General features: G+C 36.7%; 92 protein-coding genes, 6 long non-coding RNA genes, 8 other non-coding genes and 2 pseudogenes across 184 annotated transcripts; 54 read left to right on the top strand and 54 right to left on the bottom strand.

Annotated features, from left to right (window-relative positions):
• Positions 1 to 1,161: 1,161 nt before the first annotated feature.
• Positions 1,162 to 4,173, bottom strand: LOC106175610 (leucine-rich repeat-containing protein 51-like). 2 transcript variants are annotated; one of them, XM_013557700.2, is made up of 5 exons: positions 4,047 to 4,173; positions 3,706 to 3,808; positions 3,144 to 3,358; positions 2,536 to 2,676; positions 1,162 to 2,154 (listed from the first exon to the last, which is right to left on the bottom strand). In XM_013557700.2, exons 2-5 carry the CDS (start codon positions 3,797 to 3,799, stop codon positions 2,002 to 2,004), a joined length of 603 nt encoding a protein of 200 aa, XP_013413154.1. In that variant the 5' UTR covers positions 3,800 to 3,808; positions 4,047 to 4,173; the 3' UTR covers positions 1,162 to 2,001. The 2 variants fall into 2 exon arrangements, with proteins under 2 accessions (XP_013413154.1, XP_086866009.1); XM_087009883.1 differs by having other exon boundaries at positions 4,078 to 4,149.
• A 135-nt stretch (positions 4,174 to 4,308) lies between these two features.
• On the top strand, positions 4,309 to 26,130 carry LOC106175589 (uncharacterized). 6 transcript variants are annotated; one of them, XM_087008245.1, is made up of 24 exons: positions 4,309 to 4,416; positions 4,784 to 4,859; positions 5,127 to 5,212; positions 5,475 to 5,634; positions 5,860 to 6,052; positions 6,422 to 6,538; positions 7,348 to 7,481; positions 7,847 to 7,970; positions 8,202 to 8,319; positions 8,795 to 8,900; positions 9,198 to 9,417; positions 9,710 to 12,399; positions 12,685 to 12,756; positions 12,906 to 12,974; positions 13,339 to 13,482; positions 14,380 to 14,473; positions 14,732 to 14,869; positions 15,309 to 15,393; positions 15,667 to 15,803; positions 16,017 to 16,212; positions 17,589 to 17,673; positions 18,386 to 18,523; positions 19,337 to 19,468; positions 23,301 to 26,130. In XM_087008245.1, the coding sequence occupies exons 2-24, from the start codon at positions 4,824 to 4,826 to the stop codon at positions 23,331 to 23,333; spliced, it is 5,307 nt and encodes a 1,768-aa protein (XP_086864371.1). In that variant the 5' UTR covers positions 4,309 to 4,416; positions 4,784 to 4,823; the 3' UTR covers positions 23,334 to 26,130. The 6 variants fall into 6 exon arrangements, with proteins under 6 accessions (XP_086864371.1, XP_086864369.1, XP_086864370.1 ...); XM_087008243.1 differs by having other exon boundaries at positions 6,422 to 6,553; XM_087008244.1 differs by having other exon boundaries at positions 6,410 to 6,538.
• A 2,719-nt stretch (positions 26,131 to 28,849) lies between these two features.
• Positions 28,850 to 39,660, top strand: LOC106175607 (lysophosphatidic acid receptor 4-like). Its single transcript, XM_013557696.2, has 2 exons — positions 28,850 to 29,086; positions 37,478 to 39,660. Exon 2 carries the CDS (start codon positions 38,302 to 38,304, stop codon positions 39,313 to 39,315), a length of 1,014 nt encoding a protein of 337 aa, XP_013413150.2. The 5' UTR covers positions 28,850 to 29,086; positions 37,478 to 38,301; the 3' UTR covers positions 39,316 to 39,660.
• Positions 39,661 to 40,749: 1,089 nt separating this feature from the next.
• LOC106175590 (protocadherin-1) lies at positions 40,750 to 54,560 on the bottom strand. Its single transcript, XM_087007867.1, has 4 exons — positions 51,306 to 54,560; positions 43,270 to 43,431; positions 42,796 to 42,952; positions 40,750 to 42,567 (listed from the first exon to the last, which is right to left on the bottom strand). The coding sequence occupies exons 1-4, from the start codon at positions 54,144 to 54,146 to the stop codon at positions 42,038 to 42,040; spliced, it is 3,690 nt and encodes a 1,229-aa protein (XP_086863993.1). The 5' UTR covers positions 54,147 to 54,560; the 3' UTR covers positions 40,750 to 42,037.
• On the bottom strand, positions 54,210 to 120,491 carry LOC106167578 (ATP-dependent (S)-NAD(P)H-hydrate dehydratase-like). 3 transcript variants are annotated; one of them, XM_087007869.1, is made up of 11 exons: positions 120,352 to 120,491; positions 118,287 to 118,434; positions 118,006 to 118,051; positions 117,422 to 117,510; positions 116,944 to 117,070; positions 115,881 to 115,931; positions 115,365 to 115,469; positions 114,999 to 115,119; positions 105,659 to 105,779; positions 76,880 to 77,058; positions 54,210 to 54,373 (listed from the first exon to the last, which is right to left on the bottom strand). In XM_087007869.1, the coding sequence occupies exons 1-10, from the start codon at positions 120,446 to 120,448 to the stop codon at positions 76,896 to 76,898; spliced, it is 1,068 nt and encodes a 355-aa protein (XP_086863995.1). In that variant the 5' UTR covers positions 120,449 to 120,491; the 3' UTR covers positions 54,210 to 54,373; positions 76,880 to 76,895. The 3 variants fall into 3 exon arrangements, with proteins under 3 accessions (XP_086863995.1, XP_086863996.1, XP_086863997.1); XM_087007870.1 differs by lacking the exon at positions 116,944 to 117,070 and adding an exon at positions 116,274 to 116,382; XM_087007871.1 differs by having other exon boundaries at positions 120,231 to 120,398.
• Positions 120,492 to 121,239: 748 nt separating this feature from the next.
• LOC106175602 (uncharacterized) lies at positions 121,240 to 141,642 on the top strand. 3 transcript variants are annotated; one of them, XM_087007693.1, is made up of 6 exons: positions 121,240 to 121,367; positions 121,496 to 121,596; positions 138,589 to 138,902; positions 139,057 to 139,438; positions 139,685 to 139,791; positions 140,035 to 141,642. In XM_087007693.1, exons 3-6 carry the CDS (start codon positions 138,708 to 138,710, stop codon positions 140,614 to 140,616), a joined length of 1,266 nt encoding a protein of 421 aa, XP_086863819.1. In that variant the 5' UTR covers positions 121,240 to 121,367; positions 121,496 to 121,596; positions 138,589 to 138,707; the 3' UTR covers positions 140,617 to 141,642. The 3 variants fall into 3 exon arrangements, with proteins under 3 accessions (XP_086863819.1, XP_013413131.2, XP_013413132.2); XM_013557677.2 differs by lacking the exons at positions 121,240 to 121,367; positions 121,496 to 121,596 and adding an exon at positions 127,511 to 127,646 and having other exon boundaries at positions 140,035 to 141,641; XM_013557678.2 differs by lacking the exons at positions 121,240 to 121,367; positions 121,496 to 121,596 and adding an exon at positions 134,301 to 134,391.
• LOC106175597 (sodium-dependent glucose transporter 1A) lies at positions 122,055 to 125,892 on the bottom strand. 2 transcript variants are annotated; one of them, XM_087007692.1, is made up of 4 exons: positions 124,932 to 125,892; positions 123,895 to 124,186; positions 123,328 to 123,632; positions 122,830 to 123,098 (listed from the first exon to the last, which is right to left on the bottom strand). In XM_087007692.1, the coding sequence occupies exons 1-4, from the start codon at positions 125,037 to 125,039 to the stop codon at positions 123,009 to 123,011; spliced, it is 795 nt and encodes a 264-aa protein (XP_086863818.1). In that variant the 5' UTR covers positions 125,040 to 125,892; the 3' UTR covers positions 122,830 to 123,008. The 2 variants fall into 2 exon arrangements, with proteins under 2 accessions (XP_013413123.2, XP_086863818.1); XM_013557669.2 differs by having other exon boundaries at positions 122,055 to 123,632.
• Positions 126,533 to 134,244, bottom strand: LOC106175591 (uncharacterized). Of its 4 annotated transcripts, none has more exons than XM_087007691.1 (10): positions 134,065 to 134,244; positions 131,297 to 132,795; positions 130,739 to 131,078; positions 130,383 to 130,488; positions 130,109 to 130,185; positions 129,514 to 129,722; positions 128,577 to 128,654; positions 128,180 to 128,258; positions 127,498 to 127,613; positions 126,533 to 126,995 (listed from the first exon to the last, which is right to left on the bottom strand). In XM_087007691.1, the coding sequence occupies exons 1-10, from the start codon at positions 134,110 to 134,112 to the stop codon at positions 126,815 to 126,817; spliced, it is 2,733 nt and encodes a 910-aa protein (XP_086863817.1). In that variant the 5' UTR covers positions 134,113 to 134,244; the 3' UTR covers positions 126,533 to 126,814. The 4 variants fall into 4 exon arrangements, with proteins under 4 accessions (XP_086863817.1, XP_086863814.1, XP_086863815.1 ...); XM_087007688.1 differs by having other exon boundaries at positions 133,118 to 134,241; XM_087007689.1 differs by lacking the exon at positions 126,533 to 126,995 and having other exon boundaries at positions 127,497 to 127,613; positions 128,577 to 128,631; positions 133,118 to 134,244.
• A 1,202-nt stretch (positions 141,643 to 142,844) lies between the features above and the next one.
• Positions 142,845 to 145,185, top strand: LOC147763228 (uncharacterized). The gene is made up of 2 exons (XM_087007687.1): positions 142,845 to 143,411; positions 144,533 to 145,185. Exons 1-2 carry the CDS (start codon positions 143,213 to 143,215, stop codon positions 144,730 to 144,732), a joined length of 399 nt encoding a protein of 132 aa, XP_086863813.1. The 5' UTR covers positions 142,845 to 143,212; the 3' UTR covers positions 144,733 to 145,185.
• Positions 145,186 to 145,282: 97 nt separating this feature from the next.
• LOC106175571 (WD repeat-containing protein 17) lies at positions 145,283 to 175,610 on the bottom strand. Of its 4 annotated transcripts, none has more exons than XM_087007683.1 (29): positions 175,437 to 175,610; positions 167,783 to 167,945; positions 167,189 to 167,314; positions 166,316 to 166,607; positions 165,909 to 166,163; positions 164,536 to 164,822; positions 161,940 to 162,053; positions 161,424 to 161,570; positions 160,872 to 160,954; positions 159,415 to 159,501; positions 158,856 to 158,944; positions 158,477 to 158,552; positions 158,016 to 158,218; positions 157,473 to 157,622; positions 156,607 to 156,737; positions 155,996 to 156,121; positions 155,228 to 155,383; positions 154,988 to 155,052; positions 153,629 to 153,862; positions 152,951 to 153,050; positions 152,243 to 152,379; positions 151,673 to 151,690; positions 150,654 to 150,765; positions 149,919 to 150,060; positions 149,601 to 149,703; positions 149,165 to 149,266; positions 148,204 to 148,302; positions 147,687 to 147,867; positions 145,283 to 147,451 (listed from the first exon to the last, which is right to left on the bottom strand). In XM_087007683.1, exons 2-29 carry the CDS (start codon positions 167,903 to 167,905, stop codon positions 147,335 to 147,337), a joined length of 3,855 nt encoding a protein of 1,284 aa, XP_086863809.1. In that variant the 5' UTR covers positions 167,906 to 167,945; positions 175,437 to 175,610; the 3' UTR covers positions 145,283 to 147,334. The 4 variants fall into 4 exon arrangements, with proteins under 4 accessions (XP_086863809.1, XP_086863810.1, XP_086863812.1 ...); XM_087007684.1 differs by having other exon boundaries at positions 147,687 to 147,864; XM_087007686.1 differs by having other exon boundaries at positions 156,607 to 156,719.
• Positions 175,611 to 176,743: 1,133 nt separating this feature from the next.
• Positions 176,744 to 199,169, bottom strand: LOC106175596 (alpha-1,3-mannosyl-glycoprotein 4-beta-N-acetylglucosaminyltransferase B). Of its 2 annotated transcripts, none has more exons than XM_013557668.3 (13): positions 199,006 to 199,169; positions 198,022 to 198,330; positions 189,964 to 190,108; positions 188,694 to 188,845; positions 184,895 to 185,028; positions 184,249 to 184,409; positions 181,133 to 181,208; positions 180,682 to 180,796; positions 179,831 to 179,961; positions 179,532 to 179,639; positions 178,839 to 179,041; positions 178,202 to 178,457; positions 176,744 to 177,865 (listed from the first exon to the last, which is right to left on the bottom strand). In XM_013557668.3, exons 2-13 carry the CDS (start codon positions 198,128 to 198,130, stop codon positions 177,833 to 177,835), a joined length of 1,623 nt encoding a protein of 540 aa, XP_013413122.2. In that variant the 5' UTR covers positions 198,131 to 198,330; positions 199,006 to 199,169; the 3' UTR covers positions 176,744 to 177,832. The 2 variants fall into 2 exon arrangements, with proteins under 2 accessions (XP_013413122.2, XP_013413121.2); XM_013557667.3 differs by having other exon boundaries at positions 198,964 to 199,110.
• Positions 199,170 to 202,320: 3,151 nt separating this feature from the next.
• LOC106175572 (scavenger receptor cysteine-rich domain superfamily protein-like) lies at positions 202,321 to 217,362 on the bottom strand. Of its 2 annotated transcripts, XM_087009585.1 has the most exons (16): positions 217,263 to 217,362; positions 213,804 to 213,962; positions 213,335 to 213,502; positions 212,946 to 213,137; positions 212,445 to 212,585; positions 211,716 to 211,907; positions 211,220 to 211,360; positions 210,267 to 210,458; positions 209,665 to 209,805; positions 208,661 to 208,864; positions 206,739 to 206,864; positions 206,167 to 206,337; positions 205,622 to 205,789; positions 205,222 to 205,280; positions 204,165 to 204,272; positions 202,321 to 203,691 (listed from the first exon to the last, which is right to left on the bottom strand). In XM_087009585.1, exons 1-16 carry the CDS (start codon positions 217,333 to 217,335, stop codon positions 203,401 to 203,403), a joined length of 2,526 nt encoding a protein of 841 aa, XP_086865711.1. In that variant the 5' UTR covers positions 217,336 to 217,362; the 3' UTR covers positions 202,321 to 203,400. The 2 variants fall into 2 exon arrangements, with proteins under 2 accessions (XP_086865711.1, XP_086865713.1); XM_087009587.1 differs by lacking the exons at positions 211,716 to 211,907; positions 212,445 to 212,585.
• A 658-nt stretch (positions 217,363 to 218,020) lies between these two features.
• LOC106175592 (MBT domain-containing protein 1) lies at positions 218,021 to 231,884 on the bottom strand. Its single transcript, XM_087010122.1, has 22 exons — positions 231,699 to 231,884; positions 230,781 to 230,796; positions 230,441 to 230,571; positions 229,895 to 230,090; positions 229,179 to 229,342; positions 228,661 to 228,742; positions 228,385 to 228,464; positions 227,854 to 227,971; positions 227,327 to 227,461; positions 225,995 to 226,083; positions 225,476 to 225,619; positions 225,052 to 225,148; positions 224,477 to 224,556; positions 224,048 to 224,149; positions 223,588 to 223,735; positions 222,956 to 223,035; positions 222,398 to 222,462; positions 221,873 to 222,042; positions 221,182 to 221,256; positions 220,846 to 221,007; positions 220,066 to 220,652; positions 218,021 to 219,742 (listed from the first exon to the last, which is right to left on the bottom strand). The coding sequence occupies exons 1-22, from the start codon at positions 231,699 to 231,701 to the stop codon at positions 219,593 to 219,595; spliced, it is 2,874 nt and encodes a 957-aa protein (XP_086866248.1). The 5' UTR covers positions 231,702 to 231,884; the 3' UTR covers positions 218,021 to 219,592.
• Positions 231,885 to 231,991: 107 nt separating this feature from the next.
• On the top strand, positions 231,992 to 235,787 carry LOC106175608 (WW domain-binding protein 4). Its single transcript, XM_013557698.2, has 9 exons — positions 231,992 to 232,064; positions 232,504 to 232,576; positions 232,986 to 233,048; positions 233,322 to 233,393; positions 233,639 to 233,723; positions 234,206 to 234,358; positions 234,665 to 234,756; positions 234,995 to 235,167; positions 235,317 to 235,787. Coding segments are annotated over exons 1-9 (927 nt in total). The 5' UTR covers positions 231,992 to 232,062; the 3' UTR covers positions 235,531 to 235,787.
• A 200-nt stretch (positions 235,788 to 235,987) lies between these two features.
• Trnaq-cug (transfer RNA glutamine (anticodon CUG)) lies at positions 235,988 to 236,059 on the bottom strand. Its single transcript has one exon. It is a non-coding gene; the product is annotated as a tRNA-Gln (tRNA).
• A 435-nt stretch (positions 236,060 to 236,494) lies between these two features.
• Positions 236,495 to 290,717, top strand: LOC106175604 (uncharacterized). Of its 4 annotated transcripts, none has more exons than XM_087010124.1 (11): positions 236,495 to 236,920; positions 241,237 to 241,375; positions 244,623 to 244,716; positions 254,267 to 254,528; positions 270,160 to 270,303; positions 274,049 to 274,132; positions 275,864 to 275,992; positions 280,396 to 280,542; positions 286,275 to 286,331; positions 286,988 to 287,180; positions 288,330 to 290,717. In XM_087010124.1, exons 3-11 carry the CDS (start codon positions 244,624 to 244,626, stop codon positions 288,436 to 288,438), a joined length of 1,218 nt encoding a protein of 405 aa, XP_086866250.1. In that variant the 5' UTR covers positions 236,495 to 236,920; positions 241,237 to 241,375; position 244,623; the 3' UTR covers positions 288,439 to 290,717. The 4 variants fall into 4 exon arrangements, with proteins under 4 accessions (XP_086866250.1, XP_086866251.1, XP_086866249.1 ...); XM_087010125.1 differs by lacking the exon at positions 236,495 to 236,920 and adding an exon at positions 237,764 to 237,915; XM_087010123.1 differs by lacking the exons at positions 236,495 to 236,920; positions 241,237 to 241,375 and adding an exon at positions 243,470 to 243,495.
• A 4,498-nt stretch (positions 290,718 to 295,215) lies between these two features.
• LOC106175606 (protein SGT1 homolog) lies at positions 295,216 to 301,638 on the bottom strand. The gene is made up of 12 exons (XM_087008613.1): positions 301,563 to 301,638; positions 301,404 to 301,452; positions 300,967 to 301,057; positions 300,678 to 300,747; positions 300,385 to 300,455; positions 299,934 to 299,987; positions 299,637 to 299,718; positions 299,330 to 299,426; positions 298,860 to 298,967; positions 298,422 to 298,509; positions 297,762 to 297,973; positions 295,216 to 296,161 (listed from the first exon to the last, which is right to left on the bottom strand). Exons 1-12 carry the CDS (start codon positions 301,580 to 301,582, stop codon positions 296,054 to 296,056), a joined length of 1,050 nt encoding a protein of 349 aa, XP_086864739.1. The 5' UTR covers positions 301,583 to 301,638; the 3' UTR covers positions 295,216 to 296,053.
• A 43-nt stretch (positions 301,639 to 301,681) lies between these two features.
• On the top strand, positions 301,682 to 307,237 carry LOC106175603 (nocturnin). Of its 3 annotated transcripts, none has more exons than XM_013557681.2 (4): positions 301,682 to 301,847; positions 302,690 to 302,814; positions 304,428 to 304,681; positions 305,009 to 307,237. In XM_013557681.2, exons 2-4 carry the CDS (start codon positions 302,738 to 302,740, stop codon positions 305,848 to 305,850), a joined length of 1,173 nt encoding a protein of 390 aa, XP_013413135.2. In that variant the 5' UTR covers positions 301,682 to 301,847; positions 302,690 to 302,737; the 3' UTR covers positions 305,851 to 307,237. The 3 variants fall into 3 exon arrangements, with proteins under 3 accessions (XP_013413135.2, XP_013413137.2, XP_013413138.2); XM_013557683.2 differs by lacking the exon at positions 301,682 to 301,847 and adding an exon at positions 302,318 to 302,338; XM_013557684.2 differs by lacking the exons at positions 301,682 to 301,847; positions 302,690 to 302,814 and adding an exon at positions 303,455 to 303,644.
• A 784-nt stretch (positions 307,238 to 308,021) lies between these two features.
• Positions 308,022 to 311,898, bottom strand: LOC106175599 (uncharacterized). Its single transcript, XM_013557674.3, has 2 exons — positions 311,661 to 311,898; positions 308,022 to 310,517 (listed from the first exon to the last, which is right to left on the bottom strand). The coding sequence occupies exon 2, from the start codon at positions 310,239 to 310,241 to the stop codon at positions 308,973 to 308,975; it is 1,269 nt and encodes a 422-aa protein (XP_013413128.2). The 5' UTR covers positions 310,242 to 310,517; positions 311,661 to 311,898; the 3' UTR covers positions 308,022 to 308,972.
• Positions 311,899 to 314,472: 2,574 nt separating this feature from the next.
• On the top strand, positions 314,473 to 319,777 carry LOC112041545 (uncharacterized). 3 transcript variants are annotated; one of them, XM_087009682.1, is made up of 2 exons: positions 314,473 to 314,673; positions 318,049 to 319,777. In XM_087009682.1, exon 2 carries the CDS (start codon positions 318,054 to 318,056, stop codon positions 319,566 to 319,568), a length of 1,515 nt encoding a protein of 504 aa, XP_086865808.1. In that variant the 5' UTR covers positions 314,473 to 314,673; positions 318,049 to 318,053; the 3' UTR covers positions 319,569 to 319,777. The 3 variants fall into 3 exon arrangements, with proteins under 3 accessions (XP_086865808.1, XP_086865807.1, XP_086865806.1); XM_087009681.1 differs by lacking the exon at positions 314,473 to 314,673 and adding an exon at positions 314,898 to 315,052; XM_087009680.1 differs by lacking the exon at positions 314,473 to 314,673 and adding an exon at positions 315,863 to 316,614.
• A 402-nt stretch (positions 319,778 to 320,179) lies between these two features.
• LOC147763227 (uncharacterized) lies at positions 320,180 to 322,176 on the bottom strand. The gene is made up of 4 exons (XM_087009683.1): positions 321,884 to 322,176; positions 321,433 to 321,567; positions 320,525 to 320,607; positions 320,180 to 320,311 (listed from the first exon to the last, which is right to left on the bottom strand). Exons 1-3 carry the CDS (start codon positions 322,023 to 322,025, stop codon positions 320,567 to 320,569), a joined length of 318 nt encoding a protein of 105 aa, XP_086865809.1. The 5' UTR covers positions 322,026 to 322,176; the 3' UTR covers positions 320,180 to 320,311; positions 320,525 to 320,566.
• A 2,076-nt stretch (positions 322,177 to 324,252) lies between these two features.
• LOC106158719 (ras-related protein Rab-9A) lies at positions 324,253 to 330,227 on the top strand. Of its 2 annotated transcripts, XR_015333474.1 has the most exons (3): positions 324,253 to 324,441; positions 327,065 to 329,720; positions 329,803 to 330,227. XR_015333474.1 is itself a non-coding variant. In XM_013534799.3 (2 exons), the coding sequence occupies exon 2, from the start codon at positions 327,264 to 327,266 to the stop codon at positions 327,885 to 327,887; it is 624 nt and encodes a 207-aa protein (XP_013390253.2). In that variant the 5' UTR covers positions 324,253 to 324,441; positions 327,065 to 327,263; the 3' UTR covers positions 327,888 to 330,227. The 2 variants fall into 2 exon arrangements, 1 of the variants encoding a protein (XP_013390253.2); XM_013534799.3 differs by having other exon boundaries at positions 327,065 to 330,227.
• A 185-nt stretch (positions 330,228 to 330,412) lies between these two features.
• Positions 330,413 to 340,991, bottom strand: LOC106175575 (putative aarF domain-containing protein kinase 2). Of its 2 annotated transcripts, none has more exons than XM_087008884.1 (12): positions 340,797 to 340,991; positions 339,696 to 340,562; positions 338,988 to 339,081; positions 338,588 to 338,650; positions 338,141 to 338,190; positions 337,437 to 337,586; positions 336,803 to 336,931; positions 336,358 to 336,477; positions 336,047 to 336,127; positions 335,670 to 335,837; positions 331,947 to 332,075; positions 330,413 to 331,423 (listed from the first exon to the last, which is right to left on the bottom strand). In XM_087008884.1, exons 2-12 carry the CDS (start codon positions 340,452 to 340,454, stop codon positions 331,208 to 331,210), a joined length of 1,959 nt encoding a protein of 652 aa, XP_086865010.1. In that variant the 5' UTR covers positions 340,455 to 340,562; positions 340,797 to 340,991; the 3' UTR covers positions 330,413 to 331,207. The 2 variants fall into 2 exon arrangements, with proteins under 2 accessions (XP_086865010.1, XP_086865011.1); XM_087008885.1 differs by having other exon boundaries at positions 339,696 to 339,821.
• Positions 340,992 to 341,170: 179 nt separating this feature from the next.
• On the top strand, positions 341,171 to 348,950 carry LOC106158714 (methylmalonic aciduria type A homolog, mitochondrial). 2 transcript variants are annotated; one of them, XM_087009181.1, is made up of 8 exons: positions 341,171 to 341,258; positions 342,049 to 342,327; positions 342,758 to 342,928; positions 343,234 to 343,356; positions 343,701 to 343,871; positions 344,322 to 344,408; positions 344,948 to 345,096; positions 345,472 to 348,950. In XM_087009181.1, the coding sequence occupies exons 2-8, from the start codon at positions 342,072 to 342,074 to the stop codon at positions 345,805 to 345,807; spliced, it is 1,293 nt and encodes a 430-aa protein (XP_086865307.1). In that variant the 5' UTR covers positions 341,171 to 341,258; positions 342,049 to 342,071; the 3' UTR covers positions 345,808 to 348,950. The 2 variants fall into 2 exon arrangements, with proteins under 2 accessions (XP_086865307.1, XP_013390249.3); XM_013534795.3 differs by having other exon boundaries at positions 341,171 to 341,540.
• Positions 348,951 to 351,015: 2,065 nt separating this feature from the next.
• On the top strand, positions 351,016 to 353,173 carry LOC147763226 (uncharacterized). The gene has a single exon (XM_087008960.1). It carries the CDS (start codon positions 351,053 to 351,055, stop codon positions 352,973 to 352,975), a length of 1,923 nt encoding a protein of 640 aa, XP_086865086.1. The 5' UTR covers positions 351,016 to 351,052; the 3' UTR covers positions 352,976 to 353,173.
• Positions 353,174 to 359,310: 6,137 nt separating this feature from the next.
• On the top strand, positions 359,311 to 376,858 carry LOC106151955 (uncharacterized). Its single transcript, XM_087008959.1, has 11 exons — positions 359,311 to 359,427; positions 359,649 to 360,122; positions 362,636 to 362,725; positions 363,201 to 363,359; positions 364,034 to 364,105; positions 365,687 to 365,871; positions 367,571 to 367,724; positions 368,732 to 368,770; positions 368,993 to 369,166; positions 371,479 to 372,053; positions 373,238 to 376,858. Exons 1-11 carry the CDS (start codon positions 359,352 to 359,354, stop codon positions 373,652 to 373,654), a joined length of 2,415 nt encoding a protein of 804 aa, XP_086865085.1. The 5' UTR covers positions 359,311 to 359,351; the 3' UTR covers positions 373,655 to 376,858.
• A 375-nt stretch (positions 376,859 to 377,233) lies between these two features.
• Positions 377,234 to 380,191, bottom strand: LOC106151975 (uncharacterized). Its single transcript, XM_087008958.1, has 2 exons — positions 377,838 to 380,191; positions 377,234 to 377,639 (listed from the first exon to the last, which is right to left on the bottom strand). The coding sequence occupies exons 1-2, from the start codon at positions 380,177 to 380,179 to the stop codon at positions 377,294 to 377,296; spliced, it is 2,688 nt and encodes an 895-aa protein (XP_086865084.1). The 5' UTR covers positions 380,180 to 380,191; the 3' UTR covers positions 377,234 to 377,293.
• A 3,109-nt stretch (positions 380,192 to 383,300) lies between these two features.
• On the top strand, positions 383,301 to 385,549 carry LOC147763225 (uncharacterized). The gene is made up of 2 exons (XM_087008784.1): positions 383,301 to 383,385; positions 383,485 to 385,549. The coding sequence occupies exons 1-2, from the start codon at positions 383,301 to 383,303 to the stop codon at positions 384,996 to 384,998; spliced, it is 1,599 nt and encodes a 532-aa protein (XP_086864910.1). The 3' UTR covers positions 384,999 to 385,549.
• Positions 385,550 to 389,000: 3,451 nt separating this feature from the next.
• LOC147763224 (uncharacterized) lies at positions 389,001 to 439,424 on the top strand. 2 transcript variants are annotated; one of them, XM_087009285.1, is made up of 12 exons: positions 389,001 to 389,131; positions 420,644 to 421,068; positions 421,241 to 421,738; positions 422,091 to 422,204; positions 422,647 to 422,790; positions 427,343 to 427,420; positions 428,054 to 428,226; positions 428,655 to 428,823; positions 430,374 to 430,409; positions 430,619 to 430,801; positions 431,519 to 432,036; positions 436,201 to 439,424. In XM_087009285.1, exons 2-12 carry the CDS (start codon positions 420,669 to 420,671, stop codon positions 436,609 to 436,611), a joined length of 2,724 nt encoding a protein of 907 aa, XP_086865411.1. In that variant the 5' UTR covers positions 389,001 to 389,131; positions 420,644 to 420,668; the 3' UTR covers positions 436,612 to 439,424. The 2 variants fall into 2 exon arrangements, with proteins under 2 accessions (XP_086865411.1, XP_086865412.1); XM_087009286.1 differs by having other exon boundaries at positions 434,799 to 436,342.
• Positions 436,287 to 444,155, bottom strand: LOC106151966 (uncharacterized). 2 transcript variants are annotated; one of them, XM_087009283.1, is made up of 4 exons: positions 443,949 to 444,155; positions 440,330 to 442,672; positions 439,721 to 440,075; positions 436,287 to 436,408 (listed from the first exon to the last, which is right to left on the bottom strand). In XM_087009283.1, exons 2-4 carry the CDS (start codon positions 442,654 to 442,656, stop codon positions 436,379 to 436,381), a joined length of 2,712 nt encoding a protein of 903 aa, XP_086865409.1. In that variant the 5' UTR covers positions 442,657 to 442,672; positions 443,949 to 444,155; the 3' UTR covers positions 436,287 to 436,378. The 2 variants fall into 2 exon arrangements, with proteins under 2 accessions (XP_086865409.1, XP_086865408.1); XM_087009282.1 differs by lacking the exon at positions 436,287 to 436,408 and having other exon boundaries at positions 439,605 to 440,075; positions 443,949 to 444,154.
• Positions 444,156 to 445,537: 1,382 nt separating this feature from the next.
• On the bottom strand, positions 445,538 to 446,966 carry LOC106152016 (uncharacterized). The gene is made up of 2 exons (XM_087007345.1): positions 446,799 to 446,966; positions 445,538 to 446,281 (listed from the first exon to the last, which is right to left on the bottom strand). Exon 2 carries the CDS (start codon positions 446,254 to 446,256, stop codon positions 445,639 to 445,641), a length of 618 nt encoding a protein of 205 aa, XP_086863471.1. The 5' UTR covers positions 446,257 to 446,281; positions 446,799 to 446,966; the 3' UTR covers positions 445,538 to 445,638.
• Positions 446,967 to 448,695: 1,729 nt separating this feature from the next.
• LOC106152009 (uncharacterized) lies at positions 448,696 to 450,560 on the bottom strand. The gene is made up of 2 exons (XR_001237286.2): positions 450,123 to 450,560; positions 448,696 to 449,420 (listed from the first exon to the last, which is right to left on the bottom strand). It is a non-coding gene; the product is annotated as an uncharacterized LOC106152009 (long non-coding RNA).
• Positions 450,561 to 452,701: 2,141 nt separating this feature from the next.
• Positions 452,702 to 454,033, bottom strand: LOC106152013 (uncharacterized). Its single transcript, XR_001237287.2, has 2 exons — positions 453,838 to 454,033; positions 452,702 to 453,384 (listed from the first exon to the last, which is right to left on the bottom strand). It is a non-coding gene; the product is annotated as an uncharacterized LOC106152013 (long non-coding RNA).
• Positions 454,034 to 455,657: 1,624 nt separating this feature from the next.
• On the bottom strand, positions 455,658 to 458,435 carry LOC147763223 (uncharacterized). Its single transcript, XR_015333581.1, has 3 exons — positions 457,595 to 458,435; positions 457,090 to 457,335; positions 455,658 to 456,333 (listed from the first exon to the last, which is right to left on the bottom strand). It is a non-coding gene; the product is annotated as an uncharacterized LOC147763223 (long non-coding RNA).
• Positions 458,436 to 458,799: 364 nt separating this feature from the next.
• On the bottom strand, positions 458,800 to 461,959 carry LOC106152022 (uncharacterized). Its single transcript, XM_013525487.2, has 4 exons — positions 461,862 to 461,959; positions 461,264 to 461,589; positions 460,758 to 460,889; positions 458,800 to 460,323 (listed from the first exon to the last, which is right to left on the bottom strand). Exons 1-4 carry the CDS (start codon positions 461,902 to 461,904, stop codon positions 459,745 to 459,747), a joined length of 1,080 nt encoding a protein of 359 aa, XP_013380941.2. The 5' UTR covers positions 461,905 to 461,959; the 3' UTR covers positions 458,800 to 459,744.
• Positions 461,960 to 465,741: 3,782 nt separating this feature from the next.
• LOC147763222 (uncharacterized) lies at positions 465,742 to 475,319 on the top strand. Its single transcript, XM_087008783.1, has 11 exons — positions 465,742 to 465,868; positions 466,175 to 466,750; positions 466,819 to 466,853; positions 467,656 to 467,812; positions 468,107 to 468,682; positions 468,985 to 470,226; positions 470,545 to 470,690; positions 471,010 to 471,244; positions 471,595 to 471,972; positions 472,207 to 472,368; positions 472,587 to 475,319. The coding sequence occupies exons 1-11, from the start codon at positions 465,802 to 465,804 to the stop codon at positions 473,636 to 473,638; spliced, it is 4,626 nt and encodes a 1,541-aa protein (XP_086864909.1). The 5' UTR covers positions 465,742 to 465,801; the 3' UTR covers positions 473,639 to 475,319.
• Positions 475,320 to 475,330: 11 nt separating this feature from the next.
• Positions 475,331 to 478,468, top strand: LOC147763221 (uncharacterized). The gene is made up of 3 exons (XM_087008376.1): positions 475,331 to 475,509; positions 475,756 to 476,370; positions 476,748 to 478,468. The coding sequence occupies exons 1-3, from the start codon at positions 475,452 to 475,454 to the stop codon at positions 477,458 to 477,460; spliced, it is 1,386 nt and encodes a 461-aa protein (XP_086864502.1). The 5' UTR covers positions 475,331 to 475,451; the 3' UTR covers positions 477,461 to 478,468.
• A 45-nt stretch (positions 478,469 to 478,513) lies between these two features.
• LOC106164683 (beta-1,4-N-acetylgalactosaminyltransferase bre-4) lies at positions 478,514 to 489,737 on the bottom strand. Of its 6 annotated transcripts, none has more exons than XM_087008372.1 (8): positions 489,667 to 489,737; positions 484,021 to 484,795; positions 483,303 to 483,541; positions 482,592 to 482,779; positions 482,202 to 482,324; positions 480,559 to 480,666; positions 479,715 to 479,859; positions 478,514 to 479,250 (listed from the first exon to the last, which is right to left on the bottom strand). In XM_087008372.1, exons 2-8 carry the CDS (start codon positions 484,529 to 484,531, stop codon positions 479,077 to 479,079), a joined length of 1,488 nt encoding a protein of 495 aa, XP_086864498.1. In that variant the 5' UTR covers positions 484,532 to 484,795; positions 489,667 to 489,737; the 3' UTR covers positions 478,514 to 479,076. The 6 variants fall into 6 exon arrangements, with proteins under 6 accessions (XP_086864498.1, XP_086864499.1, XP_086864500.1 ...); XM_087008373.1 differs by lacking the exon at positions 489,667 to 489,737 and adding an exon at positions 489,184 to 489,279; XM_087008374.1 differs by lacking the exon at positions 489,667 to 489,737 and adding an exon at positions 489,165 to 489,188.
• A 7,619-nt stretch (positions 489,738 to 497,356) lies between these two features.
• Positions 497,357 to 503,856, bottom strand: LOC106178514 (uncharacterized). 2 transcript variants are annotated; one of them, XM_013561726.2, is made up of 9 exons: positions 503,697 to 503,856; positions 502,126 to 502,610; positions 501,583 to 501,767; positions 500,606 to 501,076; positions 500,222 to 500,313; positions 499,873 to 500,038; positions 499,477 to 499,638; positions 499,055 to 499,180; positions 497,357 to 498,541 (listed from the first exon to the last, which is right to left on the bottom strand). In XM_013561726.2, exons 2-9 carry the CDS (start codon positions 502,541 to 502,543, stop codon positions 498,209 to 498,211), a joined length of 1,953 nt encoding a protein of 650 aa, XP_013417180.2. In that variant the 5' UTR covers positions 502,544 to 502,610; positions 503,697 to 503,856; the 3' UTR covers positions 497,357 to 498,208. The 2 variants fall into 2 exon arrangements, with proteins under 2 accessions (XP_013417180.2, XP_013417181.2); XM_013561727.2 differs by lacking the exon at positions 503,697 to 503,856 and adding an exon at positions 502,845 to 502,865.
• A 6,790-nt stretch (positions 503,857 to 510,646) lies between these two features.
• LOC106178531 (transforming growth factor beta receptor type 3) lies at positions 510,647 to 548,289 on the top strand. Of its 2 annotated transcripts, none has more exons than XM_013561742.2 (16): positions 510,647 to 510,900; positions 514,836 to 514,993; positions 529,981 to 530,193; positions 531,372 to 531,472; positions 534,453 to 534,633; positions 535,049 to 535,175; positions 538,275 to 538,461; positions 538,753 to 538,936; positions 539,259 to 539,488; positions 539,902 to 540,057; positions 540,352 to 540,555; positions 540,858 to 541,008; positions 541,438 to 541,721; positions 541,864 to 542,038; positions 542,465 to 542,647; positions 543,020 to 548,289. In XM_013561742.2, the coding sequence occupies exons 2-16, from the start codon at positions 514,933 to 514,935 to the stop codon at positions 543,145 to 543,147; spliced, it is 2,565 nt and encodes an 854-aa protein (XP_013417196.2). In that variant the 5' UTR covers positions 510,647 to 510,900; positions 514,836 to 514,932; the 3' UTR covers positions 543,148 to 548,289. The 2 variants fall into 2 exon arrangements, with proteins under 2 accessions (XP_013417196.2, XP_013417197.2); XM_013561743.2 differs by lacking the exon at positions 510,647 to 510,900 and adding an exon at positions 510,987 to 511,481.
• Positions 516,675 to 523,409, top strand: LOC106152749 (uncharacterized). 2 transcript variants are annotated; one of them, XM_087008634.1, is made up of 4 exons: positions 516,676 to 516,920; positions 517,641 to 518,247; positions 519,058 to 519,757; positions 522,029 to 523,409. In XM_087008634.1, the coding sequence occupies exons 3-4, from the start codon at positions 519,061 to 519,063 to the stop codon at positions 522,976 to 522,978; spliced, it is 1,647 nt and encodes a 548-aa protein (XP_086864760.1). In that variant the 5' UTR covers positions 516,676 to 516,920; positions 517,641 to 518,247; positions 519,058 to 519,060; the 3' UTR covers positions 522,979 to 523,409. The 2 variants fall into 2 exon arrangements, with proteins under 2 accessions (XP_086864761.1, XP_086864760.1); XM_087008635.1 differs by lacking the exon at positions 517,641 to 518,247 and having other exon boundaries at positions 516,675 to 516,920.
• Positions 548,290 to 548,807: 518 nt separating the features above from the next.
• LOC106161919 (cell division cycle 7-related protein kinase) lies at positions 548,808 to 556,796 on the bottom strand. The gene is made up of 11 exons (XM_087008633.1): positions 556,665 to 556,796; positions 556,222 to 556,303; positions 555,918 to 556,004; positions 552,718 to 552,853; positions 552,224 to 552,317; positions 551,727 to 551,869; positions 551,120 to 551,381; positions 550,471 to 550,889; positions 550,137 to 550,219; positions 549,740 to 549,889; positions 548,808 to 549,291 (listed from the first exon to the last, which is right to left on the bottom strand). Exons 2-11 carry the CDS (start codon positions 556,250 to 556,252, stop codon positions 549,029 to 549,031), a joined length of 1,668 nt encoding a protein of 555 aa, XP_086864759.1. The 5' UTR covers positions 556,253 to 556,303; positions 556,665 to 556,796; the 3' UTR covers positions 548,808 to 549,028.
• LOC106161918 (WD repeat-containing protein 46-like) lies at positions 556,711 to 564,218 on the top strand. The gene is made up of 14 exons (XM_013538993.2): positions 556,711 to 556,822; positions 558,055 to 558,273; positions 558,564 to 558,641; positions 558,939 to 559,051; positions 559,499 to 559,586; positions 559,886 to 560,052; positions 560,518 to 560,668; positions 561,097 to 561,232; positions 561,555 to 561,654; positions 562,096 to 562,249; positions 562,560 to 562,707; positions 562,975 to 563,069; positions 563,517 to 563,612; positions 563,875 to 564,218. The coding sequence occupies exons 1-14, from the start codon at positions 556,769 to 556,771 to the stop codon at positions 564,109 to 564,111; spliced, it is 1,836 nt and encodes a 611-aa protein (XP_013394447.2). The 5' UTR covers positions 556,711 to 556,768; the 3' UTR covers positions 564,112 to 564,218.
• On the bottom strand, positions 564,141 to 625,292 carry LOC106158238 (uncharacterized). Its single transcript, XM_087008632.1, has 38 exons — positions 625,256 to 625,292; positions 625,044 to 625,164; positions 624,691 to 624,835; positions 624,345 to 624,429; positions 623,996 to 624,066; positions 623,522 to 623,632; positions 622,655 to 623,086; positions 610,532 to 610,652; positions 609,935 to 610,074; positions 609,359 to 609,499; positions 608,865 to 608,978; positions 594,509 to 594,629; positions 593,912 to 594,051; positions 593,350 to 593,490; positions 592,856 to 592,969; positions 588,505 to 588,625; positions 587,908 to 588,047; positions 587,336 to 587,476; positions 586,842 to 586,955; positions 582,488 to 582,608; positions 581,891 to 582,030; positions 581,319 to 581,459; positions 580,825 to 580,938; positions 576,472 to 576,592; positions 575,875 to 576,014; positions 575,303 to 575,443; positions 574,809 to 574,922; positions 570,456 to 570,576; positions 569,859 to 569,998; positions 569,286 to 569,426; positions 568,788 to 568,901; positions 568,429 to 568,508; positions 567,643 to 567,772; positions 567,034 to 567,222; positions 566,170 to 566,611; positions 565,733 to 565,886; positions 565,047 to 565,326; positions 564,141 to 564,798 (listed from the first exon to the last, which is right to left on the bottom strand). Exons 2-38 carry the CDS (start codon positions 625,142 to 625,144, stop codon positions 564,586 to 564,588), a joined length of 5,529 nt encoding a protein of 1,842 aa, XP_086864758.1. The 5' UTR covers positions 625,145 to 625,164; positions 625,256 to 625,292; the 3' UTR covers positions 564,141 to 564,585.
• Positions 576,944 to 591,803, top strand: LOC106161921 (WD repeat-containing protein 46-like). Of its 2 annotated transcripts, XR_015333454.1 has the most exons (4): positions 576,944 to 577,331; positions 577,836 to 583,347; positions 583,852 to 589,364; positions 589,869 to 591,803. XR_015333454.1 is itself a non-coding variant. In XM_087008638.1 (2 exons), exons 1-2 carry the CDS (start codon positions 589,237 to 589,239, stop codon positions 590,116 to 590,118), a joined length of 378 nt encoding a protein of 125 aa, XP_086864764.1. In that variant the 5' UTR covers positions 588,977 to 589,236; the 3' UTR covers positions 590,119 to 591,803. The 2 variants fall into 2 exon arrangements, 1 of the variants encoding a protein (XP_086864764.1); XM_087008638.1 differs by lacking the exons at positions 576,944 to 577,331; positions 577,836 to 583,347 and having other exon boundaries at positions 588,977 to 589,364.
• On the top strand, positions 595,226 to 599,476 carry LOC147763220 (WD repeat-containing protein 46-like; the record flags this gene model as incomplete). The annotated part of the gene is given in 10 exon segments (XM_087007668.1): positions 595,226 to 595,368; positions 595,873 to 596,023; positions 596,427 to 596,501; positions 596,503 to 596,566; positions 596,868 to 596,967; positions 597,358 to 597,511; positions 597,842 to 597,989; positions 598,238 to 598,332; positions 598,762 to 598,857; positions 599,133 to 599,476. Coding segments are annotated over 10 exon segments (1,263 nt in total), but the record flags the coding sequence as incomplete, so codon positions are not given.
• On the bottom strand, positions 599,399 to 603,469 carry LOC147763219 (protection of telomeres protein 1-like). 2 transcript variants are annotated; one of them, XM_087008637.1, is made up of 5 exons: positions 603,452 to 603,469; positions 601,493 to 601,934; positions 601,056 to 601,209; positions 600,370 to 600,649; positions 599,399 to 600,118 (listed from the first exon to the last, which is right to left on the bottom strand). In XM_087008637.1, exons 1-5 carry the CDS (start codon positions 603,452 to 603,454, stop codon positions 599,906 to 599,908), a joined length of 1,092 nt encoding a protein of 363 aa, XP_086864763.1. In that variant the 5' UTR covers positions 603,455 to 603,469; the 3' UTR covers positions 599,399 to 599,905. The 2 variants fall into 2 exon arrangements, with proteins under 2 accessions (XP_086864763.1, XP_086864762.1); XM_087008636.1 differs by lacking the exon at positions 603,452 to 603,469 and adding an exon at positions 602,121 to 602,423.
• On the top strand, positions 603,549 to 605,818 carry LOC147763218 (uncharacterized). Its single transcript, XR_015333455.1, has 2 exons — positions 603,549 to 604,165; positions 604,645 to 605,818. It is a non-coding gene; the product is annotated as an uncharacterized LOC147763218 (long non-coding RNA).
• Positions 611,249 to 615,498, top strand: LOC106178515 (WD repeat-containing protein 46; the record flags this gene model as incomplete). The annotated part of the gene is given in 10 exon segments (XM_087007658.1): positions 611,249 to 611,391; positions 611,896 to 612,046; positions 612,449 to 612,523; positions 612,525 to 612,588; positions 612,890 to 612,989; positions 613,380 to 613,533; positions 613,864 to 614,011; positions 614,252 to 614,346; positions 614,787 to 614,882; positions 615,155 to 615,498. Coding segments are annotated over 10 exon segments (1,263 nt in total), but the record flags the coding sequence as incomplete, so codon positions are not given.
• An 820-nt stretch (positions 625,293 to 626,112) lies between the features above and the next one.
• On the bottom strand, positions 626,113 to 641,862 carry LOC106158242 (glycine receptor subunit alpha-3). The gene is made up of 8 exons (XM_013534151.3): positions 641,222 to 641,862; positions 630,749 to 630,813; positions 630,001 to 630,068; positions 629,336 to 629,565; positions 628,964 to 629,046; positions 628,525 to 628,668; positions 627,575 to 627,924; positions 626,113 to 627,067 (listed from the first exon to the last, which is right to left on the bottom strand). The coding sequence occupies exons 1-8, from the start codon at positions 641,359 to 641,361 to the stop codon at positions 626,879 to 626,881; spliced, it is 1,269 nt and encodes a 422-aa protein (XP_013389605.2). The 5' UTR covers positions 641,362 to 641,862; the 3' UTR covers positions 626,113 to 626,878.
• A 1,196-nt stretch (positions 641,863 to 643,058) lies between these two features.
• LOC147763217 (uncharacterized) lies at positions 643,059 to 650,452 on the bottom strand. Its single transcript, XM_087008782.1, has 11 exons — positions 650,447 to 650,452; positions 649,891 to 650,174; positions 649,206 to 649,346; positions 647,752 to 647,890; positions 647,070 to 647,234; positions 646,560 to 646,708; positions 646,060 to 646,224; positions 645,663 to 645,703; positions 645,323 to 645,436; positions 644,265 to 644,589; positions 643,059 to 643,926 (listed from the first exon to the last, which is right to left on the bottom strand). Exons 1-11 carry the CDS (start codon positions 650,450 to 650,452, stop codon positions 643,803 to 643,805), a joined length of 1,653 nt encoding a protein of 550 aa, XP_086864908.1. The 3' UTR covers positions 643,059 to 643,802.
• Positions 650,453 to 653,584: 3,132 nt separating this feature from the next.
• On the top strand, positions 653,585 to 665,381 carry LOC106158244 (serine/threonine-protein kinase TNNI3K-like). Of its 3 annotated transcripts, none has more exons than XM_013534152.3 (23): positions 653,585 to 653,707; positions 654,236 to 654,378; positions 654,509 to 654,617; positions 654,900 to 654,997; positions 655,319 to 655,419; positions 655,683 to 655,793; positions 656,143 to 656,241; positions 656,532 to 656,676; positions 657,115 to 657,253; positions 658,065 to 658,169; positions 658,549 to 658,643; positions 658,879 to 659,034; positions 659,484 to 659,627; positions 660,022 to 660,172; positions 660,550 to 660,676; positions 661,096 to 661,163; positions 661,417 to 661,574; positions 662,055 to 662,107; positions 662,349 to 662,481; positions 662,726 to 662,835; positions 662,991 to 663,232; positions 663,623 to 663,681; positions 664,030 to 665,381. In XM_013534152.3, the coding sequence occupies exons 2-23, from the start codon at positions 654,339 to 654,341 to the stop codon at positions 664,143 to 664,145; spliced, it is 2,559 nt and encodes an 852-aa protein (XP_013389606.2). In that variant the 5' UTR covers positions 653,585 to 653,707; positions 654,236 to 654,338; the 3' UTR covers positions 664,146 to 665,381. The 3 variants fall into 3 exon arrangements, with proteins under 3 accessions (XP_013389606.2, XP_086864609.1, XP_086864610.1); XM_087008483.1 differs by having other exon boundaries at positions 655,620 to 655,793; XM_087008484.1 differs by having other exon boundaries at positions 653,700 to 653,719; positions 655,620 to 655,793.
• Positions 665,382 to 665,632: 251 nt separating this feature from the next.
• On the bottom strand, positions 665,633 to 670,477 carry LOC106158245 (actin-related protein 2/3 complex subunit 5-C). Of its 2 annotated transcripts, XM_087008486.1 has the most exons (5): positions 670,239 to 670,477; positions 669,929 to 670,001; positions 669,421 to 669,597; positions 668,824 to 668,888; positions 665,633 to 666,182 (listed from the first exon to the last, which is right to left on the bottom strand). In XM_087008486.1, exons 1-4 carry the CDS (start codon positions 670,376 to 670,378, stop codon positions 668,826 to 668,828), a joined length of 453 nt encoding a protein of 150 aa, XP_086864612.1. In that variant the 5' UTR covers positions 670,379 to 670,477; the 3' UTR covers positions 665,633 to 666,182; positions 668,824 to 668,825. The 2 variants fall into 2 exon arrangements, with proteins under 2 accessions (XP_086864612.1, XP_013389608.1); XM_013534154.3 differs by lacking the exon at positions 668,824 to 668,888 and having other exon boundaries at positions 670,239 to 670,475.
• Positions 670,478 to 670,626: 149 nt separating this feature from the next.
• Positions 670,627 to 673,183, top strand: LOC106157233 (large ribosomal subunit protein uL29). The gene is made up of 4 exons (XM_013532823.2): positions 670,627 to 670,720; positions 671,418 to 671,501; positions 672,025 to 672,086; positions 672,882 to 673,183. Exons 1-4 carry the CDS (start codon positions 670,718 to 670,720, stop codon positions 673,111 to 673,113), a joined length of 381 nt encoding a protein of 126 aa, XP_013388277.1. The 5' UTR covers positions 670,627 to 670,717; the 3' UTR covers positions 673,114 to 673,183.
• A 178-nt stretch (positions 673,184 to 673,361) lies between these two features.
• Positions 673,362 to 677,973, top strand: LOC106157227 (techylectin-5B-like). The gene is made up of 6 exons (XM_013532817.2): positions 673,362 to 674,803; positions 674,938 to 675,050; positions 676,229 to 676,359; positions 676,699 to 676,795; positions 677,231 to 677,395; positions 677,571 to 677,973. Exons 1-6 carry the CDS (start codon positions 674,727 to 674,729, stop codon positions 677,846 to 677,848), a joined length of 861 nt encoding a protein of 286 aa, XP_013388271.2. The 5' UTR covers positions 673,362 to 674,726; the 3' UTR covers positions 677,849 to 677,973.
• Positions 677,974 to 678,048: 75 nt separating this feature from the next.
• LOC106157228 (uncharacterized) lies at positions 678,049 to 682,794 on the bottom strand. The gene is made up of 4 exons (XM_013532818.3): positions 681,195 to 682,794; positions 679,257 to 679,497; positions 678,804 to 678,981; positions 678,049 to 678,523 (listed from the first exon to the last, which is right to left on the bottom strand). The coding sequence occupies exons 1-4, from the start codon at positions 682,157 to 682,159 to the stop codon at positions 678,420 to 678,422; spliced, it is 1,488 nt and encodes a 495-aa protein (XP_013388272.3). The 5' UTR covers positions 682,160 to 682,794; the 3' UTR covers positions 678,049 to 678,419.
• Positions 682,795 to 684,475: 1,681 nt separating this feature from the next.
• On the top strand, positions 684,476 to 684,547 carry Trnaq-uug (transfer RNA glutamine (anticodon UUG)). The gene has a single exon. It is a non-coding gene; the product is annotated as a tRNA-Gln (tRNA).
• A 727-nt stretch (positions 684,548 to 685,274) lies between these two features.
• LOC106157237 (N(G),N(G)-dimethylarginine dimethylaminohydrolase 1) lies at positions 685,275 to 709,568 on the top strand. Of its 3 annotated transcripts, none has more exons than XM_087007990.1 (6): positions 685,275 to 685,633; positions 700,621 to 700,723; positions 702,078 to 702,271; positions 702,631 to 702,759; positions 705,852 to 706,003; positions 707,130 to 707,300. In XM_087007990.1, exons 1-5 carry the CDS (start codon positions 685,328 to 685,330, stop codon positions 705,993 to 705,995), a joined length of 876 nt encoding a protein of 291 aa, XP_086864116.1. In that variant the 5' UTR covers positions 685,275 to 685,327; the 3' UTR covers positions 705,996 to 706,003; positions 707,130 to 707,300. The 3 variants fall into 3 exon arrangements, with proteins under 3 accessions (XP_086864116.1, XP_013388283.2, XP_013388282.2); XM_013532829.2 differs by lacking the exon at positions 705,852 to 706,003 and adding an exon at positions 704,467 to 704,647 and having other exon boundaries at positions 685,283 to 685,633; positions 707,130 to 707,299; XM_013532828.2 differs by lacking the exon at positions 705,852 to 706,003 and having other exon boundaries at positions 685,283 to 685,633; positions 707,130 to 709,568.
• On the bottom strand, positions 707,419 to 722,668 carry LOC106159177 (gamma-aminobutyric acid type B receptor subunit 1). Of its 3 annotated transcripts, none has more exons than XM_013535387.2 (11): positions 722,518 to 722,668; positions 719,257 to 719,475; positions 718,837 to 718,990; positions 718,021 to 718,191; positions 717,457 to 717,561; positions 716,972 to 717,037; positions 716,285 to 716,500; positions 715,436 to 715,663; positions 714,689 to 714,752; positions 713,579 to 713,677; positions 707,419 to 712,957 (listed from the first exon to the last, which is right to left on the bottom strand). In XM_013535387.2, exons 3-11 carry the CDS (start codon positions 718,882 to 718,884, stop codon positions 712,836 to 712,838), a joined length of 1,119 nt encoding a protein of 372 aa, XP_013390841.2. In that variant the 5' UTR covers positions 718,885 to 718,990; positions 719,257 to 719,475; positions 722,518 to 722,668; the 3' UTR covers positions 707,419 to 712,835. The 3 variants fall into 3 exon arrangements, with proteins under 3 accessions (XP_013390841.2, XP_013390842.2, XP_086864115.1); XM_013535388.2 differs by lacking the exon at positions 722,518 to 722,668 and adding an exon at positions 721,307 to 721,555; XM_087007989.1 differs by lacking the exon at positions 722,518 to 722,668 and adding an exon at positions 721,338 to 721,555.
• Positions 722,669 to 726,133: 3,465 nt separating this feature from the next.
• LOC106157238 (ras-related protein Rab-14) lies at positions 726,134 to 735,773 on the top strand. Of its 2 annotated transcripts, none has more exons than XM_013532830.2 (9): positions 726,134 to 726,255; positions 728,034 to 728,163; positions 728,594 to 728,639; positions 729,616 to 729,747; positions 730,392 to 730,458; positions 730,778 to 730,865; positions 731,077 to 731,107; positions 731,439 to 731,507; positions 732,532 to 735,773. In XM_013532830.2, exons 2-9 carry the CDS (start codon positions 728,058 to 728,060, stop codon positions 732,635 to 732,637), a joined length of 645 nt encoding a protein of 214 aa, XP_013388284.1. In that variant the 5' UTR covers positions 726,134 to 726,255; positions 728,034 to 728,057; the 3' UTR covers positions 732,638 to 735,773. The 2 variants fall into 2 exon arrangements, with proteins under 2 accessions (XP_013388284.1, XP_013388285.1); XM_013532831.2 differs by lacking the exon at positions 726,134 to 726,255 and adding an exon at positions 726,292 to 726,489.
• A 1,435-nt stretch (positions 735,774 to 737,208) lies between these two features.
• LOC106159176 (tektin-like protein 1) lies at positions 737,209 to 742,574 on the bottom strand. The gene is made up of 6 exons (XM_013535386.3): positions 741,910 to 742,574; positions 739,233 to 739,337; positions 738,659 to 739,024; positions 738,335 to 738,430; positions 737,886 to 737,999; positions 737,209 to 737,578 (listed from the first exon to the last, which is right to left on the bottom strand). Exons 1-6 carry the CDS (start codon positions 742,291 to 742,293, stop codon positions 737,393 to 737,395), a joined length of 1,251 nt encoding a protein of 416 aa, XP_013390840.1. The 5' UTR covers positions 742,294 to 742,574; the 3' UTR covers positions 737,209 to 737,392.
• A 230-nt stretch (positions 742,575 to 742,804) lies between these two features.
• Positions 742,805 to 763,921, top strand: LOC106159179 (uncharacterized). The gene is made up of 3 exons (XM_013535390.2): positions 742,805 to 745,379; positions 760,005 to 760,242; positions 760,714 to 763,921. The coding sequence occupies exons 1-3, from the start codon at positions 743,001 to 743,003 to the stop codon at positions 760,902 to 760,904; spliced, it is 2,808 nt and encodes a 935-aa protein (XP_013390844.2). The 5' UTR covers positions 742,805 to 743,000; the 3' UTR covers positions 760,905 to 763,921.
• A 1,256-nt stretch (positions 763,922 to 765,177) lies between these two features.
• Positions 765,178 to 768,453, bottom strand: LOC106175306 (uncharacterized). The gene is made up of 3 exons (XM_013557250.2): positions 768,198 to 768,453; positions 766,326 to 767,318; positions 765,178 to 766,009 (listed from the first exon to the last, which is right to left on the bottom strand). Exons 1-3 carry the CDS (start codon positions 768,349 to 768,351, stop codon positions 765,477 to 765,479), a joined length of 1,680 nt encoding a protein of 559 aa, XP_013412704.2. The 5' UTR covers positions 768,352 to 768,453; the 3' UTR covers positions 765,178 to 765,476.
• A 2,487-nt stretch (positions 768,454 to 770,940) lies between these two features.
• Positions 770,941 to 781,373, bottom strand: LOC106175267 (nose resistant to fluoxetine protein 6). Of its 2 annotated transcripts, XM_087007988.1 has the most exons (16): positions 780,879 to 781,373; positions 780,141 to 780,355; positions 779,749 to 779,830; positions 779,357 to 779,450; positions 778,166 to 778,404; positions 777,718 to 777,885; positions 776,932 to 777,028; positions 776,309 to 776,407; positions 775,990 to 776,155; positions 775,285 to 775,364; positions 774,874 to 774,990; positions 774,279 to 774,396; positions 773,920 to 774,106; positions 773,359 to 773,501; positions 772,661 to 772,806; positions 770,941 to 772,225 (listed from the first exon to the last, which is right to left on the bottom strand). In XM_087007988.1, exons 1-15 carry the CDS (start codon positions 781,219 to 781,221, stop codon positions 772,684 to 772,686), a joined length of 2,271 nt encoding a protein of 756 aa, XP_086864114.1. In that variant the 5' UTR covers positions 781,222 to 781,373; the 3' UTR covers positions 770,941 to 772,225; positions 772,661 to 772,683. The 2 variants fall into 2 exon arrangements, with proteins under 2 accessions (XP_086864114.1, XP_086864113.1); XM_087007987.1 differs by having other exon boundaries at positions 770,941 to 772,806.
• A 4,854-nt stretch (positions 781,374 to 786,227) lies between these two features.
• Positions 786,228 to 787,258, bottom strand: LOC147763216 (uncharacterized). The gene has a single exon (XM_087008781.1). It carries the CDS (start codon positions 787,185 to 787,187, stop codon positions 786,228 to 786,230), a length of 960 nt encoding a protein of 319 aa, XP_086864907.1. The 5' UTR covers positions 787,188 to 787,258.
• Positions 787,259 to 787,930: 672 nt separating this feature from the next.
• Positions 787,931 to 792,843, bottom strand: LOC106175270 (uncharacterized). The gene is made up of 4 exons (XM_087009713.1): positions 792,697 to 792,843; positions 791,322 to 791,390; positions 790,458 to 790,861; positions 787,931 to 790,174 (listed from the first exon to the last, which is right to left on the bottom strand). Exons 2-4 carry the CDS (start codon positions 791,336 to 791,338, stop codon positions 789,159 to 789,161), a joined length of 1,437 nt encoding a protein of 478 aa, XP_086865839.1. The 5' UTR covers positions 791,339 to 791,390; positions 792,697 to 792,843; the 3' UTR covers positions 787,931 to 789,158.
• Positions 792,844 to 793,747: 904 nt separating this feature from the next.
• Positions 793,748 to 795,859, top strand: LOC106159178 (C-type lectin mosGCTL-7). The gene is made up of 3 exons (XM_087009367.1): positions 793,748 to 794,081; positions 794,368 to 794,565; positions 794,804 to 795,859. The coding sequence occupies exons 1-3, from the start codon at positions 794,018 to 794,020 to the stop codon at positions 795,061 to 795,063; spliced, it is 522 nt and encodes a 173-aa protein (XP_086865493.1). The 5' UTR covers positions 793,748 to 794,017; the 3' UTR covers positions 795,064 to 795,859.
• Positions 795,860 to 795,862: 3 nt separating this feature from the next.
• On the top strand, positions 795,863 to 796,843 carry LOC147763215 (C-type lectin mosGCTL-7-like). Its single transcript, XM_087009366.1, has 3 exons — positions 795,863 to 795,963; positions 796,074 to 796,253; positions 796,410 to 796,843. The coding sequence occupies exons 1-3, from the start codon at positions 795,888 to 795,890 to the stop codon at positions 796,679 to 796,681; spliced, it is 528 nt and encodes a 175-aa protein (XP_086865492.1). The 5' UTR covers positions 795,863 to 795,887; the 3' UTR covers positions 796,682 to 796,843.
• Positions 796,844 to 797,071: 228 nt separating this feature from the next.
• Positions 797,072 to 798,809, top strand: LOC106175242 (salivary C-type lectin 2-like). Its single transcript, XM_013557150.2, has 3 exons — positions 797,072 to 797,437; positions 797,690 to 797,869; positions 798,408 to 798,809. The coding sequence occupies exons 1-3, from the start codon at positions 797,374 to 797,376 to the stop codon at positions 798,647 to 798,649; spliced, it is 486 nt and encodes a 161-aa protein (XP_013412604.2). The 5' UTR covers positions 797,072 to 797,373; the 3' UTR covers positions 798,650 to 798,809.
• A 276-nt stretch (positions 798,810 to 799,085) lies between these two features.
• Positions 799,086 to 801,474, bottom strand: LOC147763214 (C-type lectin mosGCTL-7-like). Its single transcript, XM_087007565.1, has 3 exons — positions 801,267 to 801,474; positions 799,981 to 800,202; positions 799,086 to 799,558 (listed from the first exon to the last, which is right to left on the bottom strand). The coding sequence occupies exons 1-3, from the start codon at positions 801,349 to 801,351 to the stop codon at positions 799,311 to 799,313; spliced, it is 555 nt and encodes a 184-aa protein (XP_086863691.1). The 5' UTR covers positions 801,352 to 801,474; the 3' UTR covers positions 799,086 to 799,310.
• A 1,033-nt stretch (positions 801,475 to 802,507) lies between these two features.
• LOC106175272 (uncharacterized) lies at positions 802,508 to 807,507 on the bottom strand. Its single transcript, XM_087010107.1, has 2 exons — positions 803,098 to 807,507; positions 802,508 to 802,794 (listed from the first exon to the last, which is right to left on the bottom strand). The coding sequence occupies exon 1, from the start codon at positions 806,812 to 806,814 to the stop codon at positions 805,816 to 805,818; it is 999 nt and encodes a 332-aa protein (XP_086866233.1). The 5' UTR covers positions 806,815 to 807,507; the 3' UTR covers positions 802,508 to 802,794; positions 803,098 to 805,815.
• A 1,421-nt stretch (positions 807,508 to 808,928) lies between these two features.
• On the bottom strand, positions 808,929 to 811,055 carry LOC106175243 (uncharacterized). Its single transcript, XM_087010106.1, has 2 exons — positions 810,928 to 811,055; positions 808,929 to 810,731 (listed from the first exon to the last, which is right to left on the bottom strand). Exon 2 carries the CDS (start codon positions 810,673 to 810,675, stop codon positions 809,053 to 809,055), a length of 1,623 nt encoding a protein of 540 aa, XP_086866232.1. The 5' UTR covers positions 810,676 to 810,731; positions 810,928 to 811,055; the 3' UTR covers positions 808,929 to 809,052.
• Positions 811,056 to 811,648: 593 nt separating this feature from the next.
• On the bottom strand, positions 811,649 to 816,446 carry LOC147763213 (uncharacterized). Its single transcript, XM_087010108.1, has 2 exons — positions 816,020 to 816,446; positions 811,649 to 813,621 (listed from the first exon to the last, which is right to left on the bottom strand). The coding sequence occupies exons 1-2, from the start codon at positions 816,069 to 816,071 to the stop codon at positions 812,771 to 812,773; spliced, it is 903 nt and encodes a 300-aa protein (XP_086866234.1). The 5' UTR covers positions 816,072 to 816,446; the 3' UTR covers positions 811,649 to 812,770.
• A 287-nt stretch (positions 816,447 to 816,733) lies between these two features.
• On the top strand, positions 816,734 to 861,148 carry LOC106175264 (centrosome-associated protein 350). Its single transcript, XM_087010105.1, has 46 exons — positions 816,734 to 816,752; positions 817,803 to 817,899; positions 819,708 to 819,751; positions 819,862 to 820,002; positions 820,245 to 820,314; positions 820,662 to 821,561; positions 821,701 to 822,057; positions 822,324 to 822,422; positions 822,797 to 822,904; positions 823,028 to 823,147; positions 823,647 to 823,823; positions 824,197 to 824,304; positions 831,653 to 831,862; positions 832,077 to 832,171; positions 832,649 to 832,767; positions 833,152 to 833,270; positions 833,544 to 833,675; positions 834,032 to 834,172; positions 834,357 to 834,527; positions 834,769 to 834,950; positions 835,110 to 835,196; positions 835,652 to 835,841; positions 836,059 to 836,356; positions 837,327 to 837,386; positions 840,598 to 840,684; positions 840,949 to 841,108; positions 841,543 to 841,740; positions 842,056 to 842,307; positions 842,671 to 842,814; positions 843,035 to 843,228; positions 843,772 to 843,989; positions 844,254 to 844,415; positions 844,822 to 844,940; positions 845,244 to 845,411; positions 845,835 to 846,029; positions 846,438 to 846,604; positions 847,149 to 847,348; positions 847,681 to 847,874; positions 850,352 to 850,569; positions 851,578 to 851,714; positions 854,123 to 854,233; positions 854,437 to 854,597; positions 854,909 to 855,185; positions 855,464 to 857,877; positions 858,410 to 858,551; positions 859,541 to 861,148. Exons 2-46 carry the CDS (start codon positions 817,803 to 817,805, stop codon positions 860,209 to 860,211), a joined length of 10,614 nt encoding a protein of 3,537 aa, XP_086866231.1. The 5' UTR covers positions 816,734 to 816,752; the 3' UTR covers positions 860,212 to 861,148.
• A 619-nt stretch (positions 861,149 to 861,767) lies between these two features.
• LOC106175244 (uncharacterized) lies at positions 861,768 to 873,615 on the bottom strand. Of its 2 annotated transcripts, XM_087009370.1 has the most exons (19): positions 873,457 to 873,615; positions 871,640 to 871,709; positions 870,582 to 871,259; positions 870,247 to 870,390; positions 869,655 to 869,885; positions 869,169 to 869,240; positions 868,707 to 868,811; positions 867,917 to 867,994; positions 867,286 to 867,615; positions 866,806 to 866,933; positions 865,060 to 866,286; positions 864,823 to 864,844; positions 864,432 to 864,515; positions 864,156 to 864,226; positions 863,716 to 863,898; positions 863,321 to 863,537; positions 862,788 to 862,928; positions 862,399 to 862,508; positions 861,768 to 862,207 (listed from the first exon to the last, which is right to left on the bottom strand). In XM_087009370.1, exons 2-19 carry the CDS (start codon positions 871,656 to 871,658, stop codon positions 862,070 to 862,072), a joined length of 3,978 nt encoding a protein of 1,325 aa, XP_086865496.1. In that variant the 5' UTR covers positions 871,659 to 871,709; positions 873,457 to 873,615; the 3' UTR covers positions 861,768 to 862,069. The 2 variants fall into 2 exon arrangements, with proteins under 2 accessions (XP_086865496.1, XP_086865497.1); XM_087009371.1 differs by lacking the exon at positions 864,432 to 864,515 and having other exon boundaries at positions 873,457 to 873,614.
• A 658-nt stretch (positions 873,616 to 874,273) lies between these two features.
• On the bottom strand, positions 874,274 to 882,111 carry LOC106175268 (vacuolar protein sorting-associated protein 52 homolog). The gene is made up of 19 exons (XM_013557180.2): positions 881,964 to 882,111; positions 881,481 to 881,556; positions 881,215 to 881,267; positions 880,903 to 880,978; positions 880,635 to 880,702; positions 880,186 to 880,299; positions 879,907 to 879,968; positions 879,494 to 879,644; positions 879,095 to 879,195; positions 878,650 to 878,782; positions 878,123 to 878,180; positions 877,880 to 878,013; positions 877,444 to 877,599; positions 877,069 to 877,187; positions 876,661 to 876,784; positions 876,226 to 876,429; positions 875,898 to 876,075; positions 875,511 to 875,629; positions 874,274 to 875,271 (listed from the first exon to the last, which is right to left on the bottom strand). The coding sequence occupies exons 1-19, from the start codon at positions 882,099 to 882,101 to the stop codon at positions 875,125 to 875,127; spliced, it is 2,211 nt and encodes a 736-aa protein (XP_013412634.2). The 5' UTR covers positions 882,102 to 882,111; the 3' UTR covers positions 874,274 to 875,124.
• Positions 881,926 to 883,954, top strand: LOC106175276 (small ribosomal subunit protein uS13). Its single transcript, XM_087009204.1, has 5 exons — positions 881,926 to 882,059; positions 882,276 to 882,374; positions 882,716 to 882,802; positions 883,029 to 883,222; positions 883,732 to 883,954. The coding sequence occupies exons 1-5, from the start codon at positions 882,057 to 882,059 to the stop codon at positions 883,805 to 883,807; spliced, it is 459 nt and encodes a 152-aa protein (XP_086865330.1). The 5' UTR covers positions 881,926 to 882,056; the 3' UTR covers positions 883,808 to 883,954.
• A 1,166-nt stretch (positions 883,955 to 885,120) lies between these two features.
• LOC106162246 (ganglioside-induced differentiation-associated protein 1-like) lies at positions 885,121 to 888,785 on the top strand. 2 transcript variants are annotated; one of them, XM_087007494.1, is made up of 6 exons: positions 885,183 to 885,297; positions 885,714 to 885,801; positions 886,519 to 886,705; positions 887,029 to 887,208; positions 887,483 to 887,686; positions 887,925 to 888,785. In XM_087007494.1, exons 3-6 carry the CDS (start codon positions 886,606 to 886,608, stop codon positions 888,266 to 888,268), a joined length of 828 nt encoding a protein of 275 aa, XP_086863620.1. In that variant the 5' UTR covers positions 885,183 to 885,297; positions 885,714 to 885,801; positions 886,519 to 886,605; the 3' UTR covers positions 888,269 to 888,785. The 2 variants fall into 2 exon arrangements, with proteins under 2 accessions (XP_013394918.2, XP_086863620.1); XM_013539464.2 differs by lacking the exon at positions 885,714 to 885,801 and having other exon boundaries at positions 885,121 to 885,297; positions 887,925 to 888,782.
• Positions 888,786 to 889,902: 1,117 nt separating this feature from the next.
• Positions 889,903 to 894,110, top strand: LOC106162244 (ganglioside-induced differentiation-associated protein 1-like). The gene is made up of 5 exons (XM_087010104.1): positions 889,903 to 890,168; positions 891,032 to 891,218; positions 891,835 to 892,014; positions 892,777 to 892,980; positions 893,369 to 894,110. Exons 1-5 carry the CDS (start codon positions 890,112 to 890,114, stop codon positions 893,722 to 893,724), a joined length of 984 nt encoding a protein of 327 aa, XP_086866230.1. The 5' UTR covers positions 889,903 to 890,111; the 3' UTR covers positions 893,725 to 894,110.
• Positions 894,111 to 894,400: 290 nt separating this feature from the next.
• LOC106162245 (chymotrypsinogen A) lies at positions 894,401 to 902,726 on the top strand. Its single transcript, XM_013539462.2, has 7 exons — positions 894,401 to 894,600; positions 900,044 to 900,260; positions 900,454 to 900,511; positions 900,944 to 901,061; positions 901,305 to 901,472; positions 901,799 to 901,935; positions 902,547 to 902,726. The coding sequence occupies exons 1-7, from the start codon at positions 894,537 to 894,539 to the stop codon at positions 902,706 to 902,708; spliced, it is 924 nt and encodes a 307-aa protein (XP_013394916.2). The 5' UTR covers positions 894,401 to 894,536; the 3' UTR covers positions 902,709 to 902,726.
• A 6,650-nt stretch (positions 902,727 to 909,376) lies between these two features.
• Positions 909,377 to 912,482, top strand: LOC106175271 (uncharacterized). The gene is made up of 4 exons (XM_013557184.2): positions 909,377 to 909,518; positions 910,308 to 910,524; positions 910,792 to 910,986; positions 911,307 to 912,482. Exons 2-4 carry the CDS (start codon positions 910,315 to 910,317, stop codon positions 912,288 to 912,290), a joined length of 1,389 nt encoding a protein of 462 aa, XP_013412638.2. The 5' UTR covers positions 909,377 to 909,518; positions 910,308 to 910,314; the 3' UTR covers positions 912,291 to 912,482.
• A 140-nt stretch (positions 912,483 to 912,622) lies between these two features.
• Positions 912,623 to 918,620, bottom strand: LOC106175246 (nose resistant to fluoxetine protein 6-like). Its single transcript, XM_087008780.1, has 10 exons — positions 918,448 to 918,620; positions 917,898 to 917,994; positions 917,586 to 917,687; positions 916,953 to 917,115; positions 916,537 to 916,616; positions 916,040 to 916,153; positions 915,506 to 915,623; positions 914,676 to 914,862; positions 914,256 to 914,422; positions 912,623 to 913,992 (listed from the first exon to the last, which is right to left on the bottom strand). The coding sequence occupies exons 1-10, from the start codon at positions 918,596 to 918,598 to the stop codon at positions 913,876 to 913,878; spliced, it is 1,296 nt and encodes a 431-aa protein (XP_086864906.1). The 5' UTR covers positions 918,599 to 918,620; the 3' UTR covers positions 912,623 to 913,875.
• A 10,588-nt stretch (positions 918,621 to 929,208) lies between these two features.
• LOC106175247 (O-acyltransferase like protein-like) lies at positions 929,209 to 938,435 on the bottom strand. The gene is made up of 15 exons (XM_013557156.2): positions 937,658 to 938,435; positions 934,956 to 935,158; positions 934,567 to 934,651; positions 934,212 to 934,287; positions 933,720 to 933,919; positions 933,149 to 933,316; positions 932,690 to 932,786; positions 932,363 to 932,476; positions 931,992 to 932,154; positions 931,749 to 931,828; positions 931,305 to 931,418; positions 930,856 to 930,985; positions 930,251 to 930,437; positions 929,851 to 929,993; positions 929,209 to 929,610 (listed from the first exon to the last, which is right to left on the bottom strand). The coding sequence occupies exons 1-15, from the start codon at positions 937,980 to 937,982 to the stop codon at positions 929,506 to 929,508; spliced, it is 2,190 nt and encodes a 729-aa protein (XP_013412610.2). The 5' UTR covers positions 937,983 to 938,435; the 3' UTR covers positions 929,209 to 929,505.
• A 227-nt stretch (positions 938,436 to 938,662) lies between these two features.
• Positions 938,663 to 948,390, bottom strand: LOC106175265 (nose resistant to fluoxetine protein 6). Its single transcript, XM_013557176.2, has 15 exons — positions 947,746 to 948,390; positions 945,488 to 945,678; positions 944,809 to 944,896; positions 943,896 to 943,995; positions 943,487 to 943,707; positions 943,123 to 943,290; positions 942,508 to 942,604; positions 941,861 to 941,959; positions 941,197 to 941,365; positions 940,951 to 941,030; positions 940,570 to 940,683; positions 940,275 to 940,386; positions 939,860 to 940,046; positions 939,479 to 939,621; positions 938,663 to 939,322 (listed from the first exon to the last, which is right to left on the bottom strand). The coding sequence occupies exons 1-15, from the start codon at positions 948,137 to 948,139 to the stop codon at positions 939,200 to 939,202; spliced, it is 2,286 nt and encodes a 761-aa protein (XP_013412630.2). The 5' UTR covers positions 948,140 to 948,390; the 3' UTR covers positions 938,663 to 939,199.
• Positions 948,391 to 948,567: 177 nt separating this feature from the next.
• LOC106175269 (nose resistant to fluoxetine protein 6) lies at positions 948,568 to 958,301 on the bottom strand. The gene is made up of 15 exons (XM_013557182.2): positions 957,697 to 958,301; positions 955,574 to 955,764; positions 954,921 to 955,008; positions 954,256 to 954,355; positions 953,689 to 953,909; positions 953,321 to 953,488; positions 952,522 to 952,618; positions 951,867 to 951,965; positions 951,205 to 951,373; positions 950,948 to 951,027; positions 950,521 to 950,634; positions 950,204 to 950,312; positions 949,777 to 949,963; positions 949,392 to 949,534; positions 948,568 to 949,235 (listed from the first exon to the last, which is right to left on the bottom strand). Exons 1-15 carry the CDS (start codon positions 958,088 to 958,090, stop codon positions 949,113 to 949,115), a joined length of 2,283 nt encoding a protein of 760 aa, XP_013412636.2. The 5' UTR covers positions 958,091 to 958,301; the 3' UTR covers positions 948,568 to 949,112.
• A 172-nt stretch (positions 958,302 to 958,473) lies between these two features.
• LOC106169824 (nose resistant to fluoxetine protein 6) lies at positions 958,474 to 967,801 on the bottom strand. The gene is made up of 12 exons (XM_087008779.1): positions 967,397 to 967,801; positions 964,802 to 965,047; positions 963,135 to 963,314; positions 962,890 to 962,986; positions 962,403 to 962,501; positions 961,970 to 962,141; positions 961,462 to 961,541; positions 961,053 to 961,166; positions 960,659 to 960,770; positions 960,036 to 960,222; positions 959,655 to 959,797; positions 958,474 to 959,376 (listed from the first exon to the last, which is right to left on the bottom strand). Exons 1-12 carry the CDS (start codon positions 967,782 to 967,784, stop codon positions 959,254 to 959,256), a joined length of 1,941 nt encoding a protein of 646 aa, XP_086864905.1. The 5' UTR covers positions 967,785 to 967,801; the 3' UTR covers positions 958,474 to 959,253.
• LOC147763212 (uncharacterized) lies at positions 963,560 to 964,483 on the bottom strand. The gene is made up of 3 exons (XR_015333378.1): positions 964,376 to 964,483; positions 963,960 to 964,059; positions 963,560 to 963,771 (listed from the first exon to the last, which is right to left on the bottom strand). It is a non-coding gene; the product is annotated as an uncharacterized LOC147763212 (long non-coding RNA).
• A 1,891-nt stretch (positions 967,802 to 969,692) lies between the features above and the next one.
• LOC106175299 (torsin-1A-interacting protein 2) lies at positions 969,693 to 972,279 on the bottom strand. Of its 3 annotated transcripts, none has more exons than XM_013557240.2 (3): positions 972,104 to 972,279; positions 971,369 to 971,629; positions 969,693 to 971,197 (listed from the first exon to the last, which is right to left on the bottom strand). In XM_013557240.2, exons 2-3 carry the CDS (start codon positions 971,584 to 971,586, stop codon positions 970,189 to 970,191), a joined length of 1,227 nt encoding a protein of 408 aa, XP_013412694.2. In that variant the 5' UTR covers positions 971,587 to 971,629; positions 972,104 to 972,279; the 3' UTR covers positions 969,693 to 970,188. The 3 variants fall into 3 exon arrangements, with proteins under 3 accessions (XP_013412694.2, XP_013412696.2, XP_013412697.2); XM_013557242.2 differs by lacking the exon at positions 972,104 to 972,279 and adding an exon at positions 971,948 to 972,097; XM_013557243.2 differs by lacking the exon at positions 972,104 to 972,279 and adding an exon at positions 971,923 to 972,088.
• A 73-nt stretch (positions 972,280 to 972,352) lies between these two features.
• Positions 972,353 to 975,494, top strand: LOC106175300 (ELAV-like protein 1 pseudogene; annotated as a pseudogene). Of its 3 annotated transcripts, none has more exons than XR_015333370.1 (2): positions 972,353 to 972,397; positions 972,833 to 975,494. The product of XR_015333370.1 is annotated as an ELAV-like protein 1 pseudogene, transcript variant X1 (transcript). The 3 variants fall into 3 exon arrangements; XR_015333371.1 differs by having other exon boundaries at positions 972,749 to 975,494; XR_015333372.1 differs by lacking the exon at positions 972,353 to 972,397 and adding an exon at positions 972,401 to 972,419.
• Positions 975,495 to 975,776: 282 nt separating this feature from the next.
• LOC106175298 (ELAV-like protein 4 pseudogene) lies at positions 975,777 to 981,302 on the top strand (annotated as a pseudogene). Of its 5 annotated transcripts, none has more exons than XR_015333374.1 (2): positions 975,777 to 975,934; positions 977,797 to 981,302. The product of XR_015333374.1 is annotated as an ELAV-like protein 4 pseudogene, transcript variant X2 (transcript). The 5 variants fall into 5 exon arrangements; XR_015333373.1 differs by having other exon boundaries at positions 975,871 to 975,934; positions 977,700 to 981,302; XR_015333376.1 differs by having other exon boundaries at positions 975,916 to 975,947.
• A 358-nt stretch (positions 981,303 to 981,660) lies between these two features.
• LOC106175233 (outer dynein arm-docking complex subunit 3) lies at positions 981,661 to 988,425 on the bottom strand. The gene is made up of 12 exons (XM_013557136.2): positions 988,121 to 988,425; positions 987,475 to 987,596; positions 987,035 to 987,112; positions 986,595 to 986,774; positions 986,254 to 986,358; positions 985,587 to 985,835; positions 985,204 to 985,347; positions 984,852 to 985,012; positions 984,463 to 984,619; positions 983,992 to 984,147; positions 983,607 to 983,691; positions 981,661 to 982,507 (listed from the first exon to the last, which is right to left on the bottom strand). Exons 1-12 carry the CDS (start codon positions 988,179 to 988,181, stop codon positions 982,377 to 982,379), a joined length of 1,629 nt encoding a protein of 542 aa, XP_013412590.1. The 5' UTR covers positions 988,182 to 988,425; the 3' UTR covers positions 981,661 to 982,376.
• A 1,383-nt stretch (positions 988,426 to 989,808) lies between these two features.
• On the top strand, positions 989,809 to 1,002,562 carry LOC106164002 (uncharacterized). 3 transcript variants are annotated; one of them, XM_087008494.1, is made up of 12 exons: positions 989,811 to 990,258; positions 997,861 to 998,063; positions 998,526 to 998,631; positions 998,856 to 998,900; positions 999,148 to 999,258; positions 999,412 to 999,483; positions 999,657 to 999,737; positions 999,959 to 1,000,006; positions 1,000,176 to 1,000,374; positions 1,000,652 to 1,000,829; positions 1,000,961 to 1,001,077; positions 1,001,362 to 1,002,560. In XM_087008494.1, the coding sequence occupies exons 1-12, from the start codon at positions 990,137 to 990,139 to the stop codon at positions 1,001,421 to 1,001,423; spliced, it is 1,344 nt and encodes a 447-aa protein (XP_086864620.1). In that variant the 5' UTR covers positions 989,811 to 990,136; the 3' UTR covers positions 1,001,424 to 1,002,560. The 3 variants fall into 3 exon arrangements, with proteins under 3 accessions (XP_086864621.1, XP_086864620.1, XP_086864622.1); XM_087008496.1 differs by lacking the exon at positions 989,811 to 990,258 and adding an exon at positions 996,339 to 996,787 and having other exon boundaries at positions 1,001,362 to 1,002,559; XM_087008495.1 differs by lacking the exon at positions 999,657 to 999,737 and having other exon boundaries at positions 989,809 to 990,258; positions 1,001,362 to 1,002,562.
• Trnaf-aaa (transfer RNA phenylalanine (anticodon AAA)) lies at positions 991,098 to 991,184 on the top strand. Its single transcript is given in 2 exon segments — positions 991,098 to 991,133; positions 991,149 to 991,184. It is a non-coding gene; the product is annotated as a tRNA-Phe (tRNA).
• Trnas-aga (transfer RNA serine (anticodon AGA)) lies at positions 991,522 to 991,608 on the top strand. Its single transcript is given in 2 exon segments — positions 991,522 to 991,557; positions 991,573 to 991,608. It is a non-coding gene; the product is annotated as a tRNA-Ser (tRNA).
• Positions 993,121 to 995,522, top strand: LOC147763209 (uncharacterized). Its single transcript, XR_015333432.1, has 2 exons — positions 993,121 to 994,101; positions 994,944 to 995,522. It is a non-coding gene; the product is annotated as an uncharacterized LOC147763209 (long non-coding RNA).
• Positions 1,002,563 to 1,002,789: 227 nt separating the features above from the next.
• Positions 1,002,790 to 1,020,291, top strand: LOC106164003 (uncharacterized). 3 transcript variants are annotated; one of them, XM_087008937.1, is made up of 12 exons: positions 1,002,790 to 1,003,189; positions 1,015,574 to 1,015,776; positions 1,016,239 to 1,016,344; positions 1,016,569 to 1,016,613; positions 1,016,855 to 1,016,965; positions 1,017,122 to 1,017,193; positions 1,017,367 to 1,017,447; positions 1,017,683 to 1,017,730; positions 1,017,900 to 1,018,098; positions 1,018,376 to 1,018,553; positions 1,018,685 to 1,018,801; positions 1,019,086 to 1,020,290. In XM_087008937.1, exons 1-12 carry the CDS (start codon positions 1,003,068 to 1,003,070, stop codon positions 1,019,145 to 1,019,147), a joined length of 1,344 nt encoding a protein of 447 aa, XP_086865063.1. In that variant the 5' UTR covers positions 1,002,790 to 1,003,067; the 3' UTR covers positions 1,019,148 to 1,020,290. The 3 variants fall into 3 exon arrangements, with proteins under 3 accessions (XP_086865063.1, XP_086865064.1, XP_086865065.1); XM_087008939.1 differs by lacking the exon at positions 1,002,790 to 1,003,189 and adding an exon at positions 1,013,612 to 1,014,500 and having other exon boundaries at positions 1,019,086 to 1,020,289; XM_087008938.1 differs by lacking the exon at positions 1,017,367 to 1,017,447 and having other exon boundaries at positions 1,019,086 to 1,020,291.
• Positions 1,004,027 to 1,004,113, top strand: Trnas-aga (transfer RNA serine (anticodon AGA)). Its single transcript is given in 2 exon segments — positions 1,004,027 to 1,004,062; positions 1,004,078 to 1,004,113. It is a non-coding gene; the product is annotated as a tRNA-Ser (tRNA).
• Trnas-aga (transfer RNA serine (anticodon AGA)) lies at positions 1,004,451 to 1,004,537 on the top strand. The gene is given in 2 exon segments: positions 1,004,451 to 1,004,486; positions 1,004,502 to 1,004,537. It is a non-coding gene; the product is annotated as a tRNA-Ser (tRNA).
• Positions 1,020,292 to 1,020,515: 224 nt separating the features above from the next.
• Positions 1,020,516 to 1,029,834, top strand: LOC106155869 (uncharacterized). 2 transcript variants are annotated; one of them, XM_087009202.1, is made up of 12 exons: positions 1,020,516 to 1,020,915; positions 1,025,323 to 1,025,525; positions 1,025,990 to 1,026,095; positions 1,026,320 to 1,026,364; positions 1,026,618 to 1,026,728; positions 1,026,881 to 1,026,952; positions 1,027,126 to 1,027,206; positions 1,027,434 to 1,027,481; positions 1,027,651 to 1,027,849; positions 1,028,127 to 1,028,304; positions 1,028,436 to 1,028,552; positions 1,028,837 to 1,029,834. In XM_087009202.1, the coding sequence occupies exons 1-12, from the start codon at positions 1,020,794 to 1,020,796 to the stop codon at positions 1,028,896 to 1,028,898; spliced, it is 1,344 nt and encodes a 447-aa protein (XP_086865328.1). In that variant the 5' UTR covers positions 1,020,516 to 1,020,793; the 3' UTR covers positions 1,028,899 to 1,029,834. The 2 variants fall into 2 exon arrangements, with proteins under 2 accessions (XP_086865328.1, XP_086865329.1); XM_087009203.1 differs by lacking the exon at positions 1,027,126 to 1,027,206.
• On the top strand, positions 1,021,766 to 1,021,852 carry Trnas-aga (transfer RNA serine (anticodon AGA)). The gene is given in 2 exon segments: positions 1,021,766 to 1,021,801; positions 1,021,817 to 1,021,852. It is a non-coding gene; the product is annotated as a tRNA-Ser (tRNA).
• Trnas-aga (transfer RNA serine (anticodon AGA)) lies at positions 1,022,190 to 1,022,276 on the top strand. Its single transcript is given in 2 exon segments — positions 1,022,190 to 1,022,225; positions 1,022,241 to 1,022,276. It is a non-coding gene; the product is annotated as a tRNA-Ser (tRNA).
• On the top strand, positions 1,022,554 to 1,025,324 carry LOC147763204 (uncharacterized). The gene has a single exon (XM_087009200.1). It carries the CDS (start codon positions 1,023,253 to 1,023,255, stop codon positions 1,025,275 to 1,025,277), a length of 2,025 nt encoding a protein of 674 aa, XP_086865326.1. The 5' UTR covers positions 1,022,554 to 1,023,252; the 3' UTR covers positions 1,025,278 to 1,025,324.
• A 512-nt stretch (positions 1,029,835 to 1,030,346) lies between the features above and the next one.
• On the bottom strand, positions 1,030,347 to 1,032,962 carry LOC106175307 (three prime repair exonuclease 2). 3 transcript variants are annotated; one of them, XM_013557251.2, is made up of 4 exons: positions 1,032,774 to 1,032,962; positions 1,031,882 to 1,032,138; positions 1,031,299 to 1,031,460; positions 1,030,347 to 1,030,945 (listed from the first exon to the last, which is right to left on the bottom strand). In XM_013557251.2, exons 2-4 carry the CDS (start codon positions 1,032,120 to 1,032,122, stop codon positions 1,030,581 to 1,030,583), a joined length of 768 nt encoding a protein of 255 aa, XP_013412705.2. In that variant the 5' UTR covers positions 1,032,123 to 1,032,138; positions 1,032,774 to 1,032,962; the 3' UTR covers positions 1,030,347 to 1,030,580. The 3 variants fall into 3 exon arrangements, with proteins under 3 accessions (XP_013412705.2, XP_086864144.1, XP_086864142.1); XM_087008018.1 differs by having other exon boundaries at positions 1,032,824 to 1,032,921; XM_087008016.1 differs by lacking the exon at positions 1,032,774 to 1,032,962 and adding an exon at positions 1,032,585 to 1,032,664.
• Positions 1,032,963 to 1,033,143: 181 nt separating this feature from the next.
• LOC106175284 (spectrin alpha chain) lies at positions 1,033,144 to 1,068,462 on the top strand. 10 transcript variants are annotated; one of them, XM_024074158.2, is made up of 51 exons: positions 1,033,144 to 1,033,262; positions 1,036,079 to 1,036,363; positions 1,036,621 to 1,036,746; positions 1,037,107 to 1,037,331; positions 1,037,695 to 1,037,799; positions 1,038,027 to 1,038,118; positions 1,038,377 to 1,038,638; positions 1,038,879 to 1,039,052; positions 1,039,221 to 1,039,322; positions 1,039,577 to 1,039,714; positions 1,039,938 to 1,040,048; positions 1,040,185 to 1,040,262; positions 1,040,457 to 1,040,612; positions 1,040,953 to 1,041,157; positions 1,041,426 to 1,041,538; positions 1,042,259 to 1,042,273; positions 1,044,588 to 1,044,656; positions 1,044,889 to 1,045,005; positions 1,045,172 to 1,045,298; positions 1,045,752 to 1,045,942; positions 1,046,211 to 1,046,360; positions 1,046,550 to 1,046,923; positions 1,047,294 to 1,047,408; positions 1,048,485 to 1,048,777; positions 1,049,026 to 1,049,287; positions 1,049,612 to 1,049,776; positions 1,050,250 to 1,050,327; positions 1,052,303 to 1,052,451; positions 1,052,638 to 1,052,833; positions 1,054,130 to 1,054,233; positions 1,054,441 to 1,054,688; positions 1,054,989 to 1,055,006; positions 1,056,885 to 1,057,069; positions 1,057,374 to 1,057,478; positions 1,057,838 to 1,057,947; positions 1,058,237 to 1,058,335; positions 1,058,597 to 1,058,717; positions 1,059,039 to 1,059,160; positions 1,059,512 to 1,059,743; positions 1,060,090 to 1,060,249; positions 1,060,564 to 1,060,777; positions 1,061,188 to 1,061,377; positions 1,061,617 to 1,061,796; positions 1,062,132 to 1,062,244; positions 1,063,929 to 1,063,946; positions 1,065,054 to 1,065,108; positions 1,065,372 to 1,065,466; positions 1,065,918 to 1,066,073; positions 1,066,313 to 1,066,459; positions 1,066,792 to 1,066,939; positions 1,067,368 to 1,068,462. In XM_024074158.2, the coding sequence occupies exons 2-51, from the start codon at positions 1,036,112 to 1,036,114 to the stop codon at positions 1,067,491 to 1,067,493; spliced, it is 7,386 nt and encodes a 2,461-aa protein (XP_023929926.1). In that variant the 5' UTR covers positions 1,033,144 to 1,033,262; positions 1,036,079 to 1,036,111; the 3' UTR covers positions 1,067,494 to 1,068,462. The 10 variants fall into 10 exon arrangements, with proteins under 10 accessions (XP_023929926.1, XP_013412652.1, XP_086864139.1 ...); XM_013557198.2 differs by lacking the exon at positions 1,042,259 to 1,042,273; XM_087008013.1 differs by lacking the exon at positions 1,050,250 to 1,050,327.
• A 1,099-nt stretch (positions 1,068,463 to 1,069,561) lies between these two features.
• Positions 1,069,562 to 1,079,570, top strand: LOC106175235 (nose resistant to fluoxetine protein 6). The gene is made up of 15 exons (XM_013557143.3): positions 1,069,562 to 1,070,226; positions 1,072,159 to 1,072,358; positions 1,072,872 to 1,072,959; positions 1,073,334 to 1,073,427; positions 1,073,590 to 1,073,813; positions 1,074,147 to 1,074,314; positions 1,074,628 to 1,074,724; positions 1,075,196 to 1,075,294; positions 1,075,893 to 1,076,055; positions 1,076,322 to 1,076,401; positions 1,076,906 to 1,077,022; positions 1,077,359 to 1,077,476; positions 1,077,840 to 1,078,026; positions 1,078,468 to 1,078,610; positions 1,078,897 to 1,079,570. Exons 1-15 carry the CDS (start codon positions 1,069,875 to 1,069,877, stop codon positions 1,079,017 to 1,079,019), a joined length of 2,253 nt encoding a protein of 750 aa, XP_013412597.2. The 5' UTR covers positions 1,069,562 to 1,069,874; the 3' UTR covers positions 1,079,020 to 1,079,570.
• On the bottom strand, positions 1,079,467 to 1,082,574 carry LOC106160485 (ankyrin repeat and SOCS box protein 1). The gene is made up of 4 exons (XM_013537106.3): positions 1,081,901 to 1,082,574; positions 1,081,318 to 1,081,538; positions 1,080,634 to 1,080,982; positions 1,079,467 to 1,079,964 (listed from the first exon to the last, which is right to left on the bottom strand). The coding sequence occupies exons 1-4, from the start codon at positions 1,082,064 to 1,082,066 to the stop codon at positions 1,079,819 to 1,079,821; spliced, it is 882 nt and encodes a 293-aa protein (XP_013392560.1). The 5' UTR covers positions 1,082,067 to 1,082,574; the 3' UTR covers positions 1,079,467 to 1,079,818.
• A 956-nt stretch (positions 1,082,575 to 1,083,530) lies between these two features.
• On the bottom strand, positions 1,083,531 to 1,090,951 carry LOC106175251 (sodium-dependent glucose transporter 1A). The gene is made up of 4 exons (XM_013557161.3): positions 1,090,695 to 1,090,951; positions 1,086,654 to 1,087,005; positions 1,085,486 to 1,085,777; positions 1,083,531 to 1,085,161 (listed from the first exon to the last, which is right to left on the bottom strand). The coding sequence occupies exons 2-4, from the start codon at positions 1,086,975 to 1,086,977 to the stop codon at positions 1,083,978 to 1,083,980; spliced, it is 1,800 nt and encodes a 599-aa protein (XP_013412615.2). The 5' UTR covers positions 1,086,978 to 1,087,005; positions 1,090,695 to 1,090,951; the 3' UTR covers positions 1,083,531 to 1,083,977.
• Positions 1,090,952 to 1,092,430: 1,479 nt separating this feature from the next.
• On the bottom strand, positions 1,092,431 to 1,110,933 carry LOC106175292 (band 7 protein AGAP004871). Its single transcript, XM_013557232.3, has 8 exons — positions 1,110,715 to 1,110,933; positions 1,109,096 to 1,109,202; positions 1,107,364 to 1,107,436; positions 1,103,966 to 1,104,048; positions 1,098,109 to 1,098,312; positions 1,095,278 to 1,095,333; positions 1,094,759 to 1,094,837; positions 1,092,431 to 1,094,291 (listed from the first exon to the last, which is right to left on the bottom strand). The coding sequence occupies exons 1-8, from the start codon at positions 1,110,818 to 1,110,820 to the stop codon at positions 1,094,103 to 1,094,105; spliced, it is 897 nt and encodes a 298-aa protein (XP_013412686.2). The 5' UTR covers positions 1,110,821 to 1,110,933; the 3' UTR covers positions 1,092,431 to 1,094,102.
• Between the last annotated feature and the right edge of the window lie 426 nt (positions 1,110,934 to 1,111,359).

The following is a 1,111,359-nucleotide window of genomic DNA, read 5'->3' as shown; positions in this document are numbered from 1 at the left end:
TATATTGTAGGCCTGTGGGTTACATAGATTACCTCTCTGTCATGACGTATTGATACAGAGCGGATAGGATTGACAATAACACGGAAAGATCCATGATATTGTTTATTGGGAAAGGCATGTCTTTTTAGTAAAACGAATCACGATTCTTTAAAACCATCATAGGTTTTCTGGCACTGCAGAGGGAAATATGGACATCGGATACTTTTCTGAGGAGTTTTATTGTTTATAAGGTCTGAATTGGGAGAGAGATTTTTTGCAAGATACTGAGGCGTAACAAATATGACACTGGGACATTCTCAAATGCGTGCAAAATGCCTTTACACAAGGCAAATTCTGGGGATTCCCAAGATGATGCTTTGAGAAGTGAAATGACCATTATTTGCCCAACCCCTTTTGGATTCGGTCCTTGGCCCAATATAAAGTAATAATAACTGCAGTTACACTTGAGCTCAGAAAAAAATCCAATAATGAGACAATCATAATTTCCTTCAGTAATCGCTTAAGGCGATTTGTGAATGCTGGCGGGGGGAAATTGCCGTCGCCGTCCTGACGGGGTGACAAACGCCCACGTGCACAACACGCGGCCCCCCTCTTTTCACGTACTATAATATTTATATTTACTCATTTCTTCTGATGTAAAATTTTCAGAAATATATACGGTATAATCCCATGTCGCAGAAATGGTAACGCCACTTAATTTTCTTCAAACATTTTTTCGAATTTGAGTTAAAATGAATGCCAACATGATTACAGCATTTAAAAGATAAATCTGTATACTTAGATATTTATCTAGGATAGAGCAAAAATTTTTGTTATAGCTAAATTTAAAAGTAATAAATAGCGTGCGGACCACGTATCAAAATCCTCAAAAATACATACGAGTCGATTGTTGCTGTCTGCAAACACAACGGTACACGTGGGATAACATGAAGAGTGTCAAAGTGTTATCATTGCTAACATCTCTATGTTATATAGAATAACATACACTTAATCCCAGAAGGACAATATATGACACATGATTCATGCACCATATGTCGGTTGTGGGGGCTTTTCCAAAACAAAATGATGTATATTAAAAAACCCTCTGGCAAGGGCCATCTGAGTACAGTGTGCACTTTCACTGTAAAAGAGGAAATATAAATATATACGTATAAAGACAAATTATGTTCTTCTGACTTTATTAAAAGTATTCTAAAACCTTAATAGTAACAAGAGTTCTACATGTACAGAAAAGACATGTAATCATAAATCATAAACAACAGGCTAGGGCTATTTCACATTTAAAAATGTACATTATACATGTCTGTTTGTACCCTGAACTAACAAAATATTTACAAGTTACATACTTGCACATTAAAAAATGAGCTACACTTCTCCATCAAACATTAAAGTGTTGTTATCAAATTTCAGAGAGCAAAATCCATCTCATGTTGTTTGCAATAAAAAGGTGTACTTCACAAGAGTCTTAACCACAAACTTAAAGAAACAGGGATAGCCAGGAAAATGATGAAAATACATTTCAAATTTTTTTATCAACTTTCTCATATCTAAATGGCAATGTTTACTTAAAATTCTTATAATTTCCCCAGTTACATATTTCATTAATAAGACCTACCCCAGGGAAAAGATCCATGCTTCCAAGCAGAGATTGGTTTACTTCTTTTGTTTCTACCACCTGTATACACATACAATTTTAAAATATCTTCTAGTTTTCAGATAGATCGGCCAGCATTTTATAACATTTTTCAAGGGTGTATGTATGAACAGTTTTTTTTAACTTTGTTTGTTAATTAAGTTTTTGGCATATTTGATAATTCCTCACCCTAAACTTTTTTTCAATTTTCTGGTGGTGGTGACTCATGAGGAATGCTTGCCTAACAAAAAAAAAAAATGAGATCCAGTGTGGAATAACCTGGGAAGCCAAGTTAACATGACCGTTATGTAAACACCAATATCTCGTACAATAGTCAATCACAAGCAGATCAAAACTGCCACTGACAGCTAGTCCTCTGCTTCTTTCTTTTTCTTGGTCTTTTTGTTCAAGCCATACAGCTTACTGTACGTGTCTGCCGTGGCTCGGTCAGCTTTAGTAATGCGGCTGAAGTCAAAGTCAGCAAGGTTTGGAAGCTTGGATAAAACATGACTTCTGTAACCCTGAAAGTAAGCATTGCAAAAAGGACTAAATACAGCACTCTCTAGACAGCATTTGTTCGTCTTCATTGTATTAGACGTGTCACGTTGATGAAATATGATATACATGTATGAAACAGCACTGAACTTATAAAGCAGGTGATATGTACTGCATAATGTGATCAATAAATACTTCAGGCTGAGTATTTTTTACTTCCAAATGTGCATTTAACTGTTACAATTATACTTCTCTCAAGACCTCCATACATGGAAAGTGCTTCGGGATAGCTAAAACAGCGGTATGGGTAATACTTTGTATGTCAATCATCCAGCTATATTTTACATAAATTAAACTAATTTATCTAATACTGGACTTACAAATGTGTTTAGTTGACTTGTACTTACTTTGATATTCTCAATAGGATTCCCATGCAGTGTAAGTTTCCTGAGACTTCTACATGTGGCCAGGTTGTCCACCTCCTTCAAGTCTGCTATGCCATTGCCATGTAAATACAGGATCTGCAGATTGGGGTATTTTCCTAAAACCTACGTGGTTTTCAAAGACACAGAACAGAACTTGTACTGAGTATAATGAATATTTTGATGAGGACAAGTGAGACTGCAAATATTTTAAAGTCATGCCAGTGTTAGAAATTAACGCTGGACCGTCTGCCCGGGGCTGACAACTTTCAGAACGGACTGAGAAGTTTTCCCACCTGGCAGGCATTTGAGCCAGCTACTTTTCAAGATGGCTGAACTTTCGGTCCAGCAACTAATTTTCCTAAGAGGCAAACAGTGGTCATGGCAGACCTGTATATTGCTAATGTTCTTAAAGGTTTAAACTACAGAATATGCAATTAAAAAAAATGATAACATAAATCATGAGGCATGTCCAAATCATTATACATTTTCTTTTGAAAGCTTTCGGTTCCTTGACTCTATAAAATATAAAAAAAAGATCACCTTATCATTCAAGGCAATGTTACACACAACCAAAAGTTATATTTACTCACAGGGTCAAGCTTGGTAAGCTCATTAAAAGACAAATCTAGCCACTGTAACTCTAATGGATCATCTACCAGTTTTTCTAAAGTGGCTTCCAGTGTTTCAAAGTCTGCTATGTTATTGTTGTTAAGTCTAAGGCAGTGAGACAAGTATTTCCCGGACTCTGACTTCTTTGGTTTGCTTTTCCTTGGAGACTGTAACCTTGGCTCTTCACCTAAAACATCTAAAATGACCCAAAACATGGTTATCTTAATCAGACTATTAGTGACAAGTAAAGAGTGTATTTAATTGTACATGGAAAATGTCCTTTTCATTGTCGTGTTATAACTGGACCTACTGACTTAAATTCTGAAATTTCTAAATGCAACATTTTGTTCAAACAAATAATCTTTTAAAATGAAAAACTCTTAATAATCTCAAAATATTCAAAATAGTTTTTGATTCTGCCCTGTTAATTGTTTAAGTAATGATAACTTTAATCTGCACACCTGTTTTTCACGGACAGTCTCTCTCTCTCTCTCTCTCTCTCTCTCTCTCTCTCTCTCTATCTCTCTGGATTCATTCACTTACCTGAACAAGTTGTTAAAGTCATAAAACTGAAATCTAGAGGAGCAAGAATTTCTGCGTTCTTATCCGTTGTGCCTGCCTTTCTTGGCGACGACATGTTTCCAGCCTAACGCAAGAGGAAAATATTACTTTTTGTGCGGATATTCTTAACAAATGTTAAAATACAGGACAGTGATGTGTACCTAAGATTCTTATTTACATCGCGTATGATATATAATAATACAAATGTATTTATATTCAGTCCAGAGAAAGCCGACAACAAACTTTTAAGATAGGAATAAAACGACAAAGGTAAACACTCTAATATTCAAATATGAACTAAAGACGAAAAAGCATGAACTCACCTCTTAACACACGCGTTTGCTTTTTAAATACCTGAAGAAGTCAATAAAAACAATACACTCAAACAGGTGACCTAAAAATGAATACTTTCATCCTCCATGACAGTTTACTATGGGAACGGCCTTGACCTTGACGACATACGGTATGCCAATTAAAATAAATTACGACACACTAAAAGTGGCGTTTTAAGTATTAAAAAGAATCCACAACTTTTATTTGCATATATGACACAGAATGTATATAATTTAATCGTAATTTAATCTTATCTGAAATATAAAGTTTGATCAGGCGTTAGAAATGAAAACGAGGCTCATACCGCAAAGATTTAAAAGGACGGGAAATTATAACGTGCGGAAAAATTACTATTAAAAGGTAAAAAATACATATATAGCGGTAGGTAGGAAATCTGGTTAAATATATATATTCAACTGCTATAGTTTAAAGTCACTTTGCTTAAGAGAAAATTTTGAAATATTAAGAAACAAATAAAAAATGCCCTCTTTGTGCCCAAAAATAAGCCTAGGTATTTAAAATTAATGGTAACGATTACCGTGAATCATTAATTAAGTTGTTCAGAATGCTACGATCATTTGTGCTTACTGCAGACTAACATTTTGTTGTGGATCATGATGAGTTTTGTAAAATGTGATTATTACTTACATTAGTAATCATTATTTTGACTGACAAACGGCTATAAACAAATCAAATGTCTAAATTTTGGTTTTTGGTATATTTTCAGTTCATGGGTTATGTTGGTCATCACATAAAGCTCTAAAACCATGAACAGAGATAGGACCCATGCCCTGTTAGAGTGGGTAAGTCAAATCTGGGCTTGTCATCAGGACCAGTCAGTGGTTATCAGTTATTCTAGAATCTAGCTATTAGTGGCACACATTGGTACTTGTATTTATAACCCAAATACTGGTGGTCATTATATTGAAGTTCGTAATTTCACCCTCCTTGATAACATGTGAATGAATCATAATTTTGGACGCATATCCAGTAAAACTATATCCTATTTTTTAAACCCCTACACTATAAGTATCAGAGTTAATATCTTAAACAATTCTTGTATGTTTCAGGTCAACTCCATTGATGGCACTCCTTGTATCGAGTCTCTCATTCAACTAAATGATGGGACACATCTGATCCACATGTTGGAACAAATGTAAGTATAAGAACTGGAGGATGGAAAATTTACTTGGCGTGTCAAGCCTGATCATGCACACACACACACACACACACACACACACACACACACACACACACACACACACACACACACACACACACACACACACACACACACATGCCCAAATATACAATCATATACACCCAAAGACACCCCAACTTAGCTGAAATCTTAAAAAGAACCGATCTGCACTAGGATTTCTGCACTGCCTTATTCTCCTTTACTTCTTTTTCCACAGAGTTCCTGCCATGTTTCCAGCAGATGTGGAATTAACCACAGTTACTGCCAGGATGGACTTTCTTATCATGGTTCTCTCAGAGATGTACAACACAAAAATAGATGAGAGAGTCAACTTCAAGGCTATCGTTAACTTTGCAGATGAGTTTGAAATTAGTAAGGTAAGGTAGTTGGCACTGTGATTATGATATATGTACAATGTCAGTACTTGTAGTACACAGTGTAAATTTCTTCGACTTCCTATATTCTAAACATCTGTTGATGCATGTAAGATACTGATAATGATATTGGGGCTCTTAGAGTATGTATCTGAAAAATTCATAATTTATCCCCATGGAAATGATTGCGTTATTACAGTAGTCTAGATCTTTTTTGTTTGGTTTTAGGTAGTGATGCTGGTCATGTACAGTGCCATGGTGTTCAGCAGCAATCAGCAGAGTTTCATCCTGTCTACGTTGAAGCTGAACACAAGTACCCAAGAGGCACTGAAGGAGATGATCGAGGTCCTGATGACAAGCCCAGACCACAAGATTCCACAGAACTTTGATGATGTATTAAAACAAAATGTCAATGAACAAGGTATTTTTTTCTTTCTTTCTTTCTTTCTTTTTTTAAGAAAATTCTGCTCAATGCATTAATCTTTGTTCTTTGTTGAAGGTAGTTTTTTTTTAGGTTTATTAATAAAATAATGGATTTTAGTTACTTAATGAAGTAAAGTGTATACTTGGACCAAAATTCTGTGTTCTTATAGATTGATGTAGTCACTTTGTAGGCTTAAATTCTCCACCACTTTGTTTCAGTAATTATTATAACAATGTAGCTTACGCAGACATAGCTGCAACTTTGCTTCTTGTTTTTTGTCAATCCATCTAATTACATTATCCAATCCCAGTAAACTCCTTTATAGATTATTCTAATTTTAGATTTAATTCAAAGTCTCACCTTCAGGTGGCTCATCAGGTGCAGATGGTGACACAGCCAACATACCCTTACCTACACCACTGAAATGTTCACCAGCAAAATTTCAGAAATCTATGTTCAATAGAAGTCTGCTAGCTTCCTTAGGTTTGCTTTGTAACGGTTTGGTTTGCTTTTAATTGGCTTCATTAAAGGGATAATAACTCTTTGTATGATATCTATATTTCACAATAAAGACATTGTGAACAACTCATATTTAAATATAATATATTCTGTTTTACCACACAAATGGCATTTATAGCTAGTATTCTGATATCTGAGCTTGTCTTCTGACCACGTGACCTCCACTGATGGCTGTACTCTGTTATAATCTCCTAAGAGATTTTAACAAAAAACCAAACTTTATAGAAAAAAAACAGAGACTAACTTTGAATGTAAAAATGGATTCATTAACCATTGGTAAGTATGGGAAAATTGTTGTTTACTCCAGGAAAATTCATTTTTTGGCCAAAATGAAGAGTTATTAACCCTTTAAGCTTCTTGCTTTGAATTAGAAAGAATTGTTTTCTTTACTGAAGTTAGTCTAAGGTATAACACTAACAACTTGAGGTTTGTTTGCCTCTTTCATCTCACCTGCTTGGTTTTTTCTGTAGAATGTAGTATGTCCTAAAACTTACAATTGTGCCTTATTTCTCATGAAATAGATGGGTTCTTCACTATATAAAAAATTATTACCTACTACCAATGTCTAGTTATTTTGAGTTTCTTCAGCCTGTTTATGTTTTAATTGGGTCTGTGAAATTGTAAAAGTTTGCAGTAGGAAAAAATATTTTGTGGTTGTGTATGTGTGTGTTGGGGGAGAGGGGGGGGGGGGTGCAAAATTCTGTGAGATTGCCTTAGTTATAAAGATCAGTAGTCTTATTAAATGATTAATTTGAAAAAATTCTTTTCAACAGGCAACTCCTCTGCTATAGGGACACCCAAACCGTTATCAAGGAAAAACAGCACACGTACAATAAGCCAAGAATACACCAACTCCCCTGGGACCCCCTTCCAGCAAGTGATGGAGTCCCCACAACTGGTTCACAGGGTAAGAAATTAAGTGTTAATTTAAGAAGTTTTAGTGGTTTCTTTGTAGTCTGTGTGACCCTTAAATCACTAAAATTAAGAATGAGGTCAATTGTGATATTATAAACATCTGTTGAATGGCCATGAGTAAGGAAGAAACAATTTGACTTTATTCTTGGTAATTATAAATTGATAATTGATAATAATTTTAATCAGTTAAAACTGGTGATAATTGTGAGAGATGCATGCAGTTGTGTTGTAAAAATGTATAGCTTTGACACAATTGCAGTTTAAGTGACAAGATTATTGATTCTTTGATAACTTACCACTTGCATTATATAAAGTACACAAAGATGTGGTAATTTTTGTCTTTTGCGTTTCTTGCAGAGAGTCCTCCACCAGAAGGAGCTACAAATAAAGCATTTGGAAAGTCTTTTAAATACAGAGATACACTTAAAGACTGAACTACAGGCTGATTTGATGGAAAGAGACAGGGAGATTGCTTCATTTGGTATGGTGATGCTGACATAACATATTCTAAAAATTATTTATGATAGGTCATGAAATTTTTCAGAAAAAGGACCTTGCTATTAACTTTTATGTAGAAATTTCAATTTATCAGTTTTTTTAATTAGATAATTATCTAATTGCTTCAATTGCTTGTTGTTAGCAAAAGATTCTTTTAGTGAGAAACTCTTGAACTCGATGTGCTTTACTTTTGATTGTTATATAACTTATTCAGATGCCAGATGTAAGGAAATAACCCATCTACAGCAGCAGTTACAAGCAGCCCAAGATGACCTTGAGAACATGGCAACACTCAGAGAAAATATGGTAAAAATGGAGAAAGAGCTAGCAAGGTGAGAAAGAGATTGAGTGGGGTTGCAGCTCCTAAAAATTCTTTGTTAAGGGCCAAAGATTAACTTATCGCCAGACCAACCTTTTAATATACTAACTCCAGGGTTAGACATCTGTATTGGACTACCCAGTCTGAGTTGACAACCAGTTTTCTTTTTTATCTCAGTAATTAATTAACTTGATATGGTTCATTTAGATACATTGATTAGCCTTGTGAAAGCTCTAAGTTTTGTTTTTGTTCTAATTTAATTAGCTCATTTTAAGGCAACACTTGCTTTTTCATGTAACATGCACTTTTGAACAAAGTTTGGAAATTGATTGATTGATTGCTTGATTGATTGACGGAAAATTTTGTCTGACCAATAGCCTGTCATTTTTAATTGCTAGAGAATGTTAGAAATGTTTAAAAAGCTGTACTCTTTAAATGCTACATGGTGACAGTATTTAAAAGAAATTATTTAATGCATTGTTTGCTAGGTTGAGAATGCAGGCAAGTTCACATCATGAAACAGAGGAGAGAAATAACCAGCTGGAAAAGGAAAATTTAGAACTTTACAAACGAAAAGAGTTTTTGACGGGAGAGGTAGGGATTTCCATTTACAACACCTGTATTCACTCTTTAGTGTTAACTTTGTTGATATTGATGTTTGTGATCCTGATTTGGACACATGATTTCAGATATGGTAATGCAGCACAATTTTCAAAACACCATATTAAAAATGTCACAATATTTGAAAAATCAACTTTATGTGGAACTGGCAAATTAAATAACTGAGAAACTAACCCTTAAAGGTAAGCACTGTAATTCCAACTAAATATTTTACTTTTTGAAGTGTAAAGGAAAAAAAGACAGTCTAAACATATTGCTCCTTTATTCCAGCTGAAGCACACCCAGGATCTGTTGTCCCAGACGCAGGGCAAGATGGAGTCCTTGGTGAAGAAAGAAGCACAGATAGGGGGCACTCTGGAGGCCACGCAAGAGGAGCTGCGCAGGTATCAGAGTCTGAGCTCAGAACTGAAGCAGCAGCTGGTAGAAGTACAGAAGCTTTATCATGAAGCCACCATGGAGCTCCACTTGGCCAAGGAGAATGCACAAAATGGTAAATATATTTCAGTTGTATTTGAAAATAACAGAGTTAAAATTTGATAAATCTGTCCTCAGTAAATAAATAAAAAAACATCTCAATTTATTTTTAACAGAATACCCAACACCGAAGTCATTTATAGATGTTATAAAATGTATACTTTTGATTTAGTTTTATTTAAGGTAATGTGTGATTCAATATTTTCATCTCACTAGTTAAATTTTGCTGTGATTTTGTTATAGTCAGATGTCTCAATAGTTGATTGTTTAGAATAAAAGGTCATTGCTCCCCATTGTTTTTTTTCCAGCTCAAATTGATAATGTTGGTGAGTGTATGACCGTCTTCACAGAGAAGAGGATCATCGAGTTGGAGGAGGAGCTGGGAAGCAGCAGGACACAAGTAGAGAAACTGAAGGGGGCAGTAGAAACCAAGACAAGCCAGCTGGAAGAGGCAGACATTTTAGCAAACCAAAAGAACTTGGAGATTGAGCACTTGAAACAGGAGAAAGTTGAATTCCAACAAGAAATGGCTAATCTATACCAGACCTTGGACATACTGAAGGCCAGTCAAGCCAAAGGAGAGACGGAGATAACGAAATTCCGCCAAGAGATGGAGCATAAGAACCGACAGATGAGAGACACAGAGATTGCCCACAACCAGCATGTCAGAGAGATCAGGGAGAGATGTACTGCAGAGATGAAGGAAAGGGAAAAAAGTCAGGAACAGAGAGTGGGGCAGCTTCACCGGGAGATAGAATCTCTTAAGTCAGCCTGCTCTAAGGCAGACTCCCAGATCAGACGTTTGGAAGAAAAACTTGAGATAAGCACCAAGCAGATGGCTTTCACAGAAGAGCAGGCTAATCAAAGGGTGATGGAGATTGAGGAGAATTATGTGGCTCAGATGAAAGAAGAGCAGACGACATATCAGTGCAGAATGGCACAGCTGTACCAGGAGGTGGAATCTCTCAGATCTAGGCTGACAAAGGCTGAGACTGACAACAGACAATTACAGGAACTCTTTGATGATAAATGTCAGGAGTTTATGGCAGCTGAGAAAGAGGCATCAGGGAAATTGCAGGAGTTTGAAGAGAAGTACAAAGACAAATGTGAAGAACTGAGGACTGCTGAGGAGCAGTGCACTCAGAGGTTGACTGACCTTGAAGGACAATATAATGTCAAGTGTGATGAACTGGCTGTGTCCCAGCAACAGGTTGCTGTGTTTGAGAGACAACATGAGGAGATGTGTAGAGAACTGGAAGCCAGTGAAAAACGTGCTAGAGAAAGTTTTAAAGGACTTGAAAGACAATTTGCTGCAAAGTGTCAAGAGCTGGACTCTTGTGAAAAACAGACCAGTGAAAGAATAACAGAGCTTGAGGAGCAGTACAAGTCTAGTCTGGAGGAGCAAATAGGCAAATACCACGAACTGACAATTTCCCACGAGGAAACTGCAGCAAAATTGGCTGCTCTTGAAGAGCAGTATGAGGCAAAGTGCAATGAGCTGGATATCGTAATGAGGCAAACTCAGGATCTAGAAGAGCAATATGGCAATAAGTGCCATGATCTGAATGCAGCTAAATTGGAGGCCAGTGAGGGGCTGATGGAGCTCCAGAAACAGTATCAAGCTAAGTGCCATGAGCTTGAAAAGACTGAGAAACAAGCCTTGGAAAGAATGTCCACCATGGAGGAGAATTACAGCAGTAAATGCCAAGAGATGGAGAATTGTGTGAAACACGCGCAAGAAAGAGAGGCCAGACTTGGAGAGGAATATAGAATCAAATGTGAAGATCTGAAAGTGGCTCAGAAACAGTTAGCTGAGCTTGAAGTGCAATATCATAGCAAGTGCCAAGAATTGGAGTCTGTAGAAAAACAAGACTCTGAGAGAATGGCTGCTCTTGAGGAGCAATATCAAACCAAGTGTCAGGAGCTTGAAACCACTGACAGGCAGGCCTGTGTAAAAATTACCCAGCTTGAAAAGCAGTATAAAACCAAGTGTGAAGAATTTGAGACTGAGAGTTCACGGATGCAAAGTTGTTTGGAGAACAAGTCTCAGGACCTGAAATCAGCTGAACTGAAACTGTTAGAGATGGACAAAGAAGTGAACAATGTGAAGGAGGAATCAAAAGCTGAAATAACACGTTTACAAGGTTTGTTAGAGGAGAGGTCTCAGCAGATTAAAGAAATTCAACATGCAGCTGGCCGGAAGTTATCAGAAAAAGATGAAGAAATGGTGAATTTGAGCAATGAAGCAAAAGACAGATGTGCTGAAATACAGGAGCTACTGGAAAACAAAGAACTTGAGCTGAAAAACATGAAGCTGTTAGTTGAACAAAAATTACAAGAGGCTACAGAAAGCTATAATAACAGAATGCAGATTGAGGAGAAAAATCTCCAACTTGAACAAATAATTAGGCAGCTAGAAGAGAATATCACTACTTTAAAAAGCACATCAAATGCCCAAATAATGCAGCTACAAAATGAACTTCATGATAAAAATCAGAAGGTGACAGAAGTGGAGAGTGTCTGCCTCAAAAAGGTGACCAAAATGGAGAAATCTCACAAGGAGAGTATGGCCCTGCTCCAGGTGGAACTAAAGACAATGAAGGACAACTACACCAGCGCTCAGTCCCAGGTTTCCCAACTACGCAACATCCTGGACACTAAGACCAGAGTTCTGAAGGAGACTGAGGTCAAGGCCAACGAGAGGGTCTCGCACACTGAGGAAAAATACGCTGCCCAACTCTCTAAGCTGGAGACGGACTTGAAAACACTGAAGGATCGCCATGTCCAGGCGGTGGGTCAGATCAAGACCATGCAGGTCAGTTTGGAGGCCAGGGGTCAGCTGGTGAAAGAGACGGAACTACTTGCCAATCAGAAGCTGTGTGACATGGAGCAGAAGTATGAGGGCGAGTTGAGGACAGAGAAGGAACGCCAGCAACAGAGAGTTGAGGAACTGGAACATGAGATTGAGATGCTCAAGGCTGACTATGCTAAAACACAGGTAAAAATTTCCATTTCATCTTTTAATGCTCAATCTGGTAAAAAAAAGAGAATGACTGCGACTTGCATGTCATATAGTCATGCCTGGAAGTTGCATGTTTATAGAGTAATGAAGCCTGTCTCTTCAAAAATCTTTAAATGCTGCATACTTATAGAACCTTTGATGCTGCAAATTGGTCTGTTGAGGTTTTTGTAGTCAAATCTTTATTCCTTGTCACATTTTGGGGATTTTTTAAAAAGATCCTCATTCATGTTTGATTTGACAAGTGCTAATACTGTGTTTTAGGACCAGCTTCTGAATGATGCTGATGACAAGGTGCTGAGATATGAAGAGGAACTGGAAACATATAAACACAGGGTATGTTAATAGCTTCCTGTGACAATGTTTATCCTGTAATGACAAAAGTGATTCTATTTTTTCATAATCCAGATGAAATATGATACAAAACTCTGTTAATTTTGGAATTTATGAAGATTTAGGAATTTATAAAATTTTTCTTTTTCCAGGTTGTAATAGCTGAAAATGAAGTGACTTTGTCGCAAGGAAAATGCAAAACTTTGGAAAGGGAATTAGAAGTAAGTAAAATGTTAGGCTGTTTAAGTTAAACCATGTTTAAGCTGAGATTTGAAATGTGAAATGGATGGAAAGCTAACCTTACTCTGCTGTGCATACATGCATGCAAAAAAGTAGATAAAAGTATGCCTAAGGCATGTACAGTTCCTTAATCCCTTCTTGATTCCAAGAAGCTGCTTGGAGCAGTGTATGTATTTGTGCACGTAAAAAAGGTCTGTGTGTGTGTGTGTGTGTGTGTGTGTGTGTGTGTGTGTGTTTGGCTCCTCTGCACAAGCAGACTGCCAGCACCAACTGGAATATTAAGGCAGTATTAGTGGGTGGGTAAGTGGTTTTACTGGAATGACGTGAATATTCCATGTATTCCAGCGTGTCACGAGGAAAGAGGGGAAGCTGATAACAGACCAGCAGGCACAGCTGTCCCAGGCCTTTGCCATGAGCAAAACTCTTCAGTCGCGTCTGCAGCAGCTTGAACAGGAGCACCTTGCCACCAGACAGAAGCTAGCCAGTGAAGTATGTGTTATAACAGCTAACAGATTGAAATAACGGCTTGGGGTGGGCTAGCGGTTTACTGGGGTGGAATTCTGCCTCGTCTCAGCAAATTTTCTCCTGGGGTGTACAGATTACACAGTACTCTTAGTTACCATACGCTGATGCCCTAGTCAAAGTAAAGCTTGTCACTAAAAGAGGGGTGCATAGAACTCTGTGAATCATTCTTTGCGAAAATAAAAAAATGTCAGAGAGGAAGTTGAATTACATATTAACCAGCAAATAACACAGAAAACAAAGGTATGGCCAGTCAAATTTGCATGAACCAAAATTCAGAACTGAATGTTTTAAAAATACTGTTTTCCTTTCCACACATTTAGTGGTCTGTGTTTTATTTTGGAACTCATCTTGGTCTTTATCGTATATTGTTTATTTTACCCCGTTTGCTTTTATCAAACTTTAAGAGGTTTGTGCTTTATTCATTTTTGAACTCATTTAGTCTCATTGTATATCCTTTATTATGTGTTAATGTTTTAATTTGTAATTTTTATTCTAATCCACTTTATGTACAACTTCAGCCTTTTAGTTGCTATTTATTATTATTATTATTATTATTATTATTATTATTATGTGTGGATTCAGGGGAAAGGAGGGTTAATAATTTTTTTTTATAGTATTATCTATTCCCACTTTTTGATTTATTTTGGAATTATAGTTAAATGAATAAGTATATCTATGTGCATATACTAAATATGAGGATATTTGATTAAAAATCCTTTGAATTTTATCTATAGGTTTGCTAGGTAACAGAAGATTCAGTAACGAGAAAAAGAGTTCTTACATCCGATAATTGGAATATTGCCTTTCTCAAATAAATTATATATCATGCTTTTTTGGTACATCTTCAATTTTCAACTTTAGGAGAGAAGATGCAGGGAAGTTGTAGAAGAAAATGAGAGGCTGTCAGCTGCTCAACGGAGACAGAGAGAAGATGGAACTGTGATGAAGAGACTAAGTAAGACATGAGTAATGGGGGGGGGGGGGGGGATAATGGGGGAATGTGATTAGTAAAAAATCAGTCATGAAAATGAATAAACATACTTAGCATTTGCAAGAATATAGCAGGCTAACTAATGACTGCTGCTTTAATGTTCTGTTCTAAAGAATATAAAATTCATGTTTTGAACAATGAAAGGTTTAGATCAGATAAGATTCATTATCAGAACCCCCACTCCCCTTTTCCCTGTCATCAATTATATTCTCATTTTTCTAGCCATGCAGGTGAAGTCGCTAGAGGCTCAGCTGGCACTTGCTGATACCCAGCTACGAGAATACCAGGAGAAAAAAGACCAGTCCACAGTTAGTACAGAGAGCACACTCAGGACAGAAACCACCTTAAATGAAAGCATGGGTAAGGGATTCAATCTTAGTCTGTGTAGAGTAAAAGAATTAGCATGTTAGAAAATGCTAGAAAATCACATTTTGAGACTCAAAATTTTTCACGTGTTTTGTGCATCAGTCATTGAATTGTGTCACTCTATTCTTTGGAATAGATTTGCAATTGGCATATCAGATTTTCTACTTTGTGATAGATTATATGTTCTTGTGACTTTCCTGTTTTTGAAAGGTTTTGTAATAAAGCCACAAAATTATTGAGGCTAATTTACAGACGAGGAAATTAGATTTTTTTATATTACATTATGGTTTCATTAAATTTTTCGTTCTTCAATGTACACAGTATGATAAAAGGACTGCAATTTGAAATATGATTGGGAACTGTTTTAACATGTTAGGTGGTGCATATTTTTATTAGCTTTATATTTAATTTAAGTTTAAATTTAATTTTCTAGATTGTCTTGATGATTCCCTGGAGGAGAGGAAGCCTCTGTCCCTAGAGGACTTAAGAACTGGATCCAGTGGGGAAGACAGACACAGGTGAGACTAGAACACACCTGTATCATGCGTTTGGTTCACTTCACAAGCATATCAGACATGCAACTATGTATCTGTATATTATATGAATAGGAGAAAATGCATCAAAACATATAAGTTCACTTAATATTTTGTGTTGAATAGGTAATATTAAGTTAATAAAGAAAGCTGTTTTGATTTAATTGTTTTAATTTTCAATTCTTGCATGTTGTATGATATGCATTATATATTATCTCACAGCGTTTATCATGCACCATTTTTGCACCTTTCTTAAAGCTATGACAGCACCCAGGGATCCAGCTTTACCTCTATGGACCACAGTTTCAAGCACCCGATGTCCTTGAGAAGCAGTCACCCAACCAAACGCCACAGCACCACCAGCTCTGCCTTGGGTCCAACACAGACTACAGCACGTATGTGGACAGCAAACTCTCTCCCTCCCCCTCTCTCTCTCTCTCTCTCTCTCTCTCTCTCTTTTTCTCTCTTTCATTTTTAACTTTAAAAAAAAGTAATCATGTATATGTTCACCATATTATTAAGTATAAATCCCCAATATTTCACACACACATGTTTGCACATGTGCGCATGCACGCATGCACGTTTACCATCACTGCCTCTAATTCCAGTAGGTGCTGGCAGTCTGTTTGCGTGTGCGGAGGAGCCAGTGGACATGGGTTTTGACTGGGACAGCCTGAGTGAGCTCCAGAGGAGGAACACACTGTGTCTGCCTCACCTGAGGTCTGCCTACCCCCTGATGCAGCAGCCCAGTGATCTCAGTGAAGACATGATGAGGTCTGGAAGGGCATCCGCCTCTATGGTTGGGTAGGTTTTTTCTTTATATTTAATATGGTTTTTCTTTATATTTAATAATAATATGAGCAGGTGGGAGGTTTTCTGTTTTCTCTGTTTGAGATTTAGGCTTTCTTTTATGTCTGGATATGTATATATATGTATGAAATTTAATTAAAATAATGATATTTATTTAAAGTCTAAAATCCCTAAATGTTCAGTAGACTTTACAGTGATATAATACTAAAATATTGTAGTATTAAGAACAAGCTTTAAAACCATAGTTAAGACATCAAATTAAAGGGTACACTTCAAATTACATTAATAGTTTTACACTTAAAACAACTTCAGCTGTTAAATTTCCTTGTAAAAAAAAAGATGTAAAAACCATAGTTAAGACATTAGATAAAAGGGTAATTTTTCAGTGACATTAATTGTTTACACCTAGAACAATTTCATTTATAAAATTTCTGAAAAATATATGCTTTGAGTTCTTTTTTAAAAACCATCTTTTGACACTATTTGGGTAAACTGAGAGGCAGTATGTTCCATTCCACTGGAGCCGATACCATAAAAGTCTTGTCATCATAGGTTTTCAGTCTTGTTTTAAAAGCAAATGATCAGGTGAATGGGAGTTGTAACTGACAGGCAGGAAAAAAAAAAAAAAAAACGGGTTCACAAAGATAAGATGGAGGAAAACCATAGAAGCATGAATGTGCGTAGGATAAAAGCTTAAGAGAATATGTGCTCAGATGGTCAGCCAGTGTTACTCTATTAAGATAATGGCTATTTGATGATCACCAGGTGAGAGATTTGCCTGACAGTAAATAAAGTCAACAGATAAACACAGATATTTTTAGCACTAGGACATGCTTTGACCACACTTTCTCCAATTCTCATGCTGATATTCTCAGCTTACTTTCTAATGTGTGGCTGAATTGTGACAAGAAGCTCAGTTTTGTCATCATTAATTATTTCAGGTACAATATAATACGAGTTCCTCACATTTTGAGCAAATTGCTTAATTGAGAAGAAATATTGTATTGAACTCTTTACGCACACATGAGTGTGAGCACACATGCATGCACACAAACACACACACTAATTGTTTAAAGATCTCAATTTGTTACGGAATGGTAACCATTATTGTGTAATGGAGGAATGAAAATTATGATTATGCTTTTGATAATAATAAAAAAAACAAACTAATCCCGCCTAATCAAATTTTCCTAAAAAAAGCTTTTTTCTGCTACTAGCTAATCATTGGTCAACCTGTCCTTTTATGCCATTTCTAGTTAAATAATTTTGTTCAAAATAACTGGCTAGTCACATGGATCATTTGAGTAGATTTATCAGTTTAATGTCTGAACTGGGAAAACTAAGTATCTTTGTTCTTTGTACTTTTCCAGTGATGGACTGCAGAGAAGTCTCAGAGCTAGTAACACAAGAAAGAGGCATTCTGGGGACAGAGATAACGCCAGTGATCTGAAGAAGGTACGTTTGAGGAGATTTCAAAATTTCAGTTTAACTACAACTTTGCATGCCCTAGGTTTCATAGGCTTCATAGTATACATCTTCTGAACATAATGTGCTAACCCCCATGGAAAACACTGTGGCAATGTGTGTCACCATCCTCTGCACATGCAAACAGACTGCCAGCACCTACTGGAATATAAATGCGAAATTCAGGGTGGCCATGTCAAACGTGATGAACATGGATGCTAAGTGGTGACTAGTCTTGTCGTTATAATGCAGCAGGAAAATATGCTTTGCTTATCAGATACAGATTTGTTACAGTGGATAAAGATGGTGCCCTTTGCAGCTTATAGCTGAGGGTCTCACCAGCTGTCTAATACTGAATAAATGTATATCTGTTGTGGTTAAAGGTTGACCAGACCCTAGTATTTCTTATTTATTCTTTTAGTATAAATTGAACCTACGTTTCCATGCCCAATTTGAGTAGCCAAAAGAAATGAAAAGATGATTCTGCACCCTGCATGGTTCATGAAACACATATAATTTGATTGCTTTGCAAAACAGCAGTACATTAATAGCAGATGAAATTAAGTGGTTGTTCCAGCTGTCCTTGCAACCATTTTCTCTTTGATTCCAGAAAACAAATAATGTAAGGGTAACGGGTAGAGGCATTATTCATTATAAATACTGCTTGATTAGTAAGTACAGCCAGATGTTATTTTGTTTCCAGAAAAAGCCCTCAAAACCCTCTACCCCAGGGGTGTCAGACAGAGGAAAGAACACCCCCAGGAGAAAGTCCACTTCCCCCAGGGCACCTGCTAGGACCCCAAGGATCAGTAGACACTGCCAGGAAAACAAAACACCAAAGGTAGGAACCGTCCCTTTTTTCATTAAAAAAAAAAAAACAATGTTAAATTCTATTACATATCAGCTTAAGCATATGTACATGGGTGAAAGTTTTTGGGATTATGCCTGATTTCAGAATTTTCAGACTTCATTTTGATTGTTTTCTCATATGGTCTAAATTTGATGAGAAATTGCAAGGTACATTTACAGGATTTTCGGTTTTTACAACTTTCACCACTTTCATGTAGTATTAAAGGTACATATGAACCAAGCATTGGTGGAGCATGGATTCCCAGCAACACATATAAACCAATTCTACTAGTTTCTTATACAACTCAAATAAAGCTGACATGCCAAGGGATAAACTGAATAAATCACTCGTTCAGCCATAAAAGAGCTTTAGACAGCTCTTTTCTTTAATTTTTTGGTCAGAATTTTAACCCATATATGTGACCTACTTTTCTGCCCATGTATATACAGCATAGAAAGCTTCTCCTAGTTACACTACTTGAAACTATATGTGGGCATTTGGTTGGTTTTTGTGACAAAAAATTGACTTCATATGCATCTTTAAGAGAATTGTTTGTTAAATTGGCTCAAAAATATGGCTTAATTTTTGTCTAGAAAGACATTTTTGTTTATAACAGCAATTTGGCAAATTTCCCCAAATTACTTAAAGAAACCACTTTGGTTACCAAATTTGTATAAACAGGAGAGATGTAATTATAGTAATGATCTTGGTTAACTGGTGCTTGAACCGTGCTTCCAATGGTTTTGGGAAAAAAATGGAAAATTGTCTATTGATATTTGAAAAATTCTGTTTTTTTTTTTTCAGCTGAAGAGACAGATGGGGGCAGTGGCATTCAACATTGGGTTTTCTCCTATGAAAGCTCCAGAGAGAAGAAGAGGAAAGATGAAAACCTCACAAAGCACTTCCACTTCCACTGGAACTCTCTCAGGCTCACAGGTGAAAAAACAATATTGATGATAATTAAGACATTTTGATAAATGCTAGAATACTTTTTCTCTGTCAGTGGAGCAGGTTCTAAGGTCAGAGCATCTCTGATTATTTTGCTGATGGCAGGGGTTTAGTCAGGATTTCGAAACGGGCTGTCGAAACTAACCTCATTTATAGCATGTGTAGAAAGTGTGGACTTTAAACAAGCTGTCCCACTGCATTTTCCTCAAAAAAGCCATCCATATGACAGCTGGATGGCTAACTTGCCAAATCCTAGGATTGTGTTACTGTTGCAGTAGCAGTTTTTAAGTGTATATTTTATTACCAAGTAAGTTTGTATGTTATTGTGATATAATCAGATTTTTCTCAGCTTCTCTACCTGAAGCAATTTAATAACATATGGCAACATACAATTAGCAACTTATGAGTATAATTAATTTTGAAGTGATACTTTTTCTTAAAATATCAACTTTATGGGCATCCAAATTATTTTGCCTTATTTTGAATTAGGGTAGTTTTGTTAGGAAACCTAAAAGAAATAAGAAAGGGAAAGAAAAACCTATACATCTACCATTGGTGCCAATTTTTCAAATTGGAAGTTTATATTGAACTCCTGTTTAAACTCGAGTACCATATCTAAGTCACTGTGTTACAAGGCAGGTTTTGTGTTACTTAAAAATGTAGGTTGTATGTTGCCCTTCAATTATTATATTTTGAGTCATTTGGATAATTTATAAAATACTGTTATAATTGCGGATCATGGACATGGCCCTTCAAAAGTTTTGGTAACTGAAATGTTTGCATTTTACAATATAATGTTGGAGAACATAAGGAGGATATAACTTTTTACATTTTCCAGTTGACCACAGCATTCCTAACATATGGGCCTCCTATATTCTTTCCCCCATAGATTACTAGTATCTTTTCAATTAGCTGGTCTAGAGAATGACCCTGCCAAGAAATATTTCTTTAAGCCTACGTTAAGGACCACAGTTTTGATCTCTCCTGAAAATGAAGCTTGTGATGAATGTGTTTTTGATGGTGGTGGGATGCTTGTATGGGAGCCACAAATCACGACCAGCATGAAAATGATACTAATAGTTTTCTATAAACAAATGTTGTCTCATAAATTTTCATTTTACAGCAATAATGTTAACTTTAGGGGTCAAATGTTGTTTTTCCATGTGATGAGGCAAAAAAAAGAGAGAAAAATATCATGAAAAGTACCATTAAGAGAAAGAAACAATTGACCTTCTCAACCTAAAAAAAAAAAATAATAATAAAATAAATAAATAATAAAATAAAATAAAACAAATGTACTTCATTGATAAGATTTTCCTTATGAGGTGGTATTGATGTTGCTGTTTTCACTTAAATCAAAAGAAAATTAGTAAGAAGTGACAGGAAAGGTACATGTCAGGTGGCAATGTTACAGCTTAAATCATGTTGTAATAATTAGACAGGATATGGTTAGTTATGGCGTGTGTAAAAAGTAGTTCTTAACTCACCTGTCTGGATCAAAAAGGGCACTTTGTTGCCTCATTTCATGAGATTCTGTGAGACAAGAATCATGTTTTATTGACTTTTCTACCAGGTAGAACCTTAACTGAAGGTGAAAAAAGCCAAGATGTAATGTTTCATTAATATGTTGTAAGATGTACTTTTTCTTTATGGTTGAATCGCACACATTTCCCCTGAAGGATCCTGAACCGGTACTACATTTAAATCTATTTTATCAGATGTACTGAAGCACGTGCCATTTCATATGATCATGGAGCTTATGTATTACTTTTCTTTACCACATATATGTTATATTTTACTCAAGCCTCTCTAGGTTTATTGAAATGTGCTGTGGATTCATTAAATATTTCACACTTTTTATACCAGACTGGATTGGTGAAAATGTCCAGAGATAAATAATAACACTTGAATACTTAGTAGAATATCAGTTACTAGTACTCAAATTGCCCAAGACCCCATTCCCAGAGATTAGATCGATCTACTTTAGATCGACCTAACTCCCTGGGGGTTCACGCTAAATAGCTGTCAGCCGAGCGGGCATGAAAGTTAATTACCCCCTTACAGCTTGTAGTAGGCGGGACGGACATTTAATCTGGATTATCTGACAGTAATCTAGTGAGACTCCCCGCGGGGATAGATCGATCTAAAAGCTCTGGGAATATGTCCCAAGTTTCTTGTGTATTGAAATAGACCTAAACAGTGAGAGTAATCATTTATCAACATGTTGCGTGGAAGAATATGAAGAAAATGGAGAGAAGATTTAAACCAAGAAGAAACCAAGCCATGCACCGTCTTACCTCATTCTACTCAGGACATGATGGGGGGGGGGGGGGGGGGGGTCTACTGACTCAACTAAAAAAATTAACCACCCTTTTATCGTTAAAGGAGAGCATTTTCAAGAATAGGCTTACCCTCTGTTTTGAACTCTGTTTTGGCAAGTTGGCATGGATGCCATTGTGTCACTGTTAATTAACAGGGGCACCTGCACTTTGTATTGGCTTCTTCATCCTTGCTTAATGAGGGTTTTGTTGACGTAATTTTATATTTGTAGATTGTAAGTACATTTCTGTATTCTGGTTAATAATTTTTTGCTGATAGCGCTGTTGTTATTTTCAATCTGTAGTAAATATTTGCAAATTTTTTTCTCAGTGGAAATGTACAGAGGGCAGATTTTTTTTAAATTTGTACATGTAACAACTGATTAAGCCTTAGATACTGATAGGCAGTCCTGTTGTGTTGTGCATTCTATTGAACTGATCATATAGGTAAGTTTGTTATTGCAAATATTTACAGGTGCTAGGAGAATAGGAAGCTCGCTTTTACCTGACGTCAGTATATCTGTCATCTTTAATTAAATTGAAAATAACAGGAATTCGTCTAAATGGCACAATATAATATGTTATTTCCTGACTACATAACATATTTTTCATTATGTAGCACAGCTGCTTGATTTGTAAAGGCGTCATGGAAGTAATCCCAAGATTTGTTATTGCTCCTTTAGTACAAGTAATAGTATAATGAAGGGATTCCATTACAAAAAAATAAGAGGTTACAAAGATTTTAGCAATTTTTTTTTGTTGAAGGTATGACAGTAATATAAGTGTGCCAGAAAAAAATATAAGCATCAAGCACCAGAAATAACTGACAAAGAAAAAGAAGAAATTTGGGGATTTGCCTCCCCCCCCTTCCCCCCTCTCTCTCTCTCTCTATCATGGTCTCTTTTAGCAAAAAACTAAGGAAAAGATTTGAAAAAGAAAAAGAGAAATATGTTATGCTAAGAGGGTAGTGAGTTTAAAATTAACTGATTGGTATGATTATTTGGAATTACCATGAAATGACCTTCAACTGACTGAAAAAAAAAAAAAAAAATAGGCAGATTTTAGTTTAAATCATCAGATTGATGTTCTAAAAAAAAAAAAAATAAATAAATAAATAACAATAACCTACCAGTTCATTGCAGCCATGGCTTGCCAATTTAGCATGTCAAGACCAGATATCATAAATTGTTTGGACATACAAGAAAATAAATTTTAAACACCTGTACCTGTATAATCAGCAGCTTTTTTGTATTCTACTCAATGCCAGTAAGAGGTGTGTTCATCTCTTTATTTGATTACATTTAGTTGGAGTTGGATCGATCTGTGTTGACCGAAAGTTTTATAAAAAATGAGCCCTTAGGGACTAAAAAAATTGTGATTGTATACACAAAGATTGAATTTCTAGCTTGATTACGTGGAATTAACCTCTTAGTTCTGAAATGTTCATAGTTATTTTATACAGCTGTTTTTGAAATTACATATTTTCCTTTTTTTATTTTCAGATGAAAAGGAAGCCTCTTGGAAACCACAACTAGAAATAGAGCTTCATCTCCTGATGACATCTGTGGTTTAGAGAGAACTGTTATCAAAATGAAAACCAGTTGGTCATGATTAATCATCATCACATCATGTTGAAGAATAATAGGAAAATAGAACACTAACTCAGAAATTTTGAATTAAAAAAGAAGAAACAGAAAGCTGCCCTTGTCAGCTTGTTATAACACAGCTTTACAACTAATCATACACTTAAGTTTGGCCATGAAACATACGGAGCAGCAGTGTATAATGCATCAATTAGAACAAGAATCCATTTTCATTCTTGACAGAATTGCTGTGGAAGTTCATGAGAAAGGTGGTTTATGCTTTATTAGTCTTCTCTGTTGCCATTCCTGACATTTATGAAGGTTGGCCCCAGGTTCAGTCTAGTCTATATAGATAAGGCAATAGTACGGTCAGTATTGACAGGGTTATCCTGGGAGAAGAGCACCTGGGGAATGGGTTAAATGAACCCTGGGGTTTTGATAAGCCAAGGCCGGGGTTTATATTTATCATTTTGTTTTCTAGTTTGCAGCAGAAAAGTGAACATTTCACAGAATAAAACCCTCCATATATATTTTTCCGAGGAGTCTCACCAGTCTTCTTGAGCTGTCAGTTGGGATATTTCCCCCGATGAGGCAGATGTCTGGATGGATTCAATCAAGTTTAAATTTTCATTGAAGTCTTCACCAGGTAACTTGGCAGGTGCTCTTGAACCCTGATCCTCTGCCAAGTGCTGGGGTGAGATGGTTCAAGTGGTGAATGGCATGCTCCCAGCTTGTGGCGGGGTAAGGTTGGCCAGGGTTATTCCTCCACCATGGGTGACATTCAAGACCAATTCAGATGCAGTTCAGGTTGGAACAAAATTGGGTCTTGAGTCCATCGCTGAACCACCAGATAATCTTTTCGTGATTTTTGTTACGACTGTTTCAGTCTTCTGGTTGCAATGGAAAATCTCTCTGTAGACCAAACCCTACATGTGTATACTGTGCTGTGACTTAGACAGTTAAGCCTGAGGTAAAATTAAGTTGTTTTTAGCTGATGAAGCATTAAATAAGTCTGATGTCTAAGTGTGGTAGAACTCACCTATACACTCACTGTAGGTGATATTGTAGTACACAAGTGTCTGAGGGGGATTTTATCTGCTAACACGATCCAAGAATGTAAGGGTGTAGAGAATGCATTTCAGAGGTGGCATTAGCTTAGATTTAGTTTCAAGATTTAGGCTCTTGTGTCAGGGTTTGCACTTGTAATTTGTCGGTGTTTATGATTGCTGTGCAGAACGCTGATTGGAAGTGGGTTTAGTACATGTGAAAAACATGGTGCTATTTATATGCAAAGTTGCTCTGTAAATTTCCGTAAGGGAGGTAGTTCCATTAGTTGCTGTCACTGTTCTGTTTCCGATAATGTTTAATCACATTTTCCAAAATTAGTTTTTAAACATCCTGTCAAAAGCAGATTTATACTTGTAAATGGATTCTTGTTGTTTGTAATTCCTTCATATTTAAGGTATCTATAATCATTATTATGTTTGGGATGATTTCATTTTTGCCACAATATCAGTCAATTAATCGAGTTCCTCAGTTTTGTCATCATGGTTTTATATTATTATTATTATTATTATTATTATTATTATTATTTTTGATTTTACTCACCTGACTTAACCCAACAATACATTTTATTGTATAAATATAACTTCAATAATTATGTATGGACCTTGATGCTGTACAGAGAAGAAATACTAATGAGTTTGTCTTCATGTGCTAGTTGAAATACATGTGTTATGCTGAAATTGGATTAAGTGTCCATTTGTGTTGAATATCAGAATTAAATCCTTTGCCCTGTTCAGCAATGAATTAAAAAAAATGTTTATTGATGGAGATAGACTACTGCTCACTTTCCCTGTTAATTTTCTGTGTGGTACATGAGCAATGAGGAGAAAACTAGGAATACTAGTAGTAAGCTCCTGACAGCTTGTGTACAGGGTGGAATTACAGGTCCTTGCAGTTTGGGAATTGAGTGTTTTGGCAAAGTGTATCTATCCATTAACTCTAGACATGTAAACCAGAGAGAGAACTATGTATAGGTCGGTTAGGCCTCACACGGAGAAGGCTAACTTTTTAGAAGGAGCAATCCATTTTGTTGAGTAATCATACGAGTGCTCACATTGTGAAGAGTATCTAGAACCAGTAATATAATGTAATACTTGGTGCTTTTTTTATGCAGAAGGTTCACTTTTTACAGGTTACCTGCTGTCAGCCCATACTTTTTAAAATATAAAAATTACTTAATACAATTGCCGACATTTCATAGAGTGACACTCCATATACTGAAATATATATTTAGAGGGCAATACATAATTGCATGTATGTAATGGACAATGTATTTGATGTGTAATTGGGTTGTTATTTAAAATTCTTTGCTATTTATATTTTTAAAATGACATACAGTTCAAGGTCATAAATAATTATGCTGATTAATTCTTGGTCAAACTTTTATATGAAGAGTTTTTACCCAACTCAGACTTTTTTAAATGCGTGTTTCAGTCTCATTTGAATATATTATATTATTTATATATATTAAGCTAGTTTTTTATTTTATTAATAAGTCTGTCAAAACTAGGAATAGACTTGTCTGGTTAAATATGATTTAGATTTGCATGAAGTAGATTGTTAGCCCATGATTATCATTTTATTGTACAACACCTGTGCAGTGTATATAATATAACTGCAGTTCTGTTCATATTAATTTTTGTTAATAGAGATGGAGCTTAATAAAGAATTAAGTGTAACTTGACTGGTGTGAAATTAACAAATATATTTGAACAGAATTGCCAAGTAGGCCACCTTTTTGTTGAAATCCTATTGACGTCATAATACTCTATAAATAAGCCTCTGAAGCCTTCAACGAGGTCCATGACAAGTTGGGATTTGTATTATCAAGGAATTAGATGCTCCGATCCGAGGTATTATATGCAGATTTGTGTTCCAATATGACTAAGCAATAAATCCTCTTATATCGGTATAAGTAAATCTGAATAACATAAGTGATAAATGATATATAAGTGACAATTTATGAAAATTCTGAATTGCGATGAAATGGTTTTCAGGACAAGGGTTGGTCAGTTACTGGTATTCTCAAACTTTGGACAATTTCTTCAAGATGGCCACCAGCTTGCACCCTTAGCATCAATCACGTTACCAGATATTATAATTTTGAATCCTGCACATAGGTTAACAATATTGTCTGCAAGCATCCTATTCTCAGGGTACCATTTTATTACTTTTTCTGGAATGTGAAACACGTACAGAAGTGCCCTCCCTTTTGTTGTTCTTTTTTCACACTTTTGGAAAACGCCAAGAAGGTATGATGTGTCATTGACATGTGATATTTACTGGTGATAACCAAAATTGAATAAATGGTAATGAATGTCTGGACATTTATTGTACCATCTACATACCCTTCTTTTTAGTCCCGACCCGTCTTGTCTGTTTATCAAGGACACGTGAACGTGCACCTCGTCTATAAAATGACCCGCGTCTGGCTCTGCTTGTGTGTGCGACAACTCGAGAGAGTGAAGCAAAAACCAACTCTGTGCAAGGCAAGCCAAGTGATGACACAGTAGAGAAAAGTGCACAGAATGTGTCGGAGACATCTGTGAATGTCTGGTGAAAAAGCAATCTGTGGCCCTGGTAGAGGGCAGCAAAGGCCCGGGACCAGTATAATCTAGAACAAGAAAACTGCTCTTTGGTGAGTTAAAGAAAGGGTCAGTTTAACTTACATAGAAATTTACTTCCTGTGTTAAATTTATTTATGATTGGTAATCAAAACCATATTTTTAAAATTTAGTAAGATTTATAGTTTGATTTGGTATTCTAGATTTTTTGAAAAGTACATGAAAATTTTCATGGAATGCGCCATGCATGAAATTTTATCATTATTATTATTATTATTATTATTATTATTATCCCTGTTCTACCTAATCATGTCTAATCACGGTAGTGAGGAGAATAACGGGATGTTGGGGCGTGCTCTCCACTTTCAAGATTCACAGGAACTACCCTAACTTGATCTCAATCCACTTAAATAACCTTGAATATCGTTTACACGGCTACATGTCTAAAGCGAAGTTGGCCATATTATCTGCATGACAGAACAAAGGAGATCAGACAATTTGCGTGAGCGTGGTATTGTACACGACAAGAGCGCTCGTTGTTGCTACGCCCTTTGATGATAAAACAACCCCACATTATCAGTGTTACTATTTTTGTATCCTTGCTGTCATATTCTGTTATATTGTATTTTATTCTGACGAGCGGTGGGGGGGGGGGGGGGGGGGATTGAATAATTTGAAATGAATTGCAGAAATCTGGACACGAATCATTGTATGTGTGTGTGTGTATTCCGATCACTTTGTCTGTCCATGTCGTGGCCGGTGTGACGTGACAGAAAATCCCCAATGATAGAGAGGCAGGTGCCCATTAATTTGCAGAGGTAGGCCTCGCCCTAGATTTTGACCCACTTACGTCTGGCTAACCCTAAACCATATAATATTAAACGGAGGGTGGAATCGCTGTCACACGGACCCTCAGCTTCGTCACACCGGTTCCGTCGATGTCGCCTTTCGAAACATCAATCCCTACAGCTGCCAGGTCGTGTTTTCGTTTAATTTAAATTCAATGACAGAGCAGATTTGTTTAAATTTGCTTAAAGAAGATTCCTCGCAAAAAATTGGCATGATAGGAATATTTTATGTAAGTAATAAGTATCAAAACCATATTTTGGTTTTACTTCAAATTTCCTGACTTTGTATATATATAAAGCAGGCTCATTTCAAAAATCAGCATCATCAGAGTAATATCCTAAAAGTTTTTGGTTGTAATACTTATTTATTAACTTATCAATTTATTACTTTTTTTGTAAATATTTTTTTGCTGTTTGCTGCCTCTTTATTTGCAAGATGTGCTGTTTAGTTTATATTTGAAGTTGATCTCGTCAGCTGAATAACAACAATTGAATCAAAATGGTGTCATGAACTTTCCACTGCAGACCCAATTAGTATAAAGCAACATCAGTTACTTTTTTGTACGCTTTTCCATTCGCCCAAAAACAATTCAAGCTATTTTGAACAAGCCATTGCCCTTTAGCGTCCTTTACGAGCCTTCTTGTGTGATCTCCAGTCATGACTTTTGTGATAATTTAAGAATCCATATGTTTAAACCGCAACACCTTTAAGGGTGCAGTTCCAGTCGTGTTTAGACAAACAAGAAATAAAATTATAAAAATACAAAAAAGAACACCTATCCATAAAATGTGGACATGTCACACAGATAAGTTAATTATATGGTGCTGGAAAAGACGATTTCGTTTTCCTTTTGCAAAGCGTTGAAGATGTTTTTGGCACATATTATCTCAGATCATCGGTTATCATTCATAAGAACACGATTTTTTTGCGTATTAAACTAATAAAAAAGTAGGGTAGTTATAGGTTAGGCCTTGACAAATTTTCGGATTATCACGGCTTTCAACGAACGTCAGCAGTAATTAAGATTGACGTTGCTTCATATCCTGGCTTCTGATTGGACACACGCAACGTGGTATTTGATTGGCTGTGATAGAACCGTCCTTAATCCTTACGCCTTTGAGTCTCAGAACGGCAACAAAGTTACCTGGAGCCGAGTCTGAGAAGGGATTCTTATATGGCATATCTTGTCTGAAAAGTGGAATTTTCCAATTAGATGGCTGCGGGCAGGTACGTCCTATTTTGTAAATGAGTGGTTTGTACGGTATTAAGGTCTTTATGTTAATCGAGCTCAGTACCAAAAACTTGAAATGTGAATGTTTTGGCTATGATAACTGTTATTGGAAGAAAGGATGTCTTATGAAAAGTTAGAAATACACTATCGTTACTACACTCAACCCACTACACTCTAAACACTTGTTTTTATGCCTCAATATACAGTGATTTCATCTATGAATGCAAATTTCTTGGTTTGCTGGTAAACGCTGTAGGCTAATAAACTTAAAAGCCATCTCAGTGTCAGTTTTATGGCATTCTCAGATTATAAGTTTCAATCAATAAAAAGCAGAAAACATCCCAAATGATATTTTCAGTGCAACCGCATCGTATTGACTTGTGCTCTCTGGCACACACTGTTATCTTTTACTCACATGGTTTCGCTATCAACATTTGAGTAATTGGTACTTGACTGAAAAATCGTAATCGTATTTACCCGTATGTTTTGCCTCAAGTAAATGGCAGACAGTGTTATCATGGAGTGAAATTGAAAATAAAAGGCTCTTAAGATCGACTCTCAAACGTCAGTCTCACATATGAAGGTCTTCTCTGCGCTTCCGGACTGACTTAATATTTCACATTATGTTTGTTATTAGAATTTCATGTGCAAAGAACCTTAGAATTCGTCCATGGATAATAGTTTTGTTACAAACAAATCTGTTTTCATCTTGCACTTGTCGGGGGAACGGTTTCAATCAATATAATATAAATGTGATAACAAGCAAGATGGACCATCAGGCTTTGGTCACCCTCGAGGAGTGTGTTCGGTACTGAGTTCAACTCATTTATCCGATTGACAACTTCTTCCTACAGATCCTAGCTTCCAGTCTAAATATGCAAGAGGAAAAATTCGTGCAACTGAAAGCAAAATATTTTGTCCAATTGTTACGCTTCATTAAGTTTCACCCAAACTGACATTGCTGCGTTGACGTTCCATATTGACACATAATGAGTCCGTTACATATATCACTGTACAGTCAGAGGCAGACTCTGCTTCAACCAAGAATCTTTGGAACATCTTTGAAGTCATCAAACACCATGCCTTCAAAATAGTTACAGCATGTTGAAGAAACAGATGCTTATGACGCGCGCGCATGTGCACGCGCGCGAGAGAGATCTGACTTGAAAAAAATGTGTCCTTAAAACCATCCACTAGCATTTAACGGGATTTCTTTAATTCTGTCTCATGATATTGGCGTGTGTGTACAAGATTTGGCTTGTTATTTTATGGTCAGCTGTGTGCTTTATAACACAATGATAGGACCTAGTCCAAATATAAAATGACAGAATTAAAGGAAAATACCACCATTTTGGAGTTTTGACATGCACTGAAGATTTCCCCATTTTGGGCAAATTACTTGTACTCTTTGATATCTAATAATTATGATTTAGCAGCTTCAGGATGTGTGCCAAACATCATAATATATAATTAACGTAAATAACATTAAGGTTATTGTTACCTTTTATTATCATCCAAATACCTAAAATGAGTTTTTTTCTTGCATCTGATTATCCAATAATGCATCTAGCTTTGTGGTGATTTAAAACAATGAAAAACCCTCGAAAACATTAAATACTGGGCGTTATTATTTTTGCAATGTGTAAGTATAGGCAACTCAAAGCTTTAATCGTCAGTTAAACACCTCTCTATTTTGAGGTGAGATAGCAAACGGTATGGGGCGTAACTTCATCCCTGAACAAGATTTTATCACGAAAATTGGCAGAGTTGACCACGAACGTCTAAGCTACAGTCCCGTGCCGTTGTTTTGCTTTAAATGTTTTTGTTCTGTAGTTATGAGCCCCCTAAATACAGATTTTCATTAAACAAAGACATTGTGTTGCTTTATCAACAATAAAATCTGAACTTTTATGAAAAATCGCTGGCAGGGTTTTGGAGTACTAAATGGTGTCATTAAATCGGCGTTAAACGGTGATCGTGGGTGCTCAGGTAAAAGAGAAATTTGAGAAACTGATTTTCAGTTCTTACCCCAAAATCGCAATTATGATGTCACCCGTAAGATGAAATATGTGTAAATGTTAATTAATTTAGTCGCTGAACACTGAAGATTTATTTATACTCAGAAGAATGTATGTAAGGCAGTAAATATTTAATAAGGAGTTTTGGGCGAAGGGCGACAATATCCTTAAGCTGAAAGCAATTTAGAGAGAAACCCCTCGGAGATAGATCGTTCCTGTTAGATCGATCTGGGTATGGGAACCCAGTCTAAAAAGCTGCCTTAATTATCCTGGCATTAACAGTCGTGAGTCTTCACTCGTGTATCTCAGTTCACCTGCGGTTTTGGTGTCAGCAAGATTTTAAGGTGCTGAATAAAAGAATTATACGTGTTATTTATTTTTTCCTCACTAAATACATGTAAATAAATAAATAAATAAATAAATAAATAATGAATTAAAAATGAAAACAAAAGTCGCATGCCAAATTAATGATCTCCATTTTTTATTACGTTAGTTGCAGTTTCCTGGATGACGACCCAGCTTTTATCTATTTGATGAGTAAATATACTAATGGGGATAGAAGAACGTTACATAACAAATTCATAGTCAAGACTGTGTGTGGTGGTAGGAGTCTCACGGAAGGTGAAAAAATGACCCCACCCTTTAAAGTTTCCTGATAGAGGTCAAAACATATATTCGGGAAAAAAATGAGACCAAGAACGGACTGCAAATATACAGAAGAATGCTTCTAAATGAACTTCTCTCAGAGAATTCAGGTGAAAATCCTTCGCTTAAGATGGTGAAATATATAAAATGCTACACCACGAAAGAATAAAAAGCCAGTCGGCATTTAATTATGATGAACAGATTTTGAATCATTAATAAAAAAGGGGAAACAAAATATCATATCCTCGGTTCTCTTTTCTCCGATGTAATTATATAAAAGGGAGCCTAGTCATACCCGGTTTAATACGTTTTTTTTTCTGGTCGTAACGTGTTTCTACAGTTTCCAGTGCTCGTTTTTCAAGAAAAATGTCTGCAAGTTCTCGCAAGGAATCGAATACCCTTCTATTCACTGCTATTATTCTTGGAAAGTAAATATCTGGGTCACAAAGCCCACTGAAGCATATTCTCTTGACAGAAACTTGTTCTCGGGAGATCTTTCGAGAGTGCTTGCCTGATAGTTTCTCGTAGTACTTTTCGCTAGGAAAGAAAAATCGCAAGAAAACTCACCTTTCATAATAGGTGAGTTTCTTGCTTCTTATGCTTTACTCATTGCAAAAAGTAGGCGGAAGAAGATAAATGTTATTTATTCAAAGAAAAAAATGCGATCAGAGCACTTATGCTGTTGTGGTGTTAGTTTTTAAAAATATGCCTTAATGAGTGAAAATAACTCAATCGTTTTCACGTGTGTCTTTTACACGTTTCATCGCTATGTTGCAATTTTCACATTCCTTAACAACTGCAGAGGTCGGAACGATTTCTAATTTATAGAAATGAACATCATTTCCCTATCTATTTCGCAATAAAGTTATGAAATAGCGCACGTGACGCAGTGTTTGACGCATAGAGAGCGTGCTGAAGACGTACTAAATACTTGCCTAGAAAAGAGTTTACTTGTTTACTTGCGCAGTGAAGATATCACTATATACAGATAATTGGTCAGTGATGACGCAGTGTATTGAAATAATAGATTGGTTGCTGTAATTTCCAGCGTGTGGTTTACTGCAGCGCGCAGTTGCCATGCTGTCTCATCTTTGACATTTTGTAAAATTTCCTTATTATATATCGACATCATCCCTTCAATGCACGCTCTTGGTAACAAGGCACCTGTAAAGGGACCGTTCCCAAATAATTTTGTCGACCTAGCCAATGCGTACTAACTCTACTGGGACTCTCGCTGAATGCAATCAGATTAACAGACTTACATGCCTCATCCTGGCGTCGAGTACAATGCAAAAATCTGGTGATTAAACAAATAAGTTGGAAAAAAGAAGAGTTTAAGTCGGTTGGTCTGATTGCATTAAGCGAGAGTTCCCCGTGGTTCGAGTCGTTAATTTAGGCGTTCGAACTCAAAATTCTGAGGCTCGTGATCGCAAACGGCAAGTATCGTATTTGAGGCTTGTTTTATACCACATGAATTGACCTACGCAGGCATCATCCTATGCTTCTGAAATGAGCGCGTGGGCGCGCTTTTGATAACAAACCGTGTACTTTAAATATGAAGTTTTTGCATCGGAAGGCTCACCACCAAAATGGAACTAAAATCAGGGCATTTAACAGATCCGTACTTGAACAACATTTGCCGACAACATGTAATGTAGGAGGAGGAGAGCGAAGATATGTATATACAGACTTGACATTTAATATGGAATATTTTTTTCCAAATCATTTTTCATCAGTTTTTTCCTATTTTGCAGACTGATAAATGAAAATAAGGATGAAAATCGTGTTTTAATAACTTTTAATTATCTCTTTGATGTCATTGTGACATCAGTTCATCAATGGAATTCGCCAGAGAAGCAAACAAAAACACATTGCCTATTCTATGTCATACGACAACCATTAAAAGGGATATTTTGGACCTCCATATTTTCCAAATTATTGTCTGTAAAAGAGTTAAACGCTCCACAAAAGACCCTCATGTCAGTTTCTAGTCACAGTAACGGTCGCTGTTACGCCTGACTTCTTCTGGCTGCTACTAGCGCTCTCAAGTGGCAAGGTATTCCTTGGGATAGGTTTTTAAAGTTTAATCTGGAATAACATTCCATGCATCGGTCAAAATCTTCCCAATTTGGTCCAATATTGTTGTAGGATATGTAGGCCATTGATTCGGAGAGTAATGGCCTACCAACATATTGTCTCTGTGGTTCAAATATGGCGATTTTGATGACCAAGGTAGCTGCTCATTCCCTTGGTTCTGTAAGTAAACTGCTATTAAAAGTGCTCTGTGTGAACCGGCAATCTCACCATGCAACCTAAAATTGTTCCTAAGTTGTCCCCTATCAAATGATAGCCAAGTGGTTCCCAGATTATTTCTTTAATCGATCTGGTTCAGGTTTTCGTCAATGACTACCATTGGTGTTTTGGCACCAATGTGGTATCCACTCCAAATACTGACGCTGTTAATGACCTTAGTCACTTTAGACGCGGCACACGCTTCGTCGTTGGCCTCTTCTGGATGTCTGTAAACTCTGTTTTGACTGTTGAGCGGTACAGGTGAAATCTGACCTCAATAAAGAAAGCCACGAGATTTCAGTGTTCAACCCAGAAACAGCCAAGGTCCTCAATTCAATAGAGAAACATACAACGATGTTTTGCTGTTTACAGTGGGTTCCTCGGAGGTCGTCTGGTATTCAAACCTGCTAAAACCAGTTTGGTGTTCGCTAAGGGCCTTGAAAAATGCGTTTTGGTGGTAATTTACCCCTCATTCTGAACGGACTTGGTGGTTTTTGTTTATTTGCAACAGCACATCCCGAAAGACAGTGGGTCCTGTACCCTGGTGGTAAGATTTCAATACATTGGGTGTGGCCTCTGTGTAGGTACATCAGTCTGGGCATTACTCTGTAAAACAGTGCGGACCGTTTCGTTTGGCGCAATTGCCTGCCTGGCAATGCCTGTCTTTTTCCCGCCATTCTGCCACAGATTAACATAATTGTAGAGCACTGCATAGCTCATTTTACACACTGCAAACCCGACGACTTGCTTGCAAAATTTCAAAATTTTCTATGCAGTAGTTGCCGACATATGGATACTTTTTTGACAGAACCATGCTTTGCCAAAGCCTAGCTTTGAACCGCCCAAAGGAGCACTACCCAATCATATCACTGCATATTACATAATGCAGCAGCGCAACAAACCTGGTAATCACTTAATTGGTAGCGACACACCTGACTACACACTTCTCCATTCACATATCATCTATGAGATCGGAGTTTGTGAAAAAAAAAACGCATTTTCACCTAGGCGTACATTCGAAACTGAAATATTCCATATTAAATGTCAAGTCTGTAGATACACTGTGCATTTATCTGAAGTTTTTTGTCTTTGTCAAAATGTCAACGTCAAGTGTACTAGAATGTGTAGGCTCATCCATATCCTCATGGAGGGAAATTAAGGGTAACATGATAATGCCAGTAGTTCACACTGTCAGGCCCACCAGATTTTTGTACCCCAGCAATTTTCTGACCTTGACAGGCACTTAACCAGCAATTTCAAAAAGGGGGGTCTTTTTCTGAAAATGTGGAGTTTTTTCCATGAATCCTTCGTGTACCTAGATAAAATTTTATCCAGAGGGGACCACTTTCCAGCAAAAAATGGGGTTTTACTCCATGAAGATGCAGAGTGGCCACCATATTCACCGGACTTACCCCCAACTGCCTCTATTCTCTGGAGTACATACAAGAATTAGCAAAGGTTTATGTCAATCCCAGACTTATTAAACTTAATTGACTCCAGGATTCTATCGTTCTATTCGTCGAGAAACTCGCAACATCCCTCCCAGGCTATTTAAACGGATTAGGCGTTAACTAAAACTACACGCAGATCTTTTAGCACTAACGCCCATATTAACAACACACTCTCAAATTAACCAGCACACCGTACGGTTATTTAGCACCAACAATACGATACCTAGCACTAACATTCGTCCGCTCTGGTAGCGCTGTAGGTTTGGTGGATAATATGGGTGTTGGTGCTAAAACATCTGGGGGTAGTGTTAGTAAAAGCCTCCGGCCTCGGGAAAATTATATAACGTAGTCGCCCAATGTAGTTACGTGGCTGCTTCTTTGCGTAAATGCTGTTATTAACTTTGTTACTTAGAGTAATTATGATTTTTGTGTAACGTCAGATCTTACATCGCGTGACTTACGGTTATTAAATGATATACTATAGAAGGCTCTTGGCAGAGTTCCGGGAGATTAGAGTTAAGACCAAATGGAAGACAGACGAGAGTTTCGAGGTTGGGCGAATAAAACATTATATTCGTCCAAGATCACAGATGTAAAAATGATGACTGATGTCCAGTTTATGGAGGCGGTGAAAGAAAAGACTGGTGAGCAAAGTAAAGGGACAGTAATCATAACTCTTAGACCTGTCCAATGTAATTATGTAGTTATAGTATGTCGGTTATCTGAATTTCATGGCTTTTTAAAAACGCCCTGCATATTGTAAGAAAACACGGAAATATATCTTTATACAAGTATACGTGTATTTTATCATATAGTGTTCTTACATTTACGTCGTATACATTGTTGCCATTGCTGTGGTGTATTTGTTGCAAAATAATAATAAATAAATAGATAAATAAATAAATAAATAAAATAAAATAAAAAATAATAGGCCCTAATGGTGTTCAATTTTGTAATGAGTGCCAGGTTTGTAACAAAAAAAAATTTAAGACGAAATTTTCGTGCGCAGGGTGGAATAAAATGTAGGACGCACGGCCTGAAATTTCACAAAATTATGCTGAATACCTTCTGATATTCCAAAAGCTGAGGTTCGGATCCCGTGTTTTTGTCCACTCGCTAAATCTCTATACTTTGCATGGAAATGCCGCGGCATTCAAAAGCCGATGTGTATCGTGGCGCACATTGATAACGTTAATTAACGATCGTGCCTACCCTCCAGAGGCCGTCGCGCTGGGAAAGATTCTACCCCTTGACATAGAGTGCGAGTTTCATTGTTGCCAGATCTTATATTAAGCTTGAAATTTCCTCATAAAGCCTCAGTATTGTAGTAAAAACTGTTTGCGTCTTGCTTCATCAATATGAAGGTTTTTAAATTTTCTTAGAAGAGTACAGAATGTTCATCTAAGCATGTTTTACTTTGACTTTCGTTTTTTTTTTGCGTTATAATGAATTTGGAAAATGAGTTTGGTATGTTTTTCTTCCGCATAGACTAGCTTACAAAAGCTATGAACCCGTTATCAATTAAGTCACTATAAAACATTTCGCAGCCTGTGAATAAATAACTGTCACTTACAGTTGTATTATTGAAAGCAAAAGTTGCGACCAGGACAACACCTAAGTTATCAATTTGAGTACTTCTGCGAAAAGAAAAGAAAAGACACAGCATCCAGTATAAAATTATAAACAAGCTATGAAAGTAAGATTACAGTTTGTCAGATAACACACAGAGAGAGAGAGAGAGAGAGAGAGAGAGAGAGAGAGAGAGAGAATTTGATTTGATGCGTCCTTATTGAATTCTGGCAAGACAAGACCTGGTGGGTTTATTTCCTGTTATGTGTCTGATTACCTTCTTTCAGGTAATTGCAACTACTTATGAGACATTGCCAATGCCATTTATATTATCAAATTGAAATAAATGCAAAATTTCCCTGTTAACATTATCACATTCTGTTGATACTCTAGCTTAAATTTTCATTTTCAGGATAGCTCCCACATGAAAAGAACGTGTCGGCTTTTCCAAGAAGGACAATGCTGGGCAATTATGAAGATTCTTATTGCACTCAAGACATTCATATTAATAACGATGGGGAAATCATCGGACGTATATAATACTGTCATGATATCTGAGCTCAGGTATAAGAGACTTAAGCGCTGCTGAGATGTTCGACATAGTCTTGGTTGTCCAACAACGCAGTCTCTAAAACGCAAGGGTGCTAAGCGACCTTGACCAGTCTACTCATGAACTGTTTGTGGTAACGTTTTGAGCTTCTGCTGGGGTTTCAACGCCAAAAAGATTGTATAAATGATAGACAAGATTCCCGGTGAATGCCAGTCTCAAGGGGAGAAGAGAGGCTCCGAGCAGAAGATTGAAGACCCCGATTTCTGAAAAAGCGACACTTCTAGTAGACAGAACCAATGCTGCCACGCAACCGTGATCATTTATTTATATTCACAAAACTATTGAAGTCAGAACTGTTTTTTACACGAAAACGGTTTTTGATAATTCTGGCCAAGGCTTGAAAAACGTTTTATTCTTTAAAGACACACGCGCAGTTATTGGAAATGAAGAAACGGCGGGGTCGCGTTTGAAAAGGGAAACCTAAGCACGCATACCGTGGCGTCATAAAAACACATAAAAACGATATATTTTCTGTGGGGTTACACAATTAACCGCGTGTTTTAGTAATATCTCTCAACGATAAACAGACTTGTTGTCGTTTTATTTTGCCCGACGTTAGGCACTCCCACTCCCTGAGCAAACATGTGAAGAAAAACCGAGTCCGCTAAAAGAAGGTTAAAAACAACATGGAGGAAAATAACTGTTGGCAGAACGGCCAACATTGCTGGTGCACCGTTATTTACTTTTTCACTGCATTGGCGTCCATTAGCAGCACGCTGACAATCGCCGTGGTTGTCAGGAGCCCAAAGTTGAGAGGAAGATCGACTTTTGTTTTCTTGACCTTCATGGCGGTCGTGGACCTGATGACGCTCGTCGGAATAAGCATTTACTGTTCCTTGGAACCCGTCACCCAGTTCTGGAACACGAACACCAAATGTATTTATTATTCTGCTCTTTACTGGATAAACGACAGTACCGTCATGTTGTCGTGCATTTTCATTCTCATGGTGACTGTGGAGCGCTTTGTCGTTGTTCACTTCCCCATACGAGGTAGAGAGATATTCACCCAGAGGAACGCGATACTTCTTAGTGTCTTTGTGTCAGTCGTCGTTTTCGCCCTCAACAGTAATGCTTTCTGGAGTTTTGAACCAGATCACCAGACCAATAAATGCAACGATACTGAGGTCTATGAACGATATCTGAAACCTATACGGTATTATTCTACCTTTGCGGTGACCACCGCCACTTGGGTTTCTCTGGTTGGCTTTTGTTTGGCCATCATTTACAAGTTGCGAGCCACGGCAGCCCTTAGGCGGCGTCTCTCTTTAACTGACGTGCACACGAGCTTCAAGAGCACTCACCTGATGCTGCTCTGTACCGCTTTCACTTTTGTGGTGTTAGTGGGCCCCCTCTGCATCGTCGATGTAATCCACGTATCCCTCTATCTCCTTAAGCAGGATGACACTCATTTGACTTACATCCGAGAAAATGTATTTCTTCTGAGCAAGCTCAATCACTGCGTCAACTTTGTGTTGTACGTAATGACAGCCGCAGTGTTTCGCGAGGAATTCTTTACCCTCCTCGCCTTGTTGACATGCCGCCGTCAAAAGGAGCAATCGCCTTACAGACAGGGAGCTCAAAGTTGTATTGAAACAAAGATAACGCATTTCAGCGAGCAGAAGAGACTTAGTGATTTTTAAGACATAGGTTGACATAAATGTCACAAGCAAACACGCACATTATCAGTCTAATATGACTGGATTTTGCTATATTGATATCATTCATATCTGTGGAAGGTGGTGACTCTGTTGTAAGTTGAGTAAAGTACTATTGTTGTAAAATGATTTTAAATCTGTTTCTGTGTTGTTTTTCAAACAATAACAGACATTCTTTTACTAAATTTAACCGTCAAAGAGTCGCCAGGTTATAAAACAGTGTCGTGACGAAGATAAATATATATGTATCAAAATGTGCAGTTTTAAAACCCCGTTTTTCAAATGTACTCTGATAAATCCATTTATCTATATTAAATTATCAATTAACTACTTGATCTTATTCTTATGCCACTATTTACATCAATGGATAAGTGCCGCATCCTGTCTGTGATGAACTAATACCGTGGTAATTGGCCAAATCCCCTTTCAAGAAATGTCAGAAAACAGATTAATGAGATTTCATGCAAAAACGCTTCATGTAATGCGGTTGCTGTGATCTACAAGTGCAATCATTGCTACGCCATCTCCTGTCACAACTAACACATTCACTCTGAACAGCTTAGGTAAAAAAATCGTTCTGGGTTGGTGAAATATGCGATCTCCTGCACCCTAACAGTGAAATAAACAGACGAATAGACTTCATTGGTTAAAGATATACTGTATGCGTTTAAAAATGACCCAAATTCATTTTTTCTATGTCTACATATCCTCCAAAGCTATTTATCTTCTCTAATTCTGACCTAAAAAGCTATAAAACACCCTCAGATAAAAAGTAACTGACATTGATAGTTCCTTCAAATATGTACAGGAAGACGTGGTGTTCTAAATGATTGGCCAAAATTTGGAATAAAACATCAAATCCAAGTACAGGGACAGAGTGAATAATGATTTGCACGTTGGAGAAATTGCTAAATCTCCCCAAAGAAAATTCATTTTAGTGAGAAAATCTCGCTTAAGAGTACTTTTAAACTTGAATTATTCTGAGGGACACAGACAAGACGTGATAGAAGTGAATCAGTATTTAATTTTTCAACAGGCACGTAATTTTTACAAACCTTTCATAAATGTAACCGACTTTTGGTTTCATACCATGAAAACATTGTTTTTGAAATCCCCCCCCCCCCCCCCCCGACATTTGAACGTATGTTCAAGCACATGTCATATTTTAAGGTCTATTAAATAAGATACATTTGTTGGTGGTTATTTAGCACAGTGAATTTTGTCTAAAATGTGGCCTATAAAAGGCGATGGCTGTTACTTGAGTCAAGGACTACTCCTTCAAAACATATCTTGTTGGCAGTTAATAATTTTCTCAGCAAGAACGAGTACGTAATGCTTGACCCTTGAGAGAAAAATTTAATCAGGAACACATACTCAGTCCTCTCAATGTTGAATAATCCAGATGAAAAACAATGATAATTATTTCAATTAAAAATTCAACTTTATTTACAAAATTTTACATAAAAATATTAAAACATTTATTCAGAAAAGAACATTCACTCTGTTTGCTCTCATGCAAATAAGAACAATGATAAAATAAAACATTCACCAAGTGAGAACATTAATATTGACAAAGTAAGTGGCAACTCAAAGTTCAATTTTTCCAATAATATGCACACCATATTGGCAATTTAGCATCCATCTCTGATATATAACGGCGACACCGATGATCAAAATATTCATATGAACTAATCAGTTTACTAGGTACTACATGGCATAGCCTTAAACAGCACTTACTGTGCATATAGTTTTACAGTTTCTTTAATCACTTCAGCACATTTTTCTTTTTTGCCCAAGATGTCCAGGTTTACATAAATGAAAATAATATTACTGGTAGACTTTGACAGATATCGTATTAATTTTACTACAGCAGAAATCTGCCATTTCTGGGCACAGATATACTGCTTGTGCTGTTTTATCTCTTTGTAAAGAGAAAAGTTCAAACACTCTAACTTGAGACTACCAGGGCCACCGTATTGTGCTCCATATGGACCTGGACTAGGCAAAAAACATCTAACTATTAGCACAAATCACCGGCCATTTTATGACAGGTTATTGGCATCGCCCAAGATTGAACAAAAATAAAAAAAACTACATCTACCTATGTATATATATATATATATTCAATGTTAATATAAAAAATTGCATTTTAGTAGAAATAATAAAACTTCTAGGTAGCAAATGGGACTCTTTGGTTAGGCAATAAATGATCTAGAGTTGTCCAAACAGCTTTTTAGCTGGTGTGAAATTTAATATAAATAGCAAGACAAATATTAAAACATGACATGAGAAGGCACATCAGAAGACTTCAATATTCTCATTCTGGACTGGTCACGATTAACAAGAACAAGTACGAATACATGAAATGCTGATCAAAGATTCTACCTTCCTTGGTTTCATTAAAAAGCAGTGCACACAGAGAAAATGTTCAAAGAAACTGCCTGCCACAAAATAGATCATCACCCCACATCCAGCAGTCGCAGTTGCTGACCCATATTATTGCCACTGACACCGACATAATTGCATGTTATAATGAGTATTTTCAGGGGTGAAATATAGCACCAATGTAAATAAAATTTGTATTAACATCGCCAAAGTTTTGACTGCAATCTGTACAATAGTACAATTTTTGTAAGTAATAATAAAATCATGATGATATTTTTTAAATACACATTGCAATTGGAAAAAAATTAAGATGGCGGGTGAACTATACCACCATGTCCTGAAAAAACATTTGGTCGATGTCAAGGCACAGTTGGTTGGGGTCTACGCAACTGCTGGCTGCTGATACGGTAGACATATTCTGAGCATTTATTTTCTCTGCAGTTACATTCAGCTCTTCCTCAACATCCCCACTAGAATATTCACTTCCAGTGGACTCAGAGTCTGAAAACCCATCCGAGTCCCTGTGCTCACTATTGGAGTCCCCGCTGTTGCTATGGTAATCTATGTCACTACTGAAATGTACTTTGGTATGCATTTTTCCATGATCATCTGCTTCCTGCCTCCCACTTCCCTGAACTCTTGGAATATTTTGGTTGCACACGTTATTCTCTGAGACCACTTGAATTGCACATGGAGGGACCTGCGATACTCGGCCAATGTTTTTCTTGTTGCCTTGGTTATTGTTCATAAAAACACCACTATCTGTGCTCGTGCGATTTTTATGGAAGCGAGCATTTGGATGGAGTATGGATTTTGGCTGGTAAGGATCTCTTGCTGGTGCATATTTTTTGGCTGGTGAAAGAAAATTAGAATAGCTTAATATGTAATTCTTCCAAGGTAAACTTTTTAATCCATAAGAGACTCAGATTTGATATCACAATTCTTATGATACTATGAACTTTGTAACCAACCGTAAATACTGAACACAGTAAAATAAAAAGATTCTGCAGAAATAACCATCCAAGTAGTAACATATTAACACAAGCACATAGAAAAAATGATAAGACCACGTCCCCCTACCTCTGACTTGCTGGCCCTCCATGCCCTGTGTCTCCTCCTCGCTGTGACCCCTCCCACTGTCTGTATTAGACACCTCTCCAGAACACTCACTGTCTATGTCTGTGTTAGAGGTACTTTGATTAGCTGGCTTCTTTAAAATGTCTAGAAGTTCTTGGGCCTGAAAGTACAAGAGGTGAGGTCAACTGCTAGAATTGCAGTAGATGTGCCACATCCGAAGACAACCAGTCCCAACCACACTGCCATGTTCACTACCCATTTCATGTATTTAAGACAATATTGACAAGGTAATTTGAGTGAAGGTGATTTTGTATACTACTGTTCCAAAGAAAATTTCAGTCATATATTTCGTTAGACCAAATTTTCATGGTAACAGATTTACTGTAAACAACTTTCAGAAGAAGAAAAAAAAAAAAAACATTCCCACAATGAATGCCAGAGCACTTTACACTTGAATGAACCATTCCATGCCCTTACCTCCTTTTCTTTCTGAGAGAGCACCCAAGGTTGTTGCTGTCTGTTTCCTTTCTGGGGCACCTTGTGAAGGGCCAGGGCATTCAGCTCCTGGGGCTTGTCCCTGGCATACTCAAATATCAACTCAGGAGTCACTTGGAGGAGGGAACTGGTAGCTTGGGGGTTCTGCAAGGAAAAAATGATTTAAAAACTTAAATTAACACAGAATTAATATATCAGGTAAATTCATCCATTAGAAAATGTACATATAATAATTCCATGCCCCTTTTTAACAAACATTTTAAAGAAAGCAACAATTTTGAAATGAAATAATCATTTTATCAATTTTGCTGTGCCTACTAGCATTCATTCATAATTTGTTCAGAAAAATATTATAACAGGTTCCAAATCGTGCTCTTGAGGCCCCTAGTACATATCATAACCCACAACAACCACACAGATAATATATTACTCCATCTCTTAATTGATCAATTATTACCTGACCCTAAAAGAATTGCCTAACTTTCCAATTTTTCATATATTCTCATTATTAACAGTTCCAGTATTGTACACCACCCCTCAAGCTGAGCTGTTGTCCTGCCAGGCATTCTTTTCTGCTATTTGTTTCATAATACAAACAATACAATACTATTCTCAGCCAGGTGCAATGCATGAAAAACACAGTGCTCCACACTAACAAGGCAATTAGATACAGATATATTCCTATTTATTCTGGGAGGTTATGCAAGATGGCTGCATGCACCTGAAACGCCTCACGGGCTAACATCTCATTAAGTGCCGTTGTCAAGGTGCCCCAGGGCGGAGTGGACACTGAGTGGACGCTGAAGTCAGTGAGGAAATTAAGGGGTAGAGGACATCCCTTGCTGGGCCCAAGGTGAAGGCAGTAAATAAGGCGGAGTGTTTGTTGGTCGCACCTCTCAGGAAGCCCTAGGAGTTCCTGCGTCACGGAACAGTGGAGGGTCTATCTATGTGAGAACACATCTGCCTCTAGCACTTCACATTATCATTATTTTGTAACACTGGTACTTTTTTTTCTTTATTAAAATTTGACAAGGGGAGAGACAGCTGTCTGTGAGACCAGTTTTCAAAAGATGATCATAGAATGGTGGAAAATTACACTGAATTGGAAAGGTTTGAAATTTTTCTCCACCATGAGTTTTGAGGCAGTATTAACATTTCATCCTAATTGTGACAAAAAAATCATAACCTTACTAAACCACATCCAACAAAGACAGAATGCCTCTTTTTAAAAAATCATAATAATTGTAGCAAGATCTTGCTTTCATTTGATTTCCTTCAATAACTATTTGATACCTCGAAACCTTATTGGTAGAAAAACATGTTAACTCTCCTTAACAAGATTTACTAGTTATTATACCACACCTGTAGGCACACAGGAATCAATCTATTTAATTGTGGCATCAGTGTCACTCAGCAGTAGGCAAAGGTATAAATACACTAATCTCTGGTTCATCACCACAAAGCAGGATTACTTCATTCCACATCATACACCTATTGACTAAGTATCACCTAGGACATTCATAATTAAGTCACTGGAAACTTTGTGCCCCAACCTCAAGTTCAAACCACTTAAAAACCTAAGCTTTTTCCTTGTAACAATGCTGCCAACATCTGCGGTGACAGAGATGCCTTCAAGACAGGGGCAGACACATGCACAGACATTGAGCCACCTTGAAGACAAGGAGGTGGGTAGGAATAAACTCGATTCTCTTTGATCCCCTGTAAACTGATCTCATCCCAGGAGAAAAAAAAGCAAGTCTCTAAATACAGGTCTCTTTTATTAAGCCCAGGAAAAATGCTTCTTAAAAGGGATGCCACCAAAGATCTTTCAATATCCTTCTACTCTATCCATGCCCGAGGAAAAAACAGGGCAGCAAAGTAAGTCTTTTACAAAAGGGATAGAAGACTCCACTGTGAAACCTTGAAATGGAATATTTTGATATCTTTCTCCCCTCCATGCCATCCCCTTGTCTATCAGATCAGATAATAATAGGGTGACCAGACTCTGAGCTGGAGTGTAATGATTAATGATCAGTTAATTACACAATGATTAAGCTTGAGGAGTAGGAGGGCAAATGATCAATTACCGGGCCTGGTGATTAAGGTGGGGTTTTAATGAGAAGGGATTATACCCACCACGTTAACCCTCACCTTTGTCTGGACGCCTACAACATCAGTTCTTCTTTATAATGACCTAACTGTCATTCTCATTACTTGAGTTTCTCTTTGCTTAATTATTTTGATTTTTCAGAACCATTCAAAAATTGCTTTACAAGACATATTGTTCGACAGCCTTCATTTTTTCCGTCAAGGCAGCATTTCTATCTGTTGGTTTTAAAAATAAAAAAGGCTTTTTCACTATTTTCTTAAATCAAGAAACTGAAATTCTTGACAACTAACATAGTTCCACCTTTTATAATAATGATGTTGGCATATTTGACTGCTTATTTTGCCCTACCACAGCGATGAGGGATTATATTGTATTACAAGTACTGAGCTGGTATGAAATAAGACACCCAACTGTGGTTACATGTGACAAGGAAAAAGCATGACACTAATATAAAGGATTCAATAGTTATATGTCTCACAAAGTTTGACACTTAGGAAAGGAGGGTAGGGGAGGGGGGTGGGTGGGTGGCTGGGGGTCATGTTATAATTTTATAGGTATCACTAATTTTTAACAACTTATGCCTCCATCCAGAAGTGCTCATATGAGGAGCTGGGGAGGGGTAGAGAATATGAATTCATTTCGATATTTTCAATAGTATCTGTGTCATATTTTGTTACAGTGTGAACATTCTTGTTTTATGCCTGTCCATCAATGTTTGTTTTTATATGAGATTTGAGTATTTTTTTTTACATGTAAATCAGTATTCTGATTAACTGAAAGAAAATTGCTCTTGAAATTGATGTCTTGCTACCTTTATTCTTTTTTGCATTTATTAATATTGATACCTTGAGCGCTATCATCTTCTATATTGTTTGATGTTAAAAAAAATTTTTTTGCCAAGATCAGCACAATTATTTCTACCTTTGAAAAAAGAGTACTATTTATGTTAAAAAATGAATTAAATTATTCCAGAAATTTGAATTTTGTTGGCTTCTCTTGGCAAAGCACAACTGAAGCCAAGGTGGTTTATTAATCACAATCCTGAAGAAAGAAGAAAGATGGCCCTTTCATCAAACATTCAGCCTTACTTCACCTAAAAGAGGGAATGTCTTTAAAATTGATGGATTTGATGGGAAGCCATCTTCCCACTTAAAAGCCCATATTATGACACAGAGAGTGGAGAATTCTGGGCCATCCAAGTCTTGTGTTACACAACTAAGTTTTCTCAATGGACACATACCGATTATATACAACATAAATCTCTCTAAGTAAGTTTGTACTAAGAAAATTAGCAGGAGACAGACTTAGAGGCACAAATGATACGGAGACCCAAAATGAAATTGAGACCGAAACCGTATCTAACAATGAATTCATCGTTTACCTGGATCATTAGTATCTGTCAATTTTTATAGGACCTAAACTCTGCCAGGTATAAAAGACACAGAATAACCTTACAGTTGGTAGTTGTTCCTGTTTTAAAGCCTGGTAATCCACCTGCTGACTGCAGTTAACTGTCAGGTAATAACCTTATTACATGCCTTTAATGAAAGTACTTAAAAGGGGTGGAAACTTAGACTACACAGACAGTTGCGCTAATTTTTTTTTTAACCTGACCATTCATCATTGTTAACAAAATAAAATACTTAAGTTACAGTGTAATTACAGCTGTAAAATGGTAGCATGGTCACTGGGTTTTTTAACTGATAGAATTTCAGTTTTATATGATTTCAAGCCCCATTTGTGCAGTCAACAGTAGACCCCTTTTTTCTAGTCCATTCTTCTTTGTTGATTAATTTAGTTTTTTTTTCTGCCTTACCACCTTGGTAAAAAAGTTACATTTGTTTCTTTATAATAATAATCTATCACTACTTTTCTTCTCATTTATTAAAAAATATTGGCATAAATAAATAAATACAAAGGGAATATTTTGTGAGTAACATTTGTCCAAATAAGGGTCAACATCACTTACGTACCTACAACATTTACAAAGTAGAAAAGAATACCTGTTCACCTGTCTAATGCCAAATATTTCAATTAACGACCCGAGAGAAATCACAAAAGACGGAAACATTTCGTAGCATTCCTGAGTCTGAACTGATTGGTTTTTGAGTCATGAATCACCCTGTTAGACTCCTACTTTCAAACTACGTGTCTACAGGCTCCAAGTCCCTATTCTATCCACTGCCCACAATCAAAGTCATCAACACACTCATCATGTGTGAAAAACCAACTAAACAAACCACAACACAAACAAAAGTGGAGGAGTTTTTGTTTTGTTTTCCAGGCAAATTCTTAAATACCCCTATGTGTATACCTGGTGGTGGTCAATACCAGGTAGAACAAAGAGACCCTGGTCAGAAGTGGGAGTGTAAATATGACACCTATGTGCCAGCCTCTTTGATCTACGGGATTAAGATTACATAGAGTTAGCCGTGATGAATTGTCTTCAGCCTGTACAAATGGTGATATTATGGACTTATTTCAAACAAAAATCAACGCTCTAAATCCTGCAGGTGGCTACAACAAGGTTTAATTTTCAATATTTGTGCAGGGAAGTTCTCTCTGAAGCACTGTGACAACACTTAAAAATTGTCACATCTGTGTTAAAATGTAGTCCAATTACAACTGATGCTGAAGGTATTTAACTTTCTCTTTAATAATAATATGAACATAAAATTCATAAAATTGTAAATATAAGAAGTGAAGAATTTGAATGAATTTGTTAAGCATCACATCTCAAAGATGCAATGACTAATTTTATCTTTCATTGTGTGTTTTTTCTATGTAGAAAGTAATCTCCTGTCTGGTAAGTCAAACTTTTAGTTCAAGATGACTGTTCAATCATGAACTGCCTACCAATTTCTTTCCTTCCTGTAACTCAATCACGTAATTTCTGCTATAACCACTCGAAGCTAAAATTCACGCCAAAGCATGACTCTCTTCCCCAAAACAAAGTAAAATCGGAATCTATATTAGTCAGCATTTCCGTCAACCATTTCTGATTTCTACATCCCATTTAATATTTGATGGAGATAAAAATCTACCGAAGGCCCTATTCAGACACGGAGGAATTTTACGGATGATTCTCTTTCAACAGAGGCCCAATGCAAGCTATTGTTAGTGTAAATGTAATGCACAATGTATGACGATCCAATTTCAACGCTATGGTTATACTACATGGTTTGTAACTAGATTGTCCCCGACATAATTCCTAGACATAAATGTTGCAGGTGGATGACCCACCTTACAACAAGTTATTAGTTCTTTCTTCTTTGCATCGCAGGGGTGTAAAATATTAACAGATCTTTAGAGGCCATGAAAATGAGAAAAAAATGCAATATCATTCATAGAATTTTCAACATGAAATTAAATGCAAACATCTCTTATCAAAAGGAAGAATGAAATATTTGTTCAAAAATGTTTTTTAAATTGTATCAAAAGTGCACTGTTTCTCTATGGTTTTTGATCTGTTTCCACACAGAGTGTATGGATATTGACAGAGTACCACAATTGGGCCAAGCAGGGCACTCGGGGTCCAGGATTAGCCATTTTACCTCGGGATTGATATGTATTCACCTGAGTTTTAATATGTTGATCTAGCTCCACAAATGTCTTTTGTAACTTTCTTCGCTGGTTTGGTGTATTTGTAGCCATACAGGCCGTGGATAAATGTCAACAGTTTTACGGCTTATGTCAATATCGGTTCCCTCCGTTGGTATACAAACTCGATAAGCAGGGACATTTTCACGCATTGTGAACCCCGCATAAAATACGAAGAATGTGCACTTTTGATTTCCACCCAATCAAAACATACAGCGATTCTGTACACGCTTTTCATTGAAGGAAATATTTTCTTCTAATGTAAGCGTACTTTCTGCAGCTTGTTTGGGTTTTGTGAAAGGATCCTTTATTCTGTCAGAGCACTGGGTCATTTTAATATTCCCATTTCTTCTACAAAGGTAAACTTTCATCTTTTTTTGTTCATTTTTTATGCACTTCATATAATATTATCAACAGATCTCGTGCACCTGGTGCTAAAATTGAGACAAAAATCAAGTATATCTGGGACTCAGCAATTCTTTTTGAAACACGAAGTTAGGACTCTGGCTCAAGTTTCTGAGATATTACTAATAAATTGTTACTGTGTGCTTAATAATTTAAGTGCTTTTATATAAATAATCTATCCCAAGAAGTGTTTGCCACATAAATATTGTATTACTAAAATATCTAATCATCTCATGATCATAGAAAAATCAATAGGATTTATGATTCCAAGTTTACTTGTACACCAAAGACATAACAGAATTTAAAACTTTAAATTTAAAACACTTTTCTTCTAATAGCTAAGTATTATCATTCTTTTTTCCAGTGCACTTTCAATTTCAATTAACAGAAGAAGGTTGCTGCTGAAGATATAAAGTCACCTTACCCGGTTCAAGTTATGCAGTTGTTAACTTAGCACAAAAGAATAATGAACAATCAACCCATCTGATTATCTAGTTTTCCCTTTCACAATTTAAATATTTGCCCACATCTATTTTTCAACCAAAAGGAAGTTTTCTATTTGATTTCTCCTAGCCCTGAAAGGTACTATTATCTTGTCAAATATTGTTCTAGTCCAAAAAATGTCAACCCTTCAAAATTAATTTTGTAGAGGACATTTGCAGAATTATTTTGAAATGAAATTTTGTGTGAAGAAAATCAACACTGCTGTACCCTTTTCACTGTCTTTTCTCAAGCATAATTTACATAGTATAAGATGATCTGCTTTTTAAACAAAACTTGAAGATCAAGAAAAATTATGGATTCAGAAAGCAATCTTAATCAATTATCTTCACAGGATAAGAAGAGAAAAAGGCGACTAATTCAATTTTTTCCACATTTTTGGGTGAAAAGAGATAGCATCACCACGTCTTCTATATCGTGTACATAGCATCTCCGCCTCAATAACAATTACATTAACAATTGTCCAACTTCAAATAAATTTCACAAATGAATGCCCACACTGAACATTTCCTCATCACAATGCATTAAACCACCAGAAAAGTAGGGTTTGCTATCATCACCGCTCTTTGTTGTAAGACAGAAAGAGAGCTTCCTTTCTCACCAGATGTGAAGAAAATAGCTTTTAGTACCCCTTATTCAACTACACAGGAATCTTTTGAAGAAGCCTGGATAATGCTCGAACTTTTTCCACTCATTTTCAGATTTTTTCGCATGAATAATGAACTTTGAATCATAATACAGACTCATACAAAATTTATCACCTCAATTTCCCCTATAGAAAGTTTCAATCTTACCAGTAATTGTCATTGGGGGATTATTTCTACAACTACGGATTTAAATACAGGAAACAGTTGTACACATAGACTTGTGAAATGAGAATATTGATAAAGTGTATTGTGAATACGTATACTTTTTTATGAATGAAAACAAATTTGTCACAGGTGTGTATATCAAGACTCCCAAAGTCCCAAAGCAAAGAAATTTTACAATCTACATGAAACAACTTTACTGTGAATAGAAAGCATAAAAAAACAGCCTGGCTTTTTTTACTGAAGGATTTGACAATCAAATAAAATCTCATTTGATATTTTATATAATATCCTTACATAGTTGTTTTCACATTTTCCTTACCTCCCAACTCTTTCCAACTTTATCATTTTAACCAGAATATTCACACAAACACTTTTATAGATCTGACATGAACATACTTTATCACTTTATGCTTTAGGCCATTCAACAATATTTTTCACGTCCCGTAAAAGGTTAAAAATGGAAGCAATCCCACTTTATTTTAATTCTCAGAAAAAAATTGAAAGACTAGTATTAAATTTATGTTAACATATTAGGAAGTTAAATATTGTGGAATGGCCACTTTACTACAAGTAATCACAATATTCCTTACCTCGAGTGTTTTCTGATCTATGGAAGAAGTAAAGGATGGATGGCTCTTGAACGTGGAAATCTCAGTACCAGACAGAGTGCCGCCCCCTGGTGACTGTCTCATCTCCTGCCCATCGGGACGACCAAGAAGGCTGGACTCTGATCGCGGGGTTAGCTGCTGTTCTCTCATGACACACTGGCCGCTCTCCTCTGGCTTGTAGTCGTTATTGTTACTGTTATTGCTGCCAAAAGAGCGTTTACTGCCATTGAGGGCTCTCTGTGCCTCAGTACGACAGTTGTATGCATGGTTGTCTTTGTTCTGTCGTTTGATCATAATAATGGCGATGACAAGGATGATGGCCAAAATGGCTGACACGGTGGCTAATACAATAACAATGATTAAATTTTGACCCAAACCTTCTCCCATCTGACTCTTGTTAGGACCAACTAGAGGCACGTAAGGATCATTGGTGACATGAATGTAAAAATCGACAAGGACTTGATTTGAGGGGGTACCCTGGTCAGTTACAGCAACAACGAGTCTGTATGGTCGGCTCCTGCTCTTGGTTATATCATCTAAGCGCATTTCACGTGAAATGATGATATCTCCCGTGGCAGGGTCAATTCTGAAGATATTGTGTGAGTCGGGTTTATCTAACGAGTATACAAGTTCAGCATTGACCCCGGAATCAATGTCCTCTGCCACAATGGTTGCTGCGGTGATTCCCACTGGGGTCCCATATGACAGGGACACCGTGTTGTTATCACCATAGGGATATATGATGTTAGGTGGGTTATCATTTATATCCAGGAGAATGACTTCAGCTTCAATGGCTGTGCTCTGAACTGTTGTACCTCTGTCCCTGGCAATGACAACCAATCGATAACTACCTTTACGTTCCCGATCTAAGCTCTGATTGGTTGTTATCCTCCCAGTGTTGGGCTCAATGGTGAAGAGCTCTGCTCCCTCACTGTTGGGGTCCAGTCCGTACCACACCTGACCGCTGCTGCCCTCGTCGCGATCTTCAGCAAATACTTCTCCCACGTATTGATACCTGGTCTGGTTTTCTTTAATTCTGAACTCATATGGGAGGTTGCTTCCCTTGAACACTGGGCTTTCATCATTCTGGTCCAGGACGGTGACACTAACTGTCGCAGTGGCAGTATTGGCAGAAGAACCACTGTCAGCAGCTATGACGTGGAATTCAAAAGAAGGCGTTGTCTCCCGATCAAACTGCTTCTTGGCTCGTATCTCACCAGTGGATGGGTCAAGGGTCACCAAACCACCGGCGCCTGAGCTAAGTTGGAAATTAATTAAGGCATTATTCCCAATGTCAGCATCTGTGGCATTGACAGTGACCAGAAGAGCCCCAACAGCATTATTCTCTTCGATCTGTGCACCGTAAATTTGATGACTAAACACTGGATCATTGTCATTCTCGTCTAACACGATTGCAAGAAAACTTGCAGAAGACCTCAGTGGAGGGCTGCCTTCATCCCAGCAGTTCACAGTCACATTGTACTCACTACGCTCCTCTCGATTCAAATCTGTATCGAGGAGAATCTTATACATGTTATCATCATTGGGATACTTAACAAGTCTAAAGTCCTGCGTTGCCAGCTCACACTTGGTTTGGCCATTGGGCCCACTATCAGCATCAGAGACGGCCATGTGAGCGACATATTTTCCTGCTCCTTCCGATTCCCACATGACTGCATGCCCAGCGTACTGAGGCTCGGGACTGGAGGAGATAATGTTGATGTTAATAAGAGGCTCGTTGTCATTGACATCCACGACGTTGACAGTGACAGTGGTGCGTGCCGAGCGCGCCTCTGGGGTACCTTGGTCTGTGGCATAGACTGTGAACTGGTAAGGACTGTCATCATATACCACATTGCCTTTCAGTGTTATTAACCCATTGGAATTGATATCAAACAGAGCTCGAATCTTAGCTGAGGTACCACTACTGAAGGAATAAGCTATTTCACCATTAGTACCTTCGTCTGGGTCAGAAGCATGGACTGTTAAGACAGAGAAATTGGGACCAGCAGTTTCTGTAATAGACTTCTCATATCCATCTACTTGGTCAAACACTGGAGTGTTATCATTGATGTCTCGGACTTGGATACTTATTCTCACTGTCCCCGAGCGTACAGGCACTCCGCCATCCCTGGCAATTATTGTGAGAGAGTATGAATCTGTGGTTTCTCGATCCAATGGCTGAAGAACGCGGAGCCCAAGCTCAGTGGCTCCATCTACAGTGGTTTGCTGTACCAGACCGAAGGCAGAATTCTGGGGAAGCAGCTCGTAATGTTGCACTGAGTTTGTTCCAAAGTCAGGGTCTGTAGCACCATTAGTGAAGAGAGTATGATTAACAGACACAGACTCAGATACCTCAAAGTCTAAACTGTCACTCGGGAAGCTGGGAGAATTGTCATTGGTATCCTCAATTTCCACCTGAACTTTGATTATTTCTACATATTGCACTGGAACATTTTTCACAGAAACAGCCAAATTGACCAAACAGCGTACTGAGAGATCGTCAGCACAGACTTCCTCACGGTTAATAGTTTCCGAGGTCCTGATAACGCCAGTCTGGTTATCTAGTCTAAAATATCGGGTTCCTGGGTAGCCCTGAGTAAGGAAGTTATACCGGAGTTGTTGTAACACAGGGTCACTAAAACGCCGGGTGTAGTTGGCGTCCGTGGCAATGTTGCCCACGTAGAGCCCCGCTGAACCCCCCTCTCTGACTTTAGAGTGGATGCCAGGCCCTGTTTGGGCACCACTCTGAATAATGAGAACTGAGGCTAGCACAACACAGGTGAAAAACCTCATATTTGATGGCATATTTACAAAAGCCATGTGGAATAGTTTCTAAATTTTTTTCAGTAAAAGCTATATTGAAAGCCTCCTTCCTGTACGCATATAAAATTTACAAAAGCAAAATGTCACTAGCGTGAAAACTCACAAACTGTCCAGTTATCACTGATTCCCGTATTTCATTCGAAATGTCCCAAGTGTCCTTTTCTTTCAATTGATTTTCTACTGAAAGTCCTTGTTCTTCAGTTAGTAACTGCTGGGTAGGAATCCTGGAATAAAAATAAAATCCAAATGTAAGTCAACCTGGCCTGTCACCACTACATAAAGATATGAGAGACACTGAATGCTGCCTCACTTTTTAAGACAGCGACAGCAGCCCACCTCTCACTGCAGTGTCTCTTACTCACTGACTGGTCATGGTTTTGCACTGAAGTATCTTGAGCAGGTTGAAGCCTTTTCACTCCATCCTACAAGGTAATTACAGATCATACAGATAGTCAAATGAGCTGGCTTCCTTACTCCATACACCACTCCCATTGGACGGTTAGTACAGACCTGAAAGGACCATACAAACCAAAGCTCATTCATTCTCTTTACTGTCATTGGTCAGTGTAAGCAAAGGGATTTGTATGCAAATGAATGATCACAGCAATTTCATCAAGGTATGCTGTGGCCTTCCAGTCCACTGCACAAGGTTAGGCTACAAGAATGGGCAGTGTTTTCTTATGTTTGTTATTATAAGGGAAGTTTGTTGCCTGCACCAAAGACCCCCATAGAATACCCAGTTTGAAAGCCCACTGTAGCAGACTGGTTATTTGAATTCTGCCTTTTGCTTTTTCAGTCATATATTGCATACTGGGTGCTTTGGGACTAGACTTAATTAGCTTTTGGTCTACCAAAATATTGGCGACCATGGGTAGAAGGGAACAATACAAGAGGTGAACAGTATGGAAATCTGGGTTACACTGGGCGGCTGATCAAAACAACACTTTCAGACTTCAAAAGCCCCTGCAGCCCTTACACCACTATTATGTGAACCTATATTGCTGGGCCATTGATATTATTTTTAAATCATTAAGTGAATCAAAATTCCTTCTTTATTCATCTTTTTTTCTATTTTTAAATCATGAAATGAATGGAATTTTTTTCTTTTGTTCTAAAATATCTTAATTAAGATTTGAATTTAAGGGGCTTTACACAAAATATTTCATACAGTTCAAATAGGCAGTACACATGTTGTTATAAACAAATTTTTCTAGTTTATTGAACTTTTGTTTTTATTTTTATTTTTTCAATTTACATGACAATTTATTAATTCTTCTTACATGCTGTTTGAACAGAAAAATTTATAAACAATATTTGGCATGTTTAATTTTCTATCGTTTTCTCTTTAGACAGAGAGATAATGTAACCTTAAAATTTTTAAAAATTATTTTATCTTATAAAACATTTTCTGTCCTGTTTTATATACTATTATATTTCTTTCTTTTTTTTGTCTTTACAAAGAGAGAGAAATCATGAAACTGGTACACCTGCCATACTGGTTATTGTACTTGTAGTGGAGAGATTACAGCTTGTAAAGTGCTGACATCTGAATACACCCTCACAAAGACGTGCCTCACAATAGAAGATCATGTTTTTTTGCTTTTAAGCCCTTAACTGCAAGCAATTGAACTTAGTCAAATATGAAAGGCATTACAGAGAAAAAGAACTTCCAGTGGACAAGTACATGTGGTGTAGCCAGCCTGGGAAGCACGGGTATCCAGATTGTCTCCTTGTCACCCGACTGTCAGACAGAAGTGATTCCACTAACTACCGTCCCAATTACCTGTCGCTCGCCTCAACTCCAGTCCCTCATCCCATGCTGTGAAGTTCTAACTCCTGACCATTGACACTGACCCTAATTATCTGGCCATCACGCGGCTAGGTCATCTATCAGGAAGACCAGAAATCAACCAGAAGGTGTGATTTCTCCCATTTGTTAGAGAAGATTTATTGGTGTAAACAAATCTATTGATCTGCTCAATGTTTTGTGGAAAAACTATTTGATTTGGCACATAATTAGTCAGGGGATCACAGAAAACTATAATCCGAGATCGTGGTATACAGCTCACTTATCAGACCAACAAGGCAATGGTATCCACGTTTTATATTTGGATAACCGTTCACTTAATCCCCGCTTAAAAATTCAGGCTTGGATCCAAGAGCCATGCCAGGCAACCAAAACAAAATGAGATCCTGTTAACAAAAGAAAAACTTCTCGTTTACCTAGCAGCTGAATGTCAATTAAACCAAAACACTGTGTCTTATCTCCCGTACCCTGTGTGGCACTCTCTCTTCACAAATCCTCTCAGATTTAATTTCCGTGGACCAGGTATTTAGTTGCATCTTATTTCACCAGAACAGAATTCAATTTAGGATCGTAAGACCATGTTTTAAGAAGCAGGGGATTGGTTTTAGTGCGGCAACGTGCTCTACCCAAACCACACCATTACAATACTTTCCACCTGACCAAAGCTTATGCCGCACAATAGCCATTACATAAGACAGTGCTGTTATGCTGGAATGCAGAGATGACACACACAACATGCCCACTCCACACTTAACCCTAGCAGTGACACACAATCCATCCAAATCCTCCAAGCACACTGGAGACCCTAGAGTAACAAATGCTGCAGGCCTAATTGAAATCCTATGTCTAAATATGACAAGGTGTAAAAGGAGCCTCGAGTGGTTCAGTGTATTGTTTGCATGGAATCAATTCAGCGAAGGTAATTCTATTGCGATGACTGCTGGAGAGTCCATGCGGGCCTCTTGAAGCCTCTTCACAAACCTCTTCAGCAACTGCTCAACATGGGGCTACAGCTGTCAAAATTTCAACTTGAGGAGAAAGGAAAAAAGTTTGAATTTGTCAACTGTTATTCTAAGGACCACTCTGAATGGATCTGCACACATCTTCTAATAACTTTTGGTATAATGCTCAAAAGTACAGATCTCCTTATGGCTTCTAACAAATCTTGACCTGACAAAGTTCTCTCTGTACCTTCCAGTCATGTTTCTCAGTACAGGTCAAAAGATTAAGAGCTCATCACGACAGGGAGAATGACATTGGCCATAGTACTAATTACTATGATTATCAACAGAACTAACAAAATTATACCAAAGAGACAGCAATTTTTTTCGAATAAATATAAACATAAGCCAGTTTCTCATAAAACCATATCTTTCACGTGTGAAAAAAAAAGGATCCATGAAGGGATACAATAAAAACACCAAGTAAATTAATAATACACTACGTCATATATACACCATATAACTGGCTTCAAAATAATAACAGTATAATTTCCTTACATGCCCTATTACCAGTGTTAAGTGATTAACTGACAGATATATTGCATTTCATCTTTATTTCCTATGGAAAAGCACACAGTCAAAATGGCTTCAGCAATTCATCTCTATAATAAACTGACAGCTATGCGGGCAGTTAGCAGTCTCTCAGCAGAAGACTTCCACAAGAAGCCATACAGTAAGTTTTTCAGTCCCCTTGATAAGCCATTGAAGAGTGGCAGTTCACACATGGCTAGATGAGTGGGTGAATGACAGAAAAAGATTGCAGCACTTTTGCTGAAGCACTCTGTGCAGCCGTGATAAATTGAATCACTCAATCAAGCTGTAACATTCTGAAGCAATGCTTGTTTTTTCAAGCCTCATAAACCTGTTTTAGTGTTTAAATTTCAATTTATTGGAATATCCCATTACTGGCAATAAGCTTTTTATGGAAATCAGCATTAATTCAAATTTCATAAAACATTGCACCACATGACAGAACTTTTCATGCTTCCATTAGTCAAATGAAACCAAATGAAGTTATTTCAACTTTTAAACTGAAAGCACTTATACATACATCTGTGGTGAATGGAAACACATTTCATTATTTTATTTACAACTGTACTTTGTTTTCATGAAATAAATATTGAAAGATATTCAACATTTGTTATCAACCAAACATTCATTTCACTACATCTAATTGCAAACAAACAGTAACTGTAAAACACTTGCTGCAGACAGGTAACAAGACAGTGATTTAAAGAACTAAAAGGCAGATAAACTGCAGTTCCTGAGATTTTGCACAGATAGACCATTTGAGGAGCAGATGAGGAGAGATATCAACCACCAAGGTGTCTTTATCAGTAAGGGGAGGTGGACTGTACACCCTTTCCTCATTAGGCATAACTACTAGTCATATTCACAAATTTAATCAGAAAACTCCACAAAGCAATTATCATCATCATCATCTCATCCTATTCACCAATGACTAGCCTGACTACAAATATGCCATATTGCAAAGTTGCACTTAGTACAGAAATAATTTCCTTCTAGAAAGAGAAATTATGGAGGGTGAATAATTATTACTGTACAACACAGTATGGACTGAGGTGTTGGGCAATTTTCTCCCCCATACAAAGCTGTTACACTATAATCAAAATGATCATCTTCATTCAGCAAAGTCTGGACCCCTCTGATAAAGATCTAACAATTGAAATTTAACAAAGGAACACCTAACCAAGAAGTAATACCTATTTACTGTATAATAAAACATGCCTTTCTTTACATGGATTGACTATCCAAAGATACATTTCCTGTTGCATTGAAAATTGTGGGGTTTAGTTGAATTAGAAGACAGGAAATAATATTTAAGTATAGAGAATGGTAAATATTGTACTTAGGGTGAGAGAGTCATGAAAGTCAGGGTATTTTCCCAGAGAAATTTTTACACCCTTTTCACAAAATCATGGCATATCATTGCCAATTCAAAACATATAATTGCCTTCTCCATTGAAAATATGAAAGACTTCAAATGGACACTTTTCCTGCAATACACTAAACAATTGCACACCTATACGGAATTACTAGTTAGGAGACTTCCTACCCATAAGCTGCTAATAACTTTCCACAAACTCTTCAGGAACTAATTAATAATTATCAGCTCTGCCATGAGCTAGTTCATTTAGGTTTTCCATTCCTGTGAGGTCTTGACCTTGCATTTATGTTTTGGGAGATCAATAATGAAGGGTGAAAAATCCAAAATATTTACTGAAATACTTGATCAATTTTGCATTTTCAGAAGAAGCTCTTTAACAGAATACAAGCTTCATAATAATCATTATAATAAAAATGCTAACTTTTAATGTAACAATTTCATTTTTTAAAACAAAAATTATAAAATATTTAATACTAAGTGTAAACTGTCATAACATTAACAAACAACTCCATCTATTATCTAAAAATTAAAAATAACTTCACGAAGATGTCAAATGTCCCCCTACTGTTTCCCTGACGCACAGTTCTGGGTGTACACAGACAGTGACAGGCAGACACAGACTAATCCCCTTCCTTGGTGACTTGCCTGGTGTCTCCAAGTTAGAGCAATTTCTGTAATTTTGATAATTTCAGGAAAATTGCTGTAGCTTCAAGACAAGCAGGTGCCTGCTGTGAACATGTAATAGCTGCAACTGAAGGCTAAATAAACTGGATGCATCATTGACTCTGTGAATTACGAGTTGCACATGTATTATGTTTTGAAAGATCATGAAAAAAGGAGTTTTATAGATTTATACTAATGATAAAAAGAAACATATGCCAGACTGATTTTCATGTTAATTTAACTGGAAAAGACTGAAACATCTCTAAAATGTATCCATTTGAATTGAGATACATTCATAGAAGGGATAAATGAATGGAAGAAAATCACCACAATGTCTTTACTCAGGGGCCATTATTGAACTTTACGCAATCAGCACAAGGGGTAAATTAAGGCAAGTGTTTCTTTTGTTGCACCTCAAATAATCCCCTCCGTGTCTGCCTTAAGTAATTTACCACAGGGCTAAATGGTAACCGCCTTTAATTTCAAGTACAAAATCACTGACTTCTGCCACACTTCAGGTGGATATTCGCTGTTACATTTGTCTTGTCGTCTATTGCCAAAGTCAACAGATGTGAGGCTTTCCATTACGTCAATGAACATTTTAAACTGAATAATTGTAATTTGGTCAGCAATTTGGAGAGAAAACTGAAGGCTTACGTAGATTCAAAAGTAAAAGAAATTTTGTCACAGAAAAAATCATTTTTGCATAAAAGGTAAACAGACTCCCCCAAACAAACAAAAAAAACAAAAAAAAACAAAAAAAAAAAAAAAACAAAAAAAAAAAAAAATGTAATAAAGAAATGAACCAAGCAATTAACTTGTTCCCAAGGGTAAGAAAGGGTGGCAGGTGACTGAGGTGCATGCCCTCTTCAGTCCACAACCCTGGGGCAAACCAGGTACCCTGGGGCAAGGGGAGGGGTCTAATGACAGCAGGGATGAATATCGCCACAGGACCAGTGTTTTTAGTAAGAAATAAACTTGACTAGCACTACCCACAAAACCATCTCACTTATTATATGCATTAATTTCATTTACTTGTTTGATATATAATATATAATACTACATTGGATGTGTCCTATCTGATTAGAATAGTCTATAGTAGTATTCACATGACTTATGGCTTCAGCACTAGCAACAATGGCTTCAGCAAATCAAGCTTAACATATGAGGTGTCATAAGATTATAATGCTACACTTTGATGTCCATATGTGCAAATCTTCAATATCTATCTTTAAAATGAGAGGTTGTTTGACTGGATTGAAGAAAAAAATTCTTTTATGTTAAAATTGATATTTTTTCAGAGTGACCTGTACATGTACAAAAAAGTTTAATTTCTACAAGTAGAGAAAATTAACTTCTAGCAGCTTGAAATCCACAACACAATAACTGACATTTCTCCTATAAAAAATGATCATTTATCTATTAATACCCTCCCAGGCTTGTAATTACCTGGCTGAATGACCTCATCACTGAAACCCCCACCTCAAACACAGGGCACCTCACACAAGATGCTTCTCCTCTCTTCTCTTTGACTGATTGACACCACTCCTAAATTGACAGGCTAATCGTGGAATACCTTTCACTTATCAATCACAAGATGGTTATCGATTCCAGGTAATTATTCCATTGACTAAGAATTTACAGGTACATATTATACTGATTCCTCTTGGGGGACTTAATCATAATGAAACGGGCTAGGGTTACATTGATTGCAATTGATGGGTTTTACACTGGAGTAAGCACAACTCACTTTGAGTGGGCAATCTAGGAATTCATAAAAACTTTTTTGAATACATCTTATTAATTATTTAAATGATATATAATGATCACCTTGGAAACAAGACCTGGGTTGAATTTCAGGAAGATGAATGTATGACCATACAATCAGACAGACCTGTAGCTAGCAATTTCAAGGAGGGGGGGGTGATCTTTTTTTTTCTGAAAAAGTGGACCTTTTTATCCCTTAATAGACCCAATTTGAGAAAAAGCTTGAAAGCTAGATCATATTTTGATTAAGAGTGGACCTTTTCCGTCCAAAATCAAAATATGAGCCAAATCAAAACTGATACAGGGCTGAAGCAGAATGCAGAAGTGACTTTTAACATGATTCAAACACTAAATTTCCTACGGCTTTCGTGTCATCTTCAACAAACTTATTCTTAAAAGGTGACAATATAGATGCCAAGAGACAAAGGTAAATATTCCCTGACACTGCTTCTGCAAAACAAAACAATAATGACAATCTCACATAAAATAATCCTACAAGAAGAAACAAAACACTACATACCAAATAACACCTCTATGCTTCTAGATTCCATAGGAATTCTGATCTACATTACTCTCCAGGTTCTACAACACCTACTACAACCTGTTTCCACTTTTTCTTTTGTGTATACCTTAAAAAGATCAAACCAGAACAGAGGGGCTCCCTACGGGGGGTCTTTTTGTTCAAACTTAATGACTGTGTACAATGTTAGAATCCATTTAATGTAATTCTTGATTTGGGCCCTTGAAATATGCTTTAACTTTATCTTCATATTAATTATGAACCCTATCAGCCCTCTCCTCAGTAACATGGTTTGTCCATAATCAAATGTTGTTACCCCTCTCGAACCTCTCAGAGAACAGACATCTCGCAAAGCACAATACCAAACATAGAAGGAACCAGTGAACAGAAATAACAAAGCTTGACTTGATAAAACCAAGGTGCAACAAGTTGCCAGATGTTTCTTTGAAGTGGGGTTGTACTCTCGTTCACAATGGCATCTCCCTTTGCAGGATAATTTTCACTTTTTAACGATAAAATTTACATAACGACCATTGTTGAACTACAAAATGTTAAAACAAGGAGTAACTTTACTTTTATTTTCAAATATATCTTTATGTAATATATGGACCAAACTGATCTGAGAATCTACAAAAATGTGAAATTTAAAAAATCTATTATTCTCTGCTTTAAGTTAGGACACAAAATAACAAATGACGTAGAACCACTTTTGCAGAAACAAAAGAAAACCAAAACTTTCCAACCTCCTAGTTCAACTGTGTGAGTGGGCTCAATTGAGATGAAAGCTGCAAAATTGAATAAGCCAAGAATTTACTTTGAATATAAGCAACACATTGGAGCTGAAGTTCAAAGAAAAACACAGATTGTATCCAGGGGAGAGCACCCTGCCACTCAAGTGGCTACAATGTATCTGACATGTTTATATCTCTGCCTTATATGGGACAGAAGGCAAGGAAGTACCCAGTGGTTGCCAGAGTACAGGCTGAGAAGGAATGCCAGATCACTGTGTTTTTAAAACAGTGGAAAGTCTAGGCATCCTGGACAGCTTGAGGTTTACAATGAAATGGTTATGTTTTAGATCCAAGCTGAATGCTGAAGTATACAAAATCCCAAACTGCTGCCTATCAACACCCTTGTAGCTGAACTTGAAGGCCTGCTGATGGTCAAACAAGAAGTTTCTTGAAAAACCCAAAGAAAAATTCCTTCAAGGCTTAAAAATAAAATTCCATATAAAGGTCCACCAAAAAATGTCCAAGGTTACCAGTAAAGGGGTCCAAAATTTCTGACCCTGGATGTAACAGGCAGCTGTTTTACACTTAAAATCAATTACAATTTTGCCACCTGATTAAAAGAACAGCTGAACACTGTTAAAAAATTTCAAAAGTGTGAAGGCATTAATTTGATCACTTTCTAATATCCTTTGATATTTAAGTGATTTATGGAGGCATGGCAGTAAAAGATGAACTAGGCTGGAGCTCCAAGTTATTTTTTTTTGCTCCGAAACCTGGGAAAGATTAGTTAATAAAAAACTGCTTTGTCCCTTGTTTGCGGCCTGATTTGAACTTTATAATATGTAAATTTTAAATAAAAAACTCTGAACTGTCTCATACAAATTTATTGGTCTTTTAGTTTCAGGAAAAAATCAAAATCAAAAAAGTAACTTTAAACCACAGGTATAACAGAGAGCTCATTTATCATAATCCCCTGTTCAAGAACCCCCACTGAAAAATAAATGACAAAGAAAAGGACCAAAAGGGTATGATATAATTTTTTGGTTATCACCTTTCGGTGTTAATTTTCAGCCCATGTTAGGGATATTATTTGGTGTTTTAAGTTACAGGTAAGTTAAACAGCTGCAACTGCAGGTGAGACAACATCCCCCATTCTTACACAAAAGCTACCAATTTTTCTCAGTCACAGTAAGGTTTACTCAAGCCCTACTGGAGTAAGCCCTCTTACTGAACCCAATCAGAGCGACAGAAAGGCGTCTAATCATCAAATTACAGGACTTAAAATTGCAAAGAAGACAGTGAAATGAAGCGCAGAATTTCAATCAAGGGACCCTATCTCTGCCCCATGCATGGCAACTGATCCAGGACGGTGAACACTTTGAAACTGAAGCGTAGGCCACTGAGCTTTTTTTCCGAAGAAGACTTGCAGAAGACTAACGCAAACAGACAAGAGTGACACTGCGCAAAATAATTTCATGCTGACAAGATTGCTTTCTTTTGGAAATTCACACGTGACTGATGAAACACACATGACATTGACACATAGGAATATTACAGTCATACAAGGTTTGTTATATCACATGACGAAGCATTGAAAACGGACAGACAGTTCAAGCGTGTGCGTGTGTGTTCGTTATTGAGAAATTATGCACACTAAATCAAACAGTTATGTACAATTTGTTGTGTTTTTCATTGTCAAGCACCAGCTGAAAATGAATGCCTGGAGAGATACTATAACATGGAGGTTAGTTTGTGGTTAGAGTGGGGAAATAATGGAAAGATAACATGCTGGTCGTAGGAATAACAATGACTTCCATTTATTATCTACTATTGATATTTGTCTATCATTCAGAACACATGCACTTTATAGAATCATCATGCTACCTGAATCTAAACACATATCATTCAATATTTAACTCTATAACACTAACTAAACAAGACAGAACTAAAAATGGTGGCCCAAACTCAACTAATAACCAAAACTTTCATAATTTGCCACATAAATCTACTATAAATAAAACATCATGTGTAGGAGTTAATCTTTAAAAAAACTGACCCATATCAACCACATCTAGTGGAGATCCATCATTGATCCCTTCGATGAATATTTTCTCCATTTTGCTACACATCTATTTTTACAAAAGAAAAAAAAAAGAAGTAATTTTACCTGAAGTATGACCAAAATTTGCAACATACCAAGCGACATAAGCAACAGTTTCCTTACCAGAGACATAATAAGTTTGAAAGCTCCCATAACAGGTACACAGAGGGATCAGCACCTCAAGACTGCATTCAAAACCAATGCCAGATGCCAGTTCCAGAGCCAGCAAGTCTTGCCTAAGAGACTCCTGCTATTAAAACTAACTCTCCTTCAGACTGCTACATGTCATGAGCCAGCTCCTGGTAATAAGCTCTGATGAGATTTACAACCAGATAGACATCAAGTTAATTAACCTGCATGTTAATTGAACCTTGGGAGTGATGCAATGGGGGCTGGAGTGAATGGTAAATCACATAGGAACTCTACGTGTCTGTTCACAAGTGGCACATCTTGGAACGGAGAGGAGTCCAAAATGTGTCAACAGATAACCAATTGATACACCAGACAGTTGAGACATGGTGGGGCCTCTTCATAACTCTTACTGCCAAATATAACTTTTTATTCATTTTTAACTTTTTATTCCTGATAACAGGTTTTTGGCTCATTACCATTTCAAATTTGGTACTGTATGAAAATTCCTCCAGTGAACAGAACTGATCTGGCAACAACTACCCTGATTTCCCTTCAACTGTTGCTGGGTTTCCATCTCTGACATAACATGGGCTCAGGTTGTAAATCTCATTCATGACAAGTTGATATACAGGGTGTGGACTTAGTTGTGATAATTGAATGTAACAGTGTAGAAGCTGGAAAGATACTTATCAAACCACATCTGATTTATTGGAGTTTTATCTACTTAAATACCTATTCAAACTTTGACTACATTAATCAAAGAGAGGTTGGTTATCTTCCTTTTTTGTTTGATGTAATCAATTAAAAAATTCTTTCCAAAATTTGTTGCTAGAATTAGATCATGCTTTAATTAAAATGGCTTAAGGAATCATCATCAATGTTTCACACCTGCGTTCAAAAATTACTTTAAAGCCTCACATTCTTTTACTGCAATAACTTATCGTCAAACTAGACAACCTGAGTATAATACAAATAAGATAAAAATCCTCATTAAATTACTACAACCCAGAAGTGGTTCACAAAAAAGCACCCTGGTTACAGCAGGTGCTCTTACTGACTTGTTTAGTTCTCACCCCTGTCCCCAGGGTGCAGTTAGTAAATTAATGAAAGCACACTTCCAGCATCAGTGCAGGAATTCTGGCTAATCCAACCTGGGATTTGAAATGCCAGTCTACTTATATGCTAATGTGGACTCCTCTCTTGTTTTTGTGTACCTTGAATGACAATGATTTACATTTAAATTTTCTCAATACTTGTGGAAAAAATCCTGGAATCATGCATGGCAAAAAAATCATTCAAGATTGTGAAAGATTGGGCAATACCCAAAATATTGTTCAATTTCAGTTGGTGAAATATGACTTTACTTGAAATTAAGATTTTTTTTATATTTCATACTATCTTTAAAGCACTTACCTATTGGAGATCAGGTTCTAGATACTGCTACACATATCACCTTCATGACTGTTAAGCCTAATGATTAAACTCTTTGCCTAACTCGGGTTAATCCTACGAAAGGGTTAATTAAAAGTAAAGTTACCCTCTACTTCTCACTCTCTGGACTAACTTTGTGCTTCAACCCTGAATCTCCGTCTAAGTCCTGGGGTCAAGAAAGTCCCAGACAATCTCTTGTTCATACAATGAGCCACTAGTGACAGGTTAACTTTCACTCAGTGTTGTTGACTGAGGATTAATTCAAATGGAAAAAGCATTTTAATACCTGGTGCACACCTTGCCTGCTAGTTACAAGATATGATATTATTTTAGGCTTTCAGCTAGGATTTCTACCCGATGGGGCTGCATGCAAGTAACAATTTCATCGTTTTAATCCAGTCCAAATATCCCATGGCTAATCCACGCAGAGACAATTCTGTATCAGACTAAGTGCACTGGGAAGGAGAGGACAGAATGATATTTATCCAGTCTTAATGAACTTTAACTATAGGTTCGATGATCTGAGGATTACGGCATTTTAATGTTTCAAAGGGCTGTCTCCCTGGGTACCTTGAGCCGCTAAGACTTTGTTTTGGCGCGTCTAAACTTAGCTTCCAGTGACAAAACTTATGCTAGATCATAATAATAACAAGGTGGAAGACGATTCAGGCCGCCCACTTTCTCAAAGCTGAGAGGCAGAATGCTGGCAGTGGTTGCCGTACAGTGTAATTATGTAGTAGAGGAGTGTTGTGTTCATTGTGATCATTTATTCCTGCTATGGTGGTCCTAAAACCTTCACTTCCGCCATCTGAAAATCTGGCTAATCTGGCAAGAATGTTTGCCAGATAGTTCCTCATGGTGTGAAGAGAATTACTTTTTCCATTTTTAGTTTTAAAATAAGAATACTCAGACTGAGATTACTTAACTTCAGGTTTTAATCTTTTTTTCTTCACAAAGACTGCTTTTTTTTACTTCCCATTACATCATGTTTCCAACCCTTCATTTATTTAATTTTCACTGAAGTTCATCAGTCAGTTTATTTTTTCTCTACCTGGGTGTCAAAATTAATGTACTTGATTGAAGTCAGCAATTTTAGTATTAGCAGGCTACAGGAAATATGGCATCCTCTAGGTAAATAAAGAAAATATTGACCGAGTTTGTTATTACACAGTTTTCAAAATGCTCTCTTCCTAATGGGATTTTCAACATTCAAAAAGAAATCCCCAGTGGATCTTCATCATGCTTTGTTATATACCGCATTCACATCATATGCAATGAATACAAAGTACTTTAGATTATTACCACAGGCATCATTTTTGAGTTAACTTTGTAACAGGGATTTTATTGAAATTTTTTATACATTGACTTAAAATTAAGAAAATATTTTTTGAAAAATAGTTTTTTTCTACACGCAAAACATTGCTTAACCTGTTTTTGCACCTGGATTCCATGTTTTATACAATTTTTAATAAAATAGTTCAGTTCTAAAAACTGTTTCAGATTAATGGGACCATAGTTAACAACTTCAGCCCTATCCTATATCTTCCCATCAAAGGTACAGTTATTTTCCCTATCTATTCCCCTCATGTACCTACTGTCTCCTAGAGCTCTTTCCCAGAGCTCTCCACTGGAAAGATAACAACACAGGACATAACATCAACACATGTTATTTAGAGCTACAAAGACAGGCACTGTCTACACTGTCATTACAGGTAATTGAAGTTATTGGAATCAAGCATGGCATCCCTGGGCTTTGCTCAGTTCTGCAAAATGATCTCAAATAGGGTTCTTTTGGTAAAAGAAAATGTGAAACTTTTTTTGTCATTAATTTCTATTAAATTTGCCTAATAATTGATCCACTGTAAGATGTTTCCCAATACAAATGACTAGCAACATCATTTTTTTGCATTAAAAATAGAAGCAAATAAAACGTTATTTGATAATCAGTCTGTAGTTTGGCTCAAATTTTTGATTTGACAGATAAAAGAAGCAAATTCTTTTAAACAAAGAATATAATGCAACAGATAAATTTAGCTAGATTCGCAGAACCAAAAATTAAGAAATTGTTGACCCAATTTACATAATCTTATCCCCTGGCTTCGTCTGCTTTCCTCCTGGTGTCTGGAGCCTTCCAACCCCTGGTTCTGTTTTCTCTCCAAATATAAACAGTCTGGTATACAAATAGGGCACATTTTAAAAGAATGATCAGTTTCACTTAAATTGTGATCATGTTTTATTTATTCTCTACGGTAGATTACTTCTGGTTACATGCGGGATTGCAGATAAGCCTTGGTTTCAAAAACAAGGCGCAATGGTGAATTTTTTAAGGTTGTGTCATGTTATGCATCATAATCGAATTACCAAATATCTTCTCTGAAATGAGTCTAACATTTATTTCTTTTCACTTATGGAAAACACTTGCTTACAATTACAAGTACCTATTTCAGTTAACAAAATTTCTGCTCTCAAACGTTTTATCCCTACATTATATATAATTTCATTCGGTCTGGTTTCTACAGCAACACCACTAAATTATTCCCAATGCCTAGTGGAATTCAGTAATTACTGGGATAGCTTTTTCCTTTTTACATGATCCTAATAATCTTCCACATATTAAACTGGATTATCAGGTAAAGTGAGGTTACATAATTAGGACCACAAACAGACAAACTTTATGGAACAATACAGAGCAAATGCCACACACTTGGAGAATTAACCTGACAATCTTTGATGTGAATAGATCCATTGTTGCCACAAGTGTCACCATATGCACAAGGCAAATCACATTATATATGCAGCATTGCATATGTGAAGAGAACTGCAAATGAGAGGTCCAATCATTGGGTTTGTCTGGCTGTGCCTGTCTTCCACACCTTTAAAGAACTTCACATCTGGTCTTGTTCGTACCCTCCCCATTCTCTTTTGTCTCAACTCAAGTGTCACAAGGCACTTTACTTAACTTATCCCCATTTACAATGTATTACCCTTCTTTACGCTATAAAGCATCCACACATGATGAATAGTGCCTCCCTTACTGAAGAGCTTGCCATGATCCGTCAAGTGTTTGTCAGCTGGTGCCAACGGACTGAGAGAAACGTTTTCTGGGGGTAGATTACTGATCTTGATTTCCACAACTGTTACCTTTAGAAAATGGGATTTAAGCCCAGAGCTAACAAGTTAATAACCTTAGAGTGGGATATTCAGAACTGCTTGCAGAAACTAATTTGTCCTCCCTGGAATCTGATTTTTTGTTAGATAACAGGGTGCTTCAAATTTGCAAGAGAAGAACAACACCAAACAAATATATCCTTTGCACTGGTCCAATAAAAGAAAGGCTTACAACTGGCTTAGGTTATGCTATTAAAAACAGTTTGTGCCCTTGATAGATAATTCAAATAACAAATATTATATGTAGGTATAAGAGTTATTTCAAAGGAAAATGTATCCTTTCTGCAACGAAAAAAAAAAATCCTAAAAACCCCCACACCATTTACATCCTAAAACATAGCTTGGCAATATTTAATGAAACATAACCAAGGTTAAATACCACACAAATGTTTACACTATCAGAAACATTTCTGTCCTGCTTTTTGTCACAAATGGACTGTTAAGTCTATATATTTTTTCTGGGAAGTGATTTAAGGTCCATTTAATTACTCAAGTCTACTATCAAACTGCTATCAACACGGCATACTTGACAATTACGTTTGCTCTGGCAGCCATTTGCTAAGATTTCTCCTGCAAAAGTTTACATCACAAAGTGCAAGTGGATTCAAAATTCCTCTTCCTTAGAAGGACATTTATCAAGTGTGTCGTGTCTTACATGCAATTAAATACAAAAAGAGGTAAGCATAGTACAAATCTGATATATTTATGGCCAAATTACACAATTATCAAGTTACGTGAGATGTCGGATGATTTCTCAAGAGAAAAAATCTGTTGCTCAATTATTTCACAAGAGGATTTCAAAATCATATATCAAAGTTATCATGATGGCAAAAATCAAACAAGGAAGCGAATGTTTGTTAATATCTCATTCATGTTACACTTCAATCAAACTTTTTTCACATGATAAAATGTGCTATAAAAATTGTATTTGTGACTTCAGCAATCTACTTGCATTACTTGTATAGATATACCTTGTGCCCCTCTGGCAGGTCATTCATGGAGGCTAGAAATGACACAGCAAACCTTCCTGACCTTTCCTCATCCTACATTAATATCGTTCAGCTGACATAGATGACAATGGAAGTGCAAAACGTCTAGCCTTATTCATTTCCCAATAAGATGTTCAATCAAAAATGTCCAAACGATAATTACTGCACATGGAAGTAGCGACAACAGTACTAATGTAACCACAAGATGGACAGTGTCGAAGTTCGCAACTGTATCTGTTAGCTTGTTGTCAGACGCTTCAGGTAAATGATCTGTTATTTTTGAGGCTCTCAGTGGTGAAACAGTTCTCCAATAAGAAATAACAATACTGCCATCGCAGAGCAATAGCATATATAAACAGGTGCCTGGAAGAATGATCGGTCCTAGACTACAAGAAAGGATACACAGAAGTCCGAAAATGCCACAAAAAGAGTGGAAAAGTTAGATCAACACAGGCGGAATGACTCAAAAACATCAGAGACTCCCCCCATTGCAAACCCTATGTAATAGTGTAACTAGTGAATTATGTATGCTGTTCCTTTATTCCCATCCTACACTTCAGGGTGCTAATTTATTTTGATTACAATTGAGCAAATATTTTCTTGTTTTCCCAATTGATGAAGGCCATCTCTTTAAATTTACTCAGGGGTTTTGCGGGTTTTCAATGCAGTGGACCAGGCAAATACCAGACTGAAAATAATTCAATTTTGCAAATTTACTGAATGAAATTACACTCGCAAAAAGAACGGGGAAAGGCATCAATTAGCCTGGGAAAAAACAACTGAAGATAATTCATTATTTGCATCCTATTTGCATCAATCAGACAGAGCAGTGAAGATGATAATTGTTTGCAAATAGGGGAGTGGGAATTATGAAATGTCTCTATGTTTTCAGCTGTCCTTTGGCTATATTTCTCTTCCTACGGCTATCAAAACATAATGAAATTACGGCATAGGAACGAAATGATCTATAAAACTACATGAGGAGACATCTCTCTTCTTTTATGCTACTCTCATTTTTTTTTGCTTAATCCCCACTTATCCACAATCAATTCTCATAACATTTTTTCAAGGGGGCAGTTATAAAACATTTAAAAGAAGGAAATGAAACGTGTGAATTATCTCACTTTAGAATGCAATCCTAAATATTGCTTTGAACCTGTGAGTAGTCATTCTGATATTTTCAATGCCAGCAGAAACAAATCAACCTTACAACTAACACAGAGCATTTACTTAAGGGATACAACCCCCTCTTTTCTCCCCCCCCCTACCCCCCGGTTGTCCTTCCTTCTGTCCTCACTAATCACCTGATCAATAAGCAATAGTTGGTGTCAACAAGCAAGACTTTAACAAATGGCACAAACAAACGCAAAGTCAATGTTGATGTAATTGACCAAGGTATGGGCGACATTGTTCTTTGCCATTCACTAAATATTGGCAGGCGGTTCGCCCCATCATTTAAGGCACTATGCCGTATTTACCGAGTAGTGATCAGGAGGTGAGAGGGGGAAATAAAGCTACGTGCCGTAGTAAGCCCAGGGCATCCATTGATTTCAGTTAGGATGAGGGTTAATTGTTTGAAAACTTGGATCCACTCAGTTCATCAGAATTTCATTTAGGCGATCAAAGGAATTCATTAAGTTACTATAATTATTATCAACATGCAGCACTTGTATCTTGGCCGTTTTTTTTGCGTTCTATTCAATGGTTCTTTAAATTCCAAAAATTCAAGAAAAACATCCATTTAGAATTATGTTGTTATAAGTTTAAAAAGACTAATGAACAGGTAGACCTGAATTCTAAGGTTAAGGTGAATAAATGTGACAGAAACCAGCATATTTCCTATGTGCCATCCAAACAATGGACCATGTCATGTGCTAGTGTGTCTCAGCAAGAATCCACTGCCACTTTATATCCTATTATTATACTTTTTAGATCTCATATTATTGTGCTACTCACTACAGTCACGTGCTAATTAAAAGTGTTACTTTGAACTCATTGTGTCAACTCCAATCAAAGAGGCTGAGGACTGGAGACAGATCAAGAAATATTTAACCAAAACATGTCTATTTACAATGTTGGACAATACAGTCCTAAGAACTAACTGCCCCTGTTTAATGTCAAGCACCTCACCTGTCCTCTTACCTGTTAAACTATATAACATCAAAGGTACATCAAACCCCCTGACACTCCACAGTGACAGACCAGCTAGGCCAGGTTTGAAAGGTGAAAACTTAACACCACCTGAACGTTCAAGAAGTCTCCAAAACTTGAGATTCAGAGTCTAACACATGTACCTCTGCTGTTTTCTATACTGAAAGGTGTCAGGGAAAATGTGTTGGAAAGAGGAACACCTGTAAGTCACTATCAATGCTCTGTAGCCCAGACAGCCAAATCATATTCAGAAGTTACACGAGGAAATCCTGGTTTTTCTTTTTCTTTTTAATATGAAATTCTGCTGTGTAGAGGATGTGCCAACCTCAGAGGATGTGTAATATCCGTATCTCCAACTGCCATTTCTCATTCACTAACAAAGAGAGTCAGTCTTTAAAAAATCGACATCGATGAACTGTCTGGGGCCCTCAAATTGCATTCAGAAATTTGTAAAAAAACCTGTCTGTATTCCAAGAACAAGTTCTCATTAAGAGGAATTACAATCCATGCTGCAGGCAACATGGAATGAAAGAAACGAAGCAGATTTTACAGCTGCAAATAAAAAAAAAAAAAAAAAAAAAAAGGAATATAATCATTTTTGTCCGATTTCTTAACAGGCCACACAAGCAATTGACAACAGATGGTCACGGTGCATGGTGGTAGAAACAACAAGAAAGGTTTTGTTTGGAAACTCAGAATGCCTAGTCCCTACTGTTTAAAAACATGAGGAAAAAAAGCAGAGGGATACCTATATCGAGATAACTTGTTTTCTTCACGATAACTGTTTCTGACCCCCAGAGACATGATCAGTTAGGGACGACCATTAAATGAACCTGGCAGAATGCAGAATTAGGGAAATACATAAATATATCTTAGAGGGTAATTTAATTTGTCTCATATACCTGTTGGCTAAGCTAAAAGTTTAAAAAATATCTTTTCATTTTATTTGGAAATCCTCCATTCCCTGTCTAATTTTCACATTTTACAATCATCAAGTTACTCACATCAGTACTTTTCTTCCCAGAGAAATATTACTGATAGAAATATACAGAGAACTGATATCATCCTTTTTCATGAGCAAATAGCATTTTTCTTAGTTTACAGAGACTATGCACTCAACTCTGACATGTGTCCATCTTGATGGACAGTGACAAGGAGAAATCTGAGCTGGACAATGAATTTCTGAGTGACTAAAACATGTAGAAAGATTTCCAGAGATTTGTTCCATGCCTGGCAAGCATGAAGATATGTTGTTCCTAGTTTCAAAACAAGGGATCTGGTTTCAACCTTGCTATGAGATATTGCATTACCATTAAGAGCTGAAAAAAAAAGAGAGAATGAAGGAAATAGAAGTCATCTTTTGTTGTAGATTTAGATACATCAGTGTGGTTATTAATTCAATAATACATGAAAGGAAACAAAAACCTTTTACAAATCCTGGGAAACCTTGGTTGTCAGCTTGGTAAATTTCCTCAACCACAATTTCTCGTCTCACAAATACCATCATCCGGAATCAAAGAACTACACACTCATATCTGCAATCCATAAATCAAATCTCTCCAAGAGCATACGATACACAAATATGAAAGATAAGGTAGTGGGAACTCCCAGTCAGCCAATGCCCTCTGACTGATGAATCTGACCATGTGCAAGACAGTTTCTATCCACATAACTTTCCCCATGTTAACACCGCTGTCCACTCACCACAGCCGTCACACTGAATAAAACACAAGTGGAACTGTGGAGAAACAGGGAGGAAAGAAGTCATTTTGCTTCTTTTAAGTACTCCTTATGAAGAGTATTTTTTTGAAAGAAAACACTTGATCTGTCCCCAGTGTGTGCTGCTGGAAGTATTGGGTAGATAAGAGGTGAGGAAACGAGAGGTGTGAGAGTCTGGAAAGAGATGGATTGGACCATATTCTTATAACCTCCCAACTACTCAAAATGATTCAAAATCTAACCAAAAAAACAATTGCTTGTCTGTGTCTTTTTTTACATATTTTTTTTGTTGCATTTTTTTCTAAATAAAGAATTGTTTATAAGTCCTCCAATTTTTAAAATGTCATTCTGTAGTAAATGCTCCTTTGATTCATTCTACCTTCTATACATCATTCTATCTATTTTTTAAAAGAAGTTCCATTCAAACAATCAGGTTACAGAGTGCTTATCTATCTAACCTTCTTATCAAACATGATCTGGAACTAACAAAATAGTGCATACTGACCACTCCAAGAAACAACTGACCTTTGAAAAAAATCCATTTTACATATTTCTCAGCTCCTGGAAAGTTTCTTTTTAATTGCTCAGCAGGTGGGGCGTGGTAACAGTAAAGTAGATTATTACTCATACAATACTGGTTTGAAATATCAAAGTCTGCAACTTAATTCTGGTAAATGACTTTTAACACCATTATTATATTCTCATCACTTTATTTATCTATACCTATTATCTTGTATGGTAAGATTTTCTGCACAGAAACAACTGATCAGACTGGATTAAGTAAGATGAATACATGTTAGTTATCAAAGTCACCAATGAAACAATATCATTATGATAGCCACTAAGTGCGCAAGGATTAACTAAAGACTTAATCAAAATGAAATTAAAGATCCATAAAATTAATCCTTTAAGGAACAAATGTTCCTACAAAATTATTTGCTGAGCCCTGTCACAACATCAGGTTCATATCAGGTTCATATCCAAAGTTCTGTGCATTAAAAGAATACAGGGTACTTTTGTTGCTTGCAGATGTGATTTAAAGTTTTTGTATCATAGGTATACTTTTTTGTCTCGAGACTCAGTGGTAATATCTACCTGTGCATACCTCCCACCTAGAGTACAGGACTGTGTTAGATAACTCTCCTTTCACCTGACATTTTCAACTTGAACCAGTATATATGTAACTACTATTAATCATAACTAATCACTGCCTCATCTGTCTTGCAGGTATATTTTGTCAGTGAAAACAATAAATCACACATTGATTAATCATTTTGTTATTTCCCTGTTCCAGGTAGAAAGAGACAATGGTAGAGTAGGGGCCCATCAACTAGAGTAGCCATGCAGAGAAGCCAGAGGACACTACTGAGGATTGTATTATACAGGGTCATGGCCTGTGAAATAGTATTTCTGCCCCCCTAGGGCATGGACAAGATTTAGTTTTAAATTGTGTTGGTAACCCATGTTTCCAGACTGATCAGTGCAAGAGGGATTTTTTTTAAATTTCAGAATTAGTTCAAGTTTTTTAATCCTCTAATGAAATGTTTAGCACATGTGTTTCACAACTTGTTATTTTCTCCCCTTTTTTACCTGAAAAAAGTGACAGTGTTGAACATATACAACGTGTCAGGAAAACTTTGTTTGGAAAATGAAAAGGTTGCAGAATATATTCAACGTGTCAGGAGAGACAAAGAACACAACCCAGTATTTTATGGTTCTATACACAGCCCTGTAGACAGTGAAATTACTGGCTAAAATAGTTTGGAAGTGTCTCCACAGTCTCTGCACATTTTTTTTCTTTAAAAACTGGGTGGGACTGCTACATTTACATTAATAAGGAAACTTCTGTCATTGTAAATAGATGTCACCATGGAAATTTTTATTCATATGGCAGCTCTTTTCAGAATCAAAATAATTTATTTGCTAAGAAATTAAGGGTTTATTTATCTTGCAGACTTGTTTTGGGCATTCTTGTAACAATTTATGAATGATGATTATGAATAGAAACATCTTTAATTTCCTAATTTTTTTCCCTTCAAATTGGTACTTTTTGATACTTGTCTTTTATCCCTTAAATACTGGAGAAGGTTTTTGACAAAATCTTAACCAACTTTTGACAAAAACAAAATACATGTGGGCAGATCAGGGCAAAAAATTCCACACACTAAAAGTTAAGCAACATTACATAAATTTCTATCATTTACTAAATTTAATTTACTTTCTACAAGTTTCAATTTCACGGTTAAATAGGATGCATCTGCCTTCTCCCCAGAGGAATGTCAGCCATTTGAGTGGCACATATATTCGAGATAACAAACCAAGGTGAAAATTGAAAATGCTACATCTAAGCTGAAAGTGAAGCTCTAATTATGCAATCTACTCTGTAAAGGTAGGCTTTGATGAACTGGGATCAGGTAAGTTAATTTGTAAAGGCACACTAACCAGCTTTCTACAAATGCCATAAAAGTCAATCTCAAATTTGTGCTAAGAGCACCAGAACTCTCATCAACCTTACGGAGAAACATGATTCACAAAACATTTTTTTTTCAAAAATGTATTTAAAATCTGCTGAGTAATGACATTTCAGTCGTTTATACATTAAACAAAAAAAAACAAAAAAAAAAAAAAAGTCACAACTTACCAATTTGTGAGATCTTTTATTCAAACAAATGTGAAAAGACTTGGGGAATACTAGCTATCATATCAGTTGTTGTCATGGAACGCCCGTGTTTCTTGAATGCTTGCCGATTACACTCTCGTGTCAGCACACATGCGGCATAAGCAGCACACAAAGTAGATCCGTACGCAGCAAGGGTAGCACTGAAAAGACACAAGACCACGAAAACTTGAGAACCTTGCTTTGAAAGCAATTGTGAAAACTGTGAAGAACTTGATCCTGTCCCTGAGGCATTGAACACTTTGGTAAAAACTGTGACAGCATGCATTTGCTTGGATATCTCTCGTTGGAGTCTGTCAGTCACACTTTTTACTATTTTGCCGCCTTAAATGGAAAGTGAATTAAGTCTGTTACGCAACCATGCTCTCCCTACCAAAGAGAACAAATTGGACTCCTGCGATATATACATCTTTTCTGAAATTGAAAAATCACAAGAACCCATACCAGAACAAATCAGCACTTTTTGATCGTGCATCTGCCGCGTCTGTCAATCTTATTGAACAGTATACCCTGCTATCGCTCTCAAAGGCCCGGCCTCTCTCATTGGACCACCTAATCTGATATGCTTTTAGCGGCTGCAGACATGAAAATCTTTATGAGCCAGAGAAGACTTGCAGGGGAGGGACAGGTGTTTTTTAAAAAGAGAAAAATATGTAGAAAGCTTTACTTCGTGACACTAGTTTAACAAAACCACAATAATAGACCATAAATGATTAAAAAGCTCTTCAGTTCATCTCAGTTTCTGCCAGTTTTATCACTTATCTCATTCAATCACACAACCCATCCCCCCTCTCCCTGAATGGAAGAATCCAACCAGCAGCAGATCAAATACCAGATCACAAGCATAGATACAGTGTGTACTACAAAATATGATCAAAGACAAATACACACTCTCCTCCCTGTCTCTTTCTGTAATTGAATTCAAACTCTAGTTTCTTCTTTAAGGCCCTGGTCAATTTTCACTAAGAGTAATCTGTGGAATTTTAAAATGGTGCGCTACTTTGTAAGTGCTTCTGAATCGATTTGCATTTGTGTTTTGATGTAAGTGACAACTGTTTTACAAACTATCTGCAAAAAGAAATACACTTTTAAAAATTGAACTGAAAATTGTTCTAAAAATAGATAACATCAGAAAATAATCATAAATCATATTAAAACTACTTTTAAAAATCTAAATTTAATCCATTTGATCTATTTACACAGATTCCATTTAGTTTTACATTGGGTACCATCAAAATCATACAATTAAATCAATTTACTCAGTGACGAGCAAATTGCCAGCAAATTGCATTCAACAATCTTATCTACCAGTGAAATTGGTGAATATGTAGGGAAAGAAATGACATTAAGAGACAATCTCCAGCCAAGGGCTTCAAGAACAGGTGCCCTCTGCTCAGTTTACAGAAGAAGTGAGTTCTGGAAATTGCAGAATTTACTTTAATGCATTTTCGTCAAAACAAAAAACAATATTCCCGCTATTCAGCTCTTTACATGGAGAATACAAACAGCTAGTTCCGGTGCCTGCACTAGGTATGGTGTGAGCAATTATTGCACACTTCTAAATGGGTTTTAATGGAAACAAAATCAGCAGTTTTTGAAACCATCAGCCATTATGTGCAAAGAAAGCAGTGGTAAATTTACCTGTCTTGTTATATTAAGCCAGGAAACACTTCAGTAAAAGCTGTCAGCTACCCATGTCTATCATTACTAAGCATGTAATGGAGTAAAAGAAATTTTGTATTTTATTCCATTGATTTTCTTCTCTCTTTCTGAAGAATGGAATTCTATATCCAAATGAAAAAACTTTCTAAAGCTAAATGCTGAGTGGATCCATCAGCTCCAACCTAGTGTTGGTCTCAACAAAGACATGTTTAATGCTAACTTAGCAAATGTTGAGAGCATTTTGATACGCACATGTTTAATAACAGCAACTGCTCTCTCAAGTGCTTTAACCAATACTTTTTTTCTCATTTTGCGAAATGGATTCTGTTTGCTAATTGCATTTGAAAGCAAGCAGCTTCTTTCAACTTGGTGTTGTTTAAATGTTACTTTAATTAAGAATATAATGGGTAAAAACCCACCTACAATAAATAAGTAAGCCACAGCAAGACTACAATTTAGAATAAAATGCCATTAACATTTGATTACCAAAGCCCTTGAAATGTGTTGATACTGCAATAGAAAGCTCTACAGAAAGTTCCCTGTTATCAACAACTCTTGTTGACATTTTGTACCATGAATTAAAAGACTTTGCCTCATGAGGACAGTAAAGATGAGCAATAAATGTCTCTCGCTTTCTCAGTCTCAATCAAATATTAATTGACATGATGCCAGTTCCCAGAAATCTGCACCTTTCCCATGCTCCCAGAAATCATTACCCATATTATCTTAATTAATGAACAGCCATTAGGATTATCTCATTGTGTTAATCCCATGATTATGATGACAAAGCAAACAGAAGTCTGCTGCTCCTATTGGGAGAAAAAAATAAATGGCTTGCAAACAAAACACTTTCAGTAATAACTAAAAGCAAATTCCATTCCTAGGAATAAAAATTCAGTTTTGAAAAGTTCAGGCTTAATTTTTGCTCGATTTGAAATTTTGATAGATGCACACTACTAGTACCTTCATCAGATCAGTTCAATAAAATATATCCTGTAGTACGGAACTATCAAGCGAAACACGAATTATCAATGTGGAAATAATACTGAAAATGTTGGTAAAACAAAGATAAAATAATGATAACTGTTATCATTATTGTCAACACAATGCAAATGAAATTCCCCTTCCTGACTGTAGCACATTTCATGCCCAAGTAAAAATATTGCCAAAATTCCAAACCTCATCTCTTGCCATCTGCTGACTAGTACATTTGGTGAGAACTGGTCAACAATGAGATAAGAAAATGCCAAAACTGGACACGAGGTAGTAGGATAACATGCCGCTAGGGTCAGCATCAGGTGTTATAGAGGGTAGAACTGTTGATGTGGAATACCTGGAGATAGTCACACCTATGAGCCCGAAAAGGGGGGGGGGGGTGCTGGACCAAGATGATTTAGGCAAAATTGACATATGTAGATTAACTAATATTATGCTTTTATGTAACACCAATATCAAAGTAGTTTTTTTTCTAAAACTAGACTTCTCTAAGCTCTGCTACTATACTCATTCAGCAATAAGACAAAAGCTAGATTGACTTTTATGTCATCTACTGTTATTAGTATTTTACTAAGAGAAACAAAGTCACTGACAGTTGGAATCTACTTCAATGGCTAGTTATTGGATCTTTTTTATCAAAAATAAACTGATATTCCAGACGTTTATGACAGATTTCAATAATTTCCATATTTTCCAAGCTCCAAGTCTTTATATATGATAACAAACTTTTAAAGTCTCTAAATGTAAATTTATATTTCACTGAATTTTCCCTTTTTATCAACAATAATTGTTCGAAAGTCGTATCCATTACTACTGAGCTGGAAGCAAGTCAGGCCATTTTGTGTACAAATTTGGAAAATAAAATCCAGGACACTTTTTACAAACACGCATTTGCAGCAGACACATTCCAAAGCAGATTTTGCTGTTAAAAACACTTCAAAGGAAATTTGTTATTTCTGTAACTTTTCAAAGTACTGGCATAAAACAAAATAGTGTATGGATTTGTGAACATTTTCAAATGTAAACCATTTCGTATGGCAGAAACCACAGAGAAAAAGTTTTTGACTTTAAATTGAAAGATAATAGATGAAGATATTGCAAGGTAATTGCAAACAGGGTGATTTATAGAGAATTTACCAAGTAAACCATTTGATGATTATCCTTGCATTCTGACTGATTTATTGGCAGAATGTTTAATTGAATTCCCTTTGCTTATCTTTCCAGCTCTTGGCCATATTTAATTGGTTTTTATTTTACCCAAGTGTCACTTTTAATTAAACTATAGCAACATTTGAGGACTGAGAATTTTAATTTATAGACATTCTTTATTACAATGACTAAGTTAAAGCTGACTGCAAACTTATAACTAAGCTTTCTCTCTCTCTTTCTTACTCTACATGCGATATGGATTTACATTTCTTTACAGAAAAGCATTAGTAATCCTCTTTATAATTACATATATATCTTTAAATCATCTGCTAAATTTAATTAACATTAATAAAAAAATTAACAAAAAAAGATCAACCATTTCAACAACACAGTCCTACCAACCTAACTGACAACAGAACATGCCTAAACACTCTTCACTTAAATGTTTTAATAGAATGATAATTAAACAATTTAAAACATTCCAACTATAATCAAATCTCCTTTAAGTGGTTAACCAGCTAATAAAAACAAGTACTTTGACGGTAAACTTGTTTCAATCTGTAAAAGATTGACTTCAGTCTATCTAATTTATATTGCTGACACTTCATTAATTTCACTGACAGATTCTTGGTCACAAACATTTTGGCAGTAAATCAATCAAACTGGAACGGTTCACCAAAGCTACAATAGTTTTTGACCAGGCACCTAAATGCTGACAATGGTTTCCATTTGTCAAATTTGAGGATGGACAATATTCTACATGCAAACCGATGTTTAGTTTCAGGTTCAGATTTCAAGATGGTGTGACTGATGAGGTGTGTGACCACAACACATGTGAACAAAAAAACTTTTTTTTTTTGAAAATTTAGCATCCTTCTGAGCATAAATTTGACACCAATACTGCATTTTTCATGGTTTAAAATGTGCAATTTTCATAAAATGAAGAATGTGCACAGTAAGAAGAAAGGTGTACCATGTACAGTTATTATGCCACCCAAAAACACATTTTTTCACATCATTTTCATATCAAATTCCATTCTGATGCCAATATTTTGAAAGGGTGTCTGGTTTCAGCAACAAGTAAATGTATGTGTATGGACTCGAGCGGACATTAATTCCATTGTAAGTGGTAAATTGTTCCAAATTTCTATCTTACAAAAGTTTACCACAAAAATTTGCAATAAGCATCACCTATTTTTCTCTGCAAAGTTTTAACAATCTAAAAATTACATTTGTTTCATTTATGGAAAAGCCACAAAAGAACCCACATATCTAAAACTGCAGTAACCATAATAAACACCCAAAATCTTAATTACGTACTCATGACCAGGTCAGTATAACTAAGATTACCAATATGTACAACTGTGCCACCAGCATATCAGCCACATGACAGTGGCAAGTTGACTCAGGATTACTACAAGAACAATAGAAATTATATCATAGTTTGGCAAACAACCCGCATGGTCGTGCCACAACCTTGACAAATATGTTTATTGAGTTTTAAATATGTAACAGTTCCATATGACCTGGATGGTTTGAACTCACACTTTCACGAGATTAAATTAAACCTGATTTTCTGACCTAATATATCATAATCTTAGAATTATGATGCAGGTAGCATGCAAGCAGCTGTGTTAGGTGAGCGGATTGGTCGTCTGCTGAATTCACATAAAACAAAGATTGGCATATCAGAACCACCAAATCTTTATATCTTATTAAACATTGGTGGACATATGTTATAGTACAGTATGATGGCTATTTCTGTTTTGGTCAAAAAAGTTAAAGGGTTATACAAATATGTCATCTAATTACAGACATGCATGTTTCTTCAAAGTACTCCAAAAAAAAAAAGGGCATATACATTACTAACAGTTAGCTTCTAGATAATGTAATTACAGAGCACGGAACTTAGGTTTTCTTTCCATGTGCTTCCTACATTTAAATTTAGTAGAGTCAGGTACTATACTGGCTGGATAAAGCCAAATCTTAAAATCTTTCATCCCCCGTCCCCAACTCCCGACCCCAACCCTTGAGTTGCCAACTCTGTATTCTATGTATTATTTAGGGCAGACTCCTATTCAGGTGTTATTTTATTGTAATAAAATGTTAGACAAGTTCGATCTATGCCTTTTTGGGATAACACGTAGTCATGTTGGCAACGTTGCTTTTAGTGAAAATTCTTTATAAATTTCCACATAATTGTACATGTCACTGCAATGTGACAAGGTTGCTATGTGGCAAAAAAATAAAACTTGGTAATTACTCAAAAGCAGCATGTGACTTCTTGAGTCAATCTTAATAAAGCCATCATGGCCAGAATGAAAATTTAGTCAATTGTATGTTTTTTTTTCTTTTCTTATTTTGTAATGGGCCATGCACTGACTGCTTATGATGCCCTTTACTGAGAAATCAAACTACAAAACTTTTCCCGTGTTTTCCAAAGCTAATTTGAACATTAACATCTTTTGAATTTTTTGAAGATTCAGATCAAATGAGTAAATTACTCACACATCCAAAGTACCCTTCAAAGAAACAAGTGTAAATCACTACACTGTCATAAAGTACAACATCAAAATTTTACCTGTTTGTTAGTGAAGATGACGACAATTTCTTTTTTATGAAGGACACCGCCCCACCGAGCTAAAACCAATCCCAAAGCACTCAAATCATCCAGCAGGTCCCATGATAAAACATGCATGGAGATCCAGGATGAATAATGAAGACAACACTCACTGGTCAATACCACTTGTCCACCTAATTGCCCACTTATAACAGTGGACACTGGAGTCATCCATCTTCCACGCATCAACTTGAGAAGTGGATGGAAGCAATTCCCAATCTAGTGCAGTGTATAAAAACACCTGCCCCTCTACTTTCAAACAGTTCCTTCAAAGGTTGACAAAGTAGCTGTCACCAAAAGCGTGGTTGTCGTCGGTGTGACAATACAGCTTGTTATTGCGAGAGAGGGATGTGTTATTACCATCACTGGGTCCCCTTGGGCCACTGTCATGGCTTCTTCAGACACTCTTAAATGTGGCAGAACTTGCGTGATCTTGTGGCCAAAAAATATAGGTTAGAATTTGAGAAAAGTAGTTTTAATTCAACTCTTATATAGTAGTTCTTTGTTTTAGTTATAGTTCAGGTTTGTGTTAAGTCAATGATTTCACTACTGATTTTTAGTTTCATGTTTTCTTTTTTTTTTAATCTTATATGTGGTTTTCTATTAAGTTTAATAAATCAAACATTGGGACCAACCTACCAGAGCATATTGATAAGTATAACATTTATTTCGAAGGCATAGTTTTATTCTCTTTTACCCTGTCCCTAACATAATTGACAAAATTAACAGAAAATAATTATCCCCTAGCATCCCCTAGCCATTACAACTAGACTTAACGCGACGTTTTTGCCACAGGAATACAGCAAGACAATTATAAGAGAAAGAAAAAAAAACTCAACAAAAGAGATATTCACCAATCATCTGCTACACAATTACACATAATTAAAAGCACTCATAGAATCCCCTTAACAAACAAAAATCCACCGACCACATCCATCTTATTCAATGATACAACAATCTGGCCCTTGGCCATCAGAAAATATATTCCCAAAGCTCCTGCCTTGGTCTGTGTCCATTCAACTTCTACCAGCAGAAACTAATAGAAATCCATGTGTAAAATTGTGAGGAGATGAAATTTGCCTGTTATTTCTATTCCACATGGGGGGAGCGTAACTTGAATTCAATTACTCTACCTGCTTCAAGCTCTCAGGTTGCATAGTGACACTGCTACTAGAAATGGAGGCCATCACAAAGAAAGTGAGATGTTACTTATAGGTACGAGCATTCATTAAATGATCCCCAAAGTGACAATAATTGGATACTGGAGACACATTGTGGCAACGTTATAATCTTATTGCCAGTCGGGATTTGGAGAGTGGCTTAGCTTAGAGCAAGTGAAGTGTGTATGGATGTAAATGTTAAAATGTTATTAATAGTGAAATCTCCTTTTCTTTATTAACTGAATACCCTCTGCCACCTTGATACAGCAAAAATAACTGTTCTTTTTCTTTTAATCTTTAAAATGATAAATCTCAAATATCATTTTCTAAGAGTAACAGCATTTCAATAGTAAATATGCAAAACTGTTACTCTCATATTTAATTTAAAAAAGCCATAATTTCATTGAAATTGTTTGCTTGATATAACTCATAAAACATCCATCTCTCTCTCACGGTTGTTAGCAATGCACCCTATCTTCAACTCCAGCCTATCAATCTTTTTAACAGGTCAAAAGCAAACAAATCATCTCTAACAGATCTGAATAGCAATTAAATGATCATTGTTTCATCAAAAAAGGGGCATGCAAACCCATTAAACTAATTAAATTAAGGCCCTGCCCATTCTCCACATAATAGTAATAACACAGTGACAGATTGTTTTCCCATATATCACACATACAAATCCTACCACATGCTCACTTTCTAGATTTAATATCTAAATGTTATAATGCTGTTTCACTAAAGTCCACTGAATATTTCAATTCCATTCAAATACAGTTAAATATCACCACAATTTTTTTTTTATATATAGAAATGATCTAAATTCAGTAATGCCAGCAAATTTAAGTTGTGAATACTAGCTATATACAGACACAACCCAGTGACAGCTGTCTGAATCTCTTTACTCTTACCATCCCTGATGTGGATAGTATAATTATTATACTACACCTGTCAAAAACTCATAAAACGTATGTACCCTAAAGTTGCAAATACTAGCTACAGAGAAATTAAGAGACAAGCCATTGATACTAGTGTGATGCTATTGCTCTTACCCGCCCTGATAAGCAAAGTATAATAATGCTACACCTGACTGTCAAAAACATATACACTTATGTGTTCTACACCTTACCGCAAAAATTGCAGATATACAAAAATGTAAAAATTCACAAAAAAACGAAGTGTTACTGTGCAAGTACCAATACTTAGCAATAATGATCATACATGTCGTATATGTGTAGCTTATTTCTCTGAAGACACTGAACATGTCACTTCACCTGTTAGGAGAAATGTTGGCTGAAATGTCAACTTACTTGGAAAATAGGACATCAGGAAACCGAAGCTTTCACTGAAAGACCATCAGGCAGCTTAAAATTACCACTGATACACAAGCTATGTGTACTTACACTGAGTCAAGAGGAATCAGAACTATCAAAGGCACATTGAGAAGAGATTTTCTCAGTACAAACACGGTGCCTTGATTGTAATCTGTCCTAAAGCTTTCCTTTTTTTCCGGCGCTTCAAGTCAAGAATATCAGTTACTTCCTATAATATACTTACATGCATTGACAATGGATTTCAATTTCTCTGTTACAGTCTGATGTAGCAACTCTCCGCAAATATCGACAGTAACCAGAGTATGTCCTGTCCCACTGTTTTTATGTGTTTGACAGAGAGATGTTTGCTCTTTTTCCCCCTTAGTTATCTGTCTGCTTGTTTCTGGGATCAAGTGTCTGTTAACAAACAAAGAATTTGTCGAGCAGCTCGAGCGTTATACTGATCATGTGTCCGACAAAATGAAACAAAACTTGATACTTGAAACTGAGTGGTTGGCTATCGGAGGAGGACAATGGCAGAAAATCCCTCTGAGCTCCCGATGCGTCTGCTCATCATGTTCATTTTTGAAATCAGCTCCTGTGCAGTGGCCGCTTGACTTGCTCTGGTGAATACACATCAGAGGACATTCAAAGATCACAGCTTCGTGCGCCGGTGTCAATAGCCAAGAATAAAAGCCCAAAAAACAGCGACCCCTGCAATCCTACCCAAACAAATATGACAACATAATTACAAAGTGATTTTTAAAAAATGAACGCGACCACTGCCTCAAGGCAGACTAATTTAGAGGCCGGTGAGGTGCTCAGCTTTCATACCACAGTACAGGTGCATGCTTCATCTCTCCCCATAACAAAAAGATCAGGTTTCCAAGCGAGGTTGATACCAGGTTGTCTCCCCCTCATTTCCTAACTTCCAGCAAGTGAAGAGCATCACAATGATCAGCGGCATGCCACAAGTCAGCGCGGAACAAAGAGGACTGACTGCCTCTTTATGGGGAGTCGCTCTGCATGCGCTTTATTCCTCCGGACAACACCTGATTAAAATAATTTTCTTTGCTGTCAATTCAGATCCTATATACAATGAACAACATGGCCTTTCAAGCTTTTCAGCTTTTATTGGATTTTATTTCAAAGTCACCAGGTCGCGGTAATTACTAGTTATGCTGGGTGGTTAATATCCACCTATCAAACATTATCAATATTTTTTCAAGCTTTAAAAAACTTAAATTCATATACATGGCCAGCACTAATGGAGTATAATTTCCTTAGATTTTATTTAAGATGATAATTCACAAGGCAGATGTTGATGTCAATTCCTGACTTTTCTTATCCCTAAAGACATGGAAATTACAGTCATTGCATAGCTCTTGACAAGAATTAGTATCTAATTTAAAGACAGAAAACAGATCTTAATTTCTCTAGAACTGACTGTGATAAAGTTAGGTACATGTCTTATAATTAAATTCAAATTAAAAGAAAATATTTTCCTGTTATAGAGGGTATCTTCCATTTAATCAAGTGAATAAATTTTGGCGATATATCAAATGGCCACGTGACCTAATCCAGACACTGAGACACAAAATCTGATAACTTATAATCTAAATTGTTAAATCAAAGAAACACCATGTCACCACCTTGTCAATCTATTTTTAAGATCTATTTCTTAACACAGCTCAAAGAAGGTGAGAGGGAGCTTCAAAGCACAGACGGACAGGAGAAGAAAATAAGATAATTAAGCATGCTTATTCCCATTACTTTCACAGCGGGTGATCTAATCGATCCAGTGAGATTTTGTTTTTTCAACTTGGGATTGCAGCACAAACGCAAGCGCAGTTGCACCACAGTCATCAATTTGCTTTTCTAACTCAGCGTGCTCCTGGGCACACTGACAGACTGTACACACCGCTAACAACTGCCTCAATTGCAGCTAATCGTCTTGATTTCTTAACCTAAATGTCTGCATCATTATCATCATCATCGTTGGCGTTTCCACCATGTGTCTTTTAACATCTCCACTGGGTAGTGTGTTAGGCTGGGCTCATACCCACACAAACTCAGGTGCATAGCTAGGATGATGTGTGTGTGTGTGTGTGTGTGTGTGTGTGTGTTGGAGTGTGTTGGGGGGGGAGGGGGGGGAAAGAGAATGGATAAGCATTAACCATTCAGAAAAACAAATTGTGAAGGGGGATTCCTCTTGGCTTCCTACCTGGCTTGTGGAATTACATGTATTACTAGTGTGGTTGAAAAAAGTAGGAATGGAAGTCTATCCCCCAGCTTCTCTGTTAAGAGGGTTTTCTACATTCTGATTAGACTAGGTGTGACCAACCAATTTAGTTCAATCACGGCTGATATGTATAGCTGACAAGACTGTCAACACCCTCAAACTATTTTAAAAGCCTTTAAAAATATAAGCAACTTTTATCTTGAGAAGCTGTGAAATCAGCCTAGCTCAACCCAGCCATGAAGAATGCTTTTTTACATTAAATTATATAGCGTCTGTGTCAGGGCCAGTTCAATCCTGGTCATCACCTTTGCCTTCACCCAAGGCTCTTTTTACATTGGGCATAGGCTAGCAGTACAGAATTCTGTACCACACCAGTTTGACAGACCCGAAAGTGTTATCATACTCAAGAAGTTATAACTTCTTGTTATACTTTACTGTAGAAATCAAACTTAATCTGGTATACTAGTTGCATCAAAGTGGAGGGGGGGGGGGGTCATTTAGGTGCCCCGTCTCATAAATGAAAGCTGTCTAGTCAGTTGTCAATTTTGCAAATTAGTGCGAAACAAAAAACTGTTCTACTGGAAGTGAAAAGACAGGGGGTAGGACCTACATATGGCAATGAGAGCCAAACACCAGATATAAAAGAGGAGGTTTACTAGTTGATAGTAAATTTAAGGGGTTTATCATGGATGACTTGTAGTTGCAAAAAGTTAAACTAAATAAAGGAAAATATTAATAATAAAAAACAATAATGATAATTACAACTGTTACAGCTTCTTGATCCACTCAAACCCATTTATTTAAAATCCTGAGCTCTCATCACTTACACTCATGAAGTTTATACCTTTTTTTTAATTCTGCATAATAGTCTGTGCTCTAGACACATATTCTATACATTAATTTAGTCATAATTAAAATTTTCATGAAAGGAAAAATAATTACCCTACCTGCACCAGCACATTTAGGCACATTCTGAACCGGCAGAGAGTCACAGGGTGCCTCCACAATGAATCTATGGTACTAGCTAGTGTCTACTAACTCCAGAGGGACTCTCGCTGAATGCAATCAGATTAACAAGCCTCTTTCTGGAGTTAAGTAGAATACAAAAAAAGCTGGCGATTTTAAGACTATGTTGGAAACAAGCTGAAGTACGTCTACAATATCTACTGAAGTTTTATTATCATAATTTATCGAAATTAATTCTTTTCCCACATTGGCCCTCTCTATCTTAGGTTATACCAGATTACCACACTGGCAATTATCGCTGACGATATCTCTCAATATGGCTACTTTGCGGAATCTCTTCACAACAACCATCCAGGTTTCACGACAGAACTGGAGGTATCAATCATATCAATATGATAACAATGAGAGATAGTGGCCTTGCAATAACAGTCACTGTCACCATATCTAATCACCTTTCCTTGCTATTTCAATAATTTTTGCACGTATGTTCATGCAAAGCATAATGTCCATAATTTCAAATCAAACATGTGATTTATGAATGGTAAAAATAATTGCCATTCTTCCAGACCAGCATCGTGGCAATCACATTTAAATCTTAAGGTCTTTTAATTCTTTAAAAAAAAAGCATACAATTTTATATTTCACAATTAATTTCAGTGCAATCCTACTGCATATCAATCCCCAGATAAAAAGAGTAAAACTATGACTTCAATCCCAGGGCAACACCCATGATGAGTTAAACAGGTAGTTGTCTGTAATATAAAGTAACTGAGAGTTTATACTCCATATTCTTTCAAAAATTACATCCACAAATTAACTTCATAAAACAAAAATAAAAATTTAATATATCCACTCACATATTCCATGGTTGCATACTGTCACACCAAATCAAACATCCACAAACTACAGTCCCCACCCAAACTGCAGCGTCCAGCTCGCATTCTATTGTCTTACAGAATATGGTCTTGCATGATATGTTTTCCCTGCTGACTCTGGCAGCTCTTTTCTTACAGAATAGTATGGTAATTGCAGTAGTTCTGTTGTTTTAGATGATGCCTGCACTAGAATAACCCTCTCCTGGCTCAGGGGGAGAGGACACAAGGCAAATAGAACAATGAGGGATGTTGTTTGCCCAGTGAAATGAAGGCGTTTATTGGAGAGACTGGAATTTACCGTGAGACCTATATCTTGTGAGAGATACATTCCTTACCATATAAAATGTTTAGCTATATCCAAGATAAAAAGCTTTATAATAAAGCATCTCTTTCATCAAAAAGCAATGTTTTGTTTTCTTTGTTGCACATTTCTGAAAACTTAAATAAAGGTTTATCTGAGACGTTTTAGAAATAAATGACTAATCTCACCATACAGAATCTAAACTTTTTCAATTGATCATTTTTTAACCTGCTTTAGTGACTAAACAGGATAAAGATAAAAATTATGACTCACCGCCACCTGACTAGTGATTTTTTAAAAAACCCAGCACTTTCACCTCTGCAGATTTGAAGGCACCCACACAAAAGACAGCATATCTGACTTTAATCCCATTCAAACAGATTAAGATATGAAATATTTGTGTGTGTAGTGGTATTTACATTAATTCAAAATTATCTGTAATTTTGAATCTAACGCATGCAGATATCGGACATATTATCTTGTATGATAAAGATAATATCTTTGAAACCAGGGAAATATTACATGTGGTTATATGGTTTACTTCACAAACAAACAACTACCTGTCAAATTTTCTTTGATATAAGTTTCAAACAGAGACATCAAACTCTTTAGGTAACTATGTGAAAGTCTGCATAAGTCTCAGGATCATTCTAGAATACAGGGTATTTTTTTAACTTAACACTTTCATTAAAATACCCAAATATGTTCCTACTTAGTAATTCAATTTTCTGATGGATGATAAAATATTCTATTCGTCAAACGTATTTAACAGATAACATATGAGGGAGACTAGTGTAAAGATTATACGTACCAACAACTGACATGGAATTAAGTACTATTTTCTAAATCTGCAATACAGAATGGGCCCTACAGAACTACATGTTCCTTTTTTTGTATCTAAATTCAATGCCTCTTCTCAAGTTGGGTCAGCTAAGAGTGTTAAAATGTCTACTTTTTCAGAAAAAAAAACTATAAAATTGCTGGCTACAGCCCAGTGTTCTAGCTGGCATGTTACACAGTAAATTGTAGGAGTACTAGTCAGGTACTACTGAAGGTTCACTGCCAGGGCGAGGTCTTCAGAACACAATACAATCTGCTTGTACTGCCTACGGGCTCAGTACTTAGTTGTACTAATTACTTACAAATGGGAGATCATTCTCTGGGATTATCAGTGTGTTGAGAGAGGAATTTGTGTCATTATCAAAATGAAATAATTTCATTTATGTGATGTTAGTAATACACACTCTTGATAAAATAATGGCTCTTATAAATACTAATATAATTATGGATAGTTATGCAATGTTCAAATTTATGAAGGGGGGGGGGTTGATATAGGATTATTTCTACCCATCTTCCTAAACCACTTTCATAGTTACACTTTCAAAAATTCTAAAACTATCTCCAGCCTGAAAATACTACTCTCAGATGACAGCCTTCTAATGTCCCTGGCATACAATGTTACATCACATAACTGTCCACCTATGATGTCCATCTAATCAGGCTGTGTAGTACTTAATAGATACTGACCGCTACTGGAGCCAACTGACCCCTCTCGTCTCTGTACCTGTAACACCACTGTGGAAGTCAAACATTACAAACCAATTTGGCCATATTATGATCTCCCCGCCCGCATTCCCTGTCACAGACCCAAATTACGCTCAAGCTCCCGGCCATTACAAGTTATAACAGAGACTAAATGGGATCAGAGAGCCACCATGTCTGACTGCTTGTACCACACTTGACAAGGTGAGACACCAAGCTGTCACCTGGACTGGATATTTTATCCTGACACGAGATGGCAGTCGCTCGCTGTCACCCTCACACTGTCACCCTACACTGACGCAGGTAGCATGTCACCTTTGAGAAAAGACACCGACATTGTTTACATTTCTCTAAACACAAACTTCTAACACAGAACAGTTATATGATAGCTTTACTTTCATTTCAGTTCATCAGACTGCTGAGTATTGTATTTATTGATATTACATGATCCTCTGAAGTATATCTGAAGTAGACTTCTTTTGATCTTTCCAATGCAATTCAGCTAAAAACTCGAAAATTTAAAATCAAAGAACATTCTACATGAACTAAATATTAGGTTTCAGTTATAGCAGCTGTAGTAAAATGTATCTGTATTGTATTTGTTTGAATTGTTTAAAAATATTCTCCTTTTTATAATCTCAAAATTGAAAAGAGCAGTAAACCACAAATGTTTATATAAAATAAATGTTGTATTATTCTGAATACGCAAAGAAGTCAAAACAAATACAGGTACTATCACGAGGAAGCTCCTAATTCGCCATTTGCCCTCTACTTTTCAGAGTTGTGCCTCCCTGTGCCAAGCTAAATTATCCAAAATCCCTGAACACACTGGAAAAAGTGAGGACATAATCATCTCTTCCGCACTTTTTTTCACTCAAACTAACAAGTTAGTGCCTCAAGGCCAAAGATTTGCCCTGTTTAAGCAGTCGAGTTGGTTGTTATCCCTTATTTTGTCAGAGTTATTTTCCTGGCTCTTTATCACAGAAAATTAAGATTGAAGAAGATCACATTTCTACCCCAAGGGGCTTTAAAACTGAAGTCCTTATATGGGCTTGGCATCATTTTGATTGCTGTGATCTTGCGCCACCCTCGCTTTTTTTGCTCATTTACTTTTGTATACAATGCAAATTAATTTTGACTTTAGAGATAAAGACACCAAAAATCCATAGGCACAGGTAACATAAATAAGCAAGTTTTTATCTAACATAAAATACAAATCCATAGGAGGGTGTTAAGGTTGAGGGATAGAATGAACAACTTTTTTGGCCAAAAAGGTTTGCTCTCAATCAAAATTTGATCTAGTTTCTGCACCATTTCCTAAGTTGGATCAATTAAGGGAATGAAAAGGTCTACTTTTTCATTAAAAAAAGGAATCCCAATTCTTAATTACTGACTACATACAGGACTGAAATACAGTTGTAGGTATCTTTCAAATATATGTAACAAGTGCAAGTACACTATGGGCCTAAGAGTAACAGGGAAGACTAGAAATGACACCTCAACTAATAAATTTATATTCAATACTTTGTTATTAAACGTATATGTTCAGAGAATGGAAATCAGATATTTTTTTTCATTTTCTTACCTATTCAAACCTGTCTGCAATTAAAAAAAACTAATAAAAACTTCTATTTCTGTCATCCCTAATATAAGTATCATAATTGTTTATCTTACCTATGGCATAAATATGATCAAAATGAAAAAAAAAATTAACCAAGGACGTGCAAAGTCAAAGTTACAAGAATTCAGCACTGAACAAAACCTTACCTGAAGCACAGACTTGAAAAACAAACCACCAAGTACAAAATCGGTAAAACTTCCCATACAGATCAATCTTTAGACAGTTTGAATATAAAATCTAGCTGTTAAACCTTCAAGCATCACAACACTAAATAAAAAAAAAAGGTAAAACATCGTCCATGAACCCGGTTATTCCTTCCCATATAATAGTCATGTCAAAAAATTATTCAACCTGGCATACTTGGTACCTTCACATGGACTATCAGTGATGTCTATCTTTCCACTTGGGTAACAACTACGTACAATTACTTCAATGGGAAGTGGGAGGCCCCGTAGATTTTTTTTACTGCTTTTTTTTCACAGCTCAAGGTTATCAGTTTGTTTTATCACAGATGGGAAGGGAGATTGCATTGAGTTGTAAAAGGCGATAAGGGAGTTTGGACGTGGGGGACGTGATGCAGAAATGGAGTCGCGTCTCTTTTGTGCCGAGAACAGTTGGGAACACCAGTAATTGGTGGATGTCACTGCGAGATAATTGTAATTATCAACTGGGACTTATTTTCCAACCACCCCAAGCAGGGGCTTTCAATTAACTTTGTGTCAAAATGGTAGACAGTGGTACTGAATGAAACACATTTTTTTAAACTGGTAATGAGGTGCAGCCCACCAAAAATATCTGTAATTATCTACCATATTTCATTTCTAGGTAGATGAAAATCTGACCACAAAATAATTAGTTTGTGTGGAAAAGTAAACTTTGAAACTACAAGAAATTTTGCACTTTTCAATATATAGATAATGCTTTAAAAGCGGTCAAAATCAAGGTTTTAGTACATGTAACAGCATAGAAGCGAGATTTGACTGCATTACCTCATGCAGAAACCTCCTTGACAGAGCAATTCAACCATATCTTTTCATGTCTGAAACTTTCTTAATTTTAATAATAATAAGATATAATTTCCTAATTGGAGGATGCGTTCACATTGGAGCTGGGTTCAGAAAAAGACTAATTGGCATCATAAGACCATAACATATTGCAAGACAGCCCCATATGTTCAAATCTCAAGTATGGACTCACGGTGACATCAACTAGTCTATCCTCAGTCAAAGTCAATCCTGGTATGAATGGGCCTTTGATACAATACCTTCCACTAGAAACAAAAATCTACACAAAATATGATTTATATCTTATTTCTAACCTTCTGTGATAAGATTTTTTTCACAGCTTTCAGATTCTTCTTTTCCTTTCTTCTGTACTCTGACAGCTCCTGTTGGAGTAATAATCCTGCCATTCATGTATAAGTACAGTTATTTTCCTGTGAGGTGTCTTATGATGAGATAATGGCGCACATTTAACTACAGCACACTGAGCTCTCAAGTGGAGGACTTCAGACATCAATGGAGGTGCTGGAGATGGTAATAGTTCACACTTCTGTCTCTATTGTGTGTGGACAACATTACGGTTCCACCTCACTGTCTTCTCTATTGCCCGTCTGCACGAGGGGGGAAACTTACGAAAAAAATTGAGTCAAAGTAGTTGGCTCACTTATTTTATATAACCAAGGTTTAGGCACCTTTGTCCTCTTTTCCTTTTGTGGCCATCTCACTTAATTTTTATCCACAAATTGCACCAGCTGTCACTATTAAAATGTTGAAATTTTTTTTAATATCAATACACAATCTCCTGGAGCACACCCACACAAATTATTATAATTTCCTTTTTCTTTTTTTAGCTAACTTACTTATCAACAAATAATAGCGGCATTTTTATTATCTATAACTGCTACTAGTCCTTCCCAACATGCTCATTGCCCCACACACACACAAGCGTGCGCGGGCACACATGCACACACGCATCAACAACAACAACACATGAACAAGCATGAACACACAAAATCCTCAAAATAAAAACATCATCTAGTACCTCATCAAGCCAGTCAGCACTTACATAACACCACTTAAACAGACATAAAAACCTTGCTTACTACCTGTCAAATTCCTGACAAAATCCATAATGTCAAAGTCCAGCTAGGCACTGACCCTGTCCTTGCCCGGTGGCCACCTAGTGAGTGTTATCTTACTACACATCTACTAATGTCAGCTATCATAGTATCTCACTGACCGTGACAGTGGACTATCACACTGACCAATGCAGGGGATCTCTAAAATCATGTCACTGTGGTCAGCAGCAGGGTGGTCACTCTGAGTGGGTGGTCCAAACTGGACATATTTATTATATTCACATTATAATTTATTGAGGAATATAGTGAGGAATATAGTGTCCATTTCAGATACAGTTTATATTGTAGATTAAATTGCTGCAAAAAGCAGGGACAACAAAGGTTTAAGGTTCAATAAGAAAAAAATAATATTTGTTCTGAATCATTGTTCCATCAAATTATTAATATTTATTATTAGTATTTGTAAAAATAACTATAAAAATGTCTATGTGACTAATGAAACGATTTGAAATTTTAGACCTTCAGGACATCTTAAGGCTGTCTAACTGCAACAATTATAATAAAAGAGATGTATACTAGTGATAAGAATTCAATTAAAGAAGACAGTTTTATTACAACTACAAGATTAATGAATGGACCACAGAACATAAAATGTTCAGATAAGATGGTCATCCCACTCACACCTCTGACTGACCATAGTTTCTCTGGACTCATTCACATGGTCCCTTTCAGGACACATGTAAGGGATGGACACTTCCATCCACGCTGACCAAGTAACAAAGAAAATAATTCCATAAAATAGTAAAATTCTATAGCAAAAATCTTTCAGGCAAGTTATTGTATCATCTTTCATAAGGACAAAAAGATCTGTCAAAATTTACCCCTTTAGTTCACTGTGGTCAACTCATGTATGACAAGGTGGTTAGTATTACATGTACATACAAAACTTTATGCAGTCACCATAGAAGTATCCTTGGTATACTAAATCTGGGCTTCAAACGTTGACTTCAATCAGTCGGTTGCTTTACAACATGCTGTGGACAATTAACATTTCCTTAATGAAGTGTGCACACTGGATCAGGTTTGCTACAAAACAGGACCGGATGTGTGTAAATGGTACCTGAATGGCCAGTAGCAGAAGATTCTGTGTGCTGTGAATCACAGAGAGACACTGTTTAGATCAAAGAGATAGAGCATGGACACTGACCACCTACACTACTATATCAGACTCCCAAGAAACTATTAAGAACATTCAAAATGAATTATCCCGTATTTATTATGGATATCTTGCCGTCATCGTAAAATATGCAGACGTTCCCTGTCTTCGTGACATCATGAGGAATGAGTTTGTCCGTAATGCATTCTGTGTAGTCACTGGTATGTACACATTATCCACTGACATATTCTAATAATTATATAGGGAAGTTATTACTTCCTACCAAGTCTAAGAATCTAACATCTCTGATTTTTAATAAAAACTATTGTGACAAGCCTAAAATGTACTTAAAGATCTTCATAGAACACACATGAATCCATACATAAAACAAACACACACACAACCAAAATATATATGGATGCATACATACATAAATAAATAATTAAAATTATTAAGAACATTCAAAATGAATTATCTTGCATTTATTACAGATATCTCTACATCATCCTAAAGTATGCCGATTTTCTTTCTTTTTGTGCTGATTTTCTTTTTCTTTTTGATCTCAAGAAGCTGGAACACATTCCAGTAGTCATCCATATACAAGTGACAAATTCTGCTAATCATTAAAGGAAGTCATATCCTCTCGTATTCTCTTTTTATCAATATAATTTCAAAGCTTCACATGAATATACTTTAACAATACACATGCAATTACACACTCCAGTTTATCTTAAAGCTAATTAAACAATTTTGTTAAATATTACAGGTGCACTAACTTCATTTTCTCAATTATAAAAATCTATATGGTCAGCTTTCAATGAAACAGAAGCTTTACCACTATTCTAATAAATTGTCCAAAACCATCCATCCACATAACATTGTCTGACTTGTACCATAGGGATAACATTTTAAAAATCACGCACTCTCCCCAGATATCTACATTTATGTCAGAATAGATTTTCCAGGGGGCTGCTCTAAATCCCTTTTATTCCATTACAAATATGATTATGTTGTTTTCTTCCCAATTATGACACTATGGAAAGTGCCAAGGAAAGTTCAGTGATAATTTTGTCACAATTCTGACTCCGAAATGTCTGGAAATTATGCTCATAATCAAATCTTTATAACAACTTACTTGGGAATAAAAACAGATTGTAGGGGCATGTTTATTAGCAGGCAAAAATGAATCTGTGAATATGAAAAAATAACTGAAAAAATGCAGGGGGAGAAATCTACATATTTTTTTACTGTATAATAAAAGTAATATTCACAATCATAATACTTTCCTAATTTTCCACTTTATTTTGCAAAATATTTTTAAAGCTATTAATATATGTGCATTAACAATAATGCCATGAATAAAATAAAGAAAAATAACTTTTTTGATTTTTTTCACATGTCAAAAATCATATACTGAGTAAGTAATGTTTTAACAAAAATATCTTTCACGATAATTTTTTGTTCTTTGTCAGTAGAGGTGTCAAACATTCTACCTATATAACATCATCTTTAAAATAAAGCCAGAAATACTTTTTTTCTCATTTAATTGACTTCTTATTTTATGATACAGATTTTAGATGAAAACTGCATCCAGATAAAATAGATGAATAATTATTATATACTTTTTAAAAATCATACGTGTTTAACAATGAGACATTTATAGTGTCAGCTTTGAATAATCAAATTCTCCCATCATTTCAAATCATTGAAATAAATAAATAAATAAATAAATAAATAAATAAATAAATAAAAAAGAAAGGCATACAGGTCAGAGTAACAGAGCCAAGGTACCATACAATCTCATTAAAATCAAAGACAAAAACAGCATATATAAACAAAACAAATACCATAAATCAAAATAACAATACCTCACCCATGTCCACATATACATACATCAAAGTCCTAGAACACCAAGGAAGAAGAGCACCTATGAAATGTGTATCGTCAGTGATCCGAGTCAAGTAGTGAATGTCCAGAAAAACCCCAGTAACCATATCACACAAGATGATGGCTCAACTATGAATGTCCAGTGACAGGATAGGTGGGTATAGGCAGTGGACAGGGGGCAGTGAGTGGGCAATGGAGCAGTTAGGGCAATTAGTGTGCCAAATAGTGACCAATAGTGACCAGTACGCTTGCGTGTCACCTAAGCTGCTATTATACTGTGATGTATATTGAGGAATACCTGTGCCCCGTTGTAAACAACAATAACACAAAGGGAGAAAGTGAAGGTCCTGATTTTACTTTACTCTCTATAATATTTTTCTTCTGATGACAGAAAACCTTGCTCTAAAATCCATGGCAACAATCCAGAAATAAACAGAATAAACACTGATGGGATTGTGGCTCTTATAAAGAGTTAGTAATTTCTTTCAACATCGATATGACATTTTTTCTAATCAATTACATTTGAAAGGTCATGGTTTAAATAATCCGAAGCATAAGAGAGATTCAGAAGATTTCTTTGCTGAAAATGTTACATTTAGCAGATGTTAGTACAGTATTTTTATAATTTTGATCTATAAGATTTCTTGGCAGCAATATTTTGGAAGGTTGGATTATTCATACACTATTCTCAAAAAATTAGGAATTGATAAAAAAAACAATGACACAGGATCACGTGTGTCTGCATACAAAAGCTCATGTCACATATCTGGGTTAGACAAAAATGGTATATACAGATTCCTAGAGGTCAGTTCTGAATGTCGCCATGGCATAATAATCTTGACAAGAAATAAAAATTTATTGCAAATGAAAATTGTTCCGAGTGAAAAATGGTGCCCAGAGGAAGTTGACACAAAGATTGAACAGTTCTCGTTTGGGGGACAATATACCTGTTGCTAACCATACCCCTAGCCTCTTGGTTGCGATATAATCAGTTACCATGGCAACAAATGTGGACGCCTGTCAAACTTAACATGCATAAAGGAAAGTTTTGATACTGCCATTGAGTAATGCTATAGAAATGTACATCATTTATCAAACCTTTCATGAAAGCTAATTTCCAGACAGATCATAATCTGTCGCAAAATATTTTCATTCTGAACTAGATTTCTGAAGGCAAATATAATATTTCTTCATTTTCCTTATCAAATCACACCCTTTTCGTGTTTTTTTCTCTTTGGTATTTTCATAGTTATTACCCTATTGTCAAAAAACTAATAAAATTGAAATGTGCAGAAAACCTCACAAATACTGCATGTGTCCATATAACCTTAAAACTTGAATGTTAAAATATGGAAAATACTTGTATAACACACTTGTTTATATATCCATGTTAATCAATATAAATTCTGCATCATGGTTCAAATGACTATACTAATATATTTTATATCTAAACTATATAATAAATATTTATACATAAAACCAACACTCTCAGAATAAATTGGAGCAACTTAAAAAAGCTGCACAAGTCTTTGCTAGGTTCCCAACATAGATAAAAATGACCTAGAAATCGGTTGACTTTCTTACCAGATTATCTGCCCATTTCACATTCAAGCAACTCGCAACAAAGGGCCAATACAACCTGTCACAGGACAACCCATGAGGTCTTCATTTGACTCTAAATGCTACCAAATTAATCACTGTGACATTGAATAAAAACAACCTAATCTGTTTAGTCCCCAGGAGATTATAATCTTAATGTCGGCAAATCTACTGAAGATTTAAGTTTTATCAAAATGAAGGTTATATTTTATTAAGTTGTTTATTTTCATGAAGATTCAAGACGATGAGGACTTTTTAACTAAGGCCTTATATGGGTATTTCTTAAAGAATACATATCAGCTGGATAATTCTCTTTGAAAATTGAGAAAGTAATGGTAGAAATAATACAAAAATGGAGAATATCCTTAAATGACAGACATGGATAGCGCTCAGTTTAATTATTTATGGGAGTTTGAATGCATTCACACAAGTACAAAATTTAAACAAAATAAATAAATAAATAAACAAATAAATAACATAACGTAACAAAACAAACAATGGTATTAAAAAAAACGAAGTTGATGTTATTTAAAACACTATGGTTAAATATTCTAGATCAAGTTCAAAAATTAAAATAAAAAGAAAGACATATTATACTCATAAGTACTAAAAACAGTAATCAAGTTATACTAAAAACTTTTCCCTGCTGGAAAAAAACCTCACCAGGCTATCAGTTTACAAGAAATCTGATACATGACAAAAACATAATTTTGTATCTCCCAGTGAGATGTTTTATTCCCAGCAAACAAGTCCACAACAGGCATCCAATCCCTGCCAACAAAGGTTTGAAAAAAGACAAATTTTGTCCTAATTATGGCTGCCCGAGTGCACTTCTCTATTTTCAGTGGTGCAGTCACTGATGCGGTCATCTGCCTCTGTCATAATAAAGGACATGGCACTTACATCAATCTTGTGAAGTAAAAAATAACAGACAACAGCACATCCATAATAAGAAGACATGTTAATCAATCAAGAAAAAAAATTGAAATTACTCCAACATCTATATGTTACTTTCTTGGTACAGTAAAATATCAACAAATAAAACAATTCTATTCCCTCAGCTAAAGAGTAACATGAAATAATATATAAAAATGTCATATAAATCCAATGTACCTCAAGTTTGCCTAATAGTCACCTTTTAATAAAGATTCTTAAGCCAGGAGATGTTAGTGTGTGTGTGTGTGTGTGCATGTATGTGTGTGTGTGTGTGTGTGTGTGTGGAGGGGTGGGGGAGGTTAAAGTATGGCAGCTGTGAAAGAGCCAAGTAAAGGTAACAGTCATCATTTTCAGTTTGGAGAAGGGGAGTTATATAGTGATATCTGACACCCATTAGGTGAGGTGTTTGCGTGTGATCCATAAAAAGGGGGTGGGCCTCTCACCAATATCCTTTTCTACTATCATCCACTGAAAATCCACCATATTCCACTAGGACCAAATCCTATTATAGTAAAATGCATCGTAACCGATGAAAGGTAATTGAAATTGATTAAAAAGCACTTAAATTACTTTATTCAGTGAGTATAAAATTATCATTTTTTTTAATTTGAACAATTCTTTAAGGATGCTTGCTAATGTCAATGTTAGTATTCTGATATACTGAAACACTTTTCAAAGGGTTTTTTAACATTCACCAAATCTAAAAAGAAAGTCAACTTTCAAAGCCCAACATATGACTAGAGTAGGTTCTGTAATACTCCATAAGAAAGTTTTTCTCTTTTGCCAAGAAACCTGCTGAAATTAACATTAAAAGCCAGCCTACATCTTTTAGCAGACAATCCATACTGTAACTCAAAACAGTCCAATGCTCCAGCTATATTACAGCTGAAACACTTTCTAATAACTGGAAATATGCTGAAAGGTAAAAAAATGAATTCTCCATGGCAAAGCCAGAGGTAGAGAGAACAGGTGGTCAAAACAGCACATTTCTACCACTTACTCCATCAAGTGATCACCAGAAGCTATATCACATAGCAGGGACTGAACCTTGACGTGTGAAGCTACTCTGCTGTCAGAGCCACAATGGAAGAACATTTCCCTTTGACTGATGGCTTTAAAAAAAAACCCCAGATGAAAAACCGGGGGACTCGCATCTTGTAATACCTTGGAGAGAATGTCTTTACATTTTTGGCAAAATAAGAAAGAAAAATTGCACCTTCCACAACAAAAACTTCATTTTCACTAGTAAGAAGACATCTATATAATATATATCTGGGGTAGCTCTAGCAATTTTTTTCGCTTAGCCAAATCACCACATTTTTGTCAATTTGTTATCAAAATGGTTAAAATTTGGCTAAAACATGTCAAATCAAGCCCCTTTTCTTTAGCCAATTTACGTCAGTTTTAGCATTTGGCTAAATTGGCGAGTGTTAGCGCTACCCCAGTATATATATACTGGAAAAAAGTTTATTCAATATGCAAATTAGTAATTAAATTTACGAAAAAAATCCCCTTCATAATCAATTACATAATAATCACGATATTTCCTTCAGTGTGTTTCTTTATTTCAGCTGCCCACAACAAATTATGCCTTTTTTACTCCATTATAATCCCAAGGCAAAAAGCAGGTGGAAATAATTAACTTAGTTGACATACAGATGTTTTTAACAATACAATACATGAGGTTTGGGGTGATTTCACTTTCCATATGCCTTGTGGCTATCAGTGGCCAAACAATGGAAAAAATCCTGACCATTGTATGCTAATGTGCACTTCAATGGTCACATTAAACTCACTAATACAATAATCATTACTCAGTACTTCTGGAATACACTGGAAACTGTTTCTTGTATTATTTGTTTCTGTTTTGTTGATACAAAAACTTACCACAAAAATGAAGCTTTCCATAAAAATAAATCCATGACAGAAATGAACTTTTGTTTATCTTTAAAACTATATTGTAATGTTCCAGGCATCTTCCTCTCATTCTAGTTTTTTAAAAACCTGATCTTCCATGATATACATATAAATGCATCCACTTTTTTTATTTAATCCAATCAATACAACATCTTGCATTCAGCAGAAAACACCTGTCCTTATATTAATCTTATTAAATTCATCCCTTTCTACCAGCATTTTGATGGGCTACTTTTTGTTAACTTTACAATCCCGTTAAAAACAACATGCTCCTTTTTTTCAGCCTCTTTTAAAACCATGTCTCCTTCACAATAGCTTAAAAGGATTTTCATTATTAAACCCCCCTCCTGAGATGACTCAAATTATTTTATCATTACTAGTCAACCTTGGGGATGGCTGATGCCCTACAAAAGTGGTGCCCCAGCAGTATCTCATAATATTTTCATTACTTTTCAACACCGAGGTCTACAAGTTAATTGAATCTCTCCAAGTGCAGGTGTTTGAAGTTACAACTTGAGGGGCACTTTAAGTAGTAGTAATTTTAATTTTGTTAATGAAACGATGATTGCACATGTATTTGCTATTTTTCCAGAGCAATGCTTGTGCATGGATGGGCTCAGATAAAAATTAACTGATCTGCTTTTTTTTTACAAAGCCCCTTGAAAAAGTTTGAAGAAATCCCTTTTTTACTATGTGACTTTATTTACTGACTGGATCTGTACATTCTTTGATTATAAAAAGAGGCAAATTTGCAATGGTTAAAAGTCTCCCTGTGAATCTACATATTTAGACCACTTTACATAAACTTTGGTACAAAATATTCAATCAAAGGCAAAATATAAGAAATGAAGATCCTGATAATTTGATGGGTGAACTGAGTTAAACTTGAAAAATACAAGAAAATATTTTCTACCTGAACATCTGTGTGAGATCTGCATACAAAAGCATGTCATCTGTTTTCTTTCTTTAAATCATTGGAAAAGTTTTACTCTACTTTCTCAAAATCTAAAAATCACCAGCACAAATGTCAAATCACTAAAGTATTCAAATGTCATGTTCACCAACATTTCATTGTTCAAAAAGAAAATTACATAAAAAGTCAACTTCCCTAACATACATATAAATAAATGCAGAGATAATAACTATCTTCATTAGGTGAGATTTTAACGAAAACAAACACTGATTACAGTCATAAATGAAAAGGGCAATGATTCAATCCGTTAAAGCCGTGCGTAGCGGTTGCGGTGACGCACCCATCAATTATCTGAGACCTAGATTTTTTAACGAAAACAAAGTCAGGGACACGGAAAGGTAATCTCATCAGGGGAGTTTCACCATCTATGACGAAACACGAAAACTGACCATCCAATGCCCATTCAATATCCATTAAAATATTTCAAAGCTGACCAGCAGTGGACACAGGCAGGTGGAGAATGACACACTGACCACCTCTGCATCCAAGCTGACCGCTGGGGACGTCATCCTGTCGGGTGGATATCAAGACTTTCCTTGTCAACCATGGTCGCTTAACTGGCCATGTCATCCCGGCTACTAATTAGTTATCATTAGTGACAATAAAAATAACTAATGAGGATTGTGAGGGGGACAATGGCTCCATTTGCTTATCAGGGGCACCTGCTAATACCCTTCTGGCCAAATACCAGGGGCTATCAGTCAGTCTGGACGGGCAAGATAATATTCATTTTACTGACGGCAAGAGAGAATTTCTTTCAAGTCTGTATGCAGATAAGCCACTGATGTGTTCAAAAATATTAAAATTATGAGACATTTTGAAACAGATGACTTAAGTCGTACAGTCATTTTTACTGTAAAATTTTTAACTATTAATGAAGACAGTCTCTGATGTAAGTGATGACATCAGTGTAATTTCCTTGACACAGTAGAGTTAGGGCATTACATACTATTTTTAAAGTTCATTTTATAAAACATTTTAACAAGATTCAATACAAATATATTAAATTAATTTACAAAACAATAAAATAATTTTTTCATTGATTTGCCTTTTTCCCAGAAAATGTTTCTTGGCTTCATTTTAACTTTATTCTAAATTTGATATATGACAAGAAAGTGTTTTATTGTCTTCAACTAACTCTTCATTTACATTGTACTCACCAACATCAAAAATGTTCTCATCAAAAAAAGTTGAAGCAAAATGTCCACAGCAAATGCTGCACATGGAATATTCATATGCCATGACATGCTCTATGCCTTAATGACAATACTTGGAGTGTCAGCTATTCACATTTATGCTAGAATTTCATGTATTAACAAATTTTGATGTAGAGACATGACTACGCATACATACCAAGTTAATTAGCTGGAGTACTTGACATAACAGTGTTATCACACTGAGGCACAACCCAACACAATCACTGTCACAGCAAACACAATCCACGTCAATACATGCAGGGGCCAACACACTCACTTCTCATGTTTTTTTAATTTAGTCAGATTCTACTGTGTGTTACAAAGTATAAACAAATAAGCAAATAAGAAACATCACCTGTTATAATTTGTTTTATACTGCTATATTTTTTTGTGCATCAAAAACTGATAATCTACTGAAATGTGCTCCTGAATAGCACTTCAATCAGATAAATTGCGGTTTCATTTTTATTAAATTGAAATCAAGTATTTAGCTCATTTTGGTCCAGCCTTTAAGGACACCCTGTACAGCAGTCTGCAAGCCAAGGTACTTACTTGTCAACTTTTCTGTCAACAGCCCAGTTTGCCCAATGGACGAATGTCCCCATGGTTCCTGAGAGGAGATCTCCCTGTCCCCCACATCTCCTAGGACCTCCCTCAGCACTGCACACTAATACTGGAATATAGGACACAGTGTTTACAATGGTATAGTAAAGTTCACATAGTGGACAAATGTAACCATGAATCTAGTCACTAATTCTCTCTCTCTCTCACTATGTGTGTGTGTCACACAGTGGACAAATACAACCATAAATACAGACCTTGATTCTCTCTCTCTCTCCGTGTGTGTGTGTGTGTGAGAGTGTGTGTGTGTGTGTGTGATATAGTGAAACTGTTGTACATTCTCTGTCCTGCCCCTCCCCTCTCTACCTGGCTTTTAACTCTCTCCCTCTCTCTTTCTGTACTATTTGCAAGGATTTTCCTTTTTAATGAATACCAAACCACTCCAACATATAGGACTGACTACTTTACAACACATACAAAAATAATGATACTGTGATATAATTTCAATTTCTGATTACAGGTATACAGAAATCAATATTTACGTAACAAGCCATTAACAGTAATGACTGCAATGAACTATATAAGAATACCCTATATATAGCAATATCATGAGATAGATACAATGATCTCTACTTCATATTTGTTACAATTAATGAACATAAGAGTGACTGTAGCCCCTGAAATATCTTATGAGTCTTCCTCTTATTTTTAACACCTCCAACAAAAGAAGCTTGGAAAACGTGCTAATTCTGATGTCACAGATATCTACCTTGGTACTAAGTATTATGTACTATTCACTAGTTGTTTTCTTATACTGTATTTAACACCTTTCCTGAGTCAACATCTCCACTATAAAAGGAGATGGAAAACATATGCTAGTTAAGGACAGTCACCATATATACTCTGAAATTCAGGGCATTATGGTACTTACAATTGTTGATTAACAAAGAGACTCCAACAATTGTTAGCATTGAGTTCGAAAAGCCATAGTTCTCAGACAACAGCTTGTGTCCAGCTCAAAAGTCATAGTCATCTTTATTAAAATTTCATAAGCATATATAACACGCAGAAAAGTAAAAATATAATTTTGTCACGTATGCCATTTCATTTAGCAAGTGAGAAACACCGGGAGGCAATCCTTCCACGCAATTAAATACAAACATACCTTGAGATGTTTTTTTTTTAATTAAAGGACCTTTTTTTTATTATATAAATCCCCCCTCCATGGTGACTCATCTTACACCCGGAAAATTTCCTCTATCACAATACTTCAGGCTACATTTCAAATTTACCTGAAATAGCTTAATTGGGGACAATGCACCACAGTGATTTTCTACTGTTATCTAATAATTGTAGTGGTGATTGGGGTCTATTGTAGAATTATAGTACATAAGCTGTATACATTGCACCAGTAACTGGGTAAGAATGTAGTTCATATTACTGTAAAATATACAATTTTCCATATAAAGAGGTGAGTTCAAAGTTTTATTTTTTAACAATAAAAATAAGTTTTTTATATGTCCACCAAATTAATACTGTTTCAGTTTTTACAGCATATCACATCTTTATAATCTACACTTACATCAACTGTATGCATGCAGTACTAACAAAATTGTACAATTAAAATCAGTTGAATTAGATTACACCTCTTACTTTGCAAAATGACATGAATTCTGAACCACGCAATTGCAATGAGCAGCAGAATTAAAGACTCTGGGAAAAATGCTACAAGGCTATATCATTACACAAATTTTCCTGATGCTACAGGGCATTTTTCATTTCCGATTACTTCTAATGCTTGGTGAGTCATTCAAGAAGTGATCGTAGAATCTGTCACTACAATGATCTCTTACTATTAATTGATACTGATACTTAATGCATTTGCATTAAACAAGTAGTTCCCTCACAGCTATCTTGTAACATATATCCCTGATAAAAAACATCGCTAAAATAAGTTAATTAAACCAAGGGGAATACGCCTACTCAACTAAACACTTTCTCTTCATTAACGGTACAACTCATGATAAAATGACACCTTTGGTTAAATACTCTGCTGAGATTTCCTCGTAATTCCCAGAGACTCCCTACCTAGATCAGCTAGCCTTCCTCAGTGGTGTTATGTTCTTGTAGTAGATGGTTTCTGAGAGACTATTGTTACACTATGGGGTTTCCTGGAGTGTCCATTCACAGTGATGCTTTGACATGGATATCCATCATTGTAGAGGTCTTTTTCTCTGCCTCTGACATGATCAATATGTGGAAATGACTCTTTCAGACAACTTTCAATAAAAGCCAGGTAAAAGAAAAACCTCGGGAGGTCTAACCTATTCTTCTACATAATGTTGATACAGATAGAATGTATGTTGTGATAAAACTATTTCAATAAAACCTCAGAAAGGAGACCTGAGACCTAGACCTATTGGACCAAATACTACAACAATAAGTATGGCACAGTCTGAAGTATACTCATGCATTCTTACCAATTACAAAATAAGATAAAAATCTATGCTGGCAAAATTATACCAATCAAGAAATGTGGGGTAGATCTAGCTGCTTATTTTGGTGTCAAAAGCCCAACATCAATTAAAAAAATAACAAAGGAAATATATATAAACAAGCATAGGTCAAACGAAGAAAAAGAATTCGAAGTAATAAGAAGAATAAGGACTTATAGACCTGCTTGGCCATGCCGCAAGCAATAAAAATGTGAATGCTTGCAGTTGACAACACTGTATACTAATGATAATAGTTACAAATATCAACAACATTTTAGGACATGGTGTACCTTGGAGATTTTAATCACCTTTAAAGAGGAATGGTGTAAATTTCCAGGAAAATCTCAATTTTTAATAAAACATTTTGCAATACAAAAGTCTAATGTTCACTGTGTACCTCTTAACCTTTTGCTACACCAATACACCATGTAAATCCATTTTAGCAAATCAAAAATGAAACTTAGAAATTTAAAAATGCTTATGACGAAAAATAGCTAAAATACAACAGAACAGAACTATATGGAGACATCGCTCACCTGCATAATATCTTCAGTACATATGCAATGTCATTAATGGGTTGTCACGAAATTGTCACTGTGTTTTCACACAACCAAGTAAGTCATACATACATGTATATCACAATGGGTACATTCAGAACAGCAGACTAACTAGTCCGAGGATCAAATATGGAGACCCACTGAAAAGCTTGCCGTCTAATCCACTAAGGCTGCATTCACATCGAGTTGAGCCATGGCTCTACAAAGCCACGAACTAAATATGGCGGACGTACATGAAAGGAAACCGCCTAATCTTTTAATAGTCTCTCCGCCTCTCACACACCTCCCCATGCGTCGTCCCTGCAGGGGTATGTAGTCATTAAATCTCGGCTCCATTGGGACGACACATGGGGAGGCGTGTGAGAGGCGGAGAGACTATTAAAAGATTAGGCGGTTTTCCTTTCATGTACGTCCGTCATTTTTAGTTAGTGGCTTTGTAGAGCCATGGCTCAACTCGCTGTGAATGTGGCCTAATAGACACTGAATAGATCTCCCGTTGGGAAGTATTCAAGTGGGACGGCCACATTTGACCCTCGGACTAGTTAGTCCACTGTTCTGAATGTGGCCAATGTACATGATGTACCAGCACACAGCAGGGAAAATATAATCATCTTAGAAAAACCAAATAAGCTCCACAGGGTGACTGTGACTACTGCATATGTAACTTCTTCACACATCAATACACAGCATGTTTTTCCAAGCAACGGATAATTAAAAAGACACCACCTTCCGCGCTTGCTCAATACTATGTATCAAATATTAATTGTAGTGGCCACTGAGGTTTGGAAATTGTCATCGTGGGCAGGTGCAAGCAGTGCACAGATAATACCAGATGAGTCTTTTCAGAGATATACAGCAGCTTTGTCATGCAGTGTTGAATGTGCATGAAGAATCATGCAGTACTAAAATCAATTTTTTTCAATTAACAGATGTTTCCCATACCTCATCTAATTGTTATCTTTTTGTGTTTTATGAATCTTCGCTGTTAATAATATCCTTTATTTTTTCAATTTCAAAGTAGCTAGAAAGGAAATTTCAATGTCACCAAAAAAAAAAAAAGGTGGAAATGAGTTCAAATGAGTGCAATTCCAATGAAGGTGTGGTTAGACAAGCATCAATTAAATCTGTTCTGGATTTAAATACCAGACAAATAAAATAAATATAACTGTGAAACTGATAAATATAACTCCTGTAGAAAGTATCTACAGACATCCTTCTATACATAAATATAGCCTCATCAATTGCTCACCCTTATCTCCAAAATATTGCCATTTCACAAAAAAGATATCCTGGACATGATCCAGTTTGGATTTATCTGCCATGTCTGAACACACATTCAGGTATCAGCATTAGCCCTGTCTGAACACACATTCAGGTATCAGCATTAGCCCTGTCTGAACACACATTCAGGTATCAGCATTAGCCCTGTCTGAACACACATTCAGGTATCAGCATTAGCCCTGTCTGAACACACATTTAAGTATCAGCATTAGCCCTGTCTGAACACACATTCAGGTATCAGCATTAGCCCTGTCTGAACACACATTCAGGTATCAGCATTAGCCCTGTCTGAACACACATTCAGGTATCAGCATTAGCCCTGTCTGAACACACATTCAGGTATCAGCATTAGCCCTGTCTGAACACACATTCAGGTATCAGCATTAGCCCTGTCTGAACACACATTTAAGTATCAGCATTAGCCCTGTCTGAACACACATTCAGGTATCAGCATTAGCCCTGTCTGAACACACATTCAGGTATAAGCATTAGCCCTGTCTGAACACACATTCAGGTATAAGCATTAGCCCTGTCTGGCTCTCATCAATTACAAAGCCACCGAGAGTTCAGTTAGAATCATCAAAATGTCAGACCTTAATGACCAATACCTGGAATTGATCACCTTTCCCAATAACCCTTCTTTTCTTGTTTTATGAGAAGTGTCATCCATGTTTTTTCTCATGTGATAAAGTGATCAATCAGTACATTGTATGAATACAATAGATGCCTATACTCATGTCCCTTTTATTGTTAGATTATTGGATGTTGGCCTGAAAAAATTCAATTAACAAATGTGGCTTTTTCAGCAATTTTCTACCAGTGACTAGTGCTTTCCATGATACTCTTACTAATATTTATTGCTCTTAAAAGCTTTTTTAACACAATACTTTTACGAGGTTATGGATTCCTAATATTGTATTATCTTATATATTTACTGGCATAATAAATCTTTATATTATCTTATAGAGCTCCTTAATTGAAAATAACCAACCGATATACTTTTTATTTTTATTTCTTTACCTAACTTAAGTCTGATGAATGCATACAGGTTTTACTTAAAATTCAGCCTTATGAAAAATACATCTTTTGAGCATGGATAGCAATTCCATTATCTAAAAAGAAGGTAACACTCCTTGAAAATACAAACACTATAATTTATATATTAATGTGAAAATAAAAATGTGAAAATTCTAAGACAACAAACCCCCCTCATGCAATGACTTATTACCAAACATATATACATGTATACAGAAAGACTACATCCAATCAATAGCAGATGACAATTTATATTACAATATGCTGAAATCTTACAAATTTCAGGTCATGTCACATACCTTCTTATTACTCCTTGAATACTAATAATAATTTGCCAGAATATGTTCTGATTCATTGACTAATTCCACAGAAAAAGCTGACCTTTCACTACTGTGGCCTAGCAGAGAATGTTCTAGAGGAGGGAAGTGACATTTTGTCACAGCCGGAACTTGGTTTGATACACTTGGCAGGTCTGAAATTACCTGTCATTGGTTGACTGTTTGATACTGTAAATCTGATTTTAAATGCAGTCAGGATTTTTATCACATCATTCTGTGTAGAACTCAGAGAAAGTTGATCACCCATACTGACCACATGAATGGTTGATGCCACATTAATGTAAAAGTACAAAAGAATCGGCACAAGAGTGATTTAGTAGACGACAATTAATGAAGATGAAAAGTAGAATCATGATAATTCTTCAACAAAAAATTACATTTAATTAATTTCATTTACATCAAAATATACCAGTGGTAAAAAGGTGGTGACAAAAAAGTCAAACAAGCTCTGTTAAACTGGATTTTACAGTTATCTGATATTTCATGGTTATTTCCATCATGGCAGTAGAAAAATGGAGGACATGCAATCTGAGACCATTTTTGATTCTAATCGCTTGACTGGGTTAGCTGTCACCAAATGAAAAATGATTAATAGAAATCATCCAAAACACAGAAATCACCCAGTCTTAAAGTCTGCTGCCATTGTGAAACCAAATATGGGGGTTGATAGAAATCTTAACATTGATCTCAAGAATAAAGAAAAATCTGTAAGAATTATGGGTAGAACAATAGGTTCAGGTATTTGATTTAAGCATTTAACTTATCTTAAAGGCAAAATGGGTTGAAAAATCTAATATAACTTGCCTTAAAATATGTATTCTTTCAACATAAAATTTTCTAAACATGAATCAAACATGTAATAAGCATTTTTTTAATGTACTCCAGACTTTTTTGAGATTATCAAAATTTTACCGATGGTATGAAGATAAATATGAAAATATAAAAAAATTATAAGTTAAAGCCGCAAAATAACAATTACAGAAATAGAAACAGAGATTAAAATATCAATCTCCCTACTAAGACTTAACAGCTAAAATTAACATTTTGTACGAGTTCCATTTCTTGTCATTCTGATTCAAGCTGGAAATAAAATCATGCCACTGGATGGTTATCAATTAGCAGCATGACTAGTACGGAGATAACCAGCGGATGCTAACACCATTTTCCAAATCCTGTAATATTTCTGAACAAAGACCTGCCAGTCACTTGAGCCCTACCTGAGTAGATATTGTGATTACAAATGCTGAATTAAAATGAAAGGTTAGAAAAATCTAATTTGCAACATGAATAAGCATCCGGTGCTGTCCATATCTGAGGAAAGAGGGTTAAATAATCTAAATTATCATGTGATCAGGTTTCTAACAAAAAACTCAAATGTGACGTTTATTTGAAATTAATTTGATCAGTTCTGCAGAAAAAAAAAGGAAAAAACTCCAGTTATCTTCGGTCTGCTGAGTAGCACTATCAAAGAAAAATACAAAGAAAGACTGAAAAAATTCCAAAGGGAAAAATTGCTAGACACCTCTTCATCAATGATCTCATATATCAACTAGCTTCCACATTTGTATCTTTACAAATTTCTTGTAACATTAAACGAAATATTTACATCTCCGTTAGTTTTTTATCTGAATTATTGAATCCCCTACAGGGCTTACTCTAAAAACTGTATTACTGTACACAAAACATTTTGCCTAAATCATCTGTGATCCAAATTTTTAGGACTGAAACTACTGAGATCCATCTCATCATTTCCACATTTTCTCTTTCCCTCTTTCTCCCCTCTCTCTCTCTGCCTAAATTAATATGTAGTTCTTTCATTTATGCATTCAACCTCAAAGAATTAAATTGTACCAAAATTACAGCCACACCTGATCACAAATACATGCTCTTAGTCATAATGCTATCACGCCTCCAGACACCTGAATACTTGTACACCTAGTTAAGTGAATATGTTTTTTTTTTTTAAACTGCTAATACTACAGTTCAAAAGCAAATGAAAAACCTGAGTTTTCTCACTGGTCTTAATTGATGCAGTAATACGTTCGACTGGCCAAAGCTTTTAACGCTAGTCTGGATCTGGATCTCTCCACTCTGCTGCCCTGTGATAATTAATGCTTTAAGGAAAGCGTTGGTCATGCAACACGTCATAGAAAACCCGAGTTACAGGTCCACATTCAGAATAGATGATCCTAGTTCTAACTGATCCACGGACCAAATGTAGCCAATCACACTTCAAAAGAGATGCTGCTGATTCCTGATGGTCTCCCCCTCTGCCTCCACCCGCACCATTAAACGGATTAAATATCGGCTTCAAGTTTTAATTGCTAGGCTCCTGCAGTGATGGCGCGTGGATCATCTTTTCTGAATGGGGCCTTAGAGTCATAGCTGCAAGTTTCCTTTTAGAAACATAGCTGTCATACTGAATTCAAAAATATTCAGTGGAGAGGAGAGTCACAGCCTAGCTGTGCCCTGACATCCTGACTTGATATATCCATCTAACATTAATGCATTTGGTGTTTACTGCTTTATTTACAAATGACAAGGGGGCAAAAATACAGCTACATCTCCTATATATAACTTCCCATCATACTGATTACACTATTACAGAAACAGTGTGTTACAAATAAATTCATAAGGAAATCAGACATTATATTAAAAAATATAGTAACAAATTCTACAGAAGACAAGTATATAAAGAGGTTATGTAGCTCACCAGGACAACCTCCGACTGGTAACTGTCAAGTTACTTCCATCGCAGTTTTTCCAATGATATTATTCTCTTATAAAACAGGTCTCTTTCCTGCTATTTCCAAATAGGAAACGAGCAGCTTCCTGCAACAACTACATCTGACATCAGAATCAATATCAACTATGGTTACACAGTCACTATACATGTGCAGGTAGAGGAAAATTCATCTGATTAAAAATTTAATAAAGCCAAATCGTAATCAAACCAGTGTCTGCTAAGCTCAAAAAATGACAGACCCTCCCTACCCAAGGTCCCCCCAACTCTTCCGATATCCTAGGCCAGCCATTGTGCAGTCTGTGCGAATCATCAGAACAGGAAAAACAATTATGACTATTAATATTAAACAAACATGGTATTCTTTGACTTTTGTAGGAAGCAAAGGTTCACCATCAGCGTGAGGACTGGTAACACTGTTTTTATCTTCTTGAAGCCTTTCAACCTAATTCAAGTACTTTTTGACAGTTCTATTAAATGTAGACAATGTAACATAGAGACATCAACATTCAATGTAAGGCAAGGCAATTTGTTTGTGTCAACTACACATAGGGGAAGAAACAAAACACTCTGTCATTTCACACCAACCAAGAGAGTTACCTGTGAAGCTATAGTGTAATGTGAAACAGAACTAACAGGTAACAAGGATCACCTTACACATTTCTGTCACATCAAGTATCAACTGTAAATATATTTTGGCTCTTATTCACATTTCATGACTTTAGTAGTCCACTTAGGAACTGGATGGTGCTGCAACTAGCAATAGACTAGCAAAAGATACAGGTATTGCGTTAGAGGTGCTGCAACTAGCAACAGTAAAAGATACAGATATTGCATTACAGGTGCTGCAACTAGCAATAGTGAAAGATACAGGTGACACACCTTTATTCCCATCTGAGATGACATCATGGTCTCCCTTCTGTACTATGGTGACATTCCCAAGTGCCTTGGACAGCTGGGTGACATTCTCAACTGCCTCTAATGGGTCAGGTTTGTGGCCCATCTGTGGAATTAACAAAACTTGTGAGTTAAATATTTTTATGAACATTTTCTCAATTCCAGCACAAATATCCTTGCAAACTGAGGCAGATAACATTGATAAATTTTATTTAAAAAAAAAACAGCAGATGGCTGATACAAAGAAAAATCTTTTTAATTTGGCTTTATAAATACAAAATAATAATAATAATAATAATAATAATAATAATAAGTCTTACATTAACATTATTTCAAAATTTGAATATTTACCATTTTTTGAAAAAGTCTTTCAAATTCCACAATGTTGGGTGTTAGTATGGTCTTTGTGTAACTCTTTATCACATCTGGGTCCTGGGTGACCAGAAATAATCCATCCTTTAAATATAAAAAGAAGGCATAACAAAATGAAATCATGATAAACGTTCCACCATGGCTGCTGATGGCAACTTTGGCAGGTCTTTAGAGATCATTTCTTAAGAGATTTTTCAAAAGATCACAAACAAAAACCACATATGGAAATAAAAAACGTAAATCATGTTGAATATCTACTTCCTTTGTCATATTAAATCAGTAATGTACAGGGAGACTAATACTCGTATAATACATTTAAACTGTAAGCTCCAATATGTGTCAAAGTCCAGCATTTGATAAACATGTTAATGCAAATGTTTATCCAAAATACATTCTAGGTTTCACCAGTCCAAATCTGAAACCAATTCACTGTCTCCTCTCATGAAACAAAGACAAAACAATTATATTAAGGAGGTTGTACATGTTATTACTTACAGCATCTATAACAAGTGGTATTTCAAGTTCCTTGGCTTTTTCTATCACACCCTGTAATTAGACACATAGACATTTGGAGACTTCTAAACATGGAAAGGGTATATCTTTAAAGCATGATTAAAAACAAGAGTGCAATTTAAACTTAGTTAAAATGACACCTTCGAAAAATATAAATACCAATATATATAAATAAGACATGTAAAATAAAATAAAACAATATGATTTCCAGTTTGATATCTTTGAAATCTTGCAGACATAAATTTCAATTGATGGAATATCAGTAATTAGTACAAGTTTTTGACGTGTAGCCAAACTTAAAAAATGATGACTGTCACAAAACTTAATTATAATAACTGTTTACTCTATACTTGTGTGCTGTGCTTTATATCTAACCTTAACTGTCTCCAGGATAGGGGTGGTCCTCCCCAACCCTGGACCAATCACCATGCTCTGAAACCTTGGCAACCACTGATTGACTTCTGTCACAGCAGAGGGGTGGTCACTGACAGTAAGAATAAAAGGTAACATAATTTTTTTTTTAGATATTTTTACAGAACTATTGTCTTCAAACAACAGATAACTGGTATAAACAGAAATTTTGCTGAAATTTGAAGAAGAGAATTCAGGCTTGAAATACAGTAAGATATACAGTACAGCACGCAAATACAGTGTCACACAAATGTACTTAAATAAACTGTGGCCAGAGATAAATATTACTGTTAATGCTACTGTTTCTGCTTAAGTGCAGTAGACAATTGGATCCTGGGGTCCTGAACAACCTGCAGGCTACACGTTTTTCTGACAAAGACTGTACAAAGATCATTTTAACTTTGGTGATTTTCAGTTTTTTCACTTTGGCAATGATCTGCACATTTATTGTGTCTGTCATGTTTCCATTTTTATGCTGTAAACAACCACTATCAACTTCTGATTTTCCATCAAAATTCTTAAAATAAATTTGAGATGTTCATACAAGCCCATGCACAAAACTGCTGAAAGTGTTTGACCTTGTTACCATTAACATAATACTTCTTTGTTTCTGTAAGTGTGCTGTCCTGTATACCTTTACTACTTGTGTTTTAGCCTCATTAAGCCCCAAGCCAGGCCCTATGACCACGGCATGGACAGGGCCAAAATCTCCAACAGGTGGCAGCCAGCTCGCTATCTCCTCTACTGCATTGGGGGCATCACTGGAATAAAGTGACATAATGACCTTCAGAGTGCTACTGATTAGGCCAAACTGCAAGAATATGTTAACCTCTATCAGACCTGTAGGCAAGAGGGGTTGGGGGGGTCTACTCTGCATCAAAGTTTGATTGACGTTTGGTGCAGTTTCTCAAATTGGGTCAACCAACAAGGTAAAAAGGTCCAATCTTTTCAGAAAACAGAACTCCTTTTTAAAATTGCTGGGTGCAGGGTGCATGTTCATTAAAACATACCAATTCTGTCTCATAGCAACGGTGTCAGTAATGTGTATATTATAAGCAGTTTGTTGGTAATATTGAAACAATAACATTGATTTAAATACAAACAGTACTCACAGAATAGGGTGTACAATGAGCTCAGGGCTGTAAGACTTGATAACTGTGGCAGCATCTCTGGTACAGAACACATGAGACAGGTCTGCTCCCTGGAAGATAACAATCTTTGTTATCACTGGTCCCCCCCCCCCCAGTCCAAATCTAAAATTTAGCAGATGCCTAAGGTATTTTTAGTTTAAAGCACAGAACACTACAAAATATAATTGTATCATCTTAAATCTTTAAAAGATGAGCATAAAGTATACTGGTAGTTCATAATGTAGAAAAGGGCTTGATGTTGTTTAGAAGGCAGGAGTAAGCTATGGAAACAAATGAAATTGTTCAATATTTTTCTATTATGCCACTACTAGAACATTATACAAGGCAGCACAACACAGCACAAGATATCATAGCATACTACAATTGTTTTATATTCACCTGATTGCTTACTCAGGTGTGCCATGAGCATATCTTGTTTTACCCCCATTTACAACTAATTTTTTTTATCTTTAGAAGTTTTGAACCAAAATAATGGTAAAAAAAAAGACATTACAGCATTATCAACAAATGTTTATACAGTAAATCAAAAGAAATGTAATATTTACCAGTTTCAAAGCTGAGATTGCTGCAAAATATGGAGCCCCAGTGTACCTGAAACAGACAATTTAAATTAGAATAAAACAGCATAAGTCAGAATAACACAGTTAAGTTGTTGCTTAATATAAATATATTATAACTTAAACAAATGATTCACAATTCCCTACATTACTAGCAATATCCACTGTTTACTAGATACTGCCTTCTATAAAGTAATCAATATGATGATATTTCAAACTGACTAAAGCAAAACCGTGCATATGCTACTTTCATAATCTTGCTTACTTACTCTTGACATCCTCCCACCACTGCGATGCGACCTGCCTGACCTTTATGAAGGTCAAAAGTCAATGGTGGAATGATCGCTTTCACCATGTCCAGCATTACAGCACTGTTCACGAGATGATCAGCCATGTGTCTCTTCAATGGAGGAAGGCCTGGAAAGGCACTAAAAGAAGTTAAAAGCTAATTAATTGATATAATGCTGATTTAAAAGTTGTATAGATCTGCTATAATCTCAAAAATATGGTAACCTTTGTAATGTAATAAAATGATCCCCCTGCCAAAAAAAAAAAAAAAAAAAAACATTATATTTTAGGTGAGGCATTTATTTGGTCAAAATGAAGCAGTGCAGCCTATCTAAGGAACTGGGGCCCGTATCTCAAAAGCATCGCGTAGGATGAATAGCTATGTCACACAGAGGCTACAGTGTATTATATGGGGCAAGTATGGGCGAATTATGAAATCAAGATGCTTGCGCTTTAATTTCTACCCTATACAGCTGCACTTTGTTCTTAGCATATAAGTCTAAAAATTGAGGGTAATATATTCATGCACTGTGAAGTGCACTTTACAAATATGTGTAAAATTTGCACCTAGCAAATTGTGCTGGTTAACAAGTAAAAGTTGATAGCAATTTAGCGAAAATCCCCTCTGAGATACATTGATCCACATTTAGTACAACAGGAACTGGAAATGGTCCCTTACCTTATGCCTCGCTCTGTTGACGGAAAGACTACATTGGTTTAACGGAGTGTGTGAGGTGTTGAGATGAGAGGGAAAGTAAAAATATGCAAGGTCCGTCATCAAAGCTGATGTGCAAACTGGTCGCCGTTTCACAATTTTTGAAGGCCTTTGCTTTCACGCATTAGAATGGCCTCAAAAAGTGTAAAACGACATGATTGCATATAAGCACATCCATGGCAGTAAGCATATCAGAAAGAATGTCGTGCAAACAGTCAGGGGCAAGGTATATATAGGTAGATCACAATCCGCTAGGGGCGCTACAGTCGTAACTGTCCACGGGCAGTGAAGTGTTAAACTGAAGTCGGCCTGCTGATAGTTCGCCTATGGAACCCCTTTTTTAAATCTCTCTTTTAGCGCTGCGTAAAAAAACTAATACAAGCCATTAACTAAATAAGTTGTAAATCAAAGAGTAAAATCCGGTCACATGATTTTCCCATGTTGCAGTCTTTGACAAGTTTCGGTTCTGCTTGTTTTAAGTTTTGCCTCTACAAAATGCTAAAAAATTTCAGGTAAGTGCTGGTATCATCTTTTTGAAATTTATATCCAGCAAAGTTTATGAAATTTGCTATATAATGTAGAAAAATCATGAAATTTGAAGGTTGCGAAGTATAGTTAATTTAATCCGCAATATTACATGATGTGAAAATTACCACAGGGAAATAGCTCTGCCCTGATTAGTCACAGGCTATGTGAGCCAGACAATAGGCTGAGCACACAAAGACACACAGGGTGCTCTGCTGCGCCTGAGTGATCACTGCTGGTCAGTGGGCACAGGTTTTGAGCTGAGAAGTGTGGACACTTTTGGTGGATTTTTGCAGTTAAAAAACTTCAATATCTTTGTTGCTTGTAGGAATATTTAAAAAATTCCAAATGATTTCATCCGGTTTTTGCATTACCTTTCAGATGATATAAGTATTTTAATTTTCTGATCAGTTTGAAAATTTTTCTGATATACCTAGTATATACAGTACCAGCTAGTACACATATATATCAGGCAAAAACTGAAAAAGTGAGAGATCGCCACTAGGCTCACAATAATATACTTTAAAAATTTAAAACTTCGTGGAAGTTTAAGGCTGCAACTACAGTGCTGCACAAGTTTATGCTTTAAATATCAGGATGAAGTACCTTTTTCTTAATTTGTAATTTGCCTTGCACTTGCACGAATGAATCAAAGGTTCTTAAGAGATTTTTACGAACCACTTACCTGAGGGGATTCTCCCCCTTCCAGCTACATAGGCCAGTATTCCTGACAGCGAAAACATGTTCTGTTTTTCTTAAAATATCTGCTACATGAAATTACATCTGAAGTGTTCGGTGTACATTACCTTGGAACATGTGTTGTTTTCGGTTCTCGTTTCCGACTTGCCCCATAGAGGGATGCGCCAAGACAGTCCGGTTCCATCGTTTATCAAATCCTTTCATGCAGCAGTCCTGTCGATATTCACTCGACAAAAAGATCGAAAACATCTTTATTTTGAATAATTATAAAAAACATATGAGCTAAGGTAAATATTTTAACCAAATATTGATATATAATGCGCCCCCCATTCGTTACTATTTTATATGTACACTAAAGATTTTCTCGCAGATTTTTTATTATTGAAAAATAATTTCATGTTTCTGAACTTTTTTGGTCGAGTGAATAACAGGCCAGTGTACTCACTATCACAATCTAGAGAGCCCAGAGTGCGTTCCTGTTAATTTTTCTGCTAGACAAGGGCCTCTGGCAGAGCGAAACCTTCATTTAATTTTACCGATACATATATATATAATTATATAGGCCTACAGCTGTATTTTTATTTTCATGACATTGTGAGACCGACTTTAACAAGTTATTATATTTTGCAATTTTCCTCTAAAATTACCAAAATGTATAATTTGCTGATCGTCTAACCAAGGAGTTCTAACACTTTGTTAAAATTCCATGGTCTAACCAATATAATAGAAGTAGTTCTTCGAAGAACTTATATATCTATATCTATATGCCAATATATAGACTCTAAGGGCTCTGTCACACAGCTCAAAGAGGTCCGTATGAGTATCGTACGTGACATCGATTATATACGCACAACTTTGAGCGTTTGTGAAGGCAACACCGCCGGATTTATCCATACGAGACCAGTTTTGGTAACAACCACTCACCTTAAATGAGTTATGCCTGATTTAATTTGCATAACAAATAACAATAAATTGCTCATAGTAGTGCGGACCTTTTTCCCCAGTGCTCACATAGGCTACATGTAGCAGTTGGACAAAGTCGGATGTAGACGAAATGTTGCGGTATGTGTGGTGCAGTCAAAAGGTCGAACTTTCGTGAGGCATAGATGCAAAATACATTATTGTGAGTATCACAATTATTTATTTATAATCTATTTATTCAGTCACCACAGCCATTAAAAACAAAAGGCGTAGGCGTACGAAAAAGTATTTATGACAAAATTTTACTACTGTTTCCATTGTTACTTGTAGGTGATATGTCACTCAGAATGGTAGAATTTATTGGTTACAATGCAAGCTGTAAATGTGTGGGATGAACGGCTCTATCTTCTGACTTTGATGATTACCTACATGTAAGTTTGCTTGAAATCTTGTAGTTAATAAATAAATTAATTTATTTATTTATCATTTCGTTTACTTTGATATTTAGAAAACTTCATTTAGACAAACTTTATTTATAATAATAATAATAATTTATTGGGCACTAAAATGTTTCAGTACATTTTGCAAGCCCTCTAAACTACTTGTATATGGATACATTTAGTACAATCTAGACCTATTTATTTTATTATTTAGTTTACTCTGATATTGAGAATTCATTAGAGACTTGCTTATCTATATTCGTGACTTTTTCTTGTTCTTTTATTGAATCTCAAGATCGACAACATATATGATAACGATAAAAGAAAGAAAGAAAGAAAAGAAAAAATTGCAAATAGGCTGCAATATTTGATTCAATAAAATTTAAATTTTACCAAAGCTATGTGAAGAAAATTGTTCTAATGTCGTTTTAAAATAAAGAAAGCATAAGTTGTGACCAACATATCGTTTATTTCTCCATGATATATATATAGAAAAACTTACACGTAGTATAATGTACAATTCTATGCAATAATACGCGTTTGAGACACAAGTTTTATCTGACATATCATAATATGTTCTCACATGTACACCTTTGCAGTATCTGCGGATTGTTTTGGCAAAAATACACTCTTGCAAGATCTTTACGACTAATATGTTGTATGTGTATACGTTAATAGTTGCTGAGAGAAAATAGACATACGGTGTACTTTCTTTCCACATGGGACTTGGTCCCAAAAAGGTAACTCTTTTGTTTATTGGTAAAATGCCGCAATCTGCAGCCCACGCTTTTCGTTGTTTTTCGTAGACCTATGTTTAATGTTAGTGGCTTTCCGACCCCGTATTATCAAATACAAGCTTCATACTTTATCTTCTTTGTGCATATCCTCCACCTTTTCATCACAATTAACTAATTCATACTCATTAACCGAGTTTTTACTCTCTTTATCAGACACAGAGTCTTTTTCATTGTCTTTAACAGACGCTGTCATCATTAAGAACTGCATTGTAGCAAACAAGCCGCCTGCGACAACGCCGCACGCTAATATCATATACATCATGGCATTGGGGCCGTAGTACTGCAGGAGATACCCTGCCAGCCATTGGTAGAGCAAACCCCCCGCTGCAGTTCCTATGTAAAGTACCCCAACAGCCATGCCGGTCACGGTCATGTAGTGATTGGTCCAGGCCACACACGCACCAAATATGACACTCACGGTCACACCGAACAGAAAGGTGAAAACCCACATGACTATACGGTCTCTATACCCGATAAAGGCCAATATGGCGGATGATGTGATGTTGCCCGACAGGACGATCACCAGCAGAACGGCCGGATGGACCCATTTGGAGAATAGTACGCCAGATATTCGCCCCAGACAAAACCCACCCCAGTAAACGGAATTTAGAACAGCAGCTTCATCTTTCGAGAAATGATTCTCGCTCTCTCTGGCAAAACTGAATAAGTATTTCCCCCAGCTATGCTCAACTCCTCCTATCCCATGAAAGTAAAACAGAAACAACAAAATGAAAATTTTGAAACCAAAAACGGTGTCCCCTTCAGCGCAAGTGCCCGGCGAAAATATATTCACAAATGTAGGATCCTTGATTTTAATTTCAACTTTAGGGAAGCGTTTAATTTGGAAGAACAAACCAAAGGGAATCATGACTGACAATGCTATGCCAGCAATACTATAGCCATACTCAATCGGTGATTGACTTACGACGTAAGATGTGCTGTTAGCATGGGTTATATTGTTGGTTATGTTGGACACTAAGGCACCAAAGACTGTCTCAAAGGCCGGGGTGGACTGCAATATCTGTAAATCAAGTGGACTGTGCGTAGACAAGTTTGCAAAAAGCGACATGTTTCCATCTTTCAAGCCGTCCGGAATCGGAGCGGATTTGGAGAGGAAGGGCTTCGCCACCAGGGGCGACAGGAAAGCCCCGATACCATACGAGAGGTGCAAGGAATACACCGATGGTGCCGTTTCTTCTCCCCATAGTCTCAGAATTACCACGTGGGCGCCTGAATAGAAATACAATATTTTCAAACAGAATTGCTTTGAGAACATGCCATGCTTTTATTATATTAACTAAACACTTGCTTATTGCATCAATAATCTGCTGCAAGAAAACTTTCACTGTTATAATTCACATAAACTGTGTAATCGTTTAACAGTGAACAGGCAGAAAAGCCTTTGTATTGCAACAGACAAAAGTAGGGCAAGTATATCATTTAGCATCATTTGTTTTTTATCTGCTAGACCCTTTTTTCTCTTTTTTCTTACCCGTGGCCAGTACACCTTCTGACATCCCCTGCAGGACGAACATAAACCAGAGAAGTGGTAAAACCGAACACCAGGGGATTATGAACGTTCCCACAGCAGCCACACATAAGAACGCAACAAGGATTAGATCCACGTGTCTTTGGAACCGGTCACATAGAAAGCCACCTCCAAATGACCCGACGAAGAAACCGGCTGAGCGTCCTATGACTGCTCTGGCTATTTCTTCGTAATTGCTGTCCACCCTGTCCTTCAGGTCTTGTAATGAGGGTCCTGTCAGCTCCAACGCCATTCCCTGGAAATTGATATGTTTGTTATCCATTAAATCTATGGTCTCATAATTAACTGAGTAAATGTCCGAAATGTGTGTGTGTGTGTTTGTGTGTGTGTGTGTGTGTGTGTGTGAGTGAGAGAAAGAGAGAGAGAGAGAGACTTAAGAAAAACCAACATATGCCAGTATCTGTTTGAGGACACAAATATAACCCATTTAGATCACGTAGGTTCCTGCACAAATACATATTCAAAGTTCACATTTAACTTGCAAATCCCTGGTTCTGCAGTCCCCTGACCTCCCACGGGATCTGTCTATGCGATGACATGCGCATCATCAGAAGTGATATAAACAGTTTTTTGTGTCACATACATTGCACAAGTTTAGAGTGTAAAATAGCTTCAGATTAAGTGGCCGTATTGATAAGGGAGTTGTTGTCAGACTGAACTCTACCCCGCAAATAAATGTATGCTTTAGTAAATAAGTAAATGTTACATAGCCCAAGTTAATCAAGACTTTTGACGTGTTAAGAACACGTGAATATTATACATGTACCACATGCTGGATGGGTAATGACGCAATTGTGGAAAAATGCTCACCGGATTGTACACAGCAAGTAGAGCAGCCATAGAAACATCTGTAATTATATCCAGTGTTAGGATTCGCTCTGTGACCCGTTATCCAGGTGCATTGCATTGTACATGGTTTCGGAAATTAAAGTTTTAACACATATAACATAGAGTGATTGATGTTTGAATACAAAACTCACCAGAGCAATCCAAATAAAGTTGATGTAAATGTTTTTGACCACCTTTGGCCATGCTTTCTCTGTCAAGCCATTCTTTTCAGACTCTGTCTTCTCTGTTGTTTTGTCCATAATGCTCAGAGCAACCGTGTTCTCTGCAGCTGTAAAGAGCTGCCTCTTGGGCTAAGAATATCTTTCTGCAGACAGAGAAGCTTGTTCTAATGTAGCTAGACGAATATTCTGTATCGTACAACCTGCCTTGTATACATTCACCAATCTGGCCTACTTCTGACGGGGTTCATTCAGAATCATTGTGTTATCTTGTGCCCGCTAAGCCCCAGGCTTTCCAAATACAAATAAACCTCTGAGTCAACAGACGGGAATGATAAGAACAGCCACTTGTTTCAGAACGGCATCAATGTTAATCATCTGAGGTAGCCTAAATCGGGACTGTCGGCATTGCCAGGAGACGGCACAGGGGCCAAGATACCTGTTAGAATCCGCATGAGGCGGAGCCCCATGTTACCTATCAGCAACAAGGCTGAAACACTACGCGTCGGGAATATAATTTTAGAAAGCAGTATACATGTAGCACTCAGATCATTTCCAAAAGTTTGGTTAAGTGCCCTAACTAGCGACGGAGCATTAGATTTTAGCACGGCCTTAAAGAGTCTATAGCTAGCGGCAGTTGGTCTTAAGGGCGAACTTTTTTTTTCTTTTGCATTTTGTAAAACAGGACTATCATCCCCATTTGAATGTACTATTGCTAATATATGTCTTTGGGCAAACCGACTCAACTTTTCGGTCAACAAATTAAGATAAACTTTGTGAAACCGCATCATGATAAAGATGTATCGAATGGACACAATGTTACAGTAAGGTCGTTAGGGAGCAAATTCATAACGATATATCTAGACTAATTCGACGCCGAAGATATCAACTATAGACATTAATGATGTTTTCAATGTCTTGCAGTGTCACAGCCGGGTTGGAGGGGGGAGTGTTTGCTACTATGCAGATATAAATGATGAGAAAGACCGGAAAAGACACTGGGGCATTCAGTAGTAAAAAGGTTTTCGAGCACCACGAAAAGAAGACTACGAGCTGGCGAATCGTGAGGCAAATGTTCTCTGATTAAGACCAATGTTTATTCCTTAATGTAAGTTAAACAATGTATAATAATACATTTGGTTGTGTGCCGTGTCGGTATATCAACAACTGTTTTTGTCAACATACTTGTACATATTATCAAACACCACGTGGACACTAGAAGTCTTTATACGTGCATTGGGAATGTTCTAACTGTACTTACGTAAAATGTGAGAGTGAAGTTGATAATATGTGGAATACATAATGAATATTATCTTCATTATTGTGTTTCCTATTAAAGCTTGGCCAAAATTAGGATGCAAATCACTACATTAGAACCGTTTACAAGCAGTGTGCTGACTGTTCACTGAACTGCTGTGAAGGTGCCAAAAACCTTTTCATAAAAAGTAAATCATTATTGATGGTGTTAGTTACCACTATGTGAACCCTACGTATGCAATATTTGACGATAGATTTTATCAAAAAATGTTTCTTGAATACTATAACATAAACTCACAAAAAACAAAAGTTTAAAATCGGTTCGACCAATCGTAGTTATATATTATTTATAAAAAAATAAAGTACGGAATGAAGAAGCATGCAATATTATTATAATTCACCTGCACATAAAATAACCTAATTTTCTTGTTAACTAGTAGTACTTAAGGGAAATTAACCTTAAATCTCCCGCCAAATACACCCTTGTGTATTATAATAGCAAACAGATTGACTCGCTGACAAATAAAACTGCACTTTTTGAGACTGAATCATAAATCACAAAGCTTTTCCCCGATTCTTAACATGAAAATGCTTGTCTCTCAAATGTGCGAATTTTGTGCATGGAAACTGTCTTTGAAAGATGGCCGCACAGTCCAGTCGTCTGCGGAGTTTCGGGTACTCCTTAAAACTTTGTACAGCCCCATAAACAACGTATCAAACGGAAGACACTTAGTGAAATACTCTATCGGCTGGCCGATCGTCTGCTGCAATGAAGGAGGCCTGGAAAATGGAATTATTCAGAAATAAGTGACATTCGGTACCACCAAGTCTTTGGGTGCTTTCCCAGAGATTTAGATCGATCTAAAGATTAAGTTTTAGATCGACCTTACTCCCTGGGGGTTCACGCTAAATTGCAGTTAGTCGAGCGGGCACCATAGTTAATTACCCCCTTACAGCTTTTAGTAGGCGGGACAGACGCTTAAGCCGGCCAAGCTGTCAGTAATCTGGTGAGACTCCCCACAGGGATAGATCGATCTAAAAATCTATGGAAATGGGGTGTATCACTCTTTTATTTGGAATTTAAACACTTTAAAAATTAAGAAAGATTCTACTCGCTACAGGTATGTCATAATGTTATAGGTATAGTTCTACAAAAATAAAAAAATAAAGTTTGTCATACTACAGAAAATGTTTTCTTTCCTTTTTCTTTATACAGGAACATTAATAAAGTAGAGATCATTTCTTCAAATTAAAAGTTATAAAACAGTAAAATTTCACTCACTTATCTTTCAGGTGAACGTCCACATTTCTAATAAACCTCAACAAATCACATATGCCGCTTCCGTAGGGCCGCCTAGCTGTCATTGCGGAAACCAGTGCGGGCTCTATACACTGTTGCTAGAGAAAAAGAGGATTGACATAGAATAACTGGTAATTTATATGAAAGGAGTCTATTATTCAGTCTTTTATTCACACTGATAGAACGAAAATATCTAAATTGCCGTTCAGGAGCTAAAAGTACCCGAGTAGAACACTGTATAAACATTAATACATTTATACATACATTTGTATGAAAACTAAAGAGAAAACAACTCCTAGAATGAAATCTATATTTCACAATAAATACATTGTAAACAACTCATAGAAACATATATTATATTTTACCACAAAAACGGCAGTTATAGCAACAAATCTGAAATCTGTGCTTGCCATCCGACCACGTGACCTCCATAGATGGCTATACTTTCTTAAGAGATTATTACAAAAAGCAAAGTTTTTAGAAAAAAAAAACAAGAACTAACTTCGAATATAGAAATGGATTCATTAACCATTGGTAGGTATGGGAATATTGGTATTTACCCCAGAAAATTCATTTTCTGGCCAAAATGAACAGTTGTAATCCCTTTAAAAAGAAGCAAAATCACAGTTGTAACAAAGAGTTGTGGAGTTGAGAGGCTACTTACCCATTGAGTGCCACCAGCTGGCCATGTCGGCGTTATGTTGTCGATGCCTTGTACCACGGGATGGGCACGGTTTCTGGAACTGATCGAGAGGGATTTTACGATTATAGATGTGAATAGCTTGAAAACCATGCAGTGTGTTAATGCATCATAAACGTACCGATTGAGAGAATAAATGAATGAATCAATGAATCTAGAAACAATTGTAGAATCATGAACGTGGGTGATCTTTTACATGTATAGCTACATGTATGCCTCAAATTCTAAACAGATGAGGGTCACGCATATCTTAATTAAGTTCCACATGTAAGTCTGAAATACGAACATCATAATTATGAATATTGATTTGGGAATGGGTATTATGCAAAGTTAATTGAATTGTGAGAAATAAAAAACTCACCTTTCCTTCACTTCCTTCTCGTCTCCAACTGCTAGAACAAACTTGTACCGGCTTTCTGTATCCCAGAAAAATGGGTGTCTAAAATCGAAAGCAGACTGTGGAAAAACATGCCAAATGCAAGTAGTCACTTCATTTGAACAATAAATAAAGGTAAAACATCAGAGTAGTCTTGAAAAAATATCAACGTTTCGCAATACCACAGACACAGACAGCATATTTAGGTAATTTGTAAATTTTTGGAAAGTTCAACTAAATCAAAAATTAAAAATAATACAGAACCGCTTACAGGTATATTTATTGTTGTAAAGTTAATGACTTACGCTTACACTAATTACAATTAGTAATAAAAGGGAAATCAAATAGATGAAAAGTTAGTGATATTGAGTGTAAATTAGTTTCATCAAGAGTCAACAAGTGTAGAACATGTTTTTAGTGTCAGAAAAAGATGGAAAAGGTCAAAGTCAATAACATTTAATGTGATTGGTTAATTTCATAACAGATTTTAATTTTGATCAACTGTTTATCACATGATAAAGTTCTGAGTTTTGGACATGATTCAAGTATGAGTAATGCAAATAGTATTTTGGATAAGTTTAGTTGAAAACAAGGCTCTTAGACATTGCCTAATAAGGGAATGTTCTATGGTAAGGTCAACATGACAATGGAAAGTTTCTGGAAATCACGCCATAAACAATAAAAAGAACATAATTACACGCGTGATAGGTACGGAGAATTAGAGTATAAAACGGGTAAAATTGTATGAAAAGTGAGTGGTGAATAAATGATTGAAGACTCCAGAACGTCGACGTCGTCGTTACAATAATATGAATAATGGCCACTTTGGTAAATACTTGTGAAGAACTATCTCATCTTCTAGATTTAAACATGTTACCACATTAAAATTAAAACATGCAATCACATCAATGCAATCGCTTACATCAAAACGTCCCTTGAATATGGTCTGTCTTCAGGATTAGGCGCTAACATCCATTCTATCAGATCACATGCAATGTCGTCTGCAAGCTGTGATACGTCATAGTTTCCGGTGACAATGTTCTGCCTGACAAAGTATGGGTCGGAATCGTTGTTTTGGTCGAAAGGATGATGTCCTCCAGATAGGAAATAGTACATCAACATTCCTGCTGTCTGTGAAGGTAAACAGATTGTTTTGTTTACAAAACTCCACGAAAAGTGGACAAATAAAACACAAGAATGCAAATCGCTGGCGTTAAATAGGATGTGCTGCACTGATATTTCATGAAGAAACCGTGGAGCTAAAATGAATAAGCACGTTATTTTTTCATGTCATTCATGACACATAAAATGAAACGAAATGAAAGTTTCGAATATCTCATGAAAATAAGAAGAGCTGGCAATAAGGAAGAAATCAGTTCAGATTTAACTCTTTTAATATATGCCTTAATATACCTCATTACATCATTTAATAAAATTTAAAAAAATTATCTAAGATATTTTCGAATGATTCGAGAAAAAAATTCCCCGAATATTTGCATAGTCATTTCTTGAACTACCTGAATATCTGTCCTGCTGCGGTATGGCGCTGTCTGTGAATTAACTATTGTCTCCTTTGCCTGCCAACGCAGAGTTCCTAAAATTTTAAAATTTACTTTTAAGTAATTTAATGTTATATTGGACTTAAGCTTAGGAATAGTTGCTTCGGCAAACAATCCATGAAATATATCATCCCTGGTTGCTTTTTAGAACTTTCACTACAGAGGATTGCATGAAAACAAGATGCTTTATCATAAATAAGCTTGAATAGTTCATTATTATAGGAACGCTTACCAACTGCCTTTGTAACTAAAGTGCTCTGGTCGGCGTTCAGTCTCCTACTGATTCCAAAGTCGGCCAATTTCGCATGCCCTTTGCAGTCAATAAGCACGTTCTGAGGCTGAGGCAGAAACAGTAAACGGAATATATATATATATGTATCGCCAAAACGAACGATTTAAAAGTGATATGATACTTAAAATATACAAAATCTAATCGATTATAAATCTCAGTTTTTTTAAAATTGAACGTAAACGTAAACCAGGAAACTTTTCTAGATAATGGGGGTATTTGGTTTTCTATCGGTAAATTCACAAAAATGTAACTGGGTATGGTTACTTACTTTAAGAATGTGCAGATTTACTACCCACCTTTAAGTCCCTATGCAGTATCTTCCGCTCGGAACTGTGCAGAACATCTAATCCTTCCATAATTTCACGAACGAGGGTTGGACCTTTTTCTTTCAAACGATTGCTGCGTTTTAAGATCTCAATGTACTCCTTTAGTGTGTATTCCCCCAATTCCAGCACCAGATAGGCAAAGGATTTGTCGCGAACCACGGTCCGGTAGCGCACGATGCGTGGGTGGTCCAGCACTAACAGCAGGTCCAGCTCGTTATACAGGTCTTGGAAGTTGGATGTCAAATACCGTTTTACGGCAACTTCGGTCCCGTCGCCTAGGATGCCCAAATACACGTCTGTGCTTTCGCTTCTGGAAATATAAGTTAATTTATGAATAAAAAGGCAAACGTTTGGATATTCTGGATAGAAGATTAAAACTACGATTTGCCTTTTACATATTAAATATTGAGTGAAGAACTTTGTAACTAAGAGCTTAGTACAATAAATAAAACAGCTTAAAAAGTTCACATGTCTAATTCATTAAGAAATATGAAATGTTATTTATAAACCCAACGAAGTCAATCCTACCCGCGGCTGATACGGAATTTCGGGTCTTTGGTACACAAGTAAAGCCCAGCAACGTCCTCAAAGTCATCTTCAGTTAACTGAACAAAATCTTTAAATTTCTTTTTCCAGCGTATGCTTTTTTGCCTCCACTCCTCCTTCAACTTAAGGGCTTTTCTTTTCTTTAACGTGATGGATTTATCGGATGTTAACCCTACCTCGGAGAGAACACTGTCGTCAAAGATCTCGCGAGAGTCCAGGTAAAGTCTCTGCTCTTCTGGCGAGATTTCAGTTTTCTCATGAATAGAGCGCTTTAGCGTCTGAACCGTATCATGCAGTTGAAATTTGACTGTGGTGGAATTGTTGCCAGGGAGAGAAACTACGACGCTCAGACTTTGTTTCGACAGAGTTATCGATTGGCCACATCCATAGATCTTATAGTCAAAAAGCCTTTTGTCGTTTTCCAGCGTTTCCCCATTGTAGGTTAAATTTTGCTCTTCGAGATTAATATTCGTCTTTGCATGTATTTTTTCTTTGAGGTCCCTAACAGTACTGCTCACTCTTAACTTGAAAAACTGATTGTTCCCCTCCGGGGTCAATACGGAGAATTTCTGGGTCGAGTCGTTAAATAATAACGCATCGTCTGTCAGTCCACATTCGGCAATAGTGGCATCATCAGAAAGGTCCTTATTGTCAAATACAATGTGACTGGCTCTTAAGCGCCTTCTCAAGGCTCCTATTGTTGACTCTACGTGAACAAGGCAGTGTTTCTGACTAGGAAGGTACCTTAGCTCGGGTGACGGGAATGTTAGTTGAACCCGAATGACACCGTGCATAACCAAGATCCGTGTGGGGATATCAGCATCAGGATTTACAAAGTTATACAGGGGCGTGGCCGGATCCAGGTTTCCCTGACTTTCTTGAGTTTCTGAATGTATTGCAAAAACATCTAGTGATCTAAAGTTTTCGAGGTGAAGGGCCTTCAAGTAATCACCTAAGCTGGCTTTTATATTTATGTCTTCTTTGTGAATCAGTCCGCTGTCAAGCTGTATGGCTATGGAATTTGGTTTAATATGGATATCAGAGCACCCAGTAAGGCCGTAATCGGCACATGTTCTGTGTTCTTCACATTTCGTTTTATTCTGCATCAGTCGAACCAACGCTCTTGGTATTTGTAAATTTTCAGCAATATTTGTGTTAAGCCGTGATATCAAATCATCTCGTCCACAGTAGACTTTAACGAACTGGTTACCGAAATATCTTACTTTTAGCTTATGTAGAATGATAACGTGTATTTCCACGTCGTCAAACGGATCGAAATCTAAAAATATGCGCTTAAAATTGTCAAGCTCCTGTCCCTTGTACTTAAAACGCATTTTTGTTCCAGGGTCCATTTCAAACGCTTTTGTTATTTTCCTCCTCATTTGTTCATTCTCAACAGAGCTGCGCATGTCAAAATACATAGTCTTGACTGTGCTTTCTATGCATATAGTAGCGGACGCGACATAGCAATTCTTACCGTCCTGAAACAAATTCAAATGAATCACGTGAAAAATATCCACTTCAAACTGTCAAAGAAACTAAAGTTAATTCATTACTGATTAATAGTTGAACTCGAATTCATTTTTCATACACATGGTTCATACACATTGTGCGACTTTGTCTTATGTAGCATTTATTTACCTAAATTCAAATTTAACATTCAAACAAGCAATCCATGTATTTCAAAACGCGCTTAATTGTAGATGCTCTCAAGTATTGGGTTATTTGCTTGAACGTTTAAAACAAAATATATTTAAACATTTTCTTAAAAGAACAGTCAGCAAACCCCCGATTAAGACCTACCTCCAGATCCAAAGTGGGTTCCGTTACGAAGTAAAAATTAGCACACGCTAAGCTATACACTGCGGTAGGTACTGCCCATATTACACCAAGAACACGCGTAAGCAACCGGTAAGTATCTTCGTCTATATCCTGTCGGCGTACAAAACCCACAGGATATATGTAAACACAAATTGAGCCGCCAAGTATGAAAAGAACACATATTGCCCGATCGTATAAATTGTCCATGATAGTGTTGCATCTAAACGTACTAAGGAGTTTAAAAGACAAGAGCAGGAAGAAGATGACCTGGTTCCTTAAAATTTGGGAATGTTCAAAACCATAGGTGAATGCATCGAACCAGTCAAAAAAACCTATCAAGTCCAGTATAAATGTTTGTATCATCAGAATGCCGGCGTGAATAATTGCTCTTAGAATGGAAGGGGAATCTTTGAACAAACCGTTTACGAACAAATGGACCAATATGTTAAAGCACAAAAACCGTTTAATGTCCGTGAGATGAAAGGAATCTCCACACTCGGGAATCATTGGGATATACTGAAGCAGCATGGCGGGCAGGGATCCTCCTGTAAATGATTCGTTATTGTTACAATACGAGTCCCAGTCTCTCCTCATGGTCGGACTCAGACTTGAGTTCCATACCGCTTCCATTGTACAGCGATATAATGTTCCTCCCTTAGTACTGCGTGTTTTTGTTGATATCTTCTCAGTTTTGATTATAATAATCGACTGAGGTCACACAGCGGGATATTTTGGACACCTTTCTTTTGAACCCGCTAGACACCAGCACATGCAACCACTTTTCTTTTACACCAAGCGAAATATAAATTCAATGTAAACGCGTGCTATGTGTATCACACGTGTAGAGTAAATTCGATGAGTTCAACTTTACCAGGCCATCTGTACTCGAGCTTACATATCTCGAGTTCCTAATGGTTGGAACTACATACCCGGCATACACACTTTAAAGGTACTGGTAATTGTTCTGGTTTAAACATATGAAGATCTCAGCATGTGTTATATATGTGTCTTTAACGCACTCCTTCGTGAGATGTCTCAGTTTTTTGGGATTGAACAGAAACCAATAAAAGTTTTTATGAGTCACCTGTACTTCCCCTGTCTAAATATAACTTCCGTGTAACAGATGTTAGATGTTATTGTTTACATATAGTATCGGTGCACATTCATTATACATTTTGTACCTGGAAAGATCTTATAGAATAATGAAAATAGAAAAATGTTGACTTATTCTGCGGTGGAAGTCAGCCACTGAAAAGGTATTTTATACAATTCAGCACCAAATCTAAAGATACATCCTGATCATGGACATAACAACATCATGTCCTGATTTATTACTTTACAGCAGCCGAGCAAGTAACCTAAAACCATTAATATTTTATTGTCGAACCTTTGAAGGCGAAAAATGTATAGCTACTAATAAAGACCGATGAACCGGTGGGCTTGGATTTTAAATAAAACAAGTCTTTGTACATTTTGAAGCAAGTTAAAAACTACAGCGAAATTTTGGTGTACAGATATGTACTAGTATACTACCATTTCTATAGCATATGCTGTACGCAAAGGCCTTTTTACATTCATAATAGATAAGCAAATCTTATTATTTACTGTATCTTGATAATTAAGTAGGGCCTAATTAAGTATCTTTCTACTGTACATTAAAAGTATATCAACTCTTCGTATGAGATCCAGGCCCGCAGCCAGCAATTTCAAAAGGGGGGGGGGTCTTTTTCTGAAAAAGTGGAGCGTTTATCATGAAACGTTCATGTACGTAAATATTATTTTACTTAAAGGGAACCTTTTCCCGACAAAAAGGAAGGTTCGAAAGAAACTCCTTGTTGGTCCATTTTTCACGATAAATGCATTGTTAACGATTCGTAAAATGTAGTAAATTCCATTTTACCGCCAAAACGGTAGCGGTTAGGAGGGTTAAAAGAGCCAACTTTGATAAACGTATTAACCCTGCAAATTTTAGAGAGTAGGTTATTGCACAAACTGTAAAAACGTAAATTTATTTTTTCCTCCACAAGGTTAAAGTTATATTGCTTAATAAAGATTGATTGATTGCAGACACGCAGTGAGGATTATAACGATCGTACACTAATATATCTTCAAAGGTTGACTACATTTACGTAATACAAATAACGATATATGAAACTGATATATCACATTAATAAATCAAATAGCAGGCATAATATGTAAGCTTGTACCTTCCTTTGAAAATATCCAAGGGAGATAATTTTTGTCTTCATATCATGCAAAGCCTACTTATTTTTCCCAGTTTAGAGCTTAAAACCGATAAAAACTCAATTAAAAGTTACTTATGTCGATGTCACCTTTCTGAAAGGTATACATACAGGTAGGTACTGGGAAGCATGACATTCCGAACGTTTCATTTTATGAAACATTTTGAACAAAAACATTCAATAAACAAACAGAGTTTCATATGTCAATGGATGACGAAAGATTGGAAAACTGAGATTCGCCAGCCAATATTTCGTCTGCTGACAGTCAGAATTCATTAAAGAAATTCATTAAAGAAATATCTGGGCCCTGTTGCATAACGTGTCGTAACTCACGCGCAGCGGTTGCCTCCAACTCCAGCGTTGTTATGGCAATGGGCAAACAAATATATTATTTTTTTTACTGAATCGACGTTTAAAAGTTATGTTAGATCCAGGAGAAGACGAGTTGTGCACTGAAACATCGAAATGCCTCGCGTTCCGCGATTGGTCGTTGGTATTGTTGTCTTTGGGAAGTGATCTGAGTAATTGATTTTATAAACAACGAAATATTGTGATCTTGATCTTAAAATAAATTTGAGTTGAAGGATAAACTAGTTTTAGTATGAAAGAAATGGAATAAAAGTAAACTTGATAAATGACAAGATAATTAAGTCAAAACATTGGAAATAACACACACACACACACACACACACACACACAGGATTTAACGTCATTTAAGTGATGTTTTGAAGCAAGAAAGAAAAGCAAGAAAGATTGAATACTTCTTATAATACAGGTTGAATACGACTTGTTGGACGTTTATTACTTCTTATGCTATGATTAAAATCGAGTTATATTTATATTTCTTATGCTATGATTAAAATCGAGTTATATTTAAAAATCAAATTAATTAAGTTTCTGAATCGTATCATGCATTTGATGTTGCTGGCCGAAGTAATAAGGGAATTCAGTTCCCCTTTTTGTTTATTTCAGAAATCGTACGTAGTTTCTGTCCACTGATCGTCACTAACGGGGTTCTCGTTTCTTTGTTCAGTGGCATATGCTGATAGGGGTGCATAAATACTTCATAAACGATAAGTGATCAGTTAAAGTGTAAATTGATGGCAGATATTGGAAAATAATCAGTAAAGTGCGCCAAGTGCTCAGAGCAATTACTTTATTTCCCAAAGTTTTCAAGTGCGACAGAGCAACCATGTGAACATTCCCGAAACGGGTGAATTTATGATGTTTTTTGCCGGGGAGCTTATGAATTTTTAACTCGGCAGACTGTGGGACATTACACACCAATTTATCAAATGTGCGTCTAATAACCCAGGGTAGGGGATTATTCATCTAAACGGTATGGTTTTGCAATAGCCCCCCCCCCTCTCCTCCCGACTGAGACGTTAGAAACACGGTGTAGGTAAATTTTTGTGCAAAAAAGTGTGTGGGAGATGCATACCAAATTAGAAATACACACACTGGACAATAGAAGTGTCACCCCTACTGAACCAATACTTTGGGGGGAGATAAATGACTATGGAATGATATGCTCCTGGTATCATTTCATTTACACCAAATTTTACAAAAAGACCAACAAAACAATTCCATGGTACAGCGGTTTTATACTCATTAGTCACATTATAAGAAGACCAGGCATTATAACTACTCAAGATCCAGCTACTTTGAATACTCTTGATTTAGGGGTGACACTTCTATTGACCATTGTGTGTATATCATATAAGAAAGGAAAGCCTTTCCAACAACTTGTCAAATTTATGTGCACCTTCGGGGTGGGTGTTGAACACCCATCCCTATCCCATGTCGCACCCATCCCTATCCTATGTCGCACCCATCCCTATCCTATGTCGCATTTACGCCTTTACATAACAGTTTTGAACATATCTCATGTTCTATTTTTATGAGAGGTTCTTTAAAATTTTGTCGTTGAAACCATGACATTAGTGTCGGTCTTCACGAAACAGTGACCTTAATGCTACCATTGCCAGTGTTTGCTTTTTTTGTGCCAAAAATTACCAAATATTTCGAAATCACAGTTAGTAATGTTGAAGCCTGGGCTATACTTTGGAACGACAAGGACACGTTGCCTCAAAGGACTGATGATCACTGAATTGCAAATCCAGTTTACGACACTCGTAGCGGAACAAACTTATTACCCGTTGGTGCAACTGGGCCCAACATCGTAAATCCTCGAAGTTGATATGGTGATGGGCAAATAAATACATAATTTTAATGATCGAATCTACGTTTAAAAGTCATTTAAGAAACAGTTCCAGAAGAAGACAGTTCAGATTTGTTCTGAAACTTCGAAATGCCTCGCGTGTCGCAATTAGTCGTTGGTATCCTTGTCTTTGGTAAGTGAACAACTTAATTGATTACGTAAACAACGAAATATACAAATATTGATTTAAATGTGCATATACAGCTCTACTTGAAGAAACGCAAACAAATACTTTCATATGTTATAAAATAAGTGGGAAATTTGTGCGAAGCCATTATGAAAAATAATCAACTACTGATTCTAAGGGGAGTTTGATGTATGCAATGCAGGCTTTTAACATAAACATCATTTCAATGACTTTTTAAAGAAAGAAAGAGTTATACCAGACACATTATAAAAGATATACCGGTATTTCCAGAAGTTAATTGAAATAATTAGAAAATAATTGCAAAATATTACATGATATTCATACCAAATTAAGTACTGCTGGTCTTGCTGGAGACATGCCACTACTTATAATACAGAAGTGGAGTGGAACGCTGTAGTCTAAGTCAACTTCAATTAGATTTTAAAAGGTTAACAACTCTTCATTTTGGAAAAAACGAATTTTCCTGTGGCAAACAACGATTCCCCATACTTACCAATGGTTAATAAATCCAATTTTACAATCAGGGTTATACCCTGTTTTTTTTTCTAAAAAGTTCGCTGAGAAAGAAAAAGAATAGCTATCTGTGGAGGTCACATGGTTCGATGGCAAGCACAAATTTCAGAATAATTGCTTTAACTGTCGTTTTTGTGGTGAAATAGAATATAGTTTATTTATATGAGTTGTTTACAATGTTTTTATTTTGGAATATATATCTCATACGAAGAGTTGTTATCTCTTTAAGTGAAAATTATCATAGTTTCTGAACCATTATATAAATCTGCTGTTGCCTGGAGAAAATTAAGTTATAATTGTTTTTATTTCATTTCTCATTTTATTTCAGGAATCATTTGTGGTTTCTCTACACTGATCGTCACAGGTGTTAAAGTAGCATCATGTAGAACAACAGTCTTAAATGGTTTGAGGAGGGATGGCAACTCGGACACCAACCGAGACATCCTAATGCAGGAACCCCAAGAAGCTCTTCAAGATTGTGCACGGATGAAATTAAAATCAACTGAGGCCAAATCTGTGCAGTTTTGTGCCACGCCGGGGATGTGCACCGTTTTTAGAACTGAGTTAACTCCAGCTGTAATACAAGACGCCATGGTTGATAACGACTGTGTGCTTATGAAGTTCTCCTGTGATGGGATAAAGGTAAAGTTCATATTGATGTTGTCTCATTTTTTTATTTATCTATTTTAAAAAACTTGTAAAAATGAATAGGATTTAATATACTGCTTTTTTAATTTATTTTACTCATACACAAACAAATGCCATGTACTGTATATGCATTCAAACATATTTCTAGTCTAACGATGACCTATCAGAATATGGTACTGCCAACACGGCCAATGTCACTGCAACGCAAGAAACGGCTTCATCCATCGCACTGAAGCCATCACCTCCTCTGTCAACTGCAGCACCACCGGAAACACCACCCCTGTCAACTGCAGCACCACCGGAAACACCACCTCTGTTAGCTGTAACGCCACCGGAAACACCCACGTCTGTCGGAGTAACGCCATCAGCTTCCCTTACTACACTTACATCACTTACCTCACAACTACCCTCAACGCCATTGCTGTCTACGGTAGTGACGTCAGCACCTCATTCATCAACTACACTGACGTCGGAAGGCAGTGTGCTTACCAATGAATCTTCAACAGACCCTGTTACTTCTGGTCAACTAGGTAGGCCAGGAGAGAGTGGATTGAATGTGATCACCATAAATATATCACTTTCAGTAAATGTTGATTGTGTTTTGTTTCATATTCACAACTGCATCAGATGTATATGATTGAAATCAAAATCCACTTGTCTTAAAATAAAACTAAAACTTTCGGAAAAAATTAAAAACATAAAGAAAATCATACATTTCTACTTCATGACTGATGGGTTCAAATAGAAAATATCTGAATTTGTTCTCAATATTTTAGGTGGTTCTGAGTTAATCCCTGGTGCTAACTGTACAGATATTCTGGAAGCCCAACCAGAAGCAGTGACAGGTGTCTACTGGATCTCAACACAGGACCAAACTTTTCAGGTACCATAAGGAATATATTAGCCTTCTATGAACCAATTAATTCATTAAATGTACCTTTTTCGTTTTGCATTGTCTTGACTTGATAGTCTTGGATTGCAAGTTTTGTAACTTTTGTGACAAGAATGGTAAAACGCTACAGGTATTCAGTTATTCGTCCCACATACCGGTCATAAAAACTATGATTGAGAACAGAATAATTTTAAGACATAATCTTAAGACATAATTGCACTTTTCTTTATGCAGGTTTATTGTGATATGGACACTGATGGAGGGGGCTGGACTCTCGTCTGGAGTTACACTTTCACAAATTTTAGCTCAAATTTGATAGGTGCCCTAACACCAAGTCCAAGTTGGTCAGCGCCTAACGGAGATGTTCCCATATCTGTTACCCCTCCCTTGAACGAAACAGATTTCAATGCCGTGGATTTTGACTTGTGGAACTCCATTGGTAACCGACAATTTATGGTAAAATCAACCATCAATAATTGGATCGTCTGTAATGGCAGCAAGCTGGTAGAATTCATAAATGGGCCAATTGACTGCTACCTTGTCAAAACTGTTGTCGAAGACGAATATCCGTGCGTTGACCCTCTTCCAAGGTACTTGCACGCCACTTATACTCAAACCATTACTGGTTTGAATGGTGAAGGTCCGGCTCTAACTACGTCTCAAGACTCGTACTACATAGAATCGTCTGCGTATTACTTCTTTCGGGCGTCCAATTGTATAACGTACTGTCCGGTGCATGATCCATGTGGTATGGGAGACTGTTCTAGACATAAACGAGACCCCGATATGGCATATGGCAACATTTACATTCGCTAAAGATTTTTGCATAAATAAAAAGAGAATGTGAGTCAAGACGCGGGTTTTACGCAAGACGATATAAAACAAGCAACTGTAAACAGTGTCTTTTAACGTAACTGAGCTATTTGTAGATGTTCATTAGGCTTTTATTGGATTTTTTCTTCATTATACGATGTAAAGTAGGCCTATGTAACATTCCATAAAAACATATTATTTTTCTTCATGTTGCTTAGTTTCGTTTCACTGATAACATCGCTGCAGATATGTATAGTGGGGTGTTAAAGGGAAAATAACTTCGTTGTGGCCAAAAAATTAATTTTCCCGGAGTAAACAATAATTTCCCATACTTACTTATGGTTAATGAATCCACTTCTACATTCAAAGTCCCTGTTTTTTTTTTCTAAAAAAGTTTGTGTTTTTTTTTGTAATAATCTCTTATAGGGCCTACGGAGTATAGCCATTTATGGAGGTCACGCGATCCGATGACAAGCTCAGATATCAGAATAACAGCTATAACTGCCGTTTTTGTGGTAAAACAGAATATATTATATTTCTATGAGTTGTTTAGTATAATTTTATTGTGAAATATAGATTGCATACGAAGAATTATTATCCCTTTATTATTGATAAGATGAGTTGGTGATCAGACGCTATTGGAATTTTATCCTAAGCCTGATTTTCTTTTATCGTTTGAAACATTAACTTTGCATATCATGATGCAAATACGGTAAAAGCTGGACTAGACCGTGGAACGTCGAAGACATGTTACTCCTACAGACTGGTGAAAACGTATACGTGTCAGCTGTGTATTAAGTTATGGCATACTGTTATTAGTTTGTTCTGTACCCAAGAGTGTCCAAAGCAATAACACACAAATTTAATTTGGGCTCTTGTTTTGAACGTTTTTTCACTTCATTGCTGAAAAGAGTGAGGAAAAAACAGTTAATCTAGCAATTTTAGTATATTATTATGTTGTATCCAGCCTCCCAAAATCCATATAGAATAAACTTTATTATGGTCAAGATATACCGTTATTAAATTTCCAACATTTATCATTAAATTCATTCATTTTGTTGCATCGATAATTGGTGGACACAGCATTTGATACTCGGGTAGGCTACATACATTTACAAATTTAATTAAATGAGCTTCCTTTAAACTAATTATTAAGCTAAATGATGTTTGACGAGTTTTAACTTTCTAGAAGTAGTCACTGTCACCGTGTTCAGTACAATACAATTCCAGCATGCGCAGACAACACCAGGATTATGTGACGTGGAATGCATGAGAATGTGACGTCACCGTGATCTCCAGGATTATGTGACGTGGAATGCATGAGAATGTGACGTCACCGTGATCTGTACAATACAGTTTGTCTCAGGGGTTATACTTCAGTGTAAGGTGGAATACACGCAATGTGATCATATCAATAAGACTCTCATGACCAGATAAAGTCAAGATTGTCATATTTACGTCTATAGCTAGGTTAAATAGTTGGCCAGATTTTGCAAAAGACCGGAGTGCCTGGCGTTTGGTAATCCACAAGAATCACAAGAATTTAAGGAGAGGGGACAACAAGTGAGACGAAAAGAAGAGCCCAAAACATGATCCTACACAAACCAACTCTTGTCCAGAGTGTGGCTGAGTTTGTACATCACATTTTGGGTTTCGATCACACCTCCGCGGACACTTTACTAGTCGCCCAACGCCTGACACACATACATCATGGGGCGAAACTTGAGGACCCACAATACAAGTTCACCAGTTTTCCCACCGCATATCTCAGTCCCATACCACTTGATGTTTCTGCTTGGATAGAGAAAATGAAGCGGCGTGGCCGTAGGAATCACGTGGGACAGGCCGACTGGTAACGTACTGCGCATGACTTTTTCTGAATTACTCATAATGACTTGTGCTGGTTTTAAGAAAATGGTGTTTAAGTGTTTGCATTGTGCTGTTTGCAAATACCAATAGGCCATTGAAGGTTTAGATAGGCCTGAATTGTTTCAAAAGCCTCATAAAAATGGGCGTCTGTAAAGAAAGGGGATTTTGAAAAATCGGTATCCCTTTGAGTCTACGCCGTTATTTGACATTTTTACATATTAGTCCTCTAACGCAAACTATTTGAATGTCAAATTAATAGTAATGGCATTATTGAGGGGAGACCCTAGTTATAATATATTAAAATACATTTATGTAAACACAAAGTAGGAGTAATAAAATATGGAAGGGGTTGATATCTGCAGATAAATTCTGATGATCACGCGTACACGTATCTGAGTCAACTATCTTTCTTCTCTTCAAAAGGTGAGTCTTATTCATGAGACAGAGTTTTTGAATAATCAGTAAATATTATTATTGGTTGAGTATAATACTGAAGCAATGCATATTTAATTTTGCAGACCATGAATGAACTTTGTGTATAATGAATTGTGGTCTCAAAGGTAGCATCCAGACCCTAGAGCCGTTTTGTTTTTTTTTTCTACAAGGATAAAACAGAAATTTATTTTCAATGAAAAAGAGACAGATGAAAAACTAACACACCGAAATTAATATTTGCAGCTGCATAATTTAACCCAAACTTTTCCAGCACCGAAACCGATTCACAACGGAGATGCGGTACTTCATAATTGTCACATGCCTCCTGGTTTTACTATGGAACCAAGCTCTTCCAGTGAAGTCCCATCCCCATAAAAAGGAAATCAAAGGAAAACGCATGCCAAAATGTCCGTTCAAAGCAAGACCTGAAGACAGAAGTCCAGGATGCTGTGACATTTCGAGTTCAAAGGAAAAATGTCTCTGCATACCACCAGGTAATACAGAAGGTGAAGATGCGATAAAGAAACATTTTACCCAACTGAAGTAAAAAATCCCTATAAATTTATTATCCGTCCTTTTTATTTACACTTGAATTAAGACAAAAAAACGGTCTCTACTGATTTATTATTCTTTCGCTTTACTTAATTTCTTGGAATGGCAGCGATATTCGTGATTCAGAAAAGATGCACATAGGCCTACTTCTAACTTTGGGGAAAAAAAATGCCAATGAAAAATGAAAAAAGAATCATTAAAAACATACACTGTCTCCGCTTGGCCAGCCTTAAGTATACACAACAGTATGCATTATTTATGGAAACATTTACACTATTTAAACGCATAATTCTGCCGTTAAATGTCTTTAACGACAGGAGCTGAGCTATCTACTTCTACCTAAAAGCGTTCTCCACTCTGCACTCTGCGCCTCTACGTGTTTGGCCCCATTCAGAATAGTGGACTACCTAGTCTAAGGGTCAAATATGGCCGACCCACTTGAATACTTCCCCACGGGATATCTATTCATTGTCTATAAGCGGCTTAGACGGCAAGCTTTTTAGTGGGTCGCCATATTTGACCCTCGGGCTAGTTAGTCCCCTATTCTGAATGGGGCCTATGTCAGCTACAGAGTCAAGGCCCAGAGAGCAGGTTATTAGTGTAAAATACTCCATAAAACAGTGACACCCCCTAAGACTAAATAACGAACGACAACATCAGTTTTACCCACTTTTCATCCGTCAATCAGAGGCAATCTGTCTACCTCCAAACATACCTAATTGTAAACACTATGATAATACTTGTCATTGAGAGGGGCAGCTGCATTGTATAATCAAAATATCTAAAGAGAACTGTTTCACGTCTTTTTTAAATTATAAATTTCTATGTTCACAGTATTGTTTTATGAAATACTTCATTCCTCTCTCTCTTTTCCTACGTTTTTGTTGATACCTGTAGATAACTGAATTGTAGCCGGTTGTCAGCTACAAAAAGATCTGAAAAAGAATGTCTACGAGTGAAGTATAATTTGCACATAGCTTCTTACTCAATACTCCAACGAATACCGATGTATAGTAATAGTTATCATGGCTTACTTTCTACATTTTACTGCCATTTTCTCTAGGTATCTGGGGGCTTATTATGGACAAGGACTGGCCCACGTGCAGACATCACGTGGACCCAAAACCGAGCTGCATCTGGGAAGAAGAGGCTTGTTATGGTTACATCGTCAGCTGCTGCGCCAAGCTCAAGGATTGCACGTGTGGAAAAGTATATCCATGGCAACGGTGTGGATTCTGCCCCGCATGGATGGATACAAAATGAATGTGTCAAAATATTCTGGAGAATAAAATCTAAATTCTGAGAACATAGAGCCTAATTTTGAGATTTTGCGTGTGCCCAAACAATATCTTGATCTACATGTAGATCTTATCACCGGTAGAAAAATGACCGTCTAGTTTACGTTGAGGCCTCGATGAGTAGGCCTATAAACCAAGGGAATGTCGACGCTTTATTAGTTGTGTAGAATGGCCACGTCCTGTTAAACAGAAATGACGTACTTCAGTCCACTGGCGACAGTCATAACAAAATACTGGTACATACTGTATATGTTTGTAAGAACTCACGAGAACAAAAAAAGGCAGAATAAGGATTCTTGCGGACACGATACCTGTTCCATGCATTGATGACAAAAGTTAAAAGCAAAAGCCGATCATATTTTAATCAAGTCCATACAGAAATAGAAGCAAAACGGGTATCATTGCTTGATTACTGATAACCCAGAAATCGGAGGTGTATCAAGGTTACTTGCAATATGCTGCACTAATCCACCATGTCCAATAATAATTGCTGGAACAACACAAGTTGACAAATGCTTTTAATATTAAATTTATTTCATGTTAATATCAATAATTATAATAAAATGTCTTAGCTCTACTTTGTAAATGTTACACTACCTAGCCTGAAAACGAAACAAATGACACAAATTCAAAGATATGCAATGGTTAAAAAAAACATAAAAATAGAATTCCAGTTAAATGCTAGGAATTTTTACAACAAAAATTAAAACTCTGTGATGGAGTAAACCTAATAGTGGGAAAACACAAGTTTGTAGCTGTGTAACTGCAGACAAAAGAACTGTTCACTGACAAAATTATAAAAAACTACCAATAGTCACTAAAAAAAAGCAAAAAACAAAACAAAACAAAAACAATACCAACTGACGCAGAAAGATAAAACATACTTATATGTTTTCTTGAGAAAACAAGTACAGTTCAAGTTTGTGAAAGTCGTAATAAATTATTTCTTGGGTGTTTTTTTAGTACCATCATGTACTGTACATGTTCTTCATAAATGCATTACCCTTGACAGAGTGCATAGTCTCAACCATGAGGACTTTTAACTTAAATGTTTTCCAAACCCATATCAAATACCACTAAAGCTAAACATAAAGCGTTCACGAAAAAATCATTTATGCACAATTTTTCTAGAAATTCAAACTGCTTTAAAGCACAGACGGGAGAATCAATGACAAGAATTTTTCCATTAAAGCAGCATTTGACACATGTACAATTACTTAAGTACTCATTGTGAACATGGCTTTTCTATTTGTTGAAAGAAAAGCATCCAATTGTGTTTTTAGAGCATTTTCAATTCAAGTAGCCCTGTTACCAGTTTTCTTCATTATGAGCCTATGTCAATAAGCACAAATACTGTTGATCAAGTCCTTCAATTGTTTGTTTATCATTATTATAAATAGAATTCAAGGTGATCTTAAAAGTTGAAAGTGTTGTAAGTATTGCATACAATTATAGGTCATTGAATACAAATCAATTTGGAATAAATCAATCTAATTACTTGAAGAACACAGTCTTGGGTCTTTGAACTGTACAAAGTTGTACGTCAACTTATAAAATGACGTTTTACATGTAGGTAAAAATTCTACTTGTTACCTTTAAAAATCCGAACATCCTTTAAGTGTAAAATAAGGAAATACAAAATCAAGCTATTTTTGATTGGAAAGATACACAATTAATTAAGAAAAAAAAAAATACATATAAAAACGAAACATTATCATAATGTTTGTATTTTTGTCTGTTGAATAATATAAAACATTTACCCAAAACTCCCAAATTCTTTGTTCATAAAAAATATCTGAACTCATCACAAGTGTTACAAACACACAAGTATTTTTTATCAATATCATGATTCTTTAGCCTTCCCTGTGACTAAATACTGTCACTTTGAACCTACAAACAAATATAACTGGGTAGTATATCACAATGGCTGTACATCAGTACTTGTATTGTCCAGCGTGCCTAAATTGGTATTTGTTGACTGATAACATTAACATTTTCTTTCAATTCAACAGTTCTGAAAGACAATGCAACCGCTGGTGTCAAACTGAAGGTAGTTTTCACACACAAAGCTTCAGGTTTGTTTGATGTATAAGATGATCAAATAATGTTGCAGTTCATCACTGCTGTTTTTTTTTTTTTACGTGACAAGCATGTGCTAGCATTAAAATCTTGCCACGGACAATATGTAATATCACAAGTGAATTCAATAACAAGTTTAACATACTGAGTTCAAGCTTCATCTTTGAAAAACATATGTTTGAGTGTGCCATGCAATCTAAGACAACCATACACTAGCAAACCCTTACAATAACACTGAAACAAAAACTACATAAATGTAATATTATTCACCATTTTGTTGCATATTCAATTATATCCAATAATGTCAGTGAGAGGGTAAAACTTAATTCTTAGATATGAGCATATGAGCAAATGCAGTCAAAATAACAAATCTTCAAACTAACTTTGGACCATAGCTTCATATACAAGATAAAGTCTATGAAATATATTTGACTTAATTAAGGTTTTTTGAACAATGCCTATGGATGGTCTGACAATGACCCATATGATCAGAAGGGGTTAAGGTGAGCCACTCCCAGGGGAGAGAAGGGGTTTACTTTGGCCCACATGAGTGCATGGTTGATGGATATTGCTGACTTCCCATCTTCTAAGAAGAATGCTGGACCCTGTGAGGAAAAAAGAAAAATGACTTAATATAATTTTGGACAAATAGTTACAGAAACTGGTTTTTGGAAAAATAATAATGAAAACAACACACTTAGAATATGCTGTGCTTGGTTTTAAGTAAGTTACATAAAATCTCTATATAATAATGAACTTATTAAATCTATCCATTCTTTTGTTATTTAGCAATTTCCACGCTGCGCTTTTCACCACAGTTTCCATGACCAGTACAATTACCTGTATTCTCTTATTATCAAAATAAGACAAGTGTACATCAGAATGGCTTGGTAGCTGACACCCTGTCACCCTGTCCTCCCCCACCCCCACGGGGTGCGTCTCCTCCCCACACTTCTCCAACAGTGCAGCATAGATGGTCTGATGATCAGAGGACGGAGATGAGGAATCGGCATTTGTCCTGCTGAAGAGCAGAGAAATGAAAATGGGGTTAGGATTAAGTACTGAAAAACTGGGGTGGAATTCATGTATAAAAAATCTCTTCCTTTCAATATCATGGCTCTTTTTCCATGTCTATACACACATCATGGAATGTGCATAACTGCTCAAATGTATATGTTACAATAGATTGTCTATCTTGTTTTTTTCCATTTATAATTTTATAAAACATCACTATATACTATCTGACAATGCACAAAAGAAATTAATAAAACACTTTGTCAACTTAAATCATAAATCAAATTATTAGCACTTTTTAATTTCTTTTTAATGTTATACTTTTTGGACATGAATAACTAACTTGTTTGCAGTCTGGTGTGCCTTGCAGGCTTCCAGTTCTTCTTGTATCCTGAATGTGGTCAGCGGCAGGTCACACTGGTCTCCTTGTTCTAGTAGGAATCTGGTAAAAATTTCAAATATCTAAAAAAAGTGAACCTCTATGAGTGTGAACATGAGCCATCTTGTAGAAAGATGGCACAATTTTTCCAGTGTGTTAAAACACGCTCCAATGTGTTTGTTGTGACACAGGAACCCTCCATTGTGGTGGTAGTGACAAAGGAACACATGCATTGTGGTTGTTGTGACACAGAAACACACTCCAATGTGTTTGTTGTGACACAGGAACCCTCCATTGTGGTGGTTGTGACAAAGGAACACACATTCCATTGAGATGGTTGTGACAAAGGAACACATGCATTGTGGTTGTTGTGACACAGAAACACACTCCAATGTGATTGTTGTGACACAGGAACAATCCAATGTGTTTGTTGTGACACAGGAACAATCCAATGTGTTTGTCATTACATAAGGGAATACAGTGCATTGTGTTTGTTGTGACACAGGAACATAATCCATTATGTTTGTTGTGACAAAAAAATACTTAATTGGCTTCAATTGAAAGGAAACCAAAAGCTTTTTAATTAGTTTTAAACAGGTAGTATGGTCAAATAACGAGTCATCATTAAAAACTAACAACAACTACAACACAAAACCGTCTATGTATTTCAAAATTTAGATCTTGAGAACCCTGCTTCGAGTCTAGTTCAAACTGGTAAGTAAATCATGCCCGTAGCCAGGGGGGGTTCGGGGGGGTTCGAAACAAACCGCCCTTTTTGCTGGGAAAAGGTCCACTATGGGTAAAATTTGATCTAGGTACATGAAGTTTTTATAGAAAAAGGTCCACTTTTTCAGAAAAAAAAAACAAAAAAACTTTGAAATTGCTGGCTACGGGCCTGTAAATGAAGAAGCTATTATGCACTTACTTGGCATGTCTCAGCAGTGGAATGACAACAGGTGTATACTGGCGCCTTACGGCCACCAGTGCCCCTATGTAAGCAGATAAAATCAGCAGTTCTTGACAAAGTCTGGAAAATAAACAGGAATTTCATACATAAATTACTTCTTGCCTTTTCACCTTTGATTTGGATAAAATGTAGAGCAAAAGATAAACAGTATAATTTTGGCCTCTACAGTAATGTGCATTTACAATCTGATAAAAAGAAAAAAAAAGCCCATAAGCCCTAAAACACTCACGCACACAATAAAATAAATAAATAAATAAATAAAATACTGTTACCTAATTAAAAATTATATTTGTCTAACCTCTAAATTTAGACTTTTTAAAGTCATAATGCTGAAAATTCATGATATTTATCTTATTTGACAAAAACAATTCACTTTCAGTGCTGAAATACTTACTTAGCACATTTTGCTTGTTGTACTTTGTTAATTTTTACACAGCCCAGTATCTCCAGCATAGGGAACACATCATCCACTCGCCAGGAGGGATTCTGGAGCACCTCTGGGGGAAAAAACGATGGAGATGGACATTTTGCACTGCTATCATATGCTTGAACTAAGATGTACTGAGAGGACAGGTCAGAAATTTAAGTACATTCAGCAGCCTATCTTGCCTTGAATCTTGCACAGAATCTTATTTCATGGCAGTTTAAGATCTAGTGATATTTCTGGCCAGATAACTTTGTACAAATATTATGTAATTTGTGTTCTCTTTACCTTTGACAAATGTCAGCCCAACCTGTAGTCCTGTCTCAGGAGTTGGGGAGAGCAGGTAGTATTTGACACTTTCTAGAATCTTCCCCTCCTCTTTCAGTTTCTTGGCTTTACTCTCACATTCCTCCATACTTGGAAGACCTGCCTGGAATTATATATAAAATAAATCCACAATCAATAGAGGAGCATGTATAAAGACCCATATATGTGTACAAGTTACTGCTTTAGAATCATTCAATTACCAGCATAATCCAAACCTAAAAAACATCACTCTTTATTTTCTGTTTGGGTACCCCACCCTCCCACAATAGCATGAACACCTCCAAACACATGCATATGCTCTCTCTTTCTTTCTCTCCTCCTTACACACACACAAGCACGCATGCATGCATGCACATACACACACACACTTCTACTGGTATAGAAAAATACACATACACAAATTTTTTTCATGCCTCATTACATCTCGGCAGTTTTATTGGTCAATACCATGTCCAAAAGATAGATCTTGTACTTGTAAAGCTATGTATGTACAGGCCCATAGCCAGCAATTTCAAAAGGGGGGTTCTTTTTCTGAAAAAGTGGACCTTTTCCCATAAAAACTTGATGTACCTACGTAGATCAAATTTTACCCAGAGTGGACCTTTTTCCAGCAAAAGGGGCAGTTCTTTCGAACCCCCCGAACCCCCCCTGGCTACGGGCCTGATGTAGTGCATTATATTCTATCCATACAAGTACCTTCTGGTGCAGGCTGTTGATCTCTGTAGCACTCTCCACATATCTGGCACATAACTTGATGACTGGCAGATCATTATCAGGAATAGTCTTCAAAAGATCTATGGCCAAATCCCTAGAGGAAAAAAACAAACAAAAAAAGTTAAACATGCAAACACATTGCCAAACAACCATGTCTTTTTTTTTTTATCATTTGCACTGTGGTGTTAAATAATAAGCTGTACAATTGAACAATTCTTAACACTACCTTGTCTGGATACTATTCATGAAAATATCACAAAAATATTTTTTTACAAAGGACTTTAATGGTCCCTTAAACCATGTGTCAGTACATTCAACTGCCACTTTCAACATAAGTGCCAGTAAAAATAATGTTTTATCTATTAAATTACTGCTCTGTGGTATCTGAAAGCCCATTTAGTACTGCTCTCAGGTAAACCAGAAATAGTCTAACTAAAGGCTATCAGATCTTTTAGGCCTTTTCATATTGAGTGTTATATCTTAACAGTATAGCCTAAACAGAGCCTCCAACATAGGGTTTTAAGAATCTATGGTGTTCTTTTGTGTGTGTTTTTTTTTAATCTGCTGATGCCAGTTAATTAGTCTACTTCTAATTCAAGATTTGTATAATTCTGAATGTACCTGTGAATAAACTAGAAAAACACAGCAAAGAACAACTGTGCAGATTTTGCGTTTTTCTTTGCCAGAAGCAGTGCCACAGTCCAGAAACACTCCTAGTTGTTATCACACAGAGAGGAAATATTTATAACATGAAAGCATGCTGAAAGTCAATATTTCAGAAACAAGTACATTATAAAAAGGCAAAGTGAAGTCAAGTTGCCAAAACTATTCCACTATATATTACTAATACTAATGCATGGCCATCCACATTTGTACATGAACAAATAACAGACCAAATTTGACATGCATCAGGGTAGAGCAATCCATTGCAGGGATAAAGAACATGCCACAAAAATCATAATTACAAAGAAGACTTGATCTACATGTATCATAATATATACCTTCCATCAAATCCAAACCTATGCAAAAAAGTTCAAAGAAAAAAAGAAAACACAAAATTCCAACAATGAGGTAAAACGTAAAATAATATATTGTACTTCATTCATATGGTTTTGAAAACTGAAAATGAAGAGTTCAAAAAATTCACGTCATTTGTTAGTTACGTTAATACAGGGGCAGATTGAGGCCGTCTTCTGGGTCTTCCGGAAGACAGTCAGGTTTTTAAGTTTACATTGACAGGTATACAATTTTTCTGTCGGAAGACGGTCAAAAATGGAGGATGGACTAACAAAGATAATTTGGAAGACTGTCAGAAAATATCTCTGGATCCGCCCCTGTAATATCAGCTTTTACATTTAAATTAGATTGGCTGCGGCAGCACAACAAACTGTGCTAGTTGTGATTCAAATGTAATTCAATGCAACTGGCATAATATGAAATGTGCAACCAGTTGTTAGTTAAATGTTAAGAACCAAGCCCAATATGAAAGCAGGATAGTAACACATCCCATTGTGTTAGGTGTGACATAGGAACCCAACCCATTGCGTTAGGTGTGACACAAGAACACTCACCATCTTCCAATCTTCTCACATTTACGAGACAGATACTCGGTGGCGACCTCTGTGAGCTGGGGAACGTTCTTCAACACGGTGCCAGCACTCACCGCCAGCTCCAGGGCATTACCTCGAATAAGCTTGGACATGGCACTCTGAAACAGAAGTCTCCACTTAGACACAAAATAATAGGTAATTATCAATTTCAGACCCATGACATCCTGGCACTCCTCAGTAAAATGATTTTCATCACTTAAAAACCATTCAAATGTTTCTTCATGTCAGTCTTCATGTAAATACTTAATAACAAGATCAACATAAATCACTTTCACTCACTAATCATTTCTCAATGGTAATGCCCTCTTACAAACAATCACCTTACACAAGATGCTTATTTACCATAAAATTAATTGTAACAATATCCTCTTGCATAGCTGTCTGGTAGTATAGGAAGCTTCAGTGAGAGAGACTACACTCTTAAAAAAATATCCTATAGGGTCTTATTGGAAAATTGGCCCAAAATCCTATAGGACATATATCCTAGATATGAATCCTATAGGACATCTGACAGAATCTCTAGAGTCCCACAGGGATGACCTAAAGTAATTTTTTGTAAGAGTTAGATGGGAATGAGGGGTCCTGTTTAACTTGAGTTGTATCATTTGAATGTCTACCCCATTTATGTAAATAGCATATTGTGTTAAGGTGCCCCCTATAGTTACTTACATGGCAATCCCCTACCGCCAGGTGACAGCAGGCAGCCCTGATTGGAGCTCCATTCCTGAAGTGCCAGTCTGCCAGTGTGTTAGATACACTTTGCAGGAGACTGAGGACAAATGAAGACATTATCATGTAATCAGCACAGTTTTTTATCTTATATCTATAACTCAGAGGTATGATAGAACTTATTACTGACTGATTCTGTCGCACCACCGAACAAAATACTGAGAGGCCATAGCAGCTGATTCTATAATAATAATAATAATAATAATAATAATAATAATAATAATAAATAATAATAATAATAATAATAATAATAATAATAATAATAATCTTTATTAGTTCTAGCACAATTTTACAAAGGCTATGACCAAACAATTACATAGGTACCATATTGAGATAGGTTAATATTTAAATGTAATGAGAATTCTGTTATACCCCCATTATCAGAGGTGAAAATTATACTATTTGAAACATTCTGTATTTTCATATACATTACTGGCCTTAAAATATCATACATACTTTATGACCAATCAGAGAAAAGGACACATTTTATGACCAATCAGATGTTTGATGACATCATTATGTTATCTTGAAAGGCAATGGCATTGAGGTATTAAATCAACAGTTATGAACAACAAATAAGGCAACTTGCTTTTGTAATATAAAACAAACTTTCCCCACCTGGTCAAATCCTTCCCACCATTCTCCTTTGACCTATTCACATGGTTCATGGACCTCCGATTCTTCTGCTCAAAGGTAGGAAGAATATTCTCACAGGCCACCTGGGCAACTAGAACAGCGTCATGGAACTGCCCCCTACTGGTGAAATATTTGACTAGTTCCTCCGCCTGCCCTGTGGCCATGTTGAAAGGGATGACATCATCATTGTCTTCTAGTGTTAGAAAGCGTGCATATCTGACAGATAAAAATTATAGTTTTGTAGAACATTTTTCCTTGGTTGGAGAGAAAAAGCTTAATATTTTAAGACTAGTCTACTGATCAAATATGGCACACAGTTATAAATGGATTCCTGCCAAATAAATCTCAGCATGCTTTCCAGTGGGCCATGACATATTTACTCTGTGGACTAGTTTGTCCGTGGATCAACTGGTTCTGAACAGGCCCTAAGGCATTATCTCACCAGACAAGTTGTGATCACAGGCAGACAATCTATGGGACCATTCCCAGACCCTATTGTACTAACTGTGGATCGGTCTAACTTAGAGGGGATTCTTACTAGATTGCTATCAGCTTCAGCGGCTTACATGTCTGGCACTCCTACTGAAGCTGCTAAGGGTAATTAATTATTGTTTAGCAGCTTCAGTAGGTGCGCCAGACATCTGAGTGGCGTAATCTGAAAGCAATTTAGAGAGATATCCCTCCAAGATGGATCGATCCTGTTAGATCGATGTAGGTTTGGAAATCCAGTCTATTCATGACCATAGAAAGCCTGTCTATTCATAACCACAAGAAGGCAATCTAAAGCCAAAAAGCTTCCCAAATGACCATGTTGACTTGTAAGGGATCAGACTGGCTAAAGGTAGTTTTACTTGTTATATAACAGTCTCCACTGAAATAATCTGATAACAAGGAATGCTATCAGAGACAGTCTTGGCTAAAATAAACCCCAATTACTCAAAATGTTATGAGAGGATTCTTACCGTATAATAATTACTTTAAGTGGTATCTGAGACAGACTTAACCTAAATTAACCCAATTACTGAGGTGCAGTTTTTTTAATAGAGTATTATCAGAGACAGTCTTCGCTAAAATAAACTCCCAGCCAATTACTTGAAACACTACATGAGAAACAGTCTTAATCTAAATAAACCCAATTACTGAGGTACAGTATTCAGAATAGAAAATTATCAGAGACAGTTTTAGCTAAAATAAACCCAATTACTGAAGAACAGTTTTCAGACAGTCTTTCCTAAGAGAAATCTTAATCACTTGAAATGCTTTTAGGGACAGTCTTATGTGCACCTTAATTAAACCTGATTATTGAAATGCTGGCAGCATTTTTTTTCATATCATCCTCACCTCTCAGCCAGTGACTTCCAGTATTCTAAAGATACACCAGGGGCAACTGACAATGCTTTTTCCCACTGAAATGAAGAAATTTTACTCTTGAAATGGCTCATTTTTCCTAAATTTCATACACATGCTGTTCTTTATCTTATACTCCTTGCTTTCTTATAAATAAATAAATAAATAAATAAATAAATAAATAAATAAATACTTTATTTTAAAAATAAATTTCATAATATTTTGTCTACCCACCTTACCCAGCTCCACCATAGCCTCACAGTATTGCTGAATGTTGCCAATGCGGATATAGATCTGCGCCGCCTCTTGGAGCTTCTTCTCGCGTGTTCCTGACCCAGTCTCGGCACTAGACTTGGCCATCTTGAACAGCTGAAGTTCTTGAGCAACAGACTGGAATTAAGGCAATTAATTGATTTTAATAAACTAAGCAACAAAATGAAGGAAAATCAAAATTATGTTGTGGCAGCTGATGCTTATAAGCTTATAGTTCCCAGTGTAAAAAAATGTATGATTAGATGTATTATGTCTGTAAAACTAGCTTCATTATAGATAAACTAGCATTGGTCACTATTCATATTACAATACACAGAGTACATCACTGTTATGCCAAAGCCTTCATGATAATATATATATGTGTTAAACCAATTAAGACTGATTGAAAAACACAACCATACAAATCACAGATCAAATGTGTGATGACCTGATGTTGAAGTACTCTGAGACCCACAGACTGAATCTCTCACATTTTAAGTAGACAATGACTGGGTTCCCATAAACCTATCATAATAGCAAGATCGATGTAACTATGAAGGGGATTCTCGCTGAATTGCATTCAGTTTAAGTGGCTTAAATGTCTGTCACACCCACTGAAGGTGCTAGGGGGGTAATTAACTTTCGTGCATACTTAAACTAAATGCAATGTAGTGAGAAACCCCTTGGAGATAGACCAATCCTGCTAGTACAATAGAGTATGGGAATCATCCCCACATTAACTGTACTTACCCCCTTATGTTGGACTAGATGTTTAACATGCATTATCCCCTTCTTGTATGTTGATGACAGCATGATGTCATCCACGCCTTGTATCACAGATATCAGCTCCCACAGGTTCTGAGTTTCCCCAGGGTGCTAGAAGACAAATATCCAGGGCATGTCATGTGTATTACACAATAAACTAAGTACCATTTATCAATATTATATCTCCACCAAGGAAGTTGTGTTTTTGGGCTCGTTGGTTCGCCAAATATTTACATGCCCACAACTAGACAATTATTGAGCATTCATTCTGCAACCAAAGTGACGCTTGTGCCTCCTTTCTACGACTACAGTGATGAAGGTTTCATGGTGGCAAAAAACAAGGACGTATATTGAATACGTATTGATATGTACAATGCACTGACAAAAGAGCTATGGTGAAAATTGCCATCATGCTTTTAGACTTTCACAATAATGTTGAGTAATGCATTACAATATATTTTATGGTCTTAATTAAACCTATTTACTTCAAAAACATCTGCAGATTCTGAACTTTAAAAAAAATTGTACAAGTTTCTTTAAGATTTTTATTAAAAAAAACAATTCTAAAAAAAAAAAAAAAGCTCAGAATTTCTTACCATGAAGAACTCAGAGAAAAGTCTAAGTGTTTTGGCATGTATATCACCCTGGAGTTCATCTATAGAAAGTTTTAAATCTCTGGAAGCCTTGCCTGTCAGCAACGGTGAAGTACCTGGAGTTGACCCAAGTTCTGCAACAGCCAGTGAGATTAAATAACAACACAGTAATTTGAAAATCCTTATATTTTTTTTTTCAAATCCCTGAAGAAGGCCTAGAGGCCAAAAACTTGGATAGGATGTTACATCTTTATAGTAGACTTACACAGATGCATCATTTATTTATATATTTATTTATTTATTTATTCATATATATTTTTTTCTTAAAGATCTATATCATGGTGACTCGATATAAACCTTGAAAGTCCTTACATATGTTTATCTAAATATTTCTGTTTGACCTATTTTCTAGATGTAACATCAGTGTGTAATAAAATTATGCTAATTATCTTCACACAATGCTATTGTGTTCAATACTGTAATGCACATGGAGTAGTTTGATGAATAATGTGAGGACAACACTTTGATTATTATCAGCACTTAGAGGTTTGGATTTGTTTTATAGGAGTCTTCTTCCTGGGCTCCAGCACACACATTATATAGTTTTTGCTTATATTTATTTTGATTTTGGTTCTGTCCAAATAAAATGACAAATGAATACTTCTATTCAATAAGTAGTAGAAAATCTACCTCGAAAAATAAATAAATAAATTAATTAATTAAATTAAATTTAAAAAAATAATAATAAATAACATCTTGCTATAATAGCCCTAAGTTTTACAGCATCCCAATGTTTTTTGCACTTACAGAAAAATACTAATATTACATTAGTTCTTGGAGATTTTTCGATTGTCAATTAAAGCACCTACCCACAGTCCCAAAGACCTCAGACCAGGGTCTCTTGGCCAAGACGGTCACTTGAAGGGGCTGGACATGGGGTAGAAGTGACCAGATGCGCAGCGTGGAGTCTCGCGAGCACGACGCAAGGACAAAGGGACGAGATGGATGGCATGTCAAGCCTGGAAATTGAGAAATGTTACCACTGTGACACAGAGAGAAAAAAATTACATATGCAATTTTTTAGATGCCTATGGGTTTATTGTTAAAAGAGCATATTAAAGCAAGTAAACGTGTGAAATTTTTGCCACTTAACATGACCAAATACCACTTTATAGTTTCAAATAGTATAATGTAAAGAAAGACCACAGAGTTTTGTTTCATTGTTTTTTTTTGTTTCACATTGTGCTTTATCACAAACTGGAGGGATGGATAAATATGTCAAGTTCTTGACAAGAAATTTGAAGAAGGTGCAGTTTCAATTCACATTTTTGGGGGTGGGGGTGGGGGGTGGGGGGGGGGGCTTTACATGAGTTGTGTAAGAAACTGGCAGCAGTTATATGTATGCTTCTCACCATATACATCTGCTCCATGGTCCAGAATGGTATCTACACAGGCTCCATCTCTTATATCCCAGATACATATAGAGTAGTCCCAGCTCCCAGAGATCAGCAGATATGGAATTTCTGTGTTCCACAGTAATCCACGAACTGGTGCTTTGTGACCACTCAAAACACTAATGCAGGAATCTTGGGTATAGTCCCAGATTCTAATAGTGCTGGAAAATAGCAAGTCAGAATGTGAATACCTCTTTCCTTTTTTCTTTTCATTTGTATATGACAATTGTATATAATTACTATGCTTTTTGTTTTATCTGCAGAGATACAAAGAACAAAATATGTTGTTAAAGGGCAAAGTGGGCAGTTACTTGGTAGTGAAAAATACACTTCATCATCCTTGTTAAAAATCAATATTTATAGGTTGATCTATGTAGACAGATGGTACCTATAGGATTTTTTTTTAAATATTCGGTTACCTGTCATCAGAGCCGCTGCATAGAATTCCCTCTCTCAGAGGGGACCATTTGACATGGAAAACCTTGGCATGGTGGCCTAATGGAAAAAAAAAACATACTGATTATTACAGTACAGCAAAAACATCACAGGCAGAATGATAAGATAGAACAATAATTTATGGCCATACACAAGTATAAAATGAAAATCTATGTGATCTGTTGATAAAATGACCAATTTCCCCTAATACAAGTCAGGTTAAAAGTAACACAACATAAAATAATAAGTTTAATTAAGTTCATTTAAAATTTGTATTGCTGCTGGTATATGGGATAAGAACTGACTTTAAATTCTTTTTTTTTTTAAACTGCTTTACTAATTATAAATAATATTCCCACTGACCACTAAATATCTTGAGTGGCTGATCTGCTGTCGTTGCCAAATAATAAACCCGGACACATTTATCTTCACAGCCTGTGGCCAGCATATCCCTAAAATAATACCTTGAGGTTGTGAAGTGTTCACTGCAAAAACCCTTAATTCACTTGACAGACTTTTGAGAACAAGAAAATTATCATGTATTACATTAGCAATTTGGTGAAACTTTCAAAAGTGAAGCCATCATTGTGTGGTTTTATGATAATCATGATAAAAATATAATATGAAATAAATGTTACTGACAGAATAAACACAGTAGGCTTATCATTTGTTGCACAATATTGGTTATCCATCAACCCTGTATAAAATCATACATATACTTTTAAAGCAATAACAAGTACTAGGGTACAAAGATGAAATACAAGATAATCAAAATTAGAATATACTCCCTTGATATCAATATTCTCACCTGTGGTAGACTTAAGCTAACCACTTTTTAAAGAATTGCCCTTTTATTTACTCAATATTTTACTAAAACTAAGGAAGTAAAAATATAAGAGTACAAAATAATATTATATATTACTTGTTATGTGGGCTCCAGTCGCAACCAAACACTGGAGCTGGATGCCTGTACTTCATGATCAACTTCCCATCAACCTGACGAATCACACTGTAAAACAATGTTCAGCTGTGTTATTAACTTGATTCAGTATATAGTATAATAATCAGGCCCATAGCTTGGGGGGGGGGGGTTGAAACAACCCCCCTTTTTGCCTGGGAAAGGTCTCTTCTGGGTAAAATTGTATCTAGGTACATGAAGGTTTCATGGTAAAAGGTCTACTTTTTCAGAAAAAGAACCCCCCTTTAGAAATTGCTGGCTAGGGGCCTGATTATGCATGTAGAGCATTGTGTATCTTAGCAGTATAGCTGTACTGGTGTTTGGAGTGGGTGTAATTACTCTGCAGGGGATTTACCTCACTTTCAAGATATCTCTGTAGGTTTGCATCCTGCAGAATTAATTTACTGACTGTGTCATGGGAAAAACACCTTATAAAGGATTCTCTTATGTAATAGCAAGGTTATTAAGTTGGCTACCTCTAAAAATATCTATAATAATGCAGCTATATTGCAAAGATTTGATAAAAAATTACGGAACAAAATTATGAAAAACTGAAAATTTTTGGAAATCAATAAATTTATTTCAAGAACAGCCAACTGGGGGAAACTAAAACAACACAAAATGTGCAGTACACATACCACAAATGACTGATAACAAAAACGGTAAATGAAAACTTGGTGGCATTTGAATATTCTCTATGCGATCCAATATTTACTTCACAACTCTCATTTGTTTGTATTAATGACATCAGAGCAGACGTGTGTGTTGCATAAGATACTGCCACTTCACTCCCACTGGAAACGTCATCGATGTTTGCAACTGTCTAACTTCAAGTTTCTCAAGTGAAAAGAAGTGGTCGGAGAGTCAATCTTATCTGTCTCGGTTTTCCTTTTTTTTTTAAGCTTAAGACAAACAATTAATGTGCGTGAAACCTAAATGTAGTAAAAAAAATGAATTTTGCAGGACATTTAAACATTTTCCCTTAATCACCAAGGTATATCCTGTCTACAAATAGTTGTCACGAGAAAATGAAGATTGATAATTTCTATTTTTCAATTTGAGATGACTCGTCTAAAAATGCAGGCTTCCAAATGCAGATAAGTAGTGTTCAATTTTTAATTTTGTAGGGTTTAACAGTCCAGTTTCAATGGACATTTTATTTAGTATAAATAATCCAAAATAATTTCCTTTGACAAAATTAATAATATCAAAAAAAAATTTGCTTCAAACCTGTCCCTATATATAATAGTCTATTACACTCTATTTATCTTCAACTGAGGGATAGAACACAAAGCAATAAAAAAAAACTCCTGGCATAAAAGTGAAGCTCAATGAAATCTTTATAACATTTTGTGCACAACTCAGCAATTTCCTCAACAATTTTCTTTACACATAAAAAGGAAAAAAAAACTTTTGCTCACCACGAACCATCGCCTCCTCCTGAAGCGATTCTCTTGGCGTCTTTCTGACACCATGCTATGGTATAGACTGGGTAGCGACCATGCTGGAAAATAACAATAAACTCTAGGATCACTTCAGCATATCTTTATCCTTTTTGTATGAGTCAAAGAATTTTATCTTTACCAAATCAATGACAATTAGTGAAAAATGACCTGCAACATTTCTTTTCTCAGGCTAGATAACTGTGTAATATCTTTAGTGACGCTTGCCTGCTATTTAGTCTGATATGCTAGAAGCAAATTATTTGATTATTTCTTTAATTATTAATTCAAACAGCAGTGCTGATTGAAAAGAATCCCATCTTGCTCTGCACTGAAATGTAGAGAAATAATATTAAAAAGGGTGTTTTTATATTGCCCTTTATGAAAAAAGAACATAATAATTTTGAAAATTACATAATCCTAATTTAATGGGAAAGGTAACCCTGCTCCATGAACAACAATAAAAATGGTACAACCTTCAAATACTACAGTTTGTTATCTAATGGCTCAGTTATAAAAGTTTTCCTTTACCTCATGAAATCGTTTAATAACTTTCCCCTTTTGGACGTCCCAGATGAATGCTCCATTCCGTGATGTGGATGCTGCGATACAGTTGAGGTCTGCAGGTGCCCAGGAGATGTTGTAGATTACTCCCTCGTTGCCAGGAGAGGAGGCCACCTGGCAAAATATGTACGATTTTTGTTTTGTTTTGTTTCAACATTATATGCTTTATTTCATGCTTCATCCACTTTTTTCTGCTTTCTTCATTCATCCCTATCTTCCCTTGCTCATTCTAACTCTCTCTCTTTCTCTCTTTCTCTCTCTCACACACACACACACACACACACACACACACACACACACACACACACACACACGCAGACATGCAGGCACACACATCTGATTCAATTACATCCACTCTACGGTCACTTTCAAAGGCAAGGTCTATTTTTCAACCCCTCTCAAGAAACATGCCACTTAAAAATTTTTATATACTTCTTACATTTTTCATTACTAACAAACCACTAGAGTGGTAAATAAACTCACAGGCGTGAGAGTATGAACATCCCATATTTTGATTGTGCCATCAAAGCTTGACGTAGCTAGGAGATCTGCACTGTCTGGACTGAACTTGCAGTCAAATATCGTCTCAATATGACCCTGGAAATACAAAAATGTACTACTTTATACAGTTTATATCATTTCAACATGTCCCTGGAAATACAAAACTACTGTACAGAGTTGGCAGGACCTCAACAACTTTTCAGCGGCCAGCCTGCTCCTTAATCAATGCCTAATATATAGCATATCTTTTAAACTTAGCTATTTTCTTCACTTGCCTGATAATAAGCCAGGTACCCAATAACAATCTTTCTTTTTATCACTTCAATTAATTAGATGTTGCAAGAAATGAAGACACAAGTGCTAACAAGAAAATGAATAGCCAAGTCTAAATGTAGCAACAGTCATACTGAAAATAGCTCTAAGACACACAGCTGTGTACACATATCTCAATAAATCACACTGAAAACATTATCAGTTTCAATATCACTTTGAGAATATTGCAAAATAGTCAGACAGTTTCACCACTCTGAGAGTGCAAACCTCCGCCAAGGTAGCTCAATTCTCACCATTATAGTAGGTCACCATCAAAATCTATGCAACTCCATTAAGCTGGCCCATTTCTGACCTATCTTTATTATTGAAATCTATTAGTAACTGTCACAGGGAAGAAAAATTCCTTGGTAGAGATACTTATTAATGAAAAAATAAACTGATTGTCACCTAAGCTGCACTGTTACCTTGACAATATCAAGTTGAGATATCTAACAGAGTCCAAATTAGTCTCCAGGTGCATGCTACCCAGACACGGTTTATGTACATATCTGTTAAATATTAAGCTAAAAACATGGTAATGACACAATATTCTTCTTGACAGGTATATTGCAAATTTTAAAGATAGTATATTTTTAAGTCACAAATTCTTAAAATGTGAACATTCCTATTGAGTGGAAGCAACAAAAATGAAAAGCAGGCTACTCTATAGTTCTTTTCTAAACAGTAAGAGTACCAAGAATGCATTTATATGCATTTTTATGATTACTTAAATTATGTATCTCAAAGATAAATAATTTTTGTCCATTGAAAAAAATCAAGTAAGTATTTTATGGTTACAAGCTTATTTTTTATTTTTATTGCCACTGAAAATATTCTATTTTGCAGACATTGGGAAACTGCAGGTCTGATCTGAAAAACCAGAGGATTGGCAAAATTTTGGATAATGCAGGTCCTCTGGACTGGCAAGGTTTATGTGGAAATATAATATATAAAAATAAATCACATGTAAACATAGGCTAATGGAAATAAAATACTAATATTAATGTATATGTAGATAAAACTTTTATAATTTATATGACCTATGTGCAGATCCTGTGGAAGTTGTTGTAGATTTTGTGTACCAAGCATATTTAGCAGTATGTACATGTAAGTATGATGGTATGATTTGGTGAAAATTGGATCCTGTGAGTCAATGATACCTGTTAATATAATTAACACGGGTCAATAATAACATAAATAAGGTGCTATTTAATAAATTGGATTTTGTTATAAGCTCTGCGTATGTTTGTGTGCTTTCTATTGTGGATAAGAATTTCTTGTTCATGTTCCCATGCTGTAACAGAAACTAAACTAATTAGAACAAACATATATGATTCAGTGAAAATTGGAGCCAGTATGCGCATGATGTCTGTTAATTAACACGTCAAAAACAGCAGAAATAAGGTGATATTTAATAAATGCGTAGGTTTTGTTAATTCCTGTTCACAGGAATCCCTCATGCAACTAAGTTAATTTATCTTCAACATGTAGGCCATGATGACAATCATTTTGGTTAGAGACATGTTTACATGTATCTACAGTTCTGGGTAACTCAAAGAGAAGACTGGACACGGCGGACTGATAATCTATTGAATATCAAGGTGATTACTTACAGCTGCAAAATATCCACTATGCGGTATGGAAAATAAATTGTATTTTCTGCACTTTCCCCATAATGGTTCTCATCAGTTACTTATAACCCAAAGTTTAGGCGTGAATTATAGATCTAGACCAAATTTTCCACATCTTATCATTTTAAAGCCCCATCAATGACCTCAAAATTCAGCATCTTATATAATTTTTTGTACAAAATTACTTTCAGACCTGTCATATCTTAGACTTAATATACAGTGTGTGTGTGTGTGTGTGTGTGTGTGTGTGTGTGTGCGCGCGTACGTGCATGTGTGTGTGTGTGTGTACGAGAAGGGAAGCAGTGTATACTAGATTGTTTTAGTAAATATACACAAGTATGCAGGGCTATAATGAATATGAAGGGCATATCTGCATATCTTTAAACCCTGCATTTTGACAAACTAAAAACATTCCCAGCTTTTGTACCAATTTAGGGAGTGCATGAAGTAAAATTTCAGCGTACCTGTGTGATGTTTGTATTGGTTTTGAATCCACCCAAAGAAATTTTAATAAATTGCAAATTTGAATGAAATGACCAAAGAAAAAAAAGTCATGATAAAATGTGCTCAATCAAAAAATCAAAATGACACATTAGACCAAATTCTGAACAGTTCATGTAATTGTGATAAATTACCTGTTCTCTTAAAAAATCCCATTTTCTCTTCCCCAGGTCATAGAGTCCCACACCACCGTCCACAAATGTGCATACAGCGTGTGCAGGCGGGAGAGCGAAGTGAGTGCTGGTGGTGCCAGCTGGTGGCGAGGCTGGACCAGCGGATTTTAAATTGTTGTCTTTGGTACCGATATGGGGCCAGCTGCAGTAGACACATAAGGAGTGAAACCCGGTCTTCTTCAGCTTGATGTTTTCTATTGGGGTGGACTTGGATACATTCCACAGGCGGAGAATACCAGTATTAGCATCTGAAATTATGTAATTTTAAATAGAAAGAGTATATGTACTATTTCATATTAGTTTCTTTAAATTTATAATTTTTGTCAGACACCCAAGATTAAACAAATTGTAAAAAAAAACTGATAAATTTTCACAAACTTGTCACAGGCCTTTTGAATTTTTTTCTTTTCCTTTCAAATTCATAAATTATTATACATTTTATTTAATTTATTTTTATTCATTTGTTTATTTTGCTTTTCTATGATAATGCTTGGATTCTTTCAAAGTGTCCATAAAATTTAACATCAATGCACACTATACTATAATTATAAATAATTACAAACACATAAACACATAATTACACATTAACACATAATTACACATAAACACATACCACCTACTGGCACAAACAACATACACCACAAAACAGTACAGCTGTCATGGATTTCTAATTCCTAGAACTAATCAGCTTTATAAAAAAGATATGACTTCATGGCTACAGAATTGCTGTGTCAAGGCCAACAAAATCCATATGTTTTGTTCTAGTTTTAATGAGGCATATGAAGCGAGATGATAAATCATTTTTTCAAATCCAACCCAAGGTCACCATATAGTTTCAAATAGAATAAATAAATAAATAAATAAATAAATAAATAAATAAATAAATAAATAAATAAATAAATACATGGGCACCATGAGAAGGGACATGTTTCCCAGACCCAGCTAGGCAGATACACTAGAGAGGAACAAGGGGGCAGCAGATGTGAGGGAGCTGGCCATGCTGTTGTTTGGCAAGGAAGTATGGAGGGGACATGGGAGATCTCAGCTGCAGCATCCATAAGAAGAAGAAGAAAAAGAAGAAGAAGAAGAAGAAGAAGAAAAAAAAAAAAAGAGAAAGTACGCTCACTTCGCATGTAACTTTCTTTAAATAGGTAAATTTTAGTCAAATACTTAACATCTATACATTTCATGAACATAAACAATTCAATATTTCTGCCAAAAATTTTCTACAACAGTTTCAAATTTATGATTTTTTTAAAAATCACCCATGCTTTTTCTCTTTAAAAACAATATAACATACCATTAGATAATTTTACATATACCCTAAAGCCTACCTCCAGTTAGGAACATTCCTGGAGCCGTGTCCACCCACGCCAGCGTGTGCACCCTTGCTGCCACACTGGGCAGCTGAAACTGCGTGAGGACAGACAGCCCAGCAGAATCTATCAGCCGTATCCCACAGTCTCGGTTTACAGCTAACAGATAGTCTGTGGACAGCGGGTCCCACTCCAGTGCATCCACGGGGTCCTCTTCAAGGTCATCCTCTTCAACTGCCTCTGGTCTCAGCACGTGTTTGTGGGCTTTACTTCCTGTGGATAATGAAATAATTGGCTGAATTCAGAATAACTTCACTCACCCAGGTGACAAGTTTTATTTCAAAACAAATTTCACAATCAAATCAAATTTGAAATATACTGATCACCCCTGACAGTGAAATTTTTTATTTTTATTTTTTAATTACCTGGGGAAAAAAATGATAAACTTCCGTCTCTGTGTCCTATAACAAGCTTGCCCATTTTTTTATGGTGCCAGCGAAACTGACAAACAGGTGATGAGAAACTGTTGGCTTCCCTATGGTGACTTATGCCAGCTGCTTTGTCAGACCCATAATTCCACATCAAAAATGGCCCCCGTCCACAGATAAAGGACACTGTATCTTTCTCGTGCAAACACCATCCAACTGAACATGGAACTTCTTTAATTTTTTCCAGTCTTGCAACAATGGTCTGCTTGGCTACATCCCATACAATGACCTAGAAAAACAAAATGCTTACAAACACAAAATCCTCGCCTCAAGGCTTGTTTTCTGTGATACCTATAGGCTTGTAACCTCCTGTCTTAAAAACTTTGCAATGCATGTAAGACTACATATAGCAAAGAAAGAAAAAAACAATCTTTCTTATTGTAAATGTCAATTTTATATTAACAGTTGATTGATATGCTGTAATTAAGTCATGTAAATGTAATCCATCAGTGTGAGTGCATTATCTGAAAGTCTCCTGTAAAAATGCTTAAAATACAGCTTTAAAAAGGCTGAACTTTTTGAGGAGGGAATGTGGACAGTAGATCTATTTAAGCATGATCTTGAACCCTATGGTATAAATGCTTAAAGCGTGGGTGAAAATTGTAAAAACCGAAAATCTTGACAACCTAGCTCGCAATTTCTCATCCCATTTAGACCTTATGAAAAAAAAAAACATCAAAATGAAGACTGGAAATCCTTTAAGCATGCATAATCCTAAAATCTTTAACCCATGCTCAAATCAGCTAATTAAAGATTTCGCCTTTTGCTTGAAGAGTTTGTACAATGGCGGCCTGGAGGTCAGTGACTCACCTGATGATCAGCGCCAGCACTGACAATCAAGTCCATCTCCCTCATGTTCCAGGCGATAGCAGTGATAGTTTTACTGTGCTCAGAAAGAATAGAATGCAGCTGGAATTCATTGAACTGTTCATCACACTGAAACAATAAGGTAAAGAAAATGTATTACAAGCAACTGCTAAAATAACATAAGTCTACTGAGTGGACGACAGTTAGTACTTTGCTGTATAAGTTGGGTAGTCTTTTATTTCATTCATAAAGTTTGATACGACTGCATATTTCTTTTTCATTTAAGTTTTTTCCTGATGAATTCCATACATCAAGTGACAGAGTGAAAATTAAAGTTACGTTTGCATTGTTCATTCAGTAAAAACCATCATGAAATCAAACTTTTGTTGACTGAAGTCACTGACTTAATAAAGTTCAGGATGCCTATTTCTCATCCACCCAATATATAGTCATAACCTTAAGTTATCTTTATTTCTACATTATACAATACACACAAGTGTAGCCATACATCCTTTCTGTTGTGTTGGTTTTTTTGTTTGACGCAAAAAATAATTAAATTACTCTTGACATGGATGAAATTATGTGAGGCTATTTTACCTGGTAAATGTAGATGGCCAGCGTTGCGCAGTAAGCAAAACGGTTTCCACTCACGGCACACATGTCATTGTTCCATGGCTGACTGCCCGCTGGTAGCAGCGCCACCTGTTTTACTGTGGACATGATGCCCACTGTTATCCTATCGAGTTACACCAATAATGACCTGAAATATAAGTGACAAAATTCTTTTTGAAAATCAATATAATTCAACCTGTATGATTAATCAGATTATAAAAACTTGACATATCTTGTTCAATGAGAAGTATTGCTGATCTTGTTCTGAAAGTGTTCAAAACAACTTCAAAAATAAGTAAACTTAAAGACATTATCAATATTTTAACAATTTGAAAGTGTAGTTAATCTGGCATCCAAACAAATAGCATCTAAACATTAATTCCTATGGACTGGGCCCCTACGTTTGTCCCAAAAGTGCAGGGATAGTAATTATAATAATAAAAAAAACGTGTTACAATTTAATAGACTGTACAACTGCATGTATTATATTTTGTTGTTAATAAGCTTTTTTTTTTAAACCAGCGGAAATGTCCATGCAAAATCTTGATTAGATACGAGTAATCATTAATACTCAAAAGGGTTTAGCTATATTTTCTCTTTGACAGCGTTTCATTCTCTGGAGAAAAACACCAAAGGATAAATGACAACCTATTCATCTTGTCTTTCTCACCTTTCTTCTCTGCATGGTAATGGTTATTAATAATAAACAGGAAGGGCCTAATACCAGATCATATAAGCCAGTACATGTCAGCCTTTTTCAAGGAAAGAAGGTAGTTTAGTAGGCGAATTTGCTTTGATATATGACAGTAAAGGGGGTGAATAATACAGACATAAAACAAGTAAAAATGGATTTTCTTAATAATAATCTGATGCTTGCTGATTTTTCAAAAGGAACTCTTTTAAACCAAACAAAGACACTCACCAAATTGAAGGAAAACAAAAGTAACATTTGGCATGTAATGGGCAAATGTCACAAAATGACATGCAGAAAAAAAATCATGTTTTTTTTTCAAAAGAAACCTCCTTTACCAAAGAAAGACACTCAGTGCATTTTAGATAAAATAAAAATGTTTTGGTCTAATGCTGTAGAGTTTCAGAAATGCCATCTTTTTCTACTAGTTACTAGTACTACTAATAATGGTTTTAAGGGTGCAAGTACTAATAATAATGGTTTTAAGGGTGCAAGGCCTGCATGTTCCCCCGCTAGTCAAAGCAGAAGATTGACATAGTCACCACATTCATTACTTCATTCATTCATTCATTCTTTTGGATGAAAAAAAAAAACTGGGCACCACTCCTAAGAAAGAACTTGCAAACACTGAATTTCTATTAAAAGAAAGAGAGAGAGAGAGAGAGAGAGAGAGAGAGAGAGAGAGAGAGAGAGAGAGAGAGAGAGAGAAATTATCATATCCTTTCTGTGGGAAAAGGTGAACATCTTTTGTGAAGGTTTTGCCATAACTCAATGAAACCAAATATACTCAAGTGCCAACTTGTCAAGATACAACACAATCAATACATCTTTGGCAAATAGAACATGTTTGTTTCAAGAAAGGAAAACCTTTTCAGTTTCTATTACAAGTGATGGTGTGGAAGCTTTCAATAGTGTCTATATCACCTGTATGTCAGAGACTGATTCTGAAATCAAAGGGGCAAAATAGACAGTGTATGATGAAATGGATAAATGAGTTCCACAATAAAAACCTGCATGCACAGGATACCAGAACATGCCCCCTAACAGATGTCTACTAGCTGTTAAAAACCTGACAATGGCCACATTCAGAACAGTGGACTTACTAGTCTGCAGGTCAAATATGGCACCCCACTGAAAGCTCGCGTCTAATCCGCTAATAGACACTGAATAGATTCCCTGTGAGGAAGTATTCAAGTGGGTCAGCCATATTTGATCCTCGGATTAGTTAGTCCACTGTTCTAGATGAGGCCACTGTATGAAAAAACCCTGTTGGAGATGATCAGGTGGAAAATGCTCCTCACCATACTATTACACACCTTTTTGTATCTCCAAGTGGGGACGATTTCACAACTAGGTGTTGAGTAGCGTGTATCTCTAGCCATGTAATATAATCTGGCAGCATTCACATCGAAAAGAGCCAAGAACTAAATATGGTGGACATACATGAAAGGAAAACCGCCTAATCCTTTAATGGTCTCTCCGCCTCTCACACGGCTCCCCATGTGTTGTCCCTGCAGGGGTACAGTCATTAAATCTCGGCTCCATTGGGACGACGCGTGGCGAGGCGTGTGAAAGGCGGAGAGACTATTAAAAAGATTAGGTGGTTTTCCTTTCATGTACGTCTGCCATATTTAGTTCTCGGCTTTGTAGAGCCTCTGCTCTTCTCGATGTGAATGCGGCCTTTGAGTCTAAAGGGAAATGTCACAAGTCATATAGTACAGAGGGTTTCCAGTCCAAGAAAATTGACGACTGGAACTGCCGATGTTGTTGTACATTTGGATTCAAGTTTTTTCTCAACCATCACCCTTAAAAAGGCTTTCGGACAGAATACTGTTAAGATACGAACTTTTCAATGAGGACAATTGTGATTTTACAGATACTGTATTTCTTACAGAGATTTTTTAAACAAGGCAGCAAAGCTGTCAAATGTACAGACAAAGAACAGAAAATAAAGATGCAATTAAGTGAAAAATTAAATTTTCACAAAAAACTGTTAAATTGCCAGAAAAATTTTCCAAACAGACTGCGTTGCCTATTGAAGCTGTATGTTAGACCCATGTTTCTTTCCTGTAAGTTTGAGAACAGTAAGTGACATGATTTCCCTTAAATGGTCATCATAGGAGCAGTGCCCAAAATAGGGGTTTCTTCAAATTTTGATGCAACATTACATAATGTTTAACAGCATAATGACAATCAAATGTTATTAATAAAATATTAGTAACATGGACATTCAGAAAATGTGACAAGCAAAAGTCTTCAAGATCATGGAACTTTAAAGTCACACCTTGAAAATGCCAATATGTGAAAAATTAAATTTTCACAAAAAACTGTTTAACTGCCAAAAAAAAAAATAAATAAATAAATAACAAGTCAAAAGGTAAAATGGTTTTCCACTTATCGTGTTATCGGTGCTGCATATATGCTGAAAAAAGTGAAAAAACAGCATAAATTCCCTAAAAGTGGCCCGATCATGCTGATTTTCGAACTTGACCTGCGTATTATGAATATTCATCAGTTCTGCAAGTTTCAAGTCAAAAGGTAAAATGGTTTTCCACTTATCGTGTTATCGGTAAAAGTGCACGGTGACGACGGCGACGACGGCACCGACGGCGACGACAGACGCAGATGATGGCTATATGTACAGACACATCTGTGTCTGTACATAAAAATACCAAACAGACTGCATTGCCTACTGAAGCTGTATTTTAGTCCCATGTTTCTTTCCTGTAAGTCTGAGAACAGTAAGTGACATGATTTTCCTTAAATGGTCATCATGGAAGCAGTGCCCAAAATAGGGGTTTCTTCAAATTTTGAAGCAATATTACATAATGTTTAACAGCTTAATGACCATCAATTTTTAATTATAAAATATTTGTTTCACAGATATTCAGAAAATGTGACTAGCAAAGGTCTTCAGGCCCATGGAACTTCAAAGTCACGCCTTGAAAATGCCAAAATGTAAACAAGACAGCACTGTTCTGAAATGGGTTTATTTCCATTTTTAACACTTTTTTAACATAAAACAAAATAAACATTTTACTGCCATTTTATATGACCAACTAAGAAAATTGATGAGATGGGAAAAGTATCAATAGAACAGTGTTAAATGTCCAATTTCCTCCATTCTGAGATTCTGAACATAGTGGATGATTGAATCTGACAAACTGCAATGATATGAGTTTATTTCCATTTTTGACACTTTATTACACAATACATGATAACAAGTTTACCATGTTTTTACATAATCAACTAACAATGTTGTAAAGATGCAGGAAATATCAAACAAACACTTTTAGGCATCTTATAATTTAAAAATGAGACTGTTAACATGCCTAATAATTGAATCTGAGGAAATGTGAAAAACAGTATAACTTCTAAAATAATGGCCCGATTATGCTGATTTTCGAACTCAACCTGCGTTTTAGTAAGATTGACCACTCCTGTGAGTATAATTACAATTGGCCAATCCGTTTTTCTTATATTGTGTTATCAGTGTTGTATTTATATTGAAAATAGTGAAAAAACAGCATAAATTCCCTAAAAGTGACCCGATCATGCTGATTTTCGAACTTGACCTGCGTATTATGAATATTCATCAGTTCTGCAAGTTTCAAGTCAAAAAGTAAAATGGTTTTCCACTTATCGTGTTATCGGTAAAAGTGCACGGCGACGACGGCGACGACAGACGCAGATGATGGCTATATGTACAGACACATCTGTGTCTGTACATAAAAATTAGAACGTGCCCATTAAGTGGTAGCACAACACTGAAAAGAAGGCTGCCTTATTGTCCTCTTCTATACAGTGCAAGAACCACAAATGCTACAGACTGAGAAATATATCTATAATGATTTCAAAATTATGCACATGAAAAATTTATAATTTTCCCCATTGAGAAGATCCGAGTTATTATCATACATTTTGGCTTTTGAAAATCTTGACAATCAATCAATTTACCATTACCGTAAATACTTGCTGGACCTCTATGCCTTTTGATCAAATGGAAGCAATTATTTTACGAGCAAGCAAATGCTCTCGTCTTCACCAACCAGCAATACCAGACTGAAGCTAATCCCTAATCTGTCTTTTCTTATCTGTCTTGCAAACCACAAGGCAGCCTGGAGACACCTTGATTGGCACGTTGAACATGTCTGACAATTTCCCAAAGCCATTTTTTATGTCTATATATTCCTCAAAGCTACTTATATGACATTAATTCTTCTACTAGTACATGGCTGGCCAGTTATAAAGAACTAAATCATTAAATTAGAAATGGGATAAGACATCAAAGCCAAGTTAATAAGGGGTGGGCCAATGCTTGATATGGGGGTAGGAAAAAATTGCTTTTCTTATGTCAGTGTGCCCATCTAAAACCACAATTTTCTTCATAATAAAAATATACACCCCCCCCCCAAAAAAAAAAAAAAAAAAACTTAATGTTCATATTCACAAATTCATTTTTAAACAATTTTTTAAATGGATCCACAAACAAGGAAAACTTTAAAGAAAAAACTCAGTCTAATCCATACAAGTCGAAAAATAAACATCCTTTTTGAAACCATCACATACTAGGAGAGTATAAAGTGTTTTTCTTTTTGTCCATGCTTATTGTTTGTTTTCAAGTTCCCATAGCTCACTCAATAAATCTGTGGCCAACCACCTAAACACAGCTGGGGAGATCCAATATCTGTGTATCAGTTTCCATGGTAACAGGGGTCATGCTATTGACATCTGTGACCTCAAACAATTGCATGGCAAGCTACCAACTTCAAACCATTGAAAGTCTCTCTCTCTTATTTTGGCAGGGAGATACCCAATCTACTACCAGCATAATCTAGTGTATGATACTAGTAAAAACCAATTTATATACACAAGTCATTATGCGTAGAACATTGCCAGCAATGGGTGGGGGGCGGGGGGAGGGGGGGGGGGGGGGTACATGTACCCCTTAGTTGACAGAACTTAAGAAATTTGAGAAATAGAACTGACGTCAAATTTTGCTTCAGACTACACCTTTCCTGGCCAAAAAGGGGCTTAAAAAAATGCGACTGGACCCCTTAAAATAATTCCACCTGCTTGTCACAATAGATCAACTGATAACAAGTGTAGTAACCAAAAATACCAAAATAAAGAAAAAAGTAGGGTGTGCATTCTACTACAATATATAAGAATATATCTTCTCGCTATATATTTAGTTTCTTGCGAAATAATCAAATGACATTCAGCTAAAGCAGATCTGATGTCTGTCAAGCCTATGAAGCTGTTAGGGGGTAGACATCTTATTCTAAGCCACTTAATCCTAATGCAATTTAGTGAGAATCTCCTCAGAGTTGGGTTGATCCAGTTAGATCGATATCGGTATAGGAATAGGGTCTAAGAAGACATTCTAGGTTCACAGAGGATGACTCTTATCTGTAAAAAGTTATCTCCACCTCACATGGATTCTTTTCATGTTTGATATCATTTAGTGCTTAATACTGTACCTCATTTTAAAGGATGTAATATACACACACACACACACACACACACACACACACACACACACACACACACACACACACACACACACACACGTGTACTGGTGCTACAGGTTTCTTATACAACTCAAGTAAAGTCCACATGCCAAACGATAAACCAACTGAACCAATCAGTTAGACATGCAAAAATGCTTCAAAACTGTACCTTCTTCAAATTGCTGTTTGTAAATTTGACCTAAAAAGTCTGCCAAATATATACTGTAGTAATGTATGACACATTATAGCTTACAATCAAGTCCTGACTTGTGATCACAGGTACACAGATACTGGAACTTAATAATGGCTAAAGACAGACAATGTGCATTACATTAAGTATTGAATAAAGATAGATTTTGATAATATTTGTGTAGCAGGAGATTGTTTTTGATTATTAATCCTAATTTCTAAGTTCTTTTCAAACTGAGATTTTAAAAACTATAGAAAAAAAAAAGAAAACAACCAGTGTTACGTTGCATTTTGTTTTGCTGACCCAGAAGTACTTTCACCTAGAAGACAAAATCTGAGACCCTGGGGTTTGTCTAATGGTAATGACCAATCCGGAGGATAAATTGGAACTATTTTTATCTGGTTTAATACGTAATTACTGCTTGCCTGTAGATTCTGACCCCTGCAAATGGCACATTATTGACATTTTTCAACTTTGCGCAACCTGTGCATAAAACAATGCAAAACAAGCCTATGATATACTTTGAATGCAGCTACGATAGGGCTTTATTAATCCTCCTGCAAAAGTTTATCAATAGGCTACCAAAGTCTTGTTTGGATTTGCACGAAAATATCTGAAATGATGTGAATTATTGCACAGCTTACCCACTTCTGGGAGAACACTCGCCATCTGTTTGCAAGTTCATTTGGACTTCTGTAGACTTTAAAAGGTTTCTTTGAGATACCAATTGGAATAGTCTGCATGGTTGGCTGTACAGGAGGGTGTAAGTTGAGGTAATAAGAGATAAGATATAGGACTGAGAGCTTCTGCATCACGTTCACTTTCATGGTGGATTCTCAAAGTGGTTTTCATGAAACAGTTTTTGGGCTGTTTTCTTTCATGCAATAACATATTACACATCAGAAGCCGTATAGAAGAGTGCGTGACACGAGATGCACTGATTTCACATAGTTTAAATAAAAGCCAGAAGAAGGAACAGGTCGCAATTGGCGAGTGGGTCTGTCAAAGCATTCACCAGAGTTTTAAAAACCTGGAAGTAGCACTTGCTAGTTTTCGGCTGATTTATTTGCAACCTACTGTATATTAAGAGTGCTACACAGGGACGTCTCACCATTCAAACTACATGTAGTAGGAGAAACATTTTCATGTAGATAAGAGTGCCTGTAAGGCAAAAACAACAACGTTATGCATTGAACTAATAAATAATAGGATATCCCATCTAAAAGCCATCTTAACAGAATTTACCTCAGATTCAATTTTTTCCTTCAGCCAAAGCTTTTAGATGCAGAGTCAGGTTCACGCTATCCCCAGTTCTGCGGCTTTCCGCCATGTTCTATATTATTTACACCTGTCACGTGATTGACAGCAGATTTCAACGATCCAAGACGACCCCAATTCTTGTCTTTTAAATGCTACAAGTCAATCAGTCTTTTAAAAACTAAATGGAATGCGGCTAAGCTGGCTAGATAAACATTTCCAAGTTCTGTCTGGTATTTCCTTTTCAGCAATTAGTTATTCAGTAATTTGGATTAATGACCCAACTCTTCCATTTATTTTAATTACGTTAATCTGAGCATTTGCTAGGCCCTTGGCTTTCGGAGATGGTTATCAACGTTATCAAAAAAGTAAAACCACAAGCAAATTAGAGTTGTATTGCATTTTGTGATTTGGCGGATAAAACCAAGTATGCCAGGTTTCTTGTTGTAACCGGATTTGTGGGTGATCTGAAGGGATTCGCGTTCACTTAAAAATCTATTCAGCTGTCGATTAAGCTACTCAAACTTGACAGACCTATACTAATTAAGAAGCCACTCTAAGTCTACTTACCTTGAATACCTATCTTGAAAATGTCTCCTAATTATCTGCAAAATGGTATATCACTGGTCAGCACCAATTTTTTCTCATAAATAAGTTGTTTTGGTTCACATTTATTGATAATTTGCCACATGTATAACCTTAAAATGGCCTACTCGTGAAAAACAATCAATTTATGTTCAAAACATTTTGGTCAATAAATAAACTTGTAGGCCTAAATAGGCGTGTGGAAATGTGAACTCGGCAGGGGCGGAGCCAGAATTATTTGATGGGGGTTCCAATTTTTTTTAGGGCCTATTTATTATTATTTTTTTTTTTTTTAGAGAATGACAGGCCACTTTTGAGGTGCCGAGTCACCGCGTCCAACATTTTTAATTTCATCCATTCACGACTTTTAAGTTTCTCACTTAATTCCCACGAAATTGTCCTCGTGTTTAGTTGTTGGGAGTTAAGTCAAAAATAAAATGCTGACATCTCAACCCAGTGGCTGCAATATTGTGGTAGTTGAGATTGTAAGGTACGTACCCGGGGTAGGCCTACTTCATTGCGATTCACCACGGCAACAATGGGATTTACAAAGACTGGAGTTCACGTTGTAGTAAAAGGCCTATTTATTCTTAACAATCGCAACAGCTAACTTAAAAAGTTGTCCAGAAATACATCTTTCTATTTTGTGCACAAATAGGCTCCTTATAGAGGCTTTCTTCCTATACTAAGTCTGATAAAAACAAGAAGCGTTTCCTTTCTGCAATATTTATTTCAAAACACATTTATCATTAACATAAACTAGAAAAATAAGCAAGAGATGTCATAGATATCATCCTTAGATGATATAGCCTACTTGTAGGCTTAACGTCATCAATCTGTCTTCATACTGAACGTGGTATTCTCTTTAAGGTAAAGATATATATAAAACGCTTACAAATACACAATATGTAGTAAAATGCAAACCACATAATTCGATATAAAAAGATCATCTAACTCCAATTAATGTTATACATTTTTATGTAGTCAAACATTTACTATATTTCCTACCTCCTTTTCAGAGCGAACGAATTCAGTCCTTGATTCTCTTAGTTACATTTTATCACATTAAAAATCACATTGAAAATCCCAGTTTAACGTTCACCTTAATGTTGTTTGTTGTATTCTGTTCTATATAAATATTCGCTGATAACTTTAACCACTATAGCGTTTGCTACAATGCCCTGAACAGAGGAAAGTTCAGTTTCAGAGGCCCAAACGACATCATGGCGCCCCGAAGACTTGCGTTATTAATTGACTATTGCTGCCTTGGTTCGGCAACTCGCATTGCCTGTAACCGTTTCCATCTTAAATTCCTCTATAGTGCAGTTTGTTGTTTTCTATATTATCATATATCACATGGGTGTCCTTCTGTAACTTCTGACATGTGTGTGTGTGTGTGTGTGTTTGTGTGTGTGTGTGCTCTTTTGCAGCACTATAACCCACCTACCCACCCACCCACCCATCGGTATAGATATTTTGGGTGCAGTATTACGTGATGGCTATTATTAACCCGCTGTTGAATACCATCAATTTTACAGTAGTCTGAATCCACACAATATCAGTCATCTGGAATATATATATATCAATGCACTACAACATTAATTCCAGTAGGTAAGCATCAAAGAAAACATGAAGTGCTTACAACTTATTTTTGATTAACGCTATGATCATTCTACGAATGGGAAAAACATCTGATGTCAATATGGTAGATCATTTTTAAAAATATCACGAGAGAGAGAGAGAGGACGAGATTCCCGGCATCGTCCCAAGAGCATCGTAACAGAAGCCTGGCTGTGGTGTTACCGTTTGGTCGCGTGGGGGGTTATCAATATCTGAAATGGAGAACAGACAAACGTTAACATTATATATTTTATATTGTTAACTTTCTCTGATGCTTTCTTTGTTGCCGCTAACGTGTTCTTAGCATATGCTGGAACGATGTTCATTTAATTTCAGAGATACAGTGATGGACGCATTATTACTAAATGATTTTTAAAATTCTGGTCATTTTTTTATTTTTATTCCATTCATCTGTTTTGGATTTTCCACTCTGGAAGAATGTGAAATTTGGGATCCAATTTTGGATCTTAAATTTAACAAAGAATTTCAGGTATATGCAATAAAATTGCGTTGTAACCACCAATTAACAAAACTGTGTTACAATTTACCTCACTAAGTATCGCCCAGGCGTCTGTTGGTCCTCTCAGCTGTATTCTAAGTATATCGACAGGCGGAAATGACTCGTCCAGAGAACCCTCTGCAATTCCGTCTTTGGAAAATTTTTGAACTATAAAATAATTGTCTTTTGTTTTTTGGTATTTTGCTTCAAATGCGCTGGCGTTTTCTGCGGGCAACATTTCCACTGTTGTATTTGATGTAAACTTATCTCCTGGATGCTCGAGATTCCCGCTTTTGAAAAAGAACCTAGGGTAAAAGAAAATGGAAACATCCATTTTACACGATACGAAGAAAATTTTTTGTGTCAGAATTGAAATGTCATACAGCCGGGGTTATAAAAGCAAACGTGACACCTGCACAGTAAAAACTAGACAACCAAGTTGGCAAATAAACAGACACCTTACAGGAAACATTGGATGTAAAAGTGCCTGGATATAAAAAGGTAACCGTTAAGCTGCAAAGATCTACCTTTTGTGCAATGAATTTAACTACTCAATCGTTCATCCAGCAAACACAGAACGTTACTGTAACGTTACCATAACGTTTTTGGTAATGTTAATGTAATAGTAACGTTAAAATAACGATCTGTGTTTACTGGGTAGCACAGTAAATCGAACCCCTACATACCTTTTAATTTTTATAGGGGGCTGGAATTTAAAATCGCAGGTTTCATTTCCCTCCGGTATTCCCCAGAAAAAGGAATGTCCCACGTAAGCACCTGCTATAGAGTATTGTTTGTATTGGTTTATAGTACAGCTGACCTCTGCCTTGGGGTTGTCAGTATGGGGGGTGAACCCCTTGTCCTTCACTTTTTGGCCGAATCTCGGGTCCTGTGGAGAAAATATGTATTCGCATTAGCAAAGTAGAACATAGACATATATATATACTTCTATTGCCACAGTGCTTCAAGCTGGGTTTTAAGAACAAGTCTTTTCTTTTTCACTTTTTTAACAGGCCTACAATCTACCAGATAAATCCGTCACTAAAACTTCACAGATTTATCTCTGGTTAATTCACGACAAGAATCCTTCGTGCTGAAGAAAAATGCACATAATTAATCTTCGGTCCTGGAAGAGAGTATATAATATCGTTATTGATACCTTTCTTTTTAGCGTCTTTCGTAAACCAAAGTGTATTCTAGCTTGCCACCTACACCTCTATATATTACGGAGAAGGTGATAGAATGGATTATAAATGAGCAAATAAATTCAAGTTTTAAGATCTCAAAAGGCTTACCACTTGAGAAGTTGACGTAACTACCGCCATAATTTTGAAGACACACAAATGAATGATATATTATATTTTCATACACTAACTCACCTTCAGTTTTTGTATTTTACCAGCTAAAGAAGAATAATATCCCATATGTTGAAATAAGGACGGTCTATAGGAGGGCCGCATCTTTTTCTTTTCGGCATTGCACTTTTTCTGTAACATTGGATGTAAATAATTTATTTTTTAAAATAAATTTTGCGTATACAAATACGTGGGGATGACTAAATGAAGCACTACAACAAAATTCATAAAGTTATGTATACACAGCTGGAAGCCATTATTACGTATAACTCATTAATTTTTGAAAAGAAAATAGTGATAAAGGGTTTTAAATTGGCATTTACCTCATTCCAATCTAGAAAACACGCTTTTGTGGTGACGTAATACTCTAGCAGCCAATCAACGGGCTGCCTGTCATGGAACATCAGGAAAAACTGAGCAAGAAGCTCAATGTCTTGCATGTGGAATAGTTTACCTGGAAATACAACATGCATAAATTTATACACATAAAAAGAAAATTGAACTAGAGAATAATCTCTCAGTACTTTATAAATAAACATTAAGCTTAAAGAATACTTAAAATGATAACTTTTGTCAACCAAAAATCGGGGCATTTTAAGGCTAAAAAGTCTGTTTTTACCACGTAAGTAAATAACGTAGCGTTTTCCTTTTCTGAATTGACAGCATGAACAACCCTTGACATGAAATCGAACACACTTTGGTAAAGCGTACCCAGGCCCAGAATCACCGCCATAATATGAAGTGATTTCTAAAGGGTAATTAATTGTAACCGTACCTACTGTTGCCAGACAAGAATTGACACAAAACTTCCGTACAATACAAGTTGACTTTAAATCATTATCAGAGTGGGTCTTAATTGTTAATCATTCTTTCGTGCTCCAATCGATATCGCCGTCTGTCGATAATTTCAGTATATATCAAGTCTAACTAATATGTATTTTTTCAACAGCTCAACTTTCAACTATTGAGCTCTCTTAGAAAGTGTAGGCGTAGTATTTTGGCTGGAGGTGGAGGGGGGGGGGGGGGGGCGCTTAGGTCCCTCTTTTTCTCAACGTCGGTCATAGGCGCAAAGAAGCGGGAGGGAGGTTTAATGCACGTGATTTAATTGCTTCCTTTTGAAAGAACTGTTGTACGTTTTACGGTGTGGCTCTTCGAAATATCTGTGAAAACTGACCTATGAATCCTAAGTAGGAAAAGTCTATAAGTATCCAGTTCTTGACTCTTTGTCCAGATATCGTCTTTTTAATATTTAACATGTAATCTGGCTTTGTTATAACATCGTCTTCAAGCTGCAAAAAATGAGAAAAGAAATGTTAGACATTGTAAGTATCCCGAATAGAAGAGAATTGTCTGGGCGTGTTTTATCATACCGAGTATATTATTTTGCATGATACTACTGCGCTGTTACATGTACTTAAAATAACTAACAGTTACATCAGAAGAAAGGACACATTTGGAACCCCGCAACTATTGTGGTAATAATTTGGGTGATGATCTAGACAAAAACCTTGGAAGAGTTCTCAAATACTCACATAATCGTATAAAAATTTACTGAATCTTACATTCGTTTCTCAAAATATATTCGAAAAACGCAGAAAAAATGTCTCCCTCTCCCTCTGATTTACCTGTAAGTAATACGAACCCCTCTTCATAGCGTACATCATTAAGTAGGCGTAGTCAATGTTCTGCTTTGTTCGCCATCTGAAAAAAAACCATGGACGGTAATCATAAAACCAATATGCAGAAAACGGAGAGAGAAAAATTAAATAATAAAATGGCTAAAACCATTCACATTACTCAGTCTTAAGATGCAACATATGTTGGAACCTAGCACTGGCGAAAAAAGGATCTTACGTACTTGTGCAATGATGTTATTTAACCCTCAACATGGCGAGAGTGGGCCAAAATCCTCTCTCCAAGTGGTGTAACAAGGGCTTTAGGGTCGATACGCAGCATGCGTATTGTGTGCTTTTGTATGCAAGACTATATTTCTTAAGATAAAGTAAGAGTGTTTCTCGTGCCAACTACTGGACACTGACAGCTTCCGTACACATAACACCAGGAACCCAGACATTTTCATAGAGCACATCATCTTTGGCACAACCCACTTTCGGCGCGGTCAAATCGCAAAGGACAATTCTAGAAAGAGACGCTACGGTCGAGAACGAAAATAAAAACATGAACCCACTTATCCGAATGTTGATTTATTTTCTTGGGCTTAGCTAAGGCTGTACTAGAGGGTGGAAAGCGAATGTCGATCTCACAATAGCATGAATTGTACCTCCAGTAGTTTTCTGAAAACAGTTGCCTTAAGAAGGATAGTCACTATCTCATGTATCCGTTGCAAACCAGAACTGAAGAGGACTAGGGAATCTCGTGCTGAGATCAACGGGATGACGGTCATTAACCTAACTACCCTTGGAGATCAATTCTAGCTTTGCATGCCTTATAACATTAGGGGCAAAGGAATAACGTGATAAACCTAAATTAATGGAGATGATGCAATTCGCCACATTTGAGACGGAAATTGCTTTAATGTTCACAGTCGTCAATATCTATCCTCTTGTCAGTGTGGGATCGAATCTATGACAAATTAGACCAGTCCACTGAGTATCAGCCATTTAATCATTTCAACGATTCGGCATTCATCTTGCTTTGACAGCTTTGTTTAAAATGGCTTAAGTAGTTTTTCTGCGAGAATGTCTATGGATTCATTTACACAGCACTCTTTTAAAGACATTTTTTCAAGAATCGAACAGAAACAGACTGGACCATAAGCCAATAAGTTTGATCCACTGATCTGTTAGTCCGCATATCAACTTGTTCTGAAGGGCCTGTAAAATAGTATACAAAATTTTAGCATACAATAATAATGTAACAGACTACTAGAGAGCCCTGTGGTCAGAGAGTACTGAGCACCTACGAAAACCTTTTTAGTATGCGCGAGCTCACTGGGCTCCTCCATCAGAGGTGCATGCCGTAGCATACAGCCGGTCCTGTTACTCCTGTAACTCGGCAAAAAAAAGCTAACGAAGCTACTCCTATATCAGAGCAGACTAAGCAAGAATGTCAGTCAGAATGCTGTTTAAGAAATGTACTGGCCTATAGAAAAAATATGCGTTAAGCTTCGAATATCTAAAGCAGCCGGAGGTGATGTCATTTGGCACGCGGAAGTCATGAGACTAAGGCTTCGTTCACATGCAATGTCTATTTTCTAAATTCTATTTTCTATTCGCGCTATCTTATGATCACGGTCTGTGCCCTGAATATCCCGCCGCGTAATTACTGGAGGCGCGAGCCAGTTACTTATAGTAACTTATAAGAAAATAGAATTTAGAAAATAGACATTGCATGTGAACGAAGCCTAAGCTCATACAATGACCGACACGCGTGTTACGTACGTGACACTGTGTGTGTTCAACAGCCGAAAAGCAAGTTATCTACATATTTATCTCGTGTTATGTGCGTGATATGGCAAATGTTTACAGTTGAAATACACTTTGTCTTCTTATCAACCCCCGCTTCCAGTCACCGACCCAGCGCTCTGCGTGACGGAAGCTTCATGAACGGTCTCAGGTGCAGGTGACAATTATGCTTTCCTTTCCCTGTTCTCATGAGAGACGGATCACTTCCCTAGCGTGGATATTACTCCTTCAAGGGCAGGAAGGAGCGATTTAGTATTCTATTGTTTTCACGAGAAAGGCTTGCCAACGCTTCGTGTTAATTTATCTGAAATTGCTCGAAAGGATGAAGACCTTTTCTGCCACACAGTTTTCCATAAATACAGAATTTAAGATATCCCCTTTACTCAAACGCCTCGGGTATACCGACAATGTCCATAATTATCACGTCGGAATAGTTTATTTTAAGATTTACAAAGAAAGGGTTCATGAAGGGTTGATGAAGATATTTCTGAAAAGAGTATTCAGTTGAAAAATATTAGGATTTTGGATCAGAAAAAAAAAATTCTCAGTCTATTTTGTCATCAGCGCCTGGGGCCCTGTATAATTCAACGTACTCACTTTAATTGAATCTCGCTAACTGAATTTTGAATTATAATTAGATTTTTTGATAAAATCTGATAAAACGTAATGCATTTTCGACTTAATATAGTTAATGCAACCACAGTACTGTGACTAGTGCTCTCTTCTTTGAATATATAGCCTACTGAAGCAGACGACAGGAATGGGCATAATCCGAGGCTGTCGCCATTTCCTGACGTCATACGAGACTTTTCTGATCATGACGACATACGAGACCAGAACACGTGCGATAAATAGTGTGAATCGGGATTAACTTTAACGCGATAAAGGTGAAGCTCTATGCGCCAGCAAAGTCGTCTTGAAAACTTAACAAAAGTGACACGCAAAATATGATGAGTAGGTTCTTTCGTGCGATAGACTAATGACCCAACCAGAAAATGCCCGTGGGTGAGTTGTCGTTCTTAAATTCGTGACCGCATCGCACTCAATAATTACTGGCCATGGCTATTTCATTTCCTTGAAATTACACGTGATTTTTACGCATTTATACTCTAGAGACTGGGCTATCACGTATGATTCCCATTCCGACGCTAGTCTGCATGCTCTATAAATAAAAGAACAAAAAATGTCCCCTTTATGTCACTGAATTAATTCTTTGGATTATTGAGCACTGTCTATTAACACAAAGCTTTCCCCAGGGATAAGCCATTTTGTAAATCGGAGTAATGACTGGAGATCTAATCTTGTCGCCAGCTTACCTTGCTCTTTCCACTGTGTCTCCAAGGGTGTCCACGTGATCAAGGTCAGGGTAGAACGAGGCTGGCGGACAGATGACCTCAATCAGACCATCTCGGACTTGGTCAGGAAACCGACCGTTAATAGACTCAGCTGTCTCCTTAGCATACTCTGTATTAAACGGCTGGAAATTAAGGAAAAGTGTGGCTAGTTATCAAAATGCAAGAAATAGCAATTAACGCTGTTCTAAATGCGCTCTAACGAATCCGCGGATCAAATATGGTGACCCACTAAAAAGCTTGCCGTTTAAAATTCCCGACAAGACACTGAATAGGTTCCCCGCAACAGGTATTCAAGTGGGTCGGCCATATTTGAGCCGTGGATCTGTTAGTCCGCTGTTCTGAAAGCGTTTTTTGCCGTCTCGTGCTTAGCAATTTTATAGTTTAGCGGCAACTGTAAAGCATAGGACCTACTCTCTTACAGAGGCCAGCTGAGAAATGACGCCATTTCTGTACTAAAAATTCTTGTTGGACACAGTACATAACGTGACATGAATAAGCCAGAGACATATCTGCGAATATCTAGTGAAAAATCCCCCTGTGACCCTGGTGGAGGGTATGTAAAGCTAGTTGTCGCGGTTGCGAACGCGCGTTTTAGTGTATTACTCACCTCCGACACCATGACGATGAGCAAAACGTCTTTTTTGCTCCCGGCGTCTAAGTTGTCTACTAATGATCGCAGGGTGTCAGAAAGGTACGACACCTTTTCTCGTTTCACAGACGGAATTCCAACTACAACGGTTGCTGAAAAATGGAAATCTGTCATTATCCATAGTCAAGTTAAATAACGTCCTTTAAGCCCGAATGTAAATATCTCTGAAATGTTAAAATGTCCATATTTCATTTTGGCATTTAGGCATGACATGCATAATATTACGACGACTAAGCAGTATAGTAATCGTATTTGATGATTTCTCTAATATTTTTTTTTCGTTTACAGAAAACATTTGATATTGTTAACAATTCACTAAAACCATGTTAAGTGTAATGTGGTCCGACACCTGTGTCAATTTTTTTCTTTTCTTTTTTGTAGTTTTCACCTCCACTACAGCTGTGATGGTTATTCTGTTCTACTTACACCGTCACGCCACTGACAGAAACAAAGCACATATTTGAGTCACACCACGTGTCTCAAATCGCCATCGCGCAATTTATCTCTTCTTAATCAATTCCCAGACTTTCTTCTTTTTTTCATAAATAAGTAATGTCAATTATAATCGAACCATCTGTTCATATTTCTCAACTGGTGTAAAATTAGGTCTTTTTACCTTGCAAAAGGAAAAAAACGTGGGCATAAGTGCTCCCTCAGGAGCGACTGGCCAGACTCAATGTGTATTACCCTGATAACATTACACAGGTGGGAAAATTAACGCACAGGTGCCCGTTTCACAAAAGATATGGGTCTTAACTTTCAGACCAAAGATTTCTGGCCAACTTTAGCTAAAGATAAATCCATAGTGAATTATCTTTAAATGAAATCCCTATTTCATGTCTTTAAACAGATGCACCGTTTCATTTTTAGTTTAAAATTAAACAACTGATTGATATTAGGTCAAACAAAATTGAAATTTTGGTCTTAAAGTTAAGACACTTTTGGGGATAAAGCTCTTTTGTGAAACAGACCCTAGTAGTATAACGGCAATACGCTGTCATGTAGATGAGACTTTGGGATAATGGTATGGCAGGTTTGATGTCGATCTTTCGTGAATGAATCAAAGACGAATGCATGCGTATTTTGCCTGACTAGACGGCCAAAGTATTTGGGGATTGTCTAATAAAGCATAAACTCGCTAACGTAAACGCCTTCCAGCGAAGCCATAGAAAAAAGAATTGCAGAGCGATTGTTCTATGAAACCGACCCCTGTTTCACTTATTCGAGAACTTCACTAGCCCACGACGACTTCTCGACCTGTGCTCTAATGCAAAACTATCTACCAAGAGATAATATGATATGTCCCCGCTCGACACCTCTGTTAGACTGCGCTCCCATAAACCCATCGTGCTAACAAGATCCATCTAAATCTGTGGGGCTTCACTTGGCTTTTAAATAATTCCGAACTTATTTCACCAAAATACCTATAAAAACTAGGCGGTATACACAGGTATTTTATCTCTAAGGACCTGGTCTTATCCAGTCAGGTTATAATCACTAACCATGCAACATGTAGTATAATGCACACACTTTTAATAAATCCTCCCACACAAGACTAAGGGCCTTTTCCCAGTGAAACTATGGTTCTACGTAGATCGATCCAATTCCGCGTGGACTCTGGCTAAATGCAATGAAATTAACAAATTAAGTTGAGTAGCAAGCAGAATGGGAATGAGCCCTAAGCGTGAAACGAAAGCCTCTCATCCATGCTTGAGGAACTACACGGACCGACAACATCTGATATTTTATTAAATCAAAGATATCTTTTGGTGATTGTCAAAACGCACTGGGTGACTCTATCATCAGTTACTGATTTATACTGTCTGGTATATATGTTTGTATGCGTAGCTTAGGGCAGGTAGCAGCTGCGATAATTTGTTTGGTTAAGTCTCATATATCGAACCTGCCATTCAAATAATTCCGTTTTCTTCCATGTGATAACAGAATCAATGTTTAAACATGACAAGCCAATATAATCCTTTTGTTGCTCCGCCAACCGACACTGTAAAAAAGAAACATCATCAGGGGGACATCGGCGTTGCATCATCTAGGTATTCTACTGTGACTGAAAACTGAAAAATCAGCGACCTTATCCGTGAAATAATCGCCCTTGTCCACCTTTTGCTCAAACACTCCTCCAATCACCCCTTCCCCTTAGGAAATACAAAATGTTATTTTGAAACCTTCCGCCTTTAAAACAACTTGATCGGCCCATGGAGAATATATTATTAACAAAGTAGCATTCATCAAAATCCGACAATAAATAGGACACTGGGGAGCGTGCTAACAGGCAAAGCGTTAGTTGGACCATTAATTACATAGGAAACGCAATAACTTAATTTCAATGATCGACCATATCAGGCGTCACGTTAAGAAGTTATTTTCTGTTCATCAAGTTAGATCCTAACAAGGAGTGAATAATTTAAAATCGTCTCAAGGCCAAGATACGGAGTTCAAGTTCATTCAGATCCACAAATCGTACTAGCTTGGTCGGTCCAGCTCTGCAGGGAATCCTCGCTAAAATGCAGCTTAATCAGCACACAATAGCAAAACACAGCCAAGCTGCTCGAGGAGGTGTGTCAGACAATAAAGTTGATTCCCCTGATTGCTCTTAAGCAAGAATCCCCCGAAAAATTGGGCCGACTCAGGTTCTCTGGTGAAGGATACAAAATTGAAAAATATTCTGAAATTTTGTCAGAGATTACAGAATAGCTGGTGACCCCTGTGGTTGGAGAGTAGATTTATACTTAAATAACCGTATTATCAATTACCCTTTTCGGTCCAAATGTTTTTCTTTACATGAGTTCAGGATTTAAATTAAGCCAACAACTTCGCACGTTGAATGAGACGACGCGTCATCACTCATAATGAAACCGTCCCGTATGAGAGATAACGTATCTTAATTATCTTGTCACGTCTTGGATATATTAACAAATGTCTCTCCTTTCCGTCGTTCCGTCCTTGAATCGCATTTTGTAATATAACCTAATGAAACCTTAAGTAATTTTGTCCTGATAAGTTCTTCATTTATTGCTTCAATTTGTCAATTTGCCTATGGCGTTCGTGGAATGCTAGGCGTGACGTCACACGTACCGCTTCCCCCAATTTTCTAATTTTGCCATCACGTTTTGGGATGTTTGCTTATCGGCTTGACAGCCTATTATGCAAATTATTTGTCACGAACCTATGTGTTAAGCCTTTGGAATCTAGCCATTTACTTCACCGTTAAGATTTCAGGACCCGTATCTAAAGCCCAACGTGTTTGGCTTATTAAAAAAATCATTTTAGTGCAAACGTCATATAACATGATCAAAAGAACATTTATGAGTCTCTGAAAAGGGTCTCTAGATTAAATTTGTAACGTAAATGCGATACATCATCTCGACATGTCCCCAATCAAGTGTGGAGAGGAGGCAATATGATAAGTTCTCAAAACAATTTGTTAATCAATTGCAAGCACTTTATTCCTGGTTTGCCGGTTAAATATCATTTTTTTCTGAGCAAACCTTAACCTTCAGCATTATAACTTTATATAAGGTGTATTTATAGTGTATGAAAAGGAAAAGGAAATCTTAAACACACACACACACAGAGAGAGAGAGAGAGAGAGAGAGAGAGAGAGAGAGAGAGAGAGCATCTCAAATGAAGAAATATCCATTTACAGGGGCACAAGGAGAGGGAGATTTCATGTTGGTTTTTGCATCCCGCCTTTTTATGTGTTTTACGACAACCCTGTTTTACGACAACCCTGTCATACCTCCTGTCCTGTTTTGTCCCAGTCTCACAGCTGGCGGGAAACTGTCGACATTTTTGATATTTGCGTGGACGGCATGGTGGGCGGCTTTGGAGGCATTGTGGGCTGCCACGTTATGGCTCTCAGCGGCGACCTCTACGTGTGCTTCAGGTAGTCTGTAAAGTATTGATTAAACATAAGTTTTTAAACAATAAAATAAACTGAAAAGCAGTTACAGTGGTAAGGTTATAATGATCACAAAACGATGTCTTACATCGAAAGCACTGCTAAAACGTCTTATATCAGCTTTGCAAGCAAACAAATGCATTACATAAATTATACGGTACAGCATTAAGACGCATATTCAAAACGTTATTGATATTAAATCTGATATTACACTAATTACCAAACTTCTTTTTCATTGCAGATTTTATTCTTTTTTTACGAAAAGACTTGCAGAATCTAGACAGGACGCAATCTAGACAGGACGGCAAAGATCCGCCAAACGTTCTTTTTCGATAATCTCATGAGGTCAACTGCCCATGTCGGTTACTCTGATGTCCTGTTGTCGGTAACTCTCAGCTGGCTTACGTGCCTCTTAGGGATCATTCTCAATGAGCTATCGTCCTGCGGAGACTCTCGCTGAATGCAATCAGTTTAACAGATTAACTCTTCCTGGCGTTGAGTAGATACAGAAAAGCTGGTGATTACACGAGTGCCTTCGAAACAGTTAATCTGGTTGCTTTCAGCAAAAGTCCCTGCATAGTTAGATCGATCTACGTAAAACAATAGTTTCATTGTGAACGGGCTGTTATTCGAGTACCGTGATCGGTCTGTATGTCTCGTAAACAGTCGGAATATTTTAACCCAAAGTGCCCTAAACTGTAACATGAACCCGGATATGGCCATCACGGAGTGCACTGTGATAAGACCAATTTTACCGCTATATATATAAATGACGGGAGGACAACTTGCATGCGTGTAGTGTAGTTTATCAACACTCTACCAAAACAATTTGTCCAAAGGTGTGCTTGTTTAAATATAAGTGTTTCTGTATAATGCTTATCTTGACAAGTAATACATTGGATCAATCTATTGCACTGAGGCCCTTTTCACATGGGGCAGTATACTTTACCAAGCAAACACAGAACGCTAATGTAACGTTGCCATAACGTTTTGTTGTATTAATGTTATGGTCACGTTATCATAACGCTATCAGAACGTTACCATAACGTTATTTTGGTTACAGTAATGTGATGGTAGTGGGGCGCGATCTTGTGAAAGTGAAATAAACCTTTGCTCCGGAGATGTGCTCTTTGCTTCGGGAACCTTTATCACCCCTGGGGTCTCATGTTGCAGTGAGCGTCTTTCCTCCAGTTGTTTTTTCAGTTCAGCAATCTGTTCTCGCAACTTGGTTTCCTCCAAGATAAGTTCGTTTTCTAGAAATAAACAGAGAAAAAAATATTACAGGCTTAGAAAACGCCTCTAGATTTATATAAAGTGCATCACAAGATAGGTAAAAAAGCATTAACAATCCCCTGTGCCATTTTTTATACGTTACAGCCTTTATGGGTCATTTTTCCCAAATTAAGCGAGTTGTATGATTTATAACCGCTATTTGTACTAGCATGTTTAAAAGATCTATGCTGTACTTAAAATATTAAAGAAAAATGAATAAAAAAAAGATATAGCAATAAATTTCATTGGAACGACGAAAAATTTGCTTGGCGTGTTATAAATGTGGAGGGGAAGTGAGAGTGTTGGCGGAAAAAAAATGCAAACGCGATCAATAATCGTTTCATGGAGTATACATTGCGGGCCAAAATTTCGCCACGTAAGGATTTTTATGAATTTGTATTGGGTGAACTGAAAGAAAATTTAAAATATGGATTTAAAAAATATTTTACTTTAACTTTGAAAATTTGACAGATTACATTAAATTTTGATATTTATGAAAATAAACTGGCACGGCAATTAAGAACGGACTTCAATGGTCTCTTATTGTGTATAATATGGCATCGTTATGATCTACGTGAAGCCCATATGGTGCACACTGTATTTATAATGCCGCTATGGACACGTATGGACATATGCATGTCTGAAACAAACTATTTGTCAGTCAATAATAACAAGATGGCAAGTAAATCCATTTCAGAAAATGCTATTTTTGAAACAAAACAGACGATATTTCTATGTTGGCGTCAGATAAGCTAATCGAAGAAGGTTGATGCATCAAGTTCGTGATTCCGTTCGAAATTTTGTTTAGTTTCTTGGAAAGGTCGATCATGTCTACTTGTTCACGGTACAAAAGCTCCAATGTTATTAATTTTTCACATCATTTCCATCCATGTAATGATTTTCATATGCACCCATGGCTGCCTTCAACACATTCCTCGAACAAAAATATTGGTATAGAGATTATAACACATTTTCTATTACGGAAGGCTTAATATAAATCAAAAGTACACTTTGGATTCCCAGTTATTGAATAACTGTTTGTTCAAATTCATATTCATCAAAAACGAGCACTTGTCAAGGTGTAAGGAGTTATTATTTTCATAAGCGGTAAAGGTACAGAGCGTCTTCTTTTCAGATCAAAGGGATCTCCTAGAATTTTATTGTCTAGGGCCTATAACTTTGAAGGTTGTGGAAAGTGTTATTGAAATAACTAATTTATACCTCTTCTCAAAAACGAACCTTTCTGGGAATTGAACCAATTTTAAAAAATTAGAATTTCTTTACACATAACCATAATATAACCAGTCCAGCGTATATTTGAGTTAGCAGCTGGTTAGACTATCGATCGTTAGTATAAAGAGGATAAAGTCTTAAATTATGCTTTTGGACCATATTTCCCTATATGATCTGCGGGTAAACAAAAGGGATAAACAGCGAGAAGCTGCATTCAAGCGTCTACTTCTATGTTCAAAATGTGACCAAGTAGGGCCTACACGTTATGGCACTTTATTGTCATATTGTGAGCAGTCTTGTATGTCTCTATTGATACAACCATTCGTTGCAAATATTGTTAGCGGCTTGTTATTATGTGAATCTATAAATAAATTAAAGGGTTCCATTATTATATTTCATACCGTGGTTCTATTGTTGTTAACGTGATATTACAGCCCTTTTGATTTCAAATGCCAGGAAGTTACGCTTGCTAATCTTTCCTAAATGCGTTGGTGTTGTGTGTGTTTGTGTGTGTGTTTGTGTGTGTGTGTGTGTAGTGAAAGTGTGTGGGTGTGTGTGTGTGTGTGTGTGTGTAGTGAACATGTGTGTGTGTGTGTGTGTGTGTGTGTGTAGTGAACGTGTGTGTGTGTGTGTGTGTGTGTGTGTGTGTGTGTAAAAGAGAGAGAGAGAGGCCTCTGAATGCACTTAAACCAGTGCACTCGATGCCACGCTGAGAAGTTGTTTTATCTTGTCACTAAACCTATTAAAACAATACAGCTTCCTTTCTCCCGCCCGAGCTTAAAACCTTGTTTCCAATGCATAATGACGATGTAAACAGAGTAGTTGCAGTTTGCTTTGTAGTGCTTCAAGTCACGCATCATTAAGCTGCACTCTTAATGAAATAACGGTGAACTGTTTGCTCATCATTGACTGGCGCTTTGATGCAAGAGTGAAGTAAGTCATTAATCATTTAAACGCACGCTTAGTAATAAGACAACAATAATCTACCGGGTAGATTATGGTCACTTGGTAGACAATAATCTAGGTACCCGGTAACCATGCTAATATCTGATCTTTTGATGCACAGCTAGCAGGTATAGGGCTTCCTTAAGTGATTGTGCTCAGGAATACGACGCGTTCATACCCGTTCTCACAACACCAGTTCTAGTCCTATCAGGAAATAGCAGGCGCTTGATTGCAATCTACCTGTGTTATCCCAGTGTAACCATTTCTAACAGCCTAACTTGGGATTAATAGAAATATTGCATGATGGGGTAGGGGAAAATGGAGGGGGGGGGGGTAAGCATGCGTCTCCTCTCTCTAGTTGCAAGGAATAAGGCCGTTTTGTTAATACCGATCAGTATAGATTCAAACCACATTAATAGGGGGAACACACAGGGAAGGATATTCAGACACGTTGTGGAGAAATAATAGGTCGTTATTGATTTTTAGAACGTTACTTCCACATCTTCTGTGGAATCATAGAATCAACACACCACGGGTATTTTCATTGCAGTGTACAAAAGAGATGTGCATTGACTTAAGCCACAAATACGATTGTCGAGGTTTATTGCCGACGCAGACTGTAACATAATGATGAATATCTCTTAATGATAAAAAACTCTTTAATTCTCAATTGTCCTGAACTTTTCATTGCCTAACAAAAATACCTGATATTTTAATCCTAGGGAACGTTGAGTGTCGTTCAACATGTATCAATATACGACTTAAAAAATCACCTGTAGCCTTTTTATAATCATGTAACACTAGGTGGCTTTGGTGCATATTTAATAATTGATGGTGAAGAATTTATTTGTTAACAATTGACCAAACATTTCTACACTCTACACAGATCTCCTCTATCTGTTACAAAATAGGATGAACGACTTTTGTCCAAACATGTAACAGCCAGAGGAGACCCCTGGTGTAGGACAGAACTAAGCCTCATAGAGACTTTTAGAATTTTTATATGTCATTTTGTTTATTTAAGTTACTTAAAACCATACATTGCAGGAATGAATTTCCCTCACCAAAAACCTTTCGACACTCGTTTAGAAAAGAGCGATTTTTCTTGAACAAATAATGCATTTTCATATTGACACCAAACCTTGTTACAGGTGTATAAAGTAAGACATTTAGTATTATGTCTTCTGCGTTGTTGTGTCACATTTGAATGACAGAATCGCGTGTTCAACCAGTAAGGTAATACTATACAGTCCAGGTCAACTGAAGAAGAACATAAACCTAAAATGACCCTGAAATGATGCCTTTGTTCTTCGGGTATTCAGGAAAGAACACCCTCAATGAGATAGAGAGAGAGAGACAGTGAATAAAAATGGTGTAACTCTAGGACACAGGATAGAGGAAGTGAATGTCTCAGTGTAATTCTAAAGCACAGGATAGAGACGGTGTATGTAACAGTGTAATTCTAGAATAGGATAGAGGCAGTATATATAATAGTATAACAGCACACAATCAACATCCACACACGTGCTCTGTTTGCGTCTCTATCATGACCTGACGGCCTATCGAATTCCTATCATTTTTCTCTTTTCTTTAAGATATAGGTAGGAGTAGAAGACGTAGTGTATATCTAGCCGAGTTTCGTTAATACAACGATCACAGACTACCATGTGACATATAAAATGTGACTGGAACTTTGAACTATCACAGAAGCACTGCTGAAAGGTGCATGCGTGTCCCTGAAGCCCACCCAAGATTGTCAGATCTTTTCATGCCCAATTTATTTTCAATTCCAAAATTTTCTACAGTCATTTTTTTTCTTTTTCATATTACATGTTCAAATGAATGTGAAAAAATAAGTAGAGGCCAAGGCAGGTTTAAGTCATTTTATTTTCATACTGACTTGCCAAAAAATGTGCCCTTATTCAAATGTGGGCTTTCACACAAACATTATGTCAGCAAAATGCGTTTTCAGATCACACCACATCAACACCAGAATAAGGCAATTCGTTTGCAAGTAGGCCTACCACCCACGCCATTCCCGTTTTAACACTTGGACCTACCAAACAGCTTGCGTCTTAGGTCTCTTTCCGATAGACACCATCGGTGTTCGTAGAACGATCCAAATCCGCGGGGACTCTCGCTGAATGCAACCAGACTATCAGATTAACACGCTTCCAACGTACTCGCATACTCAACTGTTTTTCTGTATTCTACGCCAGGAGGAGGCGTGTCATTCAGTTTAACAGCTTGCTCTCGGGGAGAATCCCACAGAGTTGGATCGATTTATGTAGACCGATGGTGTCTATGGGAACGAGGCCTTAGGTCAAAAAGGTCCTATTTTCAGATCTGTATACCAGAGTAACCTGAAGTGAACGCTGGAAACACATAAAGATTTCTACTTCAAAACGATTTTAGTAATAACATTGATGGGCACGGTCTTGGGTAAAAGCGGATGAAATAATTAAATCAATCATTCACTTGCGTTTATTTAACACGATTGTTCAATTTAGCAACACGCGTTCTGACCCACAAAACAAAATCGATCTAAGCGCCAAGACCGCGAATTTGACACTGTTAGAACGTATTTATCAGTTGCAGCTGGCTATACACAGAGTCCACGAAGTCACTATTTTTCCAGTTATTCGGTGGATTTTCAACCATCAATGTCTCACGTCTAGTCAGTTTCATATATGCCGGCGTCTTTGACTTACATCATAGGAGCAATATGGCCTGCATATCGGACAGTCAAATCAGGGACGTAATAAGATTTGACTATATTGCATTATCGAATATTCTTGCTTCGTGACTCTATCCTTAGGTGTTGTTAGATGATAGAAACACTGTCGCCTGGAATTTCTATCATTAGGCCTACATGTTTTGAAAACCAAAACTGTATAAAAAGATCGTGTTTGGTCTTTGTTCCGTGTCTATGTCTATCAAACTTAAAACCACTTTCCCCCGAAGTGACTTCTAAAACCACAGACTATTAAGATAAGAATCGATTTTTGTGCCCCTTTTTCTTCCTGTCTTTTATTTATTTATATTATATTTTTTGAGAGGGTGCTAATTTGTCATTCTATTCTATTCTATTCTATCACAGACTGAGAAGCACTAAAAGAAATCCGCATATCACTGTTTACCACTACGACTTCAAATGCTCTTTGCCGATAACTGTGGCTTCGATAGACCGACAAAGATAAAGATGCTAATTATATATAGTTTACCATACGTAGCGTCGTTGTCATTGAGGTTGTATATTTTTATACAGAAAATATAGCACAGCTGTACATCACGAGTATCTCCGGAGGGATAACACAGATAATTATGGCGGTTGGGAAAGTTTTTCAAAATAGACATAAATAACACTTTTGCACTGCGGATAATATTTACTAAGTGTATATTAAGGCATGGGGTTTGGTCGAAATTAACAACAAAAACATTCAACACGAGAGAGAGAGAGAGAGAGGGAGAGAGGTTCACAATTAAATTGATTTCCAACCTAAGAAAGACAACCCAAAACGATTCTTGAAAAGTAATAAAACCAATTTCCTTACCAAACAGACAAACCACGGATGAAATATGGCCGTGCCACTTGAAAGCTTGTCGCATTATCCCGTAATAAACACTGAATAGATTCCGTGCGGGGATTGCGCGGTAGGCGTTCAAGTGGGACTGCCACAATTGATCCGAGGAAAGTTCGTCCGCGGATCAATCTTGGTTGTGAATACGACCTAGTACCAATACCACATTGCAAGCTCACAAACCCCACCCAAGCTTCAACTCTCAGGTCGTGAGTGTAGCATTACATGTTATCTAATGTCAGCTTCGACAAGCGGCATACAGAGATAAAAGACAAATCATCATGCCACGGGTATACTTGGTTTTCACCAAAAACAAATAAATTAATTAAAACTCTCAGCATTTCCCGGCGTCCTCAAAAGTTCCCAGCACTATCATCCCAGCACATTATCTTACCGAGTACTAAAACTCGAAAAAAAAAATAGGATTTACGATTTTACGACGTCATCTTTGCCAGATTTAATCAGAGTGAGATGTTATGTTATTCTGTTTTTCTAGTTTATTCATACTTATAAATATTTAAGGATGCTTATAGCTTTGTTTATAATTGATAATAATGTCATACATTGAGCTTAAGGTCTGTGCTGGGCTGAGGTTATCTTAATATAAAGGCAGGGATATTCAGTCAACAGAAAACCGATGAGCTGTCTCTCTCACCTATCACGACTATGGCATAGTAAGAGAGAGAGACCAATACTTAGCCGGGTATTCTAGTTTGTACATCAGCCTGACAGCTATAAGGTTTTCTTGAACTTATAAGTTATTTCTGGACGTGTCCTGTCCTATGTTTGATTTTTCTTACTTGTTCTGTTTTGCCAAAAAATAGGTCACCCGTTTAGAATAAGGTCACTTAACTTGGTGGGTGCCATTTGGTGTCCTGTAACTGGGTTGCTCACCCCCAAGTCACCCCTAGACGTTACTGTGTATAATTCCACCCAAACACCATAACACTGACAAAAATCGAAATATTTGGGAAACAATCTACCTTAAATTTAAATGCGCTTTAACTCATAGTTATTCTCATGCCGGATTAATACCATGACAAGTTATTAAAAACCCAATACTGCTTGGTATAAATAATCGATAAGGACGAATAAGTCTTATTCCTACATTTATTTTAATATCTAGAACCCCTGTTTCATGATATCCCGGTTGGTATTGTTGTTATCTTTTTGGGATATAAATGCCATTTTCAATTTTAATGATTTCTTAATACACATAATTTCCTTAAATTGTAAAAGATCGTAACGTAAAATTTGGTTATTCTTCTCCATTAGATTTACCATAACTGGTGATCATAATATTGAAATAAAATGTTTAATATATAATCTAATTAGCCCTATTTACATAAAAAATAACAGTTTTCGAGTATTGATTTATGAAGTGTAAAACAGGTGTTAGCAGGTGTTGCATCCATTAAAATTAAAAAAAAAGAAATTTCAAGTGTAAATATGTATTTGCAACAGACTTAATATTTTACCTTAAAATAATTATTTATTAATTCATCGTTGGACACGTTCAGGACAACGTTATCTTTAACGAGACACCATGATATAATTTCAATATAAGATAAATAGATGAACTGGGATAACCACTGGAAATAACCCCTTAAAGAGTCCGTAAAGGACAAGGTTTCATCCATGCCATTGGTACACAATGTATGCGAAAGTGAAATACCTGCGTGGACAAAGAGAGCACGGTTGCACTGAATAATAAAAAACGATTTTGAATAATATGTACAGAACAAACTAGACTACTTCAAAACACTACGTTATACATATACCGCAGAGTAGCACTGGTGACTTGTATGCTTTGGTTGTGTATAAGATAAACACTATAAAGTTCACGCTAAAATCATGGTGACTTTGAAGTACTATATTAAGTGCCCAGGTACGCGGTTTAAGCCACACAGGTACATATGTAGATACAAAGCCCATCTGGTCTATATGATTTTGTTCTTCGTCCTCATGTCGTAGATATCATACATCTTGATACACAAGGGTTTAAGGTAGCACAGGTGTGCCTTCTTAAGTAGCAGGTAGATAATTTCAAAACGTACGACACATTAAGGCTTTAACTGGTAAGATGTATGTCTTACGTTGCTAATTAACGCTGTGTGGAATGCTCGTTAACTCACCTTTGGGTAAGGTCGACGGATTGAAAGACAGGAAGTTAAGCATCCACAGTACTGGTAAGATGATTATTAAAGCTGCCAAGCGGGGTATCCATGTTGCCCGAACCCTCATATTGTCTCCTCAGCCGGCATCACAAAGCGCGATCGCCTTCCTCTTCCAACCGTCGTGAATCACCAGGTCGTGTTTTAGGCCCTATTCTCCGCGGACGCCTTTAGAGTCATAAGTAGAGGTCCTCCCAGACATCTCTTTCTGTAGTAGGTTTAATGGCAGGCGCACACGGAAAGCTCAGCGTTCAATATTCTGTGTCAACCCTTGAATAAATAATGAGTCAATAGGGGTCGTGAATGGGGGGTCACGTGGGGCGCTACACAATCTGTCTATTTTAAGAGAAGAGAGGGTTAAGCCTACGTCATCTGCTTACCATTGTCAAACCTTGTAAATGAAATTACTGCACTACGGATCAGTAGTATTTAATCTTTTTTAAACTAAGACAGAAAAACTGCCCTCCATGAGAGAACAGCTGGGATGAAAACTGGGGCGATAAATGGGGGGAGGGTGAACTCGAAGAAATGTTAATAGTTTTACGTCTGTGTCATCTACTGTATAATACAAGGAGCATGATACGCATGCTTAGAATCTTAAAAAAAGGGACTGTCAACATTGTGGGGATATGCATGAAAAAAGACGCACTTTCTTAATTCGACACTTACACACACCTGTATGAGGTTTACTACATAATTTAATTATTTCATCCGGCCGGACTAAATACTTTATAATTGAAATTGAATGTCACAACCGTAAACATTTTTTGTCTATGCAACCACAGCCAATATCATAAATATAATCAATATAGCATTATTTACAAAGCCTGTTTGCAACACAATGCCAAAGTGCAGGCCTACATATTCGCATGTATTAATATAACCAGCACCCGTATCACGTACTTGTTTGAATTTGAAACGAGAGCACCAACATCATGCACCTACCGCACCCATGGTTAAAAAGACTGTCCCCTGGCACTGACTGCAGCAGGTGAGCCACCTGGTGGGGTACAAGAAGTAACGCAGGTTACATTCACTTGCACTGAGCCACTTTACCCGCTACCAGGGTGGCAGATGTTATAGGGAAATTTTGAAAAAACCGAGAAAAAGCAGAGAATGAAATGACTGTTTAGAAAGATATATCTGACTGTGAATATCTTGTGAAAAACCAATCTGTCTCCCTAGTAGAGGGTACCGGTAGAGCCATTTTTAATTTGTTCAGTGAGTCCTAGTACCACAATAGTTGTCAAGTTATCATTGTTGACACAATCATAGAGAGAACAGCATACCTGTAATTTGTCTGCTCTTTTTCTGATCTTTCTAAGTCGAGGGCACCGGATATCTATTATATCATATCCATTTGAAGAAGGCGTGAAAAACTTTGCATTCAGCTCCTGTATGATAATTTGCTAAATTACAGAGCAAAATTCGACTTATGAGATTTCGCCGTCAAAATAAACAAAGGGCCATTTATCGCATGAAAGAAAGGTAGAACCATTAAGAGGAAACAAGTTTAAAGTTCCAATAGTTAAAACTGACCGTTTTCAGAAGTATTTTATAAATTACTGTCTTCTTAATTTTTAGGTCTCTTTAACCTAGTTAATTGTTTTAAAAACAGAAGCAATTTAGTTTTGATATTTTAATTCTTACTCAAGTTAATTATAAGTTGCAATTGTCAAAACTGAACGTTAAAGAACAATTTTATAAGTTATTCTTTTCAAGGCCCTTTTTAGAGTATTGTTTAAGAAATAATAGTTATAACTAATACTTACCTAACTTTAGTTTAATATTCTTGTAACATTCTTGTAGCATTGTGCAGTTTCGACCTATTATATGGATTGCAAATAATGAACAAATAAGTCTATTTATTTATATAATTTTTTTATTTTTGGAAATCATAATTTTACTTTTAAAAAAGCTTGTAAATGGTGCACAAACAGGCTGCAGCCAGTGACTTCAAAGGATTTTTTTCTGAAAAAGTGGACTCTTTACCATAAAATCATCTTGTACCATGATAATTTTCACCCAGGGTGGACCTTTTCCCTGCAAAAAGGGCGGTTCGTTCAAACCCCCAGAAATCTCCTGGTTACTGGCCTCAAGTGCTAAAATTCTTTCGTCTTAAAGTCCCTCTACAGGTAAACCCCACGAATTGATTTCTTAGTATAAGAAGTTCCATGTGTAAGATAAGTGTATGCACTTAACATGTTTCGCCCTCTTTAGATAAAGTTTATTGTCATTATTATGTTCCTCAGGTGAATGTTGACATAGTGTGTAGGGTTTGTGCGTGTTACAGTCGTGCTGCACGGGTTGGACACCATTCACACTGATCATAATCAACCCAATTCTTCGTCTTTCCATCCTCTATCTATTTCTGTCCTTCTCACTCCCACACGAACATTTTTATCCAATGTTACCTGCATTTTCGATTCGTTGCGCTTGACATAATCTGCCGAAAAATAACACATGTACAAACAACTTCATCTACGTTTCGAAACATGCTAAATTGGGTAAAAAAGGATTAAAAAAATAACATAACATCTCAATCTACCTCATCATTTTTACAATAAAAAATCGATCTTTATTGATAAATATTAGCTAGGCCCATTCTAAATGATATCTTGTGATTTTACTTATGTTCAGTTCTCGTGGACTAGTTGCTCATCTTGTCCCTCCGTCACGCAAAGATTGTATCTGGAAATGTAATTTAATACAACGCATGATTTATGGGTAAACGAATCATACCAGCTGCCTTGAGACAGAAAACAACGTTATACCACATATATATATGTGTGTGCGTGTGTGTGTGTGTGTGTGTGTGTGTTGGCTGTACTGGTTCAAAAGGGACCTAAGACTGGGTTACCATACCTAGATCGATCCATTTAGATCGATCCATCTCCTAGGGATTTCTCGTTAAATTGCTTTCAGCTTAAGCGGCTTTGATGTCTGGTCAAATCCAGTAGTCTCTGCATACAATAAAATACCAAGTAATAATACTACACCACAAAAGCAAAGAAGTACAGCTACATGTAGGTCATTTTAAACATTTATTTTAAAATCAAACAGTCTTACATTTATAATGAACAAGTAAAAAATGGCGTTACTTTACAACTAACATCTGCTGTTACCAACTTGGAAACAGACTATAACAAGTTCAATAATTCAATTCAATAATTACCTACTGGTTATTCATTGACATAATTAGACAGAACAAAGAGTTTGCAATATTTATAAATATGAGCAGTCTTTCACGGTATCAGGACAACCCCCCCCCCCCGGGGCAATATCTCCCCAGACAATTCACCTCCGGACAATCCCCCCTCCAGACAATTCCGACCCGGACAATTCCCCTCCCCCCAGGACAATCCCCCTCCCCCGGACGATTCCCCCCTCCGAAGAATATATATTTATATACAAATATAAAGTAAAGGGTACAAGGTTCAAATTTTTTATCCATTTTCTGAATATTTCTTAGTGTGATGATACAACTCAGGTATCCCTTTGATTATTTGTCACTTTGAATTGCTTGACCGGATGGGGTCAAGCAATTCAAGCCTTCCCACTACCCACCACACTAAAAATATTCATAAAATATCTGTTTACCTGTTCATCTGTTTACCCCATCTTTACGTGAAGGATAGGTGGTTATACTTTGATTAGATATTTAATAAAACTTTCTGTATTTGTACTCAGTGAAAAAGGATTTTGCAATAGAATAATGATGAGGTTGTATTATCACTCTAAAATATTAAAATTTTTACTTTATATTTGTATATAAATATATATTTCTTGAGGGGGGGACTTTCCGGGGTAAAATTGTCTGGGGGGAATAGTCGGGGGGGGGGGGGGGGGGGAGAATTGTCCTAGAATCGCTTTTCACCATCCTTACACAAAACATAAAATTATTGTTACAGGTAACCAGCTAAACTGGAAAATATTAACTATAGGGAACTGTCTGAAAAGATGCAACGTTGATTTGCATATGGTTCGCAATATTTGATAAGCTACAATCGATATAATAAAGCTGTCTGTTCTGTGTATGTATAAACAAGAAGTTATAACTTCTTGGTATAAACATGTGGACCAGTACCATTAAGGCCTAATTTATGGACCTTACCTAAAAGTATAGTACACTTACAATATCAATAAAATGAAATTTGGCTTTCTGGTTAGTAAAATAATTGTAAACTTCTCCACTTTACACTTCACAAAGACCAAACCACACGACAATTATCTATCAGATTTGTGATGTACATGAAAGAATAAAAAGGAAACATCTCTTTATTACAACGACTAAGAGCTCAAACATTGTTTAACTTGATGATATATATTTTTAACTTGTACAAAACCACTGGTAAATATCTTGTTAACAGTGTGTTATCACTACTCAGAAGTCCAGTACGACTACGTAGCCCTTCGGACTACAGAACTGAAGACCAAAGCTAAATTCTTAATGTCAGACAACTGCCTCGTTTTGGCACACACACACACACACACACACACACACACAGGTCCGCCTAATACCTACTTAAAATAGAAAATAAATTAGTTTTTTTTTTAGTTTTCGAGGTCTTAACCTGTCTTAATTCATTATTCGTTTTGTCATCAATCAAATTTAATGGCTCATTCCCATAGACACCATCAGTCAACCAATGGCAGATTTTGGGGAGGGGGTGTCAAGGGGGTCCTGACCCCTCCTTCGATATTTGAAAAAAAATCACACCAATGGTCCCCTCTTGAAGTTAGAATTTTGACTATCTGAATCATAGTGCGAAACCGTACCAAATGACACCGTTCGCCCTCTAAAATACCAAATTTTGCGAACCACACGCCAAGGGGGGTGGAGGGTGGGGGGCTTTGCATCGTCCCCCCCTCCCTTCAAATAATCCTTGATCCGCCTCGGTCTAGGTAGATTAGTAGGATAGACCTTACTTCACTTAGATGGTGGTAACTTCATTCATTAACAAGCCTACACCTGGCCTTGAGTAGAATACAAAAAAAGCTGGTAATTATACGAGCACGCTGGAAACAAGAGAAAGCGAGTTATTCAGTTCAGCTGATTGCACTCAGCGCGAGTCCTCACATAGTTGGATCGATCTACGTAGACCGATTAACGATGGTGTAAATGGGAATGAACTCTAACAGTCTTTTCTCCATTACGAGGAGTTGCTAAAAATTAGATACTTAAAACTCGTCATCAAAAATGGTTATTTGGTCAGATGTCGGTAAATGCCTTTAAGTTTGTTATACCCTATTGAATAATCCAAAAGTGTTGAAATTAGTAGAGGAATTAAATTTTTGATTTTAAATTTAGATGTTAAGCGTGCATTGTATGCCTTTCTCTCAGGCAAAGACAAAGAACAAAATCAGGCAGAAGACGGTAAAGCCGTCACTCTGGACACCGCGCCCTCTGCTAACGTTGCTGCCATGGGACGTATCCAGTATACGACTGTTGCAGTAGTTAGTAGTGCAGCACTGTCTGCAGACCTTACTGGTCCCAGTTCCAGTGCAAGTATTACCCTGGAGCTCCCGGCTGGTACAAAGTAACCGATGTCTGCACCCGCGGCTGTAGCTGTAGGCAATGGTGGACGAACCGAAATCGAGATCGAAATTGCGGTACGCCGAGGCCGTGGTCTGCAAAAATAAATGCATAAATGTATCCATAATAATAATAATAATAATTATAATAATAATATGCATTTATTGACCTTGGTTGAGGTCATCTCTTAGCTAGTTTCAACTAGAGAAATTGACCGACAGACTTAATTGACTAAACGTTTTCGATAGTTTGTGAAACACATTTCTTTTACTTAGTATTACTTATATCAATTTTATTAGTGCAGGAAGTATTTCATGTTAACAAATAGTGTTAATAATTATTGGATATTACTATTTGCAGTTCCTGTTACAAGTTAAGCAGACATAGCCCTAAATATGTGTTAATTTTAATAACTTGTAAGATATTGATGGTGTGCGAATGCGTGTGTGTTTGTCCAGTGTGTGAATACGTGTGGATACTGGTTTGTGTGTGTGTGTGTGTGTGTGTGTTTGCGCGTGTGTGCACGAGCCCACGTGTGTACGTGAAAGAAGGAGAAAGAGTGACTCACATGGCAAACATATCCATTAGAACACGTGGTGTAAGAGCTGTAATACAAAATGTTTTGGGATGAACTACACGATGAGGTGTCTGAGCAAGAAAAACATCTAGGTCCAGTCTGAAATGAAATTATAAATATTCTATTGTCAAATTTGAAGTAACATCATTTACCAATATTTCGTCTGGTTATACAGTCCGACTTCATCAGGATAGTCTAGAACTGTGCTATGCAGTTTTAACGTACTGGCTAATGAAGGATGAATTTATTTCTAAAGCTCTTGAGAAAACAAACTCTACCTTTCTACTATCATTATAAATATGCATGTTAATACGCTAAATTACTTTAATTCACAGAAAAAGCACCCAAAATAGGATAACTGCATGTATCCTGGCATGACCATCTTTGAAATTTTGCATAAAGGTGTCCCTAACAGTCTACAATAACTACTTGAGGAAAAATGAAGCAAACCATGATTTTATTTAAAGGTACATATGAACTGAGCATCGGTGGAGCGTGGATTCCCAGTAACATATATAAACCACTTCTACTAGTTGCTTATACGACTCAAATAAAATCGACATGCGAAGGGATAAACGAAAAATCACTCTATCAGCAATTAAAGAGCTTTAAAGATGCATATGGAATCAGTTTTTGGTCACAAAAGCCAATCAAATGCCAGAATATAGTTTCAAGTAGTATAACTAAGAGAATTGCCAAAAGGCATGATTAAATTTTACCCGAAAATGATGTTTGAACAGATTTTTCTGCTAGCATTCTATGCTAAATGTTAATGGGGTAGAAAAATAGGTCACGAAAGTAGGTTAAATTTTTGACCAAAAAATTAAAGAAAGGAGCAGCCAAAAGCTCTTTTATGGCTGATCGAGTGATTTTTTCAGTTATCAGTTATCAGTTTTCAGTTATCAGTTATCAGTTTTCAGTTATCCCTTGGCATGTCCAATTTATTTGAGTCGTATAAGAAACTAGTAGAAGTGGTTTATATGAGTAACTGGGAATCCACGCTCCACTGTCGCTCGGTTCGAATGTACCTTTAAATAATGTTACTTACTGCAACGTTGGCTGATGCTGTTGTGGTGGTGGTAATTGCAGTTGGGGGAATCACACCCGCTGGTTAAAAAAATAAACGCTAAATTCGGCCAAGGTTATGGAAATACCAAATGTTTTATAAAAAAAAAAATTAAACTTGATGAAGAAATTCGCAATTTACTAGAACACTTATTGTGATAGATGTCTTCATACGCAGAAATATCAATTATAACTTAATATATTAGTTTTTTTTTCAGGAAACCTCGTGTGTAATTACCCTTTCCATGCAATGCACAGAATAAAGGAACATCCCCTAATAAATAAAAATGGAACGGAAATTTTCGACACGGACAAACACAAAAACAAAACAAAAAAGGGTAAGTGGCAGACAGTCTCAGGTCGATTGACAGACAGACACTTACGTAAATATCCCTTGCAATAGACGCCAGCGTCAACATAACTGTTTAGGCCGCAGTAATAGGTGTTATATGCCCCAACTCCAACGTGAGTGCAGTCCGTAAGGTTGGTCTCTGATCCCAGACATCCAAGATTGTTCAACCAAAAAGACCCACTCCCCTTTGGTCTCCAACCTATTTGAGTAAATATAGAGAAAATATATAAGAAATTGAGTTAATCGTTTCTGAAGATGCTAAGAATATTTTTCAGGCGGGACTTTTGACCCGGCGCCTGTATCAAATTTCATCTCATACTACTTATTTCCTAATTCAGACTTTCAAACAACAGAATTACCAAATATAATTATCTGATGTCGATTTTCCTTTTAAAATGTCAGATCTAAATTATCCAATTAGGCATATTACAAAACGTCGAATCCAAGTGGAGGGACAGGTCGAGCAATGATTAGTGAGGAAGAGAAATGGTGTTGTTATTTTTAAGGAAAAATAAATTTGTCTCGAAGATCCGATGTAGGACAGTTATTTAAGAAGCATAAGACCTTCTGCTTTACCTGTTACGGCCCTTACATATCCGCTATACCCCAACTGACGACACACAACCGCGGCGTCGTTATTTCCCCATCCACTGTCACAGATACGCATCCATACACCGGCAAACTTTATCTCTACCCGTCCGCTGTTGTAGCCGTTACCGTCCACCAGACGAAGTTGACCATCGCCAGCTAGAAAGGTTAGGATAACCAAAGATTTGATTGCAATACCTGTCTTACATGTAAAGGAAACTTCAACATCTTTATGAATTCTAAGGCAGTTATAAAACTATGTTAATAGAAACTTTCGATTTGACGTGACTGAATCCTTTTGGCTTTTTTCTGTTACTCTATAACTCGGTTTAACAAGAGAAAATACCCCATTCCTTCACCCCCACCCTATAAAAGATAAAATAAAAAGGATGATGATGATAATTAATAAGAAATGAAACGAGACAAATCCACGCAACTCTGTCCTCCTAGCCTGTATTTTACATACACTGTACTCTTGTATATTTCTCAAGCAAAGCGAGGCCAATAACCTTCCCCCTTTTCACCTTAGCAAAACCCTGGGCTAGCTATGTAATACTCACGCGCTTCACACGCGACGCCGGCGTCCACGACCGAGTTTTGCGAGCAGAACGATTTACTTGGATATCCTATCCATCCATGAGTGCAGGCATCAAGTCTGCTTTCTGTACCGGCACAGTTTAATTGGTCTGAAAGTTCATCATCCACAAAATAATAATAATAACTAAGTGACTGACTGACTTACTAAGTAAGTTAATTAAATAATAGATTAATAACTAAAGAGATTTTTAAATATCGCAATACACACGTACAACTTACATAAAACTATTTAGGCATTAAGAACATAGATTTTAAGTTTTAAATTGACAGTTTAATTAAAATACAAGTTTACAGCTTATTTTTATAGCTCATTACACATTACATAACAATAAAGAAGACAATTACATAACATAATTTCATTATAAAATATCATAATATCATGTGAATAAATTGTCTGCAATAATACTACATGCACGACCTGCGGCTGTATTCTCAAAAACCAAAAATACAAAAATTCGTGACCATTCACAAAAAAAGTTACAAGAAAAAGTTGCAAGAAAATATGACCCATCCCTAGATCGATCTAACAGGATCGGTCCATCTCCACGGGGTTTCTGGCTAAATCGCATTCAGATTAAGTGGCTTAGATGTTTGGGACGCCTACTAAAACTGCTAAACGATAGCGAATTACCCCCTATCACAGGCCTTCCCAACTACCAGACTCGGCACCGACGGGTCCAGAATAAACCGGTATATCTGACCACACTACCCGTTTTCAAGGTGTGTGTCAGATCGCATAAAAGAGTATCATACCCTATCACAAATTCTGTAAGCCTACCTGTCATCCGGGTATCGCGCCTCGTTTTCGTCAAGTAGGAGTCGCATGAATACAACAGACGACTCCCTCAATCAGGGGGTGGAAACGCGCTACTTATATGATTAAGACGAGCCTAGCCGTCAGTACCGGTTATTGTTTTGTGACCTTGAGGAGAAATTAGATTTGGTCGTTGCGGCACGCATCAACAGTAGTTGAACTACCACACCTGGGTCTTTTGTTTTTGACAACTGTTCACTCGTCATCGAGGCGCTTGTTCAAGACTACAGGCTGATATCTACTAGTACTATACCAGTGGCTTCATTAGTAACGTTCCCACAATACTTAAGTTTTCTGTCCGTGCGTACAAACCCTGAAAAAGGACAGCCTCGCTGACGAGAACAATGGACGTTTCTCACCCCTCTCTAGGATTACCCCTGCCCTCAATCTCGTCCATCCCGGTAGTCACGAAAATATTTAACCCCCGACAGAATATGCTTCTGCTATCAAAATTAGGTCTACTTTTCTAAATTAATATATAAGTTTACAAGTTCTTATTTACAAAACATCATTGGCTATGTCCGAACCTAAATTTTATGTTAAAAAGTGCGGTACTGTCAGATTTTAGCATAAACAGAGAAAATTGCAGCAGCGCATGAATCTAGATGAGATGCACTACTTTCCAACCCCGCTTAGGATCATTGCTATCACATCGCGCACCAGGCAAAATCGGTGTGGTGGCTGATACTCTGTAATGCGATCTGACACACACCTTGAAAACGGGTAGTGTGGTCTGATAAACCGGTTTATACTGGACCCGTAGGTGCCGAGTCTGGTAGTTGGGAAGGCCTGTATCAGCTTCAGTAGGCGTGACAGACCGCTCAAGTTAATTGCAATTAAGCAAGAATCCCCTTGGAGATAGTTCGATCTAAAGTTAGTACGATAAGGACTGGAAATGGTCTCTAGGTGAACAGACAGACGGACAGGTGGTGACAAAATGAGAGATAGAGAAACGCTCCAACAGACAAGCATCCAGAAGGACAGATGTTCAGCATAACATACATGCGCAGGGAGACAGACAGAATGACGGACTGACACACAGACAGACACAAAGGCAAACAGTAGGCCTACCTAGAACCACCCTAGACGTCCCCCTTGGCGTCCAATTTGTCCAGTAATTCAGCGCTCCACTGAAGCCAAGCTGCCTACAGGTCACTTTGGCGTCATTCAATGACCACCCGTTTTTACACACTCTGCCCCAGCCTCCTGCGTAGTATATTTCAACTCGACCGAAATATTGGGAGGGGCCGATCAATCTCACCTCTCCGTCATTGGCTGAAGGTAAAACAAATTGGAAAAAGGGTAGGAAAAATATTGAACAAAGCACTCATTTGAACTTTCTCACCTCTCCGTCATTGACTGAAGATAAAACAAATTGGAAAAAGAGTAGGAAAAATATTGAACAAAGCACTCATTTGAACTTTCCTTTTTGAACATTGTATGTAAAAAAATTGACAACCAGGATATTTGCATTTAGTCTATTTACAAAAAAAAAAAAAAAAAAAAAAAAAAAAAAAAAAAAAAAAAAACAATAAGCCTCATAATGACTTACTAATAGAGCTATAGATAAAGATTACGTACATCAGTCCAATTCATGTAAAATAGAAGCAAAACAATACAGAAATGTACGCAGGAAATTAAGATGCGCCACTCCTTTCCCCCAAAACGCTCCCCCGCCCCCAAACCCCGTTGGTTCTTGTTCCACAAATGGCCATGTGTCTAGTTTATTGCCAACAGATTTACCTTACTGCTAATATTAAGTCAAACTTTTTTTGCTGGTTTACACGATACCCCCAAAATATTAGTGGGCAAGTCCAAGGTATCACGGCCGACAGCAAGATAATGTAGACATTTGTGAGATGGGAGGGACCGGTATGACAGGAATGGTAGTCCTAGAAATGGAAGGTCAGAGTCCAATATGATTTGTAGCCTACAGGTAAGGGTTAGTCACAGAGTATTGGGGTTAGTATATTGGACGAAAGTCACTGTACAAAGTAAGGCGGAACGTACTACGGTTCCCAGCGGACTACCATTCCTGTCACACCGATTCAACAGATGGAGATCTATCTACTCACGCCCTATACAGAGAACGCCGGCGTCATCTGACGAAGTCCGGGAACAATAAGTTGAGCTGACACGACCAACGCCGTCATGAGAGCAATCCGCCAGGGACGCCTCAGATCCATGACAATTCAAATTCTGTATCCAGTATCCACCTGGTGTTCGAGAAAAAAAACGTTACCTGTGGTCTCTTCCAACTGTTTTTATCATGTACAACCTATCGGAATAGCACAATTGTTCCCGCCATCAGTCGATCTTTGTGTGTACTGTTAAACAACGGTTTAAACACGAAGTCACCAATGAAGAATATAAACACAAAAATGAACTCTTAAGGACCGTGAGGCACTTGACCTCTACCGGTAGTCTAGACAGCTCACTATAATAAATAAATAAATAAATAAATAAATAAATAATCGACAAAATAAAGTACATTTAATAAAAATTCTTCAAGGATGCATATAGGCCGCATATTATACATTTTTTACAAAACCTGATATCTTTCAGTCCAAATATCAGTGTTTATTGCTTTAGAAACAAACAAGCAAGCAAACAAAAGGGTTTTATTCACATTTAAAACGTCCACGTAAGATATTCCATATAAAATTTGAATACTCACCTGTCCCCCGCGGTGACACATTAAATAATCGTGTATGGGCTCCGGTGAAACCAAGCTGTTTGCACGCAACATTGGCACTAGTCCAGTCCCAGCCGTACTCACAAACCCTCCCCCATCTCCCGGAATAGAAGATTTCCAAGCGGCCTTCGTACGCATTTGACGTGTTAATGAGACGCAGGGCACCGTCACCGTCTGAAAGATAAAAAAATTGTATCAAACAATCGCATGATCCCACGCTCATGAAGTGTCTATATGAAAATGTCATAAATTAATGTGTCAAATTTCTGCCGATATAACGGTGCACAATGTTTTTAAAAAGCAAAACCCGCCAAAAGAACTATTTTGAAAAGATAATTTTATTTATTAATGCCGCATATTATACCAACGTGAAACTACTTTGATAAACTCAATTGACCTTTTGCATGTATAGTTTTATGGTAGGTGTTCCCATATTGCCTTTCTTTCTTTCTGCATTGAGCGATGTGGGAGGAGGAGGGGGGGGGGGAGTGAAGGAGATAATTGATGTTTATAATGGCTGCCTTATTGGGAATAATAGAAACTTAATTTTGTGAGTAACCGTATAACATCTGTGCTTGATTGCTGTTCTATGTTGACTTGATCACATCAGTGACTAAGGTTTAGGTGATGGGATAATTATTGAGGCTACTACAGTCAAGTACTATGTACGGAAACGGGTTCAAACAAAATTAGAAAATTCGATTCTAACTGGATCAGACTGAAAAATCATATTTAGAGATTCAGGCGCTTTGGCCACTCTTGACATGGAGACAGACAAGAAAATTTAACTCAAAACGAAGAAGATAACAACTTAGTAACTCGAAAACGGATAGAAAAGGGATAAATTTCTTTAACGCTTTGGATTGGGTATATTGCGGTGATGAAGTTTCGGCTGCTAAATTTTTAAGAAAAAAGTTATTTGCTTAATCTCTCACCTCCGTGGCATATTACTCCGGCGTCGTCGTAGTTGTCTTGTCTGCAATAAACTGAATTTACGATGCCAACTCTACCGTGAGTACACTGGGTTATATTGGATTCTGTTCCTCCACAGTTTAAGTTATAGATCCAATATTTACCTGAATTATAAAAGATGTGAATTACACACGAAACTGTTGGTGGAAACATAGGTCGTTTTCGCGTCATGCAGTACCAGTATACTAGTAATACCAAGCGTAGATTACATTTGGCATGAGCTCCAAACGATGAATTGACATCTTTTATATATATATATATATAAACCTAGATCATGATTGCCAAGCAATTTCCATACAGCGCTCTTAAAGTTATACTGCCAGAAAATCTCTTTCGTGCAGCGTCTGTGCGGAGGCAGGCGTAGGAGAAATCATATGGACGGTAACCCCAAAAATCCCCAAAATCGACCCGGGTTCCATATATTGATGATATAGACAGACTTGTGGCATTCACACTTACCGGTGCCTCTGGGGTTCCAGGAACGAAAATACGTATGAGCACCACTAAATCCAAGCTGCCTACAAACCACCTTGGCATCATTGAAGCCCCAGTTGTATTCACACACACGACCCCACTCTCCGGCATAGTACACCTCAACACGGCCTTCGTAGGGGCTAGTGGTGTTCACTAGGCGAACGGCACCATCGCCAGCTACGTAATAGAGAAGAAGCCTTGAAAATTGTTTTCCATATATCCAAGAAAAAGAAAATTTGAAGCAAATTTGAAGGAGGTATATGTTGATGTTTATAATGGCTACCGTTCTGGAGAAGAAGAGCGCGGCTCTTACTTTGGTGATCATTGAAAGTTAAACCTGTGTGGAATCGCGTCTAACAAGTACACCTGCACTTGTTGACTGGTCTATGCTGACTTTATCACATCTGTGACTCAGGTTTAGATGATGGGATAATTATTGAGCCTACTACAACAAACTACTCTGTAGAGAAACAGGTTCAATCAATATAAGAAAACCTGGATTCTAACTGGATCAGAGATTCAGGCGCTTTAGCCACTTTCAAAATGGAGACAGACAAAAAAATTTCACCCAAAACAGTGAAGATAACAACTTAAGAACTCGAAAAAGGGTAGAAAAGGGATAAATTTCTATGACGTTTTGGATTGGGTATATTGCAGTGACGAAATTTCAGTTGCTAAAATGTTGAGAAAAAAGTCACTTGCTTAATCTCTCACCTCCGTGGCATATTACTCCGGCGTCGTCGTAGCCGTTTTGTCTGCAATAACCTGAATGTACGAGGCCAACTCCAGCGTGAGTACACTGGGTTATATTGGATTCTGTTCCTCCACAGTTTAAATTATATATCCAATATTTACCTGAATTAGAAAAGCATGTGAATTACACACGAAACAGTTGGTGGAAACATAGGTCGTTTTCACGCCATGCAGTACCAGAACACTAGTAACACCAACCGTAGCATGAGCTCCAAACGATGACTTGACATCGTTTATATATATATATATATATATATAAACCTAGATTATGATTGCCAAGCAATTTCTATACGGCGCTCTTAAAGTTATACTGCCAGAAAATCTCCTTCGTGCAGCGTCTGTGCGGAGGCAGGCGTAGGAGAAATCATACGGACGGTACTCCCAACCCTCCCCAAACCCCATCGACCCGGGTTCCAGTCCAGATATTGATGATATAGACAGCCTTGTGGCATTCACACTTACCGGTGCCTCTGGGGTTCCAGGAATGAAATGACGTATGAGCCCCACCAAATCCAAGCTGCCTACAAATCACATTGGCATCATTGAAATACCAGTTGTATTCACAAACACGTCCCCATTCCCCGGCATAGAATACCTCAACACGGCCTGCGTAGGGGCTAGTTGTGTTCACCAGGCGAACGGCACCATCGCCAGCTACGTGGAAGAGAAGTCTAATAAACAAAACCTTGAAAATTGTTTTTCACATATCAAAAAAAGTAAAAATAAAATAGTTCCTCTTATAGTGATTTATCTGAAATACATATTTGAAAAAAAAAATTAAATCTCACAGATATACATGTACATTATAAACATGGTTATAGTTTATTTTCCTTCAAAAGTTTACCACATACGTGCTTTACAGATGACCCCAGCATCGTCGTAGTGTCCGGTGCCGCAGTTATAGCTGATAGTGCCCCAACCTAGGGACGAACACTGAGCCAAGCGGTCCTCAGTACCGGCGCAGTTCAGATTAGACACCCAAAAGGGTCCAGTGCCTCGGGGTTTATAGTCGATATACGCTGTAGGTATATCAAAAAAGGATTTATACAACGAAGCTCCGTTTTAACATAGAAGTAGAGAAAGTTTAACAATCAATTTGATCACAAAATGGCATTTACAGATATTATAAATTAATTTCCCTTGTATATCAAAATACTAGCTGTAGCTCATTGTTTTTTAGCATCTTCCGACTGGAGCAATAGTTATTTTCCAACTACCGACGGAAGCAAAGACTAATTATGTATTTAAATATTGTTCTTCAGCAGCATATATCTTTCGAAGAAATAAAAAATAAACCATTTTAAATTATGTCATACTGACCAGTATGGGCGCCCTTGTAGCCAAGCTGTCTGCATGCGACTTTAGCGTCATTAAGTCCCCACCCCTCCTCACATACCCTCCGCCACTCCCCATTATGGTAGATCTCAACGCGGCCTTGGTATTGCGTGCCTCCGTCTTTAAGGCGAATGTCTCCGTCGGCTGTAATGAGAAACAGTATATAATAGCCTATTATTGTTATTCTTTTTTTAAATGTAAATTATGATTTTTTGCATACTTAATTTTGTTCTCGCATATTTCTTTCGGAGTTCTGGTCCATTTGATCAGGACTTTGCATAAATATGGACCTGTACACTGTAAAAACAGTGTTTAGCATTTAATACATACAACACACGTTAGGCACCTATACGCATTTAGAAATATGCGTAAAAGCTAAGCACGTATAGCTTTTCAAGCGTCTCACAGAAGAAAAATCAAGACGCGTTGGCAGTGTTACGCGTTTAGCTATGTGTTTAGCTTCATCGCTTTATGTTTCTACAATAAGTCTATCGAAAGCTAAGCACATTGTCTAAGCACCTCCCCTGCTAAGCGCGTGAGGCTGCTAAACATATGGAGCTGCTATAGGTGTGGAATTCCTAAGCGCGTGGAGCTGCTGAACAACACGTTTAGCTTTTCAAGCTTGTCACAAAAAAAAAAAAAAAAAAAAAAAAAAATGCTTCACCGGTATACGATCCCATAACAAGTTTATTACAAGACTCAACAATTTGGCCTAACCCTTCCCCTTGTAAACGTATGGAGCTGTTGGAGGCGTGGAGCAGCCTGCTCGAACGCGTTGTGTCCTTCCTTGCAGTAACGTGTGATCATTTAAAATAGGCCTATTAAATAATAATCCAAATAACAAACTCACGACGTTACCAGCTGGTTACATGATGGTGATGGTATAGAATAACGTTATGGTAACGTTATGGGTGTTTTTAACTCCATGCAAAATGATGCCCCTGCGGTTTTATAAGCGTTTTATAACATTCTGGAAAAACATTATTTAATGTTTTGAAAACCTTTTTTATAAATAACCAAAACACATCTTGTGCTGTACTAAGATCTTATATATCCATTTATTAGATCTTAGAGCTGTATGAACTACATTTAGCGGTTAATTCCAAATTGAGCTTGGGGTAAGTAGGCGACTAGAGTGGTGAGATTTGTTAAATATTCGGACTATGGTTACCAAAATAACCAGCATGCGATGAAAGCTTAAATGAATCATTATAGTGAATACCCAACCATCATCCTGATGTTCTATTGTTCATTACTTCCGGAAAAAATATATAGATACCAATACTGTAACGCATTTAATCAAAATATGAAAAAAACTGTTTTAAAGTAAAAGTGATAGCTGTTTCTTGTCTTTAGTAAACTAGTGAATTTTCCTAACTTGACTTTCAGAAATATATTCAAATAAGCTTCCTCGCAAGATCAGCTACCACAAGGATGAATAAGTCCCGCTGTAAAGGTGATCGAGTGAAGTCAACGATGTTGACAGTTCACGGTACCCTGTTATACATGTATTATAGATATAGATAGCTATAACAGTTAAAGGTGACCGTGACTTCGAGTGTGTGTGAGTGTGTGCGTGTCCGAGCGCGTGTGTATGACTAAAACAGCTGAAACCCTTACCATCTAAAAGTTAAGCAAATACACCCTACATTTAATAGGCGTAAAAAGCGTCAAAGCGTGTAACATGTTAGGGAGCTTATCGTGCTTAGGGGCTAAACGCGTCGAAAAAATGAGACAAAACAGGCGCTTAGAAATGTGTTTAAGTGCTAAACACTGTTTTTACAGTGTATAATTGCGAGTTTGCAATTTCATTAAAAAATGTTGGACGTCCTATATGACAAAGTTCTCTCGAGTAAACCGGTCGTTTGCTACACAAATTTCGAAAATGAAAGACCGTTCTCAAGATATAAAAGAAATGGCGAAATACCAGCCAGCGAGAGAAGTAGCAAATACTTTACCCAATACAAGGGGCACAGATTGTTTTTTCGCTGGATATTCATAGATATGTCTCTGGCTAATTCATGACACAAATCTCTCCCACAACGGAAAAGTGCATTGGAGAAATGTGCACATGATTTATCTGCGGCCCTGGTAGAGGGTACAAAAGTAAAAGCTTCGGTAAACGGTATTTTCGGCGAGCGAGAGCGTCGTGAAATGAATTACTGGTCATTTAAAAGAAATGCTATCAAAAACTCATAACATCAGACCAACATATTTCAACTTTTTTTCAAAATTTAGATTTGTCTTTGAACATCTAACATTCATCACACAACACCGTAACATTTTTAGTCTTCGGAGTTTTATAATTTATTAACGACGCAATCCACGAGCCATGGAATAATTGTCAAAACGATTGTTATGATATCGATATTGACGAGGATTAAAGAAAACTCTGCAATGTCATCGATATTACTTTAGATTTGCCTTGACAAAGACTAAAATTGATTAGTCATGTTATGATTGTTGACAAAAGATTAATGATTGATAGAAAATAGCAATCGTAGTTTTTTAAACAATAGCAAAACTCCAATATTTCAGAGTGTAAACGAGCTACTTTCGTAAAGGAATGCGGCTACAATCGTTATAGTGGCCTCTACGGCATTGTTTGAAAACACTATTGATGTAACTTTGTATGTATTTCAAAACTGATTAATTTCTTTGCTCTATTAATTATTCAAAGATTGCATGAAATGTTTTTCAACAATAACAGTGACGATCTCAGCTCGTAGTATTGGTTTGAGCTACGGGCAATTGATTAAACAAACACTCCTTTTTAACAGGACTGATTTTCCGCATCAAAACGAAAGTGGTCGTGTGAAGCACTTTTCTCCAATTCCAAACACTATTTTCACTGAATGGTTTCCCAAAAATGTCTGAAGTTTTCCCCCAAAGGTAATTCTTTTAGACCTCGTAAAGAGAACTTCGCGATGTTTGTGTACGATTTTTATAGGATCGCCTGGTCTGCAATTGCAATATACGTATTCCCCAATTTCCCCAAATCCCTTCTTACGGAAATTATATTAAGATATACCAATAGAACAAATTCACTAATCCTACTTTTTGAAAAGTTTTGTTTCGCGTAATAAAATGTTACAGACGACCAGACCGGAGGATATTGTGTCAACCTTAGAATAGGAACAGTGAGGAACTGCCAAAATTTTGTGGAAAAGCTGGCATAGAATCTTAGAAATATTATCTTCAATCAACGGGTCTAAAACAATAGTCAAAAAGTTATGAATAAACACGAAATTAAAGTCTAATTTCCCAAACATAGTGGGGTGGGGGAAAATAAGCACATTTATATGTTCTCGTTGTTCACTGTGGGAGTCCGAGTCTCACTCACATGCCTAGTTTAACGCAAACTGTCCTTCTATTTAAAGATGGTCTGAAGGTACCCTAAACTTCTGAATTCCCTAAAATTGAGCTTAAAAACCGTTAACTTACATTGCCCTTGGACGCCCTCGGGTCCCTGTAAAGAGACCAAGAGAACGATCAGAACTGTGTTCAACCAGCGCATCTTCACCTAACCAAGGTAAATCATACCCTGGGCGAAAAAAAAAAAACAACAACTGCGCATGGCAATGTTAAAGAGGACGCCGTTTTGCGTTGGGTAGCAACAGCGATCGAAAACCAGGTCAGTCAGTAAGGACCTATTGGTTTTCCTCTCAAGGTGTTATCTGTATTGCATATATTATAATTTTACTGAAAAAAAAAAACACGTTGTCTGTACAAAACAGGGAGCGATTAAAAGCCCAAATCTGATCCGTTTTACGACGAATACTGTGAGATTGTCAACGAGACGATTTCAAACGTGCTCCGGGTGTAATACATGCTGGGCAATTTACTACAATAATTCAAAAACACATTTTATTTCTTTCTCAAATATTTTACAAGTGGTTAAATGTTTTACATAATCACATCGTCGTATCCACGAACCGTTTGTTATATTTTCAGTCCAGATTAAGAAAAAACATGGAACTCCACAGTTGTGTTTAGGTGTTTGTGTGAATAGTCAAATTTATATTAGGATAAAAGGCACAAAAATTACGTGAGGAACGTCGAAAAAAAATATGCATGCTATAAAACGAAGTGCAGATCCCACGGAAGAACCGTTTTCCAAGGCAAAAACAACACAAATTTCAAAACACTTGAAAAATCAACAGTGCGTGCCATTGATTTCATTTTAACATAACAACAAAGACTTTCTGTTAAAGATCAGTATATTTTCAGCTTTAATGGGCTGTATTAACACGTTAAGTTGATATCTACATGTATGAACTGTAACAGATATTATAATAAACTTTAACTACCAAGTACGAAACCCTCCGTTGGCACCAATAATGACTCGTCTTATTACAAAGTAGCAATAAGTCAACATTTCCCCTAATTATGTTAAAACATCTGAATATCAATTACTTACAAAAAGTGTTTTCCATCGCGTCTTTACATTATTGAAATAACCGTTCTGGTGGCATTTTCTTTCTCTCTTGTAAGATTTGTTCTCTCCAAACCTTCAACGATCAATGCCTGTTATTGGACCATCCCAGAGATTACCCCCCCCCCCCCCCCCCGTGGATTTTTCCCTCAATAATCCTCAAACAACAAAATAAATTAATAAACAAAAGCGACCGCCGCTTAGTTATTTTGGGATATATGAGTTGTTGAAGTGACACAGTTTAACTGTGAGAAAAGGAAGTTACGGAGGAGGGTAATGTGGTGGAATGGCCCTACTGTAGTGAGCAAATGTTCTGATCGGCATATGATGTCATCTCTTTTAAAACCAGAGCCCTGCTCTCTGTAATTATCTAAACTAATCCATTTCATACCCTACTCAGATATGATTGGTACTATTATACAAATACTACGGTAGTATGTACTTATAAACAGTTGTATGAACCCAACCTCCAATGGCTTGCGTAAATAGAAAGCACATTGGAGTAACGTCATAGGTGAATGAGATCCAGTCCACTTCACTGCCTTCATATCACAAAGTCTCACAACTGACAACTTCTTCCACAGTAACTTCTGGTTTCTACAGCAAAACAGAGACCAACTATCTCTTCAGAGAATTACATTCCATGATTTCAGTCAAACTGTCTTGTTCTCTGCTTTGGTAAGAAAAAATATTTCACCAAACAAAAATAAAATTGTGAAATAAATCAAAAACTTCTCTTTTAATGAAAAAAAAAATTCCGCTTCAGGGAAAATATTATGTGCAAATGTTAGCCTAACCCGTTGTTGCCACCTTCTTACTTTTCCCCCCATCTTATAAACTAGCCATCTTGTCTCCTTAAGGCACATGTACAAGTCACCAAACTAACCAGCAATCCAAACAGTAGCATGGATAACACACACAACTGTCCAGATGTTTTATTAGTCTCCCAGTAAAAAAAAGCTTCCCCATGACAACACGCTTCTTTTCACTGCTGGGCTATCCCTTGTCACCGTCAATCATTGTTGGCTAGTCACTCCAGTTTTTACAAAAACAAGTCACATAACTTCAAAATTCACACTTTCCAACTCCAGTTCAGTCACTCTATGCACAGATCATCCCAGAATGTGTCCATTATACTTCACTGAGCTGTTATTTTGGCTTCCTGTGGTGTCTGCTGTTACTGTGACTTAATGTTGTCCATGACAGCTTCGTTAATGTCTAACGGAGGTTGCCATCTTGCTCCAGCCTCTCAAGTTGTCAGCTACATAGCCAACTCCAGCAAATACCCCCATTTATGAGTATCTGTGTGCAGTTTCTTACTCCATTTCTTTTGCTGGTTTCATGAAGAAGGTTCTTGGGTTTGCTGCAGAATTCTCATTTTAAGCTGCTGGATCAGGTCGTAGATCTTCAGGGAAGGCCCCACTTTCATACCAGTTAGATTCACAATCTGCTCTTTGGTTAGAGTGGTAAACTTTCTCCCATCTATGTTCTACGTGGAAAGAAATAAAAGGAATATTTTGATATCAGTTATGATATTTCTTTTAGTGTTTTAGTGGTAAAATATGAATTATACATTGAAGTTCATGTCCTTAAAAGTTTGAAACTGTATCACACTGTCATTCAGGTAAAGGATATTTTCATTCTTTCCAAAAATTAGCATACTGATGCAAAATTGAATTAAGAATTAAGAATCACTTAACAAATATGAATTTGTTACAGATTACTTTTTCAGCTGTGCACAGATATAATTCAAGGTAATTCTGCAGATTTTTCTGAACAAAATTCCTCTTGTTAAAGACTTCACAAATTTACCTTTCTACTGAAGCTATCACAATAAGCTCCACAGTCATTTATCCTTAAAAACTGGCAAACATCAAACACTGTCCACCTCTCAGGCAGAATGGTCTGCTGTTTAGTGGTCAGATGAATACTGTCCTTGGGGCTCTCATCCCCTGAGGGGACCACCCTGGGGATGTGGGGCGTGGCAGGCTTGGGAGAGAGGAGTGGCTGGGTCTGAGCTGGAGGGCGGGACAGCATCTGGGACAGCGTCTCCGCCCCTACTGGACGTGTGGGACTCCCAGGGAGAGAGCCGCCACTTGAGCTTGGTGTCTTGACGGTGGCGCCACCCTCTGGTGCCTGACTAGCTGTCATGGCGCTGGGGATTGTGGGTAAGGCTGAGGAGTCTCCCCCAGATGGAGTACCGTTTTCACTTGATATCTTATTACTGGTGTAGTATGATGAATTGGGAGTATTGTTCATGTCAGTTGTATATTGTTCATTTCCTCCAGAGTTAGGCTCATCTTGCACTCCTGGCTCCACCTTGATAACTGGGCTGAGTTGTGGCATGGACCTGGTACTGCCCTGGGAGTCAGACATGTTGCCCGATGCCTCTTCTTTTACTGAAAGAATAATACACCCTACATTCTTTCTTTCAATATTTATCAAAATGTAATGGTTTTTAAAAATTAAAATCTTAATATCAAAGGAATAAAAAAAAAACTATTTTAAATCAATCATTTATCCATAAAACACAAAATAACAAGCAAATACCTAATCACATTTGTTAAAAATAAAGCCACAGACATGAGTTACCTTTTTCTGCTGCCTCCACACAAACAGGGGGTAACATGGCAGCCACAGTCTCGGCAGGAAGGGGGATGTGCGGAGGGGGGAGGTTCTCATTCTGTAATGGCAGGTCCCAGACATCCTTTCCGTTGGAAGCTCTTCCACCAAGGCCCATTCTGGTTTTCCTCTCTGTAAACATAATTATCCATAGATTCTTCAAAAATATTACATATATATTGCTGCATTTAATTCAATTTATAGAATCTTACAAAATAAATAAATTCAACAATGTTTAAATAAGTTAAAATTGCTCTGCATCTTAAATAAGTAGTACTTCCCATCAACAATGCAAATTTGACTCACTCTTTCTTGGACCTTTGTATATTTGGTTCTTAGTTTTTCTTTTCTTTGATACAGTTTGAAGAGGCACATAAGTCTCTGGAAAAAAATCAAAAGATATAATACAGCTATAAATATCAGTATTTATTTCTCTGTCACAGTAATAAAGAGGATGTAAAGATTGAGTCGCCATTACGATATTAATCAGGAGACCAACAGTTTTATTAGCAGGTATAATATATTTTTTGGACCCACAACAAATCTGATATATGTCCTGTGCCAGTGCCAGGCTCATCTTAGTCAACATCTACTATGTAATGTTAATAAGTACTGGACATAGGAATATCAGCCATTGTACATGGGCTGATACTGTACTCCACTGCACTGCACTGCACCCTTCTCATCTTGTATCATCTCATATGACACTTCACATCAGGTCACATCACAACACAACTCAACATATCACTACACATCACATCACAACATATTACAACACTTCACATCACATCACATCACATATCAACACAACATATCACAAGGCATTACATCAAATCACAACATATCACAACACAACTGAAAACTACTCATCACAACTTGAAACAAGATATCAAACACATATTAAATCACATCATTTCACAACACAATACATCACAACATATCACAATACATAACATCACAACCCAAGTTCCACAGTGAGCCACAACACATATCCCACCTTTAGTCTTGGGTCCCTCCAGGTGGTAGCCCACCATCTCACACCAGCCTACAGGATAGATATCTGGAGACTGGCAGTCTATCCACTGGTCATACTCCTTCTCCCAGCCATCAAAGTGAATCCTTAACAACCTGCCCACGATCTGGGTTACACTGGCCACACAGATCAGCCTGGAGACAACGCAGAACACAAAGCTAGATCTATGGGTGCCTTCACAGTGAATCTATTTTGTACTGGCTTGGTTCACATTAAGAGCTCATTCTCTATGAAACGATCATTTTACGTAGATTGATCCAATTAGGTTGGGACTTGTGCTGAATGCAATCAAATTAACAGATTTACATGCCTCCAATTTATCATTTATAGAACTCTTCATATGAAAGTGTAATCTCAAGAACTTAAAACATCAAATCACAGTAACAGTGGTCCAGCAATATAGCCGACAAACAAATGGAAAAACTAAGCAAGAAATCTTCACTTAACTACAATTGTCAGTATAGTGTACTAAAGGAGGGATTAACAAACCTTGGTTCCATAAGGTCAACTGCCTCCAACTTCATTCCGACCCGATAACCGTGCTTTGGAATCTCCTACAAGCCAAAGAATAATAAAGTCTGAACATACAACAGAACATCTCTGATTTTTGAGCCAAAACAAAGTTTCCTGAACAAAACGGCTATTTTTCAAAGTAAAAAATCACGGCTCAAATATCCCCTGTACTTAAATTCAAAGAATTGTGCCATTTCTAATAATATAACTTTGTTCTATGTGTCTCACCATACACTGAAACACACACTAGGCTTCCGACCATTTCAGAATTAAATATTATCATCAGGTTTTTTAATTAGAGGACTTTTATCAGTTTTCAGTTCTAAACTGGGAAAGATAAACACATTTGCAGGATATTTAAAGGTAACATAAAAGTATACCTATTTTTAATAAGGACATTTTCAAATGCCTTAAGTTTACCTCTTATTTTATTTTCTATTTGTCAGAAAGTGTATTTTCTCTTCACGCAAGCCATTTATAACCTTTAAACAATTGATAACCTATGAAAACATATAACCTATAAATAAAACCTACCTTATCAAACAGCCTTACAGGAGCAGCCCTTGACTTGGTTTGTTTAAGATAATCAAACCACTTGAATGGACCTTTATAACCTAAAATATATTCAAATAAAAAAATGTGAAACTACCTTATGTCCCCTATTACACTTCAACTGCAGTAAACTAAAATTTAGAAACATGAAAAATACAAGTTATGGGTCAGTTTTCCGGAAGCTTACTGTTATTTAATTCAAAATAATTTAGAACATGCTTGCTAAATATAGGTCAGTGAGACTTCGAAATATGATGGACCATACAAATAACCATTGTATGTCACAGAATTCAAGTCAGCTCAATCCACCTGGGCAGCACTGTGAAAGATTATCTTGGCCCTGTGACCTAGCACTTACAAAACACCATTGTCTTCTACCCATCAAAGTTTACCCATTACCTTTGATCTTCTCCGACCTTGATGCATTCGAGCCAGTAATTTATCTCACAAAATCCCAAGGAAAATGTTTGAGGTAGTAGGTTAATTTTTGAAGCACAAACTAAAATAACCCAAGACAAAGATAAACTGAATTCACATTAAAAACATCAAATTCAATTAAACTGAGTGAAGCATGGCTCACAGATGTGCCCAAGATCCTTTCTGTTTTTACTCACCTCGTGGAGGGGTCAACTCAATGCTGTTAATCTCGCAGAATCCCATAGGGAAGATGGAGGGCGAGGAGGCATGGTAACAGAACCAATCAGAACCATTGTGGGCCATGGACCCATCTATGCCTATCATCAGATAGTTGTTCTTTAGCACCTGGAGATAAACACAGAAGTCTGAGGTTCTTGCTTTCACAGGGACAAGAACAGAGAATGCTGACAAACTATTATTATTTATACCTAGAGAAGTTATGTGACTGTCATGAAATACACTTTATTCAGTTAAAGTGGCATTTTTAGATGAAATCTCTATTCTGCAGCACCATCTGGTGAAGCAAGTTCTGGAATGGCTTCCTATGGGTGGAAATCTTATAAAAAAATCTGTTGAGACAGTAGGACCTTCACAGTGGGAGATGCCATCAAAACTCAACAGGAACCACACAATTTACTCCTGGAAAGATGATGTTACCTTCATAACAGAGGCTACACATATGGTGGACAAGTTGAGAGGATCTATAGCTTCCAGTTTCATGCCCGCTTCAAACCTTTGCCCATTTGGAATGTCCTTATGCTGAAATATAACGAACAGACTAATATTATACCAAATACATAGCATGCCAGACTAGGCAAAAATGACTTGGGTAAACATTATTCTGAAGAAAGTTTGAACAGATTGCTGTTTATTTTAGTATTTATATGACAATTACATTTTAACTGTGATCTTCAAAATACATGCTTCACCTTTATAGGACCAATGATTAAAATGTTTGAAATCTTTCCATTACTTTCAGTATCTGGTCAGGTATCTTTTTATTACTTCCAAAAAAATTCAACTGCAATCAATCATGTGTCTATGATTCCAGTGTAAAACCAAAAAAGTTTGGAGAAGAAAGCCCACCTCTATAAACATATCAGGACTTGCATCCCCCTCTTCATATTCCCCAGTCCTGGCCTTCTCTGCAGCTTTTGATCTGTACTCTAAATGCAGAAGTCATATTTTAATACACCAGAAAGAAATTTCAACATGGATGATATTTAAAAATAGAAGTTTACTCAGAAAGTTTTTGGTACCAGCAAAGCAATTCTCTAGACGAACATCCGCCATTTTGTTAAAATATGAATATTCTGTACCAATTTATCATAAACTTGGAGAAGAATTTCATCAGCTGCGTTAAGTTATAAGAATGATGTGATTGTTTCTTCTTCAGTCAACAGCTAATATTGAGATAGGTTTTACCTCCATAATTGAAGAAAAAATCACATCATTCTTATCATAAACTTGGTAATAATTTGTTGAAACAAGATCTCATAGCACTACTGAAAAACTGTAATGACTACAACAGAGAGAGACCATAACAGGATTAAGCGGTCTTCCCAGCATATTTAGGTCGTGGCCTAGCTAGCACTCGGCTCTTCTCATTCTGAATGGCCTCAATGAGAGGCCAGAGCCCAGTGTAAAAAGCGATGTCTTACCAGGTGTGGAGTGAAGTTTATGACCAGCTTGTGATGACCAGCCTACATAATGTATCAATGGAGATCTGTAGTGGCACCAGAAATCATCATTTTCATCCTGAAATAAATAATAGGGCATACCTTACTTTATTGGTATAAATGACCCTCAACAAATATACAAATATAGTGAAACCAGAAATCATAATTTTTATTCTAAAATATATAATATTTAGTGAAATGTCATCCAACTTTGCAAAATACATATCATAATATCTTTGTATAAAATACATATATATTATAGTATGTGTATAAAATACATATCTATTATAATTAAATATATATAATGGTGCCAGTAAAAATACTTTACATTACCACAACACTTATAAAACATTAAACATTACAAACATTAAAGCACTAAAAAAACAAATACAAAATCTCTACCTACCTTACTGTCCACATACTGAAGTCTTAGACGTCCCCCTATGATCTCGTCTACAGTCGCCACCCTCATGGCTGACACACACATTTTGTCCACGACTTCTAGTCTTGTGCCTGGTTTGAACTTATGGCTGCTCATGCTCTCTAGCACCTGTGAAGGTAAAAAAATGCAGGTAGATTAGGTTAAATTTTAAACCTCCCTGAATAAGCAGAATCTCACTCATTTTTCTTTAACTCATAGAAAATTGACTTGCAGGTCATGAACTCACTACAAACACACCTTAGTCCGAGGAACAAGGAACACTGCACCAGTATGTATAGTCTATTATGGGTAACAGACTTTATCAAATATTCTTCCTTTTACTTTAATACCAACTGCTGATTTCTGGTGTATGAACACAGCAAAAGAAAGAAAATTAATAATTATATAGGTGATTGCACTTATAATTTATCTTCAGTTTTAAATTACAGTTTAGAGCCTATGTAAAATAACCAAGTAAAATGCAGCACATGCCCATGTACTGACCTTAGTGTAAAAATTATTAGGAAGTGTCCTGGCACCAGTTAGCCTCTTCACAAGGAATTCCTTCCAGTCCACATACTTGTACTGAATAGCTGCATATAACGGAGCACATTACACTGTAAGGTGGCTTAATCATAACATGGGAAAACTTGATATATGAACATAAAAATTTATATATCCAGACTAATGCTAAATTTTTCAAGTAATGATTACTTCTGTGGTGGTGGAAATGATTGTTGATTTAGTATCTAACATAAGCAATAAAAACATTTTATGTTTTGAACATTCTGTAATCCAGTTGGCAAACAAAGACAGGTAAATATGTTAATGTCATATTATTTGGAAAAAAAAAGTATGGAAATGACTTGATCTTTTCAACAGAGAAAATTATCAATGGAATATAACTATTAGGCACCCTGAGCTTCAGAGATAACTTGACACTTACCTCTTCACTATAGCCTATCTTCATCGTGTCAAGTTACCTCTGACGAAAATTGTTTGACCTAGTTTATATAAGCCAATCGAATCCATGTTTCAAAATTTTTCACCAAAGTTTGGTGAAAACGCTGATTGGTTGACCGTCAATCGGCAATCCTCGGCTGATTCCGCAAGCTCCATACTAACAACATAGTTATTGTCGAGTGCGGAGACATCCGAGTAGTTCCGAGTGCATAACCGTACACAAAGAAAGCATGGAGTATATCGGAATTGAAACCAGAGCAGTTTCATGCCCTGCATAATTATCTACTGAGGGATGATGTATTTTGCGTGCTGCCCACAGGTTACGGCAAGTCCCTGATATTCAGCCTTATCTCTGATTGGTCCGGATTTGAACAAAGCGCGCTTTGACTCGTTCGCGTTCATTGGCTAGATCGTTCAATGAGTCATTGAGTGCGGGCTTTAAATTTGATTGGCGGGCGGCGGAGGCAATCGAATGTGGTCAGAGGTAACTTGACACGATGAAGATAGGCTATAGTGAAGAGGTTAGTGTCAAGTTATCTCTGAAGCTCAGGGTGCTATTAGGTAGCCTGCTTTTCAAAGTTTGCTGCTACTGCTCAACAGGAATGTTAAAATTTTGAGATTTTAATAAAAGCACAGTATTTGTAAAATTTAAAATTTACCCCATTGAAAAGATTGAGTCAATTCTGAAGGCAAGGGAGGATGGAGAACATCTTCAGGGATCTTCACGGATATGGTTAGAATTTTTCAAGTTTACACTGAAAATCATCTAATTTTTCTGTCAGAAGGCAGTCAAAAATGGAGGTTGGATCAACAAAGATAATTCAGAAGACAGTCAGAAAATATCTCTGGATTTGCCCCTGTGTAAGTACTCACTTTTAGGAGGCACCAATGGTTTCCCAATCGTGGCACACCAGCCCACTGGGTGAACATCCTGTGTACACAGATTTAACCAGAAATCCTTGCTGCAATCAGCACCAAACCCTTCATATCTGATCAGTGCCTTGTAACCTGGGGAAATGTGTGTGGCAATTAATACTGCAATGCTCAGTTGGATATGCATTTGTTTAGTATAACAAATGTAATGTATTACGTGTAGACCATCTTTGGACAATAAGAAGGACCATGCCAAAATAATTGTAAAAAATCACCAATCTAACTTAAATTAAACATTTTAATGATTACAAGTTAGATTTAATGAAAGCAGTAAAGTTTAAATCAAATTAAACAAATGAGTTATGAAAAAAAACTAAAGAAATATAATATTCCTTTAATGGTAAATTCAGCATTCTTGTCATTGTAAAAAATACACGAAGTAACCAAAATAAAATTGACATACATCAGCCAAATGACTAAAAATACTACAACTCGTTTTTTTTTTCAAAAAACAAAGTATCACCCACCTGCTATTCTGATGACAGTAGCAATCCAGAAGACAGTACTGGGAAGATCTACATCAGAGTTGATCACTTCCACCTTCATCCCCACTATGATGTTGTCCCAGCTATCCGACATGGGAGCCTACAGGCAGGAGAGCAGAGACCATTAGAAAACTGCACATTTCACTGTGAACTGTTTAACTTAAATATTGCACAGCCATAAGGGATCACATTTAGCTTTCTATTGCTGTTAAAAATAAAGTGAAGTTTTTAAAAGTCAAAAATCACTTGTATTCAACCGTTTACCCTTCCGCCAAAGTGAATCAACTTTTGAAAGTCAATGTACATGTCAGCCATGCTATTTCATTTGATCACTCACTCTGATAAAAATAAAAGTATGAACACTAGGAAATCACTATGAACAAAGACAAAAAATATGTACAACTGACTATTACATTATTCAAATCAGTTTAAAATGAGTCAAATAACATGATATTTGCAAATAATTGAGAAAAAAAATCTCTGTACTGACTTATTACATTATCAAAAACTTACATGTTTGAAATAACTAATAGAAGCTGCTTCAGCACAAGTTGTGTTTAAATAGTTACTCCAGTCAAAAGACTTTATGGCATCTGAAAAACAAAAGGGAGAATAGCAGCAACAATATTAATACTAATGGAAATTATTCATTTTACATGCTCCATACATCCCTTCACACAAATTGAACATACCATTTTAGCTACAATGGTCATCGCTATAATACACTCTCAGAAGGTAATGCAACTATCCCATTATTATTTTTTTTTCAAAAACAAAGCTTTTGCTTACTCTGTTTGTTGTAAGATGATGGAATGGTATTAATCTGAGGTTTAGGCTTGGGTGGTGTTTTCTTCTTGGAAGGAGTTTTCAACTGAAAACATTACAGAAATACTATTACCTTCATGGGTAATTTCTTAGAAATATCTGAGAATCACAAACCTGTTTCTCCTTATTAGAGGTTTCCAGTCTGAAGATAATATTACCATTGCTAATTACTAAAAAAATTTTATCTAGAAGCAATTTTTTGCTAAAAAATGTGAAATAAGAAATATCTCAAAATTGCATTTTGCATTATTTAAATAGCAGTGTTGCAAGGCAACTAAAAGTACTGGTCACTAACATTTAAATGTAATACAGTACCACCCTTCCTTCAGCAGATGTTTTCCTGGATAACAATTGTGGAAAAAAAATGCTGAAAACAGGTAATATTTCAGAAAAAGGACTTTCGCCCTGCTATTGAAAAAAAAAAAAAAAAAAAAAAAACATGGTAGCATCACAGATTCATTCAAATAGACAAGTGAACTTACTGGACCCATCCTTCCCCCAGGCACATGTCCACCCCTGCGGTTAGACTGCGGCCCCTCTCTGAGAGCCGTGGCAAAACTCCTAGAACAAGCCAAGCTGCAGAATCTCTTGGTCTTGGAGTAAAAAGCATGTTTGATACCCACTGTGCCACAGCGCTCACAGGTTGCTAGAAGTTAGAAGAATAAAAATTAAAAATAATATCTTGTATGTGTAAACATTTTTTCTTAACTGAAGTAAATAATAACAATAATTTACTATTTGGTTGAACAAGTTTAAAATCATTTCCTATTTCACATATGTGCCTTCTCAGTATTACTGTTTGACTTAAGATTAAATATCGAGACGGAGCCAGTTCATGGCATCTGCAATCAATTTGAAATAACTACCAGCAATCAAACAAACTTCAAACTGATAATTAATAATTAAAAGTTCTCAACATGTGACAGACTTGTAGAATTGAGGTATGTTCACAACAAGGCAAGGAATCAAATAACTAAGCTTTTTCATTATACTTTTTCTATTTGGTTTTCTAAATAACATATTTCTCATAACATAACATTTCCTAGTCATCCAGTTAGGCTGGTGTCTTATAAAACAATTCTGCTGAGGGCACATGAATACACAACTTAGGCTTAACTAAAAGTAAATATCTACTTAAAACAGCAACTTGTACCTAAAATACTAACTTATAAGACATGACAAACTTAAGTCAACTTACCCATGCCCTCTCTGCCTGAAGGATAAATGTACAAGTTACGTCCACTATTAATGAAGGACCCTCCATTCTCTTCACTGGTCACTTGCTGACCACTGCCAAAGTCTTCCTTGCTCTCTGTATCAGAGTACGTCATATTGCTCTCATTATAGCTGTCACTGTACTCCTCATACATGTTGTAATCCATTTCTTCATCCTCCTGAAATAAGAAAAACATTCAAACACTAGGATTTTATGTTTTCATGTATTCAGGTGGAATATATTATCATCTTTATCTGTGCAGGCATGGTCAACCTTAACTACTACCTTGCACCACATGGTCATCACCCAACCTGGGATTTTATTTATAAGCCTGACATGAAATTCTGTCTTTTTCATAGATGATTAGGACCTTTAAAATCTGGAAAATGCAAGTGCAGAATGTACACAGTTCTATATAAAGAGAAAGGTGGGGTGGGGGAGGTTTATGGGGTATAACTACGACACCCAAATGTCTGGGCCTTTGAAAAATCAAGACTTGAACTCTCTGTAATTTTAAAATAAGCTTACCACCAGTCCTGTAGTATTGAAGGCCTCCTCACTTTTCACTGACAGTGACCCAAAGTTGGAGTCGTTATCAAAGTCTCCCAGCATGGTCTCGACCCCGTCCCCGCCAGACTTGATGTCGTGTCCTCCCCAGTCTGAAGCAGGCAATAACAAATTTCCATAACACTAAATACAGGGCTATATTCTTTAGTTGAACATAACCCAGCAAAATACACTTTGGTCAGAGTTTTTTTTTTTTTTTTCACTGGCTCTAGTCAATTTGAAATTAACAAAAATATTGATTACTTTTTAACTTTTTTAAGTGCCATACATTCAGGGTACAAAATACTGGAGCACTACTCACCTGCATCAGACTGCTCCTAGAATAAGAAAAATAAAGTTGGATTAAAGCAGATCAGGTTTCTTTCCCTTTGCAAAAATGACAAAAATAAAGTAGGTCCAGTATAAATGTCCCATGCAATCATCAACAATACTATCCAATATGTTGACATTTTACTCTAATACAAAAAAGTGAGCAACATATGTGCAAGTCTGTGCCAAACAACTTTCTGGTCATTTTGTAAAACTTCTCCAAGCTGGCAGTGGACACGACCATATCTATTCTTGCTGTTAACTAGTGTTCTATAGAGAGTTACTAACATCTTCCACTAACACCTTGGAAAATATGATTAATGATTTCAAATGACAAGCAAGTGCTTGTAACATTTAGAAGTAACACCAGGTGTGACACATCCGTCTCTAGCCATTGAACAACGCACATAATGTACATGTATTTTCATTGAAATATCACATAAAAACAAAACTTGTGTCATTTTTTTGCTGAATCCGATATTCAATTTGGTATGGTTAAAATAATGACAAAAACTGAACAGAAACATGTCGATCAGTAATCATTTAACAACTGCTGACATTCTTCATCTGACGATGTTTATTAAATTTCAAGTTAGTATTCAATTTTCATACAACTTAGAATTCCCAGCTTGTGGAAAAGGGGGGAGGAGTTCTTCGAATTTAATGGCTGAGATCTAGACGCCGTTTATATTATAAAGATTTTATCTACATTTAGAGAATGAGAAGGTCTACATTTTGGAGATATGAAATATCTAGAAATTAATAATAAAATCGGTATATAAAATTTTGACAATTTAATGAAGACGCCGTCAGACTGTGGACGTGACGGACTCCAGACACCGGTAAAATGACTGCTTTTTAATTCCTTATCTCCAAAAAATGAAATTTAACCTGAAAGAATGCTACTCACCATCCCGCTCCAGTGGCTGCCACCACAAATCCTTTCAGAAAAACTAAAATTACGTAAAATAACGCCAAAATTTAACTAAACCACGAGCACCTGCTACACAATTTTATCAACAACAAAGCCCTGGACATACGCTTGTCAATCACTAGTGAAAGTGGAAGCATCAAGATCCATGATTGGGTACAACATAGCTCCGCCTATACAAAAAATGAAAACAGACGCGTTTTGATAAGCCAATCAACACAAGTTTTGCAAAGGCTAAACTCTGACCTCAAATGGCCTCCCAGGATGCAATGCGATTACCAAAGTGCGCATGCCCATACATTAAGATCAAAACTTCCGGGAATAGCAGACCACGCATTTGAAGATGTAAGGGAACTTTTCGTAAAGATCACGTTTTATTTAGGCGGTGTCTCATTTAATTGTAACATAAACGTATTTAATGAAAACGTTATCTACAATTCATACCAAATAACAGCTGTATCTGCATCCCATGCTGGAGTTTATTTTATATTCAGCAATTATTTGAATTTGCATTGGTTGGTACAATTTACATGTATATTACGGTTATTGTATGTGCATCGCTAGGTTTTCTGGGTTTCTGTACGTCCATGATAATCATGAAGTATGTAGTGGTTCCTTGATTTGATCCCCAAGTTGAGGAAGGCTTTCTGTGATCATCATCTTATAAATGCTTGTGAAAAAAAAAACATATATAATTAAATTAAATAGTAGTTAATGTAACACAAATCGTGGTTCCATTTTAATACATAGTAAATGTGTCTCAATTCTTATGCCATAATTTCAGGGCTGACTACTGGAAATCCAATCCCAGGAAGTTTTGTGAATACTGCAAATGTTGGATTGCTGATAATAAACCGGTAATAATCAGTTTTCTGTTTCATTAAAGTCAGACATGGATGGTAATGGGGTAATGAATTTCTGATTATGACATACACGGTGAATTCTTTCCATCAAAGTAAAATACTTTTGTGACTGTAAGCCATTATATGACTTAAATTGACCATGTTTGAAATATGAGCATCAAACTTGAAGAGGAATTCATAATGATGATGATGACTTTTGGTGAAAACAGTGCTTTGAAGGGGGTGAAGTTGAAATTGGGAAAAAGGAGTATTTTGGTGCAATAATTTGTTCTCATGTCTTTGAATATCACCAGCTTTAAAATATTTTTTTGCAACTTTTTGACAAAAAAGGTGAAACATAAATTGAATATTTACTCTTTCAAACACATTGATAGGCATATACCAACTTTTTTTATTTTCACAGAGTATAGATTTCCATGAAAAAGGAAAGCGACACAAAGAGAATGTGGAGAAAAAGATTGATGAGGTAACATCAATATTCATAACAATGTGATATTTAGTTGCTGCTGTTAGACTGTTTATTAATTTATAAGTAGTTTTCAATAAAAGTTGTTTTCACAGCTTCTACGGAGAGCCTGGTCTTTGCTGACAATTCCATTATTCTGATATGTTCCTAAATTATAGAGGAAATTAAATTATATGAGATGTATTCCTTTGATAAGTATAATATTTTATATGCTTGAGACAGGTTGTATTGGCTATGTGAGGGATGTAATTATATTGTGAATTTGCCTTTTAGTTGCGTAAGAAGGGGGTTGCGGATGCCAAGAAGAAACAGTTTGAAGAAGATGCATTCAAGGAAATGGAATTGGTTTGTATTAAAAGTATTTTTAATATGGTGGTAACTGATGAAATAGTATTTAAATATGTAATATTGTGATCATGGAAATAATGTATATTTGCTATGATAGAAACTGTGAGCTAGTAGTTCAAATGTTTAGGCTTTGTATATTTGGCCAAGTGTTCTTACAATAATTCTTATTTTGATCATTCATAAGCTTTCAGTTTTGAACAGAAGTGCTGATAACTTAATTATGAAATTCATTTTAATTCCAGGCTGCTTTGGAGGCATTTAAAAAAGATCTGATAGATAATCCTGACTTAGCAAAGCAGTATGGAGTGAGAATTCCATCAAAAACAGGTATGAATATTATTTTTAAAAATGGCTATGGCAAAAGTGTCATTTGTTCATGTTAAATAGAAATCCTGCCATATTCTGAACCTTAGGACCCATTCCCAGTGAAACTATTGTACTACATCTGTAGATCGATGCAACTTTATGGGGACTCTCACTGAATGCAATCATATTAAGAGATAACTATGCCACTTGGTGCTTGCAATGTACTTGTATAATCACCAGCTGTATTCTATTCAAAGCCAGAAGGAGGCATGTTAATCTGATTGCATTCAGCAAGGGACCCTGCTTAGTTGGATCGATCTACATAGAGCAATAAGTTAAGTAGGAATGAGTCCATAAAGTACTAGTAACAGTTTTTTAGAGTTTAGTTTATACCTGGTATCCTTAATGGTGAGGTATGTCCATGACCCAGAAATTTCCTGCTACCTCCAGCACACAGACAGCAGAGGGTTAGTAAATGTGTACCTATTTTATACTTTATTTAGAACCAGTGGCGACCTGCGCCCCTCCACCTAAACCAGAGACCTCAGGAGATGCAGAAGAAGATGCCTCGGAGAGTACGGTCCCTGAAATCAAGGAGTGGTATGAAGCCAAGTCAGATGAGGGGTACACATATTATTGGAATATAGCAACTGGAGGTGAGATAAGTTCTTAATTGATATTTCTTGGGAAAGGGATGAGGTGTTAGCATTGAACAATTGTTAATAATGTAAAGCCAATCTTTAAAAAAATGTAAATAAATAAAAAAAAAAAAAAAAAAAAAAAAATTCTGGTTCAATTTTCAACAATAGAAGAATCATAGAAATGTAGAATTAGATGTAGTCACAAATGATTAAATATGTATTTAAGAAGTTCCATAGTTTTAATTTTATAATAAAGATTGCAAAAGATGAGAGTGATGATATGGAGGCCAAAATTAAACCCTGATATCTGAATGATTTCAGAATCAACCTGGGAGGCTCCAGAGAAGTACCTATCATTGGAGGAGCAGGAGAGGCAGCAGAAAGGGGACGCGGCACCTGTGGAAGATGATCAAGTAAGAATAAAATAAGATTTATCTTTTTTATAATAAAACTAAATTTATTGAAAAGAGGCAAGTATACCAGTTACTCTTTGACTGTACTTATAGGTACTTATAGGTAACAGTTGTCCTTCAAAATTTTAAGAATGTTTGCTTTGTTTACTGAAAGATTAAATGGGAAATGGAGGGGGGGGGGGGGGGGTGCTGGAAGGGAGAAATTTGCAAACTAAAAATGCTAAGTGTTTATTTTCAGTCAGATGATACTAAATATGAAAATAGTGAAAGTAAGGAAGATCCAGTTATAGATCTAGCAGATATACCCTTAGACAGCATTCCTATGCCATCAGAGAAAATAGTGCCAAAGATAGTGGAGGACAGAAATGCTAGGGCTGCATATGGAAGTTGGGAGTCGGCAGTGGTGGAAGAGTAAGTATCTGGTTAAGTATATGATTTACATGAGTAAAGCGCAAGTGGTTGTTACATACACTTTGCCAAAAAGTAGTGCATCTTACTTAAACTTGGTCCATCTGTTTGTAAAATTTCATTAAATGAATATGTTTTTTTTTTTACCTTAGGGAGCAAATCGACTTACAATTACCACAACAGCCACAATATGAAGAGATTCCACTGCCTGATATAGCAGATGATGAACCCAAACTAAAGTTTAAAGAAAAGAAAGTGACTTCTTTGAAAACGGTCAGAGACTCTGGAGAAACTGTTGCTTTTAAAAAGCGTAAGATTAGTGATAAAAAAGCTAATATGCGTCGACGTGGAGATGATGACAGTTGATAAAATCACCTATTTTTATATATATATAACAGATATAATTTTGTATATTGTAGAACTAAATTGAGCATATGGAATCCAACTTTGCAATTGAAAAGATAATTTTGGAAGAGCCTGTTGAAACAAAATAATAGTCAAAAATGACAAAAACAACATACTGTTGACATAACTCAGGAATAGTGTAAACTGTTTTCTATGCTGTTGGTTACAAAGTAGCATATTAGAACTTTATATGATACCTTAAAAAATACTTAAAAGACTTTAATTTTTGAATTACTTCTTCAGTAATTGTAAGAGAAGTTATATTTCTGTCTGATAATTTTTTTAGAATGAGTAAAATGCAGTATTGGAGGAATTTTATAAAAGATATAAAAGAAAAAACCCGAAATACCTTGGCCGCTTGGGTATCCTTTTGTGTCCATCTGAGCCCCTAGGACGGAAGAAAAGAAAAAGATCTGATAGGTTCCACCGAGATTTGAACTCGGATCGCTGGATTCAGAGTCCAGAGTGCTAACCATTACACCATGGAACCTCAACTGAGTGTGCGAGAACTCAATAACATTTATAAAACAAAATACTTTTATAAATCTCCATTTTATTTTTCATCATCATGTAAGCCATTGTAATCTATTTTCACAGAACACGAATGCGTGAAATTTTAAACTTTTCCTTGGATTACACAAACATTCTTTTCTTTTGTAGTCTTTCTATCCGCCAAAGCCCGTTCATTAGCCACGTCAGTTGATATTACCTTTTATGGGCGCTATGCTCCGCCCCCCTTAGACCAACGACCAATAGCTGTCGTTGATTGGCATGTGTAAACAAATACCGGGGGAAGTCCCATGCTATATCTCGAAATTCACGAGTAAGATTCTATTTTTATCACAACATAATTTCCAGCGTCTCGTGATGTGATAGTGTATCCGAAATCTTTTGGACTTTTAAACCATACTCCCTGCGTGGAAGGACAGTTTTTTCTAGAGAGAAGGGCAGCTCATCTTTGTAAAACACGGTCGTCGAGTAGATCGCCTCACATGCTATTTACAATAGTCAGGTGACTGTGACAAGTCGGGCAACTATGAGTCACAATTCCATTTAATTACTTTACTCGAGGATTTCCCCGGTGGAAAAGAACTTGCCGGATTGCAACATTGGTTTTTAATATGGTATGAGAGTGCTGCGGCCTGACAGCGTGTAGATTTTCAGAGACTTTCAGCGACTTCGTCGTACATTCCTAAACCACTAACAGAAGGTCACGGACCCACCCACTCGATCGCGTCTTGAGTAATATCATATTTACAAGTGGGTGACAAAGTTTGTCGTAGAGAAATCGCCAAACTTTTGGGTGACAGGGGACAAAGGACAACGTCATCCAATCAACCTATGAGTTCAGGTGAGGCTGCATGAGAAATTAGGTACTAGATCGAGAAGTTTTCTTTAACGATTCATGGGCTCAACCTCATGACCCCTCCCCTTCATCATTCAGGTAATACTGGGACAGTCTATTCATACACAGACTTGTTTACCTATTCAATGAATAGAGCCACACTGTGAGAACGTGTTGCTGTCTCGGTATGCAGACTTGTAATACTTAAACTTTTCAATAAGCTGGGATTGAGGGCGGATCTGTAAAATTTTAAAAACATTTTGCCTGTGCTTCAACGTACACGCGAATAAAATTCAATCAGATAAAGAAATTACTCACTTAAAATGGGCCACACCACATCACTTAGGATGGTTTTGAAGGGAGTGTGTGGAATCCACCTGTGATTTGGAATTAAATAATTGTAATCTAGATAAAATCTTTTTTTAGAATGAATTACATGCTTTTAAACATTTTTTCAAAATAATTTGATTAAAAACACATGCAATCACTCCAAGTTAACAATCATTTAAGCATGCTACATATTTGTATGTACAGTATATGGAGCTTAATTTGTAAATTGTTTTGCAATGGTAAACAATAATATATGCATACTTCTAAAATAGCTCACATGCACTTAATTTCTAATGCATTTGTGTACATATATTAGAATAATTCTCTCTATATAATGTATCATTTCTGTCAGTTTTATAGGTTGAGCATCACTTTGACATAGGTGCAGTGAGGCCGAGAATGTCTCCTGTATTTTATTAGCATATAACACGATGCTAAAAATCTAGTTGGTCCCAGGTTTTTACATCCTGTTTCACCACAGTGCTGTCACATGACCTGCAGTTCCTTTTAACAACCCCAAACTTGCTGCACAAAAAAAAAAAAGTCTTAAGTCAATATTGCTGTAGTGTTGAGCAGGGCAGGATGTGTGATAAAAAGGACAATGCGGAATGGAATTCATGAGATCTAGGGCATCAAGCCTTCTCATAGAGCCTTGGGTTCATTCTGACTTGGTATGTAGTATACATGCTGCACTAAGAAGTGTATATGGGATATGGTCACAAGTATTCGGTTGTTGAGTCATATGGTGCTTTTACTTGGTAAACAGACTTGTAGATGAAATGTCATTTTTGTTAGCCCTTTTGGAGAGTCATGCTGACCTTATAGAAGGCACATATACTAAGTACAAAATGTATATATATGTTTCTGTCCACACACCTCTCCCCCCCTCCCCCCACACACATACACCATCAACTGATATTGAACAATAGTTCAATCAATGTGCCAAGAATATTTGAAAGCAATTTTGACTGAAATTTAGCGTCACAGGGTTATTGATGTGAGTAGATATATAAAAAGCATTACTCAATGTTTATGTAAAAAAGTTGGATAAAAGTTTTATTACAGTTTGGAATTGTAGAGTGTTTTAAACATTATTTGCAAGGTCTGAGTACTTAAATTGAAACCCACTCTCAGTATACATGAAAAGTGGCAATAATTGAATATTATTGTTAGTATCAATAACAGAACATTGGTACATGTAACCCTGAGTTTATGAGGTTGATTATTGCAAGGGGCATTGATGGGAGTGCAGAAGATATATATGATATATGAATCCTGTAACACTGTATGTGATCGGGGGGGGTGGGGGGGGGGGGGGTATGATTACATATCCTATATAATAATAAGTGAAGCAACCACTTGGAATGCTGATGATATGTGCCCGGTACACTGTGATATTCGGGGTGATGATAAAATGTCCTATATAACATGTAAAGCAGCCAGCTAATAAAGTCAGCAACAATCTATAATGAAAAACTTCAGAGTACACTGCTGCAGTATTTGGGGTGAGGATAACATATCCTATATAACATGTGAAGCAGCCAGTTAATAAAGTCAGCAACAATACACAATGATAAAGTTGAGAGATAACATTTATTGGGGGCAGAAGGGATCAGGTTTAACATTGAACACCTCCCTGATAACAGGAATACAATGGTCTTGCAGTTATATTACAGTTTCAAGCACTGAAATATTAGATAACAGACTGAGATATATATGTGTGCCTGAGCTTGACCAATAAACTGCTGAATATTATGAAAAATGTTATGTTCACTCAGATCAGTATATATAGATATATATATATATTAATTAAAAGGTTGCTATATTAGTGGCAATGTGGCAGAAACTGCCGTGTTTTTAATGAAAGTTTAGGCAATTACAAGACTATTAATTGATTGAGCTAACCCAACTGAACGTAACATATTTTCATTCAATGTTCTGGAATGCTTCTTTACCACAAGTTGAAACCTGTTGATCAAGTCCCCAAAACCACATGCATAAATACAGTCTGTATATAGAAGTTGGCAGCATGCATATGGGTGTTAGTGGTGCCTCTGGCTTTGCCTGTACCCAGTAGTGTACTTTCATTTGTATATACACATATCCATGTGACCAGTTACATGCCAGTACAGACTCCAGTTGAACTAGCTGCCATCTATAAACTTTCGTTATCCCAGATACATTGCAGGCACCTATAGGCTGATTAACTACACATACACAAATTAAGTCATATAAATATTTCTCAGGCACCTAGCCTGATTAATTACACATACACAAAATAAGTCATATAAATATTTCTGGCTTGAAGTTTGTTGATCTGCATTATTCACTTTCATGACTGACCCAATAATGTCCCATCTTATCACAAGTGTAAATTGTAAATTTCATGCCAGGGTAAATATTATAAAATGTTTATGGTGTCAACTGGAGTGTCTTACCTAGCTGAGCTGGGTGGGACATTTGTTTTTCAGAGCAAAGGGGACTTTTAATACTATATTCAAAACCAGTACACATACAAAAATTTACTTGGTATAATAGCCAAAAATAGCACTGCTTTTGTCACATTAGTAATTTGAACTGGAAAAAAAAGCATAACAATGGGAAAGGTTCATTTGTCTTCAATGTACTTACAATTTCCTAGTTGTGTCACAAACATACTGGTTTTGGATTTTTTTCTCTTTTCTTTTTCTTTTTTTTTTTTTCATACTTTGAGAGTTGGAATTACATTCTATTATCATGGTTAATCATATCCCTATCACATAGGAGATAATGCCTTCATTAAGTGATCATTAACTGCTGCAACCACTTCACAAGGCTGTGCAAATATTTCAACACAATGCAAATCGTGACAATCACAGCACATTAAGAAACAAGTTATCTTCTAAAAATAAATATGACTTGTTGACCATTCTGGGACAGAAATGACAATAACAATGCATTTTGATTGATAAGCATATTCAAATGTGGACAGGTTCATATGATATCATCAATGCAAAGAAAAGTTTTATTTAAAAAATTACTTTGATCAAATTGCACATTTGTGCCACATATACCAATAAAATGTTATGATTCAGTAGAAAACATAACAGCAAGTTTTATTCTTTTTATATCTTCTACATTCCAAAAACACAAGTTTTGCACAATCATCCCACTCTGGTAAAACCACCTCCGTTACCAATTATATGGATGACTGCCTGCAGTACGTGTGAGTAGGAGGAGGATATGACTCATAACAAGTTACACATTGGATTTTCCAGTCCGTCATCCTAATGCTTTCTTTTCTTTTGGTTTTACTTTCACCAGCTGAACCAGATATTGGTTTCACTTTCATTTCATACTTGTGAGACATTAGTTTAAATTTAGATCTACACTAAGATTGCTACTGCTAAGATTTATTTTGTTAAATACTCATTATTTATTTATACATAAATATGTTGATATCAAAAAGAAATTTTCATGACCTGGCTAGCTTTATGAATAATGTTATTTTTTTTGGTATTCAGTTTTCAAGATAATTGCTGTCTGCAATCATTGAAATTTGAAATTCAGTAATCATCCAAATTCAATAACAAATTTTTTCCAAGATTATCAAAATGAAGAAGATAAGCTGTGCTAATATTTAAACATGAGTGCAGTATATTTACATATGTATGCCTATTTTTGGACAAATGAACCTGTATAATGTGTGGCTCAGTTCATGTTTGTAGTATTACTGGGGTAGTTTAATGGGGAAAATGAATATTGGTATAGCAATATATATGTATATTATTTCACTTTTTACTTCAAAGCAAGCACTTTTACCAAAACAAATCAATCAAACATATTACATTTTTTAAATCTACATAATCTTTTGATTCAATATTCTTTTAATCTAAATTAACTATAACTTTTCTATGTGTATTCAGACCTACATATAATAAATGAAATAACAATTAAAAGACACTCAAAAACCTAAAGCAAGCTTCTCTTTAAGCTTCACTGTATATTTTCAGATACAACAAGAATATAAAGCAAAGAAGTCCTACACTGGTGGCATCTCCACCTTAATGACATCTCCATTACATTGACAGAGTCCTAGCTGTCAACTGGAGACACTCTACAGCATCTGATTGGTTCAAATCAGATATAAAGGTATGTCAGGTATGCAGTCTGTGCACCTCACTGTTGATTCACCTGTGTAGAGAGACATATGTCCATAGGGTTTGGGCACTGACCTGATCTGGTTGAAAAGACACCCTGATAATACTATACATAATACTAGTAAATGCCTATTGCACAACTAAAGAAAGGGACATCTTATTTTTTTCATAGTGTATATATATCCAAGGCGACAAAGCAGGTGACTTAGAACTGAAAATGGACTTGTACATGTTGAAACCTCTTCATCTTTTTTATCTTTGTATCCAAGCTATGATGTGGACTTTATCAATTGTCTCATCTTTAGTAGAATTTATCAAATGAGGATAAAAATGTCAGTTTGGTATATACCCATGCCTTAATTGAAAAAATGTGTCTTAATATATATCCCATTGAAGAAAAGGACTGAGACACAACTTGAATTTTTAAAAACATTTTATATACTATAGTTACAAACAGAGTATTTTTTGACTTGTACATGTGCAAATGCATGTACATGAAAATTGTCACAATAGACAATTGGGAAGAATTGGGAAGACGTGGCCAGTCTCTCATGTTGCTATATGTAACTGATGTAGACAGATCATGTACTGCTGCAAGATCAACACCATTGCTATACAGTGTATAAAATTACTTTTATCTGACCCAGACGTAAAAATGGATACATACTTTCAGAACCAATTTTTTTTTTTTCGGTTTTGGGTGCTTAAATTCAAGTTTTAACATTGCTTAACAAGGAATCATACTTCACAAATTATCATGGAAAATTTCAACTCAAAAACAGGAAGTGCTGTGTGATGATGAATCCCCCTCCCCACCCCCTACCCCCTTGGCAGACAAAGAAAAAGCTGCACGGCATCTTCCTGGTTGACAGGTGGGGTAAACACACCGCTAATAAAAAATGTTATCAGCAGGTAGAACTAGGTTATATCAATAGCAAGTACCTAGTGTAAGCTGTATGGATGAAAAACAAACACAAAAAAGGCCCCATGCACGTGACGTGACCTTCATGTCATTAAAATAGGATGTCTCCATGGATTGCAAATATTGCATTACACTTTATGTATGATTGTTAGACATAGTAAACCTTTGAAGAGATGCTTCCAATACCTATTCAATAATTTTTTCTCATTCAAAATGCAGTATTACAACATCCAATTAAATTAAATTAAATTATGTAATGGTAATCATAACAGAATGCAACGGTTCTTAGTGGGTTGTGTCATAAAATGTGAAGATTATGTGTTATTTAACATTCAAATCATGTCCCAGGGTTGACAATGTATAATGTATATACAATTGTCAAACCAGGCTATTGATGACATTGATGATAACAATTAATATCTCCATAAGCTTCAAAGTTATATATGTCATTAACAGATAATTACCACAGTGAAACTTGAGCAAGAACATACAATGATGATAATATAGAACTTTTTCTTTTTTTCACCTGAGGTAAAGGAATATAAAACAATAAATGGTATCCCTCCCAAATGTTTATGCAAACAAGATCCAACGGGATCTACAATTGAAAGCCGATTAGTTGATTTGTTGGCTGTATATCATAAAAAATAATTGAAAATTGAAGATTTTATTACAACAGACTTGTCAAAGTTTTTTATGGAGACTGCGTCATAATACTTATTAGTTTTCAGGATGATTTCTACAGAAATTGACACAAGTATTAAAGGTCTGGTGATCAACAAATATTAGTTAATATTTATTCAGTGTGATTAATTTTGAAACTCAGCAAATGATTAGATTACGTTCTTTATCAGTTGGGCGAGTATATGTAACATATTAGCAGCAGTGTGTGTGTGTATGTGTCTGGATCGAATCTTGGATCTGCTCAGGTGAGTCATTACCTCATCTGTGGACTCAGAGCTGGGGGACCAGACATGTTGACATAGGACAACATACAGCATCATAGAAATCTTGGAGTCACGGGCCAATATTTGGAGTTGAGAGTCAATTTTTGAGCATTTGCACCCCTGTCTGTATCGTGCATGCCATTAGAAAAGAAAGTTATGTACTCTATTACTTCATCACTGACACAAAATAGACTTACTTCACACCGGAGTCAGATGTGACAGCTCGGTGACCATGATGTCAAGGTAAATGCTGTTCAGATAATAATTCTCCATATAGAAGATGGAGAGAAGAGAGATGAATGTACTACAATGCAGTATAGCTAATATGTACATCACTCAAGAGTTTTTAAACTTAAAAGTTGCAACAGGCTCAGGTGATATTGACACCAAGGTAAAAGATGCACCTGATATGATATTTTGAGTAGAGTAGAGTAGGAGAGGGGATGCTATACTGACAGGTACAACACACCTGCGGCAGTACAGAATAGCGAGGAGGTCACAGACAACAACATACATGTACATAGATGTCACAGTGTACTGTACATCTGTAAAATATTCAGTGCCGTGTAACATGAACGAAATGCCCTAGCACACAGGACATTTAATGATGAAATGCCAGGCTAATGGCTTACTTTAAATGCTTACGCAGGTTGTAGAAAGATCAGACATGTTGTTAATATCAACAGGTTAATCTGCACATCTTATACTGAAGTGAGATAAATCTTCAGAATCAGTGCTACTAGTATATAAATGTATATACACATAACCTTCAAGGCTGAGCATACATTTATATGGGTTTAATCGTATATTTTTTACGGCCCAGTAAATCAAAAGCAATAATATAGCTTTCCTTTTGCAATCAACAATTATTATTATGCTGGAAAGTCCCAATGGGTCAGTGCTACAAATATGAACATACAAATATTAGTTTATGAACAGATTCTGTTTATAAATTACCTAAATAATCAATTGCATAAAAGTTTAAAATTTCAGGGTTAACTTTCTCTACAAATGTATTCTCAAACACATTAAATTCTGTGGCTTCAAACAATAAAAGGGTTGACAATGAACATGCTAAGCATTTCTGACCTCTCTTTGTTTTTCTGTGATAAGAACTTTATGAACTATTGAATGTGTTCCGAAAAGTTAAATATTAGCAACCTTGAGTTAGAACTTTGCTCATACTGAAGTTGCCATTGAATAAAAATAAAAATACCTAAGTAACACATTATCTTCATATTGTCTCAGACAATAGTTGACTCTTCTTAGAACACATGGGAGTTACTGTAACATGTCCAACTTCTTAATTATGTGAAAGATTGATACCGGTAGAACATTTTCCCGTACAAGGTTTTATATTATATCTTCAGCATGGCTGCTGTTGCTTTGGACATTCCAAGTTTACCTGGATTTGATGACATTTTCTTTGGAATCAGACGAGAGAGCATAGAATACACACCTGTGGTATGTATATTATGATTTATTTATTTATTTTTGTAAAATTTCTTGAAAATAAAGCAAGTACATTCTCATATTATCTGAGATATGCATTTTGAAATTGCCCACAGCATAAAAAAAAGTACTGACTAAAACAATAATCAGCTTATATATTGTGCTTGTCAAGTTATTCCGTTGGTACATTCTTGCACTACACAAATTGGTGGAGATACAAAAATGGCAAAGCCTATGCAAGACTTGAACTATCATATGACTTTTTTTATTAATTATTTGTTGTTATTAACATTCTATTATTAAAATTCTGTTTAAAATTCTGTCCCTGTCTTTATCAGATCTCTCGTGCATGGTTTTAAAGTTAAGATTTAAACCTGTACTGAGTTAGAAAGACAATGCCCACTCAGTATTGAAATATGAAATGAACTTAATTGTGAAGATGATGCCAAAATCAACCAACTACTTAAGAATATCTCTTGTTTTTGAACACACACACACGCACACACACGGATCATCAGATTATGTTAAAGTGTGATTGCAACCCTCACACCTTGCCACAGTGTATCAGTTCCGTATTTTATGACAGTAATCATACGTTACCATAGTTGCCATTGAATACAGGGGGCGGGTAAAGTGGTAGAACCAAGCACACATCCAGGCCGCTTAATAAAAGAAAGTCAAATTAGATAAATGTTGAGTTGAGACCTTACTGATCTTTAAACCTGAAGGGATACGAATAAACTTTGTAAGATTTTCATCAGTTTCCATGTATCATTGCCCTACAACTGCACATAAGTACATAAAATGTTTATTTATTTCAGAGGGAGGTAAATGTATTATAACTGTAAGGACTGAAATTGTACAACCAATGCAACCGTACAGCCTCACCTGCAGCTTTATTAGCAGTCAAAATGTGTACATGTCATTACCTTTTGAATTATAACAACAGTCTGACAAATAGAAAGATTTTGTCTAGAGAAAAAAATTATTTTGTACCCCTCAGGTCTCGTATGACAGGAAAAGAAATCTGAATTCTAGACGAGATAATTGGGCTACAAAACAACCATATGTCCCCTGGATATCTATATATGTAACTGCATGCTGTAATGTGGCCCTGCTTGAAAGTTCCGAAATGAATCACAAGCTCTGTTTCTTTACTTAATATTAACTTCCTGGTTTTGTAGATTTTTCCTGGTTTAAGAAGATTGTATTTACATCTGGGGCCTCTATGCAAATATTCTCATTCCTGTTCCTTCATTATTACAGTGTAATATATTTTGCTTATGTAAAAGATCTGTAGTACATTTTCTTGAAATACATGAAGATAGGTGCATTTAAATAATGCATTTTTTTACCCCAGTACTTCATTATACAGCTGTAGATGCCCCTTTAGCATACCTGCTTTCCAAAAATGTTTTTGAAAAATATTTTGATATCACCAAAGATTTTTTTCTTTTTTTTTTCCTTGCATTCAGTGATGAATTTAAAAGCAATCACTTCATCTTTATTTAACAATGTCAAAGGTTGGTTAAATGAAAACAAAAAAGGGCCTAAAAAACCATTGGCATTTCTTGCAAAAATATTATTATGATCTTATGCATGTAAAAACTTTGTTCATGCAGTTCTGAAAATAGAAGCAAGTATAATAATTGATTCTAGACATTGAAAACTGCAGCTTCGCTTGACACAATTGTTATATCTTTTAAAATTTAGTTCTTTATGACATCACATGGACTTTAATTGGGTCTTAAGTGTTTATAATTCTTTTTCAATTGTCATGCTGGGAAGAAATGAGATTCTGATGTGTAGGTTGAAGTGGGGCATCCTTCACATTACTATGTAGTACATATTGGCTAGTCTGGCTACTACATGATCATTGCAGACATTAAGTCCATTGTTGATCTTTATCCTGTATTACTTAAACAATTTAAACAAACAGAGATTCAGATTCAAAGATATGTCTTGTCAAAGATGGAGTCGTAATTGAGGGAAAAAAGAGTCCCCCCCCCCCCCTCCACAATTAAAAGTGATATCCGAGCAATAACAGAGATTATAATTATATCAAAAAATGCACAAAAAAGTTTGAAAATGGGTCTGCTTGTACTTGCTTGCAGTTTTATATTTATATACATAACATGCTTTTTGGGAGTTCTCACGACAGATAAAATAAATAAACAAGGTTGTTGTATTTCCAGAACACCACTGTTTGGTTTTAAGTGCCTTGGAGGCTATAAGCTACTTTTTATCAATTCAAATTACCTTTGTCTGGGATTTCCTGTGCTTATGCCATTTTATTGTACTTCTTTTTTTATGTACAGACACAGATGTGTCTGTACATATAGCCATCATCTTTGTCTGTCGTCGCCGTCGTCGCCGTCGTCGCCGTCCTTGCCGTCGTGCACTTTTACCGATAACACGATAAGTGGAAAACTGTTTTTTATTTCAGCTTGAAACTTACAGAATTGATGAATATTCATAATACACAGGTCAAGTTCGAAAATCAGCATGATCGGGTGACTTGTAGGGAAGTTATGCCATTTTTTCACTTTTTTCAGCATATATGCAGCACCGATAACACGATAAGTGGAAAACCATTTTACTTTTTGGCCTGAAACTTACAAAACTGATGAATATTCATAATCCGCAGGTCAAGTTCGAAAATCAGCATGATCGGGCCATTTTTAGGGGAGTTATGCTATTTTTTCACTTTTTTCAACATATATGCAGCACTGATAACACAATATAAGAAAAACAGATAGGCCAATTGTCATTATACTTACAGGAGTGGTCAATCTTACTAAAATGCAGGTTGAGTTCCAAAATTAGCATAATCAGGCCATTATTTTAGAAGTTATGCTGTTTTTTCACATTTCCTCAGATTCAATTGTTAGGCATGTTAACAGTGTCATTATTGAACTAATAAGATATGTAAAAGTGTTTGTTTGACATTTCCTGCATCTTTATGACATTGTTAGTTGATTATGTAAAAATGATGGTAAACTTGATATCGTGTATTGTGTAATAAAGTGTCAAAAATGGAAATAAACTCATATCATTGCAGTTTGTCAGATTCATTCATCTACTATCTTCAGAATCTCAGAATGGAGGAAATTGGACATTTAACACTGTTCTATTGATATTTTTCCCATCTCATCAATTTTCTTAGTTGGTCATATACAAATGGTAGTAAACTGTTTATTTTGTTTTATGTTAAAAAGGGTTTTAAAAATGGAAGAAAACCCATTGCAGAACAGTGCTGTCATGTTTCAGCATATATGCAGCACCGATAACACGATAAGTGGAAAACCATTTTACCTTTTGCCTTGAAACTTACAGAACTGCTGAATATTCATAATAGGCAGGTCTAGTTCGAAAATCAGCATGATGGGGTCATTTTTAGGGAAGTTATGCTGTTTTTCACTTTTTTCAGCATATATGCAACACTGATAACATAAGTGAAAAATCATTTTACCTTTTGGCTTGAAACTTGCAGAACTAATGAATATTCATATTACGCAGGTCAAGTTCGAAAAGCAGCATGATCAGGTCATTTTCAGGGTAGTTATGCTGTTTTTTCACTTTTTTCAGCATATATGCAGCACCGATAACACGATAAGTGGAAAACCATTTTACCTTTTAGTTTCAAACTTACAGAACTGATGAATATTCATAATACGCAGGTCAAGTTTGAAAATCAGCATGATCGGGTCATTTTTAGGGAAGTTATGCTGTTTTTCACTTTTTTCAGCATATATGCAACACTGATAACATGATAAGTGGAAAACCATTTTACCTTTTGGCTTGAAACTTGCAGAACAAATGTGTATTTATAATACGCAGGTCAAGTTTGAAAATCAGCATGTTCGGGTCATTTTTAGGGAAGTAATGCTGTTTTTATGTACAGACACAGATGTGTCTGTACATATAGCCATCATCTGCGTCTGTCGTCGCCGTCGCCGTCGTCGCCGTGCACTCTTACCGATAACACGATAAGTGGAAAACTGTTTTTTCTTTTGGCTTGAAACTTGCAGAACTGATGAATATTCGTAATACGCAGGTCAAGTTCGAAAATCAGCATGATCGGGTCACTTATAGGGAATTTATGCTGTTTTTTCACTTTTTTCAGCATATATGCAGCACCGATAACACGATAAGTGGAAAATCATTTTACCTTTTGGCTTGAAACTTACAGAACTGATGAATATTCATAATACGCAGGTCAAGTTCGAAAATCAGCATGATCGGGTCACTTATAGGGAATTTATGCTGTTTTTTCACTTTTTTCAGCATATATGCAGCACCGATAACACGATAAGTGGAAAATCATTTTACCTTTTGGCTTGAAACTTACAGAACTGATGAATATTCATAATTCGCAGGTCAAGTTCGAAAATCAGCATGATCGGGTCACTTATAGGGAATTTATGCTGTTTTTTCACTTTTTTCAGCATATATGCAGCACCGATAACACGATAAGTGGAAAACCATTTTACCTTTTGGCTTGAAACTTACAGAACTGATGAATATTCATAATACGCAGGTCAAGTTCGAAAATCAGCGTGATTGGGTCATTTTTAGTGAATTTAGGCTATTTTTTCTCTTTTTTCAGCATATATGCAGCACCGATAACACCATAAATTGAAAACCATTTTACCTTTTGGCTTGAAACTTACAAAACTGATGAATATTCAAAATACGCAGGTCAAGTTTGAAAATCAGCATGATCGGGCCATTTTTAGGGATGTTATGCTGTTTTTTCACTTCTTTCAACATATATGCAACGCTAATAACACAGTATAAGAAAAACAGATAGGCCAATTGTCATTATACTCACAGGAGTAGTCAAACTAAGACTAGTAGTAAAACGCAGGTTGAGTTCCAAAATCAGCATAATCGGGCCATTCTTTTAGAAGTTATGCTGTTTTTTCACATTTCCTCAGATTCAATTGTTAGGCATATTAACAGTCTCATTATTGAACTAATAAGATATGTAAAAGTGTTTGTTTGACATTTCCTGCATCTTAATAACATTGTTAGTTAATTATGTAAAAATGATGGTAAACTTTTTATTGTGTATTATGTTATAAAGTGTCAAAAATGGAAATAAACAAATATCATTGCAGTTTGTCAGATTCAATCATCTACTATATTCATTATCTCAGAATGGAGGAAATTGGACATTTAACACTGTTCTATTGATATTTTTCCCATCTCATCAATTTTCTTAGTTGATCATATACAAATGGTAGAAAACTGTTTATTTTGTTTTATGTTAAAAAAGTTTTTTAAAAATGGAAGTAAATCCATTGCAGAACAGTGCTGTCTTGTTTCAGCATATATGCAGCACCGATAACACGATAAGTGGAAAACCATTTTAACTTTTCCCTTGAAACTTACAAAACTGATGAATTTTCATAATACGCAGGTCAAGTTTGAAAATCAGCATGATCGGGTCATTTTTAGGGAAGTTATGCTGTTTTTCACTTTTTTCACCATATATGCAACACTGATAACATGATAAGTGAAAAATCATTTTACCTTTTGACTTGAAACTTGCAGAACTAATGAATATTCATATTACGCAGGTCAAGTTTGAAAATCAGTATGATTGGGTCATTTTTAGGGAAGTTATGCTGTTTTTCACTTTTTTCAGCATATATGCAACACTGATAACATGATAAGTGGAAAACCATTTTACCTTTTGGTTTGAAACTTGCAGAACTAATGAATATTCATAATACGCAGGTCAAGTTTGAAAATCAGCATCATCGGGTCATTTTTAGGGAAGTAATGCTGTTTTTTCACTTTTTTCAGCATGTATGCAACACCTTTGTGCTATATGATGGTACTGTATGGATGACAGTCTATAAAATTGTCCCTTGGGTGATCACTAATTAAATTAAGGTCTATAAAGTCACTTGCCTACTCATTAATTTTCAATTGGCCATTAAATGAGATTACATAAAACACTCCTTGAGATTTCCCTGTAAAGTCCCATAGGTTTAGCTCTCTTAACTGTGTCACAAAATTAGGATTTGGTGATAATTGTGCAGATAAATGGTGTTTAACATTGCAAATAAATTTACAACAAAAAGAATGTGTTATGCCAACAAGCTATAGATGAATAACAGTGCTTTATTTTTCTCAAACTTGGTGGGGTTATTAATATCAAGTTAATGCAGCTAGATTAAAAGTTTGAATAGCAGCTTTATTGGAATTTTTTACGTTTTATTTAAAATTTTTTTAAAATTATTTTTCAAACACAAGCATCTTCAAGATGTGATTTTATACTCCCATCCACCAGAAGTGCTGTGCATTTTCTGTATTTTTGTATATAATTGTTATTTCTTCAGACTTAATTCTTAGGCATGTTAACAGTCTCATTATGGAACTAATAAGATATGTAAAAGTGTTGTTTTGACATTTTCTGCTTCTTAACAATATTGTTTGTTGATTATATAAAAATGACGGTAAACCTGTTATAATATTGTGCATTGTGTAATAAAGTATCATAAATGGAAAGGAACACATCATTGCAGTTTGTCAGATTTAATCATTCACTATGTTCAGCATCTGCAAATGGAGCAAATTGGACATTGAAAATTGTTCTATTGCTATTTTTCCTATGTCAACAATTTTCCTAGTTGAACGTTTAAAAATGACAGTTTATTGATAATTTTGTTTTAAAAAAGGTGTTGAAAATGGAAAGAAAATCATTTCAGTACAGTTATCTCTTGTTTACATTTTGGCATTTTGAAAGTGTGACTCTGAACTTCCATGGCCTTGAAGACCTTCCCAAATCACATTTTCTGAATATTCATGATACTTTTATTTTTTTATATAAAATTTGATGGTCATTATGCTGTTAAGTATTATGTTTTATTGCATGAAAGTTGAAGAAAACCCTATTTTGGACACTGCTGCCAGGATAGCGATTAAGGGAAAACCATGTTACTTACGATACTGAAACTTAGTGAAAAGTTTCATAAGACAGAAGTGCGCAGCTTGTGTTTGAAAACCAGTGTGATTGTTTTCTGTTATGGAGGCAATGCAGGTTTATAAAGTGCTATACTGGCATTTTCAAGTTGTGACTTATCACTCCCATCTGCCAGGAGCCCTGTACTCTTACTTTGTAACATTTTCTGTATTTTGTTAAGTTACAAGAATGATTCTTAGGATTGACATATAGCCCAAAAAAAAAAATTAATAATAATATATATATATTTTTTTTTTCTGAGTTTAAGCAATTTTTTTTGTGTGTAATTTTCACTGTACATCATTCTGGCATTTCCAAAGTTTAACTCTTATCAGCCTGACACCTAAGGGACTATTTCCAGACCCTATCACGCTAACTGTGGATCGATCTATCTCCATGGGAATTCTCGCTAAATTGCAATCAATGTAAGTGGCTTAGTTGTCTGTCACGCCTACTGAAACTGGCATGCCAGAATCCTAAGACTCTCAAACTGAAAGCAATTTAGTGAGAAACCCCTTGGAGTTGCATTGATCCTGTTAGATTGATCTAGGTATGGGAACTTAGTCTAATGCTTGATACACATTTTACTTTCATCCTAATCCAATGTTATGCAGAATAAGAATTTGATGTTGGCTATGCAGTTACAGTAAGCATAATACATTAGTTCATCAGAATTGACAGTATCCTATTTCCTGCGTTTTTATTTTCTGGTTTTTGTCTGTACATTTGACAGCTTTGCTGCCTTGTTTTAGATTTCAATTCTAATTATTTGTTAAACTCTCTAAAAAGAAACATACTATGAGCTATAAATTATACTTTAAATCATTTAATACAGAAAACTCCATCATTTGATGAAAAAATAATTAAAGAATAAAATAGGATAGTATATTTTACTTTTGAGCACTTTGAATTTTCCACAACAGAAAATAACTCGTCCAAAATAAATGGCCAATTATCACAGGTGACTTATCATGTGTGGTTCATCCTTCACGTAATGCAAAATGATAGGAGTTGAGTGAGACACCCGACCTAATGGACGTACCCCGAGTTTCCTGACACCTCTATATTTAGCATGGGCTCTAAAATATTATTTCTAGTTTGAAAGGAGACCCTTGGACACTGAGGATGGTGGATAACCCTATATTAGATAACAGGAGTCACTGGACTGGGTCAGATGACCCCTTGATATACAGTGTGCCCCAGTTAACATGCCATAAACCACAGGGACACTGAACTAGTGTGATATGCTGTGGCTTATTATAAGGTGGTATTGTTTGATGTTGTTTGCTTATGAGAAAAACATTTTTTTTAAATGGCACTGGTCACTGAGATCCATTGAGGGATGTGTTAAAACCCTATTTTAGAAAATAACATTTTTGCTGCAGAACAGTAAACTTCAAAAATCACACTTCTTCAGGCAATCTAATTCCAACTTTCTGAAAAAATTATAAATCATTGTCTACTAAATAATATGGATGCTATGTTTGTATTATTATTTAAACACACAGTGTTGACCCCGTGACCTCTTACCTCGGCTGAACAGATTACACATTACATTATTGTCTCTGAGATAATGCGTGTCAGGTGACTTATTTAGCAAAGTTTAAATAGGTTATAGCTATCGTAAGATCTAGAGTATTCTATTGCATTTCTCATTGACATATGAAGACTGAAAAGTGTGACAAAAGTATATCACAACGAAAATATCTGACACTACTCATAATAATGGGTTGCCTTATTTTTCTATACAGTGTAACAAACAAGGTGGTAAGACATTATTACTGTCTCGATAAAATCCAAGTCATTGTAGTAACTTCTGTTGTGATGGAGGAATGAAAGTGCCACCTATGGTTAATATTGCCATATCTTTTCTCAGTGGCTCCCTTATCTCTTTTAATCTCTTTACTCAAGGACATTCAACAAGTCGAACAAACAAATTTGTCTGCTCAAGCCATTTGTGGTGAAGTGCACATCCAAGGTTGTGATTGTGATTTCAACAGACGGGTTGCTCACCAAACACAATTAGATTTTACCACCACCACAGATTGCTTTTCTGTATAAGAAATGATTTAAATATTCAACTTGTGTACATTTTAATTGAATGCAGTTTCAATGAATTTGAGAATTATCTTTAACTTATAACATTTCTTTATATTTCAAAAAGATTTTTTTGCTAATTAACAGGTAATAAGAGAGAATTTGTTGCAAAATACGAAACTGCTGTGGTGATACTGTACAATACATATATATCAATTAAAACTAAACCTATAATTCAAAATATTAAGGTCATCACTTTATTATACACTGAATATTTTTGCTCAAAATAATTACCATTTTTGAAGTGAACAGCTCAGCGAAGTTTCTTTCTCAGTACTTGTACTCTCAGTATAGTACTTGTTACTCTATCACTGAAGAAATATATCATTTAATAATGTATAGTCAATATAAATACCTAATTTGATAAATATCCACAAGTCTTTTGGAAAATTACATTTATATCACATTTCCGACAGCATACCATGCTTCAGTTTCCATCAGAAGTGATACTTGCATCAGTTCACCATTTCATTTTTTTTTTACTCACAGGAAGACCATGGGCCTTCAGTCATAGTGTATAAAGAACCAGAAGAACTTACATACCTGGACAATGCAGACCTGCATGGCATAGACTCCGATTATTTTGACGAAACAGACAGCTATTCCAGCTCAAGCTCATGTAACAAATTCAAGGAAGATTTTGGAATTGATGTGAATGAGAGACTTCTGAGTAACGATGACAGTGATCTTTGGAACCCTGAAGCCCTGCAAAAAAGGCAGCTCAGAACAAGGAGGAAAAGAATGAGATTTGGTAAGTGTCCTTTTACTTAGTGAATATAAGGGAAATCCATTTATATAATCATTTTCACAAGTCTACAAACTGTTTGCTGTGGGGGGGGGGGGGGTGTGTTAATGCCTTCCATACACTTTAAAAAATTATAAAAATGATCACCCCCAGGGGTGTGCTGCCAAAGGTTATTATTTTTAGCCTTTTACCTCGTATACCCCCTGAAAATCTCTAGTCTTAGTAGATTTTTGTTGACTTGTGAAAATGATGATTAAAATGAATGACCCATATCTGGATATGAATAACTTTAACATACCTGTACCCTTACCCAAATGAAAAGTCTGCAGTAGTAATGCAGCACCTTTGCTGCAAATTCACTGCTAATTTGCAGCAGGCCTGATATTTTGCTTAGGGTAGTCATATGCAGATATGACTTATCTTAGGGTAGCAAAAATGTATAATTATCATTATTTATTTATTTTCAAAATAAGGAAGTAATTTATGAAATACAGCTGAATATGGATTATGCTTTATTTGCCTTCATTGTGTGTTAATTCCCTCTCTCTCTGTGGGTCTAGTTGAACCCATATCTGTAGACACTTTATTGCATTCCTGGGTGCTAGCTGTAAAAAAAAAGTTCCACTGTAACTGACAAAATAAGATTGAACCAGTTGAAGATGAATATCTTGATTTTTTTTCGTACTCAGAGATTTTAAATTAAAAAACAACTGTTTCAGTAACATCATTTAGTGACATTTCCAGCTGTCAGGTTTGTTCTTTCTGACTTATTTTTGTAATTTGACAGAACTGTATAGAACGTGGAAACTTGTAAAATAAAAAAGTTATAATGAACCTTCACAGTTAGGCGAATCCAGTTACTGATTAGTCACTACCTATTTAAGTACAAAGAGGTTCAGTGTAGGTGGGGTGGGGAGGAGGGGTTAATTAAATAAATAAATATTTTAAACTTTTTTTTTTCGAAATTAAAAGCATCAAATTAGACTTGCGAATTTTCTATGGAGTAATTAAAGATATTTTTAAAAATACCCATCAAGCATTCACTGTGAAAATTTGGCATGGGTTGTCAGAAAAGTTGATCAAGTTTAAGCTGATAATTGACGCCTCAGAAGCCACCCAATAGCTGCTCTTTATAGAATTTGTGAAAAGACGGCTGTACAAAGTAGCCCACGCGAGCTATTACATAACAGTAAATATGCACAAACAATGCGTTTTAAGGTAGGTTTAGAAATGAAAATAAAGCGCAGTCGAGACCCGTTCAAGAAGTTGTAAAACTCGTTTTCCATTAACATTTATCAGACCAATTAATTTGGAGGAAATGTATGATATAAAATTAACGGCCTTAAACTGTTACAACATGAAGCGGTTTTCTAACTGTAACGAATAGCAACATCAAAACAGTTTTGATCGATCCTACTACTGTTAAATTCCACGTTGTGTTCACTGACCCACATGCACCAACAGCAGGGGCCTTGTCACGCATTTTATCACCTTGACCCCTCCGCATTGGCAGGTGTTTTGGTCATAGCTAAGGCCTCTGAAATATATTTCAAGCATACTTTACCAAGCGAAGATAATTTGATATCTTTCGTAATGGAAATGTTGTACGATAATTTTACAAATCAATTTATTTGGGTACTAAATACAGCAAAAGTACCTTGCCCTATTTTCTTGTTTTCCTTCATTTCCTGCTTTTTCACTTCGCGGATTGATCTAGTTGTATAAAGTTTCCAAGACAAGATGGCCGTAAGTAAGGAAACGACGACGAGCAATTTGGATTTGCTGTTGCAAGCAGGTAACTAAGTTTGAAATTGAAAAAAAGTTGAGAAGTCGTGTAGGTCATGACAGTGGGTTAGGAGCTCGCATTTTGTTTTTGATTTCTGGTAAGGTTTTTACTGTCAAATCGGCTTCAGTAATCCTAACCAGGAAGTGGTAGAAAGCAGCAATGCTTATTATAGGCAATGGCTTCCTGTCGAGAAGGTTGCGTTTCTGAAAACTGCTTTTGGACTGTAACATTATTTATTAGCTATTATTACGACAAAAAATTATGTCGTTGACCTTTTTGGGGCTATCACTTGTTCGATTACTTGTTATGTTGATAATAACAAGAAGCACTTCTGCGATTAAATTACAAACGCAAGAAGTGCACCACATGGTTTTGTCAATGGCCGATATATTCAATATTTGATATAAACTACTACCTTTTAACTGTGAGTCGTGATCTATCATTTATTTATGTTTGTTCTTTTTTTAATCAAAAATTGTCGTTTTATTGTTTTTTTTCTTTTTTTTTTTTCTTTTTTTTTTTTTTTGTAATGTTGATTCTGATTTTGTAGAGTATTGGTTTACAGACAAAATTCTCCATGGAAACCAAACCATGATCAAACATATCAAAATTATTATTTTTTATATTTTATAGAAATTACCTACATATGTATATAGCCAACAGTCTGTGAACTATTGTAGTAATGTATTTGTCATATTTTTTTAAATTTGATACATGTGTTATTGGTGTGCTGCAGCACACAATTGGTTATTTGTAGCACTAGCCTGCTTTTCCTTTAATATCATTAAAATTTAATATGATTTGACCATCCTTTTCATAAGTATTATGCCAAACATAGTGCCCTGATGCTAAATATTATTTTTGCTTATAAAGGTGTTTAGATTAAAGTGCCCAAATTAGAAATACCACTGAAACAAGTTAAAATAATAACTGAAAAAAACAATGAGATAGTCAGCTTAATTCTTACTGTCATTGTTATTTTATTAAAGGATACAAACCAAAATCTTATTGATTTTAAGTTAACCCATTTCTAACCTTGTCTGAAAATTTTATCCGAAACAACCTGTAACCTTTTGTATAAGGCTGTAAACTAACAAAGCAGCAAAGGCAAATGAGCCCCACCTCAGTTGTGGAGATCATACTGTTTGAAGCAGTTGGGACATATTTATTCCTCTCTAGGCAAACCGCTATTGCTGAACAGAATCACAATTATAATATACAGCTTTTGTTGGTGAACAAAATGTACACACCTGCATCAAGTTGGATGGTTAAAGCCAGTAACTGCAGATAAAACACCTTGTATACTAGAGGCATCCTTCTTACATCATGACAGTAATGGACAGTGTCATATATTTTAAAGTTCAAAGTTCCATCATTTTACAAAATATCATTAGATGGTGTTTAATGAAGTGTTTGTGTTTAAGTCATTTCTGACTTTCTTTTGTTTGAGAGTGTAAGGATTTCATTTGTTATGAAGTGTAATTGAGACTAATTCAATTTTTCCAAGCAGGAAGTAAATGGGTTTCTGCACATGAGGTCAATTTTAGAAATCTGAGAAATATTGGTAGAAGTAGTGCCTGAATATAAAATTAGATGAATGAATAATTTAGCATCACTGACTGCATTAATAAGTTTTTGTGAAAAATATGTTGATATTCATGGAATTTCAGATTCAGTCACAGATCAACTGTAAGCTTAAGATTTAATACAACAGGGCATAGTACTACATGTTGCTAAATGGGATTTTCAGTGAACAAATCAATACTTTACAGTTTGAAGGATCGCAGGTTAATTGCAGAGTTAGGATTTTCTGTCAGATATTTTTCATTTGCATGTGATTTCAGCTACCCTTAAGCCAGTTTAGACAGATTGTTTAAAAACAAAATGTAATTTATTTTGGCAGGTTATTAGAATTGCTGTCTTGTGTTAAAGAAAAAACACCACTGTCCATTTTCACTTGGCTCTTGGGTTTTTGATATTGTAACCTAAGGGTCAGTTTTGTATTTTATTGAAATGTATTGGAATCATATATATGATCTCACGTGTAATTCTACTTAATAAAAAATGTTTAAAAGGCCCTGATGGAGTAGCAAGCTGCTGTATCGCTGTCAGTTTTCCTGGGTGCTACATGGTTACTTGGTTTATAATTACATTAAGTAACGATAGGGGAAAGCATTATTTAATGTAGTGTGTCATGTAAAATGCACTTTGGAACAACACAGAACTGGTGTTAGTGCAGGAAGGGGTTGAGGAGTGATTCATGAGTAGGAGAAAATGGCTTTCTTTTTTTCTCATGGAAAATCTGATTTGGAGGAAAAATCCCATATAAGATACCTTTGATTTTCAGCAGAAATATGATACATATTTAGTCCCATTGTTCCAGTTTTTATCAGTTGAAACATTTTACTTTACTTATTTCAATAATTGTAGGATAGAACAATAACAGTAACTAAGTTTTAAGTTTATATTCTTTCAGGCTCTATCGTCTGAAGTTTTTCTAAGGCAGTTGTAATACAAATGACTCTCTCCTTAAAAAAACGATTTTGATGAGGCCTAACAAAATCCATTGCATTATCTTAACTCTATTAATCTCCCTGTTATACAATTTTTTTTTTAATTTTGACATCCATACAATTTTTTTTTTTAATTTTGACATCCAACATTTCAGCTTTAATGTTTTGGACACAACATATATCTATCATAATACTGATTAATGAAAAAACTTGCCAAAATTTAATTTTAAAAAATATATGCAGAAAAAAATCACATTTTGCCTACAAGCTGCCATTGATGTGTCAGTGCTGGCAAGAATGATTTCACTGACCATTGTGTTTTTCTTTTTCTATAGGAGGAAATAGATATGTTATCCCTAATTGGGTAGTTTGCCAAAGTTGCTTATGTGGTCTAGGTGTATTATTTTAGTACAGCTTCCTTGTACGGGTACAGGTGCATCACTGACAGTAAACCAAAGACCATAGAATTGATTGCCTCTCCATAATATATTAGAAGCAGGAAATGAAGAGGAAAGGTCTGATGTGCTGCTAGACATCACATTTATTATTTCTAAGCATGTGTAAGTTGAATTCAGAGGACTGTTGCAAATATAAATCATCTCAAATGCAACACCATACAGATGGGTTACGCAGAGTTTCCTGGCCTTGTCAGATTCCTAGAGCCGTAGGTAGATTCTCCTTCTTGATCTCGGTGCAGCATAAATTTCAAGTTCACCTTGGCAGTTTAACCAACAAGGTCATCATCATCTGCCTTCCACATAAAACTTCACTGTTAGCTTTCATAACTTATTTGACTGTGTAAGAAAACTAATTTTGGAGAGGTGTAGGGTTTCTTCGAAGACTCCAGTGTTGTTTTCTTTAGATGCAACTTATTTCTGAGATTACTGTTCATATATATAGGGGCGTGTTTGACAAATTAATGAAAATATAGTGTGCCCTGACATGAGAACTTCATGACTTGGTTTATGATAAATGTTTGAAATCACATTTGCAAATTTCATGAGCTATAGGCATGTGATCTCAAATTTTTTCAAGTGTTAGTAACCCACAAATACTGGAAATCAAATGATGCTATCCGTGAGCAAACACCACAAAAAAGTCCTCCTTTTTTCTTTTATATATTTTTATTTTTATTTATGTTGGAAAGTTGATATATAATCTTAAAATTCAATGTGTTCATATGTGTGACACAAGGAAGAAGAAAAATAGGGGTGTGTGATTGGCATTTATACAAAATGTAAAACAATTCTGATCAGAAAGCTGTGGTATGGATTTGGTTGTTGATTTTTCATGTGGGTAGAACATAATGTGTTATTCATATTTCATACCTGCTGCATATAGTCAATATGCAGAAACTTCCTGTACTGCTTTGTTCCTGTGTCCTGTTATAGGTTTTCATGATGTGGTAGGGGACAGTATAATAATAAGAATATTAAGTATCTGAAAGGGCTTTATTGATTTATTTTTTCTGGAAAGTTCAGTTTCAGGAAATAGTATTGATTTGCATTTAGAATTAGATGGTCTTAAGAAAGAAATGAAATGAATGGAAATGGCTTAAGTCAAGAGCTCCATGTGGTAAACTTCAATTGTATATTAATGATCAATATGGAGGAGGACTCCAAAATTAATGATTCAAATTACGGTGGAAATGAAAGTGCTCAATGATAACTTCATGTTAAGAGAGGTAAATACTTCTGGTTTGGCAAAACAAAATGTATTGCAATAGGGTTGGCAATAAGGGGTCAAGGCCCATTATTTGAATTAGTTAATGGCGTATTAGATCAAGTGAAAATGAGGAGAAAAAAAATTTGGGGGGGGGGTTAATTTGACATAATCTTCATTAGAGCGAAGTTTATTAGTACCACCAGCGTATACGCTGGCGGTACTCATGGTTTTAGTCCCGACCCGTCTCGTACAGCTCCGCCGGCTCCTGCGGCTCCGCAGTCGGGCGCCGGAAACAAGTCACCGTTACCACTTCTCCTCCTAGACCGCCAGGACCTGTGTCCCCATCTCTTGGATTTAGGTCACATATGATCTCAACTTGAACACCCTGGTTTTTTTGTCTCTGTCGGTGCATTGGCCTGGGCGTGACACTTGTTGAAACGCACCCTTGTCAAAATTTTTGAAAATTCAAGGCTAAATATCTCCCAAACCAAAGGAATTATGGGAAAAATTACCACAGAAGCCTGACCGAAAGTCATATCTGGAGATTCCAAATATGCCCTTGGATTTGACTTTTGACCTTTTTTTCAAGGTCAAACAAGCCAAAATTTTCTAAAAATGGGTATTTTCTGCAAAAAAATATTTGTTTGTGCTATTTTTTGGAAACTACACAGATCTAAGCTCTCCTGTTATAGTGAGGGGTTACAATTGGGGACTCCTTTCATCTTTGGGAGTTTGGGGTCAATCGGTGCATTTTCACGGGAGAAGCAGCCATTAGATACCGAAACTGAAAACTTGCTTTTATTCTGGAATGGTAAATGCCAGAGACCTTTTGTTCCTTGCATTTTGTAAAACTTGTCAAGTGCAATACTGGAGGTGGTGTCCATTTTTTTGTTTTAGGTATGGTTTAGGCATTGCGCTATATCAAAAATTACAACATCGCAATATTCAGTGGGGAAAATGTTAAATATTCCAAAATTACCAGAGATATGCCCATAGTTACTATTGAACTTGAATAGGAAGTCATATACTGGTAATCTAACTGTGACCTTGAAATTGACCTTTGACCTACTTTTCATGATGAACTGCACTTTGAAGTTTTCTGATCTTTAGATCTCCAAAACTGGCAAAGATACGCCCATAGTTACTATTGAACTTGAATAGGAAGTTATATACTGGTAATCTAACTGTGACCTTTAAATTGACCTTTGACCTACTTTTCACCATGAACTGAACTTTGCAAATTTTACATCCCTTATATCTCCAAAACTGGCAGAGATACACCCATAGTTACTATTAAACTTGAATAGGAAGTCATATACTGGCATTCTTATTGTGACCTTGAAATTGACATTTGACCTACTTTTCAACATAAGCTGAACTTTGCAAATTTTTTTATCCCTTATATCTCGAAAACTGGCAGAGATAGGTCCAAAGTTACTATTGAACTTGAATAGGAAGTCATATACTGGCAATCTTACTGTGACCTTGAAATTGACCTTTGACCTACTATTTATGATGAACTGCACTTTGCTTGTTTCCTGGCCTTCATATCTCCAACATTGGCAAAGAAATGCCCATAGCTACTATTGAACTTATATAGGAAGTCACATACTGTGACCTTGAAATTGACCTTTGACCTACTTTTTATCACAAACTGAACTCTGCATATTTTCTTGCCCTTCATATCTTCAAAACTAGCAGAGATCTGCCCAGTGTTGTCCCTAGGTTTTCTCTTTTGTTAGCATACCGGTATATGCAATACTGATAATGCATTTCAAGGAAAACCAATAGGCCTATTGTCTAGAAAATCACAGGAGTGATCAGTGTTAGGAAAATACAGGTCAATTTGAACATCTCCTTGATTGGACCATTTAAACTGTTATGTTTTTTTGATTTTTTTTTTTTTTTTTTTTTTTTTTTGCATATTTTGAGAACTCTTGTTTATTGCATTTTATAGAGCTTGTCAAGCACAAGACTGGTGGTGGTGTCCAATTTTTTTTTGGTGGGGGGGGGCATACGAATGCGCTTACTCCAGCTGGTGGTACAATATCCAGAGGCGGTATCGCCTCTCTGATCCTCTAGTTATTTTTGGCACATTATTCTGGGAAAGCACTTGGCTGCAAAACAAGTGCCCAAAATCCCTGATGTGAACCTTTTATCTATGTTTATAAAATAATGTAAGCTCTTGAAATTTCAGTTGCATAGGAAGCAATGGAGGAGAAGTGGATTGAAAACATGTTAGCTCGATGAATACCATTTGTAAACACATAAAAAAATTTAACTGTATAGATCTACTGTATATACTTGAAAATCTTTGCAAAAGCAAAGTAGAAAGACAAAACAAAAAAGTAATAAAATAGAATGATAATGATAAATATGTAATAAAAAAAGGTGCAGTTTTTATAAATTGTGAGTTTTTTATTTGTGCCATAAGTGAAGAGGTATTTAATTTATAAGCAGCTGTATTTTTAGTGATTTACTTCCTTGTTTGTAGTTCTTAGTTTTGCCAATAGGTGTCAGCAGCAGTGTCGCAGCAGAGTTTTCCATGTCATTGTTACAGTTGTGTCTCTCTGTAGCAGTGAAGTTTACCAGAAACATGGACTCCTTGGACTGTGAAAATGTTGTCACAACATTATGTTATAAACTTTTTTATCTTTTTCTTGCCATTTTCTTTGGTCTTTTGAAAACTCCTCTATCTTTAGGCCAAATAATTTTTAGGTAGTTCTCTTGCCCATTTGGTGTTACTATGAGATTTGCTATTACTGTTCCACTGTGACTTTTTATTATTTTTGTTTTTATTGCATTTCATTATTATTATCATTGCTTGCCAAAACACCATTTAGCCTACACATTTATCTCCATAATTGTTGTGAGAAAGGGTTCATTGACGATTGAAAAAAAAAAAAAAATAATAATGTACTTTATGTAAAAGCAGGCTGGTCAGAGGAATGTTATGTAAAATGTAAATTGAGAAGTTTAATCCCTGTTAAATAAGAGTTGATTTGACCTGCCTGTGATAATGTAGTGTTATTTATTAAAGCCAACTTCAGTGTAGAGCTACTTGTTTACCTGACTGTAGAGGACATAACCCTAGTGTGAGGGAGGAACCAAGATAAAATTATTGACCGTCCAGTCACTGATTAACTCTAAGCCGGAGCTCAAACTGTGTCATTGGATTGGTAACTCGGACGACAGGTGTGATGCTGGACTTATAATGGTGACTTCAGCTTTAAAATAGGCAAATATAGAAGTAGAATGGCCACTAGCTTTCAGTTGTTAGAAAATGGTGAAGAATGTTGTTAAGAATACACAGACCAAACCTCAAATTTGTTGGTTATATGCCTGAAGATATTTGCAATTGCTTCAGAAGTTCATTTTAATTTGGAAAAAACATGTCTTTTAAGTCATAAAACATAAGTGTAAAATTGCCTTTATTTTCTCAACATGGTCATATATATCTAAATGTATATTATTTATATGCCATCCAAACTGACTAGTTTTATTCCCTGTCTTAGAAAAACCTCTTACCACATGCTGTCTGTTCATTTCATATGAACCCATTTCTAATTATCAAATTCAATATAAAGGGTTAAAATGTAATAAATTATTCCGTCATATTGAAAATTTGACAACAGGTGTTATTGACGTTAATGCTGTAATGTCACATGCAAGTATGATTTACATTTCTTTTATTGAGAAATCGCTGTCCCAGAATCAAAACCTTCAAATTGTTATCATTAGTGTTATTTTGATTTCAGTGCTAAGAGCATTTATTGCAGAATGCAGTGTAGCATGGTATCATTGCAGGGGCTATAAACATGTCAGTGACTCATGTTGGAAAAGAAAAAAAAATATAACAAGACAAATGCTATTATTGTCAATAAAGTCACAAAAATAGAGTTTCAGGAAGTAAGGAAAAATACCTTGCATTAAGTTTCGGAATTTGAAGTTAAAACAAATGGTAAATGTCAAGTGCAATTACATACTCCTCTTTAAGTATTTTTATCATCTCGCATTTTCTAAGCACTGCAGGTGCCGTGTGCGTAGTAAGATATTGATCTGGTTATTTTGATGCGTAGCCTTTTTCTCCTTTCTCTCGTAATGCATCTTGTTGAGAGTAATGATCTGTGACGTTGGAGCCAGCCGCTGTGTATGTTCACGCTATTTATAAGTTTCTAATCGACATCATCTCGGGTGGGGATAATGATTACGGGGTGTGCAATTTCCACTTCCTATTTACCTGTTGAGTGTTGTATCTCAGTTGTTATGAGATGGTTGTCATTTAAAGCCCCACTACAGTTTGCTGCTTGTTGAGCTCAACTGATGATTATGCTAGGAGCCTTTTGATTGGCTGAACCCTCTGGACTGTGCTACTGTAATTTAAGGGGGGAGTCTGCATATTCAGATTTTTTTTCTTTTTACTGCACAGGGCACCTCTTTTTAAGATAACTTTTGAAGAGTTGTAAAGTTTTGTCGTAAACTCAATTGGGATAATCCTCTAGGTGTGGCATCCCGTTTTTTTACCTGTAAACATTCTATTGTGGGCAGGTGGTGAATTGCGCACTACCTTTGCCCTCCTCCCTCTAAGGTGTTGTTAAGGTCGTTGATTACACTGAAAGCTCTCAGGCATGAGCTATGTATACCCTGGTCATGTGACTCACTATAGGAAGTGGAGTAGAAACAAGCGTGATAAGGAACCCAGCACAGTGGGCTCAGTCTCTAAGTGGATTTGTACTGAGAGTGACTGAGAATTGAGACATCGACTGTGAAAGCTTAGAATATAATCTGGAGAAATATATTGATTAACCAGAGGAGGAAAGAAATCAAATTTGAGTGTATTAACAGAGACTTAAGGATTATTGAAACATTCAGGAAAACTGTGTTGTGGTTAGAATTGAGTTTATAATAGCAGTGACAAGGAGGATTATTATCAGTCTGTCAGTTATTTAAGAATCTATCATATACGGTTAAGGATAAGACTAGAGAGGGGTGACACAAGGACTTACCATCATGTGGCGAGAAGAGACGGTGACATCGGTGGACATGTCACCTGTATTAGATTTATCAATTAAGAAACCAAAGCTGGAACTGCCAACGAATTGTCCTGCTCCGACACCCCTCAGCGGTGTCACGGACTACTTACCTCTCACACCGACCACCCCTACCACGCCGACCAAGTCCTATAAGAAGAACATGCTGAAAAGATACTGTGAGTTTTTGGTTTGGATTTAATCCTGGCTGTTGTTGTTTGTTACTTGAAACTGGCTATGGTTTGATGTAACTTTTAACTTTAAATCAGGATTGTTAATGAATTTATCTCATTTCTTTCAAATGACAAATCTGAACTTTTGTAGTTTATGTTATTATTCATGCCTATTGGGGTATCATTGGTTTGGTTCCTGGAGCATTCCAGCTCTGAGGCAAGTTGTGAGGTAGATATTGTTTGAACAGGTAAATTATTGTGAGTAACCTCACTCCCTCTGTCTGTCCCTTCAGCTATTCCTGACTGTCCGCAATCAGGAAATGTGGTCAATGCCTAATATCCAGCTTCCAGGGCCAAAGACATAGCTGAAGGGATTCCAGATGCATACATGTGACGGTGGTGTGATGTAAAACAGGATGGGGCAGAGGTTGTTAACACATAGGGCCCTTGGGGTGTATTTTTAACATTGGGGGTTGATCCCTCCTGACATGTGCACAAAGGGGGTGGATATGTTTGACTGCAAGGTGTCTTATCAGAAGACCCTGGATAAGGAGATGAGCTCCCTGATTACACACAGCTAGCTAAATAATGATGTAATTGTGGCGTGGACAAGAGTGCATTCATGCCTTTTACTAAATTAATAGCAGTGTCGGTCCTCAGGAAGTAATGGTTTTTAATCTAGGGTATTATCAAGTCTGAGGTCGATTGAAAAGAAATCTGGCTGGAAGGTATAGAAAAAGAGCACCTGCCTTTTCTTGATTTAAATGACAAAGGTGGTCTTCTCTTCTTCTTTTTTTTTTCTTCTGCAAACATCTTTCTGTATTGACTTGTCTGTATTTTTGTGCTTTGTTCCAAAGTGCCTGCTTGTATTTATAGATATTACTGTTAGCTGTTGAAGGAACTGTATATGGAAATAATACAAATGGGAATTTGATTTTGTTTTCCATTAATCATGTTGCATGCTGCATCATTACTGCTTTCTTAGAAAAAAAATATCGTTTTAGTTTTTCTCAGAATTCCCCCAAGAGATCTTTTAGAATTCCAAGATCCTACCGTCAGTGAGAAAAGCATAGTGCAGTGTGCGTTAACATTAAACTCATTGACGTAGAACACGACCCAGATGAGCTGCTCTATTTATAAACTGCCAATTTTTACTCCCAGTCACACTCACTGACTTATTGACTAACGTAATTTCCGAGACAGGATAAATGAAACCTATCACTCAGCCTTGTTGCAGTTTCCTATTGATGTGAGTGCATAAGCTTAAAAAATTGATTGCTCTTGAACCAAATGAAAAAGATAGTGTAACAAATTCCTGGTGTTGTCAACAGCATTTAATGGGTTGTTACTATCGTCTTGTGTTTTTGTATGTTTGTTTGTGACTCAGTTAATTGCAGTTATCGCATTGGCAATGTAGAACACATAGAAGAAATGGGGAGAGCAATTGAACTGTATTGATTACTGTGATACATAGTCTCAACTCACGTGGAACAATCTTTACTCATGTGTGAAGTTAACAGCTATCAGAAGTGTAGATACTGTTTGCTAATTAATTTTGCAACTCCTCAATTGTCAGATATGGATGAATTCTTTTGAGTGCACCGGAGAGGAAAATGTCAGGAACTGCGCTGATGTTATGATATTGACCCACCAGTCGTTTAAGTATTTCCTGAAAATGAAACCTCACCCTATTTTTTTCACCTACTACATAAGATTGGAACTCTAAAACTTTGACAAAACAACACTTGTACCAAATATTGTAGTACTTTCAGAACTTCTTGTATTTCATAAAGTACTAGTAATGCCTTCAGCATGCACGCACACACACATGCACATGTGCACACATACCAAATATCAAAGCGGAAGAGAAAGAACCTTACTCTATGCCTGAGGTTCTTGGCAAAGATGTTTGACCACAGAAAGCATTTCCTGAATCTGTTTTCCACATTTCTTCCTCCATGTGTCAAGGTTCATTGGCCTTACGTATGTATTTCTATCTGGTAATCAAATAAGTTGCTAAAACTAGGAGGCTATCCAAACCTGTGCAGTTAATTAAGATCAGACTGAAGCAAAATAGAAGTTGTTGTTTTTGTGGTGGCTACTCACTATTAGCAGGAAATTAATGCCTGAAGCTCTGTCTGTTTCTTCCATGATATTGCGGTAATTTTATTTACACTCAAAAGTTAATGATATTGGATTTTGATGTGTTACATTTGTCAGTTGTAAGTAGTAACAGGTATTTTGGAAACAACAGATGGATGTTAGACCAACCTTGAAGTGTGACTCACTCTACTTATTGGGGGGGGGGGGGTAATGATGGAAATGATGCTTGATGTCGTATATAATCGGGATTTATCTCACTCAAATGGTGGAGACTGCTGTAATCCTGGCAGTGTGGGAGGAGATGGAATTACAAGTTATCATGGAAATGGTTACATGGTACTCAAAATAACTTTTCTGCTTCCCTTTTTTGCATCACCTCTAACTGCTAGACAATCTGTATTTTCCAAACTCTTAATTTTAGAGTATCTTCTTAGTGTTTTTACAATGCTGGGCTATATTGATGTGCTGTGTCTATTGGAATTAACTTTTAATTCAATTTTGTTGTCAAGTTTTCTGGATAATGAATACATTAGTACGGAGAACCTAATTTCTAAGTTAATTTCTCTGCTCTTGGGTTAAATGGGCCCTGTTGTGTCTGTTGCGGTGAACTTTAAAAGTAAATGGGGTTTGTTGCTAGATTTCTATATAACGATTGAATTGCCAGGGACAGGTGGTTTGCTAGCGAACATCTGCTGGGAGGCTGTGTTGACCCCTTCTTGACAGAGGAGGACAAAGAGAAATTTGAGAAGGGGACGTCTGGACCGAGTCTGGACAGTCAAAGTCAGCGATCTTGATACTCCGCAGAACATAAAAATGTTGGCTAAATGCTGCAAAAGTTCACAGAATTGAGTATATCAAAAGAATCAAAGCGTTTCTTCTCTGAAAAACTGGATCTCATTATTACTCGGGCATTCTTCCCAATTTTGATTATTGATATTTCTTTTTCTGGTCACTGCATATCAAGCTGAAAGCAATTATTCTACCAAGGGGCATATTATAAGAAAGACATAGATTTAGTAGTAGTTGGTACACTCGGACTACTTTTTTATTAAGGAAAGTAAAAATTAGCACTTTGTGGTGTTATTGGTATTTTTTCTGTCTCGTTATATTTGCTGCTTCCTGCATTCAAGACCTAGTGTAAAGTGGTTCCAGATTACATTTCCGTATTTGTAAATTGAATTTTTATTCATGATTCATTGAAGCCGTTTTTCTTTGACATTGATACAAAAGGGGTGTAGCGTGTCGCCCCTGGCAACCCTCCAAATATGTTCAGACCAAAAAGTAGGAAGTATTGTAACTGTTTGTTTAGCAAAATAAAAGAAAAAAGAATAATGCGAAATCACATGTCTGAATTCCATGATGCACCAACACTCCTTTACTCAGCAACCTGACACGAATTAAAGGTATTAAGAAAGGCGTAACAATACAAATAGCATTAAAGGAGTTTAGAAAATAATGTCTTATCCTCCAAATGTTGTAGTAAAGATTAGGAGAGCCTACGCAAGAGATTTGACCTCTCTTGTTTGAAGGTGAATAAACAGTATTTCTATTGTGTTTGGTAGTAATTCACCTGTTGTTAAGGTATGCAGGTTACTTATGACGTCTATGGTGAACAGTGAGCAAAGGACCTTCAGTGTTAGGTTGCTTTGATATTGTCACTTAGAATTATGGTTACCAAACTTGGCAACATTTAAAGGCCTTATTGGTTCAGCTTTTAGGATCATGGCATCAAACATGTTTTTTTTTTTTTAAAGAGGGGGGGGGGTGTCTTTGATAAATAAATAGTAATCTTGACAAAATGATCTTAGAGGTAAATCATTTAATTTGGTAAAATTTGTTTGTAACCTTAGGTAATGTTTTCATATACCTTCAATGTATGATCTCAAGTGAATAAACTTCAGATCAATCGCATCTTGAGAAAGCATTTAATCTTAAAAACAAGAACAAAAAACAAATTCCGTTATTAGTCACTGAAGAGTATTAAGTAGGACCTGCTGTGGTTTTATAAACTACGGAAAGTGGTCGTATAACCCACAAACAGGCTATACTCACCTCGCCTGAGTCAGCTTCCTATTTGACTAGTTGCCACAATTTTGGGTGGAGAGTACTTTATTATTTGACAGCATAGGATGAGACCTCTATGCTGCTTGGGTCTGACTTACACGTACCCCTTTTATTTAAGATTTTAAAAAAATCATCAAAATATCTAATTAGTTTTCAGATTTATTAATGCAAAAGAAAAGTTAACTAGCCCTCAAGAACAATTTGTTTTAGAAGCACTTTGCACTTGCTGCAAAGGATCTAATAGTCTCATGAATAAATATTTTACAAAGAATTAAAAGATATGTTATTGGGTTGTTCTTCTAGTGGAAACATGCGAGAAAGAACACACGCCCTCAGGAAGAGAGATGGCGGCGGAGGCGCTACTCAGCATGGATTCTCCCAGCACCACCAGTGAGACCAAAACCTTCCTTCAGGGGATCTTGCAACAGAAGCAGGCACAGATGCAAGGTAAAAAAAGTTAGGGTTGTGCTCACTGGAAGATGAAAGTCACAAAATGATTATCCCTTAACTCCCTTCCTTATTCTCCCACCCTTCAAACTTCTGGTGTTTGTGCATAATTTTGTCACCAACAGTTCTTATGTCACAACAAGGGCCAGCATCAGATAATGAAGTTTTATATACATATACAATATCTTCTTATTAAATCTGTATGAAAATATTTAAAATATCAGGGGACAAACTGATAAAAAAAAAGACATAAAAAGTATCTGAGGATTTTACGGCATTTTCATTGAAGTCACATTTAGTTCATTGGCTTTATTTAAAGAAAAAAGGGCTGATACCATTGCCTTTGAACCTTATCAGGTATTCAGATAACTTAAACTGAACTCTCAGCCGGATATGTCTGTAAATTGGATCCACTATAATCTTGATTGTATCCTGGTTGATGTTTGATGTGTTCACTGTAATTTTTATGTACGGATACAGGCTTACAGTATGTCCTTACACAAAGCCATCATTTTGTGTGTGTGTGTGTGTGTGGGGGGGGGGGGGGGGGGGTCAATAGCTCATTGTCATTGGCTGGTATTGTTAAATACAGACATAACCATATTTGTCCACAACATTTCACTTCTTTAAAATAAATATTGTGTTGGTAATACGTTTTATTTCAGAAATTATTTATCTTTATCATATATCAGATATTTAGTGGAGATTGGTGTGCCAGGTGTAGTAGGGTACCATTAGTATCCATGTAAAACAACGAGGAGAGAATTGTAAATGTTCACAGTCCATGCTCTCCATGTTTCCTCTCGCCACTGGTATTTTATAAATGTCACCAGAGTAGAAAGATTCTGATGACACTATAATTTGTTTAGGATCTGTTACCTTCTGAGGGATGGCAGAGATAAAACCCCCCTGAACTGAATAACAAGTTGTCTTTATTTTGGTTACAATTGAGAACATGTCTGAAAATATGTGATATTTTTCTGAATCAATGCCTGACGTACACATGACGCAAGGCTACGTATGTGCCATTGTGTTTACATAAATGCAATTTCTAAAATAACCCAGCAACGACATCAACTGTAATTTTTGTGGAACGCCTGTAATAACAAATATTGTGTAATGTGATCTTGGTATTTTCTCTCTCTCTCTCTCTCTCTCTCTCTCTCTCTCTCTCTCTCTCTGTGTGTGTGTGTGTGTGTGTGTGTGTGTACGTTCATGTGCATGTATTTTGGGATTTGTGATGGGGTGAGGTGGGATTTTATGGAAAATATCATCCCGACTTATGTCCCTGTCTATATCTGTTCTAAAGTCACAGAGTGAGATCTATCCAGCTAGTAGGATGGGTTTATGGGAATGCAGTCTTAGACTTTAAGCTTATTGGTGGCCTGTGATAAACAGTTCTTGGTAGTTAATCACTCAGACTCTGAGTTGAACTGGTAAGGTGTCTGTGTATTTATAAGCATTGGAAAGTCATTTTTGTTTATCAACTATAAACAAATCCCTAGTATTTCAAGGCTATTTTTATAACATTGGAATTGCTCTGTTGTTTGTTAGTTTGTTTATCCATTTATTCATTGTATCTGTAAATAAACAAGTTTGTTAATACATTGTTAGATCTTTAAAGACACAAAGATTTAATTATATACTGTATGGAATCACAAGTTTTGGCTGGCAAGAAGCTAAATAATAATCAGACTGCATGGAAGACTTCTTGCACCTGATGTTTGCTACCAGAACAGTAGAAGTACTGGTGATCAGCACACTAAGAGGTCCTTGAACCCTTTGGAATCAATAAACAACTACAAAATTCCAAGAACCATGCTGAATCATTTGTGTCAGAAAACCTGTTTACATCTGAAAACTTAAGTTTATTGATTTGGGTCCTGTTTTTTTTTATAAACTATATGGTTGTTATTGCGTTGTCACAGTCAGTGGGATGATTCTTAATAGACATGTTTTGGAATTGTTTCTGAAGTTCAAGCCCATATTACGACTGGAATAACCCCAAAATATGAGTAGCAAAGCCATATTGATTTATTGCAAAATTGCATGACTGCAAATTCTAAGAAACTGGGAGTATCTGAAGGATTAATGTACTGAGTATACCAGGATTGATATGTTGGGCATAATTACCTCTTTAAGTACACTGGGATATGTGTACTACTTTGAAATAAAAGTACTTTATAAATGGTCTCTTTTCCTCTCTACTCCCCCCCCCCCCCCCCCCCCCCAATCCCCAGCCCAAAAATTAAAGACCCTTGGCTTTCATTGGAATATGGATAGTGTACTTTAATTCTTGGGTTGTGTTGAACTCCATTGTGGTCATTGTATCATATAATAGCCAGATTATTAATAAGTTGTCTTTCTCTCTCAAATCTGATATGTACTGCTTGGCTTTTAAAAGTCCTTAGTGTCCTGGTAAATATGTATACTTAAATAAAAGTACTTTCCTGGTTATTCGAGCCTTATTTTTCAAGCTTGGAATCTTTTGGACAAATATTCTCAATATAATACTACTTTTCTTTATTTCATTAATAGAAGTGACTCATCATTAAGTCCCCATTTGGTGTCACTGCTAAACTTTCTGTATATCATATATTGTTTAATTTTCCATTAATGTGTTGGAAGTCTTATAAATAGAATTCCATGTTTGTCTGGAATAACAATGATTTGACAGATTTACCAGGTCCATAATGTTTACATTTGTTCTTAATCCTCATTTATCTCTCAAAGTTTGCCCATTTTTAACATTATCATTTATTCCTAAGTGGTTTTTACAAATACCCAACAGCATTGTAATACACCTACAGACACTTGATACATCAGGGTTATATAATATTAAAACGGTATTCTAAATGTATTAATTGGGTGGTTAAAGCACTACTCCAGTTCTGGAGCCCCTGGCAATGTTCCAATACATATAATGTGATTGAGCCAGGCATAAGATTTCCCATTAAATTACAATTCATTCTGAAGAATATGTTATAAAGCAGCCTGATTAGACTGAAATGAGACAGCATTCAGTACATTAGCCTACTTTTCCCCCTCCCCATTAGTCTTTCAAGTTTTATTTGTGGGGTTGATAACCCTCAGAAACTCCAATGGAAAATTCAACCCTCCTGTGTCAACAATTACGAATCCCACTTTGTACCTTGATAAGATATGGAGGGTGATCTGAAGTCAACAAGATAACACTGCACTCCTTGCTCCCAGGGACGACTTAGGCCCCATTCATGACCGAAGTTGATCCACGGTCTAACAGATTCCCAGACGAAATATGGCTGACCCACTTGAAAGCTTGCCGCGTAATCCCTGTGGGAAATCTATTCCGTGTCTATTAGGGGATTATGCATCAAAGTTTCAAGTGGATTGGCCGTATTTGATCAGAGGATCTGTTAGTCCTTGGATCAAGTGGTTGTGAATGTGTCCTTTCAAGGCCAGTTGTTTTTTTTTTTCCATAAGTCTATAGTGCTTGGAATCCAGGCCTCCCTAACTACCACCAATTTTACAACATGAATGCCAGACTTTCATGAAGATAAATTCAGGCACAGGCTTTGTGTCATCAGCATCCACTAACCTGTATTTGTCTTCCAAGTGTCACTCATTTATCCAAAATAATCTTACACCTTGAAGTGTCTATGCATGCCAGCGATTTATTTTCTTAACTTGTAGGGAGAGATATTTTTATTTTCTATGTATAGTAAGTTGTGATACATATTGAATTGTTTTTTGTTTTTTTTTCCAGCCTCTCTCCCCCCTAGCCCTGCTGACAGCGGGTACTCAGACCCAGAGAGTAGCAGTGACGAGGTGAACAAGATACGATTAAAAGGTAAATATTAAAAAGGTTTCATATCACACAAAGGTTTGGGATTTTTCAGGTTCAAGGTTACTGAACATTGCAGTTGCACACCAAAACAAACCATGTTCTCTTTTCAACATTCGTAGGGGGTGTGTGCCCATACCCCCTCAGGAGAAACCTAAGCAATTTTTTTACTGAGTATCAGGTTTCTTTTTATTTAAGTCAATAACTGAGCAAATTAAGCATCCTCTATGAAAAAAAAGCTGTATTGTGCTCTGAATGAGTTCAGGGCAGGATGTGGTACGTATGTACCTATTCCCACACTTTATTTCCTGTCAGAAATCGGGAAGTATCTGTTTCTCCAGACAATACCTCACTGAGTGAGATAGGGCTGCATATGGCTTTCTGTCTCATTCCATCAAACACACATTCTTCATATTTGTCCTGCCACCAGGAAGTTTTGGGACAAAAAGTCTTTCAGTAAAGCCTCCCCAAGGCAAAGTAGCTGGTGTGCAGGCGCCACATTGTCACAGTGGCAGTTGCTGGAACCAGGAAGTAAAGAAATGGTTAATAGGCCCAGACAGAGGCCACCTGGCAGGGGCCAGTGTTGTCTTAGCTGGCGCTGAGAGATGGCTTCATATTTGCACAAATAATCTTGATATTATTAGCCAGATATGTTGCAAAGTAGCTGGTGAAATGTAGGGCATGGTTGATTTGAAAGTTAAAAAGCCTTTTCCCTGATGTGTTTAGATCTGGAAAATGGTTGCTGTTTTTTCCCCTTTCTTCTTTTGTTTTAATTAATTTCTGTGATTATAGATCAATCAAAGAACACAGTATGTTACTTGTTATCAGTTTCCTCTTGGTAAGTTGGAAAAAAAAGAAATGGTAAGCTTCTTGTTGTGACAGAAACATTCCACCACAGTCACCACAATAGGAAGGAAAGGCCAATGGAATAGTGATTCATTCTATATATTTAGAGAGTTTTATGAAGTATTTGTCATCTGTGGTTGATCTTTTTTTGGTGCTGATGTGTTGCTATTTTCTCATGGACATTACGTCATCGTTGCAGTTGGTAAAAGTTACCGACGGAAATACCATTTCTTTCAGTTTACGTCGAGTGTTAATGAGTTTCTATGTTGGTCTTGGTTGCCTGCAAGGGATTGTAAAAGTCTGTAGCAGTTTTTGTCATAGTTATGATAACTAATTGGTAGCACAATTCATCTTTGCGCTTGAAAGCTTTTTAATGAGACTCAGGTTCCAAAGTTTCTCAATTCGCGAGAGGATCCAGGGCAGTTGGTGCAGAGAATGGCAATGCGTTGGGACCTCTCATTGTTTGCTGCTGCTGCATGTCTGAAAGCGAATCACAACCATTCATTTTAACTTTGTATGGGAGAATTTTTGGTATGGGAATCCTGAAAAAGTCTTCAACTTCCTTTTGGTTTGCAAATCATTCATGATGTACGTGTAATTTGACAGCAGTTAATAGTTAAGTGAAATGGACTTGTTTTGGTACCAAGTATTGGGGAAGAGTGGGGGGGGGGGGGGGGGGGTTATAATACCAAAACTTCTCTGAGCTAATATTCTTGTGAATGTGACTGATTTGTCATTCCTTCAAATCAAAAGATATTCTCTATTTCAATAAGTATGATTGCCTGGTATTGCAGAACAGAAAACGTGTCCATACTTTAGAACAATTTAAAAATCAAACATTTTGAAAATCAAGCTCTACCCTTGTGATAACTGTTATTTTATATTTTTCAGGTCTAAATTCCAATTTGTACAGTCCCACAGAAACTTTCATTCCGCCATATTGCCGTGGTGCACCGACAGTGCTGCCCCCACAGTCCTCCTTCTTTCACCACGGAATAACACACATCGCAATGAGGCCAGGTGAGCATTCATACATTAAAGTTGCTTTTACACTGTCATCACCTTGGTGAGTGAAAATGTCCGACACTTATTCCAAGGCTCTGTAAAATTGCTTGTTTTTTAGCGGTAACTATCCTTTTGTAATGCTTTTTACTTTCTATACCCTTATGTGCCATTCTTGATATTTTTGTCAAATTTATGGTTTAAGTGAAGGTCAGTTGAATGGTTAGATAGGCAAATAGAGAGAAAAAGCTCTAAAAATTGTTTAAAGAGTTTTAGCAGCCAGAGATTGAACTTGAGAGTCAGGTCTCTTACGCACTAAGAGAGTTATTTCTGTGCTGCAAAGCCAGGAAGTGGTACAGGATCTGGCACTTTCCCACATCAAATAACACCCATTTGTACCTCCAACTTCATTTTGGGTGAGAGATGACGTGAGGGGAAGGGTAAAAATAGGTCCTGTTACATGGGCATCTGTAGACAGGAATATAAATGGACGCAGGTAAACGTAACATAAACAGGAACTCAGTTCAGAACTTGCAGGAGTAAATTGAGAGGCAAGTTGTCAATAAACTGTGATACTTATATTTCAGGAATTGGTTTCTCTTATTTGTGAAGGTTTTATCTACAAGTCATAGTATTTTTGAGTGGTTTTGAATTGTAGAGGCAGATAGAATGCTATGTTTTATTGTTTCTTTTGAAAATTTGTATCTTTTTCATCTCTGTTCTGGTCTTACATCTTGACTTCCTATGCTTTTGATATGCTTTTGGGGCAATGAAATTTGTTGAAAAAATATTAGAGAAAAAAAGGAAGCAAAAACATCAAAACATGATAGGATAAACCAAAGCACACCTTTCTGCAACAGTTGGAGGTGTGCATTACACCAAGCAGCATAGATGAAAGCTTCTCATCTATTATTCTTAGATGTTTTGTGATGAATGAATTTGCCCCACCATTCATTATTGCATCCTCCTTTGAGTTTGATGAGGTCACAACATCCGTCAGAGGCCTTGGATTTGTGTCAGTTTTCTCTGATTTACGATTACTTCACAGGTGGCGTTACAGTGCAGGGAAAACAATTATGTCTATTCAATGCAACTTAGATTCCTGATGTTAATATATTGAGAGAAAAAAATATGAGGCTGCAAGGAAGTGCAAGCTATGTTTAGAGCAAGATGTTTACATTTACCTCAACTGAAAATGATAAACTGTCTTGGAAATGGCCTTCATATCTTTCTTATTTAGATTATTATAACAGTCATCTGTGTTTACAACTCTAACAGTGTGCCCTGTTGTAGTAAATATGAAAGTGGTGGCTCTGAAGGAAATAATACGAAGCGATCATCTAATACAGTATGTCATGCATACTTGCTGCAGCACGATAAAAAAATTAAAATTCATTTCTTTTCTTAATTTTTTTTTATAAACTGCATGACCTACAACTAAGCTGTTCATGTTGACAGTGTAACAACATGACTGACAAAAAAAAAAAAGCAAACCTACAAATTAATTGGTTCATATTTTAAATGGCTTCGTATCTTTAATGATCAATTTGTGTGCATAAGCCCAACCTCTGGCGAGACAGGTTGCTGTACCTACATAGCATCTCTTCTCGCCAGCGGCTTTGGGCAGGAGAAGTAGGAAGTTTGGGTATGGTCGTACCAGGCAACGTGTTATGTCAATTAAAAACTCTGGACCTTATAATTTGGTCTTTGACCGCAAGCCTGACCCGTATGTGGTTTATATTTTTTTACGTCTTTTCCTAATGCCAGGTCCTCAGTAAAGGAATAGGAAGTAGTAGACATTAAAAGCTTAGCCAGGTATTGACATTAGTGCAATTAGATTCCCGTAATGATGATGGTGGAATTCTTAACGAGGTTTAGAAAAGTTTGTGGTTTGCCACCGTTCCAGCTGGTACCACTGAGCCACAAGGAGTAAGGCAGAGCGCACATAATAATTAAACAGGCGTTATTTGTTTCTGGAAACATGTATTAGTATAGGTAAAGAGCCACCGCAGCCTGGCACCCTGATGTTGGAATTGCCCTGTTCACATTTGAAGATCATTTAGCTATGCAGTCCACACCTGAGAAGGCTCCAGTACTAGCATACATAATCAGACAGTAGATAAAGCCTCTATATAGCCAATGTTCTTAAGTACAACAAAGCTCTGTTATTGCTCAAAAGTGAAGAAGACCCAAATTCATATGCTTGAAAATTGTCATTTATTGAAATGCCAAAAAATAATATGATACATATTGTTTGTGCATGGTATTAAGAATTATTAGGAGTTAAGATAAGTTTTATCAATGCTCCTTTTGGTTTCTGTAGCAGCAGGAAAAAAATTGCCTGGAAATATAACCTTTTTCCAGTTTAATATTCTTTTTTTAAGGGGAAAAATATACCAGTGGAAATAGTTGCAGAAAGCGTAAATATTCAACTTCACCAACAGTTAAAATTCAATGTTTATTAAATATAGGAGAAAAAAAATTATGATGCAAAATCCAACCTACTAAAATATTATATATTCCAAGCACTTAATATACAACCTAAAGTGAAAATACCATTTGAGTTCAATAGCAAATTAAGCTTTGTCATTAAAGAGCATTTGATCCATCCTTTGTTCCAGTATCGCTAAAGTTGAAAGAATAAGAACAAGTCTCAGTTTAGGTAAAGAGAGAAGAAACTAGGTCTTGATGTACCATTATAAATTGATCTTAGAGCACTCAATAACTACTACTATGGATCAGGGAACACTGCTCTGTGTAATGGGGAAAACTTAGTGATCACGAACATCTTACACCGATACACGTACTATTATCTTTGTGTTGCAAAACACGCAGGGGACACCTGTTACCATCAGGATATTATTCAGTTCTTTCTCTCCTCATACATATTGCTAAGAACAACTTCTATCATGTGGGCTTCAACCTATCAGGTAGAATAATTGAAATGAAAGATTGCCAATGGGTGACTGCTAGTAAGATCTTTCTTGAAGCAAATATGTTACATGTTGTTGGAAGACCTCAAAAGGTGCAGTTATTGTATACTACAGCATAGTTCAGTCCATAGTTGAAACATCATTGTGATATGACAACTTCACTTCAAGGAAATAAAAATATGATGGTGCAAGTCATGCATTTAATGGGTTGAGATTTTTCACATAAAGCACATATTTTTGGTAAGACTCTTCAGTCTTGTTCATTTTTTTTACTGCACTATCACCCAAGCAAGCATTTATTTTTCGGAAACATTTTTGGGATGGGTGTAATTTATGGAAATGAGGGTCGTCATTTAACATTTTCAATTAAAATTATGAATTTCCAAGTGCAGTACCATTTCAGTTGGTGCAAACTTATGATATTATGTGCTGTGTTTAAGACTATGAATAGTATGAAGGAAAGAGAGCTGACTGAAGAGTTCAGATTCTGGTCGCCTCAATATATGTACTGTGCACTTTCGCATTCAGTGTTGTCCCAAGTGCTCCTCTGCTAGCTGTGATTTTATCAGCTTAAATGATAGAGTCTTTGCATGTCACGATAAATATAGTATCCACATATAAATAGATGACTTCCTTCCCATTCATTGTGAGCTGGGAGACAATGAGTTGTTATTATAGCTGTTGGCAGGTGAAGATCCGAAGAGCGCCGGGGCATTGTGGGGTTAACTTAGTAAACTATTGTGTCTTGAAAAGGAAGTCATTTTTTTCTGCATCATATTTATCTGTTTATTGATGGAAGGGGAATGGCCGTTCACTCTGTGGGTATGAAATTTGGGTTGAAGTTTGACAGTGAATAGGGTTGGGGGAGGAGCTGGTACCAAACATTATGAAGAAAAAGATACACTCAGATCTTCAGTTCTCTCTCTCTCTCTCTCTCTCTCTCTCTCTCTCGGAGGTTGGGAAAGATTGCGACCCTTTTGACTTGCATGTAAAATTCATATATACAGAATCTCTTTCTTATTTCAAGTTTGCATGTACTCCACCAGCATAACATATGTCCTGAAACACAGACAATCTCTGTTATGATAGACAAAACCTATAACCTTTGAACATAGCATGGAATATATACAGTTGTGTTCTCATCTTAAAGCTTATTCCCCACCCCCACCCCCACCCCACCCTTTTTCCAATTTAATAAAGTGTTTTTTGAACAGGCTCAGCAGTACTTTAATATAGAAATAAGGAAGAAAAATATGTAGTTCACTTTGATATGTGTGGGGTAATTCAGTGGTACCTGAGCTATTTATGCCAGAACACTTCAAGCATTGGCAAGAGCTGTTCAGATACATATATATAGCAAGAGGGCTGGTAGTGTATTATTCGATGAAGCCGAATAAAGTGTATAGTGCCACATCTCTAGGTACAGAACTAGGGAGGAATAATATATAGTTCTCTATGATGTATGTTCTTAATTTGTCTGTGTTCCAGATCACATGTACACTCCCACCGTGATCCCCAACACAGTGAATGGCATGCTGCCCCACCCCAGTGCCTTCTGCCAGGCAGGAGGAGAGGAAGAAGAAGAAGACGGGTCCCACTCCCCACCGTCCTCACCCACGCGGAAGATTAAAAAAGGTGAGTGGTCAGTTAGCGATATGTTGTGTGCAGGTAGCCATTAAGGTTTTCACCACTGACACGGGCAAGTAAGCATGTGAGTGGCCATCTGGAGCATGCTCTGGGACACACCCATATACACTGTGTTCACCCTTTCGAAAAAAAAAAATGCCATGTGGTCAGTTAAGCTATGTAGAACATTATCATTTAATTTTTGCCCTTTGGCTCAGACAATAAAAAACTTTGTCACACACTCCTGAAAAAAACAATGACTGGTCAGTTAAAAAACTAATGCAGGTCCCCATTTAAACCCAGGACAATGACATAGACCATTAGTAATAGTAGACCCGGACAAACTATATTAGAAAGATTGCCAACTTCCTCAATTCTTTCTGTGTCCAGATGCCAGATATCAGATAATGTCGTACTAGTACGTGAGGGGACATTATTATGACAAATTATACAAATTCCACAATAATTCATAAACTGGTAAGTTGTTTGAGGCCAAGCTAGTCATGTGAGTTAAGTTAAGGAACCTTAGGCCTTTTTCACATTGTGGGATATACTTTTCTGTTTTACACCATTTTGACTAGTCAAAACATGTAACAATGTTTTTTTTTTATTTTTATTTATTTATTTATTATCATTATTATTTTTTTTTTTGGGGGGGGGTGCACCCATTTCACAGTTCCTTTCAAATTGTTTGGGTCAATCAAAATTAATCTGGTCAAGTGGCTACATCGGGTTGGGGGGGGGGGGGGTTGGTTGGGGTCTCTTTAAATGAGTAAGAACTGGGTTATTCAGTTAGCAATCTCTCATAATGAAGAGTATACTGCATGATGTGAAAAGTAAAGGGCTTTACATTCCATTTCAATCACATTCTCAGCAGAATTATGACGTAAAACGTGTCATGTTAAGTGCAGCAAAGCCAAATTCTTTACCCGTCTCACATTCTCTTCCTGCTTCATATTTCCTCGTTTATAAAAAAAAAAAAAAGGCTTTTTATGTGTTATTGAAACCTGAGCTCCATGTGCAGCCAGCAAGCCATGTTCCAATTTGAGTCATCGTAGCAGTCATAGCCAGGGTAGATATTATATGATGTTCTAGTGAAGACCACGCCTAAAGTGATGATGGCTAAAACCGTTTGTAGTCACTCCAGGGACTTATTGTTTAGAGAAGACGTGATATTTTGAAAATCAGAAATGTCAAAAGATGACACCATTGTTATTGTTATTAATCTGGTGACAAGTGAGACAAGTGAAATGCCTTACCCTACCCTTTCTCTCTCACTCGGATGAAGAAGAAGAAATAAAGAAGATAGATGAATTCTTTTCTATCATTCTTAGAAACAGTTAGTGTCTAGAAATTTGAAAATAGAAGAAAAAGGATAAAGGAGGGTTGGATAACTTTTTTTATGATTTGAAAAGGAATGTTGTACTTGTGCAAACATTCTTGCCAAAACCTACGCAACCTTGGGATCAGTGGCACAGACTGCTTTCTTGTATTAAGACGGAAACGGTTCAGATTAAAACTCAAAGCAAGTCCCATATATCACATTAAGTAAGAGGAAGCTCTGTTGACAGCAGGGTCAACTTAGACTGGAGGTAGATTAAAAGCCGTCCTTAAATGACCAGATTACATCATGCGGGATTTCTTGGGTAATTTAAACAATGCAAAGACTACAGTTTGGCCATTTTAGCTCCAATTAAGGCCCAAGTTTTCAAATCATGCTGTACTTTTAACTTTACCAATCCACTTTGAGATGCTTTACTCCCTTTTTTGCAAGTACTTCACAAGTTTGCTACCTGCTTTTTAGTTAATTTGCTTTGCCTAATGCTGAAGCTCTGTTATTTGGTCTAGACTGCTCAGTTTCTATAAGTTGGTCCAGCTAAAAGCACTGTAATATTCTAAATGTGAAAAAGGACCTAAGTTAGATCAGATGTGAACACAACTCAGGATCTTCCATGCCAGTAAATGACCACACACGCACATACAAACACCTGTTCGTACACACACACAGTTGTGACAGTGTTATCTCTTGTGTAGTATACTATCTGTTTTATGTGATCATCCTTATGTAGCATCACCCACCCACACACACGCTGGCACATAAGTCATTTACAGGGACACATCAAGCATAAAGTCTGTGCACTGGGCAACACAATTTGCAAGGTATTCCCATTTTCAGACTGTGATGGTACTCAAAACATAACAATTACATGTTGATGTCTCCTAATTCTGTCATTATCTTGTTCTTACAGATAGGAAAACCACAGTTCCGCCCTTGTAAATTCACCCATACAACAGAACTCAAAGTTTTAATGATAGTAAATAGTAACCCCTTACTAGATTGCACATACTTTATTTTTTAAAAAGGGGGTGGGGTTATCAGTAATAGGCTAATTTTATGTGAAGAACAGAATGTTATTACCCATGGTAATCTTGCAGTACAATACAATGAAATTAATTTCAAGTTACAAACAGTTGATAAGACAACTATTCACCAAAAAATAAATAAATAAATAAATAAATAAATAAATAAATAAATAAATAAATAAATAGTAATAAAAATAAATAAATAAATGAAGCAGATACATCTGTGACACTCATTAAACAAGCAGCGTTTTCACTGTGGTATCTGTCCTGATTAAACTGATTGACTTATCATCTATCTGAGCTCTGTTACAATTTGCCCATCTACAGGCTCTTCTGAACATTGGAAACTGGCAGACTTTTGTTGAAAAAATCATCAGAATTGGATAGGAAAAAATAATTGATTATATGTTTTTATGTTGGTTCCACAACTTAAAGGACACTAGTTACAAGCTGATAAAAAAAATAGATTATATGTTTCTTTGTTGGTTCTGCAACTTAAAGGTCACTAGAAATTTATTAAGTCACTTCTTTCATCTCATTTTTATTATGAAGTTAATTTTCCATAAAGTCACAGGTTATAATGACCTCTGAAACCTTGTTTATTGGGTCTGAGCATCATATCTTCCTGATACAGACCACTTAGATATCAGACTGTCCACCACTACATCCAATACAGTGACCACTAACTGCCCAGAAACCACAGTATGCTGACCAATAATGATTCGGACTGGGTGGACGTGTCTGTTAAGATAGTGTATGATGGGGATTACAGGCACAAGCGAGTGAATCACAGAGAGAGATAAGATGCATCTCTGTGATACCCAAACTGAAGGTTATGTAAGACACTCTTAGTGAATGACGGAAGCGAGGAGAGTTGTCTCCGATATGCCGTGTCGTTGTTTTTATTGACGGTTTCATTTAGATGATCAGACAGTGTTTTGATAAGATAGCTACAAATTTTGGGGTTTTCTGTGTGAATCATTCTTAAAAAGTTGATCTGAAAATGATGAGCTGATATCCTCAAAGAGGCTGCCTACCCCTTAACTATGTGATATTAAATATATGGTGACTCAAAAAAAATGGCATTTTTGTGTTTTTCTGCCGTTGAGTCAATGACCTTTCTTTCTGCCACTTTTTTTAACCAAGTTATTATCCATTATATATATAATGATAAATGCATGTTATATATAAATGTTAAATGTTGGAATCAATTATACAGTCACCATTACATATTTTATGTACTTAAAGAAATCTCCAGATGTATTCACAAGAGGTCTAAATTTACCCGGAAATATTGTCTTAATGATGTCATAGGAGGAATAGGACAACATAAAAACCCATCACATGTTAGGGTTGTAAATATTATCTTAACCAGTCAAGGTCATGTTGTGACTTCAGTTACCATATTGATGGTTTAACTTGTGTCTGGTGTGAATGCATTTTCCAGGAGAATTCTTAGTTTTTTTCAGGATTTTCAGATAGTCTGTTGCATGCTACCAGTATATTCCTGTCATGAGAATAAATCTTAGTGTAATTTCACAGGTGCTGCAAATAAAAACATGTTGATATGTAAAAAAAAAAAAGAAAGAAAAAAGCTATGCCAAGCAAGCAAAATTAATTTATTGTTAAAATTCTATTTCCCCCCTTTTCCCTCATCAAAATAATTTTGTTTAAAGATTTTTATCTTTATGGAAAATTATGCATCATTTGCATAGATTTGGCTTTGGCACAACAGTGTTAAGAGAAAAATAACCTAGTACTCATAAATAATACACATATTGTGGAGGAGGGGTAGCTATAGGCTGAAGATTATTGACCCTACATATATATCAAATTAATACTTACAATAATAGTAAGGATATTACTGTTGCAGTCCCTAAAAACAGTTAAAATATGCATAACATTTATTTAGTGAAATTTTCTTATCATTGTTTATGTTGGCATCAAAATAAAAAAGTTATTTTAATAGCATAGTTTGCAGATAATTTTTTACTGTCTTTTCTTTGATAGAATTACTGTATGTCAGTGTTACCAAGTCTAGAATATTTTTAAGCAGAAATGGCTTAAGAATCACAATGAAATTATCTGCTCCAAGCCAATTATCAATCACAAAGTCATGTTGACAGATGAACAGCAGTGGTATAGTTTATTGGGTTGGAACAGATATAAATAAGTCTCACAATATGTTTAGCATAACAACAAATAAACAAATATTCTGTGATAGTGAACCTAAAGATCCTAGTGGGTGTGGATGGCTATTTAGTTTTTCCAGGGTGTGTGTGCTTTGTAATCTCTTGTATTGCATGGTTTCATTTAGTTAATGGCGCTTAGGTTCAGTTGTAAAAAATATCTTTGTTCGCTTTGACGTCAGATCTGAAAGGATATTGAGTCATTGGGGAGATGTGTTTCAGTACTCTACACAATGCGAAGCAGAACAACATGATGATCAATCGAAATAAAACTACACTAATATAAATAAATTATATATTTGCACAATTAAATGATCACAACTTAATAAAAAATAAATTAGAATGAGTGTTGCAAAAGTATATAAAGTGCTGGATTTTTGTTCCATTTCATTGTAAAGTCACAAATGTGCTTTATTTGTTTATTTATTTATTTATCACTTTATTTTATTTTTTTCTTTCTTTCTTTCTTTATTTTTTGCAACATCTGGCTTTTGATAATCCTGTTAATACATGTTCTCCTTATCAATTATACACATTACTACAATCTTCCCCGTTTTCTGTACAAAGTCACCAGACCCACACTCACTCCCACTGTGCAACAGTATACCCCTGGACCACAGTAGTCCCCAGTCCCCTGCCTGGGTCCCCCTTCATGTCACATCACAGGAATCTAGACTATGTTAGTGTTGAAGTGGTGCCTCTGTCCCCTGCCCCCCTGTCCTAGCTGTGACTTGTACACATAGATACCAGGGGAGGTGTTACCTGTGGACACTGTGTGACACCTGACATCCAGGGGTTGTCACATCTCCAGTGGTTTCACTTGGATGTTTTTAGAAGTTAATGTCCATTTTTTGTGTCATAATACAAAGCTGAACTACATTTATAGGTCATTGATTAAAGATATGTGGTACATGATACAACATAAAGTTAAGTATTCTTTGCCATAATTCCTCGTACAAAGTCTGTTGTCAGTCCATTGTTGAAATAGTCTCTTATTTTATGGACTTCTTGTTGGGAGATGGTTAATTGTAGAGTAGAGTGTTTTAAAATAACGTTTGTTTATGTATTTATTTGTAAACTTCGTGAATGATAACAGTTTGTATTTCAACAAACTTACCATTGACAGATGAATGATTTTATTTAATTTTTGCTGTAGATCAATTTAAAAGATGTGCGTCTCTTTTTCAGGGCGTAAAACAAAAAGTCTGGAGTCTTCCCCCATTCCACAGAAGAGGAAAAGGGATGGTAAGTATGGTGTGACATAAGCAGGCTTTTCACCTGTATACCAGCAAATACATACTGGAGACATTAAGGGCTCATTCCCAATAAAACTATCATTCTACTTGGATCGATCCAACTCTGTGGAGTCTCTCGCTGAATGCAATCAGGTCAACAGTTTAACACACCTCCTTTCGGCAAAGAGCAGAATACAATAGGAGGCTTTAAATCTGATTGCACTCAGCAAGAGTCCCTGGGGAGTTGGATTGATCTATGTAGAACATTAGTTTCATTAGAAATGGGACCTTAAAAGTTCCCCAAACACATGTCACCTATTATGTGCTTGGAAATAAAAAGTGAGGTGTGCACAAGACTTGCCTCCAGCTGGTGTTGATTTTTCAAAGCAGCACTTGCGAAGTTTCATGACCATTTGAAAAATGAAAACTAATCATGCATTGAGATATCTTAGAAAAGCCTCAAACTTGAATAACGATGTGGAGGATGACTTGGATCATGTACGCTTAGTCTACAATGTAAACAAAATGTTTTGCCTTAGGTTTTGTTTTTGTAGATGGAAAAATATTTGTATTGATTAAATTGAGTTATTAATAAATTTATTACACATGAGCATGGTGTTATATGATTTGGAGCTACATGAATCGTATCTGGTCCCATCTTTTCAGGTAACACAACATACCTTTGGGAGTTCTTATTACAACTGCTACAAAACAAAGAGACGTGTCCGCGGTATATCAAATGGACCAGCAGAGAAAAGGGGATCTTTAAACTGGTGGACTCTAAGGCAGTGTCCAAACTATGGGGGATCCACAAGAATAAACCAGATATGAACTATGAAACAATGGGGCGAGCTTTACGGTGAGTGGGTCATGGACATTTCTCTAGATGGGGAAGAGGAAGGCTGTGAACGGTGATGAGAGGTCAGAGGTAGTGTGTGTGGTCTGTATGATTTCATGTGTGGGCACACAGATGCACGTGCATACACGCACACACACATGCATGCACATAAACAGATAAAAAAATGGTCATTTAAAAAATATATTGAGATACTCTGTGTAAGGCACTAGGACATGGTTACATTTTCATTTTCAGTTGTGTGGCAACCAAACCCTTGTAGGGAAAAAAATTGTCATAATGTAACATCAGATGCATCTGCTGCCTCAGTGGGTACTGTTTACCAGAGTTATTGGGTTCCTTCAGAGGTGAAACGGTGTCATATTAGTGTCTGTCACTGATGGGTTCTAAGCAGTACACCTTATGTAATGTGTGAAACAGACAGTAACCAGTCCATATTTGAAAATTATAGAACAGATTTTTTAAAGTCAGAATTAATGGCTTGCCATTTAGATTACATGTTGTCTATTTCCAGTTTAAATTTAGCCGTTGTGCGTTCTCTTATTTATTTATTGTTTTGCACTTAAAAAAGAATTTTTGGGTAGGGCACAAGTAAGGAATGTCATGTTACCAAGTGCAGAGAAGTCTGCCAACATTTTTTTCTGTCAAAATAATTAGACAAGTTGGTTCCTAGTGGAATAAGACTGGTAGATAAGCTGTGATCGTGTTTCTAACCAGGTATTGACGTAAATAGATAAGTCGTCACCGTGGCAACAACACTAGAGAATTGGTTGACTGTCCTTTAAAATATCCTCACTTCATAAGGGATGCAGGCTTAATTATAGAAGTGGATTCGTCACTGTCTGGTATTTCAAAAAAGAAAACAGGTTGTGGTAAATGTTGCATGTCTGCTGAATGTAGCCATTATGTTTTGGTGAATGTCACCAGTCGGCTTATCGTGGTTCAGGATGCTTTTTACTCACAGACTTATTAGTTGTCTGGGAAACTAAGTCCCGGGGATTGTTTGCCATTTTTTGGTGTAGTAATGATACAATACTTAATACAACACAAGCTTGAAACATCGCTCAAATTGATTTTCAGAGAATATAAAAATAGGATTGTACTTTACCATAGTTTCATCTCTCCTCAATGTCATTTGTTCTTATTTTCCAGGTACTACTATGCTCGAGGTATTCTCAACAAGGTAGATGGACAGAGACTCGTATATCAGTTTGCTGAAGTCCCCAAAGACATTATCGAGATTGACTGCAGTCCTTCCTAGGAATTCTGGGAACACAAAGCTTCTGTTAATGGCAGCACTCTGTACATATGTTGATAATATAGTATCTTTTTGAATGGGAAAATGGGGAGGGAGTCAAACATGGAAGGAATAAAAGCAGTTGAAAACGATGTGGTGGCAAACTAAGACATGGTGTTTGGCGCAGACTTAAGAGAAAAGAGAAATGGATGATGTGAAGGTGTTAAAATAGGACACTGGTGACCTCCAGGTGACCTGGTCATTGTGGGTGACCTCCTGGTTGACCTCCAGGATAGATATCCACAGAACTCGTCAGTATGTTTTAAAAACTAGAAGTGGATGTGAAGAGGCAGGGCCAGGCTGAACCAGAAGTTGACAGCCCCCCTGCACATGAGAAAAACAGAGCTTGGTGTATGTCACCTTAAAAAGGGGGAAAATAATAGATATGACACAACATGCAAAGTAATGGCTAGGGAAAATGACCTGTCATCTTTGGTGCATCTGCCATGTGGAGATGTCTGAAAAGGACCATGATAGTCTCTTTCAGATGGTGGCTGCTCACCAGTTGAATGACTGATGTCCAGTCCTGTTGAAAAATGTCATTTCCTCTACGTATGTCCACACTTGATACTTCACATGAATATCCAAACTGTGCCATAAACTCATTCTTCCTTATGTAAATATACATAGCAATATGTGATGAGCAGAAAATGGCAGTTTTCGTGGTGTTGTTTATACAATGTATGTGCTGTGTTCAAGGAAAGCACAAGCTCAGTTATAAGAAGAGCGAAAAAAAGAAAAATGAGATATTTGAAACAGGGTTAGGAAAGTTTACAGACCTAGCATGCAGATGGGATTTTGGTGCTGTAACTTCACTGTGGACTGCATTCAATTTAAAACCAAAAATTGTTCCAATCTGAACATGTTTACCTGAAAGGTATTTGTTTTCCCCGGAAGGTATCTGATATTTTCTTTGATGTAATAAAACTTACAGTGATATTTAGTACAGGATAGCAAATTTATGTGGTACCATAAGCTCAGAGATAGTTACTTACTGCAAATTAAAGCCCGTGCCTTTCATTAGGCATAGGTGATATATATATATATATAAATGTCCCCTGCCTATGGTATAGGTTCATTGTGACATCATTCTTCATAGTAGTGCTCTAAGCCTCTTATAAATGGTGTGATCTCAATTTTGTATATAGTGTGAATAATCTATATAATAATCAGTAACTATGTAAATGTTTTAAAAACAAAAACAAAATGCACAAATTGTATTATATCAGAAAATTATATACAGAACACTTTTACAGTGGTTTTTATGTAAAAGTACACCGAGGACTGAATTTGTAGAATCATAGATACAATCTTGCCATCTTGGTCTATAGTGTGTGTTTTTCAAAGTCCAATAAAACTTTCAAAGTTTGGTAGATCTGTGTATTTGTATGAAATTGTTTTTGAAATCTTTCTGCTCTGTATACGTATTTTTCTGCAGTGTACAATAGTTCATAATTCTTTAATTTTTATCATATAACATGGTTTCATGTGTGTCCAGGTAGTCCCAGTTTGAAGTTAATTTCTCACAAATAGCAAATTCATTTCCTGAGATTGAGAAATGTGTAAGTGTTGAACAGGAGTATCATTTTCTTTTAATTGTTGCAATGTAGATCATTTGCTTTCAATAGCGAGTAGAGAGGAAATGCCTGAAATTATTAATAAACATAACGGAAGTGATTTTGTCACACTAGGTTGATGTTCCATTGTTTCAAGTTAAACCTGTATAGAAACCAGACCAGGAACTGAGCTATTCTCAGTTGGCCTCTAACTGTTAGTTCATATAAGATAACTGATTAGGATTAATGTTAAATCGGAACTCGTGAATTAAGCAGCTTAGATTCAGCTATACATTGTGGCAGTGTTTTACTTGTAAGGTGTTTTTAATTGTGAAGGTTGTTTTATTAAAAATATCAGTTTTTTTTTTTGTTTTAATTTGCCTGGGGCTCCAGGCAGCGGGTGATATCTGATATGTATGATGGTAACACGGATGGACAGAGCAGAAAGTTGATATAAACCTGTGCAGAGCTTCAAATTAAGAAATTATATATCCAAGAATTCTGAAACTATATGCTTCACACTGCAGTGATGCTACCTTAGTGAGACATTTACTAGGTTCTGCATATATACATATTACAGGTACTGTTATTTTTGTTTTAAGTTTGTTTTAAGTCCTCGAAATAAAGCACTACTGCTGGAAGTGAAATTGCTGTGTCAACTTTTTGAATAAATGCTTAAACATTGTGTTTTTGAATCCTATTTTCTCAATTAAATGGTAATATAACTCCAATAATAATGTAACAAAGATTTCACATCCATAATGAGTACACGGAGAACAAGCTACTGTTACCGCGTAGAAAGTTCTTTATTTCTAAACCTTTGTCTATTTGGGCTACTAAGATCTATAACTTACATAGGTTTCAGTAAGAACCCGAGAAAGTCATGAAAGGTCGCCAGGGAAAACTTGTATAATGCTTAAAATGTCGTGTTGATGGGGATTAACAGAGGCTTATTTTTAAACTAAGGTATTTTAGCTGCAGAAATACGTCAGGCGTTCAACAAGTTTGTCGCTGTTGTTCTTATAAATAGACTAATCCTTTCTCCTTGACACATCTGAGTGGCAAGATTTGTAAACTTCCCGGAAAACTCCTTGAATTAACGACTTAAAAAATTTGTCTGGGGCCATTTATTTATTGTTAATTTATTCACACCAGTTGTCTCAAAGAAGAAGAAGTTTGGTCACGTATTCTGAAGTCACTGTCAATCCACAACAGCTAACAAATAACAACTTTCAAGACAAGATAAAGGAGATAGAGGTGACTGACATTACATCATGGCAGACGATGGATCACGAGCCCAATGCAGGATAAAGCATCCCGTCTTGCTGTTGTCAGTCCAGAGTACAAATGCCATTTCAACCTGTCTGTTTTGACAACAAAGGAGCCGCAGGTACTTGCCACCAGGAAGCCCAGCTAAATAGGCAAGTTAGCGTCGTGCATAACTCAGCAGCCTTCAAACAAAGCCCTCCTTTGAGTTTGGCATCTTAATTTGCATAACGCCACGGCACAGGATAAGCCGGGGCGGCGCGTGCCTCGCGTGTGGAAAGAGTTTTCTCCCTTAACACCATATATAACATTAACTGTTCCCTGACACCCAATGCTAAATTAAAGGATGTGCCACTTAACAGTGACACACAAATACTGACCTTTTATTCGAAACGGAATAATTTCGCAATAATAATTACAGTCTGGGAAAACTTCTATTAGAAGTGCATTTTCTATATTTGTTACCGCATGCAACCTTCAAGAGATAGTGTCTCGTTTTATAGGTCCTTGGCATGAATGGAAATATCACGTAATGAGACAAACAAAGCTCCTATATGTGTATGTCTGAACAAAACATTAACGTATACTCCAACTTTAAGGTTATTACGGCGAACTGCATATAGGCCTATCTAATTATTAAGTTTTACCAATTTGTACGTATGCCGTGTAGCTATTATAACAGACGTGTGTGAGTTATTCTGACGTTGGGCATTCACAAATATGGTCTTTCGAGATGGTACGGACAAATTGAACGTTTATTCTGCAATACAAATGCCTTAAATAATGCTTAGAATGATAAGCCAGTCGTAGGCAAAAAGCGAGCACATCCACGAAACTTATTTTATGTCATATTATCCTTGCGCCTCTTTGTCACGAAATAAAATGCATCAAGCGTTTTATTTGGATAGCGCAATAGATAGAAGCAAAGTTTCATAAATTCAAAGCTGGCATAACATTCTTCCACCTTCATGCACGCAAACTAATTTTAATGTACAGCACCTGAAAAGATTAAGGTGCTATGATAAAGAGTTAAAAGCTCGTATATTTCTGATGTTCCTATTTTGACTCCCTGGACTTCAGAACATTGTCGGAATCTTGTCTTTGCCCAACATAAGTGTGACGCGGGCTGATAAACATTTCCGTTATTCTTTTCCACCTTGATAACGTACGATCTTGTTTAAATAAAGGAAGGAATTATCTACTCTCTTGCTTAAATAGACCCATACGATAGACCGAAAAATTGTTTGTGTATCAACTGTTGGTGTCCCCTCGGTTCGAGGAAGACTTTCTGCCAGCTACTGGTGTTAGTAAGACCTCATAGCTTTTTTTGTGATTATCTGATTTTTTATTTTATTTTATTTTTTTGTGCTCTGAATTCTTCTATTGTGATTTCGTTTCGAGGGCCCTCGCGCCCCTACTTGTTATGCGCTTTCTGTTGCCGCTTCAAAAATGTTATTTAACTTGAGTTTAAAGAAACAAGATATTGTACATTTGGTCAGAGATTATTAGAACCAGCACAAATATGTTGTGTTGATGATGCAGGGGAGTTTCTAGTTCACCCGGAGTCTCAGGGTGCGGTGTAGGAAGTGAACGACTCCATCCCCAAAGCGTACCATCGGATATGACTGCCTTTTGCGGTCTGCCTCCCAGACGTTGAAAGAATACGAAATCAACTCGCCGAACATGTTGTCATTAGCCCATTTTTTCATGATTCCAAGCAAAGTTGAAACGAAATCTTTCTACATTTAGGAATTAAGGAAATGCAAAAGTTTAATTGCGTCGTACATGACGTAAGGCTGCTTGTACAACTCTGAAAAATTTAACCAACATTTTATCACGTGCCTCTCTCAACTTTGAAACGTCCCCCGATTAATGTTTTGATTAAATTTATTAGATTAGGTAAGAGTGAAAAAATAAGGGAATAAAGAAATTAAAGATTAAAGGATGATGACATTTGTGCTATTCAGAATCTTTTGGTTTCAGGTGACGGCTTAACCAGTAATGTCCATAATGCTACTTTCAGTGTTTATTTATTTAACTTTAATTATTGAGGGTAAAAACACTGTAGGTAAAAAATTTATCCTCACCGTGGGCCTCACGATATTGATATCAATTGATGTCAATTTTGCTTCCTTTGCATTATATGCAACAGAAGGATCAGAGTTCAAAGTAGATCATTCTGCGAACAATCCAAACAACTGCAAACGAAATATTTGCAGAATGAAACATTTTTCTGAACCACATATATTGATAAATAAAAAAAACTTCTGTTTAGTTTATTGAAATTAATAAACACATTAAAACGACCCCTCCAGATTACATGAGACGCGCGCGCGTTTCTTTAGAACTGTCATCAAAAAGATATGTAACATCCAGCAAGGGCAGATGTTCCGGACCAAGGTTGTCGTGGAGTACAGACCTCTGCCATTACTCTATCTGATGGGGTTTTGATAGCAGCACCGTACCAACTGGAGCAAAGATGGCACCCTGACCTCTCTAGTCCTTTTATCTATTTACAAAGTCTTGTCTCTTCCTGTGATGGAATCCGTGTGGTAATGAGGGTCACAGAAGTCATTTAAAAGCGCGGTTTGGAGACACGGGACTAATTAACATCGAGTGCAATTTGTTGCAGGAGACGCTGACATTCATAATGTGGTTTAGTGACTCCAGTTGGGTAACCATCTAAGTGCCGGAGACAAATACGCGCTGTGCCAAAAATATAACGTGGAAATAACGAAGAGAAAAAAAATTAGCACCCCTCCTTTCCGCCAGGTAAAGATGACATCAAATCAATGAGAAACAAAATAATTGTTTGCCCGTTTGATAGTCTCGCTCTCCACATCCTAAAAATGTAAGTAAGACGCTACAAGCCAAGTCAATTTCACGAACACCCGCTATTGAATGAGAAAAAGAAATGTAGGATCACAATAAAATGGCTAAAATAGATACCGACGTTGGGACTTGCACTAGTCTTGTTAGCAAGTGTGCACAAGGTACATATTGGTCGAACCATCTTGAAACACGTCTCTCCAGGCTAACAAGATCTAAAGGTAGATGTTCATTGTCATGAATAGAGCAGGTGCGACACTTCAACTTGACAGATGCAAAAAGGTGCTGTGGTTTTCCAATAAGACGGTTTCTTTTTCTCACGATTCAAAAATAATTAATTTTGAGATTTGTAATTTTAGGCATTATTGCGTTCATCAAATTTATCCTAATTATAACTTAGTTGAATTCACCAGCCGATGAATGTTAAAGCAAGAAAAAGAAAAAAAAAAAGAAACTTCACAATTAGTAGCGTCTTGCTTCTGGCATTATTCATATTTTTCATATAATGATGCAAAGCCGACCCCCCCCCCCTCACCCCTTGGCATGGGGTTTGGCCCCACTAAAGTGCCCCGAAAAATTTTGGTATTTTAGAGGGTGAACAGTGCCATTTGGTACGCTTGCAAACTATGATTCAGCTAATCAAAATTATAATTTAAGAGAGGTGCATTGTTGTGATTTTTGTCAGAAATCGAAGGGGGGGGGGTCAGGACCCCCCTTAATCCCCCAATGTACAAGATTAAGCGCTCTCCCTGTCATGTAGGATCCTTGAATCAGTTGATACTCGATCTTCTGTTCTTAAAATGGTCCCTAAATCAATCAGGGGATCCAGCCTCCCATCTTGCCTGACAAACTCATCCCGATATCAAAGCTTTTTTACAACATATAGATTTTCTAAATTAAAACATTCCATCTCATGGATACCACCTAAAACCCACTCTTCCCTGCTACAGCCACATTATGGAGATGTCTAGCAACTGACACAGCATTCTTTATCATAGTGGACGGCATGCGTTTTTCTGTATGATTGTAGTCAGTTACATTTATCCCCATAATTTCTTCCGTATATAAATATGAAGGAGTGGAGATAACATATCTTTATAAAGTATTATTATTTGCAAAATATCTTTATTCACCCAAGTCTTTATAGACAATAAATCGTCCAGAACATCAGTTCAGATATGGATTAAATTTCAGTTAGATTCACTCGTGGTATTGGGGAAACATGTTCCTTTCCCTTGTGTATAATAAATTTTGTGAAGACATCTGAGAATTTCATTTAAGAGTGACATGTACACATACAGCAATCCTGATTATAAAATATCTAGTCAGCAGTGCATCATAAGCAAATCTAAAATGCATATACATATTTACAAACATCTTAATGATCATATCATTCACAGGGCTATCCACATGCTAAACAGGATCTCAAAATGTTGAAATCGAATACCTAGTCAAAAAAGTAAAAAAAAAAAAAAAGTAATGTTCTTGTTGATGCTAGTTAGGAAACTGCATTATGCATCTTTATGTTAAATGCCATAGTTTGAGTTCTTTCAATCCATTAGATAATAGAATTGAGTTAATCACAAGCTTGGAGCCATGGATCAGAAAAATTGTCCCAATTGTGTTAGCTGTGTACAGTGTGAAATTTATCTAATCCTTGTCACATCCATAACACAGTCCTCGTCACATCCATGACACAGTCCTCGTCACATCCATGACACAGTCCTCAAACCCATCTAGTAATGCTCAAAGAATTGTTGTTCACTTAGTGAGTTTGCAAAACCAGTCAAATTTTGGAGAGAATTAGCTTCCCATTCAAATTTCAGGTATGACACTCCTTGAGACATAATTTCATTTGGCTCAGCTTATGTAGTCAAACACAGAAATATCTGCACTATATTGTTCGATTATGTGAACCAGAAATGGTTTCAGTACTCCCAACTCTTGTACTCCATCCCATCCGGAGGCTTGACTTCTGTTTTCTTGGCTCCAATATCTCCCCAATTTGTACTTAATACTGTGCCGCCTGACTCACTCTGAAATGAAAATTGTTTATAGTTGAAGATGAGAGAGAAAGTACAGTTCTCATGATCAAATTACATAAACCTCCACAGAGATGACAATTTTAGGGGCAGTGCACTTCTGATAACAACTGATCACCACAATTTCTTAATATGGTTATGAATTTTTATATCACCAAAGAAAACAAATCTTAAAGAATTGTTTTTATACTAACAGCTGTGACAACAATTGTTCTTCATAACTGCAATCATGAATGCTGTTCTGGAAGAGTTGTTTTTTTTTTTTAATATCAAATCACTGGCAAATAATCTCTCCAGCTGTGTTATGCTCTCGTGTAATAATAACAGATTCCTCCAACGACTGTTAATAAAAATAATATGACCACTCTTACTAATAGTTCTGGGGCCGGTTTCACAAAGCAGTAGTTAGTTAGCGATCGGTAGTTAGCCTCTCGCTAGTTGGAGTGCCGTTTCACGAAGCAGTCGCTAGTTCTCTCGCTCGTTATTGTCTCGTTGTTGCCTTGGATATTTGACGACTCTAGAGTTTCATCGTACGCATGCGTAATGAATGAAATAGAAAGGTTGCTTAGTTACCATTGTCTGTCGTTTGTCTTTATATCCAATATGGCGACGACCTTTTTTTTGCTATCTGTACCGCCAAACGGCAACGTAGACTACGACGTTTTCATGATAGGCAGAATCTATTTGAATATACACGCGATGGTGCAATTTACGAGAGGTTGCGCCTAGCTGTGACAAAAAGAGCGGCTAAAAGGTGGTGGAGATCCATTACGACGACCTCAAAGCAGACGTTCTTATGCATTTCCAGCCGCCGGAAATTGGAGAGTTAGGCTTCGTTCACATGGAATGTCTATTTTCTAAAAATCTATTTTCTATTTGCGCTATCTTATGATCACAGTCTGTGCCCTGAATATCCCGCCGCGTAATTACTGGCAGCGCGAGCCAGTTACTTATAGTAACTTATAGTAACAAATAGAAAATAGAATTTAGAAAATAGACATTGCATGTGAATGAAGCCTTAGTGCTTTCGCGACACTTTTACGCAAGAGTTCCACTTCCGGTAGTCTGTTTCGAGACTACAGTGAGTAACGAGAGAACTAACGACCGAACTTTACGACTGAACTTAGCGATGAGTTAACGACTGCTTCGTGAAACACCCCTCCAAAATCGCTAAGTTTGCTCGTTAGTGAGGTAGTTCAGTAGTTAGTTGTTCTAACTAACTACTGCTTTGTGAAACCGGCCCCTGTGTCTCACAAGGCACCTTCACCTGGGAAATAAGCTATCAATGTTGTTGCCACCTCTGCTTGGAAGTGGGGTTAGCCCTCCCCCTCTTTGTTACTTTCGTAGAAGTCTTGTGAAACACTGAAATATTTGAGTGGGAATAACTCCAATCCATTATTCTTGTTAGAAGAAGAACCTATCATCAACCTAAACACTCATAAAACACCCTGGTGAAATCTTTGGGCTGACTCCCAATGAAACTACTGTTCTAAATAGATCGATCCAACTCTGTGAGACTCCCGGCAGAGTTGGATCATTCTACACAGATTCATTGAGAATGAGCCTTCCGAATCAAACATTTTAATCAACTCACAAAAGATTTATTCATGGCCCTTTTGACCTCATCACTGCCATCGCTGTATATTTGCTGAAATAGTTTATTCAAAGCTGCGTCTCCCTCCAGTTTTTCCTCTTTTTCCTCCTTGGCCAGTTCGGCGGCCATCCTGTCCCAGTCGTGGTAGGAGTGGCTGGAGGAGGGGTACTTGTGGATGTCAGGGTTGTCTGACTTTGGTTGGGTTGATGGAGCTAGAAGGTGAAAAAAGAATGAAGATGTTTCGCTAGACATCCAAATATTGGAGGTGAAAACTATATAATAAATTGAAGACTGTAGAAAAAATCACTTTATTCTTATAACATAACACAGCTGATGAAATTCTTCTCTGATATACAAGTTATAATCTAATTTTAGTGTTTTCAAAATAATGTCTCTAAAAAAAATTGTATGCCAAACAGTAAATGTGTAACCATCTGTCTATACATATCCTCCCCCCCCACACACACACACACAAAAAAAAAAAAAAAAAAAATGCCCCCCCTAAAATGCATTAGAATTAGAATTTCAACATCTGTGGTAGGAAATCACATTAAGACATCTGAGTACCTCAGTACCACGATTCCCACTTTAATTTGCTATAGCTCTGGATGTGCATTAACACTTAAGAAGTTGATTGCTAAATTACTGGTAAAAACTTACTTGGCTTGAACTGTTTAATTTTTTCGTCTGAATCTCCCTCTAAATGTGTCCACCTCACCCCTTCAGCTTTTTTCATTTTTATTTCAATCTGAAATCAAACAAAGCAAGCAGGTACAGAGCTGTGGTATTCAATACATGTATTTTAAATATCTGTTAAGGTTTTTATACTAACTTAACATAATAAATTAATTAATTAATCAATCAATCAATCATGACAACCATGACAACCATGACAATCAGATTTACAATGTCTCTTAAAACATGTCATTTTCAATGAAATCTTACATGGAACAGATATTAAGTAAATACACAAAACAGCAAAAATAAACTCAACCACTCTTTTCCTTATAAGGAGGAGGGATAAATCAGGACATTAACCAAAATACATTCATTTATAGAAGTCTAACCAAAACCAATGTGATTTTAAAATCCACTTACTTTTGAGCTGAGAATTTTTGTGATACTCTGTTCTGGTACTATGTGGTTGGCCAGGTCCAGTTCCAGACTGTAGTCTGAGCCTGAGGACAACCTGATGGTGACACTCAACTACAACGAGGAAAATTGTATTGCAAATTGATGAAATTTGGAATTTGTTTTTCTCTGATCATCACACTTGCTCTGTGAGCAACTGTAACCAGCCAATAATACTACTTTCACAACTTATATGTGTAACAGTCTTCTTCAAGAAAAAAACTTTTTTTAAGCTTATAAAAATCCTCATTTTAATTCCAAGATTTTTCAAATGGTTCAGATGTATGTTCTTTCTTCTGTTGTTTTATTTTACCAAAACGTATACCATGTAATAATAGATCAATTTTGACTGTATCTAAGCAAATATTTGGATTTTACAGGCGTTCAAAAACTGTGGTTGTGGCACAATGCAAAGTCCAAATTATTTATACACTCACCATTTTTTCCTGAAATTCCACTGTCAAGTCTTCTTTTTTGACATTTTTTATTAAAATTGTGACAATGACATGTGTCTCTGTTTGATACCAGTCATGCCTATAAAAGATGAAAAAACAAAAATCCAAACTATTACTACAAAATCAGTAATGGTATCATCTAAACTAGTCTTACTTGTTAAACTTGTATAAAAAAATACTATCTTAGAAAGCAGGGAATTTATCCATTACTTTGGCTGAAGTAATTTTTCTTTTTTTCTGTTAGCAACAGAAAACACTCCATTTTCTCAAAAGTAATGGTCTCCTTTACCTTATTTTTGCTGGAATGGGCATTGCTATAGTCTGTGGAGTGGACTGCTGACCTCCTTTTGGCACTGCCTGGGAGGTCGGTTCTACAACAAACAGAATGTTGACAAGTGAATGCCGCGTCTCAGGTCACAACCCCCCTCTTGTTTTAATTTAGCAATAAACTTTGCAATTAAATCATTAATAAATATTAATTGAAAGCATCTTGCACAAAAACAATATTATCGATAATGCATTTATTTTATTATATGCTTTAATCATATATTAGACAAATAGTCCACATTTTTCTTCATTCATTTACCTGAAAGTTCCTTCACGCATCTGTCACACCACTGATTCAGGGTTTTGTCAGAACCTATTTCAAACAATAGGAGAAAAGGCATAAAAGCTGTCAAATGTACTGACAACAAGCAGAAACTAGAAGAAAAGGAAGTACACCATTTAAATACTACAAACTGTGATCAGAACTGGTTGATTTCAGCCAAACTGTCAGGACAAAAATTCAACTTTTAGACTAACAACATTTAATGCACATAGATTAGAAAATTCAGCAATACAATCGTGTCTAGGATACTGCATATGTGGTCAACTGGTGGCACTCGCCTGTTCTTATCTCATCTTTAAATCAATTAAATGGAAAAAAATGCTTACAAGGAAAGTGCATTTTCTTTAACACTAGAATTTCTTTTCTCTAATATACCACATTGTATCTATCAATTATAAATTGGATGCAGTGATTTCAAGAACCTTACCATCATATTTCAAGCCCTGTTCAAATGCCCCTTTGGCTTCTGCTTTCATATCCAGGTGATATAAGGCAACCCTGCAAAGAATACAGGAAACAACTTTCAGAGAGAGAGAGATAAGGACTGGAAACACGCAATTCTTGGGATGATGTGATTCTGTGAAGTCTTGAACATTTCTCAACAATGTTTATTAAATATTAAAAAAAAAAAAAAAAAAAAAAAAAAACGACATAGGCAAATTACACAAAAGCATTCCACTTTAAATGCATGAATCAAGACAGAAGTTAGACTTAACTCACCCCTCCCTCAGGTAGGCTTTTCCATTTTTGGGATCCAGATCTATCCCTTTTCTTGCATCCACAAGAGCATCTATAAAATTTTTACAAATTATACAAGAACAATAAATAAATAGAAAAATCATTTTGGATTTTCTATGCACGCTACCATGTGAGGGAGTCAAAAAATGTATGTCGAAACACCATTAAAATCTGATATAATGATAACTTACTTAGTAAAATGGGAATTTAACATTTATGACCAAATAAAAACATAAATCCTAATTTAATCTAAAGGCACAAAACAAATTACCTGAATAATTTTCAAGTTTGATGTATGCGTGGGCTCTGTGTATGAAGAATTCTGCCTTACTGTTATCTGTATCAATTGCAGAGGAATAAAGCTGAAAAACACAAACTTAAAATATGACCATGTATTTAGTCTACCTCAGGCAAGACTGCACCGGCAGCATCAGATATTATATGTGTACTGAAAACATTCCTTAAAAATGAAACATAAACGTTTAGTTTAGCTAGACATGTACTATGACTTGTAAAATTTCTTAAAGACATTTAGTTATTTAGTTTTAGTAGACAGCTGTAAATTACTACCAATCATTACACTGATAAAAATGGGCACTGCCTCAACAAATGAAGCTGGGTTTACTCTCATTTGCAAGAAATCTCGGTTGTGGTAAAGACTGACATTATGGGGAAACCCCCAAATCAGATCCTTATCATGTCCCTTACCTCGACTGCATCCTCGTAGTTTTCTGCTACGAACGCTTCGTTCCCTTTACTAAAACAGTAAAAAAATATAAATGGGGTAATTAAGGGTGAACAGGTATCAATATTTCAATAATCGGAACGGCAACCAAGGAAATGCATCGAACCAAATACGCTGCCTACCTGAAGAGCTCCTCAGCCATGACGGAAATGGGATTTTCTGGAATCTCCTAAACGGTGCATGCTGGGAAAATTGATGTGCTTATCAATGTAAAACTTATTTATTATATTCATTTGGAGAAACATTAATTGATGCAGAGTAGATGATATATATTTATATCAATTTAGACGTTTTTGGTAAACTACTGATGGTTTTGAGCATTTTATTTTTAATCTGATTCGAACCTGAGGCTATGACGTCATTATAAAAGAGAATCCCAAGCGATTTTGGACAGGTGGTCCAGAAAGGTAGGACAGATGCATGTACATAACAGTTTGTAAATTAAGATTTAAATGTCACAACGCATGTTGTCTGTCCCAATGAAATTATTTGAAGAGAAATAGGACTGCCATGGAAGAAACGGACATTTAAGTCTTCTGTCATCGCCTTTTGTCGTTTTGAAAATTAATTTTATTTAAAGGATCTTGCAGTTCTGAATAGCATTATTCATTAACATTTACCGTTAAAGGAATCCGCCCGTGTATCAAAAGAAAGAAAGGCTCCGTGCTTGATTCATGACAGTACCCGGGTTTAGGACACTGACCAATGATTCACTTCACTATTTTAGTGACATGCTGACAAATGTGTCTCAGTTTTCGGACTGCAGCAATATAATGACAAAGTGTGACTCACACTCACATTGTTTGCCTAAGAAGAATTACCGCCGTTTTCATTTTGCGTATTTATTTTTATCAGTATTGTCTCTTGATCACGTTTGTGCCACACATTAAATGAGAAAGTGAGCTAAAATAAATCATTTGTTATGAAGTTATATTTATTTTTGGGCACTGAAAAATATATTTAAATCTTAAGGATTCTAAGTTTAAATGTTATATACAGTATGTCCAAGTTAGAAGTATTGCATTGAGAGTTTTTATTGAAAAAGTATGTGTGTATAATTCATTTTTGACTTACTAGTGCATGCATATACAGTAATCAAGCCAATCTGCAGTTATTGAACATTTATAAATTAAACCAAATATATTGTACTAGAACTAAGGCATAGAACATAAAACTAAGTTGAATTATGGTGAGAATTGGGGATGCTGCAAACCTAATATTCAAACCTGTGTTTTGCTCTTCTTTCCAGTTGTGAAACCCCAACCCAGAGATGTGTTTTAATTGATAGGAAAACTTCATGAGAGTTGGTTTATTAAGACCACGTTCTAGATCCCTGACAGTGCCATTTCATAAACAACTCAAGGCAGGAAAAAGGTAAGAGTATAAAAAGTAAATTACTGGAATGTAGAATGGACAAAATTTATTTTCTGTGTTACATATTTGATAAAGCATGAAGTAACAGAATTATGTGGCATTTAGAAACTACACTTGTAGGATATTTTTTTAATATTAAAAGAGGGAGTTATTGTAGAACTGCTTTGCCAGCAATTAATCAATTAGAGAAAATTGAAGTAGCAGGAAAGTATTTAACTGTTACAACTTCATTACTCTCAGCCTCTGAAAGCTATAAGGAAATGCCTTAAACCATTTTCAGCTTAAATATGACACAAGTAAGTTAAGTATGATAAGCATATGTTTCCATATCTGAAAGAGATTGATTAATTTTGGAAAAAATGCATTCTATTAGACCTGCAGTTTGAAGGTGTGCACAGGAAACATGCATACCAATATATCAAAAGTATATTTTTCCTGTTATTATCATCAACAGATTTTACGTGTTAATTTTACCAGGGTTTTTATGGCTGTCACAGTAAGGGGAATTAGTTAATCCTTAAAAACATGCACCAAGCAAAATGACTGCTGCTCTTTCACTGCTTCTGTTAAGAGGCTACTTACAGGTGCCCTTTGCAAGAGACTACTAGTACTAGTATGTAAATATAGCAAGGCATTTAAATAAGTAGGTCAATAACACTCTTTGCACCGAGGTCAAGCAGAACACAGGGTAGTACATGTGTATCCAGTCTAGTGTGTATGAATATATGAGAAACTTGGTAGCTGTTAAAGGAGAGAATTAGTAGAAGGTTTTAGCTCTTACCCAGCCCAATGTTTTCCACAAGCTGCAGAGGATGGGGCTGTATATACAGGTATTTAACTTGACTCAGGTGTACAGTGTACAATGTATATGTTTATGGTTAGTGTATATATGTTCTCCACAGCATGTGTGTAAGCTGTGAAGAGCATTATGTACAATGGCCCTGTGAACAAAGGGTGATGATGGATGGGTGGAGAGAGGGGGGCATGAGAAAATACAGTATTTATGTGGTACTTTAGTTTTAGAATAGTATGGGACCAGTGGCATCAAAAATGAATATCATCACATTAATGTAGCTATTACACACACACACACACACACACACACACACACACACACACACATATACAGCACACACAAACATATATATATATATATATATATATATATATATATATATACACACACACACACACACACACACACACACACACACACACACACACACAGAGCCAGTGTGTTTCAGTGAAAGGTTATGATGACCTGCACATTATCTGTATCTGGGTTACTTATGTAACATAGAGTTTTGGTAGATAACATCCATACACTGCGGTTGGCAATTTTGCCCGAACTATGTTGTGGTAAGTGCCCGGTATGGAGATGCACTCAAGTACCAAATATCCCCTGATCTAAGTTAAAAAAATATCCATAGACTTAAAAAAAATTAATAGACTTATGAAAGATACCCAGGTAGTTGGGATAATTGTTGAATATTTGTTAAAGAAATTTAGAGGGCAATGTTTTAAACGCTACTATTTTCTTTCCTTCCTTATCCATTTAATCATAACTGTGTGTGTGTCCTATGTTGCTTTATTAACTCTTTGCTTCTTTAAAGACTTGTCTTAAAAATGGGGAACAGGTCCATGAGCACCCAGTACGAGACACAATTTACCTCGCCGTCAACACATCTGGAACTTCTACAGTATGTGCGGGCAACTTTGAATGGATACCCGTCCCTCTTGAAGAGAGAGTTTGTGGATGTCAGCAAGAAGACACAAAATACTTCAGACAGGGGTCAAGTGGGGATTGATCAAAAATCTACCTCACCATTTAAAGTCCGGATTTTTCAGTGGAATTCACTTGCTCAGGGTATGTTATGTGAACAAAGATATTGTCATTGCTATTTTATTCTTGAACTTTGAAATTGTACCTTTCTGAGATTAACATTATTATAAGTTATTTGTCTGCATAGAAGTAATAGTATGTACAGAAATTATGACTTCACACTTGGACCCACCAAACCTGTTTGGTACTGGTAGGTTTTACCCTCTCATGCAACCTGTTGATTATTATTTTGATTACCTGCTGTTATTTCTTTTTGAACTTCAACATTATACATCTGTTTCTTATTTTATGAAGAGATACATTAAAAAAATGTCTACTACTGAATGTTTAATTATGCTGTCTTTACTTCAGCCCTTTGCCTGGGTGCAGATAATTTCATCAAATGTCCCAAAGAGGCTCTAGAGTGGAAACCCAGGCGTTTACACATCCTTGAGGAACTCTTACTCTATGAACCAGACGTTATCTGCCTGGAGGAAGTTGACCAATACGAGTTTATTCAATCAGCATTAGAAAGCATTGGCTACAAGGGAACATTCTACCCTAAGCCCGATTCCCCTTGTCTCTACTGTGATGAGTCCTATGGACCAGACGGTTGCGCCATCTTTCATAATACCAAGAAACTAAAGTCGATCAGTATACACAATGTCAATTTGAAAAAGGAAAATGCGTCAACCAACCAGGTGGCAATAATTCAGAAACTGCAATACTGCAACCATGATGATGCGTCTTCTTCTGGTCAGGAATTTTATGTGGGGGTCACACATTTGAAAGCCAGGGAAGGTTGGGGAGAGTTCCGTAATCTCCAGGGTATCTACCTACTGAAAAAAATAAAAGAGATAGCTGGCAGTTCGCCACTTATATTTATGGGAGATTTCAATGGAGATCCTAACGAACCAGTCTATTCTACATTTAAAAACAGTGACTTGAATTTTGGGAGTGCATATACTAAACTTACAGAGGATGGAACCGAGCCCCCATACACAACGTGGAAGATACGAGGTGGGAGATTAGCAACAGGGAGCATTCGTGAGAGCTGTAAAACCCTAGACTACATGTGGTACACCAAGTCCAGTGTTACAGTAGACAGAGTGTTAAAATTCCCCACAGGAGAAGAAATGGGGGTGAACAAACTGCCATCTTTCAACTATCCGTCAGATCATTTGTCTCTAGTGTGTGATTTTAGTATAGGTTAATAGATTTTCTAGATGATGATGTTTGTAGAATTTTAATGAAGTATGCTTTATTTAAATTATGTAGCATTTTATTGTATTAATGTGATTTTATAGAATTATTTTATTTCTGTGTTGGCACTATTTTGATTATCTTAATTTTGTTAAGATATTATGGTTTTTTTATTTTCATGAAAGTATGTAATCTGTAAGAAAACCAATTTGAAAGTATACTTTTAACCTAGATAGCATTTAGGTTATTTACTAGAATTGACCATGTGATTTAGAATGGTCCCTTACTTTAAAGCTCCACACAGAACAGTACTTACATGTATTTCTTCTAACTAGTCTTAACTGTAATCTAGGACTTGATTTGGTAACTTTTGAGTCTGTACAGGTGCTCACGATTATTTTTACTCAGGCCTGGTTACGAGAGGGTGCACTTGTCTGTTACTTTTGTTTTATTTTGAAAACCTGGATGTAGCTTTATCACATTTGTAATGGTTAGTTGAAGTTTAAGTTGTAAGTTGAATTTACACAAACAAATAAAGGCACTCAATTCTTCAGAAATGCGATAGAGTCAAAAATGGGTCTTATTATTGAGCTCTATATTGTGTGAGTGCATTTCTATAAATTCAGTAAAAGTCAGATTCTGGAGCAGTTACTGGCATGTCCAAACAAAAGATACATTGAAAATTTAATTTAATGATAAATTAGCACTTTTTCTATTATAAACAGTGGAATCTCTAGAGAAGAGTAGGTTTTAAGTTATAATTAAAAATGACTACGACTACATCTGGTCTATGCCGAGCTAGTCTACAGAACAAAAGTATATATTTTTACTGGCTAGATCTAATGATTTTCATGTGTCATACTTTTCCAATGGTGCATTAATAATTATGTTAAAATGTTTTTTAAGAGGAATAGGATTTAACCAGTTTGAGCTGACATTAAAACAGGGTTTATTTCACATTTTATTAGTGGATTATTTTATAGTAAAGTAGTAAATATTAAGTAGTGAGGTATGTAAAGATGTTCGGTCATGGTGCCCTTCAATATTCAGTATTTTCAATTTATATCTGTGATGTTGCCATGTTTTTTATTGATTTACATTAAAATTAAAATGTAGCATTATTGACTTATGTGAAAAAGGCTATGTAGTTTAGAAAATTATGTTTATGCTATGTACTTAAAATGTGGTATGTATTATATAGTTTTGTGAATGATTTTACAAATGGCTTTCACCTACCGGGTGAACTGATAAAAAGAGAGACAATCTACGATGAAAATCTATTCTTGAAAATACCCAAGCACGGGGGCTCACTTTCTCGAAGCACTCCTCTCAAATATACATTAAAAAGGTGCCTAACGCGCCAATTAAGAAAAAAATAAACACATTATTGAAAACTGAGGCTTGGAAGGTATAACCACTGTAAATTGCACAAGAGTGAAAAAAAAAAAAAAAAAACAGCGACCTCGATTCAAAGCGAGCATTTACTATTATTCAGGAATGCGCAATTTGTCCCATAAATTACCACTAATCGAGGCCGTTTTATGAATGAGCGAACATTCTTGGGACATTTCTCCACAACAGAAAGTCGGAACAGACTACCGACAGAGGAACCACTGGGGTAAATGGGTTACGTAGAAGAGGGTATCCCAATAAAATATCTTGGTTGATGAAGCTATCGATATCAAGATGATTTATAAACGTCCCTCAGTCAAGCGGTCACCACTTGAGAGTTATAGTTTCGAAAGTCGACGATCTATAGGGTGGATTAAAGTTACACTCTATGGGTTTGAAAATCCACCACAGATGAGTGCTCATTTTTGCCATCCACATCTTCTAATAAAAATTAATATGCATCTTAAAGACGAATTAAGCCCTTCAATATTTTTCCTGGCGTGTACCTGATGTTGATATTTTTAGAAGACGGTCGCTGGTTATAATAACTGGCCAGTAATTTTAAACTAAATCAACATTTTTAAAATTTTAAAATTAAAGGTCGAATCCAAGTGCAGAAATGGAAAGATAAATGATTCGTGAAAAAGAAGAAATTGCTCATTTCTCCGGAATATCCATTTTGGCGGGTAAATCTATGGAGTTGCCCTTTAAGCTGATATCACTACATGCATCTACTGGTGTGCTGGCGCGAACACTTGACCAGTGCCTGTGTCAGGAAATTATCTCTCAGTCAATCTTATTAATATTTATACGTGTAGCATCATTATTGAATAAAAAACTATATAATCACAATAAAAGTCTGGCCATCAGAACACATAAACTTTTTAAAGACAAACTTTTCCAATATATGATAACAAAATGTTTTGTTCATAGCATAACAGACATTATTTATTTGCGCTTAAAACATCGACAAACTCTGAATATCGCATCGTCACAGGTAAAGTACGTACGCAGTAACAACACAGTGAACAGGCCGACTTTCTTCCGTTTCCACTTCACGACATGTCCGATTGAAAAAAAAATCAATAAAAAACAAGGAATTTTAGAAAACGATGCTAAAATTGAAAGCCTCGAGATCTAGAAAGGGCTATCCTTTGCAGGGACTGGGAAAGGGGGCAACGTAAGCGCATGCATGGGTGGTAAGTAGAGGGTACGCTGTATAACATTAAAATTACAAGCATACATTCCAACTGAGACTCAGAGTTGTCGGTTTCAGCGGCTATGCACATTACAGTCACGTCGTTTACCATCTTGTCTTCATTCCTGTCATCCAAAACACAGAAAAAACAAAAACAAAAAAAAAAATCAATATTTTGTCTAATATCAAATATGTGCGTCTGTTATGCTAAAATCGAGGTTTAATATGGTGCTTCAGAAAATCAGAATGTGACAGAGATTAGGACACAAATGGTCTAACGTTAACGTTCTTACATTTCTTGTTTATGTGGACCTTTTTCAGTCTTTTCATGCTACAGAAATTGAGAAATCACATTAGTTGGCGGACTCTTCCAAATTTAAAACAACAGTCAACAGGAAACTTGCTTCTTTAGATATGCTACATTCTTCCTGGAAATCGTGCATACGGTGCAACGAAAACCAGGATGTGTCACAAATGGTGTAACCGCTATGTCATTATTTGGTGCATGCGACGCCAATCATCCCACGAGCACCTAAACTGAGGCTAAAGAATGGCGCGATTCAAGACCTCTTGAATTTCTTTAGCATACGCTTCGGCCTCTTCCTCAGTGGAGATGTTCGAGTACCAATTCAGGGTCCACACCAGTTTCCCCCTCACCGACATCAGAAAGTGCATGAAAGGTGGGCAAATATTGGCTCCGTTGGTACCCCACAAAACCTTGGTGACCTCCACGCTGGACCCTGGTTGACCGGCGGTCATTATTGGATCCACGTTGCCAATATTGGACACCCCAAAAGCATCGGCAGCTCTCTCTCCGCGAGCTCTCTGTGCCGGCATTTTCTTTCCCAAACTCTCGTAGCTCACTAGGCGGCTAGCTAGTCGAAGCATCTGAATAGGTCTGGTTTGGTCGCCGATGTATTCGTGGATCTCCGTTGTAACTCGTCGTGCGATGGACCAGAAGTATGAGGGGTCTGACACGTTGCTCGTCACTTCAACGGGGTTTAATAGCGATGCCACTGCATGAAACCCCATGAAATCGGGAGCCAAAACCGGCCTGCAAAATCGCCTGTAGTCAGCTATGTAGTTGGAGCCCATCTTGATTTTTGTGATTTCAGGGTTCTTCGCTCTTATGACGTGAAGAAGTGCAATATAGGCTGCAGCTGTGACTGCCCCTTGCACCGTGACCTTCTCAGCCCTACATCGCTCTAGGAGGGGCGCCATTGGAATAGAAAAATCATAAAAATAAGTCCCGATTTTCACGTCAGGTTCTCTTTGGACACGAGCTGGATACTGTTTCATATACTCATTTACTCCCCTCCGCATTAATTTGGCTATTACAAAAAGCAATTTGAGAAAGCCGAAAAACCCCAACTGAATCTCTGGCGGCAAAGCCTCTTCCATGCATGGCGCTATCGGTAATATCTCTGCCTCATCTTGGTCGACACAGCCATCTACTGCTAAATTCAGATTTTGTACGATGTCATTCATGACGAACACACCGCTTTTGCCATCCAAAATGGCATGGTTGAAAACCATTATAAGAACGTAGGACTTCTTGTCTTCCGTTCCTTCCAACTCCTCCATTTCCAACAAATCTGCAAACCAAAGAGGACCGGCTGATGCATCGATTTTCTTGTCACCAGCTTCTGCTGCAATTTGATGCCAATCTGTTGCTTTTCTCGTTGTCAAGTTGAGACAACCTTCCCAGTTGTCGATGGGGACGTAGTACCTGTAACCGGCGCTATTTTTGATAACTTTAACTCTCAATAGTGGGTGTTTTCGGGTGACGGCCTGTAACGATTTCAGCATCATCTCGTGAGTTATTACGTTTTTGATTTGAGAAACACAGCAAATGTGACAGGAAATGAAACAGTTTCTCCAAGGGCTACACAGCCATCCTCGTTAAAGCCCAGCTTGCGAATAGCGCCATCAGGTGGCTCGTCCCTCTCTCTTCTGAACCGTCTGAACATGGCGATTGGTGCTGATCTGCTCAATTGTCAAAATTTGGAATGAAGCATGCAAACCTCGCAGAGCATTAAGAGAAATGAGCGAGTTGGGATCCTAGGTCCTATCCTAATTTATGTCTGCCTGAAAAAAGAAGAAAACTAAAAATAAATTAAAATACACATAACTGAGGAGTTAAAGGGAAATGGTAGCGATATAACATGTTGTTTATACGGATAGGCCTACTCATTCTAAATTAGTTTTATGGTAATCAGTGGATACCTTATCTAGAAGAAAAAATATAGCTATATTCTTTGTGATTTATATCCTATTTGCCAAGAGGAAAAGACATCAATATTTGTATCTTTATTCGGACGGAGTTAAGTCGCAGGCCTAACGGATCAAAATCACGGTACATTTGATAAATGAAGATATAAATTAACATACTGCCTTTCCGTAACACTTTAACACCCCATGTCACGAACATTGAAATCAAAAGAAAAAAAAACGACCATCCATGTTTAGATTCAATAGAAATCTAGTAAGCAGATTTCCGCCGTGACACAGCCTGCCTACCGCACCAAAGAAGCAGGCGGGGTAGGGGTAGGGTAGTGGAAAAAGTCGCTCTTTTCGACCCTCTCTCCCATGATGATCGAATGAAGCCATATGAACGGAGGTCAGATTGGACATAAAATTAGGAAGGATGGGACTGAATAAACATATTTTTTATTATAATGGGAGGAAGAGGGGGGCGGGGCGCACTCCACCCTATCTTTGATGATGACGAGCGCATGTTTTTTATGAAATATTCATATTACAGTGCTTGTATGGAGCTGTCTCGACATTCTAAATAGGCACTAGTAGCTACATAGGTATTATCCCGATTATCGCTGTGTGTTATCACTATTGATCGCCACCCGAGATGATAATGTTAATTGAGGGCACACTGAGCAGCCATATCTTGGATTCTAAGGTTACATAAAAACGCCAATATTTTTATTATAAAAGTAGTGGCGGTGGTGGTGGTGGTGGTGGTGGTGGTGGTGTGTGTGTGTGTGTGTGTGTGTGTGTGTGTGCATGTATGTGGGCCTGTGTGAGTGCACCTGTGTATGTGTGTGTGTGTGCGTGTGTGTACGTGTGTGCCCTCAGGTGACCACGTATAATCACTTCCTATTACCACATGCACTACATGCCTCTGTGGTCAGCCCTACGTGGTTGTGTCAGTGCTTTAATTTGAACGTCACATAATGCTGCCGATATACATCAGCCGTAAACATTTATACTTACGTCAAGCAGATCGGTCGTCACTGCGTTTGTCAGCTAATGGAATGGCTCTACTTGGAAACCCAGTTTTTTTACTGAATAACAGGGAAATGTGGGTCAAAATGTGGGATTTCAGGTGGACGGAAAGACCAACGTCACTAGTAAAGCTTTACATGTAAATCAATGTATGAAAGCAGGTACACAAAGAGTCTCTTCCGGGGTCTGCCTTTCCTTTGTGAGACAGCAGCGTCCACGGTAGATGACACTAGCTCAACTGATGCAATTGTGTCATTGTGAATGTCACGTCCTCTCAAGTCACGTTCTCCCTACTCCCTTATCACAGAAGTAGTCTGTTACAAAAATGCTGAAAAACAGTGTGATTTTGTGAAACATACGTACTCTCCAGTCAGAAGTCGGGGTTAAAATCTTAATGGCGTTTCCGCATCGTTTCTAGCTACTCGCATTGTTACTGTCCGATAGTAAGATTACGGCATCAATGTTTCCCCCATCCCTAGTGTACCTACCCCGTGTTCTTACATGCAATGTAGAAAGGTTTTTGAGGATTTAAAAAATGGATTAAAAAAATTGAAAATAAGTGCGTGTAAGTGCCCTAACTGTTTTGTAATAAATTGCATTTTATATGTGTGTGATAAGCGTATGTTATGGACCCCCTCTCCACCACACATATTTTTTCAAATAAAAAAAATTAATAAAATAAAATAAAAACGGTCTTAAGTCTGACTTTCCATGGTTTAATTAATGTACTTGCTGTCAAAATATGCAATATGAAAAAAGTGCATTAAATTCCCACGTATTACATGTACACCAAGTTTTCGCCACTTTTCTACCCAAAACAGTTTATGTAAGGTTTTCGAGTCTTTTAAGTTAAATTTTTAAGTGAGTAAGTTTAAATACATTTTACGATATAAGTAATCTGAATAATAACAATCCGATTTGTTTTGTACAGAAAGCGGGTTAGCTAATGGCATTTTCAGAAAATCATAAGAACATACATACACAATTTATAGGAAGAAATTCATATTTTCATAAACAAAACCCATGCACCATCTGACCATTTTTCTTGTTGTTTTCAGTAATTTCTCCTGCACAAGTTTCTTTATAAACATACGACAGTTGTACCTGGTCGAAGTCTTTAAGTATTCTTTTTTTTTTCAGATCATATTTCACAGTCTGCATAATCATTGAACAATATGCACTGCGAATATACTGCTTATTTTAATATTTACTACCAGCAGAAACATGTTAAATAAATGACTGATAGAAAATTTGCTGAAATAGACTTACAACTATCCACAAACTAGATATTATATACTGACGAAAGTTTTTATGATACCTGGCATATACTCGCAGTGTGATTCGTTTCAAAATCTTTTTATTTGTCTTTTATCGTGGATGTTGTTTAGACTTATCTTTGACATGTTGATAACATTTTATCATAAAATAAAGACTGCAATCTCAAAGTTATGCGTTTTAACTGTCATTTTTGTTTCTTTCAGATTTTGCAATTATAAATTCATACAATTGATCTTAGTGTTATGATGGTATTTGTTAGTTGTATTATGCTGTTGGTGGGATGGGACTTCACACCCGTAAAATGACATTTAATAGATGGTATTTATGTAACTTATTCAGTTCAGTTCAGTTCAGTTTACGAAATTTATATGCCAACTGCACCTTGTTAGCTGCACGGCTTTAAAAATGAAATACAAATACCTGTATTTTATTATGCATGCTGCCGTGGAACATGAGTGTGCAATTGTGTACATCAGGGTAGGTGGGAATTATCTACATACCATACAACTGCTCAGAATGACAGAAACAGCAGGCATATGAGTCTTGAAGACTGCTTGATTCGCTGAGGCAACGAGGGGGCAACGAGTAGCAGACAACACGTTCTAGAACATTTCCGACGCACCTCACTACGAAGGTAAAATGACTTGATAGTCACTTTAACTCTGGTCACAGCTTAAGATGCGCAATAATCGATAAATCGGTAGAAATTAATCTAGGTCGGTTATATGTAATTGCACACAAAGTTTGTAAATAAGTGTGAAATCTAAATGTTTCTGAGAACTATGTATAACTCTTATTGGAACTTGTGTAAGCAACAAACGATTTTTTTCTTTGAGGGGATGGGTGACTACTTAATATGAGGATATGTTAGGAAAAAAACGTGTTTGAAATTAGTCATTCCAATTTTGTGTTTCCATTCCATAACTCACCTTAAATTTTTATCACTCGATGTTTGTATTTAGCTTTTTTATATAAAAAAGTCCGTTTGTGCTGCTCCAAGAAGACCACATCTCCGGTCCATTATAAGAAGGACGGCAAGTTTTTCCACCCATTCCGCGTTTTTCTTAAAGGTTCTCCTGCTTAGATAACGAGATGTAATATTTTTTGTAATTGATTTTCTTGCTTCATTTATGCATGCTCATAGAACCTATACGTAGTGCAAAATCAAAATTTTGATTTCCAGTCTCAAACGAACTATGTATTCTGAGAGTTGACATAGTTGCTCTCACTATAGCAAAATGAAAGATCTATTAAGAAACAAAATTAAACCAAGGCCTGCCCATTAAATACACTTTTACCTACCTCCACCTACACTTATACGCAAGAAAAACAGGACAACCCAACACTGCGCAAAGACGTGCGGGTATAATCATCCAATTCATACCAGTTCACCACTTTTTAACGTTCAGGTCGAGTTACACATATAACAATCGACTTTGACCTTATACGAATATGATCAAATATTTTTTCACAATAGCACAAAAGTGTTTTGTTAGCGCTGGCAGTCAAAAATCGGCTGGAGGGCTTCTGCGTGAATAGCAGGTGGGTATTAGAAACGGGGCATACCTTGCGCTGGGGTCCGTGTGGGCCGTGGATTGTAAGGGTGTGTCTGGAGAAAGAGAAGAGAGAAAAGCAGACGGCAGCTAGGTCCGTCAGTCCTCCATAAGTCAGCCAAAGAACTTTAGGTAATACTTGGTAGATGTTACTCTACTGAAGGACGAAAGTAAGCAAACAGAAAGTTCTCGATGGTACTTCATGATTGAAAAGTAAACGCCTATTTACACGTGCATTTAGCATTTGTGTGTGGCTTTATGGTGAAAAAATAACAGCCTGGCTTACATACAACGTTAAAACAGACTCTGAGTCTTGATCGTACTCCTTCTAAAGGTTTTAGTGATATAATCGTTGCTGCATTAGGATTTATATACGTATTGTAATGCTGGTTTCATAGGACGAGGTCCTAAGAGTCGTCTCTTAGCTAGGAGCAACTAAATGCGTGATGAAGTTGGTAAAATTCTTTACTGTGGACCTCTCGAGCCTCTGGCGTAATCTGAAATTGTGATAAAATAAAGCAGGCGTGCCTTTAGGGGAAATATTAGAACGTAAGTATATATATAGTTTTATATACCAATATAGAGTTAAACGGGACTGTGATGTAGAGCTAGTAGTGTAAGTATAGGAGGAGCTGCTGTTGAGTGAACCGGTCTGTGGTAAGTATAGGCTATATTCCACTGTTAATCCCTTCAAACCAATTAGTCGGTAGAGTCGTTAAAACGGGTAAAAATCCGCCAGAGTTCAATATTGACCCGGCTAACATTTCCATCTTTGTGTATGAAAAGTACAGTGAACTGATTGAGCTGTTTTAAAAGCACCAAAAACCGGTTTCATATTTTCTGAGTGACGTCATGACATTCTCGGCTAGAAATCTGGCGCATCTTTGAACTTAAACTGACGATTGCAGATTTAAACAAGTGTCCATTTACGTCCGTGAACGACTGAAAGAATTCTAAATGGACAGTTAGATTTATTTTTGAGGACCACCTCTTATCACAGACATCGAGTTAAAACATAAAGGCGGGAGAAGTAACCCTCACATTACTGTCACCTGACGACGTGATTGTAGGTCTATCAATTTGAAATATGACAGTTCACGCCTGTAAGTGGAGTAAGTCGCGTGCTATGAATTCATATACTACACCTTGATAATAATAATAGAAATGTAATAAATTTGGGAAATTGAAAGTGGCAAATATCTGGCCACAAAATCGGCAAAAGCACTTTCACATGTCGAACGTTTTGAGGGGTGCGGTGCAATTTTTCAGTATTTCTGCAGGCTCTCCCCTCTTTGTAAGAGACAGGGCTGAAGATGTATTTAGTTTTAGTCTCTTATCTCTCTGGAAGTCACTGAAAACCACAGCTAACGGTGAAACAAAATGGTGAAGCGCAGGATTACACTGGCTAAAGACCCGTACCAATACAAAGTGCTGCATAAAAAAGAGATTGAAGTTAAGACCGTGTATCAATATTTGTTCACAGAAGGATTTATACATGGTTGTAAAGTAACAGTTTTGAAAAGACAATATTGACTGCAGTGACCAGAATATTTTTACTAACATCTACATTTACACCAGTACCTGGTTTGAAGTAGTAATAGTAAGTTTTTTTTATTCAACGGGAAAAATAATGATATCAGAACCGACGGGTGTCATCATACTGGAGCCCGTGACTTTCTGGGACTGACCACACCCGTTGGCTAGCCGAGATCAGAGGTCAAGAGCTTATAATAAAACATCAGGTAGCTCTGCTGAACGAGTTCCCTTTCAGTACAGGATAATCCCACTTCGGTAGCCTACTGTTAATCTTGATCCCAACAAGAAAGAATTCGGAATAATGTGACATTCCCCGTGGAGGGAGATTTACTTGGTGGGGAGACTTGTTATATGTTGCCTGTACGGTATTCCGGCGCCGTGATGTAACGGGGTCATTACGATGTTGCCACCTCGCTTCATTAACCTGGGTTGGCGGCAGTAAGAGACTTGGCAAAGGTTTGACATTGTCAGGACTGCCGCAAAGACCGAGTACTTCTTTATGTTGAGCACAGTTTACTGAAGATGACAATAATTTTACCTTCGACAGGGCACTAGATATGCCTTAGAATCATTTTGTAAGTATGACGTGTAATGTATATGTTAAGACATGAACGTGGCATATATTTCAATTTAGGCTTTGTTTGCTTATGGTCTGTACCCCACCTTATTGATTTTGGTTTATTGAATTTGACATAAGGTGTGTCTGGAGACTAGTGAAACCACACATCTCCAACCTCCCGAAATGCTCAGTCATAGTTTTTAATGATATGCTTCGTGAACGCATTCCGACACTTCGGAATATTAGCTGTTTTTTTTTCACATAGACCAAGCTTTCGGTGTGGTTCTTAATATAAATTACAGCCTGGATACATGTGTGTGTGTGTGTGTGTGTGGGGGGGGGGGGGGGGATGTAGAAGGGACTTCGACCCCAACAAACACATTATTTTCAAGCACGTCAGTCATAAGCGCATGATGCTAGGGGCTAAGTTTTATGCGCCCTCCCGCCCCCCATTTATGAATAGTTAGCCCCCCTTTAAAATATTGGTATCTGAGCGCCTACTGTTTGTTGAGTTACTGTTCAGCCACCTGTCAGTAACAATAGGTCTGGTCAGCGTGAAGCAAATTGAATATTTGTGCAAACACCCTGCACTGGAGAAAGGTGCGCTGTGCAATAACGGATTGTTACTTATTGTGTGGACACTTGTTACAATGTAGAGTAGAACCCGACGCTTTCAATACTTCCAGGGTTCAAAGCACCACAGTTATAAAAATGCTCAGATCTGTTAGGATATTAAGCTGTCAACGCTGCTACAGTGATCCCTTAAACAAAATGATTTTTAATAAAAAAAATTTTTTAGAATGCTCCTCAATAAGTGCAATGAATTAATATACTTTGAGTTTCACTGGTCATCGACCGTCATTATGATGACCACCCTTTATTTTATTTATTGGGTGTGTTTATGTAATGTTTGATAGTGGAAGAAGGGTCGCATTGTCCGGCTCATAGGCTTATTGTGAGACGGAAATCTACCTCGAATATTCATGCTTCTGTGATTGTCCGGATCGTGTTTACGGAACACCCTTACACCCCATTTCCATAGATTTTTAGATCGATCTATTCCTGTGGGGAGTCTCACTAGATTACTGTCAGCTTGGCCGGCTTAAGCGTCTGTCCCGCCTACTAAAAGCTGTAAGGGGGTAATTAACTATGGTGTCCGCTCGGCTGACTGCAATTTAGCCTGAACCCCCAGGGAGTTAGGTCGATCTAAAACTTAATCTTTAGATCGATCTAAAACTCTGGGAAAGCCCCCTTATATTACTCGTCTTGCGCGACAAGTCGAGTTATCTGGCGTTAATGCGTACATGTACGTACTGTGGAATTTTACGCTTAAAACCTAGGTATCTAAAATCAAAGTATGTTTGTTTAGTTCATTGAATCGACATTACGAAAAAATTATAACTTATGCAGGTGAAAAGATTAGTTTACTTTTGGTGTCCTTATTTTCCAGGAACGATGAAAAGCTGGAACGCCAAAGTATTCATTGCAATTGGATTCGTATGCGTTGGCTTGTTATACGTATTTCGGAGCGGTGGGGTTGTCTTGGTTTCTACATTAGACTACAAACATAACCCTGTAGATGCAGCTTACAACCGACCAAGAACGAAAGACGGTTTTGAAGGTTGCCAAGTTTCGACCTACAAAAACAGTGAGCTTGATCAAGCCATTCATTCGTGGAGAACATTTGGAATGCATCACCGAGATATTAATTATACTACTTTAGCTGAACTGAAGGCAGAGTTTGACAGGATATTTCAGTATTATGAAATAGTGTATCAGCAATATAGAAAAATTACCCGTAATCGAAGCTTATTTTCAGATAAATTTTCGCACAATATCCGTTTCAAGACATCTGGCAAACATTTAAAGCTATACATACGTGAATTCAAGGGGAAACAGCCAACCAAGGGCGGAAGCACGTTTCGAATTGCTTTAGAAGGAGAAGAGAAAGTGCTGTGTGATGTTCATGACAGTTTTGATGGAAACTACACTGCGTGCTGCCCCCTAGTGAGCGGGTGTGTTGACGTCAAGGTTATTCTCCAGTACCTAGAGTTTGAACCATTTTTACAGAGATCCCACGGCGACGTGAGGCCAGAGCTCAACAAGCTACTAAAGCAATTCCAGTGGTGCTCCCCCTATAACACAGCAAGGAAAATCGCCTCATTAAATGACACTTCACTGGCCAAAATATCTCAAACTCACTGCCAAAATAAAACTATAAAGGACTACCTCGGTGGGCGTTGGCTTAAAACACAAAATGGTTGGCGGTGGGGGACAGAGGACAGGTGTGTATTTAACTACATGCCCCGGCGAGAGGTGACCCGCTGTTACAATAAACTGAACTCGATCACATTTATTGGTGATTCCCATTTGCGTAACACGGGGGATTATTTCATAGAACTTTTAGGGTACAATATGGCGAACGTGACCTACCACCGGCATTATGACTACATTCCGGAACCAAAGATCTCAATTCTGTGGGCACCCTGGCCCGATACCACCATAGAAAGACTAGTCAACTTAACTAAAGATCAGAGTAGCGTTCGAACCCAAAACGACGTTGTTATCCTTATGACTGGACAGTGGGATTTTTGGATGAGAGGACCCATGGGGTTCTTTGAAGAATCTTCACAAAAGTTGGCGAACGCTCTGAAAAGTTTTAAACAGGATCCGTTTTGGAGCAAGAGCAGGGTTCTGTGGATGCAGCAGATAGCTTATCCGCGAGGTGTAACACAGGCAGGATTTCGTAGTAACCCCATCTCTTCCGCAGCAAACGCTTGGATGGAAGCCAAGCTGCGTGACGTAGATGTTGACGTCATAGATTCTTTACACGTCACACGCCCTTTGTATTATGAAAATCACTGCGGCTGTCATTACTTATGCAGGAAGTGGGGTCACTTTGATCATACCGTGGGAGAAGTGGGGAAGACGCTCGCGCATCTACTCTTTAAAAGTATGTGCGGACTGTGACAAATTGTGCAATACAGGGTTCTCAATGAACGGTGCTACTCTTACCGGTGTGCACATTACACTCGTACATGTACTTGAAGCAGCGTTTAAAGAGAATAATTTTTGGATAAATTTTAAATTTTAATGGTGCGAAGGGGTGGTAACGGGTGGGAAATGAGTGTAATATGGCTGAGAGGTATCAGGAAATAAGTAAAAAATTATCTAGAATATTTTTTATGTTGTATTGTGTTTCTATTTGAGGTACCCTTTTTCGTTATGCACTGGTTGCAAGTAAATGGTGTCACCATTCGTTGAAATTTTCTAAACGTGTGTTTTATGCGAATTTTGTTTGATCAAATATCATATACATCCCATCAAATCAGGCAACGAAGTTCAACCTTTATTCAAAACCTAGAAGAGGCAAAACACCTTTTCTCGTGACGAAACCTTATATTTCTGAGAGCGAGCAAGTGTTTTTTTCTAAAACTACCTTTACTTTGAAGTCTTTTTGGTGTTTTTTGTACTGTATAATCTTTGCACCGTAAGATGGCAGACACAAACGTTAAACCCAAATGGTGTTTATCGAAAGAAAAAAGGATAATATAACATCGAATCTTAAAAGTTTTATTTTGTAATAACGCACAGATTGTTATGTCTTCTTAATCGCCATTTCATATGATGATATATCTTTTTCCTGAGCCTGGACATAAAACGTTATTATGTCCAAGTCCTGAGTGTTGCCGTTCTCATGTGCCCAAGGAAAACTGAAATAAGAAAACAGAAGCCATAATATATCACTTAGAGAATTTCACTATTCTTTGAAATATCATTATTTAGAATAAAAATTACGTCTAGTGCCTCAATAGATCACAATGAGAATGTTGCCGTGACTTTATTTTCCTGACTTCGTACGTGTACAAATAAATAAATAAATAAATAAATAATAGATCTAAATGATAATGGAAAAAGAAACTTACAAGGCTACTGTGTCGTCATATGTACTTATGCCATTGTTCAGATCAACATAACGGCGTAGGCTTATCAGCGGGCCATTCGAAACCTATAGGTACGAGAAACTAATTAAGTCCTCTAAATCTAGGTCTGTTACAAATGTTCCCGTTTATTATATGTTGGTCTTATAGAAATGCCGTGGAAAGTGGCTGATCAATGAACGGTAAAAGTGTATTGTTTATTCATTTGAAATTGAAAAAAAAAATAAATAACATAAAACTGAATATTCGTGTGTTTTTGACACTTTCTCCATCTCTTTAATAAATCCTTTAAATTTTCACTAGATACATTTTGGATTTTTTCACAGACCATCAGACAATTTTAAACGTTCTATTTCCATAAAAAGCTTCACGTCTGATCTCGTTTGACATGCTGCAATTTCTAACATCCAGGCGAAATGTTATATGTGTATCTCAGTTCTATAATCATAATTAATTACACAATCATTTTACTTAATTCTGCCCATAAAACAAAAACAAAAAAGAAAGAAATAGAACTTTTACTTTCAATATTTATGGTATCTAGTTGAAGCTTCCAAAGATGTCTACGTTCTGTGGGTGGTTTGTATGTGGTCATTTTCACATCGAGCGGGGCAGTTTTCTGAGACGCACCAGTTTGATCCTACAAAGGGAGGGGGGGGGGGGGGGCGGGGAGGAGGGGGGGTAGGGGTGTAGGTTAGGGTTAACCACTTTCACAATCCCCAAATTAACATAGCCAATCTAAATGAATCCAGTTAACTGACCGTGCCGAATGCGGGTGAGCTCATTGGTTGAGGTGACTCTATTAGGTATTACCCAGGCAATTAATTTAAAACTGGTGCGATACAGAGCTGCACCGTCCTATGTGAAAAAGGTCACATGCTTGTGTTGCTTACCGTTCGGTATGAAGCATGCGCAGTCGGGCCGGTTTATGCAACACTTCAGTTTACCGTTGGGTTTCAGTTGCCACGTGCAACCTGGTGGCTCTGCGCCACAAATGGGGGTGGGCTTGTCGGCGGGCCAAGAGGAGCCTATGAGTGAAAAAATAATATAATATGAAATAAATACTGCTCTAGTCTCTACCAGGGGCCAGCTGAATGATTACGTCAATTCTGTGCAAAATATTTCGCTGTTCTCAGAAATGTGCATGTAATTTTTGACATAATTTTTGTAAATATATGTAGTGCAAAAATTCTCTCCGTGGCCTGGTATAGAGGATAATTAGTGTCATTCGCTCTCACCTCCAACACCAACCAATTATTTAACCGAGCAAATAATTTCTTCCTCTTAATATAAATAATCCGACATTCAATAAAGTATTACAAGATCTTGCAACAGTTCACTTACCCTCCGGTATGAAGCACGCGCAGTCCCCAATTTGCTCACAACAGTCAAGTGTGCCATCTGTTCTGATCTTCCAGCCACACCCCGGGGGGCTGACACTTGCAACTGCGGCCACCAACGCCAGTACACACACACAGCGGAACATGTTTAATTTGCAGCTGTATGTAAAATGCCGAAAAGTTGTTTATTAACCTTATAATTTCAGTTAAATGATGCCGATATATTAATATTTTTGTAGATTCTCAGATAGAAAGCGAGCAAACTCTTGATTTGAATGTTTTATACAACCGTGCCATAATTCATGACATTTTCCTTATGTACTAAAGAAGAAAAAAGTGTATCTTGTTCGTAGCCTGCAGTCCGACGCAAACTGCCGTATACCAGCTGAGCTTCAAGTATCTTGTCCACGTTCAGCAGTCGATCTTTATTTGATTGGTGCGTTTACAATGAATGTTTCGTACCATCTAGTGTGCACAAACTCAGCTGGGATTCTCCCTGACCAACAGATAAACACGCCCCTCCTTGTTTCCAACGCATACGTAGGCCTACTCGTATAATCACCAGCTTTTTTTTTTTTTTTTGTATATGAAAACGTACTCGTATGTTCACCAGCTTTTCTGTACATGTATTTTACTCAAAGCTAGGAGGAGAAGTGTTAACCTATTGATCTGATTGCATTCAGCGAGAGTACCCGGGGAGATAGTGTGCACTAGCTAGTACGATACATTCATTGTGAGCGCACCCTAAGTCTTGAACATAAACGAAATTCAAGCATTTCTTTTGTTTGCAGTCAGAAAACCTAATCTGAGACTCAATCCTCGCTAAGGTCGATAGCTCAGCCAGTACTTAGCAGTGTACACCGGACTGAAAAGCCAAGTCTGTGAATGTGGTTAAATTCAGAAAAATAAAATTTCAGATCTTCACTCACCTTGTATATTCTTCACAAGCAAATATGCTTTCGAGGAATGGGGGGTCTGCTTATATACTGTTTGTTCACAGTCAATGCCATTAAACAATGCGCATCTAATAGAAATTCAATTAACATTTCACATTTAACATATATGACTATGTCTCATAATGACTTAGTCAGACTAGAGGCCAACTGAAGGTGGTTTTGTACCCCGAGTTTTGTGAACAATGTCTATTTTCAGACTAGTTTGGCAACAATGAAGAGATTGAACGCCGCAGATCAAATGCTTTTCGCCATCAAGTTTTTTAAAATAAATTGATTAATAAATAAATGAATTAATCTTTTAATTAAAAAGCCCAACTGACGTACACGTAGACGAGTGAGCAGGCACACGGACGTTCGTTTTAATTTCTAAATCGTTGCAATACCAGATCCATGAAATGCCATTTTCTATTAAAATATTTCTATATAAAAATAAGAGAATAAAAGTAAAATTCGGTCCTCCCCACTGTATTGAATTTTAACAGAGACGCGCGATAATTTCTGTTTGGAACGTCAGGGTGTCTTTTGATTGCCTTCTGCCATAGACTGTTTGTAACTAGTCTTTAAGTATACAATTCCGATGTAATTTCAGAATTAATCATGTTGTATTAAAAAATACTTAGTGGTGACAAGCGACAAACTATCTACATGAATATGATTGCCAGTAATACTTAATAACTAGGTTTTCTAGCAATTTAAGTCCATTCCTTAATCCAACATTATGGTGGTCTACTGGTCTCTTTTAGAAATTTTGTATGTGTTCTGAACATACATATTTTCCAAAGTTTGTTCTTAAAGATGAATGAGTGCTAAAAAACCACAATCGGGATGTAGGGCCTAAGCTTTGTCCCCTTGTTTAAATAATTGATGAACTTATATACTCAAAATTTCTCATTATTTTCACAGCTGACACTAGTGCATATAGGGTTGATATTTTTAAATGAAATACTTCATTTTGGTGAGTATGATCGTTCAATAATGTTAAATCGTTCAATTCCATTACTTCATAGAACAACCCAGCGTTAATTAAGGTACCTTTCATAGTAGGCCTAGGCCTACATACATTTAAAAGCTTTTAAACGATTGATGAAGTTTGATTAACCTTAAATTAACGGATTTACGTTCGATAAAATTTACTCGTCTTCATCTCTTTTCCCACGCCGCCTTTCTGTCCTTTCATTGAAGTGAAACAAATTGGTGAGGTAGGGACCCCTAGTTATAATTCCATTATTAAAGAACGGGTAACAGTCATATCACATGTACCGGAATAGATTAGATAGATCCGTGAATTGTATTGAATTAAATCAAACAATGATTTCTTTCTTTCTTTCTTTCTCTTTTCTTATGTTTTCTTTTTAGCGGAAACAAGTTACATTTTCGTTACATTTCGGATCTAAGACAACATAACAACGGATTCGCAGTCCTTCCTTTAGCACAGTATACGCTCCGTCTCAACTGTAGCAATCAGAATCAACGTCACATGGCAGTCACATGATGACACTCCGCCTCCATGTTGTCACGATCATACTGTGCAGAGATAATAATGATGCGGAAGCGACCAAATGAGAGCTCTTACAATCGACAGATTATTCGTCTGTTTATATAGAACGTGAGTATCTTGTTTAGGCCAGAGATACTTTTGAAGGTCGTCTTTTAATGTTGATATACGTTAGGCAATTACGGAGTTGACACGTTAACGGTCAATTAAAATTACACAGTTAAGTAACTCATTAACTGACCTGGGATACTGTACGTACGCGTACATTATATTGATGGTTTTAGTCTCGGGGACTTTCGTGTACTGTTGTAAAACTAGTACTCCAGTAGAACTCTGGCAGTTACTTTGAACACAGGTTAAGTCAAGTATAAGTCTCATGCAGTTTGGAATGAAGCATATATATTCATAAAATGCAGTCATGGTTGAAATTCAAAAGTAGAACTGGGTACAGGGGTACAGGCACAGTACACTGTTCTAGTACATCTACTGCTCGGTGTCTAATACCGCCACATATATGTATCACTATATCTACCACACAGTGCCAGTGCTACACTACATGTATATGTTACACTATACTGTATATTACCGTCACCATGTTAGAAAGTGGGAAGTTCAAGACTGTAACATCATTGATTTAAGTGTACATACACAATTGTAACCGTGATACTGAGAGTTGCATCCTCACACAAGATCTTGAGTCACCATGATGGGCTGTATAAGTACATTGTGGTCACTCAAACTTTGACACTAACAGATCTTAGTAATGGTTATTAATATAGTGAAGCACTCTAGCTGTTACAGTGTACACTAGTGAAATTTGAGATTGACGATAAGTCATCATTTATCTCAGACTGGGGTGGAAACAGTATTTAAAACTGAAAATTCCACTTGTAGTGTTTGTGAATTTACATGTACGTAATGGCTCAGATAGTACAAAAACAAGTGTGAAGAAAAGGGAAAATACTGAGAGAGAATTCTGTTGGTGACTTGTGGAAAATGTGTGGTATGTTTAACTGAAATTATTGAACAGTTATTTTATAATGGCATAGAAGATAGAAATACCTTTCATGGCTTTTAGTTTCATCTATTATTATTTATTATTATTATTACTTTTTTGGACAGCGAGGTCTGATATATAGTTAGCATATCAAAGGGAAGGGGAGTCTTTTTCTGCAGCAGCATACCCTTTTATGCCCTTATTTGACCCATCTTGGCATCACAACCTTGTTCAATTATCCAATTAAGGCAGACCTTCTCTGGCCAAAAGCCCTGTTCTTTCAAATACCCCCCCCCCCCCCCCCCCCCCCCCCCCCCCCCCCCCCCTCTGCCTACAGATCTTAGTAAATTGGCAGCAATCTGTATGTAGGATGTTGTAAGTACTGCTAGCCTACTGGTAGCTTACTTGAAGATCACAGTGTGACTCTGACTCACTGAGTTGCCATTGTTGTACTTGTTTTACCTGGCAAGTTATATTGTAAGAATACCAGGTATATGTCACTACATGCATTGACATCTCATTAGAGTTGCTAGGAATGTGATATAGGTCTGTCTCCAAAGATCAATATTGTTTATATATGCTTTAATGGTACTGGGGTGTATGTGAACTTAGCATGTGATATCAAAGGGAGTGTATTGGGGGTACATGTGCTATCAATAATTGTGTCAAATGTATGTAAATGATGCTAGTAGTTGCCAAGTTTCCTGGATTACATAGGACTGTGAGCTACTAGTATGGAGCCCACAGTAGCACATCCCTGGCACTTGACTCTGTGGGCTTTATTCTCAAAACTTTTAAACTTTTTTAAACAAATCTTCAAGAATGCCAACATATGTGAACAATCAGACTTACGTGAACAGTTACAAGGATAAAGTTATAACCTTTTAAGAATATGGCCCCTGGTTTCTAATGAAACAACGTAATGCAATGTCAGAGAGTCCTGCATTAAAGAAGCACTGAGTAATGAGTATGTGTAAGCCACTATTCCCAACCTTATTTGTCTACTTAGAGGTCCAGTACCATTTTTAAAAAATTCATATACCGAAACAGCACATCGGCTTCCAAGTTTTGACTGCAGTGTGGCATTCCCATATTAAAAATTAAGTCGTAATTTTTCATTCAATTGCTGCATACCCAGTGCATTGCAGAAAATGTTCACTCTCTTAAATGACTGTAGTCAGGCATAACTGTCATATTGTTAAATAATCAAAAGAATGAGACAAACCTAGTTTTTCAATTAATCATATTTAACATAGTTAAAATACAATTGTGAAATAACTAGTAAATACTCTGTTGAATGTCACCAAAAGGAGTATGTGATTCTGGAACTAAATAGCACATGACTTGACAGTGACTGCATTTTGACATGTTTATATAGTACAGTAATACTGTGCAGTGCATAAATTGTCTTTTTGGTCAGATGGGCCAGGTATTTTTTATATGCCTGTACAGAAGCACATGACTCCACAATAAGATAAAGGAATGGGAAGGTAAAAAGTATGCAATCTTGGGGTTTAGTAAATAATTAATATGGTTTGATAACATTTTCAGTTGACCTGTGAACAATTATTCATGTGCACATATAATATGTAATGATGTTTTTGTTTTCTTTATTCTTTAAAAGGTTGAAAATGTAATTAAAATGATTTTGATATGAATTCACATTTAAGAGCTCTGTAATTAGTAAAGATGTGATATACACAGTACTTTATGGTTATATTTTATTTTATTTTTCAGGTAGAAATTGCTCAGCCTATTTATTGACCTTCCTCCTATTGCACTGGATGTAGACTGAGAAATGTAAAAAAAAAGGACCTCAGAACAAAAGAAATAACAGAAAAAATCTGGATTACAAACAAATTAGAAGCAAGTGAAGTACTCAAAATATCTTGAGGACCAAGGTTGAATTCTTGGAAAATAAAAACTTATAGCAGTTATGGCAGGTAAACCGAAATTACTAAAGGTGGTCCTTCTTGGAGATGGAGGTGTCGGGAAGTCTTCGTTAATGAACCGTTTTGTCAGTAACAAATTTGATGCTCAATCATTCCATACCATAGGAGTAGAGTTCCTAAACAAGGACGTCGTATTGGATGGGGAGACATACACAATGCAGATTTGGGACACGGCTGGCCAGGAACGTTTTAAAAGTTTACGGACACCATTTTACCGAGGAGCAGACTGTTGCCTGCTAACTTTTGCAGTGGATGATGTTCAGAGTTTTAAGAATTTAGCAATGTGGATGAAGGAATTCCTTTATTACGCTGACGTTCAGGACGCGGACAGTTTTCCATTTGTGGTACTGGGTAATAAAGTGGATGTTGAACACCGAGAAGTGATGGAAGGTGACGCTAAAGTATGGTGTCAACAGAATGGGAAACTCCCATATTATGAAACAAGCGCCAAGGACTCTACGAATGTGGACAAGGCCTTTCTGTGGGCTGTTCAAAGAGTGGTGCAATTAGAAGCCAACTTTGAGGCTAAAATAAACCACGATGGTGTAGTGGACCTGAGGGCACAGAGAAATAGAAGCGCTGGGAAAAAAGATGGTTGCTGCAGTTAATATGAATAATTTTATTGAAAGTGTGCTTGAAGATTTCAAGACAGTTTTATTACTTGATAATATTAGACAATGCGTAGTACATTGTGAAGAAGTATGAATTGTCCAAGAAAGAATTATTTTGTATTTTTAGGTTTGGTGTCATGATGAAGTGAATTGCTTGTTTTTGTCTGTCTCAGAGAGTGGTAGTAGAAGTAGCATTGAAAACAAGGAGCTTACACCTAGTATCTGTAGTACTAAAAATTCAAAGTGTCAGTCCTGACAGTGATGGCTGAGTTATCACATTGACGAAAAATAACATGTGTATATTTCGAGACATAGGCATTTCTGCTTTATAAGTATATCTAAAACAATAAGAGAATTGATGACATTATATGATGTTGTATTGAGTATCTTTCAGAAGTGTGATGAAACTGATTTGCTTTATGATAATTTAGAACTTGAAACTCAGGAGCATTGGAAAATTTGAAATTGGTGGCAGCTTGCAGGTGCTTGTACATTTGTACACAAAATGACAGTTTGGATTATGCTACTTTCGCAATTTTTGTGAAATATCAAGAATGGTTTACTTTGGGTAATGAATAAGAAAAATATTATTTATCTTTTCTTTCAGGTGAACCATAAATTACATGTTAGGAAATTTTTACTGAGAGTAGTACCTGTGTATTAAACTACAACAAGGAGTGGCAATTATTCCAGTTACCCACACAAATAAGAAAGAAATAAAGATATTCAAGGAATATTTTGTAAATCATCAAGTTATGATATATATTATGCGCATACAGGACAAGCTTTGTGTATGCCATTATGCTAATAATATAATTTGTGCCTTGCAACATGCAAACCTTGCTTAACATAAATTTTCATGATGCATTGCAGACTGTTTCCCAAGTGTAATATGAAGGTGAAAGGTTATTTCATTTATTGTAAATCAACAGGATGTTAAAACTTTTTTGAAAGGAGAAAGGGTCACTTATCAAATTATCATACTGCTATATACTTTTTCATAACTGTTTCTAAATAATGGCCAGCTACATATTTAAATATACTGTCATTTTTTTCCTGATTTAATTTGTCAAGTTCTCAATTGAATTATTTTTCTAATGGACGAAAAATAGTATGAGATAAGTGGCATTAGAACAGTTTGTTAAATTTCATATCTGAGATATCAGCTAGTCATGTTTGTTTTGGAGTTCATGGTGTTAAAGACAATTGTTGTTAGAGTTATATGCCGTGATCACATAATGGTACAGATATTTTGATACACTCATATGCCCTGATCACATGTATGGTAATATAGATATAATGTATATGGAGCAGATAAGGAAACCTGCGTGATAAATGAAAAAAGCCCTTTCTAATCTCCCTATATCTCTGGTATTAGTTTCAACTGAGTACAGGAGGCCATGAATTCACATCCAGAAAATTGACAAAATCATGGTATTCTATAAATTCTCACGTATAACTACAATGACCACATAACATGAGGCTGTGAAAGAGAAGTTTGAAAACGTATATTTTACATATATTTTTTGAAAGGGATGTATTGACAAGGGAAAGTGCCCTTTGTAGATATATCCCTAAGAACATAACCAGAATGTAATTGACCACTGAGGTATGTGGTCAGGTGGAGATTTCTACCCTGGGTTTCATTCCAGGTTGATCTTGTTTTTCTAGATACCCTTGTAACCTTCTGAAAAGTGCCCTCTGATAACAGGGCCCTCTAGAAAAAGTACACAAAATGAAAATATAGGCGATACAATGATTTTTTTAACAGGATACTAACAAACCCTGTGGTCAGTGTACTAAAAAGGCTGACCAACAAACAAGAAATGGGTAAGTAGATAGTTTTGCAGTTTTACAGAACTTGAATCCATTGTAGGAAAGGAATTACAGTCAGTGTATCTTTTTTTATCAGGAGGGACCAGAATACATGAATCTTTGCTGTTGAAGTTCCTGGTGACCTTGAGTGCATTCAAGGCCCTTTTAAATCAGCAGATGCCCACTGGACTTGAAAATTGAAGAAAATTTCTTGGCATGGAGTCCAGTTTACATAAGCAGACAGTGGTATAACTTTGGATATAATATTCTATGTTAACACATTATATTAAATATGGAATAAGGGGTTCCAGTGTTATTTGCCAATAATTAAGCTGTCTGAGGACATCAGACAATTTCCATAAGTTCGTGTCTGAGTGCAGCCAAAAGACTTCCAGCCAAGTGTATTTGTTGACTCTTTAATCATTTTGATACTGGTAATCAGAGAAGGTATCTCATTTTATCTGGTCATATCTGTATTGTCCATCAGATAATAAACATGCCAATTGTTGTTTTATAAATCGGTACTGGAGTTTGTCCTTTTCTGCCTTGGATTTTCTTCACATAGCCTGTAGTTTGGTTTTAAGCAACTCTAGTAATTTCATGCATTTTTAAATAACTCCAACATCAGACCTTTTTTTTGTTAACTTATGATTCTTCATGTGTTATTTTAATTTTATTTTAAAACATTATCAAGAGCTTTGCAACAATTATAACAACAATATTTATTTCATTTTATTTTCATCACTTTCTCTCAACCTCATGTTAAGCCCCCATATCAAGGTACCCTAAGAAATAATGTATGCAGTCAGAATTTCATATTAAATGACAACATTATACTATATAGTAAAAATATTGCCCATTAGGTGGGGGACTAGGGCATATCGTGGAATTTGACAACACCTGAGAAAATGTTCTCTTGCTCTTTTCAAAATGGCACAAACTGCATTTTTGTCTGATAAAAATCCCTAAAATTAAGACCCTTTAATATTCTTCTCAAAAGAAAAGAAAAAGAAAATCTCATAAAATGTTGGCCTACAAAAAAACAATAGGTAGAACTTATACCAGTAAGTATATTTGACTCCTAACCTTTTTGGTTCCAAAAACACAAATCCTGTTACACTAAACGGTCTCCAACCACTTCACTTATACTCTACATAAGTGAACACAATGTGGAGCATGAATCGTGCTGCTGAAGCCTGGAATTTGCAGTTTAAATTTATAGATTTCTGATCCATAATAATAATAATAATAAGCATTATCAGACCTATTCATAGTCTTCAGAGAGGGGAAAAAAGGAGTGTGTGATAAGTAGAACCACTACACCAGGATCAAACTGAAGAGGATTACAGAACATAAGCCCACAGGATCCAGACTGAAATAAGCTTGGTATTTGCCAAAAATTATGATTCACCATTTCCAAACAATTCTCTTCCTGGCTGACTCAGTAATAAAGAAGTCTTCCCCACAATAATCCCTGAAATAAGCTTGGCATCTGTTAAAAATCATGATTTTCTACTACTTCCAAACAACCCTCCTCCCGTCTGATTCAGTAACACAGGAGTAGCTTTCTTCATGATGTCCAGTTCGGGGTCCAGTGACCTCCCCAGTCCCTCCAGGACCATGACGGCCAGGACCACGGCAGTAAAGTTACTGTCCAGTTTCACCTTGTGCTGGGACACCATGGAAAACACACTGGTCAGAAGCTCGGCCACCTGGACCTGGGGTACATGGAAAGAAATGGTATTGTTGCAGATTTTAAATGCAATAATTGCCCTAAAGTTAGATACTGTTCTGACTGAAAAATACACCTGGAAGGAACTCTCAGACCTGTATCTTACTGAGAGGATTTTTGATATTAACTTTGAAAATAAATAAAAATTTCTATGAAGAGGAATTTTTATATTAACTTTAAAAGCGAACATAAATTCTATGAGGAGATTTTTTTTTAAATTTTAACATCTTAAGTGAACATAAAACCCAAACAGACTTTAAGAAAATAATATGCATTTATCTAATCATGATGATATTGCTACAAAAGAAATCTCCTTGACTGGTTTTGGTATCTTGAGCTGACTGTATCACACTGTCAATCATGTTGTCATGCCATGGCAAATTCATAAGAACATTTCTCACATCAGTTCCAGCTGCTTTTTCTCTAAAACCTCAAACTATAACTGTAATATTTGAATAATAATAATTAATTTCTGTACAAATCACTGTTTGTCTGATCCAATCTCACACCTTTGCCAATTTCAGTGTGTTATCCCTGGCCGTGTTCACCAAGTGGGACATCTTGTTCTTGAATCCCTCCAAGTCCTGACACTGACTGTATGGAGCATGCTCTAGAAGCAGCTCTGCCACAACCTCTCCCTGCATGAAATAAAAATAATACAATGTTATATGCAATCAGTCTGTGGTGTGACTTCATGAATACTGACTGCCTCCTTAAATTAGGGTAACATATCAAGGCACACTGAAGCAAAAAGAATTGATATTATAGTTAAAATTTCATATTTCTGATATAACTTCCTTGAAAGTATTTTTTTAGACAAAAATGACACTGGTTATGTCTCTGAATGAATAGCTACCATATTTATATAACACCCAAACCCAATATAGAGGTGCAAACGATGTCACAGGCATGTTCCTATTAATATGTAGTGCACAGATTACAAACTATGTTTGATTATTTTAGGGTCCCACATAAAGAAGTTTGTATTAAAGTTTCACTTTCCTGGAACCACGAATAATAAAAAATAATTCATCATCTAACCCCAAAAAGGAACATACGTTACTGTCACAAATGCATAACGTCTAGCTGTTGAAGCGTTTTAATCACTTTGAAAATTCAATCATCACGGGTTTTGTTCTTTAATTTATCTCCTACAAGTATAAGGTTGTAAAAAATTACGAAAAGTTTCTGTATAGAGCAGTTAATTGTTTTTTAGCGACTTAAGTTTGCCTGTCACTGAATATTAAAAAAACGGGGAAAATACACCCTACCGACAGTAAAATAAGCATTTAATAAATTATTTCTCCCCTCGTGCTCCAAATATTGTATCTGAAATGTCAAACTATCATGGAATCACGATATATTTTTCTGTCAGCAAAAGAAAACATTGTTTTCTCTTGCACCAAGTACTTGTACAAAATGAAACATTTTGTCAATTTTCCTAGGGAACATACGTTACCTAGTATTAGCTATGACGCAGGCCCCATTAATTACGGTTTAAATATTTATGAAAAACGTCCTTAGGTCATATTTAATTTAACATGATCAAATCACTTCAAAATATATAAGAACACGTTATGAAAATAAAAATTAGGTGGCCTGGAACATACGTTACCGGAACATACGTTACCAGTGAAAATCTACTTGTGCTCGAAACTGGCTCCGAAAGAAAAATTAGCTTCTGTTTGAGATGTCAGGTGGTTCTTTCTGATGTCTGCTCGAGCTAAAGATTAGATGAGGTTAGTTACAAGTGTAAATAAATCCATAAAATCCTCAGTAACGATGTAGGCGAAGTGAATGATTTTGTCGTAATAAAAAATTAAATTCAAATACAGAAATGAATGTCAAAGACGGAAATAAATGTCAAACAAAACTATACAAGGAAAAAATAATCGCCAACGAGCGCAGTGAGCGCAGTGCCAAATACATTGATACCGAACGGAACATCTCAGAAAAATGCAAAAACAAGAGCTGAGATTTAAAAAATATCGATCTCGTTAAAAAGAAATGAGGGTGACGCTTATTTGGAAGCGAAAGAAAACGGGTTCAAAATACTATGTAGGCCTACCTTCCGCCTCCTTATAAATGTCGTGAAAGACAAAAGAGGCATGCGAAGACTAAATCGCGAAAACGTAGACTTCACCAAAGGAAAGAAGAGCTCCTAGCTGCTATAGAAGTTGCCGAGGCAAGTCCACAGCAATCACCACTTGTTGTGTGTGCAAGGTGGTCACAACGTTGAAACGATTGAGAAGAAACTGAAGGCAGTCACAATGAACAATTAAAGAACTACAATTACAGGTTAATGCCATAAGCAAGAGGGAGAATTAGCCATTGTAGAAGACGAAATATGGAACCACCTGAATTTCCCACATGCCCCAAAATTAAGACAGAACGCATCATACAGCAGGCTATGCACCCAAGCTAACACTGTGCAGAAGCAATTACTTTTATGTCTCCTCCATCCCAGTGTACCACAAACTTTCATAGTCTTATTTATAACAAAAAGAAGGCAACAAAGAATATCGATTGTTCAAGATTTGGTCAAACAAGGCCGCTTTTATTTTATAACCCCACTACCCTAATTATTTTAGCAATAATAACAATGTAGCAAATTGTTGCCTTTATCCTTAGGGATAAAAATAATATTATATATACATATAATATTCAATAAGACTAATCATCCTAAAAATATGATGACTTATAGAAAATGTTTTTTTAGCTACAGTGGGTCAAGTTTAACGAGTTACACCAAGAAGTAAGATGAAAATTTTGCATAATATAGTGGCTGAGAAGATTGCGAAGACGTACCGTTGTCTCAGATTTCTTTCCGCTGCTACTGGCATTTGCCGGAATCGTTGGTCGAGAACTCGCGAAAAGGGGATGAACTGGTCGAAAGGTCGACGGGTGGGAGTAGCAGGAATAAAAGGCAAGCTGTATACGATTTTTTGAACGAGACGACTATAGTAGAGCCCAAGAGCGCCAGTAACCAAAATAAAAAATTCATCGAGCACGTTGGCAGAGTAAAAACACAGTATGAACATCTAAGAAATCTCAAGGAAACTTTTACAAGAAATCATGCAGCCTATGATTTGTCTTAAATAGCGACTGATAAGGACCGTAGAGACCCTTGAACTCTAAAGTGATATCTGTTTCTTATACTCACTCAATGGTAAGACTTAAAAACGTAATTTTGTGAGCCACTTACTTTTTATAGATGGAACAAACATTACATATATACATTTTTTTAATTTCCAAAAGTGCCGAAATCCGCAAGACAATTTAGACCTTTCAGAGAGGATAGTAAAGCTCATTTTGAACGAATTCTCTGCTGTATTGGAAAACCTATAGGTGTGTTGAAAAAGGCTTCGTTTAAAGAGGTGGTAGGTTAGATCTGTATTTCTTTACATGCAAATGATTAAGTACGTTTGATACGCGGATCGTGTTTGTGTAATAGGTTACCACTTTTGATGTCTGAGTTACTTTTAAACACCTCAATAAATTCTACGAAAAAAAAAAGAAAAAATATCTTATCAATATTTATTAAACTCGTGTCCCGTATCTTTTCTATGGCTGTGGAACATACGTTACATTACGGTATGCGAAGGATGCGAGGCGTAGTTGGTATTGTAACTAATACACCCAAAATTTGAAACTGTCAATGAGTCTTAAATTCACGACGAATATGACCAGTGGTAGATAACTTTTAGGTAACAAAGTTTTCAATTCTCTATACAATTGACAATTACTGCTATTGAAAGAGTCATCAACATGGACATTGTAAAGAAAAATTATCTTTAGTTTGAAAGTAATTTTCCTAGATCTGGTCAATTTAAATGTATTTTCCTATCGCTTTTCCATTATTAATGACTCATAGGGTTCTGATAGTGTTTAGCTTGCACCAATTTCCACAGCGCTCAATTAATGATCGTGTTTATATCAGACGATTCCGTGGTAACGTATGTTCTTTCTTACGCTTTTTTTACTCCAAACGGTTATCAGTTTATTTGCTTACAAAACAGAAACGCGTGGGCGTAGAATTGGGACATTTGTGGATTTTTGTTCTATGCACATGTAAGTTTTAAAAAATTGGATAATACATCGAATTCGTTCAATTTCATTTTTTGAGACTTGAACTTGTGAAATGCACCTCTATATTGGGTTTGGGTGATAAATGTGTGTGTGTGCTTGTGCACACTCATGCGTGTATGCATGTTTGTGACATCTACACTAACCTTGCCCTGGACTACGGCAGTGAAAACTGCCCTAAAGTTGGCTCTGTCTTTTTCTGACAGCGTGGCTACAATACCAGTGTCTAGAAGCACCATACGAAGATGATTTTCTGAGGGCTTGGTATTCACTATCAGTGTATCTCCTAGGTCATCCATTATCATCTTGGTTTCCTAGAATCATTTCATGAATGATTTGCATGGTTTTTTGCATGAACTGATGTCAAATTAACAAATATATGAAAAACATACATCACATGTAAAAGTTCTCTTAAGTCTTATACGTAATCTGGATTTCTACCTTTGGTTTATCAGAAAAATACATTTTTAACAGTCAGAAAAGATGGCACTGATACAATTTAGCTTTTCAGTAAAATAAATACCTCTGGTTTGAATCTGTCGTCATTTTGTACCAGAATGTTCCCTGGGTGCAGATCTCCATGCACAAAGTTGTCAACAAATATCTGGCACAAAAAAATATAAGAAGTGTTAAAAATGAACTCATCTTTCAAAGTCCATGAGAAAGCAGGTCTATAAATGCAAGTTTAAAACTCTATGTTCAACACATCCTTTTTCTGCACAGAGTCAAGATAAAGGCAAATATCTACTGGTATAAATCATTCAAGAAAGTTAACATCTGTTGTAAAATAGGACAATATGTTGTGCTGCTACTGCAAGGTGACATTAATCTTACCATTTTGAGTAAGGAGTCTACACAAATATCTCCTAGTGCCTGCTTCAAAGTGTATAATCTCTGCTGTTCATCTTCATCTTCTGATGTTAAAGTGATAAACTTAGAAATTGGTTTCCCTTCCTACAGGAAAAAAAATAGCTGTCATAAACATGCTATATGCAATAAGTGGAATCAAAATACCTGAAAAGCTTCATTATGTGTTATCCCCCAGAAAAACATAGATGTCACATCCAAAACTGGCATGCTTTTGGTTTTATAAATTAACCATTTGTCACCAACCTTGATAAAATATGGCACTAACAATGAAAATATAATCATTTTTTAAAAATTCCTCTAACAATCTTGTAATTTAAATTACACAAGGTGTGTGCCTGCATGCAATGTGTGTGTATGTGTGAGTGTGTGCACATACACATCAATGCACAGATGGAATGCAAAGCCATACCTCAAATGTCTCCACCAGTACATTATGTTTGACATAAGGCCAGAGAGGCCTAGGAAACCTGACTGAAGGCACATCAGCAAAGTTGTCAGCAAAGGTGTCTAAGTTTCTAGCTTCATGGCACAGGTCAAGCTGTTGCAGGATGAAAAAATATATATAAAAATTAAAGTCCAAATAATTTTTGGACAATAGCCTTAAGATGGAAGGTATGTATTTTTAAATTAACAAGTATAAAATCAAATATACTTTTTAAAAGTACAACCAAATTTTAAACCAAGATCAACAACAAATTTTCTTCCTGTTGGTCTAAAGATCTCACTCAGTATTTTAGTGACGCAGTTCCAGATGTCACATGCAGTCTTTTTCCTAGGTTAGCCTGCCAAGGTTGGAAAGTATACCAACTGTGATAAAAACAGTTTTTCTTGACTTAAAAACTGCTTTTCCATTACCCTATTGTACTAGTTGTATTGATCTAACTCCACAGGGTTTCCCACTAAACTGCATTCAGTTTAAGTGGGTTAAATGTCTGGCACGCCTACTGAAACTGCTAAGGGGTAATTAACTTTTTGCCAGCTCAGCCTCAGTAGGTATATAACACTTAAACATACCATAGCAAGCAACGTATATACATATATACCTGATTTTCCATTAAATGAGCAAATTCTTCAGCACAGCCTTTGAGGTCCATCCACTTGAGTCCTGGGACCAGGAGCTGTACCAGGCCTGCGGTGCCAGTAATGATAAGGAGATCTCTATGGACAAGACGGTGCACACCTGGGTGTAACACCTGGGAATTACAAACATTTATCCCTAGGTGTCCTTACTGCTTGTTCATACTTGTATATAATGTACATGAAATCTTGTGTGTATATGCAGTATGTTGCTCAAAAGGATAAACAAATATAGTAATCATTATGGTTATTTTTCATTATGATTAAAAACAATTATTAAAATAAAAAAGACAAATAATCCAGTAAGGATCCAGAAAACAAGCTTTGAAAGCTTTACCACCATATTACTAATGCTATATCTCAATTTAACAAAATGTAACTAAAAATACAGCTCTTTAAGTAATGTTACCAAAAAACAGTTCACACAGCAAGGAAACCATCTATTAGCTTTACATGTAATACACTTTGGCTTCGCAAAATGTTCGAAATTCCTTTAATTAATTTTTTTTTAAGTAATCAAGTGCACAACTAGCAAACAAAATGATTTGGATAGCCAGAATGAACCTTTTCATGACAAAAAGGGCAGACTGCCTCTGGCTAGGGGCCTGCAGTTATTACATTAACCGAGAGTGCACTGCTCTCATATGAAAGCTCTACAATGTCCCCATACCTTCACTGCCACTGGGATCAATGTGTCTTCAGCTTCTGTTGAGTTGTCACCTGTATGTGAAAGAGATGTTTATATAGTATTTACAACACAAATTGTTCACTGTCTGAGAACATACAAGAAAGTAAATATATAAAGGCACAGGACAACAACTAGTTGTAACTGACTTATTCCAAGGCTTGTGCTTCAACAATAGAATGATTGCATTTGTATTTTGCTCGGAACACAATGAAGAGTATTTAAAAAATACAGGTGAGTGTGCACTAGTAAGCAAAAAACAAGACTGCAATTATCCTATTGTTTAAAGCTCCAGCCGTGGGATAAAACTGAAGAATGAGCACTGTGGGATAATATGGTTACAGCATGGCATTGGCAAATATGTCCAGTAAAATATGCATGATAAATGTGTGCAATAACATAACAAGAAATGCAAGCAAAACCATCACTTACCATGAGAGCCTTCAATGCTTTTGTCTTCATCTTCAGTCATTGAAAACCCAAATACTTCAAAGGCTGAAAGAAGGATGGTTTCTTGAGAAATTTTACAAAATTATACAACTGATTCCAAACTTATATATCAAGTTTTTCCTAATAAACAGAAAAATGACATTTTGAGGTATTTAAGTAAATCATTAATCATAAGTCTATAATATGTTCTAGATATCTTAAATTTTTCATGGTCACCTTAAAATTTTACCAAAATTAATAAGCCTTGGGAATGGGATGTAATCTCTCTAGCTGGGTATATTCATAGTACTTAATTTTTTTCTCCCAAATGCCAAACAAGTATACTGTCATAGATAGAAACCATCAATTAATTATCTCTGAATATCAACTGTGATTGATGTACCTTCAAAAGGATCATCATCCTCATGCAGTTCCTGCAGTATTTTTTCTTGCTCCTCATCTGATATCATGTCTGGGTTCAAGTAGGCCTTGTAAACCTGAAATGTATGAATGTGAAAATAGTTTCATTGGACCTCAGTTTTTGATAGTTAAAAAAAGTTTTAATTTATGATAGACCTACATATTCCACTAAGGTGATTACCTGTTCACTTTCACCTGAACAGGTAATTCAGTTGCGATCAAGTCTCTCAGAAAGGACAGACACAACAGTCAACATGTAAATCAAATATATGTATCTACCATAAATGAATTTTTTTATATAACTGATAAATATGAGTTTTAGGATAGTCTAAAAATATATTGCCAATTTCATCATCATAATATGTAATTACTTAATCAAATGAAGATATCATAATGTGTTGTACTGCATGTAGCTCATTTGTGCTTTGTTAAAGTAATTTACAAATACTGAGTATAGCAATGATCTAAAGATACAGATGTGTATCTGAAAATTGAATGATTTATAACATATCTTAACAATCATTTTAGTAACATCATTTCCACCAAATCATAAAAAATAGGTACCCAAGCTTATGTTAAAAAAAAAACCCAACAAACTCCAAGCAATAAATTTGTAACAGGCTACAAGAAAACAAGTAAAAATGAAAAACAATAACTGAAAATATAGAGATAAACATCTTGAAATTCCCACCTGAGCCACACAACCTGAGCCAATTGGTTTCTTGTCAAATTTCACCAGTATCTCCCTCCACCGCTTCCCTAGAGCCCTGGTCAATATCCTCTTAGTGTACGACCAGCTGTGGACCTTATTCTTCCTCTGCAGTTTAGAAAACCTGTTACAGAACTCGTGGGAAAATAAATCTCTCCTGGTGCTTGCCCACTGCCCCAGCTTAATGAAGGTGGGGCCAGAATTCTCGACTGCCATGAGAAGAAGACTCCACCATATGTTAGTGAAGCCAGTGCTTAAATATGTGAATGGAAATGTAAGTATAAATGGTGCGAAAGTGAAGTATAGACGCAAGGTTCTGAAAAACACCCGTAAGAGATGCCATACTCTATAAAAAAATCTCAAAATGAAGTTAATCTTTCGCCTTTGTTTCCTTTTTTCCTTAATGTCACCACTTTGCACATCTTGTGGAACACCTAACCTCACTGCTTTTTTATATAGGCCAGACTCCTTCAGAATCTTTTCAGTGGTGGTTGGATGTGCCACAGCAACAAAGGCAGCTAAAGACCACTTTCCTTTGGTTATGGGTGTAGGGAGAGACTGGTTAACCTTTCTCCACCCCCTTGCCCAAGTTGACACGTCTTGGCTGAAGAAACATTTGCTAGAAAACAGACTTTGTAGCTGATTTCTCAGACATTTTCCACACTCTCCAAATGGGGAGGCATGTAAAGATGTCCTGGTACCAAATTGTTTCCATGTCAAACTCAGTTTTGAAATGATCATATTTCTGTTGTCAAAGTCCACATGTGTATATCATGAAAACAATGCAAAATCCATGCATGCTTATGTGTGGGGACTGGGTTCAACTGTCCTTTTATTTGATGTTAGGACCTGGAATGATTTAGAATCAACTGGCTTCTGAATGCTGACTGTTGTAGTTAGTAATTTGTACATTGTAAGAGTATCGTTTTCAAAATAATGTGAAATGACTGATTTAGCAGTATTCAAGGCTTTAACAATTTAAAAATCAATAATGGACCCAAGAGATGAAAAAGACCTTGTTGCTTTATCTTGGTCAAGTTCTTCAATTAAAAAAAATTGGTTCTAAACTGAAGCACCTCTCACCTTCTCTGTCAATTCTCATAAATGAAAAATGTAAAATTTTTTCTAAAGGATGTTGAGACAAAATTTTGCTTTAATTCAAGTTTTCTATATCAATATTGCATTGCCTTCTTTAGCCTAATTCTGCACCAATATGCAGACAAAGTGTTCGGGCAGCCCTTTCACTGTTTCGGCTTCAGAAAATAACCGGAAGATGTTTGTGCGAATCGCAGCAAATAAACATAAAACGAGAGAATTGAAGAAATGCTAATCAAAAATTTAGAGTAAAGACAAACTAAAATTTATATAATTAAACATCTTTGAGTAATTTGAAATAACCCGTCAAAATGATGATAATTATAATTTTAAGCAGATTCAAAAAGACTGCTCCGCACCTAGTACAATATGGCAGCGCCCTTGCGGAGTGAAGGTCGTTTGGCGAAGAACCCATCAGGACACATATTTGCCATGGATCACACACTTGCGGTCGGTTTTTATAATCTTTAACATTTCTACAATTAAAAGAATCAAATATCTTTATTGGCACCTCAAAGCTGATGCAGTTATGAGAATCATCGGGATATATTAAATAATGAAATGCTGACTAACAAGCGCCGTGGAATGTGGGAGAGTCTGAAGGTCGAGGAAGAGCAAACACTGGAGTCGTCTGCTTGAAATTGACCATTTCTTGCGTCTGGGATATTCTTTGGTTAGCCAGATTGCGGCCTCGGCTCGTTATTCTGCTGTTGGGTTCCCTGATGTGAAAAGGTATTGAGAAATTGTTTGATTTGTTTATTATTAGATTAATAACAGGCATTTGATTGATTTGACCCCCCCTCCTCAAAACTTGTTAATTGAATTTTCATAGCACCAAATCATACCACAGAATTAAACATGTATATTGACATAGAAAATCATACATATGCTCTAGGCGTTTAGCAATATTTTACTTGAAATGTAATAAGTCATACATGAAGTGACCACCAGCACTGGTTGCCCACAAGTCCCTTATATTAATATCATTCTACATACAGTATTATCATTTTACAGACTGCAGATGAATATATTAATATATCAGCCACACTGAATTTTAAGTGAGATTATCAATATTTCTGAAAGGAACATACTGAGAATGATATTTAAAAATATGTTTATGAATTGAAATACTTCACAAAGGTCTGGTAATATATATATATATATATATATATATATATATATATATATATATATATATATATATATATCTTAATAATTTATCAATTGTTTGTAATTTTAGTGTTCCAGAAACAAACCCAAAAGATGAGTGTCTTACGCAAACTTTCACTTGTAGAAAAATACTTAACTTTAGCACATGTATATAAACAAAGCTTAGCCAGTCAGTTACTGGATGAAGTTCATGTGGTTGGTTGCTGTGGTTGTTGGAGTCAGCAGAAAAGAACATTAATTTACCAGGGTCCTCAGGCCACACCCAAGTACAAAGTATTGAGAGAAACTGACATTTATTTGAATGAGGAGATAAAGGATGATGATCCAGTGGTGCAAAGACTTTATAAAGGTAGATTAGTATTTTAGGGGTTAAATTAATGAAGCAGTTAAGATTTTATTACCACGTCAATGGAGTCTGAACATAGTATGTTGTATGTAATGTTGTATGTAATGCTTTGCTCTGATTGAATCTGCATGATTAAACTGTTTGTTTTTTTATGAGGCTGTTTTCATCAACATGTCATTTTTTAAGATATTTCAATATTTATAAAGCATCCACTAGAAAAGATAAAATTGTGTTAGTTTTTTAGGCACTGTTGTCTTCTTGAAAGGTTTTTGTTGTTATATATTCTAAGTACATGTACTTCTTCATTAGTTTTTTTTGTGTGTGCATTGATGTATTTAAGTCAGACGTACTCTAAATGCATGTTATTATTATAAAAAACCATAACTTGTTGTAATGTAAGAAATAATGTAATAAAGGATGAAATATATTTCAGGTATTAAAAACCAGGAGAGAGGTGCCCTTGCAGAAGGCATTACACTTGTGGAGTCCACACATCCTAAGAAAAAGGCTCAAGCTCAAGTTTTGTTAAGCAAAGTACTTTTATATCTTAGAGAAAGAGATGCTCACAGTCTTCATGGCTCTTTTGGAAGTTCATTTAGGATAGGTACAGCCACGATTCATTCTGATTAATGAATGTTAAAAAAAAAGAAACGTCAGACCTTTTTTTTACATGTAATGACCATGTTAATGACAGTGCGCCTAAGTAAAAACTTATAAGAGGCACATAATTAACAAAGGGAGTGCAGGTATGGTGAGATTGACTTGCAACATCTTTTTTTGTTTGTTTATCATCCCAGTATTATAATTATTGTTACTATTGTTTAAACAGTATGTGAACCTTTGCATATTTTCAGGCTTAATGACATTCCATGGCTTAATTCATATATATATCTTTGTTTAATATCCCAGGTTTGTCTGGACCCCCTGGGGCAGGGAAAAGTACCTTTATTGAAGCCATGGGTAAACACCTGACCTCTGAGGGACACAGGGTGGCTGTTCTGGCTGTAGATCCCTCTTCAAGGACATCAGGAGGTAGAGACACAGGCTGATTGTGCTAGATGTGCTGTGCAGTTGTCATGATCACATCTAACACAATCTGTTTTCTCAACACAGTGGGCCAAAGAATTTCAGATTCAGATAATAATTTTTCAAAATATGGACGACCCTGTGATATTCAATATGTAATTATAAAGTGAAATATTGACAAATGGTTTTTAACACTTCAGATTTCAGTTACTCGATACCAGTGGCTTTTAAGTGTTAAGTGTAAAATAACACATGTGAAAATATGATTTATTTTAAATTCAGTTATTTTAAAATACTTAAAAACTTTGAGCAACCACTGACCTAAAACAAGCAAATACATTTTCCACCAGGTTCGCTGTTGGGTGACAAGACCAGGATGCCTCTGCTGTCGGTGGACTCCCATGCCTACATCCGTCCTTCCCCCAGCTCTGGGACCCTGGGAGGAGTGACCAGGAACACGAATGAGGCCATAGTGTTGTGTGAAGGGAGTGGGTACGATGTCATCCTAGTGGAAACAGTGGGTCAGTGTCATGTGACTAGTGTTAATATGGTGCTTGATGTTTAGAGCGCCTAACACAATGGTTTTGTTTGAATATGTACGTTGTAAAGTGCAGATTGAAAATATACTCATATCAGTGCTTGTTTGTTTAACTTAAAGCAGATACTACATGCAGCATATTCACAATATGTTGATTGTGTTTTTTTTCTTTTTCATGAGTCACAAAATATAAATGCTGCATGTTTATAGTCCAGATGAAGGTCTTGCATCTTGGTAAAATGACATCAAAAAATAACAACAAACCATTAGAACGCAACTTGCAGATACACAGTTATCTGATGAAACTTTCATTTGGTGAATGCTGCCCTGTGCAGACCACTTCATTTACTGTATTTAAATAAAAATTTGTGTGGTGTACATGTATGTCCATTATATGTACATATATATGTAGGTGTCTGTGTATGTGTTCCAGGTGTGGGGCAGTCTGAGGTGGCTGTGGCTGACATGGTGGATATGTTTTGTCTATTGATACCACCAGCTGGTGGGGATGAACTGCAAGGTATAGTGGACACTGATACCAGATTCATTAAAAAGGATAGGCTACCAACATAAATAATGTGATAACACAACAGTTACCTACACTGTGATACATGCAGCTGCTATAAACTGATTCAAAAATACTTTCTTAGGACAACAGTCAACTAAGCATTACTTCCTCTCCAATAGTTAAAGGTATTTTGTTTACTTATGCCGAAACAGTAGTGCATGCAATATAGTTTTGTGAAGTTGACAGTTGATAACTGGTCTGATTTCTATCATTTTTATGACTGTTAATAGTACATTTTGTTTTGACATTGGAATGAAGCAAAGCAGAATCCCATATGGCTCTCTGAACTTGAGATCTTACATTTTGTTGTATGTTAACATTTTATAATACACCTTTTAATGTGGCAAGGGCAGCATATTAAGGTTATTTTGTTTCCCTTAGATACATGTAGTTGATTTTCATTTATACCAAAAGTATAGAATTCCATAGGTGTAATTTTAAAGTTAGAGATGGGTATTCTAGTGGTTATAGTGTTCCGTGTTTTATTCCAGGTCTTAAGAAAGGTATAGTAGAGCTGGCTGATCTAGTGGTTGTAAACAAGTCAGATGGAGACCTGCTACCAGCAGCCAGGATAATACAGTCAGAATACATGAGTGCCCTCAAGTTTATCAGGAAGAGGTCTAAAAATTGGAATCCATTGGTAAGTCTGCTGTGTGCTTGAATGTTCATGTGTACACAGGTTGAGAATTTCTAGATTAAAAAGGCTCAAGAAAGATCGGAGTTTGAATTTTTTCTCACAAATTTCAAGTAATTGATAAACATTTAAGTGAGGACAGCCTTTTGTTGACTTAAGGGAGATAATAAGACGCAACTTTAAGTGACACTTATGTCTTTAATAGATAGTAGTTGGCTGAGAAAAATAAAGCTGTAATCTTGGGCTTTCATGAAATAATTCATATGAAACAATTCTAAGTTATCTTGTATGAGTAAGTTACAAAATTGATAAAATACTGTAGTTCTGGGGAATCTGCACCGTTTCGTGTTGTTAATGAAATGAACCACCTCCTCTCCCCAGGTATTAAGAATATCCTCAAAAACCAAGGACGGCATTCCTGAGCTGTGGTTGAAGATGTGCGAGTTCAAACAGGTCATGTTAGCGGTGACGGAGTTCCAGAAGAAAAGAGAAGACCAGCTGAAGATCTGGATGTGGAGCAGCATCAAGGACAATATCATGGACATCTTCACCAGACACCCATCAGTGCAGGCTCAGAAGGACGAACTGGAGCACCTGGTCACCAGCCGGATCATGACGCCGGGGTTCGCTGCCGATATATTGCTGAAGAAATTTATGTATCACGGGGAAGAGGACGTGAAGCATTTATTGGAGACACAGTCGAAGCACAAACAATGATGGTGCTTATATTTATCCATATGCACCTACATTCTTTGTTACAAGTGAGAGTAGGGTGCAGAGTATATGGAAAGAAAAGTCACAACTGATGTTGTTATTATGGATGCTTTGGTGTAAATATATACAGTAATAAACTTGTTATTGCTTCTGTGGGAGCATGACTGACATGACTGAATACTTAAGCATGGAGACAACTTCACAGTTACAAAATGCAAGTGATATGAGCATGAGGAGTGAGTATACAGGAAGAAAAGTCACAACAAATGAAGATATGTATTCATTTTGAATGATTTGGTATTCAGTGTTGTGTAGGTGTATTCATTAACTAAGACCCCATTCCCATAGATTAGATCGATCCAACTAGATCGACCTAACTCCCTGGGGGTTCATGCTAAATGGCTGTCAGCCGAGCGGGCACGAAAGTTAATTACTCCCTTACAGCTTGTAGTAGGCGGGACTGACATTTAAGCCGGATTATCTGACAGTAATCTAGTGAGACTCCCCACAGGGATAGATGAATCTAAAATCTATGGGAATGCGCCCTAAGTATTACTTAGTATTTCATCTGCAGGTTCAGAGAAGAGTGAGGGCAATTTCATATTTTTCCTCCATGAAAAACCTTCAACTTTACTTGTTACTCACACACACACACAAAGAAAGGTAACCTTAGTGATTGTCCCTCATATTAAAAACTGTCAATCTGAATTAGATGCAGATGAAGATGCTTTGGAATGGTAAAGGTACTGCAGAGGAGAAAAACCCTGTGGATTGGCACAAAAATCACAGATTTTTGTGATTTTTGTATGATTGTGAATTTATCCACGGAGCTGAGGCTGACTTGGATGAAGTTCACATAAAATTAAAGCATCAAGCACCGACTTTAGTTACAGGATTGGCACAGTATAGTAAGGCTTATTGCTAAAGATGGTCCCAGAATGAGAGTGATTTAATGTCAAAGTACTAATAAACTGTTGTTGAAGTTTTTAAGACCCCTGTATAAAGTTAACTTGTGCAATGTATTGCTGACAGTGCAACGTTGTTGTTTAGTGGTGTTAATACAGTATTAGTGAGGTGTTATTGTCACTGTCATGATACTGCTATGAGATGCATTATTTATCAGTCACAGTGTTGGGTGACTGCTGTAACATGACATGTGCTGGTTATATTTTTGTATAAATGCTTAGCATAGCAGTGCTTTTAATTTATTATTACAGAGTTTTAATTTATGTTGTAAAAAGCTGGGTCTGATTCAAGTTAAGAGAGTTGATAAATATGTTGTTGATATATGTTATTAGGTATTGGTGGAGAGACGTCGTTTTTTAATTTGTGAACAATTTGTACATTTTCCAGTGTAAATCTAGGGTTTATGAAAAGTTACATATGCACAAATATGGCTATACATAAATGATCATAGAAGGTGCAAGCAAACTAACAAACAAACAAACAAACAAACAAAAACGTTGTTGTGTTTTGAGTAAAATTAAAAAAAGTATTGGAGGTGTCAGTATGATAAACTAAACTTTGATTTAAAAAAAATGAATAATCAATGTCTCATTCTTATTTTTTAAATTGATAAAAACATGTTTAGAGTATTTTGGATAATTATACTTCAAGTATGTTAAAAAAAGAACATATCACAGTTCATACAGTAGGCCAATTTTTTTTTAAAGAATAAAATGCTTAGTTTTTTCTGACACCCTGTATATGGCACAGTACTCCTATCACTGTTCAATATCTTGGGAGTCATTGACTTACTACAACAGTTCTTTAGGCCTATGTGTACAGGGAGATACCATGAAAATAGAAGTCAAAATTAACTTTAAGCTAGTCATCTCCTCTGTTAGGTTATGTATTTACTTAACATACATGTGTATAATTCTTTTCGGTAACATTGATTGTGGGGAAGTTGAACGAAGGATTGATGACGGAAAATGTGTCATTTATTTGTCGCCTTTTAATCATTGCATAAATGTCTCATTGTGGAAGAAGTTTGCAGTTGTACTTTTTCCAGTCTTTGCGGTCACTTCTTTATATATTAAATAAAAACTTATTTAATGGTAGTGACTGAAATGGGAGGGAAATCAATTTTTTTTGCATTATGCAATTAGTTCTGAAATAATGTGTATTGAAAGTATTAATATCAGTTTAATGTAGTAATATGTAACTAAGAATTAGTTTTAGCTAGGCCATGAAAATGTGGCAAATTAGTAGATAGACAAAATATTGCATTACTGTTTTATTTTTAAATGTAATTTTAATTATTAAAAATTCATCATGAATATGAAAAGATTTTGTTCTTTGCACAAAATAGAATTTTTTTAAATTGAAAGGAGTAAAGCACACGTAATACCAACAATGGATGCAAAAGTGCCACATTTTAAGTTAAATGCTGTTTAGAAAAAAAAACAAGAATTATTAAGCAGCATAACTGCAGCAAACATTTAGTTAATTCCCAAGTGTTTGTAGGTAGTGTCATAGATATAAGAAAAAATGAAAGCAGTTTATAGCTGTTAATGATCTACAGCTTATGGGATTTAACAAGACTGAAGCACAAAATACAAAACACGCCTACTTGGCTGAAAAAGACTAGGGTCTTTCTTGTATAGCAACGCAAAGAAATTGACACGCAATTTCGCCATTCTACTATTTGTTTGATATGATAACAATAATAATAATAATTATTATTATTATTACATTGTATGAGATCATTATAATCTATGTTCCAGTACAGAAATGAATTGTTTTGAAAAATGATAATAATAAAAACAATAATGATTTACTCTACAATAATACATTGTTAAAATGTACATAAGAAACTGATTTCCGTCAAAACTTTTGAGGGACAAATACACTGAAAATTAAAACTAGTATTTATTTAGATGGATTTCAACTTTCATAAAGCGCAAGATGTATACTATACTATACTAGTCCACAGTGTTATTTTGTTATTATTATTATTAAGAAAGGCACGTTGTGCGATACAGTGTACATGTAAGCCAGCCAGCGTTCAGAGTTATTTTTGTGCCTGTTTTGTCAACAGCGCTAGCAAGTTTATCATTATTTATTCGTAGAAAATTGAAGCTTGCTTGAAAATTGCTTCCATTTATACCTTCTTTACAATAAAGGAGAGAAATATTGCTATATATATAGGTTTTTGTGTTATTTAAAGGTTTTGTTTTGAATTAGGAAATGTTATTAAAAATTTCAATTTTGTATTAACTAGCCATATAATTCATTTTGGTTATGTGATGAAAACATAATAAATATAATTCGTCCCTTTTTGTATTTAAGGCGTATATATCGTCGGGTGCCACTTTGGTAGGTGAAAATGACATTAAGCGCAATTCCCAATTTATATATGACAAAGTAAAAGAGGGAAGTCGCTTGAACATACTAGTGCATGTTGCTTTTCCATTTCAGTTAAAGCCCGTTCACGAAAATAGACCCAATACATGTACAAATAAAGAAACGCATTGAAAAGGGTGCCCTTTGTTGTTAACAAACAACACTTGTATTCACTGCACCAAACACCTTTCATAAAGCTCTCCTACCATTTAAACATTTACCTGTGCCGCTACTGTTATTTAATGAAGAGCGAAATCAATTGTTGGCAGGTATTATGGAAGAACTTTGTTTCAGAGTTCAGTGTCACGAACCCTGTATCGCGGTTAAGGGTTCCCCTTGATGAGCTGACACGAGGGGCCTCTACACAAAGACCGTCCTGTAGGAACATTTGTGGCATGTTTTCAATACCCCTCCCCTGCACGTATGCTGCTAGCCTTATGGTAAAACAATGAAGGCTGAACTTTTTGATTTAACCAGTTCGTGGTTTTGGTCTGGCGTTGAACCCTGCGCGTTGCTCCAAGGCAGTGAGTTGCGCACTAACAGACGCTGGCCGTCTCCATGACTGCCGACAACTGAGATTAAGTAAAACAAAACATATGATGTAAGATGATGTGTAGGCTAGCATGATGTAGAGAACAGATAGTAAGTATTATAATAATTGTCAGAGTGATACCACTGCTTTAATTTAATCCCGGTATGTGGCAAAGAAAACATATATTGTATGTATTATATACTATCATATACGGTATTATATACGATGGACTAGTGCTTATGTGACCAATTTATTACAGGTTTGCCCATATGTTGAATTGTAACTGTTGGAAAGGAGTTGCTTATTGCTTTTTAAAAAGCCCTCACGAAGGTTAAAATAAATATATATATAATGCATGAAAAGTGTGAAATGTATTTAACTCTCCGTCAACCAGTGCTAGCTAGGGCTCTAGATCTAGTTTAGCTGGTCGCGTGTTGTTGACTAAATTTATTGTATTGATAAATTTGGAAGTTTCTACATAACATTACAAAAATGCTACCAAAAAGGGAACATTGTCCCGAGAGAGAGGAAGTTAATTTTATTTTCTGAAATTTAACGCGTGTATTACGTAATATTAAGGAATTGTTCGGATTAACCACCCTCGGGTTTCTTATACATCTCAAGTAAGACTCCCACGGTGATCCAGTTTTACACGTCCTAAAATCAATGTCATTGATTACATCGTCGGTAATAACACCAATGTCAAAGGTGCCGGTGTCTTCATAATTTTGAAAATTATTTTTAAGCTGTAATGCAGGTTCTTAAAAATGATATACAATTAAATCTAGGTCCTCACGTTTTAAAATTGTAATTCCGGTAGACCTGTGGTATTGGTTTTTTACAACGCATCTGGTATGCTTGCCCTAACACTGCACTGTTTTAGCTATTAGTAGGTCATTAACATAATTTATCACTGTTATTTACGAGGTACCACTGGACAGACAGGAGCATGTTTAGCCTGGACCGTACTTCAGCTAGGGAAAAATACATATCGATTCTTTAAAAAATCTCCTTTGCACAGTCTTGTAATGACTAGTTAGTTTTTATTAAACATTTTATATAATGGTAACACATGCAGGCGAAGTTGACAGTTGGAATCTTTCAGCAGTGTGACACACATATACAGATATCTTGAAAAAATATCATGAAAATTAGGCACTAGCTAGTGTAAGACGAAAAAATATTTTCTTTTAATGATTTAAATAAAAATTAAAGGGCAACCGATTTACTTGCAGTATGGCTGACATCTATTTATTTCTTCAATGACTTCAATAATTATAATATAACAATTTTGCTTATTCCATCATCCTTTTCTTTCAGGTAAAACAGAAGACGGTTCTTTTCAGATACCACAGATAAAAATCCAAAATGGCGGACGGCAGGCGTCTTATAGATCGCATGAAGAAGAAAGACCATAAGGGAGTGAAGGATATTCTCGACATAATGGACAATGACAGAGTGAAGCACCTCTGTGTCACCCGCCCCTTTGACAAGGACGGCATCACCCCCTTTCACGCAGCTGCCGGTTACGGTGGGCCAGCCCTGTTGGAGTACGTCCTGGATACCGTTCTCAGCCCTCCCAACGCCGTTGATATAGACATCGACATGCTGGCCGACGCTCAGGTGTACAATGCACGGGGAAATAAAGTCCGCATCGCCAAACTCTCCACCTGCTTACACATAGCGACGCGACTTGGCCAAGCACAGAATGTTAAGTTGCTGCTGGAGCGAGGAGCGAACAGTAGTAAACGTGATAGCCAGCAATGTCTGCCCCTTCACTACGCCGTCGCTGAGAAACAGGTCGCCATTGCCAAGATCCTGCTCCAGCGAGACCACAAGGGGAAGACTCTGGACATCGAGAACGGACAGGGTGATCTCCCCATACACTTAGCCGTTAAGAAAAGCTGTTTGGCTGTTCTGGAAGATCTTCTTGATCGACGCGCTGACGTCAATGGTAGAGACAAACGTCACGCCACTGCTCTCCATTACGCCAGCAAGAACGGACAATACGATATTGTGACTTTACTCTGCGGACGCGGCGCCGATCTTAACGCAAAAGACGAAGACGACAACGCTCCAATCCACTACGCTGTGCAGAATGGCTACCTTAACGTCGTAGAAGAATTGCTCAAAAAGGGTTGTGACCCGAATATCCGTGACAAGGACAAGCGGTCTGCCCTTCACCTGGCCGTCCTGAGGAAAACAGGCCCTCAAAAAGAACTAGTCAAATGCCTTATTGGGTTAGGCTGCGATCCCAATGCTCAAGACGACGACGGCAGTACGCCGTTGCACATTTGTTGTCTCCTCGGTCGCTTTGAGACCGTTGATATATTAAAGAGCGCTGCAAAAACAAACTTAAATCTGACAAATAAGCGCGGAGAGACGCCGATGCATCTGGCCTGCAGACACGACTACATCAATGTCGTTAAGCTCCTCCTGAAAGCCACAAACGAACGCTCCCCACCGGACCTAACTATACGGGACTTGGACAACAAAGTTGCTGTACAGTACGCTGGTAATAAGGATATTATAGAGATGGTGATGCGGCAGATGCGACTGACCACACCATCCGTGGAGTTCACAAAAGTCCCAACGGAAGAAGAAATGGCCGCGGCGGAGATCAAAGGTTTACACGGCCGAGTAACCAAATTAGGAACCGAACTCGAACAAATGGGCAAAGACCATAAAAACGTACAAAGTGCTCACGCCAAGCTTCAGTCCGATACTAAGGAAGGCATAGAAGCGCTGAGTAAACGGATAACCGGCCTCGAGATCAAACTAAGCGAGCATATTGCCCTGGATGACAAAGTGAAGCACCTGGAACACAAGCTGGACCGTTTGAATCGAGAAATGAGCCATCTCAAGAAATACCAGGACAAGCGAGTCCAGAGAATCGGCAAGGAATTGGTGGAACTCAAGGAAAACCAAGTGACGACGACATGGAAAGACGTGGGTGAACCACTGGCTACTACCATTATGGACGTGGTTGCCGACATGTTGGGGACAGACTGGGGTAAAGTGTACTCGAGGCTTATGTTTGCCGTAGGCCGTGGGAACAACGTCATTCCTAGGATTAAACAGCTCGAACGCAAGTATAAAGACGATCCTTACCGGCAAGCTTTAGACGCGTTGAGTGGATGGAGAAACGCGAGTGGATTATATTTAAATGCTCTGGAACTGCTGAAAGCATTGGACGCCAGCGGGAGAAGGGATATAGTTGAAGCTATCCAAATCATGGTCAAGGAAACCCGAACAAAATTTGGGTCCACACTGAGTTTAAAAGAGACATAGATAATGTTTACATCGGATTTTCTTATGTTGCCGTCTTGTTTACCATGTAGATATCTGAAGGGTCATAGAAAACAATGAAAGAGAAAAATCAAAATTTTCCTTAGTATCTTATTATACAACCATCTTCGAGATAATCAGAATCAAAATATTTGAATTTTCGTCTGCAGTAAAATTTTATTATTATCATTATTATTATTATTATTATTATTATTATTATCATTATTATTATTATTATTATTATTATTATTATTATTATAGAATGAATATAGGCCTACTGCATATCATGCCAATTCGTTATTAGTTGGAGACATGTGGAACATTTTGCATCTTTTCTGTATCACTTTTACTTTAACTGAATAAATTTGTTAAATAGAAGTTTGTAGTCTTCTTTAATCTCGCATATTATATAAATATCTTTAAGATTCTGAAATGGATTTAGATGTTTGCAGTTTGCAAATCATAGGCGGGTCTGGCAAAGAGGGGACGCATGTCCTTCGTCTGGCCACCCACACAAAATGTAAATGTATAATTATTTCATTTTAGCACCTGATATCAGAGAGTTTGTTTTACATTGTCCAATTGAACTGAGCCAGCACAGATAGAAATCCGGTTCGGATTTTTCTGATCATGCAGGCTTTCACTTACCGTCTACTCTCTATCATGGGGGACTCTCTGTCACGTTACACCGTTAATCTCGACCTGAAGAATATTGTAAACCTCCGGGACCTTTATTATCATCCAGATACTGAAATTGAGTTAATTAATACAATTAATACTATTTGTTAATTATTTCTCTTGCCGGAGATTGTAGGCCTACTGAGTGCTTTTCTTCTTAAAATGAAATCATAAAGAATGCTTAAAGGATGAAATATCAGGGAGCCGTGCATTCGTCATAAAACAATACTTCAAAATCATTCTCCTACAATATTTTATGCACGTACAGTAGTCTGTTAATAATTATTTTATTTTATCATTTGCTCCAGTATTGATAAAGTACGTCATACCTGTACCATTGTCAGCCCGACCTTAATGACCTGAGATAAAGCATTGTAAAATTTTATTATTATTATTATTATTATTATTATTATTATTATTATTATTATTATTATAGAATGAATATACTGCATATTATGCCAATTTAACTGAATAAATTTGTTAAATAGTAGTTTGTAGTCTTCTTTAATCTCTCATATTATATAAATTTCTTTATGATTCTGAAATGGATTTCGCATATTATATAAATTTTATCCTTTGCTCCAGTATTGATAAAGTACGTCATACCTGTAGCGCTGTCAGCCCGACCTTAATGACCTGAGATAAAGCATTGCCAGTTACGTCTGCGCATTAGATGTGGACTTTACCTTAATTGATAACAAACATACCTCAAAATAGGAGGTGACTACAGGTTTTTGTTACTGAGCTGGACATTCCCTGTTTCCTTGCCTGGTTGATTGGAAATCTTTATAGGTATGACATGCATATTTTAGATTTGGAAAATAACAGAATTGTTGTTTATGTACTGCATGCGCTGTTAACATTATCAGGACAGTTAGGGGGTTGAGAATCATCTTCAAGCATTGATTTGAACTGAAGTAAAATAATTTAGTGAGTTTCACATGACTCGATGTTATGCCCTGAAGCTGCGTTCATTTACATGTAAAACAGTTTAAGAAATCCTTCAAGAGACAGGCTCCGTGGTTCAAACTTGACCTTCGGTTAAATGCATTCTCTCGTTATCTCTCTGTTGAAACGTTATCATTCGTTTTTATAACAAAGGATTGACTTAACGACGTGTAAATTACATTTATCACGTGGGCGAAGGTCTTTGTTTGACCAGTTCTTGCAGTTTAATTATTTTAGTAATGGTATACTGTTAATTAATTATTTCTCTTGTCGGAGATTTCACCAAGTGCTTTTCTTCTTAAATTGAAATCACTGAAATTGTTTTATACCCCCGTCACACTAGAGGCGGAATAAGCAAGAATGCCGTCGGAAAGACAATTCTTTGTGCGTTCCTGGATATTTGAAGAGCATTCTAAAAATTCCGAGTGCATTCCAAATATTTTTACCCAATCTTGTGGCCGGCCCGAATGTTTTGCTCCTGTTAAAAACTTTCGAAGTGCATTCCAAGTGGAAAATCATTGAATGACATTTGAATAGTATTCTAACTGCACTATGACTGCATTCTTAATATTCTCACAGCATTTCAACAGCATTCGAAACATTCTGATCACATTCGAGGGAGAACCGAAATGCCAAGACATTTCAAATCCTGCTAGAATGAGCCAGGATGCAACTCGAATGCATCTAGATCCTACTTCAGCCAGCAATCGAACTACACTCTTACTGCATTCAAAGTGTTTTCTAAATATTCTGACTGCATTCAGACATCATCATTGATATTCCTAGTTTTCCAGCTACATTTGAGAGCAAATACAGCCGAAATGTGCACGAATGTGAGTATTCCAACGGCAATCTACAAGAATTTAGATCAATTTGAAATTTCTTCCCGAATGCAGTACGAATTTTTTAATTAAGTCATTCCGGCTTGGTCTGCTACCCTAGGTTCTAATTTCCGGTATTGCCAGCTCGATCTTGATTTCATATATAACCCATATCAGCAATACCAGCTGGCTCTAGTGATCACCGACAAACTGTGGGCTCTCTTCTTCAAAACTTTTGCCTGGGGCGCTTCCATATTTGGAAGTCACACGTCACACGTCACAGCTCTGTCCGCCTGAATCCACATTTGGAAGTCATAAGTCTCGTACGTCAGGTTTGGCCGCCTTGAGCTGCCTTTCCCACCTTGCGCTGACGTTATCTCGTGCAGACGAGACAAGAAGCAAAGTGGCTGACGCAGAGTTAGAAGTTTGAATTAAGAATATCTTGCAGCCGAAAGTCAGTGCCACAATACAAGCAACATTCTGCTTTAAAAACTGATTTTGGTATAACCATTGCGCAGCCCTTAAAGAGGTATCGGGCATACAGTGTAGCTGTCAAACTTGGCACACAGCAAGCACGTGTATTGTGTTCATACCTCCAGGGGCAAACGTTTTTTGATAAGCAAAAATACAGAAACATTGAATACATCTTTTGTTTTCGACGAATATCATTTCTTTTTTCACTTTACTTCTTAAATACAGTAAATAAAGTTAAATAAAGCAGAATTAAATCTGTTTTACGTTTCAATTTGGTTTAATGATATTCAGCTGCAGATTCACTGTGGAGCAGTTCTTTTTGATTGACGGAAGTCGAACATGGTCGCTGTTCGCCAGAGCTTAGTAAAAGCGACTCCATCATAAGGTGTATTTAATATTTAACAAGCTAGCTTTTACATGTACGTTGCTCTGACACTCAGGGTAGGGTCTGCTTGATTACTGCTGATTCCGAATAAGTGTGACGGGGGCTTTAAAAATTAAATATAAGCGAGCCGTGCATTCGTCATAAAACAATGCCTTCTCCAAAATCATTCTCCTACAATACGTCATGCACCTACAGTAGTCTGTTATTAATTATTTTATTTTATCATTTGCTCCAGTATTGATACAAGTACGTCATATCGGTACCATTGTCAGCCCGACCTTAATGACCTGAGATAAAGCATTGCCAGTTAATTAACAACTGCACATTAGATATGGACTTTACCTAACTAGATAACAAATATTCCTAATAATAGGGTTTTGTTACTAAGAAGGGCATTCTCTGAATGCTTGCCTGGTTGATTGGAAAACTTTAGAGGCATGTTTAAAAAACTGCGAGAAAGTTCAAGAGAATGTGACACGCTATTTCATTTTCCGACCTACAGTTGAGTCATTTTTGTGGCGTTCTATATTTCGTCCCTGCAAACTGCATTGTGGGATATTTCAATCTTTCAACAAATTATCAAAATATATTAATATTAATAGATAAGAAGCCATTACTTAATTAATTTATCTGTAAAATTGGTCAAACAAAGACTTTCCCCATATGATATGATGTTTAAAAAATCGACAAATAATTGAAAACAGTTGACACTGTCAACTACAGCAAATTGTTACTACATGAGAGCTCTATCAAATGAATGCAAAAGTGTATTTAAGGTTATCTTTCAAAATTCTTATCTAACTTTGCTTGCAATAGCTTATCTCCCTTTTCAAGCGCCTTTAAATCTCTTGCCCCTTCTCCATCGCACACTTGCTGGTACAGAAAGTAGCCTTCAGCTACTGATGGATATAGACGTTGAATGAGTTTATGGTGCTCTGCTTGCAGTTGTTTAAAACCCGAGGTTGACCAAATGACAATAGTGGGGGCTGGGAGGACGATGCTGTCCTTAGCAAAATTGTTGTTCCTGTCATATGCCTCAAGTCTAGTAGAGGAAAAAACAGTCATATAACTACATGTATAATGAAAATATCAGTTCAATGAATGGCTAGAATTAAAAAAGAGAAAAAAAAGGCAAAACGATGCTTACATTCTTGGCAAACACTGTTTTGATTGTCTACCTCATCTACACTTAGTTATGTCAACTGTCATTGACATAAAACACGCATCAAGCCTTGTTTCTCCCTTACAAATTTGCGTTGACACAAGGCATGTGTTAAATGTCGGACCTGTTACACGAAATTTGATTACCGAAACGAAAGATCCTTTATCGACTAGGAGGGCCTACAATAAACATATTTTAAACATATATCCTGCATTATATTCTCGGAATATGGAAATATGCAATGACAATATCATTATCTTGAAATATAGTAATAAATTAGGCATATAAGTAGTGCGGAACTAGCCGCCGCTTACACCTGGCTTTTGACAGGGAGCTCACACAGAAACCCATATTTTACGGGAAGATTCGAGCGCGAAACCTTCAATGTTAGTGATACAATTGACAAATTTACAAGTAAATACACTAACCTTTCTATCAAATCCTGTTTCTTTCCTCTTGTGGAGGTTCCAATTTCAACTAGTTGAAGTTTTAACTTCGCCACCGTTTGCTTCCCATACTCTAAAGCCATTTCTACACGGACGCGAAAACGAGGCTATCTTCAATAACCACTTTTACCCCACCGCCCTCTTTAGGACAAACGGCTCCGGAAATAGCCCCATTGAAGTTATGTACGACTTTGTTTCCTTCTCCTTTTAAGTGTGTATCATGGGAATGCTTAATTTTTTTCTCGAATAATCCAAAAATGATTTTATCTGGTTCTGACCAATCGCCTTTAATAAATCGAAGGCTTTGCCCAGATTGAGGGCACTGCCGTTACATTCGGGCTGTACGGAGTCCTCAGGGCGTGGGCCCAAATTATAAACATTTTCTGCTTGCATCTTACAAAGAACGCGAAATAAAAGAGCTCTCGAAATGTTCTAACACTAAAACCTGCTTTTCCTCATCACCTTCTATTTGATGATACTACTCATGTAACCAGTCAGTACTAAGACCTACTGCAGATTACCAGATTATATACATGTACTTACAGCACCTAAACAGACTTTGTACTATAGATAAAGCTGTTTGATCCTCAAGATACACTCTCTTGGCGTAGAAATCTCTAGTTACGTCCGGGGCTCATCTTGGAAGGCTATGCATGTTGGTCACTTTACATTGTTCTCCATCTACCATAGTAAAAAAACAATGCTTCAAAATTATTCTCCTACAATAGTTTACGTACGTAGTCTGTCTAATTATATCACTGGCTGTTTGATACGTCTAAAAGCTTATATTTGGCAAAATACATGTAGCTCTTTTTCTTGTTCTAATAAGCTAACCGTTTTTTTTAATGTGGCAGTATTATTTCATACATGTAATATGAACATATTTGTTTCTGCATTATCTATAAAGAAACAAATCTTAACGCTTCTTATCCCTTTAAAGAATTTAGTCGAGAATGTACGCATTCAAAACCGCGGACTAACACATCCGCGGATCAAATATGGCGAAAGTTTAGCGCTTAATTCCCGATTAGACATACTATTTTTGATCCGCGGATCTGTTAGTCCGTAACTCTGAATGCGCTCAATATCTGCATTTTGATTTGAATGTGTTTTTATAATATAAATATCTCACAAGTGCAATATAATCTACAGGTCCTGCAGTATACGGCCCAATTCAATAACAATGCTGTTCGGAGTCGCTGTTGCCGTAATGTTGGTCTCAACCATTCTGTGGTACATATTTGCAAGCTTAAGTTCAAGTCCAAAACCTCATCCAAGTCCAAGCCCAAGTCCAACAGCTCAACCAAGTCAGGAAATGAAAAAAATGCAAAGGACCGCTTATTGGCAACTAGCCATAATCAGTTGTAAATATGCATATGTACGTAACGACCAGGAAGCAATGGACCTTCTGAACAGTAAGGAGCGAGGAATTCATGGCTTCAAGGAATATCAGCTGTCAAAGGAAATGAAAGTCCTTGGTGCCAAGTTGCGATACTTAATATCTCGGAACAGAACCAAAGAATTATTTATTTCGATTTCAGGTAACATGTCTTCATTATCCCAAAATCAGACAAATGTACTACTATAAACTCAAAGCAACTCATAAAAGAGGGTTGTTAATTTGACATGGGTTATTAATTTATGTCCTTTTTAGGGGGTATGGGGTCCACTGTAAGGTCAGACAAAAGCACCCCTTAAGTCATTATAACGTATTTATGCAAATAATTAGCTTTAGAATTTACACAATAACCTGATTTTGCAGTCACGGGCGGCGAGAATATAACCGACGAGCAGAAAAAAATGTGTTTGCATCCAAAAGGTCTATTTGATGGACCCGTTTCATCAATAATACTGGAACTAGCGGACAGGATCCCTTGGATGTCCCTGTTAGAAAAGTTTAAGGAGGAGGAGCTCATCATTTGTGGACATTACATTGGAGGAGCGGTGGCACAACTTGTCACCGTACTTATGAAGTGTCATTTGCGACAAAAAACAGAAAGAATAGATGGTGAAAAGATACGGTGCATTACATTTGGTGCACCACGTTTTGCGTCTGATCATTTTACCGCGTTTACCGAAAAGACTGGGGACGATGTTTTGATCGAAAACGTCGGAATGGAGAATGACGCAGGTTGGTTTGAAGTTCTTGCCCCTCGGCAATGTTTGGGCAAAGGTGCACAGGCTTATAGTGATAAAGATTTACCGGCTACCAATTATGTTGAAGGTGCGGAAAAAGGTAAATGGGATCTTAGTATTTGTATATTTTTCATTCATTTTAAAGGAATAAGAACTGTTCATTTTGGCGAAAAATAGAATTTCCTGGGGTAAATGACAAAGTTCCCTTACTTGTCAATGGTTAATGAATCCGTTCCTATATATAAAGATAGTCCCCGTTTTTCTTCTAAAAGGCCTAGTTTGTTGTAATAATCTATTAAGTGATAGATACAATACGAGTCGCCGAGCTGTACGTGAAATATAACGAGTGTATTGGCGAGCCGCAGGCGAGACAAGACACGAGTAATTTTCACGTAAAGCTCGGCGACGAGTGTTGTATCTGGCTTAAACCATGGCCTCTGATTGGCTACTACACTAGTAGTACAACAGACCGTGGAACGCACTCGTACATGACGTGCTTGTACGTCGAATACATCACGGCCGAGGCTTTTTTTCTACGTGCTAGCCGTGGTTTAAGAGTCAAATACAGAGGGTAACCATCTACGGAGGTCACGCTCTAGTTCGTGGTCCAATGCAAGAACAGACCCTAGAATAAATGCGGTAACAACTGTTCTGGTCGTAAAATTTAATTATATTTCTATGACACAGTGCACACAGTGTAATTAATCTCATACGAAGTGTTGGTATCCCTTGCCTGGTCCAATGTGATTCAAAAAGTTGCAGTTTTATAACTAGGACCTTTCACGGGAATTCATAAGGTCATTTCTATGAAATAAGTGTGTGGAAATTATCATACCTTTCGGGGGAACCAATGTCGGATATGGGGGTGCTAAAGTACTTCCTTTCAATAAAGTAATGTTTATTTCACTGTAACGTATGCATCCACCTGGGTGGATGAAAATGACAATGTAAATATAATTTTAGTGAATATACTATTAAGCAATTACGATGAGTAAGACTATTTACTTACTAAAATAATAATAAGAAGAATTAATAAAATAAATAAATAAATGAATAAATTAATTAATTAACTCAAGTTTCTATCAATATTACTCAATTGCCGATGGGTGCAGCACTGTCTTCTAGATCCCTCCTAGCAAAAGCGGAGGAGAGAAACTGAGCTAATGCAAAGAGGGTTTCTTCTTCTTGAGATTTCATAGTGATAGTACACTTTTCATCGGTTGTTTTGGGGCCAATGTGTGTACAGTGTTTTGTAAATACCTTATATAATATTGTTCTCAGGTCGTTAAATAGGGGGCACGTTGTTAGGAAGTGTTTTTTATCTTCAATTTTGTCTTTAGAATAGTGATGGCATTTTCTGTCTGACCGAGGAGTGTTAGTGTATCTGCCTGTTTCAATGTGGAGTTTATGCCCACTGGTGCAAAATCGACTTAGTTTTTTTTTCTCTTATCAGTATCATGAAGAATATCTAGATATTTTTCTTTTTTTTAAATGTGTTCTTGAATTGGCAATAGGCTCTGAATTTAGATTTGTCCTCAAGCTCACTGTGCCAGTTTTGTATGAATCCACTGATGATGCGTTCTCTTGATGTGCTTAGGAAGTTTATGTGAGTATTCTGTTTTAGCCATACATCCCCAAATCCGTTTTCGAACAGGAGTTTCATGATATCTTCACTCCATGAGAGGTTATCATCATTCAGATTTGACAGGCTTTTTGCCGAGAGTAGATTGTAATATTGTAATTCCTCTAGATATGCTTGTTTGAGTAGGTTGTTTTCGTCCGAGCGTAATATTTTGAGCCAAGATTTTATTAGATGTGTTTTAATCTTTATGTAAGTAGGAATTCTTCCAATCTCTCCTCTTACTGCATGGTTTGATGATTTTGAGTGAACACCTAAAAGTTGTTTAGAAAAAACAAGGTTTAATTTTTCCGATGGCGATCTGTCTGTTAGGGTGCTATAGCCCCAGACCTCTGATCCGTACGTTGCAATGGGCATTATCATGGTATCGAATAGTTTTTCCTGGAGGGATGATTTAATAGGGCTGGTTAGAGGGAAGTGACCCTTTAGTGCAAAAAAAGGCTATTTGTACTTTTTCTTTTAATCTTGTTAAGGCTGCGGCGAATTTGCCGGATGTAGTGAAAAGAATTCCTAGGTAGTTGTAGCTAGACGAGATAGTGAGTAGTTTACCGCAAATGTAGAATTTGTGTTTACTTTGAGTGGTGCCGTCTGTGATTTTTCCTTTGCTGTTGAAAATAACAACTTGGGTTTTTTTTAAATGTTTATCGAAAGTCTCCATAGTTTACAGCACTTTCTTAGACAATCCAGACTGTATTGGAGACCTAATGGTCTTTTTGAAAAGAGATCCAGGTCATCAGCATACAATAACCCAGACACTGGTTTGTTATTTATTACAGGGGGGGGGGGGGGGGTAACTTTTTGGATTGTCTATACCTTTTAGTAAATCGTCTGCAAATAAACTAAACAAGAATGGGCTTAGAGTATAAAAGCAGAATAAAAGATAATTAAAGCAATGAAATGGTCAACAATATAGTATGATTTATAGATGCCATAATTTTCCATTGTCCACCACTGTAACCGTTTATTCGTTTTAGTTTTCTTGCCAATGGCACAACAGGACGAGAAGCAAATTACTGGACTTACTCCCGTGGGTCAGGAGAAATTTCTCAATGGAGCCACCAATGGTAAAAAGGAGGCCTGAATTATCGTTAATCCCGAAAGTCAGTCATAATTGGTTGATTTCGAAGTCGAATAGTGGATATTGTGGCTTGAAATATCATGTTTAAAGATTGGACTTTTATTTATGTATTAAAGTACAAAATCACGAACAGAAAGGCTTAATGTTGAGATATGGAAATTTTTTTCAATTGGTAGAGACTGAAAGATTATTGAATGGTGTATTATAAATATTTTAAGGAAAAAAATATGGAGGTTGCTCAATAAATACATGTATGATAGCAAAGTTCCCATAAATGGAGTGTCTCCCTCCAACATATCACTTCATCTGTATTTAAGTGTAACAAACTTTACGGAACCAAAGTGTTCGAGACTTAATTATAGTCAATGTCAAAATGAGGTATATACTGATTTTCACCATATAGATTTACTCTTTAAGAAACATGTCTTTTGCTAGCACATGTTGGTGTGCATCTTTTCCAGGTGAGTTATCTGAGTCACGGATGGCAAGTGAAAAACAGTGTATTGATGCGTATCTGAATAGTTTTAAGAATCACTATCACAGCAACTTGCACACATTTGAGTCCATTGATGCGCAGGCAGAGTACTTGCTCGACCCTCAGCTGCACCTCCAGGATGCAGGTATGGCTTGGTTTGTTTGATTTACTTGCAAATGATATATTTAGTTTCTCAAGCTCCAGACGTATACAACAGAGGGGCTCATGATTTAATGTTGCAAACTTAACAGAATCCTTGACATCAAAGGGTACATGTATTACATCTATTATGGTGATTACTTATACTTCTACGATTTCCCTGGATTTTAAGTTGGTGAGTGCATTTCCATGGTGTTAAATAAAGGGGTACTGATACTTCTGTGCCAATTCCAGTCATGTTTGTTTACTTTAAATATATCTCTCAAATAATATATTTAGATATATATTTCAAATTGGAATTGATGCCTCTTTGGTGTACAGAAGATTTTATATATAGTAAAACCAAAGTTTATATGAGACACAGGCCCGTAGCCAGGGGGGGGGGGGGGGGTTCGGGGGGTTCGAAAGAACCACCCCTTTTGCTGGGAAAAGGTCCACTCTTTGTAAAATTTGATCTAGGTACATGAAGTTTTTATGGAAAAAGGTCCACTTTTCAGAAAAAGAACCTCCCTTTTGAAATTGCTGGCTACGGGCCTGAGACATTTTGGTTAAACATGCTGAATTCAAATTTATTTTCTCCCTGAGAATTTTGATTGGATTTAATTTGTCAATTAAAATATTTGTAATAACCATTGTGCATGTTCAACATTTAACTTTCAGAGTACCATAATGGCTGTCTGAAAATGGAAGTGTATGGAGAATATGATGCTTTTGATTGGTTCACATTTCATTGTAAGTTTGAAAGATGGAAATTATATAATACGTGTAGTTTGCAAAGTATTTATGAAAAAACGGGTGCGTATCAATATTGTGTTTCCTCTAAACAATCAATAATCACTATACAAATGCTCGCATTAGAAGAAAGGGAAGTCAAAAAGTAAATTCACATCTCGAAGGGTCTTTTCAGAATCGTGTGTCCGCTTGTGTTAATGGCACCAGTTTCCTGGCGCCTCCTTTATGCTTGGAGCTAGTATTGTGGAATGAAATTTCATTCTTTGATTGTCTGCTGGTTGGGGATGATATTGCTGAGCTCGTAGCACTAAATGGTTCAATAGCTAATAAAATATTGTACATTTTTGTATGTAAACCCAAAATTATTGTAATTATTACTTTCAGTAATTGCTAATTTTGGTTTTATTGTGAAGCAGTTAAAGCAGAAATGTTATCTAATACAGATCAATGGCTTTGTCTCTGAATTACTATATCTTTGAGCGCACTGGGGTCGCTACTATATAGTCTGCAATAGATTAACTGAAAATACCCCTGTGCATCGAAAAGCTCACAACATCGGGGCAGAAATAAGCACATTACCTGAGTTATATTTCATGGGCAAATTTGTGACGAAGAAAGCCCAGATATAAGTTAACTCTTTTCGCATATTATTTCAAGTGTACTGTGTGTAAAAGAAATAAAATACCAGGATTATCAGCGTACTCTATATACCTTGTGAGTTTAACCCCCTTATGGTTAGGCACAATACGGTTGTCGCCAGAGATACCCTTTCGTATGTTTATTTGCGGTAACCATTTCACACCTAGGTGCTGAGTAACGCGCATCTCTGTCTGCGTTGCGTAATGTTTAAATAGTTGTAAAGAGTACATCAACCATACATACATGTATAGTGTATAAGACCTTATCAAGGTTGACTGCTGTGTGATTACACCCCACCCAGCCTTCTGGACCAAGGGAAGGCATCTATTCCCCTGTGATAAACTAATTTGACCTTGTCCTTTTTGAAATGACTGGCTTGTTATCTGAACAGTGCCCACTAACTCTCTCCATTGACATAATGTCCATGCTCTCTAATACCTTTCAATGATAGTAAAGGGCCGGTCACAAGAGAGGATGTCTCAATTTGACTGTTCCTATTGGCTTGTCAACTCACCTCAATGGAAGGAAAGCCCCAGTCTAAGTGTTAAAATCCCGTTTAAATGCTAAAGAATATGAAGTTAATGGACCCAGAATCAATTTGTTTTGGATTTACAATTCTAATAAAATTTTACTTTCGCAAAAATGGAACATATCTATTTCTTGGTGTATTTCCGGTCAGACCTTATGAGCTATATGCAGCGGCAGTGGTGTTGAAAATGATACTGCCCCATCATTATCCTCTTGACATTTTTCTGTTGTTTATGCATTTTCACGAGGATTTTTAAAGTAATTTAATTTAACTAGGACTTCATTAATGTGAATAGTAAAGAGATTGTTTCAGATCTAGAAAAACCGTTGACGTGAGCCTATTGCTAAATCAAACTATTTTAGGAATCATGTAACTGATGCACATTACCGGTACATATATTTGCATTCATTTAGATGCCGCCGCTAAGCCAGAAAATGTAAAACTAGAGGAAACAACCAAGACAGCAACTGGGTTAACGTTGAAAATATCCTTTCCTCTGGACCCTGAATTATATGACACAGTTGAACTCCCAGTCCAATTTACTTGTGAAACGCATTTCGAACATAAGCATGTACTAGTTGTTCCATATGATACCAAGGTAAGTAGTTATTAATGCCCCTTGCTCTTAAGGACGCCCTCTTAAGTAAGATATTGCGCAAATAAATAAATTAAGCCTTGATACCAGCACGTAACATAGAAACATCATACAATGTTTTAATGTTTACAACATTATATAAGATAGTATTATTTTAGATACGGTGAAATGCGCTTTGCTTCTGTTTAAAAATTTTATGTTTTATTACTCAAAATCCCTTTTAAAGATAACCTTATGATATTCGAAATAAAATAGCATGAGTAACATAAGAGTGATGTTTTTGTTTGAATATATTGTTTTTTCTTTACTGAGCAGCTTTAATCGTTGTATTATTGTTGCGCGTTTGTTTCTAATTTGGCAATGTTCAACCAATAAATGCCAAACCAGTGGGCTAGGAATGAAGTACTGATTACCTTTGTTACATTATCATGAATTCTGTCATTTACCGATTGATTAAGAACAAGGACGCGTGTATGTCAGTATCAGACCATATTGGGAAGCAGGAGTTTGATTCTTTTCAAAAATGGATTTGTCTGGAAGTCGAACCCACACCCTCTCAATTCCATCGTGGGCATGGTTACCACTAGACCAATACGTCTATACAAATAGACCAATTTTGAACATTCGGCCCAGTGTATGTTTAAATGTCTCAAAGATACACGTTCGTTTCTCTGTTTCACTGTAACCGTTATACTTTAATTATAAAAAAAGTATTAATCCTTACCGGTCGGTCTTTGTACATCATCTTGGATCTGGATATGAATCGAATTCCTTTACTGATAATTTAGACTTTGATACATAAAAACTTTGAGGCATGTCACACCATTTTTATGGCAGACTCTATGGGACTCTTTCAATCCTGCAGTTGCACATTGTGTCCATTTGCATAACAGATTTGAAAAAAATGGACAGATTCGTTTATAAATATGTTAACGAACTTAAACGCGTTAAGTAGTTTTATATTGACCTTCTCATATGTGATATTCCACTGATAGATATCACTGATAAATATCACTGAAATTTTGTTCCCAGACTGGGTCTCTTCAGGGTTTATTTGGCTATGGGTGCGGTTACGACATCATAGTTGTAAACTGACACTTCCTTATTGTGACATCACAATCACATTTGGACAAACAATGAGATTATTGAATGCAAGTGCACTACATCACATTCAATACATGTATATAATATCAGTCTATTAAAACAGCGGATTGCAACACAGTGGATTGAAGTTGGCTGTACATAAAATGATAAGAACATTGCAATGATAATGATAATATCCTACATGTTTAAATAAAACTGCTAGTAGGTTAAAAGACTGCTATTTGACCTTTGAAATAACCGTACATAGAATAAAATGCTAATTTTTACTACTGGAAATGTAAAGGTGCATATGGAATAGAGCAGCGGAATTCTTTAGTCTAAAATGTTGGCACCTTATCTCAAAAGACGATTGGATTATCAAAAGGATCAGTTTTTTTTTTTTTTTTTTGAAGAACTGTATTCTTGAAAGTTCTAAATGAGTCATTCAATTACACTTTTTTTCATACTAATAAATGTTTAATACTTTGGAATTTTATCTACTGGTATAGAGAAACTAGCTTGAAGAAGTTGTTTCCCTGCCTAATAAAATATATCTGGTTTCGTTTTGTGTTCATTAGGCGATTACGTTACGAATGTATGCTGTACATTTCCTTTACAGGGTCTCTTTTGCAGTTGCATGAAAACTAACGGGAATGAAAACGTGGCTGACGTCGTGATGAAAGCAATCAAAAGGGAGAATCTTGTCGCAACGCATTTTAAAACAGCCAAAGATGAAAAAGGTGAACTGGTGAAGTTGATAGAAAAACTCACAGGTAATGAAAAAAATAGCACAGTTGTATTTTGTAGATTTTTATTTTGATGTTTTCATAAATTTTTTATTTTTTTGATCATTTTTTACATTGACTTAAACTCTACCAATACGTTCCCTAGAAGTTTGCATATGTTTTGATTTTGGCTCATAATCGGTTTGATGAACTGCACGAATCTAAAACATGTATGTTCAATATTAGAAACATTGGTTCCTTACGAATACATTTAACCGACTCTACTACAGCAACGGTTATACATGCCCTGGTAACATCAAGACTTGATTTCTGCAACTTCCTTCTTTATGGATCTTCAGACAACAAATCAAACGGCTACAGCGTGTACATAATATATCTGCTCGCCTACTGACCCGCACTCCAAAAGACAACCACATTACTCCTGTTTTAATGATGTTGCACTGGCTCCCTGTCCGAGCACGCATTTTATTCAAACTTTTAACATTTGCAGCATTTTATAAACTTGCACCTTCTTATTTAAATGAGCTTGTTTTACACTACGTGCCATCAAGAAATCTCAGATCAGGTGATCACCTTCTTCTTAAGGCTTATAAGGCAAGATTAGTATCATACGGTGATAAAGCTTTTAAATTTGCAGCACCAAAAGAGTGGAATATTTTACCCATCAGTCTTAGACAAATTGTGGACCCTGGACATTTTAAAAAGGAACTAAAAACCCACTTTTTTAAACAATATTATTTTTAAATTCCTGAAAAAACACTTCTTAAGAAAAACTGTTCTTAGTCATAGTTTTAAATTTCCCCTTTTTTATCCGTTTTATATATCCTTTTTTTTAAATCTTTAATATTTTTCTATAATCATTTTCCTTTTTTTTCATCTTATGACCATTAGCAATATTTTTCTTTTAAGTTGAATTTTATAATTTTTGTAAAGTCTACTGAACACATGTTGGATTTTAGACTATAAATAAATATTATTATTATTATTAATATTAATTACCAACATATTTTATATCTAAATCGTCTTTCTTACAGAGATAACTGTAGAAAAACAGTATCAGGACTTTCTCGAACGTAAGTTTGACAGGCAGTTCATTTTTGAATAAAGAATCAAAAGTAATTATATATAACACCATTTCCTATGGTCCAAATTTAATTCACTTTGACATATACAAAAACAAATCTCGAAAATTACATGTTATTTTCTATTCAATCAATTCTCTCTCACACGCGATTAAACCTCGGGAAATAATAAGTGACAATAATTGACATCTTTTTCTGTTGTTACCAAACCAGAATTAATCAAAGGCAGCGCAAATGAAGAACAGCAAACCGATGATGTCGAGCGGTTGTCATCAGACATTCAGGAGAGAATACGTGACAAATTCAAGATAGTGTACGATAGGACCATGCTACAGATGTTGTTTGGCTCGGTTTCGGGTGGACTTTCAGCTTGTGGGTTATTGGTAGGTAAGTCATAAAACTACACAATGTCTTACAGCACATTTGTTTCATATTAGCTGATTATCGGATTACATGAGTTCACTGAGAATAAAATCGGAGTCCAAGTGACTCCAAACTTGGAGTCCAGCAGTGGTGCCTAAAATAACTCCCAATTAACCTTTTTCATCTTTTGCGGAAATACGAAGTGCGCATGACAGGAACCGCGCGCCACAGGGGTCATGGTGGTCCTCTGCTGTTTCCAGCATGGCAATGTAGGTGTAGATGATGTACAAGGTGCGCATATAAAAAGGTCTTATGAAGCGTGCAACTACAATTAAGAGAATTAATTGTATTTATGTAGCAAATGGTTTGTTTTAGTGGTGCTATTAACTTTTTGGTAATACATCAACGTTTTGTTTGGGTCTTGTGTCTGCACATTTTGACCTTAAGTAGTTGACCAAGACAAGGTGATAACAGATGTCCAGGGTTAAGGAATGTCTTAGCTGCTGTGTATCAAGGCACACACAAGTATATTCTATGAAAGATGTTTTGGAGATTAATTCCATCGAGCTGCATTCAGTGAGAAGTCATTCAGCTTTGTAGCTGCGGATATATTTACCCGCAGTTTTAGCAGCTATACTGTATTATTACTTACGTTTCTTTATTGTTATTTGTACACCCTCCACCCTCCCCTACCACCTGCCTTCATCCTTGGGTGTTTTTAACACTTACAATTAGAAAACTAGCTATAGTCTTTAAATTGTTTTTATTATTTTTAATTTTAATTAATTATTTTTATTTTCTGTAATTTTGGGTTTATTTTTATTGTTTTAGATTCACGGTATACTATTTTTCAGGTCAGCTGATAATTTGAATGAACCTGTTATTTATTTAGATAAGATACATTGGTTATCAAATGTTTAAGTTGCATTTACAATATTAGAATTTCAATTTATGTGAGCACAGGAACAAGTAGCAATATATATCCCCCGGCTTCAATACTCTCAACATCAATACCCCCCCCCCCCCCCCCCCAATACACACACACACACACACACACACACACACACACACACACAGCATAGAATATGTGACATTCACAACAGATTATCCGATATTAAAACTTCTCTGTAATACAATGTTTTCAAAAGTGCGCTTTTCCTGGACCCAAAAGTGACACATTATTATAAATGCCTTGAGAAAATAAGGAAACAATCACAGAATCGTTATGTGGGTTTTCGCGGCTTTTCCAAGACGTCCGCGCCGAAAGCGCCATCTATTTCCGTTGTGTCGAGAAGTTAATGTGTTGTGTTGCGATTTTCTTTGGTGTTGTGTCGAGAAGTTAAATGTGTCGTGTTGAAATTGTGTTGTGTGTTGAGCGATTTTGTTGTGTGTTGTGGCACTTATACGCTTCCATACCATAATAACCAAAACATCAACAGTAACAGTGACAATCGGGAAAACAGCAGGTATTACTTATTAAAGACTGATATGTCGGCGAATGGGTTCGAACGCACTTCCTTCCGCTCCGGAGGAGGACACCCTAACCATTACGCCATCCGGTCGGATATGGTGTGGTTGCAGCAATAACAATTAATTTGTAAATCTGGTAATAAGCAGCAAGACATACCATGCATTGGTGGATCATATCTACAACCTGGAAACAAAACCTGCTGACCTGTATACCAACATATCGCGTAAAGGGTGTGGCAACTGAAAGCCCGGGCACGAGTTCTGAATGCAGAAACACACAGAAAACCACTCGTTAATGCATAAAATCAACTATGGCCAATGAAGTAATGTTTATACTGATAAAGGATGATGAAAACTGTTCTCTCCGCGCCGTCTGCTCACTGCCATTACAACTAATAAAACGAGTCTTTCTGTCCAGCGGGCGGAAAGAGACGGTGAAAGGGGTCAGCCAGACACTGGCCCACGGTAATTTGACTCTAATTTAGAGACAGATTGACTCCATGAGAGCCAAGGGGTGATTGACTCTGATAAGAGAGTCTAAAGACTCTGGTAGTGGGGTATTTGACCCTTACATAGGAGTCAAATGAACTCCATAAGGGTCAAGGGGTGCTGGACACTAACTAGAGAGTCAAATGACTCCAATTTTATTCACAGTGTTTAGTTTCCCGAACATTCAACAGTGCATTGCATGTCCATGAAAATCAGCACCACTTGGCTGTACGTGTGGAGTGAAAATAAAACCAATTTATTTAAAAAGAATATCAAAGAAAGAATGCTAGCGGCTTGTGTTCAAGATACAAACTGCTCTACATTTTACTATGTAAGATATTCAAAGGTTTTATCATGCATCTCGATTTATTTTTCAGGAGTTGCCATTGGCTCAGATGTCATTTCTACCACATTAGCTGCATCTAGTTTACCAGTACTAAATGCGGCAGCAGCAGCAGGAGCAGGTGCAGTTGGTGTAGGTGCGGGTGCGGTGACATATTATGTTACAAAAAGGAAAGAAACCGTGGCGGAGCAATACCGAGCAGTACTGATATCAATTTTGAACATTTTGTTAAATGAAGAAAACGCTGGTATATCGTGCAACTGTAAACTTGAGAAAAAAATTCACGAAATAGCAAAACGTGAACAAATTATTGATCAAGATCTGCTTTCTGTCCACGAAACAAAAATTTTCAAACAAAGCAAAATGATCACTGACGAAACACACCACCAGCTGTCTCAACGCCTGCATGCTGTATGCATTATTCACCGAATGAGAGGATTACTTTTGAATGAAATATTTATCCTCGTGGTTGGTCAACAGAATCACGGCAAGACGACCCTCGTCCAGCAGCTGACAGGAGTGGAAGGTCAAGCTGCAGACAGTGGCTATAGCAATCTTACTGAGAAGCCAACTCTGTACAAGTACACCGTGGGGCATCATGTCATTAACGTTAGTATAACATTTAGAATTTCGCCACTTGTTCACGTTTTAACATCTTTCTTAGTGTATCAAGATCGTAACTTAAACTGCGTATCTGTTAATTTAATTGCTTACTTATATTGTTTAAGCATATTTTCAACGCATTCTCACTATGTGTGTTCTATAGCATATACTGTGGGCTATTGCTTAAATACAGGTGGTGTTTAATTACTATGATAGAATGTTTTATGTAAAATATAAATGAAACCCGTTTTTAACTTTTGTTTATATAAGTATCTTAATTAAATAATTATAATTTCGATATTCTTATGAATTATAATAGTCTTTTAATAAGGTATAAAATGGGTAATTACATCATGTTTACCTGTTCAATAACGTCATCACTTTATGCAGTCGTCCAACTACATTTGAGAATCCAAAGATAGATCCGTGACACACACTAGAGACCAGCTTTTATCGATCGTCCTAATTTTGGTTTTGGGAAGTATGATTGGACATGGCCTCGGAGGAACCAATTAGTTCTTGAGGTTAATCCAGATCTGGATCCGAATTTAACGCCATGTTAAATGGTTCATAACATTTCGAGATAGGGCCTTTTTAACATAATTGCTCAAAACTCTTTTAAAATTGGACGGAATATAATGAAAACTTATACAAAGTTAAAGTATGTATAGGCAATAAATTCTGAGTTTTTATCCCATTCCTGAACACTTTCTCATCTTGCCCCCGCCAGTTGCAAGGAGATAGTCTTTGGTTCCATTTGTATGTTTGTCCGTTTGTCTAAGAACAACATTATGGAAAATATGGATTTTGGTGAAAATATGGAAACAATCGGGCTAGTAACAACTAAATATGATTAGATTTGAATGATAATCCATTTTTAAATTAAAAATTTATTATCCAAAAGTTCTGGAGGGATTTCAGTGAATTTTTCAGGATATGTCAGAAATGGAATAGATTTTGGTGGAGATTAATTAATTTCTGAACGCAGTTCTATGGGAATTGATTAGCTTGTTGGTAAATTGATTATGAAAGAAATCTTACTTTCTGAATTAATAAATTAATTGAGAGATGATTACTAATTAATGAATTACAATAATAATTGTGATTCCTGGTCAGCAGTCTGAGCCCCCAGTTTTTAAGCTCCCTGTTCGTGTCTTTCTAGTTTCTTATTCCTTTATTTCCTCTTTTAGTTGGTAGATATGCCAGCCACAACCGCCATTAAAGAAACAATTTCCAAGTTATCCACTGAGTTTGGAAAATCAGCTGATCTGTTGGTATGGGTTTTCAGTTTTAATGGTATGACCGACAGGAACTTTGAGGATGAAAGGAAGCATATCCTGTCGGTGGGGCGACCAGTCCTTCTCTGCTTTAGCAAATGCATGCTTGCAGCAAGCGACCGTTCTATGAAAAACGGAGGAAATATTGCGGACTTGCTACCGAAAGTTAAGGATGTACCCAACGTTGAGAAAGTCATTCCTATGGAACTGACGGAAGATGGGCAGAAAATTCTGGCAAATAAGAAAATAAGAGGTGTACGATCATCGGAAGACGTTGGCAAATGGATTTCTCTGTGGAAGGAACGCTACCTTAAGACCCAGATGCAATGAAAATTTTAAGTTTTGGTTACATTGATTCTAAAAAAGCATATTCATTTCATTAATAGAACGGTACAATATCTAATTAAACAGTACACAATATTAAAAAAAACAGTTCTTAAAACTGGCATCTCTCGAACTTGTACGTGCAGATTTTGATTCTAAAATGCAAGCTCATAAGCCGTCAATAAATTGAAGTCCGCTGAAATTTATCTGCGCTGCTTTTTCCATTGTACAAAATCATGAGGGTGTTATCACTTAGTATGAAAGTTGCAATATCTGCATCCTTAGTTCTTTAAAGTTGGACACACCCACTTATTTATGATATGACTTACATTTGAAGGCATGCCCTTGATCATTCAGCTATTATATGGATATATTCAATTAATTACAATGACTGATAATGAAAAGGGCGCCTATTATGTCTTGCTAGTATCAATATTTTTCAATTTTGAATTTTTGGTTCCAGTATTTCCCTAACCTAAATTTTGATTATTTCTCTTAATAGTATTTTAGATTGTGATATGATTGTGTACGTGTATATACTTATTTAAATCATGAATAATTTTGTCCCTTTTGTTTTGCACGAGAGGTGTAGTGTTTTAATTTACACTGATGCTCATAAGTTAAGCAACACCCCGATTTTTTCAAAAGTTTCTTCTATCATGATCATTATTTCATTTGTTGGTGGGGTTATGCATATTTCTTTCATATTTTATAAATAGCTTATTCAAGTTGAATATTTCTGTTAAATATATACACGACATAGCTTATTGTAATAATCAAAATAACTTTATTAACCAAACGGTACTAAAATATGCCAAACTATGTGTCAAAAAAGTATGCTCACACAGCAAAAAGTACGTGCTGATTAAAACAGCTTATTATGAAAAAATAAAGTTCGATCATCTAAGAATTAGTTTTAATAAAAGAAGACTGTAGATAATAGATGATTAATCGTCTATTATGCAATAAATATCGGGTATGCCTTCCCTGGTTTTGAACAACAGCTTCACATTGTCTCCTGCAACTTGCCACCAAATTCTGCCAATCTTGCTTTGAGAGCCGGTTCCATTCTTCATTTACTGCCTGCTGGACCTCTCTAATGTTTCTAACTGAAGGTTGTCTCTCATTTACTACCCTGTCAATCATATCCTAAGCATGTTCTATTACATTGAGAATTGGTAAATATGCAGGCCAATCCAAATGTGGGATACCGCGCTGTTGCAGCGCGTCTTGGACGGACCGTGCTTTCTGGATGGGCGCATTGTCCTGCACCAAAATGATTTTTCTTTCTGGATTTGCTTGAATGTGTGATTGTATGCACCCCAATGGTATTTCGTCTCTGTATTGTTGACCAGGGCACCTCCCTTGAATGACGTACGGTGCCAATTTTTCATTGTTTGGCTGATATGAACTGGTCCTGGTGGCATAATCGAACCAGATATCTTCATCTCTTGCGTCGGTTAATATTATTCTACCAGAAAGAGGCTTGTCCAATATTATGATGAGTTTGGCGCCATTTTGCTACCAGCTTGGACACTTGACTTGGTGCTACTTTTTTGCTGCCTTGTAATCTGTCTCTTTGGCACCCCATCACGATGGCTTCCCATTATTTGCCATCTGGTTACCTCGCTGAGTCCTCTTATAACCGTTGGTTGGTCCAAAATAACAAATTGTGCCCATGAAACTATCCAAACTGGAAGCTCCTCATGGCATGGCCAAACTGTGTTTTTCGCAAGTGGGACCCCCATTGCATATTCTATCGTGTCCAACAGTAAATAGTACTCTAATGTCACGGTCCAGTAAGTCAAAGTAAAAACAAGAGAAATATCTAGCTATGGTACAAATTTTGCCTCAATAAAAATTTTGGTTGCTGAGAAATTCGAGAAATAAGAAAGTGTTGCTTAACTTATGAGCATCAGTGTATATTATCAAGTAAATATTTGCATCACATATCGTTGCGCGTGTGCACTGCTGTTGGGTCTTTTTGATTGTGCTTCAGTTGAGGTGATTGTAGGCCTATATAGAATTTCGAAATGTTTGCATATGCTTATATGAGTGTGTGTTTCGATCTTGCAATTGATTAATTAGATTTTGTGTATGTGTGTTTTGGGCTTATACATTAATTGTCTTTATGCTTCGCGTTAAATATAAGAGCTTATTCTGAATAAATATGATTTGAACCAATTGGATTATTGACTTAAGTAATGCAGATCTGTCAAAATGAATTTTAATCGTACATTAGATTGCTTTTTATTTTAATTATTCTTTATATTAGGCCGTATCAGTACCTGTATTATTTTTATCTCTGTCTACATTCTTGTTGCAGTTTTAGGATATCATTCATACACTTTTAGTATCCTGTCATATATATGCATGCTATAGAGTTGCATTTAAAGATAATATTAGCCTTTGTAACATATGTAGTTTGACAATGTTTGCATGGTTTTCAGTGTTGGCTAGTTTTTATAGAACTGTTAACTGTTTTATTTTGCTATTATCTAACATTCAGTATTATTTGACTGGGCGAGACTACAGTACATCTGAAAGAATGGTACCAGTCATTTTGGAAATTATTGTATTTTCTTCCGAGTGTGTGTACGCAATTAACGTTTTCTCTCTCATGTATCACAATATTATCGCTTACATTCGCCATAATCGTTCATGATCGCCATCATAATCTTTTCAGGATTTGAACACCATAGCAGCCACATTAACTATAACTACCGGTTATATAAGTATCCCAAAGTTTTTCATGCTAGGGGAACATCTGAACATTTGAGGGAACGTCAACTCTCAGTAGGTCATTACACAGTCCGTAGTTGCTTACAGTTACCGGTACAGTACATGTATATTCGAGTTGTACAGATATAGGCCTATAACTTGGATTACTTTCAAAGACGGCACAACGTAGACCACTGATTGTCTACCTGACGTCAATGTGTACGACCAAATTGCTTAACATTGACCTTTAAACGCCTAGAAAAGAAGGCAGAAAACTACCACTTAGACCGATATATTTGAAATCAATCGGTAAAGGACTCTGAAATAATGTGTTAAGCTATATATTGTGCTTTATTGATATTTACTATGTGGTTTATTAGTATTCACTACATGCATGTACTCTAGAAGTGTTCAGATAATGTAGATGGCAATCTTTAAAATGCTAAAAATAATAAACGCTTTTTGGTTGTGGGAGAGTGAAGTTTCTTATTTACCTTGGTATTCTGTACATAATATCAAAAATGAAGGGATACAGACTATTGGGTCACTGACCCTCATTTCTGCCTTAAGATCAGCTATACAGGTAATACCGGACTGTCATTTTAATTATTACCTCGTTCTTGCATATTATATATGTATTTCTCTTACAAAAAAAATCAATTTTGTTGTCATGGTGGAAAAAAACTTCTCTGTTTGTTGTGATTCATTTCCATTGTCAGGCCCGTAGATAACAATTTCAAATCGGCGTTGTTTAAAAAAAATGGGACCTTTTACACTCAAATTTACATCGAGCAGACGTTTTTCTGGGTCCGGTTCGTTAGAACTTCCAACCCCCTCCCACCCACACACACCCCTGGCTTCGGGCCTGACTTTTTTTTTTGACTGACTATTAAACTCTTATTTAAACCATGTATATCGAACTTTTCACCCGTCTTGTGTCATTTCAAATTCTTTTGTAGATGTAAGGCACTCGAGCAATGCACCGATTTTAAATGAAGCTTCCTTCATATCATTAATCAATAACTCGAGTATTTTAAGCGACGTGTAGAATGAAATCCCACCAGCTACAATGCTGCCAACGACGGGAATTAATCGAGAAATCTCTTCCACGGCTGTTTGAACAGCAAAACGTTTACCGAGCTCTATCAGGGTCTTTTTGTCCAGCGCAAGACATGCGCAGTCTTTCAGTATTTCTTCTAGAGCTTTTGGGTTTACACCCGAGCTTCTGCGCAAACGCTTTAGGGCTACCTCGTCAAGTCCAAACTGTTTTCTGAAAAAAGAGAGAAAGATTTCATTAGAGTTCGTTTTTTTATATTTATTGCACTTGTTAATATTGAGACATGAAAACTTTTTACGATATATTGGTGCTTACCATTGTACTTTTCCCACTGGCTATAAACATAGAATGAAGAGTTATTGACTTTGAGAGCAATAAATAAATAAATAAATAAATAAATATTTAACACACCTGAAGAAAATAATTTCTTTCAACAAAAGGGACACATCCAATACTGCCGACACGCCGGGAACAGGCACCGCCCCACCCACCGCCGACAGCGCAGCGATATTTTTAGACCTCTTTAACATCCAGTCAGCCTTTGATTCTAATATGTCTTCATAGTAGGACCCGTGTATAGTGTACACGAATGCCTCACTTTTCTTCTTCTCCAATTTTGTGACTATTCCAAACAGTGCTTCTTGAATCGACTTATTGTAGAACGTTGCAGATGACAAGTTACGTATTTCAACATCGTCGACCTCTTCAATAAACTTCCTGTCGGTTGATTTCCCTCCAATGGGGATTCTGTTTGCTACTCTCTTCACTTTTGCTTTACCTCCCTTAAAATGTCCTTTCAATTTTTTCCCGATGCCTCCAAAGAACGCATCAACATGTTGAATTCTCAGTGCCTTTTCAATTCGCCCACTTTTGGCAAGAGCTTCATCAACATCGAAGATTATCATTTTAGGGCTAACTGTATCAGGTTTTGTGCTTTCCTTCGTATCGTCGCAAACAGGTTCGGCCCCAGTATCATGGCGTAGGTCACTAATTGTCTCCACGTCCCCACACTTTGCAGACGTCTCATAATCACCATCGTTCCCACCATTCCCAGCATCACGGTTAACATCATCTGTGATACTACTGGTATACTCAAACTCATCAGTGGTTGCAGAATCTTCGTCATTGCCAGTTGCTCTTTCACTTTCTTTTTCAGATGGATTGGAATCGTTCCTTGGTTCTTCACCTATTGTTATAATGGACGATGGAGACGACTCGGTTGTATTTTCACTTTGAAGGCTTGTTGTTCTTTCAAGATCCTGTAGGGGTTCTTTGTAAGATGGTTTTCGGTCCAACGTTGAATCTCGATTTATTATGGTCATGTCATCATTTGGCAGTGAACTTGTTTCGTCAGCAGAGGAGAACTGCATCGTCGATGGTCTTTCAGGGTCAACATTTGTTACGTCTTCTGATATTAACAATTGGTTTTCAACAACCAGACATTCGTTGTTATCGCCATCACCTGTATCATGGTGTGATGATGACTTTGGTAGTTCACCTTTGTTTTCAATGTCAGGCGTTAAAACTGGTTTGCTTAAAGCCAGCTCGCTGGATGGCGATGGTTCTATTTCAGTTGTATCTTTTTCTGTTAAACTCGAAAAATCTTGCTCGTTATTTGGATCCTGACTGGATGCTGGCAATGGATGTCCACCAGACAGAGTAGTAGACGTTGGTTCTTCGACTGATTGGCTCCCATAGGATATGGTTCCAGTATGATTAACAGCTGTATCTTGGTCTTTCACCGCGCCTGACTCGGTTACAGGTGTATTCGGGTGTTCCGTAAAAATCTCAGAAATATCTCTGTGACTATCAGACCCCACCTCGTCACTAGAGTGACACTGAATTATGTCATCTCCCTCCCCTGGCTGAGGTAACAACATATTGTCATCGGATCGAGTATTCAATTCTGTCACAGGAACAATATGCCCTTTTTTGCCAAAACAGCAATCAGTGGGAGTGACGTCCCCAGGTACATGCTGGGAATAAGATTTCTCAAGCTCCTTGGCATCATCTGTTTCGTTCGAAGCTATGTCAGCCGCAGTGGAGCTCTTTTCGCCGGACAGACACATTATACCAGACTCTAAGCTGTGAGGGCTGTCAGGATTTTCCTGTCGCACCTCATTACCTTCAATCCTATTTTCGCCTACGACTTTGACATAAAGCACCTTTATGTTTTCTGCTAGGGAATTCGTTATGGAGGTAGACCAATCATCAGCCGTGATAGAAATATCATCCAGTATGAAGACAGCCAATTGGATCGGGTGTGACAAGCAGAATGTTTCAAGGCGTAATGCACGTTCTGTTTTAGTCACAGTCTCTGGCACGTGAACTTCCCAAAGTGTTGCTTTTGAGTTTTCAGGAAATTGATGCGAGGAGACACAAAACTCATCCTTGTCCGCTTCTTTTGGTACCACAGACTCTGCTGTTTCAGTCACCGTCTTTTTTTCTGGTGATTGACGGGACAAAGTTTTGATAGGTGACATACCTCTGGTCTTTATCTTTTTTAGTTGCTTGAATATTTCTTCGTCGTCTGCGTTGAGAAGAAGTGTTATCAATAACTTGAGGTGATCTTTGTTGTACCCATATATGGCGATATCGATTCTTTCGTTCCTCCATTCGTCAAGGCTGTTCCTTAACGCAGTCACCGCGTCGTCTGCCTCCTTTTTGGACGCTGAATGCCTAAAAAGCGATTTGAGGTCTCGGAACACGTCCTTGGTATGGTCACGGACTGCGTGAAGTCGCTGTCTGGCCATCTGGAACCGTTGTCACCTGAAATGTAACGGAGTATAAAAATGATTTCCCATGATGAACTCCCGGTTAGCACTGAATCGTCTTTAATGAATCACTTTGACAATGATAGTGTCCGAGAACAAAAAAATAATAATAATAAAGGCAGATCGTTTGCTTTTTTCGATAATCTCAACTTGAAGATAAATATCAAATGTTATACTTGTATATCCATACGGTAAAACAACCTACAATCGTATTTACAAGATCGATTTATAAAATATGTTCGAACCATGAAATAGGCCGCTCACTCATTTGTCATGTAATGGCAGTATATTTTCTAATTACATATATTTGTCAGAGTTTTCATGCAGAATTAGATGTCGTATTTCGTCAGATTTTAATAAAATCATTTTTTCGATGTTCCCGAATACCAAAAAGTTACAAGACTGTTCCAATAAAAACAAATATTTACTTCCTTCATTTTAAAATGGTTGATAAGCCTACAAAACATTCATCCTTTTAGAATGTTGGAATGCCCCAACTGCTAAATAAATAAATAGATAGATAGATAGATAAATGAACACAGAAATCAATTCATAATACCTTGTATAATCTACCTGTCCAGATTTTGTCCATTTATTTCCATTAATCAACCAAATAAAACAACTTTTTAGTTAAGAAAACCAAACAGAAATATAAAAAGTCTCACGCTTTTTTCACAGGTAACCCTTCACCCTGTACAATATTGCCAGAATATTTATCCCATCCTTTAAGCTATTTTAACATTATCGCTCTCGTATAAAGACATTAACAGCCTAGATTTAAACATTTACATCTGCAGTCACTCGATTATCACCATCCGAGTTGACTGAGCGTGCTATTCTATTGCATTAAAACATTACGTGCACATTACCTACGCCTTGCTAATTTATGTCAGACTTACTGTAAAGCATCTAAACCGCAACGTAATGAAACCGGTTACCTCATGATTAATGTTTCAGCAGTTACAAGTGGGTTTACGTATTTGCCAATGCAGTACATGTAATATGATCTATATTTATGCACAATTCTGTCTCTGTTACTGCCAAGAATGCGCATAACATACATACTGTACTAAAACAGTTGCGTACGCATAAATCAAGTCATAGCTCTTGTAAAATTTGCGCTTTAATCCCTGAAATATAATCACTTTATGGCAATTTATGACACTATTATGTAGGCATTTGAGTGTTGGACTGCATGTGCGTTTGTGTATGTGTGTGTTTGAGAGAGAGAGAGAGAGAGAGAATGTGAGTGCGTACGAGAGAGCTAGAGAAACAGTACACCTATTATAAACACACATGAAAAGAAAGCATGAGAAAAGGCACCTACCTTGCTTCAACCACTCTTCAGATCTCATTTCTTTAACCTCGACCTCAAAAACACTATTTCTCCCCTGCACACGTCTCTACAATATCCCACAGAGCGAGAGTTTATGTATGTGCTCTGCGTCTCATTTAAAATAAATGTGACCCCAGCGAATTCAATACCGACACGTTCTCCAACAGGGCGCAATGAATTAAACCAGCTATTGTAAGAAACACTTTAAATTGTTGCCTGAAGGATAACTTGATTTTCATTAGCTTTTTGGATAAGCGACATATTGATTCACTAGTATATTTACCATCGTATTTTTATCCATTGTGGTATGACATTTATTTATCGATATATTTTTATTTATCTGTAACTTTTTGACCCATTTAAAGTTTAAATCAGTTGTTTTTTTACCTCCAAGTGAGTACCTTTTTAAAGATCATATGAAGGAAACGCGAAACACTTCGATATCGTTATTAAGATTAAAAAAAAAAACAATTTACTATATGTGCAGATGATTGGATAGATCTATTTGCAATTCAAATGCATAAGTTGTGCTGAAACTGTTAACACAATGGCCGGGTGAAATGCGTCGAGAACAGTTTACAATATTCAGCTTGTTGCAAAATTATGTTTAAAGGGTATTGCAGGCTGGTCTTATATATTTATCAATTATACCATATATTTGAATGGAAGCTGATGGGGCTGTTTTTGGGCGACCTTCTGAAGGTCTATAGTAAAAACGTGCCATTTGTTATTTAATTGTGGTGGGGACATAGATTGGTTTTCATAAGGTTGTCAGCATTATCTATATTTCTATCCAAATTGTCATAACAAACATTGGCGCCACTTGACTGTAGTTCGTACATATAGTGCTGATATAAACTATATTACATTCTACATGTAAAATAATTTATATCAGCACTATAAATAATATCACATTCTACATGTAAAATAATTCATATCAGCACCAAAAAAACTATAAACTATGGTAATAAATGTCACTGAATTTGAAAAAAAAACTTACAATTATGTACATTAATTTATAAAAGTCTATATTTGTAGGGTTGATTTAAACAGTAATTTGTAACAGTTACAGCTGTTATTTGATATGAGTTATTCACTTTGCAGTCTGATATGAAATATATAATGCTGGTTTTATTGTAGACATTATTGCTTCCCGTAAAGCAATCGTAACTATCGACTTTAATAGAAAAAAAGAACCATTACAAAATTAACAAGTCACACCGTCGGAAATAAGTGAGAGGGTTTTGCACATAGTGATCCTGTTGGCGAAATTCTATTGTTTTCAAATGGTTGTGCTTATATCCGTCAATCAAGTGAGGAAAGAGATAAAACCATTTATTTATAGATTTCTGAGGTACTACGCTGTAGTTAGTGGGCATGACGCACGTGCAGGACACATGGCTGCTCTGGAAAATGTGGACTACACCAGGAATAATTTATTCTGACTTTGTGGCGACAAAATTCTGTATACATTATTTTTCTTTGAAATAACTTGAAATAACCGTGCGTGTCGATAACGACGTGGCTGGTTTGCAGCATGCGCACCTTGCGGTGACATTAATCGTCAGTAAAAACTTAAACTTTAAAGCAATGCAAATAATCAAAAATAAGATCGACATGATTATTTTATTCCCAATACTAAAGTCACAATTGAACCTACAAATTTCACACATAAGACCAGTGCGTGGCTTACAGTGCACTACATGTGCAATATCAAACGTATTTGCTCGGGCAAATTGGAAAAGGGCCGTCGGCAGGGAAATAATGACCGTCAGGAGCTTCACATCTGCAGAACTCATCACCCTCACAGCACTGTGGGCTGCCGTTAAAGTTCAGGCTCCATGGACACGTTGGTTTAGGACATAGAGGGACGCCAGTGTCTAATGGGAAAGGGTTTCTGATGCCCTTTGGGATGAAGCATGCACAGTTGGCTCTTGCCACACAGCAGGCCAGGCTACCGTCACTGTAGTACTGCCACTTACAGGTTGGTGGCTCGCAATTTGGGATGAGGGCTCCTTGGCGGAGGTCGTTTTCACTTCCCACGGGAGGTGTGCACGTGCATTCTGGACTCCGTTGTTTTTTGCAGCACTTCAGCGTGCCGTCGGGGTTATAGGCCCACTTGCAGACGGGTTAACACAAGGGCACGCCACTGCTCTCCATTACGCCAGCAAGAACGGACAATATGATATTGTGACTTTGCTCTGCGGACGCGGCGCCGATCTTAACACAAAAGACGAAGACGACAACGCTCCAATCCACTATGCCGTGCAGAATGGCTACCTTAACGTCGTAGAAGAATTGCTCAAGAAGGGTTGTGACCCGAATATCCGTGACAAGGACAAGCAGTCTGCCCTTCACCTGGCCGTCCTGAGGAAAACAGGCCCACAAAAAGAAGTAGCCAAATGCCTTATAGGGTTAGGCTCTCCCAATGCTCAAAACGACGACGGCAGTGCGCCGTTGCACATTTGTTGTCTCCTCGGTCGCTTTGAGACGGTTGATATATTAAAGAGCGCTGCAAAAACAAACTTAAATCTGACAAATAAGCGCGGAGAGACGCCGATGCATCTGGCCTGCAGGCACGACTACATCAATGTCGTTAAGCTCCTCCTGAAAGCCACAAACGAACGCCCCCCACCGGACCTAACTATACGGGACTTGGACAACAAAGTTGCTGTACAGTATGCTGGTAATAAGGATATTATAGAGATGGTGATGCGGCAGATGCGGCTGACCACACCATCCGTGGAGTTCACAAAAGTCCCTACGGAAGAAGAAATGGCCGCTGCGGAGATCAAAGGTTTACACGGCCGAGTAACCAAATTAGGAACCGAACTCGAACAAATTGGCAAAGACCATAAAAACGTACAAAGTGCTCACGCCAAGCTTCAGTCCGATACTAAGGAAGGCATAGAAGCGCTGAGTAAACGGATAACCGGCCTAGAGATCAAACTAAGCGAGCACATTGCCCTGGATGACAAAGTGAAGCACCTGGAACACAAGCTGGACCGGTTGAATAGAGAAATGAGTCATCTTAAGAAGTACCAAGACAAACGAGTCCAGAGAATCGGCAAAGAATTAGTGGAACTCAAGGAAAACCAAGTGACGACGACATGGAAAGACCTAGGTGAACCACTGGCTACTACCATTATGGACGTTGTTGCCGACATGTTGGGGGCAGACTGGGGCAAAGTGTACTCGAGGCTTATGTTTGCCGTAGGCCGTGGGAACAACGTCATTCCTAGGATTAAACAGCTCGAACGCAAGTATAAAGACGATCCGTACCGGCAAGCTTTAGACGCGTTGAGTGGATGGAGAAACGCGAGTGGATTATATTTAAATGCTCTGGAACTGCTGAAAGCATTGGACGCCAGCGGGAGAAGGGATATAGTTGAAGCTATCCAAATCATGGTTAAGGAAACCCGAACAAAGTTTGGGTCCACACTGAGTTTAAAAGAGACATAGATAATGTTCACATCGGATTATCTTATGTTGCCGTCTTTTTTTAGCATAAAGATATCTGAAGTATAATAAAAACATTGAAAGAGAAAATCAAAATTTTCCTTACTATCTTCTCACACAATCATTTCATGAGATTATCAGAATCAAAATATTTGAATTTTTGTCTGTTATTTTATTATTTCGAGTTGTGGCGTGAATATACTGCTTATTATGCCAACTTGTTTTAACTAGATACATGTTTTTTTTTTTTTTTTGCATTTTTCTCTGTATTACTTTGATTTTAAGTGAATAAATTAGTTATAGAGTAGTTCGTGATCCTCAACCATCTTTTATATGCTATTAATTTCTTTAAGATACTGAAATGGATTAAGAAACATGCGGTGCATTTTCACGCGAAGAATGCTATGTACATGTATATAGAATTATTAATATATCAAAGACCAAAAGATATACCGATGAACATTTTATAAAGTCTTGTTTTATCATGCATTAAAATGTCAAAATTAAACATTTCACAAAGGCCTATTGTTTAATGTTTTCTGATGAAAAATTTCTCTAGTCTACTGATAATAATCATAAGTTCATAAACGTTTCAGTATCTACAAAAAAAAAATAAATAAAGAAAGAAAGAAAGAAAGAAAGAAAGAAAAGCATAAACATAGCACACGTTCAAACCGTAACCTTCCTCAGTGTGTGTTATAATGAGACTGTACACAACTCATCAATGTATCAGTAATTGTACCAGCCAATAAAATTATTAAATTATTTTTGACTTTTTATTGATGTTAAACACTTCAGAAATCAGTATCTGTAATTGTGATGTTCCTACAAATCAAAATAACCTCTTGATTAGCATCATAGTCCAATGAAATTACATTATGTGAAATTAGGCTGTGATATCTTCACTTTATGCGACCACCCAATTTAGTTCTAGGCTACAATTGTACTGCCGGAAACGCAAATATTGCATTGCGTTTGCTGTAAGCAGGTTGGTGCAATTGCCACCGATCGCTATGCGTGCGTGCGGTCGCAATTTGCGTTGCTTTCGAGTAATAGAGCCTGTGCCATGCCAATAAAACTGTCCGCACTGCCCGAAATCTTGGACCGATGATTCACTCCCTTACACGGCTTCTTACAGGTTGGTCATTAATGGTAGTGTGAAGGCCCTTCTGGGGGATATATGTCATTCAGGCAGTGAAGGTAATGCTATGTATGCCATACAATAAGAAAATGATCCTGAACTAGGGTTGCGACACGAGGTTGATCTGACCTGGGTCTGTTGGCTTACTCCCTGTTACCGTCAACCGCAGATTCAGCCTGTGAGTCACCAAAGGACTTATATCTAGTATTGTGACAGTAACTTGCATACCAAAGCCTGCATTTACCAGTAATAATATATACATTGGTCAAAAAGGTTGGCCCACCTCCAGTATTAGGTGCTTTTGTTTACAAACGATCACCTCACAGGTGTAAATTGTTATTAACAGTGATTTTTATTTCAGATACCATATATATAGCATGATTAATGGTTCAGATAAATGGTTGTTGACAATATCCGTATTTTATGTTATTTTTTAAAATTTATAACATATACCCCCTTCAAACCCACCTTTCACTGTGATTTCCTTAAAAATAAAGAAATGTCCATAAAATTAAAAAGACGCCACCAAATCTCTCCAAATTTTCACACAATTAGCATGAGAACATGCTTGTTAAAAGTCACGTATCTAATCGCGAGTGTACTTGCGTAGTGCAATTATCTCCTGTAGGCGGCAAGACAAGCCATCAACAAGGTTAACAATTCTGTTTTGTGGGGTATTGTTCCAGTCTTCCTAAAGAGCTTGTAGGAAATGATCCAGGTTTTTAGGGGGTTTGTTCTATTCTGCATTTCACACACCAATTCATACCACAGGTGCTCAGTAGGGTTAATATAAGGACTACAATTTGGTGGTTCTTTCCTCAAAACATTGTGTTTCTGCAACAAATCACTTGTCAAACGCGAACTGTAAGTAAGTGTGCTGTCATGATTAGGCCTGGAGTTAACCCTGAAGTCAGCTCTTGCAGATGGAGTGAGATATGAGCTAAGAATGTTACACTCAGTGATCCCAGAGGCACCGGAACCTGGTCAACCATCACTGGAATAAAGCTGGTTTTGCTGAAGAACCAAGGTATTTCGTATCTCATCGATGGTCAAATAAAGGTCCGTAGACATGTTGCAGAATAGTTCTTGGAAGAGTATGTGCAGGGTAATATCGCCTGTGATGTCAGATCAGTCCACGTTTGGCGAGCAATACAAGCCCATGGCATTCGTACATTGTTCCTTCTGGAACAGAACGTTACTGGGGAATTTTCCTGTAACATTCTCAACAGATATGTTACTCCATTTGGAAAAGGTGACTTCAGGGGTGCTAATGACCTCATCTTGAAAACGCACTTGCTCGCAGTTCTCTTCTGGTGGGTTAAGCGCAGAAACTCAATGTTCTGAGGATGGAGCAACCATCTTTAAGCCCTCATATACATGAGCACCCATGTCATGAATGGGAGTGCGCAATGAAGAGGAGCACCAATTTCCTTGAAATCGGGACCAACTCCACCAAGCTCTTAAGAAGACAGGGTCAATATTCCTCAAAACAGAATTGTTACATTCGTGAAAGTAAGCTACGCCGCCTATAGGAGATAATTGCAGTACGGGGTATACACGAACGCTATTAAACACGTGACCTTTAATGAGCACACCCTAATACTAATTTTGTGTAAATTTGTTGACATTTGGTAGTGTCTTTCCAATTTAATTGACATTTCTTGACCTTTGTGGAAATCACAGAGAAATGTCGGTTTGGGGGGTTTACATGTTATAAATGTTAATAATTGGTATAAAATGTAAATATTTTCACCCCTATTTTGTATTTTCTAGACCATTTATCATGTTAGATATGGTATCTGGAATAAAAAGCACTGTTTATAACAATTTGCACCTGTGAGGTGATCATTTGTGAAGAAAAGCACATGGAATTGGGGGTGGGACAACCTTTTTGACCAATGTTGTATACAGTGCACCTCCCTCTTACTTCCAATTGCAAAATACGGCGTTTGGGCATGATTAAGATTTATCAGTGCAAATTCTTGCGGTGCGATCCTCACAATGGCTATTCACCTTGGTGTTGCAAGTATGCTGTCGACTGCATCAATCACAGCCCCAATTTCCCCGGGGCATTTGGGTGGCCAAATAATTTTCACCCCCCCCCCCCAAAAAAAAAAAAAAATAATAATCAGAATTATTATTTTTAACAGATACAAAAAATATTTTTATTGCAAAACAGCTAAAAGAAGAAATGTAAATCAATACAGAATGATGACTTTGACTTAGAATTGCTAAAAATTACAGTAGACTTGGTTGAAACTTTTACATTTCTAATGGCAAATGTCTCTTCACTTATTTTGAGCAGTATACATTAGTAACAACGACGTGACAAAAGTTATAAAACGTAGCCAGGGGGGTTCGGGGGGTTCGAAAGAACCCCCCTTTTTGCAGGGAAAAGGTCTCCTCTGGGTGAAATTAAATTAAGGTACATGAAACTTTTATGGTAAAAGGTCCACTTTTTCAGAAAAAGAACCCCCTTTTGAAATTTCTGGCTACAGGCCTGAAATATCTTGGTAGGTATTTGTCTTATTACTTCTTTATAGTAATATCTCTACAACTGATTAAAATGTACAACTCGTCTCTCATATTAAGTTTGCTACGTAAGTGACATAATGTTTGGTCTTGGGTATATTTTGTCATCTAACAGTTAAAGTTTTGTGTTCAGGTAATGAAGTATATGTTAGCTAGTGAGTAAGGCTAAATGTCGTTGAGAAGAATGTTGTAAAAGAAAGAACAGTGTTATTAATAAAGTCACTTGTTTATAAATAACAACTGGACTTGGATTATTTGTTTTGTCGTTAAGTTTATAAGAAACTCGAGACAAAGCATTGGCATAACGTCAACCACAGTTGCCATGGAATTAGCGCCTGCGCATTACACGTTTTAAGCGTTGAACCAAACATTTCTTTGCTCAAAACAGAAAGTAGCTGTAACTTTTTGTTTCTTAGCTGAACGCCCTCTGATTGCTTGCTTGATTGATCAGACATCTTAACAGGTATGTGCATATTATACATTAAGAAAGTTATAGTATGTTTTAGGTAGTATATGTATGTTGTTTACATTATAAGGAGAGTACATGTACATGTATGAAGATCTTAAAAAACTACTTTGGTAAATTCCGGTGCAAGAACTATGTATTTTGGTGACTCTTAACAGTGGTTGTGTACTTGGTAGAATAAGGTTTGCTGTAAATAAATGATACCAAAATAACGCCTCCAGCCCCCAGGCTAACCCAGAAGCGTTATTATATTCAATACATGAAATCCATTGCTCTTCAAAAACACTGTTGCGTTTTAAATAGCTTTTAATAGCTTGTAAGAATTAAAGAAGTTTAATGTTTTGTATTACACAGGGATACAAGCGAAGGATGAAATTTAGAAAAAAACAACAACTTTTACTACATGTCTTTTAAACCTTAGAGTTGGTAAACTAAAAAGAGAAAATGGATAAATACGGGATCGGTAAACGATACTCTTACAGAATATGGTACATGACCCGATCATTCAGTCGACTGGGTTGAAACGCCCGTTTTGTTACAAAACGGTCTCCCGCTGCGAATTGCAACATAGTTCAATAGCTTTTCACACGCAGCGGGTTATATTTATTTTGTCGCAGATTGGTCATTAATGGGAGTGTGTCTGGCCCTTCTAAGGGATATTTGTAGTTTTCTAGAAGTGAAAGTAAGATTCCGTATGCCAGACAAAAAGGTAAGTGGTCCTGATTTATAGGATTGTGACACAAGGTTCAACTGACCTTGCTAGTATGCTATCCGAGCTTTTCCGTGTCATGCCAGCAGGACTATTGGCACTGTCTGGAATTTTGAACCGAGGCTTTACTCCCTGAAATGGCCTCTTACAGTTTGATGATTAATAATAGTGTGAGTGGCCTTTCTATAGCATATATGTAGTGCACCGACAGTAATGTTCCGCATGTCAGACGAATAAAACATACCAAAGTATGCATCTTATAAACTTAGGGTAAGAGCTACTAGTGGTCTCATACCAGCCTCCAGTTGGTATTTTTTCCTAACATTTTGGAAGCGATCCATTTTGGAGGTAATTATAGAACGAACATTTTGCTTTTTTTCAAGATGCAGATCTTGTCGCAGTTTGTGGAGAATGTGTCTTTTGAAAACGGATTAAAAAGTTCTATGTGGTGTCAGTCAGCCTTTCTCGTCTTCAGCGCCTGTCCATCCGTCTTATAAGGACAAACAATGATCGTTATCAGTCCATCCACAACTTGCATTAGTAAAGTTTGAAAAATAATTATTTCTTAATTATGTTTCGTTTCCTGGAGATGTTTTAAATTGGCTGACCGGGTTAGAACTGATAAAAAATATAAAAGTGTCAGAATTTATCGAAGGACTCCCGAACAACGCTCATCGGTCTAGCAGGAGGCAGACAGATCGCGCAACGAAGATGGTCGCTCAGAGGACGTACAGGTCGCTTGCAGCTTTATAGGTAAAATCAAGATTCGGTCGTTCAAAAGACGCACAAAGAACGCAGGTGCCTTTGCACTGAGACACAATTTAATTGCTTTGGCGACCGTTGAGCGTCCTGGCCACATTTTTGATTGCAGAAGGGACGGAGAAAGGACGCCGTCCTTTGGAAATGGGCCTTAAGCATTTACATCTTTTCGATTATGTCATGATTTCGATTTTGGGGTAAAATGCAAAATCGGTTTAAATTTCTCCTTTACTTGAGTACCCATGAGCACCGTTTTAACGCCAATTAGATGACACTATTGTGCACTACAAAACCCCGCCAGTTATTTTTCTTTCAAGCCTTAGTTCAGATTTTATTGTTAAAAAAATACAGCCATCAGTAAATGATGCATTGTCATCAGGTTCTCATAACTCATGACAAAAACATTTAAACCAAAATGACGGCACTTGATAGGCCTTTTGCAGCTAGATGACTAGAGGTTGTCTTCTTTTGCTTACTTAAGAGCTCGCTGTTCACCGCTTTTTTGTTCTTTTTATTTTAAAAAGCAGGAACAACGTATATGTAAAAATAGTCAACACGTTCCCTTCTACAAATTTTCTACTTCATCAACTACATGTAAGTCATTTTTGAGGGGAATACAGCAGTCCAATCTACATCAAAACATGGTAAATATGACGAAAATATCCTTCTATATAAGATAAAGATGTTTAAAATAACAATGGTGTTGAAAACTAGTGATCTTGCATTATAATAAGCACACATTCATGAATGCAACCGGAGGATAATTTAAATAAAATAATTTTTGGCATATTCCGGTATAGGTACTAGTTATTAATCTGACCGGTACCTTCTACGGTGGTTGTGTACTTGGTATCAGCTGAGTTAAGTCTATTGTAAATGGATGAGAACCAAATGATACCTCCAGCTCCGAGGCTTATATTCGAAATCTGTGACGGACGTTTCCGACTATTACTATCGAAAACCCGAAAGTCAGGTTCCCAAAGTTGCTTATGGGTTTAAGTGATAGTCTCTAGGAAAAGGTTGTTTTAAAGCTGTTTCCACGTTTCTACGTGCGTCCACTTGATCTTTTTATGTACAGACACAGATGTGTCTGTACATATAGCCGTCATCTGCGTCTGTCGTCGCCGTCGCCGTCGTTGCCGTCGTCGCCGTCGTTGCCGTCGTCGCCGTGCACTTTTACCGATAACACGATAAGTGGAAAACCGTTTTACCTTTTGGCTTGAAACTTACAGAACTGATGAATATTTATAATACTCAGGTCAAGTTTGAAAATCAGCGTGATTGTGTCATTTTTAGTGAATTTAGGCTATTTTTTCTCTTTTTTCAGCATATATACAGCACCGATAACACCATAAATGGAAAACCATTTTACATTTTGGCTTGAAACTTACCGAACTGATGAATATTCATAATACGCAGGTCAAGTTTGAAAATCAGCATGATTGGGTCATTTTTAGTAAATTTAGGCTATTTTTCTCTTTTTTCAGCATATATACAGCACCGATAACACCATAAATGGAAAACCATTTTACCTTTTGGCTTGAAACTTACCGAACTGATGAATATTCATAATACGCAGGTCAACTTTGAAAATCAGCATGATTCGGTCATTTTTACTGAATTTAGGCTATTTTTTCACTTTTTTTCAGCATTTTTGCAACACCGATAACACAATAAATGAAAAGCTGTTTTACCCTTTGGCTTGAAACTTACAGAACTGATAAATATTCATAATACACACGTCGAGTTTGAAAATCGGCATGATTGGACCACTTTTATGGAAGTTAAGCTGTTTTTTTCACTTTTTTCAGCATATATGCAACACTGATAACACGATAAGTGAAAAACAGATAGGCCAATTGTCATAATACTCATAGGAGTGGCCAATCTTACTAAAACGAAGGTTGAGTTGGAAAATCAGCATAATCGGTCCATTATTTTAGAAGTTATGCTGTTTTTTCACATTTCCTCACATTCAATTCTTATGCATGTTAACAGTCTCATTATTTAACTAATAAGATACGTAAAAGTGTTTGTTTGGCATTTCCTGCATCTTTACAACATTGTTAGTTGATTTTGTAAAAATGATAGTAAACCTGTTATCATGTATTGTGTAATAAAGTGTCAAAAATGGAAATAAACACATATCATTGCAGTTTGTCAGATTCAATCATCCACTATGTTCAGAATCTCATAATGGAGGAAATTGGACATATAACACTGTCTTATTGATATTTTCCCATCTCATCAATTTTCTTAGTTGGTCATATAAAAATGGCAGTAAACTGTTTATTTTGTTTTATGTTTAAAAAGTCTTTAAAATGGTAATAAACCCATTTCAGAACAGTGCTGTCTTGTTTCACTTTTTTCAGCATTTATGAAGCACCGATAACACGATAAGTAAAATACCGTTTTACTTTTTGGCTTGAAACTTACAAACTGATTAATATTTATAATACGCAGGTCAAGTTTGAAATTCAGCATGATCCGGCCAATTTTAGGGAAGTTATGATGGTTTTTTTTTTTTTCAAAATTTTCAGCATTTTTGTAACACGGAAAACAGGATCAGTGTAAAAATGTTTTTCTTTTTGGATTGAAACTGATGAATATTCATAATACGCATTTCAAGTTTGAAAATTGGCTTGATTGGACTATATTTACAACTGTTATGCTGTTTTTTTCCTTATTCAGCATATATGCAACACTGATAACACATTTTAAGGAAAACCCAGCAGCCTTTTGTCTTGCAACTCACAGCAGTGATTAGTTTGACTAGTATACAGATCAAGTTTGAAAATAAGCTTGATCAGTTAAGTTTTGATGAAGTAATTAGCCTTTTTGTATATAAGTGTTTTTTTTTCTTCAGATTTAATTCTTAGGCATGTTAACAGTCTCAATATGGAACTAATTAGATATGTAAAAGTGTTGTTTTGATATTTTCTGCTTCTTAACAATATTGTTAGTTGATTATATAAAAATGATGGTAAACCTGTTATCATGCATTGTGTAATAAAGTATCAAAAATGGAAAGGAACTCATCATTGCAGTTTCTCAGATCCAATCATTCACTATGTTCAGAATCTGCAAATGGAGCAAATTGGACATTTAAAATTGTTCTATTGATATTTTTCCTATGTCGACAATTTTCCTAGATGATCATTTAAAAATGACAGTAAATTGATTATTTTGTTTTATGTAAAAAGGTGTTGAAAATGGAAAGAAAATCATTTCAGTACAGTTATCTCGTTACATTTTGGCATTTTGAACTTTGAACTTTGAACTTCCATGGTCTTGAAGACCTTCCCATATCACATTTTCTGAATATCCATGATACTTTTATTTTTTTTATAAAAAATTGATGGTCATTATGCTGTTAAGTATTGTGTTATATTGCATGAAAGTTGAAGAAACCTGTATTTTGGACACTGCTGCCAGGATAGCGATTAAGGGAAAACCATGTTACTTATGATACTCAAATTTACTGAAAAGTTTCATAAGACTGAAGTGCAGCTTGTGTTGGAAAACCAGTGTGATTGTTTTCTGTTTTGGAAGCAATGCAGTTCTATAGAGTGAACTATGGTGCAATAAATGTATATGGCAGTATATTAATTCAGGGTCACAAACTAATTTGCTTAATTAATTTTCAAGTGGCCATTAAATGAGATTACATAAAACACACGATGAGATTTCATTGTAAAGTCCCCTGGGTATATCTCTCTTAACTGTGTCACATAATTAGGAATCAATGATTATTGTGCAGGTAAATGTTAGTCATGTTAGTAATTAGACAGCTAGATTTAAAGTTTGAATAGCAGCTTTATTGGAATTTTTTGTTTTGTTTTATTTTACATTTTCTTTTAATTATTTTTCAAACACTAGCATCTTCAAGATATCACTTTCAACTCCCATCCACCAGAAGCACTGTGCATTTTCTGTTTTTCCACATAAGGAGTTGTGTTGGTTTTTATGTCTTTAAACATTGTGTAATTATATTATTTTATGCACTGTTATCTTTTTTCACATATTGGGATTTTCATTATGTGAATTTGAACTCTCACATATGGTCCTGAAACTGTAATCTTATTGACCATGTTATTCTGTTGTACATTTTGTGAAATTTTATCTTTCACATACTGGAATTTTCATTGTGGGACTTATAACTCCCAAGGACATGTAACATTTAACTTTTATCGATACTATCTGTTGTGCAATATTTGTAACTTGACTGTTCTTTTTGGCAAATAATTAATTTTCTTTCTAAAAAGTGTTTTTTTTTGTTTTTTTTTTTTTGTTATAATCTCTTAAGATATTATTACAAAGTATAGCCATCTATTGATGTCACATGGTCTGATGAAAAGTTCAGATATCAGAATAATAGCTATGACTGCCCTTTTTGTAGTAAAACAAAATATATTATATTTCTGCGAGTTGTTTACACTGTTTAAACTCAAGTTGGATGATTCATATTATGGTTATGCACCTAGACTGAATGGCAGCTTTAGTGGAATATTTTTGTAATTTTTTCTTTAATTTTTAATTTTTCAAACTGGCATTTTTAAGATGTTTTCACTTTTCAGCATATATGCAACACTGTAAACACATTTCAAGAAAAAAACGATAGGCCTGTTGTCATGAAACTCGCTGGGGTAATGGATCTCACTAAATTGAGGTCAAGTTCGAAAAGCGGCATGATCGGGCCACTATTTTAGTAGTTATGCTTTTTTCCCCACTTTTCAGCATACATGCAACACTATTAACACAATATAAGGAAAACAGATAGGCCAATTGTCATTAAACTCACAGGAGTGGTCAATGCTGCTAAAACACAGGTTGAGTTCGAAAATCAGCATAATCGGGCCATTATTTTAGAAGTTATGCTGTTTTTTCACATTTCCTCACATTCAATTCTTATGCATGTTAACAGTCTCATTATTTAACTAATTAGATACGTAAAAGTGTTTGTTTGACATTTCCTGCATCTTTACAACATTGTTAGTTGATTTTGTAAAAATAATGGTAAACTTATTATCGTGTATTGTGTAATTAAGTTTCAAAAGTGGAAATAAACTCATGTCATAGCAGTTTGTCAGATTCAATCATTCACTATGTTCAGAATCTCAGAATGGAAGAAATTGGCTATTTAACACTGCTCTATTGATATTTTTCTTAGTTGATCATATAAAAATGGCAGTAAACTGTTAATTTTGTTTTATGTTTAAAAAAAAACATTTCAGAACAGTGCTGTCTTGTTTACATTTTGGCAGTTGTGACTTTGAAGTTCCATGGGCCTGAAGACCTTCCCATATCACATTTTCTGAATATCCATGATACTAATATTTTATTATTAAAAATTGATGGTCATTATACTGTTAAACGTTATGTAATATTGCATCAAAAAAACTATTTTGGGCACTGCTCCCATGATGACCATTTAAGAAAAACCAGGTCACTTACTGTTCTCAAACTTGCAGGAAAGAAACATGCGACTAAAATACAGCTTCAGTAGGCAATGCAGTCTGTTTGGTAATTCTTACTGCCAGTTAAACAGTTTTTTTGTGAAAATATAATTTTTCACAAGATATGCTTGAAGACCTGTGCTAGTCACATTTTCTGAAAATCCATGATACGTTTATTTTATTTTCAAAAGTTGACGGTCTTTATGCTGTTAACCATTATGTAATATTGCATCAGAATAGAAGAAAACACAATTTTGGGTGCTGCTGCCATGATGACCATTATGGGAAAACCATGTTATTTATGATTGCCAAACTTTCAAAAAAGAAATACAGGGCTAAAATGCAGTCTGAGTTGGAAAAGTAGTCTAATTGGCTTCTTTTTCTGGAAGTTATACATTTTCAAAGTGTGAACTTGAACTCCCATGGGCCTGAAGCCTTATGCTTGTTACACATTTTACTTACATTGGTATTACCTGTTGAGCATAATTAAAATTTAATGTTGAATTTGCAGTTTAACATAATGTACTTTTGCATCAGAATTGACAGTAGCCTATTTTGTGCATAGTTATTTCCTGTTTTTTGTCTGTACATTTGACAGCTTTGCTGCCTTGTTTTATATTAAACGTTGCTGTATTCTTTTAAAGTTTAAAAAATTGGTTTAAAGAACTTGCTTTTAAAGATAGAGTTAATATTCGCTACAGCATTGATCGTGTTCCCATCTTTGCTACAAACCTGTGAAAGCAGTTATGCTTTAGTAGTAACACATAGTATTGCACGAGTAGTTTTTGTTTTCCCTTGTTTAAATATGTACAGTGTAAACAGATCTCACCTTACACGCTGTTGTTGTGTAACGTGATGAAAATTGGCTTCAGCGAGCACCTGCTTGATATTTCTTTAGATTAAAAGCTGCATGAAACGCCCCTTTGAAAAGACATTCAAATGATTAATTAAATTGAAACCTTTTTAGTTCATAGTACTTAAAGTTTATTTCTCCGCAGTACTTTTAATAATAGCGATTTTATTCTTTATTCCCTTCTAACATTATTGACCGTGTTCCTAAGCCCCCAATCTTTGCTACAGAGTACCTCTGTACAAACGTGTAAAAGCAGCTACACATGTATACTATAGATATAGTGGCCTTATGCTTAATTGATATCACATTAAATTACAAAGATGATTTTACACCTCAATTAAAATACAGACAGTCAAAAGAGAAGAAAAAAAGAATCCTGGGTTGCATCTATGCTTTGAAGTCCAAATTCAGTACCAAAGTCATGTTGTCACGCCACATGTTGATTTAATTATTGGTATGGACCCCTTTGTCTTTACAAACAGAAGGTGAAAGCAACGTTCATGACATCTTGACTATGTACAGTATAATTAACTCTCTTTTTGCTCGAATAATTTATTTTTACATGTTCCTACTTGCTCTTTTTTATATCTAAAGCTGCATGAAACGCCCCTTTATAAAATATTTAAGATATTTCTGTACCCTTTTTAAGTAAATCCCGTTTGGATCATAATACTGAAAGCTGGATGGTCTCACAACTTAAAAGTTGAATTTTCCAAATCAACTTTAACTGTATTGTCTTTTAGACAAGCTATCTGGCCATGGGACTGTGGTTCCAATTTGTATTTTGGTGCATGGTATTTACCAGTGCATGTGTTGCTAGCCTCATTATCGTCTCTCTTATCTATATATACTTTTTGTAATTATTGCATGTGATTACCTTATGTAAAGCTTGACATATATCTAAACGTGTAACACTGCTGAAGATGTGAAGCATTTTCTTTCGTGAGAAGCTCTAAAAGCTAAACGTACGATGCATACACATTTCTAAAAGCGTTTAGCTGCTAATTGTAGTTTTATGTCTGTTTAAAAGCTAAACATTGTTAAAATGTAGGGAACACTTAGAAAGGCAAATATTAAAAAAATAATCATAATGTTCAATAACTTAAAACGTGAAAGTAACAAGTGTCAACCATTGCTTTATAAAACTGTGTATTGTACTTGGACTTAGCTATCAAGCATCATTATGGGAATGAGCATAAAAAAGAAGTGCTGTCACAAAATTGAAGTCAAATCTCTAAGGGTCTCTGGAAAACACACTTGCTTCTCGTCGCCTCTCCATAGAATAATGCCCTTCTTGAATATGCATTGAATTGAATATGGGGGAGGGTTATTTTGATGAAATCGTGGTCCCATAAGGGTGCATATCGAGCAAATAGAGGACGTTCTTCTGCTGAAGGAAGTCTATGGCAACTCTTGCACGGTGATGACGTGCGTTGTTAACTTGTAGAAAGGTTCACTAACCTACATACTTTGGAAGAATGGTAGTGCCAGCTGTATCAGTATCTCAGCCCTGTAGACGAATCCAGTGAGATAACCATTAATAACGTAAAGGGGTGTGCGTTGGTGTATAGAAAACCCACCCTATACCATTACACTGCCAATACCCCAGTTGTAAGTTCGCTGGTCGAGTCTAACTGGACTCGCCTGTATACGCGAGTTCTGCCATTGCTATTCTGGGTTGTAAATCTGAACTCAGCAAAGGCAACTTGTGGCCATTCTTGACGTGTCTAGCGTCTGTGAATGGTTGTCAATGTCATCCAAGCACTTTAGTACCTTGCCATGCAGTCCTACTGGTGGCACTGTCTGAAGTCTGTAACCGAAGTTTTGCTCCCTTAAACGGTCCTGGCAGTTTGGTCATTAATGGTAGTGTTTCTGGCCCTTATGGGGGATATTTGTAATTTGTTATAGAAGTGAAAGAAAGATTTTACAGTATATGTCAGACAAAAAAGAAAATTGCCTCGAACTAGAATTGTGACACAAGTCCAACTGACTTGGGTCTGTGGGCTTATTCCCTGCTACAGTTAACCATTGACTCAGCCTGTGAGTTACTGAAGGAATTACATGTAGTCTTATGGCAGTGCCTTGCAAACCAAAGCCTCCCTCTTACTACTATTTACACAACATGACGTTTGGACATGGCTTAAGATTGTGTCAGTCAAAGTTCATGCAGTGCGAATGTCAAGATGGCTTTTCACATGTGTGTTTGCAAGAATACTACATGTTCATCATAATCCAAAACTTCACCCGGTCATTTGGGAGGCTAAACAATTATACCCAATTTTTCAACCCCCAAAATCATGATCATTATTTTCAACATTAAAAATTATCTTTATTGCGATACAGCTAAAAAGGAAATGACGTCCAATACAGAATAAGACTTTGTCTTGCAACTGCTTAATTTAAAAAACAGTATGCCCTGTTCAAATATTTGCATCTTTAATGGCGGGTATTCCTTAATTTTCTTTTGGGCTGCGTATATTGGTAGCAGAAAATTTTGAAAAGTCGTAAAAAGTAATAAAAAAGTAAAACATGTGTTTATATCGGAGAGTGTATTCTAGCTAAATTTACACTGATAAAGTTTTCTTAATTTTAAAGTAAAGTTTTCTTTTGGGATTTGCAAAGAGTTGGTTATAACATCCAGGTACTTCTTTATGGTTTTATCTTTACAATTAAATAAATACTAAAACTCGTCCCTCAAACTTTGTTCCCTACACAAGTGATATAATCTTTGTCCTCTCGGTATATTTTGTTACCTAACATTTAAGGTGTGAGTAACTGGTAGTGAATAATGTAAAGTGTCGTTGAAAAGGTTTTTGAACAAGAAAAATCATTGTTATTAATAAAGTCACTTGTTTATTAATAACAACTGGAATTGAAGTATTTGTTATGTTGCAAGTTTATAAGAAAGTGGCGACAAAGCATAGGCATAACGTGTTACCCCAGTTGCCATGGGATTAGCGCCTACGCGTTAACCGTGGAGTTTACACGTTTAAAACGATGAACCAAACATTCCTTTGCTCAAAACAGAAAGTGGCTGTAACTTTTTTTACTAGCTGGACATCCTCTGATTGCTTGACCGATTGATCAGAAATCTTTATAGGTCTGTGCATATTATACATTTAGAAAATTACAGTATGTTTTAGGTAGTATGTGTATGTTGTTTACATTATCAGAACAGTATGTAGATCTTTTAAAACAATTCTTGTATAAGTGCTTTTTTAATAAGCTGACCTTTTACAGTGGTTGTATACTTGGTAGAATTAGGTTTGCTTTAAATGAATGATACCCAAAATAATACCTCCATCACCAAGGGTAACACTAGAATCTTCATTGTTTTCAATATCTTAAATTCATTGCTCTGCAACAGCGCTGTAGCGTTTTAAATAGGTTTTTGAAATTTGTAAGACTTAAAGAAATTTAATATTGTCTTAATCAGGGGTACGTTTATAAAATTTAGATAAACTCGTTTACTACGTCTATCTTTTAAATCTTATCTTGGCACAATGAGCTGCATTTATATACATGTGTTACCATGCATTCTCCTTCTTCCTCTTGGTTGTCTGTCGAGAGGCTGGTTTAGCGTCTCCCACCTCATCTATCTCGATCTCCAGCCCGTCATTTCACCTCACCAAAATTTTTTGTCCTGCCTTTTTCTTTTTTCTAACGCCAGTGGTCGAACATTTTCATTCTCTTTCATCCTTTGCCTTGTTTTCCCATTTAACTTGCCTTCAGTGATATCCCCAAGCAGTCCATGATGTCTCATAACGTGACCAATCCATTTCTTCTGCCGATTATAGATAATTTCTATCAAAGCCGTCCTTTTGTTTATCCTAAGCAATACTTCCTCATTTGTCACTCTTTATGTCCAACTTATCCTTTCTGTTCTCCTCCAAAACCACATCTCTGCACTTTCCAACCTCCTGATATCTTCATTCTTCAATTGAAATTATTTCAACTTCTTTACTGAAGAAATTCTTCATTCAATCCTTTAATTTCTTCAGTGTAGAAAGAAGACACTAGGCATAATGAAAACATATAGTCATGGGCGTCTGCAGAAATATGCCGGGGGGGGGAGTCAAAATCATTGAAGGGGGAGATAATGATTGGCTGGGTACCCGCAATTAACGTGCCCGCCAAAATTCCAGGGGGGTTAAGCGACCCCACTGACCCCCTGCGGACGCCCATGCATATAGTTATTGTTGAGGACATATTGTGTCAGTAAAAAAACGTGCATCTCGTAATACCCTTTTGGTGCACTCTAATTTTGTTAGTATTTATAACTTGCAATTATTATTCAAAAGGGTCGTTATTTTTAAAACTTTCGTTACTAAATAACAAAATACCCCACGGTCACTGGCGGTGATGTCTGGTCTCATAACAACAACCCAAAATAACGCCAAAATAACGCCAATAGTGTAGACGTCTTAAGACGTAGACGGTTAATATCTAAGAAACGCGGTTTTCCCCTATTCTGATTGAATGTGGCAATCAAGTTCCTTAATGTCACAAAACGTTTTCTACGAGGAAAACTTGTTAACATTCATTCTTCTCTTGTGGTTTTCTTCCCAGGTAATTTTGCCCATGTGACTGATTGGTTATGGCATTGCCTAACCCACTCAATAGTCATCATGTAAAACCCAACAATTCAACGGGTCGAAACTCCCTCTTACAGCATGTGATTAAAAAATGTATCCCTGACACTTGTGGAGCCGCAAATAAAAATATAATTGGTTTTGGGATACTCCAATGTGCAAACAAAGTACTAATTACGTCCCCAATGTACGCACACTGGACAAAAGAATTAAGTGTCACCCCTACTGAGCCAATACTATGGGGGAGACAAATGACTGTGGAATGATATGCTAACATCAAATTTCACAAAAAATCACAAAATGAAAACAAAATATACATTCTACCAAAATATGTAGTTTCAAGTCCAAAGTTAGTACTTAGTGGCATAGCCACGTGACGTAATAATAGGTGCCAGTCTACGAAGCAAGGTTTCATATAATTGTCTGATGCGTTCAGGGCTTATGCTGGCCCAAGCATGAAACACTGAATATAACAGAGTTTCTCTGCTGGTTAGACGGGCATTTGTGAAAAGTTTTGACATATCATTCAACACATTTTCTATTATGTTTGCATCCGGACTCTGGGCAGGCCACATCACCCTGCGAATGTCCTGTTGGTCAAACCAATCATCAACTGCCCTGGGCCTGTGACAAGGAGCATTGTCATCCTGGTGAACAAATGGATAATTCCTGTCACCAAACATGTTAGTAATAGATGGGAGCAAGCCTGACTCCAAAACATCTATATATTTCTAGTGATTCGTGTTTCCATTAACCACTATCAATTCGCCCAAGCCATGGATGCTGATGCAGTCCCACACCATGATGAATATGCTGCTCCGGGTTCGAAAATTCAGTGCATGTGGTTCAAATGCTTTAGCAGCATTTTGCCAGCATAGTACCCGTCTGTCATCAGAGGTCAGACCAAAGCGACACTCATCAGAAAAAAATATATAGGACCAATTGTCATGAACTGTCCAGTTCCAGATCCTGTTGACCCTAGTTTACTCTACGTTGCCTGTTTTGTAACGATATAAGAGGTTTCAGTCTTGCTACCCTGCTGTACACTCTCAGAGCATGTAACCGACGCCTAGCAATTTTCACAGACACATTCTTATGTGTGAAATTGTTCCACTGTGTTGTCAACTGACAAGCAGTGTCGAACTTTGACAACCTGAACATCAAAATCAGTCGTCGGTCTTCACGGCCAGTATTTTTTTCTTGGACGACCCATCAGGGCAATTTGTCTCTTGATCTAGTGTTTCTATACCGAGACCAGACCCTCTGCACGGTTCTGACTGAACAATTCAATTGTATCGATATTCTGACATTGCTTATATTCCGCCTCTTCAGGTTAATAACTTGCACCTTTAACCGTTAGATAATTGCCTGTATCTTGCCATATTGGAGGAAGACAGGAATAACATTTGCTGTACATGTACAAGACCAACAATACAATTCCATGGTATAGCGGTTTTATACTCATTAGTCACATTATAAGTAGACCAGGGATTATAAGTACCCAAGATCTGCCTACTTTTATTACTCTGAGGTAGGGGGGTGACACTTCTTTTGTCCAGTGTGTGTACACGATAATCAATCTCCTAGGTGTTACGTAGTATTAAAATTAAATATGAAATTATTAAAGTTAATAAAGAAAAACGCTTGGTTTAAAAGAAAACCTCTACCAGTCCTTTTGTGATCTTTCGAGGTAAAAGGGAGTCAACGAATCGCAAAGGGGAAGGGGATCAAAAACCATAGGCCCTCCTCGCCTCTCGCCTCTCCTGCAAGTTCGATAGCTACCGACATAATTTTAAACAAATACTTTGAATATTTCACCAAATAGTGCCTTTTTCTCTGTGAACCAAAAACACTAGAATTCTGACCAAAAAACACCCTTAGTCCTGCTTTGTCTTTCAATGGTGCATCCTCAAGGACCCGTATATTTTAAATAGGTTTGAATTTGTCATCTTCCTTAATACTACTACATGCATGTTCAACTTTGTCAGCAGCAAAGCTTTTCACAATGTTGCACAGCCATTGAACACCTGGTAATTTATTTCCAAGATTTTAGTAGACTTGAATTTCAACCTGTAACAAGGTGAAAGAATATCTAATTCAAGATGATCACAATCAAAACTAATATCAGATATTTTAGGCCTCTGCTTCACCCAATTTTCCTGTATGCACAGGACACTTATAATTTGACACCAAAACTTCGTGGGAGATCCTGTAAATTAAAATGAGATGTCACCGTCACCTTTGTTATTTTTAGTCACGAGAGACGGATTACTTTTTCTTTCAGTACCTATGTGCCTTTTTTGGTTGGGGTTCTATAGGTAATGTCCACTGTATATGTACATGTACTCCTTATTTGATAAAAGGTATAACAACACTTCATTTTTGCAGGAAAAGTGCCATTAAATGGATTTTTCTGGGGTAAACGATAATTGAATTCTCTTCGGAATAACAGTCCTTTTCATCCCCAGAAATGCACTGCATGACGTCACGCTTAGCCCACTGCGCATGCGTGCACTTTTAATGAGTTGCTAGATAATAATAATAATTTATTAAGCCAATAAAATACAAATGTATAAAATCGGGAATCTTTTGCCCTGTAGTAGCGCCATTGAAATATAAAAAATGAAAATTAAAATTACATGTTAGAGTTAAAAATAGTTACTGCCGAAGGATAAAAGCTATTTAAAAATCGCTTACTACCCTTAAAAGCTAAGAGTCTCGAATTGCTAGGTAAAAATTTAAAAAGGGTATGGGCTGGATGGGAACTGTCAGTCATTATTGATAATGTTTTCTTTTTAGTCCTGTCTAGATATATAGTATGGACGGGAGTTAGATCTGTTCCAATTACAATCCCTGCAGTTTCGACGATCTTTTCCAACTTGTTCCTCTCCTCCACAGTTGCACGTCCATACCAAACAGTTACTGAATAAGTTAAAATACTCTCTAAAACACACCTGTAAAAGTTCGTTAAAATAAACACATTTCTGGTAAAAGCTTTCAATTTCCTTAAGAAATACATTCGTTGACGTGCCTTTTTCAATAGCTTCGTGATGTTATCGCCCCAGGTTAACCTATTATTCAGCTGAACCCCTAGTAATTTATAATTAGAAACCTGTTCGACCGCTTTACCGTTAACTTCCAAGGGATTTTTACTTATCTGATTTCTTCTGAAGTCTATGATCATTTCTTTTGTTTTGCTCACATTTAATATCAAGTCATTGTCTGTGCACCAATTTACTAAACTTGTAACCGACTGCCTGTATGACATCTCATCATTATGGTGTATCAAGCCGACTAAAGTTGTGTCATCGGCAAACTTCATTAAAAATGTATTTTCCTCCCTCGCCACACAGTCGTGGGTGAATAACGTATATAAACAAGGTGATAAGACGCAGCCCTGGGGTGTGCCAGTGTTTAAAACTATAGTGTCCGAGAAGTTAAAACCGACTTTTACTGACTGTTTTCTGTTTAAAAGAAAATCTAAAATCCAATCGCAGAGTGCTGGTGGAAAGTTAAGATCATCCAAAAGTTTAAAATACAATTTGCTTGGTACAATAGTATTAAATGCTGAGCTATAGTCAACAAATAAAATTCTAACATAGGCATTTTTACAATCGAGATGTTCGAGAACTTTGTGTAAACACATAGAAAGAGCATCGTCTACACTTCTGTTACTGCGGTAGGCAAATTGGAGTGGATCAAAGCTATTTGGCACTAAAGTTTTAATAAAAGACAGAACAAGTTTTTCGAATATCTTCATAGGCACCGGTGTCAAAGCAACAGGACGGAGATCATTTAAATTCTCTACAGTTTTACTTTTTGGCACAGGTATGATGGTTGCTGTCTTCCATATTTCAGGCACTCTGCACATTTCAATTGACCAGTTGAATATTTCCGCGAACACATCTGAAAGCTGGGCTGCGCATTCCTTTAAAAGTCGTGATGTTATACCGTCAGGGCCTGGAGCTTTCCTGGTGTTTAAAGCCGAGAAATAACACTTGACTTGCCATGATTGAATAGTAAATGGCGGCACGCGCTCCCCTAGGGTTGGTGTGTGGACCTGAGTGTGGTTGGTCCTATCAAAACGAGAATAAAACTCATTCAACTTGTTAGGGAGTGTGGAGTCCTCTGTATCAACGGCACGTCTGGACCCTTTATACTGTGTGACCAGAGCGATATTGTCCCAGAGATCCTTTGCACTATTGGACTGGAATTTCTGTTCGATTTTCGAATTCATCTTTTTCTTTGCTTTTTTGATGGCAATTTTTAGGTCCAATTTTGTTTTACGATATGCTGCAACATTTGTTTCTTTCTCACGGTACGCTTGGTCTTTAGCTTTTATAAGATTCTTTATGTTCTTGTCAACACACAGTTTAGTGTTCGGGTATTGCTTAATAGTCCTAGAAGGAATGCAGATCTCTTCACAAAACTTGATGTACTCAGTTACCACTAAAGTGAAGTCATGGATGCTGTTGTCCGATTTAAGGGCTGCCCAATCAGTGGATTCAAAGCAATCATGCAAGCTGTCTATCGCAGACTTTGAGAAAGATTTCACGTTTCGGGATAATGGTTTCGCACTTTTCAACGCAGTTTTGTAGACAGGTATCAGTAATACAGTGCAATGGTCCGAATTTCCAAGGCTCGATCGCTTGATTGCTTTGTAGGCATTCTTCGTCGCACAATAACAATGGTCCAGTACGTTATTGCCCCTTGTGGGGAATGTAATGTATTGGCGGTAATTTGGTAGAGCTGATTTCAGGTTAGCCTTATTAAAATCACCTAGGATAATGGAAACTGAGTCTGGATGGGAGTTTTCCTTTGACGAAATGACTGATGACAAAGTCCTAATAGCATGATTATTATCCGCCTTGGGGTGAATATAAACGCCCGTGATGAAAATGCATGGAAACTCCCGAGGCAAGTAGAATGGCCTGCATTTGATGGTAATATACTCAAGGTCCGGCGAGCATAAATGGGTCTCAATTTTAACATCCATGCACCATCTGTCATTCACAAGAAAACAAACTCCATTGCCATAGGAAAATGAATGGGTTCTCGATTCGTGGGTAATTCGTGATAATTGACAAACTAACGGCCTGATGCCGATAGACAGCAACGCTGTGCTATGCTTCAAGCACCTCCTGACCAAACATCGCTAGGGTTTTTAAAAAAATTCTGTTGTACACACGTACTAAGAAGTTTGCCGTATATGCCTAGCCTACCCTCAGCAAAACGCACATATTTTCAGAAATAGTGATTTTAGACGGTAGATTCACTCAGAAACAAAGGCAAACTAATTCGTTGCCGATAGCACCAGCAGATAGCAGCACCATACAGAGTCTGATTAAAAACTTTCATGGCAATTGAAGAACTTTTACCACTGTACAATGGAGTCCAAAAAAGCACTTGGCACAAATGTGAAACTGCCCAGTGCAAGGCCAAGAATTCAAACAGTATTTTCAATCATATCATCAGATTCTACATAAATTGACTGACAATATCACTACTCAGTATTTAACTAATCTCTTAATCCAAAATTCCTATCATCATTTAATAATTATGCAAATTTCCTCTTTCAGATTGCTATTTATTTTAAATTTTAATGCTGCAACTGTTCCAAAATAATCTTGTAGTAAAGGAAAAATGCAAATAAGAAGAGGAAGACCAATTTTACCCACATTATTCAATTATTTTAATATAAAAAGGATAAGATCACGATTTAACAAATTAAAATAATCTTTCATGAACTCTTTCATGAATAACATATTAAACAAAATTAAAGTTATAAATTAGTGGTAATGGCTTATTCTGGAATATAAGACCCCTGCACATCATCAGTACCTGACTTGGTACAGTATAGTTACTACTTGGATACAGAGTTAGATTTAATAATGTAACAATAAGAACAATATATATTACAATAAACTTCTCTGCACATGTCAGACGCTTGTTACCATGAACTAACACTACTTGACAATGGGCTGAGCACTTATCACAGAGTCTGTGTGCGATGCCATTATTGTGCTGTGATTGGCTAGTTGAGTCACGTGAAGCCCTACTGTAGCGCCCTCGCGTATCCCGTGAATGCTGCGCATTTCTGGCCATGGGCGGTAAATGGCAATGACGATATGTTTGTGTTGTTTACAATGTATTTATTGTGGAATTTTGAATCTCATATAAAGACTCATGTGCCTTTAATGTGTACAGGTACATACAAATATACTTGTTTGCGAAACAATATGTCAGTGGCTTCAATTATAGACTTATTAGAGAAATATCACTGAAAAATAAAGAAATTTAACGTTCTTTTCTTACCGGAAAACTTGAGGTAATCCCGACCGGGGAAACCTCACAAAGGGAGCATCATTCGATTAGTCTGCTTACTTAACAACCGAAGTACATTAAATATGAGTGGGTCATCCGAGGAAAACTTAAAAGAAAATGTTGGTCCATTCCGACCAATTCTTATCCATTTAATGAACAGACACAGATGTGTCTGTACATATATCCGTCACCTCCGTCTGTCGTCGCCGTCGCTGTCGCCGTTGCCGTACACTTTTACCGATAACACGTTAAAGTCATAATAACTCTTCGTTTTGGCCAAAAATACGATTTTCCTGAAAAAAAACGGCAATTTTCCCGTACTTACCAATGGTCAACGACCCCATTCCTGCATTCAAAGTTAACCCCTGTTTTTTTCCTTAACGTACGTTTTTTGTTAAAATCTTTTTATAGATTTTTAACTGACGGAGCCCTCTTTGACATTACATAGTCACTCGATATCGAGCGATAGTTTCTGGTGACCTACTTAAAACCGCGGGAAAAGCAGACAACAACAAAACTATATAACAATAATATAAGATTCATAAGATATATTCGTCTTATTGCTCAAAATGCATTTACCGGTATATCTACAATGTGTGCAATTCTGGGCTTTTCGTTATCCGACGCACTGTACAAAAACTCGCAACTTGCAACGCGTTTCCCGCCATGTTATTTTGGTCTCGAATGAACGCGAGAATCCGCGTGACACCTCAACGTCATTGTGAACGGATGCCTTGACGACCGTGAAGAAAGGCATCGAAATCCCTAGTGACAAGCACAGATTTTAGTTTAAGTACAATAACAGTCGTTTTAGTTGGAAAATGCAATAGAATATATTTCCATGCGTTGTTTACAATGTATTTCTTGTGGAATTTTGAATCTCAAAGGAAGAGTTATTATTGTTTTAAGTGGAAAATCGTTTTTTCCTTTGGCTTGAAACTTACAGAACTGTTGAATATTCATAATATGCAAGTCAAGTTCGAAAAGCAGCATTATCGGGTTATTTTTATGAAAGTTATGCTGTTTTTTCACTTTTTGCAGCATATAGCTTTATTCGTTGTATCAAATGCATCTACATGTGTAGATGAAAATGTACAATAGGAATACACTTATAAATAAGTATGAATTATATTGTCCGGTGGCTTAAGGCAAAAATCGTGACACGGCGGATAAAAGCACCAAATTTTGCATGTGGGTACCTTTTGACATTCTAAATCAAATAAGAGCCGTAGCCCACGGAAAAAAACCATTTGGCCAAAAATCCAAAATGGCCGCCAATTTGTTGAATACTTTAGAAATATGTACATACCTATGTTGATTTTTATCAAATGAATTATTTTCTCAGAGTTTTCCACACCCTTATTACCCATTTTATTCATATATGTCAGATAGCAAACAAGTTCCCTTGGACTTTTTGAAAAAATCCAAGATGCCTGTCATTTGCCATAGAAACAGCCATAGGAATACTAGTGCAAAACTATTATCAGCTAGAACGATACGTTGTCCACTATCAAATTAAGTTTGTTTCTCAGATCTTTGTTACCCACATAATATGTTTGTGGTGAGTAACTACGAAGTGTTCTTGGGCTTTTTGGAAAATCCAAGATGGCTGCCATGTGCCACAGGAATTCTAGTGTACGTGGGATTCAACTAATGGCAACTGGAAAGATTAATTTTTCACTATCAAATTAAGCTGGTTTCTGAGTGTTTTCCCCATCCTTTCTACCCACACAATATGTATGTGGTGAGTAACTAACTGTATTCTTGGGCATTTTGAGAAAATCAAAGATGGCCGTCATATGTAATAGGAATACTTCTAGTATTATAAAGGGTTGGAACTAATGCCAGCTAATTCACTATCAAATTCAGTTTATTTTTTAGTGTTTTACACATTATTATTACACTGTGATACATATCTAGCAGGTAATAAATGTGCATATTTGATCATTTTGAGAAAACCCAAGATGGCCGTCACTGGCCATAGGAATACTACTGGAATTACAACTGCACATCCATGGCTTTTCATCTACTACCAGGGTGAATTTGTGTTTGCTCATCAAGTTTTGCCCATCCTTATTAGTCCTATGATATATATCTGGTGGGTAAATAGTGTGCATCCCTGGATATTCTGAGAAAAAGATACCTACAATTTAACATAGGAATACTAATGGGTGGGTTTCAATTGCTGCTAGAGAGGCATATGGTTCATTATACAATTACATGTACATTTCCATGGGTTTGTTTTAAAAATAATATATGTTTTTCATTCCATTTATTATTACCCCTATGATGTATACCTGGTCTGTAGCATGTGTGTATGTGTGTATCTTTGGGTATTCTGAAAAAAATTCAAGATGTCTGCCTTTTGTTAGGGGTGGGCAAATGAAAGCTTTTTTAAGAAATTTAAAATTCAGACAAGTGGATTCTATGGCCATTTTGGCTGCTGAATACAAATCTAATAAGTATTTTCATTTTAAATTACATCTGATATTGGTATTAGGTGATTTTTCAAAATGGCCACCAAACGCTCCCTCAAATCACATATTTCTCATGTAAATCTTTAAATATCAGTTCAAACATGGCTTTTTATATGTCTAACCATATGATTTCATGATCAATGAGCATAAATAGATACATCATTTTGGTTGGGTCACTTCATTTTGGGTTAAAAAGAGGATTTTTTGGTCATTTTGAGGTAAAAATCACCCCAAAATCACCATTTCTGTGTACATAAATACAAATGTTTATATGCAACTGTGGCTTTTAAATTCGGAAAAACAATAATACAACAAATATGGTCAGTATTGTTCAAGGATCACATGAAACTGAAAATTTTTGACATATAGAATAGCATAATGTTAGTTACATTTGGGAATATTTACAGTAGAACACTCAGTAGCAGAGCATTAAGGATATTGTTACTTTTTATTACCATCCAGATACCGAAAATGAGTTTTTTCCTGCATCTAATTATTCAATAATGTATCTGTCTTTGTGCTGCTTTGAAACAATGAAAAACTCTTGAAAATATGAAATAACGGCGTTTATATTTTTTGATGCAATGTATAAGCATAAGCAACTCAAAGCTTTAATCATCTATTTAACAGCTTTCTTTTTTGAGATTAGTTAGCAATGCATATGGGGCTTAACTTCATCCCCGAACAAGATTTTATCACAAGGATTGGCCAATGGACCACAAGGGCATGTGCTACAATCCCATGCCAACATTATGGTTTAAATGCTTTTGTTATGGAGTCATGAGTCCGTAATGACAGATCTTCTAAAAACAAAGGTATTATTTTGCTTTATCAACGATCAAATCTGAACTAAGGCTTAAAAAAATCGCTGGCAGGGTTTTGGGGTACTAAATGGTGTCATTAAATTGGATTTGAAATAGTGATCACGGGTGTTCAGGTAAAACAGACATTTGAGAAACCGATTTTTCAGTTTTTACCCCCAAACTGCAATTATACCGTCACCCATAAGATGACATGTGTAAATGTTAATTAATGTAATCACTGAACACTGAAAATTTATTTATCACCGAAAAGAATGTATGTAAGGCAGTAAATAAGGAGTTTTGGGTGAACGGTGACAATATCCTTATTGTCTTCATTTATAACCTAGTCACACTAGAGGCGGAATGAGCTAGAATGTAGTCGGAATAAAAATTTCTTGTTTGTTCCTGGATATTTGAAGTATCTTAAAATTCTAAGCGCATTCTAAATGTTTGGGTCTATTCTTGCGTCCTGTTAAATGTTTTGCTCATTCTCAAAATGGCAAGGCGCTTCAAATCTTGTAAGAATGTTCCACATTGTGCCCCCAATGAGCAGGAATGCAACTCAAATGCATCTTGATGGCAGGCTGGGATTCAGCCAACAATGAAACCACACTCGTATGGCATTTGAAGTGCATTCTAAATATTCTCACTATATTTAGGGTGAACGGCATTAGCATTAACGATATTCCTAATGTGTTCCAACTACATTCGAGCTGCATCTGAGAGCTAATACAACCGAAATGTGCACGAATCATTCCAGGTGGGTTCGAAGCGCATTCTGAGGTATTCTTGTTGGAATTTAGGTCAATTTGATATTACCCAACGAATGTGGCGCGAATTTTGAAAATTCGTCATTATGGCTCATTCTGCTTGATTACTTCAGATTCCAAATAAGTGTGACAGGGGGCTTTACAGTGCCTTCTGGTCTCAGTGTATTTCTTGTTGATGCTTTCATGGTTGTGGTGAGATACTCTTAAACTACACAACTGAAACTAAGTACTATTCCAAGGTCAAGAGCTTAGAGGTTGTAAGAGGTTGATGTCACCTGACAAAGTTTTACCTGTTCTGAAGAAAAGGAAAATTATACAGCATAAAATTTGTTGGTACACATCCATGAAGGTATTTTCAGCATTGTTTTTATACCAAACTGTAATCCATGAATTCAGCATGTACATAATGGCCATTATTTATATTTATCTTTGGCTCGAAGTGTGTACTTTATGTATATGTTTGTTTTAAATAACATATTTATACAGATGTCACCCTAACAATATTGCCAATGTCTTGAATATGCTCATATTTGAACTCAGCAACCCTCAAAACATATGGAAAGACATATTACACATCATTTTTATGTACTTTACTGTGAAAATATGGCCAAAAAGCCATTTCCCGCCTTTTTTCACAAACAAATAGCAGATACCAATATAAATCTTTAGCTTTGGTTAAAAATATTGTCAGATTTGTGTTCAGCAGCAAAAATGGCCATAGATTCCACCTGTTTTAAAAAATTTTTGTCATTTGCCCACCCCTACTTTGTCATTAGAATATTCGAACACATAATCAAATAATGCTAGAGATACACTGAGTACGATTTAAATGTAGTTCACTTTGGGTCGTTTTTAAATGTTTTTCATATCCTGTTTATCTTTGTGTGTTTTGAAAGTGTATGTATCCTTGAGATTTATTCGGAGAAAACCCAAGATAGCTGCCAGTTGTCATGGAAATATATCATTCAAATGCACATGGTGTCAATTAATAGAACAGTTCAGACATTGATTCCAACATGAAATAAAGCCGTTTGATGTTTAAACATGTTGACATCCTTATTAACCTTACTTTTTATAAATCTGGTGTGTAGCAAGTGTGCATCTTTCTTATTTGAGAAAATTCAAGATTGCTGCAATTAACAATAGGAATAGTACAGTCAACTACTGCCAGAGAGACATTGGCTTCAATATAAAATGAATTTTGTTTCTCGGTATTTCCGACATTCTTTTTGGACTTTTAGATATCTATCTGGTGGGTAACAAGTGTATACCCTTAAGTATTTTGAAAAAATATCATGATTACCCTCATCTGCCTTAGAAGTGCCTATAAAGTCTAATGCACCAGTTTTCTTATGGGGAAAAAAAGGCCATCTTGGATTACCCCAAAATGATAAAATATGGACATTAATTACCTAACAGATATGTATCATGGGATAATAATACTAAAAAACAGAATAACAACTAAATTAAGCTTCATTTTATTTGTAAGCCTATCTCTCGCAGGTATTAACTGAACCCCACCTTCTATGGCTAATGGCAGCCATTTTGTTTTTTGTTTTGTTTTCAAAAAGGATACACATAACATTCTTATCAAATATATATTATGTGAATTAAAAAGATGTGGAAAATACTCAGAAACAAACCTAATTTATCAATTAATATTATATCTCCATGGCAGAGGAAGCCCTATGTGTATTTTAGTATTCCTTTGATATGGGGGCCATCTAGGATTTTTCTCGAATTGCCTGTGAATAAAGGTTAGTTACTCACCACAAATATATTATTTGTTTAATAAGAAACGAAATTAATTAGATAGTTGGCATTAGTTAGTTGAAAACCCTTGTACATGTTCTAGTATTCCTATGCCATACGGCGGCCATCTTGGATTTTACAAGAAGTCCAAGGACACTAGTTTGTTATCTGACACATGTGCATAATATGGGTAATAAGGATTTGGAAAACATTGAGAAAATACCTAATTTGATAAAAAATCAACATAGATATGTATATATTTCTACAAAATTTCACAAATTGGCAGCCATTTTGAATTTTTTGGCCAAACGGTAAATTTTTTCCGTGGGCTACGGCTCTAATTTGGTTTAGTATGTCAAAAGGTACCCACATGAAAAATTTGGCGCTTTTATCCGCTGTGTCACGATTTGGCCAATTTTTTCCCCTAAGCAAACGGACGTCTCTATCTTTAATTGTATCTAGGTATCTTTCCTTCACATATTTGTTCTTGTATTGACAATAAACTTGCAATTTGGACTTGGTGTTGGTTATGTCTGTCTGCCATTCTTGTGTTATTCTGTCCCTGATTCTTTCCCTAAACCATTGGATAAAGATTTTATCATATGTTTGGTCTAGCCACACATCACCAAAGCCGTTCTCAAAAAGTATTTGTCTCACACCTTCACACCGTGCCATGTTTTCCTGCTTTATCTCTGTAAGATTGGATGTTTTTAAAAGATTGTATATCGCTATATTTCTTCCAGGTAGGCCTGTTTCAATAAACTATTATCTTCCAGGTTTGATATTTTTTTTCCAAAATTCTATAAGTTGTATTTGGATTTTAAAGGATAGTGGTGGCCTACCGAGTTCTCCTCTGACGGCTTGGTTTGTACTTTTAGAATGTACGCCTAGAAGTTCTTTGCAAAAGCGTAGGTGGATTTTTTCTACTGGAGATCTGTCGGTGATTTTTGAAAGGCCCCTAACTTCAGCAGCATAAGTGGCGACTGGCATGTTTAGAGTATCGAATAGTTTTTCTTTTAGTGAGGACGACATTCTACTACAGAGCGGCATACAACTTTTCAGACTAAAAAGAGCTTTCTGTGCCCTTTCGTATAAGTTCAATTGAGCAGCTGTGAAATTACCTGATGTTGTGAAGAGAATACCAAGGCACATGTAGCTGGGAACTATTGACTGTTATAGAGAAAGAATTTTTCTTTGCACTGCACCTGAATGCATATATGCAACACCGATAACACGATAAGTGAAAAACATTTCACCTTTTGGGTTGAAACTTACATAACTGATGAATATTTATGATACGCAGGTCAAGTTCGAAAATCAGCTTGATTGTAATATTTTTACTCAATTTATGCTTTTTTTCTTTTTTTCAGCATATATGCAGCACTGATAACGCATTTTAAGGAAACCCAAACAGCCTTTTGTCTTGCAACTCACAGGAGTGATCATTCTGACTAGTATACAGATCAAGTTTGAAAATAAACTTAATCAGTTGAGTTTTAATGCAGTTATTAGCCTTTTTAATATAAATGGTTTTTCTTCAGATTTAATTCTTAGGCATATTAACAGTCTCATTATTGAAATAATTTAATGCCTAATAGTATTCTTTCAACATTTTCTGCTTCTTAACAAGATTGTTACTTGTTTATATAAAAACGATGGTAGACCTGTTATTGTGTATTTTGTAATAAAGTGTCAAAAATGGAAATTAGCTTATATCATTGACGTTTGTCAGATTCAACCATTCACTATGTTCAGAATCTCAGAATGGAGCAAATTGGACATTTAAAACTGTTCTTTTGATATTTTTCCTATGTCAACAATTTTCTTAGTTAACCATTTAAAAATGACAGTACATTGATTATTTTGTTTTATGTAAAAAGGTGTTGGAAATAGAAAGAAAATCATTTCAGTACTGTTATCTCTTGTTTACATTTTGGCATTTTGAAGGTATGATTCTGAACTTCCATGGCCTGGAAGACCTTTCCATGTCACATTTTCTGAATATCCATGATACTTTTATTTTATTATCAAAAATTGATGGTCATTATGCTGTTGAGCACTATGTAATATTGCATCAAAATTGAAGGCAATTCTATTTTGGGCACTGCCTCCATATTGATCATTAAAGGAAACCATGTCAATTACTCTTCTCAAACTTACTGAATAGTTTCATGGGACTGATGTGCAGCTTGTGTTGGAAAATCAGTGTGGTTGTTTTCTGTTTTGGAAGCAATGCAGTTCTATAGAGTGCTTTATGGTGCCACAGTATATGGATGGCGGTCAGTATGTTATTGCCCCTTGGGTAATCATTAGCTAAATTCAGGGCTTTTTAGTCTGATTAAGTCTTTTGCCTAATTAATTTTCAAGTGGCCATTAAATGAGATTATATAAAACACACAATAAGATTTCCTTGTGAAGTCCCATAAGCTTAGCTCTCTTAACTGGGTCACATAATTAGGAATCGGTGATAGTTATGCAGATAAATGTTGTTTAATATTGCAAATAAGTTTATACAAAAGAAAAATTACATCAATAACGCAGTAACGCTAACATTAATGCTAAAGATGAATAACAGTGCCATATTATTCTCAATTTCAATAGGGTTATTCACATCATGTTATTAGTTATACAGCTAGATTAAAAGTTTTAATAGCAGCTTTACCGGAATTTTATTTGAATTTTTTAAAAATTATTTTTCAAACACAAGCATCTCCAAGATGTCACTTTTAACTCCCATCCAACAGAAGCTCTGTACATTTTCTGTATTTCCACATGAGCAATTGTATTGGATTTTATGTCTTTAAAGGATCTGAGACTGTGCATAAAAATCCGTTTCTCGAATTCTGAAGATTCAGCACTCAATCTATACACTAGAGGTATTTTTTAATCGAACCCCGCCATTTAGAAATTATAAAAAACAATCTATTAGTAGTAAAAAAGCGTTTTAGTAAACCTCACCTCAATATGCATAAATGAAGCAAAAGATCTGGGTCACGTGGTACTGTGACGACAATGAGGATAAAGTCTATGAGACTCAACTGAGCTGCATGGTGCATACAGAGAGAGAAGTTTAGGAAAATTGTGTTAAACAGAGTTGAGCAATTTTCGTTATGCCTCAGTGTGTTGCCGTGTGATTCACCAAAATTGCAGCACTCGTTAACGATCTTTTCTTTGTCTATGACGGGTTGTCTATGAATGGTTGTTAAAGAATTGAATAGACAGAAAATGGTTTTACACAGCTTCACGAGGATTTAGACCCCTCGGGTAAGAGATTTGAATGAGTATAAATTTTTATCAGAAGCCAGAAAAGTCTTACAGGTAGACAATGCAGTTGAGTTTGACAGCTCCACCGGTGGAACGATTGTCGTAATCAGACTGAATGGCAGCTTTTTTTCTAATATTTTTCTAATTTTTCCTTTCTTAATTTTCCATTTTTCAAACTGGCATTTTCAAGATGTGACTTTTCACTTCCATCCACCAGGAGCCCTGCACTGTTACTCTGTAACATCTTCGGTATTTTTTTAACTTACAAGAATGCTTCTTAGGATTGACATACAGCCCAATTTAGAAAACAGCTCTATTGAATAGTATATTTATTTATTTAATTGAGTTTAAGCATTTTTGGTGAAATTTTCACTTATTCTCATTCTGGCATTTCCAAAGTATAAACTTTAACTCTTATCAGCCTGAAGCCATTTCCAGACCCTACCACGCTAACTGTGGATCGGTGTATCTGCAAGGGAATTCTCGCTAAATTGCAGTCAATGTAAGTGGCTTAGCTGTCTGTCACGCCCACTGAAACTGACATGCCAGAATCCTAAGCCGCTTAAGCTGAAAGCAATTTAGTGAGAAACCTCTTAGAGTTGGATTGATCCTGTTAAATTGATCTAGCTATGGGAACTCAGTCTAATGCTTTTTACACATTTTACTTTCATCCTAAAGCCTAGGTCCCAACTACGTTTTGGACGCACAGTTTTTAGGTTCCTTGGACGCAGCTAGATCGCAGGGAATGAATCAAGTAAAGCCTAGGTCCCAACCGAACGTACGGGCTGCTACGTGTGGTCTACGGCCAAAAATGGGGAAAACGTGGGAGTTCGTGCGTGAGGAGCACGTCCATCGTGCGACTTTTGGAGGACTCAAAGAGCACGTAGAAACTTTTCGACATGATCAACAGCCGCTACGTGCGATCTAGGTACGTTCTAGCCGGACGCAAGGAACCAAAAAACCGTACGTCCAAAACGTAGTTGGGACCTAGGCTTAACTTTTCGACATGATCAACAGCCGCCACGTGCGATCTAGCTACGTCCTAGCCGGACACAAGGAACCTAAAAACGTGCGTCCAAGACGTAGTTGGGACCTATGCTTAATCAACTGTTGCGCAGAATTTACATTTGATGTTAGGTATGCAGTTAAGCATAATACATTATTGCATCAGAATTGACAGTAATGTGTCAAGCATTTCGACCGGTCCAATCAATCCGACAAAAATATTATTATAAAATTAATTTTTCTGGGCTAAAACATTTAGTCCAAAGGTCAAAACCATGCGACAAATTTTTTTTCTTGTTCCGATTGATCGACCACATCGTCGGCAAGACTCGGTAAATTTTCGAGTCAGTGAAATAGATGCTGCATGCCTCGGCCCTTTGTCAATTGTTGTCCTTTCAATAGCTCTCGTCAATGAGGAAGAAACAATTAATTGAAGATCTAATCTAGAAGCGAGACGCACCTGCCATTTCCTTTGTCCCCGATGACAATATATATTATATATATCCTTGTAAGAAAATGCAGTTACTTATATGGCTGTGAAAAGCGGAGATTCACAGAGAGTCCCACTGGACATTTATCTTACCTGTGAGTCACTGTATTTCCCCAGATGCATGAAACGTTGATATTATTTAGCGTAATAAGTTAAGAACTCCATGCCTGTGACCCCCTCCCCCACAATGGGACCGTCTTCATTAACATGTGGTTTGTGCTAGGTATGCTGGAGTAGACCAGATAAAAGCCGTCTCTCATTTCTGCTTTTGCTCAATCCTCATGTCAAATTATAAAAGCATTTTGAAAATTTTTGAAAATTATGGCAATTAAATTCTTTTTTTAATTAATTAGAGTGGTATCAGTGGGGTTTTCGGTATGTACCGTGGATCATGCACAGCGAGTGTATATATGTAAGAAAATTGGACGAGTGCCAACAAGATATGTCTATCGGCACAGGTAGGCTCCGTAGATTGCCTTTTCTTAATATGTTTCAATATGGCATATTTTTTTAATTGAATACTTAAAAGTAATTTTAGAATTTTTATCTAAATTTGGTTGGTTTTAGTTGACATATTAAAATTCGAATAGGGCATAAATAGATCACATTACTGGTTTAAGGCCACTAAAGCTACCGTTTTCAGTGACCGGGCATTGTTTAAACACTTGTCTCCGGGAAAAAATCGTCCCACTTGTGAAGCGCGTCATCAAAATGATCGCAGGTGAGGGAAATAAATAGATAAAATTATGATTGTCGTATAGAGTCCTGGAGTTAACCCCAGTGTGCAATGCAGAGGAGAACCAACCCCATAAAAACGTGGACCAACTCCCCCAAGCTGTTTAAGGAAGAATGGGATAATTCCGGGACTTTTCTCATGAAATTTGCGGATGATACTACGCTTGTGGGGCTAGTTACTGATAATGACGAGAGTACATATAGAGAATCTGTTGAGTCGGTGTTAAGCTGGTGCGAGAGTAATGATCTTATCTTGAACGTATCTAAAACCAAAGAAATGATAGTGGATTTTAGAAGGAATCAGAATGTAAAGGTACCACTCACCAAAGGTAATGTTGAAGTTAGTAGGGCAGAGGATCATTGAGAACTTTTACTGATAGCATGCCTATTTTACTCTGTATATTGCTCCAAAAGGAAAATGATTTCCGATTTTTATAATTGGCTAAATAAACTCTTATCTTATCTTATCCCACGAAACAGAATTTTTACCCTTGTTGAAGGCTTGTCGCGCCATCTACAGGAGATAAATGCAGTTCGCGGTAGACGCACACGCTATTAGCACGTGACCTTTATGCTACCTTAATGCTAATTTTGTGTAAATTTGGTGACATTTGAAGGCGTCTTTTCAATTTAATAGACATTTCTTTACATCTGTAGAAATCACAGTAAACCATTGGAGTAGAGGGTACTGTTATACATTTGACTAAATGGTATAAAATGTGTATATTTTCACCACTATTATGTATTTTTTTAAACCATTAATCATGTTAGACATGGTATCTGGAATAAAAAGCACTAGTTATAACACTTTACACCTGTGGGCTGATAATATGTAAATAAAAGTACATGGAAATGGGGGAGGGACAACCTTTTTGACCAATGTTGTATATTTAGCCATCAAACATGTCCTACTGCTAAACACATCCAGGCTAAAAGGTAGTACCATGCTTATGTGCAAAACAAGCTTAGGAGCTAAATGCATTGAAAAAATGAGGCAAAGCAGGCACTTGGATGTTTTTACAGTGTACGTTATAATTGTGTACCTGTGTCTTGTACGAAAAATAAAAATATTTTAGGTCATTTTAATGTCTTTTCATGCAAGAATGTTGTCTAACAACTGGGGTTGATAGAGTGTTGTTATCTGACGTTGAGTCAACTTTCAAACCCAATGTTAATCCAACGTATTATCAACGTTATGGTTCAACGTTGTTTCAACGTTAAAACAACATAAATTACCCGCTGGGATAATGCCCCTTGGAAACACTAAACATACTGTTACGAGTTATGGATTGTTTCTTTCAAATGTAAGAATGTTTGCGTCGTTTATAAGCAAAGAAAGGAAGTGTCATGATAAATTACCAAAGATATACACGTCGCTAACTATTATGCCGCACTCCACCTATAATACTCTCTATGTTAAGAGAATTTACATACTAATGTACATAGTATGGGTACTACATATGATTGCAACTTGTACACTACATTGTGTGAATAATTCATAATTTTTATATCATCTACAGGTCTACGATTCAAAACAAAATCGCAATGATTATTGATATAGTTACTGGGGTATTGGTACTTGTCATCAGCACCTTTTGTTTATGGAAACTCATACGCCCAAATCTGAAGCGAAAGCTAAAACCTGATTTAAGTCCAAATCTGAAGCGAAAGCTAAAACCTGATTTAAGTCCAAGTTCAGGACCAAATCCAAGTGAAGGCCAAAAGATGCCAAATGTGCAAGAGACAGCGCATTGGCAACGAAGCATAATTAGTTGTAAATGTGCATATAACTACCAGGAAATACTCCAACTTCTGACCAGACAGGAGCAGGGGTTTCACGACTTTGAGCAATATCAGCTGTCGAGGGAATTGGACATCCATGGTGTCAAGATGCGGTATTTCATTGCTCGGGCCAGATCCAAAGAAATTTTTATTTCGATTGCAGGTAATATGACTGCTACGACATATACACAGTAATAACAGAATAAAGCAAATGCATTGTTTTAATTGGGCACTCTTAGTGTGTTGTTTGATAGACACGGTTTGTTAATTGATGCGACTTATTATGGCGGTGTAAGTTTTAAAAATACAAAACTGAAGATTATCTCATCTTAAAGTTACAGGTATCAAGAATATTGTCGCTAAAGACAAAACATTTTGTGAACACCAGGAAAGCCTATTTGAAGGACGCGTATCATCAATCATATTTGATTTAGCAAGCAAAATCCCCTATGTGCACCTATTAGAAGAGTTAAAGGACAAGAAGCTCATCATTAGTGGACATTATATTGGAGGAGCTGTGGCACAACTTGTCACTGTGCTTATGAGATGTCATATGAGAAGGAAAAAGCAAACAAATGAGGAAACTACATGTACTACATTACGGTGTATTACATTTGGAGCACCACATTTTGGAGATGATGCTTTTATTGGGTTTACCCAAGGCACTCAAGACGATGTTCTGCTCGAAAACGTCGTGATGAATGGTGATGGTGGTTGGTTGGAAAAAATGATCCCAAAACATAATGGTGTTTTTGACAAAGTCGTGCATGTTGCACAGGCTTATGGGGATACAAGCTTACCACGCGCCAAAGAAGTCAAAGATGTGACAAAAGGTAAAGTGAAATTCAGTGTTTTGAAATATATTTTTAAATATATTTTTATTCACTTTGTTTCTATTCCGTGGTGAAACAAAAATCAAAGATGCCTTTTTTCTCGCCGTAACACGAACCTCATATTTGGCTTTCAAAAACCTCAATTTATTTTGTTTGATATCAACTGCCTGGTCAGTTTAAACACTTTTTTTTAAGTTATGCTCCCACACAAGTATATTCAAAGAAATGCATGAAGTGAGAGTTGGGGAATTAATGTACCTTTCTGGTAGGACGTTCTTGATATTTGGTAGGAGAAACAGAGTCACTTTTTTCATGAAAGAAATTACCTTTGATCAATTCTGTTTCTTTTTAGTTATTTCAGCTGCAGAGAAAATATTTGAATCGGGCGAACCTACAAGTAGTAATAGTACACCAGTACGGTTGGGTCAGGTATATCCCCTTGGAAAGCTCACTTCAATAGGCAAAGGTGAGGAAAAGGAGGCTTTAATTATCATTTATTACTTAACTCCGTCGTAATTAATTTGATGTCAAGTTTGCAATTTTTGAAATATAAAGACTGTAAAAGACTACCTTACACAATGCATGAAATGCCGCGTCACAATATACTCAAACATCACATTGCATGAAGAATTACAGTACACTATAAAACCTTATATTAAGGGTTATCTTAAACTAAACACTTTACAGAAACAATTCCATTAAACCCAAACTTGTGGTAAAAGTCCCTCAGGGACGTAAAACTAATGTAGCATCTTATATTATGCCTTAAACTATTGTAAACGTAACGAGTGGAAAGAGTAGGTGGGCTAGAAGTTCAGAGTAAAACAGGTATCCATTCGGAGTGTTTCACTATATGAGTTTACTCGACAATAGATATTTTGCTAACTTATTTTGGGCATCTGTTTCAGATGAGGTACGTACAAAAAAGAGTATTGAAGCATATGGGAACAGCTTTAACAATTACTTCCACGGCGACTTGCAGAAATTTGATCCCACTGATGTGGAGCCAGAGAACATAGTTGGTCATCAGCTGCAGCCAGACCTCGATGCAGGTACGGTTTTCTTTGTTTTGTTTAAATCACAGATGATATTTATGTAGCCAAAAGTTCACGAGCTCAATGAAGCAACGTTTTTACTCGGAAAGAATTTTAAAAGACTAAGTCCATTCGACCAAAAACTGTCCTTTATTTTAAAAATTGACAGAAAGATAATATAATACAGAGCTATTAATAGGGGTTTGATAAAAACATCATCATGGTTTCATTTTGCATATGGTACAAAATTACATTATGATAAAGTCAAAACAAAAAATGTCACAGCTGAACAAAGCTTTATGGTAACGCTCTGATAACATTGTTGAGAAGATTAAACGTTTCTTTAAAACGTTACAATACCGTTAACTGATGGATTTTTGTAATCTGTCACTCTCAATCAAGTTGTTGCATCCACAGGCATTATAGTGCACATTTGATCTTAAGACTAAAACGAACTGAAACTCCAGTTAGTAAGTCTATATTTGGTCTGACTTCAACTGAAGTGGTAAAGCAATTATCTCCCATCACACATTCAGTCCAAACTTGGGCTGACTTTCCAGGTGAAGATGTCAGTCCAGTTTTGGTCTTAAATTGCACTTTAAGACCAAATTAGGCGCACAAGGGAAGATTTATAAATTGAGACTTTAAACTGAGATTTTCTTCAATCCGCCACTCCTTTATAATATTAACTTGATTGCCAAGGTCGAGTTACAACTCCGTTTCCACTCCAGATATGCTGTATGGTATGATTGGATATTTCCCGAATATTTAGGCTGTAATATTTTCATCCACAGTATTTGCCCCGTCTGTTTGCCTCGCATCAGCAGGACACTTCAGTTTCCCTGGTCCTCTGAATGATCCTCAGACAAGGGAGGGTGAACATCAATGGAAGTGGAAGAGGTGGAGGCTCTAGTAGTAGTGTTAGCTTGTTGTGTATTTTGATTCTGACGCTGAGGACAGTTACGTTGTATATGATCCATCCTTTGACAGTAACGACAGCGGTTAAATGAGTGTGGGAAACTGTTACTGACCCGATTATTATTGTACCATTGTTGTTGCTGTTGTCGCCGCTGTGGTCGCTGTTGTTGTCATCGCTGTTACTGTTGCTCTCGCTCTCTCATCCATGAAATCATCTCTTGTTGGGTTGCAGACAAAACTCCTATCTGTTTGGATAAATCGTCAGTTCGGTTGGCTAACATGGACTCTCTTTGACTGGCCTGTAGCAATTGACATCGAACGACTTGGGACTGTTTTCCATCTTCTTCCATCCGTATGGCCTCTTCTCTGAGTTTACTGAAGGTTGTTCTTGATTTAGACCGGAAAATTCTTCTTCACAAATGACCTTTTTTTCTAACTAACATTAAAGTCAATTCTAACAATTTACGAGAAAAGTCTCTGATATTTTCCCGTAGCCAGCAATTTCAGAGGGGAGGGGGTCGTTTTCTAAAAAAGTGGACCTTTAACCATAAAATCCTCAAGTACATAGAGCAAAATTTACCCTTAGTGGACATTTTCCCAGCAAAAAGAGTGGCTATGGGCCTGAACTAATTTATCAATAATCTTTTTCATCTTCAGCTATCAACCTTATCCCCTCCCTTCCAAATGGGTAATAAGGATTTTGGTTGGGTCTGAATTTGGAATTGTTCGTAAAATCTTGGTGTATTTTTAGACGGATCGCTTTGTATAAACAAACATATTGCCAGTGTATGCAGATCAGCAGTTTTTAACATTAGGAACATAAGTGCAATTCGCAATCAGTTGTCTGACTCTGCTGCAGCCACAGTCATAAATTGTTTAGTTACATCTCGATTAGATTACTGCAACTCCATTTTCTACGGTTGTCCAAAGAAACAAATTGCCAGACTGCAGCGCATTCAAAATATTTCGGCCAGATTATTAACTCGGACATCCACAAGCATACACATCTCCCCAGTTTTAAAAAGTTTACACTGGCTACCTCTACAAGCCAGAATTTTATTCAAATTTTTAGTTTTTACTCACGATGCTTTTTATGGATTGGCACCAATCTACATCAATGAATTAGTTAGTCACTATGTTCCAATGCGAAATCTGCGGTCTGTAGACCAATTGCTACTTAACCCAGTAAAAATGCGATTAAAAACCTACGGTGATACATCTTTTAAAGCTGCAGGTCCAAAGGAATGGAATCTATTACCGCTGGAAATCCGAGCAATTCAGTCTACCAAACATTTTAAAAAAGAACTCAAAACATACCTTTTTACGAAATATTTTGATTAACTCTTAATTGTTTTTATAAATCTTGTATTAATTGCTTTTAATTGTATGGAATAATGGCTGTTTTACCTAGATTTTATTTACGATATTTTATGTTGTATTATTTATGATATTTTATGTAAAGTCTACTGAACATTTTAAATGGATTTTAGACTTAAAATAAATTTGTTATTATTATTATTATAAAATACTTTGAGTATCTTCAATCCAATTCAGCACTTCTTGCGAAGCTTCACCAAAATTCTTAAGTTTGCGTGTAGGGGGTGTACTTACTGTTACATTGATGGACTGGGCCTCTTTCATTCTACTCATCTCTGCTTCAATGTGGGATATCTTTTCTTCTGTGTCGGCGTCTGGAAGCCTTATCATGTCAGGTATGGTATCTACACACATTGGACAATAGAAATGTCACCCCCTAAATCAGAGTAATCAAAGTAGGCAGATCTTGGTTAGTTTAAATGCCTGGTCTACTTATAATGTGACTAATGAGTATAAAACCGCTGTACCATGGAATTGTATTGTTGGTCTTGTACATGTACAGCAAATGTTATTCCTGTCTTCCTCCAATACGGCAAGATACAGGCAATTATCTAACGATTATAAACGTCAAGTTATAACCTGAAGAGGCGGAATATAAGCAGTTTCAGGATATCGATACAATTTAATTGTTCAGTCAGAACCGTGCAGAGGGTCTGGTTTCGGTATGGAAACACTGGATCAAGAGACAAATTGCCTCTGATGGGTCGTCCAAGAAAAACTATGGCCTTGAAGACTGACGACTGATTTTGATGTGGTCTGTCTAGAGACCGGATGCAAAGATAATAGAAAATGTGTGGAATGATATGTCAAAACGTTTGACAAATGCCCGTCCAACCAGCAAACAAACTCTTTTAGATTCAGTGTATCATGCTTTTCATGAATTAGCCCTGAACGCATGAGACAATTATATGAATCCTTGCCTCGCAGGCTGGCAGCTGTTATTAGGTCACGTGGCTATGTCACTAAGAACTGATTTTTGACTTGAAGTTGCATATCTTGGTAGAATGTATATTTTGTTTTCATTTTGTGTATTTTTGTGAAATTTGATGTTAATAAAATGATACCAGGAGCACATAATTCCACAGTCATTTATCTCTCCCAAAGTATTGGTTCAGTTGGGGTGACACTTCTATTGTCCAGTGTGTGTAGAATAAAAAAAGCACTGTTTATAGCATTTTACACCTGTGAGGTGGCCATTTGAAGATAATTGCATATGGATTTTAAACCAATGTTATATATAGGACGCGTAGGGCTCTTGGGGAAACAAATTGGTTGAACATATGGTTTACAAGGGTAAAAGACATAGGTTGGTTTTTACAGCATTTAAAGAACAGTACAGAATTTTACAATACTTACTTGTACACAACATTACCGGTGGCAGAAGTGGGAGATCTAGAGAAGGTTTTCAATCTAGCTTCGGCGCCAGCACCTGACAGTGCAGCTTCAATACAAATAATTAGAATACTGTCATTAATTCACTTTCCCACGTTTATTGACATTTAACATACATTCATTTATTCCAAAATGTATTTTAAAAGTTGGTTTAATGAACAAAATGTCAAACGTAAAAAAAATTGAATAATGCTTCAAGTCCTCGAAGCACACTACTTATTCCCCCATTTTTGTGGCTTAGTATCTTATTATATTTCAAGTACTTGTACCAGGACGAATTCCTAACATTTTCCTTCTGCAATGTTTATTTCTTTTCTACAGTACATTGGCGTTTCCCTATTGTGGGAATGAACGTCTGATGACAGTTGTAATTTTTTCCTACCACCGAAGTTTACACTTTATTTATTCACTCTCTTACAATTCTTATATATCAGAAATACCTTAACTTCACTATCATCTTACAATGTTCACAAGTACACCTTGGTTGGCGGGGATTTGAACTTCTTTCACATCTTGTTACCATTATTTTGCTCTTTGCCAACTTTTTCTCCATTGTATGGGGGATGTGTGTATGATCATTTAATTTTATGTTGTTATTTTCCCCCTCTTGTGCCTCGTATCATTTTTATAAATGGCAATTTTTAGTCAAATGACCTTATTTATTTTGATCAAAATCCGGGCTTCGTTGTGCTTGTGCACATTTGGCTACATAAAATATTTAGATTGCAACTGAAAGAAAATGTGTCACCCCAGGTTCTTGAAATAAAGTTTTCAGCCGATATACTCAAGTTGTTCTCCTGCTAAATTTAAAGTTTTGATTTAACTTCAACTAAAAACTATACATGTGAATAACGTTTTTTGCGAGTTCTATATTTACTTTCAGAGTATAGAAATAAAAGTATACTGCAACTAAAAGTCTCTGGCAGAGGTTTTGATGTTTTGGATTTGGACACTTTTAGATGTAAGTTTGGATAGTACATGTAGTATTGATAGTGTATTGGTGCCAATAATCGGGTAGTGATTTGATGCCTTATACTATGCTTACAGTCACTAATATATCAAAATGATTTTCATATCTTGTGAGTTTATTATTATTATTATGTTGAAACGTTTACGTTTTCATTCGTGAAATAAAATATCTCTGCTTTTCATTTATGTTGATCGAGTAAATGATAATAATAATGAAAAAAATGTTAGTGCATATCATCGAAAAAGAAAACGGGTGTTGTATAAACATACGTAAGAAATAAATGCTGCTCGAGGGGTTCTGTTCATGCACCGGTATGGGATGTTTTTTGGGCTGCTGATGGTAGCCAGCCGGTTTTTCTGTTATCTGACACTATGCTGCAGTTTTCCAAGTCAAATTTTACTTGCAGTGGACAATGCTGCCCCTCTCCGCTTGGTTAGAATTTTATAAACTGGCGTGAACCCAACTTTATTTTATTTATCTTTTAATGCACTATCCGTTTTATTTTCACATTTCAAACTTCATTATTTTATTATAATCATTACTACATGTTTAGTATAAAAAGGATGGATGTGGGTACTTTTTGTTACTCATTATGTTACTAACGTGAATTTGCATTCCTTTCAGATACCGACAGTGAGCCCAGAAATGTAAAAGTAATCAAAGCAACCAAAACAGAGACTGAATTAACGTTAGAGATATCCTTTCCCGTGGATCCTTTTATACATATACAGTTACCGGTGCATTTTGCTTGTGAAACTCATTTCGGGGAGAATTTGGAACTACCCTACGCCGGCCAGGTAAACCACGTGACAAATTGAATGCTTATTGCTTTACACTTGGCGATATATAGCGTCGTTTATTACAGTGAAAACCATACTTTCCCCTGTTATATCTGTATTACTGAGGTTAAATTATTATTTGAACTTACTACTATACTGTTGTCTTCCAATCCAATACATTTTATATAAGGCCTCATGAACGGATAAGGCGTTTCCTAACACACGCCTCAGATTCCCGAGCGCAAACGCCAATATGAACGAGCCTCACTCAGATTAACAACCACAACTTGAAGTTAACGAGCACTATTTTAGCGTTTCCAAGCTCTAGCCATTGATCCGCTTATCTACCCGTTCGGTATGTTCCGTATGAGCGGAAGGTTGTCGAGAACGCATTATATGCTTTCATTTTGTCACACGTACTTGCTAGCTTTCAATTTTGTTTACAGGATCTGCTTAATGCATGCCCTTGCATGACACCTGACGGGAAGGCTGACGTAGTGGAGGTCCTGAATAAAGCAACCAAGCGGGAGACTCTCTCCGCTCGTTATTTTAATGCATCCGAAGACGACTATTACAAAAACAGTAAAGTGACAAAGTTGATAGGAAAGGTAACAGGTAAATGGAATATTTTATATACCCTATATTTATATACTTAACAATATGCTTGGCAGGACCCATCGTTAATTGTTAACGAAGCATAGACTTTGTTGTTAACTTTGGCTTTTATGAACGTACACAGTATATTACGTACTGACACTGTATGTTTCTGTAAATATTCTGATCACCGTGTCTGTTACTGTCGCCAATGCCATTTCTGCTCGAAATTCACCAGTAATTTTCACGTACAGCTCGACGACGAGTGTTGCATCTGGCTTAAACTACGGCCTCTGATTGGCTACTACTCTGCCCTTGCGATATTTTACTCATACTTGTAAGGGGCCCTTGTGGTCACTTCACTTAGTCCTGTGTTGGACGATGACGGACAAGGCTGAACATGCCTCAGCCCCCTCGACCCAAGTCAGCCCCAGCCACTTCGTGCAGCAGCAGCAGCACTAACAACACTACCACCACCAGCAGCAGTTTAGATACTGAGAATCCCCCCTCCAAAACACCCAAAATTTTCTGAGCCCTTGAGCGGGCCCCAAACCCCACACCATGGGGCGACGATCGGCTTCACATCTGAGGCCTGTTGTCCCGGACCCCCACCTCCCCACCCCCATTCAAATAATCCTGGATCCGCCCCTGCCCTGATCATGTAATGATGATGATGATGATACCTTAATACTTCATGTGCCTTCACAGATTAAGAAAATAGTCATTGCCAAAGAGGGCAGGAAATTTACGTTAGAAGTGTAGATTTTTAAACTTTTGTTTTTACATTCTGTATTTTGAGCAACTTGTTCAAATTCGAGATCGCGATTTTTCAGTTTTTGGATAATTGCTGTTTCATGAAAATTTTGAGAAACGACTTGTTTTCATTGTTGTTTTATTCGTGGTGGGCGCTAGATGCCGATATTCAGATACTGGGCCCTTCTTAGCTATAGTGAGTGACGGGAATGCAACAGACCGTGGAACACACTCGTACCTGACGTGCTTGTATGTCGAATACAGCACGGCCGAGGCTTTTGTTCTACGTGCTAGTCGTGGTTTAAGTCAATGATAGCGAAGTAGCCAATGGACAGCCGTGGTATAAGTCCGCTGTTTGCCCTCCAAAACACCGTCAGTCAATTCTGAGATCATAACCCTATTGAAATTGCAGGGATTGTAATTGGAACAGATCTAACTCCCGTCCATACTATATATCTAGACAGGACTAAAAAGAAAACATTATCAATAATGACAGACAGTTCCCATCCAGCCCATACCCTTTTTAAATTTTTACCTAGCAATTCGAGACTCTTTGCTTTTAAGGGTAGTAAGCGATTTTTAAATAGCTTTTATCCTTCGGCAGTAACTATTTTTAACTCTAACATGTAATTTTAATTTTCATTCTTTATATTTCAATGGCGCTACTACAGGGCAAAAGATTCCCGATTTTATACATTTGTATTTTATTGGCTTAATAAATTATTATTATAATTATTATTAAATATGTGGTAACGTTACACAAACGTTATGTGTGTGCTGGGATTGTGTTAAGGGTAACATTTATTTACTTTTTACAGAGGTTACAACCAAAAAACCTGATCGCCTGCTCAAAGGTAAGTTTGACAGATATATACATGAAGAATAACTACAATCGTACTAAGTATGCTTCCAGATGCGATTGCTGGATTAGCTGATGTTTTCCAGGTACTGTTACGCACGTGTTACATATAGGTACCTATACTATATAATATATTATTTAGATAAACGATGTTGTTAGCCCATGTAATAATATCACTCGTTAAATACCTACTCTTTTCTGTAGAAACCGTAAGGCAACCAAACAGTGAGATCGCACGTGAAGTACGGCAAATCGATGAAACGAAGCTTCTTCTAGAAATTCGGGAAAAAATTGAAAACATCAAAATTAGATGCAACAGGACAAACAAAGAGATAAATAATGGCGTTCTCTGTTTTCTTATGGCAGTGGTTGGAACCGTGGGAGCAGGTACATGATATTTCTAAATTTCATGAAATTGACAATAAACGGGTGAAGTGTAATGTACACATTTGCTGACATTGGGTTAGAAAATATATGGACTTTGATCTATACACTTTGTTTATGTAGCTCATTACTTAGACACAATTTCAGTTTCTTAATTGAATGTGAATTCCATTTCGACATAACGAGAAAGAAAGCATGATAAGGGGATAGGTATATTGTGGTGTATTTTCTTAGCTTCATGCCTGCTAAACCTGTTGGTGAGTAATTATTTGTAGCAGCTTCAGTAGGTGTGCCAGACACCTATGTCGTTTAAGCTGAAAGCAATTTGGTGAGAAACCCCTTGGAGTTGGATCAATCCTGTTAGAACGATCTAGATATGGGAGCCGGGCATTAGATACAATCTTAAATCAATATTCAAAGCTGTTAAATTGACAATAAATGGGTGCACAGCATAAAAACAGAAGTAACGGAAGGGCCAGAGCAGTGAAAAAAACAACAACGAAAAGAGGCATTTTTGCTCTGAATGTGGTTAGTTTTATACTTGTAGCTAGACAAGTTTTCGATATAACAAATGGGAAATGAGCTATTTTTGTCAAATTTGGTCATATTAACATACCTATCCCCTTACATATTTGTGGTCAATATACTTACTATGCATAGCACCTTGTCACTGCTGTAAGATATAGAGAAGTGTTATCATTTAGCTCATCCTTCTTTCAGTGGTTGCCCCCCCCCTTATCGTTCCTAGTGCGTTGGGATATGGGTTGGCATATATTTATCTGACCACGGGAAAAACAAAAGTGGAGCATCGATACCGCTCGGTACTGACTTCCATCATGACCCTCTTGTTGAACATGAACTCAACAATCACTTCTCAAGATTGCAACTGTAAACTTGAGAAAACAATTCAAGAAGAAGCAATATCTAAAGAATGTATTGATGAAGAGATGTTGTCTATCGACGAAGCAAAAATAAAGAAACTTGCTGTAAAAGAGATTACCGACGATACACGTAGCGAGTTGTCTAAGCGCCTTCATGCCATTTGCATAATCCGCCGAGTAAGAGAAATATATTTGAAGGAAATAATTATCCTAGTGATCGGTCAACAGAATCACGGCAAGACGACTCTCGTCCATCAGCTGGCAGGAACCACAACCCCATCTGCAAAGATAGGCATGTGTAGGCATACTGAAGAACCAATTTTATACAGGTGCACTTTGGACCAAGAAGAGATTAAGGTTAGTCTCAAACTTTATGATTTTTTTCTCTTTACTGGAGTCGTGTTGATTAAACGTGTATGCTGTTTTACCTTATCTCTAGATGGAAAGCCTTATTATGTAATGAGATGTGTAAGAAAAGTGGTTTATTATACCACCAGCGTAGGCGCTGGCGGTACACATGGTTTTAGTCCCATTCGGTCCGTTTCGCCGGCTCCGCCGCCAAGTCACCAGTTACTGCTTCTCCTCCTAGACTACAAGGGCCTGCATACCCATCTCTTGGATATAGGTCACGTATAATCTCAACTCGATCCACGTAAAATGTGAGCTTTGTCGGTGCTTGGGTCTAGGTGTGGCGCTCATTGCAATGCACCCATGTTAAAAATTGGCAAAATTAAATGCTAATTATCTGCCATACCGAAGGAATTATGGGAAATATTTCTATAGACGGCTGACCGAATGTCATATGTGGAGATTTCAAATATGTTGTTGGATTTGACCTTTTCAAATTTTCAAAAAAAAAAAAAAAGGAATTTTTTATGAAAAAAAATCTCCGCTGATATTCAGAAACTACACAGACCTAACCTATAATATTATTAGCAGGTGTTACCCTTCAGGTCATCTTCATCTCTGTGAGTTTGGGGTCAATCGGTGCATTTTCACAGGAGCAGCGGCCATTAGATGCCGAAACAGAAAACTAAACTCTAATTCTGGAACCGTTAATGCTAGAGACCTCTTGTTTTTTGGCATTTGATAGAGCATGTCAAGCCCAACACTGGAGGTGGTCTCTTTTTTTCCATACGGTTTACGAATTATGCTGTATCGAAAAGTACGTTGTGGTGGGGAAAGTAAAATGTGCAATACGGTAATATGCATGAAATTTTGAATGTCTGGAAAAGATAACATAAGGCTTGGCAACTTCTGGTCAAAAATGACATTCCATGAAGTTTCATTTATTTCATGAAGTTTGAACATATGGAACTTCTGAGCACCTCCCACTTCAAGAATTTCAACAAAAATGACATTTTCTTTATTTCAATAAATTCCTTCTGTAGGAAATTTATGGCACATTACTGTAACTCCAAATATTTAGTCTCTTATATCTCCAAAACTGGCAGGGATATTTCCCTAGTTACTATTGAAGTTGAATAGGAAGTCATATACTCGCAATTTAACTGTGACCTTGAATTGACCTTTGACCTACTTTTCACCATGAACTGAACTTTGCAACATTTAAGTCTCTTATATCTCCAAAGCTGGCAGAGATAGGACCATAGTTCTTATTGAAGTTGAACAGGAAGTCATATGCTGGAAATCTGTGTTGATTGACCTTTGTCCTTCTTTTCACCATCAACTGAACTTGGTGTCCGTCCCCTCTCTCTCCAAAACTAGCAGAAATAGGCCCATAGTTACTATTGAACTTGAATAGGAAGTCATATACTGACAATTTAACTGTTACCTTAAAATTGACCTTAGACCTACTTTTCACCATGGACTGAACTTTGCAAGGTTTCCTTCCCTCATATCTCCAAAACTTGCAGAGAAACCCCCATAGTTACTATTGAATAGGAAGTCATATACTGGTAATCTAACTGTGACTTTAAAATTGACCTTTGACCAACTTTTCATCATGAGCTGAACTTTGCAACCTTTCTTTCTGTTATATCTCCAAAACTAGCAGAGATATGCCCATAGTTGCTATTGAACTTGAATAGGAAGTCATATACTGGCAATCTAACTGTGACCTTGATATTGACGTTTGACCTTTTTTCATCATGAACTGAGCTTTGCAAGGTTTCTGTCCCTTATATCTCCAAACCTTAAAGAGATGTTCCCATAGTCACTATTGAACTTGAAATAGGAAGTCATATACTGACAATCTAACTGTAGCCTAGAAATTGGCCTTTTACCTACTTTTGAATTGAACTTTGCAACTTCCTATCTCTTATATATCCAAAACTGACAGAAATACGCCCATAGTTTCTATCGAACTTGAATAGGAAGTCATATACTGGCAATGTTCCTGTTAAAATTGACCTTTGACCTACTTTTCACCACGAACTGAACTTTGCAAGGTTTCCGTCCCTTCTATCTCCAAAACTGGCAGAAATAGGCCCATAGTTACTATTGAACTTGAAGTCATATACTGATAATTTAACTGTTACCTTAAAATTGACCTTAGACCTACATGTACTTTTCACCATGAACTGAGCTTTGCAAGGTTTCTGTCCCCTATATCTCCAAAACTGAAAGAGATGGGCCCATAGTCACTATTGAACTTGAAATAGGAAGTCATATACTGACAATCTAACTGTAACCTAGAAATTGGCCTTTTATCCACTTTCGAATTGAACTTTGCAACTTCCTATCTCTTATATATCCAAAACTGACAGAGATATGCCCATAGTTACTATCGAACTTAAATAGGAAGTCATATACTGGCAATGTTCCTGTTCAAATTGACCTTTGACCTACTTTTCACCACGAACTGAACTTAACAAACTTTACATCTGTTATATCTTTCGATACCATAGATCATAATATTCTTCTTCACAGGTTGCAGCATCGTTTTAGAGTGAATGGACTTGCACTTAGTTGGTTTACCTCTTACCTGAAAAACAGAACACAAAGGGTTTCAATAGAGTCGGTTTTATCTCAGCCAGTTAACTTGGAGTATGGTGTCCCACAAGGGTCTGTGTTAGGTCCGATCCTATTCTCATTATACATGTTACCTGTAGAAGATATCATACTAAAGCATGGTCTGAACACTGTTATTTTTGCAGATGACACACAAGTATATATTACATGCAAGAGCAGCCAGTCTGCAACAATCACTTCTATGGAGACTTGTCTTGCAGAGATTCGAGAATGGATGAAAGTGAACATGTTGGCTTTAAATGATAGTAAGACTGAGTTGATATGGTTTACATCAAGGTTCAAGGCAAATAGAAAAAATGTAGCAGATGCCAACATTTGCATAGGAGATGTTCTTATAAAACCTTCTTGTTCTGTAAAAGATCTTGGAGTTACCCTCGATGAAAATGGCACTATGGGCAAGCGTGTATCTGAAGTGTGTAAATCAGCATCTTAAACACTATGGCGCATTGGAAAAATAAGGAAAGTGTTAGATAACAAAACCACTGAAAAATTAGTACATGCATTTATATCATCAAGATTAGATTACTGCAATAGTCTCCTCTTGGTATTTGTGACAATCAGATTAAAAAGTTACAAGTTATTCAAAACTCGGCTGCAAGACTGGTTTGTCAAATTAAGTACAATAGTACACACCATATCACTCCCATTCTGAAAGAATTACACTGGCTGCCTGTGAAGCAGAGGATTGATTTTAAAGTACTTTGTATTATTTTTAAGGCTATCCATTCACAAGGACCATTATATTTATCTGATCTTATCTGTTTTAACTTACCACGGCGGTCCACACGTTTTAATACTGAGAATGATTTTATTTTAGAACATTCTGTTTTAGAGAAGGGGTGCCTAAAAAGTTATGGAGATCGTGCTTTTATAATCTACGCCCCAAAAGTGTGGAATGGTCTACCAAATTTTATTAGAAAAACAGAAGACTTTGACAATTTTAAATCTCTTTTAAAGACCCACATTTTTAATTCTGTCTATATCTCTTAGATTTTATTTTAATGCATATATGTTTTTTTAATAAGATTGATTTTTAGTAGTGTAAATTTTAAATGGTTTCCAATGAGAGTTTATGATTAAAATATTGTAGTCATTTTAATGATTTTAGTATATTAGCCATTATTGTAAGGCGCCTTGAGATAGAATGTAATATTATTATTATTATTATTATTATTATTATTATTATTATTATTATATTATATCTCCAAAACTGGCAGAAATATGTTATAGTTACTATTGAACTTGAATAGGAAGATATATACTAGCAATGTAACTGTGACCTTAAAATTGACCATTGACCTTCTTTTTGCCATGAATCGCACTTCACAAATTTGGATTTAAACTTTTCCTCTTCTCCATGGTTTTGTTTTAAATTGTAATTTTCAATAAAAAATATTTAGAACTCTAGACTGCATTTTAGATCTTGTCAAGCACAACACTAGAGGTGGTGTCCTTTTTTTCTTTTACATACGAATCCGCTTACTCCAGCTGGTGGTATAGTTTTTCATGTATTATGATTTCTTTTAGTTGGTAGATATGCCTGGTTCAACGTCTACCATCAAGCCAATTGCCGCTCTCACCGATGATTTTGGAAAAGCAGCCGATCTGTTCATATGGGTTTACCAGTTTAGTGGTACCGCCGACCAAGTTTTTATCCACGAACTGGAACATGTCAAATCATTGAATGGGCCATTCCTTCTCTGCTTCAGCAAATGCTCTTCCGTAGCAGACGATCCTGGAATGAAAAACGGGGGAAGTATTCAGGACATGCTTCCCAAACTGACAGACGTCGGAGATGACCAAGTCATTCCTATAGAACTGCTGGAAAAAAGGCAGAAGGAGTTGAAAGACCAGGGAATAACAGATGTAAAATCAGCGGATGATGTTAGAGAATGGATTCTGGAGTGGAAGCGTCGCTACCAAAGCAATCAGATTTGATAAGAAAGTTAGATTTTAATTACATTCGTTTCTAAAAAAGTACGTATTCAATTTATTAAACTGTGCATCCAGCTGCGCAACATACTGTATTTATACAAACAATGCTAGATATTTGCGTGCACAGACAGGTTTGGTTTTAAAAGCGAAGTTACTCATCAGCAATTAAAACTGCACACGATGAATACGTTACAGTGCCAGATAATAATGTGGACACCAGTTGTATACTGCTAGTTTCATTATTGCCCACATTTGAATCTTAGTGCCGAGTTTAGTCTTTATACTTTCTCTAAAAGTATTTTACAGAGAGGGGGGTGACAAAGGTATTGCATTTTGTTTAATTAGACGGTATGAAAGTAATTAGATAACTGTCTGTGGAATTATTAATTCAACAATCCATGTATATCTACCAGACTAATGAACCTTTTTAGGAAGGTGAGCAGGTCATCTTGTCAATGTAATATTTTGTAGAAAGGTCACGTGGTCTCAATACAGTCCTTCTGGGAATAGACTGATAACGGTTCAGTAATCTTCTGGGGGCTATGTTGGCCCAGGCTCTGAAGATACTTTGGGTTAGACCGTACTTGAAAAGGGGAGACCCTTTGTCATATGATATCCAATCTAACTCCACGGGTTTTCAATGAGGCCAATCCACCCTGTTGATGCAGTGCTGGTAAAATTATTCTTAAACAGCCCTGGTTCTGTGAGATGTGACGTTATCATCCTGGAAAATGAACGGATGGTTTCTGTCTCCAAAGATGTTTTCTGCAGCGACGGTAGAATTTCAATGTGACGCTCGTGGTTTAGGTTTCCATGCATCAAACTTTAGTAACCAATGCACCCCGAACCATTACTGATGTGGACTTCCTAACGAGACAATCCATATTTTCACGCGAGAAGGTGTGGATGATGTTCCCCATACCGTTTGTCCACTTGCGTTGTTAATGGTGAGTATGGTCTCATACGATCCAAGTAATGGTTCTTGCAGCCCATGTCACCTGTTTTTCGTGTGTTTACCAAGGTGATAAGTGGTTTCATCTTGAAAGAATTAGTTCGAATTCCTGTAGCATGGAGCCTTCTTTGTACATTGCTTTTGCTAACCTCAAAATGCAAATTGCACGACAACTACAAAGCCGATTCGATGCATGGTTCAAATCTTCTAAGCCCGGACAGCATAAAAAGATGCTTGTGGGCTTTGACGCTAGACCTCTTGGGGCGACCACTTCTTGCAACCACCATTTTTTTCTCCTGTACCCCCTGTAGTTACATGTAGTAATGAGCTTGTGAACATGTATATACACTGTATTATATACTTAGTTAAACGATGCATAATTTTGTGCTGTTTAATTGCACGAATGTATGCATCGTTGGCGGCTGTATTTTTATTTTTGTTACTAGTTTTAGATTTGCATCATACTTCGTTTCGCGGGTGCACTGATCTTGGATCTTTTTGATTTTTTAAAAAATAAGATAGAATTGACTTTATAGTGTATATGGAATTTCGTAATTTTTGTAGCAAAGCATATATTTCCGTCTTGCAGTTGAATGATTTTGTGTGTGTGTGTGTTTGTCTGTGTTTTAGGCTTGTACACTGTATTTATGCCCCGTACTGTAATATTTAAAAATATTACAGCCTTTTATGAATAAATGTTTGGATCCTTGGTTCGATTGGTCAACCAATTGAGTTATTGGGTAATGTGATGTACATTTGCTTAAGGGAAGTTTAATCGTAAATGGAGTTACTTCTATTATTAATAGTTCGTAAGAACCCATGTAGACGGCATCAGTTCATGTATTAGTTTTATCACAGTCAACATTCTGAGGATTTTATTCATACACTTTTAAAATCCTGACATGTGCATGCTATACAGTTACACCTAAAGATAATATTAGCACTTGTAATGCACAGTGACAGTGTTTTGATAGACAGTGAAGTAGAACTTTTACTTAGTGTTTATTTCATTATGCTAATATGTAATATTATTTAATGCTATCCTGGGCTAAACTTCTGAAAAATATCTAAATAGTCGTTTTGGAAATTATTTTAGTTTCTTCCGACATTGCATATGGTCATTAACGTTTTCTCCCTCCGTTATATAGGTCTCATAATATTATTGCTTACGTTCGCCGTGATCGTACTTTATTACTTTCAGAACTTAAACTATAACTAATGTAAGGATTTAATTGTAACTAATATAAGGATTTTAAAGTTTTTTGCATGCTGAAGGAAATTTGATAAAAAATCAAAAGGTATATAATATATACATACACATATACCGTTAGCTGCTTACAGTTACAGTACACGTATGTACGAGTGGCATTAATATTTACTTGGATCGTATTCAAAAACGGAATAACGTAGACCAGCGATTGTCTGTCTGACGTCATTGTACGACCAAATTGCTTAAAATGGACTTTAAAATGCCAAGAAACGAAGGCAAAAATGCAATATTTTGACTGACATATTTGAAACCTATCATTCAAGGATTAGAAATAATATATGTGAAGCTATATATTGTGCTTTATTGATATGAACTGTGGTTATTAATGTTCACTACATGCATGTACTCTTCGGTAGAAGTGTTCAGATGATGTAGATGGGAATCTTTCAAATGTTAAATAAACGCTTTTGGATTATGAAAGAGTGGAATTTTTTATTAATCTCTGTAACACTAGACAAAAAATAAACCTATTGGGTTACTGACCCTCGTTTCCCGACCTAAGATCAGTAATACAGTTAACAATGCCGGAACGTTAAATAAGATATATTTTCCTCCAACCAAAATTTCAATATTATTGTCATGGTGGAAAAACTACTCATATTTGTCGTGATTCATTTTCACTGGCGGGCCCGTAGATAGCAATTTCAAATTAGGGCTGTTTTAAAAAATTAGACCTATTACCCTCGTGTAAATCAAATTTACATCAAGCAGGCCTTTTCTGGGCGCCGTTCGTTAGAATTACGACCCCCCCCCCCCCACCCACCCACACACACACACACACAAACACAAACACACACACCATTCCCTGGCTACGGGCCTAAGTAGATCGGTTTTTAACCTGACTATTTAGAACTTTTATTTAAACCTAAAATATCAAACTTTTCACTCACGTCTTGTTTCATTTCAAATTCCTTCGTGTAAGTTCCTAAATTGCCTGAAAGACACTCGAGCAATGCACCGACTTTAAATGAAGCTTCCTTCATATCATTAATCAATAACTCGAGTATTTTAAGCGACGTGTAGAATGAAATTCCACCAGCTACAATGCTACCGACGACGGGAATCAATCGAGAAATCTCTTCCACGGCTGTTTGAACAGCAAAACGTTTACCGAGCTCTAACAGTGTCTTTTTGTCCAGGGCAAGGCATGCGCAGTCTTTCAGTATTTCTTCTAGAGCTTCCGGGTTTACACCTGAGCTTCTCCGCAGACGCTTTAGGGCTACCTCGTCAAGTCCAAACTGTTTTCTGATGGAAGAGAAAAAAAAGAGCAAAACTTTAGGCAATTTCTGCTTTGATTATATTCGTTTTTTTATATTTATTGCACTTGTTATTATTGAGACATGAAAACTTATTGATTTATTTGTAAAAACCATTTTAATTTTTTTCACTGGCTATAAACAAAGAATAAAAAAATAAAAATAAAAATAAATAAATAAATAAATAAATTGATTAATTAATATAAATATATATATATATATATATATATATATATAACACACCTGAAGAAAATCAACTCTTTCAACAAAAGGGTCACATCCAAAACTGCCGACACTCCGGGAACAGGCACCGCCCCACCCACCGCCGACAGCGCAGCGATATTCTTAGACCTCTTTAACATCCAGTCAGCCTTTGATTCCAATATGTCTTCGTAGTAAGACCCGTGGATAGTGTACACGAATGCCTCACTTTTCTTCTTCTCCAATTTTGTGACTATTCCAAACAGTACTTCTTGAAGCGACTTAGTGTAGAACGTTGCAGCGGACAGGTTACGTATTTCAACATCGTCGACCTCTTCAATAAACTTCCTCTTGGTTGATTTCAATCCAATGGGGATTCTGTTTGCTACTCTCTTCACTTTTGCTTTACCTCCCTTAAAATGTCCCTTCAATTTTTTCCCGATGCCCACGAAGAACGCATCTACATGTTGAATTCTCAGTGCCTTTTCAATTCGCCCACCTTTGGCAAGAGCTTCATCAACATCGAAGATGATCATTTTAGGGGTAACTGTATCAGGTGGTGTGCTTTCCTTCGTATCGTCACAAACGTGTTTGGCTCCAGTGTCATGGCGTAGGTCACTAATCGGTTCCACGTTCCCACACTTTGCAGACCTCTCACAATCACCATCGTTCCCACCATTCCCAGCATCACGCTTCACATCATCTGTGATACTACTTGTATGCTCAAACTCATCAGTGGTTGCAGAATCTTCGTCACTGCCAGTTGCTCTTTCACTTTCTTTTTCAAATGGATTGGAATCGTTGCTTGGTTCTTCACCTATTGATATAATGGACGAAGGAGAAGACTCAGTTATGTTTTCACTTTGAAGGCTTGTTGTTTTTTCAAGATCCTGGGGTTCTTTGTTAGATGGTTTTTGGTCCAACGTTGAATCTCGATTTATTCTGGTCATGTCATCATTTGACAGCGAACCTGTTTCGTCAGCAGAGGAGAACTGCATCGGCGATGGTCTTTCAGTGTCAACATTTGTAACGTCTTCTGAAATTAACAATTGGTTTTCAACAACCAGACAATCGTCGTATTCGCCATCACAAGTATCATGGTGTAGTGATGGCAGTTCATTTTTGTTATCAGTGTCAGGTTTTAAAACTGGTTTGCATAAAGCCAGCTCACAGGATGACGATGGTTCTATTTTAGTTGCATCTTTGTCTGATAAACTCGAAAAACCTTGCTCGTTATTTGGATCCTGACTGGATGCTGGCAATGGATGTCCATCAGACAGATTAGTAGACGCTGGTTCTTCGACTGATTGGCTCCCGTAGGATATGGTTCCAGTATGATTAGCAGCTGCATCTTGGTCTTTCACCGCGCCTAACTCGGTTACAGGTGAATTTGGGTGGTCCGGAGAAATCTCAGAAATATCTCTGTGACTTCCAGAACATATCTCGTCACTGTGGTGACACTGAATTGTGTCATCTCCCTTACCTGGTTGAGGTAACGACGAATTGTCTGCGGCTTCAGTATTAAATTCTGTCACAGGAAAAATATGCTGTTCTTTGCCAAGCCAGCAATCAGTCGGAGTGACGTCCCCAGGCTCATGATTGGAATTAGGTTCCTCATGCTCCTTGGCATCATCCGTTTCGTTCGAAGCTTTGTTAGTCGCAGTTGAGCTCTCTTCGCCGGACTGACTCATTATACCAGACTCTAAGCTGTGAGGACTGTCGGGATTTTCCTGGCACACCTCATTTCCTTCAACCCTATTTTCGCCTACGACTTTGACATAAAGCACCTTTATGTTTTCTGCTAGGGAATCCGTAATGGAGGTAGACCAATCATCAGCCGTGATAGAAATATCATCCAGTAGGAAGACAGCCAATTGGATCGGGTGTGACAAGCAGAATGTTTCAAGGCGTAATGCACGTTCTGTTTTAGTCACAGTCTCTGGCACGTAAACCTCCCAAAGTGTTGCTTTTGAGTTTTCAGGAAATTGATGCGAGGAGACACAAAACTGATCTTTATCCGCTTCTTTTGGTACCACAGTCTCTGTTGTTTCAGTCACCGTCTTTTTTTCTGGTGATTGACGGGACAAAGTTTTGATAGGTGACATACCTCTGGTCTTTATCTTTTTTAGTTGCTTGAATATTTCGTCTGCGTTGAGAAGAAGTGTTATCAATAACTTGAGGTGATCTTTGTTGTACCCATATATGGCGATATCGATTCTTTCGTTCCTCCATTCGTCAAGGCTGTTCCTTAACGCAGTCACCGCGTCGTCTGCCTCCTTTTTGGACGCTGAATGCCTAAAAAGCGACTTGAGGTCTCGGAACGCGTCCTTGGTATGGTCACGGACTGCGTGAAGTCGCTGTCTGGCCATCTGGAACCGTTGTCACCTGAAATATAATGAAGTATTAAAATAATTTCCCATGGTGAACTCTCGGTTAGCACTGAATCGTCTTTAATGAATCACTTTGACAATGATGGTGTCCGAGAACAAAAATAATAATAATAATAAAGGCAGATCGTTTGCTTTTTTCGATAATTCGAACTTAAAGATAAATATCAAATGTTAAACTTGTATATCCATACGGTAAAATTACCTACAATCGTATTTAAGAGATAGATTTATAAATTTGTTCGAATCATGAAATACTGTAGGCCGCTTTTCCTTTTGTAATATAATGGCAGTACACTTTCTACAGAATCAGATGTCGTATATCATGAAATTTTGATAAAATCATTTTTTCGACATTACAGAATACCAAAAAGTTACAACTGTTCCTATAAGAACAAACATTCCTTTCCTGTATTTTAAACGGTTAATAAGCCGACAAAACATTCATTCTTCCAGAATGTTGGGATGCCCTCCCCTCCTCTAAATAAATAAATAAATAAATAAATAAAATAAGTGAAAACAGATTCACAACGCCCTATATGATCTACCCTTTCCAGATTTTGTCCATTTATTTTCCATTAATCAACCAAATAAAAACATAACTTTTTAGTAAAGAAAACCAAACAGAAATATGAAAAGTCTCACGCTTTTTCACAGGTAACCCTTCACTCTGTACAGTATTGCCAGAATATTTATCCCATTCTTTCAGCTATTTTAACATTATCACTTTCGTATAAAGACATTAACAGCCTAGATTTACACCTGCAGTCACCTGATTATCACCAGCCTAGTTGACTGAGCGTGCTTTTCTATTGCATTAAAACATTACGTGCACATTACCTACGCCTTCTTATTTATGTCAGACTTAATGTAGGATATCTATACCGCAACGTGGTGAAACCGGTTACTCCGTGATTAATGTTTCAGCAGTTACAAGTGGGTTTACGTATATACCAATGCAGTACATGTAATATGATCCATATTAATGCACAATTCTGTTTCTGTTACTGCCAAGATTGCGCATAACATACATACTGAAACAGTTGCGTACGCTTAAATCAAGCCATAGCTCTTGTAAAATTTGTGCTTTAATCCCTGAAATATAAGCACTTTATGGCAATTTATGACACTATTATGTACGCGTTTGTGTATTTGTTTGTGTGTGTGTGTTAGAGAGAGAGCGAGAATGTGAGTGCGTACGAGAGAACTAGAGAAACAGTCCACGTATTATAAAAGCACATAAAAAGAAAGCATGGGAATTAAAAGGCACCTACCTTGCTTCAACCACTCCTCAGATCTTCATTTCTTTAACCTCGACCTCAAAAACACTATTTCCTCCACTGCGCACGTCTTTACAATATCACACAGAGCGAGAGGTTATGTATGTGCTCTGCGTCTCATTTAAAAATAAATGTGACCCCAGCGAATTTAATACCGGCGTGTTCTCCAACAGGGCGCAATGAATTAAACCAGCTATTGTAAGAAACACTTTAAATTGTTGCCTGAAGGATAGCTTGATTTTCATTAGCTTTTTGTATAAGCGACATATTGATTCACTAGTACATTTACCATCGTATTTTTATACATTGTGGTATGACATTTATTTATCTACATGTATATATTTTTATTTATCTATAACTTTTTGACCTATTTAAAGTTTAAATAAATGTTTTTTTCTACCTCCGAGTGAGTACCTTTTTAAAGATCATATGAAAGAAACGTGTGTATTGACTCTTTGATATCGTTATTAAGATAAAAAACAATTTACTATGTGTGCAGACGATTGGATAGATCTTCCATTTGCAATCCAAATGCATTAGTTGTGCTGAAACTGTTAACACAATGGCCGGGTGAGATGCGCCGAGAACAGGAAACGATATTCAGCTTGTTGCAAAATTATGTTTAAAGGGTATTGCAGGCTGGTCTTATATATTTATCAATTATACCATATATTTGAATGGAAGTTGATGGGGCTGTTTTTTGGGCTACCTTCTGAAGGTCTATAGTAAAAACGTTCCATTTGTTATTTAACTGTGGAGGGACCATAGATTGGTTTTCATAAGGTAATCAGCATTATCTATATTTCTATCCAAATTGTCATAACGAACATTGGCGCCACTTCACTTGACTGTAGTTCGTACTTATAGTGCTGATATAAATTATATTACAATCTACATGTAAAATTATTCATATTAGCACCAAAAAACTATAAACTATGGTAATTAATGTCACTGAATTTGAAAAAAAAACTTACAATTATGTACATTAATTTATAAAAGTCTATATATGTAGGGTTCGTTTAAACAGTAATTTGTAACAGTTACAGCTGTTATTTGATATGAGTTATTCACTTTGCAGTCTGATATGAACACTGAGCTATATAATGCTGGTTTTATTGTAGACATTATTGCTTCCCGTAAAGCAATCGTAACTATCGACTTTAATAGAAAAAAAGAACCATTACAAAATTAACAAGTCACACCGTCGGAAATGAGTGAGAGGGTTTTGCACATAGTGATCCTGTTGGCGAAATTCTATTGTTTTCAAATGGTTGTGCTTATATCCGTCAATCAAGTGAGGAAAGAGATAAAACCATTTATTTATAGATTTCTGAGGTACTACACTGTAGTTAGTGGGCATAGCGCACGTGCAGGACACATGCCTGTTCGGAAAATGTGGACTACACCAGGAATAATTTAATCTGACTTTGTGGCGACAAAATTCTGTAAACATCATTTTTCTTTGAAATAACTTGAAATAAATGAACGTGTCTGGTCTGCAGTATGTGCACCTTGCGGTGCCATTAATCGTCAGTAAAACCTTAACTTTAAAGCAATGCAAATAATAAAAAAAAACAAAAAGATCGACATGATTATTTTATTCCCAATACTGAAGTCACAATTGAACCTACAAATTTCACACATAAGACCAGTGCGTGGCTTACAGTGCACTACATGTGCAATATCAAACGTATTTGCTCGGGCAAATTGGAAAAGGGCCGTCGGCAGGGAAATAATGACCTTCAGGAGCTTCACATCTGCAGAATTCATCACCCTCACAGCACTGTGGGGTGCCGTTAAAGTTCAGGCTCCATGGGCACGTTGGTTTAGGACATAGAGGGACGCCAGTGTCTAAAGGGAATGGGTTTCTGACGCCCTTTGGTATGAAGCATGCACAGTTGGCTCTTGCCTCACAGCAGGCCAGGCTACCGTCACTGTAATACTGCCACCTACAGGTTGGTGGCTGGCAAGTTGGGATGGGGGCTCCTTGGCGGAGGTTGTTTTCACTTCCTTCGGGAGGTGTGCACGTGCATTCCGGGCTCCGTTGTTTTTTGCAGCACTTCAGCGTGCCGTCGGGGTTATAGGCCCACTTGCAGGCGGGTTTACACAAGGGCACGCCGCTGTCTGCAGGGAAGATATTCACCTGGCCGTCTGGGATGAAACAAGCGCAGTCGTCGCGTGCTTCACAGCATCTAAGTCGACCAGATTCTTCGTACTGCCAATTGCACGTGGGGGGTTCGCTTGTGGCGCTCACAACCGCAAGGTAGACGCTCAGCAATACAACAAGCGCAATTCTTTTCATGGTGAGGTTTGAAATAACCGTGGAACTAAAATTAAAGAAATAAAAATTGGTTTGTTGTGGTTTAATGAGTTTTTGAATTGGAAATAAAACCGCCCTAATTTTATAAACTTCGAAACACTTCCACGCAAAATGAGCATCTTTTAAAGGAAGAAGTTAATTTAAGAACATTTTGACGTCTCTATACACGACGTCGTGTTTATATGATATTAATGTACCAGTAGCAGTAACTCATTATACCCAAGTCAACTCTGTGTCACTTCTTAAAACACATTTAACCGATTTGATGGTGAATAATGACAAAAGACTACACTTAAAGAAATGAAATAAGGAAACCTAACTGAAAGTCTCACGTTTGAAATAATTTCATACTTTCTCATGAATGTTCATTAAATCATGTTGTAGAAACGTTTGTCTCGTGTAGAAAAAAAAAACAATATTCACGTTCTCGAACAATGAGAGCTGAAATATCACGAAAGAAGCAGACGTCGAATTTGAGATAAAATACATGTGCCAGTCCGTATGAACACACTTCTCTTGCTTACCTCTGTGCAGTGTATCGCGGGACGATAGCTGATATTGTCTCCTGTCGTTAGAGGTTTTATACAGTGCAGACACACATGCGTATACACATTAAGGGGATATCATTAATCGCTCACTCCCATACAAGGAAATTGTATTTGAAGATCGTGCGCTGAAAAAAAACTTTGGTAAATAATGCGTTTGACAAATGACGCTATTTACCAGCACGATATGAGTAATATCTTTTTTGTTTATAGTCCTATTTAGTCTGACGTTCTTTATATTACCAGTACATGTACTATTATTTTAAAAAAAAGATGATACCCCTTGTATTGAATTTATTCTCTCTCTCTCTCTCTCTCTCTCTCTCTCTCTCTCTCTCTCTCTCTCACACACACACACACACACACACACACACAGAGAGAGAGAGAGAGAGAGAGAGAGAGAGAGAGAGAGAGAGAGAGCATTTACAGTATGAGGGGTTTTATACTAGTAACCTTCCTTTAATTCCCACTGCCCATTACCCTGTTCTGTGTCGACCTCAGCTATTGACGGGACAGTAATATGTTACATATTGTTTGTCTGTACCGATATGACACCATTCCCCGCATGTTATTTACAGTCTACCAGCGCGCCATATATGTATGTTATTTGCTCGGGCATATTGGGGTAGAACTTTACGGGATTATTTAATCCTTTTTAAAAGTGGAAATAAAAACGACTGCAACTGTATAGAAAAAAGTTGAATCATGCATTCTGAACGCTGCCCCCCCCCCCTGCTGCATAAAAAACAAACTAAAGTATTGAGTGCTGCCATCTGAATATACTGTCAAAGAGGTAACCTTTTTTAAGAATTTCATATTCATTGAAATAAAGATACTATTATGTAAGGATATACGAGGGACCTTAAATCACTGTAACTGCTCTTTAAAATGAAATATCACCTTGTCAGAACATACGCAACAGGCAAAATTTCAAACCGGAATATTTATCAGAATTTTGTCCAATTTAGATGTCATGATGCAGACTAAAATAGAACTTTTCATCACGCCCATCTAGTTTGGGTAACCTCATTATTTAGCTGTAGTTATATTTAACGCTAGGCAAAGACTTGCTGCATGTTAATTTGAAGATTGGTCTCGTGATATGGAATACAAATGACAATCCTACATCACGCACGACGGTGACGAAGGCCACGAAAAGTAACAAACAGCCTTCCAGATATTACAAAACGAGTATTGTTTGCACATCGTACGACCGATATATGATTTCCTGATCGTAAACCAAGTCTTTTAAAATTTAATTAAATTTTTATTTTATTTACATATGCGGGGATGTTGCCAAAATACAGTACATAAGTAGCTTTCCCAGCCGGGAAAGTTTTAGAAGACAAATGATTTGCGCAAACTCATCAATGTCTTGTGAGCCAAATTCAGCATGCGTTTTATACGTAGTGACACGCTCAGATAAACATAGATATATGTGATTTATATGTCAGTCAACCGTACCAGGCAATATGGGCCCGTTGTCTTTGGCCTTTGTGAAGGCGAAAGATGGATAATAGTTTCTCTCTGTGGATGTAATTTTTGTCTCTGTCATGGAAGTAGAACATGTACAGGGGGCCAAATAATTAATGTTCGTTCCCCCACTTCCTACACTTCGGCTTAAATTCCGCAATTGCCCGCGCTTGTAGCCTACTAACTTTCACTTTTTGGATCGCCATTTTTGGATCGACTTTTCACCTGAAAGACCTGTTCATTGGCAAATAAATTTTCCCTCTTGCTGAGTTTTTTTATTTTAGCAAATAATACCTATTATTATTATTATTATTATTATTATTATTATTATTATTATTATTATATTTTTTGTAAAAAAAATCAAGTATAGAAAGTAATGGAGTAACTTATGAAAGAAACAGAGTTTTAGAGAAATATTGGTTTTATTACTAAAGAGATCGATTGCTTTGGTAGTCAAAAACATAACAAAAAGCAGCTCAATGTCTTTTTTCTTTGCTACAGTGAAAACTTACATAAACAGATAATAGATATTCAGATATTGAAAATCGTCCATAATTCTCTAGACGATTGGTGCGTGTCAGTAATTGTCCTGTACATTCTTCATGTACGTCAGGTGCTTTTCTTAGTGTCTTTACTCATAACAGGACGTGGGACTCGCTATTCAGAGATCACCCTGTTCCGGAGACTCCTTTTCACCTCTCCGCCATGGACGATCATTTGTGGGAACCAGTCTCCACATTTCCTCCAGAACGGCACATACACGTCATAAGACAGGCACCGGCACTGGTCCACAAACAGACAGCAGTACTCGCCGTTCAAATACTTGTTATTCATATACATTGCCGAGTATTGATCCGTGGTCCATTTACACGTGACCGCCGTGTTCTGGTCATGTTGGGGGTTCTCAACGACGCTGCACAGGGGCACGCCGCGATCAGCGGCCCAAGGTTCGTCAAGGGGAGGATAGCAACCGCAGATAGAGCCATCGTCCGGCTGGTCGATGCAGCATTTGACGGGGGATTTTTTCCAAGGGCAGGCCGGTTTTTCGCCCCAACTGCTGGTGACTAAGACTAGTATGAGGCAAACTACGAAGGCCGTCGTGGAAAACTTCATTTTGATTGTTGCCTTCTGAAAAAAAGGAAACAAAAAGAAATTGTTATACGGGTATGTAAAATCTAAATATTAAACAATTTACTGGGGCAAAACATTCCGTTAAAACGAAGCTTTAAGTGTGTCGATACTTTGCTCTAAGTTCCAAATGTCAAGATTGCTTTATCCGTTCTTTCCATACTCCAGATGATGATCATAACGAGTTTCTGCGCCGTTTCCTGGATTTATGAACCTACTCACTAGGCATTACGATTTTTAAATGGGCAGCTGAAGAAATTGATTCTTAATGCAGTGCATCTAATGTATATTTTTTTAAATGCTTCTAAATCACAAAATTCGGTTGATTTTTAACAATTTGAGCAAAGCGAGTTTTATCTTTTGAACGAAAACCGTATAGTTCTGCTTCCATTAAGAATGCTAGCTACGATAGTGAGAGTGCGCAAGACGGCATCTGTATTTAACAACTATCACAATTCTCTAATGCATTTAAACAGTTCTTTTCTCTATACGAATCAACATCAAGGAAAAACCTTCTGGTTCTGTATTAATAGATTCATAGCGACGAGAGGCTGACATACAGTCACAAAAATGTTCAAATGAGAGAAACAAATCATCTGTTGAAAATTCCCTGCACCTAGCCAAGAAAGTATAAGATAAAATGCCTAGAATAAGCACCTAACACCTTGATTTTAATTTTGGGAAGTTTCACTTTTTTCTTACCTTTATCAATGTCGAAGAACAAAAATGCTTCAGGGTAATATTTTTCTCCGTATCTGTATAAAGTCACAAGTAGTTGGTATGTAATCTTCCAATGCAATGAAAAATGTGTACCGGGTAGCTGTAACGCTCTCTCTTTTAGCTTTGGATGTCCCCAAAAAAGTCCCAGTTGAAGGTACGTTCACAACGTTCTTCTTTTTATAGGCAAACATATTGACGGAACTAATTATTCATCATACCTCCATTCAATTAACACAGATCGATTTATTGCTTTATAAATACCCTGTAAGCGAAGGAAGAAATGTGCATTATATTCTGATTCTGTTCGTCTATGTCTCTGGAAAATAAAGGCGGAGTCAGCACATCATAAAACATCGTTGTCTGACAGTGGTTGAGCCCTTGACTTTTCATAGAGACTTATGAAGGTTAGCTGCATACCTCATAAACACTTCATCATTTGACAGGTAGTGTCTGCACATGACTGCATGGTCGCAACGTTTAAAAGACAACCTCTCCCGGTGACGCATTCGCCTTTGTTGCTAAGGAACCTCGCGACAATGCGAGCAAGAGTCGAGCGGCACGTATTGAGAAATTAATAAAGGATAAATGTTCCCGCTCATTACTTTTCAATTAAATGATATCCACTTGCAATTTTTTTTTAATTTGTAAAGTCGTGTAATGCGTCATGTTTTATTTTAATTGCGCACATTTGATCCTGAATTTAACGCTGGTGTTTATGACAACTGTATTTATGGTAATTGCCTAAAAAAGAATTCGTTTTTTTAATCGTCATTTACCCTTTTTACAAGTTTGTTCGTGCTTATTTATCTTTAGCCATGGGGTGAGCTAGATAAATGATTCAGTTTTCAGTGACGATTTAGTTGTAACTTTTATGCTTGTGCATGTACAATAGTATCAACTTTGATTTTCGCATAAAAGGTAAACTTATATAATCAAAGCAGGGCCGTAGCCTCCGGGGGGGGGGGCAGGGGGGGCAGCTGCCCCCCCTGGGATTTAGAATTTTCCACACTGGTAGGGGGACACCCCCTCTCCCTTCGGGGGCTTTGCCCCCTCGTGTCCGCTTACTGCCCCCCCTGGCATTTTGCTCAGGCTACGGCCCTGCAAAGTCTTTACGTTATCTCTTATTGTTTATAGAAACACTTGGTTTTGAATAAATCAAGCATGCAGTATTTCAGTGCATTGTATGCGCAGTGTGTGTGTGTGTGTGTGTGTGTGTCAGAGAGAGAGAGAGAGAGAGAGAGAGAGAGAGAGAGAGAGAGAGAGATTTCCTTTGAAAACGCACAAGGAAATAACACTATTTTATTCCAAATTAACATAATTATTTGTCAAACACAAAAATAATTATGAACCTATATGCCATCTTAATAATATGCAAATGTGACGAGGCTTCTCTTGGCACTACATGGAAATATGACCACAAATTTCAATATAACCCTACAAGATTATTTACATTATCCATAATTTGAGATCCATTACAAATAACTCTCTCATCGTAGGTGATGTCTTTACAACTGAAACTACCAGAGAGAGGGAAATAAACCGTGTAAGATGCACCTATCGGCCTTTATGTCCTTCTTTTTAAATGTAAAGGAGGAACCCATGCCGTAATGTCCCCCACCCCTGTTTACAATATTCAGTACTATAAGCTCTTATCTTTCCTAGTCCAAGCTGTCACCCATGAGACAAAATTGTTTCTGTACATTGCGATGAAAATGACCATATGCATTTATTGCAATAGGTAATGGAACACTCGTGCGACAATTGCGGTAGATGCGATTTTGATTGCATTTGGTGCATGAGTACGACGCCTGCCTTACACGTGTCACATGAAAGAACGAAAGTTGTAAAATACTTTTAAAGACAAGCTGGCGTCCATCTGGTCAGAGGAAACCAGTTCAAACCAAACCCTTGAACTTAAAAATGGAAATACCGTCTTTCTCAGTACCTTGGTCATTCTCTGTATACAAGTCCGTTCACTTTGCATCTTGTTGACAAGGGCTGAGGTCAACAATTTCAAACATTAAAGATGCAGAGCACCCAGATTATCAAACCACCCCTCCCTTCCGCATTCACCACCCTCGCCCCCGGATATTTTAATTACATCAAGTTTGGATATTTTGTTACCCGGACTAGGTCTACTGCGGTTCTCGGTGTGCTGGTCATTTTACCGATTTGGGCTATAAGGCATACAAATCCTCCGATGGCTTTAAAAAGGGGGTGCTCGCTCCTCCGGACACGTCTCTCGACCCACTAGTAAAAACACCCCTTTAGAAATATTACTTCTTATTTTTTTCAAATTGGATGTACCAATATTAAATAGTGTAGTATAAACTGATTTACTGTATTTAGGGTTGTGCCAAGGCTCTGCATACATAATCCCAATACTTGGCATCGAGGGAATTTATACAGTATTTAGTCGCACAGATTATTTTGAAATTGTATGGTGAAAATTTCACTTCAGAATAATAAGGTGACATATGAACCAGAGGTTCTTTGAAGACATTTTTTCTTTAAAAAAGAGTCTGTATATAAGATTGACTGCAAATCAAAACGAATGTATGTGTATTCAACATATTTCTAACAACGTTTTAATTGCAAATAGCCTTAAACTGAAAATGATTCTAACTGATAAGACTTTTATTAGTCACCGTAGAAAGTTTGTTTTCAAAAATGCAGTGGTTTCCAATCCATAACTGAGTGGCAATTTGTATCAAACCAATCCACAAATTTAAGTATTCGCACTAGAAAAGAAAACGTGCTCTTCTCACAGTGTCTTTTCGATAACTTTTGCTCTAGGAATCTAATTCAGTTTTATGAATCTTGAGCAGTTCTTCCATTCATATTGTCCTCAATTGAAACGTCTATCGCATTTTCGGCACTGGGTCCCCGCAATGTCTGTACAGTCCAAAGTCCATGGTGATGGGTAAGCAGCGGCATGCTCCCGTGTATTGGCAACAAATTCCTAGCTTGATATATTCATCGTACCTCCATTGGCACATTGGTTCCTTCGGATCCCTGTTGGGTTTTTCAACGGCGGTACACTCTCGCGCCATCATGTCTGCTGGCAGTTCTATTCGGCTCTGGCAAATGCATCCTGGGATTGCGGATTTGTCGCAGCATCTGCCTATCCCGAGGGCGTCTCGCCTCCAAGGGCACCTCCGAAAACGGCGTATCTCTGCGGATAGTGTCGTCTGCAGTAGTACCATACATAGCAGACCCAGGGTAACAACCACACGCCACATGACTGGAAAATAAAAATAACATTGGCATCTTCGATGGTAGATTTATCAAATGACGATATCTGTAGTAATTATTTTTGAAATATGTATTATTAAAATTCATCAGCGAGCGAAGTTGAAGAAAACGGACATTCCATGTGATTTTAATTCTAAGTATTATGCATTTTGTCAAGCAAGTCCAGGTCTTATACTTTTTTATTTTATTCCTAGCGCTGTATTGTAATTTGGGCTTGTGTTCTAATTGTGGATTCAGTGCAGAATATACAACAGAAATGAGGTTTAGGCCTACAGACGGCAAAATTATCATGAGGTTAACATTTCAAAGTAGTCTAGGCGAATGTCACCAATATTCTTTACAGTCAACGTGTGAAAGCAAATGACTAATTCGCATACAGTTTCATTTTGTGGATAATCCTCTCATTTTAATGCACAGTTCAAAGAAAAAACGGAAAACTTACCGAGTCTGACCGAAACACACGAAGCCTTTCCTCGAAATGCTTCAGCCTAAAAACAAAGTTGCTAAAATACGCTTCCAAATGGCGATATATAACACCTAATAAGACAATCGAGTGCCTATTTATGGACCACACGCCCTCTGTCTTTGTCTTGGGGAAGATAATACATCATTTTGTACATAACGCTGTTATAGCTACGGGTAGGGACAAAACGATATGCGGACAAATTGGTTTCAAATTTAACACAAACAAGTGGCCTCCCTTTTTTCTCTATTCAAATACATGTACCTTGCAGATAGGGAACGTTGGTTTTGGAAGCAAACGGAAGTCAAGTGATAGATAATGCTCTCGATATGCTTGCATTTTTTGACGGGCGGGGGGGGGGGGGGGGGGGGGGGGGGGGGGCAAGGGGGAGCAGGGTCTGTGCTGCGCTTATCTTGTTTGCAGACATTTCAAAAAACATTTCCTTAGGCCTATCAGTATTCAATAAATCAACCATCGACAAACCAATTTTATTTTCTTTTTTAGTTGTTTGGTCGTACACTTTCCTTTGAAGTGCACATCATAGACCATAGTTGCCATGGTTACATAGTGAAGGCAGCTATGGCGCCCACAACTTTATGCAACCTTTCCTTGTTATTACTTTGTGGTCTAGTCATGTTTCTCAACAAACCGTGGAAGACTACATCCATACAAAAAATATAGACTAAACAAAACCACATATACCTCAACTATGTGACTACACTGCACTGAGGTTTGAAGTGAATCTGGTTTGTTCTACACTGACAAGTTATTATAAGCACACTCGGTCTACTTTGACAAACCGTACAATCATTTCTAATCGTAAACAGTCAACCTGATCCCTATACTGCCCACACCCACTGTCACTGTTACTGAGATTGGCTGAGTGCCTCCAATGCATTTCCACGTTCTGTAGACATACATGTAACTGATACGGTTGGTAGGAAGCAAGGACGTCACGACTTCAGTGAAAACGTACCGATTTCCAGTCATCATAATCTTTTACAAAGACCAATTTGATGGGGCAAGGCTATTTTGCATTAAACCAGTTATCAACTAAAACCCATATATATATATATATATATATATATATATATATATATATATATATATATATATATATATATATATATTGCCAAGTGCGAAGTGAATTTATTTACCGGGTATTTGCAATTGTAAAGCTATCCCGAGAAAACAGCCACAAAAACACAGCATCAACGTGATCATATACATGCAAATTGATACAAATTTAACTACTGGAAGATGCAATTTGATAGCACTCTCTACCATAAGTCTCTGGGTTTACCGGCATAATACTTACATTTGAAGAGGGTGTTGTCTTCATCTGTATACTTAAATCACAGGAACAATTAGACCCCTGACATTTGATGTCCGCTTAAAGTGACATATGGAGCGTAAATTACACGCAATTTAAAAATAAAATTGCTCGATGCTAGAACTGTTTATTTCACCAATTAATTCAGAAGATAAGTGGCATGGTCAAGCAAGTACAACCTTTCTATTCGTATTTATGCTGGACAAGATATAAGGGAAACGCGCTTAAAAAGTTTCGCATATCAATACTTTATGTAATAGTCATTACTTTATATAATTGGCAGCATGTACATGCAACGCATGCGTTTACAGATCATCAGTTTTATATTATTGGATACGTGTATAAAGATGGTGCCGATCATGTGAAATGAATAAACAGCATCGGTGTTAAGATAAAATTTAATCAAAATCTAATTACGTTTGAATGTCAGCCAAAAAAAAAAAAAAAAAAATTACATGTAGGTGCATATGTTTTTATCCATTTATTGGAATGAACAATGGCTCCAACGCATTTACAAAGCTCTTTAACAAGCATCAATTAAAGTTTTTAGGTTGGTAAGAAATATGTCCGTCAAGGCTAAGAGTAGGCCTATCTCCGATGTTTGACATTCTTGTGTATAGCCTCGATACTGGTAAACGTACAAAAGCACATGCCATAGAAGATTGCACTTATAAAATATTGAGCACGCAGGATACGCACTTTTTTCATAATACAAATAGATTCAAAACAATTATATTGAAAAGTAAGCTGTAGTTTAATCTCATGCTTATATAATCATTCATTCATTCAGTCCTGCTTGGATGTTTATCCTCAACATTTCCAAAAAACCAACCCTTAAACTACCTTTGCATAATATTATTTAAGGCTACCATTTTAGCACAAGTGTATCGCATTATCCTTGGTTACATTCCTTAATAAAACCAACCTATCTATTAATTATATTCATTTTGTTTCCATGAATGCGGAACAGAATCCACACCGTTGCCATGGATGTATTTTTCCACACGTGCAATCCTCGAGCTTGGCGCAACAGCTGACGGTGTAACCAAAACAAGCCTCCTCTTCCCAGGGACAGCTCGGTTTTGGGGCCACGTGCTGCGTGCACCTGGGCCACTCTTTGTCTATAATTAATCCCCAAATACCTAGGGAGACATTAAAGAAATACATAGATGTGTGTTGAGATGATTCTTACTATACTCTGTACATCGATATTCGTTCAATTTTTTAAAAAACTGTACATTTTGCAAATTACCCTTTACTCGTAAACATTTTTTTATATCTGTCTTTATGTGGCTGACAACCGTTGGCCTACTGTTAGGTACACTATTTATTTATCAATCACCATAAAGTTAAAAATTAAGATGTGTATATATGCAGAGAAGAAGCATAACTTTAAAAATTATAATCTACATTATCTGCATTTCGTAGACAGGAGGGCTAGAGGTTTCGAAAGAACCACCCTTTTTGCTGGGAAAAGGTCCACTCTGGGTAAAATTTGATCTATTTTGGTAAAAGTTCCACTTAATCAGGAAAAGAACACCCCCTTTGAAATTGATGGCTACGGGCCTGGTGGTGGATGAGTTTAACGAGGAGTTAACGTCTTTAAACTGCATTATTATACGTTTAAATACGTTGAATGGTCTCATTAAAAATACATAATGTGGGGTACTAAGGGCTGACCGACCGCGGGACAAGCATATTTTCAATCTCTTTCTTTTCATGTTAAGTATCCAGTGTTTTCATTTTAACGGAAAGTTCATCTTTTTCGAGTAACAAATACCACACCCCTCTCAGGTGGAAATAAAAATACTGAACTTTAAATGTATAGGACTGAGGTTCGGTTAGTATTGTAAATCCCACAAAATGTCTCTTTATCGCATCTTCACCTTCTGTATTACCTGGTGGTATGCAGAGACATTTTTCCTTAGAACTCGAAATGTCACAGCATCCTGGGCCGCTGTCTCCAGGTCTTTCTTTGAACGGACATTTTGGCATACGTTTTCCTTCGATTTCCTTTTTATGGGGATGGGACTTGACTGGAAGAGCTTGGTTCCATAGTAAAACCAGGAGGCATGTGACAATTATAAAGCACCGCATCTCCGTTGTGAATCGGTTTCTGTGCTGGAAACGCAAGTTTTATGCAACTGAAAATATCAATTTCAGATGTCAGTTTTTCATTTGCGCCTTTCATCACTGAGAAGAAAAATTGTTTTCTTTGTATGAAAAAAGAACGTCTTTACGATCCAGATGTTATCTCCCCAGACCATGACGCTGATCATTATAAAACAAAGTTTGGTAATAACCTCCAAATATGCAATACTTCATTATTACAATTGTATTCTACCAATATCTATAATGGCTACTGACATTTCATAAGAACACAGTCTCATGAATAAGACTCACCTTTAGGAGAGAAAGAATCAGTTGACTCAGGGGCTCGTGCTCATCAGAATCTACAGATATAAACGTCTTCCTTATTTTATTACAACTCTTGTGTGTTTACATAAATGTATTTTAATATATTATAACTAGGGTCTCTCCTCAATAGTACCATAACTATTAATTTGACATTCAAATTGTTGACGTTAGTGGACTAATATGCAGTAATGTTAAATAACGGCGTAGACTTAAAGGGATACCTGTTTTCAAATTGTCCCCTCAGTACTAACGCCCATGTTTATTAGGCTTTTATTACAGAATTCTGGTCTACCTAGACCATCAGTGGCTACCTAGACCTTTGGTACCAATTGATGCTTGCAAACAGAGCGATGCAAATCAGCTGGCAAATACATTAATTAACATCATTTTCTAGACACCAGGACGAAGTCTTTATGGATAAATAAAGAAGACATGCGCAGTACCATACCAGTCAGCATGTCCCACATTATGTCTATAATATGGCTAAGGTATCTCATGACAGATATACACTCGTCCTTCGATATCGTTTAAAACTATATTTCATCGTACGAGTTTAATTTATGTTTACACATTTTTTTAACTTCTGAATAATTAATATTGAAGCCCGTCAACCATGCTAAATGTGCCAATTTTCGCTAGTCGTCAGTAAAAAGCATAACCCTGTGACCTTGCGGAACATTTTATGTCTTTTAACTAACAGGAAGGCCCTAATTTGACCTTGACCGCTTTGAAGGGTCTGGCCTGTCTACTGGGCAGTACTCACAAGTGCTCTTCTAGCTTTCTTGTAATTGTAACGGTCATTGGCACAACAAAAGATGCGTCAATTTGACTGCTCCTATTGGCTGGCCAACTTACCGCATGGATAGGAAAAAAGTTTCAATCTAAGTGTTTTTAAACATCATGACATAATGGCAATAAATATTAAGCTAAAGGACCCAAAAGTAATTACCTTGGGATATTTGGGGTTAATAACATACCCAGTATCTTACAAATATGGAATAGCATGTTCATTTCTAAGCTCTAAGCGTATTTCCCGGCCAGACCTTGAAGACAACTAGGCTACGAGTGCACTTCTTCATTATCTCTATCCCTGCAGGAACCGATTGCAACTTCTGGTGAGCCACCACCTACAGTGTAATTTGTACTGGATATTACATTACAATAAAGCAGAAACGGGACAAAAAAAGGCAGTTGTCTTCAGACGATTTGTAAAAATTTATTCAGATACGTTACCGATACATACGTTACCAAATAGCGTGTTGATTGTTGTTGTTTTTTGTTGTCCATCATTGCAACTACTGTATGTGAGCCCACACGTGGTTCTACGTCATATTTTTCTTTGCTCGATATCCCTCGATACATACGTTACCTATATTTCTATAACTGTTATCTGCTTACAATTTTTGTGCTGAATTTTACATTACAATAAAATAGAAACAGGACAAAAGGCGGAGGTCGTCTTGAAACGAATTGTGGAAAAATTGTTCACATGAAACATACAGTGTACGTTACCGATACATACACCCAATTGTAATTAAGTTTCTATTCTAGAATTCCTTTCAGCCACACACGTTTGTAAATATAATTATAACGTACAGTTTACCTGTGTTGGATAATACATACAATACAAAAGCATGATTTTCCTAAAACATTATCTTTCAAAACGTAGGACACGCAATAGGGATTTTTTAACCATTATCTCATGAAGTCACAAGCAATATCTTAATCAAAGATGAAGTCTCATTTCATCCTATGAAGTCGATTTGTCAGTAAAATCAGGTATTTATCACATGAAGTGGTAATATACCATGAAGTATCTTAACAAACGTTTCCAATACGTTGATTGATTCAACTGATGCTATGAGCGCTGAAATCAGTGTGTTATTGTCTAGTTTCCGTGGACTACGATACTGACCTCCAAATGTCGTCAAATACAGTATCTTACATAGCTAGAATAACGACTCAGCGAAATTTGCAAAAATATGAGTTCGCAAGCTCCAAACTCCGACGAAATGTTTTCATCGTCAATGACAATTATTCAGTACAACTTGATCGGCTGGAAAGTACTGTAAACTGCCCTTTGAACTCAGTCCGTTCCCGGTGTTGAGCAACACAGAGTCCTACCATTCTAGATCTTAGCGAATATAAATGTTACCATATGGCATATCAGGGTCCGGTTTGTGTCCGTCACAACGTCCTGTACCACAAGGATCGTGCGCGGGACAGACTCCTTCGACGGTGGACGCCCGGAAGTAGTAGTACGCAGACGTCTCCACAATCGACAAACCTATTCCCGTAGTAAGAACCGGCCCTTTACTACCAAACGGGTGACTGCTGTTCACCGCCCCTAGGTCGTAGAATTGGATGGGGACAATATCAGAGCATGAACTGTTGCCCACGATTTTCACGATGCGACAGTTCAACGGGCTTGCCGTGAAATCTACGAGGCTACTTCCATTACACACGACCCAGTTGTTGATGGTGGATTTGACCATGAACTGCTGATTTCCTATGGAACTCCAGAGCCAGAAGTCTACAGCATTGAAATCCGTCTCGTTCAGAGGAGGAGTGATGGAGATAGGAACATCGCCCTCGTTCACCGTCCAATTTGGTCTTGGGGTCAAGGCACCTGTCAATTCCGGACCAAAATTTGTGAAGTTGTAACTCCAGACGAGCGTCCATCCTCCTCCGTCAGAGTCCATATCACAGAAAACCTACATCAAGAAAATGAATGTGTTTAACGTCTTTGATATTACGGTGATATGACGGTGTTTGATATTATTTCAAAATCAAATGATCACACATATTTGGCATTACTAGTTATGTCTTTCAGCGACAATAATAATTAATTATGATGGTGTGGTATATCAGTATATTGCTGACCAACTGGAGTTCGGTTAGCTTACAAGTACACTTCTTCTGTACATGGTCCCATACCATAATACAAAAAAGGGTAAGCAGTCGTTTTTTGTGCATGTTACACCTAAGTCTTACTGTACTGTCAGCAGACATAACTTAAAATTGCTAAACGAGCATAAATAACATGAAGAATAATACATATAACACAAAATTCTGTCGGTGCAATATTATGCACGCATAACATTAATGTCCACTTATGTCGTAGACATATGTGAAGCTTATACTGCACCTGAAAAGCCTGGCCCCCTGTTGAGATCCAGTATACGCCGCTTTCTGCTTCCGGTCTACTCTGTAAGATATCTGTACAGTTTGTCCCTGGGTCGGCTTCAGAATCGCCGAGATTTGATGCGGCGCCGTCCGTCTGCAAATGTAAGTTTAGATTAATTAAATGTTCTTTTAATAGAAACATTCACTTGTGTACACGCACGTGATTGGGTTGATGCGCAAGTTAAATTGCCTGATTTGAATTTTGCGTCTTTCAAAAAATTCTTATGTATAGAAAATTACAGCTCAATGACTCTGGAAACCGCGTTGAACAATGCAACGGACCAGTGCGCTGTTATAGAACACAATGTACACTGTTACTGTTGAAAGTAAGGTTAAACAAATGAGACTTAAAGAGCAATATCGCATAAGGTTGAACGTGACAAATAAGATATTAATCTTATCTTACCTTAATATTAAAACAAAACAGAGTAAAAACATAAATATTTAAACTTAAAACCCTGAACTCACGTTTGACCTATCGGCTGGCATATCACAAAAGAACCTCATAATAATACAGCTGCTGTCAACCTGGGCGTCTTCTATATCAGCTGCTGTTAACTCTGTTCCGAACACTGTGCACATACTTGACTCTGTACAAAACTGCACAGATTTGGCTTCAGTCGATTCGAATCTCAGCCGCGCGCAGGCCTGCATGCTCTCGTGGGGTTCCTCTGTGAGAACGCTAGCGTTCGACCCCGAGGAGCCGTGGATACGCACTCCATGCGAAAGCGTTGCTTTACATGACTGAACTTTCACGCCACTGACAATCAGTGGGAGAAAAACGCACACGAGTTCTGAAATTAAAATTGGCATATGTACTGCTTATGTACAATAGTTTGCACGACAAATGGTCGATTGTGCAAAAACATTGTAATGAATATCACTAATATCACTAAAAGAAAATAAATTTACTAAATAATTAATCTATCGTTCTTACTTATACACAAAGTGAAAACAAACCGTTCCTGATATAATCACGGGTATTAAATATGCCGTTCTAATCAGTATCAAAATTAGTTTTGCCTCCTAAACTGCATTTCTCTCTATAAATCCCCTTGGAACCTACCTAAGACGATAAAACCTGCGATTTTCTGTGAAATACACAGCATTTCAGCGTTTCGCAAATTTAAAACACTTCAAAGACTTGGTATCTGTAGACAAAATATTTTCCATTCCCTCTTCTATTCAACATTGGTTAAATACTTTTCCCCATCTGTATATTTCCCAGGACCTTCACAAAAAAGACTGACGGTAGATGAATTAATAATTATGCAAGCAGTTTCTATTCTATTTTATTTTTGATATTACAAGGCAACGCAGCTCCACAGACACCCTATTGTTTCTGCTGTTTTTTTCCTCATCGTGTAAATATATCGAATCGTTGGGCATTTTCTTATACTTGTCATAATAACTAAGACAAAGGAGATGAGCAAACTTTAAATCAATAACACGTCATGCAAGCTTGTATCCATTACTTCATTGGATAATAAATAACATGTAGGTGTTGAATATGATAAGCGCTCTACCGAGAGGAATTGATTTTTTTTCGTCTGCAGACATCCAAAAATCAAGGGGGAACCGTAAAGTGAATAAATAATTACGCAAATGTTGCGTTTTTGAAAGAAGCACAAGAGGTTGGTAGGCCGGTGGCAGCATGTCTATTTTTGGTACTTAAGGCACCATCACTTAAACGCCAGAAGGTATCTATCGTATATACATGTACATGTATTAATCACACATACCAAATTGATTATTTTACCTGTAGAATCGCTTTTAGCTGTTGACTGAAATTGTTCCTTTCAATAGAAACACCACAGTATTGTTTTAGCATTCAGACCACTGTCTTCTTTATCAAATACATTAACCAAAGTGTACAAGGCAAAACTTGTCCGATAAAGAGGTGTTTGCTATTCACTTGACTGCTCAATGATAACAAGTGATGATATCTTCTACTTCGAAGGTGATACTCTTGAAATTCTGTCTATTTAGGTCCTTCATTCTTATCTAATGGCTACTTGAGGTGACGTAAAGGTCTTCCCAAGATTATACTTATTAGTACTTTTACAATTACAGTTACGACTGTTACTCATGTGATTTAGACAATTCTACAATTAATTAAAACTTAAAATTTTAAACCATATTGTGTGGGTTGGAATGTGAATAAGGCTTCTAACAACTTCGAAATATAGTATCTCTCTCTCTCCCTCTCTCATTCTCTCCGTGTGTGTGTGTGTGTGTATTTGCGTGTGAGTGCGCGCGCTAGTGTGCGTATGTGCTCATGTGCACGTTTGCCTGATGAAATAAGCTCGTATCTAGTTTTCAGCACTCGACGTAATCGTCATCCTTTCATCACAGCCACTTAGATATCAATTACGTGTTTGTCCCCCGTGTAGACATAAGATGGTAACCAGGCAGGCCGGGTAAAGGTTACGAGAAAGATACACAGTGAAGTTGTCTACTGCTGACCTCTATATCGTGTCAAACACGGGTTATGCGTTACGTCGTACTAGCATACAAATGTACGCCCTGTACTTTGCATGGGTCTTAAGCTATAATCACTTATTAGTAAACATATCCAGACCCAATGTCGGATGGGATAAGAAGTCGGTGTACTTGTATAGAGTTACATGCAGAGTTACATGCAGTCAAGTAAGGCTACAGGTAGCATCAGCAACTTGCTATGAAGGGAAATTACGTACTTTTTCGTGTTAATACACTCCGCTTCTTGGAGCCGTATGTGCCGTATGGCAAATTTTATAACTTTACTAATTTATTTACTGTTTATGCGTTTATGCCCTCTTTAACCTGCTATCTTAGTAACATGTGGATTAAAAAATTCAGAAATATTGTGCGACATATCTTAACAAACACATTTAACATGCAGCTGAGGGTACCATCATTCTCTTCGTAAAGGAAGGAATAGGACTCTTTGTATGCACTGGCCACAGGCTTTATGGTACCATATAGACAAACAAGCAAACAAACAAACAAACAAATAAATAAAAAAAACTATTTGATTGATAGGTAAACAATGATAGATGTTAAATGTATATATACTTTGAATAATAGCGGCATAACTATAATATTTAATGAATAAACTAATGATGATTACATGTACCACATTAATGGCAAGGACAGCTATTTCATGTGAGTTTGTAACTTTTCTGAAAAAAATGAACGTCATTTTGTGGAAAAGCATACATAATAGAGCTGGGTGTTTACGATAAATATGAGTTATCCAGTCATGTTCCCTTATAGAGAAAATCAAAACATCTAGCAGCAGTTAGATTACTTTATATCATTGAGAAAGAATTAGCAGATTAAAATTTTCAGTGTATGTGGCACCGACTCTCTTCAAGTACACTATGACGCGTGTACAGCCCTGTGTTTCAAAACAACCTTTAAGACCATACATTTTTAGAATTTGAACTCGGAAATTCTCTTTGAACAGATCAGCCGATAGTTGCCCTAGAATGCTGTCAGGGTATGTATTACATGGGTACAATGATACTTTATCATGTCAGAGATATTCCTACCCATGCGGCACACCGGGATCTGGGCGGAAGATAAATGTGACGTCAGTTATCTTTCATAGTATAGGTTGTCAAGGGACAGGACAACGTGTCGAACCATCTCGTATTATTTAGGATTGCCTTTACCTATATTGTTATATGAAATCCGCAATTGATCCTCCCCACTTTTTTGTAGAATATTTTTCGGTAAAAGAGGACAAAGGCGTCAATGAGAAAATGTTAGCACAAGATCGAGCTTTTGCTTATTGCTAGTTTTGATTAAATATAAGGCGCGAATTCAATTTTTCGTTCTCGATTAATACAACGACTATCATTTTTGCTATCTTAGTGTTGTGTTTCAAGTAACTTTCCCCATTTCTGAAAGAAAACTTTTCCATCATGTCAATCTGCTTTAAACTATGATAGATTTTGACCCACTTAGGTCAGGCTAATCCTAACCATTATAAATAAATGGAGCGTGGACTTTCTGTTACACGGACCTGCAGTTTCGCTACACCGGTTTACACCCCACAGCGATTCTCTGCAACCGATTGCTAGAGTAGGCAAAAAATAATAAAATAAAATAAAATAAAAATTAGTAAAAAAGCAAAAAGCGTTCTCCAGGCAGTAAATGAATTGTTAATGTGAAATCTTGTAGACATGGTGCATCACCGTCACGAGGGATAGCAGCATTTTGTCTGGAACCAAGATATGGGGACACCTTGTGTACTGAATTATGTGTCCGGAATATATTCCAGAACAAACACTGTTTGTCACCTGTCTTTGCTGCTTATACAAACGATTCTGATAAACATGGCTGAATATCTGTTAAAATGATGAATACCCTGGTTGTTAAATGATAAATGATTGAGCGATTGATTGAAAATGTATCGACCATAACGTCGCTGACTAAATGCTGTGTTATATCAATTCCCCAACAGTCAGGACAGACATCTTTTTTTCTTGCCAAGTAGGGGAGACTGCATATTTTGCAGGATCTCTGTTGTTGTGAAGGAAATTCATTTTAAAAGAAAATGTACTTTATGAACGAATCTAGTGTCGAAAGTGAAGATTTATCAGTCTCGAATCTGTACTGCCGATACCCGTATTTGGACTTTATCGAATCGCGGTTTGTTCCCACAGTGTGGCCTTCACGGGGAAATCGAGGGAGAAATACACACTGGCCTAATGCAAAACTTAAACATTTTCAGTTGCTGCTGTGCGATTTCTATCAAGCCGTATTCGATATAAGATCCTTAAGAAGGGCATAGTATGGACACAAAAACGAACAAACTCTAAAAGGTCAATTTTGTCAAAGTAATAAGGATGAAAGGTGTGAATAGTTATGTCCAATTTAAAACCACAGTTGGTTTTCACCCTTGGAACACTTGCTAACATGAGGGCTAAGAAGTTCATTGCTGACAAAGAGAAGGCAATAGAGCAGTGCAAGAGAGGGAAACTCGTCATGGCTGGATTAAATAAGAAGTGTGCACCATGAATTTGTTGAAATTTGGACTTTTAACTTTGCTTTGTACCCTTCATCATGCACAAGCGCAAGAAGGTATTATTTAGTTTTTCTATTGTTGAAAACGAATTATCATTTAAAATTTAAAAGGGAAATACGTTTTGATAATCAAAAGATTTTATCATAGTGTACTGGTGTACTGACACTACAAAAAAATTTTTTTTTCTCAGATACAACCTTCTCTCAGATGCAATTTTTTTTTTTTTTTTTTGAGTAGCAGTCAAAATGACACTTTTAACTTAGATGAGAAGTAATGTTAGCAAAATTGACAAATAACTTAAATATTTTAATTAATAAGACTCTAGTAATCTAAAGTTTTTACCAAGACAAATGTCTTTCCAGACTGTCGCTCTGCAGCTGACGTCGCCTTCCTTGTGGATGAATCAGGAAGCATTAAAGCAGCTCAATTCCGGAAAGTTTTGCAGTTCATTCACATCATGGTGAACACGTCTTTCAATGTCAGCAAAGACGGCGTTCGGGTGGCTATGATTACTTTTGGAAATGGTTACAAAATACAGTTTACTTTGCGAGACACCACGAGCAAAACAGATGTTTTGAATAAGATAGATGCTGTAGCGCAGCAAGGCGGAGGGACAGCCACTCATCAAGCTATACGTTTAGCAAGGTTGGCACATTTAAACCCCCTTAAGCCTGGTCCTGGTGCTAGAAAAGGAATTCCGCAAGTCGCCATTGTGATAACTGACGGAGTTTCCGACAACCTCACCGAGACCAAAAAGGAAGCAGAATTAGCTCAGAAGCAAGGTATAGAGATATTTGCTATTGGTATTGGTAACAGCACAGACTACAACGAGCTTCAAGCCATGGCTAGCGATCCCGATGACAATCATGTTTACAACGTGGACAATTTTACTGCGCTCATCAGTATCGGTGATAGGGTGTCCAGAAGCATTTGCCAAGGTATCAATTTGGAATTATATTTTTCAGGTTGTTGACCGTTAAATAAACCATTAAAATTTATCCCCTAGTCTATGTTGATCTGTTCAGCTCTCAGATCCATAAAGTAAAGTACTTTCGCACTTAGCATAATGCATATTTAACACAAGAATGCAAAGCGCCCTTTGTAGAGAGAAAGAGAGTGTCTCTCTCAGCAGTCTGAATTAAATTTGTGACCATAGCTCACTTTCCGAGCTCTACTCAAGTATAAACCTTCGAGATATCTAACATCATTTATGGTAATCAAATAAACGATATTTTCTTTCTACCTGTGGCGCAGCCAAGCGGATCTGCAGGTTGTAGATTTTATATTCTTTTAACGTTTTGCAAACTGAGGCCATATAGGCGCATAAGGTCTTTTAAAATTTAAGTTTAAGAATGTGTCAACGAAAAAAGTCGTTTTTGATTTTTTTTGTGCAATAATGATGATATTTCATATTTTCTCGTGCTGCCAAATTAGATAAGAAGATTTTTAAATGTTAATATTACATGTACGTCTACGTTGATAGTAACTTTGTTATTTTCTTATTTTATTCGTACCCTTCCATAAATGAAGGCTACTAAAAAGTCCACACTCAGTCTATTATACTTCTTAAATTTTCCTCTGTAAAAATTTCCATTCCGTTGATTTGAACAATGATCATAATTATTTGTGTGTAATTTCATATTATTATTATTATTATTATTATTATTTATTACAAATATCAAAGATTTGTTAAAATGCTGGTCGTGCGTCTTTCTGTTAGAAATTGATACCGAGGCTGTTTTGATTTTTTAAGGTGAAATGTGAAAAACGTGCTGTCTAAAATCTTAGAATATTTAAGAATGTTTGTCGAAGAGTTTTTAATATAAACTATTAAATAATTAAGAATGATAAAACTGACATCTCCTTCATTCCAGCGGTGGAACAAAAACTGAAAACAAGCAGCCACAGTCATGTTGCCCTACTCACTACCAGTGCTTCAGCCATTATCCAGAGTTCCTCACTGCCATATACTACAATGATATCACCCGAGGAGTCAACAGGTAGTTATTTATCTTAGTTTACAGTAGACATACATATGTATCAATCTATCAACTTAAACCACCACTGAGAGGCCGTGTTTGTGAGTGTGTCTTTCGTATGTCATCTATGACTGTGAGATGTGACAACTTTTAAGTAATTTTTTGACTCTGGTCCTAGATGATATTTTGATATTAACCGTGCTTAGAATGTCCACCAGTTCGTAATAATCTAACTTTTTTATTAGTTTTGACAAGCGCTGTAACACTTTCAAGATTTTTTTGTTTTCGTATAATTAAAAAACACCTTTTTCTAAGACTGCAGCTCTGCAGCTGACGTCGCCTTCCTTGTGGATGAATCAGGAAGCATTAAAGCAGCTCAATTCCGGAAAGTTTTGCAGTTCATTCACATCATGGTGAACACGTCTTTCAATGTCAGCAAAGACGGCGTTCGGGTGGCTATGATTACTTTTGGAAATGGTTACAAAATACAGTTTACTTTGCGAGACACCACGAGCAAAACAGATGTTTTGAATAAGATAGATGCTGTAGCGCAGCAAGGCGGAGGGACAGCCACTCATCAAGCTATACGTTTAGCAAGGTTGGCACATTTAAACCCCCTTAAGCCTGGTCCTGGTGCTAGAAAAGGAATTCCGCAAGTCGCCATTGTGATAACTGACGGAGTTTCCGACAACCTCACCGAGACCAAAAAGGAAGCAGAATTAGCTCAGAAGCAAGGTATAGAGATATTTGCTATTGGTATTGGTAACAGCACAGACTACAATGAGCTTCAAGCCATTGCCAGCGATCCTGATGACAGCCATGTTTATAGCGTTGATGATTTTACAGCGCTAAGCAGTATCGGTGATAGAGTGTCCAGGAGCATTTGTAAAGGTACGTTACATAAGCCTCACAATTTATAAATATATAGGTGTCATTATTTCCAATGGTACAGCGTGCAAAGCTTTAAAATAAATATTCATAAACTTGTTAAAAAAGAACTATCGGCTGAATATTCAAACATAGTTCTACGTCCAGTTATCCGTTGAATAGAGTGTTTATATGACGCCTTGCATAAATATGACAGTAATTGTATCTTGTATAGTAAAGTATAGTAAAAATTTCATGCGACTGCTTTGGTAACAACATTACCGTATATCATCATAGTAACACAGTATGGAATATTCCTTTTCAAGCTGTTGGTGAAGCACTGAAGGCAATACACAGCTCTCTGCCGACTAAGGATCCTCGCTTCTCATCCTCGACAGAGACCTCCACTGTGACAAAAGGCATAACCAGTGCATTACTGGACCTTACCACAGAGACACCGACTAAGGAGACTTTAACAACAGAAGCCCCTAAAAAAATTCCTTCTCTGATTAGTGTAAAAACCGGAAGAGAATTCCAACTGTCTACATCGGCTGTTACCACGGTATTCCTACCGACGACACCACCTGGTACAACAACTGAAGTACTACCCACGACACCACCTGGTACAACAACTGAAGTATCACCAACGGCAACAGCTGGTACACCAACTGAAATACCGCCGACCACAACACCTGGTACAACTGAATTACCTTCAACGACACCACCTGGTACAACAACTGAAATACCTCCGACGACAGCACCTGGCACAACAACAGAAGTACCGCCGACGACAACACCTGGTACAACAACTGATTTACTGCCAACGACACCACCTGGTACAACAAAAGAAGTACCACCGACGACAACACCTGGTACAACAACTGAAGTACCGCCGACGACAACACCTGGTACAACAACAGAAGTACCGCCGACGACAACACCTGGTACAACAACTAAATTACTGCCAACGACAACAACTGGTACAACAACTGAAGTACCGCCGACGACAACACCTGGTACAACAACTGAAGTACCGCCGACATCAACGCCAGGTACAACAACAACAAATGTACCACCGCCAACAACGACTGGATCAACATCAAATGTGCTGCCAAAGACAACATCTGGAACAAAAACAACAATAACAAAAGTGCCGCCGCCATTGACACTTGGTACTTCAACTGAAACACTGCCAACATCAGCCCTTGGAACAACCAAAACACTACCGACTTCAGCGCCTGGAACAACGACCGAAACAATATTGACATCAACACTTGGTGAAACCTCTGAACTACTGCCGACATTAACACCTGGTACAACAACAGAAATGACAACGACGGCCGCCACAACAACAGTGCGATTGTCATTACCTCCTGTCATTGTTACAGATACCGCAACAACGAGAGTGGGACAGGCTTTGCAGGCCACAACAACAAAAACGACTCCATCAGGATCAGCTAGGACAACAACACATATACCATCGTCAACACTCGTCACCACAATAGTGTCGAAACCAACGAATGAGGGATCTGCTGCAGGGCTGGCAACTTCACCATTACCCCGCATTGGTATGTTTTTATATTAATTTATATGCTTCTTGATATCCAGTAGGATCGTTTTTACTTTTGTTTATAAAATAAAGTACCATAAAATACTGTCATTGATTAAGATTCAGTGGGATAACTGTCGTTAAGTGGTACAATTGCAGATATGGGTCAGAGTAAATTTCAAAACTTAACGAACCATAGATCTATACTTGGTGATAGATACTGATGTACCAGAGAATGTGTACCGGTATATGCATGTATAAAGACATAATGTCGTTAATATATTCAGATATTCTCAATGCAGCTATTTATGTGTCAGGCATATTTTTTTCTTCGTAGGGCATAGAGGAAGGACGTTTGTGTTCAATTTTGGTGAGAATAAACCATCTGACACTTCAAGTACCTTAAAGTTGAGCATATTGACAGTACAACGAAACCTCGTTACAGTGGACGTATATGCCCCTGCGGACGTGTTATACAAAAGAGTGAGTATTATAGAATTGATGACTTTTACTGAATAAGATGCAACATTTCTTTTGATTTATTAACTTTTTTGTTGTAGATTTGGTAGCAAAGATACGTAAAAGGCGTTGGCTCATTATCGAGAGCTTAACTGATGCTTGATTGATCCATGGATTAGATAATAGGACCACGTGTTGTTGTTGGTGCATAAACATCTAGCAGATCTAAGTGAGCGTCCGGTATTAGTGTTAATAGTTTTACATTTGAACATCACAACTGGATGAATCATAATTTACATCTCTTTTTGATTGATTGATTGATTGATTGATCGTTCAATTTCAGATCACGGTTCGATACCTATCACCTGTGGAGGTACACATTCCCCGCAGTATGCAGCTAGAGGAAACAGAAATATCCTCGAAAACCGTACGTGTTCAAGCAACCGGCGCTGTGTATGTGTTTGTCATGAACCAGGCTTCCCAGAGTTCAGACGGTTTTTACGTCATTCCAGAAACGTCCCTGGGCCGGCAGTACCTGATTCCGTCATGGCAAGGGGCAACTGGGAGGTCACAGATAGGTAAAAATGACAAAATAAACACGTGACTTCAGTAGGTATTGATGCAGATTGTTGACAGGTTCTCAACTCAGAAATGAAAACCTTGTCTTGGCAGTAAATGTGGAAAACTGGTTGTTGTTAAGTTACAATAATGTCTGCGTTTTGTTGGCAGGCCACATAGACGAACTGCCTGCCATTCTGTGTACATATGTATGGCACAATTAACATCTGGTTATTAGGCTGCCATTTCTGTGAAGCATTCTGCATCATTGGTGATACAGTAAACCTTTCCACTATTACGCATTCCATGAACCAATAATTATATCCCTTCACCCATTTCAGTCTTATATTTTGTATTACTTTTATCGTAGGTGTGTCGAGCACCAAGGCCAATACTGTCGTGCGAATTTCTCTCCCACCAAAGAAACAGCTGCCTGTGACGGTCACCTTCAACAATACTTTATACTCAAGCGGTGACACAATCATCATTCCTCTAAAACAATACGACGCGGTCCAGATACAAAGTGCGCATGACCTGTCGGGTACCATGGTGACAGCCAATTATCCCGTGGCAGTGAATTCTGGGAATTCAGGCACGAACGTTTACGGGAACCATCACGGCGATTCCTTTCACGGCCAGAGTGAAGACCATCTTGAGGAAATGATACCCCCGGTTAAAACACTCGGCAAACAATTTGCGGTGAGTCCATTGCAGGATCGCAAGGCCGGATATACCATTAGTATTCTAGGTAACTGTTTACTATTTACCCGCTTCGATCTTCAAAGTATGCACAGAGATTTGATATTAAGTAGATACTATCTGCAAGACATTTTGCCTTAATATATGACTAAATTATTGTCAAGAAAATTTTCGAGCAAAAATCATCTCATAGACTGAATTGTATTATAGGCCAAGAGCTTTTATGTATTTTACAATGGTGTCTAGACTGCCAATTTCAAACTGAGTCTGTTCTGCATTTAAGCTGCCTTTGAAAACACAAAAGTCACTATATCATCGGATCACCATTCTACTGAAACTATCGCGCTCCACCCACAAAGTTTTATCCGTGTAAATGGCACAAGTTCGGAGCACCTGTATGTGGAGAGCGACACCGGGGTCCTTGTAACACAGTATAGCCTGTCAGGTCAGTTACTTACTACCTGCTCTGATAATTTGTGACGTTGTCTAATTGCTAATGTCTTCTCTGTGTTGATAAAAAGATATTGTCGCCGATTTCAAGCAGTCCACTGTTGATGTCCGTTGCTCTTTCTTGAATTTCTTGCTTTCAGTTCTTGATTTATCCGGTAACTAATTTTGAAAGACATTCACTCTTGATTCTGTTTCCGTTTACAACCAACTTAGATGGCATGCCAAGTCAGGCCTTTATGATAACTCTCTCGCCAGCCGAGCAGTGGCAGTCCTATTACGTCATCAGCCCCCCGGAAACCACTCGGGACGACTCTGAGGAAATTAACGACGTTTATGTGAACATTGTCATCGAGAGGAGATATAGCGAAGGACTGCGTATAGACGGCTATCAGCTAGACAGTTCGAACATCGTCGGAGCCTGGTCTCCTGTACCAAACTCTCCGTACGTTTCAGCCGCGCTGAAAGTCACTGAAAAAGTTCATGCCCTGTACCATACGTCCCCTACAGTTGTCTTCTCAGCCAATGTGTACGGTTTCACTCGCTCTGGAGGATTTGGCTTTTCGGCAGGTAGCCGGTTCGCTCCCTTGGGACAGTATTGCAGGCCAACTGGGTACTCGCTACCGGGTGACAATGCTGATAACGATTGTGATGGCTCAATTGACGAGGAGAAATCCAATGGCATTGACGACGATGATGACGGCCTTGTGGACGAGGATCTTGCAGTAGATATTCCATTTGGGACCTTTAATACAACCTCAAAACCAAACCCGGCTGCTGTGATAAACAATCACGGAATATTCTTTTTGGACAATGCGAGTGTTGTAACCAAAGTCACTTTTGGTATAACCGTTGGAGCTAGTTTTATCCTGCTGTTGTGTTGCCTTTTGCTTTTCATATTATTATACAGGCGACGGCGCCGTGAGAAGCACACCTTCTTTGTCGAAGAACTAAACAACAACAACACGGACCAAACAACTCCAGGTCCCAGTGAATCTGATTTCACCATGACGTCCAAAGCGACGTATAAACCTCTATCGACGGACAGGTCAGTCCCTGTGAAAACAATATCCCAGGGACGAACTGTCACGCCAGACGGTTTGGAGATGCAGGATTTCGACGGCTATGGAAGCACGCCACCATCTTACTCCATCGCGCTCAAGAGCGAAGTTACATTCACATCCAATAGAAGAAACCATCGCCATCATACTCAGCGGCCATCTTGGAATTACAGAGATTCGGTTGCTGCCAAAAACTTGATGTTTTGACTTCAAAACTGGATAAAATTACATAATTCAGCACTGCAAGGCCATTTCTTTTCAAAATAGGCTGTATTTTAATGCTCATTCCTGACGACTTCAAAACAAAAATGAAAAAATCCCGATGAAATATCACCAATAGAGATTAAACTTAAAGTAGTGTTTCTTTTTTCTTTGTGGCCATCTTTAAAAACGCAGTGAATAAATCAAGCATGGAAGAGAAATGTTAAACTTATCTTATCTTTATTTGCTTTGAGATGGTGATCTGTACGTGTTCACCTTACCGATATATTATCACTTTACGTATCTGTGAGTGAGCATTAGAAACTAAATGTTGTTATCTGTATAGCGTAAACAAACCTTTCGTTCAGGGAAAACGCGTCAAAATGTGCTTCTGAAACAGAAGTGAATATAACTCACGCATGTTAGCTTATTATGTTAAAACAGTTCACATGAATTAGTCTTGATAAAATTTAAGTGTTGATAATACTGGTTTGTCTTTCTCTGTTCACGTGAAGAGATAAGCCCCATCTGATTAACCTTGGACTCAAAAGGTTTGTGTTTGATACTGGAGTAGATAATTGTTGTCTCGTGTTTTAACCCATGTGTTGCTTTTAAGGACAAGTTATCATACACGTATGCTCCATATGAAACGTCCCATGCGAAAATTTGTCTCATTTAACGTTCAGTTCTCAATCTATTCTAGAACATTTGGTGTATTTTTTTACAGTTCTAATGTTGTTCTGTAATGGATGTAAAAATCCGAGAACTGTTTTTGGGAAGTCCTTCAGAATGTCCTAGGACAGATTAAGAATTTTTCAGTAAAAGAGAAAGACATTATGTTCAAAGACAGACCGAAAGTGAGCGTTACATGGGCCAAATTTTCGCAGGACATTTGATTAATTACAGGTATTTTGATAAAGAGAATATGCAAAGTAGTTATATGCCATGGTATGTAATAGAAAACATCGATAGCAAGATCAATTTATTGTGGGCGGTCCTTCGTGACACTTTTTCAGACTTTAAAATATGTTTTTCGACATTTCATTATTGCCATTTTACACTCTCACACTGTATCTTGCCTCTGATGTGGTACAATTCGCGCTACAGCTTATGGAATACAAACAGTAACTCAATACAACGTATGCGAAATAACCAAAACAGATTCAAGTGCACCAAAAACTAAGTTCAGCACGGACCCTTGATACCCACCGTGGAAGACCAACTTGTGGTTTCCCAGCCCAATATACAAACTTATCACCTGTCGCTGGCTCGGTTATAGCCTCCGTTTGTGATTGGTTTTATCGCTGTGATTGTGTTACGTACAATACCCTGAATGTCGCATGTACATGTAATTGACCGTGGCTCTTAGTTTTTTCTCGATAATATCACGCACATTGACGCTTGTTTAAGGTTATCCAGTATTCTTTTGAAAAAAATATTGTAAAAACTGTATCTTCAAGTTGTTAAAATGTTATTGGGGGCCATGAAAAACCATCTGCAACCTCATTTAAAATACGATAGTATATACGGCATTTCTGGTGCTTTTAAACAATCTAATGTTTTTAATAGTGATACCATTTTACCACATTGTTAATTTATTAGAACCTGACCACTGAACAATTAAAACTGGGGTCCTGTGGATATGTAATTATATTAATATTAATAAAGTCAACGTCAGCTTTCTGAATCTCGGGGTGATGGGCCCATAACGAGCGTTTGTATGATTATACTGCTATAAAAGCCGATAGGGTGACGAAACAAATCACAAATTTAAGATTCATTTGCGGCCTTGGGTGTTTGACAGCACTGGGCTGACAAAATGAAGCCGTGGTATCTTATTGTTGCATTTTGGTGCTTTCATGTTTTCTTTTACGCAGGTAAGTTTACTATTACAAATTAATAATAAATATGTTTTCTCATTGCAAGTTACATTCAAGAAATATCCTGTCTTGATGATTTATGGATTTTCGAATGACAAACGCCTAGAGTAAAATTTTCATCGATAATAATTCAATAAAAAGTTTCCATCTGTTTATATCACTAATGATGCCCTTTATGCTATTGCCCTTTTCTTTTTTTATAAGATCATTGCATTAGATTCATTTTTAAGATACATATTTCAGGTGGTTACTCACAAACTGGCACATTCAACTGCAGTTGTGAAAATGGCGAAGGTGATATCGCTTTCCTGGTAGACGACTCAAGCAGTATTGATGAGAACAGTTTCAAAAAGATGCTTAGATTTTTGAACAGCATCACCGACTCATTGACCATCGGCAAAACCCAAACACATGTTGCATTAACACTCTTCAGCAATGGCTACAGAGACGCTTTTAGTTGGACAGAAGACCACGGTGACGTTACAGAAGGAATAAGGCAAATCGTGCATAACGGCGGTGCTACCGAAACGCATAAAGGGTTATCTCATATTCGAACGAGTTTATTTAATCCTCAAAATCCACATTATAAAAACAATATAAAACATAATGTGCCTAAAGTGGTTATTCTTCTCACTGACGGTGAATCAAGCGACAAACTTCAAACCATACACGAGGCAGATTTAATTCGGAAGGAAGGGATGCAAATATACTGCATAGGAATTGGAAACGCTACCATGGTCGACTTCAATGAACTAGCTTCCATTGCCAGCAAACCAAATGACACTCACGTATTTAGCGTACTGAACTTTGATTCGCTTTCTGATATAGTGTGTGAAATCTCCAGCGCTCTTTGTCAAGGTTAGAATTTGGTTATACAACCCTAAAACCGTATGCTGCAGCTGCACAATATAAAGATTGTTAGATTTGCCAAAGCATTAACTTGTAATTTACAAATAACTAATTATTTCTAGTGTTTGGAGTAAGTTAACAAGTATTAGCATCAACTGCAATAAGTGAAATATCGATAATTCTGATGAACGGTGACATTGCTTAGAGAATTTTTACTTTTCTGTGCGATTGTCTGCTCGTTTAGCATAGATTCTGTTAAAATGCCAAATTAACTGAGTGGCTTTGCAGATCATGTCAGTCAGTAGCCATAAATCGCTCCAAAATAAACATAATACAAAACTATCCACGAGCAACATATTTAATCCTAATTTTCCTGACAATTGCAGCTGTGGGCGGAAGCGATTTGACAACAACGGATGCCGCCTCAATAACAACGGCTTTCGAAACCAAAGTCTTAGAAGTGACGCCGGCAGAAACAGGAACAACAAGTGGATTTAAGTCTCCTCGTGAACGTATCACCACTGAGGTGAAATCGAACCAAAGTGCCCAAGCGAGGATTGGGACCAATGACAAGGGCCACTTTCTTGAAGACGAAACGACCTTAATTATTTTCTCCGTGAGCACTGGTTTCGCCGTGCTGCTGTCCTGCTGCTGCTGCGGTTTCCTTGTTCTGCTATTTTGCTGTAAAGAAAAAAAGAAGACTGGCGTGGCGACTGAACCTAGCTCTGATGAGGAGACGAGAATTACTTCAAACATCACCTTGAATCTTCAGGCAGCCGATTCCGGGGAATACACTTTGTCTGGTGTACAAAGGAACGCGTCTGTCACCTCCACCTCCAAACAGGGGGACAAGATCACCGGACAGATGGTACCAATGAAACCAACAGCCAGGGGCACATACGTCACCGACGACGGGTTGGAAATTGTCGATTTTAACGACTTCTGCTCCACTCCCCCAACTTATTCCGTTGCCCTGCAGTATCACGTGACCGTCCACAAGGACAACGCCGCGCCACGTGACAGCAAGACGAAAAACATTTCGAAAGCAGACGACAAGAAAAGAGAAGAGTTAAATAAAATGAATCTTTATGAAATATAACACTTGCGATTGCATAATGATATGATAAAGTTCCTTTTGTTATTATTATTATTATTATTATTATTATTATTATTATTATTATTTGTGCATGTGCCAAGTTGTGAAAAAAAGCACCCTGCTTTGCTGGATGAGCTTCATTGTCAAGCATTAGCATTCAGCTCCGTTCATTCGTGACACACCTTAGCTTGCTTTTTCGGCTTAAAATGTACCTTTAAAGACGGCCCATCGTTTTTGTCCAAGGTCACAACAGTCAATATTTAAGTGCCATTTAAGAGGCCCATATTTCATTTACTTTATAGATGGTGATCAAGCACATGCTCTGGCATAAACCCCTTTGTGTTCATTTTCCCTTTGCTTACTGTTTTTTTTTTCCAAAGACGATGGATGATGTTTTAACTCCTATAAATTAAGGATTAAACTTAAATTTATACAAGAATTCTTTATCAGTGTATGAATTTCCTCACTCCTTTGCCTTCTGTACATTTACTGTCGAGCATGCTTGCAAAATCACAAATAACACTTTGGATTTCTAGATTTTAGGTGAAATCCGAGTAGATCAATCCTAAAATAATTCCTATCTAGATTGTTAGAAAGGTATATGCTGTCGGTCCCAGCAACTTCACACTTACGAAGTTGCATGATCGAAAAATAATTTAAATGGCGGTCCCCCCCCCCACCCTCTTCACTGTCCCTGCTTTGGTGACATTGTCAACGTGGAGATGTTATCACTCGCATTTGACAGTACTTCCAGTAGATACTAGCAGTGTGTGATAAGGAAGGCAAATACGACATATGACAGACAACTTGAAGAGATACTACTGTTGACACCAGTTTGATACGTGACGCCGCAGTATCCAGTTTGTCGTGGTTATTATGGTACAGATTCGAGCTGGTATAATACATAGAATAAATCAGTCGCAAAAACGTTGATGTCATCTTTGTGAAGGGGTCTGAGCAGGGGAATACTGGCCCCGATTTGTTTTGCTCATTTTTTGCCAATTTGGTTTTATTCGTAAGCTCAATCCTCCAGAATGACAAACCATTATTGCCATGAATAATTTTTTATTTATTTTTTCTCTGTTTATTTATGATCAAAATAAAACAAAAAGGTAGTAAATGTAGACTTTCATAAGTTGCCCCTTACACGTTTGTAAGTAATTCTCACCCTTAATTATAAAAACATTGACTTACTTCTATATAATTACAGCCTGCAGATTGTAAAATGTCTATGAGCTGCATCGAATGTATCACATCTCAAGCAAAAGCAAACTAGTAAAATGTCATTTACTAGATAACAGCGTTTTAGGCATAATCCTTGGAGAGAAGTAAATAACAACTTCGTGAAATCCTTCGGATTTTCTCAAAAATAAAGCTTTTTAACGATTAAACTGTCTCGCTGGCATTTGCAGCGCGGGACGGCGTCGTGAGACCAACCCCCGGCTTTGTTACCCACGTCTGCCTCAGTATTCATCTTAAGTAGGTGGCCCAAGCTGCATGTGGACTGATGAAGGGACGTGACAGACATATCACCGCTTCTCTCTTCTCTTAGCTTCGTCTTCTCCTGAGAGGCCATTCGCCACTTTGCGTTTCTCTTAGCTTTGTCTTCTCTTGAGAGGTCATTTAAAAACAGACTTTATAAGATGCAGAAGTTGCTGTGGCACTGATCGCGTAGTAGTTGTTGGCTTCGGTGTGGTGGACGTGGTAGTTGAGGGCATGGTTATGAAGGTCTCGTTCATCTTAAGAGCACCTTGTATAAAGCTATTGTTTCGAAACTTTTCCACCTGTTTTTGCTGAAATGTAACAAAATATGTAATCAATGCGGTTTTTAACAGGAAGTAGACGAAAAACAATTTTAATATAAGTGGGTGATTGACAAACAGGCAGGCAGAGACGATGAAAAAGAGAGGAAAAAAAAAAGAAAAAACACAAAGGTAGTTCGTGATCAAATCTATACACGTACTCGTGTTTGAATTCTAAAAATTAAGGCTCTTTTCTAGTGAAACTGTCGTTCAAAGTATATGGATCAAACGTCGTGGTGACTCTTGGTGAATGCAAGATTTACAAATTTTAATTTAAAACACGCCTCCTCCTGGCTTTGAATAGAATACAGAATAACCTGGTAATTATACGGGTGCGAGGCAAACGAGAGGAGGCGTGTTGACCCACTAATCTGATTGCATTCAGCAAGAGTCCCCGCGGAGTTGGATCGATCTACGTAGTACGATAGTTTCATTGTAAATTAGCCCTTAATTACCATAAAAATTCCCTTTTCATCCAGGTCTACTTCGATTCGTGTGTACAATGGAAGTTGTTCCACTCTGAGCACAGAGTATTTCCCAGCCAGACTGTTTAAACCATCGGTTGAAAACCTCGTCTTGGCTGTGGCTAAAAGTTTAATCCTGTAATAAAGGTGAAACTTGTCATTTTGCTGATGTCTTTTTATGTAGAATGCTGGAAGAAAACATTGGCCTTTGATATACTTATGTGTGCATTGTCTTCTATGAAATAGCAAATGCTGAATAAAAATCTTCCAAATAAATGCACACTTGCACTGATCCAACAAAAATCAACTGCATTTTTGATAAGCATAAATTATAACAAGCGTCAAATTATATCAAGTCAAAACGCAAAACGTTGCTTTACATTTCGGCTACAACGTAATACCGTTGTTTACGTTTGAGGCGGTGGGGTGCAAGAAGGGCACACGGTCCTATATACAAAATTATAGTCAACTAGATAGCCTATTCATAGACATCCGCCAAGGCAGCTCAATCAACAGGTTGCGCTGCTATTGATTGTGTTAGTTGTTCGATCGCAATGAGCGGAGAAGCAAAAAAGGGCAGAGCTAATGACGCACGCGTGACAGAAAAGATAATGATAAATATACGCAAACGACCCCTGTGCAAATAGGGTGGATGGGAAATCTTTTTTACCATTTCTTAGATATCCTGAAAATTTTATCGAAATTCATCCATGACTTTAGACAAACGGGGGTGAGAACATATAGGGCCTAACCTCCTCTTGGAGGAGGGAAACATATCTGTATCGGTCGAGCACAAAGGAGGTTCCCACTGGCAGACATGGCATATATCACTTACCGAAGGGGATTTACAGGGTTACTTTTTTCTCGCTTGTGTTTGATCATTTTATATCTTCCTATCTCTCCGGGAACTCTACTTAACCCTGGTGCGCCTTTACTTCGTATTCTGGAAGAAAACAACAGGCATTAATGTAGGCATATCTTACTTGAAAATTAAGAAGAAAAAAATTAATAAACAGATTTTCGTTGATAAGAACCGATTCTATTATATTGAGACCATAATGATCTACATTGATTAATTTCTTTCAAGTGTATGATATTCATACTTATTGCGGTAATAAAAGTTATGCCCCAATTCAATTGCATGAATACAGCTAAATAAAGAAGCTTAAAATAAACAGCACAAGTTCAATATGGTCATAGCTTTAAAATTATCCATTTAAGAAACACAGCAGATAAAGCATGAACAGAGTAAAATGGAAATAAAACGGGATCTGGAACCGGAACTGTGTTGAGGAGGAGGGGGGGGGGATTAGGGTCATACATGCCAAGGTGTGGGTTTTCACATAATTTTCACCCCAAGTACTGGTAGTTCTTACTTCAATACTAACGAGAGATGTATGGCAACAAGACTTTCTTGCCCTCAATATACTTGTTAACTTGGTCACGTATAAAACGACGTGTTAGCTGAATAAGAGGCGGGTCTAAGCTGCACCAAGGACTCAATACTGAATACAGACTCCTAGCTGCGCATGAGCTATTATGTAAGCACTATATCGTTATGTATTATTAACAGTTTCAGACTACCCCCACCTCAGGCGTGTTTTTATCGTCTCTTTTGTATTGACAGAATAAACAGCATAATTTTTGGAAAAATGGTCCGACTTAGCCTTTTTTCGAACTCGACCTGTACTTAAAGAACATCCATCAATCTCTGAAAGTGCACGGCGACGGCGCCGATAGACGCGGGTGGTGCCTACCCTCTACCAGGATCGCAGTTATTATTGTGAACATTTTTGGCTGAAGCGACATCAGGCCAAAATGACTGTCTATTTATTTAGAGACAAATCTGTGAATATCTGTAGAAAATCAATCTGTCGCCCTGGTAGAGGGTAGGTGGTGACGATATGTGCGATATGTACAGGTATATGCATATACAGGTATATGTGTATATGCACTACGTGCCTGTACAAAAAACAAAGCGAACCCGCTGGATCTTGCCTGTCATTGTATCCTCATTAGTATAACTTATTATTGCTTAAACGTGAAGCTGTTTAGGTAATGCAAACGATGTAATGCTCTGTGGTACTGTATCGTGTCCCGCATAAAATAAATCTACTGATTCCTTTAAATAATTCAAATTCACTTTAGGAAAAAGCATCCGCTTGGTCTACAAATATATATCACGTTTTGAAGAATGACTGCTTGAAAAAGGCGACATAGGTAACAAAGTCGATCTACATAACTTCATATATAAAAGGAATCAATGCGTTCCATTAATTTATTCAGATTAATTTTTGAAAAAGAAAGCATTTTGGCTATGATCAAAATTAACAAGTACTGCGTTTTCCAGAGTGACTACTTGTAGAAGCATGGAGACAGGGACGAGTAAATGGTAATTAGAAAATTTTTAACGTTCATTGCTGCTTGCTGTATAGCCATAGCATGCTGCAATAAAATAGAACTTTTGCTTATCAATACCTTGCAGACATATCATCGTCCTCGCCGCCCCAACCGAAGTAGAGGTTAGGGTAGCCGTTAACCCTGTGCATGTGCTCTTTGGTCAGCGCAGTCACACCGCCAAAAATGTACGAGTATTGAGGTCTGGAAATATGGAGACAAAAACGTCTTTTTAAGAAAACAAAGCAAACTGAATTATAATCGAAGAAGACAAATGACAGAGTTCCGAATTCTACGCCGATAGTTTTCTAATAATATATCTCTTTCCTTTTCTTAGAATCAAATGTAAAATCCAAGCTTAAACGTTCTTGTTCATGTAAAAGCTGGAGAATAGAAAAAATCCCCACCTCCCTCTTACTTATTTGTATTCACCCGTGACTTCTTCCTATTTATGTGTTATATGTCTCTTACTTGTAGTTAAACTTGTCAATAAGGACAGACATGTGCCTCGGCTTTGCGGGGCAACTATACATATTCAGCTCGTTTTCCGCTATCAGGTCTACGTCATGGAAAATAAAGCAGTCGTAATCCTCGATTTTTCCTGCCTCTACAAACCCTACGTTCATCAACATTGCACGGTTAAAGTGGAACCCAACACGCTGAAAGTGAAAAGAAATAAACTTTCAGAGTTTAGCCTAAAAACTGGAGTCAAAGATAAAGCGATTTTTTTCATTCACATCGTAGTTTTCTCACATTTGTAAAATGATGGCTTTTACCTTTTCCAAGTGTCGTCTTATCGGTCACATTTAAAAGAAAAAGTACTCTGAGATTAACATGCCAATTTAACTGATATCCCTCAGTACAAAATCAAGTTTGCAAACTCGAAAGGCATTTTTAGTACGAAGCAATAAAATGATAATAATATTTGGTCTAGACTCGGGGATACGTCCTCTTCACCTTTCACTTTTATTTCACCAAAAAGGCAAATACACTATTTCTATATAATAATGTGATTACTAAAAAATGTAGTGATGTTTTCAAGACCAATTTATAAAAGTTATTTTAAAGGTGCATTCGGGAGGATTTTTTTTTTTTTTTTTTTTTTTTTTTTTTGCTAAGAATGAAAGATAAACATTGATTTAAACAAAAAAAAAAAAAAAAAGAAGAAGCTACCGGACCAACCTGATCAATTATATATATTCCGTAATTCAACTGTTGTTTCTGGAGAAGTGGATGCATGTTGTTAAGAAATACCCGTAACTGTTCGTAGCGCTCTCTGAACGGAATAATTATTGCCACATGGGTCCGTGGAACGCAGTCTTTAGGCTTCCAGCGTCCGCCAGGAAGAATGCCGCTACCACTGAATTTTTGGTGCAGGTCTTCCCAAGATGGCGGCATCATGTTGACCACCCTGCGTCCCTCTACAGGTGAGAAAATGTATTATTTTTTCTAGCTGACATATATTGTTGGTTTCAATGTTTACATCTGTTGGTAAGTATAGCATCATTAAGATGTAATGACAATCAAATCATACAATTTATTTTCTTAGTGTTTCATTCATGAGTTTTGGCGTATTTTTCTTTTGTGTACGCTATACATGTATGTTCTTTTTTAGTACATAATATAGATATAATATAGAAACTTCAAGGGCTCATACTCAATAAAACTATCGATTTACGTAGATTGACTCAGCGGGACTCTCACTGAATGCAAACAGATTACCAGATTAGGACCCCTCATCTTGTTTCCATTCTACTCAACGGCATGAGGATGCGTGCTGATACTTTAATCTGATTTCATTCAGCGAAAGTCCCCTTGATGTTGGTCGACTTAAGTAGATCGACAGTTGCATTGACATTCTATTGCATTGCATTGATGGTCCCTTAAAGAGAACACTCACCGAGTCCTGCAGGCAACTCCCCACACCTTCCGTCCCAACTGGTGCTTGGCCCTTCTGTCGTGGTAAAGTTTGTCCCGGCCGTGGATGATGATATTCCAGTTGGTTTAACTGTCTTCAATTTAGCGTCAGGAGGTTTTGATGTCGTGGTTAACGGTGTAGTTGACTTAATTGATTGCGGTGATGTTGTTGGTGAAGGTATTGAAGTTGATGTTGATGATGGCAAGGCGGATGTTAATACAGAGGCACTGGTGGACGCTAATGGTGATGATGATGATGATGATGAAGATGATGATGGAAGAGGAGAAGATACCAGTAATCGTCCTACTATGCCAAAGGGTGTATCACTTGATGTTGGGTCAAAATTCCTTTTAAATGTCACTGTCGATGATTTCACGTATGTGAAATAGAGACTTACTGTAAATTGAGACAGCAAAAGTATAGAAACCGAAACAATCAAGTATCTCAGACATTTTCGCTGGTCTACATGAATCCGCGGTGGTCGCGTCGCCATATTCTCCCGCGATTGGTGCTAACTGTCCGCAGTGTGCGATATCCCACTTGCATAGACCCAGATCGTAAAATGTCTCTGACTAATTAGGGGAAAAATTAGTTAACTCCATTTACAAAAAAAATTAATGTCATGTCTGCTGATGATAAGTTTTCCGTCCCTTTGATTTCCGTCGTATTCTCGTTCTCTGTTTTTAAAATGCAACAGTTTATCTCATTTCACTTGGATGTTCTTCTACTTCATATAGATACATGTAGTAGTCTGGATCTGAAATGAATAAGGAGGCATATTCATAACTTAGAAGGTAAAGCTATCTTAAGTATCTTTAATATATACCATAATTCCAACTTTTCCTAGGGCAGAACGCCACCACGAGCCACCGGTGATAATTCAAAATCAGTTCGAAGAAGACCTTGCGATATAAGGCCGTAACGTCGCGATCTCCATTTCAATGCAAGATCCAGTACTAGAATTAAATTCCTAATTATCTCAGTCCTAATTATTTACGTTGTATTCTATAAAATGAAATGTTCCACACATTTCATTACTGTACTGCAAGGGATTCCCTCAGTTAACCTCATTCTGAATCAGTATTGTGTTTCATCACCAAGGCTCTGTATTGTCTGGCACAGCTGGGCAAGCAAGGGGGTCAAGACAACAGTGGGACAATACCAACAGACGTCAGTGTCTAATGTGGTTATGTAACAGTGGCCAACCCTATAACTAAAGACCTATGTCTTCATCATTTGCAAGGCAAGAAGTTATAATGACTTCTTGGGCAGGGTCACAGAATAGAAATGTGCACAGCTTGACAAATATCTGTGAAAATATCTGGTGAAATATATTTCTCTGTGATGCTGGTACACACTGTATTAGCATGATAAAGAACAGTATCTAGTATTACAATGATTCCGACAGCCCTTGCAAATCTTGCTTGTCATTTTGGCTTTCATAAAATATCACTACTCTCAAGTGAAAAACACGCACAATAAAGGCGGATGAATTAATAAACAAACGCATTTAATCCCACACACTTGTTGTGGCTGTGACAGGGCACGGTGCCGTTGGATATGTGATACGGCCAGCAAATGGACACGCCCTAATTGCCTGTACATATATGTACAACTAAGGCGATTAATCGATCCCCTTTTGTGTAGCTATATAAATATCGAGGTCTCTTTCATATGGAATCATTTTTGAAACCCACCCAGTGAAGTAATTTTAAATAACGCTGCATATGAAAGACGTGGGCAATTAACTTAAAAGCACTGGGTTTAAATAATTAAAGGTGAACCACGTAACTCTTGTCTGGCAACTCACGTTTAACTAAGTTTTATCAAAAGGCGTTTCAGCCGGCCTTTGCATATTCCTCTTCAAATGCCTTGACATTTTCTCACACTCCTGAGATATGCATGTGAATTTTTAAGAACATTTAAGACTGAGAGCTGGACAGTTAACAACTACTTCTACTACCACAAAATACTTTCTATAAGGTAAAAGATATTACTTCTCCTCTGTAGGCTACTTAATTCGCCTCTCTCCAACTATCTTTTTACACGCATTGATTATGGAATACTATGGTTGAAAATACAAATATTCAAACCCATTCTTTTAAAACAAAAATGCTCTCATGTTTTCCACCGTAGAGTGAAGTTTCAAGACAAGTAGCTGTATGCCTTGACTTGGACACCCTATGTTTGACGGGACCAATATTGGTCTCGATGATCAACTTTGCCCCCACCTTATATCAAAATGACCATCGTCGATTTAGTAAAATGTCAACTGTAGGGCTTGATTTAACCGTGGTTGATACAGGTTATGTAGAGGTATATTAAATATGCACACATGATCGATTGAAAAGCTTATGCCAACAACTATTCAAAACTATAGGCCTAAATCTTTACAAATCTTCGGGGCATTTGAAGGGGAAACTTTTTATGATAAGCAGCTGTAACAATTTCAGTAACAGTCATCAGCCTCTCACTCTTGTGTGTCGTCTTTGCGCTCATTTAATGTATTTCTTTTACAGACACACCCTATTACTTTTAATTTTGGAAACTATCATCACTCACCTTTATCGAGAAACGTTTAACATAAGCTAGTATTGATCCGAGTCGAGGCGACATAGGCAAATCTTTCTATACATGCTCAACTTGAAACGTGCTACTGTGGCCTATATAAAACCCTATGACTAGCTAACAGCGACGGTTTATATAGCGAAGCTTACCAAACAATGGACAAAGGCAAAAGGAGACGCTTGGCCGACAGTGTTTGACCTTTGTTTGAAATAGTACAGGCCAATTTGGACAGTGTGCTCTGAAAGTTACTGGACAAACCGAAAATGCACAAGCCAGACTTTGGCCAGCTTTATTACGAAGTTACTGGCCAAATATTCAAAGTGCAGGCCATGTGGTAATGACTCATGATGGAGATGTTATCATATGCAAATAAAGAAAAAAAATTAAAAACCTTTTTTAAACCTAGAACTGTGTTTATTCTTTAGTCTACAGATTTTGCACATTCTAATCTAAATTTAACATAAATATTCATATTTATTTACCCCACTTTACCTAGAGATACTTTAATTAGATTTTTAATAAAATTTTCTGTACTTATATTTCTAAAGTTTTCTGAACTTGTACTCCGTGAACATAATTTGTTTAATGAAATTTATATTTTGTATCTTTAAGTTGCATCATCACACCAAGAAATATTCATACAATAGATGCAAGGATTTAAGCTTCATGCTCTTTACTATATATTTGTACATAAATATATATATTTTTTGGGGGAATCGGCCGGGGTGAAATTGTCCTGATACCGATGAAGAGATAAAAGTCAGTATAAAGATCAATTTTGTCTTAAAAACTGCTCCACATCCTTCTCAGTCATTTCATTGTCTTCATCTGAATCACTATAACAGTCATCAAACCCCACATCACTGTCACTGCATCCCTTTTTACAATTCTTGGTGTTTTTGGTTTGGTACCTGCAATTTTTAAGTGTCAAGTTTATTAAAGACTGCCAACACAATCATTGAGTCAGACATAATCAATTACTGGTACATGTGATAAAGAGCTAAACATTTAACAACGTTAAAATCAACAATTGGGACAAACAAGTAGACCATACAGATATGGGGTCTTAATAAATATATATATAGAAATACTCGTTTCAAAATAAATATTAAAATGAGGTTAAATTAAGCACTATCATAGCAGGGGCGGATTTAGGGCGTCTTCTGGGTCTTCCGGAAGACGGTCAGATTTTCAAGTTTACATTGCCGGGCATCTGTTTTCTGTCGGAAGATGGTCAAAAATGGAGAATGGATCAACAAAGATAATTTGGAAGACTGTCAGAAAATATATCTGGATCCGCCCCTGCTATCATTATTAGAGAACTTGTGATATTCAGGGTGAACTCCGTAAGTCGCACTGACGGAGATGCAGTCGGTGAACTGCTGAAAACCTAACGAGATTGTTAAAAGATTCAATTGTATCCGAGTTGAAATAAAATTCATTATTTTGTATTATTTGTATAGTATTGCACTGTACTGTAATAGCGTGCGCTAGGTAATTCAAGTTCTCGTACCCTACACACGTTGCACGTCGCACGCATTTAACCCCCTCCCCCCCCTTTTTTTTTTTTTTTTTTTTTTTGTTCCGCTCAGGAAAAAAAATCAGAAAACGTCAAAAACATGCGTTGGGTTAAAGAGCTCAGATTATTAGTTCGTTTCTGCTTTGATTTTGTTTACTTACCACTTCAAGTTGAAGCCGATTCTGCGACGCTCTCACTCTCAGTCTCTTCTACTTGGCGTTTTGAATTGTTTAAAAACTTCTCCATGCAGCTTGATGATCCACGTGCATCACGTTTTCTCCCGGAAGCGTCAACTGCGCAAAATCGCAAGACGTAATATATAAGTGAAACGAAACAGACAGCATTTCCTATACTTCGTCAAAACCCGGCGCGCAAACGAAAGCTAGATGCTTTCAAAAACGACAGCGAGACTGTGAATACGTCATTACGGAATTCCCCAACTTCAAGCAATCACGATTATGAGAGTGAAAACGAGGTTAGCAGTAAGGGTAATCCCATGAACTTCCCTGTAAATTTTGGCATACGAGTCGGACTTAAATTGAGTCTAAATTTTGCCGATAAACTTAACACAGTAAGTTGACATAAATCGCCAAAATGGCGACTTGCACCATAATTTTCACTCGCCAGATTTAATTTTAACTCGCATTGGCGAGCTGGCGAGTGCGAGTGTCAAACGCTGGCCGGTTATTTGCCCTAGCTCTCACTGGCCTAATATTGTATGAACGCAGTGGCGTAGACTACGACGTGTTCAAACCGCCGTTCTGTTCACTGCGTGTTTTGATTGTTGTTTAAAGTCATTTTTATGGCTGAATGTGGACACTTTTTCAGTCGATTTAAAAGTTAAAGTTATGATCAATCAATTTATACATATTATAAACTTATTCTAGTAGGTTCAATTTTCAATATCTGTCAGATTTTTTCATTTGCGACTTTTCCGGAATAAACTTCGGGCCTACCTAACAACCACACGCGATTATGATCATTATCACAGTCTCCACACGGATTTGACACATTTAACGCCTTTCACCTCCAACATTACCGTTGTTCCGCACACCCACCGATAAATTCCACAACTAGGTCCATAGCTGGGTGGGTTTCCCCTCATGATGACAGATCGGTTGACAGGTGCCCTAACACTACCGAAAACGTTTGGTGTCTTTTGATATGAAAGAAGTCCTTCACCTGTGGTAAATTACTGCGCATAATGTTTTTCTTTCTGCTGGAGCGCCTTGCATATAAATACATACTATTGATTTAATTTTCTAAATTAAGAGACGAGGAGAGCATATTTGAGTTTTCACGGCTGTTTGGTTTCCAAATAAATGCCTAATTCCTCGATGTATAAAAGGACTATTTATCGGAAAGTATTATTATTATTATGCAATAGCGTGGTTGCAAGACTTGTGCAGTTTCGCCGGGAAGAGACGGCAAATGTAACGAATAAAAGGGTTTTATCATTTATATTCTTTTTTAAAAAATCACACACAAACACAGAAGAGAGAAAAGTAAAGAAGAACGAATACACAAACATATACACATACCTACACCAAGGAGTTATAACAAAAGGAGATTACACACAAGCCTGTTACAGTGGGCGGAGCTAGGGCCTCCTGTCGTCTGGGTCGCTCTCCTCCGCTTGGAGATTGATTTTATTTGCGTTACTTCGCGTAAGAATTCGAGATCAGTAGTGTCAAAGCGGCGCTGTATGCTGACGATTTTTTTCACAGGTAGTTATTTGGACGAATGTGCTGGGAGGGAACGATATCATAGAAAGCGATTATAAGGTGGTGACTGAGGATGGTCGCCATGAGTTTTTTTAGTCGGTGATAGATGGCTTTTCTTTTGCACAACACAGTGAAAAATCACCAAGATAAGTCAAAAGAAAACGTCCCAACTGTGGTTTGTGAAAATGACATTCAAGTGAACGTCTGTCCTCACTGCCAAAGGGCATAATATTAATACATAAACGTTTGGACCCCCTGCCCTTTGATCCCATAAACATATACATTGAGACAGTGCCTAAGCTTTGTGACTGGTTTTAAATTCCTTTAAGTATTTTTTCTCTCACTCGGTATAATTTTAATATCATAATGCATTAAAGTGAAATTTTAATCAAAGGTTGAGGCAATGCCACGACATGTCAGTTTACTAAATACTCGTTATAAATTTCTTTATCTTGGAAATCTCCCTTTTTATTTTCAGGATTATTTTGACACATAAAACACTTCTTATTTGTCGGTAAACAAGTGCACAGTGCTAAACATTAAGAATAATTTTTATTCATTCATAAATATATTTATGTACAAAATATATCAGAAATTTTAGTATTAACTGAGCTCTTTAAAGTGAAACAAATAAAGATGAGAATTTTGAATTTCAAACTATTATTTACTATATTAAGTTAAAATATATTTTAAGTCAACTCTATACTCAAGCATCATGATAGTAGCATCTGTGAGTAAAACCATTTTATTATATCAATAGAAGAACAAAAACAAAATTTTACACATAAGCAGTAATTAATGAAGTCATAAGAATGATTAAGTTGCTATAGTTTTCCAAGTTTTATGCAGTCTGTGTTGGAATTTTTTTCAACCGTGCAAATAGAAATAATTATATTCTTTTTTATCTGACTTGCTGATACCAGTCTGTGCCAGATACTATTCCACTCACAGGCCAGCAAGGTCTGAGAATCTAATGGGCTGAATGAAAAAAAAAACCCTAGAAGATTAAGTGGCTAATTCTTACAAATAGGATAAAAAAAATGGGATTTTCAAAAGGTTATTATAAATCAAGACAACACTTAGTAAGAACATTTATAAAATAAACTGGAGTACATGTTACAGCTGAAAAAATTAACTGGGCCAGTAAGTGACTGCTTTAAAGAAATTTCACTGAAACAGTTCAAATTTTACTGGCAATCAAGTAGACTGTTATACCATGGCACTCAACAAATTATATATAGGTTTTGAATTTTTTTCCACGTGACAGTAACATAAAATTTATGTCAACTTTTGAAATGTATAGAGTCAGTTAGGTGACTGAAAATATTTTAAAATGTCATGAAGGTGCACTATTAATTTAATGCAATCTCTGTTGGCCAGTCTTATCCAGTTTCTTCTCCAAAAAGGACAACTCAAGGGAGAATTTCTTCAGGGCCTTTTCTTCTGCCTGCCAATGCCATGCCACTCAGAAAAGAGAGAAACCTGTAGGTTAGAAAAAAAACATAATAATAGCATTATGAACTACTAGTATCCATGTAGACATTATGGAATTACGCAGTGAAGTTTAATGTGTCTTGTTATGACTTGACTGAAATAATGTTCACCACATAAATGAACAATTTACAACTAAATTTATGTAGAATATCAAGATTCATGATCACAAGCTAATAACCCCAAGAAATTGAAAGAAATTGTACATATTACAAGAAATTATTTAAATCCGCCCTGGTTCCTACTCTTCAATAAGGACAATAAGGGGATTTCAGAGAGGCTGGATGCTAAAAGGAAAATGCCCAAGGTTGTTGTATTTTGAAAAAAAATTTAAAAGGGTACTGTTGTTAGTGAATGTTTAATGCATCTTAGGCATTATGACAAAAGTAACTTACCCCAGACACGCTGACCTCCTTTTTTCATTGACATTTTAAAATTTTTTCCAGCCTGACCATAATTCATATATTCAATGCAGCCTTCTCCCATATCTATAATAGAAGAAAAAAAAACTTGAGTAGTGTTAAGATATGCATGTAAAATTCATTATCAATTTTGAGAGAATTTCTGTTTCAACACTGCAAGATGAAATATTTACTTTCAAGTAATGAATAAACCTTAATAGGCAGTGTTTTATTTACAATTTGGAACTAGAGAGTCAGATGACTCGCTGACACTGCAGATTACGAGTCATTTTTTATTTTCAGGAGTCAAAATTTTCCCGCCTTTTTGGAATGGGTAATTTTAACTAGTAATGATGCGTACAACCATATATTATGTAAACAGATTGTATATGAATTGAGGTTGTTTATTTGTAATTGTTATATCCCAGACTAAAAGTATAGAATTCTATCTACAGGAACTGAAGAATACAAAAAAAAAAAAAAAACAGCTTTTGTATAAGTGTATTCAACATATGACAACAAACACACTAATAGTCATACAACTTCAAAATGATATGGACAAAAGTATGCATTTTGATTTGTTTTTTCTAACAAAAACCGTTAAAACAAAGGCTTACTAACATGATTAAACCTAAAGGTAGATATATGAACAAAAAATCACCAAGATAAACAATAAATTAAAATTGATATGGATAAACTTTGTGTTGACTAGTATGTAAAAAAATTTTCAAAAATTATATGGACATAAATGGAAAACAATTTATATAGGAGGGAATAAGATTGTCAAACACAAAAAAGTAGATAAATGAAGACAAGGAATTTCAATAGATAATTACTATGGCAATAACAAATTATATTCCAATCTGGAAAAATTATGTTTTGACTATTAAACATAAAAACACAATACTAGACATTTCACCTGTGATTTTATACACGTAGTGTAACATATTTTAACCATTTAGAGTAATCTCTGTCACCAGTTTGCGGACTAAACTGTTTTTTATGTCAAACCAATTACATTTGGATCTTAAAACACAATAAAATATTTAAATTGAATTAAAAAACCCGTATTGTGCCTATAGCAGCATTGTACTAGTAGTGTACTATCGGTGGCAAGTTGACATACTTTTTTGCAACACAACAACGATCGGAAATAGGCCTACTAGTACATGTAGGTTTTTAATCGGCAATATTACAACAATTTTGAAAGTAATTAGTTGTGGCTGTCATACATTAGGGTCAAATGACGCACTAGATCATATTTTTTTGCGTCAATTTTAGGATTCATGCGTTTTTTACGCATGACGCAGAGGTAAATAAAACACTGATAGGGTTCTATTCTTTTGTAACCACCGAGGCAAAGCTTTTTTCTTAAAATGAACTGAAACATCCAAGCTTGCCACCTAACATGCCAAAGTAGTGAAGTATAATTAAAGTAGAGAAGCAAGTACCCCTTAATTAGAGGTGTCTTACACAATAAGGTGTGTCTTACACACCTTGGCTCAAAGGGAGATGTGTAGTGAGCTAACAGGTAAAGTAATTGGTGGAGCCTAACACCCCATTTCCATAGATTGGATCGACCTACTTTGGATCGACCTAACTCCCTGGGGGTTCGCGCTGAATAGCTGTCAGCCGGGCGGACACGAAAGTTAATTGCCCCTTACGGCTTGTAGTGGGCGGGGACGGACACTTAAGGGGGATTATCTGACGGTAGTCTGGTGAGACTCCCCGCGGTGATAGATCGATCTAAAGTTGTGAGAATAGACCCTAGGAGAACTTAAAACCTTAAGACTTTAAATTAAGAAGCACCAGGATTCATGTGTGTTCTTTTTTCAAAGGTTTAATATGAATTAAAACATATATATGTAAAAAGAAGACTAAATAAGTTTAAAATAACTATACCAAAGACACTGTGAAGTCAAACTTCCCGTTCGACCGCCATGATGGAAAATGCTGTGTGGAGGCAAAACTTTTCCAGTCAAAATAACTGAGCACCTTACTTTAACAACAAAGTTACCACTCCAAAGCCACTTACCATGGTGAGAAGAAAAATTATGACCAACTGTCATGATAAGTCCTCTTAGTTTTAAACACGAAAAAGGTAAAGGCAAAAATGGTACATTTACCCATAACACTAAAGTAAAAAATGGGTATTCTGAACAAAACAGGTTATTTTTTTCTAGAAATATTGGAGCAATACCCATGCAATATATACCAAGCCACGACCAAGATGTTCAAGAATCTAAACACACCAAAATCTTTTATAATCACGCATTTGAAAAGTGCAAAAAAAACGTTCAGGCTTTTGGCCGTAACAAGCGTAACACTTTTTGATCTGGACTCATGAAAATTGACCCTTGTCGTATTCAAGCTAGACCACATGTAAAATCGTAAAAACCAACAATACTGCTCAAGAAAATGTATTGTACACACACCAATTAGTTAAATTTTATGACTCATGTGATACAAGTATCAAAAAGTAGGAGGAAAATGTCTTTTGGAGTTTTTTTTTTTTTTCGAAACATAAACAAGATGGCGGCTTATGCATCTGCTTGTTATTAGGCTACTGAAAGTGCACCTAAGTTTTATTCTATGCTATTGCCACAAATAACTAAACAATTGCAACTGTATAAAGACCAAACTTTCTTCATCTGATACTATATTTATAAGCACTTGTTATGAGTGGGAAATATTTTTCGTGCAATATTTATTCTCCACACACCACCTCGCGAGATCGACGTGGAGCTGGACACTTACACAGTGAGACCCCACGGCATAAAAGTTGCAATTTATCTTCATATTTCTTGTAGTTATGCATTTAAAAGCACTTACCTGTTTTTTGATAACCTTATCCAACGTTATATCCTCTGCACTCTGTAATTCTCTCACTTTAAGAAACATTTGACTGCGTTTCTGTTTGTATCCTCTCCAAACGACAGACGAAGGCACCTATTCTGACAAACGAGATTTAAACGAGAGTAACAGAAAGCGTAACAGAGATAGGAACCCATTGTTCTCTGGGTTCTATTCATTCCGACCAATGAGAGACCGTAATACGGGCTCCGCCCCCACGCGTGTAATCTCCTTCTGTTATAACTCCTTGCCTACACACAATAGATGGGAAGTAATTAAATATATTCATAAAATAGGTAAATTCCACTTTTTCGGAAAGATTTTTTCAAACACCCCTTTTTTGATCAAATTCTTCCTGTTTAAGATTTCCGAAAGCAATTCCTTTTTCTAAAGTTTTATATTCTATATACATGTAAGTTGATGGAACTACAGGCGTTTTAAATATGATAAAAGATATGTTTATTTTCACGGCTTACAGTAGGCCTAATATTTTTAGGATCTTGAAGTTCACTATTAAGTCAACGTCTGTGCCAAATGTTGTTTCTATCTTGTCTAGAAATCAGTAGGTGTAGGGCCTAAAATTTCGGGAATTTACTCCTCGAGTATCGGTATCCGGTGTTGTTCATCTCAAGGAAGTACATGATGTATGTTAAAATGCCATACAGATTTTCAGCGCAATCTGCTGTGCTGCTGAATAGAGATTCCGCAGCAGTGAATTTCGTATTACTTTTAGGCCTACCTTTGACTGATTAAATAGGCCTACATCTGTTTTTTCATGAATTTCGAATACAATAAATATATTCACTTTAATCAACTTGAAGAGTTTATTCATTCACTTGACATCAGTGCAGGCACTGCTTGTAGTGATAACCCTAATGGGCAAAAGGGTTTACACGTGTCTTGTTGTTCTTATAAAAAGTCCTAACCCCTGTAACGCCTTTAAATGGTAGGCCTACCCTCTAATATCAGAGGCCTCTAAATTAATATACAAAATTAAAGTATAGGGGTGATACAATAATGTTGTAACAGACTACTAGCGCGCCCCGTGATCAGAGAGTAAATAGATGGTTCGTGCAGGCCAGAAATGCCAGTGAGCTGTCCGGGTGCCTTCCTTTTTCTATATTTTAGAATCAAAGAGGCGATCCTGTAAAAATCATGAGATGACGTTTCAAGCCTATAAATAATCTCCTCTTGGCTTTGAATCATTTGAACTATATTTCAAAAATAAAAATTTCACAAGGACCGTAGATTTTGTAACATAATACATGGGTTCGTTTCAAGGTTGCTGTCCTCAAAACCAAAAGACCAATTATCACAGTGCTACTAGTCGCGTAAGTGGGTGAAATGTTGAAAAAATGGATTGCGAACGGTGCCATTTGGTACGGTTTAGAACTATGGTTCAGCTTGTCCAAATTCTAATTTCAAGAGGGGAATATTAGTGTGATTTTTTCAGAAATCGAAGGGGGGGTCAGGACCCCTCTGACACACCCCTCCCCCTAAAACCGCCACAGTGTTGACGATATTCACAGATATAACTCTGTCTTATTCATGACACAAATCGCTCGTCCTGGAGAATGCACATATTTCACCCGAGGCCCTAGTAGAGGGTGATGACTAGACACCACACTGACACGTTCTCCTCCCAAGATGAGGTGTACAGAGTTAACTAGTTCAGGGTTGCGGAGGGGGGGGGGGGGGGGGTAGAGAAGGGTGAAGCTCCCAAACCTAGAACACATTGATTAAGTACCTGAGTCCTGACATTGTCTCTCTTACACACAATGCAAGATAAAATATACGTACCGAGGTACTAAAAAGCTAGGCTTTCTTCATCCCAAATGTCCCCTTCAAATATGGACCTGGTACTGAAATGCCCCGATCTGAGTGTGCAATTCACGGGCCTTCCCATGAGGTTGTGCACTGTTTTCTGGTGTCTTGACATTAAATATATCATTTCTGTCATCAATTTCATATCAACAATAGTAGGCACTACGTAAATGCTTTCAAATTAGCGTAATCTCTCTAAATACAACTTCTTGCTTTATCAAAACGCAGTCAGCATATAGGGTACAACATATTGCACAAAAACAGCTTACATAATGGTCTTCACCTCTCTGTTAATGATCACAAACCATCCAATTTAAGGCTTTTTGAAAAACAGACCTAGTTTTTTTGGTATTTTTAAATAAGTCTTAAACTTAATTTTTTTTTAATATCCTCAGAGTAGGCCTACCAAATGTTTCATTTCATTTTAATTTTAAAGCAATTTTATCAATCGTATCCTCACTTATTGAATTTAACAATTAATATTGTACAATCCAACATTTTTTATTAATAAAGAACTTTCTGCAGCATTTAATGCCATCTGTCATTTGTTACATCTTGAAAATATTACTGTTCAGAGTTTCCGAATATGAATAGGCCCTACGGGTAGAATATCATGGGCGTCCTTCAGGCTGGAAAAAGGAAGCCATGACCTATCGATTAAAACCATATTATATGGAAACCGATGTTTTGGAGAGTATTTATATCTTTTATTATTACATCATTTTTCTAAATCTGTATCTTGCTATGAAAAATTAGATTGAAAATCCCCGACAGTGGCTGGGTCACAAAAATTGTAAAGTTTTCGATGGGAACGCTTTAATACGTTCTTAAAAGTGAGAAAAATCTTGCTGCAAAGCTCTGTTGAATTTTTGGTTTCTTGTCTATGTTGAGAAATTGGTTTGAATGGATTACGAAATGCACCTGACATGAACAACTGATTATTAAAAAGATGTTTTATTACAAAATTTGAAGCTTTTAAGACTGTTTCAACTTGTTATATTTTATCGACAAGCTTATAAGCAACACATTTCACGTAAGGTAAAAAAAAGGCAGATACTGTCGATTTTTGGGGCATTTGGCATCATTGTCTCCAGAAGTCTCCAGAAGTGGTTTACCGTCTTCTGCGGCAGGTGGCGACACTGTGGTTTCGCTTTCCTTGGGCAACTCCGGATAGGGCTTTTTGAAGTTATGGCCACAATCTGAACAATTAAACTCCAGAAAAGAAACAAAATGCATGAAGATACGACATCTGGAATTCATGGATAATGAGCAGTTCATTATGGTTGTTTTTTTCAAAGTCAAGTTCTGTTTTTAAGAAAAAGTAAAGGTACTAGTTTAAAAAAAATCCTTAAAATCAGAAACAGGGATGGGAACGGAGAACAGTTAGAAAAGCTGACAAACCCAAAAGCTGAAATTCCCCCAGTATCTAAACATGTAAACACCGTCCTTCTAACCTGTCACTTTTATTTTAAAAGGAAATTAACCTCCAAGATGAACAAAATTTTCATGTCTGAAAATCACTTGTTGGTGCTTAATGTGGTAGATGAACCACAGTGTACCGATCACATCAAGCTGAAAACATTCAAAAACCGTGGTCGTGATTGGCATCAACCAATTGTTTAAATACGCAATGAATTTGTCACGTACTTGATGTTCCCTGTTCCCTTCAGTCTAGAAAGAAAGCTTAAGAGCAATTGTCTTTGTAATATTTCAAAAACTACTTTTTGAAATCTTTTACAGAAGATTAGTTGTCACAAACTGTTTGCCTTTAAGCCACTGACACTGTTTAGTTAGGGCCGCTTTTTAGCAACGGGTTTCTTCCCTGGAGATGGCACTGTTGCTGCGCGTTTTCCTCTTCCTCGGCCTTTTGCATTTTGAACTTCCTCCTCTTCATCTGTATCTGAGTCGTCGTCCTTGACCTTTCTTTTGGTGGCACGCCCCTTTGGTTTCTTTGCTCCTTCCTCTTTCACGGTTTTCTTCGAGTTTTTCGACTTTCCTTTTAGGTCCTCCGTCGAGGAAGCACAATCTTTATCATTTTTCTTGGCTCCCTGTGCTTTTCCCTGTTTAACCTCTTTTCCTTTCTTTGAATCCGCACCCGCAGTTGCTTTGTAGCGCTTCAAGGCCTGTAAAAATATATAGATACCATCAGTGCAAAAATACAATGAATGGTTTCTTTCACTTTCTTTAAAACGCCTTTTTTTAATATTGACATGTGCAGCGTGTTACCGTAAGAGAGATTTGGCGATAAACACGAAAGAATTCCTTTTGTAACAGTCATCTGGCTATTATTTTACTTTTTTTTCTCGTCAACGTTGGCTAATAATTGAACATAAATCACTGACAGCCACAAAGAATCAGTCATTCGACTAACAGTTTCGTACATGTAGGCGCGGGGGGTGGGGGTAGGGGTCCGGGGTAGGGGGTCCAAAGACACGCCCATCTGACAGGAAAAGGTCTGATCTAAATGAAAAATTCAATTTATAGGTTCTATATCAAAGATTCTCAAGTTGGGTCAACTCAGAGGATAAAAAGTCCACTTTTTCAAAGAAAAAAACTCTGAAATTGCTTACTATAGGCCAGTAATAACATGCGCCCCTTTCCTAAAATAAATTTACGATTTCCCCATCACTACTTACCTCTGTCCAGCCGCCGGCTCCTTTCCAAAATGACCAGTGATAGCCGTCCGTATTGATAGCAAACTCTAGGGATTCGATCAACTTTTCGAATAACTTATCGTCCGGTATAGGGTCCAAGCGCAACACCTACGTACACAATAAAGGTGCAATGGAAGTTCATCAATAAGCTCTTTCAATTTTATTTCCATTGAAAATCACTGAGGTACAGTTTGAAACTAACGCGGCCTCACATTTAAGGAAGTGACATGTAGCATTAAGCGTTTTATCTCTTATAATAGTTGCCAAGATGTTTCTAAACCAGGGTCAAAAAAAGGAATTTCCTTGTTCCATATATAAAGAGTTATTTACGTGTGGTATATATGAGTTATTTACGTGTGGTATACATGATACCTGCACATCAGGTATAATGAAATATATATTACCTTAAACCAATCTTCATAGGATTTCATGGTCTCAATTTTGCTACAAGCAGCCTTCATTTCAGCAACCATTTTAGTCGTTGGAAATCCAAAGTTTTCGTCATACCGCTTCACAACGTTATCTCTTGTCATACTTTTTGGCATAGCAATGTCCAAGAATAAAACCTGTAAACCAGTAATTTCAATGTTTATCGGTGATAATTTTTGCACTTATAAATATCTGAAATATAGAATTTTACTTGCGAAAGAGGGGCACATAGATTAAGAGCCACTTCACCTAGTTGCATAGAGTTCAAATCATAACAAATAGTGCACAAAAACTTCACTTCAGCATTTGATCTCCCATTAACTAAAAACAAATTTTGCTGTAATTTTTAAAATTTTTTCAAAAATACAAACCTGGAACGCCAGTATCTTCCTGCTTACAGCTGTCGCTTGCAGTGTCTTTTCTAACCGATAGTTTTGCGGCGTGTCCATAAACCCCAGCTTGGCGTCATCTTTGACATACCACATTACGTTACGTCTCCAACTCTCTGACAAATAGGCGTCCGAAGCATCTTGCCATCTGAATGCATTGGTTAATATATAGACAAATATTAAAGCTGTTTTTTTTGGTCTTTTTTCTCTCCTCTTTAGCTTCATTATCATGCCTAGGGTAAACGCGTGTATGAGTGAAAAAAGTAACTACCCATCTCGCACAGCGGTTAAGGCGTTCATTTTACACTAACGAGTTTCAGTCTGTACTTACGTGTATTTATTTGAAGCCGACAGCAACATCAGCCACTCTCCAATGTGAGGGCATGCCTTCTTGCTGCGATGATCTTCATCGGTGATAAATTCCTACAGATGAAGGTTTATATAATCAATTATGCACGAATCTGAGAACATACTGTTTAGAGTGTTAATATTTTCATAAATTTGGGTCAAACTTTTATTATTATTATTTATGATTTTTCTGGATAACTAAATTATGATAACTGGGATGGAAGTCGCGTGCAGAGTTTTAAAATTCTCCTCTAGGCAAATAAGATCAGAACTGTCTATGTGAAACATATAAGCCTATTCTGTGCATGTTTTGACGCCACAAACCAACACAATTCTTCCATTTATCCCCAAGAGACGCTGAACTTACTTTAAGTTTCTCTTCCAACATGTCTTGCATTTTCGGATACTCCTTCAACGCCCATAGGAACAAGCGATGGAGGGCGAAGTATCCACTCAGGTGGTTATCACTAGCGTGCTGCGTCCCTTTAGAAAACTCGACCACCGTTGCAGCCATGAGGTTTGGTATCACGCGCAAAATTATCGTCTCCATGGGGGTGCTGTCCCTCTTACACCCCGGCAATATTTTAGACACCGCCCTCATCGTTTCTTCAAACGTGGCTTTGATTTCTTCGCCGTGCTTTGGATGAATGTAAAGTGGCAGAAAGAACGCTAGGTCCTCCTTCATGATGCTCTGAACGTTTCCTACAGACTTTTGCATACTGTAGAAAGAATCACCGGTTAGAAACTCGCACGGGGTGGTCAGAGACGGGCGATGGTCTGGACCTGATTTAATTAAACCGTAGCCATAAAGTTCCTCCCGGCACTTGGGCTTCACAACCTGGGATGGAGAAAAATAGCTTGAAGTAATCACACTCACTCGTGCTGTTTTTTTTTTGTTTTTTTTTTTTTTGTTTGTTTTTTTTTTGTTTTTTTTTCTTTTTTTTAATAACACGTAAGGGCTGGTTCAGAAAAATTATAAATGAATTGTTTGAAATGATTTGAACCAATTTGCATTAATTTTTTTAAAAATCATTTTTGTGTAAAACCTGTGAAATTCTGAGTGAAAGAATGGAATTTGTAACATTTACAAATGATAATACTGTGTATGATAATCATCCAGTTGTATTTTACACAAAGGAATATAATACTGGATGGATTTCAAATCCGAGAGGGAGACACAATGTCTAACAGACAAAATTATGTAAACACTGATAATGTTTGATGGATTTTATGATAATTCTCATGTAAAGATATCAAAGTAAAAAAAATCTTCCAAATCAGACTGAAAGATGGATATTATCTACTTTCTTTTAAAAGAATTCACTTGAGGTAAACATACTATACCTTAAACGGCGCCTTTGAAATATAGCACACTATATGTGGTTTACCGTCTTCTGCGGCAGGTGGCGACACTGTGGTTTCGCTTTCCTTGGGCAACTCCGGATAGGGCTTTTTGAAGTTATGGCCACAATCTGAACACTTAAACTTCTGGTTGCGTTTCAGGTTTGCTTCGTTTGTTCCTCCTAAAGCTGTCAAATTGAATAAATTAGATGTAGATGACACTAAAACCGTGGTTTTTGTCGCAAGGCATTGTTGTGGGATACCCTAGTGCAGGATATTTATAAAGGATGAGCGCATTTTTTTCATCAAATATCCAAACCATCATAATCTAGCTTTACTGATCTGCAGCCCGATGCGTGATTCAGTTCGTATGAAATTTGTATTTAAAATAACTACTGGTGAAGATTAGACACAAAATAAAGAAGGTTTTTATTTCGAAAAATTGAATGACAAAGGCACAATGATCAAATAAATTTTAAACCACACAAAACAAAACCAAAAGTTTATCCCGCAAATAAGTTTTCAGAAAACCCGATTTATTCATACCTGAATTGGCAGACTGAACCTCGATGAGAAACGACAGCATATTCAACAGCACTGTCTGTACGGTGTACCCGGGAGACCACCCCATGGCCTTGTCGTTCGCCCATTCCCGGTGCCAATCGGCAAAATCCGAGAAAATCGACAAACAGACTTGCGTTCCCTTCTTTCCATTTTTGGTGGCTCCTCCGTGATACTGAAAACCACGTGGTACAAACTCTGCACTTGGAGACCGATAGGGGTAGTTTTCAGGAAAGAATAGGATAAGGTGGTACACGTTATCATCGAGTTTAAAGTTACAGTGCCACTCAAACATGTCGCTATCTAGAGGAGCGGCTGACACGTTGGCCACTGGGGACTTCTTTAACTCTTCCAAGTCCTGCAGTAGCCTTTTCATAGCGCGTTTGCGTTGCGGCTCTCCCATCTTCAAATTATGCAGATCCAATTTATATAGCGAATGGTTTTTCTTTTTTTCAGCTACAATTCTGAAACTGAAAAAGTTAAAAGAAAAATTACTTCTTTTTTCAAAGAAAATCTCGGATAGGATACGTTTAAGTAATTTCACTTACAATAAATTCAAGATGTCTTTCTGAAATAAATGAGTATGGCGAGAGAACCCAAGTACCGTTGCCCATCGGCAGTACGATATTTAAAGGTGAATAATGTGCACGTGCCCCCTCCACTCCCCCAACCCCCCTCCCACCACCCCTTCGACCCTCAATTACCATAAGGCGTTCACTAGATGTGGTATCCAAAACGTTTCAGGAATGTATTCCTGACACCCCTTTCCTCCCCTCCAACCCCCGTTCCTGAAGGCTGTATCCACATTCGACAGTACTACCGTTCTTTATTTCAGACTTTCTGTTAGACCAGCATCAGCTGCATTCAGCAAAAATCGATATCAAATGCCATTTTATCTTATATGTCATGAGCTATTTCATCTTATCTTCATACATAAATAGGCCACTTTGTCCTTCAAAATATATCTACTTCATTATGCCTATGAGGGGGTTTTTCCTAATGAAACTGTCGGTCTACGTAGATCGATCCAACTTCGCGGGGACTCTCGCTGAATGCAATCAGATTAACAGATTAACACGCCTCTTGTTTCGCTTAACCACTAGTTTTTTTTTTTTCTGTGCTCTGCTCAACGCCAGGAGGAGGCGTGTTAATATGTTAATCTGAATGCCTTCAGTGAGAGTCCCGAGGAGTTGGATCGATCTTCATAGACCGAAAGTGTCATTGGGAATGAGCCCTATGGTATATGTGCGAAATAAGCCTTCCTGTTTCATTATCATATTTTTGAGAGCCCTTTTAAAATTGGCTTTAGATTATTCCATTTAAATCCGACACAGTACTAGTAAAAAACAACAATTATAATGGATTTGGAATTTTTTGATTATTAAATAAGGGTCCTATTTAGATATTGCACTGATTGCTGATTGATAAGGCAGTGGGCTGCTCCTCAACACAACTCAACACAACAACACATAGGCCTACTCCTCTAGTCTCAAGTCTAATCCGGTTCATAAAATCACGATCAGGCTTTGATTTCCCTTTTTCACTGTAGTACCCACCTTCTGTGGCGATTAACAGGTTTTCGTCTGTTATAAACTACGATCTGCCGCTTTATATAGCCTAGGAATAAACAGCGTGTACGGGCAGGCCAGAGCTTGTACCGGTGACAGAATAACAAAAACGCCCACACGAAAATTTTTACTTTGGGGCGACAGGTAGAGCTGTCCAAGACAAGCCATGCAAATGTGTTTGGTGTGGCACGAGAAATGGCTTCAAAATCTCAGCAAGTGCAACAGTAGCGTAAAATGAAGAAAGAAGTTGAACCCTATATGATGTGTGACAAATTGCAACCAAGACGAGAGATGTCTTATCTACAAGGAGGCTAAATGTCACAAGCAAATAATGTGATCAGCTAAAGAATACAAGTTGTTTATTTACGTTTCAAACAGGCTCCCCAACTATAGGCCTAGACCGGTTGTCCATCTGCAGGGACGGGCCCCCGAAAATCTTTCGTAAATTAGAGGGCGAACGGTACCATTTGTCAAAATTCTAATTTCAAGGGGGAACCAGAAATCGAAGGGGGGGGGGGGAGGCAGGACTCCACCCCCTAACCCCCCTCTAAATCCTCCAATGAGCTGTTTAGTTCTTAAGATTGGGTCTGAGTCATCTCAATCCAAAGGATCTCCACCCCACTCCAAATAACTGTAAAAATCAGAGTCAAAATGGCCGTGGTGGCAAAATGGATTGAATATTGAGAAGATACTTTGATATTCCTTTAGAGATTAATTGCAAATAATGGAAGTTTAACCCTCATTTTGTTTGGACTAATGGTCGATAGTCGTTTCAAAATTCAGTTATCGGGATTTGACAGTCAGTTTTGACTTCTCGAAAACAAAGCGGTTTAAAGCAATTCAAGCCAAGATTTTGAACGCATTCAAAGTGCATGAATCGCTTCTTGGTGAACTTATCTGAGGAAAATTAAAAATTTTAAAGCACATTATTAGTATATACGGTAAAATCGTTGAATATACGTTTTGTCGGGAAAATTTTGGTTTGGAAGGCTTCAAGTTTAGATTGGGTGCACGAAACTGGGAAATAAAATTGCAAATTTTGCAAACTTCTAAAGGTTTTGATGCATTGTTAATTTTTCTGGTAAGATGAAACAAACAGTGAAGCAAGCCATGTTGTTTTAAATGATTTTTAAACAGTTTGATAGATTCAAATCCATTGAAGCCGTCTGCTCAACATGCTGTATTACGCATGCGCAGGCGCTTTCTGTCTCTGGTTGCTATTACAGCTCAACTAGCACAACAGTATTGTCCAAAAAAGTTATATAAAATTTATGTCGTTTTACAACATATAATATCAGGCAAAATATCATTAATCTGTCGTGATCGTAGGTGGGTCCTGCCAAAGGGAGAGAGGGAAGGGGATGAAGAGAGGGGGGATGAAAAGAAGAGAAAACATGGGAGGTGGAGTCAAACTATTTTGTCCATTTCTTGTGATCCTCCAATACAGAACATTTTGTTACTAAATCTTAAAAACTAAATGACAGTTTATGATATACCTTATAGCTTTTTTATGAAAATGCTTACAGGATGTTTTCTCGTGTCGGATTTATCCAACCGTTCTTTCTTAATACGGGTTAATATCGAGGTAATTTTAGGCCTGCATACTAAGACCTGTAGGCCTATATATTTCCCTAGAGGCCTATCTGAATTCAAAACCAGATTTGCAACTATCTCAAATAAACAAATAAAATAATAAGATATCGGTTGAGATATCAGTACCATTATCAGAGGTCGGAACCTGTTTATTTAAATTGATACGTGTGTTTTGAAGAGAAGGCGGTACAAAGCTTTCATGACAAACGTGCAACATAAATTGAAATTTTGATGTCTAGAGACTGAATGATCATTAAACCAACGACAACACTGACCTTAATGACCCATATTAGTGGGGCCGAGCCTCATGGACCTCACGTAGACCCTTATATATATTGAGTGAGTTTAACTCCCGAAACTGTTTAAGACTTAATGTTGGTTTATGTTTTATAAGATAAATGCCTATCCCTTCTTTTCCTTATCCATCCTAACTTTCGCTTTTCTCTTTTTTTTTCTATTTTTATATCCTTTGGCCTCTCCATGTGACTTATATCAGGTATTCAAAACGTCTCCACTCCAAATGCCGGCCAGGGCAATGACTTGGAACGTAACCAAAGCTACCGTTAAATAACCCAGCAACTATGTCAAGATGCCCATTTTATAAAGCTTAATAAAGCGACCACTTACAAAATATCTAATGTCATTGACAGAATCACAGTCCAGCTATACTTGTTATTTTGCGTACTCGTGGGCAAACCTTAAATTGCACTAATACCGCATACCTCAAACCGCGGCACTACAGGTCAGTACATTGTTATATTCCTTATTTACCCCTTGTTATAAAAGTAACACTTGTATAACCCACTTGTAAACGTGTTTACTGTATGGTGTACTGGTATATCTTATATTTTACATATAAAACAGCTTCCAAATTTATAGTTATAATACATCCCATAAAGCAAGAACAAATATATATAATAAGTGTCTTATAAATCCAAACAAAAGGGTGGAGGTTTTTTTTTAAGCAGTGAAGCACATGACACTACAATGAATGAATGAATTTAATTTCAAAACCAGGCGCCTCTATCGAGTTAAACAGTGTGGTCTGCAATATTATATGGATGACAACATTTTTAAATCTAATTCTAATATTCGGCTGAGTATTAGCATGGTACGTCTACTCAAAGTGTCCATCTGTTATCGTAAAATTTTTGGTACATCTGAGTATTGAAGGCGCTCGTTTAAATTTTATATCACTCTCTTCATTTTGAGATATATATTACTAATTCTTTTATTTTTTAAAGTTATCTACTTGTAAATTGCCAACCAAAAAAAGGCTAGTCACGAAAACCTTGCGGGAAGGTCAAATGACATTTTCGCCATTTTACTCCCCCTAGATGACTAGACAAGCCAAGCGGAGAACATAATTTAAAACGCTTCATAAATACCAGAAAGAACAACCTATTTGTAAAAAGATGCCCAACATTCCTTCAGTATCGATGAACATTAGTGCAAGAAAGTCAAGCGCCGATGAGAAAAAAAAAGGAAAATTTTGCTTTTAGACAGCATGGATATCTTACGAAAGGCAACTCTTCCTGCTTGAATATTTGTGTTGCAATCACTATGACTTTCGAAACTGTTCATTGTGATATTTCACCAACTGCCGGGTAACATCGGTTTTTCTGATCCAAATGCACATTGTTATTGTTGGAACCCCTGGTATAAAAATTTATACCTTTTCTTTGAACAATTTAATCAGAATAATTTGCTATATTTGAAAATAAGCATCCAAAAGGGAAAACAGTCATATATAATCTTTTCCAAAGTCTCAGTTCCATCGAGCTGAAACATGCACGGCATTCTTTTTAACATATTTTACGAGACAAAACATAATTTTCAGCTGCATTTTTAAAATAAATCTCGTACAGCGCCGACGTTATATTTGACCTCGGCCATTTTCTGATAGCCGAGACCCTGGGTCATATCCTAACAAAGAATCCATATGACCGCTGCACGCTCGGGAATACATGATGTAAACTTTTTTATTTGTACAGCAGTATCTGTGTGTGCTCAAGCGCACTACATGAGTTCAGTAGAACACTTCGCTGTGACCTGCCAAGGTGACTCATGTACTTGCCCTATATACTCTAGTTCCGATCTTTCAGTCCCTTACTTCAGTGCTTTCTTTCAGGCTGCGACCAGAGGCCTGCTGTGTCGTGACTTGTGTGTGTGTGTGTGTGTGTGTGTGTGTGTGCAACATTGCTCTCTAGATATATGTGCAATTTTATTTAGAAAGAGAAATATCTTTGATTATCTGGTTTAAAATCTCTCTATGGCCCAGGCACAAGTTTTTTTTTTCTTGGGTCTGTAATAAATCTCAAATACTTTGTCAGTACCAGCAAATGTGAATAATTTTTGCCGTCTGATGACGCGTTTCATGCTGATTTTCGGTCTTAGTGTTTTTAGTGTGAATGTTTCCTTGTCCTGAAATCTGTGTGTATACAACTGATGATAATGCCAATGTTATTGCGACCAGGTCTCAGCAAGGTGCAACGATTTGGCCCGTTTTGTAAAGGTCTCATATTTCGTTGATTTCAACACAGGGATTTTCGATCTAAAACCGGTGTTATCTCCGTCGTTCTAATCAGCTTGTCCGCAAACAAGTGGATGAGTTTAAACAAAGTGTATGAAACTGACAGGATTTCACTAAATTAAGTATTTGTTTATTTTACTCCCAAGCATTTGGCGTAAAATATGTTCCTGTGGTGAATTAAATTTTTATGAGCTAAGGGCGGGGCGCATACTAACCCCCGTCCTCACCCATGGTGTCGATATTGCTTTGGATTTTGAAGAGAGTTGAAATGAGTTTCTTTACACTACAGACAATTACAACAAAAGTCAAATATTATATTGCGGTTTGCACATACACATTTTTCATCGTTAATCTGTGTTAAGCCCCCTGACCAACGTACGTTTCCCTCATTTCCATAATTCATAGGCCAATCAACTGCGAATATGACGTTTAAATTTTCTAGGGTTGTCTGCCTTGTAATTACAGACTAGTCGCGTCTGAGAGACTTTTCCAAAGGCCCTACATGTGCCCTAGGCCAGTTAAATGAGACCTAAGGCCGGTGTTCCGTCGTTATTTAACCATCCAAATTATATGTGGAAGTTCACGTTCGTTACTTTTTCATTACGTTTCTAGTGAAGCATTTTAGTGATGCACAAGGAATGTTTGAGGAGAAATATTAATGTCACGTGCAGTTTGAAGTTTAACAAGTGTAGATCATAAGTGCGCATGCGTAAAGCTCAAGTCAAGATCTAGATATATTCATGTGTATAAAATAGTAAGTCAAAGGATATATATCCTTGGTAAATCTAGACCTCTTCCAATAACATCGTCTAAGATAAAATTTATGAAATTATATAAAAATTGATTTGAAACGGGGTAACTGTTAAAGGAGTGGGGTGGGGTTAAATTTTTGTGTAGGAGTCCATTGGAAATTTTCCTCCACTAAAAGAGTGGTGGTAAGAGTGGAGTCACTGTTAGTCATATGAATCTAAGTGTTAATTTTGCTGGGGACCAAGGCGACACTAATCAACGCTTAAGGCCCTGTAGTGTTGGTACATGTAGTGCATGAACTAGCCGTGGCTGGTAAAGTTCATTGAACTGACAACTGAGGAATAGGTTAATGTATTAGTAACTACCAGCAGGCCCACCACTATTACTCACTCCCGTACTCTCTGTCGCCTACGGGTCTATGACAATTTAGAAAAAAAATGAATATGACAGGATTCTATGTTTAAACTTCCACATTGAAATAATATAAGTCAATTAATTTTCATATGGCAGGATTCCGTCATGCTGCGTTTTGAAACGATATGTACCATTCTCGTATTTCTACCATATAATATCTTATTGATAGGAGCTATATTCAGGGGCGGATCGTGGATCCAGGATTATTTGAAGGGGTGTCCGTTTTCTAGGAATGACAGGCTGTGGATGAGAAGCCGACTCCCGCCCTCCCCCACCCCTCCCCCACCCCACCCTTGGCGTGGGGTTCGGGGTCCGCTGAAGGGCCCCGAAAAATTTGGTATTTTAGAGGGCGAACGGTGTCATTTGGTACGGTTTAGAACTATGACTCAGCTAGTCAAAGTTCTAATTTCAAGAGGGGACTATCGGTGTGATTTTTTTTTGGTCAGGACCCCCTGACCCTCCCCCCCCCCTAAATCCGCCACTGTAGCCTACTGTACAGTATACTTATTATGATCATCGGTTTTATTAGCACATCATCAGCATTAGCCATCCTATGTAGAGGCTTTTATTCACAGTTTTTCAAAACTTTTTAACATTCAAACAAATTTAACGAAGTCATACTCAGAGGTTTATGCAACAAAAACCTGAATCCGACAGTACTTGACATATAATAAAATCGTTCGTTAAGAAAAAATGAAGGACAATGAGGAATAAAAATGTTGTCGTATTCTCTCCATCTACATTGTTATGTGGCTAAGACGAAAAAATAGCAGGAAAAAAGCTTCAAGTAATTTTAAGATCTTTGAACTGCCTTACCGTAGGCCAACCCTACGCAGAGTCAATCTCAGTAGTAGGCTAGGCATATATATATATATATATATATATATATATATATATATATATATATATATATATATATATATATATATATATATATATATATATATATATATATATATATATATACTTTATATAGGCCTATATGTGCACCTATCAATTTTGATGGACGAATAACATCATATTCTAAAATATGAAACCCAATGCACACAGATTGAAAAAATTAAAAGGATAAAAAGAGACCTTGTCATCCTCAAAACACCTGCCGCCGTGTCCTGCGTTTATTTAGCAATGTTAGTGAGTCCAAATAAGCAATACAATCACCTACACATGAAAGTTGCGATTTCTAATGCCATTCAGTATGATAGGTTAATATACGTGCAAGGGTCGGGTTGTCAATTATTTGCCTTCATTTTACATTTATGTATAGTTACTCCGATGATTTATATTCTTAGCGGAACCGCATCCCGCTCCGGTTTTGAGTCAAGATAATAATTCCTGTTTTATGAATGAACTGTGCGTTGTGACCTTTTGACACACTTTTGTTGTTATGAAAAATACAATCAAAATAAACCAAATATTATTCTTTATAGTTGTGCTGAGTTTTCCCTTTCTATGATGTTGAGTCATCATCTCTGTATTTTCTTGCTTGTGTAGCTCATAAATCTCAAATCTCAAAGTTAAAGACAGAAAATGTGAAATTTTAGTACAATGCAAATGTTTTTTATCCGCCATAATGTTACCCGATGAGGACAAACACTTGCAAGCAGGTGTCAGCACTTGCGCGTGACGTCAATTGACCATATATGGAAAATGCTAATGAGTTCCGAAATAACAACATTGTACCGAGCGAGGGAAATCGTACTACGCTAAGACCAATTCACAGTTTTATCGCGGATCCTATTGACTTTTACACTTGTCAAGCATTGCTCAAGTGACTTAACACCTCAGGAATATATTTAGCACACATTTTTTGAGGTAGTGTACGCGAAGAAGCCAGAAATAACGGCAAGGGAATGACCAGCGCGCTGACCTCTATAAGACATGATGGACGTAAGCTAAAAGGTGAGGCATCACTCGGTCATGGTTTCTCTCCCATACCCTCAGCCTTTTCTTAACCCCTGCGTTTCTTTGGCTTGCCTTGTCAACGCCAATTTACTCCTTATGTATTGTCAATTCCGATGATGTATGATTTGGAGGGGGTTGGCGATGTTTAAGGGCTCAAACTTTCGGAATTTTCAGTTGTTTACTTTACCATGGGGCTCGCCTGCGCTTTCAGGCAACAGCGGTCATCAAATAAAAGGCCGGCCATCTTGTTTGTAATGGATGACCTGAGTATCAAGCGCGCGAGGCTAGCGCTGCGTTGCTTTAGCCAGGATTGCGTGTAAAATGTGTTGCAAGTGGGGGCTTCTGTATGCAAGACGACTTCACTTATGGTGGGACAATGGTTTCACAGATTGCTGGTGCGGATATCGTCCGACTTGAAATTTCCACACCGATTGACCTCCATATTCTTGTAGATTTCATCATGAATAGAAAAGGTCATTCATTGAATATGACATTTCCTGTCCTGTGTAGTAAAAAAGTCATTCCACCTTGTTTTAGCCAGGAAGTGGTCGCTTTGTATTTATTTGTCAACATTTAAGGTCAGTTTTTAGAAAGGCTAGTAATCCCAGTTCTTTTATATTGTTTAATAAGTCTTGTATAATTTGGTGCATTCTTTATATTTCTGCTCATAGGAAATTTGGAGTGTTCAAAGATTGTTTGATTTGTATGTAGATCTATATGACAACTTTAAGGTTTCTGTGTCATATCAAAAATCTGGTGATTAACAGAATGAAAAGCGCTAAATTTTTATTTTATTTTTTTTTTCATTTTTTATTTCAAATCTTATTTAAAGGTATCTGTTCTGGTATCTTGCTTCCATTAGCAAATTTTCTTGAAAAAAAGCTAATTTGTACAATTGGAGGATTTTTGTTTTTGGTCTGAACTTTGAAAGATAATAGCTTTGCAGGATATTTTGATACAGAAAGTGTGGTTTTGGGACATTTTTAGATGTGGATAGTAGGCCTATACTTTAAAACAATTTATAAATAGTTAAAATTGTGTACATATTAAAAAACAAGGGTTGCGTGAAAAAGATTTTAATGATGCGCTGCCTGAATTTCCAGTGCAAATATTTGCAAACTGAAAAAATATTTATCAAAATGATTCCTTTCAAGTTATCATACTTCTCCGATTTGTGTGCTGAATACGATGAATTATTTTCTTGCCCTTTTGAAAATAATTTTGAAGGAAGTTTGATATTGTTATTATTGTTGTTGTTGTTTTGGTTTTATTGGCTATTCATGGTAGCCTGAATTTTTACCATCTCAAGTCTTATACTCACCATGTATTTGAAATATGGAAAAAATTTATATTCACCAAAGTTATTTAAGAATGTATAACAGATTGTTGTATATAAGTAAGTTTTATGCAGCAATAAGGTTGATCACTAAGAGTGAAACATCGATACTAGTAAGGAGTTTTTACCACGTTTCTTCATAGTTCAGCAGCATAAAGGAATTAATTCAATCTTGCATCAAATGATAAAGGGTGTTAAAAATACATTGCCAATATCTAAAAGTATATATCTGCTGTTTCTTAAATATTACCACTTTGTTGGCATGAAAGGGGTCAGAATTGGCAGTCATCCAAATTTGTACAATTAGTAAATAGAAGGCCATCGATCTTAGTTTTATAGACTTAGTGAGAAATGTAAGCTGTCTTGTAGTTATAACTTATCAGCATTTAATGACAGACTAAAACAGTCTTTCTTTTTGCTGCCAAATATAAGTACTAATAAGACAAGAACCTTAAGTAAAGAAGAACGGCATATACAAAACGGCACACATAACATATTAAATGTATATGACCTATTCTTTTTGTGCTATCACAAACAGAGTGGCCCAAAAATCAATAAATGATATTCAACAGAAAAGAGCACAACAGAAAGGGTCACTTGGTGTGTAACTATAAATAATAACTTCAGGGGGCTTTATTGAAAACTGTTGTCATCTGTATCAGATATCAAATTTGGGGTCATCTCAGGTAATGTTTACTGAAGAACATAAAATAGGTTTGTTTTGTTGGATAAATTACTTAGATCTGAGAAAGAAAAGAAAAAAGAATTGTTTGGTAACAAAAGTCCTTGCTGAAGCAATATGGTGAGCATTTCAGATGTTTCTTCCTTGAGGGGAGTGTTAATAACAACCATAAAAATGTCAGTCTTTTTAGGTTGTAGCCTTCAATGTAGAGGCTTCCTTTAAAGTTCTTTGTGGTTTTCTTGAAGAGATTTACATACTAGATTTTAAAAGTAGATTAGCGGGGTCATTTGGTTGGTTTTTGTACCATGTACACCATCTTTTAAATCAAACCATAGGAGCAAATTATCTAATGGAGGGTATTCAGACGATACAATATACGATATGCGATGGTTCATTTCAGATTCCCCCACTGAAAAATGTCCCTTCAATAGTGATTGTAACTGTTGATAGCTATCAGCATATTTTTGATGATCTTGATAGAGGTGATATTAAGCATGTTCCCTTGTTGAAAGGGATTTTTGAAGAGGTAAAAAATTTGTTATGCCTTTATTGATAAGTAAATATATAAGTGTATATTTTCTTGTTGTGACTTTATTAGTGTTGTTTAAAGCATTCAACAGTAAATTCAGGAAACTTTTTGTGTAATATCGATATTGTAAATAAGATGGTTCTTAGAATTTATTGTTTCATTTATAATATTTGGTGGTTGAATTTAGATAATTTTCGTTTAATGTGATGAACTACTGTAAATATGAATATTTATAGTCAAAATCTTTCTGCAATTTTTTTTTTTTTTTTTTAATTTAAGATGGCTTAGGTTTTGGACTACCGTTACTACTAGTTTGCCTTGAAAGAAACTCCACAGCTTGCACAGGGTTTCTTTATTTCAGCTCTCCTTGTCTATGACATTTTCTGTTGCAGCATCCCTTAGCAGTGTGTCCATAAAGCCGACTTGTGTTCTTCCTGTCTTCTCTCTCTGAAGGTTACCGGAGAATAAAGTACTTCTCTTTGGGCAATACAGAAACCTGCATTGTGCAAGATGCATTCATCTTTACTGCATCTTTATGGACAGTCTTGAGGGCTTTCGGACCTGTTACTTGTGTGTCATTTGATTTTCAGGAAAAATATACCTTATTCACACTTGTTAACAAGTAAAGTACGGTACAATGAATCTCGATATGACTACAGTCAAATAAACCCACTTTTACTTTTGGAGTTCCCTTACTTATATGTCCCTCATCTATTGTACTTCCTGTTTGATTCCTATAGTTCATACATAAAATGATGTGTTTACTTTAAAAAAAGCAACCAACCTGCCCACTCCCCATAAGGAATATCTGGACAGCGGAAGGTCATTTTTGGGTGCACTATGGGATTCAGCAGGTCAAAAGGCCTGTGAAGTCGGACAAATTATTTGCTTTATAGTGTATATATTTTACTATGAAAACAACCTCCATAAAGACCACAGTTTGAAATTGACCATGTTAGAAGTCCAGTGGTGGAGTTGTTAGATGACGAGTAACATAAGAAAAGTTGACTGTGCACCACAACCATAGTTAGGTGATAACCACAGTCCTAAAAATGCTAACTAGTGTGAATGGGTTGAAGCCAATTCACATTTCTTCTTCAGCCAGTTCTTCTCCTAGCAGGTTGTCATTCTAAGTATTCTGGTTGGTTGTGTTTCTTTCTTTTTTTTTTTTCTTGATTTATTTTAGGGTCAGTGATTATGTAACTCAATAATACAAATTCCTCTGTGATAATGAAAAGACAAATTTTTATTCTCCTTGGTCAGTTTGAATTAGGGTCTTAGCGTGAGCCTCACCAATTTGCTTATTTTAAGGTATTTTTAAAATACAAACCTTCACTTGTACTCATAATCTTAAATCAATAATGCTTTTTTTTTTTCACTTTCAGCCTATTGAGTAGGATATCAGCCACATCTTCTGATTCATCCCAGTGTAAGAGTGAAATCCTAGGCCCCGTAATGGGCCGAATGCATTGAGGTGTGGGCATGAAGAAAATACATATTCATGAAGCTGTGGTACTATACATAGGGGCGCTGGCGGCCATAGGTAAGTTATCAGTGCTTCATTGGATCAATTACTTGGAACACTGTCAGCTCTTTTTTCACTGCAGGTTGTTGACTATGAGGGTTGATTTAAGTTAATCCAAAGTAGCCTTTTGGTTTTGAAGCCAGTGTACCAGAACTACCAGTCCTAACTATTTTTGAAGAGATTTTATTCTGAAAATAACATGGAAATGCTGGTTCAGAAAAACAGTATAAATGAATTGTATGGAAGCATTTGAACCAACAACAGATGAAGTGAGGGCTCACAAAAAAGATAAGCATTGTAAAGTTATGATAGAAATAATGAATTAAATATATTAAAAATACAGTAATGATACCTAAGAATAAAATAAGATCAGTTCATTTTCCACTGATATGGGTTTCTGAAAAATGTGATAATAATTTTTAAAAAAGCCACTGTCAGATGAAGTCAAGGCCTAATTAACAGACACGATGGGCACAGACTCATTGTGTGTTAGTATTAGCGTAGATTAAAGTGTAATTAATTAACCCATCTCGTGTTTTTGTCGTAACCACACTTGTTTTGGTTTGGAGAATCATATATATATATATATATATATATATATATATATATATATATATATATATATATATAGATGTGGTTGCTGTCAGTTTTTATTAGTGTGTGTTAACTTGGCAGAGAATTACAGATGATTATTTATGCGCATAAGTTCTTCCACTTTACATATTTGATCAGGCAGTTTGCTTTTTGTGTGGAATGTGCTAAAATTGGTATATAAAGTTAAAAACCCAACACAATTTAAACAAAGGAATTGAGCCCCCGAGACCCTAAAACAATAATAAAATAATAGAAATAAGTAAATAAGCTAATAAAATGCTGATTATGAAGTTCATAAGATAAATAAATAGCATTAATATTATGTTAATGAATAACAGAAATGTTCACTTAAGCCAAATGAATCATCAATTGTATACTTGAACTTCCCATTTTCAAATTTATTCATTGATAGACTGTTAAAGGATTAGGCAGGCTTCCTTTCATGAAGGTCAGTCATATTTTGCTCTGGGCCTTGCTAGACCTCGGCTCTTCTTGATGTGAATGCTCTCTAAGTGTTGAAAATGTTGATAATTTTTGATACCATTTTGGAAAATAATCTTGAATGGTTCAACTTTCTCAGTGGTTGGTAAACAAATTATGCTGGTATGTGTGTCCATGGCAGGGATGCTTATAGAATGCTAATTTCTGGACTATTTACCTGTGTTTTTCAGGCTTTTGTGATATTTGTTCTCATTGATAACAATAAACTTGTAAACATAAAGGTCATATTTGTGAGAGAAAAGATCCAGTTGGGGACTGTCCACAAGATGGCAGCTATAACCATACTTGCTGTCATATATTAATGGCTTCTGTTCTTGAATAAGATTTATACATATACGTACAATGAACTATGTAGTTGAATTATTGATTTACTACCGATATTCTAGTATCGTGACAGCAACTCAGTATGCATGTAAAATGGGCAGAGTGGGTTTTTATGATGGTCAGAATCTCTGTTATTTCCCATATAAGGAAGGGGCATTAAAATGAGATTTGAAATTTATGGGATGGAAGTGCTAAATTTAGGCTTCTGGTATAAATACAAGATTGCGGCCTTAGACGCAATCCCATTTATGACGTTACATAATAAGTAGGGAGTCGCCCTGGCGCCGTTATACAGCCACTTGTGCCTCTACCGCACTTCTTACATCATCTTGACCAATCGTTACGCGTCCTAATTGACATGTGACCCACATGTGCGCGTTGAAGATCTTAGCAGTAGCGGTCAGATCGTATCCAGCCTCCGGCACGAGCGGTCAACTATAGAGAGACGTGCAGCCGTCGACAACGCTTACTACTATACGTACAACAATAGAGGACAGTGTTTGAGTACAGCTAAAGTAGCAGATCGGTAAGTCTCTCACTTTATTTCGTTCAATATCAGTTCGTTACGTTATCATGGTCTACAGTTGGCATTATATCTCTTGTCGTTACTTAACACCGATGGACGTTGAGTTTTTTCCTCCGATCGTCGATCTTACCACTCCAGGATCTCAGCACCGGACTCAGAACTGTATGGTAGTTCGTTTAGTCACATTAGATACCCCGCTCGTTAGCTCTTAATAGACATGCAGGTGAAGCTTATTATTAATACACGTCCACTAGTATATTTTACGCATCCGTAGCTAATGAACCTCACCCCCGATAGTCATCCCTCTCGTTATTAGAACGCTCACCTTTACACTATCACTACAGATTAGTCGTTAGTAACACATTACATAGCCCCTTTTTACGCTTAAACTTGCCTTCCTATACGTTTTTCAGTTCAGATATGTTTACGCCATTCCCACGCACCACATCTGTGGACACATGCATGTTTAATTAGATGGCTCCAAAGTCTTCTCTAATCTGTAACCTAAGCTTACATCACTTAGGTCATTACGTAACTTTCACCGGACGAGCTAATTAGCGTCACATTAACCCAGCTCTTCAATAGAACCGACTTTAATACTTAACAGATGCTCATAGCCTAGTCACATCTTTTTGTCTCTACAACACCCCCTCCTACTACCAAGTCTTAGCACGCAATACCCTCACTTCACCCCACGCATTATTCCTTCATTCTTTGCAGCTTAGTACACATACGTTCAGCATGAAACCAGACAATCGGGAAGTTGTAGTTATGGGACATAGTTTCATCCGTCGACTTCGGGACGACAGTGACCTTCCCAACAATCTTGGTATTGCTGGATCTAGAGTACGCTACTTAGCGCGTGGTGGCGCTAACGTCCACAGCATGTGGCAATTTCCCGATCTTTGGAGCGCCGTTTCCTCAGCCGACTTCATATATTGTCAGTTGGGTGAAAATGACATTCGCCTTGGCCACGATCCCACACCAGTCATCCGTTCCATCCTGTTCTTAATTGATGAAATCCTCCGCCGTAACCGTCGCATTCACTTATACTGGGGCCAGCTTTACCCTCGAGCATACAAACAGAGGGGTTACCTGAAGCAGGAATCGGACCAGGAATCTTTCAATGGCCAAGTCGACGTTATCAACGACGAACTACGAAGACAACTTTCAACCAAGTCACGAGCACACTTCTGGAAACACGTGGGAATCCAAGATGCGTGGAAAGACGTCCTCTGCTCCGACGGAGTTCATCTGAACACACGGGGACGAAAACGTCTCTGGCGATCGATACGGGGCGCTGTAATCCATTCGCGACGTCATCTGCGTGAGTATACCACGCTCCTTGCATCAAGTCGCCTACTAACTATATTTAGTTTTATTGTTTATTCAGGTTATAATAATTATACGCATTCCGTTACGTTACACACGTTGCCATCATTTTATTCTTTTGATTCGCTTCTGTTTAAATAGTTGCGTACGTTTCACGTTTTCATGGCCTTTCGTTACATCGTAGCACATTCTGCAGTCGCTATCTCCTATCACCGCCACATACGTTTTATATTATCTCGTCTCATTCGTTACATGGTTTACACGTTTCATACTACATTAATTTATACGTTTTCAGATTACGTTCCGCACACTGAAACACGTTATACTTACGTTCGTTATTTCACTACATGCTACATCCGTTATTAAGCTACATACGTTACACGTTATTACCGTTAGATTCGTTACATTTTCCCGTTATACTCACTACAGACATGCCACATTAAGTTACACGTTTTCAGATTACTTTCCGCACAATGAAACACGTTATACTTACGTACGTTAATTCGTTACATGCTACATCCGTTACTATGCCGCATGCGTTACACGTTATCACGGCTAGATTCGTTACTGTTCCCGTTATGCTCGTTACACGTTATCGCAATAGTTCGTTACATTTTATCACGTTCCACTATTTACACATCCGTTCACGTACGTTGCTCGTCATATTAGCGGAACCTTTCCATCTTTTTACTCCTCTCACATAAAACAAACTCACACATACAGACACCCTCCCCCACTCACCCACATAGCTGGCAGGGCTAAAATCTCTGCTCAGGGAGTCACAACAATTCATTCTCTATTTCAGACCATGAGCCAACTTCCTCACATCCCTGCACCTCCCATGGAAGGATTCTCCTTCCTTCAAGCCTTGCAGGAACACGGGGAATACGCGACCGCCGTTATGACGGACGCAAACGTGCAGGTCGCGCATCAACACAGGCAAAACAGCTCGCCACGAGCAGCAGCCGCCGCCTCAAACCCAATTCCCTCTAGCGGATCGCTGATATCAGATGCGCACACAAGCAATACAGCTACTCAGGGTGTCATAAACAGCCCACCACCTGGCACCTCACAGGGTTACATGGGTAATCCTATCCAGGGTCAGGTGTCCCTGCACGGCCAAGCACCTTTACACACCGGGAGTCAAGAGGCTGTAAGGGCAGTGCCGAGTAACATGGGTTACTCTGCCCCATCTCAGCTGCCTACCACGCAGGGTTTCGTGGGTAACTCCGGACATGTCCAGCCTTCCACGTCGTCGCAGAGTAACTTGGGTTTCTTTGCCACAACACACTCTCCCTTCCCTCAGGGTTACATGGGTAACCCGGGTTACATGGGTAACCCAGCCCAGTCTCAAGTTCGTCAGTCGTCACAGGGTAACACGGGTTACGCCTCTAATCCCGGTCCTTCGTCCTCTCAGGGTTACATGGGTAATCCTTCTTCTAACCAGGCACAGTTTCAGCCACCCACTCACCTCCACTGCCCGGCTCAGGACCAGGGCTCTCAAGGTAAGAGCCACTATTCACTTTTAGACCAGCATGTCCCCAAGAACCTCAGGGAAAAAATCTGGGCTAAAGAGTTCGTGGATATGAAATCGCTCCTTCCCCCCTCGTCAAATACGCTTACTTCTTCAGAAATTTCTACGCCCCAACAACTCGTTACACAGCCCAATGTCGACGACGACGGGAATATTTCGTTTAAGTTGGCTCCTGCACACAAACGTTCGTCTCCGATAACCCCGTATCAATGGCAGTGCGCATTCCACGTTTTTAGTGTCATTCACCTTCAGCGCTTCCCAACGGAAGCAGTGAGCCTCCTTCATTACGCAAACCGCATTCTCGAAATGCAGGCCAACAAATTCCCTAATTGGCGTCGCTACGACGAGAAGTTCAGAGCACAACAAAAGTCCCCTGGATTCAACTGGGAGGACCCTAACGGAGTTATATTGGCGGAGGTCACTTTCATTGCGAGACGTGATCAAGACCAAGTCCCACAATCAGCCTCCAGACCTGGCTTCTGTTTTCGCTGGAACGAGGGACAGCCATGCAACCCGCTCACGTGCCGTTTCCCCCACCAATGCATGGGCTGCAGGGGCAGTCACCCCCGTTCCTCTTGCCCCCAACTTTCGTCAAAGCCCTCTCCATTCAAAATGTCCCGCCAACGATCCCACTCCTTTCGAGCCTCCGGCCCTTCCCCCTACCAACCCAGACCCAGCTTCCGAAGATTCTAGTTCCCCTCTCCAGCAGGCCATTCTCCAAAACAAGCCGTACAATCAGGACCAGTCCATCACCACCCCCGTAAAACCCCAGATCCTCGAACGTTACCTCACAAATTACGACATCGTCACGTCTCAATTTCTAGTTACGGGGTTTTCAGAAGGTTTTAAAATCCCCTTTTCAGGTTCCCTCCCTCAAAATTCTACTAAAAACTTACAGTCCGCCTCCGACACTTCCCAAGCGTTAGACGACAAAATTCTCACCGAAGTCCAAGCGGGTCGTTTATTGGGCCCTCTCGCCACCCCTCCTTTTCCAAATTTTAAAATCTCCCCTGTCGGCGTCGTCCCCAAAAATTCCCCAGGCAAATTTCGCTTTATCCACCACCTCTCCCACCCCGAAGGCCATTCGGTTAATGACGGCATTAACCCAGAACATTCTTCAGTGCAATACGCCACAGTCGCCGACGCCATACGCTTAGTCAAGACCGTTGGAAAGGGAGCCTTCATGGCAAAAACAGACATTGAAAATGCTTTTCGTATCATTCCGATTCATCCAGACTACCGCTTTCTGTTAGGCTTTCGACATCGCCAGTTTTTCTATTTCGACAAAACATTGCCTATGGGTCTTTCGTGTTCATGCAGCCTCTTCGAAAAGCTTAGTTCGGCACTGCAGTGGATCGCAGCTACAAAGCTAGACATTCCCCACATGACTCACTTACTAGACGATTTCCTTGTCGTAGAAAGCTCTTACCAAGGTTGTTCGAACAAGTTGCAACAATTTCTTCATACGTGCAAGGACATCGGGATACCCATCGCTGCAGACAAAACAACTGACCCGGCCACGACCATAACGTTCGCGGGCATTGAGCTAGACTCTGTAAAGCAAGAGGCCCGACTTCCCGCCGAAAAAATCTCAAGGTGTTTAGAGTTAATTCAGTCTCACCTCCGCAGTAAGAAAATCACATTGAAAGAGCTTCAGTCGATCATTGGTCTCTTAAATTTCTGCTGCTACATCATTCCCGCTGGCCGAGCCTTCCTTCGCAGACTCATAAACTTGACAATAGGGGTCTCTAAACCATACTTCAAAGTCCGTCTTAACAGCGAATCTCGAGCCGACCTGAATATGTGGAGAAGTTTTCTACTCGAGTTCAACGGAAGAGGTTTCTTCCACGACGACGCATGGGAAGGTTCGAACACCCTTCACCTGTACACCGACGCTTCTAGCCAACATGGGTTCGGCGCGATACTCAACTCTCTGTGGTTCTGGGGACCCTGGGCTGATCACTTGAAGCAATTAAACATAGCCGTTCTTGAAATGTATCCTATAGTGGCAGCTTTCAGCCTATGGCGTGACACTTTCGCTCACAAAAAAGTCATCGTTCATTCAGACAATCAAGCGCTAGTATACGTTCTAAACAAATGTTCGACAAAAGAAAAAGTTATTCTCCGCTTACTTCGCAAACTAACCCTTGTTGCGTTATCCTACAACATTCTATTCAAAGCCGAACATATTCCAGGTTCTGACAACGTCGCAGCTGACGCTCTTTCTCGCTTCGATTTTCAGACTTTCCGCTCTACGCAAACGACAGCCACACCCCATCCCGTTCCGCTGCCCAGTCATCTGTCACCCGAGATCTTACTGGCCGACTAAACAATACAATCAACGCAGCCTTGGCCCCTTCAACGCGACGTTCGTACGGAAAAATCGACAACCTATTACAGGATTTTCAGGCGTCCACCGGTTTAGTACCCTTCCCCGCAGACGCTACGATAACGGCGCTCTTTGCTCAATATTTGGCGATCCGCTATAAGCCCAACTCCATAAAAACTTTCATGTCAGCTTTAAGCTACAGATACAAAATGCGAAATATGACGGACCCCACAGCCACTTACCTGGTGCGTCAGACGCTTCAGGGCTTACAGAGACTACAGCCTTCTCAGGACACACGCCTGCCAATCACTCTACCTATCCTTGAAAAACTCGTATCCGCCGCCTCACACGCTTTCGATTCGAGTTACAATGCAATCCTGTACAAGGCCATGTTCTCTTTAGCCTTTTTCGGCTTACTGCGCATTAGTGAGATCACGGCAGGACCATCGCCTCATACGCTCTTACGGGACGATCTACGTTACGATCAGACCAGCCATCAACTGACTCTAACCTTTGGATCGTTTAAACACTCATCAGTCACCTCTAACTTCCAGATTTCAATCATCTCGCAACCTACGATATGCCCGGTGTCCATCTGTAAAGCTTACCTCCAAGCCCGCCCGGCCTCCACCTACCCCCACCTCTTCGTAAATCAGGACGGGTCTCCAGTGAGGCGTTCCCAATTCAACAGAGCCTTACAAGTATGCCTTGCGTCCGCTTCAATCGCTAACACGAACATAAGAAGTCATAGTTTTCGTATCGGGGGCGCAACCTTAGCTGCTAGCAGGGGTATGTCCGACCAACAGATCCGTTCGTTGGGGCGATGGCGCTCCAACGCTTTCAAGAAATACATCCGCTTTTAGAACCATTGACTAGACTCTTTTCTTTCCCGATTACAGGAGATTTATGTATTTATAAGCGATAGCTTACTTTACATCAATTTTATACGTTTATTTCGTTATAGAACTCATATACTGAAACGCAAGGGTATGTACGACCAACTGACCCTTCGGGGCGACGACGCTCCGATTACGTTAAAGATATACATACGTCTATAGGAGCATGGACTTGTCACTTCCCCTCTACTGATTGCAGTGGTTTAAGCATTTTTAAAAGACAGCATAGTTTTACAACAACTTTATACGCTTATATTGTTATAGAGCAAAGGACTGATACGCAAAAAATTTTACCAAAGGACTTTACAACACAGTTCCAGGTACTTCAAAACTAAATTAAATATCCTTTTCCTCTCATATACGCATCAATGTTCAATAATTAAATTGTTCATATCTCATTATAGGTGTTTTTTCTTTATTTACATTTTTTGGGTGGCGGAAAAACCCCAGGTACATGCTACACATGTCCTGGCGTTTTCATGGCGCTATTTTCCAGCCACCTTTAATAATTACGTCATTTCCAGCTGTGCCTCATTCGTACATAAACGCAGTTCGCGATCTACGTATGCATAACGGGTCGTCTGGGTGACTCCCTACCGCCACTATGTCAATGACCTAATTATCAAACATAGCAAAAAATGTCTCTTTTCATTCATTTTTCTACTTATTTGCATAAGGAATAAATACAAGATTGCGGCCTTAGACGCAATCCCATTTATGACGTTACATAATAAGTAGGGAGTCGCCCTGGCGCCGTTATACAGCCACTTGTGCCTCTACCGCACTTCTTACATCATCTTGACCAATCGTTACGCGTCCTAATTGACATGTGACCCACATGTGCGCGTTGAAGATCTTAGCAGTAGCGGTCAGATCGTATCCAGCCTCCGGCACGAGCGGTCAACTATAGAGAGACGTGCAGCCGTCGACAACGCTTACTACTATACGTACAACAATAGAGGACAGTGTTTGAGTACAGCTAAAGTAGCAGATCGGTAAGTCTCTCACTTTATTTCGTTCACCTCCTCCCTCCCCGTCAGCTTCTTTTCTAAGTCCTTTTTCCTCCTTTCCGCTTAGTCTGTCTTCAAAACGTTTTTCCGCTAGTTCAAATCCAGTCCTTAGCGGCGCTATTTTCCAGCCACCTTTAATAATTACGTCATTTCCAGCTGTGCCTCATTCGTACATAAACGCAGTTCGCGATCTACGTATGCATAACGGGTCGTCTGGGTGACTCCCTACCGCCACTATGTCAATGACCTAATTATCAAACATAGCAAAAAATGTCTCTTTTCATTCATTTTTCTACTTATTTGCATAAGGAATAAATGCCTTTTTAAAAGTATTGGTTTCAAGGTGGCTGATTCTCAGTTATTCTTGCTTAACCAACTACATGTCTGAACCATAGCAACATGTTAGTATCATGTAGGTGTCATGTGCCCATAAAGGTGAAAGAGAGAGAAAAGGCAATGGTGATTTTCTGAATTTTATGATTAAAGCATAATTTAAGAGATGAGACCTTTGAAAGATTAATGTAATTTCTGCCTCTGAGATGTTCCTGCCATAATTGAAATAGTTTAAAAGCCCTTTGTATATACTGGCCCTACAGGCTTGATGGCAACTTTGGTGGTACAAAATCTATGAAAGCACTTATGAAGTGTTCAAAAAAATTTCATCTTATAAACTCAAAAACTCACTTTATGACAAACCACAGAATACTCAGAGGAAACATCGCGCATCCTGCTCACCTTTTTATCCAAAATGGCACCATTTTAATTGCTTAAATTGATAGTGTCCATTATTATCCAATCACCTTTAGGCCAGTGTGCTCTGCTTTGGGGCCCAAAGGCCAATTAGGCTGAAAGGTTTTGGGCAGGGACTGAAGTGGACTGGTTTTTGAGAAAAGATGAAAAATCATAATCTGTAATCAGAACCAATTTTACCATTGCTTTTCTTTGTCTAGTTAGATTTTATTTTTATGTAGCATGAAATATTCTGTGGTTTTTACAGTCATTTGAGCCTCAACATTTCTGTCATGTAAAAAAGAGGCAGTTTAGTTTTTAAAAATGTCGACATATGATATCAGTTAGACTTGTTTAGAAAACAAATTGGCATACTTGGACTTGTAAAAAATAGATCTGTAGAAAGAAAAGTTGATATGTAACCAGTGCAGCAGTGATTGATACTGCCCTTGGCTTAAAATCAAATAAAGTACAATTGGTTTACTGTTCTTTGAAATTCAGTACATGAAAAAATTGTTAATCATAATATAACTTGAACAAGTACCCTAGAAGTAAAGAAAAATAAACATATTTTAACCTCACAGGGCTGAGTCAGTCTATGGTCTTTTTGCATCACTTGCTTCAGTAAATGCAGCCTAAATTATTCCACCAGCACGTCACCGCAAAATGTGAGGACATAATTGGTTGGTCCTCTTTTGGGTCTTGACCTCATCGTGGAATGTGGAGTTAGTTTTCAGGTCATAGGGGTGATGTCAAGAATGAGAGATTGTGAGGGTTGGAATATCTTGGGAGGAAAAAACACCATAGGTAGCTTTTACGCTTGCACTGGATGAGAATGGTGATGAAATTTTATATCAAAATAATCATTGAATTATGGAAAATGGATTTTTTTTTGGACAGGACCAAAAACAGAATAATGGCAATACAGGCCCGTAGCCAGCAATTTCAAATGGGGGGTTCGTTTTCTGAAAAAGTGGACCTTTTATCATAAAACCTTCATGTACCTAGATCAAATTTTATCCAAAGTGGACCTTTTCCCAGCAAAAAGGGCAGTTCTTTCGAACCCCCCCCCCCTGGCTACGGGCCTGGCAATATGACCCCCACTGTTGGATGGCAGGTTAAAAATAACGAAATATGTACAAAAAGGTGGTAGATGGATTCTACATAAAGGTCATAAAATTAATCTAGGGAAAAGGGAACATTGTTAGCCTATTGAACAGATTACAGAACAGACTGGAATAGTGAAAAAAAATGTGAATTTTCATTAAGGTGTAGGCAAGTTGGGACTAGAATAAAGCTAGATATGATTAAGCTAATTTGGTATAGAATTAGTCCAGGCATGAATAGCAGCAAATATGACCAAGCATAATAGGCAAATTTCAAAAAGCAGAGAATCAAATGTCTGTCTATTTATCTAAAGACACAAATTATCTGGGAATATCTTGTGAAAAGTCAATCTGTCCCCTTGGTAGAGTGTAGGACAAGGCCAGGTAGGGCTAGAATTAGGTCAGGCATGACCATGCCAGTTTGGGCTGTTTAACCCCGCTTTACACTGTTATATACGGATAATATAGTTATGGAATATTAAGTGGGTGTGGCGTTTTGATGGATTCCTGTTAATTATCTCATCAAACCAGTGTCACACGTTACTGTCCCATGCATAAACAACCCCTTTTGGAACTAAATAGCAAACAGTTTGAATTGCAATCTCTGTCACTTTTTATTTGAAGTGTTGATGAAAAAAAAGCAAGGGAATGAAGGGTAACACCTTCATCTGTCTTTCTTGATTTTTTTACATGTAAATCAACATATCAATTGTCAACATTCCACAGCCCTTTTCTACTCTTATTTGTCAAGGAATTTTCACGAAATGGTTCAACTGAAAACCTTTTTTTTTTCAGGACAAAAGGGCCATTTACAATGCAATATAAATGTGTAATTGTTCAATTTGTGAGTAAATGTTGCAAAACAAGTTTAGAATATTTACAGCTTATTGATGGTGAATTGTGTGTCATGTGCAAGAAAAAATTGTGAAGCTCCCCTTGCTCATTACAATAGCCACCAGTACTGTTTCAGCCAACTGTTATTACTAGAATCATATATACTGGAGACAGTTCAAATGTGTACATCAAGAATATTTTTTTAAATGGGGTCATGGTTTTACTAGCATGGCAAATAGAGGTAGGTCAAGGTATGCACATTACTGTCAGTGTGTGCCAGTTACGTAAATAGAGAGCCTAAGGTTATTGACCTGGAGGTATTCAGCTGTGTGTGTGTGTGTGTGTGTGTGTGTGTGTGTGACTCTCTCTCTCTCTCTCTCTCTCTCTTTGTGTGTGTGTGTGTGTGTGTGTGTAAGTGTATGTGAAACTGTATGTTTGAAACTGTATGTGTGTGAGTATGTGTATGTGTGTGTGAATACATGTAAGTGTAACTGTATTTGTGAAACTGTGAGTGTGTGTGTTTATGTGAGTGTATGTGTGTGTGTGTGTGTGTGTGAAACTGTGTGAATGTGTGTGTGTGTGTGTGTGTGTGTGTGTGTGAAACTGTGTGAATGTGTGTGTGTTTATGTGTGTGTGTGTGTGTGTGTGAGTGTGTGTGTGTGAAACTGAGTGAGTGTGTGTGTGTGTGTGAGTGTGTGTATTTGTGGAGGGGGGGGGGGGGGGTCACAGAGAACCACATGCTTGGAACACTGCACCCTTTAACTTATTCTGTTGGCTTGGCCCACGTTTCACCAAAGAACTTTGGGCATAAGAATGTCCTTATTTTCAGACATAGTGTACTGAAAACTGCAATAAGTCTGTTGAAGAACACTGAACTAAAAAAGTTACTGTTGGTCTAAAACATCAGCTATTCCTACTTTTTGTGTAGAGTGACTAATACCAGTATTTAAGTGTACTACTACGGATTTAGCCTGCATTTAAGTAGACCAAAATTTTCGCTCTTATAGCTCAGGCCAACTTAAGACTCTGGGTCTTTTGTTAAATGTGGCCCTGTGCTATGAATTACATAACCTTTGTGACCCACTAGTGCTTAGTCCTTTAGAAATATGGACCCTAGTTGTGTAACAACATAGCCTATATAAATACGATGGCAATTTTCCATTATATCCAAGCTGGTCAAGTTTTCCAAGTTCTGCTTCATACAAAACATAGCTTGCATTAGTAATATCTTGAATTTAAATAAGTTGGTTTATTTTGAAAGGTCATACAGCCCGGCCATTGAGTCGGAATGACCATTACATCGCTGGTCAAAAGGAAGGGGTCAATTTACGGTCAAACGTGGTGAGGAGGTTTGACAAAATCATAATGGAGATCAGAAGGAGAGTAAACATTATTTGAGAGTAATTTCTCTGTATTTATAGAGCGGTTACTGAGTGCGAGGTCAGGAACTCATACTGGCTGTATTAAAACTGAGATTACTGATGACCAAATCGCTTGACATGGGATTTAGAATTCCAAGGTCGACCCATAGCAAAATTTTAGGCTTATTTGCAAACTGTGGCTGCAAATTTTCTGCAAATTTGCAAGGATTTTGCCATACAAATGAGATTTGTTTTAAATTTGAAAGAATATATATATGAAGACTTCTTGCAATTTTGCTGCAAACCTTAGATGCTCTTGTAAATTTGCTACAAACTTTGCGTTTTACTAAGGGGATGTGTTGGAAGCTGATCAGATTGTTTTGATGTAAATTGAGTTTGTTTTAAGTATAGGTTAGTCATACTTTTACCACATACTGGCATTAGAAACATATTGGATGGCACCTTTGGTGCATTCAGGACGAGTTGATCCACGGAATCATATATATCCACAGATCAGATATGGCCAACCTGCTACAGTAATTTGGTCTGCTGATCTGTTGGTCTGAGAATCAGCATTGGTTGTGAATATGGCCCACGTATTGTCTGTATGTATGTATGTCCACTTGATGTTTTAACTTGTTGTGGAAGAGAAAATGTGAAGAATGCTTGTGTATGCACACGCACATGCATGCACGTTATTTTGTTATAGGCTGAAAAGGGAATCAGAAATTTGAGTAACTGTAAAGAAATTTCGTTTTGAAATACACTAAATAGCTGTGTTGACATTTATTTTTGTCTTTTAGTTGCATCGTTCTGTTTAGTTTGATGGAAGAGGTCAGAGTGGAATGTACTATTGGTTGACCTGATGCCAATTTCAAGAGCAATAAGCTATCCTAGTGAGGCCTGTGCCAAGTGTCCTCAGCCTGACTTCTTTCTTTTTCATAGAATGGTTGAGATTGTAACTTTTGAAAATAAAGATGTAAATTATATAAATTCTTGAAATCAAAATATGAAATTTACCAAAGAAAACATGGTGTATTTTTTTTTCTGAAGATTATAGCTTACTTTGCCATTTTGCATCAAAAATCGATTAATCTTGATCCTGTGGTCCCCTTGATGACTGATATTGCTTCAAAACTAAATAAAAGTGAAAAAAAAATCTTGGATATTGTTTAAATTGGTGCGCTTAGCACATAATTAACAGTCATTGTAAGTGTTAAGAAATCCATCCCTGTATGGAGACCTTCAGCCAGCTCTGTGTACAGTCCATGTTCTATGTTACAAATTGAGCAATAAATTTCAGCCCAGCTGTATGGATTTTTGCCTAGTTGTGTGTTTACACAGTATTGATATCTTCACACTTTCTATTATTTCATGCGTGCAGATTGCCAACCCCCCCCCCCCCCCCATTACACACTTTTTAAATATGTTTGATGATATGGTTTTGCTTCTTTTCAGTGTATAATATAAAATGAGTGGGTTGTTTTAGAATAGGACATAAGTTAGAATAGCATATGACTTCTTCATTGAAGATTTAGGTAACATATTTGTGATAATACCTTTTTCAATCAATTAATATGTGCATATCCCAAATAATTTTTGGCATGTAACCAGGCTTGTGGAACTTATTATGATGAGTGCCTTGCCTTCTTCAGCATATTTTGTTAATGTGCAGGTTTTGCTAATTGTGCAAAATAAACACTTGAACTTTGGTGAATGTAAATAAGGATTTTTTTTCTTGCATTACATTTTTTTTTGCCAATTTCTAATTATTTAGTGATATCTTGTTCTTGCTGAAAATTTAAACTATAAGTTTAAGTTGTATACGTTGTGTGAGATCTTAGAGTTCTCACATACCCAGAGAGATTGCTTTGTTTCATGGAATGAATGCATCTCAATTAACAACTTCGTCTTCTTTTTCAATTTCAGCCCCTGAAGTTGCATCGAAGTGTGCCATCACCTATCCTTATTCCTCTCCCTACGTCTCTCCTGTCTACGAGCAGCTCACGCCATCTGGAGGGTGCGTAAGTTCTAATATCACTCCTAGTCGCAAGGAAGTCCACGTGATCAACCTACAGGGAACGTTGCTCGGAGGAGACCATCCTGTTATAACTCTACATATTCTACCTCTAGAGTTCACCGGTAAGGTTTTATTTGTAATGAATAGGTATGAATTTAACAGATAAGGCCTTGCTCACAACAAGTTGGTCCATGGACTATATAGTCTGCCGAACAAAAACGGTACACAACTGAACCCCCCACCTACCCCACCCCCCCCCACCCCCACGTGTGTCGTTCCAGCAGGGGCAGAGCTATTAAATTTTGGCACATTTTCAAGTAGGTCTTGCCATATTTGATCTAGGAACTAGTTAGTTTGCGCATCAACTAGTTGTGAACACAGCCTTGGTCACATGCTCTAAGTCCTGTTTGTATGTATGCAGCCAGTGCAGGTATGAATTGAGCAGATAAGTCACATATTTTAAGTCCTGTTTGTAGTGAACAGGTATGGATTTAGCAACACCTGGAGTGCAAGTGTGTGATGAATATAGGTCCTTACCTAGAAAGTTTTGTTTTTGTTTTGAGTCCCTCCTAGGTTGTGTTCAGAAACAAAGCAGTGAAACCTATCAACTCCCAACATATTTATTTTTCTTGTTTACAAATGTGGTTAATCAACTGATTATTATGGAAGTCCTGATTTCAAGAAATTTTCATTCTGGCCCTTTCACATGTATTTGGATGGAACTTAATGAATCCCAGATTACATCATCGGCTTGAATAGTATTCGAGCTGTTGTTGCACAGCATGGCACACAGCAGCATCCCATATTAGAAGGGGATAGAGTTGATTGTTTATCTAAGTTATTCCTGCTCCCGGCACCTGCCTGTTTAATATAAGAGATTTTTAAGTGGTGTAGTTTTAGTCTAGTTATATTTGTATTAACTTGATTGTGATTAAGACTTCATGAAGGTGATAAGTTAGATAAGGGAAAGGTAATAGGAGAGGATGTGTGCTTGTTTTTTAAGAGGGGTTGAGGTTATTGGATAGTGAAAGATTCAATATTTAAAATGTTTTGACAAGTGATTAAAGTAGTAAGTCACATGGTTAATTATTTAGAGATGAAAGTCTTGCAAAAATATCAGGATATTAAGGTGTTGTAATTATGTCCTCCACGCCACCTTTATAGGCCGGTTAAGGTCCTTGGCGCCTGGATTTTCAGGATTTTTAAAAGTCCTCTTTCATCCATGCTGTCTTGTACTAAAGTTTCATTAAAATTTTGAGAGATTTAACCAAACCTGTGATTGTTTTTGTTTATTTTTCAGGCCCCCACTCAGGTCCGCTTGTGTTTGTGTTGAGTTCTGCCAAACCAGTGACATGGCACTTGCAAACAGGGAACATTGCCAATCGCTCAAGCATATTCTGGGTAGGTCACTTTTTCACATAAATTGATAAATAAATTAAAATAAAAATAGGTAATTAAAGCTTCCCTGATTATATTTGGCGAGAGATGTGTAAGATGAAAAGATTACTGCAAAAGTTGCATCAGAGGACATAAAATTGCATTGTAGATCAATTGCAAAAAATTTATACCACTGTTTGTAACGAAACTTCTTGTGGAGTCAATAACACTATGATTACATACCAGCTATTTATAATCATTATAAATAGCACAATATTCCCAAAAGACCACATTATACCCTAGGCGTCTTTGTGTTGAACACTGAAACTGAAAAATAGCATGAATGCTGAAATCAGGTTGCTTGTTTATAATTGTATATACTGAATTAATCAGAAAAATGTTTTACAGACACACATTACAGGCTCTCTACAAAACTTATTTCACACACATGCCTGTGCGTACGTGCGTGTGCGCACACACCCACACACACACACACACACACAATGAGTGCTATTATAAATTATATGCTGTAAAAGGATCACAAATGCTATATAAAAATATAATTTTTATGATTTTAAAATTATGTATTTGGAAGATTGATCATTTTTGCCCATTGAAAAAATTGCCATTACAGCAGGGCAATACAAATGCCTCTTTCCATGAAAACATAAGCAAACAAATCAATAAATGAAAAAAGTAATCTATTGTTGTAAACAGTATTTTGATGAACTTCAGATGGAGTATTTGTATAGTTTTAAACAGCAAATTGTCGTCAACCTGCTTCTGACTTTTGATATTTTGCTAGACAAGGCAGAAAAAAAAATCAAGTTTGTTTTTGTGAATAGCTGTTCACACAGAGAGAGAGAAGAGAGAGCTTGATCATCATAATGTGGGCTTGACAGAGCGAGAGCTATTTTCCTACAGGCAATTACAACTGGTGGGCAGGGGGTATTTCAGGGCAACAGATAACGTATCCTGAATAGAATGACCATTTGACCATGATAACATTTCTGTTGCTATGGTGACGGGTGTGGAGAGCCAGTCACGAGGCCAGTCAAAAGGTCAGGCTGGAGGCCCTGCTGCGTACTCATAGCTTGGCACAGTTACTGGGCGATGGTTTGAATGGAGAAATACTTAACTGAGATAATACTGCTCGAGCCAAAGCACTTTAAAATGAGAGAGTTATATATAGAGGGTTAAATTAATAAAAACTTGGGAAATGATGATGAAGAAAGGGAGAGTTATTATATATCCAAGGCTGTGTATGCATAGAAAGGAAGAGGGCGAAAATATCTGTGACATGCTCCTTTATAATGGGAAAAATATCTCAAGATAACTTTGCTTATGTGAAAAAAGTTACTGAAATGGTACTTTTGTTTACTTTGTGGTATTATTGTACAGATTTGAATAAAGATGTCAAAGTGTAAGGGATATTTAATTATTCAAAATTTTATTTTGAAATTTAAAAATTTTTAAATTGTTTTGGTGAGAACTGTCATGTAAACAAATGCCAAACTCTATACTTTGTAAGATGTAAAACAATTTCTATTGTACAAAGTCTCAAAGACCATTTAATTTCTAAGACTTGCCCTTCTCCATTTTGTGAATATCACACAGAAAATAACCAGTGCAAAGCAAGTAAAAATTATTCTTGAAAGAAATTTAATTACTAGTACTTTGTTGCCATCAGTTTGTTTGCACCTTCTTGGTTGTCCATTCACGCTGTCTGAAGTGGAAGCCTTTTTTGCACTACAAAATCAAGTGAAAATGGACAATTTTTAGCTATTCATATTTTCATGTGTATGAAGTTGGACTTTTATTTATTTATTTATTTATTTATTTATTTATTATTTATTTATTTATTTATTTATTTATTTATTTATTTATTTATTTATTTGTTTGTTTATTTATTTGGTCTGTGAATGTTTAAAAAAAACTCAAGCCCCTACCCCCCCCCCCCCCCCCCCAAATAAAATAAAGATAAATAAAAGGATTATTTTGCTTACATGTCTCATAACGATGCCAAGATATGAAGAGAGAGGTTGTAATGTGGGTAGTAACGGTGTGATGTTTGTGGCATGTAACGTATACCTTGAAATACAAGTGATACACATGAACAGCACATTTGTTGCAGCTTGGAAGATGAATGTTAAAATACCATTTCAGTAGAACCAGGCTACAGAACAATACCTTCACATTTTCAAGGCCTCAGAAGTTTGATTCCTAAGAGATGCTGTTAAAGAGCTCTATTGATTAGAAAAATAACCTTCTTTATTAATTGTTATTTTTCCAAGAACACACCTAAGTTTACAAGGTACTTCAGAGAAAGCCTTTAAAAAATTGGCTTTTAGTTAAATTGCTCTTTGCCATTGCCTATTGTACTTTCACAAATATAGCTTAGGTTTTTAAAATTGTAGCTTTAAAAAGCTTTTGTAATGTAACCTTTTGTCACAGGAATGGTGTTTTTAGATTAGTGTTATTAAACACATCATATAAAAGAAATGCTTTATCTGGGTTAAATGAAATCTACTGGAAACAGAACAACACGCATTCTTTCCACAAAACCGCGCTCAGTTTATATTTATCCTAAGACATTACGACTTTGTATTAATATGATATCAATGTTGTGTAAAAATAGTGTTTGTTGGAAGACGATCTTTCCACCGAAAGTTATTTTTTTACCATTCAGTAGATCACTCATTGCTTTCAACTTACAAACATCATCTTTGAACTTTATAATATAATGTTACACAGCACTCTAATTACCTTAGCCAGAGAGGTTTGTTTTTTTTTTTTTTTACTTTTGTTTGTTTGTTCATTAATAGCTTGACTAAAAAAATATGGGAAGATTTTGATAAAATTTTTAAGATCTATAGGTCAAAAGTGAGCCAATTTAGAATTGATTGGATTTTGCTGGTGATCTCATTATTAATTGTTGCCACTTTAAAATCCTCATCCTATAAATATTGATTAACTAACATTTATTTTATCATTGTCTTTTCAGCTGTCTCCGGGATCGCGGATATCAGGTGACACGTATATCGTTAAAAAGCAGAATGAGCGCCGCCAGAATATGCCAGCTGACAGTAAGACCCTACTACAGTGGTCTGAGCGCAAGTTCCATGCCGTGACATCTTTGATGGAGGTCATGAATGGAAACAATGTCTTCAAACAAGTTGGCATTGGTAAGTAGATTAGCTTTCTTAATTTCCTATAGATCTTGATGCATCTTAAGCCAAGAGAAGAAATCAGTGGAGACATAAAACCGCATTCTTTCTACGAGAGAAGAAATGGGTGACTTAAGAAGAGTTTTAGTGATGATTGGTTATTACTAAAAAAATTTATTAATTCTGTGAAGTTGGTGAAGTACAGTTAAACATTTCTCATTTATACCAGACAAAATAATATCACTTGCATTTTGGAAATCATGGGCAGTTTGAATCTTGACTGTGTTATATTGAATGGAATAAAAAAGATGTTCTGTCATAGTAAAAGTTTTCATACAATGAGCTACATCCCACCAACTAACATGAAATTTAATATGCTTCTACTACATTTTAATTTTCCATCTGATATAATTTCATCTTTCTTCTTTTTCAGCTCCCGAATCTCCCAGCAGCTGTATCTTTCAGAAGCCATTTGAATCTTCCAGCTCCGTTGCGGCATACATTCAGCCCCAGCCCATGTCAGGGTGTGCAGAGACCTCTAGGGAGGGAATGTCAAAGCAGTGAGTACACTTTCTGCTACCACAACGTATGGGATTCTGTGATGTGTTTTCACAAATATGACACACAATTCATATCACAGTGAGTTGGGAAGCACACCTTCTGTTTTATTTAGGGAACTGCCCTAACGAAAGAGTCCTATAGGATTCTATAAGTTTCTATAGGATCCCATTGAGCCATATTCCTAAGGAATCCTATAGGACCAAGCTAATAGTTTTAAGTGATGTGTTAGGTTCTAGGATTTGCCTTCAGGCAAGATCCAAACAGTGCATACTCCCTATTTTGCAACTGTTTCATCTGTTTTATTTGCTTGCTTTTGTGTACTGTTTCCTGGATAGTAACGGGCTGTAAATAAAACACTATCTCTGGTCATTTATTAGGTGGAAATGTGAAATGAAATAACTAAGATGTAATTCAGGTATACAGTTGCCTTTGCAAGTCCACATTAAATTTTCCTATGACATAGGGACACTGGGAGGGGCTCTTAGTGTTGGATTGTGATTTAATATATTGTTATGTTCAGAAGCAGTAATTCAAATTTCCAATTATTATGAATATATGCTGGTTTATTTCTTGGAAAAATGCAGTATTTGTGGGTGTTTACCCTGTGATATTAAAATTAGATATTTTTAATCATTAGGGTGTACTTTTAAGTATTTAGGTGAAGTGTGGAGAAAAAGATCAGTGATAGCTGTGTATATTGTTTTTAGTTCCTTAACCCAGAAAATAGTTTTATTCTATTTGACAGAAATGAAATATCAGAAGATAGTTATTGTTATAACTGCTTTGACTCAGTGACCTTAAAGGGATAACAAACTGTTCATATGAGATTCATAATTCACAATAAATACATTGTAAACATTTTATCACCAAAACAGTGGTTAGTGTAATTATTCTGGAATCTGTGCTTGCAGACCATGTGGACCTTCGTAGATGGCTATATCTCCATAATAATAGACTTAGAGTTTTGATTAAAAAAAAACTTTTTAGAAAAAAACAGGGACTGATATTGAATGGATCCATTTACCATTGGTAAGTATGGAAAATGGTATACCCCAGGAAAATCTTTTATTTATTATTTTTTTTGCCAAAGTGAAGTTGTTATCCCTTTAAGGCATAATGTAGATAATTTTGATATGATTATTTAGTTATTTATGAAATGAATTAATAAAATAAATAGCTATCTGATGTTACTAGGTGAAAAATGTCAAAGATGAAAAGTTAATTATTGCATCAAACCTTTTGAAAACGAAAAAAAAGTAAAATAAAATCAGCAACCAAAATTATTGAAATTGAAAAAAGTGAAGTCAACATCTGTTAAGGGCAAACCAGGATGTGTGATATTTTCACTGCTGGTAGTGCACAACAAAAGTTTTCATCGTGAAATGAAAAAATAATTTTCCTAAATAAGAGGGTAAATTGAATTTTTTTCAGTCTATGTAAAGTTATAACCATGCTGGTTATACAAAAACGGATCATCTTTTACAGGATGTGTCCTTCATTGATTAACTGTGTTCTGTTCGCTTTTGCGGTAAAAACGTCATACTGTGACAAGCAGTCCTTTCAACTGAGTCCACATAGTTTATCCCTGGCCAGTATATTTAGTTCCTAGTTAGTTAGCTGTTAAATTATTCTGAAGATAATTATTAACCTGAGATAAGGTGTCCATTGATCTAGTTGTTTACACCAGTACATTGTAACACCAAGTCCCCTTTATCTGAGAACTGTTTCCAGGAACTGGGGAACATTGTCACTTTGGCAACTGAAATTTCAATAAAGTTGTCCCTACACAAAATAAATAAATAAATAAATAAATAAAATTAAACATTCACTAGCCAGTCACTTGAACAAGGTGAAAGCAAGATGTATTCCTAGATGACATTACTGTTGAACTCATAAATCACTGACCTTTACTAAGTCAATTGTTGTGGTTTCCCCATATTTAAATCTTATGTCACAATTCAGTGCTGGGGAATGTGCTTGCCAATGGTGTACTAGATTGCTTTCACAGATAAAATAATGGGCTCCCTAGGGGCCAACGTTAACATGCTTTTGTTTTTCCCTTTTTTAACCCTGGCTGCTTTGCTAACCTTTTGTTTTTTGTTAAAGTACTCTGACTTGGCCTAGTTTTACAACAGGTGAAGGTCTGCCTCTGTTTATTTATTTTTTCAAGCATTTTGCATTTTGGACTGATTGTGACTGTTATGAGATAACGGGGTTTTGGCTGGTTAGGTAATGGGGAACATTGCCATATTTCAATATTGACCTTGCTAAAACAGCTGTGATATAATCAGTTTAGTTTAACACAACAACAACAACAAATAACACTTCTGTCACTTGCTGTCTCAAAAAGGTGGTAAATGTCATATTTTATACGACATGAAAAAGATGTTTGCTGATAGCATTTTTGATAAGCACACGTCTTCACTTAAGCACCCACTCCAGTAGTACAGAAGAGTGATGGGTATAAACTTTAAAAAAGCATATGTGACCTGAACTTGTTGAAGAGCTTGTAAATATTTGAACATAAATGGCAAGCTGTGTTTGATTTTTTGTTCAGTTTCAATTTTTTCAATTTCATTTTTTTCCCAGTGATTTAGTCTGTAGCATTAAGCGTACAAAATTATATAACTTTAGAACATTCATCCCATATGTATGAAAAGGTTCATTACAACTTTGAGTTCTTGATTTAAGAATTACAACTCCTTATATTTTTGTAGATGAGCTTTGAAAAATTTTTGTACATGCGCTTTGAAAAAAACATCAGTCATAGAGTTTTTTGTAAAAATTGTCACATAAACAGTTCTTTTCTTTTAATATAGTGTAAGAGATAAAGACAGAAAGACAAGTGCTGTATGTGCTTTTCTTAGTCCACAAACTTCATTCTTTATGGTCACAACAATTCTAGAAATTCCAGGGAAAAAATATCAAAATATCAATCTCTCCCTTTCTTTCTTACTTTTTTGTATTCACGAGTCCCACTATTCAGCCTCAGTGTCAAGGTATGGGGGGGGGGGGGGGGGGGGGGGCAAGTTTGAGTTTTAAGATTTTGAAATTCCATGTAAAAAATCGGAATTCATCTTTTTCTTTTTCTTCCTCAGGGACATTCACATCATAGAACTCCATTCTTCAGCCCCAGTGGCCAGGGAGGGTGCAAGTGTCACCATCAACATAGTGACGGAGAAGGAGCGCAGCATCAGTAGGGATCTCCTTCTGATTCTGAAAGCTCATCAGGACATCAGCTGGCATATCAAGACCAAGAACCTCGTTGGGCGTCTAGAAATTGTGGTAAGGTCTTAGTTAGTGATCATTGCCTCTGCCATGGAGGTTATGTGTTTGCCTTTGTTGGTTTATCATTTTACTGCATGACTCAAAAAGTTAAAGAGTGATATTAATGATGCATGTTGGCCATGGTTGCTGAAACACTGTAGGTTGAATGTGCAAAGTTATCTAGACCTTTTTTTTTTCTTTTTTTTTCTTGGGTAGATAGAAACTGTCAAACCTTTTCATTTTACGTTCATTGCATATTACACCCTATCCAGGCACCCTAATGTAAAACGTCCATATGTGTTCATTCAGGCAAACCGCAGCATCAGCAGAAATGGAGTAAAAATGCACACCACCATCCAGTATGACGAATTAAATCGTAGTCGAGAGGAGCTGATCAGCTGGTCAGAGAGGCAGTATGGGCCGATCGTCTCGTACACTGAGGTGCAGATCGCCAACAGAATGAACTTACTGGTCAAAGATGTTCAGATTCTGAGTAAGTTGATCAATTGTTCTCTTCCAGAAATACAACTGAGATAATTGATTTCACTAAATATACTTGAGTTTTCTCTCAGAGGAATAGTGATGCTTTTAATATTTTGAATCAGTATATAGGTTTACTTTTCTCTTTGTGCTCTTTATTGTCTGAAGTTCTCTCTCCCAGTAATCACAGAATCTTAAGTGGACAGTGATATTTATTCTGAAAATTTGAAAGTGCCTAGTAAAGAGATTGGCCATTATCAAAGCATTGATGAGTATATCTTGAGATATGAGATATATGTCTTTATAAATGAAATTGCCTTTTCAACTCTTTCCAGACACCACCCCAACCACTCCAACTACTTCAACCACCACCACCTCCAGCACCACTACCTCGAGGTCCCGAATGGCTACCTCATCTCGTTCCAGAAGTCGCGGACCCACGGGACATGGACTTAAATCCCCTTTTATCAACAGAGATTTGACGAAAACGGCTCTCCAGCATGCATTGAAAGTAGCGTGCAATGAGCAGGATCTCGAGGCCACGTTAGACAAGCTGGTTCTGCAGGTATTTAATTTTGGAATGATATAGAGGATGATTTGTTATAAATGGAACTTGTATCATGAGGGTACGTAAATGTGAGCACCAGTTACTAGTACTGCTATACTTTTGTTCGCTATGTGTGGTTATATCAAAAATGAACAGGATTGCGTAGAATTTTTTGAATGAAAATATATTGATACAAGAGTTAACTATGTTTTAGAAATATTCCTTGATGCTGTACTTTTTAGATCATAAGGGGATTATTTGTTATTCAATTTGGCCCGGTTTCACAAAAAAAAAAAAAAAAAAAAAAAAATAGAATAAAAAAAAAAATCTAAGTCGATTCCCGGCTTAGTTGAGTAGGATTTCTATGAGGGTGCTGTAACAAGTTACTGGGGCCTGAGGTCATAGAAATAAATATGATAATATCATTTCAGCCCTGTGGGGTGAGGGCCGAGCAGCTGTCCCTGGTGGATGACAAATGTCGTCCGGAAGAAAATGCCACACATTTCATTTTTAAGACGGGTTACCATCAGTGTCGGACGGTGCTGAAGAGGAACAAAGACACAGGCTTGAGGAGCTATGTCAACTCAGTAAGTATGCAGTCAAGTTTATCCTGGGGACAGTAATTGACATAGCTGGGTTGGACTTGAACAGTCTTCTTGTAGAGTTTTTGTGATAGAGATCAGAATTTGGTTTGTATTTTTTGACTTTGCATAGCTGTTAGTTTGGATGGTATATTGAATTATCAGTTTTTTCAACAAGAATAACACTTTTAATTTTCAAGAACATGGATTGAGATCATGTGAGATCAAAAGTACCAAAGGTCATTTAAGTTAGCTATCTTTTCTCCAAGAGTCAGCTTAAATTTCATTTGATTTTTGCAGGTTATAATACATAGGCGCCAAAGGGATGATGAAATAATAAATTGGCGCAATGGTAGACAGGTGCCAGATGATCACAATGAAGGCTCTGGTTTTTCGTCTCTGGATGGTACATATTACAGTGATGATGAAGACTTGACTATATATGACCTTGTCATACATAAAGAATTTAGATGTATGCCTAGGTATTTTGTGGACAAAAATACGGTGAGAAACATTTTGTTGACATTGCAAAGGAACATTCTAAAAAATACACAAAGTACAAGGATACATCACATTTACCTATAAACAAATGAACAGGAAAGAAATACAACATTTAACTAAAGAAATACAACATACAACTAAATATATAACTTAATAATAAAGACTTATGTGTGCCAAGAGTTCATTTAGGAAAATTATCAAAACTAATTCCTTCATCTATTGATATATAAGAGAAGATTCTGAAATGGTATCTCAGCTATTGGCATGATCTGTAGCCTGAGTTGAGCGGTGTTTTTTCATTGCAGTCCACCAATGTGATCCGAGGGGACAGTTTGCCTGAGCTGGGCTTCAAGCTGTCCTTCTACAAGGATGACCAGTTCATCCAGCCAGAGGTCTCTTCACCGCTGCAGGTTGAACAGGGGGGCACCATCTTTGTTGGAGTGGATGTAATTGGAGGTATGTGTATGGGGAGATGGTTTATGGCCATAATCCAGGAAAAACTTTGTCTGAATATGTGTAAATTGTGTATGCACTGGGATTTGATAATTGCAGTAATTTTGCGAACTCATCAACCACTGAAAGCATTGTTATGTATAATAATAATAATAATAATAATATAAGTGTGCTCCTTGTTCTTTTCAGAGCTGTGTACAAAACGGAGATTAAAACCTAAAATTCAAACGTATATGTAAAAGTTAAAATGTAAATAATTTCACTTGTGCTGTCACCTCTCTGTTTTTATTTGGCATCCTGTCAAATATGGAAGCAGCCATTTCATACTGAAGACAAGCATAATATGAAATAGTTTTCCATTTATACAACACATTCATGAGCTTCAAGAGCCATTTATGTTAAGTTTCAAGTTCCTTTTTCTCTGTTTTTCAGACGCCATTATCCAGCCCATGCTGCTGGGCTGCTGGCTCTCGGACACCGCTTACGGAGAGCGTGACAAGGTAATGCTATTTGACAGGGGCTGCAAGATGGATGATACCTTAAAATGGCTGACCAAAGGGACTGGGAAGAACATTCTGGAGTCTCTCTGGATCAGACAGCAAAGGTTCAGCTTTGAGTTTGCACGGCTGTCGCGGAAAAATATAGCTTTCTTGAACTGCGAGGTGGACACATGTAGTCGAGACGGGAGGAGTAACAGGAATCCGCCAGTGAGGAAGGTAAAAAGTAACACACTTTTATTACCTGATAACTATTCAGTGAGAAAAGATGTCAGACATGTACTGAACATTTTAGTGATTTGCTTTTCATGTATGAACCAAGTGCTTGATAAGATGGTTTATCGTCGTGGTATCATTTCAGTGTATGCCCCCTGGTAAGATGTGTCTGACGTCACGTATGACTGTAGGGGAGGGGCAGGAACCAGCCTTCCAGGCCCCCTCTGAGTACAGCAAAGTGGTGTATGCAGGGCCGATAGTACAAATAGAGAGGGTCAGGAGTAGCACAACTGTCATCCCCACTAAGCCAAGAATACCAAGTAAGTGGAAGTTCTTATGTAGTTTTGAACCTTGTAACAAGGTAATGTGGGGTAAAAGTTTGAAAATTTGCTCAACTTTTAGTGTCTATACTTAATCCACACACACTTCAATACTTAATCCGCACGCACGCACGCACGCATGCATGCATGCACACACGCACACACACACACACACACACACTTTTTCGCGAAAGCAGTGATCCATATAACAAGCAAATTTTCGGAAAAAGGGCTACAACAGTAGACTACATTACAGCCACCATATACATGTAGCTGACTTCAAGACTGTGGGTGTGAACTTTATAATAGAATTGAATCTTTCCTTTAAGTGCTGCATCCATTTCACCACTCCTTACTCTTCTCATTCTGACTTAGAATTTAGCCAATAATTTAGCTAGCTAATGCCCAGTGTATTTTCTGTTCCAGGTCTCCCAATCCCTAGTGACGGGCCAGCCACCCGTTTACACACAGACAGCTCCAAGGGCAAGCAGCAGCCTACTCATATAGTGTATGGCCTGGAGTCAGGGACAGTGGTGGGCATAGCATTTGCAGCATTTGTCATTGGTGTCTTACTGACGGGAGCACTGTGGTACATACACACACATACTGGTGAGTCAGGGAAGCTTTGGTATAGTGGGGCATTCTAGGACAGTTTTTACCGAAGAGTTTTTTCCATTTGATGATTGCCAATGGGAGCATTTGTCAGACATGCATATGCCAAAGCATGCATGCATGCACGCACGCACACACACATACATGCACTCACACACACACACACACACACACACACACACACACACCTGCAACCAATATAGATGGACAATATTGCTTCAATTTTTCTTTTAATGCATTATAAGCCAGTTTTATACATATACACATTAATCTTCAGTGGTCTTTCTTTACCTCCCACATGACATGCAGATGCTTTTGGCATCTCTAATAAAGTATCATCATATGATTGAAAGGTGTTGTGATTTCTAGGTCCCGTGGGGCAGCCTCAGCCCGCAGCAGCTCCAAAGGGCACCCGCAGTGGCAAAGGTTCCTCAAAAGGATCACTAGAGAGTAGCATGGAATGCACCCCTAACTCTTTTACACCAATCGCATCGTAGCACGGGCTTGATCATCGTAAAATGGAGGGAAACGGGTCTCATGGCGCACCCTCAAGTATTATAATATCATGATATTATTTTATAGAGATAAACAGAGGAAAGGGATGAAGGAGGATACAAACAGCTGTCAGATAGGACTGATAAAAAGTTGTTTATCAATGTGTAGACCTTAAAGTGATATTAATGAATGAAAAGAACTCTCAAAATGAATATTTTGAAGGGTCCTAATTGTTACTTGATGACAAGGAGCACAGAAAGCAGAGTAACAATGTAGGATAACTTCATACGGAGAGAATACAGTTACGAAGATAGAAACTTATATATATATACGGGTGAAAGAAGCCACAGGGATTTAAATCTGGTGATTTATAAAGACTGGTATCATACAGAAATGATACCAATTCTGAATGCCAGTGGTTCCCTTTCTTAAAGGAACAATAGATGTGGAATGTTGAGACTAGAGTGAAGGAGGGAGAAATGTTTTTCACAACATAATGACATTTCACACCACTGAGACCTCATCCCCTATTGAAATCCAACACAATTTCTGTCACAGCTAACGCAATGACCGACAAGTCTTCTCACACTTCTCTGTCACACTGGGGCATGCTCTTACATTATCAACTCAAGGTGGACAGAAATGGTTGAAACAAGAACTTTTTTTTTCATCTGTAGTGTTGTCAGCCAGGACTGTTTCAACAGTGGTTGGTGAGGCAAGATTTTACACATACTGGTCTACAAGGTTTGCGGAAGAATGAAGAAGATGAGCAAACTTTGGAGATGCCATACTAGCCCTAGTCATGCCTATTTTTGAACTCTAAAAATGGATTGGGACAAAAATGATGAAATTATTAACACTAAGGAGTCTTTCGACTATAGTATTGCACAGATTAACTGCTACACTGAAGCTGTGGTGTAGTTCATTGAACACCCAATCCCTGTCCTTCTTACAGCAGTGGAACATGACCAGGCTCACGTTAACCAGTGAAAAATCTTCTTTCATTGATAGGGATGGTCACATGGATTAATCTGTAATAGGTCTTTTTATCAGATGTTTATACATGAAAAATCTTTTTTTAGTTAATTTTGTTCAGTAAATAGTTCCTCTGTTAGACGTTACATTTAGGATTTTTTTATAAGCAGGGCTTCTCTATTTTTAGTGGTGCCTGGAAAAATGGCATGTTAAGTTACCCCCTAATTTACTCTCCCACTTAGATTTTGAATTGTTTTTAACCGTATGTGTTCCATCTTGTAATAATGTCAACATTTATTGGTGAACTTTGTTGATATGTTTTATGTATGTAAACTGCCTCCAAAAGACGTGTCATTATTGCATTAAGCCCATGCAGATTCTTGGTTGGATTTATAGTCATACATGAAGCTGTCATGCTAGAGAAATCTGGAGTAACAAAGTGCATTTCATTTGTCGTTTTCCCTTCAGTAGAATCATCAAGCAGCCAAGAAAATCACACTGAACACAAATTAGGTGGTCGTCTTTCTGGTTACAGATTAAGCACTTACCAAATAGCCAGTGGTATTGTTGTCTCCTGTCTGAAGTGCTTTGGAGACCCTGATGACACAGTATGGCTTGTTCTATTAACCATATTCCCTTTTATATCCACATTGGCAAAGGAAAACTCTATGCTGTAATCAGCTATAATACAAAGTTGATGCTGAAGGAAAATGACTAATTGGTGCATTTTGTTCACTCTCTTGCCTTTTGAGTTAATAGGTACCTGAAATGTTGCCCTGTAAAATACACATAGACACCCTTTCCTAAATGTAAGTAATTGAATGCAAAATTTCAGTTGCGATACTGTTCACCAGCTATTTAAGTTGTTCATATTCTTTCTGTTGCTGAATTTTTTTTTTTTTTGTCCCAGTGGTTAAAAATTATATTGGTGTATGAGGAGAGAGTGTAAAAGGTTCGCAAAACATTATTACGGGTACTACGGGTATTTAATTCATTACATGTAGATATGTAGAAGTATAGCCCTGTGTTCTGTACACTGTTCAATGTATATGTGCAAAACCATGTGTCACACTGACCTAAATATGTTATTCTGTAATATACCATATAAATGTGCTTTTACATATACATATATATATATATATTAGTAGCTATGATATTTTATCAGTAGATGTGCACATACATAATTGTCATCATTTGAATCATTATTGAATCAATGAAGTACTGAAAAATAAATTTAAGAGGTGCTTAATTGTGATGCTCTAGTAAGTAGGAAATTGTCAGTAAAAGTGTTGATCATTTCTGGGAGCAGCTTTTCTTAAACTTCTGTATGCATTTTTTCTTTTTTTTTGGGGGGGGGGGGGGGGAGGGGGTTGTAAAAAGGAATTTAATTATGGATTTATGTGGCCATATATTAGGTCCTATGCTATTTAATGATATGAATAGAATTACCACGTTGTAATGTCTGGATAAACTGAAACCTTGCTAAACAAGTGAAAAGCTGCACTATGAGACCAATTAATTTTTGTGCATGATATTTAATGTTTTGTTTGTGGAAAAATTTGCTATTAGTGGTACTTGATTATTAGACCACAAAGCGCAAGTCCATACGTTCATCATGATATAAAAAGCACCATATGATTTAAAAAAAACAGCCTGGTTCCTGGATTAAATTATCTGTGGTGATCAGTTGGAGAGGAAAAAAGAAGAAAATCTTTATTGAAATGACCTTTGAATGTGGTCTGTTCACATCATGTGTGGGCTGGGAATGTCCAGTGGTAAATTGTTAGGATTTCATATTTCATGAAAGTTTGAGAACAAACTGATCACAAAGGCCTCCAAATTCTTTGTAATTGTGGTGTAACTTTCCTGTGATTACCCCCCCCCCCCCCCCAAAAAAAAAAAAAAAAAAAAATCCAGACAGGTTGCTTTTGTTACCTGTGTTAGTTTTCATTTGCAGGTCTAAGATTCCTAATTATTGTTAGTTTTATATGTATAATGTTTATGCTGGAAGCTTCTTGTGTCCATGATGTTGGTTTCACAGTTGCTGCAGGCTTATTGCACTAGCACAAGTTAGTAATACCTCACAAACCAGCTTTTCTCAGGAGAAATATATATAAGTACCAGAACCAGTTATAATTATTATTTTTTATTATCTAAGCACCTCAGGTGGAAAATGCTTATAAAAACCTCGTACAGTAAAAGAACAGGAAATTAGTCAGCTCTTTCTATTCAGTAATGTCTACAATATGGGGCATTAGCGTACAGTAAGCAGAAATAACAGATTACAGCAATTTTAAGCTCTCTCTCTCTCTCTCTCCCCTACCCCTACCCACCCCACCTCCAAAGCAGACTTGTTTTAATTGTCTCTTAAGTGTTGATCTACCTCAATCCTTTTAACAAAACCTCATCTTGGGGAAATTAATCCAAGTCTGCAAAAATGCTTTTATGCCTACCTCTGAACCCCCCCCCCCCCCCCCCATCCCCCTTAAGAGTCAAAGTAAAGTTAAAGCTGGATGTTTTCACTTTTGAAAACAGTGGAAGTGGACATACTTTTCTATTTCATTTCTCACATTCTTCAAGCACGGTGATTTATTTTTGACCATGATGTGTGTTTCAAGTAGTAAATGCCTAGTAGTTCTTCATGTGTAGAAGTTATGTGGAAAAGGCATTAATACACGTGGTGTCACACATTTCATATTTCTATTAAGGTACACAAAAAAAGGTTGGCCCAAATAGGATTGGTAGCTTGATTATTAAAGACGGTGTCATTATCCTAGACCTCAGTTATCAGATTTGCACAATCAACATCAGGGACGTTCTGTAAAAAGTGATGAACTAATTTTAAGATGGTAAGCTTCAGTTAACTAGAGTAAGATTCAGCAGGCTGTGAGGCTAGGTAAAATACATAACCATTAAGTCTTAAAATGTGTCCGCTTGATTTCCAGCTTGTCAATTTCAAGGGAAAAATAACAATTGATTGGTTGTTATTTGAAGAAATAAAAAACAAGTGCAAAGCAGTGGAGATAAGGATAATGGTCAGAAACCAACATCTTGGGACATGCCTACTTCTGTTTTGGTTGCATTTATGAATATATATCAATGTCAAATACTGTACGATTGGAAAAATCAACTTGTAATTATGTACATAAATGTTTAGCTGCATGTAACAGTAGAATTGGACCTATAATTGAGATTTTAAATGCAGGTGATCTTTCTTTATTCAATTCTCAATTGATCGTAGTTTTACCTTCACCTTTGAATTTAAAAATCAGTGGTTTTAATATTGAATAGATTTTTCAGGAGGAAATTAAAATTTTTATGGGGGGAAATAATTAGTTTTAGATCATAATGGGGGAAATTTTGGATGAACTGACGCAGTTCTAATGGGAAGATTAAATATTGAATTTTTTTACATTTTAGTATTGATGATGCCACATAACTTTAAAATTTACATGATTTTAAAGCCATTTTCTTGTCTGCTTTTGTATCAGGTCATAGTCTTATCTTTGTAGTCAATGATATAACGTATTTAAGTTTCATGTAGAGCCTCTGTTTGGGAGTATTTGTGTGTTTTTGTGTGATATTTTCTCTTAGTGGATCAAACAGACATTTTACACTATGTAACAGCTGAATATATAACGCAAATTGTCAAACAGATTTGAACTTCGAAATGTTACTAAGCATGACAATATTGCATGCAGTTGGAGTGAAATGTCGCAAGGCAGTAATATTAATTTACAACGGGGGAAGAGACAAATCGTTTTACCATAACACTTTGCCGAAATATACATATTACAGAGACCTTCTGCCAACCATATCTATTTAGCAAACGTGAGAAGCCTTAGATTAAGAAAATTATGAAGATAAACTGGCCTGCTGGAAGGCAAGGTCCAGACAGGTGGATGCAATTTCTGCTGATTGTTAATTATGTATTATAGACCCTAACTCAGGAGATGACAAACAGCAGCAACTGCACCACAAATACAACGTGTACATGCAGGAGCGGACGTTTAAAATTAATTTAAAGATTGAATGGCTCTTTTAAATAAGTTATGTTTTAATCGGGTTGTCTGTATACCAATATAGTATCAAAATGTATCAATTGTATCTTGTGTATAAGTGATGAATACATGTGAATTAGAGACAATAAAATACTTGTAAAAAAATTGGATTTGTTGTTAAAAGCTTTTTTATATTTAGAAAATGATATTCAATTTAAATAGCAAAGTGCCATGTAATGTCCACAAGTTCTCAAAAGAGATCCAAATTTCTTCTGCCTGCTGAACCATGCCAAAACATTGGTAACAATATTTAGACCTAAAGTGCTCATCATATCGACAAAGTTACACCGCTGATTCTTCAACAGCCGACTCATTTCTTGGAATCATCCCTGGCCACTGATAAATAGTTCAATTTTTTTAGTAAAATTAATAATCCATGTCTTACACCTACTTTCAAATCGCATTCTTTGCATTCCAACTAAAAAAGGAGAAGCATAAAGGCTAAAAATAAGGATGAATTACTGAAATTTCACAATTGTTACAAAGAGCAACTCACATATTTTATGAGGGACTTGTAAAATATGTGCAAATGTTACAAAAGAAGTGGATTTGGTTTCCGGTTAATTACCCATCTACTATACGATCTCTTTGTTTTTGACTGTAGCTAATAGGTAACAACAACTAACTTCAATTTTAAAGATGTCTTTTAATGAAACAAACAAAAATGTTGATGATATATATACATATTAATGATTTCATGTCGGTGAAAAGAAATTTTCTAAAAATTCAAATATGACAAAAAAAAAATTATCCTCTTACCACTCATCAGTAATTAATTAGTAAAAATAAACAATCTACATATTTGACATCCGGTCCTCTTATTTCATATTAGTCACAAAAGTATAACTTAATTAAAATGTTCTGTAAAGAATTGATGTTTAATAGCCTCTTTAGCTGTTATTCTAGTGGCCGGATTCAAGTCCAACAGTCTTTTCAATAAATCATATGCAGTGTCAGGAATTCCAATTCTTCCACCATTTTCCTTATCAGAACTGCTGGGAGGGGATTTCTTTCCATGACCTTTGCCTCGTTTTGGTGCAGCCTGCAGCTTTTCACAAACCACCTGTAGATCTAGCGGTTTCACCACAGGGCAACATGTCAGTTCTTTCCCTGGGGAGAAAGAGAGGTCAGTAAAGAAATACATAAAACATAACATTATCAAATGAGAAATTTTCATTGTTATATCTGACATGACCAGACCAGATAGGAAATGGGCTAAACATTTGAAACAGATAAAATAAACAATATAATTTAAACAAGGGGGTTGAACTCCCAAGACAGGTGTATATTAAAAGACTTGGCTTTCTTCATCCCAAATGCTCCCATGAAACATAGCATAGGCCCTGAGCTTACTTATGCACCAATAAATTAATAGTGCATGATGACAAATTCATCAAATCTGGGGACAAGATGTCAGTCTCACACTAAAATATAACTCTTTGGCTTAAAATTGTAAAATATTACATCCATTTTTGACAAATCCTTATTTGTCCTGCTCAAACTGTCACTTCAAATAATTCTGGATCCTCCGCTGGTTCTAGACAGTAAGTCCACTCACCATAAGTTCTTGCGGACATCTTCACCTCCTCCGTCCCCATGAGGCTGATCAACTGTGCCAGGGCCACCATGTCATCTGATGCCTTGAAGAAGGGGTAGCGTCCACTCAGGATGGATAAAAAGATGATCCCTGCTGACCAGATGTCCACAGCTGTTAAAAAGTAAATAATTCTTTTGTAAATATGGAGAAGAGATTCGAAGATATAACTAATATTACATTTTTAAGTTGTATCAGCAAATTTCTAAATCAAAACCAATCTTTTAGGGTGGGGTTATCATGCCTGTGATTCACATATACAATACTTACAAAAAAAAAAAAAAAAAAAAAAAAAAAAAAACGTATATCAAAATGTCTCCTTTGTTTATGTGACTTGATTTGATCTGATATATTTTCTCACCTGTTGTTTGATGTTGGTGTTTCATGAGGACCTCAGGAGCTCTGAAGCCTGGAGTGCCAGCTCTTGGAGCCTCCTGGCGGGATCTTAAATAGAGTCAAACTTCTTTGAATAATGAAAAAATTAACATCATAATTATGTGCACTTTCTCACAAACAACATCTAAACAGGTTTATTATTTTTTGTTCAAAATAAATTCAAAACAGATAAAAAAAAATCAAAAAGGTTAACGCCAAAAAAATTTGTTGGAGGAAAGAAGTTTGTTTGTGCCCTTGTCAGGTGGGGATTGGTTAAAAAACACAGTAATAATCATCAGTAGCAATACGTTATATCTCACCTGGCTACACAAACCCTGCACACCTGAGGCAACCCAAAGCACTGGCAGGGAGAGGGAGACACTGTTCCACAAGACAGTCTGGTTCCAAAGCTGGGCTTGGACTTGGCAAGTGCCCGTCTGTTAGCAAGAGTATGTGCCTTCCCTTGACCAAACAGTGATCCCTGGTCGTTTCCATGAACAAGAAGAGTTCTCTTTGCGAGAGCAAATCTTCGTGGAGATTTTGATTTTGTGAAAGCGACCGTGGTGAGATCTGGGGTGGGGGGCGTAAGGTTGTGCCCCATGGTGTGAGAGAGTTTATTCATGATGGCTTTATCCTCCTCGGTGCTCGCCCTGATTCTTGTTATTTTGGGATTGGTTGAGATTTCTTCGAGTTTCTGTGATGATTGGAAGTCCTTTTTGGGAGACATTTTAGGAGTATTCTGAATGAAAATAAAATGGAAATCTATAATTAAAATAAATATGCAGACATTTTCTCCAATATGAAATGCTGAAGACATCTTGACTGTAGGACAAAATTTTGTAGGTTTTTAAACACTTTTTAAGCCTTTTTTGTATTGAAAAAAATAAAAAGTCAAAACAAAAAAGGAGAATTAAATTTACACTACATTAAGACTTAAGTATTCAGCAACATATACAAACAGAGACCTACCTCATTTTCAAGGGAACACCTCCTTGCTTTCCTCTTGTTTGGAGAGGCTAGGGGAGTGGCTGCCTGACGTTTGAGTGGCACTGAGCTGACATCTGATTGACACTGCTTTGATAAAGTGGGTGTGTCAGTAAGTTGCTTGACTGACACAACAGGTTTTTTTTCTTGACTTGTACGGTTGGTCTGAGGGTGGGATTGGAAGAGGATAGGTGTGGCCAAAGCACTTAATGAGTCCTGAGCCAAGCCAAAGTCCACAAGGGCATATCTGAAATTGAGAAATAAACTGAGTATTGATTTGAAAATAATTTACACCATTTACACTAAATTGTTTTCAGGCTCATCCAGGGCTTTCAAGGACTGTCAGCATGGAGGTGCTGTCACATGACTGAATGGTATGATCATGTGACAGCAGGTGTCATATGGGGGGAGAGGTATTGTTTTCAAGAACCTATTTAACCCACGATACTTTAATATGATGTAATTTAATCAGGCCACTTTTAACACAGAGCAAAAAATACATTCATTTAGGGCCTGATTAAATTATTTGTTTTCCTTAAGGGCTCACAGGTGGTATATTCCAATAATATTTTTAAATGCTATTGTGCCTTACTTTTTCAACTTTCTGTTGTATAAGAAGTTACTGGGTTTCACATCTCTGTGGATAATGTTGTACTGGTGAACTTGAGCCAGAGAGACCAGCAGGTTGCGCATGTATTCCCTCATCTCTTCAACATTCATGCTTGTGATGTAGTCCTACAACATGAAGATAGCCAATATCATTACATCGTTCAATAATGTGAGAACCCTTTTATGTTCCACGATAAATGAGAAAAACTGAAAGCAAACATTATAATATCAAGCAAACAAACTGCAAAATGCTTAATCTTTGCTCTATAAAAATTGCACAACAAAATTCAAACATCTTAAATTCTTCTAAATCCTAAGACAAGAGTTGCACTTGAAAAATACAAGCTTCTGATAAAATAGCTTTTTCAGCCAAAACCTGAAAACCACACATCAATAAAAAAAATCTTAAATATCATTCAACTAGTTTTTTATGTAGTATCATGTAAAAACATAATGATAAACAGAACTTTAAAAACTTACCTGAAATACATCATGTTGGAAGTAGGGCATCACTATGACAACGTGATCTCTTTCTCGTAAACACAACTTCACTCCCATGACATTGTTTTTACCTCTGAAAATATTGTTCATCACCATATTATAGAGCTATGCTAAAAACCATCATTTAAAAAAAACTATTCAAACTTTTATGATTGAAAATTATCATAACCTTTTTTCCAATAATCGTACATATAACTAGTATCAAGAGAAGTGCACCCAAATTTCAGGTTAAGAAATTCTCAAATGTTAATTTTTCATTGTATAAATAAACAGAATGGATACTGGATGTGTGTGCTTGTGCGTGTGCACATGTGCACCGTACATAATGCAGGGATGAGACCAGTCCACAATGAAAAAGTAGGAAAATTGGCCAAGGGTCCAGGGTACACAATTCACAAGAATGACCCAAATGACCCTGAAAAAGTCAGAATTTCGACCAAAGTCGGAAAAGTCTCATCATTGATAATGCTTACCCCATTTGTAACAAGCACTTAAGCTCCCGTTCTATCCTCTCTGGTTTGCTAGTTGGTACTAGATGTTTTAAAGCAAAATGCTGTGTCACGTTGGGATGTTGTTTAAGTTTGGCGAGATAGACTTTGCTAAAGGTTCCTGAAAGATGGACAAAATATAAATAAATAAATAAAACCAGGCTTACTATAGAGAGAGCAAAGAAAAATACACCCACTGAAAAATCAGGGTAACCATCAACCATCCTCTTGCCTTATTTAAGTGAAACAATTTATCTTTGTAAAATAACAATTTTTTTATTAAACGTTCATTAATACTATGGATATTAATTATTCAATTTATAATTATCATCTATAGGATTCTTGATCCAGGAATTCAGTGAAACAAGTAACAGATCTTGAATCTTGAAGTAGACAATATGTCTTTTTCTATTTTAATTTTTTGATAAACACCTAGTTTAACATTTTTCAAACATACCTCAGTGTATGAAATTCAAGGAAATTACTAGCCAGACCGCCGGGCAGGTAACTCTGAAAAGTTACCAGCCCGGCCATGTAGTTACCTGCCCTATTTATGATAACCCCTAGAGTTAAGAGAGGTATGCTGAGGGGGTCTGGATGCATTCTTGGGAGAGTAATTTGGAAATGAAAGGGCAATATCATGCCTTATGCATGGAAATTTAGAAATTGTTTGGAATTTCTACTGAATTATACCTTGTCAGTGTTAGATTTAGAGGGGGTCAAGGGGCTCCTGACGCCCCCCTTTTAATTTCTGTAAAAAAAAAACTCACCTCTTGAAATAAGATTTTCACTAGTTGAATCATAGTTTTAAACCATACCAAATGGCACCATTCACCATCTAAAATACCAAAAATTTTCAGGGCCCTTGAGCAGTCGGGGGAGGGCGGGGGTAGTCAATTCAGTTTATGTTCACCTTGCAGGCTGTCTCATTTCTTCGTCAATAATTTATTCATAACTTTTATTCCGATTTCGTGATATAATTTGATCATAATTTTTGCTTTTTTGTATAGCAACAAGTATGACCAAAAATATATATATTGTTGTCAAATAAATCGATCTCTGTGCTAACAATAAAGAAGAAAAAATTTAGCACGTAGGGTCCCTTTGAATATCGCTTTTAAGCTTTAAAAAGCGGTCGGGAACGGTCTTGCACGCCAATGGCCCATAGACAGTCCTGCAGGGCCCCGTATCTCGAAAGCATTGCTTATTGAGAATACTCTGAAGTATCGAATAAAAGTACTGATGGAATAAAAGTACTGGGTGGAAAAAATCTCAAAATTTAATAAAAGTACTGATGGAATAAAAGTACTGGGTGGAAAAAAATCTCGAAATTTAATAAAAGTACTGGATGGAATAAAAGTACTGGGTGGAAAAAACCTTTACACCACTCCCCCCCCCCCCCCCAAAAAAAAAAAAAAATGAAATAAATAAATAAAAGTAAAGAAGAAGAAGAGAAAGAAAAAAGCTAGCTATTGATCATTGTAAAAAAAAAAAAAATTCACCAGGTAAAATTCACTCAGTATTATAATTTATCTTAAAAACGGGATATCTAATTTATTTAAAATATATATATATGTTTGCCATGAGTTAAATTTCATAATCTTCAGGGGCCGAAGACCCAGATATATCGCACCTAAGCCGCCGTCGAGAGCCATACGGAGACGTTATTCATAGTAAATTTATTCTCACTCATCTCAGATATAAGGTTCGTTTTGCATACCTGTAAACTCCTAAGGGTTTGTCTTACACAGAAATGTGATTTAACATCGTTTAAATCATAAATCGGCATGAAATAATTGACGTTTGAAAACAGGCACAACTTCTTTGCTGCACTCAAAATGACCTCCTTAGCTATAAATATGATCCTATCACCTTGCGACATTGCATCATTCGATCGATATACACGAGTAGTTGTCACTGCTGAAGGGAAAGCACGTCTATTTATAGGAACTGAAATCAGGTGACGCATGTACTGTTGTGTTCAGAGAGCGACTTCCGCTTGACCTACTTTTCAGTGCTGTTTGTAGAACAGTCGGTAATGAGTTGAGATTTCTCATTATACTTCAATTTAAGAAAATAAAAAGCGTGACTTGTACTTGTGTAATTTCCCACCGGTACAATATGTATTTAATAAACATACCGGGTGGAAGTTTTTTTGAAAAATTAATAAGCGTACTGGGTGAAAATGGAGCGTACCGGCGGGAAGAAATTCGGAAAATTAATTAACGTACCGGTACGTTTATACTTCAGAGTAGCTATATATATCACATAGAGGCTACAATATCATTTTTATATGGGGCGAGTATGGACGAGTTATTGGATCGAGATGCTTGCGCTCGGTCGCAATGCATGATACTTTCGAGTTACGGTTGTACGAAAAAAAATGTTGCCGCTCGACTAATTGCAAATCGAAGTCACCTTTCCATTGGTCTCAATTTGTTCTCTTTCGTTTGGTTCTGTCGTAATCTTTGTTAGTTTTATTTCTTTCCTCAATTGTTTTTCTTTTGTGAACTTCTCTATCGGACTTGATAGAATTTTTTCATTTTTGACAGCCCAAGATGAAAGCACGTGGGAAAAGAACTACATCTGACGCACGGCGTAAACTCGTACGTTCACTCATAATTTTGGGATTCAAATTCTTTGTAAATTCTCCTTTTATTTGCCTCCATTGCCTTATTACTGTTGATTATAAGCACTTCATGTACCTATAAGTCGATTTAATCAATATCATAACTTTTTATACTTTCACATTTTTATTACTCTCAACCTACAAATTGCTACTCGCGGTATCTCCTCTACACAAAACAATGACGTAACGTTATCTGCTGTGCACTGAAGCTGGTTAAGAACATTGTGCCTCGTTTCAAATTGTCTTTCAACTTCATATCACACAGACAGAACTTCGAAAACGAGGCCACTGAGAGGGAGACTGTTGGTTACATTTCGATACGAGCGTTCGATTGCAAGCTATGGTTAGTTCTTTGCTTCTATGAAAGTGGGTGAAAACAGTGAGTTTATTTGATATTTTGCTGAAATCGCTTGTGAACATAGACAAAATAAAAGGTGAAAATAGGCTGTAAAAACAGCCAGCCCGTCGGGCGGGTAATCTGCAAATCTTACCCGCCCGGCCTGAAAGTTACCAGCCTCGGGCTGGCGGGCAGGCGGCCATTTCATACACTGCATACCTTCTCCTATTTTCTTCAGGACTTGGAACATTTCTTTCACTTTGGGAACATACTGGTACAGATTTTCAATTTCATCTTGCTCCTCAACTGAAAATTGGGAATGCACATGAACAAATTCATAAGCTCCTTCAGTCTATTATTTAAATATAACTCAATGATGCTTTCTTTCTTCTAAATGATTGCTTTATAATTATTTTTATTATCATTTTAAAAAGAAAAATATAACTGACGTTACAAAAAATATCTGTTTATCATCAAATGACAAAAGCCGCAGATACAAAGTACAAGGTAGCACACAACTCACGAGTGAGGAACTCAAGAGGGTCTTCAATCATTTTGTCGTGAGGTAGAAAATAGGACCCAATGCCACCTGGTGGGGACTGATCCTAACAAAAACAAAAGTATTGATACATTTCTAGTTCCACTTACACAGTCGAATACATAATCGATACAAAGATGTGATCTTAAAAGTATAAATTCGTCAAACCTGCTATCAGATTATAGATTACTACATGAGTTTTAAACCAAATTCAAGGCTACGGCTAAATCAATGGAATCCTCTCCCGCCTCAATCAACATGTATGAGCTGTGTATTTGACAAAAATAAATATTCATAGAACAATTTACCAACAATCTCTGAAGCAAATAATCCATATATTTAGATCATCATAATAAAATCTAATTTTCTCAAGCTAAAAAGAGATAAAATACATAGCCTAACTATGAATAACAGAGAAAAAAAGTTACCTCTATATATTTCCCAGTTGTTTCTACGCGATAAATGCCGCGCCAATTTCACAAGGCATTGTGGGTAAATAGGACTCTGCGCATGTGTAACAAGCACAAACAGCATGGAGGGGGAGAAGCAGGTAAGTCCACGTGAACTAACTAATTTCACTGCAAAGGTATGCAATCTGTTCATTTTGATTAACCTCCATATTCGGAAACACATATCTGTTTTAGATTCATGAAATCTATGTAGAATGTTGGGACTTGTAAGATCATAAATGGGGAAAAATTATACTGTTTCATGCGATATGGAAAGTTACACAGTAATGCTAGGTATATCAGAAAAATTTTCAAACTGATCAGAAAATTAAAATACTTATATCATCTGAAAGGTAATGCAAAAACCGGATGAAATCATTTGGAATTTTTTAAATATTCCTACAAGCAACAAAGATATTGAAGTTTTTTAACTGCAAAAATCCACCAAAAGTGTCCACACTTCTCAGCTCAAAACCTGTGCCCACTGACCAGCAGTGATCACTCAGGCGCAGCAGAGCACCCTGTGTGTCTTTGTGTGCTCAGCCTATTGTCTGGCTCACATAGCCTGTGACTAATCAGGGCAGAGCTATTTCCCTGTGGTAATTTTCACATCATGTAATATTGCGGATTAAATTAACTATACTTCGCAACCTTCAAATTTCATGATTTTTCTACATAATATAGCAAATTTCATAAACTTTGCTGGATATAAATTTCAAAAAGATGATACCAGCACTTACCTGAAATTTTTTAGCATTTTGTAGAGGCAAAACTTAAAACAAACAGAACCGAAACTTGTCAAAGACTGCAACATGGGAAAATCATGTGACCGGATTTTACTCTTTGATTTACAACTTATTTAGTTAATGGCTTGTATTAGTTTTTTTACGCAGCGCTAAAAGAGAGATTTATAAAAGGGGTTCCATAGGCGAACTGTCAGCAGGCCGACTTCAGTTTAACACTTCACTGCCCGTGGACAGTTACGACTGTAGCGCCCCTAGCGGATTGTGATCTACCTAGTAATGCTCATCAGTGACAGAGTAACAATTAAATTTATATTCAGTTTAAAAATTTTTAACCATACTTAAACTGCATTGCTTCTATAGCATTCTATACATATTGATGAATTAAACGTAACCTTTTTAAGGCAAAAATATGAGTGACCCCTAACTCTTAAAATTTTAGGAAATTGAAAAGAGATTATACAGTACTACTAGTATATTAATATAATTTTTTTAAACTAATGGGAAGCGTTAAAAATTATAATGATCAAGATAGTTACAGTCTTATATCAGAGTATGTTATTGTATAGATATGGATTGAAGCTTGTTCGAATATGATTGATTTATTGGAAATTAATAAATTACAGAAGAAAATGAAAAGCAAGAGGTACTTTGATGAAGCAGGTCATGAAGGCAAAGTTGAAGAATACACGGTTGATGTAGACACCTTTCTCAAGGAACAGAGAAAAGAAAGAAAGAAGAAAATAAAGGAAATGAAGACAGCTCGACAAGAAGAAACAAAATCTAGCAAAAACAGACATATATTAAAAAAGAAAAATAAACAAGAAACAGATGTTAGAAAAAAGGTAAAAAAGAAATTTTCTGAATTGCTATAATGAATATGGGGTTAACCTATTAAATTAGTAAACTATATTTTTTATTATCAATACATTATGATATAAACTAATGAGCTTCTGTTATTAAGAGTTCTTAACAAAGCTTTCAGTGGGAGATAAATAACCTGCATAGATTATTTATTATATAACATTGGTAAATTTTGATTTCTTTTTTTAAATAGTAATTGCAATGTACATTTTAGGATTTGTCTAAAGTGTTTGATATATATTGTTTTTTATATATACTATATTAACATTAGGTGGACCCATACCCAGGTGATGCTCCAATATCTAAAAAGAAACTACAGAAATATAGAAGAGGAGAAAAGCTAGACACTGTAAGTAACAGGATTGATTCATAATAGCATGTACATTATGGCTGTTGATTAGTAATTTTATTTACATTTGTGTGTCTGGTGGGGAGAGGTGAGGTTAAGACACTAAACAAGTAACCACTCTGTTTTGTATCGACTTTAAAATGTAGAGTGTATGGTTTTGTGGGATAAAAACCAGTTTGTTTTGAATACTTATCTTTTATAATTTTTCCAGTGTATGATATGTTGTGAAATTATAACCAGTTTATTTTTAATATTTTTCTTTCATAATTTTGTCCCATGTTCATGTTTTGGTTGCAGAGGGGCATGAAGACAAAATATCATCAGGATACTTTTTCCAGAAAAGAAGAACGTGTGAAGGAGGCTGTAAGACAAGCAGCACGCTCCGAGTTCCTTCTTAGTGACGAACAAGGGTCAGTTTACAAGGGTTATATTTTAAATGTTACAGTTTTTATTGTTGAAAGAGACTGTTTTATTGGACAGTAATATATAAAATTTTTATGTATAATTGTCTCCAGTACCTCTGTTTTCTTCCAAAATCACCTAAGCCCAAAAACGTGTTGCAGCCTTTTTAAGTGATGAAATTGCCACAATTGCTTTTTTTAAATTGAGTAAATATGCAAGAAATGCATGGAAGTGTTTAACTGGCTTAAGGCATGGCATACTTTTGATTTTGGAACAAGACTAATTTTCTGGGACTTGCCAGTTATTTCTATATTAACATCTTGGGGTAATAGACTGAAGTTACTGGCTTGTCAAGATTATGGAAAGTTTATTATAGATTTTATTAAACTTGTATTAGGCTTTATTTTTGAGAACAAAACGATATAATATTGAGCTAATCATTCTGTGTTATTCAGGTATCTAGAAGCTGATGAAGGCGAGGAGACCTCCCAGATCACACAGCATGACATCAGCAGTGCCGTGGATATCACCAGTGCTCAGAAGGTAAGGACTAAATAATGGACTACTTAACAGCTTAATATAGTGCACAATAGAATTATGAGGCATAATGACGTGTATATTGAGCAGTAGGTTAGCAGTGCATTTTATGTCATACATATGATATATGAAGATCATCAAGATAATTCCCACCCCAGTCTCCCTTATGTGTAATAGTTTGGTCATGATAAGGTATTATTGAAGACTTTTTTCTTTACAGCATTTTGAGTTGGAGGTGAACCAGTTTGGTCTGCTTTTACAGTTTGGTTATAATAAGATATTATTTCAGATGTTTTTCTTTGCAGTATTTTGAGTTGGAGTTGAACCAGTTTGGTCCGTACAGAATGAACTACACCAGGAACGGCAGGTTTCTGCTGATAGCTGGCAGGAAGGGTCATGTAGCTGCCATGGACTGGCAGACCAAGAAGTTGATGTGTGAGATGAATGTCATGGAGACAGCCCAAGATGTCAAGTATGAGTTTTTTTTGCATCATAATTATCATGAGATTTGGTTGACTTTATTTCTATATTCAAGTGATAATTTTTTCCAATCTTTTAGAGCCAGTTTTAAATGTTCTCTTTTATTCTCATGGTACATACTGTTATATGTTGTTTTGGAACATTTTACATTTTTTGACGTTGACCAATAGTCATTAGTTCTACAGTCTATTGAAATGATTCAATAAGAGTTTGTCATATGTAAACATAACAGGTGCCCTATTTATAAAAATCATTTGAATAAAAAAGTGTTCAATAAAATTATTAAATACTCTCTGTTAGGAAATATCTTCAAAGCTGTGTTCAGTGATTCAGAAAGAAGAAAAGTATATTTTTATGTTTTCATTTCATTGATGGGTGATTTGGAAAGCATTTCCAACTTAGAATTGTGTCATGGTATTATAAACAGCACAGAGAGTTTAATATGTTCTCATTCCAGGTGGTTGCACATTGAGACCATGTTTGCAGTAGCTCAGAAACAGTGGACGTATATCTATGATAACCAGGGGATAGAGCTGCACTGTCTGAAGGCTCTGGACTGTGTACTTAGGATGGAGTTTCTTCCTTACCATTTCCTTCTGGCGTCAGCTGTAAGTAGTGGGACTTTCAAGGATATCTTGATAAAGCTTGGAGAATTTTCCATGCATTTTATGGTTATATTTGATGTGTTTTGAGTTAATGCTTGATAGCAGCAGTAAATTGAGAGTATGGCTGTTGCATAAAGATTTATGATGTGCCCTATCCTTCCTTTTAGGAGTGTGGTCTCTTGAAATAGCAGGAGCAGATTATTACTGCCAGGCAGTAGCAGGGTAATGATCAACAATCCTGTTGATTTTAAAGCCCTATTCTAAACAAATTGATAAATATATTTGAGTTTATATATAGTCTTTGGGGAAAGTATCAGATATTTTAAGAACATTAGTGCTGAGATAAAGTTTTAGGAATATTTAAACACGGCACTGAGAAAGCATTGTTATAATAGATCTCTATTCTAATTCAAGTTTTTTGTTTGGTCTAGAATGCCAAGGGCTACCTTTCCTACCTGGATGTGTCTATTGGCCAGAAAGTTGCTGGATTCCAAACCCACCTCGGGCGCCTTGACGTCATGTGCCAGAATCCCCACAATGCAATCATACATCTGGGCCATGCTGGAGGTAATGCAGTCAACTTTGGGATTCTTAACCCATTAGCATTTGTCATTGTTTTTTATGTGAATGTTTAAATAATACCTGTATGCAATCTTAGATCTTTGTGCATCGTTAAGTAAGCAAAGGTTGTTTTCACAAAATTTCAAGTTGGTTTGTAAGCATTTATTCCAGATTTCGAATCTCCATTTCAAGTGCATTGATTATTTTGGAAAGAATTAAAACACAGAAAGATTTTGGAAAGATTAAAATGCAGCATTTGAAACACCGTACCATGGAGTGTTTAAACCCGGAAAAGAGGTTTGGCTTTGAAAATCAGAAATAATTTCAGGCACAGTTTCGCTGTGGTCCCCCAATGTGAAGGAACCTCTGGTGAAGATGTTATGTCATGGTGGGGGAGTGAGATCTGTGGCTGTCAATAACAAAGGAATGTAAGTATTTTCTTTGTAATTTTGCACCTTTTTCTACACAACCACCCTATTTTTCCTTTTATGGATATGAATACATGCTTGTAAAGTAGACCAACTAGTCCTGTTGATAGCTTGAAGGGAAAATATAAGGTATTTTCCAAGTTATATTTAGAAACAGAAAAAATAGCAAACTTTAATTTGCTGTTTTTAATGAAAAAAAATTACCTTGTCTCAACTAGTGATGGACTTGCCTTGTTGATAATTCTTATAAGGCCAGAGTGGCATCTTGGTAGACAAAATAAATTCAGTGATAGACAAAACAGTGTAAATATGAAAATTACTCCAACTAAATATCAGATAGTCTTACTAAGCCTGTAAATTTTGGAATATATGAAAAATTATTAATTATTATTAATTAATTAATTATTAATTATTATTAATTATTAATGTGTAATGCTGTAGGTACATGGCCACATCTGGCGTGGACAGATATCTGAAGATCTGGGACATGAGGATGTTCAAACCTCTCCAAAACTACAGGATATCTGCTGGGGCCGGCCATCTTGCCTTCAGTCAGAAAGATGTCCTCGCAGCTGGCATAGGGAATGTTGTGGAGGTATCAAGTTTTTCTTACTTATTGACTCCAGCACACTTCTTCTGCAGTTTTGCAAATCTAGGCCATTTCTATAGCGGGGTCTGTCAGGTCCATACCTTAAGGTTGTAATTTGAAACTAACATTGACACATTAACTCTGATGAATATTTTAGATTAATGGCAAATGTTCAGGTATAGCATTGATGTTTCTGCCAGCCTGTTAGAATATCCCACCCCCTCCCCATTTGCCCTTGTAATTGATGGTTTGCCTAGTTACATTTTAACATCTGGCCGTGGTCTTACTAATACATGTCATGTTATTTTTTTCACAGGTGTACCAGGACTGTTGTAGACACACCATGACAAAGCCATACCTGTCTCACAGACTGAGGAGTCCTGTGGCCAACCTGCAATTCTGTCCATATGAAGATGTCCTTGGAGTGGGACATGGGAACGGCTTCTCTAGTTTACTTGTGCCAGGTAAAGTGGTGGATTAATAGGAATTAGTGGTAATACTAGACTTAATAAGCTTGTGTGCGTGTGTGTGTGTGTCAGAGAGAGAGAGAGAGAGAGAGAGAGAGAGAGAGAGAGGGGGGGGGGAGGGAGGGAGGGAAGTTTTTCTAATTAAAAGTGATTCAATTAATCGACTGTTGCTGTATAAAGGGATTCTCAACAAAGCAGGGGTTACCAAACATCTGTCAAGAAGAGTTGATGAACCAAATGTTTGTTATTATATCTTACCCCCAGGTGCTGGAGAGGCCAATTATGATGCTCTGGAGACCAACCCATACCAAACAAAACAACAAAGAAGGCAGGCAGAAGTTAAAATGTTGCTGGAAAAGGTATGATAGGGACAGAGAGCTTTTTGTTTGATTTTTTGTCATTATTTTTGTGCTGGTTTTCGTGTTTACCCTTCTAAGCTTTCCAATTTTATTATTTATTTTTCTGTGTTTGTGGGAACTTCTGTATAGTGTATAGAAATAGTTGCAGGGTTAGTGGTGTTGTTATCAGTGCTGGGTGGGATGGAGTTTTCATAAACCCTGAGTTTTTCCCTGCTCCAAAAATTAATTGTTGAGAGCTCTTGAGTTATCAATTTTTTTCACATCCTTGCTCTGAGATTTAGCCAGGGATTTGTTCAAGACAGTGCTCTGGAAAAATATGCCACAAGAGAATGTGTGTAGTGAATTGCTTTTATGACATACTCATTCAGATTATCAACATTTATTGTACTGATTTAGTAACATTATTTATTTTTGCTAGGCTACAAACAAGTTGGGTTTTCATTTCAGATACAACCAGATATGATCAGTTTGGATACAGGTGCTCTGGGGAAAATTGACACTAAAACTCTCCAGGAAAAAATTGAAGAGAGGAACAAACTTCTTGTAAGTGTTGACGTGTCTTTAAGGTCTAACCATCAAGGCAACATGCAGGATGAGTAAAGTGTCTGTGGATGGTTAAAGAATTAAACTTTTTGTACTTTACCACCAGTTATTTCTTACAGTGAAATTATGTACATTTTATATTGCGCTTTTTTATGCCGAACATTTTTTGTAAAAAAAGTGATGTTTGAAAAATTTCATTTCATCATTGTTGTTCCCAATGCAGTTGTAAAGCTTACTATAATATTTGTTATATTTCCAATAGTTCCTGAAGCCCCAGAAAATAGACTTTGAACCAAAATACAAAATGAAAGGCAAAAGTAAAGGAAAGAAGCACATACAGAGGAAGAAGGGTGTCATGGAACAGGAGAAGAAAGAGACAATCAGAGAAATTGTACAGCTTCGGCAAGAAGATAAGAGAGAAAAACTTAAAAATGATAAACGTTACTTTGGACCAAAAAGTGTTCTTGATAGATTTAAGAAAAAAAGTGAGGCAACATGATGGGTTATGTACCAAAAAATGTAAAAATCTTTTTTATTTACGGTTCATTTTTATTTATAACTTAACACATGGGTTAACTCATAAAAATAAACAATACTTTTTGCCTATTGTTGTATAAATGTGGTCTTTCTATCTGTAAACTTCTCGTAACTTTGGCATGCATTTTGTTACATGTGAATATAAAATGTGATGCTGTCTTCAGTCTTTTATAAACAACTTATATTAATAACATTCTGATCAGCTCATAAACCTGCATGTTGGAGTTAATCTGCTGTATTCTAAACATCAAACACATTCGTTTATATAAGCTGCACAGAGAGGGGATTACTGTAATAAAACTAGATATATGTTCAACAAACAGTAAATGATACTGAAGATATAAAAACCCAAGGTGATTCTGAACAGCTCATAGCTGACAATGCGCCAGTCAGAGTCCCGTCTTCCATCTCAGGCTACACAAATAATGCTAAAAAATTACAAACAGTCCAATGCCAAAGTAGTATCAAATATGTGATAAAGCCGTTCTCCGTTTAGACCATTGTATGACAGCAGACAACATTCCAGCCATGGTTTTTGCTCACTTCTTCCTGGCCTTGGGGACAATTCCTTTAACTGTCCTTCCACAAACCTCACTCCATCCTCCTGCCAGATGAGTGTTTCAGGAGAAATGTCATTCAGGAAAGTGACCTAACGAATAACAGGAAATAGAATACTTTTTATCCATTTCATTGATAGAATTATGTACTATAAAATGGCTGAACAGATATATTGCTTAAATATTTATTTGTTTCATTTGACATACATACCAGGAAAAAAAGTAATTGCATTTCAACCCCCCCCCCTCCCCTCCCAAAAAAAATAAATGCTCTTTAAACCAAATAAAGCATATATCACCAATGGTCATATAACACATTTTTCACTCAATGAACCCTTACTGCATGCTGCTTCCAGATTCTGGCCACCAGCCAGCCAGTCCCATCCTCCAGTAAAAACTCCATCATGTACACATATTCAAGCTCCTGCCCATTGACCACTACCTGACCATCTGTGCTGGTCACTTCAGTCCCGGCACTGGTCACCCTGGTTACTGACCACTCGGAACTGGTTGCTGCTGAGATTGACCTTTGGTCACACTGAGGACAGGAATAGTAAGGAACTTTATCCTGTACTCTGCTGGGAACGTGCTCCGTAAGCCATTTGGAGTCTGGAACTGCCCTGGTGGAAATAAGTGCAAGTAGTTTACACAGAAAAAGTGAAAGTGAAAGTAGAAACCACTTGACAGTGCCCAGAAGTGCTCCTTTACACTGGCATCTTTATATACAGCTTCAAATTCACTAATGAATGGTATTTTTATACAGCTTGAAACTGACTACATTTCTATTAAAAATGACACGGGTCAAGAGGTGTGCTTCACAAGAAAACTTTAGACAGAAAGTGGGTCCTAACTTTGAAAACAAAAACAGGCACAATATTACATTTCATTGGACTACTGGTGTTGCCGATCTATCTGTGCTCAAATAAAACCAATTTCATAAATCTTTTTTATTTTTTTAGTGTGTGTGTGTAGGAGAGAGAGAGATAGAGAGAGATGACCCAGTTTTTCCAGACTCCACATACTTACAAGTAATGGCACATAGGGCACGTCAGTCGTATGTATGGAGGCTGCTTGGGTTGGTAGTCCAGGACCTGGGCAAGAACTCGGAACGTGTGGGGAACGCTGTGATGTAAGACTTCTTGTATTGTGGAGATTTCTAAGTGATGGTGCCCGTTGATAACTGAAACGTCAAATAGACATTTATTTGCCATTCAATGACTATTTCAAAATTAAAGATGACAAAAGATGTCTATGTGGTGCCCCTTTTTAAGTTTATTTGGAAATTATTCAATTTATCAAAGTGCCATGTACTTTTACATTATGCTTTAAAGGTAAAATGTAGGAAAATGTATTTTATTTCAGAATTTTCAGATGGGCAGACAAAGCTTTGCTAAATGTATTAAACAAACGTAATACATATATTAAAAAAAATTAAAATATACGTCAGAGACCAATTTTAATACCTGATGCAGTTTTCAAAAGGCATCTGTCCACTTTCCTAGCCTGGTTTGGTGTTTTTCTTGGACTATAGGGGGTACCACCAGCCTGGACACCTCCCACTGTGTCTTTGCCACTAGGACTGCTGTTCAAATCAAGAGACTCGCTCTCATCAATTATGACTACATTTTCTACTCTTGGTTCCGTAGAATGTCCAATACTATGTTCTGCCCTGCTTGACCTCTGGTCTGCTGTGTCTCTACTTTTTCTTGGGCTTTTTGAAACTCCTTTGGATGTACTGGGTTGGGGAAAACTAGGTAATATCACATTTCTGCTGAACATACTGTTAGAGTTTTTGTTTGCTGTCTCCCCCATCTTTCCAGGGCTTGTGGACTTACCCGTAGAAGTACTTGGCTGAGGATTATTGGGACTACCAGGTGCCCCCTCATCTTGCAGCTGAGGACAAACCTGAAAATAGACTCAAATGTCCATATCACTTTCTTCATGCCTGCTTTGAATCAATACCATTGCACAAATCATATTACAACATATTGCTCCAAAAACCTAGTGTACAAATAAAAAATCAGTTAACAACAGCTCATCAATAGTAAATCTCCACCATAAAGACATGCCTACAATTAGACTAAGACAGGTCCTAGAAAAGTTAACAGAACAAGGTTGTTTGCTTTCAATGCCTCGTCCATGTTGGGGGTCTTTGGTACCTGTTGTTCTACTGTGTAAATATGTCTATTTCTGGTATTAGTCAGTCTGCCTGAGAGCACTCTTAGTAAGCGAAGAAATAAAAATGTCACCAAATGTTGACCTGTTCATAAATGACACTTTCAGTAGATCTGTTGGAAAAAAAGGCACAAGTCCTAGAAAGGTCATACCCCATTCATAATGTCTTTTAAACAGGTCACTTCCCCGCTGCCTTCAGCCATGACCATTATTCCTCGGCCATATGATGTCCCCTTGTGCAGACAGAGTTCTATGGTGGGGACAGCACTCAACTCGGGACGGGTGTCTTCATCCTTATACATAGCAGCATGGAGATTCTTCAGCATGATAAACTGACCAGGCTAAGAATACAGAAAAACATTAGTGTAATAATGATTACAGTTTCTATTAATGCGAACCTGAGCCAATGCTAACATATATACTCCTGTAACTAACTCAAATGCTACAGATAATTTAATTTGGCTGACAAAAATGGAAAATTACTTGAAAATATGTCTGTTCATATCAATAAAATGAGAGGCTGCCCACAGAGCTAATGTAAAAAAAAAAAAGAAAAAAAAACAGTAGAAGAGAATCGGTAAAGCTGACAAATCTGACAACTGGTTCCAATAAGACAGAAACCCCAATACTACTGTATATAATTTGTAAATACCCACCAATTTTTTCACACACTACATGCCGACAGTTTTGGTCTCTTGAGACTCATTTGCAGTATTCTGAGAGAACTGAGACATCTACTGTTTAGACCATCTTTTTCTCACCTTTAACTTTTGAGCAACAGGCACATGGTCATCAAATACATAGACATCAACAATGAAGTCCAGGACTCTTTCTGTAAGTTGCTCATCTATGTGAATGTCTTCCTTTGCAATATCACACTTATGATAGGGGCTGTAAATACAAAGAAAAAAAAGACAAAATGGTCCTGAGATCAGTATATTATCTGAAAGTGATGTGGAATCGAAGAACTAATTGCAAGTTGTTGAAGAACAAGAAGGCACTGTCACACAAAAGTCAGTCTTCCTAAAAAAGAAAAAAAAAAAGAAAAAAATCTTGGGTCAGTAAGACATAACTCTAAAACATGTACATTGCTTAACAGTTCAATAGTTATAAAAAATATGTGAGAACAAAGTAAACTGTCATTATGAGGTGTGCAGTAAAAACACATACATGTTCTAGTAGAGCTGACAACACAACTATGCCAAATTCTCTGATCATTTTGCAGGTATGAATTTAAAATGAACCTCTGCAGGCATTATGTTAAACTTAGAATTCTGTTCATTTTGTATGTGCTCCCTTTAACTGATAGTAAACTTACAATTTAAAATAGATATGAACAGAAAATTATTAAGGTTAGGAGAATTTTTTATCAAAGTCATATATCACCAAAAAAAGTGTGATGTGAACAGTCACAAGACAGCAACTCCCCCCCCCCCCCATCTCACAGCACAACATCCTGGCAAGAAGGGCAAAAGTTAGTCCCCAAAAGCTTCAGGTGATGTGACATGATAAATTCCCAATATATATTTTAAGGTGTGAAGACTTACCTGGACATCTTAGTCCCATCCCACACCTGTAGTAAAACACACCTGCCAATCTCCACCTCTATCTCTCCAATACCAACTACCTGAAATATGAAACTATTCGAAATAGCACAGCCATAGTTTAGTACACTTTATCTACAACGTGATTGCTCCGTCACATGACGATAGTTAAAAACTGACAGAAAACTTCTCATAACCCACCAACAACTTGAGAAACTAGTGAAAATTTTAATAATGTGATGATGACTTAAGTCGAGGATTGGTAAGAGGCCTTTATGACAGATTGAGACCATTTTCCTCCCATGTACAATGGCACACACACACACACACACACACACACACACACACACACTTCTGATTACCTGGCACAACAAATCAAAGTACTGGCCGACCACACATTCTCCCAGAGTGCACCTGTTATCCCTTTCTTGACTGAAACATTCCCCTTGTAAAGACCATTCTCTAAGCTCCTCCACCTGAAGTACGCAATTATGCAAGTGATAATAAATATTTATTTTATCATCTCCATTTACAATATTAATCTACAATCAGTTATCTTACTCCTAGTTGTGGACTCACATTGCAAGTGCTGCAATTAAATACTAATATTTTAAGAACAAATTCCTCAAAGTAACTGTTAAGCACACAGGACATTTATTCTATTTAATTATGTACATAGTGTGTACAAAAAGGGTAACAATTAAGATTGTGCATGTGTGCATGTTTACACAGTGCATTAAATTCAACGGAGATACAAAAAGGAGACTAGGTGAATATAACACATAACATAACAAAAGATAACATTACAATACCAAAATCACATTTAATCACCTTAAGGCTGCTCATAATTACACACATACCTTCAGCCTGTCTTGGTCAGTCAGAGTGTACCCCCTGGTGGTGGACTTAGGTTCAATGGGATCCTCCAGGTCAGCAGAGAAAACAATACAGGAGAAGCCTGGCCCGTTCTGTCCTTGTAATTCCCCATTAAAAGTCCCAATCTGCAACGGACACAAATGTTTACTGGGCATATAAAGTATAGAGCAAGCAATCATATTTTGAGCTTTTCTGATCACATTAGCACACTCTGAATGTTTTCTTTTCATACATGTTAAAAATTATTGGGTCTGGCTAAAGCATACATTAAGAATTTTGTATTTTCAATTGATTTTCATTTTCATTTTTTGATTTTTTTATCTAAATACAGAAATCATTTGTCAAAAGCTACCCAAACTGAGTTGAGAAACCATGAAATATCAAAATGTTTTAAATGTCTTCATAAAAACATGCTGACAAATGTTTCCAACAACCTGCACAAAGCATGAATATAACAGACATTAATCCACCAAGAAAAAAAAAAATTAAATCAATACTGGATGATGTTTTAATGAGATAAAGGAGTATTGTCATAATATACACAACAGTCTCACTACCTTCAGTCTATGCATCCTGACTATTTCTCCCTCAGTCTGGACAGGCGGTAAATCTGTAGCGCTCTTTGCAAACAAAATGCATTTGATTTTCTCCTTGTCTGCTAGAGATGGATCCACCAAGGAAAGTACCATGTAGTAGTCTGAATAGCATAAGATAAGTCTGTTTGTCCAAAACTGTGAAACCCACTTCACACACTACATGTATGTCTGTTGATTAATAAAAGACTGAGGACAGTGTTTTTGCTATTACCATAAATTAAGTATCTTCCCTGCAACTAGACAAAGGTATGTTTTAAATTGCTGATTCCAAAAAATCTTTAAATTACACTAACCAAAAGGAACCTACAATCTTTCAAGTAAATAATTTATGCATTATCTTAGCACAAACTGCATTCCTGTAAGAAAAATCTAGCCACAGAAACAAGGCACAAAAACAAAGATGACACCTAAGTTCCAGGAGCATTAGATCCCCTAAAAGTGGAGAGATAAACGTCTCTTGTTTGCCACTTCATTGTATGGATCTTCCAGTGAATCAATGTTCCATTTTTTTAGAACGGCATATCTTCAATTTGGGATTAACTGTATTATAAACTTTACCTGAACCTCGTGTCTTAGTGGGTGGTTTGAAAAACTTGACCACGGCGTAAACATCCACTGTGGCTCCTCTGGTCAGTTTACTCAGAGGGACGTACGTGTACTTCCTGTTCGTTTCACCAACCTGGAACCACAGGACACAAGAATACATGTTAAATTTAACCTCAAATTACAGAGTTCCACAAAAATAAATATCAACATTCTTCTAAATGAATTATCTTTATCTGAACTCTGGTGCATAGAAGTTTCTTATAAGTGTCTGGGGTAGCGCTAGCAATTTTTTTCGCTTAGCCAAATCACCACATTTTTGTCAATTTGTTACCAAAATGGTTATAATTTGGCTTAAACATGTCAAATCAAGCCCTTTTTCTTTAGCCAATTAAGTCAGTTTTAGCATTTGGCTAAATTGGCGAGTGCTAGCGCTACCCCAGAGTGTGCATGTTTGGCTGCATGCAAAGTGCAGTGTATTGTCACTCAAGTTCAAGATTCAACTATAATTTTGTGTCTCAAAACAATTGTTTAATCATACATTTCTTTTCAAACATCTTATATAATTTCAACAGATTTGTTTACTCCAAGAACTGATGCGCTGACCTTCAGCTTTTTAACAGGTCTTTCTGGGGAGACAGTTGTGTTTTGTTTGCTGACAGTTGCTTCTGCTCTTCCTTGACAATCAACAGGGCGATTTCCTGGGTTTTTATCAGTATTATTTCTATTTGATCTGGTCCGTACAGAATGAACTACACCAGAAACGGCAGGTTTCTGCTGATAGCTGGCAGGAAGGGTCACGTAGCTGCCATGGACTGGCAGACCAAGAAACTTATGTGTGAGATGAATGTCATGGAGACAGCCCAAGATGTCAAGTAAGAGGTTCTGCATCATCACAATATCATGAGATTTGGTTGAGTTTATGCGTCTTATTCAATGGATAAATTTTTCCAATCTTTTATAACCAATTTTTTTTTTTACTCTCATGGTGTTATATATTGTTTTGGAACATTTTACATTTTGTGCCAGTAGTCATCAGTTTAACAGTCTATTGAAAAATATTGGTAAGAGTTTGTCAAATGTAAACATAACAGGTGCCCTATTTATGAAAATCAGTTGAATAAAAAAGTGTTCAATAGGAATATTAAAAACTCTTTGAGAAAAAATATCTTCATAGATTTGTTTATTGATTAAGAAAGAAAAAAGAAAACCGTTGCCATAAAACATCATTTGTCTATGCCAAACTTCCCTTTTTTTTTCGTCCCAGTGATGTCCCTTTTTTTCATTCCAGTGATGGGTGATTGAGAAACCGCTTTCAACTTAGAATTGTGTCTTGGTATTATAAACAGCACAGAGAGTTTAATATGTTCACATTTCAGGTGGTTGCACATTGAGACCATGTTTGCAGTAGCTCAGAAACAGTGGACATATATCTATGATAACCAGGGGATAGAGCTGCACTGTTTGAAGGCTCTGGACTGTGTACTCAGAATGGAGTTTCTTCCTTACCATTTCCTTCTGGCGTCAGCTGTAAGTAGTGGGACTTTCAAGAATATCTCAATAAAGTGTGAAGAACATTTCATGTATTTTATGATTGTTTTTTACATAAATATTTATGATATGCCCTAAGCCTATACTTTCTTTGAGGAGCGGGGTACAGTCTCTTGAAATTAGCAGGAGCAAATAATTACTGCCAAGCAGTAGCAAGGTTATGATCATAACAAACCTGTTGATTTTAAAGCCCTATTCTAAACAAATTGATAAATATATTTGAGTTTATGTATAGTCTTTGGGGGAAGTATCAGATATTTTAAGAACATTAGTGCTGAGATAAAGTGTTTGAAATATTTGAACACACGCACTGAGAAAGCATTGTTATAAAAGATCTCTATTCAAGTTTAGGTTTTTTCCCAGCAGGCACTCAACGTTGATTCAACATTGAGGATAGGTTGAGATGATGTTGATCCATCAATATTGATAGATCAACAAGATCTCAACATTGAATCAACCTTTTCTTGTCAACCAATTGTCAATGTTGATGGATCAACAGGGTCTCAACATTGATTTAACCTTTCTTTGTCAATCAATTTTCAATGTTGATAGATCAACAGGATTTCAACATTGAATCAAACTTTTCTTGTCAACCAATTGTCAATGTTGATAGATCAACAGGGTCTCAACATTGATTTAACCTTTCTTTGTCAATCAATTTTCAATGTTGATAGATCAACAGGATTTCAACATTGAATCAAACTTTTCTTGTCAACCAATTGTCAATGTTGATAGATCAACAGGGTCTCAACATTGATTTAACCTTTCTTTGTCAATCAATTTTCAATGTTGATAGATCAACAGGATTTCAACATTGAATCAACCTGTGTTTGTAAACTCTTTGTCAATGTTGACATATCAACTGGATCTCAACATTGGGTCAACCTTAACTTTATTTATAACCTTAATCATAACCTTGATAATAGTTTTAAATGATTATCTCACTAGAGAGGTATGCATAGGGGTAATTACCCCTCATAAAACGCTTGTTTTACCCCCTTTTCATTAAAATTAATTTAGTGAAAAAAAGCGATCGTCATTTTTTTTTTTTAACTTTCCAGATTTGATGTTCAGGTTATCTTTAAGAAAAAGAAAAAAAAACATAGGGTCACCACCCTTACTTTATGGCAAATTGACAAAATTTACTCAAGGTTGAAGAAAAAGCTTGAAAAAGCCAAAAATGCCTGTTTTTCTGGAAATTCAAGTTAGCTGTGAGAAAAAATTAGACTGGTGACCCTTTGTTTTTGTATTCTTAAAATTATCTTAACTACCTGATGTGACGTTATAATTATTTTAGTAAAGCTAATTTGTTGTTTAATTTTTATGAGTAATTACCGTATGTGCCTGCATACTTGTATAATGTAAATTAAGTGCGGGACTGTTATTAAGTGCGAGACTCCGGATAACATAACTGATGCAACACGTGAGTGTGGACAGTGTGTAACACTTTTACAGTACAAAAACTGTACTTTATTAACAGTACTCTGTGAGGCCACACTATCAGGAGGATCGTTCAACAGATAAGGACATGGAAAACGGTGACATTGCGTCTTCAAAACCCCACACTATCAGGAGGAACGTTCAACAGAAAAGGACTCGTAAAACTGTGACATTGCGTATTCAAAACTTAACTGTCTACGAATCTGTTAGAATTTAACTGTATTTGACAAATGTTAAAGTTTATGCAACATGATAGTATTACATGTAGTTAGTGTATGTAGTGTATGTTCGTTGTTTGTAATATATTATATTCATAGTTAAATTAGTTGTTGTTTGTGTTTTTTTATGTTCGGGCTGTTTTGGTCCGTAACACTGAGCATCAAACTGGAAAGTTTAAAAAGAATCTGACGACCCATAGGTGGATACAGGGGCCGGTCCCGGGGTCTGACCCCCCCCCCCCCCCCTTTTCTTTCGGAATTACCTTTTTTTGTAGGTAATTTTCCTTATTTCCCCCCTTTTCAGATCTGAGTCTTTTTATTTCAAGAAATGCTTGATATCTTGGAGAACACCTTCAGCCATCAGGCAAATTTCAATCAAATATCCTGATAGCCTAATTGATATATCAACGTTAATTCAATTTTTAAATTCAACTTAATTTGAAAATTGATTCAACATTGAAGTATCAATGTTGATTCAACATTGATACCTCAAGGTTGATTCAACCTTGATGGTTCAACGTTGATTCAACTTTCATAGTCAACGTCATATCAACATAGTTTCAACGTTGACCGTCAACATTGATTCAACATTGATACCTCAAGGTTGATTCAACCTTGATGGTTCAACGTTGAGTCAACTTTCATAGTCAACGTCATATCAACATAGTTTCAACATTGACCATCAACGTTGATTCAACATTGATACCTCAAGGTTGATTCAACCTTGATGGTTCAACGTTGAGTCAACTTTCATAGTCAACGTCATATCAACATAGTTTCAACATTGACCATCAACGTTGATTCAACATTGATACCTCAAGGTTGATTCAACCTTGATGGTTCAACGTTGAGTCAACTTTCATAGTCAACGTCATATCAACATAGTTTCAATGTTGACCATCAACGTTGATTCAACATTGATACCTCACTTTATCTACAACGTGATTGCTCCGTCACATGACGATAGTTAAAAACTGACAGAAAACTTCTCATAACCCACCAACAACTTGAGAAACTAGTGAAAATTTTAATAATGTGATGATGACTTAAGTCGAGGATTGGTAAGAGGCCTTTATGACAGATTGAGACCATTTTCCTCCCATGTACAATGGCACACACACACACACACACACACACACACACACACACTTCTGATTACCTGGCACAACAAATCAAAGTACTGGCCGACCACACATTCTCCCAGAGTGCACCTGTTATCCCTTTCTTGACTGAAACATTCCCCTTGTAAAGACCATTCTCTAAGCTCCTCCACCTGAAGTACGCAATTATGCAAGTGATAATAAATATTTATTTTATCATCTCCATTTACAATATTAATCTACAATCAGTTATCTTACTCCTAGTTGTGGACTCACATTGCAAGTGCTGCAATTAAATACTAATATTTTAAGAACAAATTCCTCAAAGTAACTGTTAAGCACACAGGACATTTATTCTATTTAATTATGTACATAGTGTGTACAAAAAGGGTAACAAGATTGTGCATGTGTGCATGTTTACACAGTGCATTAAATTCAACGGAGATACAAAAAGGAGACTAGGTGAATATAACACATAACATAACAAAAGATAACATTACAATACCAAAATCACATTTAATCACCTTAAGGCTGCTCATAATTACACACATACCTTCAGCCTGTCTTGGTCAGTCAGAGTGTACCCCCTGGTGGTGGACTTAGGTTCAATGGGATCCTCCAGGTCAGCAGAGAAAACAATACAGGAGAAGCCTGGCCCGTTCTGTCCTTGTAATTCCCCATTAAAAGTCCCAATCTGCAACGGACACAAATGTTTACTGGGCATATAAAGTATAGAGCAAGCAATCATATTTTGAGCTTTTCTGATCACATTAGCACACTCTGAATGTTTTCTTTTCATACATGTTAAAAATTATTGGGTCTGGCTAAAGCATACATTAAGAATTTTGTATTTTCAATTGATTTTCATTTTCATTTTTTGATTTTTTTATCTAAATACAGAAATCATTTGTCAAAAGCTACCCAAACTGAGTTGAGAAACCATGAAATATCAAAATGTTTTAAATGTCTTCATAAAAACATGCTGACAAATGTTTCCAACAACCTGCACAAAGCATGAATATAACAGACATTAATCCACCAAGAAAAAAAAAATTAAATCAATACTGGATGATGTTTTAATGAGATAAAGGAGTATTGTCATAATATACACAACAGTCTCACTACCTTCAGTCTATGCATCCTGACTATTTCTCCCTCAGTCTGGACAGGCGGTAAATCTGTAGCGCTCTTTGCAAACAAAATGCATTTGATTTTCTCCTTGTCTGCTAGAGATGGATCCACCAAGGAAAGTACCATGTAGTAGTCTGAATAGCATAAGATAAGTCTGTTTGTCCAAAACTGTGAAACCCACTTCACACACTACATGTATGTCTGTTGATTAATAAAAGACTGAGGACAGTGTTTTTGCTATTACCATAAATTAAGTATCTTCCCTGCAACTAGACAAAGGTATGTTTTAAATTGCTGATTCCAAAAAATCTTTAAATTACACTAACCAAAAGGAACCTACAATCTTTCAAGTAAATAATTTATGCATTATCTTAGCACAAACTGCATTCCTGTAAGAAAAATCTAGCCACAGAAACAAGGCACAAAAACAAAGATGACACCTAAGTTCCAGGAGCATTAGATCCCCTAAAAGTGGAGAGATAAACGTCTCTTGTTTGCCACTTCATTGTATGGATCTTCCAGTGAATCAATGTTCCATTTTTTTAGAACGGCATATCTTCAATTTGGGATTAACTGTATTATAAACTTTACCTGAACCTCGTGTCTTAGTGGGTGGTTTGAAAAACTTGACCACGGCGTAAACATCCACTGTGGCTCCTCTGGTCAGTTTACTCAGAGGGACGTACGTGTACTTCCTGTTCGTTTCACCAACCTGGAACCACAGGACACAAGAATACATGTTAAATTTAACCTCAAATTACAGAGTTCCACAAAAATAAATATCAACATTCTTCTAAATGAATTATCTTTATCTGAACTCTGGTGCATAGAAGTTTCTTATAAGTGTCTGGGGTAGCGCTAGCAATTTTTTTCGCTTAGCCAAATCACCACATTTTTGTCAATTTGTTACCAAAATGGTTATAATTTGGCTTAAACATGTCAAATCAAGCCCTTTTTCTTTAGCCAATTAAGTCAGTTTTAGCATTTGGCTAAATTGGCGAGTGCTAGCGCTACCCCAGAGTGTGCATGTTTGGCTGCATGCAAAGTGCAGTGTATTGTCACTCAAGTTCAAGATTCAACTATAATTTTGTGTCTCAAAACAATTGTTTAATCATACATTTCTTTTCAAACATCTTATATAATTTCAACAGATTTGTTTACTCCAAGAACTGATGCGCTGACCTTCAGCTTTTTAACAGGTCTTTCTGGGGAGACAGTTGTGTTTTGTTTGCTGACAGTTGCTTCTGCTCTTCCTTGACAATCAACAGGGCGATTTCCTGGGTTTTTATCAGTATTATTTCTATTTGATCTGGTCCGTACAGAATGAACTACACCAGAAACGGCAGGTTTCTGCTGATAGCTGGCAGGAAGGGTCACGTAGCTGCCATGGACTGGCAGACCAAGAAACTTATGTGTGAGATGAATGTCATGGAGACAGCCCAAGATGTCAAGTAAGAGGTTCTGCATCATCACAATATCATGAGATTTGGTTGAGTTTATGCGTCTTATTCAATGGATAAATTTTTCCAATCTTTTATAACCAATTTTTTTTTTTACTCTCATGGTGTTATATATTGTTTTGGAACATTTTACATTTTGTGCCAGTAGTCATCAGTTTAACAGTCTATTGAAAAATATTGGTAAGAGTTTGTCAAATGTAAACATAACAGGTGCCCTATTTATGAAAATCAGTTGAATAAAAAAGTGTTCAATAGGAATATTAAAAACTCTTTGAGAAAAAATATCTTCATAGATTTGTTTATTGATTAAGAAAGAAAAAAGAAAACCGTTGCCATAAAACATCATTTGTCTATGCCAAACTTCCCTTTTTTTTTCGTCCCAGTGATGTCCCTTTTTTTCATTCCAGTGATGGGTGATTGAGAAACCGCTTTCAACTTAGAATTGTGTCTTGGTATTATAAACAGCACAGAGAGTTTAATATGTTCACATTTCAGGTGGTTGCACATTGAGACCATGTTTGCAGTAGCTCAGAAACAGTGGACATATATCTATGATAACCAGGGGATAGAGCTGCACTGTTTGAAGGCTCTGGACTGTGTACTCAGAATGGAGTTTCTTCCTTACCATTTCCTTCTGGCGTCAGCTGTAAGTAGTGGGACTTTCAAGAATATCTCAATAAAGTGTGAAGAACATTTCATGTATTTTATGATTGTTTTTTACATAAATATTTATGATATGCCCTAAGCCTATACTTTCTTTGAGGAGCGGGGTACAGTCTCTTGAAATTAGCAGGAGCAAATAATTACTGCCAAGCAGTAGCAAGGTTATGATCATAACAAACCTGTTGATTTTAAAGCCCTATTCTAAACAAATTGATAAATATATTTGAGTTTATGTATAGTCTTTGGGGGAAGTATCAGATATTTTAAGAACATTAGTGCTGAGATAAAGTGTTTGAAATATTTGAACACACGCACTGAGAAAGCATTGTTATAAAAGATCTCTATTCAAGTTTAGGTTTTTTCCCAGCAGGCACTCAACGTTGATTCAACATTGAGGATAGGTTGAGATGATGTTGATCCATCAATATTGATAGATCAACAAGATCTCAACATTGAATCAACCTTTTCTTGTCAACCAATTGTCAATGTTGATGGATCAACAGGGTCTCAACATTGATTTAACCTTTCTTTGTCAATCAATTTTCAATGTTGATAGATCAACAGGATTTCAACATTGAATCAAACTTTTCTTGTCAACCAATTGTCAATGTTGATAGATCAACAGGGTCTCAACATTGATTTAACCTTTCTTTGTCAATCAATTTTCAATGTTGATAGATCAACAGGATTTCAACATTGAATCAAACTTTTCTTGTCAACCAATTGTCAATGTTGATAGATCAACAGGGTCTCAACATTGATTTAACCTTTCTTTGTCAATCAATTTTCAATGTTGATAGATCAACAGGATTTCAACATTGAATCAACCTGTGTTTGTAAACTCTTTGTCAATGTTGACATATCAACTGGATCTCAACATTGGGTCAACCTTAACTTTATTTATAACCTTAATCATAACCTTGATAATAGTTTTAAATGATTATCTCACTAGAGAGGTATGCATAGGGGTAATTACCCCTCATAAAACGCTTGTTTTACCCCCTTTTCATTAAAATTAATTTAGTGAAAAAAAGCGATCGTCATTTTTTTTTTTTAACTTTCCAGATTTGATGTTCAGGTTATCTTTAAGAAAAAGAAAAAAAAACATAGGGTCACCACCCTTACTTTATGGCAAATTGACAAAATTTACTCAAGGTTGAAGAAAAAGCTTGAAAAAGCCAAAAATGCCTGTTTTTCTGGAAATTCAAGTTAGCTGTGAGAAAAAATTAGACTGGTGACCCTTTGTTTTTGTATTCTTAAAATTATCTTAACTACCTGATGTGACGTTATAATTATTTTAGTAAAGCTAATTTGTTGTTTAATTTTTATGAGTAATTACCGTATGTGCCTGCATACTTGTATAATGTAAATTAAGTGCGGGACTGTTATTAAGTGCGAGACTCCGGATAACATAACTGATGCAACACGTGAGTGTGGACAGTGTGTAACACTTTTACAGTACAAAAACTGTACTTTATTAACAGTACTCTGTGAGGCCACACTATCAGGAGGATCGTTCAACAGATAAGGACATGGAAAACGGTGACATTGCGTCTTCAAAACCCCACACTATCAGGAGGAACGTTCAACAGAAAAGGACTCGTAAAACTGTGACATTGCGTATTCAAAACTTAACTGTCTACGAATCTGTTAGAATTTAACTGTATTTGACAAATGTTAAAGTTTATGCAACATGATAGTATTACATGTAGTTAGTGTATGTAGTGTATGTTCGTTGTTTGTAATATATTATATTCATAGTTAAATTAGTTGTTGTTTGTGTTTTTTTATGTTCGGGCTGTTTTGGTCCGTAACACTGAGCATCAAACTGGAAAGTTTAAAAAGAATCTGACGACCCATAGGTGGATACAGGGGCCGGTCCCGGGGTCTGACCCCCCCCCCCCCCCCTTTTCTTTCGGAATTACCTTTTTTTGTAGGTAATTTTCCTTATTTCCCCCCTTTTCAGATCTGAGTCTTTTTATTTCAAGAAATGCTTGATATCTTGGAGAACACCTTCAGCCATCAGGCAAATTTCAATCAAATATCCTGATAGCCTAATTGATATATCAACGTTAATTCAATTTTTAAATTCAACTTAATTTGAAAATTGATTCAACATTGAAGTATCAATGTTGATTCAACATTGATACCTCAAGGTTGATTCAACCTTGATGGTTCAACGTTGATTCAACTTTCATAGTCAACGTCATATCAACATAGTTTCAACGTTGACCGTCAACATTGATTCAACATTGATACCTCAAGGTTGATTCAACCTTGATGGTTCAACGTTGAGTCAACTTTCATAGTCAACGTCATATCAACATAGTTTCAACATTGACCATCAACGTTGATTCAACATTGATACCTCAAGGTTGATTCAACCTTGATGGTTCAACGTTGAGTCAACTTTCATAGTCAACGTCATATCAACATAGTTTCAACATTGACCATCAACGTTGATTCAACATTGATACCTCAAGGTTGATTCAACCTTGATGGTTCAACGTTGAGTCAACTTTCATAGTCAACGTCATATCAACATAGTTTCAATGTTGACCATCAACGTTGATTCAACATTGATACCTCACTTTATCTACAACGTGATTGCTCCGTCACATGACGATAGTTAAAAACTGACAGAAAACTTCTCATAACCCACCAACAACTTGAGAAACTAGTGAAAATTTTAATAATGTGATGATGACTTAAGTCGAGGATTGGTAAGAGGCCTTTATGACAGATTGAGACCATTTTCCTCCCATGTACAATGGCACACACACACACACACACACACACACACACACACACTTCTGATTACCTGGCACAACAAATCAAAGTACTGGCCGACCACACATTCTCCCAGAGTGCACCTGTTATCCCTTTCTTGACTGAAACATTCCCCTTGTAAAGACCATTCTCTAAGCTCCTCCACCTGAAGTACGCAATTATGCAAGTGATAATAAATATTTATTTTATCATCTCCATTTACAATATTAATCTACAATCAGTTATCTTACTCCTAGTTGTGGACTCACATTGCAAGTGCTGCAATTAAATACTAATATTTTAAGAACAAATTCCTCAAAGTAACTGTTAAGCACACAGGACATTTATTCTATTTAATTATGTACATAGTGTGTACAAAAAGGGTAACAAGATTGTGCATGTGTGCATGTTTACACAGTGCATTAAATTCAACGGAGATACAAAAAGGAGACTAGGTGAATATAACACATAACATAACAAAAGATAACATTACAATACCAAAATCACATTTAATCACCTTAAGGCTGCTCATAATTACACACATACCTTCAGCCTGTCTTGGTCAGTCAGAGTGTACCCCCTGGTGGTGGACTTAGGTTCAATGGGATCCTCCAGGTCAGCAGAGAAAACAATACAGGAGAAGCCTGGCCCGTTCTGTCCTTGTAATTCCCCATTAAAAGTCCCAATCTGCAACGGACACAAATGTTTACTGGGCATATAAAGTATAGAGCAAGCAATCATATTTTGAGCTTTTCTGATCACATTAGCACACTCTGAATGTTTTCTTTTCATACATGTTAAAAATTATTGGGTCTGGCTAAAGCATACATTAAGAATTTTGTATTTTCAATTGATTTTCATTTTCATTTTTTGATTTTTTTATCTAAATACAGAAATCATTTGTCAAAAGCTACCCAAACTGAGTTGAGAAACCATGAAATATCAAAATGTTTTAAATGTCTTCATAAAAACATGCTGACAAATGTTTCCAACAACCTGCACAAAGCATGAATATAACAGACATTAATCCACCAAGAAAAAAAAAATTAAATCAATACTGGATGATGTTTTAATGAGATAAAGGAGTATTGTCATAATATACACAACAGTCTCACTACCTTCAGTCTATGCATCCTGACTATTTCTCCCTCAGTCTGGACAGGCGGTAAATCTGTAGCGCTCTTTGCAAACAAAATGCATTTGATTTTCTCCTTGTCTGCTAGAGATGGATCCACCAAGGAAAGTACCATGTAGTAGTCTGAATAGCATAAGATAAGTCTGTTTGTCCAAAACTGTGAAACCCACTTCACACACTACATGTATGTCTGTTGATTAATAAAAGACTGAGGACAGTGTTTTTGCTATTACCATAAATTAAGTATCTTCCCTGCAACTAGACAAAGGTATGTTTTAAATTGCTGATTCCAAAAAATCTTTAAATTACACTAACCAAAAGGAACCTACAATCTTTCAAGTAAATAATTTATGCATTATCTTAGCACAAACTGCATTCCTGTAAGAAAAATCTAGCCACAGAAACAAGGCACAAAAACAAAGATGACACCTAAGTTCCAGGAGCATTAGATCCCCTAAAAGTGGAGAGATAAACGTCTCTTGTTTGCCACTTCATTGTATGGATCTTCCAGTGAATCAATGTTCCATTTTTTTAGAACGGCATATCTTCAATTTGGGATTAACTGTATTATAAACTTTACCTGAACCTCGTGTCTTAGTGGGTGGTTTGAAAAACTTGACCACGGCGTAAACATCCACTGTGGCTCCTCTGGTCAGTTTACTCAGAGGGACGTACGTGTACTTCCTGTTCGTTTCACCAACCTGGAACCACAGGACACAAGAATACATGTTAAATTTAACCTCAAATTACAGAGTTCCACAAAAATAAATATCAACATTCTTCTAAATGAATTATCTTTATCTGAACTCTGGTGCATAGAAGTTTCTTATAAGTGTCTGGGGTAGCGCTAGCAATTTTTTTCGCTTAGCCAAATCACCACATTTTTGTCAATTTGTTACCAAAATGGTTATAATTTGGCTTAAACATGTCAAATCAAGCCCTTTTTCTTTAGCCAATTAAGTCAGTTTTAGCATTTGGCTAAATTGGCGAGTGCTAGCGCTACCCCAGAGTGTGCATGTTTGGCTGCATGCAAAGTGCAGTGTATTGTCACTCAAGTTCAAGATTCAACTATAATTTTGTGTCTCAAAACAATTGTTTAATCATACATTTCTTTTCAAACATCTTATATAATTTCAACAGATTTGTTTACTCCAAGAACTGATGCGCTGACCTTCAGCTTTTTAACAGGTCTTTCTGGGGAGACAGTTGTGTTTTGTTTGCTGACAGTTGCTTCTGCTCTTCCTTGACAATCAACAGGGCGATTTCCTGGGTTTTTATCAGTATTATTTCTATTTGATCTGGTCCGTACAGAATGAACTACACCAGAAACGGCAGGTTTCTGCTGATAGCTGGCAGGAAGGGTCACGTAGCTGCCATGGACTGGCAGACCAAGAAACTTATGTGTGAGATGAATGTCATGGAGACAGCCCAAGATGTCAAGTAAGAGGTTCTGCATCATCACAATATCATGAGATTTGGTTGAGTTTATGCGTCTTATTCAATGGATAAATTTTTCCAATCTTTTATAACCAATTTTTTTTTTTACTCTCATGGTGTTATATATTGTTTTGGAACATTTTACATTTTGTGCCAGTAGTCATCAGTTTAACAGTCTATTGAAAAATATTGGTAAGAGTTTGTCAAATGTAAACATAACAGGTGCCCTATTTATGAAAATCAGTTGAATAAAAAAGTGTTCAATAGGAATATTAAAAACTCTTTGAGAAAAAATATCTTCATAGATTTGTTTATTGATTAAGAAAGAAAAAAGAAAACCGTTGCCATAAAACATCATTTGTCTATGCCAAACTTCCCTTTTTTTTTCGTCCCAGTGATGTCCCTTTTTTTCATTCCAGTGATGGGTGATTGAGAAACCGCTTTCAACTTAGAATTGTGTCATGGTATTATAAACAGCACAGAGAGTTTAATATGTTCACATTTCAGGTGGTTGCACATTGAGACCATGTTTGCAGTAGCTCAGAAACAGTGGACATATATCTATGATAACCAGGGGATAGAGCTGCACTGTTTGAAGGCTCTGGACTGTGTACTCAGAATGGAGTTTCTTCCTTACCATTTCCTTCTGGCGTCAGCTGTAAGTAGTGGGACTTTCAAGAATATCTCAATAAAGTGTGAAGAACATTTCATGTATTTTATGATTGTTTTTTACATAAATATTTATGATATGCCCTAAGCCTATACTTTCTTTGAGGAGCGGGGTACAGTCTCTTGAAATTAGCAGGAGCAAATAATTACTGCCAAGCAGTAGCAAGGTTATGATCATAACAAACCTGTTGATTTTAAAGCCCTATTCTAAACAAATTGATAAATATATTTGAGTTTATGTATAGTCTTTGGGGGAAGTATCAGATATTTTAAGAACATTAGTGCTGAGATAAAGTGTTTGAAATATTTGAACACACGCACTGAGAAAGCATTGTTATAAAAGATCTCTATTCAAGTTTAGGTTTTTTCCCAGCAGGCACTCAACGTTGATTCAACATTGAGGATAGGTTGAGATGATGTTGATCCATCAATATTGATAGATCAACAAGATCTCAACATTGAATCAACCTTTTCTTGTCAACCAATTGTCAATGTTGATGGATCAACAGGGTCTCAACATTGATTTAACCTTTCTTTGTCAATCAATTTTCAATGTTGATAGATCAACAGGATTTCAACATTGAATCAAACTTTTCTTGTCAACCAATTGTCAATGTTGATAGATCAACAGGGTCTCAACATTGATTTAACCTTTCTTTGTCAATCAATTTTCAATGTTGATAGATCAACAGGATTTCAACATTGAATCAAACTTTTCTTGTCAACCAATTGTCAATGTTGATAGATCAACAGGGTCTCAACATTGATTTAACCTTTCTTTGTCAATCAATTTTCAATGTTGATAGATCAACAGGATTTCAACATTGAATCAACCTGTGTTTGTAAACTCTTTGTCAATGTTGACATATCAACTGGATCTCAACATTGGGTCAACCTTAACTTTATTTATAACCTTAATCATAACCTTGATAATAGTTTTAAATGATTATCTCACTAGAGAGGTATGCATAGGGGTAATTACCCCTCATAAAACGCTTGTTTTACCCCCTTTTCATTAAAATTAATTTAGTGAAAAAAAGCGATCGTCATTTTTTTTTTTTAACTTTCCAGATTTGATGTTCAGGTTATCTTTAAGAAAAAGAAAAAAAAACATAGGGTCACCACCCTTACTTTATGGCAAATTGACAAAATTTACTCAAGGTTGAAGAAAAAGCTTGAAAAAGCCAAAAATGCCTGTTTTTCTGGAAATTCAAGTTAGCTGTGAGAAAAAATTAGACTGGTGACCCTTTGTTTTTGTATTCTTAAAATTATCTTAACTACCTGATGTGACGTTATAATTATTTTAGTAAAGCTAATTTGTTGTTTAATTTTTATGAGTAATTACCGTATGTGCCTGCATACTTGTATAATGTAAATTAAGTGCGGGACTGTTATTAAGTGCGAGACTCCGGATAACATAACTGATGCAACACGTGAGTGTGGACAGTGTGTAACACTTTTACAGTACAAAAACTGTACTTTATTAACAGTACTCTGTGAGGCCACACTATCAGGAGGATCGTTCAACAGATAAGGACATGGAAAACGGTGACATTGCGTCTTCAAAACCCCACACTATCAGGAGGAACGTTCAACAGAAAAGGACTCGTAAAACTGTGACATTGCGTATTCAAAACTTAACTGTCTACGAATCTGTTAGAATTTAACTGTATTTGACAAATGTTAAAGTTTATGCAACATGATAGTATTACATGTAGTTAGTGTATGTAGTGTATGTTCGTTGTTTGTAATATATTATATTCATAGTTAAATTAGTTGTTGTTTGTGTTTTTTTATGTTCGGGCTGTTTTGGTCCGTAACACTGAGCATCAAACTGGAAAGTTTAAAAAGAATCTGACGACCCATAGGTGGATACAGGGGCCGGTCCCGGGGTCTGACCCCCCCCCCCCCCCTTTTCTTTCGGAATTACCTTTTTTTGTAGGTAATTTTCCTTATTTCCCCCCTTTTCAGATCCGAGTCTTTTTATTTCAAGAAATGCTTGATATCTTGGAGAACACCTTCAGCCATCAGGCAAATTTCAATCAAATATCCTGATAGCCTAATTGATATATCAACGTTAATTCAATTTTTAAATTCAACTTAATTTGAAAATTGATTCAACATTGAAGTATCAATGTTGATTCAACATTGATACCTCAAGGTTGATTCAACCTTGATGGTTCAACGTTGATTCAACTTTCATAGTCAACGTCATATCAACATAGTTTCAACGTTGACCGTCAACATTGATTCAACATTGATACCTCAAGGTTGATTCAACCTTGATGGTTCAACGTTGAGTCAACTTTCATAGTCAACGTCATATCAACATAGTTTCAACATTGACCATCAACGTTGATTCAACATTGATACCTCAAGGTTGATTCAACCTTGATGGTTCAACGTTGAGTCAACTTTCATAGTCAACGTCATATCAACATAGTTTCAACATTGACCATCAACGTTGATTCAACATTGATACCTCAAGGTTGATTCAACCTTGATGGTTCAACGTTGAGTCAACTTTCATAGTCAACGTCATATCAACATAGTTTCAATGTTGACCATCAACGTTGATTCAACATTGATACCTCACTTTATCTACAACGTGATTGCTCCGTCACATGACGATAGTTAAAAACTGACAGAAAACTTCTCATAACCCACCAACAACTTGAGAAACTAGTGAAAATTTTAATAATGTGATGATGACTTAAGTCGAGGATTGGTAAGAGGCCTTTATGACAGATTGAGACCATTTTCCTCCCATGTACAATGGCACACACACACACACACACACACACACACACACACACACTTCTGATTACCTGGCACAACAAATCAAAGTACTGGCCGACCACACATTCTCCCAGAGTGCACCTGTTATCCCTTTCTTGACTGAAACATTCCCCTTGTAAAGACCATTCTCTAAGCTCCTCCACCTGAAGTACGCAATTATGCAAGTGATAATAAATATTTATTTTATCATCTCCATTTACAATATTAATCTACAATCAGTTATCTTACTCCTAGTTGTGGACTCACATTGCAAGTGCTGCAATTAAATACTAATATTTTAAGAACAAATTCCTCAAAGTAACTGTTAAGCACACAGGACATTTATTCTATTTAATTATGTACATAGTGTGTACAAAAAGGGTAACAAGATTGTGCATGTGTGCATGTTTACACAGTGCATTAAATTCAACGGAGATACAAAAAGGAGACTAGGTGAATATAACACATAACATAACAAAAGATAACATTACAATACCAAAATCACATTTAATCACCTTAAGGCTGCTCATAATTACACACATACCTTCAGCCTGTCTTGGTCAGTCAGAGTGTACCCCCTGGTGGTGGACTTAGGTTCAATGGGATCCTCCAGGTCAGCAGAGAAAACAATACAGGAGAAGCCTGGCCCGTTCTGTCCTTGTAATTCCCCATTAAAAGTCCCAATCTGCAACGGACACAAATGTTTACTGGGCATATAAAGTATAGAGCAAGCAATCATATTTTGAGCTTTTCTGATCACATTAGCACACTCTGAATGTTTTCTTTTCATACATGTTAAAAATTATTGGGTCTGGCTAAAGCATACATTAAGAATTTTGTATTTTCAATTGATTTTCATTTTCATTTTTTGATTTTTTTATCTAAATACAGAAATCATTTGTCAAAAGCTACCCAAACTGAGTTGAGAAACCATGAAATATCAAAATGTTTTAAATGTCTTCATAAAAACATGCTGACAAATGTTTCCAACAACCTGCACAAAGCATGAATATAACAGACATTAATCCACCAAGAAAAAAAAAATTAAATCAATACTGGATGATGTTTTAATGAGATAAAGGAGTATTGTCATAATATACACAACAGTCTCACTACCTTCAGTCTATGCATCCTGACTATTTCTCCCTCAGTCTGGACAGGCGGTAAATCTGTAGCGCTCTTTGCAAACAAAATGCATTTGATTTTCTCCTTGTCTGCTAGAGATGGATCCACCAAGGAAAGTACCATGTAGTAGTCTGAATAGCATAAGATAAGTCTGTTTGTCCAAAACTGTGAAACCCACTTCACACACTACATGTATGTCTGTTGATTAATAAAAGACTGAGGACAGTGTTTTTGCTATTACCATAAATTAAGTATCTTCCCTGCAACTAGACAAAGGTATGTTTTAAATTGCTGATTCCAAAAAATCTTTAAATTACACTAACCAAAAGGAACCTACAATCTTTCAAGTAAATAATTTATGCATTATCTTAGCACAAACTGCATTCCTGTAAGAAAAATCTAGCCACAGAAACAAGGCACAAAAACAAAGATGACACCTAAGTTCCAGGAGCATTAGATCCCCTAAAAGTGGAGAGATAAACGTCTCTTGTTTGCCACTTCATTGTATGGATCTTCCAGTGAATCAATGTTCCATTTTTTTAGAACGGCATATCTTCAATTTGGGATTAACTGTATTATAAACTTTACCTGAACCTCGTGTCTTAGTGGGTGGTTTGAAAAACTTGACCACGGCGTAAACATCCACTGTGGCTCCTCTGGTCAGTTTACTCAGAGGGACGTACGTGTACTTCCTGTTCGTTTCACCAACCTGGAACCACAGGACACAAGAATACATGTTAAATTTAACCTCAAATTACAGAGTTCCACAAAAATAAATATCAACATTCTTCTAAATGAATTATCTTTATCTGAACTCTGGTGCATAGAAGTTTCTTATAAGTGTCTGGGGTAGCGCTAGCAATTTTTTTCGCTTAGCCAAATCACCACATTTTTGTCAATTTGTTACCAAAATGGTTATAATTTGGCTTAAACATGTCAAATCAAGCCCTTTTTCTTTAGCCAATTAAGTCAGTTTTAGCATTTGGCTAAATTGGCGAGTGCTAGCGCTACCCCAGAGTGTGCATGTTTGGCTGCATGCAAAGTGCAGTGTATTGTCACTCAAGTTCAAGATTCAACTATAATTTTGTGTCTCAAAACAATTGTTTAATCATACATTTCTTTTCAAACATCTTATATAATTTCAACAGATTTGTTTACTCCAAGAACTGATGCGCTGACCTTCAGCTTTTTAACAGGTCTTTCTGGGGAGACAGTTGTGTTTTGTTTGCTGACAGTTGCTTCTGCTCTTCCTTGACAATCAACAGGGCGATTTCCTGGGTTTTTATCAGTATTATTTCTATTTGATCTGGTCCGTACAGAATGAACTACACCAGAAACGGCAGGTTTCTGCTGATAGCTGGCAGGAAGGGTCACGTAGCTGCCATGGACTGGCAGACCAAGAAACTTATGTGTGAGATGAATGTCATGGAGACAGCCCAAGATGTCAAGTAAGAGGTTCTGCATCATCACAATATCATGAGATTTGGTTGAGTTTATGCGTCTTATTCAATGGATAAATTTTTCCAATCTTTTATAACCAATTTTTTTTTTTACTCTCATGGTGTTATATATTGTTTTGGAACATTTTACATTTTGTGCCAGTAGTCATCAGTTTAACAGTCTATTGAAAAATATTGGTAAGAGTTTGTCAAATGTAAACATAACAGGTGCCCTATTTATGAAAATCAGTTGAATAAAAAAGTGTTCAATAGGAATATTAAAAACTCTTTGAGAAAAAATATCTTCATAGATTTGTTTATTGATTAAGAAAGAAAAAAGAAAACCGTTGCCATAAAACATCATTTGTCTATGCCAAACTTCCCTTTTTTTTTCGTCCCAGTGATGTCCCTTTTTTTCATTCCAGTGATGGGTGATTGAGAAACCGCTTTCAACTTAGAATTGTGTCATGGTATTATAAACAGCACAGAGAGTTTAATATGTTCACATTTCAGGTGGTTGCACATTGAGACCATGTTTGCAGTAGCTCAGAAACAGTGGACATATATCTATGATAACCAGGGGATAGAGCTGCACTGTTTGAAGGCTCTGGACTGTGTACTCAGAATGGAGTTTCTTCCTTACCATTTCCTTCTGGCGTCAGCTGTAAGTAGTGGGACTTTCAAGAATATCTCAATAAAGTGTGAAGAACATTTCATGTATTTTATGATTGTTTTTTACATAAATATTTATGATATGCCCTAAGCCTATACTTTCTTTGAGGAGCGGGGTACAGTCTCTTGAAATTAGCAGGAGCAAATAATTACTGCCAAGCAGTAGCAAGGTTATGATCATAACAAACCTGTTGATTTTAAAGCCCTATTCTAAACAAATTGATAAATATATTTGAGTTTATGTATAGTCTTTGGGGGAAGTATCAGATATTTTAAGAACATTAGTGCTGAGATAAAGTGTTTGAAATATTTGAACACACGCACTGAGAAAGCATTGTTATAAAAGATCTCTATTCAAGTTTAGGTTTTTTCCCAGCAGGCACTCAACGTTGATTCAACATTGAGGATAGGTTGAGATGATGTTGATCCATCAATATTGATAGATCAACAAGATCTCAACATTGAATCAACCTTTTCTTGTCAACCAATTGTCAATGTTGATGGATCAACAGGGTCTCAACATTGATTTAACCTTTCTTTGTCAATCAATTTTCAATGTTGATAGATCAACAGGATTTCAACATTGAATCAAACTTTTCTTGTCAACCAATTGTCAATGTTGATAGATCAACAGGGTCTCAACATTGATTTAACCTTTCTTTGTCAATCAATTTTCAATGTTGATAGATCAACAGGATTTCAACATTGAATCAAACTTTTCTTGTCAACCAATTGTCAATGTTGATAGATCAACAGGGTCTCAACATTGATTTAACCTTTCTTTGTCAATCAATTTTCAATGTTGATAGATCAACAGGATTTCAACATTGAATCAACCTGTGTTTGTAAACTCTTTGTCAATGTTGACATATCAACTGGATCTCAACATTGGGTCAACCTTAACTTTATTTATAACCTTAATCATAACCTTGATAATAGTTTTAAATGATTATCTCACTAGAGAGGTATGCATAGGGGTAATTACCCCTCATAAAACGCTTGTTTTACCCCCTTTTCATTAAAATTAATTTAGTGAAAAAAAGCGATCGTCATTTTTTTTTTTTAACTTTCCAGATTTGATGTTCAGGTTATCTTTAAGAAAAAGAAAAAAAAACATAGGGTCACCACCCTTACTTTATGGCAAATTGACAAAATTTACTCAAGGTTGAAGAAAAAGCTTGAAAAAGCCAAAAATGCCTGTTTTTCTGGAAATTCAAGTTAGCTGTGAGAAAAAATTAGACTGGTGACCCTTTGTTTTTGTATTCTTAAAATTATCTTAACTACCTGATGTGACGTTATAATTATTTTAGTAAAGCTAATTTGTTGTTTAATTTTTATGAGTAATTACCGTATGTGCCTGCATACTTGTATAATGTAAATTAAGTGCGGGACTGTTATTAAGTGCGAGACTCCGGATAACATGAACTGATGCAACACGTGAGTGTGGACAGTGTGTAACACTTTTACAGTACAAAAACTGTACTTTATTAACAGTACTCTGTGAGGCCACACTATCAGGAGGATCGTTCAACAGATAAGGACATGGAAAACGGTGACATTGCGTCTTCAAAACCCCACACTATCAGGAGGAACGTTCAACAGAAAAGGACTCGTAAAACTGTGACATTGCGTATTCAAAACTTAACTGTCTACGAATCTGTTAGAATTTAACTGTATTTGACAAATGTTAAAGTTTATGCAACATGATAGTATTACATGTAGTTAGTGTATGTAGTGTATGTTCGTTGTTTGTAATATATTATATTCATAGTTAAATTAGTTGTTGTTTGTGTTTTTTTATGTTCGGGCTGTTTTGGTCCGTAACACTGAGCATCAAACTGGAAAGTTTAAAAAGAATCTGACGACCCATAGGTGGATACAGGGGCCGGTCCCGGGGTCTGACCCCCCCCCCCTTTTCTTTCGGAATTACCTTTTTTTGTAGGTAATTTTCCTTATTTCCCCCCTTTTCAGATCTGAGTCTTTTTATTTCAAGAAATGCTTGATATCTTGGAGAACACCTTCAGCCATCAGGCAAATTTCAATCAAATATCCTGATAGCCTAATTGATATATCAACGTTAATTCAATTTTTAAATTCAACTTAATTTGAAAATTGATTCAACATTGAAGTATCAATGTTGATTCAACATTGATACCTCAAGGTTGATTCAACCTTGATGGTTCAACGTTGATTCAACTTTCATAGTCAACGTCATATCAACATAGTTTCAACGTTGACCGTCAACATTGATTCAACATTGATACCTCAAGGTTGATTCAACCTTGATGGTTCAACGTTGAGTCAACTTTCATAGTCAACGTCATATCAACATAGTTTCAACATTGACCATCAACGTTGATTCAACATTGATACCTCAAGGTTGATTCAACCTTGATGGTTCAACGTTGAGTCAACTTTCATAGTCAACGTCATATCAACATAGTTTCAACATTGACCATCAACGTTGATTCAACATTGATACCTCAAGGTTGATTCAACCTTGATGGTTCAACGTTGAGTCAACTTTCATAGTCAACGTCATATCAACATAGTTTCAATGTTGACCATCAACGTTGATTCAACATTGATACCTCACTTTATCTACAACGTGATTGCTCCGTCACATGACGATAGTTAAAAACTGACAGAAAACTTCTCATAACCCACCAACAACTTGAGAAACTAGTGAAAATTTTAATAATGTGATGATGACTTAAGTCGAGGATTGGTAAGAGGCCTTTATGACAGATTGAGACCATTTTCCTCCCATGTACAATGGCACACACACACACACACACACACACACACACACACACACTTCTGATTACCTGGCACAACAAATCAAAGTACTGGCCGACCACACATTCTCCCAGAGTGCACCTGTTATCCCTTTCTTGACTGAAACATTCCCCTTGTAAAGACCATTCTCTAAGCTCCTCCACCTGAAGTACGCAATTATGCAAGTGATAATAAATATTTATTTTATCATCTCCATTTACAATATTAATCTACAATCAGTTATCTTACTCCTAGTTGTGGACTCACATTGCAAGTGCTGCAATTAAATACTAATATTTTAAGAACAAATTCCTCAAAGTAACTGTTAAGCACACAGGACATTTATTCTATTTAATTATGTACATAGTGTGTACAAAAAGGGTAACAAGATTGTGCATGTGTGCATGTTTACACAGTGCATTAAATTCAACGGAGATACAAAAAGGAGACTAGGTGAATATAACACATAACATAACAAAAGATAACATTACAATACCAAAATCACATTTAATCACCTTAAGGCTGCTCATAATTACACACATACCTTCAGCCTGTCTTGGTCAGTCAGAGTGTACCCCCTGGTGGTGGACTTAGGTTCAATGGGATCCTCCAGGTCAGCAGAGAAAACAATACAGGAGAAGCCTGGCCCGTTCTGTCCTTGTAATTCCCCATTAAAAGTCCCAATCTGCAACGGACACAAATGTTTACTGGGCATATAAAGTATAGAGCAAGCAATCATATTTTGAGCTTGCACACTCTGAATGTTTTCTTTTCATACATGTTAAAAATTATTGGGTCTGGCTAAAGCATACATTAAGAATTTTGTATTTTCAATTGATTTTCATTTTCATTTTTTGATTTTTTTATCTAAATACAGAAATCATTTGTCAAAAGCTACCCAAACTGAGTTGAGAAACCATGAAATATCAAAATGTTTTAAATGTCTTCATAAAAACATGCTGACAAATGTTTCCAACAACCTGCACAAAGCATGAATATCTATAACAGACATTAATCCACCAAGAAAAAAAAAATTAAATCAATACTGGATGATGTTTTAATGAGATAAAGGAGTATTGTCATAATATACACAACAGTCTCACTACCTTCAGTCTATGCATCCTGACTATTTCTCCCTCAGTCTGGACAGGCGGTAAATCTGTAGCGCTCTTTGCAAACAAAATGCATTTGATTTTCTCCTTGTCTGCTAGAGATGGATCCACCAAGGAAAGTACCATGTAGTAGTCTGAATAGCATAAGATAAGTCTGTTTGTCCAAAACTGTGAAACCCACTTCACACACTACATGTATGTCTGTTGATTAATAAAAGACTGAGGACAGTGTTTTTGCTATTACCATAAATTAAGTATCTTCCCTGCAACTAGACAAAGGTATGTTTTAAATTGCTGATTCCAAAAAATCTTTAAATTACACTAACCAAAAGGAACCTACAATCTTTCAAGTAAATAATTTATGCATTATCTTAGCACAAACTGCATTCCTGTAAGAAAAATCTAGCCACAGAAACAAGGCACAAAAACAAAGATGACACCTAAGTTCCAGGAGCATTAGATCCCCTAAAAGTGGAGAGATAAACGTGTCTTGTTTGCCACTTCATTGTATGGATCTTCCAGTGAATCAATGTTCCATTTTTTTAGAACGGCATATCTTCAATTTGGGATTAACTGTATTATAAACTTTACCTGAACCTCGTGTCTTAGTGGGTGGTTTGAAAAACTTGACCACGGCGTAAACATCCACTGTGGCTCCTCTGGTCAGTTTACTCAGAGGGACGTACGTGTACTTCCTGTTCGTTTCACCAACCTGGAACCACAGGACACAAGAATACATGTTAAATTTAACCTCAAATTACAGAGTTCCACAAAAATAAATATCAACATTCTTCTAAATGAATTATCTTTATCTGAACTCTGGTGCATAGAAGTTTCTTATAAGTGTCTGGGGTAGCGCTAGCAATTTTTTTCGCTTAGCCAAATCACCACATTTTTGTCAATTTGTTACCAAAATGGTTATAATTTGGCTTAAACATGTCAAATCAAGCCCTTTTTCTTTAGCCAATTAAGTCAGTTTTAGCATTTGGCTAAATTGGCGAGTGCTAGCGCTACCCCAGAGTGTGCATGTTTGGCTGCATGCAAAGTGCAGTGTATTGTCACTCAAGTTCAAGATTCAACTATAATTTTGTGTCTCAAAACAATTGTTTAATCATACATTTCTTTTCAAACATCTTATATAATTTCAACAGATTTGTTTACTCCAAGAACTGATGCGCTGACCTTCAGCTTTTTAACAGGTCTTTCTGGGGAGACAGTTGTGTTTTGTTTGCTGACAGTTGCTTCTGCTCTTCCTTGACAATCAACAGGGCGATTTCCTGGGTTTTTATCAGTATTATTTCTATTTGATCTGGTCCGTACAGAATGAACTACACCAGAAACGGCAGGTTTCTGCTGATAGCTGGCAGGAAGGGTCACGTAGCTGCCATGGACTGGCAGACCAAGAAACTTATGTGTGAGATGAATGTCATGGAGACAGCCCAAGATGTCAAGTAAGAGGTTCTGCATCATCACAATATCATGAGATTTGGTTGAGTTTATGCGTCTTATTCAATGGATAAATTTTTCCAATCTTTTATAACCAATTTTTTTTTTTACTCTCATGGTGTTATATATTGTTTTGGAACATTTTACATTTTGTGCCAGTAGTCATCAGTTTAACAGTCTATTGAAAAATATTGGTAAGAGTTTGTCAAATGTAAACATAACAGGTGCCCTATTTATGAAAATCAGTTGAATAAAAAAGTGTTCAATAGGAATATTAAAAACTCTTTGAGAAAAAATATCTTCATAGATTTGTTTATTGATTAAGAAAGAAAAAAGAAAACCGTTGCCATAAAACATCATTTGTCTATGCCAAACTTCCCTTTTTTTTTCGTCCCAGTGATGTCCCTTTTTTTCATTCCAGTGATGGGTGATTGAGAAACCGCTTTCAACTTAGAATTGTGTCATGGTATTATAAACAGCACAGAGAGTTTAATATGTTCACATTTCAGGTGGTTGCACATTGAGACCATGTTTGCAGTAGCTCAGAAACAGTGGACATATATCTATGATAACCAGGGGATAGAGCTGCACTGTTTGAAGGCTCTGGACTGTGTACTCAGAATGGAGTTTCTTCCTTACCATTTCCTTCTGGCGTCAGCTGTAAGTAGTGGGACTTTCAAGAATATCTCAATAAAGTGTGAAGAACATTTCATGTATTTTATGATTGTTTTTTACATAAATATTTATGATATGCCCTAAGCCTATACTTTCTTTGAGGAGCGGGGTACAGTCTCTTGAAATTAGCAGGAGCAAATAATTACTGCCAAGCAGTAGCAAGGTTATGATCATAACAAACCTGTTGATTTTAAAGCCCTATTCTAAACAAATTGATAAATATATTTGAGTTTATGTATAGTCTTTGGGGGAAGTATCAGATATTTTAAGAACATTAGTGCTGAGATAAAGTGTTTGAAATATTTGAACACACGCACTGAGAAAGCATTGTTATAAAAGATCTCTATTCAAGTTTAGGTTTTTTAAAATGTTTGTTTGTTTGTTTTAGAATGCCAAGGGCTATCTTTCCTACCTGGATGTGTCTATTGGCCAGAAAGTAGCTGGATTCCAAACCCGTGCACCTTGGTCGCCTTGACGTCATGTGCCAGAATCCCCACAATGCAATCATACATCTGGGCCACGCTGGAGGTAATGCAGTCAACTTTGGGATTCTCAACCCATTAGCATATATCATAGCTTTTTATGTGAATGTTTAAATAATACCTGTATGTAATCTTAGATCTTTGTGCATGGTTAAGTAAGCAGAGGTTGTTTACCAAAATTTAAAGTAACTGTTGGTTTGTAAGCACTTATTCCAGATTTCATATCTCCATTTCAAGTGCATAGATTATTTTGGAAAGATTAAAACACTGCAGCATTTGAAACACCATACCATGGAGTGTTCAAATGGGAAAAGAGTTTTGGTTTTAAAAATCGGAAATAATTTCAGGCACAGTTTCCCTGTGGTCCCCCAATGTGAAGGAACCTCTGGTGAAGATGTTGTGTCATGGTGGGGGAGTGAGATCTGTGGCTGTCAATAACAAAGGAATGTAAGTTGTGTTTATGTAATTTTGTACCTTTTTCTACACAACCACCCTATTATGGATGTGAATACAATCTTGTAAAGGAGGCCAACTAGTCCTGTTGATAGCTATAAAATATAAAGTATACAGTATTTTCCAAGTTATATTTAGAAACAAAAAAGCAAACTTTAATTTGCTGTTTTTAATGAAAAAAAATTACCTTGTCTCAACTAGTGCTGGACTTGCCTTGTTGATAATTCTTATAAGGCCAGTGTGGCGCATTTACAGCCAATATAAATTCAGTGATGGACAAAACAGTGTAAGTATGAAAATTACTCCAATTAAATATCTGATGGTCTTAATAAACCTTGAAACTTACGAATATATGAAAAATTATTAATATGTGTAATCCTGTAGCTACATGGCCACATCTGGTGTGGACAGATATCTGAAGATCTGGGACATGAGGATGTTCAAACCTCTCCAAAACTACAGGATATCTGCTGGGGCCGGCCATCTTGCCTTCAGTCAGAAAGATGTCCTCGCAGCTGGCATAGGGAATGTTGTAGAGGTATCAGGTTTTTCCTACTTTTTTATGCGGCACACGTCTACAGCTCGTTCATTTTATTTTCTTCTGCAGTTTTGCAAATCTAGGCCATTTTTGTAGAGGGTTCTATTAGGTGCAAACCTTAAGCTTGTAATTTGAAACTAACATTGACACATTAACTCTGATGAATATTTTAGAGGAATGGCATACGGTTAGGTGAAGCATTGATGTTTCTTCCATCCTGTTAGAACATCCCCTCCTCCCCATTTACCCTAGAAGTTGATGGTTTGCCTAGGTACATTTTAACATCTGGCTGTGGTCTTACTCATACATTCCGTATAATTTTTTTCACAGGTGTACCAGGACTGTTGTAGACACACCATGACAAAGCCATACCTGTCTCACAGACTGAGGAGTCCTGTGGCCAACCTGCAGTTCTGTCCGTATGAAGATGTCCTTGGAGTGGGACATGGGAACGGCTTCTCTAGTTTACTTGTGCCAGGTAAAGTGGTGGATTAGTAGAAATTAGTGGCAATGCTAGACTTAATAAGTGTGTGTGTGTGTGTGTGTGTGTGTGTGTGTGTGTGTGAGAGAGAGAGGGAGGGAGGGAAGAGTTTTTCTAATTTAAAGTAATTCAATTGAATCTACTGTTGCTGTATTTATAAGGGATTGTCAACAAAGCAATAGTTACCAAGCATGTATCAAGAAAAGTTGATGAACCAAATGTTTATTATTATATCTTACCCCCAGGTGCTGGAGAGGCCAATTATGATGCTCTGGAGACCAACCCATACCAAACAAAACAACAGAGAAGGCAGGCTGAAGTTAAAATGTTGCTGGAAAAGGTATGACGGGGACAGAGATGTTTTTTTTTTTTTTTTTTTGTGCTGGTTTTCCTGTTTATCCTTCTTAGCTTTCCAATTTTATTACTAATTTTTTCTATATTTGTGGGAACTTTCGTATAGTGTATAGAGATAGTTACAGGGTTAGTGGTGTTGTTATCAGTGCTGGGTGGGATGGAGTTTTCGTAAACCCTGAGTTATTCCTGCTCCAAAAATCAATTGTTGAGAGCTCTTGAGTTATTAATTTTTTCACATTCTTGCTCTGAGATTTAGCCAGGAATTTGTTCAAGACAGTGCTCTGGAAAACAACAATGTGTGTAGTAAATTGTTGTTTTTGTGGCAAAGTCATTCAGACAAACAACATTTATTGTATTGATTTAGTAACATGTATTATTTTTGCTAAACTACAAACAAGTTGGGTTTTCATTTCAGATACAACCAGATATGATCAGTTTGGATACGGGTGCTCTGGGGAAAATTGACACTAAAACTCTCCAGGAAAAAATTGAAGAGAGGAACAAACTTCTTGTAAGTGTTTACATGTGTATTTAAGGTCTAACCATCAAGGTAATGAGACCATGCAGGATGAGTAAAGTGTCTGTGGATGGTTAAAGAATTAAACTTTTTGTACTTTACCCCCAGTTATTTCTTACAGTGAAATTATGTACATTTTATATTGCCCTTGCTCTTTTTTATGCTGAACTTTTTTGTAAAAAAAAAAGTGACATTTGAAAAATTTCAGTTCATCATTGTTATTCGCAATGCAGTTGTAAAGCTTACTATATTTGTTATATTTCCAATAGTTCCTGAAGCCCCAGAAAATAGACTTTGAACCAAAATACAAAATGAAAGGCAAAAGTAAAGGAAAGAAGCACATACAGAGGAAGAAGGGTGTCATGGAACAGGAGAAGAAAGAGACAATCAGAGAAATTGTACAGCTTCGGCAAGAAGATAAGAGAGAAAAACTTAAAAATGATAAACGTTACTTTGGACCAAAAAGTGTTCTTGATAGATTTAAGAAAAAAAGTGAGGCAACATGATGGGTTATGTACCAAAAAATGTAAAAATCTTTTTTATTTACGGTTCATTTTTATTTATAACTTAACACATGGGTTAACTCATAAAAATAAACAATACTTTTTGCCTATTGTTGTATAAATGTGGTCTTTCTATCTGTAAACTTCTCGTAACTTTGGCATGCATTTTGTTACATGTGAATATAAAATGTGATGCTGTCTTCAGTCTTTTATAAACAACTTATATTAATAACATTCTGATCAGCTCATAAACCTGCATGTTGGAGTTAATCTGCTGTATTCTAAACATCAAACACATTTGTTAATATAAGCTGCACAGAGAGGGGATTACTGTAATAAAACTAGATATATGTTCAACATCTGGCTGTGGTCTTACTCATACATTCCGTATAATTTTTTTCACAGGTGTACCAGGACACCTGTGAAGTAAATGATACTGAAGATATAAAAACCAAGGTGATTCTGAACAGCTCATAGCTGACAATGCGCCAGTCAGAGTCCCGTCTTCCATCTCAGGCTACACAAATAATGCTAAAAAATTACAAACAGTCCAATGCCAAAGTAGTATCAAATATGTGATAAAGCCGTTCTCCGTTTAGACCATTGTATGACAGCAGACAACATTCCAGCCATGGTTTTTGCTCACTTCTTCCTGGCCTTGGGGACAATTCCTTTAACTGTCCTTCCACAAACCTCACTCCATCCTCCTGCCAGATGAGTGTTTCAGGAGAAATGTCATTCAGGAAAGTGACCTAACGAATAACAGGAAATAGAATACTTTTTATCCATTTCATTGATAGAATTATGTACTATAAAATGGCTGAACAGATATATTGCTTAAATATTTATTTGTTTCATTTGACATACATACCAGGAAAAAAAGTAATTGCATTTCAAACCCCCCCCCCCCTCCCCTCCCAAAAAAAATAAATGCTCTTTAAACCAAATAAAGCATATATCACCAATGGTCATATAACACATTTTTCACTCAATGAACCCTTACTGCATGCTGCTTCCAGATTCTGGCCACCAGCCAGCCAGTCCCATCCTCCAGTAAAAACTCCATCATGTACACATATTCAAGCTCCTGCCCATTGACCACTACCTGACCATCTGTGCTGGTCACTTCAGTCCCGGCACTGGTCACCCTGGTTACTGACCACTCGGAACTGGTTGCTGCTGAGATTGACCTTTGGTCACACTGAGGACAGGAATAGTAAGGAACTTTATCCTGTACTCTGCTGGGAACGTGCTCCGTAAGCCATTTGGAGTCTGGAACTGCCCTGGTGGAAATAAGTGCAAGTAGTTTACACAGAAAAAGTGAAAGTGAAAGTAGAAACCACTTGACAGTGCCCAGAAGTGCTCCTTTACACTGGCATCTTTATATACAGCTTCAAATTCACTAATGAATGGTATTTTTATACAGCTTGAAACTGACTTCATTTCTATTAAAAATGACACGGGTCAAGAGGTGTGCTTCACAAGAAAACTTTAGACAGAAAGTGGGTCCTAACTTTGAAAACAAAAACAGGCACAATATTACATTTCATTGGACTACTGGTGTTGCCGATCTATCTGTGCTCAAATAAAACCAATTTCATAAATCTTTTTTATTTTTTTAGTGTGTGTGTGTAGGAGAGAGAGAGATAGAGAGAGATGACCCAGTTTTTCCAGACTCCACATACTTACAAGTAATGGCACATAGGGCACGTCAGTCGTATGTATGGAGGCTGCTTGGGTTGGTAGTCCAGGACCTGGGCAAGAACTCGGAACGTGTGGGGAACGCTGTGATGTAAGACTTCTTGTATTGTGGAGATTTCTAAGTGATGGTGCCCGTTGATAACTGAAACGTCAAATAGACATTTATTTGCCATTCAATGACTATTTCAAAATTAAAGATGACAAAAGATGTCTATGTGGTGCCCCTTTTTAAGTTTATTTGGAAATTATTCAATTTATCAAAGTGCCATGTACTTTTACATTATGCTTTAAAGGTAAAATGTAGGAAAATGTATTTTATTTCAGAATTTTCAGATGGGCAGACAAAGCTTTGCTAAATGTATTAAACAAACGTAATACATATATTAAAAAAAATTAAAATATACGTCAGAGACCAATTTTAATACCTGATGCAGTTTTCAAAAGGCATCTGTCCACTTTCCTAGCCTGGTTTGGTGTTTTTCTTGGACTATAGGGGGCACCACCAGCCTGGACACCTCCCACTGTGTCTTTGCCACTAGGACTGCTGTTCAAATCAAGAGACTCGCTCTCATCAATTATGACTACATTTTCTACTCTTGGTTCCGTAGAATGTCCAATACTATGTTCTGCCCTGCTTGACCTCTGGTCTGCTGTGTCTCTACTTTTTCTTGGGCTTTTTGAAACTCCTTTGGATGTACTGGGTTGGGGAAAACTAGGTAATATCACATTTCTGCTGAACATACTGTTAGAGTTTTTGTTTGCTGTCTCCCCCATCTTTCCAGGGCTTGTGGACTTACCCGTAGAAGTACTTGGCTGAGGATTATTGGGACTACCAGGTGCCCCCTCATCTTGCAGCTGAGGACAAACCTGAAAATAGACTCAAATGTCCATATCACTTTCTTCATGCCTGCTTTGAATCAATACCATTGCACAAATCATATTACAACATATTGCTCCAAAAACCTAGTGTACAAATAAAAAATCAGTTAAAGACAGTCTCAGCGCGTTAGACCCTTAAAATAGCACGAAAATGAATTTTCCTGATAAACTCACCAATTTCCCCATAATGACCAAGGTATATCCTATCCAAAACCGTTCAGAAAATGAAGCTACCTAATACCGTTTTTAAGTTCCATTAAATAATAAAAGACGACTCGTCTTAAATACTCAGCTACCACCTCACAGTACGGCTTCAGAACGCGCAATTTCTCGCTAAGTCTCGCGCTTTACTATGAATGAAGTACTACGGCTGAGACCCGGATGTTACTATTTGGCGCCAAAACAGCAAACATGGCTCAGACGCGCGTCAAGTCTGACGAGACAAAAGGGGGCGAAAGAAAATAGCCACTCCAGTTCGAAAGATACGAAATAAAATTAGAGACAGACGAAGAAGCACTCAGACTGTGTATGTTGGGAGGGAGGTGGGGATGTGGAGGACATTTAAAGCTGAGTTAGGACTCACATACGAGGCAATGGCGAAACTACTCCTCGACACGTGAGTATGCGCTTCACAGGTCTCAAGTGTGTCTGATTATCATATTATCCTGTTCACAATAAATGACAATATTTGTGCTCATACAAAGTTGGTTACGTGTATAAGAGCGTTTTGGGCTTTACGTTTTCTGTTTTTGATCGGTACATGTACCGAAAAGATGGACAGGCGGCACTTACGTGTCTGACAAGTTTCGCTGTGTAGTCGTGACGTCTATCTCATTCTGACTGAAGCCTGCTGTGATTGGTCGTAAGCGTGGGAAAATCGAGGTCGTGACCTTGAGCCGGAAGTACTTCTGGCTGTGCTCCGAAATCATGATAAATAGTTTTCGTTTTCTAATTCTTTATTCTAGTTGTCTTAACAGGACTTTTGTGACCCAGACTTATTCATATAATGATTAAGTGCAAGTTTTTCTAACCACCAGGCAAATCAGCCAAAAAGCGGCAAGGTGGGGTTCTCACAGAATACACTCATTCTGCCCACAGTTAATCACCTTTGTGACCTAAATTAAACTGTAAAATATTAAAGCTTTCCGTTGCGTTATTGTCGAGATACAGCCACATGCATATTTCACTGCCTCGCGTGGCTCCCGTCTCACTTTTCAGCTGTGTGAGTGGTGTATTTTTCACCGAAGTTTGCTTCACAAATGTGCATCAAGTGATCAATGCATTACTTCGGTCAATACCACAATTGAAAGATAGATATATAATCTTTATAACGACAGAGATTTATATCATAAATCCGTTGCTATGGTTACAAACTACCGAGGTTATTTGAGGTCACTTGATGACTGCCGCAGACACCCACCCTGTCAATAGCCTTATATCTCCACTAGTAGAGCACCTTAGATAATATCACTGATATTTACTTAAAATATGGACAAGGGGCCTACCATAAATCAAAACACTGGCGTGGCCTTTTCCCTACAAATTTTGCAACAGCGACGCAAATTCTTCTATTTTCTGACTACATTATCGTAAAACATTTTTGCTTCCCACAGTTTCGATTTGCATTCAAGAATGTTTAAGTTAATTTCAACGTTAGTTAGGGACTAATTAACTGAAATAGTCTTCTGTAGTTTTTATTTATTGATTCCTGGATATTAAGTATATGCTAAGTTCAAATACGGGGGTAAACATGCATTCGAAACTAAATTCGTGTAGGCGGCCATGACAGTTTCAAGTAGCAGTGGTGGAAAACGTGCGATGAATGCACTGCAGATTTTCCGAATTTCAAGCAGCAAAGCGCATACTTTGTTGTTCTGTAAACCGTTACAAAGACGGAAAGGTTGTGCGATACTCAAGAGATACGACTAAGATGATTGGGGTCACCTCCCGATGCTAAAAGTTACATGCAGAGTGAGAGGCTAATGAGAGGCAGTGTCATCATCAGAGGAAATGGAGAGTGAGCTCGACTCAGTCGTATGTCCAGCGCATCGTCACATGCTGTGGGTCCTTTGGGGAGCTGCAAGAACACGTCAATTACTTCTTCGGACCAAGTTATTATTGTAGGACTTTCCTTGCTCGGACCAAGCGGGAGCTTTCATGCACAGTGTATCCAAATTTTTATCAAGACGAAGCCAAGATATTCAGTTCGTTGGGCCCAGGTAATTAAAAAGGTGACATTCGTCACATCTTTATAATTAATTAACACACCGAATTCACATACAGACAGAAGGTTGATAATGGTATGATATCTGTGTTGTTTGAATTAAATATGCATAGTAATTAGACATCTAAATACTGCTATCTCTGACCCTCAGAACCACAGCAAATTTGTTATTACATAAAGTGAAAAGAGCTTATGTTTTGTACTGTACCTGTTAGCAGTGTAAACTTTTTTGTTTGTATGAGCAACAAGTTACAGAACCCTCACAACTAAATAATATTGCTTTTGTAGATCATTTGCTAGTGATTAAAAGAGTAACAATCATATCACAATTACATGAATAATATATATATATATATATATATATATGAAATAAAGCTTAGTTGTAGCAGAAAATAGGGTTTCATGGTAAATTTTGTTGGTTGAAAATTATAACCATTCAGTAGATTAAAGAATAAATTTTTGTTATTATTTTAGCTAGAAGATGTTTGGAGACTGGTCAGAAAGAGCAGCAAGGAATCAGATATATGGCAAAGAAAATAAAGTGATTAATCCAAGCACCCGAAAAAGAAGTTTTGTGAAGAGGATTGACTTACTGCCCAACAGACTAAAATGTATTTTTGATGTTTATCTACTTTGAACAAGTATTTGTATCTACAGTGGAAGGACACCAATGACCTGACAGATAGCTAATGTCAGCCATGATGATCCAAGCAAGTAGCAAGGAGATCCCCCATTAGGAAGTAAAGTCATTTATGGGAGCTTCATTAAATGATGAAAACTGACACTTTTCGATGACCTTTTTTTACAAGGAGCTTTTCAGACATGAATTTTTGCCCCAGAAACGTGGAATTCCGCATTTTTAAATTCAATTCAAGGTGTCCCGGACCTCTGGCCGCTTAGGTGTTGAGTCCCGTGATAAATGTTCGGAGTTCTTTTTTTTTTTTTTTTTTGAAACCTAGGATCATGTCTGCTTTTTTCTGTTTCATTTTACTGAAGATATCCGTGAATGCCACCTTTAAATGGGATAAGATCTTACTGAGATATTGATATTGAATATCATATTTTTATTCCTTGGAGCAAAAGATCAGTTTGACTTATATATTTGAAAGCAGCAATATACATGTATGTTCCTGGTCCTGAGTAGTGCAAAATAATCCATGAATTACACCATTACATAAATTCAACTTATTTCTTCATTCTTCTCAGGAAGGGGATTCAGTTGGATAATATAGATTTGCATTACTTTGATGTTTTTGTAGAATGAAAATCAAGTGTACTTTTTTTTTTTGAAACATTCACTTAAATCTTGAGTCAAAACTTTGTCGGTGTCTTATTCAGTTAAGGGTGACAGTAGTCTTGAATGGCAGTTACAATGCCTTCCACCCATTTATTAAGTTATTGGTAATAAGTATTTTCCAGTTTGAAGATTTGAATTGTTTGCTACACTTCCAAATAATTTGCTTATTTATACTTTAACTTTAAAGATCCAATAAAGAGATGATTATGCATTATGAAACATTGTTGATTGATTAAAAGTTGTGTGTGTGATTGGTGCCCACTTATGTCCAATAATTGTTGAAGTAGTAGATCAAAAGAAATGTTAAAGGAATACAGTTTTCTTTATATGATTAAATGTAAGAAAAATGTGGGTTGTTTGTCGTTTTATTTTCTGAATAATTAAATTTATTAGACTAAAAATATTTTTAATTAATTTTGTAAGCTATAGTATTACAGGGAATACCATTCCCAGGTGTACAATCGAGATGGAAGCTATTGAGCAAAGGGTAAAAACTTGAGGCCAAGTAGCAGGTTGAAAAGGGTTTATGTCTTGACCAAAGCTACATAAATTTCGATCACAAGTCATCAAAATATGAATATGACAGTTTAAATCCCAAAGGTAGGCTCTGTTATAGGACCATTGCCTATTCTTGTAAAGTCTATTGTTCAATTCTGCCGTGATTAGAGTAATTGAGCAGGTATTACTGGCCAAGACAAGAGCAACACCCATCCAAATTTTACAATTTTCGGATATTTTAATATTAAAATATATCGCCAACAAAAGAAAAGGCCATGAGGATCTCCTTTGTACTTTATATTTTTAATGTTCCTTTACAAACCCATACTGGTTTGACAGCCATAGGACCTCTACTAGTGGGTATATGACCCTCTGAAAATCGCCATGCGTAAACTTAGTTTTGGGGGGTGGGGTAAAAAAAATGGGTACAGTGTGGACAAGGTGGGTTATATTTTTAGTTTGAATGTCTTGGGGGGAAGAATATTGATCAACAAAATACACCATATATGTACATAGTAAATATATCACTAGATAACAGTATAATAAGCATATATATGAGTGACGTGTATGATAACTGAAAATCTGCTTCGAAAGCTGGAAAAACAGAAAATTGGGCATAAATCCCCTGAAATACAGTTTTATGGCATAACATTTGGCAGAAGTTAAAAGGGTCCTCAGGCAAGTATTTCAGCCCAATAAGGTCAAATTCTGTGAACCCTCACCTTGCCGCACTTGTCTGGTGCTTAAAAAAACTGGCACTTAACAATCTCCCAAAACACAAATCTGATCAAAGTTTTACATAGAACCTGCTTCTATACATTAATCTAACCCACTGAGTTGTCCTTTAACAACAGCTCATCAATAGTAAATCTCCACCATAAAGACATGCCTACAATTAGACTAAGACAGGTCCTAGAAAAGTTAACAGAACAAGGTTGTTTGCTTTCAATGCCTCGTCCATGTTGGGGGTCTTTGGTACCTGTTGTTCTACTGTGTAAATATGTCTATTTCTGGTATTAGTCAGTCTGCCTGAGAGCACTCTTAGTAAGCGAAGAAATAAAAATGTCACCAAATGTTGACCTGTTCATAAATGACACTTTCAGTAGATCTGTTGGAAAAAAAGGCACAAGTCCTAGAAAGGTCATACCCCATTCATAATGTCTTTTAAACAGGTCACTTCCCCGCTGCCTTCAGCCATGACGATTATTCCTCGGCCATATGATGTCCCCTTGTGCAGACAGAGTTCTATGGTGGGGACAGCACTCAACTCGGGACGGGTGTCTTCATCCTTATACATAGCAGCATGGAGATTCTTCAGCATGATAAACTGACCAGGCTAAGAATACAGAAAAACATTAGTGTAATAATGATTACAGTTTCTATTAATGCGAACCTGAGCCAATGCTAACATATATACTCCTGTAACTAACTCAAATGCTACAGATAATTTAATTTGGCTGACAAAAATGGAAAATTACTTGAAAATATGTCTGTTCATATCAATAAAATGAGAGGCTGCCCACAGAGCTAATGTAAAAAAAAAAAAGAAAAAAAAACAGTAGAAGAGAATCGGTAAAGCTGACAAATCTGACAACTGGTTCCAATAAGACAGAAACCCCAATACTACTGTATATAATTTGTAAATACCCACCAATTTTTTCACACACTACATGCCGACAGTTTTGGTCTCTTGAGACTCATTTGCAGTATTCTGAGAGAACTGAGACATCTACTGTTTAGACCATCTTTTTCTCACCTTTAACTTTTGAGCAACAGGCACATGGTCATCAAATACATAGACATCAACAATGAAGTCCAGGACTCTTTCTGTAAGTTGCTCATCTATGTGAATGTCTTCCTTTGCAATATCACACTTATGATAGGGGCTGTAAATACAAAGAAAAAAAAGACAAAATGGTCCTGAGATCAGTATATTATCTGAAAGTGATGTGGAATCGAAGAACTAATTGCAAGTTGTTGAAGAACAAGAAGGCACTGTCACACAAAAGTCAGTCTTCCTAAAAAAGAAAAAAAAAAGAAAAAAATCTTGGGTCAGTAAGACATAACTCTAAAACATGTACATTGCTTAACAGTTCAATAGTTATAAAAAATATGTGAGAACAAAGTAAACTGTCATTATGAGGTGTGCAGTAAAAACACATACATGTTCTAGTAGAGCTGACAACACAACTATGCCAAATTCTCTGATCATTTTGCAGGTATGAATTTAAAATGAACCTCTGCAGGCATTATGTTAAACTTAGAATTCTGTTCATTTTGTATGTGCTCCCTTTAACTGATAGTAAACTTACAATTTAAAATAGATATGAACAGAAAATTATTAAGGTTAGGAGAATTTTTTATCAAAGTCATATATCACCAAAAAAAGTGTGATGTGAACAGTCACAAGACAGCAACTCCCCCCCCCCCCCCCCATCTCACAGCACAACATCTTGGCAAGAAGGGCAAAAGTTAGTCCCCAAAAGCTTCAGGTGATGTGACATGATAAATTCCCAATATATATTTTAAGGTGTGAAGACTTACCTGGACATCTTAGTCCCATCCCACACCTGTAGTAAAACACACCTGCCAATCTCCACCTCTATCTCTCCAATACCAACTACCTGAAATATGAAACTATTCGAAATAGCACAGCCATAGTTTAGTACACTTTATCTACAACGTGATTGCTCCGTCACATGACGATAGTTAAAAACTGACAGAAAACTTCTCATAACCCACCAACAACTTGAGAAACTAGTGAAAATTTTAATAATGTGATGATGACTTAAGTCGAGGATTGGTAAGAGGCCTTTATGACAGATTGAGACCATTTTCCTCCCATGTACAATGGCACACACACACACACACACACACACACACACACACTTCTGATTACCTGGCACAACAAATCAAAGTACTGGCCGACCACACATTCTCCCAGAGTGCACCTGTTATCCCTTTCTTGACTGAAACATTCCCCTTGTAAAGACCATTCTCTAAGCTCCTCCACCTGAAGTACGCAATTATGCAAGTGATAATAAATATTTATTTTATCATCTCCATTTACAATATTAATCTACAATCAGTTATCTTACTCCTAGTTGTGGACTCACATTGCAAGTGCTGCAATTAAATACTAATATTTTAAGAACAAATTCCTCAAAGTAACTGTTAAGCACACAGGACATTTATTCTATTTAATTATGTACATAGTGTGTACAAAAAGGGTAACAAGATTGTGCATGTGTGCATGTTTACACAGTGCATTAAATTCAACGGAGATACAAAAAGGAGACTAGGTGAATATAACACATAACATAACAAAAGATAACATTACAATACCAAAATCACATTTAATCACCTTAAGGCTGCTCATAATTACACACATACCTTCAGCCTGTCTTGGTCAGTCAGAGTGTACCCCCTGGTGGTGGACTTAGGTTCAATGGGATCCTCCAGGTCAGCAGAGAAAACAATACAGGAGAAGCCTGGCCCGTTCTGTCCTTGTAATTCCCCATTAAAAGTCCCAATCTGCAACGGACACAAATGTTTACTGGGCATATAAAGTATAGAGCAAGCAATCATATTTTGAGCTTTTCTGATCACATTAGCACACTCTGAATGTTTTCTTTTCATACATGTTAAAAATTATTGGGTCTGGCTAAAGCATACATTAAGAATTTTGTATTTTCAATTGATTTTCATTTTCATTTTTTGATTTTTTTATCTAAATACAGAAATCATTTGTCAAAAGCTACCCAAACTGAGTTGAGAAACCATGAAATATCAAAATGTTTTAAATGTCTTCATAAAAACATGCTGACAAATGTTTCCAACAACCTGCACAAAGCATGAATATCTATAACAGACATTAATCCACCAAGAAAAAAAAAATTAAATCAATACTGGATGATGTTTTAATGAGATAAAGGAGTATTGTCATAATATACACAACAGTCTCACTACCTTCAGTCTATGCATCCTGACTATTTCTCCCTCAGTCTGGACAGGCGGTAAATCTGTAGCGCTCTTTGCAAACAAAATGCATTTGATTTTCTCCTTGTCTGCTAGAGATGGATCCACCAAGGAAAGTACCATGTAGTAGTCTGAATAGCATAAGATAAGTCTGTTTGTCCAAAACTGTGAAACCCACTTCACACACTACATGTATGTCTGTTGATTAATAAAAGACTGAGGACAGTGTTTTTGCTATTACCATAAATTAAGTATCTTCCCTGCAACTAGACAAAGGTATGTTTTAAATTGCTGATTCCAAAAAATCTTTAAATTACACTAACCAAAAGGAACCTACAATCTTTCAAGTAAATAATTTATGCATTATCTTAGCACAAACTGCATTCCTGTAAGAAAAATCTAGCCACAGAAACAAGGCACAAAAACAAAGATGACACCTAAGTTCCAGGAGCATTAGATCCCCTAAAAGTGGAGAGATAAACGTCTCTTGTTTGCCACTTCATTGTATGGATCTTCCAGTGAATCAATGTTCCATTTTTTTAGAACGGCATATCTTCAATTTGGGATTAACTGTATTATAAACTTTACCTGAACCTCGTGTCTTAGTGGGTGGTTTGAAAAACTTGACCACGGCGTAAACATCCACTGTGGCTCCTCTGGTCAGTTTACTCAGAGGGACGTACGTGTACTTCCTGTTCGTTTCACCAACCTGGAACCACAGGACACAAGAATACATGTTAAATTTAACCTCAAATTACAGAGTTCCACAAAAATAAATATCAACATTCTTCTAAATGAATTATCTTTATCTGAACTCTGGTGCATAGAAGTTTCTTATAAGTGTCTGGGGTAGCGCTAGCAATTTTTTTCGCTTAGCCAAATCACCACATTTTTGTCAATTTGTTACCAAAATGGTTATAATTTGGCTTAAACATGTCAAATCAAGCCCTTTTTCTTTAGCCAATTAAGTCAGTTTTAGCATTTGGCTAAATTGGCGAGTGCTAGCGCTACCCCAGAGTGTGCATGTTTGGCTGCATGCAAAGTGCAGTGTATTGTCACTCAAGTTCAAGATTCAACTATAATTTTGTGTCTCAAAACAATTGTTTAATCATACATTTCTTTTCAAACATCTTATATAATTTCAACAGATTTGTTTACTCCAAGAACTGATGCGCTGACCTTCAGCTTTTTAACAGGTCTTTCTGGGGAGACAGTTGTGTTTTGTTTGCTGACAGTTGCTTCTGCTCTTCCTTGACAATCAACAGGGCGATTTCCTGGGTTTTTATCAGTATTATTTCTATTTGATCTGGTCCGTACAGAATGAACTACACCAGAAACGGCAGGTTTCTGCTGATAGCTGGCAGGAAGGGTCACGTAGCTGCCATGGACTGGCAGACCAAGAAACTTATGTGTGAGATGAATGTCATGGAGACAGCCCAAGATGTCAAGTAAGAGGTTCTGCATCATCACAATATCATGAGATTTGGTTGAGTTTATGCGTCTTATTCAATGGATAAATTTTTCCAATCTTTTATAACCAATTTTTTTTTTTACTCTCATGGTGTTATATATTGTTTTGGAACATTTTACATTTTGTGCCAGTAGTCATCAGTTTAACAGTCTATTGAAAAATATTGGTAAGAGTTTGTCAAATGTAAACATAACAGGTGCCCTATTTATGAAAATCAGTTGAATAAAAAAGTGTTCAATAGGAATATTAAAAACTCTTTGAGAAAAAATATCTTCATAGATTTGTTTATTGATTAAGAAAGAAAAAAGAAAACCGTTGCCATAAAACATCATTTGTCTATGCCAAACTTCCCTTTTTTTTTCGTCCCAGTGATGTCCCTTTTTTTCATTCCAGTGATGGGTGATTGAGAAACCGCTTTCAACTTAGAATTGTGTCATGGTATTATAAACAGCACAGAGAGTTTAATATGTTCACATTTCAGGTGGTTGCACATTGAGACCATGTTTGCAGTAGCTCAGAAACAGTGGACATATATCTATGATAACCAGGGGATAGAGCTGCACTGTTTGAAGGCTCTGGACTGTGTACTCAGAATGGAGTTTCTTCCTTACCATTTCCTTCTGGCGTCAGCTGTAAGTAGTGGGACTTTCAAGAATATCTCAATAAAGTGTGAAGAACATTTCATGTATTTTATGATTGTTTTTTACATAAATATTTATGATATGCCCTAAGCCTATACTTTCTTTGAGGAGCGGGGTACAGTCTCTTGAAATTAGCAGGAGCAAATAATTACTGCCAAGCAGTAGCAAGGTTATGATCATAACAAACCTGTTGATTTTAAAGCCCTATTCTAAACAAATTGATAAATATATTTGAGTTTATGTATAGTCTTTGGGGGAAGTATCAGATATTTTAAGAACATTAGTGCTGAGATAAAGTGTTTGAAATATTTGAACACACGCACTGAGAAAGCATTGTTATAAAAGATCTCTATTCAAGTTTAGGTTTTTTAATTGTTTGTTTGTTTGTTTTAGAATGCCAAGGGCTATCTTTCCTACCTGGATGTGTCTATTGGCCAGAAAGTAGCTGGATTCCAAACCCGTGCACCTTGGTCGCCTTGACGTCATGTGCCAGAATCCCCACAATGCAATCATACATCTGGGCCACGCTGGAGGTAATGCAGTCAACTTTGGGATTCTCAACCCATTAGCATATATCATAGCTTTTTATGTGAATGTTTAAATAATACCTGTATGTAATCTTAGATCTTTGTGCATGGTTAAGTAAGCAGAGGTTGTTTACCAAAATTTAAAGTAACTGTTGGTTTGTAAGCACTTATTCCAGATTTCATATCTCCATTTCAAGTGCATAGATTATTTTGGAAAGATTAAAACACTGCAGCATTTGAAACACCATACCATGGAGTGTTCAAATGGGAAAAGAGTTTTGGTTTTAAAAATCGGAAATAATTTCAGGCACAGTTTCCCTGTGGTCCCCCAATGTGAAGGAACCTCTGGTGAAGATGTTGTGTCATGGTGGGGGAGTGAGATCTGTGGCTGTCAATAACAAAGGAATGTAAGTTGTGTTTATGTAATTTTGTACCTATTTCTACACAACCACCCTATTATGGATGTGAATACAATCTTGTAAAGGAGGCCAACTAGTCCTGTTGATAGCTATAAAATATAAAGTATACAGTATTTTCCAAGTTATATTTAGAAACAAAAAAGCAAACTTTAATTTGCTGTTTTTAATGAAAAAAAATTACCTTGTCTCAACTAGTGCTGGACTTGCCTTGTTGATAATTCTTATAAGGCCAGTGTGGCGCATTTACAGCCAATATAAATTCAGTGATGGACAAAACAGTGTAAGTATGAAAATTACTCCAATTAAATATCTGATGGTCTTAATAAACCTTGAAACTTACGAATATATGAAAAATTATTAATATGTGTAATCCTGTAGCTACATGGCCACATCTGGTGTGGACAGATATCTGAAGATCTGGGACATGAGGATGTTCAAACCTCTCCAAAACTACAGGATATCTGCTGGGGCCGGCCATCTTGCCTTCAGTCAGAAAGATGTCCTCGCAGCTGGCATAGGGAATGTTGTAGAGGTATCAGGTTTTTCCTACTTTTTTATGCGGCACACGTCTACAGCTCGTTCATTTTATTTTCTTCTGCAGTTTTGCAAATCTAGGCCATTTTTGTAGAGGGTTCTATTAGGTGCAAACCTTAAGCTTGTAATTTGAAACTAACATTGACACATTAACTCTGATGAATATTTTAGAGGAATGGCATACGGTTAGGTGAAGCATTGATGTTTCTTCCATCCTGTTAGAACATCCCCTCCTCCCCATTTACCCTAGAAGTTGATGGTTTGCCTAGGTACATTTTAACATCTGGCTGTGGTCTTACTCATACATTCCGTATAATTTTTTTCACAGGTGTACCAGGACTGTTGTAGACACACCATGACAAAGCCATACCTGTCTCACAGACTGAGGAGTCCTGTTGCCAACCTGCAGTTCTGTCCATATGAAGATGTCCTTGGAGTGGGACATGGGAACGGCTTCTCTAGTTTACTTGTGCCAGGTAAAGTGGTGGATTAATAGGAATTAGTGGTAATACTAGACTTAATAAGCTTGTGTGTGTGCGGGCGTGTGTGTGTGAGAGAGATAGAGAGAGAGGGAGGGAGGAGTTATTCTAATTAAAAGGGATTCGATTGAATCGACTGTTGCTGTATTTATAAAGGATTCTCAACAAAGCAGGGATTACTATTACCATGTATCAAGAAGAGTTGATGAACCAAATGTTATTATATCTTACCCCCAGGTGCTGGAGAGGCCAATTATGATGCTCTAGAGACCAACCCATACCAAACAAAACAACAGAGAAGGCAGGCAGAAGTCAAAATGTTGCTGGAAAAGGTATGAAGGGGACAGAGAGATTTTTGTTAGATTTTTTTGTCATTATTTTTGTGCTGAATTTCCTGTTTACCCTATTAAGCTTTCCAATTTTATTATTTATTTTTCTATATTTGTGGGAACTTGTGTATAGAGATAGTTACAGGGTCAGTGGTGTTGTTATCAGTGCTCAGTGGGATGGAGTTTTCATAAAACCCGAGTTTTTCCTGCTCCAAAAATTAATTGTTGAGAGCTCTTGAGTTATTAATTTTTTTCACATCCTTGCTCTGAGATTGAGTCAGGGATTTGTTTAAGACGGTGCTCTTGAAAAATATAGCACAGAACAATGTGTGTAGTAAATTGTTTTTGTGGCAAATTCATTCAGACAAACAACATTTATTGTATTGATTTAGTGACACAAATAATTTTTGCTAAACTACAAACAAGATGGGTTTTCATTTCAGATACAACCAGATATGATCAGTTTGGATACGGGTGCTCTGGGGAAAATTGACACTAAAACTCTCCAGGAAAAAATTGAAGAGAGGAACAAACTTCTTGTAAGTGTTGACAAGTGTCTTTAAGGTCTAACCATCAAGGTAACATGCAGGGCGAGTAAAGTGTCCGTGGATGGTTAAAGAATTACATTTTTTGTACTTAAACACCAGTTATTACTTACAGTGTAATTATGTACATTTTATATTGCCCTTGCTCTTTTTTATGCTGAACTTTTTTGTAAAAAAAAAAAGAGAGACGTTTGAAAAATTTCAGTTCATCATTGTTATTCGCAATGCAGTTGTAAAGCTTACTATATTTGTTATATTTCCAATAGTTCCTGAAGCCCCAGAAAATAGACTTTGAACCAAAATACAAAATGAAAGGCAAAAGTAAAGGAAAGAAGCACATACAGAGGAAGAAGGGTGTAATGGAACAGGAGAAGAAAGAGACAATCAGAGAAATTGTACAGCTTCGGCAAGAAGATAAGAGAGAAAAACTTAAAAATGATAAACGTTACTTTGGACCAAAAAGTGTTCTTGATAGATTTAAGAAAAAAAGTGAGGCAACGTGATGGGTTATGTACTAGAAATTGAAAAAATCATCTTTTTATTAATAATTCTCTTTTATTTATAACTGAACATGTGAATTAACTCATAAAAATAAACAATACTTTTTGCCTATTGTTGTATAAATGTGGTCTTTCTATCTGTAAACTTCTGGTAACTTTGGCATGAACTTTGTTACATGTGAATATAAAATGTGATGCTGTCTTCATTCTTTTATAAACAACTTATAAATAACATTCTGATCAGCTCATAAACCTGCATGTTGGAGTTTATCTGCTCTTTTTTTAAACATCAAACACATTCGTTTATATAAACTGCATAGAGAGGGGATTTAATTACTGGAATAGAACTAGATATATGTTCAACAAACAGTAAATGATACTGAAGATATAAAAACCAAGGTGATTCTGAACAGCTCCTAGCTGACAATGCGCCAGTCAGATTCCCGTTTCCATCTCAGGCTATGTAAATAATGCTAAAACATTACAAACAGTCCAACGCCAAAGTAGTATCAAATATGTGATAAAGCCGTTCACCATTTGGACCATTGTATGACAGCAGACAACATTCCAGCCATGGTTTTTGCTCACTTCTTCCTGGCATTGGGGACAATTCCTTTAACTGTCCTTCCACAAACTTTAATCCGTCCTCCTGCCAGATGAGCGTTTCAGGAGGAAGGTCATTTAGGAAAGTGACCTAACGAATAAAAGGAAATAAAATACTTTTTATCCACATCATTTCATTGATAGAATTAAGTACTATACTATATGGCTGAACAGATGCATTGCCTAAATGAATTATAACAAAACTGATTGGGTTTACATTTACTTTTTCTGCTAGTCCTTGCAAATTAAAGTCTGTGATGTAGACAGTACGCATCAACTGATCAAATACAGCAAGAAGAACATCTTTTGTGCATTCTTTAACTCAAATTATTTTTCTAAAAATCAAATTCTATATCAAGCATCAGTTTCCAGTATATTCAAAACCTAAAATTAAGCTGATTCTTGCCTCCCAGCATCAACCCAAATTAAAAAGTATTTCTATAAAGCCTCTGATATATGTGAGATAATACACTGTCAACAAAGTGATATATGTCAGAACAGCCTGAGCATCAGCAAAAGGTGTTCAAGGCATACATCACTTGGGTGATAGTGTATCATTTGACATAAATACTGGGTGGAAAAAAAAACGCCTCTTAAACCAAATAAAGCGTATATATCACTAATGGTCATATAACATCTCTAGACTAGGTGTACATATAGAACAGTTTCATATTTTTCACTCAATGAACCCTTACTGCATGCTGCTTCCAGATTCTAGCCACCAGCCAGCCAGTCCCATCCTCCAGTAAAAACTCCATCATGTACACATATTCTAGTTCCTGCCCATTGACCACTACCTGACCATCTGTGCTGGTCACTTCAGTCCCGGCACTGGTCACCCTGGTTACTGACCACTCGGAACTGGTTGCTGCTGAGATTGACCTTTGGTCACACTGAGGACAGGAATAGTAAGGAACTTTATCCTGTACTCTGCTGGGAGCGTGCTCCGAAAGCCATTTGGAGTCTGGAACCGCCCTGGTGGAAATAAGTGCAAGTAGTTTACACAGAAAAAGTGAAAGCGAAAGTAGAAACCACTTGACAGTGCCCAGAAGTGCTCCTTTACACTGGCATCTTTATATACAGCTTCAAATTCACTAATGAATGGTATTTTTATACAGTTTGAAACTGACTACATTTCTATTAAAAATGACACGGGTCAAGAGGTGTGCTTCACAAGAAAACTTTAGACAGAAAGTGGGTCGTAACTTTGAAAACAAAAACAGGCACAATATTACATTTCATTGGACTACTGGTGCTGCTGATCTATCTGTGCTCAAATAAAACCAATTTCATAAATCTTTTTTATTTTTTTAGTGTGTGTGTAAGAGATAGAGAGAGATGACCCGTTTTTCCAGACCCCACATACTTACAAGTAATGGCACATAGGGCACGTCAGTCGTATGTATGGAGGCTGCTTGGGTTGGTAGTCCAGGACCTGGGCAAGAACTCGGAACGTGTGGGGAACACTGTGATGTAAGACTTCTTGTATTGTGGAGATTTCTAAGTGATGGTGTCCGTTGATAACTGAAGTGTAAAATAGACATTTATTTGCCATTCAATGACTATTTCAAAATTAAAGATGACAAAAGATGTCTATGTGGTGCCCCCTTTTAAATTTATTTGGAAATTATACAATTTATCAAAGTGTCATGTACTTTTACATTATGCTTTAAAGGTAAAATGTAGGAAAATGTATTTTATTTCAGAATTTTCAGATGGGCAGACAAAGCCTTGCTAAATGTATTAAACAAACGTAATATACATATATTAAAAAAAAATTTAAATATACCTCAAAAAATTACTCAGTCAGAGACGAATTTTAATACCTGATGCAGTTTTCAAAAGGCATCTGTCCACTTTCCTAGCCTGATGTGGTGTTTTTCTTGGACTATAGGAGGCACCACCAGCCTGGGCACCTCCCACTGTGTCTTTGCCACTGGGACTGCTGTTCAAATCAAGAGACTCGCTCTCATCAATTATGACTACATTTTCTACTCTTGGTTCCATAGAATGCCCAATACTATGTTCTGACCTGCTTGACCTCTGGTCTGCTGTGTCTCTACTTTTTCTTGGGCTTTTTGAAACTCCTCTGGATGTGCTGGGTTGGGGAGAACTAGGTAATATCACATTTCTGCTGAACATACTGTTAGAGTTTTTGTTTGCTGTCTCCCCCATCTTTCCAGGGCTTGTGGACTTACCCGTAGAAGTACTTGGCTGAGGATTATTGGGACTACCAGGTGCCCCCTCATCTTGCAGCTGAGGACAAACCTGAAAATAGGCTCAAATGTTCATATCATTTTCTTCATGCCTGCTTTGAATCACTACCAATGCACAAATCATACTACAACATACTGCTCCAAAAACCTAGTGTACAAATAAGAAATCGGTTAACAACAGCTCATCAATAGTAAATCTCCACCATAAAGACATGCCTACAATTAGACTAAGACAGGTCCTAGAAAAGTTAACAGAACAAGGTTGTTTGCTTTCAAAGCTTCATCCATGTCGGGGTCTTTGTTACCTGTTGTTCTACAGTGTAAATATGTCTATTTCTGGTATAAGTCAGTCTGCCTGAGAGCACTCTTAGCAAGCAAAGAAATAAAAATGTCACCAAATGTTGACCTGATCACAAATGACACTTTCAGTAGATGTGTTGAAAAAAAAAAAAAAAGGCACAAGTCCTAGAAAGATCATACCCCATTCATAATTTCTTTTAAACAGGTCACTTCTCTGCTGCCTTCAGCCATGACCATTATTCCTCGGCCATATGATGTCCCTTTGTGCAGGCAGAGTTCTATGGTGGGGACAGCACTCAACTCGGGACGGGTGTCTTCATCCTTGTACATAGCAGCATGGAGATTCTTCAGCATGATAAACTGACCAGGCTAAGAATACAGAAAAACATTAATGTAATAATGATTACAGTTTCTATTTAATATATAATATATATGCGAACCTGAGCCAATGCTTACATATATACTCCTGTAACTAACTCAAATGCTATAGATAATTTAATTTGGCTGACGAAAATGGAAAATGACTTTAAAATACAGTATGTCTGTTCAAATCAATAAGATGAGAGGCTGCCCACAGATCTAGAGCTAATGTAAAAAAAACAGTAGATGAGAATTGGTAAAGCTGACATATCTGGCAATTGGTTCCAATAAGATAGAAACCCCAATACTACTTTATATAATTTGTAAATACCCACCATTCATTTCACACACTACATGCAGACAGTTTTGGTCTCTTGAGACTCATTTGCAGTATTCTGAGAGAACTGAGACATCTTCTACTGTTTAGACCATCTTTTTCTCACCTTGAACTTTTGAGCAACAGGCACATGGTCATCAAATACATAGACATCAACAGTGAAGTCCTGGGCTCTTTCTGTAAGTTGTTCATCAATGTGAAAGTCTTCCTTCGCAATATCACACTTATGATAGGGGCTGTAAATACAGAGAAAAAAAGACAAAATGGTCCTGAGATCAGTGTATTATCTGAAAGTGGTGTGGAATCGAAGAACTAATTGCAAGTTGTTGAAGAACAAGAAGGCACTGTCACAAAAAAGTCAGTCCTCCTAAAAAGCAAGAAAAAAACCTTACTTGGGTCAGTAAGACATGAGAACTCTAAAGCCTGTATAGATATTGCTCCTCAGTTGAATAATTATAAAATTATGTGAAAACAAAGTAAACTGTCATTATGAGGTGTACAGAAAAAACACATATATGTACTAGTAATGAGCTGACAACACAACTATGCCAAATTCTCTGATCATTTTGCAGGTATGAATTTAAAATGAACATCTGCAGGTATTATGCTAACTGATAGTTAACTTATATTACATAAAAAAAGTAGAAAAAAATTACTTTCATTTTTAACTTAATGCAATGAAAGAAAGCAATTTAAAACAGATATGAACAGAAAATCATTAAGGTAAGGAGAATTTTTTATCAGTCATATATCACAGAAAAAAGTGTGAACAGTCACAAGACAGCACCCCCCCCCCCCCCCCACCCCCACCCTCACAGCACAACATCCTGGCAAGGATGGGCAAAAGGTAGTCCCCAAAAGCTTCAGGTGATGTGACATGAAAAATTTCCAATATAATATTTAAGGTGTGAAGACTTACCTGGACATCTTGGTCCCATCCCACACCTGTAGTAAAACACACCTGCCAACCTCCACCTCTATCTCTCCAATACCAACTACCTGAAATATGAAACTATATGAAATAGCACAGCCATAGTTTAGAACGTTTTATCTACAACATGCCTGTTGATTTACACAGATTTGACGAAAGTTAAAAACTGGAGGAAAACTTCTCATAACCCACTAACAATTTGAAAAACTACAAAACATTTTTATAATGTGATGATGACTAAAGCCAGGCTTTGGGAAGTGGCCTTTATGACAGATTGAGACCATTCTCCTCCCATGTACAATGACACACACACACACACACACACACACACACACACACACACACACACACACTTCTGATTACCTGGCATAACAAATCAAAGTACTGGCCAACCACACATTCTCCCAGAGTGCACCTGTTATCCCTTTCTTGACTGAAACATTCCCCTTGTAAAGACCATTCTCTAAGCTCCTCCACCTGGCGTATGCAATAATGCAAGTGATAATAAATATTTATTTTATCATCTCCATTTACAATATAAATCTACAGTCAGTTATCTTACTCCTAGTTGTGGACTCACATTGCAAGTGCTGCAATTAAATATTAATATTTTAAGAACAAATTCCTCAAAGTGACTGTTAAGCACACAGGACACGTATTCTATTTAATTATGTACATAGTGTGCACAAAAAAGGTTACCAGATTTCCAATAAATCAAAAAATCTATGTCTGTGCATATGTGCATGCTTACACGGTGCATTAAATTCAACAATGATACAAAAAGGAGACTAGGTGAATATAAAACAAGCAGGAGCACCAATAAAACATAACATAACAAAAGATAACATTACAATAACAAAATCACATATTCTCCTCAAGGCTGCTCATAATTACACACATACCTTCAGCCTGTCTTGGTCAGTCAGAGTGTACCCCCTGGTGGTGGACTTAGGTTCAATGGGATCCTCCAGGTCAGCAGAGAAAACAATACAGGAGAAGCCTGGCCCGTTCTGTCCTTGTAATTCCCCATTAAAAGTCCCAATCTGCAACGGACACAAATGTTTACTGGGCATATAAAGTATAGAGCAAGCAATCATATTTTGAGCTTTTCTGATCACATTAGCACACTCTGAATGTTTTCTTTTCATACATGTTAAAAATTATTGGGTCTGGCTAAAGCATACATTAAGAATTTTGTATTTTCAATTGATTTTCATTTTCATTTTTTGATTTTTTTATCTAAATACAGAAATCATTTGTCAAAAGCTACCCAAACTGAGTTGAGAAACCATGAAATATCAAAATGTTTTAAATGTCGTCATAAAAACATGCTGACAAATGTTTCCAACAACCTGCACAAAGCATGAATATCTATAACAGACATTAATCCACCAAGAAAAAAACAAACAAATTAAATCAATACTGGATGATGTTTTAATGAGATAAAGAAGTATTGTAATAATATACACAACAGCCTCACTACCTTCAGTCTATGCATCCTGACTATTTCTCCCTCAGTTTGGACAGGCGGTAAATCTGTAGCGCTCTTTGCAAACAAAATGCATTTGATTTTCTCCTTGTCTGCCAGAGATGGGTCCACCAAGGAGAGAACCATGTAGTAGTCTGAATAGCATAAGATAAGTCTGTTTGTCCAAAACTGTGACACCCACTTCACACACTACATGTATGTCTGTTGATAAATAAAAGACTGAGGACAGGGTTTTTACTGTTACCTTAAATAAAGTATCTCAAAATTACAAGCAGCTTCCATGTAATCTGACACAGGTATGTTTTATATTGCTGATTCCAAAAAGCTTAATCTTTAAATTTCATAAAACCTACTAGTACACTCTTTCAAATAAATAATTTATGCATTATCCAATCTTGGCACAAACTACATTCCTGTAAGAAAAATCTAGCCACAGAAACAAAGCACAAAAACAAAGATGACACCCAAGTTCCAGGAGCATAAGATCCCCTAAAAGTGGAGAGATAAACATCTCTTGTTTGCCACTTCATTGTATGGATCTTTCAGTGAATCAATGTTCCATTTTTTTTAGAACGGCATATCTTCAATTTAAGATTAACTGTATTCTAAACTTCACCTGAACATCGTGTCTTAGTGGGCGGTTTGAAAAACTTGACCACGGCGTAAACGTCCACTGTGGCTCCTCTGGTCAGTTTACTGAGAGGGACGTAGGTGTACTTCCTGTTTGTTTCACCAACCTGGAACCACAGGACACGAGAGTACATGGTAAATTTAATCTCCAATTACAGAGTTCCACAAAAATAAACAACAACCTTCTTCGAAATGAATTATCTTTATCTGAACTCTGGTGCATAGAAGTTTCTTATAAGTGTGCATGTTTGGCTGTATGCAAAGTGCAGTGTATTGTCACTCAAGTTCAAGATTCAACAATAATTTTGTGTCTCAAAACAACTGCTTAATCATACATTTCTTTTCAAACATCTTATATAATTTCAACAGATTTGTTTACTCCAAGAACTGATGCGCTGACCTTTAGCTTTTTAACAGGTCTTTCTGGGGAGACAGTTGTGTTTTGTTTGTTGACAGTTGCTTCTGCTCTTCCTTGACAATCAACAGGGCGATTTCCTGGGTTTTTATCAGCATTATTTCTATTTGATCTGCCACTGGTATAAGAGACTTCCATGTTGCTTTCAAACCCCGTTTCCTCTTCTCCATCATCTGAAGTTGCATCTCTTATTTTTGTTGCTTCCCTCATTTTATTTTGAGATTTCTGAAGTTTAATTCTCATTTGAAATGTGTCCCTGTCTTTATCTTTGTGTTGCACTTCTCTGCTTTTGATCCTTGTTTTCTGTTTTTCCTGTACAGGCATCTTGCCCTTGGTTGGACTTCTTTCTGACCCAGGTCTTTCTGTTTCTATTACATCAGGCAATTCTCCACTGTCATCTTTTTGTTTTTTGACAATCTGCACAAAATAAAATAGCATTACTTGGTGGATATAAGCAGAATGAAAGATAAGGTGATAAAGGCAGGCACGGTAGTCATTTCAGTCACTTATAATATAAACAAAATTCTGACAACTTTCTATCCTCCTCTCATTTTTTTCCTCCAATAAAAAGTATGAAGATGTGCTTGTTGTGTGTATATGAAGTGACTACAAGCATTTGTTCATGTCACTTTCAATTTTAAAACCAAGTTCCACATTTATTCTAAACACTGGTTCTTCATTGTCATTTTTTGAGTGTATTTACTCCCACATTGAACCTTGTAAGGCAGGGCCACAAAATACAAAAAAAAAAAAAAACACTTTCCAAAATTATTGACAACAATTTTCAAAACAACCCCTTATTAACAGTGATATACTGTAATGAAAATATATTGTAATATAAATTATAATTACCCAGATTTTAGGCTTGCTTTTTCTTTCATCCACAATTATTTGGCATGTGTGGCTGGTCACAAATCTATTTGTGTTTTTCTCCAAAAAGACATCATTCATCACAAGAACATCCTTTCAAAATAGAAAAGAAAAAAAATAAACAGCTTACAACAATATCCTAATTCAGGGCACTGTATGCTAACTCTTGACACATATCAAACATCTCACCAACTGTATCTAGTTTTTTCATCAATATCTGACTCACTAAATCACATCTCTGATAGATGATATTAACAAATTTTTTTCTACATAGATATCTCCCTCGATAATTGTAACTGCATAGATTTTTTCCTTACTAAGAGATAATTCAACTGGTTCTTTTCCAACCTGACAATTGCAAGTAAATCAATTACTTAATCAGTAAAACCATTTTCAACAGGTAAATTAGAAGTTTTAATTTTAATGTCAACACTGTATGTGAAAAGTGAAACCTACCCCAACTTCCAAACAGTCACAGGCTGTTGCATAATCACCCCAAAAACATCCACTGATTGTCTCACTTTTCCCTTAAAAAGTGAAAATGAAGTGCATATTAAAATGTAATAGAGTAAAAGAATCGAGTACGTAGGAAATACATTGTACAAACAAACACATTCAAACTCATGAACACACAGTGACACTCATGCGAGATTCTGATATAGCATGCATTCTGTATTCAAAATTTTATATATGAAATCTTAAGAAATGATTAGCTATTATCATATAAGGAATTTCAATCTTTGTTCAAATTTATTGATAAACAGCAGCAATGTTATAACTTATAGCAATAATTTTCATCTTTCACCTTCCACATCCTGCAAAATGGTTTTCATCAAGGTGGTGCCTTTGTTTTTATGTGGTACTGGCGGCCATTTGGTCAATACTTTAGCCTGCAGTAAAATAAAAAATAGCTTTTTATCAGGACTTGAAAACAAACTTTTAAAGGGTGATAATTGTTTAAATAACCAACTATCTCCAACAATGTCTCAATTAAATATCCTGATTACATCCCAATCAGTGATACTACTACAAGTTAATTATATGATAAATTCAGAAAGATGAATTCATCTTCATTTCTAAAACTTTTAATACTTTCTGTTACCAAACTGATAGCTTCAGCTAGTCTTGATGGCTACAAATAATGCACATACCTTGATGTATCTGTCCTTGGTGGGTTTTCCATTCTCTAGTGCTTCCACTGTAATCTCTGTCAGGCTTTCTTGCACTTCACTGATGATTTGCTGGATGTCCTTTCCCTCACAAATATGAACATTGCTACTGTATGCCATGATGATCCTGACCACAAAGTTGCAAAATTAGATGAAAACTTCAATTAATATCATGATGAGTTTCAGTTGACAACTGTGGAGTTATAATTAGTTCCTTCTTGATATCCTCCCCCCCCCCCCCAACCACCACCACCACCACCACCACCACAAACCCACATAAACAGACATACGACATACAAACCTAAATTTGGAGATAAATCACAATGTAAAAATACCTGTAGTTGTTCGGCTTGAAACTCTTTTTGTACGGAGCATGCTTGGCGGTTGTCCTGGGCCCAAAGTAGGATCTTGATGAATCAATGACGTCTTTGCACATGAACTCAAAATATATAAGCACTATCAATAGTCAACTTAATATATAGGGTATGTATATACAGATATGTTATTTATTTACTGCAAATTCAATATTAAATTATAAGTCACAAACCTAGCACAAGGTAAAAACATCCGAGCTGCTTGAGCCTCGTTACAGAACTAGGTCACGTAGATCGCTTTATTTGGCGTGTTGTCGGGCTGTGTTGAAGATTTCAATTCTTTTAAAATATCAATTAAAGTTACTTATTAACAATGCAATATGGCTTTATTAAAAACAAGTTTTATTTTTATTATCAGGAAAGAGTTAGATCTATATAGTAAAGTATTTTAATTGAGCCTTGCACCATTATAAATAAAAAAAACAACAACAACAACAACAAGAAAACATTTTCACGTGCTCCCTCTGTTCCGATTGTGTGCCTCGCTTTAGAAAAAGAAAAAAAAATGTATTTTGAAAGTTATTTCTAAATTTATCCCGAAAAGGCTAATTAATATGGTCTTAACTCTCTCAATTTACACCTTTGGAAATGATAAAACTCCTCTATAAGTGCATGATGATGCATTTCCTTCTGAAATGTCAGGAAAACTGGTGGTCTTGACAGACATCAGATTTTCTATAATTTTTTAAATTATTGTTAAATTATTAAGATTAAAATAATGGTATAAAATATCAGATTCAAGTGACTTGAGCCGTATATAGAAGAAATATCTTTTCTCGACGAAATTATAATTTGGAGCGAAAATCTCGAATAGGATGCCTTTAATGGAAGCTAGAGTTCCGGGCTAAACAACATAGGCCTACATGAGACGTTTAAGAATATTATTAACGTGACACAATGCAAACAAATTATCCGCACAGGCAGATAGCAGAGTAATGCATTTAAATATAAATGTATTTATACATGAATAATATTGTGTAAAATTTGGGAACGCCCAGGGTAGGTCTCAGGATGGAATGACAAAGACAACTTGTGATTTCAGTAGTTTATCTATTCCGCATGATCTAAGGTATAAAATGATAAGCAATATATATGAATAATAGGACCTACACTTTAAACGTTTGCACAGCTAATTGTTGACAAAATCTACTTATAAAAGTCCAGTGTATGTTGGTAAAATGTTATAAACACATTTGCAAAGTAATGTAAGAACATTACGTACGTAATTCAGACGTAACGCAACGAATACATACAAAATTAGTGATATATGTAACATCAAATGCCGCGCGCATTCAAGTCATTCAACGAACTTCCCATCTTAATGCATGATCTCAACTACCGCAAAATTGCAATTCCCACACAAGTTCCATACTACGTATTAGAAACTGGCATTTATCAATACATTGAATTATAAGGGCAAATTTACTAAATGTTCAGTACGGTTTTTAAGCCAATCAACAAAAAGACGAGAGACAACATATATATTTTTGCAATTAGTAGTTTTTCTCAAAGTCATTCTGGTCGATCAATATTAAATATGGTGTAAAATCCAGGATCACAACTTCTTCATGTGCAGCCTTGTAGTCAATCTTCTTTGCCGTTTAAGCAATGACTCCCCACACAAAAAAGTACACCCTCTGAATGTCACAGAACTCACTTGACGGCAGACTTGATAAGAATGTGCTGTCCTTTGAGCACGAGCTGAGTTGTTTGTGTACATGCGAAAAAAAAAACAACGTACAATATGCTTGGCGAGGATCCGCATGTATTTCTATAGAAAAAAATCGTTACTTGGTTCAGTCGTGTGGATATTTAACATCAGACATCGCTGTGTACACTGACACGTATATGATAATGAAGATCAGGAAAGCCAACGGGAAGAACGCTCTGGCACATTTATCCACCGTGCTTGCTCTTATTTCGTTATATCGCCAAATTCGATGGTTTTCGTCATCTTCTTTGGCACTATTCGCCTTACGTGGTAGCTGAAACATTGGAATTAAGATCGTTAGTAAAAAGGCAGTAAGTCTCGTTCGTAATTCAGTTATGCTGCCATTTAGGATCACTTTATAACTGAAAGTCAGAATTCGTATAAATACGTACAGTTTCAAATCGTAATGTGATCAAAACCGAATTCGAAAAAAACGTAATGATACATGAACGAATGGATAAAGTATGGCGTCTGGAACAAACAAGTTTTTATCTGAAATGAACAAACATTTGTAACGACGAAAAACCATTAAACAAAGAGAAAATAAAGCCAATTTCCAAGATTCTTACGACAGATTGTCTAAATGTTCGCGTTCGATTGAATAAACTAGGTTAATAGCATTATAGGCAAAGCAGAATTGGCAAAAAACCTAAGACAAAAGTTATAGGTTAGATCTAAATTTTTTCATTTAAAAGTTCTGAAGTATAAATGATCAACGCTGGCCAATTATGGATAACCCTTCAAAATATATTTTGTTTCAATTTTACATCAATTTTCTTACTTGAGCATTTCCTTTGATGGACCGCCTCGTTATCTTCCTATGACTTGTGTTGACCAGCACAAACTCCAGCAGAGCCAAGAACACAAAAATCAGACACGTGGACATCCACACGTCAATGGCCTTGACGTAGGACACGCGCGGTAACGTCTGGAGTATGCTGTACGATTGTGTCGTCAGCGTGAGGACGGTCAGCAAACCAAGTGTGATCCTTGCTGGAACAGAGTCGTAGCTGATCCAGAATCCTACCCAGGACAGAGACACGATCAGTATGCTTGGGATGTACGTTTGGATGATGTAGTATTTATAGTCTCGCTCCAGGACGAATTCCATTATTAGCCGCGTGAAGTTACCTGAAACATTTAACAGAAAACCTGGAACACCTCTGAAAAATGTCTCCCGTTTTATTATTTTTATTTTCTCTTATATCTATAGGCCTACAAATTTATAAAATTGAATAAAAAACAGTGCCTGTTATCCTTGAAATATATTTTTTAGACGCATTTCAAATTTTATTTGACGATTGTGCAGTAATCTTCAGACGAACATATTTCTAAGAAAAAGGAGTGAATTTTTCTTCGACGCACGCGGATTTACGCATTCTCTTTTCAAAAAGTAGTCAGCAGTTGCACAAGTGGTTACCCTGAGCTTCCGTCGAGTACTAAAGAACACCCTCCAACAGGGTGTGTTTGAAACTATTAATTGAACAGATGAATAGTGCGTGATTGTGAAAAAAAGCCAGCTTCTGTTTTAATGGTAATGGAGACGTAACACTTTGGTCTACATATATGTGCCTAATGCATAACCGTGCTATCGTCAAAAACAATACATTAATGATAATCCCTGACGTTTCAGTACTTGGATGGCCGATTTAAAATCGATAATGTCAGTTACTCTGGCAGAGTGAGAAAAATCATTAATGCTGTAACAGCTTAAATAATGTGTTAACTCACGTTGAACATCCCCAGACTTGTAAGATTTAACTCTCTCGTGATGTGAGGTATTTATCAGATTGAACTGGGACAGGTTAATCTGTTTCTGTTCTTCTTTTTCCTCTTGCGACCAGTGAAACTGGATTATGTCTGTGGTATACGCAACTGCAAATATCATTAATGAAGTTTTATTCCGGAACTTGGTAATCCATTGCGTCACTCGTCAACATGAATTATCAGGCAAGCATTGGAAGACCGGAGCGCGGGTATTGGAGGGGCAGGAAGGGGGGGGGAGAGTACAGGAACTGGGCTCTACATTTTATAAAAGGAATAAATTCTAAATTTCTACCGCCTTTTTTTGGTCATTTCTTCACGAGTAAGATATTCAATAATACGGCAACTGTAAGATAATTATTCTCGTATTCAAGTGTTTAGCAAAATGAAAATGAGCCATACTTACAACTTTCTAACACGAGTTGACACGTCTGTGTGTCCATCGGAAACTTGTCCAAGTGCATAGGACACTGAGCTGTAAGCGTTATCCTGTCAATTAAGTTAAATAATCAGAATGCCATAAATCATTTTAAGAAACACAACTAACCTTTTACCCGGGAATATACTTAAATATGTATTATAGAAAAGAAAAAACGCGCATGTCATTTTAGAACAGTAAAGCGCTGTACCTATGTGATGTCAACTTCTAAAATTTATATAGACTTCATATAGATATCAAAATCAGAAATTAAAACCTATTTTAATAGACATTACATTAAAGGAACTCACCCTAGGGGAAAGCGGTATATGATTATTAAAAAATAACGGTGTCTAATACCTTGAACTGAAAAAAACCTGTCCATCGCCATTAATTCGAATCATATGATTGGGTGTGGTGATAGCGTGAAATCTGGCCTGCTTTTCGTTCGTAAAAAATAGGTCTGGACTCCAGATGTCCCCGTATCTATGTGGATCAATACTTATCTCTGTGAGGTTGTAGTGAGTGGAGTTAAAGCGGAATCTGGCGTCCGTCCACTTACGACGAAGAAAAATGTTGATGGTGTAATCCTGCAAGAAATTATGAGAAAAGACATACCATTCAATAGCCATGCCATGCCATGCCTCTCAGTTGTTATGGTTTGAGTTTTTAAGACCACGTTCACAGTAAGGAAATGTCCCGAATGTATTTGTTGCTTATTAAGGAAACGTGTACCCCGGTATGATGGGTTGTGACACGAAGGAATGTATTCTCATTTTCCTTTTAGTCTGAACCATGAATAATAAAAAAAAAAAAAAAATAGGACCAGATAAAGATAAAAACCTCTCCACTCGTTCTAATTACAAAAGCTAATTCAGATATCCAGATGAGATGTAGGGAATTGAAAACAGTACGTAATTAATGGTAAGCCTGAAGGGAAATTGCGCTAAAATGCCGCTTCCCTGAGAAGACAATACGATGAGCAAGTCATCCAATTTTTAGAAGACTCCCAGGAGTACGCTTACCATACTCAGTTCATTAACAGAATCAAAGCTGTTGAGGAAAACGTCAACATCAACCACAGTTGGATTCTCTGAAAGAAACACATCAATATTTTAGAGATAATAAAATCTTTCAATGATACCATGCAAGGGTTTGGGGAAATGTCTTTGCCAAATTTTTACATTTTCATAAAAATCGAATTACGGCATTCAAGACTTTCAGTTTGCTAAACCCCACATTGCCGCCATTAAAGCTATTACTTGACACTTATAACTTTGGACACTATTTCCCCCCCAAGGTTCACAAATGAGCGATCCATCCTTTACATAACTGAAATTAAATTTCCTGGACATTTCAGCACATCCCTTCAACAAAGTATACCAAAACCGATTTGATTTAATACTTTCTTATTTTTAGCCAATAGTTTCTTATTTTTAGCCAATGGAGGTAGAGACTGGTGTAAAAGCTGAGAAATTTAGACCTTGAAAATATGTATCTGGTATTCTAAATAGGATCTTGTATAGAACACAATTTTCTCAACGTTATAAAGGTACATGTAAAACGAGTACTGTATGCCTTTACGCCAAACTGCCATCTATACGCATGCCCTAAATTCTCCCTTCCTGTGATTTTGGAAAGAGGTTCTATACTAATACAAACACCAGAAAGATGCAATAATATAATGTGTGTATCTGCCATTGAGAATTGAATACAATAAATGAAGAGATTAAAGAAGCTGAAACTCAACGAACAGTCCTTTAATATAATTACCTGAGTCTATATTTGGTGGCACGCTGGGATCATAACCGTTGAATAAATGTTTCAGCAAGACGGATCTAAAAAGAAATATAAATGTTTACACCTTGCTTTACAGCCAGACTTTTTTTTTAACTCAGTAGTGGTGGCAGATAGAAAGATTGTTACTACTGAATACTTGTGGCCTAAGAAGCAAGCTGTTTTCTTTCATTTGAAGATTATTCTTAAAGCAAGCGGTTTATTAATCATTTTTCAAGTAAAGTGGCCGCCGTTTCACAGAATAGCGAATTTTGGAAAATATTCATAGTGACCTGAACGTGCGCCGTATCTATAAAATACCATACCATAAAATCGAGGCTCTAGTCATAAATTCGAAATCGCTAATCTGTGGCTCTAAGTCACAAACGGCAACTGCTGTTCTTGTTCTCTGAGCGATTTCATTTCATCTTTAATCACATTTATTAGGCTGAGCTTTCAGAGTGCATTTTGTTGTTCAGATGCTACTGAATGATGAACTTAAACTGATGACAGATGAAGAGGCTTTAGTGTTGTCAGGCATGATATTAAATCATCATGATGAATTAGGCTTGCAGCCTGTATCAGTCGATGAAAAATGTGTCAGAAAACCAGAGGTAAAAGCGCGTTGATGCTAACACTATGCTCAGTGACCATAGAACAAATTACGATTTTTTCACAATACTTAACTGACATACACGCCATTAGGATATAAAGATGCCGTGAACAAGGCTGTAAGGGCGTTAAGTAATTTGTGATTACACATCCGCGGAGAGTAGGCAAATGCATCTAAGGCGCAATTTACTGTACAGTGGCATGGAAATGGTGTAGAAATATTCAATTAAAGATTTATTTATTATTTCATTTTCAGCAAAAATTATTTGCAAATGTGCGTTTCCCCGATAAAAGCAGAAACTTGGCAGAAACTGTCCTAGAACACACCATTCGGAACTGATGTCTTCTTGCACGAGGCTTTATTTTCACTTTTTTCGATCGAAATGGACGAAAACTTGAACTGTGACAAGGGTTTCAGAAATTTGTGGTTTAGCAATTTGTTTCAAGACATCCATTGTGGTCCTAAACATTTAAAACCCACTCATCGGCAGAAAAAAACTGCATAAAGTCACTAGAGTAGGTTTTGTTAAAACAACAAAAATTTAATTTATTACATACTGTCGCTTGTTGTTTGGGCATTGTAATATTAACATCCGAATCTGATGGGTTTTCAGTCTTGTCAGGAAGTCGGAAATAAAGAGGTCCGATGTCCTAGAATCTGCTTATTGAAAACGCAAAGGGCATTTTGTACTCCTGATATTTGAAACACCAACTAAGAGTGTATTCCAGTTGGTAAGTATACAACATTTAACGCAGAGCTGAGCAGTCAGTGTGTGATCAATCAGCGTGACAACATTAGTAACAACGGCTTCATTTAGTCAGCTACTTCTCTTGAATAATTCAGTTATAATGACACTTGCTCCACGTGTTTGCGTGATCGAAATCTTTTACACAAATAATTCAGTTGTTCTTCGTTGCCTTCGTTACTAACAATCACAAAAATAAGTTCATCAGCTCCGTTATGTTTTCAAGTTACAACTATAGTTTTTAAACAGCAGCTAAGGCCCTTCTTGACATCGAGCGGTATACTTTAGTGTTACAGTCTGTATATCGATACACCAGGGTTGGTTGTCAATTTAAAAGTATGGTTAATGCGTACGAGAGTCGCCTAAACGGAACTTCAGCGCTCGACAGATATCGTGAAAGGGAGTTAATTTAATACCCTGTAGCGTAATTTATTACACGTTAGGATATCTCAAAGTGCACATACTGTATCGCTTTATCGTACCACCCAATGTGAAAAGGGATTAAAATCCAAGTTATTACTACTCCAATATGTTTGTGTCTACATGTACCAAGAGGCATTTATCAGGGAAGGGAAGAGGCTAAGGGTGTCATATTGGTCTGTACCTGGATAAACTTAACGAGTTATTAAATGTTCTGTTTTAGACAATACCAGTCGACTGTAATATGAGACGGGGGTGGCCACCTCAGCAGTATGCCACCTGAGTGAACGAAGCGCGATTTTTGAGAAAAACTTTCCGTTTTGAATGGCGAAAACATAGGCACTGCAATAGCATGATGGAACGATTGGGACATTTATGAAGACGTTTGATTTTTGCCTCTGGGATTTATACGAAATTAACCCAGGTTAATGTTTGACCAATAATAAAGGCAGATGGGTTAAAATGTTAAGTGTTCGGTAAATTCCGGGACCCACGGGGACCGACTGTCATTCATCGATATGGACCCTTTCACGTATATAATACCTAACTTGGGCTCCGTCCCGAGCCACTTGCTTTATTGTCCCCCTAAGTGATTGATTACTATAGGGCACCTTTTAGACGAACCATATCAATCTTAACTATGACAATTGATAAATTAGATAATACGACATTAGGTACTTCGGTGCACCCAGCAATGAACGAAGTGTTTTATGTTAGGCCCTTTTAACATCCAGCGGTATACTTAAGCGTTGCAGTCTGTATTAATACACTTTGAGCGCATTCTCAACGAATTAAGCCAGGCTTTACAAAGCCGGTGACCTAAAAATGGCGGACGTACATGAAAGAAAAACCGCCTAATCTTTTAATAATAATAATTTAATAATTTATTGAGCACAAAGAAATGGTTTACATTTACAGGCTCTCTAACTAATACAAATATTAAAAAGAATAATTTAAGTAATAAACTATGCTCATCCACGCAGGGATACACGCTTTTTAATTGCACTGTTAACAAATTTACATATGGCAATCACACTCTGCGCAGAGAGTGGATTGAGTAAAATAGATAGTTTATTGTCTGTTGGACCCTGCAAATTCACCTCTGGTATGGAAGCGAACAGTATTTCCCGTTCGACTCTGTGTTCACTGCATTCTAGAAAAAAGTGTGCTTCATCTTCTACTGAGTCGCAGTGGGGGCATTTCCTTTTGTCAATTGGCTTCTTTGGTTTTGTATATCGCCCTCTTTCAATTTCTAATTCATGATCACTGATTCTCATTTTTGCTAATACCCTTTTTTGAGCTAAAGGAACATTGAGTTTTACATAAAGTTCAGCCTCATAAGTGTGTTTAATTTTTCCATATGTTCTGAGTTTATTGTTTTCTCCTTTTTGCAATTCTTCCCAAAAATTTGACTTTATTTTTTTTATTATTTCTTCCTTTAGGTATTGGTGGTTGTGGATTTTAGTATGTGTGTTGTTATTTGGGTGGTAAACTTCCCAGCATGCCGAAAGATTTGTAGTAGCCCAAAACCAGTTTTTTCCCTTTTCTGTTTGCTCCATGTCGTAAGCTTGTTTGACTAGTCTGTGAGTTGGAAGATTGTCCAGTCTTGCACTGTATTTGGACACCAAACTTACAATGTCCAAATACAGTGGAAGGCGTCCAAGTTCTGCCCTGCAAGCATTACTGCTGGAAGTTTTTCTTAAACCTAGTGTCCATTTACACATTTTTAAATGTATCTGTTCAAATGGCATCTTATTCAATTTGTGTAGTGTCATTTTTTTGTCTATAAATATCTCTTGTGCCCAAACCTCACAGCCATATAGCAGGATTGGTTTAATCATTTGGTCAAAAAGTTTCATGGTTAGTAGGGGTGAGGAAATTTCTTGAGAATTTAGCATCCCTTTTAATGAAAACATAGCTTTGAGGGCCTTTTGTTTGAGGTTTTCCATTGTCTGTTTTAAGGATCCTGTGTTTGTAAAAATTATTCCTAAGTATGAGAATTGCTTAACTGTTTCTATAGGTCTGTTATTTATGGTAAACGTATGTGGGTCAATTTTCCCAAGCTTATTGAATACCATAACTTTAGATTTATTTTCATTTACCTTCAATTTCCACTTCAGACAGTAGTTTTCAAGTTTGTTAAGTAGGGTCTGTAGTCCTTCTTTTGTTTGTGAGAGTAAGACTAGGTCGTCAGCGTATAGTATGTGACTTAGACCATCAACTCTTGTTGAGGTATCATTTATGTGAAGTTCACTTTTTATGTCATCTATGAAAATGTTGAAAAGTACTGGACTAAGGTTATCACCTTGCCGTATGCCAATTTTGGACAAAAAGGGTTCAGTGAAACCAGTGTGAACCGATACGCCTAGTCTTGTATTATTGTACATGTACTTTATGAGTTTGTATATTTTGCCTCTGATACCTTGTCTCAGGAGTTTTATAAACAGACCTTTATGCCAGACTGTATCAAAGGCTTTACGAAAATCGACAAAGCAGGTATAGAGACGTTTATTTTTGTTTAGATATTTGTTTATGACAGATTTTAGGGTAAATATATGATCTGTTGTGCGATACCCAGGTCTGAACCCAGCTTGTTCTTCACTTAGCTTTTGATTTGTTTCTATGAATTGAGTGATTCTATTTGTCAGTATAGAATTGAACAGTTTCCCTAAACAGCTTGTTATGCATAGGCCTCTATAATTTGATGGGTCAGTTCGATCTCCAGATTTATATAAGGGCAGTATTAGGCCTAAGTTCCAGGCATCCGGGGTTTCGCATGTATTTAGTGCTAAGTTAAAGATTTTTGTTATTAGTCCTACTAGGTAATTTACTCCTGTTTTTAACATTTCATTTCTAATAGAGTCTTCACCAGCTGCCTTGCCATTTTTTAGTTTTTTGATAGCGTTCTTTACTTCTCCAATTGTTATGGGACTATTTAGGACAAGGTCTCCTTCCATTTCCTCGTATCTTTTTATTTCATCATTTATTTGCTGATTATCTGTAGGGGGGATTCCACAGAGTTGGTGAAAATGTTGTTGCCAGGTATCTGGACTGATTATGTTACTTTTGTCCTCTCTTTCCTTCAGGGTTTTTAGTGTTTGCCAAAATTCTTTTGGGTTGTTTTTTTCAGAATTCAGCAGTTTTGTTAACAGTGCATCTTTGTATTCCCTCTTTTTTTGCCTTAGCAGTTGTTTATATTTCTTTGTAGTTATGTGGAAAGTTTGTGAGATATAGTTGTTATGCGGATTATTTTGTAATAGTTTTCCAAGATGTTTGATATTCCTCCTAATTTCAGAACAAGTGTTGTCGAACCATGGTTGTTTTTTCATTCTTTTTGGTTTCTGTTTTGTTTTTGTGTTTGTAGCAGCTTTTCTTTTACGAAGAGACATGTCTGCAGCTTTTTCAATGATAACTGTGAGTTTATCGCAGGCATTTTTGATTCCATCTTTAGAGACTGGGAAGTGTGTAGTCTGTGCTTGACTGATTGATTTTAGACTTTCCTCAGTTTCAAGAGCTTTTAAAAAATTTTCAGCTGACTCTGTATCCCAGATGTAGCGGTCTTTAAATTTATGGATTGAGTGGGCATTTGACATGGCTTTTGTACCTGTGGTGCTGATTGCAAGGTCCAACAGACAATGATCTGATAAGTAATCTATGGGTGACACTGTAAGATACATTACTTTGCTCATCAGTCCTTCACTTGTAATGGCATAGTCTACTGCACTGCATCCATGCTTGTTAAAGCAGGTAGGATAGCCAACTAAATTACCTTTAGTTCTACCATTGAGGATTCTTAAATTGCTACTCCTACACAATTCCAGCAAAGTTTTTCCTTGTGTGTTGACTATAGTATCAATATTATTTCTCTTCTGTGACAATCTATTTGTTGGGTAACTAGCAGTCATAGGTATACCAAACATATTATCATCTTTAATAAAGTCGGGTAATGTCCCGGTTCTTGCATTAAAATCTCCAATTAGGCATATTGACCCATGTGGTTGATAATTAGCAATTTCCTCTTCTAATATTTCTATAGTTCTTTCATCTGAAGGGCCATTACAGGGCTTAACATATACTGCACATAAAAACACATCTTTCTCTAGACCAACATGTTCACTGGCAAGTTTAACCCACAGTAGATTTTCACTCTTACTACTAAGTACATGGATGCTTTTCATAAGTTCTTTTTTGTAATATATCACTATTCCACCTGATGGTCTGCCTTTCATTTTAGTTTTTGTTCTGAGTTGTTCAGTGTGTCCATGGGTGCCACCAGGTAGTGCTATCTTTGATCTTACAGTGCTAAAAGTTTCTATGCATACGAAGATGTCAAAACTTTGTACCGTGGAGATGAAGTTATCATCACTTAATTTTTTTGCTAACCCCCTTACATTGCGCATGCCGATACGCAACATTATCAAACGTGAGTATTAAGATGGGTAATAGCTCTAAAATAACACTAAATGCCTTGAACCTTATTTTCTATTTCACCTAGACAAGTTTCTCTAATATAAAAATGCTTCAATGATAATGTTGCCCTATGTGATTATTTGACCAATGCTTATCTGCTTATCACTTTGATATTGAATATTAAAATAAGTATTAAAATAAATAAATAAATAAATAAAATGATTGTAACATTGAGCCATTGTTTACTATTGAGTATGAAGTTCAGCTAAGTATCACTAACCTGATTTTTTTAGATGTTGATAATAGAGTACTTACATGTTTTTTTCGTTCACTGTCACATAAGGGGTGGAGGATAAGAAGATAAGTGTAAATACTTACATATTTACTTTGTTAATACAAAATAGGTCAGTGTCACTTTAGAATACTTTAAATGTCTCAGGTTTCAAATAATCTGTTAAGATACCATATTAAAGTATGCTTTCAAGTTTGCTTAAGCATTCACGCAACAGTTTTAGTTCATGACCAAAGCGGAGGTGGTGTTGCTGGTTAGTACGATGATGGTAGGTCTTTCTATTACTCCATGGGTGTTGGGGTTGTGGAGGGTGTGGGTATCTTCCATTGGTAGAAGGGTTGGATCCTGTTGTTAGCTTGATATTTCGGGCAAGGGCAATTGTTCCAGATTGGGATAGGTGGATCCCATCCCAAGCGAAGAAATCCCTTCTGCACACAATGTTTGTATTGTGCATATATTTTACACTGGGTTGTGTCTTGCAAAATTCATGTGTAAGGGCATTTGCTTCCTGTGCGTTATCGTTGAATCTTTTATTTCCCCAGCGTGGGAGGATGTTGCAGACAATGACTGTTGTGGTTGGATATTGCTGCTTCGCACAGTGTATCAGTTCTTTCATTTCATTTGCAACTTGATTAGGTGGTTGGTTAGAGCTGATGTTGTTGGATCCGATGATGATAGTAATTGATTTGGGGTGTCCAAAGTGTTTTTCAGTCATGAGATTTTTTGCGTCCGCAATTTTCTTTCCATTTAAAACATAGCAACTGCTATTTGTTTTTGGGAAGAGTTTTTTAGCTTGAATTCCTTTCCCAATGGAGTCGGATATTACAACATTGTCGACCTCTGGGGAAGAAGTATTTATTTCCGAGATTGATATATTCACTGTGCCTTCATTTCTGGTGCTTGGGTTGGCTGATGTTTGTGGGTGACTATTGTCTATACTGGAAGTTATAACTGGTACTTCTGTGCTAGAAGATGTGGTTGGTTCACATGCTGGGACAGATGCAGGTGACACTGGAGGTGGTATTACTGCTGTTAGTTCTGGTACATGTGATATTGCAGGTTGTTTTGCAGCTTTGTTGACAGGTGACAATTTGACGGATACCGGTGGTAGGGAGCTATCAGCTTTGTTATCAGTGTTGTTAACATCTTTATCTTGTCCCTTATTTGCTTGTACAGGTGGAGAGGAGGCCCTCTGTATATTTAAGTAGTCAGCTTCTTCACACTGTGTTCCACTGCTGATTGTCGCCTTTTGTTTGGGGGGTGATAATGGTTCACTTTGTGTCCCTTTGTTGATTGTTGTCTTTTGTTTTGAGATGGTGGTTGATGTCTCACACTGTGTCCCTGTGGTGACAGTTGTTGTTCTACATTGTGGCTTGCCATCAATTTTCTCAGTGAGGTAGTAAAGCTGCTTTGTGATTTTGGATAGTATAGCTGTGGTTTCCAGGTATCTAGAGTCTGATAAAGCTGAGATATGGGATATTGTTGTTTTTATTGTCTCTATTTGGTCACTAAGTATGCTTTTGGACTTGGACTTTAATAGTCTCTCCGCCTCCCCACACGTCGTCCCTGCGGGGTACAGTAATTAAATCGCGTCTCTGTTCGCCATGCGGAAGCTACCTGAGAAATATTAAGTGCACATGCTCATCAGTTAAACTCGTGGTGAAGAAAGCATGGCGGCTGAAGGCGATCGAAGGAAAAAAGCTCTTCTGTTCTATTATCTTTGAAAACAGAGACGAAAAAGGAATAATTTGGCCCGTAGAGCAGCAATGAATCGACTATCTACGGAGATAATATCACCAGAGATATTCACGGAAATATTAATGTTCGGAGCCGAGATTAAATTACTGTACCCCGCAGGGACGACGTGTGGGGAGGCGTGTGAGAGGCGGAGAGACTATTAAAAGATTAGGCGGTTTTTCTTTCATGTACGTCCGCCATTTTTAGGTCACCGGCTTTGTAAAGCCTGGCTTAATTCGTTGAGAATGCGCTCTTTGAGGAGTCCCAAAATGTATACCCTACAGGGGTTTACTCCCTTCCACAAGTTCTCCACTAATCAGTTTCCCAAATAATTGGCTTTGTCGAGCGTGGGGGCTCTGTTTAGGTGAGTCTCTTTAAGTTGCCAATCTCCTAAAGTATACCGGCACAGACTGTATCGCTATAGTATACTTTGTGAAAATTGGTCTGGGTTCATTGTCTCTTCGTGCCAATGATTCTTATTGAATTGTTGCCTCACTGGGTTATATATCTCCTCCTGGTTCAGTAGCATTAAGAATTTAGGAAAGCGTAATGGTAATGGTTTACAATCCGATAATAACGCCTATTAGAACTCTCTTGCAGCATTAACTAATGGAGGGTGAGTAAATGGACGTCGCTTCTACTCTGGGGAAGCTGCAGGAAATCAGGAAAGGGAGTTGAAGTGGGGGGGGGGGGGGAGGAGGTAAAATACTCAGTACGATTCTTCTGATGGACAGACACTCCCATGCCAAGCTCTATCTCTATAACCCCGTTCACGTAAGAAATGCCTCACCAACAGTTTGTATCGACACAGCAAGAGCTCTCCTCTTCCCCTCGCTCAGCGTGGTTCAGGAAAAATTAGACCTTTATAAAATATATGTAAAACCTTTATAAATATATTAAAAAAGTGTCCTTAGTATCAGGTCTCCTGTATCTATTAGGGACCCCAGTCTTTCTCCTCAGATTTTTCTTTGACAAATGTCATAAGGCAAGGCTCTGTTCGTGTGGTAATAACTGATAAACGTGTCACATTTCGTGCAGGTATCTGTTCTTTAGAAAAAATGAAAAGAAAGAAACAGCCTGGATCAATTAGGGTTCCGTTCAATTTCCAGTTTTTATCTCTTGGAAGAAGCGCGTGTCCTTAATGCGACAGCATTAATTCAATACCTTGGTCATGGATTCTTTTCAAAATACTTAACCTATTTCAAACTTCCTTTTCTTTCATAATACCAAAACGAAGCATAATAAACATTGCCCCTTGAGAGTTTAATATTAATTAACCGTAGGTGAATCCACTGTTTGCATCTCCAGAGAATCAATGCACGCTGGCGCCTTGTGGCCAACTGAACTTAACAGGGTGACGATCGACGCTCACCATGATACCGAGTCGTTTATTTTTAAATTGCTTTCGTAACTATTTTACTCGAATGTGCTCTTTTATTCGGTGCTCTTTATTCATCCACGCTTTTTATTTATCTATATGTGTATGAATGTCTATTTGTTAAGTGTGGATAATTGACTGAATCGACGTTTTTTTTTTTTAGTATATAAAGAAGTCGGGTTTTTTTTCATAAGGGAAACGCAAGACGACTCAGGGATGAACATGTTTGCAAGTGCAGGAATAGTGGTGCTGGTGGTGGTGGTGGTGGTGGTGGGGGTGGGGGCGGGTTTAGTGGAGTAGGTATGTCCACTTATCATCATAGAAACCCATAATGTATCTTCAAATGGATCAGTCGTTTTTAATATTTGGTCGTCTAATCAGGGTTGGTGTTTGAGATAACGAAGTATAATTGATATCAGGATAGTTGATGATCAAACCGATTTCGACGCGAAAATAAATTGCTCGGAAAAATTCCAAAGATATGTGCAGATACTAACATTTCACGTATAATTTAACAATATTGTAAACACGGTAAAGATGTTTATTTTCTATTTATCAAACATTTATAAGACTTCGGTTGACTCATTTCGCAGATAAGTAAATTATCGATGGTGATGACATTGTATAAAATATGCTCACCAAACTGCACGAAAACTACTCTTAAACATCGTCTAAAGTACAACACTTGCGTCTATAAAACGTAATGCACACAAAATGACATTATGACAACTTTTCGTCAATGTATAGAACCTAAGAGCTTCTATGCTCTTTATGAAATTATCATTTAAATTCCTAGCAACTATACATGTTTTTTTTAATTTAATGCTTGTGGATGTAATCCTAAGATGTTGAAACAAATGGAAGTATTTACCTACCTTGAATGAGAATGAGATTCCAACGAGGCCACGTTATTTGGTTGTGTGGTTGCCCTTAACTCTTGTTCATAAGTCACATCTGTAACTATTATCAGCACAGCGACAAGTCTAACGTACGGTTTGAAGACGCGTGTTGCCATTGTATTTAAATACCGTACACGGCATACAGACAAAATGCAGTCTAATTTGTAAAAAGTCGGTCTGGTATTCTTCAAAGAATTGACATGTTATATGATTTGGCCAAGGCTCCAGGGACGCAGAAAGCGTGAACAGCTCGAGCTAACCAATCATTCAGCACCTTATATCAGTCTGTTGGTTATGTATTGTTGTCTCCGAGTGGTAACTTTGAAGTTATAACTATTCCCCTTTCAGTAAACCGGAACAGAAGGCAAGTCAAGGCCGGCGGCTCAATAGCCGGCAAATGTCCCAGAAGTGGCAGAACTGTGCTCTATCCATGCATTGCATGCTCTGTGACAGGTTGGTCACTTGCGGTCACTCTTTAATATCCTTTACAACTAATTGGTTTTTATTTGCCACCACGTTATCATACCAAGTACAGCAGCCGGTTTAATCCATTTTCTTTGGTACATGGATATCATATCTCCTGTTGATGATCGCTAAATAGCCTTTCAGTGTAAAACATTTTACCCTTGGTTTAGGAATTAGGGTAATCTACAATGATCATCAATCAGATTAAGACCTAATCGTATTTTACCACCTTTAAACTCTAGGGCTAGTGCTTAGCCTTAATGGAAGCGTCCAGTTTCAAATATTAATGACCACAAGTATATCTACAAGTATCAAGTATTTAATTGTTTTATTATTACATAACAAATATGCGAATATTCCATTGGATCCAATGTTGTATTGGATGAATCATACGGACGAATGAAAAGCAGTGGTTGGCAAAGATTTGTTCTTCTTATCACACAACATTGGCATTATCTTGGCACGTGGTCTCAAGGTGATCTTTTTAGGATAAGACTAAATTTCTTGAGTACCTCCTCCAAAAATATAACATCAGAAGTCCACAGAAACTGAAATTAGGCAATGGGCCTATTCCACAAAAAAATTTAAAAGCAGGCAGTTGCTTTATATCAATTTACGTCTATTTGTTGTGGAGCTAAGTATACTCAGTACTTCCATTTGGCCAACTTACAACCAATGTTCTTTAATGAGACACGTCCCTGTAGGTAGGAATGTTTCCAATGATAAGCACACTGTTCCGCGCCTTAATTCGTTTTTTGCAACCATTTCCCCTAACAACTGACATTTCTTCTCCATTTAACACACGTTAAGATAGATGGTTCCAGGTTACGCAAGCAATTACATCGTGATTAATTGGACGAGTGGATGAATTACCAGAGATGATACAGTACGCAGTGATCACCAACCGGTTCGCAGCCAGACTTCAGTTTATGCCATTTCCTGCCATGAGGACAACGTGATAAATAGGCTGAAGTACCGGGGGCTTATAATATATTATATTATATTATATGTCATATGTCCCTCCCCCTTGGTGTGGAGTTCTGGGTCCGCTAAAGGGCCCCGAAAAATGTTGGTATTTTGGTACAGTTTACGATTCAGGTAGTCAAAATTCTAATTTCAAGAGGGTACCCCTATCATCCTCCCCAAATCCGCCACTGCCACATATGCCGTATATTGGCTATGTCCCGTTTGTATGTACATGTACAGTGAGTGTATATCTATGTATTTATCCATTTAGCAGTCACCACTGTTGTAACCAGGCACTGGCGCATTCTGCTATCTCATTACAAGCAGACGTGGAAAATAGTGGGAATAAATGGAAAGTCAACATAACACTGAGATGTGATATGCCATATGCATTTATTTCACCACTAAACAGTGTCAAATCTCTTGGTGTATAGTTACAGAAGAGAACTACTGTTTTATATTGTCCATGTGTATCAAGCCCTTCAAGTGATTAAAATATTCACTACAAAGCGTGAAAATATACCCCAACCTGTCCTTTCTTTTTTAAGTACATGTATTATACAACTAGTAAATTCATCATGTTAGATGCACTTAAATGACATTATCAATTTAGCGAAAACAGTACAATCCCGATTGTATGGTCTGATGGCAGAGTGCTCACCTCTGAAGCGAAAGCGGAGGCCATGCGTTCAGTCTCAAGATCATTATACCAAAGAATATTTTATAAATGTAACTTTTTATTTTATCTGACTTACAAGTTACACTGATGCGTAGAGAAAAAGACAATCATCTTAATTGGTCAAACTTCATTTTTAAAATTTAAAAATCAATTTTATTCTCCACATGCATAAGATATATTCTTTTAATGTTCCCAGTTAACTCATGTGTAGTATCACATGTACAGTAGTATAGATATTTTCACCTCCGTTAAAGTTCAGGTTTTACGCATATCTTTGTTTTGATATACATGTAACACCCTCCATACCAAAAATATATTGTTAAAAATAAATTACTGTTTTTAGGTTACACCTCTTGTGAGATTTTCAGAAGTATGACATTTCTTTTCCTTCATTTCTTTTCCTTCATCTGATAAAACATTATTTAACAATTGAAAGTTCGTATCACTTTAGAAATCCATAACGTGCAACTGTTCCACTCTGGCAGACTGTTTCTGTCGCGCTGAAGGGTTTGGTTTTGGCTGTGGCCGAGGCACCTGGCGCCGTCTGGCGTCGTAGGGTTCTACTTTTTGTCTGCAATGATGAATGTACACGTTTATCTAAAAGCTAGTAGCAGGGAATGAGATACAGTGACAGTGAAAGTATAGTGCATGAACGGATAGGGCGTGCTATTGTTCTTCTAATTTTGGTATAGTTGCCTAGTAACTAATGTTTTGAAAACAGTTATTTATAGCATGTTTTATCCGGGATGATGACAATCGCATCTTTTGGTAATATTGTAAATTAGCTGATAATAGCTGATAAAGCTGATAAAGAATTATTTGTATTACGTTGTTTTAGTGCACATCTAGACGGGGATTAATAAAGACAATGATCGGGACACAAATACAAGCACAGAGTGATAGTTTTACCTCTTTCTGCTCCTGTTCCGACTTAAGGCAAATATCATACAAGGCAGTAGAAGTAACAGGGCCAGGAGAAAAACAAACGGAGAGTAACTGACCGAAGATTTCAATATGTCTCTATTTGGCCAGCGCTCAAGCTTCAGAGTTGTCGTTGGTGTTTCTTGCGAGGTTCTTTCACCCGTTACTTGACTTGATTGAGCGACAAAAACGGGCGTCGCTGGTTGGTGTGTAACACTGAAATCGGTGCTTGCTTGGCTTGTGGCAAATACGGTCCTAGTCGGATGCAGCTTGACTGAGCTCAGGGGCGCATTTTTTGTTGTGGGTGAAATAACTGTAAATAGACAATGAAAAATGGATACGAACGTGGAACTTTGGTGCAAAAATGTAATGCATTAATAGTGCATTGGGTATTGTTTTAGTACTAAAGACTCACTACTGCTTCAATCTCGGTAAAACCCCACGATTACGTTAATTGTTCTAACATCCGTTTTTCCTTCGCTTGGTTTAAGCCCAGTGAACGGTGGTTAAAAGCATTCTGACATTTTCATGTTAAGGATAAATACAATTTTTATAAAGGGCATCGTCAGTCATTATTTTAAAAGGATGTAGCATGCCTTTGGGATATATGCAGAGAACATCTATCAAGGACAGGGGGTCATTTAAGTGAACCCAAATCCCATAAACGGCCCTTGTTGATAAACGATTAGCAATTATTTGTAGCCTATGCATTAAACAATGTGATTCCTAACGGTCTGGTTAGTGAATAATGCATAACTGTCTCTGAAAGAAATGGATTTTTTTCAAACAACGATCGTTTTGCAGACAATAAGGCGTCCGAAAGTACAGTATATTTTGTTCCAAATGTCTCTACGATAAGGCATTATCAAGTGTTACCTTCCGTATGTTGCATATGTAGATCTTGTTTAGTAAGGAAATGGAAGATATATACGCCATTCTACCAAACTGAGAATTTCATCGCGCACTAAAACGTTTCCCCACACCTTCGGGTACAAATTTTCATTTCTTATAGAGCAATTTCCAAACTTTGTTTCACTTTCACTTACCTGCACCTATCTGGCAGTTCCTTCCGGTGAATCCAGGCTTGCAGATGCAATTGTAGTTGTTGTTCATATCAATACACGTGCCTCCATTTTTACAGGGCATGCTTATGCAATCATCTGAAAAACATGGATATACTTGCGTGCTGTTAAAATGGTCAAATGATAGGTGACGGATAAAGTTAACTTTGTACACAATGACGAGCCTCAAAAATAATTGACTTTTATTAGTTTTAAAAATGAAAAGTTATGTATATTTGCCAAGAAGAATGGCTAAGCCGCATAAAAGTTTTCACTTTACAAGTAGCATTTGATCACATTATCACGTGTTGTAAACACTGCATACCGTTAGCCCGCAATGTGACGCACACTGATTCACTTGGACGGCTGAAAAATGAAAATCAACATAACCTAAAAATGGGCATAACGTATGCCTTCGCCTTTGTGAGAAGTCTACGTACGTCCATATTTTATCTATGGCTCGGTTTAAAGAGTGAACAATTCCATTCAAAAAGAAAGTTCTAGGGGTTACGTTTATGTATATATTTTAATATTTCTTATGAGAGGGGACGTTCCTGAAGCAAGCGGGAGCAAGTGACTCACCGCGTCTCTCCCCAGAACAGCCATTCATAAGCCTAGTACATTTATCCACTTATTTTTTAAACTTCATGGAAAGTGACACGGCATAAAGGAGAGACATCCAATTTTTGATAAGCTGTCAAATCAAGGAAGACATATTATACTTTGCAAAATCGACCGCCTCACAGCAGACGACAACGTTTCCAGTCTGGTCGGGTCTTGGCGTCCAGGTAATATTCATCCTCACTGTGCCTGGCCTGTGGAGGTCGTCTGGTTCTATGGGTCCTTTGATCATACCCACGGGCCCCACCACGTTCACCGATGTCACTCTGAAAAAAGAAAGGACCATATGTCCAAAAAAGTGTGCTAGTAGGTTTATTTATATTTTACTGTAAAACCTTCTAAGCACAGAGCAGCCCATCAGATCTCTCTGCAGGCTTATAGCAAAGGTATCTTCTGGAAAATATTCAAATTAAAATTTTCTGCTGTGCATAACCAGTAATATACAGTAGATTAAAGTTTCAAAATTGGTTAAATTTGAATTCAATTAAAAGAATACAGAAAAAAATTCAAACAAAAACAACAACAGCTATAATTACATTATAAATAATAATAATAATAATAATGGTGATGATGACGATAAAGCAAATGTGAGCCAGCTTACGGTGCAGATGCGTTGGCCGCTCTGGCGTATATCTTGCCGCGGAAGGTGGAGCCACTAGCAATGGAGACTGTACCATTGGTGGCTGCCCCGCACTGCAAGACTGTGGGGGCAGCATCACATACACCCAGATCTGGGAACGTGATTAAAAACTGAAAAAAATGTGTAGAAAGAAATCATTGATAACTGAGACAAAGTGTTTATTTATTTATTTATTTATTTATTTATTTATTTATACTTGAAAGTCGATCCTTCAAGAGCTCCTATTTGAAAACTTGTTTTTCTTGTTGCTGTCTGGTGTTATTGGTATCCATACAAGGAACCGGTAATATCACTCAACCAAATATTGATATAAGATTTTTTTAAAATATCAAATCACTTGTCATACTTTTACTACAATTCTGTTAACTAGACTACCAATTTTTGATAAAAATATGATTTAACGTTTAACCTTCCAAAGAATGTTTAACTAGCTCAAAACAAGGCATACAGGGGTATGATACGTTTTCCCACCTGCAAGGGCACTGAGCTGAGTTTATCATTCCTAGTTTTGATGACACCCCCTTGACGAATGGTGCTTCTTGGGAAATCCTCAATGGTAATGGCCACGGCGTACCATCCGTTTGAAATGTAACCGTTAGCACGGGAAGTGTTCTTGATCTCGATGGTACATTTTTCCTGTAAGTGAGAATACTTATAGTACCTTAAGGCCAAGTGAAACGAGTCTGTATTCAGAGAGCTCACGTTCACCCATCAACAGTTTAGTGAGCTGAATGACACGAAAAAAAACAACAGATTTTCACCCAAAGACAAGGAGCATAGCACGATTTCATGTATTTCTTTCGCTACAGACGCGGGATTTTGAGCCATCAAAATATCGAAGATCACCAAATTAAAGTGCTATGCATGGTTTGTGACAATACAAAATGTACACGATGGATTAATTCAAAACAATCCAGTGTGAGTTTTCTAAATGCAGGAAAAGCGTATAACAAAAATTTGATAACACCGCCCCCACTTCCATCTTCGAAAAAAAAAGGGGAAGAAAGAAAAGAATTTCTAAAAGTAAACTGTTACTGCGTTTCCATCAGACGTAATACACACTGAAAAACATTTGCTATTATGGCACACATGAAAAACTCACATAACTGCATTGCCATCGTCTAACGAATTAAATGTCAACACAAACATTCACCTCGTCTAAAAAGGCGTTTGGTAGCGAGCGGCAAATACTGGCACATTCATCAGTTCCGTTTGCCCATCTGCATCTTACGGTGTCGCGGTCCGGGTCCACCACAGTAAGGTGGAGAATAAACCTGCAGTCAGCGTTCCCTCTGTTTAAAAATGAAATCCAGTGTCAATTGACAATTAAAACTATAAAAATATTTACAATAGATATCAACTGTAACTCACTTGGCTCTTACTGCAACTACGAACCATGCTTTTAATAAAATTTGATCGTCATTGACGGTCATTTTTGTTTTTTGATTAGGGTCCATACAAAGTCATACATGTAACACTATCTTAAAACAATAAAAACATTGTCAAAATGGGGAACCATGGTATAAATATATATAAAACAATAAGAATTAATTAATATTATGTATCCAAACAAACGGGTTTCTAGAGAAGCTTCAATAAAAGGCGTTTCGGTTTTGACTTATATATTCTTAAGTGGTATCGCCTAAAGCGTTTGGCCTTGAGCATCGACGTCCCCTGTGATTCCCTGTAAAAAATTCTTCCGGTGATGAAACACTGCGCCTAGTGTGTGTTATGTAAATGGTTGGATTGCGCTGTACCTCTGCCCCACCAAGAACACGTGCTGAGGTACAGCACGCCACATTCCCATAGCGTCCAGTTGCCCCCTGCAAGGTGACCATACCCCACTGGACGTACCTTAAGTATTGTTTATTGACCTCTAAGTAGATGTTTAAGATAAGACACACGGGGTCTTAGTTAACTGTCACTCTTATCAAAAGGACTGGTAGTTTGTCACCAGTATGAGACGAATGTTTATAGATTCTCAAGGCGGTCGTCAGTGTTGGTACCACCGGTCATTTTCAAACATGAACAAGTAGCTGTCCAAATGCTGTTAACTTTAGAATAACTGGAGACTTTTACTTAAAATATCCAACTTATTTCACATTTTTCAAATAATCAATTTGCAAGGAAATCAATTCTAAATCGTTTCGAACTTTCTGGAGGGCAAGTGGTGTAAACATCTGAGATATGTCCTGGCATGTTATGTTTTAGGACTCTTTTCACTTCGTGCATTTCTGATAATAAATATCCATAACGCGAACGATGTGTTGAGGGTGAATACTAGATGGTAACATATCTTTTCTCGTTTTCGATGTTTTTTCCAGTAGAAGCAGAAGTAGCAACTTCAAAACTCCTCACAAGCTAATTTCCCTGCTGTTCACGTGGTTGCGTATATTGGTCCATTTTATGGGACTTTTGCCAATTCCTGCAGTATGAATGTCTCAGTTCGTCAGTCATAAATCTACCTATGAAATACTTGCTTAATTTTGCCAAATATTTCACTTCGTACTACAGTATAAATTTATAATTGTAGCCCTTGCACACATTAATCAAATAACGTAGAAAAAACCAATTCAGTTTAACATGAGGTTGGGGGATCTTGATTACCTGTAGATACCTTTGCTGGCAACAACTGGGCTGCTGTTAGGGCGCCCGATATCACTGCGGTTTCCCAGATCGACGTCCGTCTGTATCCGCCAACTACCACCGGTGCCGTAACTCAAAGTTCGCCAGGCGTTTCCCGTGAATCTTAGATTATAATGGAAATTATAATAAATTGCCTAAGCAACTTAAAGAGAAAAATTTGCATTTGGAGAAGTATTTCTTTCAGGGCTACTTGATCAATCACAGAGCTCGAGCCGGGCGTAGATAGCATTATCTACAAAAACCTAAATACATGGTGCTTTAATTTTAAAATCATTTGTTTTTATTGTAGAACGGACCGGTGATTTGAACATTTAAAACTGAAGCTGGCCTGGGGTGACGGAAATGTCATCAATGTCAAGATTAGTCTCAATGAAACTAAATAGGATCTGCAAGCAGACTTATAAGAAATGTAGGCTGTAACCAACAAAACATATTTACGGGGTCCAAAACAATGGATCTTTCTTAAAATCAAAGATTGAATTTAATAATTAAAATCTTAACGGTAACAATTAAGGTTTTCAGCACTATTAATATAAATTTTGTCACGTAATGTTTAATAACGGAAATACGATTATTCACAATAATAAATTCAGAAAAACAGACACACAAACAGACAGACAGAAAAAAGGAGAGTGAATATACTTACCCAATCTGATACTCTCCTTGATCAGGAAAAGTATAGCTGAAGGTATTTTCCCCCTGCTCCCACCGTTCAAAGTCACTAACGCCCGTCAGCACGTAGGTGTGCTGTGCCAGATTCAATAACCTGCCACACCCATCCAGACACTGCCAGAACCCCTGGGACAGAGAACCGTTCTTACCAACACTGGCGTCAGTGCACCCAGCGCCACATGGTCCTGCACCCTTAGTCCATGCTGCCTGCCAGTTGAAGATGACCTGCAGCCCAATAACAAACTGGACATACCGAATCTGTGATTTATGGAAACTTTTATGGAAGCTTTGTTAAAAAACACGTTTTTAGGATGAAAAGTAGACGAAGGTGCTTACTATTAAAACTGTTCTAGCAATAAATTCGACTGTTAGACTATGTCCAATAATCCCCAACACTCAAAATGAATACAATGGACCGCATAGAAAATATGAAAGATTAAAAAATTTAATAAATTAAACATCAGATTTCAAATGCATTCTTTTTTTAATACACCATGCAGCCCCCCCCCCCCCCCCATACACACACACACACTCATACTTCATTAAAAGGTACGGAGTTTTAGTTCAGTTGAGATATAAATGAGATAAATGAGATGATAGTATTTATTACTTGTTTTACATCTGTTTCCGAAGGCTTCCAGTTGATGGTTGATCCACAAAAGTGGCTGCCTGTAAATAAGGTAGGCCCTATGTCAATTGTGGCCAACTTTAAAACGTGTGCTTCATTACTGATGGAATATGTTCAAAATACGATTTGGAATCCTTTTTCAAAAGCAACGATTTGCAAATAGAATTAAACAAGAATTATGAAATGTTAACTATAGTCATTTATTCAGACACTGATAGAAAAGTTTTATCAAAATTTAAAAAAAAATAATAATAAAATAAAAGTCTAAGTGACAAAAAGGGCTCGCAATTTACAGTTGTACATGTACTTTGCTTTTCATTTTTTTGTGCATTTTGCTCAAAAATCAAACGCGAAACTGAATGAGATGTAGGGATATCGAAATGTTACATGTATTTCAACAAAACTGTGCTCATTTTAAATATCAAATACATTGATCGACAATATTGCGATAAAAATGCAAATCAGATGGGACGAGAAAACCAAAAGGACAGATTTCCAATTCAACAGTTAATCGTATTAACTTAGAAATACTAAAGCTATTGTTATTTTCATTGTTGTTATTATTATCATTTAAACATTTTTGGCAAAACGAAGTGACGAAGATGATTTAATGACTGTTTCTGGTGAGTTCCATAGATAGGCAAGATGTGTTTACGTTTTCTAAGGCATCTAGTTTCGTAAATATGCAATTATATTATCTTAATTTGAAGTATATTACATTACCTAAAGCAACGTTTTTCCGTAATTATTATAAAAGCTAAATTTCTTAGTGGCTCCATCAATATGTAAACGAGAAATAAATATCTGCTTATTTCTCCGTGATAATCCGTATTCCTTCTTAGGCAATCAAAAATTGATATATCATCCCGTATTCGTAAAATTACAAAATAATATTGAAAGGCATCTAAAAAAAACAATGTTACAGTTAAATCTTGATATACCTCAAATTTTCAAACAAAATTCAAATTAAACATAATTGTTTTAATCGTAAAAAGTGATAGTCTAAGAAATACGTTACCCTTGATGAGCACAGCGACGAAATGTAGAATGACAAGCAACAGCGTTGTAATCATTATCGTTCAACGGATTAGTTTTTCCTTGATTTGATGCTGACAGTAATTTTAAGACGCTCGAATTCGACAAAAAGACTTTTAAATCATTCATAAAAAAATTAAAACTTCGAAAATATCGGCCTCGATAACATTCTTTGCGGCTTTGTCAGTATTGGGAGGCGTCAAGGAGAGTGTACACAGGGCATTTGACACGGATTAATAGTTTCGTACGAGGTTCAAACACCAAACAAACAAAAACGGGCTAGTCTTATTTAGGCCAAGGTGTGGGAATGAAATAATTTAAATTCAAAATCTATGAAGGTTCGTGGATTGCTTTAAAATGGTGGAATTGTTTTAATTTTATTTCAGTCTTGGAAATGAGTAACCAAGAATAGAAATATTTTATTTTCAGTGAAATAAATGTTAAAGATTCACGTTTAAACTACTACTAATTCACAAATGGATATTAATGATTTCCTCAACCGTAACTCGAACGCGTTAAGTATTTCCATTTATTCCTCGCCTGGACGACGCGGTTAACAAACTGGCATGCTAATAGCTCTTCTATAGACTGATAATAGTACACCTGTGGCTGGAGTTTCTAAGCCCTAAACAGGGGTGCGTGAAGATGTTTTCCACTACATATTTTGCACTGAATTTTGGATTGATGAAATAAAACGAAATACATGTATTACATAAGTAATACTTAGAAGTTATATAGAAATAAAAATTAATCAAAAGAAAAAACAAACAATTGTGACAGTCTTCTCTCTTGTCGAAATGAACAAAGAAACACATGTGAAAGTATCGAAATGCAGTTTAGCATGCAAATATTTGATACGGATCAGATCTAGAGTTGGTATCTTTTGATAAAAAAAAGTCCCTTCCACTAGGACACCGGGTTTTCTATATTAACCCCGCCCCTTGCTTTTAACATTCGTCAGAATCAGGAGATGATACTGCAGATACAGTATTTGTGATTGATATCTTCGCGAAAAGATACGGGATAACCCCTTAAATCTCAAACATCAAACTGATAACAGGAAAGCGTCACTGTCATGGGAGCCCAGCCAAGCTGGTGGACTGTTTACTTGGATATCTGCTGGTGGAATTTCAATCTTAGTTAACTGGGAGACACTGTGTATATAATGGGGTAGTTGGGGCTACATGAATTATTATTTGATTATGAACTAGAAAAATACGGACAATAGACTTAACTGGAGAACTTATTCGAATTGCATCTACAATTAATACAAATATTTAATTCTTTCTTTTTCAATCACAGCGGAAATCTTTATATGGTCCATTTACAAATTCATTGACATAGACCTTACCAAGAGAGAAAGAAAAAAATCATCTAAAATCTTTTATACGTGTAATCTAGATGAACCAAATTTTATTTATTTATTTCATTGGCGGGACCGAATTTTATCAATGTGGAGAGCTGAGGACAAACAGAAAAAAGCCTCGCTCTTTGTCTATAAAGTAATAAATCGTGGTAATTTTACTAGGATGTATACCAGTAGGGCCTACATGTAGGACAAGGAATGAAAAAAAATCTCTATACATCTATTTGATTTTGTCTAGGATTAAGATAGGTTGGCTGTATCACTTTTCACTGGTGTGTGTGTGTGTGTGTGTGTGTGTGTGTGTGTGTTGGGGTGGGGTGGGGGGAGGTTATGGGGGAAAAGTGCCCGGTATCACCCCTCCTTAATGTGCTCCTGCATTTTCATAATCAGACAGACCCTTATGTTCTAACAAAGTTGTCGTCCCTTACAATCCCCTACAATAAAAAAAAAAAAAAAAAAAAAACAGACGGAAAGTAACGTAAGCTTAGATTAAATTAACTAGCCTATATGTAGGCCTATTTTAATTGAAAAATTACGAGATCTTTCCTTAGCTACAAGATAATAATATATTTTTTTATATTTAAAAATGCCATTATTTCAGGTTAACCAGCAAATTCATGGATAGATTTGGGCTTGGTCATTATGTCCAAGGCGAAACTCAGTGTAAATCCTATAAGTGGAACATTTCGTCTGGTTTAGTCGTTGAGTGCGTCTTGGAAATATGGCGGCGCCCATGCTTGCTCGGCTGCAACTATGGAGGAGGTACATATTTTGGTATTTCTGAATTTTTTGGTTACCTACCTCAAACAAAGTTATGTGAATACCTTAGGCAACGGATGTTTGATTCATAATTATCAGATATTCAGTACGAGTAGACGAGAAAACCAATGAATCGACAATTCTACATGGCTTTCAAGTTACTAGTTAGTGTGAGCCAGTATGTAAAGTACATGTACTACAATGTAAAGGAAAACACATTTTTTTCTCCATGAACCACATTTTTGTGAGGCTGAGTTGTAGCTTGTTGACCTATAGACATAGGGTAACTGCTACTTCATGACCACATATCTCCTATGGCAGTTCCCCAGCAATGGTGGGTTCAAATTGCAGGTATCGAGTGGGTGGTTAAAAGGTGGGGTGGCTCTGGGGAGGGGGGGGGGGGGGGTCGGGGCAAGCGAATATTTTATGCTTACGACTGCTCCCATGTGCACAGACAGAAAAAAAACTGGAACAAAATCCATAAATGGGTCATGTTATCATGTAGTTATATTCTTCATTTTTCTTTTCTAGCTGATAACAGCTAGACTGCATGCTTGACTTGGCAGGCACCAGACATGTGATATAGAAGATTAGAAGATAATGTGTGGTAGAGGAACATGTACATGGAGTAGTGATGGGGAACTATAAGTCAAGACCTACTGTGTCTTGTGGGGGTAATAAATTTGCTTTATTTTTACCAAAATACCCTTAACGCAAAGTTTCATGTGTTGATTAGCACTCTTGTTTTCAATCTCTGAAGTAAAATCTGGAGTATATATACATGTAGACATCTTTTTGTTTCAGATGAGTTAAAGAAGAAGATCAGTGAGAGTTATGCTGTGTTGAGATCCCGATTGATAGAAGACTTGAGGATACGAGATGCAGAATGGACTGAGTTACAGCAAGCCTGCAGGTGCTTGGAGCATGCTATATTTATAGATATTTATTGATATCAGTCTAGCTTGTTAATTGATGGCAATGACAAATATTGTTCAAACCAGTGGCATCCTGTGTATTTATTAAGGCCTTTGGTTATCTTCTTCTTTGGTATTTTTGTCATTGATAATAATTTGAAGATCAAAAGAAATTATTTTCATATAATTTCTTTAAAGTAGCTTTATTACTGTACAGCTCATATATATTCAGTTCATCTCTTACTACATGTAACTTAATCAAACATTTTGTACTGTTTTAGCCGAGGTGATACCAGTAAGGTGAATGAACTCCTGAATGAAGACAATGTAGAGAAAGACAGCTCTTTGTCACTGTTACACATTGGCTGCATTGCCACAGGTAGAACTTTTAATTGCTCTATGTAGTGTTTAAACATGTCAACATAAGTTTCACTGCTAACTGTATACATATTTTGGGCCTACTGTGATAACTGCTAATGGATTCTGTAATTAAGCACCACTACAGATATACAACAATTATATACAGGGTAATACATAATGACTTCCATCTTCTGTAATAAAATAGATGTCGCATAATTTCAAGGATTTGAACATAAGTATAAAACATAACATTTGATTGATCAGAAGATTGAAAGCATTAATCAGGTAGATGTATATTTATGATTATACAAACATTTATTTTTACCCTTTTTTTCTTCAGGCTCTAATAAAGACCACATTAAGTGTCTTCTTAAGAAGGGAAGCAAGCCCACTGCCCTCAGCAAGAATGGATACTCTCCTCTGCACCTTGCTTGTTACAGGGTGTGTATAAAGTCTTTATTCATCAGTTATCTCCTAGGCAGCTCTTAGACTTAGATTTGAAAAAAGAATTGAAAAGTACAAATAAACAAACAGAGAACACACTGCATTTTGATATAAGTTTAATTTTGATAAAAGTTAAATTTATATATGGTTTTGGTTAATAGTATGATCAAGATAAGAATTCAACACAATTCTCTCAGGGTGATGTTGACCTAATAAAATATCAGAGTACAATAAATTTATCCTATTGTGTTTTCTCCCAGGGTGATGTTGACCTAATTCAGAGTTTGCTGGAGGGAGAAGCAGATCTTGCCCAGACTGGCTACAGTGATATTACAGCACTGCACATAGCAGTCATGTGCGGCCATGATGAAGTAAGTGGTACTGAATAATTATAATTTGGCAGAGTGAAGCCATATAAAGTTTAATCCTTTATTTTTCTAAAATGATATTTTTCCTCATTTTCAGAGTTGCACTTCAGGTGTGCACTAATTTGTCAGACTTTCTAAATGATAAGTAATAATTGCTAATTCAAGCCATTTTATTAAAAGATTATTTTTCATGTGGTATTGCATATATATTTATGGTCAAATTGCATTCAAAAAGAGCTAAAAGTCTTATCATTTATGGGTTGAAAATCGAGTAAGTTTAGCATAAATAGATAAATACACCTCTGTGTTGTGTTTTCTTGGTTATGTGGTGACATTTGGTGTTTTGTGTCAGGTTGTCAAGTTATTACTTAACCAAGGGGCAGACGTCAATGCAGCTGATGGTGTGAAGTTTTCACCACTTCATATAGCTTGTTACTTTGGACATGAAAAGGTAGGAAGTATTGCTTTATTGTTCTTTTAAAGTACCTTAATAGTGACACGTGTTAGCTTTTTTTGTTGTCACCTAGGATTTGTACAATACTTGATAGAAGTGCAGTATCAAATGCTTTGTCTTTTTTAAGCTACCTCATAGTTTGTATGTCTGATTGGTAAAAAGATATTCCAACCAATGAATAGAAAAAATAATAAAACTGTGTAGAATCCCAAGAATTCTACTTAGAGTTACCACAAGTCATCCCAAGTACCCATGCTTCATACAGTCCATACATGTTTCACATTCAGGTTGTAGAAGATCTAATCCAGCATGGGGCGGACATTAACATCAGTGGGGGAGTGGGAGACCGTCCTATTCACCTGGCCTGCAGTAAGGGTTACCTCAGGATTACACAGTTTCTGGTGGAGGGGAGACCAGGCCAGAAAGCTGATGGTACGAGATATTGACACTTAGAGTCGACCAAGTGAAATTATGGTCACAGTGGGGTGTACTTTGTTTAGCATGAAGATTTTGCCTTCTGTGACAATTCACATAGAACATGCCTGAAAGCAGTTTGTGAGAAAGCAATAAAACTATTAAAATACTTTTAATTTTTTAAGTTAGAGCTAGCTTCTTGTGATAGTGGGTTATCATATGTGACGCTTCTTATAAAATACCTGTACTTGCAGCACATAGGATGTTTATTGCAAATGGATAAAAATGATCCAACATTTTATAAAGGTTCTTGTTGCTGCATACCTATTTATTCTTGAAAAGAAAAAAAACAACAAACAAGCAAACAAAAAAGAACAATGCATCTTTGAACTAAATGGAATAGATTTATTTTGTTCAAATTTTTTGTCACATTTACATTAATTCTGTTCGTTCCAGTAAATGTAATGGATGATGAGCAGCACCGTCCAGTCCATTTCTGCTGTAAATCTGGTCACCTAGCAATACTGCACTACTTACTTCAGCACCAGGCCGAACCCCATGGTAGTAGTATATACGGAGACACCCCGCTACATCTGTGAGTAGATGGCTTACACCCCATTTCCATAGATTAGATCGACCAACTTTGGATCGACCTAACTCCCTGGGGGTTCGCGCTGAATAGCTGTCAGCCGGGCGGACACGAAAGTTAATTGCCCCTTACGGCTTGTAGTGGGCAGGGGAACCCTTAAGGGGGATTATCTGACGGTAGTCTGGTGAGACTCCCCGCGGTGATAGATCGATCTAAAGTTGTGGGAATAGACCCTTAGACAGTGGTGTGATTTGTTCTTGGGCCTCATTCAGAACAGTGGACTAACAGTGGAGCCACTTGAATACTTCCCCATGGAGAATCTATTCAGTGTCCATTAGTGGATGAGACGACAAGCTTTTTAGTGGGTTGCCATATTTGAATCGTGGATTCGTTATTCCACTGTTCTGAGTGCAGCCTTAGAGTTGATGTCTTTCCCAAAACAACACTTTAGTGGTAGTATTCCCCACAGAAAGAAGTTAAAAGAAGCATACTAGCCTGTTGTTAGAAGGAATGTTTTTTTTTTCAATAACTATAAATGTATATAATATATGGAAAATTTGAAGTGTTGTAATGAATTATGTATTTGAAAGTCTGTCTCAAGAGTGAAACAGAGGTGAGATTGCATTAGACTGATATTCAGGGAAGGGGTAGTGTCACAACTTATCCAGTATGGTTTAATCAGAATCATGTACATTGACAGATTCTTTTGAAAAAAATAACACAAACAACAAACAACACCATTTTTGATAGATTTAATTTGATTGTGTTTGTGCTTTATGAAGACTTTGGAGTTATCAGTTACCAATTTGTACTCCAGGGCTTGTTACAGCGGCAAGGTAGAGGTAGTGAAACATCTCATAAAGGAAACAGGGACAGAGAGTTTGACAATTGAAAACATATTCAGTGAAACACCCCTCCACAGGTGAGTGCTAACCTTGATGCCATTATTCAGATTTGTCTTCCTTTTTGTGTTTGAAACAGGTTTTCGAAAGTTACTGTTTTTTAAAGATTTGATAAAAATGGAGTGACAGATAACATATTTCCCTCCTTTCTTGCATTCTAATTACAATTACATTTTTTTTTGGGGGGGGGGGTGTGAATAGAAACAGGATTTAGACAGATTAGTATTTTTTTTTAATTTGATAAATTTTTCCAGAATATTGGGATATGGAACACTTGGTCAAATTTTACAAATTTTTCTTTATTGTAATACATGAGAGAAAAATAAATTTATCTTGTTCAAAATGATTTAATTGTGATAAATAAACGATGAAAAAAATTGTGAAGTGTTTGTTTTCTAGTGCCTGCACATTTGGGAAAAGTTTGGACCTGGTGAAATTTTTACTGGAGCAGAATGTGGTGAACATTAACTATCAGGGCAGAGATGGACACACAGGTAAGGGGGACATTGCATGTATTAATTTTTTTTAAGTACTAAGGTTATTGAAAAAATGTGAAAGGGTTTTTTAAATCTGACTCACTAAATTTTTCTCCTGGACAGTTATGTGAGTAAGAGCATGCCATAAAATATATTTCTGAAATACTCAGATATTTTTTTAAAAATATGCTGTTGTTGACTACATTTGAGAGTTTCTGTCTGACCACTGATGACCAGTTGACATAAATTCCAGCCCTCCATAGTGCCTGTTACCATGGTCACCTTCGTCTAGTCCAGTTTCTATTGGACAGTGGAGCAGACATGAATCTGGTGGCCTCTGTCAGTGAACAAAATGGCGACAGCGAGAAGAAGGAAGAGCAGACATGTCTTATGTGGGCTTATGAAAGAGGTAATAATGTCAAGAGGGAATGTTCTACTGGCTCTAAAATGTGAGACGTGGTATTTAATGAAGCAGTTGTATTCTGGTGACTTTGTGACTATGATTTTTTTTTCAGAATGTTTAAGCTTTTTTCTAACCTCAAAAGCTGCTCTTGCTCATATTCTTCAGTCACTGTAATGCTTTATTTTTGATTGACTTACACAATAAAGTGAAAAGCCCCCAATACTTTATGAATTTGCTTGGATAGAAACATGTCAATGAAATAGATCGATGTATTATGGGGAAACAATATGTTTTGTTGTTCAGTTGTCGGAACAATTTCTTTGTCCAAATGATTGGCAGTGACTGTCATGTTTTCTTGAAAAAGATTCCTGTACTGAAACTAACATATAAATAACCAAACAATGACTGAAATTGATTTATGGATATGGTATCCAATATTTATTTATATTCCATAGGTCATGATTCTATAGTCACTCTGCTAAAGCACCACAAGCGTCCTCAGGATGAGTCTGCATGTGGTGACTACACTCACCCCGGTGGTGATGGCTCCTACGTTTCCGTTCCCTCACCACTGGGCAAACTGAAAAGTATTACTAGAGGTGAGTGTATCATTATGGAGATGGTGTTCATTGTCAACTGCCATTGCAATCAACAGGTTTAAACATGTGAAAAAGGCAGTTCACTTTAGTTCAATTCCTGCTTTTATCAAGTTTTATATCTCTTTGAAACTATTCAACCTACTACAAAACTAATTAGATTTTATATTGTCCACAATTGCTTATTTTTTATCTGCATGGGTAGTTTCTAATAGAATTTTGAGTAGTCTTACATAGCATAGTGATAATTGCAGAGAAAATCTTACACTTGTTGCAGATGCCTATAATCATGTGTGCGAGACAAGACTGCAGATTACTCTTTTTCAGAAAAAAAGCATGTTTAACTGCTTAAGTACAAATTTTGATTACCCTTCTCTCACTCTCCTTCTGTTTTTAGAAAAGATAGATATTCTCCACTTACGTGTCAATCTTCCCCACCACTTCCACATTGATATCCTAGACCTGGAGTTTCAGGAGACCATAGGTAGTGGTTCCTTTGGGAAAGTCTGCAAGGGAAAGTACGCAGGAAAGACGGTAGCTGTTAAAAGGTGAGGTTTTAGAAATTCTAGGATGAATTAGTGTGGGGTGCGGTTTAATGACAACTCAATCTTGCCATTAGAGGTTATTTTTTTATATGGGCCATAGTATTCCGCTCCTCTGAAAGACTGCTTGCTTTAAGTAACAATAAGTTTGTAGAATTTAGATTTTTTTTCTTGAAATTCAAGAAATAAAGATGCAATTTTCATGATGACCATTTATAGGTTTTGTTAGATGGAGAAAAGTGAGTGAATTGAAACAAATAACAAAACAACTACAACTACAAAACAAAAAAAAAAAAAAAAAACAACACTTGATCACTTATTTCCAAAAAAAAATTGTTCTAAGTTATCATTCTACGTTGTCACATACGTGTTTGGTTTTCTAGGTACCGTGCCAATTCCTTCAGTGCCAAGTCAGATGTGGACATGTTCTGCAGGGAAGTCTCCATACTGGCCAAACTGCACAGTCCACATGTGGTCAACTTTGTAGGAGCATGTCTGGATGACCCTAGTGTAAGTGGCTGATCACTGTTCTGTTTTATGGTTACAGATTTGATAGGCATAAAGGTGGGACTTTCTTGTGAAGTGAGTGAGTACTGGGAATAATTGTAAAGCCCGTGCCACACCAGGGGGTTCACATTTTTTCACAAGACCGTGTATTTTGATGTGTATATGTAAATAGGTCATGCTTTTAAGTAATAAAGAGTCAAAAAAAGACCAAACATACATATATATATATATATATATATATATATATATATATATATATATATATATTGATAGTTATTTAAGATTGATATTGATGGAAATATATACATGTATGAGATCCGTTATTAGAATACATTAAATAAAGATATTCATATTTAATTTACTTATTTTATATTGACCTAAATATCATCAAAATACGTAGAACATGTTGTGTTTGGTTTCAGCAATTTGCCATTGTTACTGAGTTTGTCAGTGGAGGATCTTTATTTAGCATCCTCCACGAACAGAAGAGGTAAGGGATATTTGAATTAAAATGCTTTGGTGTTTAGTAGTATCCAAATTACATTCTATCATCTTAGTATGGTTGACAATAGTGCCTCCAGAATTATATTCAAGAATGTGTCGTGTTTTCATAGAAATAAATATTTTTAGTGAAAAGATGGGGTAATTCTTAGGTGTATAAATTTGAAAGTGCTTACTGTACATGATATTATTATTATTATTATTATTATTATTATTATTATTATTATTATTATTATAACCAGATTACTAGACCTACAGTTCAAGCTGACCATCAGTCTGGACGTGGCTAAAGGGATGGCATATCTCCATAATCTGCCACAACCCATCATCCACAGAGATCTGAACAGCCACAACATACTGCTCAATGAAAATGGACGTGCAGTGGTGGCGGACTTTGGAGGTGCAGTACACTAGAAATTTTAGTTTAAAACTACCACTTTTTAAATTTCCGTCCACTTTTGATTATAAACGTGGTTATGATATATTCATACATAGAAATTGACCCGAGCGTTTGATTAACTCCCACTTTTTAATTATGGTTTATTTTTGATTGTGAGCACAGTAATTGTGAATACATACAAAAAGATTGACCTAAACTGGTCAAGGCCCAGATTGCATCATAGAACAAACATATTAAACGACCTGTTATTTTAATCCTCAACACAAGTTATACAGGTGTTCATAAGAAGAATTGCAATTTGGTTGAAGGGGATCAGTCCAACTAAGACAGACATTTTAGAAGTTATTAGTTTTTATTTGCAGAAAATATGGATGGCTGAGTTTGTTTGGTATTGGTTTTAAAAAGGTCTTCATACCATAATATCTTCTTGTTATTTGATGTGTTTGAAAATAGCATCATGTTGTCACTTATATATTTCAGAATCTCGCTTCCTTCGCTGTTTGGAAGAAGACAATATGACCAAACAACCAGGGGTACGTTATCTTCAGAATTACTGATTGAGGGCATGCAATTATTTATTTAATAAATGATGTAAGATAAAAAGAAATGGGAATTATGCACCATATGAATATTTGATACTTATTTTACATCAAAATAATACTTGTTTGACAAGTATAAACAGCATTTCCACACAACTTTAAGGACTTGCATTTTTGCATATTTAATTAAATGATTTAAAATAGTCTATTTATATTATGTTTTATTTTCACTCAGAATCTCCGTTGGATGGCCCCTGAGATCTTCACCCAGTGTACCAAGTATAGTGTCAAGGCAGATGTGTTCAGCTATGCCCTGTGTCTGTGGGAACTGCTGTCTGGGGAACTCCCATTTGGTCACCTTAAACCTGGTAATTAAAACTGCAGTTACCTTGTTTTGTATTTGTAGAATTATAGTGATTCAAATAAACTCAAGTTCTCAAGTAACAAAGCAAGTTACTGTAAAGAAAAAATTGAATCAGCTGTTGGCTGACTTTATATAATTAAGCTACTGGGTAAATATGATGTTTACATGTAAACATTTATAATGTATAATAAAGTATGTATAAACTTGAAAATTGCTGATGCATATCCAATGAGTTTTTTTTCTTCTAGCTGCGGCTGCTGCAGACATGGCATACAGGAGTACACGGCCGCCTCTGGCTATTACCTTCCCTAAACCTATAGTGGCATTACTACAGAAAGCCTGGCAGTCCAACCCTGAGGTATTCAGATTTGAAAATGGACATAAAATAATTACAAATTATTATTTGAAAAATAAACAGTAGTCATTGGTCAGTCTTTGAATCTGTTTAGAAATCCCCTAAGAGTTTAATTAGCTGAATTTGGAGTATCAAAATGTATTGAAATGAATTTTCAGGAACGTCCAGAATTCTCAGAGATTGTCGTTGACCTTGAGGAGTACAAAAAGTCTCTGAACTCCACTGTAGAGGGAGCTGAGGAGCCCACAACGTTCTTTTACTCTACAACCCACTCTAGTAGCATATCATCTCAGACATCTGATGCAGAGGAGGAGGAAGAGGAAGGGAGGAGCACGCCTCCTCTAACTGGGAGGGTGTTGGCTATGAGGACACACTGGGAGCTGGAAGCCTCTAGAAATAGGTGAAATATTAGGGGGAAAGTGTGTGTGCATGTGTGCGCATGCATGTAGGTGATATGGATGTGCGTGAAGATATGTATGTGTGTGAGTGCATGTGTGTGTGTGTGTTTTTGTGTGTGTAGGTGTGTGTATGTAAGAAGGGATGTAAGGAGAAGATAAGTACATGTAGTTATAAGTAAAATAAAAACCTGGTCACAATATTGTAGGCTTATAGAGATCAGAAGTCATAGTGTCTTAACAGGAAATTAATATCAATTATAATGATGACAAGTGTCACAGATGAATAATGGAAAAAAAATGCAGAGACAGGTGGAAGCCTGATTTTTAGTTATGAATGTGAATTGAAATATACCTCTCCACACACTCACAGTATTTATGCCTGTATATTACAGTGGGGTTCCACTGGATGAGGTCAGAAGACGGTTACCATTTCCACAAATAGATAATAACGGTAGGTGTAAAGCTTTTAGTAAAATTTAATACCCTTATCCAAATATATACTTATTAGTAAGATACCGTGGTTTGTTGAATTAATTCATTCAGTGAAAGGCATGTGTATAGAAACTAGACTTAAATCATTGAAAAATAATAACGTAAGTGAATTAGCTTGTTTATTAAAGTCATGAAATGCCCTTAAGTATGGTGAAGTTCACTTGTTAGTAAAAGGGTCACCAATCAGTCTGAGGTCCCCATTAAGGGGGACATAAATAAAGATTTGTATCCCTATGACCTACACCACTTGTTGCCTCTTGTTTGAGTCAAGCTAGGTTACGTATTATTATGATGAATATTTTTGCAGGTTATGTGTCTGATCCCCTCAGTACTCTGCGCCTCCCTATCAATGTGAGTCCACCTTCAACGCCAGTTGAGTCCATCTTAAACAGCTGTGGTGATTTTGAGTCTGGGGATTTCTGAGTCTCAATGAACTGTAAACAAGTCAACATTACAAGATCTATGCACAGTGAAATTACTGCCACAGGAAGCTACAGCACATTATAATGGATAGAGGACAGAACTGTTAGGTCACAGATTTTCTGATATTAGAACTTGAATACTTTTTAATGAATTTTAAATTGCACAATTTGCTGTTGACCTTGCAGTATGTGCAATAATATATATATGTTAATTTATGGTTTTACAATTTGTTATACTTACTGCAGTACATGTCTTTAAAGAGCACTAGTTAAACATAATTTAACACATTGTCAGTGCTTTTGATTAATCAGATATATTTTTATTGGTCGGAATTACATCTGGATTTAAACACTGACTGGCATGCAAGGATAGCTGCACTGGATCTATGTATACTCTACCCGGGGCTAGCTTGAGAATGACTTTCTCTTTCTTTCAAAAATTCTCACAGTACAGGAAAGTGCAGACTGATAGCCAGTGAAATATCTGTGAATAGGACTCATTCTGTGTAGAGGGTAGTCTACAGACCAGTTGTGTGGATACTGCTGTTACAGTAGTAGTAGTGTAGATATGGTATAATACTTTAATAATGGAGGAAGTTTTACCCTCTGTTAGGGGAGCAGATAAATTATGTGCACTTTTCTGTTGTGGGAGAGATTCGTGTCACAAATTAGCCAGGGGCATACCTATGAATATCTAGCGAAAAATCAATCTGAGACCCTGGTAGAGGTAAGAAGAAATTCTGGTCTCGATGAGGTGTGCCTTAAATACTCAAGAGATGATTAAGATTAATTTTGAAATAAAAATACAAAATACTCTTAATGGTATCTTTTCATACAGCAAGCCAGTTCATTATTGCACCGAGTATTAAATTTTCAACAACAGAGATAAAAACCTTTTAGTTGGGTTTTATTACTAATTCGATGTCTATGGCTTAAAGGGTTTTCACAATAGACAACTTGAGCAGACAATATTTATTTTTTTTTATAGAAAAACTGTTTTGCTCAGTTTGGTAACCATATATTTATATTTTATACTTTGGAAAAGAATTTGGTCAGTATACCTGTTACGCCCTAGATTTTGCTTGTTCAAAGGCTATGTTATGCATGATTAAGTTTTTCTTTTTCAGTTATTAACATGTGAACTGAGTTTCTACTAGTGTAATATATATGACTCAAATATATGCAATACTTGTTACTTTTTTGTGATCATGAAAAATAAAAAGTACTTAAAAGTTCAGTGGTTTTTGTCCTCTCCTGTATGTAATCCAAATGACACAACAGAACAAAATTTAAAGATCAAGATTTTTGTCCCTTCTCTTCATAGGAAAAGAAAAAGTTTGCCTGTTAATGACAACAAAGAGAATTTTGACCAATGTTTGGGTGGGGTGAAAACTCCACACCCTCCACTTGAATGTGGGTCACCAAGCTTCAAGTGCTGACTTGGTGAATTCTCTAAAACACTGACCATAGTTAATCAAAACCAGTTATTTAAAATGTTTTATTATGAACATACTTCATAAAAATGTACAACTTCATCATAAACATATTATTATAATTCATTTAATCTGATGGCACTTTCAGGAGTGCCTCAATCTGCTTCAGTCTTAAATTGTATTGAATAAACATTGAAATTTAAAGAAAATTCAGTTAATCAAAATTTACCTCCAAATTAATAATGAAAAAGTTACAGCATACTGTATCACTGCCACGTTTTTATGAATGTAAAAGTAATGTTTTTTTTTTCTATTTGCACATAAAAAATGACAGATATTGACATCAGCCATTTGGCTAATGCAGGCCACTCTAAACTGACTACTGCATCAGTAATCCAACAAGATATATCATCCACTATCGGGAACCAGTATCAGGGTATATCTAAGTCACAAGCCTCCCTTTTGACTCGTAAGATGAGAAACAAGACTGTCTTGGCAGAGATTTCATTGTGATTGGTATGTGCTGCCACCTGTATGCTTCACTAAACCATCTTTCTATCAGTGAGTACACGTACAATACATCCAAGGCCTCCTTTCTTAAAGCTCTGAAAATAAATTATTGACCATAAAAAATTATCATGCCATATGCCCTCAACATAAACATTGGGTTAACATTGATTTTACTTCTCTCTTTTTCTGTCATGTAACTTAGTTCATTTTAAAAAATGAAGCAAATTCCACCTATTTGTAACTCATTAAAAATTTTCAAAAGTTTTTAAACCTGAAATGAAACATCAAAATTCATGTGTTAATGATTCATTCAGAACATTCTTCATTCATAAACAACAAAACTTGGCACAAAATCATAAACTACATCAAACAAACATTTATCTGTGCAGTCAAAAACAACAATAAAAAGCTTACAAACACAGTTAGATTTAGCCTGTAAACATTTTCTGCTGGCTGGCATGAATAGCCAACCACTTAAAATTGTATAACCAAAGGATGATTTTTGCAATATACAAACTGCTTCCACAAGCAAATGATGTGAACAATATCTCTTATCTGAAAATGCATGTTAAATCTACCAAAAAAACATAGATATATTTCTGAATCATTGCTTAGCAGTCAAATTTGTAATATAAAACAAAAAGGGGAATTAAAAAAAAAAAACATTTTTCAGTAGTGTAAAATATTATGTTCAGAAAATGAAAATACTAAATTTGTGAAAAGAGAAACAAAGTAACTGCTGAGATTAAAAAAAAAAAGCCTAAGTCTAGAATTATTACAAAGTGGTCTGGTTTCAATATATTATTATTGTACTTACAAGCTAGGGATGGGTCATGCAATGATTTGGGAGTAAGAGAAAGTGAAGGAAATTTCGATTTCGAAAAGTCTTATATTCATTTTTAATTAATTGCTTTAAATGTTTCTCTTTTAAACCCCAATGGCATCCTGTATATTGCAGAAGGAAATATTGACATCAGGTACTTACAGGTTTTATCAGTTTTAAGGTATGAATAGGGGAAAGATTTGCAGGACATGTAGACAGAAAATATTACTTTGGGGGCATTTCAAATGCAGATAGTATCCATATAAGTTGTCAGAACCTGTCTAGATGTGTACACAGCTATAGTCTGATTGAGACAGAAATAGTGTGAACAGGATTACTTGGGAACTCCTCACACATGGCAGAGCTTCAATCAATGTGAAAACACACCTGTTTGCCTGTGACACCACTATGACACTCATGCAACCTGACTTAGCACAATGCAGAACACAATAAACTGACAAACCTGACAAACTGGCATAACAAACCAAAAAACACATGCAGGATTATGAGGAACAACAATGACAAACTTGAAACTTGAGCCAAATCATCACAGCTATAATACATGCTTCACACAAAAACAAACTGACTGTCAGTGATAAATTCTTCCATACGTCCAAACTGATCTGTGTGTGTGTGTGTGTGTGTGTGTGTGTGTGTGTGTGTTTTTTTTTCTTTCAGCTTTGAAGCTGAATTATCTTTCACATTTACTTTAATCCTTTTTCAGGGAAAGTCACAAGAAACAAGTCAGAGTGAAGAAAAAAGTATGAGATATAAATATAGATATCCAGTTCTAATGAAATAAGCACTTACACATCTCACTCTCTTCTTGAAATTCTATTCTCATCGTATATCTGTCACTTACATATATACGACCTTCAACCCTACCAAAACTCACATTTCAAGCAGCCCCCCCCCCCCCAACACACACACACACTCGCACGCACAGACAAATGGTACATGTTTAAGTAACATAAATGCTGAATTTCAAACAAACATGTCACCCTGGATGACCAGAACAATCACTCTAGAAAAGCATATTAAGAGGAGATGTGAATATTAACAAGTAACAAACATATATATTGACATGTTACACATGTACATTGTATGTTGTACTCAACTGGAATCATTCTTAGACATGGCAGCAACTACCTTAAGGAAAATGTTATTCCCTAAAAGTTGTTATACTTAATTCTGCTGTGATATACACATACTACTTTGAGCTTATATTCTCAACAATTTTTATTTGCAAATTAGGTTTACTGCTCAGAGCCCGAAAGGTTATATAATGTGAAGCAATGTACAAAACCAAGCCATCTGAAAAAAGCTACTGAAATAAACCAAATAAACCCAGCAGAGCATTTCCATCAGAGATAAGATGATAAAAATCTGAGATAGAAAAGATGACACGCCCCCAGCCATTCAATCCTTTCATTAGCCTAGTAAGGTTAAAAACTGAATCTGTTGTCAGAATGATATACTTTATGTACATGTATCCACTCTCAGCAAACTGAGAATCCACTGTCACCCTGAGAGCTAAATCATATCTTCAAAAGTGGACAACAATCAAATAACCATGATACTATGTGGAAAATAAATACATCAATCACACTGAACATATCATGCACATGCCTAGCAAGAATGCGACATCAACAAATGCTGAACTGCTCTTCTATTTTTTTTTTCCTGTGAAGTTCTGAGAATGGTTCTTTCAGTACCATCCTTGACCAAAGGACATTGTGTCTCTCCTCTTTGATTCAGATGTAAAGAAGGCAGTCAAGTTACAGTACCCTGTAGAAGTCAAGTACATTTAAAATTACTGAGGAAATACAGCATTTGTAAATATCACATCATTGCTCACATTCTCCAATAGATGTCAGCACCTTAAATGCTGCCACCTATAGGCAGTGGCATACATTCAAACTTTCTTCCTTTGCGTCAGGACACGCATTATGCATCCATAGCCTCCTATCTCAAAGACCTGAAAGAAATGTTATAGTGAGACAGAAACGCACATTCATTACTCTGTGTGTTTGTACCAGTGGAGACCAACGGCCAGATGGGGAATGCTGTCAGTTGTTTTGCTGATAAAAGTAAACACAGATAGTGTATACTAATAAAGACAATATATTTTTTTCTAAACCTTTTTTTTTTTCTTAACCTACTATCATGGTCAATTTTAGCAGGTGAAAAGGTACTTATTTTGGAAAAAGATCACTTTGCTGAGAATTTATTTTCATTTCAAGTGAGTGAAGGGAGGGAAAGTTGGATTGTTAGTTGATCAAAATGTGTGGAAAACAGAAAATTTTAATGGTATCCCTCTCCAAAAATTATCTTCTGATATGTCGTCTTTTTTTATATGCTTTATAAAATTTAAAGATATTAAGAGCTAAAATTGAAGAAAAAGGTAAAAAAAATAAGTGACAGCCATAGTAGTGAGAAAACATAGAATTTAGATTAACGTGGTTTTTATATCTTGATTCACAATATTTTCTCTAAATGTTATAACCTACTTTTTCATGCCATGTTAGCAACTGTGCACTGCTTCCTTCACTTGGGTTTTCAAATCCTCTGTAGATATATTTCATAAGAACATCTAAGGTCTGTGAGTCTAGGGCATTAACACCTTTATCAATGTCAGCTACTTTAAATGAAAGCAGCACCCTCATCACTAGCTGCAGTGCTCTATCCTGCAAAATCAAAAACAAGCACCTATTAATAAGATGGTGCCTTGTATATTTATGTCATGTAACTAATATGAGCAGGAGGATAACATATTTAAGTTAAGAAGTACAGTAATATGATAAGTATGGCATCACCTATTTATCTCCTTCAGAGCTTGTCACTTTTAACATTTTCAAAAGATTTCATAGAGAAACCATTAATCAAAACTAAAAATGTGTTATTTAATTGACCTTACTGGCCAAGTAAAATTACAAATTGCAATACACTCAAATATGTGTAACAAAAATATCTAGTCTAGCATATATTTAATATTTGCAGGAATAAGAACAATCTTACTTTGGCAGCTTGGTTCTTTGTCTCCACAGGGGGGTTACTAAGGACTGCTTGCAGTGCCTCTAAATTCTTTCCTCTGATAATTGGTTAGGGAAATCATACAACTCTTGTCAATAATATAATACCACTGGGTTATGATCACAACAACTTGGTGGATTTTTCTTTAAATTTAATTTAAAAAATAATGAAACTTGAATGTGAATCAAACAAGCTAAATATTTGGCAGACACCTGAAGATTTAACAGATACACTGTCTGACGGACACCGAGTGACACTGTCAGCGTCCGGCAAAAACACTAACAAGGAAGGATACTGACTAAGGAAACTTGAGACTTCTTGTTCATTTGGTCCCATGTCCTGCCCATCATCAGCGACTTCATCTTGATAGTTATCCTCATTATACTGGTCGACATCAATTTTCCTGAACTTATTGTCTGCTGTGTTTTTCGACATCTTTGATAAATATTTATAAAATTAAAGAAAATTTCGCCGGTCCCCACACCCCTCGACTTTCCGGAAGAAAAATATCTCAAGCCTCAGTTTGATCATATTACCATGATTTTTACCACACGCTTTATTTTATTTTCATTTCCTTGTTTATGAAATTTATGTATCTTATTTTATAATCTATTGCTTTATATCGATATTTTATACAGTAAATAACCAACATATCTCAAAAACACATGCATTAATAACATTTTTACAATATACTATTCTTGCCGGACGATAACGAACGTCCGATCCTAAAGCCTCGTTCTCGGTCTCTTAGACCGACATCACCACTGGGTCATCATGGTAAGGCTCAATGCAATTTAAAAATCCCTGAATATCAGACCTATTTCTTAACATCTGTACTTCTCAGTTAAAAGATGATTAGTAGATGGTTCTTGGTGTTCGTTTAATGCCTTATCATTACGTGCTAGCCTAATAAACTAAATTATACGACCTGTGTTGGCGATGAACCCTACTTCGGCTTTCATTGAAAGTGAACAATCTTGCGCGTATTTGTTGCACATATGATGAACTTTCGCTTGCCAGACAAACTGTGGTGATACAAATGCTCTTTGGATCGATAGGACTGATGTGCAACATGTTCTTATATTTCAAAAGAATTGTCTTACCTTGTAGAATGTTCGCCCCCACAGTGTTCTTATACCAGTTGTAGGTCTAGAATATTCATAACTATGTGTAATTGTTTAGAAAACCTCAAACCTTAAACTTCCAAGGTTATGGAGAAAGTGAAGGCATTGCTTTCCAGTTGCAGTGGCATGCAGTGTCTGCCTCTCACCCCATTGCCCAGTAAAGCCTCCCTCTGCCAGTTTGGATGGTAATAATATACATAATATCAGGGCGTTACAGTGAGGCAATCTGACCCCACAAATACAGACATCACGATTCAGTTTGAATAATATGTATAGCAGTTGATGCTTTCTTTGCTTCTAACGAATGTCTCCAGTTATGCATTATTTTGTATCACTTGATTTCATTTCAGCCGAATCAGGCAAATGTGAAGGCCCGCGAGCTGCGTGGTAAAAAGAAGGAAGACTTGATGAAGCAGCTTGATGACTTGAAAACTGTAAGTTCCTTGGCTTCTTCAAACCATGAAAAATACCATAAGATAGAAAAGATAAAAATCTGGCTACTCCATGTTTCCAGTTCAGTTTTTTCTGTGCTACTTCATTGTTGAACCCAATGGTAATGCATATCTGCACTGACAAGTGCTATGACAGACACACTCAAGTTGTATTTGATATATGTTTTATCACATTAACAGAGGCTTTTTTATTCGAGCCTATTTTGGTAAGCGCCTGAAAACTATCACAGGCACCCTGTACTATTTGAAAGCAGTAAAACTACTCATCAGTGCCATTTTAACTTAAAAGATCAAATGTATCAGAATTATTCTCTGTACTTGATTATGTGTATCTGTTGCTGGTAATGATGAAATAGATGGTTTCTTGGACTAGAGTCTCTGAATGATTTAGTGAAGAGAAAAACCTCTATAGCTGAACAGGCAGTTTATGTGTAAATATATATATTGGTATCCACCTAAAAGAAAGTGTTGTTGTTGTTTTAACTTGTGTGTGGTTTGATTTTAGGAGTTGTCCCAGCTGAGAGTGGCCAAGGTCACGGGTGGTGCTGCTTCAAAGCTTTCCAAGATGTGAGTATTTTAGCCATTTTCCTCATTTTATGTCCATGTACTGCTTTGACTTGATGCTGGCTGATCAAGTTTCCTTTTGTTCATTAATGTAATGTATGGAAAAACTGAGCCCTAGTTGGAATTTTTGTTGGATGCCTGTATATTTGCTCTATTTATCCGATTTCCACTCATGAATTGAGTCATATCTTTACTGACCCAAGTGCTCTGTGTTATGATGAAAGAAAGGTTAACACGGACTACCCGCAAGAAAACGCAGTAGATACTCCAGCGCAGTAGACTACTGCAATCATACTGCAAACCGCAGTAGACTACTGCAATCATACTGCAAACATGCTTCAAATCTGCTTCGATTTGGGAGCTAATTAGCATATTTGAAACATGCTTCTATCATGCTGCTAATCTACTGCATTAATGCTCCTCTCTGTACAAACCTATGTACTTTTTGGAGTAGAATTGCAGTAGGCTATGCTGCATTTCTACTGCAAATATGCTCCACACCACTACTGCGTTAATGCTTTTTTGCTACTTCGATACTACTGCATTTTCGTGCGGGTAGAGTCTCTGAAAGAACAGTGACGAGAAAAAGCCTTTCAAACTGAACACATTTCTTGTACGAAAAACCATTTTGGCTATTAACTTTTCAAGGTAATAATAAATTAAATAAGCTCACTGTTGCCAAATACATCATTGTTGGGATGATTGTGTACAAAACGTATGTCAACAAAGCTGAGACCAATTTTGATATAATGTTCTGATTTAAAACGGAGTGCATAATGAATTGCTTTTTCTTTGCAGTCGTGTCGTGCGCAAGTCCATCGCCAGAGTCCTGACAGTCATCAACCAAACACAGAAGGAAAACCTGCGCAAATTTTACAAAAACAAGAAGTTCAAGCCCAAGGACTTGCGTAAAAGACAGACGCGAGCCATTCGTCGTCAGTTGACATCGAGGGAACTGAAGTTGAAAACAAAGAAGCAACAGAGAAAAGAGAGACTTTGGCCCATGAGGAAGTACGCTGTGAAAGAATAAACTCTTTCTTGCAATTCTGTGAATAATATTCTTGAAAAGGTGAAATAAACTTGTAAATGTGAAAGAACAATTGGTTGTAGTTGATTCTCTTTGCCCTTGGAAGTGTGACTCCTTGTGATGATTCAAAATAAGAAAGAAAATTAAAATAAAGAAAGAATGGGGCATTTCTATCACAGACTAAGTAAAAGATGGAGAAAAGCAAGACAAGATGGTAATCGAGGAAACCGCGTGTATGCCCAATGAAAACACTCGTTCGATCTTTTTTTGCTGTACCCCCATGAATTTTGGAATGTCGCCGTGTTCCAATGTGGGTTGAAATTTATGTGAGCGTAAGAAATATGTGCCAAAGTTTCGATAAAGCTTCTGATTTTCTATAGACTGTTAAATGTGAAACTTATTTAAATTTATGCCACATTACAATACTTGGTTGAAATAAGTCCAAGTGATAAAAACGTTCTATCTGGAATAAGTACTGAAATAATTATTTGAGCCCACGCCTATCGATCATGATTCGATCATGGCTGCAGGTGTGACAAGAATGATAGTCATGGGCCCCGTAACTCGACAGCATTGTGACCGAGCGCAAGCGTCTCAATTCCATAACTCGCCCATACTCGCCCCATATAGTACATTGTAGCCTCTATCTATGTGACAACGCTATTCTCAATACGCGATGTTTCGAGTTACGGGGTCTGGAGGTGGTAGTTCGGGCTCCCACATGAGTAGTACAGGTTGGGGTTAGTCGGAGTATTGGGGTTACCATATAGGACGAATGTCCACTGTACAAAGTAATGGGGAACAGATTACGGTTCCTAGCGGACAACATTACTGTCACACTTGTGTTATGCTACTGTTTGTTTACATATTATGGGGAAGGGAATAATGTTGAGATAAATAATTAAATATCAAAGATACCTGTCTGTCAGTATATGCAAGTTCAAGAGTGTGATGGGTGCTTTTTGCTAATGTCATAATCGAGATACTGCTCTTAGAGCTTTATCATTCTGATCTCTGTCTACCATATCATAATTTTCTTTCTTTGTGTTTCAAAGGGAGTTCACCATGCCTTCTCGCTCCTTTATATATTTCTTACAGTCAAGTTGAAAGCGTAGCTCGTCTTCGATTTCATTTTGGCAGTGTTTGCACTTTTTTTGCTGTGGGGCTTTGAGAACAATTTTTATTCATTACTAAGTTTGTGTGGTTCTGGAGTATGCATTTTAAACACCATATAGAGGTAAATTGCACTAATGAAACCGTCATATATACCAGAATGTGAAAGTGACGGTAAACTGGCAAACGCTGTAAACATGATGGATTTTTAAGTTTACATTAAAATTATGGAAAAGACGCTTTTCCCCCCTTGTTATTTATTATGTTTATGTAAAAAGGGCGAATCTTTCAAAAGAAACTTATTTCCCAAGAAGTAACTGGATACAGGGTTAATGCTGTATTATTCGGGATTTTAGTCGGTAGTCGTGGACTGGGTATTAACGACTGTTATGTATCTCTGAAACCTGCTATGTTCACATACCCAAAATAAGAGTGAGCCACTGGTCCCCGTGCTACTGGTATATAAAACACGACGTAACGCATCAGACACATTCTGGAGCAAAATGAGTAGAATGGCTTTTCTCGTTTTGCTCTGTTTGGTTTACCATTTTGGATCAACACAAGCAGAGGGATTTTATACGTAAGTGAGGTTCTTTATAAGTGTACTAATATATTTGTATTTAATAACGCACCAGATTTTTATTACATGTATTTTGATAAATTTCTCGCTAGCCTCTAAATTATTACATAAATGGTAACCACTGATTTTATCAGACGCCAAGAACCAACATGTAGTCAGGAATGTGACTCTAGACTGTTGATATTGGAAAACAGATTGGAAACTTTGGCAAGCCAATATAGCGCCATTATCGCTGGCAAACAAGACGGTAGGTTCCGCAAGCTAAGATTAGCTATGTAGCTACATACAAGTATATATCTCGACAAGAAAGACAATTAATATTGTGACTTATCACATTTGCTTAAAGGGATAATAACTCTTTGTTTCGGTCAAAAAATGAATTTTCCTGGAGTAAGCAACAATTTTCCCATACTTACCAATGGTTAATGAATCCATTTTTACATTCAAAGTTAGTCCCTGGTTTTTTTCTAAAAAGTTTGGTTTTTTGTTAAAATCTCTTAAGAGATTTTAACAGAGTATAGCCATCAATGGCGGTCACGTGGTCTAAAGACAAGCTCAGATATCAGAATAATAGCTATAACTGCCGTTTTTGTGGTAAAACAGAATATATTATATTTCTATGAGTTGTTCACAATGTTTTTATTGTGAAATACAGATCTCATACAAAGAGTTATTATCCCTTTAAACTATATGTTTAATTCAACCGAAATCAGCGCAATTTGGGATGCTGGTACTACTATTATGAATAAAAATATAATTATTATGCGAGTATTAGACTGGGTTCCCATACTTACATCGATCCATCTGGATCGACCTAATTCCTTGGGGTTTTCACGCTAAATTGCTATCAGCTCAAGAGGCTTCTAAATGTCTGTCACGCCTACCGAATCAGCTAGGGGTAAAGATAATTACCCCCTTACAGCTTTACTAGGCGTGACAGACATTTAAGCCCGTCAAGTTGACAGCAATTTAGTGAGACTCCCAGGGAGATAGATCTATCCAAATATCTGTAGGAATGGTCCCTTAAACACAATGGTTCAAGCCTTTTTATCTGTTTCCTTGCTGAGCTTCGGTTTTCACTACATTTCTGAATACTTGTAGACACGCATAGCTAATTTCGAAAAAAAAAAAAAAAAAAAAAAAAAAAAAAAAAATATATATATATATATATATATATATATATATATATATATATATATATATAAACTGTCAAACGTACATTACAACTTACACTAGATTACACTTTAACCACTACATTCTTTTTTTTTTTTTTTGCATGTGAATATTATTTGTTTTGTGCTGGAAACTGGTTCTAACAATTAATATACTGGTACGTTACTGTATTTACTGTCGCTTATTACTCGTTTGTATACTAAATGAATGCTCACTGAATGTCTTCTCGATCGCTTATTATTTCGAAAGTAGCAAAAGGCAGGGACTGCGCTGAGCTGTACCAGGATGGAGCTAAAGTGAGCGGTGTATACACCATTACGCCCTCTAACGGTACTTCTCTCGACGTCTACTGCGACATGGAAACGGACGGCGGGGGATGGACGGTAATTACATGCTGCTTCATACAATCAACGTATTATGAGCGACATAAATTTAGTTATACTTCGTAGATTTTGTCTGATTTTGAATAAACTGGGCGGGTACACGGCATTTAGCCCGATCAACTTTTATTAACTGTCAAATGATTCAATGAGACGTACCATGGATTGACATCTTGGCGCTTTTATGTAAAACACCTTCCTTTTTTAATTGTAGCAAGTTTCCTTATGGGCTGTACTTTGCTGCGGACTGAGAGTAGATAAAATCTAAATTTGCGTCTTCATATCCTTACAAATATATAAGTGCGGCATTAAAACCAAATAGAAACTTCATTTGATTGCCAGGTGTTCCAAAGACGCATGGACGGCACTGTTAACTTCTTCCGCGGCTGGGAGGCATATAAACACGGGTTTGGAAATCTCAACACAGAATTCTGGCTCGGTAAGTTGTTCAGGCACATGAACCTATTCTCTTTTCTTGTGCACCTCGATATCTGCTTATTGCATGGATTCAGCCGTAATAGAGATAATTGAATGTCTCTGGATTGTACAAGCAAAGTGGGGTTTTGTACAAAGGGTCAACCATGCGCTGTTTTCTCAACTTGATTTTGATTTCGGCAAAAGTAAAGGGACGGCATTAGCTAATGAATTGCCTACTGTTTTTAAGAATTCATATACAGTAACCCATTAAGGGCCTTGCTGCAAGTTTTCAATTTTGAAGCTTCTCAAAGCAAACGTAGCGACGCAAACATGTCGCCTTTGCCAAAGATACATGCACGGCCATGGCGCTTTCGCTTATTTTGAGGTAATTTGAAAGCATGCCTATTCCTATGAGGCACCTTAACCTTACAGTACATATGTCCAATTGCCTTACAAGGAAATGAATACCTGTACCAAATGACCAACGCAAGACGCTACGAACTCCGTGTTGATATGGAAGACGTTGCAGGGAGCAAAGCTTACGCCCAGTACGACTACTTTGCCATCGGATCCGAGAAGGAAAACTACAAGTTAGTAGTGGGAGTCTACAAGGGAACTGCAGGTAAGATAATAATAATAAGATAGTTCGTCAACTTGTACGCCAAACTGTTGAAATTTTTATGGCTTGATGAAAACGCACTTCCTTTGCATCTTTTAGGTCTGCACGGGTGACTCGTTAATTTTCTTGAATAGAAATTTCATGTAAAGCATTAAACTTTGAATCTATTTTATTCTAGGCGACTCGTTATCGAGCCATAATGGATACGCCTTCACAACGAAAGACAAAGATAATGATAAATATTCCTCAAACTGTGCCGTCCGGTATAAAGGCGCCTGGTGGTATAAGGCTTGCCATGCGTCCAATCTGAACGGTCTGTACCACCTTGGAGCTCATAGCTACTCTGCTGACGGCGTAAACTGGTACGCATTTAAAGGCCACAACTACTCCTTGAAAAAAGTCAACATGAAAGTTCGCCCAGTTGACTTCAAGTCAGCTACTACTTTCATCGGTTGATTTTTTAAATTTAATTATTTGGTATAAGTGTCCCATTCTGTATCGAAGGTGGTACTGCTAATAAAATGTAATAACTTTCAAGCAAGTGTTGTTCACATTTCTTCACGAAGCTCATTTTTTGGCTAAGTGTAGCTATTATAAAATACCATGCTGTACGCATAATAATTTTTCCTAATATAGTGAAGGACACCATACACAAGTCCTGGTCAGAAGTAATTTTAATTACTTAAAATATTCTATACATTAAGTGTAGCATCTGTGTTGTCAAGGAAAACAACATTATGCTCTTAAAATGTTTTTGTCATCACGATTTTTTCCGTAAACCATGAAATAAGAACGTTACTGTTTCGTTTTTAAATCATGTTGCGTGTATTTCCATAGTAAATACGAGACACGCAGTTCCAGCACATACGTATTCACCAAATATAAGTTTTTTCTGAGTGAGGCATTATTCTGCTAATATCACAACATGGACGTGACATCGCAAGAAGATAAGTCTTCAGTTCGCAAATGAATCTGATGACAATCCATTTGTTCACTTTTTACAACCTATTTTAAATTTTTTTTTTTGCTAGTTCCGAGTGAGTTTTCGTATAAATGTCTGACTCTCTGTATCTGGGAAAAGAGTGGACAAGTAAGTCCTGTTACCGTAGACAACCTCCTGGGGATCGTAACCTGAAAATGAATTATTGATATATCAAAATTGTTGAAGCACTGATTCCAAAAACGGAAAAATACATACATCAATATGCTATGATGTGGACTACGTGTTACATCAAATATTGTGAAGTATACTATCAAATTAAGTACAAAATATTTCTGTGGGAGCTCGCCTGTTGAAAGTTACCTGTGCTTGTGTGACGGGACCAGTATGTTTAATCAACAATATCGAACCAAAGAAATAAAGTAATGGCACAGTGTAGTTCTATCAAATGCATTGCGGCACTTTTTTTACCTGGAGATGAAACAACACTCATCAGAGCGTAAGACCCACTATCCTTATTAACGAGTTCAGCAGCAAACCACGTGTATCTTGAAATCGGCATTTGGAACTGCGCACGCGTGTCCACTGCGTGGTCCCCAAGTATGTATGTGGTATGCTTGTTCACAGTGGAGTGAGACAGTGTGTGAATCTGCATATCGAAAACATTATAAATACTTTAAAGAAGCAACCCAGCATGCACGTTACCCGTCGATTAACGAAATATCGACGCTAAAACGACGTCGAGTGCATGCTGGAAGAAAGGGATATGAGCTCTAAAAGCGTCAAAACTCACAAAAGTTATTATTGTTTACATAGTCCTGTAAAGTGTACTTTTTTTTACTTCTAAATGAATATTTCACGAAAATATTGACAATCTGTCAGGTCTTTATGTGTGAACTGAAAGACTATTTAATTAGACATTACCACGACGTTATCTCCGCAGTGATGAAACCACACCTCATCTGAACTAAGACGCCGCCATTCTGTTATATCCCTGTCTCGTAGCATATAATAGGTGGCGCTTCCAGTGGCCTTCTCGTCCCCAGCAGACGACATTTTTGCTGTCGCCCGCCATGTTGCCTTAAACCAACCACCTTTATTTGGAATTTCTTCCAGTCCCAAAGAGTCTATTAAATCTTTAGAAGTTGTGACACCGTTTATCTTTCTGTAATAAAACAGAAAAAAATTCTAAAAAAGGGCGTGATAAACAACAGCATCAATGCATATCGTTTTTTGTCTTGACGACGAAAAAAAAGAATTACAATAATACACAAAACAGTATATAAATAGCAATGGCAATGTTATTGTTAGAAAAGGGATGCAAACTTTTGTCTTGTGACATTTTGACCTTTAATTTGTCACCTGCAAATACCTGAGGATAAGAAAATAGTTCAAAATAGATTAGTGAAGTAATTGTTTTGCGCGTTCAGGTGTATGTAAAAGAGCCCTATTAATCGGCTGCACACCCCTGCTGTTACCAAGCCAATAACAGGCCAGGAAAAGAATTCACGCAGTTTACTTTCTCTATATTTCAAATGTATTCCCAAAATAAATCCGCGTGCATTCCTCGAGCCGCGTTGTTTATAATGGGCGACTGCACAGTACGAAATACACAAGTTCTAAATAGGCGCGCGTGTGCGTGTTTGGTTATGTTGATTATAAATCTATCACCATGGTGCCATACATATACCTTGGGTGTAAGACCTTGGTTTTACTTAGAGGATATAAAAGGGATTATTTGCAGCGACTATGCTTGAAATTAATACTTTTCGGTTTCTTTTCTTTTTTTAATTGCTGTCGAGGGAGCAGTGCGTGTATGAAATTGTATGTGTTCGAAGTTACGCCTATTCTGAATATTTTGCCAATTTAAAGGGGATAACCTCTATAACCCTCTGATGGGGTTTACTTACGAATAACTAAGTGTGCACACGACAACCAACGCCACAGTAACACAGACTAAGGCCACGGCGAGAAAGATAGTCCACGCCAACATTCTGCAACAGCAGCAACACGATCGAGACTCTTGTTTCTCGGACGTGCTGATACTCCTCCTCCTTTCTCTAAAAGTGTAACTGCCGTTTGGCTTTCCGTTTTCTCCCGAGAATTGTCTAGATTTCAATCCCAAGTGATCAGATCCCGGCTTTCCTATGTCCATGGTGTAATAAACAACCCCAGGTCCGGGGTGGCTGCCACTATTGACGAGCATCGTTCTATACGGCTCATCGGGATAATATTCCTCTCTGAAAGGGTCCGGCTGTGAATATTGGGGGTAAACCAACCTGGTTCCCCCAGGGCGTGGTCGGGTATCTCCACTCCCTCTACTGCCTACACGTTGTAAAGTTGTTATGTTGTATGGATGTTTTCTACTCATAGTGTTGCTATACATCTTCACTGCAGAATGTCTGAATACCAAGATATACCCAGCGCTTTGGTTAGGGAGGTGGTTCATGCGTAGAAATTAAAGCACCTTTAATGTTGTTTTAATGACAGCGACAGTGAAATGGCACGGCACCCGCCATACCTCCATTTAAAATACGTTCTAAACAGGTAGATTTAAGACATGACAAAATTAACATTCGAAAGTTTCATATTTGAAAAGAAAATCCGATATATCTCGCTGCTTTTACACTCACGCAAATCGGTTTTACTGACATAACACGGTAAAATATATATATATATATATATATATATAGAGAGAGAGAGAGAGAGAGAGAGAGAGAGAGAGAGAGAGAACTTTAGAAGTTGAAAATGGTGTAAGTGTAGCTTGTCTTTGTGGCTTCTGTCACAGTATTATTATACTTGTAAAAAAACATGCTGTGAGAAGTTACTGCAACATAAACGTGAAATAAAGGCAACACTTACGAAAATGCGACAGTTGTGATAAAAGTGAGGGCCACCAGTAGCATTAGCACAATTACCACCAATATCACCACACAGGGCGTGCATAGACAACGTCTCTTTAATGGCATCGAAGGTTCCCTCTCTACTTGACGCTGATAATCAATGTTTTTGTTTTGCTTCACAGGGTAAACTGAACTCTCGACAGTTGGCACGTAGCCTTTATCTTCAAGAAATATCGCTGGCAAAGCTTCACTGCTATGTTCCCCATCTTGCATAGAGCTCTTGTTAGAAACAACAGGTTTGGAAAAAGTTACAGGTAAAGATTGGAGGGATGATCTAGTTTCTGCGTAACCATTGTCGCTGCGATAGATGTGCTTATTACCGAAGGCCGCTCTAAACTCTCTGCGGGGAAGCTGGAGAGAGCGAGTGTCATAGTCATGTTCATCTAAATGACGTCCGGGAGAAAAACTACGTAAAACGGGAAGCGAATAAACTGACGAAGGCTTTCCTCGTCTGTCGTTCCTATGGGCGTAGTGGTGAGGCTCCCAGAAGAGATCGGGAGCTATCGCCGCTGAATTGATATTAGGTCGAATTTCCCGATTGCCCCTGTGCGGCACTTCTCTGTAAAGGTCGCCAGGAAGAGAGCGAATAGAATCGGACCTCTCGCATCCACCGACGAACCGAAGAGTTGGCTTACGTCTGTCGAAGTTGTCCGCCGAAGAGTGGTCCACCATCACCGAAGCTACAAAAGGTTGACCTTCAGTCTGGACATTGTGTTCCATTATTCTAACCGGTTTGTGAAGATCCCCTGGGAGAGAACGAATAGAATGTGACCTTTCGCATCCTCCTGTGCGATGAAGAGTCGGCCTTCGACTGCCGGTGGGAGGGTTGTTGACCATGACCGATGCCACAAATGGTCTACCGTCTCCATGGAGTGCCTCTCTGGAGTTATCTATCTCTTCCGGCACTGAGTATAACACAGACATGGTGTCTGGAGGGAGAGTCCTCTTCTTAAAATACCCTGTCAATGTATCGCTGAATTTGATGTAATACTTCTGATTTTATCCTCACTCTGTCTTTCTGTGAAGTATCGAAGTGTTGCTCTCTTTAATCTTTTCACTAGACATGACGTTTCGCTGTTTAGTGAATAAGACGCCCTCGAAATACCCACGTAGATTACCTGCTTACTTTTGTGCCCAAGTCTCTCTCACTCTGAAATCTAATACGCACCGGATCGGCCAGCCCTGGTATCAGGGCATATACCTACTTTAGCAAAGAGAGGGAGAAATGCTAAACTGTGGAAACTGGTTTTGTGAAATAAGAGAGGCGTTGTGATTTTATCCGAACCCGCCTTCAGTTAACGCCCTAATAAACCGCCAGTAAAACAACGCCAAGTGTTTACAAAGAAAACGAACGTGAATAAACAACTTTGTACCATAGGTAGTGTATTCAGCCACGCGACACAACACCTATAACTTTTATCAAGTTTTCCCTAACAAAAACAAAATATGTGTATATCTGGGGCTGGTCCAGGTTGCCGTGTCCACAGGTGCGTTCAGACGGGCAGAAACAGAACGGAATGTGCGGCAATTTATTTCACGATGAACGTTGCGCATAGCATTCGTGCTCATGTGTTAAAATTTGCACCAAACTCATTAACTTATTAACTTCAGTAGCGGACGGTAGAAAACTTGCGGTCAACAGCCCAGCAAGCTGACTGATGAAGTCAACGTGAATGCCGCAGCAAGTGTTTAACTTTCCTATTTGTGTGAACGCTTCATCATCAAAATGCCGTATCAGCCGACGTATAAGGGTCAGTGTATTTGAAAGCCCTTTTGTTGGGCCAAATCGGTGTCATTTTCAATAAAACAGGTTAGGCTGCTCAATGACCAGGTTAAAATTTTCAATATGAGCCACGTACTGTGGATTATACAGGTGGACATTTGTTATTCAAATCTGGATGTGTGTTTTTGTGCGAGTAATTTTGTTACCAGTTCAGCGCATGTCGGTACAATATATACCCTCTACTAGGGCCACAGGTTGATTTTTCACCAGATATCCACAGATATGTCGCTGGTTAAATTGACGTTTATTCTTTGCTCTGTGATAAATAAAATGTGCAGCTGTGGAAGAGGGTATACAATATACGCCTATATCACCAAGTTTCCGTTCATGGTTTTTATTGGGATGAAGGCCGTGCCCTTCATCTATAAATGAAGAACACGTAAGAGCATCATTGCAATAAGCTGTTGTATGAACTAATGAACTTTTCCGATATCTTGGCCCGTTGTCTGTTCCTCGACCTAGTTCTTTGGTGCCTTTATCACTTTTTAGTCTTGGCCAACACGATTTTATCTCTGTTTTTGTCTTGAAAAGTGGTAGAATATGTAAAATAAAATAACAATGATAAAGAGAAATAAAGAAGGGAAATACAAAGAAATACAGAAAAAAGATTTTTGCTGAAACACGTTCCCGGTACTCGGTAGGGCCTACATGTACATTCCCACATACAGACAGATCGAGGGAATGGGACAGTCAAAAGAAATTCTGATGCACTAACAACCAAAAATAATTGAGTAAACATATCTGTAATGTGGCAAAAGAGGTGAATTATAGTGCAATTGCATGAAGGAATTATTGGGAAAACTTCACAATCTACCTCGGTGGTTGGGTGGTACCTGGACCCCCTCTCCCTCTGCCCTTTATTTGAATCCTGGGATTTGCCCGATTTGGGTGAGGGAGGGGGGAGGGGTCGGGTCTGCGGGATTAAGAGGGGTCCCGAATTTATGTGCTAAGATTAACATACTGCGAGTGCAAGAACCAAGGGAGGGAGGACACTGATATTTACATAAATTAATTTAAACCTACACAATCAATCTCAAAAATGGTTTGAGGAAAATAAAGATAAATTACAGAAACATCCTGCCGGAAATTGTTCAATTTTTATGCGGACTATAAAATTAAAGTTTTTTTACTGTTTTTAACTGTTAACAATAACTTGGATTTTCTTAAGTGAATACATAGGCCTACATCTTGATAAGCTGAGATAGAGATGATATCCGACATTTCTATAAACGTGATTAACGGGACGCAATTTTACCTGGGGCGCAGACAAGCGGGTCTGATAGTTGTAGATATAATCTTCTTCTGACAATTTGATAACCGAGCCCTTTTCCATCGTAGGTGACCTTTTACTTGCTTTTTTTCTGTTGGATATTTACAAGACATTGTATTTAAATGTCACTGCAATGTTCATTCACATCTTGATGATTTTGGGTATATTGTTCCTTTGTATCAGAGGCGGTTCTATGGTGTAATGGTTAGCACTCTGGACTTTGAATCCAGCGATCCGAGTTCAAATCTCGGTAGAACCTAAAATTTTCTTACTTTTGACGTGAGGTTTCAGTTTTCAACAGCCAAGACACGCAACCAGAAGAAAAAGATGGACTCGGTCCACTATATCTCTATATCTTTCCTAGCCTATAATTGATAACAAATATCTTCTGAAAAAGAGACGGAAATGTGGAGACTGCAAATGGCCATTAATTATTACTGTAATTGATTTATATTTTTCTTTTTGCCTTTCTTCTTTTTGAATTTTTTTTAAATCTCTAACCTGCTGGTCAGCCTAACTTTGATTTTCCATGCAGGACGCCTTGCGGTGTCTAAATGTTTGTAATCTCAGATATTTTTATTACTTCGTTTTTTTTCTGTTTTTTTTTTTTTTTTTTTTTTTTTTTTTTTTTTTTTTTTTTTTTTGACAAAATGACCTAATACTTTGCTAATTTTTTTTGTTTACTTTTCCTCTTAGCAATGAACACATTTTCTGGTCAGTTGACCTGACCATCTTAACACAACACCAGTTACCTGAATGCAGCTGGCATGCTGTGCTTCACTTTAGAAAGATTACGCTCTCTAGGTAGCGCAACGTACTACTTTAGACCACATTTAGGATGGTTATTCTTCCGACTGTAAGAAGTCATGTTTAAAAGCTCATACGACCGAAGTGAAGAGATATTTGTTATTAAGTATTTATTCACTTGGACCCAATGGCTTTTATTTATCATTTCACACGGACCAGCTTTAGATAATTAGGTCAAAGTCTCGTTATCATATGCTATCCCGTCGTGCAATTTACACATTTATCCTCCAAAATGCCGACAGGGAAGGGCAAGGCGCCTGATGTCTTCAGGTATCACTATGCAATTGTTTCAAGGATTCCTAATAGTTTTAAGGACAGTAGCTTAAAACAGAAAGAACCGGCGAAACCTATCGATCTTGAGAAGGCGCGTCAACAACACGAAGAGTACGTCGAGACGCTTCGTAAACTCGGCATCGATGTGCTGGAACTTCCACTCGATGAGCGACACCCCGACTGCGTTTTTGTGGAAGACACCGCTGTTGTTATCAACGGCACAGCACTCATATGTAGACCAGGGGCACCGTCACGATTAGGAGAGGTAAGACATAGAGTTTGAGGCGTGGTTCTGACTGTGTGGCGTCGAGGAAAAGCGCACACCCCCGCCTTGCTTAAACGATCATATGCAAAACCCATCATCTTAGAAAACTGGGTCATTTTTAGCGTGGGTCTGATAGTAGTGATAGTAAACAAGGGCGCTTGCTTCATGTATAATAAGCTCCCAGTGGAAATGAGAAAATTCTTTTATTATCTAAAAAAAATGAGAAATAGCGTACACCAAGACGCGTGTGTAGTTTTGAATATAGTAGTTGGCTTGACCATCTTAATCATGTTATTGTCACTAGTCACCATCTAACAGGAAGGGGTCATCTGCAATATCAGATTGAATGACTCAATATTTCATGCTTTGGCCATTAAAAGTATGACCTTGTTTGGACTTCTTCCATATAACATGTGGTTGGTAGCATAAGTACTGAATCTTCACTCCACGTATGGACATTAATCAATCTTACAGCATAACTAATCTCTCTCTCTCTCTTTCTCTCTCTCTCTCTCTCTCTCTCTCTCTCTCTCTCTCTCTCTCTCTCTCTCTCTCTGAGTCTGTGCGTGTCTCCAAAAATTAAAAAAAAATATATATATATATTTTTTTTTTCAGTTATTCATCAGTCAGATTTTATAAATAGGATGTTAAGCTTTTGAGACATTAGGAAAAGCTTAAGATGACTTGTGAATTCTATCCTGAAATATACGTTTAAATTTGTTTTTAAAAGATCTTCAAGTAATCATCAAGATAATATATTTATACTAAAATACCAACCAATATTGTCTTTGGTGTGTAATTGGATATCTGACATTAAACCATGAAGAGAAACCATTTAATTACATTACCTGATAGCAGGAAGAATACAGGAAGAATGCAGCTGCATACATTATTATATACATCTGTGGTCAGTTCATTGCCATGGCAACCAGAAAGTGGACAACACGTCTGGTAATGGTTTTCTGCATAATTTTTATGTGAATTTATGTAAATTGTGAATTACTGCACCATAAATTGTAACAACATTTGGATAAAAATGAGAGAAGTTGCATTTATTAAATCATTGCTTTGTTTTAATTGCTAAATAGGATTGATTACTAGTAAGAAAATTTGGATAGCAAATTGGGTTCAAGTTCAGAGAAATTATCAAATGATGTGAAATGTTAAGAAATAACTGGATTGTATGAAATAGCCAAGTTATTACCCAATCTTTGATAAAAAAAATATTTGTATTTTTCAATGGAAATATTCCAACATTGTACAAACCAGCCATTTGCCATATAAATTTAATGATATCTAGCAGGCAATCAGGATTTTATAACTGTCTGTCTTGACCATGGCACATAAAAAATTTTCCTGTTTCCAAAATTAGAATACTATAGCAGTATGAATTCTATAAAGTTTAGTTTTAATCATGCGGTTAAATTCTTTGTGTGTATTGTTTATCAGGCACGCTTCCTTCATAGCAACTGACTGATACAAGGCATAGTTAATCATATAAAAGCGCTCAAGCATTACAGAGAAGGGTCAAGATGATCTTTTCCATCTAATATCTGCAGTGAAACATAATTGAAATTCATCACTAACAGTCTTTTCATATAGAAGAGATGACTTGCAAACTCTACACAAACCACTCCACATGATGAATGAACATGTATGAAAAAATGCTACTGATTTCTGTTCTTCTCTTCTTTATTTGGAAATAATGTATTCTTCACAATAGAAATTTAAAGCATAAAATCATAGATTATAATTTATACCCATCTGTGATATGTTTTATTATTATAAAATCTTTTCCTCAGATATCACAAAACAAAAAAATAAATAAATAAATAAATAAATATAAAGAAAAGAGAAAAAAATCCTTAGTAATGTATTGTAGAAATAAGATGTATGCTGTTGAAAGTCAGGTTATTTAGCATGGGAGGGTTGTTGAACTTTACGAGACCGTCTCACCCACTGGGATTCATTAATTGAACCTCATAGGGAAAGAGCTCTCTTAGAAAACATGCCTGGTTCATCTTCTTGGCTCATGTCATGAATGCCGAGCTGCTGCGAGGAAATTAATTTTGCTGTTTTGGGGGAACTTTTCTACAAATTGATGTGCTTCTTGGTTTCCAGTCCTTTCTACATATCATGGAAATTCCCATTAAGTCCCAAATTTCCCCTTTAATTTCTTTTTCATAAAAAATGTACATTTTTTTATTCTTTAAATTAGAATGAAGCAAATCAGTTTTAGTATATTTATAAACATTTGCTGAAACCATCTGACATCAGTGAGTTGTCCAAAACATGCTTACTAATATTACCTCATTGCAGGCATTAAAAGAAGGTTTTGTCAATATGTACACAGGAATACTTTTGATAAGATATCGGCACTAGTATTATCTGCTTTTCACCTGTATATAGTCCAAGAAAATCACACTGTTTTATATTTGCCAACAGGCAAGAACAGCTAATATCTTGCATTAATAGTGTGCATGTGTTCATGGTGTTTCCTTGGCCAACAAACATGCAGGCATTTAGGATGTTTTTCTGTTCATGGATCGCTTTGGGTCAACACAGTAAAAGACTTGGACATTTGACAGCTAATTTTACTATATACAGGGATGGCAAAATGTCAGGCTCTTAGCTCTGTAGAACATACGGTAAAGTCTTGAAAATTTTTTCGCTTAAAAATTAATTAATATTTTTAATTGTGTAAATCCGACTAATTTTTCAAAATTACCTCTCCCCGACTCCTGGGTATGACGAAATTTTCAAAAATCCGGCCTTTGGGCTTTTATCCTTAGCGACTGTTATCTTTGACCCTCCTATATTGTGGGATATTTAAAACTACTTCCTAAGTCGTTTTCTGGTGGTAAATAATAATATATTTATTACTGCATCTCGATTAAGTTAAATTTAACTTACTGTACCCGAAAATGTGTTGAGAATTATCTTCTCGGTAAGAAACATACCTCCTGATAGAGGAGAAGGATCAAGATAAGCTTAATTGCCTCCTTGCATTATAACCTGGCCGCGACATATTTAAAAAAATTATGCACTTGGCAACGTTTGTTGCATGCAGGGCTTTTCCCAGGATTGAATGTCAGGCCTTCTAAAAGTACCATCTGTAACTTCCTAAAAATTTACAGGGAGTTAAAATAATTGCTCCCGCAGACGATCTTCTGCAATTTAAGTTTCTTGAACTTATATGAAAACTGAACGATCTCTCGATGATGATATGAAAATTGCCTTTTCGTCTCGCTCGGATCGCGAACGATCTCCCTCTGACGATCTTACGCGAACAAAGTCCTGGCGATATATTACGCAAACGATTCTTCGCCGAAGATACATGTATGCCGTGAGCGGGGAAGGGGGGGGGGGGGGGGATAAAGATGAAATTAAAAATATATATTATTTATAATATTCAAAGGGGAGGGGGGGGGGTTAAAATAATGATCTCCCGCTGACGATCGTTTGCAAACTAAGTTCCTTGAACTAATATGAAAACTGCATTTTATTATTGCTTACATCGCGAACAATCTCCCGACGATGATATGAGAATTGCCTTTACGTCAAGCTAGGATCGCGAACAATCTCCCTCTGATATGATCTTACGCGAACAAAGTCCTGAGGATATTACGCGAACGATTCTCCGCCGAATATATACCGTGAGCGGGGGAGGGGGGGCTGTTTAAAGATAAAATGAAAAAGATATTTTTTAAATCCAAAGTGTGTGTGTCTGGGGTCTGGGGGGGGGGTGGGGAGAGTGAAATAATGATCTCTCGCTGACGATCTTCCGTTAACGAAGTTCCCTAAATCCCTTGAACTAATATAAAAATTGCATTTCATTCTTGCTTACATCGCAAACGATCCCGCGATGATTATCTTACGCGAACGATTCTCCGCCGAATATATGCCATGAGCGGGGAAGGGGGGGGGTTTAAGATAAAATGAAAATATATATATTATTTATTAAATTCAAAGGGGGGGGGGTTAGAATAGTGATCTCCCGCTGACGATCTTTTGCAAACTAAGTTCCTTGCAATAATTTGAAAATTGCATTTCATTCTTGCTTACATCGCAAACGATCTCCCGATGATGACATGAAAATTGCCTTTTCGTCTTGCTCGGATCGCAAACGATCTCCCGCTGATGATCTTACGCGAACAGAGTCTGCTATAAATATGAAAATTTTCTTCTTGTCTCGTTTGGATCGCGAACGATCTGTTGACAATATTACGCGAAAGATTCTCTGCTGAAGCTATGAAAATTGCCATCTCGTCCCATTCGCATTGCGAACGATCTCCATGGATGAGCCAGGTAATTGTTAAATGGTCCTAAATTGAGCATGGACATGAATAGAAGTGACGGGTACATTTCCCTTCGAGATAATATCTTGATTTTTCATTGTGTCTTCCTCATTTAGGACAGCCGCCGATAACAATAACGGCGTTACAAATGACAAAGCCGCGGCCTGTGACTTTTATTTGCCAGCTTGATAACGCACCTTGAGCCAGGTAATAGTAATGAAACTATTTAGACAAAAGGCCGATGTTCCCGCAATTAAGAACGGGGATTCACATCTTAACCACTTATATTGTGAGTAACCGCTCGCAGGGACGCACTATTGTTCCTATCTCCCATTGAGAGTGTTATCGGCAATGATATCCTGATCGTATCATTGTCTTGAATCAACTGACGCATTACCTTCATGTTTGAGCTGGACAACGCGGCCATATTTGGTGACGAACTTTTCAAAAATTATTGAGTACCTCATTTTCAAGGTCGACGAAGTTTTCAAGGGGAAAAAAATTACCTCGGCGGAAAATCGTCTGCCGACGAAATTTTCAAGAACGACGAAATTTTCAAGACTTTACCGTAATATAAAGCGATACTTCTCCTAAAATGCCAGCAGGAAATTAATATTAAAAGAACACCAATCCCTAAGTAAAAAATGATGCACTAGTATTTTATCTGCCTGCCAATTTGTTAATGCCCAGATAAAATCTTGACAAGATGGAGAATCACATGGGCAAAAGAAGTTCCAGGTGCTGCAGCCTTATGATAAAGTTGGTTTTATTGATTCCCCCCCCCCCCCCCAGCAGATCAGCTCCCCACTCTGTCCCCCAGCATTCACTAAGGTGGACTACTGCTGAGCTGGAGACTGTCTGATTACTACACGCACTACAGAGAAATCTAGATCTAGAATTTTATAGCCCATCTTTTTTTTTTTACCAAAGGATGGTTTAAATATGTGTGTGCTCTGATGAATGGCTGATGAACAGTTTGATTTAGGTGTACTTTACATGGATTTATTGGTTTAAAGTTTGGTATTTAGGCTAAGAATACTATTCAGCCTTGAGGCCTTACTCTGGATCAGAAACAGGACTAAATGAAGTTATCATGAAATCCAAGTTGATTTCCAGACTAATCTAAGATTTAGTGAGTCTTAGTGAATTTTGATCATGAAACAATAATTCAGTTTCTATTTCAGGAAAGGGTGTAAATGTAATTTTGTAGCATAAATACAGTTTAATGGTTTGATGTGAATGACCGTAGCTATTTTTCAGAAACTTGTCAACCATTAATATGAATTTTTTCTGTGTACTTAAAAGACCTATACTTTGTATATGAAAATATTTTTTACTTTTTCTTTTAGCTTAGATTCTGTAAAAAAAAAAGCAATTTGAACAGGTGGTAGTAGTTTCATTACTGAAAGGTCTGTAACATGCCTGTAGACATAAGTTCAAGCTAGAAAACTTGAAAAATTAAAGAATCCGAAATTCCGTGTTTTTGTTGCTGTAAGGGCCTCAAAACTGCACTCAGCATTTGTCATAATACCTGCCTGATCCACCTGTTTACAGGTATCATGTTTTACCTGAGTTACCCAACTCTTAGGAATTTATGTCTAAAGGCATGGAGGGTTCCTAGGAAGAAAAAAAGTACAAATTTCCTGTGGTTATTTTTTCGCCTATCACTCATTTGGGAAACATTTAATTTTAATGCACATCTGTTAAGTCATAAATTTGATGCTTAAGGTTTTATGAAAGAAGTTCTGATATCTTTATAGTCTTTAAGATAAATACAAGATAAAGAAATGGTAAGATAAACTTGAGTAATTTTTTGATATTTGCAATGAGTTTAAGCTCACATGATAAGCTGGTATAGTAGAAAATCTGTCCTGATATTTGTGCACAGTAGACCGAGTTGGAAATCTTCACCTTTACTGCATGAGTCATACCAGCAGAGTGTGGTATAAGTGGGGTTACGGTTGTGTCACAAATCTGCCTGGCTTTATATTTTATATGTGTACAGTATGTATACTAGGTGAGTTGTGGGGGCGTCCATATCTATAGCCGTTGTGTTAATGTTGGGTAAAAAATGCAGTGCAAGAATTAAGAAGCTTGTCTGGTCTGAGACCGATATATAGTGGTCTGGCAGTGAGATTGATTTTTATGTATATATGTATATGTATGGACTAAAAGGGACATGTTTTTAAAAATTATTATTATTATTTTTTTTTTTTTTTTTGGGGGGGGGGCTGGCATGGGGGCTTTATAGTTGTGTCATATTTGTGTAGAAATTCATGAAAAAAGTGTCTACCTTGAGAGTGAGGTCTAGCAGTTGAAGGGCTGTGGTATGTGAAGACGCCACCTTTTTAGTCAGTCCTGGAGTTCAGCTAAGATTATTTAATTCAATTCAATTCAATTTATTTCTGTACTGGTACATAGATTGTCATGACCTTGTACAATATGATATACAAATGATGATACAATACAGTTAGTGTATTACCATCTTTATATAATGAAGATAAGTACTAGTAAAATTACTCATAAAATATTCTATCTAAGCATTGAGATAAACCTTGGTGTGATTATAAATTTACCATAAACATACTATAAACATGTTACACAAAAAGAATATGTTTTTAAAGAACTTAAAACCACCGTTACATAGCTGTTTACATGGCTGTTTGATGACATTGATAATTACGATTAATGACAATTACATAAGACATATAAGTAAATAAGTTACACAGATATAAATATTGTGCCATGTTCAGTCCCACTGCCGAGTCACTTCTCACAACAGTGGGACCATACACTGACATTTTAAGGGATATGCTAAGAGTTACCAAGCAGAGCAACCACTTCACTTCTTTTCTTATATGATTTGATTATAAAGTTGGAGAGGGACACTAAAGTATCTTTGTTGGCACTGTTAAATACATGGCATAATTGACTGTCTGGTGGCCTTGAATCAGCTTTTAGGAATGAGGTTTTACTGAAAAAGGTGACTCGGTCTGTTTTGTACATTGGGCATTGGAATATAAAATGGTATTCATCCTCAATTACCCCTTGTGTGCACAGGCGACAGATTCTGTCGCACCTTTCAGTTTTTGGCCTGGTGTGCCGCCCAGTTTCGATGTGGAGTTTATGGTCACTAAGACGTAGTTTAGCAAGGGTTGATAAGGTGTCGTAATTTGTTATTTTATCAACATAAGTTGCCCTTTCACACTTTTGGTTAAGTATACGGAAAAGAGATAATTTACTGTTGGCTTGAAGTTTGCTATTGCATATTTGGGTAAAGTGGTCAGTTTGTCTTTGTTTGAAAATTGTGGTGAAGTTTTTTGGAGGTGACTGGCTAAGCCACACATCACCAAGGCCAAATGTGAAAAGGATTTTTCGGATACCCTCAGACCATGACATACAAGCTGGTCTGAGTGTGTGGACTGCGGGTGGGACATAGGGTGTCAGCAACTTGTAACTATTTATCTCTTGTATGTATGCTTGTTTCATTAGTGTAGCATCAGACATTTGAATAATTTTACACCATAGTTTGACAGATGCAAACTGTATTTTGGTATAGAGGGGAAGGCGGCCAAGTTCAGTGTATACACCATAGTTTGATACGTTTTGATGGAGGCCAAGGATTTGTTTGCAAAATTTTAAGTGCAACTTTTCTGTAGGGCAGTTATCCGTTGACACCGAGTAGCCCCATATCTCTGAGCAATATGTAAGGATTGGGGAAATGAGGGTATCAAATAATTTCTCTTTTAAGGATGTGTTAACATTACTCTGAAGTGGAAGAGACTTGGACAGACTGAAGAATGCCTTTGTAGCACGTTGTAGGAGATTATTTTTGGTTTCTGTAAAGCTTCCTGATCGATTTAGAAGGAGACCTAGATACATGTATTTGTTGACCTCTTGGATTGGTTTTCCATACAGGAAAAATTTTTCACTGTGAGCTTTTGATTTTGAGTTGAAAATAACTACTTTAGTTTTGGTGACATTTACAGTCAGTCTCCACTTGTTACAGAAATTTTCTACTACTTCCAAACTTTGCCTTAGCCCATTGGGGGTCTTGGACATAAGGATGAGGTCATCAGCATAGAGTAAACCTTGTATTGGTATTCCATTTATATCTGGACTTGCAGCACTTTCGCTATCAATTGATCTAAGAAGGTCGTCAATAAAAATATTAAAAAGAAATGGGCTCAATGTGTCACCTTGTTTTACACCTAGTGTTGTATTAAAGGCCGGGGATATACCACTACTTGTCTTAACACATGCTTGGGAGTTTTCATACATGCTTTTAATGTTTTTGTACATAAGTCCTCTTATTCCTAGAGTACTTAGCTTGAACAGTAGTCCGTTCCTCCAAACACTATCGAATGCTTTTGAAAAGTCAATGAAACATGTGTATAATTTTTTCTTTCCTTTCATAAATTTTGTAATAATGGACTTAAATATAAAGATATTATCTGAAGTACCATGACCATGTTTAAACCCAGTTTGATGAGGTAGGGGTATCCCTTGTTGGGATGCGTGTGCTTGAATTCTGTTTAACAGGACCGAGTTGTACAGCTTTCCGAGGCAGCTTGTAATAGATATTCCCCTGTAGTTGTTAACATTTGATTCATCACCAGATTTGTGGATAGGGACTATATATGCCTTGTTCCATATTGATGGGTACTTAGCACTTTTGTATATGATATTGAACAATTTTACAATTACATCTATAAGATAATCCTTCCCTGATTTTATCATTTCGTTGGTTACCTTGTCTTCCCCTGTTGATTTGCCATTTTTCAATTTTTTTATATTGCTCATGATCTCATCAGCACTAATGTCATGGTCAAGTGCAGTTCTGTCTGGAGAATTCATTTCACTTTGCCTTTAATGTGCATACTATATACTGGTATGATTTTTAAAAAAGATGACCGTTTGATGTGCTGACACAATGAAGATTGAGATTTAAGTTTTAACTGCTTGAAATTATCAATGTCTGAGATTCATCAGAAACTGTTTATCTTTCCGTAGGTTTATTGGTTTACAGTCAGCAATATGTGCACTTTTTCCTAATCTCATTTATGGATGACTTCAGTCCTAACCATCTGTCTTTTTAGCCACACTAAGATCAAGGCTTTGTTATTGTAATCCCTCAAAGACCAACGTATTGTGGGGAAAGCTAAATACTTAAGGTTGACGTATGCTAAAAGTGTCTGGGGAATGAAATAATTTTGTAACTTGATAAATGGTTTGGAAGAATTACAAGCATTGTGTTTAGGAGGAATGCATCATAACAGTGAGCATTGACCATGTTTGAATGAACAAATGTTCTTATTCATCCATTAGAATCAAGAATATGAAGTGAATCAAATACTAGAACTTGTGAGGTAAAATTCAATGGGATTTGGACACTGGGGACAATTCCAAGCAGTGTGACAATGAATGAGACGACCAGGTCATCAGAGCCATAACTTGGTGAAAGGTGTCAGGGGTCGCTTTCAGAACAGTGAACGAACTTGTCCGAGGGTCGAATATGGCCAACCCACTGGAATACTTCCCCACTTGGAATCTATTCATTGTCTATTAGGGGATTAGAAGGCAAGCTCTGTAGTTGGACCCATGTTTGACCCTAGGACTAGTTAGTCCACTGTTCTGAATGTGGCCAGGGTGAGACCACAGTGTTGGCTTGTTGTTAGATATTATACCTTATGGTCCATACTTTGATTTATCTGTGCTTTGATGGATTTGATTTATCATTTTATAATACTACAGGAATAGAGCTCTGCTTGATAATTACATGAAAATTTTTGTGGGGAAGGTAGTCACCAGGAAACTCGACACAGGGGAAAGTAAAGATAATTATGGGATAAGGCTAATAAATCATAATAACATTATGAAAATCAACTGAAAAGAAAGATGTAATTATTAAAATTGGTTATCATTTTATTCTTGATTGACCAAGTTTATGGGCCAGCCGTGTTACCCTGGAGTCAATCTAATATGTTCCTGTGCTAAAAAACAGTTGTTGTTCATAGCATGAGGTCAAGATATCTTGTTTAGATTTTTTTCCTTGTTTAATAAAGGATTCTTATATGAATTGACTGTGGCAGGTTTTACGTGTGTAGGCACTTAGCTGACATGATTAGGTCTTACATTACGCTTATTTGGGGGGATAACATTTCAAGGAAAAAAAAGGAAGAGAAAGTGAAACCCACATTGCAGTTTTTGTTAATCTAATAAATAATCCTAATGCTCAGTGACTCATTGATTGAATTTAAAGCCTTTATCAGAACAAGATAAAATGTTATTTTGAGTTGAAAAATTACTGGGATATTAATCATCTCAGGAAATGTTTTTCTTTTGAACCCACCCCCACCTACAACACACACACACACACACACACACACACACACACGAACATGCACAAACAAACGGTAACGTGAATTTTATACAAAGGAATCGGTTTTCTTTGCAGTAGGGAAATAAGTCATGCGCTGTCTGTGGCCCAAAAAAAGGAAGGGGGGGATGCATTGTGATGCAGGCTGTCACTAGGAGGCTGTTCCAACTGGACTGTTAATGGAATGTGGTCTAAAAGCATACTGTTAGGAAAGCTTGGCCTAGGAGCAACATTAACACAGCAGGAAGGAAGTAGGGAGACCAGAGGGATCTGATAATATGTCAGGTTAGATGCAGTAAACCACAGTTAGGCTGTCAAGTTGCATTGATTGGGCTGGTCTAAGTATAGGGAACTGAAAAACATCTTTTTTATTACGAATTGATGTGGTCTTCAGGGGGAGAAAGTCTTTCTGGAGGTACCTGTTAACTCTGGATTGAGGACACTTAATAGTTGATGTAAATTAAAATATAATGGAAGACAAAACAGAAAGTGAAGGGAGGGGAATACCAACAAAATACCATGAAAATCAGTTTTGACGTGTGGTTGCACCTCATCACATTCCGAATTTTTCATAATGAACATTATTATTTCACATGGGTTTTTGTTTTCCCCTTTTTTTTAATGATCAGTGGTAAAGACGTGAATTTTGAAAAGAGAGAGGGCAAATCTACTAATATTCCCTTTCTTTAAGCCAAAATCAATTTGCAAGCTAGTAGTTGGAAGCTGGCTGTGCCACCTCCTCAGTTGAATACCAGTCGCTGGTGGCAAGCTCTCCCCAGTTGTGGTATACCTACACAAGGCTGGCAAGTACATTTCATTATAAATGACAAATGCAATTTGTTGGAGTTGGAAATAATGCAGGATAATTTGAAGCTTTTACCTCCTACAGGATTCAAAACAGCAGAGAAAAAACATGTTTTCCCTCCTTGTAGTGCTTACAGAAGAAAATTTAAAAATCGAGAAAAGAGAGAGCACATACCTCTGTCAAGGGAACTCAGTTCTTATTGGTAAATAGATCACTACCCAAATCTACTTGATTATAAGATTTCTGACCAATCCCTAATTTTTTTCAAAATCCATTCCCAACTTTTTGAGTTACTGTAGGTGGTTAAGAAAAAACTGAAGGAGGAAGAAGCATAGCCTCTTTGTTGGAGAGTTTATAGGCCCTGTGACAGCCATTAGCATTATCCCAGGACTGCGTTCCCAATCGGCTCTCGATCTATGTAAAAGAATTTTAATCTAGCTGTGTGACCCACAGGATAAACAGAAATCATGGTCAGCTGTTTCAGCCAAGTGGCAGTAGTAGATACTATTTCGGTGAACCATTTTCTGTGATCTATGAGGTCAAACACATACACTGATTAATGCGTCTAAATTAAATGTTGTTTCTAAGTCTGTGTACTGTAACCAGTATTTTTTTTTTTTTACCAAGATTGCTATAATGCAGTACATGCATTAGTCTAAGCTGATATGAAAATTACCTCATAGATCTATGTTTAGCACAGATGCCCATCAGTGTAATGTCTAAGTAACAAAATTGCAAAATTCTCCAATCTGTTATGTGATATTGAGTTACGTTACTTGGAGGATTCCTGAAATGTGAAAGTCGAGATCTTAGAAAGTAGTACTAGTACATACTTGGATCAATCTTATTACTGTGGCAGTGTGCAGAGATAAATTAAGAGTTTGATCAGTAAGCAGGTTATGAAATTATAAAATTGCATGATTATAAGTGTTTGTTCACAAAAAGTATGAAATAATTTCCAGACGTTGTGTATATATATATATATATATATATATATATATATATATATATATATATATATATATACATACATACATTATATGTATATGTAGCTGATGAAAAAACTTGTCACCTAAAAAAAAAGCAATCAGCTTGGGCTCACTCCTAATGAAATTATCGTTCTGTGTAGATCGATCCAACTGCATGAAAATGCGCTGAATGCAACCAGATTAACAGATTAACATGTCCTGCAGAGTTGGTTCGATATATATGTAGAAGGATAGTTCATTAGCAATGAGCCCTAAAAGATATGCCGGAGAAGTGAGTCTTTTCACATAGCAGACATATGATCAGCTGGTTATTTTGGTCCACTTGGATGCCTAATGAATAATTTGGATCAGGTAAATAGGTTAGGGTTTTTTTGTGTGTGTGCACTTGGATGGGGTAGGAATGTTTGAGATATGTACCATTGCTTTATTAGTAAAACAGGAAAACCCCTTCTGGATCATAGTTATACTTGAATTGCTATATTAAACTGAGCAATGATTGCTATATTATTTCCAGGAATTCTTTTTTCTTGGAATGGTCTCTGATTTAGAAGATTTATAGCTGAAAGATAAAATATCATTGGAATGATCATATCAGTGTTATGCCAGACAAATGATAGGCAATCAGATTGATGGATATATATTGCTGCTAAGACTTGTCTTCCTAAAGGTTAAAAAGGTTAATACAGCAGCATGTTCATCATATCTGATGTAGTAAGTTGGGCATATTCAGCATTTGGAGGTGACAGGTCCATTCAGATGTGGTGAACAAGAGCGGATACCTGGTTGAAGGGATTCCAAAATGGCAGTCACAGTTTTGGGCAGTGACTCCTGATTGCTCAGCTGGAACCATTTTTGGAATATTATGGGATGCACTGTGTATGCATTTACTCTGAGGATATATGTTGAAGGCTTTTGAGCTTTCTTATGAAATTTCCACCAGTTGCTGAAAAAGAAAGTTTATTTTTGAAGAAAATCCACTTTCAACTCTGTTTTCAGCTGTAGCTAAAGAAAAATGTATATGTATGTATTTGAATATAAATCCCTGTGTATATTTTCACTACAAGTAACGTGTGTTATTCTAAGCAATAGTTCCTATCAGTAAGTCATTCTAGAATATCAGAAATTGTGCAGAAAGTGTGTAAGTGATTTAGGTGCACCTGATTTTAGTATATTATAGATATACCGAGGTGTACGTGAGTCGTCCAGTTATATATAAATACTCATATATACTGATTTATTACCACTTCTGTTGCAATGGAACACACACCAAAGTACTCCCATGTCTGGGAAAACTAGATAGCATGCTGGGTGATTCATTCACTTTGCTTGATAAAATACACGGAAAGCCTGGAGAAACTGATTTGAAAATGTTGTACTTGTCAGTTCGCAGAGTGTGCATTGTACTGACTTCATCAATTTCACTTTGTCAAATACGCACAAGAAGTGAAAGCACAGCAATTTGCATGAAAAACAAATGGTGTTTTTGAAAATTGGATGGCAGCAGATAATGTTTTTCTAATCAGACTTGTTTGACATGTTTAACAAACAAGCAAGGGGAGGTGATATGTATTGGTTGTGAATTACTATACATGTGTGGAATCTGGATTGACATTGTGGATTATATAAGGAAAACAGTGATTCTTGCGGTTTGTATGGGTTCTGTTTACTGTCATATTCTATTCTACCCTTGCATATGAAGTTGTTATTTAATGGTGAAGATGATTTACTTCCACTATAGAACTTGTGTAAAAATCAATAACTTATTGCCACTTTATAATCTTTTTTTTTTTTTTTTTGCTTTAAAGTGAAATTTAAATAATCAACACAGTATATTATCTATACTCTTGGTTATAATCATCAATGTACAACAACAATGCCATCAACAACAACAACATACAGCTGCAGTGAATATTACACTGAATAACTATTGATTCTTTCCCCTGTTCCATAAAATGCGAATTTGTGATATCCACAAGCAGGGCCCATCTTGGTAACTCACAGGCCATGCCTGTGCATATGTATTGACCTCAATTGATGTAATGTTCCTTGTTCACATTTGTATGCATGATGATGATGATGTTGGAGGTGATTATAACACAGAGTATTAGAGTGTGGCGTGAGGATGTTATGGCTGATGGTTAATATTGTCTGTGCTTAGAGAAGATAAGTGTTGAAGTGATAGACTGCCTATGGAGATGTAGTACATATTGAACCCCTAGGGAGTGGAGAGTTATGGCTGGGTGGGGCTGTTGGGAATGAGAGCAAGTACTGTATGAGGGTGGTCTGTTAAAATTACCCAGTCAAGTAATTGATACATTTGAGAAATATTTTTGTAGGGTGCTGCATAATTGAACAACAACTATATATATATAGTTTTAACTAAAATCATAAATAAGGCCATATTAATATTAATAATTTTTAATTGAAATATCAAAATTTTATTGTGAAACTTGTGGAAGGACCAAAACATTTTCGCAAGCCAGTAATAACAGAGCACTTTTTGGTGTGTGTTTTAGGTTGCAGTGATCCGGCAGACACTGAGGAAGGAGCTAGGACTGAAGATAGTGGAAGTGGACAATGACAAAGCAACAATAGATGGAGGAGATGTGTTATGGACAGGTGAGAGTCTACTGGATGTCCCATCTTGTCCTATTTGTGTTATTTTTGAAATTTCTAGGCCTGGAAAACTGAAATGATAATACAGACACAACTGAAACAAGGGGCATATATGCTAATTAATAACAAAATAAAAAAAAAAACTATCCTGATAATAATCCCAGAAACAACTGAGGCAGTGTTATAGACACATCTTAAACAAGGACATGTGCTCTATAACAAAATTACTAGTACAATGTTATGTATGTACAGCAGACACTGTAGTACAGGCACATGTATATCTAAAAAAAAAAGACATTTTTGGCGTAATAACTTAGATACACTTGACACAGTGGCATTGGCACTTCCTAGACAACAGAATAGGTGCATCTTGTATCTTCAGACTTGCTGGCTGTTAGTGAACCAATTGCTCTGCTGTTGCCCAATATATTACTTTATAGCCTTCCGCAAGGTTTTTACAGGCATTACAAGTGCAGCCTACACAACTGTTGTTGGCTGTCTCTTAGATTGGTATGGACAGTGTGGGGGATGGGGATGGGAAAGACATCTGCCTATGGTATGAATATACTGAATATCAAAGAGTTCAACTCAGGCAAAATACATTTTTAACTGATATGTTATTTGAGATAGCAGTCATTATTGTTAAAAATGCTGTATATGGAACAGCACATTGGTAGATTAACTCAATTTTAATGTCACGCCAGATGCTTAAAATGTTCTGTTTGAGAAAAGAATGTGATGGCCACTGTTTTAACTTTCCAGATTTGTTTTAACTTTAAAGTTTTGAGATAGTGAAGTAAAGTGGCCAACTTTATAAAAAGAAAGTTTCATTGGGTAAAAAAAGGGAAAGAATTCTGTCAGAAAGATGCTGATACATTTTAAGATAATTCTGTGACAGTTAGGGGGCTGCTACAGTAATATATATTTACAAATATATTTAGGGCCAATAATGAAGCTTAAGCAAAGAGAGATTTATATTTTCTTTTCACTGTTTCTCTCCAGGCAAGAAAATTGTTGTCCAGTTATATGAAACTGGCTTACAGAGAATGCTCAGGCTGTGGTCAAGGGGTTTCAACAATTTTCAACATGGCTTGATTATAGGAATCGATGTAATCAGCTTGATCGTCTGACACGCTGCCTTTGCAACTTAAAGTACTTGGGTAAAGTCAGGGGGGGTGGGGTTGTTTGTGGTCCATGATGCTGCCTTTGTGAAGGAGCATGTCAGACAATTAAGCTTATTACATTGACTGCGCCTTAGTGAGAATTCACCCCGAGATAGATTGATCCTGCTGGACCGATAACTTTTAATCTTAACGCAGCCATAATGTTTACCTTTTGTCCTAATATCCTTTTCCAGGCAAGGAGATCGTGGTTGGTCTTTCTGGCAGAACCAACCAAGAGGGTGCCCAGGCCATAGCCAAAGCTTTCCCAGAGTATGCCACCTGCATGGTGCGTGTGGAGGGGGCTCTCCACCTGAAGAGCCTCATGAGCATGGCAGGGCCAGAGCTTATTGCAGTTAGCAGGTCCCCAGCTGCACAGAAAGTACTGAAGGTGATCACATTTTTATAGCCCAAGATGGTAGTTTGTTTTCAATGCATGAAAAAGAATCAGAGATTTTTAGTGGCAAGTTGTGTTGAGTTTGAAGGTTTTGCTAAGTGGTAAAAATTATTTCCAGACCAACCAACCCAACCCTTCAGTTCTAAAATGAAAAAAAGATGGGGTATAATTGTGTTGTATGTTCATTATGAATCTGTTCTTTGAAATTATCAGTAGTTACCATTGTCACATTAAAAAAATCAATTACCAGATTATCTCAGAATTATTAATCGTTCGGTAAAAAAGCAATATTTATTACAATGTAAGAGAAGTTTAGAGTTAACAAGTCCATAAATAAGTTGTATGTGTTACAGAGAGTTCAGGAGCAGGTGACTTACTCCTACATGATCCTGACTGTGGAGGAGGAGGAGGCCGCCAACATGCTGTACGCCAACGGAATGCGTGTCCACCTTCCTGACACGACCATCCCCAAGAGTTTTCCTGTGAGTTCAACTGCAGGTTTGAAATCGTTGAACAGAGCTTGTTCTAGCAATGGCATTTTGAGTTTTAGCATCAATGGAAACCTTTTTGGATACTTTGAGAAGTTTGGTGGTTGTTGACTCACAATTTTGTTCCTTGTTTTGTATGTTCATACTGCATATTTTGATCAAATCTGTTAAATTGTCAGTTGTAGTTTCAGTTACAAGAATATCTGATAATTACATTGCTGTTTTGCTGAAAAATACTGAATTACGATCCAGTTTTATGAAAGAAAGGTTCCTGATTGAAGTTTTCTGATGCAGATAGAATGAGCTCTGTTAAACCATGGAATTAGCCTGCAACCATTTTGGTCTCTGTAACAAGTGCTTAAATATAACATTGTGTTAGTTGTGACCCTGAATATTGTGCTTGTTGAGATGTACCAGGGAGCTTCCTTATTACAGTCATTTCTCGTGGTTGTTGATAAATATTCTCATCTTTGCTGACTGTTTTTCATCTTTGCATATGTAAATATGTTTGCCATATGATAAGCTGTTTGTAGTAACTTATTAAGTCTTGAATTGCTTTGCTACCTCAAAATGCTTTATATGGTGTAATGTATTTTTTATATTGAAATTTTTTGTTATTTCATAGTGTACTATGTATATGTGTAGTCTATATTGTATATAATTGTTGTGATTATACATGTGGGTGCTACTTGCTTGTGCTATGAGTCTGCTTTTACTTACTATCATTTGCTTGGTGTAGGGGCCTTGCTGCTTGTGGCTTTTTATGAGGTGTAGATTTAACAAAAACCAAATTCAAATTCGTAATTGGATGATTGATGTTCTCAAAATAAATGATAACATTTTAATGATGAAAAAAGATCTACCCCCAGTCCATATTTTAAATGCAGTTTTGGTGTGTGAACAGCAACAAGTTCTTTCCAGCCACCTCCTCATCTGGAGTATGTCTAGAAATGTGGAAAAAATGGACCCAATGTAAAAACTAGCTACCCTTCAGTTTCCCATGTCCATAAAATGTGTCAATTTAGGAAGTTGATAATTGCCCCACCAAGCTATGTTTTCATTGGTAATGTATAATTGACACTGATTTGAAATTTGTTACATTTTCAATTTAGGAATGAGAATAGCTAAGTAAAAAATAACTAAGATAGATGTAATAAATGATTTTAGAAAACTGCCAAATGATCCTATTAGCCACATGTCATTGCAAAATTTGGATAATTTGATGTGGCGTCTTGAATCAAGTAGTATTTGTTCCCAGTTGCCAAGTCACAGAGATTGCCTTTGCATGTTAAAAATCAGGTTTTGCATGTAATACATCTGTTACCAGACCCACATACACACGCACACACACACGCACACACACACTGACAGAGAATGGTTAACCAATCCATGCCTTTATCTGTTTCAGATTGTGTGTTTAATTATTGATTGACAAAAAGTATCCATTCAGACTTGGCAGCTTGGGTTGTGTTAATTCCACATTTTTCAAAAATTAAAAATCAGTAATGAAAAATCAACGCAGAAAGATGAGAGAAAACAAATAGCAAGGCTCCATTCAGTACCACGATAGATAATTGACAGCTTTTTTCCAAACAAGTTTCTTATTTCTTATGCCCTCCAAACCCTGGCAGCAACACAAGCATAGGTGGCAGCACATGTTTACCCATCTAGCATGGTCCTTTCATGCTTCAATTTTTGCAGATTCTTGAACACAAAATAGATAACCGCATGGTGTGCGACATAAGTGAAATAGGGAAAGCAGACGGCAGTTTGACCTGTCTCAGTATTTTAATCACAAGAATGAAGAATCCCAAATCTTTTCAAACCAGCGTTCAAGAATAGCATTACTGGTGCTAGTTGGCTCTTAGTTGTAACTTAAAAGGTATGCTATGTGATGTGGATTGACCAGGAAGAAACTGTTACATAACCAAAGAGTAGAAAATACTTCACATTAAGAGTGACTTCTTTTTTACATTGATGATTTTTTTTTAAATCATTTTATTAATTTTTACACTTTTTTAAAAATATTATTTGAGTTGCCTGTATGAGAGTAAAAAAGAGAGATAGCTAGTTCAGGAGGGTAGTACCTTGTTGAATGTATTGTGTGTTAGTGTACCAATGCGTATATGTTAACAGCATCTCTGTGTTCTCTTCAGTGCTTTTGTCAGATGCCCTCTCTGGGGAATTTATATGTGGGTGGGTGCTGAACCTGCAGAAATCGAAGCAAATTATCTACACACATTCACTGCAATTTTTGTTTTCCATGTTAATTTCATGGAGGCTTCTAAAGTCAATTTTTTAATGCATATCATTCTTCCATATCATCTTCAACAGCAATGGTCAAGGCAATTCTAAAATTCTTCAGAAAGACCCTTGTCAGCCACCCTGGCACACAGTACCATGCCTCTGTGCTTTTTCCTCTTGTGCTGCATCTGTATCTTCATTTATGTAACTCTTCAAGGGTGTATTAATTTCACTTGTTGAAATTACATTGTTACTTTCAAAAAGATTGCATGTATGAAGAAACAACAACTGCTATTGTCTACATTCCCATTCTTCAACCCAGCTTTATCCCATTGCAGCACCTGTCAAGAAACTTATATAAATTTAATGTGTATTGTGTAGTCGATGTTGTGGTAAATAATGGTTTCCTGAACATACTGGTTAGGAAAAATAAGACAGACATACAGATTACAAAGTCCCTTGCTGCTCTTTTCCCTCTGTTGTCAGTGTTGTTGGCTGATCCTGAGGCACTAAGCTGTCTTGCAGTTAAGACTGATTGACTCAGTCAATATTGTTACTGTTTTCAAGCAAAGTCATGACATATTCAATAAAATGATTGCAGGAAAATTATTCATCACATGCTTACAGTAGATAAAGTACTTGCTCCAGTTTAGTAGTTTAGATCTGTAAAAACTAATGCACGTTTTTAGTATCCAAATATATCTATCACATTTACTGTAGAAACTGTTCGATCGTGGATTCTGAGATTTATTTAAACCCATGTTTTTCTTTGGCAGTATGTTAACATAGCAGTACATATACTTGCTTGTTTTAGTGTGTTTGTCTGTGCCCATTCTTTCCAGAGTCTTGAGGCCAAGTTTGATCCCGAGCACCACACTGTTTCTGACATTAGCGAGATGCAGAAAGCTGATGGTTACTTGACTGGTCTCTGCATCTTAGTCAATAAACAAAAGAATCCCAAACATTTTGCATCTACACAGACCTAAGTATCCATGTATGTTATTTATCCAGATGTTTTACCATCATCATCAACCCCTGTTGTCTGGTCAAGGCTGATTGTACGATGTCATTCTCTTAATTTTTTTTTTTTCATCTTAAATTCTTATAAGAATTATATACATTCTTCCAGATCTCCATCGAATATTTTTTGAATTGCAAAATAACTATATAAATGTTTTATTTTTTATTGTTCTGAGTTACTGGAATTGCCAGTAATTGTGTATTTATTTTCTGGCATGTTACTGGGCAGACACCATCAAGCACTTGCAAGCCGTTCTCAAGGCTGTTCTGCACTTCTTGTCTTGAGTTACTTTTCAGGTTTTCAATGCTTTGAGGGCAGAGTGACAGCTGACATGTCTTTTGTTCTGTTTGTGTGAACATTTGTGTGTGTGTGTGTGTGTGTGTGTGTATGTGTGTGTGTGAGTGGAATGAGTTCTTGGATATCAGTTTGTGGTAAAGAATGCACTAAAGAAGAGTTTGGAAGAGATGAATTTGTGTGGTATAGTGTTGAACGTGTGCCATTTCATTAGCATGCTTTTTATTTGGTTTTTGGATGAGTGTTTTGGTATAGGAAGTAAGCAGTGTGTTGTGCAATGGAAATCTTGATTTAACCTGTTTTTATTGAAACAAATGGATTGCTTTTTTTTATTTAAACAACTATTTAAAGCTTTGAAATGTGGGTTGACTTGCTTGCTTTGGTCAATTTTTGAGCGTAATTATTTTATGGTGAAAGGAATTTTCCCCCCGAGTCTGATTTATTTTGGGCCATAAGTATTTTGGTTGAATAACCTGCTGGTAACCATTTTCTTTTTTGCATTCTATTTATTGTGCCCCCCCCCCCCCCCCCTCTCCACATGTGTAATGTTCCATATTTGACTGTAGTAAATTATTAGACCTTCAAGTTATGTTATTTGTAATATTTAGGTCTTTGGAAGTCTTGATGAATTAATTAGATATATTAAGATAGTATTTAATATAACTTTATAAGATTAAGACAGCAGTTCTTCAAAGTTTCTTGTTTTAATTTACGAAAATCTATTTTACATTTATCAGCATATTTAACTTCATCAACAAGAGTTTTTTTCTTACAACACTATTTTTTCTTTTCCCTTTTCATAAAGATTATCGAGAATAAGCTAGATTTCCAGAACCGCTATGCGCAGGATATCTCAGAGCTTCAGAAGGCTGATGGCGACCTCACCTCCATGTCGATCTTGATTCAGAAGGTAAAACATCCTAAAAACTTCAGCAGTGGAGTCAGCGACGAGGACCTGGGCGACTTCCCTGTTGTCACTTTGTAAACAACAACAATAACCAAACGAGGAGTTCTACATCTTCATAAAAGTGTTTTTATAGGGTTGGAAATCCTAGCTTATTTAGAGCATTTATAGATGGAATACATATGGTGTCTTTGTATGTAGTAATAACTCTGACCTCTCATTTTTTTTTTTATTCTTTACAGTAAATTGTATTGTAATTGTTTTCATTTTTGCCATGCTGTTAGCCGTGCTACCTAGATTTAGATATAAAGTGCGTAAGTTGTTTGAGATATCATAACAGTCGTGGAAACTCCTGTATATGGCTTGGTCTACAATATATCTGTAGTTGTAAGCATGCTAATCCATCAGTGTCTGTTACATTACATTATATATATATGGAAAAAAATAGGCAGTTTGTAGACTGGCAATGCAGAGCAGGCCTTATTTGCAGTCGTTTTTCAATGGAGGATGTTGTTTGTTGGTTGGTTGACTGTGCTAAAGCATTTGATGTCTATCATGTCATACATCAATTTTCATTCCTTTCCCTTGTTTTCTCATCTTGCTTGTCTGCTACACTTGCAGAATGTAAGACTAACATATCTTTTTACTGCCAGTGTTTCATTACACAATATCTCCAAAGAAAAGTTATGCAGGTCGATGCAAAATTTTGATAATTAGTCTTTAAAAGTATTTAAATTTAGATTTGTTAAGAAACAGAAATTTGTTTTGAAAGGTTTTTTTTTTAACTAGGGTTGAATAGGTTATATTTTACAAGTACTTATACTTTTGAAGCAAGACTAGAACAACGTGTACTACTGTCATGGTTATTTGCTTGAGAACAATTTTCGGAGGCATGAAAGACATTGTTTTAGTTTTTACATGGTTCAGATGCAAAGTAAAAAGCAAAGAAATAGAAATAATGGGTTCATTAAGAAATTAACAACATAAGGAAGATGATAGCCTGTGACATTTTAATGTGACATTTTAACTCGTTAGTCCCAAAGATAACTCCATCTCTGAGATATTATTCTATTCATACGTCAGGTAGCCATTCAATATTGTGTAATATTGCAATGTATCTCTGTTTTGTGAATTACATAGTACATGTTTTGTAAATGTATATTGTGCAGCAAACCAATATTTATATTATAAGCTTTAAATTTTGTACTATGGAAATTACGTTAACTGACAATTTAAAAACGCGCTTGTGGCAAATAATATGTTGGAATTCATCATTGGAATGTAAATGTTATTGAAACTTCTTTTTACTGGCTAACAGCTATGAAATTTATTGTATCGCCTATGAACGTTTCGCCTCTGAACGATAAAAGATGTTGTCAAATACACCATGTTGCTAAGACGCCCTGGGTCTAATATATGGCATGTAAAAACCATCCATTTGATTAGTAAAAGCAGACAGTATATGTAAGCCTTTATGTTGATCGGTCAGATTTAAACTTGTCAAAAATATCAGTTTCTCAACGCATGCTTCCCATCGTACACGTAAAAATTCACTGAAGGACATTATCCATAGAAAATGACACTGCATTCACAACACCCATGTCATTTATTGATACGAGTTCTTTTTTTGGGCAAATGTATCCCGATAAGTGGTAAGATGAAAATTCAATTATCTGAAAAATACGGTTGTGATTAGCAGGTCTTCACGTTCTTTGGTATGCGCAGTAGAAACAAAACGCACGATCTAGACTATCAAAAGTATCAAATTATTGTGGAATTTTTAAAGTTCATTTTTATTTTATCGACTTATTTTGCCACAACTCTACGAGATAAATACATTGTTCAGCATATGTAATGTGATAGGTATACCGTAAGTAGTCAAATTATGTGTTAGAAGAACTGAAAAACAGTCATTGTCGGGAAGCGACTTCTGCAGTTAAGGATTGCCAGTGTGACAAGAATGGTAGTCCCAGGAATGAAATTTGGGGGTCCCCAAGTGATAAGCACAAGTTAGGGTTAGAAACGGCGTGAAAATGTGGGTCGAGTGTCACCCGTACAAAGTAAAGGGCAACGGACTACGGTTCCTAGCGGACTACCTACACTGTACCATTCCTGTCGCACCTGTTTTCAATGGCGGCATAGTGAAAAACTAAAACCCGTGTGCTGCAAAGTTCCTATAGTCCTACATACCTCCATACCTAGTAGTTTTAGATGAACCCAAGTAGGCGTCGTTCCGTTGCAGTCGTGACGGTTGTATTGTACTTTTTTGCAGTGCGATATTTGTACTTTATCACTTCATTGTATGCAACATATTCGAATAAAATTTGTCAGCTGCTTAAAGTTGTGATTTGTCGTTATCACTTTGTATTACCATTGAAGGACTTCTCATTTATTGACCGTGATCAATCCCACGGATCTATACCTCGGGATTCTGAAATGCAGTGTTAAAAAGAATCCAGTAAATAAACGACAAATGCGTAAATACAAGGTCATACCATCCGAACAACTAACAGTTCAGATTTTAAGCTTTCTCACTTGTTATATTGCGTCGTACGTACGTTAAAGTTTTATGTCAAAGTTTACAATTCCGTGATAGTTAAATCACAGGTTCTTTAAGCGATTTTGTCGTGCTTCTTGGCCTTCAGTACTATACAGCATCACCTCGGCTGTAGAACCATGATATTGATTAAGTTAAGACAACTATCAGCTCAAAAATAATCAACGCATGTCAATTATATTTGCCATAATCCGTACATATGATAGTGTTAACACTTCGCGATTCGAAAGTTATTTTGAATGGCCCATTCACACCGTCTTGGTAAGGTCTAGCAATAGATATTTTCATAAGTAATTAATGTAGAAAGGACTGCGTCACCTGTCTATTATTTTATTAGTTGGCACCAGTTCAAACCTTCATACAATACTAGTAACACTAGTATCGAAACTGGGATTTTTTCTTATTGATTATGACAATCATTAAATAAGCATGTGTGCGCTGTATTGGTGAATGAATACTGCTTACTTAGGCGTTAACCTGAGTTACGATAAACCACTTTACTCAAGCTAAGTGCGAAGTGAAAAGCACATATAAGGGTGTTAAATTGGCATTAATCGCGTTCATCAAAAAACTAGGCAGTGAGAGGGTTCGAATCATTATCTCGGGGAGCTGATCATTGTATTTGTTCTTCGATACCACGTACTTGTCGCATGTCGATACAGCAAAGAAAACAACGGCCCCTCATCGCAAGGCTTCTTGCCCTAAACATTCCAAGACCGGAAGAAAGTGTTTGGGGAAAATAGCTGATCGTGACACAACAAAACATGGCTAAGAGGCATTCAGTATCAGTGCATTTGGAGGATCATTCTACAGTGCACTTAATGACATGGTCGTCGTGAAATAGACACCTGCTTCTTAACCTCTGAAATCCGCGTTTGCTTGATGACAGTGCTTGCGATGGGGAGGCCTCAACTTCCGCCAGTTAAGTGCGAGCAGAGGACAATACATCATATAGGCAATTAAGACATTAGCGGAAGAACATTCACCTGAAGTGGCATGGCCGAGACAAAGTATGACGCATTCCTCCACTACTGCGAGGAAGACGAGGATTTGGTGATCGACGTGTTGGAATATTTAGAAAGGGACGGTATCACGTGTGTGTTCAGAAAACGGGATTTCATACCGGGGATGTCAGAATTACAAAATATTGAACGTGCAATTATGAATTCCAAAAAAATGGTCGTCTTTGTTTCTAAAAACTTTCTAACCTCTCAGCTATACACGATGACTGTTTACACCGTGCTGGGAACTAGAGGTGAATCATGGGAATGGATAATTCCTGTTATTTTGAACATAAAAATAAAGGATTTGCCAATCTCACTCAAATCATTTACTTATCTCCGTTTTACGCATGAAGATTTCCATGGACGTTTGGCGACTCTAATCCGCGACAAAACAAAGTTGCCGTCGCTTAGAGAGGTAGAGTTGGCTGGTAAGACCTCACTAGTTTTCGCGCCAACAATGTTCCTGGTTCCGGGAATTTCCGTGACCTTTCAACGCAAAGAGCACGCTCTCATCTTGAAAATATATGATGAAGGAAGTAAGTTGCTAGCTCAAAGAGAAAGGATTAAATTGAACAATTTGGTGGAAAAGACGACACAATGGCTGAACGCTCCCGCGGCTGCATTCCCAAAATTAGCTAAGCCAGATGTTCAGTTTTATTTGATATATCTTCAAATTGAAGATAGCTTATACCACGATGAAGTTGAAAAAGCAAAAATGCTGCTGGACACAATGGACGGTATAATACCTCACACATCTGACCGGAATTATTTCGAGATAAGTAAAATGATTCCCGCTTTACACTATACCGTAAGAGCAACGCCCGATTTGAAAGAAGATTTCGTGAATTCTGCTTTGAGAGCAGTGCGAGTTTCTGAGCAGTTACTTAAAGGAAGAACGGCTGGTTGGATAAATATGTGCGTAGGTTTATACAGAGCACGTAAACTGTGGGAGACAGACCAAAGTGAGAACCCAGAGACTTTCAAAATACTCGAAGATGAGTGTCACAATTGTTTTAACCACGCTCTAGAAGACTTTTCCGCCGAGGAGGGCATTGACGGTCCCCACGGGTATAATAACACGTCCATTCGCAAAGCGCTTCTCCATCTTAGCTGTGACAGTGTAACAATGCGGAATATTCCAAGTAGTTTTGAGGACATAAAAGCGGCGGAGAATCTTCTCCATAAGGTTGAAAATTCAGATTATGGCGTTCCAGGCCTTTTGGAACCTTACTACAAATTGGCGCTGAGTGATCTTTGCTTCAGGCAACGAAGGTACGAACGTTCACGACAATATGCTCATGCCGCACAAGACATCGCTCACAGAAATAAAATGACAGAGCTTGAAGCCAGAGCAAAGAAGAGATTGGAACATTTGCAGCAGTTCTGTGGAGCTTCTGAGAGTGATGAACTGAACGATATATTAAAAGGTACGAATTATTATTAACGAATATGTAGGCATACTTTTAAACTGGTCTAATTTGAATTAAGTATTAAGTATTACACGATTAACTAAACACCCGAACGTCTAGAGTAGGTTATTACGCCTTTGATTTAAACGCATGACAAGTACTGAAAGTGAAAATGATAAACAAGAGGCAACTGAAAATCCTATTCTGATTTCAGTGAAAAAAAAGAAAAAAAGAAAAAAATACACATCATCCATAAGAATAGGCCTATATCTAGCATGTTCAGTTATATGTTTGCTCACATTTTGATATTGTATCACGTCATTGATAATAGGGGTGTAGATCTAGCGTTCTGGTTTGCAAACAGAAGAAGTATTTGCTGTGTAATTTTTTTTGTCTATTTTATAAAAAAACTTGGGCTTTTGCATACGTAAAAGATGGGATAACTATATATCCTAAAACAAAACACAACACCTGTCTAATTTACAGTCTCACCATATGAATAAGTATATTTTGTACAAAACGGTAGTGAGCAAATTAATGTCAAACACATTTAGAGAATCATTGTAATATTAGCGGTAAGCATCAGTAACTAAGATAGTTCATGCCAGTAGGCCTAGATCTAACTAATAGACTGGTTTCAGGGTAGAACCGCTGCCATGACGGTGAGCAAAGAACTGGTAGCCAGAGCAACTACGCAGAGCCTTGTGGGAAGTAGTGCGCCTCCGGATCCTGTGACTAGGTCCACAGGCTTCACTCCACCTGAAATTTTAATGGCGGGAAAATGGAATCACACACTGGACAATGACCATTCTTTTCAATACCCCGATTCTCAGGCTAATATTTGCAAATGACAAAATTACTTTTAATATCTAAATGTTTTTAAATATTTAATGTTGAATAAGAAGGTATGGCCTACAAGGGTATGAATGCACAAAAAACCTCCAATACAGATAGGGCCTAATTGCCACCGTTTGGTATACATACATCTCAAAACAGTCAAAACGGTCAGTGGTTGATGTAAAATGTGTGCAATAAAGCGTATGTATCATACTCACACCTTGCCCTCAACTAGACGACCAGATGACAAAAGAACTCCTGATGGACATTTTTTTTTTTAATCTAGTTTTTAGCTATCTTACACTTTGATATTATTGGAAAAACTACTTTCCGTTCCTGTTAGTCTGGTAGTGAGGACAGAAACCCTTAAACCCCTAGCCAACCGTCCCACGGACGGTTTTTGTTTTCGTTAGCTAACGTAGAGAATAATGTTCCTTCCACCCTTAAACTGACAGAGCACCCTCATGGATTGTGTGCTTTGGCGTGATATTTAACTTTGCCCACGATGCTAGGTTTTCTTCAGTGTATAATCTTATCACTCACCTTTAGACTGCCATATCTCTTTGTCGGACATTTCAAATATGAGAGTTCTTTCTCCATTCTCTTCGTGAGACACTGCGATGTGACTCTCAATAGTGCCGTCTGTAAATGAAGATATCATTTATCATTTCAGAAAAGAAATTGAAAAATGATATGCACCAAGAATAAAGCAGTGTTTTTTTTCTTCATTAGCAGCTAGTATTGAAACTCCAATATTTAGATGTCTAGTCAGCGCACCTTCACCAGGGAATGAGGCTATCTAAGTTATTGAAAAAATGGTAGTAAATTATGTGACGAAGTTGTTGTCTTTATGTTTTGCTGTTACTCTGTTATAATCTTTCATTTTATTTATCAACTACTTTCCAGTTGGTTCCCGCGCCCCTTTCTTTCCATTTTTATCTCTACCTCATGCAATCTCTAGCGGCTTTCTTTCTGTTTACATTACACGCAGTTGTATAACCTACCATAAGAGCATGTCAAACAACTCATCTACTCTACAAAACACCCCCGCTCCTCATTCACTCGTGGCTGTCAACTACTAACATTACATAAACAACAATTTCAATACTAGAGCTCTATGATTGAGGAAAATAACTGCATTATCTATCGTTGTTTTATATGTATCATTGCTGGCTGAAGGCGTGTTTATAGAGTAGAGGACTTTGGCGCAAAAGTGGTCTTTTCTACAGAGTTAAATTGGTGAAATGTCTCCCGAAGATCAAATTTTGGGTCTCTAATTTTTAAAGGATAATCTGAAGTCAGGTTGAGACTGCCAAGGTTGAGATTTCAAAATTCTCACGTCAATCAGCTTCTTCAAGTAAGTAGTAACTGATAACCTGTTGTATCACGATGTCACCTTCCCGACCTCCAGTTGTATCAAATGCTACATGAACATATTGAGTAAATAATGTCTAAATCTATTAATACAGGTTCAGACTGTCAATATTTAGATTCCATAATTCTCACGCTAGCTTCTTAAAGCCATGCTGCATTAAGTGGCTGATCATTTGGCTGGTTTGTAATTTATGAGAGATAGTGCTCGCTCTCCGATGTAACTGCGTTAGATATTATTACGAAAACTGGTGTGACAAAACGTTTCATTGAAGTACTTACTGATGACCTGTTGTATCACGATGTCACCTTCTCGGTCTCCAGATGCTTTGAATGCCACATGACCCTATAGTTAAAATAATGTGTTAAAGGGAATCAGCCAGGGTAAACGCTAGTTCTCGAATTTTAATTTGTAGATCCAGCACTCCAGCATTTCTATACAAAATTCGATAAAATGACATCGCTAATCTTTGATTGTTCTCTAGTGCTGAATCGATATAACAGGAATCCGTTATATTGGCCAGCTAATACACATTTATGCACTTTAAGATCAACTTGACATCCGTTTGAGAAAAATCGACGTTTTGCCACAAGATATGACATAATTAGACTTGGAGGAAATTTTTTTTACGTCAGGTGGGTTCGATAAAACATAAATGCCGATATGACTCTCAAAAGTGACTCTTGGCAAAATAGCTTGTTGTTAGCTGCAGCTGTTCAGGTGAGAGAGATCTATCTGAAAGCTATATTAAAGTTTTACCCAAAAACGCTGCTCTCACGTCATCAGCTAAAATTAGCAAATTCACCCTGATGTACTTTTGATGTGCCAGCATTATCTCAAATTGTGACAATGTTCATTCCCACGAACTTAAAAGAAAAAAGTCCTATACCGTATCAAACCGCCTTAAAACCCACACACAGGCGTCACCAGTATGCATCAGAGCATTAAGAAAACCGTCGCCTTACCGTTGACAAGCGTATGATACCGGCAGTATATAAAAGATACCATGAGCACAGTGTTCAACTTACCGACAGACCAGTAAACTTCATTTTCTTCATCTCACTGCTGATAATCTCGGAGGCACCGCGGCCGTACAGCCGTTCCATTTTGGTCCCGGGATTCCCTGGTAACGCTGGCAGAGAATTATTCAAAGCCAGCGCTATGGACCATATTGCGTCGTAACTCTGCGTCAGGATGGCGTCACGGAAGCCGAAAGGTGTGCTGGACCTTATGTCGTCTACAAATGCCTTTGCATCCTATAACAGTAAAATATCGTAATATATGTTTCATTCATTATACATGTACTATCCATTATATTCAAACTGTACTAAAAGGTATATTGGACACGCTTATAAATTCCCCAAAGTCATGTTTTTAACGTCTATATATCCTGCAAAGCCAGTAATTTTTCCCCACTTCAGACCTTAAAAATTACATAACCTCTCAAATAAAATAAAAGTACTGGCACTGACGTTGTTAGTTCCTTCTGAAATGAAGAGAAAGACATGGCGTTCTAAATAACTGGCTATTTAGTAAGTACTAAACCATTAGATTAAAATGGATTAAAACATCGAATACGAGTGCAGGGACGGGTCGAGCAATGGTATGCGAGTAGGTAAAATTGCGTTTGATGTGTCAGGTGAGAAGCGACATGTTGCACTGAATATGGCTATGCGCATTGTTTCAACTCTGGATTTTGAAATGAAAAACGCATATTGGTCGAAACTGGTAGATCTATGTGGAGCCTACACCGTACAATATTTATTCATTTATTTACTTTATTTACTATTTTAAAACTTTTTAACTTAAAGGCACATGTTAGCCAGACTGATGTCAATCATGTAAATAGTCGTCGAAGAGAAAACTATCACAATTACCCGTCCCGACACCGTGTCTTTCAACTCTGGTTCTGCATCCAGATCGAGAAGATCCTGCACCCACAGGTGAACATCGCCTTCCATGCTGGACACCACTTCCTGCGCCGTGCAGTCACTCGGGACATCCCCGCGGCCGTAGAACTCCCACATGTTCAAGACAGGACTGGGCGCTTTTATCCAAAGATATTTTGAGCTGTACATCCCCTTTTTGAATGCCTGGGAATTAAAAAAGCCTATGGTGGTTTAAAATTCGAATTAAAACAGTATGGGGTATTCTACTGTATAAGGTTTTAAGGGGTAACAACTGTTCGTATGAGATTCATACTTCACAATAAAAACATCGTAAAGAACTCATATAATAGGCCTATATTCCATTTTACCACAAAAACAGCGGTAATCGCAATTATTCTGGAATCTGTGCTTGTCATCAAACCATGTGGACCTTAATTAATTCGTAGATGTTTATGCCTCCGTAATAATCTCTTAAGAATATTCTCTTGAGATATTATCACAAAAAAATCCCTTTTTGTCAAAACGAACACTTGTTATACCTTTAAGTAATTTTTAAAAACTACAGTATTTTACAGTACAAAACCGAATAAGAAGGCCTATTATGCCACAATTTTTAAAGACGACGTTAGCTCCCTCTAAGTTTAATCAAAATGTTTTTTGAATCAAATTACCTACCTCACACATGATAAATTTGTACTTTGATTGAAAGGTAGAAACAAAGATGACTTTGATTTCGGTTGCCTGAAAGCGAAAACAAGCAAATACACAAACATTTCCCAGATTTTAATATTACCTTGCAGCATTATTATTGCTTTGGGTTGTTTCTAAATCAGATTATGATCCAAAATAATCCAAAAATCAATACATTAACTGATTTGCATTATTCATCTCATGTAGGCCCTAAATTACATCTAAAACATTTTGTGTTAAATTAGGTGTTTATAAATTAATGCAATGCATTATAAAGTAGCCTAAATTGAGAAAAACACAATGATGCCGTCAAACATTTATGGGGCATTACGAATACCCATTGTTCTCAGAGCACGAATGACTAGATACCTGTATTTTGAAAATCAAAATGTTCTCGCTGAAAACCATTCATCATTAAAATAATGCTATCACATGTCATGTACATGTAACTGGCGGTGTTTCTTAATTACCAATATTTCTGAAAGCGCGGCAGCGGGGTCGCTGTCACTGTAGGTGGCCACAGTCCCCACGTTCACGCCTGCCTTCTTTAAATCAGCGTTCACGGCGTCTGCGAGCTGAAATGGATAAGTCAATGGCATTTTTAAGTAGAAATGACAAGTTTCTTGATATCATGATGTTTTTTTCAGAAGTCAGACTGTAAAAGATGCAATTTTTGACACAAAAGAATTCTATAGGTGATTTGCCGTTAAATGTATCTTTATATGCGGTCTATCCCACACTGAAAAATCGGACTTATAAATCGTGTCATCTTTGATTCTGACGATCATCCATAGGCCTATATCTAGTAGGTATTCCACGTTCCAACATATTATTATTGGCATTCCCAAGAAAAAGAGACTGAAGAAACGTAAATCAAATGACATTTACAGAAACGTTAATCAAATAACAATAATTTTCAAACTATGTATGTGCACCAGCCGATCTAGTCAGCTTCTGACGGACAAGCTACGCCCCTTCTACTACTAAGACAAAAAAAGAGGGCCCACAATGTTAAATAGCGTTTTCATACTTACGGCATCATAAGGAGTCCTTGACTCTTTGATGATCGCCACGTTCTTCCACCCAAAATGCTGTATGAAGCCGACCACCGCCGGGCTGAAGTCCATCACGTTGGCCATCAACCGGAAGAAATACGGATAAATGGTTTTGTTCGCCAGTGCGGGGTCTGCTGACAGAGGACTGAGCTTGGAAGGTATAAATGTGGTGGGAATTATTAGATATATATTTTGATTTAATATGCGTGTGTTGTATGAACTTATGTACATGCTAATCAAAAACCATTAGCAATCACCAGGGGAAGACCTGATAACGCGTTTAAATTGGGATCAGCATTGTTGTTTTATGATTGATATTTCAATAAGGTTTACAATTATTTCATTTATTTAGTTAATCTTTAAATACGGAGTATCAGTCAAAACAAAAATTAAATTGATACGAATTAAAGAAAATAGTGTTGTTTGAAGGTCCATAATTATAACTACAGATTTGAAACGGCGTATCGTTATTTTTATGCCTCTTATTAAAATATGGACAGTAAATATCTGTTACTGATAGAAAAGCTACGTCATCACAGAGGACTCAGTCCGCTGATGAGTGTCACTTACCTTCTACGCATGCAGAAATATACAGAACCTACTTTTTTTCGTATATACACTTTGCTTTAATTTGCAGGTAAATACATGACGACAGACAAGGACAATTAATATGTGTGTGTGTGTGTGTGTGTGTGTTTTTTTTAAGGAATAAGGGAATACCTCCAAAGTTAATAGAGTGTCACGTGCCCCCCCCCCCTTCCGCCCTCCACCAATCAGACCAATGTGCATATTTACCTGTATCAAACTGTAATTGCTTGACCGCGCTGCAGTTGGAAGCGTCATGCAGTGACGAGTAGGCCGGGCCAAACAACATAGCCACTGGGGCCGTGTTTACAAAATAGTCCACGTGAGAAAGCGCCGTTTCCACTGGAGAGCCAGAGCCTGAAGTCTAAACACATTACATTCAGTTGATACGGTAAACTTGGCACTGTTCAATCATTATGTAAGTTTTTAAGACAGTGAAACTTTTATGTTATATATATACCCTTACGTTCATAGCATTAAGTTGTTCAGCGACGCCACGGTAAAATAGAATAAGTTTGGGAAAATACAACTCTACACAGGAGCTGTAATTCAACTGTGTACTCAGTTTATTAAAAACAAAAACTAAAAAAAAAAAAATCACACCACAGGAAACGCAAAACAAGTACCTACATTTCTCATGTCCAGTACAAGGTTATAGCCCGGTAAGACGCTTTGATCATTGTTAATGTCGCTGACAGCCATCTCTGCAGCTTTGACCAGTGCGTCAAAGGTTGGTAGCGTTAGTATCCCGCCGATCCGAATCTCTTGTTGAGCATGTACAGCGCAGAGCGATACGATGAGCCAAATGAAGACCATCTTGAAAACTGTGTAGCGAATGTCCAGCAGGATCTAGTTTCAAAAATAGAAATAAAATTATTTGTTATATAAAACATCAAACACTGATTACAATGGGTCTACAATGTATGAAACAGCCGGGCTTCCCCATTTCATGTTACTCCTGAGTGACTAATAAGTGTGAGTTGGAACATCAATCACGCAGGATGTAGGTCGTTGTTGCACAGAATATCCTGTACACATGGCCCCAGTTTCACAAAAAAATAAAAAATAAAAAATAATAATAATAAATTAATTAATTTAAAAAAAAAACAGGTTCCCCTTGATTCCATATGTCACATAGTCACATGGGCACATCTTACCCTATCAGGAACAGTGTCACAGCACTCTCATGGAAATCCTAGTCAACTACAGGGGCGTAACCAGACCTTTAAAAATTGTACGCACAGATTTTTAAAATTCCCAGCAAAATGTAGACTAACGCAAGAGATGAAGGACAGCGTAGTTAGAGCATATGTACCACACATCGCAGCTTAATTTCCATTAATAATAAAATCATCATTTAGTCAGAAATATTCTCGCAATTAAAAAAGTTTCAATATTCTTATTACCCAGAACGGTATATTTATTTAAAAGGAGGCTAGCTTCGCATATGTGGAACCCCCTTCGAATAATCCTGGATCCACCTCTGAGTTGAACTAACATACGGTTTCATTCACCTTACATGTGGATGCATGGCTCCCAAAAACAACCAATTGTACGACACGACAGAGCTCTGATACATCTAAGTTTAATTATTTGTTTGTAAAAATTGCCCATGTCACCCTGTTAGTTTGGAGGGGTAAGCTGGGTCAAGTCCGTGTCAAAATTCTTTGAAGCTTTGTAGGAAAAATCCTTCCTTTGTTTCTCTAGCTCCTTCTTAAACCTGGTGTCCAGATTTTATCTAGTGCCCCCAGGGTTGCGGGAGCTGCTCTTTGAAAATAACACTCAGGCAGATTTTTACCTGAGATAAATATTGCCAGCGAGAATGCGTTCGATATTCTCAAGAAAGAGGGTACAGAAGAGTTGAGGGCCACTGAACCCTCCAATTAAGAGGTAAAGGAAGTTCCAGTTAGATGGACGATTAAGATAGGACTTGTTGAGGTTATAGGCATTGTTTACCTCAGTTTGCAAGACTGGGGGGGGGGGGGGGGGAGGGGGGTGTCAGAACAATTGTGCCTATACAATTGATACAGAGGATTTGTATACAGGTATACAGGTGACTTTAATAAGCAGAGGATTTTCTTTTATATTCCGTGAAAAATACACTAAATTTATATAAAATAATATCATGGTTGGCCAAAAAATTGTACGCACAGTGCATCCGTGCGTATGCCTAGTTACGCCCATGAACTAAGCCAGGGAACTAACTTAATTTTTGTGAAGCAACTAGTGCTAACCATTCGGCTATCCTTTGTTAAGTCTAGCGCTCCACACAACTTCACTGACCTTCTGTAATATATGCACCGAAACTCCTACAAAAATGCTGCATAACAATATACGTGCAGATTCTACTGATCATAAGCCCTGCTATGATCTTTGACGAAAGAATATTCTATATAGGCCTATATAGCATTCCTCGCGAAAAAAATTACCGCAAGTTTTTTTTTATCGGTACCGAGAGACTCAATCTTTTATACGCTTCCATGTTTTGTAATATGCTGCAACCAAAACTTGCCGTCGTGTAAGACACTATGAAATGAACTTTAACTTTGGCAACATGCACATTGTACTACGTGTACATGTATCACTGGCTCAAGATCCACATAAGCTACGCCTACACCTTTAAATTGTCGAAAAAAAGCAACAAATATTTGTCTATTATTTTAAATACAAAAAGACATACCAGGTAGTAATGAGAGCTGGCAAAAACTCACACGCACTGGGCCCTAGACCGGAAACGATTCGGTGATGGATACAGGTGTTACAGGAATGGCAGCACTAGGATGGAAGTCCGGTGTAACGTACGTGACGAAGTCTCCCATGATAGATCTAGAGAGTCTGCTTCCCATTCATTTGTACAGGTAAGCTTCACCCTTGGACATATTCGTTATTATGTCCAAACTTCATCCTAGATTTATACTCACTTATGACAGGCCGACCCTAATCATTATAATTAAATGGGGCGGACTTTTCGCTTCACAGACCTACAGTTTAGTTACATATTGGGAGTAGTATACTAGACGAATGTCACCTATACGTATACAAAGTAATGGGGGACGGACTACGGTTCCTAGCGGACTACCGTTCCTGTCACGTGTGTCACACCTGGCCTTGGTGTAGACATCAAGAAACTTCTCTTTCGTTATTGATGGATAGAGAGGAGGAAAATGTTACTCTTTTTCGACTCAGTCATAAATTCGGGCAAGTCACAAACGTCATCTACACCGCCACGTTACTTTCCATTCGCCTCTATTATATCTGATTGGACGGTTGCGCGACTTCGGCATTTCTCAATCTACCTCACTCTTATTAATTAGCTGGACTTGACGCGTGAACTTAGGGGCTCTAGTTAGAGCTGCCAGAGCCTTAAAATTTAATATTCTGAATATCTTTAACAACCAAATCCGCTACATTTATAGTATATTACCAAATAAGTTCAAACACAGGCTAGGAGGATTTTCTTTGTTTAATGCGCGTACAAGTGCCGTTAACTGAATATTATAATATAAATAACGAAAGAAATAAGGACTTTCGATAATTAATGACACCAAACAATTATTCAGAAAACTCAGTAGACGCAATTAATTTATAGATGCAAGTAAATGATTATACAAAATAAGCTTAGGGGCGTTAATGAACACATGTTACTATGCAGAAACTTGCATACACGTTTACACCTCTACATTGATTTGGTAATAAAAGTAACTCTCTTGGCGGTGAATTTGATCACGGTAACTGTATAAAGATAATAAAGGAAAGTAGGCCTAAATGATTATACAAAGAACTATATAACTCCTTTACAAATTCAAGGGAAAAATATTTTAATTATAAAAATAGTTATAGAAGTTTCACAATAAACTTATATATGTATATGTAAAGTGAAGTAAAACTCACATTAACTTGAAGGTGACTAAATCTTCTGAACCTTGACAGCCTTCACACGGCGGATGCAGCAGTGGTTAGGCCTACAACGGACTTCACCTCCTACCTTCTCGGTCTGCCTCTTATCAGAGTCACGTGACTGTATATTTGGCCGCCTCGTAGAGAAAAGGCTCCACTATGACTGGGTTCCCATCCCTAGATCGATCTAACAGGATCGGTCCATCTCCACGGGGTTTTCTCGCTAAATTGCTTTTAGCTTTAGTGGCGTAGATGTCTGGCACGCCTGCTAAAGCTGCTGAACGATAGTTAATTATCCCCTATCAGCTTCAGACATCTAAGCCGCTTAAATTAATTGCAATTAAGCGAGAATCCCCTTGGAGAAAGTTCGATCCAAAGTTAGTACGATAGTCTCTGGGAATGGTCTCAGATATGGCACAGGTATGAAACCCGTAAGACAGGCACCGGACACTAGTGTACTGTCGGTAACGTCTGCAGGAAAAGTTTTATTCTCTTCCATAGAGTCTAATTGATTTTTCACGCTAACAAAAGCAGAAAAAAATTGGAAAATCCAACTCTTTTCCCTTAACTACCAATGTGTGCTATATTCAAAATCGTAACGGTTGAGGAAAGACATTGAGGGAGTTGAAAAAAAAAGGTAGAAATTTTCAAGAAAATTATTAGAATTATTCTGCTGTAAAAATCGTATATTTCATTGTGTATCTCACGCGCAGGCCTACGTTTTTGGTCACATACATGCTATTAGACATGCTAGTAGCTATTTTTCGGACATTCAACGCTTTGTGAATCCATCAAGTTCCATCACATTAATCAGAGCGTTTATAAAATAAGTGGTCTACAGTACATTTAACCATATAATTTATCTCCCTGGCTCCAAACCAAGCTGGGTCATATTTAAAGGTCATCACTGAGGGGCCATCCACTGTCCGCATGTCATTGATCGCCATGCCTCTCATTCTTGTGCCATTCGTAGGATTTCACTATCTCTCTCTCTCTTTTTTTCTTTGGACTGGTCCATTACTTTATTTTGTCCATCCATATTATTCTGGACCTTCTTTAAATTTTCTTCTTATAACAACTGCTGCAAATGATCTTTTCTTATGATATGACCAAAATATGTTAATTTTCTTTTCTTGGTGGTGTTCAATTATGTTTTATTTTTTAGATAATTGAATACTTCCTCAACCTTAATTACTTTTGTGTTCAGTCCATAAAATTTTTGATATCTTTTTGTATACTCACATTTCAAAAGTCTCCGTTTTTCCATTGTTGTTTTTGCCATTGCCATGTCTCTGAGCTGTAGAGTGTTGACTAGATGTAAAATTTAAAAGGATTCGTTTTGGCAAAAAAAAAAAAAAAAAAAAAAAAATTCTTGAGTAAAAAACAATTTTCCCATACTTATCAATGGTCAATGAATCCATTTCAACATTCAAAGTAAGTCCCTGTTTTTTTACTAAAAGATTTTTTTGTAATAATCTCTTAAGAGATTATTGCAGAGTACAGCCATCTATGGAGGTCGCGTGGTTGGACAAGCTCAGACATCAAAATAATAGCTTTAACTGCCGTTTTTTGTGGTAAAACAGAAAATATTATATTTCTATGAGTTGTTCACAATGTTTTTATTGTGAAATATAGATCTTATACGAAGATCTAGAGTTATTATCCGTTTAATAATACGCGGTCTTATTAGACTGATGCTATTCTTTTTGTTTTTCTTATGTTCATTGCCGTTCCATACGTAATTTTCCTTTTTAATTGACTGGTGTTACTAACTCTTGTAGGTCTGCATTAGTTAACAAAGCTGTATCATATGCATATCTCAGATTATTCATTTATTCACGCCTTTCATATCTTCGACTTCTCTGAATATATTTTCAGGATGCAAGTTGAATAAATTTGGTGAAAGAACAGTCTTGACGTACCCCTTTCTGTATTCTAAAGACATAAAAAATAAAAATAATGAAAAAATCTAAATAGAATAAGGAAAGGGTCAGATTAAGCAAATGAAACATGAGAACAAATTTGATGTCATCGTTGAACCTGGAGTTACCTGTAACAAAATGATTTTAATTTTTTTCAGTGCATTTTTGGGACGCACTGGTATCGCACAAAGTTCCCTCAACAGATGTTGTCAAAAGAAAGAGATATTCATTTGATTTCTCCAAGATTAGCTACATCTAGCCTACTTCTCCGTACATTTACACCCCTGCATCATAATACATTTATAATATGAATGGGATACAGAGGCTAAAAAACATAATTCTTGATTTCGAAACCATACCGTTTATCACTGGCGGATTTAGGGGGTGTCAGGGTCGACGCCCCTCCCCTTCGATTTCTGAAAAAAATCACACCGATGGACCCCTCTTGAAATAAGAATTTTGACTGGCTGAATCATATTTCTAAACCTACCAAATGGCACCGTTCGCCCCCTAAAATACCAAAAATACTCGGGGCCCTTCACCGGGCCCGAACCCCATGCCAAGTGAGGGGGGAAGGGCCAAATAATGCTGGATCCGCCCCTGGTTTATGCCGAGATTCGAAAATGGAAAATATATGTTGAATCGACATTGAAAACCAGATGGTGGGAGTAACGCCAGAGAGAGTAGGTCCATCGATGCGAGGAAGTAACGTCTTGGATACATCGTAATTTAGCTAAATGGAGTAATGATCGCATACATCCGGATAATCCGGGAGTCTCCCGGATGCAGAACTAAGCTCCCGCTTTCCCGGATAAAAGCGACTTTGAAAATTTGTATCACTGTCAGCTAACGTCCTGTCTCAAATACCCGAATCAAAACAATAAATAAAATTTTTAAACATTTAGGAGAACAAAATTTGCTCTGAGTAAGCCTTTCGCATTCATTTTAGTGGTAAATTTTACATTCAGATAGAGGCTGTTGAGACGACAAAAGTAATTTTAAAGCCATTCGGTTGTAAATGTTTAGTTATTATTATTTGTCTGTTATGTTGAGTTGATATTTCACGCAAAACTTAAAAAACGATTTGTCTTCAGAATAGTTGGGTGATCTTTTAAAAACTTATTATTTGGGGAGAGGCAGAGGGAGTTGAGAGAGTGGTCGCTTCTGTTCCCCCCCCCCCCCCCCCCCCCTGAGCACAATGGCAGCGAACCCCCCCCCCCTCTCCGCCCCAATTTTAGAGTCTCCAGATTTTGGATTTCCAGAGGTTGGCATCTCTGCGATCGGTGCGTGGAAGCAACGGTAAGGGGGTGTAATTTAAGAGCGCGAAAACTATTAAATTCAAACTGGCATAAGACACTGAATCCAAGTGCAGGGACTGGTCGAGAAAAAATTCATCATGATCAGTTTGAGAAAATTGCGTCTCTCGGGAAGAACTCATTCCTTGTCATTTTGGGGAGGTCCTGGCTGAAAGTAGGCCTAGAAGTTAGGCCTATAATTTACGCCAAGTGCTTTACTTTACTTTTCGCTTAAAATGCTATTTAAAAACACGATGAATGGTTTCTTTCTTCGAAAAGAGTAAGAATTGGCTATAAAAAGTTGCCACAAGCTTTTTTTAAGGAAACGAGTAAAATGAAGACAGGAAAAAGCACATAAATCCAATAAAATTATTGCCTCGGCTCACGTTATCGACAGTGTGCTTGGATTGCTGTAGGTGAGACAGTCCTCCTTGCGAACCCTTCGGTTCAACCCGAAAATAGTCGGCCATATTGGATTGATCAAACAGGAAAAAGTGTAAATATTGACTACAGAGGTAAGGGATATTTGATGTAGCGCATTATATAGAGGTTCACTAACTACCGATCGCTTTGATAATCACAGGAGACCTATATCAAACATGTACCTGCACTGTCATGTGCTCTTTAAAGCCCCAAAGTTGTTGTTTCATTTATTTTCATTGTTGAATGATAGAACTGTCATGTGACGTGATCGGTGAGTCAAGACAAGTAAGATACTCAGCTGACGTCTTTGTGGAAGATTCATATATGTAAGTTACTGAGTCTGACTTTAGTATCAAACAGATTAAGACTTTTATTTTTCTGGAGGTGACTGTTAAATGAGTGCACAATGAAATACACGTCATGTGCACTGATTTAATTGTGGAAGTGAAAAAAATATCGGGCTGACTACGCCCCCTCTCTCATGATCTGTCTCAGACCTGTGTTATCTTGGTAGTTATCTCCCTGAAGTGGACTGTCAACTTATAGCTTATTGGTAGGGAAAATAAAGCTGCTAAATATCATTATGGTTCAGGTTGTACGCCGATAGGATTTTAATTTTGATACATGAAGATTTTTATAAATGTCCTGCTGAGAGTGAGAGCAGTTTGCCTTATGTGGAGGTTTACTTTGAGAGAGGGGTAACAGTCAGATGTAAAAATCATAAGATTGGATGCTGTTTGTATATGTACATTATGTACATGGCATGCAGTTTAAATTGATTATTCATTCAAAATCAACACGTCTGAAGTTGTTTGGTGGTTATTTAGCAGTGATGGGGCAAATCTGGTGGTTGTGGTGTTGGGGGGGGGGGGGGGGGGGGGGGCATATTCATCTTCTTAAAGCATTTGTTGAATGAAGAAAAAAAAGATAACATTTCCATTCTGGTGCAGTACCATTGTACATTCCCATGCAGTCTGAACAATGAAGCACTTGCAGCGATCATGAACTAGTTAGACTGGAACTACAGTCAAGTTTGTCTTAGTTAATAACTGTTACCTTGGTGACAAAACATGATATGGAGGTAGATTCATTGAGACCAGGTAGCTGTTAATGGTGTGAAGACTTACTCTATGACTGGAGTCCTCACAGTCTTGTATCATGTATGCTGCATATACAGTGTACATAATTTTTGGTATACACAATGATTGAGGTTCCTACTTGTGGTGGTGGTGGTTTGTGTGTGGGAGGGGGGGGGGGAAGCTTACTTATGACGTGTAAGAAAAAGAAAATTTGATCATTAAAGATTGACCCTTTGGCCAAGACACTATTTTTATTCCCATTCATAACGTGTATTCTATATAGCAGATTTGTTAATTATTCAGGTATAATTGAAATCTCTACAGTGCTAAGCAAGTTAAGAATTCGGAAGGAAGTACAATCCTTGGACAACTTAACTAGTGCTAAATAATGGAATGTTTTGGTACCCATTAACCTCTCCCCCTCTCTCTTTCTTTACCATCATAAATAGAAAGAAATAGAGAAACCAATGTCAGCGTGCGTTGTCTGATTTAGTTCAAAATGCTCAATATGTTGTAGAAAGGTAGATTGCACCCTTGACAGGCTTGTTACTATGAGTTTATAGCTTAAAGGTATATTCTGCCATGTGACATGGTTCATGACTTGCCTTTCTCTTTCTTTCTATAAATACCTACTCAGAAACCCAAAAACAATTGTGTATTTAAACATTGTGTGGGAAATAATACAAAAGGTAATATTTACAGATGTCAGGGTACGTAATAATATATTTTCATTTGTAATTTGTAATTGCAATACAAGTAATAAATGTCATGAATATTATTGTTACTTTCAGATTGACTGAGTACCACTGTTCACCATGGCTGCGGGGCCATATAACTATTCCTATATATTTAAATACATCATCATAGGTGACATGGGAGTTGGCAAATCATGTCTGCTCCACCAGTTTACAGAAAAGAAATGTAAGTATATGAAGTAAATGAAAAATTACTTAAAAGATTTATTTCTTGAAGAGTATTATTATTTTTCTTTTTTAATCTGAAAACGGCTGTTTCATAGAATGAAGTCATTGGATGATAATTTTGCAGTCGTTTAACTTAAACTGTGTGAATTAAGTCTGGTGTTAAAAAAGTAAACTATTCAACAGCATTTTGAATAAGGTACACTCTAAAAAGCTTGGTGGGTAGCTCATTCTTTCAGTTCCGTCTTATAAGGTTGGGTCCTTCAGAAGTGTAATATTTGAGTGTAGTTGACTATATTTGAGTCTCTTCATTTCAAGCAAAATATTTTGTTCCTCTTGCAGTTCTCATTCACTCATTTCCCTAGCTTTATCCGCCTTGCTGTTATAAAATTAAGAATTAGGACTCTAATTGTTATTTATTTTCTCTACAGTTATGGCAGACTGCCCACACACTATAGGAGTAGAATTCGGCACTAGGTAAGTAATCTTTATAAACCATTCCACCCTCTGGGATATATCTTTGCAGGATGTCCCAAGTGTATTCTCAGCATGTGTTCACAACTGAACTTACTTAGACCTGTAAAACTCTAGTTTTTGTCACCAGATGGCGCAGTGGATCATGTGTTATCTAGTCAACTGAAGACATCACTGTGGGGCTGGCAGAATGAGTGTGGTCACACTAGCTGGTGTGGGGACTCTGGTATGGGGACTCTTGCTGAGTGCAGTCAGATTATGACACACTTACATGATGTTAAGTAGAATACACAGAATCTGTTGATTGAATAAGTATGTTGGAAACAAGAGGAGGCATGTTAGTTTGTTAAGCTGATTGCTTTTAATGAGAAACCACTTGGAGCCAGCACCTATTAGCTAGGTGGACAAAAATTATTGTGAACAGTCTCAAAGTTTTAGTCATCAATTTGATGATTGTAATTACAAACCCGCAGTTCTAAGTCACAAACGAGTTATCATAAAGTCCTGCATGGTGATTAAATCATATTAAAAGACCACCCTCAACTCGCAATATTTAGCAAAGTAATAAAGAACTGTACAGGTGCATCTGGTGAATCAACTGTTTTGTCAAAATCAAAAATTTTAGATCTCATTTATGTGGCTTTCTTATAGACAGAAAACTTTGTTAATATTACCGCAATTCGCCTTGTCATAAATGTCTGTATCTTTAATAAATAGACACTCTTTTGTGGAAAACCTTTTTTTGGGGACATAAAGGAATGAGGACTAATTCTATTATGTACTTTGTGTCTACATTTATGTTTTGCATGAACAACTGCAACATTAGATAAGGATGTGTTTCACATAATAGGTAATATTCAGACCATTCATGTGACATTACGGTACTTGTTTGTTTAAAAAAAAAAAAAAAAAAAACTTTCCATGCCAGAAAAGCATATGAAGAAGTCATATTTAAATATATACATTATATTCCGTCTAGGATAATCGAAGTCTCTGGACAAAAAATCAAACTTCAAATCTGGGACACAGCGGGACAGGAACGGTTTCGTGCAGTGACAAGGAGTTACTACAGAGGAGCAGCAGGTGCCCTCATGGTATACGATATAACAAGGTCAGTTACTGTACTAGTATGCTCATGGTAAAAGAAATTAATGGGGAGTCACTTAAATGTTTCTAGAAACCACTGTGTTATAGGAGAAGAGTCGTGTGGGAGAGCTGAACTGACATGAATTCAGTGACCATGAAAAAATGAACTTACCCCAACTGTGAAGTATATTGAAATAGATAAATCCTTACATGAAAAAAAAAAAAAAAAAAAAACGAATTTATTACCAAGGCCATTGACTGGCTATCCCTGACACCAATACTGTAACAAAAGGAGCTTATCTCATTTGCAGACAGCATAGCATCCTTAAATTAAGGGTGAGTGATGATAAAGTATCTTTGGCTCAGTTCTCTGCCATCAAAGAAATCAATATTTACTTGAGTAGTTGGAGTGGACTCGTGGGAGAATAACATTAGTTTTCTATACAGTTCCATGCCATATTACTCACCTACGGCCAGCATGGGTTTTATGATGTGTTTTATGAAATGCAGGGATAGATGAATATTTAGACTGCTGCGTGACTCACTAATGCCCCTTAATTTTTGTTTTTTTTCCATCCTCGATTCTTGTGCCACACAAGTTTTGTGTAATCTCCTTATGGCCATGTGAAATAAGTGCATGGATTTCTAAGGATTTTAACTTCTTTGCAGGCGCAGTACATATAATCATTTAAGTAGCTGGCTAACAGATGCTAGGAATTTAACTAATCCAAATACAGTAAGTGTTTCTGTTCTTATTGGATTTTAGTACTGGGATAAAATATATTGTCAGAATTTTTTTAATATCAAAGTGCTAAATTGCTAACTGTAAACTTTAAGTGATTTGCTTGATCCATGTTATAAAAAAAGATAAAACCTAAAATGTGCCTGATAATAAAAAGGATAAATTAGATATGTGCATATAAATGATGTTAGTTGGCAGTTCTTGTTATTTGTTCTTGATATAATCTTTATTTCATGTTGTAAACTTATAGTGCGTTTTTTGAGGTGATACAGACCAATGGTCCATGCTCAGTTTTAATCTTGTGGTATTTCAGGTGATATTTTTGATTGGAAATAAATCAGATTTAGAAGCACAGCGAGATGTGACGTATGAGGAAGCAAAACAGTTTGCTGATGAAAATGGTGGGTATGATATCACATGAGGAGTTGAATTTGTATACAGTGCACAGATTTGAAAAAATACCATAATACGAAAAAAAAGATCTTTCAAAATTCTTAAACAATGTTTATATTTTTCTGTCTTGAAAGTAATTAATGTGTCAATAACACAGTTGTCATAGAGGTAGTAGTAAGAATGTTAACAAAGATACATGAATTGCTTTCTCTTTTCCAGGTTTAATGTTTTTAGAATGTAGTGCAAAAACGTAAGTATGACTAACCACATGCTAGTGAAGTTGTAAAAATAATTTGTGCTGAATTTTTTAACTGCTATCCCAGATTTGCCTGCATCCTTCGGTGCTGTTGTACTTGTTTGACTTCTAGTTAGAGGTGCGGTTGAAATGACATGATATTATGTCTTTGCCAGTTAAGAAGTCTTTGAAAAAAAAAATCATGTTATATGTACAATACAACATACTCTCTATAGCAAATTGGATACTGAAAATACTGTTTGTGTATCCAGCAAATAGAATAAAATATTACATTTCTCATATTGTCGACAACTGAGACTCATAAGTACCTCATTTTATTTTTCAGAGGTGAAAATGTAGAAGAGGCATTTTTAGATACAGCACGAAAAATATATCAAAATATTCAAGATGGCAGGTAAGTTTTGACATGAAAACCATCAACTTTAGAACAGCAGTATTTGGAAAGACTACTAAATTGAGTTTCTCCGTCACAAGTGGTCAAATTGCTAGTTGCCCACAGAATGCAAGTTTGCATCAATTTATAATCCCTCAGTGTCACAAGTGCTCTTTAAAAGCCATTTTGTTAATTCATGGGGCCTCCAGCCCTATTGGACAAAAAAAAAAGTAAATAACTTATGGGCTTCCTCAAGTAGACACTGATAACCCCACCGTTGTGTGGTCCCTGGGTTTAGAGATCAGCTTGGTGAAAAAGAAGCTAGGTTTAACCAAGTTATAATTTAGGCCCCCAAGGATGACATAGATCTTTAAGTGCCTTGAGACTGTCTTTGTATTGTTGTTAGTCTAAAAGTGGTAAAACCAGCTGTGTATGCCCAGTGAGATTTGTTCTGAATGCCTTCTTGGAATTTATTGAAAATAAAAGCTATTCATTCTCTAGAGTGTGCTCTGAAGAGCATGCTTTCAATTTGCATGCAACCTATAGCTTACAGACCTAATCTTCTTGATGATTTTTCCCTACATGTAATTATCATGCTAGGATATGTATAATGATGGTAATTTGTCTTCATAGGTATAGAGGGGTATAATAGTGTAAATGGGCCATGTAATAAAAAACGTACTTGATTTGAAAGCAAAGCAAGAAGTCACGTTTGATTATTTGATAGGATGCTCTACAGGACTTAGAGCTTGCTGAATTTTTTTCAGCAAATTTATACTAGATATATGATCTATTACATGTATTCACACATAGTAATTATAGTTTGTTTATCAGTTTTCTGTTAAAATTTTAAATATCATTAAAAAAAACATTTTACTGTTTACTGTGTATGTTAAGAAACATTTTCTCCAAACTGTGATTATTATACTTGGTGTAATTATTACAAGTGTATTGTCCAGTCCAGATTAATCAGAATCTTTTATAGTATATGAATAAGTGACATTTCCTTTACAGGAAATTGACCTTGCATCAATTTTCATTCCAGTTTGGATTTGAATGCAGCAGAGTCGGGAGTTCAACACAAACCTTCGGCACCTCGCAATGCAATTAACACAGATCAGCCAGCCAATAAAGAGGGATGTGCCTGCTAGCTATATATATACCACAAATTAACCATGGACAGACAACTAAAACTGGAAGCCTCTGTAGATAGAACCGAGCACATTTCCTGGGGGAGTGTGGCCCAGAGTGATATTCATGAGAAAATCATGTGCAGTTGAGACAGAGGATGATGAAAAAACTGGGAAGCATTGTGCAAATGCCCTCTATTTGAGGGAGAAATAATATAAATATATATATTGCTGTATGAGGCACACTGGATCAGTGAATTTTGGGAGGGAACAAGTGTCGGAAATAAGGAAATATTGTCATTTTTGAGAAGGGCCAACTGCATTTGGTCATTTTTGAGAAATGACAACTGAAAATGCAGAGGTCACACTCTTTCTAACCATTAATAATGAGTGAATGATTGGGTGCGGTTTAAGTATGGAATCACTGCTTCGGGGACCAGAGAATTAGTGGGTGCCTGGAGAATTGGTGGGTGCGCGAGTCCACATGTGCATGGAACATTAGGGGAAAGGGGAGCAGGGATGGGGGCTGTTTACGCACTTTTTGCTTCAGAAATATAATGTTTACTGTTACAGACACCACCATGATCAATGTTAAATGATACAGAAACTGGATGATATAACTCTGTAGTTGAAATGTGACAGGAACTGTCCACCAAAGACTGAAATTTGGATCTCTCTTTGAGTGATGCTGTTCAGCTTGATAAAGATGCACATGGAAAATAGTAAAACCTGTTATAATCATATCCATCTCTTAATTTTCTGGGCTCACAACAACAGTATTTCTTTTCTTTCATTGGTTAAACATGTATTTGTTTTATTAAATATTTAATATTGTCATGGTTTTGGTTCAAACCTTTGATTTTGCAGACATTTTTGGCAATTTGACTAAAACAGGAATATTGTTTGTGAACCCCACCTCTGTATATGAGACAGTGCAATTACTGTGGTGCAAGCAATAGTTAAAGGTAGTCCCAAAATTCTTTTTAAGATGTTTTGGTGAATGCAGTGGCCTGAATTACATATTAAAACAAACCTGCCCCATTATTCTTTGCATGGCACAAAGGGACACAAAAGGCTGATAAGCCAGGGATTGGATAAGAGTGAGATGTGAAATTTCTTTCACAGCTTATAAGCTGTATCTCTTTGTTCAGGTTTTTTCTCTTGATTACAATACTAGTTTGGCACAATGTAGCAGTCTTAGCACTTGGAGGGGGGGGGGGAGCATTATTTGCACTATTTATGTACAACAAGGATCCATTACATTCTTGTTCAAATGTTTAAATGCTGTATAATTCATTTATGATTAGTTGACTTTTCAAGTCGCCTGTATGTGAAAAGTAGTATGCTGGTAGTATAACTGCAGAGTGAAAGTCTGGCTTTTTTAGGGGAGACACTCAAGTTGTTTTGCTTAGAAACACATGGCTTTAGCATTCACATGTAGTACTATCAGTAAATTGATACATGCATGACTGTAGTCTTGCCCATTTAACAATTATGACCTGTGTGTTCTGTCTCATTTCCCACACATAGTGACTCGGTGCTTAGTGTCATATCATATGTATATGCTGGTAATAGTATATAAAAACCAATTGTACAGGCACAGGACCATCAGCGCACGTGGCATTACGGAATGGGGACTTGTAAGATTGAAGAATGAAAGTAGAAAGAAATGGAAGCATCCGAAGCAAGGTTCTTTTTATTTATTTATTTGACTGTGCTTGTACCTGATTTAGCTATCTGAATTAATTTTTGCTCATTCATAACTGAAAGAAAAGGGATGATATTTCCGTGACAGTATATAGTAACTGGGAATGGTGCCCTATTTTGGCATTTGGTCATTTTCTCTCTTACAAGACTGCAGTTTATAAGCATTCCATTGATTCGTTGTTGTAAAAATTTTCTTTTATTCTCTTTCATGATTCAACTCCCGTATCCTGTGACTAGTAACAGTATATAGGGTGATTGGGTGGCAGGTAGACGGCTTCTCTTAAAAATCTTCAGATGGATAGCTTCCTTTGTACAATTATGTATGCCAGTGCCACCATCATATATTTTGTTGTAGACAAAAAGCTTAAAATGAAATAACATTGGTGCTTTCCAACCAATTTAATTGACTGGCCATGCAAATTCATTGTATGTTTTGTTTTGTTTTTTACTAATTAATAAGCTTCTACACTTTTGTTAGTTTTCGAAAAAATTTATTTTTGTGTCTAATCAGAAATGTTCACATCATCCCAGTTTCTCAGTCAATGTCAGATCGTGTAAGCACTGTTTGCTTAGCTTTTCAAGTCTAACATATGGAGAATGGCCACTACAAGTACTTACATGGAGGCCAGTTCACATCAGCTTGCTGACCCACTCATTAACTGCCACAGTCATTTTACTTAGTTTGGTAGGGTGTGGTGAATAATACTGCATTGTGAACTACACTGCTGTTTCAGCAAGCAGGTATGAACTAGTCTTTTGTCAACTATAAAAAAAGGTTTCTTTTGTCTTGCTCAATCTGTTCCCTTCCCTTTCTAGCTAGAGCATCAATACAGTAGTCCAAGTAGTATGGTTATTTGCTCTATCCAAGTCTATAACTCTGTATGGGATATCTTATTATATCAACACTTTAATTGTAGGGTCCAACAATTTAGCAGATCTTGGATACGAAATTAGAAAATAAGAACTTTGTTGTTATCTGCTGTATCAGATTAACGGGGATTTAGAGATATATATAGTGTATCAGCCTGTAGGAATGAATATGGTGTCGAGTGAAAATCTTGCTTCAATTTAATGTGCTTGGCACTTGATGTGTTAGCCTGTGAAGAATGCATCTGATGCTTCAAGAATTATTTGTTTAATCTTGACATACGCATGTTTTCTATTGACAAAGAATGTTAATATATGTCAAAATGTAAACAAAAATTGGCACCAGTGTTATTAGCTGCAGGTTAGTTATTATATATGTACATATTAAACAGCTATCAATTTGGCCTTGTTGGCATATTTATATAAATATATACAGAAGACAATTGTCGATTCTGCCTGTGGGGGAGTGTACATAATGAGAAATAAAGTTACATGTTGTAATGATAAAGAAATTAACTAGTATATACTGTAAGATATCAATGTGAAAAGTACAAGAAATAAATGAAATTTATATGAAATCGGATTTTCAGAATTGTGACATCTTTGCTGCCTGGGCCTCTGACAGCTTTTTGTGGAAGTGTCTTTTTTAAATCAAGTTGTGTTTCACTTAATCACATATCAAATTAATACATGTTAAAAACTATCAGGGGTTTTTCTACCAAATTGGATTTTCTTTGGAAAAAAAAACTGGATTTTTCTCTTGCTCTCTAGTCAGTGTTTGATTTATCCCTGTCCTTAGATTGGATGTTTTACACCATTTCCAAGAGGAACTGAAGTAAAGTTTTTAAAAATGTCTGACCAGTCACTTAAACTGCCATGTCATCCTATACATCTCGGAAGAAAATTTGGGTATTGCGTAGCAATATTTCAGAGGTTTTAGTGTTTAACTCTGAATTAGGAAAGATCAGAAACTTTGAAGGATATGTTCATAGAAAACACTTTAGGACAATTTTCAAGGCAGTTATACCTAATTAGAAATATTAAATTTTTCAAGGATGTCCTTTGTAAAAAAGTGGACAGCAATATAGAAGAGTTTTACTTTCTCAGCATACCTACCTAGATTCCCATACCTAGATCGACCCATCTCAGAGGGGATTCTTGGTAAATGAATTCAGATTAAGCAGTTTAGATGTCTGGCATGCCTACTGAAGCCGCCAAATAACAGTTAATTACCCCCTAATAGCTTCAAAAGGCATGACAGACATCAGAGCTGTGTAAGCTGAATGTAATTTAGCGAGAAACCCTTTGGAGAAGGGTCGATCCTGCTAGATCGATCTAGGTGAAGGAATGGGGTCTTAAACTTGGTGGGGATTGGGGGATGTACATGAAATCTTGATTTGAACCCAGTGCAGTACCTACTCTAAATAAACACCTTCATTCCACTACAGCAAGGAAAATTACATATTTTTGAAAATTTTTATTTCAGTTAATTTCAAACGTGATCACTGAGTAAATGTACTTATTATTCACATGACAAAAAAAAAAAAAAAAATGAAAAAATGAAATATGTTACAGTTAAAGTGGGAAAAATTGTATGATATACAAGAATATGAAGCAGAGATCGAAACAGCAGAAAATCACAGTCCTCATCAGTAGTAATATACCACTGGCTAAGGGAGCATCTAAGTTGAGCTCCGTTCTTGTCATTATCTAATTTCTATTTGAGCAATTCAGTAAATACAGTATCTTGGAATGTCTCACATTTATGCATAATACTTCTAGCTGTTCAACTGTCACTTTTGACAAGTTGTTAAAAAAAAACTCAGATTGTCTCCTCAGCAGTGTCAATCTCTGATTATTTTTATGTACAAATCTGCATGCAGTCCAATTTCTTTGGCCATTGCACTGGTTTTGATGTTGTATTTCTTCTTGTCAAAAATAACTTTCTCATTTAATGTGTTTGATGGTGAAATAGGCTCTTGCCAGTGAAGGGAAGGCTATTAAAGATATTGATCAGGTGAATTCTATACAGTTTGATTTTTTTTTTCTTTGTGATGGCCTTCCTTTTGCAGATTGTGACAATAAAGAGTAATCCTTTGAGACTTGGTCCTTCCTTTAAATAAAAATATAAAGCATAAAGCAATGCACACAAGCAAGGCTTTAATTTTACGAAAAAAAAAGTATGTTGAGCTAACGATGGGTTCAAAATGCCTCTCCCATGACCCAGCGATGGTTGGCTTTGCGTCGTCGCAGTCTGTAGATGCTGCTGTCCACATCCATGGCACTTTTCTTGTCCCGAATGTCCTCTTTCAGCTTCAGTTGAGCCAACTTGAGCAAGCCAATGTTCCTGCTGGTAGCTGTTAGAGAATCCAGAAGGCCATCCCCTCCCTGAAAGGATAAATATTGTAATTTTAAAACGTAATATTAAATCTTTTTTACTTTGCAATAAATTTGACACTTTATGCGATAAAAAATTGGTTCCCAAAATGCTCAAAATTATGTCAGTGAATGGCTGCTGCCTTTCTAAAAGACCAAAATAATTTTTTCATGACATGACTATCCAAAATAAAAAACTACAAGCAATATTTCATGAATTGTTTTATTGTAGAGTTGAAATTCATACAGAAAAAGAAAACATATGCATTGATAGTCACTTATAAATTTGCAGTTTCAGAAAAAAAAAGGAATATCATACCTTCACAATAAGTTGTGCCTCTGGCAACTGAGTGCCTGGGTGGCGTTGGTAGATCTTGACCAGAGGGCGGTCAAGGCGTTCACGGGTGGTCAAGTCAGAAGTAGTCACTGGACCCTGATATATAGAGAAATTATAATATAAATAATTATTATATATAATTATAATATGAATATAAAGTATAAATTAAAAAGCATTAATAAAATGTATCACAGTATTTCACTTGTCTCACTACCACAATGTATGACTTTTCAAATAGTTCTTCTCTACCACAGCTATTCATTTAACTCCAAACCATGCTTTATCCATATTAAATATTAGAAGTTCATTCAGACAGGACTTCTTTAAGTCTACATCCAACATGGTGTTTTAACAGGACCATATCTGGTCTAAACTAGTTCTGGTGAAAACAGATCTCACATACTACTATATCTATCTAACTATGAACTTACCCTGGTGTATCCCCACGCCCTCTCTGTGGCATCATACCATCTCTGAGCTCTGTGGATAGAGTGTCTATTTTCACCGGCACCAACTTGCAAGTGTTGCTGAAATATGTATGAATTGAAAATAATCATGACAGAAATATGACTTCACTTTCTTGTCATTCCTCAAACAACTTATTCACCTGTAGAGGAGCTGTCACCAAATCCATCTTCATTCAATAAATTAAAATACAGAACAATAACCCAAAAGGAATGTTTTCAAATGAATTTTGAATCAGACGCGCCTTATTATTCCTGTTAATCTTCATCCTGACAGTTGGGCTGTCTTACCTTGAGTGTGGCAGTCTCTCCTATCTTCCTTGTGAGTCCATCATTGACAGACTTGTGTGCACTCTGCTGAAGCTGTTCTGTGCGGTCGATCAGATCCTTCAACTCCCGTCGAAGCATGCCAGAGCGGTTCCTGGCATCGCTGGCTTCATTCAAAGAAATCTCTGCCTCGGGTGTGAAGGGTCCAATTGGGTCAACCCTTGGAGGCAGTGGTGTGGACCCCATGTACCCGTTTACACTCATTCTGCCATTGTTGGTGTGTTGGACAGTGGTGTTGGCTACAGAGGAAAGGGCGTGGCATACAAGGTCAAGAACACGGGAACGCTCCTGTATAGTAGCTGCTAGGCGCTTTCTGGCTACATCTAATACCTGGTAGAAAAATAAAATGAGAACAATGAAATTTAAGGGATAATGATTTAACAATTATAATATTAGTTTCATAAAATGTAAAAGGAAAATATTAAAGGAAAATACAATCAAAATGACACTGGCTATTATCATTAATAAGCTTTTTACAAAGAAATTTTAAAATATTACTCGTGCTCTTGGTAATATTTCTAAAATGAAAAATACTTACTTGTAGTTGTTGTTGTACTAATTTAAGCTGTGCCTCTAACATCCTCTTCAAATTCAGCAAGTGCATACGCTCTGCACCAAGCAAATCATCTGCTCCATCTATGTCCTAAAAGAACACATGAACTTTGAAAATGACTAAAATGACTACTAGATAAATATGATAAATAAATGAAAGTGAAGAAAAATAATCTAATTTTAATTTGAATAAATGTTTATTATCTTTTCTTAAAAGTGGTAATTTTTTTCAAATAAATGTAAATAAAAAATTATAAATAAATAGAAAATGTTTGACCCATTCATAAAATGTTTTAGCAAATTCAAAACCAGACACATGGTCTGATTTTTGGAATACCACATAATTATACCATATTCTCAAAGCCATGATAGGTTATAAATATGTCTATAACCTAGACATATGTAATTACTGAGCAATAAATTTTGCTTCAGTGCATCAAATGCCTCTAAAGAGCATGTTTAACATAGGCTCACAGATAAGAGGGGGCCATAACAGAAAATTAATCAGGACAGAGTGATCACTTAATTCATGCTTCCTTGGTAACCAGGCTAAACATTATCAACAACAATGCTTTCACACAAGATGGTGATTTTCACTTGAATAATTTGTATTATTATTTATTTAGTTTGAATAATACTCTGTTTATAGAGTCAAGTTTTATTACTTATTCTAAAGCTGCCACTGACATTGGATAAACAGACCAACAAGTGCAAGAACTTGAATAAATATTTTTGAGACCAAAAATAATTATTTTGAAGAATTTTGGTAATCCCAAACTTATAGCTTTAACTGTTTACCACTTGCCATATGATGCTCATATTTCAAGTAACACTGTTTAATTTAAAGGTAACACATTCATCCATCTATTTAAGAAACTGTCAGTTTTGACAGTCTGAGATTCTACTTTCTATTAATTTCTTTAGATTAAGATTAAAGACTTAAATTCATAGTGATTTAGGGTGACAATTGGGGGTGACAATTATTGGTGACAATTGTAACCAGGGAGATAAAGAGACTGACATGTTAATACAAACCAACTTAGGGTCAGAAACTTGATCTTTGGTAAATAGCCTAGCTAAACACCACTAATGCACCTTGCTCAGATTATACAAGATAATATTTAGATTATACGCACAATTATTCATGACTCCTTAACTAAACATCAATGATTGTTAACAGTGGTTTAAAAAGGAGAAATATAAACTCTCTTTCACCCCAAATACTCATTTAAATTCTACATAATAGATGCAATTTAGCACCCCAGTCGTTGCTACGTCTGATTGAGGGAGAACGCTATGGTGTTACGCATTTATATGCATACAAAAGCTTCGGTCATGCATTCTAATTGCAGGGCAAGTTTGATATTGAAATAATTTGTTTACAAACAAAATCATCCACAAGGGACTTATGATTTTTATTGAGCGTTTCCTCATTGATAAGGCTTAATTTGATTTCCAACTGAAGAGCTCTTCACCAAACAGGTGCTAAGTGAAGAAAGATGTCATTTGTTACTCCAATTCAAAGTGCAGCAATCTAGTATTTCCTTTTAATTCTTTTTATCACACATTTTCAAAAAATACTTAAGACTCTGGTTTAGGTAAAAAGCTTTCTCAATTATAGTAGTTAAATAAGAGGCTAGATTCATATCTCAAAAAGATTATGATCTATCCAGGGTATCACAAAACATGGTTTCATATTTCTTTCCAATAAAAACCTGGTCATGATATATCTTTATATTCCACCTATGAATGAATAAAAAAAGACATTTCTCCTGCAAATCTCCTTTCTGATTAAAAATATTAACACAATCCTGAAAGTTTCATCTAAATCGACCAGTAAATTGAAGGGTGAAACAGAAATTGATTTCTCTTTCAGAGACTACTAATTAATTCTTTGTTCAACACTAATGCAATCTGGTCATGTAAAATAGATGAAGTTCAATCATTGTGACAGGAATGAATACAATCGATACCTAATTATCAAGAATATTGAATTGAAAAACATGTCTAGCAACAGTCTGTGTTTGATGACACACTGTTTAGGGATCAGATATTTCCTTCAGAAGCAAACATAACACAAAATACTCTTATCTTTAATTTGCAAACATAAATGAATGTATATATTTGTATTCTACAATTTAAAAATGGCTTGAAGCAAAATGATTTTAATTTTCAACTTTCATCACTTAAAACTCAAAAAGGAAAACAAAACAATGGTTTTATCCTTAATGCTATTTATATTTTAGATTGTTTCAACTTGATATAAACAATCATCCAAATTTATTTCAATTAGATCCATTTGGATATCTGAAGCATTTATAATGAAAGGATAGAAAGAAAAAGGGGAAAAAGTCAGACAACTTCATTTTTCCCACAGGTAAAATGTTTCTGGTCTTAGTTATCATAAATATCTTTTAAATTAGGTGTATGGACAGGGGCAGGGGTAGATTTCATTGGCACATGACATAATTCTTTGGATTTCAAACTCTTATATGGCCGAGGGAATTATCATCTATATTAAATATAATTTTTTTTGTTTTTGTTTTTTTTTCAACACTGTGAACGCTAACATGTAAAAACACATTTGATAAGAGAAATTGCATTTCCTTATCATTTAATTAACATTACAGGAAATAAAAAAATTAAGTACAACATATGCCTACCTTTTCCCTTGCTGGTCTTGAAACACGAATATCGGAACTTTCTCTGTTTAGTTTAATGTCTTTGCGTTTATGTTCCAGGGCTTTTTCGAGCGCTTCCTTCCCTCTGGTAAGCATTTTAATTTCTTCGTTTGTATCCAACATGCTTTCTCTAAGTTTGGCAACCACAACGCGGGTTTCTCTAACATATCGATGAATTTCATCATTACTAAGTTGTCCAACAGTATCTCTCAGTTGCGGGACAGGGTCCATAGACCTGCCCAAATCGCAAGCTTTGTCGCTCCGTCCCACGATATTCTGCGACAGCTTGATTGCCTTCAAGGAGGCATTTCGCCACGATTCCGGTCCTATAGTGGCCGTATTTAATTGAACTGTTTTCATTGCCATGATGTTACTTCTTTGGCAAGACTGTCTCCGTTCCTGTCAATAAAATCCTGCTAATTTACAGACAACGGTCTATTTCATTGCAGAGGCTCGTGTTATTATTTCGGCGTCGTGGTCGACAGGGTATTGCCCTTGGTTACCGCTTCGCGGATTTCCTGTTCCGGTCGCGACAGTTTTAACAAATAAAATCTTGATGCGGATTGGTCAAAATTAAATGCAACTTCGTGCTAACTTTTAAGGTTTTAGAAAATATTATGAACTTTTAATCTTTTAATTGAATTATATATCAAAAATAGAAAATTATTTGTCTAAATCTTTCAATAACTAATTTTATAGAAGCATTTCTTATCTCCACCAACACGCAGTGACCAACACGTATTTTTTTTCCACCAGACATTTGAACCAATCATATCTCGCTTTACATATCATGATATATTTTGCTATTTAACCTGCAACTTATCCTTTAAGGAGATAAATTAAAATCAGTATAGCATGAATTTGCCTTATATTATCATAGGACGCTTATACTAAGCAAGAAATTGTTATTATTTGACACTTCTTTAACTTTCCAGTTCGATCCTATCCCAAGATTCCGTAGAACACCGGTTTGAAAGTGACGTCATGTACAAACTGTGACCACTTGTAGATTTCGGAACGGGGCAGAAAATATTTTGAAAAACTGAGAATAACGGGACCAAAAACAGCTTTAAATGCATGATACGATTGAAACTATGTCCTCAGTTCCAGAATGGAAACAGGCACTGATTGAAAAAAGGGATAAACATACCACGCAACAAATTAGTCACCGTGACGAGAGATCAACACAAAGTAATCGGCCCCACCACGAAGATAAAATGCTTGTCGGACTGCCTGCCTGGAAACGGGAAATCGTCGAAAAACGTCGACGACAAGCGAAATCGGAGACATATTCAGATAATGAGATAGACAGTGAGTTCAGCAGAAATGGGTCTGATCATTCCTCGCATCATTCACACAGCAGTGATCAAAGTGATACTGGGTCAGAAAAAAATGGAGGTCACTCAGCTGGAGCCACCACCCATAACAAGCACGACATCTGTGCTAATGACGATGTCAGGGAAAACGGATTTGACGAGGAGACTCACATAATTCCCGTGAAAAGTAATCCGTGGGTTGTGAAGGACCAGCAGGGTCGATCCAGGAGGAGAAGTCGGGAGTTGAGGATCGATGTAAGTTGTGAGGATGGGGTTACTGAGATAGAGTATGAAGGAGATGGCGAGGTGGAGAACAGTAGTCCTGCTGAGTCGGATCATGAGGAGCCCTATAGGCCTGGGTTTGTGAACAAACTGAGAGGGAAATTTGCCTCTTTACTTTCACCCACAGCAAATGCCTCCAAGCCTGTATGGAACACATCTAGTCTTGAGCGTGCACACTCACACGAGACAACACGCTTGCGTTCGAACAGTAACGAAATGTCACCACGTGATGTTGGTTTTAAACTGACAGCTAAGAATAAGGCCCAAAGTGTGGACAACCTGGCTGGTTCCAGGCATTTCAGTTCACCAGTGCACATAAGTCCAAAACGTCAGCAAAGTGCCCCTCAGCAGCGGGATACAGTCGATGGCCATCCTAAGCAAGATTCTGTCAGTTGCGATGATTTCGAGTCACCAGAGCGCGTACGTATTGGAAGTGGCACCTCAGCTGATGTGCCTCTTATTGTAAGCCCAATGTCCTCATACAGGGAGGACATTATCATTATAGAAGAACCCAGAGACAGAGAAATTATCCCAAATGGTGACGTGGAGCCTTATAGGATACGAAGCAGTAGCCGAGAGGTCATTGAAGAAGAGCTGCCTAAGCCTAACACCGTCCTTTCAGCACGGTCAATGTTTGAGGACCCAAGTGCCCCTCCACCAGGGAAGTCGTATAATGATACATTAAAAAAGCGCAGAGCACCACAGCCACCAGGGGGAAACAAGCCGAAGGGTGCTACTTCCACACAGGAAGGAGAGCAAGTTAAAGTCAAGCCAAGTTCACAAGTAAGTGCTAACAAACCACTGGACATGCCTTCAGGGAGACTAACCAATGGAAATAAAGCGCCCAGTACCAAGCGTCCTGCGCCTCAGCCTGACCAATCGGGTGTGAAAACTGCCAGAGCTTCCAAACAACCTGCGCCAAAACACCCAGCACTGTCTTCTGTTGGGTCTGCACCCTCAAGGACAGAGTTCATTCAACCATCAGCCGTGACCAAACCAGCTTCAACCAAACCTGTGGTGTCTGTGGCACCAGCACCAAGACCTGTTGTCTCAGTGGCACCAGCACCCAGGCCTGTCGTATCTGTGGCACCAGCTCCAAGAGCAAAGGTCAGTGAAGATGTTCCGAGTAAAATAGAAAAGGTGGCAGAGAAAGAAAAAACAGCAATTGTGAATCAACAACCAAAGGTTTCCAAGGAAAAGAGTAAGGCCATAGAGTCCACAGCATCAAGAGAACAGCATGGGTTCTCAAATCGTGTATCGGAGATAGTTGGCTCTAAAAAGCAACAGGGACCTACTTTTTCAAACCGCTTTTCTAATAACCGTTTCCTGACCCCAGACGAGCCTGAAAGTCGGGTAGAGCATACGGCAGACGGACGTGTCATCATCAGTGATAAAGCGCTGGAAAGGATCCGCAAAGCAGGAAAGTCCTGGTTTTTCTCTGCAGGGGACCCCAAAGTGGTGCCTGGTGGTGCCACACTGGTGCCAGTAGAGGCGAAAGCTAGGAAAGTCACGCCAAAACCTCTGGACTTGAAAAAGGTGGACGTTGTTCAGCCGCCAAGTAATCATTTTATTCCTGATAAATCCATATTCGATGCCCCATCAGACATAGACTATACTGTCCTCACAGGAACAGCAAAAGTTAGTGATGGTAGTAAAAACAATGGGTATCATTCACAAACTCAAGTGGTCAACAGTGTGCCTGTCACAAACATTGATGATGTTCCAAATACCCCAGAAAAATCAAGCACAGTGGATAAGCATGTTGCCACGGTGGTGAAGACAGTCAAGTACGAGTTTATTGGTGCCAATGTACAGTTAGAGAAATCCAATTTATCCACCAAGAAGGAGAAAAAGGTGAGTGGATTTTTGTGAATATATCTTATGTTATCACTAGACATTGGTTGGAACATGCACTCGTAAGCTACCATACATACATACATGAGCAAGCATGCATGTGCAAATGATTCTTGAAATAAAATATCACTTTGTATCAAGTATAACATACAAAAGCGGGCATATGTTTAATAGATAAGTGGCTGTGGTCTTGTAGAAAGTGGTTGGCAAGCTGACAAATGCCTTCTCTGCTCTGTCCTGCTATCAGAAACCAACAGCTACAATATGCATAGAAACTGAAGAAACTGATGCACATGATAGTTTCTCTGACAGACCCCCCCCCCCCCCCCCACACACACACACACACACACACACAAACACACCCCTTGGAGCATATTCTGAAACAAGTTTCAAAACTCCTGTGCAAACTATGTTCTAATACCTGTTTGGGACTATCATGAATGTGATTCAAACAAGGAAGTTGCGATAAAAAACTGGTAACGTTGTTTGCTCAAGTCTGAACCAGTCTGAATCACTTTTATTTACAAGCTTAAAACAGTAACTGAGATTTGTTGATAAAATCCATGATTTATTATCTGACCCCACCATGCTGACTGCACCAGCTCAAATAAATGATTTTGTTATCTAAGTCCATGTTTTTGTTTGTTTAAACAGGTACTTTGGCTCATAGTTCTGCTAAGGGTTAGGTCTAACAGCAAGAAAAAATGCTGTTTAGAAATATTTATTGGCATGGAAACTTAGCTGAGACAATGACTTTGTTGACATTGTAACATACTTTCCATTACAGCTGTTCTGCATACTTGCATTGACTGAGGCATGCCAGCAAAGATCATATACTGTAAAAGTAACTAGTAATAGAAAACAACTGCTGCATTGTATGAGATGCCATGATAAGGCATTATTTAAAGAGAGCATGATGTCGTTCATATGTAAGCTGGTTGATTTTCTCTCCTGAATTCTTTTGACAAATTGCTTTGCACAAGTGGATGATTCCACTGTGATCTTTGCTTAAAATGAATTTGCAGGGAATTCACATTGTGCAGAGATGTGAAATTGTGTTCGTATATATTTAGATCCAACTCACAGTTAAATCAAACATTGCTAATTATTTTGGAAAAAAGATGAAGTTTCAATGCATAAATAGTTTATCCCTCTCCTCTTTCAAAATTCCACGAAGTCTAAAGTAGACAAAAACCCATCTTCAAGATTCCTACTGGATGCATGAAGGCTGTAAATTATAGATTTGCACTATTGAGTCACTGCAGGTCATAGGAATAAACTGCCTAGGTGTCAACTGCATATTTTCTCTACATTCAGACTGTCTGGTGACTCGTCGGTAGTTTGTCTGAATGTCTGCAAAAATAGTAAAATTGCTTAATTTATTGCCAGTTTATGCTATTAAAGAAACTTAGGATGTCCATATTGGGTTATTTTAATGTCAGTTGAAGTTAAGTTTCATGTTTTAACAATATTCATTATAGTTGACGATTGTGTCAGCGAGAAGAATAGGTGAAAGATGTTGTGAAACTACAAGCACGTGCAAAACTTTCAAAAATGACTGCCTCCAGTCTGAATAGGAATTCATTTCTAGTGACATTTTAGTTTTGCAGCAGAGCTATAATAAATTATTTATTAAGGCGCAAGCACTTGTCTCGTGATGTTTAAAATTGATAAAAGTAGTCATGCCCATATGCTACAAAATTAAATGAAAGCTGTGAAGCCGACAACTAGGTATTAGTTTTAGTTTGAGAATATGTATGAGTTTTTTTCATTTTTACCTCCGCCAAGGAGGTTATGTTTTCACCCCTGTTTGTCTTGCATCAACATAACTCAAAAAGTTATGGGCCAGTTTTGATGAAATTTTTAGGAACTGTCAGAAGTGGGCCAAGGAACAGATGATTAGTTTTTAAAGGTGATCTGGATCAAAAATCAGTCAATTATCAAAATTTGCTGCCTTGGCAGAGGTCTAGGCTCTCGGAGTGCTTTTCTAGTTTATTATTATTTTTCTGTTTTGTTTTTTTACCAGTACTTTTTCATGAAAATTTGTGAGGCTTTCAGGGTGTTGTATACAGTTAATGCCCTTGTGACCAGTTACAGAACTTTGAACAGTCATGAGTTTTAATACAATATCCCATATCAGTACTTGGAACACTTGGGCAATAAGTTCTTAAGGTCCTAGAGTTCACATATTGTTGTTAGGACTACATAGAAGTATTGTGTGTTTATTATAGCACAAGGAACACTTTACAGTTACACTGGACAGCAAATGGTGTTGAACATATGACCAATAGAAAGAAAAAGGCTTGTCTCGTGAAAAAACAAATATATATATATATGTATGTTACTTTTCACTGGTTTTCAGTTTCCAAATTTCCACCTCCTGCTACAAGGTTACTTTGAATGCCACCTGCGTTGTTTTGATAACTTGACTGTTGCATACAAGTTTCAAATGTTTTGTTGGCTTTTTAAAACTTGTTCTATTTTGTGTTGATATGATTTCTATCAAAGGCTCTTTTCAGCATTGGACTGATAAATTGTGGTACTGCGCCTGTTTTGTTTACTTAATGTCTGAATTAAAGGTATTGTTTACTGTTACACAAGTTTACGCAGGCAACAAGGCCACAGCCAGACCAAAATATTATTTTTAAGTTATTAAAAATTTCTTTAAGTGGATGATTTTGTGAAATAGACTCCCATGTTTCTTTTCTTCCTATTGATGAATTCTTCTGCTCTAGAAAGCAGACAGATATACACAATATACTGTATATATGATACTAGTAGTCACCTATAATCAGCTGATCTTTACAAACACAGAATGCCTCAATTTTACTCTGGCAGCAATTTTTATCAGTGATGTTATATTCAAGTTCCAGTTTGTTATACATTCATGTTGAGCTATGAAAGAGAAAAAAAAACTTTAGAAAAATTATTTTAAATGTTACCTCAGGAAGAAGGTCAGCAGATAGGACATACAATCAAAGATGGTACATTTCTGCTATGTATGAAGTCCAAGGTTTGTGCATGGTTAAATAATTGATCAGGAAAGAGAAGCTCTTTGATTACAACATTTGCTTGGAGACACAAGTTCAATTGATAGATTACTTATTAATCAGTGATCTTTGTGAAGAGTATTGATCTGGTTCAATAATTGAACAAGTTATCCACAATAAGGGCCACTTTTAAGTGTTAGCCGGGGCCCAGTATCTGAGCACCATGTCCTAGCTCGTCACGGGAACATGGATGTCAGGTAGTGCTGGTTCTGGTATGTCCTAGCCCAGAGCTGTGATAATTAAGTAGTTCAAAACAGGGATTTGGTTCTGCCCAGAGCACTGGAAGTGTGAGACAGAGACGAATGCTCACACTCCATGACATTTAACTGCCTGAGGGTAACCAGCGAGGAAGAGTTTACAAGACCCTTGTTTTATAATAAATTAGAAATCAAATTAAAGGGTGGATGAAGGCAACTTGTTAATGGTTCATCGTCAAGGTGAGCCAGAGAGCCGTTACAGTAATGAATATATAGTATTTATGATTATGGTGGATACGTGCTCTGAAGTGAACATGAGGTACATTTACATTGACTGAAATTAAACTGGTTCTTTAACGTTTTATTCAATGTTAGCAACCAAACCACCACCTACTAAATAAGTGAAAGCTCACAGCCACACAGAAGCCACACAGATACGTTCCTTTCATTTACAAGTAAGGTGATTGTCTCATCTTTGATATCAGTCAAATCGATACTGTGCTTTAACTGTTTTTGCCAAAGTGAACAACTTTAGAAACCTGCTTCTGGGAGTTCACATTGAGGATAAGCGTACTAGTTAGTACTAGTACCCTGCTCACCACTATCCTCTGATCCTATCTGATAGTTTTTGCTCACCCTAGACAGGCAAACAAAAAAACCTTTTCTCCTGGTGTTACTACTCCCACTGCTGAGCAAGGCAAGGGGCCTGATTTCAACTAGGAAAAGTCAATCTTTTGAAGGAAAATTGCTTTATCTGCCTTTGTAACATGTGGTAAGAAGTCTTGCTGATTACTGTGATTAGTTCACTTTATTATGATTTAATAATGCTCACTACAGGAGGTACCATCAGGAAGCGTCTGTATTTGTTGAGTAGCTGGAGTAGTTAACTTGCAGTTGATTGATTAATTGTAGGCCACAAGGGGACAGATATCAATATTTACTAACGTTAAATACAAAGAAATTACTAGTACAGTTTTTTTTTCCTAGGCAGATAGATACTTTTGAAAAGTAACAGTTCAGAAGATTTACAAATTCTGGTGGACTGCACAATTGCTAATGTGGAAAAACAATTCAGTTTGTGACTGACATTGAATAAAGATACTACTCCCCCTTTCTGTTGTCTTCTGCTTTCGAGACTTTTCTTGTACTCTACACACATTTGCATGTGTGCCTGACTGTGCAAATAAAACATGTTTCTTGCAACTTGCATTTCTTGGGCAAGGAACTTGGAATCAATGCACCTTGTTGTGTCAGACAAGATGAATAGAACCACTCTCAAGATTGATCAATATATATATATATACATATATATAGATCTAGGACACAGAAAAGGGGTTCTGTGGTCCCATACAGGAGTGGACGCTGTCCCCCTGTGGACAGTAGACTGACCAGACTCATTGTGGACCACTGAAGAGTAGAAATACCTGAGCAAATGAATTGCTGTGACAAAAGACAGTCACAATACAGGTGTCATCTGGTTTGTTGATGGATGACCTGCCACTTGGCATCAGCAGGGCCACTAGGTAGACTGGTCTCTCTATAGATATATATATACTAGTACTAGAAGATTCCATATGGTGTATATACCCTAGACTCTTGGATTGGTCAACTTTTAGAGTTGAAAATCTATCATATTTATGTAGATATTTGGATGTTGTATCTGTGTCCCCCAGACCCCTTATCTGGAGCAATGTGCCTTTGGCGCTTGCATTTTTAAGATTTTTATTAAAGCATACATCACTGCACTTTGAGAAAGTGACAACTTAATACCCTAGCTATTACCCCCCCCCCCCCACACACACACACACACACACACCACCCCACCCCACCCACCAGGGCCTACCTAAATATAGTAAGTTCCTAAAACCAACATCAGGAAGCAACCTTGTGGAAAGCAGTTCTAGCCCCTGTAGTGTAATTACATGTTCTAGTAAGGACCTCTCCAAGAATAATGTATTGCTCGCTTGATGTGAAAAGGACCTTGGTATGGAAGCACAGTTGTATCCAGTTTTTACCTCTGACGACTGGTATTTAAAAAGGCTTTGATAGCTGGATGATGTTATTATGCCTTTATTGTAGTTTTCTTTCTGTTGGTTTTATCAGTGTCTGGTTGAAAAGTTGTCACCATTTGATTGAACCATAATGTAATACAATATCATATTATTCAAAATTTGTCTTTAAAATGTGTGATGCACCTTTTATGTGCAGTTTGGTTGGACAAAAAAAAAAGTAAAATAAAAAAATAAAAAGAGAAGAAAGCAATGACAGTCACATAGTAAACATATTTGTACTGTATTATGTGAATTATTCATCAAGAGATCTTAGTTTGACCTGGCATGCCCTATTCGACACCCAAGATGCTATTGAGAACTGCTGCTGAAAGTGTGAGCTATTGAAATTTGTTTGTTAGAATAATGACTGATGTCTGAGAGGGGGCGGGGCAATATGAGGGGGCGGGGCAGTGATGACTTATTACATGAGGATCTTGTGGCAGGTGTTACTAGTTAGCATACAATTTCTTATCAGTGACTGAAATCGAGTTTTATTTTGTCCATAAAATTATCACTCCTATAGAAAAGTAATTTTGCCAGTTTTTAATGGAGTTTATTTTTAATCGATATGGCTTGGATGCGTCAGCTTGCAGGGTTGAACTCCAAACAACACTCAAATCAAGATGAGTTCGTCGACTGTGACCAGTGCCTTATGCAGCATGCTTTTTTGAAAGGGAATTTAAGTTCAAGATGTGCCTGGTTGAACATCTTAATCAAACGCCTACGAAACTCTCTCCAACTTATTATTTGGCTGTATGCTACTTTTGGTAGTTTCTGTACCAGCTATATAAAGTTCCATGTTATGAATTGAATGCATACTAAACAGTAATTAACATCTTTTGATTATTTTAAGAAAAAAAAGGTCTATGTCAGGATGAATGGATACCACAGACAGAAGACCAACACGCACTCAGGTGATTGTCTCTGAGACAAGCTGTTATTAGGAGGGCGACCCCAGGGCGTGGCTCCATTATTTCACTGTTTGGTTTCCAAATTATATAATGATAATCTTTGTCATTATAGTGAAAAAATGCCTGTGGAAAAGTAGGTTTTCTAAACAAACATAGGTGCAGGTACAATGGACAGATTCTTTGTGGTAGCTAGAGTTGTTTTGGTCAGCATGTCCAAATGAAATTTTGTTTAGATGCCCAAGTTATGTAAAGGTATTCTGTTTTGTTGTCGCCTCAGTGTCATAGGCTCAAAACACTAACTCAGTGTTTCTAGCTGCACTCTCCGTAATAATGCCATTCCACATATTAAGTGATGAATAATACAGTTGTTTCTACATTGTGGTCAGCTCCTTGCTAAATGTTCAGTAATGTTTGTGGTCAAGCTTTGATAGATGATGGTCAGGCAGGCAACTGTTTGGCCATGGTCAGTGGCATGCTGAGAGATATAATATGTCAGCTTGGAGCATTTTGGGTTTGTTATATCAAGGTAGAAGATGTTAAAAAATGCAGAAATTGGGCAGATTTGCTGAAATTAAAAGCTAATAAAGCTTTACCTATGACAGAACTGAAAGAGAGAGCTGACGTTAGGAGACTATCTGTCGTTTAGTTGTATACCAGTAATATATATACCTTGAGCCTGAGGACTACGCAGTAATTAGGATCAAGTAGACCCGCCCATCTGACCAACAGCAAGCCTAATCACCTGTGCTATAACTCCCAATTAAACAGTTCAGATTGCTAATTGTGTGTTTACAATGTTCTTAACTCAGTTATATTTCCAAAGTTTTTAACCCTAATCGAAGGAAACATGAAAAAATCTTCTGCACCTGACTCGGAATATAAAAAGGCACAGCATGCATTGTCTTATTATGTAAAGTAGTACCAGTAGGTGACACACTTGTAGCTCTGAGACCAGCAATTATTGTCATGGAGGGGCAGAATGTATGTGCCATGTACTGTGACATGGTGTGATTAGGTGATCAGGCTCTTTGCACACTCTCAGCATTTGGTCGCACACCTTATTAAAGATGGTGGTTTTCTGTGCTCACACCAGCTCTGCTGTAACTAAAATCTTTTTTGTTGGACAAATTTAGCTAGCACTGTAGCCTTTAGTCAGCTACAATCACCACCACTGAAAGCAGACACATTTAAGTTTCAGGATCAAACTTCCTCAGAACTGTTTTTATATCCCAAAAATTATAATATTGCTATAATCTAAATTCCTTTTTAGAGGCAGTGCCCCTACCTTAGGCAGAAAAAAAAATTACAGTGTGTACAACCAAGAAGAAAGTACTTGTTTCACCTTTATTGGGAGGAATATGAAATCACTTGAACTCCCTTAATTTACACTTATTCCTACCTTCCATGCACCATGGCTTCTAGTGTTGCTGGCATGTCATTATGTTGTTTAATGTTGTATTATGTGTTCAGAAGAGTATTATGTCAGACATTCATTGTTGAGGGTTATTGTGAAATACTCTGGGGGTGATAAACTTTCATGTGGGATCTGTCTCTGAAAGCTTTTGCTCTTTTGGAGTCCGGCCTGAAGCGCGTGAAAGGTATTTCTCCCCCTAGCAACCCCAGGAATCATTTCATTCAGTTAATCTGATTACATTCAGCAGGAGTCCCCATGGCAATGGATCGATCTGTGTGGAATTATAGTTTTATTGAGAATCAATGGGTCCTATGAAAAAAAGGTGTCAGGGTTGTGCACGCCCAGGAATCTCAGTAGGAGGCCTCTTCAAGTGTTGTGAGACCAAATAGCAGTAATCAGCCAATAAAGATAAACCAAGCATTTGTGCCAGTTCTGTGTCCAATATTGGCTGCTGTTTTGTCTGAAAAATGTGATTATTTCTTTAATATATGAGATGCTTGAAGTTAAAAACACCATCAAATAATTTGGACTAAGAGGGTTGGATTATAATCACTTCATCAAGAAATGGGCTTATTATGCATGCCACATAGCTTGATGTGCTGATTGCATTTCATTATTTTATTGAGTTGATTAGCTTTTTTTGGGTGCAATAAATTGGTTGTGGTGGTGATGGTGAGAGAGACAGGAAGGGGGGGGGGGGGACGGTGAGAGAAGTGACACAGTTATATTGTTACAAGTACCTGCACACTTATTATAATGCTAGTGTGCGGCTGTGAGATCCCAAAGAGTCTTCTACACATGGGTAGTGGAGGTCACATACCTGAAGTTCTCAGGGTCAGTGAAGATGTTGACAGTGCTGTTGTGTTGCAGCAGGGAAAGCCAAAGGACAGGGGTTTGATTACATAGATAAGAGAAGGCTTAACACACGCCAGCATTCCTCTCTCATTGTCACTGATCACACGCAATGTAAAGTTTGTTTGTTGGCTGTTCACATAGACCTGGTTATATGGGGCAAGGACATGGGCGTTCCTTTTTTTTATTCATAAAAAATGTTATTATATGTTGGGTTTAGATTGAAAAATATATTATTATGGTGTGTCCAGGAAGGGGGATGGAGAGAGAAAAAGAGAGAGACAGAAAAAGAAATAACGGGCAGGGAAAATTTATCTGTGATACATGAATTATAAGGACTGACAACTTCTAGTCGAAGTGGCTGACACTATCTTTGTCGTTTTTCCTGTAATCGCAACCACACATTTCATTTTGGAGTGATTGCCATTTGAGATAACAGCATTGGGTTTGGGAAGGGATTGGTCATCGAAAACTACACTTCCTGTTACTGTAACAGCTTTTAAAAGTGTATATACACATCATATTTGAAAATAAAACAAGTCTGGGGTTATTTTTGACCTTCTTAGCCCATTGTTTTGATCAGGTTGTTGTCCTTGTAGACTTCTTATATTTTCGTGCAGGTGTGTATTTTGGGTGGGAGGGGAACATCTGTATAGTAGGTACAAAGGTGGGCGACTGCTGGGCTGGACACTGGATGATATCTCCACTGGTGACAGCATAAAATAAACTATAAAATTTAATTTATTTATATTTTTTCTTTTTTTTTTTTCTTTTCACACATGTTACATGGAATGATGATAAACTTACACAGAAGTCTGTATAGTTTACACTTAGAAGATACAGGCCTATATCGGTGACTGATATAGTGCCACTGGTAGGTTCCTTTTATAAAAAGCCAAACAGAGGTCCTTTATCTAAAACTCGAACATCTCAGGTGCCTGTTAAGAAATTCATACTGAGATAGAGGGATCGCATTCTTCAAACCCTTGACTGTATATATATATCACATAAAAAGAACAGTCTTGTCAAAGGTTGACATACACACCAGTTCGCATTGAACATTATACTTCCTCTAAGATGAGTAAGGCATTTGGGCAGAGACGATGACGATGACGTTCATTACAATGTCTGGTATTGCTGCTATTTGGTTAACAATATGGGGCAGTGCCGCAGTAGCAATTACAGTGATTTAGGCTAGAATGACTTCAGACATGCTAACATGGAAAATAGGCCATCTTTCTTGGTACAACTCTTCCATTTATGTACTGTATGTGGACTGTCTGATTGAGATTGGCTTATCACAGGTAACAATGTACAATCTCTTTTCTCTGAAGTCCATTCCTTGCAGTGCCTAGCTCTGCACATACTGTTTACACATAAACACATATATAAAGTACACTGCCCTGGGATAGCACTCACACTCGCCAATTGAACCAAATGCTAAAACTGACTTAAAATTGGCCTAAACAAAATAGGGTTGATTTGACTTGTTTTTGTCAAATTTAAACCATTTGGAGAAAACAGTGATAAAAAAAGTAACGATTTGGTAAAGGGGATAGAATTGCTAGTGCTACCCTAGCTCTGTATATACATGTAACTAGCTTACTAGTACATTACTTCATCAGACCATCAAAGGAGAAGGGTAATATACAGGGAGGGGGCAATCTGTCTCAGTGTAAACACACACCTACAAATTAACCATATTGGACTTGAGCAGTTACTATTATATATGGCCTTGTTGGATCCCCAATCAGTTATGAACAGCAATATATCCATGATGAAGTACTCGTGGCCATGATGGTTTTACTGCTGATAACGTCCTCTCCACCCCTCTTATAAATGATGAATGCCACTGAGGATCTGCTGATAAGCCTTATTTTTATCACGTTTAAATAAGTTTTCCATTTTGTGTAAAATCTTGTGTAAGCCCTGTGCAAATCTTCATTTATTCATATCTTGTGAAAAAGAAAAGGGAACTAGTTTAGCCCCAGTTCTACAATCTAGCACTAGTCAGGAAGAATAGAGTGATTGAATAAATGCGATACAGATGTTATGGAAGGGAAAATTGCTGTCTGATAGGACAAATATGGATTCATCAGAATGTTATTAGTACTAGTTTGTCGTAATTAGGGCATGGGACAATAATATATCAGAATTAACTTGCAACAAGCTAAACTATAATAGCTTACATACCCAGAAAGATTTTGTAAGAAATAAAAAAAAAGAGTCACAGGTGGAGGAGGGGGGGGGGGGGGGTAATGCTTATATGAAGTCTTAATGGGCCCAGTCCTCTTGAGTGTGATTGAAGTACGGAGGCTGTTTGTAAGTAATGCGTTTTTGGTATGCTATGGTCTAGTTCATGGGTAATTAAGACGGTGCTTTTATGATGAGACAACAGATTATAGTTGTATGCTGTGTGCACATCAGAATTAATGTAACTCAGAAACAGGCAGAAATATGTCATTTGACATCTGAAGATAATATGATTGAATCAGTCCCTATGTGCTTTTATTTATTTATTTATTTTAAAGACATGTTAACATGTGTTTAATATTGTGAATGTGTTGTTGTTATCATTTGTAACATGTTTAATTTCAAGCAATAAAAAGTGCCCTAAAGATTTGCTTACAAAATCACTGAGCATGTTTTTTACACACAGAATGTATTGACCCTTGTTTATTTATTTAAGTGGAGGTTCATGCAAATGTAAATCTACCTTCCTCTTTTTGAATAATTTTTTTTCCTCAAGAAATAATTAATGCATGAGATCTAGTGTGGGGTCTCTTTAATTCTGACTTCTACAGTGAGGTAATTACTTAGTTTGTTGTGACAGATGTTCAGTTCTTTTAAAGAGAATGCCAGTATGATTATAATTAATTTTTATATTGATAGGAGGTGTTGAATATAATCAGTATTTATGATAATGTCTATGCTGAGTTTTGGCATACATACAAATAATATCACTGCCAACACCGCTGAATATGATTGACCTTATTGCTTGCTAATACTGTTTGTTTTACAATTATAATTGATATGTTATATGGCTCGTTTACCACACCTTGGGTTCATTGATAAAATCCTGTATAGTATTTCAGTTTATATATACTCAGATCTTATAGTTAAATTGATTTATTTCTGTGACAATGCCGAATATATACAAATATAATACAATAATGTGAATATATAAGTAACGGCCCAGCCCTATGGGCTTACAGAGTCACCGGTTACCAAACATTAGTTATATAGAAGCTTCTTTCTGACCTGAAAGCAGTTAATGAGAAACCCCGCTGTGCTTCTATGAAAATCTGTAAAAAGCACTTGAGGTCTCTCTTTAACCACTTCCAGGTCATGAAAGATAAGATCACCCACTTTTACTTTTTCAAACCATTTTTTTCTTAAATCTTTATAAATTGGACAATCAAATAAGATTATAAGATTTTTATGTGAGAGAGAGAGAGGGATCATAAGACTGAAATGCAGACTGTTTTTTCCAAGGATGACATTGCTATAGATATGTCACCATCATTCCAGAGAGACAGTTGACATTGTAGTAGAGGGCAGTTTTTTATGGAATCATTACTAGTACACATACCTGTTGTTGTGTTGTTATAAAAGGTGAAGAGTTTCTTATGCAGCTGGTCGGTTATAGTGCTTATAACCGACCAGCTGCCGACCAGCTCCAATTCACGCAAATACTAGTAGTGACTGTGGTCAATTTTAGCAAAATGGTACCCCCCCCCCCCCCCCCATCCTTATATCCTTGATTTGATTCAACAGGTTGATTTGGCCGAAATGATCCAGCTTTAATAGATGTTAGAGAGTGCTTAAAACCCGATAAATATGACTGGACTACAATGAGAGGGAGGGCACACTTCCACAACACGTGTCCGCTGACTCAGGTGTGAAGTAATTGATAGCTGCGCATTCACTTCTGGTATCAAATCTCAAATCTCATCAGTTTATTAGACCTGTTTTCAGGTCTTCGTCACGGAGATGCATATATATGCAGATACAGCAGTTGAAAATGGAAATCTTGAGTAGTGGGTGACTATCATGAATCCTCAGGAAAATTAGGTTGTGCAAAAAGTGGGCATAATTGAACAGTAAAAGAATGACGTACATAGATGTGAGAGCATGTTGAATATACACAATAGGTTACATTTCTTCTTTTCATCATGTTAGTCATATACATAATGGTTTTGACACTGTTAAGGACCTTAAGTGTATTAAATTTGAAATAATGTGGTTTTTCTTCTTGATGAGAAAAGGTGCGTGCTTTTCCCCCGATTTCCATATGAAAAACCTGTCTTATTGTTATGAACTCCTCGCTGTTTGAATCTAGCAATTTAACAGAGACGTGTGATGCATGTAATATCCTCAAACAATGCTATTGACAGACTTAATTAAACTCGAGGTCTTTTTCAGTTTGTCATTTATCTTGGCAATAACACTGATTACTTAAGATGAAAAAAGTAACAGATTTAATGCTGTATTCACACTGGTAGCCAGCATTTTCATGATATTGTTTGCACTAATATATCAGTCTTGTAGCTCACAAAAAAAAAAAAAAAAAGCTTACGTAAATGTCTTAATATTGTGAACTGTAATGGTAATATTTCACTGGAAATTAGATATTGGATGTGATCAAGCTACCAGAATGTTAATTTTGAAATCGTCATTATGTTATGTGACAAAACATATTATGAGACCTTGATAAGCGTGACCAGGGTAAGAGTTATGTGGAGAGGAAAGTGGCTTATGGCTGAATCATCAGCACATTTGTGATGAATGTGTCTGGGGTTCTTGCTGATGTAAGAGGCTAGGGACGTTTTACAGTTTTGTGGTTTTAGTTTTTTTATCAGTATTGCAACATGAAATCATTGTTTAGACAAAATGGATTTCAAAAAAAAAAAAAAAAAAAAAAAATAGTGTGACACATTTCTGTGTACATCCTAAATTAATGATGATTGCTTGATGTGAGTCAACTAGTGCTTCTTTTGCCACACTGGGTAAATTACTAGACCACTAGTTTTGTGCATGAAATATTCACCAGCAGAAATGTTGCTACAAGGTTAAATATTGTTTTAAAGGTTATTTATTTCCTGCGATTCATCCAGTAGATCATGCGTGAAATGTTGGAGGCAGTGGAAAAAGGGTAGAAGACGACTGTCTTTCAGTCTGTCAGCCTGCCTGTAGGATGTTAGTCATGGAGGTTGCATGACCACTTCAGTATTAATGCCAGCTATGCTTGCCTTGATTGAGATAGGTAAACACGGTGCAGGTTGAAAATAAATGGCCTTGATATTTGTGATAATGTGTTGTTTTAAGTAAATAAATTTATCTTTTAAAAATGAAGGGAATATTGTTGTGGAAGTGGGATCATTGATAAATTACCCTACCTTAATTAAAATATTACAGACTATTTAGTAAGAAGAATTTTTTATTATTTTTTTTTATTAATTTTTTTTAATGGAACTATAAACCTTTAAGCAGCTTTCATTCAGAGCATACCAAAACCATTCACAGTTTTAGGTTGCACTAGTGGGGAGAGAGTGCTGGCGGCAATAACTTGACATATCTAGATTCTTACAGGTTGTAATTACACCTATTTATTGGGGTTATCACGCTGGATGGATATTAAGTTTATGTGAGTCACCTGTCTTGGTAGGTGATGTATAAGTATAAATGTGATTAAAAATGTACCCGGAATAATTTTTCATGTGTTTAGGGAATTAGAAAGCTGGATCTTTTAGTTGCTCTCCCAACAGGTATATGATGTCTACAAAGAATATCTCCGCATTTCAGTTAAAAATAAAACTTAACCCCTCCCCCCCTTTCATGTTGAGCCAAATGAAGCTTTTGAGTCAGAATGATGAAGATTCTTTGTAGTTTGTTTAGATATAAATATTCAGCATTGCAACTTCCTCAGTACAAGCTGAATTATTACTTTGGCATATGACAAGTAACAATTAATGTATAACAGTAGATCAACATTGGTTTGTGTAGGTCCATCATTAATTATTTTCATGGATCATTCTCTTCAAATAAACAGATTGTTTTTTATCCACTATTTAATTTACTGCACGTAAATGAAGTATTTACATTATGCCATGTTGTGCATTAATATTAAAACCATTGATGTCATTCCAGCTGGCGGTCAGTTTCAGCAATGACCAGCTGGCCAGCATACATGAGTACCCCTCTGAAGACTGCATGCTGAACATGCTCCGTTCCCAAGGCGTCAAACTAGACGTGGACGATATCCAAGACAGCCCTGACATGGACAATGATGAGGACGAGGAAGATGTGCTCACTATGAGCATTGATAACAACAGTAACAAGAGCAGTAACAGTAGTTTGTCATCTCTGCAAGGCCTTGGGAGTGGGGGTAGGTTTCACTTTTGACACGCTGATTCTTGAATCTTGAAAGTGCAACATTCCATCTGAATCTGAATGTAGAAACTGTCCTTGAGAACTGTTTGAGAAAGCTTGATAGTTCAGAACAATTCTGGCAAACATTTGAAGATATATTTTTCATATTCCAGCCCCCCTTTCTCTGAAAAAGTCACAAGATCTCTATAGAGATAAATATTTTCTGTTGTCTGAAATGTTGAAGTGTTTTTAAGATAGACGTGCTTGTTAAAATTCTTGCCCAAATTTTATTACTTAATCAAAAAGTGATACTTTCATCCTTTTTACTTTGTTGGATAAGCTTTGGTTCTCTTAACTAAGCTTGTTTTTCATCATTTGTTTCACCCCTATTGTTTTAATTATATCTTGATGATACAAAGTGATTTATAAAATTTGAAAAGTTTGATTTTCTAAAGCAGTGCCTTTTTTCTTGATCGTTTTCTCCCAGGTTCTGGTCTGTCTAGCTACAAGGGCCGTTTTCAGATGGATTACCAGTTTGGTATGAACATGTACCAGGAGGAACCAGTGGCTCCACCTAAACAAGAGGAGCCACAACCAGACCCCGAAGATCTCTCAGTCAAACCTGCTGATGATGACTTTGCCTGGTCAGAATCTGCAACATCAGATCTTCTATTCTGATTTACTTATATGAGTTGTTTTCTACACTGGAGCTATGATCAAACTGCAGTTGGGGTTGATTGTATGGTAATAATGCAGCAAAGAACCAAAATGTTGAATAATCAGTGAACATGAGTAAGGGGAACATCATTAATCACAGTTACATGTGTTATGAACATTGTTTCTTGAAATTGCCCTTGCTATAAAAGAGACTGCTGCAGTATTTCATTCCAGCGCATGGTCAGACATATACCAAGAACAGCATTCGTTTACTTTGTTGCATTTGCACAAAAAAAGAATATTGAACACCTTGGCTACTGTGATACATAACCCAAGGTGGCGTGCATCCAAGACGGGCTCAACATGAAGTCTGAGAATGAAAAATGAGCATATTTGATAACTGATTAGTTCAAAGAAATATTGATGCTAAAACAACACCAGTCCTGCCTCCAAGGATCAATGCCAGACGGATTCCTTGATAGCAGAACCGTGGGTGGAATCCATGACGAAGTGTATATAGTTGATTACATATACTTGAAAACAAGTGGAAGGTTATCTATTATTTATATATGTATAGTTCACTTACAAATGGACCCGGATCACTGACAGTATGCATGGATGGTGCTGTGAAAATGTGTGGTGTTTCTACAAAAATTGCACAATCTGTGAAGCATGAAGCCCTCAGCCAATATGGGATGACATTTGGGAAGTATAGAATATAAGACAAAAGTTCCAAGTCTTTCAAACATTCTGTGCCTGTGTTTGGTGAATGCCTTTACATGGTTGAAATAACAGTAGAAGTTAGCTAAATAAAGAGGGATGTTTATAGTTGAAAAGGATATGTATCATTATTATAGAAATGCTGCCTTTCCCAAATAGCAAATGCCTGTTAGTCTAAAAAAAAAATCATAACCTCCATGTTAATAGAATACTGCTAGTATTAAATGTAACAAGTGTTTGTACTGCTGAATCCCTCATTAGGAATGTACAGAATAATCCAGGTTAACAAGTCTATCAAAAATATCTCTAGCTAATGAGCCAAGTATGTCTCATTTTGTAGCAAAAACTTTCTGTTAAACTTGTCTTAGGTATCAGAAGGGTGGTAAGGCTTTATCTATTTGTTTTGTACATGTCCCAATTATTTGTTAGCAAACTATGTAACTATGTGGTTATAAATGAAAGAAAAGTCAGCTAATGTTGATATGTATGCTTAATCATATTATTGTTAAATTTTAATGCAATTATTTGAATTACATTACACTGAAAGCACGATCACACGAGAACTTGTGTAGAAAAAAAATTCTGAAAATCTCAGGGTTGGGTATTAATGTCACTCATTCCTAGTAGTGCTGTGTGTAGAGTATGGAGACAAAACATGTGCAAAACGTGTTGAGTAAACTGTAAATGTAGATCAACAAGCCAAAAGTATTTAATTTTAAGGGGTGGAAAATGATGGTTGAACTATTGATAGAACCTCCCCCTTCTTCCATCCTTTCTTGAGTGGTCTAGGGACTGATAAATAACCCAAGATTAAAGGGGTCATCCTTTAGTTCTTTCCATCTCAATATGAGTATTTAGTGTATGATGACTATTAGTATAAAGCTATCGTATATTATATAAATGATTTAATACTGAACTAATTCTTATTAATTTATTTGGCAGATATTTTAAGCCAGTGTATTCCATATAGCAAATTAAGTGATTGCCCATTCCGTTATATATGTATTTAAAGATTATCGTTAATGCATTTTAAAGTGTTAATAATGCCTACAGTTTGTAATGATGTGCGAAAGGGACCAATTGTTGAGTGCAGTATAAATAAATACATTGTTTAGTGCAACACGTAGAGTCCATTAGTTGTCACATCCAGAAAACGGTATGATAGGTGGCACTAGTTTTCATGAAGGGACCATAGATTATTATGTGAGAGTGCTGCCAATAATTGGGGCCTAGAATATGTTGAACTTTATAGTACATAGGCATGAAGTTTGTTTTGGATCCACACCATATTTATGGAAAGAAAGCTGAATTTTTAGCCTGTGTAAAATATAATGAGTAAAAAAATGTTTAGTTAAATTAGTTTTTGGAATAATTCACAATGCTAGATATTTAATATTACAGAGTTGTTTTGAAGTAGATACTAGCATAAGTATAAATAGGGTTATTTCGATTTTTGTTGTTGTTCTTGGGACTTGGGTTCTTCCATTTTTATTTCCCCAAAATGTTTTAAGGTTAAATATATATTTTTGTAATTAAAATTCTGCTTGATATGACCCCAAGTGGAATATTAAAAGCAAGGTCAGTGTCAGTCAAATCTTACTTTTAAGAAAGAAACTGCTCTTTAAAATGTCTTTATTTCCATGGCGTTCCCAAAATTGTAACAACAACCAAAAGAGACTTGTAAGTGTGCCCAAAACGGTCAATTTTATGCACCTTAATTAAGATACCTTGTTATTTTATCAATTGTCTCATAACCGTTATTTTATATAGCAGAATTTAAGGGTATGGCAGTAAGGCCCAGTGCTTAAAGAATGGGTGCATCGTTTGCGAGTATCTGAGAATGTTTGTCTTTCCATAAACTGGATTTGTTTAGAATAACGGGATTTGTTGCCTGTTTATGGTGACCATGCAATGAGCATTGTGATCCTCAATATCTCTATTTTGAGCTGACGATTTTGTTAAATTTGTTGTATGATTGTGGGTATGGAAGCTTGTCTTGTAGCCACTAGCGCGTGGGCTGCTGACTCTATAGTAACCACCAGCATGTGGTGACATCTATTGTGCATTTATTCACATTGCAGTCTTTGTTTTAATCCACCACTCGTGATAGTAATAAAAAAAGGCCCGATTTGTAATATTAGTAGATGCTTACGGTAAAATTGCTGTCAAAGTGCTATTTGGTTTGGTCGATTGATTATGGATTGCTATGCTCTTTACAATATGTTGCTTTATGTTATCTGTTTTATGGAACTTGATTCGTTTGAATGCTTGGCGCAAGTGAAATCTAAAAATAAAATAAATTTATGAAAAAAAATGTTTGTTTTTTTTCCTTAACAAATGAAAGGTCGTCGTGTGACGCTTTAAAACAGTCAATCTAATTGTTTATACACATTTGCCGAGACAGCGCTTTCCACTTCGTAAGTGCCAAATGGTATATTTATACAAAACATATTTAGTAGACTTTTTTTTCCGAGTAGGCTGTAGCGAAAAGGCATGTTAGAAATTCAACGTGGTCTATCTTACCTAGTTGTCACTGGATGCGTTTCTTTTAATTTTTTATTAAAATTTTTGTGCCATACCATTGTCGATGTCTTGTTTTAATTTGTTGATAATACAAAACATGAAAAATTTAATTTGCACAACTTCGTTATTTTCTTATTGATTTATTCTACTTTTTTTAGTAAATCGCTTTCCCGACGTCGTATTAGTCAGTGATGTGTTTCGTTCAAATTGGTCAATTCCCTTGGTTGTTCTTAACTTGATTTCTAAATGTAGCCAGTTGGTAGTACGAGATAATGTGGACAAAAGTTTTACTGTTGGTCAAGACCCAACTTCAATGCCTTGGCGCAACGCTAGTTCTCGGCCACTGGCGACACCTAGTGACGTCAGTACATGATGAGGAAAAAGACTATTTTGCGCAGCTAAGTTGTACAATAAATAAATTATGCAGGCCGAGTTCTATGGGTGATTTTGTGACGAACTCTACAACATTACACGATAGAAATTAAAATGACAGCAAATATTCTACTGTTATTGAAAGGAAAAAAGGTAGCACGTGCTGTCAAAAGGGCAGTAGTAGATCTACACATGTACAAAACTCTTCCAATAAAACATAAATGTACAGGGTTTTATACCCACCGATCCACGTAAACAGATACTTGGATAGTGGAAATTTGTGTAAAAGTAAAAAAAATTACAAAATGGGGCATCCTTGCATACGAAATTAATCAATCCAGGTAGTTTTTTTTTACTTCGGGTGCATTTCAGTACTATAAGAACCTGTAAGTTTGAAGATGATATGCAACCAAGTTTCCCCTTGACTTCGTTAACTGATAAAAATTGCGTTACGACATGGAAGCACACGGAGACGACAAACCCAGGTGGTGGCTGTATTACCAGTTACAGTAGCACGAGAAGTCCATAGAAACAAAGCGCGGGGGCTGTAGAAGTGCCACAGTAGCAAAATGATTCGCAGTTAAAGGTTTCCATTTTCAAAATAACGAAAACAATTATATCGAGTACAAATAATAATAATGATGAAGAAAATAAAGACGGGAGTAAAAAAATATCAATATCAGCTTTGCTTAATATTTATTCATGGACAAAATGTCAAAAAAGCATTTTTATGTGTGTTTATCAAACAATCTAAGAACTAGAACACAATGAAACTGCTCGATTTAAAGCTCGAATCCAAAAGGAAAATTTATTTATAAATTCCGTCCACTATGTACAGATATATAGATACTATAAATTTGTTTAGATATAGTTGAAATAGCAAATAATTCCATTTAAATAAACGATAAATCAACTTTTATATACAAGTATTGTGTTTATCAAGTTTGATAACAAAGAACAAACGTAATGCAAAAATGATCATATCAGTAGTAGTCCGTAGATAATGAGCACGCCTAGAATGCAAATGATCAGCGTGGTAATGAATCCGTATTTCAAGTATGCCCAGAATGTCAGCCTAAACTTCAGGGTGGTCAGAGACTTTTGAGCAACTATCAAATTGGCGACGCTTCCAAACAGCGTTAAGTTCCCGGCAACGGTAGAAACCCAGCCGAGAAAAAGCACCATCCCCAGCTGCTTCTTGCACGGATCTAGCTGCGCCAACACCAAAATACACAGAGGCACGTTACTGAACAGATTGGAGCCTACAATGACAAAACTGACCATGATCACAATTTCTACGAAGCTTTTCATCTCGTTGTGGTCCAAGCCCAACTGCATCCAGAACCAGCGTGGTATGCCGGTGTGGTTGTACGCGCCCAGCCAGACGAAGAAGCCGAAGAAGAGAACCAGGACGTCCCAGTCTATTCTCTTCATTGTCTGCAGGGCGTTACGCTTGTTGATGATGGCGTCGGAGATCATGATCAGGGTGGCACCGGCCATAGGGACCAAACCTGAAATATAACGAGTGAAGAAAGATTTAAAAGGGCAAGTGGACACATAGTAAAATACGTATTTTGTACGTAGTTTGTTTTTTTTTTATCTCTTTTGCATGCAAAATTACGTGTAACATTTTCCGTTTTTATGTCCCCTCCCCCTCCCCATCCAAACTCCCTTCCCTTTTATGCACTGACATTGCCCATGTTTAAAGAAAACGCATTTCACATAGCTTTTTTTTCTTTTTTAAAATTCAGATTAGAAAATCAAGCTTATAATGTATGTTTTTTTAAATAATGATTATTTAAGAACGAGAAAACGAAAGCGACCTACCAATGTCAAAGGGTACCTCCTTGGTGGATGCGATGAAGAGCACCACTACAAGGGTCATTGTCAGGCACAGGCAAATATGAAACGGCAAGGATTCAGTTGGACCATAAGCATCTGGATTCTTTTTCTCTTCTTTAGTATCTGTCGAGGGGGTACAAACTCTGACATCGTCAGCGCCAGCGTTCTCCTTGCTTTTCCTCTCGCGACCGTCGACGCAAGTCTCTTTGATGCGGTCTTGCCCTCCCGCTCGCCCCGAATTACTGAGAACGGACCCAGACTCTTCCAGAAAGGTGTTTTGCTGATCGCCCATGGTGAAGTCCAGTGGGTCGTTGCTGTCGTATCCTAACAACGGCGGAGAGGCACTTTTGGTCATACAGCCATATTTGTAGTGCATGAGTAAGAAGGCCAGGTTGAGAAAATACCCAATTATGGCAGGCACTCCGATGTACATGAGGCACGTGAGGAGGTCCAGGCGGCTGTAAGGGTGGGAGTCGGTGACGGAGGCAATAAGAGCCATTTGTGGGTTGCCAAAAATGGTCATCGAACTGCCGATATTTGAATTGGTAGCAATACACAGCAAGACGGTCTCTAGCTCATCGTGCTGCCTCTTCTGCTGGGCCCAGTGTCGGAGGACCAGGGGGGTCACGATCAGGCAGACGGCGTCGTTGGTAAAGAGCGCTGACAATATGAAACACATGAGTCCTACTCTCCACAAATAGCCATACATGCTTGTGTTGTTCTTGAGAAACCGCTTCAAGATCTTGTTGATGATGAGCTCTCGCTCGAAATACTGCGCCATCAGCATCATGCCCATCAACAGAAAGATCGTCCTCAGGTTTTCTACCTCTCCCAGAATCTCGTAGGTGTGCTCCTGGGTGATGACGGTGGTTCCGACCATGAAGAGGGCGCCAATCATAACGGCCACCGTGGTGTCGATGGGGAAGAACGGGATTTCGAAGAAAATGAAAGGCAGCACGACGATGAAGAAGATGGTACCTAGAAATATGAACATGCCCCCACTATCAACACCACACTCGAGTAGCACCAATGGTTCATGATGTAAAAGTTTTTTTAAACTACTCACTAAATTTTTATTTGTATTACGTGAAAAATTACGATACTCATACTTATTTTTGCATTTTCAGATATCTTTGCTTGTGCTTTTTAAAGATTTATTCCACAACAAAGAAACATATGTCCTATCATGGCAAGGTAACTGCGTAAGGTGTAGTTTGACTAACTATTGAATACCGCGGTCGTGATAACAGATAAGGCATATGCATGTTTGTGAAGTTTTTATTTTTAATATTTTATTATTATTATTATTATTATTATTATTATTATTATTATTATTTGTTTAAAACATCTCAGGACTGGTCTGGACAATTTTGTACGACCCGCTTTTGTACCATTTGTGGGATACACCGTTTCAACAGTCAAGCTATTTTTAGTTCTCAATATCCATTTCTTTTGTATTCTATAGCTTTCATTTTTTCTTATTTTATTTGTTGGTGTTTTCTATTATTCAAGCGTTCCTTTATTCCCCTATTGTTTAACACCAATTTTTCTGTTGGGTCATAGCATTTAGAATAAAAGCTCATCTAGGTGATATTAACATTCCAGGAAATGAACTTTTTAAAGGTAACGTGAACTGTCAAGTTCCATATTACAAGGTACAGAAGGCGATACGCAATAAAAACCGATTTTGATCGCATTTTCAGTTTTTCATGGACTTTCAGCGTCAACTTCAATTTTCCTTTTGTTGAAATCGTGCATTGGCAATTTAAATACTTACTATTTATACACCCAAAAACCTAGCCCACCACTTTGAACTGGACAATGATTACGGGCAATGACGCCGGTCGAAAAACTTACCAAGTACGAGTCTCCATGTTTCAATCACATCATGGCCCTCTTCGAAATACTGGTGCGCGTCACATTTATCACTGGCGTACACTCCTGAGGCCAAAAAGGCGCTCAAAAGCAGAAGGGCGATGCCCCTCGCCCGATAGTTGAGGAGGCCCACCATGGCGATTCTAGAGACCGTCAAGATGCTGCTACCGCGTCGTACTGCTCGGGTCTACAAATGTCGATGGGTGTGACACGAGGAACAGTAACACCACTCAAGCGTCCGCAACTGCCAACTTATTTTTCAACCAATGACACACTGGTTTGAAAGCGAGACGCTTGACTTTATGAAAAGTAGGTTAATTAATCGTCAGTGATAACTTTTAAGTACGGATCATGCGCAAAGGGCGAAGAAATTGATACCCTGGGTTTCAAGATATTGACGATATGTCAAGCCAATGCTTACTAGACAGGTAGGAAAAGTTTACGAAAGATTTTGATTACCAAGGCAGCATTTTTTCAAAAAAAGCTACACGTGATGCTTTTTTTTGTCGAAATCCAAAAAATCTTTTTATGTCGGGAACGAGATAGAGCTAATTATCTATTGCGGTCGTCTATGGTTTCAATCGACATTTTTTTAAGAAAAATGTATTAGGGCTAATAAATTGACATTTTATTGACAAATGTGATAATTTAATACTATTACCATTTCTGAACATAAACGGAACTCTGAGACCAGTGGCACTGTCACAACAGCGAGCCCTGAAAGCGACCTGCGGTTCTCAGGGTGAAAACCTCATTGGCAAACGCATAGGACACGGTGCTCTCTCTGCTCTTCCTCGACTCACATCAGCTGTACTTTCTTACACGCCCAAACATGGCGTTTCTCAGAGCGTTCTCCAGGTTTACTCTTGCTCGTTTAGCAAAGACGCTGCTTGTTGCCCTTCCCATTGCGGTTACTATGGTTACGATGCAACGTGCTTCCGTCGACCACGTGCCCATTGCTGCAGGGAAAGAAAGAAACTCAGCAAGCAAAACGGCTGAATTAAAATATGTCGTCAGATCAAGGGAAAGCACAGAGGATGAGAGAGAATATGCGCAAGACTTTGGGCCAAGCAAAAGAAAAGGCACTGAGGTAAAATATTTGAAAATTGCTCACGTGAATGGTCAAAGTGAAACACCACGGGCAGCCCGCTTCGTTTATCTTATCCAGGGACCCGAAACTCATTCAATAAATTACCTCCAAGAGACCCAGGATCGAGATATTATTTGGTTGACGCGTAAAAAAGCTTCTGGGGATATTTTCTTTCCAAATTGCAGTTGGACTGAGGGTCGAAACAGGCTGCTGAGCGAAGCAATCGGTAGGTCAGCGGCAAGGGAAGATGGAGGGTACCTTTACTACATTTTCATGGATGGTGACGCGGAACTTTCGGTTAATAATGATAAAAAACGAACTTGGAGAGCCGACTTGCCGGACAATCCATTCGACCGTTTTGAACTGTTTCTGTTGGACTTCGAACCAGCTGTTGGCTATCCTCATTTTAGGACAAATTATATAAACGTATCGTCCCCAGTGAACATCAATTACAAGTTCGATGGGATTGTCAATGCATTTCACCGCCACACGTTGTCATTTTTGCTGCCCTACATCGATCGCCTGGACCGATATTCCTGGTGGTTTTCCCAGTGGTTCGTGATACATTCAGCGACAATGTTGTACAACTCCAACCGGATTCAGTGTAATGCCGTCACCGTAAACACAACTCGTGACACCACACAAACGGATTACAGCGATTCTGGGAAATTTGAAATAACGCGTGATTATTTTCGAGCGGCACTTCGCGAGGGTATACAAGTTAGGACTATGAAATCCGGGTTTGTTTTTCTTTTACAGACTTTCAGGAAGAAGACACGTTACGACGGAATCACACAGGGCTTGGCGAGCCGCAAGTTTTACATGGAATACAGGGTGTCTACAAAGTTCATTATGAAGTGCTTCGATACTGCCCGTCCTGTTATTCGGCATATTTTAACCTGGCGACAACGCGCTGATGTGCGTCAACTTTTGTACGGGACGCTAGAGGCGGAACCCACGTTTATTCCAGACGCCGTCACAATATAGATCTAAACAATGATTTATTTTGAATGGACGTATTTGGAGATCTAAGATAAAACTGAAGTTAATACAAATCAGATGATAAAAGCGATTCCAGCCGTTATGAAAACAGCTTCAGTTCATTGAGCGTGGTTAATGGAAATCATTGTCGAAAATCTAATAAACAAAGTTTGGTCTAAAGCAGGAAAAGTTTTTGTTTCTTCAATTTTATTATTTAAAGTATCTACCCCACCCCCAACAAAAAGAAGAAAGAAAAAAGGAGTAAAATTCGTTTCTCCAATGCGCCGCTTTGATATGATCATGATTTTGACAAAAAACTATAAAGAGAATTATGCTGGTTCAATTTTAAAATAAAACAAAAAGGCTGGAAATTAAACGCCTGGCTGTAATATCTTAAAAACTAATGCTTGTTATTGTCGCATATACACTTTTACTTTTTCTTTTTTTGAATTAATCGCTACAGACATTAATTCAAAAAAAGAAAAAGTAAAAGTGTATGTACGACAAGCCTTTATTTCAGCTTATTGCAGATTGAAAATCTATTTAAAAGAAGAAGCCCAACATACATGCTGGTACATCATGATTTATCTCCCCCACCCCTCCAAAGTACAACAAAGACTTAAAATTAGAGGGAAAAAAACAAACAAACGGAAATGCATGAATAAGAGACAGATTTTTATCAAACAAAGATGACGGTCTAAAACCCTAAAAACAAAGTACTCTCAAAATTGACTAGATGAATATAACACAATTTTTTAGTCACTGTATAAGCTATTTTATGATAGCTAGCGCTCCACCCTTTATATGTATGCATATATAATGAATACAAATGTGAGTTTGTAAATCGTCCTTTTTTCTATTTTGTAAAAAGCCATAAAACCAATGACTGTATAAACAAAAGCAATTCTTGCACATTTTGCTTGCTTTTCTGTCTTGATGGGTAGTAGCATTTCACAACCAGAAGAAACAACAATCAGACCTAGCTAATATAAAAAGCTTAAAGTAAATATCTAAGATATCATATAAATATTAAAAGCTGTAAATGCATATCATCATGATTCTGTATATAATATAGCATGAAAAGTTTTGAAGTTTGAGAAACGCTAAAAGCTGTGAAATAAACATAAAACTTCAATCTTACATAAATATATATAAAGCACTTCAGCTAACATTTTAATAACTTACGTTTATGAACTACAGTCTGGGAACAATAGCTCCTATTGGTCTTGCCCAGCAGCGACCTCTAGTGTCTTTGTTAAAGGTGGTTTATAAGATATTTTAGTTTATAGTGGTATAAATGTAAATGGGTTTCCATGGAATGGGTGGAAGTATCAGACAATCAAAACAAAATGATTCCTGATCATAAGGCATGTAAGGTTAGGTAGTGTTATTCCTGACGAGGCATACAAAACCAAAAGTTCATTAAAAATAAACATTCAGATTTGTGAGTGTCTAGAGACAGATTAGGAGCTGAGCGCAATAAATTGCATCCTGAGTTTTGTCCCATCTGAGGGCTATCTTGCTTTCCCAGAGACCAATGTAAACTTCAACAAGTGATAGATAAGTACAGGTGATTTTTGTCTTTTGAGAATTGTAACCCAGGGTATTCATTTAATGAAAATAATTATAAATCAGTTCACATATAAATTAATGGCAGTTTTTTGTGCTGCCACTGACTGTGACCAAACTCCATATATAGACATCCATGCTTATAATTGACAAAGTGTTTATCATGGAATTACCATAGTCATACATGTAAATCTGCATTCACAACCTAAGTTGATACACGTACATATACTTACAGAATTGTGGATGAAATATGGCTGCCACACTAATCAACTCGTTCTAAATGCACCATAAGACTTCAGTGATATGTCATTGATTGAAATTTGGTTAATAACAAGATATAGCGCTCCACACTTCATAGATATGCATAAGACTAAAAAGATAACAATGAAAAGATATATGTCTCCTTTAACAGTAACATAAAATGCAACATCCATCAAATTATTAAAGCTAATTGAAGCCAAATCATTATGAGCAAAATAAGGGAGCATTCAAAAAACCCATCATATTAGCTGGATTGATCCAACTCTGCGGGAGATTCTCCCTAAGTGCAATCGCTGTCATCGGCTAAAGTGTATCACACACCTAGTCAAGCTGTTAGGGGGTAATTAAGCTGAGTGCACGCGAAAGTTAATTACCCCCTAGCTTTTCAAGGAAATGTTTCAGACAATTAAACTGATTACACTGAATGCAATTTAGCAAAAATCCCCACAGAAATGGATCCATCCTGCTGGTACAATGTTTGAATCTGAACGCTGTTTAAGATGATCATTGTGTACATTTCTATCACTAGATGGCAGCAGCTTACAGTCATATGACTCTCCTGTCAATCTAAACTGATTTATCTCTGTTTAATATAGCTTTCTCCAAACCCATCATTGGTGCCTCAAAGACCATGGACACAACAAATGCACAACCATATGTCATCACCATGTGGCCAAAAAAGAAGTAAGTCTAAAAAGAAAAAAAAAAGAAAAATGAGCTGGTCATGTATGCAATAATAGCCCAATAGCCATGCTGTGAACACATTAGTAGAAATATTTCAGATTGGAGATTGGCCTGCAACACGGAGGGGTTTTCTGTAATTCTACTATCTTATGATCCTAGTTCAAATGGATGTGTATACTTAAGTACGTTTCAAAACATTAATATGCAAATGTTTCTGGGAATATGAAATATATTAAATGCATTTGTTTATTTTAAAATTTACTAGACTATACTGACAGAATGTTATTCCCATTATTTTTGATAGTTGATTAACTTTGAGAATTTTAAAAAACACACAAGTATAAAATACTCTTAAGTTTACAAATAAATTACTTTCTAAATAGTTACTTATCATCAATAATTAACTTTTAATAGAAAAGTCAAATCATTAATAAACTTCTGTATATGCACATAATTACTACTGGTAGTACTTAATTCAGACAGACCAAGGTAATATTAAGTAATTTTGGTTTGAATTAAATTCTTAAAGTGAATACTTTGATATCATAAATTTCTCACCGCTGACACATCTGTCACAAATATCAGTCTTTCTCGAACAGAGTAAACAACAAACATGATGATGGGATGAATTAGATATGCACAGTATGTCAGTCGACCCAAAGGGACAAAAGCACCCCAAGACAGCAGTGTGTTCACAAACCCTAAAATAATAATTTACGTATGTTAATAAAAACAAGTATGGTGTTTAAAAAGTGACTAAATTTAATGTTTAACAAATATTTGCTGCAATATGTTAGTATTTTTTTCCTTAAAAAAAAGGAAGCAGGGAAGAAGCTATGCTCCCAAATGTAGGCCTTTAAAGCGTATCAATCCTTAATTAAGTGCATACTAACTGAAATGAGACCATGGCGAGGTCCTTCTTCATCATAACTGTGTCACAAGACCAACCCATTACTTCAATCAATAATCCATGACACTGTAAATCTAAATTATGTATCTCAGGCCACTTAGCTCTCTCTGTCAGAACAAAACTATTCAAATCCCTGTGGCCATTCTTGTGGCATCAAGTGACATGCACACTTGACTCAAAATGGGGACGTAAATTAAAAATATGCTCACCTCCATATCCAGTACAGCAGGCATATATAACCCAACCAACACATGCGCCCCACACCGTTCTTGACATTGTATTGTAAAATGCACCAACATCGTTGCTCAGCGGGTGACCCTGGTATACGTCATATACACCGTAGACGACTGCTAAGGCACATGCTGTGGCCACAACCCATCCTCCCAAGGCTATCATCTAGAAGATATTAAAAATTCTATTAAAAAAAAAGATATAAAATAATGAAACTTCAAGGGAAAATGATGCAACTTATAAAAAAATATGTGATCAAAGAAAATGATGAGGGTTGACATGATTATATGTGTTTAATAGATGGTCAGTGATGACATGAGTTACCATACACACTCACCTTGTTCATCTTAGGCTTGCACTCCGTGAGGTACAGCACATAACCTACAACCATGCCCATAAGATAGGGCCCTATTCTGGCATAGGGCTTGATGTAAACTAAATCAAAGTAGGTCAGCCTGCAAGTGGAAATTACAATTTTATTTAAAGACTACGTAGAGTGCCTCTGATCTGATAAAAATTAAATCATGAATGTGTATTTTGTCAATTGATACTAATTTCAGTCTCATGTAATAGCTGATGTCAAGATACAAAGGCCCTACTGTTTATTGTCAAAAAGAAAGTGTTTAAGCCCAAATCACTATTACTGTGTTCCATTTCTTTGAAATCAAAATTTTAAGACAAGACTGTCTGAGTGTCAGTCATCAAATACTTAGGGTGCAGTCAGAACTGGTCGATCTGCAGACTAACTAGTCCCTGGATCAAATATGGCGTACACTGGACAATGGATTCCTGCCTCCCATGCTCGCCACCCCAGCAGAAGCAGAGCGGTTAAATGCATGTTTTCAAGTGAGTGGCGCCATATTTGATCCGCAGACTAGCTAGTCCTTGGATCAACTGCAACTGAATGCACCCTTGAAGCTACATGGACTTACTGATCACTCTGAGTTGCCAATCCTGGTCCAAAATTGTGAATGGAGCACATCAACCCTGTATATATCACGCTTGCCAACAAGAAGTACAGCAACATAGCCCCACCTGCAACTATATGCCTACATTTTTTGAGGGCATGAAAGAAAGAAAGTATTGGATTACTCATCTTGTTCACATTACTTGTATGTGATAAAAGTTTATAAATCTTTCAATACAGCTGACTCGTTACCCAAGAAAGTGTGTGTGTGTGTGTGTGTGTGTGGGGGGGGGGGGGGGGGCATGTTATTGTGTGTGAGAGAGAGAGATACAGCTACAAGGTAACAAATTGTGTAAAAGTTTAATCTAAAATTGCCCAGCAACCCAGCCTGTCAAAATTCAAATACATAAATATAAATGACTTGCCACTGACTTACCAAAACAGAGGAATAAGAATCAGAGGACTAACAACATAGAACTGCATGTCATTGGAGAGGTACCAGGACCAACCCATGCACTAGAAGAAAACAATCTATCAAGCACATTTAAAAACACCCAAAAAATAAAACCATAAAAAAGCATATATATGAAGTTTCACTTTTTAGAGAAGCATGGTTTAATTTTTTGTTCATTATGTATGTGAAGATCTACATGTATTAGCAGGAGTGTGTATCTTTGTAAAACCTTCAGCTTTCTTAATATAAAGTTTTAACTTTTAACTACCCAATACAAAACCTTGAGGTATTTATGAGACAGCTAATACATATGTAGCTATATATGCATAAGAAAAAATAATGTTAACTAAAAAAAAACTGCAAGGTTCACAGTATGTCATAAAATCAATCTATGCCCCGACTTCTATGACTGCAAACTGTGGACCCATCTGGTTAAGAGCTACAAGAAGTACCTGTTCACAGTAACTGTACTGATTATTTAGATTAATATATAATAATATATGGCATAGGTAGACATAAAAGAAGTCTGGCTTGCATTCATTTGAGGCAAAATGTCTTCATGAAAAGTTCAAATAGAAAATTGAACAACGTCACAACACTGTCACTTGATAAAAATTTAAAAGAAAATCTCACAAATGTACATATTAGTGTTCATAAAGATGTGCATGTTGTGGCAGCATTGCTTACCATTTTATCCATTTGTACAAAATTGTTTACATATAGAAGATTTGTCCACCACGTTTCATTACAGAACTGATCCATTGCTCCCTGTTCTGGCCACAAAGGTCCAGTTGCCCAGTATTTGGTGGTCACTGCATACACCATCAACACCAACATGTAAGGGGGAGTCAACCTGAAGGAATAAACAGCAATGTGTTGGTTGAGACTGGTTCATTTTCATGGATTCACAACTAACGCATTTCATCATTTTTTATTCTCATTATGGTTTATTTGTTTCTTCATGAATCATTGGTGCCCTGTGCACAGAATTATGTCACAGTTTTACCTCCAGAATCTGTGGAAATAATATAGTCCCCAGTTAATCCTGAAACTACCACTCCCCTTCTTCATCTCTCTCAGTGTTAGGTATGTGACAAGAAGACCACTGAAAAAATAAATTATTAGTAAAGTTTACTGCATTACTCATTTTTACTCTCCCCTTTATCCACATGTATTTTATAGCGCATAAACTTGACATGCATGTGTGTGTGTGTGCGTGCGTGTGTGAGTGTGTGTGCGTGCGTGTGTGTGTGCGTGCGTGCGTGCATGTGTGTGTGTGTGGTGGGGGGGTCAAACAAACATAAGGTGTTACCAAATAATTCTTGAAAATTCATAAAGCATATATCGATAAGTCAAACATAAAACTTAATTTCCATAAACTTCAATTTCAATCATCACCAAACTTTTAATTTTCACTTAAACGAGCTGTCTGACCCATAATCAATTTAGGTTTAGGGAAAGCACTTCTGCTCCTCTGTGTAACCCACTGCAATGTAAATGAAACAGTCAAAACAGTACATACAACCCTGTAGACACATGTAGATATCCAAGAGAATGTGTTAGTGTGTAGACATGGCAACCCTGTATCTGAACCATCAAGAGGATTATACTGATGATCAGTCTACTTGCCTTAAGACAAAGAAGGTGTCCACAGAGAAGGTACCCTGCAATAAGACCTGCATTGTCCAACGTTTTGTCAGGTCCTGGTAAACAGGTGCTAGATTATCTGAAAACAATTTCCAAAAGTTATTGAAGAAAAAGTCAAGACAGCTAAAGTAAGTATATACTAGTATGATGTTAAAGGTAAACACATTGTACGTGTACCTAAAAAAATATGTCCAACAAATATACCTGCACATCAAAGCCGAGAGAATATAATAAATTAATTGAAAGTTATAATTATATGTTTTCTGCAACTACTAATTTTCTATCCATCAGTCATATCCTTACAAGTGCAGTAATGTGATGGATGCCCATTTTGGCAAATGTTTTAAATGCTATAGAGCATAGAAGATATGTGTGCATATATTAAGAAAAGCTTGCAGAGGGCAGTAGCAGACTAGCTAGTAGTAGGGGTCAAATATCAAGTTACCCTGGAACCCATGTTGAAGAGAAGTACATGTGCGATATTTGTACAGTAACTGTGGAACACAGTTAAGCAGGTCTAAAGGACACTTTATAAAACAAGGAGTCGTATTAATTTGCTCACCGTTGATACCTCACATCACATAACAGCAATCAAACCCCCCCCCCCCCCCCCCAAAAAAAAAAAATCATAACTAGCATTAAATGTAAAATGTCCATTGCAAACTTGCATTCACGTAAGAAAAATCCATTAAAGTTAACATAGATACTGGTTCAATAATCATTACATAATCATCTTAAAAACTATTATGAAAACCTACCAAAACCTACCAACAAAAAACACTATGAAAGCATAGGTGTGTCCCCAAATAACCCAGGAGAGACTTAGAAATCGAATTCCATTGACACAAGTGAGAGCGCCACTGCCTTGCCTGGTGTTCAGAACTTTTGCACCGTTGGTGTACATAGAAAAAGCTATGATAATTTTATGAATTGTGCCTGAAATGAAATATAGAAAATGATAATAAGAATGTACATCTGTGTAAAAATGAATTATCAATACTAATAAATATGTATTGACTGAATAAATTATCTTATTTTATAAACAGCATGGCTTTAACTAGTAAACTCTGGATAAAGTGATCAAAGGGATGTCAATGAAAAGGGGGGTAACATTTGCTTCCTAGAGGGCATACAATAGGTAATAGTTTGTAATCAAAACATCCGTTTCCAAGATAATGTTAAAGCAAATTTTACAACTAAATCAGCCTATACTAACCCCTATAACTTGGTGGTGATAAAGATTTATTGGCAACAGCGGGATACTGGGCCTGGTCATGTATGGGCGCATATTCACCAACTCGTAACGCATGCTCTCCTGCGTTGCCAGCGCTGTTATTCACAGTTTCGTAGGGGACCCTAATCTGCACAGTATTAAACTGGGTCATCGCATGCTGAACGTAAATGTCATAGACTGTTCCCATGGCAACAAGAAGAACAAGAAAACCAACAAAACACCTGAAAGGAAAAAAATTACAAAATAATGAGACTAAAATAGACAAGACCATAGACTTGCCCTTCAAGAAATCGACGGAAAATAGCTCTTTTTCAAATTTGAATGGGCACTATAGAAAACATATAACAGCTAAAGCTCTTAAATTAAGCACATATGTGTGACATCATGTGAAGAATAAGTTCTGAAAATTTCAATCCAAGCAGTTGAGTACATTTTGAGACAGAACGCTTTAAATGTGCAGCAAACCGTAACGTTAATCCCTTCAAGATCTCGACGAAAACCGGAAGTGCGTCATGACGTCACTCGCTTGTACTTGGAAAGCTGCTGGGTGATTTTCCGATGAGAAATATTTCGTGGCTTATACAAATGTTCGGAAAATGACCATGCAGATAAAAGAAAATTCATTAATCAAAATTGAAACTGCATAATTACATATAAAAACATTGTGCATTTCTGACCTCAACTTGTCAGTGTAAACAAAGTGTACTGAACGCATTGCAAGCAAGCACGTGAATGCCGCGTTTGATACTTTGTATCAGACGCTTCTTTTTACTTGACAACACAGTGTTTACGATGGGCATGACAGGAAAAACAGTACAAAAAACACGCACTTCCGGTTTTCGTTGATTTCTTGAAGGCGTCGATTTCTTGAAGGGCAAGTCTACATGCTGAAAATTCTGAAAAAAAAAAAAAAAACGTACGAGTGACATCAAACAATGACATCAACATCAAAAATAATTCTTCATGATGACATCAAAGACATCAATGTAAATTTCTTTGACCAAGAACATAATCACCACTCAGACAACAATCTCTGATGACAGCAAAGTTGCAACTCTTGATGTTATCTTGGAGGGCACTGCGTTATATAATAATCCTAGTTATATAATAATCCTATACCTGTGAAAAGTGATAAATGGGTATACTTCTAATCTTGCCCAGTACATCACTCACATGACAGCTATAGCTCCGGTGCTCCAAGGAACATCTTGCCTAGGACACGTGGCAGACGATACCCCTGTTGTATTCAATCTTAATACTGACAACACTGAAATAAAGTGGAAAGAAAAGTGAAATGCAATATCACGAACACAAACACACGAACACACACACACATCAGTGACTCAAATGATTACCAACATATGACAGGCAAGTTAAGAAAAATTATTTTGGAATCTTAATTATATATGTTTTTACTTCTTGAAGAACTTAATTAACAGTCCTATTAATAGAAATCTTCAAACAAATTATCAAGCATCTTAAATCTTTCTTTTTCAGTCATTCCAAAATGAAATAATTTTCTTTAAATATTTTTTAACTGTTTCAAAAAGATAATGGCAACTCACATGTGTTTACTAGTCCTTTGGCATCTTGTTCATTACATCCTCCAGGAAGACACACCCCTATGCGCAATTCAATTTTTTGACCCTAAAAATAAATATAATAATAATAATAATTTTTTCAAAACAATATCAACTTTCAGTGAACTATCTAAATGACAGTATTAGATGTTCTCTGCTGTGAATTTATAATCCTGACCACAAGAGAATCATTGTCAAATTATGATTTAATCATTCACAGTTTCTCAGGCATTTTATCAAACAACAACAGCAAAAACAACAAACACAACAATAATAATAATAATAGTATTTATTCTCATTATGTATTTATTTATTCTGCTAATATAAATATAAAACACTAATTACAAGTATTTCAAAATGCCATTACTCTAACATACCTGAGCAGTTAAAGTAGTATTGCTCCATGATATGGGGATTGAGGCAAGGCAGTACTGACCACTAAACTGGTCAGTGACCAAGGTAGCGTTACTCTGGCCAGTAGTCACATTATACTGGACATATCCTTTTGCTCTTGTGCATTCACTATAAGACCCAAGCCAAGTGATTTTCCCATCCATTATTCCACTTGGCAACTTCGCTGTGGCATCGAACACTGAAAGAAAGAATGGAACAAAAATTCATTAGAAGAATGTGAAAAGCAGGTAAAATGACTTTGAATGTGAGGAAGATCTCCATGCATTCTTCTGACTGCCTTCAATTTAATAGAGGACAAAACACAAAGATGTTTTTCAGCCTGCAATGAAACTGTCTCTCTATATCTGCTTTACATACAGCATCTTGGGTAAAATAGGTAGACAAATATTTTGGTCAGAAAATTTAAGACCCAATTTTCGGCTTAATCTTATTTATTATTCAAGATCCCTAGACCTTTATGCAGCCATTATTCTCTTCACTACCTAGCAACTTGCAACGCAGCAGACTACAACCTTAACTGAACTTAAAATGTAGGCCAGACAAACGTTTTTTATTTTATATGTACGTGCCATAATGATACGATTAGTCAGCACCGATAAATTAAATCTTCCAAATGTAGCTGCGAATTTCTCAGTTCTTCCTCAATGTCAACCTCTTTTCCAACACTATGTTTAGAGATAATATTTATCATATTTACTCACTTTGCAATGCCCAGTACTGCCGGTTCATCAGTCCACCGAGATAGTGCTCGGTTCTGTTTAGGCATATCTCGGAGACGTTGACGTCCAAAGACCCCGCTTGTAGCTGCTTAACGCGATCCAGCAACGCTGCTAGCGTCTGAATATCAAGTCCGCTGGAATGATAAGAACTTGTGAGAATATGCTTGGGAAATTCTTGCTCAGACTGAGCTCTGAGTTCGTGTATTCGCTGGAGAATTTCGCCAAAATTGTGCGGTGCATTGCGACGATTTTCCTGCTTAGCTTCGACAACTTTGGACGGCCAAACTGCTGTCATTAACAAGGCAGCTGATAACAAATTCCACATTGTTTTGCTGTTCGTAATTTTTGTTATGTGGAACTGACACTGCCGATCACGCTTTCGTCACCGATGCAACATTCTTTCGATTATGTGTCAGCAGAGTTATGTCAACATCTAGACCGTGACCTGCTAACGGGGACTTCTTAAAGTTGCATATAGAGGTCGCCTCCTGTTGAGATTATGCATAGTTGCATGGTATCGCATCTAATGCAATTTGCATTTTTTTTCTTCCTGCATGGTCCGTTTAGCAGGGACCAGAGACCAGAGCTAGGAGAAACGCACTGGGGGCGTGGGGGGAGGGGGGCACGTGCCACTCCCTTTATTCAGCTTTCTGGTCCCTCCCTGAAGAAAGAATTAAATAACATGACAAAGTACTACAGAGAGAAACGACACAATGTAGGCAAGCAAATGACATATATAGGCCCACCCTCGTAAAATTGCTCTTAATATGTATATATATATCCCGGCAGTTGCGTTTATATATGTGTAAGCGGGATAATAACGACAACTGGGGTTTTCAGATAAGTTTATTCTTGGTAATCAAAATAAGAATTAAAATAAGACTAAAATTAAGGCTTCCAGAGAATCCTGTGCTTTCATAAAAGAATAAACCCGCTTACGGCACATCAAAGTCAAACATCAAATAGAACAAAAACTACACATCAAAAACGCCGAGCGCGTCACGGCCTCCACGAGCGTGCTGCGTCGTGTGCGGCCGATGACGTGGCTCACGACGTTCTGCGTCGTCAGTGGCGACGACGACATTGCATCAAAAATGTACAAGACAAAGAACACTGAAACAGGGTACAGTGTCGTCGTCAGTGGCGACGACGACATTGCATCAAAAATGTACAAGACAAAGAACACTGAAACAGGGTACAGTCTCCCCTGGAAAAAAATATTAGACGACCACGTCTAATGAAAGTTTTGGTTTAATACGGAACGCGGCTCATTAAACGGATTCGAATGAAAACCTGCACGGCGCCGAGTTGTGCGTCGTACAGATTGTGAGGGGGGTTCTACTTCATCTGTATGAGCCGAGTGTTCCGAGTCGGAACTAGTTTCACATCGCATTTCCATTTGAACGTCAAAACCCAGTTCATTGTCACTGTCAGATTCAGAAGAACTAGAAACAGTTCCATGTTCATTATCATTGTCTGATTCCGAAGAAATCGAAATATCTCCTCTTCTTTGGTTGACTGCATTTCTTCGCGATTTGCGATTTTCAATAGCTTTTGTTACAGTCTTTGGTACACAGAGTTTCAAGTCCTTGCGATTAACACAGGAGGTTTTTCGCCCGACCATAGCAACCACCATGTAGGTATTGTCTTTCCTTTCTTTAATAATATAGACTTCAGGTGACCATGCATCCCCAATCTTATTTCTGCCCTGAATGCGGTTGCGGAGATGCACGTGATCCCCGACTTGCAGCACGCTCTCTTCTGCACGTTTATCATAAACCCTTTTCCTCTTTTCAATGTCAGCTTCTAGTTGCTTGGTGGTCTTTTTATAAGCCTCCTTAAGTCTCTCTCTATGACGACATATCCATTCTGTCCTGTTGTCTGGAACTGCAGTTGAAGTATCGAGCATTAAATCAATGGGCAGCTTCGGTACTCGACCAAAGATCAAATAAAATGGACTAAATCCAGTGGCTGAATGTGGAGTGACATTGTAAGCATACACTAGTTCAGGCAAGAAGTCCGGCCACTTGGTCTTCTGAGCTGGTGTTAATGTACGTAAGAGATCATGCATTGTGCGATTGAATCTCTCGCACTGTCCATTCCCTCTCGGGTGGTATGCTGTTGTGCGGGATTTATCAATTCCATAAATTTTGTACAACTCACTCACTATCTTGGCATCGAAGGATTTCCCTTGATCTGAGTGAATTCTTTGAGGCACTCCATAATGTAGGAACCATTCCCGCACAAGGGCTTTCGCAACTGTCTGAGCTGTCTGGTTCTTCGTAGGTACGGCAATTGTAAATTTGCTGTATACGTCGGTCATGACAAGAACATTTTCAATTCCGTTTCCGGCTGGTTCCAAAACTGTGAAATCAATGGCGACGATTTCCATTGGCTCATGAGCTATGATGCTTTGCATAGGTGTACGTATATTTCGTGATGGCATTTTGGCCAGATTACACCTTTCACAGTTTGATATCCAGTCCTTAACATCGGCAGACATATGAGGCCAATAGTATCGTGATCGGTTCAATTTTTCTGTACGTTCAGCCCCCTGATGCCCCATTCGATCATGTAGAGCATTCAATACTGTTTCCTTCAGATTTTCTGGCAGCAAGAGTTGATTTATCTCTTCACCATTGCCTGGATCTCTGCATTTTCTGTATAGGATTCCGTCGTGCTCATGAAATCGCTCCATCTGTCTTAAAAGTCTCTTCACATCTGGGACTTCTTTTCGCCTCTCCCTTGCTGACGGACTGTTACCTGTCTGAAGGAAATAGCGTAATCTGTTTATCACGGGATCAGCTCTCTGTTTCTCTTGAATGTCGATGCTTCCTCCATTCGGTGTGACTGGCACAAGTGATTCAAATACGTGATTTACACTGGCGTCGGTGGTACATAATGTCGCTTTCAGTAGCTTCTGGCGAATCTCTGCAGGTATTGTAGTGACCTGTAGTATTTCTGCAATGTCATCTTCATCAAGTACAGTGACGTCATCAACTGGAGGTCTTCGACTTAACCCATCGGCCGATCCATTCAATTTACCTGGTCGGTACTGGATTGTAAAATTAAATCTGGCCAATTCTGCCTGCCAGCGATGTTCTGTAGCACTTAGCTTAGCAGATGACTGCACATAACACAGAGGATTGTTGTCTGTTAATACCAGGAATGGAGCAGCTAGCAGGAAATCTCGGAACTTTTCTGTTATGGCCCACTTTAGAGCGAGAAGTTCTAACTTCATTGAACTGTAAAATTTCTTCTCAGCACCGCGAAGTCCACGACTAGCATAAGCAATCACAACTCTTTTTCCTTCCTGTTCCTGGAATAAAACGGCACCTAAACCAGACTGACTCGCATCAGTCTCTAAAACAAATGGTTTCGAAAAGTCGGCAAATCCCAATACAGGAGCAGAGATCAAATCACTCTTTAGTGTGTCGAATGCGTTCTGATGGTCGGCGCCCCACACGAATGGCACACGTGGTTTCTCCAGCTTACGACCAAACTTCCTTTTCTTCCCCTTGTTTGGATCTTGGTTCACCAAACTGAACAAGGGTGCGGCTTTCTGAGAAAAATGACGAATGTACCGTCGGTGGTATCCAGCTGTGCCTAAAAATGCTCGTAGTTCCGCAGCATTCTGGGGTACTGGCCAATCTGACACTACTTTTACTTTGTCTGGATCTGGTGAAATCCCTTGTTCTGAAATGATTTGCCCTAAGTACGTCACCGACTTCTTAAATAAATGGCACTTACTCGGCTCGATTTTCAACCCATGTTTTCCCAGGCGCTGAAAAACCATTTCAAGTCGCTGAAAGTGCTCTTCAATTGTGGACGAGAAAACGATAATATCATCTAAGAAAACAATCATCTTTTCATTCATTTCGTCACGGAAGATGAGTTGCATCAACCGCTGAAATGTCGCGGGCGAGTTACAAAGCCCATACGGCATTTTAACATATTCATACAGTCCCATTGGGGTCGTGAAAGCTGTCTTATGCTGGTCAGGCTCTGCTACCTCAACTTGATTATAGGCTGCCTTCAAATCAATTGTTGAAAAGTACTTAGCTCCACTCATGTGATCAAACGTTTCTTCCACGCGTGGAAGAGGGTAAGCATCTTTTCTGGTCTTGGAATTCAGCTTCCGGTAATCTACACACATTCGAATCTTCCCATTCTTTTTCCTGCATACAACTATGGGACTGGCATACTCAGACGTACTAGGTCGTATCACTCCCTTCTTGACTAGATCGTGTATATGTTCTTTCACTTCCTGGAAATGCGGCGGCGGTATACGTCGGTAAGGGCATTTTACAGGAGCGTCATCCGATGTGTGAATAGGATGAGTTATTGTATGAGTGAGACCCACGTCTTCGTCACAGAAAGCAAACACATGTTTGTTACGACTTAATACTTCAGTGAGTCGTTTGGAATCACAAGTGGAAATGTCTCCCACGGCTATGTCTTTCAACCAATCTAGACTCTCAGGGGGTGCTTGGCTGGTTGCGTACTGCGCTGTACACACTGATGCTGTGGATTTATTAGGGTGTAGGCTAACCTGTATACAGTCACCACAGTCCTTCAATTCAACTTGATGAGTTGTATCCACAATATCAGCCGCAGAAACTCTTCCCAGTGGAGAGCGAGGTCGAAGCCAAACTTCATTTTCCGTCGGATTAAACACTTCCACGTCAAAATGTCCACTTTCGGATACGACTAGCCCTGGGTACAAAAGCAACCCACCACACACTGGATTATCGAGGGCTTCAGTGATCAACATCCCTGGATAACGTGGTCCATATGCAGAAACAATGCGCGTGGACCAGGCTGGAATATTCACCATATCCTGGCCAGCAACTTTAAAAACATGCCCATCAACACAAGAAAATGAAGATGACTCTTGGGGGGAAACCTTTTTAAGCAATTCTTGGATATCTGGGAGGTGACGGAGGACATTCATACCCAGGATACCTGCAATGTGTGATTTCTTGGGAGAGGATGCACCCTTATTTACTAGGATGCCACAATTTTCTACAGTTTTACCCAAAACAGTGGTGTGTGTAATAAAATAACCTAAATATGGAATCTCCAATCCATTCGCTGCAGTTAATCTCAGCCAGGTTGAGGCATCTGCAAGGTCACTAAACTGAGACTTAAGATTTTCTTCAAACCACCATTCCTCGAGGATCGTAACCTGACTGCCGAGATCCAGAAATAATTCTGTTTCAACTCCGGAAATACTGCAACGTATGGTTGGACATTTTCCCATTAATGAGGCTTTAATCATTTCTTCCATTTTCTTTGCCCCGTCTGCTTGCCTCGCGTCAGCAGGGCCTTTTAGTTTCCCTCGTCCCTTGAGTAATTATCAGCTGTTCTATGAACTTCGCTGAAAGTGGATGTCGTCTGCGGCGTACCCTGGCCCGTCATTTCCTTCCGACGCTTACGGCAGTCACGCTGAATGTGTCCCATCTTCTTGCAATAGTGACAACGGTAGTTGGTGTATGGCGCTGACTTACTGTCTGATATCGCACTGTACTGTACTGTACCGTGTGGTGGTTGGAACCGGTGTTGTCGGGGCTGTTGTTGATCTCTCATCCATGAAATCATTTCTTGTTGCGTTGTAGATATTTCTTCTAATCTTGTTGCCAAGCTGTCAATACGCCTCTCTAACTCACCTTGGTCACTTTGAAGGGATTGGACATGGGCAGACTGTGATGTCGGCTTTCCATCCCTCTCCATCTTAATGGCTTCCTCTCTGAGCTCACTGAAGGAAATTCTGGGGTTGCATCTGAAGATTCTTTTTACCTCTCTTTTTACTTGAGTATCATAGAGATTTTCACTAAAAACTTCACAAACAATGTTGTTTTTACTTTCTGAATCTTCCAATTTTGTAGTTAATTCTAGTAACTTACGCGAAAATTCTCTGATACTCTCTCTTGGGGTCTGAAAACGATCATACAACTCACGTTTTATCTGCACTGGGGTTCTGGTGTCTCCGAACGCCGACTTGAGGATGTTGAAAATTTTATCAGCAGAGTTCTTTTCATCGTCAGAAATCAGTCTAACTTCTTCTCTGGCTATACCCTCCAAATGACTAGTCAGAAATTTTGTACGCTCAGGGTCCGGAATGCTTGGTAAAAGGCTCTGGGCATCTTCTATCCATGTCGAGAGTTCATGGGCGGATCCTCCATACTTTCTCAGTTTACGAACGGGAGGCGCAGTCACAGTCACATTGATCAGTTGGGTGTCCCTTATTTTACTCAGTTCCTCTTCGAGTTGGCGCAACTTCTCTTCCATCTCTGGAAGCCTTATTACCCCACTTCTGGTACCAAATGTAAGCGGGATAATAACGACAACTGGGGTTTTCAGATAAGTTTATTCTTGGTAATCAAAATAAGAATTAAAATAATTGTACATTTTTGATGCAATGTCGTCGTCGCCACTGACGACGACACTGTACCCTGTTTCAGTGTTCTTTGTCTTGTACATTTTTGATGCAATGTCGTCGTCGCCACTGACGACGCAGAACGTCGTGAGCCACGTCATCGGCCGCACACGACGCAGCACGCTCGTGGAGGCCGTGACGCGCTCGGCGTTTTTGATGTGTAGTTTTTGTTCTATTTGATGTTTGACTTTGATGTGCCGTAAGCGGGTTTATTCTTTTATGAAAGCACAGGATTCTCTGGGAGCCTTAATTTTAGTCTTATTTTAATTCTTATTTTGATTACCAAGAATAAACTTATCTGAAAACCCCAGTTGTCGTTATTATCCCGCTTACATATGCACCAAACATAGCAATACGTTAATTATTATTTTTTCAATCTTTGAGTCCCCTCTCCTTTCCCTTAACAAACCCGTTTACCTTTTGTTTGCCCGTAATTTCGAAAACAAAATATTTTCTAGCATATGAAAAAAAAATGTAATCCAGTTATACCTGATAATCTGCGTCTCATACAGTAAAAGATGTCATTAGTCCATCAATACTTGATGTTTTAACGAAAAATAACGACCTACGCTTTACTGTTAATAACAACGTACAGTTCTTAGTTGGTTAGTAAATTTATTCACCACACATTTTAGTGGCAAATTACAAGCACATGATTATAAAAAATATATATCATTTTCAGGGAAACATCAAAGGTACTCTGCGCGCGTTTACAAATCCCCAACAGTCATATTCTTATCCTAAAGTTTCTTATATTTTCTTTATCACATAGAATCCCCTTAATTAATAAAACTTTTTTTTGTCTGACGCGTACTTATATGGTGTCGTTATTGTTTTGTCAGATAGCCATGATGGTTTGCAACGCCTGTATTATACACGACACATGCCTAGGGCAGCGATACAAAACAACGCCCCATTTTCTTGTTTTAGATAATGAAAACTAGGGACGGGAAAGGCGTCGTTCTAAATTGTTAAACCAAAAATAATGACACATCAAACCCTAGTGCAGGGTCGGGTCGAGCAAAGATTTGTGAATGAGAGAAAACTGCTTCTCCCCCCTCCCCCAAGAACATAAATTTTGGGGGGTTAACCTAGTGCAGAGTGCCCTGAACATTACATGTCATATAAATTATATAATGCACATGTTTATTACATATCTAATATATCTTATACAAGAATCAAATACGCAAGATATTATCTAGATCGTTTGCTGGACCTTTGCACCGCCCCTTTGCACTAGAGAAATAGGCATTGACTCGAGTAATTGAACAAAAAGTGATATACAGGCCCGTAGCCAGCAAGGGGGGTTCTTTTTTCTGAAAAAGTGGACCTTTTCCTATAAAGACTTCATGAACCTAGATCAAATTTTACCCAGGGTGGACCTTTTCCCACCAAAAGGGGTGGTTCTTTCGAACCCCCCGAACCCCCCCCTGGCTACGGGCCTGATATGTGAGATTTCAGCTGACATTCCATGGTTACATAGCCGTCCCTCTTTCTCCGTAAGAATTCTTGACTTCGTCCAGGTTGTGGCGATACATACGTTGGAGGGTGAAATCTTTTACACTCTGGAATATCACTGTTTGGTCAACATATAGACAGTGTACGGACAACCGTTATTCAACATATAGACAGTGTACGGACAACCGTTATTCAAGTATTAAAAAGTTATTTGACTAAATATTGATCATTATGACTAAGATTATCGTCAAGACATTGAACATACTTTCTTTACAATGTAGCCACATCTATATGACCAATAATATATATGCAGTCACAGCGGCTAAAATCGGGTTCCGGGTATATCATCAATTAATAATCAAGCGTTACATCTTCCGGTTTGCACGACGGTTCGAAGATACAGAAAGTACTTTGGCCACCCTTTTTATGTGACTGTGGCTTCGGCGGTGTAGCGACCTTTCTATCTGACAAGCCTCTTGCAGCACTACTTGCCCCTCTTCCTCTTTGTTGACCTCGAGGTAGTTTTCACCAAGGCACAGGAGCGTGTGGGCGACGATTTCGCGTGTATCTGGACCGCGTAGGTTTCTCTCAATTGCAAGTGCCTTCTCGTAATGCTGGAGTGCCTGATGAGGTCGCTTGATTCTTTTCAGCACTAACGCACAATAATGATGGCAGGCCGATATCTTTTGGCTGGAAGATCTTTTACCATAGACATGATCACGTTCAAGCTGACAAATTGCGGTAGAGAAGCTGTCTAAAGCAGCCGGGTACCACTCTGTCTCAACACAAGCAATGCCAAGACTGATCAGCAGATTGCAGGTGTCGCGTTTCTCGATCATGTCAGGGATTTTCTGTTGCATCTCTCGGGCCTTTCCGTAAAATTGCACGGCGATGGCCGATTGGTTTTCTTCCATGGCCTTATCACCAAGATGTTTGGCATTCATGAAGGCTGCGAGGAGAGCATCCACGTTGGTCCTGTCCATCTGCTGATATGGTGCAAAGAAAAAGTTTGGAGTGTTTATTTCAACTTCACAGGAGACTTGTTCATACGTTCCACAGGGCACCCGTTGCTCTTTCGGTTGACTCATTTCTTCGACGTTAGCAACATCACTTTCACTTTCGTTTTTCTGGATCTTTGGCTTGTCGGTTAGCTTTGGTGTGTGATGCGGATTTGACAGTTGTTTAATAACTTTGCGTAGATTATGCAGCTCTCTCTGTAGGCGTTTTACCATCATGTTTGAGTCTTGAAGACGACACTGAAGAGTATCGTAGAGCCGCTGATGATGCTGAGCGTTGTCGGAGAGATAACGTACTTCGGTCTTCAGCTCTGTGATTTGGTCCTCAAGCTGCTTGTATGTGGGGCGAAGGGGCAAATCTGGCACTAAAATCATACGATGTTTATTAAGAATTTGTAAACAGCAAACTATATCCTCCTTTTTACTGTGTTTTTTTTAGTATTCAACATTATGCCATTTGACAATATCCAATATCCAATTTACTATTATTGGGCATTTCTAACTTTATTTATTTCTGCCAACTTTTAATGACTGGGCTTAAAGAGAAAGCTGTTTTTTTTTTCTGCAGCTCATCTCAGGGAGTTTATGTGAAATACCGCAAAAGCGCATGGCATTAAAATACAGCTACCCAGTAAAATATTTTCTTACCCCCTAAGCGCAGGCAAAGTTTGATGAACGCACCGGGGTCCGCCATCTCGACGTAGGTCAGCGCTTTGAAACTAATGGGCAGTTCCTTTTTGTGGACGTCGACAAGAATCGGTATCACAACTACATCACTCGTCTCGGCAGCTTTTTCCTCCGCTATTTGGCGCTCGCGCTGACACCAGGGGCTCGTGAGGAATTCCCTAGAGACGAACACCAGAGTGAACCTGGCGGCGAGTACGGCGTCTTCGATGCAGGCAATGGTGGAATACCCTGGCAAAAAATCTCGCCTAGAATAACAGCAGTTAAGCCCACGTTCTTCTAGCATCTGCAGCGTCTGTTCCACTGCATATTGGTCCTTAAAGCTGTGCGCTAAGAATACATCGTAGTGATCGGCTGTCAAGCTGGGCCTGTAAATTACATGAAAAGATGATATGTAATATTTTTATTTTCTATTTTGACTATGTTCTTGTCTTTTTTTGTTCTGTTTATTTTTTTTTTTATCTGAAATTACAAGAAACAAGTCACCTCATACGTGTACTAGGCCTAATTGTTGTATGTTGCTGCTAGATTTTAATTACTTATTAATACCGGTATTTTGCTGGTTACGTTTTATGACCTTTTCATATTGAAATAATAAAAATTTTAGGAAGCGGAAAGGCTTCTTAAGTTATTTCACAAAATTTAAACTCAAATAAATAGGGTCTACTATGTTACTAAAATCATACGACTGTACTTACCTTTATAAATTCCATGTTAAATTCATGGTAACAAGGTACACTTTATAAAGAAAAGGGTTACGATAGTCACATTAAAAGCAACCGAAAACGTGATTTCCATAGCATTGACTTACTTCACAAATGGGCCTACCTTTTTCTGTTCTCCATTTAGTGATTTCGTTAGCTGACGGTCACTTTCAAACGTATGGGCTGCGATTCACTGAAATAAAGCTTAGACTTACAGAAAACCAATAGCAAACTACGTGCACGTGAAAATTTATGCCACTGATTAACAGAAATCAATGCGTTATCAAAACTTTCACTATGACACAAAGCTGATGAAAAGTCCACATCTATATTTCTGATGTTCATTTTACAACCACAAATGTAAATCTTTTGTAAATTGCCAATGATTATTTATGGTGTATGTCCACAATAAATGCGCAGTTTGGGAGCATTATTCGAAGGCCTTGCGCCTATCGTGCAGCAAAACAAGATTTTCGGTTCACATCAAGGTAGTACATGTATGGCGGTGAAAGTATAACAAAATTAAACACGTAAGCCGAACTGAAAAAAATGAAAGGGTTCCGTCATTCTTAAGCCCACGAACAGGTTTCTTCCAAACTGACTCTAAGGTCATGTACGATCATTCAATGGCGCGATCGAATCGTGTGTAATGTAAACACACACGTCGTAGCTCGTAGACCGTATCCACTGAGGGTGCCGAAATAATCATAAAAAATTGTATACGGCTTTATCCAGTCTTTATCACACGGCACACGGAGATAGTGTAACTTGAGCCTTGGGATTAGGCCATCGGCTTGAACTGATATTGCTGCTGATTTATGCTATAAAACGGAATAGTATGCTACGATGATTTAGTCTTAACTATCAAATTCCAAAACAAACCTTTTTTTGTCAATTCTTAAATGATTCTCGAACTCTAATGAATAAAAATCAAGGCCAGCTATTTATTTTTTTTACTATATGAGTCATCAGCGCCCTTGTTATGTATTCACGATTATACGTGGCTGGTTATTTGTTAGTATAACCTTGGACAACAGAACGTTCTATTAGTATGACTCATTCAAGTTATCAGGTAGTTGGTCTGTTGCGTATAATTATTATATCTCCACTGCAGTTGCCCTCATAAGACTTGCAGTTGTAATCCGTGAGATTACGAAGGTCGTCACGCCCATTGCCGTCTTTCTAATCTTTGTTTTTCAATTGAATCGAATTAAAAATTTTAGTTTTTTTTTTTTTTTTTTTTTTTTTTTTGCTTCGCTGTTGCTCTTAAGGTTCACGTGGGTAGTCATAACGGTGAATATACGTGTATTCTTTCAGTAACATAAAGATGCATCAGTCACGTTTTTCATGCTGGCGTGGTATAAGAGTCGTATATCGATCTCTCTCTTTGGGCATTCGCTAGCTGCAACATGTGCTACCAACTGTTTACCAGCAGAAATGAGGCACTATACACGTACTTGAATAACACAACCTTATGGCAAACAACGTATCTCACTTACCTTGAAGATATACAAGAGAGTTGTTGTTAAAAAGCAAGTTGTTAAAAAAAGTGACCCAATTCTTGGCCGTGCCGCTCTACAAGGGGTCCGATTCAGGAGACCGCAAAAACACCTCTGGGGTGAAGTGCATGCAGCGTATCTATGAGAAAGGGGAATCCCCTCCAACTAAGTTTAAAAAAACAGATGTTTGTTCCACGAAAGGACTTAGACATAACAATTACACGCAAAATATTAGTGCACTTCGTTCCATTACAAATCCACTTAAAAAAAACGACCAAAGATTCTTATTTACGTTAACAACTGCTATTTTAGATCTAACTAGGGCCTTATAAAAGGATTAGGCGTTAACAAACGCAGAGTTTTTAGCACTAACACCCATTTAACCACATAAATCACAAATTAACCAGCACTACCAGAGCAGATGAATGTTAGTGCTAGGCATCGCTTTATTGCTTTTTATGAATGATTACAAAACTGCCCAACTACAAGTTGAGATTAATTTTACATTAAAACTATTTTGTTGAAGCTGACCTCACTCTTGCTGGACTGACGTACATGAGGGAAGGTATCTGGTTAATAATATATTATTTCAAGGAGGACAATATTCGAGTTTGTCTTAAATAGTGCCGTTATGAAATTCTGTTTTTTTATTTATTTATTTTTGTATCAAAAAAAGGAGATGCTTCTTTGCTCTGCTCAATTCCACTCTACTCTGTGTATACTTTACTTTATTTGCTTTACTCAGCAGCACCGGACCATACCAGTCCGTAGACATCAGTACGATGCATCGTATAGTAGCTGCTATATTTTTGCTGTCTGCATAAAAAGCATAAACATTAAAAATACAATAAAATAATTAACTAATTATACAGTCCATCAATAAAATTTTCTCTCTCGGTTTTTTGTCTGTGATGTACTGTAGGTAGTTAATCAATGAGTTTTTTAAAAAAACTTTTTTTCACATTTTAGTAGAACTATATTTTCCCTGGATGACATGCTTCTATCATATCACCATGAACGAATTAAATGAGTATACGACCGCATTCAGAACAGTGAACTCACTAGTCCGAGGGTCAAATATGGCTGACCCACTTGAATACTTCCCACGGGGAATCTATTCAGTGTCTATAAGAGGACTAGACGGCAAGCTTTGTAGTGGGTGGCCATATTTGACCCTCAGACTGGTTAGTGCACTGTTCTGAACGCGGCCTATGCCGTGACAAGATAAAATACACATACGATATAAGGTGCCCAAGTGTTTAAGTTCCCAGTCATTTTTGACAAGCTGTTCTAACTGAGCATTTTAACTACGGATTAAAGAATGTTTCGACAATGTATTTTGATCATCATTGCCATGATATTGCAGGAACACGCACTACTGAAAGGTAGAGACCAACTGTTGCTTTGTATTCTTATGACTTTGAATTACGCGGGGGATCATTTCCTTTCAATGTATCAATGCACGTAAGTAATGCAAATTTTAAAAGAAAGTACGTCCTTGCACAGTAGTCCTATCACAGTAAATGTAGACTACTTCTGTTTTGTTTTTAAAAACGAATAACAAATTGATTTGAGATTCGCGAACGTTTGTGAATGTTTTACTTCACTTATGCGTGCTGACTATTGCCAAGCAATACCGTTCTGATACGGTTTACTTCGTATTTATTACAGGCGCTAGTATAAGTTCTGGTTATACATGCCGCCATGGCTTTATCAGGCTTAATGAGGGTTGTTATCTATTTGAGAACACTCACCCTGCTACCTGGACAGAGGCACAAAATTATTGCCTGAATTTTGGTGCTAAACTTGTGAGCGTGGAGTCTGCTGAAGAACATGAAGCTATCAGGTCGCATATTATGAAGTATTCAGGTAGGTGCTCTTCCAATTTCTCTAATATTATTCGTATCAAAAACCCACGTTAAACGGAGGAAAGCCATGCCATTGCAGATCCCGTTTCTAGTTAAAACATTTTGGGGATAAGATATTTTAATAAAAACGGATTAAACACAGTCAATTACCGATATCATTATCAATCAGGCAGTTTCAGGGCTTTAAGTTTGAAGAGCTATTTTCATAGCATCGCCATACGGAATGTGTGTCATTCCAGGTGCTTTTCGGTTGGGAGGTTTATGGACCAGTGGTAACGACATCGTGCACCACGACCACTGGGAATGGGCGTCTACACTGACACCTATCGGACCGTTTACTGCCTGGGCGACAGGGCAACCCAGCAAGCCTAACCAGCACTGTATACAATACTTCGCACGCGGAAGCCCTGTGTACTACTGGGATAATCTTAGCTGTGGCGAGAAAATCAATTTTATCTGCGAGCAGCAGCATGCAAACCCACTCGTCATTGGGTTTTAAAGGTTAAGCGTTGATGTTATATCTAATACGTCACTTTAGCAACAAATCTTATTTCCCTTGTAGAAAGTAGAATCAGTACTCAACTCGTCCATGCACATCGATTCGGTGTTTCGTACTTTTTCTGATTATATAATGTAGTTCCTAATTAATTTTACTTCAGTTATACCGCCATTGACATTTCAGAAAAAATCTAAACTACACGCACTTTTATTTCAGACATTTTTGATGGATTTTAAGATCTGAATTGTGAAATATAAGAAGGGTGTTTAGTCACTAAAATAGAACTTTGTGAAATTGCCATTTAATCAATCAAATGATTTACTTTTATTCGAACGGAATAAAGGAGTTAAATAAATTTTGTGTCTGGTATATTGATCAAAGGGATCATTTTTAGTTCAAATTTAGACGGGATATTGCGTCCTAGTTTTCAGTCAACGTATCATGGGAATAAATGTTACCTGTCGTGAAATCGGCCTGGGTAGACCTTCACTGTAGTGGTTCTTTACGAAATTCAAATGAGTGAAGTGATTTTTAAGGGGTCTGAAGTGACAAATGTATAAAAACTTGGAATTTGAAGTGAAGAGTAAAGAGAAACATTTTGAAAAGGTTCTAAAATAATTAAAAATACACATTTAGATTTTTTTTCTACACCATGGAATATGCGTGTTTACGTCATATTGTGGCTTGTCCTTATAATTCGGTGTTTCTTCGGCTGATAAGGTGAAACAGAAGATAAGGACGTGCAAGGTTAAGCTACAGATTGCTAAAAATAAAATACCTTTTCAGAAATACTCGTGTGAAATACGACAACCTGCATTTTCACGATGTTTAGTGTACTCTTTCATTCGTTTCTACTCATAGCATTTGGCGGCTTTTTTACAGCAGTGTCAACGGACACAGGTAGGTTCAGTATATCAGTCAACAAATAAATTCTTGTAGTCTTTAACTGAAAATATCCAAGCACTAGTATACATCGTAACAGCTATCACATTACTCGAATCGTACTTTAGGAGTAATCTGTCGCCATGGTTTTACTAAACTGGGCAAGGGCTGCTATTACTTTGACAACGCGCATACGACATCTTGGCCAGAAGCCCAAATGTACTGCCTTAATCTGGGATCCAAGCTTCTGAGCGTGGAAACCAAAGAAGAGCACCACGACATCGGGGCATACATAATGAAATATGAGGGTAAATATATTTGCAATTATGTTGCCATGAATCATTGCTGCTTTATGATAACCTGGGACACCCATTTTCTGCCAAAATAATGAACGCATATTGCTTTATTAACTTTAATTTCATACAAAAATTTATCCTCGAACTTCGAACTTAAATTTTTTCAAGGTTCTTTTCCGTTAAGACATTTTTGGACAAGTGGCAATGACATTGTTCATCCTGGGAGATGGATGTGGGCGTCCACACTGCAAGTGGTTGGCTCATTTACCGCCTGGGAAAGGGGAGAACCCAATTCTGGCCAGGGCGGGCAGCAACATTGTTTGTATTACGCTGGCGACAACGCAAACCACATCCCGTACAGATGGTACGACGGGAACTGCGCGTCGAAGCTGTATTTTATTTGTGAGCAGAGTGCCGAGCCGATGATTATAGGCCGTTGATTTTGCCGTTCCTTATAATTCCAGTATTAACATTTTAAATTCCCGTTGAGTGTTAACGAGAATTACTAGTATGCTTCTTATATTGGTCTAAGAATCTTGCTTTCTTGCGACTTTTTGAATCAGAAAAATATATTCTGCTCGAAAAGATCTACTCTCTGGTGTATATTTTGTAGTAGAATTAAAAAAAAGGCAGTGTGTGTGTGTGTGTGTGTGTGTGTGTGTGTGCACGAGCGTGCAGGAGCGTGTGTGATTGTGTCTAAAGAATTACAATCTCTAACGATCGATTTTTCACTAGGCTCTTATTGGTACATCCAAATAATAGGAGCTCTTACCCAAGTCTTGAAACTGCTGTAATTAGCATGCTGATTTATACAATCTCTCTCTCACTCACTCTCTCTCTCTCTCTCTCTCATGCATACGCACACAAACATACTTCTATGATGAAGTATCAGCAAATATCTTTACCAACCCCGTGTTGGGAATAAAGATTAAACTGTCTACCAAATCGTGCCTTAAGGTCAACTGGACAGTTTAAAAGGTTACGAGCAGATCCTTCCCAAGTCACGAAAAATCAAATGACCATTTGGTTGGTTCTCAGTCTGTTTATATAATCAAAACCATTGCTTTAAAATGTCATTTAGGCTGAATATAGAAATAATTGGCATGGTCAGTATATTCAGGAGTGTATTGTGATGGGTCTGACTAGCCTTCTCGTTGCCATAGCCTCAGCACTATTGGGACAATGCCTGGTCGCAGGTAGGACGCTTATTACGACGATCTTCTAATGCTAATTAAATTAATCGTGTCTTTTAATTTTGATTTAATTAATCGTTTATTTTACCATTATGCTCTGAGTCATGGTATAAAGTAGTTTGATGTAATTTTAATCTCAATATTTTTGGAATAAGTAACCATCAGCTTTTGGTTGCTCATGGCTACATGTCTTTAATAGATGTTACGAATTTTTTTATTTTGTAATACACGATGGTATGCTGTTTTGGTTTCCAGGTGTAATCTGCCGCCATGGATTCACAAAACTGAACAACGGTTGTTATTATTTTGACGGCGTCCACCTCTCCACTTGGACGGAGGCGCAAAGTTACTGTCAAAATTTTGGCGCCAAACTCGTGAGCGTGGAGAGTCAGGACGAAAATGCCGCAATTTTGTCCCACATGAAGCAGTATCGAGGTAAGTACACTGCCAAGTTGAATGAGAAATGAGTCAAATTTTATCATAATAGAAAACGGGTGAAAATGAGAAATGGCCAAAATTCTTACTGAACATCAAAATTGCTCTTATAAACGCTAAAATACTTTTGAGCGTATTTAAATAAAATAAAACTTTTATATTTGATACTGAAAAAGCATCGAAATCAACATTAAATTCGTAATTTAAATAACATTGTCTCGTTAACAACTGTTAAGATTAATCTACCTTTTAAAAATATCGAGTATATGTTTCTTTACAAATGGAAACCGATGAAATATAAAGCCATGATTTATACAAGGTGATGCATTTAAGTTTCGATTTGACAAATTAAAAAAAAACACAATATGGACATACTTTTTGTCCAGATACCTCCCATTTGTTATATCTTCCCAAATCCGTCAGTTCTTGTATGAATATTATGCCATTAAATGAGGTTCTCCTGTTTTGAAAGTCTATTGTTATCTGTATGTTCAGGTACTTTAACAATTATCATTCAAAGACCATTTTACCTCTCTAGGCGCCTTCTCTAAACTGGATTTCTGGACAAGCGGTAACGATATTGTCCGCAACGGAAGGTACGAATGGGCGTCCACCCTTCAGCCCGTGGGCCCTTTCACAGCCTGGGCCAAAGGACAGCCCAGCGGGGGCCCACAGCACTGCTTACACTACCACAACTTTGAATGGGACGACCAAACTTGTGACGTCAAAAATAGTTTTATTTGTGAACAGAATGACGACTCGGATGTGTTTGGACGTTAAGTTCTTGTATTCCACGACTTTGAATGGCCCGACCAATTTTGTGATGTGAAAATGTTGGTTTATTTTTAAACTGTGATGATTTTGGACGTTAATTTCACAGTGGTGTTAATATTAGAAAAGTTTAAGTGTAAAAAAACTTGTAATACATTTGATTGAGATGAGCATGACATTATGTTGTAACTCATTTGAGTGGTTTTGAAGAATACTGAATGACTTCATTAACAAAACATGACATTCAAAGCATTTCTGAGTTTTTTAAATTCATTCAGAGCTTATTTTTATTTGCTCAATGTGCGACTCGTGGCTATATCGCATCTTGAAGATGGAATGGCTTTTAGACCAATTTTCATCTATAATTCAGATAAAATATGCAAGCGCATATGATGCTCAAGGGCAGTCATGTCGATATATCAGAAGATGAATACTAGTCCATATGTTCTGCAGTCTCTCATTAGCCTGTATTTTATTTGGTAAAATGGATAAACATGCTTGTCAGTTACATATTTGAAGTACCATAACATTTAAACATCATGGTGTGATATTTGCAATAATTTTAATTTTTTCAAGTGCATATTTTAATATTTTAAAGCACGCAAATGAAACAAAAGCCTATACCCGTATATTGTCCTAATTTAGCTTTTCGTGGCGTTATTCAAGCGACTTAAGACCGAAGATGATATTCACAAATATATTGGTTCTTCGTGAGACAATTTGAATTATTCCACTCGTAAAGATACCGACCATCGACAGGTTTGTAAACGCTCAAGCAACGCTCATCTCCGTAGTTGGGTTCCCATAAGCCCCATGCCGTGAAGGGGCCCACGGGAGCCAAGGGTGATGTCCACACCCATTCGCCTGCTTTCAGGAGGTCGTTGCCACTAGTCCAAAACCCGCGGAGTGGAAAAGCACCTGCAGGGATACGAATTTACGTCAGCATGAATAATAATTTAAAAAATATTTTGACTTTAGAAATTAGTAAACAAACAAAATTAGCACAAAAATACAAAAATCAAAATAATAAATAAATAAATAATACAAAAACAAATACACACACACACACACACACACACACACACACACAAGTTGAAAAGCTTACATATACACACATAAATCAACTTAACAACATGGTAAATAATTTGGATATGGACGGCGACGTTCCACTTTGACGTAAAAAAATTAAAAATTCTTTTAATAATAAATTAATACTCGAGCGTTGGCATTAGAAGTTAAACAAGATGTTTATCGAGAGAGAAAAATATGTCAGATGAGTTACTGACGGGAAACCAATATACCAATTTCTATTTTATAAAATTACAAATAAATTCCCTTACCGTCCCATTTTATCAAAAAGTTCCTTATTGCCGTGTGTTCTGCCTGAGACTCCAGACTGACCAAGGAGGCACCCATAGCTTCACAGCGAGTATGAGCTGTATACCAGTCTGCCAGGCGGTCTTGGTCGAATTCAAAATAATAACACGCGCCGTTCAGGGTGACGAATCCATTCGGACAGCAAGTCGACAGTGGCGCCGCGTGGCGAGGAGAACGAGGAACATCTGGAAAAAGCCGGGAACACCTAGGATCCAAGATAATCTTCTTTCCTCAGATCGATATACAGGCCCGTAGCCAGCAAAGTCAAAAGGGGGGGTTCTTTTTTCTGAAAAAGTGGACCTTTTTTAATGAACCTTGTGTACCTAGATCAAATTGTACCCAGAATGGACCTTTTTCTGACAAAAAGGGCGGTCCTTTCGAACCCCCCGAACCCCCCTGGCTACGGGCCTGATATAATAATAATAATAAATACGATAATATATAGATTTGTTAAACATCATATAACTTTGGTTTACCATAACGCGACTTATAAAATCCAATGAAAATAAGTCGCACCCTTATTTTTGATCATTTTTATGACAACTCTCGACCACTCATCAAACACGTTATTAATGTTATAAATGGCAAACTGTTAGATCTACGTTCGCATACAGCATACTTCAACGTTTGTGTGAAACTTTTTTTTTGCAAGAAAGTTAAGTTTCCTTTGGTTTCCGTTGATTTTACGTAGGCCTATTGGGGATAGAAATTGAGAAACTTACAGGCCTACGTACTAGTCTTAAGGAGAAAATTTATTGAAGGGCCCTGAAATTTTTTGGTATTTTAGAGGGCGAACGGTGCCAGTTGGTACGGTTTAGAACTAAGATTCAGCTAGTCAAAAGTTTAATTTAAAGAGGGGACCGGAAATCGAAAGGGGGGGGGGCAGGACCCCTCTAAATCCGCCACTGGTATCGCATAATCAGCGTAAAATGGGTCAACCGATTTAATCTGTTACGAGTTGCATAATACAATGAAGAAAGCCAATCGTCTAGTTCAAAATGTTCTATTTCATTAATCGAGTTCTTTAAACGTATTTGATATCTGCATTAAGATCATGGCCCATTAACATTTTACCAGTATGTAGAAATTTTATAAAGCGTCGATTAACATGATTGAAAAGTGTTAAGATTTACAACACCTTATCCACCTTCAGACCACAGAGGAGTCCTCTTCAAGGCAAAATAATTAGAAACACGTTAAGTAAGCTTTTCATAGATTTGTTCTTTGTAAGTTAATTTAAGTCACTTACCCAACCTTGTCTCCTCTGCTGATACCGATGTCTCGAAAATGAAAACAATAAGTAAATGCAAAGACCGCTTAAACGCAACAGACATTTTCAGGAACCTGTTGAAATGCCAAGGGTGTCACTCATCATTGAAGGGAAGGGGGTAGAAATTATATGGAATATTTCCCCCTGCTGCTACAATGACTCTCGGAATCTGGATGTAGGATTACATGTATCCAGATTCCTGTACTATAGATTTGAGAACTAGGTGAAATGGATGTTCAGTCTGAAATTGCTAGTGCTATTTTGCGTAAATGAATATGCTTAGAATCCATCTAATATAAAACGATTAAAAAGCCCAGAAGTTAAAAGATTTCCTGTCAAAACCATGAATGTGGGATTCACATTTCTTCGCAGAAGGTACCGTTGAAAATAAAAACGCCCTCAAGAAGATGATTGCATATATGTAGGTTTATTACGTGCTGACGCCGCCAGGGTCGAAAGCTTTTCCGAACCAACAAAATACAGTTCAAATTCTGTTGTCCATATCAACAGTCATCTCGGCGAATGATACACATAATGGGTTGAAGAGCATCTTCACACCAAAATCAAATCAAATCTACCTGACAATATTGGTAACGTTTATACAATAGACAGCTTATGGTGCCCTCCCCGGGCCTAGTTGGACAGACCCAGTGTCCTACACTAACAGGCTGTCAAGTCAGAGAGCTGGTCTGTGGGAATGGATGCATCTGGGTGATCATGGGATAATCCCTACGTGCTGTAAGTGGACAGAGGTAGTTTGGCAATAAATAAATAAATAAAAATTATGAAAATACTAAAAAATTATCAACCTCAGACCAAAATTTGGTTTTAATTCAGTAAATTCAATCACTTATTTAATTAAATCAGTGAAATTATCTGTGCCTCACTAGTACGATTAACGACAATTAACGGTCCTTTTTGAGCAATTTTATTTTAATAAATATTATATTAACTTAGGGACACACAGCGTAGAGGTAAATGTGAAGTTGAGGGACCGGTCATTAATTAAGGAGAAAATGCCTGTGATCCCCCACCAAAAAATCAATCAATCAATAAATAAATAAATAAAAATAAAATCGATCCCCAATGAGATCAGTTCTTTTCAGGTCCTCCCTCGTTGGTTGATAAAAAAAATCAGGAACCCTCCTAGAAAATGAATTTATGAACTCTGGAAATGTTATTTTCACCATGACATAAAAAGTATGACAAAAACACTCCTCTCAAGTGGATACTTTAATGAAAAATTCCATGTGCAAATTGAATGGTTTTACAAAAACTTTTGGAGGTAAACATTGTTGATTTTTCTCTTCAGTGTAGGCACTCTGTCATTAGACAGAATTTAACAGTACTGTTGTGAAATCGTTGAGACAGTGGAGAATATATGTAACTCATGCTTTATTTCAACGTTCAGTTCAGTTAACATTTTGTAATTCACATCTCTTATGTCGGTACAGCAAATGGACAAGTCAGCGTATCAACAAATCATCAAGTCAGCAAGGTACATAATCTAGGAAAGAAAACAATAAATAAATTAAAGAAAGAAAGAAAGAAAGAAAGAAAACTATATAAATACTTATACATGTACATCTGAACATTTAAATTACATACATCAAATACATAACTGTATTTTACTAGATATATTGAACATTACATCAAGTCGGCTTTATATAGCGAGACTTGAATCTGTTATATCTATTCGATGAGCACAAATAATATGGAATTTACCTTATAATGCAATATCCATAATATAATTTTAATTAAAACGTTAAAAAAAATGAATTACAGCAAGGTTTTACATTTGTACATGTACATGTATGATGGTCCAGGGGAAATGTCTCTGCTCGTATGCTGGGGATCTGGTATGTCTCCACTCAAATAATGAAAATACATAGAAATTATCAACCTCAGACCAAAATTTGGTTTTAATTCAGTAAATTCAATCACTTATTTAATTAAATCAGTGAAATTATCTGTGCCTCTCAACAAACTCACGACTTTGGTTATAATACAGGTTTATTTCTGTTAGCGTAAGTGTACATAGGAGCCTTAGCTTTACAATATAGACGACAACCTTCCTGCTCCAGAGCTAACCCTGTACTGACTTCTTCTCAACATTGCTAATTTTTAAATCCCTTGGGAGGGGGGATGACTGACTGAGGACATTCCTGGTTACTATTGGTCAGGTTACCTGTCACTCAGCAGCATCTACTTAATTTAATAGATAATTCGTACAATTTACAGAATACAGAGATACAGACAGGATATATAACATTAAATGTAGACGAAGGCGGCTACATAGTAATTTTCCGTCTCCATAAAACAAAGGTGAGGTAGATATGCAAAGATTTACATAGTCTCAATTAAACACAGGTATGGTAGGACACAGTAATTATTTTCTGAAACTGGTTTCATCCACAACAATAAAGAAAGTCTCACTGGGCTATTTAGATAACTTTCTGGTTTCCTTAGATCAGATAAGTCACAGGATATGCTGTCCATTGTCAAGGTGAAGGTAATGCACGTAATTAAAGATATATACAGGAAGAAATTTTCTTTAATTACGTGCATTACCTTCACCTTGACAATGGACAGGAAGGAAGGTTCAGCTGTAATCAAGTGGCCCACTGGCTGTAGTGTTTCTTTTTTTTTAATATAAATGTCAAATAATCAGGAAAATAATCATGCTAAATAACTGTGCTACATGTACATGTGCCACTGTATTTCATACTAATGGCCACACCCTACCAGGTGCGCTAGCTAATATACCAATATTTTACCTTTATTATTTATACAGAAAACTAATAAATACAATGCTCAAATATATTTTGATAAGATAAACACTTACATTATGATTTCTCTGTACAATTGTTACAATACACCATACAACGTTGGAAATAACGGTAAAATGCAGGAGAGACCCTACTTGTGCAAAATCCTGTAGCGTTACGACTCGGTTACATTCAAAACAGGCGCGCTACTCACGCAAGTCATGAAAACTACTCACACCTTGTATATCTAAAACAAGGAATCTAGCACTTACACCTTGTTCATATAAAGCAATGAATCTGGCACTTACAACTGTAGATAGTAAATACTACAGAATTTATTCTACTCATTCTTATAAAAGAAAATTTGTATTTTGGTCAGGGAAAAATTGAATTTTATAAAAATCAAGGCAAAACCAGGGAAAAATATTTTTTTTATTTTTTTTCTGCAGCTGTGGCAGTCTTCCATCAGTCTAAATCACCTTTAATTGCTGATTGAAGCCATGAGTTGTACTTTTAACTTTCATCGTCATTTTCAAATTTCATGACCCCTCCATAATTTTTGCGTAAAATCACCCATTTTCATCTCCATCCCCCCCCCCCCCCCCCAGCCCCTTCCAACTTATTATAATAATGACCGGTTCACAAGTACGCCAATGACATAGTGGTCAAAACTGATAAATACTAGCCTACTGTTCATAAATGTAAGGTGCGTCACGGCAGATCAGACATGAATAGAAGTATGTAGCCTACCGCACCCTTTCTTCATGATAACATCTTGATGCATTTGTTTCTTTGAATTCCTCATTTTATGAAGGGTCCCTTCATTGCCTTTTAAACACAGTTACAAATGACAAAAGAGCTGCTGCTTGCCACTTCCCACTTTTAATGTTTCGAAAATGCACCAAGGCTTACTTGGTGATATGATCTAAACGATTCAAATAAGCAAAAAATACAGTCACACGAGATGATCACTAGGTCAAAATATTGTGACCAAGAAAAATCATTTTAAAAAATAATTTTTGTTCAAATAGATCAAGCCCATTTATTTCACATTGGTTCTTCAATCTTGTCGCAAAAGTCATCTTTGAAAGTAAAGAAACAGAAAGCAGATAGCGTGGACCCAGCACAGATTTAACTTCCACGTTACCTTCCATGACCATCCACCAATAAACTGACAAATATCAAATCATGGTATCTAATGGGGGGGGGGTTAAGGAGGAAATCTACGTCCGTGCCCATAACCCCAAGCCTGTAAGGAGACTGGGTAGACCAAGTTGTCAAACATATACTGACAGTCAATGAAAATGCATCAGAAAACTTTCGATTCCAACCATATAAACAAATGCACTTGTTTGGTCAAAAAGGAGTCACCTTGTTTGACTGAATAATGGGTCATATTTCACACAACAAGTGTTATTTTCTTAATGTTCCAAAGGAACTTAAAATATTATTTGACAAATAAATGTTGCGTTTTCATTGACTGTCAGTATACATGTATGGGGCAGCAGTGTAACTGAGACACTGGAGATTGCGCCAACTCATACAGTAACACACTCTGAGGAGGGTCACACCAGTGATCAAAATCTTTGTTAGGTGCAGCTCAAGTAAGTCTAGAGATTGAAAAGTTTAAACACTACATTAACTTCTTCATCATTCCATCTTTTTTCTTGTAATTTATTAATTTATCAAGTAAAAATTGCTAAAATACTACAGAATTGTTTACATTCAAATTGCTACAAATATACACAGTTTAATTCATTTTAAGCAAAAACGTTTTTAAACAAAGCTACAGGATATGGCTGCTCCTTTGCAGGATCATAATCCTCATTTTCACTTTTGGCCATCTGCTGTGATATGCTGTCACCATCACTTTCAAGGCGGATCAATTTTTCATCTAGGCCCACTTCTGTATCATTGACAGTTTTGACCAATGTATGTGATACTCCATCACTATTGTGGCAGTCTAAATTTTTATCATGGTTGTCTTCTATATGATACTGTGTATGTGATTTCAGAATGGATGACTCATGAGTACTATCTTTTCCTTGTTGATCACATTTCTTTCTGCTGAAAAATGCCCTGTAACACAATTCACACTCATATGTTTTCTGTTTATTTTTTCTTTCATACGAAATGCCATTACTGTTTAGAGTATCACGGTGTGGGCAATCAAACAGTTTCTCAACATGCTGGAGACTTTCATGCTGAATGCGTCCATCTTTATGAAAGAGATTTTCATGTCGAATGCGACTACATTCATGAGCAAATGTCTTATTACAGTATTGGCATTCGTACTGTTTCTTACCAGTGTGGATACTTTCATGTCGAATGCGACTACCTTTTTGAGAAAATGTCATATCACAGTACTGGCATTTGTACGGTTTCTCTCCAGTATGAATTCTTTCATGGCTAGTGCAATGGTGTTTTTTAGTAAATTGCTTATCACAGTACTGGCATTTGTACGGTTTCTCTCCAGTATGAACTCTTTCATGTTCAATGCAATGCAATTTTCGGGTAAATGCCTTATCACAGTGCTGACATTTGTACGGTTTCTCTCTAATGTGAATTCTTTCATGCTGAATGTATTCAGATTTTTGAGTAAATGCCTTATCACAGTACTGGCATTTATATATTTCCTCTCTTGTGTGAATTTTTTCAGGAACAACAGAAGCATAGTTAAGAGAAACAGTTAGTGTTTTACAGTCTTCATCTTGGTTACCTTGCATGTTGTTCTCAAATTTTGGGAGGTTACTTTCCATGGCAGAATTTGATTTTAGTTTTCTGTTGCTATTTCAGTGAGAATCCTTTGTTGTAAATCAGAATATACAGGGTACCTTTCTGGTAAGAACACAATATTTTCCTAGATTTTGGAGTGGCATTTACTTTCTTTGTTGCTCTTCAAGATTCATCGAACTTCTGAAAATGAGGTCAATATCTCACCACTTTCCTGATATCCATATAGTTTTTCTTTCTAGACAAAGGGTTTTCGTTTTCATGCAAGTTACTCGTACGTCGACACTAACGAGATTTCTCTTAAAATTATCCCCGATGAACAACGCAATGCTGTTTGCGAATAAAAGTCAGCACAGGCACTTGTATGATCTCTCCACAGTGTCTACTCTCAAGTGTAGACCACAATACCTTAGTATTTTTCATAGATGGCAAATAATTGACCCTCCGCAGTTCAGCTAAACAGAATAATTTCTGATGACCTTTTAGTTAATTTGATTTGCCCACAGTTCCTAGAATTTTAAAAATATCAAAGAAGTCAAGTCCTAGCGAAGATGAAGTCAATCCTTGTCGAAGTTTCAATAACCTGCCATGCCCAAAGTCCAACCAAACTGACCTTTGAAAGAAGCAGATACAAGTAGACAAAGAAAAAAATGAACTCCATCGATTAGCAACTCTTATCCTAGGCCCAAAGCCGGATATTGCTCAAAGAGGGAGCTCATAAAGTGATGACGTCAGTATAGGCCCCTTGTAATGTGATAAAAGTTAGTCAAGCCAGCATTGAGATGGCATCGAGCTGTAGTGAACCGTTAATTAGTACTGATAGTCTTCCAAATTTGCATACTGAGATATGCATATTTGTTTAAGTTTTAATTATTCAAATGTATATAGACATGACAGTTTGCATGCGGTGAACTATTAATAGTAGGCCTATTGAGAGCTAATTTCCATATATGTGATTTACATATTCGTTAATGCAAATTGTACCCACAATTTAATTTTAAGTTCTTAAGGCATGGCATGTCGCATGTCAATCATAGAAGTTAATTTAAAATGTAAATGAAGTTCGTGTATATTATATAAAAGCAGTGACAGGGAGAGAGTTAGGGGGTGACAGATACCACAGAGAGAGATGGTAGAAGAGACCGGAGTCTTCAGTTGGTGCTAGGATCCAAATCCTAGGTTGGTGGAATAAATCATGTAGCAATAAACTATTCCTGCCTGTCTCAGTTGACTTATTGGTGAAATAGTAACTCTAAGAAGGTGTGTATAACCACCGACAGGTTATTACAGATTGCCAGTGGGGTGTTCTGTGAATTGACTTTGAAAACTTTACAAAAATATCATAACATCTATACTTTTCAACGGAATTGTTTAAATTTTTACTGTTGAAAAAAATAAATAAATGTAAATGTACTCTGGAAGTTTTTTTAAATACCAACAATATAATAATCAACAGTTTCAATATACCACTAGCGTATTTCTCAATTTAGCATAACGTTTGCCTTTTTTAAGTATTATCTTCCACTTGAATTTTCATGGAGTTCCAATGATGTTCAATGCAAACATAATGCATTTAAAACGTAGAAGAAATAACATACTTTCAAACATAATAATAATTTTCAGTAAAATTTTGAAAAAAAAAGATAAATAAATAACAGACAGAATAATAAAAATAGATGCATTGATTTTGCTGCAAAGTTTCATCCAAATTTGGTTCCTTAGCGAAAGTCATTTTTGAAAGTAAAGAAATAGCAAGCAGGTGGCATGATATGGACCCAGGAGAGACTTAATGTCCATGTTCTGCATTAATTATGTTATGCTAATAAGACCAATGTCCATGCATCCACCAGTAAACTGACAAATATCAAAGTATGGAATTAAAGGGGGGTTAAGGTGGCTGTATCTACATTGTTGCCAACAACCCCAGCCTGAACAGAGGCGGGGCAGATACCAACTGCCACATGTACTGATGTATTGAGGCAGGGTCAAGTTATCACGGAGAAGCTGGAGATTGTGCTGCCTCATAGTAACACGCATTGAGAAAGTTCACAGCAGTAATCAAAATCTTTGTTAAGCACAGCTCAAGTAATTCTAGGGAATGAAAAGTTAAAACACATACTAACTTGTTCACCATTCCATCTCTTTTTTTATTTAATTTATTTATTAAGTATTGCGTATCAAAATACAACAGAATCATTTTACATTTAAATGGCTAAATAAAATATATATATATATATATATATATATACTTAATTTAACACATTTTAAGCAAAAACATTTTTAAACAAAGCCACAGGATGCGGCTGCTCCCTTGCATGACCATAATCCTCATTTTCCCTTTTGACCATCTGCTGTGATATTCTGTCACCATCACTTTCAAGGCTGACCAATTTTTTATCATGGCCCACTTCTGTATCATTTTCAATTTTGACCAATGTAAATGTATGGGATACTCCATCACTATCAAGGCAGACCAATTTTTTATCATGGCCCACTTTCGTATCATTTTCAATTTTGACCAATGTAAATGTTTGGGATGCTCCATCACTATCAAGGCAGACCAATTTTTTATCATGGCCCACTTCTGTATCATTTTCAATTTTGACCAATGTAAATGTATGGGATACTCCATCACTATCGTGAGAGGCTAAATTTTTATCATGGTTGTCTTCTATATAATTCTTTGTATGTGATTTCAGAATGGACGACACATCAGTGGGATCTTTTCCTTGTTGATCACATTTATTTCTGCTGAAAAATGCCTTGTAACAAAAATCACACTGATATGTTTTCTGTCTATTTTTTCTTTCATACAAAATGCCATTACTTTTTAGAGTATATATCGTACCACAGTGTGGGCAGTTAAACAGTTTCTCAACATTGTGGAGACTTTCATGTTGAATATGACCACATTTATGAGAAAATGTCTTATTACAGTACTGGCATTTGAAGGGTTTCTTTCCAGTATGAATTCTTTCATGTACAATGCAATAGGTTTTCCGGGTAAATGTCTTATTACAGTACTGGCACTTGTATGGTTTCTCTCCAGTGTGAATTCTTTCATGTTCAATGTAATTCTGTTTATTTTTATATGTCGTATCACAGTGCTGGCATTTGTATGGTCTCTCTCCAGTGTGAGTTCTTTCATGTTCAATGCAATTTTGTTTCTTTATATATGTCTTATCACAGTGCTGGCATTTGTATGGTCTCTCTCCAGTGTGAGTTCTTTCATGTTCAATGCAATTCCGTTTATTTCTACATGTCTTATCACAGTACTGGCATTTGTAGGGCTTTTCTCCAGTGTGAATTCTTTCATGTTGAATGCAATGCTCTTTCTGAGCAAATGTTTTATCACAGTGCTGGCATTTGTACGGTTTCTCTCCAGTGTGAATTCTTTCATGAATAATGCAATGTCGTTTACTTTTAAATGTCTTATCACAGTGCTGGCATTTGTATGGTCTCTCTCCAGTGTGAGTTCTTTCATGTTCAATGCAACTCCGTTTATTTCTATATGTCTTATCACAGTTCTGGCATTTGTAGGGCTTTTCTCCAGTGTGAATTCTTTCATGTTGAATGCAATACTGTTTCTGAGCAAATGTTTTATCACAGTGCTGGCATTTGTACGGTTTCTCTCCAGTGAGAATTCTTTCATGAATAATGCAATGCCGTTTATTTTTAAATGTCTTATCACAATGCTGGCATTTCAATGGATCTTCTCCAGTGTGAATTATTTCATGTTCAGTGCAATGCTGTTTTCGAGTAAATGTCATATCACAGTACTGGCATTTGTATATTTTCTTTTCAGCATGAATTCTTTCAGGAACAACAGAAGCATTTTCAGGGGAAACAATTAATGTTTTATAGTCCTGGCACTGGTATTCTTGCATGATGTTCTCAATTTCTTCAGCAGCGCTACTTGTATGCTTGCTTGATCTTCACTGTTCTATAAGAAAAAAAAAATTAATCTTCTGATGAGGTAAATACTTACCCCTACCCTGTGCATAACTCCCAATATACATATACTGCAAAAGTGCCCACAAAACCTTCGTACTGACAAATTGGCTCTTAGCAAGCCTTAGCAATGTCCGCAGTTCAGCTAAAACAGAGACTCTCCCGGCATTTTCTCGGCAGCAACCTACCGTGCCAAATGTGGATCAAAATAAACGGAGGACTTATGCAAAGGTGGTAACTTTGTTACAGTGATCTTTATTCTGGGTCCAAAGTTGGATATTGCCAAAGATGGAGCTCATAAAATGATGACGTCACCAAGTATGACAATTTCTGGAACAGCTGATAAAACAGGCCTTTGAAGTCAATTTTTGCAAGGAGTTATAACTCCTTGATTTTTGGACACAAAACTCGACCAAATACTATTATGAAGTTTCTTATAGTGTCAATTACAGACAATCCTTAGGAAATCGTTTCGTATTATACAGGAAATTATATCTGAATGGATATTTTCTGCTTACTTTCTGTGACAAATACATATACACAGCCCTGAAATTTAAGTACAGTGTCATATGTCATTAATTTTAATTCAGTGTGTTTGAAGGCAGCTTTTGGGTCTTTAATCTCAGTTCATTTTGTTTTAAATTACTTTTATCGAGTTTTATTTTATTTACATTTTTAAGACACACTTTAAATATATTTTAATTCAGTTTAATTTTAAAACTATTTTTAATTTTTGTTTGGTATTAATTCTGATTCTACAGTATTTATAGTAATAATAGAATTAATCATTATTTGTAGATATATTCTTTATTTCTTGGTCAGTGATTGTTAGCCCATGAGTAAACTGTATTAAAATCTGACATGGCATAAAGCATGTCATGTTATGTTTTATTTAAATAAAAACAGGCAGACAATGAGATAACTTTTTATTGAATTCAAATTACAGTGGGAAATACAGATGTATTTGACAAATCCTTTTAACAGTTTCTTATAACAGCAGCTACAATCAGCTGACAATTCAATGTTTTGTTCTTTATCTCTTTTCCTCATGGTTTACAATTACAACTACAGTAAACATTTATTAATTGGTGCACCTATACATGTGTATTGATCAGCTTTGCTGAATCTAGGGTAGCGCTAACACTCGCCAATTTAGCCAAATGATAAAACTGACTTAAACTGGCTAAAGAAAAAGGGCCTGATTTGACTTGTTTTAGTCAAATTATACCCATTTTGATAACAAATTGACAAAAATTTGGTGATTTGGCTAAGCCAAAAAAATTGCTAGCACTACCCCAGTGAAGTGTAGTGTTAAAAAAGGTTAATACAAAAGTACATGTGCAACTTGTAAGTTATTACATTTTTAGTCTTACAATATTGAAAATGCATAGATACAAAGCAGACACAATAATTCATTTCTTAGAATGATAATAAAAAAAAATTCAGAATGATAAAAATATTGTTTTAAGTCTTCTCGCCTCAAACAAATGTAACATTTTGTGTAATAGCAAGTGGGTGTGTATGTGACTGAGTACACATGAGTGTATGTGTCATGTTTTCTGTATTTTGTTCATGCTCTCCACATTAAAAGTCAGATACACCTAATCTGTCCATGGTGCTTCCTACTCAATTATCACATCCAGTGTGTATCAGTGTCTTAGACAAACATTTGTGCTGATTACTGGGCATATGGATAGAAAGACTATATACAAGTTGGACAAACAACAAGTCTGTCCATTAAATAGAATCAAATGGTGACTCTCCTCTCTTTATACTATAGAAATTGTTTTAGATCTTTAGCAGTCTGCAACGTAAACCACTGGTCCCACTGGCAATGCCAGTAAAATATCAGATGTCAAGGCAAATGTGATAAACTATTCATTATGTCATGGTTACCCTTGCAACAGAAATGGCCTTAGGCCCACTGATAGCAAGTTATTAGTTTATCACATTTGGCCAAAAGTTGCATTTAAAGCTAAAACAACCCTAGTTCAAAGAGAGGAGAATAGACATTGTCTGAACTTCAGTCTTTTAGCTACTAATAAAAGTTGAAAACCTTTTTACTATGCAAATGATGCCTAATACAAATATTAATAATAATACTAATATCAGTGATATTATAGCCAAAATCAAGCCCAAATTAGGAATATAATTTTCTGCTACAATCTCTGTCCCCAAGGAGTGCATTGGTTTTTCAGTTGGCTTTGTGTCAGCAATTGGGGAAATGGGCTTAGCTTGCTCAGCAGTAACAGTAATGTTTATAGTGAAACTGCATTCTTCCATTGAGTCCAAAGCAACATATGCAATTAACTGCCCGGAATTGGTGACCCCATCAATTGTGATGTCTGTTCCGGCCGTCGACACATTTACATCATCTGCTAATGTTGGACATGATGGCACACTTCTTGAGCTGCATTCAAGCAGACATTTGCTAATGTTTTGAACATTGTGCGCTATTCGTGTCTGTAGTAAGTCTTTACTGTCCAATATTTGTTGGTTAATGAACTCCAGACTAATTTTCACATGCTGTCCTTGCCCGACAAAAATCTGTACGTTCTGTTCTTGTCCCCTGACTTGACCAGTTTGGACTGGGACAGTCTCGCTTGCATCATACACAGCTAGGTCATAGATTTGACTCTGATTTTGGTGATTTTCATCCAAGCCAACACACATATAGCAACCTCTATCTGATAAATCCAGGCCTTGTAGAATTAAATCTCCTCCAGACACCTTTCTACCAAATTCACTGTTATTCTGAACCAAGGTGGTAACTGGATCACCGTTTCGATAGCAGGCCACTGTCCTTATGGATTCCGTCCTCAAAACAACTGTTCCCCCTTTGAAACCTACAACTGGGATCACAGGTCTCGCACCCAAAGCACCTGAAATAAGATTTAAAAAGAAGTTGAATAATTTTTTTTCTATTTACATCAATGATAATAAAACTAAACATATTATTTAAAGGGATAATAACTCTTCGTTTTGGCCAAAAAATGAATTTTCCTGGAGTGAACAACAATTTTTCCATACTTACCATTGGTTAATGAATCCATTTTTACATTCAAAGTTAGTCTCTGGTTTTTCTTCTAAAAAGTTTGGTTTTTTGTTAAAATCTCTTAAGAGATTATAACAGAGTACAGCCATCAGTGGAGGTCACGTGATCTGAAGACAAGCTCAGATATCAAAATTATAGCTATAGCTGCCGTTTTTGTGGTAAAACAGAATATATTATATTTCTATGAGTTATTCACAATGTTTTTATTGTGAAATATAGATATCATACGAAGAGTTATTATCCCTTTAACCTCTTTACTGATATAATCAGATGTAAATAAACCTTACATAATACTTTCAAGAAAATGAAAATGCCCAAATGCCAATCATGGACTCGGCAAAAGCTGTACATGTTGTTGCTCAGAATTGGGATATGAAACTGCCTTCTACCATTCATACAGACTGATTTCTCACTAGGCTTTCAAAGATGTGTCTTTGGCTAATTCAAGATATTTTTCTACTGTGCATTTTGCTACAGAATTAATATCACTCATTTGGCCTCCAGTCACTGGCCTCCATTAAAGAGCTTATGAAAAAGGAGCATGGACTATTATAGTCATGTGCAGCTTGCCTTATCAGGCCTACCCAACTACCAGACTCGGCACCGAATGATCCTGAATTCACCGGTAGATCAGACCACACTTCCCGTTTTCAAGGTGTGTGTAAGATCGCATTACACAGTATCATACCCTGAACAAATTTTGATTGGTGATGCAATGCTTTTCAACCCCGCTGAGAATCGTCACTTTCACATCGCGAACTAGGCAAGAGCTGTGTTGCGTCTGATACTGTGTAATGCAATCTGACACACATCTTGAAAACGGGTAGTGTGGTCTGATCTACTGATGAATTCAGGATCATTCGGTGTCGAGTCTGGTAGTTGGGTAGGCCTGCTTATATATCAAGTCCTCAAATGACACTTATTCACAGCTGCCACAAGCATTTTGGCCAAATACACTAAATTTACAAACAAACAGCAATGTAAAGTACGTAGCTTGGAAAATTAAAGGTACATAAAAGTTTACCATCTTTGAGGCTGAGCCGATGTCTGCTTCTATTTTACTTGGATTTTTCATTTTACAGTTTATTTTACACAATTCTATTTCACAAGCTATTTTATTTTATGGCTCCCATTTCACAAAGAATCTTAAATCCTTAGTTGACTAGCGCTAGCTGAGTGACCTAGCTAGTGTTTCACAAAGAATCTAAAGTCCTAGCTCAGTACGTGTGCTTACCATAGTCGAGACGCACAAGAAACTCCTCCAAAAAAAAAGGAGTGAAACAAACATATAAGACATTATGTTTCATGGCCTTTTTGATCGTTTATCAACAATAAAAAGCAAACAAAAGTTCAAAACAAAGTTTGTTTTGGAACTTTATTGATTAGTTTAACTTCAATACAACTTCAAAGTAACAGTTCAGCCGCCATGTTATCCAGTGGCTCTTCTTGGCCAGTAATATTGCCAAGAAGAGCCAGAAACCAATATGGCTGCCAACCCGACGATATATAAGTCACGCTAATGTTAAGTTAAGTCAACGACATTTATAATAACCTAGTAATATATTTTGCTTTTATATCACAGTATTTAGTTGAGTATAACCGTTTTCTTTGTTATATTGTAACTGCATTAATTTTTTCAAGTGTATTGCACTGTGTTGCGCTAATGTTGCGCAATTCAGCTTCACCATTCTTGGGTTAGAAAAAACATGTAAGCGACCTTTTAAATTCTTCGCGAAACTTGACTTAGTGAGGTAAGGACTTAATTACGTTGGTAACCAAGCTCTTAGTCAGGGAACCCGACTTAAGTTCTTTTGTGAAACGTGGGCATGGTCTTTATTTTAGTATATGGCAGTCTTATGAATTGTGTTTTGTTTTGTGTCACCCACCCACTGAAGACGTGACCCACTACGGTCGTTTAAAACAGAAATGGATAGAAATGGGCACATATAGAACTCTACGTATGCATAGTAAACCTCTCTGTGGTCGCATTTGGGTTCTACTGGTATAAATAAAGTTACTTTTGCACCAGAAAGAAGTTTTATAGAACATTCTGGAGATACACTCCTGGAGGAAGTAATCTTGTCAAGGTCGCCATTTCGGTTTGCTGTGCATACCTGTACAGGTGTACTTCAGTCCATTTCTATGTTTTAAAGGGCCCTATTAAGCTTACAGGTAGCATTTTAACTTTAGCGAAGTAGAAAAACAGTTTAAATAATCATACATACCGCATATAGTTGGGAGAAAGAGCATAAATGTAGGTAACACCGACAGCCACATGTTGCTCGGTCCTGGTCTAGCTTCCTGGTCTACTAAGGTCTACTAGTAATGAATCGTAGCGTCAACGTTGTTCGATGACTCATTCGGCTGTGCCTAAAATTGCGCAACACAACGCAATATACGCTTGAAAAAACAACTCCTGTCGCAAATAAACACGTGAAACTGTCATTCCCAACAAAATAGGGTGATACTAAGTAAATAATATCGTATACCACTTCACAAATCGGCCAGATTTTCATGCCATGACTCATCAGGGATGGTGCGGTGGAATGACTTCACGCCTGCCGCAAAGGCCAAGCGCTGATTGTCCTTGAAGCTCAAAAACACATTCAGTATGACTAAACGGTTAGGTACGTCCACTTCCATATGTCGTCGGGTCGGTGTTAGGTAGTGCATTGCAGTAGATGAGATATATGTTTAATGGTGCTCAAGGGAAAAAGGCTGTAAAGCGGAAGAGAGACCGACCATGCTTTAATGAAAGTCTAACTGCATTTTGTGTTACAAATTACTTATGTTTTTGTTGGATGCGCGGCGCTTCTGAACTTTTCAATGAATGATTTGATATTCTCTGGAACTAGCTGCGGGGACGTCGCATTGTGACAAGAGGCTTTTCTTGGACAGTATAATTGCCAAGAAGAGTCTTGATAGCAGTCTGTTCCACGTTTAAAATATTGCTCAACGGTGTGTGTTTTAACAGCTTTCGATGCATTCACCAATATTCCTGGCAAACCCAACTCAAACGTTTTTACTGATAGTTGGGGTTATCTTAGCTCGCCGCTCCACCTATATATTGCATTCAAGGTGGCGGCAGTATCAACAAAAATGGCGGTGAGAGGCCGTTGTGTTTGTTTGGTTTCAAGTCTAATTTTTAATAATGATAAAACTTAATTCAAACATCACAGCCGCAGTTGGACTAAGTAGCTGTCGTTCCATATTCTTGTAAGTTATTGCGTTTTAGCTTTTTATTATTGCATAAGTATCAAATGGATTCAATTCATTTGCAAACACTCGTCGTAACATTTTGTAAACTACTTGCAACATGTTGAGAATACTCATAATTGAAATGAAATGTGAGGAAAAGTTTGAGTTTTTAACTCACTTAAAACCAATTGGAACTTACTATTTTCAGTATGTGAAAATTGCATTAGTGTTAGTAACGTTACTCTGTATAACTTATCTCAATATTAAACACCCGTATTTTTTTTTTAATTTTAATCTTCGTGTGGGAGTATTACAGACAGGTTTTTAATTACAGCTTTATAGCAAAACACTACTTGTGGAGCACAGAAAATTTGTTAAAGATACACCAATCATGTGTGGCCTTTTGTGGCTGGCAGTCTCGGTAGCTCAATCGGTAGATCAAGCGTCCAGGGTTCAAACCCCCAGCCGAGCCCGCTATGTTTCCCATATCATTTTAGTTCCACCAAAGATTCCCTTTTCCCATGTCTTAATGTATAGCAAGTAGTTTCATGTGATTACACTTCTATTTACTAGCTTATTGTCATTTGCACAGGTCTCTGTTTATCGTGAGTTAGCACAATGTAGAACATAGAAACTCTCAATATGAGTATTAATGAATGAAACTTCTTGATACATAACACCTGTTAAATACATTATAAATCTCAGTAAAAATACACTACCTATAACCACAATATTTATCTATTGCATGAAAAACCAGTGTAGAAATAACAAGTGCACGTACTTATAATGATCACTGTTATTTTGATTCAGATGATGGCATCAGTGTTCAAAGGCAGGCGTGTGACAGATCCTGTCCCTGTGGTCAGAGGACCCACATCCCCCACACAGTATGATACATCCCTGGGAGGTAAGGCCCTTACTTTAGAAAAGCAGATTAAAACCAGATGATCAGCATATTTCTATTTGATTGCAGGATATTGATTTACTGATTTAGCTGTTTTTTATTTGTCTTAAATTAAATCTATTGTCTAAAAAGGAATCTTCTCTGAGAAGGAAGCCAGGTTATGCTATCTCTTCTTATGAAACATATCAAATTTGCTTTGTTCTATAATATTTTTGTTTAAAACAGAGCAAACTACTAGTTATGTTCATCACATTAAAGTTATATAAATTGAAAAAATTTTTTTTAAAAGTTAATCTTTTTCAATAGCATATAACAGATCCTTTGGCTTTGCCTAGTTGATGGATTTTATTTTAATTTTCACCATGAAGGTTTTTGCATTGTACAGTAAACTGACTGCTGTAAATAATTTTATCTCTTAGAACAATAACAAATAAAAAGTGAAAGTAATTGTTTTCAGCTGCTGCCATGTTTTTTTTCCATTTATGGTTTATAAACAACAGTGATTGGGAAGGTTCAAACCACCCATGGGACAATGGCCCCTCCTAGGTCACCCTAAATGGGCCATTTTGCATATCAATGGGCCATGGCTCGACATTTATGGGCCATTTTTAAACATGACAAATATATTTGAAATATCTGTATCAATATTTTTGGGAATAATATGATAAGGTTTTGCAGTTAAAATTTGTTAATATATTTATTTAGTTAAGACTTATTTGTCTTTTTCAATAAAACCATTACAATGCCTTCTTTACTGAACTTATTTGAAGACTAAATGAAAAAACAAAATGATCAGAAAACATGAAATACTCATTAGTAATTGGTTTTTATTTGATGAAACCATCAACAAGAGGTAAACAATCTAGATCTCTGAAAACCTTGATTACTCAAAACTGAGAAAATGTAAATGAAATTGTCTTCACATACTGTCTAGTACTTATTAATCAGTCTTATTGAAAAGAGATGTCATTACTTAACGAAGTAATATCTTTTTCCTGTGCCACACATTCAGTGCATCCTCATAACTCATCTTACTCCCAAGAATCTTAACTCTTACACTGTTCGCAGTCGTACTGGAGCCAGGGCCATAGTTGAAGCCATCGAGGTTGGAAACCTCGTGCAACCTTAGAGTGAGAGGTGCTAGCACTAGCAGTAACACTATTGTCAGTGTCACTACTACTCATCGTGGTGCAAGGAGCGCTGCTCTCAGAAGTTGGTACATTTTCTTCCCCCCTTCTCCTTTGAGACTTCTTCCTGAACGTTGGACAGACCCTTAGACGAAGCGGTTGAAGTAAATAAACTAACTAATGTAGGCTGGTCTGGCGAGATTTTAAAAATAATTTTCGGCTGCATTTTTCTTTTCACTTCATCAAACTGCTGCTTGAAAAAATCCCATGTGCTTTCAGAACAAAAAGCAAGGTCACTTCTAATTGGATAAACATGACCTATAAACTGATTGGCCAATAAGATATCAGCTTTTATTTCATTAGCCTATCTATTGGGACGATGAGCTCATTGCTCTCGGCAAACTTCGGCGATTGCGTTCGATAGCTTCCGAATTCGTTCCTGAGACGTCTTCAGGTATGAGAGGAAAGTTACGCTAATCAGTTGATGAATAGTTTATTGACGAGTAGACTCTTTTAAAAACGCGAGGTATAACAAAATCACGCGCCCTTATGGCGCACAAACAGGGCTTTTTATGCGCCCAGTTACTATTCTATGCGCGTATGGCGCAATGGCGCGCTCCTTCCCAATCACTGAAACAATTATGTTTGTATTATTAAAAGAATATACTTGTTTTATATTTTCAGATCTTGAGAAGGCGTGGGATAAAATGGGAAAGACTAAAACTGCAGTAAGTGTTCTCTCCTCTCCCTGTTAGATCTCTACAATACATTAATATTTAGTTGTTATATGTGTATTCAGCACAGCAGCATTTCTCCTACATGATTGCATTATTTCCAGCTGCGTCGCGTGGAGCACAGACTGGATGATGCTGCTCGTTACAAGTTCCAGGAGCCAGAGTCCCTGAACATTTCTGACAGCAGTGTCACAGTTGACAGAGTCCCCAGCTTCCGTATTGAAGACAGAGGAAGACCTGTAACTGTATGTTATTAACTTTCAATTGTTTTTATGATTAGAAAGACAAGTGAAAGGGATAACAACTCTTCATATGAGATTTATTTTTCACATTAAAAACATTGTAAACAACTCATAGCAATGTAATAAATTCTGTTTTACCTCCAAAGCAGGTTTATCGCAATTGTACTTTCCACCCCCCTTTTCCAACCTTATATTAGAACTCAACAACACAGTATATACTAGCATATGCATTATTCTTCTTTCAGACTCGATTGGACAATTTTGGTAGAACTGAAGAGATGCGAAAACGTACCAGTCGAAAAGTCAGTCGTTTAGGTAAATACATGTTTAGATCTATACACATTATTACACACAGTTTAGTGACACATTTCTGTTTTGTTAGTATTTTAATTGTTCGAACCTGATGGTTTTTGGATAGAAGTGTACAAGGGGATTTTGATAGACTGCTGGCACAATTTCAAAATAATTTCTCCAATTTGTTAAAATATATGGCAAAAAAAAAAAAAATACAAAAAAAACATTAAAAAACACGTTTGGATTAAGCTGGCATATTTGACTCATCAAGTGTATGTATTCTGTAAATCTTATGTTTTAAGGCAGGTACTTCATAAATTAGAATTGCCATAGAATTTTGCATAATTTAATGACTTTTACATTTACAGAAGACAAATACACTGAAGAACCAGAGCATGCTTACAGAGCCAGGAGTCCAATAGACTCGAGAACATTCTCCTATGCAGCAGCAAACAGGGAGGGACAGCCCAGAACAAAGAGCCCTAAACGAGTGGGCTTCAGCAACAGAAATGAATACAGAAGCATAGAGAACAGAGATGCAATATTGACCTCTTACAGTGACAGAATACATGGCCTTGATGGCCTAGCTTCAAGGTCAGGGTCAAGTGATCCCTTAAGGTCAGGAATATATGACTCATCAAGGTCATCAGGTTTTGATCGGCCAAGTTTGTCCAGTGAAGGTATTGGCAATGTTACTGACCCTAGGGCCTTGGGAGAAACAGAAGTGAGGTTTTTGAATGATCACATAACAGACAGCAGGAGGGTTGAGCCTGAGATGTCAGACTTCAGGAGATACTCTGGAAGCACCAGGCAAACCTACGTTAACGTGACTGTGCCTGGATCAACATATTCAAGACCGACTAATAGTATATACACTACAGACACAATGAGGACTTTTGAGACTGGTGGGAGTCACCCCAGAGTTGACTATGGCAGGACACAGACTGCTGTAGATGGCACTGGTGTTCCTCCTCTGAGAACCCAAACCACAGCTGCTGTTGGGGACCCTCTTGGGCTGGACCACATACCTGGAGCATATACGCGACCCTATGAAGGGTTAGACAGGGCATCACAGGGTTACAGCACACGTACCCCTGGGGAAGGAGTCACCCCTGGGCTGGGTCAAAGTAAAGACACTGATACCAGCAGAAGTGAGACCAGTGGGGACGCCAAACTGCAGTCACTTAGGAAAAACCTCAAATCAGCAAGTAGAAACTCTGAGGGCCTGGCCAAGCTGAGGGAGAAAGTTATGCAGCAAAGGCTGAAAGGTTTGTACACAAGTTTGTTTATACCAAACAATTATCCTGTAATTGTGCGCTGTGTATCTTTGTGCAAGGTAAGCAATTACAAAATAATTATTGATATACCGGAATAAAGGCTCTTAGGTTCTGTGGTTTATTTTCCTAGCATCTGACAAGGTAGGCGACATATTCAGCCAAGGTCAGGGTCTACAGAAACCCCCAGACGCACCGCGCCCACTGGCCCCCAACACCAGTCTTAACAGGGAGACAGCACCTGAAGAGGTCAGAGGTCATCCTAGACTGCCTATAGGCGGCAGCACATATACTACCAGGTCTGATGGTACTGGTAAATTGTTCACAAAGGACACGAGTATTGATCAGAGTTTAGACAGTTTGTTGGGATCGAGGCAACTCCACACAGATGAAAAAACTGTGCAACCAAAGACGTATGATATTTATGCTGCAGAGAAGCAGCCTATGGTGAGGAAAGTGGCCGCAGGGCCGCCTGGACCTACGTACAGAGGTAGGGCATGAAAAACCAAAACTGAATATTTTTATTATCCAGTGTTTGTAACAAGATTTACATGCCTGTGGCTCTAAGGTATTATTCAGATTTTAACTTTGAGCAAGATATTTTAATGGTGAGACACCCTTTTTTTCAGTTGAGGTACATGATAAGGATCAGGTAATAATAATGGGCATCAAAAATTGAAATAGCATGAGGGAAGGTGGCCTTTAAAGTATTTTTACCTTTTGTTTGATTTGAAAACTGAAAACACTTTCAAACAGGTTTTAATGAAGCTGAGACTAAGATAAGAACACCTGAAGGTAAAGTGGTCCGTGTCTCACAGTCAAGGAGGAAGATGAGGGAGAAAAAAATTAGCAAAGGTATGGAAGCTTGCATTTGATTTGACTTCTTTATTTTATTTTCTTTTACAATTGAAAGTTTTTTCTCCTGTTAATGTGAGATTGCCTGGCTATTAGTTTAGTGTTTATATGCGAACTTTGCTTTATTATTACTGCCTTTTGTCCCAGTTTTAGTGACATCTTTAGGTTAAGAGCAGTTAATACTCTAGATAAATGATATAGAAAATATATTGTGTATGAAGATAAAAGAAAGCATTGCAACAGAGATCTTTGATTGATACATTTTTTAGGGTTTAACATTGAGCTGATTTATAAGAAATGAAAAAAATATATAACATCTCCATTAAGACTAATTATATTTAAATATGATTCTTTTATTGTCACCATATTTTCAGAATCCAAAGTTGCCAAAGAATCTAAAAAAGAAGCCAACAAGAAGTCCAGTACTAAACCTGCGAGGGTCATTTCTCATCACAAACGTCCTTCGAAATATGAAAGGAAGGGTGAGGATGTCTTTTCTTTCATACTCTGGCAAAACTCAGATTTATTTCAATTCATACATTTAAGAATGATTTGGTTCATATTTTTTTTTTTTTTTGTAAATATGTTATTTAAAAACTTTTCAGACATCATTACAACTAGATCTTGGAGAGAGGGACAGAAGTTAGTGTTGAAGGAACTAGGACCTAATAAACTGCCCAAAATGTCACTGTCTCCACCAACTAAGGACACGGAGCCCTCATCAGGTGAGTAGTGTAGAACATTTGAATGGGTCTGATGTCTGTAATAAGGCCAAGTTCCATTTTTCATTATTTGAATAACATTTTTTGATCACTAGTAGACATATCTTTAAGGCAAATTCTAAAACATCAGTTTAATTTTTTTGCTGTCTTTCTGTTGAGTACAGTTTACCTTTAGGCATGAACCGGATTTGTTAGACTATCTTTAAATTGTCAGCACCATGATCTTTTTATTATGAGATAAATGTAAACAAATAAAATGTTTTTCAGAGGTCATTTTCCCTGATAATGCTGAAATATGACCTTTGTTTATCTATCAGGGTGGGAGTTTTCTTCCTTACTAGAGATTATTTCCCAAATATATGTAAAGGTTATATGGATTTTGTATGAGACATTGAAAAATAAAATTTTGTGGAAAAGGGTTTTTACCATTTTTTCTGTCAGTGTATCTATCCTATGGCAAAATATAGACTAAACGATCTGAACAATTTTTTCTCTCTGTCAGAAGTGACTCCAGTACCGCAGAAGCCAGATCCTGTTCAGGCGACAGCTGACGTGCCGGAAGCAGACCAAGCAGACACTGATGTCTCTGATAATGAAGACTTCAAGGACAGTCTGGAACCCTCCAGGGCAAAGGGACTCTCTGAACAGGCCAAACATGTATTAGCTGATCTGAAATCTGGTAACTATTGTGTACAGAGAGACATCCAGTTAGGAACTGTCAAAAATAAGAACAAATTGAATGTAACTTGTATGTCCTCTTTCTTCAAAGCCTGTCCTCATACACCTGCTGTGACCTATTAAACAAGATTATGATAGACGTAATTATAAGATGTGTAAGGTGTATAGACTTTATTTTACTTATAGCATTAAGACTTTAAACTTTAATATTAAATAAGTAAACTTATTGGACTTGATTTTATGTACAGCACTGTATTTCATGTATGGAATTTTTTTGTACCAACTTGAGCTTAGTACTATGATAGTCTAAATAATTTACTTTCATCTTGGAAACGTTACTTAGAACTTATTGAATTGCCTTGATTATGTTACAGAATCTGAGGATGAAGAAGATAAAGCTGATAGAGAGGAAAGACAGGCAGACAGCCCTCATAAAGAAAAAGTGGGAAAGGGTAGAATGAAGAGAAAACTGACAAAACCAGGTATAATTTGCATAGTTAAAAAGCATTAAGTCACTATCACTGACATCTGCCTTATATTATATTGTATGCACATTTTATTCTTTAATTTTAAACCACAATAAACAAGTGTGTGTGTGTGTGTGTGTGTGTGTGTGTGTGTGTGTGTGTGTGTGTGTGTGCTCTTGTGCACGCATTCTAACCGAGGACACACACCCGCCCGAAACCCACTAACCGAGGACACACCTCCAACCGAGGACGTCCTCGGTTGACATAAGCAGTGGAATGCATAAAGGGGCCCATTTCAAGTTAGGTGGTGAAATTTGACGCTATTCTGAGCCAGTCCTCGGTTATGCTGTATAGCGCGGGCCAAATTCCCGCCACGAGTGTATCAGAAATACTGTCCAACTTTTTGTCTGAAATCGGGCTATACACACGCGTCCTCGGTTGTGCTGTAAAGGGCGGACCAAATTCCGCGTCCTCGGTTGTGCTGTAAAGGGCAGACTAAACTGAAACTAATGTTATACCTCAGATGTCTATATATTCAGTAAGTTCATATTTTTAAACTAAAGGTCTTTTTTTATCAAATTAAGCTCTCCTACTCTGAAGTATCAAATAAACGTACCGGTACGTTAATTAATTTTCCAAATTTCTTCCCGCCGGTACGCTCCATTTTCACCCAGTAGCCTACGCTTATTAATTTTTCAAAAATCTTCCACCCGGTATGTTTATTAAATACCTATTGTACCGGTGGGAAATTACACAAGTACAAGTCGCGCTTTTTATTTTCTTAAATTGAAGTATAATGAGAAGAAAATCGAGATCTCAACTCATTACCTACTGTTCCACAAACAGCACTGGAAAGTAGGTCAAGCGGAAGTCGCTCTCTGAACACAACAGTACATGCGTCACCTGAGTTCAGTTTCTATAAATAGACGTGCTTTCCCTTCAGCAGTGACAACTACTCCTGTATATCGATCGAATGATGCAATGTCGCAAGGTGATAGGATCATATTTATAGCTAAGGAGGTCATTTCAAGTGCAGCAAAGAAGTTGTGTCTGTTTTCAAACGTCAATTATTTCATGCCGATTTATGATTTAAACGATGTTAAATCACATTTCTATGTAAGATAAACCCTTAGGAGTTTACAGGTATGCAAAACGAACCTTATATCTGAGAATAAATTTACTAGTATGAACCGTATGGCTCTCGGAGGCGGCTTAGGTGCGATATATCTGGGTCTTCGGCCCCTGACAATTATGAAATTTAACTCATCCCGTTTTTAAGATAAATTTTAATACTGAGTGAATTTTACCTGGTGAATTTTTTTTTTTTTACAATGATCAATAGCTAGCTTTTTATGTACAGACACAGATGTGTCTGTACATATAGCCGTCATCTGCGTCTGTCGTCGCCGTCGCTGTCGCCGTGCACTTTTACCGATAACACGATAAGTGGAAAACTGTTTTTTCTTTTGGCTTGAAACTTACAGAACTGATGAATATTCGTATGGCTCTCGGAGGCGGCTTAGGTGCGATATATCTGGGTCTTCGGCCCCTGACAATTATGAAATTTAACTCATCCCGTTTTTAAGATAAATTTTAATACTGAGTGAATTTTACCTGGTGAATTTTTTTTTTTTTACAATGATCAATAGCTAGCTTTTTATGTACAGACACAGATGTGTCTGTACATATAGCCGTCATCTGCGTCTGTCGTCGCCGTCGCTGTCGCCGTGCACTTTTACCGATAACACGATAAGTGGAAAACTGTTTTTTCTTTTGGCTTGAAACTTACAGAACTGATGAATATTCGTAATACGCAGGTCAAGTTCGAAAATCAGCATGATCGGGTCACTTATAGGGAATTTATGCTGTTTTTTCACTTTTTTCAGCATATATGCAGCACCGATAACACGATAATTGGAAAACCATTTTACCTTTTGGTTTCAAACTTACAGAACTGATGAATATTCATAATACGCAGGTCAAGTTTGAAAATCAGCGTGATTGGGTCATTTTTAGGGAAGTAATGCTGTTTTTCACTTTTTTCAGCATGTATGCAACACCTTTGTGCTATATGATGGTACTGTATGGATGGCAGTCTATAAAATTGTCCCTTGGGTGATCACTAATTAAATTAAGGTCTATAAAGTCACTTGCCTACTCATTAATTTTCAATTGGCCATTAAATGAGATTACATAAAACACTCCTTGAGATTTCCCTGTAAAGTCCCATAGGTTTAGCTCTCTTAACTGTGTCACAAAATTAGGATTTGGTGATAATTGTGCAGATAAATGGTGTTAAACATTGCAAATAAATTTACAACAAAAAGAATGTGTTATGCCAACATGCTATAGATGAATAACAGTGCTTTATTTTTCTCAAACTTGGTGGGGTTATTAATATCAAGTTAATACAGCTAGATTAAAAGTTTGAATAGCAGCTTTATTGGAATTTTTTACGTTTTTTTTTTTCATTTTTTTAAAATTATTTTTCAAACACTAGCATCTTCAAGATGTGATTTTTTTACTCCCATCCACCAGAAATGCTGTGCATTTTCTGTATTTTTGTATATAATTGTTATTTCTTCAGATTTAATTCTTAGGCATGTTAACAGTCTCATTATGGAACTAATAAGATATGTAAAAGTGTTGTTTTGACATTTTCTGCTTCTTAACAATATTGTTGATTATATAAAAATGACGGTAAACCTGTTATAATATTGTGCATTGTGTAATAAAGTATCATAAATGGAAAGGAACTCATCATTGCAGTTTGTCAGATTTAATCATTCACTATGTTCAGCATCTGCAAATGGAGCAAATTGGACATTGAAAATTGTTCTATTGATAGTTTTCCTATGTCAACAATTTTCCTAGTTGAACATTTAAAAATGACAGTTTATTGATCATTTTGTTTTAAAAAAGGTGTTGAAAATGGAAAGAAAATCATTTCAGTACAGTTATCTCTTGTTTACATTTTGGCATTTTGAAAGTGTGACTCTGAACTTCCATGGCCTTGAAGACCTTCCCAAATCACATTTTCTGAATATTCATGATACTTTTATTTTTTTATAAAAAATTTGGTCATTATGCTGTTAAATATTATGGTTTATTGCATGAAAGTTGAAGAAAACCCTATTTTGGACACTGCTGCCAGGATAGCGGTTAAGGGAAAACCATGTTACTTACGATACTGAAACTTACTGAAAAGTTTCATAAGACAGAAGTGCAGCTTGTGTTTGAAAACCAGTGTGATTGTTTTCTGTTTTGGAGGCAATGCAGGTTTATAGAGTGCTATACTGGCATTTTCAAGTCGTGACTTATCACTCCCATCTGCCAGGAGCCCTGTACTCTTACTTTGTAACATTTTCTGTATTTTGTTAAGTTACAAGAATGATTCTTAGGATTGACATACAGCAAAAAAAAAAATTTATATATATATATATATATATATATATATATATATATATATATTTTTTTTTTTTTTTTTAATGAGTTTAAGCAATTTTTTTTGTGTTTAATTTTCACTGTACCTCATTCTGGCATTTCCAAAGTTTAACTCTTATCAGCCTGACACCTTAGGGACTATTTCCAGACCCTATCACGCTAACTGTGGATCGATCTATCTCCATGGGAATTCTCGCTAAATTGCAATCAATGTAAGTGGCTTAGTTGTCTGTCACGCCTACTGAAACTGGCATGCCAGAATCCTGACTCTCAAACTGAAAGCAATTTAGTGAGAAACCCCTTGGAGTTGGATTGATCCTGTTAGATTGATCTAGGTATGGGAACTTAGTCTAATGCTTGATACACATTTTCCAATCCAATCCTAATCCAATGTTATGCAGAATAAGAATTTGATTTTGGCTATGCATTTACAGTTAGCATAATACATTAGTTCATCAGAATTGACAGTATCCTATTTCCTGCGTTTTTATTTTCTGGTTTTTGTCTGTACATTTGACAGCTTTGCTGCCTTGTTTCTTTCTCTTCTTCTTCTTTACTTTTATTTATTTATTTCATTTTTTTTTTGGGGGGGGGGGGGGGGAGCGGTGTAAAGGTTTTTTCCACCCAGTACTTTTATTCCATCCAGTACTTTTATTAAATTTCGAGATTTTTTCCATCCAGTACTTTTATTCCATCAGCACTTTTATTCGATACTTCAGAGTAGGCTTTTCATAAAACTCACAGAACTGATGATTGTAAGTAAAAGAATGGTCAAGATTGAAAATCAGCATGACCAGGCCCTTTTCTTTCAAATGTTATTTAAAAATAAGATAGATTGGTTGAGTTCTGAGGGACTCAATGGTCAAGATTGAAAATCAGCATGACCAGGCCCTTTTCTTTCAAATGTTATGCTGTTTTTTTTTCAGCATATAAGTAACACTGTAAGCACATTTCGGGGAGAACCAATAAGCCTGTTTTCATGAAACTCACAGGAGTAATCAATGTTATCTATATACAAATCAAGTTTAAAAATAAGATTGATTGGTTGAGTTTTGAGGGACTTCAGCTTTTATTTGTATATAAGTGGTTTTCCTCAGATTTGATTGTCAGGCATGTTGACAGTTTCGTTATTGAACTAACTAGATATGTAAATATGTTAGTGTTTGTCTGAAATTTTCTGCATCTTTACAACATTGCTAGTTGATTAAATAAATATGACGGTAAACATGTTATCATGTACTGTGTAATACAGTGTCTCAAAATGGAGGAAATGGGGTGATTATTTTCAAAAGTTTTGCATTTTTTTTCTCCTTTTTTCAGTGTACATGCAACACTGTAAACATACTTCAAGGAGAACCAATAGGCCTGTTTTCATGAAACTCAGAGAACTGATGATTATTAGTAAATTAAAAAGAATGATCAAGATTGAAAATCAGCATGACCAGGCCCTTTTCTTTCAAATGTTATGCTGGTTTTTTTTCAGCATATATGTAACACTGTAAGTACATTTCAAGGAGAACCAATAAGCCTGTTTTCATGAAACTCACAGAACTGATGATTATTAGTAAAAGAATGGTCAACATTGAAAATCAGCATGACCAGGCCCTTTTCTTTCAAATGTTATGCTGTTTTTTTTAAGCATATAAGTAACACTGTAAGCACATTTCAGGAAGAACCAATAACTTAAAGCCTGTTTTCATGAAACTCACAGAACTGATTATTATGAGTAAAAGAATGGTCAAGATTGAAAGCCAGCATGACCAGGCCCTTTTCTTTCAAATGTTATGCTGTTTTTTTTCAGCATATTAGTAACACTGTAAGCACATTTCTGGGAGAACCGATAGGCCTGTTGTCATTAAACTCACAAGCGTGATCAATGTTATCTATATACAAATCAAATTTAAAAATAAGATAGATTGGTTGAGTTCTGAGGGACTTCAGCTTTTATTTGTATATAAGTGGTTTTCCTCAGATTTGATTGTCAGGCATGTTGACAGTTTCGTTATTGAATTAACTAGATATGTAAATATGTTAGTGTTTCTCTGAAATTGTCTGCATCTTTACAACATTGCTAGTTGATTATATAAATATGACGGTAAACATGTTATCATGTACTGTGTAATACAGTGTCTCAAAATGGAGGAAATGAGGTGATTATTTTCAAAAGTTTTGCATTTTTTCTCCTTTTTTCAGTGTACATGCAACACTGTAAACATACTTCAAGGAGAACCAATAAGCCTGTTTTCATGAAACTCACAGAACTGATGATTATTAGTAAAAGAATGGTCAAGATTGAAAATCAGCAAGACCAGGCCCTTTTCTTTCAAATGTTATGCTGTTTTTTTTTTTTTTTTTTTCAGCATATATGTAACACTGTAAGCACATTTCAGGGAGAACCAATAACTTAAAGCCTGTTTTCATGAAACTCACAGAACTGATGATTATTAGTAAAAGCATATTAGTAACACTGTAAGCACATTTCAGGGAGAACCGATAGGCCTGTTGTCATTAAACTCACAAGAGTGATCAATGTTATCTATATACAAATCAAATTTAAAAATAAGATTGATTGGTTGAGTTTTGAGGGACTTCAGCTTTTATTTGTATATAAGTGGTTTTCCTCAGATTTGATTGTCAGGCATGTAAACAGTCTCATTATTGAATTTACTAGATATGTAAAATGGGTTGTTTGACAATTTCTGCGTCTTGACAATATTGCTAGTTGATTATATAAAAATGGTGGTAAACCTGTTATCTTGTATTGTGTAAAAAAAGTGCCAAAATGGAAATGAACTCGTATCATTGTAGTTTGTCAGATTCAATCATTCACAATGTTCGGAATGGAGGAAATTGGACATTTAAACTTGTTATATTGATATTTTTGCCATCTCAACAATTTTCTTAGTTGATCATGTGAAATGGCAGTAAACTGTATTATTTTATGTAAAAAAGTTAAAAATGGAAAGAAACCCATTTCAGTACAGTGCTCTCTTGCATACATTTAGCATTTTCAAAGTATGACTTTGGAGTTCCATGAACCTGAAAACCTTTGCTAGTCACATTTTCTGAATATTCATGATACTAATATTTTATTATAAAAAATTGATGATCATTATGCTGTTAAGCATTATATAATATTGCATCAAATTGGAAGAAAGCACAATTTTGGGTGCTGCTGGCATGATGTCCTCAATTGTAAAATTGTGTACTGTTCAAGTCTGTATCCAATGGACGACACTTTGTGTTATCAAAATATAAAATTCATGATAATAAAAGAGTGCTAAATAGAAAATAAGCATTATAAAAATAAAATGTTTGAAAACGAATTTCTTTGGTCTTTTATTTTATTTCATCAGTATCCTTTCTTTTCCTAAATTAATTGATGTTTTATCTCATAATCTTCAAATCTAAAAAAGTGGCAAAGCCCAGCATTAAATATTGTATAACTGTTCATTTAATCATCACCTCTGGTGTTATTTTGGAATTTACCTTAAATATGAAAGAATTTCATAAAAATGTGAATTGCTGCAAAGTAACGCTATATAAAATTTGCTTTGCATTAAAAGTACAATCATTATTACATGTAGATGCATGCATGTCCTCGGTTGTAATGTGTAGTGTCTGTCCGTGTGTGTGTCCGTGTGTGTCCTCGGTTAGAATGTAAAATTCTTGTCAGCAAAAAATTAGTTTTTATAAAAAATTAATTTATAACATTCATACTCGAATAGATTTTACCCTAAATTTAATGTTTTTATTTTGATTTAACCAAGGAATAAGATGTCCTCGGTTGTATGGTGTTGTGCTGATGTCCTCGGTTGGTACACATAGACAAGTATGTGTGTGTGTGTGTGTGTGTGTACGCACATATTATGGGTATAAGAATTAGACATGTATATCATACATATCTGTGTTCCTTTAGAGCCTGAGACCAAGTTTCCTGCAGCCAAGGTACGTCACTATGACACTGACGAGGTAAGACGTTTTATTGCCAAACAGAAAGCAGACAGGAAGAAAAAATCACAGGAGGAGAAGAAACACCAGAAAGAGCAGCAGGAAATGAAGAAGAAACAGCTGGAGGATCTTTACAAGAAGCAGAAGAAGAGTGCAAGGCCCGTAAGACCAAACAGAGGTGGGCTTTTTCTGTTTATGCCATAGCAGATGTTGGGATTTTTGTATATTTGTATATCTTCCTATAAAAATCAGCTTTTGAGGCCCTTTTATATGAAAAAAGTAAAGAATAATTCAAGAGTTAAATTTATTAGAGGTCAGAGGTCAGTATATAAATAGCCGTACTTATGTAAGTGATCAAAGAATTTGCTATAATTACACCTTTTTCCATGTAGTTGATCGCCACAGGGTCCTTGACGAGACTTTCTCCAAGGGTCAAAGTGTGGGTGACCTTCCCAGGAGACATCCTTTCCATGATGATTCTAGAAAAGTAAGTTCATACAGAGTATCAGGTCAATATAGCTTCTAAGGGCATGCTGGAATTTATCAGTGTATGTGGGATATGAAGAAGTGCATAGCAGTTCACAAAAGCATTACTGAAACCTTAAGTTGCTGCACTAAAATAACTCTGTCCATATCTCCTGTATCTCTGTAATGTTGAAATCCACTTTTTTTCTCTGTGGTGTGGAGCATTTACTGTGTGCAATATTGTGTATTAAAATTTTGGAATATTGTAAAATTCAGCAACTAGCCAACACTGTGTTCTCACCCAGCAACCTTCTACAAGTTTATGACCCATTCAGTGTCATACGCTTACGAACTGTCCCTATTCCTCTTGTGGTATTTTACCAGAATTTGATTGGTTCATTTTTTTGTTTTAAATTATTTTGTATTGGATGCCCAGGACCACACAGTCATCTTTCTCTTTATATTTAATAAATCTATGGTTACCTACTTATCATTTCAGGTGAGCACAGGCTCGGACAAGGAAAACAGAGAGCACAGGGACTCTGATGAAGACAATCTGTCCAGCAGTGATGCCTCCACCATTACCAGAGATGGTCTAGAGGGCAAACAGAGCCACAGGTACACAGAAAACAGTACAGTTTTACTGAACTTTCCCATTCAAAATGCCATAGCACTACGTCTGGGCTTGATATTTCAATAACAAGCTTACAACCCCTCTTGTGTGTTATGTGATAACATTGGGATTGAGAACTTATATCAGTTTAAATATAAAAAAAATGGATAGCATTTTGTTACTTGGGTCATATACTAGAAAATGTCATAAGGTAATGAAAATGGAAACACAGTTCTGTGATATGCAGTCATGTTTTTATCTATCAGATCAACATTAATGTATGACAATAATTCATACAGTGCTGTGGTATACAATTGTAAAACTTTCAGTAGAATGCAGAGCGGTGCCTGTTATTTAATAATGAACTGTGTCTGTGTATTTGTTTTCAGAGATGATCAGCCACAGTCCCAGGCCCTCAGTGAGGTGCTGTCGTCAACGTCTGAGTTGACCACAGATATCGATATGTCTGAACAGTTGCCTGCCAGAATGACAGATTTCCCCACTGCAGGTTTGTTGTATCTTCCTTGCATGATATTGCAAAATTGACCATGAAGTACCTTTGCTTCTGCTGTTATCATAATCATCATCATTTGAGTCACAGCTTGAGAATAGTACAGTACACTATTTGATGAACAGTTCATACCCAGCACCTTCATCCTGCCCCTTATTCAAATGTTGGACCAATCCATATTTTCATACTACCTACAAACTCTTGCAATTCCCATGGGTAACTTCAAGTTGATATAACTGTTAAATATTCCCTGTTCTGTTCTGTTTTTAGAGGCCAGTTTTAAACCAGTTCAGGGTCAAGGATATCAGGCCTCTTCTTTGCCGTACCAACCCACAGTGCCTGTCTCTGCTACTGCTGCCACCTATAGGACAAATGCAGCCAGTAGTCTAGCAGAAGCTTATAGTAAGAATGCTTATATGGTTTAGCTGCCACTACCATATTAAATGATTTCCACTCAATAAAAGCAAGTGTGGTATTTTAAAAACTATTCTTAAAACTTGCAGGTATTAAATTGTCTGTACATTTATTACACCTTTTTGGAAATGTTGAATGCCTCTTCACATTCCACTCTCAACATACATCTAGGAAACATCTTATTTTTGAAGAGAATAGAATTTTTGCCACCTGAACTAACATCTACAAGTCAGTCATGTTTTAGGTTTTACCCCTTGAAAAAACACATGGAGATTCTTTTAAAACAATTTACTTTTTACCGTCTTCACACAAGAGACAATGAACAACCTGTCTATTTTTACCAGGTGCTGGTTACGCCTCAGTCAGTCAACCGAAGACCAAACAAGAGAGGATCAGTGCACTGAAGGAGATGTCCATGGCTCTACAGAGCAGACTGCACGCAGAGACCAGAAGACTGATCCAGACATCTCCAGAGATAGCAGCAGGTACTCTCTCTCTCTCTCTCTCTCTCTCTCTCTCTCTCTCTCTCTCACGTAGGTGTGTGTGTGTGTGTGTGTGTGTGTGTGTGTGTGTGTGTGTGTGTGCCTGCAGGCATGTGTGTGCTTGCACGCTTATGTACAGAGAGCTGGATGTGTTCAGTTATCATATTTATAGTGTATCCTATTTCAGCCTCAAAGCCTCATATCCCTGCTGCCTCAGACCAGTACTGGGCCTATCCACGCTATAGAGATCTGGACATGATGAGCACAGAGAGTGAGGGCACTGAGGAGTTTATGACCAGACACGACAGGCTCACTGGAGGTAGACAGAACTACTCTGTGTTCACTGGGGACTTGCCAGGTTAGAAAATTAACAGCTGGGATTGTTTTGTAAATATCATTCCATGATTTAATGATTTTGACCACTACCTTTATGGTGTCTAGGAGTCTGGGATGTTAACTCCCCCCCCCCCCCCCAACACATTTTTAAAGGAAAAATATTGAAAGTTAGATCAGAATCTGTTTCTTGGATTATAGTTTTCCAAAAGTCCCTTTCCAATGTCTTGAAACATTATTCACTGTTACTCATTTTATTTTTATAGGTGTTGGTAGTTTATCTGATCATGCTATGAGAGTTGAGGATGAGAAAAACCAGGCAGCAGCAGCAACTAAGATCCAGGCAGCCTACAGGGGGCACACTGTGCGCCAGGGCCTGTCTTGGAGACTGCCATCTGGTGGCACTTTGGGAAGCAGGCTGAAACAAAAAGAAACAACAAAACCTAAGGTAAGAGAAATGAAAAATTTTTACATTATAAGTTTTGATTTTTTTTTTCTTTTCTTTCTTTTTTTTGTTGAGAAACTTGTGACATATTTAGAAAGAAGTACAGTTGATTAATGCAGTCCTTACTAGTAGATTATCATGATATGAATGTACATATTCCAGATCTTGGATGACTCCTCAGATACCAGCTCCCTGCTGACTGACACCACTTTGACAGAGTCAGAAGGTTTTGGAGAGAAAGCACCCAAGGTTTGCTGATTCTTTGATATTCAGAATGTGATGGATAGGGTTTTATATACAAAATATATTCAGTATATAAGATATTCTGTTGACAATTTTATGTACAAATTTATATATTCAAAATATAAGTTAAGTCATTTCACTTTCAAAATGTTATTTCTATTATAACTTTATCAAACAAAAAGAATGATGGTTGTTATACCAGATAAGACTAGAGGTAACCAGTTATATTCAGACTTGAGTAGTTTTGTCACAATTTTTATCATATACATCTGGATAAAAAAATAAGAGGTTTTGCTTATGTATAGATGATTAAGTCATTATCAACTCTTATTCATGAAATAATTGAAGTATGATTCCTAAATTAATTTTAAAATTAGTGAAGGTAATTATACAGACTTAAGCTGATTTTCTTTAACAATACAAGTTTAAGTATAAAAATGGCCTGATGATATCTCTACCAGATAGGGGCAGGGTTGAAAGAGACGGGATACTGTATCAGGGACTTAGGAGGTGGACCTGACCCTAGGCCAGAGTTTGCAGTGACAGAGCCTTATGAAGGGCCGTTTGAGAAGAAGAGACTGGCATGGGATGAGCCACCTTATGACCCCTACAGTGTCCTCAGTATATATACTAGGCAGTATCAGGACAGAGGTATAATATACTTGATAAATCTGTGTGTTTCTGTAAAATCACGATCCAGTAAGCTGTTCAAGGTGCATTTCCTAGTTCAAATTTGTCACTGACTGAATTAAAAAAAAAATTGGCTTGTTTCTGTTAATTAATGAATGAAATTTTTTTTTCCGTTTCTTCTCTGAGAAAAGAGTTGAGAGAAGTTTTGGAGATCACAATATGGTGTTTGTTCTTTCAGCCAAGGTCAGCACTGGAGTGGGGACGTCAGAGTTTCCCCCTCAGAGGCAACCCTCGCCCCCTGTCCACTCCTCCCCATCCCCTGTCTATGATGATGATTTCACCCACACTACTCCCTCTATCCGAAGTCACAAAGAAGAGTCACATAGAAGTCAAGGCACGGCTTACAGTGGGTTGCAAAGAAGTGCAGGATCTGGCTCACACAAAAGTGGAACATCATTGAGATCTGGGAAAACAGGAAGTTACCAAGATGAGAGTAATCGTACAAGGTCTAAAAGGCGAACAAGAAGTCCTTACAGGTAGGTTGTACATGTGATAGTTTTAATTTGCATTTTTTATACATATTTGATGTGATATTTGCAGAAGCTGAATGGTTTAATTGTATTCAAATTGACTAAAAAATTCAGAATTAAACTGTTATTTGTGCAGTTTGTTCTGGAAAGTTTTTCAAAGATAAAAAAATCAGGTTGCTTGTTAAAATGCAATGTTGGATTTTAATTTTTGAAAAAGAACATTGGAAGATAATGTTTTTTTTTTAGTCTGAGAAAGGATAGAAAGTGTTGTTGGGAAAATTTTCTGCCCCATTTTGAGCAGACTGAACTTATCAGCTTCATGCAGATGATCATGTTGATGAGTACGTACACTGAAATTTTACTAATGTCCTAGTTGCATGCCTGTAACATACACAGAATGTAATGGATTTGATTGGTTTCTAATAGTAAAATTCTTGTACTTGTAATAATAAACATGTGTGTTCCTTTTTTTATATAGATTTGAGTTGTCTTTAGAACAGTAGTCTTGTGAAGTACTAACACTTTTCTAATATGAAACATTTTCTTGGTCTTTTTATAGTTTTCTGATCACTTTTTTATGTAGTGATGATTGTATAAGATTGCAGTAGTACTAGAACCAATAGTGGAACTAGCCGCTGCAGTAGATGAGTAGCAAATTGCTGTGATTGCTTTTTGTGTAATACGATTTCATTCTTCTAAGAACTCCAGGATTTCAGAGCCTGAAATAAAGGTGTAATGAGAATATTATGTGCTTTGATATATTGGAAAATTTTTTGATACATAATACTTTTTGTATCAAGATAACACTTTTTGTAACAGACACACTGTTATTATACACAAAGGGTTGTAAAATGACATTAAACCAGAAGGGTACCTATATTTTGGAACAAAATCTTAAATCCAGGCTCTGAAATCTAGGTGTCATAACTAGTCCCACTGTTAAAAAAGATGAAGTCTTTTTGTTGCACTCTTGCAGGGTTATAATGCGCGGCAAATATAAATGCTACCTTCCCAAGGACCGGTGGTATTATCGCAGGTAGATCTTCTATTAGACTGCCCTCTGGTTGATGAACTGACCTGTCACCTTATAAGACCTGTCAACATGGTGACGATGTTGACATTGACATTGCTGACACTGACATTGTTGACATTGACATTGCTGACACTGACATTGTTGACATTAATGTTGCTGACAATGACAGTTGGCATTTACTTCATTGGCATTATCATCATTGCTGCTGACACTGACATTGCTGACACTGACTTTGTTGACACTGACATTGTTGGCACTGACTTCACTGGCATTGTTGGCATTGACATTGTTGATAAAGACATTGTTGACGATAATATTGATACTCTGCTGCATGATTAATAATGAATGGCTTTCTTGACATAGATACTGTTGACATGGGACTTGTTGACAAGGTCTTGCTATGATATCTACTTGTCTTATGTCTCTTTAGTAGATATGGAATCAATAATTCTTGTCTTCATTTTCATAGCTTTTGAAAAATTGTCATTTTAACATATTTAGGCGCACAGACCAGTAATCAAATGCACTGGTTGCATAATATGTACCAATAGCAAATCATAAAAAATAACTTAATGAATAGTATTTTCCAAAGAGGAAAAAAGTCATTCTATATTGGCACAAAAGAGACATCAAGACAAGAAGATTTTATCCTCAGCATTTCCCCTGTGTTCTCTCTGGAGATGGTCCCTCTGTCTCCTCTGTCTGTGTGTAGATGGTCCCTCCTGTGATATATGTACCTATGATAGAGCTACCAGTTTGTCCACAGCTGTGTTCAAAATTTAACCACACGCTCAGATTGCTTTATATGTTAATGTTAAAATCTGTATCCTATTAATAAGATGTCGAGAGAAGACCATCTAAAAGAAACATTTATCAGTCTATATATCAATTAATTGAATTATGATATTACTGAACTGTAAGTGACCGTTTATTCACTTTCTGTTAAAAAAATATACCAGGATTTTGCCATTAAAAATTAGGCATTTTAAAAAATAACATATAATTCCAGTTAAACAAATTAATTTTTTTCCTGTGAGCAGAATTTAAGAACTTTATTTTAGTCAAATAACTTCTCTTGCACCTAATCGGTGATAATTTTCTGAAAAAATACCAAGTATTTCGGATTTCATTGGCAAGATAACACCTATGTGAGACTGCTATTATATAAATTATGCATATATTTCCAAGGTGCAGATGAAGTCCTCAACAATGTTAGCATGCCTCTTTTTTTTGGAGAGTGCTTTGGCAGATCCATTGCCAAATATGGGCCCAAATTTTGTTTCTTAAATATATTGAGGCCTATGCCCAAATTGGTAAGAGTAAACAAAAAATACCAACGATAACAAAAACTCATCAATAAATAAATAAAGTGAGTTAATAGGTCATCAGGCTGTATTTTGGACACAGCTGCTCCACTTTCCTTGATCCCCTAAGGCTTATTTGTTTGTTATATGTAGAATTGACACTGCTTGTGTATTATGGTTCCTATACATTATGATATTTATATATATATATATAATAATCAGTTGGGGGTTAATGTGCATTAAAGGAATTTCTTAATACTTCTTAGAGTCAGAGGTGCAATAGTGTTATTTTTAATAATTGTTTGATATCAAATATAATATTTTGTGCATTAATATCTGATATTCAGTTAAATTCATTACGTTTTTCTTTTTTATTTATTATACATATTTATTTGTTTAAAATATTGCTGGGTTGGGTGTGGATCATGGTTGAGTTTGCCTGAGTTTGGGTTGGGTTGTGCAATATAATGTATTGTCCACTCTGTACCAATTGTGACAGTTGATGACTATGCTAATATTGTATTACACACACACACACACACACACACACACACACACACACACACACACACACACACACACACACACACACACACACACACACACACACACACACACACACACACACACACACACACAGCTAGAAGCTGACTGTGTATAAAATATATAATACATAAATAACTGTTTAACAACAAATTATGTTATGGGAAGACATAGGAAACACCTTGCGATATAATTACTAGTAATGTATATAATTTTATGTGTATATGTTTGGAAGGACCATCTTGTATTTTGACCACTATTCTGTTTACACCTGCCACGTTCTGATACCTTGGCATCCAAGGTCTGTTGGAAATGCTTTAACCAGCATTATCACTTAATTTGAGGCAAGTTTCCAATAGGCTTAAAAACTCAGGGTGACCTCAGGAAGGTCAAGGTCATGAAGGTCAAGGCCAGGGTCTTCTGGAAGTGAAATTTATACCTAATTCTGTTCATGTTGCATGAAGCAAGCAAGCGTCTGAACATGACTATGTAACAGCTTATGGTGATTGTCATGGAATCCACTAGCTTTATATCCACATATGCCTTGATATGGTTGCTGACTTTCACTTAATTTATGCTTATGCATGTGAGAATACAGAGCATTGCAGCCCTGTACAGTTTGCTTCCTGGATCTTTGGATAAGTGATAACTTACGATTAATTAATGAAAGGGTATAATGCAAGAGGTGAATTTCATTTATTTTGATGTTAAAATCAACATGGTAGTTTTAACCTGATGATGAAAAACAGCTTTTGTTTTATTTGGTATTGGCCTCTAAATTACACAAGGTATACAGTATGTCTACTTTGAATATACTGGCTCAAAGCTAAATCATTAAGTATAGCTAATTGACAGCTATTTTGCACTCAGCTATAGCTTGAAATTGTGATGTGCTTATACCTGTATGGCTTCTAACAGACCACTGTTACCTGTGCCTTATTATATGATTATGAATACAGCTTCAATACAGATATTTATGATGTCTTTTTATTGGTGATGGTGCATATTAGATACAGAGGGAGACAAAACTGTGTCATATGAATTGAATTTTTTCACTCGTTTGATAGAGCTAGTTTGTATTAGTTCTACATGAATTTTTTTGTCAGCTGCATAAAAACCCAGCATTTTGACTGATACACAGCAGAAGTCAGAACTATTATGTATGTTCTGTAAAGAACTTGGCTTAATGAAAATAAACATGGCTGTTACTCCAGTCTGTTTGGATCAAATATTGAATAATTATAAAAGGAATAGGGGTTGTAAACACTGGAGAAATTATGGCATTTATTGGTAGAAAAGCATAAAAAAATTGATTCTTAAAACAAAACAAACAGAAAACAAACTTAAAGGCTATTTGTTCATTGTAGGAATGAAGAAAATCTATCACCTGGAGAGAGAGACGATAAGAGGGAAGAAGACACGTTGGGGGATTCCCTCACACAGTCACTTGAAAGGTGAGTGGGGTATCAGGGCAATTTTTTTCCAACCTCACCCTCACCCCAGAAGCCTATTTTCTTAATAGATCTGTATTATATACAACTTTTTATGTGGAGAATTTTATCTTTTTGTATTTATTTTTCATGATATTTTTCTGTGATAAACAGAGTTTAATACTTGCAATACCCAGCTGTAGTACTTGACTTGGTTACCAACCTACAATAAGTAAATTGAATATATGGCCACTATTATTACTACCATTACGTACACATCTGTTCTAGTGATGAGGATGTCAGAGAGAGTCCGCCCAGTCCTAAGCCAGTCCAGTCCCTCTCCCTTGTCCCTAGTAACCGTAGTCGAGTGGACGACTCTCTGGACTCGGACTTGTCTAGTCTGGGGGACGAGGAGACGAGAAGGGACCCTTTATCTCTGGCCTCTAAGGTTGGTAGGGGTTTCATGTTGTGGTCATAAACAAAACATTTTACTATTATTATTATTATTTTTTATTTTTTTTTTTTTTTTCACTTTGTGGGATTCTATCTTCTCACTCTTATGGGACCTTTTATTTTAAGTAAATAATTCACTGTTTCAATTTTGCCAGTTATCTCACCTTTAGGTTCATCTCATTATGCAGTTATTATTGTGATATGCTGACTTGTCATGATGTAGATTAAGAACAGACTTTGTTACCCTTAATTGTTTGTATGTATGTTCATGCCTTTTTTGAAGTATGGGAGTGAATTTATGCTGTGACACAGAGAGAGAGAGAGAGAGAGAGAGAGAGAAGAATAAGAAGAGAGAGAGAGAGAGAGAGAGAGAGAGAGAGAGAGAGAGAGAGGCCAGACATCATTATCACACCCTGCATGTACTTTCAGCTGACGGCAGGATCTCCCAGGTCGTATCCCCCTGCAGAGACCAGGCTGGCACCTGATATGCTAGAACGCCGCATGACGGCCGAGCTCAACTTGTTGGATGGGATGGAGGAGTCCCTACGCCACCTGACTGATGTGGAGCGAGCCAGAGGGATCTCCATGGCACAGCAAGAAACCGTTTCTCTGGCACAGATTCTGAAGGTATGAATATGGTGTATTTCATATATGGGTACTAATAAAAAGTCATTTTTCTGGGAGTTCTTAAATAAACCGTATTAAAGAACTTTTTATGTTTCTCTTATATAGATGTCTATACACTGTTTTTATCCGAAGGGCTTAAAAAGTGAAGTGAATTTAAATTTTTAATACCTCAAATCCTACTTGCTGTTATTCAGAGGAATTTCAATTTTATATATACTTTCTGTACCCTTGCTGACAGATTGCCAAAATATGAGAGAGATTTCCAGTTTGTGTGTGAAAAATATAAAAAAATATAAAATGCTGTATTTTCTTTAGGGTCGTCAACAAACTCACAACCAAGACATGAAAGATCTCCACATGAAATTGCAACAAGAGCGCCTGGAGTCTACAAGACAACTAGAAGAGGCTCAGAGGCGAGCAGCCGAGGCCAGTCGAGAGGCTGCACGCGCCATTGCTGAGGTCCGTGGCGATGCTGCGACCAAGATTCAAGACTCCACACATAGGTTGCTGGAGACACAGGCAGAGGCGGCCAAGGCCACGGCTGAGGCAGCACGCCAGCTGGCAGGGGTGAGTTGATAGAAAAAAAGTGTTCATAGTTTGTATTGATAGAAGGTAAATTTTTTTTTTAATTTGATATATTTTGCTTTGAAATTTTAGATGATTGGTATTTCAAAAATGGATGTTGTGGAAATGTTGAAAATTCAACATGATGTTTGACTTTTAATCTTTCAGATAATGAAATCTGCTGCAGAACTTCTTTCACCAAAAAGCCAGTAAATTATAAATTGCACCAAATATTAGAAGTCTTAATTTTTTCTTTCTTTTACAGTATGAAATACTTAATAATGACAGATGCTCATTCCCTTTTGCACAATATAAAATTCATCCTTTTCCAAGTCACATATTTTATATATTAATTATTTGTTTCAGGTGGCCTCAGTGTCCCAGTCAGCCACAGCCCAGGCCCTGGATTCTAACAGAATAGCCAGTGATGTGGCGACAGCAGCAGCCTCAGCAGCAGTAACAGCAGCCCTGGACCAGCAGAGACAACAACAGATGGACTTTTGGAGACAGGTAGGCAGACATGTGTTGGTTTGGTTTTCTGTTTTTAATCCATGGACATTTTCTTTTTGTGCTAAGATGTTACCATTATACATATTGCACTTTATGTTTAATCCAGGTGACAGTGTGCATCACAAATTAATTATTCATCACCATTGATGTTTTCTGCGTGCATTAATGGTTGTAAATTCCAGTCCTGTTTTATTATGTTGTAACCATTCTGTTATCACAGGCCCGACAGTACACCTATGACAGAAGCACCCAGGTGTCAGCGGCTTACTCTGCAGGGAGCAGGACCAGAAGTCCGCCTACAGCCAGCTATAGTCCCGTCAGCAGGACCCGGAGCCCTCCCACTGCCAGCTACGGGGGAGACAGCTTTGAGAGTGGCAGCAAGTCTGAGACTGAGGCCAAAACCAAATCTGGAAGGTCATTGATTGTGGCTTTATATCTTTTTGATTCAAATTTTTTCACAGATTTCCTGAGTTCTTTGATAATTGTTGGTAGTGATTTTTTTCCACAGGCATATGTTGACCCTTTGTACCCCATTGGATATTTAGCTTTTGTTGTTTGGAGAATTTTCTTTTCTAAAAAATGATTCTTCATGTCTTATTGAAAAAATTGGTAAAGTGGAGCAATAATAATATTTTTCTTAGTGTGCTTTTTTTATGGTTTTTGTTTGATGCTGCTAGTCCTCATTGAAGTTGTTAACCATGATAATGACTGTACTCAATCTGTTCTTCTTCACCAGTTTGACCATTGAAAAGATACTAATTTGGATTAAAGTTATCTTTTAAGTTGAACATAATAAGCAGTTTCACTAAGCACTGTATCACTTCAGAGACTTTCTGTTCATAGAAAGGCATCCAACTGGCAAAAGTATCATGAAAGCTGTCCTTTGATTGATTGACCTTTACTTCTTGTAGTGATTTTATGTGGATGAAAAACACCAATGGTTTATCTATCTTTCAGTGAGAGTGCTTCAAGCATAAGGACGGCCAGTGATCTGTCAGATCCCGGCAGGAGAGGAGCCTCGCAGGACACTGATTCTCCAATACTGACAGCCAGTGATGCCAAACCCCGCCACCAGGAAGAGTCAGACCAAGACAAGACCCTGACAGAGAGCATTGTGGAGGATCTTCACAGTGACAAGACTGAGAGTGTTACAGAGGAAATCCCCAGTGATAAAGGTAGCAGTTTCTTATATCTAACAAATACAGCAATAAAGTGTGTTTAAGAATAACTGTAATAGAAAAAAGTTTTTTGAAAAAGTTATTTGGCATTTGATATTTAGATAAGGTACAATGGGTGTTATATTTTAACATACCTGTAACGATAACATGATGTACCACACTAGTGTCTAGCCATTGTCATTTCTATACAAATAGAGGCTGCACATCCACTTGTGTATAAATCATAATCTTTAATACCTTTATCATCTCTCCTTGTAAAAGACTACTCTATGAAGTTTGACGAGTCCATGACAGAAGATGAGATTGAAGACCAATCATTTAGAGCCTTGCTGCCCTCAGAGACCCACAGACGTAAGGCAAAGAAAGAGGAACACAGGGTTTCGGATCACGGGTCCTTGTCCTCTGAAGAGATGCAGATCTCTGGTGAGAAGATCCAGGAGAGGCTCTTGTGTTTGGGGGGGGGGGGGGTAACCTATTGATGGAACACTTTTTACATGTGTGTTGTTTATGCAATAAAAAGTTGTTAATTAAAAGATTGGGGGTGGGGGGGGGGCTTGCTATTTAGTTGCTATGTACATGTTTACTCAGAAACTTTTGGCATTGGCTAGGATATTCGATATATGCATCATCTTTGATGCAATTTAACACAGAGCTTTTCTTTATGATAGGCAATTTTGTCATACCAACAAGTCAAAATGACCAAGCAGAATGATAGAAAAATTTTCTCCTTTTTTTTCTGCTTCCACTTCTACTCAATACACATAAAAAGTTCACTGTCAGTTGAGTTTTTGAAAAAAGAACCAGTTCTTATATACAAATATTGTTACAGGCGTGCTGAGTGTGTCAGAGCTACATGCTCCATTCCATGGTGAAGACTCTTTCAGTAAGTTCACGGCTGAGATGGTCAGGCAGTACATGAAGGAAGAAGAAATGAGAGCTAAACATCAGGTACATTGACAGGATCCCTTACAAATATATAGCACATGTGAATAGTAAAAATAATTTATTAAAACCACCCTCCACAAACCTCTTGGTGCTGTTTACAATTATTACAGAATTATGTAACCTATAAGCACTTAAATATATATTCAAAACTAGGAATAAGATGCCAAAACATGAATGACTGAACCAACAGGGTTAGACATTACAGTGAATGTCTTTCTAAACTTTTGTTATAATTATTTTATCTGTAGAATTTTTTTGTCATGGTGCCTATGTATATAATAATTTGGAATGAAATGTTATTTCTAGGGGGCGTTATTCCGTCTACGTGAGAAAGCATTGGAGGAGAAGATGAAGGCTGAGCTGGCGTGGCTGGACCAGCAGAAAAAGCAGCTGAGAGATAAAGGCTCAGATGACGCGTATCCGCAGATTGTCAAGAAACAGAGAGGGCTGATTATGAAGTATAAGAAAGAACAGGTGAGAACAGCATGTTGGTATTATGGACTGATGATCTTTTTAACTTGTGTTTAATCTTTTGTTATGTATGGTCATTTTCAAAGGGTTTGTTGTGTCTCATAACTGTCACTTTGCTAAAATTGGGCCTACAATTGATGAAGTTTTCTGGGATAGTTAAAGAAGACTGTGAGCCAACAATAAAGATTTCAGTTGTGGAGTCTACAAGTCAGCACATTACAAGAGTATTGTAAAGGTTTTACTTATTTTTTGCCTAATGTATGAGATGTATTTTTTAAATCTATGCTGGTACTGCCAGTGAAATGAGTTTATCAACATACAGCATAATAGATTCTGAAATAGGACAGCAAATTATCTGTGTGACAATTGGACATGTACACGTATTTAAAGAATGTGACATTTTCATTGCTATCTTTCACCTTGCAGGCTGAGATCAAGAGACTACAGGAAGCTAATAGAATTGCCAGTCGTGAGCGCCAGTTGCTTCTCCAGCAGCACCAGGAGATAGCGCGTCTCCGCCAGTCGGCCCAGCAGGTCAAATCCAAGCTGAAGGACAGCAAGGGGGACGGGATCGAAACTACACACAGTGAGGACGAGACTGGGCACAAAGACAGCTTACAGGTGATTTATTTATTTATTGTGAATTATTGTAATTAAATCATATCTCACTTGAAGTATTTTCATTGCATTTATTTATAAGAATTGTAAATATTGAATGATTTTATAATTAGACTTTAATCATTAGTGTTTGTATTCATCAAATGTTTGAAAATCCAATAAAAATACTTCATATTAAGCCAAGTCTTTAATCAGATTGTGGAAAATTAACTTAAATTTAGACATTCCATGTAATCTCAGATATTGATATTCTCATGCTGGTATTGATATTTTCTTACAAAGCATTCCTTTAAGCTTAGAAATTCAGATATACACATATGTATAGGAGAAAGGAAAGATATTTACAAAAGCAGAAAAATCACCGTCATATTGTTGATATGATATATATGTATTCATAATGAATACTTCCAGTTACCAGAGGAGTTTCTTCAGAGCCACCTGTCCAGGCAGGAGTCCAAGTCAGACACGGAGGTCTATGTGGACAGTGGTCAGTTGTCCAGTCGCCGTTCACCGTCACCCTCATCACGGCCAGATGCCAGAGTGATGAAGGAGTTGAAAAAGTTACATTTGGATGAAAGGTAAAATTATATTAGGAGTTCTTATGTCTTAACAGTTAAAGTTAACAGGAATGAGATTTTTGCTACTGTCGGTGGATTTCAGACTTTGTGGGAGTCAAAAATTTCATTGGCCTAGGTGGCTTCCTGGACCCCATGGTATATTTTCCGAGTTTTTCAATAAATGGCAGGCTAATTCAAGAGTTAAGTGATTTTATGCATTGTGGAATGGCAAGTCTGTGACAATAATATTTCCAATAACATGTTGCAAATTTTACAAACAGTCACACTTATTTGTCTGTTGTCTGTTAAATGGTTAAGACATTGAACTATCATAATGGACAGTCTGTATATAAAATACCACATAAATTGGAGGTTGAAATCATTTGCAGCTCACAAGTGTTACTGGCTTATAATTTTTACTGTTACATGAAAATTGCTTGCAATTTGCAGTGATGAAATGATGTAATAAGTGTAATATTCCTGCAATTTTGATAGTTAACTTGAAATGAAGCATTATTTTGGAAAATGGCCCATTTATCATGTGTATATACTGATACCCTTTTAGGCACCTGACAGTGCGTGAGGTAAAGCTCCAACAGCGCCGAAGACATGCAGAGGAGCTCCTGGCATGGAAGAAACGTCTTGACCAAGAGGAGAGGGAGATCAAAAAGATGGAACAACAGGCCGTAGAGGTCAGACTGGACGATGCTGACCGCAGGAGGAAGGGCAAGAAAGGGAAGGAGAAAGAAGGGAAAAGGGAAAAAGGTGAGTATTGCTGAGTACAGCTCCATGAAGTATGCTTCTCTTATACATTATTGCTGTTTTTGTAAATATTACGTGGATGTTTACTGATGTGGTGTGTGTGTGTGTGCGTGTGTGCGTGCATGCGTGTGTGTGTGTGTTTGCGGGGATATAGATAGTAGGTAGATGTATTTCTAAAAAGATTAAGAGGACCCTACATCTGAGTGGGTGTTTCTCGGTAAAATTAATTGGATGAAAAAGGAGGGTACTGATTAATACAAAGGATACATGGTTGATTTTTTGCATGTGTCTCAGGCTATTTAGTTGAAATTCAAAAACCATTCACCCTATTACAGACAAGCCCCAGGAGAAATCTCACTCCATTTCTGAAAACCTCCCTCCATCCACCGGAAGTCCAGTTCTGGACGGGTCAAGGCTGGACGGGTCACGTCAAGGAGCCAGTGGTAGCGAGAGCTCCATAGCGGAGGACGTCCCATCCCCGGTGCACACAGCCAGCAAAACTGGTAGCTCCATTGCTGAAGATATCCAGGTAAAAGTAGAACTATATATAATATAGTTAATATAACTAATACTGGAACTTAGCAACTGCCCAACATTGGGGTCTCAACCTGAAACCTTTCATTAGGTAAATGTCCCTGATGTACTGGTCACCTGATGTATTGTCATATGGCTTGGAACGTCAGTCAATTGCTTACTTAAGTTCCAGTATCAGAGTTACACACTTTTTATTCTAATTCTACTGGATGAATAAAAACATGTCAAGGGATGGACATGGTGGAGAATAATTAACAAGCACAAAAATGACCATGCACACTCTCTTTTGTTTGTCAACCTTTATGGTTCTGACAACTGTTTTATATCTTGTTTTCAGCCTGAATATAGTAGTAGTATCTGTTACTTTTTATATTTAATATCATTGCTGGTATAAGCAACAGAAGTATAGTGTGATATAATTCACATGCATATGCATTCAGGTTATTTTTGGTGAATTAGTGGTTGTAAATATTATCTCTCAGAATTATGTATTAACCTGTTCTGTGTTGATTTCTAAAGTGAACAGCTTTGTAGAATGGTATTTATAACAGCTGATGAGGCAGTGAGAACTATACTGTTCAATGCAAAAGATTACATTTTTTGGGCAATAAGAATTGATGGGATGCAAAGAATTGCTGATCATGTCAGGCTGGTCTTACTTTTGATGTGAAAACAATTATTTGAGCAGTTGTGCATGATGTCTGTTAAGGGATGAAATGTTCATAAAAGTTGCATTGAATAAGGAATTTTTGTCCAAAAGTATTGTCCCAGGATTGTTCAAAACTCTAAACTGTTATTAGTACCACCAGCGTGTACGCTGGCGGTACTCATGGTTTTAGTCCCGACCCGTCTCGTACAGCTCCGCCGGCTCCTGCGGCTCCTGCGGCTCCGCAGGATGACGTGGGATACGAGTCACCGTTACCGCTTCTCCTCCTAGACCGCAAGGACCTGTGTCCCCATCTCTTGGATTTAGGTCACATATAATCTCAACTTGAACCCCCAGGTTTTTTTGTCTCAGTTGGTGCATTGACCTAGGCGTGACGCTCTTTGAAATGCACCCTTGTCAAAAATTTTGAAAATTCAATGCTAAATATCTCCCAAACCGATGGAATTATGGGAAAAATTACTACAGATGGCTGACCAAAAGTCATATGTGAGGATTTCAAATATGCCCTTGGATTTGACCTTTGACCTTTATTTCAAGGTCAAACAGGCCAAAATTTTCTAAAAAAGGGAATTTTTTGCTAGAAAATTTTTATTTCAGCCGATATTTAGAAACAAAACATATCTTACCTATAATATTATGAGCAGGTGTTACCCTTAGGGTCATCTTTCATTTTCGTGAGTTTGGGGTCAATCGGTGCATTTTCATGGTAGTAGCGGCCATTAGATGCCGAAACTGAAAATTCTCTCTAATTCTGGAACCGTTAATGCTAGAGACCTCTTGTTTTTTGCATTTTGTAGAACTTGTCAAGGGCAACACTGGGGGTGGTGTCCATTTTTTTTGTTTTTGATACGGCTTAGGCATTGCACTATATCAAAAAGTTCAACATCCAAAATTCAGTGGTGAAAATAAAATGTGAATTACTCAAAAATTAGCAGAGATAAGCCCTTAGTTACTATTGAACTTGAATAGGAAGTCATATACTGATAATCTGTGACCTTGAAATTGACCTTTGACCTACTTTTCACCATGAACTGAACTTTGCAAAAATTATCTCCCTTATATCTCGAAAACTGGCAGAGATATACCCATAGTTACTATTGAACCTGAACAGGAAGTCATATACTGGCAATCTAACTGTGACCTTGAAATTGACCTTTGACCTACTTTTTATGATGAACTGTACTTTGCATGTTTTCTGGCCTCTTTATCTCCAAAATTAGCAAGGAGATACCCATAGTTACTATTTAACTTGAATAGGAAATCATAGACCATGAACTGACTTTTGCATATTTTCTTGCCCCTCATATCTTCAAAACTAGCAGAGATATGCTCAGTGTTGGCCTTAGGTTTTCTCTTTTGTCAGCATATATGCAACACTGATAACACATTTCAAGGAAAACCAAAGGCCTTTTGTCTAGAAAATCACAGGAGTGATCAATGTTAGGAAAATACAGGCCAATTGGAAAATCCACTTGATTGGACCATTTTTATGCTATGTTTTTTCTTCTTTTTTTTTTTTTTTTTGCATATTTTGAAAATTCTTGTTTATTGCATAGAGCTTGTCAAGGACAAGACTGGTTGTGGTGTCCCTTTTTTTTTTTTTTTGGGGGGGGGGGGGTGGTTCCATTCGAATGCGCTTACTCCAGCTGGTGGTACAATATCCGGAGGCGGTATCGCCTCTCTGATCCTCTAGTTATTGTTATATAATTTTATGTTTTAACCAACTTGAAGTTTTAATTACAGAACAACAAATTTATCAAAAGTGTGGGTTGTGTTGTATTTTAAAAGATATTGTTCAATTACAGACACCCTCTGTCTCTGATGCCAAGAGCAAAGGCCACAACAGAAGTGAAAGTGAAAGTTCCATACAGGAAGAGGTACCCAGTGAGGTCAAAGGTGAAGTCAAGGTCAAGGGTGAAGGTCACAGAAGAAGTGGAAGTGAGAGCTCTGTTCCAGAAGAGGTTCCTTCGCATGCCAGTAGCATAGCAGAAGAGGTCCATACGGAGACTCCAAGAAAACAGAAGTAAGTTCTGCTAATTTTTTTGGAATCACTAGTGCATGAGTCTCTAAGCATGATGAGCTAGATGTATTTAATTGAGTATGAGTGACACCTGATTTAAATGGTCATCAAAGCTGAACTTTACGAACATTAAATTCCCCATATAGATGAACTTGTACCTACAGACTGTATCATTTGCCTGTGGTTTCTAGCTAAATAAAATATGCTGATTTTAACCACACACCAGCATACATTTATATGTATATCCAATCATTCGATTTAAATACAAAGCTTAAATATACACCTGTAGGATTAAACTGCATTGCCAAAATAAATAAATTAATTAATTAATTAATTAATTAATTAATTAATTAAAAAAATAGCAATAATAATAAATGAAAAGATGAAAAATGTCACTGAGTCAGAAAAGTAGCTTAATTTTTTTTTTAAACCTTATTCTATCCTCCATTCACAGACAAAAACCTAAGCCAGTTGTAACTGTGCTTTTTTTTTTCATTTGGTCTCTTTCATTCATTCAGTCATGGATTTTAAAATTCATTTGTGTGTTTTTGTGGTCTTCATTGTTTGGTTTGTCATGTAGACCAACATCTCCCATTGAGATTTTTTCATTATTTGCCCCCCCCTTCCCGCCTTCCGTATGCAGTCCATTTTCACTATAATAAATGACATATTTGCAGTTATTTGTTACTTTTCTATTTGCATCTTAGAGATACAGTAGACTACTGACTCAATTCAGATCTGTTGAGCCATGAAAATGTTCTCAAGTTACACAAAAATTTGAGTTAGAATTGTTCATACTATTTTCAGCCAATGGCAAAGAAAAAATCTGTTACAGTAGAGATTGCTAGTTTTTCCGTTTCATAGTGGTTTCATTTGCCCCTATGTGAGTCATGAAAAAAACTTTGCAATTTTGACTGCCTAATTTTAACAATTTAGGTGCAATTATGCGCTGCGTTCAAGGCATCATTTTATTCTGCATCTCTTGCATCCCTGGGCGTGTTGTACTTTCAGATCATCGTACTCCAGCGATGATACCACTCACAACGGCTCAGCTAATGGTGAATACTCCAATGACACTTTTGAGTCCACAGATACTGGAAAGAAGGAGGTATCTCGCGCCAGCAAGTTGTCCAAGGCAATCTCTAAAGGTAAGATTTAAGTAGCTGTGTTTAAAATTAACTTGACAGATATCCTTAGATATTAAGCAAAATGCCTTGTCATCAAGTTTCCATCCAGTATTTGAGGATTGTTATATTATACAAAAAGTATACCTTAATAAGTTATTGTAAAAAAAAAAATTTAAAGGCAGGAAAAAACACTACATTTATGCATTGTGTAGGTATCTAAAATTGCTGGAGTTTTGGTATGGATATTTTATTGATTGATATGATTTTCATGAATTTTGTTGTTATTATGATTTTTTTACGACTGACTTAATTTACTCAATAATGCCAGTATCTAAAATTTTATGATAATTTTCACGAAGAGAGGAATATATCAGTGACAAGTGAGCTTTGTTTTGCTTTTTTTTTTTTAAATAACTTCATGATAACTCCATATACAAACCACAGAGTTATCAAGTTACATGGACAGCGGTTACCAGCATTAAATAATGCACTACAATGAAATAGCATGGAGGTGAGACAAGCAGATGTGATTATCATTATTGACCCAGTTGATCAGGAGGCTGTATGGTATTGTACTGTATCAGCTGGTCCACCAGTCTGCTATCTAATCACTTCTACACACATTAACTACACCGCCTCAGGGGCTGAACATGCCCCGTCAGGGCCACTGCACGTGGATGAGCAATAGGGATCCATGTGTGAAATTTACATTTGGCAGGTGCTTCCATGTTAAGGTCTGAAAATGGATGGTGGTGATGAATCTTTTTTCTCTCACCATATCTGACCTCTGGGACCTATCAACTGCTTGTTGTTTTACTGTAAAATTGTTTTTAATGTGTTCGTGAGCTACATTGGTGTCATTTTTACATGATTTGATGGCAAAATGATGTTGATTTGATACAAAGTAAATAGGAAATCAATGTTTTGTAGTACTGTCCTGTGAGAGGAGAATTTATCTGGGGAACTTTATTTTTAATATTCAAATTAAGTATACGCTCACAAAATTGACTTGGTAGTTTTTCCAAGTCGGACTTTATTATATACTACTTATTGTCTCATTTGCTCATTCATTTTAAGTGGAGAGGAACAGAAAACAAACTAAGAATCACTTTAATTCATATCCCATGATTATATTTTACAACAGTCATATGGCAAAGCAAAAATAATAATTCAGTTGACGAAACTCACAAGTCGTAATTTCTGAACTAATAAGTGTAAATAAGACTAGAGGCCAGAACTAGAATGATATTTTCTCCCATTTCCCTGAAATATTTAATTCCCCTAGAATATGCACCGTCCATGTAAGACCATGTAACAAGCTGCAGTCACTGTACATTGTTTGATTAGTGTGTCAGATAGGGGACAGGGATGATACCCAGGTTATATTATGAAAATCAAAACAAGAAGTTTACCTTAAAATCGCCACAGCAGGAACACATCATGTCGTGTTAGGAAAAGTGAATGTAGGTAGGGGCACCAGCTGGATGCTATGGTTGTCATGACATATTTTGGGAAACAAGAAAGGTATTATATCTATTTTCACACATCTCATAGCACAGATCTATGAATAGGGTAGGTGTTGTTGACATTTTGTGATATGTCAGTTTGTAGACTTAGGATTTATTATTTAAGTTTTGAGTACTATTATTTTTAAGTAATTGGTTGTTATAAATTCCAATTACTTAATATAATAAATGTATTGCCTTGTAAGTGCACTTGATAGCAGATTTTCTAATGGCACAAAATTCTTCCCAAGTCTTTAAAGGTAGATTGTCAACAAATTGTTCAGGGAAAATGCTTCATATTTTATTGTGCCTTTTTATCTTTAGTCTGTAGGATAAAAGCTGATGTACTAGTAGATCTAGTCGGTTCTGGTGTAAAATGTGAATTTCTTAAGGAAAATTTTATCTTGAAAACAGGTTTATTTGTTTTCTGGATTGGCATTGCAAGTCAGTCAGTATTGTATAAATGATGACCAGTTTCTTGTCTATCTTTGATTGGCATTTTTATTGTTAAAAAAACTTAAGAATTTGGTTGTTGATGGCTGTATTCTTTCCTTTGGGACCAATTATCTAGAATAATTGTGGTATTTTTACTTCACCCAAATGGAAGAAAATTGCCTTAGTTGAGTTATGAAAAGAAAATGTGGAGAAGTTGTGTTTACATTGAGGACAGGTTGCCCATCTTTCCTATGACTTTTCTGTGTGGGTCATATGGTTGAATTCTAAGCTTGCCATTGGCAGAAAGAGCAATCAGTGTGTTCTCCTATCAGCCACCTTGCCCATGAGGGGGCTAAGCAAGGCAACTACATTAATTTTTTTTTTTCATTTATGTATTCTACATTTATATATTTTATTGTTGCTATTTATCTTGGAAAATTGAACTTCTTTGAACCTGCAATTGTGGATCCTGTGTCTCGTCTCTTTCAGAAGGAAATCTTTCACTGAAGTCTCCACGATCTCCGCGCTCACCTTTTGCCAATCGTCGTAAAAGTTCTGAGACAAGCGAGTCTGAAGAATCTTTCTCATATGCTCAATCAGGTAAATACTTCAGCATTAACGAATTGCAGGGGAAAAATGCAAAACTATATTTTATGATGCAACTTGCCTTTAACAATTCCATCTAAAAATACAATTTCAGTCAGGAATAATTAAGTTGCAAATACTTTTAACACTCAAACCAAGTATTTTGTCTTAAGCCAAGTACTTTGTGTTTTGAGCAATGTTTTATCTACTAAATCCAGAGACGGCCTCAGACCAGAGTGATGTGGAGGGGAGAATTCGAGCTCTGGCGGAAGACCTGAAGAGACGCAAAATTGAAGCTGAACGGCTGAAACGTGAACAGAAGAAGAGACACAAGGAGAGACTGAGGGCTCAGGAGGCATCCCTGAAGAAACAAATAGAGGTAGGGGTGTCAGAAGATGTCACCAGAATCTAGTTTTACACAGTTTTTTTTTTTTTTTTAGCCCTTAAGCATTCACTTCGTGTGTGGGTGTGTGTGTGTGTGTGTGTGTGTGTGTGTGTGTGTGTGTGTGTGTGTGTGTGTGCGGGTGTGTGTGTAAATGCATCAGAACAAGTTTTAACGTGAAAGTTGAAAATCACTTTCTTAAGCTAAGGTTATGCTATAAGATTATTCTTCTCTGTCTTTAAATTGCTCCCATGGTTATTCTCTTGACAAATGATTTTTTCCAATTTTTTGAGTATGTTCTTTTTTAGGCCTACGACAATGTAATTGTCCAAATAAAACAGGACCTGACCAAGGAACTAGAACTAGAACCAGTCAAGGGGTCCGTCAAACCTCAGATCAAACAACCCAGAGTTGCAGAAAAGAAAACATTGCACAAGCACGAAGATGTGCCCCAGCTTGAGATTGTGAAGCAGAGGAGTGAATCTAGAGAGAGCTCCATCGCCGAGGAGGGGAAAGAAGGCGGAGAACCCGGCACCCCAGTTACCGCACAATCACCAAGGCTATCACCCTCTCCTCAACTTGATGGTAAGCTGACCACTGCATTTACTTGAAGATCTTGCAAGGATTCATCAAGATTTTACTCATCAAGATTTTACACTTATTTCATTCTATGATTAATGTGTAACCTGCAGATAAGCAGTGTAGACATATAATTCTTTCTGTTTAAATTGATTTGGTATTGAAACTGATAGTTTCATATTTATTTGTCGAAATATTTCTTAGATAAAACCTGTATGTTTAATTTTAAAAAGTGAATAAGTCACAAAAACTCATTTCACACCTATATTGTCTTATATTTTCAGATACTCTTAAATACCAATCTCCTCTGCGTTCTGAAGCCTCGACCCCAACACGACCCTCATCATTGCCCAAGTTCTTGCCAGATACCCTACGTCTTCAGCGTAGCCCCACACGTGAAGAATCAAAATCCAGAGCTGAAGAAAGGTCAAGGTCAATCTCAGAAGAGTTGGCAAAGTCTGGATCAGAAATAAGTGAGGAAATAGGGGAAGACATTTTCTCCCCTAGAAGTGAAGCATCAGAAAAGTCTTCTGGAGATATGATTCTTAAGTTTGATGGTGTTGGAGGAGGAAGTGTTGCTGAACAAATCTCTGAGAGGTCAAGGTCAGTGAAGGACACTGCGAGGTCAAAGTCACAGGATGGAACCAAAAAGTCAGAGACTGAGGAGTATGACTATGGGGAGGACTTCACCAAGGCAACAGAGGAGCAGACTGAGGTGCAAAAATCTCTCAAGTCTGTGGAGTCAGAAATACAAGAAGACATTGAAAGTGAAGCTGATTTGAACAGTCAGAAATCAGACGCATCAACACACAGTCAAAGGTCAGTGAAGAGTCAGCATTCGGCTGCTTCCTCACACAGTCAAAAGTCTTGGAGGAGTCAGAGGTCAGAGTCATCAGTTAGAAGTAGAAAATCAGATGTAAGCCACAAGTCTGAAGTTTCTGAGAGGAGCAAGAGATCAGAAGTCTCGAAGGCTGATAGTGAAAGGTCAAAGGGCACTAGGTCGAGGTCAGCCAGCGAGGCTTCTGAAGCCAGCTATTCAGATGACTTCTCATCTTCCTCAGAGAAAAAATCTGTGAAATCTGACATTTCTAGAGCCAGCTCGCGGCATTCTCAGAGGTCTGTCCAACAAGATGAGAAGACTGCCAGCGTTGGCGAAAGCATCCATAGCGAGGATGAGGTCAGCGAACGTTTATCAGTGCAGAGTCAGGACAGTGAGCAGTCGGGACAGATGCTGGATTTGTCACGCACCAAGGGGGCTGTAGAGGATGAAGATCGCACGCCAGTTCAGTCACCCTCATGGCTGGTCCATGAAGAACCTAGGATACTGGACACCAGCACCCCCCTTGCAGAGCCTCTCACACGGTTTAGCATAGGGGACAGGGTATTGATAGACAGCTCCAAACCAGGGAGACTTTTGTACAAAGGCACCACATTATTTTCAGATGGGATTATGGCAGGTGTGGAGCTGGATACAGCAGAAGGAGAGGGGGATGGGACAAAAAATGGTGTCCATTACTTTGACTGTAAACCAATGCATGGGGTGTTTGTGACTGCAGATAGATGTCAGCACCTTCCAGCAGAATTTGAAGTAAAAGCAAGACAGGACAAAGAAGATATTGAGGAGGAGGAGGCTCCCAGTGAACACACTGTCACAGAAGAAGTTCCCCCTGAGGAGCCACCAAAATCACCAGAATATTCAGATGATTTTGATGGGTCAGAGGTTGCAGGTGAGGGTCAAAAGTCCCGAAGTGAGGGCCGGGAGTTGAGAGGTGAAGGTCAGGAAGCAATTTCTGTTAAAAGTGAGGAGAAAGAGGAATCTATTCAGGAAGAGGTGTCCGTTGCCACAGATAGTGAGCTGGAGCGGGTAATTAGCTCTGCTGCACAAGCTGTTGAACAGTTTGAAGAAACATCCCCAAGAGATGTGGATGAACATGTTTTGTCATCAACTGCTGTGACGCCTAGAGATTCTGTCCCAGAGGATACCAGACAACAGGGGGCAGCACCAGCCAGAAACCTTGACACTGTAGTGGATAAAATAACAGATAGTCTTACTGCAATGATTATCAAGGATTCTGTGACTGTTATTGGAAAAATAGCAGAGAAGCAGGGCAACAGTACACAGGGTAGAAATGATTCCAAGGAAATTGTGGAAAAGGAGTCCGAGGGAAAAGAGAAACCACACACGCCATTCTTGGATCTGCTAACAAAAGAACAGGAACAGTTTGATGAGAGTGTCGAAGACTTTGAGGAAGATTTCCAGAGAGAGCTACAGGCCTCTCCCGAGACCCCTGCAGTTCTACCTGCTCAGAAAGCCGACATTGTGCCACAGTTGCCCAAACCCAGTGAAGATAGTGCCAAAACTTCAGAAAAGGACATCACCACCAATACAGTCCTCAACGACTTGCTCAATGATGCCATCTCAGATATGCTCAGCATACGAAGGAAACAAACTGAAAAATTTGCAGCTGAGACTCAAACTGAACAGTCCTCTTTAAAGCCAGATACCCCTGAAGATCTCCCCAAAACCCCGGTGACCCCAGATCCAGAGAGTCCAGTGGCCGTGGACAAGCTGACCCCAGACGTTGACCTTACAGATGAGGACTTGTTCTCAAGGGTCACCATCAGAGAGAGGGAGGAGTTGCAAGCAGACACCCCACTTCCTGCCAGACCAGTGTCACCTGTCTTTGGAGGAAGTCAGGTGAGTTTAAGGAAAGACATGTGACTTGTGGTTTTACCCAATTTTTTTCCTGCATGTCTGATATTATTGGTTTCTTGTTACTCCAGTGTTTTCAGTAGCTACGTATCTGGTCACATTTAGAAAAACTAAACTATATTGCTCCTGATACAGCCTCTCCGTCATCAAAGCACTCCTATGATATATTTTACAAACATATGCTGGACAAGTGTCAGAAAAAATAACAAAAATTAGATTTTTTTAGTGCTTTGCTAGACTTGCATTTTTCACTGGAACAGTAGTAATCTACACATACAAAAAGATCCCTTCCCCACATCTACAGTGTGGTTTTTGGGTGTTATAGTACACTGAAGTTATCTACCCTTCTTTACTGCCATACACCCTGCTACTGAGGTACAGTGACCCATCCTTAGAATGCTCTGATGTACAGTGCTCTAGTAAAAATGTGGTTTGCGGGTGTTATTATACTTGCGGATTATGTGCAGGAGGGAGTTTATTGATAATGTTATAACAATAGTTTAAATCTAACCCACAGCATGGCATATCTGCTCTGGATTTGCTGGGACTGGAGGAGTTTGGAGGCAACGAGTGGATGGATGACGACTTTGGGCTTAGTCTTCAGAGACAGATACCAGACAAGCCACCTCCTCCCTACCCAGGTACTGCCATGGAGCTAGGTAAGGAGAACATCCCCCCTCTCTCTCTCTCTCTCTTCTTATTCTTCACTCTCTCTCTCTCTCTCTCTCTCTCTCTCTCTCTCTCTCTCTCACACACACACACACACGTACACACACACACAAACACCTACAGGCCTTCTCGATTTATTAGGAAATTAGGATTGTTGTGTATTGTAATCATGCCCCCCTCCCTCCCGCCAATCCCAAATATTGCTGCATGCCTATTTTGTCTTTAACCGTCCCTATATTTCTGAGTACACTTTGTACTATTGGAAGACTGCATTTGGCATGGTACTATCACTCAAACATCCACCCAACCCACGCTCCTGTCTTTAAAAACTTACCCAAGGGGCTGCATTGAACAGGGCAATCAATGTCCCACCCTCTCCCACCCCTGTCTTCCAACTGGATACACTCTGCTGTATTCCCCTTTCCATATACATTTATACACCCAATCATACATTGCACAGGGCAGACTAACGAATTTAGATAATATCCTATGTACCATTATGGTGTATTGGCCTTCTGTTACCCACATTTCTGTAGGGCTAACCTCACCCAAACTTGCCAGGTATACACGAAAGAACAGGGTGTTATTGACTGAAGGTGGCGCCTGTGGTCCCCACTGGAATTGTGCCCCATCTTAAAATCTCCCACCCCAGATTTATGAATATCCCCAGTGGCGCCCCCCCCCCCCTTTAAGTGACCCCCTAGGACACACCTACTACTATCTGCCATGCTCAAGATACACATCTGTACAGGAATAAGACACACTATTATTCAAGTTTGGTCGCATATATTGTACCTGTAAAGTAAAGATATTTATGCTCTTTGAGTCTGGATCATGGTTTTCAGGGTACAAATTGTCACTTCTTAATTGGCCCCCTACTGGCAGTAATAATTGATTGGTATCAATATATATATATTTTTTTATTTTATTTATTTATTTATTATTATTAATATTATTTATTTTATTTTATTTTTTGTAGCACCGAAGCAGGAGTACTCAAAGTTGGATCTCCAAAAGTTAACAGAAGAGCTGTTTTATGCCGTCCCCCATAAAAAAGAGGAGGTGATCAAATTAACGTGGAATGCAGTCGATGCTTTCTGGGCTGCTAGGCGCTATGGAGAGCCCTTTGACTCTGTGACGCCACCTGGTGATTATTTTACATCTGAGGACAGAGGGCAAGATATAGAGGCTACAAGTAGGAGAGTTTACAAAAAGATGATATTTGAACTTGTTGGTGATTTAATCAAAGACATCTATGCAGATGAGGAGGATTTGACACCTGAACCTTGGGAAAAGCCACGAAAAATTCAGCACCGCTATTACAAGGGCAAGGCACCGCCAACTACATGTGATCACTTGAAGGAAGTGGTGGAGCATCATGTGTTGAACTTAACAGGTCTTTCCAAAAGACCTAAGATGGATGAGAAGACTGTTAAACTAGGAGGGCGCAAGAAGAAAGATTTGGTAGATTTGATCTTAGTCCAAGAGTTACGAGAAGAAGAACCTTCATGGGTAAATTACGATGACGATGAATTAGCTGTGAAATTTCAGCTTGCTGATGCCATATTTGACTCTTTGCTTGTGGAAACTGGTAAAGTTTTTACAGATGCTTTACAGAGATATGAAAGCAGGACAAACTCATCAAATTGAGTGTGGGTATTATCCATTTTGCCTAGATTAAAGTGTTTTTAAGGGGAAGGGGGGTGAAAAAAAGCGAGCCTTTTTGTACCTTTATATTTGCCTTAAATTGATATGAATTGCTTGATACATTTATACAGCAATGGGCAGCTTAACCTGATATCAGTGTAGAGAGACTTCATTACTGATTTACTAGTAAAAATACAATTGGAAATATGAAATAATAGCAGTAGTCCATGGGAATAGAAATACAGCTTTGCCTATAAAGCAGAACTGAATTGTTTATTTGTATTGAATGAAAGTAGATGAAGCAGGTAATTTTTAAGATTCAGAAAGGGTATTCAGGCATGTGTTATGAAACTTGTACACAATGTTTATGGTATGTAAATATATATATGCAGATGTCCAGTTCATTTGTGATATGCTTGTAAATAGTCAACTGATCTCAGATAATTGGAATAGAAATCACGTTTCACAAGTTATCACCCCGAGTGAATGCGGATTGGGTGAATGCCGATTGGTTGGTGTGGTTGACATTATATCATTGAGCAAACAGCAAGTATTGTATTATTTATTGCACTAAATTGATGGATGAAATTGATTTTGTGTTAAATTAATTTGCCCCAATGTTATGACTAGAGGCGGACTTTATATTTTGAATGTAGATGCTAGAGTTAGATACAACATTGACCTGCGTAAGTGTAATAATATACATGACATTTTAAATTTAAGAATGAATGATCTGTAGCAAGTTTGTTTTGATGTTTGAAAGTAATTTTTATAGCTTCATTTCATTGAGATTGGTGAAGATGGCATGAAGTCTTCTATGTTGAGGTTGAAGTATGAATCCTATCATTTCTTTATATCAAGCTGCTTTAGAAGTTTTTGTAAATGTGTAAATAATTTGCAACAATTTTCTGTGAATATAAACAAATACAAAAATTAGAAATTGTTACTTGATTCATTTTTTTTTTTTTTTTGATACTATGAGTAAAAATTTTAAGTATTCCCCATGGGTTCTTAAGTTTTGATGCATTCACTAATATTTTTAAATATTAAAATTTAACAAAGGTACCAAATATTAAGTATTTGGAATCACTGTTTTTGGTCTAGTATTATGCTTTTTTTTTCTTTTCTGTTCACCAGTAGAGGGAGATGGGAATTCCTGACAACTTTGGCAATACTCGGCCTTGTAGCAATTGGCTCTCTGGCCTGAAAAGAAAGGGGAAACAAAAATTGGGATGTACTGGATTTTCAAATATCTTGGGACCGTATTTTTTATATGAAAGAGAAACTTAACAACATATTTTTATATCTTTTTTTCCTTTTACATCCTTTTAAAAACATCTTTAATGCACCACAGCAACGCGTATCTTTTGCATTGGACTGCAGTGGAAGGAGGATAGCAGTTGAACAACTTTACTTTGGTTTCTTATAAAAAGACATTCTCTTATCGTTCTTACTTTATTTTCTTGTTATAATAAAAAGGTTTTATGTTTCTAAGTTTTTTTATAAGGACGTTCCCTGACTTAGGTAGATGGGATATAACAACACCAAATCTATGAAGCTCCAATAGCAAGGCCGTTTATTTCTGAAGTGGATGCAAAACAAGAGTTTAAGTGTCCTGCTCAGGGGCGGATTTAGGCCGTCTTCTTGACCTTCCAGGAGATGATCAGATTATCAAGTTTTCATTGACGGGTATCTAATTTTTTTCTGTCGGAAGACTGTCAAAAATGGAGGATGGACCATCAAAAGGAAGACTGTCAGAAAAAAATCTCTGGAGCCGCCCCTGCTGCTTGTCACCGTGTCCAAAACTTCTCTTATCCAAACTTCTCTTTACACAAAGTTTTTTTAAAGGTTTTTTATTACTCTATTTATACTGTTTCAACTCCCCATCCTGCATATAGTATCCAGGACAAAAAAACAGTTTCTTTCTCAGAGTGTTCAACTGTATGTTTGAAACTTGACTCCGCCCACCAGAAGTCATGCTGGCGACCTCATTGTTAACCTGTGAAAAAGAAAACGTGTTTAATGAACAAAATTGTCCTGTGCTGCAAAGGCTACCTCATTATTACCGTTTCTTTGCTGAAAAGCCAAATCGGACTTGACTTATAATTGCATTTGAATAATTGTTACTAGTGACTAGTTATTCCATATGTAGTGACAACTTCTGAGTTAAAAACATTTTCATTCATATACCAAAGTCAACATGGATGCCAGGTCTTCCTCGCATGCCTTGGCTGAGAATACTTTCACGAGACTTTTGACGAATCTGGTACCCGTTTCAGTGGACCGCCATGACACTTTGCCTATAAGGATAATTTATTACTCTGTATTATTATATCCAATATGATTGGTAATATAAAGAATTACCAGAATCCACGTTCATATTGAAATATAAGAATTCTTTTAGGGGAATAAATCAAGCCCAGTGGTTATCTTAGAGTATGCGCCTCATTCATTAGCAGCTTTTCTAAATGTAAACCTGCAGTTATGTAAGTTTTTTTAGTATTTGAAAATAGCACTACTACACCAGAGCCTAACCCATGCTTATCATAGTGGTGCCACTAACTATACTTTCACCTCACCTGGGGTGGTGGCCGTTGCCAGTATCATGTCAGCATCATCTGGTGGATCTCCGCTGGCGCCAGAAACTGAGGAAGCATTCAACCTGGTGGACTGAGATGGGCCTTGTGCTTCATTTTCGGGTGAGCCGCTGGCACTCTGATCTGTTCATAAAAAAAGCTAGCTTTCATTTCTTATGAAAGAAAAATAGTTTTTAAGCGCTTTACCCTGACAGACGGGTAGGCCAACGTACATACAGAAACACTCATACAATACGAACAAAATGGAAACAAAAACATCTCTGGTACAGGTAATTCACTGGTTTATAAAACAAAAATATATACCAGTTATAATAATTATAATCACATCTCAACACTTGATTATTTCTTTTTTTTTTATTTATTGGGGGGGGGGGGCGTCCTTTATTGGTGTACTATCCAATAAGGGTGGAAGTATATGTATATTTCAACGTAACTGGAAACCCAGGCTGTTGTTGCCAGTTGTACATTAGCATAAAAACTTTTCTTCCAAGGGTGATGTTTACATTTCTACTCACCGCTTTGGCATGCGGAAATAAAAAACATCTTCGGTTTTCCCTTCAAGGACGGGCAATTAGTGGTGGTGAATGGCTGTCGTATTTGATCATATGCAATGTGTGCGCCATCCGAACCAATAACTGTGTTCTTAGACCCATGGCTCAGTATCACCATTATAAAAGAAGAATACTTCCCATGGTCGTATTGGCCTTCGTCCAAGGCAATTTTATTTATTTTCTGGAAAATAGACCATCATTCATTCAATGTTTTTAACCTTCCTCAAATGCTGTTACCAGACTAAAATCATTGATCTGTCAAATGTAATTTCAAATAGAGTTGAATTTAGGTATATAAGCCAGTGTTTGTCATATAAGGCACAAAGTAGAAATTTACACATGAGAAGCATATTTCTTACCCAAGCTGGTCGATTTGTATATGTTATAACAAGGTAATGTAGTTTTTCGAACAGTTTAGTCAAACGTTGTACATCTATCTCTGTTCCGTATCTATCTTCATACTTGGGGTTATCATCAGTGTAAAAGTTGACATTGTTTATAATCACAGCCCTTCCTCTATTCTCTGTTAAACAGTCATAGACCTATACAGTGTAAATAATAGAAATATATGATAATATCATTGTCTCATTTTGCCACGTATGCATTGAAATAACAATATCGTTCAGTATACAATATGCACAACTGAAATACAAATGACTTTGCTGTAGTGACATTTCACACGTTTGTCCATAACAGGCAAGTTAAAATGCATGTTAATTCTAAATGTTGTAATCATAAAGTGTTCTTTATTTTCACGATAGGTATGACGAAAATTACATAATAAATGTTGTAACCTCACCGTTAGGCTATCAAAAGTCAATACGTCTTCTTTGCAAGGTGGAACTTCAACTTCTTCACATTCTTCCAATCCTTCACGACATGCAATAAATGGTTATGTATCTAAATTTCCTTTTCGGTTCAGTATGAAAGAACCATTAAAGCTGCAATTTTCTGTATTTTGTTGTTATGCATGGGTGTACCTATTTTAGCTAGATTGTATACATTGGCAAAAATAACAATGCATTTATTAAGAGTGCTCATTCACTTTTCATAACCCGTGACAAAAATTATATACCTATACATGTGTAAGGGGTGGATGAGCCTTTCACAGGTGCAGCTTTTAATGTAGCCTGATTTTTACTTTCTTGTTCCTTTTCTTCTAAATAGGAAATATGCATTTGAAATGGTATCTTTTTGTATTATTAACAACGAGGCACAAATTTTACCTTTAGGAATGTGCAGAAAACTAAATTGAATAAGCCTTTTATCAAACATATCAATTAAGTTACATCATTGGCGGATTTAAGGGGTTGTCAGGGGGATCCTGACCCCCCCCCCAATGGTTCCCTCTTGAAATTAGAAATTTGACTAGCTGAATCATAGTTCTAAACGATACCAAATGGCACCAGTCGCCCTCTAAAATACCAAAAAATTTCAGGGCCATTCAGCGGGCCCCGAACGCTTACCTTTCTTTGGAAACACCTGACACTGAAAAATTAAAAAAATGTTCATTTATATATTTTTAATAACAGCTAATGAAGCATACATGTTTCACATTATTAATCATTTATTACATGTTGATTTTAAAGATACATCTTTTAGATATTTTAATATTAAAATATGAAAAAAATTCCATTCGTTTACATACTTGTTCATAAACTGATATAAACCTAAAATTGAAATAAAATGAAAAAAAAACATACTTTTTCATCTTCTCTCTGAAACCAAATCGAGTAAAGACTCGTATTGACCGTCTGTCTTTGTCCTTGATAAATTAAGTAACCTTGTTGGAGTACATTGTCTTCATCTATGGGTACGAAAACACTTTCCCCAGACGAATTTAGCTCAATCACGAAGTCCCATTCCAGATGAGGGTAGTGCTTACGTCTAAGCCCTTCAAATTTTTGTACAACAATGTTCCTAGCATACAGAGCTGATTTGCAGGGCGTATATAATTTCTCGCCGGGGGACAATGTCCCTACTTTCAGTTTAATTCTATATTCGTCATACTTCATCTCAAGCACGTGGGCCGAGGCTCTTCCTGTGGCACTGTTGGAATTTGGTGCTTGAATCCGGAAGCATGCATAATCGCCAAATAGAAGGTTACTTTGGAGAAACATTTTTTTATGCATACCCACGAGAAGACGGAGGAATAGTCCTTGGGGTATGAAGTCATACTTGGACTGAATATAAATGGGCTTGATAACAGCGTTATCGGCGAGAATGAAATCCTTCGGTTCGGCTACCTTAAGAAGACTTGGGATCAAAAACAGTCTCTCCCCCAGAGCACATGGAGGCGCAAGGTCTAGATTTCTGGGTGTGTACAGATAGGCAAGATCATAACGCTGCATTAGTTTAAGCAACAGGTTCTTATTCTCCAGTAGTCTGTCGTCATTTTTCCAAGCAAGGTTCACGAACTTCTCTCTCAGTATAGCCTTTTCTTTCAAATAAGATTTTGTCTGAGAATGACGCTTAATGTGTTCGCAATGTGGTAGAGTGAGTACAGTTTTGATGGCGTTGAACAGCCACTGCGGGTCCAAAATGACTATAGCCCCCAACTTTCCATGATCATAAAATGGGAACACACCGATTTCATGAAAATAGGACAAACAAATGTACAGTTCGTCTTTGCTGATATTATACTTTTTGGCATGGCTTTCAGCTTCACTAAAATGCACATATGGACATTCCTTGGATATGGTACGCAACTTTTCTTCGAGAAGCACCCAGCGAATTGGTCTTTTTTTACCCCAATATGTCTGTTGTTTAGCTATCTCCTCTATAGCTTGTCTAATATCCTGTAAGGCGGGATCGTCCATATCAGTGTTGTCGACCGCAAAGAAGACTCCGTGTATTTGATCGTAATGTGGTTTTGTTTCAAGATACTTGCGGATTTCATTTAAGCGCTCATCTTTTGTAGATTGGGTAACCTTGAATCAATAAAAATAAAGATGGGAAATTAAAATATCTTATTTAAAAAAGATGCTGGTAGTCTTTGTTTGAAAGAAAATGGCCCAGATTATTGTAAAATGTATTGATGGATTGTGGTAATGATAGAAATCTCAGTCAGCGAACAAACATTATTCCTTGATGCCATGTTTCATGTTCTGAATGGGTCTATGAAATTTTGTGGCACACTGGAATTGAGGAGATTGAAAACACGCGCAGCATTAATTTTCGCAGAAATGACCATTTGTAAGTACACTAATTAAATGTACATGTAAGTGTATGACGTTTCAAAAGAGGCGTGTTTTTTAATTTTGTGTAAAAGTTTTTATCCATGATATTTATGCAATGGGTATTTTGTTTGTAATGTATTTTTATTCAAGTCGATCTCTGATCAAACTGTCCGAAACATTCAACAGCATTTATCAAGAGTGCGCATGCATGCATGTTGCTTAAAACAATTATATATGAAATATTTTATACAACTGTTCATAGTCAACTACCTTGTCTTTATGAGTTCCAACTATGATGATAGAAGGACAAAGTCTGTCATTATCTTTTGCTTCTTCAGGGAGACTCCCCTTACCAACAGAATTTTGATGGATTGACCTCATCCAGAATTCCAGAAAACCTTAAATAGAAAGATATAACGTAAGCACATTAAAAGCGAGTTTAATACTCATGCAAACAGATGCAATATCAATGGAGGATTTACCCATATTCTCATTACATATTCAATTCCTATTTTCATACTGTGAATTTTATAATGAGTGCCAATAAATATCATCCATCATATCTTAAAACCAAACTTCCCTCAGATAATCATATGCCCCAAAAGAAGCAAAATAAATAGATTTTACAAGACTATCCTCATCCCATACCAAAAAGTTCATGACCACTTCAACTACAAACGTAACCAGGTCGGTACGCATAGTTTCACTGGTAAAGTTATCTTTAAAAAGGTTACAGAAGTTAAAAATTACCACCAAGGGTCCGTGGAACCCCTACCACAGCTCGGTCCTTGCCACACATACCCGTTTCCTCAATATTCATTGGCTGGTCAAGCCCCTTGGTCAAGTCAACGACCAGTAAATAAATAGCCCTACCAGTGAGGATTATTTGGTTGATACTGCAGTTGACATGCTGACCACCCAAATCCCAAACTGATAATCTGATCGTGTCTTTTTCGGTACCGGAAACGTGGCTGCTGCCACCCTCTCTTAGACTAAACCAGTTGCTTAGCATCCAGTTGGAGCATGGTTTAGAGTTTATTTTCGACTTGTATTGTTCATACACCATTGCATAAACGTAATCTAGAAAACATACGTAGATAAATTTGTGATTAGCCTCCCAAAGTTTCAACAGTAGGCCCTACTAGTGTTGACAGTAAACCTACCCTGCTCAACATGCAACCTCGGTCTATAATTTGAACAGAATAGGAAGCCATAGAATAACATATTATTATCATCAGTATTATGGAGCCATGTTACTAGAACTGCTTGTAATTAAAACTTGCCACGACAAATCTGACACGCCTTTGATCTAAAACATGTGCTTGTGTTATTGGATATTACTAAATATTGAACTTGATAAACTTTATCAGAATTTCCCTACCATCAGCGATACCGTCTTCCAGCTTATTACAGTCCTCACGGTCTACTTGGATACTTGATTCATCCGCCACCTCCGGCACTTTTAGCAATATATATTGTATGAAGGTATAATAATAATAATCAGATCTTATTGTTAGATTGTTTCATGGAAAATCTATATTACGGGACTAAAGATTCTTAGTAGCTATATAGTGTAGACCTACCCTCTACCAGGGCGACAGATAGATTTTTTACAGATATTCACAGATAGGGCCTAGGTCTCCAGATAGATAGATAGACGTCATTTTAGGTCTGACCGTCTATCTATCAAGAGACAAATCTGTGAATATCTGTAAAAAATCTATCTGTCGCCCTGGTAGAGGGAAGTGTAGACCCATTAATTATCAGACATAAATGAAATTAAATCAAGAGGTACCTCCCATTTACCAGGGCCACAGTTTAATTAAGTGCACTTTCTCAACCCCAAAAGTGTCATGAATTAGCCAGGGACATATCTGTAGATATTGAGTGAAAAATCCAACTATGGTCCTGGTAGAGAGTAGTGGAGGCCCAACCTTGATTCTAATACTCTACCTTGGCTTTAATCTTTATTTTACTGCGGCAGACAAATACGGTTCTTGTTGGAAAAAATATTTAATATGCGGGATCAAAGATAATTTCAGGGCTTTTTATCTGCTATGTAGTATTAGCACTACTTATATGCACATTTAAGCGGTTAAAATTTACATGTAGAATAGAATCTGTAAATCACAGTGGGAAATCAAAAGAGGGATTGTAAACAGAGCACATACTTTTCCTTGCAATAGGTGTACTGCAATTTTCACACACTTTCAAACCTGGCTCAACCACAGTCGGGCACTTGGGACAAATCAATATTTCTTCCCATTCAGTTGCCACTGCAATGATCAGAAGTTTAAAGTAATCAAGCTATACATACTGTGGGATGATATTTTTTAACGTAGGCCTACATAAAAATTATTTCAGCCCTTCGAACGCAATACTACATCACAGGGCAGTGTTCTATTGTTAAAAAAAAGCAAACATCGCATATACGAAAATTATATTCCATGGTAGCCGCGACAGGGCGCATGAAAAACCCGCAGCTCAGCACAGTAGAGCCTATGCTAAAATTTCAGCGGCACTGTAGAGAGAGAACAAAATAATGCTCATCGTTCAAAAGCAATCTTATCGTAAATCATTTCGCTTTAGCGCTGAGATTATATTTATTTACCAGTAAACGCTTATAAAGTTACCTTTCTCTTTCGCCTCAACAGAAATCATTTTTTTCGCAACCAACCTAGCTTGTGTGACTGCGTGTTCTTCCTCTGTTATCCAACCATAATATGGTGCATAGAATTAGAACAAAATAAAGTCAAGAAGATTAGCGCGTTCTCGAAAAATTTTTCTAAAGCTAAACCGTCAATTATGAAATGTCTCAAATAATTTTGACTACACAAAAGTATAGGGCATGCACGAATGTTCTACATAATGTTAAAAACCAGGATAAAAATCAGTTCTCTGTTGCACACTCGGGAGATAGAAAATATCAAACGCTAAGAAAGCACTTGGCGAGTCTAATGTCCTTATATCTGAAGAAGTGATCGTGGCTGCAAAAGAAAATCACAAAACATGTTTCTAAATAAATAAAGTAAAAAAATAAATCTTAGTTACACTCGCCAATTAATGCTCGACAGGCGTATTATCATAAGAAATACACTACTTCTAATGAAAGAAAGCACCTGATTTAGCTTTCCAAGTTACTGCAGATTCTTCATTGATGACGCAAGCGCCGAAGTTGACCACAACTCCATTGGTGTTTTTGTCTCCCTCCGGATCATACTGCTGACCAAAAAGTTGTCTTATAATATGTGTTTTGCCAACTTTCGGAGGACCAACGACCATTAGTCTGATTTGTTTCTCCTTTCTCGTGCCCTTTAAAAGTAGCTGCTTAAAACACTTCTCTGCGGTCTCTGCAAAAAACGAAAAAAATGATAGCCAATTGTATATTCATATACGACAGGACAAGAGTATAAAATTCTTAGCTGCTGCATAGAATAAATCACACAATATTAAGATATAGAGAAAATGAAGCTAAAACCTTCTTTGCGAACTAATACAACGGGGGAGACTCTACCGTAATGGTCGACAAGCTTGACTATTACTCTCCTACCACGGATAGCTAATTAAGCTTAACTGCTTCAGACATATGTATACCCGCAAAATTTGGAAAAATATTATAGTTACAACGCTTGCCATTGGAAAACTTAAAACATAGAATGCTGTGAAATTTATTTTAATATATATATCAAGTTCAATTAAAGTTTGATGTACCATCAGAAGACGAAACTGGAGGTGGCTGGTACGAAGTGGAATCAGCAGGCAACTGGGCACTTCTTTCCTGGCAACAATCTGCATGATTCACCAATTCCGCCATGTCCAATTCCGCCATGTCGACTTCAAGCACAGGTTTAATTTCTAAAATGAAAGGAAAACGACTTTCACTATATACATCAATTAAGCGCATAAACAGCAGTAAACGGTGTTAGTATTTTCTTTACAACTTCTTAAACATTCAGATTTAATGTGCAGTAATTTTGCATTCCTATTTTAATATAAAAATAATCATAGTAAAATCAGGCACGACATCAACTTTGATGTATTATTACCAGCATTAAGACGTGTTGCTCCTGTTGCCAGTTCCACGGTGAAATCTGAGTGTGACCACAGATCAGACTTAACTTTGGACAGGACAGCGGTGAAATGGGCCACTTCTGCTTCCTGGTCACTAGGGGCATGTACAACCACACCGCATAAAACGCTGTTTACTGCAACAATACTGCCGCAGTCGTGTTCTGTGAAATGAGCCGTAGAAGCGCAGGAGACGTTAAAAAATCTATCGTGGTGTTGTGTCACTTTTGCCGTCACGACGTTATCTTGTTTCATCACATTGACTATGCTACCAACTGGAAGTTTTCGTCGTACGCCGCCCCATCCTCCTGCCAAGGCCTCCGTAACGTTACCAAACCACAGCCCTGCATCCAAGATATCCAGAAAGGAATCGGTAAGACTTATAACGGTCCACTCAGCACATCTGCCGGTAACAACACCAATATCGATGTCTCTCTCTTGGTGCCGAATAAAACAACGCTGGCCAATTGACCAGTGGCTGCATGTGATTCCGACAACCTGCATCACCATGCCATATTTTTTCACCTCCAGACAGCAGCCGAGTGTCCTCTGATCATTGCGACCTCCAACCTTTTGAGTTTGGCCCTGGACGGTGACACTGTGTTGCTGGTCAGTCCACACCCTCACGCCCTCTGCTGCACGTGTTTCAGCACCAGCTTAAATCAATAGCAAGCATTTGCTCAAGTAATCTTGATTTATAGACGGCAAAATATTAATGAGCATTAAATGAAAACGGAAGCGACAAACACTATGCCATCCCTTACTATGCGTTCAAAATTTATTGACGCATCAATAAACTAGGGAAGCTTTTTCCTTTTCTGAAGATCCATGTCTGTCAAAAGAAAAATGAAAAAGATGTACATGTGTAAATACTGTCTGGTGTTCGTTAAGAAGGTTCAGAGAATACATAAATAAATACAATTTATCCTAACATACAGTGGTGAAGTAATACCCCCCCCCCCCAAAAAAAAAAAAAAAAAAAAAAAAAAAAAAAAAAAAAAAAAAAAAAAAAAAACTTATATTTAATCCCACTTACCTGAGGTGACGAGACTCATTTTTCTTAAAATTCCTGTTTCACGCTTAAGACTGTCCGCAGCATGTGCCCCCTGTCATATCAAAACATTTAATTTGACGTTCAATAAGGGAAATAAAGGGATACGAAATTGAAATAAATCAGCAGTAAATCATATTTCAGACAATTATCTAATCGTTACAATAAGAAGTGATATAGTATACACGTGTTCTGTGGTATTTGATGTTGAAGAAATAAAAAAAATGTTGAATTTCTCTATGATATCAAGTAGAAGAAATGATTGTGTCAAAAAGTCACGTGACTGTGGTACACATTCTACTGACGCTTGCCTTTTGCTTTTAGAAGCTGCAATACATCAGTAGTTTGACCCCAAGTGTTACATGTACACCCTGAGCTTCAGAGATAACTTGACACTAACCTCTTCACAATAGCCTATCTTCGTCGTGTCAAGTTACTTGAAATAAATCAGCAGTAACCTCTTCACAATAGCCTATCTTCGTCGTGTCAAGTTACTTGACACGACGAAGATAGGCTATTGTGAAGAGGTTAGTGTCAAGTTATCTCTGAAGCTCAGGGTGTACATGTACCAACCGGCGAATATCGAATAACACTTACGTGCAATATATGGTGTTCTTATTTCAGATAAAATAAATCTATTATGGGACGCAGTTTTCAAAATTATTTTTTTAGCAAATTAAGCCTTAACAATCTTTTAATCTAATTGCTTCTGACAAAAGATTAGAGGTGAAAATTTGTATTGGAACAATATTCTGTAAATTATTGACGACGGTACTTTGTGTCGGGTCACAGTTGTATTAGCCTACGCCCATTCTCTATTTGTGCAAAACGATATGATGATAGAGTGTTTGCCTGGAAGCAGATAAAATTGGATCAACAGATAAAGCAGCAGAATAACAGCGTCTTTATAAGTAATTTGGTGACTGTACAGCAAGACATACCGCTGTTTTGATCGATGCAAAGTAAAAGATAACTTATCCACGTTTGGAAATGTCCCACAGTCTTAATTTCTGTGTCTATGCCTACATACCACGCAAAGATACTCATCTTCCCTAATTCAAACGATCAAATCTTTGAATTAAATGTAGGATATTGATATTTCCTTCTGAAACAATTAAGAAAGCACGGCGGTGATATTGTGGCTGGCTGGTCATTTAAAACTAAAATGGTATTGAACATCCAAACGCATGCAGGGACGTACCGAGCAATGATCCGTGGGTAGAAAATAGTTTGTTTTTAACGGAAATCTCAATTTGTCGAGAAAATTTTGAAAAGGAAACCTTAAACGAAAAGAAGGCAAAAGCAGATTATATATTTTTGAAGTTGAATAGGCCTACGATATTGTTTGACTGGAACATGTAGTTTTGAAAAATTACCAGGCAATATAGACCTCAGAAAATCTTCAAAGCGTTTTTGTCGTCTGTCCAACGATCTGTTTCTGTATCTTCAAATCTTGTTTTCTTTGAGAACACGGTTTTTAATTGTTGAGTGACTGTCAGACATCTGAAATGGTTATGCGAACAAAAGGGAGGACCACTAAGTCCTCTTTCTGGTGTTGAGAAAAAATACGAGTCTTGGATGATTTAACGAGACGTTAGAAACAAGAGATGTGTTAATCTGTCGGATCTATCTACTTAGACCTATAGTTTCAATGGGAAGGAGCCCTGTGTCAAGTCATCGTATCAGTGACCGTTAAGATGGCGGATAAGGAAGTAAAATTCGAAAATGCAACTGTGTGTTAGTTGTGTCGCTTTCTTGGTTATGTACATTGAAATTAGTCAACAAAAATACATGTTTAGTACCTTAACTGCTCTCGATCTTCATTTCTGAACATTGCGGTCTTATCGCTCGAAGAATTCCTTGGCTTGGAAATATCCACAGATAGGCCTACCTGTCTGTTTATGGTTGCAGCCATAAGCAAACGTGACCTAGATCCAAAGTACAGGTGCTACATGTATTTGCTTAACAGCGACATTAGCACTTCTCGAGTCTAGAGGGATGAAAAATTTAAGTTTTGGCGGAAAAAGTGCCATAAACGGATAATAGAATGATGATAGTAATCAATGTCGGTTCACCATCTTCCAATATCGATCGGATGTATATATATATATATATATATATATATATATATATATATATATATATATATATATATATATATATATATATATATATATGATTAACTGCCGTTTTGGAAGTGAAATGCGTATTTACCATTTAGTATACATTTTTTAGTATTACATTTTTGTGTTGTTTAAAATATATTTAATGTAGAATTTTGAAGTCATACGAAGAGAAGTAACCGTGTGACGTAAAACGTGGTGCATTTTTCTTGGCCCACATCGTAGTTTCTACGTAGATCTAAATATGTTGATATCTCTTAATTGGATGGCGTTTTTAATGTTGCCAAGCAGAACAAGTGCTTTTTTTATCGAACTTCAAAACCGTTATTCATTTTAAAAGTTACCCCTTACAGCGACGTTGAAATGGTATTGTCGAATCCTGAAATTCCAAATTTGGAGGGGTTGCATATTTTCAGTAAATTATTCAAACAATATTTACACTCTGCTAGTGCAATAAGAGGAGTGTTGAGCAGTTTCTGAAAAAGCTTAAAGGTGATTTTATAATACACAAATATTTTATTTCAGGAATACAGGAACATGTCATATATATGCCAATCAATACATCCCCTGAATAACAACAGTGACTGTCATGTGCTTCAAAGTGGATAAAAGCACAAACCCGTAGCCAGGGCAGAGGGGTGTAAACCGAACTGCAATTTTTGCTGGAAAGGGGTCTGCTCTGGGTAACATTTGGTCCAGGTACACCTGGTTTCATGATGAAAAGACCCCCCCCCCCCCCCCAAATTTGAAATGCTGGCTACAGGACTGAAAACTTAAATGATATCTACCTTATTAAAAGTACATGTACCTTGTAATTATTCAAACTGGTGTGTGGTCATTTTGGTATGTTTTTACATATATATGAATCTTAGAAATTTTACGTCTATTTTTAAAGTTATTATGATTTCAATATTGCACTGGTTTTGAATGCTCCTTTTTCTGAATATTTTTGCACCTTTATTGGTAAGCACAAGGCCGTTGTCTCAACTTAGACTATCTCCGTATGGAGGAAGTTTTTGACTCTCAGCTGTACTAACAAAGTTTTGTTTCATTCTTCTTTTAATCTCAATCATGACATTATGGCTATTACCGATGAATTTTAAATACCCACTGTTTAAGATAAACTGAATCACAATAACATATTGCAAGACAAGTTTCCTATAGAAAACGCCCATTTTTAGAATCAGCACCGATCAGTGTCATCTTATATATAATGACCAATGAAATAATCAGAAATCAAGATGCAAGTAATCTCCTTGATTGCTGCATGATGGCGCCACAGATCAAGACAACACCATGCCCTCACTTATGCAGAAATGACTTCATATATCAAGATGAGGCAACCTCTCAGAAAGTCGGTTTATGTTTCTTCACCTCCACCATGACATGATGTATGTTGATAAGCTCACTCCTAATAGCCATACTCTTAAATGGGGCCTGGGACATGATCTTGGTAAACCTGTGGTAATACTGGATCAGCTGGGTCAGGGCACCCTGGAAGAAACAAACAACCCAGTTTGAGTGACTTTGCTGGAACCAATAATCCTAAAGTAAAGGCAATAAACAATGATCTTTTTGTTATGTTTATACAGTATAAAAGTTCTTTCCCCACTTCCTGCTTCAGATAATGACACACAAAGTCTGCAGCATCTACAGTATGTGTACATTTCCTACAAGGGTGGTGACTTAATTCTACCTTATAAATAACTGATGATGTAAGGCTATGGATTTACCTGTAAAATCTGTGTTCCATTTTTAAAGTTTGTAAAAGACCTCATAGCATCCTGATTGGTCAATTCAATCGCCTTTTTCCACTCGGAGTTGAACCCTCGTACTATCTGCTGAACTCGCCCTATGAAACAAAGTATCACAAAAACATTACCTCGCCACTTAGATTTGCACAAAACAAGGGAATATTCAATAATTCTTAAATAATCTATACGATAATATTTTTTGATAAACGTACCACTCTAAATACTCTTAATCAACTATAAATCCCTTCAAACTTTTATTTACTGAAATCTTCAAGTAGAGTCAAACTTAAAAAATTTCAATAAACATTTTCATTCCAATCTTTTTCCCTGGCAAAATCCCTGCTCTAGCTTCTCCTATTCACTTACTTTCTTGGTGTTTCAGCTGTTCTGTGTTCCCCTTCTCTAACTGCACTTCACACTCCTTAACAAAGGACATGAGGCCACCGAAGTGGGGGGCCAAGATCTCCTCCACAAACTCCTGGGTTCTGGCTGCCAGCAGTTCCTTGAAACTCTCAGATTCCTTGGAGTCCTCGTGAGTTCTTTCCTGAAAAATGGACTTCCAAACATATTTACACTGCTTTCTCCTTTACTGTAATCAGTCTGATGAAGTATTCAGAATAGTGTTAATAAACATATTGAAAATGTGCGAAAGGAAGAATGTGAGACCATTGCTTGTCAGTGAGATGAAACTTACCATTATAACACTTAGCATCATATCATAGTTATTGATCAGGAAGATCAGCTGTTCTTTCCTTGCCGAAAACTCAGCAGCCATACGCAGCACAAAGTTTTCTACCTCCCCCTGCAGAAGAGCCAATAATCTGTTGACTTTCTCGCTGGGGAAGCTCTCATTAAGACCCACTATAGCTGCTGAGAACTCTGCATACCTTCTAACAATCTGGAAAATACAAAGAATAGATACTGGTTGAAGCTGTCAAAATACTCAGTCAAGAGCTAATATCTGAAGCTCTTACATGTATTAAATAGATAATAACTGTTGTTTTGGCCAAAAAATGAATTTTCCTGGAGTAAATAACAATTTTCCCATAAGTCAGTCCACGTTTTTTTTTTTCTAAAAGGTCTGGAGGGATCAGAGTCTTTCACACTTTGTATATTCACATGTACTCACATAGTGTGGCCTGGTATCTATAGGCCCCAGTCTGGAGGGGTCACAGTCTTTCACACTCTGTATATTCATATGAAGAATCTGCTCAAATCTTGGCCACAGTATCTCCAACAATGTCTCCCAGTATCTAAGAAAAGAATGGTGATTTTTTAAAATGGGAATACTCTTAATTTTTTTAATAACATCATAATTATACTAAGCTGTAAAGAAGTGGAAGATATTTTAGCAAATATACCAGTACATATAAAATTAAAATTTCAAAGACTTTAGTGCTAGATGACTTATAAAATTGCATATCCAGGAGTGATTATCTGTAAGTCTCCTTGAAAATATCTGATAATGAACTTCAGATCTCATTATCATTATATCAGAGTACTCAATTTAGCATACATTACACACAGTTGTACTTACTTATCCAGAGCAGGGACAGACCTCTTGTGCATTGCCACCTGGAATCTGTATATGATATGTATGCACAGGAATATTGCTATGGAGTCGAAACATTCATTGGTGAATAAGTCCATCTGTTTCTGAAACAGGAAAAAAAAGAAATAAGGAATGCCATAAAAGGGGGGGAGGGGGGTAGGAGTTTCAGATTTTCTTTATAATTTCAAGGTACCTAGTTTGCAAATTTCACATAAAATGTCTGCAACTCGGGGGTGGGGGTGGGGGGGGGGGGTTTCAAGGATTGCACTAATTTTGTCTAGCTGCCAAAAGACCAGATAATTTGCACCTCAGTCTTCTTCTCGGGTCTACCCCCCTCCCCCCTCCCTTTCCCCCACTTACCAGAAAAGAGGACATGGTCTTCCCCATCACGGCATTGAAAAGGTCCTGTGCTGCAGACCCTGACACCATGAAGAAATCCACAATAAACAGGTACTCTCTACAACAGTTGTCCAGCAGGGCATAGTGCTGGCTACGGAAGAGGCTCTCAAAGGTGTACTACAAAAAGAAAACATTATAATCATATTACATAATTTTATATTGTTGTAAGAGTTGAAGATGGTAAAATGTTACATTTCATCACTCGAATCTTGTTAAGCCATGAACTAAAGTCAAATTTAAATTTATTAAAATCTTTTTCAAACATTTTGTAAATCTTAGATTCCTGCTAAATAAATAAGTGACTAGTCTGAGTCATTATCATGTAGTTCTTATATGGGGAAATCAAGACTTATCACTTATTATTCACAATGTATCTCAAAATATATAATACAGTTACCTTTTTATCTGACTTCTGCGCAGCATGAGGAACAATTATTGGAGCTTCTAACTCTGACGTAAGTACAGCACCCCTGTTCCCCACAGTGAAGATGGTGGACCTATTTTTCAGAGCTGGCTTGGAGGAAAAGAAACGTGGGTGGTGTTAAGAAACAAGTCCCAATCGATATGACAATTACAAAATTACATAATAAAAAGAGTTTAATACTTTTTAAATGCATTGTTTACTATACTAAAAGGATATCTTTCTTGGCTGTGTCTTCAGCACCCATCAAGTCATCTTTGTCTGCTACTTCTTCAAACTGAAAGAAGAATATTGAAGGTGTTTCACTAATAAGCTTGCAACATTATTCTCTAACAGGTGATTCAATGTATTATAATTGTTTTACATTTTAGGCCATTACACTTAAGGCATACATTTCAAAAACAGTTTATGAATTAAGATTTTTCTATAAAATTTTTTAATGCTGTTAAAATACAATTCAAGTGTTGTTTTGCATCTTTAAATAACTCAAATTCCTCACTAATCTATAATAATTATCTTGGGAAAATGGTGCACATACAGGCCTGCTGCCAGCAATCTCGGGGGGGGGGGGGGGGGGGGGGGGGGGGGGGGTCAACAAACTGGACCTTTTACCATGATATTTTTATGCATCTTGATCAAATTTTATGCAGAGCAGCCTGGTTCCTGGCAAAAAGGGCAGTCCCCACCCCCTGGTTACAGTTCTGACATCACCTTTTTTTCTTTTTAATATCTACCATAGGACTTACCTGTAGTTTCATAAGGCGACTGGAGTATCCTTTGAAATAAGAGTAATAAATCTTGCTCATTATGTCCAGGTATTCATCACGAACTTCCTTGGCAACATGTCGCTCATTGGCCAGTAGAAATTCATAGAAAAACCTGAAAATACACATATGAATATGAAACATATGCAATGTGCCAGTTACCAAGCCATCAATCACACCCTTAAAATAAAAACAGTCCCTTCTGAGTTCATAAGTCAATTAATAATCAGGTAATCAAAAGTTAGACTAAAAGCAGTTCAAGATAGTTTTTAGAACTAGAATATTCTTTCTTTATCAGTAATAGTCATAAGTCATTGGATTTTGATGGATTTCTGTGTTCTTTTCTATGAAGAAGTTTGATCATATACAAGACAAGGACGCTGATTAACTTGATTTTTTGTTAACTCATACAGTGTTAACCCCTCACCTAAACTTGAGCATGGCATTCTGGGGCACTTGATAATTTGTCATTGGCTTTTTGAACTGGTAAATTTTTTGAAGTAGGAACTCTCGGATTTTTGCTATGGCCTAAGGAAATGATATATTATAGGCAAGTGGTGTAAAAATAAATATGGTAGTTTTGAATACATATCTTGTCATTCATACTTACCACAGTATTATACTTGTATTATCATAAACCCAAAGGATGATCTTACTGCAATTTTAATGTTACAGTATTGATAAAAATTAAAATAATTTGACTATCGAAATTAAAGTCAAATTATACCATCATATAAAATTTATATACAATAAACCATCATTTAAATCAAACAGCCTTCCTTTTGTGTTTCAACATTTCAGTAATTAAAACTTTGTCACTAAATACCTTAATTTTCAGCTTTTCTAGTATGTCCTTTACGTCCATACATGATCTTGACTCTTTAAAAGATTGCTCTTTTACAAAGTTTATCTTGTGGTTTAGTTCATGTAGCTGCTCTAAGAATTCCCTCTCTGTCACTGGACTGTCTAATATATGACTGCAAAAGTGATACATCATCAATGATCTAGGCACCTGAAGTGCAATGATCTGAAAATCTTCACACTTTATTGCCTTTAATACTGAACTAGTTGCAATATTTGAACAATAATGAGAACAAAGTAACATCTCACTAATTCAGAAATGATTTGTATAATAAACAAAATATAATCAAACAAAAAAAAAGGAATCATGTTAGTTCAAACTTATGCAAAAAGAGAGTATTTCCAGGTATTCTACACTTAAAAAAACTGTTTTATTACTTGATCATGGACTCTGGGACTACCATCTCATCAACAAACTGGCTTAGCTCCCCTCTCACAGCCTGAAATATACAACATTCAACTCAAAATTCCTTGTGTACAAAATGCAGACATCATACAACCAATTAATACGATGACAATTAATTTAATATTAACTAATTTCATTCAACCGACTACAGACAGGTGTGGAGACCACAGGTTTTGAACCATTGGACCCAATATATCCCAGTGAAAATGTGTTGATATACTGTATATTCATAATACATGAAATCATCTTACCTGCCTGTTCTTGAGTTTGATATTCATAGCAATGGACTGTTCCTGGAGAGTTTGTATCTCACTGCTGATGCTGCTCAGGTCAGTCTGAAAACTCTGCAGCATTTGTTCCATGGTCTGGAAAAGAAAAACAATTGTGTGTGTTATTGTCAAGGCTTTCTCCCCAGAGTCATCCAGTCTCCAATGAAATTTGTGGAACACACACACACACACACACACACACACACACACACACACACACACACATTTTAATGTAGTTGCAAGTTGCACTCTCTTGGAAATCGTTTAAACATCCAATATTGCCCATTTGGAATCCATGTAACTATAATCACAGGCAAAACCCTAACTACAGTTCATAGGTTTGCACCAATAGTAGACACCCAGAGTTTCAAAGGCAACTGATTTCTGTCATAATAAACCCTGTTCATGACACAAATAAATGATCAACTCACCTCCAATATGGAATCACAAGCTGTTATCTGTGTGTGTAGACTGGCAATGTTCTGACTTTCTTTAATATCTGTTGTGTTTGTCAAGGGTTTTAAGTGACAGCATAAAAAAAACATCAAGCATATTTTTCTCCTTTTTCTTCTCTATGTATTTTACCTACTCCTGCTTAATGTTTAACTTTATTAACAGAGAGTGATTAAAATACCAACAATGTTTAGGATTGAAATAGCACTTATTGATAGAGCCACTGGTTGGGAAAAGAAAGGATACAGTCCTGAATGGAGGCATTTTCCACTTCTAAAAGTTCCTGTTCTACCTGTTTAGAATACTGCCTCAGGTCAACACCCTGGAATGTATAAATAACACATCATATCAGCCTCACCAGAGAATATCAACTACACTAATGTTTATAACTACCTCACAAGTATTAGAAAAATTATCTACTTATGACGAGTAATTATATACATTTACACATGACAAATATAATAAAAATAATTCAATTTTTTAAACAGAAAATGTGTTTAACAATAAAAATTGAATACATCTCTGCATATTTTCATAACATCTTAAACATCAACTCACTGTTTTGAGTGCCTCCCTTACAATGTCATCTTCTAAATTTTGCTGGATATGGACTGCAAAAAAAACAGAACAAATACAGAGGTTTGCCATTCTTTCTTCAGACAACCTACTTGTATGACTTCACTCTTTAACAACAAGAATATACAGTGTATTATATTATATTATTATATGGCATTATTTTATGGTAAAAGGTCCACTTTTTCAGAAAAAAATTGAAATTGCTGGCTACAGTCTGATAAAAACTGTAAGATATTATAATAACTTACAATCTACTTCATCAAGAAGAAAGTCTTCTGAAGTTAAGTCAAGTTCCCCCATGTGTAACTGATTTGGATCAATGATCTGAAATTAAATGACAGTAAACTACAGGTAAACATTCAGCACTGTTAACTGCTTTGTAGCTATTTGGAGACCTCAATACAACCAGTGCAAAGTACCCATTTGCTTTTTGTACTGATCAACTGAACTAGTTCATAAATCGAATACAGAATCATCGTAACATCCAGTGCTAGACAGAAAGACCTGCAATACAGTCGCAAATAAGAATGCAGGGGATGGGGGGGGGGGGGGGGGGCGGTGATCAACCGCAAAAATCAAGCCACACCAAACTTTTGGAGTCCCCTCTAAAACATTGATCTGACTGAAATCCTTTTAATGCACATATTTACATAATAAATACACTTAAACGTTTGGTGATTTTGTTTTTAGTGTAAATAAAGAAACGAAAAGTTTCTGCAAAACAAAACTACCTCGTCCGAAAAATCTTCGGCTGCAAGACCTGCCATGTTGGATGTTGATATGCGCATGCGTAAAAGACTTCCTTTTCCTTCCAAGCAGCCAAGATGGTGGGTGCAATCAGTCAACAGTGAACCTAAAATCCGTTTCATCTGTCCCTGTGAAACATGATTCTGGCCAATTATGGCAATCATATAGTTACTTTGTTTATAAAGTACACGAGTATATATTTATTTAAGGCCTGTTTATTGCACTTTGTGAAAATTATTGTACTTAATGTCCACGCTTATCCTAAATTAATCGTGTATTATGGTGTTTCATTTCAGACGTTGGTACTGCCAGAGAAGTTCCAGCACATCTTGCGTGTGATGAACACCAACATTGATGGCAAACGCAAAATTGCGTTCGCCATGACCGCAATCAAAGTAAGGAAACCAATTTTTTTGTACAAACTTGTTAAAACACCGTAGATAATATATTGCTAGTGGTAAAGCCAAATGTTTTGTCCTTAGATCTTGGATCATGTAAGTTGCATGTAGACAATTTCCAGGTGTACTCGTTCTTTTGGTACTGTATGGGATTAATTATCCCTTAAAACATCAAACAAAGTCAATGTATTTTGATTTGAATTGTTCAGAAATAGGGAAAGAAGAGAGAGAGGTAGTTTTGACATGGACAATAAAGATTGTTGTATATTATTTGATTCACTGTGTTACTGTGTATTCTAATGGGAATGTGTTCAACAGTTTATGTGTGATACTTGTAGGGTATTGGTCGCCGCTACTCACACGTGTGTGCCAGAAAGGCTGACATTGACCTCAGCAAGAGGGCCGGAGAGCTCAGTGAGGAAGAGGTAGGTGTTCAGCTCTATTAATTTACAATTCTGTTGTTGCACATATGTTATAAGTTTTAAACTCGATACATAATTCATGATACAATACTCCATCAGTGTGTTAAAAAGCTATAAACACCCTCCCCAAAATGTCCTTCCATCATGTGAAAATGCCACAAATGCACTGCCGATATTAAAACAATTATCCCAGTTCAACATTGCAGCCCAGATGCTTGGTTACTTGCAGGTTGAGCGTATGATGACCATCCTGTCCAACCCTCGCCAGTACAAGATTCCTGACTGGTTCCTGAACAGACAGAAGGACGTCAAGGACGGCAAGTACACCCAGGTCATGTCCAACAGCCTGGACAACAAGCTCCGTGAAGATCTGGAGAGACTGAAGAAGATCAGGGCCCACAGAGGGCTCAGGCACTACTGGGGGTAAGGCCAGGTTTGGGGGCGGTGGGGGGCACAGGGGGCTTGGACACTACTGGGCTACTGGGGGTAAGGCAGGTTGATAATGTTTAAGAGTGGCTTGTCCAAGCTAAAAGGGTTGAATATTTCAATACTTGTGGGAAGCTCCAACAGGGGACTCGGTATTTCTGTGATTAAGGTTTGAAATGCTGAGCAGGGGGATACTAAAGTTAGTATTGCCTGAGTGATTTGCCACGAGATTTGTTTTTATAACACAAATTTCTTAAATTAGGATGAGGGTTATACAAAAACGATGTCATCGTCTAAATTTAGTAGTTGGACAACAGATGGTTGTTGAAATAAAAGAACACTTAATTTCACTTGTGAATGTGGCAAAATGTTTTATTCAGTTAAGGCCATTAATACGTTTCCAAGGAATCCAATTGAAACAATTTACATTATATAAGAATTAACAATATGTGAAAATTATATATTGATACATGTATTAGTAAATGGAACATTTCATTTATTTTCAGCCTGCGTGTGAGAGGTCAGCACACCAAGACCACTGGACACAGAGGTAGAACTGTGGGTGTGTCCAAGAAGAAGTAAAGTGGACTATAGTATATATGTGGACTTTTTCATAAGCATCAAGTGAAAATTGGTCATGAATCTGTGAATTTTTGTCAGGACCAAAGCGATGTGAAGCTGGAATGGTGTATTTTACACTAAAATAATAAAAAGATGTACATTGTGGAATTTATGAAGTTTTTTTCCTTCCTGTGTCTCTATGCAAGCGACAAAGAAAAATAATTTTAACAAATTTGGAAAAGAAAGCAATTGTAAATCAAACTGGAAGTGCATTAATTGGTAGCAATTTTCGATCCTGAGCTCAAGACTTGCCTTTGGCAAAAATGTTTTTATCCCTCCATCCAACGGGACGTGATAATTCCAAAGTGCCTTGAAATGCAACAGAATTGGAACTCTGTTAGCTGTTTTGAAAAAGTGAACACACTGCTGTTAAACTTGTAGTGCTCCGAGTATATCGTTTTGGGGCTCTGTAAAAGCATTGCCAATTACTGAAATGGTTCATGTAAGGTTTGATTGGCCGAAATCCTGATCAATCAGAAATTTGACTGTGACAATAATTGAAAGAAATAAAATATTTGACTATGTAAAGAAGGGACAGAGGCCTTGCCGTCCTTGAACACCAAGACGAACACTGCAGTATACGGGACGGGCACTGAAGGAAATCTGTCTTAATATGCTCAATACGCTGTCTTAAAACCATTTTCATGTCCATATTTAAAATTTCAGTGCTTGTATATTTTCTTCCATCTCACCCTCTCTTACACAAAGTACCCTACAATTGTGGACCGCTAATATCTTTTTCATAGACAGTACAGCTAATAGATGCATTAAATTGAATTCAAGCTCACACAGGCTGGTACTCGTGCTGGAGTATCCATGGAAAATGAAAAGTATTATTAATTTATTCATTTACCGCGACCCCAGCACTGTACGTAATTCTACAGACTAGGCACAAATGCCCTCACGTCTAGTTTCTGTGCTTGCCTTTTCACTATATAGATATAGATGATATACTTTTTTGTTTTGGAAACGCACCCTACATGTAGGCCTACCACCAGAATGTCCAGGGGCGGATCCACGATTATTTGAAGGGGGTCCGCGGATGAGAAGCTGACCCTCCCTTCCCCCTTGGCTTGCTGTGCGGGGCACGCTGAAGGGACCCGAAAATTTTTGGTATTTTAGGAGGGCGAACGGTGCCATTTGGTACAGTTTACAACTATGATCCAGCTAGTCACATTTCTAATATCAAGAAATCAAGGGGGGGGGGGGGGGGGGGTCAGGACCCTCCTGCCCCCTAAATCCGCCACTGATGTCCCTCTCTTTCTTTTCTTGATTATAATGGAGGTGAACTCAGGGTAAGACTCTGCGCAGTGTTTTTAATAGAAACTGGGTCAGAAAGCGGTCATTTGCGAACGCGGCCAACCTCTTTATTACTACCAAACCATCACCGAGTCATGGCTACTGAGGAGCTGACACTTTACTATTTTCCTGGATCCTACTACTCTCAAAGGGTAAGATTAAATTTGTATATTCTTTAAAACCAAACCCATTTGTCGCAAATAATCGATCGTTGTTGATATACGTCCTGACTGTAACAAATGCTGCGGTTGTGTCGCTGTTGGCCTACATCTCCCGAGTTAGAAAGGTCACTGTACATACGTCTCTGTTATCACACTCGAATTTGTCATGGGCAAGCTGAAAAAACGAACTTCCCAAACTAGGGGTTTATGTGCATCTCTCTCTCTCTCTCTCTATCTCTCTCTCTCACACACACACACATCGTAAGGGTGAAGCGTGTGCAGATGTTTTGCTGACAAGACCGTACACCTGACAACTGCATAATTTACGAACTAACGGGCAGAGTAGCACGTACATACGTGTACATAAATGAGATTTTAAATTTTAAATGTATGCATCCATATTGCAGGGCCAACACATAAAGAAGTGAGAAACGTTTAAAAGTTGCCCCTTCTCACTTTCATCACTGCACTAATTTGTATCTGTGACTCCTAAAGGTATGTGCATATGTTCAATATACATGTGCAATAAATTTTCTGCACAAAATCTTGGAATGCAGATTTTCATCCATCGTATGGAATTCCCTCCCTGGATGTTTAATTGGTGTATAATGTAGTACGAGGAGTGTAGATGTGCTGTAAAAATATATATCAAACCGCTGGCAAATATTAGTCATAGCGGCTGACGGGAATTACTCTGTTTAAACGAAATGGGGGGGGGGGGGGGGTGGTTAAATATACAACTTTATCGTTCAGCAAATGTCTTTTACGATGCGAAAGGAGTTACTAAGATTTTTTAAATTATTCTCTCAACCAGTAGCTTCCGTATGTGAACTAATAACTAAAACATTCCGTTGTTTTGCAATCTGTCTCAGAAATGATTGTTTTAAACACTCCAGATTGGGATTTTTCATGACAGACTCATGTTAAACTAATTTTCCTGAGATAAACAGTATTTTTCTCCGTCTAACCAACCTATCACACTCCTTTCCTCACACTCCCCATAACCCTGTTGCATTTTTGGAAAACGAAAAAGTTCGGAACGTACTCTAAAGTCATGGCATATCAATCACAAGACTCGCTTTTGTTATTCCTGACAGTTTACATAATACCCAATCTTTTTTAACTGCAGATACAGGGTACTGATTTTAAATTGCTGTTACTTATACATGTACACAGATGTATACATATAGGGCATATGTATTCTCTTTGCAGGTGCTGTTCTATCTGAGAGCACGCAGTATACCTTTCAAGGGCCGATACGTGAACATTCTTCTTGGAGAAACCTACGAGCCATGGTACATGCGGATGAACCCCAAGGGACAGGTGCCCGTCATAAAGCATCGCGGGGGGTACCTGGCAGACTCGTGTGCTATTATGCAATACCTGGAGAAGGAATATGGTAATTTTTATTTATTTATTTATTTATTTATTTATTTATTTATTTTTTTTTTTTTTGCACGTTCAGTTAAAGTTTAAGTCGCCTTAACATTTGCTAAGTAGAGTGCACTTTTGGAGCGATTGTTCTCAACTGATATGTGACGTCAGTATAACGAAATATTTTACATCCGTTGGGATTCTTCAATGTTAGATATTTAATTTTAAACTACGAGGCAACAGTATGCGTCGCATAGAACAGGTGTGTCAAAATACATTTTGAATGCCTATAGATACTGCTGAAATATATATACTGTGTACATATATCTGTTTCATTGACATTTTTAGATACCCCTCCAAAGTTGTTACCTGCAGCCTCGACTCCGCAGCGAGAGGAAGCACTCCGGTTTACAGATCTGATCAATTCCATCAAGATCGAAGTGATCACGTATGGGATTATAAGTTTTCCTCATCTCTCGCAAGGTGGCATGCTGGTCGGGAAATTCCAAAAGTTAATGGAGTGGAGAGGTACCTGTTGAGTGACGTTAACCGTGCGTTTTTAACAGCAATTACATCAACATCAACAATTACATCTACGCAGACGCGCACCCGAAGACGTTAATCCATTCCTTGAATATAATTTTTATCGAATCCTGTTAAAAGTTTTGTGGACCCAGTTTTACAGTTTTTGTTTTCAACGAAATTTCTTTTACGTTTTCTCAAATGCAGTACAACTGTCGAAAATGGTGAGTGATGCAAATCTATTATCGATTTACTTTTTTGATTCCATTTTATGTTTTAGCTAAAAGCATGGGACAATACACTCCGTTTTTAGAGAGATATAAAGCTAAATCGCCAGACCTTGAAGATGTGTACATCCAGAAGGAAAAGGACCTGAGCGAATTCTATGCGCAATTTCGAGATGAGGCCACGGTTCAAAGAGCGATAGATGGAGCGCAAAACGTCTTGGATGAACTGGATGACACATTAGGAAAGAGAAAAGAAGGTGTGTAAAGAAAGGTTACTTTTCAAATTTATTAATGTTCAAATTGATATAATACTTCAGAAGTGACGAATGGTGTAATATATGCACAGATACAATTTTCTTTGTTGTTGAATAGTCCAGTTTAGTTATTAGGCTAACGTTTCGAAGGGAATTTTTCCAAAATTACTTAATGCTTGAACTGTGTAATATGACGTGCATTTCTGAGATCATTAAGTATTAATAACTGTTTCTTATTGAGGTGAATGTTGGCTGTGTGGCCCTGATATGACAGTGGCAGACGTCAACCTGGCGATTTTGATCGGTCGGCTGGACAGCGCCGGTGTGGGATACATGTTTTGGAAAAATGGAAAACGGCCAAATATCGAGGCTTACTTTCACCGCCTCAAGAAAAACGACGTTTACAAAGCTGTGTGTGAGTTTAACCCATTTCTGGGAATTTTTCTCCCCCTGGTGAAGAAAAAGTTACCTTCCATCCTTGGGATCAGTGCTGTCTTGGCCATGATCGCCGTGGCCGTCTATTTCTGGAGGAAAGGAGAAATCGATTTGAACACAATTGTGGAAAAAGTGCAGTTTTGGAAATAAGAAAGTGATCGTATAATTTTAGAAGCATTTTGCGTGAGTGGGTGTGAGTGGGTGGCCTTAGTGCAAATATCAACGTTATTTATAGAGTAATAGATGTAAATGTAATAATAATACATGTAAATGCATAGAGAGACCAACCCAGTCCAAGGAATCGGATGACAAGCTGTTCTTCGTTTGTAGACGGACCAGCAACATTATAGCCTTTGCTGATGTATATTTTACTTTTCAACCTTGAAGTGCTGTTTTTTTCTTTTTACGATTTAAATATATACACGGGAATTTAATTGTGTGCTATTACAGGGCTTTCAAATATAAAAAATGGCTTTGGAAATGTTTTATGTAGGTCTATGACGTCAACAAAAGAACCAAAAATGCCTTGCCGAACAAGCTAAGCACTACTCTATATAAATGAGATCATTCAATGAATATGAAAAACTATTTTGTGGAGAAGTCGTGGAAAAAATCCGTGCAAATGCATTTACACGGTATAAGCAACAATGTTTGATGAGTAATGGCCACCTCAACAATAGCATTTCAATAAGTTACAGTAAAGAAAAGTAGAACACAAACGACTTTCTGTGTAATATACACACATATGGTGACTGATACAATCAGAGCTAGCCTGACGTACGGAGTAATTAAGTGGGTCAAAATCCAGGACGGGACTTATGCCCCTATTTCACACAGACCACGAATCCCACGAATGGCCATGAATTGACAAATTTCACGATTCGTGGTTGAATCGTAATCAGTTCGTGAAGTTCTTAACAGATTCGTATATATATATATATATTCGTAGTCAGTTCTTGCACTTCTTGACCAACAGGAATGGGTGGCAAAAACTTTGATGCCCCTATTTCACACAGACCACGAATCCCACGAATCTCCAGGAATTGAAAATTTGGTTGAATCGTAATCAGTTCGTGAAGTTCTTAACAGATTCGTATATAATCGTAGTAAGTTCGTGCAATTCTAGATCAATCGGGAATTCGTGGCAAAAATTTTGAGCTGTTCATAGTTTTGGCCGCGAACTCCCGATTCCAAAAAATCGTAGCGAATTTCTGGACAATATTCGTGCGATTCCAGCCGAATCCCACTAATATTCGTAACACTATCGCACCTGTATCGTAACTGAATCGTAGAGCGTGTCGAATAAGACCAGAAAATTGGCAAAATCTCACGATTCCAGCCGAATCCCACGAATATTAGAAAACACGATCGTACCTGTATCGTAAGTGAATCGTGAGCGTGTCGAATTTAAGACCAGAAAATTAGCAAAATCTCACGAATCCTAAAATTTGTCAATTCCTGGCGATTCGTGGGATTCGTGGTCTGTGTGAAATAGGGGCCTTACCTGTACAAATCTATAAGAACCACGACCCTGTATCACAGGGACTCTCTCCTACATAATACGTAAAGAAATGATGTCATTTTATGTGTCCTTTGTCAGATGATTATTAAAGAAGACAAATGATTTTTTTATCTGCCACAGTCGAAAATCTGAAAAATTCTACAAAGAGTCACTGGCGATTAAGACGTAGGCCTACAGATATTCCACATCACAGAAAAAATAATTTTGGTGAATTTCTATTCAATATTTACCATCAAAACACACTGCATAGGCCCTATAAATTAAAATGGAAGTCAAGCTAAATTTAATGTTGAACTTTTCTATCTAGGTCATTATTCTAAACGGGGTCAATATGTAGAGTTCACGCAAATCGTGTATTTGCCCTTTACTTAGTGTATTCCTCAGCGTCGACACAGACCAGGGTCACTTTGGACTAGTAAAGTTAATCGCTTGTAAATACAGATTACGTTAGCAAGTGGCATATTGCAGACAATGGCGGACGACGAATTAACAGTTCTCTACAATCCAGGATCGTTTTACTCACAAAAGGTAACTAATGAATTATTTTAACTTTGCATGAGTGCATCACTTAACCGGTGAAAAACACTGCTATGTTATTAAGCGATAAGTGAAGATTCTGTGACAATCAGATTAGATTTCTTCTCGAATAGTGTCATGGAACCCATGTCCGAGGAAAAATACTATTTTGTATTCCTTTTACTATTATATATATGTATTTGCTATGGTAAATCCGTTCTTCATATGAAAGATGGGTTACTAGGTCAACTGACGGTACCAATTATATCATTATAGGATACTCGACCTCCTCCACCACCCTGACCTCTCTCTCTCTCTCTCCTTTCATCCAGCCTTCTCTCTTCTTCTTTTGCTTCTTTTTCTTCTCTCTGTCTCTTTTCTTCGCCTTCTTCCTGTTCTACCTCTTCTTCTTCTCTATCTTCTTCTTTCCTGTCACTTTGATATCATAGAGTCAAGATGTAACAAAAATATTTGTATTAAGTTAAATAGCCCGTGCACAACATGCAGGTGCACTCTGTCCTCTCCTACACATTCACGCTATAGAAATATGCACATTATCGTACCTAGTGAATGACTAGAGAAATATCTGCCTTTCTTTTGGCAAACCGAAAAAAAAGTCAAAATCTTTAGTCAAGTTGTCAAGTCTGCCAGTCATAAATCTCATAGGCCAACCTGGCAGTGTTTGCCTTAAGATTTTTTCTTTTCCTAACATACCCCTAATACCATTGCAACTGTGGGAGTTATTGAACTTTGAACTTAGTAATTTTTTGCCACCAGTTATGCATAATTTTTGAAAATATCATTTAAGGACACTGTTTTTTCTCTTCTTTTTTCTGTTTTTTTTTCCAAGTAGCTCATCAATGTTTTCCTTGCAGGTCGCACTATATCTGAAGGAGCGGAATATTTCGTTCAACGAAAATATAATCAATTTAGCCGGTGGAGAAACATACAAACCATGGTTCCTTAGAATCAACCCTGAGGGCCAGGTGCCCGTTCTAAAGCACCAAGGGAAATACATTCCAGATTCTAAAGCCATAATGGACTATCTGGAGAAGGCCTACGGTTAGTTATCTAATCATATTTGCACTTCCTTAGATTCGTAATCACGTGCTCTTGATATTACTGCTTAGTTTTGCATTCTGTTTTATTATTTTATAAAAATTGAGAAATGTTTTAGTGGACATGAGGGTAAATTCATTGACTTGATGTACGCATTTTCTTTTTGGTGGCGGATATGTAATCTGGGTATCTCTTATGTGTTGCTTACACCCTAGTTCTTGTTTGGTTTACTAGTACATTGTTGTCTCTAAGTAGCTTATATCTTAATAAGTAGCCTACACGAGCAATCTGCCAAAATGTACTGTGTGTAATATGACAGATTTCATTTCTTCTCCTTATTAAGTACAGTGTTGATTTTTAAAGTACACACCAGCGAACTGTTTGACTTAATATCTTCTCATCCACTATTCTTGTACCTGTAGTTTTGGAGCGAATGAAAGCCATCAAATAGACAAATGAAAAACCTCAACCTTTCTTCTAAAACATTTTAATATAAGTTCAAACCACAATCGTAGGTTTTGTATTGTATTGATTGCAGTGAATTCTTGAATGAATGCAATAAATGTCTTATTTCGACTTCAACAAGATTAATCACTTTTTTGATTTTATTTTATTTAAGATTCGTCTCCGAAGTTGTTACCGCCAACTGGAAGCGATGAAAGAGAAAAAGTTCAACGTCTCTCAGAGCTGATCAGTAGCGTTGAGATAGAAGTAATAACCTTTGGGATGATGATATTTCCCCACTACACACAGGAAGGTCACATCACGGGTATCATTGCCCGGCTTGGACGATGGAGAGGTAATGATCTTACCCCCTGCGGACTTTTTTACTATAAGCTCAGCTACAAACCTTGCAAGGCCTATAGCAGTCCAGCTCCTTTCTTTGGGTACATTCCCAGAGATTTAGATCGATCCAGAGATTTAGATTTATATCGACCTAACTCCCTAGGGGTTCACGCTAAATTGCAGTCAGCCGAGCGCGCACCATAGTTAATTACCCCCTTACAGCTTTTAGCAGGCAAGACAGACGCTTAAGCCGGCTAAGCTGACAGTAATCTAGTGAGACTCCCCACGGGGATAGATCGATCTAAAATCTATAGGAATGGAGTCTTTGATTTTCAGTGCTTCTTGGCCCGAATGTTTTGATGAAACTTGCAATTTATTTATTTATTATTATTTGCAATTTATTTTATTTTCAATGTGATCCTTGTATTGTTAGTTTAATTGGTATGTTGATCCTCATGTATGTGACATTAGGGTTTGGGAGAAGGTAATTTTCACTCTTTATTTAAATGGTTATAATACAGCCGCTGAATACAGATTGTAATTTTTTTCCTGAAACGTCAGCTATTTCTTTGCACTGTACAATCGAGCGAAAACAAACCAAATCTTTAGAGCTCTGCATATTCTTATGTGTAGTGTTGACCGATACAGTGGCTGACGATCAATTATCTCTGCAGTAACATGACGTCACATTGTTATAGCGTTAAGATGACGTCATGTTACTGCAGGGATAACTGAGCCTTATTATAATGGCAGCCTCTATCTCTCTATATTTTAGCATCAAAAATGGGGAAATACGGTGCGGGGTTTGAAAAATTAAAGGCAGCTAACCCCGACCTACGGGAGGCATACAGTAAAAAAGCAGCGTTCTTGAGCAACTTTGTGAAGCGGTTCAATGATGAGGCCACAGTAAAAAAAGCTTTGGAAAAGGCGGAAAAAGTTTTTGATGAAATTGAAGATGAACTACGCCTGCGGGATAACGGTAGGTTTTAAAAACAGCAAGTGTGAAGTGACAAGTTACAAAGAAAATGAAAACGGAACTGTTTTTAAAAGTTGGTTCGAAAATGAAGTCACATTAAAGACAACCAAGATTGAATATTTTAAGATACTGAAGATAAACATGTTATTACAGTTTTAACTTAAAAGTTATTATTATTATTATATATCAATTGTAAAGTTATTAGAAATTAGAAAATTTCAAGAGACTAGTCCTCCCAAATATGTTTCGGCATACTAGAAATTCGCCTATTTTTATGTTGGTCGATATCTCTGCGTACCACAAATTTATTTCAGCTTCGCATACTCCTTGTAGTTATAACTGGTTTAAGTACTAAAAAATTGGGTATTTTCACTTTTCTATGTGTAACTAGCCGGTGGCTACTGGTTATGCGGCCCAGCCATGACAGTGGCAGACATTCACCTTGCAGTTCTATTCGGGCGTCTCAACTTTCTGGGTTTGAGACATCGCTACTGGGAAAACGGCAGACGACCGAACACCAAAGCATACTACCTTCGTCTAAAGAAACGTGACACCTACCGATCAGTGTGTGAAAAGGCCTTTAATCCAATCACAATGATGCTTATTCCAATGTTCCGTGCAAAATTGCCATTGATAATAGGTGTCAGCACAATCGTGGCGGCGGTGGCTGTCGGTTTTCACATCTGGCGACGTGGGGATCTTGACCTGGAGAAACTGTGCGAGAAACTGCAGTTTTGGAAAAATTAAATATAGATATAATTAAATATAGATGCATTGTTAATCACGCTGTTTAAATCCCAGGAAGGCTAAAAGGAAAACTAATATTTTAAGGTAGAACTCAAATAACGATAGTTATTCGATGTATGTATGCATAAGAGTAGGCAACTCTTATACAGGATGTATGTATGGTTGTAGACTAGAATTAATTTTAAAAAGTAAAATGGCCCATGGTTGATTTTCCAGAAGAGAACCACAGTGGATGAGTGCAATCAAGCACCTGTGTAGAAGAGTTGTGTAATGTAGGCGACATGTCAACCTTCAATTAACGCTCCGTTCACTATATTTACACCGTATATTGTTTTCTCTTTAGTTACATGATTTACCGAATAAATATGAATTATTGTGAACAATTATTGTGGGTCGTCGTGGTATTATTCCTTTTCATTCTGTATCCTCGAGCTCCTGAACCAACCATCACTCAAGTACGTACACACGAACACGTGCGTGCTCACACACGCAAACACTACACGCACACGGCTTACGTGAGGTTTGTTTGGAAAACAGATGATATATATATATATAAAGTAGAGGAAACGGATGATCAAAATGTGATATTACACAAGCATATTCTGTGCCCCTGTTTTATTAACACGTACAGGAAATTTACCCCAATAATGTGCACACCCCGTGGCTTCTCACGCATTCCACATTATAACGGGAAACGAGTTCCATGCTACTGGCAGGATGGTGCATATTACTCCAATGATCTGCTGCCAGCCAAGCCGCCGTTCAGTACAGCTGGCTACTAGCAGTCCTGAGCATTCAACACGTCAAAAGCAATGGAGCTGTTGGTAGGATGGGTGGTACTGGTCACACTGCTGCAGTCGTATTCAGCTGATGGTGGTGAGTGTTGTGATGAAGTTACCAACTTTACACACTAAGCCAATTTCCTTTCATTTTTGCCTGTAGGCTTGGTAGTTTAAATTTGTCTGTGTCGTTCTGCAACTTTTAATAAAAGAAACTGGAAATTCGCTGTAGGCCTATGTTATTTAATGATCGTTACATTTGAAGCAGTGTACATTGATTTGATAGAAACATACCTTTTTATGGCGGAGAATTCTTTTTATTCTGTCATGCGCAGGAGTGACTATAACCTGCTTAGGACAATAATGCTGTTTTTAAGCATTTTTAAATACTTGTATTACTAGCACAATAACGAAAAAATTATTTATATGCAATAAGGTAGTACTTATATACAATATGACCCCTTTGCAATTGGTTGTTAAAAGCGATACTCAGAATTTTGCGTAAAACCACCACACTTAACCGTTCTTTTTTCTTTTGCTTGGGGTTACATGTCATTTACACAATATCTCCACCTTAAACTAGGCTTGGTCAATTTGGAGGTAATAAGTAAATTAACACCATTCTATATGTGCATTATAACAAGTTAACAGTGTCAGACAAAGGTATTTGTGTCGACTGTTCGACATAAAAATAATACTATCTACTGTAAATAAAGTGAAGGAGAACGTGTGTCCTGACATAAACCAAGAGTGTTTTGCTCTTGTTGCCATGGTGAATTAGTACCCGGATCTTAATACTAAATGAGTTCAAGAGTGGGATAGTAAATTAAATCAAAACATCTTTCTGTTATCCAGATAAACCAAGAACACGTTGCTTAAATTGTTCAACTTTTCGTTCGCCTATCCCTGTTTCATTACGGAGTACAGTTATTTTCTTGTCCTGATACTCGTACACATGCAGAAAAGGCCTAAAACAGAAAGTTCGTGTATTGTTCTCCATGAGATACTAGATGTCACAAAAGTTATAAAAAGAAGTATTTAAAGTTTTCAAGACCAGTTTTAATGATGGGGATATTAAAAAAACTATTCGCCTAATTATATTAATACGGAATCGAAGCTGCAGACCCTGACGTTGGAAATACATCTCATTCATATACGCATTGGGTCTTTACATGAGACACGATATAGTAGGCTTGTTAAGAACCAAAAAATGGCCAAACGCTGCATTTTGTAGTACAAATGTCTAACTTGGCATAAATGTTCCTTGGGCCAAAAGAAAATTTTTTATCCAAAGAGACGCCCTCTATCGATACATTAATTAGCATAAATTATGCAAATTATGTGCCAAAATATATAATATTTCATATTTCCATTAATTTTTGGCCTAGAAACATGTATAGATTATCAAACCTGACTAAATTAGAGACAAGGAACCCATTTTTGATCATTTGGAAGCAATTGGTGGCCATTTTGTGCCTCAAATCCAAGATGGCCGCCACCCGCCATTTTGAAAGTGGACATAATTTTGCTATTTTATGTTGAATTTTGAAGCGTTTGGTCTATATATACTTGATATATATATCGAATCCTACTATTTTGGGGGTGAAAAAGTCATTTTTGATATTGTTTTGGTGATAGTAGGTGATTTGAAGGGACAAAGAGGGTGTTTTAAGTGCCTACCAAGATATGTGTGAACGTTGCAAAACCATGGATATTGATAACCCGTATTCAAATATATCTCAATGCGATTTTTTTGTTATATACCATCACTACTGGACTATATTATGAGCAAAAAAACAAATTTTTATCATTATGGAGGCTATTGGTGGCCGTTTTATCCCTCAAATCCAAGATGGCCGCCAAAAACCATTTTGAACTTGAGCATAATTCGCTATTTTGAAACTATATGTATTACATCTTTGTAAATGAGTAATACGTCGTTTTATATTATTTTCTGGTGCAGAATACATTATCTGTTTCATAAAATGTGAGTACAAACTATTTTATTCTCCAAAACGAATATGCATGTAGGCTTAAGTCGTCAAATAGACTTACATGTGCCATGTAGTCTAATTAGTACAAAATGTTTTATAAAATCATAAAGAGCTTGAAACAAGTGTAAGAGACCAAAATGGCTTAATTAAAGGTAAAGAACACATATTTGGTGCTTTGGAGACAATTGGAAGCCATTTTGATCCTCAAATCCAAAATGGCCGCCAGTCACAATTTTGAAATACGGATAAAGCACAACTCATCAATTTGAAGCTATTGCTCTTACACTAGCATGTTATACATCGTTTCTTATCATTTGGGTTGTAGAAGTCATGTGTCTTATCTCTTCTGAGATATAATACAAAAAGAAAATATTAAAAGGCTCCAACACCAATACAGGCTTACGTCTTCACCTTCGCTTGTATACGTCTTGAAGTCAAATTTGTGCAAAAATATGTTATATAACAATTTTAAAATGGTTTTGCCAGACATAGATTAAGTGCAAGAGACCAGCATAGTGGATTCAACTTTATGGTGACTACTTTTAGCTATTCTGTTGTTCATATCCAAGAGCCTGTCTCTGTTTATTTATGGCATAATTTACCTTTTTTGAGCTGTTGGACTTACATATGATCGTAATACATCAATTGTTACTATTTTGGAAGTACATAATTAATTTCTGGTGTTACTCTGGTGACAGATGATAATAAAAAAGGCATAAGGTGTTTTAAGATGATTCCAAGATGAATATTCCTGTAGTTGTCATATACTGTAGATGTTTTGTGCTTGTTCGTCCATTGGAAACAATGAGAACTATGTAGTCGCCTTATGGATTTCTATTGGTAGTGAGATGACTTGTCTGGCCAAATCATGCTAGGAATGATCACTGGCACTGTCAACTAGGAAAAGAGGCTGCTTCCTCGACTTCTTTGCTTTATCCCTCTTACCTTCCTGCGCAGCTGCTGCTTTCTAGTTGGTTTTGCAGATTCATTCTTTTGTGTAAAGATACCACTTTCCTCTGATGCGACATGTTCTCATGCATTAATGTTTCTCTGGAAACTGGATTCTAATATATTGTTTGGCTGTTTCTCATAGGACACTGACAAAACCTCAATTCTTACTAGCTGTTGTTTTATTGGCCTACCAGAGCTGATCATGCATGTTTCTTTTTGCTGTGCTGCTGGATGATTTTGCAGACAAGATCTAGAGCTATTTCAAAGCAAAGTCCATTTGCTTGTCTTTCACGGACATTTACGCATCAACACAACTAACCAAGTTCCATAGTATTATAAGACGACACATTTTTCTCCCTTCAAATCTTCTGGGCTATATTTAACATGCGAATGCAAGCCCCAGTGACTGGGACATAAATGTGCATGAGGCTTTTTGGTTCACATTGACCAGTAAAAGATTAATAATATAATACCACTATGTATATATATTTATTGCTTTCCTTTGAGTATTCAGTATCTTTTAGTGGATGGTCACTTAAGATAAATCTAGATGATATATTTGAGCATGTGGTTTGGGTTCCACATTTTTGTAACAGACTCAACGAAACTCATCTTGGAATTTATTTTACAACCTTATATTACCTTTTTATTATCTTCTGTCACCAAATTAGCACTGGAAAATTACTTTTGAGGCCCAAGAATAGTGCCATTTTACCTAATACAAGCGAATGAGGGTCCCACAGTTCAAAGATTATAAATAACACCAAATTATTAAAATAGCGGCAAGCAACCATCACTTGGTTTTGATCAAAATAATGGCTAACAATTTTCCTCATGCGGTCAAAGATGTATTCTTTTGCTTTAATTCAGCCATTTTGTTTGCTGACACTTGTTTTATAGATCGGCAAAAGCATTTTTGTACTAATTGGATTACTCATTGTACATATAAACTGCAGGTCCATGTAGCAACTGAATCCTATATTTATTTGGAGGCTTATAAAAGTTTCTATTTACATTTTATGAAACCGAAAATGCATTCTGCTCCAGGAAATAATCAAAAATGACGTATGGCACGCTTATGAAGGTGTGATAGTTTCAAAATGGTGAATAATGTTCAATTTGAAAATAGCGTATGAGGGCCATCTTGGATTTGAGGCACAAATTTTAAGAAACAAATAATGTATTCTGCACCAGAAAATAATATAAAACGACGTATTACTCATTTACAAAGATGTAGTACATGTAGTTTCAAAATAGCGAATTATGCTCATGTTCAAAATGGTTTTGGCGGCCATCTTGGATTTGAGGGATAAAACGGCCACCAATGGCCTCCATAATGGTAAAAATGTGGGTTTTTTTGCTCATAATATAGTCCAATAGCAATGGTATATAACAAAAAATTGCATTGAGATATATTTGAATACGGGTTATCAATATCCATGGTTTTGCAGCGTACACACATATGTGGTAGGCACTTAAAACACCCTCTTTGTCCATTCAAATCACCTACTATCACCAAAACAATATCAAAAATGACTTTTTCACACCCAAAATAGTAGGAATCGATATTTATATCAAATATATATAGACCAAACGCTTCAAAATTCAACATAAAATAGCAAAATTATGTCCACTTTCAAAATGGCGGGTGGCGGCCATCTTGGATTTGAGGCACAAAATGGCCACCAATTGCTTCCAAATGATCAAAAATGGGTTCCTTGTCCCTAATTTAGTCAGGTTTGATAATCTATACATGTTTCTAGGCCAAAAATTAATGGATATGAAATATATGAAATATATGAAATATTATATATTTTGGCACATAATTTGCATAATTTATGCTAATTAATGTATCGATAGAGGGCGTCTCTTTGGATAAAAAATTTTCTTTTGGCCCAAGGAACATTTATGCCAAGTTAGACATTTGTACTACAAAATGCAGCGTTTGACCTCTTAACAAGCCTACTAATAAGAAAACGTGGCGGAATGACTGCAGCTAGGAATGTAGTGGAGTTATGGTAAAACATTTCGCCTCTGTACAAGTTGCAGGGATAGATCGATCTAAAATCTGTGGGAATGGGGTCTAAGAGTCTGAGATTACCTATTTTGACCAGTATGACGCATTTTGGGTCTATACCGTAGGGCTCCTACAGAAAACATCAAGACGAAGCGATAAGACTACAGACTTATTTCAGTGTTCTTGTTTGTTGCAGCTGCATGTCTTCTTTCCAATATTATAAAAAAAATATAGGGAGGTTTTACTTATAAGAACAACAATAAACTGTTTGTGCATAGTTAATATTATTTTATGTATTATTCTTAACATGAAAATATTATTGATGTTAACTAATGGAGTATACTAAGCAGTATACCTTGATCATGTTAAACCATAACGTTATATAAACGTTATATATATGTTTCTATTAACCATTTTATCAAAAACATTTTCATAACGTTATCAGAAACGTGTTTATAATGATAAAAAGATATACGCATTAACGTTTTCAAAACGTAGGGCACAGCAATTGTTCTAAAAGTAAGGACTGCAGCTTGAAATGCCTGGTTTTCATTATCATGTCTTTTCCGTGTTTACAGTACGAAGTGATGGAGCCGAGGCGCCAAGATTTAAACGGTTGATTGGGGGTCGCACCATCTCCGACCGCGGCAAGTGGCCTTGGCTGGTTTCCCTGCAGGGTCATGTCCCTGGGAAGACTTTTTTCGGAATCCCCTTAACTATATATGAGCTTTATTGTGGAGGATCCCTGTTGAACGACAGATGGATACTGACAGCAGCTCACTGCTTTTATCTCAGGTAGGCTACGAGTACTGTACTGTACTAGTCAATCTCTCTCTCTCTCTCTCTCTCTCTCTCTCTCTCTCTGTGTGTGTGTGTGTGAGTGTGTGTAAAACATAGAATTGTTGCAACATTGCTTTAATAATTGGTTTGGGAATTTTATACCCATATCGTCTATGAATCCCCAATGGTTCAATATTCTTTTAACCAGGAACGGAGCAACCGAACCCGATGCCTGGGAAGCAAGAATTGCAGCCGTAAAGATCAAAGTAAGTTTATAAACCCTGTTTCTCTGAATATTCAAAAATGACTGTACACTTCTCAAGCAGTATACTATATACACGCAAGAGTAAATCGAGTAAATGTCAGCGTATTGTTTATTATTGCGAGAATGGACTTTTGTGAATGTATCCGTACAGAACTCCTTTTTATTTATCTGTTCATTTATCTTTTTATTTATTTATTATTTTAATGCATGCTATTGAAAAAACGTTAATTTCTTTTACTTTCTATGTGCATTTGTAAGTGTGTTACATGTACATGTGACTAGCTCACTTGTGTATGTGAACGGAGTCTTCTTATCCTTGAGAGGACAAAGGTAAATGTGCATTATCGATATTCTGAATAAAAAAATAGAGAAATATAAGAAATATGGGTATTATGGAATAGGAACCAAGTGTCTGTGCTATTGTTTATTGTAGCCGTCGGCCTCGGACTATTTCATGCACGTGTTGGGCCGTGTCTTCAGCAGGCAGGAGTGGCAGCAATGGAATGTTGATGCGGAGAAAATTATTATTCATCCAGGTTATGACGAAAGATGTGAGTCGTGTGAAGACAATCATACATGGGCCCTAAACATGCAGTCCGTCTAAACCTAATTAACGCCCTCAAATTTGGTTTAGCACCCTGTTCCTGTCTGAACCGTTTCAAACACAAAGTATGAGTAGATATACAAGCCCTTGCACCATGATGAATTCAAGATTAGCCCAAGTAATGCTTTATCACATCTATATGGTACTACATGTACATCTCATCGTTTTCTCCCTGCACTTCTTTCTCTAGCATTGTGGGAGAATGACATAGCTCTGGTGAAACTGGAACGCAGCGTCCCCGTCGGCCCAACCACCACATTCGTCACATCTGTGGAACTCCCAGCGCGACAAGGGGACGTCTCTTTCCCTGAAGACGGGCAACAATGCGTGATGAAGGGTTGGGGCTGCACCAGCAGCGGTAAGATAACGTGAGAAAGTGAGAAATTATCTTCTACAAGGTGTCAACTTTTTTCATTTTTCTTTCCTTAAGGCTCCCACTCGCCTTACCAAAATTTCGGTTACCACAGTGTGTGTGGATTCAATGAAATAAATGAATGTATTATAAGACAAGGCATGGTTGTTCTTTCGTTATATTACAAACATCTGATACATGTAAATTGGGTGCACCGGAAATCACAATGTACACGTCTTTGCAATATCTCAAGATTTCGTAATCGTTTTTAATAATATATGTATATTGGGGCACAAGCAAGTATAAAACACGAATTCCTGTGTACATTACAGGTGCCACGGTGTCCGATCATGCCATGGAGCTGTCTCTACCCAAACTGTCGGACAGGGAGTGTAGACGGTTTTGGAACGTTCGCCGCGACACCCGCCTCTGTGCCGGCTACAATTTGGCGGCCAAAGGCTTGTGCCCTGTGAGTATGATCAAGGTTACCAACAGAAACACAGGTGGTACTCCATTCACGTTTGATGTGGCAATCTTTTATCATCATCATCATCATCATCTTCCTCATTTAAAGCCAAAAGTGTTCCACTGTTAGACAAAGGCCTCAGGATACTTCCTCCAGTGTATTCTGTCTTAGGATTCACACTTCCAGTTTGTTTTTTTCCAGTACTGTTCTAATTCATCCTTCCATCTCTTACGAGGCTTCCCTTGTTTCCTATGTCCGTATCTTGGTGTCCATTTTGTCAGTCTTACTGTCCATCTGTCATCTTTGATTCTACTGATATATTCTGCCCATCTCCATTTCATTTCTTTAATTGTAAGAAGCACACTCTTCACTTTGGTCTGTTCTCTTATCTATTTAATGGTCATCCTATCTCTTATCCTGATGTTTAACACACTTCTTTCCATCTTTCTCTGTGTTACTTGTAGCTTGGTCCAATGGATGCATTCACCGTCCATGTCTCTGAACCATAGGTGATTGCTGTCAGCTGTGACAATCTTTAGTAATGTTCGTGTAGATGAAATTGTTGAATTTGGAAATATTGGCCGACATATATGTTTTTTTTTTAATTTATCTAGGGGGATAGCGGTGGACCACTTGTGTGCAAAAGGCAAGACAAATGGATTCAAGTCGGCATTGCGTCATTCTCCAGCGCTCGATCTCCGGGACAAGTACCTGGCGTTTTTACACGCGTTAGTGCTTACCTTGATTGGATCGCAAAGACCATTGCTGAAAATTAAATAGACGTTTGTTAAGATACTTCATGGTATATTACCACTTCATGGGATAAATGCTCTGATTTTACTGTCAAATCGACTTCATAGGATAAATTGCGACTTCATCTCCACATAAGATATTGCCTGCGACTTCATGGGATAATGGTGAAAAAGTAGGCCCTACCTGTTGTTGGCCCAAAGCTATAAGAGAGAACGTTTTTGAAATATAATGTTTTTGTACTGTAAATATTATCCAAAATAGGTAACTGTACGTTTTAATTCACTTGTATGACTGAATAGGGTTTCTTTAGTGGTATTGGATGCATGTTTTGAGTAATTTTAAAATACACAGGCGTATGTAGGTGAGGATCCAGTATTTCTAAAAATCAGTACATTATGGGACATTATGGTCAGCGTTGAAGAAAAGGGGGTCCAGACCCCCTTGGCCCTCCCTTCCCAGATCCGCTTGATGCATAAAACTAATGGATCAGGTAAACCAGGCTATGAAAACATAATTTACGCGTAGGTTACTGGATTATAAGATGGATAAATAAACAAATAGGAATCAATTATTAAAGATAAATAAATAGATAATAAAAAGAAGCAGAGAAGGTCTTGTATATAATTGTGCTCTACAATTATCTTGATCAAGTCGCGTCCCACTCTGAAAAGACTAATTTTTCCATGAGGAAAGACGCGCAAGTGTAATGATTACGTCTGTCCCTTGGTTTCCGAGATGCTCTGTTCTGGTCTTACACCTGTGAATGTCCATCATGATGTGATCAATGGTGTCCCCGAAATGTGCCCTTGGCTGGCTTTCATTTGACCCGAAAGTATTATCTGCGGCACAGTCTGCATTTGGAAACCTGTTAATAAGGCGTTCGGAGGGGGGGGGGGGGGGGGGGGGGGGAGGGGGGGGGGAGGCCTACTCGTTGTTTAGCAGCCTAATTAACGTAGTTGATCTGCGAGATCAACAGGCTTGTAGATTGATATTTATTCAGAATTGTGGTTGATTGTAATTATGGTTGATTGTAATTTTTACATCGTAATTTCTGCTATCTACCCGTAGACCTTTAGTAGTGGGACTTTGCAGTCCTTTGGGGGGGGGGGTATATATTTTTTATATCGTTGTTACTGGTATCCTCTATCCATTAAAGTGAGGAACATGAGACGTTGGGGATATTTAAACCTGCCATCAGGGATGTGCACGTGTCCTTCGGATTTTTGGTGACTTTGGTGACCTAGGGGTGGTTGATTATTATCTTTAAATTGTATTTTCTGCTATATACCCATAGGTCTTTAGGTTGAGGAAACTAAAAGGTCGGGGTGTGCATAGGCAGATTTTTTTTATTTTTTTTTTTTTGTTTTTTGTGACCTGGGGTGTGGCTGTCCCTGGGGATGGTACACATATATATTACCGTAATTTATTTCATCTCCCCCTAGACCATTCGAATTAGGAACATGAGTCTTTGGTGCATGGGTGGGCTACATTAGTGTGACTTGGGGTGTGGCCGTCCCTAGGGGGTGGAGTGATTAGTGGTTTGTCAGGCAATGAAGCTGATTCCATAGATTGCACTTAAGATTCCTTGCAGAGTTGGACCGACCCAGCTAGAACTACATCCTATGTGTGAATCTGATGGCGGTCTTCGAGTTGGGAAGGAAGGGGAAATGTAGAGAAAGCAGCAGACAGTACTAAACAGACCTTCAATCGTATTCTTGAATATAGGTCAAGTTAATTAAAACCCATTCAAGACCCCATACTCTCAGGAATCCTAGGGTCCAAGTCCCATTGTTCTTTAACATAAAACACACATGTTAATTACTGCTCTTGGGAAATAAACATTTTTGTTTTGTGTTAAGACACAACAGCAGTTAAACGCTAGGATTCCTGATCGAGTGTGTGGGACCTTGAATTAGTTTTTAATTGGATTCTCTGACCTATATTTATGGATATGTCTGGAAGTCCATTTAGTTCTGTATGTGCTTCTGCTGTTCTCTACATTTCTCAAGGACCCATGCACATTCATTAAAATGACTGGTTCATCAATCTCCGTTTCATGTTCCTTAAAATTTAAGGGTATAGATGGGAGAAATAAAGTTGTGAAAAATAGAATCAACCACCCCCCGGGATAGCCACACCTGAAATGTCATACTAACATTCCCGGAAACCTATGCATATCCTCAATGGTAAGCTTATCAGCCCGGAAGGTTTCATGTTCCCAACTGTAATGGCGTAAGGGTAGAAGCACGATTAACGATGTAAAATTTAAAATCAACCTCCCCAGGGACGGCCACACCCAATGTCACAAAAACCCAGAAGGACCCATACACATCCCCAACGACAGATTTTTCAATCCCCATAGCCTTACGGTTTGTTAAAGATATTAATGTACACCTAATGTGGAGCAAAATTAAAACCTCTCCGCCTGGTAGAGTTCTCTACCTACAGTGGAAAGACATACATTCTTGCTACTGTGTACTAGCCACATCTATAAACCTGCGCCGTCAATCAAACCACACATGGTCAGTTTTATGCCCTAGTTTAAAGGCAGTCAATGTGTTTATTTATACACTTCGTTTGTCTTATACATCTAGTGCCTTAGACCCGCCATGATTCAACGTCCAAATATTGTCAGTTTTTAATCGTCCTGAAATCTGAAAAATCTCAAAACTTAATGGGTAAAACAAAAAACTAGCTTTATGCTTTCCGTCACTGGACAGGAGCTCTTGAAATAAAGTACATTATTTATAGAAGTTAATCTCACGGGTATCTACGAGAACATCTGAAAATAACAGCTTCATTAAACTCCAACGAGATAAAATACGCACTATCATGAGAGTGAGTAATGTTACCCCCCCACACACACACATACACACACACACACACACACACACACACACACACCCCATTTCAAATACACGTGTCACTCTGGAAATCATGGTCTAGAATGAAACTTCATATCGACCTTTACGCCTAATTTCCACATCCAACCAGAACTGAAACATGTTTGGATACAATGTACCATGAAGTGGTAATATACTACGAAGTCTCCTAAGGGTCCTTATTTTTTAACCAATGAAGTCGCCTTCTATCATGAAGTAGTAATTCTTATCCTATGAAGTGGTAATATACCATGAAGTATCTTAACAGACGTTTATTCACAGAATTCAATCACAATGAAAAATGTGTTATTAAAGTAAAGTGAAAGAAACATTGATAATTACTGCATGTCACGTGTAACACTGGCGGAATTTAGACTTCGATATGTAGAACCTGGAGATAATTGTTCTTTAATAGCACGTAGAGGGAAGAATGGAACAATATCTCAGAAAAAAGATTTTGAAAACGTTACTGGAGACTTACCGCACCGCCTACTGAAGATTAACGCAGTACCCGGTTTAAAGACTACATTCTGATGTTTTAACAGTTTAGCTTTTGGAAATCTTCACTGTTAATTTGGATTTTCAGTACCCTAAGTCAAGATAGATATTGTATCTGGAATAAAAAAAACCCACTTTTTAAAACGGCTGACAGCTGTCATCATTTGTAAACAAAACCAAATGGGATTGAAAGCAGGACAACATTTTTTTTTTGACAAAGGGTGTGCCCTACTGTTTGATCCTGTCCTAGCTTTTAATATATAACCTTTAACATTTATATCCCGTGATAAGAACAACAGTACGTTGCAAGTACGAACACTTCTGTCACACGAGTATGTTGTCGCTTTTTTAACTTCATACGGAGAGTTATGTGGGAACACAATGATATGTGAGAATTGCTTGGTTTCCCTGTCCCATCCCACTCGTGCTTGATAAGTATTTCCTTAGATTTAAACAAGATTTCAGACAACTTAGGTCTACATATTGTGAACATTTGCCAGCTATGTAATTTAAAAACAAGCACCAGTTGAGATTCCTTTTTGATGGCCATACATGTATGTCCATTTATATGTATTTTGCGAATCGCAGTGGAGATCACGAAATATTTTAATTGCAACTGGCAAATTGAAAACTTTGAGATGACTTTCTACACAAACTAAATTCACATTGTTTAATCTTAGCTACGAAAAATAATTTATGGGCGGTAAATCATTTTGCAATAAACAAATGTTTATAATTCCTTGTTGGCCTTTTTAAGGAAGTAGTCACTGTTTTGGACGTTCAAGCTGTTTTGGGCGTTCACGCCGCACTCATCACTCTTTAAATGATAAAAACTGATAAAAAGTGATAAAAATAGAAATATGAAATTTACGTATCTTAACTTGCAATATATGTCAGAGCAATTCTTGTTTGTCCTTATGATTACAATTACTTTTTATTATCGACAGCTAAAAAAACAGTAATTGTTGAAATTTTGCCAATTTTATGGACATACCTTCGGACATTATTTATGTAGAATAATGGTATTTATTTTAGAGAAATTCCGGCAGTACACAGATCCTTTCGTCCATTGTTGCGTGATGTAGTCGCTTGAAAAACTGTTCTTTGCAAAATGACTAAGAGTAAATTAAAAATAAACACAAACTGACCTCAAGTTCCCCAACAAAAAAATCCATTACTTTTATTTCCTCATTTCGATTCTAGTTTGCCGTCAGATGATCTTCCCTGAGCTTTATTTCGGACATATAAACAACCGTTGCTCCACTCTTTCATTAAAACTGTTGGATACCAAGTGATTTTTCATTCAGACACTGTAAAATAAAAAAAAGAAATTATCTCTAAGCCGCTTAAAGCTGAAAGCAATTTCGCGAGATAACACTTGGAGATGAATCAATCCTGTTAGATCTATCTAGGTATGGAAACCCAGTCTTAGAAACCCCTGTGATATCAGAGGGTAGTGTTTGCAATGATATACAAAACGTCTGTTATAGAATCTTTCAGTACTGAAACACTTGGTGGCGATGGCGGGGATATACTCTGCCACTTATAAATGCCCTTGATCTTAGATGAACCGATCCAGATCTTTGGTCATTTAGTGGCCTGGTTCGTGCCCGGCCAATTAGGCCTGTGCGTGCCAGATATAGATTAAATTAGTTTTTTTGGACAATCCCATCGCGATGAAAAATACGATAACCTCACCGGAATCAATTGAAATATACATGCATTGCTCTAACAATTTAGGACACCGGCAAATGGCAATGAAAGTGAATATATATGTGTGTATTTTTCAATTTTAAGTAAGGAGCAGGAGTGGAAACGTTTAATCCACGGCGTGGTCGATTTCACAGAAAGAGTTTTGTGACAAATCTGAGCCGGAAGGTCAAATGTACTCTTACATTTCGGTCAAACTCCTCCAATCTCGGTACATTGCCAGAAAATTCCTATTTATTCGAATCACATTATAGTCCATTCCTCTTCATGTTGAAGCTTAACTTTATTTATTTTCAAAAACGAAAAATAAATATATCTTTAGTTCTCGAGATATCCAATACTTTTTTAATGATTTCGTGATAAGACACCATTTTTCTCTTTTTTGGATCTGGACTGGTCATTCACTGTATAAGGGCACGTTATGGGTAGTGAGTCCCATTTGTCATTATTATTTTTATTATCATATGCACAGAGGCGGTTTCGTCATTTGCATCGGTCAGTCGGTTTTGGTCACGCCATCGTTATCCGGGGGGATATCGTATAAAAAATAAAAGGCCTTATCAGTATCTTGCATTCAACGCCTGAACAGCGCAAGCGAAGAACTCGAAACAAAAGTAAGCAAGAGTATTTTTGGGAAAATTATTTTAATTAACATTTGATATTTGAAGACGTGTATTGGTTGTTGTTGCGGACAAGGATTTATTTTCGCTGAGAATAGTGCTTAATGCAATTTGCATGCGTTCCTTTTCTCATAGACAGAAAGTTTCATTTATGATAGATCCACATATTTGGTTTACCTGTTAGTCTATAAGGTGTCCCTTAATACCGTTTAAACCATTTCCATTTTCGCGAGTGTAATTTTGGTTTGTAGAATTTGCTAAATTAAGAGTATAAATTAATAAATTTTGAAGGCCGTTAACCTCACTAAATGTGCCAAGTTTTAGTAAGCCGTCAGTTAAAAAAAAGCATAACTCTTTCTCCTTTCGGAAAAAGTCATACCATGTCGGTAATGAGGCTAGTTTGACATTGGCGTTTTTCAGGGACTTGGATTGGTTTTGTACCAGTACTCACTCACGCTCTTCTAGCTCCCCTACAATACTAACGGTCAAGATCACGAGAGAGTAGTCGTCAATTTGACTACTCCTATTGGCTGGCCAACTCACCACTTTGATAGAAAAGAGGGTTTCAGACTAAATGATCAAATCATGGCTTATTGGGAATGTAATACAAAGTTAAAAGACCCAAAGTACTTACTTTGTGACATTTGGAGGTCATAACACTTCCAATATTTTACACTCGCAAAAATGGAATAGCATGTCCATTTCTAAAGGTATTTTCCAGACAGGCCTTATGGACTAGTGGGAGCGGAAGAGGGACTAACAAGTCATCATAAAGACTGAGGCAATCAGACTGGGTTCCCATACCTACATCGATCTAACAGGATCGATCCATCTCCAAGGGGTTTCTCGCAAAATTGCTTTCAGCTTAAGCGGCTTATATGTCTGGCATGCCTACTGAAGCTGTTAAACGATAATTAATTGCCCCAGCTTCAGTAGGCGTGGCAGACATCTAAGCCGTTTAAGTTGATTGTAATTTAGCGAGAATCCCCTTGGAGATAGATCGATCCACAATTAGTACGATAGGGTCTGGGAGTAGCCCCATAGTTGTTCTCCTTCACCTAAACAAGTAATTCAATCGTGACCAAGTCTGTCAGAGTGCATGAAGGGAGGTAACAGCCAACAGGTAAACCAAATATGTGGATTTATCATAAAACGTTTTAAATATCAAAACTAAGATTCGGTGAATTTTTTTACGTATATTGTTCCTCGTCTTTATGTTTTTAGACTAATATTTCATTGGCAGTTTTAATTTTATGTGAATTTTAAAAGGGCATTTTCTAAGGTTGCTCTGATATTATTTCGTCTGGGTAGCAGCACATGCTCATAAATGTCCTCTTTCTGCATGGACAGTTGCCAACATAATCTCAGTATCTTTATATTTTTAAGTGAAAAACAATGGTGACACAGAATAGATTTGCTTTTCCGGCGTATCTGCCGACTTTTGTCGATATATATATATATTTTTTTTTTGGTGGTGGGGGGGGGGAGGTCCCTCGACCAGTTTTCCACGACTAGCTGACATGACTCTAAATCGTCATATTGTTTAAGAAATTGACATTTGAATAGACACACGTTAGGATATTATATTGTACAACAGACAAGGTTATGATTTCGCTCAAACATACACGACATGTATGTTACATTACGCATCCATTTTGTGGATACGTTGTCCCGCGCTTTATGAAGTTTTATCGGTCATAATGATATATATTTGAATTTTCCGGCCAAAATATTTTGATTTACTGTCATCAACAGAATTTACTGAGGTGGAGTGCTTATAAATAAAAGGGTTGATGATATTTTCACGTATGAACAAAACTGCATGCATATGTTGGTATACGGCGTAAGCCACTCCTTTAGCACAAAAACCTGCCAACATAAAGTAATATCAGTAAGTGGGTTTATATTTCAGCAAAAAAATGGCGAAACAGCAAAAATGTGCTTACTCTGCGTACTTGCCTACATTTTACGCTAAATTTGGAGGAGGTTACCCTCCACGACCAGTTTTCAACGAGTGGCCAACATGTTGCCAAATCTATCAAGATGTCTGCCTCGAAATGCCCGAGAAGTTATACACCCTCAACAGCTCAGAGAAGTTCAGGGAATGGATGGAAGAGGAACTTAGCAGAGTGAGTTTGATTTGTTTATATGTGAAACTTAGCGTACACTTGGAACGGACTAATTATTAGTAGATGGATGTTCTTGTTGTTTGATACACCAAGTTAATTACATGTATGTAATTCGGTTTGCCAATTTTTGGAAGAAATACTTAGTACACAAACACACACACGACAGTATACTATCTATTTTCTAATCTTCTTTATCCATTGTATTTCCTAATATCTTTCTTTCTATATTCTCTCATAAAAGTATATCCAAGTTATTTCTACATTCAGGTTGATTTATTAAAAGTTGACATGGCCATCACATCCCTGATTGACAAGGAGTGTATCTCGCTGCTGGCGGGTTACCTGGCCTGTCTGAGCTACCTGGCACACGCCTATCGCTGGGGTACAGTACCGACCACGAGCCTGGAACGGGAAAGAAGCACTCTCGAGTTCCCCGACTGCCTCTGGGACCCTTTTAAAAAGGTGAAACAGCCCGCTAATGAAGACGAGATTATGAAACGTTCATGACCTGCGTATTATTATTATTATTATTATTATTAAAAACTTTGAATGTAATTTTTATTAAGTCCTTTATCCGTTTTCCTCCTTACCGACAGAAACGACACAATTTATAGGGCATACTTATTTATTTATTTAAAAGCACATTTTCCTCTTGGGATTCAAATGTCTAATTGTTTTTTCATTTTCTTTTATTTAATCACTCACTTATGACAATACTTAAATTTTTCATGATAATTTTCATGAAAATCTTTATCTTTTTTTCTTTTTTTTTTTATCAACAGGTGAATGATTATTTTGGCCTTCCGTATCGTGGCAACCACTTTTCTCTCATGGCATGCAACGCTATTTATGACGAAAGCGGATCACCTGTAAGTATGAAGTTCAAATGGAATTACGACCCGGAAATAGCGAACCAAGAAAGTAACTTCATGTTGCTGATGGCAAAAGCCGAATGTGAAGCACCTCACACCCTCAATTCTCTCGCCGAGTACTTGGATTTGCTTCAAACGTTCAAAACCTCAGACGACAGGAATGACGTCGAGCAGCAGATGATCGAAAAGGTGTATCTTGCAAAGCGACACCTCTCGGCCCTCCTTAGGCAGGCCAATAAAATAATGGACGACAGTTTCATTTCAAGGGAGGTCTTTGCACCGCACATCCAGGGAATGATTGCATGGGGATTAGACACGGACGTTGGGTCGTCTGCTGCGGAAAATCTCATTTTCCAGACACTGAATGTGTTTTGCGACATGGAAGGTGCGAGCAAAATGAGTCGTTTTGGAAAGAGGACGAGGAAGAGCATTCCAGAAACCTCCAGGGTCTTATTAGCCAAGTTTGAAGAGAGCACAAAAGAAAATCTCTTTCCGACAGAGAAATTGGCCCAAGCAAAGGCTGACTTGATTACGGTGTTTTATTCCTTTATTTTGGGACATGCGCGAAAGGTACCGGGCTACATAGCTAAAAGTCCAATGACTGCTTCCAGATTCTTAAGAAAAGACTTGGTATCCAGCTTTAAGCGTAACATGAAAGAGCGTTGCGACGAAGTTTCATTTGCCCGAAACAAGGCTCTGGGTAGATCGTCTGACGGCGACATCAGCGGCAATAGAATTGAAAAAAGCGTTGTGTCGTCCCAGAGTAAGCCGCTGTTTTGTTGGCGAAAGGCATTTGCAACATCTCGTTTAAGACTACTGACACTTTTTAATCATTATCCCGAGTTGATTATTGCTTTTGTATATTTGCCATTTACTTTAACTTTCAGTATTTAAAAATCTTACCTTTTATACTCAACAGGAGATTATAGTTGGACATTTTCTCCTTACTTTTTATACAGAACATTAACATAATTCTTTTTACTTTTAATACCATAACTTTTAAATCTAAAATAACCGTTTTGACATTGTATTTTATTTGTGGATTTTAGACTCTAAGTAAATAAATAAATAATATTATTATAATAATTTTTATTATATTTAGTTCTATATTCTGTCAGGGCAATCAATTTGCTAATTGCATCGGATTTACCTTGCAATTTACCAGGCAAATGGTAGTCGAAAATCTGAAGGCATATCCATAAAATCAGATGGCTACTCCACGCAGAGAGGGTTTACTCTACTATTGTATTATGGTACTAAAAAGTTCAGATGGAATCCCATTTTTATGTTGTCGTTTGTGTGTTAGACATTTATACAGTTACATATTCCGAAAAGAAAAAAAAGAAAAGAAACAGTGCTTGGATGGGATTAAAGTTTGTAGCTTGAAAATAAATTAATTTGGTTGTGAACCAACAGAAATATTAAATACATATTTATTCTATTTTGAAATATAGGCTATAGTACATTCTAATTTGCAAAGAAGTGTAGTTATCAAGCCTGTGGTGCTGTGGTTGCAATTTAAAAACCATCTTCTTCCAGACTTGGCTTACATTATACGGCACATAAAAAACAACAATAATTGATACATGCATTCTAATATTGCCGTGGCGACACACATCGCTAATTAAATAATCATCTTTTGAAACGAATATGGCAAGTTTCGAATATGGCAAGTTGCATACAGTGCTTGTTAAAATGAATCCAAGATCAGATGCAATTATTAAATTTATTTTACAGGTAGATCTAAATTTTACATTGCTCTACCGGTCCGACATGTGGTATCCATTGTAGGTGAATGACCACCACAACTGGAAAAGTTTCAATTTGGCGATGTCAAAAAATCTGGAACAACTCCTGCACCACTGGTTTATGGCACTGAAGCTGGCAAAATCTTTAGAGATCTGCTGATTGATTACTAGCAAGCGTTCGATCATCTCGATCATCCTCTGCTTATAAACGAACTTAAAAAATCATAGAGCTGCATGACGTAATTGTTTGCTGGATTGCAGCCTTTGCCACCAAAACTCAACAACGTGTAAAACTTGGTCAAATCATTTCAGAATAAAACCATTGGCAGTTCAACAATGGGTCGGTACCTCAGGGACACTGGCACCGTTCGTTGCTCTTTGTCCTGATGTTAAACGCTCTAAAAATTCCACCCTGCAGCTCTCTGTGCCACAATTTAGGCCATTTACTATTTAATATCATTTACACATGAGCATGAATGTAGAGAAAACGGTGAAACTTTGGTATGTAATGAGATCATACAACAAATTACCCCATCTCATTACGTACAGCGGCATTCACTCAATGGAAATATTTCAAAATGAACTCAACAAATTATGTATTAAAATTGAATACATTACACTTTTAAAAATTAAACATTTTACAGCAGATTTGTATATCATTGTACTGTATGCCACTGGGGACTGACAAAGCCCCTGTCAGTTAATTTGATCGAGATGGCCTTTTTGCGAATTCATTGCCCGCGCTTCAAAATAGCTTTCTCCAATCCTAACATAGGCGCCTCAAAGACCATGGAGACCACGAAGGCGCAACCGTATGACATCACGAGGTGCCCGAAGAAATAATTAGTCTGAAAAAAAAAAACAATCAAAACATGTTTAATAGACAATTTTAAAGAATCTCAAAAAGTTCCCAGAAAAGATATAAACGCTGAACTTGACGTAACGTCATACACATTCAGATCATTTAATTTTTAAGAAAGAGAACCTAATGATTATTACGTCATCATTCATAATTCTGTTGCGCAAGTGAATGAAAATAATAAAATGAAAAGAATGAAAGCAGATCATGACTTTTGACTACATAAGTTTGATAATTAGAAAAAAAGGTTACCATAGTCATGTCAGTTGCATATATCGGTTCCTCTTTCATCTGATAGACGGCAAACATGATGATGGGGTGGACCAAATAGGCGCAGTAGGTCAGTCGGCTCAGGGGCACGAAGGCATCCCAGGATAAAATATCATTGACAATGCCTGTAAACGTGAATTTTTTCTCTTCTTCGTTAGTTTATTTATGACGCAAATGAAGCAGAAACTAGTTATAGCAATGTGTTAAAAAAGAAAAAAAAAAGGCTAAAACGCTTTGGTTTACATGTATAAAGTTTTTATATTTGAAACGGTTGTTGAAAGTCTTGAGGAAACTAGTCTAAAAAACCTAAACGTCTTATTTGAAGTGAGAAAACTAAGGTTGTTGTAAGACAATTATTTCAGCCAGTAGTTCTCTGACATGTGTCAAATTACCAGTACATACCCCCATAACCGGTGCAGCAGGCATAGATCACCCAAGCTACGCATGCGCCCCACAGTGTCCTGGACGTGGCATTGTATAGTGCTGTCACCTGGTAGTTCCATGGCTGACCATTGAGAGGCTCATAAAGACCAAACACCAACCACGCTCCTAAAGCTATGGCGACAGCCCAGGCAACCAATGCTACGACCTGAAGCCAAGTTGAATTATCTACTTAAGTACTTTGACAAAAATATACTTAGACTTCTATATGTAAATGTAAATTATGGTCAATATCGCCGTGATAGTTTATACGCAAAGTATTGCTGAAGCAAATGTAGTTGGCACCGAAATAGATTTGAAAATAATAACGGTTCGGGCATTTTACTACCACTGACAGTATGGGCATGCAGTTCAGAAGCCATGATTTATGAGCCCGCAAGAATACTAGTTATCATTACACTAAATACGTTTCCCCCAATAAGTTGCCAGATAAGATGATAAAACAGAAATATTATTGACGTACAGACTAAAATACGGGAGCCATACATGGACGTTTCGATTAACCACCTTTGGGTCTTGATCGCGTGAATTTTGATTTCGCCGTTTATATCAGGACCCCCCCCCCCCCCCCCCCCCGCCCTCCCAACACACATTTAAGTTCGATCAACGACTCCATCAGGGCCAAGGCAAGCGTTCGATTTACTAGTTGCCGAATTCAGGAGCGAAATCACCATTCAAGTATACAGCAAGCATAATAACATTATTTCTATATAGATACTACTGATCATGATTTTTATTGTATTAAAAACTAAATAGTACTTCAACTGAGCTATGTAATCGACTATACCTACCCAGTTTGCCTTGGGTTTGCACTGAGTGACGTGTAGTACATATCCAGTAGCCATTCCTACAAGGTATGGTCCTATTCTAATCCACGGCTTGATGTACATGATGTCGAAGTTATCTGCCCTGGAGACAGAAATGTGAATTGTATCCCAGAATTTCACTGACACACTGTATGTACCTTTACTATGAGCATTAACTTATTTTTTGCCATTAATAAGATGTGATGGGTATCATCTGTGTTTTTTTTCATGGAAGGTGTCTGCTTTTAAATTATTAATTTTTAATCATAAACTTAATATTACATTTGTCATTGTGTTTTAGGGGGAGGGTGTTAACATTCCAACTTCATTATAGGTATACATTCTCTTAGCTATGATGCCTTGAGATGTTGGCTTGGGTCATCTCTGCAAGGTTGTATACATAGTATTCCAAACCCATTTTAATAAATATAAATCAACACCATGTCATTCCGGTTATTTATATCACTTAAGCTATAGCTATCACAGTGGCATAACATGTTGCAGAGTACTTAAACTCACTCATTGCCTCCTACGCCATTGGGCCCATACTTATGGTAGGCCGAGACAGATCCAGAAGATATCCAACAGCCTAGCAATAACAGAAACATGATTACTGCGCCGGCAATCCTACTCCTGAAACGGACATTTTTGTTCGAATTATTTTATTTGTATAAATTTGGATTTCTATCAATGAAAAGGTTTAGGAAAAACCACTAGAAAAATACACACTGTATAAAATAACAATTAGGATGTGAGGTTAACATTAGGTAACTACTTGCTTCTGCAGTAAGTGCAGCAAATGGAGAATGGTGGATTGCTTGTTTGGAAGAAATATAAACATATGCTGTGTGATAAATACACCATCAAAAAGAAACAAGAAATGCACCTTTCTGTATAAGGATGAATTTATAGACCTCATAGGTCCAACGCTCATAGAAGTGCTTTGGCATATACTTTTGTAATATAGTTAGCACAGTTTGAAAAAATGGAATGTACCAAGCAATAATTACACTAACCAAAACAGAGGCAGTAAGATAAAAGGTGTAATCACGAAGAATTGCATGTCATTGGCCAGATACCACGACCATCCAAAACACTGAAAATAAAGATAACAAAGTATAAATTCATCAAGTAAAATGACATCCTCATCATCATCATCATACGTCAGGGTAATCAAAGACAATGTCCGAAAGCTCTCTGAAAAATATTTCACAATTTTCAGTCGCGGTCAGTTTTAATATTCTGAGGAAAGCACAATTTCATATTCTTTAATAATCATATACGCCCTGATCAAACTCATGTCAAAGATATACAGATACATGTATAAATTGATATTAATAAATTCAATATATCCATTTAAATGGGTATACCCTAGTGTCAACGATTACCAAATACACAACAACATTATAAAAATTTTTTTAAAACTACTTACCAACTTTTTAGTGTCCACAACATTGTTGACGTACAGTAAGTTGGTCCACCAGTACTCTCCGCAGTGTTTTTCCTGATTTTCCCCTGCCCACATTGGTCCATTAGACCAGTATCTGTACGTTGTGGCGTACACCAATAGCACTAACATGTACGGCGGGGTCAGCCTATGAATGAAACAGTACACGGTATCAATAATGCAGTTTCTGTAACTTAACAGTGTGAGCTATTTCTAAAATATTGAAATTCAAAAAAAAAAAAAAAAAAAAAAAAAAAAAAAAAAAAAAAAACTTGTCATATACGTATGGCTGCATGTGACTTATACATTGTACATGCATTGCTAAAGTTTAAGCTTCAATTTATCCTCCAAATTTGGAATTGGAAATATCTATTGCCACACATATGACGCTTATTTTACCCCCCCCCCCCCCCCCCCTACAAAAGAAGCGCCACCTCTATCGTTTTAATGTCCATTGTTCTACGGTACTATGTCACTTTATGCATTTATGTCATTTTATGCAGTTCCTGCATTGGTGAAATAAGCAGTGAAATTTTAATTTTTAAATGCGTTGTTTAACGACATGTATTTTTTATCATTTTACCCAGCAGTATGTGTGACACTTTTCAGTATACAAACCTCCAAAATCTGTGGAAATAATACATTCCCCAGTTAATCCTGAGCATGCGTAGTGTTCCCCTTTTCATCTCGCGCATGGTCAGATAGGTGACAAGCAGTCCACTAAAACGGAACTCATTTTAGGCTTACATTTAAATATGAGCAATTCAATCAAGTAGTGATTAGGAAACCAATTTGTGAACCCATTATCCAGCTAAAATGCCATAAGTACGTTATACTAAATTCATATTATTGTAATCTATTACAACAACCAATTCACTTTGATGCCAGATATCCATAATCGATACCAATGAAGTGATCTAAGGGTCTCACCTCATGACAAAAAAGGAATCAACCGAGTAAGGCGCTTGGAACAGTACTTGCATTGACTTACGCGTCATAATGTCGTGGCCATAGGACGCACCGTTCTCTAAAATGGATGCATTCAATACCTCACATACCGTATATATATATATCTTCTAAACCTTCTAAACCTAAATTTGTAGAAATTATATAATGGCTACAGGTACACGTAATCCTGGGCATGTGCAATTTGCCTCTCAATATTATTTCGCTCTTCAAAGCTTGCATTTTTTCTGTCACATTCATAAAAAGTAAATGTACGCATATTTATTTTCATATATGTTCAAAAACAAACGATAAAAACGTAACAAACTTGTAATTAGTTTTACAGAAATACAATAAATTTTTGTAGTTAGTATGATATATAGATTATTGTCGACATTCCAAACATTTTTAGCAAAACGGGAACTACATTGCTCTTCGTCCATAAAACCATACTTCAACAAAAAAATAATAATATAAAAAAGTCAACCTTGTTCTGCGCCCTTGATGATGTCTTCTTCCTTATTATAATACTTACTTATATATCTCATCATAAAATAGTACGTATGGCCCCAAATAACCCAGGTTAGGCTGAGAAACCGGATACCATTGACACAATTCAGCGCACCAGACGGCTGCTTGGCACTTAGGACCTTGGCTGCATTGGTGTACACAGAGAAAGCTATCATAACTTTGTGACATATTCCTGAAATAGCCAAAATACGCATTTACCACAATAACATGATCTGACATATGCAGAGATCAATATAACAACAGAGCACTGCAACATTTTGGTGAAAATAGCCAACTAGCAAATGTAAAGATGAAAACAGACATTTAAATATATAGTTTGGCAATATTCTTTCAATAGTGAATATATTACACGATCGAAGGAAGATAAGGAGGTTTTCCAAAAACAACCGATTCTAACATAAAGCACAACGCTTATTGAATGCAAATACAAATGTCTGTCTTTATTGTGCAGAGCTGGGGAAGGATGCAAACAAAATTATTGTACTTTTTTAACAGTCCCTATTATCTGTTGTCATTTCTTCAAACAAAAGTTTGCATTTATTTTCAAGCCGCTTGCCTTTTTCTCTTTGTGGAGAAGGTGAATTTCGCGACGATGGAATGGCAGAGTAACCATCTGCTTGAACTGTAGGACCCCTTTCTTCCAAGGCGTCACGTGGGATAACCTTCTGTGCTGTTCCTGACGTCAGAAAACTTTGATCAATGACGTCATACATTGTGGCCAACAGGACCAGGAGTAGAAGCAAGCCAGTAATGCATCTATTAGGGAAAACAAAAAAGTGATACTTTGAATTTGTCTGTGTTTCAGCATGAATTTAGGTGATCTTACTATACTGACAGTCAATGAAAACGCATCAGAAAACTTTCTTGTACTTTTTTAACCGATAATCGATTCCAACCATATAAACTAGTACAAATGCACTTGTTTGGTCATAAGAGAGTGGGCAGACCACTCGGATGTTTAAAATTTCCACTACATTTTGTGATCAGCTGTTACAAAATCATGTGTTTTTCCTGTTTCGTGATTGGTGTGAATTAATCAGGTTCAATATATATGGTGATTAATTAAGCCTATTTAAGGTGGTCACCAAATCCAGCATGACACATGACAAAAAAGTTCAGTGATGCCACGTCTGACCCTGGAAGAGCGACTGCGGACCCTGGGGATGCTGGAGGCTGGGCGGAACCAAACAGATTTAATCACGTGACCTTGTATTTTAATGATCTTTCCTGACCTTTATATCACCTTGTGTGACTGAAAAATGGGTCATATTTCGCACAAAAACTGTTGTTTTCTTAATGTGCCAGGGAACTTAAAATATTATTTGATAAATAAATGATGCGTTTTCATTGACTGTCAGTATATTAAGCTTTTTTTTCACTAGTACGGTACTGCACGTACTTTCACTTGGAATCAATTTTCAAAGGTTTTCTTTGCATGTCTTTGATACGTTTACTTTGTTTCTTTGTTATATTAGCAAAATGACGCAAAAATTAAGTTTGTTGTCAAGCCATTTGTACTGTTGTATTTAACAGGTCGACATTCTGTGATACATACAATACGGCGGTAGTTCCGGACGCCCAAGGTAGCTCTTTCGGTTTGCAGGAGACGAACCACAGCTTAAGATTTAATACTGCAATTGATAAGTGGATCTCTACATCATGTATTATATGGTTTTAAATCTTTCGTTCAGAAAGCAAATGATAGTTTAATCTAATACTTTATAGTGCAGAGTCAGCTGAGCACCAATGGTCAAACACTGAACTGCTTGTTAATATGAAATATGTAGTATTTTGAACATTAAAAGTGTCTTTTGACATGTGCGTTGCCCTTTTGTACATTTCGCGCCAACGGGATGAAATAAAAAAGAAAAAAAATGTGTGCAAACATCGATCAAATGGATTTTATTCTAGGGGCAATGCCCTGTAACTGTTTGGTAGTGGAACATAGAGCTGGGACAATGTGTGTGATTGGTTCGGCAGATACTCACTGTTATCAGCCATGGATTTGATATCTTCCCCGCTACATCCAGTAGGGATACAGATCCCTAGAGTTAGTGCCACGAAATGGCCAACCTACAGAGGAAATGAATGCACTGGTACTGTGATGGATGGGTTAAAGTTTGTGTAGGTGCGTAAGTCTGATAAAGCTCTAAGTCTGATAAAGCTCTTATACAGGTAACACTTACATCACCCTTTAATTTCTATATTTTCTCATTTAATGCTGTCCTCAATTTTTTACACGCACGCGTGCGTTTGAACATTTGTGACTGAGCACGTATACACAAATATTACATATGAATCTAACACGCATTATACACAAGCACACGTACCTCTCTCTCTCTCTCTCTCTCTCTCTCTCTCTCTCTCTCTCTCTAAAACACAAACAGCGATCATAACCCGTCTGTTTATAATACTCACAAGACTTTGAGGCCCAGAGAGCATCGTTGTACAATACTGCCCCTCAAAGGAATCACTGACTTGAATAGCTTGACTGGAGTTAAAGCCAGTGCTTTCGTTGTAATGTAAACTGGCCTGAACTTTGTTGCACTCGCTGTACGAGCCGTACCAACGCGTGTTGCCGTCTAACATCCCGCTTCCCATTTTACCCGTGGCATCCAGCACTGCAAAAACATTAAGACTAAAGGAATGACTTAGGACATATGTGCGTTTTTAACTTGGAGCCAAAGGCTATTGATTGTGATCGCCGAATTTATTACTTTAATCGCGATTTCATAGTCCGTGTGTTTAAATACTGGCTGAGAGCATCGAGTTATTAACTGTGCAAGTCTCTTCACCTGCCTGTTCGACACGTTCAATATGTGCCATGTGTCCATATGTGAGAGATTATCATGACAGAATTATTCTTGTATTTTAATAAGCAGTCCGAATGATAGATCAAAAAAATACATAAGTGTGCTTCATTTTGATATTTTTCAAATGATAGCGTTAATTCACAGACAATATTAACTAAGAAAATGGAGAAGGGTAACTCGTTTCTTTGAATCTATGAAAGCTCTCATGTCGAGTTTCTCGTTTATTTTGTCAAATTTAAAATAGTTTGGTGTTGATAAAGGAACCCATATGTTAAACCGATCAGAAACCTGGATGAAAGGCAGCCAGAACCCCACAAAATGTTCCCAGTCAGTGCTCGCAAGCGGCACTGTTTATACCAATAGGCGATAACTTTAATTAATTAATATTAATAAGTTCAAATGATAACGAAGTGTAATTTTCAAAGAGACAATGGCGAGATATCTACTACAGAAAATATTGCTTTGCTTATATATATATATATATATATATATATATATATATATATATATATATATATATATATATATATATATATAAACAAAATTCTACAGCTTTACTATATACACTGTTTTAAATATGACTTACACATTCAATCTTTTACAAACAATACCAAAGATATTTGGCAGCCTTACTGCATTTTTTATCATATCATGAATATTAAAATGGTTTGAATAAAAAAGGAACTAGAGCTGAATATTTATAATTATGATATTATTCCGGTATTTCGTGCACACTATATCATATCAAAGCTAAGCCAATGCGCATGACTTTGATGTGTTGCACGTGAGAACTGACAAAATGACATATGATGCGTTCCTAGTATCTCTCGCAATTGTTCGCACCCTGCGCGTGAACGAGTGGATATCACAGCAGATAAGCCTAGCAGATATATTTTGACAATATGCAAGGTGGTGAACTGCCACCTGTTGCAGATCTGTCGATAACACAGGCGGAGCAAGGGCTAGATATTTCGCATCGAAAGCATTAATTAATGTGTTACTTAAATCCTGAGTGAGTTATCAAATCGAATCCTTTGCACATTTCTTGGCGTATTCCACTCAATGCAATGGCAACAACTGCATTCGTAACATTACCCTTAATAATACCCATAAGTGCATGTAAATTATACTTCTACAAAATTTTTCTGTGTAGAAATGTTTGAAAATGTGTTGATCATGTTATTAGAACATATAGAGTATGTATGACTTAAATCTCTAACTCAATGTGCGGGGTGTCCCGTGAACACTAAATACCTACTTTGTAAAGCCCACTTCTTTTTCTTCTGAATCCCGGTAAGGAAATATTCGACTCTTGTTAAACAGGTTTGTGAGACGTTAAAACCAGGTGATTTCTCGTTCAGGTCTTTAACGAATGCTGCAACTGCATCGTCCAAGCCATACAGTCCAAGAAGTGACCCAAATAACTTTTGTCTGTTTTCGTCATGTTCGCGGCTAAAGGCGTCTTTCGCTGCAAGCATGTCTTCTCTAAAATTATAGAAGTGATTTTCTTTTCCAATTATTTGGCCCGTAGAGGCGTTGAGGATTAGCGCAAATAAGATTACCTGAGAGAGGTACAGCGTCATTTTTAAGTACATGTAAGTGAAGCGCGGTGACCAAACTTTTTCAATTCCGTCACAAGAATTGCGCAAATAATACCCAGCTGCCAAAGATGGTATTGTCATTCGCTGTGAGCGGAAAGGTACAGTTCGTTGTGTTTTATAGCACCAGTGCCACCTAGGATTTTGGTATGGAGGGCACATGACGTCATTTCTTTTCTTGATCACCTGACGTCATTACGCCAAAATACTACATGGCTAGATGAAATACACAGCAAATGAGATGTGACCGGAGATATTTGGATTTACCCCGATGTTTGAGGTTGTCACACACATGCATGCACACACACGCACGTGCACTTGCGCGCACGCAAACGACAAAAGAGAAAAACAACTTTGACAAGGAATATTTCAACTGACGAAAGGTCCCATGTTGATGTGGTTGGTTTAAGGCACCTGAACAGTGCCATCTAGATTATCCAATAGTTAATTATCCATCTTATCTTAGAAATTTTAATTTTCAGGCATAGAGATGGCATGCAGTTCCAAAAGTAACGATTTGATAGTTAATAGATACATTCCATTTACAATTGTGGAGTTTTTCATAATAAAATATCAAATTTATTATATTTTATTTGAAATAAAATAAACTCCTCTTATATTTAAACATAATTTATTGTTATAGTGATTGTTCATTTACACAGGAAGGTGAATGGAAAGAAGCTAGTGCATCACTAATATACAGTATATTGCATGAAATCAAACAAATAACATTGACCATTCTGATAAGGCACAGCGTCATTCGTGTAGAGAAATACAAAGAACATCGAAATACATGTAGAAACCAAAATACTGTGTATTTAAATGAAATGCATTACATTTCTAAAGCAGTTAAGACACACCTTCATATATAGAATGCTTGAACAGTTGATATCTAAAAAAAAAAAAAACTCGTCCAACTATTGCCATGCACTAGCTGTCAATGTCTACGTCATTTTTATCTTTCTGTCTATATATTTAATGATATTGTAACCCTTTTTATCAACCAGATACCGATAATGATTTTTTATTCCTGCATCTAATTATTCAATTATGCATCTATATTTGTGCTAAAATAATAAAAAAATTATACACCCTCGAAAATATAAAATATCGGCGTTCATATATTTTTCTTTGCAGTGTATATAGGCAACTCAAAGCTTAAATCGTCAATTTGACACCTTTCTATTTTGAGGTGAGATAGCAATCGGTATGTTTTTCTCTTTTAATGAAAAATGTTCTTAATCTGTTCTAGGTCATTCTCAAGGACTTCCCAGAAACAGTTTTTGAACTGTTACATCCATTACAGAACAAAATTACAACTGTAAAAATACACCAAATGTTCTAGAACAGATTGAGAACCGGAAGCGAACGTTAAATAAGACAAATTTTCGCAGGGGATGGTTTTGGAGCACTAAATGATGTCGTGTTCAATCGGCGTTGAAACGTTGGTCGTGGGTGCTCAGGTAAAAGGGAAATTTAAGAAACTGATTTTTCAGTTTTTACCCCAAAATCCCAATTGTGACGTCACCCGTTAGATGACGTATGTGTAAATGTTTATTAATTTAGTCAGTGGACACTGAAGATTTACTTATTACCCAAAAGAATGTGTGTAAGGCAGTAAATAAGGGTTTTGAACGAAGGGTTACAATATCCTAGCACCCTAGTGTTTCTTAGGCTTTTGTAAATTTTCAGTAAGATGTAAACGAAAATATTGTTGTTTGTCATAAGGTAAAATGCCTGACAATATCCCTGTTCGTGTTACATGTAATTAGAGATGCCCTCTTTGCAATACAGCCAGTTTATTGTCCGCGCTTCAGAATGGCTTTCTCCAATCCTAACATAGGCGCCTCAAACACCATGGACACCACGAAGGCACAACCGTATGACATCACGAGGTGCCCGAAGAAATAATAAATCTGAAAAAAAAATCATTGAAGCCAAAACAATTTGCGTTAAGCAAAGAATACGTAAAACCTAGTTAAATTTTGCCACGGGCGCCATACGATAAAATCGTACACGATTTGTGTGCAATATTTTGGACATGGAAGTGGCCACAGGCAAATTTTACGCTTCTGTCCCGTGTCCAGTTAAATAACAGATAAATGACAAAATACGAATGGCGGCACCGAAAGACGTTAATTTTTGTTTGTATTACTATCGCGAAAGTACCCTTTTAAGATCTACAGTGGCGCTGGTTACCACTTAGTTTGCCCAACTGAACAGATCGGGCCTACTGCAAATCTATTGGCGTATTTTCTACGATGTTATGACAAATAGGGTATTGATTACATTGCCTTTTATGAAAAAAAAGTGTGTTACATATACTATTGAATATTTGTTTGTTATTAAAGAGACTGTTCAGGTGTAACTATTGTGTGGACTTATAACATCTATGGCGCGTTTGTTTATATTTGTCATTGTAAATGATATAGATTTTATATTACATAAAGTAAGTCACAATTCACTTCGTAAAGCCCACACCTGCCTCTCCTGAATCCCGGTAAGGAAATGTTCGAATCTTGTTAAACAGGTTTGTTAAACAGGTTTGTGAGACGTTAAAACCAAGTGATTTCCCGTTCAGGTCCTCAACGAATGTTGCAACCGCATCGACTAGTCCATCAAGACCAAGAAATGATCGAAATAACTTTTGTCTGTTTCCGTCATGTTCACGACTAATGTCGACTTTCGCTGCATACACAACTTCTCCAGTATCATAGAGGTGATTTTGTTTATCAATTATTTCCCCCGTACAAATGGTGAAGGTTAGTACAACTAAGAGTACCTGCGCAGAACACACTATCATTTCTGAATACTTGTCACTGAAACGTTGTAACAAAAAATATTCGATTCCGCCACAGGGATTGCACAAATACTACCCCTGTTGACTACTTATGTGTATTCTCAGTCGCTGTGAGTAGCAATAGTGACACCAACAGGGTTAGTATGGAAGTCACATGACGTCAGGTCTCTTGATCAGCTGACATGCACACGTCGATTACCTCTTGACTAGATGAATTACACAATATATATATATATATATATATATATATATATATATATATATATATATATATATCAGGCCTAACCAACTACCAGACTCGGCACCTAAGGATTCTGAATTAACCGGTAAATCGGACCACACTACCCGTTTTCATGTTGTGTGTCAGATCGCATATCGGAGTATCATACCCTAGAATAATTTTTTTAGGACGACTGCGGGCTCATCCACGCTCGGCTGAACAACCTTAAACTGTACTCTTACTTTAGACCACAGTGGAAGTAAAGAACAGAAGACTCAGATGTGGTGTAACTCGCGTAACCACACTTCTCGCAAGAATGCGTTAATAACCCGCTAATGGACCCGTGGTCTAAATAAGATAAACCCCTCGTCAGACGAGGGGTCTATCTATTACTTAGAGTACTCCATTTCATTTTCTCTATGGGGGTATATGGGGACTTTACGACATTCGGTTTGAATGTTTTAACCACTTTTGATAGGGCTTTTTTGCATTGTATTAGATTGATGTGGCAGTCTAAGGTTCATCTAGGTGGCTTTCAAATTTATGCCCTCGGTTTTAAAATCATATAGTGATTAAATACGACAGTCGTTTACTATATAATCAAGGTGACAGCCGAGCGTGGGCTTATCCTGTCGGTGTTCTGACTGATACTCCGAAATGCGATCTGACACACACCTTGAAAACGGGTAGTGTGGTCCGATATACCGGTTAATTCTGGATCCTTAGGTGCCGAGTCTGGTAGTTGGTTAGGCCTGTATATGGCAAAGTGTGTGTGTGTGTGTGTGTGTGTGTGTGTGTGTGCGTGTGTGTATGCACGCGCGTTACATGTGTGTGTGTCATCAGTTCAGCTTTTAACACAATTGTGCCAAAAAAACTATATTTGAAACTTTTAAACCAGCTTAAGCTACCTGTTTTTATTTGTGACTGGATTTTAGACTTTCTTTTAGATAGAAGACAATCTGTTAAAGTCGGCTCATTTAGCTCAAAAATAACAGTCTTAAATACCGGTGCACCACAGGGATGCGTCCTTTCACCTTGTCTTTACTCCCTTTTTACTTACGATTGCACTAGTGTAAGCGATGGGACTTTTCTCGTGAAATTTGCGGACGATACTACGCTGGTGGGGCTAGTCACTGATAATGACGAGAGTACATATAGAGAATCTGTTGAGTCGTTGTTAAGCTGGTGCGAGAGTAATGATCTTATCTTGAACGTAGCTAAAACCAAAGAAATGATAGTGGATTTTAAAAGGAATCAGATTGTAAAGGTACCACTCACCATTGGTAATGATGAAGTTAGTAGGGTAGAGGAATTTAAACTACTTGGTATACACCTTATCAGTAAATTGAATTGGAAAGATAACACCGTAAAGAGTGTAAAGAAGGCACGGCAAAGACTGTATTTTTTAAGATCATTGAGAACTTTTACTGATAGTGTGCCTATTTTAGTCAATTTTTATAGGTGTGTAATTGAAAGCATTCTAGCGTACGGAATTATAATATGGTATAGCGGAACAGCTGGGGAGGAAAGGAAGAAATTAGCAAACGTTGTAAAAACTGCAAGCAGGATTATCGGGCAAGATCTCCCCAAGCTGGATGATATTTTTAAGGACAGGATGGAGAAAAGAATTGTCAACACCATGAAAGACGCTTTCCATCCTGCATCCTCTCTTTTTACTTTTTTACCAAGCAACAGTAGACTTTTAACTTTTAAAGGCAGTAAACGCTTTTTAAACAGCTTTTATCCAAGTGCAGTGACGTATTTTAATTTGATCTCAAAGCTAAATTCTTAATTTATTTATTTATTGTATTATTTTATTATTTTACTCTGTATATTGCTCCAATGGAAAATGATTTCCGATTTTTATAATTGGCTAAATAAACTCTTATCTTATCTTATCTTATCTTATCTTATCTGAGAAAAGATCCCACGCTGCGGTGGTTTGTTTAAGGTGCTCGAACAGTATAATCTAGATCATCCAATAGTTTTATTATCCTTAAATTTAATTTTCATAAATTTTTTTCCATTCTTTTCTTTTAAAAAGCGATATTGTAATTTTCAGGTATGGAGATGACATACGACAGCCTTGCCAACTATTGATCATGGTTACATTTTGTTTCCGTTTGTGAAGCAGAGACAGATTTTTTCATAATAAACATCAAAAACCCTTCATTTCTAAATATCAAAACTTGTCTATGTTTATATAAGAACAAGTGCCAAATCGATTGTTCACTTACAAATGCAAGGAGAAAGGACACGCAAAGAAAACGTGAGGCATGGCACACGGAGCCTGGTAACTGTACACGCGCAGAATCATGGTACACAGGACCATGCTACAAATGTCAAATCATGTTGGACAGGATTAAAGTACATACGTAATGCCCTGGTACAGAGGGTCTTGTACTAATCGAGTCATCAGATTGGTGTATTCCACACAATACAGTGGCAAGAACTACATTCGTAACATTGCCCTTATGTTACCCATATACTACTACAAAATTTGTCTGTGTAGAAATATGTTTGAAAATTAGTTGATCTTGATATTAGAGCATATAGTGTATGTTTAGCTTACATTTCTAGTGATACTTACTTTGTAAAGCCAACTTCTGCCTCTTCTGAATCCCGATAAGGAAATGTTCTACTCTTGTTAAACAGGTTTGTGAGACGTTAAAACAATGTGATTTCTCGTTTGGGTTTATAACGAATGTTGCAACTGTTCATGACTAAAGGCGTCTTTCGCTGCACGCATGTTTTCTTCAAAATTATAGAAGTGATTTTCTTTTTTTCAATTTTGTGGCCCGTAGAGGCGTTGAGGATCAGCGCAAATACGATTACCTGCGAAAAATACACCGCCATTTTTCAGTGCTCTTTCATGAAGCACTGTGATATTTTTTTTCAATTTCGTCGAAGAATTGCGGAGGTTTGTTTAAGGTACCTGAACATCTTGATAATCCAATAGCTTTATTATTCATCTAATCTTAATATTGTAATTTCCAGGCACAGAGATAACACACAGTTCTATAAGTAACGGTTTGATAATTAATAGATATAGATACATACCATTTACAGGGTACTATCGTGAAATAAAGAAATATGTTTCCCTAATAATAATATATATATATATATATATATATATATATATATATATATATATATGTATATATATATATATATATATAATTTGAAATAATATAAACTCCTCTTATATTTAAACACAATCAATTGTTGTATTGACTGTTCATTTAACGTGAACGTGAACAATGAACGTGAGTGGAAAGAAGCTAGTGCATCACTAATATATATGTCATGAAATCAAACAAAAATACATTGGCCATTCTGATTACGCACAGCGTCATTTATCTAAAGAAATGCAATGTACCTCGTGTAGAAACCAACAAACTATATATTAAAAATTGTACGGCAACGTCTTTCATTTTTTTATCATTCTGTTTGTGTATTGAAGCAAGCACTCCCAGTGTTTCTTAAGAATTTTGTAAATTTCCAGTTAGATGTAAACAATGTTGCAAAGCATAAGACGAAATGACAGCAGAACCATTTGTTGAGCCAACACGATACGACCCCTCTGCTCTGTATATAGTCTGCTCTGTATATAGTCAGTTTATTGTCCGCCCTACAGAATGGCCTTCTCCAATCCTAACATAGGCGCCTCAAACACCATGGAGACCACGAAGGCGCAACCGTATGACATCACGAGGTGCCCGAAGAAATAATAAGTCTGAAAAAATTGAAGCCAAAACAAATTAACGAACAGATATTTTTGAGATTCACAAAACATCTCTCACAATATAAATATTTGACTTAACAAAACTACAAATACATTATGATTATTTGATTTTTTTAATACAGTAAACGAAAAGGCCAGTATGTCAACATTCATAATTTATCTCCTGCAATTGAGGCAGATCAAGACTTTTAATTGCGTCACTGTGATAATCTTAACAAGAAAGGAGTTTACCATGGTCATGTCAGTTGCAAAAATAGTTTCCTCTTTCATCTGATAGACCGCAGACATGATAATGGGGTGGACAAGGTAGGCACAATAGGTCAGTCGACTTAAAGGTACGAAAGCATTCCAGGACAAAATATCATTGACAATACCTGTAAATGTGAATTAAAATGTTGTTCATCTTCTTAATGCAAAAGGTATGAAATGAATGAACAGAAGATATTCATGAAAATTCCTTTTAAAGAAACAACAAAAAAAAATGTCTTTTATTTTAAGTTAAAATTTTTATACTTGAAACGGCTGTTGAATTATTTTTCATTTTGGTTGTCAGTGAAAAAACTTGCTCTGTTCAGAGAAAATCATACAGCCAATAGTACTCTGAAATTAGTGCCAAGTTACCAGTACATACCCCCATAACCGGTGCAGCAGGCATAGATCACCCAAGCTACGCATGCGCCCCATAGTGTCCTGGACGTGGCATTGTATAGTGCTGCCACCTGGTAATTCCACGGATGACCATTGATGTGACCATACAGACCAAACACTAACCAGGCTAATATCGCTATGGTGACAGCCCAGGCAACCAATGCTACGACCTGAAGTCAATTTACGAAATTGTTATGTAAAGTTCGGTTGAAATCCCAGTTATCTAGCAAAGTATTGTTGGTGTAGTTGGTGCCGAAATAGTTTTGAAAATTATAAAAACGGTTTTGGCTAATTGTGTAAAATGCACTCTAAAACCATATACAGACGTACACCTTAGAAGCCTGGATCATTTAAAAACAGTAAACGATGAGTTATAGTGCTATCTGCATAAGATAATTAAACATAAATGCATGGATATTGATTCACCGGTTTCTCTGTCTCAATGATAATAATTTTGAAAGTTACAATATAACAAGTATGGTATAATATTATTTCCACATGGATATCATCGAACATCAAATAATGTTATTGTAATACAAAGTAAATGATATATCTGCCATCGTGACCTATGTAATCAACTACAGTTACCCAGTTTGCCTTGGGTTTGCACTGAGTGACGTGTAGTACATATCCAGTTGCCATTCCTACAAGGTATGGTCCTATTCTACACCAAGGCTTGATGTACATGATGTGGTAGTAATAGTTGCGGATATCTCCCCTTAAGAGAAGAAAAAGACTTTGTTTCATTGCCACACTGTGAGTACTACCATGAATATTGATATATATTGCAAATTAACGATGTGTTTAATTTCAGAGAGCGTCTACTTTATCAATTTCTGTTTTTATTACTTTCTGTCTTTGTATTTAGGGGAAATGACTTTATCAATTATAGTATCGTCGTAGGTCGGTTTTGGTCATATCTTTGCTTTTTCATACATATTATGCCAATTCCACTACAATCAGTACAATACGATATCATTCTGGTAATTCCTATCACTTAAGGTATCTCAGCGATATATCATGTAAATTAAACTCACGTATTCAATTCCATTCCACCGGGTCCAAACTCATGGTAGGCCGAGACGAAACCAGATGATATCCAACAGCCTAGCAATAACAGAAACATGATGACTGCGCCGGCAATCCTACTCCTAAAACGGATATTTTTTGTTAAGATTAGTAATTGTTTCTTCTATCAGACTTTTATAAATATTTTTAACTCTCACGAAAAAGAACCGGACGTAGCAAAAGAGGCGATAAAAGTACTACCAATAAAAATGGTATATACAACAATATTGGGTTAGACGTTTGAAAGAAACGTAAAACTGTCTGATGAATACACTAACACAGAGAGAAAAAAAAACCTTTGTACTGGAACATTTTTCAAGAACTCTTATGCCTAACGCATTATGCTTATGTGTAATGAGTTAGAGCAGGCCGGAATATGGAATGCACCAAGAAGTACCGGTATTTGTACTTACCAAAACAGAGGCAGTAAGATAAAAGGTGTTATCACAAAGAATTGCATGTCATTGGCCAAATACCACGACCATCCCAAACACTGGAAATAAAGATAACAAAGTATAAATTTACGTCACCAAGAGTAAACAGTGCTCCGGGGAATGGCACAGAGCTTTCACAGTTTCCAGTGTCCAGTAATCCAGAAGATCCACATGTACGAAATACTAATTCCATGGTTAACATACAGTTGTAAAATTACCTACCATCTTGTCAGTGTTCACTACATTGTTGATGTATAGTAAGTTAGTCCACCAGGAATCTCTGCAGTATTTTGCCACACTTTCCCCTGCCCACATAGGTCCATTAGACCAGTATCTGCACGTTGCGGCGTACACCAATATCACTAACATGTACGGCGGGGTCAGCCTATGAATTGGTGTTAATAATGATTAAATTATTTTGTAAATTTACACAAAACGTGAGAGCTATGGACAAATTACTTAAATATTCAATTTTCTAAAATATTCCAATTTATGGAAACATCATAATGCTTAAAATATACTCATGTTGTGAGTAGGATAATGGTGATTTAATACAAACATACAATCGCAAATGTCTAAAATATTCTACAGACCTCCAAAACCTGTGGAAATAATACATTCCCCAGTTTATCCTGAGCATGCGCAGTTTTCCTCTTAATGTTCCCTTCGTCATTTCACGCATGGCTAGATATGTGACAAGTAGGCCACTGAAAGATAATTTGTTTTACATAAATATTTTGTCTTAATTACTAAAAAAAAAACAATTAATTAAAGGATAAATCGATTACGAAACTAGTCAAAGATTTTCATAAATAAGCCTTATGTTTTGCAAATGATATAGTTATTTGACACTTGTGAAATTAATTTTTTGACACAAGTAATTCGCGAACGATGCCAATAAATACTTGTAAAGATCTAACCTCATGACAAAAAATGTATCAACCGCACAAGTCGCTTGGAGCACTACTTGCATGGACTTGCGCTGTACAAGGCCGTACTCATAGTACGCAATATTCTCTAAAATGGATACAATACCTTGAATAATTGCGCACAAACGCTCAGAGACGCACACACAAAGATCCAGTACATTATTCTTTCTAGTATGCAAATGTTTCTATTCCGTTTTTTTCTCTTTCATTATAAACTATTGTGCAATTAATTATTTTCCTATGGAATGCAATGCAATGGTTTACTCCAATTCTGTATGTAAACGTTTTCTAAACAAGTGGTATAAACGTTCCAAACTCACATCTTATAATCAGTATTACAAAAATAAATTTCAAAACTTGGCAGCTACTGTGATATACCTCCAGATTTTTGCTTATATTCCGCAAAACAACAATTTTATCCCAGTTATCAATTCTTAAATGTGTACTTACTAACTTGACCAAACATATCATAGAACGTATGACCCCAAATAACCCAAGTTAGGCTGAGGAACCGGATACCATTGAGACAATTCAGAGCACCAGACGGTTGCTTGGCACTTAGGACCTTGGCTGCATTGGTGTACACAGAGAAGGCTATAATGACTTTGTGAATTATGCCTGAAATAGCCAAATACGCCTTGACCACAAGAACATGTTATGTTATCAACAGAACAATATAATCACACAGCCCAACAATACTTAAGTTTGATAAAAAGTACCTAAAAAGATGAAAACCGAAGGTAAGCTCTGTAACATGCTTCCAATACCGAGCACAATGTATATAAGAACGGAACTTTAACATGTATATAAAGTCTGCGTAGGACAAACACATGGAGCTAAGAATCAATTCCTAAAAGTGCATATTTTAATAAAGACAAAACGCAACGATTTGTGGAGGCAACTTTATGAACAAGTGTACGGATTTCCATGGCAGTGATAAAAAGTGTAATCTGCAAACAAAAATTATAACATTATTCTCATCTTTTAAATCAATCGTTTATATCCATTTCATGTCGATTACCTTTTTCTCTTGGTGGGGCAGGTAGATAACAAGACGGAGATATAGCGGAGTAGCCATCTCCTTGAACTGTAGAAACCCTTTCCCCTGTGTCGTCACATGGGATAACCTGCTGTGCTGTCCCTGACGTCAGCAACCTTTGATCGATGACGTCATACATAGTGGCCATTAAGACCAAGAGCAAAAGTGTCCCAGTTATACACCTGTTTTAAAATACAATAAGGAATAATTTAAATAGTTCCTTGTTTAGCCGGGCAAGTTTCTATTTGTATCTGCGAAGGATTTTTTTTAATTCGGCTTCTTCACTTAAGATATTTTTCAAGTTAACTGTTGGCAGTTTTACGTTTTGTAGACGTTTTTTCAACATCTTACCTAATTGAAAGTATTTCAAAGCACGAAAACCTTGAGGTAGTTTCAAAATAACCCGACAGTTATATTTGCTGTCAATACATTTGCGCTGTTGTGATTTCCTTGTAGACATTCTGAAATACGTACAATGCTGCAATAGCACCGGAAGTCCAAGGTAGCTCTTTTGGTTTGCAGGAAACGGGCACCATCTTTAGATTTAACACTGAAAGTGTGATACGAATTTTTACATTATGTTAACATGATTTTAAAATCTGATGTTAATGGAGCAAAGGATGGCCAAGTTTTTTGCTTCCAAGTTTTTGGAAGAGTACCTGAAAAGAGGCGTATAACAAGTTTGTTGCCCTTCTGTATCTTTGTCACCAATTGACTGAAAGGAGTGTGCATGGCACAATAGTAATCTAATGGATTTAATTCAATAAACCGTGCCTTGTAATGGTTTAAAAGTGGAGCAGAGTGCAAAGACAACGTGTGTAACACTCACTGTTATCAACTATGGTTCTGATATCTTCCCCACTACAGCCACTTGGGACACAGATCCCCAGAGTTAGTGACACGGAATGGCCAACCTGCAGTGTAGATTAATACACGTTTGTAAGCACTTAAGTGTGATGAAGACCAATATAGAGGTAACACTCATCTCACTCACTACTATCTGTATTTTTCACAATTTACTCACAATTTTATACGTACACAATTGTTTGAAGATACATTTGTATGCAAGTGAGTACGAATGCACACAAATAAAGCATACAACTCTCTCTCACAGATCAATTACAAAACTAACACACACACACACACACACACACACAGAGAGAGAGAGAGAGAGAGAGAGAGCTCTGAGACAACACAATGAATTTTTATAATACTCACAAGACTTTGAGGCACAGAAAACTTTGCAGTACAGTACTGTCCCTCGAAGGAATCCTTAACTTCAAAACTCTGACTAGAATTAAAGCCAGCGCTATCGTTGTAATGTAAACTGGCCTGAACTTTGTTGCACTCGCTGTACGAGCCGTACCAACGCGTATTGCCGTCTAACATCCCGCTTCCCATTTTACCCGTGGCATCCAGCACTACAAAAACATTTGGAATGAAGGGCTTATTAATTATGCTAAAATAATGATTCCAGGTATATCAACGGTTTACATGATAAGTATTTTTCAAGGGGACAATAACCAAATCGGTATACAAGTATATATGTTATCACTTTGTATATTATCAATTTGTTTTAAAATACAAATTTTACTATACACACTTGCACAGAAAGACCGTCACAACTAATAAATCTAAACATTTTGTTGCAAATATCAATTTTCTTTAGTGCATAATTGCAGATAAAAATGTTTCATCGTTGAACATGCAAAAAAAAAAAAAAAAAAAAAAAAAAAAAAAAAAAAAGAAAAAAAGAAAGAAAAAAAAAACGCGGTAATACTCCACACTTCCTGTGGATTTTCAATATGTTCCTAGCTCTCTTGCATAGAGATTCTATTCTCATTTCAGCTGGATAATTCTTCATGGGACTGCAATCAATTCCAATTTTCAAACTAGCGAACTAGTATTCATATAAATAGGGGGGGTGTACGATAAGAATCCTCTACGCTCGGTTCTACTGTTGGGCTCCTTTGGGTTTATGTTAGGCTGGGCTTTTGACAGGTTGCAGGTTCAAAAGCATAATGTTGTTTTGTTCATAAAATCTCTCACCAAGCGGATTTGCGGCAACTTTGCTTTTGAGTACTTTAAATAACGGTTGGTACGCCAAGCCGTCTAGAAATGTCGCATTTGTTGAGGCGCGCGCTCACACACACACACACACACACACATGCACTGTGTGGGTACAGTGATTCTCCAGTTCCACTTGAAGTACGCCGATTTTTAGTGGAGATAAGATGCTGAAAATTTATACCATTTGTGCGTGAACTTGTTCATTGCTGAAGTGTCCAGATTTATATCGGAGATAAAAGTTGGGGATTTATAGCGAATGGAGGAGCACTGATTCTTTGCCAGTTAGCAGAGATATTTATGACATAACATTTTTAGAGAAGATAAGATGCTGAAAATTTATACCGTTTGTGCATGCACTTTGTCATTACTGAAGTGTCCAGATTTATATCGGAGATAAAAGTTGGGGATTTATAGCGAATGGAGGAGCACTGATTATTCGCCAGTTAGCAGAGATATTAATGACACAACAAAAAGACAGACCAAAGGGGTCAGGACAGTAAAATGAAAGGTGGGAGGAGCAGCATGCCTTGTTAACATAGTATATGGCTAGAAGGAGTAACACTTCCTCCCAAACCAAATATAGAGGTGCAAATAAGGTAACATGAACGCTCTTAAAAAATATTTATTACACTGATTGCAAACTGTTTGATTATTTTAGGGTCCCACATGAAGAATTTTGTATCAAAGTTTTAATCTTCTGGAACCATGAATGATAAAAATAATTCACTGTCTTACCCCAAAAAGGAAAATACGATACTGTCACCAATGCAAAATGTCAAGCTGTGGAAAAGTTTTGCTCAAAAAAAATTTTGAAAATTCAATCATCACTGGTTTTGTTCTTTGGTTTATTTCCTACAAGTACAGCGTTGTTAAATCATTATTTTTATGTAGAGCAGTTAATTGTTTTTGATAATTTGTTTAGTTTCCTTGTCTTGAATAACAAAAATGGGGGAATACTACTGATAGTAAAATAAGCATTGAGTCAACTATTTTCCATTCTTGTTCTAAATATTGTATCATAAATGTGAAACTATGATTACAAATTTGAATTATTACAATTTTTTTTGACATTGAAAATGCTCCTCTATATTTGGTTTGGGTGTCATGCCGACCTTACTATGCTTAGCATGCTTAGCACACCCAAATGCAACTTTCGTCAAGCAATAATTCCATGCTATGACACACGGTGCAACTTTCAGAATAAAATAGATTTTCCACAAGAAGTAAATTGATATACCTGTTGTAGCCTATGCTCTGTCGCAAAGAGCACGTAAAGCCTAGATAACATTTGCCACGGGCGCCGTACGATAAAATCGTACACGATTTGCGTGCGTTACTTAGGACATAGAAGTGGCCACAGGCAAATTTCACGCTTCTGTCCCGTGATCAATTAAATAACCGATAAATGACAAAATACGAATGATGGCTCCCAAAGATGTAAATTTTGCTTTGCACATGTTTTATTATATATGCCAAAGTGTTTTTAAGTTCTACAGTGGAGCAAATTGCCAATTTGCCCAACTGAACAGATTGGGGCATGCAAATCTGTTGGCGTATTTTCTACGATGTTATGACAAATAAAGTATTGATTACCTTGTCTTTTATATCAAATAAAAGTGTGTGCTACGTATATTTGCATATTTGTCTGTGTATAGATGGCAATACGTTGGTTTTATATGGATTAAATTTATTGTTATATAAGAGTAACTCTTCAGAGGTAAGTATTGTGTGAACTTATTATATCTATAGTGCGTTTATTTACATTTGGCATTTTTATTTGGCAAACCTGCATATACAGTATGATGTACATTGTAAATGAAATCAATTTTCCACTCAATAAAGTTACTCACTTCGTAGAGCCCACTTCTGCCTCTTCTGAATCCCGGTAAGGAAATGTTCGACCCTTGTTAAACAGGTTTGTGAGACGTTAAAACCAAGTGATTTCTCGTTCAGGTCCTCAACGAATGTTGCAACCGCATCGTCCAGTCCATCAAGACCAAGAAATGATCGAAATAACTTTTGTCTGTTTCCGTCATGTTCACGACTAAGGTCGACTTTCGCTTCATACACAACTTCCCCAATATTATAGAAGTGATTTTGTTTATCAATTATTTCGCCCGTACAAATGGTGAGGGTAAGTACCACTAAGAGTACTGGCGAAAAACACTCTGTCATTTCTGAATACTCGTCACCGAAACGTTGTAACCAAAAATATTCAATCCCACCAAAGGACTTTAACAAATACTACCCCTGCCGACTACCAATGTGGCATTCTCATTCGCCGGAGTACCGCCCACACGTGACACCCAAAGGGTTGGTATAGAGGTCACATGACGTCCAGTCTCTTGATCAGCTGACATGAACACGTCGGTTACCTCTTGGCTAGATGAATTACACAGTAGTGTGTGTGTGTGTGTGTGTCATCTGCTTTATTATCCTAAGATATCATTTTATGAAATTATTAATTCTTATCCATTTTTGTCTTATATATATATTTTTTTTTTCGGGTATGGAGATGACATATAATAGTCTTAGCAACTGTTGATCATGGTTACATTTTATTTCAATTCATGAAGTAGAGACATTTTTTCTCTTATATCTATCAAAAATCCTTTATTTATAAATATAAAAACTTGTCTATGTTTATATAAGAACAAGTGCCAAATCGATTGTTCACTTACAAATGCAAGGAGAAAGGACACGCAAAGAAAATGGTTAAATACAAGTGATATATCGATTGTTCACTTACAAATGAGCGTGGGTGGAAAGAAGTTAGTCGAACTGCCATATGTTAAAAAATTGACTCGCCCATTTACGCACAGCGTCATTCATCAAATAGTATAAATAAGTATAAATCGCAATTAAAAATTGTATGTTCAAATAAAATGCATTATTCGTCTCAAATATTAAACATTTTTACACTGACATCAATTAACTGAAGTCCTTTTAAAAAAACATACATACTCCGTTTATATTGGCACCATAAGAATTTAAATAACAATCAAAAGTCTGCATTCAAATATAAATAAAAAGTCTCCAAATATGGATAAGCGTGCATACTGTAAGAACAGTCCCATTTCCGAGGTAATGCATCATGACCATTACTTAAATTGCATTGTCGACCCGGGGCATGTTATATGATACACAACTACTTCAAGAAAGTTGCCCATTTGATTTTGTTATTATTACATTACGTAACTGTGAAAAACTACCCCTCTTTAGCCGATTCAGTTGTTGCAAGTGATTAAGCAGAAACTTTATAAGAAATCTAAAAGCTGCACTTGGGAATGTAGGATCCCATTGGATTTAAGTTTGGTTAAAAGTAAGAATGGATAGAAGATCAGCTTTGCCTTATACGGATTTGTTCCTCTGCTCCATGTATTTCCAGCAGTCTATGCTGACTTTTCCCGCCGTAATATAGCTTTTTCAAGCCCCATCATTGGAGCTTCAAAGACCATGGATACGATGAAAGCACCGGCAAACGACGCCACCATGTTTCCAAAGTAAATATATGTCTGTAAATATAAATATTTCATAAGCATTTACAATAGAAAAAGCCATTGCATTAAAAGACATAACAAGAGATATGAATGTGAAAAATCGGGGTTAAATCAATTTCGACACAAATGTATAATGGGCCCTCGCTACGAGAAAAATAATCTAAAACTCACCATTGTCACATCTGTGGCATGTATGAGCGTCTCTCTCCCCACATATACCACATACATAATGATTGGATGGATGAGATAGGCACAGTATGTCAGACGACTCAGAGGTACAAACGCCTTCCAGGACATTAAGGTGTTCACGAACCCTACAAGGTAAATATCACAGAATAATTTAAACACATTTCCCATGTGTAAAAATTTAGAAAGGTATCTGTATGAATGTACTATCAACTTCGCTTAAACGTTAGCACTGCGAAATGGGCATATGGCAACGTATAAGCCTCATAACGAACACGTAGTATCCTTATAATGTATTTATGTAACTGATAAAATAACTATATATATATATATATATCACATAGAGGACAAAATGTAAATGCTTACCTCCATATCCAGTACAGCAGGCGTATATAACCCAACCAACACACGCACCCCAAGCGGTTCTTGAGACTGCGTTGTAAAATGCGCCAACATCGTTACTGAGCGGGTGACCTTGGTAAACGTCATAAAGGCCGTATACCAGTGCGAGGGCAGTTGCCGTAGCTACCATCCAGCCAATTAATGCAGTTAACTGAAAATGATTCAAAATAATTAAGATAATTTCATAATGATATTAATCATTGTTTCAGGAGCAGGTAAGAAGAATCAGAGTTTTTAATATTACATTTCCCTATGGCAGTGCAAAGAAACACCAGTAATTCTCTTTTTTTCAAAAACAGAATGTTCTACCATGTTCAGTTCGTTAGATATATACGTTCCCATATACTGAAAATACATTAAATAAAGAAATGTTACCTACCCTGTTAAGTTTGGGTTTGCATTCAGTAACGTACAATATATAACCAACCAGCATCCCTATTAAATAAGGTCCTATTCGTATCCATGGTTTAACATATAACATGTCAAAACTTCTGCAAACAAAAAGTTAATAATAATAAAAATATTTTATGGAGTATATTGATTTAGAATTAAGAATTACTTGTTCATTTATTATAATAATTATAAAAGGTAGTACCACACGGACCTATTATGGCCAAAAACAAATTGTATTGAAACAAGTAAAAGATAACGAATAATCAATTAAGCTGACTCACCCTGCCTGGTTGGGAGATCCTGGTGCGAGTTGATTGACGTTGGACACTATACCAGTTGTTATCCATGATCCGAGCAGAGTTGCAAGCAAAACACCCACGCCAATTATCTCGTTCCTAATACAAAAGTCATTAAAGAAGTTGAACTTTATAATCTCCATTACCAAGAACCCGTTTTTCAAAATGGTTTATGAATATATAAACCATATATAAACCATATATATATGAATGGTTTATAATTAACGTAAAGTTTGGGACTTAATTATGCCAAAAGTTATATGCGATAGGCACTATTGCAAATATACATATTAATTAAATGTCTTTCTTTAGAAAAATATCATCTTGAATTTCGAGGGTTATCTAAATCACTTTCTACTGACTTACCAAAACAGAGGAAACAGAATTAGAGGACTGATAACAAAGAACTGCATGTCATTGGCTAGATACCAGGACCAACCCATGCACTGAAAGTATAGAAAACCACTTAAGCTTACATATTCCTACATCATATCACAGGTAAATGTTAGTGAAACATTCATCATTACGAAATCATCCCCAATTGACTTTACTTAACGCTGTTACGTAACGCTTAAATAACGGAACATGGTTGAGGAATTAATTACTTCTTACCATTTTCTTTGATTTTACAACATTGTTTATGTAGAGTAAATTTGTCCACCAAGATTCGCCACAGTAAGGGTCGAAACCATCAACGGTACTGACCCACATAGGGCCGTTTGTCCAGTAGTATATAGTGGGAACATACACCAAAAGCACCAACATATAGGGCGGGGTTAGTCTGGAAAGACAAAGAAAATGAAAGTCATGGCACATGGGGTCTAGTCACTGTACACACGCAGAAAGGGTTCACAGGGTCATGGTACTTATTTAAATTAATGGCACACAGAACCATGGTATAAATGTGAAATCATGGTACACAGGACCATGGTACAAATGTGAAATCATGGTACACAAGACAATGGTACAAATGTGAAATCATGGTACACAGGACCATGGTACAAATGTGAAATCAAGGTACACAGGATCAAAGTACAAACATCACATCATGGTACACAGGGTAATGGTACACCATACGTAGGGTCTTGGTATATAGGATCATGGTACATACGTAGGGTCCTGGTACACAGGATCATGGTACATACGTAGAGTCCTGGCACAGATCGGATCTTGTCCCGGATGAAACCATCGGAGGAATTTTTATTTTGCTTTTAAATTTCATCATACATATAACCTTATTATAATTTTGGAATATCTTTTAATCTATTGGACCTACCTCCAGAATCTGTGGAAATAATATAGTCCCCAGTTGATCCTAAATCTACCACTCCCCTTCTTCATCTCTCTCATGGTAAGATATGTGACAAGAAGACCGCTGAAAGAGACGGTTTTTTAGTACAAAGAAGTAAATGAGTGCATAGAGGATAAAAAGTGGGCAAGACCATCCATTCCAATTTGTTTCTTCCCATACACGTATAAAATAAAAAGAGAATCTGTGATCAATGAAATCTTAATATAACTACCTACTTGGTATATACATTGCATATGTGTTACATCCTAAAATGTACCACACCCTTTTAAGAGTCATTTATACCTTAGAAGTGGACTTCCATCATTATGCTAATAGGTGACTTTTTATTTTTCGTAAGACAAATTATATCTGGTATGGGCAAAAACGCGCAATTTTTTTCTACCGTATACAAAGATTAAGATTCTCGTGATTGGGAAAATATTTCAGCCAAATTGGTTGTCTTAGATCTGTCTAAGCAATTGTGTTATATCATAAAGCCTTTACCTGTTTAAGAGTTCAATATGCATCTGAGACGTATAAAACCATATAAGAATTAACTTGTTGAGGTTCCGCGTACTAACACACTTGAGTGTAGCTTTCATGTGCCGCACAATTGTAATAGTATTGCTTACCTCAGAACAAAGAAAGAATCCACGGAAAAGGGACCGCTAATTAAGACTTGCATCGTCCACCGTTTCATTAAATCCTGAGTTACAGAGGATATATTATCTGAAAGACAAAAACAGGAGACCTTTATTGACAATACTATTAATTGTACAAACTCTTTGCAACCCCACAAACGAAATTTGGTCAAAATTGTTGGTAAATATTAATTTTTGCTGACTCGTTATGTCATTATGTTAGGATGATGAGTATTATTGAATATTTAACATATATTTTCCATCCCTAAAGCAGGGCCATAACATTTAATGTAGGCCACAATTTGTTACATTGTTAAAATTGTTAAAATGATTAGGAACTGGGGTTGTATCACAAAAGCGGCCTTGTTTGGCCAAATCTCGAACAAACAATAGTCTTGGTTGCCTTTTTTGTTGTGAATGAGACTACAGTGTATGAAAGTTTGTGGTACACTGGGATGGAGGAGACAGAAAATATTACGCCCTCAGAGTGTACAACTACATGCCATATTTAAGGATCATTGCGATTATCATCAAATTTACGATGCATCCTGCAACATGCTTAATATTTTTAGATAAGGAATATAGTTAACACATTAACTAACTTACCAGTCACGGTTGCTGCAAAATAGTATGTGTGTCCCCAAATAACCCAGGAGAGACTCAGAAACCGTATTCCGTTGACACAAGTGAGAGCCCCACTGGCTTGCTTGGTGTTCAGAACTTTGGCACCGTTTGTGTATACAGAAAAAGCTACAAGGATCTTATGCATAATGCCTGAAAATAAGGGTAATCAAAAGTGAATGAGCAAGTGGATGACAGGAAAACACACTGAAGTGAGTGAGTAAGTGAAAAAAATTGAGTGAGGGAACACGAATGAGTGAGTGTGTGTGTGAGAGAATGAAAGACTAATTAATAAGAAAATAAAATGATTCAAATTTTGAAAAATTTCTACATCATACTCCACACTTACCATTTGCGCCATTATTTTCGGAATTCGAATAACCCACATTTTTCTGAGAATGTATTAGTGGTGTGTGTTCATCAACACTTATGGAGGCAGCGCCATTACTGATGACTTTTGTCTCACTGGCATATGGAATCAATGGTTTGTGATTAAAACCCATGTTCTGGTGTACGATGTCATATATGGTTCCAATAAGTACACATAGCACAACTAACCCTGCGATGCATCTGTAAGAAAAGCATTTTAGTTTAGAAGAAATGAAATTGTCTTGACTGAGAATGAGAATATTGTGGTGTTGATTTCTCTTCATTCAGACAATCATTTCAAGAGACCACCGTCGAGATTCCAGTTAACACACGCACACACACACACACACGTACATACACACACGTAGAACGCTGAAGAGAGAACTTACATAACTGCAATTGCACCGCTGTTCAACGGTCGGTCTTGTTTGTTGCAGGCAAAAGCAGCCTTATCCAAAAGTGGAGATTTTATTCGTAGGATAGATATAACTGAAATGATAATAACAATCATAACAATAATAATAATATGCCCATTCAATCATTGTTCCTGATCAGAAAAAGTCCGCAGACAAGGAGGGATGGGGATTTAGTTTTACGATCTAAAGAATTGCCAGAAAAGGTCAATCATATATACTTTAATTCAAAATTAGCATCAAAACGTGGATGTGGATTGTATCATACCTTAAAAATGGAAGCAGACATAATATAATAAATTCTAGTGAAATAACTTCCCCAGCTCAAAGCTAGTAGACACTTCAGTTTTTCGAATCCCTCCCTAACTAAATCCGTGACTACGACGCATGGAATATGTCATTTAATCCTTTCTCGTCGTGAGCCGCGTTCACATAGGTTCCACACAAAACTGTTTTAATTCTAGTTTTAGCAAGTGCAATATTAATTGCAACTCCCTCTCTGGGCAACAAAAAAAAAAAAAAAAAAAAAAAAAAAAAAAAAAAAAAAAAAAAGCTCTGGTGGGATAACTTGATGGGGTGAGATTAAAACCAAATCACCCACCTCCTGCAGCTTCAAGTAGAGCGTTTATTATTGAAACCGTTCTGAATACATAACTTTTCATTGCGAGTTATAATCAGGCGGAGAAGTGCTTCTGTGAGGAAGGAACAGACCGAAATAACAATGGCACTATAAAGATCAATTAATTCCGAGTTATGCAGAAAAACCTCCACTTTTTACATACTGAGAGATCATAACACTATAAACCCAATGTTTTCATCACTACATTGTTTATTTATTAAATACATGTATGTTAATGGATCAGGAGAAAGAATAGTGTAGGTTACTTACATGCGTTCAATAAGTGCCTCAAGTCTTGGTTACTGCATCCTGCTGGAACACATAAACCAATGCTAAGAGTCGCAGGTGGTAGGCCGGGCTAAAATATGAACATTTAGCATTAAACCAAAGCAGAAATGTGCTCATTTAATTCAACAGCCGTGGCCAAATTATTAAGATCTTAGAATATAAATGGGTTTAGATTGAGGTCTATTAGGGATCCATTATTTTTACTTATCATAACTTAATTGCCACTTCGAACCCAGATTTACCCGTACATTCTTTGATGGGTTCTCGCATGTTCGTTATTGACGGAAGAATACGCATGCTGTTTAAGAAACGGAAGAACAATGTATAATAAATAGTATAAATCTGATCGTCCTCCAAATGCCAAAAGTCAGGAAATTCGTTCTAATACCACCCTTCGTCTCCGAGATCCCTGGAAACTCACTTCTAAATCACCAACATGTTTTTGTCCTTCCCAGTGAGGGGAGACAGCAAAGACATGCTGATAGTGTAAGGGTGAATTGTCAGTGACCTCTGACAATCTTTGTCCCGTACATGCATATCACAGTATCTACCCAACACCCAGAACGTTTAATAACTTCACCATAACGTTCTTTGGTTATATAAACGTTACGGTAACGTTAAAGTAACGTTCCGTCTTTGATGGTTATCTCCTGTTCCCCACCTGTTGTATCCCTACGTAGCCCGTACAGTACTGTCCACCAAACTGGTCATCCGCTGTCCAGGTGGTGTTGTCAGGGTTGGTCACATTGTACTGGACATAGGCGTCCACGGCCAGACACTCGCTGTAGGAACCCAGCCATCTGAAATTCCCGTCCAGCACACCGCTTGGTAGTTTGGCCGAGGCATCAAACACTAAAAATGAGAATTAAATAATGTACATTTAATTACATCTGGCATTTTTTAAAAAAATTCTTTACACGGCCCCAACAGCCATTGAAACATAAAAAATGTATTGAAAACGGGAATAAATTTGGGAGCGGTTTGATTTTAATTTACAAACCATTTTTTTTTTTTTTTTTTTTTTTGTCAAGATAAGCCATATTTGTCAATATTTGCATTCCACGCGAATCATGGAAAGGTGTTCATTTTTATTTTCCGGCTCGATTAATAAGTTTGTTCGACAACATATAAATAAACGTAATACATGTAATAATAAAACCACAAAACAACATGATAATTACGAAAAGGGTGACATAACCTTACTATTCAGAATCTTTCTTAATTTTTGGTGATGCATTTTCAGTAAATCAAATCAAAGTGTTATGAATTTTTGCTGTAAACGTTGGCTTGGACATGGTCTAAAAGCAAAGCCTGTTTTGACAAAGCTTTACTTATCCAGGCCGTGATCGCATACGGTTTCATTTTCATGATTTTTTTTTTTTTTTTTTTTTTTTTTTTTTTTTTGTTATCAAGGTGAAAATAAATCGATCTGGCTTTTTATTTAAACTCTCAAGCCGCAAATATAGATAAACTAGATGCTGACAATGGGTAGCCAGCGCACATACCCGCACCCACATAGTTAAGAGAACATCAACCCCAGAAGCACCAATCCCTGAATATCTCTGACACTGCTTATATATACATACAATATAAGGAGGAAATTACTAACGAACGAACAGACGAAGAGACGGGATAACATGATCCCCGACTTTGTAAGAAAAGTGCGGGAATAATAAATAGGGGTATAAATAAATAAATAAATAAATAAATAAATAAATAAATAAACGCAAAAGACTTGTAAATCACAATAATATATCATTTGACTTTGTCTTCCAATACTACTTATCATGTCCTAGTCACACTGTGGAAGTAAAGACTCAGTGGCACATGATGACGGATATAACCGTATACCCTATCTCCAGCCTACAGAGTTATAGAATCGGTTAATATTTATCGAATATCTTAGGATTTCACAATCACACTCAGTGACACATCACTGCAAACATAACATAGGACCATGCGACAACGCTAGTTAATATTTATCTAATTTTTCTACATACAGCACGTTGTACATTTGGGAGCCAGCGAGAAGATGAATATTCGACAGATTTCAATGTGCACTATCCCAGTATTATACCATTTCTTCTTTTCACATGATAAAGTTTGTCAAAGTTATATCTGTAAATCCGGGTGCACATATTTTAAATCAGACTACACATATTAACGTACACTCGCACGCCCACGCACACACATTTATCGATACCCTGTGAGAACGTCGCTCAAGAGACAAATGGCATTACTAAATAAAAGACCGAAACTAAATTTAAAATAATTACCTGCTGGCGCGTTTATGTCCACTTGTACCTACATTTTAACACCCATAACGATGGATCCTACAGTATATTTAGCACTTAAACCGTAGACACGAAACTTTGTAACACTTGACAGTCTGGGGCAAGTACGGAGTTAATTTGTTATATGCCAGTCCTCATTTAACCTATCACGTGCTCAGCAATCAATCAATCAATCATTGGATGGGTGACGCGAAAAACAAAAATAATAGGACCCGTGCCGATTAGAGCTGACTTCATTCCACCTGACGTGTACTTAAGATCCTTATCTACATGATATATGATATGGACTAACATCACTTAATTACGTGATAAGACAAAGAGCGCCCGTCTCTAGGCGACATTCTATTAGATTTACAACAAATGTACTACATTACGGTTTCGGTTGGCCTAATATTGCACCATAACCATAACATAGCTCTTAATTCTGTTGTTAAACGTAGGCTTTTCAAACAGAGAAGTATCCTAAGTTTATATGTGTGACGAATCTCTGCACTAACAGTTGATTAAAATAGGCCTACCACAGCCTTAAGTGTACTCTGATTGAATAAAAGCAAAATGCCAGGTGCGCCGTCCAGCGTCTCTTATTATTTCCCCCTTCTTTCGGTCATTAACGCTTTGTACTCACTTCTTATGGCCCAGTATTGCCTATTCATCAGTCCCTCGAGATATTGCACAGTTCTATTGAAGCAAGTCTCGGAGACGTTGACGTCCAGGGCCCCAGCCTTTAGCTGTCTAACGCCTTCTAATAAAGACGTCACCGTAGTATGATCCACGGATTTTCCATTGTAAAGAAGAGAGTTCACTAGAATCTGCTGCTGAGATTCTTCTTGAGGTTCTTGATACTGAGATCTGAGGCGGTTGATTTTACTGAAAACATGACCAACGTTATAAGGAATGTCGTTCGTCTCAACCCACTGAGCCTTGGCTATCGTGACGGTCATTAAGACCAAAACAACACACTGAAGGACGGCACACTTATATCTCGACATCACGTCTTTAGGTAACATAAATATGAACATCTATATCAACTAGGCGTCGGTAAATGACTAGGTCGCAAAGCTACCTTAACGTTTAAGTACATCTTATGCTGCGAGATATTATTTGTATATGTTGACGTCATAGATTATTCGAACCACGTGATAGATGGGAAGAAGCAAACACTAGGGGTCAAAGTTCAAGACAGTCACGTAAGCGTCCACTTATAGACTCTTTGGTCTGTTGATTGACATGACAGGCGTTCTAGGAGAAGGGGCGTTATGACAAACAACCTGACACTGATACAAGTGTTTGTACATGTACGTGTGCGTGTGTGTGTGTGTGTGCGCGTGTGCGCGAGAGTGAGATAGGATATCTGTATTTTTAAAACCTTGTCTATCTGGTCAAGTATAATGTCCTCAAAGAATAATAAAAATAGGCATCAAATATAAAGTATACTCAGAGTCATTCATCAAATAAAAGTATAATTCGCAATAAAAAAAACAAATTGTTTGTTCAAATACAATGCATTATGCATCCCACATAATAAACATTTAACATTGACATCATTTAACTGAAAGTCCTTTTAAAAACACATACATACTCCGTTTATATTGGCACCATAAGAATTTAAATAACAATCAAATAATATAAGTCTGCATTCAAATATAAATAAAAAGTCTCCAAATATAGATAAGCGTAGGTACTCTAAGAACAGTCTCATTTCCGAGGTAATGCATCATGACCATGTTATATGATCCACAACTGCTTTAAGAAAGTTCTCCATTTGATTTTTTTATTGTTACATTACGTAACTGTGAAAAACTACCCCTATTTAGCAGAAACTTTATAAGAAGTCTAAAAGCTGCACTTGGGAATGTAAGATCCCATTGTTTGTTCTTTTTGTAATATATTCGTATACTAGATGGATTTAAGTTTGGGTAAAAGTAAGAATGGATACAAGACCAGCTTTGCCTCATACGGCTTTGTTCCTCTGCTCCATGTTTTTCCAGCAGTCTATGCTGACTTTTCCCGCCGTAATATAGCTTTTTCAAGCCCCATCATTGGAGCTTCAAAGACCATGGATACGATGAAAGCACCCGCAAACGACGCCACCATGTTTCCAAAGTAGATATATGTCTGTAAAATAAACATTTCAAAAGCAGTTACAATAGAAAAAGCCATGGCATTAAAAGACATAACAAGAGATATGAATGTGAAAAATCGGGGTCAAATCAATTTCGACACAAATGTAAAATGGTCCCTATGGCTACTAGAAAAAAATCTAAAACTCACCATTGTCACATCTGTAGCATGTATAAGCGTCTCTCTTCCCATATATACCACATACATAATGATAGGATGGATGAGATAGGCACAGTATGTCAGACGACTCAGAGGTACAAACGCCTTCCAGGACATTAAGGTATTCACGAACCCTACAAGGTAAATATCACAGAATAATTGAAACACATTTCAGGGCCTATTTTTGTAAAAAAAAAATTAGAAAGTGTCTGTATTAATGCACTATCAACTTCGTTTAAACGTTTGAACTGCGAAATGGGCATATGGCAACGTATAAGCCTCATAACGAACACGCAGTATGCTTATAATGTATTTATGTAACTGATAAAATAACTATATATATATATCACAGGGAGGAGAGAATGTAAACGCTAACCTCCATATCCAGTACAGCAAGCATATATAACCCAACCAACACATGCACCCCAAGCAGTTCTTGAGACTGCGTTGTAAAATGCGCCAACATCGTTACTGAGCGGGTGACCTTGGTAAACGTCATAAAGGCCGTATACCAGTGCGAGGGCAGTTGCCGTAGCTACCACCCAGCCAATTAATGCCGTTAACTGAAAATGATTCAAAATAATTAAGATAATTTCATAATGATATTAATTATGTCTTGAGGAGCAGGTAAGAAGAATCAGAGTTGTTAATATTACATTTCCCCATGCCAGTGCGAAGAAACACCAGAAATTCTCTTTTTTCGAAAATAGAATGTTCTATCATATTCAGTTCGTTAGATATACTGTATATACGTTTCCATATACTGAAAATCCATTTCTTTGAAATAAAGAAATGTTACCTACCCTGTTTAGTTTGGGTTTGCACTCAGTAACGTACAATATATAACCAACCAGCATCCCTATTAAGTAAGGTCCTATTCGTATCCATGGTTTAACATATAATATATCAAAACTGCAAACAAAAAAATTAATAATAATAATATTTTATGGAAAATATTGATTTAGAATTAAGAATGAGATTGTGAACGATGTTCATTTTCTACGAACAAAATAATTAATTATAATAATTATAAAAGGTAATATCACTCATATCTTTTATGGCGAAAAGCATTGTATTGAAACACGTTAACGATAGAGAGAAAGCAATTAAGCTGACTTACCCTGCCTGGTTGGTAGATCCTGGTGGGAGTTGATTGACGTTGGAGACTATACCAGTTGTTATCCATGATCCGAGCAGAGTTGCAAGCAAAACACCCACGCCAATTATCTCGTTCCTTATACAAAAGTCATTAACGCAGTTAAACTTGTGTGAATAAACTTATTAACGTTACACATATCACGGGAAATTTTTTTATCGTCATAAATCCCCATTACCATGAACCCGTTTTTCAAAATTGGTTTATGAACGTATATTAAATGCTTCGTTCACAACCTGCCAACCTGATAATTTAACGTAAAGTTTGTGTCTTAACAAAAGTTATATGCGATAGGCACTATTACAAATATACATATTAATTAAATGTCTTTCTTTAGAAAAATATCATCTTGAATTTCGAGGATTATGTAAATCACTTTCTACTGACTTACCAAAACAGAGGAAATAGAATTAAAGGACTGATAACAAAGAACTGCATGTCATTGGCTAGATACCAGGACCAACCCATGCACTGGAAGTAAAGAAACCCACTTAAGCTTACATATAACTACATCAGTGTCAGTGAAACATTCATCATTACGAAATCATCCCCAATTGACATTACTGTTTGCAATCGCTTAATTTACTGAGTACGGAACATTGTTTAGGAATAACATATGTAGTAATATATGTAAGTAATATTACTTACCATTTTCTTTGATTTTACAACATTGTTTATGTAGAGTAAATTTGTCCACCAAGTTTCGCTACAGTAAGGGTCGAAACCATCAACGGTACTGACCCACATGGGGCCGTTTGTCCAGTAGTATATAGTGGGAACATAAACCAACAGCACCAACATATAGGGCGGGGTTAGTCTGGAAACACAAAGAAAATGAAAGTCATGGCACACGGGGCCTAGTCACTGTACACACGCAGAAACATGGTTTACAGGGTCATGGTACTTATTTAAATTAATGGCACACAGAACCATGGTACAAATATGAAATCATGGTACACAGGACCATGGTACAAATGTGAAATCATGGCACACAGGACCGTGGTACAAATGTGAAATCATGGCACACAGGACCATGGTACAAATTTGAATCATGGCACACAGAACCATGTAGAATCATGCCACACAGGACCATGTAGAATCATGGTACACAGTTATATCATGGCACACAGAACCACGGTACATAAGTAAGGTCCTGGTACACAGGATCATGGTACATACGTAGGGTCCTGGTACACATCGGATCTTGTCCCGGATGAAACCATCGGAGGAACTTATATTTTTCTTTTATATTGAATCATAGATATAACCCACTTATAATTTTAGAAAATCTTTTATTCAACTGCACCTACCTCCAGAATCTGTGGAAATAATAAAGCCCCCAGTTGATCCTGAATCTGCCACTCCCCTTCTTCATCTCTCTCATGGTAAGATATGTGACAAGAAGACCGCTGAAATAGACGGTTCTTGAGTACAACGAAGTAATTGAGTACATAGAGGGTAAAAAGTGGACAACCAACCATTCCAAATTATTTCTTCCCATACACGTATAAAATAAAAAGTGAATCTTTGATTAATGAAGTATGGTTACATTAGCCCATCTTGATATAACTACCTACTTGGTATATATATATATAACATATGTATGGCATCTTACAAGGTACCACACCCCTTAAAGAGTCAATTATACCTTAGAAGCAGACTTCCATGTTTATGCTAATAGATGAGTTTTAATTTTTCGCAAGACAGATTATATCGCGCAATTTTTCTCTACGGTATACAAAGCTTAAGCTTCTCGTGATTGGGGAAAATATTTCAGCCAAATTAGCTGTTACAGGTCTGTCTTAGCAATTTTGTTTTATCATGGTCGCTTTGACTTGTTTAAAGAGATCAAATATGTATCTGAGACGTATAAAACCTTATAAGAATTAACTTGTTGAGGTTCAGCGTACTAACACACTTGAGTGTAGCTTTCATGTGCCGCACAATTGTAATAGTATTGCTTACCTCAGAACAAAGAAAGAATCCACGGAAAAGGGACCGCTAATTAAGACTTGCATCGTCCACCGTTTCATTAAATCCTGAGTTACAGAGGATATATTATCTGAAAGATAAAAACAGGAGACCTTTATTGACAATACTAGTAACTGTGTAAACTCTATGCAACCACACAAACGAAATCTGTGGAAAATTGTCTGTAAAGATTAATTTTTGCTGACTCGTTACGTCATAATTTTAGGATGATGAGTCTTATTGAATATTTAATATGTCTTTTTATCCCTAAGGCCATAACATTTAATATAGGCAACATTTTGTTACATTGTTAAAATGACTAGGAAGTGGGCTTGTATCACAAAAGCGGCCTTGTTTGGCCAAATCTTAAACAATAAATACTCTTTGTTGCTATTTTCTTGTGAATAAGACTATGACTGGGTTCCCATACTTAGATCGATCCATCTGGATCGACCTAACTCCCTTACTAGGCGTGACAGACATTAAAGCCGGTTAAGTTGATCGTAATTTAGTGAGACTCCTCAGAGAGATAGATCGATCCAAAAATCTGTGGGAATGGTCTCTATGAAAGTTTGTGGTACACTGGGATGGAGGAGACATAGAAAATATAACGCCCACAGAGTGTACAACTACATGACAGATAATGTCGAGATTATCATCAAATTTACGATGCATCCAGTGACTGCAACATACTTAATATTTTTAGATAAGGAATATATAGTTAACACATTAACTAAATTACCAGTCACGGTTGCTACAAAAAAAACAAAACTTAATAAATAAATAAACTTACCAATCGTAGTCATTGCAAAAACGTAGGTGTGTCCCCAAATAACCCAGGAGAGACTCAGAAACCGTATTCCATTGACACAAGTGAGAGCCCCACTGGCTTGCTTGGTGTTCAGAACTTTGGCACCGTTTGTGTATACAGAAAAAGCTACAAGGACTTTATGCATAATGCCTGAAAAAAAGGTATAAAAAGTAAATGAGTAAGTGAATGGATTAAATTAACGACAGGAAAACACACTGGTGAGTAAGTGAGTAAAAAAATTGAGTGAGGGAACACGAATGAGTGGGTGTGTGAGAGAGTGAAAGACTTATTAATAAGAAAATAAAATGATTCAAATTTTAAAAAATTTCTACATCATAACCCACACTTACCATTTGCGCCATTATTTTCGGAATTCGAATAACCCACAGTTTTCTGAGAATGTATTAGTGGTGTGTGTTCATCAACACCCATGGAGGCAGCACCGTTACTGGTGAATTTTGTCTCACTGGCGTAGGGAATCAATGGTTTGTGATTAAAACCCATGTTCTGGTGTACGATGTCATATATGGTTCCAATAAGTACACATAGCACAACTAACCCTGCGATGCATCTGTAGGAAAAGCATTTTAGTTTAGAAGAAATGAGATTGTCTCGACTGAGAATGAGAATATTGTGGTGTTGATTTCCCTTCATTCAGACAATCATTTAAGAGACCACCTCCGGGATTCCAGTTAACACACACATACCAGGGCCGTAGCCTCCGGGGGGGCAGGGGGGGCAGCTGCCCCCCCTGGAATTTGGAATTTTACACACCACACCCTCCCCCCTCGGTAGCTTCGCCCCCTCGTGTCCGCTTACTGCCCCCCCTGGCATTTTGCTCAGGCTACGGCCCTGCATACACTCACACACACACACAGAGAGAGAGAGAGAGAGAGAGAGAGAGAGAGAGAGCTTACATAACTGCAATTGCACCGCTGTTCATCGGTCGGTCTTGTTTGTTGCAGGCAAAAGCAGCCTTTTCCAAAAGTGGAGATTTTATTCGTAGGATAGATATAACTGAAATGATATTAACAATCATAACAATAATAATAATATGCCCATTCAATCATTGTTCCTGGTTTTACGATCTAAAGAATTGCCACTTAAATTCAAAATTAGCATCAAAACGTGGATGTGGATTGTATCATACCTTAAAAATGGAAGCAGACATAATATAATAAATTCTAGTGAAATAACTTCCCTAGCTCAAAGCTAGTAGACACTTCAGTTTTTCGAATCCCTCCCTAACTAAGTCTGAGGCTACGTCGCATGGAATATGTCATTTAATCCTTTCTGGACGTCGTGAGCCGCGTTCACATAGGTTCCACACAAAACTGTTTTAATTCTAGTTTTAGCAAGTGCAATATTAATTGCAACTCCCTCTCCCACCCGCTATGCCACCAATGGCACTATAAAGATCAATTTAAGATCAATTAATTCCGAGTTCTGCAGAAAAAACTCCACATAATTTTTACATACTGAAAGGTCATAACAGTATAAACCCAATGTTTTCATCACTGCATTGTTTATTTATTAAATATATTTTCAAGTTCCTGGATCAGGAATAGTGTAGGCTACTTACATGCGTTCAGTAAGTGTTTCAAGTCTTGGTTACTGCATCCTGTTGGAACGCATAAACCAATGCTAAGAGTCGCGGGTGGTTGGCCGGGCTAAAATATGAACATTTAGCATTAAACCAAAGCAGAAAAGTGCTCACTGAATTCAACAGGCGTGACCAAGTTATTACGATCTTAGAATATATATGGGTTTAGAATGAGGTCTATTAGGGATCCATTATTTTTCCGGCGACTTTTAATTCCCAGTACGAACCCAGATTTACCTGTACATTCTTTGATGGGTTCTCGCATGTTCGTTATCGGAAAAATACGCATGCTGTTTAAAGAAACGGAAGAACAAGGTATAACAAATAGTTTATACATGATCTTCCTCCACATGCAAAAAGTCAGGAAATTCGTTCTTAAACCACCCTGCGTCTCCGTCCCTGGAAGCTCACTTCTAAATCATCAATATGTTTTTATTCTTCCCAGTGACAGTTCAAGGGTGAATTGTCAGTGACCTCTGACACTCTTTGTCCTGTACACGTATATCACGATATCTACCCAGAACGTTTTATAGCGTTACCATAACTTCGCCATAACGTTCTTTGGTTATATATAAACGTTATGGTAACGTTATAGTAACGTTCCGTCTTTGATGGTATCTCCTGTTCCCCACCTGTTGTATCCCTACGTAGCCCGTACAGTACTGTCCACCAAACTGGTCATCCGCTGTCCAGGTGGTGTTGTCAGGGTTGGTCACATTGTACTGGACATAGGCGTCCACGGCCAGACACTCGCTGTAGGAACCAAGCCATCTGAAATTCCCGTCCAGCACACCCCTTGGTAGTTTGGCCGAGGCATCAAACACTAAAATTGAGAATTAAGTGACGTACATTTAACTATATCTGCCAATTTTTTTAAAAATGCTTTACACGGACCCAACGGCCACTGAAACATAGAAAATGTATTGAAAACAGGGATAAATTTGGGAGGAGTTTGAGTTTTATTTTACAAACTATTTAAAGTAGTTTTTTGTCAAGATAAGCCATATTTGTTAATATTTGCATTCCACGTGAATCATGGAAAGGCGTTCGTTTTTATTTTCCGGCTCGATTAATATGTTTGTTCGACAACATGTAAATAAACGTAATAATAATAAAACAACATGATAATCACGAAAAGGGTGACATGACCTTACTATTCAGAATCTTTCTTAATTTTTTGTGATGAATTTTACGTAAGTCAAATCAAAGTGTTATGAATTTTTGCTGTAAACTTTGGCTTGGACAGTTTTACGTATCCAGGCCGTGATCCCATACGGTTTTATTTTCATGATTTTTTTTTTTTTTTTTTTTTTTTTTGTCATCAATAAGAAAATAAATCGATCTGGCTTTTTATTTAACCTTACACGCCGCAAATATAGATAAACGAGATGCTGACAATGGGTAGCCAGCGCACATACCCGCACCCACATATTTAAGAGAACATCGACCTCAGAAGCACCAACCCCTGAATATCTGTGACACTGCTTATATATACATAGATATGAGGGGAAATCACTAACGAACGAACAGACGAAGAGACGGGATAACATGATCCCCGACTTTGTAAGAAAAATGCGGGAATAATAAATAAATAAATAAATAAATAAATAAATAAATAAATAAATAAATAAATAAACGCAGAAGACTTGTAAATCACAAAAATACATCGTTGGACTTTGTCTTCCAATACTACTTATCATGTCCTAGTCACACCGTGGAAGTAAAGACTCAGTGGCACATGATGACGAATATACGGTATACCGTATCTCCAGTCTACAGAGTTATAGAATCGGTTAATATTTAACTAATATCTTAGGATTTCACAATCACACTCAGTGACACATCACTGCAAACATAACATTGGACCATGCGACAACGCCAGTTAATATTCATCTGATTTTTCTACATACAGCACGTTACACTTGTACGGTTGGGAGCCAGCGAGAAGAGCAAAAGTTGAATATTCGACAGATTTCAATGTGCGCAACCTCAGCATTATACCATTTCTTCTTTTCACATGATAAAGTTTGTCAAAGTTATATCTGTAAATCCGGGTGAAGATATTTAAAATCAGACTAAACATTTTAGATGGTTTTCCATATTCACATACACGCACACGCAAACACACACACACACATATTTATCGAGACCCTGTGAGAACGTCGTTTAAGAGACAAATGCCTTTATTTTAATATTAAAAAAATAAATAAATAAAAGACCGAAACTAAATTTAAAATAATTGCTTGCTGGCGCGTTTATGTCCGCTTGTACCTACATTTTAACACCCATAATGATGGGTCCTTTAGGTTGTACTTAAACCGTAAACTTAGTTCACGAAACTTGGCACTTGACAGGCTAGGTTAAGTGAGGGAGTTAATGTATTATGTTAGTCCTCATTTAACCCTCATTTAAGCAATTAATAAGTCAATGGATGGGTGACGCGAAAAACAAATATATTAAGACCAGTGCTGATTAGAGCTGACTTCATTCCACCTGACGTGCACTTAAGATCCTTATCCACATGATATATGATGTGGGCTAACATTACTTAAACGTAGGCTTTTCAAACAAAGTATTCTTAGTTTATTAGACGAATCTCTGCATTAGCAGTTGATTGAAATGCCACATACAGCTTTAAGTGTAGACCTACTTTGATTAATTTGATTGAATAAAAGGAAATTGCCGAGTGCGCCGTCCAGCGTCTCTTATTACCCCCCCCCCCCCTTTCTTTCGGTCATTAACGCTTTGTACTCACTTCTTATGGCCCAGTATTGCCTATTCATCAGTCCCTCGAGATATTGCACAGTTCTATTAAAGCAAGTCTCGGAGACGTTGACGTCCAGGGCCCCCGCCTCTAGCTGTCTAACGCCTTCTAATAAGGACGTCACCGTAGTATGATCCACGGATTTTCCATTGTGAAGAACAGAGTTCACAAGAATCTGCTGCTGAGATTCTTCTTGAGGTTCTTGATACTGAGATCTGAGGCGGTTGATTTTACTGAAAACATGACCAACGTTATAAGGAATGTCTTGCGTCTCAACCCACTGAGCCTTGGCTATCGTGACGATCATTAAGACCAAAATAACACACTGAAGGATGGCACACTTATATCTCGACATCACGTCTTTAGGTAACATATACATGAACATCTACATCAACTAGGCGTCGGTAAATGACTAGGTCGCAAAGCTACCTTAACATTTAAGTACATCTTATGCTGCGAGATATTATTTGTATATGTTGGCGTCATAGATTATTCGAACCACGTGATATATGTGAAGAAGCAAACACTAGGGGTCAAAGTTCGAGACAGTCACGTAAGCGTCCACTTATAGACTCTGTGGTCTGATGAATGACATGAAAGGCGTTCTAGGAGAAGGTTCTTATGACATACAACCTGGCACCGATACAAGTCTTTGTACGTGTGTGTGTGTGTGTGTGAGAGAGAGAGAGAGAGAGAGAGAGAGAGAGAGAGAGAGTGAAGAATAAGAAGAGAGAGAGAGAGAGAGAGAGAGAGAGAGAGAGAAGAGAATAAGAAGAGAGAGAGAGAGATACCGGTAGATTTAGGAAATCTGTATTTTAACAGACTCGTCTATCTGGTCAAGTATAATGTTCTCCAAGAATTATAAAAATAGGCATCAAAATATGAAGTATACTCAAAAAGTGTGTTTTAATAAAATAAATAGGCATATCATAAGCATACAGCTACACCCTGTAGAAGCATAACAGCTATTAGATTGTCAAAAAGCAACCACTAAGTGCAAAAAAAAAAAAAATTAAAAGCTTAGCGAAAGGTTCTAAATACATACCGTACACTCACCAATTATGTACCTTATATCAGACTTTATAGAAAGGTTTAACAAGCGACTTAAAGACATGTTATTTTTGTAATCATCAGACTGATTAGAACAACAAATGATTTCTAATACACTCTGAATTGTGGGGTTCATCACTTGATTTTGATTGAAACAGGAGTCACGAACAAAGGTCAAAATGTCTAAATAGTCGGCAACATTTCGAAACTAAATTTCAAATATTTCCCCTTGAATTCAATAAAAAAATACTGTTTATTAAATACATACGGGAAAAAACGATAATTAATTCGTTTATTGATATCTTCTCTCTTTGATGACCTGGTGCGTCCTTGTTTAACCTCGGTGACGGTCATTGAAATAGAATAGTATTATTTCCACAAAGCTCTGACAATACAATCGAACATTCCAGTACATGCGACTACCAAGAAGCTATCCCTACAGTTTCGTTACACTTCTTGGAGTACTTTCATTCCTGCTCTTTTCAGTCATTCCGGGGGCTACGCCGATTTTCCCCGCTGTAATATAGCTTTCTCAAGTCCCATCATAGGAGCCTCAAACACCAAGGATACGATGAAAGCACACGCAAGCGCCGCCACCATGTTTCCAAAGAAAAAGAATGTCTGTAAAGCAGATGTATATTCACCATAAACATACCATCAACAAATCAATTGGAGTTGTAACTTAAAAATTTGTAAAATCTATAAATGATCTCTTAAAGTGTACAACATCTTGATGATTTTAAAAAAAGGCTTACCGGGAACTTATAAACCTCACGTAATATCAATCAATTCATAACTTAATTAAAGTTTTTTAGACTCAAATAAAGATATCTACACTTCGACCTCGAAAATTTGGAGAGGTCTTTCTGACGAGCAACAACAAATAATCTAAAACTTACCATAGTCACATCTGTGGCATGTATGAGCGTCTCTCTTCCCATATATACCACATACATAATGATAGGATGGATGAGATAGGCACAGTATGTCAGACGACTCAAAGGTACAAACGCCTTCCAGGACATTAATGTGTTCACGAACCCTACAGGGAAATTTTGACAAAATTAAGTATTTCACTAACCCCACAGATTTTGACATAATAACGGATAGACATAATAAGCAAACTAATAGTAGCCCTAAGTGCTTTAAAAGATATTTACAATTGTATGTGTAAGTTTAAGTGAAAAACTTAACGTTGGTATAAAAGTGCTTTTGAACTTTCAGAATGCAATTTTTGGAACTGTAATAGAAAAAATAAAAAATGGCAACAGTGAGCTTACCTCCATATCCAGTACAGCATGCATATATAACCCAACCAACACACGCACCCCAAGCGGTTCTTGAGACTGCGTTGTAAAATGCGCTAACATCGTTACTGAGCGGGTGACCTTGGTAAACGTCATAAAGGCCGTATACCAGTGCGAGGGCAGTTGCCGTAGCCACCACCCAGCCAATTGATGCCGTTAACTGAAAATGATTTTATGTGTAATTTTTAATGTACAAATAGTTAAGAAAATTGGTCAAGAATTATTAGTAAATTGTTGAAAAATTTTAAATAATTAATTTTACTCGTTATTAAAGTCAATAAATTAAATTTAAATCTACAATCTATCAATTCTTGTTCTTTATCTGCCACCTCAAAATTTACTAGCTGTTAAAAGCAAGCTTCACTGTTTTTGCTTAATAGTTTAAAAGAAACACGAATGTGTAAATATTTCAAGCACTTACCTTATTTAAGCAGCAATGATCAGTTATTGAGCGCAAATGATCAAAATGACAACTGCTGACAAAAATGACAAAAGGAAATATTCCCTTTTGCGGATAACTGTAACTTCCATTATTTTCTTTGTTTTGAAAAAGTAAATATTTTGATAACATGGAAGCAATCACGTTAGATACCTACCCTGTTAAGTTTGGGTTTGCAGTCAGTAACGTAGAGTATGTAACCAACCAGCATCCCTATTAAATAAGGCCCTATTCTTGTCCACGGCTTGAAATAGATTATATCCTCGGTCCTAGAAAACCAGAGGGAGACCTCTTTTGCCTATCAATTTGGTCGTCATCAAGAATCCTGCTTAGAGTATTCTATTACAAAACATATCAAACGTTTTTTTTTTTTTTTTTTTTTTTTTTTTTTTTTAATTTTCAAGCAGAATTATTTTGACCAAGGCGAAAATTATATCAAGCGGTGGTTTATTACGTCACACCGAATGTGTGGCATTGGCAGCAACTATATTTGACTTTAAAAGATAAAACAAAAAAACAAGCAAATAAATAATAAATAAATAAATATTTACAATGGCACACCCAGCACTCCAGGGCCTATTTTATTAACGTTGGAAAGTATCCCAGTAGTCAATAAAGTACCAAACAATGTTGCTAGCAAAACGCCCATTCCAATTAGCTCATTCCTGAAATGACAGCTTGTAGTATACTTAGTATCCTTGTATTTGGACAAAGGTAGATTATTTTTCATATTTAAATTCCTTATTGGGAGCCAAGAATGATTCAGATTTACACCGATCCAGCAAGACCGCGTGAATTGTATAATCTTTACCTTTTTTATCGAGTACATCAGGCTATTATCCAGTCTTTATCTTTCATCTTTACATATAATGTATTATAAACTGTTCTTCCCAACAAATTTTAAAAGCTACAACCACTTTACTTTTTTTCTGACCCTTTCAGTGCAGTGCCCTTACTTACCAAAACAGAGGAAACAGAATAAGAGGACTGATAACAAAGAACTGCATGTCATTGGCTAGATACCAGGACCACGGCATACACTGGAAGTGCAGAACATTTGGAAATCCTGAATTTATGCCAGTTAGTAATTTATGCCAAGCAGACGCTTGGTACATATGGCAAAATAACTTCTTTTGCAGTAATGTAACTTTTGGTTACCATAGAATCGGTATTGGATATATCAGATACATGCATGGAATTGCCGAGATGTTGATAGGAAACTCGGGGGCTTTGCCGCCGTGATTCGTAATATCAAACAAGAACTTTAAAAGATCGAAAGTAGCGAGACAGAAGCCCTTGCGGAATTAACTTGCTTTCTTTAACGTGTTTCCAACCATTAAAATATTTTTCCAACTTCCAAGGAGGAAGTGATATTCACCGTCACTTTAAGGCCTCCATGCAGCAACTGGCCTTTTAGGACTTGAAGAAAGTAATATTTTTTTAACAACGCTGATCCCATTTGTCTTACCATCAGTTTTTCTGGCATAACAACATTGTTCAAATACAGAAGGTGTGTCCACCAAGCCTCATCACAATCTGGGTCAAACCCATCAACAGTTCTTGGCCACAAGGGTCCATTTGTCCAGTAATATAGCGTTGGCACATACGCCATCATAACTAGCATATATGGCGGCGTTAACCTGGGATCACATTAAGGCCATAAATCAAAGTAAAGAAGGGTGCTTTCACAGTAATGTGAAGTAACTGTCTCAGACTAAACAGTACAATTCCGATAAGTTACCGTGCATGACAGAAACTTAGTATCTATATAGTAACTTACATTGTAGGACATTCTAGAAATAAACAAGTTCCATAAAATGAAACAAATTTTTCTGTCCTGCCAGTAAGTGCAGGGACAATAAGTTTCATTAAAGCAATTTAATGTCATTTAATAATTTTACCTCCAGAATCTGTGGAAATAATATAGCCCCCAGTTGATCCTGGATCTGCCAGTTCCCTTTTTCATTTCTTTCAGTGTTAGATATGTAACTAGAAGACCGCTGAAATAGATTTTGTAGAAGACACGTAGCAGTCGAAGAAGGTGAACAAAGTAAAAGACATAACAGTATAAGAAGACATTCTTTCATGATTACTCTGCTCAACGGCCTCCGAGAAACAACAATTTTCATGTTAGTGAAACTTCATGTACAATTTCGTTTAGAAGCGCTTATATGACTAACACGAGCGGTAATATGCAATAGATACAGCTAGGATTTCACTTGCAACGTAAAGTTTTCAAACCAAGATTCAAAAATTAGATCCTGGAGTCTATGTACCCTGCTCCGGCTAGTTATACAGCCATATGATCAAATGCACGTGTACATTTTACGCACATACGCGCACGCATGCACAGATAACTGTCTGCACGGATGTATCAGTGTTACTTACCTGAGCAAAAAGAACGAATCAACAGAGAAGGTACCGTTAACCAACACTTGCATCGTCCAACGTTTCATTAGGTCCTGAGCAAAAGGAAGCATATTTTCTGGAAAAAAAAAGATTAATCTGGGTGAAAATACGCACCGTGTTACTCGCATAAAATCATATACTTTCAAAACGTAATCCTTACAAGACACCGTGACACGAGTAGTCTAGTGCACATCTGAGAAAGCTACATGCATTAATAAACTTACCAATTGCGCCCATTGCAAAAACGTAGGAGTGTCCCCAAATAACCCAGGAGAGACTCAAAAACCGTATTCCGTTGATACATGTGAGAGCTCCACTGCCTTGCTTGGTATTCAGAACTTTGGCACCGTTGGTGTACAAAGAAAACGCCAGAAGGATCTTGTGCATTGTGCCTACAAACAATCAACCAACAAATCAATCAATTTGTTAATTGATATACATAAAAAATAAATAATTTCATGGATATTTAACATTTAAGAGAACGAGACAGTGAGTGAAAGAAAAAAGTTATGTATAAATATGTAAGTACAGACAAAACGGGTATAACAATGGATATTACCAATTCAGTTCAGCTTAGTCACATAGAAATACATACTGAAGCTACAAAAGCAATAGTACAGTTATCAATATTTTCTTATACACTTGCCCCTGGCATCATTATCGTTGCTATGTCCACCCTCCTTGTGACCATGGACCAGCGGCGTTCGTTCGTTGATCTCCGTTGGCGCCGAACCGTTACTGTCCGGTTTTGTTTCGCTGATATATGGAATCAGTGGTTTGTGAAAGATGTCCTTGTTTTGGTGTATAATATCATATGTGGTGCCTATAACTACACATAGCACAATAATCCCTGTGAAGCATCTGAAAGAAAATTATTTTGATTAAAGAAAAGGTGTACAACGGTGCACATATCTAAACCGAGAATATGAAAACTGCATATCATTCTTATGGAATCTTAAATTAGATACTAGACACATAAGCCTTAATCTATTTACTCTCTCTCTCTCTCTCTCTCTCTCTCTCTCGGGACTAAATGAAAAGGTTCTTACAATGATGCGATTGCTCCATTGGTCCAGGGTCGGTTTTCTTTGACGCACGCAAATTCAGTTTTTACATACACCGAGGAGTTTACTTGTAGGACAGATACCACTGAAACAGAAGAATATGCTGTGTTTCTTACACTCACTTCGTCCAAAGAAGTACAAACTTTCTTGGGCAGTCAAATCCCATTCTTCTCACTTAGCGACCGCATTAGAAAAAGGAGTGTTGGAACATTTCAATGGTCACGCTCGCCAGGCCAACATGTCAATACTCACATCCCCAATTTACACGATGCCCGGTTGCTTAATTGTTAGGTAAAAGATGAGTGAAATATATTGACACCTTAAAAGCAATGAGCATAAATGTACTAAGTATGATACCTCTTGGTACTGTTTGTTTCATGTTAACGACTCCTTGTACCTACGTGTGTTAAGTAAGGCCTTCAAGTCGTGTTCACTACACCCACTTGGAACGCATACACCAATGCTAAGGGTGACTGACTGGCTGCCAGCCTAGAAATGTATTTTGTGAAAAGAACATATTTAGGATATATCAGCCTCACTACCTACTATATAACATGAGATGTCCATGAATTTACATAAAGATGCTACTGATTCGTCTTCGTAAATTTTTCTTATTTGATCAAAAATTTTTCTGGCAATTCATAAGTCGAGATCAAGTTTTGAAAGTTCTGCGAACAGTATATGCATGGTTGAGGTAATGCAGTATGCAAGAATATGAGATCATATTTCAAGTAAGTTGGTGGCAATCTATAGGTAGAGATCAAGTTTTGAACGTGTTGCAAATGGTTTATACATATAAGTTTAAAGGTGGTATTTTAATGTCAATATCACTGCCCAAATGTACAGCATTTTACATAAAGGACAGTACATTGTCTTTCGTACCAATTGTATCGGCGTATTTCCAGTACAGTACTGTCCACCAAACTGGTCATCCGCTGTCCAGGTGGTGTTGTCAGGGTTGGTCACATTGTACTGGACATAGGCGTCCACGGCCAGACACTCGCTGTAGGAACCTAGCCATTTGTATTTTCCGTCAAGTATGGCACTTGGTATCTTTGCTGAAGCGTCGAACACTGAAAAAAACATAATTCTTAGAATCCTGACATTCTGACACGTGGCCGGATAGCTCCGTGTAACCGGTCACGAATCAAATTTGCGAGTGTAAAACTGTCAGTGAGTCATGAAATGAAAAATATTATCTTTGCGAAAAAGATGATCAGGAAAGAAAAATATTAAACTCACGAAGTAGATAAATATACTACTTTAAAGTTGGGACGGCCTGTGTCCTATGCTTCACGAGGAGAGTAAGGAAATGAATACTATTTAAAATTAATTTTGGTCGTTGGTTTATTTACAATTTAACCATGTTCATTAATAAACAATCCGCAGTCCTCAGTTACAAGTAAATTATCATCAAATCCAAGCTCATCCTAGATTTTAACCTGTGTTCTGAATACAAAACCATTCCTTATTATCATGAATGGTTTGTTATTATCTATGGTCAGCACCCCCCCCCCTCATCAGATCTATATTTAGGTTTGTTAATGATTACCAACGTTTCCTGCACTATTCAGTTCAAGTTCGTCTAAATTTTGACTAAAACACCGAAATCAAAATGATTATTTATTGCTGTAATTCAGTTTTCCATTCCCCATTGGTGATACATGTAACTGATATACCACTGGAATCATTTTTGTTAGTAAATTTGTTTCTTATTTATCGTTATAAATATAACACACCGATTGAAAAAGTACAATGATTAAATATTAACTTATTTTGTGCTTTTGTTTCAATCGTGCTCGGTCTAGATTTTGACCTGACTTATGCAAACACAACCTCTCTTGTTTCATGAATGATCAACATGTTATCTTAAGGTGAGATACCTTTTAACATTCCCATTCATATTATTTTGTAATGAATAAATAAATGAAAAATTCATTAAAGAGAGAAAGAAAGAAAGAAACACATTTTTTCTGGTATCATCAGCAGTTTTCTAATACTTACCGAGCATTACTACATATATATCGAGTCTGAAACTCAAAAATAACAACCTATATGAAAATCTTATTTTAAAACACATTTTCTCGGTTTAATCGTTTTAAGTCTGTAGTTAATTGTTGCGTACAACCCTTGCATCTTCGCTTCACGTAAAAAATGTAATTTTTGAGGCAGTTTACTGCTTTTTCCGTGATTGTACATGTAAAAAGATGGAACAAACCTTGAGGTATAAACAGAAAATACCATTGAAATGACCACCAGGAACATTTTATGGCTTTTCCCTTTAACTGTCTATTCCAAACATGTATTGAAGGCAGTTATTATTATTATTATTATTATTATTATTATTATTATTATTATTATTATAAATCACAGTAACGAAGGGAGGTTTTCAGGATGAGTGGAAAAGTATTGGCAAAAAGTACCCGTCTCGAACACTCTCATATTTACATTTCTCATCCTTGCAAACAAATATTGTGCAAAGTGTCTTCTCCATGTATGAATTTGTCAACCAGATCTTGGACATATGTCCAAGACCAGGTCAAACTTTCCACTACCTTACTATTGCGACGGTGCCTTCGTATTCCAGTATATTACAGTTAATTCAGTGTAATGTCTCGTTCATTTTTTAATCATGTAGCCTACATTTAATCCATTAAAAACCATTAAAAAACTAGCTTTATTTTGAAGTACTGATTTGCTCATTATTATTTTTATGACCAGAGAGGGTAGCACCAACCTCTGGCATTGTAAACCATTTTGTGGTGAACATCATAGTATTCATAGTATTATAGACTTCCGTAAAACACGCCGAAGCGTAAGTGTCAACACTTTTTTTTTTTTTTGCTCTTACTAAAAGTGACAGAGAACTGATAAAATCTGACAAAAATGTGACCTAACATTAGATGCTCCACGTTTAAGGGTAAACGATAAGTTAACATATTGATTTGTACCTGACCTCGGCGTTCCTTTCGTGTGTTAAATGATAAGAATCAACGCTAAAATTCTAGCTGGAAATAGGTTGAATGTAAGGCCAACGGGGACGATAAATTTTACCATGTTTTTATCTCAATATATATAAAGTTTCATAAATAAATAAATTGATCGTAGCGCGATTTAATCAAACAATTCAGGAGACTATGTATGTGCCTTAATGCGACCTTCAGTGTACAGAAATATTATCCAAACATTCCCAATTTAAGCCTATATGAATGCCCGGTGTGAAAAAAAACTGTGATGACTTGAATTATTCAGTTCATTAATGGAAATAGCTATTTCGTTATCTAAACAATTAGAGCCCACTTTTGAATAAGGGCCCAAGATGCATTCACCATCTAGAGATTAAAGTTTTTAAAGACTACATCTTTGGAAGGTTCTCTAACCAGGTACTTAACCAGAATGTTAACTTTTACTTTCATACTCACTTTTTAATGCCCAGTATTCTCCCCCAATCAGTCCACCCAGATAGTGCTCGGTTCTGTTAAGACATGTCTCAGAGACGTTGACGTCCGGCTGATACCCCGCTTGTAGCTGCCGAACGCGATCCAGCAACGCTGTTAACGTGTTGGGATCCAGTCCACTGAGATGGAGAGGACTCGTGAGAATCTGTTGCCGAGATTCTTGTTGGATTGCTTCAAGCTGGGAATTGAGGCGGTGAACTTTTCTTATAGCTTGAGTATAGTCATGTGGAAAGTCACCCGATTCAAACTGGGCTTTGGATAAAGTAAAAGTCATAAAAACCAACACGAGCGCAGGTATGTATCTCTTAAACGACATAGTGTTTTTCATACGAACAGTTTTGACATCACCCATCAGTGAAATAAAACCCGTTGGTAGGTATTCAGATATGTCTATTTAACAAAGCGAAACCTTATAAGTACAAATACATTGTGACGTCATTGCCCCCTTCGATCTGTTTCGCCCCAGTTTTTGACCAGAATGTTTTTATTACCCATCATGGCTTGCTCGTGACAGCCATGAACAATAACATGCGTAAAGCACACACTGGTATGCAAATTACTGTACTTCATCGTGCCTGTTAACCTGACGTCTGTAATCAACTTCTTCGAAAAAAAAGGCCAGGTGGGCGGGGTCTCTAAGCACAGGTACACCTGATAATAATTCAACTGTTATTGCTTTATGGCTGTTGACATTAAGTACCCCAGAACTATGATATTTAAATCCAAATGCAAAGTCTGGTGACATAAAACCATGCGGAACCAAAAAGTGGTTCCACAGAGGACGCCACGTGTACCCTTCAGATCGAGCGATAGAATACGAAAAAAACGCGCCCTACCCCCACCCTCCCCCGCCCCCTAATACGCGTCGTATTAGAGCAAATCCTGTTTCCACCAGTTGCCTCACCTCGTTAGATATGAGAGGAGGCAGAAAGATAGAAGAAATGGACGCGGCTATAACCTCCCTCCGTCTCTCCATCCAAGCAGGGCGTTTTCACCTATTATGATCACATTTCAGCACAGCTAAAAACTCACAATAAAAAAGCGATGGTGCTAAATAAATAAGTATGAAAAAATGAATTAAAATGATAAATAATTCGAGAAGCAAAATTGTTTTTCCGTTTTTAAATGATGGTCGCAATTAAACATATGCATTCAAAGATGCATTAGACATTTTACAAATAAGGCCTCTATATGTAACATTTCCTGTGTTAAATTCTGACAGAACTTGGGTTGCATTTAATGATGATATAAGCATGAATCGATGCCTGTGAATCAATCCTTAGGAGAGACGCGAAATCACTGAGATTAAAAATTATAAGAATGGGAAAAATGCTAGAGACGCACAGCAGACTAAATAAGTTGCCTGATAAATGGTAATTCGCCCGTCAATTTATATTCTTCCAAAATCTCGCTTAAGATCAGGGGCCTTTTTGCAAATTTTCTTATATATCTGATGATTTCAATGTACTTGATTGTGCAGCGAGATGTGTAGCAAAATGTATGGAGACTGGGTTTTATGTTCATACACTGCTACCGGTATTTCGGAAGGGTCAAGAAAACCACGCTTTTGATCCAGTTTATAGGTCTACTTTTCCTTCTTTTCCTGCCCAACCTGTTTGTTTGTTAGTAAGGAAGATTGAACATTTTGGGCGGAATTTTAAAAATCAAAATTCGACTGTTTGTCAAGAATTTACCGACTTAAGAACGAAGCGTTTACCTTTGGCAAATAGAACACTTGAAAATATTGTTGACAGCTTTGCAAAATTCATGTATTAATTACCTTTATTTATTTTATCGGTCTGTACCTTAAATGTGCAGATGTCTGACCAATTAACATTTAAATTCAGTGATCTTTACATACGATTCTGGGAGGGATGCCAAATGACGCATCTGCTGTTAGAAGAGTGGGTCAAAAACTGGGACGGGAGTTGGAGGCGTTAACCATTACCTGTCCTGGTCCGTCAATGCGCTTTGGGTGAATTTTAATCAAACATGAACCGCTTTGTTTTAGGAGGAGGTCCCAGAGCGACCTCTCTTGCAGCCTCACTTGCATAATATAAGGTGATAAGATGATACGGAGATGAGCAGGATGACATTAACCTAATCGTGCAATATGCTCAACCCTGGCATTTTAAGTTATTAAGTTTTAAGTTGTGCAAAATGAAATATGGAAATAACCGACTGTAGGGAGGAAATGGGTTGTTAATGAGATATAAAATATAACGTGTGAACCCAAACGAAAAAACAAACAAACAAAACGAAAAGTTAGTGCATGTACATTATTCTGAAAAGAAAAAGCAACGGCGAGACAAACAAGGAACCTATTTTATGAAATAAAAGGGCACATTAATTTTGTAGCGTCTTTGTTAAGCATAAAATGCCTGTACTCGACTGGCATATTCAGAATGTTGACATTATCGATATCACATTGAAATACATAATGATATATTATGGCGATATACTTTTTCATCTTCATACTGTTGAAAATTACACATATATGTAAAACTGCATGCAACTTAACTCAGCGTTCTGTAGGGCTGCAAAATGCAAATATTAATATGTTCAAAACAAAAAAGGAGCTTTTATTTTCTTAAATGAAAAATATGAACCAATCGCTCCAGAATGTACAGCCTTTGATGCCTTAACATGTACTCAGAGTATTAATTAGTCCTACAAAAAAGTCAACACATACGAAACAGCTGGTCAGCCTTTTTTATATTCCTGTATAATTCTACACAGCCAAATAATTAAATATTTTAGCATGACAATGATTCATCTTTTTTTATAATAACAATATTGTTGGCAACCCTACTAAGCAAGGCACCAATTTTGTCATCATCTAAACCTTTTCTCCATATTTTTGTTAAAAAGGTTTCCACACTACTTTCCTGCAACTCAGAAGCAGACTGGGCATCAGTTTCCAATGTAATAGTCAATATGATCACAACATTCTTATATGGGGCATTGACATTGTCACAGTATGCATGTAACATCAAGGCCGCAATAGGTGGAATGTTCTGCATCTGATCCAATATGGCTGCTCTGTGCCCGTTCTCAAAGTCTTGATGTAGAATCTGATCAATTTGCTCCTTTACAACATCTGGCTTTTCATTTCTATATGATCCAGTCTTAATTGCTGTGGGTTGGGAGAGATTTAATGACTCGTGTATTATGTTTCCTAACTTCTTTGCGAGGCACTCCATTGTTGGGCTGCCCTCTGGTGTGGAAGCCATAAGCAGGACCGCTGGTTGCTCGGGTGACGGATTGCGAAGGATGCTTTTTGTTGCAGCCTTTAAGATCTTCCATGTCTTTGCATTTTGCTGTGGTGCCTCTAGTTGTAAAAGATTAACTTTTTCTCCAAAATCTTTTGCAAGTTTTTCATAATCAATTTCTTCCAAATGAAATGAAGGTGTTTCTTTCAAGTCATTTGAAAACAATAGCATGTAGCACATAATGACCCCCAAGATAATGATACAAAATACCCAGACATTTGTATTTGCCACTAACTCATCATACCAAACTGAGGAAGGTAGCTGAGCACTTCTTGGTGATGATGGAGAATGTATAGAACTTCTTCCTGATACGTTTACATTGTGGCCGCGGATGTGTCTGGAGGTAACATGTTCAAATTCCATACTTTCTTCTTCAAAGCTGTGCCTACTGGTTTCCCTATATCTAGCTGACAGTGGGCTTTCACCTTCAAAAACAGCACCATCGCTGTCACTTCTTCTACTGCTGTTAAAACTGTTGCTGCCACTTCTACGTCTGTTAAAGAAAAAAGAAGAAAAAATCCATGGATCTGATTTAAAATACTCAGTAGTACTAAATATCAGAATTTAAAATAGAAAAAGGTTACAAAATATGGTGATCAACATTACATTTATTATTTGAAATTAGTATTCCAATTTTTTTTTTGTCTACAAGATTTTTGGTTACCTTTTAAGAAAATCTACTTCATCAGTATCTTCATCTCCTTCTTCTTCCTCTTCTTCTTCATCATCATCCACTGGCAAATCTGGATACAACTTGTTTCTCTTTTCTTCCTGTAATTGTAATCTTGTCTTTGAAACTGGTCTCTCTCGTGCCCCACCAGCAGACTTTGTTTGACGGCTGGTGTCATCTTCAGATGGCGATGTCTTCCTTCTTGGTGGCATTATTGAGCTTTTTACATGTAATTTTTGTCAGTGTAGTATTTACCTGTAATAGAGAAGTAGCTTATGAATATAAAATTCTGGACGTAAAAATTCTAGAGAAGGGTGATTATCGCTAACAGTCAGGCTCATGAGTCATAATGATAAAGACTACCAGTAAATCAAGATACCAAGCAGTAGTGGGTGTTGAACAACTTATTTCTATGGGAAATTTAACCTGTGACTAATCTCGATCTTCTTATTAAACCAAGTTCATTTTTGGGATGCATTTATTTGCCTGTTCATACATTCATTTATCTATATTTTCAAGATGGTTTCGGGTCTAGTCTTTCACTACACCTGTCGTATTTTAGTTGAACTGCACCTTACAATATTGCTGCTAATGGCGTGGACTTGGTTTATAGTATTAAAGATAACGTTAGTAATGTCCGAGTCAAATCACAGCGCTCATACAAAGACTGAGATCACAAACTGCCTGTCATTATAAATTAACCGAAAAGATGAAAGAAGTGAAACTCACTTCACCACTTAGCTGTTTTCCGCCCTTCACATTGAAGAGTACATTCATGGGGATTGGGTTGGCGGGAAATGCTTGATATCCATAAAGATTTTTAATGGAAAATTGATTGGTAAAGCAACTCGTCATGTTAAGCATAAAGGTATAGCTTGAGTGTTTTGACTTATGGGATGAGATAAATTACACTATTCTCATTTCTACATACTATAGATGCCACAAAAACTATAGGTCCCTGTGTCTTTATTGTTTCAGAAACGAGGCTCGTCAAGAAGCCATTTTGATACCACGAGGGTTTGGGCAAGTATATTTAGTGAATTATGTATGGATATAACTTGATTTACATTTAAAGTGGGTGGCACTATATATTAGAAACGTGCTTGTTTTTCTATTGGCATGGCTTTTACTCTTTTATCCATTGGTCTATTTTGTAATTTATGTTTTGTTGAAGGAATCAATAATGAAAGCACTCGGCACAAATCATTGTTACCGGCGACTGAAGCTTGGCGCCGCAACGGAATATCTGTTGGGCGATATCTGTTCTTAGCATATTTTACCCATCAGTGCAGGCATTTTGTTTCTTAGATATTGTTTAAGACTTATGAAAATTAGAGACATATTACAAATGTCTAATTCAGTTTTCCTCTTTAGTTTTCCAGCATTTCTTGGGATTTTTAATTTTTTTTCATACATTTTCCAATTTTTTCCTCATTTTTTTTCTTGCTCACCATGAAGAAGTGGAAAGGAAAAACAGTTCCTAAGGAAGGCAGATTTGGCTCCATCCTTTTGAGTTGTGCTGCCCCCTATTTTCCAGTATGGCTGAAGAATACGATAACAGCACCACCAATCTGATCATCAACTACCTTCCTCAAACCTTAACAGATGAGGAATTCCGCTCTATGTTCCTCAGCATCGGCCCGGTGAGGTCATCCAAGATCATACGTGATCGTTCCACAGGTTACAGTTATGGCTTTGGCTTTGTTGACTATGAGAAGCCAGAACACGCTGTCCAAGCCATTGAAACACTAGATAAACTAAAGCTGCAAAATAAGACCATCAAAGTGGCTTATGCTCGACCTGGAGGGGACCAGATCAAGAATGCTAACCTGTACATCCGCAACTTGCCCAAAGAAATGACTGAAGATGAACTTGAGAGTATTTTCGCTGACTTTGGAACAATAATCCAGCGCCGCATATTGAAGGATCCTTTCACAGGCACGTCCAAGGGGGTTGGCTTTGTGCTGTTTGACCAAAGAAACCAGGCTGAAGCAGCCATTAACATGTGGAATGGAAAAGTGGCTCCTGGGGGTGTAAATCCACTCAACATTAAATTTGCAGAAGAAAATGCCAAAAAAGTGCGCCCGCCTCCCATGCCATTTGGCGGAAGTGGCAGTGGAGGCAGTTTCATGAGAGGAGGAGGTGGCTATGGGGGCATGGGTCGGGGTGGAGGCTTTGGTGGAGGACCCATGCGTAGCCAAGGGTCCCGCATGCGTTACAACCCAATGGGAGGCAATTCCATGGGAGATGTCAGCGGTGGGGGCGTGGACGGTAACAGTGGTCACTGTTTATTTGTTTACAACATTGGTGCAGATTCTGATGAGAAAACCCTGTGGCAGCTCTTCTCTCCGTATGGTGTTGTGCAGAAGTGTAATGTGATACGAGATGCACAGAAAGGCACGAGCAAGGGCTTTGGCTTTGTCACCATGATGGATTATCAGGAGGCAGTGTGGGCCATGCAGAATCTAAATGGTTTTAAATTTGCTGGTGGGAGGCCACTTCAAGTATCATTCAAGACACAGAAGAACTGAACTGGCACTATTGAAGTGCAAGATAGGGTACATTTCCAATACATATGTAAACACTACAAAACGCTTGCTTGAGTATAAGAGTGACCTGTGCACATGTGATTTTCAGTATGCAGAATATCCTGACAGTGAGTTTTTATAGAACTAAGAAATCAGAATAGAATAAAGTAATAAGAATTTATTGTTAAAATGCAAATGCTTCTGTGGTGAGAAACTGGTATATATGCATTTTGAAATTGTTTTTGCGGTAGAAATTGTTGTTGAGATTAATAATTTCTGTCATTTTTGGTTGCCTGGCAATTAGTAATTCATTATCAAAAAGTAGTTGCATGTTATGCCTAATGGTGTAACCTGTATGGTTGTATCTAGGTACATGAAAAGGAGATTTGTATTTGTTATGGCTTTTTTTTTTCTCAGAGCATACGGTGTTTATATAATATATAAAGAGATTTGTTTTTAAGGGAATTGACTTCTCTGGTATTATTTTAGACATTTCATGTGTAAGTGACTAAGGTTCATCATGTTTTGGTGTGTCTAATTAATCATGGGTTGGAAAAGAAAAACGCTATGACACTGTATTGTACTACATTGTTACACGGTTGTTATTTTTTACTCAAAATTCCATTATCATTGTTTGTTGCCTTAGTGGTGGAGAGGTAAACTGACTCTGTGCCAGAGGGTCACCACACAGTATTGTAAACAGTATTAAATCTCTGTGGTGTCATTTTTTTTTTTTTTTTTTGGGGGGGGGGGGGGGGGGAGCAGGGGGAGTGTTACAAAGCTTTAGGGTGGTGTTGTGATTATGCACATTATTGTATTTTGAATCCTTGCTTAAGTAAGTGTACTTGAAAACTACATGTACTAATAATAGCATATAACAGAGCTGTTTGTTTGCAGTTGAGGGAAAATGCTTTTCTTCATAATTATTTTTTTTCAGGGGTGAATGTATAAGACATTAATAGATTGTTCTTCTATTTGAAGACCAAACTTTCAGCTACTTTGAAACTGAGTACTTAGTTGTACAGTTATAGCAATTCTTTCCCAGAGATAATGAAGATGACATTTCTTGGCCTCACAGAATCTTGTTTCATTGTGTAGTGTTTTTGGACTCGGTTGTGCCTCTTGGAAAACTTCTTCATGTTAATACATATCAGCAGACTTAAATATAGTTTAAATGTTCAAACTATTCAATCATTCATTATTCTAAGGTGTAGCAAGTTGGGCAATAACTTCAGAGGCTTGTAAGTTGTTTTACACATGTAAAAAAAATAATAAAGTGGCTAATTCTATGCTGTATATATTAGAAGGCAATAGTACAAAGTCTTCTTGTACTTAAGTTATTGTAGGATTGATATCTAAAGAATGTATGCAAAAGTTAGTTCTAGGAAGTGTTAAAGGTCATAGTGTTAAAGCACAAAAGGAAGAAACAAAAATGGGTCCATTATCAAGTTAAAATCCTGGTTTAAGAAATGAGTTAGGTGGTGTTTTCACTCCAAGCAAATAATGAAACAAAAAATGTGAAAGTTTATTATTGTCTCCTGTCTCATTTTTATTTCCTTCTGTACAGTAAATAAAGATTAGTCAAAAAAGTATATACCTTTTACTTATTTTCTGTTGTTTTATCGAAGCACATGGAAATGTACTTATTCAATAAAAAAAGTGAGTAAAAGTACAATACGAGAACTACCATGGGAAAAACGCCTTGTTGGTTCTCTTTAGGTGTAGCGACTTAACGTGGTCCACAGAATAACTGATTACTTTTCATTGCTATGCAAAAAGTAACACTTGATAAAGGTTTATTATTTGTAAAATTAGCAATAGATTGGAACCATCTGGAGGAGACTACTCGGCAGCGAGTAACTTATATTATATTATATTAATAGCGAGTATCTCCGAGGCCAACATGCGGCTACACACGTAATGCTGTTGGTGTTTTCACATCTAATGCAACACAAAATCGGTAGTGCTTTGTTTCCCTTTTTAAATTGTAGCCTCGTTTTCAGAGAGAGCCAGGACGGCGTGGACCAAGGGGGTAGGTGTAAACGGTAAAAGTTAGTTGTTCTGATACTTCTTTGGTCTTCGTAGACGTAAAAGTCATACAGCTCATATCCCAGTCCCGAAGGGGAACTTCCTTATATTGTATTGAATGGAAAAAAGAAACGTTTTCTTTTGTCTATAAGTGCAAGAGTGTTGGTCTGAAAAGAGAACGTGAGACACAAAGTCGGATCCACATGTCAGTTTAATCCTTCACTTGCTTAAAATTTTGACCCAAAGTAGATTGAATCTTAAGTTGAAACCAATACATTCCATGTAACATATTTAGCAGTAGATCGTCCGAAAGCTTTGTTCATTTGTGTGATTTCGCGTTTTCAGCTTGTAATGACGCCCGGTGTAACGAGACTGCGGGTTCGTATAACAGAGAATCCGCCCTGCATTTAGTTATAACGGTTTGGGTTAGTCTGACCTAAGTGGGTCAAAAATCCAGGGCGAAACTTACCTGTACAAATGAATGGGAAGCGGACTTTCTGTCATTGGGTACTCTCTGTCTTGCTACACTGTCATAAGTAAACTGGTGCAAAGCGTGAGACATGATAATGCACATTGGCATTTTGTATTAACAATATTTTCTTTTTAAATTTTACTGGCCCTTGATGTATTGACCTTACCACTTTTTGACAACAATCCTTAATTAGTTTTTTTTTTTTTTTGTGCTAAATTATAGTATATAAGCACCGTATTTGAAGTTTAGACTACAAATTTAATATTATTAAGCAGTTTTATTTTAATCTGAAAGCATAATTAATACATATTTATGTCGCAAAATTCAGTAACCATACCCTCATTAAAAAGGTGTAAAAGATTTTAATTTGACAGTGAGCCCTTGTGACACTTAACAGAGGGTGTGGCATCATGCAGGAAGTTTCTATACACTTTAATGATTGACTATATCGATATCTGTTTCTATCAAATAGCATTCCTCTTCTTTTTTGAATTTGCCATTATATTACAATCCTGTTCACCCATTTATTTTCAACAAAGTATATGATAATATTACATACATCGTCTTAACTTCCTGATTGTTTTGTTGTGTTATGTTTTTAAGATTTATAAGATTTTTTTAATGGTAACTTTTAATTTGGTCAGTGGGTGAATTATAAATTAAAAATAATTATCTGCACTTTCACAACAGACGTGAGATTTTCTTCATGGATTATAACTTTCATCTTTTTTTGCATGTTTTTTTTCTCTTTTATTTCAATATATGACAATTTTGCACATTTTTTATTCACCACCTAATTTTTGCACAAAAAATTATTGTATGACTTTGCCATTTTGGGTTGAAAAAAGCACAAAATTTAAACTCAAATTTCTTAAAGCAACAGCAATTGAAATCTGACGAAATTGCACCTAATTGATCTATGTGGTATGTAAAATATTTTGGGTAATGAGCATTTGCAACTTGCCTTAAGTTTAAAAACAAAATCCAGTCTTAAAAAATGTGCTTAAGATGTAGGGGCTATTAATCAGATATGCATGCATGCATGCTGCTTTGTCCCTTTTTTTAAATATGATACATCGATACCTTCAGAAGGGAAAAGAATATATATATATATATATATATATATATATATATATATATATATATATATATATATATATATATATATATATATATACTTTTTTTAATGAATAAAAAACTGCAATGCGATGCCCTAATTTTTATATTTTCTGATACTTTATTTAGGAAGGTTAGAATTTTTTCCCTTTTTTTTTCTAATTGAGTTTTTGCTTTTCAGTTTTCCAGCATTTTTACTGGAATTTTCAAGTATTTTCATTTTTTGTTTTTTTAATTTTTTCTTCTCTTTGCCCTGGAACCATGAAACTCCAACTCAGAGTGAGAAAGTCCAAACTTCAAAGTGTCTGCACGCTGGTAAAGCCAGAGAGACAACGCACTGGAACCGTACTGGAACCAAAGCAAGATGGCGAGTGGAGATGGGGACAACCAATCAAAGACCACCCTCATTGTCAACTACCTCCCTCAGAACATGACAGACGAGGAGTTTCGCCAAATGTTCCTTAAAATTGGCCCAGTGAGGGTCTCACGAATCATTCGAGACCGCACCACTGGGTACAGTTTTGGTTACGGATTTATAGATTATGTGAATCCAGTCCATGCTGAAACTGCAATACAGACACTAAACAGGTATCAGATAGAGACCAAGACACTGAAAGTTGCTTACGCACGCCCAGGTGGTGAAACCATCAAGAACGCTAAACTGTATATTCGTAATTTACCAACCAGCATGACAGAGGATGAGCTGGAGAACTTGTTCTGTGGCTTTGGTTCAATTGTGCAAAGGCGCATCCTCAAAGATCAGTTCACTGGGAACTCCATTGGGGTGGGATTTGTGTTGTTTGCGCAGAGAAATCAGGCTGAAGATGCTCTGAATGGGCTGAATGGAAAGACGGCCCCTGGGGGCCAGTATCCACTCAGTATTAAGTTTGCTGAGGAGCCGGCCAAGAAGGTGCATCCCCCACCCAACCCTTACAGTCCTGGTAGTATGGGAGCCTTTGGCATGGGAAGTGGGGGTATGGGGCGTGGTGCCATGGGAAAGTCTAGTCCTCCAACCATTGGTGGTGGCATGGGCGCCAGCGGTGACCACGGCCAGGGCCATACATTGTTTGTCTACAACATTGGCTCTGACTCCGATGAGAAGACCCTGTGGCAGCTGTTTTCTCCCTATGGCATCGTCCAGAAGTGCAATGTAATGCGTGACCAGCAGACTGGGGCCAGTCGGGGCTTCGGGTTTGTCACCATGATGAATTACCAGGAGGCCTGCTGGGCCATACAGAACCTGAATGGCTTCAGCTTCGCTGGTGGAAAGCGCCTGCAAGTTTCCTTCAAGAGGCCTAAGTGAGATCGTTATGGGGACGTCCTTTCACAGATCCCAGCTTGTGCTAACGGGTGGGGATACTTGTCACTTTATGAGAACTTTTTCCCTAGTTTTTTGTTTTTCATTATAATTGATTATTTGTCGTTATAAATGTATTTAATCGTAGGTGGAAAGAGACAGCATGGTCTCCTTGAAGAGAGATAAGTGAGAATGCTACATACCACCAGGAATATAGTTAAGAGCATTGCTTGGGTTACTGGTGAAGAGCATTTGTACCTACTTTTTTCTTTTTCATTATAATTATCAACTTATTGTTATAGATGGTTCATTAAAGTGAGTGAGCTAGGTATCTTGTGCACAAACAGTGTTGCTTGAAGTAAGGAAGTTTTTTTTTTACTTCTTGAGATTTTATCATATAAGCATACTGTATTTGTTTTCTGCAAAGCAGAGACTGCCAAAGTGCTGACGTTTCAGAACTGCGAGTTGCCAGAGCACTCGTGGCAATGAGAGGGGTAATTTTTTTGGTTTTTTCATTTTTCTCCTCTTTAGTTTCCCTCACAAATCATTTTAATGATCAGTGCTAATCATGTCTTGGTAGTATATCAGACTTCAGGTGGTAGCACTACGTTGACCTTATTGTTTGTTATTGACTAATATCAAGTATAAGATTGATATTATATACACCAATACCACTGAGGTAGTCTACTCTTTCCAAACTCTGTACCCATAACCATTCTTTATTTCGAATTATCTCGTTTTTTGTTTCTTGCAAAATACCTTAAGAGACTTTTCACCTAGTATTAATCACTTGTAACTACTGTAATACAGCCTTGTTTGGCAAAAAGAAATTGTCATTTTGTTCAAATGTAGTGAATAAATGTCAGGTTACGGGCCAGTATGAGAGAGGATGAACCAGAGAACTTATTTCTCCAACTCCATGAAGTGGAAACATTTCAAGCAAATTTGTCAGTGTTTTTATTTTGGCAGATTGTATGCCATATACTGTACACAATACAGGACACATTTGTAGAAAACAGAATGGGAATGTTGACACTGTCTAAAACACATTTAAAGTAATAGACATCTTAAATATTATTATATTTTCTTGGTATCCTTAATTACAGTGCCAGTCACCCAACATATAGATGAATGCCTGCATCTTTGTGAGATTAATGATGCACTTTTTTCCAACCTTTGCTTTTGGTACAAAAAGCTAATCATTTGCTGCAAGTGTGATCTTGAATAATTACTGATTTTGTTTTGGTTAATAATAGGTGAAAGAGAGCTAATAGACTTTTGTTAAATCTTTTTCATTGTTATTTACAAAGTTTAAATGTTGGTTGAACTCTGTGTATTGAAGACACTGTTAAGAATTATTACACGGATTCTGAAAGTTGCCAAAAAAATGTACCATGCATGTTATACAGTGATTGGTGTGATTTTAAAGGGGTAAAAGTTGAAAAATATCCAGTTTACATATATATTATATATGCAACAACACTTTGTAATAGGTGTGTTTTAACTGATGGTGTTTCTGGAGAGAACCTTGTATGAAAATGAAAAGGATGAACCTGAAACCACTCTGCTGCCGTGCTTTGGCATTTAACAAAAGACCAAAAGTATTGATAAGAATTAACAGAGGGATACAAAAATAACTCAAGTATTGATTTCTGTTGTAATTATGGGCAAGGGGTAAGGAGAATAACATTGATGTTCTTACATATGAGGCTGTAATTCAGTTGTGAAAGAGGTTTGCCCAACAGAGAATATATCTTCTTAGCATACTGGATGATTAGAACTTAAGGAAGCCTCACAATTTAACCAATAGGCAATATTATCTTTTAACTTGCTGGGGTAGTGTGTAAAGTTGCCCCAACATGAGTTAAGCACCCTAAGATCAGCACTCTCTGTTAAATGGATTGTGTGCTGTTGGTAACAAGAGTAGAACATCAGAAAATATAATTTGGTGTTTACCTAGGAAGTATGAGAGAGGTTTTGAGTTGGGAAGAGGAGGGAGGGGGTTTCCACTCACAAATCCAGAATCTGTACTTGTTTTAGAGACTTAAAATGACCAAGACTTGATGAGAAGAATGTTATAACATTAAGTTGTATGACTTCAGGATTTAGTGGTTAGGAAGGCAATAATATAATGTGGAACTTAAATACCACCATAGTATGTTTTATTTTAGAATAATCTTTAATGCATGAAATAACCCTTAGCTGAGACAAAATCGATATATTGACATAAATTATACAGGTTCAGTGTCAAGGGAAATGTTAATTTATTGATACCCTGTCTTATATACGATTCATTTGATCAACTTGTATAGAGTTATTTTCTAATAGCTGGGTAAAATGAATAATGTGTCCAGTAACAGTTGGCCGTTTTGTGCCCTCAGTTCTGTTGTTTTATGCTTTGAGCAAAGTCTGTTTACCACGCAGTTCTGCATCATTGTTTGTACTGTGCTTGTATGTGACTATTTCAATAAATAATTTGACATGAAATATGCTGGTTATTTTGTTATATGAAAAATTGGAGTTCAATGCTTCGATCATTTCTTAATCTAGAGATTAATCCTAGTTTAAGAGGTTTGGTGGGCTGTGGCAAGAAAAGGGACTCGATGTTGTTATTGCAAATTTAAAAAAAAGTTTTGGACCTCAATTTGTTTTATATGCTTGTCAACCACATTTTTTGACACATCAGTTGCAAAATTATGCTCAAATTTCAACTTGAATTGATACAAAACTAAAATGTGAGTCATACTAGGAATCCCTTGTGAAAGACATCAGCTTTTTTTTTTCTATCTCCGTGTCACAAAATGTCCTTTGAAAAACTTAATAATTACTAAAGAAAAGACTGTGATTACATTTTTATTAATAAATTTATTGATATCATCCTGCACTCCACTATTTAAGACCAGGAACACTTCCTGATATCATTTAATATACAAATATACTTTGTACAATTTATACATCTAGCAATTATACACAATACATCAAAATTGTAACCAAAATCTTGGTTACCAAAGTCCTTGGCATGCACTCTGTAAAGACTTACAGATGGAAAAATTATGAAAAGAAGGGAAATTAAAATGTGCTTGAACTGCTGATTTAATTCAGCCTCAATCACACAGTAATGTCAAGCTTTTTTGGAGAGGCACTCCAAAGTTGTAACGTGTCAACATTAGCCTGTAAAATGTGGTCTTGACCTTTCCTTTAAAAAAAAAAATGCCTTTCTGCTATCTTTCTTGAAATTCCAGATGAATGTAGAAATCTCATCCATTTATCCTGCAGAAGTGCTACATACCACCTCAAAAATTTAAGTATGCTTTGAATGTATTAACTTGATCCTTTGTCACTTTGTGGCCATTGTGACAAATTGAACTAGCATTTTAAGGTTCTATTTTCAAACTCAAGTTCTTGAAAAAATTTTTTACAAAGTTGTGCAAAAATCCAAGAAAAGATTTTTAAAAAGTTAAAATCCAGAAACTGGGATACAACCACATCCCTCTATGCAGTAAATACTGGGCTCATGTATCAATTTTAAGTCTTTTATTCAGCAACTTAACACCTTCATGTTTATTTGGTTTTTTTCTTCCTCTTTCCTCCCATCTTTCTCTTAGTCTTGGCATCAATCATGTTTTGGGCTTGTCTCTTGATTAGATTTCTCGTGAGAACATCACCGTCATCATCTCCGCTTTCATCTTCATCTGAAAAAGGAGATACAATTTGTAAATTATCATTGAAAATCAACACATTACCATTTGTATTTTGACAAGTATAGTAATCTGGGTTTTGTGATATTGTAAAAATTCAAAACCATCAGGTGATGTCCAAGATGTTTTTTTTTTTTATTGAAATTTAAAGGCATAGTTTTTCCTGCACATTTACACCTCAAAAGCTAAATAGGTAAAGTTATTTTCCACTAAAGAGCATGCAATTCAATATGAATAATCCATCAAACATATGAATGTTTTTCATTAATAGACTGCTGCCAAATACTAAATAATTCCCAAAATAAATTCATGAAGGAAAGAGTGTTTCATATATTTCAAGGGCTTGTGCTAGCTTGAAACTTATGAATGTGACAGAAGGTATCATGCAAACAAAATGCACTACAACCTAAATCGAAACCTAATAAATGAAATGAAAACTTTATAAACATAAACCAAGCATTCTCAGACAAGTCTTTCACTTGGCCGAAAATGCCATAACAAATTTAAAACATGAGGCATGCAAAATGTCAATGCAAATTGTATAGTGCACACATTTAGCTTTCAGTCACTTACAACTGCTGTAGCCTAAACTGTCATCTGAAGATGAGGAATTACATAAATACTGTTGAGTAATTTTGTCAGGTTAATATGCTAATTACAAAGATGTGTACACTCTGGTGCTCTTACAAAATTTTCTTTTAAAATATTGTTTATTTTCGCACATTCACTCATCACGAACACATTATCACATAGAACAGATACAATGAATTATAATTTATCTACTTGAATTCTACCTAATAAAGTCTGTTGCTAAGGGTTATTTTTCTACAAGCAAAACATAGTTTTTGATAAATTGTGAAATAGGAGTATTTGGATGTGGATGTACGTGTCAAGTAGCATGTTGTGTAGAAGCAAGATTAGGGTTGACATTTCATATGCAATTTTTACTTTTCTGGTCCAGATTAAAAGTCACAAGCTGATCAGATGAAAGTAGATTCCAACTCAAATGTCAACCCCATGTGTTAAAAGAAAGTGTATATTAACTCAACAGTTTTCTGGACAGAATACACTGTGACTGTATAGTGATACTCACCGTCATAGACATTGTCTTTATGAGTAACTGGAAGTTTGATCCTAGTGTTATATGAAGGTAGTTTTCCTTCTATACTGGCATGGAACTGAAAAGAAAATGATAATTGGAATACTGATTGTGTACACTTGTATTTGATGGGCCATTTAAAATGGGGTGGAGGTAAAGAATCCCCATCCTTGCTGTGACATCAGTATATATTCTCGGCAATTATAAGCGATTTTTCAGTCAACATTCTGTGATATGTAATCAAGTTTAAAACTGCCAAAATAAAATTTTGCACATCTGTACCAAAAGATACCTGCTGAAGCTCATTTGTGAAAAGATTATAACTTCATAGACATCACTACCTATTACAGGTGATTAAGGACCTCCAGGCTCTACTTACCTCTTCTTCCTCCATCAGTTTAAGAGCTTCACTGATATCTTTGCCATCCAAATCTTCAAGAAGTTTGAGTAACTTTTCTTCAGCTGTGGATAACAAGTCCAGTACATACTCGTCTGATGTAGCTGAGATCTGTGCCTGTGGAACGTGACCTTTGTTCTGGAAGACAAATACAGATTGTATGGTACCTGTTATTGACAGTTCAACACCAGAATTGTTTAAAGTGTCTTTTTAATAACTATATCACTCAAAGAAAAATAAAATATTTAAAAGGTACAACATGACTGTAATAAAAAGTATAACTAAGATTTCATTTTCAAATCTTATGTTCTGAATGGGGAACAATGAATTTACTTTAAGACATAACTAAAACCAGGTATACAATATATATTTACTATTTCCCATGACCTATGAACACTTTCCTTTCTTGATGTATGCTGTAGTAGTCTACATACACTACCACTAAATACTTACTGCTTTGAGGTGAGTGAGTTTATCAGAAAGGTGCTCCACGCCTGCCTTAACGCTGACCAGGATTTTACTTGCTTTGTCAAGTCGCTCTCCTGCTTCTTCTTTACGCCTCTCTTCCTCTGCCAGATGTGTCTCAAATTCTTCAAGTAACCTCTGTCCACTGGAATGATGAAAAACCAAGATATTATTTTAATGTCCCATACTTTTCATTTCAACAGCAAAACTACAAAAAGTACTTTCAGAAATCCAACACATACTGCTGTATGAATGATTTGAGCTTTTTAGGAATAAAAAAAATTAATGTGTTGTATTGCTAGAATAATTGCTTACAAATACATACTAACCCTCTCCTCTCATCACCCCCTCCTCATACAGAAGTATAAATATCTTACCTTGAAAGTTTGGCTTCTCCTGTATATTTCATATCTTCGAATTCCTGCTGCAATTTCTCCTTCTCCTCTCTTAGTCTCTGTATCTGTTTCTCTGAGTCTTTCTTAAGCTCCTCCAGATGGCGCTGTGTCTCACCCTGGTTCTCAAATCTATCAACCACTTCCTAAAATAAAATTAATAAAGTTACTTATTCACCCTTTAGTATATAAACCCTACCTTTATGTGAAACTTAAAACCAATTAACACCAATTTTTAAATGATGTAGGAAAAAGATTGTACAATCCAAAACACTCTTTAATGTGTGTCAACTAAGTTTATTCAATTTTGAACCAAAGAAAAAACCTGTTTATTTACCTTTGTATCTGATACTCCAGTTGCTTCCTTGATTCTCTTGAAAGCTTCTTCATAGGTAGTAATCTTGGCCTGTTGGTCTTCACCCAGGATTGCAGCTTTTTCTGAGGGTGACAGTTCATCTTGCTGCAAAGATCCTCGTTGGGCCTGAAGAAATTGGAAAATATGTTTAATCATAGTTAAATAGAATGGAAAACTTAAATGCAACTGTGTATTTTATTAAGTGCTGTTAATAAGACGCATCACAGAAATTCTCTATCGGATTTTTGAATAAGAAACACAATCACTTTATGTAATCTGTACAAATAATATGGTATAACATTGAAATGTTAACAAATATGGGATGTATACAGCAAATCATAATGACAACTTGGTGAAAAACTTACAATTCTTTTTTCTGTGCGTTCGTGCTGCATTTTCTTCTCTTCTGCTTCCTTCTTCATCTTCTGGAGTTCAATTTCACGTTTCTTACGATCAGCATATACCACCTCTTCATGTTTGTGTAGTTCAGCTTGAGCAGCTTCTTTAGAAATATGTGCATCATTGTACATTGCACGTAGCTCCTTCAGTTCTTCTCGACATCTCTTGATTTCTGCCTCCATTGCATCAAGCTGATTGGGGAAGGACAAGGACTCCTAAGAGATAAAAGAATTCATGAATGCTACAGATTAAAATATTTTATGGTATATTAAATACTAACAAAGTTCCAGCATTAGATTTTTTTCAAGATCCCTCATTTCTGATAGTAACTTGTGTTAAAGAACTTTAAAATCAACTTTTTGATGGTATCATTAACAGAACATCCAGTAGTTCTGACAAAGATAACAGTGGTTAAATTTGTTGGGATTTTATCAAGTATCTGCCTAATGTGAACATAAGAAGATTTCTTTTCGTGATAGTTTTTTAACAATATGCAAAAATGAATCCAACTGTGGGTAGATTTTTTTTTTGTCCTTTCTGATCAAATAAGTTCAAGTTGGATATCTGAAAAGTTTAATGCAAATTTGCCTCTGACATTGTTTGTGTCTTTGAAAATAAAAAAAGAAAACATACCTCTTCTAGTTTAGATTTGATTTGTTCATAAGTTCTCCTGATCTGCTCAGCTTCATTACATTTCAGCACAGCCTTGTCCAAACGGTTCTCAAGATTTCTCAAATTCTGAAAACATAAACAGGACAGAATAAATAAACATCTTGATAATCTGGGTTCATGTTTGTTTGGAACTTTATATTATTTTAAAGTTTTTTTTTCATAAAACCTAGGCACAGTTATTCAAAACCCAAACTACTGGCCAAGTCCAAAATATCATGTACAGTTACATAAATGCCTTGCAATACATTAACTAGTAGGAACTAGAGAATCAAGTTTATTGCATCATAAATTATGCAACTTACCGCTGCTGCCTCAGACTCCCCTGCATCAGTTGCCACTGCATCTGACGCATCCTTCACCATCTGGTTATACTGTGTTTGCAGTTCTTCAAGACGCTTCTGCTTAGTAGCCGTCACATGCTTTAAAGCATTAAGCTTCTTTATGTAGTCACAAACCTTGCGATCCATGATGGTAATGGCATTCTAGAAAATACAATTAAAAATGCAATTCTTTCTGTACAGGTCTGTTTAGATGAACTGGACAAGATGTTTCAGACTACGCTTAACTCAATCCCTATTACAATCACTTTGCTTCTGATAACTACTTAAGTATTCAAATCTTTCCTTTTATTTTACAGCTGGATGGAATCTTTATTTGACAATTGCTAGATACTTACAACAAACCCCTAATCCTACCACCAAACAACATCTATCTATCATTTCTGCTTATATGCCATACTTACACTGCCTGTCTTGTTCTTCATGGCAGCTCTCTCAACTTTTCTGCCATGGAAAGCTTTGTTGATCACATGGTCATCAGCCTGCAAAGGCAGAAAATCATAGTAACTGCTTTAAGCTGCAAAGATTGTGTGATGTTCATAACATTTAGGGTATATTGAAGAAGCAATAACGTTCAATAAACTCAGAGCATACAGATCAAAACTGTTACTTGCACACAAGCACAATTTAATTCTAGGCTTACAGACACCTTGTGAGGAGGAGGAGGGGGGGGGGGGTATTTTCACTCTAGCTCTAGATCCTAAGCCACTTCTCAAGTCAGTCACATGATGTGGTATAAGGTCTACTAGACCCCCCTCTTTAAAATGACTGGTTACAGACCTTGATTCAGATGGGAAATAACAACAAAATCATAAATAAAATCATAAATAAAATTGTTTCTTACACTTAAGCAGTCACTGAGCTTCTTCCTGAGTTCCCAATTCTCCTTTCTCAGCTTTTCTATTGTATCTCGGTTCTGTTTCATTGTCCATTGTGAATTTTCATAATAAGCTTTCCTGTCACCCTCTGAAATTAAAATAAACTGAAGAGTAAAAATGTGGATAGTTCGCAGATGACTGGGCAAATTTCAACCACTATAGCAAAATGTTACATTAATCAATATAAAAATTTCACTGTTTTTTAAACAGAGCCAATACTTATTGGAAAAATATTACAGTAAAAATCAACCTCCCTACAGTGCTACACATTTGCTAGCATCAAAAAGTCATCCACAAACATAAGCATTTATATCTTCATGGCAAAAGTATAGACATTCAGACATGATATTTCAATTTTTACGTAAAGACAATGGGTGGTTATAGATTTTACATTTACTGAGAGAAGTAAATAAATAGTATAAAATATGGTTGCTGAAGCCGTCCAATTTTTTGTCCCATGCACACGTATTCACTTACAGCATTTCTATAATTGCTAAGAGTGCAAGAAGAACATTTTTATATAAAACATAAGAACCTTGACATCGACAAGCATTGCTTTGCACTGCCCATGACTCTTCCCATTCAAACGCATCGACCAGACGACAGACTTACCAAGTAAAGCGATTTTCGACTTCACTTCCTCAATATGCTCCGTTATAGCTCGCTGAGCCATGGTTGAAGTTGCTATTTACTGACTTATTTCCAGGGAGGTCACTTTTACTCCAGTGATGGTTCTTTAATTTGAAGACTCAGATTTGTTTTTGCGGGCACTTGCTCCCCGTCGTTTGTTGTCCCCAAGATGGCGGTGGTTGCTGTTTATGTGACGTCACGCCTGGCTTGGTCGCTAAGTTAACTGCGCATGTCACTCAAGACAAGCCTTTCGTAATATTTTTTTGTGCAAAATGGGTAGCCTGGGCCTGTTAAATGAACTCGCGAGTTTGACTCACAAAGTTCCGAGAAAAAAATTTAATGGTAAAATAAAGATCCATTTATCAATTTAATTTTTGTAGATCTAGTATTTTTCCATGGTAGTTCACATTTCAATATGGAAAAGTAATCTAAAATGAAACAAAAATAAAGTAATAAAAATTAATGAGATAATAATAAAAATAATAATGTAAAAAAGACAAAAAAGACATTATTAAAAGTCAATATGTGCATATATTTTATTATAAATATACCATAATAAGGGTAGATATAATATTTATGATGTAAATATAATGAAAATCATGCAATACTGTTTATGAATGATACAATGCAGAACAAACTATTACCACCTTGTTTGAAAATCCCTTCTTTAAACCTTGCAATATTTGTCTTGTTTATTACAGTTGAAAAAAATTACAAACACTTAGCAATAAGATCAGAAGTGAAGCATACCTCTGGGTTAAATACAGACCTTTACGTGCGTTAAGCGAACATATAGATTGGTTTGTTTTAACTTAATTTTACCAAAAAACAAGCATGGATCCAGATATATTTTCTAACAGACTGCCAAATTATCTTTTTTTATCTATCCTCCATTTTAAACCATTTTCTAACAGCAAAATTAGATGTTGTCAATGTAATCTTGAAAAATTCTGACCGTCTTCCAGAACATCCAGAAGATGGCCTCTGTCGATCTGCCCCTGAAAAAATATCTTGACACACCTGATAAATCTTTTAAATAGAAAAATTGACATGTATGACTTAAATCAGGGACACAGTGCTAAATAATTCCAACTTTTGGTGGCTGCTGCGCGGGAGACGGGAGGTTAATTGATATTTCTACATTTCTATGCGATCCACACATGAATAAATATATATATAGAATTCTCGTATGAAATTGATTTTTCAAAATGTAACAAAAATAATCAAAACAGATATATTAATTAGGTGCATATTATATGAACTACACTTCATTTTTTGGTTAATTATAAATACATATATCTTCACAATTTTTTATTTCTTATCTATATGTACTTTATACTCAGTATATCTTTTGTTTTTTTTTCTATCATGGTAATAAAAAAGCATACTCAACCTCAAGGAAAAAATAAGTATTAATTGCCACTCGTAATCTGTTTCACTGGTTATCATCGTAAGTGGTGGTGCCCATATCTCTACCTTTCTAAAACTATAGTACGTGTAAATATTTCTTGAGCTGTAAAATCACCAAATATGTAAATATACACATACTTATACATGTATGACAATTTGCACCAACGGCAAGCAAAGATTAAATATGGCTATAGGTGCAGTATCACTAAATCCCAGATAGCATGACGTCGTCGGCCCGACGTCGATTTCGACCCAGATAGCATGACGTCGTCGGCCCGACGTCGATTTCGAGCTACGCATATAACGTTGATACGTCGCTAGCTGGCCGCTGTTGGCCCGCCGTCTATACATTAGCGTTGTGTAGTTGGCGGGCCGACGACGGAAAGAGCGCTACTTTCCGTCGATAGCCATCGGTGGCCCACCGTCGGGCCACCAGCGATGTAGTTGTTATACGGTCAAATTTTAAATACACGCCAAATTTGTGTCCGTGGCTACTTATTGCATTATCCCCAGAGCGACGAAGACGATTATAAGGTCTTTTTAAACCTGTTACGGAATGTGCAATATTTATTGGCTTCCAAATATCACATGACGTCCAACACGCGACGGATGCACGCTACGAAAGCATGCGGCGACGTCGCGAGACGACTGCGTTGTCTGTCAGCTCTCCCACCGAGTTGGACGTACGTGCTGTGCTTTATTGTAAGAAGGTAAGTTTACTTTAATACAATGTTAATACTTGTAGACATACTGTACATAGTATATATTTGTTAAACGGTATGTTATGCAGGAATTGTGCTGTTGTGACGAATCTAAGTGAAAAAAGTAGCTAACCGGAGAACATTGTCTTTTTTTTTATTGTGGCCCCGTCGCGGTTTTATTCACCATTTTTATAATAAGATTCAAGCAAAAGACCCGATAAGACGTAATAAACCAAAAGCAAAAGCAACGACCCGCTTCCTGGATGTGACTCATTTTTCATTCGATGTGCTAGTTGGGACATCAACATTGCGTATTTGGTGCGAACCTTACTTGACCTATTTAGTTTGTAGTTAAGCTACCGGTACTCCAGAGCCTTCTCTTGAAGTATTTCCAAATATTTACACATGGAAATTATACCGAGAAAATTTTATAGTATAATTAAGATATAATTTTTCCCCGCTCACCTACTGCTCAGCGCCGATATGACAAATTCAGATACAATTTCACCAAGTCGAAGGGAAGATTACTGTACCTATTGTTAATATACTGTGTGTATATATATATATATATATATATATATATATATATATATATATATAATTTAGCAATTTTTCTAGTGAATAGGGCAATCCCTACATATTTTTGTCGGTTGATGTAAGTGTTTGATGACACCTGATGTTTGTGTACATTCTTACCTTGCATGCTTATCAACCATAATCAATGCAAAACTATGTTTCACCAAATCCATATTTAGTGTAGAATCTGACATGACATTTGTCAGTAATCTAACTGAATGTGGATAATTGATTTGGGTTTATTTGGCAGTTTGGAGTTCATTTAAAAAAGAGGAGAATTAGCTCAGTGGTAGAGCACTTGCCTAAAACGTTAATTTACCTAGCGCAAGAGGTCCTAGGTCCGATCCCTAGATTCTTCTCTAGACATGATATTGACTCCACTTACATAATAATCTGCCTTTGAACTCAGTCTACTTTGCATGTCAAGTTTTGTGCAATTGTTGCTAGACATAGTAATTGCCATTACTGACACTCCATTTCTATATGTTAATCTTACTAACTTAGACCTATAAATGTGTAAGTTCTACTTTCACATGTTAATTATTTCCCATATGCTCCCAATATAATAATAACAATCAAAATGCTATCTCCCATATTAATTTTAGAATCTAACTTGACAATTGGCAGTATCCCGCATTAATAAGGAGACAACTGATTTGGGTTTATTTGGCAGGTTGGAGTGCATCTTAGAAAAAAGGAGAATTAGCTCAGTGGTGGAGCACTTGCCTAGAACGTTAATTTACCTAGCGCAAGAGGTCCTAGGTTCGATCCCTAGATTCTTCTCTAGACATGATCTTGACTCCAATTACATAATAATCTGCCTTTGAACTCAGTCTACTTTGCATGTCAAGTTTTGTGCATTTGTTACTAGACATGATTAGTAATTGCCATGACTGACACTGCCTTTCTATATGTTAATCTTACTAACTTTGAGCTATAAAATGTTGTATATTCAATGCTATTAAAGATTGGGCCAGGCCAGAAAAGACGGTAACAAAAGTAGGTTAAATTTCTGACTAAAATTTAAAAAAAGGAGCAGTCTAAAGCTTTTCTATGTTTTCTATGGCTGATTTAATGATTTATTCAGTTTATCCCTTAGCATGTCGAATTTTTTTTAGTTGTATCATAAACTAGTAGAAGTGGTTTATATGTGTTACTGGGAATCCATGATCCACCAACACTCCATTCATATGTACCTTTAACTAATAATTATCAAAAATGCTTAGGAGCTTTACAGAACTTAAGCACTGAAGAACTGAGAGATTGCACCAATCACACTAGCATTATCATTTTGTGCATTATTGCATTGCTTTTATGGCTGTAGATTTCACAGTTTTGCTGCCTTGTCATTGAGTGCAATAAAAGTGTATAAACTATCACTGAGTTGTTACTTAATGCAAAAGGAGATTTCGATTGTCCTAACACCAAAGCATTGGTGCTGGTGTTCCTCAACTATAACGACTTGCCATCACCAGATTTGGGGTTTACAGTATGGATATAAAAAACTGTTTTTCATTTATGTCATATATATGCTCACTTACAAAATAAATTATATCAAAATCAATCATATTAACACCATTTATTTCTTTAAAAGTGAACAAGATAACAAATGTGGGCCACATACTGACTAAAATGACCAGCACTGATTTTTTTTTTTTACTAAGGTAATCACTACTCATTAAAATGTGTAGTTCATCAAGCAGAAATAGTCTACCTTATCAGGACCTAATGTTGATAAATATTTCAATTATTTGACAGAATGTCTGACGGAAAAAAGTCAGTGCTCAGCGACAGGACATTACGTCGTCATGCTGAGAAACTTGCCCAGCAGATTCTAACAAATCTTCATGATGAATCATCTAGTGAAGATGATAATGACATCTTACCTGCAGAGCAAACCATTGAGCATGAGGAGACAATGACAACAGCTGATGTTTCTGATGAAGAATCTGCTTGTTCACAGGCCAGTTATCAGGAAAATATGGATATGACTTTTGATATTGAAAGCAATTTCAGTGATGATAGCAGCAATGATGACGTGTCGGACACTAGTTCTTCAGATGGTGAAGAAGATGAAGATTTTGCAAAGAAACTGAGGGATTGGGTGATTACCAGCAACCTTCCATTGAGTCATGCAAACAGTCTTTTGGGTATTTTAAAACCATATTTTCCTTTTTTGCCAAAAGACAGCCGGACACTCCTGCAAACTAAACAATCATACATCATTGATCAAGTTGCAGGAGGCAATTATCATCATTTTGGCATAGAATATGGAATAAAATGCAGATTGGCATCTCATCACCCAGATAGCAAGCATACGTTGGGCCAACGTAGGGGAATCGTTGGTTTGTTGGCACATAGTTGGCGTTGGTAGTAATACGTTGGCCCAACGTTGGCCCAACCACATCATAATATGCACAACATAACTGCAATATGCTCATGTTGGCCCAACGTTGGGCCAACGTGTGCATATTTGTTGCATACGTTGGCCTAACGTTGGGCCAACGTATCCAATTAACAACTCAATAGAAATGAATAATGTTTCTGTTATAATAAAAATGTTTCTGTTCACAACTGAGAATCACATGTGCTTATCTATTGATCAGTAACATATAGTTTTTAGGATTAAATTTTTTTTTTATTAAGAGTTTGTCAAATTCCTTGGGCTAAAAAACAGTGTTCTACTTTTATTTGTCTTCCAAGCTATATACTCTCATATATATATATTTTTCATTTTGTCTTTTTTTCTGAATGGATATAGTATATAGTACATAGACTTCACCTATAAAAAAATTACTGAGTGAACAGATTTATATTTTTAAATAATGCTGTGAAACATATTTATTATTATTGCTATTATTATTATTGTTATTGAAATCAGACAAATGATTGAAATCTTATTATAATGTACAATTGCTCAATATATAAATTTTAAACTTTATAGTTAGCATCAATTGACTTTTGATTAAAGTACACTGGTAACTTTCACTGGACCAGATTCATTACAAGCCAGGTGTTTATCTTAACTGTCAGTTTGATATAAACAGTTTGCCTACTGCCTGCTCAAACAGGTCAAACAACTATACATAGCACAGTCTTAAGCGCGCTGACCGTTGAGCCAATTCAAAAATCTAAGCCAGAAGGTCAGAAATGTTCTAAGGAAGAGGCAAGAATTACGGCTGAAAGCATTGGTTTCTGGATATAGAAAGAAGACATCTTTTTGGAAATTAGAAAATGAAGAGATAAAGAGACAGGATAAGAAGTGAGCATGTACTGGTAAGTGAATTTTTAATTGTGTATTTTCCCATTATTTACTGATGCACCAGGATCCATACAGCCTTGAAAAGTGTTCAAATTTAGTCCAGCACTTTGGACTAGTTTAAATGTAACTAGTTTAATGGCTCTAGTTTAAATGTAACTTTGAAAAGTACTTGAAAATGCTATTAGGCTTGAAAAAGGTTTGCATTTCAGCATTTTGTCTTTGTAAAAATATTATTTAAAACTTTGTAGTTTATTGAGATGAATACAGACAATAATTCACAGATGGGGGTAATATCTTTTAATACATCATTACTTGTACTTTTATTTTCAACTTTTCATCATCAATGTGTTACAAAGACAAAGTTTAAATGAAATGAGTCATTTTTCCTTTGGTATGTACACTTTAATATAACTGTATTAATGTATAACTTGCCCTCATTAGTTAAAATCATTGAAAATGATTTGATTTAGAGCCTTAAAAGTCCTTGGAAGCCAATTGTTCTTATGTGTCTGTATGAATCCTGGCCAGTAAATTCTGTGATAGAGTTGTTGGAATGATTAAATGATGTGGAATTTAGTGGTACATTACAGTTGTCTAAAAACTGAATTCATGGTCAAGTGTACACGTAAGAACTAATTTAAATAAATCACTATAAATTACTGCACACAAGACACACACTTTTAAAGTTAAGACATTGGCTTTTGCCTAACTTAGAAAAGGTGGGGAGATTATCATATAATACACACCTACTAGTACTAGTTTGTATATGAAATATGGGGGAAGAGGTACAGTCATGTTATGTACCATACCAATTCTAGCATTATATTTCAAGTGTTTTTAATATTTAAATTTGTAGGTGCAGCACACTCTTCTGTGACTGTTCAGAAAAAGATGTTGAAGATACACCTAACTAATCGTGCTTTGCCAAAGATCATGCAGGTGCAGGACAGGAAAGAGAGAAAAAACACAAGATTTAACTCATATGACCACTGATTTGATTTTTAAAGAGACAATGTCTGAGATTTTGCCTGACGGAAGAGACTGTGATTTTATAGACTTGACATATAACTTATGAAAGTTCCTATGAAAAGCATCTTACCTGACATTAACAAGGGTTTCAGGTTTAAAATTTAATTTAATGAAAATGTTTTTAAAAATTGAAATGGGGCAAAAAAAGACTTTACTAGTAGAAAAATGCCTTGACTCCAGGAATAAGGTGAAAAGTCATAGGACTGTTAAAATTTTTTTGATGTGAATCATGTAACAATTGATATAAGACACACTTATTAATGTTTAAATTTAATATTATAATATCTTATAAAAATTTTCTTTGTTGTCTTTTTGTATTATATTTCAATTCACATATCATTATTTAGTTGGTGTAATGTATTTGTTTTATGTAATGTTATGAATTAATTAAACAGTTCAAAATATATCACTAATCTTTTTGTTTCAACTACAATTATTAATTGACAATTTTCCAGGTGTAGTGTAAATGATCACAGGCAGATCAAGTCCTCTGAAGGATTCATCCCTTAGAAACCTTGCCAATTTTTCAGCCATATCTTGCAGTTTGCAGATTTCAGATGCTCAAGATATTTCATCAGGACATTGATCTGCCTGTGCATCAGATGTGTAATTACAGTGCCCTACTACCTATGTGATTCAAAAAAAAAAAAAAGATTTTGCCTTTAGCTCAATGTTGGGTTACTGTAAATCACTGTGCCCCTGGTTTTAGGTTGGGTCATAATTTGTGCAAATTGCAGATAACTTGGTGACCAGTTGGCCTACCATTGGGCCAACGCGGATACATTGTTGGTTTGAGGTTGGGTAATTGTTGGACTGATGTTGGTTATTAGTAGAACCAACGTAATTGCACTGTTGGTTACAGGTTGGGTAATTGTTGGACCAATGTTGGTTATTAGTTGGCCTAATGTAGGGCCAACGCAGTTTGGTTGGGTAATCGTTGGACTGATGTTGGTTATTAGTAGGACCAACGTAAATGCACTGTTGGTTACAGGTTGGGTAATTGTTGGACCAATGTTGGTTATTAGTTGGCCCAATGTAGGGCCAACGCAGTTTGGTTGGGAATACGTTGGCAATGCGTTGGCATTAAAAAGACGTTCAGCCAACCGTTGGCCAAAGTGAGCACTTAGATGGAAACCCAACGTTGGGCCAACGTTGCATGGTCAACCAAGGCAACGTTGGGCCAACGTTGGCCCAACGTATGCATGCTATCTGGGCAGGAACTTGCATCTCAAGAGGAAATCATTCTGCAGATAAATATTGATGGCTTGCCTCTTTTTAAGAGCAGTACTGAATCCTTTTGGCCAATTTTAGGTTTACTCCCACAAGAGGAAAAGCCCGATCCCTTTGTAATTGGCTTATGGATTGGACAGTCAAAACCCAATGATGCTAATCAGTTTCTGAATAAATTTGTGGAAGAAATGAGACACTTAGAACAAGTTGGTATAATTTATGATGACAAAAATTTCAGTGTTAGGATATCAAATTTTGTTTGTGATACAGCTGCCCGAAGCTTTGTGAAACAAGTGAAAGGTCACACAGGGTATTATGGGTGTGACAACTGTGTTCAAAGTGGTGAGTGGGTTAATCACCGTATGACTTTTCCACAAACTAATGCACAACCTCGAACTGATGTTGCATTTAATGAGATGATGTATGATGAACACCAACGTGGTGAGTCAAATTTACTTTCCTTGAGGATTGGCATGATCAGCCAATTTCCACTAGATTACATGCACCTGGTATGTTTAGGGGTTATGAAGAAGTTGTTGACACTGTGGATGAATGGACCACTACATGTGAGACTGGGGGGTAACATGATTAGGTGTATCTCAGATGGTATAAACAATATGAGAGACTTTCTTCCCAGAGAATTTCTACGTAAAGGACGGGCTTTATCAGAAATTGAAAGATGGAAGGCTACGGAGTTCCGAACCTTTCTTATGTATACTGGTCCTGTTGTTCTAAGAGGAAAATTGCCAAATGCATTGTATAAACATTTTATTATGCTTTTTGTAGCAATCACCATTTTGTGTAGTGAGACACTGTGTGGAGATTACTGTAATTTTGCTGGTCAAATACTCTCCCTTTTCGTGGAGCACATGAGTGAGGCATATGGTGCAGAACAGATAATTTATAACGTTCACTCGCTCACTCATTTGGCTGCACATGCTAAAATGTATGGAGTTTTACACAATTTTTCAAGTTTCCCATTTGAAAACTATCTTCAGACTATAAAGAGACTTGTGCGCAAACCAAAATTGCCACTCCAACAAGTCATACGCCGTCTTGCTGAAAGGGAACATGTGAAAAAAAAAATTAAATCTTCACAAACATTTTGTAAAAAAGAACACCACAGAGGACCAGTCCCAGAAGAATATCAGCAATGCAAACAATATAAAGAACTTCATATGGAAAATTTTTTTTTATCAGTTAAACAACCAGATAATGCTATATATGTTGGACAAACACCTTTCATCATAAAAAATATTATCACTTTCAATCAAGAAAGAACATTGATATGTCAACCATTTATGACAAAAGAAAATTTTTTTATATATCCTGTGGAATCTAGTAGACTACACATATGGTCCGTGAATAATCCGAGTGGTCGATTAGTGAGCATCAGTCCAGAGCAGATCAAATCAAAATTAGTTTTATTGCCATTAAATAACCAATTTATTACTTTACCCCTTCTGTGATAAACAGGCATAACTTTATTAACTTTTATAACATTTGTATCACAGGGAGATTATGTCTCGCTCAAAGTTCAACATCGTATATTTCCCTGAGGAAAATTCAGTGGCAGTGGCCCCTGATGAATGGGTCAAAGGCGATAAGTGTCTTTGGCCCCCCAAGATAGTTATGAGAGGTGGAAGAGCCATAGAGGAGTGTGTGCCACCAGATAGCGATTGGGATGTGTATGACTGCAAAGTGTTGAAGTCTACTAGTAAGTGTGTGGAACCAATTAAATTAAAGGGATAATAACTCTTCATTTTGGCTAAAAAATGAATTTTCCTAGAGTAAACAACTATTTTCCCATACTTACCAATGGTTAAGGAATCCATTTTTACATTCAAAGTTAGTCCCTGGTTTCTTTCCAAAAAGTTTTTTTTTTTTTTTTTTGTTATAATCTCTTAAGAGATTATAACAGAGTATGGAGGTCACGTGGTCTAAAGACAAGCTCAGATACAAGAATAATAGCCATAACTGTCGTTTTTGTGGTACAACAGAATATATTATATTTCCATGAGTTGTTCACAATGTTTTTATTGTGGAATATTGATCTCATATGAAGAGATATTATCCCTTTAACATTATCAATAAATTTGGAATATAAGAAATGAAAATGTGTGCAATATTTGGTCAGTGGCAAATTCTACAGCAATGTTAACTAGGCAGTAATTTTTAGGTGACTATAGAAAGGCAAGGGAAAAGTGCGCCAAAGCAGTTAAATCAATGAACCGAAACATTTGTGATATTGACCTGGACACGACTGACATAGAAGCTAAGAGGAGGTGAGAGGGACATTATATACATCATTATAGTAAATTGCGTTAAATTCCGAAAATACTTTATTATTTCATCATAAAGTGCCTTATATTAATTGTAATTGTATGTTTATCAAAATGTAAAATTTCCATTTTCCCATGGTTGCATCACTCACACTCTAAATATATATATAATCATCATGATTATAGTAATATATACCACTGTATTAAATGCTATTTTTGCACAAAAGGAGACACCTGCCATCTAGACTTGCAGAAGAGGAATCTGATGACAGGTTAATTCTTTTTTTAAGTAATAAAAAGGATATCTTGGTTGTGAGTGTGTGTGTGTGTGTGTGTGTGGGGGGGGGGGGGGATAAAGGCCAACTCATGTGCATACTAAAAAATTAATATTTATTTTAATGCTCAGTATGTCTTTGCTAAGGTAAATGGTATTTGAGTGGTATTTAAATGTTATTTGCTATGAAAGGAAAAGAATTATGTTTCTAAATTATTATTCATTTGCTCTTTTATTATGTACAGTGACATACAGCCATTGAGTAAAAAGGGGAGGAAGCCCTCTTCTCTCTCTACGCCTAGGCCATTTCCATCTCCACCTCCTGCCCCAAGGATGGTAGAGGATAGCAGCATGAGGTTAGTGAACTCCTAGACTTGTGGTAAATGTACTGCAATTGAAATTGTTCACTTAAAGGTTGCATACCAGTTTCAGCTATTGTGAAAATGTTCATATTTATTTAGTTCTTTTTTTCATTTTTCCTTGTTTTTTTTTTTTTCAATCATATACAGTGGCATACAGAATTTAGAAAAGAATGGGAAGAAATCTTCTAGCTCTCTCTCTCTGGAGGATGGCAGCATGAGGTTAGTTAACTCCAGTTGAGACTTGATAAATGTCAAATATATGCAATTCCTTTAATTGAAGACTGCATAATCACCTTTCCATTGGTTATAAAAAATTCAGTCACCAACACCGTCTAGAACGAAATTTGGATGATAATTTTTGTTTTAAATTTGACCTTTTTTTTTTGTATCAGTGATGGTGTACCAGTAGAAAGAGAAAGACCAATATCATCAATTCAGACACTCCATAGCAGGCCGTTATCCCCTAAGGAAATGTAAAATAAGTTTATATATATATGCAAAGAAGAGAATAATGACTTTAAATGCATTTTTTTTTTTTTTTTTTTTTTTTGTGAATTATTTTTATAATATAATTTAATTTGATTAGTAACTTTAATTAAATTGAAGTGAAACGCATTCTCCAAGTTGATGAACATTTATTGTAATCATATTATTATTATGGCAAAATTTACTGTATGTGCTACTTCTCTTGCAGTGCACCTAGCACCAGTTCTTCTGGATTGACCCACAGATCAGCTGAGAGGTATGTGTGACAAACATTAATTTGTTGTTGCCAGTTGTTTATTTTGAAGTGAATGTCAGCTAGCAAGTTTTACATGTTTCTAAATTGTCAGCTGTCCAATGTCTTTCTAATTGTACCCTTATTTTGAAGTTGAATATTGGATAATGCAGGGAACTTTTTTAAATGACAGGGAACATATGGTAATTTTGCAACAGATTTTGTTGCAAACTAAAAAAAACACAGCACTGCTCCAGGCCATATACAACAGGCAAAAAGTGGATGAGGACACCAGCCAGATGGTGGAAGATCTGGATCTTCCCATCAGATCAATGGAAGATTTCCAAAGATTAGAAGATGTACTGCAAGATCGGTCCAAATCCAAAGCTCTTGTGAGTATTCTATAAAACACTGTGTTTGATAAGATATTTTTGATAAGATATTTTTTTTTGTCAACTTCCTTTAATTATAACAACTAATTTGGTTTTTAGTATTAATCAATGGTTAGGAATGTAATTTTGATTATTCCAGTAGGAGATTTTTAACCTGTGGCACAGACGAAAGTAGTATAACTAAATAAGGAAGAGTGCTGTTAAAGGGTAATTTAATTCTTTCCATTAAATTGCATTAAAAAAATGCATTAGACTGTCTGAATGTCACTTGTTGTAGGTCCGTCACCTGACAACTCTTGGGGGGACAGGGCAGGAAAACACCATATATAGGATGATGGAAGCGCTTATGACATCTCCTATGGCAACTTTATTCAACTGGAAGGGCCGTGCTAGAGGGGATGGCAGTAAAGAAAAATGTGGTCTGTGCAAAAGCAGAATTGCCAGAGTCCTGCATGGTAAGTATGTGACTGCTGGTGAGTCAAAATAATTTTTCATGATGTAATATTTTCCCACTCTATCACCTCTCACGCCTTAATTTGGTTGTAATAAAACTGAAATATATTTAAAAATGTTTTAACTTTAACAGATGCTGCCAAAAAAAATGGTATCAAGGAAAGTGACACAGAAAGAATCATGAAGACATGGTTGAAAAATGCCAGCGACAGGGAGGGAGGAAGGCAGCGAAGATTGTTGAAGAAGATTGGTATGTATTACATCCTTGTATTTAATCATATTTATTTTCTTTTGTCTCTTTTAACACATATCTAAAAAATTGAAATTACTTTTTTAATACAAAAATAAGATTCTTTTCCATGTTTGCACTACATGTATCAGTTGGTTTCTTAAATAGAACAGTTTATTCTCATTCTGATGATGTTGATCTCCATGCCAATCCTTTTAGTTATGTTGAATTTACATGTAAACACTTCAGTTTAATAGGGATATGATGGACAATCACTTGCAATCACTTCAATGTGTTATTTTCAGAAAAAGACAGAGTCCAGGCTTTGCAAGAGACAATTGTATCATCATCCTCGGATTCAGACTGATGTTTTTTTTTTTGTTTTTTTTTTTTGGTCCTGAGTTGAAAGTATGTATCATGTTACATGCTTATTGAGAAATTAAATTTGGATACCGTAGTCAAGATTGACTAATAATTAAGGTTAGGGGATATTTGTTGAAGACATAGACTAACTGTGCTTGGATCTACATGAACATGTACCCGGTATATGACGTTTTTGACTGTTTAAATTGTTCTGACTACAAATTAAAGCACTCATGCTTGGTTCTTTCAAACAGATATGTTGCAGTTAGAGTATTGAATAGAGTTAACGTAGAATTTTTTATGTTGTTGTTTGTACATTTTGTGATATGAACGATATTGTTCCTACATAGTGTTATTTGCTGCAAGTAAAGACAGCATTAGACTGGTATGGCTTTGGAAATATAAGAAAATTTATTTCCCTGTACTGCTGAATGGACATACCGGTATATATGCATATGTTTATGACAGTTTATGTTTCGTGCAAATGAATATTTTACCAGATACAGTACTAGAAAAAGTTTTTGAATAGAGTTAACTAAGTATTTTATATGATGTTGTTGTTGGAAAGCTTGTGAGGTGAATGATTGCATTAAATAGTGCAAGTAAAGACTGTATAAGACTGGTATGGCTTTGGGATTTGTTGGGAGGCCATTTTATATAAAATAATTCCCATTTGTTAACCCTATTAAATGCTTAAACCTACAGGCACATGCATTCAAACAGATTTGTTACCATGTGGGTACAGAAACAGTGTTGAATGGAGTTAACTTAAGTATTTTATATATGCTGTTGTTTGAAGATTTGTAAGATGAATGTTTTTTGTTCCTTTAAAAGTGTTACTGCAAGGAAAGATAAGTGTAACTGGTATGGCTTGGGGAGGGGTTGAGGCCATATCTCATAGTGGAAGATTACCTATGTTTTCTATACTTTAGGAATAGAATTTATGGGGTTTTTTTTAATATCTCAAGGTCCATTATAACTTGCCACGTTGTTGTATTTTAAGGAAGAAATATTACAGAAGATTAAACACTCTTGAAATATTACATTGTGTTTTGTCTATTATATATGACAATAATAATGATAATATAATTATCAAAAAATTAATAAATCAATGAATTAATGAATAATAAAGAAAATAAAAAATAGATAAAAGCAGTGGACCTACGTCGGCCCACCAGCTACTTGTCGCCGGTGGGCCGACGTTGGGCCGCTCAAGCTGTATGTCGCTGGTGGGCCAACGTTGGACCGATGGTCAGGCCAACGTAGGCCCACCGGCGACAGTAGCTGGTGGGCCGACGTAGTTGGAGTCGGTGGCCCAACGTCGGCCCACCGGCGACATGCTATCTGGGGAGCTACGCATATAACGTTGATACGTCGCTAGCTGGCCGCTGTTGGCCCGCCGTCTATACATTAGCGATGTGTAGTTGGCGGGCCGACGACGGAAAGAGCGCTACTTTCCGTCGATAGCCATCGGTGGCCCACCGTCGGGCCACCAGCGATGTAGTTGTTATACGGTCAAATTTTAAATACACGCCAAATTTGTGTCCGTGGCTACTTATTGCATTATCCCCAGAGCGACGAAGACGATTATAAGGTCTTTTTAAACCTGTTACGGAATGTGCAATATTTATTGGCTTCCAAATATCACATGACGTCCAACACGCGACGGATGCACGCTACGAAAGCATGCGGCGACGTCGCGAGACGACTGCGTTGTCTGTCAGCTCTCCCACCGAGTTGGACGTACGTGCTGTGCTTTATTGTAAGAAGGTAAGTTTACTTTAATACAATGTTAATACTTGTAGACATACTGTACGATTAAATTGTATACATAGTATATATTTGTTAAACGGTATGTTATGCAGGAATTGTGCTGTTGTGACGAATCTAAGTGAAAAAAGTAGCTAACCGGAGAACATTGTCTTTTTTTTATTGTGGCCCCGTCGCGGTTTTATTCACCATTTTTATAATAAGATTCAAGCAAAAGACCCGATAAGACGTAATAAACCAAAAGCAAAAGCAACGACCCGCTTCCTGGATGTGACTCATTTTTCATTCGATGTGCTAGTTGGGACATCGACATTGCGTATTTGGTGCGAACCTTACTTGACCTATTTAGTTTGTAGTTAAGCTACCGGTACTCCAGAGCCTTCTCTTGAAGTATTTCCAAATATTTACACATGGAAATTATACCGAGAAAATTTTATAGTATAATTAAGATATAATTTTTCCCCGCTCACCTACTGCTCAGCGCCGATATGACAAATTCAGATACAATTTCACCAAGTCGAAGGGAAGATTACTGTACCTATTGTTAATATACTGTGTGTATATATATATATATATATATATATATATAATTTAGCAATTTTTCTAGTGAATAGGGCAATCCCTACATATTTTTGTCGGTTGATGTAAGTGTTTGATGACACCTGATGTTTGTGTACATTCTTACCTTGCATGCTTATCAACCATAATCAATGCAAAACTATGTTTCACCAAATCCATATTTAGTGTAGAATCTGACATGACATTTGTCAGTAATCTAACTGAATGTGGATAATTGATTTGGGTTTATTTGGCAGTTTGGAGTTCATTTAAAAAAGAGGAGAATTAGCTCAGTGGTAGAGCACTTGCCTAGAACGTTAATTTACCTAGCGCAAGAGGTCCTAGGTCCGATCCCTAGATTCTTCTCTAGACATGATATTGACTCCACTTACATAATAATCTGCCTTTGAACTCAGTCTACTTTGCATGTCAAGTTTTGTGCAATTGTTGCTAGACATAGTAATTGCCATTACTGACACTCCATTTCTATATGTTAATCTTACTAACTTAGACCTATAAATGTGTAAGTTCTACTTTCACATGTTAATTATTTCCCATATGCTCCCAATATAATAATAACAATCAAAATGCTATCTCCCATATTAATTTTAGAATCTAACTTGACAATTGGCAGTATCCCGCATTAATAAGGAGACAACTGATTTGGGTTTATTTGGCAGGTTGGAGTGCATCTTAGAAAAAAGGAGAATTAGCTCAGTGGTGGAGCACTTGCCTAGAACGTTAATTTACCTAGCGCAAGAGGTCCTAGGTTCGATCCCTAGATTCTTCTCTAGACATGATCTTGACTCCAATTACATAATAATCTGCCTTTGAACTCAGTCTACTTTGCATGTCAAGTTTTGTGCATTTGTTACTAGACATGATTAGTAATTGCCATGACTGACACTGCCTTTCTATATGTTAATCTTACTAACTTTGAGCTATAAAATGTTGTATATTCAATGCTATTAAAGATTGGGCCAGGCCAGAAAAGACGGTAACAAAAGTAGGTTAAATTTCTGACTAAAATTTAAAAAAAGGAGCAGTCTAAAGCTTTTCTATGTTTTCTATGGCTGATTTAATGATTTATTCAGTTTATCCCTTAGCATGTCGAATTTTTTTTAGTTGTATCATAAACTAGTAGAAGTGGTTTATATGTGTTACTGGGAATCCATGATCCACCAACACTCCATTCATATGTACCTTTAACTAATAATTATCAAAAATGCTTAGGAGCTTTACAGAACTTAAGCACTGAAGAACTGAGAGATTGCACCAATCACACTAGCATTATCATTTTGTGCATTATTGCATTGCTTTTATGGCTGTAGATTTCACAGTTTTGCTGCCTTGTCATTGAGTGCAATAAAAGTGTATAAACTATCACTGAGTTGTTACTTAATGCAAAAGGAGATTTCGATTGTCCTAACACCAAAGCATTGGTGCTGGTGTTCCTCAACTATAACGACTTGCCATCACCAGATTTGGGGTTTACAGTATGGATATAAAAAACTGTTTTTCATTTATGTCATATATATGCTCACTTACAAAATAAATTATATCAAAATCAATCATATTAACACCATTTATTTCTTTAAAAGTGAACAAGATAACAAATGTGGGCCACATACTGACTAAAATGACCAGCACTGATTTTTTTTTTTTACTAAGGTAATCACTACTCATTAAAATGTGTAGTTCATCAAGCAGAAATAGTCTACCTTATCAGGACCTAATGTTGATAAATATTTCAATTATTTGACAGAATGTCTGACGGAAAAAAGTCAGTGCTCAGCGACAGGACATTACGTCGTCATGCTGAGAAACTTGCCCAGCAGATTCTAACAAATCTTCATTCGCCTTATTCATATAGACCATAATCCTTTGCGCGCAACAGGAGTTCCGGTATTTTTTTCCCATATCAATTCTATAGACGCGTGAATTAAATGCCGCACAGGTAAGTGAAAAATGATTATTTAATTTCAAATAAAATAGATATGAATAAAACTAATATTTCTCCTCATGATTATCACATTTTGCCATGAAATTAGTCGTTTTTTAATAATTTTTTTTTATTTAGACGATAGGCTGACTTGGAGCGCATTTGCGCACCGCAGTGTGTTAGATGTGTTGAGAGGAGATTGCGTTCGTGCTTGTCTTGTTTGACCCATTTTTAAAGTCACGTTGGTTTGTTTTGATTTTCTGCGAGTTCGATGTCCAAATTATTCAAACCACAGCCAGGTCAAAATTATCAAAAATTCCAGCAAGAGCGCCTGGAGTGAGACACTGAGAGGGAATTGATATGTCAGGAAAGTCGCATACCCACTTATATTTATGTTACCATATGTCAGTTGTTCCGTTATTTTTAGACCAAAATATTTACATTTGTTTGAAAGTATATTAGATATAGTAAGAGTGTCCCATTTTTAAAATAACGATACTAAAATGTACAAGAAGAAAAGGGTAATTCTGGTCAGAACAATATGTCTGATAAAGGCAAATAAATTCAGCGCTTCCACTATCATGCTTGTGGGCTGATTTGATAGTTGTCAGCGCCACTAGCTTGATTTTAGTGGTACATTGTTTTGAGGCAGTGGACATTAGTCAGGACAGGTGGCAGTGAAATATCACAGGAGAGCAAGCTCAGTGGTAGAGCGTTCACCTTGTGTGGAAGGTCTTGGGTTCGATTCCCAAGCTCTCCCTTTTCCAAAGTTACCAGCTACTTAAATAACTACCTTCTTGTCCTACATTTGCCCTCAAACAGTATCAAATTTTAAAATATATTTGTATCATATAGAGTATTGTTTTTCATTTATACTTGTATATTAGTACAGAAAACATTTTGTCCATTTTATGATCATTTCCTCTCAAGGTGCCCATGGTGTACAGGATCTGTAAGTATGTTGTACTTTGAACATGTATTGCATGCATGGAGGTTTCCACTCTGAAAAGCATCATTATTTATTTGAAAGTGGTTAGGATATGCTAACTTAGTCTACTAGGTAAAGGACAATTGATAGTTGAACCTTTCTTGATATGTTTACTTGAGTATAGCAGATTATATTTTCCCTGTGTGATTTTTCCCTGTCTGATTTTATGAAATTATTCTAGTACTAGTAGTTATCCGGTATTGAATATAAGGCAGAATAAATGCAAAGAAGAAAATCATAAGGAAAGCAAGTTCATTGTTGTCATTTACCCATTATGAAAGGTCTAGGGTGAGGGTCTAGTTTTTGATCCCTAATTGTACACATGTACAAACATTGATCTCTTGTTGTTACTGTCTAAACCTCTTCCCCTGCCCTAATTAATGCTTCCTGTTACAAATAAATTGCTTTAATGTCTGTCACAACTAGTATAGAAATCTCATGTTTTTATTTTAGTTGGTTGGGGAGATGAAAACTAAAAGCAAGACCGAAGAAGATACTGTGACATTACAACCAAGATCATGCACAGAAGTATTTGCACTGAAAGCAGAGACCTTAAAAAAATTATGTTTGAAGCACCAAATTGCAGTGCACTACCCAAAAAAGGCAAGGTGCATTTTTTTGTGTGACATATTGGGACTGTCAACTACAGGGTTCAAAACAAAGGACTCATTACTTCACCCAGGAGTAAAATTATCTGACGAACAATTCCAAGAATTTCATCAAAATGTCAGTCCCCAAAAGCTCTGTACACGAAATGACTTTTCAACGAATTTATTAAACATCCCAGATATAGATGTGTCAGACATAAAAAGATATCTTTTAAATACAGAAGTCATCACAGCAGATTGTGCAAGAACCTACAAACTCTCTCGCCCGTATCAGTTAAAAGATTCTGTGCATTCTGTTCGTTATAGCCAATGTTCAGATTTGAAATTTTTTAGTATAATAAGGGCCTATTGCAATGCCTCTCAATCAACAAATTCTGAGGATGTAAAGGTGGTTTTTGTTGTTATAAACAAAATCAATGCCATTCCATGTGGTGGGTTTTGTACCTGTTCTGTAGGCTATTCCTTGACATGTGGCCATATAGGGGCAACACTATTTAGGGTTGCAGACCTAGTTGCAAGTGGAGTCAAGGAGGACATAACAGCTAGCACCTCCTTGCTGTGCGAGTGGCTGGAGCCTAAAGGGTCCTCTGCAAGTCCATCACTGCTGTCTCATCTTCCTATAAAAAAGAATGTGAGCAGCATGCAGAGGACCCCTGACGACTATGGACAGGTCATACGACAGCAAAAACCACCTTCAAAAGATGACATTTTAAAGTTGAGGGCGAGCCTTTTTAATGCCACACATCACATAGGACAATATTGTCCTGCAGTACATCTTTTGGGAGCAAATCTCCATAATGCAAATAAAATTCCAGATTCTATTCTCTTTGATACACACCTAGAAAATGACAATTCAATTTTATTTGACAATGAAGTTACTGTCACTGCATTACCATTACCAATTTTTGACCATCCTCATAATTGTGATTATGATGCATGCATTAACGATCAAGTTGAAAATTTTGTAAAATCAATAAAATTTAGTGAAAATGAAATTCATCAGATTGAGGAATCCACAAGAGGCCAGAGAGAGAACCCTGAGTGGCACCAGCAAAGAAGGGGTGCAGTTACAGCCTCAAGGATGGGGTCCATTCTTCGCACATTTGAAAAGCAGAAACCCCCATGCAAATCGGTCATTACTGCCATCATGGGGAGAGAATGCTCTGAAGACAATATCCCTTATACTACAGTACCATCACTTAAGTGGGGGATTAGTAATGAAAAGAAGGCAAGAGATCAGTACCTTAGACAACAGAAGAAGCAACACACAAACTTGTCAATTAATGAGAAAGGCCTAGTTGTTGCTGAAGACTATCCATATATAAGAGGCAGTCCAGATGGAATAATAACATGTAGCTGCCATTCTGAGAGAGTGTTAGAAATTAAGTGTCCATATTCATGCAGGAATATGATGGTGAAAGATGCCATAAAATGTGGTAAGATAAGGTATCTGGATGGCAATTTTATGCTAAAACCATTCTCAACAGAGGGCTATTATGAACAAGTTCAGGCATTGATGTATATTCTAAAATTGAATAAATGTGAATTTGTAATTTGGACAAATGTTGACATGATGGTGATTGAGGTTGGGTATAATGCTGAATTTTGCCAAAAAAAATTATTACCTGGTTGTGTAAGCTTTTTTAAGAAATATATAGTGCCGAATATTTTAAGCTGGAACAATAAGAACAAAATGCCCAAGATGTGTTAGGGAATGAAAATGATTACTGAATTGGTCAAAACCAATATTGGGAAATGATTCCCAGTGTAATTATATGATGTATATAGAACATTACAAAATATGTGCACATATTGGTGTAGTACTTTCATATTGAGAATGGTTGTTTATATAATTATATTAAATCATTATACCCAACCTCAATCACCATCATGTCAACATATACATAAATGCCTAAACTTGTTCATAATGTATTTACAAAAAGTTTGGTAACATGCATTTATATGAAGATTTGAGGAGTAATTGCAATTTCCTCCTTAATGAGTTTATTTAAGGACTTGAACAGTTCATGATAAAATACAGTGTTTTACAAAGTCAATTACAATAACAGTTTAAATGATGTAAAAATACAAATGTTGAGTACACAAACATGAAAATTTTATTCTATTCCAATACTATATGTATGTACTCAAATGACTAATTGGGATGTACAATAAATTACTGGCTGAAAATGGCATTTCTTATCAATGTAGTAACATACCAATCCCATACCTTTATTATACAATCTTATAATATGTTCATATTTCAAAAATATTAAAATTACTTGTTGAGATGTAAGTCTGCATTACATCTCTGACAGGAAATGATATTACAGTAGTCTGCAGAATTCTCCTTTGATGAATATATCACGGGACTCTTTGGTCTGATTTACTTCTCCAACAGGTAACACAACAGCAGTAATATGTTTTCCAGAGAACAACTACAAATGACTGATCTTTACGTTTATTTCTCTGGTTGAGAGATCTGGAGTCTCCTAAGACAGCAGGGACAATCCAGCTATCGGTTTGACTGACCAAACTCACTCCGAGCTCTGATCCCCAATCTCTCTCTGTCTCTAATACAAAGTTCTTCTCCTTATATACTGATACACACAAAATACATTACAGTGATTCCTAAAACAAGTCAGAGATATTGAAGCCAATTAACAGAATTAAGACATATTACTAGAGACCTTCAACATAATTTAAGTCAGACTGCTTTAAACTCCAACTTGGGGATGAAGCCATAAATAAAGTTATTCAATCCTTTTTAAACTGAAAATATCCTTTTAAACTTGGTTAGTTTTTTTCAATGAATAACATACATTAACAGATTCATATAATGTCATTATAAAAGAGGCATCTGAATGATCTTTACCAAATGTTGATTTAATTTGATTTAAATGTGGAAGTTCCTAAAATGAAGTTTGGCCGTGAAATCACCACTATGACAAATATAAATACAGTTTCAACCTGACCACATACGTATTTGAATAAAACTGACTGTAATCAAACTTGCCTTGCCTGGATTATTCTGCATTTTAAGCTGAAAGTGGGTTTTCTTGGAGATTTACAAATACAAAATTTTACTGAACTTTGGTGTGCTCTTAGTCTGGACTGTAATGCTGAATAACTGGACTTGATTTCCCATGCAAGAATTCATTATTGAAAAAGACAATTAATCACAAAAAATGCTAACTAAAAATAAACAAACTAAATAAGAATGGAATTATTTATTTCTTTATAACTGGTAACTGAAAGTTTGTCAGGTAAGCACAAACAACAAAAATTTGCTCAAATAGGTCAAACATATTTAACTTAACAATTTGTTCTAATAAGTGAAATGTCTTAATTCTTTGTATGATCCTTTCTACGTGAATTCTTGCATGGGAAATTTTGTTTGATCTATTTGATTCGGCATTTGTGAATTGCACTCTTTCTCTTCCCTTAAAATCAGGCATTACGATCTTTACACCTTGAAATTCCAATTCATCAGATACAGTGAAACCTCTGTCAGACATCACCAAATCCCCCCTCTTGAGTCCATGCAGGAGTGGCTCAGAGTTCAGGGTAATATGCTTGTCTGAAGCTCTGCCACCCCATGCACTGGACACAAAGTTCACGGCAAGATTTGGTGATATGCCAACAAGAAATTTCACTGTATCGTGATGTTTATAATTTGAAAATGTGCTCTTTCTTGAATCAAGTGATGATGATTTTTGTAATAAAAGTTCTGTGCAGTCTAAAATAATTTTTAAATTGTCAAATGATTGAAAGCAATTAGGTTGTTCTTCTGTTGAATATTTCATTTCAAATAAGGTTTTAAGTTCATTGCTCAGAAAATTAATCCATGTTGTAAAGATTTTCGAAAAATGACCTGTGCTTATATCAAAAGTTTGAGCAATGTCTTCATTAAATTTTCCTGTCTTTAATTTAACTAAAACCATAAAAAATTCTTCTTCAAATGTAAATTTTCTAGTTGGCCCTTTTTTAGACGTCATCCCTGTTGTGTTTGTGGCCTCTCCATTCCAGTAACATAAATTATTTGAATCTGTTCTTGTTTTTAAGTAATCGCATAATGAAGAAAAAACTAAAAAATTTGGCAAATTAGTCCAAAACTGAAATTTTCTGTCATCATCTTTTATATTTTCCAAACGAAGAAATTTTCCTTTTAAATCAGAAATTTGCTCTTTCAATTCAGTTACCTCTTTTTCCAATTGTTGAATTTTTGTTAAATTTTGTTGTTTATTTGTTGTATAATAATCATGATCTCCTGCTTCATTCAGACAATCTAAAAGTCTGGCAACTTTTGGCCTGCCAGCAGCTTGCCTGCCAGTTGATGATCTTTTCCTGAAAATATGTTTTGGCTTTTGGTTGTAGCTCCTATTTGCAGATAAAGAGTTATTTGTTGTGCGGGGCTTTGAGGAACTATTGGGAAAAATAGTTGGTGAGTAGCTTGGATGAGTTGGGTCATCATTTTTTCTACCTGTAAATGAGTAAATATAATTATATATATCAACCAAAGTAACTGAGCGTATACTGCAATTGCAAAATCTGATTGCAGTTATTGTATAAACAATATTGTAATTTACTATTGTAATTTTAGTTATATGATTATATAATGTATACTGTTAGGTCATAGTCATTTTAAAAAATGTACTTGAACCGCAATAAATAATAATAATAATAATAAAATTAATTAATTGATCATCTTCCCTATCTCATGCCTAGATTGATCCATAAAAAAAATAATTAATTGATCATCTTCCCTATCTCATGCCTAGATTGATCCATCTGGATCAGTATAACTCCCTGGGGAATCTCATTAAATTGCTATCAAATAAATTGCTTTAATGTCTGTCACACCTAGTATAGCTGATAGAGGATAATTTTCTTTACCCCCTAGTTGATTTGGTATATTGTGTGACAGACATTTAAGCTGATTATATATACCTCCTGCAAAATGCACAGAACATATCCTTGTGGATGTAGTAGGTGTAAAATCCTTCTCAACAGGTATGTGGCACAGCCAGTTGTGTTTGCGGCTCACATCTTTGGGGAATTGGTAAAAGCTAATTGCTTGCCCCTCCCGATTACATTTCCCACGGGAGTTTGTGCATCCAGGCACGCAGCAGTAGTCGCCCACATATGCCTTTTTCATTATTCTGAATGACTTTATTCCCTGTAGAAAATTATGGCAAAATGATGGTACAAAATAAAGTAGACTTTAGGGCAAGATGAGCACATTTAGTATTATAAATATATTAAGAATTAAAGATATTAAACCAAGATATGCTAATATATAATGGATAAATTTTTTGCCATTTGCTTTGTAGCTCAGCAATGTATGCTATTTGAAAGAAGATACAATTAAATATTGTACGCAATTTAAAATAACTGTTTGAGAGCATGAATATGCAGTATTGGACAGGAATGCATGCAGTTACTGGTAGGCTATTGGTATTAACTTTGGAAAAAGGGAGAGCTTGGGAATCGAACCCAAGACCTTCCACACAAGGTGAACGCTCTACCACTGAGCTTGCTCTCCTGTGATATTTCACTGCCACCTGTCCTGACTAATGTCCACTGCCTCAAAACAATGTACCACTAAAATCAAGCTAGTGGCGCCGACAACTATCAAATCAGCCCACAAGCATGATAGTGGAAGCGCTGAATTTATTTGCCTTTATTAGACATTTATTAGGCATCCTTTTCTTCTTGTACATTTTAGTATCGTTACTTAAAATCCTTACTATCATATACTTTAAAACAGATGTTTTGGTCTAAGATTAACGGAACAGCTGACATAGGGAATCATAAAGATAAATTAAATGGGTATACGACTTTCCTGACATATCAAATTCCTCTCAGTGTCTCACTCACGGCTCTCTTGCTGGAAGTTGGGTAAATTTGGCCTGGCTATGGTTTACAAAATGGACATCCGACTCATATCGGACTCGCGGAAAAACAAAACAAACCAACGTGACTTTAAAAATGGGTCAAACAAGACAAGCACGAACGCAATCTCCTCTCAACACATCTAACACACTGCGGTGCGCAAATGCGCTCCAAGTCAGCCTATCGTCTAAATAAAAAAAAATTATTAAAAAACGACTAATTTCATGGCAAAATGTGATAATCATGAGGAGAAATATTAGTTTTATTCATATCTATTTTATTTGAAATTAAATAATCATTTTTCACTTACCTGTGCGGCATTTAATTCACGCGTCTATAGAATTGATATGGGAAAAAAATACCGGAACTCCTGTTGCGCGCAAAGGATTATGGTCTATATGAATAAGGCGAATGATGAATCATCTAGTGAAGATGATAATGACATCTTACCTGCAGAGCAAACCATTGAGCATGAGGAGACAATGACAACAGCTGATGTTTCTGATGAAGAATCTGCTTGTTCACAGGCCAGTTATCAGGAAAATATGGATATGACTTTTGATATTGAAAGCAATTTCAGTGATGATAGCAGCAATGATGACGTGTCGGACACTAGTTCTTCAGATGGTGAAGAAGATGAAGATTTTGCAAAGAAACTGAGGGATTGGGTGATTACCAGCAACCTTCCATTGAGTCATGCAAACAGTCTTTTGGGTATTTTAAAACCATATTTTCCTTTTTTGCCAAAAGACAGCCGGACACTCCTGCAAACTAAACAATCATACATCATTGATCAAGTTGCAGGAGGCAATTATCATCATTTTGGCATAGAATATGGAATAAAATGCAGATTGGCATCTCATCAGGAACTTGCATCTCAAGAGGAAATCATTCTGCAGATAAATATTGATGGCTTGCCTCTTTTTAAGAGCAGTACTGAATCCTTTTGGCCAATTTTAGGTTTACTCCCACAAGAGGAAAAGCCCGATCCCTTTGTAATTGGCTTATGGATTGGACAGTCAAAACCCAATGATGCTAATCAGTTTCTGAATAAATTTGTGGAAGAAATGAGACACTTAGAACAAGTTGGTATAATTTATGATGACAAAAATTTCAGTGTTAGGATATCAAATTTTGTTTGTGATACAGCTGCCCGAAGCTTTGTGAAACAAGTGAAAGGTCACACAGGGTATTATGGGTGTGACAACTGTGTTCAAAGTGGTGAGTGGGTTAATCACCGTATGACTTTTCCACAAACTAATGCACAACCTCGAACTGATGTTGCATTTAATGAGATGATGTATGATGAACACCAACGTGGTGAGTCAAATTTACTTTCCTTGAGGATTGGCATGATCAGCCAATTTCCACTAGATTACATGCACCTGGTATGTTTAGGGGTTATGAAGAAGTTGTTGACACTGTGGATGAATGGACCACTACATGTGAGACTGGGGGGTAACATGATTAGGTGTATCTCAGATGGTATAAACAATATGAGAGACTTTCTTCCCAGAGAATTTCTACGTAAAGGACGGGCTTTATCAGAAATTGAAAGATGGAAGGCTACGGAGTTCCGAACCTTTCTTATGTATACTGGTCCTGTTGTTCTAAGAGGAAAATTGCCAAATGCATTGTATAAACATTTTATTATGCTTTTTGTAGCAATCACCATTTTGTGTAGTGAGACACTGTGTGGAGATTACTGTAATTTTGCTGGTCAAATACTCTCCCTTTTCGTGGAGCACATGAGTGAGGCATATGGTGCAGAACAGATAATTTATAACGTTCACTCGCTCACTCATTTGGCTGCACATGCTAAAATGTATGGAGTTTTACACAATTTTTCAAGTTTCCCATTTGAAAACTATCTTCAGACTATAAAGAGACTTGTGCGCAAACCAAAATTGCCACTCCAACAAGTCATACGCCGTCTTGCTGAAAGGGAACATGTGAAAAAAAAAATTAAATCTTCACAAACATTTTGTAAAAAAGAACACCACAGAGGACCAGTCCCAGAAGAATATCAGCAATGCAAACAATATAAAGAACTTCATATGGAAAATTTTTTTTTATCAGTTAAACAACCAGATAATGCTATATATGTTGGACAAACACCTTTCATCATAAAAAATATTATCACTTTCAATCAAGAAAGAACATTGATATGTCAACCATTTATGACAAAAGAAAATTTTTTTATATATCCTGTGGAATCTAGTAGACTACACATATGGTCCGTGAATAATCCGAGTGGTCGATTAGTGAGCATCAGTCCAGAGCAGATCAAATCAAAATTAGTTTTATTGCCATTAAATAACCAATTTATTACTTTACCCCTTCTGTGATAAACAGGCATAACTTTATTAACTTTTATAACATTTGTATCACAGGGAGATTATGTCTCGCTCAAAGTTCAACATCGTATATTTCCCTGAGGAAAATTCAGTGGCAGTGGCCCCTGATGAATGGGTCAAAGGCGATAAGTGTCTTTGGCCCCCCAAGATAGTTATGAGAGGTGGAAGAGCCATAGAGGAGTGTGTGCCACCAGATAGCGATTGGGATGTGTATGACTGCAAAGTGTTGAAGTCTACTAGTAAGTGTGTGGAACCAATTAAATTAAAGGGATAATAACTCTTCATTTTGGCTAAAAAATGAATTTTCCTAGAGTAAACAACTATTTTCCCATACTTACCAATGGTTAAGGAATCCATTTTTACATTCAAAGTTAGTCCCTGGTTTCTTTCCAAAAAGTTTTTTTTTTTTTTTTTTGTTATAATCTCTTAAGAGATTATAACAGAGTATGGAGGTCACGTGGTCTAAAGACAAGCTCAGATACAAGAATAATAGCCATAACTGTCGTTTTTGTGGTACAACAGAATATATTATATTTCCATGAGTTGTTCACAATGTTTTTATTGTGGAATATTGATCTCATATGAAGAGATATTATCCCTTTAACATTATCAATAAATTTGGAATATAAGAAATGAAAATGTGTGCAATATTTGGTCAGTGGCAAATTCTACAGCAATGTTAACTAGGCAGTAATTTTTAGGTGACTATAGAAAGGCAAGGGAAAAGTGCGCCAAAGCAGTTAAATCAATGAACCGAAACATTTGTGATATTGACCTGGACACGACTGACATAGAAGCTAAGAGGAGGTGAGAGGGACATTATATACATCATTATAGTAAATTGCGTTAAATTCCGAAAATACTTTATTATTTCATCATAAAGTGCCTTATATTAATTGTAATTGTATGTTTATCAAAATGTAAAATTTCCATTTTCCCATGGTTGCATCACTCACACTCTAAATATATATATAATCATCATGATTATAGTAATATATACCACTGTATTAAATGCTATTTTTGCACAAAAGGAGACACCTGCCATCTAGACTTGCAGAAGAGGAATCTGATGACAGGTTAATTCTTTTTTTAAGTAATAAAAAGGATATCTTGGTTGTGAGTGTGTGTGTGTGTGTGTGGGGGGGGGGGGATAAAGGCCAACTCATGTGCATACTAAAAAATTAATATTTATTTTAATGCTCAGTATGTCTTTGCTAAGGTAAATGGTATTTGAGTGGTATTTAAATGTTATTTGCTATGAAAGGAAAAGAATTATGTTTCTAAATTATTATTCATTTGCTCTTTTATTATGTACAGTGACATACAGCCATTGAGTAAAAAGGGGAGGAAGCCCTCTTCTCTCTCTACGCCTAGGCCATTTCCATCTCCACCTCCTGCCCCAAGGATGGTAGAGGATAGCAGCATGAGGTTAGTGAACTCCTAGACTTGTGGTAAATGTACTGCAATTGAAATTGTTCACTTAAAGGTTGCATACCAGTTTCAGCTATTGTGAAAATGTTCATATTTATTTAGTTCTTTTTTTCATTTTTCCTTGTTTTTTTTTTTTTTTTCAATCATATACAGTGGCATACAGAATTTAGAAAAGAATGGGAAGAAATCTTCTAGCTCTCTCTCTCTGGAGGATGGCAGCATGAGGTTAGTTAACTCCAGTTGAGACTTGATAAATGTCAAATATATGCAATTCCTTTAATTGAAGACTGCATAATCACCTTTCCATTGGTTATAAAAAATTCAGTCACCAACACCGTCTAGAACGAAATTTGGATGATAATTTTTGTTTTAAATTTGACCTTTTTTTTTTGTATCAGTGATGGTGTACCAGTAGAAAGAGAAAGACCAATATCATCAATTCAGACACTCCATAGCAGGCCGTTATCCCCTAAGGAAATGTAAAATAAGTTTATATATATATGCAAAGAAGAGAATAATGACTTTAAATGCATTTTTTTTTTTTTTTTTTTTTTTTTTTTTTTTTTTTTTGTGAATTATTTTTATAATATAATTTAATTTGATTAGTAACTTTAATTAAATTGAAGTGAAACGCATTCTCCAAGTTGATGAACATTTATTGTAATCATATTATTATTATGGCAAAATTTACTGTATGTGCTACTTCTCTTGCAGTGCACCTAGCACCAGTTCTTCTGGATTGACCCACAGATCAGCTGAGAGGTATGTGTGACAAACATTAATTTGTTGTTGCCAGTTGTTTATTTTGAAGTGAATGTCAGCTAGCAAGTTTTACATGTTTCTAAATTGTCAGCTGTCCAATGTCTTTCTAATTGTACCCTTATTTTGAAGTTGAATATTGGATAATGCAGGGAACTTTTTTAAATGACAGGGAACATATGGTAATTTTGCAACAGATTTTGTTGCAAACTAAAAAAAACACAGCACTGCTCCAGGCCATATACAACAGGCAAAAAGTGGATGAGGACACCAGCCAGATGGTGGAAGATCTGGATCTTCCCATCAGATCAATGGAAGATTTCCAAAGATTAGAAGATGTACTGCAAGATCGGTCCAAATCCAAAGCTCTTGTGAGTATTCTATAAAACACTGTGTTTGATAAGATATTTTTGATAAGATATTTTTTTTTGTCAACTTCCTTTAATTATAACAACTAATTTGGTTTTTAGTATTAATCAATGGTTAGGAATGTAATTTTGATTATTCCAGTAGGAGATTTTTAACCTGTGGCACAGACGAAAGTAGTATAACTAAATAAGGAAGAGTGCTGTTAAAGGGTAATTTAATTCTTTCCATTAAATTGCATTAAAAAAATGCATTAGACTGTCTGAATGTCACTTGTTGTAGGTCCGTCACCTGACAACTCTTGGGGGGACAGGGCAGGAAAACACCATATATAGGATGATGGAAGCGCTTATGACATCTCCTATGGCAACTTTATTCAACTGGAAGGGCCGTGCTAGAGGGGATGGCAGTAAAGAAAAATGTGGTCTGTGCAAAAGCAGAATTGCCAGAGTCCTGCATGGTAAGTATGTGACTGCTGGTGAGTCAAAATAATTTTTCATGATGTAATATTTTCCCACTCTATCACCTCTCACGCCTTAATTTGGTTGTAATAAAACTGAAATATATTTAAAAATGTTTTAACTTTAACAGATGCTGCCAAAAAAAATGGTATCAAGGAAAGTGACACAGAAAGAATCATGAAGACATGGTTGAAAAATGCCAGCGACAGGGAGGGAGGAAGGCAGCGAAGATTGTTGAAGAAGATTGGTATGTATTACATCCTTGTATTTAATCATATTTATTTTCTTTTGTCTCTTTTAACACATATCTAAAAAATTGAAATTACTTTTTTAATACAAAAATAAGATTCTTTTCCATGTTTGCACTACATGTATCAGTTGGTTTCTTAAATAGAACAGTTTATTCTCATTCTGATGATGTTGATCTCCATGCCAATCCTTTTAGTTATGTTGAATTTACATGTAAACACTTCAGTTTAATAGGGATATGATGGACAATCACTTGCAATCACTTCAATGTGTTATTTTCAGAAAAAGACAGAGTCCAGGCTTTGCAAGAGACAATTGTATCATCATCCTCGGATTCAGACTGATGTTTTTTTTTTTTTGTTTTTTTTTTTTGGTCCTGAGTTGAAAGTATGTATCATGTTACATGCTTATTGAGAAATTAAATTTGGATACCGTAGTCAAGATTGACTAATAATTAAGGTTAGGGGATATTTGTTGAAGACATAGACTAACTGTGCTTGGATCTACATGAACATGTACCCGGTATATGACGTTTTTGACTGTTTAAATTGTTCTGACTACAAATTAAAGCACTCATGCTTGGTTCTTTCAAACAGATATGTTGCAGTTAGAGTATTGAATAGAGTTAACGTAGAATTTTTTATGTTGTTGTTTGTACATTTTGTGATATGAACGATATTGTTCCTACATAGTGTTATTTGCTGCAAGTAAAGACAGCATTAGACTGGTATGGCTTTGGAAATATAAGAAAATTTATTTCCCTGTACTGCTGAATGGACATACCGGTATATATGCATATGTTTATGACAGTTTATGTTTCGTGCAAATGAATATTTTACCAGATACAGTACTAGAAAAAGTTTTTGAATAGAGTTAACTAAGTATTTTATATGATGTTGTTGTTGGAAAGCTTGTGAGGTGAATGATTGCATTAAATAGTGCAAGTAAAGACTGTATAAGACTGGTATGGCTTTGGGATTTGTTGGGAGGCCATTTTATATAAAATAATTCCCATTTGTTAACCCTATTAAATGCTTAAACCTACAGGCACATGCATTCAAACAGATTTGTTACCATGTGGGTACAGAAACAGTGTTGAATGGAGTTAACTTAAGTATTTTATATATGCTGTTGTTTGAAGATTTGTAAGATGAATGTTTTTTGTTCCTTTAAAAGTGTTACTGCAAGGAAAGATAAGTGTAACTGGTATGGCTTGGGGAGGGGTTGAGGCCATATCTCATAGTGGAAGATTACCTATGTTTTCTATACTTTAGGAATAGAATTTATGGGGTTTTTTTTAATATCTCAAGGTCCATTATAACTTGCCACGTTGTTGTATTTTAAGGAAGAAATATTACAGAAGATTAAACACTCTTGAAATATTACATTGTGTTTTGTCTATTATATATGACAATAATAATGATAATATAATTATCAAAAAATTAATAAATCAATGAATTAATGAATAATAAAGAAAATAAAAAATAGATAAAAGCAGTGGACCTACGTCGGCCCACCAGCTACTTGTCGCCGGTGGGCCGACGTTGGGCCGCTCAAGCTGTATGTCGCTGGTGGGCCAACGTTGGACCGATGGTCAGGCCAACGTAGGCCCACCGGCGACAGTAGCTGGTGGGCCGACGTAGTTGGAGTCGGTGGCCCAACGTCGGCCCACCGGCGACATGCTATCTGGGGAGCTACGCATATAACGTTGATACGTCGCTAGCTGGCCGCTGTTGGCCCGCCGTCTATACATTAGCGATGTGTAGTTGGCGGGCCGACGACGGAAAGAGCGCTACTTTCCGTCGATAGCCATCGGTGGCCCACCGTCGGGCCACCAGCGATGTAGTTGTTATACGGTCAAATTTTAAATACACGCCAAATTTGTGTCCGTGGCTACTTATTGCATTATCCCCAGAGCGACGAAGACGATTATAAGGTCTTTTTAAACCTGTTACGGAATGTGCAATATTTATTGGCTTCCAAATATCACATGACGTCCAACACGCGACGGATGCACGCTACGAAAGCATGCGGCGACGTCGCGAGACGACTGCGTTGTCTGTCAGCTCTCCCACCGAGTTGGACGTACGTGCTGTGCTTTATTGTAAGAAGGTAAGTTTACTTTAATACAATGTTAATACTTGTAGACATACTGTACGATTAAATTGTATACATAGTATATATTTGTTAAACGGTATGTTATGCAGGAATTGTGCTGTTGTGACGAATCTAAGTGAAAAAAGTAGCTAACCGGAGAACATTGTCTTTTTTTTTATTGTGGCCCCGTCGCGGTTTTATTCACCATTTTTATAATAAGATTCAAGCAAAAGACCCGATAAGACGTAATAAACCAAAAGCAAAAGCAACGACCCGCTTCCTGGATGTGACTCATTTTTCATTCGATGTGCTAGTTGGGACATCAACATTGCGTATTTGGTGCGAACCTTACTTGACCTATTTAGTTTGTAGTTAAGCTACCGGTACTCCAGAGCCTTCTCTTGAAGTATTTCCAAATATTTACACATGGAAATTATACCGAGAAAATTTTATAGTATAATTAAGATATAATTTTTCCCCGCTCACCTACTGCTCAGCGCCGATATGACAAATTCAGATACAATTTCACCAAGTCGAAGGGAAGATTACTGTACCTATTGTTAATATACTGTGTGTATATATATATATATATATATATATATATATATATATATATAATTTAGCAATTTTTCTAGTGAATAGGGCAATCCCTACATATTTTTGTCGGTTGATGTAAGTGTTTGATGACACCTGATGTTTGTGTACATTCTTACCTTGCATGCTTATCAACCATAATCAATGCAAAACTATGTTTCACCAAATCCATATTTAGTGTAGAATCTGACATGACATTTGTCAGTAATCTAACTGAATGTGGATAATTGATTTGGGTTTATTTGGCAGTTTGGAGTTCATTTAAAAAAGAGGAGAATTAGCTCAGTGGTAGAGCACTTGCCTAGAACGTTAATTTACCTAGCGCAAGAGGTCCTAGGTCCGATCCCTAGATTCTTCTCTAGACATGATATTGACTCCACTTACATAATAATCTGCCTTTGAACTCAGTCTACTTTGCATGTCAAGTTTTGTGCAATTGTTGCTAGACATAGTAATTGCCATTACTGACACTCCATTTCTATATGTTAATCTTACTAACTTAGACCTATAAATGTGTAAGTTCTACTTTCACATGTTAATTATTTCCCATATGCTCCCAATATAATAATAACAATCAAAATGCTATCTCCCATATTAATTTTAGAATCTAACTTGACAATTGGCAGTATCCCGCATTAATAAGGAGACAACTGATTTGGGTTTATTTGGCAGGTTGGAGTGCATCTTAGAAAAAAGGAGAATTAGCTCAGTGGTGGAGCACTTGCCTAGAACGTTAATTTACCTAGCGCAAGAGGTCCTAGGTTCGATCCCTAGATTCTTCTCTAGACATGATCTTGACTCCAATTACATAATAATCTGCCTTTGAACTCAGTCTACTTTGCATGTCAAGTTTTGTGCATTTGTTACTAGACATGATTAGTAATTGCCATGACTGACACTGCCTTTCTATATGTTAATCTTACTAACTTTGAGCTATAAAATGTTGTATATTCAATGCTATTAAAGATTGGGCCAGGCCAGAAAAGACGGTAACAAAAGTAGGTTAAATTTCTGACTAAAATTTTAAAAAAGGAGCAGTCTAAAGCTTTTCTATGTTTTCTATGGCTGATTTAATGATTTATTCAGTTTATCCCTTAGCATGTCGAATTTTTTTTAGTTGTATCATAAACTAGTAGAAGTGGTTTATATGTGTTACTGGGAATCCATGATCCACCAACACTCCATTCATATGTACCTTTAACTAATAATTATCAAAAATGCTTAGGAGCTTTACAGAACTTAAGCACTGAAGAACTGAGAGATTGCACCAATCACACTAGCATTATCATTTTGTGCATTATTGCATTGCTTTTATGGCTGTAGATTTCACAGTTTTGCTGCCTTGTCATTGAGTGCAATAAAAGTGTATAAACTATCACTGAGTTGTTACTTAATGCAAAAGGAGATTTCGATTGTCCTAACACCAAAGCATTGGTGCTGGTGTTCCTCAACTATAACGACTTGCCATCACCAGATTTGGGGTTTACAGTATGGATATAAAAAACTGTTTTTCATTTATGTCATATATATGCTCACTTACAAAATAAATTATATCAAAATCAATCATATTAACACCATTTATTTCTTTAAAAGTGAACAAGATAACAAATGTGGGCCACATACTGACTAAAATGACCAGCACTGATTTTTTTTTTTTACTAAGGTAATCACTACTCATTAAAATGTGTAGTTCATCAAGCAGAAATAGTCTACCTTATCAGGACCTAATGTTGATAAATATTTCAATTATTTGACAGAATGTCTGACGGAAAAAAGTCAGTGCTCAGCGACAGGACATTACGTCGTCATGCTGAGAAACTTGCCCAGCAGATTCTAACAAATCTTCATGATGAATCATCTAGTGAAGATGATAATGACATCTTACCTGCAGAGCAAACCATTGAGCATGAGGAGACAATGACAACAGCTGATGTTTCTGATGAAGAATCTGCTTGTTCACAGGCCAGTTATCAGGAAAATATGGATATGACTTTTGATATTGAAAGCAATTTCAGTGATGATAGCAGCAATGATGACGTGTCGGACACTAGTTCTTCAGATGGTGAAGAAGATGAAGATTTTGCAAAGAAACTGAGGGATTGGGTGATTACCAGCAACCTTCCATTGAGTCATGCAAACAGTCTTTTGGGTATTTTAAAACCATATTTTCCTTTTTTGCCAAAAGACAGCCGGACACTCCTGCAAACTAAACAATCATACATCATTGATCAAGTTGCAGGAGGCAATTATCATCATTTTGGCATAGAATATGGAATAAAATGCAGATTGGCATCTCATCAGGAACTTGCATCTCAAGAGGAAATCATTCTGCAGATAAATATTGATGGCTTGCCTCTTTTTAAGAGCAGTACTGAATCCTTTTGGCCAATTTTAGGTTTACTCCCACAAGAGGAAAAGCCCGATCCCTTTGTAATTGGCTTATGGATTGGACAGTCAAAACCCAATGATGCTAATCAGTTTCTGAATAAATTTGTGGAAGAAATGAGACACTTAGAACAAGTTGGTATAATTTATGATGACAAAAATTTCAGTGTTAGGATATCAAATTTTGTTTGTGATACAGCTGCCCGAAGCTTTGTGAAACAAGTGAAAGGTCACACAGGGTATTATGGGTGTGACAACTGTGTTCAAAGTGGTGAGTGGGTTAATCACCGTATGACTTTTCCACAAACTAATGCACAACCTCGAACTGATGTTGCATTTAATGAGATGATGTATGATGAACACCAACGTGGTGAGTCAAATTTACTTTCCTTGAGGATTGGCATGATCAGCCAATTTCCACTAGATTACATGCACCTGGTATGTTTAGGGGTTATGAAGAAGTTGTTGACACTGTGGATGAATGGACCACTACATGTGAGACTGGGGGGTAACATGATTAGGTGTATCTCAGATGGTATAAACAATATGAGAGACTTTCTTCCCAGAGAATTTCTACGTAAAGGACGGGCTTTATCAGAAATTGAAAGATGGAAGGCTACGGAGTTCCGAACCTTTCTTATGTATACTGGTCCTGTTGTTCTAAGAGGAAAATTGCCAAATGCATTGTATAAACATTTTATTATGCTTTTTGTAGCAATCACCATTTTGTGTAGTGAGACACTGTGTGGAGATTACTGTAATTTTGCTGGTCAAATACTCTCCCTTTTCGTGGAGCACATGAGTGAGGCATATGGTGCAGAACAGATAATTTATAACGTTCACTCGCTCACTCATTTGGCTGCACATGCTAAAATGTATGGAGTTTTACACAATTTTTCAAGTTTCCCATTTGAAAACTATCTTCAGACTATAAAGAGACTTGTGCGCAAACCAAAATTGCCACTCCAACAAGTCATACGCCGTCTTGCTGAAAGGGAACATGTGAAAAAAAAAATTAAATCTTCACAAACATTTTGTAAAAAAGAACACCACAGAGGACCAGTCCCAGAAGAATATCAGCAATGCAAACAATATAAAGAACTTCATATGGAAAATTTTTTTTTATCAGTTAAACAACCAGATAATGCTATATATGTTGGACAAACACCTTTCATCATAAAAAATATTATCACTTTCAATCAAGAAAGAACATTGATATGTCAACCATTTATGACAAAAGAAAATTTTTTTATATATCCTGTGGAATCTAGTAGACTACACATATGGTCCGTGAATAATCCGAGTGGTCGATTAGTGAGCATCAGTCCAGAGCAGATCAAATCAAAATTAGTTTTATTGCCATTAAATAACCAATTTATTACTTTACCCCTTCTGTGATAAACAGGCATAACTTTATTAACTTTTATAACATTTGTATCACAGGGAGATTATGTCTCGCTCAAAGTTCAACATCGTATATTTCCCTGAGGAAAATTCAGTGGCAGTGGCCCCTGATGAATGGGTCAAAGGCGATAAGTGTCTTTGGCCCCCCAAGATAGTTATGAGAGGTGGAAGAGCCATAGAGGAGTGTGTGCCACCAGATAGCGATTGGGATGTGTATGACTGCAAAGTGTTGAAGTCTACTAGTAAGTGTGTGGAACCAATTAAATTAAAGGGATAATAACTCTTCATTTTGGCTAAAAAATGAATTTTCCTAGAGTAAACAACTATTTTCCCATACTTACCAATGGTTAAGGAATCCATTTTTACATTCAAAGTTAGTCCCTGGTTTCTTTCCAAAAAGTTTTTTTTTTTTTTTTTTTTGTTATAATCTCTTAAGAGATTATAACAGAGTATGGAGGTCACGTGGTCTAAAGACAAGCTCAGATACAAGAATAATAGCCATAACTGTCGTTTTTGTGGTACAACAGAATATATTATATTTCCATGAGTTGTTCACAATGTTTTTATTGTGGAATATTGATCTCATATGAAGAGATATTATCCCTTTAACATTATCAATAAATTTGGAATATAAGAAATGAAAATGTGTGCAATATTTGGTCAGTGGCAAATTCTACAGCAATGTTAACTAGGCAGTAATTTTTAGGTGACTATAGAAAGGCAAGGGAAAAGTGCGCCAAAGCAGTTAAATCAATGAACCGAAACATTTGTGATATTGACCTGGACACGACTGACATAGAAGCTAAGAGGAGGTGAGAGGGACATTATATACATCATTATAGTAAATTGCGTTAAATTCCGAAAATACTTTATTATTTCATCATAAAGTGCCTTATATTAATTGTAATTGTATGTTTATCAAAATGTAAAATTTCCATTTTCCCATGGTTGCATCACTCACACTCTAAATATATATATAATCATCATGATTATAGTAATATATACCACTGTATTAAATGCTATTTTTGCACAAAAGGAGACACCTGCCATCTAGACTTGCAGAAGAGGAATCTGATGACAGGTTAATTCTTTTTTTAAGTAATAAAAAGGATATCTTGGTTGTGAGTGTGTGTGTGTGTGTGTGTGTGGGGGGGGGGGGGGGGGGGGATAAAGGCCAACTCATGTGCATACTAAAAAATTAATATTTATTTTAATGCTCAGTATGTCTTTGCTAAGGTAAATGGTATTTGAGTGGTATTTAAATGTTATTTGCTATGAAAGGAAAAGAATTATGTTTCTAAATTATTATTCATTTGCTCTTTTATTATGTACAGTGACATACAGCCATTGAGTAAAAAGGGGAGGAAGCCCTCTTCTCTCTCTACGCCTAGGCCATTTCCATCTCCACCTCCTGCCCCAAGGATGGTAGAGGATAGCAGCATGAGGTTAGTGAACTCCTAGACTTGTGGTAAATGTACTGCAATTGAAATTGTTCACTTAAAGGTTGCATACCAGTTTCAGCTATTGTGAAAATGTTCATATTTATTTAGTTCTTTTTTTCATTTTTCCTTGTTTTTTTTTTTTCAATCATATACAGTGGCATACAGAATTTAGAAAAGAATGGGAAGAAATCTTCTAGCTCTCTCTCTCTGGAGGATGGCAGCATGAGGTTAGTTAACTCCAGTTGAGACTTGATAAATGTCAAATATATGCAATTCCTTTAATTGAAGACTGCATAATCACCTTTCCATTGGTTATAAAAAATTCAGTCACCAACACCGTCTAGAACGAAATTTGGATGATAATTTTTGTTTTAAATTTGACCTTTTTTTTTTGTATCAGTGATGGTGTACCAGTAGAAAGAGAAAGACCAATATCATCAATTCAGACACTCCATAGCAGGCCGTTATCCCCTAAGGAAATGTAAAATAAGTTTATATATATATGCAAAGAAGAGAATAATGACTTTAAATGCATTTTTTTTTTTTTTTTTTTTTTTTTTTTTTGTGAATTATTTTTATAATATAATTTAATTTGATTAGTAACTTTAATTAAATTGAAGTGAAACGCATTCTCCAAGTTGATGAACATTTATTGTAATCATATTATTATTATGGCAAAATTTACTGTATGTGCTACTTCTCTTGCAGTGCACCTAGCACCAGTTCTTCTGGATTGACCCACAGATCAGCTGAGAGGTATGTGTGACAAACATTAATTTGTTGTTGCCAGTTGTTTATTTTGAAGTGAATGTCAGCTAGCAAGTTTTACATGTTTCTAAATTGTCAGCTGTCCAATGTCTTTCTAATTGTACCCTTATTTTGAAGTTGAATATTGGATAATGCAGGGAACTTTTTTAAATGACAGGGAACATATGGTAATTTTGCAACAGATTTTGTTGCAAACTAAAAAAAACACAGCACTGCTCCAGGCCATATACAACAGGCAAAAAGTGGATGAGGACACCAGCCAGATGGTGGAAGATCTGGATCTTCCCATCAGATCAATGGAAGATTTCCAAAGATTAGAAGATGTACTGCAAGATCGGTCCAAATCCAAAGCTCTTGTGAGTATTCTATAAAACACTGTGTTTGATAAGATATTTTTGATAAGATATTTTTTTTTGTCAACTTCCTTTAATTATAACAACTAATTTGGTTTTTAGTATTAATCAATGGTTAGGAATGTAATTTTGATTATTCCAGTAGGAGATTTTTAACCTGTGGCACAGACGAAAGTAGTATAACTAAATAAGGAAGAGTGCTGTTAAAGGGTAATTTAATTCTTTCCATTAAATTGCATTAAAAAAATGCATTAGACTGTCTGAATGTCACTTGTTGTAGGTCCGTCACCTGACAACTCTTGGGGGGACAGGGCAGGAAAACACCATATATAGGATGATGGAAGCGCTTATGACATCTCCTATGGCAACTTTATTCAACTGGAAGGGCCGTGCTAGAGGGGATGGCAGTAAAGAAAAATGTGGTCTGTGCAAAAGCAGAATTGCCAGAGTCCTGCATGGTAAGTATGTGACTGCTGGTGAGTCAAAATAATTTTTCATGATGTAATATTTTCCCACTCTATCACCTCTCACGCCTTAATTTGGTTGTAATAAAACTGAAATATATTTAAAAATGTTTTAACTTTAACAGATGCTGCCAAAAAAAATGGTATCAAGGAAAGTGACACAGAAAGAATCATGAAGACATGGTTGAAAAATGCCAGCGACAGGGAGGGAGGAAGGCAGCGAAGATTGTTGAAGAAGATTGGTATGTATTACATCCTTGTATTTAATCATATTTATTTTCTTTTGTCTCTTTTAACACATATCTAAAAAATTGAAATTACTTTTTTAATACAAAAATAAGATTCTTTTCCATGTTTGCACTACATGTATCAGTTGGTTTCTTAAATAGAACAGTTTATTCTCATTCTGATGATGTTGATCTCCATGCCAATCCTTTTAGTTATGTTGAATTTACATGTAAACACTTCAGTTTAATAGGGATATGATGGACAATCACTTGCAATCACTTCAATGTGTTATTTTCAGAAAAAGACAGAGTCCAGGCTTTGCAAGAGACAATTGTATCATCATCCTCGGATTCAGACTGATGTTTTTTTTTTTGTTTTTTTTTTTTGGTCCTGAGTTGAAAGTATGTATCATGTTACATGCTTATTGAGAAATTAAATTTGGATACCGTAGTCAAGATTGACTAATAATTAAGGTTAGGGGATATTTGTTGAAGACATAGACTAACTGTGCTTGGATCTACATGAACATGTACCCGGTATATGACGTTTTTGACTGTTTAAATTGTTCTGACTACAAATTAAAGCACTCATGCTTGGTTCTTTCAAACAGATATGTTGCAGTTAGAGTATTGAATAGAGTTAACGTAGAATTTTTTATGTTGTTGTTTGTACATTTTGTGATATGAACGATATTGTTCCTACATAGTGTTATTTGCTGCAAGTAAAGACAGCATTAGACTGGTATGGCTTTGGAAATATAAGAAAATTTATTTCCCTGTACTGCTGAATGGACATACCGGTATATATGCATATGTTTATGACAGTTTATGTTTCGTGCAAATGAATATTTTACCAGATACAGTACTAGAAAAAGTTTTTGAATAGAGTTAACTAAGTATTTTATATGATGTTGTTGTTGGAAAGCTTGTGAGGTGAATGATTGCATTAAATAGTGCAAGTAAAGACTGTATAAGACTGGTATGGCTTTGGGATTTGTTGGGAGGCCATTTTATATAAAATAATTCCCATTTGTTAACCCTATTAAATGCTTAAACCTACAGGCACATGCATTCAAACAGATTTGTTACCATGTGGGTACAGAAACAGTGTTGAATGGAGTTAACTTAAGTATTTTATATATGCTGTTGTTTGAAGATTTGTAAGATGAATGTTTTTTGTTCCTTTAAAAGTGTTACTGCAAGGAAAGATAAGTGTAACTGGTATGGCTTGGGGAGGGGTTGAGGCCATATCTCATAGTGGAAGATTACCTATGTTTTCTATACTTTAGGAATAGAATTTATGGGGGTTTTTTTAATATCTCAAGGTCCATTATAACTTGCCACGTTGTTGTATTTTAAGGAAGAAATATTACAGAAGATTAAACACTCTTGAAATATTACATTGTGTTTTGTCTATTATATATGACAATAATAATGATAATATAATTATCAAAAAATTAATAAATCAATGAATTAATGAATAATAAAGAAAATAAAAAATAGATAAAAGCAGTGGACCTACGTCGGCCCACCAGCTACTTGTCGCCGGTGGGCCGACGTTGGGCCGCTCAAGCTGTATGTCGCTGGTGGGCCAACGTTGGACCGATGGTCAGGCCAACGTAGGCCCACCGGCGACAGTAGCTGGTGGGCCGACGTAGTTGGAGTCGGTGGCCCAACGTCGGCCCACCGGCGACATGCTATCTGGGATGTTCTTTCAAAGCTAACGAAATAGGATGCAAACTATATATGACCTTGTAAAATATAAATGTCTAAGATATATCTAAAAAACAGAGCATGAAAGATGATGTATATGGTGATATTTTTTATATGTATTTATCCTTTTAACATGAAATCTACTAAGTAAACTTAAAATAAGTGTTTTTTTTATATTTTCAAAATACTAAGCAAGCAAATATGTGACACAAACTAGGCAAATAGATATAAAGGCCTTTCTCCTACAGTCATAACTGTTAACAAAATAAGACATTAAAACTTATCCAGTTCATAAGGAAATTCACCAGGTTTAAGAATATACTTGCATGTTTATGAATAAACTGCACTGAAGCGGCTGAAAGGAACTGCATTTTCATCCGCCAACACACAGACAAGTGGAGCCATCTTTTGGCAGATCATCAAGAGTGACATGCAGTCTCCTTCTGCTGTGTGGGTGTTTACTTGAGAATGGCCAAAAACGTGTTCAAATACAGCTCCAAGACTAAAAGATCTAGGTGGGGTGCTTATGTCAACACCATTCTTCTGAACCTGATCGTGTGGATCATCCACTTCATTTGTTGATGGTTCTGTGGCTGAGGTTTGAGAACCCACTCTGTCATATCCACCTCTTCCATAGATTGTCATCAACATCTTTAAAGTATCTACACACAGTATTCCCTGAGCTAGGCTGTGGCCTAAAAGGTGACATGAATCATACACAGAATATTCAAATGAAACAACATAAATGTTTATTTTTGTAAAGAAGTAGTCTTATGCATTCTGTGTCTGAACAAATTGTAATTACAGTAATTATAGAAACTGTTTCATATTATACAATGTCTATTAATTTCCTGAGATTGTTGTAATACAATAAAATAAAGGAGTTTCATATAAACAGACTATTCATTTTCACCTGGAAACTTCTTTAACAAATTTTATAGAGGTTAAATTGTGACATTAATTTCAAATTTAGCGACTTCAATTTAATAATGGACATGAAGCTGATTACTCTACAGTGAGGGGTCAACACTTAGCAAACTTGACTCACCAGAATTTTCTATCTCTGTTTTGAGAAGAGGGAAGTCAAAAGCATCTCCATTATGAGCAAACAGACAAACAGGGGGGTCTAGTCTTGCCAGAAATGCATTAAACATTTCAGTAGTCGCACCAGTAAAATTCATCTGATGGTACAAGTTGTCATTGTCAAGACCTGAAAGAAAAGAGCTAAACAATAAAAAATATATCAAATATATCAAAAACACATGGAAATTATACTACATTTGACTAGGAAAATGATAACTTGCCCCTATGGAAAAAAAATAGCAGCATAGTCAATCATCCAGCAGCTGAATACACTAGTACTGGATACAACTGAAAAAAAAAAACAAAAAACAAAAAAGAGAAAATGTACTGCTTACTTTTGTTGGCATAGCATTTAATTGGCCTAATTTACCAAGAATCTATGCATTTCAATCACAAGATATCATGAGTGCATTTTTTAAAACAATTTTTTAAAAATTAACCAAGTTCGTATGTAGCACGTACATTTGGTAATACATATAATGCTTATGAATTAATTAAATGACTTGATAGCAGTTAAATGCACCAGCTACACTTTTTAAGTTCCCTACCTGTTAACTGCCAAATGTTGTGTGGAATTGGTTTCATGGGATAGAAACACAGGGTAAGTTTGTTCAGAACACGCGCTGGAGAAGATAATCTGTTTCTGAATGCCTCCAAAAGCTGAGTTCTGTGAACAGCCACTAGGCTGCATTCAGTGACTCTGGTCTTTTCTCTGGCATTTAAGAGCCCTGTAGTCTCGAGATCCAGGAAGACAAATGTTGAAATTTTGCTGCCTTGGCTTGCCATCATGACCCAAAGGCCTTTCCTGAAAAAAGTTTATAAGGTACTTTTTTTAAAAAATCTGCATCTATTGAGAGGATAACTTAGTCTCTTTTCCCAAAGTTTAAACAAACTTGTCCCAACACATTAAACAAACATTATTTTCAGCTTAAACCCACCTCAAAGCTTTTTAAATTTTAATTTTAAATAATAATAATAATAATTATATAATAATTTTATTGAGCATAGAGATGTTTTATATTTAAAGGCTCTCTAACTACCACAAGGAAAAATATACATATTAAGTGTTTGCACCATAAATAATAAGAAGATACAGGTGAATGGATAAAATTCTTTATATTTGACCCAAATTATCTGCATTTTATTATCCACTAATAGTCCTAATCCAGCTTGCTTGATAGTTAGTGAAAACTATATACCGACATAGATCTATTTTAAAAATGTTAAGTTTGATCTTAATGGATGTCTTACATTGCAACTTCCCGCAGGTTACCTTGGGCAAGGAATAAGACATCAAATTCCGAGACTGGGTTCAGTAGGCTTCACTGAGGCAAAAACATTGGGAGAAAACAAAGTTGAATCTTGAGAGAAAGTTGTTCAAAGTTAGCCTTTACTTTCAAGCTGCAAATTTGCGGTTTTATACACCAACCATAACATTACCTGTCGCAGTCCCGAATATATCACACAATGACCAAGTAAATGTTCATCACCTCGTCTTCCAGTCCGATTCTAAAGACTTTGACCCTTCCAGCTTTCAGAAACACGGGTGGCGATGAGTGAGGGCACGCTGACAAGGGAATTCCCACTTCCGGTGTTTGCGCGTGGTCACGTGAGCAAAAGAAATGCGGCGGATGATGTCAGGCTCTTCTGGTAATTGCGTGGTGTGGTATTAATGGCTTAAATTAATTTACTCATACGATGGAATCTGTATTTAACAAATATTTATATATATAAATCGATAAAATATCTCAATATGTAACCTTTGAACTATATGAAATTTACCTAAAACCCGATTTAATTCTCCAAATAATGAAAATAAATATTAGAATATAGGGGGTGCTCTCGAGCCGGCCAGAAGTCCTTGCCGCCATCTTCAGTCTGGAAGCCGCTGGATTGCTGGAATTCTTGAGAATCGCATCGGATATTTCAGTGAGTTGATCATCTTCCGTCTTTATTGTAATTGTTCTCAATGTTGAAATATGTGTTCATTTTTTGATGAAAGTTTCATGGTGATATGTTGTGTTGATTTGTAAAAAACGTGCAGAAAGCATTATGACCTACAAACTCTCGGCACGCCCAAAGCCAATGCAATGAAGCTAAAGCTGAAGCCTTGGACGTTGGAGAGGGCAGCAGAGTTTGACAGTGATCAGCATCAGCTATTAATGGTGTAGATAAAAAACGCAATGCAGCAAAGCATTCCAAAATTATTGCATACGACTATTAAGCAGCTAAGTGCTAGTAGACCTTGTGCAGCATTCTAAATGCCTTTCAGACTTTCTTCCATTCATTTACGTTTATGTGATTTATTGATACGATATTGCCAAGCTCAAAACCCAAGAAGAAAATGTGAAGGTATAATGGTAATACTTATCTTAGCATATCACATTGGTAGACTTGATGTAAATGCTAGATCTAGAAGAATTGCTAAGATTTAAAAAAAATTTAGTATTTAAAAGGCTACTCAGTTTGTGCTCTAATAAAGTTTTATAAACAGAAATAATTTGTGATAAAAGGATCCAATTTTTATGTTATGAAATATTGGTATTGCTTCTTCATGCAGGAACTACCAAGTCTAAATTAGTTTCCCTTTATAGTCTGTGTGGAAATTAATTTAGAAGCACTATTCAGGTTTAAAATCTGATTTTTAGAGCGTTTGACCTTGTGGTATCTTATCTATGAAAAGTCATACAGAGGAGTGCTCACTGAACATTTTGCTTAAATTATGTTAGTACCTCACATCATTTCAAATACTAGTACATGTATCCAAAAGCAGCACAGTCTTATACAGTAACTGGATCTACTAAAAATGTTCGAAACCTCTTTTTTAAATAATACTCCAGTATTTGTTGACTTTGTCTTGACTTAAAAAGGAGGAATAATGGTAATGACAGATTGCATGGATATTACAGAATTAATGAAAAAGGATACGACGGGATCTTTTCTTGTTGCATATAACTTTTGTAGCAATTCTCAATCATGAAGCATATTTTGAAACAACGAGAACACATTGTTAATTAGAAAAGAGGTACTTCTTAAGCTAGACAAACCGCCATCGAGCCAACATTCTTTAAAACTTTTAACTTTGCCAAAATAGAAAGTGTGCAAGCCATGGCTGCAGCTGTTAAATGTGCATGTGAATGCTATCATCTATTCTGACACATACACAGAACAGGAATATTGATCTTGAAGTCACTTAACCATAGAACTGTCCCATGAATTAACCCTCAGTTGCACTGGGTTATTGATTATCTGCAGTCTAGCTAAAAGATGCATAGTCAATAGTTGTTTGGAGGATGGGCATGTTATAGCTACAGATGTATAATCCCAAAATGAAAAAAAAAAATCAAATATACTCATTTTATTCATTCTTAGAACACAGTAAATTAAAGCTATATTAGTAACTTAATACAAAAGATAAGACATAGGTCTTGTTGAAACAGTGGTTATGATTTTAAATTATTCTAGATGTTATGTTGCACCTGAGTCTTCATTTAAGGGTAATACGGAGGGAATTATGTTTTGAATTTATGATTTTATTCCTCATTTGAGTATGCCAAGTAATGATTGACTTACTTCATTTTATGAAGAATATAAATATTATAAGTTAATATGTTTATTAATTTTAAACCATTCAGATATAGAATAAATTGTAGTTAAAATACACTGCCCTGTTTTTAAAGAAATCATAAGTTTGTGGTCAGATAGACCAAGCTCTATGTTCCCCGTCTTACATCAAAAAAAGAATTCCAGAGTAGTAGCAGCTTATCAGTTATGACTCAAACCTTATGTATATTGATTCTGTTTATCTGCTGTCCAGTATCCTATCTGTGGCCATACAGCTATAGGAAAAATGCCCTGATTACTGGCTTCACTAACATTATTATCAACTAAAATATTTAAGTTAATAAGATATGGTAAGCTCTATCATAGGAAATTGGCAAAATGAAAAGTTAATGTTTGTATTTGTGTAGATTTTCTATTTATCATAAGCTAAAAATGTGATAACTTTCCTGCTAGGCAAGATATTTTACATGCTTCTTAATAGTTGAAGGGAGTCAGAGGCAACACACATCTAGTACACAGGTATTTTACAAAATAGGCACACAGCCTTATGGCCAAAATAGCCAATGTTAACAGCTGGAAACTATGTGCTGTTGCTATGGTGATTTTCCATCTGGGGCTGTCTATTGGGATTGGTAATGACTCAAGCATGCAGTGTAGTATGATTTATATGAGAGAGGCTGGCTGATACTTACATTATGTCTGTGTGCATTGGACTTTATTGACTTTTCTCCAACAGCAACTGGGATGTAGGGTATGTGGGCTATTTGCTGGGCAGTATTTTCATAGGTAGTTGTTTAGTCATTGTTAGAATTCTGGTTTGTGGAATGTAGAAAATAAGAACTATTCATGATTTTGCAATTCTGTATTATTACCAAGTAGATGGTAAGTTATAACTTAAATTATGAGGTGATTTTCTGGTGGTATGGCATTTTATGAACTAGTCATTTAATTATTTTCAGCATTTGGCAAATTTGCTCTTGATATTGATTAAAAAAACAACAGATGATATTCTTATGCAGACCTGCTTTTGATTCTTAAATTTAAGAAAGCCATTTGCATCTTACTATCCCAAATTTATTTGACAAAATTGATAAAATTTTTTGCTTGTATAAAAATAAGGCTAACTCTAAGAAAGTCACCTGGTTTATTCAATTTAGTAAAAAAAAATGTTTCCATTGCAGACATAACTTGGTCTCAGAAGTGACACGCACACCATGACGTCTGCCGAGGTTCATCCTCGAGAGATTAAAATCCTCGAAACTGCAGAGGACATCCAGGAAAGAAGAGCAGAGGTCTTAGGGCGCTATGCCGCCTTTAAAGATGCCACACATCAGCGTCGTTTGATGCTGGAAGATGCCCGCAACTTCCAGTATTTTAGACGTGATGCTGACGAGCTTGAAAGCTGGATTCTTGAAAAACTACAGACTGCCTCAGATGAGAGTTGGAAGGATACTACTAATCTGCAGGTTTGTTATAAATATTGAAATCATATATATATGTCTTTTAGTGCCATGGGTTCATAGATTACATTGATGTAATATCTTGCATAATTTTTTCTTATTAAACAAGTATATGTTGCTCAGGAATTAAGAAGTTTTGTAAACCATACAGTTTCTACCACTGGGTATACTAAGGCTTAAAGCCATGTACAATCATGAGTAATGATTTCCGTGGCATAGTCATACCATGATGTTAACAACTTACTACTACCACTCTTTCTCAGGCCAAGATCCAGAAGCACCAGGCCTTTGAGGCAGAGGTACAGGCCCATTCTAATGCCATTGTGGAACTGGACAACAGAGGAATGGAAATGATCAATGCTGACCATTTTGCATCAGACATTATCAAGGTTTGGGAAGCTTTTTACCGATCAATATCATTGTTCATGTGCTGTTGCATATGTTAGAGACTTGCTTGTTGGTTGTGTTGTTGGCACCTATTATGATAATTTTTACTTAAGATTATTACTATCCGATTAATAAAAGAATTTCCTATGTTATGTACTATTGGTTTAGTCGTAAGCACTTTGCAGCTGTATTTTCATCATTATTTTACAGCTGGTATTTGTAAGTCTTTCTGTCTAGTCTGTTTTGTAACATGTATGATGGCTTTTACATTTGGGCATATAATATTTTTCTAAATATTAAAAGATAAATTGGGATTAAAATTCAGAACCATCTCAAATTAAATTCCCATTCAAACATTCCAGGCCCGTCTTGAGGAGATCCACAGACTTTGGGAGCTTTTGCTGTCCAAGCTGCAGGACAAAGGGATAAAGCTTCAGCAGGCACTGGTCCTGGTGCAGTTCTTTAGAGAGTGCAGTGAGGTGATGTTTTGGATCACAGACAAGGAGGCCTTTGTCACCTCTGAGGAGTTTGGACACGACTTGGAACATGTGGAGGTGTTGCAGAAGAAATATGATGAATTCCGCAAGGTGGAGTAATCTGTTGTGTGTCCCCTGTCACCCCTGCCCCCCCCCCCCCCCTAAAAAAAAAAAAAAATTAATAAAATAAGTAAATAATAATAATGAAATTAAATGAAAAAGAAATTAAGGTAGAATTAAAATGATGATTTCATTAATATACTTATTGTGAGATTTGTTTCCACTCTAAGAGTTGTTCACTGTTATTAAAATATGGATGAATGTCATGTCATTTCTTTAAACTAGATTTACATGTTTACTCATAAGAAGTTGAATGATCACTAAAACAATCTGTAGGTAGCGTGTTGTATATTTAAGTTAATGTTCAACTAACCACCATGTTAATAACAATCATGTACTGTTGGATAATTCCAGGACTTGGAGAGCCACGAGTATAGAGTGACAGAAGTCAATGGTATGGCAGAGAAGCTGCTGTCAGATGGACATCCCTCAGAGGAACAAATCAGGGAGAAACAGATTGTAAGTCAAGTCACAGTCTTAATGATTCAGCTGATGGATTCAAATTTAAAATTTTGAAATGTAAAATTGCAATGATTTAATAGCTGAAGTGTACATGGATTTGAAAAACAAGGGATTTGATTTGTAATGCAGCATGTTGATGAGATTATATTCTCAAAGTCAATTTACACCCAAATCACAGAAATCTTTCACAGTTTTTGTATTTAATCATATTTTCTGATTTGCAGGAGCTGAATGAAGCCTGGCAGAGACTGAAGCAACTTGCAATCCTGAGGCAGGAGAAACTGTCTGGGGCACATGAAATCCAGCAATTCAACAGGTATCAACCATTGGCTTAAACAAAATTGATTCTGACCAGGCACTGCACATTGACATACTCTTGTAGCTTTTGGCTGGCATAAATTGGATTTTTTTTCCAAAGTTATTTTTTGGAAGAGGCCGAATGATAGAAGAGAGATTTTAAAATGTTGCCTTCATTGGATGATGCTGAGAGGAGTGAGTAATATCTCTTATAACAAATTTTCATAGCATTTAATTTGCAAATGTAACTTTTTTTTATCTTTTCTCTCTTATTCAGAGATGCTGATGAGACCATAGCTTGGATCACAGAGAAAGATGGCCTGCTGTCCACAGATGACTATGGCCGGGACCTAGCAAGCGTTCAGGGACTGCAGCGCAAACACGAGGGAGCTGAGCGCGACTTGGCTGCCCTGGAAGAACGTGTGACACAGTTAAATGCTGAGTCTGGTCGCCTGTCTGCTGAGTATCCAGACCATGCTGATGAGGTGCAGACTAAGCAAGATGAAATCAACCAAAACTGGGCCAGACTTCAAGAGAAGGTAAAGTTGACTTCATTACAGCAGGTTTTGTAAGGTTTGATGTGTCATGTGTAGAAATCAGTGACAAAAACACTATGATAAACAAAAATGATGATCTGTTAAAATTTTTATTCTCTCTGAGATAAAAGCTTAGGTAGGTTGCAGTGTAAAATTGTTCAACTGGTTATTATACATTGTCCTGTTAATCTATTTTAATATTACATGTTTTATGCAAATTTATCATACTTATTGTACCATTAGGCCGAGGAAAGGAAAAATCGCCTGGATGACTCCTACCACCTCCAGAGATTCTTGGCCGATTTCCGTGACCTGGTTTCCTGGATCCACGAGATGATGGCTATTATCTCCGCAGATGATCTGGCCAAAGATGTCGCTGGGGCAGAATCTCTTCTGGAAAGACATCAAGAACACAAGGTACATTTATTGACATGAAAAGAAATAGTTGTCAGTAGTACAAAGATTGCATGTAAAATTAAAAAAAATATTGCAAGGGAAAATGTTTCGGATGTAGTCCTAATTTAATTTGGTAATTATGAAAGGACCATTTCACCTTATTTTAACATATATTCTGTTCTTGTACAGGGAGAAATTGATGCTCGTGAAGACAGTTTTAAGACCACAGCAGATGCAGGCAAACAGCTTCTGGAATCTGACCACTATGCCACTGAAGAGGTCAAAGAAAAGGTAGAAAACTTACACAATGAGCAACATACAGTCAGTAATGGAAAACTTACTTATCACGTTTCATTGCCATTAGTGATTATCAAATACAAAAAGTTAAGAATTCAAATATTAGTCACATTAAGTAAATTGATACCCGTGCATTTTTACAGCAAAGAAAATTTTCCAATCGTGAAAAGAGAATATCAGGTTTTTATACTCAATCGAAGTTCTACCAGTAATAATAATAATGCCTTGTTTTTCTTTGTATTCCTCAGCTGGTCCAGCTAGCCAATGAAAAGACAACTCTGTTGGAACTATGGGAAGAGCGTCGTATTCTTTATGAACAGTGCATGGATTTACAGTTGTTCTACAGAGACACAGAGCAGGCTGATGCATGGATGAGCAAACAGGAGGTGAGATCACCTAGTAATAGGAATAAAATGTCGTTATATCATGTTTTATATTGATTCAGTTTTAACAACCTCTGAATTAACAAAGATCCTAAATGTTGCATTTTCTGAATGTTTTTTTATCACTGAGTCAAGAAAGGATGTATTGGCTCGATCTTTAAAAACTGAAAAGAGATGGGGTCATGGTTTTAATGTTTAACCCCTTCCACTGTATTTGTGTTTCCAGGCATTCTTACAGAACGAGGATCTTGGAGACTCCCTGGACAGTGTAGAAGCCCTTATCAAGAAACATGAAGATTTTGAGAAATCTCTTGCAGCTCAAGAGGAAAAAATCCATGTGAGTATCCCCTTTATTGGACTTCATGTAATCCTTTGATAATTCTTTGATGAGCCAGTCTGACATGAAATAATCACGCTGTAAGTGCCAAGGGGTGTTTTGTTATATTCAGTATCAATCCTGTCTGTTATTTCAGGCTCTCGATGAATTTGCGACCAAGCTCATTGAGAATGAGCACTATGCTGCTGATGATGTTGCAGCCAGGAGAGATGCAGTAAGTTGGCATAGTGGTTTGTTTAGTTTTAGTAGATAAAAAAAGTCTGAATAACGAAGATATATTAAATGATTAACTGAAAGCCTTTTTGTCTATTGTCAATTTCTAAATTAAGATAAGATGGAACATACTGCAGAAATCTGTGAAGGATTGATTAAAAGAATGTTAAATGTCAAATTAATTCCTCTGAGTAGCTCCTCCAGAGAAGAAATGCACTGTATGAGAGATCTGGTGCAAGACGCCGCATGTTAGAAGATTCCCTTAGATTCCAAGTCTTTGAAAGAGACTGTGACGAGACCAAAAGCTGGATCAACGAAAAACTTAAGACAGCATCAGATGAAAGCTACTTGGTAAGGTTTCTGTAGTGTAACCATTTCAGCAGTTTAAGAAGAATGCTGTGTGCAACAATTTTTTATATGATTATCAGCTCTTCACCTGGTTAGTGTCCGTTTAGTGTCAAGTAATATAATTAAAGGAATTGCACTGCACACCAGAGAGCTGGCTCCTTTTGTGTACAAAGTTCATTAGCACTAGTGTGTCAAATGTGCTATTTTACTAGGTACATTGTTCTGTACTGTTAGCATTTAGTCATATGAAAGTTGTAAATGAAGCAAATAAGCAGTTAGTTTTAAATGCAAAGCATCACCATTTGGAAATTTATCACTTACTTTTCTGAATATTTTGTTTCAGGACCCCACAAATTTGCAAAATAAAGTCCAGAAACACCAAAACTTTGAGCAAGAGCTTGCAGCCAACCAAAGTCGTATTGAAGCTGTCAACAAACAGGGCCAGGACCTGATTGACTCCAATCACTTTGCCTCTGACATTACCAGAGAGAGACTGGAGGAAATCCAGGAGTTGTGGCAACAGCTGAATGAACAGACAGAGAAAAAGAGTAGGTCTTAGTGAAATCAGTTGTATTTACACACAGAATTAAACGAGATTGATTTGATTTAAGCGAGTTGGAAAGGTTATTCATTTTTTTCTTCTGAAATATTGCTTATTCAGTTGCTCTAATATGCACCTGAAGAAGAGTTTATCTTTAACCAAATGAGCAAACATTTTTAGTTCATTGTATCAAACATCTAAAAAAATGGATGAAATGTAAGTAGTACTTCTGTGTGAAGAAGCTTCATACATTGTGTTAATTGCTTTGACTAAAGGTGGCCGCTTGAATGAAGCTAGTGAGCAGCAAGCTTACAACAGGAATGTGGAAGATGTCGAGCTCTGGCTGACTGAGATTGAGAACTTCCTGATGTCAGAGGATTTTGGGAAGGTATGCACCTGTTGACCCTAAGTTTGTCTTGAACTGTGACTGTAAAACTTTTTTTTATATTCATGCATCAATCCAGTTTAAGTTTTACTTGTTGACATAGCTTTAAGTTATGGAAGAAAGAAATCTCCAGCTAAATGTTATATATTTACCTTTATTTTGAAAAATATCCCAGTTTACATGTAATTAAGATTTGTTAATTTTGTTTTTTGAATGTGGTTGAGTATGATTTAATCCCATGTCCCCTACTCCGTCTTTCTCTTTTTTCTTTATTTAAAGAAGTTTTCAATTGAATATAAAGGTGTTCTTCTCAGTGGCAGTAAATTTACACACATGTTAATGTTCACCTTGATGAAATTCATTTTTTGCATCTTTGTTTTTCAAAGGTGACTAAAGCTCCTCAGCAAGAGCATTTAATGTCTTTTATTACGTACTACATTCTGCTTTGTATAGTAAAAGTAGCTTTTTGGAAACTAAATTTAAAACTAGGAAAGCAGTGGAGAGTTCAGCCATCCTCCAAGGCAGCTCACTTTAATAAATAAATCAATAAATAAAGAAAGCACCACCAAAATCTAAAAAATTCCGAGTTATTTATTCTTGTTCTTCAAAAATTATGCAAGAAAGACTAATTAAAAAAAAACAAAGAATGATCTGTGAAGAACACTAAACAAAATAACATTCTCTAGGATTCTAATCTCTTTTCTCTTTCTTTCATTCCCACAGATTATCACCAAGGGAGTGAGTTCTCTTTACAGTTTCTTTCAATTGCTCAGTACATATGCAACCCTGGAGAAATGCAGCAACTCTTGCTAATGACATATTCAGTGGGTAATTTTGAAATGGGGTGAATGTGAATCCTACAAATTAAATGCAAATTATTTAGTAATTATTTTGACCCCTGTTTTCATGTTAATATAGATCAAAAGTTTTTTTTTTTTTTTTTTTTTTTTTTTTTTTTTTTTTTTTTTTTTTTTTTTTGGTAATTTCAATTCAAAAATTTCCCATACATTTTGACTGTAAGAAAAATTTTCATGGGTGGAGGGAGCTCTCTTTCATAAGATAAAAAATTCAGATTCCCATTGTACCTTTACAATGGTTTTTATGATGTACATATTTTACAATCCAGCAGAACTACCACTGATCAGTATGTCCAAGTGTTGCTGTAATTTCTTTCTCCCCTGTTCCTTGTCACTGCAATATAATCAAATGCTTCCTGTGCCTTGTTTTTCTTTTTACCTGGATTGTGTTTGTATTGTCATCATGAGACGTAATTCCTTATGTACCTTGCCATTCTTTAGTCATTCTTGAACAAAGATGTCAAGATTAGACAGATATAGGTTGCATGCTTTTGTGCATATCATCATGATTGGGGAGAATATGTACATGAAATAGAAGATTTCATAATTATATTTTATGATTTTGATTGCTTTGGGGGAACTTAGTGCAGATTTATTTATTATTTAGGTCAAGCACTTTTCTTTTAGAATTATGAAAACTATTTTAGGACTTGGCATTGGTTGATTGAGTATTTTTGTTTAGTACAAAGTTCCATGTTATGTACTGTTGCAATGATTATAGATGCAAAACTTGGGTTACATGAAAATGATAATGAGTTTGTATAAAAATGATATGTTCAGGTGTTTCCGAAATTGCTGAATAAAGAACTTGAAAGAATTTTTGTGGATATAAGACCAAAAAGAAATGAAAATTGATAGCTTTATTAATTTAAAGTAATAAACATAAAACATTGAATTTTAATCTAAAATAAAAATGAAATAATAATATAAAGTATCCAGTGATAACAATGAATGACTGCAAATTTCAGACAGGATTATGTTGCTTAAAACTATTGTAAGCTTTTTGTCTGCCATCTCAGAGCTTTCAGTGGGGAAGGGGCTTGCAGATATTAGCCATTGCCTGCCTTACTATCTTGATTTTATTGATTTATTTAGCCATTTTGTATAAGTACACATGGGACAGTATTTTATTACACTTTTATGAGGATTGCCACAAAGTTGGATTTTGAATTAGTGTCATATTTTAGGGAAATGATGATATTACTAGGCTTTATTTGTTGATTCTTTAACAGTTGTTTGACTCTTTATAGGGAATGATTACTTTTATAAAGATATGTGTACTCACAGCTTGCTGTCTCATATTTGCATCTCAATATATATATTTTATATAGATTTATACTACATTGGATATATGTTAACTTATATATGTTAACTTGAGTTACAGACTATGTTTTAAGACCCACTGCCCCCTTCTACCTAAAAAAAAAAAACTTGATAATTGTAAATAAAAAATTGAGATATTTCATTTATATACACACATTACTTCCCAATATCAGTCTGTCTTACAAATCCTCTTTCCTTTTACCTCCATTGAGTCTTTTACACTGTGAATATTTTCCCAAAATTATTGCCAGTTTAAGCCATATCACATCGTTGACCTGGTCAGACATCTGTAACACACATTTTTGTCTTAAAATCATGTGTAAATAACAATCTTCCTTCAGCATCCTACAATGTGTACATGTTTTCTGTGCTGTGCCATAATGCAAAACAACTGATCATGCCCATGATTCTTAATTTTAATATTTGTATCTTATCTAGATCTTGTAACTTGCAAGTTTGTTAAAGCTTATTTGTAGCATGTTCTTCAGGTATCTCTTCATTATATAAAAGGCAAAGCATCTTGATATATAAACTGAATATTTTTACTGGTGAATTTTCTCATAATGTGTAGTATCATTTGAGTTCTAGTTTCTTTCAGATTTCTGACAAATTTCAACCAGTAAATTTTTTCTTAGGTACAATAGGTGTAGAATTTTTCTGGTGAAGAATTTATCCAATTGTAAAAATTGGTTTTTAGAAAAATTAGTAGATTCTAAAAGAAGTAGAGTAGGAAAAACAGCAAGACAGCTGTAAAGATAATGATATGGCTAGACACTTGTACAAGTCAAGATTTGCCATGGTGTTTGTTTATAATGCAAATCTGTAACATTAAATGTCCAGTAAGTAAGATTAATTTTTTATCTTGTTTGCAGGATTTGACCAGTGTCCAAAACCTTCAGAAGAAACATGCCCTTTTGGAGGCAGATGTTGCTGCACATCAGGTAAGTTGTATTGATTGTATCTAATGGTAATGATTATTTTGATAGAGGTTTTTGCTTATAATGTCTCATAAAGTAACAGTCAGATTGAATGAAAAACATTCTTATGATTGTTATTCAGCTTCTGCAGGAATAGAGATTTCTTCAATTTAAAGTCTTTTTCGTTTTTTTTTTTTTTTTTTTTTTTTTTTTTTTTTTTTGACATTATTTTCAATCTTTTCCTATCTTCCATCAGGACCGTGTTGACAGCATCTCTCAGCAGGCAGATGAGTTTGTGGACAATGGTCATTTTGATGCTGATAACATTGTGGCCAAGAAGGATGCCATGGTGGAGAGATACAATGCTTTACAGGTAGGAATAATGTGGGTGAAAGTGCTCAGGGTTATGCCTGGTTTCAGGGTTTTCAGTCTCCTTTTTTTCCACATGGTTTAAATGCAATTAGAAATTGCAGATTTTAGTTTTTACAACTTCTCCCAAGGAATAATAATAATAAGTCCCCACACCTTTCTCTCAACAGGAGCCAATGAATGCTCGTAAGCAGAAGCTGATAGATGCTCTCCAACTGCAGCAGTTTATCAGGGACATAGAAGATGAAGAGGACTGGATCAGGGAGAAAGAGCCCATAGCCGCATCCACTAACAGAGGTAAATTATAACTCAACTATAGGAGATAGAGATGATTGTTTGGGATGTCAGTGAAATGAGGGCATTAGAAGAAAAAAATAATTGCTTATTTGAACAACAAAAATTCTTGTTTGGCAGAGTTCAAAGTTGGATAAAGTTGATTAATATTAGCTTGCTTATTTTATAAATTATTATGCCAGTGTTGAATCGGATGGCAATGGCAATATGTACCAGGAGATTCTTGTTACTGCCCATATGTTACTTCAGGCAATATATGTCAACTGTTACTATAAGGAATTTGAGTGTTTCCTGGCATTCTATTAGTGGTTAAGTGGAAAGTGTCCATTTACCTACATTGACAATTATAGAGAGATCCCAAAATAAAATAACATATAAATCCAAACAACAAAGTAATAATTGTAACAAACACAATGGCATTGAGATTTTCACATGGTAGTTTTTCTCTGGTCCCAGGCCGTGATCTGATAGGTGTACAGAACCTGATGAAGAAACACCAGGCATTGCTGGCTGAGCTGGGAGGCCATGAGCCAAGGATTGGCTGCGTGTGTGAGCAGGGCCAGGAGATGATCAACGAGAACCACTTTGCCTCTGATGAAATACAGCAGAGAATTGCGGGACTGCAGGAGAAGTGGAACAACTTGAAAGTAGGCTATATTTTAGTGGTCTTTGTATCATTTTAGTCCAGTGATAAACTAGAAATGAAAATATATAACTTCATATTCTTTGGTATCTGTTTCAGGAATTCTTTTTTACAAAACTATGAAGTCTTTAATCAATACAATGCTCATTGCTCTTGTACATGCTCTCAACAGTCTTATATGGTTGTTTGCAATGACAATTTAAAATTTGATTATTGGATAACTTTCCCATTTGCAATCCCAAGAACACAAAGTTTTATATACACCTTTTTAGGAGAAAGCGTTCCAGAGGAAGCAGGACTTGGAGGACTCCCTGGAGGCACAGCAGTACTTTGCTGATGCCAATGAGGCCGAGTCTTGGATGAAGGAGAAGGTCCCCATTGTGAGCAGTACTGACTACGGCAAGGATGAGGACTCTGCAGAGGTAAGAAATGACTCATGAATAAAAAGACTGCAAGGAGAGTTTTTGAGATTAACTTGCAGCATCTTTTTTACAAAGAATTTTAAATCAAAAGTAGTTTTGGTATTAGATTGAAGACAAAGACAAGATAAAAACTATGTGTGTGTGGGTATGTGTGTGTAATTTACATTGATATGAACTCATTATTTTCAGGCCTTATTGAAAAAACACGAGGCTCTCATGGCTGATCTGGAAGCCTACAAGACCAACATAGATAACCTTCAGTACCAGGCTAAAGCATGTCGCCAGCAAGAGGCCCCAGTAATTGATGACTTTGGCAAGGAGTGCGTGGTTGCCCTGTACGACTACACAGAGAAGAGCCCCAGAGAAGTCTCCATGAAGAAGGGGGACGTTCTCACACTGCTGAATAGCTCCAATAAAGATTGGTGGAAAGTAGAGGTGAATGACCGCCAGGGCTTTGTACCTGCTGCCTATGTAAAGAAAGTTGACCAGCCACTGACTGCTAGCCAGGACAATCTGGCCAGAGACTTCACGGTGTCCATCAGGCAGAGGCAGATTGAGGATCAGTAAGTTAGAGATTTCACATGTGTGTACATACTCTCACACTGCCTAGCTTTGCCACTTAGCCATCAGTATGATAAAGGCAGAAAAATAGAAGGCAGATTTTGTTTAAAATAGATATTTATTTCATATGCTAAAAAGTTTTGTTGTTAATTAATTTTATAAGAGATTTGTTATTTGTTAATTTTATGAAAGAATATGTAATCTTTAAAAAATATTGAGATTAAAACCAATACAGGGCATTCTCAATTAAATTTGGATCATAATTTGAGTGTCAGTTTGATACTTTCACCTCATACATTATAGTAGTTAACATTAACATCACTTATGCTAATATTAACAAGTTCGTATCTAATAAGACCGTGTTTTCTGCAGGTATGAGGCCCTGATAGATCTGGCCCAGCAGAGGCGTGACAAGTTGTCCGAGTCGTGCCAGGCCTACAAGCTGGTCAGGGAGGCTGGAGAACTGGGGCAGTGGATGATTGAGAAGGTAAACTGACCACTTGGTGTCTTAGAGCTTCTGTTTTACTTCTCGTAAATCTTGGTTGCTTGGGTCTATTGTGAGCTCAATTTTGAGATGTGAAGTAGTATTTTTAAGAGGCCTTAACACTTTCAAAGTTTTCTGTTCATTTTGTTATATTATATTATATTTATTTTACTTTTATTTTCAAGTTTGAAGAAGCTTCTTTGTTGGATACATGTTTCTTAATGAGTTTCTCAAAATTTAATTCATAATTTTGAATTCAGGAGATGAAATTATTTTTAATTAAAGAATATGAAAATTATGACACTTTTTTTTCTTGCATTTTGGTAGGCAAACACATTTGAAGTGGGTACCCTGTGTATAGATATTTTTATAAACCCTTGTAGATAATTATAACACCTTACCCTACATATTTCTGTGAGCTCTATTATCCTTTTGCCTTAGCTTATGTTGTTTTCAGGAAATTATAATACTCAGATTATCTCTCTTTTGGATTGAAAGTTGATCATAATTTCCATCAGTCTTACAGCTTTGGCATCCCATTTTACTTTGAAATTTAGAACTCGTGGACTTACTGATTTGTAAAATGTGTTAAGCAATCATGAAGAACAATGTTTTTGCATGAAAATATTATCATAATACCATTACCACTGTATTTTTTCCACAATTTCAAAGTATCAGCTTGCCTATTGCTTGAAATCATAATTGAATCATAAGAGTATTGAAAGATTATCAGACAAAAGCTTGATTGAAATAGGTCTGTAAAGGATATTGCTTGAACTTTATCAAAGTTTTTTACCTGATTTTCATTTTATTATTTTTTTACATGCATTTGCTATGCATTTCTGTAGCCCTCAACATCCCTCCTTTCTTCAACAAAGCAATTTCATTGTTACCCATGAAAGTTTTTTTCAAATGAACAAATGAAAATATTAAAAGTAAAATAAAATATTATAATATTTTGTACAACCAGTTTCATTTTTATTAAATAATCTTGCAATAATTTAAAATACTCAGGATTATGGAAGCTCTTACATTCTTGCTGTCAAACAGACACATAATTTATATTCTTAATTTATCAGGAGAATGCAGTTGTGGAAGAGGCAATCATTCCAGAACAAGCTGATCTTGAACAAGTAGAGGTGCAACAGAAGAAGTTTGATGACTTCCAGAAAGATCTAAAAGCTCATGAAGAGCGTCTGGTCGAACTTAACCAAATTGCCGATAATCTCACGCGTATGGGACAGACCGAGGCTGCTGCTAAAATTAGGATCCAGATAGAGGAGTTGAACAGGAGATGGGAGAGGTTGCAGAACACGGCTCAGGACAAGGCTAAGACCTTGGCCAGCTCACATGAAGTACAGAGATATCATAGGTAACAACTTGGACACCATCATATTATAGTATACCTAGTTGACTTACATGACAAAGATTTGTATTCTGGTGCAGGGTAATGGAACCTGTTGTGGTCCTATGGTTCAGAAATTTAAGTTTTGCTTGTAAAAATTACAAATTGTTTGTGATTGAGCTAAGGACAAAAGCAACCTGACTTATGCCTGCTCATTTCTGACAGGGCAACTTTCTCTCTTTCTTTCCGCAACTCAAGTAAATTTTGATTTACAGGGATGTTGATGAAACTAAAGAATGGATCGATGAGAAAGACCAGGCCCTGAACACGGACGATTACGGCAGTGATCTTGCCAGTGTGCAGAGACTTCAGCGCAAACATGAGGGTGTGGAGCGTGACCTGGCTGCACTGGGCGAGAAAGTCCAGCAGTTGGACGAGACCGCAGGCCGCTTGGTGGAAACGCACCCTGATGTCTCAGACAGTGTAAAGGCTCACCAGGCTGAGATAAATGAGATGTGGAACTCTTTGACAGAGAAGGTACATTTATTTACACTTGTATTTATGCTGAATTCAGTAATATGTAAAAGTTTTGTTGTTTAAAATAGATGAGATGTTATATCACCAGTATTTGTTTGGTTCAGTGTTATGTGAAGGTTTTATTGTTTATGGTTGATTGGATGTTATATACAATACAATTATTAAATGGCGCTTTCTAAATGCATATTATTTGTATTGTGTCCATCCATTATCTTGATGGACTAAAGAGGTGAAATTAGACACTCATTAAACTACATAAAAATTTATCCAAATATTGTGTGTTTATAAATTCTAATATAAATGAACATGTATCTTCTTCCTCAGGCCAATGCCCGTAAGGCCAAGCTTCTGGATTCTTACGACTACCAGCGTTTCCTGAGTGACTATCGTGACCTGACCTCCTGGATTAACAGCATGCAGGCTCTGGTTTCCTCTGATGAGCTGGCCAAGGACGTCACGGGAGCCGAGGCTTTGCTGGAACGACACCAGGTAAGAGAAGGTCAAGGTTTGAGTGAATGTGTGGCTTTCCATTATATGGTGTCTAGTATTGCTTAGAAGGTAGTGCCCAGATATAAAGAGTGATGCTATGGACTTGAGACTGAGCACAAGGGAAATGAGCTGGATTGGTTGTCATTTAACTGTGGTCTCTGAAGACTGATGGGTTTTGTGTATGTAAGGTTATAAGAAAGGAGCACAGTTTACACAAGTAGAAGGAATGTGCCTTCAGGCAGCTTGGGAAATGATGTGCAGACTTTTTATATAAGATGCCATGTATTGGGATTTTGTGTGGAAAAAATTGAGGAAGCAAGGTTTCAAATATATATGCTATGCATCTATATAGATATATATTTCATCGCCCTCTTTTTCAGGAAAAAATAAAAATTTGATTTTCTCTTACAATTGGTGGAAGTAATTTTGTCTTTTCTCCCTGTGGTGAAACGAAAATGCTATCAACATTTCAGAACCTTCACACTGACATTGCCAGTCGCTATGTCCCCTACCAAGTTTTAGAGAACGCAGAGGAGGAGGCAGAGGATGAGGTCAGCCATGATTCTAGGGCATGCTGGGAATGGAGTGATGTGCTGCTGAGATGTTATACATATCAACTAGCCAGTTTATATATACAATATATTTATGTAGTTTTTTGTGCTTGCTCATGTAGCTGTATTTGCCATAAGAGGTTGCGCATTGTAAGACATTCTGAAACTGTCTTCCATGTATGACTGTGTCTGTCAGATCAATTTGGTCTTTAATTGTTGAAATGGCAATTTTGCAGTGAATTTAAACATCTACCAAAAAGTTGTTACTGATAAGACAAGTTGGAACTATTTCACTTTCTCTGTGGCGCCTACAGCATATAAGCATCCACTTGTAGATAGAGAAATCACATTGAGGACAATAAGGCATGTTCACTTTACAGACTGTCCCCAACATGTCCGCGGCAGGCCGCACAGTTCTTTGTCTCACCCTGTCTACACAGGGGAAGCTAATAACAGCATGTTTCTTACAGCGTTGTAGGTCTGTTATGCTGGAATGTGACCTTGACCTTGTCTGGTAGGATGAACTCTAGGATGCTCCTTTGTATAACGTTGTTATTGTCTTTTTTTTCTCTCTGTCTCTCTCTCTATTTCTCTTTCTAATCGCATGGTTTGACTTTTTCCAGATCTGGGCGTTTGTAAAGCATTAGGTTACCTACTGAGTACATGTTGTTTTTGTATCATTTGATCAAGAAATGTTGGGATATTGGTGGCTACCTTTTTTTTCTTTTGTATTTTGATCTTCAGTCCGAATATTATGAAAGATGATTTGATGTAAACTACTTCAGCTCATTAGATAAAATTTTGACCTGGTTATTTTGAAAAAAAAAATTGAATATTTCAATCCTTGCTGTTTAAATTAGCAGTTATTTTTGTGGGGTTGCCAGTAATATCCCTTCTGTGATCTGACTGATACTTCTTAGCATGACCATGAGACTGTTGATCATGCAGCTCTCTGACTGGTTTATATAGCCAAAGTGTCTTATTTGTGACAGGTTTGACATTTCGTATAGTTTTCATTCCATGTTTTTTTTTTTTTGCTGAGCTGTTTTTAAAATGAGGTATGCATTTGTAAAATGTGCTGAAACTTCTTTTTGTGATGATAATGATTTAACATTGATACTGTCTATGTTGGTATGAAACTGTTTATATTTTGCAAAAAAATTGGATTGAGATGAGCACAACTGCATCTTGGTGAAGTTAAAATATTCTTAGAAACTGCCAAGTGATGTTAGAAAAGCATGATCAGCAGTTCAGTAAATGAGAGAGAAAGAGCTCTTATGTGGTAGAGAATACAGGTAGATGTAGCTGAAAATTGCACCACATATTCATATGACTTAAATTTTGATTTAACTCAAGTCAGTCTGTTGGATAGCTATTCAGCATGTTCATGTAGATTACGCATGATTTGTAGAATAGAATAGTGCATGATGAATTAATACCAAGTACATGGTTTTATTAAGGAAAAACCAAATTAAAACTTAATTGGCACTAGGTGAGATTAAGATTCGGTTACATGGTGTCTTTTGAAACTACATTGTACAGTTTTTCTTTGTAAAAAGTGTAGCAGTTCTTACTCTATTGAAGTAGATTTTGTAACAGCACTGATGTTCTGTTCTTTCTAAGTAAGATAGTCTGCACCATTCTCATTTTTCTTCTGTACTATTTTTTCAAATAATGGGTCACTTTTTGCACTAATCATTCAAAAAACATAGGGTGTATGAGATGCATTGGATTTATTTTTTATTCCAGGAATTGTGACCCTTTCATGACTGATGACCTTCAGCAATGACCTTGGTGTCCTTGACCTTGATGTCAAGAGATCATGGGACAACTTCCTGTAAATGTTTTAGCATTTCAAAACTTGCCAGGAAAACTTTTCAGTGATACCTTGTTAGATGAAGAACATTGTTAAGGCAAATATTTTCTGAAAAGGCTGTGCATATTTTGATATGCTTGTTCTGTATTTGCATTTCAGGAGCATCGCACTGAAATCGATGCACGTGCTGGCACCTTCCAGGCGTTTGAAGTGTTTGGTTACCAGCTCCTGCAGGCACATCACTTTGCCTCCGACGACGTCCAGGACAAACTCAATGAGCTGGCCAAAGCCAGGGAGAAACTGGAGAAGTAAGAAAAACCTGTGGCAAAAACTAGGGAGAGGAAAGATGTGGAAGTTTCCTTAAATTTGTATATATGGAAAAAAATGTTATGTATACGTACGTTATCATAATAAGTTATGTATATTTTGTGGAGAAGTCTGCATCTACTAGAATATGTTCCAAAAGAAAAATATCCGCTCACTTTTTTGTCCAGAGCATGGATTGCCAGACGCATGAAGCTAGACCAGTGTTTGGAGTTGCAGCTATTCCTGCGTGACTGTGAACAGGCTGAGAATTGGATGGCAGCTAGGGAAGCATTCTTAGGGGGAGACTCCACTGATGGTGCCCCAGACTCCGTGGAATCCTTGATCAAGAAGCATGAAGATTTTGACAGAGCTGTCAGTGCTCAGGTAATGATGGCCAGACCAATGCACTGACCACTAACTTTGTCACGTGAAATGTTGCTTCTACACCCTCCTTTTACTGCTATATACTTTCACCCTCTTTTAATCTGTTGTAAAGAATTTTAGTTCTTTGCACTGTGCCTGTGTATTTTATGAGTTTTTAATTTGTTCTTCTTATACTTATTCTAAACTTTGTAATACAACTGGCATAAATCACCCTTTCTCTTGCTCACATGTTTGATATGCTACTAGAATCACCACAGTTATGTTCTTCCCACTTTCTGACGGTGAATTTTAACAATCTTCACCTTTGTTATATTGTGCATTGTCCTACTGGTAGAGTTGGTATTGATTTGCAAGATAAAACAGTTTCAGCTTCAGGACCTTCAGTTTATTCAGATGGTGGTAAGTGGTTATCCAGTTCAGCTTTTCTGAACAGAGACCTCAGTCCTGCTGCGTAGATAAAAGAATATTCCAGTGCATGACAGTACATTTGCTGCAGTTTTATGAAAGCAGAGCATTTCAACTGATTTTTAATAAAATTGTCTCCTTTTGAAACTCTCAGGTCAAATTTTCAGCTTGCAGTAAATTGATGTTGTTGTGGCTGCATGTCTTTTTTCATTTTGAGTGATTAACTTGTTTTAATTACTAAATTTGCCCATTAAAGCAGTTTATTGTCTGATGCTCAGTTGCTGTCATTGACTGCTGACCTGAAATTGGAGTCGCCATTTCTGTGCCATATTGACAAAAATAAAATGGCACTTCTCAGTATAAGGAAAGGGCAGATTATCTTGTTGTCAGATCGCCATGGCATTAAGATACCTTGTTGTCAAATCACCATGGGAGCAGGGTGTCCTGTAGCCAGACATGTCTTTAGACATTTGATTTATTTAAACTGCATGTGTGTGGCCTCTGAGTCCATCATGGTCATAACTAAATTTGAAGCAAAAGTTTGGGATTGATGAATTTTTTTCTCAATGACTAAAGAAATATTTAGCATATATGAGAAGCATAATTAAGCTTGGGTTTTGTAAGTAATGATGTCATATTTTTTTATCCTTTTAAAAATTCAATTCTGTAAAATTAGAGGACTCACAATATCCTTTACTCTTTGGAACTTAGTATCTTTCGCAGTTAACATACATCAAGAAGTGCTCACTGTGTAGATTTATATTGTGAATTAAGAAACAGGATCTTCAGACCTTTACATTGGATATTCACTTTACTGTTGAATATACCTTATCTATGGGTTCCAGATAGTGTGTTTCATGGAGTTCACATGTGTCGTCTGCTACATTTCAGGAGGAGAAGATTGCCAGTCTGGAGCAGTTCTCAGAGCAGCTGGTGAATGCTGACCACTATGATAAAGACTCCATTGAAGAGAAGAAGGCAGAAGTACTGGACAGGTGATGAGAAGATGGATTTGAAATTTAAAACAAAGCAAATTCGTCATTTGAAAAAATGAAATGATTAAGCCTGTGTTAAAAGATAACTCAGTGACTAAGTAAAGGTCCACTATACAAATTGAACTCTGTCACAAAGAATATTTGAAGTTGCTGTGGGATGCTTTAGGATACACTTTCATCATACAAAAATGTCTCCTTACTTTTTAGATGGGCCAACTTGAAGAGTGCTCTGATTGAGAATCGTTCCAAGTTGGGCGAGGCACAAACCCTGCAGCAGTTCTGTCGTGATGCTGATGAGATGGAGGTCTGGATCACAGAAAAGGTGGCGCTAGCATCAGATGAGTCGTACAAGGACCCAGCTAATGTACAGGCCAAGCACCAAAAACACCAGGCCTTTGAGGCTGAGTTGGCAGCTAACACTGATCGTCTGCAGGCTACAATTGCTGCTGGACAGAGTAAGTGACCACTTGATAAATGTGTACATGTTTTCCATTCTCATTTGATAGATTCTTTTTTCTTGACCAATACTTTGGTCCTTTTTTCCCATATTTCTTCTGATTTAAATGAATTTGTTAGTTGTAAAGAGTTAGAAAATTAGGGTTGATCCCAGTGCAGAAACAATAAGCTGCTCAAGAATTTTTTTTTTTTTTTTTTTTTTTCAAATAACTAATTTTTATTTTTGTGTAATTGAAATATTCTTTTTTTTTTCTGTTCTATAATTCACATTAGTGATTGCTCTGTGTATGATATTGTAGAGTTGGTGGAAGAAGGCGGTAAGTGTCCAGTATTGCATTGACTGACCACTGGGACTGGTGGTCAAACTGCCTGCTTGGAGTGGTGTTCAGTTCTGCATCTTGTACATTGCTGCATATGACAATGATTTGGTTCCAGTTAGTTCCAGTGCGACCTTCACTTGACCTTAATGACCTTCACATGACCCCAACATGGCCTCCATTTGATCTCCATATGACCTTCACTCATCCCCACCACAACCTTCATTAAATCCACTATGTCCTTCACACCAGCCAACATTCACACTTGATCACCACTGTACCTACATCACAAAATGATATGAGGTTGAATTTATCTTATTCCAGAAATGTGCAACTCACAAGGCTACCACAGAAACCCCTGCAACATTATTCTTAGAGAGAGCAGTAGTTGATAGGTGCATGATTGAGATCTGTGAATTTTGCAGTTAGATTTCAGGGTGTTAGAAATAGTTATTTGACAATTTCACTGCCTCTGTCTCCCAACACATCCAGCCTCTCTCTCTCTCTCTCTCTCTCTCTCTCTCTCTCTCTCTCCCTTTGTTTCTTGTCAGAATCTATGTATTTTAGAGTTTAAAAGCTGGTTTCCAAGGATACTTTTATAAGAACCCTCCTTTGAAGATATGTTGTGCATGTCTGTTGCAGCATTGTCTGTGGAAAGCTTTTTCTAACAGACGACCTATTATACAAGCTGAAAATGTGCCTTCTTTTAACCCAAGTGGGAAGATTGTTGAGCAAGGTAAAAGCTGGGTCAAGGTTGCTCAATATAAATATATATATGTCAAGGTCAAGGTTGATAATTGGTTTAATATCGGCCATGGCATGGTACACTGTGTGGACTGAATGGCAGCTGGGACTAACCTTGAATAATATGAACATGCTGTCAAATAAGGGCTGGGTTGCAAAGAGTGGCCTAAGTGCCTTACTTTGCATTTGGTTTCAGATCCAGAGAAAATTTCAGTGGATACAGAATTGCAGGACATAAAAAGGGGAGCACTGATTCATTTGTTTGGACCTGAATTAACCCATCTTCTAGTTGTCTATATACTAACTATTGACTATAGAAATTAGGGTTTTGTTAGTGCTTACTATTTAATATCTTGGGGATGATTTAATGGAATGGTTGTGTGTGTTCCTCTCATGGAGCATTAGCTAGGTTTGAGGAAGTGTATTAGTGTGCCTCCATATTATACCAAAGTTTGGTCATTATTGTGAATTCCATGTTCTGATTCTACAGTAGTGATGTGTGTGTTACTGTATGCAAAAGTGTGGGGAAATTTCTTAGTTCTAGGCACCATCCCCTTTATTATGTCTTTAAAGTGACAACTTAAATGATGCTGGTTCAAGCATGCAGATGACCAGACAGAGCATAGATTGTACTACAGAACAGTGATGTCTGTGATATGAAACTCCTGGACTTCGTGTAGTCTGCAGATGTGGTCCAATTTCAGGTTCACATTCCATGTAATATATAGGGAGAGGTGGACAGGGTTGATCTTTTGAATATTGCAATTTTAAAAGACTGGAAGCTATACATAATTTTAAACACAAAGCATTACACAGATAAATGTTTCTGAAATTTTCCATTCTCTCTTTCATATTCCGAACCTATGTTATATAGCTTTGGTTAATCATAGATTTTATACCAATTGCATATAAGACTAATTCACCTCAAAATTACTAATTTAATTCAAATGGATGCTGCATAAATTCACAAAACAGAATAATAATTTGCAAAAATGATCACATATTTCAGCCAAACTAAATTATTGTCCTTAGCCCTGCATATGAGTACAAGCCCTGCTTTTGACTGAGGAGAAGTCCTATCAGTCACTGCATATGCTGCATGTAATAATCTGGGATTTTTTCCCACTTTTCCAGACCTGATAGACGAGGGGAAATGCCAAGGCCAGGAGGAGGCTGTGAGGAAGAGGATAGCTAACCTGGCTGAGCAGTGGGAGTATTTGGTGGTGAAGACTACAGAGAAGAGTGTCAAGCTGAAGGAGGCCAGTAAACAGCAACAGTTCAATGCTGCTGTCAAGGACATTGAGTTCTGGCTGGGAGAGGTAAGGGCCGCCTGGTAAAGCTGGGAAAATAGAAAATTTTGGACCTATTAGTCTTTTTTTTTTCCTCCCTTCATTTTCTTTTGCCTATGAGAAATTCTTTAATGTAAAGGGGGTTTTCATTTATAATTTCGCACCAATTTTGACGGACTTTGTTAGTGAACACTATAGTTATAATCCTGTACGCTTGAAGTAATGATTATAAACAGTCAAAATTGCTTTCAAAAGTTGTAAATGCATTTAAGTTTTTTTTTACACAAGAAGTCCTTGCTGATTTGTAGCCAATTTTTTATGTGTTGTGTTCCAGGTAGAGCAGTTGCTGCAGTCACAGGAATATGGAAAGGACTTGGCTTCTGTGCAAAACCTGCTGAAGAAACACCAGCTCCTGGATGCTGATATCACTGCACATGATGTAAGTACACAGACCTGGAGACATCAGTTTTATCCCTTTAGTTGACACAACCTAAAAGACAACATAGAACCTAGATAAAAATTGGCTCAGATTTGAACTTTTTCTACAAGAAGTTTTTTGTTTTATTTTTTTAATGACTAGGACCAATTTGCTTATGACCTTTTGCATTGTCAAAACTTTTTAGTTCTGCTGTCTCTTTTATTGTAACCACAATATTAACAAATTTCAACTTCCTTGGTCTACGTACATAATTATCACAGTCTTGCCATAAAATAAATCTAATCCCTGGCACATGTATATGCTCCTTATTCTTTTGAATATTTACCAAGACAACCAATTTTCTCTTCCTCCTCCCCCAGGACCGTATCAAGGACATGAACAACCAGGCTGACCAGTTCATAGAGGGAGGTGGCTGGGACCCAGAGTCCATCAGAGAGAAGAAGAACTCTATCAATGAGAGATATGAGAAGTAAGTAAAGACAGTGGTGTGCCCAGTGTATTGTAAGCAGTGCAGGTGTACCTATTGTTAGTGTGCACATTTTAACTTTGTGGACTGGTTTGTTTCAATTTTTGCAATCTGTTTGAGAACAGATTACCAATACGGAAAAAGCATACATACATACATACATATGGCAGAAAGGCTTAGTAATCTTCTCTGCCTTTGAAAATGTACCCGTGCAAGTGTATTTCTAGTGTCTTTGTAGAGCTTTGTGCTGGTCAGAATTAAGGATCATTTATACTGACTGATAATTTTCCAGGATCAAGGAGCTGTCCAAGGACCGCCGCACCAAGCTGGAGGAAGCCAACACTCTCCACCAGTTCTTCAGAGATATTGATGATGAGGAGGCTTGGATCAAGTATGTACACTGTCTGTTATATGGTTTGAAACTAAGGTATTTAGATGGCTTATTGTGAAGTGAATATAGTTTACAGCAATGAAGGAATCCCATTGATGTGGAGTTAATTTACTTTTAATTTTTCTTCGTAATTTTATGTGTATCTGCAGTGTTTATCTATGTTTTTCATGTTCAAGAATGAAGCAGTTTCATGAGGAAATTGAAAATTAATATGATTTTTTTTCTTTTTACAAATAATGATATGTGATCTAAATTTTCTAGAGAGAAGAAGTTGTTGGTGGGATCTGATGACTACGGCCGTGATTTGACAGGTGTTCAGAACTTGAGAAAGAAACACAAGAGACTGGAGGCTGAACTTGCCAGTCATGAACCTGCTATACAGGTACAGTGATATGTTTACTGAGGGTATATTTGATCCAGTTAGGCATATGACACACAATCTTCATAAAATGAATTGATTAAGTTAGAAAATATCCTAAGTCTTTCCATATGAAAGTCACATCCTTGGGCATGTTATAATCCTAACATTGCCATGATGTGGGCAATTTTCAATCAGATTTTTAAGCACAATAACAATAGGCTGTTATCTCATCCACCACTCAAACAGAATATTTCAACATTCCTGTTTTATCTTAATATTATAACACATAGTTTGTTTAGATTCAAAATCTTCCATTTTAACCTAATCCCTATTGACTTGCAGGCTGTCCAGGAGACAGCAGAGAAACTGATGACAGAGACCCAGATAGGCAGTGAGGAGATTGCCAACAGACTGCAGCAACTCAATGAGAACTGGGAGGAACTGAAGCAGATGGCATCTAACAGGTACTGCTTCATGGTGCTGTGTGGTTGGGATATGTTAATTATACTGCAGTTGCGCAGGGGAAATCTGATTTGTTTGAAAAGTTTTAGTTTGAAATACCAGTTAAGGAATATAATTGATAAGAACCCTTGCATTGTGAAAGAAATTGATAAATGTTCATCTCAGGTTTTCATAATCACTTTGTGTAGACAAATATTATTTCCAAAATTATTGATAAATGAATTTTAAACACTATGAAACTTGGGAGTCAGAATGATTATTGAAGCATTTCAGTACTGACTTATAACAGAGACCTCATATAATAAACCATTCATTCACTGAATGAAATCAAACTCCACATTATTTACCTCCAGGGGCCAGAAGCTGGAGGAGTCCCTGGCGTACCAGCAGTTCAGTGCTAACATTGAGGAGGAAGAGGCCTGGATTAATGAGAAGCAGCACCTGCTGTCTGGGGAGGACTACGGGGACACCCTGGCTGCTGTACAGGGGCTGCTGAAGAAACATGACGCCTTTGAGACTGACCTCAGAGTTCACCAGGATCGCTGTACTGAGATTAAGACCAACGGAGATAAGCTGATTGATGAGGTTAGGAAATGTCTGAAGGAAAAGATTGCTCTCTTGGATGAAAAAATTGGCTGTCATTTTGTATTTTGTTCTGTTTACGCAAATATTTACACAAGTAATCTTGCTGGTTCCTAAGCATGAAGAGTATATATTTTTTGCTTACATGAATTTTTTTTTAACTTAAAGATGCCCGTCATTCTTGCTACAAGTTCATTTCTTATTTGCTAAGTCATGCTTTATAAATAATCTCAATTTCATAACAATCAATGTACATTATGAACAACAGCTTTCATGTAGAGGATTTGAAGTTTAGACCGTAGTTATTCTAAAATATTTCAGTATATATATTCACTATTATGTTTCCCAGGGCAATCACAATGCAGACCACATTGCCTCACGCTGCCAGGCCCTGATGAACAAGATGGAGGACCTGGGAGAGTCTGCCAAACACCGCAAGGCCAAGCTTATTGATAACTCTGCCTTCCTTCAGTTTATCTGGAAGACCGATGTGGTGGAGAGCTGGATTGGTGAGTGGTGTCTTTGTGTGCGTATGTGTGTGGTAGTGTGTGTAGCTTAAGTATTGTGTGTGTTGCATGTGTGTGTAGTGTGAGTAGTGTATGTGTGTGGGACTTAGAAATATACTAAATTTTTGCTGTTATATGAAGAAAGTAGATGTCACAAGCAATTGAGCTCACTGGTTCTATATAGCATGTACATTGCATTTATTTATTTAGGAGAATTTTAAAATCATTTCTTCTTAGAGGGTTTAATTTGTTGACTTTTCTAAAACCTCATGCTTGATAGCCATAATATAAAATAATGTCTCCACCTTGTATTGCAGCTGACAAGGAGACACAGGTGAAGTCTGAGGATTACGGCCGCGACCTCTCCTCTGTCCAGACGCTCCTCACCAAGCAGGAAACTTTCGACGCTGGTCTCCAGGCTTTCGAGAAGGAAGGCATCCAGACCATTACTGCCCTGAAGGACCAGCTGGTGGCTGCTAACCATGCCCAGACCCCTGCCATTCAGAAGAGATATGATTATGTCATTCAGAGGTATGAAATGTGTATAACATACTGATATTGCTGATCTGAGACAGTAAAAACTTTCAGGTGTACAGATATAGTTTTGTGTCCATTTTTCCCAACTTATTTCATCGACCCACCTCCCTTGAACAAAGTTATGAGAGAAATGTTTGTAAAAAATTTTGCCAGTTTCTTCATGTGTGGATGAAATCTTGTTTCTACATTAAATTTTTGAACCACATCTTTTAATTAATTCACAGAAGAAGTGGTTCATGTGGCATTATTTTCATAACATAGTGTTTTGGAAAGATTGATCAAATATACAGACACAAGGAATAAGATCAGATAAAAAAATTTTGATGTCATTTTGAATCAACCGTCATTTGACAAATGGTGCTAAGTGTCAACTTGAATTGATTAACTTCTCATTTCACCACCAGATGGCAGAAGCTCCTGGCCGACTCTGAGGCTCGCAAGCAGCGTCTCCTCCGCCTCCAGGAGCAGTACCGCCAGGTGGAGGACCTGTACCTCACCTTTGCCAAGAAAGCATCTGCTTTCAACAGCTGGTTTGAGAACGCAGAGGAAGACCTGACTGACCCAGTCCGCTGTAACTCTGTGGAGGAGATCAAGGTAGTATAGAGAGACCCAGCTGGTTTTACGTTTTGATCAAATTTATATGTGAAAGATACAGTGCTGTGGGGGAATGGTATTGTTTTCTGTTTTGCTTTAATCATCAGGATCAAAGGTAGTGTGATTCAAAGTTCACATGATGTATTAGAAATAAGTCATGATAAAGTCAAAAAAAGTATAGTAGTTATGAAATGATATTAAAGAAAATATTTGACACCCCTCTCCCCACCCATTTCCAGGCCCTGCGTGAGGCTCATGACCAGTTCAAGGCATCCCTCAGTGCTGCCCAGGCAGACTTCAACCAGCTGGCCGCCCTGGACAAGCAGATCAAGAGCTTCAATGTGGGCCCCAATCCGTACACATGGTTTACTATGGAGAACCTGGATGACACCTGGAGGAACCTGCAGAAGATCATCAAGGTAATCGGCAAGATAGAACTGATTTAGTGTCTGTGCATGCGAGATCCCTGATCCTCTGCATGTTTTGTGCTATTTTGCTTATTTTTTTCTCAACAGTTAGACCTGTCGTATGGTTTTTGAGATAAAGTAGATTTCATGAACTGTATGAAAATTATTTGTATGATTCGTGCTTTAAAAACCTTCAGCAATATGCTACTTAAGGATGATTAGAGAAAATGCTTCCAACTACAAACAAAAATGTTTCAAGCAAAGCAAGGCATTACAAATCTTTAACCTATGACCTATTTATTCTTGTTTTCTTATCTAGATATTTACTCAGTTTTTGGGTTTTCCAGGAGCGTGATGCAGAACTGGCTCGTGAACAACAACGCCAGGAAGAGAACGACGTGCTGAGGAAACAGTTTGCACAGGCGGCCAACGCCTTCCACTCGTGGCTGACAGAGACAAGGTCAGTGGAGTATATTGATAACAGAGCCCTCTAGTGTCAGCTCAGTGTACCTTTGCTGGCATCAACGTTTTGATTTGTTCCTAAATCTTGAGAAGTTTAGACCAAAAAAGATCTAAATTTTTAAACAGTTGATTCAGATTATGTTTTATTTCTTGAAAACTTATTTGAGTAATTGTAATGAGAATTTTGGAGGAAAAAATTTACGTTGCCATGTTTCAATAATCTATATTACTTTTGGGAATGTCAAGATAAATGAACAATCTGATATTTAATTGATGCAGATAATGCTGCATGCCTTAAATTATGTTTATTGTTATGCCACGCCCCATATATTACTCTTCCCAACTATAAAACAAGATAAACTGACTTTAGAAAGTTCCTGCTAATAGCATGTGACATTGACAAGCTGTGCATGTTATATGAATGCATTCAAGTACATATTCTGTGTATGCAGTTTTCATGTATTTATATGCCACAGAAAGAAGTTAGAGAGTTATGCATGTAGCAAAGAGAGCCACTGAAATGGGGTTAAGGTCTTGACTTTTATCCAGCTTTTGCATTCTCTGGACATGTATGTACATGTGTATGACTGTCATACTTAAAGCCAAAAGGTTTTTTGAGTTTTTTATTAGTGCAGAGTGATTATGTGTGAGAAAAAAATGTGTATGTGAATCTCATTGCTGTAGCTGAGTGACAATAACAGTATGTTTGTTACATGATTCTAATGATAATAGTGTTATACAAAACCTTTGTATTTAATTCGAGGCATGCTGCTAAAAGTTTAACATCCTAGCGATAGTGAAGTATCACTATAGTCAACAGTTGGTCAGTTGTCTGCATTGCTGACCACACCCCTACTGACCAAATTCTAGTTATCCAACCTTGCTTGACCCTAAGAGGCTGAAATGGGCGGGGAGGGGAGGGGGGGGGTAGAAATGGTAGAACTTAAGACCTGTTTTCTGAGTATTGCCTGTACTTGAATTATTAAGCTTCAGTGTCATCTCTGCAGGCTAATTTTAGTGCATTGAATTTTATTAGTGAACTAGGAGTTAAAAAGAATAACACTACCTTTTTCTAAACCCAGCATCCATTAACCCCTTGCTTCTGAAATACATTTGGATGGTGTATTGTGGAAAACGGGGGTAGTCTTCAGGTCTTTGAAGCATGGTTAATGTCATGTTTGTTAGAGAAACAAAACAAGCAGCAGTATCAGTAGCATTAGGATTCCCTGCATTATTAGTAGGCTAAATCCTTGTTTGGTTTTTAAGCTAATTGTCCCCAGGCTGGTTAGTAAAGAGACGAGTCCTTGTTAGTAGCTGGCTATTTTGCTCCCTGCTTCAGCATGGTAGTTACAGTTTAGCAGAAGAATTAGTCCTGTTTGTAGGCACATGTTGAGACTGATGAGCTTTTACCATTGCCTCTCATGATGCATTTGTTGCAATGGAAATTAATGAGTTATAGGATATTTTTGAAATTTCACAAGTGTTTTTTAAATTGAAATTGAGAGAGAAAATTATGAAGAATTTGAAATTTTATTTTAGTTCTTTCAAACAAGATTTATTTATCTATTTATTTGCTTTTGTTAATAAACCTTCATTTTATTACTTGTTAAATGTTGTCTAATACATGTAAACTTCTTGTTCCCTCCATCATCGATGTTGTTACCTGCATTGCTGATGACCAGGATGTGGCTTCTAGACCCGTAAATATCTCTTGGTTCTTAGCATGCCAGTATAAGATTTAAATGCAGTTGAAGTTTATGTTGTGTTTTATGTGGACTTAAAAGAAAAGCATATATTTCTGTAAGGGTTATATATTTTTATGTTCTGAAATAGCAGACTTTATATTTATGCAGCACACTATGGGTGTGGGTTTGCTTGAAAATTTAGTACAAGGAAAGGCATATAGTCAATGCTATGGGTATGATTCTTATCTGTGTGGAAGAAGGGATGGAGATCAAAGCTTTTGAAGTAGTGTAATTTAAAAACAAATGCTCAGTGATGGGGTTACTTATGTCCCCATAAAATGATGTGAGGAGTGTGAAATGTGTTAGAGCATCAAATGGGACAGTGCTGCTGTTGTGTGAGATGATGAATACAAAAAACCTTGGTTTAATGAACCACAGGAACTTACAGTGTGTTCAATTATTATGGTGATATAAGGAAAGACTATAGAGATCGTGGGGGACACATCCATTACGAGAAAAATACATGGGAATCAACTCCTAAAGTAATCCCATCTCCCTGGTAATTTGAAAACATCAGTGACAATAAGGTGTATATGTGGACTTATGTTATATGTGTGGCAAGCTGTAGGTGATATATAGTTATGGTAAAAAATGATGAATTCTGTTCTTTGTGGTATGGTTATGGTTATGCACATGTGGCTGTAAGATTCATCACTTACATGTGAAATTGTATGATGCAGTATATTTTAAGTTTATTATTATTAATAAGGGCTAGACTTCTTATTTTGATTTTATTCTATGTGAACATTACCAGGATTTTCTTTTAATCAAACCAAAAATGTTAAATCAACTGATGGATACATGAGGAAGAAAAATGAATATTAATATAATTCTTATCCAAATCAGAGCATCATATAGAATTTTACCTTAAAAAATCTATTGTGATCTCACATCATATTAAAATCAAGCAGTACCTGTTACTTGGTGTCATTGTTTTACACTTTAAAACATATATTTTAGACAAAAAAAATCTTTAAGTATTCGTATAACCAATCTAAGAGTGTCTGCCATAATGTTTGTTGCTGATGAAGTGTTCTGACATGTCTGTTGAACATGTTTCAGGCAAGCTATGATGGAAGGCACAGGAACTTTGGAAGACCAGCTTGAAGCTACAAAGGTAAGATGGTTATATTGTGGGGTAAAATGTGCCTTGATTTCCATTTTTTGACTGTAAAGGAATTTTGTAAGAAATTGTTTGATTTGTTTTTCTGAAAATATTTTCTATAATGTTTGTTACACTTTATTTTAATTGTAATTGCACGTAGTGAATCTGGTATACATATTATACAGATATCAGTATATATATTACAAAGTAATATGATGGTGTATACAATAGCCTTACTAGATTTACTTCAAATCCAATCACGTGTCTAATTCTAGAAAAAATCAGCAGAGGTGAGAGCTCAGAAGGGACAACTGAAGAGAATAGAAGACCTGGGTGCTGCACTGGAGGAGAGGCTCATCTTGGATAACAGGTAGGAAGAAGCTCCATCTATACCTTTATCACCATCATAGAGCTAAAAATGCCATAGTTTTGTAGTCATATGCTAAAGCAGCTCTCTTCACCACTTATTTAATTATACAGGGGTATAGGGGAGAATTAAAATTTCATTCTTTTTAAGAATTTCTATGATTATGATGCATATATGAAAAAGACGGAATTTAAGCTAAACAGATTTACAAAATGGCTGTGATATGCATTGGTTTGTTAGTGTACAAGATATCCCTAAAAAGTTCTCCACGAATTTTGATAAAATTTTCAGGGTGGACAGTTATTCAGTTGCGAAAGAAGTGATGTACAATTTCAACTGAATTCAGGACGCCATTTTTTGAAGAAAAAAAAAGATTATCTTTATCCTCAGCTAGGGTTGATAGCACTCTTGAAGGTGTTCTGTAATTGTCTGTGGCGTGTGTTTTGTATTCCAGGTATACAGAGCACAGTACAGTGGGTCTGGCACAGCAGTGGGATCAGCTGGACCAGCTTGGGATGAGAATGCAACACAACTTAGAACAACAGATCCAGGCCAGAAATCAGAGTGGTGTCTCTGAGGATGCTCTCAGAGAATTCAGTATGATGTTCAAGTGAGTGGATTTATTTTCATACAGCTATGAGCTGTCTTAATCTGGGTAGATGTATTGAAGTAGTGAATGAGTACATTGTACTAAGTAAAAGTATAAAGTGAAAGATATGAAGTGATTATTTTCAACATAGCATTTTATTTATTCTTTTATTTTTCTTTTTTTTTTTCTTCCACCCAAGACATTTTGAAAAAGACGAGTGGCAAAGTTATATACCTTTCCTTATTATTTTTCTTCCACAGACATTTTGATAAAGACAAGAGTGGCAAGCTGGACCACCATGAGTTCAAGTCCTGCCTGCGTGCCCTGGGGTATGACCTGCCAATGGTGGAGGAGGGACAGGTGGACCCCGAGTTTGTAGCTATACTGGACAGTGTGGACCCCAACAGGTCAGATAACACACAGATGAACATTTTCTTTAGTTTCAAAATTCTCTCCATGTGTGCAATGCTCAGGTTTATTGTGGGAGTCTCAATTCCCAACCCTGACAGTTTAATGATTTTTTTTTTTCATCTATTTAATTTTTATTCCTGTCATAATGAAAGTTGGTTATAACTATGAAATTAACTTAATAGGGACTGCAGGATTGAAATAACCACACAAGCATAATGTGTTATAATCAGGAGTTAAACGGACTATTCTTATGATAAAAGTAGAAGTACATTTCCCAAAACACTGTGAAGTCTAGACATGGTAGTACTAATCAGTGTTCCTATTGCAGGGATGGCTACGTGTCCTTACAAGAATACATGGCGTTTATGATCAGTCGGGAGACAGAGAATGTCCAGTCCAGCAAAGATGTGGAGGAGGCTTTCAGGGCCCTCACCTCTGGGGACAAACCTTATATTACTGCCTCAGAGCTTTACCAGGTCAGTAGCATACAGGCAGTGTTGTTAGTCTGAGTGCAGGCTAACTTACTTACTGTATGTGTATTAACTTAATTACAGCATGAATGTTACATGTCAGAAGAGATTTGCGTCAAATATTGGTCTCTGTAATCGATAGTATGCATGGGAGAATGCTCATGTGATAGACAGAAACCAAATTGCACATGGTTGTATTTATATAAACTCATGTAACATTTTAATACAATCTATTGTTATTGCCATGCACTTTTAATAGAAATGTTGAAGACTACAATTTATTAAGTGTAAAGAGTAGTTAAGCGACTAATGGGTAAAAATTAAAGAAATTGAAATATTAACGATTTTGTTTAAAAGGCTGAGTGTAGTTGTCTCTAGAAAGTCCAAGTTATGGCAGTAGGATCTCATTTCAACTTATACAATTTTTCTTCCAGAACCTTACAAAAGAACAGGCAGATTACTGCATATCAAGGATGAAAAAATACCAAGACCCGAAGGGGCGAGAGATCATGGAAGCCTATGATTACGCTGAATTCACCCAATCTCTGTTTGTGAATTAGGAGCCATCTTACCCTTTTATGATGTTTATGTAGACTGCGTATGTTAGCTGCAATAGAAGTGAATCTGTTTTTAGGAAGGCAACTCAACTGGACAGCTTTTATGAAACTTTTCTGAAATAAATTGCATTTAAAAGATGAAGCAAGAGACTTGCATTTGAGAGCTTTTACATGAAGATCGTTTTTTTACTCTGTAGTAGCCCAGGAGAAGTATTTTAATATGTCTAAAGGTCTTAATGTATGTACCAGTACTCCATTCAGCATCAGAGATTTTACCTACCATAAAAACGGTAGAAGAACATCAACAACCTTGAAGTTTCTATGAATGGTCATTTGTTTACCACCAGGTAGCAGCACAAGATGGTCAGACCCAACTCGTCATTTTATACCATCTTTCTAATGACCACCAGGTCTGAATGGTGGGAGATATTAAACTTGTTTTCCTAGAATGTTTCCTTATTGTTGTGACTTAAATGCTGAACTGTGGTACTATATTAGTAGTATATTATATAACAGTGATGTAAGCTGAATAGCTGTGTTATGACCAGATGGAACAGTATTGCTTAAAGATTTTGAACTGGGCATCACTAAAATTATATGATAACATTGTAATAGCTTGTTACTGCTTAAGGTTAAGTAATGGTTTTTGACAAAAAGCAAAAGTTGAAGAACAGAGTGTCATTGGAAATATTTACATCTTAAATGTAGTCATGCTTCTTTATACGTTTGTTGATGTCTTATTAACTACCAGTTTTGAAACCTGGACATGATGTAACGTGGAAAATAGGAGGAAGTCTTGAATGGCATTTACTTTTCCACTTGTTTCTACATGCTTTTGATCGCCATGTGAGTCATGGTAAAAGATAGTATTGTGGTGTGCTGCCAACACCGAACTGTTCTCATTTCTTTGAGCTGCTTATTCTGTAGTTGCTTCATTTCTTCTATAAACAATAAAAGAGTGCTTTTAGTGTCTTCACAGAGTTGTGTTAAATATACCTACAGGGTATTTAGAGTAATATTCAAGACAAATACTTCTCACTATTTAAAGTTAAAGCTATACTCTGTGTGTTAATGTGTCCCAAAGTCATATTTTATGTCTAAATATCTTACAATGCTACTTATTTTTCCAAATTTAGATATTTAAAATGACACCCCTCGATGTCGATATTTCCATCGGAAATGTCAAGAAAACTTTGGTCTAAAAGAATTGCGGATAGTTTAGAACTGATGTTCTTATTTGTTTAAAAATGATAGAAAACAGGAACGGGTCCAACATTATTTTGTAAAAAGGAGAACGATTTGGTCTCGTAATGCCTTTTAACTTGACATTCTACCGGGGCACCTCATATTACAGCTTCATTTTAAAGGGTGTGTACAGACTTCACATTTCATATGGAATATTTTTCCAAATTATTTGGTTTATTCCTTTTTTCTGACTTATAAATGAAAATAGGGATTCATTTTTTTTAAACTTGTAATAATTTCTTCACTGTCACTGTGATATCAGTTCTTTTAAAACCTAAAATTGATCCACCAAAATTTAGGAAACAAAAAAATACATGGCTGATTCTAAGTAAAACAACCAATTTAAGTTTGATTTGCATCTCCATCTATTCTAAATCATCATCTGTGAAAGAGTTCTACACCCCGGATGAAAATTTACCACAAATGCATAAACTCACTCACAAACGAGCAGAGTAGCCTAATGAACTTGCAAAAATATTTTTCGCAACTAATGAAATATCACGTATAAACAGACCGCAACTTTTATTACCTACATCACCGAAACGATCAATGATTACTTTTTGAGGAAACGCGACGCGTAAAGGTTTAGACAAACATTTGCAAGCGAATTATCCAATCCTTGATGTCACTGCATATCAATAAAGACGCCCCTGTTCAATTCACGTGAACTTGTCACTGTCGGAGCATGGACAAGATTACGAATTTTGTCCATGGTCGGAGTGAAACCCTTTAACTTGTTTCTGCACGAGATTTCCTGACGTACTATGTAACTGAGCATGAGGTCAGCAGCTAATAAAGACGATAACGTAACCTAATCACGTGATCGGGTTTGAGGCGAGTGGTATAATAGAGTAGACTTAGCCTACTGATACTGCATTGAATATCTGTCAAAGTGCAAGCAGCGGGGTGAGACACTGAAGAACTGGAAACAGAAGTGCTGCTTTCAAGCCGTAGACATCTCATACTCTAGTTGACGCAAACGTTTCAGTCTTAGTAGATTGCATATTGTCGTACTTACCGCAGCTAAAATTAAATATTTGAATAAGGCACAGGATTAGGGCGTTCAATAAGCATCGGTTAAACACGGCGAGGTACCACGACATTTTAGCTCTTATTAACTTGCCTCAGCCGTACCCAAAATGAAATGGAACGTGCTGTCTTTGTTACATATTATAACATCAGTGACTTTTTTAACCAAGGCGCAACTGGATGGAAGGCAATATCTGACAGAAGGTTTTGGCAAAGTTGAAAGTTTTGAACAAGCTGTTCATAGGATTAATAGCTTGAACATCAAGTCAAAGCAGGAATCTCTGCAACAGATTCTGACGAATTCTCTAGATCACAAAGGCATAGATCTGGACACGATGGCAGCGTTCTTGGGGCGCCTAAGTCAGTTTAAAGCGCTGGACGTCAACGTCTCGGAAACGTGCTTCAATAGAACGGAACACTATCTTGGTGGTCTGATGACTAGGCAGATCTGGGCCTTACGAAGTGAGTGTGGTTATGTTTGTAAATAGCATATCACTTTGGGTTTTGTGGTGTGTTATAAAGATCTATGTTGGCGGAGAAAGAAGAGAGCGAGAATATTTTCTCTCTTGTTTTGTTTGGCTTCGGATTTAAAATTCAGACTTTTAATCCGTACTATTTATACAAGCCGGAGTTATTATATTCATATGCATTTATAGCAGGAGCTAGGAAAGGGTAACATATTAAACGTGCTCTCTATTTTGGCTGTTATGAAAAGTGTGAAGGGAAACCGAGTCTGTTGATCGATGGTTTACCTATTGTATATGTCCTATAGGTTGATGGTGTAATACCGCCGGCCTGGATACCTTTACTCCCGTGACACATCAAGTACGCTCGCACTGCTAAGTATATAGTGTACAATCCGTTGGCGTTATCCAATCGAAATATAACGAACTTGGGTACGCATATCACCGTATTTACTCTTGACAATGATAAAGATTTTTTCATTGATATGGCTCAACTCACTGACAGTTTATCATGACTTTTAAGCACTCACTTGGTCGTCCTGTTCTACATTATCTAAATTTCGCGGAAATTGTTGATAACAGATGTTAAAAACAAAACTGATACACGCAAAATCTATAAATGCGGTAAAAAATATGTTGTATTTCATTGTGAAACGGACACCCTTTAAAAGCAGGTGTTAGCCTCTAAATTAAAAAAATTCGAACGAGCCTAGTAGGCTGCATATGCAAACATTTTGCCATCCCGACAGCCGATTGAAAGACGACTCACCGATGCTGACAGTTGTCGTCACACACAGTGTGCACGCCTTATAATGCTTACCTTTGGATGGTGTCGAGATAGTAAGCCTACTTCAGTAGAATTTAATATGACCGATAAAGTTAATATGTAACGCAACATTTAATTCGGAGATTCTGCATATATATATATATATATATATATATATATATATATATATATATATATACACCATGTATCTAGTTTGTATCTCGACTCGCTGTCAGTTTTATTCTCATCCTTTGATATATCTGGATAGTTCGTGAAATGTGTATTATATGGACATAGACCGATGCACGTACATCGTTATCTGGCCGCTAAATTGGCTCCTACGACGTACTTCAATCGTTACGTAATTCCATTTATGACCATTTATATATATAATTAAATGGGCTATTAATCCAAAAGGGAGTTATGGCCTCCATTTCAATCATTTGGAAAATAAGAAGATCAAACTTCTGAAGCATTTAACCATTAATTTTTCGATATGTTTACTTACCATCAAGTTTCCCGTTTTAAACACAGTGCAGAATTCAAGTTAGTGTAGAATTCATGTTTTCTTAAACATGGTTTATGACTTTAAAGGCATAATAACTCTTTGTATGAGACCTATATTTCACAATAAAAACCTTGTGAATAACTCATAGAAATATAATATATTCTGTTTTACCACAAAAACAGCAGTTATAGCTTTTATTCTGATATTTGAACTTGTCTTTAGACCACGTGACCTCCATTGATGTCTATACTCTGTTAAAATCTCTTAAGAGATTTTAACAAAAAACCAAACTTTTTAGAAAAAAACCAGGGACTAACTTTGAATGTAAAAATGGATTCATTAACCATTGGTAAGCATGGGAAAATTGTTGTTTACTCCAGGAAAATTCATTTTTTGGCCGAAACGAAGAGTTATTATTGCTTTAATGAGTCAAATGTGCACTATCTTTGACATGTTATTCGAAACTTTGGCATGTGTTATTTGAACGAATAAGCTAAAAGATTTATGCCTACAATGCTTTCAATATCCCACGAACGTTATCTCAGTGGGTTGGCTTATTTGATATTTCTTAAAATCAAAATGAAAATTGGATTTGTTTTGTTGGTTTTCAGATGTATACATTTTCACATTAAAAATCGAAGAAATTGTGTTTCCAGTGTTTGACGCTACAACCAAATTACCGAGCGGAATACTGGACGGGAAAATGATTTGGGCTGGCTCCTTCGATGAATGCACCAAAGTGAAAGCCACTGTCCAGATAAAAGTGAATGGTACAGACAACACCACCCAATTAGGCCCCACCGACCAGTTTGACGGACAGTACTGTATGCCCACTTTACCAGCCCCTAAATCTATGGTGAGTTTTCATAAAGCTAAATGTGTACTTCCTTTTCCTGTTTTTTTTTTTTTCTCATCATGTCAAGGAGAAAACGCAATCTAAAACGAAAGTGAAACAGGTGACATTTATAAATGTAAATACATATTTCAGTCAGCAAACAAAATGCATCCCACAAAAAAATATTTTTCTATTTCCATGTAACAGTATATGGCGAATTGTCTTTCGTCCTGTCATCATCTTGTTTTGTCTCGGATTTTAGAGTGTAGAACATTAGCGTCCAAAATAATCTCATGACTGCTAATACGATGCTGTTGGACTGATTTCCCCCTCGTTTAGCACCTGAAGGCTTACTTTATTACTTTGCCCTGATCGGACTAAATGCAGGATAGATCCCTTAATGTAGTAAGAGATGTACCTATAATCCTTTTGTTACTGTCGAACCTACAGCATTTTATTCTACAAGTATATTGAATACACTGAGAAATAGTATAGGGTCCAGGTTAATGAGTGAAGTCTGTATGTGTACTTTAGGCTGCTTATGGTGTCAGCGGCTTATATGTTGGAATCTGTGTACCTGCTGGATGCAGCGAAGAAGATGTCAAGGGTCTGGTTAACACATGTAGGTACTCGTGTACGCTATTAATAATTGATTCGTACTTATAATAGTCATTTTGATCCTCAAAATGGTTATTCACAAGGTTAAACTCAATATATCATGGATGTCAAATAGGTCCCGAGACTGTTTAGTTGGAGATGGTTATAACTGAACTGAAACAATGTGCATGCAATGATTCAACGATTTGCTTCTTTTTTCTTTTTTAAAATACCCATTACAAACGGTTTTCTAACTTTGCATGAGTGGAGACCAGCAGACAGTACGTTGCTGGGGATTATCCATCAAATTTGTGAAGAACGGGTGGTTTGCCATTTGTTCGTAATAAACTTCATACGAATGATTGACCAAAGTATGGATAATGAATTAATTTCTTTCAGTTTTGTCAGTTTTTGGGGTGAAAGAAGGTGGAGTTTCAAATGTCAATTGTGCACAAGTTGACAAAACGTGGACTTCAGATGCCATTGCTGTCGTGTGAGTAACTCTTCAACATACAGTATAAGTAGGCCTACCTTTTGGTTATAACACATAGATCCAGATGTAGTGATACCGCATGCTTTCATATTCTGAACTAGAATTGCTAATAGAAAAATCTTTCACAATCATTTTTATGAAAAAATCACAACTTTGTTCCAGGTGCGTAACTGGGGCTTTTGTACTCCTGGTTGCCATAGCAACTATTTATGACGTGGTCATTCAGTATAAGGAATCCCCGGAACCCACCGTGATATCTGTTCCTTACGGTGGGCAAAATATAACAGCCAATGGCAGCGTAGGTGACCATTCACTGCGGGTGGATGATTACACACAGTTGGTCAATAATACAGCCAATCCTTACGTGAAGAAAGTAAATCAAGCAGGTGATTGGTCTCAAAGAAAGTGGAAGTTAATGTATTATTACTCATGATACTTAAAGTGAATATTTTACTTTTTCTTTACAAATAGTGAAACTTGTTATAATGTGTACAGTACTGCAGATAAAAATGCTTAAGCTTTATGAAACTACAATGTACCAGTAGTTATTATCATCATTATCATTTGTATTCTTTAAATGACATTCCCCTTTGGTATGCTTAACTCTCACACGTGTTCTTTTTCCCATCAAGATATTTCATAACTTTTGCAAGTTTATTTAAAAGCATTAAAACGATGCTCAGTACTGAAGAAAGTTCGTTTTACAAATTTAATCGTAGGAACACTTAGCAAGGTTATCCTAGCGTTTTCCGTGTACACGAACGGTGCCAAAGTTCTGAACACCAAGCAAGGCAGTGGCGCTCTCACTTGTGTCAACGGAATACGGTTTCTGAGTCTCTCCTGGGTTATTTGGGGACACTCGTACGCTTTTTGTTTTACATTCGTAGGTAAGTATACATAAAACGAAAACGGCTCAATTCTGTCACTGAATATTGAAAAAGACCGTCCAATAAGGGACTTATACATATTTTAATAGCAACGCCCGTATAAGTATTATTTTAAATGTCATTTCATAACTTATGTCAGATCCTCGATTTTAGTAAGTTTCGGGGAAGGTGAGGTTGAAACTATAACCTATAATCCTTTTTAGATAATAAAATAAAGAGAAAAATACTTTTTCAATTGCCCCTCACTTCTAATGTTTAATGGATATACCATAATATAATAAATGACAATATTTTTACTGCCACTAATTTTTAGGAAACATAGGACCTATTTTTGAAGAATACAAGAACAGTTGGACTATGCAGCCACTGTGGTCTGGAACTTTTTCTGTAGATACGTTTTTTGTTATGAGGTAAAGAAACCGATGTCCGATCTTTTTAATTTGGAATCTTGTAGACAACTGACTCGGTAAGACGTTCATAGAATAATTTTTTTCTTTAATGTCACCACCCAAATTCATCAAAGTACACGAAAATGTTATATTCTGAGATTTTACAAATAGCATAGCATTCATAAATAATAAAAACAAACGTTTTGTTTTCATTGTAAAATAATTCAAAACATCTAGGATGGAATCAGATTCCTGGTTATAAGATGAAGTAAGCGCACACTCACACGTGCACATGCACGCTATCCAGGTGTTTATGATCCAAATCACCCTCGTGATCTCTACAGTTCCAATAATCAAACGAGAAACGTATATTACTATTGAACATTCAATTTTCTAACACAGAATAGTTAAGTAAGACATTTCCATGATTTTTCGTTTTTTTTATTTCCATGATTTCTGTTTTTTTAAACTGTAGTGTGACTTATACTTCAGCGGTCTTCTTGTCACATATCTAACACTGAGAGAGATGAAGAAGGGGAGTGGTAGATTCAGGGTCAACTGGGGACTATATTATTTCCACAGATTCTGGAGGTAAATAAATAAAAAAACTTTTATTCAAGTAAGTTTAAAGAAGGGTCAATTTTTTGAGTATAAAAAATGGACGTTTTCTGATTTATAATACATGTATATTAATGACCAAATATGCCAGACTTGTAAGCTTTATGAATTGTAAAAATGAAAGCACACCGGGAGGGGGTGAGATTTGGTTAAAACTTTGTTTAGACATAAAAGAACAATTGTTTCAAAAATATACTTTTGATTTTAATATAATGGATGCACAAAAAGAAAAGAAATGAAACCAAATGCTACAGTGTGTATAGGGGAGAAAGGATCGAAAGGGTAATATAAAACTGTCACGCCGAAAATCTGTCCCTTTTGTATGTATATTCATGAAGTGTTAGAGGACAGTGTTGGACATGTAGGCATTAGTAACCATACTAGTACAGTACATTTCCAGCTTTTGATATATTTTGTTTTTCTTTCTTTTCTTTTTTCTTTTTTAAATAGACTTTCGCACTACCTGTATTCCCCGTTCTGGTGGACAAGAACCTTTCTGTTACACTACGTAAATGCTACATTGTAACGATTGTCTCACCCGTTTCTCACCAAACGCAATTTTCAATTTCAGATTGACTCCTCCGTATATGTTAGTAATGATGGTGTATGTTCCCACTTTCTATCTCTGGGGGAATGGTCCAGGGTGGCCAAAAGGTGGAATTGATCCCAACTGTAAGAACTACTGGTGGGCAAATATCTTGTACATCAACAATTTACTTGATATGTCGAAAATGGTAAGTAGATGCCGCCTGAAGCAAGATATATGTCCAAATTTTGTAAATTTGACACAGCAACACTCTCATGCTTAAACGGCTGGCATATTAAATAAGGCACTTTTTCACTTTGGCCCATAGACTATATATGAATAATCTTATGCACACCTGACGAGTTATAAAACCGCGCCATATTTCAGAGAAACACTTAAACCAGTGTTCTTATGCGTGACGACATATCGCTGAGTATGACGTTCCTCACAAACATCTTTGATTTTTACTTCCAGTGCATGGGTTGGTCCTGGTATCTAGCTAATGATATGCAGTTCTTTGTTATCAGTCCTCTAATTCTGTTTCCTCTGTTTTGGTAAGTAAGGACAACTTCATTTTTATAACAGGCACCTCTGCGCCCACCCTTAGACTTAGAGCAAAATGTAGTGAATATACTATCTAGAATAATATGTCCTGTCTCTTCCGATTGCTTCCTAAGTGTCATAATAAGGCTCCTCTTGCTGATCAGAAGTATTAAACCGATCATTCCACTGTCATTTTCTTCCCGTTACATTTCAAGCCAAAGCCCATAAAACTTTTTATCACTTTTGTTGTTACATTTTTTAATTCTAGGGATGATGACACGGTTATTTTCTAAATTAATAATTGTAGTGTGAGTTACATTCTGTAGTGAGACTCTTGCCTATAATTTCTAAAACTGTGTTCAAATTGCTCCGTTTTGTATACTCGTACGTTTCACATGCTTTACTTGTTGTATCTTAGTGTGGGCGCTGTTTACCATTTTGGGATTTTGTCTGAATCTGAATTCGTCACGGACAATGGTTCATAGAACGCATACAGTAACAGCTGTTTATTTCAGGAAAGAGCTGATAGGTCTAGTCATCCTACTGATACTTCTTCTAGGGAGTTTTATTGCGACAGGTGTGCTAGCCAATGTGAACCACCTTGAGCCGTCTAGCCAGTATAGTCAACAATCGTAAGTCAAATAAGAAGAAGAAGATTAAGAAGTTTTGATAACTCGCGCTCCACTTACGTCTGGGCGCTGTTTGTAATAACAGTACATGTAATCTGGAGTTATTTAATCATTGGAGGAAATACTCTGTGTAGTTGTACTTCAAATTCCAACGTTTTCTAAAACTCAATTATTGTAAAAAAAGGTGAAACAAAAAATGTATTTATGTGTGAGTTTTGTCAACCCGAGTTTCGGTAACGTTATTATTTAGTCGCGTAATAGTCAACATGCGGGGGTAATATCTCTCCCAGATATCTTTTGATAAAAGAAGAAAATTCATAAAAAATTTGTGTTTTTTAGGCAGGAATACATGGAGATACTATACATGAAGCCCTGGACGAGGATAGGACCTTATCTTGTCGGGATGGTCGCGGGATATATATTATACACCACGGAGTGTAAACCTAAACTAAACTGGGTAAGTAGCGGATATGAAAGGAGACTTTCAGCCTCGTAAAAATATCTAGCATTATGAATTTAAAATGCAAAACACTCTTGTCAGATAACATACAAAACAAACAAACGGCATTATGCCATAGTAATTAGTACACATAGAATCAAATGTATGACGTAAGCTCCGCGCTGTGTGACGTAATTTGAAGTGTGGGTGACGTATGGCGCAAATTTTCGATGGACCATTTGTGAGATTTTGGACTCCACCCCCCCCTCAAATAATCCTGGATCCGCCCCTGTTTTCCTTAAACGATTTGTCACACTTAATTGTGTTGTAAATTTTTACATTTATCTGCAACCTTCCAAGGCAACTTTTATGATATTCCAGGTGACAGCATTATTGGGATGGGCAGTGGCTACAGCAGCAGGTCTGGCAGTGGTGTACGGTCTACATGACGTGTATCAGGGCCATCCACTGAGTAACGACGTTAGTGCTTTTTATATCACTGTCTCGAGAACGGTGTGGGGTGCCTGTGTAGCCTGGGTGATATATGCCTGCTGTACTGGATATGGAGGTAAACAACTGTTTCTCTGAATATGGTGACATAAATGAGATCTAATGAGGGGCTCGGAAGTTCACTCGCTTTCTCCCTTTTGATGTGTATATCGATGTTATGTGAATGTAAAATTTGTACGTGGTGTGTTTTACTTAATACCGTAGATACGTTAAAAGATATGCCACCATGATGAAGCAAATTAGATAATTTAAAATTAATTTGTGAGGAATGCTACAATTTTCATCTTCTCTTCCAACTTATTATTATTATTTTTTTTACAAAATATTGCTCTGCTAATGGTTATTATCAAAATATGAACTAGCTGGGCGAATGCTAAGTGTGAGACAATACTTTTCTACAACCTCTCATAGCATGGCCTGTTCACAAATCAAGTCCATGCTGCGAATTTAACAATAAAGATTAAAGGTTTTGTACATTTCTTTTTCAATTTTTTTTCAGGTTTTGTCAACACGTTGATGTCATGGGGTGCTTTTGTCCCCCTGGGTCGTCTGACGTACTGTGCGTATCTCGTACATCCAGTAATCATGTACTTCGTGTATATGTCTAGGAGAACTCTAATCTACGCCACAGACGTATCCATGGTAAGTTCTAGCAAGTGACTGAGGCAGACCCCCCCCCCCCCCCCCCCCCCCCCCGTGTTAAAATTTCCTTGACGTTAAAAACATGGCGGGTATTCTGAGGAGTTACCGTTTTTTAAGTTTCATTTCTTTCCTACATTCTTAAATGTACTTGGAAGTATTTAAAGTAACCAGCAAAATTCTACACATCGGTGCACCAATGTGCTATTTTTTTTAAAGTACAGCCGTGCGTTTAAGCATTACTTCAGATATTATATACTACAATATTAATTTTGTTTCCTCTTTACAGACGTACTTCTTCTTCGGCCACTTGGTAGCAGCGTATGGCTGTGCATTTGTGGTATCTATGATGTTTGAGGCTCCGATGATGGGACTGGAGAAGGCTATATTAAACAGAGACAAATCAGCTTAGGGAAAATTGGGAGTTATTATTAATATAAGTAGTGATGCCAAATTGCATTTCAGTAAAACGTCGTGAACTTGTTTTCCAGCAGAGACATATCAGTCTTCTTATAAACTTAAAGGTCCTTACAAAGAAAATTTCTTAAGTATATATCAATATGTTATTATCAAACTATCAATTTACAGATGTTTGGCTAATTCAGTGCGGATGTGTAGCACAAGAAAACACAAATTAGAACAAGTGGTTGGAGGGCAATGCACATAATAAGACCACATGAACAAGTGGTTATATGGGTCATCTAGATGGCACGAGCATTATGATTATCTATCAGAATTCTTTTCTGGTACACACAGGCAAGAAAAATAGAATATGCGTTACAACATTCAGTGGAATTAATCGACTGGTTTAATTTAAAACAAAGCCATTTTTTATAAAGTGAAAACAATTACAACAATAACAATGATATATTTATAACGATTAACGACAAATTAAAATACAAACCAATTTGCTTGTTTTCATCAAAAGATAGAAAGCAATATAAATAAAATCTGTTCAAAACATCCCAATGAGCATATATATAAAAGAGTAATATGGAGAGGAGAACTTTAGTCGTACCACCGGTAAAGTGTCAAAGCCTCCAGCCAATGATTTGATGAAAAATGATTAAGCTGGTGGGATTCGACGGTTTTCCTGCCCGTTTGTTCCATCCCTGCTCGAGACCTTTTTTTCGTGAACCTGAAGAATTTCCAGACAAAGTGCTTTGTCTGCTGCCAAATTTTATTACAATGGTTTGCACACCTTTCTTTTGTCAAGAAATGTCATCATAATTCAGATACATGAGGATCTTATTGGGAAGAGAGAGTTGCTGTAATTGGTTCCATAGGCTGTGCCCCTTTCCACCAATCACACGTCTGATAACAAGTCTGCAGTGAGATTTAAGACTTCTGGGAGTTTCTAGAAAATAAGAAAAAGGATCATTGTGATATGCAATGTAGAAAGAACATCAATTCAACAATTAGATTAAAGGGGTACATGTACTTATGCAATGTGGGATTTGACACAAAAAAACGAGCATCAACACATTTTCTCTGGTTCCGTAATCCTTTTATCCCGAGTTTCTTCTTACCTATGATTCCATGTATGCCTATATGTGGAAATTTAAAAATGAATGTCACACAATGAACATGGAACTCAAGGTAGGTGCTAAGTACATGCACCTGTGACATATTCTAACAATTTTATAAATTCAAAGATTTCTAACTGACACCAAACATCAAAGAAAAGAAATTGTGTTTTTTTTGTGTGTCATCTGAGCGCAACAATTTTTTAAAATGACAAAAGTGTAAGAGGCCTTAAGGCAAAAGTGGTGACTTCTTATCATAAATTGTTCCAATAGAATGAAATTTGATTTTACTTTTTGTTACTTAAAATTTTTCTCTTCACACACACACACAGGCGCGCACACATGCACACACACACACACTTTTTCCTTTCTCCTAGATTATTACTATTATCTATTATTATTATTATCATCATCATTTTTTTTTGTGGGGAGGTGGGGAATAGAGTCAAAAGAAAATTCAAAATTTGTGCGCTGATATGATATTCAAGATGTTAACTTACTCATTAATGCCCGCACCAGGTCCCTGCTAGCAGAGCAGTTTGGATGGACCTCCAAATCCACAGCAAGCTGCCCCTTGTGATCTTTGGTATACAAACTGGCACCAAACTCATACAACATCAACAAATATTTCTCGTCACAGTTCTGTCTTACAGCTGTATGGTACAAGGACTGATTGGAGTATTCCTCCTGTTGCTTCCCTTTACAACACAAGTCTGGGTCTGCCCCAGCCTGCAGGAGCATCTTAAAGCAGTCAAAATGGTTGTAGACCAGGCTGATGTACAGAGCCGTGCTGGCCAGGGGCCGCATTACTATACGACTGTTCACATTTGCACCATGGGAGATCAGCAACTGATGCAGAAATATTAAAAAAGAAAAATGCATGTTATTTTCTAATGGGAACAGATTTTCTCTACTATGTGATATGCTTGTTAATGCTTAAAGTTGTGTTATTCCCTTAGAGAGAATTCCAAATTTAAAATGATCACCAATTTTTAATAACTTGGCATTTGTATTTTTGCAGGGGGGGGGATCAAACAAAGCATCGTTTTTGCTGAGAAAAGGTCTGCTCTGGGTAAAATTTAATATAGGAGTACAAAGGTTTCAAAATGAAAGGTCCACTTTTTTGGAAAAGGAATTGCCAGCTACAGGCTGGCTACGGGCCTGATTTGTCTGTAGTCTCATACCTTAATAGCATCTGTATATCCATCCATAGCAGCCATGTACAGTGGAGTAGAAATGTTCTTTCCATCTCCTTCAGGGCTGGCTCCAGCCTGTAACAGACTTTGGATACACCCTGTGTGGTGATTCTTCACAGCCACATGGAGAGGAGTCTGTCCCTTGATGTCTGTTACCTCAATATCTGCACCCTGGTTTATGAGGTAGTCTACGCAGTTCTTATGGCCAGCTAGACAAAATGGAGATGTAGACACATCATTTGTGATATTTTAAGATGCAATTTGAATATACCACATCTACATGTGCATGCAGGCATATATTAATTAGACAAAACAAAGCACGTTTACAGGTACACATACTAGTACAATACTTGCAGGTATACTTTTTAGTACTCATTTTTATCACACCATTCAGCATACAATATTTATTTCTACTGGGATATGCTAAATGTACATTACACAAGACCCCACCCCTTCCCTCGAGTTACTCAGGGTTTGTTGTAATCTCGAACAGTTACCCCCCCCCACATACACACACACACACCTCCGAGCTCCCATTCCCCCAACTGCTGTAAACATTTAATACACAAACCTGTGGCTGACAGTCTAATTGGAGTGCAGCCCAGGCGGTTTTTCACATTAATCAGACCCCTCTGTTCTTCCTCCACCAGCAGTGACTTCAGTTTGTCGAGGTCTCCTATAAAAGCTGCCTGGTGGAGCACCGGGTCATACTCGTGGACTGGGGTCCAACTGGCCATGGCAGTGCTGCTTTCCGTAGACTAGGCTGTTTTTTTATTCACTTTTTCGTATACAATTCAAGTCACTGTCCTTGCTGTGTGGTAGCCACTGCAATCAACATGACTATGGCTACTTTCATGTACAGTTGTACTAGACAGTTCACCGGTCACATCCTAGTTGGCCGTGAACTAGTGTTAGAGCTCGGGCGTAATTCTTACGTATTATTGCATAACAAATTTTCGGCCAGCACGATCATGAATACATAAAAAACGAAATTAACAGTGTTAGTAGAACTGATTGTAACTGTTACATATAAACAAATTTGCAACGGAGGATATGACCACTCATCCAACGGCCAATTTAATATTTAGCAGAAAATATGGTTCTCTGCCTTTCGCATAAATTTCATGCACATCAGAAACACTTTCAATGAAATTTTACCATAAGCCGCAGCACCAGAAATTTGTAGTCACCTGCAAGGTGAAATAAGACTACGTGCTAAATGATCCTCCAAACTCTGGAGAGCACAAGACAATCTGCGGTGCTACCATTGATCCAATGCTGTTAGGTCAGATCTAAGATCTAATATACGTTTATTAGATCTTAGGTCAGATTCATTAAATATTTATCTCATATATGTCCAGGCACTTTCACAGCGAAACAGTTAATAGATACTAATTTCCTGAATACAAAAGAATCAAAACATATGGCCCTGGTGACATAAATGTTTATTATTACTAGAATTATTTTTATTTTTATAATTATTATCATTTGAGGTTATATAACAAAATTTAAAAAAATTGTCAGAGTTAACTCTCGTCTCAGAGTGGTCACCCTACATGAGGTGAGTCCAGAGTGACCTCTGTTGGTCTATATTGATTTTTTCGAACTTTGATCTCAAACTTTCATACAGAAGTCTGGATGGATATGAGGGTCAGTCACTGGGCCTACATGTATAACTGTTCCCGATTCATTACCTCGGCCAAGGCAGGTATTTTTTTTGCCCTTGTTGATCTGTTTGTTAGTCAGCATCCTAACTTAAAAAGTTGACGGAGAACTGGATTTAATTCAGAACAGGTAAAAATGGACGAGCTAAATTTAAATCGATTAGATTTTGCTGGTGATCAATAAAATGAAAAAAAAGGAATTCATTTTAATTAATTAAAATAAACCTGGCTGAGATCTGCACTCTCAAACTGTGCCCTTTTCTAGTTTTGAATATTTATTGCGCAGAGTCTACGTTTTTCTTCCTCATGCTACTTTTTCATGCTTCAGTAAAGCCTGACATACATGTACATGTATAATACGATTGTATTCAATTCGTTAAACTTCAACGGTTTTGGACCGTTTTGCATTGTTATCTAGTGTGCCATAATGAACGTCGTTTTATAATGATTCTAGATTCAGTAACCAACAAGGGAGACAGTCGCGATCGGGCACTCTGTTGAAAAGTAGGCCTAGATAGTAATGACTTTGAAATCATGCAAGGTGCACCTGTTTAATTAAAAATATGCGGAGGCTTTATGTAGTTCTAGGCTTTTGGCACGCACAGAAAGTCAAATTACATTACATCAGCAGAATGAATTTGTTCGTAGCATTTGATAATGACGGGAGGCTATATAGTCGACTATATAGAAGGGGTCACATGTAAGGACGTGTTTTGACCCCAAACGCCATTCCCCAAACACCAGTGTATTCTTTACACAACAAATCATTCTCATTTCATTCTTATTTGTTTCTGATACAGAAAAAATGCATTCATATTGGAATGATCATATGTGACTTCTTAAAATATTGAAACAGTAGTTCCAAAAAGTGAATAAAAACAACTTAAATATATCTCAATAATACAATAGTACAAGCCAACATAAATATTAAACGGGCCTAATTCTAGTAACACCAAACAAGTTCACAGAAAACATAATTTAACTTCAAACTTGTGTAACACGCATGTAGCAGTCCAGTTCATCTTCAATTTCAGGTTGGCCTAACGAGGTCTTTTCGCTAATCTCCTCGACCACGGGACGTTTCTTGAACCTTGACCCCTGTCGCCTAGCGACGAGATTCAAACACAGAAATGTTACTATTACGCATGCGGCGTCAATGACAATAACGAAAGTGAAACTGTCCAATCCATATTGTTGGAAAACCATTCCAGTCACCCACTGATATATAAACCCCCCGCAGGAACTTCCCATTAGTACAATTGATACGGCCACGCCGGTCATTTCCAAATACACGTTGGCCCAATTCATCCCACCTGGGAAATATGGTCCAGTAATTAATCCAAGGAGACAAATCATAACCCAGACCACCGTTTTGTTCGAACAAGCCTCAGTGCTAAGGACGATTCCCGCGGTTAGATGGATAATCATTTGAACTGACAGCGTGTAGAGTGGTTTGACCCAATTGGAAAGGACGATCCCCAAAGCCCGACCCCCGGTGAAAAATCCCCAATAAACAGACATCAGCAGCGTTGCTTCATCAACCTCCATGTGGACGCGACCTTCAGAGACAAACGCGAATATAAATTTATCCAGCACCCACTCTCCTCCCACCAAATGAATAAAGAAGAAAAACATGATGATAAACATGAGAAAGCCAAATTTTGTATTCCCTTGTGCACATGTACCAGGATTTAGAATCGAGCGCAAATCTTTCCCGCGTGTAGATTTTTGTTCTTTGTGAATATCCAATGGTCTCTTTGATGTTGCGCATTGAGCAAAAATGAGTAAAATTGTGCATACAACGGATAATGCCCCACCCACAGCATACGCATATTCTATTGTAGAATCGTCACCTGGCATCATTTTTGTGCTCAAGTCCATCTCGCCATCTGTCATATTATGGAACCCTGCTATGGCGTACCCAGAGGAAATATCTGTACGGTTCCCCAGATACGAGGACACCATCGGTACCGAGATGTTGCCTGAATAACTTCCAACTTCGAACTCACTGGTTTTGTTCTTTCGTTTAGATGCGTGAACATGTGTCCCGAGGAAAGGTCTCAGTAGCTGGGGACCACATATTGCGCCCCCACCGAAAGCAAGGTGCGCTGCATAGATAGAAGGCGATGCATTCTTTCCCCAGAGTTGGAAAATGAGTTTAGCAGAGCCTGAAAAGACAGTAACTCCATTATCAAGGTTTGTCTTTTCACTTCAAATATGTTTTCAATTTTTTAGCTAAAATTAATGACATCATATATACCGGTACCTTTGGTCAAACAGTTTGCTTCATAGATTACAACTAAACATGTTTTTTTTTACAACAAAACTGGAAAAGAAAAAATATATTTATCTCCACAAATACTTCTGATGCATACTTGTATTACATGTCCATGTCTCATCAACAAAGCCGTGTTTCTACGGAGGCATACTGTCACACAACATCAGTTCCGTAGAACGCAATTTGAAATTTTACTTATATTCTTGGAGCTAACCTGCTCCAAGCAAGCCTTCACATAGTCCCTGGACTACAAACATCACCAACATGGCCCATATCCATGGACAAAGGGGAATGGCCGTTGTTCCAATTGCCTCCAAAGTCATGGCTAGGGCTAGGAGGGCGTACACGTGCCTTTCAAATCGGTCGCATACGTAACCGCCGCCAGCGGCACCAATGAACAACCCAGCTCCTCGTCCAACCAGAGCGCGAGAAATCTCTTCCCAGTTGCTGTTCGTGCGCATGCGCAAGTCTGGGAGTGATGCCCCTGTGAAGGATGTACTTATTCCCTGGCAAAATAAATGTGTCTTTCTCAAAAAATTTCAAACAACCAAAACTTTGACCTAGAAAAATGAACGATGTTTGTTTTAGTTCATTTATGGCGTCACATTAAAAATAGTCACTTACATGTCAGTACACTATAGTTATGTGAAAATGAATTACAAATTGACGCATTACCATTAATCACATTAATATTCCCTTAACCACCAAGTTATGACCTATACAAACACGATCTGCACGTATAAACCTGTTTTCGAGTTCTTAATTACAATTTTAACCGCCACGAGAATGATTCACCAGTCTCCAGCCTTGCTTTTATATCATCACTGTATGTCATTTAGTGAGCACAACCACGTAATAACACTTAAATTACAGATAATATTACGACATACTCCCCATAAGAGCTATTTGAGAGTAATGAACAAACCTTAGATACACTTCCATTAGAGCTATGCACATTTCACAAAAGATCCCCAAGTTAAAAACTGGTCTTCAGCGTAGTTTGTTTATACCTATGTCATCATTACTACTGTAGTACTACTATACGGTCCCTTAAAAAAACAACTTTCACACGAACCAAAAATACCTTTTACCCATGTGCAACATGTTTTATTAATGAGCACAATTGGTTTTCTTTAATTTTTATTTAATTTTTATCGACAGATCATATCTATTTTCATTTTTACTCTTACTTTATAAACATGAAAATAAATGAATTATGATTTTTATTATTATGAGTATTACTATAATTTAAGGTGGAGAATCTTATTCATTTTAGCCTGGAACAAATCGGTGGTAGGTCCACTTCTTAGTTTTAGTTGAATAGTCCCAATATCCTATTATGATCCCACATACTAATGCTTAAAGATAGGCATCGCACTTACCACACAAAAATATGCAAAGACCAAGAGGGATTGCATGGCCATTAGGTACTTCATTGGAGCCGGTCTTTTAGCGACCTCGTATTCCCCCGCCTTGCCATTCATAGTGCTGTCTGAAGCGCCTAGAAGAGGATCGCCTGCTTCTATTTTCGCTGTATCTTTTTCTTTTTCCTTTGTCGTCAAATCGGGATTCTTGTCTTCCTTCTCTTTGACCATTTTGCAGTTGACGTCTTCGAGTGGAACTTTGTCTTTGATGTCAACGCTGTTGTTTTTATTAATTTCCTTGTTGTGCTGAGCATCACTTGTTTCGTTGTTAGGAAGATCCATTTTATCCCGTGTCTGTTTTTACAATGCACTGGAAAATAAACTACTTTTTAGGACTACAAAAACAGGAGTATATAATTAGAATCAAATAAAAACACGTCAGTTCGTTATCAATTTTTATATTAATTGTAGAGTAAGAAAAATAAAAAGCACCATTAAATAAAGCCTGGTTTGTCATGAATATATACAATATTGTTCATCCACCTGCTCTGCAACAAAGTGAAATACAGGAAGGGGAATATATTTTAAAAAATCACCCTCGTATTGAATAACATGCAGTCCTTGTTATGAGTTAAGGAAGACTTGTTTCCAATGACCTTCATTGTAAAAAGCACAATGCGGCATCCTGAAGATTTTAAGTATGTGCTGCAGGATGCACTTCTCAAAACATCTCTCTGCTAGTTTTTTTTTTTTCTTAGAAAACAAAGCTAAAACTATGAAAGAGCTTCCTCATGCTTAATACAGAAACATATAATTTCCTCTCTCACCTCGACTACTAGAGAAACGAACTTGTAACTGTCCAACGGGATGCTTATCTCGTTCTTTGACCTTAAAACTTCGCCCTTGGGTCAAATAGTGATTTATCTGACATCGGCTTTTTCAACTCCAACATCTGAGTGATTTTGAAGTTCAAAAGATTTGCTTATAGTATAAGGTTGACATAAGACGACACGATAACACTAAAAATGTAAATACACAGAGACTGATAAAGCAAATTAGACCAGAAAGTCAATACAATATCGGTTGACTCCACCAGTATTCTTCTAATGAGAACTTACAGAATCTAGTTTTTATATGTTTACAATTCGTCTTCTTTCGCTATTCTTTTAACCTTAAACAAGGCAAGCTGATTTGTAAACGCGTCGATGGATGTACGTATGTAGTGGGTTTGTTAACGGCTTTATATAGAGGACAGGGCTATGTTCAATTTGGACAGGAAAGAATATGTTTCTTAACTTTCCAAAGGCATACAATTTTATCACTGTATCAGTAAAATGATAACTTATTTTTTAAACACTGAGAATAAAATGCCAATCATTTATTGGGATACAAATTTGCAATTAACATTCAATGTTTATACTTCATCAGAAGAACACGACATGTTGCATCATTCAAGATCAAGATAATATGTCGTAAAATCTTTGCCTTTGCCACTGGGCATTCCATTGGTCGCTTCATATAAGTCCAGGAAGTCGAAATTCAGTTGTAGCTCTAACCTCTTGAATGTTTTTTCGGACCAAGCCCACTCTCTCCATGGATAGACAAATATCAAATATCACTCAATCATGTATTTTTAACATTAGAAAAATCGGTGCCGTCGGGACCAGAAATCGAAGGGGGGGGGGGGGGGGGGGGGGGGGGGGGGGGCTCCCCTCTAAATCCACCACTGCCTATCCAAGTTTACCAGGCTTAGCTAAGCCCCCTAAAATTCATCCTTTTTATAGTGAAAAAAATCCGTCTCAGCTATATGAAAAATCTTCATGTCATTCTTCACAGCTACTAAGGACTAAAAAAATTCTCGTACCTCCTTTCATTGAAGGTAAAAACCATAGCTAAGAGAGACCAGCAGCAAAGGTGGGTTTAGTTGTATGTTTCTTATGCACTTTTCACGCAAAAGACACGACATCATATTTTTCATTTTGTTGCTAGGATATCGTGTAGTGACCAATAGTAGGCCTAGTACAACACGAACACAAACTACTCTTGATTCTGGCAACAGTATTTCAATCGAATTAAGATGTCAATTTAAAAACGAAACATGGGCAACACGTGCTTTAGTTCGCAACACGTGATGATGATTCAAATTGGCCACACACATTATACTAGACTATTAATATTACTTTTCAAAAACCCCGTGACACCATCAAATACTTTTTGGATACGGCCTATAGATAACCAAAATCACTGTGTTTTGTCACGTTGGTAACGTGTTGGGATCACTCTGGATTCACGTGCATATGACACCAAGAGACTCCGCTCAGGTCGAAAACATATGACATGAAATCCTAATGTCCTTAACAGAGATCTACATGACTTTTTTTCGAAAATTGTCATTTGTCCATTGCGATTTTATCGTACACAGTTGCCAACTTTTTAAATACATCCATTGTCATGCACCCCCCCCCCCCAAACACACACGCTCGCGCGCACACACACGCACACACACACACACACACACACACACACGCCAGACTTGATGATATCTGAGGAGTTCCACAGCACTAGTTGCAATGAATGGGCTTTTGCCTGTTTTTGCTCAGTTCGTTTTGAGCGCGGGTTTTAAAGCCGAGTCTACTGCCATTATAATTGACTCTGAATTAGATTTGGCTTAGATCCTAAAAGTATTTGTCACCAAACTTCCACACCACGTGAGGACGCAGCGTAGGAATAAATAGGTCTCCTCGTGATCACAAACAAAGGGTAAAAAGTTGACATATCGCTATGTGCTTGAATATTGATTTTTGAATAAAAATACACATGAATAGTGCGATCTTTCCCACCATTTTGAATTGAAACACACAAACACACGCACATAAGTGAGTTACATGGTACACGTTGCTGAATTTTAAAAACAATTTAAAAAGGTTATCCTTTGCCTACTTTATCCATGTATTTCGGGTTTACGAAATAAAATCAATATTGTATATTTCAGCAATTCTAATTGCAAGAGATGACTGCTGTTTAATGCAGAACACGGTGTTGATCTTTCTTGCGCTTGTTCACGATTTTCTCGGAAAGAATCTGTAATATACTACTTATACTTGTGTTTATGTATCGATCTATCGCTCAGTATGGCATCATATCGAAAATTCTTGGTGGAATAACTTATCTGGGTTACGAGAGTCTAGACTCAATGCAAATACAGGTGAGTGTATTTATTATATGTCTCCCTTAACCTGACATACACTGGTACCCAGTAACTCTGTGAAAAATTATGGCCTAGACTGCGTATTTTACACCCTCGGTTTACATACGTATACATGACCCACTTCTTGTACCTTAAATGTAAAAGAGAAATCAATAAACTATTCCTTAGATTTTCTAGCATGCCTGATAAAGCAGCGAGCATTTCAACGGTCTGTACGGTGTACCTATAAACGCCAAAAGGCACGGACCGCTCGTGGGGCTATATACACAAGGTACCGGCTGGACCAAACGTCCGGGAGTGTATTATAACATAAGTCTATATTATGACACAGGCATAGATGAGGACAAGTCTGACAACTGGGTCGCTTGGGTAGACGGTCATAAAATATTTGGCATTGAATGACTAATCATGCAGCACTCCATCTTCAACTGCTGACGGGGTTGTTTGCTCCCCAGAGGTTGGTGAGCATAATATGTACTCGACATACGGTGAGCAAAATGAAGATAATCAGACGTACGTACATGACAGTTGTAATGTATGAATAAAAAATTAGTACATACTTCAAACATGGCAATGTATATCAGAAAATGATATAAAATTTTCACAATGTCAAGTACAGATGAAGTGAACGTAATCTGAGGTCAGTGACTACATTTCTTATCTAATTGATTGTGATAAGCTTACATAAGGGTGCAGTACTAACCGTCCTTTTTCAACAGATATATAACCTATGTTGGCCCTTCAATCGATAATATTAAAAATCTATAATAAGCGCATGTGCACGGTCAATGTGCAGTATTGAACACATATTGAAAGCACACATCAAGATAAACGTTAAGTTAACACCTTACCTTGTCCCCTTCGTTATAGAGACGGCGTTGCTCAAACCAACGTACAGTGCTCACACCCGGGATCAAACGCAGCTTCAGTTGACCTGCACGAGAAACTCTGGGTCTCAGCTGTCAGCCACCAACAAATGCACGAAAACAACTTCTTATTTAATGCATCCAGAATAATTGAGATCCGGTTTAAACCAGAATGCATGCATGCTTAGAGGTTGCATTGCAAACTGCCAAGTGACTGTAAGGTCAAAGTTGAATGTGGCATTACTAAGAGAAGGTGTATTTAAAGAAACGTCTCGGTGAAACCAGTGAGTGTGACAAATGCATTAGGAAATGATGCGGGCTATCCGCCACTAGCACTCCTCATATGATAATGGTTTCCTATAATATAAAGTACTGTAGCACTTAAGTAAATATTTGAAATTATAGGCCGCGTTCAGATTCAAATATCGAATCAGCTGGATCGATCCAATTCTGCAGAGGATTCTGGCTAAACTGCATTTAGTGTAATCAGCCTAATTGTCTGACAGACCTCCTGAATTAGGTAGGGGTAATTAACATTCGTGTGGACTCGGCTTAATGACCCCCTAGCAGCTCGACATTTCAGCTGATTAGTGATAGGACATAGGGAGAATCCACCTTAGAGTTGGATCGATCCAGCCAGTACGATGGATTTATCTGAACGCTCCCTATACAGATAGGAGTGCACTAGTTAGGCCGATTATTCGGATAATGGCAACTAGAGTTCTATAGAGCACACATAGCGTTTTTTTAAAGTGGCCGAAGAGTTGGTTAAAGAGGAGTGAAAGGGAAGCAAAATTTAATATTTATTTTATTAACGTTGAAATAAGTCTATATTTATAATAGTTTTATCACTGCAAGTTTGACACAATCTTGTGTAAACAAAATTTTTCTTGATACTTAGTTAGTCCTGTATTTGACATCGGCGACCTGCACAAGCTTTTGAACAGAGCTGACATAGTGGGCCATTGAAAACATACGTGTAACTAGACAGCAAAGCTGGGAAACATACAGACACCAAGCAGCAATAAATAAATAATAAAAATATTAATTATAATAAAGAATAAAATAAATAAAAAACAAAAGAAGATAAATAAACAATGCAGCAATGTCTACAAATGAAAAGTAAATATAAAAATACAAATAAAAAATAATAACTTCTATTTAACGAAAGATGGCAAACGTTTGAATTTTTTTTAATTAAAAAAAAATTAAAAATGTCAACCTCAGTAACAAGTACGGTCCGTCTAAAAGAGGTAAATGTTTTTCACTCTTCACGGGCTCTTTAGCTTTTTTTTACCAATCATCATTACACAATAATGACAGTGCTAACCCATAAGTATGGTCTTCAAAATTGTTTAAAAGGTTGAATCCAGTACTTTCTTTTTTGAAAGATTGGGAGCAAGTTTTGATATATGTGTGTGTGTGTGTGTGCGTTTTTTTTTTCTTTCTTTTTTTTACCATACCCTGGCTCCCAGTTGTCTTTAAGGGCAAAATCATCTATGATTATCAATCACTCACCCGACTGCCAGCCATTTTAGAAGGTTACTGGGTATCTAGGAAAACAAAATAACCTTTGGCTAGAACGACACTGGTAGTTGTGTACCATCTGTCTTAGGGCATGTTCCTGCTATCTATCATTGAGAGAGGAGGGGGATTGTCTTGTGTAGATGGAAAAGTAAATCAACACAAGTCACTCATTCAGTAAGATTACAAACAACATCTTCTTTCAAAATTTTATTGACTAACTACAAATTTAATTAGAAAGAGTAATTCTTCTCAAAGTTTACAAACATTAGCAAGTTACAAATAAAAATACTTCCACAACAAAATTCCGAGTAATAAGTTCCTGAATTCATTAATGGACATTACAGATAGCTCCCTTAACTTGGTTATATATCCTGTAAAATATAACTGCTGGATTGCCCCTGTTGTACAAGTATGATATGCTACAAAAAAGTCCAGGGTCTCTACATGATATATGACATAAAAGTTAACCCTTCCTGCTTAGGTAAAAAGTATAATCACTGCCTTGGAATACCTCTGCTAGGGGCTACCTGGATGCTGAGTGTATCGTACAGACATGTGCACAGAATTAACTAGATTAATATCTTAGAATATTTACTGAAAAGAACCTTTCTGTGACCCCTAGCAGAGGGTAGTGTTCTAATACTGCGATATTTTCTAAATGGTTCTGGTTAGTCATATTGTTGAAACAATCCATTTTGTAGATGTTGAACTGTATGGATAGAGAAAGGTACAAAAAATTTTAATGTAAGAAACTTGGCTGAAACATGTCATGTGGACAGAAAGACCCGTATTAAAAAAGTACTAAAGAGACAACAGCTAAGAGTAAGGGCGTATTCCCAGAGCTTTTAGATCGATCTATCCCCACGGGGAGTTTCACTAGATTACTGTCAGATAATCCGGCTTAAATATCTGTCCCGCCGGCGCCTACTACAAGCTGTAAGGGGGTAATTAACTTTCATGCCCGCTCGCCTGACAACTATCTAGCGTGAACCCCCGGGGAGTAAAAGTAGATCGATCTAATCTCTGGGAATGGGGTCTAAAATCTCACTGAATTATCTACACATTACTCACATAATAATCACCCATAAAATGATACAATACAATTATTCAAAATATTTACAAAAAAATTAATATTTTACAACATGCATTTTGCTAATTGCAATGACACAAAATCTGGCCTAAGAAAATGTAATCAATTATTTGTCAGATCTTGATTCACTTCATTGGTCAAGAAAATGTCATGCCAGTATTTCATCAGTTTTGTGGATCATCTACCCTTCCCAGGCTGCTTACTAAAGTAATCGCCTCTTCATTGTCTTTATGCACAATGTGGAACATTTTACTGCTACTGGCTAACATAATTACATTTTGTGACACATTCAAAAACACTTGTAGCAAAAAAACTCAAAAGGTGCACAATGTGAAGAATCAAAATATTCTACAATGTAAAAGTAGTTTGCACTAGAAATCACAGTACAGAGCAACAATGCATCATTGTGGTGTGTGTGTGTGTGTGTGTGTGTGTGTGTGTGTGTGTGTGTATTTGCATTTCAAAATAAAGTCATCCAAAATGACAGTCTTAATTTTCCGAATGTCATATAGAATGTCATATTTAATTAACTATTTCTGGTAATTAAACATCCTCCCTCTGTCCCCTTACAAAGTACAAATGTACATGTGAGATATAAAACATTGAGAGAGATATATAATATTCACTACATCAATTAAAATTAAACAGAGAGAAAATGCTCTTAGACTACTAAAAATACCTTTTGGAACTATTTAAGAGAGGCCTAGTTTTATATAAACGTGTTGTTTAAAGCATGGGTCTTGCTCTCTGAATTTTCCCTTTGATTACCATCCCCATTATTTCTTTATTAACCCTGACAGCATGTCAACAGGCAGAGGGAAAATAATTGTCGAATTTTTCTCAGCAGAAATGCTGTTCAGGGTCTGAAGATAGCGCAGCTGGAGGGCAGATGGCGACTCTGCGATAACGTCGGCAGCCTCCTTCAAGGCACGAGCAGCTTTCTGTTCTCCCTCTGCAGCGATAACCTGAAGAATCAAGAAATGCTATGTGAAGATTTGCCACTGTAACAACAGAATTGTTCTGTTGAGAAAGCATTTTTTTTTCTTTTTGCTTCCTTAAGGTTGTTGTTGGACATGGCAAACAATAACCCACGGACAGCCCTATGAACAAGAGGATAATTGCACTAGCATTTCATTTACACGCTTGCTTGTACTTTCGTAAACTTTGATGCATTCATCCTATTGTTTGAAGCACCAGCTGGGGGATAAGTCAGCAGCATACAGTGGATGACAAGTAGTTGTAACAAGTATAAAAAGCTGGCAGTACCATTTTACAAAATAACACAGAAAAAATGTGTATTTCACAGTAAACATTATGCATATCTGCAGATTTTCTACATCAAAAATTTTGTCTCATCCTAAACAAATGAAGGAATTGACTTTAAAAAAATCAAAAGTGTACAACTTCAACCAAATCTATATGATCTCTTCACCTTGGCTCTAGCTTCTCTTGCAGCTTCAGCCTCGGCAGCCATTGCCCTCTGCAGCTGGATGGGTAGACGACAGTCCTTCCTGTAAACAAGTATTGGAAAATTAATTTCAAAACTGAACATTTACCAAAAATAATTTTATAAGCAAAGACCTTCAATGATACTTTCTGAATTAGCTTTCACTATTCATGGCAGCATTCTCAATAATAATAATCATAACAGCCATACATTTAGGGACTGTTTAATTTGGCCATACAAAGAATTATAGACCAACATATTTATATTTCAATATTGCTGAATTAAGTTTGGTAATGCGGTAGGTGTGACAGTTGAGACAGTTTTACAATGTGATATTCAACTTGCCTAGAAACAATTTGAATTTCATCTCCAAAAACCAGTGATTTAGAATTTATAATGTGCTATCTAGAGAAGAGATTGGTGGTGGTGGTGCGGGGGGAGGGATGAATCTAAAATATAAGCCAATGTATTTCAAGGCAGATCCATACTGAAAAGACTACTTACACCTCCACTCTCTCCACCTTGATGCCCCATGGATCTGTAGCCTCATCCAGGCCAGACTGAAAATAGAATACATTCATTTTTGACTCAGCACATATACATATTAAGCATCTCCAAATAATTTATTTCACAATATTGCAAAGTACAATGTTCTATGGCACACTGAATGTGGCAGTTGAGACACAACTATTTCTGCATAAAATTGCAGTGAACTGATAAAGAAAATTGGAATTGGTTCAATTATCACCAGTATTTTTGTCAGCTGTCCACATGTGAAAATCTAACTTCTTTTATGTAGATTGCATATACTTATTCCACATCACAAAGACATTCGCATTATGTCATGTAATAAAATTTTAAGTACCACGCTGACAATTTTTCAAAGACTTTCCCACATCTCAGCTGTATTGATCCTGCAAACGTTTCACGACAGCCACAAGGAATATTTCAAGCTTGGGTTAATTTGTGTTTATGTCTTCCTTAAAATGTCAGTGAAACCTTTCTGACATACCCCGTCTTTCAGAGAAAATGAAGCAGAAACCTAACTAAAAGAATCTTATGCCTGATGTCAGTTTCCAGAAATTTCTGAATTCCAGGATGCTTTTCGCCTTTTCTAATTTCCAGTAATTTCTGTATTTCCGGATGTTTTTCCCACATTTCTAAGATGAACTTCACTATTCAAAAGAATATAATGCTTACTTTTATCTTTGACATTCATGGTCTAACCAGAGCATCCATTAAATGCAAAACATTTTTGCGAAGCATAAAAGATATCATTACTACAAGCCGAATTTAATTCTCATTTAAAACCATATATAGCAATATGCAGCACTGCTATGGCTGATCTCATTACACATACATGTGGCTTGTATTTTCTTGTGTTAGTTTAAAAGGTATACTATGAATTAAGATGAAATTGTGTGGACAAAAATGCACAAAACGCCATCATGATGATGATTTACAGAAAACCATCTTCCAGGGTAAAATTCACCAAAGGATTCCATTAATTAAAAGAAAAAAAATGTGGCAAACACTACTCTGGTCTGTGTTCAAAAAGAGCCACTCAGGTCTGTCATCCGTTCATAAGATATACAGAACTTTTAGGACCATGTTATACTGGAGCCCTAGGACATCAAATATATAAAACATTCCAGGGTGTGTCTTGAATATTTCAAATGCATTGACAAAACTCATGCATTGAACATAAGATATACTGACCAATAAATCAATATTTATATTTGTCTCCTTAAACTGATGTACATAGTACATGATCAGGAGGGAAGGGGAGATTATAGTACTTTGGGAAGTATACCAAAAATTACTATGATTAACATGATTAAAACACAAATTTTATGGCTTTATTCATCAAACTTTGTCTTCCTTTTCTCACAAATAAACTACTGACACAAATGGAAAGGATATTTTCATTCGAGTTCAAAACTTCATCATTTTTCCCTGTCTTCACAACTGCCCCATCTTCCACTGAGATATGTTGTACACAAATGTACAGAAAGATTAAGTTCCCCAAATCTTGGTAACATCAACTATTATGTATTCCCTCAGAATTTAAACAAGTTCTTCCAGGAAGATTGATTTTGTCCCATCTCAGCAATTGCTCTCTTTAGAGGGGATGGGGCATGAGGTTCATCTTTTAATACTGTGTTGTGATAGCTTACTCTCTGGCCGTATATGGAAAAGCAATTATATTCTTACAGATGTAGCAAACATTTACAGGATACTAGGGTTATTAATTTATTTTTTTAAGTTATTTCCTCCTTGTGTTATATTTTATTTCCAAGCTGCATGAATTATCTCCCCATCTTGGTAATGCCAGAGTGCCTAACCATCACCAGTGCATTGAAAATAATGATGTTGCAATCCCTTGCGGAATGAAAGAGCACAGATCAATGACTAAGTACAATTATTCAACACCAGAAATAACACTCCTAGGGCCGGTTGCGTCCAAATGAGACCCACTGCAAATACATTTGAATTTCACAGCCAAAACATAACTGCCACCACAAATAAGACCGTTGCTATCATACAAGAAGAGAAAACTGAGATTTTCATTGTACAGCAGAAATTGATAATTTTTTGTGTGATGCAATCAAGTTATGTATGTTATGTTAATCAGTCTGTTTAATAGTCTAAGCCATTCACGCCTGTGACAAATTGAAAAACTGCCCTAATTGCATTAAAACCCAGTGGAAAGTGATGATGCTCATGCCAACAAAAATATTTAAAGCAGGGGCTCTCAACACATCAGTCTCAACTGAAACCATTTAGTTTAAAATTTGTGAGCAGGTAACACAGTCTGTGGTTTTACCACTGGCCCCAAGCCAAGTGCCAGTAAGACTGAAACTGGAACAGGTACTTGCTGCGATAGAGCACTCTACACCTTGTTTAGTATTAGACAGTTATGTCTTGATGCATTCTCTGAAGCCTCAGATCTATCTGATCATCTTGATATACACATTAACACGCCAGATTGTAATCAAGCTGGTGATATTAGCCCCAAACATTTAGTTCACTTCCCTTTGAAGCCAAAAGTGGCCAGTAATTGAACAAATTTACAAAAATTTGCTGTTCCAGTGGGTTCCCATGCCTAGATGGATCCAGATGGATCAATCTAATTCCCTGGGGAGTCTTACTAAATTGCTATCAACTTAACCCGCTTAAATATCTGTCACACCTACTGAATCAGATAAAGATAATTACCCCCAACAGCTTTACTAGGCGTGACAGACATTTAAGCCTGTTAAGTTGCAATAAAGTGAGACTCCCCAGGGAGATGGATTGATCTAAATATCTGTGGGAATGGTCCCTAACCCTACCTGCATTGTAGAAGATATAGCCTCTCTGTCGGAGAGAATCTCGGCCAGGTTCTTGGTTCCCAGGACATTCCTGAGGCTAGTCTGAGCCAAGAGTTTGGTGGAACCATGAGCATCCTCCACGTTGGCTACGGAGATGGTGGCATTCTGGATACGGTAATACACCACAGCATCTACAGAGATTGTTACGCTGTCCTTGGTCAAAATCTGAAATTATATGCATATATATGTGAAAATCTGTTAATCTTATTTTATATCAAGTATATGAGCATAAGGTCACATTGTGAAAAGCATTGAATAGTATCTTTGAAGAAGTCAGATAGGGCCTGTATTTTGATATTAGAAATGAGCATGTCTTTTAATAAACATGACTACTGTGTTTTTTTATGTAATAACATAATAAAATTGGTGAAGACAAAAATAAAAAATATATTTATACTGATATATTATACTTATTGACTTTCAGAGAAAACCCTAAATTAATGATAAAATAACAGATATAAAAATATTTGCTGACATCAACACAATTAATTTTTTTTTAATTTTTAGTTAACTTCTTAAGAATTTTGTTTAAGAAACCACTTATGTTGTGAAAACAAATAATCAAATTTCGCATACATCTACCATTTCTTTTTATAATCTGATGTTTTACTTTTAGTCAATAACATCTTACTTGCACCTTGGCAATATTTCCCAATATTAATAGATGCAGTAGTATAGTGCTTACAATACTTATGAGACAGCGAATAGCTTAAAGGAGAAGCTTCAATGTCGATAATAACCTTTCGATATCAATAAACAACTTCTTTAAATGCCAGTCTTAGGATAACAGTGAGCACATGGATCTGTTAATGAGCACCTGTAGATGTTTATTACAGACACATGCATTTCACGTGTTCTTTCACTGGCAGAGATCCACCTTTTCCATTATCTTTTCAAGGAAACTGCTATCCAGACATGGATTTCCTTAGAGAACAAACCAACGACCAGAAAACCAATGTATGCCAGTCTGTAGTGTGAAAGAGATGGGTTTTATGACAGAATTCTGCATGTAATAGTAGATTCTTCTAAAAGTCTCCCTGTGCATAAAGAGGGGAAATTGTATAATCATCAGGAAACGAGGTGTAGTCAAATGACAGAAAGGATGATAATTTAGATAAAGTAGCTGACTAATGTTCACAAATGTTCAAAGCCTAAATATACAGTACTATACTACAGCTCTGAGGGCTCAAAGGCACAGTAAGGCCTTTGAGAGATAGCCTGTTAATGAGTAAAACCCCCCAGTAGGATATATATAACTACATGCTTGAACTTCTAAAAATGTACCTGTACAGACTGTGAGCTAAGTATGGGTTCATTCCCAATAAAACTATTGTCCTATGTTGATAGATCTAAATCTGTGGGGACTCTCGCTGAATGCTATCACATTAAGAGATGAACACTCGTCTATTCTTTCCAATGTACTCATATAATCATCAATTTTTATGTATTTTATTCAATGCCGCGAGGAAGTGTGTTAATATGTTAATGTGACTGCATTCAGCAAGAGTCCCCATGGAGATAGAACAATAGTTTTATAGGAAATGAGCCATATGTTGTTTATGTTGTCCCTAAGACATGCTTACTATACACTACAGACCAGCAGAACAAAACTACAGTCACACAGAGATAAAGCCAGGCTAAAAAACACAGATGACACTATTAGAGAGAGAGAGAGAGGTATGCAAACTAGTAATACACTTTCCTTTGGTATATGGTGCACACCAACTATGTAGGATGGAGATTAAATTCAGATCTAGAGCCTACAGAAAGTTAAAAACACATTCTCAACCCCCACCCCCCCAAAAAATTGAGACCACTGGATTTTCCTTACACAATGGACCAAAGGTACATAGAGCGCATTCTCAACGAATTAAGCCAGGCTTTACAAAGCCGGTGACCTAAAAATGGCGGACGTACATGAAAGAAAAACCGCCTAATCTTTTAATACTCTCTCCGCCTCTCACACGCCTCCCCACACGTCGTCCCTGCGGGGTACAGTAATTAAATTTCGGCTCCGAACATTAATATTTCTGGTGATATTATATCTCTGGTGATATTATCTCCGTAGATAGTCGATTCATTGCTGCTCTACGGGCCAAATTATTCCTTTTTCGTCTCTGTTTTCAAAGATAATAGAACAGAAGAGCTTTTTTCCTTTGATCGCCTTCAGCCGCCATGCTTTCTTCACCACGAGTTTAACTGATGAGCATGCGCACTTAATATTTCTCAGGTAGCTTCCGCATGGCGAACGGAGATGCGATTTAATTACTGTACCCCGTAGGGACGACGTGTGGGGAGGCGGAGAGACTATTAAAAGATTAGGCGGTTTTTCTTTCATGTACGTCCGCCATTTTTAGGTCACCGGCTTTGTAAAGCCTGGCTTAATTCGTTGAGAATGCGCTCATAGACACAATGAAAGTATGCAAAAGCTATAAAGTGTTTTATATCTGCAAATTATTCTTCACTATAGTGAATTTCATTGCTTTATACATTTCATAATTATAGCTGAAACAATCAGCAATCAGTCAGTTTGTATTAAGGCTGTCTAGGTTTCAGGAAGTTCAACTCAGATAAGCAACATAAAATATATATATAATGCATTATTTACTACAGATAATATGAAGTATGCATTGTCAAGGCTCAAGGATATTTTTTGCCTCTGTTTCAAATATTCAAGTTTATCAAAGAAGGCTGATAATGCTTATCTTTTCTGCAAAATTGTTTTCAGATTTTAGTAGCCATAAACCCACATAAATCCATTTGTAACATTTTGTATTGGGTCATTCTTGTTGTACCCATCATGCACATACATGAACAAGAATCATTCAACCCTGTGCCATTTCAATGCAATATCCATCACAAAACCAAAAATATGGCACACCACAGCTCAAAACGATGCAGTTCTCTTGATGCATATATATATATATATATATATATATATATATATATATATATATATATATATATATATATATATTTCCATCCCAAAAATAAAATAAATAAATAATAAGTAAATGGTACCTAAACACAAGTTTTTTTACATTTACTTTAAAGCACCTGAAAACTTGCTGGGCAATTAATATGTTCAGCAGCTGCAAAATGTACACCATACATATCGCAACAGATGTTTATTTTCCTAATTCAGAATTGATCCTGAGATACTAAATATTTAAATCCCATGGATGGATTTGCAGACACTGGTAAGTAAAAATCAAAGTCTATGTACTCTGTTCTATGCCTTTTGTGTAATCAGGCGTTCTCTAATCTAACAAGCTATATTATTACACCTGACTAGAAATGATGCCATCTATGTAAGGCAGCTGAAGGAAGTGTTAGTGTGAGGTGTAAACATATACTATGGAAATCAACCGAGAAAGCTGTTAACGAGGTTGTCAGCATTGCGTGATGCTATACAGACATGAAAATGTGTGAGAATCCATTTACCATGGATTTTGCTTTTTTAGCAATGTGTGAAAGTCTATCCACTAGGAATGCGGTCTTGGATAGCAATACAAAAGTGACACCCAAAACACAGTGGATCCAAAAAGCTGTGTAACAGACTGTTATTTAACAGAACTGAAAACAAAACAACCAGAAAATATATTCATGGATAAATTGTTTTGTTTTTTTTGTTTTTTTTTTCACTCTATTTCTGACCCATTCTCCTCCAAATTAAATCTTGCTTGATTTTACTCAAAGTCACAAGACTTTGGGCTGTCCCTGAAGACTTTCCAAAACATTGCAAGGTGCAAATGCTAAATAGTAATAAATAGATGACACCATTTTATTAAACTTCCCATTTATCCCATCACCGGTGCTTTCACAGCAAGGGCCAAACATCGTATGTTCTGACAACACTGTTGTTTCTGTAAAAATTCTAAAAATTCTTTCTTAGTTGAATAAACTAGAGGTCTGCTGCACTGCTGTCCATGTATTTGGGGAAAGCCTTGACTAAAAGGGGCTTTGGGTTAAAAAATACATCATCCATTTCAAAACATGTCTATTACTGTCCTAACGTGACTGAGTGAAAGGAAATATAAATGACCCGTTCAATACCAATACAGCTGCCTGTATTCAGCTACGGGAACCAGGGTGGGTTGCCATGGCAGCAAGACAATACAATCCATCCGAGCAGAAACATGAAGACTTATTATTACCCAAAGTAAAATCAATGAGCTATAGTATCTACTTCAATACTTCTACATTTTTCGTAAAGTGGCATAATAAACAGCTCTGAGGATGTTTGATGTTTTGAGGAATCTCTACCTGTTCATTATCCACTATCTTCTGCAGATTAAGCAATACAATGTTGTCCATTTCCATATGAACTCGTATAACCACCAGATCACTAAGCTATGTTATATATGGCCATGAAAAATCAATATACAACAAAAGTTTTATGCAGCTTAATTGTTGGGCAATTTGCAGTTACCTATCAATATTAGCTCTTTGCATTTGCATTGAATTCCACTTCCAACCAGCAGGTATCCATAGCTATGACATTTCTCCCACCCTTTTTATCCACTTGATATAGATTGACTAATAGACATGCTGTGTTTATAAGTAAAATGCTAATAGACCAAGAGGCTGGTTCTGTCTCATCAAAAAGTTGGTCCATTAGCATAAAATTTTCAATCCTGAGTAAAATTCAATTAAAATGAGTCTTAAACCACAAGCTTTCTAACTGCAATGTTGCCTTTGCTGTAATCCACTTAAATTTCAGAAACTAAAAAAAAATAATAAAATTTAATCACTGTGTATAGTGCCACATAACAGCATGCTTTATTTCCAATTTTTAATGATAATTATGCCCCTTATATAATTTTTCTTTTCTCATATGTATTTAGCTGATGTTCAAAATATTTAAAACCCAAAGTGGCTAAATTTGTATATGTACAGTATTCAAGCTGCAGGTTTATCCCATATTAACTAATCAGTGCTGGCAAACTAGAGTGCCTCAAAAGTTACACCAGCTAAATTTACTCAGACATTCACTCAATAATTTTAAAGCATAGATCTATACAGGGCTTCAATCCCATACCAAATATGATGGATATGGAAAAAAAATCATGTTCTGCATTAAGGAATGGTAGATGATGGTATAAATTGCACTAAATCCATTATTTCTACATTAACTGTTCCACTGCAAAAACTGATTGCTTTACAGAATGGCAATATGACTTCTGACTATATTTTCACACAAGCTCTACATGAAGAAATAAATCAAAATAATACACATATAAAATCCCACATTTCAGACTTCATAGCATCATGAAATATAACCGAGTTCATTTGATATTTTGTGGTCTGTGTGCAAACATACCTTAATGAATGATAGATACTCATAGTGCTGAATTAAGCAGTTTAAAAATTATATCTAGATCATTTCAAACATGTTCTTGCGTACAGACCTGCCTGCTGACAGTATGTACAGAACTTGCTGTGTCTGTACATAAAAAGTGGTGACAACATTTTGGTGCACTGAACAGCAAATTTGGCCAGAAGAGGGCAGATGCTTGTCTTTTTTTAAAGCTTACACAAACAAAGCACACAGAGAGAGAGAGAGAGAGAGAGAGAGAGAGAGAGAGAGAGAGAGAGAGAGAGAGAGAGAGAGAGAGGTCTGGTGGACTGACTATGACACCATGATAAATATGGAAAAGTCACAACGGTAATACAATCGTTTTAAAGCAGGTGAATGTTTGGAATGCTGCTGTGGGGATGTAAACATAGTATATTATCAACTCCCTTTTTTGATATAGTTTATAGAGATCTTTGTACTCAGATCAGGTCTAGGATGCAGACTGTCTTGAAAATTTACCTCCTGTGGTGGCACATCGAAGGACACAGTTCTAAGATCCACTTTGGTGTAATCCTCAATACAAGGCAGCACGAAAAACATTCCTGCAAGTAAAAATTACATATCAAATTAATAAATGAAGGCCTTAACCTTTTACTTGTGTTTTTCTTTAAATCACCACTGTGTTCAAAATATGTTACGGTACATAAGTAGCAATTATTCATCATTTGTAGCAATAAATTAAACTGCACATCATGGTAACACAAAGCTGGCTGTTATATAATAATAATAATAATAATAATATATTTATTTCAAGTCTAAAATCCATAAAATGTTCAATAGACTGTACAACATAAAATACAAAGAAGTTTATAGATAAAAATGGTTAAGATATATTTTATATAAATAAGAGCTAAACTAACTTAATTAATTGTAATAAACAGTAATTAAAAGTAAAAAATCCAAGGTTTCTTTAAAATTATAAAATTTAAGATTCATGAATAAAATGTCTTAAAAATATGAGTTTTTAATTCCTTTTTAAAAGATTCTTGTGATTCTATTTGTCTAATAAAAATTGGCAACTTATTCCACTCTACTGGTGCAGCTACACAAAATGATATGTCACCATATGATTTTAACCTTGATTTTGGAACTTTCAGTAAAAGTTTGTCACCAGACCTCAGAGATCTTTGAGGGCTATAATGTTTGACTAAATCAGTTATATATGGTGGAGCTAGATTATAAAAAGCAGCATGTGTAAAAACTAAAACCTTAAATAAAATTCTGGCCCTAACTGGTAACCAGTGCAGATGCTTTAAAATTGGAGTGATATGGCAATCCCTAGGCTGTAGCATTAAAAGCCGTGCTGATATATTCTGGATGCGTTGTAATCTTTTGATCTTATCATCTGGACATCCATAAAATATAGAATTGCAATAGTCTAGCCTGGAAGTTACCAATGAGTGTATAACAGTAGCAGCAGCAGATTGATTCAGATGTTTCCTTATGGTACCAATATTCCGAATGTTGAATAAACAAGACCTTGTGATGTTGGAGATCTGTTTGTCCATTGAAAGTGTAGAATCAAAGTATACTCCTAAATTTTTTACATGGGGGGAGGAAAATGCCATACTAGCTCCAATTTTAAGTTGCAAGTTATGAGCAAGGCCCTTGTTGTGGGGTTGAGTAATGACTAAAAATTCTGTTTTTCCATCATTTATCTTCAATTTGTTTGAAATGAGCCAACCTCTGAGGTCTGATATGCAATCAACAATTGTGTTCACAGACAATGCTGGATCATGGATGTTACAAGATGTGTACAACTGGGTATCATCGGCATAAAAGTGGTAACCTATCTTATGATAACGCAGAATTGCTCCAAGGGGTAAGGTGTAAACACAAAACTTAAGCGGGCCAAGCACGCTCCCCTGAGGAACACCAAATAAAAGCTGTGAGAGTTCAGAAAGCACACCATTTATATTAACTTGATGCATTCTCCCAACAAGATAGGATCGTAAAAGATCTAAGGCCTTATCTCTAACCCCTACACTCTGCTCTAGAAATGTCAATAAAATATTATGGTCTACTGTGTCAAACGCAGCAGACAAATCTAACAGTACCAATAACATAGCAATTTGTTTGTCAACACCACTTAACAAATCATTTTTAATTCTCAAAAGTGCAGATTCTGTGCTATGATTGAATTTGTAGGCTGACTGCATTTCCTCAACAAGATTGTTTGCTTCTAAATGCTTAAATAGTCTAACTGCTATAACCCTTTCTACTACCTTAGATAAAAATGACAAATTGGAAACAGGACGATTCAATATAATGATCTGTGCATGTTATCCAAACCCTGCAGCAAAGTGTGATTCTTTGGAAATAACAAAACGGAAAATCATTTTTTTTTTTCAAAATTTCACTGTAGCATTTAATATTCTTGATGATGAAAAATGAAAAGGGGCAACAAATACACAGGCATTTTTGGGACGAAAGCATACTTTTCAGTTTTTCTTCAATGTTTTCCTATAACTTGAAAATATAACCTAATATAGTTGAATGAAATGAATCTTAACATTTTGCGCATGTCTAGATACAGAAGTCATGTCTCTAAAAGGTACAAAATGCAGTAAATTACAAAAAATAGACTTCAATAAACCACAATATCAAAAGGTTGGAAAGCATACACTGTGTACCTAATAGGAATTTAATGGTCAGAAAAAAGTTAACAAATGGTCAACATGGTATAAAGAATGCCTCGAGAAAATCCACTTTTGACGAATGCTGACATAAAAAGTATGTTCAGTTTAGAGGGTAATTTTATTCTATTATGCTGTAGTACATATACAGATAAGCATAGGGATCGCTGCACATCACAGTTTACACGTTTTACCTGTTTGAGCTTCTAGAAAGAAAAAAAAAGCTTTTAGAATAGTGATTTTGGTAAGGCTAATTATTTCCCCTTCCATCTATAACACAATGTCAATGTCTAATGAACTTCGAGAGAATTCTTATATGAATTATTTTTTCTGTATTAAAGTGCTATGCATTTATCTGTATCTTAAACCATGGATCGAGCAAAAACAACAGACTGCCCATTCTATATTCATTGAAGTGGCATGGATACAGAATAGAGCACAGTGGCATGCAGACTGTCGTTTTCTGGTCAAACCATAGTTGAAGTCAGATAGAGCACTTGTTGCTATGCTTTACGAGAATAAGTGGAGATATTCAGGCTCCTGGGCCACTGAAAACCGACCTAGGGCCATTGAATCGCTGAGGTCACTGGCCCAAGAGCAAGTAAAATGTCATGTGCCAAATAATCTTTGCAATATTTACCAATATCGGGGGGCCAGTATTGAAAAAAGTTAGTGTCAAGCCCTGATAATTATCACCTCTATTTTGCATGTATATCTATTTCATCTACCTGTAGGTAACTCATCAATTTTACTTTAAGTATGGAAAAAATGTAACTACTTATGTCTATTTGTCTACAAATTGGCTTTAGTGTACAAAATAATTCCAAAGAAAAACTACAGAAAACATGTAACCTAAATTCATATATAGACTTATTTGTGTCATAATCTGTATTTAAATAGATATTTTATATAATACTGTAACATCTTCAGGTTATGACTATGGTGCTTAAAATAAAAGGGGGGGAAACGGCTGCAGCTTTAACCTCACCATGTATCCATATACACTATAGGAACAGTCCAAACCAATAAGTCTTGTTTTCAGGGGTAGCACTTACACTAAACAAAAAGGGCTCGATTTGACTTGTTTTAGTCAAATTATAACCATTTGGATAACAAATTGATAAAAAAAATGATTTGGCTAAGTGAAAAAAAATTGCTAGCGCTACCCCTGTGCTTTACCCTTGCATTCACCCCAAGTTCAATCTCATATAGCTTTCTTACCTGGTCCTTTGGCACCTCCTCCCACCAGGCGACCCAGGCGAAATATTACAGCTCTTTCATATTCCTGAACAACCTACAGATGATAGAAAATGAATTTAAGGAAGTAATGATGAAAGAAGAGAATGGGGATAATATGTACACATTTATGTATAGAAATAATGACTGGCAAAGTAACATCAGACACAGGCAGATGTGAGAGGTGTTTATTTTGGTCCTTATTGCAAATACCAGCACAGTGCTAACTTCATGATATGTTTAAGAGATAACAACTCTGTATGATATCCATATTTCACGATAAAACATTGTAAAGAACTCCTATGATAGAAATGTAATAAATTCTATTTTACCAACAAAATGGCAGTTATCACAATAAATCTGAAAACCGTGGTTGCCAATGGACCACAAAACCTTCAAAAATTGCCATCTTCTGTAATAATCTCTAGAGGTTATTACAATAAAGCAAACTTTTAAGATAAAAAAAAAGGAATTTACTTTGAATGTTGGAATGGCTTCTTTAACCATTGGGGAAAATTATCCTTTACCCCAGGAAAATATTTTTGGTTGAAATTATGATACTATATTGCATGCCATTTAAGATATAAAAAATCGCAAACAAATTTAAAATTCATCATTTGTAGATATAGAATAGAATAGTCTTTAATTTTGTAGTAATGTGACAAGTCTGGAAAACTGCTTAAGTATGTCCCACAATACTATAAACATTTAAGTAAATCAATTATTGATCATACATTTAGATCTTTTCTTTTCTTTATGTAGAGAAAATATTGATAAAAAGACTAATGAGATGAGTGTTTAAGCACCTAGTGATGGTCATACGGTCAGCCTTCTCATACTTTGTAAACAGAGTTGCTCATTTAACCTCTAGTAGTAAGCACGTTTGACCATAGCTACCAACAAACAAAACAAAGTCCAGCCAGTAACAGTTTTTGACCGGCGAAACTCTCACCTATCAATAAAAGTCAAATAAAGATCCTTTTCAGATGAGGTATTTCCATTAGAACATATGACCACCTATTGTAGTGTATAGTGTTTGCTTGACTGTGCTGTGCTTATATAATGGATTTGGAGTGGGGATTTCAACATTAGGTCACTGTTAAGTACATACATCATGGGCTTGTGTTCGATAAAGAGAATTTTTTGTTAAAATCTAGCTTGAAAGTTTTTTGTTATACTTTGACTGACTTCAAGTCCGAAAATCCATACTTGTACTTCGCAATTTTGGCTTACACAATTTAAAATGCCACGATAAAAAATGGATTTTCTTGTCACTTAGAAACTAAACCAGATCTGGCTAACAGTGGAATAGTGGGTAAACTTCCAGTCAGTACACTTTTCACACAGGGTGCTACACAGTGAAAAAACAGTGCCCCTATTACCTTGACAAGAAAAATTTGAATCTCAAAATAGTGATCATAGTCTTTAAGTACCAAGTAAATGGAAGTCAACATTTTTCTTTTGAATCAGAATCACATACAGTTTCTTTTAACGATCCAATTTTGCAATTTTGTTTATTCCTTACATTTTATGAACTTGAACATTATTATATAATTTGATTGATATCATTACTCATAGAAATTGAAGATTTAACTACATCTATATTTTTGGAACAGTGTGTGTGCGTGTGTGCGCATGCGTGTGTGTGTGTTGGGGGTGTGGTCCTCCGTTCAATCATCAATCATCAGCCAGTGTTTCTTATAAAAAAAATCCTCACCTTCACACAGGAACAAAGAGAAAATGGAAATGTGCAGACAACCAGCACCCATGATATGAACACAAGTATTGAACCACAGCAGCCTATGTCCTCCTCAACTTCTTGTCCTAAGATAAATTGATGAAAAAATTGTGAAACAAAAATGTTTACCACATATTTACATAGAAATTCACTCACTAGCAATGAAAGGGATGATACAAGTTAAAATATCAAATGACACTTCATTTTTTTAATTTAATGTTTTTAATTGAAAAGATAGCAATAACAAATAAATAAAATAAAATAAAAATAAAAAAATCAAATGAAAATAAAATAAGTAATAGATTAATAAAATTTAAAGTGTCAAAGGTGGCAGTGCCAAAATCTTTGTACTTCTAAATATTGACAATTGCATGTTTGCATGTTATCATAAACTAGTATTACAAATATTCTTAACCTTTAATTCTTCTTTTCTGGCCACAAGACTATTTTTCACTTATAATAACAAATACCATGCTGTTATCCTACATCAACCTACAAGTTATTACTTATTTAAAGAGTACTAATAAAATTCTGTTGGACTGATATTGTTTTTTATCTTTGAGTGTGTGGGTGTGGAGAGAAGGGGGTCATGTTTTATAGATATCACCTGTGGAAATATTTTTTTCTGGTTAAATGGGTAGAAGTATTTTCGATCATATAAATCAAATACATGATTAATGACAATTGCTCTGTATTGTTGGTTGATATTACACAATCTGGACTTAATAACATTATAGTGCCTATTGCAAAAGAGACCTCTTTATCTTATCAAAAAACCTGGGAACGTCGATGACTATTTCACAATCATAAATGCTAGGCTTTACTGGTCACAAGATTATTTCTCACTCATAGTTACAAATACATCCCATTTTGTCAACCTACAAGTTACTACTAATCTAAAAAGTACTCATAAAATATGATTAGATTGATTATTTTCTTTGAGTGTGTGTGGGAGGGAGGGGGGTCATGTTTTTTAGATATCACCTGTGAAAATAATTTTTCTGGTTAAATTGGTAAAGTATTTTGGGTGAAATAAATTAATCAGTTGATAGTTAATATGATTAATAACAATTGCTCTGTATTGTTGGTTGATATTACGAAACCTGGACTTCAGTTAAAATACAGTCTCTATTGCAAAAGAGACCTCTTTCTCTCATCAAAAGTCTGGGAACGTCGATGACTATTTCGCAATCATTAATGCTAAGCTGATCAATTATGCATAACGGGCTCGAAATTTGGCTCGTTCCATCAAAACAGTGTTCCAGAGCAGTGCGTGCATCTCCCCCGCCACACACACAATATATTTAAACAAAACAGAAAAAGACATACACATACTTTTTTTTTAATAATGATTATAGCATTCAATCCTTTTTAAAACAGAGAGAGCAGAGCATTTTAAGACTGTCGGTGAACTCGCGTCATTTGAGGTTTGCATTCAAGAGATAATCCTCAAACACCGCCTAGCGACGACGCCCTTCTTTCTCCTATAAGCCACAGTCTCTGGAGCTTGTAAAACAACAAAAGACGAGTTCGCAGTTTGTATAGGTGTATATTTATCGAGGGTTATTTTATCAAGTGACCACAGACACAGTACTAACCTCCAATAATCGTAACTTGGTCTTTAACTTCCCCGCGACTCCCGTAACTCGCCATTAGGTTCTGTGTATCTGGTTCCGGTGTAACTCTGTTACTGCCTACAGACATGTACTGTACGAAATGATAAGATCACGGTGACCTTATTTCCAAATTTGTTTTGACCAGATATCGTACACCAACACCTATTATGTTATGCCCGAATGCGCAGAATGTATTTTGTGTCGCTAGCTATATCATGTGACTTAAATAATTTGGGAACAGCCAATCAGAATACAATGCGGTAGTTGTGACAGCAATGTGGAGGTGCCGTGCTGCGGTTACCAGTTTTTCTCATTTATTTATTAGGACTCAGTATGGATCTATGGCTATTGACTCCTAGTTTATATGTATATTTCATTTAAGTATATTTTGTTTAACTTGTCAGAGTAAAAAGAAAAACTATGCACAATCAGGTCGATTTTGTAAAAATTGTAATGGAATTCATAAAACATTAAATCTAGACCCAAACTTTGTTATTTATAAGAAAATCTAGACAGGCCAAAGGCAAGAAACGGTGATAAATGTTAATAAAAACCATGAAAATTTTACAAATTGCTCTTGGGCGATAAACTTCAAATGCCCAGATTAATGTCCAGTTGACACTGGAT

Source organism: Lingula anatina, chromosome 3 (genome assembly GCF_051362555.1).
Source record: "Lingula anatina isolate TDL-2025a chromosome 3, LinAna3.0, whole genome shotgun sequence".
NCBI lineage: Eukaryota > Metazoa > Brachiopoda > Lingulata > Lingulida > Lingulidae > Lingula > Lingula anatina.
The sequence above is the reverse complement of the archived record's forward strand: the minus strand, read 5'-3'. Positions and strand labels throughout refer to the sequence as shown.

Coding starts and splice junctions, on each gene's coding strand:
- LOC106160485 (XM_013537106.3), bottom strand. CDS start 1,082,066: ATGGCCAGTTGGACCCCAGTCCACGAGTATGACCCGGTGCTCCACCAG. Junction 1,081,539..1,081,900: donor AATTAGACTGTCAGCCACAG/GTTTGTGTATTA, acceptor CATTTTGTCTAG/CTGGCCATAAGAACTGCGTA. Junction 1,079,965..1,080,633: donor CCTGGTGCGGGCATTAATGA/GTAAGTTAACAT, acceptor CTTATTTTCTAG/AAACTCCCAGAAGTCTTAAA.
- LOC106175604 (XM_087010123.1), top strand. Junction 270,304..274,048: donor GAAGCAGGCACAGATGCAAG/GTAAAAAAAGTT, acceptor TTTTTTTTCCAG/CCTCTCTCCCCCCTAGCCCT. Junction 287,181..288,329: donor ACAATGGGGCGAGCTTTACG/GTGAGTGGGTCA, acceptor CTTATTTTCCAG/GTACTACTATGCTCGAGGTA.
- LOC106175610 (XM_013557700.2), bottom strand. CDS start 3,799: ATGTCGTCGCCAAGAAAGGCAGGCACAACGGATAAGAACGCAGAAATT. Junction 3,359..3,705: donor GACTTTAACAACTTGTTCAG/GTAAGTGAATGA, acceptor GGGTCATTTTAG/ATGTTTTAGGTGAAGAGCCA. Junction 2,155..2,535: donor ATCCTATTGAGAATATCAAA/GTAAGTACAAGT, acceptor GCTTACTTTCAG/GGTTACAGAAGTCATGTTTT.
- LOC106159178 (XM_087009367.1), top strand. CDS start 794,018: ATGTTTCGACAATGTATTTTGATCATCATTGCCATGATATTGCAGGAA. Junction 794,082..794,367: donor GGAACACGCACTACTGAAAG/GTAGAGACCAAC, acceptor TATTTATTACAG/GCGCTAGTATAAGTTCTGGT. Junction 794,566..794,803: donor GCATATTATGAAGTATTCAG/GTAGGTGCTCTT, acceptor GTGTCATTCCAG/GTGCTTTTCGGTTGGGAGGT.
- LOC106152016 (XM_087007345.1), bottom strand. CDS start 446,256: ATGAAAAGAATTGCGCTTGTTGTATTGCTGAGCGTCTACCTTGCGGTT.
- LOC106157237 (XM_013532828.2), top strand. CDS start 685,328: ATGCCGACAGGGAAGGGCAAGGCGCCTGATGTCTTCAGGTATCACTAT. Junction 685,634..700,620: donor CACCGTCACGATTAGGAGAG/GTAAGACATAGA, acceptor TGTGTGTTTTAG/GTTGCAGTGATCCGGCAGAC. Junction 702,760..707,129: donor CCATCCCCAAGAGTTTTCCT/GTGAGTTCAACT, acceptor CTTTTCATAAAG/ATTATCGAGAATAAGCTAGA.
- LOC106151966 (XM_087009282.1), bottom strand. CDS start 442,656: ATGGCCAGACAGCGACTTCACGCAGTCCGTGACCATACCAAGGACGCG. Junction 440,076..440,329: donor AAAGAGTTGATTTTCTTCAG/GTGTGTTATATA, acceptor CTCTTCCATCAG/AAAACAGTTTGGACTTGACG.
- LOC106175592 (XM_087010122.1), bottom strand. Junction 220,653..220,845: donor TGTGGAGGCAGCAGAAAAAG/GTAACTCATGTC, acceptor TTATTCTTTCAG/TAAAAGAAGAGGCATCGGGC. Junction 219,743..220,065: donor GTGATAGCTTCAGTAGAAAG/GTAAATTTGTGA, acceptor CTTTCCACGTAG/AACATAGATGGGAGAAAGTT.
- LOC147763224 (XM_087009285.1), top strand. CDS start 420,669: ATGATTATTGATATAGTTACTGGGGTATTGGTACTTGTCATCAGCACC. Junction 421,069..421,240: donor AATTTTTATTTCGATTGCAG/GTAATATGACTG, acceptor CTCATCTTAAAG/TTACAGGTATCAAGAATATT. Junction 430,410..430,618: donor ACCTGATCGCCTGCTCAAAG/GTAAGTTTGACA, acceptor TCTTTTCTGTAG/AAACCGTAAGGCAACCAAAC.
- LOC106175597 (XM_013557669.2), bottom strand. CDS start 125,039: ATGGACAAAACAACAGAGAAGACAGAGTCTGAAAAGAATGGCTTGACA. Junction 124,187..124,931: donor ACTTTATTTGGATTGCTCTG/GTGAGTTTTGTA, acceptor ATCAATTTCCAG/GGAATGGCGTTGGAGCTGAC. Junction 123,633..123,894: donor AGAAGGTGTACTGGCCACGG/GTAAGAAAAAAG, acceptor ATTTCTATTCAG/GCGCCCACGTGGTAATTCTG.
- LOC106162245 (XM_013539462.2), top strand. CDS start 894,537: ATGGAGCTGTTGGTAGGATGGGTGGTACTGGTCACACTGCTGCAGTCG. Junction 900,512..900,943: donor TTGCAGCCGTAAAGATCAAA/GTAAGTTTATAA, acceptor TGTTTATTGTAG/CCGTCGGCCTCGGACTATTT. Junction 901,936..902,546: donor CGGCCAAAGGCTTGTGCCCT/GTGAGTATGATC, acceptor TAATTTATCTAG/GGGGATAGCGGTGGACCACT.
- LOC147763213 (XM_087010108.1), bottom strand. CDS start 816,071: ATGTGGCTGTCGGTGTTACCTACATTTATGCTCTTTCTCCCAACTATA. Junction 813,622..816,019: donor CTTTCTCCCAACTATATGCG/GTATGTATGATT, acceptor ATCTTATTTCAG/GTGCTTTGGGTGCGAGACCT.
- LOC147763217 (XM_087008782.1), bottom strand. Junction 647,891..649,205: donor GCCAGCAAAGGTATCTACAG/GTAATCAAGATC, acceptor ATTTTTAAACAG/AGGGAACGCTGACTGCAGGT. Junction 645,704..646,059: donor GAGGCGGTCGATTTTGCAAA/GTATAATATGTC, acceptor TTCATTTTTCAG/CCGTCCAAGTGAATCAGTGT.
- LOC106175590 (XM_087007867.1), bottom strand. CDS start 54,146: ATGGCTTTTGTAAATATGCCATCAAATATGAGGTTTTTCACCTGTGTT. Junction 43,432..51,305: donor TAGATCAGAAAACACTCGAG/GTAAGGAATATT, acceptor TTTTCCTTGCAG/AACCCCCAAGCTACCAGTTC. Junction 42,953..43,269: donor TCTCTCAGAAAGAAAAGGAG/GTAAGGGCATGG, acceptor TTGTACTTTCAG/GCCCAAGAACTTCTAGACAT.
- LOC106151975 (XM_087008958.1), bottom strand. CDS start 380,179: ATGGCCAGACAGCGACTTCACGCAGTCCGTGACCATACCAAGGACGTG. Junction 377,640..377,837: donor AAAGAAATTATTTTCTTCAG/GTGTGTTAAATA, acceptor CTCTTTTTTCAG/AAAACAGTTTGGACTTGACG.
- LOC147763226 (XM_087008960.1), top strand. CDS start 351,053: ATGGCGGACGGCAGGCGTCTTATAGATCGCATGAAGAAGAAAGACCAT.
- LOC106158238 (XM_087008632.1), bottom strand. CDS start 625,144: ATGTGCAAAGACGTCATTGATTCATCAAGATCCTACTTTGGGCCCAGG. Junction 610,075..610,531: donor CACTAAGACACGAGGTTCAG/GTAAAGTTTATA, acceptor TATGCTATTCAG/ACTACTACATGGTACTTTCC. Junction 580,939..581,318: donor CTGACCAAGACAGGCTGAAG/GTATGTGTGTAA, acceptor TGCGTACTTCAG/GTGGAGGAGCTTAGAGAATG.
- LOC106175596 (XM_013557668.3), bottom strand. CDS start 198,130: ATGAGGGTTCGGGCAACATGGATACCCCGCTTGGCAGCTTTAATAATC. Junction 180,797..181,132: donor GGGGTTCGTATTACTTACAG/GTAAATCAGAGG, acceptor CATTTTTTGCAG/CTTGAAGACGATGTTATAAC. Junction 178,458..178,838: donor CCCCCTATAAAAATTAAAAG/GTATGTAGGGGT, acceptor CTTTTACCCTAG/GTTCTTTTTCAAAAGCGGGA.
- LOC106175233 (XM_013557136.2), bottom strand. CDS start 988,181: ATGGCTCAGCGAGCTATAACGGAGCATATTGAGGAAGTGAAGTCGAAA. Junction 987,597..988,120: donor GTCGAAAATCGCTTTACTTG/GTAAGTCTGTCG, acceptor TTTTAATTTCAG/AGGGTGACAGGAAAGCTTAT. Junction 986,359..986,594: donor GGGAGTCTGAGGCAGCAGCG/GTAAGTTGCATA, acceptor TTATGTTTTCAG/AATTTGAGAAATCTTGAGAA.
- LOC147763204 (XM_087009200.1), top strand. CDS start 1,023,253: ATGTCTGACGGAAAAAAGTCAGTGCTCAGCGACAGGACATTACGTCGT.
- LOC147763215 (XM_087009366.1), top strand. CDS start 795,888: ATGTTTAGTGTACTCTTTCATTCGTTTCTACTCATAGCATTTGGCGGC. Junction 795,964..796,073: donor AGCAGTGTCAACGGACACAG/GTAGGTTCAGTA, acceptor ATCGTACTTTAG/GAGTAATCTGTCGCCATGGT. Junction 796,254..796,409: donor ATACATAATGAAATATGAGG/GTAAATATATTT, acceptor AATTTTTTCAAG/GTTCTTTTCCGTTAAGACAT.
- LOC147763216 (XM_087008781.1), bottom strand. CDS start 787,187: ATGGAAGAGAAGTTGCGCCAACTCGAAGAGGAACTGAGTAAAATAAGG.
- LOC106175284 (XM_024074158.2), top strand. CDS start 1,036,112: ATGACGTCTGCCGAGGTTCATCCTCGAGAGATTAAAATCCTCGAAACT. Junction 1,045,299..1,045,751: donor AGCCGCATCCACTAACAGAG/GTAAATTATAAC, acceptor CTCTGGTCCCAG/GCCGTGATCTGATAGGTGTA. Junction 1,057,479..1,057,837: donor CTGATATCACTGCACATGAT/GTAAGTACACAG, acceptor CTCCTCCCCCAG/GACCGTATCAAGGACATGAA.
- LOC106161918 (XM_013538993.2), top strand. CDS start 556,769: ATGGAGGGGGAGAAGCAGGTAAGTCCACGTGAACTAACTAATTTCACT. Junction 558,274..558,563: donor AAACAGATGTTAGAAAAAAG/GTAAAAAAGAAA, acceptor TATTAACATTAG/GTGGACCCATACCCAGGTGA. Junction 559,052..559,498: donor CTTCTTAGTGACGAACAAGG/GTCAGTTTACAA, acceptor TGTGTTATTCAG/GTATCTAGAAGCTGATGAAG.
- LOC106175267 (XM_087007987.1), bottom strand. CDS start 781,221: ATGTGGAATTTGTTATCAGCTGCCTTGTTAATGACAGCAGTTTGGCCG. Junction 779,831..780,140: donor ATACTACTTTAACTGCTCAG/GTATGTTAGAGT, acceptor ATTTATTTTTAG/GGTCAAAAAATTGAATTGCG. Junction 777,886..778,165: donor ATCACCACCAAGTTATAGGG/GTTAGTATAGGC, acceptor ATTTCATTTCAG/GCACAATTCATAAAATTATC.
- LOC147763227 (XM_087009683.1), bottom strand. CDS start 322,025: ATGTTCCGCTGTGTGTGTGTACTGGCGTTGGTGGCCGCAGTTGCAAGT. Junction 321,568..321,883: donor CGCGTGCTTCATACCGGAGG/GTAAGTGAACTG, acceptor TTTCACTCATAG/GCTCCTCTTGGCCCGCCGAC. Junction 320,608..321,432: donor CGCATGCTTCATACCGAACG/GTAAGCAACACA, acceptor TCGTACCTATAG/GTTTCGAATGGCCCGCTGAT.
- LOC106159179 (XM_013535390.2), top strand. CDS start 743,001: ATGCATGATACGATTGAAACTATGTCCTCAGTTCCAGAATGGAAACAG. Junction 745,380..760,004: donor CCACCAAGAAGGAGAAAAAG/GTGAGTGGATTT, acceptor ATGTCATTCCAG/CTGGCGGTCAGTTTCAGCAA. Junction 760,243..760,713: donor GCAAGGCCTTGGGAGTGGGG/GTAGGTTTCACT, acceptor GTTTTCTCCCAG/GTTCTGGTCTGTCTAGCTAC.
- LOC106175270 (XM_087009713.1), bottom strand. Junction 790,175..790,457: donor ACTTTGCCTGCGCTTAGGGG/GTAAGAAAATAT, acceptor GTATGATTTTAG/TGCCAGATTTGCCCCTTCGC.
- LOC106159177 (XM_013535387.2), bottom strand. CDS start 718,884: ATGACGCTTCCAACTGCAGCGCGGTCAAGCAATTACAGTTTGATACAG. Junction 716,501..716,971: donor ACAAATTTATCATGTGTGAG/GTAGGTAATTTG, acceptor TTTAATTCCCAG/GCATTCAAAAAGGGGATGTA. Junction 714,753..715,435: donor TGAAGTTTACTGGTCTGTCG/GTAAGTTGAACA, acceptor TTTTAACTATAG/GGTCATGTGGCATTCAAAGC.
- LOC106164003 (XM_087008937.1), top strand. CDS start 1,003,068: ATGACGTCCAACACGCGACGGATGCACGCTACGAAAGCATGCGGCGAC. Junction 1,016,966..1,017,121: donor GTAGAGGATAGCAGCATGAG/GTTAGTGAACTC, acceptor AATCATATACAG/TGGCATACAGAATTTAGAAA. Junction 1,017,194..1,017,366: donor CTGGAGGATGGCAGCATGAG/GTTAGTTAACTC, acceptor TTTTTGTATCAG/TGATGGTGTACCAGTAGAAA.
- LOC106175306 (XM_013557250.2), bottom strand. CDS start 768,351: ATGGTGGGCCTCCTCAACTATCGGGCGAGGGGCATCGCCCTTCTGCTT. Junction 767,319..768,197: donor AACATGGAGACTCGTACTTG/GTAAGTTTTTCG, acceptor TCATATTTCTAG/GTACCATCTTCTTCATCGTC. Junction 766,010..766,325: donor GGAGGTACCCTTTGACATTG/GTAGGTCGCTTT, acceptor GTTATATTTCAG/GTTTGGTCCCTATGGCCGGT.
- LOC106175299 (XM_013557240.2), bottom strand. CDS start 971,586: ATGCCACCAAGAAGGAAGACATCGCCATCTGAAGATGACACCAGCCGT. Junction 971,198..971,368: donor GAAGTAGATTTTCTTAAAAG/GTAACCAAAAAT, acceptor TTTCTTTAACAG/ACGTAGAAGTGGCAGCAACA.
- LOC106151955 (XM_087008959.1), top strand. CDS start 359,352: ATGAAAGTCCTTGGTGCCAAGTTGCGATACTTAATATCTCGGAACAGA. Junction 359,428..359,648: donor ATTATTTATTTCGATTTCAG/GTAACATGTCTT, acceptor CTGATTTTGCAG/TCACGGGCGGCGAGAATATA. Junction 363,360..364,033: donor GCTGCACCTCCAGGATGCAG/GTATGGCTTGGT, acceptor TTTAACTTTCAG/AGTACCATAATGGCTGTCTG.
- LOC106175571 (XM_087007683.1), bottom strand. CDS start 167,905: ATGTCCACAGTAAAACAGGTGGCGCTGCTACCAGCGGGCAGTCAGCCA. Junction 153,051..153,628: donor GGTGGGAAGGATTTGACCAG/GTGGGGAAAGTT, acceptor ATTTGTCCTCAG/TCTCCTGCAAAGTGTATCTA. Junction 147,452..147,686: donor TTGATAATAAGAGAATACAG/GTAATTGTACTG, acceptor TTTTCCTCACAG/GGTCCAGCATTCTTCTTAGA.
- LOC106175572 (XM_087009585.1), bottom strand. CDS start 217,335: ATGCGCTGGTTGAACACAGTTCTGATCGTTCTCTTGGTCTCTTTACAG. Junction 213,503..213,803: donor CTACAAGGGCGCCCATACTG/GTCAGTATGACA, acceptor ATATACCTACAG/CGTATATCGACTATAAACCC. Junction 212,586..212,945: donor CTGGAACCCCAGAGGCACCG/GTAAGTGTGAAT, acceptor TTTCTAATTCAG/GTAAATATTGGATATATAAT.
- LOC106167578 (XM_087007869.1), bottom strand. CDS start 120,448: ATGAAAGGATTTGATAAACGATGGAACCGGACTGTCTTGGCGCATCCC. Junction 118,052..118,286: donor GTGGTGGGAGGATGTCAAGA/GTAAGTAAGCAA, acceptor TGTCTGTTTCAG/GTACACTGGGGCTCCATATT. Junction 77,059..105,658: donor GTTGACAGAAAAGTTGACAA/GTAAGTACCTTG, acceptor GTGTCTTTTCAG/TGCTACCCTTGCTGCGTACG.
- LOC106175269 (XM_013557182.2), bottom strand. CDS start 958,090: ATGTTCATGTATATGTTACCTAAAGACGTGATGTCGAGATATAAGTGT. Junction 951,966..952,521: donor GATTCTTTCTTTGTTCTGAG/GTAAGCAATACT, acceptor CGTCTATTTCAG/CGGTCTTCTTGTCACATATC. Junction 951,374..951,866: donor TATTTCCACAGATTCTGGAG/GTAGGTGCAGTT, acceptor TTGTGTTTCCAG/ACTAACCCCGCCCTATATGT.
- LOC106175264 (XM_087010105.1), top strand. CDS start 817,803: ATGATGGCATCAGTGTTCAAAGGCAGGCGTGTGACAGATCCTGTCCCT. Junction 822,905..823,027: donor TTCGAAATATGAAAGGAAGG/GTGAGGATGTCT, acceptor AAAACTTTTCAG/ACATCATTACAACTAGATCT. Junction 857,878..858,409: donor CTGTCTTTGGAGGAAGTCAG/GTGAGTTTAAGG, acceptor TCTAACCCACAG/CATGGCATATCTGCTCTGGA.
- LOC106175244 (XM_087009370.1), bottom strand. Junction 864,845..865,059: donor TTCAGAGAGAAGATGAAAAA/GTATGTTTTTTT, acceptor TTAATTTTTCAG/TGTCAGGTGTTTCCAAAGAA. Junction 862,509..862,787: donor GGCAACGGCCACCACCCCAG/GTGAGGTGAAAG, acceptor TTATCCTTATAG/GCAAAGTGTCATGGCGGTCC.
- LOC106175247 (XM_013557156.2), bottom strand. CDS start 937,982: ATGACAGAGTGTTTTTCGCCAGTACTCTTAGTGGTACTTACCCTCACC. Junction 934,652..934,955: donor TTTCTGTGCCTCAAAGTCTT/GTGAGTATTATA, acceptor TCTACACTGCAG/GTTGGCCATTCCGTGTCACT. Junction 933,920..934,211: donor TCCGGTGCTATTGCAGCATT/GTACGTATTTCA, acceptor ATTTTAAAACAG/GTGTATAACTGGGACACTTT.
- LOC106175271 (XM_013557184.2), top strand. CDS start 910,315: ATGGCGAAACAGCAAAAATGTGCTTACTCTGCGTACTTGCCTACATTT. Junction 910,525..910,791: donor TGGAAGAGGAACTTAGCAGA/GTGAGTTTGATT, acceptor TTCTACATTCAG/GTTGATTTATTAAAAGTTGA. Junction 910,987..911,306: donor TCTGGGACCCTTTTAAAAAG/GTGAAACAGCCC, acceptor TTTTATCAACAG/GTGAATGATTATTTTGGCCT.
- LOC106175292 (XM_013557232.3), bottom strand. CDS start 1,110,820: ATGTCTGTAGGCAGTAACAGAGTTACACCGGAACCAGATACACAGAAC. Junction 1,095,334..1,098,108: donor CTATATCTTCTACAATGCAG/GTAGGGTTAGGG, acceptor TTCTATTTTCAG/TCTGGCCTGGATGAGGCTAC. Junction 1,094,838..1,095,277: donor AAGGTGGAGAGAGTGGAGGT/GTAAGTAGTCTT, acceptor ACTTGTTTACAG/GAAGGACTGTCGTCTACCCA.
- LOC106164683 (XM_087008372.1), bottom strand. CDS start 484,531: ATGGCGACGCGACCACCGCGGATTCATGTAGACCAGCGAAAATGTCTG. Junction 482,325..482,591: donor ATTGACAAGTTTAACTACAA/GTAAGAGACATA, acceptor CCATATTTCCAG/ACCTCAATACTCGTACATTT. Junction 479,860..480,558: donor AACCCTGTAAATCCCCTTCG/GTAAGTGATATA, acceptor CCTTTATTACAG/GATTAAACTTTTAGCCACAG.
- LOC147763225 (XM_087008784.1), top strand. CDS start 383,301: ATGACCGTCAGGAGCTTCACATCTGCAGAACTCATCACCCTCACAGCA. Junction 383,386..383,484: donor AGTTCAGGCTCCATGGACAC/GTTGGTTTAGGA, acceptor GCCACACAGCAG/GCCAGGCTACCGTCACTGTA.
- LOC106175246 (XM_087008780.1), bottom strand. CDS start 918,598: ATGATAGCTTTCTCTGTGTACACCAATGCAGCCAAGGTCCTAAGTGCC. Junction 917,995..918,447: donor TTTTATGATGAGATATATAA/GTAAGTATTATA, acceptor CATCCATTTTAG/AGAACGGTGCGTCCTATGGC. Junction 915,624..916,039: donor AATGGCGTAGGAGGCAATGA/GTGAGTTTAAGT, acceptor TTCTGTCTCCAG/GGCAGATAACTTCGACATCA.
- LOC106152022 (XM_013525487.2), bottom strand. CDS start 461,904: ATGCTGTGTATTTCACAGAAAATCGCAGGTTTTATCGTCTTAG. Junction 461,590..461,861: donor CGCAGGTTTTATCGTCTTAG/GTAGGTTCCAAG, acceptor TTTTAATTTCAG/AACTCGTGTGCGTTTTTCTC. Junction 460,890..461,263: donor TGCCAGCCGATAGGTCAAAC/GTGAGTTCAGGG, acceptor TTACATTTGCAG/ACGGACGGCGCCGCATCAAA.
- LOC147763214 (XM_087007565.1), bottom strand. CDS start 801,351: ATGTCTGTTGCGTTTAAGCGGTCTTTGCATTTACTTATTGTTTTCATT. Junction 800,203..801,266: donor AGCAGAGGAGACAAGGTTGG/GTAAGTGACTTA, acceptor GGCTTTTTCCAG/ATGTTCCTCGTTCTCCTCGC. Junction 799,559..799,980: donor CTTTTTGATAAAATGGGACG/GTAAGGGAATTT, acceptor GTATCCCTGCAG/GTGCTTTTCCACTCCGCGGG.
- LOC106175268 (XM_013557180.2), bottom strand. CDS start 882,101: ATGAAACGGATTTTAGGTTCACTGTTGACTGATTGCACCCACCATCTT. Junction 875,630..875,897: donor ACAGCTGAAACACCAAGAAA/GTAAGTGAATAG, acceptor TTTGTTTCATAG/GGCGAGTTCAGCAGATAGTA. Junction 875,272..875,510: donor ATGGAACACAGATTTTACAG/GTAAATCCATAG, acceptor TGTTTCTTCCAG/GGTGCCCTGACCCAGCTGAT.
- LOC106158719 (XM_013534799.3), top strand. CDS start 327,264: ATGGCAGGTAAACCGAAATTACTAAAGGTGGTCCTTCTTGGAGATGGA.
- LOC106175276 (XM_087009204.1), top strand. Junction 882,375..882,715: donor TCGCCATGACCGCAATCAAA/GTAAGGAAACCA, acceptor TGATACTTGTAG/GGTATTGGTCGCCGCTACTC. Junction 883,223..883,731: donor GGGCTCAGGCACTACTGGGG/GTAAGGCCAGGT, acceptor ATTTATTTTCAG/CCTGCGTGTGAGAGGTCAGC.
- LOC112041545 (XM_087009682.1), top strand. CDS start 318,054: ATGAAAAGCTGGAACGCCAAAGTATTCATTGCAATTGGATTCGTATGC.
- LOC106175591 (XM_087007688.1), bottom strand. CDS start 133,765: ATGGAAGCGGTATGGAACTCAAGTCTGAGTCCGACCATGAGGAGAGAC. Junction 130,489..130,738: donor TACTGCATAGGGACTTAAAG/GTGGGTAGTAAA, acceptor TTTCTGCCTCAG/CCTCAGAACGTGCTTATTGA. Junction 127,614..128,179: donor CAGCTGGTGGCACTCAATGG/GTAAGTAGCCTC, acceptor CTTTTTCTCTAG/CAACAGTGTATAGAGCCCGC.
- LOC106169824 (XM_087008779.1), bottom strand. CDS start 967,784: ATGGGTGATGTCAAAACTGTTCGTATGAAAAACACTATGTCGTTTAAG. Junction 963,315..964,801: donor GCTGTACATTTGGGCAGTGA/TATTGACATTAA, acceptor GATTTGTTGGTT/GATTGTTTGTAGGCACAATG. Junction 962,987..963,134: donor TTTTGCAATGGGCGCAATTG/GTAAGTTTATTA, acceptor TTTTTTTTCCAG/AAAATATGCTTCCTTTTGCT.
- LOC147763228 (XM_087007687.1), top strand. CDS start 143,213: ATGCGGTACTTCATAATTGTCACATGCCTCCTGGTTTTACTATGGAAC. Junction 143,412..144,532: donor ATGTCTCTGCATACCACCAG/GTAATACAGAAG, acceptor CATTTTCTCTAG/GTATCTGGGGGCTTATTATG.
- LOC106157228 (XM_013532818.3), bottom strand. CDS start 682,159: ATGTCTGTGTTATACTCAGTGCCGGAAGAGATAGATAACTCCAGAGAG. Junction 679,498..681,194: donor ATCACAACTGTCGCATTTTC/GTAAGTGTTGCC, acceptor GTTTTATTACAG/AAAGATAAACGGTGTCACAA. Junction 678,982..679,256: donor ACTGCGGAGATAACGTCGTG/GTAATGTCTAAT, acceptor TTCGATATGCAG/ATTCACACACTGTCTCACTC.
- LOC106178514 (XM_013561726.2), bottom strand. CDS start 502,543: ATGGGAGAGCCGCAACGCAAACGCGCTATGAAAAGGCTACTGCAGGAC. Junction 500,314..500,605: donor TGTTGGAAGAGAAACTTAAA/GTAAGTTCAGCG, acceptor CTTCATCTGTAG/GAATTTATCACCGATGAAGA. Junction 499,181..499,476: donor CCTATGAAGATTGGTTTAAG/GTAATATATATT, acceptor TTGTGTACGTAG/GTGTTGCGCTTGGACCCTAT.
- LOC106175602 (XM_087007693.1), top strand. CDS start 138,708: ATGCAGGAACCCCAAGAAGCTCTTCAAGATTGTGCACGGATGAAATTA. Junction 138,903..139,056: donor TCTCCTGTGATGGGATAAAG/GTAAAGTTCATA, acceptor ACATATTTCTAG/TCTAACGATGACCTATCAGA. Junction 139,439..139,684: donor TGTTACTTCTGGTCAACTAG/GTAGGCCAGGAG, acceptor TCAATATTTTAG/GTGGTTCTGAGTTAATCCCT.
- LOC106175599 (XM_013557674.3), bottom strand. CDS start 310,241: ATGATGCTGAAATCGTTACAGGCCGTCACCCGAAAACACCCACTATTG.
- LOC106175608 (XM_013557698.2), top strand. Junction 234,757..234,994: donor CACCTGTGGAAGATGATCAA/GTAAGAATAAAA, acceptor GTTTATTTTCAG/TCAGATGATACTAAATATGA. Junction 235,168..235,316: donor GAGTCGGCAGTGGTGGAAGA/GTAAGTATCTGG, acceptor TTTTTACCTTAG/GGAGCAAATCGACTTACAAT.
- LOC106157227 (XM_013532817.2), top strand. CDS start 674,727: ATGAGTAGAATGGCTTTTCTCGTTTTGCTCTGTTTGGTTTACCATTTT. Junction 676,796..677,230: donor CAACACAGAATTCTGGCTCG/GTAAGTTGTTCA, acceptor TTGCCTTACAAG/GAAATGAATACCTGTACCAA. Junction 677,396..677,570: donor AGTCTACAAGGGAACTGCAG/GTAAGATAATAA, acceptor ATTTTATTCTAG/GCGACTCGTTATCGAGCCAT.
- LOC106159176 (XM_013535386.3), bottom strand. CDS start 742,293: ATGGCAATGAAAACAGTTCAATTAAATACGGCCACTATAGGACCGGAA. Junction 738,431..738,658: donor GAGAGACTGCCACACTCAAG/GTAAGACAGCCC, acceptor TACATATTTCAG/CAACACTTGCAAGTTGGTGC. Junction 738,000..738,334: donor GGGCGTGGGGATACACCAGG/GTAAGTTCATAG, acceptor TCTATATATCAG/GGTCCAGTGACTACTTCTGA.
- LOC106158245 (XM_087008486.1), bottom strand. CDS start 670,378: ATGTCGAAAAACACAGCAGACAATAAGTTCAGGAAAATTGATGTCGAC. Junction 669,598..669,928: donor CAAAGAACCAAGCTGCCAAA/GTAAGATTGTTC, acceptor TTGATTTTGCAG/GATAGAGCACTGCAGCTAGT. Junction 668,889..669,420: donor TGCTAACATGGCATGAAAAA/GTAGGTTATAAC, acceptor CATTTCTTTCAG/GTCTTTGAGATAGGAGGCTA.
- LOC106164002 (XM_087008494.1), top strand. CDS start 990,137: ATGACGTCCAACACGCGACGGATGCACGCTACGAAAGCATGCGGCGAC. Junction 998,632..998,855: donor GACATAGAAGCTAAGAGGAG/GTGAGAGGGACA, acceptor TTTGCACAAAAG/GAGACACCTGCCATCTAGAC. Junction 1,000,007..1,000,175: donor ACCCACAGATCAGCTGAGAG/GTATGTGTGACA, acceptor TTTAAATGACAG/GGAACATATGGTAATTTTGC.
- LOC106175235 (XM_013557143.3), top strand. CDS start 1,069,875: ATGAAATGGAACGTGCTGTCTTTGTTACATATTATAACATCAGTGACT. Junction 1,074,315..1,074,627: donor TTTTTGTTTTACATTCGTAG/GTAAGTATACAT, acceptor ACTAATTTTTAG/GAAACATAGGACCTATTTTT. Junction 1,078,027..1,078,467: donor CTGCTGTACTGGATATGGAG/GTAAACAACTGT, acceptor ATTTTTTTTCAG/GTTTTGTCAACACGTTGATG.
- LOC106175575 (XM_087008884.1), bottom strand. CDS start 340,454: ATGATCATTTCAAAACTGAGTTTGACATGGAAACAATTTGGTACCAGG. Junction 335,838..336,046: donor ACGACAGATTCAAACCAGAG/GTATTTATTTTA, acceptor AAATGATTCTAG/GAAACCAAGATGATAATGGA. Junction 332,076..335,669: donor CTGCCGTAGTCCAGGGCAAG/GTTAGTGTAGAT, acceptor TATTTCATGCAG/GGAGAGGTTGTGGCAGAGCT.
- LOC106162244 (XM_087010104.1), top strand. CDS start 890,112: ATGGCGGACGACGAATTAACAGTTCTCTACAATCCAGGATCGTTTTAC. Junction 890,169..891,031: donor GATCGTTTTACTCACAAAAG/GTAACTAATGAA, acceptor TTTTCCTTGCAG/GTCGCACTATATCTGAAGGA. Junction 891,219..891,834: donor CTATCTGGAGAAGGCCTACG/GTTAGTTATCTA, acceptor ATTTTATTTAAG/ATTCGTCTCCGAAGTTGTTA.
- LOC106175603 (XM_013557681.2), top strand. CDS start 302,738: ATGAGAGTTGGTTTATTAAGACCACGTTCTAGATCCCTGACAGTGCCA. Junction 302,815..304,427: donor CAACTCAAGGCAGGAAAAAG/GTAAGAGTATAA, acceptor GCTTCTTTAAAG/ACTTGTCTTAAAAATGGGGA. Junction 304,682..305,008: donor GTGGAATTCACTTGCTCAGG/GTATGTTATGTG, acceptor TCTTTACTTCAG/CCCTTTGCCTGGGTGCAGAT.
- LOC106175307 (XM_087008016.1), bottom strand. Junction 1,031,461..1,031,881: donor CAACATTTGGCAGTTAACAG/GTAGGGAACTTA, acceptor CTTTTCTTTCAG/GTCTTGACAATGACAACTTG. Junction 1,030,946..1,031,298: donor AACAGAGATAGAAAATTCTG/GTGAGTCAAGTT, acceptor GTCACCTTTTAG/GCCACAGCCTAGCTCAGGGA.
- LOC106157238 (XM_013532830.2), top strand. CDS start 728,058: ATGGCTGCGGGGCCATATAACTATTCCTATATATTTAAATACATCATC. Junction 730,866..731,076: donor ACAGTTTGCTGATGAAAATG/GTGGGTATGATA, acceptor TCTCTTTTCCAG/GTTTAATGTTTTTAGAATGT. Junction 731,508..732,531: donor CAAAATATTCAAGATGGCAG/GTAAGTTTTGAC, acceptor TTTTCATTCCAG/TTTGGATTTGAATGCAGCAG.
- LOC147763219 (XM_087008636.1), bottom strand. Junction 600,650..601,055: donor TGCCCTATGTGCCATTACTT/GTAAGTATGTGG, acceptor TATTTCCACCAG/GGCAGTTCCAGACTCCAAAT. Junction 600,119..600,369: donor GAATCTGGAAGCAGCATGCA/GTAAGGGTTCAT, acceptor GTTATTCGTTAG/GTCACTTTCCTGAATGACAT.
- LOC106158714 (XM_087009181.1), top strand. CDS start 342,072: ATGAGTGTCTTACGCAAACTTTCACTTGTAGAAAAATACTTAACTTTA. Junction 343,357..343,700: donor CTCTTCAAGGACATCAGGAG/GTAGAGACACAG, acceptor ATTTTCCACCAG/GTTCGCTGTTGGGTGACAAG. Junction 344,409..344,947: donor TGGTGGGGATGAACTGCAAG/GTATAGTGGACA, acceptor GTTTTATTCCAG/GTCTTAAGAAAGGTATAGTA.
- LOC106158244 (XM_087008483.1), top strand. CDS start 654,339: ATGGGGAACTATAAGTCAAGACCTACTGTGTCTTGTGGGG. Junction 660,677..661,095: donor CATGTCTGGATGACCCTAGT/GTAAGTGGCTGA, acceptor GTTTGGTTTCAG/CAATTTGCCATTGTTACTGA. Junction 663,233..663,622: donor CTGGAAGCCTCTAGAAATAG/GTGAAATATTAG, acceptor TGTATATTACAG/TGGGGTTCCACTGGATGAGG.
- LOC106175607 (XM_013557696.2), top strand. CDS start 38,302: ATGGAGGAAAATAACTGTTGGCAGAACGGCCAACATTGCTGGTGCACC.
- LOC106175265 (XM_013557176.2), bottom strand. CDS start 948,139: ATGTTCATATTTATGTTACCTAAAGACGTGATGTCGAGATATAAGTGT. Junction 940,047..940,274: donor GCAAACCCAAACTTAACAGG/GTAGGTAACATT, acceptor AATCATTTTCAG/TTAACTGCATTAATTGGCTG. Junction 939,622..939,859: donor CTGCTGTACTGGATATGGAG/GTAAGCATTTAC, acceptor TTTACCTTGTAG/GGTTCGTGAACACCTTAATG.
- LOC106158242 (XM_013534151.3), bottom strand. CDS start 641,361: ATGGCAACACGCGTCTTCAAACCGTACGTTAGACTTGTCGCTGTGCTG. Junction 630,069..630,748: donor GCCACCAAATATAGACTCAG/GTAATTATATTA, acceptor TGTTTCTTTCAG/AGAATCCAACTGTGGTTGAT. Junction 627,068..627,574: donor CCATCAAAGGAAATGCTCAA/GTAAGAAAATTG, acceptor CCAATGTTTCAG/CTACCACGTAAGGCGAATAG.
- LOC106175272 (XM_087010107.1), bottom strand. CDS start 806,814: ATGGAAAGTAACCTCCCAAAATTTGAGAACAACATGCAAGGTAACCAA.
- LOC106155869 (XM_087009202.1), top strand. CDS start 1,020,794: ATGACGTCCAACACGCGACGGATGCACGCTACGAAAGCATGCGGCGAC. Junction 1,020,916..1,025,322: donor CTGTGCTTTATTGTAAGAAG/GTAAGTTTACTT, acceptor TTTGTATCACAG/GGAGATTATGTCTCGCTCAA. Junction 1,026,096..1,026,319: donor GACATAGAAGCTAAGAGGAG/GTGAGAGGGACA, acceptor TTTGCACAAAAG/GAGACACCTGCCATCTAGAC.
- LOC106161921 (XM_087008638.1), top strand. CDS start 589,237: ATGAACTACACCAGAAACGGCAGGTTTCTGCTGATAGCTGGCAGGAAG. Junction 589,365..589,868: donor GAGACAGCCCAAGATGTCAA/GTAAGAGGTTCT, acceptor TTCACATTTCAG/GTGGTTGCACATTGAGACCA.
- LOC106175251 (XM_013557161.3), bottom strand. CDS start 1,086,977: ATGGATCTTCCTAACAACGAAACAAGTGATGCTCAGCACAACAAGGAA. Junction 1,085,778..1,086,653: donor TCTTTGCATATTTTTGTGTG/GTAAGTGCGATG, acceptor TTATTTTGCCAG/GGAATAAGTACATCCTTCAC. Junction 1,085,162..1,085,485: donor TGAAGGCTTGCTTGGAGCAG/GTTAGCTCCAAG, acceptor CTGTCTTTTCAG/GCTCTGCTAAACTCATTTTC.
- LOC106157233 (XM_013532823.2), top strand. Junction 671,502..672,024: donor AGCTTGATGACTTGAAAACT/GTAAGTTCCTTG, acceptor GTTTGATTTTAG/GAGTTGTCCCAGCTGAGAGT. Junction 672,087..672,881: donor GCTTCAAAGCTTTCCAAGAT/GTGAGTATTTTA, acceptor TTTTCTTTGCAG/TCGTGTCGTGCGCAAGTCCA.
- LOC106162246 (XM_013539464.2), top strand. CDS start 885,241: ATGGCTACTGAGGAGCTGACACTTTACTATTTTCCTGGATCCTACTAC. Junction 885,298..886,518: donor GATCCTACTACTCTCAAAGG/GTAAGATTAAAT, acceptor TTCTCTTTGCAG/GTGCTGTTCTATCTGAGAGC. Junction 887,209..887,482: donor AAAGTTAATGGAGTGGAGAG/GTACCTGTTGAG, acceptor TTTATGTTTTAG/CTAAAAGCATGGGACAATAC.
- LOC106178531 (XM_013561742.2), top strand. CDS start 514,933: ATGAAGAAAATACATATTCATGAAGCTGTGGTACTATACATAGGGGCG. Junction 514,994..529,980: donor AGGGGCGCTGGCGGCCATAG/GTAAGTTATCAG, acceptor TTTCAATTTCAG/CCCCTGAAGTTGCATCGAAG. Junction 538,937..539,258: donor CAAAGATGTTCAGATTCTGA/GTAAGTTGATCA, acceptor AACTCTTTCCAG/ACACCACCCCAACCACTCCA.
- LOC147763222 (XM_087008783.1), top strand. CDS start 465,802: ATGAATTTGTTGAAATTTGGACTTTTAACTTTGCTTTGTACCCTTCAT. Junction 466,854..467,655: donor TCAGCTCTCAGATCCATAAA/GTAAAGTACTTT, acceptor TAAATAATTAAG/AATGATAAAACTGACATCTC. Junction 470,227..470,544: donor TTCACCATTACCCCGCATTG/GTATGTTTTTAT, acceptor TTTTCTTCGTAG/GGCATAGAGGAAGGACGTTT.
- LOC106152749 (XM_087008635.1), top strand. CDS start 519,061: ATGAGCCAACTTCCTCACATCCCTGCACCTCCCATGGAAGGATTCTCC. Junction 519,758..522,028: donor TCAGGACCAGGGCTCTCAAG/GTAAGAGCCACT, acceptor TTCGATTTTCAG/ACTTTCCGCTCTACGCAAAC.
- LOC147763221 (XM_087008376.1), top strand. CDS start 475,452: ATGAAGCCGTGGTATCTTATTGTTGCATTTTGGTGCTTTCATGTTTTC. Junction 475,510..475,755: donor TCATGTTTTCTTTTACGCAG/GTAAGTTTACTA, acceptor TACATATTTCAG/GTGGTTACTCACAAACTGGC. Junction 476,371..476,747: donor CTCCAGCGCTCTTTGTCAAG/GTTAGAATTTGG, acceptor TGACAATTGCAG/CTGTGGGCGGAAGCGATTTG.
- LOC106175606 (XM_087008613.1), bottom strand. CDS start 301,582: ATGGCTGAGGAGCTCTTCAG. Junction 300,456..300,677: donor AAAGCCTACCTGAGGGAGGG/GTGAGTTAAGTC, acceptor TATTCTTTGCAG/GGTTGCCTTATATCACCTGG. Junction 299,719..299,933: donor ATGCGTGAAGGAACTTTCAG/GTAAATGAATGA, acceptor TGTTTGTTGTAG/AACCGACCTCCCAGGCAGTG.
- LOC106175589 (XM_087008241.1), top strand. CDS start 4,824: ATGAACAGAGATAGGACCCATGCCCTGTTAGAGTGG. Junction 14,870..15,308: donor CACCTTAAATGAAAGCATGG/GTAAGGGATTCA, acceptor TTAATTTTCTAG/ATTGTCTTGATGATTCCCTG. Junction 15,394..15,666: donor AGTGGGGAAGACAGACACAG/GTGAGACTAGAA, acceptor CCTTTCTTAAAG/CTATGACAGCACCCAGGGAT.
- LOC106161919 (XM_087008633.1), bottom strand. CDS start 556,252: ATGATTGAAGACCCTCTTGAGTTCCTCACTC. Junction 551,870..552,223: donor TCCAACATGATGTATTTCAG/GTAAGTTTTTAA, acceptor TTCATGTTGTAG/GACTACATCACAAGCATGAA. Junction 550,220..550,470: donor TGCAGGGTTTGTGTAGCCAG/GTGAGATATAAC, acceptor ACTCTATTTAAG/ATCCCGCCAGGAGGCTCCAA.
- LOC106175243 (XM_087010106.1), bottom strand. CDS start 810,675: ATGCAAGAATACCAGTGCCAGGACTATAAAACATTAATTGTTTCCCCT.
- LOC106175242 (XM_013557150.2), top strand. CDS start 797,374: ATGGGTCTGACTAGCCTTCTCGTTGCCATAGCCTCAGCACTATTGGGA. Junction 797,438..797,689: donor GGGACAATGCCTGGTCGCAG/GTAGGACGCTTA, acceptor TTTGGTTTCCAG/GTGTAATCTGCCGCCATGGA. Junction 797,870..798,407: donor CCACATGAAGCAGTATCGAG/GTAAGTACACTG, acceptor TTACCTCTCTAG/GCGCCTTCTCTAAACTGGAT.